At 45.6% G+C, this 995,924-nt stretch overlaps 4 protein-coding genes, 1 long non-coding RNA gene and 4 pseudogenes across 9 annotated transcripts; 2 read left to right on the top strand and 7 right to left on the bottom strand.

Annotated features, from left to right (window-relative positions):
• Nucleotides 1-7,833: 7,833 nt before the first annotated feature.
• Nucleotides 7,834-66,085, bottom strand: TESC (tescalcin). The gene is made up of 8 exons (XM_012468995.3): nucleotides 65,883-66,085; nucleotides 42,637-42,706; nucleotides 25,637-25,717; nucleotides 17,761-17,900; nucleotides 15,526-15,587; nucleotides 15,315-15,422; nucleotides 10,821-10,868; nucleotides 7,834-8,124 (listed from the first exon to the last, which is right to left on the bottom strand). The coding sequence occupies exons 1-8, from the start codon at nucleotides 65,938-65,940 to the stop codon at nucleotides 8,047-8,049; spliced, it is 645 nt and encodes a 214-aa protein (XP_012324418.1). The 5' UTR covers nucleotides 65,941-66,085; the 3' UTR covers nucleotides 7,834-8,046.
• A 52-nt stretch (nucleotides 66,086-66,137) lies between these two features.
• Nucleotides 66,138-104,256, top strand: LOC105728570 (uncharacterized). Its single transcript, XR_001110062.3, has 3 exons — nucleotides 66,138-66,310; nucleotides 67,113-67,301; nucleotides 104,161-104,256. It is a non-coding gene; the product is annotated as an uncharacterized LOC105728570 (long non-coding RNA).
• A 2,307-nt stretch (nucleotides 104,257-106,563) lies between these two features.
• On the bottom strand, nucleotides 106,564-151,860 carry FBXO21 (F-box protein 21). 2 transcript variants are annotated; one of them, XM_012468993.3, is made up of 12 exons: nucleotides 151,608-151,860; nucleotides 150,580-150,715; nucleotides 147,994-148,088; nucleotides 138,921-139,042; nucleotides 135,767-135,913; nucleotides 135,324-135,460; nucleotides 133,602-133,738; nucleotides 129,164-129,343; nucleotides 128,066-128,198; nucleotides 121,505-121,716; nucleotides 119,325-119,482; nucleotides 106,564-109,034 (listed from the first exon to the last, which is right to left on the bottom strand). In XM_012468993.3, the coding sequence occupies exons 1-12, from the start codon at nucleotides 151,844-151,846 to the stop codon at nucleotides 108,844-108,846; spliced, it is 1,887 nt and encodes a 628-aa protein (XP_012324416.1). In that variant the 5' UTR covers nucleotides 151,847-151,860; the 3' UTR covers nucleotides 106,564-108,843. The 2 variants fall into 2 exon arrangements, with proteins under 2 accessions (XP_012324416.1, XP_012324417.1); XM_012468994.3 differs by having other exon boundaries at nucleotides 121,505-121,695.
• A 20,400-nt stretch (nucleotides 151,861-172,260) lies between these two features.
• Nucleotides 172,261-404,132, bottom strand: NOS1 (nitric oxide synthase 1). Of its 3 annotated transcripts, none has more exons than XM_064379759.1 (30): nucleotides 404,048-404,132; nucleotides 293,198-294,347; nucleotides 274,290-274,416; nucleotides 248,351-248,479; nucleotides 246,139-246,284; nucleotides 244,142-244,304; nucleotides 243,285-243,376; nucleotides 238,463-238,604; nucleotides 236,005-236,144; nucleotides 230,362-230,536; nucleotides 227,000-227,101; nucleotides 223,292-223,486; nucleotides 222,041-222,126; nucleotides 218,243-218,387; nucleotides 217,133-217,237; nucleotides 216,509-216,567; nucleotides 214,403-214,504; nucleotides 212,538-212,654; nucleotides 206,733-206,907; nucleotides 201,814-201,952; nucleotides 201,153-201,231; nucleotides 192,714-192,907; nucleotides 190,109-190,278; nucleotides 183,814-184,024; nucleotides 183,052-183,139; nucleotides 181,343-181,464; nucleotides 179,486-179,634; nucleotides 176,818-177,012; nucleotides 175,104-175,222; nucleotides 172,261-172,358 (listed from the first exon to the last, which is right to left on the bottom strand). In XM_064379759.1, exons 2-30 carry the CDS (start codon nucleotides 293,920-293,922, stop codon nucleotides 172,343-172,345), a joined length of 4,407 nt encoding a protein of 1,468 aa, XP_064235829.1. In that variant the 5' UTR covers nucleotides 293,923-294,347; nucleotides 404,048-404,132; the 3' UTR covers nucleotides 172,261-172,342. The 3 variants fall into 3 exon arrangements, with proteins under 3 accessions (XP_064235829.1, XP_064235830.1, XP_064235831.1); XM_064379760.1 differs by lacking the exon at nucleotides 404,048-404,132 and adding an exon at nucleotides 401,829-401,914; XM_064379761.1 differs by lacking the exon at nucleotides 176,818-177,012.
• Nucleotides 205,223-205,564, bottom strand: LOC105728568 (elongin-C-like; annotated as a pseudogene).
• On the top strand, nucleotides 242,276-242,711 carry LOC110569267 (protein mago nashi homolog; annotated as a pseudogene).
• Nucleotides 404,133-431,609: 27,477 nt separating the features above from the next.
• On the bottom strand, nucleotides 431,610-949,462 carry KSR2 (kinase suppressor of ras 2). Of its 2 annotated transcripts, XM_064379757.1 has the most exons (20): nucleotides 948,652-949,462; nucleotides 839,277-839,417; nucleotides 833,549-833,699; nucleotides 735,199-735,712; nucleotides 638,943-639,127; nucleotides 551,303-551,372; nucleotides 548,202-548,285; nucleotides 526,172-526,238; nucleotides 523,198-523,323; nucleotides 511,531-511,699; nucleotides 502,880-502,921; nucleotides 502,141-502,213; nucleotides 498,357-498,405; nucleotides 496,111-496,478; nucleotides 455,850-455,946; nucleotides 454,660-454,793; nucleotides 445,886-446,017; nucleotides 440,593-440,722; nucleotides 439,488-439,621; nucleotides 431,610-436,624 (listed from the first exon to the last, which is right to left on the bottom strand). In XM_064379757.1, exons 1-20 carry the CDS (start codon nucleotides 948,829-948,831, stop codon nucleotides 436,618-436,620), a joined length of 2,853 nt encoding a protein of 950 aa, XP_064235827.1. In that variant the 5' UTR covers nucleotides 948,832-949,462; the 3' UTR covers nucleotides 431,610-436,617. The 2 variants fall into 2 exon arrangements, with proteins under 2 accessions (XP_064235827.1, XP_064235828.1); XM_064379758.1 differs by lacking the exon at nucleotides 431,610-436,624 and having other exon boundaries at nucleotides 439,484-439,621.
• Nucleotides 603,232-604,053, bottom strand: LOC105728567 (small nuclear ribonucleoprotein-associated proteins B and B'-like; annotated as a pseudogene).
• Nucleotides 696,414-697,629, bottom strand: LOC105728566 (aldo-keto reductase family 1 member A1-like; annotated as a pseudogene).
• Nucleotides 949,463-995,924: the final 46,462 nt, after the last annotated feature.

The following is a 995,924-nucleotide window of genomic DNA, read 5'->3' as shown; positions in this document are numbered from 1 at the left end:
CCTGAGGTCAGGAATTCAAGACCAGCCTGGCCAACATGGCGAAATCCTCTCACTACTAAAAATACAAAAATTAGCCAGGTCTGGTAGCATGCACCTGTAATCACAGCTACTTGGGAGGCTGAGGCAGGAGAATCACTTGCACTGGAGAGGCGGAGGTTGCAGTGAGCCGAGATCGCACCACTGCACTCCAGCCTGGGCGACAGAGCGAGACTTTGCCTCAAAAAAAGAAACGGCAACTTTAAGCATAATGATGTATAATGACACTAATTTTACTGAAGGCTAATTAATGTAAAAGAGTTAAGTTCCCATGGCCTATTTATGGCCATAAAAACATCACCAAACTAGAACTTTAAACCAAACACTTGTAATATTAAACATTCAATAAATGTGAGATATACATACGTTTAAGAAAAATTACTAACAACAAGGTAATTATTTACCATTTTTGGTGACTCGGTGCTGGCAGCTGCAGCGCTGGTAGGTTAAATCACGAAATGTTTGCAAAGCAGAAATTGTCAGGAGCACCTCCTTCCACCACACAGGTCACACACCACAATGAACCGGTTCACTGGGCACTTCTGGACGGCGTCTTACTATAGTGCATGTGTATGATTATGTGAGACTGAATTTTTATTTTACGATCATTTTTATTCAGTCCTCTCATTTTCCAACTCAGTTATTCCAGTTCAAGGTGGTGGGTGACCAGAGCCTCTCCCAGAGGCCCAGTGTGCAAGGCAGGGACCCATCCTGGACAGGACACCCTCCCACCACTGGACACACACACTCAGACCGCAACCATTCAGACACCAACAGACTTCATGTGCACATCTTTGGGGTGTGGGAGGAAACCAAAGTGCCCAGAAAACTCGCACAGACGGGCAGGACGTCCAGACTCCACACAGACAGTGGACCCAGCCAGGAATCAATTTAGTTCTCAATGTTATAACAGAATGACATTGAATGAAACTATGTTATTCAAGGACCTGCTGTGTATGAAACGGTGCATGAGGGCATTTTCTGGGAAAAAGCATGGTTACCTCTCATCAGATTCTAAAAGGGCCCGCAGCCCCCCTGAGAATGTCATCTCTGCCACTAGAGTGCGTTCTGTAACCCAAGCCCTGTGCTGCCCTGGTCCTGCTGTTGCCCAGGCAATAATTCACGTTTCAGAGACACTCCAGGGACGGCGCCACCTTCTCCTACCAAGCAGAACTCCCTGCCCCAGCTGAACGCTAGGGTTTCAGCTGACCAGACGGAAAGTGAATTTCCTCAGGAGAAGGGCTTGGTCCTTTCTGAAAGGGACGGCTGACACCCACAAGATGAAGTCCTTCACTCCCATCCCACCTCTTGAGAGCTGGAGGTCCTGCGTTTCAGGAGCTAGCACTTCTCACCCCATGTTAGAGGCAAATGCTTGTCGCAGCAAACCCACTTTGCTTACAGTTGCAGAGAAACGGCTTCCCCCAGTGAGGGGTCAGCCTTCTCATGACAATGGCCCAGTGGCTGCTATTCCAGGCAGGCCACCACAGGGGCTCCCACAGGGCGGTCTCCTGCTGCCTGACGGAGCCTCCGCTCTGAGCAGCAGCTGCGGTAGCAGTGAGCTTTCAGCGCTGGCTGGCCGGCCGGCCGGCCGAGGTGCTGCAAGCCACACAGGCCTGTCCGCGTCACCGACGAGGCCAGGCCAGATGGTTACCTGGCTACCGCTGCAGGGGCCTGCGGCGACTTGGACTAGGGCTGCCTCTAATGTGCGATGGCACAGTCCCTCTCACTGGGCTCTGGCGGGTGCCTTGTTGTCCCCAGCCCACTTTCGGCTTCTGATGCCGAGCGTGGGCTTCCAGAAGCAGCCGTTTGACTGCTCTGCACCGGGGGGCTCTTTCTTTCTCCGCAGCTGAGCTGTTGCCGTGTCTCTTCTTCCCTTGCCCCCCAATGCCAGGGCAAATGCTGCCTTTTCATTTCTCTAAGACAGACATGGCAGCTAGCTCCTCAGCGGGCCCCTCCACCACTGCCACCCCATCACAGCCACTCTTGGGGCGCTGGCCCTTCCTCTGTGAGACCGGAGCCCAGTCCCTCGCTGATTTGGTCAACAAACAGATTAGAGAGCCGAGCAGCCACCACGTCCTCAGAGTCATGAGTCCTCCTCGGACCAGGCTCGTCCACCACCAAGCCCCTGCTGACTGCCACGTGCAAATTCTGCAGGACAGAGACGACACTAGTGCGCGGGGAGTGCAGTTCCGCCCTGGCTCCCCCTACTCAGCTCTTCCTGGCTTTCCCAAGGTCGCTGTGTGGGAGGACAGCCTGCAAGGCAGGTGTTTGCAAATGGCTTGCCAAGGCAACTTGTATTTTTAACTCTCCATCAGCCTACTTAAGTCACACGGTGCCGTTTCCAGCAGAGTTCAGCCTCAGCCTCGTTAACTGCAGGCAGGTGAGGACAGGTTCCACTGCCCTGTGACAAGGATCAGATCCACAGATGACCTGTCTCCCATTAGCAAAGTGTAAAAAGAACCTTCCAGTCCCTTGGCCCAGAAAACATTAGCATTGTTTTGTTAAAGTCTAGCAATAATTCATTCCCTAGGAGGGTATCTGGCCGGCGCTGGAAGCTGCCTCATCTTACTCCGCTCCCTTATCCATAATTCATGCTTAACGTGGCTGCAAAGTGTCCCCTGAGCTGCTCAGATTACATTTCCATCACACAGCCCTTTTGTAAACCTCCCAAATTACAGCGTTTGTGTCAAATTGCCATATTCTTTCAACATCCAAAAGCCAACCTTTCCCCTTGGTAATACGGCAATATTAGTACAGCTCGCTTTAGACTATTCCTGGCAGATGGCTGAAGAGTATGGACAGAGGTGACCTCCCCTGGTGTCCAGCAGGCAGAAGATGCCGCCCCTGCTCAGCCTTCTCCACCTACGACCTGTGGCCTTCAAAGGACAAACATCAGCTTTCTTCAAATATTTGACCTAGTGTTGATTTCTGCCTAGTTCCTTTTAGTCACGGGTGTCATTTCTGACGGAAGGAAGGCTGTTAACCCGTGTATGTGGTTATCACTCACCTGCTGACCAGGTTTCAGGGCAAACACATCACCTCCTTCGGGCTGGCAGAGTGGAGGTGCCCCAGTCATTCAGTTCCTGTCCCCATCCAGGGAAGAGAGGGGCTTGCTGCACTTGGGGGAGGGTCTGTGAGGCCAGAAATCCCCTCGTGGGCACGCCCCATTGTCCAGCAGGTAACGAGAGCCATTTCCAAACCACCTGCCTCCAGCCCGAGGCACAGACCAGTGCCCAGATGGTGGGGCTGACCAAGATCGGTGCCCGGAGGAGCAACCCTTGGTCTCTGTTGATCAGAGGCCAGCAGCCCCACAAGACGCATCAGCCTGCCCCTTCTGGGAGCAGGTTTGCACCAACTCGTCGCCAACCCTGATGGCTCCCGGGATGCCACAGACAATGCCAGGAGCCAGGCAGGAGAGCGCCAGGTGATTTCTGCATCCACGCTCTGGTGGAAATGAGCCCTAACCCTGCCAATTAGAGGACACCCTCAGTGATTATGCACAAATGAACTTGCTTCTGAGTGGTGTGGATTGGGCTCATGGTGACTCAACCTCATTTTAATTAGCTGTTTAGATAAGCGGTGGCCCAAAGCTTCAAAGACATCAGGCAGCCCTCAGTGGCCTGAACAGGGGAGCACGTTTGATGCATGCCCATCATAGCCACATCTCCCAAACTAAAACTCGGGGCACGGGGGCTGACGGAAAGTGATTTATTATTTATAAAAACACTTCACATTAATGAAGTGTCTTTGTTGAAAAGAACCAAATCCAAGCAAACTGGGAGAGTCCCAGAAAGCCTGGGGCCTCTGGTGGTGGTGCCAGTGTCCCTCCTGCTCAGTGGTACCAGGGATTGTCCCGCTCACATGGGCAAGGCAGGGCAAGGCAGGGCAAGGCAGGGCAGGGCAAGGTGTGTGGGGGCTGGGAGAGGGCGGTACTTACGGTAAGGCCGATCCCCACCAGGCTGTCCTAGTGACTTTCTAGGTGCCTTCTGGTGGCAGCCAGGGGATTAAGAGGCTCCCAAGCAGCAAGAGAAGGCAGGGAGCAAGGGTGAGGGGGATCGCGTCCCACTTCCCTCCAGAGGAAACCACCTAGGATCCACCTGGAAGTCCCAGGGCTTTGTCTCTCCCACGACGTAGCCAGCACTTGAGGGCAGGAAACAGAGACCTCTGTGTTTGCCCTGCAGCTTTCTTTTTTTTTTTGAGACAGAGTCTTGCTCTGTTGCCCAGGCTCAAGTGCGGTGGCGCAGTCTCGGCTCACTGCAGCCTTCACCTCCCAGGTTCAAGTGATTCTCCTGCCTCAGCCTCCCGAGTAGCTGGGACTACAGGCGCTCACCACCATGCCCAGCCTAAATTTTGTATTTTCAATAGAGACGGGGTTTCACCATGTTGGCCAGCCTGGTCTCAAACTCCTGACCAAGTGACTCATCTGCCTCGGCCTCCCAAAGGCACAGGCATGGGCCACTGCACCTGGTCTGCCCTGCAGCTTTGAGTGCTGAATGGAGTGCTAGACTGAGAAGCTGAGTTCTGGAGGTGATTTCAGACCATGCAATTTCACTGTCCTGAAAAGACTGAACCTGCCTCCAGCCACCAACCTGCAGAGAGCAGAGGCCTCAGGAAAGCCTGGGGTGGCACACGCTGCTGTCTGGTGTCCACCAGGCTCTACCAGGTGCTTACAATGACAATGACAGCACAGAGTCAACAGCCTCTCAGCGGCAGCTTGGTACCTGCCCAGGGGGTTGTGCGCATTAACCGAAGGCTGAGCCTCCCCAAGCCACGCTCACTTTCCCGGGGCCCTTTGCCTGCTCCCTGGGTGGCCGGTCGGTCGCCTGGCCCTTTAGCTCCCTGTGCTGCTTGCCTGTGTTTTTAAATTTAAATCCTGATTTCAACTCATCCTAAGCAGCATCCCATGGACTCCCTGGCATGGGGTAAAGTTCCTTTCTTTCTTACACATATTAAAAGAGGAATACACCTGTTGAAGTCAGTATTCATCCATGGAACACCCAGAAGAACACTCTCAGGCACCTCTTGAGGGGGCAGGGGCATGGGAGCCCTCGGGGAACAGGTTTTATGCAGCTTAGCTCCATGGGAACGCATCCAACAATTATTGTTTCTGCCTGCTGTGCCCACCATTGCCTGAGATGTGACAACTGTCCGCAAGCATGTGGTCAGGGGTCCCTGGTCTGAGGCTGAGAGAGGAGGCTCCCCTGCAGGCGCTCCACTGCATGGGGTTCCCGCTGAACCACACCAGGCTCGACGCTGGAGTGGAGAAGGGTGCCTCGGTACCATCTGGGCTCCGGGCATTTGCAGCCTTAAGCACAAGCACAGGCCACTAGAAGAGTGTCCAGGGGCTGCGCTTATGATGTGCTGGACCGAATGGACTCCCTGAGCCTTTAAAGTGGCAGGGTGTGGCCCAGCGCTGTGGCTCACGCCTGTAATCCCAGCACTTTGGGAGACAGAGGTGGGTGGACTGCATGAGCTCAGGAGTTCAAGACTAGGCTGGGAAACATGGGGAGACCCTGTCTCTACTAAAAATACAAAAGTTAGACGTGTGGCAGAGGGCGCCTGTAGTCCCAACTACTAGGGAGGCTGAGGGAGGAGGATTGCTTGAGCCTGGGAGGCAAAGTTGAAGTGAGCTGAGACTGCACCACTGCACTGCAACCCTGTGATCAAAAAATAAAATATAAAATAAATATAAAAATAAATAAAAGAAGGAGCCTGCTGAGCGAGGGCCAGAAAAGCAGAGTTGCCCTGGGCTCATCACTTCCTCTGTTCACAAGTCTCCACCTGGAACCTCGCAAAACAGACACTGAAGGCTTGTAAATATCACCATTTACAAAAAGTGGAGTTGTCAATAGCAAAGACTTGGAACCAACCCAAATGCCCATCAATAATAGACTGGATAAAAAACGTGGCACATATGCACCATGGAACACTATGCAGCCATAAAAAAGGATGAGTTCATGTCCTCTGCAGGACCATGGATGAAGCTCGAAACTGACACAAGAACAGAAAACCAAACACTGCATATTCTCACTCATAAGTGGGTGTCAAACAGTGAGAACGCATGGACACAGGGAAGGGAGCATCACACACCAGGGCCTAGGGGGTGGGGGGCTAGGGGAGGAATAGCAGGGGGTGGGGGGATTGGGGAGGGATAGCATTAGGAGAAATACCTAATGTAGATGACAGGGCAATGGATGCAGCAAACCACCATGGCACGTGTATACCTATGTAACAACCCTGTGCACGATCTGCACATGTACCCCAGAACTTAAAGTATAATAAATACATTTTTTTTTAAAGTGGAGTGAACTAAGAATGCTGACGCACACATTTGCTTACACATGCGATGGCTCGGGAAGGACGCCTAAGGCAGCAGCTAACACACCCGCCTCTGAGAAGGGAGTCTGGGGCTGGGGTCAGGCAGACTCCACGGCCTGCCTTTTCACACCTTTTAAATTCTGAACTGCAAGGCGTGAGCTTGTAGTAAAGAAGATAAAGCACACTTAATATCAAAACTATGAAAATGTCAAGAATGCAAATAACAGCCACTGCCAGTTATCAAGAGACCTCTCTTGGGAGGCTGGTACACCACCACCCAGGGAGGGTCAATAAAGGAACGGGGCGTTTCGTGAACTTAAGCTCCAGAAAGAGACCTGGAAAGCCAACGCTTGCCAGCCTTGCACAGCGATGGGAACATGTTATCCAGGGTCCTTAATGCCACATTCATGAGCTGGCGGCCTACACAGGGAGTTGGGGAAGTCACACTCAGCAGGCTGTCCCAGTGCCTCCAGGACACAGCTCTCCAAGCCCCATAGGTGCCAGCCTGCTGCTGACTCCAGGCCACCACGACCAAGACCTTTGTTTTCCTGCCCCCAGCTCTAGCCAGTCCCCAAATCGAATGGTGATAACTGAAGTTGTCAGAGACACTTACCTGGGCCAGACACCTACCCAGCTTCCATTGCTGCTGCTTCCTGGAGGATTGCAAGGCCCTGGGTCCTGGAACTGGCCCAGGACTGCCAGAAAGAGCCAGGGGCACAGCCATGGCAGACCCCTTGGGGAGGAGCTGGGAGTCCCCGGTCAGCCAGCCAGGTCCTGACTCTCCCCGCCGTGCCCATGGACCAACAGAGTGGGCTAGGGGCATCCCCGCAGCAGGCACAGGCTCGGGGCTCCAGATGTTTTCTCCATCAGTCTACGGATGTGGCTGTGACAGTGCGGAGGCCCCCCTGCCTGAGTCCTGGCCACCTCAGAAGCCCACGCACAGCCGGAGCTGCTTCTCCTTAACTGACTCCCTAGGATGGAGAAGGCGGATGGGTTCCCGGGACTTACACAGGGAGAACGGCAGATACTTTATGAAAAATAAACAAAAGAAAGAGAACACTCCTTCTGCCAAACCAATCTTTTCATATTATTTAGGCTGGGTGTGTGTGGTGGCTCGCACCTGTAACTCCAGCACTGTGGGAGGCTGAGGCAGGAGGATCGCCTGAGCCCAGTTGTAAGAGACCAGCCTGGGCAACATATTAAGATTCTGTCTTTGCAAAAAATGTGAAAGCTAGCCGGATGCGGTGGTGCATGCCTGTAGCCCTAGCACCTTGGAAGCCTGAGGCAGGAAGACTGCCTGAGCCCAGGAGGTCAAAGCTGCAGTGAGCCGCGATCCCGCCTCCGCACTCCAGCCTGGGCGACAGAGGGAGGCCCTGTCTCCAAAACAAATAATTTAGTCATTGCTTATTCCTCACAGTCAGTCTCAGGCTGACTGAAATGAACTGGCCACTTTAATGGACGTGAGGAACTGACAGAGGCCATGTTCATTAACAAACCTTTTTTTTTTTTTATTAGAGATAAAAACAGCAAAGTCCCACATACCATACCCTACAAGACACAAGGTGAGCGGACGAGCCTTGTCTATGCGCCGGGGCTGTACGGAGAGGCCGTCGGCCCGGCCTGGGCTGCTCCAGCATCATGGGGAGGCGGCCCCAGTGCAAAGTGCAGTTTCTCCGTGGAGGCAGCGGTGGCTCAGTGGCAGAGGGCCATGGTCTCCATGTTAAGGAAGCGGACGTGCATCTTGGTCTCAATGTCGATCCCCTGCCAGATCTGGAAGGGATGGAGCAGCGTTAAGGGCACATTCCCACCACCACCTCGCACCTGACCAGGCCCCGGTCATCGGCCCTTCCCCACCTACGTTCTCCTAACGCCAACAGGGATGCTCTCTCTGGGCAGGTGAAAACCAGAGCGCTGCGTTTCAAGACTATGAGCTAAGCAAGGACAAAAACTTCCATCTGTCTTTTTTGCTGGTTAATTTGGCTCTGACATTTGGATTCTGAGATTGTCACAGCAAGTTATTATTAAGTACTGCATCCAAGCTCTTAGCTCCAAGTCATTTGAATCTCACCCACCACTTTAGGCACTGTGATTTTCATGCAAATTACATAACCCCATTAAGTCCCCTTTCCATAGATACAATGTGGGACCCCCAACCTGTGCCACCCACTTTGCAGAACACTGTGGGCTGTAATGGACCCATCCTCATCATGGAAGCATTCTGTGAACTCTTAGGGGCTGTGCAGTTACAAGGCTTTGTTAGGCCATCACCATCAATTTCACCATCTCCACAGCAGTCTTTGCAACCTCCCTGGGATAAGGGATCATGTGCATTCTCGAAAGACAAACTCATGCCCTAAAAGGTCATTTCCACCCAAAGATTACATCGTGGCCCCAGACCTGGTACTGACTGCCATCAGAGTCCCCCCTGGCCCTGGCCCTGGAGGGGCCTTTATGCTACAAAGCTGTGCACTCCAGCACTCTCGAGGTCTTGCCTGCCGGCTCCTGAGCAACTCAGGGCCCATGGGGGCCACAGATGGTAGGATGGTAGGGTGCGAACAGGAACGGAGGGGGTGGGCGGGTGACTTCTCACTGCCTCCCTGCTTATGTAAGAACTTCAAACTCTCAAGCTGTCACTCTCAGCATCTCCGGGAACAACCACAAGGCTGGTAATGGGGGGAAAGTCAGAGCCCTGTGGGCACCCAGGTGACAAGGAGTCCTTGGGACATTTCTGGCCACTGCCCCACGGCCCACAACCCCCAAGGTACTTCGTGCTTTCCTGAGCCTGTTCTGAGTGTCACAGGGTGTGCAAAGACAGCTCTGGTTCCAGTCAAGCGGCCCCCATCCTTGCTGGGTGCACAAGGTGTTCTCAGGGTAAGACATGTAGACACTCATGGTGGCTTCTGCTAAGTGCCAGGTGGGCACTGGAAGGAACCAGGGAATGGGAGGGGCCGGCTGGTCCCCAAAGACCCCTCAGGGTACAGGGATAGGCTTGGGGAGCACTAGGGGCCTAGCAGAGGCCAGCCTTTAGGGGAAGGAAGTTGGTTTCGGAGGCAAAGAAATTCATTCTCCTTAGCCTGAAGCAGTGATCCTTCCTCCCCAACCCTCCCTCCCTCCCCACTCATCTAGCTCTTCATTCTGTTGTCTTGCTCTGGCAGACATCGCCTTCTCAGGTGACAAAGCCCCCCAGCATGAGCCAGAGTGACCCTGAAGCACAAGTGCAAATTCTGCCTTCTCCCTGGCTGTCCACCCCGCCGGCCCTGTGGTGGGCCATCTGCACGGCAGTGCCGGGTGTGGGGCCGCGGACCTCCGCAGTCTCGTTTCAGCCTTTCAATCACAGCCGGGCCTTGCTGCCTGCCTGTCCTCTCTCCTGCCAGGTCTAACCGTTGGCTGCCAGGCTCGGCCTCAGCTCCATGGGGCTGTGACCCTGAGGACCCACCTCCATCCCACTCTGGGCTACCTGGCCAGAAGCAGTGATCCTTCCTCCCTAATCCTCTCTCCTGTTGGGCTTGTGCTCCCCTGATCTCCTTTGTCTTCCCCAAGCCCCCAAAAGCACTTGGGAACACTATTGTGATGGCCAGGGCTGACACGCGGGGAGGGGGTTGGGGGGATCCTCTCCCTGCCACAGGGCATCTTATTATCAAAATGGCCAGGAGCAGGTTTTGATTTCCAAAGCCAGCACTGGTCTAACTGCCATCCACTCGCAGAGGCTGGAGAAACCATCGGGGAGGAGGGCTGAGTGGGTGGTCATTATATGAAAGTAACATCTTAGGACACAGCGAGGAAGGCCTAGGCACACTGTGTGCAGTCGGCTCTGATCTGAGTTCCCAGAATCCCTCTTCCAATTACAACAGGGGTTACTTTTTTTTTTCGAGGCAGGGTCTTACTCTATCACCCAGGCTGGAATTCAGTAGCGCGATCTCGGTTCACTGCAACCTCCACCTCCTGAGTTCAATTCTCCTGCCTCAGCCTCCTGAGTAGCTGGGATTACAGGCGTGTGCCACCACGCTCAGCTAATTTTTGTATTTTTAGTAGAGATGCGGTTTCACCATGTTGGCCAGGCTGGTCTTGAACTCCTGACCTCAGGTGATCTGCCCGCCTCAGCCTCCCAAAGTGCCGAGATCACAGGCGTGAGCCACTGCACCTGGCCTGCAACAGAGACTACTTCTAAGAAGAGGCGCTGGGACGCCTCCTGCACCCCCCACCCACAGGTGGGAGAGAAGCTGGTTTTCACTGTATACCGATTTGTATTAACTAAGTGTGAATATTACCTTTTCCATCAAAATAAGAAAAACCAGCTTAAATTGCTTTAAAGGCCATGCCTAGGTTGACCCCTTCCTACTGAGATGCCCATCACCCAGGAAGCCTGTCCCTTGCCACTGCAGGTAATGAACCCTCTCCCGTCCTGACCAGTGGGTCACATGAGGTCTTCAGGGGTCCCCTGAGGCCCCCACACCCAGGCCACTCACCTTCAGGAAGTCCTCGAAGGTGATCCCCTCATACACCTGATCAGGCTCCTGGGGACAGAAATACAGGGCGGACAGTGAGTGTGCGGGGCCCCACACAGCTTCTGCAGGGGCACAACGGCCCGCCGACTCCCCTCCCCACCGACACCAGACACCCAGATGTAAGTGGTTGGGCTGTTTGGGAGGAATCATGAGAAGCAGGGACCATTCCGGATCATGTGCCTCCAGCATGCGGCGGCCGGTCACCCTGAACCTCCAATATCCTCATTCATGGGCTTGAGCGTGGGACGGGAGCTAAGTGTGGCTCACCAGGGTCCTGGCAATGTGTGACTCAGACAGCATCCCTCCCACTCCCAGCCCCCAGGGAGAATCCCAGGTGTTGGGGACACAAGGGCACAGGGCTCTGCTTCCTCACTCAGCCCACCTCACCACCAGTCCCCCAGCAGCTGGACCACCAAGACACCTCCTGCAACCCCCACCGCCAGGTCTGGCCTCCTCATGCCTGTGCTGCACTGATAAGACAATTCTAGGCTAATCTAAGCTCACAGACCTCGGGGGAGAGGTCAGGGAAACACAGGGCCAGCCTGTGAGGCCCATGCCTCATGCCCTGTGAGTCATTGTGATAACCCAGGGCCGCCGGGGAGGCAGGGCTGGAGGGTGGCTGCAAGGAGCCTCTCCCCACTAAGCAGGATTGGCAGTGCCAGTCTCCATCGCCTCTGCATCCTCCCTGCACTGGGGACAATGCCAGGAGCTCCTGCCCCGCTTTCACCGACAAGCCTCCAAAAACCTCACCTTTGCAGCATGCTTTGGGACAGTGAAAAGTTGCTGACGTCCCAAGTGCCTGTCAATAGAAGGCCAGGGACATAAATCTCAGTCATCGACGCCATTGATTCCCATGGACCCCTTATGCCTAGTGTTCCATTACTGGAACGTTAAGCACATGGGAGTTATTTATATCCTCCTGCTCAAGGCCGTCGTCAAGGTCTGCTTATAAAAATTCAAAACCTACAACCTCAGGCAAAAATGGGTTAAGAAGGGGTTGATTTATACATCTTACTATGGAAAAGCTCCAAGAGATGTATACAACAGATAAACAAACACCAACACCAGCAAGCAGAAGGGAGTCTGCAGGTCTTTCCCAGACCTATAACCAGACCCCACCACCTGCCCTCTGGGCCATGGGCTCGTGCAGAGAGAAGGGGAAGCCAGGTCAGTTCAATTCTGTTTTGCATATATCAGAAAAAAAAGGCATGCATGTATGCACTAGTATATATAGGAAAAAAAACCAGCCAGAGGGATTCCTTTTAGGGAAGAGGACCTGGGCTGGTAGGGGCAGGAGAGACTCAAAGCTCTCTCTGTGACTCTGAAATTCTGTACAACGTACGTTTAAGAACACAGAGGCACACTCGAAGCTTGTTATGTACGTCCCAAGTGCCTTCCAAATACTATTGTTTTGTTTTTGAGATGCAGTATCACTCTGTTGTCCAGGCTGGAGTGCAGCGGTGAGAGCTTGGCTCACTGCGACTTCTGCCTCCCAGGTACAAGCGAGTCGCCCGCCTCAGACTCCCAAGTAGCTGGGATCATTACAGGCGTGCACCACCATGCGTGGCTAATTTTTAAATGTTTTAGTAGAGACGGGGGATTCACCACGTTAGCCAGGCCGGCCTCGAACTCCTGACCTCAAGCAATCCACCCACCTTGGCCTCCCAAAGTGCTGGGGTTACAGGTGTGAACAAATGCTACTGTTAGCATTTAATGACAGATGCCAATCTCACAACAGGCCCTGAGCTGGGTTCTGGTCTCCCTCCTGTATTACAGATGAGGGGCACAGAGGAGAGTTGCCTGTCCAGCTAGGAGCATTTAGCTGGCTCCAAGCAAGTCCTTGAGGGCTGTTTCTACCAGCAGGATTTTGCAAGCTTTTTAGTTCCCTCTTTATACTTAAAAAATTTTTGGCCAGGCACAGTGGTTCACATCTGTCATCCCAGGACTTTGGGAGGCCAAGGCAGGAGGACTGTTTGAGGCCAGGAGTTCAAGACCAGATTGGTCAGCATAGCAAGACCCAATCTCTTTTACAAAAAAAATTTTTTTTAAATTAGCTCGGTGTGGTGGTGTACACCTCTGCTCCAGAGTCTGAGGGAGGAGGATGGCTTGAGCCCAGGAGATGGAAGCTGCAGTGAGCTATGATCACACCACTGCATTCCAGTTTGGGCTACAGAGCAAGACTCTGTCTCTTAAAAAACAAATAATAAATAATAATTTTAAAAAATGAAGCCCAGCAGTTCTGGGCTAGCCTGGGCCAGCCCTATTCCTAAGGGCTCCTTCCCGTCTCTCTTCCCACTCACGGGCAGAGGGAAGTAACTGCCTTCTCTGCCAGCCACCCTAGGTTCCCAGGTCAACCAAGGGGAGCTAATTGTAGAAAAGGCCCCCTGTGGTCAGAGTCCGGGGCTGGAAAGGGAGTGATTGGTGCAAGGAAGGAGGGCGGTGGGGGACGCCCCCCCGGCTGAATGCCCAGTGAAGCAGTACCCCCTCAAGCATCCCTGGGTGTGACCTCCTGAGGAAGCACCTTCAAAAGAGATCCCGAGGGCTGAGTGCAGTGGCTCAGGCCTGCAATCCCAGCACTATGAGAGGCCAAGGTGGGAGGATCACCTGAGGTCAGGAGTTCAAGACCAGCCTGGCCAACATGGTGAAACCCGTCTCTGCGAAAAATACAAAAATTAGCCGGGCATAGTGGCACATGCCTATAATCCCAGCTACTTGGGAGGCTGAGGCAGGAGAATCACCTTGAGCCCGGGAAGTGGAAGTTGCAGTGAGTTGAGATCATGCCATTGCACTCCAGCAGCCTGGGCAGCAGAGCGAGACTTTGTCTAAAAAAAAAAAAAAAAAAAAAACAAAAACAAAAAAGAAACAAGAGCTCCTGCCCCAGTCAATAACTGACTTCGGAAGTCCATTGAAGTGGGGAGCATGGATCGTTTGTCTTCGACAGGTGACACGGTCAGAACGGGAAGTGTCCTCAGAGCCCGGGTGAGGTTGAACCTCGCCCCCAGCTCAGGCCATACACACAGCTTGGTCTGGTTTTATCTGGTCAAGCTTTATACCAGAAGGAATTAAAGAGCGCCCAGAGGACCCATGAGTGAAGAAAGGTGCAGATAAGCCCTCTGCCTCACAGCTGCCTTCCTGGCTCCGGTGCTGCCTCCACCTGTGGGAGTCTGTGGGCAGTGGGATGGACCCCGGAGCCCAGCCTCCACCCCGAGATGCCTCTGCTTCCCAGGCTGCCGGGATTTTATGCAGATCAGCAGCTGGCAGCTGCCAGCAATTTCACTACAGCAAATTAAGAAAACTGTCGCCAATTGAAACTAGAGTGGGACAGGGAGCAATTTGAAGAAGGAGAGTGTAATTAAATCAAATGGGAATTTGGCCTGACAACCTGTCGGGGGATCCCTGCTTTCCCCACCGAGGTCACAAGCCCTCTCCTGTGGTGGTTCATCTGCTGAGCACAAAGGTTTCACCCAAGCCAGAAGCTTCCTGCTGGGCTCCAGAGGCAGGCAGACAGATAAAACACACGCCAGGAAGCCGGCTGACCACAGCCCCCTTCCCTGGGGGCAGGTCCAGGCCTGTGGTCTCCTGTCTCATCAAGAATGAGCTTGGGGTGGGCACAGATGGCAGGCTCCAGCATGAACACCCCTCTGCTCCAGGCTGGGTGGACACAAAACCGTCAGGGTGTCTAGAGACACAGCCACTTTAAACATACAGGGCAGAGGGCTGACTGCATCAGTGGGGCCCTCCAAACCCCTCAGGGAACACATGACATACAGGTGGTCACCTGCCTGCCTGAGTGGTCCCCAGAGGCCTAGAGCCTCAGGCCTGGGGGCTGGTGGAGCTGCGCCTGGCCTTACAAGAGGAAATCCACCCAGCACAGCAAAGACTGTACGGTCTAGAGGATTCTCTATGTGCTTTAAGCCTCAGTTTCCCCACCCGTCAAAATGATGCAAAATTTATGAAATGAAGAACATGTGAAGGCCTCTCTTCTGTGTCATTTACATGCCAGCCCCCACTTCAGCTGTTTCACCTGACCATCGGCTCTTCTCAACCCCAAATAGGGCTCCCTGTTGACCCCTGCTCCAAAGCCAGAAGTCGCTTCCGAGTCATTTGTTAAGAAATAAGCTAATTAAGGCAAGCCTGTGCCATCTGCTTTCCAGGCCTGGCCCTGGGGCTGAGTGCTGCTGTGAGCACTGACTGAGGCCAGGGTGGGGGGCTCCTGGAACCCCCGAAGCCCAGGGTCTCAAGCTCTGCTTCCCTGTCTTGTGCAGCTCTCTGGGGGCTGGGACCTGCAGTCTTCCTGGGGGACAGGAAGAGCTGCGAAAGGTTTCTGAGCCCCGTAGGCCACAGGTAGAGCAGGTGGCAGAACACACCTGGCTCCTGCCCCATGAGGCCTTCCAGAAACGCAGACCATGAGCGGGAAGGCGCCATGCGTCTCGGGAGGGCTGCAGGAGTACTCACCATCTGCCCCACGCACACGCTGGCCGCCTCCATCATGGCCCCGTCAGCGATGGAGCGAGCAGACTCCTTCTCAATGTGGGGGTTTCCCGACAGCAGCTCCTCGACCACCTGCCGGGTGGGGCGAAACAAAGGGTGACCTGGGGCCTCCATCAGGGATGCAGGACGGGGGAGGCACCAGGAGCCCAGGGCGGGGCGGAGGAGCATACTTTACATTTCGATACTCTTCCAGGGTGATGCGACCGTCGCTGTCCGAGTCGTACATGTGGAACAGAACTGGGGTGGCAGGGGAGAGAGGGGACTCTGTCAGGCGGGGCCTGGCCCCTGCCACCCCCTGAAAGCTACACCAACTAAGCAAAAGACACCAATAACCAAACCTCAATGCCAAAGCCACAGGGATCAGGATCAGCTGTGGGACCAGACTGACCGCTTCCTACTGGGTGACCTTGGGCCACTGACCTAACTTTTCTGAGCCTCAGTCTCCTCATCTGTGAAATGGGAATAACAATAGTGTCTACCTCATGGCCTTGGGAGGGCTGGGAGCTAGCACTGTGGCTTTAGGGATGGATGACTGCCCGGTGAGCATGGATATGTTGACAGGAAGCGCATCACCCGTTAACACAAGTCAAACGGTGTTGAGTTCAAAATATTGTTGCCACAGCTCAGGAGGGTACCATCGTCTCAGCCGTGGCAGGCCAGGGTCCACAGTGCTTCGATCTGGGCCCCTGCCTGCTCTGACATAGGCAGCCCGAGGGCTGGCATCAGGGAGGTGCTGGACGGGAGGGGACCTCTCCCTGTTGTTCCCAGTATGGCCTTGGGAGCTGGAGCTCTCCCAAGTCTTCTGTGTTGGCATTAAAAAAAAAAATTACGTATTTATATTTTTGAAATGAAGTCTCGCTCTGTCGCCCAGGCTGGAGTGCAGTGGTGCGATCTCGGCTCACTGCAACCTCTGCCTCCCTGGTTCAAGAGATTCTCCTGCCTCAGCCTCCCAAGTAGCTAGGGTTACAGGTGCCCACCACCACGCCCAGCTCATTTTTGTATTTTTAATAGAGACAGGGTTTTGCCAGTTTGTCCAGGCTTGTCTCAAACTCCCAACCTCAAATGATCCGCCTGCCTCAGCCTCCCAAAATGCTGAGATTACAAGTGCGAGCCACAGGCCCCACTGGCATTTATTTATTTGTTATTGTTGTTATTTTTTTCAGAGATGGGGTCTCAGTGTGTTGCCCAGGCTGGAGTGCAGTGGTGCGATCGCAGCTCATTGCAGCCTCCATCTCCTGGGCTCAAGCGATCCTCCCACCTTAGTCTCCTGAGTACCAGTGACCACAGGCACATACACTGTGCTGTGCTGGTTTTTTAATTTTCTAGAGGCAGGTGTCTTTCTCTCCGTTGCCCAGGCTGGGCCTTGAACTCCTGGCTTCAAGCAATCCTCCCCTCCTCAGGCTCCTAAAGTGCTGGGATTCCAGTCATGAGCCACTGAGCCCAGCTGCCGTTTATGGAGCCCCGACCAGATGCCCAGGTGTGCAAAGTGCTTCACAAACCTCTCTCCCTCTCACCCAAACCCATGAGTCCAAGGATGCCTAAGTCTGCTTCCCAGACAGGCAGTCAAAGCTCACGGAAGTTAAGGCATTTGCCCACGGCTATACCACTAAGGGACAGGAAACCAGGGATTTGGACCTGAGTCCGTCCTGTTCCACGCCCCTTGGAGCAGACAGGAAGCCAGGCTCACACCAGGGTCCCCCGCCAGGGCTGTTCCCACCAGCCCCACGTACACATTCCAGTGCTAAATATAGCCAAGCCTCGTGTTTACAATTTCTTGATGAGGAGGCTGACCTGGGGTGGGGCACAGAGGGACGTCAGGAGTCATGGGAAAGGCCCCGGGAAAAGGAGATGTGACTCGGGCCACTGCCTGGGACCTGTGCGGCTGGCCAGCTGGGACCACAACAGAACAGCTCGGGAGCCAGACATCATGGGGCTCGTCCCGGGAACCCAGCAATAGACAGCTCATGGAGGAGGAAGAGGAGGAAACTGACTTTAGGGGGCACTTCCTATATGCCAAAGGCTGACTGTGATCTCAACCAGACCCCAGAACCATGTATCGTCGGCATGCCCACGTTCTGGGTCAAGGTTCAAGGTCACATGGCCGGTAGGTGAGAGGGGCAACACTGGAACCCAGGTTTCTGCCCCAAGGGCCTTGTTGTTTCACATCCACCACAACCCCCTTCTAGTCCCAGGAAGCCACAAGCTGCTGAGCAATGATTAGGATGAGGCCACCGGGAACAGGAGGCAGCAATGCCAGCCTCATGGGGATGGGGGCTGGTGTCCCCAAGCCCTCCCAGCACCCCAGCCAATGCACACCCAGCCTCCTGCTGCAGGGACGCTCTGCGTTCTGAGGACTTAAGGGAGGCTGCACCCCGTCCAGGTGTGAGTAAGGGGACTTGGAGGCACGCACATCTCAGCTTCTCCTTCCGGGACAGCTCCACCTGCTCCTCGCCCATGGTGGTGTCGATGGGCCGGAAGTAGGACATGATGGTCAGAAAGTCCTCGAAATTGATCTCATCAGCCAGGCCGCTGGGTCCCTTGCGCAGGTTCCTATGGGAGCAACAAGGAGGGTGCTGGAAATACATTAAGAACCAGGCCTTGTCCTCTTGCTGCCATTACCTCCTGAAGACTCAGCTCTCGGGGCACACACTGTACCCATGACAGCTGCTCTCACCTTGAGTCTGTGCCCCAAGAACCTGCCTCATGGGGGCTGGGGGCTCCAGAAGCTGAAAGGCAGCCCCTGCCCTGCCCTCACAGAGCTCACCATCAGGGAGGTGGAGGAGAGGCAGGCAGCTGCATGACTGCTGATCCAGCGGGGACAGAGGGACTCGATGGTGTGTGAAGGTGCACACGGAGGAACTTATGAGGAAACCAGGCAATCCAGTAACTCACCAAGCACATCTCCCAACCCTTTCCTTTAGCTCGAGGGTTAGCAAACAGCGCACGGACCCAAGCTAGCCTGTCATCTATTTTTATAGAGCCCATGAACTAAGAAGACTTTTCGGGCTGGACATGGTGGCCCACACCTGTAATCCCAGCACTCAGGATCACCTGAGGTCAGGAGTTCGAGACCAGCCTGGCCAACATGGTGAAACCCTGCCTCTACTAAAAATACAAAAATTAGCCTGGTGTGGTGGTGCACACCTGTAGTCCCACCTACTTGGGAGGCTGAGGCAGGAAAATCTCGAACTCAGGAGGCGGAGGTTGCAGTGAGCCAAGATCACACCACTCCACTCCAGCCTGGGTAACAGAGGGAGACTCTGTCTCAAAAAAAAAAAAAGATTTTTCACATTTCTATCTAAATTTTTCAGAGTCAAGGTCTCACTCTGTTGCCCAGGCTGGAGTTCAGTGGTGCGATCATAGCTCATGTCAGCCTTGAACTCCTGGGCTCAAGTGATCCTCCCGCCTTGGCCTCCCAACGTGCTGGGACTGCATGTGTAAGCCATGCGCCTGGCCAGTTTTCACATTTTTAAATAGTTGAAAAAATGCTTGTCAAAAAAAAAAAAAAACAGTCAAAAGAATAGTATTTCATGACAAGTAAAAATTACATGAAATTCAAATGTCAGTGTCCATAAATAAAATTTTATTGGCACACAGCCATGCCATTTCATTGACGCTTGTCTGCAGAGCTGAGTAGCTGCCACTGAGGCTTCATGGCCCACAAAGCCGAAAATATTTACTCCTTGTCTTTTTACAGAAAAAGTTGGCCAACTTTTGCTTGCTCTCGCTAGTTCAAAATTTTAGGACGGTGACTAGCTGCAAGCATCTCTAGGTAATCTGTTCATACCCAAGTACAAAGTTCGCCAGTGACTGAAAGTTTGTGGTAAGTTAGGAGAGGTTTGAGGCTGGCCGTATCCATGTGCTTTTCGGAGGCGGCACAAAAGGGCTGGCGTTTGGGGGACGATGACATAGGGTATCCATGCCCCATGCCTGGCAGTGCCTGACACCCAGAGGAGGGGCTCAGAAACGTGTGGTCCAGCTCAGATCTTGGCAGTTGTTCAGAAAATAGCTTGGAGGCCAGGCGCAGTGGCTCACGCCTGTAACCCCAGCACTTTGGGAGGCTGACGCAAGTCGATCACTTGAGCCCTGGGAAACCCCGTCTCTACAAAAAAAAAAAAAAAAAAAAAAAATTATCTAGGTACAATGGTGTGTACCTGTGGTCCCAGCTACTTGAAAGACTGACGTGGGAGGATCACTTGAACCAGGAGGCCGAGGCTACAGTGAGTCGAGATTGCACCCCTGCCCTCCAGCCTGGGTGACAAAGTGAGACCCTGTCTCAAACAAAACAAAACAAAACAAAACAAAACAGCTTGGAGATGATTCCAAACTCAAGCTCCTGACCTACTCTCATCAAACCCTTATCACTGACCAACTGTGACCGTAAGAGTCCGAGGCTGGTGGACAGGCTGTCCGATGGCTGGCCAGCTGAAGGTTCTGCCACAGCCCCTCACTGGGGCCCTCTGGAAAGGGGCAGTGCCTCGCCAGCCTGGGATGACTAACAGTTCATGGCTAGTGCTTGGATATAGTACTTGGGTCCCACCAAACACGTTTGCAATTCTCTCTTTAGAGGTTCAGCTACTACTCCTTTTCAGCACCCAGGAAATATGCTGACACCCCTACAACAGCCTCTAAGTGTCCCCTGGACTCCTAGTTTTATAATTTTTCTCTTCCAGGAGATTTTCCAGGGAGAGGTGGGGTCCCCAGCCTGGATTAGGGAAGGCGGCTCACGAAACTGCCCATCTGCGGGATGAGATCCGTCCTTCCCTGGGCTCAGGAAGCCCCATCTTGATGTGTTTTCGCAAGTCTCCCTTCTCCCTTTTATCGTAGGAAGCTCCACACCGCTCCTGCTGCAGGCTTTAAGAACCTCCAAGTTCTCACTGTGGGCGGCACAGGCCAAATTTACAGAGCGTAAAAATAGCCCCCAGACTGACTGGGCTGCTCTGGAAGCACTTCCCACAACGGTTGGCTCACATGTCCTTCCCAAGTGGTTCACTCTACAACAAGAGGGATTAAGGTTAGACCTGGAGGTCTGTCACATCTTCACCCACATGACAGACCCCCAGGGAAGGCAGGGCGTGTGTCCCTCTCTGGGAGCATTGAGACCTGCACTGTTTCAGCCTCAGGACTCAATTTAAGGAACGAGGGTCCTTTCCCCTCCCAGCGCTCCCATAGGTCTGCAGAGACCAATACCATGGTCTCCAAAGGCAATGAGAGCCAGTGCTAAGGAAACCCAGACAGCACCTGGAACCAGCCCTACCTGCTCTCCAGTCCCAGTTTTTAAACAGAAGTTTTTTTGTTTAGAGATGAGGTCTCGCTATATAGCGCAGACTGGTCTTGAACTCCTGGGCCACGTGCAGTCCTACTGCCGCAGCCTCCTGAGTGGCTGGGCTTACAGGCACATGCCACCACACCCAGCCCTCTACTCCCATTTCTAAAATGAGCACCAGGATGAGGAACCGTGGACAGAAAACAGGGGCCACATCTAAATCTGCAACCCATGAGGGCAGGCCATGTTCATTCTTTTGGCAAAGATGCCCCCTTAACTTTCCCATTACCCTGTAAGGAGTGGAGCGCACCTGGAAGTGGAGATGGTCTCTGCTGAAAACACCCCTTCCCCAAGACCTGTTCCCAGAATCTCAGGAACAAAGGCCGAGGCTGCTATTTCTTGAAAGGAAAACCCTATTTCCAGCACCTCCTCTGACATCCTCCTCCAGCTCCTCTCAGCATTTACAGGATGTGACGTGAAGCCCTTTTCCAATAGTTACAGGCTCCAGCTGTGGCCCACGAAGTCATTCTGGGTACAGGCCAGAGGAAAGCCTTTTTATAATCATCCCCTCCCTTGGTGACTTTTGGGCCAGCCTCAGTCATTGGCACCTCCCTTTCTCCACACCCAGTTTCTCCAAGGAGCAGCTGGAGGCTGAGGTCTGGGGACCTACAGGGGAGGCTCTCACTACCCCATACCTGGCCACTGCCCTCTGCCTCTGGCTCGGCCCAGGAGATCCCTGGCCATCTTTCAATGGCAGCTCCATCAGGCAGGCACCATGAGAGCTGCCCTCAGCTCCAGACCCAGAGTCTCCAGGATGTCCCCAACACCCCCACATCCAACCACCACCAGCTTCACACCTCTAGCCAATTCCCTGAGATCCTTCCTTTTCTCTCCTGGCCTCTGCAGTTGCCTGGCCCCGCCTGCACCTTCCTGTGCATTCCATATGCAGCCGGAGTGAGCTCTGCAAAATGCAAATCAGAACCTGTTGCTCCCTGCTTAGCACCCTCCTGGGGCCTCCCTGGTTCTCCTGGTAACCCCCAATCCCACCTGCCCTCCCAGGGTTGCAGGGTGGTCTCAGCCACCCACGCCAGCCCAGAACTCACCGCCCCTTCCCGCCTGTCCCTGCCTGGAGTCCTCCTGAGATATGGCCACTTGTTTCAATGCCTACCTTCTGAACACTCAATATTCCCCAAATGACTGAGGTCCCTGCCCCCATCCTTCAGGGAGCCCCACGCCTGTGCCAGTCCCCCCATGGCTCTGTCCTAAATTGGACCCTCCAAAGGAGGAGGCTACTGCCTCCGTCAGCCCGTCCCCAAGTCTGGCAGCTGCATGCCCAGTGTGCTCTCTTGTCTTCTGAAAACAGGGAGGCATCCGCCCTGGCCCTTTCCCCACACCCCGTCTCCTGGAGAGCCACTGTTCATGGAAAACAGCCTGGCAGGTGCGTGAATTCCACCCCAAGAGCCGAAAATACAACTGAGTCTGTCCAGGATCGTGAGGCAGACAGACCCGAGGTGGAATCCCAGTTCCTACAGGTGACAGCTGACAGCCAAGTCACCTTGGGTCAAGTTTTTTGTTTTTTTTTTAAAGAAATAAGAACATACACTAACATGCACAGATCTTGTGTTTGGACAAGCATACGCCCTTGTGAAATCCACCTCTCATCCACCCCGGGAAGTTCCCACTTCCAGCTTTACGACTGGCCAGAGTGGCACCCGAGCCTTTGAGAAACAAGCCTCATGCTCACACATACCCCTTACACGTGCCTGTGTGTGCTCGCTCACGCGCTCTCTCTCTCACACACACACACACGCACACACACAGGCGCCCACTGGGCTCTGGCCCCTGTGCCGTCTTCCTGTCAGTGCCTCTAACTCTAGGTCCCCTGTCAGGGCCTGAGCCTCCTCCCCAACGCCTGCTCTGGCTCATTTGGGGACTGGCCTAAGATGCACTGCCCACCTCCGAGTCCTTCCTCTGAGAACCAGGATTTAAAAGAAGGGCACTGGATTCCACTCTGACTTTGCCACCGACTGTGAAACTTCACACGCTTCACAGTCACTCAAGCTCCACAGGCTCCTCCTCTCTGGCAGACGTGACATCTGGCTGTGAAGATGCCTATGGGACCCGGTCTCTCACTCTGACTCCCAGCTCCAGCTCTTCTTCCTTATCTAGAACCTCCCAGGTGGCTCAAAGCTGCCCCTGCTCCCCAGCTCCACTGGGCAGCCTGGACCCAAGCCTGAGACCACAACTCGCCCCTCCCTGGCCTGCACCTCCCGTTCCCACCTCTACCACCGACCAGCAGCCATGGTGACCTCTGCAAAGTGCAAACCTGGCTTACCCACCCCTGACACCCTCACATTAAAGTCCATCAGCACCCCCCAAATCCGCTCTGAGGCTGAAGGGAAGATCCCTGTTGCTGGTCCACAGATGCTGCCCGATGCAGCCTGCCCTCCCCACGCCGTGCTGGCCCCTCTGTGATCCAGCCAGGTCTCTCTGCCTCTGGGCTCCCCTGGTCCACAGATGCTGCTGATGAGGCCTGCCCTCCCCACACCACACTGGCCTCTGTGATCCAGCCAGTGCTCTCTCCTCTGGGCTCCCCAAGCTCCCTGTGCCACAGGGCCTTTGCATACACAGTTCCCAATCACCTGGAACCTTCTCTGCCTGCATCTCCGGCTTAACTCTTGGTCACTGTGTCATCAGGCCTTGCCCCACAGGCTGCAGAGGAAGGCCCTGCATATCCAGGGGCAGCTGAAGGACCCCTTCCCCATGAGCAGCACCCCCGGCTTCCAGTGGGACTCAGGGAGGCTCAGTGCCTGGCCCAGGGTCCCACATCCCTGCAGAACCAGGGTGAGTGGCTCCTCCCTGCACAGCTCAAAATCTAGCAGGGAAGCCCCATGGTCTCATCACCATGCCACACCTGTTCCCGTCCTTCCTCTTTCTGCCCGTCCTGTTTCCCAGCCATCCTTGCAGACATAGAGACACTGGGGCCAACAGGCTGACTGGCCTTGGTGTGCATGTCACAGGCCCCAGCAGCATGGGGAGGGTGTGCCCACCCCTACATCCCCTCCCAGAGCCCCAGACACCTCCGGTCTCCATCCTAGTCACCCAAGTCTTTCACCTTAAATAATACTGGACATCTGGGGCATGAGCTCTGGTCTGAGCCTCAGCTCTGGGATGCAGGCCAAAGTGAGCACCTCTTTGTAAGCCACGGTGATGAATGTATGAATAGCTAACCTCGTGCTTCCCCACACACACCCCCAGCACCCCTCACAGCAACCCTGCTAGGCAGGTGCTATGATTTTCTCCATTTTATTTTGAGACAGAATCTCACTCTTGCCCAGGCTGGAGTGCTGTGGTGCAATCTCAGCTCACTGCAACCTCCACCTCTCAAGCTCAAGTCATTCTCCTGCCTCAGCCTCCTGAGTAGCTGGGATTACAGGTATGCGCCACCATGCCTGGCTAATTTTTATAATTTTAGTCAAGACAAGGTTTCACCATGTTGGCCAGGCTGGTCTCAAACTCCTGACCTCAAGTGATCTGCCGGCCTCGGCCTCCCAAAGTGCTGGGATTATAGGCGTGAGCCACCGTGCCTGGCCGATTATCTCCATTTTAGAGATGGTGAAACTGAGGCATCCTCCCAGATGGTCCCCAAAATCCCTGCCTCCTGGTAGTCACGTCCCTGTGCTCAAGAGTGGGGTGACCCAGTGACTTACTTCTATCAAAGAGAGCAGAAGGGATGGGGTGTCACTTCCGAGATTCAGTTACAAAAAGAGAGTGGCCTCCATGTGGGATGTGCCCTGCGTTTCATTCAAAGAGCTGGCTCTGGAGGAAGGAAGCTGCCATGCTGTGAGCAGCTCCGTGGAGGGGCCCAGAAGAGGCCTCCAGCCAGCAGCCACAGGCTGAAGCTGGAAACAGCCTCCCTGGGTGAGCCACACGGTGAGACCTCAGCCCCAGTTGATGTCTTGGCTGAAGCTCACAAGACTCTGAGATCCCCAGCTAATCTGCACCCAGATTCCTTTCCTGGCCCACATAAATGGTGAGATAATAAACGCTTACCAATTTTTCTTTTCTCTTTTTTTTTTTTTTTGAGGAGTCTTACTGACTCTCACCCAGGCTGGACAATGCAGCAGCACAATCTCAGCTCACTGCAACCTCCTCCTCCTGTGTTCAAGAGATTCTCCTGCCTTAGCCTCCTGAGTAACTGGGATTACAGGCGTGCACTACCACACCCAGCTAATTTTTGTATATTTAAGAGAGACAGGGCTTCACCATGTTGGCCAGGCTGGTCTTGAATTCCTGACCTCAAGCGATCTGCCTGCTTCGGCCTCCCAAAGTGCTGGGATTATGGGTGTGACCCATTCTGCCCTGCTAATTTTTATAATTTTATTAGAAACAGGGTTTTGCCATGTTGGTCAGGCTGGTCTTGAATTCCTGACCTCAGGCGATCCATCCACCTTGGCCTCCCAAAGTGCTGGGATTACAGGCATGAACCATCATGCCCAGCCTTGAATTTTCTTGTTTAAAAAGTCTTCCTCAATAGTTTTCTTAGAATTTTTCTAAGAGAATTTATTGTTTTGTAATTGTTATTTTTCATTTTTTTATTCTTATTTTTTTGGAAACAGGGTCTCACTGTGTCGCCCAGGCTGGAGTGCAGTGGTCTGATCATAGCTCACTGCAGCCTTGAGCTTCTGGCCTCAGGTATCCTCTCACCTCAGCCTCCCCACTAGCTGAGACTACAGGTGCGCACCATCATGCCTGGCTATTGTCTTAAGTTACTAAGTTTTGGGGTAATTTGTTACACAGCCAGAGATAACAAATACAAAGGCCTAGAGAGCGTGAGTGAGCTGCCCAGTCACCCAGCTATAAATCCAGAACGGTCCAACCCCAAACCTGTGCTCATAACCCCTACCCAGCTTAGCCCCTTCTTCTGGGCATCAGCTCAAAGAGCCGTTCCGAGCAATGAGATGATGTCACACAAGACAAAGGTACCTGCCACCAGGCTGGTTCACGGGAAGATGCTCACCTGTTGTCGAAGAAGGCACGAACAATTTTGGATCGGATGGGGTTGAGCTCCAGGTCCGGGACATTGTTGAAGTTCTCCTTGCTGGTTTCCAAGAAGGAGAGATACCAGGAAGAAAGTAAGAAAAGCAGCAGATGTCAGCTGGCATTTTCATCCTGTATCAAGCTGTATTCTGGATCCCCAGCAGGCCCCACAAGAATAGTTCAGAGTTAGGAGACAGAACTGGAATACACTTCACTTTGCCCCTTCCCCTAACCGTCAGACTGGGCAAAAGCAGGGAAAATTTGGAGGCTCAAGATACTTTTCTTTTTTGAGACAGGGTCTCACAGTCACCCCGGCTGGAGTGTTGTGGTGTGATCATAGCTCGCTGCAGCCTCGACCTACTGGGTTCAAGCAATCCTCTAGCCTCAGTCTCCCAAGTAGCTGGGACCACAGGTGCATGCTGCCACGCCCAGCTAATTTTTAAAATTTTTTGTAGAGACAATGTGTTGACACATTGCCCAGGCTAATCTTGAACTCCTGGGCTCAAGTAATCCTCCTGCCTCAGCCTACCAAAGTGCTGGGGTTACAGGTGTGAGCCACTGCACCTGGCCTTGAGATACTTTTGAGAATCCAAGAGGTGGAATGGATGGTCATCTCCAAAAAAAAAAAAAATGCAGAGACGTGGGGTTTGTGGGATTCTGGGTTTTTGGAAACTGCCTGAAGCCCATCCTTAAAGCCCCAGGTCAGTATTTAGAGCAGTGGGGTGCTGGCTTGGAGCTCTGGAAAACAGTCTGGCAGGTCCTCAAAGGTTAAACGTGGAGTTAAAAGATGACCCAGCAATTCCACTGGGGATATGCCCAAGAGAAATAAAAACCTGTGCATGAATTTCATAGCAACATTGCTCACCCATAGAGCAGAAACAACCCAAATGTCTGTCAACTCATAATTAGAGAAAAAAAATGTGGTCCATACAATGAGTTTTTTTTGTTTGTTTGTTTTTTGAGATGGAATCTCACTGTCACCCAGGCTGGAGTGCAATGGTGTGATCTCTGCTCACTACAACCAACCACAAGGGAGTATTTTTTAGACATAACAAGGAATCACGTACCAATACATGCTATAACATAGATGAATCTAACTAACATGATGCTAAGTGAGACCAGGCACGGTGGCTCATGCCTGTAATCTCAGCACTGTGGGAAGCCAAGGGGGGTAGATCACTTGAGGTCAGGAGTTCGAGACCAGCCTGGCTAACATGGTGAAACCCCATCTCTACTAAAAATACAAAAATTAGCCAGGTATGGTGGTGCACATCTGTAATCCCAGCAACCGGGAGGCGGAGGCATGAAAGTTGCTTGAATCGGGAGGTGGAGGTTGCAGTGAGCCGAGATCGCATCATTGCCCTCCAGCCTGGATGACAAAGCAAGACTCCATCTCAAGAAAACAAACAAACAAAACATTATGCTAAGTGAAAGAAGCCAGATACAAATGGCCACATATTACACAATTCCATTTACATGAACTATCCAGAATAGGTAAGTACGTAGAGGCAGAAAGAAGACTGGTGGTTGCCAGGGGGTTGGGGAGAGGGGCATGTCGTGTGCCAGCTGAGGGTACAGCTTTCTTTTGGGAGTGATGAAAACATTCTAATATTGACTGTACTGCTGGATGCACAACTCTGTACATACAACGAATGTCACTGAATTGCACATTTTAATGTGAGTTGTATGTGAATTATGTGTATTATGTGAATTACATTTCACTAAAGCTGTAAAAAAAAAATAAAATAAGGCCAGCTAGGGGTGGTGGCGTAGGCCTGCAGTCCCAGCTAGCAATGCAGGAGGCTGAGGCAAGAGGATCGTCTGAGCCCAGGAGTTCAAGGTTACAGTGAGCTATGATGGTGCCTCTGCACTGCAGCCTGGGTGACACAGTGAAACCTTATCTGTTAAAAAATTAAGCTTGGCTTGGGACAGCTATGTTACAGGACACCTGATAGCTGGCACAGGCGTTGCTGGGTCCTAGAGGCTGCAGGTTTGCAGGCACAGAGGCAAGGATGTCAGCCACTCCCTCACCTGCCTGCCCTCCTCCCTGCCCTTTCACAGAAGGCTGTCCTGGGTTCTCTGAATCCACTTCCTGCTCACCTTTTCCTTCTGCTACATGGGCCTCCACAGGCAGTGGAGGTCTTCGGAAGGACCCAGCGCACAGGCTGGTGATCCTAGGAATAAGGGGTCAGGCCCAGGTGGGGAAGGCAGGGGTTATCAGCCCACTGAAAAGGAGGACGTCCAGGTGGGAAGTGATGGCGGGACAGTCATTGGAAGTGGGATTCAACGCTAGGACAGACAGATGCTGGCGAGGAGGAGGCAAAACAGACACAGATTCCAAGCTGTTTGAGTTGGAAGATTCCACGAACGCCTCACTGGCTCCTGTGCTGCCCTGTTTTATGCATTGGACGGGTGGGGATGGAGGCATGGAGAGGTATAGCAGGACCTGGCCCTGGTTCCCAGATTCCTCTGTGTCCCCGGCATGGCCTCCTGTCCCTCCCACCCAGGCCTTTTGGCTGAGTTCACTTGTGGCATCTGGCCAAAGCCAGGAGTCGCATCAGGGAAGACTCATGTTTTAGATTCCCAGGAACCCAGTTCCAAAAAAAGAGGCAGCTGGCTGGGAGAGAGGGGATGTTATTTTGCCATGAAAAAAAATAAGGCCATAACAAGGTTTGTTTGTTTCGTTTTGTTTTTTTTTGAGACAGAGTCTTACTTTGGTGCCCAGGCTGGAGTGCAGTGGCATGATCTCAGCTCACTGCAACCTCTGCCTCCCGGGTTCAAATGATTCTTCTGCCTCAGCCTCCCAAGTACCTGGGATTACAGGTGCCCACCACCATGCCCAAGTAACTTTTGTATTTTTAGTAGAGACAGGGTTTCACTAGTTGGCCAGGCTGGTCTCGAACTCTTGACCTCAGGTGATCCACCCACCTCGGCCTCCCACAGTGTTGGCATTGCAGGTGTGAGCCACTGCAACTGGCAAGGAACGAGGTTCTATTCCACACCACAGCATGGCTGTACCTGGAAGACATGCTGCTCAGTGGAAGAAGCCAGACACAAAAGGCCCCTTGGTGTATGACACCATTTATAGGAAACATCCAGGAAAGAGAAACACGGTGGAGAGGTGTGGTTTCCAGGGGCTGAGGACGGAGGCTGATGGGTACGGAGCTTCTTTCTGAGGTGCTCTAAAATGGACCGCACACTTTCAATGGGTGAATTTTATAATGTTAATTACATCATGAAGGTGTTAAAATTTTCTAAGTCTTTAAAAAAAAGAACCTCTGTGCTACTGCACTATGACTCCATTTACCTAGAGAACAAAAAGTGATTAACACGAACCTCTGCAGCTAGAAGTCAGGGTGATGGGGAACCACCCCGGAGTTGGGGGTGATCGGGAGGGAACGTGAAGGGCTTTTGGGGGCTGGGAACGTTCTGTCGAATGTTCTATCTGTGAAAGTCCCTCGGTGTGTGACACATGCTTTTTTCTTTGCAGGTCCCACCCTCACTGCTCGCAGACAGCTAGATGTCCTGCCCTTTTTCCTCATTAGTGGGAGGGGACCACAGGAAGGGGCAGAATAGAGAGACCAGATTCCTGAATGAGTCAAGGTTACCAGAGGAGATAATCACATTCTACGAAATCATGATCCGATGACAGTAACAGTGACAGCAGCTCACAAGTGTGCAAATGACTTGACCGGAGCCATCTCATTTACCGGCGTAACCCCACGAGGGCGCCTACTATCCCCGACACTTCAGGCTCAGCACAAAGAGGTTTGGGATCTGCCCCAGCTCACCCGGTGAGGGTGTGGAAGAGCCAGCTTGGAAGCCCGGTAGAGTCCAGCCAGGCTCTCACCCCCGACACCCTGCTTCCCTACTCTCCCCGGCTGGCCAATCGGAACCCATTTTCCAAAGCCCAGATCCCTGACTGAGAAAGGGACCACGTGGAGCTCCAGAGGGACTCCTGGAGCCTCAGTTTCCTCATTTGTGAGACGGGTGCAGACCTAATTCTTCCCATATCAAAGGGGATGGTTCACGGTCAAACGTGAGGTGGGGAGAGCGGTGCTGGCCCAGGTCTGCCCCTCGCCAGGCACATGGTCTTGAGTAAGTCACAGTACATCTCCAAGCCGTGGATTTCTCATCTATTTCTCATCTGTAAAATGGGGATCATAGGAATATCCAGTAGCATGATGGGGCTGACATGATCAAATGAGAGAAATCCACATAAGGTGCTGAGCAGACTGCCTGACACAGGGTGAGCTCTTAATTTTAAAATAATAACAGTAATAATGGCGGCGGCAGCAACAGTAATTGCTGCAGCAGTATTAATAGCAGTAATAATAATGTAATAGCAGCTAACCTATGTACACTCAAAATGTAAGGTACTGTTCTAAGAGCTTTACATTATTACACAGGGCTCACAACAATTCTATAAAGTAGGTAGTTATGCCCATTTTATTTTTTTTTATTTTTTGAGACAGAGTCTTGCTCTGTTGCCCAGGCTGGAGTGCAGTGGTGCCATCTCGGCTCACTGCAACCTCCACCTCCCGGGCTCAAGTGATTCCCATGCCTCAGCCTCCTGAGTAGCGGGGATTGCAGATGTGTGCCATCACACCAGGCTAATTTTTGTATTTTTAGTAAAAACGGGGTTTCGCCATGTTGGCCAGGCTGGTCTCAAACTCCTGACCTCAAGTGATCCACCTACCTCAGCCTCCCAAAGTGCAGAGATTACAGGTGTGAGCCACTGCACCATGCCTGTGCCCATTTTAAAGATGAGGAAACTGGGGCAGAGAGATGAAGCCACTTCTCATTGTTAAGAATGATGCCGGCTGGCTCAGGCAGTGGCATGGAGCCTGGCCCTCAGGGACTTTCCCTAAAAATGGCCAACGTCCCTTTTCAACAAGGAGAGCACAGGCCTTGAGTCCAGCCCTTAGGATGGGCTAACCTTTCCGTTTCATCAGTTTCATGCTCCGTCAATACTCGTGTCAGTTTTGTTTTCCTTCCTCCCCAGGTCCTCACTGGGCTGGATGAACCAGCTCCGCTGAAGGTATCCCAGTCCAGGCTGCAGCCATGGGAACAGGCTCTGCCACACCGTAGAGCCCAGGGCTAAGGCAGGTCACTGCCCTCGGCGGGAGCCGATTCTCAGTGGCCAGTGGTCCTGCCCCAGCGACCATCAGGGTAGGGGGCTGACCATGAGGGCTCCAGAGCCACACACTTTCCAGGTCTCCTAGGGTGGGGAGCTTGAGCCGTGGCAAAGATAGGGTTTCACTTTATTGCCCAGGCTGGTCCTGAACTCCTGGGCTCAAGTGATCCTTCCATCTTGGCCTCCCAAAGTGCTGAGATTACAGAACCTGCATTTTAACGCAATCCCCAGGGCATTCATGACAATGTCCCCCTGAAGTCCCAAAGGGCTCTTGTGACCTCAAGCTGTGCTAAGCACTGTACACTTATTCACCCTACATAATCACGAGTGGCAACAATGATGATCCCATTTTACAGACCAGAACACAAGGCCCAGAGAGGCAAAGAGACTAAGCCGCAGTCACACAGCTAGAGTTGGCACGGAACTCCAGCTCTGTCCCACCGCTGGCTTGAACCATCTCATGCGCTTCCTCACTCTCACCACTTCCTTCCGGTTGTGCATTTTTAACTTAAAGAGAAAGAGCGAGAGAGCTTGTCCTTCACCATCTGATCCTACCCAGCCCCCAGCCCGAGAGGCCCCATCTGGGACCCAGGAAGAGGGCAGGACAAGCGTCAGGCCGACAAGAAGGGAAGGACCCGACTCAAAACACCACCGAGGACTCTGCTGGGCTCTTCCTCAAGCCTCGTGGTCTGGGTTGGTTTCCGGCGGCTTTTGGGGCCCAGCTGAGTTGCAAAGTTCTCTCTAGGGGTATTGAGCTCAGAGCTGCCCAGCCCCTTCAACCACTGCAAGGCTAACGGACCTCCAAGGGGCGGGTGCAGCCAGGCCCAGGTTCTCAGGCTGGAGCTCCTGCCTCCTGCTGTCTACCCACCTGGGCTCCCCGCGCTGAGGGAGGCCACTCCGGTCTTTCCTCCGCAGGGCTGCCTGCCCAACGCCTCGCTGAGTTCCCCTTCCTGCGCTCACCGTTCAGCTTTGCTGTTTCCCACAGTGGGGAAACTGAGGCCCCACAGGAACTCTTGAAGGCAGAGACTGCGTGTCATTCAGCACATGCCTTCCCAGTATTGACGCTACTCAAAGTGTGGCTCCTGGGCCGGCAGCATCAGCATCACCTGGGAGCTTATTAGAGATGCGTCATCTCTCCCTACCCCAGACCTACTGAATCAGAGCCTGCATTAATATGGTGGTGTGATCATGGTGCACTGCAGCCTTCAACTCCCACGCTCAAGTGATCCTCCCTCCTCAGCCTCCTGAGCAGCTGGGACTACAGGTGTGCACCACCAGGCCCAGTTAATTTTTTTTTTTTTTGTAAAGACAGTCTCGCTATATTGCCCAGGTTGGTCCTGAACTCCTAGACTCAAGTGATCCTCCCACCTTGGCCTCCCAAAGTGCTGGGATTACAGAACCTGCATTTTAACGCAATTCACATGCACATGCTGGCCTCTTAATCCCTCAATGTTTCAAAGTACCTGGAATTGTCCAAATGCACCAGGCAATTCTCCTAACCACATTTTTGCACAGAAGATTCTGGCAAGAAAGGCCTGGTCCTTTTGCTCCTGGAAAATGCCTCCTCCAAAAGCTGGGTAACGTCACCAAGACCATTCCCCCAGGGAAAAGACCTTCTCATCCCTGTCCCTTCCCCTTGTCAGCCCCCAACTTCCCCTGACACCTGGCATTTCCTTCTTACAGGGAGCAACTCAGAGACAAGCATTTGAGCCCCTTCTAGGAGCCAGGCACTGTTCTGAGTGCCAGCTACAGAGGTAAATCAGACAGACACAATCCCTTATGGAGAATCCAGGAGAGCACAAAAAAGGTGGGAAATAGAGTATCTCATCTCAGGCAGTGACGAGTACTCTGCAGAGACATTCAGCAGAGAAAGGGGGATGGGGACCACAGAAGGCTGGTATGAGTTTAAATGAGGTGGTCAGGAAAGGCCACAGGGACAAAGGTGATATTTGAGCAGAGACCTGAAGGAGGGGAGGTTCTCAACACCCAGGGCACATGTCACAATGAGGGGAACAGAAAGAATGTTCATGTAACTCGGGCAAAAAGAATTGGGGGGATGAGTGTAGCAGGGGCCTGCAGGACACTGAGAGGCCTCAGTGGTGGCTCTGTCTCCCAATGGGTGAGACAGAACATCTTCAACAGAGAAGAGACATTCTCACAGGACCTTCCCACACAGGACTGTAAGCCTGGATGGTGGGTGGGCAGTGAAGACAGACACAGGGGGATCAGGGAGGGCGGTGTTGTGGTGGCCCAGGCCAGAGACCATGGTGGCTGGATGGGGGTGGGGTTGGAGGAGCAGAGGAAGAAGGGGAGAGAAGCAGCAGGTCCTGGGCTTGTTGGGAGGTAGAAATGGCAGTTTGCTGATGAACTGGAGGCAGGGCTAAGGAAGGGAGGAATCAAAGGTGACACCGTAGGGAACTGTAAGGCTGCCATTGACCGCAGAGGAATGGGGGACCTCTGGGAGGGATGAGGAGTTGCTTACTTTGGGTTTTTTTTTTTTGTTTTTTTTTTGAGATGGAGTCTTGCTCTGTCTCCAGGCTGAAGTGCCTGGCACGATCTTGGCAATCTCCGCCTCCTGGGTTCAAGCGATTCTCCTGCCTCAGCCTCCCGAGTAGCTGGGATTACAGGCATGCACCACCACGCCCAGCTAATTTTTGTATCTTTAGTAGAGACAAGGTTTCACCACGTTGGCCAGGCTGGTCTCGATCTCTTGACCTCGTAATCCACCTGCCTCAGCCTCCCAAAGTGCTGGGATTACAGGCATGCACCACCGCATCTGGCCTGCTTTGGGGCATGTTAAGCAGCATGCCATTTGGATATCAAGTAGATGGGCACTTGCTCTGTGAGTCAGGAGCTCAGGGGAGAGGTCCTGAGAGGACCTGGCCGGGCACAGTGGCTCACACCTCTAATCTCAGCACTTTGGGAGGCTGAGGTGAGTGGATTGCCTGAGCCCAGGAGTTCGAGATCACACTGGGCAACAGGGTAAGACCCTATCTCTACAAAAAATCCAAAAATTAGCCGGTCATGGTGGTACATGCCTGTAAGTTCCAGCTACTCAGGAGGCTGAGGGAGGACTGCTTGAGCCTGGGAGGTTAAGGCTGCAGTGAGCTGAGATCACACCACCGCACGTGAGCTTGGGCGACAGAGCAAGATCAAAAACTCATAAGTAGGAGCTAACATACAGGTGGTGTTTCAGGCCACATCTGTGCATTTTATTTCAAGGACAAAGAAAGCCCAAGTCATTGCTACAGCCAAGGCAACCCTCCGTGATCTGCCCCGACTCTCCGGTTCTCCTCTTGTGCTGGGCCCTCTGCCTACAGCTCCCTCCTTCTTCTCTTCACACACCGGCTCCTTCTCTCCTGGTCTTAGCCCAGATGTGGTATCCTCGGGGCGCCTTCTGTGACAACCTACCCCAAGGACCCTCCCCCTCCCTAGGGTTCCGGGGTGTCTGTCTACCCCATTTTCTTCCCTTAGTGTATTTCTTTTTTCTTTCTATCACCCAAGCTAGAGTGCAGTGGCGCAAAACTGGCTCACTGCAACCCCCACCTCCTGGGTTCAAGAGATTCCCTTACCTCAGCCTCCCGAGTAGCTGAGACTACAGGCACCTGCCACCACGCCTGGCTAATTTTTGTATTTTTAGTAGAGACGGGATTTCACCATATTGGCCAGGTTGGGTTGGAACTCGTGACCTCAAGTGATCTGCCCACCCTGGCCTCCCAAAGTGCTGGGATTACAGGCATGAGTCACTGTGCCCAGATAACCTTTAGTATTTCTCATGCTATAGCATGAACTGGCTGATGTGCTAGTGTTCTGTATGACTACCCCTCATGCACACAAGCATCACAACAGAAGCACCCCAGGAGGGGAAGGGAAACCTCTCCTTCTCAGCCCCACAGGATCCTCAGCTCTAAAACCCACCACACAAGGCCCTGGACACCCGCAGGCTTGTAAGCAAGGACCATGACAGTACCAACCATTGTGGGAAAAGAATCTCTATAAAAGTTTTATATGCGAGTACCCGCTAATAAAATAAGACTGTTTAGAAAGCTGCTTTTGGCCTTGGGAACGCCTCTGTACCTTTTCACACCAAACTATCTCCTTGGCGGCTCTCCTCCTCACGTCTGCCTTAACATTCTCACCTAAGCAGATGTGCGAGCCCAGCTGCCTCACTCTCGCTGTCTCTTCTGGGCAGCTTTACAGCTACCATAGCAGGTTTTCTTCTTTAAGTGAACGTGCATCATCCTAGCTAAGTCTTTTAAAGGGAAGACTCTCTGCCTTTTGGAATATATTAAATTCTGATGGTGAAACAGACAGCTAAGCTAGGCAGGGCCTCAGCAGCTTCTTTGTGAGTATAGTATTTCTAAAAAAAAAAATGATAATAAACTGTTGAGGTCAGGCACAGTGTCACATGCCTATAATCCTAGCAATTTGGGAGGTTGAGGTAGGAGGAATGCTTGAGCCAGGAGTTCGAGACCAGCCTGGGCAACATAGCAAGACTCACATCTCTACAAAAAAAATTTTGTTTTTTAAATTAGCTGGATGTGGCGGTGCACACCTGTGGTCCCAGCTACAGCTAAGGAGGCTGAGGCAGGAGGATGGCTTGAGCCCAGGAGTTGGAGGCTGCAGTAAACCATGATTGCACCACTGCACCCCAGTCTGAACAGAGCGAGACCTTGCCCCACCCTCTCAAAAAGCAGTCATACCATAGGCAAGTTAAAAGCAAAGCAAAGTGACTAGGTGAAAAGGGGATGTGTGAAGAGCAAATCATTGCAGCGGTTTGGTGCTAGAGCTCCAGAATCAGCCAGCTTTGCTTTCGAACTGAGGCCCTACTGTGTAATTTTAACTTCTTCAGCCTCCGTTGCTTAATCTGTAAAATGGGGATAATAACGTCAAACTCAGAGGGTTCCTGAGACTATGTGAGTGCCGAGCCCAGCACCTGGCACATGTGAGCACTCAGCTCATGGCAGCTGGGCTCCCATTTCTGCACACAGCCCTGTGCTTTTTTTTCTTTTTGAGATGGTCTTGCTTCATCACCTAGGCTGGAGTGCAGTGGCGAGACCACAGGTTACTGCAGCCTCAACCTCCCAGGCTTGAGCGATCCTCCCACCTCAGCCTCTCGAGTAGCTAGGACCACAGGTGCATGCCACCATGCCTGGCTAATTTTTAAGGTTTTTTTTTTGGAGAGACGGAGTCTCATTATGTTGCCCAGGCTGGTCCCAGACTCCTGGACTCAAGCAATTCTTCCACCTTGGCCTCACAAAGTGCTGAGATTACAGGTGTGAGCTACACACTGGGCCAACCCTGTGCTAACTTCAAAAATGGCAAAGCAGTGGTAAGAACACTGCTGAGGGGATGGGCGCAGTGGCTCAGGCCTGCAATCCCAGAAATTTGAGAGGCCAAAGTGGGCAAATCACCTGAAGTCAGGAATTCAACACCACCCTGGCCAACATGGTGAAACCCTGTCTCTAACTAAAAATACAAAAATTGGGCCAGGCGCGGTGGCTCATGCCTGTAATCCCAGCACTTTGGGAGGCCAAGGTGGGCGAATCACGAGGTCAGGAGATCGAGACTATCCTGGCTAACACGATGAAACCCTGTTTCTACTAAAAATTCAAAAAACCATCCAGGCGTGATGGCATGCACCTGTAATCCCAGCTACTTGGGAGGCTGAGGCAGGAGAATCGCTTGAACCTGGGAGCGGGGAGTTGCAGTGAGCCAAGATCGCACCACTATACTCCAGCCTGGGCGACAGAGCAAGACTGTCACAGAGAAAACAAAAAAGAACACTGTTGAGGGAAGAAAAACAGGACCTGGAGTTAGGAAGCTTTGCTGATGCCCCGCTGTCTGAGCTATCAGAACATAGGGCTGCATGCTGGCAGCCTTCGACACGGAGCACGGAGTCCTTTTCTCTTCCCTGTGTATGTCTGTGGCTGCATTTACCTCCGGAATAACTCCACATTCAACGGCTTGATGAATCTAAAAATATTTTTGTAACGTGGCTTTATCTAATCAAGCCTCCTAATGGCCTGACCACTATGTCCGAAGTATTCCATAGCGTCTATATCTGGCATTTATAAGCCTGCCAGCGTGCTATCAGGAAGTTAAAAATTGCTATTCAGAACATTCACCAGTTAAGGGGCCCAACAAGAGAAAGAAACAGTGCAGAAGCCATTTCTGCATTTCCTTCATTACCTAAAGTTTTGACCTTTTAACAGGTTTACCTGGAGGTCTCTTCCACTTGCAGGAAAATTTCTGAGGACTGGTAAAGGGCCACCTACACAGTAGGAAGCTAATGAGCATGTTAGAATTCCATAGATAATTCCTTTTTTTCCTATTCAGGCATTTTGCCAAGAGGCCACAGAACTCAGTGCTTCGTGGTCTGGATGAATTCAGGTCTTGAGGATCCTGAAGCATATTCAATTTTGGGGTAACCTCTTTTAAAAAGGGAATATAACAAAATAATTTTTTTTTTTTTTTTTTTTTTCTGAGACAGAATCTCGCTCTGTCGCCCAGGCTGGAGTGCAGTGGCACAATCTCGGCTCACTGCAACCTCCCCCTCCCAGGTTCAAGCAATTCTCCTGCTCAGCCTCCCGAGTAGCTGGGATTACAGGCACGTACCACCACACCCAACTAATTTTTGTATTTTTAGTAGAGACGGGGTTTCATAATGTTGGCCAGGCTGGTCTGGAATGCCTGACCTCAAGTGATCTTCCCACCTCAGGCTTCCAAAGCGCTGGGATTACAGGAGTGAGCCACCATGCCCAGCCAACAATATGAATGTTCTAAAAATCAGGAACTGGGCTCTGTAAAGAACCCATGCAAAAGTAAAGCCTTGAAGTGGGGCTTTCAAGGCCGTATGATGAACCCTCCCCTAGATGTCCTGAGATGACCTCTGGAAAGAGATGGGACCAGACCCAACACAGATAAGCAACGGTGACTTAAAAACAATATCAATTTTGGTCCATCAGTTGCCTCATGGGAGTTTGTAAAGCTATATTGAATTTGCCAAGCTGCACGTTTAGAAACTCAATTCTTTCAGCTTTTAAGTGCAACTGGCAACTTACAAATCTTATTCATCTGCATCTAAAGCCTGTGGGTTTTGAATGATTGTTTTTCAAAGTCCTTTTGCATACAAGGTCTTCACAAGCCTCCTGTGGGATCCTCATAAGCACGTGGGCCCTTTGCTTTCTAAGGAGGAGAGGGCAAAGGGAGTGGCACCCTCTCCCCCATCGCAGATTGCAGTGGGGTGCCAGGGGTCTTCACCAGGAACCCCAGTCAATGCCATGCTCATGTGGTGGAATGTCCCCAGAAAAAAAATGAATTTTGTCCATGTTCTGAAACCCCAGCACAGCCCCTGGGCTGTGGCCTGTCGGACAGCTTCCAAGACGTGCCAGGGATCTGAGGGGGCTGAAGACCAGGCCTGGGGTCACTTAGAAAACCCCTGGCAGAGTGGAGACAGCACTGGGGACCAGTTCCCAAGCCAGGGCTGCTCAGGCAAAGACAGGCAAGGAAAGCTCAGGGGAACCTTGAAGAGCTGCCCTATCTCCCTTCTGGAGGCCCTGGAGGGTGGATTAGGATAAGGCAAAGCAGTTCTGGGAGGCTGGGAGGAGGCCCTTCCTGTAGGCCTGTTTGCATAAGAAGCTGTGGTCTGTCACCTCCTTCCTGCAGGCTGGGCCAGGGTTGTCACTATGTGCAGCTGACACGAACCTTGAAACTGACTCTGAAGCTCTGAGACCAGGGCGGCGGTGATGGGAATTATAAACACACCCCTGCACTGAGGCAGGGAGACTGAGGTCCTCAGAGACCACTCACAAATCAAGGCAATGCCCCTGGCTTCCTACGGGAGGATCTTGGCACTGGGTTCAAATCCCAGCTCCTCCACTTATAAGCTGTGTGACCCAGGGCCAGATACATGGCCTCTCTCTCTAGCTTTACTTTCCCATCAGTAAAACGGGGAAAGTGAGTGTCCCTGCCTCTACCTCCTGTGGGGTTCTATAGGACTGAAGTCAGCCTGGGTGACATGGTAAGACCCCATCTCTACAAAAATACGAAAAATTAGCAAGGTGGTGCAACCTGTAGTCCCAGCTACTGAGGAGGCTGAGGCAGGGGGAGCACTTGAGCCTGGAAGGTCAAGGCTGCAGTGAGCCGAGATTGCACCACTGCACACCAGCCTGAGCAACAACGTGAGACCCTATCAAAAATTTTAAAAAAGACTGAAGAATACACTCCTGTTGTGTAGCACATAAAACAGCTTCAAATAATAAGAGCTTACATTTGTGAGCTATTTCTACATGCCAGGACTGCTGCTAAATTCTTTCACCTGGATTATGTAAACCTAACGAGGGAAGTACTATTAAAGGCAACAGGCCTCACTGTGCCATGCTTCCTGTGTGGTCAAGAACTTTGTTAGTCGTTATATTCACTCCTCATTTCTTTCATTCATTCATTTATTCATTCATCCCTTCAGTCATTCATTTAATTACTCCACAGCACCTACTGTGTTAGAGACCCTGGACTCAGCACTTGGGCCAAGGAAAAAGATGATCTGTTCCTACCCACCTAAGAAGCCAGTCTGCTGGGGTAAGGGGGGGGTCAGTTATAATTCTGTGCTGTGAATGTGGGGATGGGGCACCCCCAGGGGGAGGCTGTGGGGCTTCAGGGGGCAGGAGAGGTATCTTGGAGGATGTGGTCCACACTGAGACCTCAGTAAAGCAGAAGCAAGCATCTATACACCTTTGTGAGCCCCACATAAAGAGCAAGAAGATGACCTTGATGGCACTAGGGAGCCACTGAGGGCTGTTGAGCAGGGGCTGCTCACTGGGTCCTTTGAATGATCCTGCCACGCAGACACATTGAGGGCTTGTGCAAGGGCAGTCCTGGGGATGAGTGTACAGGCGAGGGGCAAATAGTTTGGGGTGGCAGGGCAGGACCAACAGCTCCCATTTCTAAGCTGAGCCTGGGCAGGTGAGGCCTGGAAGGTAGGAGTCTGGTGCCATCGGCACAAAGAGTCTGCAGGAGGAGGACGCTCTACCCACTCAACCCTGGAGGACCTACTGTGCGCTGTCCACAGTGCTGGGCAACTGCTGCACTTGTTAGAAACGCAGAGTCTCAGGCCCCACCCCTGAGACTGCAGAAGCAAAACCTGCATGGCAGCAAGATCCCCAGGTGATTCGAGCATACTCAAGTTGGAAAAAAATTGTTGTAAGGAACGCCATTTTAGTAGGTCCCCCCATAAGCCTATGATGGGGTGCCAGGCAATGCATCAGGGGCTCAGTGCCTAGAACCTAAAAGTGGGCGGGGCCTCCAATGGCAGCACATCCTTCTCCTCACACAGCATCTGGGCCCCCACCACACTCAGATTAGACCCTCAGGACGGGGTGGAATAATAGCAGCCCCATTTGCCAAATGCCTGTGAACCCAGCTTAGAGCTAAATTGCCCTGCTTATGTTTTTTTCTAGAGATAGGGGTCTCGCTCTGTTGCCCAGGTTGGTCTTGAACTCCTGGGCTCAAGCGATCTTCCAGCCTTGGCTTCCCAAAGTGCTGAGTTTATAGGCGTGAGTCACAGAGCCCGACCCACAGCTCATTTTTAATGCTCAAATCAAATCCCTGGTGACCACACTCACTTTCCAGATGAGGAGACTAGCTCAGAGAAACAAAGTGACCAGCCCGAAGTCACACAGCCAATGGCATGAAGGATTCTAACACAGTTGGACTCCGAAGGCTGGGATTTTGCCTCTGCATCTCTATGCATGTAGAGTATGAGCCTAAAGTTCACCACCCAAGGTTGGATGGATCTAACGCCAGATGCATAACAGTAAGTCCAAGGCAGTTTGTTACAGGGCTGGGGGTTCCACTTGCTGGGAAACTGTCTCGAGGACAAAGGGGCTCTGCCTTCCCACATCCTCCACTGCGAGCTCCACGGCAGCTGCATCTACCGGCATAGACGCCCGGTGCACAGCAGATGCACATGAACTTTTTAAGAGATAGAGTGTCTCTCTGTTGCCAAGGCTGGAGTGCAGTGGTGTACTCGTAGCTCACTGCAGCCTTGAACCCCCAGGTTCAAGTGATCCTCCTGCCTCAGCTTCCCAAGTAGCCAGGATTCCATGTGTGCACCACCACCCTGGCTAATTTTTAAATATTCTGTAGAGGAGGGGTCTTGCTACATTGCCCAGGCTGCTCATGAACCTCTAAAGAAATAAGCAAAGCATCCCCTTGACACTGTTTTCCAACATCCAGTATCCACATGTGCCACCTCCTCTTTACACCTCAGTGCCTGGCCGACTTATGTCACCCTACAAACTCCTCAGCCTTACGGCCCCAGGAGGATTCACCCTGCCCTGGTGAAACCACCCACCCTCCATCCCTGCCCTTGGAGGAAACTGAGACCAGGCCCCCGGCCCTTACAACTCTGGGGTAAACATTTGTATGTCTGGCCTTTGGCCATGACGATTGGCTCAGACTCAGGCACGTGACCCCATCAGAGCCAATGAGAAGACAGGTGATTCTTCCGCTGGGCTCAGGGTCTCTCTCCTCCACTGGGCTAGGTGGGCAAGATATGTAAAATTACAGGTATAAATTCTAATTGTCTTTAAGTCAGCCCTGGATGCAATCAAACTGAGACCAGAGGCCACAAGAACCATGAGATCGTCAGAATCTGAGCTCTGGAAATTGATTTAAGAATGCAACATAAGCCGGGCGCTGTGGCTCACGCCTGTAATCCCAGCGCTTTGAGAGGTCAAGGTGGGCGAATCACGAGGTCAAGAGATCAAGACCATCCTGGCCAACATGGTGAAACCCCTTCTCTACTAAAAATACAAAAAGAAATTAGCTGGGCGTGGTGGTGTGCACCATAGTCCCAGCTACTCGGGAGGCTGAGGCAGGAGAATCACTTGAACCCGAGAGACAGAAGTTGCAGTAAGCCAAGATTGTGCCACTGCACTCCAGCCTGGCGACAGAGCAAGACTCCATCTCAAAAAAAAAAAAAAAAAAAAACTGGATTAACAATACGCCTGTGTTTAGACACACAAGCGAAAATGGATATTTACATGTCAGTTTCCATAAAACCTAGGGGAAATTTAAGTCTGTTTACTAGGAGGGAAGTCTTCCTGGAGTATTAAAAGGTTTGTTTCAAAGTTCCAACAAACTGTAACCTTGAGACCCTGAATGCTTATTTAGGAAACTATACCTGTTAGAAGTTTACAGTAGAAATTTGTTCAACTTGAAGCTTCCTCATGAGCTCTGTGTGATGACCAACTCACTGACAATGATCTCTCACTGACTTAGTTGCAAGTAATTCCATCATCACTCACTTGTAATCCCAGCTACTCAGCCTTGATTTTCCTTAACAGAAATTTGAAGCAGCCACCCCCATCTTACCTGAGGCTGGAACTAACCCTGAAGAAGGGGAGTTGGGGGTCCTGATGACGGCCCGAGCCCCTATTTGGGGCTGCACCACAACTGATTCATCTTTGTGTTCCCGGCAGTTGGCAGGATCTTGGAATCTAACACAAGTCCTCCATGTGTGTCTGAGATTCCAAGCACATTCCATCTGAGGAAGTCAGAGTAGGGCAGGTGGTGGCTGAAGAGCCCTTCCTCACTTCCAAGCTAGCTGTAATTTATAATTGTGTGATCCTCTTAGAAACATGAGTGCTTCTTTCATCACCATTTGGGAACTTCTTGTCTTAGAAGAGACCAGAAGCATTAAAACAACTACAGTTTTGCTGCAGGAAACGGGGCAACCCAGGCGCTCTTTGAGAGCTACTCAGCATTCAAGGAAAGAAACAAAACGAGAAATCCGAGAGGGCAGGGACCCACCCAGCACCCAAACCCGCTGCCGATCTTACCGAATGGTAGGCTGATCTCCGCTCAGCTGCTTGAATCTCCGATGGAGCTGCTCGATCTGATCCGATGAGACTGAGAAGTGGGGGAAAGAGAGAAAAATGAGACAGAAAAACACATCGCTGACTGTGGGGAGAGGCTGCAGATACTCTTCTGCCCATCCCCACCAGCTGCTGCACCTCTTCTCCAAGCATCTCCCACCATGGCAAAAGCGAGCGCCGGGTGAAGCAGCAGAGGAAGGATTTCCCATTCTTCCCAGAAACACAGCTCTGCAGTGATCAGTTCCAACTGCCTTAGTAATGATAATACAACTATTACTAAAAGCTCCCGAGACAGGGCAGTCATGAACCAGGCCATTCTCCCAACCTCTGACCTTCCCTAGTCCACTAAAGAGAAACTTTTTTTTTTTTTTCTGAGGCAGGGTTTCACTTCTATCACCCAGGCTGGAGTAAACTGGCACAACCTTGGCATCTCAGCTCACTGAAGCCGCAGCCTCCACCTTCTGGGCTCCAGTGATCTTCCCACCTCGGCCTCCTGGGTGGCTGCAACTACAGGCATGCGTCACCATGCCTGGCTAATTTTTGTTTTTTTGTTTTTTGTTTTTTAAAGAGAGACAGGGTTTCACCATGTTGCCCACGCTGGTCTCAAACTCCTGGACTCAAGCGATCTGCCCGCCTCGGCCTCCCAAGGTGCTGATATTACAGGCATGAGCCGCCATGCCAGGCCTAGAGAAACTTGCATCTGCTTGTCTGACCCTTCCTCTTCCGCTCCAGAATATGGGTTTTTTCCTAGTTGAGAAAGGGGCTTTGTATAGCACAGACTCAGAGACACATGAGTAGGGAGAGGAAATAAGGGTTCAGGCTGGTGTTGGACGTGATCTGGGAGACATATAGTGAGAAATGTATGGAGAATCTGGTGGAGCAAAGAAATGGAAGGACTCTAATCTGGGTGACAGAGCAAGACCCTGTCTCTAAAAAATGCACAATATTAAACAATGATCTGCGTTTCTCACTTCATTATCAAAACAACTCAGTAAGTGAGTGAATGTTATCTCAGGTTTTTGTTGTTGTTGTTATTTTTTGAGACAGAGTCATACTCTGTCACCCAGGCTGGAATGCAGTGGAGCAATCTCAGCTCACTGCAACATCCGCTTCTACTAAGAATCACTAGGTTCCAGTGATTCTTGCACCTCAGCCTCCTGAGTAGCTGGGATTACAGGCACGTGCCACCATGCCCAGCTCATTTTTGTATGTTTAGTAGAGACGGGGTTTCGCCATGTTGGCCAGACTGGTCTCAAACTCCCGACCCTCGAGTAATCCACCCGCCTTGGCCTCCCAAAGTGCTGGGATTACAGGCCTGAGCCACTGTACCCAGCTATTATCTCAGTTTTGTAATTTGAAAACTGCAGCTCAGGGAGCATTTAAGATCCATAACACACAGAGGCAGAGCTGGGACTGAACTCTAAGTCCGTCCGACCCCAAAGCCAGACTTCATTACGAAGTATGTCTGCCCACCCAGAGTACCTTGGCGCTCAAGGCCTTTAGGTTTGGTTCCTAGGGACTATATACAGTTCACGAAAACCTTTCCAAAACACTGGCTGGACTGGGGAGCTGTGACCTCGATCCTCCCAGCATTCCCTACCCCTAAGCACTGTTTTCCTCCTGTTACAGAGGCAACTAATTTCTGGGGCCAACTGGTCACCTCACTTTCTGCTCATTGTTTTTTGCCCTCAGACTTCTCAAAAATCTACAGCTCAGAATTCTCAAGCATCTCCAGCAGCTCATTAAGGCTGCCAACCTAGACTCAGGGCTCCCCACTTACTGTGGGCATGGCTCCAATGATGAGCTCATCTCTTCCTCCCAGCACTCGGGGAGGGGCTGTATCCCCTTGTTACAGATGTAGCCACCAACAGTCAGAACGGTTAGGTGGATCATCAAAGTGCAATTTCTACCTTTCTACAGGAAAATATGGCCATTTATATCATAGATATGTCAGTAAGGACACTGGCATACTTCATCGCCTAGCAATTCCACTCCCGGGTATATACATAAAAAATGCATACTTCTGTTCACCCAAGCATGCATACAAAGATGTCATGGTGGTGCCGCTGAAATCGCCCTAAACTGGAAACTACCCACATGCCCAACAATGGCAGAGTAGAATGCTAATGTGTAGTATCAAGCAACGTAAGAGCACACAGCAACGAAAATGAACAATATACTCACAGACAAAAGCAGCCAGACAGAGGCTGGGTGCGGTGGCTTATGCCTGTAATTCCAGCACTTTGGGAGGCCAAGGCAAGGCGGGTGGATCACGAAGTCAAGAAATGTAGACCAGCCTGGCTGACATAGTGAAACCCCGTCTCTACTAAAAATACAAAAATTAGCCGAGCATGGTAGCGGACACTGATAGTCCTAGCTACTCGGGAGGCCGAGGCAGGAGAATCACTTGGAACCCGGGAGGTGGAGGTTGCAGTGAGCTGAGATTGCACCACTGCACTCCAGCCTGGAGACAGAGTGAGACTCCATCTCAAAACAAAAAAAAACAAAACAAAAGCAGCCAGACAGGAACGCATACATACTTTATGATTCTATTTGCATAAAGTTCAAAAACAGGCAAAACTCAACTACGATGTTAGAGGTCAAGATAGTGGCCGTCTTAAGGGAGGTGCTGTGGATGACGTGAACACTGTAAATGACGTTTGGAGGATGAGATGAGGAGGAGTAACTTGAATGGAGAGCAAACGGGAGGTCTGGGTACTAGGAATGTTCCATTTCTAGATCTGAGCACAGTTTACACAGTTGTGTTCTTGGAAACCCCAAACTGCATGCTCATGAGTCACGCACTGTTCTGGATGTGCACTATGTCACGATTAAAAGTTTACTATAAACAAAAAATGTGTTATTCCTCCCTGACTAAAGGAAGTCTGGGAAGAACAAAGAAAAATAAAAATGTTTAAATAATTGTAATTTCACTTGGCAGGAATGTATCCTAAAAATAATAGACGCAACAGGTACAAAAATGTGAATATATAAATGTGTTCAACTTAGCATTCTTTAAATAGCTTAAAATTTGACTGACCCTAAGTGACCATCAAAAGCAGACTGGGGCTAGGCACAGTGGCTCATGCCTATAATCCCAGCACTTTGGGAGGCTGAGGCGGGCAGATCACTTGAGGTCAGGAGTTCGAGACCTGGCCAACATGGTGAAACCCCATCTCTACTAAAAATACAAAGATGAGCCATGGGTGGTGGTAGGCGACTGTAGTCCCAGCTACTCAGGAGGCTGAAGCAGGAGAATCACTTGAGCCTGGGAGGTGGAGGTTGCAGTGAGCTGAGATCACACCACTGCACTCCAGTCTAGGAAACAGAGCAAGATTTTGTCTCCAAAAAAAAAAACAGATTAGTCAAACACTTTTTGATATATCTAGCCAATTTTTTTTAAGTATACTGCCTTTAGTGCGCAAAAGAGAAAAAGAATTTATTTTTATTTATTTTTTTTTTTATTTTATTTTTTTTTTCTGAGATGGAGTTTTGCTCTTGTTACCCAGGCTGGAGTGCAATGGTGCGATCTCGGCTCACCGCAACCTCTGCCTCCTGGGTTCAGGCAATTCTTCTGCCTCAGCCTCCTGAGTAGCTGGGATTACAGGCATGTACCACCATGCCCAGCTAATTTTTTTTGTATTTTTAGTAGAGATGGGGTTTCACCATGTTGACCAGGACAGTCTCGATCTCTTGACCTCGTGATCCACCTGCCTCGGCCTCCCAAAGTGCTGGGATTACAGGCATGAGCCACCGTTCCTGGCCCGAAAAAGAATTTTTATGTATATTGCCTTTAATAGTGACAGTTGTATATTTGCATAGAAATAAATTCCACATATAATGTCTAAAAACAGCTTGCTACCAAGAGAGCACAACGCTATCTTGTGGAAAAGACATAAAAATATACAAATGTATTTAAGTAATTTAAATATCCTAGAGTTCTTTACCCTGAAATAATAATAATTATTTCTCATCTCGATACTGGGATTAAAGATTGTCTTCCTTTTGATTCATTTACATTTTCCAATTTTTCTCTAATATACAATGTATATGTATTAGTCATGTAAGAAAGCTTTTCAGCCTACAACATGATCCCATCTGGATGGCGGAGAGATCTCATAAATATCGTTATTGAGTCATTCTCTGGCTGAGTACTGTGTCCCAGGCACACGTCATCTTCTTTAGTACCTTCCATGACCCTGTGAGGGACATACAATTCCTGTTTTAAAGAAGAACAAACTGAGGCTCAGAAGGAATGTAAGTTACTCAAGGTCACTGACCTTCAGGAGTTTGAGACCAGCCTGGCCAACATGGTCACTGACCTTGAGAGGGGCAGGCTCACAATTTGAACTGTATGCCCAGAAAACGTATGGTTCAGGCTGTGCACAGTGGCTCCCGCCTGTAACCCCAGCACTTTGGGAGGCTGAGGTAGGTGGATCACCTGAGGTCAGGAGTTCAAGACCAGCCTGGCCAACATGGTGAAACCCCATCTCTACTAAAAATACAAAAATTAGCCGGGCATGGTGGTGCATGCCTGTAATCCCAGCTACTTGGGAGGCTGAGGAAGGAGAATCACTTAAACCTAGGAGGTGGAAGCTGCAGTGAGCTGAGATCGCACCACTGCACTCCAGCCTGGACAACAGAGGGAGACTCCATCTCAAAAAAAAGAAAAAAGAAAATGTGTAGAAAAAAATCATTCGGTTTTGTGTTTTGTTTTCTTGTTTTATTTGTCTGTCTCCCTTTGTTTGATCACTTAACCCCCAAAATAAACTGATCTGATGATAAATAATAATTAGAAATTACAGCTAAACATGTGCACCTAAACCACTATTAAAGATGAGTTATGGCTGGACATGGTGGCTCACATCTGTAATCCCAGCACTTTGGGAGGCCAAGGTGGGCAGATCACTTGTGGTCAGGAGTTTGAGACCAGCCTGGCCAACACAGTGAAACCCCATCTCTACTAAAAATACGAAAAAAATTTAGCCAGGTGTAGTGGCACACACCTGTAATCCCAGCTACTCAGGAGGCTGAGGCAGGAGAATCCTTGAACCTGGGAGGTGGAGGTTGCAGTGAGCCAAGATCATGCTACTGCACTCCAGCCTGGGTAACAGAGCAAGACTCCATCTCAAAAAAAAAAAAAAAAAAAAAGACGAGTTACCTTGAAACATCCTGGTGACTGAAAGAGGCCACTGCAGAGGCCACACACTGGATGATTCCACTTGCATGAAATACTCAGGTGGACAAATCCACAGGAACAGAAAGTACACCAGTGGATGCCTGAGGCCAGGGAGGGGAGGGGCTGGAGAGGGAGAACAGGGAGGCGCTGCTAATGGGCACTGGAGTTTCTTTTGAAGAGAGATAAAAATGTTCTAAGATCAGATTGTTTTGATGGTTGCATAACCCTGTGATTATACTAAAACTATGGGGTTCAATTTAAATGGGGTGAATCTCATGGTGTATGAATTATATCTCAATAAAGCCATTTAAAAAATAAATTACATGCATAAATCGTAACAACAAAGGCAGACATTAACTGAGCATTTACCATGTCCTGGCCTCTGTGTTCAACTCTTGTATAAGCCTGGGCTGATGCCACCCTCTCACCAGTTCTGTTACGTAGGTATGATTCTACACTCATTCTAGAGATGAGAACTCTGAGATGTGCCCAAGGTCCCACAGATAGGAAGAGGTACATAAATCATCCTAGTCCAAGTTTATCTTATGAAGAGTTTCCAGCTAACTGCATCCAAAGTGCATGCAAGGCTGTGTACAGTGGCTCACGCCTGTAATCCAGCACTTTGGGAGGCTGAGGTAGGCAGATCTCTTGAGACCAGGAGTTTGAGACCAGCCTGGTCAACATGGTAAAGCCCTGTCTCAACTAAAAATGCAAAAATTAGCCAGGCCTGGTGGTGTGCACCTGCAATCCCAGCTACTCGGGAGGCTGAGTCAGGAGAATCACTTGAGCCCGGGAGGCGGAGGTTGCAGTGGGCCAAGATCAAGCCACTGCACTCCAGCTTGGGCGATGGAGTAACACTCTGTCTCAAAAAAAAAAAAAAAAAAAGTGCACACAGACACATGCTAACACACACACACATACCCTCTGTCCTGCTTGATTAAAAGCAAAGGATTAGGAAGACAAGCTCCCATCTCTGGAACACTCATTTTGACACCCAAATCCCTGGAGCCAAGGGCTCAGCTCATAGCTCAGGCAAGACTCCTCTTCCTCTGGCACAGTAACTGGAAGAAAGGATGATTTCTGAAGCCTCAGGAACTGACTTTCAGAACACTCCAAGCCCTGGCAGGTGGAGCTGGTGTAAGCTGTCATGCCTGGTGAGCTGCTTCCTCCTAACCACCCCGACTGTGGGCCCCCAAAAGAACCCCTCGCATAAGCACCTGATGCACGTCTGCCTGCATCACACCACCAAAGTCCACGGAAGGACCTGTCTTTCCCTCGAGAGCTCCTGGGCTGGAAGCTTTTCCAGTTTCCTGGCTCCTCATCTCTAAGCCCTTCTCCAGGGCCCCGAGGTCACAGTTGCCATGGGGATGATGGGCAGAGATGGGCTTTGGTTCCTGGCAGCTGGACCTTATTATTTCTGGTTTTAGATTTCAACCTGAGGGAAATTCACACCAGTTCATGGGGCTGGTGGGAGTTTCACTGGCCCAATCTTCTGGGGGTGGAGGTGAACTGTCACTTTGTATCAAAAAAACTTCAACATGAAAGAGCACACCTGCCTGTCCGAGTGGCCCTAAGCCCTTGAAAGGTGGTGAGCCCAGATGGAGAGGTGCTGAAGTGGAAACCACTCACCAGCTGGCCAAGCCTAAGTACAAAAAAGAATGTAAACGACTGCAGTAACTTTTGATATTGATTATATGGTACAATGATAATATTTTAAATATAATGGGCTAAATAAAATATACTATTAAAATTCATCTCACCATTAATTTCTTTACTTCTCTTAATATGTCCATGAGAAAATTTAGAATTACATTACATAATATAATGTAATTACATCATAGCTACTAGAAAATGTATCATGATTACAACTCGCATTATTGTTTGTGTTAGCGCTGGTATATACCCTTTAACCAGAACTTGATTCCCAGGAACAAATCCTGAGAAATTAAGACAGGCGTATAAAGATGAACAGATGAGAGCAATCATGGTTGCCTGTTTAGAACAATAAGAAATTGGGGGGCTGGGCACAGCGGCTCACACCTGTAATCTCAGCAATTTGGGAGGCCAAGGCAGGTGATCACATGAGGTCAGGAGTTCTAGACCAGCCTGGCCAACATGGTGAAACCTCATCTCTACTAAAAATACAAAAATTAGCTGGGTGTGGTGGTGCACGCCTGTAATCCCAGCTACTCGGGAGGCTGAGGCAGGAAAATCACTTGAACCAGGGAGACAGAGATTGTAGTGAGCCAAGATCACGCCACTGTACTCCAGCCTAAGCAACAAGAGCAAAAACTCCATCTCAAAAAAAGAAAAGGAAGAAACTGGGAGAAATGGGCCAGGTTTGGTGGCTCATGGCTGTAAATCCAGCACTCTGGGAAGCTGAGGTGCGAGGATCGCTTGAGCCCAAGAATTCAAGACCAGCCTGAGCAACACAGGGAGATCCCATCTATACAAAAAAAAAAAAAAAAAAAAAATTCAAAAAATTAGCTGGGCCTGGTGGTGTACACCTGTGGTCCCAGCTACCAGTGAGGCTGAGGTAGGAGGATCACTTAAACCTGGGAAGTTGAGGTTGCCGTGGGCTAAGATTGCACTCTACTCTGAGCAGCACAGCGAGAGGCTCTCAAAACAAAAAGAAATTGGGGAACATGCTGAGCCGCAGAACACGAGACAGATCCTGAAGTCGGAATACTACACAGCCTTTACAAATGTTTTTAAGATACTGTGGGACATCGGAAAATGTCATTGTTGCATGGAAAATCCAACAGACTAAGATCTCATTTACACGCGCAAGTTCATAACGATGTACACATATGCACAAGAAAAAACAGGAGAGTATACAACAAAATAATAGTCATCAACTGTTTTCAGAAGGTAGAGTTAGAGAACATTTCTCTCCTCTCCTCCCTTTGACCCTAAGTTTGGTTATCTGTCCTTTAACTTCTCTGCAATTAACGGAGATTACTTGTATAATTGTATTTGGGTTAAACATTTTTTAACCATGATGACTATAGTGATAAACAAAAGAAATCATAGATGCTGATGCGGCTGTAGAGAAACTGAAACTCTTATACATTACTAGCAGGGATGTAAAATGGTACAACCACCATGGAAAACAGGTTGGTAGTTCCTCAATTAATTAAACCTAGAATTATCATGTGATCCAGCAATTCAGCAATTCCACTCCACGCCAAAACAATTTTTTTTTTTTTGAGATAGAGTCTCACTCTGTTGCCCAGGCTGCAGTGCAGTGGCACGATCTCAGCTCACTGCAATCTCCGCCTCCCAGGTTCAAGTGATTGTCTTGCCTCTGGCTCCTGAATAGCTGTGATTACAGGCACATGCCACCACTTTTGGCTAATTTTTGTATTTTTAGTAGAGATGAGCTTTCACCATGTTGGCCATTCTGGCCTCGAATTCCTGCCCTCAGCTGATCCACCTGCCTTGGCCTCCCAGAGTGCTGGGATTACAGGCGTGAGCCACCATGCCTGGCCAACAATTCCATTTACACCCAAGATAAAAGAAAATGTACGTACACACCAGAAACCTGTAACCAATGTTCAAAGCAGCACTCTTCATAAGTGCCAAGAGGTGGAAACAATCCAAACGTCCATCAACAAATGAATGAGTGAACAAAATGTGGCGCATCCAGATGATGGAATATTACTCAACAAAAAAAGAAATGAAGCATTGGTAAATGCTATGGCATGAATAAACCTTGAAATAATTACAGGAAGAAGCCAGACATACAGGGCCACATGTGTGTATGTGTATGATCCCATTTATATGAAGTGCCCAGGACAGGTAAATCCAGTGAGACAAAGTAGACTGATGGTTGCAGGGGCTTGTGGGTGCTGGGGGAATGAGAAGTGACTGGCCATGGGTATTTTTGGGGGGTGATAAATTGTTCTAGAATTAGGTAGTGGTGGCCAAGCACAGTGGCTCACACCTGTAATCCCAGCACTTTGGGAGGCTGTGGCGGGTGGATCATCTGAAGTCAGGAGTTTGAGACTAGCTAGGCCAACAGGAGACTCCGTCTTTACTGAAAATACAGAAATTAAGCAAATGTGTTGGCACGCACCTGTAGTCCCAGCTACTGGGGAGGCTGAGGCAGGAGAATTGTTTGGACCCGGGAGGCAGAGGTTGCAGTGAGCTGAGATAGCACCACTGAACTCCAGCCTGGGTGACAGGGCAAGACTCCATCTCAAAACAAAACAATAAAAAAGGAATTAGACAGTGGTGATGGTGATGTTTGTATAACTCTATGAATATACTAAAAGCCACTGAATTGTACACTTTTAAATGGTGAATGTTATGAGCTGTGAATTAGGTGTCAACATAAAAACTATTTAACCTTGGGCATGATGGGGCAATTGAAGCCAATTCCTTCCTCAGATGCTGTCAAGGTGGGGTTGAGGATCTCAGTGTCTCCAGGGCCAGAAAGACATTAAATAAGAGAAGGGGCCCGTGCAGGCAGGAACTGGAACCCCCACCCTGTCCAAGGGGCTGCCACCATTCCCTCTAGCCAGTTGCTGCCACGGGCGGCCAGATCTTCCCCTTTCATTAAGAGGAGGCAGAAATCCGCTGGGTTAAAAAATATTGGCAGCCAGGCACAGTGGCTCACGCCTGTAATCCCAGCACTTTGGGAGGCCAAGGCAGGCAGATCATGAGGTCAGGAGTTTGAGACCAGCCTGGCCAACATGGGGAAACCCCGTCTCTACTAAAAATACAAAAATTAGCTGGGTGTGGTGGCGGACGCCTCTAATCCCAAGCTACTAGGAGGAAATCCCGGAATACAAAGGTGAGCTAGGCCAGACGGAAGGGTGAGCTCCTGACTGCACTGCCGGGGGAGGCTGCTGTGGGTCTCTGCTCAGCATCCCACTCAGCTGTTGCCCTGAGTTCCCGAGGCTGCTTCCTCCTCCGCAATACCGAGATGACAACAGCACCACCTCCCTTGTGAGGTTGTTCACGCCATGAAAAACCACCACAAGCTATTCACAATCGCCCAAAGGCGGCAACCACCCAACATCTACCAACTGGTGAGTACATAAACAAAACGGGTGTATCCAGATGATGAGACGTTACAAAACAGTACAAAGGGAGGCAGCCCTGTCACACTCCACGAAGGGGAAATGTAGATGTACAAGGCCCACCTACTGCAAGATAACATTTACATGAAATGCCCCAGACAGGCAGATCCACACAGGCAAAACAAAGATTAGGGTCACCAGGGCTGGGGGAGGAGAAAATGGGGCGTGATGGCTAATGGGTATGAGGTTTTTTAGGGGGCAATGAAAATGCCCTAGAAATAGATGTGATGTTTTAATATCATTGTGAATGTACTTAATGCCACAGAATTGTACACTTTATTTTAATTTTTTAAAATAGAGATGGGGTTTCACCATGTTGGTCAGGCTGGTCTCAAACTCCTGACCGCAAGTGATCTGCTCACCTTGACCTCCCAAAGTGCTGGGAATACAGGCTTGAGTCACCACACCTGGCCTGAACTGCACACTTTAAAATGGTTACAATGGAACTTTTTTTGAGACAGGGTCTTGCTCTGTCACCCAGGCTGAATGGAGTACAGTGGCACAATCACAGCTCACAGCAGCCTCAAACTCCTGGACTCAAGTGATCCTCCTGCCTCAGCCTCCTGAGTAGCTGGGACTACAGGTGCACACCACAGCACCCAGCTAATTTATTTTTTATTTTCTTTTGTAGAGACAAGGTCTTGCTATGTTGCCCAGGCTGATCTCGAACTCCTGGCCTCAAGTGGTCCTTCCACTTCAGCCTCCCAAAGTGCTGAGATTACAGGTGTGAGCCATAGCGCCCAACCTAAAATGGTAAATTTTATGTTACATGAATATTGCCTCAATTTTTAAAAATATCATGCACACCCTTAGCACAGGATCTGGTGGGAGACACAGGAGTCGCTGGAGTGGCCAGGACCGTTATCGTCCCCTAAGTAATCCTGTGATACTATTGTGGCTGTTCAGCTGGATCCAGGCTCAGCAGGGATGCATCGACTTGCCTGCTTCCTGTGGCTACCACCAAAACAATAACTAACCCTGGGCCTTGGGAGGGAGACAGGGAGGGACAGCCTCCTTAGCTTTGCAGGGACCACTCCACGCAGGACTGCCCTCTCATGCCTGGCACACGCAGGGTGCTTCACATTGCTGGATGCCAGCTCCTCCCCTTCACCTGCCTTTTCCTTGGATGCCACGTGCTGAACGCGTACACGTCATAGACCACTCCTAGCTGCTGGGATGTTAAAATTAACCAAAGATGCATTTGGGTGCACTTGGCCTTGAGAAGGAAGCTCTCAAACCCAATTCTATCCTTCAGAGGAGTAGCAGCAGCTCGAAGATTAATTGCTGGCATTTATGACGCACCTTAATACCCTTTTCACGCCAACTTCCACCCACTTTGTAAGTGCCGAAGCCAAGGAATTCCTGGTAAGAACTATCGCAGGCCAATGTCAGCAGCGCTCATTTCAACCTCGGAAATCAAGGGTCTTGTTAGGATCTCTGTGGGGTTTTCCTCCCCTGAATGAATCCTCGGATTCTCAGGATTAAAGGGGAAGTTGGGACAGAGTGAATTGACTTTAGGATCTACGTTCTCTCATGAGCAATAAGGCAACTGAGAAAGCTGTCAGAGTGGGTGCTCATGACTTTAAAAATCACAGTCTGTTTTGCTCATCTATGTTCTCTTCCTACAGCTATGCTCTGTTCTTTACCATGTGCCTTATAGCGGTAATAATAACCACCATGTGTTTTAGCTGGGCGTGGCAGTGCACGTCTGTCATGCCAGCTACTTGGGAGGCTGAGGCAGGAGAATCACTTGAACCTGGGAGGTGGAGGTTGCAGTGAGCCGAGATCATGCCACTGCACTCCAGCCTGAGTGACAGAGAGAGACTCTGTCTCAATAAATAATAATAACCACCACCACCACATGTTAACATTTACCTAGAGGCTAGGATTCAGTCCTCTCTCAGAGGTACCTGAATTATCTTATTCAGGTACTTCCCTCTTGGGGTAGTAATCACACCCATTTTACAGATAAAGAAACTGAGTCTCAGAGGGGCTAAGTCACTCCCTGAAGGTCACACAGCTAGGAGCAGCAGAACAGGGATTTAGACCAAGGTCCATGACTTTAGATTCTGTTTGCATAGCCATTTGCTAGGCTGTATGCCCAACCGAGAAGTGAGGGAACCATAAATACATATCATTTATGTAATTAGAGGGAGAAAAATGTCTCCATTTTAATAAAAAGATGAAAAAGGGGGAAAAAAGCAACAGTGAATCAGGAGAGATTTTGAGAGTGGGCAAGTGGGCGTCTTTCAGAGCATCTAAGAAACAGGTTTTCACAGCCTTCCAGAACTATCTTCAGTTCCAGATTTATCCTGAGGCCAAATCAAGCAGAGACAGGCTTAACTAAAGTACAAGGCTGGCCAGGCGTGGTGGCTCATGCCTGTAATCCCGGCACTTCGGGAGACTGAGGCGGTTGGATCACTGGAGGCCAGGAGTTCAAGACCAGCCTGGCCAACATGGCAAAAACCTGTCCGTACTAAAAATACAAAAATTAGCTGGGCGTGGTGGTGCATGCCTGTAATCCCAGCTACCTGGGAGGCCAAGGCAGGAGAATCACTTGAACCTGGGAGGCGGAGGTCGCAGTGAGCCAAGACTGCACCACTGCATTCCAGCCTGGGTGACAGAGAAAGACTGTCTCAAAAAGAAAAAAAAAGTACACAGCTTACTTCAGTAGGATACTTAGATTAAGAATTCCAGGTGCTGCTACTCAGAGCTAATACAGACTCTGCCTTCCATTACAAACACTGGATAAAGCAAGAAACAAATGTAATCCCCAGCTAAATGGAAGAAAAGGGCAATACCCAAGTGCCAGGGACGAGGAGGAGACCTGGAACCAGTAGGGTTAGTGACAGATGCTGCTGAGATGGCCTAGGTGTGTTAGAGTGGTTTCGAGCTCCAACAGCTAAGGGTAGTGACTTCAACTCCACAGAAAAGGCCTTGGGTCTGCATGAACTGGAACTGAGCCGCCTCTAAAAAGCTGAAACACAAAAGGCCGCTCCTGCACATCAGGTGGGCCAGAAAAAAACGTTCCCCACTGGTCCAGAGAATAATGAGAAAGCCATATCTGCTGGGAGATGGCAGGGGAAAGGAGAAAGAGCAGGCTTCTGCAAACTCCAAGCCTGAGCCACACACTGGTGAAAAATCCAAGCCTCTGTGGGGCAGGAAACCCGAACTGAGGAGTTAATGGGAAAAATGTTTCCAGAGTGGTAAAAACCCTGAGATATCTAGCACAAGAAATGCAAATGCACTGTGTAAGGTTCTTCATAAAACTCAGGGCACACAGGAGTCCTGTGGGGCAGTGGGAGGAAGGGCCGAGGGGAGTCGGGAAAAAGCCCAAAGATGAGCTCATAATCAAAAACCAAACCATACAAGCAAATGAACCACCATATGGGAGAATCTGAAGACAAAACTAACAAAAAGAATAGCACCCCAAGAGGGTAAAACAGAAGAGATTATATAGTAAGCTTTAAATTGTTACAAACAATGGAAGAACAGTACCCTATGCAAAAGAGGTGAATTTGAAAACTAGCACTTATAAACATTTTTTTTTACAAGTCATTGGAATTTTTTTGAAATTTAATAGGTTAAGGCAGCAAAGTTGTAATAGCCGAAGAGAGAATTAGTGAACCAGAAGACAGATCTAAGGAAATGACCCAGCATATGGCACAGAGAAATATAAAGAAAATATGAAAGAAAGATTAAGAGGCATTCAGGACAGAATGAGATGATCCAACATTTTTCTAATAGGAACTACTAATGAAGAAGATAAAGAGAAAGGGGATATAGATAATATTTTCATAATGGAAGATATGAACCTTCCTTAGAATCAAATAACATAAACCATTCCCAGGATAAATAAAAATATATCCACATCTAGACATAGCTTGTATAGAACACCAATGACACAAGTTTTAAGACAGGGAAAAGGGAAAATAGGTTTCTACAAACAAATGTCAATTAGACTAACAGCTGACTTCTCAACAGCAACAAGACCAAAAACGAAGTGCTGAAAAAAAATCCAGCAACCTTAAATTTTACATCTAGCCAAATGATCATTCACGCATGCCTGCAAAAATAACTATTTTCAGACAAAGTTTACAACTCACAGAGCCTCACTGAAAAATCTACAGAAAGGTGTATTAAATAATAAAACTATATTCATCAGGAAGAGAGGCTGCAAGAAGTAACAGTGGCTGCATAAAACAGTAATAATGAACAATATGTAGGTTCTTAAATACTATGGAGTGATACAAACAAAGTACATTAAGGTCCCCAATTATGAGCATATGGCAGAGAAGGTGATTAAGTTTAGGCATGTCTAAGATGGCGAGCATACAAAAAATTAAAATGAATTACTAAAAAAGTCATTGAATGCCCTTTAAAAGGAGATATGCAGCCAACTTCTGAACTGTTCACCATTGAAATGATTAGTAACTGCCAATAAGTCTTAAGCACTGAGGATGGGTCAAGAGCTTTGCCCAAATTCTAACTTAATCCTTGCAACGATTCAGCGACACAGGTTCTATTTTTGCTCTCATTTTACAGATGGGGAAACTGAGGCTCAGGGAGGCAAAATGCCTTGCCTAGACAAATAAAAGGCACTACCATGATTTGAACCCATGCCGACAGGTGGTGAGAAGCCACCTGTGTGCCACTGTAGGACTCTGGCCAAGGTCCTGGGGGAATGCAGGCAAGTGCAAGACAGGGAACCCCCTTAGAACTACCAGGTGAGTGAGGCCTGCACAGTGCTGGGTATTTACTCAGGGTTCCCAAATCACTGGGATCCTGGCATAGGTGCTCAAAAGGAACTCAGAGAACTCTCTTCCAATCTCAGCACCTAGGGCAAGCTGGCCTCTATAGTCTACCTTTGGCCTCTACAAACCCCCTTCAGGGACTGCTGTCTCCGGCCTGGCCACCTGCCCTCCCTCCTGGAGGCACCTGGGCCCTGAGATCTCCTCTGACCTGCCAGGAAGCAGTGCCCAGAACGGAAAGCTTGCTTCTGACAGCGTGTCTGTCTGCAAAGGTCACACCACTGGGACGACAAAGGGCCTTTTTGTCCCAGTGCTCAGTGGCCACCACCACCAGCGGAAATCACCCACTCGACCTTCTGGTTTTATAAATTAATAATTAAGCTGGAGCAGGCAACAGGAAGGCTGGCAGAACCAGGGGTGCCCAGGCCCTCACCCTGTACAGTCACTCTAGCATGGACAAAAGAACGAAGAGGCCCTGACTTTTCCTCCTGGAACCGTGGGCCCTTCTGAGCTAAACACACCTCATTCCCTGAGCTTGAGATAACACATCCTAAAGTGCTTTGCAATGGGAAGAGCATCTTATCGACACCCAGGGTATTCTGTTTGTCTTACTGGGCCGTATGGCGTGTCTGAGCGTTGATTAAATTTCCACGATGCATTCTGGAGACCATTAACTGACAAAAAAAAATCCTGCCAGGGTGGTGGGGAGGGGAAGGCAAGAAAGAAAGATGCAGCAGCGATCTAATTACCACTAATCCATGGAGCGAGGACGTCTTGGAGAGGACTACCAGTTGCTGGCACAGAGAAAACACAAATTCTTTCGAAACAGACCTGAGCCACCCAGTAAGACCTTAGGAAACAGAGGGGGAGCATCCTCCTGCTTCTTCCTCCCAGCCGGAGTCCCCACTCCCCTCCCACTGCCCACTACTGAGCTTGTTATCCCCAGGGGCAGCCCACCTAGATTCTAGAACTTTCCACATCACCCAGAACCAATCCTGCCTGCCTCGAGGTCCAGTTCTCCCCTTGCTGTCTCAGTAAACAACGTGTGGAACACTACTGATGAGGCTGTGGGGTCACAGCATGGCCTCCCCCGATCATACAGATGCATGGACTCTCAGAGTCTCAGTCTAGAGTGTGTGGGGTTTCTGGCACGTGGAAGAGGTGGTTTCTCCCAGCACTTGCAAATCCCACTAGAAGGCCTGGTTTTGAGTCTAGGTCCCCTACCTGGCAGCTAAGTGCCCTTGGGCAGTCATATCCTGTGTCTGAACCTCAGTTTGCCCATCTGTAAATTGGCAGCAATAGTTCCACCTCCAAAGGGCTCTTCAGAAGGTCAGATGATTGACAAGTGCTCAAGAAAGAGCAGCTGTCGCCTCATTCACAGTTGGCTGCGTGTTTTAAGGAGCGAGACTGGTGGCTCAGAGAGGGACACAGCCCGGATGAGGCATCTGAGCAAAGCAGCGCAGGACAGCTCCAGTGCTGAGCTCAGTGCACATGGAACGCCAGCCTCCAGGGTCCCGCTCTGTGGCTGCTGCAGATGGTGAGGTGACGGGGCCCAGGTGAACAGAATGAGAAACACCAGCAGGGGCCAGAGCAGGCAGGTGCCTTTGGCTGATCCCCAGCCCTTTGGGAAGCTTCCATAGAGGGCCTTCTCCTGCCAGTTTCCCCTGTGAGCCCCCAGAGGGGAGGGCAGGGGAGGCCTGGAAGCCCCCACCTGATCAAGACAGAAAGGGTTCCAGAGGCTGGGAGTCCCATGATCAGGACCACTGTGTGGATGACTCCAAGCCAGGGCCCTGGACTCTGCCCCAGAGCTCAGTACCCCCTTCCCCGCCATTCACATTCATGAATGTGAATGAAAAGAACACATTCATTCTCCTCTGCTGAGGAGCCCCTGTCTGAGGAGGGAGCCCGAGGCAGGAGGATCACTTGAGCCTGGGAGTTAGAGGCTGCAGTGAGCTGTGATTGCACCACTATGCTCCAGCCTGGGCAACAGAGCAGGACCATCTCAAAAACAAATTAAATAAACAAAAGTAAGTGAATCATTTTCTTACTGAGTTGTGATCTACATACAGTGGAAGGCCTTCACAGTTTGGACTCTGATAAGGGCGGAGAGCCCCTCCCCAGAGGCACTCAGACAATTCCCTATCCTATTTCATGGGGTTCATGGACACCCTGAAGATCCCAGGGGAAAACCCACAGTCTAGCCCAGAGGAAGAGAGAAGGGGCGAGTGAGTTTGGCTGGCTGGCTGTTCAGGTTACCAGGCTTTGGCGGACGACAGAGAAGTGTGGAGCTGGCCAGTGTGCCCAGGCCCCATCAGAGTCTTCCTCCCGCTACGCTACAATTGTCGGGGTGGTCCCTTACCCCGCTCGAGCCCCTGAGCTTCTGGAGGGCAGGGACCGCATCTGGTCCACCCTGATAGCAGAATATGGCAAATGGTGAATGAGCCAAGACCACGGTCTGGGACCACTTAAAGACTTTAGAACCTAAGAAGTATTGCCCAGGGGTGAGAAGGCAGTGGGAAAACCAGCGCCACCCCCACCAGCTACCCTTGGCATTGCCTGTCCTCCCCGCCATCTCTGGTTCCCTCTCCAAATGAGATCAGACCGGGAATGGAACCTGACTCTCTACTTCTTTTCTGTTTTTTTTGGAGACAGTCTCGCCGTGTCACCCAGGCTGGAATGCAGTGGCACCAACTCGTGGTCTCAACTGAACCTCCTGCCTCTGCCTCCCAAAATGCTAGGATTACAAGGCTGGAGCCACTGCAGCAGCCTTCGACTCTACTTCTCATTATGATGCCTGTGGCCCTGGGCAGTCGCGTCCTCTCCTGAGCCTTGATGCCTGCATCTGTAAGACAGGAAACCAACGGTGTTCCTGGGAGGCTTCCATCAGCTATTGCCGACCCACTGCCTGGCTCAGCTGAGCGTCTGGCAGATGCCACGTGCCCGAGAAACATTCACTGCTGCCATCATCAGGTCTGAACTCTAGGTCTGGATATTTTGTTTTTTCCCTTTTCCTTCTGGCAGCTTCTTGGCGTCAACATAGACATGCCTGCGAAGCTGTTTTGGAGCCTGAAGGAAAAAACAGACCCTCCACCTTTCCCAGAATCCTCCTCTTATTATTTCCTTTCCAACTCCAGGAGCAGACACGGATCGGGGGAAGTCAGGAAGTGGGGCCACCTCCAGGTCAGCTCAAGGTGGCGAAGGGGAACTGACTCAGGTGAATGATTCCCAAGGAGCCTTTCTCTTGGTCAGGGCCCATTGTGCACCTCGGTCCACACACCAGGCACCACTCGGCTCCTGCCACTGAGGGTGCGTGGGGAAGGTGGTGAGCTCAAACACACCCCCGAAACGCCTTCCATCAGGCTTTTCATATGAATCTTAATAATCTAGGTGTGAGCCTTCTTGGCTCAGATAAGATGCCTGGGAATACTCAGTTCTGGTTGAAATCAATCAATGAGACTCTAACAGGCAGCGAGAAGGAAGGTGGGCATGCAGACCTGACGATGCCCTGTGTGGGCGAGCTGCTGCTCAGGCATATTTTTGGTGAAGCTGGCTCGGTGTTGATGCCAAGAGGGTTCATCGTGTAGGGAGGGAACTGGAGATGCTGGGAGGGCTGGCAGCCGAGGACAGCTGGTGAGGGTAGCACCTGGTTTTCCACCAGCTGCCTGTTCTGAACAATACACCTTGGGTTTTAAAGTCCCCGGGGACTGTGCCCCTTTAACGTGAACCACCAACTGCATGCAAAGGCGAACAAGGCACGTTCTTTCTGCTCTAGGGAGCTCCAAGTTTCGAGGGGGTAGCAAGTGACAGAGCTGACAAGTATAACACAGTGTGATGCCCGTTACTGAGGGAGGGAAGGAAGGAGCTCCAAGAGCCCTGAGGATGGGTGTTTAACTGTTAAAGGCTGGATGGAGAGATGGCTTTCCGGATGGGAGCAGCAGCTAAGCCAACCCCTGAACAATAATGAGCATTTGCTTCATAGAGAGAGAGGGTTAGGGCTGTGCACAGTGGCTCATGCCTGTAATCCCAGCACTTTGGGAGGCAGAGGCAGGCGGATCACTTTAAGGTCAGGAGTTCGAGACCAGCCTAGCCAACATGATGAAACGCCGTATCTACTAAAAATACAAAAATTAGCCAGGCATGGTGGCGGGTGCCTGTAATCCCAGTTGCTCGGGAGGATAAGGCAGGAGACTCACTTGAACTAGGAGGCAGAGGTTTCAATGAGCTGAGATCGTGCCATTGCACTCCAGCCTGCGTGACAGGGTAAGACCACATCTCAAAAAAAAAAAAAAAAAAAGACAGGGTTAAGAGGAAAGGCTTGAGATCCTACCCTGGGTGGAGAAAGGTTCCCATATGTAACCACTTAATTGTGCACATCAAATGAAAACAGTGCTCCAGACAGAGGAACAGCTTGTGCAAAGGCCTGAAGGTGAGAAAATATATGGGAAGTCTTTTTCTACTCCTTGTTGGTTCCTAGAAATTCAAGTGGCAGCGACACACAGTGAAAGCATGCTGGCAGTAAGAAGGCGGCTTTGGGGCCGGGCATGGTGGCTCATTCCTGTAATTCCAGCACTTTCAGGAGGCTGAAGTGGGAGGACTGCTTGAGGCCAGGAATTTGAGGCTAGCCTGGTCAATGTGGCAAGACCCCTGTCTCTGCAAAAAAATTGAAGATGAGCTGGTGTGGAGGCACACACCTGTAGTTGCAGCTACTGGGAAGGCTGAAGTGGGGAGGATCGCTGGAGCTCAGGAGTTCGAGGTTGTGGTGAGCTTGATCATGCCCCCCTGCACTCCAGCCCGGGTGACAGAGCAAGACCCTGTCTCAAAAAATAAAAATTTAAAAATTTAGTAGAAAAACGAAAGTAGACTTGGGAATCCTATGATCTCCAATTCCTCCATTTAGCAGCTGTGGAGCAGCAGACAAGCTGGTTTACCTCTTTGAGCCTGTTTCCTCATCTGTAAAATGGCCCTAACACTGCCTTCCTGGGGGATCATTACTCTAGAGTGTCACGTGAAGAGCGCCAGCATGGAGCCTGGTGCTCGGCAGGTGCTTAGGGAATTGTGTTCATTCTCACTATCCTCAGCCTGATCTTCTGGTCCTTTCTGGATGGTGTTCTCAGAAAGGGACCAAGCTGATTCCTCCCCAGGAAGTCAGGGGTCATCTTGGTCCTCAGGGAGGCCAGGAGAGTCAGTAGCCCTGCAAGCTCATCCTGTCCTCTGGCCACCTTACACTGAGGCTCTTCTCCCTTTTTCTCAGGGAAGATTCCCAAGGGAACAGCTTTGGAGGAAGGACCCTGCCTGACCCACTGGGTCTCTGGGAGCTGACGTTCCCATGCCAAGCCAAATAGCCTAGCATACATACATACACAACCTTACTGAGTCCACACAACAACTTCAGGATCCAGGTGAGGGTACTGAGGCTCAAAGAGGTAAAATGACTTGCCCAGGGTCATGTAACTGGGAGGGGTGGGACCAAGACTTAACTCTAAGTATGGCTCGGAGTGACCATGACATACAAAACTGTTTAAAGCATGGTCAATAACACACACGTACATGTGTTTAGTCTAACTACTTCCCGTGTATTAACTCACTTAATCCTTCCCAACAACTTCAGGGAAGGTACTATGACTATGCCCATTTTATAGTAGATGAAACTGAGCCTCAGAGAGCGTAAGTGACATGCCCAAGGTACCTGACAAGGCCCCTGAAATCAGGCTCCTGCCACAGCCTAAGCCCTGGCGACAGCTGTGTCCTCATGTCCTGTATTCTCATTTACTGTTGCCAGCTCGTCCCTGCCACAGGGCCTCCGCATTTGCTGTCCCCTCAGCCTGAGATGTCCTTTCCACTGATTTGCAGACCCCTGGCTCCTCCTTACTTGGATTTCTCTTCCATTATCACCTCCTCAGGGAGGTCCTCCAGATCCACCCTAAAGCTCCATTCTCATGCCACCCCGCTGTGCCTCATTCACAGTTTAACACCTATGGGGTGTTTTCTTTTTTTTAACTGTGTGTCCCCCTCCAGGAACAGCAGCCTCTCTGGGCCATCTCTAAATCCCCAGCCCCTGGTCTATAAATATTTGCTAAGTGGGTAAAAGTGACCAGATTATGCAGTCCCTTTCAGAGGACTGAGGGCAACTTTCCACCTACCTAAAGTTCCACCTACCTAGTCTGGTCTAACCTCAGAACCTCCTCTCCCACCCTCTCCATCTCCCTTTGGGTTATGAAATCTGAGCTCTGGGCAGCAAGAAGGGAAGCCGCTGCAGCTACATCTAGGAAGGTTACAGAGCAGGAACACAGCATCTGTCATCCCAGTGGGAGGCTGGACCCAGGAAACTGACAAGACTCCCAGCATGCTCTGCAGCCCCTCCTCCCCATCAAACGCACAACCAGGCGGAATTCCCGAGTGCCCTGTGGGCTGCCGGAGAGTCCACCCTTCCAGGGAGGATCCCCACCACAGAGAACACCCATCAACATCAATCCAGATTCAAAGCAGTGGGAGGCTGGAAGAGGGCACGTAAGAAATAATAAAACCAGGAGAGACCTAGGCAAGTAAGAGCTAGAGGAATCCCTCCTTTCTCTCTCATAAATCTTCAGATTGAAGCGCATAAAACTCTTTATAAGTAAAATATTCAACATAGTTCAAAATGAACTTATAAAGAAGTTTACAGAGAAAAAGCTCACTGTCTCTTCATCCCTTCCACTCCCCATGCCCGACCTGCAACCCCCACCAAGTATCCATTTGTACTTTCTGGTGGATTCTTCCAGTCTGCAAATATAGCAATTACCAATGTATACTCTAATTTCCCCCCGTTTACATTTTCTATTTCTTTTTACTTTGCAGCTCCAGCTCAAAGGATCCTTTTTAAAAAAAAAAAAAAGAAAAAGAAAAAAAGGGTATCACATTAGATATGCTACCCGCCACACCTTTTACTTCCCTAGTTGGATATAATTCTACATTTCTACACAGGAGAGAGATACAGATATAGATGTATAAGCGTGAGCATATACACACAAGCTATTAATGGTTTTCTGCAATTTTCCTCCAGTTCTCCTGGAAAGGGGTATTTAGATTGGAGGTCGAGAGGGGTTGCTTTTCAGCTGACGCACAAACGGCAGGGCCACCCTCTCTGGTGGTCAAGACTAGACGCTGGTTCTCTGCACTTTAAGCAGATGCCAGGAGCTACCTCTTTCCGAAAATATCTGCAGCTCCCATTTCCAAAGCCTCCACCAGGTACTAGGAGAACTCTTTAACACAGAGAAGGAAAGCTAAGAATCAGAGAGGTAAAGTGACTAGCCCAAGGTCACACAGCCAGGAAGTGGAGCTGGCAGGATTCACAGCCAGTGTGTCCCTCGCTAAAGCCGGTTTACCCACACACCTGACCCCCCGCGGTCTCCAGTCCACACCCTGGTCCACAGCCGGTGGCAGAACCGGCCACGCCGAAGTCAGGGCCCAAGTCCCCAGCCCGGCTGAACTCGGGCGGACGCGCTTTCTCCGCCATTTCCCTGCGGGGAACTCGGCCCGGCCTCCCAGGGCGCCGCGCCCCGGGCCGATGCGGGGCGCGCAACCTTTGCAGGTCCGGGGAGACCCAGCGAACCCAGGGGAGGACGCCGGGCTCCGGGCAAAGTGCTCTGCGGCCGCTGCCTCGCTTAAGCCCTCCAGCCACCCGTGGGGGTGAGGCCGTCTCAACCCATTTTATAGATGCCAGGACGAAGGCAGGCGCGGAGAACCAACTCTCCCGCCTAAGGTCACCCGGCTGGGGAGCGCTAAAGCCCAGCTTCCACCCGGGTCCGCCGGCTTCAAAACTTTCCGCCCCTACGCTCGCTAATGCAAACGATTCTCAGGTGCGGCGCGCGCGCCCCAGCTGGGCTGCCCGAGGCGCTCGCCCGCCCGGCCCGAGGCACCTGCCCCGCGTTTGGGAAGCCCGGGCCCCGCTCCCTCCCCGGTCCGCAGTCCCCCGGCCACGGAGTTCCCGGGCCAGTCGGAGGCTGAGCGGCTGCGACACTGAGCTTCGCAGCGGAGCTCCTCGTCGCAGCCGGCGAAGTGGCCGGCGGGGACCCATTTGAAAGAGGAGGAGACTGAGGCGCAGAGAGGGCCCGCCACTGGCCCAAGGTCACACAGCGCGGCGGCGGGCCGGGGCCCCCAGCAGTGGCCGTTCGGAGGTCCCGTCCCGGTCTCCGCGCCGCCCCCGCGGGTACTCACAGCCGGTCTTGCCCTCGAGCTCCCGCACCTCCTCGGACGCGGAGTGGGCAGCGCCCATGGTGCCCGCGGCGGGGGCCCCCGGGCGAGCGTCCCTCGCAGGCCCCGCGCTGGCCTCGGCTTCGCAGCGGCCGGACTGGCCTCAGGGCTGGCCTCGGGTCCGGCCTCGAGTCGGGACGCCGGGGAAGCTCGGAGCCGCGGGTTCCGCGTGGGGACGAAGCGCGGCCTTATATATAACGGCTAAGGGCGGCGCGCCGCGGTCCTAGCGCACGCCGGTTTCGCGCACTGCGCGGCTAGGGGAGCGCCCCGCCCCGGACCGGAAACCGCCGGGAGGGGGTCCCCGGAGCCCACCGCCTTGGGTTCTCAGTCAGTGCAGCAGCGGCCACGTGCCTCGCCCATTCCGCATCCCTGCTGGATCTGTGAGGAAGCAGGTGTGAGCAAAGTTGGGGGCGTGGGTAGGAGGGGTGGGACTCCTGGGGGTGCCATGCCCACCCCCAACCCATCCCACTTCATATCCTCCAGATCTTAGGAGGAAAACTCCACTGAGAATCTAGGAGGTCAGAGAGCAGGAATTAGCTCTATGGAGAACAGCAGTAATAATAATCCTATTTGAAGGCGCACCATGCCCTTTGGTTTATTCCAGGAAAGCCCCAGCACCCTTCCGAGGTGAACACATCCACGTGGCGGCCCGTGTGGGCCCTGCACAGCCCGGTGGCTGAAGGGCACCTCAAACTGCAGGAGAGGGCTGGGCGCGGTGGCTCACGCCTGTAATCCCAGCATTTTGGGAGGCCAAGCCAGTAGGATCACTTGAGCTCAGGAGTTCGAGACCAGCTTGGCTAACATGGTGAAACCCAGTCTCTACTAAAGACTCAAAAATTAGTCCGGTGCAGTGCCACATGCCTGTAATCCCAGCTACTCGGGAGGCTGAGGCAGGAGAATCGCTTGCACCTGGGAGGTGGAGGTTGCTGTGAGCTGTGATCTTGCCACTGCACTCCAGCCTGGGCAACAGAGCAAGACTCTGTCTCTCCCTACCACCAAAAAAACAACAACTGCAGAAGCAGGCCCAGGAGGCTGCATTTGGGGCAAACTGCTGGAGAGAAGGTGATGCCAGTGGTCCCCATGCCCACTAGGGAAGTCCTGGGTTAAGAAGGCTTAAGGAGTTGGCTCTTCATCCAGGTCAGATGACCGGGGCCAATACTGTTGCCTAACATGATTCCTCCTCCTTAAAATAAGAATAAGTTAATAAGATGTCCACCAAAAGGCCTGGCATGGACACAGCACAAGGTCACAGAGGCTGGTGGGCGCTATGGAATCTTGTCCCCTGAAGAGGCACACAGGGCAGAACGTCAAGGTCAAGGCTCTGCTGTTCTGAAGGCTCTACAGTGCTTAGTGACACCACTGTCAATGACTGTCAGGTATCAGGTCTGTTCTGAACACTAGGCTCAATGATAAATGTTGGGGGGAAGGGAGACAGGGTAGCGGCAGGAGTTTTTCAGTGCCCACAGAGGGGATTTGGGTGGACCCACCTTTATCAGTTTCATAGGCTGCTGAGAACTGCTGTTCATTCCTGCAGACTGCAGGCTCAAGTCAAGGGTCCCAGCCCTTTCCAGTGGTAGGGGGTGACTTTCAGAGCCACGAGGTAGAGGGTGGGGGTTGGTCCCAAAACTTCCTAGAGCAGCAGAATCAGTCCCTTCCTGGCTGCAAATCCAGCTCTGGCCAGGGGCAGTGGCTCATGTCTGTAATCTCACCACTTTGGGAGGCTGAGGCAGGAGGATTGAGCCCAGGAGTTTGAGACCAGTCTGAGCAACATAGCAAGACCCCATCTTTACCAAAACTTAAAACTTTTTAAAAATGAGCTGGTCACAATAGTGTGCGCCTGAAGTCCCAGCTACTTGGGAGGCTGAGGCAGGAGGATAGCTTGAGCCCAGGAGTTAGAGGCTGCAGTGAGCTATGATTGCACCATTGCACTCCAGCCCAGGCAACAGAGCAAGACCCTGTTTCTAAAACAAAAAGAAAATCCAGCTTCCCCTTACACTGCCTGTCTGCATTCATAGAGCTAAGGCAGCACCTGCAATCTGCACTTTAAAGCACTCTCCAGAGGGCGGTGCAAGACCCGATCAAGGTGGACTGGTCTGAGCCGGCTGGACAGCTGACCTAGGGACTCCATTTTGGGTTAGAAGGATTCTGGAAACACAGGAAGGCCTCTGCGATCAGGAAAAGGATCTTCAATACTCCTGGGAGTTCTGAGCCTCTGAGACAACCAATTACATATAGCTGCTAGGAGCAATTTTATTCCAACTTAAAATGTCTGTTCCTGGAATTTTGTTATATTAAACTAGTCAAGGATTGAATGATGGAGCTGTCTGCTGGGGGGATAGGAAGTGGCATTCTCTGGACATCAGCCCCTCCTGCTTGGCACAGTTGCTCCCAGAGCTGGAGATAGTAGGGGTGGGGACAAAAGCCCAGGGGCAAGGAGTGGGGCACATGGCTTCACTCTGCCTCTTGGGTAATCTCAAGGAAGCTGGTGGTATCTGTCCTACTGGGTCACCTGTCTACCCTGACCCAGTGGCCACTCTTAGCTCCTAGACAAGCACTTACACCTGTTCCTTTTGCCTGAAACTCCCTTCCACTCCCTCTTCCGACCTCAGTGGAAACTCACATCCTCAGGGAGGCCTTCTCAGAGTCCTCATCCCCTCTCCTGTGTCCATAGCCAAACAAGCCACCGTTGCCAGCCAGCAGGGAGCTGGGAGGGAGGAAGTCTTGCGTAGGATGACAGAGAAGGATTTATTCCTAATCACAGGGCTTGGAGAAGTAATCAGGAGATCCTTGGAGCAGCAGGAAGGAGGAAAAAACCAAGGCACAATTTATGCATTTGTTCAATCATTTATTCATTGCACATTTATTAAGCACCTACTATGTTCGGGGCTTTGGCTGGGTCCTGGAGCCACAGCCAGGAATAAGATGCCACCTTCGCTCCTGAGGAACTCCTGGTGGGGGGAGGAGACAGACACATGGGCAGTGACAAGGCATATGGGTAAACAAGGGCTGACGTGATGGAGCCCACAGAAATACGGAATGTTCAAACCAGAATGAGGCCCTGAGAGACTGTGTCGTCTCTAAAGCTAAGCTTCAGGAAGTCCAGGACTGTCCCCAATTGTGGTCCTGAAGGGATACAGCAAAGCCAAATTCTGGGTGGACAGATGTCTCCATGTGGGCACCTACCATCTGCCTGGGCTTTGCCCTCGCCTGGCAATGCTGCACACACCCGCAGAGCGCCCTCCACACAAAGCCAGTCGCTGCCTGTTCTAGGATGTCGTGGCTTTCATTCAAACCTACCAATGGCTCTGCAGGTGTCAACGGAGCAAGAAGCAAGAATGAGGTCTGCAGCTTTGTATGGATTTGTTGTCTAGAGCCCTGGACGAGGGGCACCCTGTTGGGGGTGAGCTTTATCCCCCCATAACACAGCATGACTTTTGGAGGACTGAGAAACACTTTAGTCACCAGGCAACTGCATCTTTTCTCCCAGAGGACCTCCTCCGGGAGAAGGTGATTAAAAGTAGTGGCCACAATTCATATACCTGGTCCCTGTGAAGCCACAAAGGGCAGCTGAGCCCAGAGATGGCCAGGATGGTCTTCAGTTGGCCTTCTCACCTTCCTGTCACAGAGGACTATGGAACCATACTTGGGCAAGTTAACCTCTCTCATCCTTAGTTTCCCCAACTGTAAAGTGGCAATAACATTGTGAGGGTTAAATGCAGATTCATATATGTAACGTTGTGAGGGTTAAATGCAGATTCACATACGGAAGGTGCTTAAAACTGCCTGACATAGTAAGTGCTAGCCAGTGGTGAGCTGGTCAACAAGTTCTCTGAAAAGGACAGGAGGGGAGGAAGTCCTAATCTGTAGCAGTTGCCAATTTCTGTGTGTAAATATTCCTACCATAGTCAATTTCAAGTCACTGACAATTTAATAATAGGCTTGCAGAATCCCTGAATTTTGTTTTTATAGATACGGGGTCTCACTATGTTGCTCAGGCTAGTATCAAAACTCCTGGGCTCAGAGGATCCTCCTGCCTCAGCTTTCCAAGTAGCTACAAATACAGGCGTGCACCACCATGCCCAGCTTCAAAATCCCTGAATGTTGAACTATTTGCTCTCACAAGCCAGTCAAGTCCAGGAAACGACTACCCAGTTGACTGTGATATGTGCGTTTGTGTATTCGTTCATGCATTCACCGTTGCGTGCCAGGAGTTTGGACACTACAGTGAAAGAGATAGTCCCTGACCTCAGGAATCCCAAAGTATGCAAGGAAAGAGATGTGAACAGACCATCATGGTATGATAGCTGGTACCAGTCACTGCAGGGGCCTGGAGGAGAGGCACCCAGCACATCCCCATTTTATTGGTAGGAAAACCAAGGTGTTCCCAAAGGATTGTAAACCAGAATCAGAGAATACACTTGAAGATGTCTGAAGAGCAGTTTCTGTAATTCACCTGCCCCTTCTAATGATTTAGCTTGGGGCAACTCCCAAGGCATGGTAATGTTCCAGGAGTAACAAGACATTTTTCTTAACATTTGGGCCACTGACCAAGAGATTTATGGGGACTCCAAGTACCATTGAAACCACCTTTGCAAAAAATTATAACAGAAAGTTATGACTCTGAGAGAGATCTGATCTAACCAACCGTCATCCTGCCTCTAGCCTCCAAAATGCCCTAGGTCATTCCTGGACTTGAGCCAAGCTAACTTTGGGAGAAATTTAATTTATAGTTTATTTTATTTATTTATTATTTATTATTTTTTGAGATGGAGTTTCGCTCTTGTTGCCCAGGCTGGAGTGCAATGGCATGATCTCTGCTCACCGAAAAACCTCCACCTCCCAGGTTTAAGTAATTCTCCTGCCTCAGCCTCCCAAGTAGCTGGGATTACAGGCATGAGCCATCACACCCGGCTAATTTTGCGTTTTTAGTAGAGACTGGGTTTCTCCATGTTGGTCAGGCTGGTCTCGGACTCCCAACCTCAGGTTATCCGCCCGCCTCGGCCTCCCAAAGTGCTGTGATTACAGGTGTGAGCCACCATGCCCAGCTAATTTATAGTTTAAATAGTAATAGCCCTTCCCCAAAACAAAACTGCCTTCACAAAACTAATGAAAGGCTACCAGGTGGTCAGGCACACAGGCTTACACTTGTAATTCCAGCACTTTGGGAGGCTGAGGTGGAAAATTGCTTGAGCCCAGGAGTTCAAGACTAGTCTGGACAACATAGTGAGACCCTTCCTCTACCAAAAAAAAAAGAAAAAAAAAAAAAAACCAAATTAGCAGTGCATATCTGATAGCATGTGTCTTTGGTCCCAGCTACTCTGGAAGCTGAAGTGAGAGGATCACTTGAGCCCAGGAGTTTTAAGCTGCAGTGAGCCATGATCACACCACTGCATTCCTGTCTTGGGGACAGAACCTGTCTCTTAAAAAAATGAAAGAAAAGAAAGTCCAATAGGTTAGGAGGATGAGGGGGTCCTAAATTCCGCTAAGATGCAGGCATAGTTAAATGACAACCAGTCATTATTCCAGAGGTCATAAGATTTGCAACTGCCCCCAATTCACTATTGTGGAACCTAAGATTGGCCTTTTGAGATGTCTTTTCCTGCATTTCTGATGACCAGATGGTCCCACCCAGACTCTCAACTCTTGGCTCAGCCGACCCTGTGGCCCCACCCAGAAGTGGACATAGAGCACAAGGACCATTTTCCATACCCCTATGATTGCATTCCCAACCAACCAGCAGCCCCCATTCCCCTAGCCCCCTGCCCGCCAAACTATCCCTTAAAAACCCTAGCCTTCAACTTTTCAGAAAGATTGGATTTGCACAGGGGTGGCCAGCCTTGTGTTAACCAAACTCTTTATTGCAATGCTGTGGGCTCAGTGAATGGGTTTTGTCTGCGCAGTGGGCAGGAAGAACCCATCAGGTGGTTACATCATCTGGCTTGGCCTCTTAGTGAAGACCACACCTAAACCACATCAAACAAGCAATGCGTAGTGATGCTCTCATGAAACAGGTACAGGGAGGGAGACCGCGCCGGTGGCCTGCATCAGTGATTTGGCACAGAAGGTTTTTCTCATAAGATCATTCAGGCTCCCTAGGCTGGTTTCATATGTCACGATCTCTTGGTTTTCGTGTCAATGGGAGCAGAGATTCATCATCTCCAATTTGAACTTTGAAATTAAAGTTATCCTTTTATTTTCTTTGGAACAATCTTTTTTCCCCAAGGCACCCTGATTTTCCCCCATTGCCGTGGGCATGCTGTGGGAGAGAGATTCAGATCTGGCTGGGTACCGTTGGGTTGGTTCCACTGCAACTCCAAACCTCAATGTCCTCATCTGTATAATGAGCCCACAATCCCATTGAAATGGCTGTTGTAGAGCACACCTTTCCCACTGTCTGCTCCTTTTTTGGTGGGTAGTTGGATATCAAGGACTTTAGAGCCAGCCTGACTCTCCTGTCTTTTCTATCCTCCCATCCCTCCCAGCCCTGTGACTCCCGGGTGCTACAAATTAGTGAAACTCAGACTCGAACCTCTGTCTAGCTCCCAGTTCTTACTGAATCAGGTTTGGTCTTGGGAGAATGATCGCAGCAGCGGGTGTTTAGAATAGTTCCTTCTCTTCACTCTCTGAGAACTTTGAACTCAACTTTGAGTTGGCAAATCACCCCTTGCCCCTTCCTGGGTGGCACAATCACCGCTGTCACCAGCATCGTTGCCTTAGCCCAGGGCTGGAGCCGAGTGCCCAGACCTCAGAGGGATGCAGCCCCATAGGAGGGCGGGCTGGCTGCCTAGAAACAGGAGAAGGAGACTGGGGCTCTTGGGAAGGGCAGCTTGAGCTTGTTTTTCTATTATTTATATAATTATAAATAGTGACCAATTACTGGAACTTGCAGGGGGCAGATGGAATGTTGTCCCTGGATGGGCTTCAAACTCTGCATTGTTGTCCAAGAAACAAAGTTACCAACCAGAAAGAAGTGGCAAGGGCCCCAAATCTATTTTCACTTCACCATCACTTTACATCGAGCGGTGGGGGAGGCTGGGCAGCGGGATGGGAGCTGTCAAAAGAGACAGAATAGTCAGCATTTGGAAGGCTCTGCGAGGACCCCCTCAGGTAGAAATGCAACAGCCCCAGGTAGAGCTACTTTTATGTATTCATCGTTTGTGATTTGGGGAGAGGCATCCTACACCATTAGACAGGACTATGTGGTAGGCAGAACAGTGGCCTCCAAAGATGTCCACATCCTAATCCCTAGAACTTGTGAATATGTTTGGTTTCATGGCAAGAGGGCATTAAAGGAGCAGATGGAATAAAGTTTGCTAATCAGGTGACCCTGAGATGGGATGGAGGAGATTACTCTGGATTATCTGAGTGGGTTCAATATAATCACAAGAGTCCTTATATATGAAAGAGGAAGGCAGGCCGGGCTTGGTGACTCATGCCTGTAATCCCAACATTTTGGGAGGCTGAGGCAGGCAGATAGCTTTAGTCCAGGAGTTCAAAACCAGTCTGGGCAACATGGTGAAACCCCATATGTACAAACAATTCAAAACAATAAGCCAGGCATTGGTAGTGTGTGCCTGTGGTCCCGGCTATTCAGGAGGCTGAGGTGGGAGGATCACCTACATCCAGGAGGCGGAGGCTGCAGTGAGGCATAATGATACCAGTACACTCCAACCTGGGTGACAGAGTGAGACCCTGTCTTAAAAACATCAAAACCAAACTAACCAAATCAAAGAGGAAGGCAGGAGGGTCAGAGTCAAGAGCAACGTGATATGAGAAAGACTCAATCGGCCCTTGCTGTTTGAAGATGGAGGAAGGGCACCAAGGAAAACAGGCAGCCTCTAAACGCTGAAAATGCAAGAAAATGCATTGTCCTCTAGAGCCTCTGGAAGGAACACAGCCTCACTGACACCTTGATCTTAGCCCAGCATGACCCATTTTAGACTTCTGACCTCCAGAACCACCATCAACTTTTTCTGACCTCCAGATTATCAACTTTTGCTGTTATAAGCCACTGAGTTGGTATAATAATTTGTTGCAGCAGCAACGAGAAATGAATAAACACACTCCGGGTTTGCACTTAGAAACAGTGCCAAGGAAACAGTGTTGACCAGACTGTCGTCCTACATGGATTTTTTTTTTTCTTGAGACAAGGTCTCGCTCTGTTGCCCTGGCTGGAGTGCAGTGGCATGATCTTGACTCCGTGCAGTCTCAAACTCCTGGGCTCGAGCAATCCTCCTGCCTCAGCCTCCTGAGTAGCTGGGACTACAGGCGCATACCACCAAGCCTGGCTAATTTTTAAATCTTTTGTAGAGACAGGGTCTCGCTATGTTGCCTAAGCTGGTTTTGAACTCTTGGCCTCAAGCAGTCTGCCTCAGCCTCCCAAAGTGCTGGGATTATAGGCATGAGCCCAGTCCTAGAGGGATGATTTTTTTTTTTTAAGTTCTGTGTGCATATAATCATTTTGGTTCTTATTTAAATTCAGATTCTGGAGTCCAGGGATTCTATCTCAGGAGACGCAGGAATGCATTTTACTTTTACTGTTTGTATTGATATATCATAGTTTTATTCTGGGGGCGTGTGACATTTTGATACATGTATACAATGTGTCGTGATCAATCAAGCTCATTGGGATATGCGTCACCTCAAACATTTATTTTTTCTTTGTACTGGGAACACTACAATTTTTCTCTTCTAGCTATTTTGAAATATAAATTACTGTTAAGTATAATTCCCTACTTACTATCAAATTCCCTACTTACTATCAAATACTAGAACTTATTGCTTCTAACTATAATTCTGGGCCCATTACATGAACCCATTACATGAAGCCTGTTTTTTTAAGACAGAGTCTCACGGAGCCTGTTGCCCAGGCTAGAGTGCAGTAGCACGGTGTTGGCTCACTGCAACCTCCACCTCCTGGGTTCAAATGATTCTCTTGCCTCAGCCTCCCGAGTAGCTGGGATTACAGGTGTGTGCCACCACACCTGGCTAATTTTTGTATTTTTAGTAGAGACAGGTTTTGCCATGTTTGCCAGGCTGGTCTTAAACCCCTGACCTCAGGTGATCCATCTGCCTTGGCTTCTCAAAGTGCTAGGATTACAGGCAGGAGCCACCGTGCCTGGCCTTTTTTTTTTTTTTTTAGATATCTTGATCTGTTGCCCAGGCTGGAGTGCAGTGGTATAAACGTGGCTCACTGCAATCTCAACCTCCTGAACAACTAGGACTACAAACACATGCCATCACACCCGGCTAATTTTTAATTATGTATGCTGCCCAGGCTGGTCTTGAACTCCTGGGCTCAAGCAATCCTCCTGCCTTGGCCTCCCAAAGTGTTAGGATTATAGGCGTGCGCCATCATGTCCAGCCCGGAAGGCATTTTAAATGAGAACTCCAGGTAATTTTGATAGAGATGGTCTTGTGTGTGTTGTAATGGCTTGAGATATTCTTCACATATGACGCTTCCATTTAAAGTGTGCAAGTCAATACCTTTTTTGTATCTTCGCAGAGTTGCACAGCCATCACTAGAATCAATTTTAGAACATTTTTGTCAGCCCCAAAAGAAACCCCATGCCCACTATCTGTCACCCCTCAATTCCCCTATCCTCTCGTCTCTGGCAACCACTAATCTCTTCTCTGTCTCTGTGGATTTGTCTATTCTGGACATTACAGATAAACGGAATCATGTGACCTTCTGTGTCAGGCTTCTTTTGCTCAGCGTAAGATCTTCAAGGTTCATCTGCGTTTGTAGCACCTGTCGGTGCTTCATTCCTTTTCATGACTAAGTAACATTCCACAGAGAGACCACATTTTGTTTATCCATGCACGTGCTGATGAACACTTGGGCTGATTCTACCGTTTGGCTCTCGTGAATAGTGCTGCTGTGAACCCTGGTGTACAAGGGTCTGTTTGAGTCCCTGTGACAACCCCATTTTGACACCCATGGACACAGTGACTAGGAAGTCATTTTCCTTTCTGTATGTATCACTTCCAGAGCAGGGACGAGGGGCAGTGCGTACAGGGAATCACTGGACGTGGAGGGTCTATACATGCCAGTAACTGTCCAGCTTTCCTTAAAGTACCTCATGTAACTGTCATGGCCAATGACAGAGGCTTGGGCAATTAATCACCACCATGTTGCCAATGTGGAAACAGACTCGTAGAAGCTCAAATCACTTGCTTGAGTTCACATGGTCTGCAGATGATACAGCCCCGGTGAGTCCAAGCCTCTGACCCACGAAGCAGTGATACTTCTCACAGGCGCCTGTCTCCACTGGGGGTAACCCAGCTTGCAAAACAGGACAAAAGTGTAAAATCCAGTTCTTCCATCTGCTGAATCAGATGGCCAAAATGTAGCTCTGAGTAATGACCGAGGAGTTCCCCTGTGTAGAGTACTAAGCACTTTCTAGATTCTATTAACCTCGCTGCGTCCTAAGACAACACTACAGAATGTGCATTCTTCACCTCTCTGTTATGAGCGCAAGGAACTGAGGCTTGGCAAAGCGACCCCCGGCTGCCACATCAGTTCTCAAACGGTTTTGTGCTGTAGGATTCCTTGTGTAAAAGGGGGGCCCAGGAATCTGCATTTTAACAAGGACTGCACCAGGAGGGGGGCGGTTAAGAAGCCCCTTAGACCAAGACGCTAGCTTCTCACGACTTCACTGTCCCTCAACACCTGCAGAAACAGACCTCACACTCAGGTGCAGGGAGGGAGATCCCTCCCCGAAGGGCCACTTCTGTGACCACACAAGGGCACAGACTGGGAGGAAAAGCTATGACTCAGCTGTCCCCTCGGCTGTCTGGCCTCCAGGCAGGCCCACACCTCCAGTGTGCTACTAAGTGGCAGGGCTGGGACTGAATGATGAGCTGCCCCACCGGGCAATGCCGTGGGCTGTGGAGCTGTGAGCCAATCTCAGCACCTCATTCACGCCAGCACCCCCCAGCCAGGGAGGCCCAGCCCCAGCCATCTCCTCCCTCCCCTGCTTCCCTCCTGGGATGACTGCAATTACCAGTGAGACCCGGCTGAGTGCCTGGGAGGCAGGGATGATAAATATATGTTGGGGTTCACAGTTGGCGCAGCTGATAATTTGGGGCTTACTTAGGAAAGTAGGTAGCAGGTACCTACCATTTTGACCAGCTGGGGCAGGCAGCCGGGTGGGAGGCGGTGGAGGTAAGAGGTGGGGCCCGGAGCCCTGAGGCCCCCCAGCCCTGCCTGGCCCACGCTGACTCAGCAGAGCTCAGAACCCACTCTCTGCTGACAAGGCAAGCGTGCTTCTCCCAGCTGGCCACTCTCAGCTGTCTCTCCAAACCCTCCCCGAGGGCTGCAGAGAGCAGACACGGGAATCGCACCCGGCTTCCTACCTTCATGCAGGAAAAAAGGAGTGGGATGGGAAGAAAGGCGGGAGGCTTCCCAGCTGCCCTTTAAGTAGAAGCTTCGCCTCTGCCAAGGAGACCACGTGCTTAGTGGGTGGGGGAGAAAGATACTTTGAGGGTTTCTGGGTCCCAGCTGCCTGCACAGGCAGGTGAAAGTCCTGTACCAGGATTGTATTGACCTGATACAGGACCCTTCTTGGGGAGGAAACCCGGAGAGAAGTCTTCCCTCCCTCTCTCCCTCCCTCCCTCTCTCCCTTCTTTGAGTTGCAGCTGAACAGTTGAACTTCTACTGAAGTTGGGGAGCTCAAGGCAGGGCTGACAAGTCTCTCAGAATTAGCTAGTTCTGCCCTTTTGTTTTCTTTTCTTTTTTCTTTTTTTTTGTGACGGAGTCTCGCTCTGTTGCCCAGGCTGGAGTGCAGTGGTGGGATCTCAGCTCACTGCAGCCTCTGCCTCCCAGGTTCAAGCAATTCTCCTGCTTCAGCCTCCCAAGTAGCTGGGATTGCAGATGTGTGCCACCACGCCTGGCTAATTTTTGTATTTTTAGTAGAGATGGGGTTTCACCATGTCGGCCAGGCTGGTCTCGAATTCCTGACCTCGGGTGATCCACCTGCCTTGGCAAAGTGGTGAGATTACAGGCATGAGCATCTCATTTTCACCGAGGAAGAAACAGAAGTTCAGAGTGGTCACCTGGCAAGGATATGACCGGCTTGATCTAGCTTAGGTCTTGAGACGCAGACAGGGGCACAGGGGACTCTGAGGGGGTGGATTCGGTCAGGTTCTCCAGCATTCTGGTATGAAAATGCAGGTTCCTGGCCAGGCGCAGTGGCTCACACCTTTAATCCCAGCACTGTAGGAGGCCAAATCAGGCAGATTACCTGAGGTCAGGGGTTCAAGACCAGCTTGGCGAACATGGTTAAACCCCGTCTCTACTAAAAATGCAAAAATTAGCTGGGCATGGTGGTGGGCACCTGTAATCCCAGCTACTTGGGAGGCTGAGGCAGGAGAATCACTTAAACCTGAAAGGCAGAGGTTGCAGTGAGCTGAGATCACGCCACTGCACTCCAGCCTGGGTGACAGCAAAACTCTGTCATAAAAAAAAAAAGAAAAAAAATGCAGGTTCCTAGAACCTATTTAGAGAGAACCACTGAGATGACTTCTCTGTACATTCAAATCCAAGAGCCTCTGCTCTAGATACCTAGACAGATCTGGGTTCAAGTCCTGCCTTTGGCCTTAGGCAAGTGACTTCACCCCTCCAATCCTTGGTTCTTATCTGGGGCCCGTAAAATGGGCACACAAATTTTACATGGAGTGGAAGGTGTTCCGTATCACACAGGTGTGACCCTGGTCATCGGCTGGCTCAGGGCCTGCTGCTCCGGGTGCAGTTGCTGGGCCTGGCTGGGACTCTGTGGGAACGATGGCCTCTCAGGAGGCTCCCTGTACAAGCCGACGTGCGTGGCGCAGGGAGTCCACGGAGAGAAGTTGTTCTCAGGTTGTGTGTTGCAGAAGATGGGGAGGACAATTTGGTGCCTGTCCCCTGGGGGCAGGTCCCAGCCCCTCAGAAGGAGGAAGCATAGACAGGTCTGAAGATTTGTGAAGCCTGGGGCTTAAGCCCACCCACAGATATCACAGGGTGAAGAGAAGGCCTGTCCATTTCTGGGTGGAGGAGGGTGGGTATGGAGAGGCCTGAACTCAGCACTGAGGCTCCCCTCTGGGTAGGTCAGCAGGAAGTGGGGAGGGTCCCAGGAGCAGGGGCGTCTGCAGGAGGCATCCTTCCCAGGACCTCAGTCGGAGGTGCAGGGGCGGAACTGAGGACAGATGGGATGACTGCAAAGTTCCCCTTCCCTCTGTCTCTGTCCACAGAGCATGGTGGAACGGGGGATGCCTTCATGCTGCTCACATTGAAGCTTCATTTTCTCCAGGAGGACAAAGACAGAAGGCCCATGGCCTTGAATCAGGCTTGACATTCAGAAGTCAAGGAGAATAGAGGCTGGGTGGGGTGGTTCATGCCTATAACCCCAGCACTAGGATAAGGCAGGTGGATCATGTGAGGTCAGGAGTTCGAGACCAGCCTAGCCAACATGGTGAAACCCCATCTCTGCTAAACATACAAAAATTAGCTGGGTGCAGTGGCGGGCGCCTGTAATCCCAGCTACTCAGGAGGCTGTGGCAGGAGAATCGCTTGAACCCGGGAGGTGGATGTTGCAGTGAACCGAGATTGCGCCACTACACTCCAGCCTGGGCAACAGAGCGAGATTGTATCTCAAAAAAAAAAAAAAAAAAAGGCCCATGGCTTTGGATCAGTTTGACATTCAGAAGTCAAAGAGAACAGAATTTTCTAGAGATGCATATATATTTAGAAGCAGCAACATGAGACTAAGTCTCTTTCTAGAGGACTCAGGAAATGAGAGCCCTCTGTCTGCTGCGGTACAGAGAGCCCAGGTGCAGAATGAACCAGAGCGGCAGTTCTTGAACTTGGCAGTGCATTAGAACCACCTGGGGAGTGCGTACAACACCTGATGCTCAGGCCACACCCAGACCCTACGTGAATGAAGGCTGAGGGATGGGAAGGGCAGCATCAGTGCTGTATTTATTTATTTATTTGTCTCACTCTGTCACCCAGGCTGCAGTGTAGTGGCACGATCTTGGCTCACTGCCACCTCCGTCTCCCAGGTTCAAGCAATTCTCCTGCCTCAATCTCCCGAGTAGCTGGGACTACAGGTGTTTACCACCATGCCCAGCTAACTTTTGTATTTTTTTTTTTGAGATGGAGTCTCACTCTGCCACCCAGACTAGAGTGCAATGGCACAGTCTCGGCTCACTACAACCTCTGCCTCCTGGGTTGAAGTAATTCCCCTGCCTCAGCCTCCCGATTAGCTGGGACTACAGGCACCTGTCACCATGCTGGGTAATTTTTGTATTTTTAGTAGAGACAGGGTTTCACCATGTTAGCCAGACTTGTCTTGAACTGCTGACCTTGTGATCCCCCCGCCTCGGCCTCCCAAAGTGCTGGGATTACAGGTGTGAGCCATTACCTGGCCTAACTTTTGTATTTTTAGCAGAGACAGGGTTTCTCCACGTTGGCCAGGCTGGTTCAAACTCCTGACCTCAGGTGATCCACCTGCCTTGGCCTCCCAAAGTGCTGGGATTATGGGCATGACCACTGCACCCAGCCAAGGATCTCCCTCTTTTTAAAGGCTGAATAATATTCCTATATATGTGTTTTACATTTTCTCCATCAATTCATCTGTTGATGGACACTTATGTTGTTTATCTTGGCTACTGTGAATGATACTGCAATCAACATGGAAGTGTAGATATCCATTCAAGATACTGATTTCATTTCCTTTGGGTAGAAACCCAGAAGTGGAAACGCTGGATCCTATGATAGTTCTATTTTAATTTTTTGGGGAGCCTCCACACTGGTTTCCACAATGGCTATACAAATTTGAAACAGCATTTTAAGTTATCCCATTTAAACTGTTACCTTTCTTTCCTCCCTGACCCCCCACCCCACATCCCTCTAATATCTCCAATGCAAGCTCACAGCTCCTGGTAGGGAGCACAATTTAACCTTGGTTTGACTGAATCTTTGTACTCTATCCCCAGAATTTATTTCCATTCCAGAAAAAAGCCAATGGTCACCTGTTGGGGTTTGGGGCAAGTTCTGGGTTGAAGTCCTCCTTCTTGTAGATTACAAGAGTTCCAGGCCGGGCGTGGTGGCTCATGCCTGTAATCCCAGCACTTTGGGAGGCAGAGGCGTGTAGATCACCTGAGATCAGGAGTTCAAGACTAGCCTGGTCAACATGGCGAAACCCCATCTCTGCTAAAAATACAACTAGTGGGTGTGGTGACACACATCTGTAATCCCAACTACTCGAGAGGCTGAGGCAGGAGAATCACTTGAATCCAGGAGGCGGAGGTTGCAGTGAGCCAAGATTGCACCACTGCACTCTAGTAAACTCCGTCTCAAAAAAAAAAAAAAAGAGTTCCTGAGTTCTACAACTGTGATGTGCATAAGATTCTCCTGGAGCCTCTGGTGCTACAGGCAGGGCTGGGGGCTCTGGGGTCAGGACCTGTTAGAAGCCCCCAGGTGATGGTGAGGTTGGGTGAGCAGGATGGCAAAATACTCTGCCCCCTACTGCTGAGAAAGGGATCTAAATCCAAGGGCTGCCCAGGGACTTCCCAGCCCCCCACTGCTGAAAAAGGGATCTAAATCCAAGGGCCACCCAGGGACTTCCCAGCCCCTCTCCTGCAGGCCTCTGCTCTTTGTCCCCATCCTACTGGTCAGGCCAGATGGCCGCTCTTCAGGAAAACAGTGGGAGGGGGAAGTGGCAGATTACAGACCTCTAGACTCCAGCTAAAGCCTGCTCGTTGGGGGTCACCCATCCCTGTCTTACACCGGCCTCAGCGCCCAGGCTGAATGCCACCCTCTTGGGAGGAACCACGGTGAGCCACCCCGGTGAACCGGGGTGAACCAGCAGCTGTGGCTGAGCTGAGAGAAAACCCACACTCCCTCCAAGCTGCTGCTGCTGCTGGAAGCAAGGCTGGGATGCTCCGATGTCACCAGAAAGCGCCTCCTGTCAGACCTCAGCCACTATTCTTAGTCTCAAGAACATACCTCCGCCTGTTAGAAGTCTCTCAACTTCAGCAGCCTCTTTATAAATAACATAGAAACTTGTAGTGTGCAGAGCTGCTGGCTAAGAACTTCTTTCTTTTATGCAAGATGTTCCAAGGGCCTCAGCAGTGGGCACACCTCCCTCCCGGGGAGCCCTGTAAATGCTGTTATGATCTCAGGAACGGACGCTTCCATCCATGGGTGCTGCCGGTCCAGTTGCATGCTAAGCGTGCCAGAGCAGCTGGATGACCTGGGTTCAAATCCCCACCCTGCCACTTCCTAGCTGTGTGCGCTCAGGAAAGTTGCTTTGCTTCTCTTTGCCTCCGTGACTACATCTACAAGACCAGGGCAATGAGAGTTGCAACAGCCCTGGGGTGTGGCAAAGGAGAAAAGAACTGAAACACAAAAAGTGCTTAGAACAGCACAAGTCAGCAGCTGTCTGGGTGTCTGCCACTATCTTACTGTTGCTACTGATGTCCTGTGGGAAGTAGAAAAGTTCCCTTTTAAAGTTTCCTTGATTGTAAAAGAATAAGTGTGTTAATAACTCTGTTAAGCCCCATCCTATGTAGCTGTTAGACACGCTCTCCTTACAGGCACATAGTACATTGTATGTCCTTGTACTTTAACCAAGGTATCTGTGCTGGACGTGCTCACAGGCATGTCCCAGCTCTCCATTGCTTTTACCTGTTTAGAAAAGTTTTAAGTTGTTAGCCAGTCGGGTTTTAGTTTAGATTGTGAGGTCTGGCTCCAGCCAACGGAGATCAGACACAGCAGTAAGGACGACCCCAAATGCGTAAGAGATAAATTTGTGTGTTTTCCTGCTGAGAGTTCATTGTACTCTCATGGCAACATGGCTAGTGAGAGTACCCTTCCTGCAGTCTGGGAAGCAAAATGGCATTGCTGAAAAATCCTTTGTCTCAGTGCTAATTTTTCTTTTCAGCACTGAGCATCTATTTCCAACATGTTCTTAGGAGAAAACTTTATCTCCATTTCATCCACAGGAAATAGAGACTCCTGCCCCCAGGTTAAATGACTGGCCTCATTCACCTACCCTGTTAGTAGCCAAAGCAGGACTTGAACCCTAGTCTATTCCACTGGGAATCTCACGGTCAATTATAAAACTCTGCTGCCCCCTAGAGCATGGGGAGGGATCAGGCACAATCAAGACTAGTGGGGCTTCCTACCTGTGGGAACCTGTGACCAGCAGGAAAATCACCCCCTGGACCCTGCTGGGGGCGCCACCCTTCTCCACCATCCTCCTCCACCATCTTGAGACCATGGACAGCTCAGTGCCCCCTCACTGAGCCTCAGCTTCATCAATAAAATGGGTTTATAGTAACATGACCCTGTAGAATAGTATGACGATTAAAGGACATGAGCTTTTAGGCAGGCCGCAGTGGCTCACACCTGTAATCCCAGCACTTTGGGAGGCAGAGGCGAGTGGATCGCTTAAGGCCAGGAGTTCAAGATCAGACTGGGCAACATAGAGACCCTGTCTCTACTAAAAATACAAAACTTAGCCAGGTGTGGTAGCGTGTGCTTGTAATCCCAGCTATTCGGAAGGCTAGGGCATGAGAATAGCTTGAACCTGGGAGGCAGAGGTTGCAGTGAGCTGAGATCGCACCACTGCACTCCAGCCTGGGTGACAGAGCAAGACTCTGTCTCAAAAAAAAGGACATGAGCTTTTATAAAGGCATCCTCTCCCACATTTTCTCTGGCCCCATGGGGGTGGGTCCCATCAGCCTCCTGGATAAGACAGGCCCCCTCCAAGAACAGTTGAGCTCTAAGATGTGCCAAGGCTGGGAGTGCTCACATCTCCCTCCAGGTCACCTAGGGGACTTCTCAAAACTTCATCTTTGGCACAACCCTCCGGTGACTTGAGTTGGTTGTTTTTGTGCACAAACGTCCCCGTAATCCCACTGATGGATGTTAGGGTTCTTCCGATATCCTCCCCTGAGCAGGTGTTCCAGGAGGGTAACTGCTGAATCTGACGTTTCTCCGCCTCCCCCTCACCACCCGCCCACCCCTAGTCATTGTGGAGCCACTCACTTGGCGTAGAGAAGCACCATCTGGCGGCGTTCTCCATATTTGTTATGGGACACCACGCTTGGTTGAATTCACAGGAAGGCCAGTGCCTCTGGGGGCCTAGAGGTGACTTGCTGGTTCCAGGAGGGAGTCAGGAATAGGAGAGTTCCATTTCTGGTGTTCACACTTCCTTGCCAGGCCCCTACCAGACAAGGTGAGAGGAGGCACTCCAATGAGATGTGATCAACAGAAGGGTGCAGCCTGCTTAGAAGGCAAGGGAGGCTGGGCGTGGTGGCTCACACCTGTAATCCCAGCACTTTGGGAGACCAAGGCAGGTGGGTCACCTGAGGTCAGGAGTTTGAGACTAGCCTGGCCAATATGGTGAAACCCCATCTCTACTAAAAATATAAAAAATAGCCGGGCCTGGTGGTGGGCGCCTGTAACCCCAGCTATCGGGAGGCTGAGGCAGGGGAGTTACTTGAACCCAGGAGGCAGAGGTTGCAGTGAGCCGAGATCCTGCCACTGCACTCCAGCCTGGGCAACAGAGCAAGACTCTGTCTCAAAAAAAAAAAAAAAGAAAAAAGAAAATTAGCCAGGCATGGTGGCAGGCATCCCAGCTGCTTGGGAGGCTGAGGCAGGAGAATCGCTTGAACCCGGGAGGCAGAGTTTGCAGTGAGCTAATACCGCGCCACTGCACTCCAGCCTGGCGGACAGACCCAGACTCCATCTCAAAAAGAAAAAAGGAGGCAGGGGACAGCAAACAGTGCACCTGGGCTAGTCATTTATTTATAAGACTAGAATGAATTCTCTTCACCTCACAACCTTCCCCATCTCTTGTTGGCACATCCTACAAAGGCCAGTTTTTAAATTCTCCTTTTTGGAAATCTGCTACCGTCCTCAACTCACAGCAGCCTTTTCCTTCTCTGAAATGATAAAGGCCAGGCACGGTGGCTCACGCCTGTAATCCCAGCACTTTGGGAGGCTGAGGCAGCGGATCCTGAGGTCAGGAGTTTGAGACCAGCCTGACCAACATGGTGAAATCCCGTCTCTAACAAAAATACAAAAATTAGTAGGGCATGGTGGCATGTGACTGTAATCCCAGCTACTCAGGAGGCTGGGGCAGGATAATCACTTGAACCGGGGAGGCGGAGGTTGCAGGGAGCCGAGATCGCGCCAGAGCGCGACAGAGCAAGACGTCTGTCTCAAAATAAAAAAGAGAATAACAAGAAGGTGGGGCTGCAGCATCAGTGGCTGCTGTGGAAAGATATCTATACGGGTCATGTCCTTAGCGGAGGTGGCGGGGGAAGAATTCAGGAGAGAAGGAAGCGGTAAAGGGAGATGGCACACTCACTGGTGAGGCTAAGAGGAAAAGGGAGGCCTGAGATTCACACTGGGGAAGAATTAGGATTTCTGTCATCAGAGCCAGGGAAGCTGGGCTTTGGGAGTACTATCCCACATGGAGGAGAAGGGGCCCTGGTATCTGCCATCAGCACAGTGACTATAATTAGGGTTCAGCTGAGGCCCTTGAAAAAAAATCAATTCTTCCTTCCTGGCTAAATAGCAATTTGCTGCATTCTGTACTTGGTGGGCACTGCCAAGTTTCTCAGGAGTGCACGGTGTTTTCCTTAGTCAGAATCTTTAAATCCAGAAGGTTTAGCCTTAAGTACAGAAAGGATGAAGTAATGCAAAGTCATAGTTGCCTTTTTTTTTTTTGTCCTGTATTATACTGAAAAGTAATCTACGTATATTGGTATACTTTATATTTTAAGGGTCTGAGATGTTTAAGAGAATTTGGCATCATCTAACAGAAAGGCCTTGTGATTCCAATTCCAAATGAATTGAGTAATCGATTATGATCAGATATTTTTGTAAATTGTGGTAAAATATGCATAACATAAAACTGACCATCTTAACCATTTTCAAGTATGCAGTTCAGTAGTGTTAAGTCTATTCACATTGTTGTGTCAGCCAGATTTTAACCTGGAAGTTATGTGAGAACTTAATATTAAGTCTATAAATAGAACGTCACTCTTTAAGATAACTTAACATTTGCATATTTAACAGTTCAATTTATTAGATGTATAAAAATTCATAACAAAGTACTTAGAAGGTTCTGAAAAGTGCTTAAGAAGAAATCAAATATATTAAATGCATAAGTGCACTTAAAGTATTTAAGGGAATTAATTTAAGTGGCTTAAAAAAAAGCCTTAAAGGCCGGGCATGGTGGGCTCATGCCTGTAATCGCAGTACTTTGGGAGGACGAGGCAGGCAGATTATCTGAGATCGGGAGTTTGAGACCAGCCTGACCAACATGGAGAAACCCCATCTCTACTAAAAATACAAAATTAGCCAGGCATGGTGGTGCATGCCTATAATCCCAGCTACTTGGGAGACTGAGGCAGGAGAATCGCTTGAACCCTGGAGGCGGAGGTTGCTGTGAGCTGAGACTGTGCCATTGCACTCCAGCCTGGGCAACAAGAGCGAAACTCCGTCTCAAAAAAAAAAAAGATTGTAAACTACAGTCTATTTATAAACAAAATAGGGATATTCATAAGTTCAACACAAAGTGTTAGGGAAGAATTGGTGTTTCAAATTTGTATTTGTAACAAATAGAATTTTTTTTTTTGGGATGGAGTCTCACTCTGTCGCCCAGGCTGGAGTGCAATGGTGTGGTCTTGCCTCACTGTAACCTCCATCTCCTGGGTTGAAGCAATTCTGCCTCAGCCTCCTGAGTAGCTGGGACTACAGGCGACGACCATCATACCGGGCTAATTTTTGTATTTTTAGTAGAGACGGAGTTTCATCATATTGGCCAGGCTGGTGTTGAATTCCTGACCTCGTGATCCACCCACCTCCGCCTCCTAGGAGTGGGATTACAGGCAAGAGCCACCGTGCCTGGCCTTTTTTTTTTTTTCAATTAATTTTCTATTTGTTGCCAGGCATGGGGGCTCACACTTGTAATCCCAGCACTTTTGAAGGCTGAGGTGGGCAGATCACCTGAGGTCAGGAGTTCAAAACCAGCCTGTTCAATATGATGAAACTCCATCTCTACTAAAAACACAAAAATTAGCAGGGCATGGTGGCATGTGCCTGTAGTCCCAGCTACTTGGGAGGTTGAGGCAGGAGAATTGCTTGAACCCAGGAGGTGGAGGCTGCAGTGAGCGGAGATAGCGCCACTGTACTCCAGCCTGGGCAACAGAGTCAGATGACTCCGTTTCAAAAATAAAATAAAAATAAAAATAACTGGCTGGGCGCGGTGGCTCACGCCTGTAATCCCAGCACTTTGGGAGGCGGAGGCAGGTGGATCACCAGGTCAGGGGTTCGAGACCAACCTGGCCAATATGATGAAACTCTGTCTCTACTAAAAATACAAAAATTAGCTGGGCATGGTGGTGAGTCCCTGTAGTCCCAGCTGCTAGGGAGACTGAGGCAGGAAAATCGCTTGAACCAGGGAGGTGGAGGTTGCAGAGAGCTGAGATCATGCCAATGCACTCCAGTCTAGGCAAAAGAGCGAGACGCCATCTCAAAATAAATAATAAATAAATAAACAAATTAATTAATTAATTAATTAAAATAAAAAATAACCTATAAAATATCCCCTGAATAACCTTTCACAAAAGCCGTTGAGAGCCGAGTGTGGTGGTGCTCACCTGTAGTCCTTGCTACTATGGAGACCGAGGCAAGAGGATCACCTGAGCCCAGGAGGCCACCCAGGGCAACACAGTGTCCCTGTCATCAGACTCGGGGAATCTGGGCTTTAGAGTACCACCCTACGTGGAGGGGAAAGGGCCCTGAAATCTCATAAATAATTAGGGTTCACAATCTCACTATCATCTCATTAGCACTCTAATTGGTTTTAAAACATTTTTAAAAATAGAAAACCTTTAAGGACACCAGTACCCCATGCTGACAAATCGATCTTTAAACCACTTGTATATAAAATCCCTCATGACTTACTGGTTCCCAAACTTGAGTGTGTATCTCAGAAGCCCTTGGGGGGCTTATTAAAATACATGTCACTGAGCTCCAGCACCAGCTTCTGATTCGGTGGGTCTGGGTTCAGAATCTGCATTTCTGACAAGTTCTCAGGTGATCCTGTTGCAGTTGGTCTAGGAAGAGACTTTGAGAAGCACTGCACTAGCTCTGCGCAGTGGCAGTGTAAGTAGCCAGTGAGGTTTGTCCGAGGCGTGAATTGAAAAATAAAAACAACAACAAGAACACTGCACTAAACCCAGAGAGGTCGTGTGTTTCCACCATCGTTCCCTGTTATCTGAGCTGCCTTTCTTTGGCCCTTAATTCCCCTGTCTCTAACATGAGAATAACATAGTAACACTTCCCCTGCCGGGCTGCTGGGAGAATGAGAGGTATGTATGTGCAGCGCCTGGCACGTGCTGGGCTCACAGCGTGTGGTGGATGTAGATGTGTGATATGGTCTGGCTGTGTCCCTGCCAAAATCTCACCCTGAATTACAATAATCTCCATGTCAAGGGCAGGGCCAGGTGCAGACAACTGAATCATGAAGGCAGTCCCCCCATACTGCTGTCATGGTAGTGAGTAAGTCTCACAAGATCTGAAGGTTTTATAAACGGGAGTTCCCTGCACAAGCTCTCTCACCTGCCACCATGTAAGACATCCCTTTGCTCTTCCTTTGTCTTCTGCCATGATTGTGGGGCCTCCCCAGCCATGTGGAACCGTGAGTCTGTTAAACCTCTTTCCTTTGTTAGTTACCCAGTCTTGGTATGTCTTTATTAGCAGCATGAGAACAGACTAATACAGTATGACTATTACTATTACATGCCCCACATGGCTACGTAGCCTGGGTGTCTTTTTTATGTTCCATGCACCCAGCGTACTGCTATGCACATGGTAGAAGCTCAACAAATACAAATGTAGGTAGAGTGAGAACCAGCCTATGCGATGGCCCAGAGGAAACAGCCTATGCGATGGCCCAGAGGCGGGGGGGTGAAGGGAAGTCAGGCAGGTGAACCTGCCAAGGTAAGAGACAGTGGTGGCTTGAACCAGGGTGGTGGCAGTGGGGAGGCACAGAGGTCCAGGGTGGTCCCTAGAGAAGGACAAGGCGATGAGTGAACCTTGAAGGGTGAGAGAAGGGGTGAGCCCCAGGGCTCATTTTGATGGGGAACGAGGAGTTTTATCTACATTCAGGAACTCAACAGATTCCCTTAGGGCACTTGCCAGAGTGTGAGGCCAAATAACTGATTTTCTTCCTAAGACCCTGCCTAGACTACTCAGTGAGTCAACCTCCTCCGGTGTTGGAAACAGACACCAATGTGGAAATGGCAAGTTGCTCGCAACCTGGATGGTTCTAGGCCTACGTGGGCATAGCTGGTCCTGATCCGTGGGCAGCAGGAGAGTCCAGGTTTGGTCTACAAACAATAGCCCCAAGGCAGTATTTCTGAAGCTGTGGCCCCTCTCCTGGCCTGCTGTGTTCTTGTGGGTTGGTGGCACATTCCACCAAGGCAGTGAGGGCAAGGCCAGACACCTCACATCCCATTCTGAACCCCAGACCTCACTGGGCCACCAAGAGGCAGGAGCATTTGAATTCAAAATGAAAGGACAACAGACCATCTCTGGGCAAACCAGCGGGCTCCAGGCAGACATGAGGCTTCTGAAGTAGGGAGAGGGAAGATCATCTTGAAAAGAATGGATGAAGGGGTTGGGAGGGGAGACACATCTCCCCCAGCCTTCGATCTGTGCGGCCCAGCCATGACAGAAGTAGTAACACAAGCTGGGAACACATTTTGCTTTCTTATGACTCACTCGAGAAAGGAAAATGGAAAATTACCACTCTCCTCTCTTTCCCAGATAGGAACACGTGCTCTTCCTTGGTGGGGAAGAGCCTGGGTGCGACCAGCTGGCAGGACACCTGGGCCATCTCATGCAGCCGCTGGCTCCTTCCTCCCACCCTTAGTGCTCCCTGTTCAACAGAGGCTTTTCCAGGCAGGGCACAGAGAGGCAAGCTTAATGAGCTTTTAAGATTAGAGATGCTATTCGCCTGGGGTGGCTGTGTAGCCTAGACCGAGGGTGACTCATGCCAAATGTATCTTGCCTAGACAGTGACAATTTGCAACATTGCAACATCTCTAAACTAAACTACAAAACATTGTCCCCTCGCTCTCCCTCACCCTGGCCATCTGTTTGTCTCTATTACTGGGTACACAGTACTGTCAGGGGCCTTCTGCCCCCTCCTACATGGCTCACTTCAGGGCTGCCACTCCACACATTACAAACCTACACATTGAAGACCCGGAACCAGCCCTTCTGTTCAGCAGCAATACGTCCACCCCCAGCTCCAAGCTGGGGAGTGGGGGACCGAACTAAAGTGATTAACAAATGGTAAATAGTGCTCAACGATTTCAATGAGTAATTAAAAGAAAGACTATGGAAGACTTAGCTGCAGAAGAAATGTTAGGTATCAATATATGGCATTATGCATAAACTGTCACATCAACATCACGTCACCTGTCACTGTTGCATGTCACCTGTCATTGTCATGTCACGTCATTGTCACCTGTTGCCTGTCACTGTCACCTGCTGCATGTCACCTATCACCTGAATCATCTGTTGCTTGTCACATGTCACTATCACCTGTTGCCTGTCATGTCACATCACTCACATGCCCTAACACCTGTCACTGTCATATCACTAACACACCACAGGTCATTGACATGTCCTTAGCATGTCATTGGCATGTAAGAAGGATGTAATGTAATTGGTATGTCATGTCATTGGTATGTCACGTCATTGGCAAGGCCATATAAGCAGATATTTAATGTGTAAAAAGCAATCCATTAGCATGTAATCGCCATGGCTTCAACCTGTAATAAGCATGCCACATGTTCCTTGCACGTAAGAGACATGTCCTTATAATGTAAGTGGCATGTCATTAGCATGTGACATACATAACATTAGCATGTAACACATGTTTTGCAACATTCTGTCAATGACATGTTAACGTGTTAGCATGTCACCTGTCAAATGGCACTGTCACTTGTGTCACCTGTCAAATGGCACTGTCACTTGTCTTGCCAGCCAAATGCCACGTCACTATCACCAGTCATGTCACATGTAGTTACTGTATCTGTCACTATCATGAGTCACCTGTCAAATGTCACATGTGACTTGTCACTGTCAAACAGCACTGTCCTCAGTCACTGTCACGTCATTGTCTCCTGCACTGTCACAAGTCACCTGTTAAATGTCACATGTGATCTATCATATGGTCATCAGTCACTGTCACATGTAATGTCACTGTCATCTGTCTCGTGTCATTGTCACCTGTGATTGTCACGTCACTGCCACCTATCACCTGCCATGTCCTTAGCATTTCCTTAGCATATTTTCAGCATGCAATAAGCATGTCGTCAGCTTGTAATAGGCATGTCCTTTGCATGTAACATGTCACAGGCATATCTAAATAGGCACATTCTTCATGTCACAGATACTTAGTGCATTACATGTCCTTGGCATACACATGTGAGAAATCCTTAGCATGTCACACACATGCTTGGTGTATAATAGGCATATAACAGGCATGACCATAACGTGATAAGTACACAATAAAAATGTAGCACATCAGTGACATGTTATAGTCATGACCATAGGCATATACCTGGCATGTCCTATCATGTTAGCAGCACATAACAAGCGTCCCTTAGCATATAATAGGTATTATCATAGCATAAACAAGCATGACCATGCTGTTTAAACAAATACAGCATACATGTATGAGAATGCAGGTAGCATGTGATATACATGATAGTGACATGTAATTGCCATGTAGTGAGCACGTCTTAACATGAGTGGCATGTAATGTGCATGGCAATGAATATAAAAAGTTTGACCATAACATAAAATAAGCATGCCCAAACATGTCCTTGGTGTGTAACGAGTATGTAAAAGGCACGCATGTTGTATCTGAGGCATGTCTTAGCATGTTGGTGCCATGTCCCTGGCATGTAATAGGCATGACCATAGCACACAATGCGCAAGTCCTCAAATGTCCCTAGCATGCAATAGCCACGTTTTCAAATATAGCTAGCATGCCATAGCCATGTCAGTGGCATGTAATATGCATGACCATAGGATGCAATGGGTATGGAATAAGCATGTTCTAGCATGCCAGTAGCATGTAGCAAGCATGTCCTTAGCATGTAGTGGACGTAATTATAGCATAAAACAAGCATGGGCATAGTGTGTAATAAGCATGTAAAATGTATGTTTGAAATGTCAGTAGTGGTAACATAGATAATAGCCTGTCATTGGTATGTGATATGCATATCTTAACATGTCAGTGGCATAGAAACAGACACAATGTCATAGGCATGTCATCACATATCCCTGGTATGTAAAAGGCATGATCATGGCACTAATAGGCATGCATTTGCATGATGGCATGTAAGAGGCATATAGGCACATAATAGCTGTGTCTTCATGTCACTAGTATGCAATAGGCATGTTAGTGGCATATAACAGACATGACCATAGCACATAATGGGCATACAATGTCTTTGCAGGTTGGTGGCATGTAACAGGCATGACCATAGCATGTGATGGGCATATAAGTAATTTCTTTTCATGTCAGTGGCATTTAATAGGCATGACTATGGCATACAGCACATTTTAGTATGTCAGCAGCATGTAATGGGCATGTAGTTGGCAAGTAACAGGCACGTCACCTGTCATGTCACCCACTCACCTGTCACTCTCACCACTCACATCTTACCTGTCACCAGTCATGTTATGATCATGTCACCTATGTGTCCAATCACGTCACTGCCACTATGTCATGTCATGTCACATCACTTGTCACTCATTACCTGTTATATATCACCCATTATATCACCTGTCACTGCCATGTCACTTGTCACCTCTCAGTGTCACTGTCACGTCACTGCATGCCACTGTCATGTCATTTGTCACATGTCGCCTGTCACATCACCTGCCATGTCACGGTCACCTATATCATGTCACTCATGTCACATCACCTGTCACTGTCACATGTCATTGTCACCTGTTACATGTCACATCACTCATCTGTCACTATCCACCTTGTCACCTGTGACTCATGTCACCTGTCACTGTTATGGTTACATGTCAATGTCACCTGACCATGTCACCTTCACTCTCAACCTGTTACCTGTGACTCATCACCTGTCACTGCCACCCATCACTCTCACATGTCACCTGTCACAGTCACATCACCTGTCACCATGTCACTTATTTCCATCCTGTCACATTTTGCAAGAATGCCATATGTCGTTAGCATGTTAGCTTGGCACAATTCAGAAGAATGCCTCCTGTACTAAGTACATCATTGGCATGTGACATGTCATTAGCATGTCATAAGCATTACATGCCACACAGATGTCACTAGCATGTTGCAAGTTTTCATAGTGTGTGCATCTTGTACACACATGTTGCAAGCATGTTTATGCCATGTATGTCATGACATGTTGGAAGTCACATGCATGTCATAAAGCACAACATGCATGTCATGAAGTAATATGTCACAAACATGCCATGTCATGTCATAAAAATGATACGAAACCTGTCAAGATGACATGCCACAAGTCATATGCATGCTATGCCTTTCGGAAGCATGACATGCATTTCATATGCACAATATAGGCTATATGCTACATGTACAACATATGTAATATATGTGATGTTACCTGCAGAACATTTGTAATATACACATTACATACATTCATTATATACACATTACACAGAACACGGTGCAATGTGTATGCCGAACATATATGTAATATATGTTGTACATTTGTTATGACATATGCAATATGTGTAATGTATGTTGTGTGTAGAACATATGTGACATACAACATGTAATATAAATGCTATATGCACATTTACATTTGTGATATGCACATGTGACATGCTATACACATGGCAAATGTAACATCCACATGCATGTTATACACATGTAATGCTATTTACACATTACATGTACAACACATCATGTGCATAGCATGTAGTGCGTGATGTGTTACAAAACATGTACTATGTTACACATGTATATGTATATACATGTATATAATATATACATTGTTACACATAAATGTTATATATGTCACATATCTATGTTAGCTGTTGATAAATAGACACACACATATATATATGACTGAATCACCACCGTGAGAAACCAAGAATTTAACAGGTGGCCCTCTGAAGATTTTTGCCTCTCAGCTTCTAATTCCTGGAAAGGCAAAATGAAAGTATTCACATGAATATATCATGCTCTGACACAACGGGACAAAGTTCGCCCTGAGTTTATCCCTCTGAGTTTCACAACTCAGCCAAACTGTACCTCCTGCAGCTCTGTCATAAGCAAGATCACTGAAAACCACAGACATCTATAGGGGAGGACTACCTTATTCTAGCTGTTTCCAGGGAGATGAGGATTAAAGCAAACTCAATCAGGAGAGTTGCAAAAAGCAGCTTGGGTTTTGGAGTCAGGCCGAGCTGGGTTGGGATTTGGGCCTTGTTAGTAGCTGTGCTGTCTTGGGTAAGTTACTCAACTTCTCTGGGCCTTGGTTTCCTCAGCTGTAAAGTGGAGAATTCCAGGTACACGTGGCTGGCATAGAATAAGGGGTCAGAGCAGCATAAGCTTTACACAGAGTAGAATGTTTATGCTTTTTGGCAAAGGGTGTCCTGTCACAGGAAGGTAAAGGTGACTTCATCTGACATTCCAGAAGCGTTTGCCTGCCGATTACATCCCTGCTGATTATGTCAGCCGCTCCAGCCGAGGCAGGAGCAGGGTATGAATGCTGACCTTAGGAGGTGGTAACTGACATGCCTCTGAAGTTTGTGAGAAACAAAAGCAAGACCTTCCCTAAAGCAGCAGCCTCACTGGAATGACAGACCCACACATATGGGGGTGGATGAGCTCCTTGTTCCCCCGACCTGCTGTGGTCTAAATGGCTACTCCGTGACCCCTGCCACCTCGATTGCAAGTCACCCACCACCTGAATGGGATTATTTCACACTTGAGAGTTACATTTGGTTCTACAGCTGCTGATGGTGTTTCCCACATTTTGGGGTATGGGTCCTGAAGACAGAACAGACCCACCACTGTAGAGACCTGCGGCCCCACGCTGAGCCAGCATACAGGCTGAGAAACCTCTGGCCCAACTGGAGTCAAATGCGAAGAAGCTAAGCTGAAGGTTTCAGGAATGGCCTCAACTAAGCCCTGGCATGCAGTATCTCCTGCCCTTATAAGACTCTGGTCTCAGGCCGGGTTTGGTGGCTAACATCTGTAATCCCAGCACTTCCGGAGGCCGAGACGGGTGGATTGCCTGAGGTCAGGAGTTCAAGACCAGCCTGGCCAATATGGTGAAACCGCATCTCTCCTAAAAATAGAAAAATTAGCCAGGCACATGCCTGTAGTCCTAGCTACTCAGGAGACTGAGGCAGAAGAGATTGCTTGAACCTGGGAGGCAGAAGTTGCAGTGAGCCGAGACCGAGCCACTGCACTCCAGCCTGGGCAACAGAGCAAGGCTCCATCTCGAAAAAAAACAAAAGACTCTGATCTCTCAAGATGAATCGAATGCCTTGGAGGAGCAAGACATCTGTGTTTCTGACATCTAGTGCTCAGAAAAAAACAAAAACCCTTGAGTCTCGAAGCAGGAGAATGGTGTTCAATAGCATTCATCAGGGCATATGAGAGACATAGCTGGCTGGCTTGCTTGTTTTTTGAGACAGAGCCTCACTCTGTCACTCAGGCTGAAGTGCAATGGTGCAATCCCGGCTCATGGCAACGTTCACTTTCTGGGTTCAAGTGATTCTCCAGCCTCAGCCACCTGAGTAGCTGGGACCACAGGCACATGCCACCACACCCAGCTAATTTTTGTATTTTTTTGTAGAGATGGGGATTTGCCATGTTGCCTAGCCTGGTCTCGAACTCTTGAGCTCAAAAAGATCCACTCAAAGTGGGTAGATAACAGGCATGAACCACCGCACCCAGCCTTGGCTTGCTCCTTCGAAGAAACAGCTGTTGGCATCCATACCAATAGCTACACAATCTGAGTGGGCTGAGAAGGGCCGAAGCTTAAAGGACAGGTAGGCTTAGGGGTGAGAGCATGAAAATTTCAACACGTTAGTGCATCACTGGCTCATTCACACCATGAGGCAGGCGCAGAAGACAGACCATTATGTTCTTTGCAGATGAAGTTGCTGAGTACAATCCTGTCCCATACAGAAATAAATCACAGCCCCAGAGCAAACTTAGATGGGCTATTCTTATACCTCAGTCCAAATCATTTCTCTTAGCCAATACAGTATGTTAAGTCAAGGTCTTAGATGTCACTAATTAAAAAAATAAGGCCCAGGATGGTGGCTCATGCCTATAATCCCAGCATTTGGGGAGGCCAAGGTGGGAGGATTGCTTGAACCCAGGAGTTTGAGATCAGCCTGGGCAACATAGCAAGATCTTGTCTCTACAAAAATAAATAGATAACCAGGCATGATGGCTCATGCCTGTAATCCTAGCACTTTGGGAGGCTGAGGCGGGTGGATCATCTGAGGTCACGAGTTTGAGACCAGCCTGATCAACATAGTGAAACCCCATCTCTACTAAATATACAAAATTAGCTGGGCATGGTGGCGCATGCCTGTAATCTCAGCTACTCAGGAAGCTGAGGCAGGAAAATCACTTGAACCCAGGAGGTGAAGGTTGCAGTGAGATGAGATCATGCCACTGCACTCCAGCCTGGGCAATAAAAACGAAACTCCATCTCAAAAAAAATTTTTTAAAATAATAATAAATAAATAAAAATTAGCTGAGTGAGGTGGCAGAGACCTGTAGTCCCAGGTACTTGGGAGGTTGAGGCGGGAGGATCACCTGAGCCCAGGAGTTCAAGGTTGTAATGAGATATGATCATGCCACTGCACTCCAGCCTGGGCAACAGAGTGAGACCCTGTCTCTTAAAAATAAAATAAGGAAACCACAAGATTGTGTATGGGCCTTTATAAGTGAACTCTGCCATCCCCCTAGTCTGCCCAACTCTGTGAGGCTTGAGGATAAAGGAGCGAGTACTGACCTAAGGAAGACTGGGACACTGATTCTGCGGGCTCCCGCTGAACTTTGATTAAAAAGCGTGAGCGATCTATTCCTTCAAGGATGATCTGCCTCCCTGTTAAAGCAAAGGCTTTAAAGACATTGTTTCTAGCTGGGCACAGGGGCTCATGCCTGTAATCCCAGCACTTTGGGAGGCCAAAGCAGGAGGACTGCTTGAGCCCAGGAGTTTGAGACTAGCCGGGGCAACATGGTGAAACCTCATCTCTACAAAAAATACAAAAAATTAGCCAGGCATGGTGGTACGTCTCAGTGTCCCAGCTACTTGGAGGCTGAGGTGGAAAATCACCTGAGTCAGGGAGGTCAAGGCTGCAGTAAGCTGAGATTATACCACCCACTCCAGCCTGGGCAATAGAACGAGACCCTATCTCAAATTAAAAGAAAAAAAATGTTTCTACTGAATGTTTTACCTGTAGCAAGAGAACATTTTGGAACCCCAGTTTACCTGAAACAGCAGGTATTTTGTCAAGCAGTTACAGCGTTCGCCTCAGGCAAATGTGTTGAGTGTTTTTTTTGTTGTTGTTTGTTTGTTTTTAAGATGGGGTTTCACCCTGATGGCCAGGCTGGTCGTGAACTCCTGACCTCAGGTGATTCACCCACCTCGGCCTCCCAAAGTGCTAGGATTATAGGCGTGAGCCACTGTGCCTGGCCGAGTGTTTTTTTTTTTTTAACTGTTTTTTCTTTCCTCTTTTCCTTCCTTTCCTTCCTTCCTCTTTCTTTCTCTCCCTCCCTCCCTCCCTTCCTTCCTTCTTTCCTTCCTTCCTTTCTCTCTCTGTCTCTCTCTCTCTCTTTGCCTCAGCCTCCCAAATACCTGGGATTACAGGCATGCGCCACCATGCCCAGCTATTTTTGTATTTTTAGTAGAGGCAGGGTTTTACCATGTTGGCAAGGCTGGTCTCAAACTCCTGACCTCAGGTGATCCACCCACCTGGGCCTCCCGAAGTGCTGGGATTACAGGCATGAGCCACTGCGCCCGGCCTTAACTGCCTTTTTCTTTGACAACTTCTACCCTATTAATTCCAGCTATGAGCAGGGTGGTATTTAGAAAATTGAAGTGCTGTAAGGTTCTATGATAAAACTGGTTGATCGTCAACATCCAATTTCGTCGTATTTAGGATGTACTTTTAGCATTACTATTAATTTTCTTAGGCATGATTGATACTGTGTTCATGCAGAGAAGTGTCCCTGTTCTTAGGGTATATGCTGAAATACTTAGGAAGAAGTTTCAAGCTGCTTGGACATTTTCGAATGGTTCCAGGGAAAAGCGCACATACACTGAGAGGGAGATTAAACAGAACAACTGGTGAGTCTTGGGGGGTATCTTGGTTTCCATTACCCTATTTTGTTTTCAATGTTTTGATGTTGCTTAGACATCTGTTAAAAGAGCACCGTGTAAATGAACTTCACAGTAGCAGTGAGGACACTACAGCCTGTAGGCCTAACCCAGTCCACGGCCTGGCTCTGGACATAAAGGTTTAAGAAACACAGCCAAGCTTGCTCGTACTGCCTATGGCTGCTTTCCCGCCACAGTGACAGAGCTGAGTCATTGCAACAGAAACCATATGGCCCGCAAAGCCCAAAATACGCACTGTCTGGCCCTTTACAGAAAAAGTGTGCCAACACCGGCTTCAGAGGAAATCGTATTTTCAGAAGCAACTTCCTATAGAAATCTTTGTAGGCTTAGAATAGGTTTTTCCCAAACACTAAGAGCACACGTTGCTGAGATGGTGAAGGATAACACTTCCTCGCTTTCCTTCTACAAAGCAAATGTGAGTGACGAGAGCGTGCTGAAGCTGGCCAGGAGGCTGCATGTACAGTTAGTGAGGAAGAAATGGCAAGGCTTGGCAGGGCATGGTGGCTCACTTCTGTAATCCTAGCACTTTGGGAGGCTGAGGCTGGTGGATCATTTGAGTCCAGGAGTTTGAGACCAGCCTGAGAAACATGGCGAAACCCCATGTTTACAAAAAATTTAAAAAGTAGCTTCGCAGGGTGGCACATGCCTGTGGTCCCATGCTCCTCCGGAGGATGTCGCAGAAGGATTGCTTCAACCCAGGAATTGGAGGCTGCAGTGAGCCATGATCGTGCCACTGCACTCCTGCCTGGGTGACAAAGCAAGATCTATCTTAAAAAAAAAAAAAGAAAAGAACAGGCTTGGAATCATTAAAGGATGATATTTAGGGAGACATTTTCTGTAGGACAAGAAAACCCTACAGAGGAAGCAATCTGGGGCAACAGAAACACCCCTGTTCATAGCCAAAGACTCAGGCTGGGGCCCAGGTCTCCGACATTGGCCAAAGCAAGTCTCTTAACCTCTCTGGGCCTTCTTACTTGTACATATAACATATCAGGAGTGAATGCTCTAGCAGTTGATAGTTAAAGGGCTTTCAAATTCTCTAATCTTTTTGTTTTTTGTCTCGCTCTGCTGCCTAGGCTGGAATGCAGTGGTGTGATCATGGCTCGCTGTGCCTCAAACTCCTGGGCTGAGGCAATCCTCCCTCCCGCCTCAGCTCCTGAATAGCTGGGATTACAGGTGGCTGCCACCACACCTGGCCAGTTTTTAAATTTTTTGTAGAGAAGGGGGTCTCACTATATTGCTCAGGCTGGTCTTAAACTCCCGACTTCAAGTGAACACGGCTTGCCTCGGCCTCCCAAAGCACTGGAGTTACAGGTGTGAGCCACCGTGCCTGGCTCAATTCTCGCATCTTGTGGCGACTATTGAGTAAACAGTTCCATACAAAAGTAGTCATTACCTAGGATGTCTTACAACTGCACTTTCTTTCTTTCTTTTCTTTTCTTTTTTTTTTTTGAGACAGAGTCTTGCTCTGTTGCCCAGGCTGGAGTGCAATGGTATGATCTTGGCTCACTGCAACCTCCGCCTCCCGTGTTCAAGCGATTCTCCCTGCCTCAGCCTCCCCAGTAGATGGGATTACACGTGCCCACCACCACGCCTAACTAATTTTTTGTATTTTTAGTAGAGGCGGGGGTTTCACCATGTTGGCCAGGCTGGTCTTGAACTTCTGACCTCAGGCAATCCGGCTGCCTCAGCCTCCCAAAGTGCTGGAATTACAGGCATGAGCCACTGTAACGGGCCTTTTTTTTTTAGGAACAGATTTTAGGAGATCTGGGGTGGGTCAAGTCAATACAATAAGCAACAATTACATATCAAAAAAGTCTTTAGAACATACATTTTAGCCCTTGTAAGTGACAGAAATGTATGTCTGCATTTACTACAGCTCCTGGCACAAAGAAAAGTGGGTACATTAAAAGGGACTCAAAGATTAGACACAAATCAACCAGTGAGCAAGAACAGAGCACTTGTTCGCAATACTACCGCCCAGGTGGTGCTTGCATTTTCACTGGGGCAATATCGCCCCCAAGGGACAAAAATTTGTTCTTGGGGGAGTGAAAAAAAGTATGTGTATTTATGCTTTTAATGTATAAAACATACACACACACACACACACACACACACATACACACACACATATAGTACATAAGCAGTTGTACAGTTTATCTGTGGTATTAACATTTCATGGAGCCAGGCACAGTGGCACACACCTGTAATCCCAGCTCTGGGAGGCCGAGGCGAGTGGATCACTTGAGTTCAGGAGTTTGAGACCAGCCTGGCCAAGATGCGAAACCCCGTCTTTACTAAAAATAGAAAAATTAGGCCACGGGCACAGTGGCTCATGCCTGTACCCTAGCACTTTGGGATGCTGATGCGGGCAGATCACCTGACGTCAGGAGTTCAAGACCAACCTGGTCAACATGGCAAAATCCTATCTCTACTAAAAACACAAAAATTAGCTGGGCATGATGATGTGCGCCCATAATCCCAGCTACTCCGGAAGCTGAGACAGGAGAATCGCTTGAACCCAGGAGGCAGAGGTTACAGTGAGCTAACATCATGCCACTGCACACCTGCCTGGGCAACACAGCAAGACTCCATCTCAAAAAAAAAAGAAAAAGAAAAAGAAAAATTAGCCAGGCGTGGTGGTGCACACCTGTAATCCCAGCTACTCAGGAGGCTGAGGCAAGAGAATCGAATGAACCCAGGAAACAGAGGATGCAGTAAGCCAAGATCCTGCCATGGCACTCAAGCCTGGGCGACAGAGTGAGACTCCATCTCAAAACAAATTAAAAAATAAAAATAAAAATAAATAAAATCCTTTCGTGGCATGCTCACAGCAGCACTATTCACAATAACTAAAAATACAAAATTAGTTGGGTGTGGTGGCGTGCGCTAGTAGTCCCGGCTACTTGGGTGGCTGAGACACAAGAGCCCAGGAGGCAGAGGCTGCAGTGAGCCAAGATCGTGCCACTGCATTCCAGCCTGGGTGACAGAGTGAGACTGTCTCACCCTGCCCAAAAAAAGTAGGTGGAAATTCTTTTTTTCTCTTTTCCTTTTTTCTCTTTTGAGATAGTCTTGCTCTGTCACCCAGGCTGGAGTGCAGTGGCACCATCACGGCTCACTGTAGCCTCAACCTCAAGCAATCCTCTCGCCTCAGCCTCCTGGGAAGAGCTAGGACTACAGGCGCAAGCTATCACACCTGGGTAATTTTTAACTTTTTTGTAGAGATGGGAGCCTTGCTATATTGCCCAGGCTGATCTCCAACTCCTAACCTCAAGCAATCCTCCCACCTTGGCCTTCCAAAATGTTGGGATTAAAAAAGCCACTGTGCCCAGCTGGAAATTCTAACCATGCAAGGATTCTACAATGAGACTGCCCAGCTCATTCTCCCAAAACTTCTCCTTTCTGTATTCTGTGCAACTTCCTTCCCTGCGTTTACTAAACAACGTGCAGCTCTTCCCACTCCCAGAGACTTGAATCACTGTTCTCAGGTTTTTTTTTTTCTCAATTGCACAGCCAAATAGGAAGTAGAGCTTCCTATGGAAATATTAGCCCACTTTAAGCTTAATAATGATAATAAAAACAAAACCATCGAGAGGGGCACCACTGTATCAAAACCCTAAACTCTATGGAGTTAGCCTGGCAGTCAAGCGGCAAGGAAACGCCTCCCAGAGGCCAGAAGGCTGGAGAACTCTGTTTGGGGGTCAAACTTGGTAAAATTGTTGCTTTCAATTTGCAGGGCGGAATCACTAGCCCTGCAGCCAGTCTAGAGAAAGCAACCAAAAGAGACAAGGAATACAAGGAACGTAGATTGCTCTTTGCTATTTATCACCAGGGAAACTGCTCAAACTCCTGGCATCACGTGATCCTCCCACCTCAGCCTCCCAAAGTTCTGGGACTACAGGTGTGAGACACTGCACCCAGCCAGATATTGTAATTATTACTATTCTACTACTTAACAAAAACATTTAAATTAAGTAAAATGACATAATTATACTTACTTTGTAGGAAAGAAAAACGGGAGTGAAGCAAAAATGTGCTGGTTTGAGAACTAAAATGGAAAAGAGACTGAAATCCCAGGTGTCCCATGTGCAAAAGGCCACTGCTTCTGCACAACAACGAGATGAGAATAAATACTGGCCACGCCGGTGGCTCACGCCTGTAATCTCAGCACCTTGGGAGGCCGAAGCAGGTGGATCGCTTGAGGCCAGGAGTTTGAGACAAGCCTGGTCAACACAGCAAAACTCTGTCTCTACTAAAAGTACAAAAATTAGCTGGGAGTGGTGGTGCACACCTGTAATCCCAGCTACTCAGGAGGCTGAGACACAAGAATTGCTTGAACCCAGGAAGCGGAGGTTGCAGTGAGCCAAAATCACACCACTGCACTCCAGCCTGGGTGACAGAGCAAGACTCTGTCTCAAAAAAAGAAAAAGAAAAAAAAGGCCGGGTATGGTGGTTCACGCCTGTAATCCCAGGACTTCGGAAGGCTGAGGCAGGCGAAACACAAGGTCATGAGATCAAGACCATCCTGGCAAACATGGTGAAACCCCGTCTCTACTAAAAATACAAAAATTAGCTGGGTGTGGTGGCATGCAACTGTAATCCCAGCTACTCGGGAGGGTGAGGCAGGAGAATCGCTTGAATCTGGGAGCTGAAGGTTGCAATGAGCTGAAATTGTGCCACTGCTCTCTAGCCTGGCGACAGAGTGAGGCTCCGACTTAAAAAAAGAAAAGAAAAAAAAGAAAATCACTGAACAACAAAGGCCCATTAAACACCTGTAATCAGCACTTTGGCAGGTGGATCGCCTGAGGTCAGGAGATTGTGACCTGCCTGATCAAATGGGGAAACCCAGTCTCTACTAAAAATACAAAATTAGCCATATGTGGTGGTGTGTGCCTGTAATCCCAGCCCCTTGGGTGGCTGAGCCAGGAGAGTCACTTAAGCTGGGAGACGCAGGTTGCAGTGAGCCAAGATTGCACCATTGCACTCCAGCCTGGGCAATAAGAGAGAAACTTGGTCTCAAAAAAAAAACCAACAAAAACATTTTTCACTTAAGCAGCAAGCCTCACCTTTGGTTAATATCAGATGAAGACAGCCACATTAAGTCAGGGGGAAGGGAGAGCCAAGAGGCGATAAAGCAGGCTGGAAAGTTCTGGAAAAGAATGCTGGCTATGATTACAGGCACCAACAGGTTAGTAGCCTGCTAAACTTTAGAGGGACTCATTGTCAGAGGAATCACAAGCTTGTTGTACAAGTAAGTAAATTAAAGTCTTGGACAGGCCCCTAAACCTTCACCCAGCAGGAAGTGGAATGTAAAAGTCGGCCAGCACCCAGGCAGGATGCACCCGACACTCACTGCTGAAGGGACCAGGGAGGAGAGACTTGAGGAAGAACTTCCCAGAGGTCAGGGATTTCCTCCTGGAGAGCAGTGAGGGCTTATGCAAGAAACGTCCCCCCTCCGCCATGATAAAGGCAGGGGTCTTCACAAGGTCCCCCCCAAGTGGGATTTCATCCCTGCAGAGACCAGCAACTTCTGTTTCTGTCTTTCTTTTTCCCAAATGGGAGTTCTTATTGCAGCTGCCTGTTCCTGCTTCACCTCTGAATGGGAACTGGGGATAGGGGATCCTGAAGGCGCCATACTGGGCTGATGCAGAGAACTTGCCAGGCCAGGGAAACTAGGCTGAGTGGGACACAGGGACCAAGGAGGGCTCTGGGTGTGGGGCACACACAAAATCAGTGCCCACCAAACCTTTTCTCTTCCTTCCGGAAGGAAGCCATTTGGCACCTCCTCTGGAACATGGGCGTGGCCGGGCACTTGAGATCTGGCTGTTGAGACAGAGGCAGTGCACGTGACCCACGTGGTGAGGTCTCCTCCCTGCTTCTGCAGCCATCTGCGGTGGAGACAGTGAGTGTACACAGACAGTGCCATCTGAAGGGCACCCCACTGCCAGCCACGTGCTACTGAGGCACGAGCGACTAAGCAGGAGACTGGAGAAATCTGTCTCCACGGACAGCCTGGTTTAAGCGTCCGTGGCTGTCTCCTGCTGTGGAGGAGCACACTGGAGTGGCCCGTGCAGTGGACCAGAGCTTCCACCCACACTGTTCCGTCTCCTTTCCCAGAACACAACTAGATGACGTCTCCTGCCTCCGTACAAAATGGGAGTGAATATAGGGAATGGCGCTTCCACACCGGCTCATGGAAGCTCCTAGATGGCCGCATCCCTCTGTGCTCACCCCATTTTGGGTTGGGTGGAGACGGACAGCCCCAGGGTACTCTGCCTCTAATGCCTGAACGAGGGCTGCCCTGACAGTCCATTCCCCTGCCCAGTATCATGGAAGCAAAAAAGTTCTATTGTGTTTGAGCCATTGTCACTTTTCGGGTCTATTTATTACAGAACTAGCATAGCGTTAATACAGTCGTTGCTATGTGGCCATAACACATATATTCTATAACTGCATATAATTTTATTCACCGAAGGAATGTGCTTTACCTTCAAGATTCTAAATTTTCAGAAATGCAACATTCAAGGTTAAAGTTTCTGCCAGACCAAGGCTAAACCATGGTGAGGTAGCTGCTTGCGCCAGAGAGTGTGGGTGTGACCAGCTTATCTCAGTGGTTCCTGGCGACTCAGGGACCACCTGGATTCCACATCTGGCTTCCCACCCACGCACAAACAGTACGACATGGGTTTCCTCTTTATCCAGTGGAATGCTAAGTGCCTACACCTAGCCGGGGTCAGCCAACTATGACCTGTGGGCATCATCTCACCTGCAGCCTGTTTTTGTGAAGCCCTTGAGCTAAGAATGTTGTTGACACTTTGAAAAACAGAGAACATGCTACAGTCTGTACGTGGCCTGCAAAGCCTAACATCTTTACTATCTGGCTCTGCCTTATAGGATTGTTGGGAGGATTACAAAGACTTTATTAGGCCAGGGCCTGGTTCGAAGTTAGCATGCCACACAAAATAATACGTACAGTACAGCTATTTATGTCTACTAAAAGAAACTGTCCCACATCCAGATTCTGCATTTTGTCCAGCTGATGTCTCTTCTTCCTTCCAAAAAATTAAAAAAAGACAAAATAAACAAAAACATGAAGAGCTGCATCTCGATCATCATGGTCAGATACTTTTCATTTAAAAAGCTGTTGGTAGTCTGAGTTCACTTACTTGGGAGTATGGACTAAGGAAGGAAATATTTCCCCTTTATAGCAAAGAGATCTGACATCAGCAACAGAAAGCCTGCAACACAGCAGTTCTCCTGTCTTCTCCACGGAGAAAGATCAAAACATTTAAAAATGAGAATGAGACTTTAAGTAGATAGTATGCCACGGAAAACTGAGCCGGCAAAAGGACTTAATGTGGTTTTCTCAATAGAATCATTTTGCCGTGTAAATGCAATTATAATGGGGATCTGTTAGGAATCTCAGGCAGGTGACATGAAAGCTGGCCTTTCAAAATCTGATTAGGTGGATTGTTTGCAAACACGACACCTGGCAAAACCGGTCTCATTCTAAGGTAGACTCATTTTGGACATAACTGATATCTCACTGAGACAGCTTCTCAAAGCATATCTGCAAACATGGGACCCCAGGGATGGGGCCTGTGTGTCAGGGGAGGGAAATTCTAGGGTTTAATACATCAAGATGTCACAACACGCTACATTCTTCTCTTAGAAAGTCATGATAGTACTGTGTGTTAAAGGCATGGAGAAACACCACCACAGTCAACTGACTTTGTTCAGCCTATAACATTTTTCCTCCCACATCTCACATAGTAGGTAGTGACATCACACAGAATTAGTGCTCTGGGGACACTTTGGACACACTGTATGCTGCGCAGCCATTCAAAACCACCGCAACAGAACGCACCAAGAACCTGGTTTTCTTTCAAAGCATGAGCAGTTCTCATTTTACAACAGGGGTCTTAACATAATTCAAGAAGTGCAATCTTTGCATGACAACCAGATATTCTCAAAGGTTACTAGCGAGCAGATAAAATTAATGGTGGGCAAGGAGGTCCTGGTTTAAAGGTAGGCTGTCTGCTCACCAATGCTAAGAAAATTTCAGCAGAGCATACTTCTCATATTTAGAGCCGAAGGGAGGTGAGAGACATTCTACTCTCATAGTGGCTGGGCTTTCCGTCCTGAAACGAAATTGGGCAGTCCATTTGCGTGGTTTCTCTGGATAAGTTCCATTTATTAATCATTGTACAAAAAAACCTTGGCATTCATTTGAGGAGAAAAGAAGTTGCTATATCCAAATAGTTAACATTTTAACATTGTGAAAGTTCTACTTTTGTAACAGGGCTTTTTAAAATGGAGAAAAGTTTTGGAAAATTTTTAAAAAGAAACTTATGATTTATTAGAGTACAGGATCCAAAACACATTTTTAGAAAAATATAAAGTGCCCAAATACCAACTTACACAGGTGATACAGGCTTCCTGGAGCCCCATGAAGCAGTCATGAAGAAACACATTTAAAAACAGTCTAGATACATATTTACAGTTGGGTCAGTAAAGGTAAAACCATCTTTCTTGGCTTTGATGTTTCTAAGAAAAAAGGAAATCAATCAAACCAGAAAACCAACAATTGTAACTCTCAGCATGCTCACAGTTTCTTATTAATGCATCTCATTAATATTAATTCCATATTATCTAATTTTCCCCTTTAAATGAGAGTAGTGTACAATCCTCCCAACCTCGGCGGGCCAGGTGCTGTGAGTGGTCACATTTCCAAACGCAGTTTCAAATCCTTTGACTCTGGATTTGAACTCATAAGGAACGTGAACAGTGGATAACAGCTAACTCAGGCTGGAGGAGCCGGGGCCAAATCCCCATCTCTTTCTAGTAACTGCTTAAAGCCTTCCCTTGCTATGAAGTGGTCTCAGGTGGCTTTCCTCGGTCACCCCAGGGTTTCCAAAGGGTAAACAGGCAGCAGTCATTCAACATGGGTGAGAATACTGCATGCAGATGGACAGACAGGCACACAGACAGGCCCCTAACACCCCGTTCACTACAGCAACTGCATTATTTTAAAAGTCGAGAGCAAAGTAACTAGGTCCTAACTCCAGAAGTTAGCGTCTATCAATTAATGACAAGATTAGCTCGCGTGAGAACTGGCAGGCCAGGAGGAGGAGGAACTCCAGAGCTGCATGAAGGCATGCAGGTACTCTGGGCTAAGTTACTGAGAACTTTGGGAAGGAGCCAGGGCCGTCTGAACACAGTCAGGCTTTCCCAGAAGACATCACAACAGGCTTCGTCCTGCTGCCATCAGGACCCTGGCAGCCTGGAAAAGCAGATTACAACACGCACATCTCCTTTCCCACGAGTCCAACACTCTTCAAATGAAAGACATTCTCTTTCTAACCTGCCGCATTTGAACAGGCCTTGAAATGACTCTAAGGAATAACAAGGGGTGTGAAACCACTTTTTTTCCCTTCAAAAACTTTTTTTTAAGGTTCACAAATTTTTCTTTTTTTCCTGATCACAAAAGCGAAGCCTCATTTTTGGGTCTTTGGAGACCAGGGAGGATGACTTCTAAGGGCAAACATTTAACATCAGATTTCTATGTCTTACTACAAAAAGAACCCATAGCTGATTTAAGACCTACTCCTGACACTGAAGTAGATTTTTTAAGTTAAAAAAGAAAAGTAGTCATTTAAAAGGGAGGAATTGTAGATGAATAAGGAAGAATCCACTCACAAAATTCACTATTATGCATTTTCTCAAAGAATTTTATGTAATAAAAAACTAATGATTTATAGAGATGTGCATAAACTCAAGAGAGAAATATGTAAGGGAAAAGTGTTATATTCCCATTTAAATAAAAAAAAAAAGATAAACACTTCAAATCTGTGTTTCACGTATTAGAAAAAAATAAATTCAAATGATTCTAATTACCATTAGCTTGTTAATGTCTCTGTCTCTATGATGCTGCCAAGATAGCACACAACTTTACCTCTGAATATGCAACTAAATTCAGGGTAAAAAGACACACAGTCCTCACTCGGGACTGCACATGTTCCACAGAGAAATCAGAAGGAAATTATTGCAAATGCATAACCCCATCTGTCCAGCCAAGGAAATGTTCTAAGACAAATGCAGACAGACGGGGGAATGGAGTGAATACAAAGAATGATTATAGGCGCGTCGACTGTGAGACCTCATGAAGACAGAATGTCACGAACTGTCACCACAGGACAAGCATACAAGCCATGCCACTGACACAGTGCCTTTCAGATTAATTCACTAGTGTAGGCGGAGAGCAACATTGTCTTTGCAGCTGGGGGAGAGCACACAGTACTTAAACTTAGTAGGAGGCAACCAGCACTACTGGTGGAGTGGCTTTCCTGGTGCAGCGGGTCCCGAGGGCTCCGTGGAGACATCTTCTTCCGGAGTCCCGTTCTCTTGGAAGATAGCAGCAGCAGCAAAGGTGCAATGTCCTCTCTAGACTTTACTCATCTATGTTCTCTTTCTTTGCACTGTAAATATTCTGCACCGTTTCATAGACAAACTCCAGATCTTCTGGATACCGGATCTCCAGCTCTGCGTTTGGGATGTAGTGAGTGCCAGTAAACTCTGAGAAATAGCGTCCCACGTCAGGGTGTGAGATTTCTTGAGGCTCCACATTATATTCCAAATTTTCTGTTGGTAAAGAGGCACATGGGCATTCTCATTACAGTGTCAATTTCTGCAGCACCTTTTATCCAGAGAACCTCCCATCACCCCTTCCAGGTGGCATTTTTGAGCTGTAGAAGGGAAGGCTGAAGATGTTTATGGAGCCAGGAGTGGGTAATGGGAAAAGGGCAGCGAGTGGCAATCACAAGAAGGTGGGCAGTGGTATGGGTCCCCCAAAAGCTCCCCATGGAACAGCCGATTTTCCAAATCTCTGAGCAGGATGTCTGGCTCCAGCAAAACTCCAACAGTCTCTTAGGAACCGGCAAACAACAGACTCACTAGGTCTCTGACTGGACAATGGGACAAGATTATCCCTGCCTGCTCCTTTTTTGGCAGTGGCTAAGTTTCTGAAACTGCCACATCACGTGGTGACATCTCATACCGGCTACCACTCTCCTCTATTCACAGGAGTCCCTCACGCAGACCACACTTTCCACCCAAGCTCCTTCCAGCACTGGCCCTGGGCTTCCAACAGAGAGCAGCCTCTTTCCAGGGCTGCTGTGAGACCAGGGATGAATGGAAGGTGGTTGCACCTCCAGATCCCACGTGGATATCAGCTGTTATTATCTGTACATCTCTTGGGAAAATCATGCTACCTCCTCTCCCTGTTCTCTATTTTGCCACTAGAGAAACAGAAAATAAGGTTGGGTGTAGTGGCTCATGCCTGTAATCCCAGCACTCTGGAAGGCCTAGGTGGGTGAATCACCTGAGGTCAGGAGTTTGAGACCAGCTTAACTAACATGGTGAAATCCCATCTTTACTAAAAATACAAAAAACTAGCCAGACATGGTGGTGCATGCCTATAGTTCCAGCTACACAGGAGGCTGAGGCAGGAGAACTGCTTGAACCTGGGAGACGGGGATTGCAGCGAGCCACTGCACTACGGCCTGGACAACAAGGGCGAAACTCCCTCTCAAAAAAAAAAAAAAAAAAAAAAAAAGACTGTAAAAATGAAATAATAAAAAAAAAAGCCAGGTGCAATGGCTCACACCTATAATCCCAGCACTTTGGGAGGCCGAGGTGGGTAGATCATGAGGTCAGGAGTTCAAGACCAGCCTGGTCAACATGGTGAAACCCCATCTACTAAAAATACAAAAATTAGTCTCGCATGGTGGCAGGTGCCTGTAATCCCAGCTACTTGGGAAGCTGAGGCAGAGAACTGCTTGAACCAGGAAGGCAGTAGTACGCCAAGATTGCGCCACAGCACTCCAGCCTGGGTGACAGAGCCAGACTCCAGCCAGACTCCATCTCAAAAGGGAAAAAAAAGGATAATGCAGGCAAGGTATTTAAAAAGCTGAAATCCTTTAACATGGTTCCCGACCTCCCCAGAATAACTGAGATCCTGCCAGCTAAAGGATGGTGCTTTGTGAGCCCTTCTTGGCTGGCCATGGAGGCCTGGCCCAAGAGTGGGTGTGGCCCCTGATCCAGAAGGCCAGCCATGCTCTCCATGACCTGGCACCGGAAGGGAGCTGGACGGGGCAGATCCTCCCATTGCGACTGTGTCTCCAGGGCACCCCAGTTCCGATCACTCCAAAGCCATCCTTTGCACTGCCCATCACTCAAATGAACGCAAGTGGGTCTATAAATTAATACAAGTAAGGCCAATCCATGGGCTCACCGAAACAGTGTGGCACATTATTTCTTAAACAGCTTGGTTAAACATCCTGAAACACAAAGTCAGGGAATCCGAGGCCATGCATCCTCGAAGTACACAGGATGAACTCAGGCATCTTTCTGAAGCACTGACTTTAACTGGTATTTGTCTTTGGGGAGAGGGGGAAAGAGTTGTATGACTCAAATCTGTAATTTTTTTTTTAACCACAAAATAGGAGGAGCTGAAGATTGCGCTAATATGTTGTTTTAGGCTGTTTCTGCAGACTGTGACCAGCAACAGAACTGTTTAAATAAATCGGTACTGCTGAGGAAGTCACAGGCACGTCATGTGCAAAGATGAATGTATGGAGGTTGTCTATCCTAACAGTACTTATGCTGGAATAAACGTAAGAGCAGGGTAAACGTCCAAGTATAGGTCACTGTGTGAATAAATGACGGCACATTAATTCAGCAAAGCTGGAGGCGCCATGAAAATGCGTAACAGGTTTGTAAGAGCCTCCAAGAAAGGTGGGTTAAAAAAAGCCTGTACCACCGGGAAAGGGCCTGGAAGACGGATCAGGGGTTGCTCCATGATGTGGCACAGTAACAGAGTTTAAACTGGGCACTTACAATGTGCCAGACCCCACAGTGGAGTCACAGGCACCCTCCCACATAACCCCGGAAAGAGCCCTCTTCTGCCGTTGAGTGGGCTGCCCAAGGATTTAACCCCAGACTCAAACCACAGTCCCATTCCAGAGCTGAAGGGAACCAGATGTAAGAAAAACCCAACAGTCAGGAGACAGCCGGGAGGGTAGAGGAGGGGATGGCTAGACTCAGAGCACACCGCTGCCCCGAAAGAGACGCTCCAGTCCACATTACACACAGGAGCCTGTGGTTCTAGGACCTCCCACTTTTTCCAGAAGGAAATCGAGTTATCCGCCAACTCTAATCTCTCTACTGTCACTAGTAGGTCTCTAGAGATGATTTTCTCTGTATTTTTCAAATGTTAGACTTGGGAAAAATCAATAAATGTTAAAAACCAACAAACAAAAACTGCTGCAAATGTTTCAGAATGACACTGGCTAAGATGCCTTTTCTGTCCACCCACAGCTGCCACCTCCCTCTGCACATCCCATAACAGGAGAAACCAATTAGCAAGGCATCTTTTCCTTGAGGAGGCTTATGGTAACATGACCACAACCTGGTACTTTAACCAGGCCAGCTGCCAGGGCCCTTGTGTTTGAATTTTCTTTTTTCTTTTTTGTAGAGGCAGGGTCTGGCTACATTGCCCCAGCTGGTTCCAAACTCCTGGGCTCAAATGATCCTTCTGTGTCGGTTTCCCAAAGTGCTGGGATTTTAAGTGTGAGCACCACACCCAGCTATGTTTGGATGTTCTTGCAGAGCTGCACAGAAATAATAGAGGGAGGGTACAGAATCTGGGATACCATCGAGACAAAATCCCCTTTGCTCTAAGGGAACCAGTGTTACCTGTCATTGGTAGGCAGGACATAGACTGTGAAGTACAGATAATTCAAGCAGGTAATTTAGAATAACTGCTTTGTTGCCAGTTCATCTGGAGCAGTAGTTCTCATCTGGAAGCTCTTTCACTACCAAAGGGACATCTGTGAGGTCTGAAGACAATTTTGGTTATCGTAATGACAGCTGCTACCAGCTCATAGTGGATAGAGGCCAGGGATGCTGCTAAGTACCCTACAATGCACAGGACGGCCCCCCACAAATGGTTATTTTGACCAAAATGTGCCTAGTGCCGGGCTGAGAAGAGCCCAGCCCTGTGCTTCAGCAATGCTCCTTCTCCTCCACATTTTCCTTTCTATGTATTATCAAGGCACAGCCTGTTGTTGGTAACATTCAGCTTCTGTTGGGAGGAGGAAAGAAGGGGCAACTCAGGTTATCATCCACAGATCTGCCAGGGCAACCTGACCCAACAGCTACTGCACAGAATTCTGAACATGGGCCCAGAACAAGACACAAGCAAAGTCCAGGCAGGAACGCTGGGAAACCAGGTAAGAGTTAAATGACAGCCCGCGAGGTTCCTCCCAGCTCCATTCCTGGCTGTTCAAGAGGAACAAAGATTGGATTCGGTGCATTTACAGGCCTGGGCTCCTACCTTGCTTAGAAGCAGAACAGAAAATAATTAACAACAGAATGAAGTTGGCGACTATGCATTATGAAAGAAAAATGAATGCCAATCCACAGGTTTTCACAAAATTTACTTTTTAAAAAAATGATAAATCTAAGTAACACAAAACTTAATTAAAACATGAACCAGGTACTACTTAAAAGCACTGAAAAATCCTGAGAAATCTTCCAGGATTCCCTTGAAGTTTTCAGAGAAATCTGTCTGCTTATTTTAAATCTTCAGCTACCCCAAAATATATGAATAGATGCTATGGAAACACTACCCATGAGTCCTCTGTGGGCACCTGTCCTGTCCTGATCCCGTCCTCCTCTCCAAGAGAAAAGCACCATCAGTGTAAGTGTCTTTCCAGTCCTTCTCCTATGAGCACACACATATGCATCGAAATACCCTAGATATACTTAAAATTTGGTATTGCTTTATGTGTGTTTACTTATACAGAACGTATTCTAAGCACTCGCCTACAACTGGCTTACTCAGTTGCAGGTTAGTAATCATTCCAGTCTGCACAGACCCCAGGCTACTAGATGAGTCCTTATGAATGACAACTGTCTTGCTCTTTTAACAAGGGGGCCACAGGCCTCCTTGCACACGTTTGGAGGGATGGAGGTGGAACTGCTAGGCTGGAAGAGAACGTGTGCTTGAGATGTTTGCAATTTGAAAGCGAGGGCCAAAGCATCCTCTGACATGTTTGTGCCAACCCCCACCCCCATGCAGGGGATCCACACCTACCTCACCATACTTGCCCGTAGGTGCAGATGGCCACGGAGTGTGTGTGTGTGTGTGTGTGTCTGAGGTGGGGAGGACTGTATGGGTGGAACGTTGAGTTTGGAAATGTCAAATAAGTTATGGAAAAGGGAATCAATGTTTGTCGAGGACACGTCATCTATCAAGCAGTGTACGAGGTGCCTCACCATTACAGATGAAACCTAAGAATGAGATTTTCACATGGTAGTTGAATTCCTGGCCTTCCAACATGGCGGCTGACCTAGACAAGGAGCATCTGTGACACTCTGCACAGCATCTGAGAAGTCCAGAAGGAGGTGGGGACAGGAGGGACAGCTCTCCCACCCAGTGTCATTAAAGTATCAAAGCGCGCCCCCTAGTGGGAACAAAACATTACACACATGCAAGATGCTGGACATCCCATTAGGGTTTAGCTCGTAAGATTGAACACACTGGGGGAAGAATCCTCTTCATTGTACAAACTAAAACTGTTTGAAGATGTCATATATGTATGTGATTTCTAATTCACTCTTCAACTCTTTGTGCAGAGTTAGTAATTAGAAAAGCAGGATCACTGGAGCCAAAGGCTGAAAATTTAGATCAAGAAAAGTTTTTAAAAAATACATTTCAGGCCAGGCGCCGTGGCTCACACCTGTAATCCCAGCACTTAGGGAGGCTGAGGCAGGCAGATCATGAGGTCAGAAATTCAAGACTAGCCTGGCCAACATAGTGAAACCCTGTCTCTACTAAAAATACAAAAATTAGCCAGGTGTGGTGGCTGTAATCACAGCTACTCGGGAGGCTGAGGCAGCAGAATAGCTTGAACCTAGAAGGCGGACATTGTAGTGAGCTGAGATCGCATCACTGCACTCCAGCCTGGGCAACAAGAGTGAAATTCCATCTCAAAAAAAAAAAAACCACTTCATAAAAACACATTAACCCAGAAATGTTTGAAAACATATTTAATATGTGTTTTTGAAATTTAGCCTCTCACTGGCTAAAAACAGGCTAATGAGCATAAAATTGTCCCATGTGATTATAACACACTGAGTAAATAAAAACCCAGGAGTCTATGGCAGGGACAGGGGCAGGGGAGGATAGATAGGGAGGGGGAAGGGAGAGGCAGGGAGGAAGGTCTCTCTCTTGTTCACTGAAGTAGAGAGAGTAACAGTGGTGGAAAAACCACCACTCGGCAGTTCTCATATAATGATCTAGGCAAGGATATTCAAAAAGTGCTGGAACTAACCATGAATTTGAAGGTCACTAGGGAACAGGATTTTCACAGGCTGCCACAGAATGACCACACGGATTTCTCGTAAATTGAAATAGTGAGTCATTATCTTAGTCAAGTGACCAAACTCAGCATCACTCACAGGCGGCCCTGATGAGACCCAATGGGAAGCACGTGGCAAAATATCCTCCCCAAGAATTCTTATTCCGATCTAATCAGGCCTCAGACTTTACTCCCAGATTACAGACAACATACAGTTAAGGAACTAATGACACAAATACAAAACGTTATACAATTTACAAGACAATGGCCAGGCCTGGTGGCTCACGCCTGTAATCTCAACACTTTGAGAGGCCAAGGTGGGCAGAATGCTCCAGTCCAGGAGTTTGAGACCAGCCTGGGCCACATGGTGGAACCCCGTCTCTACAAAAGATACAAAAAATAGCCAGGTGTGGTGGTGCATTCCTGTAGTCCCAGCTACTTGGGAGGCTGAGCTGGAAGGATCGCTTGAGCCCAGGAAGTCAAGGCTGCAGTGACTCATGTTCGCACCACTATGCTCCAGCCTGGGCAACAGAGCAAGACCCTGTCTCAAAAAACAAACAAAAAACATTTACAAGACAACCAGTCTGGATTCTTCAAATATGAAAAAGGGGAAAAAATAATGACGAATGAGGAACTGTCTTTAATAAGAGAGATTAAAGAGAAAAAACAACCAAATGCAGTGAATGAATTCTGGTTGGATTCCGATTTTTTAAAAATACTAGCAAAAAATGGGTATAAGGTTATTTTGTGACAATTGAGAAATCTGAAAACTGTTAAATATTATAAAATAATTGTTACTTGTTAGGTGTGATAATGTAATTGTGGTTATGCAGAGAAATGTCCTTATACTTAGACATAATTCAGTATTTAGATTATGTCTGCAATATTCTTTCAAATGGTGCAGCAAAAAACTAAAATCTCTATACATAAAGCAAATATCTGAATCATTCACTGTTCAATCGACTGGAGGGTAACTGGGGTATTTGATGTATTCTTTTAACTGTTCCATGTGTTTGAAAATGTTCTTCATTCCAAACTTGTTAAAAAAAAAAAAAAAAAAGTCCGGGCATGGTGGACTGTCATCCCAGCACTTTGGGAGACCAAGGTGGGCGGATCACCTGAGGTCAGAAATTTGAGACCAGCCTGACCAATATGATGAAACCCCATCTGTACTAAAAATACAAAAATCAGCTGGGTGTGGTGGCATGTGCCTTTAATCCTAGCTACTTGGGAGGCTGAGACAGAATTCTCGAACCTGGGAGGTGGAGGTTGCAGTGAGCCGAGACTGTGCCATTGTACTCCATCCTGGGCAACAAGAGTGAAACTGTGTCTTGGGGGAAAAAAAACGGGGGGTCTCATTCACTACACTTCCCCCTCATCTCACTGCTGTGTGTCTATGTACTGCTGTCTCTCCAGGACAGATTCCCTCCCCCATCTGAACACGAGCATCTCCCAGGGGAGTAGCATGGCACTGGGAGCTGGGACACACCCCGGGTGAGCAGGAGCTTGGCAGTCAAGGAACTTCGCAAGCTCTCACTGGGCGAGGGGCAGAGTATTCAAGAGGAAATAGTGGATGTGAAAGACAGGGAAGGACACGGTTTCACGAAGTACAGAGTGGGACAAATGACCTGATCTTCAGAGGTGGGGAAGGGGCAGGGGTGAGAAGAGCTTCTAGAAGGAAATGATGGGAAACCAGCAGGTAAGTCAGGGAAGCCTATCAGTTAGGGGTAGCTAACCGTGTGAAGACCTGAAGGTGAGCAAGAATGATGACTTCAAGGAAGACAATCTGAAGTGGGCTGGAGCATGCTGGTGGTGGGAACAGCCTTGGGGTGGTAAGGGGAGGGCCAGGTCCCTAGGGGCTGGTAAAGCATTCTGCACTGCTGATAAGAAACTCCCGATGGTCAGTCAGTTCAAGCAGCAAGTGGCCGGGTCCAGGGACATGCTGGGAAGATCTTCTTGCTGTTGCTAAGGGAAATGCCCGGTTGGGGGCAGGCCCAGAGGCAGGAGCCAGTGAGGAAGTGGGCAAGCAGAGACCGCCGGAATGGAAATGTGAGACACACGAGGAGACAGCAGTGGGGTTTCTGGCTGGACGGATGTATGGGGAGGGCGAGGAGAGAGAAGCAAAGCACAGCACCCACGTGGTATCACTCAGTAAGATGGGGCAGGCAGGCGCAAGGGGTGATGGGGCAGCACAATGAGTTCATGCTTTTTCTGTCTTTACAGAAATGATCAAGCTAAAACAATGGGTTTAGTGAGTCGGGGCTGAGCACACTGGAGAGACCCCAGAGAGCCCTCCAAGTGTAGATGCCTGGGGGCTGGGACAGAGGTGGGTACAGAGCCCAGGGAAGAGCCTGGAATGGAAACATGGCTTTGGGAGCAACTACCACATCCACAGATGCCCCAAAGGGGAAGGAGATGAGGGCCCAGAGCAGAGTCTCCTGGATAGGGAGGACCCTGAAGACAGCCACAGATCAGGCATGTCAAGGGGGACCTACCCCTCAGCCTAGGACACAGAGAAACACTTGCTGACCGAGTGCTGACGGAACCACTGGCAGAGGACGGGAACTATCATAGTATGGGAACAGCTTTGAAGTTCTAAGAATTTTCTAAGTCTCAAAATTTTAAATTCAAGAAGGCAGTTTGCTAACATTACCCATAATCATTTAGTTTTATCTCAATTTAAGAGATGGTAAAACTGATAATCAGATATTGATTTTTTCAGTAATGACAATTTTATGACTAAATCTTACATTGCATGTTTACCTAGATATGATTAGAGATCAACTTCTGAATCTTCAAATTGAAGTGAACAAATTCACAACCCCTAAAACCAAAATACTTAAAGCCTACCCTAAACAGTGGATAATGATGCCATGTGGTAAAGCCACAGACACTGGCCCACAGTGTTGATGAGAAGAAAATGCTCCTTTATCCTTGTGAACACCATAGGCCGTAGGGTATCAAGCACGTACCAGGTGATTCGTGCTGGTACCAATGGCCCAGTGAATCAGTCAATAATTTCCAAATCATGTGTTGAGTTTTAGAGATTGTTATTATAGTATAATTTTTATATGTGACACAGCTTCAGAAGTTAAATAATATCACTGCCGGTGCCTCCATCTGGCACAGGAAGTACATAAACCCCTTACACCATCCCCATCACTCTAAGCGAGGGCGAGCGGCCTACAGTCTCAAGAAACAGATTTCTCTTGACGCTGCTGTTCCAGGCAACCCTTTCAGTTTCCGAGGAATTGAAAATATTAATTATTTTCCAGCCTTTTACTTTGAAACGAGGTCTCACTCTGTCACCCAGCCTGGAGTGCAGCAACACAATCATAGCTCACTGTAGCCTTCACTTCCCAGGCTCAAGTGATCCTCCCAACCCAGCCTCCTGAAGAGCTGGGACCACATGTGCACACTACTCTGCTTGGCTAATTTTTAATTTTTTTGTAGAGATGGGGTCTTGCTGTGTTGCCCAGGCTGGTCTCAAACTCCTGAGCTCAAGCAATCTCCTGCCTCACCCTCCTAAAGTGCTGGCATTACAGGTGTGAACCAACTCACCTGGCAATTTCCAGCCTTTTAGAAACTTCTGAGATTTTTATACATTCTGTATTTTGATTATTGGATTTACTGAGTTAGGTCAAACCTCATGTTTTGAGCCAGACATGAACAGGCACAGCATTATGGATAAGGAGGAGACTCTTTGTCAAGCTGCCTAGCTTTTCAAATCATGTTCTGTAAGTTAAAAATTAAATGGCTTCCCTGTGCCTCAGTTTTTTCATCTAGAAAAAGATGACGATGATGTTTCTCAAATGGAGTTAATATACACTACAACAATGAATTTGTCCTATTAAGTGGAGGTGAAATTCAACAGGAACAAAGAAAAGGGAGACTTAGACTCAAGGCATTCTTGTCTCTCACCTGCTTCCACAGGCTCCATCAGTCTCTACCTCAGCCTTGCCCTGGGCTGGCACCAGCCGGGGTGGCAGTGGTCTGCTCGCCTACCTAACCTTACTGCACATCTGTGGGCTCTCAGGTGCTCCCAGGGCCGGCACTGTGGACTGCAGTCCCCAAAGGTGGCCACACGAGGGCATCTCCAGGGACACGCAACCGGCAGCCACAGCCTTGAAAGGCCAGGGGGCGCTGGGGGGCCCCCAAGTGTTCACCCGGTGCCTTCCTTGTCTGGGAGGAGCCGAGGGACTTACAGGAATTTACTGGCATAGTCAGTGGCCAATCAGATGAGGGTTGGCAACAGTGTTGGAATAGGGTCCAGGCTGGGGAAGAGGAGGCTCTTGGGGGAGGGAGGGTGTGACTGGACCCTCGCCAGGGCTGCACTTGCGCAGACCAAGCCACGTTTAGCCACTGTGGGCCCAAAGGAGGCTGGCTATGGGGCGTTGGCCACCTCTGAAGGCACCCATGGCCCACGCCCACAGTACCTACCCGAGGGCTCAAACGTGCGCTGAACACACGCCAGAGGGCCGCTGACACAAGCAGAATTGCCACTTACCTTGGGCTGCGTATCGACAGGAGCCATCCTCCACCAGCACATTATAGAAAGGCTGGTGGTGGCCGTGAGGCAGGCTGTGGACGTTCATGTTCCGGATCCACTCATGTCCCATCATGCAGGTAGGGTCCCAGCCGTAGATCACACAGTTATAGCCATACCTAGTTAACACAGGAGGCACAGTCAGTCCCTGCGGACCACCCAGCAACCTACAGACGATGGCGGGCTTCTCTCAGTTGCATCCTCAGCTACCTGCTTTACTCCCTGGGAATAATTTTTCAGGACAGCCCTGATCCCTTTTGTAAACACCTCTCATTATCAACATGGCACCTTATCTGGAAAAGAATACACTTTCCAACAAAGAGTGATGGGATGACAACTGGTTATCCAAAAGAAAAAGAAACGGGGACCTGGCCTGACAACAGCAACCAAATTCAGATCTTAGTACAACCAAGACTCAGTTGTTAAATGCAGAACTTTTAAAATACAAAATACCTTCTTGACTCAAGATAGGGAAGGTTTGTTAAAACAAGGCACTAAAAATGCAACCCGTAAAGGAAAAGACTAACCAATTTAACATCATTAAAACCAACAGACTAACATTACTTCATCCAGTAATCTCGTGAGAGTTCCTATTTTCCCCATGTCCCATATTTTAAAGTATTTGAATCCTGATCCAAACACTTAAAAATATGGGACACTGGGAAAATAGGAACTCTCACGAGATTACGGGATGAAGTAAAGTAACTGGGGTTTTCTTAGATGTGATAACAAGATGTTAAATATTAAAAGACAGAGAGAGAGGGAGAGAGCGCCCCTGCCTTTTAAAGGTACATACTGAGATCTCTACAGGTGAAATGACATCTGGCACTTGCGTCAATTAACCCAGGGAGGAAGGTGTGGAAGGTGCAGAGGAGAGTAAGATCTACCCTGCATGGCAGCTGTTGAGGCTGGATGACAGGAACACCACCTGGCTCCTTATACTCCTTTCTGTCTTATATAAAAATTTGCAATTTTCCGTTTAAAACTTTAAAAAAATACAATAAAGAATGAAAACCACCAGCCAAAAACTGGGAAAAGACATTTGCAACTTTTCCTCATGTAGAGACTAATATACAGAAGAACAAACTACCTATCAATAGAGAAGACTAATAATAACTCAATAGAAAATACACGAAACGGGCCAATGTGGTGGCTCACGCCTGTAAGCCCAGCATTTTGGGAGGCTGAGACAGCAGATCACTTTAGGTCAGGAGTTCATCACCAACATGGTGAAACGCTGTCTCTACTAAAAACACAAAAAATTAGCCTGGCATGGTGGTGTGTACCTGTAGTGGCCAACATGGTGAAACGCTGTCTCTACTAAAAACACAAAAAATTAGCCTGGCATGGTGGTGTGTACCTGTAGTCCCAGCTACCTGGGAGGCTGAGGCATGAGAATCCCTTGAACTGGGAGACAGAGGTTGCAGGTGAGCTGAGACGCCACCATTATACTCCAGCCTAGGCAGCAGGCCCAGACTCTGTCTCCAAAGGAAAAAAAAAAAAGCAAAAATAAATGTTTGAGGAGGCTTTTAATAAAACTTGGACAGCCAGTAGTAACCCAGGAAACAGAAATTAAAACCACAGTGAAACACTACTTGGCATTTCCCACGTAAGTACACTTTGAAAGGTCTGGCAATAGCACTAGGGAAGAATAGGACCTCCCGGCTCCCAGCCTGCTGGTGGGATGTAAACTGCTCTAATCACTTTGGATACAGTTTAATTCTGCCTGGTAAACAGACCAAATGCCTATCAGATCTGAAGAGACTTGAGATGAAATAACAAGAGATAAGAACAGTGAGGAAATGAGAGAAAAAACCTGTGGCTTACAAAGTTACTTCCATCTTCTCACACTGAGAAGGGTCAAACATCTAAAGGCCGCTAAAAACACTAGAAGATCTCTCAGAAAAGTGAGCTGCTGCTTAAGAAACACAAAGGTCAAAGACATGGTTCAAAAAGAAAAAAAAAATTCAGCTTTCTGTCTTCCCTTCAGTGTGCACTCAGGGGATAAGTGATCGAAGGTCCACAGTCACTGTTTCCAGTCAGCTCCTCCTCCACCGTGTCCTGGGGGCTCACCAGATGTGTGTGTGTCTCCGCAGCCTCTGGGACAGACACCGCAGTACAGGATGATCCCGGGCACTCACCTCTTATGCTTCATAATGAGCCCGATGGAGTAGCAGACATCCCTGTGCTTCTCATCAGAGCGCAGCTTGACCTCCACGCCCACCTCCTCCTTTTTGCGCTCAATGTGCTCTAGAGTGTGCTGCACCAGGTAGCCCACCGCCCCGTGCTGCCCCGGGTCTAGGGTCTGGATGTGCTGGAGGATGTCAAGCACCTTCAAGACAAGACAAAAAGACTAGGAGATAATATTTTCAGCTAGGCCTTTTCTTTTTTGCAGCGAGGGATTTAGGCCTACCTACGTAACCTAACAAAGGACCTGAAGTGGTGGCTGTGCCCTGATGACCAAGGTCCAGGTCTCTGGGTCATTCTCTGACAGACCGCCACCAAGTTGGCACTGCGTATGTCCAGGGCTGGGCTCGCCTATAACACTGGCAGCTGGCCCACGACACCCCAATTTAACTAGTGTGAACCTGGGGAGTTCTTTAGAAACCAGTGTGCTGGGATAGGTGCTAGGGACACAGGCGAGGGCCCCCCACCTAGGGCACATCTGGATTAGGTGGACTCTAACAGTGTCTAACATGCTTGGTTGGCATGGGAAGTGTGAGAATCCACGTTTTTCAATACACAGAAACGATTTTTAACTTGCCGCTCATGAGTTCAGAGGGGAAAAAACGCTAAACTGCTTTAATCAAGACCAAAAGGATGTTTGCTACAACTGCCTCAGTGCTGAAAAAGATGGAAAAGGTCACAGAGCGAGGATCAGAGGAATGCATTCATTAAGTTTAAGAAGCTATACTAGAAGGAGGAAGCCACGTGTGTCGGAGTTCTAAAATCTTGCTTGTCACTTTGGTGATCTGGACTCATCATGGTATTTGGTATTCAGCATGCAGCAGGAGAAACCACATCTATGCAAAAGTTAAACTAGTAGCACAGAGTACCAGGACTGTCTGACTCCACTACTACCGCCTCGACTGCACACAGTGCCTCTCTGGGAAAAAACTGCAAGTTTGAAAAGACACAGACATACAATTACTTCGAACTCATTATGCTGACAGCCCCTAGCACAGAGTTTCTGACAAAGTCCTCCTTCCAATTTACTGAGTCCTGGATTACAGCCTGCTTAGCACATAAAGCCACCTGGACTCTAGGCCCAGGACTGTCAGACTAGCTGTTGTTTTTAACTCTGAATTCCTTTCTTAGCTTATCAAATCATGAGTAATCACTGTCCTGCCTATTTCCTGATGCATCGTGAGCCTGTAAAAGTATTGTGAAAACTCCAGTTTTATGCACCACGCTATTATCTTGCCTTTCAGACTGAGACTTGCTGGACCTCAACGTTTACTGAACACTTACTCTCTGCTGGTCACTGTGTCGAGTCCATCAAGTTTTTTCTTTCACTTAATCCTTCCCATTTGAAGGTTATTTCTTGACCTTCAAATTGGGAGGATTAGGTTAAAAAAAAAAAAGGAGGGGTGGAAGGGTTTAGTCACTGCCACTTCCAGAAGAGGACTCGGGCTTAGAGCAGTGACTTGCCTGGGGTCACAGGGCCGTGGTAAGGTGGAGTGAGGCTGTGGCACTGGGCATGAAGTTCAACTCTTGGTCTCAACCAGTGTCATACCCGAGCAAGAGTAGGAGTGTTTTTAATTCACTACTACACAAAGTACCAAACACATAAAAATGGACAAGACAGTATAATCCTAAGTACCCCAAACCCAGTTTCAACAAGAATCACCAGACAGCCAATCACCCTCTGCCTCCACCTCCAGCTGGGCACTTTTAATTTACCCTTTACTTAAACAAGAAGTGCCTACTGACAGTGCCTGCATAATGGCCATCCTTGTGAGCCGACAGAGTTCCAACAAGCCACTTTTTCTGTCCCTCGGCTGCGCTCCACATACACAGCTCCCTTTCTCTCCTAGCAGCCACCTCCCTACCAGATAAGTAAAACGGTCAGAACTTGGCATCATCAACTGGATAAGGTCAAGGATAATTACCCCCACCTTCGCTGGATGTGTGGCTGAGCATGAAGGGAAAGGGCAGAAACGAAGACACTGTGCCTCGGGGCCTGGCATATTTGCAGACTGTGCTGACTCGGGCACCACGCTGTCCCCACCAATGCTCTAGGCCTAGAATGCCACATGATCACAACTTTTGGGGCAGAGATCCTGGATTGGGGTCTATTACCCATGCTTTCCTATACTGCTTTCTTCCTCTAGCCTAGGGGCTGGTAGAATTTTTCTGTAAAGGGCCAGAGAAGAAATACTTTAGGCATTGGGGGCCACAGAGTCCCTGACTTAACTACTCAGCTCTGCCACTGCAGCTTGAAAAAAGCTGTAGATAAGTAAACAAATACAACTTATTCACAAAAGCAGGCTTTGTGAATCTGGCCCACAGGCCGTAGTTTGCTGAGCCCTGCTCTGTCCCTGAATTCCAGGTTCCCTCTAAGGTTCTCTGAAGTTCTTGGCTCCACCTTCTTGATATCCATTGTCTGTGGGATCTGCTACTTTTGGGGCTTCAGTACCAGATGCTGATGCTAGGAGCTCCCGCTAAAGGCTACTGGGCATCTGCACTCGATGCCTTCAGGTCAGGATGAATGCAACATACCCCACACAAAACACTTTCTTCTACTACCAAAACAGGCCTGCTCTCCAAATACCTACTTTCAGAGTGACACAAACTGCCCTGTGTTGAAAACTCTAAACATCCCCTTTGAGTCTTCTCCTTTATTCCTATCTAATGAAGTTCCGCCACCTTTTTTTTTTTTTTTGAGATGCAGTCTCACTCTGTCATCCAGGTTGGAGTGTAGTGGCGTGATCATGGCTCATTGCAGCCTTGGCCTTGACCTCCCAGGCTCAGGCGATCCTCCCACCTCATCCTCCTGAGTAGTTGAGGTGATGTGCCACCACAGGCGTGTGCCACCACACCCGGCTACTTTTTGTATTTTATTTTGGTAGAGACTGGGTTTTGTCACGTTGCTTGGGCTGGTCTCAAACTCCTGGCCTCAAGTGGCCCACCTGCCTCAGTCTCCCAAAGTGCTAGGATCACAGGTGTGAGCCACAGCACCTGGAAGTCATTTCTCAATTATTCACTTAGAAAAAATTTTTGAGCCCCTATGATGGGCCAGGAATTGTGCTGAGAGCATGGAGAAGGCTGCAATTAGGAACAAGACCTGGTCCCTGTCCTTAAAGAACATGTTCTAATGGAGACAGATGACGGAGAAGCAGCTACCACAGACTGGATGAAGCTCTGGGAAGGGCAAGCACAGAACAACTGGAAAACTTGACCAGGCAGCGCAGAGGAACCAGGGAAGGGGTTTCGGAGGAGGCAGAAGTCTAAGCTGACAGCTGGGCAGAGGTGAGCCAGCAAATGGAGTTGAGGATGAGCAGAGACCCTGGGCAGAGACAAAGCACACACAAAAGACTGAAGCAAGACAGCGCAGACACGCAAACGAAGTGGTGGGTACAGAAGAGGACCAAGGGGCTGCGGCTGGCGTGGGGGAGTGTCAGGCAGGCAGGGCCAGAGCACCCAGAAACTAAAAGCCGCATAGAGAAAGAGTCTGGTCTTCAAAGGCATCAGGACAGCCACCCTGAGGGGTTTAAGCAGTGAAGGGACATAACTGATATTTTGTTAAGATTTCTCTGGCCTGCATACAGAGCAGGCTCACAGGGGCTCAGAGTTGAGGGAAGGAGGACAAGCAGGAAGCCGGGGCGCTGCTTCAGGCTGCAGAAGTGCTGCTCTCAGCAGGCTGACTTTCACCCATCTGGGAGACTGAGTCACGTGCACGGGTGTAGCAGGCGTGTGGATATGCTGGTCTGGAGCCTAGGGTCCAGGCAGGGCTCCAGTGCTCCGGTAGCCACAGCAGACAGGCAGTAACTGACGCAAGAGGAAGGGCACTGTCCTAGGGCACAGGTGCAGGGTAGAAGATGTCTAGAAATTATCCTTCAGCCTTGAAGGGAAGATAAGAACTAGCAAAAGCATGAGAACCAGAGACCACAGAGCGAAAGGAACTGAGTGTTCCCAGAAGGGAGTAGCCAGCAATGATAGGGAAAGATACAGAAAGAAAAAGTATGTACTTCATTTATCAATGAGGAGAATGGTTCAGTCAAAGAGGGTCACTGGCTTCCTTGGCAAGAACAGTGCCTGTGGAGGAGGCATGGGAACGGGTCCTGGCATTCCTGGTGAGTAGGAGGCAGCCTAAGAACTTCAGCTCTGTGGGAGGAGGAAAGGTAGTGACCTAGAGAAATGCCTGCAGGGCGGACAGGGAGTACTTTTTGTTTTTCTTCCAATAGAAGAGATGGGGGTTTGCCTTGGAAAATTGGAGGGATACCTTTTCCACTGAAAGGCAGAAAAAGAGGGAAAGAAAAACTCTGGGTCATGATGAGGATGTAGGTCTGGGAGCAGGAAGGAGAACGTGCCTGCCTGTTGGCTTCTTCAGAAATGCTCTGGCCTTGGCCCACTAGACCACGGGATGCCGTGTGGGGTGGGCCCTGGTACCACCTTGCCCACACTGAACTCCTGGTGCTGTCATGGCATACGCAGGAGACTCGGGTAAGTTATTTAACTTCTCACTGCCTCGGTTTCATTATTTGCATCAAGGCAAAAATAAAAATAATATCTACCCTATAAGGCTGCTGACAAGATTCAGTCAGTACTCCTGACTTCTAAAATCTCACCATCCTACCCTCTCTATTTCCACCACAGCCATAAAAACCCTGGATTACTGCTATAGTGACCAAGGGGGCTTGTGTTTCTTAGCTCTTCCTGGCTATCAAAAATAAATAGGCAGTATAGCCTGGTATCAAAAATAAATAGGCAGGGGTCAGGTATGTTTCACACCTGTAATCCCAGCACTTTGGGAGGCCAAGGAATGCAGATTGCTTGAGGTCAGGGGTTTGAGAACAGCCTGGCCAATATGGTGAAACCCCATCTCTACTAAACAAAAAAAAATACAAAAATTAGTCAGGCGTGGTGGCATACCTGTAGTCCCAGCTACTCGGGAGGCTGAGGCAGGGGAATCGCTTGCACCTGGGAGGCAGAGGTTGCAGTGAGCTGAGATTGTGCCACTGCACTCCAGCCTAGGCAACAAAGTGATACTCTACCTCAAAAAGAAACAAACAAAACACCCCCAAATAAAACAAATACATAAATAGGCAGGGTGTGGTGTCACTCTTTGGTAATCCCAGCACTTTGGTAGGCCAAGATGGAGTTCAAGGCCAGCCTGGGCAACATGGTGAAACCTAGTCTCTATTAAAAAAATGTTTTTTAATTTAAAACATGTAAATAAAACGAAAATAAACGATTACACCTTGGACAAGTAACTGATAATTTTGGTGGAGAGTTTTCTTTCCCAATAAATTCCTCTACCACATTACACAGATGTTCTGGGAGGATACTTGCTATGTGGGCTACAGATGACATCTTTTCTTTCTTTTCTTTTCTGCAATCTCCTTCTCCTGGGTTCAAGCAATTCTCTTGCCTCGGTTTCCTGAGTAGCTGGGATTACAGGTGCCTGCCACTATGCCCAGCTAATTTTTATATTTTTAGTAGAGACAGGGTTTCACCATGTTGGTGAGGCTGGTCTTGAACTCTTGACTTCAGGAGATCCACCTGCCTCGGCCTCCCAAAGTGCTGGGACTACAGGTGTGAGCCACCGTGCCCGGCCTACATCTTTTCTTAAAACAGGTGGCTTGGGATTTTCCTATTGATGCATCCATTCTTAGAACTATTTTAGATCTTCGAAGTTGTGAATCAGTAAGACTTTCAATATAAGCAATGTAGAGTCATTCAGAATATTTACTTTTTCGGGAAAGATTGTACCCCTCTCTAACGACACAGGGAGATGAGTTTATGCTGATGGCCTGTGAGAGCTCACAATTAAATTCTGCTCTAAACAAAAAGGACTATTCACGTATTTCCAGAGAAGAGCCAAGGCATTGGTGGGAAGGTGCGGCTGGCTCCTGCACACTGTTATACACAACGGGCCTGTATATGCTGTATCCACATAGCCCGCGGAGGTCAACACTGCAGCTTGCTGAAAGTGCGTGCTACAGCCCAGAGGCGGTCATTAAAAAACTGAGGAAATTCCGGTGAAACAGTGTCAAAATTCAATGGTTTTCAAAGACAAAATGAGTCCTTTGCTAGTCCAGTGGCTGGACTTAAACATATCTAAGATCCAATTTTCCTGCATCTGACAGGAGCACTTATTTATTCATGGGCAATGTTAGCTGCTAACAGCACGGCTGGAGGTTGACCATTTACAGCTTTGCTTTCCCTTGCTGAGTGAGGGTGACTCGGAGAAAAAGATCTTAGGGCCCCAGTGGGTGAGTACCAGAGACAGAGGCTTTGTGGTTCTAGGGTTGAAGGAGCTGACCACAAAGAGAACAAGCAATTCCTGGCAGTAGAATCAATTTCCCTTAGAATAAGAAATGAAAAAAAAAATCTACTGATGGGTTATGATTAGGAGACTGAATAAATTTGTGTTTATTCCCCATGTTAACACCAAGATTAAGCTTGTCACAGGGAACCCTTCAATCTAGGACTCCTCTTTCTAAGGCAAGGGCAAAGCATCAAAGTTAAATAATTACCTTCTCTGGCCAGATTCCCAGGTGGAAGTAAAGCCTGGCTTGGAGGAGGAGAAGCTGCACCTGGTCCGGGTACATTGCCAGATAGAGATCCAGTGAGTCTCGCAGGAGCTGGTACGACTGGTCGATGCCTTCCCTAGCAGAGGAAAAATAATCTTTGTCTTATCCTGTTTGTTTCTTCAGCAAAGACTTTTTTTCTGAGGCCCAGGATTTACATATAATTGACACAAATCCCAAATGTTTTCTGATTCTGATATTTCTTCTCTGTTCAACAAAGAGATACAATGCTCTTAAGAAAAAAAATACACAATAAATATAAATCTTGCTCCCTACTTTGGTGATGGGTACCAAATTAAAATCATAAGCGCTTTTATTAAGCAGTCACTGCAGTAACACTGTACCTAATTAAAAATGAATTCTGAGTAGGCAGAGCATACAGGATATTTTTGGCCAGTGAAACTACTCTGTGTGATATTATAAAGGGGAACACATGTCATTATGTGTTTGTCCAAACACACAGAATATATGAGACCAAGAGTGAACCCTCATGGAAACCGTGGACTCTGGGTGATAATGATGTGTCAGTGTAGTTGTATGCACCACTTCAGTGCAGATGTTGACAGTGAGGGAAGCTGTGCGTGTGCAGGGCAGGGAGGATATGGGAACTCTGCACTTTCTACTCAGTTTTGTAGTTAGCCTGAAACTGCTCTAAAAAATAGTCATTTGAAAGAAGAATTCTGTCATTAGACAAAAAACTATTACTATAACATACAGCCTACAACTTTCTACTTTCCCTGTAGGACAAATTTCCTTGGACTTAGAAACAAGGTAGTTTCCTATTTTGTTTTCTTATCTAATGATAGGAAGATATCAATTAAAAGATGGCAAAGCATTTGGATATGAGAAGATCTTGCCCTTGAAAAATAATCTTCCCAGTCTAAGATATTGTTACTGAAGAATGCTTTCAGTACCTGCAAAGAGAACTTGTCAGTGTCTACTGCAAAGATCTCAAACAAAAGTCACTTGGCACATCACGAACACAATTCAAACCTCTAAAGACATGTGCTCAGCAGAAGTACTAGAAAACCAAGAAAACCTTACCGCTTCCCCAGGCTTAACAGGTTTCCCACCATTCTCTGTAACACCTTCTTGACATTGACCACCCCATACAGTGCTGCAGTCACGTGCTGGCCGATCAAGTACTCGCATTCTTTCACAGTCAGCTGCTTGCCTTTCCCAAAAGCATCTATGTAGATGTAGTCAAAGATGTCCAGGGTCGCCCTATTCAAAGAGCCAAATATCAGATGAGAGCCGAACAACTCATTATTTTAAGTCTCCACAGTAAGTAGCTCAAATCATGGGCTGAAGGTTGAGACCGTAACATTTCTACTTACAATATCAAGGTCTTGTCCAAGTTTAAAATCTGACCCCTTTGTGCAAACTCTGCTCTGTCAAGACCACAGCACACTGACATTTAAAAAACAGCACTGATGTATGTCATCTAATAACGCTCTTCAGGAAGACTAAAACTCACTGCCAGGAGTATGTACAAGTTCAGCTAAGATAAAGATTTATGAAATGCCCAAGGCAATCTTAATTCCATAGATTAGTAGCAGGTAACCATCTGTGGATCATGGGCCCTGGATAATCTAATGAAAATTACAGCACCTCACACAGGAAGGATTTAGCCATCGGTTCTGCTGACATGCTGAGGTGGTCAGAGACCTGCTGAGACCACCATAGCCTTGGGCTGGGAACCCTGTGCTAGAGCACAGAGAGCTGTGCCCCTGGCCTCGATCACACAGCTCCTCTTGCAGGTCTGCCTTCTGAGACCTGCACTTGAACTGCACTAGGACGCTGGGGCTGGCCCTCGCTGAGCACAAGGCTAAGCAGTGGTCACACGATATAAGCTCTCACTGCACTGCCAGGCTTGCTCTCTACAAGGACTCATGGAGGGATTTGGGGGGCTCTGTTTCAGGGATACTTGTGTTTCTTATGAGCTATTGTTTCATCTTGATCTCATGCCCACTATAAATTGTGTAGTATATTCCTTTTTTTGGTTGCTAAAAAAGTCCAATCGAATTCGTTCCTTGAGTCACATATAATCTACCCTTAGCAAGGATATAAGAATTATATGTCCAGGTATGGTGGCTCATGTCTGTAATCCCAGCACTTTGGGAGGCCGAGATAGGCTGATCACCTGAGGTCAGGGGTTTGAGACCAGCCTGGCCAACATGGCAAAACCCCATCTCTACTAAAAATACAAAAATTAGCCAGGCATGGTGGTGAATGACTTTAATCCCAGCTACTTGGGAGGCTGAAGCGAGAGAATCACTTGAGCCCAGGAGGCAGAGGTTGCAGTGAGCTGAGATCACACCACTGTACTCCAGCCTCAGCAACAGAGTGAGCTTCCATCTCAAAAAAATAAAAATGAAATAAACCTATGAGGAAAGTACAAAAAAAAAATTATATAAATGTTCTAGAAACAAGGAACTCTTCAATTCTTTTAATGAGGCCAGAACTTCTTAAAGACAAATATACAAATTTCTAGGCCAAGATCATTTAAGAACTATCATAAATGCAAAAGTCCTGGGTAAAACATGAGTAAATCAAATGCAGCAATGTATTTTACAAATATGTGACTAAGTTAGATGTGCCACAACAATGGAAGCTGAACATGAAAAACTCTATTTTGTTAACAGATGCTAGGGAGGTTGTGGAGAAAAAGGAATGCTTATACGCTGTTGGTGAGAGTGTAAATTAGTTCAACCATTGTGGAAGAGAGTGTGGTGATTCCTCAAAGGCCTGAATATGGCTAAACCATTTGACCCAGCAATCCCATTACCAGGTATTATGGCCAAAGGAATATAAGTCATTCTGTTATAAAGACACACACACACACACGTTCCCTGCAGCACTATTCACAAAAGGAAAGACATGGAATCAACCTAAATGCCCATCAGTGATAAACTGGATAAAGAAAATATGGTACATACACACTATGGAATACTATGCAGCCACAAAAAAGAACAAGATCATATCCTTTGCTGGGACATGGATGGAGCTGGAGCCGTCATCCTTAGCAAACTAACACAGGAACAGAAAACCAAATACTGCATGCTCTCACTTGTAAGTGGGAACTAAGTGATGGGAACACACGGACCCAGCGGGGAACAACACACACTGGGGCCTGTTGGAGGGTGGGGTGAGGGAGAGGATCAGGAAAAATAACTAATGGGAACTAGGTTTAATACCTGAATGATGAAATAATCTGTACAACAAATTCCCATAACACAAGTTTACCTATGTAGCAAACCTGCTTATGTACACCTGAACTTAAAAGTTAAAAAAGAGAAATTCTATTATAACAAAAAAATCTACTTCTAAACATACAGACTAAAATTGAAAAACCGTATCATATGAGTAGACACAGAAAAAGAATTTTGAAAAAAAAAAAATCTAATGCCTAGCTATTAATAAAACTTAGCAAAGTAGGAATTTAGATGGTAGGTTTCATAATCCCTAACTGCCCCCAACATCATGCTTGATGGTGAATTTTTGTTTTCTTTTTCTGAGACCCTGTCCCAAGCTGGGCAAACAAGCTGGCCTTGAACTACTGGGCTCAGTCAATCCTCCTACCTCACCCTTCCAAGCAGCTGGGACTACAGGCGTGCGTCACAGTGCCTGGCTCTGAAATTTTAAAAGCATTCCATTTAAAGTCATATCCAAGGCAAGGGTGCCTGCTATCTTTGTTTTTATTCAACTCTGTACAAAAAGATCTAGCTAGCTGAGTAATGCAAGTAAAAGGAACAAATATATAGGAGTTATCAAAAAAAGAAGAAACAAAACTGTCACTATTCACAGATACTACGATTATGCACAGAGAAAAGCCAGAAACGTCAAATTATTGGCACTAATGATATATTCAGTCAAGGAACTGAAGATCAAAACTGTATCTAGATATCAACCACATGTTTGTATACCATTAATACTTAGAAAATGTAATCTTAAAAATTACCATTTACAACTGCAAAAAAAAAGGAAGGTATCTAAGAACAAATCTAACAGATGTTAGCTTGATGAAGAAAAAGATAAAATCTTCTTAAGGCCAGTAATGACAACCTAAATAAACAGAGTGGTCCATATAAACATTTGCATGGAAATAAACACAGCCAGGCGGGGGTGGCTCACGCCTGTAATCCCAACACTTTGGGAGGCTGAGGCAGGCGGATCACTTGAGTTCCGGGGTTTGAGACTAGCCTGGGCAACATGGCAAGACCCCATCTCTACTAAAAAAAAATACAAAACAATTAGCCAGGTTGTTGTGGTGCACGCCTGTGGTCCCAGCTACTAGGGAGGCTGAGGTGGGAAGATGGCTTGAGCCCAGGAGATGGAGGGTGTAGTAGACCGAGATTGCGCCAATGCACACCAGCCTGGGTGGCAGAGCCAGACCCTGTCTCAGAAAAAAAAAAAAAAGAAAGAAATGATAAACATTTTCAAACTGGTGGTTAGCTCTCAGGAGAAGGAGGGAGAAAGGGATGAGGAAGAGTACCTGGGAGGCTTCAACTAAATATGTAATGTTTTATTTTTTAAACTAAGAGATAGGAACAGAGACCAATTGTACTTTTTTGATATGTCACATCAGAAATTCACCTGGGTGTATAATATACTGGGTGATTTAATTTAATCTTCCAAGCTGCTTTATTAAAAACATTAATCCATTTTACCAAGGAGAAACTGAAGCTTCCTCAGAGGAAAGCAAAGTTGGAACCTAGTTTGACTTCACAGCTCTGGTACTTACTATCACACAATTGATCATTAAAGAGTATCAGAGTTAATCATTAAGACATAGTTTCAAAGATCAGGACATAAGGACATAGGTAAATAACGTTTTTCCTTTTCCCCTAAATTGTAGATTTAATGAAAATATATTCCTACCTGTTGAACTATTTCTTTCAGAAAAGCTAGACTATAAGGGAAAAGAAGCTTTCTGCCCTACAGAGCCCTAGGTTTAAAAAAGAACAGAACAGAACTCAGTATACTACCAGGTCTCTAAAATTCCCATGTTATTGACCTTGCCTGAAGGGGAACGTGGCCACCCTGTTCAATCTCCCCCGCTTTCTTTCCCTCCCTTCTTTTCCCACTCATGTGGGACAAAGGGGGAGATTTTATAGAAGAATGAAAAGAAATAATTTCTTTAAGAACTCTTTGATCTGATCTGATTTGGAACAAAGGGACTCTGAGAACCACAAGAGACCTTGAAGTCAGTCTTATTTTTTAAAATGAAACTTTTTGAGATAACTGTAGCTTCACATATGCAGTTTCAAGAAATACAGAAAGATCCACAGTACCCTCTCCCAGTCTCCCCTGATGGTACCATCTTCACTGTTATAGTTTAATAACACAACCAGAATACTGACACTGATACAGCCAGGAAACAAAACATCACCCTAGTCCCATTTTTAACCTGTTTGGTAACACCTTCAGCACAGAGGGACTGAAACTTCTGGACCACAGATCATGTATTACAGATGCTCACCCTTCTGCGCCTTGGCACCACCTTAGTAAGAAGTGACTTGGGAAGTTGACAGGCTCCAGTGGGACTCCCAACTGCCGAGCAATTGTCAAATAGAGCAGAGACATGCTGATTGGGATTCCTGTTCTTCGGATCAAAACCTAAAGCAGAAAAAAATGCTTTTATTTCACTGGGATGAGCTAAACGTTCTCATTCATTCAATAAACATTCTCATGAGGCACCTATTGTGCATCGGGCACGATGCTCATTTTTGAGGTTTAAGTGAGTATTTCACTTATTTAGGTCAGGGTTGGTAAACTAAGGTCCATGGTAATTCCAGCCCACCAGCTATCTTTGTACAGCCTGTGTAAGAAAATTTTTACGTTTTTAAATGTTTAAAAAAATAGTTAATACTATTCCACGACATATGAAAACAACATAAAATTCCAATTTCAATGTCAGTATATCCAATTTTGTTGGACACAGCCACACAGTTGTTTTTATATTATCTGTGCCTCCTTTTATACCGCAGAGGCAGAACTTGAGTTAACAACAGAGACCACATGGCATTCAAAGCTGAATTTTTTTTTTTTTTTTGAGATGGAGTCCCACTCTGTCTCGCCCAGACTGGAGTACAATGACACAATCTCGGCTCACTGCACCCTCTGACTCCTGGGTTCAAGTGATTCTCTTGCCTCAGTCTCCCGAGTAGCTTACAGGCAACCACCACCACGCCTGGCTAATTTTTTTTGCATTTTTAGTAGAGATGGTGTTTTGCCACATTGGCCAGGCTGGTCTTGACCTCCTGACCTCAGGTGATCTGCCCACCTCAGCCTCCCAAAGTGCTGGGATTATAGCCGTGAGCCACTGCACCTGGCCAAAGCTTAAATAATGTACTGCCTGGCCCTTTACAGAAAAAGTTGGTCAAGCGCTGATTTAGGTCCTCCTTCTTCCAGAAAGAATTTAAGACTGTTTCTAGGGAAAGTGCGTATGATATAACAAAATAAAATGAAAGTAGCAGATAGGGCAACAAAATAAATATGAAAATGGAGCTAGGCAGAAAGCAAGTAAAAAATATAACACATGGAAACTTGACACAGCTGGGTCACAGGTTCCCCCAACTGGCTAGAGGCCAGTGCAAAAAGAGGAGACTGATTGGTTTCACAGTTTAGTGTTCAAGAGATACAAACTGACCAGAGTCAGAGAAATATCTATTTTTAGTCAAAAATTTATCTCAGGGGTTTGCATACGGAGGCTACTCATGAGGAAACAGATAAACTCTACAACAACATCCTTACAGCAGAAGGAAAAGTAAGTTTCAATGAGCACTCAGTGATGGAAAATATAGTACTGGCCCTCAAGAATGTATGGTCTATCAGAGAAAAGCTTAAGAAACACATATAGGATGAGCACAACGGCTCACACCTATAATCCCAGTGTTTTGGGAGGCCACGGTGGGAGGATCACTTGAGGCCAGGAGTTTGAGACCAGGCTAGGCAACAGAGCAAGACCTTGTCGCTACAAAAAAAAAAAGTAGGTGGGCATGGTGTCATGTAGTCCTAGCTACTCGGGAGGCTGAGGCTGCAGAATCGCTTGAGCCCAGGAGTTTGAGGCTGGAGTAAGCTATGATCACGCCACTGCATTCCAGCCTGAGCAACAGAGCAAGACCCTGTCTCTAAAAACAGAAAAAATATACATTACTATACCCATATGACTATACCCGTATGTTACTATACCTATATTTACCTGATGCATATATAAGTTTAGGGCATTATAGTAATCCATTCGATTCCCCTTGAACTTCAGTTGGTCGTAAAGGACATAGTTCATGGCATCCAGCACCTGGCTCTGGAGTTCTATTTCCATTATCATGGATGATTCACCTGAAACAGAGAGATCTACTCGGGACTCATGCACAAATAAGGCTGTGACAGGTGCCACAAACAACTCACAACATGAAGATACTGGCAATGGCCTAGCAATATTAATCAAGTATTGCCAATCTAGGAAGCAGAAGGCAGTATGTATTTGAAGTGCTTTAGGTTCAACACTTCAACCAGGTAAACATGGTCATGCCATTTTATCACTTTTTCATGACATAATGGGAGCACACTAACAAATCTCTTAAATTAACCAATTTCCCTAGGTTTTCTTTAGTAAATACAGCTGGATCCAAAGCAATGCCACACCTGCCTTGAAGCCCAAGCTGGGGTGGCGGCAGTTTATGCCCCGGAGGGTTTTGCAAACAAGCTCCACGATGCTGTCAATTTGGGCCTGGATGTCTTTGAGGCTGATGTCGGAGAGAGGATTGCAGTACTGGTCAATATATACAGCACCTGTAAATAAACAAGAATTACCAAATAAATTCTTGTTACTCTTATTAATTTGGCATTTTACCTTGGACATCCTGGGACATGGCTCTTTATACCACCCCATTGGATAAGCTTTGTGTTTTGGCCACAGACCTTGCAGCAAATACACTGAGAAGGAGCAACACATTTTCATAACAAATGAGCTTACACTTTAAAAAATAAATACATAAATGAAACTTCTCTCAGAGGTCATGGACTAAAAAACTGCATGATATGTGATGCAGTCTCATATTCTATCACAAAGAGAAGTAAATGACATCAAGGAGATCTTTTCAAGCTATTTCTCTCTCCCTGGCTCTTACAGGTTCAAAATCCAACAACTCTGAAAACTCAATGGTATAAGGCAGTTCCTTTAAAATAAAACAACAACAACAAAAAACCAAGTTGAAAGCCCTCCATAACAGATGTGCCATTTCAACAAATTATACTTCTTAAGGGTGAACAATAAATGGACTCAGGAGATAACCCTACTTTCCAATGAGATAACCCGTTATGCTCAGGGAACCTACAGCTGAAAAGCTGTACAGAGCAAACTGCAGACAGTCTCTTAAAAATCACTCCTCTTCACAGCCTTAGGTAATTTTGGAACTGGAGACTGAAGAGCTAACAGCATCATTTGAGTAAGGACACAGTGACTTGGGAAACTCTTGAGTCATCTTAAATTCAAGAGATCTCAGACCAGCTCAGAACCTGGACCCCCTTACTAATGGTCCATGGAGCTGAAAGCAGTTGAACGGGTGTCAAGAGACCTCAACCCTCAGTCCCAGTGTTGCCACCAGCCAGGGACTGGCTCTTGGGCCTCTGTAGGTCCCAGCTTCCCTACCTGGAGGCTGAAGGAATTTATGCTGCACATTTCTGAAGTCCTTTCCTTCCTAATGCTACGAATCCCAGACTTCTTCAATGGTACGAGCATTATTCTAGTCAGTCACCAAGGATCAGAACCCTGGAGAGCAATCTGTCATTCACTCAACTAGTAAACAATTTCCAATGGCTTCCCAATGCTTATGATACTGATGCGGAAGTGTTATTTGAAAATTACAACTTTGTATTTAGAAAATGAAAAAGCAGTATTTGTTTTCATATATAAGCTACAAAAAAATACACTATTCTTAACTGTGAAATAAACAGAAGACAGGATGCTTCTCAACTCCAGTATACAAATGAGGGGATTCTAGGGTGGTGAGAATTTATTTTAATCAACTGAAACAGATGTTTCATTTCCTTTTGGATGATACTAGGTTTTCATATACTTGGTAAGCATTTACACTAAGCATTGTGGGGTATACAGTGATCCTAACACAAGGACGCAACATAGGAAGCTTAGGAACTAGTTACAGAAACAAAATGTATGCATAGCAAACAGAAACAATGCAAGACAGTTAACCATTAAAGGCTACTGTAGCTCTGAGGTGAGTAAAATCGCCAAATAGTCAGTGGAAATTTAATGAAAGTGAGGCTTGAGTGAATTATGGAGAGGGAGCAGGATTTTCAAGAGGGATTATGAGGAGGAGGGACATCAGGAATGAGGAAGTGAAGCCAGGTGTATCTGTGATTTACCAGTCTAGACAATGGCCTGGCTGGAGCAAATGGGACATCCTGGAGAGTACAGAGCAAAAGGTCTGAACCAGATTATGCAGGACGTTGAAAAGCAGGTAGAGGTTTAATACGAAAGGGAAATCGGCCGGGTGCAGTGGCTTATGCCTGTAATCCCAGCACTTTGGGAGGCCGAGGTGGGTGGATCACGAGGTCAAGAGATCGAGACCATCCTGGTCAACATGGTGAAACCCCGTCTCTACTAAAAATACAAAAAAATTAGCTGGGCATGGTGGTGAGTGCCTGTAATCCCAGCTACTTGGGAGGCCGAGGCAGGAGAATTGCTTGAACCCAGGAGATGGAGGTTGCGGTGAGCCGAGATCGTGCCATTGCACTCCAGCCTGGGTAACAAGAGTGAAACTCCGTCTCAAAAAAAAAAAAAGGGAAATCAGCCGCCCGCACTGCAGGTTTCACATGCAGTGGTGAAAACATAGGTTTCTAATTAGGCTGGCACTGATATTTTGGCTGACTTGGAGGGAAGGGGGGTAATGTTCACGAAAGCAAGTATTACTCAGAAAGTTGTTGCTGGGAGAGGTGGCCACAGACTGCATGAGACTAGTTATGGAAGCCAGCCAGGTGTGGTGGCACTTGAGCACAGGAGTTTGAACCTAGCATAGGTGACATAGCAAGACCCTGTCTCTAAAAATAAATAAATAAATAATTTTAGAAAAAGGAATAGTAATAGAATGGGAATATGACTATCAGATACACTAGAATGGAAAAAAAATCAACAATCAGGTAAATCACCAGAAGTAGGGAATAAAAGTAAACAACCAGTCATATTTATATTTTATAACCACAATTTATGGGAATGTCTGTATAATACTGTAAGAATTCAAAATCGTTTTTTAAAAAAATGGAAGTCGTACTTTGTTCCTTGCAACTTAATAAGGACAAAAAGATACTCCTTTCATCCTGCCTGTCCACCCAACTTCTTCCTTCTCACTTCTCATTATGGACAAGGAGACTCACTGATGCCCAAGAACATTCTGTCCTCAATAAACTCCAACCAGAGAGGTTAAGGGATTTACTCAAGGTCACAGGGAGACAAAATTGGATACATTTATTTCTGATTTGGAAATGATGCCTTAAAGTTCAGAAAAACAGGAATTTACTTCATTAGTAAAGTGTCAATCTCACACTTTAAGCCACTGATGCATCTTTAAAAAACACGAAAAAAATCTTAGCTCTAACTTTAATAGTTTTAACTACCTCATCGGTCAGACCTCATAATCCAACCTGCAGAAGCCCACACAACATGATTAATTTTTCCACTGCTTTACCAGAAGGAACATGACAATTCCCTCTGCTGGTCTTAAAAAAACTAATCAGTTACCTATGGAAATACTACTGTCCACATATATGGAAAAAGACCCACCTTCAAGATATGACTCATAGTCATCTGGCTGCTGAAGAAAGGCCTTAAGATTATTTAAAATTTTCTGTTGCCGCAGGTAGTAAAGAATTTTCTTCGCATAGTACTTCCAGGTCAAAGCTTTTCTGGAAACAAACAAGTCAGTAAGAATTAAGATTTGAAAAACTTTCAGTTATCTATTTTTTACTTTACAATAACATACCATGTAGTTTGCTTAACAAGAAAAATATAATTGGTTCATTACCTTATAATACTTATTATAATGGAAGTAAATAGCACAGTCTTTGAATTGTAATATAATACTAAATTAGTTGTACTGAAATCTGAGAAACAGTTATCTGTCTGGCTTCAGATTTACTTGCCTGTAAAGGAAATGGAAGAGCAGCCTGAAAAAGGAATCGAGCTGGGGGAGGTTCAGAAGATGGGGAGGCATCTAGAAACCTTTGCGGGTCCCCCTGCTTGGGCCGGGGCTGCTGCCTTCTCTGGACTCACTACCATGGTGAGTCCACCTAGTCTCATGGTTTCACGTATTATGAAAACTCCTAATTTATTTTTCAGACCAGAGTTCTCTCTTGAACTCCAGACCTGTGTATCAACTACTATCTATCTACTCCACATCCCACTCCGATAGCTGAGCCCCTTAATCTTTTTTCCCCTCCCAGAGTCACCCTCAACTCAGATCAAGGCCTCTCTATCATTTTAGTGAGGCCAAAAACCTGTGAGTCATACTGGATGCCTTGCTTTCTCTCATAAGCCACACTCAAGACCTGTCAGCCAATGCTACCAGTACTACCTTCAAAATACATCCAAAATGTGCACTCTTCCCCATCAGCGTTTCTCTGTGTTGCAGCAACATCCTCCTACCTCAGCTTCCCACTTCAGACCTGGCCCCTCCCAGTCTATCCTCCATATGGCAGCCAGAGCACTTCAGTAACACGTACAATCATGTCACCCAATCGTCAACTCCAAGTCTCCAGAGGTTTCCCACCTTGCTCCATGAACCTAATGAGGACCTAAAAGGTCTCTTGAACTCTCACCCCATTACCTCTCTGACCCCAATTCCTACCACTCCCGCTCAGTCCAGCCACCGACGCATTCCAACCGTTCCTTTACTCTGTCTGGCAGGTGCTCACCTTAGTGACCTGTTCCTTCTGCCTGGAATATTCTCCTGGAGATCTACAGTCTGTTCTCACCTCCTCCTAGGCTTCAACTCACATGTCCCCTGGAGTAAGGACCCCTACCTTATTTTAAATGGCACCCCCTCACCACTCCTCTGCCTTCTTCCCTGATATTTCTCTGTAGCATTTTCATTTTCTAATGTAATCAATTTCTTATTTTTCTTAGCGCCTAGCTCCCCCACTTAATAGTAGAAGCCCATGAAGGCAGGGACTGTTTTGTGTGTTGTTCACTGCTGTATCCCTAGTGCCTAGAATGGTGTCTGGCACATGGTAGACGTTCCCTAAAACTTGTTGAGTGAATAAAATTCCTCATCACATATCCCAAATATATATGGGGATTATAACAAGAGAGAGACAGTGATGAAACTTATCTGGCTGACTTCATGAAGAAACAAACAACCTGCCAATCTTCAGGGAGGTCAATGAAAACCTGCAAAGTGATCTATGTGTTATCTACTTTTTAACCTTTGAGTTGTAAAATATATCTATGTAGAAAATTGTTGTGAAACAAACAAGCAGCTTAATGAATCATTACAAGGCATACTCTTGGATCTGCCATTCTTGCCAAGAAAGAAAACTTTGCAAACAGCCAAAAGGCCCTCCGGGGCCTCTCCACAATAATCACAAATCACACCTCTATAGTCATCACTTTCTTGCTTTTCTCTTTAGTATTACCATGAAATATGCATCCCTCAACAGGCGAGTCTGCTTTGATGCCTTTTAAATCTCTTAATCTACAGGATCCCCCTCCATCTTTCTTCCCCCTTGTATTTTGTTGAAGAACCTCGGTTGTTTGACCTGCAGTTTCCCATCATCTGGAATCTGCTGACTGTACCCACCCACATGATGTAGATTAACATGTTCTATATTTTGGTCTCCTGTAAATCGGATGTAGAGGCTTGATCAGGTACAGATTCCATTAATTTAGCAAGACAACTTTACAGAAGGTAGTGCATTCTCCCATCAGGAGGCAATAATGCCTGCATGTCTCTTTTGTGATGTCAGCAGCACTGCTACTCAATGCCTCGATCTGTCAGTTCATTCAATCTGTTAATTCATTCAAGGTTACAAAGTGGCCATATTAGAATTCAACCGTCCCTTCTTAATTTATTAGCTGGGATAATTCTGTAAGGAGAAGCCTCCCCCTGTCTATTATTTGATCCCCCATGTATAGTACATGGTAAAGTCAAGATAAATACTCATATCTTCTATTTACAATTTTTCAAAATAATTATGCAAATTTCTATTTATCCTTCAAAGGTAACCAATTAACTGTTTTTAGTATTATTATGAACTCATAGAGCCAAGCATATTCAACATATTTCAATCCATTCCGGTTATTATCCACACTGATGCTCAAATTGTCACATCTTTGGCCACTGGAGGCCTCATGCAGGTTCCTCAATACTTCTGACATAAAGTGGTGTCAGTTTTCTTACTATCTGGTTAGGTTTCCAGGATGCTCCAGGCTCATCTTTTAAAATCCTTGCATTGGACATAGAATCAGTCTTTCTCCTGGCTCCTTATGTAGAAAATGTTGTATCAAGATGACAATCTGGATACCAAGAAAGATCAATTCCACTAGGTTGGTTATTGTTTCCAGATCTTTTCAGGAACAGACCTAGGAAGCCTAGTGTGTACATGTACATATGTACATGCGCTTCCATACACCTACATGTATTTAAATATAAAATACTTTTTAAGTTCATACTGACACTTCCAATCCAAAAATATATGGATCTGACCTTCTTCTATCTTATATCTATGTCTTCTTTATTCCAGACTTTTACTTCTCCAGGATATCACAGGTGATAAAATTAGAATATCATGCTGTTATTCATTTACATCCCTCCATATCTCTCTCTCATACACACACACCCGCCTCAGAATAACAAGACAAGTGTTCTCATCACTTTTTTTTTTAAACAGAGTCTCACTGTGCAGTGGTGCGACCTTGGCTCACTGCAATCTCTGCCTCCTGGGTTCAAGTGATTCTCCTGCTTCAGCCTCCCAAGTAGCTGGGATTACAGGCACACGCCACCAAACCTAATTTTTTTTTTTTTTTTTGGTATTTTTTGTATTTTTAGTAGAGATGGGATTTCATGTTGACTAGGATGGTCTTGATCTCCCCACCTCGGCCTCCCAAAGTGCTGGGATTACTCATTACTTTTATGATTACTGAAAACAGCTAAATATTCTGCATATGTTCTCCCCCACTGTCCATTCATTTTTTTTAAAACAGATGCACTGTATCTACACTGACATATCTTAAAGCCATTACACATGCAATACTTTCTCCTCTAGAACCCTCGTTTGAATTTAAATCTACAAATAAATACATATTTAGTGTTCACTATCAGTCCTTATATCAGTGTTTCTCTGGTTTTTTTGGCGGGGAATGTAGGGGGTTTGGTCATTTGAAGTTCATTTTCCAGGAGGTCTGTCAGGAAGGACTGAAAAGTCACTGATTCTTGTAAGTTGTTAAGTTTGTGTGCAGTCTTCATATCTGGAAGTCAGTTTGGCTGGATATAAAAATCCTTGGCTGACATTTTCCTTAAATCCTTGAGTATCTTAAATATTTTTTTCCTTTGGCATAAAAAATTCTGTTGAAAAGTCTGATGATATTCTCATTTTCTTTTCCTTATAAATGACTTTATCATTTTTGCTTGGATGCTCAAAGGACTTTCCTGTCTTTAAAATCCAGCAATTTTACAAAAATATGTCTCAGTATTGGTCATTCTGGGACACTTTTCTTGGGTACAATGTATGCCCTTATTTATTTATTAATGAATGACAAAGTCTCACTCTGTTGCCCAGGCTGGAGTGCAGTGGCACGATCTCAGTTCACTGCAACCTCCACCTCCAGGGTTCAAACGATTATCTTGCCTCAGACTCTATAGTAGCTGGGATTACGGGCACCTGCTGCCATGCCCGGCTAATTTTTTGTATTTTTCATAGACATGGGGTTTCTCCATGTTGGCTGCTCTTGAACTCCTGACATCGTGAGTCGCCTGCCTCAGCCTCCCAGAGTGCTGGGATTACAGGAGTGAGCCAACGTGCCCGGCCTGGGCATACTCTTTTTTAAGACCATGTAGCACATCATAAACACAAACTGATTTCATGCTGATGCTTTAGCATTTATGGAAACTACACTTCCTTCCCATGCTTTCCATATCCAAACCATAAGCATTTGCCAGGAATGAATACAAACAGGATCTTCCATGAAAACTGGCAGCCCAAAATATTTTAAAATGTAAGGTATTCTATCATTTTAAAAAAATCTTATTTGTTTGTTGGCTTGCACTTATAGTCCCAGTACTTTGGAAGGCCAAGGTGGGAAAATCACTTGAAACCAAGAGTTTAAGACTAGCTTGAGCAACATAGTGAGACACTGTCTCTATCAAATAAAAATTAGCAGCCAGGTGCGGTGGCTCACGCCTGTAATCCCAGCACTTTGGGAGGCCAAGGCAGGTGGATCCCCTGAGGTCAGGAATTCGAGACCAGCCTGGCCAACATGGTGAAACTCCGTCTCCATTAAAAATTCAAAAAATTAGCCGGGTCTGGTGGTGGTTGCCTGTAACCCCAGCTACTCAGGAGGCTGAGGCAGAAGAATTGCTTGAATCCGGGAGGGAGAGGTTGCAGTGAGCTGAGATCATGCCATTGCACTCCAGCCTGGGCAACAAGAGTGAAACACCATCTCAAAAAAAAAATAAAATTAGCCAGGCATGGTGGCACATGCCCGTAGTCCCAGCTACTCAGGAGTCTGAGGCCGGAGGATCCCCTGAACCCAGGAGTTCAAGGTTACAGTGAGCCATGATTGTATCACTGTACTCTAGCCTGGGCAACAGGGTAAAACCCTGTCTCAAGAAACAAACAGGGCTGGACGTGGGGGCTCACACTTGTAATCCCAGCACACTGGGAGGCCAAGGCAAGAGGATCTTTTTTTCTTCTTTTTTGAGACACAGTCTCACTGTCATCGAGGCTGGAGTGCAGTGGTGGAATCTCACCATACTACAACCTCGGCCTCCCAGATTCAAGCAATTCTCCGGTCTCATCCTCCTGAGTAGCTGGGATTACAGGCGTGCACCACCATGCCCTGCTAATTTTTGTATTTTTTTTTTTTTTTTTTTTTTTTTGAGACGGAGTTTCGCTCTTGATACCCAGGCTGGAGTGCAATGGCGCGATCTCGGCTCACTGCAACCTCCGCCTCCTGGGTTCAGGCAATTCTCCTGCCTCAGCCTCCTGAGTAGCTGGGATTACAGGCACGCGCCACCGTGCCCAGCTAATTTTTTGTATTAGTAGAGACGGGGTTTCACCATGTTGACCAGGATGGTCTCGATCTCTTGACCTCGTGATCCACCCGCCTCGGCCTCCCAAAGTGCTGGGATTACAGGCTTGAGCCACCGCGCCCGGCCTAATTTTTGTATTTTTAGTAGAAACAGGGTTTCACCACATTGGACAGGCTGGTCTTGAACTCCTAACCTCAAATGATCAACCCGCCTCAGTCTCCCAAAATGCTGTGATTACAGGCATGAGCCACTGTGCCTGGCAGGGAAGATCTCAGGCCTGGAGTTTAATACCTGCCTAGGAAACAAAGCAAGACTCTATCTATATAAAAAAAATAGAAAAATTTAGCCAGGTACAGGGGCACGTGCCTGTAGTCCTAGCTACTCCGGAGGCTGAGGCAGGAGGATCACTTCACTTGAGCCCAGGGGTCTGAGTCTGCAGTAAGCTATGATTGCATCACGGCATTCCAGCCTGGGTGATAGTGAGACTCTATTTCTAAAACAAACAAACAATCCTATTTTAAGCTCAAAAGATATGCGTTGGGCTAAAGGGTAATCTATTAGTATTTATTTCTAAAGACTGCAACAATATACGTCTTTACTGGCTATGCATTTTCATCTTTTTGTGAATCTGATACATAAAACAGCAGTATTTCATTGCTGTTTTACTTAACGCTTTTTGAATAGTAAATTAAAAGGTTTTTCCATGATCGTTAGCTGTTTGGACTTGTTCTTCTGTGAATGCTATCCTCCTAACCTTTGAACATTTTCAAGTTCTCTTGAGTCCTACTGCCTTGGGTCATGGTCTCTTTGCCCGTACAGAAGTGTCTGCTCTGTCATTGCCTCTGCACTGTCACTCTTGGTTAAGGCGGTCTCCCCAGACTACACAAAGTCTCCTGTTTTCTGGAGGAATGTTCACTGTGTTTAAGTTGTTTCATCCTTTGGGAAAATTTTGCACAGGATGCACGTTTTCCTTTCTTCCAGATGAACATTCAGTTATGTCCAGTACCATTTCTTTAAAAATCCACTTTTTTCCCTCAGAGTTTAAATATATTAAATTATCTTTTATTCTGGCATGCGTTTGTCGGTTATCCTCTGCTACTGATGCAGCTCTTTTTATTTAATCACTGTATTGTTTGGATTATAAGTAGCTTTACAAGATGTCCTAATATCTTAGTGGTGCAAGTTTCCTATTACGATTACTAAAATAATTTTTTCTGGCTCTTCTTGTGAATCTTGCAAATTTAGTCTTCTGTATATATTTTACGACATCCAAATTAAAAAAAAAAAAAACAACTCCCCCTGCTCACCACCCGCCAAAAAAACACTTTGTTTGAATCGTAATTGGATGACACTAGTTTTATATGTTAATTTGGGGAGAACTGACATTTTTTGTGATAATAAGTCTTCACGTTCCAGAACATGCTATCTATTTTACGTCTTTCAATAACACCCTGTAGCCTGACCTGAGAAACCCATTCCCAAGACTCTACTGCCTGGAAATATCACTCCTCACAGTGACAAAATAGAAAAGAAAGTGGTTGTCCATCTGTAGGAAAATGGTTAAATAAATTATGTAGGCCGGCCTCAGTGGGTCACACCTGTAATCTCAGCACTTTGGGAGGCTGAAGAGGGCAGATCACCTGAGGTCAGGAGTTTGAGACCAGTCTGACCAACATGGTGAAACCCCGTCTCTACTAAAAATGTAAAATTAGCCGGGTGTGGTGGCAGGCACCTGTAATCCCAGCTACTCGGGAGGCTGAAGCAAGCGAATTGCTTGGACCTGGGAGGCGGAGGTTGCAGTCAGCCAAGATCGCCCCACTGCACTCCAACCTGGGCAACAAGAGCAAAACTCCAACTCAAAATAATAAAAATAAAAATAAATAATAAATTATGTAACATGCCACAAAAGAATAAGCAGACATTAACAAAAGTGATTCTGATGCTTTACCAGTTGATGAGAATGGATTTCCATAGGGTACCATTGAATGAGAAAAAACAATACGGAAAAGTACCTATTACATGATCCCAATTTTGGGCAATAATGATCCCTCCCCAAACTCAACACTGCCTGTCAGCATGAAGAATGCAACCTGGCTGTTATCAAGAATTACAGAAGTGGGGGCAGGAAAGGCCAATGTAAACAGAGGGAATGGGGAGGAAAAAGGAAACAGCATAAATAAGGAAAAACCAAGTCTGTACTAAACATCAAATCACAATAACCAACAAAGTATATATGAGATCCCATTTACGTATTTAAAAGTATATACGCACATGGGAAAACACACAAGTCAGCCTTTAAGACGGCACTATACTGACTACTACTAGATCACACTTTAATTCATTTATAGATAAACCAAAATAGAAACGGAAAAATGACCTCTGCATCTGAACTCATCCAAGGCCTAGAATAGTGACACATCTTACCTCTACCCACAGTTGTTCCACTAATAGATATTTCTCTCCTAAATCCCCTTTAAAAAACAACAGAAGCTGGGCACAGTGGGTCATGCCTGTAATCCTAGCACTTTGGGAGGCCAAGGCAGGTGGATCATGAGGTCAGGAGTTTGAGACCAGCCAGGCCAACATAGTGAAATCCTGTCTACTAAAAATATAAAAATTAGCCAGGCATGGTGGTGGGCACCTGTAGTCCCAGCTACTAGGGAGGCTGAGGCAGAAGAATCACCTGAACCCGGGAGGTGGAGGTTGCAGTGAGCCGAGATTGTGCCACTGCACTCCAGCCTGGGCTACAGAGTGAGACTCCGTCTCAAAAAAAAAAAAAAAAAAACCAAAAACCAAAAACCAAAACCCAGAAATATTTTATGCCTTGTTTGTGAGATATTTCACAAAGATTCCTTTTAAGGAAGATGTTAAACTAGCATTCTTATCTGCCATCACTAGAAAGGTTTCAGAACTTTTACAGCAGAAAGTCTTTTCCACAGGCAAGTTAGGCTGGATGCCCAGTCATCTTCCAGGTAAAAACTGGAAATTAACCTTCACAGCAGAAAATAAAAGGTGTAAGAAATTTTAAGCAATAACTAAGAGATAAGGGGTTCTTCTTGATGGACTCACCAGAGTCCCTAATAACACAGTTTTTTGACTGGAAGATAAAAGAAGGACTCACCCAAAGATCTACAGCATTCAAAGACCAAAGCAAGATTATTTTGTACCACAATTCAGAAATTGTAAAATAATCATCCATTAAATTAAGACATGTCTAAGAAATTATTATTATTTTTAAATTAAAAGACTGAATTCATGATAGGCCAATGTGGTAGTACTAAGTGGAGAGGTTATAATGAAGGAAGGATGATTTCTATTACCAGAAGGTTTCTAAACACCACAAAAGATACAAGGGTCCGGAGCACAGTATGTGACCTGTAGTAGTGCTAAACATTAATTCCATTTTCTTTCCAAAATGATTTTTGTAAGGTTTCTCTATATGTAAATTGTCTTGGTGTATCTACCTAATATGCACAGAAGTAAACTGTAACTATGGCAAGGCATGAAATATTTGGAATCACATATTCCAGGGTTTAGCCACACAGAAATTACAGGTATTTATTCTGGAGTTATTAAAACAAACAAGTCCCCACTAAAGCTATGGCTTACCTTCCTTCCATATTTAGGATACACACCAGTTCATCCTCAAAAAAAATCTCTGGTCCCTCAAGGTTCTCAATGTCACTGAAGCCATTACAAGGAACCTATGAAGAAGACACATACAAACAGGTCTCAATTCTTAGTATTGATACAACTGTCACTCTCACAAATTTGAGCTCAAATAAAGATGTCCACTACTAAAGAGGTTAACAGTTACTTTACACTATCTTGCACTACCAGTCATGGGTAGAAAGTAACAATAATTTTATTCAGATATTATTGTTATTTGTAATCAACTATGTTTTCATAGACTCGAATCTCTGAAACTGACAACTCAGAGTTCTAATGTAAAGAAAACTAGCTCTGGCCAGGCACAGTGGCTCATGACTGTAATCCTGGAACTCTGGGAGGCTGAGGCAGGTGGATGACCTGAGGTAAGGAGTTTGAGACCAGCCTGACCAACATGGTGAAACCCCACGTCTACTAAAAATACAAAATTAGCTAGGCATGCCTGTAATCCCAGCTACTTGGGAGGCTGAGGCAGGAGAGTCACTTGAACCCAGGAGATAGAGGTTGCAGTGAGCTGAGATCATGCCATTGCACTCCAGTCTGGGCAACAAGAATGAAACTCCATCTCAAAAAAAAAGAAAGAAAAAGAAAAGAAAACTAGATCTGAACAAGGACTAGAACTACAAAATCTCTTAATGACTATTTCATGTAGTCTATGCTGTACTCAACTGAGAGAGAGAGGTTAAGCCTAGTACATTAGTAAATTAGGCAGCTCCTGTAATCCACTGGGCCTGTTTTCTCCTCTGTAAATTCAGGTGGTGGTAAAGATGACGGTGGTGGTAAGATCTTCTCAGTTTAGAATTCTATGGCTTCTCCCAGTTTTCTTTTTGCAAGTAGCCAGAACATTTCAGGTTAACCTGTGTGCATTCTGAGAACACAGGAACACCAAGATCCTGGGCCAAAGCAATCACCCACCCACAGATTAATGTTAAGTATACTCCCGCTGTGTTCAAAGTCCTTGACATACTTCTAATTAAGCAGTGGTACAGGGAAAGGGGGAGCTGAGGAAAAAAACACAACAATCCATCATTATTACACAGAGGCACGGACTGTTCAAAACATACACAAAACCAGCTGGACTAGAAGTGGAGGTTGCAAGCTCATAGTCCGTGACCAACTGCACCAAACAGCTAGTGCCAAAATCTATGTAAGTGCAAACACATTCAGATCAGCGTTTACAATTTGATTATGAATGTTTTCAGCCAGGACATGACTTCTCCAAAGGAGAATACAAATTTTGTTTATCCTAACACTAATAAATATTTATAGAAACAAATTACATTAAACAATGTCTATTTGTATTCTCTATAGGGGAAAACATTCAAATTTGTCCAAAGTTCACATTTTCCCTTTCAAAACTTGAAAAGCCTTGAAATCATTTCGAATTATGAACTCCATTAACTAACAATAATTAAAATTAAAGGATCCAAAGGAGTCTTTAATAAAATAAAAAAGTGAAACAAATCAGATTGGCTCTATTTCTATAACCCCAACCAGAAATAAGTATCTAATAGTTTGCTGAACTCAAAACATTAGAGTGGATTATTTTCCAGAGTTACAAAAAGGGATAAGGAGCAGCTACAGAAACTTCCATGAGGCCAGCGCACTGTGGCTCATGCCTGTAATCCTGATACTTTGGGAGGCCAAGGCCGGTGGATCACTTGAGGCCAGGAGTTCAAGACCAGCCTGGCCAACATGGTGAAACCCCATGTAACTAAAAATACAAAAATTAACCTGGTGTGGTGGCACATGCCTGTAGTCTAGGCTACCCGGGAGGCTGACACGTGGGAATTGCTTGAACCCAGGAAGAGGAGGTCCAGTGAGCTGAGATCATGCCACTGCACTCCAGCCTGGGAAACAGAGCAAGACTCTCTCAAAAAAAAGACAAAAAGAAAGAAACTTCCGTGAGACATTTTGAGGAAAGAAAAACAACAAAAACCCACCACGTATTTCAGCAATATTAAAAAAAAAAAAACTTTTCAGGGATAATGAATGCAAGACAATTTTATTTTAGGGAGTAATAACTCTGATTTATAGGTAGCTTTTAATCCTGTTACCTTAACAAATAATGCAGTTCACTACTGGGTAGACAGAACCTGCAAAGCCAGAGAGAATAACCACATTAATTTCGTCAACCCTTCTGGGAAAATAACTGGGAGAAATTTATGTTGTTCAATCACTGATGATTCCCCAAATAATGTGGGGGTTGCAAAAAAAAAAATCCATTGAACCCACTTGAGAAATAATGCTGATCTCTCCCTCTATGTTGTGCTGCGTGGGTCCCTCCCTGCTCCCTCCACCCCCATTCTCTCTCTGGCTTTAGAAAAGTAAAGCTGGCGCGGACAAATGGCTTCGTGTTGTTGGATAGGAGGAAAAGGACACAATGACTCTTGCAGCCATCTAAGCAAGGGATTGTGAGAGCATTGAAAAGGGAGATGCGAAAAAGAGCTGGATGAGCTCATGCCTGCAGACCCAGACACAGACACCAGCAGGCCAAAGCGTAGAGCCACATCAACAGATCCTTACGTGCTCTGAAAAGAACCTCTTTGAGAACGAGGCTACAATCTTCCGAGCTTCTAATCCAGCTTTTTGCCGAACTTTATACTCTTCCAACCAATTGACGTAGTCGGTGGGGCTGTAGTGTTTCATAAGGGAAGGCCACCTACGAGGAGAGAAACACCCCCTCAGCTTAACAGAGACTCAAAAGCAGGCGGACAAGAATCCAAGGCAGCCTTGGAAACAGGGACAGCAGTGGGGTCCAGGGGTAAGAGGGATGCCGGCGAGGGACCTAGTTCAAAACCCCAGCCGCATTCACTCACTCACTCACTCTCTCTCTCTCTCTCTCCCTCCCTCCCTCCTTCCCTCCCGGTGTGACCTTGGCGTTTCGGCGTGAATGCAGTCTCCATTCCCAATCTCTAAAATGGGGACAGTTGTAGTAACAAAAATAATAATAATAATGACAATGACAGTGAGCCTTGACTGCGTGCCTCCTAGGAGCCGGGGCCCTGCGTGCAAGCCTCCCGAACATCATCTAATTTAATAACCACGGTGAAAGGTAGGTCTAACAATCACCACTACTCAAAGTCTATGAACGAGGCTCAAAAAAAGGTTAGTCGCTCCCCCAAGGTCACAGAGGGAGCGTGCAGGGCCAGATTTTATCCAGGGGCCACGCTGAAATCTGTGCCGTCACAACCAGCCCCGGGATGCGGCGCCCGCCGATCGCTGCATCACTGGGTCCATGTAAACATTTCAGCCCGGAGTCGGGCACAAAAGAAGCGCGTAAAAGCGACAAGCCGCGCCGCCGCCAGCGTCACCCTAGGCAGAGGGCTCGGCTGCGGGGCGCTCCCTGATGCGCCATTTGGGGACTCGGGGGTCCGCCTGGCGTGGCCCCGCGGGGCCCGGGGCCTGGAGGCCTTTGTCTGTCTGTCCGCGGGAAGGGGTCCGGGGTGGGGTCCGCGCACGGGGCGGCCGCGGAGGCCGAGCGGGGCGGCTGCCCGGCCCCGGGGGGCGCGGGGCTAGGGGCGCGCAGCCGGGGTGCGGGGCCGCTGGCTCACCTCACCCGGAACTGCTCCTTCCACACCTTCCCGCTGCTCTGGCACAGCTCGCGCAGTCGCCGGCAGGTGCTGGAGACACGGCCAATGTCGGCGGCCGTCAGCGAGCCGCTGCACAGGATGTACTCCAGCACCTCACCCGGCAGGTTGACGAGGCAGCTGAGGCCCGCTGCCTCGGGCGCGGCCTCCTCCGCCAGCGCCGGCACCACCTCCATCGCGCTGTCGACCGCTGCCGCCGCCATCTTGTCCGCGTACCTGGGACCGCCGCGCGCGCGCGCGCGAGAGTTTTGCCGGGGCGCCCCGCTTGGCCCCGCCCACTGGTCTTGGGGGAGAGTCCTGAGATCGCTCCGCCCACCCGCTGGCCACACCTCCCCTGCCTCGGCCAGCGGCCGAGCGGGTGGCAGCGCCGCCAAAGGGAGGACATAATTGCAGTCTGTGCTCGGAGCCCGCAGCGCAGGCCGCCTCTAATCCAGAACAACAATAGTAGCACTGATTCTTTTAAACGTAATTAATGTTTAAAATTAACAAATAAAAATGACATCAATTCTCACGTGTGCTGAGCGCTTTCTGTGCATTAGCTTATTGGACCTTCCCCAATTACCCTAGGAGCTATCTTTCTCCCCACATTACAGACGGGGAAACTGAGGTTCGGAGAGTGAGAGGACTTGCTCAGGATCCCTTGTCTTGGATTTGAGAGAGACAGAGAGAGAGTGTGTGTGTGTGTGTGTGCGTGCGTGTGTGTGTTGCGACGGAGTCTCGCTCTTGCCCAGGATGGAGGGCAGTGGCGCTGTGACCGCTCACTGCGGGTTCAAGCGATTCTCCTGCCTCAGCCTCCCGAGTAGATGGGATTACAGGCGCGCGCCACCATACCCAGCTAATTTTTTTATTTTCACTTTTTTTTTTTTGAGACAGAGTCTTACTCTCAGGCTGGAGAGCAGTGGCGCGATCTTGGCTCACTGCATTCTCCACCTCCCTGATTCAAGGGATTCTCCTGCCTCAGCTTCCCGAGTAGTTGGGATTATAGGCGTGCATCACCATGCCCAGCTACTTTTTGTATTTTTAGTAGAGACAGGTTTTCACCATGTTGGCCAGGCTGGTTTCGAACTCCTGACCTCGGATGATCCACCCACCTCAGCCTCCCAAAGTGCTGGGATTACAGGCATGAGCCACAGCGCCCAGCCCCTTGTCTTGGATTCTACTTCAGATCCCCTTGACTTTTGACTTTTGCTTGTCAGTGGTCTTAACCATACGATTTAATAGTAACGGTATTTTTGAGTGGGTGCTAGAAGCCCTGTATGATAATGTAAGGGAGTAATAATAATCCTCAAATCTGTGCCCTGCTTTTTAGGCCAATAGAGGGCGGGCAGAAAGCTCTCCTGTATTGGTTTCTTAATTGTTCTCAGCTCAACAATCTGTCATATTTCGGGGAGCATACTCTGACCTCCTACAATAGGTACCACATTTATACCTATTCTACAGAAAAGGCAAAGTTCCTCCAGGTGGCAGTCACTGGTTCAAAGTCACAGAGACAAAATGTGCTAGAGCCTGGATTTGAGTCTTCAAAGCGGGAGTTACCACTCAGGTTTGGGTGGGTATTTTCAGGGTCTGCACATTAAAAAAAAAAAATAAAAATTAGTTCAGTTCAGTGCTGAAGCCCTATGCTGTGTGCCCTAGGGATACAGAGGTGAGAAAAATGGAGTCTTTACTCCAAAACTGCGAAGTTCAATTACAGTTAGAAGGATCTGTTGTCAGCACACGGAGGCTCTAATGACGTACTCCCGGCAATTTGGAAATTAAGATGCCCTAAGAGAGCTGAACTAGTAAAGTGACTCTCAGTGGATGACATTGAGCCATCAGTGGCTCCCTATTGCCTGTAGCAATTAATGTGAAATTCCTAACATTGTTGCAAAGGAACAAATTCCACCTCTTCTTACCTACCTGAAGTCTTTTTCTCTTCGTCAAGGCTGGTGGCATCTTTCCTTCCATTTCTGGCCCTACATATACTATTCCTGCTGCCTGCAATGCACTCCATTCCAGTCCTCCCCCTTCCAGTAGCTCCTCCTCTTCCTCCAGGGCTCACTTAATCTTTCCAAATCCTCTCCCTTCCCTCACCACAGCACCAGCACCAGATGTGGCTCCTGCTCAGCATTTTGCAGTCTTGTAATTACTTAACTTACAACTATTCAACATGCATCTTTCCCAGTAAACCTGAAGGGAGTTCAGCGCTAGGACTGTGTCTGAGTCACCTCTAGAAGCCTAGTTACTTGACCCATGCCCTGCACATAGCGGATTCTCGGTTATTATCTATTGATTGTGATAATCTAACCAGCTGTTTGACTAGAGAAGCTACGTAGCCTTTCTGAGGCCCAGTTTTTCATCTATAAAATGGGAATAATAATTATTAATAATAATAATGCCTGTCTCCTGGGGCTGTTCTGAGAATTGAATGAGGAAATTCACGTGAGGTGCATAGAACAGTGGCTGGCACCAAAAAATCCTCAAGCCGGGCACAGTGGCTCACTCCTGTAATCTCAGCACTTTGGGAGGCTGAAGCAGGCGAATCACCTGAGGTCAGGAGTTCAAGACCAACCTGGCCAACATTGTGAAACCCTATCTCTATAAACATACAAAAATTAACTGGACATGATGGTGGGTGCCTGTAATCCTAGCTACTTTGAAGGCTGAGGTCGGAGAATCACTTGAACCCAGGAGGCGGAGGTTACAGTGAGCCAAGATAGTGCTATTGCACTCCAGCCTGGGTAACGAGAGTGAAACTCTGTCTCAAAAAAAAGAAAGAAAGAAAGAAAGAAAGAGAGAGAGAAGAAAAGAAGAAAAGGAAAGAAAAAAGAAAAATGCTTGATAAAACTGTGTGGGAAGCAGGGAGAAACTGCTCATTGGATACGGGTTTTACTTTGGGGTGATGGACACGTTTTGGAACTAGACAGAGGTGGTGGTTGCACAGCATTGGGATATCCTAAATGCCACTGAATTGTTCTCTTCCAAATGATTAAATGTTACCAGCATGGTGACTTAACCCTGTAGTTCCAGTTACTCGGGAGGCTGAGGTGGGAGGATCACTTGAGCCCAGGGAGTTCAAGGTTGCAGTGAACTATGACTACCCCATTGCACTCCAGCCTGGGTGACACAGCAAGACAAGACAAGCCCTCTGTGACCCCGCTCTCTCCCGGTTCTCCTCTCACCTCTAGGGCTGCACCTTCACTGTCTCCTTTGCAGCCATTTGGATGCTACATTTTGAGGTATCTTGGGTCTCAGCCAGCCTTCTTCTTTTACTATCTCACCCCTGTCCATAACTCGAATGACGATCCAAATCCAATTGAAATATCCACATTTCTCTCTTCTGCCCCACTGGCTCCTCTGGGATCTAGTCTGGCTTAGCCTGCTCACCTGCCATTCCCTTTGGGCCCTTCAAACTCAACTTATCCAGGAGGGAATGCATGATCTTTCTTCTCCACTTTACCTTGTCCTCTCTGAGTAGCTCCTGCCTTAGGAAGGGCTGCTCATTCACTCACTCCTGTAAAACATGAACTCATCACCGTCCTTGCTACCTCTCTCTCCCTCACCATCCATAACCAAATGCCTATTAGAGGTTAACTTCTCTAAGCCTCAGTTTCCTAATCTATAAAATGGGGATAACAATCAGTCTTCCTATTAAATGAAACAAGACATATACAGCAATTGCTATTGCTGTGTAACAAGTAAACCCCAAATTTAGTGACTGCTCTGTTTTTGGCAATGTGGGTACAAAGGTAAACAGGGTAAAGTCAAAAATGCCCTGGTCACAGAGCTGAGGTGTTAGCGTAGGTGACAGCCAATATTATCAGGATTCATCAGTGCTATCCTTAAGCAGTGATAAGCACTGGGAAGAAAGAGATAAAACAGGAAGAATATGGAGAATGTGGACCATGGCGGTCTCCCTTTTCTTTTCTTTCTTCTTTCTTTCTCTTTCTCTTTCTTCTTTCTTGTGTTTTCTTTCTTCTTTCTTCCCTCTCTCTCTTTTTTCTTTTTCTTTTTTTTGAGATGGAGCTTCACTCCTGTTACCCAGTATGTAGTGCAGTGGCATGATCTTGGCTCACTGCCATGTCCACCTCTCAGGTCCAAGCAATCCTCCCGCCTCAGCCTCCCAAGTAGCTAACATTACAGACATGTGCCACCACACCTAGCTAATTTTGTATTTTTAGTAGAGATGGAGTTTCACCATGTTGGCCAGGCTTGAACACCTGACCTCAGGTGATCCGCCTACCTCGGCCTCCCAAAGTGCTGGGATTACAGGCATGAGCCACCATGCCTGGTCTAGTCTTGTCTTCTCTTCTTTCTTTCCTTCCTTCCTTCCTTCCTTTTCTTTCTTTTTCTTTTTCTCTTTTTCTTTTTTTTTTTTTTTTTGAGAGAGGGTTTCATGCTATCATTCAGATTAGAATGCAGTGACATCATCTCGGCTCACTGCATCCTCTGCCTCCTGGGCTCAAGCCAGCCTCCCACCCTAGCCTCCTGAGTAGGTGGGGCTGCAGGTGCACCCCAACATGCTCAGCTAATTTTTTGCATTTTTTTTGTAGAGACAGGGTTTTGCCATGTTGTCCAGGCTGGTCTCCTGAACTCCCATGTCGGCCTCCCAAAGTGCTGGAATTACAGGTGTGAGCCACTGCACCTGGCCTTCTTTTTATTTCTCTTTAACTTAAATTGTTTTCATTGATTTATATTTGCAAGATGAAACAGAAGCTTGGCACAAACACACACTCATGCCAGCCTGGGGAGAGAGGGCTGGGGACAAGATCACTTGGCAACAGGGCTGGTACCCCAGACACTTAGGATGGCAGGAGGGGGAACCCTCCCCCAGCCCCTCCCACCCTGGGGTCCATGAAATGCACAGAAGTGGAGAGAGAAGTATGTGATGTGGGAGAGAGTGTCCAGGGCCCAATGAAAATGTATAAAAGAACAGCGCACGCACAAAAGATTTACACACCTATCAAAGGGGCGGAAGATATTATTACAAACACAACATTGCTCAAGGAAATTCTCTAAGAAAGGAAGAAGGGAATGAGTCTCTTTCCTTTTTGGCAATAGGGAAAACTCTGTTTTCGAATTTCCCCTCGGATACCCCTTTGCTGAACTGGCCTCAAGCCCTGACTACACCCAGTTGGTCCCCACAACCACAGTTGGACCTAACTAGGGTCCACTTTCCCTGCACAGCAAAGCCAAGCCCTGACACTGGGATTGCAGCGAGGAAAAGTGAGGCATTTATTGCAGGCACCAATCAAGGAGAATACGCCAGCTAATGGTTTAAGATCCAAACTCCCTGATGGCTTACAGGTGAGAGTTTTTTTGTATGTTTGTTTTCTTGAGACGGACTCGCTCTGTTGCCCAGGCTGGAGTGCAATGGCATGATCTCAGCTCACTGCAACCTCCTACTGTATTTTTATTAGAGATGGGGTTTCACCATGTTGGTCAGGCTTGTCTTGAACTCCTGACCTCAGGTGATCCACCTGCCTCAGCCTCCCAAAGTGCTGGGATTACTGTGAGCCACTATGCCTGGCCACAGGTAAGCGTTTTTAAAGGCAAGGAGGCAGAGGTTACAGGCAACACCATAAATCAATTAAATAGAGGCTATCCATTGGTTTGACCTAAAAAGGCAGGACATCTTGAAGCAGAGGCCCACAGGTCATAGGTGGTTTCAAAGATTTTCTGACTTGTGATTGGTTAAGGAAGTGAAGCTTTGCCTAAAAATTTGAGATTAGCAGTGAAGAATGTTAGCTCTGGCTGGTAGCTGTGATCTCCTCCAGACCCCACAGGAAGAATACAAAAATTAGCTGAGTGTGCTGGCGCACGTCTGTAATCCCATCTACTTGGGAGGTGGTGGCAGGAGGATTTGTATTTTTCATAGAGACAGGGTTTCACCATGTTGGCCTGGCTGAGGCAGGAGGATCGCTTGGGCCCCAGGGGTTGATGTTGCAGTGAGCTATGATCACACCACTATACTCCAGCCTGTGTAATAGAGCGAGACCTTGTCTCAAAAAATAAAAATAAAATAAAAAATAAAAGGCAACTTCTATGAAAACGTGGCTTCTGTCTTTTGTTTTGCTGAAATATTTATTGAATGTGCAGCAAAGGCATCTCATGTTGTCCTACAGAGACAATTTCTGACCAGCTAATCAACCCCTTTATGAGCAGGGTTTGTTCCCTTACCCTCCTCATTGTCCCCTCAGAGCCACCTTATTGCCGAAGACTTCTCTTACCACTCTATTTAAAACAGTCACTTTTCCGTTTTTTTCTCGCCTCCTCCTCCTCCTGTCCTCCTCCCTCCCTCTCTTCCTTCCTTCCTCCCTTCCCTTCCCTTCCCCCTCTTTCCCCCTTCCTTCCCTCCTTCCTCTTTCTTTCTTTCCTTTCTTTCTCTCTCTCTTTCTTCATTCTTTCTCCTCCTCCTCCTTTTCCTCCTCCTCCTCCTCCTTCTCCTCTTTTTCCTCCTCCTCCTCTTCCTCCTTCTCCTCCTCGTCCTCCTTCTCCTCCTTTTCCTCCTACTCGTCCTCCTCCTCCTCCTCTTCCTCCTCCTCCTTCTCTCCTCTTCTTCCATTAGCTTCCTTATGAACCAGGCTCAGTGGCTCACGCCTGTAATCCCAGCACTTTGGGAGGCCAAGATGGGCAGATCACTTGAGATCAGGAGTTTGAGACCATCTGGACAACATGGTGAAACCCCGTCTCTACTAAATATATAAAAATTAGCTGGGTGTGGTGGCAGGCACTTGTAATCACAGCTACTCAGGAGACTGAGGCATAATAAGCGTTTGAACCTGGGAGGCAAAGGCTGCAGTGAGCAGAGATCTCGCCATTGCACTCCAGCCTGGGCAACAGAGCGAGACTCTATTTCTGAATAGATAAGTAAATAAAACTTACTTATTGCCCCGTCCTTATTCTGTAATGTGAGTGCTGCTGGTGGATCTATCAGCGTCTGCCACACAATAGGTCCTCATTCTATTTCTATGGAATGGACGAATGAATCCTATAAGTGCATCAGTTGAGCTGACTGTATTTTGTGTGTGGGCTGGATGTGACTCACTGGGAGACAGAGGATGGGCTGCAGTAAGCTGGAAATGGTGCCCAAATACGTCCAGGTTCTAATGCCTGAGAACTGTGAATATGTTACCTTATGTGGTAAAAGGGGGCTTTTCAGATGTGATTAAGTTAAGGAATCTTGAGACGAGGAGATAAACCTGGATTATCTGGGTGGATACAATGTCATCCCAAGGGTTCCCATGAGAGGGAAGCAGGAGGGTCAGAGGCAAAGGACAAGATGGGATAATGGAAGCAGAGGTCAGAGTGATGTTGGGCTATGAGCCAAGGAATATGAGAGGCTTCCAGAACCTGGAAAATGCGAGGAAACAGATTCTCCTCTAGAACAGTAGCAATGATCAACGAATACAGATTTTTTATTTTTTTAGACGGAGTCTCGCTCTGTCACCAGGCTGGAATGCCGTGGCATGATCTCAGCTCACTGCATTCTTTGCCTCCCAGGTGCAAGCAATTCTCCTGCCTCAGCCTCCCGAGTAGCTGGGACTACAGGCACATGCCACCGTGCCCAGCTAATTTTTGTATTTTTAGTAGAGACGGGGTTTCACCATGTTGGCCAGGATGGTCTTGGTCTCTTGACCTCGTGATCCACCTACCTTAGCCTCCCAAAGTGATGGGATTACAGGCGTGAGTCACCGCACCCCCCTAATGAATACAGATTTAATTCACATTTTGTATTAGCTTTCCTTTTCCTTTTTTTTTAATGGAGTTTTGCTCTTGTTGCCCAGGCTGGAGTGCAGTGAAGTGGATCTTGGCTCACTGCAACCTCTGCCTCCCTGGTTCAAGCGATTCTTCTGCCTCAGCCTCCTGAGTAGCTGGGATTGCAGGAATGCCACACCACACCTGGCTAATTGTTTTGTATTTTTCATAGAGATGGGTCTCACCATGTTGGCCAAGCTGGCCTCGAACTCCTAACCTCAGGTGATCCACCTGCCTCAGTCTCCCAATGTGATAGGATCTCAAGCATGAGCCACCATGCTCGGCCTTAGCTTTCCTTTTTCTTTGTCTTTTCCTTCTTTCTTTCTTTCTTTTCTTTCTTCTTTCTTTCTTTTTTTTGAGATAGGATCTCACTCTTTTGTCCAGGCTGGAGTGCAGTGGTGTAATCAGGGCTCACTGTAGCCTCAAACTCCTGGGCCCAAGGGATCCTCCTGCCTCAGTCTCCCAAGTAGCTGGGACTACAGGCATGAGCCACCATGCCTAGCTAATACACTAGCTTTCTTCAGCTACTCTAACAAACTACTATAACCTAGTGGCTTCAAACCACGCAATGTTATTATTTTACAGCTCTGCATGTCAGAAGTCCCCAGTGGCTCTTTCAGGGCTAACACTGGAGTGTTTGGCAGAGCTGTGTTCCCTCTGGAAGCTCTAGATGGACATCTGGTCTCTGTCTGTGCAGCTCGTAGAGGCCACTGGAATTCCCTCTGCAGCAATAATGTAGTATGCCAGGGAGATTTTTGTAGCTGTTTGTTACTCAGCATTAGTGTGGCAAGAGCTGACTGGTACACAGAGGCAGACAGGACATACGTACAGACACGTACACAGATGACTATCGCTAAGCAACACTTCCTGGGTGTAAAGTGATTGATACAGACAAGCAGCATAGTCAGATGCTAGAGGCAGGCACCCACAAAGGGGCTGTTTGAATCAAACCCTCAGCCATAGAAATGGCATCAACAGAAATAAGAGCGGAAGGTAGGTTTCCAGGTAGGAGGGAGTGGCAGAGGCAAAGGCCCCTTGGGAAGGAAAAGAAAAGCTGTGTTTAGAGCCACTGGGGTGAATCCGCCCAGAAAGGTAGTCTTGGGTGGAACCGAGGAAGAAAGGGAAGCTGAAAAGGGCCACTTGTGATCACAGCAGGCACTGACTGTTGGCCAGAGGGGCTGGCCCTTCCTCCTCTGATTCCTAGTGGCCCCGAATGACTGAGCAACAGCATGACAGGATGAGAGAGCTGTTTTAGGAAGGGCAATCTGGGGGCAGCATGTGCTTTCCAAGGAAGGCAATGCCACCAGCCTGGAGGAAAGAGGAATAGGTGTCTCTTTCCCATAGATTTTGCCGGCAGCTTTCTGCTAATAACAGCGTTTCCATTAGAGACTCTTTCGGAAACGTTCAAGACTAAACAGATTCGGTGACTCACTGCATCATGTTTAATTAATGCCACAGATACTACACTTTGAGTTTATTGCATGTCTGGGAGGCTTTCTCAAACTTGTTTTTTTATTTTAAGATGGAGTGTCGTTCTGTCGCTGGAGTGCAGTGGTATGATCTTGGCTCACAGCAACCTCTACCTCCTGGGCAAAAGGGATTCTCCTGCCTCAGCCTCTGGAATAGCTGGGACTGCAGATACACACCACCACGCCCAGCTTATTTTTGTATTTTTAGTAGAGACGAGTTTCCACCATGTTGGCCAGGCTGGTCTCAAACTCCTGACCTCAAGTGATCCGCCTGTCCCAGCTTCCCAAAGTGCTGAGATTATAGGTGTGAGCCACCGCGCCCAACCAGCTTTCTCAAACTTAATTGTTGCTTTACCCGATAGTTCCTTTCTTTATGAGAAAAGGAATTGAAGGAGAGAAGAGGAAAGTGGAGAAGATCCACCCTGAATATCTAAAAATTCTTGGTCACAGTAAATTAGCAAGAGGCCAAGAGAGTGAGGTGTCCCATGCCAGCTCTGGGTTCCAGCAGGGAAAACTTAGAGGCAGAAAGGTCAGGAGATCACTCACCTCTGTACCCCCATCCCTGAGTCTAGTCGTACAGAGAAATTTGAGGGTTTTTAAAAAAAATCACTTTACCTGGCTGGGTAAGGTGGCTCATGCCTGTAATCCCAAAACTTTGGCAGGCTGAGGCGGGCGGATCACCTGAGGTCAGGAGTTTGAGATCAGCCTGGCCAACATGGCAAAAACCCATCTTTACTAAAAATACAAAAATTAGGCGGGCATGGTGGTGGGCATCTGTGATCCCAGCTACTCAGGAGGCTGAGGCAGGAGAATTGCTTGAACCTGGGATGTGGAGGTTGCAGTGAGCCGAGATCTCGCCACTGCACTCCAGCCTGGGTGACAGAGTGAGAGTCCACCTAAAAATAAATAAATAAATAAATAATAAATCACTTTACTAATTACTCAGGTCTCAACTCTTCTGCTGTTTGATTAGCTTAACCTTATTTTCCTCTAGAGACCATCACCAAAGTGATTTCCTTGTAGGGATGTACATCAAACTCTATATTGATTCACCTGATTGTAAATACTTTGCTGCTTTTGATTTCCTGGCAATCCTGTGGAGGGTACGATAAACAAATCAACACATGTTGACTCTGTAGTGGACTGTGAAGCCCATGTTCTACGTTCATTTGTAGTGACTCAAAAGTATTTTTATCCCCCCACCCCCACCACTTGTTTCACGCTTGCTTCTCTTTCTGATTCGTACTTGGGAAGGTTCTGTTTTGGTGTAGACTTGGGTTTTTCAAGTGGTTGCCAGGAAACAGAAGCCATTTGGTGGGGAAGCATACAATGTTAAATTGTCCTTGGCTGCCTCTGGGGCGGAGCCTGTTGAAACTCTAGTGTGTCTAAGTCATGCCGAGATCTGGTTAGACATGAAGATATCTGAGCCTTTTCCTGGAAAGGTCAGGGAGATTCCCAGGCACTGGCTTTTAAAAGGAGAGATCCCGGCCCGGCTTGGTGGCTCACACCTGTAATCCCAGCACTTTGGGAGGCTGAGGCGGGTGCATCACCTGAGGTCAGGAGTTCAAGGCCAGCCTGTCCAACGTGGTGAAACCCCCATCTCTACTAAAACTACAAAAATTGGCTGGGTATGATAGTGTGGGCTTGTAATCCCAGCTACTCGGGAGGCTGAGGCAGGAAAATTGCTTGAACCTTGGAGGCGGAGGTTGCAGTGAGCTGAGATCACAACACTGCACTCCAACCTGGGTGACAGAGAAAGACTTCATCTCAAGAAAAAAAAGAGGAGAGATCCCTATAACTGCAGGTGGTCTGAGGAGGCCTGAGAAAGCGCTTAAGTATCAAATACTTTCAAGATGGACTGTCGGAACTTCTAGAAGAAGTTTTGTGTCTTCTAGAAGACACCAAAGCTGAGAAAGTTGGAAGACACCAGAGTTGGGGCCATATTTTATCTACCTATTCTACTCTATTCCATTCCATCGTGTCTTGCCATAAGCACGTTGCAGGTATTAACCCATTTAACCCTATCACAAACCAATGGTGCAGAAACACTCATAGCCTATTTTACAACTTATCCAAAGTTGCACGGTTACAAAGCGAAGGAGCTTTGAAGTAAGACCAGTCTGGGTGTCTTAGCAACAGCATGGGGTGGTGGATAGGAAGGCAGATTCTTGGGCTGACAAAGCCTCATTCCCCGCAACAAACCCAACCACTAGTTTATTCCTTTATGGTCACAAATGTGTCAGGCATTTGACATCAGTGAGTCTTCATCTACTTTTTTTCTTCCCAAGAAGGAGTTAAGCTCTTGTCACCCAGGCTGGAGTGTAATGGCGCCGTCTTGGCTCACTGCAACCTCTGCCTCCCGGGTTCAAGAGATTCTCCTGCCTCAGCCTCCTGAGTAGCTGGGATTACAGGCACCACCACCACGCCCAGCTAATTTTTGTATTTTTAGTAAAGATGGGGTTTCACCATGTTGGCCAGGCTGGTCTCAAACTCCTGACTTCATGCGATCTGCCCGCCTCAGCCTCCCAAAGTTTTGGGATTACAGGCATGAGCAACCAGGTCCAGCCTCTTCATCTATTCTTTTACTGCTTTTGAGGTCTGTTTCTTTTGGAACTGGGGCTGAAACCAGTCAGGAATTAGGTTTTAGGGTTCTCAGGGAGGAGAACCCTGAATGGAAGAGGGCTGAGGGTGAGGGTCCCACTGTTTCTCTGGGGCCCTGGCTATGGATGCAGCTGTGCTGGAGGCAAGGGGGTGTTGAGGAGGAGGGCAGAGAGGATGCTCAGCTGCAACACCCAGATCTGCATCAGGAATCAGGACCAAGTCCCCTGGCTGCTGGGAGCACCCTCAGCCTTCAGCCCCTTGGGGGTGGCTTCTGCTGGTGAGAGTTGTCTGACTCAAGACGGTCTGATGTAGGGGTCTAAAATCCCACCTTCTAGTCCCAAATGAGGACACCTCTGAAAGATCACCTTTAGAATGCCCTGCAAGGCTGGCTGAAGGTTCTGTTGAGACTTGCGGCAGCTCAAGCTTTGCCTCTGACCAGAGAGGCCACCTTCCCTTCCCCCCCTCCTTCTGCCCTTCCCTTCTGCCTCCTCCTTCCCCTCCTTTTCTCTCTTCTTCCCTTACCTTTCTCTTCTCCCTCTTTTCCTCTCTTCTTTCTTTCCCTCCTCTCTGCTCCCTCTCCTCCTCCTCTTTTCTCTCCCTCTCCTCCCCTCCTCTACTCTCTCACCTCTTCCCTTCTTTTCCCTCCCTCCCCTCCCCCTCCTGCTCCTTCCCTGGTCGTTCTTCTCCCTCTCCCTGTCACTTTCTCTCTCATCTCCCCTTTTCTTCCTTCCCCTCTTCTTCTCTCCTTCCCTCTTCTTCCCCTCCCCTCTCCTCTCCTTTTCTCCCCCCTCCTTTCTCATCCCCTCCCCTCCTTTTTCCTTTCCTCCCCTCCTTTCCCCTCCCCTTCCTTCCCCTCCTTTCTCCTCCCCTCCCCTCCCTTCCCTTACCCCTCTCTTTCCCTCCCCTCTCCTCCCCTCCTTTCCCCTCCCCTCTCCTCCCTTTTCCTCTTTCCTTCCCTTCCCCTTCCCTCTCCTCCCTTCCCCTCCTCTCCCCTCTCCCTCCCTCCCCTCTCCTCCCCTCCCCCTCCTCCCCAAGAGCAGTCCCTTGACAGCTTCCTGCCAACTCCATCTAAGAACAGGCTTCTGGGCACCCAACCCGGGACAGCAGGCCAAGGTGTGAGAAACTCCAAGCCAATCCAACAGAAGACAGCAGCCAGCCAAGTTGAATCCACTTTTTAATATTGTAACCATAATGCAAACAAGCATAATAGGCTTTTGTTGAATCCCATAAAATTGGAAGATGAGAACTATACAGAAGAAGAGCATGCGGCGAACACAGCCTGGACAACCTCGCAAAGAGCGTGGGGCGGGCGTCAGTCCTTCGAGGAAGGTGCTGGAGCACAGGGACACTTGGCAGAGATTAGCAGCATCGAGAGCTCGAGGTAGGGGGGATGGCCGAGTTTCTGACAGCGTGCGTGTGTGCGTGTGTGTGTGTGTGTGTGTGTGTGTGTGTGTGTGTGTGTGGTGAGATGCGACCAAGTCTGCCCACCTCCCCAGCTTCCCAAACCCGGAACGGACATTGCAACGTGGAATGCCCGGCACCACTCTTTGGGCCTTCTGGAAAACCACTGCTGAGCCAGGAGTATGAGTCTTAACAATCACAACGACAACACAACAACAAAAACAGTGGCAGCAGAGCGCAGGACACGGGAGGGGACCGAGACCCAGCTTGAGAGCACTGGACCTCATTGGGTCTTAATCAGAACCAACACCAAGGACATAGTATCTTATCAAAATGGACTGCCATCCTCTGTTCTGGCATGTGTTTTTTTTTTTTTGGCATGGGGTCTCATTCTGTCACCAGGCTGGAGTGCAGTGACGCAATCTCGGCTCACTGCAACTTCTGTCTCCTGGGTTTAAGTGATTATCCTGCCTCAGCCTCCCAAGTAGTTGGGATTACAGGCGCTTGCCACCATGCCCAGCTAATTTTTGTATTTTTAGTAGAGACGTGGTTTTGCCATGTTGGCCAGGCTGGTCTCGAACTCCCGGCCTCAAGTGATCCACCTGCTCAGCATGTCAAAGTGCTGGGATTACAGGCGTGAGCCACCATACCCGGCCTGGGAGGGGTTTTTGAAAGCATACTGCCCTCCCTATGCCCTGGCCCCCCGATATCCTCAAATCTCAGTTTGGCAGCAGATAAAGGAAACAACCACTGGGCTAAGCAAAGTTTCTGCTGCTCGCTCCAGGAACTCTGTAATGAGGAGTCCTGGGGCAGCCAGCAGAGATTCTCTGGCCCCTGAAGTCCAAGAGAGGGAGTGTTGCCCCCGGGGGACGTTCGGCAATGTCTGATGACATATTTGATTGTCACCATTGGGAGGGCATTGCTACGGGCATCTAGTGGGTGGAGGCCAGGAATGCTGCTCAGCTTCCCACAGCGCCCACGACGGCCCCCACAAAAACAATTATCCAACCCCAAAGGCCAGTGGTGCTGAGGTTGACAGAGTCTGCACTAGAGTCTCCTAGAACTTTGGCGTCAAATCTGGGCACTTTGATGTCCTGGAGTCATTTTCTAAATGACTACAGGAAGCAGTGCATTGAGGCAGATCTGTTCCTGCCTGCAGGGCCATCTCATCGGTAATGGACTGTGTTTTGGAACAGACAGGCATAGTCCCGCTTGACCAGAACTGTTTCGATATTCCAGAACAAAACGAACTCATATAAACATACTAAGGCATACTGACATTTGACCACCTCCCTTGCACGTGGCTTTGATAAGTATTAATAGGAAACAGACCCTCAACAGACACTGCTTGTCATGGGTGAAAGTGTACCTGGGTCCTTACATTTGGGGAGAGGCAGCTTTTCTTCTGGGGTCCTTTTGCCACAAGGCAGAGATTGGCAGTGGGCCAAGGATGGGTGTATGAGATAAAGGGCAGAAGATGGGCCAGGTTGGCCCCAAAAGGTCAAATCCCTGTTCGTGGGGAATATCTGTGTTGAGTCCCTAGGAGGTAGGCTCCTTCCCTCCGTCCTTTGGACCTGTGTTTCCTCAATCTCAGCTCCTGGTCTTTTTAATTTTTCTTGGAGACAGGGTCTCACTCTGTCACCCAGGCTGGAGTGCAGTGGTGCGATCCTAGCTCACTGTGGCCTCGAATTCCTGGGATCAAGTGATCTTCCTGCCTCAGCCTCTCAAGTAGCTGGGACTACAGGAGCAGCCACCATGCCCAGCTCATTTTTATTTAAAAAAAGTTTTTTCATAGCAATGGGATTTTGCTCTGTTGCCCAGGCTGGTCTCAAACTCCTGGCCTCAACCGATCCTCCCATTTCAGCCTCCCATAAAGTGCTGAGATTATAGGCATGAGCCACCATGCTTGGCCTAATTTTTGAGCCAAAGAGGACATTTGGATGCAGGAGACTTTAGGAAGTTTGGGAACAGCCAGAGGGTATGAATAGGTTATAAAGGAAGCCTAGTGAGAGTTCCTCACTCCTTGTTACTTCCTGGCAGTCTCAGACTACCTTCCTGAAACAGACAGAAGGCTTGGAGGACATGGCGGCCGCAGTGGCATGCTGGGTATCTGGGGCAGCGGAGAGGGAAATATACAAGGAAACATGGCTGACTTAAAACACAGGCTGTAAGTCCATGGATTTCCTAACGGCATGAATGAAAAGGCTGCATTAGGCACTAGTGCTGTAGGAGTGAAGGGATCAGGCATCTGGGTTGCTTATCCCGTTAGGACCATTTGCCCCATGAGCCAGGTCAGAAGACCTCTCACTTGTTTTGAGCTTAGGTCAAAATCTGACCTCTTTCAAAGTTCAAAGCAGGCAGCTGCTGAAAGTGTGTTTGTCCAGAAGATTCCGTGTTCTTAGTCAATGTCTACTGGCTGGGGGTCAGTTTTCCTTCTGGGCATCTAGGCATGGCTGGACTTGGGAAGGATTCACCCTTTTCACTCCAGAGAAGCTGGCTAACACATCAGCACTGAAAAGTCATCTTTTCCCTGAGCCTGTTTTTCAGAGACCTCTCTCTCAGCTAGGGTCAAAGTGTTTTGTTTTATTTTATTTTTAAGATGGAGTTTTGCTCTGTTGCCCAGGCTGGAGTGCAGTGGTACAATCTTGGCTCACTGTAGCTTCCACCTCCTGGGCTCAAGCGATCCTCCTGCCTCAGTCTCCCAAGTAGCTGGGACTACAGGCACATGCCAATATGCCTGGTTAATTTTTGTATTTTCTTAGTAGAGTCGGGGTTTCACCATGTTGGCCAGGCTGGTCTCGAACTCCTGACTTCAACTGATACACCCACCTCGGCCTCCCAAAGCGCTGGGATTACAGACATGAGCTACCATGCCCAGCCTGCAAGATGTTTTAATTTCTCCTTTGTTCTCACCCTCCACAATGGATGGGGGGCTGGGTACGTTGATTTAGTTCCTGGAGTCTCTTTATCACTACATCTGCCTCTTCCCTCACTCAAGCCTTGGTTGCAGCAATAAGCCCCAATAGCTCAATGGACCATGCTCTATACTGTGGCCAGAACTTTCTTTTTCAAGCATAACTCCAATCGCCTTAATGTCCTCTTTTGAAAAACACTCTTAGGGACTCCCTGTTGCCTAGTGAATAAAGTCTACATTTCTTGTAAGGCCACTCACCTCTCCACGCTGTCTGGTCCCAGCCTACCTTTCCTCACCCTCCTCAGTCTTCCAAAGCCAGCTCCAATTTATCTTACATGCTCCCTGCCCATGCCTTTCCTCTCACTCTTCCCAATTCCTGGCCGATTCTTATCTTCCAGAAGCTACCAGTGAAATCCTACCCATTTCTCAAACCCCGGAAATTTATGTCAATTCTGTTGTCTCTCTTCATCAGATCATAACCTTTGGCGGAGCGCAGTGGCTCATGCCTGCAATCCCAGAACTGTGGGAGGCTGAGGTACGTGGATCATCTGAGGTCAGGAGTCTGAGACCAGCCTGGCCAACGTGGTGAAATCCCGCCTCTACTAATAATACAAAAATTAGCCAGGCATGGTGGTGGACACCTGTAATCCCAGCTACTCAGGAGGCTGAGGCAGGAGAATTGCTTGAACCGGGAGATGGAGATTGCAGTGAGCTGAGATCGCGCCACCTGTACTCCAGCCTGGGTAACAGAGCAAGACTCTGTCTCAAAAAAAAAAAAAAAAAGGATTCTAACCTTCTACAAGAGAGGAACTGTGTTTTACTTATCTCTACACACTCCCTGATGCTTTCCACACATTGGAGAAGCAAGACGTATTATAAGTCAAGTGAAAAATTAAAATGCAGTAACTTCTGAACCAGATACTATACTGGACATTTCGTGGGCATTGTCTCACTCAATCCACCTTGTTATACAGATGGGTATGTAGACTCTAAAAGGTCAAGGGAGCAGCCCACAGCCATCTACACCAACAGGGGCGGAATTAGGATTTACACTCAGGTCAGCTCCCAAAATTCCATTTTGATGGGTCTGAAGCATCCCCCTGCAAAAGAAAGACACCTGGCTATCTCACTCCAGGGAAACCAAAGGAAGCCCTCTCTCCTCCCAAGGAGTTTAACTATCGTCCCTCTGCTCGATCATGACACAAGGTGTGGGAACTGGATTCACAGTGATGGCAGGTGGGCGTGATGTGCCGACGCTCCTATTTCAGGAGATGTCTCATTCCTCCCGGCCAAACTCACTTTTGCGAAATGGGGTTGGAGTTGCTATAGGCCAGTTCAAGGGGAAGAGGGAAATAAATGGGACACAATTTGAATAACCCCCAAATACCCAGTCAACCCTATTTTGCTCATCCATTGCTTAATACTATTTTGCAGTTATTGTTGGCTACAAGGCCTGGATGCAAAGCCACCACGAGAGGGCAGTATTTCTCCACCCTGGATCTGAGCTAAACTCTAAATCTGGACTCACTCTGGTCCTTGATAGGTTACTCAACAGAAAGGGGCTTTTGGTAGGAATTCTGGCAAATGAAAGAAACACATCCGATCACTTTCCTGCCTTCTAGCCTGGAGTTGTGAAGCAGCTTGTATTGGGGATTGAAAGGTGTTTACTTAAAAAAAAATCTTTCTGGAGAAGAAAGATGAATCATGGTTATATAATAATTTCTTTGGATTCCTTGACTAAACAAGACAATGTTTCCATCTGTCTGCTACTAGAAGGGCAGGGATATGCAGAAAGGAGGTGCCTGGCACATGGTAACCTCTTCTAAGTATTTATTCCCTGATGGAGAAGCATTCCTGCATAAAACTTGACTCGGAGTGGGAAGCACTGATCAGTTTCTGTTTGATGGGGATTGGACACAGCAGTTTCCTTCCCCGGGAAATTGGGGAGGCATCTCCAAAGGTATAAAGGATTGGAAACAAAGCCTTTGGGAGAAGAGCTAGTAGGAGCTGGAATTGGGTTTGCAGGAAAGGAGTTTATTTGATTAACTTTTTTTGAGATGGAGTCTCGCTCTATTGCCCAGGCCGGAGTGCAATGGCACGATCTCATCTCACTGTAACCTCTGCCTCCTGGGTTTAAGCGATTCTCCTGCCTCAGCCTCCCTAGAAGCTAGGATTACAGGCACATACCTCTACACCCAGCAACTTTTGTATTTTTAGTAGAGACGGGGTTTCACCATGTCGGCCAGGCTGGTCTCAAACTCCTGACCTCAGGTGATCTGCCTACCTCAGCCTCCCAAAGTGCTGGGATTACAGGCGTGAGCCACTGCGCCCTGCAGGAAAGAAGTTTAGAATGGGCTTCCCTTCAGGATAGAAAGGGTGAGTGTGGGATGACAAGTGTTTTTTCTTTATGTCTGTGGAAGACTGAGCAGGGGAAATTGGGATTAAAGGAAGGCAGGGGAGATTACAGCTGGCACGAAGTCAAACTCCATGTGCCAGGAACGGGACAGGAGTGGGGGCTGCCAGGGATGGTAGAGAAAGGTGAGACACAGATTGCCTTTTCACTTTAGCAGTCTCCTAGGTCAGGCCCTTTGGGGTCTTGGTGCCCCACTGTAAAGTCCTTTCAAAGAAGCCAGTGCACTTCCTCTTTAGCAGGGACCCACACTAACACCAAGATATGCCCACACATAGTACATAAAAGAGATGTGGTTTTCTGTACGGAACACAACAAACAGGTAGAACTGACACAACATTCCCTTTGCATCCTTGGGGACCCTGTAGTCTGGGGGCCACTAACATTTCTTGGCTCTTTCTGGGCACCGCCTGACATTAACTTGTAGCATTTAAGTATAGAAAGGGATCCCTTCCCAGCATTCACCCTGAGAGAGTATATTCAGCACGTTGTCTCCTAGGGAGAAATTGCACCGGCCCCAATTCCTACCGAAGACTTGGCTGCCCATTTTTTGATCTGAGTTGAGGGTAATTTATTTGTCAAAATTACTTTAACAGGTTTAAAGCTTTGGAGATCAAGTGCAAAGGGCAACAAGCCCGAGGGCCACGTTCTTCCCACCCCGAGTTGTGGTTCCTATGGAAGAAGCCACATGGGACCTCACTACGGTGTCTCTCTTCAACCTCACGCACTTTAACCAGCTTGTTATTTCATCCCCAGGGGTAAAGCAGCAAGCCCCCTTTGGGGGAATAAAAAAATAACAATCATATAGTTACTTGATATTGTTTCCAGGCACCAAAGCTTTAACATTTAACCCATTTATATTCTTTTTGGAGATGGAGTTTCACTCTTGTTGCCTAGGCTGGAGTGCAATGGTGCTGTCTTGGCTCACTGCAACCTCCACCTCTCAAGTTCAAGCAATTCTCTTGCCTCAGCCTCCCAAGTAGCTGGGATTACAGGCATGCGTCACCACACCCAGCTAATTTTTGTATTTTTAGTAGAGACGGGGTTTTACCATGTTGGTCAGGCTGGTCTCGAACTCCTGACCTCAGGTGATCCACCCGTCTCGGCCTCCCAAAGTGCTAGGATTATAGGCGTGAACCACCGCACCCGGCCTATTCATTCATATTCTTTAGATTCATATAACATTATGACTAGGAAAAACTGAGGACAAGTGACTCATCCGAAGTCACCCAGTGGCAAAGCAGGAAGATCCAGGCTTCTTTGAACAACATAACTTCCGGGTCCCTTGGATGGTATTGCTGGAGGATGGCGGAGTCAATGGATGTGGCCAAGTCAAGTGATTCTGGTGGGATGGGTGGATTTGGGGAGGGGACTCGCCCAATCCATTAGATGGGTTCACGACACATGAGGGCTCCACTCACTGGTCTCAGAATCTAAATGCATCAAATTCTGGGAATGTTCCTTTCATTGGGAGATAGCCCCTTAATCAATTTCCTACTCCTCCCTCCATGCCCTGAACCCTTTCTAACCAGAACAATTACAGGGCTTCCACATGTTTCAGGTACATGGGCGTGGACTCTTAATTATGGACACTCGAGGGATTAATATGGGCCAGGGACATGTTTCTTGGCATCGAGGGTCTTCAGTGAAAGAGGTGGAGATCTAAGGTTGACATACTTGCGCAGGGAAGAGAACGGACAGACCTGGCCCATCACACACACGCATACACACGCACGACCAAAAACGTCATCATAAAAAAGGAGAAGGGGGGCTTTTGTGGCTGAGGGACTGGCTCAGAGAGCTTGTGCCTAGTTCCTGCAGCCTTTCCAGGGGAACCCCAGAGAAAAAAACCCCCACAGCGACGGCCATGTTCCAGTGGTTTCATGCACCCGTTAGTTGCCCTTGTCAGCAAGAGAGGGGGCAGGAACAGAGTTTTGTAAGAGCCACTGCAGATTAGAAAAGCATTGCAAGGCAGCAGGAAAACTCAAGAAGTCAACCCAGGAGGGCCGAGGAAACCACTGAGGGGTGAGAACCCCGATGAAGGAAACCAGGGCACAGCGACAAGGACGGGAGGCAGAGCGAGGGCCACGCGGGGTCCCAGAGGAAAGGTTCAGCAGTGTCAGTCTGCGCTTACAAAACCTGCAGCCAGCTGGGCAAGAGGGTCCAGTTAGGTGCTGAAAACCCTGTGGGAGGAGAGGTTGGAGGGGAGTTAGTGCCGCAGGGGCAAGGCTGCTGTTTTCTCTGAGTGCCCCAGGGAAAATCACCCATGTTCTGGGCTCAGGGTCTTCGTCTCTCTCTATCTCTTTTTTTTTTTTTTTTGAGATGGAGTTTTGCTCTGTCGCCCAGGTTGGAGTGCAGTGGCGCCATCCTGGCTCACTGCAACCTCCACCTCTCACAGAACCTCAGCAGGGTTGAAGCGATTCTCCTGCCTTAGCCTCCCAAGTAGCTGGGATTACAGGTGTCCACCACCATGCCTGGCTACTTTTTGTATTTTTAGTAGAGATGGGGGTTTCACCATGTTGGCCAGGCTGGTCACGAACTCCTGACCTCAGGTGATCTGTCTGCCTCAGTCTGCCAAAGTGCTGGGATTACAGGCTTGAGCCGCTGCGCCCGGACTGTCTCTTTCATTTATTCTATAGCCCTAGTGTCTTGGATAGGACCTGGCACCTAGCAGGGGCTTGTTTTGAAAGAAAGAAAGAAAGAATGAATGAATGAATGCTCACAAAGACAACTGGCCAGGAAGAGAAACATTTAAAAGGTTATTTTTTTTTTTTGAGACTGAGTCTCAGTCTGTTCCCCAGGCTGAAGTGTAGTGGTGTGATCAAGTGATTCTTGTGCCTCAGTCTCCTGAATAGCTGGGATTACAGGCACGTGCTACCATGCCTGGTTAATTTTTGTGTTTTTAGTAGAGACAGGGTTTTACCATGTTGCCCAGGCTGGTCTTGAACTCCTAGGCCAAGTGATCCACCCACCTTGGCCTCCCAAAGTGCTGATTACAGGTGTGAGTCACTGTACCTGGCCAAAAAGGCTTTTTTTTTTTTTTTTTTTTTTGAGACAGGGTCTTGCTCTGTTGCCTAGGCTGGGGTGCAGTGGTACAATCATGGCTCATGTAGCCTTGACTTCTCTGGGCTGAGGCCATCCTCCTGCTTCAGCCTCCCAAGTAGTGGAGACCACGGGCACATGCCACCATGCCCTGCTAATGTTTTAATTATTTGTAGAGACAGGGTCTCCCTACGTTGCCCAGGCTGATCTTGAACTCCTGGGCTCAAGCGATTCACCCACCTCAGCTTCCCAAAGTGCTGGGAGTATAGGCGTGAGCCATCACATCTGGCCTTAAAGGCTTTTGACAACTCAGGGAGTTGTGACCTTAAAGGCAATGATGTGAGTCTTCTGGCCACAACAGTATGTTTTTGAGACTGCTGTGTCATTGTAAGGAGAAAACAAACAAGATGCCAAATTTAAGAAATGAGTGTATGCCTCGTGCTACTGAAAAAAGAGACAGCTGAATTTCCACCTAATCTAAAGTAAAGGGCATACAGGGGTGGTTTCCAGCTGTCCTGTGGCAGGGACTGGGGCAGGGCGCATTGGGAAGTAAGATTACAATCAAGGTTGCTGTGCCTTGGAATTCAAGTTTATGAGATGCAGTCCCAGTCTCCTGGTGCCTCAGCCTGTTTTCAGCAATTTCTAGAGGTTCAGTGAAATTGTTAAAATCATATGAATTGTAATTTGTGTTGACAAGAAAGCCCCAGCCATTTAGGGGGTGAGGAAGTCAGTGGAAAGGACACGAAAACTGAGTGCCAGACCTCCATACAGCTCCAGGGGTGAGCCCATTCTTCTCCCCACTTTCCTAAATGAGTGGCGTTCAAACACTTTTGTAGAAGAAACCCTGGCCCTAAATCTGATGCTAAACCCCAATAGCTAAAAAACAAACAAACAAGAAAGATTTTTCTGATAGAAATGTCACAGATCCGGCTGGGCATGGTGGCTCACACCTATAATTCCAGCACATTGGGAGGCCGAGGCAAGCAGATCACTTGAGGTTAGGAGTTCGAGACCAGCCTGGCCAACATGGCGAAACCCCGTCTCTACTAAAAATACAAAAATTGGCCAGGTGTGGTGGTGCCTGTAGTCCCAGCTATTCAGGAGGCTGAGGCATGAGAATCGTTTGAGCCCGGGAGGTGGAGGATGCAGTGAGCTGAGACTGTGTTACTGCACTCCAGCCTGGATGACAGAGCAAGACTATGTCTCAAAAAAAAAAAAAAAAAAAAAGATGCAACTTCCCAGATGCAAGAGCCGTCATTCCACTAGGGGGTGCCCCAGACAGAAGGCGGCACCCAAAGCAGAGGTTCCCTCCCACATTGGATGGGGCCTCAGGATTCCCCTGGAGAATTCATTGAAATGCAAACTGCTGGCTGTGCATGGTGGTTCATGCCTGTAATCCCAGTACTTTGGGAGGCCAAGGTGGGCTGATCATGAGGTCAGGAGATGGAGACTATCCTGGCTAACACAGTGAAATCCTGTCTCTACTAAAAATATAAAAAGTTGGCCAGGCGTGGTGGCTTGCACCTGTAGTCCCAGCTACTCAGAAGCCTGAGGCAGGAGAATCACTTGAACCCGGAAGGCGGAGGTTGCAGTGAGCCGAGATCACGCCACTGCACTCTAGCTTGGGTGACAGAGCAAGACTCCGTCTCAAAAACACAAGAAAAAAAGAAAAGAAAGAAAAATGCAAACTGCTGCATCCTAACTCCTGAGTTTCAGATCCAGCAGGTCTGGGATGGCCTGGTAATTTGCATTTTGAACACATCCTCAGATGGTGCTGATGCTTCTGTTTTGAGGACCCCATCATGGGAAAGCCAGACATCCCTGCCCATTAGGACCTAGAAGAGAGGGCTCTTCCCTCCCCTCGCCCAGGGATGAAGCCAGCTTACTCGTCGGTATCTTTTTTGCTCTCTTCAATGAAGGCAATGGACTCAGATCTAAGGCGGTTGGTCACTTCGTACGTGCGCAGGGTGACTCCAAAAATATCCTCATGGTACCGGTTGTCATCCTGGAAGACAGAAACATCCAGAAAACAGCTCTCAAATGGCAGACAAGGGCTTGGAGAGGGGGCAGACTCGCCTGACGCCTGGAATGGAAGATACCTAAGGAAGATGATTCCTAGAGAGATGAGGCTGAAGCCAGTGTCCTCGAGGTACCTTTGATCTCTAAGACTCTGCTCAGCAAAACTGTCCTCTGGAACACGGGGCAACTGTTTTCTGGGAAGTAGCCCAGTTGGCAAAGAGCATTTAGGTTGCCATCTGGAAACACTGCTGCTACTCGCTGGATTCTCAGGTGAAAAGGAACGACGAGGTCAAATGGAAACCTCACCATTCCCTGCTTTCCTCCCTCCAACCTGCTTCTGCAAGTTCAGGTCTGGGCAAGGCTGGGTTTAGTATGAAATGCCACAGCCTAGGAGACCAGAAGAAAGGGGAGGAAAGAACCAGTGGCCGCTTAGCACTCAGGGAACTCCCCACAGCTGCCCACCGTGGAGACGCCTGGGACATGCATGAGTTTCTCTGGAGATGAGCATCTCTGCTCAATGTTGCCCAGAAAGAAGCACAGAAACAGAATAACCTCCCCTGGAGTCTCAAGAAACGACCCAAGGGCCGACTGACTTGTGACATCTGAGAATTTACCAAGCTATGGGAGCTCCTTTGGCGGGCGGTCAATATTCTCAAAGGCCAGTGTCTCTGAGGATCAAACAAGGGGAAAATGCATCTCGATGCTGAGGAAGGGCAGGGGTTGGGAGTGTGTGTCCGGCAAGCCAGGCACAATCATGCACTAGGTTCCAGCCTCCCTTAGTCCAGAAGATTTTGAAGAAAGTCACCCATCTGTAGAGTGGGTTCGTTTTCAGTTGGGCTACGTTTTTTTTTTTTTTTTCAAGATGGAGTTTCATTCTCATCACCCAGGCTGGAGGGCAATGGCGCCATCTTGACTCACTACAAGCTCTGCCTCCCGGGTTCAAGCGATTCTCCTGCCTGAGCCTCCCAAGTAGCTGGGACTACAGGTGCCTGCCACCATGCTCGGCTAATTTTTGCATTTTTAGAAGAGATGGGGTTTCACCATGTTAGTCAGGCTGGTCTTGAACTCCTGACCTCAGGTGATCTGCCTGTCTTGGCTTCCCACAGTGCTGGGATTACAGGCATGAGCCACCGCACCTGGTTGGGGTGAGTTTTTAACTCTTCTGTAAAATCCTGGGGAATCTATAAAAGTGTCTCTTGAGGGTCACACTAAAGAGACTGAGTGGATAGAGGGCTCCACAGCTCTCCTCGGACCTCTTTGTGCAGTGCTCAACCTGCACAACTGCACAGGGCAGAGCTGCAGCTTCTGGGGCAAGAGAAGTTGAGTTAGAATGGTTTCTGTGTAGCTACCCAGAAGTCCACTCACTCATTATTTTCAAGTACCACAGCCTCCAACCACATGCCTCCTGCATGCCCAGCCATCCTTCTACTTTCCCTGTCATTGTTTGGGACCACCTATATCCTCTACCCTCAGTGGCAAGTGCAATGAATGGCAGCAGGGATATCATCATGGCTCCCCTCAGCATCAAGACAGGAGAGTGGATTTGGGAAAAGGGACCTGGGACACCAGCCTGTCACGCACCCTCATCCGGCTGATGAACACGCCGGCATCCTCCGCCGAGAGCTTCCCCTGCTGGGTCATGATGCGCTGGATGGCTTTGAGGACATCAGCGGCCATGGTGACGTCCCCACAGACGTAAATGTGGCCCCCTTGCTCCTTCAGGGCTCGGTACACCGACTCTGCCAGCTGCTCTTGCAGGATGTCCTGCACGTACTTCTGCAGGGAGCAGAGGGCAGTGAGAAGGGGCAGGGCTGTGCAATGTGCCTGCCATCGCCCATGTCCCCCTGGGAAGCAGAGCCTTATGCAGGGGCTTGTGGGCAGGTGGGATCTTTTGTGAGCTGATCCCAGGGAACAAGAATGAGGGACTGGGAAGAGTGAGATAGGGAAGGCGGGAAAGCCAGTTGGAAGGTGCAGGAATGCATTGCTCCACTCTTTGGACAACTGAAGCTCAGCTCTGCTCAGGACCCTCCAGGGAGCTGTATAGACTGCTTCCCAGAGTCATCCCCTGCAGAGGGGAAAGGCGGGGAGCATCCACTACCCACTCCTCTCTCCTGGTGGCCAGTGGTCACCAGGTGTCAACACCTGCACACTTCCAGGTGTGCTGCTGGTTACTGCAGGCATCCTATGCTAGGGTGCCTGGGAAGCCCTGGGCAGATAGCAAGAGATGCAGGTGAGGGGAGGAGCCACCAGCTTCCACTTCTGCAAAGCCGGCTGCTGTAACGGCAGCAAGAAAAAAAAGTGGGTAAGAGGGTATGAGGTGGGCACAGAGGGTGTCTAGTGCAGCTCTAGGGAACTGGTTTGCTCAGGACGTCTTTAACTTCTCCAGGAAATTCCCCCTGTGAAGCTGATATTCAGCTAGAACATGCTGGCGTGGCTGTAGTGACTCTTAAGACTGATGTACTCCCACCCCAATTGTCAAATAGACACTGCCTGGACTCTCTGAGTGCCCCCTCTCCACCTCAGATGTCCTGGCTCCTTCCCTGGGGCCCCCAGAGCTCCCCAAGATCCAACGGGGGCTTTAGTCCTGTGGCCGTGTCCATTCTGATTGGTATTGCCTCTTATGGGCTATGATGTTTATTTGTTTATCTTTATTATTTTATTTTATTTTTGAGACAGAGCCTCTCTTGTTGCCCAGCTGGAGTGCAGTGGCATGATCTTAGCTCACTGCAACCTCTGCCTCCCGGGTTCAAGCCATCCTCCTGTCTCAGCCTCCTAAGTAGCTGGGACTACAGGCATGCACCACCATACCTGGCTAATTTTTTTGTATTTTTAGTAGAGATGGGATTTCACATGTTGGCCAGGCTGTTCTCAAACTCCTGGCCTCAAGTGATCCACCCACGTTGGCTTCCCAAAGTGCTGGGACTACAAACATGCGCCACCGTGCCCAGTTAATTTTTATATTTTTATTAAAGATTGGCTTTCACCATATTGGCCAGGCTGGTCTCAAACTCCTGACCTCAAATGATCTGCCCGCCTTGGCCTCCCACAGTGCTGAGATTACAGGTTTGAGTCACTACACCTGGCTTAAATTTATTTTTAAAAAATTTTTTTGAAATATTTTTAATTTCTTTTTTCTAATTATTTTTTAGAGATAGAGTCTTGGTCTGTTGCCCAGGCTGGAGTGCAGTGGCATGATCACAGCTCACTGCAGCCTTGACCTCCCAGGCTCGAGCTGCTCTCCCCTCTTGCTTCCCAGATGGCTGGGACCACAGTCCCAACTGCCAATGGGTATGGGGTTTCCACACCACCACGCCCAGCTAACTTAAAAATCTGTTTTGTAGAGATGGGGTCTCAGTATGTTGCCCAGGCTGGTCTTAAACTCCCAGACTCAAGTGATCCTCCCGCGTCAGCCTACCAAAGTGCTGGGATTCCAGATGTGAGTTATGGCGCCCGGCCAAACATTTTCATTATGGTAAAATACACGTCATGTAACATTTACCATTGTAACCACTTTAAAGTGTACAATTCAGTGGCATTAAGTACCCTTCTCAGTGTTAAGGGATCATCACTCTCTGGTTCCAGAAGGTTTTCCTTTACCCCAGATGGAAACCCCACACTCATCGGTAGTCACCCCCATTCTCCCTGCCCTCAGCCCCGGCAACCATGAATCTACTCTGTCTCTATGGATTTGCCTATTCTGGATATTACATATAAGTTGAATCTTATAATACAGGCTGTTAAATATTTTATTTTATTATATTTACATTTTTGAGATGGAGTCTTGCTGTGTCACCTAGGCTGGAGTGCAGTGATACAATCTTAACTCACTGGAACCTCCTCTTCCCAGGTTTGAGCGATTCTCCTGCCTCAGGCTACCAAGTTGCTCAAACGACAGGTATGCACCACCACGCCTGGCTGATTTTTGCATTTTTAGTAGAGATGGGGTTTCACCATGTTGGCCAGGCTGGTCTTGAACTCCTGACCTCAAGTGATCCACCCACCTTGGCCTCCCAAAGTGTTGGGATTACAGGTGTGAGCCGCTGCGCTCGGCCTGTTAAGTTTTTTACATAGATATTTTCCCTACTCATGCTTTCTGAAGCACAGAGCAATTCATGGAGGGGAGATCAGGAAGCTTGAGTGAGGGTGAGGGGTTTCTGAGTGGGATGTGGAAGTGTGTACACACATGAGTGTGTACCAGTGTACATGCGTGTTGGGCTGGGCAGGGGGCTGTGAACGGGCTGGGGGTTACCTTTGGTTTGTCTGGCTCCCTGGAGTAGGCGGTGTACAGCTCTCTGAAGACTCCTTTGTTCTTGGCCTGCAGGGTCTCTTCCTTGTAGATATGATCTATCTTGGATTGCCGGCACCCGAAGACCAGGACCATGGGGCAGGGGTTCATTCCTGGGGACCAGGAAGACCTCATGTCACCAGTGGCTCTCTGCCTGAAGTGTGGGGTGGCTGAGATGCCAGGGATGGGGTGCTGGGAACTTAGTGTGCGCCATGCAGATAGAGGCTCATGAACACTGGGGCAGGCAGATGTATGTGTGAACACACGTGTAACGTACACAGCTGCTCACATGCACGCATATGCACACGCTGAGGAAGCAGGTGAAGTGTGTTCAGACTTTGGTGGACCTCCCTCCCAGCTCTCAATCCTTCCTTCTGCTCCTTGACTACTTAGGAGCTTCCTCCATCAGGTAGTAGAGCCCAGACTCTGGAGCTAGACAGCCTGGGTTGAAATCTCAGCTCTGTAGTGAACAACTTACTCAACTTTCTTTTTCTTTTTTTTTCTCTTCCTTTCTTTTTTAAGACAGAGTCTCACTCTGTTGCCCAGGCTGGAGTTCAGTGGTGTGATTTTGGCTCACTGCAACCTCCACCTCCCGGGTTCAAGTGATTCTTCTGCCTCAGCCTCCCAAGTAATTGGGATTATAGACGTGCGCCACCACATCTGGCTAATTTTGTATTTTTAGTAGAGACAGGGTTTCACCAAATTGGCCAGGCTGGTCTTGAACTCCTGACCTCAACTAATCCACCTGCCTCAGCCTTCCAAAGTGCTGGGATTACAGGCGTGAGCCACTGTGCCCAGCCACAACGTACTCAACATTGTATTTTTTTTGAGACAGAGTCTCTCTCTGCCACCCAGGCTGGAGTGCAATGGTGCAATCTCGACTCACTGCAACCTCTGCCTCCCAGGTTCAAGCGATTCTCCTGCCTCAGCCTCCCAAATAGCTGGGGTTACAGGCATCTGCCACTATGCCTGGCTAAGTTTTTGTATTTTTAGTAGAGATGGGGTTTCGCTGTGTTGGCAAGGCTGGTCTGAAACTCCTGACCTCTGCCCGCCTCAGCCTCCCAAAGTGCTGGGATTACAGGCGTGAGCCACCAACGTACTCAACTTTCTAAGCCTCTGCCTCCCTATTTGCAAAATGGAAATAACAGGGCTGTTGGGAGAAACGAATGTGAAACATTACAACCCTGCCTGGTACCTGGCAAGTACTTTATAAACGTTAGCTATTCCACTGGAATGACAGTTCCATGGGGCAAGTCTTTACTGACTGATTGATATTTCATAATCATTCCTCAAATCAATGGAAAGGTTTTCCTTTATTTTAGTTATTTTTCTGTCTTATTCACTGCTATGCCCCCAGGGCCTCTTACAGTGTTTGGCACTTATTAGGTGCTCAGTAAACCCTTGTTCGACGCATGCCACGATTTGGGTTTCTTTCCCTCTCTCTCCTCCCAAAGCTGATTTGCTACGTCTTTCACATAGCACTTGCTCTTGAATAACAGTCTTTGCAATAGTTTTATACGCACAGCCATTTGATAAAGACTAATGACTATCTTTCCCAGGATATTGAATTTTTTTTGAAGGGATCATATCTTAACAATCAAAGAAATGTCCTCTGGGGATGGAATTTCAGGCCCTGGGACAGGCTGTTTGGATGTCACCACGAACTTCAGCTGTGGGTCAGGTTGGTGCTACACGCCTGCCTTTTCTGAGGCAGTGAGGCCAAGGAGAGACACCTTGACTGTTCTCCAGGGCTGCTGAGACACAGCTGGGCCTCCCCAGGTCTGGGGGTGGGAACCCAGTGGCCGCCGGACCGTAACCCACCTTTGTGTTGGATATCGAATTGCCGCTGTTGCCAGAAGCTTCGGAAAGGGGCAATGCCGGTGCCCGGTCCAACAAGGATGCAGGGGACTTGGGGGTTCCGGGGCAGGTGGAAGCTGGGTGCTCTGGGCAAGGAAGAGGGGGTCAGAAGTCTTGCAGAGCTCAAATCCGATCAAGAACAATTGAATCTTAGGTAGACCAGGTGGCCATCTTTGGCAGACATACAGTGAGACTTATGGCTCTTCAGCCGGGGCCAGGTACCCCTTTTCAAGGTGGGAGTCTCACCGATTAGGGGAATTCCAAAAATAGGGGGTCCCCAGGGTCTGGCTCTTCCTCCATGCCCCAAGTCTTCTCACTGCTGAGCTCAGCAAATTCCAGCCAGAGTTTATCTACATTAGCACTATTGTCACTTGGGGGCGGACACTCCTTTGTCGTAGCACTGTCCTTGCATTGTAGGGTATTGAGCAACATCCCCGGCTTCCACCCACTAGATGCCAGGAGCACACGAGTTGTGACACCCAGAATGTCTTCATACATTGTCAAATGTCCCTGGGTGGCAGGTGTGGGGTGGTGCAAAAATCACTCTGATTTGAGAGTCACTTTCCTTCCCTCTTCTTCCCTTCCCTCCTCTCCCCTTCTCTCCCTCTTTTTTTTTTTGCTGGACCCTCCCCCCATTCCACCTCTTTTTTTGACGGAGGCTTGCTCTCTCATCCAGGCTACAGTGCAGTGGCGTGATCTTGGCTCACCACAACCTCCGCTTCTCAGGTTCAAGCGATTCTCCTGCCTCAGCCTCCCAAGTAGCCAGAATTACAGGCATGTGCCACCACGCCCGGCTACTTTTTTTGTATTTTAGTAGAGATGGAGTTTCATCATGTTGGCCAGGCTGGTCTTGAACTCTTGACCTCAACTGATTTACCTGCCTTGGCCTCCAAAAGTGCTGGGATTACAGACCTAAGCCACTGCGCCCAGCCCAGAGCCACTGATTTAATCAATCATGAGATCTTTAAATCAAGCAGTCACAGACTTCAGTGCATAAAAGAATCACCTGGAGATGTTCAAGGTGCAGATTCCTGGACCATGCAGTACATCTGCGCTCAGGACTCTATGCTTGAAACACCTTAGAGGACTCTGATGCCAATGGTATTTAGATCATTATCAACGGTATTGTGAACATTCTAACCTCAACGGTTGAGAAAAATGATTGGCCAAGGCCCTCTTCAGGCAGAGAAGTTAATGATCAACAAAACAGGTTAACTATAACAGGTCTAGGCTCAGCTATAGCATTTAAAACTGAGTTTCGGGGGAAAAGCTCCAATTAATGGGGGTGATTAGATTTTTCCCATCTCTAGGAAACTGGGACTGATTGGGACTGACCAGTAGAATTTGGCTAGAATTTCCACTAGCCCATAAAGTCCATGATGGTGGAGACTGTATTTGAGGGTTTTCCACGATAGCTCCAGCATCTGGCCCAGTACACGCCCAAGATAAATGTGTGTTGCATTGACTTGACATTGACCAGAGGACTTGCCTAGCTCGCTGTGCTAGTCTCATCTCGTTTCCGTAACAACTAAGAGAGATGCCAGACATTGTTCTTCCTCCTGTCTCACCCAGCCATCTCTCTAGAACCCTTCAGACTGGCCCACCTACCCCAACTTTCAACATCAATGTGCAGATTTGAGATGATCGCTCATTTCTCTCTACTTCTTACTCACCCCCTCACAAAACAGGGGACCACTTCATCAGCCTGTATCCGGTTGAGCCAGGAAGAGCACACGCCGTGGTGAATTGGTCCTTCTCCATCTAGCAGAATAACCAAGGCAGTCAGGGTCACCCACTGCTCCCAAGCACAGCCTCCCCTCTCCCTCCCTCCAATGCAGAATGCTCCCAGGCCAGTGCCAAGTTTATCCTTTGGAATTCCTCTCCAGGATCCCTCCTTCTGAAGGGGAAGAGGAAATGGCATAGCTGGGGTGACTTCGTGCCTGTGCAACTGGCCAGGGTTCTATTGGGTAGGGGTGGGTCGGATTCACATCTTTCCCTATTGAAGGTGCTTTTGGTGGCTTGCTGGCATCCTGGGACTCAGAGCTGTTTTGGGCACTGTGCATTTTAATTGCTTTATCTAGGAGGAAAAATACAGGGCAGAGCTTGGGTTATCTGACTTACAACCAGCAGGGCATGATACAGCAGAGCGCTCTCCCAGGAAATGAGTAATGGTGGCTTGTTCTAGTTACTGCTCTGGGGATACGAGGGGGCGCCATTGCAAATACCCATGTTGCCTCTTTCCTAATTCTGCTCAGGCTTGGCTCTGCCCCAGGGTACAGTTCACATGCTGTTTCGTCCCCTAGTTTTCTGGTCTTGTGGGTGAGTCTCTTCCCAGGGATTTGGGATTTAGCCTGCTGGCAGTGGTTTAGGGAGCCCTCCGGAGGCCCTTTGGGGGAAAGTGCAGAGGAGGCAGCTCTCCCAGTAACTCTGCCCACCTCGGGTGCGGTAGGAAACGATGGCCACAGTGAGGTGCACTTCATCCGGGTACATGTCTGGGGAGGAGCTGATGGAATAGTAGCGGGGCTGCAGCAGGGACAGCTGGGTCAGGAGCAGGGTGGCCGGCATCTGGATGGACGGGAACTCCTCCAGCACCTCCACGATGGTGGGGTTCTTGCCCCATTTCCATTCCTCGTACTCCTGCAAACCCTGTGCCGAGGAGAGGGAAAGACAAGCTTGAACCCAGCTGCTATATATTTCCCATGAGGACCTGAGGGGATCCAGGAAGAAGGCAAAATAAAAGTTGACAGGTGCGGTGGCTCATGCTTGTAATCCCAGTGCTTTGGGAGGCAGAGGAGAGAGGATCACTTGAGGCTAGGAGTTCAAGGCCAGCCTGGGAAACATAGTGAGACCCTGTCTCTATAAAAAGTTAAGAAAAATTAGTTGGATGTGGTGGCGGATGTCTGCAGTACCCCAGTTACTTGGGAGGCTGAGGTGGGAGGACTGCTTGAGTTCAGGTGCTTGAGGCTGCAGTGAGCTATGATTGTGCCACTGCACTCCAGCCTGGGTGACAGAGTGAGACCCTGTCAGAAGAAAGAAACAAGAAAGAAAGAGAGAAAGAGAGAGAGAGGGAGGGAGGGAGGGAAGAAAGTGAAAGAGAAAGAGGAAGGAAGGAAGAAGGGAAAGAGACAGAAAGAAAAAGAGAGAAACAAGAAAAGCAAGCAAGCAGGCAATAATAGTTAACACTTGAACAGAAATTATTCTATGCCACATTTTAATTCTCATGAGGACCTTATGAAATAGGTATTACTATTTTCCAGTTTTATAGATGAGTCCCAAACTAGCTGGTGATGCTGAGTGAAACTGACCCTTGCTCTAGACAGTGTGTCCTCAGAATATGTGTTCCGAGTCACTACACACTCCTGAAGTCAAGAGAGATGCACTATGGAAGGGAGTCATGACTCATGGGGGGAGTGGCACGCATCCAGTGCAGACCTGTGATTTGCTGGTTGCAGAGTCTAGAGATGTGTCTTTGGAGAGCTTGGGTCATGTTCATGACGGTGAGAGGCAGCCCCGGAAAATCATGTTGGGGTGTGTGGAGGACCATGTTTGGGGACATGTTGACAGCAAAGCCCAGCTGTAACCAGGCAACAGAGGAACACTCTGGAGCTCTGGAGTTATTTTTTCTTAATCTCAGAAGATGCCCTAGGCAGTCTCTGATTGCTGGCACAGAAGGCTCAGTTTCTGAGACCACAGTGCGAGTACATGGTATAACAAAGCTTTTCCTCATGTTCCTAAAGACTGTCCTGGCCGTATTAATAGGCAATGGCATCCTTGACATTGTGTCTGCAGCTGCAGGGGCAAAATGGACCAAGAACCCTGGCCTCGAAACTCTGAAACTGACATCACCTGAAACTGACATCCGTCACCCTGTTGGTGCCACGCTGGCTTCCCACAGGCTGCTTCCTGCCAATGACCAAGCACAAGAGGCCCCAGGACTCCTCCAAGACCTTGCTGGGCCTTCCTGAAGCTGCATTGCAGTCTAGAACATTCCTGTCCAACCTTCGTTCCTTTTTCTTTGCATGGGGTTAGATTTGTTTTGAGGTCTGACGGTTCTTCCAGCCTTATCTGATCCCGTTTTCATTTTCTGTCACAGGTGTTTCCCCTAATAAAAATCCTTGCTCATTTAATCTTATCTTGAAGTCTGTATTTTTTTGGAAGAAATGAACTAATATATATGGGTTATATAAAATTCTACTATTGATTGATTGATTGACATGGGGTCTTGCTCTTTCACCCAGGTACAGTTGCAAGATCATGATTTATTGCAGCTTTGAACTCCTGGGCTCAAGTGATCCTCCCACTTCAGCCTCCTGAGTAGGTGGGACTACAGGCATGTGCCGTGACACCCAGCTAATTTAATTTTTTTTGTAGAGATGGGGTCTCTCTATATTGCCAAGGTTGGTTCCAAACTCCTGGCCTCCAGCAATCTTCCCATCTCCGCCTCCCAGAGTGCTGGGATTACAGGCGCGAGCCACTGCGCACAAAATCTACTTTAAATAAGGTAAAAATGGTGCAATCTAATAAGGTACCAACAGTGCAATCTATGGTCTTTCTTCCTATTAGCCACCCTCCTCCATTAATTAAAAGTTGTAAGTCAAAATTATATTTGTAGATAGTCTGAAAAGTTAAATAACTTCGCAAAGCTTATGATTAAAAATAATGGTCTCCTGTTCTACCTCTGCCATCTGCTTCCAGCTCCCCAGAGGTAACTACTTACAGCTCTTTAAGTGTACCTTCTGGTATTTATTTTCATATTTCTAAATATTATGCACTCACTAATGAGCCTCTTCCTTGCTGCCCATCATTCAATTCCCTCTCCTGGACGGCAGAAGAAAGCTAAGCCACCCTGTGCTGGGGGCTTGCTTATTGGGAAGGACCCTCCACACTGGGAGGAGTGTAGGTGGTTCTCCTGGATAGAATTCTTACTGAGCAAGGCTTTACAGTGGGCTGGGGCAGGTGAGCCCAGGGTTTCTTTTTTTTTTCCCCGAGACAGAGTTTTGCTCTTGTTGCCCAGGCTGGTGTGCAATGGCGTGATCTCGGCTCACTGCAACCTCCGCCTCCTGGGTTCAAGTGATTCTCCTGCCTTAGGCTCCCGAGTAGCTGGGATTACAGGCATGCGCCATCATTCCCTGGCTAATTTTGTATTTTTAGTAGAGATGGGATTTCACCATGTTGGCCAGGCTGGTCTCCAACTCCTGACCACAGGTGATCCACCTGCCTTGGCCTCCCAAAGTGCTGAGATTATAGGCATGAACCACTGCGCCTGGTCTTGAGCCCAGGGTGTCTAAGCAAGGGTGGTAGATGCTACGCTTCGTTCATTTTACAATCAGAGACCTCTGATCTGTAGTAGTCCCACCTGCAGCTCCTCTGAATTGGCAAAAGCCACATGGATTTGCAGCCACATGGATGGAACCGGAGGACATCGTGTTAAGTGAAAGAAGCGAGGCACAATAAGACAACTTTTTCTTGTTCTCATTCACTTGTGGGAGCTAAAAACTAAAAGCAAATGAAGTTATGGAGATAGAGAGTAGAAGGAGGGCTACCAGGGTAGTGGGTGGGGTGGGGAAGTGGAGATGGTTCATGGGCACAGGAATAGAAGGAATAGAATCTAGGCTGGGTGCAGTGGCTTACGCCTGTAATTCCAGGACTTTGGGAGGCCAAGGCAAGTGGATCACCTGAGGTCAGGGGTTTAACAGTGAAACTCCATCTCTACTAAGAAAAAGCTACAAAAATTAGCTGGGCATGGTGGCAGACATCTGTAATTCCATATATTCAGAGGGCTGAGGCACAAGAACCCATCCTTTGAGCCTGAGAAATGGAGGTTGCAGTGAACTGAGATCGTGTCACTGCACTCCAGCCTGGGCTAGAGAGTGAAACTCTGTCTCAAAAAAAAAAAAAAAAAAAAAAAAAAAAAAAAAGGGAGAGAGATCCAAGATGGCTGATGATTAGCAGCTCGGGCACGTACCTCCCAGTGAAAGCGCAGAGAACGAGAGGACGCCACACTTTCAGACGAATATTAGTTGCTCACGGACCACGAGATTCCCAGTGGAGGAGCTCCACAGGTCGCCAGGGCGACTCTTGTGGCCGGCGTGGCGGTTTTGCTGGTGCCTTAGCACGCCAGTTCTTGGTGCAGAGTCCGGAGATTCCCGGGCAGAAAAGCACCATCAATCTTAACACCGCTGTTGTGGCCGGCTCAGTGGATTGCTCAGATTTCGGTGCAGGGAATCAACAAGTTGGACGTCAGAGACCCAGTTAGAAAGTCGGTAATTATAAAGACGACAGACGGACAAATATATAATGAAGGGAAGAAACCAGCGTAAAAAGGTAGAGAATACTCAAAATCAGAATGTCTCTCCCTCTACAGGGGATTGCAATTCCTCATCAGTAACGGAACAAGAACAAGGCTTAATAGATTACACGTGTGTTCCAATAACAGAAGCAGGTTTTAAAACGTGGGTGATAAGAAACTTCTGTGAATTAAAAGAACTTGTTCTAACCCAATGTAAAGAAACTAAGAACCTTGAAAAAAGGTTTGACGAACTGTTAACGAGAATGGACAATTTAGAGAAGAATATAAGTGAATTGATGGAGCTGAAAAATACAACACGAGAACTTCGCGAAGCATGCACAAGTTTAAACAGTCGAATTGATCAAGCAGAAGGAAGGATATCAGAAGTCGAGGACCAGCTCAGTGAAATGAAACGAGAAGACAAGAATGCAGAAAAAAGGATGAAAAGGAATGAGCAAAGTCTCCAGGAAATATGGGACTATGTGAAAAGACCTAATTTACGTTTGATAGGTGTACCTGAATGTGATGAAGAGAATGAATCCAAGTTGGAAAATACTCTTCAGGATATCATTCAGGAAAATTTTCCCAACCTGGCAAGGCAGGGTAATATTCAACTCCAGGTAATACAGAGAACACCACAAAGATATTCTTCAAGAAGACCAACCCCAAGGCACATAATCGCCAGATTTATTAGGGTTGAAATGAAGGAGAAAATACTAAGGGCAGCTAGAGAGAAAGGTCAGGTTACCCATAAAGGGAAACCTATCAGACTTACAGCAGATCTCTCAGCAGAAACCCTACAAGCCAGAAAAGAGTGGGGACCAATATTTAACATCCTTAAAGAAAAGAACTTTCAACCCAGAATTTCCTATCCAGCCAAACTAAGCTTTATGTGCGAAGGAAAAATTAAATCTTTTGCGAACAAACAAGTACTTAGAGAGTTCACCACCACCAGGCCTGCTTTACAAGAGCTTCTGAAAGAAGCACTATACATATAAAGGAACAACCAATATCAGCCTTTCCAAAAATATATCAAAAAGCAAAGAACTTTAACACAATAAAAAATTCACATCAACTAATGGGCAAAACAGCCAGCTAGCATCAAACGCCGGTATTAAACTAATATATATTTTAATTGGATAAAAAGCCAAAACCCATCGGTATGCTGCATCCGGGCCCATCTTACATCCAACAATACACAAAGACTCAGAGAGAAGGAGGAAGATTTACCAATTGAACAGAGAGTAAAAATAAACTAATAAACAAAAAGCAGGAGATGCAATTCTCGCCTCTGATAAAGTAGACTTTAAAGCAACAAAGATCAAAAGAGGCGAGGAATGATATTACATAATGGCAAAAGGATCAATGCAACAAGAAGAGCTAACGATTCTATAGATCAACGAGATAGAAAATTAACAAGGATATTCAGGACTTGAACTCAGACCCGGAACAAGTAAACTTAATAAATATTTATAGAACTCTCCACTTCAAATACACAAAACATACATTACCACCTCACACCTATTCCAAAGGTGACTATATAATTGGAAGTAAATCACTCCTCAGTAATCGCATAGCATTTCATAGGTTTAAATTAAATATTGGTTGGCTGTTTGTTATCTTCTTCCCTTATTCCTTCCTGACTACATCATTAAGTATAATTATCAGTATAAAAGAGGTTTTCAATACCCATTACTAAATTGCATTCTAGCCTGGGCAAGAAAGCAATACTCCCATTCTCTCTCCCTCTTTCTTTTCTTTTTCCCTCCTCCCCATTCTCTCTCTCTCTTTCTCTTCCTTTTTTCTCCTTCCTATTCTCTCTCTTTCTCTTTAAAAAAAAAAAAAGAAAAAAAAAAAAAAAAAAAAAAAGAATAAGATCTAGTATTTCCTAAAAGAGTGGAATTGGAATGTTCCCAGCAGAAGAAATGATGAATGCTTGAGGGCATGAACACCCCATTCAGCATGATGTGATTATTACACATTGTATGCCTGTATCAAAACATCACATGTACCCCACAAATATATATACTTACCAAGTATGCATAAAAATAAAAAATTAAAAAAAAATAAAAAAAACAAGAAAAAACCCTAATCTTTAAACCAAGGCATGGTGAGATTCTGTTTCTTTTTCTCCTAAGCACGGGCTAAGATGGTACTCATGGAAGCTCAAGGTTCCAGAGGGAAGGCAGAGTTAGAATAGCAATTTCTGTTGTAGCCAGGGACCTGTTTGATTCAAGGGATTCACTCTTTCTGCCAGGCCTTAGAACTGGGGGAAGACCAGCCACATTGGACCAGCCAATATGGTGACCTACTGCAAATAATGGCCCCCTTGGCTCAAGACTGCCATCTGCCGGAAGCCTAGTGTAATAACAGTTTTCAACCCTTTAATGACGAGGAGGTGAAAGGTGCCCTCTAGCGTTGTGCAAAGCCTGGGGACCTACCTTGCTGAGGACCAGCAGACGCTGCTTCTCCTTCTCACTGGTGGCTAGGGAGGCAAACTGCTGCAGCTGCAGGGGTGTTGGCGGCGTGGTGATGTCCAGGTAGTACTTGAAGGCCTGGAAGATGGTGCAGGGCGGGAGGCGGCACTCGTCTGTCCAGTTACTGATGACGCCTGCGGAGGTACAAGGCGGGTGAGGGGTGGGTGTGGGAGGGCTTGAGTCCAAGTTGGGGGTCCGGGTCTGCTCCTAGAGCAGACAATGGGGCCAGGGGAGCAGGGTGGCTCCACAGCCAAGCAACCCCCTAGCTCTCCACCTTCCACGCCCAGAATCCAGGGGACCTCACGTGTGCAAGAAGCAAATCCTAAAGTAATTCGGCAAAGGAATACAAAAATTAAGAAAAAAATGAAGAGAGGAGAAGAATATTACAATAGCATGACACAGTCCACTGGCATTCTACACGACGAGCCCCCAGCTGCGTGTGACAGAGACAAGCCTATTTTGGCCCCATGTGTCTTCACACGTTGGCAGCCTCTCACCCTCGAATGGGATGTTAGGGTTTGTCATTATAAACACTAACATTTATGTAGCACATTCTATATGCTGATTACTATTATCAATGTTTTATATTATTATTATTATTTTTTGAGACAGAGTTTTGCTCTTGCTGCCCAAACGGGAGTGCGATGGCTCAGTCTCAGCTCACTGCAACCTCCGCCTCCTGGGTTCAAGCAATTCTCCTGCCTCAGCCTCCTGAATAGCTGGGATTATAGGCATGTGCCACTATGCCTGGCTAATTTTGTATTTTTAGTAGAGAGGGGTTTCTTCCTGTTCGTCAGGCTGGTCTCGAACTCCTGACTTCAGGTGGTCCCCCTGCCTCAGCCTAAAAAACTGCTGGGATTACAAGCTTAAGCCACCGTGTCCAGCCTGAGTATTTCATATTATCAACTCATTTAGTCATCACAACAATCCGAGACGGTTAGTGTTATTTTTCTCCCTACTGAGAAAAATAGAAGCACAGAGAGGTTAAGGAATTTGCCCGAGGTCACACAGCTCATAAGCGTGAAGTTAGGCAGTGTGGCTTCAGACCTTGTTCGAACAACTATATTGTACTTCTTCTATACACTTTTCATCAAATATGGTCCCTATATATAAGTCTCTCCTTCATCAGGGATGCAACACCAAATAAAAAGCTCTATTTCAACACAGAGGAAGAACTGGCTGGGTTGGATTTATTTTTATTTTAGTTATTAAGTTTTTTGAGACAGGGTCTCACTCTGTCCCCTAGGCTAGAGTGCAGTGGTGCAATCACAGCTCACCATAGCCTTGAACTCCCATGCTCAAGTGATCCTCCCACCTCAGACTCCTGAGTAGCTGGGACTACAGGCGTGTGCCACCATGCCTGGCTAATTTTATTTTATTTTTTATTTTTTTGAGATGGACTTTCACTCTTGTTGCCCAGGCTGGAGTGCAATGGCATGACCTGGGCTCACTGCAACCTCTGCCTCTTGGGTTCAAGCGATTCTCCTGCCTCAGCCTCCCAAGTAGCTAGGAATACAGGTGCCCACCACCACGCCTGGCTAATTTTTGATATTTTAAGTAGAGATGGGGTTTCGCCATGTTGGCCAGGCTGATCTCGAACTCCTGACCTCAGGTGATCCACCCACCTTGGCCTCCCAAAGTGCTGGGATTACAGGAGTGAGCAAGCATGCCCGGCCTGATGCCTGGCTAATTTTTGTGTGTGTGTATATATATATATATATTTTGTTTTTTTTGTAGAGATGCAGTTTTGCCATGTTGCCCAGGCTGGTCTTGAACTCCTGGGCTCAAGTGACCTGCCTGCCTTGGCCTCCTGAAGTGTTGGGATTACAGGCGTAAGCTATCTCGTTCAGCTAGGATTTCCTAAGAGAGGGTAAGTCTCTCTAAAGCAGTGCCTTCCTAAGAGGTTTTCAACACGCTTTGACTATTTGCTACTTTCACATTCTGTCCTGACTTTACATCCTCGCTCTTTTGTAAAAGTGACGGTCATGTATCATGGTCTGCTAGGTAAGGTCACTGAGATTCCTTGTCCCTGACCCCTGAGCCCACCTGTGTTCCTGAGATGAGACCCATTTGCCTTTGAAAGTTCCTCAATATGAATTTCAAGGATGGACACTTAAGCAGCTGAAAAAATGTGGGTTCATTTCCTAGTTGGCCATCGAGCTTCCTACAGTACCTTTTGATTCTAAAAGGAGGCAGGATCAGACTTCAGCTGTTATTCGCTTGGTGGGCAATGGGCTACTAGAGATTTCCTGAGGGGTAGTGGTGAGGATGGAAAGTGCAAGAGGGTCTAGTGCTAAAGTCTGTGTCTAGTCAATGAAGGAGGGTAGCGGCCCCCTTCTCCCAAAGGTGAGCCATCGATGGCCTGGCACTGTGGGCATTTATTTGCTTGGCTGGTTGGGCCAAGGTGGGTCAGCCGTGAGAAAGGGGAAATCTTCAGTCTCACAGGCTGTCAGCGACAGAGACCCACTCTCCTGCCTGGATTGGTGATTGGGAAGAACGGATCTCTTCTTCCCAGACGGCCACTGCCTCTGCAGCTCCCTAGAGCCGGGAAGGGCCCCGGGAATGTTACCTAAAGCCGTGTTCCGCTCCTCCAGCAGCTCCACTTTCACCATCTGGTTGACCGGGGGCGCGTCCTCCAGCCGCTCGATCAGGGCACTCACGAGGTCCTCGTGGTTGCCAGGAAAGACACCCAGGTGGTCCCCAGGCTGGTATTGCAGCTCCTGATTCCCGTTGGTGTGGAGACGCACGAAGATGGTTGAGCGGCTGCAGGAAATTGCAGAGGAACCATAGGACAAAGGCCACCAGCTACGTCCCCCTTTTCTTTGCTCTTTTGTCTGTCCTTGTTGGCTGCAATTCTCCTCCTCCCATTCTTGCAGAGACCTGTGCTGATCAAGCCTGTGCCCCTATCATTCTATTACTATTATTATTATTTCGGTAAGATAGGGTCTTGCTCTGTCGCCCTGGCTGGAGTGCAGTGGCGCGATCACAGCTCACTGAAGCCTCAATCTCCCAAGCTCAAGTAATTAGCTGGGTGTTGTGGCACGTGTCTGTAATCCCAGCTACTCGGGAGCCTCAGCCTCCCGAGTAGCTGGGACTACAGGCACCCGCTGTCATGCCTGGCTAATTTTGGAATTTTTTGTACAGATGGGATTTCCCTATGTGGCCCAGGCTGGTCTCAAACTTGTGAGCTGAAGCAATCTTCCCACCTCGGCCTTCCAAAGTGCTAGGATTACAGGTAAGGGCCAGTGCCCAGCCATCATTCTTCACTGAGGCTTTTATCAAGGTCACCAGTGAACTCCTCACTGCAAATCCAATGGCTGCTTCCTGGGGCCCAGCTGGATCTGGAAGCAGTGTTGGGCATGGCTCTTCACTCTCTCCTTCTTAATTCCCTTCTTTTGGATTCTAGCACCCCATTCTCAGTACCAACAGGGGTCCTCTCAGGGTCTAGCACCTCACTGGGACCACAGGCTGCGGTGTCTCCAATCTGTGAAATTCTGTCTCTCCTAGGAATTCCCCGCCCCCCACCCACTGTGGCAACCAGGGTTCCTCCTATCGTCCGTCTCGGTAAAGGAAAAAAGACTTGGCTTTAAGCTCGGGTTTCTCCTATGCATAAATTCACCAATATTACAAAATTGAGAGATCAAAAAAGAAAACACAGAAGGAAGTCATTGATGCCTGCAAAATTATACCTTTCTGCATCGATTTTTGTGTTTCAAGTTCAGGAGGCCTGTGCTAATCAAACAGCTTTCAAGAATAAACTCTCAGAATGTGATTATTCTGGTCTTTTAAAAAGTTTTAGTACAGGCTGGGTGCGGTGGCTCATGCCTATAATCCCAGCACTTTGGGAGACCAAGGTGAGCAGATCACCTGAGGTCAGGAGTTCGAGACAGCCTGGCCAACATGGTGAAACCCCGTCTCTACTAAAAATACAAAAATTAGCTGAGTGTTGTGGCATGTGCCTGTAATCTCAGCTAGTTGGGAGGCTGAGGCAGGAGAATCACTTGAATCCAGGAGGTGGAGGTTGCAGTGAGCCGAGACTGCACCACTGCATTCCAGCCTGGGCAACAGAGTGAGATTCTGTCTCAAAAAAAAAAAAAAAAAAAAAGTTTCAGTACAGATACTGCATTTCACACAATACCTGCAAACTCTAGGATCAATCAGACTTTGAGAAATCAAATCCTTTGCACCCTTTGAGCTACGACTGCTTTTTTGGATCTGCTTTTTCTTCATTGCCAATTAGTTTTCAGTGGATAGAGATGCTTGATCCTCAACATGAAGTTTCTATATTCTCTATGGTACAGAAATCAACACTTGAATAGCCCAATGGGACTCGCTATTTAAAGGAGCTTTGGCTCAACCAAGAACCCTTTTGTGCTACAAATAGCCACCATTGTTAAAAACAGTTGAGCGGGCACATTATTTTGGGGGAGGAAGGAGTGTCAAGTATTTTCTTGAAGCAAGGCATCCCGCCTTTAGCATAGTGGAGAACTTAGTGACCATAACAGTGAATGGCAGTACTAGGGTCTGGGGTCCCACTGTCTCTCACTGGGCAGATCTTGCCCTGTCTGGGAACTGGCATGACTGCGCCTTCTCTGAGCTCACTCCGGTCTTTGGTTCCTGGGGAGCAAAGACATCACCTCCAAAGAGCTGCAGGAAGGAAATAGCAGAGGCCGTGGCCAGCAGGGGGCACTGTGGGGCTTCTAATTCGGGATCCTCCTAAGACTACCCAGAGGAAGCCTTTGAAAGGCCCGCAAATCAATTCCCGCTTTCTTCCCAGATCATCAGGATTTGCACAAAATAGAAATGCAGAGGACCCAAACTTGCTGAGCTAGCTCACGAGCACATCCACCTCCCCCCAAGTCCTCTTGAACGAGGCAGAGGGTGGCCGTGCAGACAAGGAACAGGATGGGAACGTGGCTGACAGGTGGGCTAGAAGGCGGGTCCAGGCTCTGGCCCTGCTGGGAGTTTAGCCAAGGGGACTCTGCAAACCACTTGCTGAGAACCCTGGCGTTGAATGGCCATGGGGCCCCAGGGCACCTTGCTGGGTTCGTCTCTGATGCTTTGCTGGGAAGCCGAATCTCTGGGGGATAGCATTGGCTCAGAAACCAATTATCCGAAATCTCAGTTCTGCTGAGCTTTTTTCTTTTTCTCTCTCTTTTTTTTTTGAGGTGGAGTTTTATTCTTCTTGCCCAGGCTGGAGTGCAATGGCATGCAATCTCAGCTCACCACAACCTCTGCCTCTCGGGTTCAAGAGATTCTCTTACCTCAGCCTCCCAAGTAGCTGGGATTACAGGATTTGTGCCACCATGCCTGGTTATTATTATTATTATTGTTTTGTATTTTTAGTAGAGATGGGGTTTGTCTATGTTGGTCAGGCTGGTCTTGAACTCCCGACCTCAGGTGAGCCACCCACCTCAGCCTCCCAAAGTGCTGGGATTACAGGCATGAGCCACTGTGCCCAGCCTGCAGAGCTTTCTAAGCAGATAATTTATTTTTATTATTATTATTGAGAGGAGTCTTGCTCTGTTGCCCAGGCTGGAATGCAGTGGTGTGGTCTTAGCTCACTGCAACTTCTGCCTCCTGGATTCAAACAATTGTACTGCCTCAGACTCCTGAGTAGCTGGGATTACAGGCACCTGCCACCATGCCCGGCTAGTTTTTGTATTTTTAGCAGAGACAATGTTTAACCATCACAGCCAGGGTGGTCTTGAACTCTGGATCTCAGGTGATCTACCCACTTCAGCCTCCCAAAGTGCTGGGATTACAGGTGTAAGCCACTGCACCTGGCCTATTTTTAAACGTTTTCTTAAAGCTTGGGACACTGAGAAGTACAGGGAGAGGGGAAGAGGCAATGGAACAGCAGCAGCCATGTGGGCCCTATTCCCTTCTCCCATGAGTGTCTCCTCTGTGTGATTTATTTCCAGCCACATCCAGAAGCGAGACACACACACACACACACACACACATACACACACACACGTTCATTTGGCAGTGGCTCAATGATAGGTTTGCAGATAAAATAATAATTTGCTAATGTCCAGCATTAAATGGAAAAAGACAGAAAATGCATTCTTCAATGAAAAGAGTAAATATTGTCAGCTGTGAACTACTCAAGTTAATGAAGTTCATTCATTCTACACATGTATATTGCGTATCAGGCACTGTTCTAGGCACTGGTGATGGAGTGATAGGGAAGGATGGCAAAATGCTCTATTCTCATTGAGAAGTCATTTAAAAGAGCTCAGGTGGGGTTGGTGATGTGGATGAGTGGGTGGTGATGGGCTGAGGGGAGTGGGCTATGTCAGATAGGACAGTCAGGGAGACTGGCGGAGGAGACAGTTTGGTGATCTGACACTTAAGCAGAGACCTGCAGAGACTTGCAGGCACGGCACTCCCAGGATAGGGAAGAGCACACACAAAGGCCCAGAGGCAGAGAAAAGGCGGCATGTTTAAGGAAGGGAAAGAAGGCTGAGTGTTTGTTTGGAGGGTGGGAGGGGTGGATCACAAGAGCCTCATGATGACCTGTCATGGCAAGGAGTTTGGAAGTTTCCTGAAGTCCAGCAGGAGACCACCAGACGCTGTGAAGCAGGGAGTGATAGCCTTCAATTTACGGTTTTAAAAGATTCCTGTCTGAGGACCTGCTTACATAGTAAAAGATTAGGATGGGGGCAGCCAGAAATTCATATCCTATACAAGTGGGACACCTAGTCGTAACCAATTTTTCTCGCCCTATGCAAATGACACACCTGGTTCAACCAATCTTTTGCACCCTATGTAAATCAAATACTGCTTCCTCCCCCAGGCACCTATAAAACCCTCTGTATTTCACTGCAGATCTGGCAACCCATTTCTTCAGGACCCCTCTCTGTAGCAGAGAGCTCTTTCTTTCACCTATTAAACTTCCACTCTTAACCTCAAAAAAAAAAAAATAAAATAAAATAAAAAGAAAGGAAAGATTCCTCTGTCTGCTTTTTGGAAAATGATCTTTTTAGAGAAAAGTTCAGAAACCAAGATACAAGTTGGATGGCTATTCTAGTCACTCAGATCAGAGATGCCCGTGGCTCCACTCCAGGTATTGGGTCAGAGATGTAGTTGAAAGACAAGGCCAGGGGCATCTGCTGAGGCACTGCATGACCCGTGCGAGGGAGAGAGAGGAGTGAGGATGACACTGGAGGTTTTGGCCGAAGCCACATGTTGATGTCCTCGGTTGAGATGGGGAAGGCTGGAGAGAAGCAGTTTTACTTGAGGAGAGGTGAGACTGAAGCATTTTTCCGATCAAGAACTCACCATTGTAATGTCTGCCACTCTCCCAAACATCCCAGTGCTGACCTTGACTTCTGCTGTTCTTTCTTCCTGGACCCCCGTCCTCTCTTCTGCCTTTCTAAAGCCCACCCTCCCTGAAGAGGTTCATCTCAAGTCCTGTGTTCCCTTCTTCCTCCTGACTTCGAGGACATAGCGTCTACACCCCACACATTAGCGATCCATTATGCTCTCTCTTCTGTGTCATTTGCTAATTGTTGTATGTGCATTAGAAAATTTATTTCTAGGCTGTGATGGTGACTGCGGTCACTTTTCTCTTTAGATTTTCAAGGATCATCCTCAAAAGGCTGCCTATTTCCTCATAAGCACTTTGCCTGCAATTAATGGTTTCTCTCAGGAGGATTAGTGATATTTTGGTTATGGCCTTTTGGGCCAAATAGCCCAACTTCAGCCTTGGGCAGGAGAAAATGGGAGAGTCATGCTTTTCCACTCAATTATCCTTCCTCCTCTTCTTCTTCTTTTTTTTTTAATAAACCTTATGAAGCTGGAAATGGTATTAAGGTTACAAATAGGTAGTGCTTTTAAAGCACTTTAAGCACTGGGAAGTAGGTACTCTGAAAATACAGAACATGCTTTCAGAGAGACAAACACGGAGGCACGATTGGGTCCTCGTTGTGCTAATTCATAACTGATTTTAATTCTACACTCCAGTTCTAACCTTGTTTGGAATATTCTCTGGCTAGTCACTTTTAGGCCCGTAGCTTAGAGTCAGGTACCCTTCTGGATTGGCGGGGGTGGGGGCTGATTTGGGGACTTTTGGGTCCACTTAGCATCAAAACATTTGCAAGTTTCCTGCTACTTATGTACTATGGCTTTGGGAGTAAATTCTGTAAGCTGGTCTTTCATAGTTTGTTGCTGAAACAAACTTCCAGTAGATTATTAGACCTTCTCATGCAATGCTACTTAAATCATCCTTTCCCATAGGACAGAAATAAGTAGTAAGAGACATATTTCAACTAGAGTCCCTCTCTATATCGGAGGCCATTATGCTCTGAATTGCACTTAACTAATTATTCAGAGATTAATTTCCCACTCCATTTCTTTCATGTTTGGGAGTCTAAGAATGTGGGAGCCCTGGGGCTCATCTCTGTGGATCACTTTTATCAAAGGTTTGGAAGATTACATTGAAAGCATGCACACTAAATTTGCAGGTGACATGAAGCAGGGATGGATAAAGAATACTGACTGGACCCTATGACATGCTAGTTGCTTTACGTAGCTTATTTTTAATACTCAGCAGCCTTGCAATGCTGGTGAGGCCATCTGTGTAGCCATTTGGCACACTGACTTTGGCGTCAGATAACCGGGTCGGTGTGACCTTGAGAAAGTCACTTGTATTTTTTAGCTGTCGTTGCTCCTATTTTAAATGTGTATGGTAATCGTACCTACTTCCCAGGCTGGTTAGAATTATAAAAGATTCTGCACAGAGGGCTCAGCACAGTGCTTGGAACACAGAAAGCTCTAGAAAAACATTAGCAATCTTCATAGCTACCATTCCCATTCTAGAGGTAAGGAGACAGGGGCTCAGACCACCTAAATGACTTGCCCAAGGCTGGACAGCTAGTGCATGGCAGAGCTGGGCTTAGAACCCAGGACTGCTCAACTCAAGAGCCTAATGTTTTTTCTATTTTTTTTTTTTTAAGACAGAGTTTCACTCTTGTTGCCCAGGCTGGAGTGCAGTGGTGCAATCTCGGCTCACCACAACCTCCGCCTCCTGTGTTCAAGCGATTCTCCTGCCTCAGCCTCCTGAGTAGCTGGGATTACAGGCATGTGCCACCATGCCCGCCTAATTTTGTATTTTCTTTTCTTTACTTTTTTTTGAGATGAGTCTAGCTCCATTGCCCAAGCTGGAGTGCAGTGGCACGATCTCAGCTCACTGCAACCTCTGCCTCCCAGGTTCAAGTGATTCTCCTGCCTCAGCCTCCCGAGTGGTTGGGATTACAGGCATGCACCACCACACCTGGCAAATTTTTAAAATATTTTTAGTAAAGATGGGGTTTCACCATGTTGGCCAGGCTGGTCTTGAACTCCTGACCTTGTAATCCGCCCACCTCGACCTCTCAAAGCCCTGGGATTACAAGCATGAGCCACCGCGCCTGACCTAATTTTGTATTTTTAGTAGAGACAGGGTTTCTCCATGTTGGTCAGGCTGGTCGCGAACTCCCGACCTCAGGTGATCTACCTGCCTCAGCCTCCGAATGTCCTGGGATTGCAGGCGTGAGCCACCATGCCCAGCCAAGAGCCTCCTCTTAGACATCACATCTCAAATTGATCAAACCAGGTCTGTTCATCTCTCTATTGTATAAGTAATTTTTCTAGCTCTAATGCAAGTCTTTGCATTGGTTCCCATTGAATGGAATGTTTGTCACTTTGCAGTTACAGCAGAAGACCTTTTCAAGTCTTGATTCTTTGCACAGCATAGTTCAGTGCACTGTTCTTGTGTTCAATGGGTTACCCACCTCTGTTCCCAGAGCAGCAAGGGGGTCTCTATGGCACTTTGCAATGATTGGAAAACAGCCAGTCCTTGGAATCAACAAGAGCTTGTCCTTTATTGTGGGTGGCACCTGGGAGCAGAGGTGGGTAACCCAGTGAAACAGTGCAGTGAAGTATGCTGTGCAAAAAATCAAGACTTGAAAAGGTCTTCTGCTGTACCTACAAAGTGAAAAAGATTCCATTCAATAGGAATCTCTGCAAAGACTTTCATTAGTGCGAGAAAAATTATTCATACAAGTAGAGAGATGGACAGACCTGGTTTGATTATTTTGAGACGACGTGAGGTCTAAGAACAGCAGCGACCGCTTTTAACGGAAGAGCAGAACAGCCATTAGAACCACGCCTGCGATCTCAGGCAACATTAGCGCATCCTGCTCAGATTGGTGACGGTGATAATAACCTCAGCACATTTGGCAGTGATCACATGCCCTCTACTGCACTGTGACCAGGTCTGAGAGTGACATTTCCAGCGGGACAGAGTGTGTCCTTTTACTGGAAAAAGGAAACCACATCTTAGGAAGAATGACTTGAAGCAATTAGGACCCATGGGAGATTGGTCAGTGTCGCTGGCTGTTTGTAGGTCTCTCATTTGGAAAGAAATAAACTTGTCTTAGGTGTCACCAGAGAGTAAAACTGGGTTTAAAATAAACTGCTAGGAAGACATGTTTTGGTTATATTAGATAATAAGATAATTGATTATATTGGATATTAAGCTAATTTCTAACAATTAGGACTTCAAAACACAGAGTGGGCTGTTTTGTGAGATAATGAGCCTCTCATCAACCCAAAGAAATTTAAGCAGAGTGTGGGCAGCCATTTTTTAGCACTCCATTAAAAAAATTATCCACAACAGGAAATACTTGGACTAAGTGACTTCCAGCTAAGATGCTGTGGTACAATGAGCATGTAGCAATTCTATGGGGGTGTAGTCCACTATTAAAAATTACTCAGAAAACATTTTTCTTTCGTTTTTTTTCACGAGATCAACACCACCTCTTTTTCCCACCCCTTCAGATTAGAGCTTGGGAAAAGGAAGGCAGGAAACCCAGATGCTACAAAGTAGCAAGGGGGTCTTGATGGCACTTTGCAATGTTTGGAAAATAGCCAGTCCTTGGTGACCACAAGGGCTTTTCCTCCATCGTGGGTGGCATTTAGGAGAAGAGGTGGGTAACCCAATGAACCACGGGGTTCCTACCTGGATTTAGGGCTTTGGAGGTTTTGACGGCTAAGGAGTCGGGCGGCTGAGACTCGCTTTTTGTGGACATTGGATAGACCTGTGGGGAGGAAAAACAACAGTCTTCCTGAGATGGGGTGGAATGTTCCACAAAAACTCCCCAGGTGGGGCAAGGTGGCTCACGCCTGTAATCCCAACTGCTTAGTAAGCTGAGGTGGGAGGATCACTTGAGGCCAGGAGTTCAAGACCAGCCTGGGAAACAAAACGAGATCTTGTCTCAGAATATTAATACAGACAAACCCTCTGTGGCATTTTATTCAACCTCTACTGACACTTCCACTGATCTCTGGAGTGCAGTGAGAGACAGACGAGAAGAGATGAGGCAGGCATTGGTTGGGATGGGTGGGGTGGTTGTGGGTAGTGCAGAACAAAAAGAAAATCTGGTTGAGTTGAGAAGAGGACGGTTTAGAAGAACACAGTATGTTACTAGCGCAAGACAGACATTTCCCAGCACTTGTTTCACGGACTGTGGGAGAGCAGCAAAGTATTCATTTTGGTAGGACTGCACTAAAGGGAGAGCAAAGCAATGAAGCCCGTCTTCTCTAAGCACCTTCTGGAGGTGAGATCGCCTGCCTTTCCCCCATTGTCATGAATGCCTCCCTGGAAGGGTGGTGGGAGGTACCTTGTGTGAGTTCTGGAGCTTCAGCCACATAGGTGAGGCGGAACTTGTTTCTCTTCCAGCTGCGGTCATTGCTGATGAGGGAATTGTTCGCCTTTTCAATGTTGACATCATCTCCCACACAGAAGACATCACAGGCTGCCTGTGGTGTACACAAGGCTTTCAGTGACCTCTTTCAGCCAAGTGGATCTCCTCTCCAAGAGCTCCAAGTCATGGCATATATCTCTCCATCTACCCATACATCCATCTCTCCATCCATCCACCCATCCATCTATCCATCTCTCTATCCACCCACCATCCATCTCTCTAACCATCCATCTATCCATCCATCCATCCATCCTTCTATCCATCCATCCATCCACTCACCCACCCATCCACCCATCCATCCACCCATCCATCCATCTCTTCATCCATCCATCCATCCATCCACCCATCCATCCACCCATCCATCCATCTATCTAACCATCCATCTATCCAGTAGCCCTTCCCTCCTTCCCTTCTTCCTTCCCTCTACCCTTTCATTGTCTTCCTTTCATCCATTCATCTACCCTTCCATTCATCTATCCTTCTACCCTCCCATCCATCTATCCATCCTTCCACTCACCCACCCATCCACCACCGACCCACCCATCCATCCACCCATCCATCCTTCCATGCATCCATCCTTCCCTCCATCTACCCACCCATCCATCCATCTATCTTTCCATCCATCCATCCTTCCATCTGTCCATTCACCCTTCCATCCATCCATCCACCCACCCACCTACCCACTCATCCATTTATCTTTCCATGCATGCATCTGTCCATCCATCCATCCTATATATTTTGCATGCATCTGTCCATCCATCCATCCTATATATTTTGAGTGTCTTCAATGTACTGGACACATCAGATTTGCCATTGACTTTAGGGCCTAACTTGTACTTAAGATATAATTCTATTATGTCATTTATTCCTAAAACTAATGTGTGTAGAGACTTAACATTAAAGAAGGAAGTAAACATCTTAGAATTTCCCAATCCATCTTCCTTTAAATATGTAAGAATTATATGAAGACAGAGCATATTGAATGTCTGGATGACTGCACATAGATTTTTCTTTTTTTTTTGGTCAAGCTCACTTGTTCTTCAATTTTAACAATTCTAAGAATTAATATCCTTATTTATTTATTTAAGACAGAATCTCACTCTGTCACCTAGGCTGGAGTGCAGTGGTGTGATCTTGGCTCACTGCAGCCTCAATCTCCTCCCCAAGTTGAAGTGATTCTCATGCCTCAGCCTTCCTGGTAGCTAGGATTATAGGCATGTGCCACCATGCCCAGCTGATTTTTGTATTTTCAGTAGAGACAGCGTTTTGCCATGTTGGCCAGGCTGGTTTCGAGCTCCTGGCCTCAAGTGATTCACCTGCCTCAGCCTCCCAAAGTGCTGGGATTATGGGCATGAGTCACCATGCCCAGCCAATGTCCTAATTTATTTTAAGATAAAACCACAGATAATTCAAAATAATGATTTTTGTTTGTTTGTTTGTTTTTGAGACAGAGTTTCGCTCCTGTTGCCCAGGCTGAAGTGCAATGGCATAATCTTGGCTTACTGCAACCTCTGCTGCCTGGGTTCAAGCAATTCTCCTGCCTCAGCCTCCCAAGTAGCTGGGATTACAGGCACGCACCACCATGCCCGGCTAATTTTGTATATTTAGTAGAGACGGGGGTTTCTTCATGTTGGTCAGGCTGGTCTCGAACTCGCAACCTCAAGTGATCCACCTGCCTTGGCCTCCTGAAGTGCTGGGATTACAGGCATGAGCCACTGCGCCTGGCCCAATAATGATAATTTTTAAGAGTAGCTTTTACCATTGTTTGACCTCATGTTGACTTTAAAACAATCCAGATGTTCATCAGTGGATGAATGGATTAACAAGATTTGGCACATCCATACAACGGAATATTATTTGGCTATGAAAGAGGATGAAGTTCTGATATATGCTACAATATGGAAGAACCTTGAAAACACTATGCTAAGTTAAAGAAGTCAGTCACAAAAGACCACGTATTATATGATTCCATTCACAGGAAATGTCCGGCACAGGGAAATCTACGGAGACGGAAAGTGGATTTGTGGTTGCCAGAGCTGGGGGTGGGATGGGAGGACGGGAGCTGACGGCTAAAGGGTGCAGTGGCTTTTAACAAGCCTTGCTTCTGGTGTCTAAGTCAAGGTTGGCTGGTGGAAATCAAGAAACAGAATTATCCCAACAGGTATAAAAAGCCAAGTTATCTCAACTCTCCTCGTCTGGGAGGAAATACAGGAACAGGCTAATGAACACTGCCACCCCACATGGAAATCCTTATAGCCCAGGGTCCTCAGCTTCCCCATTTGCCCCCACCTGCATTTGCTTTCAGGATGAAAAGTACCAACTGAATGACAGAAGGTTGCATGGTACCCTTTCTCCTGGGGTTGCTGATGAGAACGCATTCCAAGGCTAGGATGGAGTGGGTAAAAGTGGCAGGGTCCACATTCATTACCACCTCCCACCCCAGGATGGCCAGTTTAGTAATCCCCATATGCAGGTAAAAGGCCATGCATGGCTTATTTATACTCCTGTAGCCTTCAATTTAGAACAGCTCTGGCCAATAGGATGTTTTATCATGATGGAAATGTTCTGCACTGTACAATATGGAAACTCCTACCCCTGTGGTGACTGAGAATACAAAAAGTGGTTACTGCAACTGAGCAATGGAATTTTTGCTTCTTTTCTCTTTTTTCTTGGAGACAGAGTCTCACTATGTTGCCCAGGCTGGAGTACAGTGGCATGATCTCAGCTCACTGCAACCTCCACCTCCCAGGTTCAAGCAATTCTCCTGCCTCAGTCTCCCAAGTAGCTGGGACTACAGGCACCTGCCACCATGCTCAGCTAATTTTTCTTTCATGTATTTTTAGTAGAGATGGGGTTTTACTATGTTGGCCAGGCTGGTCTTGAACTCCTGACCTCGTGATCTGCCCACCTTGGCCTCCCAAAGTGCTGGGATTACAGGAGTGAGCCACCGTGCCTGGAAGGATAGTTTTTAAATACTGAAAAAAGATAGCAGTTTATTATTTTTATTTATTTATTTATGAGACAGAGTCTCGCTCTGTCCCCTAGGCTGGAGTGCAGTGGCATGATCTCAGCTCACCACAACCTCCACCTGCTGGGTTCAAGCAATTCTCCTGCCTCAGCCTCCTGAGTAGCTGGGACTATAGGCACACACTGCCACATCAAGCTAATTTTTTGTATTTTGGTAGAGATGGGGTTTCACCATGTTGCCTAGGCTGGTCTCAAACTCCTGAGCTCAGGCGATCTGCCCTTCTTGGCCTCCCAAATTGCTAGGATTGCAGGTGTGAGCCACTGTGCCTGGCCAACAGTTTATTATAATTTATTTTATTTAACAATCTGGGAAGTTCGCAGCCATCAGCAGTTCTAGTGCAAATTTCAGGTACAATTGGGGATTCTAGAATCTCAGTGGAGCTGTTAATGTAGTGAACCTTGCATGTAAAATACATGTATACTTTTGGTAACACAGGGATAGGAATCTCTCTCTCAAATTAACCTTATTGGTTGTGTTCTCAGCAAACTGACCTGGGTCACTCAACATGGGTTTTATTGTTCCTGATATTAGCACATGTTCCATTTTTACAATAAATTCATGATCATCAGAAGGTATCAATTAGACACACATGGCACCAGGGGCTTCACAGCCACTACAGGTTTTCTCCTCTCCATCCATTATGTTCTAAAGAAATTCTGCTTTGCTTCCCCAGGAACTTTAGTAGTTTCCTGCTGAGGCGGGGATGCAGGGTCTATCGCCCTTTTCTGTCTGGAGGAAGTCAGGAATTGGATTTTAAACCTAATTAATTAATTAATTAATTATTATTTTTTAAGAGGTGGGGTCTCACTACATTGCCCAGGCTGGTCTTGAGCTCCTGGGCTCAAGCAATCCTCTTGCCCCAGCCTCCCAAAGTGCTGAGATTATAAGCATGAACCACCATGCCCAGCCTTATTTAATTTTGTACTGTATAAATAGGTGTAGGTGTAATTCATATAACATCATTCACTGCTTAAACATGCACAATTCTGTGGCACATAGAACATTCACAAGGTTATGCAACCCTTCCCACTATCTGCTTCCAGAACATTCTCATTACCCCTAACCCCTACACTAAATTTTTTTTTTATCTATTAGCAGTCGCTTCCATTTCCCATCCCCATAACCCCTAGCAACCACTAACCTGCCTTCTGTCTCTATGGATTTTCTCATTGTGGACATTTCATATAAATGGAATCCTGCAATACATATTCTTTTGTGACTGGCTTCTTCCACTTAGCATAAAGTTTTCAAGGTCCATCCATGTTGTAGCAGGTATCATCACTTCATTCCTTTTCACGGATGAAGAACATTCCGTTGCGTTGATGTACCACATTTTATTTACTCATTCATCATATGCAATTTTAATAAGTTTAAATTTAAATGGCTATGTGTGGTTAGTGGCTACCATACTGCTTACTGACGATCTAGCACAAGAGAGTAGGCTTGTCAAAGTTGACAGACTGCCAAGATCTTCAGTTTGGTTTGGTCGAGCAACTCTATGTGTTTTTTTATGTACCTGTATACCAAATTTGAGTGAGGGATGGCTTCCTCCCAGCCTGACATTCCAAGACTGCATAACATTTTTATGGACCAACTCCTTGCCCATAATGTAGGACGTTGGATTCTAGGTAGAAAATATGTGTTCTCAGGCCACCCAAATTTGTCTGAGCTGTTTAAAGCTGCATCTAGGCTGGATACATGGGAGAGGTACTGAGGGTTTGCTCAAGTTTCTTCTCTTCTTGATGGTTTAGGTGCTGTCTTTGGGGAGCGTGGGGAGCATTACTTCTCCCTGTACGTCCATGATTACCTTGAAGACCTTCTTGGCCCAGGTCCTGAAAGCCTCTTCCTGCCCACAGAGCTCATCCCCCTCCCTCATCTTCAGGATCCTCTCCCCTCCCAGTTCTTCCAGGAGGGTGTCCACAGCATGTCCAAAGGCGCAAAAGTGAGGATACGCTCGTGAGCCGAGGCCGAACACTGAGAACCTGTCAAGGAGACAACAGAATGTTCATGCTAAGGGACTGTGGGGAATGTGGGGAGTGTCTGGTGTAATGGGCTGAACTGTGTCCCCCAAATTTCATAGAGTAAAACCCTAATCTCCTTACAACTGTATTTCCAGATAGGGCCTTTAAGGAGGTAATTAAAATTAAATGAGGTTATAAGCATAGAGCCCTGATCTGATGGGATTCGTGTCCTTATAGAAGAGGAAGAGACATCAGAGCACTCTCTCTCTTCTTCTCTCTTTCTCTCTCTCTACCTCTCTCTCTCTCTCTCTCTCTCTGTGGACATAGCAAGAAGGTGGTCATCTGCAAGCCAGAAAGAGAGACCTCACCAGAAGGCAACCCTGCTAGCACCTTGATCTTGGAGTTCTGGCTTCCGGTACCATGAGAAATTAAGTTTCTGTTTCAGCTGTCTGTGAGTTCTAGAACTACAGCCAATACCACTCTGTCTGTGCTATTTTGTTGTGGCATCCTGAATTAATATATCTGGTATCTCGAGAAGAACAGTGTTTAGCTGATGGCAGTCAGGCAACCCCAAGCTCATCTGTGGAAGGGCACTTTAAACCTAAGGGCTCTCAAGCGTTTCTCTCCCTTTCTTTTGGTCTCTTGTAAGTATCGCCATCATCCGGAGAATATTCTAATTGGTTCTAAGGAGGACAAGTTAGGGATAGCGGCGACCTGGAACCACTGGCTGTTTCTTGCATGTCCATTTCTAAGCTGGACCAATTGGAGAAATTAGCCTACGTTAGTGGAGGGCTTGAATTCTACAGGTGGCATAACTAGATTAGTTTTAAGTATGAAGATAATGAAACTATAACATAATAGTTCTCAGGGACTTGTATTAATGAAGAGACCAGAAGAAACTGTCATCAACACATCAAACAGGTTCTTCTAAAAGGAGATGAAAGAGTTATAAATGGCTGGGTATAGTGGCCCATGCTTGTAATCCCAGCACTTTGGGAGGCTAAGGCAGGTGGATCATGAGGTCAAGAGATTGAGACCATCCTAACTAACACAATGAAACCTTGTCTGCACTAAAAATACAAAAAATTAGCCAGGCATGGTGGCACACACCTGTAGTCCCAGCTACTTGGGAGGCTGAGGCAGGAGAATCTCCTGAATCAGGGAGGTGGAGGCTGCAGTGAGCCAACATCGCCACTGCACTCCAGCCTGGGCGACAGAGAGAGACTCTGTCTTAAAAAAAAAATTATTCTGGCTCGATTCCTTGTAAGGTGTATGAAATGAATTTTCTTCATAGACCCTCTGTGCATAGAGACCACCAAGAAAATGTTGGTGCTTGAACCAGTGGGGTCAAGTTCACGAGATAGTTCTCCATGTTGAGGTGAGGACACTTTGACTGACATATGGGAAATGGAGGGCTTCTGTAGGGCTGGTCTACAGCCCTTCAGACACTTTCTGCCACATTTCCAAAACTTGGTCTTGACTGTAGGTCTTAGACCTCACAGGGACAGAACAACAGGTTCATGAATGGGACAAAAACACCCCCCTTGCCCCACTTTTTAAGGTCAGAGTGTTCTTCTATAGACTGTCATCTCAGATTAACCATGGAGAGGGGCTACTTAACCTATTCCATACGGGGTCAGGCCATGCCCCTGAATCTCTTTTTCAGGGTGATGGGAACAAAATGGTAACAGATTGAGATGAGGAGGAAGGAAGAAGGTAGGAGAAGTTGGGAAGGTATTCTCCATCATTGGAGCATGAACTTGGGGTAGGTCCAGGTGCGTCACAGGTGAAGGTTAATACAGGTTAATATCCACTCCTCTCAAATCCACTCATATCATTTCATCTTCCTCTTCTTCCTTGCCCTCCTTTCCCTAGAATTCCAGAGCCTTTCCAAATAAAGTATGTGGGATTAGACAGCATTTTGCCATTTACTTCTTTTTTTTTTTTTTTTTTTTTTTTTTTTTTGAGACAGTCTTGCTCTTGTTGCCCAGGCCGGAGTGCAGTGGTGTGGCGATCTTGACTCACTGCCACCTCTGCCTCCCAGGTTCAAGCAATTCTCCTGTCTCACCCTCCTGAGTAGCTGGGATTACAGGCCCCCACAACCATGCCCAGCTAATTTTTGTATTTTTAGTAGAGATGGGGTTTCACCATGTTGGTCACGATGGTGTTGAACTCTTGACCTCAGGTGATCCACACACCTCGGCCTCCCAAAGTGCTGGGGTTACAGGCATGAGCCGCCGTGCCCAGACTGCCAATTACTCTTAACCAATGATCGTCCTGGATCTAAAAACATTACTCTTTTCTTGCAGGGTGGCGGCCTGACACGTAGACAGAGATGGGGACTGGGTGTGGGCTGATTGGAAGGGTGACGGGAAAGGGCACCCCTGCCCTAAGCCACCTGCCTCAGCCTTAGCCCACTGCAGACCTGGGAACTCCCAGCATTAGTCCTGCCTTCTGGTTAAGGTGTTTCCCGAATCTCTGTGATTTATGTTTGTGATGCCTGCCATATTTAATTACCACTGATACTGTTAATTACTCATTTGTGCTTGTGAACTTGCTTTTCGTCTTTCCTCACTAGCTCATCACTGCTATGATCTGAATGTTTGTGTCACCCCCAAATTCATAGGTTGAAACCTAACTCCCAGTGTCATGGTATTAGTGGCCTTTTTGGATTTGACTGGGTCATGAAGGTGAAGCCTCATGAATGAGATTAGTGCCCTCATAAGGGGCTGAAGAGACCAGAGTTCTTCCCCTTCTGCCATGTGAGGATGCAGTTGGAAGGTATGATCTATGAGCCAGAGAGTGGGCTCTCACCAGACACTGAATCTGCCAGCACCTTGATCTTGGACTTCCCAGCCTCTAGAACTGTGAGAAATAAATTTCTGTTGTTTACAAGCTGCCAGTTTAAGACATTTGGTATCGTAGCCCGAACGGACTAAGACTCCTGACTCTTGTTTTCACCAAGATGATGATTCAGGCAGTTGATTCATTAATGTTCTTCTTGGTGGACCTGAGGACCTAGACCACAGTCACTACTTGTCACATTTCCATCACAATCTTCAGCTTATGATTTCAAAATTCCTATTTTAAGCCTCCAAACCAGGAGTTGGCAAACTTTTTTTTGAGACAGGGTCTCGCTCTGTCATCTGGGTTGGAGTGCAGTAGTAGTGTGATCATGGCTTACTGTAGCCTCGATCTCCTAGGCTCAGGCAGTCTCCCCACCACAGCCTCCTAGTAGCTGGGACTAAAGACATGTGCCACTGTGCCCAGCTAATCAATTCATTTTTTTCATTTTTTTTTTTTTCTGTAGAGACAGGGTCCCAATGTGTTGCCTAGGCTGGTCTTAAACTAAGTGATCCTCCCACCTCAGCCTCCCAAAGTGTTGAGATGGTAGGCGTTAGCCACTGTCCCTGGCCTTGGCAAACTTTATTTTTTTTTGAGACAGAGTTTTGCTCTATTGTTCAGGCTGAAGTGCAGTGGCATGATCTTGGCTCACTGCAACCTCTGCCTCCCAGGCTCAAGCCTCACTGGAGTAGCTGGGACCACAGGTGTCTGCCACCATGAGCAGCTAAGTTTTTATATTTTTGGTAGAAATGGGGTTTTGCCATGTTGTCCAGGCTGGTCTTGGACTCCTGAGCTAGAGTGATCTGCCTGCCTTGGCCTCCCAAAGTGCTAGGATTACAGGCATGAGACACTGTGCCTGGTGTTGGCAAATTTTTTATATGTGGGGGTCAGACAGCAAATATTTTTAGGCTTACAGTTCAAGAAGTAAAATTGAAGATATTATGTAGGTACTTACAAAACAAGAAAGAAAACATTCCTGAACATTTTCAACTGATAAAATTAAAAACATAATAATAATAATTAAGCATACTTTAACACAGGTTGACTATGAGAACACTGGAATTCATTTTTTAGGGGAGAAGAGTAACATTTTCTTTATTGGGGTTCAAAGGTAACGTTTGCTACCATCAAACTAATTACAAATGTTCATTGGTAAGAAAACCCTTTATTAGCTCATGGGTTGTAAAAAATATGCAGTGACCAGGCTGGATTTGGCCCCAGGCACTAGTCTGCCAAACCCTGCCATGATAGATTTAATAAGGGAAAAATGGGTCTGAGTGTCAAACTCCAGAACTGATGTTTCAGTGTTGGGCTGAAAAAAGTACTGATGTCAAAACCTATAGAATGTGCAACACCAAGAGTGAACCCTAGAGTAAACGATGGACTGCAGCTGATAATGACGTGTCATTGTAGGTGCATCATTCTAACAAACGCACCACTCTGGTGCAGGATGCTGATAGGAGGAGAGACTGCCTGTGTAGGGAAAGGAAGATATGGGAACCCTCCGTACTTTCTGCTCACTTTGCTGTCAACTAACATTGCTTTAAAGCATAAAGCCTAGCCTGGGCACAGTGGCCTCACACCTGTAATCCTAGCACTTTGGGAGGTCGAGGCAATCAGATTGCCTGAACTCAGGAGTTCAAGACCAGCCTGGGCAACATAATGAAATCTGGTCTCTACTTAAAAAAAAAAAATTGCAGGGCATGGCAGCGTGCACCTGCAGTCCCAGCTACTCAGGAGGCTGAGGCAGGAGAATCTCTTGAACCCGGGAGGTGGAGGTTGCAGTGAGCTGAGATCGTGCCACTGCACCCCAGCCTGGGTGACAGCGAGACTCCATCTCTTAAACAATAGCAACAACAACAGCATCAAACAAACAAAAAACCATAAATCCTATTTTAAAATGTCCTGAGGGCATAATAGATGTTTTGATATCTAACAAACCGTGATCTATACTATGTACTAAGCATTGCTCTAGGTAATGATGGAGAAGGTTCCATTAGTGAAGGTCTGAGAGATCTGTGGCCAGGCCTGAATGTCCTTCCTATGGGGCAACTCACATCGGTCTTGTCTTGATCAATATCTATGAAACCAAGGGTTTGACATCCCAGTTTTCTTTCCTTCCAAGAACCCATTAAACTGAATACACAACTATTGTAATATAAAATAATTGTTCACATACTTCCTAAAATTATCTCGTAGTATGTGACTATGCCATGAGATAACGTGGGGTTAGGGCAGTATTTGTCAAATCTGACTGCATGTTAGAGTCAGTTGGAGAGACTTAAAGAAAAAGAAAAAAAGCAACACATGAGCCCAATTCTAGATCAATTCCATCAGAATCTCTGGAGATGGGGCTTGGTTATTATATTAGTACGCTGCAAACCTCTCTAGGTGATTTTGATGAACCTCCAGGGTTGAGAACCATTGGGCCATAGGGGGTTGTCTACAGAAGCTTCTATTAAGTATACACCATTGCTATTGGGAAGGGCAGCTCATTGAGCAATATCCAGGGATTGATATCTTTCAGCACAAATAATGGGGTGAACCTTGGGTAATGGGGCTCTGAGGGAGTATGTATAGGAAAAGAAGTCACATAAAGGATCAAAAATGGTGCAAGGGGAAACCAGGCAAAGTGACTTAATGGGTGGGAGAGGTTCTAGACAGCCATGCAGTTGGTTTTATGAGAAACGAATGGGCATAGAAGGGAGACTCCCTCCCCACAACAAAGAGCTCACTTTGTAACTAGGTCCAGCTCCCCGGGAACCTTGATCTTCTCTGACCCCCGACCCCGTTATCCCCTTGCTCACCTCACATTGGCCAGGGGTCCAGCACTCTCAAAGTTGTCTCTGAGGTCGGGTCCATCGCCTGATGATTTTTGGGAGTCAGAGTAGGAGGAGACGCTATTGAATCGGACCTTGTAGCTCCTGCCAAAATCAAAGAGAATCTGTGAGCTCTGGCCTGGAGCTCCCTCCTGAGGTCAACACCCTTGATGAAACTTCAAGTTACCAGTCCTGTTTCTAGGGCCTTCTCTTGTATGTTGAGTCAAACCGTAACACTCCCATGGCCTGTTTTATAATCTGCCAGCTTACTCTTGCCCACCACAGTGGTAGCTATTCATCTGCACTTGACCTTATTGGCACTTAAAAGGCTTCTAGCCATGCTTAACTCAGGAAACTTGAGACCCAAAAAGTTCAAATGATTAAATCAGTAAGAAGTCATGAACAGAACTAACTACCCTCCTAAACCATTAGACCTTGTTTTCTTGTTTCTCAAATTTTAATGTGCACAGGAATCATCCTGGGATTTCATTAAAATGCAGATTCTGATTAAGTAGGTCTGGGACCTAGCTTGGGGTTCTGCATTTCTAAGAAGCTCACAGGAGATTCCAGTGTCTCCAGACTTTAAGTAGCTAGAAACTAGACTATGCTGTCCAAGATGGCAGCCACTGGCTAAGTGTGGCTATCTAAAGTTAAATTAATTTGAATTAAATACAAGTCAATGTGGTTGGTACACTGCAAACCTCCCTAGGTGATTCTGGTGTGCATCCAGGTTTGAGAACCACAGGGTCATAGCAGGGTCCAGGTCACTTGCACTAGCCACATTTCAGGTGCTCCAGAGCCACATGTGGCTAGTGGCTGCTATCGTGGACAGCACAGATGTAGAACATTTACATCTCTGTAGAAAGTTCTTCTGGACAGTGCTGGAGCATCCCACTCAATATTGTCCTTCCATAAAGTTATGGTCCTTAGACACTTCAGGGCTGTGTCACATTTCACATTTCAAGTAAACATGAAAAATGCTCAGCACTGACACCTGGCACGGAAAGAGACTGCATTTTTTTAATTAAACTATTTTGAAAGTGAAGGAAGATGTCATCGGGACTCAAACCTTAGCATGAAAGGCTCAGGAACCTTGAGACTAAAAAAAATTCCGATTTCTCAGTTTTCCTCTAAAAGTGGTAAGTGGTGCTCTCAGGCAAGGCAAAATGAAACAAAGCAAATGCGAACAAAAAATCCGAGACCAAAGGAACGCACGACCAAAACTCCAAAACAAAACCCAAGATTCAAGAAGCAAACTCAACACACAAATCTAGTTACAAAAGATTAAAAAAAAAAAACAAGAAAAAAAAGAGAAAAAGAAGAAAAGAAAAGAAATGATGCATTCTGACAGCAGGGTTTCTAAGCTGGATGTTCTTTTAAGTTTTCGCTCCAGCATCAGGAAAGTTCTAAATATATGTAAGTGTATTTTCTGCCCTAAAATAGTCTCACATTGAGTCATGGAATATATCGGGGGTGGCTGTGTTGTTAGTGTGGGAGGCATGGTTGATGGTTGTGGGTAAAAATAACAGCACGTGCATTTGTATGAGGCTGGAGGTTTTTCCAAATGCTTTCCTCTTTGTTATTACCCTTTGACCCTGCCAGCAGGCCACAGAAGTGGGTAGGGCAGAGATAATTTCTCCCCATTTGGCAGATGAGAAAGACCAAGGCCCACAGAAGTGACTTGCTCAAGGTTACTCAGTGAGTTAGTGACACAGCTCGGGTTAGAACTCGGGTCTCCTTGAGACCTAGATGTGTGTGTGGCCTTGGATGCTCAGGCATTGGGCATGCATGCACATATTTGCACACGCATGCATGTACACACATGTGCACATACACACACATACACACTCTACCTGTGCTGGCTGTCACGGGCTGCAGCCAGACCATGGACTTCTGTGTCACCATGGGGGAGGGGAGGCCCTTTACGGGGAAAGAAACGCAAGGGTTCCGGGTACCTAGAGGGGAGAATCGATGGTGCCCTATCTCTCCCTGAAGGAGGGGTGAGAGGGAACCTGCTAGGAGGCCACCCAGGATGGGGTGAGAAGGAGAGCGGTGGGGAGAGTGAGGACTAAGACGCTGGAGGTGGGCGTAGAACGAGAGCTGATCACAGGAACTCAGCAACAGTCTGAGTATCAAAAGTATGTAAGTCTGGCAGCACGTTCGCTGAACAAAGAAAATCAAAAGCGATTTTCTTTCTTTCTTTTGTTCTTTTGAGATGGAGTCTCGCTCTGTCACCAGGCTGGAGTGCAGTAGCGTGATCTCAGCTCACTACAACCTCCACCTCTTGGCTTCAAGTGATTCTCCTGCCTCAGCCTCCCAAGCAGCTGTGATTACAGGTGCACACTACCATGCCCAGCTAATTTTTATGTTTTTAGTATAGATGGGTTTCACCATGTTGGCCAGGCTGGTCTTGAACTCCCGACTAAGGTGATCCTCCTGCCTTGGCCTCCCAAAGTGCTGGGATTACAGGTATAAACCACTGTGCCTGGCCTCAGAAGGGATTTTCTGCTTAGCACAGTCAATAAACACCACAGCACTTGATGTTCACCTTCAGACACAGGGATCTGCTCCCCGCTGGAGCAAATACTGAGTTGGCCTCATTGAAAGGCAGCTTGGTGTGCACACACTGTATGTTCTATACCTTACAGGGGATGCAAGGGCTTTTCAAAGGTAATTAAAAAATTTTTTTTTGGCCAGGTGTGGTGACAGCACTTTGGGAGGCTGAGGCAGGCGGATCACTTGAGGTCAGGAGTTCAAGACCAGCCTGGCCAACATGGTGAAACCCTGTCTCTACTAAAAATACAAAAATTAGCCAGGTGTGGTGATGCATGCCTATAGTCCCAGCTACTTGGGAGGCTGAGGCTGCAGAATTGCTTGAACTCCAGAGGCAAAGGTTGCAGTGAGCCGAGATCAAGCCATTGTACTCCAGCTTTGGTGATAAGAGTGAAACTCCATCTCAAAAAAAATCATTTTTTTTAGAGACAGGGTCTTGCTCTGTTATCCAGGCTGGGATCCCATGGTATAATTATGGCTCACTGTAGCCTCAACCCCCTGAGCTCAAGTGATCCTGCCTCAGCCTCTGGAGTAGCTGAGACTACAAGTGCACACCATCATGTCCAGCTAATTAAAAAAATTTTTTTTGTAGAGATGGGATCTTGCTATATTGCCCTGGCTGGTTTGAACTCCTGGTTTCAAGCAATCCTCCTACCTCAGCCTCCCGCAGGACTAGGATTATAGGCGTGAGCCACCATGCCCAGCCATCAATGGTAAGTTTGATTAGATGCTTTTTTACTTTACCAAATACCTTTAGAACTCAATCCCACATTAGATGCAGTTCCATTGCAAACATATTTTTGACTACAGGTATGTTTTGTCTTATGAGGTATCTTATCTTTTGAACTCAATTTCTACATTAGCTTCGACTTCACCCTGAGCATCAGACAGTAAGCTTCTAAGGAAAGAAGTTCCATTCTTTGATTTTAGCAACTTTTTTTTTGGACAGGTCTGGCTGTTCACGCTGGCCTCAAATTCCTGGGGTCGGGTAATCCTTCCAGCTCAGCCTCCAGAGTAGCTGAGACTACAGGCGTGTGCTACCATGCCCGACTGCCTTGCACTGATTTTGAATGTAGGTTCCCAAAGAGGGAAAAAGAATAAGAATATATTTACAAGTGCTCTTACATGTAGTTTCTGATTTGATTCTTACTAATTAGAAAGTCAAGGCAGGTGCCATAATCTCTATTTAATAGAAAAGGAAACTGAGGCACACGGCTGTGAAGTGACTCAGAAACCAAAATATTGGCCCCAGTAGACTGCAGACACCTCACAACTAAGACCCATCACAAATGGACATCAGATTACAGCCACCGTCCAGAACTCAAATGTGAACACCAGGTGCCAAATGTCAATGTCCAGTTACCCTCAGGGGATGGTGGGTGACGTCGGAGGGGTCATTCACTTACTTCCTTTCTTCCTGCACAGAGTTGGGGTGCCTCATTTCCATCAATGCACAGCCGAATTTCTGGAGGCCAAAATAGATGGGTGAAATTAGCACATCTTAGTAAGTGGGAAATCAGGTCGGGCACTGAGGATCTGGGGTCCTGGCTGTCAAAGAGGAGACTGATGCCCGGAGGCCAGGATGTCAAGAGAGGTCAGGGGCTCAGGCTGGACAGTAATGCTGGGGTTGCAGACGCAGAGGATACACTTGCTGTTTAAACGACTACAGGTGTGGACTCCCTACCCCCAGCACACAACTTCCCTTTGGAGGCTTCTCTCTATAAAAATATTGTCCCCACATCCCTCATCTACAGCAGAGGACATCAAGCTCATGATTGGAGCAGCCACTGCAAACAAACAGCTGACTTAGGTGACAATATTTTCACCAGGGACTTGCTAACTAGTCACCAGTAGACTGAGGACTAGGAACTGTCCCATCTTTGGATAACTTGGATTCAAATGGAAATTACTGGCTTTGAGGCTCTGGGAGGGTTTGCTACTGAACAGCAGGTATGGGAAGAGTCTCCATTGTGGCCCCCTCCCTCCCAACGATGGAACCACACTCTTGAACAGGTAAAAGCTCATCTCACCTCCCCATTCTCAGGGGGATCTCCGTTGCCAAAGGTGCTGGTAACCACAAGGACCAGAGTTTCATGTTCCAGGTGCACGATGTCATATTCTTCCATGGACATCACCTAGGTGGGTGGGGGCACAGGTATGGGGTGGGAGAGGGAGAAGGGGATGAGGAGAGAAAAGAGGTGGGAGAGACAAAAAGTGATGGGGGAAGGAGAAAAGGAGAGAAAGGAAAAATGTGAGTCATTTGGAGTCATCTCCTTTGGAAGGAGAACCAAAAGATCTGGGGTGTTAACAATTCAATGGGCTCAAGTGTGTAGAACTAAATGCTTTTTGGTAGTGTGGGAACTTACTATGATCGCTGTGGCCTGAAGGATTGTGGAGAGTCTGGGGGCAATGGTTCAAGAGGTTGGCAGACACTAGAGACAGATCTGGATGGAATCCCATGGGATGGTCCCGGATTCTTCCTGACCCCAGTCAGGCTGGGAACGACCCGGCTAGAGCTGACCAAATCTTCTCAACGTCATCTCTAATCCTTCCCCCAGCAGTGGGAGCACCTGGCTAAACCAGTCTGAGATACCTGTCTTCTGGAAAGATGATTGCCCTGTGTCTCATCATTGTCTGAGCAACATATCTCAAAATAGGTTCTAGAAAATCCCAGTCTCCTGAGATGCTCCATGAAAACAAGAGATCCACAGTCAAATATATTTGGGACACATTTATATCCTATCCTCGCCTCTTTTGGAGATTATAACACATGGTTACAGATTACAGGCTCTGAGAAGTCCTGTAACAGCAATGAAAACCATTGAGCTGTACTTCATGCAAAGCTTCCCAAACTGACCTCGGAATGGTTTCTTATAAACCCTCTAACATTTTGCACTTAAGAGGGAAATTTCATTTTGTGACTCCTGGACTCCTGAAGGGTTCATGGGGAGAGGGATATCACAGTCCCCTGACATGTATGCCGATGTCACACACAAATGACATGTGTGTGAGCTGATAGGCATCATCAGGTGTGTTTTCATCCTTTGCTGAAGCCTTCTTCTCTGTTGACTTCTCTTTCTCCCCATTCCTGCCTTTATTTACCATGAGAAGCTGGGGGAGCTACTGCTGCCCCCACTTACCTTGGCATCAAAGGCATGTTTGAAGATCTCACACAAGGTCTTGGCATAAGCTTGCGATTTGCCTGTCTCTGTGGCATAGAGGATGGTCGCTTTGACTCTCTTGGCCATAGCTTGCCCCATCAGTTTGGCCGAGAACTTGACAGCTCTGGAGGGAAGAGGATGGAAAGGAAAAATGGAAAACAGAACAGGGGAGAGAAGATGCTGGATTAGGACTTGCGTGCAAGAACCAAGATCCATGAAATATAACAGAAGAGAACTCTTTTGATCTTTGATGGCTTAAGGGGTTTCCTCAAAGACACTTGAAGCCCTTGAGTTCAAGCACCGTATTATTAAAGTATTAGTAAATCCTTTATTTTATTTTTTAACTTCTCTAGAGATAATGCTGGATATTAAATCCTCTATTAAATCCCACCAGAGCAATTAGTCATGAGTGAAAAGGAGTAGTTTTATTAGCTTGGCACTTGATTGATCCCAGGCTTAAGAACCTTGGTTTGCCAAGGATTGCCTCAAAAGATGATTATTCATCCATTTCCTCTCTCTTTCATTCATTAGATATTTGCTAAGTGCCTAACTATGTGTCAGTATTGCTGCAGGAACTGGAGACCATAGAGAACATAGCTATGGAATGCAGTGACATGGGGCTCATATTCTTTTCTTTTTCTTTCTTTTTTTTTTTTTTTGAGATGGAGTTTTGCTCTTGTCACCCAGGCTGGAGTGCAATGGTGCAATCTAGGCTCACTGCAACCTCCACCTCCTGGGTTCAAGTGACTCTCCTGCCTCAGCCTCCCGAGTAGCTGGGACTACAGGTGCATGCCACCATGCCTGGCTAATTTTTTGTATTTTTAGCAGAGACTGGGATTTCACCATGTTGGGCAGGCTGGTCTCGGACTTCTGACCTTAGGTGATCCACCTGCCTCGGCCTCCCAAAGTGCTGGGATTACAGGCAGGAGCCAGCATGCCCGGCCATGGGGCTTATATTCTAATGTGTATGTGTATGTGTATGCACATGTGTGAATGAGAGAGAGAGAGAAATGAATCACTAATAAGCCACCAGGCATTGAGTTTGATGGGGTTTTAGAGGTTTATAGATCCACAAGGGAAGGACCAGGTCTGGCTTATTCAGCAAAGCATGTCTAGGGTCTTGCACAGAGCCTGATATCCAATAGGCACTAAATAAATATTTATCAAAAGAAGTTATGGGATGGGCATAGTGGTTCATGCCTGTGAGCCTGGCACTTTGGGTGGCTGGGGCGGGAGGATCACTTGAGGGCAAGGGTTTGAAACCAGCTTGATCAACATAGTGAGACCTTGTCTCTACAAAAAAGAAAATAAAAGTTATGAATTTTAAAAGATGCTGCCACGGATACCCTGGGGAGTCTGAACATCAGATGCAGCCTCTTTCTAGCTAAACAGAGAAGCCCAAACCAGTGTCTCTTCCTTCCCCTCTACTGGGCAGGGCGAGTTCCGGGGGCATGTAGCAGACAGGACTGAGGCTCAGGAATACCCGGGCTTGACTCCTGAACGAGCCTCCCTGTTGTAAGTAGGAATCTCCGTGCAGACAAATTGCTAATTTCCCCCCACCTGGGATTAGCGGCGTTAAGTTCATTATTTTTTAGAATCAGGGAAACGGCCCACGCTGCAGGAAGACTTAGCTAACGGGAAGAAACAGACAGAAATAAAAGGTACCTGGAGGGTTCCCTTTGAATAATTTGAGCATAAAGATGCATCTATAATTAATTCCCATTGTTACTACCCAAAACTTAATAGTGCAATTAATGTCTTAGATTTCTCCCTCCCCTTCCTCCCCAGAGACAGTAGCTGAACTGAAGCCAATGATTGCCCTCCCTGAGAATATCTGAGATAGTCTCGTTAGGGAAATGGTGGCTGATGATGTGTTCTTGTTGGCTGGGGGATGGGATTAGGGTGGAAGGGGAGAGAGAGGGAGAGAGACAGAGAGAGATTCCATGGGCTCTATTAATGGAGGCAGGACATGGGGTTGAGTCCCTTGAAGACCCACCAGTGTCTTGCCTCTGGGGCCCAAGGCTTAGATGGCACCTATTGTACAACTAGTTATCATACACAGAGAATTCTGGACCTCAGGGAGTTGGGGAAAGAGAGTAGTGTCTTCTGAAAAAAAGCTCCAAACAGTGGTCTATGCTAAGTGGATCAGTGGGGTTCTCTTTTTTGGGGCAGAAGGCTGGAATCCCCATTAAATCAACTTAGTTAACCCACCCTACTTGTCTGCTGGTCTCCTGCAGTCAGGAATTTTTCAGAAAAATCACTCCTCAGTAGTCTCAGGCCATAACTCCCTTCCTTCCCCTCTTTGCTGAAACTTTGTTCATTTCATTCTTTTTTCAATTGTCACCTCGTGTAAGAAGCCCTCCCCGACCTCCCAAACTCCGTGAACCATTATTATTTCCAGGAACCATTTCTCGATGGTACCTTTTGCAGTGGCCATGTTTCCTGTATTTATTGATTCTTTGACAAAGGAATGGCTGTGAGCTTCCTGACAGCAGGGACAGTGTTCGTCTAGCTTGCCATGATGCCCCTGGAGTCCTGCACAGTGCCTGACAGAATCTGAGCAGTTAGGACTACAGGTGTGTGTCACAACACCTAGCTAATGAATGAATGAATGAATGAGTAAAATTAGAGGTCAGCCCTGAACGAGGGTGCTCTCTAGGCAATAGTATGCTGGAGCCGACTAACTCTAGCTCCTTTCTACTCTGGGTTCTGTGACTTCCTAGGCCAGGTGCAGTAGCTCACACCTGTAATCCTAACACTTTGGGAGGCTGAGGAAGGAGGATCGCTTGAGGCCAAGTGTTTGAGACTAGCCTGGACAACAAAGTGAGACCCCTCCAGCCTGGGCAACAGAGTAAGACCCAAGAAGAAAGAAAAGAAAAAAAAGAAAAGAAAGAAAGAAAGAAGGAAGGAAGGAAGGAAGGAAAGAAAGAGAGAAAAGAAAAGAAAAAAGAGAAAGAGAGAGAAAAAAAAGAAAAGAAAAAGAAAGAAAGAAAGAAAAAGAAGGAATTGGTCATAGGGAGAATATTTACATTATGGAAACTGGCAAATATTAAAATCAAGGTGGCCGGGCATGGTGGCTCACACCTGTAATCCCATAACTTTGGGAGGCCAAGGTGGGTAGATCACCAGGTAAGGAGATTGAGACCAGCCTGGCCAACATGGTGAAACCCCATCTCTACTAAAAATATAAAAATTAGCCAGGCATAGTGGTGGGCACCTGTAATCCCAGCTACTCTGGAGGCTGAGGCAGGAGAGTCACTTCAACCTGGGAGATGGAGGTTGCAGTGAGCTGAGATTGCACCATTGTACTCCAGCCTGGGCAAGAGAGAGACTCCATCTCAAAAAAAAAAATCAAGGTATTACTATTACTATTATTATTATTAGGAGGGCTGGTTTGCCAACACACCACTGCCTCCAGGACAAGAATTTAGGAAACCGGGGTGAGGAAAGTGAGGCTGAGAAGAAGAGTTGAAACCACATTCACAGCTCAGACTCAGATATAAAGAAGGCACAGGGGCTGGAGAAGATGGCTCACACCTGTGATCCCGGTACTTTGGGAGGCCAAGGCAGAGTGAATCACCTGAGTCAGGAGTTCGAGACCAGCCTGGCCAACATGGCAAAGCCCCATCTCTACTAAAAATATAAAAGATTAGCCTGGCGTGTGCCCTCGCTTACAGAGAGGTCAGAGGGCACAGGCATCTGCCCAGCCCTCTCCTCTCCTCCAAGCTCTGAGTTTGTGGGCACATCCACCTGACTCGCCCACTGCAGGAAACTTACTCTGCCAGCTTCTTGAAGCCGATGGCTCGCCGCTTTGTGGGGGTCCCGTTGGTGCCTTTCCAGACGTGGGTGTTCCAGGGATCAGGCTGGGAAGAGAGGAGAGGGCTATGGTCACTCACTGCAGTGAGGGCAGCTGGCTCCTGCTGGGGATGCTCAGGACCCCTTGGGGCTGTGGCTGCCTGACCTTCAGCCCCTGAAGGGAAGAATTCTGCCCAGTGGTGACCGCCTTGGGAGTAGGGATGCGGGTGGGGTCCTTTCCCAGTGGGTGGTCCGGCCTTGGCAGTGTCCTACTGGCTCTTCCCCCTCGGCCCCCAGTCCCTCTCAAACTCTCTTCTTGTGACCCCTGACTACTCATTCTCATTTCCTCTCTCTCTCTCTCTCTCTCTCTCTCTCTCTCTCTCTCTCTTTCTCTCTCTCTCAAGAGATGGGGATCTCACTCTGTTGCCCAGGCTGGAGTGCAGTGGTGTGATCATAGCTCACTGCAGCCCTGACCTCCCTAGCTCAAGGGATCCTCCTATCTCGGTCTCCCAAATAGCTGGGACTACAGGTGTGCACCACCACACTCAGCTAGCTTTCTTTCTTTCTCTCTCCTTCCTTCCTTCCTCTCTCCCTCCCTCCTTCCTTCCTTCCTTTTCTTCCTTCTCTCTCTTTCTCTCTTTCTTTATTTCTCATCTCACTCTGTTGCCCGGGCTAGAGTGCACTGGCTTGATCTTGGCTCACTGCAACCTCTACCTTCTGGATTCAAGTGAGTCTCCTGCCTTGGCCCCTTGAGTAGCTGGGACTACAGGCACACACCAGGCTAATTTTTTATATTTTTAGTAGAGATGGGGTTTCGCCATGTTGGCCAGGCTGATCTCGAACTCTTGACTCAGGTGATCCACCCGCCTTGGCCTCCCCAAGTGCTGGGATCACAGGTGTGAGCCACCGTGCCCAACCTGCTAATTAAAAAAAAATTTTTTTTAGAGATGGGGTCTCACTATGTTGCCCAGGCTGGTCTGAAACTCCTGGCCTCAAGTCACCCTCCTGTCTCAACCTCCCAAATTACTGGGATTACAGGCGTGAGCCATCATGTCAGCCTCATACGGTCTCTCCTGTTCTTTCAGCTAGACCTGTATGGTAGCCAGCAGCCACATGTGGCTATTGAGTGTCCAGACCACTAGTCTGGGTTGAAATGACCCTAAATGTGATACACACACCAGACCACCAGACACAGAACACTTAATATGAAAAGAGGCAGGGACAGGGCAGGACCTGGTATTCGAAGGAGGGGGTGAGCCGGTAGTTGAGCATCTCCTGGTGGAACACAGGGGTGATGCTTCCGGACATGGGGGGCACGATCCACACCCAGTCGGCAGGGCAGCCTCCCCGGGAGCGATACTCATTCTCCATGTGCTTAATGAAGGACTCGGTGGCAGAGTGATGGTCAACAATGGTCACTTTGTCGCTCTGTGGGAGGAGAGGGGACGGGGTCAGGAGGCATGAGAAGCTGGGGTATTGTGAGGACTCCCTTCCCCACAGAGCAGCATTTCCCAAAGGGAGGTCCCTGAGTTGGTTTAGAGCAGTGTGAACGGAAACGGTGATTCTCCTCGCGTTTCTCATCCAGTCCTTCTACTTAGACTCAGGAGAAAGTCTTCGTCTGGTGGTATGGCGTCTTTAACACCTTTCCTGTGGATCTTGCCAATCTTCCTCTCTCCCATCCCACCCCCCACACTTTTCTTTCTTTTTAAATTTTTCTAGGTTTTGGGGGAACAGGTGGTATTTATTTGGTTACATGCGTGGTGATTTGTGAGGTTTTGGTGCACCCATCACCTGAGCAGTACACACTGAACCCGATTTGTAGCCTTTTATTCCTCACCCTTTCCACACTTTCCTCCTGAGTCCCCAAAGTCCACTGTGTCATTCTTATGCCTTTGCATCCTCATTGCTTAGCTCCCACTTATGAGTGAGAATATACGATGTTTAGTTTTTCATTCCTGAGTTGCTTCACCTAGAATAATAGTCTCCAGTCTCATGCAGCTTGCTGTGAATGCCATGAATTCATTCCTTTTTATGGCTGAGTAGTATTGCATTTTATATATATATATGTAGTTTGCTTGTTTATGTGTTTACCCATACATATATATATATGGCTGAGAAGAAGAGTTGAAACCACATTCACAGCTCAGACTGTGAATATATATATGAATTTATATATATAAATTCCATCATATATATATATATATCTCACCTTTCTTGTCAATCATATATATACACACACATACCACAGTTTATTTACTTGTTGACTGATGAGCATTTAGGTTGGTTCCACATTTTTAGCAATTGCGAACTGTGCTGCTATAAATGTGTGTGCAAGTATCTTTTTTGTATAATGACTTCTTTGCCTCTGGGTAAATACCCAGTAGTGGGATTGCTGGATCAAAGGTAGTTCTACTTTCAGTTTTTTGCTTTTTTTTTAGACAGGGTCTCATTCTGTCTCCCAGACTGGAGTGTAGTGGCACAATCTCAGCTCACCGCAACCTCTGCCTTCCAGGCTGAAGCGATTCTCCTGCCTCAGTCTCCCAAGTAGCTGGGATTACAGGCACATGGACTACTGCCTGGCTAAGTTTTGTATTTTTAGTAGAGACAGGCTTCACCATGTTGGCCAGGCTGGTCTTGAACTCCTGACCTCAAACGATCCATCTGCCTCAGCCTCCCAAAGTGCTGGGATTACAGGTATGAGCCATTACGCCTGGCCTACTTTTAGTTCTTTAAGGAATCCCCACATTGTTTTCTGTAGTCATTGTGCAAGTTTCCATTCCCACCAGCAGTGTAGAAGTGTTCCCTTTTCGCCGCATCCACATCCACATCTATTATTTTTTGTTTATGGCCATTCTTACAGGAGTACGGTGGTATCACGTTGTGGTTTTGATTTGCATTTTCCTGATAATTAGTGATGCTGAGCATTTTTTCATGTTTGTTGATCATTTGTATATCTTCTTTTTTTATTTGTTATTTATTATAGAGGCAGGGTCTCACTGTGTTGCCCAGGTTGGTCTCAAACTCCTGGCGTCAAGCGATCCACCTGCCTTGGCCTCTCAAAGTGCTGGGATTACAGGCGTGAGCCACTGCATCCACTGCCCCCCCACTTTTTGTAAATAAGAGGAAGTATCTAGCTACGATTGCTCCATTTTGTTCTCCTGGTGTTTGCTTGTTTATATATTTAGTATTACAATTACCTTATATTTATGGCAAACAGTGCTGGCTCTCCATTCAGAGTGGTGATATGAAATCTTAAAATACACATTTTTAAGTAATAAAGATGAGTCGATTAAGAAATAAAACAAGTCCATCACAGCTGAGATGGGTGGGGGTGGACTGGCTGTCAGGGAAAGCTGGCCCTGGGGCCTGCTGTGGTTGATGGGTTTGAATTCACATCTTGTCCAAGCGATGTTTTCTCTCTCTGCCCACCTTGTCCCCTTCCTGCACTTTTCTGTTTTCATTATTCATCTTTGTTTTTGTTTTTGAGATGGACTCTTGCTCTTGTCACCCAGGCTGGAGTATAGTGGCCTGATCTCAGCTCACTGCAACCTCCATCTCCCAAGTTCAAGTGATTCTCCTGCCTCATCCTCTGAGTAGCTGGGATTACAGGCATGCACCACCATGCCTGGCTAATTTTTTATTTTTAGTAGAGACAGGGTTTCACCCTGTTGGCCAGGCTAGTCTCGAACTCCTGACCTCAGGTGATCCGCCCACCTCAGCCTCCCAAAGTCGTGGGATTACAGGCATAAGCCACTGCGCCCAGCTAGTTTTCATTATTCATCTCACTCACATCCCTATTGTCTCTGGCTTGACAGACTTCATACCAGTTCATCAGGCCATATGCCATGCTCCTGAAACCTCATTCTCTCTGGTTAAGAGAGAAGGGAGGTGGCCACTTTCCCTCTTGCTCTGTCTCAACTTTTCCCTTCCCTTTGACATTCCTCAGTGCACCCACTCCATCCACATCTGACATGGGGACCTATGGCTTCTATTCCTATCCACCCACGGCTTGATTTAATACCTTAATTCTGCTGGCCGTGTGTGCCTCTCACGTGCATGTACGGGGGTCTAGCTGCCCAGACTGGAAGACCCCAGAAGATAGTGATGGTCCCTATTATAGACAGCAACTTCTATTCTCCAGGTCTCCTGGTTGGGCCAGAAGAATCCTATTTGATGCCCATTGTCCTGGCATAGTTACTACTAGCATCCCCCTCTGGCTCTCAAAAGTGTTGTGGTGGCCGGGCGTGGCACTTTGGGATTCTGAGGTGGGTGGATCACCCGAACTCAGGAGTTCAAGACCAGCCTGGCCAACATGTTGAAACCCTGTCTCTACTAAAAATACAAAAATTAGCTGGGCATAGTGGCGGGCACCTGTAATCCCAGCTACTCAGGAGGCTGAGGCAGGAGAATTGCTTGAACCCGGGAGGCAGAGGTTGCAGTGAGCCAAGATCATGCCACTGCTCTCCAGTCTGGGTGACAAGAGTGAAAGTCTGTCTCAAAAAAAAAGTGTTGTGACTTAGCTGATACATTTTCCAGCCATCCTGCTACAATGCCATTTAGCACAGCCTCATGCATTTAGGACTCTATATGTTTCTGATGATGTTGAAGAGTATTTGTCTCTGTTATGTGATAATCTGAGGCCCTAAGAGATGACAAGACAGAGAATGCCTCTTGTTTGAATTCTAAGGAACTCTAAGCAACAAGACAGAACACTCCCCCTCCCCCTGCCAACATCTGTTCATCTCTTCATCAAATGGTCTCCACCCAAGGTCCACACTGGAGAGGAGGGCATGCAGGATGGAATATAGACCATGCTCCTGGACACAATCCCCCCAAGGGTGGTGGCTGGTAGTGAGGTCTCTTGACCCTCTGCACCAAGGCTCTGAAAGGTTTGAGCTCCCATTTGAGGCTTGCCCCTGGTGGTGCAGGCCCTGGTGTTACCTGGAAGCTGTAGAGAACTGCGATATTGATCTCCACCAGTGCCTGGTCCTTCCACAGGGAGGATGTCTTCCTCATGTCTAAGTTCATCTTTTTGGCCACTTCCTGAAAGAGGAAGGAAACACAGATTTACAGGCTGGGGTATCTCTGGATTTCAGATAGAAGATGGGCAGGGCTAGTGGCATGAAAGAATTTCTTTTCTTTTCTTTTTTTTAAATGGAGTCTCACTCTGTTGTCCAGGCTGTAGTGCAGTGGTGTAGTCTTGGCTCACTGCAACCTCCCCTTCCTGGGTTCAAGCGATTCTCCTGCCTCAGCCTCCTGAGTAGCTGGGACTACAGGTGCCTGCCATCATGGCTGGCTATTTTTTTGTATTTTTAGTAGAGACAGGGTTTCAACATGTTGGCCAGGATGGTCTCGAACTCCTGACCTCAGGTGATCCGCCCGCCTCAGCCTCCCAAAGTGCTGGGATTACAGGTGTGCACCACCACGCCTAGCCTCTGGAGCATTTTAACAGAGATCTAGATCTGTGAGTGCATCACCTGCTTTGTAGTGGGAAAAGCTCTTCATCCATCCTACTCTACCCGCAGAGAGGTCACAACTTAGAATTTAGGCCATTTGTGTTTTGAGCTCATGAGGCCCCTGCCAGACTCCATCTGACAGATAAGAAAACCGAGGCTTAGAGAGGTGCCTCGACTTGTCCAACATCCACAGAAGCAGCTAGTCTCAGAGCTGGAGCCCAGGGAGATGGCTAATGTACAAAACCTCAGAGCTGCTCTCCAAGCAGCTGAAGCCTTTGGCAAAATTACTTGCAAAAAAAAGGAACCCATGACATGCATGTTATAGCTAAGGCAGAAGCAGGAGCTGGTGTCAGGAGCAGGGAAGACCCAACAGCAAGTGCATTAATTAAAGCCTGCTTTGCACTTCTGCTGTCAATACTAGTCACTGGTGGGAACCCAGGTCTCATTATGGGGCTAGAATGAAGCAATTTCTTGGGCTTGGGTAAACTGCTCCCAGACCCAGCTGTCAATGTTTATACATAATGGCAGGTGGAATTGGAGGGTCGGGTGGGAGAGAGGCTCATTTCAGTTACCCGGAGACTATTTTTTGCAACTGAAATGTAAGCAGAGATCAGAGAGCAGACTTATTAACTCACTCTTTGAGGCTGAGGCATTAGGTTCTGCTTGGGTTCGCTATCAGTGACACATTTGTGGGAAGTAAGAAATATGATGCTGATTTCCATGAATACCTACACAACTGGAGTCAGTGCATGAGAGAGGAACGTGTGTATAGCCAGTCATGCTGCTACTGTTAATTCTACAACACGGGTGTTGAACAAGGAGAACACATGGACACAGGAAGGGGAGCACTATACACGGGGTCTGTTGTTGGGGGGGGGGACAGCGGGGGGGTGGGGAGTTGGGGAGGGATAGCATGGGGAGAAATGCCAGATATGGGTGAAGGGGAGGAAGGCAGCAAATCACACTGCCACGTATGCACCTATGCAACAACCTTGCATGTTTTTCACATGTACCCCAAAACCTAAAATGCAATAAAAAATAAAAAATAAAAAAAAGAATAGAAATTAATTGCAGGAAAAAAAACTGTTTAAAAAATAATCCCCAAATGCAACTTGAGCTACCTCTACGAAAACTGCCTGCAACGTTTTTTCCTTCCTGACAGAAGTTTGCATGTATTAGTCGTTGTTTAGGCTGGGCGTGGTGGCTCGCCCCTGTAATCCCAGCATTTTGGGAGGCCAATGTGGGTGGATCAGCTGAGCTCAGGAATTCGAGATCAGCCTGGCCACCATGGTGAAACCCTGTCTCTACTAAAAACAATAATAAAAAAATAGACAGGTGTGGTGCGTGTACCTGTAGTCCCAGCTACTTGGGAGGCTGAGGCAGGAGAATTGCTTAAACCCAGGAGGTGGAGGTTGCAGTGAGCCAAGATCGCACCACTGCATTCAAACCTGGGTGACAGAGTGAGACTCCATCCCCCCAACCAAAAAAAGAAAAAAAGAAAGAATAAAGAAATTTGCATGCATCAGTGGTTGTTCAGAAGAATCTCCTGAGGAACTTTGCAAAATGCAAATACCCAGAGCCCACCCCAGACCTACGACATCAGAACCCTGATGAATGGGACCCGGGCATCACGAAGCCCCCAGGTACACGCCATTGTGTGGTGAAGCTGAGGATCACTGGCATCTATTTTCCACAGTGACACCAGTGGCTTTTTAACAACACAAACCTAATGCTCGGTTCTGGGTTCTAATCTTGGTTCCATGCCTTACCTCCTGTGTGACACAGGCCCAGCACTTAACTTCTCTGTTTCTCAGTGCCCTCTTTTGAAACAAATCCAACAGCAGCAGAGTGTTGTTAGAGACATTTGCTGACAAAAACACAGCAATCATGATGCTTTCACCAAAGCTGGGCTTCAGGAAGCACCGCTCCAGCACTTTTTAGTAGATACGGATGACTCAGCCCGGGAGAGAATCAGACCCTCGCAGAGAAATGCTTAGAGTGGGGAACCACTGCCAACCCTCCTCCCTTGTTTTTTAGAAAAGACACTAAATATGTCCCGAGTTTGTCGGTCATCCTCAAGCTCTTCTAACAAGATTTAAGACCAAGAGGCAGTGGAGTGGAGTGGTAATGAACTTGGACCATAAAGTCAAACCAGACACGTCCCAGCCCTGCTGCCTGCTAGCTGTATGACCTTGAGCTTGTCATCTGTTGAAGGGGAATTCTCATACCTCAAGGTTCAGGTGAGGATTAAATGAGGATGGAACACAGAAACAGTGCTTTGAATGGTGTTAGCACGTGCTATGTGCTATGTGCTATGTGCTATGTGCTATGTGCTATGTGTGTTTGCTGTTATTTTCTTTCTTTCTCCTTTCCTTTCCTTTTTTCTCTCTCTCTTTCCCTCCCTCCCCCTCTCTCTCTTTCTTTCCTTCTCTCTCTTCCTCTCTCCCTCCCTCCCTCCCCTCTCTCTCTCCCTCCCTCCCTCCTCTCCTTCTCTCTCTCTCTCTCTCTCTCTTTTTCTCTCTCTCTGTCTCTGAGTCTTGCTCTGCCACCCAGGCTGGAGTGCAGTGATGCGATCTCAGCTCACCGCAACCTCCGCCTCCCAGGCTCAGGCGATTCTCCTGCCTCAGCCTCTGAGTAGCCTGCCATCACGCCTGGCTAAGCTGTTATTTTCATTGTTCTTAAAGACACAGATGTCCCCAGTGTTTCCAGGGGCTTCTCTGGGATTACGATTCTATTTAACCCCTTCAGGTTTCCAAGCTACCAAGCCCAGCCATGGGGAAGGGGACTACTGAGATGGCAGCCTCTGTGGTGTGCTTTTCCCTTGTGGTGACCAGAGAGGGTCCTTACCTCCAGGATATTGTAGCGGGAGTTGTCACAGTAGTCACGGACACCAATCTCCGTGCCCATGTACCAGCCACTGAAGGGACAGGCGCTGAACTCCAGGCCGCCAATCTCCAGGAGCATGTTGGACACGGCGGGGAGGCCGTACCACTTCAGCCCCAGGTCCTTGAACCACTCAAACCTGCAGGGAGCAACAGGGCCCAGCTCACCTGGAGCAGGTGTCTCATGGGCGGGACAGTTTGAATCTAGAGATGCTGAAATGCCAGGGACTGATTCGGACTGACAAGGTCAGAATATGACTCCTGGGCCCTGCTTCAGATTGCTGGAATCACAGGTTCTGCAGCTAGGGCCTGAGAATGTACATTTTAAACATATTTCTCAGGTGCTTTGGATGGATATCCAGGCCTGGAAACTACTGCCTTGGGCTGCCGTTTCTCGCCCAAACCCACCCTGAAAGTGAGTCCAAGACAAAGTGTGGGGACCTCTCTCCCCATTCTCCAACTGAGCACCTTCCTACCTCAGGGCCTTTGCACAGACAGCACCTTCCTCTCGGAATCTTCTCCCTTCCTTCTGTGCTTCCAGCTCTTACTTATACTTTAATTTTCAGCTAAAATGAGGCTTATTCTGAAAAGCCTTCCCTGAGGCCCAGCTGGGTCAGATGACTTCATCCTAGGCACTATACCTTTCATTTGCAGCACTTTATTAAAATTAAGTGGTATTTGAGTAACTATGCATGTAAGCGCTTCTCTTCCTTGAGATCATAAGCACCGTGAAGGCAGGGGTTGAGTCAGCCCCCAAAGCTAGCACAATGTCCAGCCTGCATGAGGAACAGTGAATTGTGTTGGATGGGCCAATACATGAATGAATAAATGTAGGCTACAAGGAACTGGGTGAGTTCCCAGATATCAGGCAGTGTCAGGAGCCTTGGGACACCTGCTTCCTCTCCAAGGCTGGGACTAGGGTGAGGCAGGTGTGGCACTATCCTTGGGTGTAAAATTTAATTGGAGGAAGCTAACAGGTCTGTGCAAAAGTAGTTGCGGTTTTTGCAATTACTTTTGCATCCACCTAATGGTTTCCCCCTCTTAAGTTTACTTTTGCCATTAAAAGTAACGGCAAAAACCATAATTACTTTTGCATTAACCTAATAAAAACCCAAGAATTAAGATTCATACTATTATTTATTTATGCAGTATTTGAAAGTAATGCAACATTAAAAAAATCAAAATTTATATATATATATATATATATATATATATGAACAATAATGTAGAATTCCACCCTACACTTGTATGAGACCTCGTTCATCTAACTCTAATCTCAGTCCTGAGCAGGATTCTATCTTTATTGAAAATGTTGATATACTGTTCATCATGTGTTGTTTTTTAGAAATATTAACTTTGAGACCAGAAACTATAAAACTCCTAGAAGAAAACATCAGGGAAATGCTTCAGGATATTGGTCTGGGAAAAGATTTTATGAATAAGACCTCAAAAACACAGGCAACACAAGCAAAAATAAACACACAGGATTATGTTAAATGAAAAAATTTCTGCACAGCAAAGAAATGAGCAACAGAGTGAAAAGACAACCTAAAGAATGGGAGAAAATACTTGAAAACTGTTCATCCACCAAGGGATTAATATCTAGAATATACAAGGAACTCAAACATTTCAGAAGCAAAAAAACCCAAACAACTGGATTAAAAAATGGGCACTTGCTCTGAACAGACATTTCTCCAAAGAAGGCAGATAACCAATAAATACAGAAAAAAAGCCTCCACATCACTCATCATCAGGGATATGCAAATGAAACCCACAATGAGATAACGTCACATCCCAGTTAGGATGCCAATTATAAAAAGGCAAAACATAACAAATGCTGGCGTGGTTGCGGAGAAAAGGGAACCCTTATTCCCACTGTTGGAGGGAATATTGGCTAGTACAGGAGTATGCAGAACTGTATGGCAGTTCCTCAGAAAACTACAAATAGAACCATCACGAGATCCAGCAATCCCACCAGTGGGCACTTATCCAAAGGAAAGGAAATCAGGCCGGGCGCAATGGCTCATGCCTGTAATCCCAGCACTTTGGGAGGCCGAGGCAGGCAGGTCATTTGCAGTCAGGGATTTGAGACCAGCCTGACCAACATGGTGAAACCCTGTCTCTACTAAAAATACAAAAAAATCAGCCGGGCATGGTGGTGTGCATCTGTAGTCCCAGCTACTTGGGAGGCTGACACAGGAGAATGGCTTGAACCCAGGAGGCAGAGGTTGCAGTGAGTCAAGATGGTGCTACTGCACTCCAGCCTGGGCAACACAGTGAGACTGTCTCAAAAAAAAAAAAAAAAAAGGAAAGGAAATCAGTATGTTAAAGTGATATCTACACCCCTGTGTTTATTGCAGCACTATTCACAGTAGCCAAGATATGGAACCAACCTAGGTGTCTAACAGATGAATGGATAAAGAAAATGTGTGATTTATATATATATATATATACACACACACACACATCTATATATATAAATACTATATATATTGACTATACTTTATAATGTAATTGTATGTTTTAAAGTAACTTAAAGAGTGTAATTTGATTGTCTATAACTCAAAGGATAAATGCTTGAGGGATGGATACCCCATTGTCCATGATGTGCTTATTTCACATTGCATGCTTATATCAAAACATCTCATGTACCCCATAAATATATACACCTACAATGTACCCACAAAAATTAAAAGTAATAATTAAAAAAAAAAACTCTACCAGGTCTGGTGTGGATCAAGTTCAAAAGAAATTTGGAGTCATGAACTCCAAATTAATTATATCTATATCTACACTGGAATACCACTCAGCTATAAAAAAGAATGAAACCATGGTACTCACAGCAACTTGGATGGAACTGGAGGACATTATGTTAAGTGTAATGAACCAGAAACATTGAATATTCAGTGTTTAGTATTTCAGTTAAACACTGAATATTCTCACTCATAGGTGGAAGCTAAAAAAATGTTGATCTCATAGAAGTAAAAAGCAGAACAGAGCATGCTGGAGGCTGGGTAGGGTGGGGAGAAGGGGGAATTGGAAGCAATTTGTTAAAGGATACAAAATTACAGCTAGATAGGAATAAGTTCTAGAGTTCTACACCACTGTAGGACAACTATAGTTAACATTAATATACATTTTCAAACAGCTAGAAGAAAGGACATTGAATGTTTCCAATAGAAAAGATAAGTGTGTGAGACAATGAGCGTGTTAATTACACTGACCTGATCACTATACATGTATTAAGACATCATTATGTATCTCAAGAATATATACAATTATTATATATCAATTAGACAAATAAAACATTAATTTTGATTTTAAAAATATTGCATTCTTATATTTATCTTGTTTATTATTGAGTGTGTTAGCAACCCCCCTTGATTTTATTCAATCCTAGGTTTGAGTCTACTGACTCACAGTAGATGTCCTTCACCCTCAAAGGGCAAATGCTGTTTGTGTTGCTGGCCTGAGGTCTTGCAGCAACTTCATGACTCCAAATCCCTTTTGAACTTGATCCTCACCAGGTCCTGTAGAGTTTTTTAGTCATTATTTTTAATTTTTATGAATACATAGCAGGCTTGTTTATGGGGAAGATGAGATGTTTTGATACAGGCATGTAATGTGAAATAAGAACATCTTGGAAAATAAGCACATCGTGGAGAATGGGGTATCCATCCCCTCAAGCAGTTATCCTTTGAGTTACAAATAATCCAATTACACTCTTTTTTAAAAAATGCACAATTACGTTATTATTAACTATAGTCACCCTGTTGTGCTTTCAAATAATAGGTTGTATTCATTCTTCCTACTTTTTTTTTTTTTTTTTTGAGACGGAGTCTGTAGCCCAGGCTGGAGGGCAGTGGCACAATCTGGACTCACAGCAACATCTGCCTCCCAGGTTCAAGCAATTCTCCTGTCTCAGCCTCCCAAGTAGCTGGGATTATAGGCACATGCCACCATGCCCAAGGAATTTTTGTATTTTCAGTAGAGATGGGGTTTTTGACATGTTGATCTCACACTCCTGACCTCAGGTGATCCTCCTGCCTCGGCCTCCCAAAGTGCTGGAATTACAGGTGTGAGCCACCATGCCCAGTCTCTATATTTTTGTACATCTTAACGGTCCCCATCTTCCCCTCACTCCCTCCACTACCCCTTCCCAGCCTCTGGTAACCATCCTTCTACCTTTTACATCCATGAGTTCTATTGTCTTGATTTTTAGATCCCACAAATAAGTAAGAACACGTGATGTTTGTCTTCCTCTGCCTGCCTTATTTCACTTAACGTAATGATCTCCTGTTCCATCCACGTTGTTGCAAATGACTGGATCTCATCCTTTTTTATGGCTGAATAGTACTTCGTTGTGTATCTGTACCACATTTTCTTTATCTAGACATCTGTTGATGGACACTTCAGTTGCTTCCTTAGTGTTGCAGCTATTGTAAACAGTGTTACAACAAACACAGGAGTGCAGATATCTCTTAGACATACTGGTTTCCTTTCTCTTGGGTATATACCCAGCAGTGGGATTGCTGGATCATATGGTAGCTCCCTTTTTAGCTTTTTGAGGACCTCCAAACTGTTGTCCATAGTGGGTATACTAATTTACATTCCCACCAACAGTGTGCAAGGGTTCCTTTTTCTCCATATCTTCTTCAGAATTTGTTATTGCCTGTCTTATATATATTTATATATATACACTGGTATACTGGTGTATATATATATATATATACATATAAAGTTGAATGTGTAACTATTCAACTGTGGCTATTCCAGGAACCCGTCTCTCAAGCAGCTCTTCTCCTACGCCATTCTGGGCTTTGCCTTGTCTGAGGCCATGGGGCTCTTCTGTTTGATGTTCGCCTTCCTCATCCTCTTTGCCATGTGAGGCTCTGTGGGGTCACCTGCCTGTCCCTGCTGCGGTGACTCCATACTGTGAATCAACTGTTTTAAACAGTTCTCTCAATTGAAAATGTGGGCCAGTGAAGTGGCTCATGCCTGTAAAGCCAGCACTTTGGGAGGCTGAAGCGGGAGGATTACTTGAGCCCAGGAGTTCAAGACCAGCCTGGATAACATGGCAAAACCCTATCTCTACAAAAATTACAAAAATTAGCCAAGCATGGTGATGTGTGGCTGTAATCACAGCGACGTGGAGGGGCTGAGGTGGGAGGATCACTTGAGCTCAGCAAATTGAGGCTGCAATGAGTCACGTTTGTGCCACTGCATTCCAGCCTGGGCAAAAGCAGCAGACTCTGTCTCAAAAAAAAAAAAGAAAAAGAAAAAGAAAGAAAAAGTGTGCTCACAACAGACAGCATGGTGCTTCTGCTCTTTCAACACTTAGGGCTGGAAAAGAGGCATGTTCTTGTTGATGGCTCAGGAGTGAGATGATTCAGAAAAGGTAGTGGTCCCCAGGCTGGTCAAAGAGGACTTTTTGCGTCTTGAGGGAACCCATTCTGCCCAAGCCCACAGTGAGGACCAAAACCAAGCCCCCCTTTCCCCTTTCAGCTTCCGTCTCGGCTAGAAAGAAACCCGGGGGGATGGGGCTGGGCAGAGAGGGGCACTGGGCAAACCCACTCACCCTCTCTCACCCCTTGCCCATCCCTCTTACTTGGGGTGCCTGATGGGAACTTCCAACACCAGCTCTGGAGGAATCTGGAAGAGCTCGGGGTCATTGCCGTTGGCCTGAAGCAGGAGTGGAAGGACATCGAAGCGGCCTCTCGGGGGTTTCCAGCCCTGCTGTATGCAAATCTGCAAGCAGACCCGGCCAAGTAATGCCACTGTACCCCAGACCGTACAAACACAACCCTTATGTGGGAAGCGGGAGTGGGGTGGATAGAGGTCCAAATGCAAGCCCCCAGGAGACATTTTCTCTGGAGGCTCTTGGCCACATCACCTCCTTTATAAAGTTCTCCCTGATAGCACCATGTATTAGCTTGGTGCAAAAGTAATTACGGTTTTTGCCATTACTTTCAATAGCAAAAACCACAATTACTTTTGCACTGACCTAGTAACTAGCATGACTTCTCATGGGCCCACAGGACAGAGGGCAAACCCTTCCTCTAGCACTGAGCTTTGTTTTCAGGGTCTTCCCTGCCCACTGGAATTCCCAGAGGGCAAGGGCTGAATCTGACTAACAAGTGCATCTGCAGGCTGCCAGCTCCGTGTTTGCATTAATAATAGGATAAGATACAAAGAAAACCTGCTGAATCTGATGAAGGCAGATGTATTAGAGTTATCATATATGATGCATTTGTTAGAGTGACTGTCCAATAAAAATATAATGCAAGCCACGTAAGTAACTAAAATTTTCTAGAAGCCACATTAGAAAAAAACAACAGGTGAAAATCATTTTGATTTTAGCTCTTTTTTTGCTAGTCTTCTTCAAATCATGGGAGAAAATGGTTTTAATAATATATCATCTTAAATAAAGTTCAACAGTGTCCTTGATATTAATATTAATTTATTAATAGTATCTTAAAATATTACTATCAATATATTCAAATTATATATTTGACATTAAAATTAAATATATAACACACTTATTAATCCAATAATATGTCAAATAATACATTAATATCAACTTTAATTTATTAATAATTAATATGAGTGTATTGAAACAATATATTTAATATTGAAATTTAAAATATGCTTATTAATCCAGTGAATCAATTAATTTGTTAATAAATATATTACCCTAATGTATCCACATTATTACTGTTTCAACACTAAAAATGATCAATGAGTTCTTTTCCTCTCTTTTTTGGATCCAGTCTTCGAGATCCAGTGTATATTTTCTTTTAAGGCACATCTCAACTGGGACCAGTCACATTTCGAGTGATCAACAGCCACATTTTGTCCCTATTAGACAGGGTAGGGTTAGAGAGTTTCAAAAGGTAAAATTACATGGTTAGGTTTGGAACGATTCTTTGTGCTTAGTAAAAAGAGGAAGCACTAAATCATGGCACAGGAGAACACGTCCCGCTCAGCAAGGTTTCTAGAGATAGAGCCAAAGGAAGAGGTTGGGGCGTTTATGTTCTTGTGACCACGAGGACAAGGTCAGCCAAGTACACAGTTAGAGCTCAGCCAAGTGGAGCAGGGAGTCTGAGTCTGGCTGCCTCTAAAACGGCACAGGTGCAGTTCCTGGTTGCCCTGGTTACAGCCCCCTCCTCATGAGAATAACATTTTCATAAGAAAAGCCACATGCAAATGAAGCCAGCAGCCAGGAGGGAGTGGAGCAGCCCTTAGCCTTGCCAACTGTGTCTTCGAGGAGGTACCACCGGGGATGGGCTTGAGCAAAGGACAACCGTGAAATGCAGCGGGGCATGAGTTAGGTGATTTTAAAAAAGGTGGCAGCAGGCCTGTGTGCCTTAGATCATTCTAAACACGAGATGTGCCTGTGCTGTCATGTGGGTGTGGTCCATATAAGCTACCATGCTTTACCTGCACTACCTGCCCGCACTACCACCTGGAAGGAACTCAGGGCATGGAGATGGTGGTAGTCACTTTCCTGGTGGCTTTTGTGAATTGACTTGGGCTACCAGTAACTGTGGTAATGCTGGTGACAGGCAAAGTCAAGCATACTCAAAGGGTTGGGTGGCTCACGTTGTTGTATCAACAAATGAATGAATGAATGATATGAAACTGACATATCTCCTAACTCAGAAAAAGTGGATACCAGATATGTCTTCCATTTCTTGGCTCTTACCTTCCTGGTGAGAGGCAAGAGATTTAGACTGTAGTTCTAGCTTTTCTTCTTTACTCATTTAGCAGTCTTGAATGACTCACTTGGCCTTGGTGAGACTCAGTCTACCCATCTGTGACATGGGACAACAGTTCCCATCAGGAGGGCCGAGTGAGTTAAAGGCATGAAAGTGACCAAATGACCAGCTGTAAAAGAACTAGAATGGGGAACAGCCTGATGGAGAAGTAGGTTTGGAGAAGAGTAAACTACTCCATTGGCAGCTCTCCTTGTGATGATAGTATTAAACCCAAAAAAGTCTGTGGGTAAAAGTCTGGGGACATAAGAGCCCAAGATGGGGCAGGGTAGGGGGCAGAAATGCTCGCACCTCTGTGAACTGCACGTTGGCTGGGTCCCCCAGGGTGGAGCCATCGGGCTGCTTGTAGCCAGCATAGCGGATGAGCTGGGAGTTCCAGACTCGGAAGTCATGCTTGCCATCTGTCCTCTGGGGGAATATGGTGATGGCCGACCTGTGGTGGAGAGAGGGGAACACCTGGCATCAGGGTGGGATTTGTGCTGTGGGAACATACTAAACACGGTGCCACCCAGGCCAACAGCTGCTTGAAGCCCAGGGTGGATCACCTCCATGCCAAGGTCCCCAGGACCAATGAAGCAGTGGTTGGAAGGGAGAGGCCATGCTCTGTTCCTCCATTGGAATTGTGGTCTGAGGAAAAGGGTGGAGAGTGACAAGCCCCATGCCACCTTGTTGAAGGAAAGACTCCCTCTCTAGCTGGAGACTTAAATAATATTGACCTAAGCCAGTCTTCCAAAGAGTTATTTTGCAGCCAGTAATTTCCAGGGAAACATCAGACCTTGCTTCCCTGTAAGAATGTACTATGGGCTGGGTGAAGTGGCTCACGCCTGTAATCCCAGCACTTTGGGAGGCTGAGGTGGGTGGATCACAAGGTCAAGAGATCGAGACCATCCTGGCCAACATGGTGAAACCCCATCTCTACTAAAAATACAAAAATTAGCTGGGCATGGTGGTACACGCCTGTAGTCCCAGCTACTCAGGAGGCTGAGGCAGGGGAATCGCTTGAACCTGGGAGGCAGAGCTTGCAATGAGCCAAGATTGTGGCACTGCACTCCAGCCTGGCGATAGAGTGAGACTCCATTTCAAAAAAAAGAAAGAATGTACTACAGAGTCCCAATTCCAGTCTTCTCCCGGCCATCATTAATTCTCATCCACTTTGCCCACCCCCGTTACCAAACCAAAGTTTATAGACTTAAGATTAAAAAGCAATCAGCTTGCATTTGCATTCACATTTATTTAAAAGAAAACTGCAGGTTATCAGCCATTGGCCTCGCCTGCCCAAATGAAAAGAGTGAAGGCTGTATTCTTTTATTAATTGTGGAAAGATGTTGTCTGCTGAAGGTCCTATCTGGAGCCCGGATCTCTCTGTTAAAAGGGAGATCAGCAAGTGTTAGGTGTTAACAATGTCTTAGCACCCAACTGAGCCTTTCTCCTCAGCATCATCATCAGGATTGGAAAAAAAATAAAAGGAAAGGGCCGGGCGTGGTGGCTCATGTCTGTAATCCCAGCACTCTGGGAGGCCGAGGCAGGTGGATCACCTGATGTCAGGAGTTCAAGACCAGCCTGACCAACATGGAGAAACCTGTCCCTACTAAAAATACAAAATTAGCTGGGTGTGACGGGCACCTATAATCCCAGCTACTCGGGAGTCTGAGGCAGGAAAACCACTTGAACCCGGGAGGGAGAGGTTTCAGTGAGCCGAGATCGTGCCATTGTACTCCAGCCTGGGCAACAAGAGTAAAACTCTGTCTCAAAAAAAAAAAAAAAAAAAAAAAGGAAAGGAAAATAACTTTTTCACCATGTAGTTCAGTGTTATCTCACGGCAGGAGCTCTTGCCAGCTGGACTGGCTGGTCCCCCATCCCAGGCTATGGAAACACAGTCCTGGCTTCTTGTATCAACACAAACATCACATCTCAGGTCCAACTCATTGCTTACAGATCTTCTTGCATATACATTTCTGTCCAGAACCCTGTCCCTGCTGATCCCCTTGGATGGAATTCCTCTCTTCCATTTTATGTCCAAGTTCAAGACCTGACTCAAATCCGCCCCCTCCACACAGCAACCCCTGTCTCATCTAGCTTCATAGGGCCTTCTTTCTGAGCATCGTTTTTAGGTCTTACTCTCTTACACAAGACAATGTAGCATGTAATTCTGCGGGGGTGATGCATCACAGCTGAGGGTGAGTCTAGAATCCAGGCTGAAGGCCAAAATCACAGAGAGTCAAAGATGCTCTTCAAGATCTCTTAACAGAGGCACCATCTTGGAGATGAACGCAGAGTGAGTCAAACAGTTTTCCCTCCAGCACTAAAACACATCGCTGTTTCTCTGGTTGAACATCAAATAAAGGGCGTTTGTGTAATGTGTATATTTAAAAAGTATGTTTCGAAACACCAGAATCACACACAGAGAGCCGGGTGTGATGCCTACGCTATGTGTAGAAACTGAGACCAACAGAGGAACTAGAACACACATCTATGCCTCTACTCTCCTGCTTCCCCAAGCACAGTGTGAACCTGTATCTCTCCATCTCTTCTCTCTTGCTGTCTTTCCCCTCTTACTTTTTTTTTTTTTGAGACAGTCTCACTCTGTCACTCAGGCTGGAGTGCAGTGGTGCAAGCTCGGCTCTCACTGCAACCTCCACCTCCTGGATTCAAGCAATACTCCCAACCCAGCCTCCCAAATAGCTGGGACTACAGACAGGCACACTCTGGCACAGTCCACTCATTTTTTTTTTTTTTTTGAGATGGAGTCTTGCTCTGTTGCCCAGGCTCTGTTGCTCCAAGATCGAGCCACTGTATTCCAGCCTGGGTGGCAGAGCAAGACCCTGTCTCAAAAAAAAAAAAAGAGAGAGAGAGAGAGAGAGAAATCCACCAGAAGAGCCCATAAACTCCTTGAAGGCCTAACCTTGACCAGGTCCAGACCCACAGGAGGGTTCTCTGATATTCTTTAAGGGATGAGGTCTCTTGAAAAAGACTTGTCTTGGGAAAAAGATCTACACATCAATTCCTCACGCAGGCGCAGTTTTAGACTACAGGCCCTTTTCTTACTAGGGAACTCAGAAAACTAGCAAACACCATTTCCTTCTTACAGTAAAGACACATCTGAGAAAATTAATCTTTCATGCAGAGAAGCCACTTTTGGATGAACTCAGTGAAGCCCGGGGGCTTATGGGAATATCCCTGCAGTGATCCTGTGTGGCCCCAAGATGGGACTGGTGCTCAGTGGCTGGGAACAGATGCCACAGCAGCAGTGAGTGAGCAGCGCCAGCAAGTGTAGCTGGCTGTCTGTGGGGCCCCAGCTGTTCCATTCCAGCTGTTCCTCTCCCAGCTGAGACTTGCCAGCGTGGCCGCCACCAGCCACATGGATACCTGTCTGCCTCAGCCAGCCTGCTCCCTGGGGCTTTGTTCTTTGTATTGGTTCAAGAGGAATCCAAGGTGTGGCTTGGCTGGTTAGAACCTGAAGGAGCAGTACCCACAGCATTGGCAAGAGAAATTGCCTTTTAAACCAAAGGAGAATTGGAGGCAGCTCCAGGTGACAGAGCAAGACACAGTAAAAGCAGGTCACCACCAGCAATAGGACTTTCCTATTCCGAGAATCTCAACTGTTCCTTCCTGTCCTCTCCACGAAGGATACTGAACTGTGGGTTGAATGTGTTGTTTGCTGCTGTAGTTTTGCAAACTACACAGGAGTCCACTTGCCCCAGAAGAGAAGAAACTTGGGATGGAGTATGGAATAAAGATACCGAGGCTGGGCGTGATGGCTCACACCTGTAATCCCAGAATTCTGGGAGGCCGAGGCAGGCGGATCACTTGAGGTCAGGAGTTTGAGACCAGCATGTTCAACATCATGAAAGCCTGTCCCTACTAAAAATACAAAAATTAGCCAGGTGTGGTGGCGGGCACCTGTAGTCCCAGCTACTGAGTAGGCTGAGGCAGGAGATTCTCTTGAACCCAGGAGGCAGATACTGCAGTGAGCTGAGATCATGCCACTGTACTCTAGCCAGGGCGACAAAGCAAGACTCTTCCTCAAAAAGAAGAGAGGAAAAAAAAAAAAGGCTGGGCATCACGTTGGCTGGGTTTTCTGCCTTCCTGGGGACAAAACTGGCTATGGCTAGTGATTTCTCCCTGCCCTACTACGTAGGGCACAAGGGCAAGCTTGGGCATGAGTTTCTGGAGTTCGAATTTCAGCCAGACAGAAAGCTTAGATATGCCAACAACAACGATTGCAAAAATGACATCATGATCAAAAAAGAGGCTTATGTACACGAGAGTGTAATGGAAGAACTGAAGAGAATTCCTGATGACAGTGAAACTACAAAAGGTGATGCTTTGTGGCCTCCCCCAGACAGGGTTGGCCGACAGGAGCTTGAATTGTCATTGGAGATGAACACATATGTTTTACCACATCAAAAATAGGTTCTCTTATTGATGTAAATCAGTCAAAGGATCTAAAGGCCTTCAAGTATTTTGCTATTTGGTTCAAGACTTGAAATGTTCAGTTTTCAGTCTCATTGGATGACACCTCAAGTTGAAACCGATTTAAAGTGTATGTTTTTCAAGCTGTTTGTATATTTAATTAAGGGATGGGAGGGTTTATTTGTCATTTGCAGTATTGGGATCTTTATGAATGTGAAGCAAACACAAAAATTTTGTATGTAAACTGAAAATAAGAAAATACATTAGCAAGCTTCATGGTTATCTTTACTTGAGTCCACGTGGATTGGCCAGTCCTCACACATACTAAATTCTGTAAATAAAAGCCACCTTTTGTTAAAACTTTGCTCTTATAAAACACACCAAATCCTGGAGGAAAAAAAAAAAAAAAAAGATGCCGGGACACCTCTCCCAGCTTGGCCCTTCTCCCTGAGATGAGGAACATTTCCCTGGCAGGTGAATTGACTCCAGAGTCAAAGCCTGCCGTGAGATAACATTGAACTACATCATGAAAAAGTTATTTTCCTTCCCTTTCCTTAATTTTTTGAGAGAGAGTTTCACTCTTGTTGCCCAGGCTAGAGTGCAATGGTGTGATCTTAGCTCACTGCAGCCTCTGCCTCCCGGGTTCAACGCTGTGGGGACTTTTGATCCCCCGCTCCCAATGCCCAGCTAGTCAGCTCACCTGAGGTTCCCTTTGTTGGTGGCATACTTGACATGGTTGCAGATGTAGTTGAACATCCCATGGGCCGTGGTGCAGTCACGGGCATCAAATACCTGGGAAAGGTGCAGGGTGGAAGTGACTGCCTCTTCCTTCCCTCTCCAACCCCCTCAAGAGCAATCTTCACACTTTAGGAGAACCCAGATCCCACCCCAGCTGCTGCTCCACTGGCAAAGTGGGCACCTCATTACTGAGTCGCAGGCTGCGTTTTATATTTTCTCTTTTCTATCCTAATAACCAAGGCCAATCTGACCAGGAAAAAAAATCCCCTAAAAGTAGGCATGGCATGTAAGTGAATGTGGGAAAGGAATGGAAATGAAGGGGGAGTTTAAATGGGCTGGTTACATTTCCTCTTATGTTACTAGGGATTAGGGATTAAAACACAGAACAACCCCCCCCCCCCGCCCCTTTCTTGATAACAAATCTACTTCCAACTTTAAACTATTTCCTAAAATAAAATCATAACCAAGGGACAAACGAATGCCTTCAGGGAGTAGACAGGGAACATAAATAAGCCGAGTAGGTGCAAGACAAAAGGGACTGGTGAGGTCTGCAGTCAACTGAAAAGGATAAGCCTCCCTCCCAAGAGATATGAAAGTTCATTTTTACAAAAGCACTGTGTTGGCTAAATGACACATGATTATCATCTAGAGCTGGCTGTGATCTTAGAATGTGAGACCCCATGACCGCCATCTGATAGGTCACCCTGGCCGCCAGGTACCCTTGGTAGAAGCTTATCCTTTTTAAGGGAGTGCCATCCACTCCCCTTCTCCTCTTCCCTCATTTAAGGGCTCTTCAAGGTATCTGACTTCACCACCCACCTGCAGCTTGGACCACTGGATCCTGCCCACACAGCGTGAGGCATTCCGCCAGGCGTGCTTGGCCCCGTAGATGAGCTCTGTGTCCTTGAGCTGGTAGGTGCTGGTGGTTTCGATCTCTTTGTTCACCTCTTCCAGCCTTTCCATGTGGGCTTTGGAGCCAAATCTGAGTGGAGAGGAAAGGACATGAGAATATCACCCCATCTTCTGAATTAGAAGTTGGTGGAATGGGAGAGCTATTCCAAGAGGCTGGAAGCTACAAAAAGTTCCAGGTTGATTTCTGGATGCAACAGTTTGATGTCTGGATGCAAGATAAAGCAGACATAGCAAACTCCAATGCCCACAAAGGCCGAACATTGTACATATAACTACACCAGCTGGGTGGGGACTATGGCAAACAGGTGGCCCAGGCCTTGTCCAGAGGGGGCAGTCACACCTCCACTCCTACCAGCTGTTGCCTGACAGGAATGGGGGTCCAGGACTGCCAAATCTTTCCAGAGAAACTGGAAATCTGACTTTTAAAGGGAACTCTTCCAATTTTTAAGTGTTGGCAATGAATTCAATTTTAGAAAGTTAAAACAATTACTATGAAAATTTTTTGGTTTTCAAAATGTTATACAGAATAATATAATGACCCCCCATGTCCCAAGTCTAAAAAATAATATAATAGTTTCTTGGGGAAGACTTCCCCTTCGTTGCCCATTCTGTCCCCAGAAGTGACTGCTATCTTGAAACTGGTGTTTATCATTCTCATACATTTGTTTATGCCTTTGCCACATGTGTATCTATCCTTCAACCATGTACAATGTCATTTTGCATGTTTAAAACATTCATGTCGGCTGGGTGTGGTGGCTCATGTAATCCCAGCACTTTGGGAGGCCGAGGTGGGTAGATCACTTGAGGCTAGGAGTTCGAGAACAGCCTGGCCAACATGGCAAAGTTCTGTCTCTACGAAACATACAAAAATTAGCTGGGTGTGGTGATGCATGCCTGTAATCCCAGCTACTTGGGAGGCTGAGGCAGAGAATCGCTTGTGTCTAGGAGGCAGAGGTTGCAGTGAGCCAAGATCATGCCACTGTACTCCAGCCTGGGTGACAGAGCAAGAATCTGTTTCAAATAAATAAATAAATAAAATATTCATATAAATGGTGCTATAATGGATATATCCTTCTACAATTTATCCTTTCTTTTGCTCAAAGTTAGCTATGAACTTCAATTTTATTAACATGCAGAGTGCTAGTATCTTTGAATTTTTACGGTTTTATAGTATTCCATCACTGAAATATATCACAACTTACCCGTTCTCCTGTTAATGGCATTTATGTGGTTTCTTGTTGGTTTTTCTTTTTTTCCTTTTCTTCCTTTCTTTCTTGAGATGGAGTCTTGCTCTATTCATCCAGGCTGGAGTGCAGTGGCATGATCTCGGGTGGCTGCAACCTCTACCTCCTGGGTTCAAGTGATTCTCATGCCTCAGCCTCCCAAGTAGCTAGGATTATAGGAGTGCACCACCATGCCCCCACTAATTTTTGTATGTTTAGTAGAGGCAAGGTTTCACTATGTTGGCCAGGCTGGTCTTGAACTCTTGGCCTCAAGTGATCTGCCTGCCACAGTCTCCCAAAGTGTTGGGAATTATAGGCATGAGCCACTGAGCCTGGTCTCTTGTTGTTCTTTAATTTTAATTTTTTCCTACTATAAACAACGTTCCAGTGAATATTCTTACCAATGGCTTCTTATGAACAGGTGTGAGAGTTTCTCTAGGGTATGTATCTAGGCATGGAATTGCTTGAAATCTTTCAAATTATAAGCAACCCTTTGCAGGAGAAACAAAAGCACTTCTGGGGAACAGATGTGACCTGTGGGTAGCCAGCTTCCAGCCTCTGTGTATGGCAGAGGCCTTATGCTTTGGCCTTGGTTTACCTGTCTGCAAAGTTGGGGCTGACATCTTTGTCTCCGGCACTCAACAACTTATCCCAGACTCCCCAGAGTTGACACACACTTGCCTTTTAATTGATGAATAGTACTGATCAATAAACTCTTTGGCGAGAGGGAAGAGCTGTTCTTTTGTGCGCACGTCTTCAGGCCTCCGTGTATGCTGAGAAGGAAGCATGATGGAGCCCATGCAGATATACTCAGTGCATCCTGTTTCCTGGAAGATAAAGAGATTTGGGCTATTGCTCGGTTTTACCCAAGAGTGGCAGGTGTCAGGCTGTGGGCTTGGATCTGATATTCATGGTTGAGTTTATCTGGCTCTTAATTCCCAGAGGCAATTTCTCAAGTACGAGCTTTAAATCCTTGCTGGATATGGTCATAGCCATGGTAAGGAACAATAAGCAGCATTTTAAGGTTCCTAAAGAATTTGCTGTACTCATCTTGGGGAACAGAAGCTTTTGACTAGGAATCAGAATTATTGGCACTAAATTCTGAAATATTTTTAGATTCCATGATGATCAAGAAAGAACTAATAGAGTGGCTACAGTAACTCATTTGAATGCATCTATGACAGATGGATTACAAACTGTGGCCCTAATTTTTCCCCTCACTGTATTCATACCCTTTACAACGTGGCTTTACAGCAATTCTCCATGAAGAAGTGGAGCCTACCCCTTAACCCCTTGACTCTGGGCTTGCTTTGATCCATAGAATGTGGCAGAAATGACCCTGTGACAATTCTGAGTCTAGGCCTCAAGAGTTCTTGCATGTTTTTGCTTATTCTCTTAGAACCCTGCAACTATGTGTGAATAAGCCCAAGCTAGCTTGCTGGAAGAGGAGAGACCACATGGAACAGGGGTGAGTTATCTCAGCCAGGACCATCCTAGACCACTCTGCTCTTAGTTGACCCCTCAGATAACTACAGATGCATGAGAAAGCCCCATTAAAATCAACAGAGTTTGGGCCAGATCACTAAACCTCCCAGCCAATCTGTAGACTTTTGGAACAGTTTTAATAGTTGTTTTCAGCCACTAAATTTCAGGGCAATTTATTACACTGTAATAACTTAGAGATACCATTCCTCCAAGAGGCCCATGTTCAACAAAAATTTAAAGCAATATGGTGGTTTGGTGACTGCTAAAAATATGAGTGTTGAGAACACACTGTGAAACCAAGGAAGGGTTTGTTCAATACTCCAACAGTGGTCAGACTATGAGAGACAGAGACCGTATTCAGAAGCAGCAACTCTCCTTAGATTCTTTTACGCCCTGGGTACACAAATATAAAGAATTTACATAAGACAGTGAGAATCTACCAGTGGTTCTCAAAAAGGGGTGAATTTCTTGCCCAGGGGATGTTAGAAAATGCCTTGGAGACTGTAAGAATTGAAGAAGGAAGAAAGAAACATGAAAAGTGGCTTAGCGGTCAGAGATAGGTTTATTTTAAAGAATAAACCTAAGAGGGGCTTCTGGATGAGTTAGGTTAGGAGCACTTTTCTTTTTCTTTAATTTCTGGGATACATGTGCAGAACATACAGGTTTGTTACATAGGTATACATGTGCCATGGTGGTTTGCTGCACCTATCAACCCATCATCTAGGTTTTAAGCCCCACATGCATTAGTTATCTGTCCTAATGAGGAGCACTCTTTTTTACAGACTAAGAGTATTTAAGGATTTAGGGTGGTAGAGCTTATCACAGGCTTGGAATGTTTCTGTGTCTCTTTGTCTTGCTTATCTGGGAGGGAGTATTTTTGTGTCTGTTCCCATACATTTTCCTGCAGCTGCAGGCATACCCCCCAAGTCTGCTTTTAGCTTCCCTATTTTAGTGCACCCAAAGGGAAAGGAATGTGCTTATTAAGGCCCACTGTTTTACTGGGGTCCATTGTATGAGTGTGAAATTTGGTGGTTACCCAATAGACTTTCCCCCCACTGTCCTCTGTGCCCCAGCTGTCTCATCTGTGTTTTACTATCTGCTTTCTCTGGCTGCTTGTTGTTAGAAGATAAGTGATTTCCTTGAAATGCATGTGATTAGACAGGGAGCTGGAACTTAAAATGGCAGTGTTTGTCCAAGATGATGGTGCTCCTGGTCTGTCCGAGACATTTTTGGTTGTCACAACCTGGAAGTGGGTGTACTAATATCTAGGGGATATGGGTCAGGGGTGATGCTCAACATCCTACAACAGAGGACAGCCCCCACAACAAAGACTTATCCGACTCCAAATGTGGATAGTGATGAAGGTGAAGCTGCCACCCCGCTGTCTACACCCTGCTGGGATACTTACCAATGTGCTCTTAAGGTGGAGGGTGTCAGTGAGAACCACGTCGGTCTCCCAGTTCTTGACCTTGAGGAAGCGTGGACACTTGGAGGGGCTGCCATTCTTTGTGGGGGACTGTTTTCCCGAGGCAGGAGGCTGGAGGAGAGAATGAAGGTGAAGATGAGGCAGGGTCTTGAGTGGACTAACATTGTCTCCATGGGGGCTGGGAGAGCCATTGTTCTTTCTGGGATCTGTCTTGAGTCACCAACTGTCTGGATCCAGAGTAAGATCCAGCCCTCCCTGGTTGACATGCACAAGGTTCCCGGGAACCTGATTTCCCCTATATGGAAAGAAACACCATGGAAGAGCCTCTTGTTTTCTGCTCTAGGGAGAGGGGTGAGGAACTCAAAGGTGGTCCCTGGTTTCCAGCATAGGGTCTGACACAGTGAGGAAGGACTCGGTGAATGTTTGTTGAACGAATACATGACCGAAAGGACACCATCAGCCTCTTTGAATGATAATAGCCCCCAGCACTAAGGAGTCAAAACTAAAGCTGAGTTGATTTACTTGGATTTCTAGGCCTTTCTGTGACAGCCCAAACTCACCATTTCTGGTAAGTACTGAGAAAACAGAAAGATTTAAATGGAAAGATTTTGGGCCAGGCACGGTAGCTCACACCTGTAATCCCAGCACTTTGGGAGGCTGAGGTGGGAGGATCACTTGAGGTCAGAAGTTTGAGATCAGCCTGGCCAACATGGTGAAACCTCGGCTCTATTAAAAAATACAAAATTTAGCCAGGCATGGTAGCACACGCCTGTAATCTCAGCTACTTGAGAGGCTGAGGCAGAAGAATCGCTTGAACCTGGAAGGCAGAGGCTGCCTTTGAAGCAAAGAATATTGTCCCCACATTTTGGGTTTCTGCCTTTTATTATTTTATTTTTTTTTAGACAGAGTCTTGCTCTGTCCGCTCGGGCTGGAGTGCAGTGGCGCAATCTTGGCTCACTGCGACCTCTGCTTCCTGGGCTCAAGGAATTCTCCTGCCTCAGCCTCCTGAGTAGCTGGGATTACAGACACTTGCCACTACATCTGGCTAATTTTTGTATTTTTAGTAGAGACAGTGTTTCACCATGTTAGCCAGGCTGGTCTCGAACTCCTGACCTCATGATCTGTCCACCTTGGCCTCCGAAAGTGCTGAGATTACAGGTGTGAGGCACTGTGTCCAGCCAGGTTTCTACCTTTTAAAACTGCCAGGCTTGTTCCTGCCTCAGGATCTTTGCACTTACTATCCCCTCTGTCTTGAACACCTTAGTCCCCCATTCGTCTTCACCCTGCAAGCAATTTGACCAGTAAGTATAGGGGATAAGTCTCAGGCTGATCAGTGTTGGCTCATTCAATGTAGACCTCATTGTTAAGGATTATGTCTGTCTTTTTTTTTTTTTTTTTTGGAGACAGGGTCTTGCTCTTTCACACAGGCTGGAGTACAGTGCAATGATAGCTAATTGAAGCCTCAACCTCCTAGGCTCCCATCTCATCCTCCCAAGTAGCTGGGACTACAGGTGTGTGCCACTATGCCCAGCTAATTTTTTATATTTTTTGTAGAGACAGGGGTTTCACTATGTTGCCCAGGCTGGTCTTGAACTCCTAGACTAAGTAATCCTCCTGCCTCAACTTCCCAAAATGCTGGGATTGTAGGTGTGAGCTACCACATCTGGCCTAGGATCACATCTCTCTTGGATGCTCCTGGGTTATTGTTTACCCGCCTAGGCACAGGCACACACATGCATCAGGCAAGCATTGATCACTTAGTAACTCTAACGGCGAGTCAGCAGGCACACTCTGATGTGAAAGCCGAGCAAGGGCAGGGAGAAGATGAGCCAATGTTAAGTGACACTCATGCAGAGTACATCAGTGCACAGTAACCTTGAGGCAGGGCATTTGTACATTCAACTTCACTGCTGAATCCCCTATTTATTGTGGGATTTTAAGTGCCTATTTATTGAGCATGTATTATGATAGGTGCTCAGTATGTATTATTATTTATGTTAAGTTCAAACCATGCCCTTAACAGCTTGACTGTTCTGCCTCCTGGCCATTAGGAATCATTCATTTATTCAACACATGTTTATTGAGTAGTTCCTATGTACCAGGCAAGGCAGCAGAGACCAAGCCTATAGTGACAAATTAGATGGATGTGATCTCTGCTCCCCTGAAGTCACAGTCCTGTGGGGGGTACTAAGTATTTATTGAGCACCTATTATAATACATGCTCAATAAATAGGCACTGGGGATTCAGAAGTGCAGAAGACAGACAAGGACCTTGCCCTCTGGAGTGTTATGTGGTAGAAGTGGAGATAAACAGTAAGTAAACTAACATAGGATTGGTATAATTCCACATCATGATAAAAAGAGAAAATGGGGAGGTGATTGTAACTAAGTTAAGGGGAGAAGGGCAAGTGCAAAGGCACCGATGTGGGAATGAGCTTGTTAAGCTCAAAGGACCAGCAAGGAGTTTGAGTGTGGCTGGGGTGTATGCATGAGGGCGGGTGTAAGGAGATAAAATCAGAAAGAAGCAGGGCACCCTTCTCTTGGCTTGGAGGAGCTCAGGCTGGTGAGGGTAGCTGTGAATTATGATCAAATGGGCTAAGTCCAAGAAAGGAGTCACAGAGAATTATGAAGGACTAATATTGAAAACTAACATTAAATGAGCACTTACTATGTGCCCAGCAACAACCTTATTATCCCCATTTTACAGATTAGGAAACTGAGGCACAGAAATGTTAACTAAGTTGTCCAAGATCGTAGAGCTAGTAAGCTGGAGAAAGGAGTCCAATCTAGGCAGTCTGGCTCCCAAAGCATGCCCTAAACAGCTTGACTATTCTGCCTCCTGACCATTAAGAATCATTCATTCATTCAACACATGTTTATTGAGTAGTTCCTATGTGCCAGGCAAGGCAGCAGAGACCAAGACTATAGTGACAAACTAGATGGATGTGATCTCTGCTCCCTGAAGTCACAGTCCTGTGGGGGGTGATGATGACTGAATGAGCCATTGCAATCAATTTAGCACAATGAATCCCATTACATGGGACTTTGGCAGCACAGGGGAGTGGGAGCACATAGAAGAGACATCTAACCTCTAAGTCAAGACCAGAAGATGAGCACGTGCTAGCCAGGCAAAGAAGAGGAAGCAAGGGCTTACAGGCAGAGAGAACAGATCATGCAAAGGTCCTGAGGTAAGAGACCTATCATGGTCACCTTTGCAGCCAGTGGAATAAGAGTTTTGTGTTAAAGCATTCATGCTGCCATGTTGGAGCCCGGGGAACAGGAGGTAGGGGAAGAGCATGCCACTGTTAAAGATCATTCCAATGGTGGCTCACGCCTGTAATCCCAGCACTTTGGGAGGCCGAGGTGGGCGGATCATGAGGTCAGGAGATCGAGACCATCCTGGCTGACACTGTGAAACCCCATCTCTACTAAAAATACAAAAAATTAGGTGGGCGTGGTGGTGCGCACATGTAGTCCCAGCTACTCGGGAGGCTGAGGCAGAAGAATCCCTTGAACCCAGGAGACAGAGGTTGCAGTGAGCCAAGATCGCACCACTGAACTGCAGCAAGATTCCATTTCAAAAAAAAAAATCGCTCCAGAAGAGTGCAGGCTGTAGCAGCACAGAGAGCAAGTGGAAGGTGCTAGGATTCATAATCTTCCACATGTCCCCACCCTGGCCAGATCTGGTCCTCCCCATGGTTCCATCTCAGTGCTGGGTGCTACCAACTATCTGTGCTGGACAAGCCACAGATGGGAGCTCTCTTAGTCACCAGCCTCTTCTCTATCTTCTACACCCAACCCATCACTGACTCCCACCCATTTTAGCTTTCCAACTAGCTCTAGAATCCATCCTCTGCCCCTCCACCGGCCAGCACCCTGACCAAGTCATCTCTTACTCAGATGATCATCGTCACCTCCTAAATGTTAGCCATTACTTACTGTTATAAATGTTATTATTATGTGACTACTAGCCCAACTTATAGTATTAGAAGTATTAGTACTACTTGTAGTATTGGTACTTCTGCAAGTGTCATTACTATACTACCACACTGGGCGCATGATAAAGGTTTGGATGAATTCTTCCCTTTGTTCCTCATTTATACTTTCTAGCCTGTCTAAGTTATCGTGCCCATGTTTCCCTAGGAAGTTACATACAAATAACCCACTTCATCGTTAACAATAAATATTTCTTTAGGATCCTGTCTCCCCTCCTGTCTCTTCCAAGAGGAGTCTTGGAGGTGATGGAAGTCACAGCTGGGCAGAGCTTTGTATTAAACACATCCCTCTGATCGTGCCAACAACCTGTATCATTGAGAAAAAAAAAATCCCACCTTGCCCACATGAAGACACCCCAGCCATTCTCCCTACATACCGGGTTTCACTCAGCCAGTTCAGAAACCCTCTCGACCACCCACGTGAATACTGTAGAGGCTGAGGCACAGCTGGAATCCTGGGGGGGATGACAGATGTGGTGATGACATCACATCTGGGCCCAGGACTCAGAGGTTGGGGGGCCAGGCATGAGGAGGAGGAGCGGGGTGTGACCTGTGGGCAGCAGCTGAGTCTTCATCGCCAGGGAGTGGGAGGAGCAAGAGAACAGGACTAATAAAAGAGGCCATCTGTGGAGGTCCCAGATGTGCGAGGGATGGTCATTAAGAGTCGAGGAATTGGCTGTCCGAGTGCAAGTCGTACCACCCTCCACCCTGGGTTTCGTGGGATTGCACACTTGAAACCAGGCATTAGGAGGCTGCTGGCAGGGCTGTGTACTTGGGGCCTTGATGTTTTAATTAGCCAGCCGCAATATTAGATGACTCAGGAGGAGAGAACCTGGGAGATGACATAGTAATCAGGGTCCCTCGTGCAGCGTGCGGATGACTTTTCTGAGTGGGACCCAAGGTTCTCCTGGCCAAAATGCAGATCAGCAGCACTTGTGAGTTATTATGTTGGGCACAGGGCACAAGTGGGCTTTGGGCTGGGGCTACATATATCCTTTTCTGGTTTTATTTCTGCGGTGGGAACAAATGGAAGCTTTTAGGTGGGAAGAGACAGTGGCTCACTCTCCGTGGGCCTCTGGGCCCCCTCCCCTAAGTTTCCAAAGGAGGCCGTGAGCTCGTGGGCATTTTCATAGCCTTGTCAGCACCTCTTTGCCTAGGAAGCTGGCAGAGGCCCTGAAGAAATGAAAGGAAATGGCCCTGCGGCCAGGCTCAAAAGGAGGCAGGGAGGTGAGGTCATGTCAGGCTGGGCTCTGGAGCTGAGAACGCCACTTCCAAGGACTGCTGAAGCTCTGACTCCTTCCCCCTCTCTCCTTTTCTTTCCCTACTTCAACAAGTGCGTATTGAGCACCTACTGTATTCTGGGGACTAGTAGCCTAGGACTCAGCAGCCGTTGACTGACTCTCATCCCACAACTGGGAAAAGCATCTTACAGCTGCTTCTTCTAAAGCAGAGACCCGCAGACTGCGTGGCTCACTGCCTGTTTTTGTATAGTCCCTGAGCTAAGAAGGATTTTTTCCATTTTTGGATATTGAATACAAAAAATCGAAGGAGTATATTTTACAACACATGAAAGTTATATGATGTTCAAATTTTGTGTCCATAAATAAAGTTTCATTGGGGCTCATTTGCGTCCACATAGCATGTGGCAGCTTTGACGCGACAATGTCAGAGCTGGTTAGTGGTTGTGACGGGGTCCAAGGTCATGTGGCCCACAAGGCTAACAATATTTATCTTGTCCTTTAGAGAAAAGGTTTGTAGACTCCTAAAGGGTTGCATTCCAGTGGCTGACCCCGACCACTGAGTGCTCAAATGCTGTCACGTTAGAGATCTTTCCTGATCATTTTTTTTCTTTTTTTGAGACGGAGTCTTACTCTGTCGCCCAGGCTGGAGTGCAGTGGTGCAATCTCGGCTCACTGCAACCTCCACCTCCTGGGTTCAAGCGATTCTCCTGCCTCAGCCTCCAGCGTAGCTGGGATTACAGGCATGCGCCACCATGCCTGGCTTATTGTTCTATTATTATTATTTTTTTTAGTAGAGATGAAGTTTCACCATCTTGGCCAGGCTGGTCTTGAACTCCTGACTTCAGGTGATCTGCCCACCTCAGCCTCCCAAAGTGCTGGGATTACAGATGTGAGCCACCACATCAGCTGTGATCATTCTTTAAAGCAGCATCACCTCCTTGTCATTCTCTGCCCCCAACAACCCTTATCATGCTTTGCTTTCCCCGTAGCACTTACTACTACCTGCAGTCATCATGAGCATGTGTACATGGACATGTTTGTGCATATCTACATTTCTATATCTTATAGATATAGACTTACATACACCTATCTAGGCATTTAGATAATATTTGTTTTCTGCCTACCCACTGTTCAGTTTGTTCTATCCCTGGAACAGTGCTCAGCACACAGTACATGTTCAATGAACATTTGAGATCTGAGTGAGACTGCATTCTGTCCTTCCTCCAAATTTATGTTGAAGACTGTGATGGTTAATATTGAATGTCAACTTGATTAAATTAAAGGTTGCAAAGTATCATCCCTGGTTGTGTGTATGAGGCTGCTGCTAAAGGACATTAACATTTGAGTCGGTGGACTGGGAAAGGCAGACCCACCCTCAACCTAGGTGGGTACCATCTAATTAGCTGCCAGCGCAGCCAGAATAAAAGCACCAGAAGAATGTAAAAAGACCAGACTGGCTTAGCCTCTGAGCCTACGTCATTATCCTGTGCTGGATGCCTCCTGCCCTCGAACATTGGACTCCAAGTTCTTTAGCTTTGGGACTCAGGCTTGCTCCTCAGCTTGCAGATGGCCTATTGTGGGATCTCACCTTGTGATCATGCGAGTTAATACTCCTTAATAAACTCCCCTTTATATATACATCTATCCATTAATTCTGTCCCTCTAGAGAACCCTAATACAAAAGCTCTAACCCCCACTCCCCAACCCCATGTAATTTTGTCAGAAGATAGAACTTTTAGGAGATAATGAAGGTTAAACAAGGTCATAAGGGTGGGGCCCTAATCTTATAGGATTGGTGACCTTATATGAAAAGGAAGAGAAAGGCTTTTCTCTCTGTCTGCCATGTGAGGACACAGAGAGAAGGCAGCGGTCTGCAAGCCGAAAAGAGAGCCCTCACCAGAACCTGACCATGCCGATGCCGTGATCTCGGGCTTCCGGCCCCCAGAACTGTGAGCAGTAGATTTCTGCTCTCTAAGCCACCCAGGCGATGGTCCTTAGTGATAATAACCTGAGAAGACTGACACAAGGTCTAAAAAATTTTAACACTGTAGAGTCCCTTAAATGCTAAAGACTTTGGCCTTGATTTAGTAGAGAATAAAGAGCCCTGAAGCTGCCTGCCTGAGTGAGTGATCTTATCGCAGATGGGTTTTAGCAAATACATGATTGCAAGGATTGCAGGAGGGGGAGGGAGAGAGACCCAAGGCAGAGAGACCCATGAGGAGGAAGGTGCAACAAGGCCAATCCAGGAGCAGCCATGGAGTGGGAAAGGCAGCTGCAGGGGCAGCAGGACCTGAAGCAGAGAGCTAGAGGTTGGGGGCTCCGGAAGTGGAACTGAGAGCCTCTGGGCAGGAGAGCGTGAGGGGAAAAGGATAAAGTCAACATGGATTGGGGGCTTTTAGTCTGGGTAAGTAGAAGGATGGTGGTCTTTTTTGTTTTTTTTTTGAGATGGAGTTTCACTCTTGTTGCCCAGGTTGGAGTGCAATGGTGTGATCTCGGCTCACTGCAACCTCCATCTCCTGGGTTCAAGCAATTCTCCTGCCTCAGCCTCCTGAGTAGCTGGGATTACAGGCATCTGCCACCATGCCCGGCGAATTTTGTATTTTTGGTAGAGATGGGGTTTCTGCATGTTGGTCAGGCTGGTCTCAGACTCCCAACTTCAGGTGATCTGCCTGCTTCAGCCTCCCAAAGTGCTGGGATTACAAGCATGAGCCACCACGCCCGGATGGTGGGCTTTTTAGCAGATGCTAGGACGTAGGAAGCAGGTGTGCTGGGTGGTGGACGGACAGAGATGTTTTAGGCAGGAAGACAGAATCTGGCACCAGAACTCAGAACACCTAGAAACAGGGTCCAAGCACCTGCCCTTCCCCAGTAGTGACTGTCACTGTCACGAGCCTCATGGTGAAACCAGGACTGAGAGCTACACCAAGGGAGGCAGGCACCACCAAGACATACAGCATCTTAGGAACTATGATGGCAGCTGTCCCCAACCTTTTTGGCACCAGTGACTGGTTTTGTGGAAGACAATTTTTCCATGGACTGGGGTGGGTGGGGGACGGTTTCAGGATGATTCAAGGGCATCACATTGATTGTGTACACTATTTCCATTATTATCATATATAATGAAATCATTATACAGCTCACCAGAATGTAGAATCAGTGGGAGCCCTGAGCTTGTTTTCTGCAACGAGATGATCCCATCTAGGGGTGATGGGAGACAGTGACAGATCATCAGACATTAGATTCTCATAAGGCGCATGCAACCTAGAACCCTCGCATGTGCAGTTCACAATAGGGTTCGAGCTCCTGGGAGAATCTAATGCTGCCACTGATGTGACAGGTGGCAGAGCTCAGGCGGTAATGTGTGCAATGAGGAGCGGCTGTAAATACAGATGAAGCTTCACTTGCTCTCGCCCACCACTCACCTTCTGCTGTGTGGCCCAGCTCCTAACAGGCCAATACTGGTCTGTGGCCTGGGGTTTGGGGACCCCTGTATTTTGAGCTGAACCGTGTTTCCCCCACCCCCCAAATTCATATGTTGATGTCCTAAACCACGCTGCCTCAGAATGTGACCTTCTTTGGAGTTAGGGCCTTTACAGAGACAATCAAGTTGAAAACAAGGTCGTCAGGGTGGGTCCTGATCCAATAGGGCTGGTGTCCTTAGAGAAAAGAGAAATTTGAAGACATGCTCACAGGGAGAGTGCCATGTGAACATGAAGACAGCCACCTACAAGCCAAGGAGCGGGGACCGGGTCAGCTTCTCCCTCCCAGCCCTTGGAAGGAAGCGGCACTGCCAACACCTTGATTTTCTATTTCTGGCCTCCAGAACTGGAAGACAATACCTTCTGCTGTTTAAGCCACCCAGTTGGTGCTGTTTCATCATGGCAGCTTTAGTAAAGTAATCTAGGAGTTAAGGCCTAAACTTGCACAAAAGAAGTTGCTTCTTATTCTTATGCTATTGGCACCAGTGACAGCTCCTCTATTAGAGGCCTGCAGCAAACTGCCCTGTTTGGCTTATCTTGAAATGAGGGCAGCACGCTGGGGCTGAGCTGGGCAGAGGGCCATTCACACCCGGGGCCAGACGCCACACACTGTGCCCTTTGCTGCAGCCCTGAGTGGCACTGCACCCACCTGTGGGTACCACCTCTCCTGGGCAGCAAGTGTAACCCGATTATGAGCTAGGGCAGCTCAGGGTCCAGGCCCACAGACTCACAAAACCAGAAGGTATTCATTTATCTGTGCAATTAAAAAATTGCTATGTACAGAACTTAACCAAGTGTATTTAGTACTTTGGAATATAATTTCCTTTAGTGTCTAAAGTGATTCGTTCCTTATAACTCCATAGAAACTTGACATTGCTTACTCTGCCTCTCTCTCTCTCTCTCTTCCGTAATTTAACAGTCTGTAAAGGGTGATTAAGAAAGGGGGTACTTGGGAGTCAGACTCATCCCATTTAAGGATTCAGGGTGACGGTGGGGAACTCTGGAGTACAAAGGGGCATCAAAGCTGAATTTTTTATGCTTTCTCCAAATTGCAGTGATATCATAGATGTGACTGGACAACATTCAACTTGGTCCCATTACCATAACGGAATGTATATATACACTAGGAATTAATCTTAACATCAATCCTATAATTATCTCGTGGCTTGCCCTATGATATTGCATTGTACTATGTGTGTGTTTTGAAAGCCTTAACTTGCTAAATGCAAATATTGAAAATGCACAACAAGTTTTGTTTATGTTTTGGCCCTTTTAGCTAAGAAAATTCTGGGAACCCCAGGAAACGGAAGTAGGTCAGGGCTTTTGATCTCTAAGAGCCTCTGTTTGGTGGGGGTTGGCTTTGGCAACTGATATCAATTTGCAGAGAGGAAGAAAAATAACTTTGACCCAATTTGCCCTTTTTGGGAAAAGCATTTCAATATGGGGCGATGCAATGAAGGAGCATGCAGAGTGGTGTCACTGATTCTGAACCATAATGTCATTGTCAGACCCAGACAACAGTTGGGACAGCCTGCATTGAGTATACTCTTAAAATAAATAGTTAGCAAAATATGTGGAAATTCCAGCAGGGCTGAACCCAAACACCAGTCAATTCACGCACCACTTCCTGGCTCCACTCTGGCTCTGACCACCCAGGGCAGCAAGCTTGGTTGCTGGCCTCTTGGCTCAGTAACCTCTAAAGACCTGGGAATCACTTACCAGGCGATGGCTTGGGTGGAAGGAAAGAAGACACCTCTGGGTTGGAGAGAGACTCTGTTCATTTTGTTCCTAGAAAGCATCTTGGTGAGGGGTCTGCTTGTTGGAGGGCACCCTGGGAACGTTGGATAACCCTAGGAAGTGGAGCACTGAAGATGCTTTTGGGAGAATCCAACTTGGGTGTCTAGACCAAGGCAAGGCATATGTGACCTGATTGAAGTAGGGGCAGAAATGAGTTGGACCACAGCTTAGAACTAGGGATTTGGGGCATCCTCCTACAGAGGGAAATTAATCTCAAACTGCAAGAGGTTTCTCAAATGCTTCAAGAGAGACTTAGGGAAGGGAGTCACCAACAGGTACCCTGAGATGTCAGCCTCAAGGGAGCCCCTGGACTCTGTTGAAGCCAGCCAAGGGGTCTCTGTGGATAACATCTGTGCACGAGTCTATGAAACCCCAAATATCACAACATGATGACTGCTCTGTGTATCCCCATCTGTAGTTTGTCTTAAAGTGGAAGTTTTCAGAAGTTGAGGTACATAGTAAATGAAAAGAGGGGATGGCTCAGCTGTGAACTGCTCCAGGGCAGTGATCATATTCAATTTCATTTCTTTCATTTTTTTTTTTTTTTTTTTTTTTGAGATGGAGTCTTACTCTGTCACCAAGGCTGGAGCATAGTGGTGCAATCTCGGCTCACTGCAACCTCTGCCTCCTGTGTTCAAGTGATCCTCATGCCTCAGTCTCCCAAATAGCTGAGATTTAAAGCATGCATCACCACGCTTGGCTAATTTTTTTTGTAGTTTTAGTAGAAACAGGGTTTCACCATGTTGGCCAGGCTGGTCTCAAACTTCCGACCTCAAACGATCCACCTGCCTCAGCCTCCCAAAATGCTGGGATTATAGGCATGAGCCACCGCACCTGGCCTTCATTTCAAGTAACATTCAGTAAATGCCTATTTTGTGCCTTACCTGGGCTAGGCCACTGCACATCCACAGGGTTAATTGAATCCTCATGGTAACCCATTCTTCAGACGAGAAAATAGAGGCTGTGAGAGGTGACGTGGCTATCCCCAAATTAATGAAGAACAAGCAATAGAGCTGGGCTTGGAATCCAGGCTCTCGAAGTTCCCCTTGTTCCACTCAAGGCCTTCCTGTTCTCCTCTATGTGGGTTTCCAAAGCCAGCCCCCAGGAGGCATACATCATATCTGTCCCATTGATTTCACTGACTGAAAAGGATGTTGACGTGATCATAAAGGGAAAGAGACGCAGCCTTGTCATGACTCAATGTCACTTTGGGCTCTGGGTCACCTGTGGGCCACAAGGGTCTCATCCGTAAAATGGGCACAGTGCTTCTCATCCTATCTGCCTCACATTAGCAATGTATTATTTAGCCAAATAAGAACAATATAAATGACTCCAACATTTGTTGAGCATTTATTCTGTGTCAGGCCCTGTAGAGCGGGCTCAGGGCTCCATGGCCTGGGTTCTAATCCATCTCCATCACTACTGGTTATGTAACCCTTGTTGAGCCACAGAACCCTCTGTGATTCTCAGTTTCCTCATCTATAACATGGAGACAATCACGATATTTCATTGGGTTGAGCTGGGGGGATGGTTCAATGAGACCACAGACGTGCTTAGCATAGTACGTGATATTACTCAATAAATATATTAGGACCCATTATGGCTGACATCATTATTTCACATGTTATCTCATTTCATCCTCCCCACAACTTGATGAGCCTATTAGCCCCTATTAGGGAAGGGGGGCTCAGCACAGCTGCTATTAATAATTAGTCATCTGACCAAGGTCACTAGCTAGGTGCTGGACTCCTGACCTCAGTGCTCTGGGCTCTTGAGTCTAAGGGTTATCACTGTTACTATTTTTTTTTTTTTTTTTTTTTTACATTTTTTTGAGATAGAGTCTCACTTAGATGCCCAGGCTGGAGTGCAGTGGTGTGATCTCAGCTCAATGCAACCTCCGCTTCCCAGGTTCAAGCAATTCTCCCGCCTCAGCCTCCTGAGTAGCCGGGACTACAGGCATATGCCACCGCACCCGGCTAATTTTTGTATTTTTAGTAGAGACGGGGTTTCACCATGTTGGCCAGGCTGATCTAGAACTCCTGATCTCAAGTGATCCACCCCCATTGGCCTCCCGAAGTGTCGGGATTACAGGCATGAGCCACCACGCTGGGCCACGGTTACTGTTATTTTTATCCTGACATCATTACCATGCAATGGGTCTGGGCTGACTTAGAAGACTTCCTGGTGAGCATGCTGGGTTGTCACTGAGAGGCGGAGCATTTTACTCGTTTGCCTTCATTCAGACCCAGGCCGGCTGGGGCTGGCTACTCCCTTTTGATTTTCAGCAAGGCCAGCCGTAGCTGGCCAGTTAGTGTCATCCTGGCGACCTTGGATCCCCTAAAGCCTGGGAAAGAAATGGCCCACAAGCCTGTCTCCCACCTTTCTCATAATTTAGAGCTTTCTAGAGAAGTTGAGGGGAATGCTACCACTTACCTGGAAATAGGGAAAATTTTCTCAACAGATTTGACATTTTGAAAGCAGCTAGCAAGCTCTGTATCCCCAGGAGTGAGAAAATGACATGATCCTGAGGCGACTGAGCTTGGGGAGTAGGATTTCCATATAACGGTCATCTACCTATCTGATTGCCTGTACCAGCCAGAGGCTGAAGGGAGGGGTAAGAGCCGTGGGAAGGATGGAAAAGAGGAGAGAACCCCAAATGGAAACCCCACTTCCCCAGGTCCCACTCTGTCCCCACTTGTACCCACTAAGGGTTTGACTGATGCTTAATTGGTATCTGAAAATAGATGTTCCATCCCTAAACAGGGCATGGTTCTATCCCTTGTGTCTTAGGAAAGCAAACTAGACAGGCAAGGGAAACAGATGCTTAATAAGAAGGGAAGCCGAGAAGGGCTTCATTCGAATCTTAAGTTTGTGCACAGAGAATGATCCAACAGCAGGTCCTCACATTATTTATCTAGGGTAGCTTTTCACTAAGATGATTATTATGATAAAAGCCTTTAGGATGATGTCATAACTCAACATGTGTCTCAGGTGGTGTTAGCACCAAAGACAACCTCAGAGAACTAATAATGATCCTTAGAAAGAAAAATAAAAAGCAACATATCAGCCACAACCATTCCCTTATAATACCTTTACCCATTTCCTTCCTTCCTTTCTTCTTTTTCTTTCTTTCTTTTCTCTTTCTTCTTTCCTCTCTCTCTCTGTCTCTCTCTCTCTCTCTCTCTCTCTTTCCAGAGTTATGCTCTTGTTGCCCAGGCTGGAGTGCAATGGCGAAATCGTGGCTCACCACTACCTCCACCTCCTGGGTTGAAGCGATTCTCCTGCCTCAGCCCCTGGAGTAGCTGGGATTATAGGAATGCACCACCACACCCGGCTAATTATATATTTTTAGTAGAGATGGGGTTTCTCTATGTTGGTCAGGCTGGTCTCGAACTTCTGACCTCAGGTGATCTACCCGCCTCAGCCTCCCAAAGTGCTGGAATTACAAGTGTGAGCCACTGCACCTGGCCTCCATTTTCTTTTAGGTAAACTCCTACCTAATCTTCAAAACCCAGACCAGATGTGACCTCCTGGGGTAACCTTCCCTGGTATCTACCTGCTGAGGTAATTATGTTCCCAAAGCATTTTGCGTGCCTCTCTATTTCAGCACTAACTGAACCTTATATGAGTCTCTCACAACACACATCTGTGAAGGTCTCAAGGGCAGGGAGGTCTGTGTTTGCTCAGCTTTGCTTCTACCCCAGAACTATGCATACGGCAGGTTAGCGAGTGAATGGTGACAGATGAACTGATTTGTTCTATCTACAATCCCAGGCCAGATGCAATTTGCAGGGGGATGGTAAAGGTGAGGGTCACAAAGTTATATACATAACGTGCTCTGCAACCGGGGACTCGAGTCTCACTGGCCTCACCCACAGTGACCCAGACTGTCGGCCAGAGAAATGACTGCTAGATAAAGATTAATGCCTCAGCCTTCTGAGACAAACTTAAAAGAAGATGCCTCTAGGGCTGATTTTCTTTGAATCTAGACAAATAAGAGCATCGAAGAGGGTGGGAATCCCCTTTCTGGGATTCCCAGTGGGTCAGACCTCACTATTTCCTCTGGGAACTAATAGTCTCCTGTGTCAGGAAGTTCTTCCTCATGTCTAACTTGCATCTGTCCTGCTTCAACTGCAGTCTATTGCGTTTTGCCCAGTCCTTGGGAGTTGCTTTGCTGCCTTGCCAAAGCAAAGCTGCTTCTCAACCCCACCTATCCCTTCTTGACTCAGGATTGCAGGTAGTGACTGGGTTCCTCTTTGTGTCATTAACAATACTAGGTCCCCGTGGATGCTTAAACAAGCCGTAAATGTGGGTTACAACTGGAAGGAGAGAAGCTGATTCCAGGAGCTCCGTGTACAGTGGCTTTAAGGAGGTAGAGGCGAGGTTAGGAGATTGGCTTTCAGGATGGAAAAAAGAACATTGTGTTTTCTGTTAATTTGCTCAGCCTGGGAAGCATTTCTGAAGGCTGTGCCTATGGAGACGTCTAACAGGTGGTAACAGGGCTGCTTCCTTTGTGCTGGAGCTGGGATTCAAATACATCCGAGCGCTAGGGTCTCTGTCTCCCCCCAGCTCTATTTCTGAGAGGCATTTGGAAAATTGAATCTCAGTCAACAGAGCCAGGATGATTTTGCAGGCCCGTGTGTGTGTGTGTGTGTGTGTGTGTGTGTGTGTGTGTGTGTGTGAGCGCGCGCGCGCGCGCATGTGTGTGTGTCTATTTTTGAGACAGAGTCTCACTCTGTTGCCTAGGCTGGAATGCAGTGGTGCAATCTCGGGTCACTGAAACCTCTGCCTCCCAGGCTCAAGCAATTCTTGTGCCTCAGCTTCCTGAGTAGCTAGGACTACAGGTGTGCACCCTCATGCCTGGCTAATTTTTGTATTTTTAGTAGAGATGGGGGTTTCACCACATTGGCCACGCTGGTCTTGAACTCCTGACCTCAGGTGATCTGCCTGCCTCAGCCTCCCAAAGTGCTGGGATTACAGGCATGAACCACCATGCCCAGACTGGCCCATGGTTTTAAATCTTTTTGGGTGAAATCCTACATTCAGGATTTGATGGTGGGCAAAGAGGAACATAAATCCCAAGTCCTGCTGGTCTATCAGTCATGCTCCCGGGAACTCTCTAGGTTAAAACTGCTTGGCAGACCTACTTAACCTTGGAAGATTCAGTCTTACCCTCTTTCACTAGCACCCTCAAAGTCCTTCCTTTCTTGAAGCAAATGGAATTTCTATATTAGCAGAGGCCTTAATGAGAGTTCTGCATACATCTTCCTGTCCTTTCATTGTCACGTCCTGCAAAGGCTGGTGGTCCTCCTTCCAGTCCTGAGTTTGTGCAGGGAGAATGGTCCAACAGCAGGTCCTCACATTATTTATCTAGGGTAGCAGCTTTTCACTTAAGATGATTATTATGATAAGAGCCTATAGGATGATGTGAAAACTCAGCATGTGTCTCAGGTGGTGGTAGCACCAAAGACAACCTCAGAGAATAATGATCCTTAGCAAGAAAAAAAAGTGCAATGTTATCAGCCACAACCATTTCTTTTCTTTTTTTTTTTTTTTGAGATGGAGTCTCGCTCTGTCACCCAGGCTGGACTGCAGTGGCATGATCTCAGCTCATTGCAACCTCAGCCTCTGAGGTTCAAGTGATTCTCCCACCTCAGCCTCCTGAGTAGCTGGGATCACAGGCGCCCACCACCATCCCTGGCTAATTTTTGTATTTTTAGTAGAGACAGAGTTTTGCCATGTTGGCCAGACTGGTCTCGAACTCCTGACCTCAGGAGATCTTCCCTCCTCGGCCTCCCAAAGTGCTGGGATTACGAGAGTGAGCCTCTGCGCCCAGCCCTGCATTCCTTTTACTATAATGCCTTTTTCCATTTTGTTTTAGGCAAACGCCTATCTGATCTTCCAATCCCAGAGGCCCTGTTCTCAATGTTGAGCTCCATTCCTCAGGGTTGAAGTCCAAGGTTATGTTTTGCCAGTTGGCATTGTCTAACTGAGATGGGCAGTGTGAAAGGAAATGACCAGAGTCTGCCATTGCTCAGATTTCTGCATTGACTTTTAGTATCTTTCTGATGGGGTCAAGGCCTCCCCTCTTTCTTCCTTCTAACCAAAATCTCAAGAGTTACTGCAGGCCAGGAATTATAAACTGATACCTAGAGGTGGTAGTTGGGTAAGGTCAATCAGTAAAGAAGGCTAAGTAACTTCAAAACAGGACTCTTAGTTGCATATTAAAAAAGAAAGACTTGGCCAGGCGCGGTGGCTCAAGCCTGTAATCCCAGCACTTTGGGAGGCCGAGGCGGGTGGATCACGAGGTCAAGAGATCGAGACCATCCTGGTCAACATGGTGAAACCCCGTCTCTACTAATACAAAAAAAAATTAGCTGGGCATGGTGGCGCGTGCCTGTAATCCCAGCTACTCAGGAGGCTGAGGCAGGAGAATTGCCTGAACCCAGGAGGCGGAGGTTGCGGTGAGCCGAGATCGCGCCATTGCACTCCAGCCTGGGTAACGAGCGAAACTCCGTCTCAAAAAAAAAAAAAAAAGAAAGACTTTTTTTTGTGTGTGTGGAAATGAAGAATGTTCTTAGGTTATTATTATTACTTTTTTTTTGAGACAGATTCTTGCTCTGCCGCCCAGGCTGGAGTCAGTGGCACTATCACGGCTCACTGCAGCTTCAACTTCCCTGGCTCAAGTGATACTCCCACCTCAACCTCCCAAGAAGCTGGGACTACAGGTGTGCACCACCACACCCAGTTAATATTTTATACTCTTTTTGAAGAGACAGGGTTTTGTCATGTTGCCCAGGCTGGTCTTAAACTCCTAGGCTCAAATGATCCACATGCCTCGGCCTCCCAGAGTGCTGGGATTACAGATGTGATCCACTGTGCCTGGCCAAAACAATCTTTCTTAAAACATGAACCTCTTGGTCCATCTCTACCTGCCACTTAGAAAAAAGACATGGGGCCACGCACAGTGGCTTACACCTGCAATCCCAGCACTTTGGGAGTCCGAGGCAGGTGGATCACCTGAGGTCAGGAGTTTGAGACCAGCCTGGCCAACATGGTGAAACCCCATCTCTAAAAAATATAAAAATTACCCAGGTGTGGTGGCACATGCCTGTAATTCCAGTTACTTGGGAGGCTGAGTGGGGAGGAATGCTTGAATCCAGGAGGTAGAGGTTGCAGTGAGCGGAGATAGCACCAGAGACTCTGTCTCACAATAAATAATAAAAAAGAGATGGATACAAAAAGATTTAACTTTCCTCCTATTATAAGAAATCAAAAGCACTAATGCTATTATAAATGACAATAGACACTGGCCTTAATAAGAGGGAGACAATAGGGAGTGGTGAGGTTTGTGGCCAACTAGAAAGCCACACCCTGTCTAGAGTGGGTAGCTGCTATTCAGTCTATGCAGATTGTTGCCCCATAAGAATATGGTTGGGTACAGTGTCTCACACCTATGATCCCAGCACTTTGGGAGGCCGGCAAGGGAGGATTGCTTGAACTAGGAGTTCGAGACCACACTGGGCAACATAGCAAGATCCTGTCTCTACAAAATATATAAAAAATTAGCCAGGTCTGGTGGCATCAGCCTGTAGTACTAGTTACTCAGGAGGCTGAGGTAGGAGGATCTCTTAAGTCGAGGAGATTGAGGTTGCAGTAAGTAAGCTATGATGGTGCCCCTGCACCCCAGTCTCGGGGACAGAGCAAGACTCTGTCTCTAAACAAACAAAAAAAAGAATATAGGCTCAATGTGGTCAGATTATGTACATTTATATAAAGAGAAGCTGTAGATATATTTATGTAAAAATTTGAAACATTGGTAATACATTTACAATATAACTATAAATTATCTCTTAGGACAATACGGTATAGACCTAACAAATCAGGTCTGCAGGTTAGATCTGGGCTGAGACTGCCTCTTTCTGTCCTTTTTTGTCCTGTGAGGGCTCATATGATGGCCATACCTCTTTGTTTTTAATTAAGAAAGAAAATATAAAAGCATTTTAAACCATATTTGTTTACTTAATCATGAATGGAGAATAGTTTCCTAATGCTTATGGTGTGGTCTTGACTTTTGAGGACAACATAATAAAAGTCTACAGTTGGGCTTTTCCAGCAAACATTTCCAGATATCATTGCTAGAGGGACAGTCAGCTAGTGGGACCATGGATCTGACCTACTACAGAATCCCTAATGTCCTTATCTTCCTGGCCAGCCATCAGCAGCTAAGGAAAGCAATTGCCGCCAAGGCTCTAGAATGCCTCATTCTCCCCGCTGAAGCTACGTAGAGAGGCTTTGAGGCCTTGTTTAGATGAGCTGGCAGTGAAAGCTGCCATCTGTAGGCCAAGCATCAGGAAAATGAAGCAGATCATCACTTGCTGAGTTACCTAAGCCACCCCCACCTACTGACTCCCCACTAGTCACTTCACCCTGACTTCACTGCAATGCAGAGGATGGGTGTGAAATTCACATGCTTCCCTAATGTTGCCCTGGCCTGACCTGTCAGCTTCCTGGACAGGTGAGACAAAGGTGCTGCTGATCTCCAGCCAAATCCAGCCACTCTTTGGAAGTGATATCGACTTAGCTGTCAAAACACATCTGAACAGATTGGCAAAGACTAAAAAGTTGGATAACAGATGGAATTGGCAAGGCTGTGAGGAAACAGTCACTCTCCTAGTTAGCTGCTAAGATTGATACAACCACTGTGGCAAGTATCACCAAAATCACAAATGTCATGACTTTTGATCCAACAATCCCACTTTTAGGAATTTATTCTTTTTTGTTTTTTTGAGACATGGTCTCACTCTGTTGCCCAGGCTAGAGTGCAGATTTGCAATGATACAATTGCAGCTGACTGTAGCCTTGATCTTCTGGGCTCAGATGATTCTCCCCACTCAGTCTCCAGGGTAGCTGGGACTACAAGCATGTGCCCCCATGCCCAGTTATTATTATTATTTTTTTGTATTTTTTGTAGGAATGGGGTTTCACCATGTTGCCCAGGCTGGTCTCAAACTCCTGGGCTCAAGGGCCCTCCTGCCTCAGCCTTCCAAAGTGTTGGGATTACAGGTGTGAGTAGCCATGACTGGCTTTTAGGAACTTATTCTATTGATAAGCCTGACCCTGTGCCAAATAGCACAATATTGACAATGGCTCATTATGAAGGACTGATACAATAAATTACAGGATGACCACACAGTGCAATATTATGTGGCTATAAAAAAAGGAACTAAGATCCTCTTTACCTATAATGGGGATTAATCTCTAAGATATGTTAATAAGTGAAAAGCGGCAGGCCCCTACCCCATGACCGGAGAGAGAAGAAGCTGAAAGGGGGAGAGGGTCGGGTGTGCCTGGGCAGGTCCCTACCCTCCCCCACAAACTCCAGAGGGCTGAAGCTCTGACTCTAGTTGGTTGTGCAGCCAGTGCCACAGTCTGAGCTGAACCCTGAATGATCCAGCCCAGTGGAGGAAGGGCACAACCCACTATTAGAGGGGTGGGACTGGGCTACATGTTTTAACAAAAAACACAGGAAGCCTATATAGCAACAGGACTGCATTCTTGACCACCCAGCAGCGCCGCCAAGTCAGTGGAAGAGGCAGGCCTAAACACCCAGTGCAAACAAAAAAGACACAGGAAGCTTCCCTAGTAACCTGAAGGAGTCCCTAGAAACCCAGTAGCCCCTCGACAGGCAGACAAGCGACTTCATCAAGCAGCTCCCTGAGACCACAGCCAGGTAAATCCACAAAGATGGGAAAAAAACAGTGCAAAAAAGATGAAACCATCAAAGACCAGAACACCTCTTCTCCTTCAAGGGATCACAACTCCTCAACAACACAGGAACACAACATGACTGAGGAGTGTGACAAATTGGCAGAAATAGGCTTCAGAAGGTGGATAATAACAAACTTTTCTGAGCTAAAGGAATACGTTCTAACTCAATGCAAAGAAACCAAAAACCTTGAAAAAAGGTTAGACGAAATGCTAACTAGAATAACCAGCTTAGAGAAGAACATAAACAACTTGATGGAGTTGAAAAACACAGCACGAGAACTACTAGAAGGAAACACAAGTTTTAATAGCTGTATCAACTAAGCAGAAGAAAGGATATCAGAGATTGAAGATCAACTCGAAATAAAAAGAGAAGTCAAGACAAGAGAAAAAAGAGTAAAAAGAAATGAACAAAGCCTCCAAGAAATATGAGATTATGTGAAAAGACCTAATCTACACTTGATCGGTGTACCTGAAAATGATGGGAAGAATGAATCCAAGCTGGAAAACACACTCCAGGATATTATCCAGGAGAACTTCCCAAGCTTAGCAAGTCCAACATTCACATTCAAAAAATACAGAGAACTCCACAAAGATATTCCTCAAGAAGAGCAACCCCAAGACATATAATTGTCAGATTCACCTGAAATGAAAGAAAAAATGCTAAGGGCAGCCAGAGAGATAGGTCAGGTCACCCACAGAGGGAAGCCAATCAGACTCACAGAGGACCTCTCGGCAGAAACCCTACAAGCCAGAAGAGAGTAGAGGCCAATATTCAACATCCTTAAAGAAAAGAACTTTCAACCCAGAATTTCATATCCAGCCAAACTAAGCTTTGTAAGTGAAGGAGAAATAAAATCCCTTATGGAAAAGCAATTACTAAGAGATTTCGTCACCACCAGACCTGCCCTACAAGATCTCCTGAAAGAAACACTAAGCACGGAAAGGAACAAGTACCAGTTACTGCAAAAGCAAACCCATTGGCAAAGACCAAAAATGAAATGAAGAAAATGAGTCAACCAAAGGGAAAGAGAACCAGCCAGTAATAAAATGGCAGGATCAAATTCACATGTAACAATATTAACATTGAATGTAAACGGCCTAAACACCCCAATCAAAAGACACAGACTAGCAACTGGATAAAAAGTCAAGACCCATCAGTGTGCTGTATTCAGAAACCCATCTCACATACAAAGACACACATAGACTCGAACAAAATAAAGGGATGGAAGAAGATTTACCAAGCAAATGGAGAACAAAAAAAAGCAGGGGTTGCAATCCTAATCTCTGATAAAATGGACTTCAAACCAACAAAGATCAAAAGAGAGAAAGAAGGACACTACATAATGGTCAAAGGATCAATCCAACAAGAAGAGCAAACTATCCTAAATATATACACACCCAACACAGGAGCACCCAGACACATAAAGCAAGTTCTTAACAACCTAAAATGAGATTTAGACTCCTACACAATAATAGCGGGAGACTTCAACACTCCACTGTCAATATTAGACAGATCAAAGAGACAGAAAATTAACAAGGACATCCAGGACTTGAATACAGAGCTGTACCAAGTGGAGCTAATAGACATATACAGAACACTCCACCCCAAATCCACAGAATATACATTTTTCTCAGCACCACATTGCACTTACTCTAAAACTGACCACATCATTGGAAGCAAATCACTCCTCAGCAAATGCAAAAGAACAGAAATCATAACAAACAGTCTATCAGACCACAGCGCAATCAGACTAGAACTCAGGATTAAGAAACACACTCAAACCTGTACAACCACTTGGAAACTGAACAACTTGCTTCTGAGTGTCGACTGGATAAACAATGAAATGAAGGCAGAAATAAAGATGTACTTTGAAACCAATCAGAATGAAGACACAACTTACCAGAATCTTCTGGGACACCTTTAAAGCAGTGTTGAGAGGGAAATTTATAGCAATAAATGCCCACATGAGAAACAAGGAAAGATCTAAAATTGACACCCTATCATCAAAATTGAAAGAGCTAGAGGAGGAAGATAAAAAAAAAAAAACTCAAAAGCTAGCAGAAGACAAGAAATAACTAAGATCAGAGCAGAACTGAAGAAGATAGAGACACAAAAAAACCCTTCAAAAAATCAATAAATCCAGGAGCTGGTTTTTTGAAAAGATCAACAAAATAGACAGGCCACTAGCCAGATTAATAAAAAAGAAAAGGGAGAAGAATCAAATAGATGCAATAAAAAACAAAAAAGGGGCTATCATCACTGATCCCACAGAAACACAAACTACCATCAGAGATTACTATGAACAGCTCTATGCACATAAACCAGTAAACCAAGAAGAAATGGATAAATTCCTAGACACTTGTACTCTACCAAGACTAAACCAGGAGGAAGTTAAAACCCTAAATAGACCAATAACAAGGGCTGAAGTAAAGGCAGCAATCAATAGCCTACCAACCAAAAAAAGTTCAGGTCCAGATAGGTTCACAGCCGAATTCTACCAGACGTACAAAAAGGAGCTGGTTACATTCCTTCTGAAACTGTATCTAACAATATAAAAGGAGGGAATCCTCCCTAACTAATTTTATGAGACCAATATCATTCTGATAGCAAAAACAGGCAGAGACTCAACAAAAAAAGAAAACTTCAGGCCAATATCCATAATGAACATTGACACAAAAATCTTCAATAAAATACTGGCAAACAGATTGCAACAGCACATCAAGAAGCTTATCCATCACAATTAAGTAGGCTTCATCCTGGGGATGCAAGGCTGGTTCAACATACACAAATCCATAAATGTAATCCATCACATAAATGGAACCAAAGACAAAAACCACATGATTATCTCAATAGATGCAGAGAAGTCCTTCGACAAAATTCAACAGCCCTTCATGCTAAAAACTCTCAATAAACTAGGTATCGACAGAATGCATCATAAAATGATAAAAGCTGTATATGACAAACCTACAGCCAATATCATACTGAATGGGCAAAAGCTGGAAGAATTCCCTTTGAAATCAGGCATTAGATAAGGATGCCTTCTCTCATGACTCCTATTCAATATAGTATTGGAAGTTCTAGCCAGAGCAATCAGGCAAGAAAAAGAAATAAAGGGTATTCAATTAGGAAAGGAGGAAGTCAAACTGTCTCTATTTGCAGATGGCATGGTTGTATATCTAGAAGACCCCATCGTTTCAGCCCAAAATCTTCTCAAACTGATAAGCAACTTCAGCAAAGTCTCAGGATACAAAATCAATGTGCAGAAATCACAAGCATTCCTATATACCAATAACAGACAAACAGAGAGTCAAATCAAGAGCAAACTCCCATTCACAATTGCTACAAAGAGAATAAAATACCTAGGAATACAACTAAAAAAGGATGTAAAGTACTTCTTCAAGGAGAACTACAAACCACTGCTCAATGAAATAAGAGAGGACACAAACAGATGGAAAAACATTCCATGCTCATGGCTAAGAAGAATTAATATAGTGAAAATGGCCATACTGCCCAAAGTAATCTATAGATTCAATGCTATCCCCATCAAGCTACCAAAGACCTTCTTGACAGAACTGGAAAAAATCACTTTAAACTTCATATAGAATCACAAGAGAGGGTGCATAGCCAAGACAATCCTAAGCAAAAAAAACAAAGCTGGAGGCATCACACTGCCAGACTTCAAACTATACTACAAGGCTACAGTAATCAAAACAGCAAAGGAAACCATCATTAGAGTGAATCAACAACCAACAGAATGGGAAAAATTTTTGCAATCTACCCATCTGACAAAGGGCTAATACGCAGACTCTACAAAGAACTAAAACAGATATACAAGAAAAAAACAAACAACCCCATTCAAAAGTGGGTGAAGGATATGAACAGACACTTTACAAAAGAAGACATACATGAGGCCAACAAACATATGAAAAAATGCTCATCATCACTGGTCATTAGAGAAATGCAAATCAAAACCAATTGAGATACCATCTCACGCCAGTTAGAATGGCGATCATTTTGAGACAACAGATGCTGGAGAGAATGTGGAGAAATAGGAACACTCTTACACAGTTGGTGGGTGTATAAATTAGTTCAAGCATTGTGGAAGACAGTGTGGCGATTTCTCAAGGATCTAGAAATAGAATTCCATTTGACCCAGCAATCCCATTACTGGGTATATACCCAAAGAACCATAAATCATTCTACTGTAAAGACATATGCACACGTATGTTCATTGCAGCCCTGTGTACAATAGCAAAGACCTGGAACCAACCCAAATGCCCATCAATGATAGACTGGACAAAGAAAACGTGGTACATATACACCATAGAATACTATGCAGCCATAAAAAACGATGAGTTCATGTCCTTTGTAGGGACTTGGATGAATCTGGGAACCATCATTCTCAGCAAACTGACACAAGAACAGAAAGCCAAACACCGCATGTTCTCACTTATAGGTGGGTGTTGAACAATGAGAACACGTGGACTCAGGGAGAGGAGCATCACACACTGGGGGCAGTTGGGGGGGTCGGGGAGAGAGAGCGGGGGGTGGGGAGGGATAACATGGGGAGAAATGCCAGATATAGTATGCACCTAAAGTAAAAAACAAAAAAGTGAAAAGCAAGTATAAAACAACATGTGTAATGTGCTCTTATTTGTATAAAAATATGTCAAGAATGATATGTGTTTGTCAATGCATAAAACATGGCTAAAAGAATACACAAAAACCTTTAATATTGCTTGACTCTGGGGAAGAAAACTATGTGGCTGGGATTAGAAACAGAGCTTTTCATCATGTATCTTTTTGTTTATTTATTTCAATTTTTTTTTAGAGACAGGGTCTCACTCTGTCACCCAGGCTAGAGTACAGAGGTGCTATATCACAGCTCACTGCAGGCTTGAATTCCTGTCCTCAAGTGATTCTCCTGACTCAGTTGCCTGAGTAGCTAGGAACTACAGATATATGCCATTATGCTCCACTAATTAATTTTTTTTATAGAGATAAGGTCTTGCTATGTAGCCCAGGCTGCTGGTGGTGGTGGTGGTTTTTTTTTTTTTTTTTGAGAGGGAGTCTTGCTCTGTCATCCAGGCCGGAGAGCAATGGTGTGATCTTGGCTCACTGCAACCTCTGCCTCCCAAGTTCAAGAGATTCTCCTGCCTCAGCCTCCTGAGTAGCTGGGATTACAGGTGTGTGCCACCACACCAGGCTAATTTTTGTATTTTTAGTAGAGATAGGGTTTCGCCATGTTGGCCAGGATGGTTTTGAACTCTGGACCTCAAGCTATCCTCCTGCCTTGGCTTCCCAAAATGCTAGGATTACAGGCATGAGCCACTGTGCCCAGCTACCATGTATCTTTTACATATTTTAAATTTGGAACTATAAGAATGCCTTTCCTGGTAGAAACATAATTAAAATGTATAAAATGGCAAGCTCACCAACAATACCAAACCACCCAAAAACAAAGTCGAGGTCCACATCTGAGGATAAGCACTCCTGGCCTCGGCCTCCCAAGTTCTCCAGCCACAGCGGCTGCTTTCCATCATGATATAGTTTAGGATTTAGCTTCCCTCCCCTCATCTTCTCACCTGGGAGGGGTTGAGAAGGCAGGGTGGTACCAGGTTGGCATCAAATACTTACCTGCTCCTTCTCTGAATATGGGTTGTTGAGGACGACAGGCACATTGCCCTTCCCCCATAGGTCATTGAAGACTCGGTCGTTCTCCACGCCAAGGGGCAGAGGTTTGTGTGACTTGCCATCCAAATCTCTGAAAGGCAAGGTGGGGCAGGTGAGGAAGGGGACATCAGGAGAGACCACTGGTTGCTTTGATCTGGAAGTCCTGAGTCTGTACAGAACCTCAGTGGCTCACTCACATAACTCGATGTGAGCCAGTGAGCTTCGGGTACCCAGACGGCTGCTTCATAAAGATCCACAGTGACATGTGGGAAGGCAGCTCCGGGTGTCAATCACAAAGGGAGCTCATCCAAGGTGACCCTGACAGCTGGTGCATCCCCATCTCTGTGGACATTATTTCAGGATGGCAAGGAGAAGGATTTTGCTTGTCCCTCTCCCTTCTTCATTCCAAGGATCTGGGAACACAGGAGGCCTGTTTCCTAGTAATACTCCATGCCGCAAACCCCTGGACAACTTAACGCTCATGACACCTACCAATGGAAAAGGTAGGAGGCAGGAAGGATAGAGAGGTCCTGTGGGCTTGGGGTGATAAGTTACTCTGATCCTGACCAAGACTTTTGGCTTTGAACAATAGCAGCTCAGGACAAACAGAATGATTCAGAAAATTAAAGGGAACGCAGCAACAACAACAACAAAATACTATTAATAAGGAGAGAGAGCATTTATTAAGCACTTACTATGTGCCAAGCACTGTACATGTAGGTTTTAAAAAATTATTTTACTTATATTAGATATGGGTTCTCCTTGTGTTGGCTAGGCTGATCTCTAACTGGGCTCACTCAAGTGATGCCCCTGTCTCAGCCTCCCAAAGTGCTGGGATTACAGGAGTAAGCCATCATGCCTGGCCATGAGTTTTAGTGAATTTAACTCTTGTGACAACCCTTTGAGGCAGGAATGACTTTTTTTTTTTCCTCAGACTTGTCCCATCATCCTAGCTGGAATACAGTGGCATAATCACAACTCACTGCAGCCTTGATCTCCTGGGCTGAAGTGAGCCTCCTTCCTCAGCCTCCTGAGGAGCTGGGACTACAAGGGTGTAACACTATGTCTGGCTAACTTTTTTATTTTTTGTAGAGACAGGGTCTCACTATGTTGCCCAGCCTGGTCTGGAACTCCTTGGCTTAAGTGATCCTCCCACCCCAGCCTCCCAAAGTGCTGGGATCATAGTCATGAGCCACTGAACCTGTCCAGGAATGACTGTTAATCACCACTTTATGGTTGCGGTAAGGGAGACAGAGAGAATCTAAGTTGCTCAAGGTCACATAGTGGCAAAGCCTAGTATTCCGGCCCATTCATCACACCCATTCTAAAGGAGGGGCTGTCACTATCATCATCATCACCACCATCACTGTCATTTTTTTTTTTTTTTTTGAGACAGAGTCTCGCTCTGTCGCCAGGTGCTAGGCTGGAGTGCAATGGTGCAATCTTGGCTCACTGCAACCTCTGCCTCTTAGGTTCAAGCTAATCTCCTGCCTCAGCCTCCCGAGTAGCTGGGACTACAGGGGCGTGCCACCATGCCCAGCTAATTTTTTTGTATTTTAGTAGGGATGGGTTTCACTATGTTGGCCAGGATGGTCTCGATCTCTTGACCTTGTGATCCGCCTGCCTCGGCCTCCCAAAGTGCTGGGATTACAGGCGTGAGCACCGCGCCTGGCCTCACCATCATTTTTATCACCACCACTACCACAGTCATCACCACAGCCACCATGATTCTCACTGTTACCATCATCATTATTGTAATTATCATCATCTAACTTTCCTCATCAGCCTCTACCATAATCACCATCGCCGTCACCATAATCACCCTTATCATAATCATCATCAACTTCATCATATCCTAATCTTCATGATCAGCGCCATCATCATCACCATCAGTCAGCATCACCATCATCACCATCATCTTCCTCCTCCTCTGCATCATGACCACACCAGCATCTTCATGACCACCAGTGTCATCCTCACAATCATCATCACATGAGGAAACTATAGTTCAGAGCAGGTAAGTTACTAGCCTAAGTCACACAGCCAGTGATGATAGATTCAAACCTAGGCTTGTTCTGGATGCTAGAGCCGGACTTTTTTTGGAGACGGTCTAAACTCTGTCACCCAGACTGGAGTGCAGTGGCGCGATCATAGCTCATTGCAGCCTTGACCTCCTAGGCTCGAGCGATCCTCTCACCTCTGCCTCTCCAGTAGCTGGGACTACCAGAGCATACCACCATGCCTAGCAATGTGTTAAATTTTTTGTAGAGACAGAGTCTCACTGTGTTGCTCAGGTTGGTCTCAAACTCCCAGACTCAAGTGATCCTCTTGCCTCGGCCTCCCAAAGTGCTGGGATTACAGGTATGAGCCACCATACCCGGCCAGAATCTGACTTCTTACCCAGTAAGTTTTCCTGGCTCCCTGTTCCTGAACTCTAACAGGTTCAGGATGAGGTGATCTCAGCTAGGCCCACAGGCTGGCCACCGTCTGAGATGGAGATAGGAGTTGGCACTAGAATCCAGATGGCCTCATCAGACCTGTCTAACTCTCTGAGTTCTTCTACTCTCTGAGTCCTGCCCTCCTGCTTCCCAACAGTCTTTCTCCATTTGGCTCTCCTATCCGATTTGACTCTGACAATGGCCTCTGTCTATTCCCTAATTGGGCAGTGCAGCTTGCCCTGTGGCCCATCTTGGTTTGAGTCCTGGGCATTAAGACTGGCCTTTGTCTTGCCTTCTGTTCTATGTTCCCAGCTTTGGGGACTCCTCCATCCCCAATCTGGCCCCCAATGACAGTCATCTGGAATGAACCAGAAGCCACAGTCCAAGCTCTGAGAGCATAAGCCCCAGTGGCCCCTCCAGCAGCTTCCTCTGGGCCACCCAGATCCCCTGCCTGCTGTGTTTCACGCAGTCCCTGTGGCCCACGTCAAAGCCACTTCCGCTCTTCTGCCTGGAGAGGTTTGCATTCGTAAGAGGGAACATTCTGTTTTACCTTCGCTAAAATGTCACCAAAACATACCCAGAGTGGCTCTTGATTACAGGCATTTCCTAAGTCAGTGGTTACCTACATGATCATAAACAGAAGTATCGTCTGTTGAGAGTGCTGCTCTAAGTGTCACTCAGTTCCCTTTCAGCTCTGAAACTCCTGATCCTACATCACATGACCATACACAAGGATTCAGCAGAGAAGGGAGGTTAATGTATCTGGAGCCTCTATAACATTCCAGGTACTTGGGCAGAAGTTATTTCACTTAATTTCAGCAGACATTAAAAGCCCCCATTTTACTGATGAAAAAGCTGAACCCAGGGAGGTTATGTAAGTTTCCCAAGGTCCCACCATAAACACATAGTACAACTGGAATTTGAAACTAGGTGTGACTTATGGGCTGCCAAGAGCCTTTCTTTTTTTATCTATTTTATTTTTTGAGATGGAGTCTTGCTCTGTCACCCAGGCTGGAGTGATCTTGGCTCACTGCAACTTCTACCTCCCAGGTTCAAGCTATTCTCCCGCCTCAGCCTCCCGCATAGCTGGGACTACAGGTGTGCACCACTATGCCCAGCTAATTTTTGTACTTTTATTAGAGATGGGGTTTTACCATGTTGGCCAGGCTGGTTTCAAACTCCTGACCCCAGGTGATCTGCCTGCCTTGGCCTCCCAAAGTTCTGGGATTACAGGAGATTCTTCCTTTTATAAAACAGAGGTAGGAGAAACTGGTTAAGACACTCAATCTAAGCCACAGGCTACAGAGCAAGTAACCCAACATCTCGGGCTGAATGAAGTCAATTTACAAAAATTACAGGTACAATTACCTAGGCAACTTGGACACGATCACATGGTTTGTCTTGTGTGAATTTGCAGGGCAAGTTTCTTTTACCATCATTCTGTTCTCTTAATCTATTAACACCTTTGTTTAAATAATGCAGTTGAAGTGTTTTGCCAACAGAAACTTAATTTTGGAGTCCTGTGTGATGAACACATACAATTTTTATTATTTATTTATTTAGAAATGGAGTCTTGCTCTGTCACCCAGGTTGGAGTGCAGTGGCATGATCTTGGCTCACTGCAACCTCTACCTCCCAGGTTCAAGTGATTCTTCTGCCTCAGCCTCCCTAGTAGCTGGGATTATAGGTGCCTACCACCACGCCCAGCTATTTTTTAAAAATTTTTTATTTTTAGTAGAGACAGTGTTTCACCATGTTGGCCAGGCTGGTCTCAAACTCCTGGCCTTGAGTGACCAACCCAGAAAGGATATTTTTAATATGGGACCATGAGAAACATCCAGGTTGAACTACTTTGCTTCCCATCACCCAGGAGCAAAATCAGAAGTAGATTTAGTTTGATTCTCAACCCACAATCCATCAGTGATAACCAGGTCTGAGGGAAATACTTGGTTTGTTGCCACAAATCTGTTCAACCTGGATCCACCTGTGTGCTGGGGTTGCATGAGCAGTGTAGCATGCTGGTTAAGGATGTGGCTGTGGACCGGCAGGAACTGGGTTCAAGTTCTGGCCTTGCTGGTTATAAGCTGTGTCACTTTGAACACTTCATCTGTCTCAGACTCAGTTTACTCATCTGTTAAATAGGGCCAATAATATCTGCAATGATTAAAGGAGGTAAAGCTTATAGTACTTAGCAGCATGGCACCTGCTATCACTCCTACTGCTTACAGAGGATCAGAAAGAAACAGAGAAAGACACTTTCAGTTCTGTGTAGAACAGTGGCTATTCCTCTAAGTCATCACTGTCTAGAACTTCCTGTGATGATGGAAATGTTTCATATCTGCACTATCCCGTATTATAGCCACTAGACACACGTGGCAATTGAGCACCTGAAATGTGGTTATTGTCATGGAGGAACTAAATTTTAAATTTTATTTAACTTTGATTGATTTAAATGTAAAGAGCCATATGTGGCTCAAAGCTTATCAGACAGTGCAGCTGCTGGAAACCTTAATGTCTCCTTAAGACTATGAATGGAAAACATACATGGCTGCAACCAGGGGGCATCTTTGCTGGGGGCTGGAGCACAGGTGGGGAGGTCTACACTTAGACACTTTCTAAGCTGCTAGATCTTGTTCACGGAGCCCAGGAATTCAATAATTCTCAACTTCCCTTCCAGACTCCTACCTCCTATCATTCTTGGCCCTGATCTCTTGATTCTTCCCAAGGAGCACACCCTGTCCACCCTTATACTTAAGCTCCCAAGGTTGCTCTTTCATGTTCCCTCTGCTGAGGGCCAATTCCTACTTAGCCTTGAAGACCCACTTCACATCCCACCTGTTCTGGTAATTTAATGAGATCATGCATGTAAAATGCCTAGCACATAATCGACACTAACTAAACATGAGTGATGTATATTTCCATTTACAGCTAAGAAAACTGAAGCCCAGAGAGATTAGGTGATTTGTCAAAGGTCACACAGCAGGTAATAAGAGCTTGAAAACGAGATGCCTCTTCACTGTTGTCCTAGCTGAGGGTCACGGTGTATAGGGCTTATGTGGGGGGGCCTCTGGGAGGGTAGCATTTGGTTGGACCTCATATCTGAGAAGAACCTCAAATTTAGATGTTAGATGTTCCCTCCAAATGGGGTAGACGTGTTGAATATATTCATCTGTGAAATATAAATTTAGTAACTCTGTTTTATTATTATTATTTTGAGACAGAGTCTCACTCTCTCTCCCAGGCTGGAGTAGAGTGGCACAATCTTGGCTTACCACAATCTCCATTTCCCAGGTTCAAGCAATTCTCCTGCCTCAGCCTCCTGAGTAGCTGAGATTACAGATGTGCACCACCATGCCTGGCTAACTTTTGTATTTTTAGTAGAGACGGGATTTTGTCATGTTGGCCAGGCTGGTCTCCAACTCCTGACCTCAAGTGATCCATTTGCCTCAGCCTCCCAGAGTGTTGGGATTATAGGTGTAAGCCACTGTGCCTGGCCTGTTTTATTATTTATTCACTAAAAATATATTGAGAGCCCACAGAAGGAGATGGACAGGGCCTCTTTTGACTTCTGAGATGTCTGGATGGTAGCTCCCCTTTAACAGTGCCCGTGAGTCTTGGTCTTGCCCAGCTGCCTGGAATAATCTCAGTTGAGATCAGAGTTTCTCCACTTCCACACTACTGGCATTTTGGACCTGATAATTTCTTGTTGCCAGGCTGTCCTGTGCACTGGAGGATGATAGAGCAGCATTCCTGTCCTCTGCACACTAGATGCCAGTAGCACCCCTATCTCGAAAGTTGTGACAACCAAAAAATTCTTCCAGATATTGCAAAGTGCCCCCTGGGAGGCAAAATTGTATTCCTACCCATTGAGAGGTGCTCTCCATGGTTAAGATGTGGCTGAGCATTTCAGTGTGACGCTGCTTCTAAGTTCCTCCCCATCCTTGCTCTCTGCTCACCCAAGGGTCTGCAAGAACTTATTTACCAGCTGTCCCTTGTTCCCAGATGGAATTGAGGCGCCGCCTTCACTAAATGGCCCTCACCTACCACTCTCAGGTGTCCTTCTCCCTCTGGAAAAGCCATCCCCCAGTGAGCCTGGCATTCTGGTGAATAGTGTCCCCAGGGCTATCACATGGTCACATTTGGTGGTTCTCAAACTCCAGGGTGCATCCAGATCAACTGAAGGGCTTGTTAAAATTCAGATTCCTGGCCAGGCATTGTGACTCATGCCTGTAATTCCAGCACTTTGGAAGGCCGAGGTGGGAGGACTGCTGGAGCCCAGGAGTTCCAGACCAGCCTGGGCAACAAAGTGAGACCCTGCCTATAAACAAAATAAAAAAAAATTAGCTGGGTGTGGTGGCACCTGTCTATCATCCCAACTACTGGGAAGACTGAGGCAGGAGAATCAGTTGAGCCCAGGAGGTTGAGGCTGCAGCGAGCCAAGGTTGTGCCACTGCACTTCAGCCTGGGCAACAGAGACAGACCTTGTCTCTCTCACACACAAACAAACCCCTCATATTTCTGAGCTCTCCTCCTAGAGAGTTTGAGCAGTGGGTCTAGGAGGGAACCCTAGAATCTATATCATCAGAAGCACCCTAGGTGGTCCATGGACAAACTGGGAGACCCATTTCTTTGGGAGCCCTCTGGCCCAGGCTCTAGCAGTAGGCAGCAAGGTCCCTTCTGGGTTAGAAATGTTAGCCTCCTTATCTCCTTTCCTTTCTTCACCCCCATCCTTCTATAACTGCCTCCCTCCTGGCAAACGTTTTCTATGCTTTCTGGCAAGAAGAAAACTAAATCCTTATTTCTTCCACTTTACTAGTTGGATGATCATATCCAAGCCAAGAGTCAGTCTCACATCTCTAAACCTTCTGAGAATCTTTGCCAGATCCTTCCAACTGAAGCTTCCCAAGAACCAGGTCCCCCGATCTCTTGCACAGAAGAAAAAGAGGTCCTGGGATGGACTCCCCAGAAAGTTTGAATGTGGGTCGATTGGCCAGATACTGACCACTTAGGACCCTGAGGATCTGGGAGGGGAGCAGGTGGGCCATGCCTGTGTGCTGGGCACAGGGAAGCAGGGGCTGCTCCTGCTCCGGCCAACCAGACAAGGAGGCTGCCGAGGAGCAGCTGGTGCTGGCAGGAGGCCCTGACCACGTTTTACAGCAGACACCACACTCTCTCTGACTCCCGCTTCTCCTGGCCCTGCAGGCTCCAGCAGCCTTGAATTTTGCTTCCACCTGGTCTAGAATGCTGGGGGTCAAGTTAAAGTGGAAGGCTTGGAGGCTGTGGAGACCGGGTCTGGGGTCTCTGCAAAGCTTTTCTTCTAGATTTCATCATACTTGGAGTGGGAGGAGTGGGAAGTTCTGGTTAAACAGAAAAGTATGCTTTATTATTATTTTTAGAGTCAAGGTCTTGCTCTGTCACCCAGGCTGGAGTACAGTAGCATGATCATGGCTCACTGCAGCCTTGAACTCCTGGACTCAAATGATCCTCCTGCCTCAGCTTTCCGAGCAGCAGGGATTATAGGCATGCACCACCACACCTGACTAATTTTTAAATTTTTTTTTGTAGGGGTGGGGACTTGCTATGTTGCCCAGGCTGGTTTTAAACTCCTGGGCTTAAGTGATCCTCCTGCCTTGGCCTCCCAGTGTTGGGATTACAGGTGTGAGCCATACACCTGGCCAAAAGTTTGCTTTCAAACAGATTTCAGGAGGAATTCTACCATGAATGGTGCAGCTGGGAAGTGAGGAGAGGGCCTTTGGGGCTCTGTCACAGTTGTGACTTAATTGCTAATATCACCAAAGCTGGGCAGGATTCTCAAACTCATAGGTGTGCAGGGGCCAGGCTGGTGAGGTCGATGTGTGGATTGGGCTGTCTGGATCCTGGAGGACGAGAGACCCCACAGTGGCCCCTTCCCAGCTCCTGCCACTGGTTGCCTTGCGAGGGTGTAGATTCCATGTTAAGAATTCTCTGGATTTTTTGTTTGTTTTTCTAGGAGGCTGAAAACCTGATTTCACCGCAAATTTACTTTTCCTGAAAACTGCAGGCCAAATAAGACCCATGGGAGAACTGTGTGTGGTCCTCAACCTCATTTGCAACCTTTGCCCTAAAAGGATGCGTTGAGTTCCTTTCTTTGGAGGGATGTTCCAGAGAAGTGGACTGGGGGGAGTTCCTACAATTCAGGTGTGGCCTGGCCTGTGATGAGCGTGCCCGCCACTGGCCCTCACGAGGAACCTGAATGCTAGCTCGGGAAGAAACCTCAAGGCTCACCTGGGCCACATCTCACTTTTACAGATGGGGAAACTGACGCTCAAGGAGGTCAAAGGGCTTTCCTAAAGTCTGTAGCTGGTGAGTGCTAACGTGGAAGGAGGGGCTAGAAGCAAGGTCCGTGGACTCAGTCCAGTGAGACCTCACAGGGATGGCGACAGGGACAGCCATTGGTTAGCCCGGGGCCTGGCCACAGCATTGCTCAACGGCATTGGTTAGATGAGTGTCGGAGACTGAATAACAGCCCCAAAGATCTCAGGTTCGAATTCCTTGAACCTGTATATGTTTTCTTGGATGGAGAAAGGATGTCTGCAGATCTGATGGGATGTTAAATATCTTGAGATAGGCAGATTCCCTGAGGTTATCTCCATGGGCCCTTGGTGTAATCATGTGTCTTGGTAAGAGGGTTACAGAGGGATCCCTGACGACAGAGGGGATGTCACCACTGAAGCAAGATGCTCTGCTCCTGGCTTTGAAAGTGGAGGAAGGAGCCACAAGCCAAAGGATGCAAGAAACACTGCTTTAGACCCTGGAAGAGGCAAAGAAATGAGTGTTCTTCAAGAGCTGCCAGGGAGGAACACAGTCCTGCTGATACCTTGATTTGTGTCAGCCCAGTGAGACCACTTCAGACTTAAGACTGTCAGAATGATAAGGGAATAAAGGTGTATTGCTTTCAGCCATCAGGTGTGGGGTGATTTGTTATGCAGCCATAGGAAGCTGATACAATGAGTGAATGGGGACGGGGACAGGGATGACGGGAGGATGACTGATGGCCTCACATGCATATCCAACCTCTCCGCCCACCACTCTCCCTCCACTCACTATGCTGAAGCCCCTCGAGCTTTCTTTCTGTCCTTTGCACGCCCCAGCCCTGTTCCTGTCTCAGGGCCTTTGCTCCTGCAGCACCCTCTTCCCAGCCTCCCAGAGTGCTGGGATTATAGGCGTGAGCCTATTTATTTTTGATTCCTTGTTTCTGATAGGATTCTCCGAGGGCAGAGGTTCACCGTGGGATCCCCAGGGCTGAGTACAGTACCGGGGCAGAATGGATGCTCAGTAAACATTCATTCCATGAAAGACGGTGAGAAGCCCCCCGGTTCCCCATCATTTTTGGTGGGCAGGCAGGCTTATCCCATAGCTCTTCCTCAGAATAAAGGGCTGGGTACCCTCCGACGAGACGGCAGAGACAGATGAAGAGAGGGTACAAAGTGACAGTAATTCCCCGGGGAAGGGTGGATGGGGGGCTGCTTACGTTCAAGTGGGCAAGATGAGAATGAAAGTGGGCTTAGTTCCTTAGCTGAAATATGTCCCAGCAGAGAGATTCCAAGATCTGAGATACATCAAGCACAGCCTGGGAGGAGTGCTTCTGACTCAGACAATCCTGGAATCAATACTGTCGTTGGTCATGCTGAGGTCAGTTCTAATGGAGAGTTCTAACTAGCGTGAGTCCTCTGAGCAAAAACACAGCCAGGCAGTCATCTTCCCTGCTGTAGAGAAAGCTGTGGGGAAACAGACTTCCTTCCTTCCCTCCCTCCCTCCCTCCTTCTTTCCCTTCCTCCCTCCTTCCTTTCCTCCCTCCTTTCTTCCTTCCCTCTCTTTTTCTCCTTCTTTCCTTCCTTTCTCCTTCCTTCTCTCTCCTTCCTCCCTCCCTCTCTCCTTCCTTCTCTCACTTTCTTCTCTCCCTCTCTCCTTCCTCCCTCCCTCTCTCCTTCCTTCTCTCACTTCCTTCCCTCCCTCTTTCCTTCCTTCCCTCCTTTCTTCCTTCTCTCTATCCCTCCTCCCCCCTCCCTCCCTCCCTTCTTCTTTCCCTCCCTCCCTCCTCCCCCTTCTTCTTTCCCTCCCTCCCTCCTTCCTTTCCTTCCTTTCTTCCCTCTCTCCTTCCTTCCCTCTTCTTCCTTTCCTCCCTCTTTCCTTACCTCCCTCCTTCCTTCCTTTCCTCTCTCCTCCTTCCCTCCCTTCCCACCTTCCTTCCTTTTCTTCATTTATTCTCTCCCTTCCTCCTTCTGTCCCTTCCTTGCTTCCCTCTCCCTCCCTCCCTCCTTCCTTCCTGCCTTCTTCCCTCCCTCCCTCCTCCCTCTAAGGCCTACCCTGGGGTTAAGCTTGGAACTAAATGATGGGGATTCAGAGAGGAATAAAATTTGGTGCTTAAATGGTGAGATGGTGGGTGGGAACCAGCCTCGGATAAAGGATGGAGTTTTTCACCATGACCATTTCCTTCCAATTCCTCTCCTCAAATAAATTCCATCAAGCACTAAGCCAGAAGAACTAGAGATGACCCAGGAGAATGGGTTGGGTTTCAAGATGACGGAAGAAAGGGCATGAGGACCACAGAGCAAATGAAGGGGCCCTTCCATAAATGGGGAAGTCCCTCGTCTTGACTGAATGAAGCTGTGTCTTGGGCATCTCAATGCCAGGCATCCCTCAGGGTAACCTGCATTTGCTACAACAGGCCAGGGGCACTTTCTTTAGTAGATGGCAGCCAAGGCCTCAGTTTCCCTTTCAGACTCTGAGAAAATATTCCAGTGTCTTCAGAAATCTGATGGCTAGAAGCCAAGTGCACTGTGGCCAACAGTGCAATCTAGAAAGTCAGTAGACATCAAGAGTATGAGTGGGGTCAAGTTCTGGCTTTGCACTTGCTAGCTGTGTGATCTGGGACAAGTGACCATACCTCTCTGAGCCTTGGTTTCTCCATCAGGAAAACAAAGTACTGTGCAGAGAGAACAGAGAGACTGTAGCATGGAGCGAGACGCACTTGGAGTGCTCCATAGAGACTGACCAGCCTAATAATTATGGACCTAGGCTTGCCACAGAAGGAGTTTTCTTCTCTGCCCCCAACAACTGAGCTGATTCTTTGGAGTTGAAACTGACTATTGTTCCTCCAGCCACATTCTCTTGCCTAGTGTCTGCCTGCCTGCCTGCCTATCTATCTATCTATCTATCTATCTATCTATCTATCTATCTATCTATCTATCTATCTATCTATCTATCTATGTATTTGAGACAGAGTCTGGCTCTGTCACCCAGGCTGGAGGGCAGTGGCATGACCTTGGCTCACTGCAACCTCTGCCTCCCAGGTTCAAGCGATTCTCCTGCCTCAGCCTCCCAAGTAGCTGGGACTACAGGCGCATGCCACCATGCCTGGCTATTTTTTTTTTCTTGCATTTTTAGTAGAGGCAGGATTTCGCCATGTTGGCCAGGCTGGTCTTAAACTCCTGACCTCAAGCAATCCACCCGCCTCAGCCTTCCAAAGTGCTGGGATTACAGGTGTGAGCCACTGCATCCGGCCTGTCCCTTTAATTCTAGACACTCAGTATGAGGCTTCCAAGTAGAACCAGGAGAGCATCCTGCTGGTGCTGTGTGACTCTGGGGAAATTATTTGCCTCTCTGAGCCTCTTCCTCATCTATGAAAATAGGCTGAAACCACAGATCCTACTTATGGAACAGAATTCACACACTCTCGGAAGAGGTTAACAACTGTTGTGAAGGGACTTTGTAAGTAACCGAGTGTCCCACAAGTGGGAGCGGTTATCAGACCGCAGGGTGAGGCTGACCTGTTGGTCCAGATGGACGCTGGACTGGGGACCTTGGCCTCTTTGGAACCCTCCTTCAGGGCAGCAAGCTGAGTAACCTGGATACTCTCTGACATGCAGCATTTTAAAGTGACCGCTCCAGTCAGTCGCAGTGGCTCACGTCCGTAATCCCAGCACTTTGGGAGGCTGAGGTGGGTGGATGGTTTGAGGCCAGGAGTTTGAGACCAGCCTGGGCAACATGATAAAACCCTATTTCTAAAAAAAATATTTAGAAACTGGCTAGGCATGGTCTCAGTCACTTGGGAGGGTGAGGTGGGAGGATTGCTTCAGCCCAGGAGGTAGAGGTTGCAGTGAGCCATAATGGCACCACTGCACTCCAGCCTGGCTGCAGAGCAAGACTCTGTCAATCAATCAATCAATCAATCAATCAATCAGTAAGTGACTGCATCCAAGTACAGAAAGTGCTGAAGCTTTGGGATTCACTGCCTTCCATCCTCAAACCCCGTTGTATTGCTGCTAGCACCTGCTGGGGCCACCTTCCCCCTGGGATGAAGGGATAAGACTGTCTTTAGAGTAAACATCACTTCTCCCCTCAAATAAATGCCACCATCCCAAAACTACAGGGATGCCCCAAGAGGGAACGGAAGAGATGCAGCAGGCGATTAAGTCTGTTTCCAAGCCGGGTGTGGTGGCTCACACATGTAATCCCAGCACTGTGGGAGGCCGAGGTGGGTGAATCACCTGAGGTCAGGAGTTCAAGACCAGCCTGGCCAATATGGAGAAATCTTGTCTCTACTAAAAATACAAAAAGTAGCTGGGCATGATGGCAGGTGCCTGTAATCCCAGGTATTTGGGAGGCTGGGGCGGAGAACTGCTTAAACCCTGGAGGCGGAGGTTGCAGTGAGCTGAGATTGTGCCACTGCACTCCAGCCTGGGTGACAGAGCGAGACTATTTCTAAAATCTAAAAAAAAAAGGATGCTTCCAAGGGGAAAGAAAGAAAGAAAATAGGGACAATAGAGCAAGAGAGACAGGTACTGATGAGAAGCAGTGATGGCTCCTGCCTCAGCTTGGCTCCCCGACTGGCAGGTGTGCCCTGGACCTGGGGCTCTGACACCCAAGCCAGTGGGTTTTCATGGGCTGGTGATGTCACTCAGCATCCAGATGCCAGTGCTAATGCCCACCCCGGTGTGCAACCTGGATGGAGAGGTCACTGGGAGGATGAGCATTTTCCAGGCTGCCCTGTGCTCTAAGGGGCTTGAATCAAGACAGGTCTTCCAGTCTCAAGAGTGACCCCAAAGAACGTTCTCTCTTCGGGCTTCCAATTCCTGACTTGGGACACTGATTCCTAAAGAGGGCCTTATTTCAGCCCCTAGGAGGCCATTTGGCAATTTGTGGAGGTAGTTTGGTTGTTACAAGGATGGAGGTGTGGGTACCCCTGGCATTGTAGTGGGTGGCAGGTGGCATTGGGGTGGTAGCCATCCTGCAACACCAGGGACACGAGGGAAGAGGGTTCTGCATGCCACATGATCTCCGGGACTTCACACATATAAAAGGCAACCTTATATTCCTGGGGCGAGATCCCAACTCTCTCTCGTATAAATATGGCTTTCAAGCAGACTGAATTGTCCATGCATGTAGCTATTGGGTAAATGAAGGAAAGATTGATTTACCCATTGTTTTATCAGGAGTCATTAACCATTTAGGAAAATTGCATCACCAAGGCGACGCTGCTCATGGCATTTCAGTTGCCAAAACAACACACCTGTGTCAGTCTGCTTTTGACGCTGTTGTGTTTGCAGGCATTCTATGTTTAGGAGCAAACATCTGACCATTCCAGTGCGATCGTGCCTGAGCGCTGTTATGTTGAATTACAGGTTTTTGAAATTATAAGTTACTTTTATGAGGTCCTCTTTATTTTATAGGTAATAGCATTATATTAGATTTGAAACATATGAAATGTGGTAGGTTATATGATCCATGAATTAGCATCCAGTTAGTAAAGACATTTAAAAATATGTGTTAAGAAATGGGGGTGCTGGTCTGGTGTGGTGGTTCACTCCTGTAATCCCAGCACTTTTGGAGGCCAAGATGGACAGATCACCTGAGGTCAGGAGTTTGAGATCAGCCTGGCCAACATGGTGAAACCCTGTCTCTACTAAAAATACAAAATCATCCAGGTAATACAAAATACAAAAATTATCCCAGATACTCAGGAGGATGAGGCAGGAGAATCGCTGGAACCCAGGAGGCAGAGGTTGTCATGAGCCCAGATCGTGCGACCGTACCCCAGCATGAGTGACAGAGCAAGAATCTGTCTCAAAAAAAAAAAAAAAGAAAGAAAAGAAAGAAAGAAATAAAGAAATGGGAGTGCTTTGAGTCGAGTCCAAGCCATTGAGCAAGGGGAACATGCACTATTTTTAAGTATCACTCATCCTTAGAACTGCTCACCTAAGTGGCTTTCACAGAGCCCTGTACTTGCTCTAAGTCACCTTCTCCAGACCTTGTCTCTCCTCTGAAGCAGGTTTTTTTGGCTGCTTTTAGGCAAACCACCTCATCATGGTCACAGTTGAGATGGGTGACTAGTGTGAGGACTGCAAGGGGTGAGGGAAGTTGAGAGCTTGGATGCAGCCTCTTTGAGTTGAAAAAATAGGTCTTCAGGGGCAGGACTCCATGTCAGGCTGGCTTATCCCTCCCTCATCCTTGGGGAAACAAAGGCAGGAGACTGCTTCCCTGAGATGGCATTTGGAGAGGAGCCCCTTGGTGCCTGGCGACCTCAAGGTCTCCCATAAAGTCCTCCCCATCACACCCAAGCCTAGAGTTCTGCACCAAGCCTCATGTCCCAGACTGTTGGCTGGGGGAGAGGATCAAATGAGATCCCTGGAGGGAAAGGACCCAGCTTTCAGTTCTGGAAGGGAGGGTGCACTGAGATCCTCTAGGGGACTTTACTACCACGTCACATACAGAGATTCAGACTCCTGGGGTTCTGGCGGTGTGGCTGAAATAGAATCTCTGGGAATTCTGATACTCACCCCATTCATGCCTACCCCATGCCCAGCTGAGAACTGCGATCAAGTGCATGGGACATTAGATATGGCTGGGATTCAGCTGACCATGGGGAGGCGATTCTGCGTATATAAGGTAAGACAGAGCTCCCATATAAGGTAAGAGAGAGCTCTCATTCCACATTGGTCCACACTGGTGCTGCTCTTCTCAGGAGAGGGAGCACTGAGGGACAGCGAGGGTGCTGGAGGATTGGGAGGCAGAGGTGGTGCCTGGGGCAGCCTTTCAGGAGGGACACTTCCCAAAGCCTCCTGGCAAACAAGGCCAATGCCTTCCATTCTGGATCCTACAGCTGCCTTAGGATTTAACTCCACGGCAGGGGCTGGATTGCTGGGAGACACAGCAAGGCCTCAAGATGCCACCTCCACTCAATGTGCTGCTAGGAGGACCCCGGGCAGTAGCATCTCCCTGAGGCCCAGGTTCCAGCCTGGGAAGACTCCTGAGCTAGTTGTAAGTGAACCAGGCTTCAAACCTCCCCCAGCCAGCAGAATCCCGAAGACTGATCCTGGCTACCCACTCTGGAAATGGACATCGAGTGCCACAGAGTTCCCCACATATGCATCTACCCCACTGAGACACCACACCATGTCCTTTGTATTGGGACTAAGACTCCTGGTCTTCCTTCTCCTGGGGATAAGGACGAAAGCTGCAGGGAGGACTCCAGGCTGTCCCCAGGGAATGTGCAGAGGAAAAAAGGGGTAGGTTGGAGGGAAAGGGCTGAAAGGGAGACCAGTGACCCTTGTTTCCCCTCTGCCCAGGGACTTGTGATGGAGCCCCTGTCTTACTCCTTGTGGGGCTCTGGGGTCTCACTGGAATTGGCCCCATTTTTGTCCAGGTGGGAAAAGTTAAGAAAACTCTGAAATACACTGGGAGGCTGAGGTGGGCTGCTACAGACTAAGGGGCTGCCAGAGGGGATTTTGGGAGGAAGACTGCATCCCACGCAGCTCCTCAAACACGCCAAGCACACTCCTACCTCAGGACCTTTGCACAGGCTATTCTCTCTACCTGGAATGCTCATCCCTTCTCCCACCCCCTAGAAAGCTGCCAGACTCCCTCTCTCCCTTCCTTCAGGTAATTAATTAATTAATTATGAGACAGAATCATGCTCTGTGGCTCAGGCTGGAGTGCAGTGGTGCGATCTCGGCTCACTGCAACCTCCTCCTCCCAGGTTCAAGAGATTCTCCTGCCTCAGCCTCCCTAGTAGCTGGGATTACAGGCACCCACCACCATGTCTGGCTAATTTTTGTATTTTTAGTAGAGATGGGGTTTCACCATGTTGGCCAGGTTGGTCTCGAATTCCTGACCTCAGGTGATCTGCTCACCTCAGGTGATCTGCTCGCCTCAGCCTCCCAAAGTGCTGGGATTATAGGCATGAGCCACCTCGTCCAGCTGTCCTCCAGGTATTTAAATGTTGCCTTCCTAGTGAGACCTGCCCTAGCCTCCCTATTTAAAAGTCCCCATTCTCAATACTTCTGATCCCTTCCCTGCTTTCTTTCTTTTTCTTCTCTTTTCTTGTTTTTGTTTTTGTTTTGAGACGGAGTTTCACTTTGCTGCCCAGTCTGGAGCGTAGTGGCACAATCTCGGCTCACTGCAACCTCCACTCCTGAGTCCAAGTGCTTCTCCTGCCTCAGCCTCCTGAGTAGCTGGGACTACAGGCATGTGCCATCCTGCCTGGCTAATCCCTTCCCTGCTTGCTTTATCTTCTTTACATATATCCCTAACAGACGGTCGTGCATCGCTTAACGATGGGGACACGTTCTGAGAAATGCATCATTGGGCAATTTAGTCATTGTGGGAACATCTTAGAGAGCACTTACACAAACCTGGATGGGAGTGCCTACTCCACACCTAGGCCATTCGGTGTAGCCCACTGCTCCCAGGCTACAACCTGTACCGCATGTTACTGAATGAAATGCTGCAGGCAACTGTAACACAATTGTAAGCATTTGTGTATCTAAACATATCGAAACATGGAAAAGGTACAGTAATAATATAGTTTTATAATCTAATGGCGCATATGTGGCCCTTTGATGACCAAGACGTTGTTATGCATCTGTAGCGCATGACCTCACTACGTATTTTATATATTTATCTTGTTTATTGCCAGTCCTCCTCACGGTACTGTAAGCTCCCTGATGGCAGGGATTTGTTGATTTCGTTCACTGCTGTACCCTAGAGCGTAGGACAGTGCCTTGACACACAAGAGGTCCTCAGTGAACATTGGTTAAATGAGTGTATGCAGGGACCTGGGGAGCTACCTTAATCCAGGCCCCTAGGTTGTGGGGGGTGGAAGGTTCCTGAAGGTCTCTAACTGCTCTGAGGACACTTTGGGGTTCTTGGGGAGAGGGCTGGGAAATCTTGGCCTGGATTTTTTGGTGGTCCCAGACTGAGCCTCCCTCTGGGTATGCCTGGACCCACCCTGGCAGCAGTGGGGGCTGTAGCATCAGTGCCAGACCTAAGATGCGAATGGAAGGGGGACGAATAAACTCCTCTCTATGTTTAATCTCCTCACCCATTATTCTGTGACCACCTGGCCCAGCTGCCGATTCCACCCCAGAGAAGGAGCTGGCATCACCACTCCGATGCCAGCTCTTTTCCTGCAGAAAATCAAAAACATTAATCTGGCAAACATAGAGGGCTGGTCTCCAGTTCTTTCAGTTCTAGTCCCAGCTCCCACATAATCCCAGCAAGGCCGCAGTTTTTAGGAACTGTGGCCACTTCTAGACCTTGATTTCCTTCTCCTCCTCTGGAATTTTCTGCATCCTGGACTGGCTGCAATGAGGAGAAAGCCGGCTTAAGCTAAGGGCTGCCCCGGGCTCAGCTCTTCCCTCCTGCCTTCCAAGGGCTTTCACAGAGCCACGCATGCCAGTGTGCCATGCACACATGCCTCCCACTTGCTAGGTAACCTCAGGAAGGCAACCTCCACTCTGAGCCCTGGTCTTCTCACTTGTGAAACATAGATTGCAAAAATGCAACTAGGGTTCCCGGAGGATTAGAGGAGATAAAGATGAGAAGACCACACTGTTGGCTACCATGATGATTAATTCCTTCTGGGTTTTGTGACAAGAGAAGCATTCTAGAAGCTATGTCCACTGGCCTCTTGCAAATGTAATTTAATTAATTACTTAATTTTTTTGAGATGGAGTCTCACTCTATCGCCAGGCTGGAGTGCAGTGGCACAATCTTGGCTCACTGCAACATCTACCTCCCTGGTTCAAGCAATTCTCCTGCCTCAGCCTCCCGAATAGCTGGGATTACAGGCGCCTGCCACCATGCCCAGCTAATTTTTGTATTTTTAGTACAGACAGGTTTCACCATGTTGGCCAGGATGGTCTCGATCTCCTGACCTTATGATCTGCCACCTCAGCCTCCCAAAGTACTGGGATTATAGGCGTGAGCCACTGCTCCCAGCCGCAAATGTAATTTTAAGCAAAGATCAAGGCGGGGTCAAGTGGGTATGCAAATACAGGTGTCTGAGACAGCCCCAGTAGGCTTCTGGGCTATGAGGCTGAGTCTCAGTGGACGCACATGCACACACATGCACCTATGTGCGCGCACACACACACCCCCCACTGTGGAGCTTACCTGTCCACCTGGATTCCCATATCTTTCATCTCTGCCTTGGCAGGTGCCCCTCCCTTGACCCCTCTGCTTCCACTGGTGAGAAGGCTCAGCACAGGCTCTATCTCCTTGAGCAGTTCATTGTTCTCCCCTCTGCCTTGGAGACCAACCCTGGCTGCTTTCTTCGCAGGGTCCTGGCCTGGGGGCCTGGGGGCCAGGCCATTGGCATGAGGGAGTGAGCTGGCCTCCTGCCCATCATCTTGGGCATGCTGAGGCCCATTCCCGGGACCTGAGGCTCCGTCCACTGCTAGGGGCCGTTCTTTGCCGGCTGCTGGCTGGTGGGACAGATCCACAGCTTTGGTGGGGGGACCCAGGGGCTGGGTCACCCGGATGGTCTTGGGGGTCCCGTCACCCATAAAGGTGGTTTCCAGGTGTGTGGTGAAGCCTTCAGGGCCCCTCAGAATGAGGACCACGTGGGTCTCGGAAGCAATGCCTCTGAGTACCTCCAGGGCGCTGTCATAGCTCAGGTCCACCAAGGGCCGGCCGTTGACTGCGAGAATGATGTCTCCGGCCTGGATAAGGCCGCTCTGCTCTGCGGCACCCCCTCGAATCAGGTCAGAGATGATCACGGGCGGCTTACTGACCCGCTCCTTCACCAGGAATCCCAGGCCCCCAACTTTGCGTTTGAAGAGACGAACAGAAATGACATTGGGCTGGATTTGCTGAACACCGAACATGTGATCCTCCATGGTCACCGGCTTCCAAGGGCCCTGTCTGAAGACCTCACGATGCTATCAGACCAAGACAATTTCACCAGGAGGAGCCAGGCTTCAGGCTACACTGAGAGCAGAAGCTGGGGTGACAGGTGCTGACAAGGCTTCAGCCCTCTCTGTCTTTGACGTCAACTCAGCGTCACCCACTCATTGCTGGTGGCCCGTCGGTGGCATGATTTCCTGCGTCTGCCTCTCTCCTTATTCTCCAAGGAAGCGATGGTTGACCAGGCAGACGTCAGGAGAAGCTGTGGGACGTGTCCCTAAACCACAGGTCAGGCAGAGTGGGGAGGAGATGCGTCTGGTGGCTGTGTCTAGAAGTGATGCATGATAGATGTGAACTATACTCTGGATGTCTTCATTGCCAGCCTGTTAGATGTGGATCAGATCTGAGGCATCATGAGCTGGAGAGGAGGAACAGGAAGGGGATGAAAAGAAGAAGGAAAAAAAAAGAGATTGAAGTAGAGTGCCCAACACTACCTTCAAAACTAAGATAGAAAATACAGTTAATTGACAAAGTCTAGCCACAAGACACTCCAGAATTTCAAGCTAACCTAGAAACAAAATCCTTCTTCCTGGAGGGGACACCTTTCCAGTTAGCTGCAAATTACCTAGTTGTATTTCCATGATCAAAGCCCTTTGGGACCAAAGGGTCTCCCTGGGCAAACCATGGAGAGTCAGCCCCAAAAATCAAATGACAAGAATAAGAAGATGTCTCTTATCTCTTTCCCACCACGAGAAGTCATCAGACCGACTTGCCAAGCAGCCTAGTTGCTCTCCGTGCCTGGTATTCATTTTCCATCCCTAGCTCAGGAGCTCAGCTGGCACAGATCTTCAGGTTTTCTGTTCCAGCCACCCCTCAAAGCCCAGTGGAATGGGAATGACACTGCCTTCCATGGACCCAATGATGAGGAATGTTCATTGGCCTTCATAACCATTTTTGTCATTATTAGCTTGTTCCATGTTCAGAAGGACAGGCTTAGTCACACTATAAACATAAATACCAAGAAGATGAGTCCACTCAAAATTGTGGAAGACACTTGGGCTCCACAGACAGCTGAAAACCTGATGGAGAACCCTTAGGAAGAGTAGACTTTATCCCCCTAAATGTAGCACAGGAACATTGGAGGTGCTCAATGAATATTTGTTGACTGAAGAAGAAAAAAACCCCAAAGACAAAACATGGCAGATACTTTTTGAGCACGTTCCCTCTTAACCCATGTTTTTTATTTCTCCTTTGATCCTCACAATAACCCCTCAATAGAAGAAGAAAGAGAAGCTTGGGAAGGCTCTGTAAGTTGTCCAAGGTCACATAGAGAATAATGGCAGGGGAGGATTTGACCTTGAGCCTGAGCTTTTAAACTTATACTCTAGCTCTTTCAAATTTATATTCTGGGACAGGTGTGGTGGCTCATGCCTGTAATCCCACCACTTTGGGAGGCTGAGGTGGGAGAATTGCTTGAGCCCAGGAGTTTGAGACCAGCCTGGGCAACATAGCAAGACCCTGTCTCTATTTATTTAAAAAAGAAAAATCAGGCCGGGTGCGGTGGCTCATGCCTGTAATCCTAGCACTTTGGGAGGCCAAGGCAGGCGGATGGATCACTTGAAGTCAGGAGTTCAAGACCAGCCTGGTCAACATGGCAAAACCCCATCTCTACTAAAAATACAAAAATTAGCCAGGTGTGGTGGCAGTTGCCTGTAATCCCAGGCACTCGATAGGCTGAGGCACGAGAATCACTTGAATCCAGGAGGCAGAGGTTGCAGAGTGAGCTGAGATCATAACATTGCACTCCAACCTGGGCAACAGAGTGAGAATCTGTCTCCAAACAAACAAACAAACAAAATGAATCGAATTTCTATTCTAGTGATTTTCAAAATGCTGGCATCTTCTAAGTCACTGACTCCCTCAGGCTCAAATAAATGGGGTATGGTTGAGGTACCAAAGGCCAACAGGGGCCCCAGCTGGGGATGCTGTGGCCCAGGTGAGGGGCGAGGATCTGTGGCATGTGCCCATGGGGCCACGTACATGCACAGTGTGGCACGTCTGGGGTGGGGCAGGTGATCTGTGGGTGTGGGTAGGGTGGAAAGTAGCCCCCCATCCCTACCCGTAATTATTAGTTTGTTCCAAGTTCAAAAAGATAGGTTTGGTCACACTACAAACATCAATACCAGCAAGATGGATAAGGGGACATCAGAGAACCCTTCTCTCTCTTTCCCTACCCCCATTCAAGTGCAACTTCCATCTCTGTCCCAAAGCCCCTTCCTGCCAGCATCCTCACTACACTTCAGCACCAGGAGGGAGCTCCCATCTGCCATGACTAACAAAGTGACACTCACTTCCTCGTTTCCCTTTTAGCGACTTCCCAGGGTCACCCCAGGGCTGAGGCAGCTGACAAGCTCCTGCTGCTTCTGAGAGCAGGAGGTGGGTGCAGAGACCCCTCCCAGAAGGAGGCGCCACCTCCTGTATCCCCTCAACGGCAGGGGGGTAATTAGCAAGTTCAGCCTCCCCTTCGCAGCCTACCTTATGTAACTCCGCCAGCCCCTCTGTGTGGGTGAGGGAATTACGAATCCCCGGGCCCAGCCCGGGATGCGTTCGCCATCTGGCATGGCTCTGCGTATGTGTTTCTCTCTGTGTATTCATGCATCGCCTGCATGCTGTGTCACTTCTCTGCTGTGTGTGGCCCAGGTGTGACCGGCTGAGTGTCTTTTGGCATCTTGCTGCTGGGGTTCTGGTTTGCAGGGAAACCCATCCAGGACTGCTGTGCCCTTCCTCACTGGGAAGAGTCGCTCTCCTCTGTCCTTGCTTCCTTAACCCTCCCGAGCCCCACATCCTCCAGGTACCCAACCCTGGATGCTCATTGTTCAGTTGGCAGCAGAGAAAACCGGGACCTCCAGAGCTTTCTTGAGCATCCCGTTTGGCATTAGAGCTCCGTTCTTCAATGAAAGGAGCAACCAGAAGGCCACCTTTTGGGGAGGCAAGGTCCCTAAGCTCACTCCTCCAGACTCCGGCTTGGGCCAGACCTCACTAAAGGACAGAGACGGAAATTAGTCTTTGGTGTACTTTGCTTAAGGAGAAAAGAACAGAAACGAAGCAATTCGCAAAGGCCCTTGGCCATTCTCAGCACGTTCCCCTCTCTTTCTCTGCTGCTTCGCAGAATCAGGGAGGGCTCTGGGCTGGTGCTTGGGAATTGGTGTGCTATTTCTCTCTCACACCTTGGTGGTAGAAAGGAAACTTGATCTTTGGAAGGAGGTGGAAAGAAGCTGGGCTGGGGAGAGGCAGGTGTATTTTTTGTCTGCTGAGAGACAAAGACAGACAGAGAGGAAGGGAGACAGCAAGCTCTGGGTCTGAGCTCTGGGTTCTGAGGATTTTTCATTGTCAATCATTGTCTTCTTTTTTTATTTGAGACAGAGTCTCACTGTCACCCAGGCTGGAGTGCAATGGTGCAATCTCAGCCCACTGCAATCTCTGCCTCCCAGATTCAAGCGATTCTCCAGCCTCAGCCTCCCAGGTAGCTGGGATTACAGGTGCCCACCACCATACCCGTCTAATCTTGTATTTTTAGTAGAGATGGGGTTTGCCATGTTGGCCAGGCTGGTCTCGAACTCCTGACCTCAAGTGATCCACGTGCTTCAGCCTCCCAAAGTGCTGGGATTACAGGCATGAACCATCACATCTGGCCATCAATCATCTTAATAACAATTCCACAATGCTTTCTCTGTCTCCTTTTCCTCCCGCAAAACATCCTCATCTACTAACACATTTTTGATCCTTGTCCTGACCAACTTCAGGTTTGGTTGTCCCCTGATTTTATAGATGAAGAAATTAAGTTGCTATAAGGACACCCGCTTGTCCTGGTTTTTGAATGTTTAGTTTCCATGAGGCTCCGTAGGGTCAGCCGGCCACCTGCTGCCCCAGGGAAGAGTTTTAAGGTCCTTCCTGGCTCTATCCCAGTACTTCCGGGTGAGTTCTTTATTTTCTCTGAACCTCAGTTCCCTGATCTGTAAAATGGGGTCATTTGTAATCACCACGTCTCTGAGTAACGGACAGGGTTAAATGAACAGTAAATGCAGGGAACTTGGCAACGTCACAGAGTAGTGAGTGCTCAGAAAAATGGCTTCCTATTATTGTTATGTAATATATAATGATTCGGACTTCCTGGCTTTTAATTCAGTGCACTTCTACTCTATCACCATCTAGAAGGGGGCCCTTCCCTTGAAATCACACCAAGGCATCTCACGCCGGTCTGGGTGGGGACACCATCTACGGAGAGACGGCTTCTGGACAGAATCGTCTGACAACCCTGCCTCCACCCTCGGGAGCTGGGATTTGAAACAAATCACATATGCGTGTTTGCCGGGGTCTATACAGTGGAAACAATACTTGGATCCAAGCCTCATTCGAGTAGCTCCGTGGCTTCGGGTGTATTTATTTCATTTACCTTGCTGCGAGGAAATTAGTACCTGACTATTGGGGATGCCTGCCAGTGAGAGGGAGGAAGCCCAAATAGGCCAGCGTCTGCTACTCCCTCCTCTCTGTGAGACCTTGGGCAAGCCCCTCTCCACCCTGAACCTCATTTCTGCAACTGAAGGAAAAGTAACAAGAGCAACCTCCAGTGGTTGAGAGCTTACTGCGTGCTAAGCATTGGGGGTTTTATTTAACTGTTACAGACACCATAGGAAGTATTTTTGTTGTTGTTTTTGAGAGACAGGGTCTTACTATGTTGCCCAGGCTGGTCTCAAACTCTGTGCCTCAAGTGATCCTCCTTAGTCTCCCGAGTAGCTAAGACTACAGGTGCATGCCACCACGCCCAGCTAGTTGTTTTTATATTTGTAGAGACAGGGTCTCACTATGTTCTTGAACTCCTGGGCTCAAGTCATCCTCCTGCCTGGGCCTCCTGAGTTGCTGTGTCTACAGGCATGAGCCTTTGTGCTGGGCCTTGTAAGTGCCATTTTTATTTGCGCCTTATGGACGGATGAGGCAGATGAGTTTCAGGGATGTAAATCAAGGAGGTAGTTCTGGGTCTAAGCGAGTGGGTTCTGCGTGCTCTCTGTGGTCAGTCACAGTCCTGAAAACAATCTCACAACACCATGCCTCCCTCCTTTTCCTCCACAAAGCACATCCTCATCTGTGGATCTGGGTCATAGTCGACTGCCCCCATTTTATAGATGAAAAAACAAAGCTCCTAAGGGACGCCTGCTGGCCCTGGTTTGCCCGTGCTCTCCATTTTTAGCATTGAAGGATGAAGGATATTCGAATGAAGAGGAGCCACCAAGCCTATCTAGTCTAGCTTCTTCATTCAGAAATGAGAAAACGCGGCCAGGCGCGGTGGCTCATACCTGTAATCCTAGCACTTTGGGAGGCCCAGACGAATGGATCACCTAAGTTTGGGAGTTCAGCCTGACCAACATGGAGAAACCCCATCTCTACTAAAAATACAGAATTAGCCAGGTGTTGTCGTGGGCTCCTGTAATCTCAGCTACTCGGGAGGCTGAGGCAGGAAAATCAATTGAACCTGGGAGGCGGAGGTTGCGGTGAGCTGAGATAGCGTCATTGCACCTCCAGCCTGGGCAACAAGAGCAAAACTCTGTCGCCAAAAAAAAAGAAGAAGAAAGAAAGAAAACGGAGGAGGCCTGGAGAAGCAAAGGGTTCATTCAACTTGGACCAGCCACAGCTGAAGCGTCCAGACCTGTGCTGTCCAATATGGCAGCCGCTTGCCACACATGGCCATTGAGCACATGGACTGTGGCTGGTTCAGGTGCAATGTGCTATAAGAGCTGGCTTTCAAAGACTAGTATGAGAGGTGACGGGTGCACCAAAGTCTCAGAAGTCACCATTAAAGAACTTAGTCATGTAATCAAACACTACCTGTTCCCCCCCAAAACTTATTGAAATAAAAAAAATTTAAAAAGTAAAAAACAAAAAAAAAGACTAGTATAAAAAAAGAACATAAACATCTCCATGATATTTAAATATTGACTACATTTGAAATGACGCTGTTATGGATATATTGCATTAAATAAAATTACTATGAAAGTTAATTTTCCCTGTTGCTTTTCACTCTTCTTTTTCTGTGAGATAGGGTCTCACTTTGTCACCCAAGCTGGAGGGCATAATCTTGGCTCACTGCAGCCTCCACCTCCCAGGCCCAAGTGATCCCCCCACCCCAGCCTCCTGAGTAGCTGGGACTACAGACACACGCCACCATGCCTGGCTAATTTTTGTATTTTTGTAGAGAAGAGGTTTTGCCATGTTGTCCAGGCTGGTCTTGAACTCCCGGGCTTGAGTAATCCTGCCCCAGCCTCCCACAGTACAGAAATTATAGGTATGAGCCACTGTACCCAGCTGCTTTTTACTCTTTTTAATGTGATTTATAAAGCCAAACGTTACGCACGTGGCTTGCATTAGATTGCCATTGGGGAGTGTGGGTCTGGAGTGTGACCGTTCTTCTTTCTGCAACCTACCATCCCTGGATCTCCTCAAGATCTTACTGATAACAGCCAGGCAGAAGACACTTCTTAAAGTTTTCCCTTCTAAAAAAACCAGAAAAATGACAAAGAGGGTTTGCAAATATCTCGCCACCTTTTGAAACTGACCTCTGGGAATAGGCATGGTGGGGGTAACATGGGGAGACAGAAAATCCACCCAGAACCATATGAAGAGAGAGGTCACAGTAGCATGTGGCCTGAGCTAATAGTCCAGTATCCAAAATCTTGCTTCCAAGTGTCAATTGAAATCTAACACAGGCCTGTCATCCAAGCGCTTTGGGAGGCTTAGGCAGGCAGATTGCTTGAGGACAGGAGTTTGAAGTCAGCCTGGATAACATAGTCATATCCCATTTCTATAAAAAATACAAAAATTTGGCCAGGCGCAGTGGCTCACACCTGTAATCCCAGCACTTTGGGAGGCCAAGGCAGGATGATCACATGAGGTCAGGAGTTTGAGACCAGCCTGGCCAACATGGTGAAACCCTGTCTCTACTAAAAATACAAACAAAATAGCTGGGCATGGTGGCAGGCAACTGTAATCCCAGTTGCTCAGGAGGCTGAGGCAGGAGAATGACTTGAACCCAGGAAGCGGAGGTTGCAGTGCGCTGAGATTGCACCACCACACTCCAGCCTGGGTGACAGAGTAAGACTCTGTCTCAAACAAAACAAAACAAAAATTAGCCAGGCATGGTGACACATGCCTGTGGTCCTAGCTATTCTGGAGACTGAGGCGGGAGGATCAATTGAGCCTGGGAGGTTGAGGCTGCAGTGAGCCAAGACAGCACCACTGCACTCCAGCCTGGGTGACAGAATGAGACCCTGTTTCAAAAAAAAAAGGAAAAAAAATCTAACTCATCCGTGCAATAAATATGTCATTAAAAGCAATGAGGCAGATCTCTATTTGCAAATAAGAAATGAACTCCAAGGTGTATACCGTTAGGTGAAAAAGAAAGGTGCAAACAGGTCAGTTCTGTATATGTAAATGCAAAGATTATTCTGGAAGAAACAGATATCAATGGTTGCATCTTAAGAGGAATGTTAGAAGTCAGTAGGAGGGAGACATATTTTGTATTGAATACCTTTTTTTCTATTTGAGTATCATGTAAATTTTTGAAATCACATGTGTATTACCTTTTACATGAACAATATCAAAGAAAACAAAACCCTGCCTGCCCGTGAACTCTTGACTGTTTTCAGTTTGTACACCCACAAAATCTCTGATGGAGCTTCAGCCCTGTTTCCCATCTCCCTCCAATCTCATTTAAAAACAAACTCCAAGTTCTCCAGGTCTTCAAAAACAAAACAAAATTCTGCCACCCCCAACACAAACAAAAGGCTGAAAGCGTAAACCCAACTGTGCTTTTTAAAAATACAAAACCACCAACTTCTTTACATTTCCTGAACTGCTAATTTGCAGTCTTTCCCCAGAGAGATCACCACCCGGTAATCAAGCTGAAGTGCTTTCTCCCACACTGGTAAGTCATGGCTGCAAACTTACAAGTCCCTATAAATCCGGGGGGTAAGTTGGCATTCTGTGCCTTGGGGATCCCAAAGACACAATCATCCTGAGTCTCCCAGCCATGGAATTCCCCCAGTTTCAAGGCTACAGTTTGCCTATGATGACATCAGTCTTTCCAAATCTCAGGGGTAGGAACAGGCCCAGCTTAGAGTTACAGGCACAAGCATTAATGATTGTTTAAAATTTGACACACCCTGTTGCCAAGGCTTTGGGAACCACCGCCCTCCCCCTCAACATTGCTGCTAAATACCACCTCTTTGAATGGCAGTTTGATAATATCTACCTCCAAATTTTAAATACACACAGCTTGGCCTAACAATTCAAATTTGAGGACTTTCTCCTGCAGATAACCTGAAAGGAACATCCTCACATACAACTCTTCTTTGCTGTTGTTCTGAATATCAAGAGATTGAGAAAATCTTAAGTATCCATAAGTAGAAAACTATTAAATCAGCTATGGCACATCTATACAATGGAATTCTGGGCAGGCATTAAATAAGCAGGGGGTTAGAGCCAAAAAGACCGATGAGGAATGGTCTTAAAGATCCAGTGTTAAATTTAAAAGCAAGGTGGAGCACACCCATTTAGAAATATATTTATATATCCATCTTACAGCTTTATCATACATTCATCCATGTTTCCATAAAAGCCTGGAGATGCACTGAATGGCTCTGGAGAATTATTCAAGACATCAGTAACAATCGTTACTTCTAGGAAAGGGGACAGGAAGGCTAGAAGTTGGGTGGGAAGGGGGCTTACTTTTTATTCTATATTCCTTCCTATTAGATTGCTATTATTGATAGATTGATTTATTTTTGAAACACGGTCTCGTTCTGTTGCCCAGGCTAGAGTACAGTGGTGTGATCATAGCTAACTGCAACCTCCAAGGCCTGGCCTCAAGCTATCCTCTTGCCTCAGCCTCCTGAGTAGCCGGACTACAAGTGCACACCACCATGCCTGGTTAATTTTTAAAAATGTTTGTAGAAACAGTGTCTTGCTATGTTGCCCAGCCTGGTCTCAAACTCCTGACCTCAAGCAATCATCCCACCTTGACCTCCCAAAGTGCTGAGTTTATAAGCATGAACCACTGTGCCTGAACTAAATTATTATTATTTTTTACAATGTTTTTTGCATCAATTTTAAGAAAAGAGTAAGTTCTCTGAAGTGAGACTGTCTTTTATTCTCTACTTGGCTTTGTGACTGTGGACAAGTTACTCACCCTCTCTGAGTCATAGTTTCTGCATCTATTAAATATGGATGATAATAGTGCCTATATAGGGTGTCAGAGGATAGAAAGAGATAATAGTTAATGTTTTCTTTTCTTTTCTTTTCTTTTTTGAGATGGAATCTCCCTCTGTCACCCAGACTGGAGTGTGGTAGTGCCATCTTGGCTCACTGCAATCTCCGCCTCCTGGGTTCAAGTGATTCTCCTGCCTCAGCCTCCCGAGTAGCTGGGACTACAGGTGCCTGCCACCACAGCTAATTTTTGTATTTGTATTTTTAAAATTTTTATTATTTTTATCCGTTTTTGATACAGAATCTTGCTTCGTTGCCTAGGCTGAGTGCAGTGGTGCAATCTCGGCTCACTGCAACCTCTGCCTCCCAGGTTCAAATGATCCTCCTGCCTCAGCCTCCTGAGTAGCTGAAATCATACCTGGCTATTTTGTGTATGTGTGTGTATGGTTTTTTTTTAGTAGAGACAAGGTTTCACCATGTTGGCCAGGCTGGTCTTGAACTCCTAACCTCAGGTGATCTGCCTGCTTTGGCCTCCCAAAGTGCTGGGATTACAGGCGTGAACCACTGTGCCTGGCCAACAGTTAATGTTTTTTAAGTTATTACAATGCACCATAGACTAGGTAAGTGCCCAGTAAATGGATCCTTTTACCACCACTATTACTAATTATCATCATGTAAGCAGTCATTTTTCTATTGAGTGTCTGTAATGTCCGATGGATGCATTGCTTAAAGCACTTTGTGTTGAAGGACCAGGTAAAAGGTATGGACATGTGGACTGGTCCTGTTTCCCATGGGAATGGATGACTGTCACTGGCTCCTTTTTGGAATGCTGTAAAAGCAGGATTCAGTTTGTCAGAACACGGCGCATGAGAGACGCAGCTAGAAGCTGCGAAGCTCTCTCATGCCACCAAGGCCCCAGAACTCGGTGGTGAGTCAACACCACTAGGGTGGGATGGGGAGGATGGTCTGGTTTCTCATAAAGAGAGAGCTGCAGAGCTGTCATCCCGATGTTAGAACAGATCTGGGGAATCACAGAGTCTTCATTTTGGCTTCGTTTTGCAGAGCTCATTTAATGAGCTAGTTCAGCCGACAGTAGACCAATATATCCATCCTATGACACAAAATTTCAGGGTTTGGGGCTAAGATTCTTAAGTTCCTTCCATCCATAGACCCCTCAGTGGCACAAAAATCCCCACATATGCACTTCTGCCTCCCACCCTTGCCCCTACAGACATGCCCCATTGCTGTAAATTCGGTGTGGGGGTCAAAGGCATGAATTTGGAACCAGAAAGAACAGGGTTTGTGACCCACCTCTGCTACCTATTAGCCTCAGATTCCTCATCTGTAAAGTGGGAACAATTATGGTTTCTGCCTTAAAGATGGAAATCAATAAATCACATGGGATAATTTAAATGGAAGTGCATTAGCAGAGATAATTCATGTAAAGCATGTGGTACTGTTGACTATTATTTTTAGAGTCATTTGAGATTACACATCAAGAAAATTGAACCATTTCAGGCTAGATATGCAAACATAATCATGGCCAAGAGGACAGCCTCATTACTATAAAAAGGAAACATATTATCAGTGGTCTCAGAAACTTTTCTTAACAATCATTAAAATAAGATGACACATATTTTCTACCCCCTATCAACCTTATATTCTTCTAATTTCTTTTTCTCCCTCCGTCTTTCTCTCCTTTGCCTCCTCTTGTCCTTCCTTTTCTTTCATTCATGCCATCCATTCATTAGCTAACACATACATAGCTCTCCCCAGTGCAGGGCAGTCAGTGTGGAGCTTGCACTGGGACTATAGGGGTAGACAAGATAGACAGCATCCCTATCCTCAAGCTTACAACCTGGGGTGGAGGTAGTTGGAGAGAAATATTAGTGATAAATACGACGAGTAGAACAAAAGGAAAAATACAGGAGGCTAATGAGAGCATGTGTAGGGGACCTAACATGGTCTGGGTGGTGGTGATCAGGAAAGGCTTCCTGGAGGAAGAGTCAGGATCCAGAGTTGGCCAGATAAGAAGATGGATGGTGGAAGTGAGAAGTAGAGGAGAGACCAGCATGTGAGAAGGCACTGTGGTAGGATGGAGCTGGTATTTTGAGGCACTGGACAAAGTCCCTCATGGTGAGAGAAGAAAGACATGTCACAAGATAAAGCTGGAGAGGTCATCAGAGGCTGGATCATCAGGTCTTTTGAACACAAGTTAATGATTTTGGACCTTATTCTTAGAGCGATGGCAAGCATTGGAGGGTTTTGAGATGAGAAGTACAGTGGTCAGATTTAGATTTTATGAAGAACACTCTGGCTGCTGCCTGATGGAAAATGGGTGGGAAAAGCAAGGCTGGGTATGGGGAGTCCGGTTAGGAGGTTGCTGCAGCCAGAGATGAGCGATGACGGTGGTTAAAGATCAGGTGGTGAAAGGGAAGAAGGAAGGAGGTGGGTCGATTTAAGAGATGTTTCCAAGATTGAGTCAACAAGATTTGGTGACTAATTGGATACAGAAGCTAAGGGAGAAGGAAGTGTCTGCAGTGATCTCCTGGCTCCTGGCTTTCACTAGTAGAAGTATGAAGGATATCCTGAGAGAAGGAAACCTGAACAATAGGGTAAAAATAGGGTGAAAGGGCTAGATGCCTGTAATCCCAGCGCTTTGGGAGGCTGAGGCAAGAGGATTGTTTGGGGCCAGGAGTTCGAGACTGGCCTGAGCAATACAGTGAGACCCCCCCACCATCTCTACACACAAAAAAATTAACTATGCTCATGCCACTGCACACCAGCCTAGGTGACAGAGCAAGACTCTGTCAAAAAGAAAGAAGGAAGGAAGGAAGGAAAGGAGGAAGGAAGGAAAGGAGGTGGGAAGGAAGGGAGGGAGGGAGGGAGGGAGAGAGGGAGGAAAATGAGGGTGAAAGAGAATAATGAATGAATGAAACTAATTTCATAGACTTGTCTTGGCCGGGTACAGTAGCTCATACCTGTAATCCCAGCACTTTGGGAGGCCGATGTGGGTGGATCATGAGGTCAGGAGATTGAGACCATCCTGGCCAAATGGTGAAACCCTGTCTCTGCTAAAAATACAAAAATTAGCTGGGTATGGTGGTGCTTGCCTGTAATCCCAGCTACTTGGGAGGCTGAGGCAGTAGAATTGTTTGAACCTGGGAGGCTGGGGTTGCAGTGAGCTGAGATTGCACCGCTGGACTCCAACCTGGCAACAGAATGAGTCTCCATCTCAAAAAAAAAGAATTGTCTTCCATGAGTAGTAATTTAGTTGTGGTCTAGTATATTGCAAGAGTCAACATTTCCTAATAAGGTCATTTCCATAATTGTGAGAATTCAGCTACAAAAAATTTGCTCAATTTGGCTCAATTCCAAGCTTTGCCATTTAACAGGCTATTTGATCTTGGGTAAGTCATTTAACATTTTGACTCTTAATTTCTTTTTGTAAAATTGAAAAGGTAATAACAACTAGTTGCCAAGGCTTTTGTAACAATTAAGCAAGATGGACACTGTGAAGGGCACTTTGTAAACTGTAAACGTCAACTATAATAACCATGCTGAGTGTTTATTTTTCAGGGAACATTGATAACTGTTTTCTCCAAATTGTACATCACTGTTAAACTTGAGGCTCAACCAAAGTCTCTTCTCTCATGCCTGGCATCCTTGGGTGCTTTCTGGTATAGGGGAGCTGAGTCAAAAGGCTGACACAAAGTGCTCAGGGAAGGGAAAAGAATACTATTTTAAGAGAGCAGTAATAATATCTGTTCCCTTCACTCAAAAGTTCCCTTTAAATAGATCCATAGCATCCACATAGGCCTGAATCAGTTACAAATGAATTTCATAAAGGAAAAACATGTTAAATAGAAAACACAAACTACAATGGCAGAAGTAATTCCACATGTCACATATATCATTAATAACAATAAAAGTAAATGGGTCAAACTTGAGTAAAACATCAAGACTTTTCAATTATATAAAATGTATTTGCAGCTGCCCTGCCTTAGCATGAATGTGTAGACTAGTACCAAGGACAAGGGGGAAAATATTCATTAAGGCAGGCCTGAGCCTAGTATACATTTGCTGGCCACTTGGAGTGAAAGCACCATAGGTCTGCTTTCATTTGCACAATGTTATTAACTTTCTTCTTAGAATATGTTAGCACCTAGTAAGCATGCAATAAATATTTGGTGAATAAGTGCCCACCTATCCACACTGAATACTTAGTTAGGTTGAAATATATGTAATTAACAGTTTTGCAAATGATCAAATTTTTCAATATCGTATGGTTACACTTAAATTTTGAACATTTTTATATGTAAGCACTTTACTGGATTATCTCATTTTCATTCTTGCAACACAATATGAATGTGACATGACATTATAATTACCATTTTATAGATGTTAAAATCAAGGCTCAAAGACATTAAGACATAGGTTATGCAGCTAGTGTCAGTGGTGGGAACTTAAGGTAAGTTTGTCTGAACTCAATGTCTTTGCTTTTTTCACGTTCTAAGTACTGCTATATATTTTTAGCTCAATTCTATAATTTTAGTAACTGAAAGTTGAAAGAGATGCTAGGGATTTTCTATTCCAATTCACAATGTGGATTTTATGAACCTCCTACGGTGCTCAGGGAACCTTAAAAATCCTGGAATTGTGTGCACAACTTTTGTGGACATGTGCATTTATATGGGGAAAACAGGCCATGGCATTAATAAGATTTTCCAAGCACTCCATTAATCAATAAATAATAAGGGTTGAAGTCATTGGTTTTACATTACATTTTGCAGATGAGCTAGAGGCTCAGAGTTAGGAAAAGACTTGCCTAAGATTCTTAGAAACAGAATCAGAATTAGGATCAAACTCAGGCTATATAATCATTTCTTTCTTTTGTTTCTGGGTCTCACTCTGTCACCCAGGCTGGAGTGCAGTGGCACAAGCGTGGCTCACTGCAACCTCTGCCCCCCGGGTTCAAGCAATTCTCCTGCCTCAGCCTAGTCAGTAGCTGGGACTACAGGTGCCCACCAGCTAATTTTTGTATTTTTAGTAAAGATGAGATTTTGCCATGTTGACCAGGCTGGTCTCAAACCCCTGACCTCATGTGATCCACCTGCCTCGGCCTTCCAAAGTGCTGGGATTATAGGCGTGAGCCACTGCACCCAGCTGCAAGATGTTCTTTTTGTCTTGTTATACTGGATCTTAACAACTTAAATTATTGCCCAAGCAGTCAAAAATTGACTCACCTCTCTTCCTGGTGAAATACCTCCAAAAATTATCTGCCTCCCCAGGATCGATAACGGTATCTGAAGATACCACTAGAAGTGAGATGAGGGGGCAAGGCTAACAGATTCTAGTCACTTATCAAAGTAAATGTCTAAACAATCAATTTTGTAATTAGGATGAGAAGCTTAAAATATATATTTAGTGCTGTAAGAAAATCATAAATGATAATGTAGTTTTTCAAACAAAAAATCAAATAAAAATAATGATCATGGTATCAGAGACATCTGTTACAATTCCTTCATTTACTCAGCTTTTATCAAGTAACTACTTAGGGCTGGGCCCAGTGTCTCATGCCTGTAATTCCAACACTTTGGGAGGCTGAGTCAGGAGGATTATTGAGCCCAGGAGATTGAGGCTGCAGTGAGCCGTGATTGTGCCACTGGACTCCAGCCTGGGTGACAGAGCAAGACCCTGTCTCCAAAAAAAGCAAAGCAAAACAAAACAAAACCTGTGCATAGCACAGGACTTGGCACATAATAGGTACTCAGTGAATCAGGGTCTCAATCTCTAAGTCTACAGCTATTGAATGAAGCAGCCCCTGTGAGAGGTGAGAGGGAGCAGCGGGGACTGTAGAGAACTGGAGGGCACATGCCATATTTAGAGGGCAGTTCCAGCCAGTGGTTGCCATGCAGAAAGCCAAGGCTGGTCTCACCTCACTTCCTGTCAAGCAGCTTCAGGGAGGTGATGGCATGGCCCATTACAAATGAGTGAATGAATGCATGAATGAATGAATGAATTAATGAGACTTTAGACACTTGGTTAATAAAACTTGGATTTGGGCTGAGAGTGGTGGCTTATGCCTGTAATCCCAGCACTTTGGGAGGCTGAGGCAGGTAGATCACCTGGGGCTAGGAGTTTGAGACCAGCCTGGCCAACATGGTGAAACCCCGTCTCTACTAGAAATATAAAAACTAGCAGGGCATGGTGGCGTGCACCTGTAATCCCAATTACTCGGGAGGCTGAGGCAGGAGAATGGCTTGAACCCAGGAGGTGGAGGTTACAGTGAGCCAAGATCACACCATTGCACTCCAGCTGGGGTCACAGAGCGAGACTCTGTCTCAAATAACTAAAACAAAAATAAAACTTGGATTTAGAAAAAGAAAAGCTAATGGTGGGGTGGGTCTTAATGGAGTTTGCAAAATCACCAGCGATGAACATGGTCTAGTTTCTTGTTACCCAAACTGTGGTCCATGTACCAGCAGCATCAGCATCACCTGGGAGCATGTGAACAACACAGAATCCCAAGCTCCAGCCCAGACCTGTGAATTAGACTCTGCATTTTAGGAGGCTCCCCAGGGATCCACGTGCACACTGGAGTTTGAGCAACACTGGTACAGTTTGCCTCTAAAGGCCCCTGTGACTTTTTGTGACCTACACAAATGGCCATTTCAAAGGAAATTTCAATTTCAACTCAAACTATCACCTGTTATGCACCAAAAAAAAAAATGCTTCAGATCCAGGATATTACATGCTTCAATCAGGCTCTGGTCACATTCTATCAATGACAGCCCATAGGTATACAAGTGAATTGCATTTGGTTAATACAGTTAAAACTAATTTTTTTTCCCCCAAGTTTGTTACTACCATTTAAAAGCTAGAGGTTTTAGGCTGGGCACGGTGGCTCACACCTGTAATCCCAGCAGTTTGGGAGGCTAAGGTAGGAAGATCTCTTGAGGTCAGGAGTTCAAGACCAGCCTGACCAAGATGGCAAAACCCTGTCTCTACTAAAAATACAAAAATTAGCTGGGCGTGGTGGCGCGCACCTGTAGTCCCAGTTGCTTGGGAGTCTGAGGCAGGAGAATCACTTGAACCCTGGAGGTGGAGGTTGCAGTGAGCTGAGGTCACGCCACTGCACTCTAGCCTGGGTGACAGAGAGTGTGACCCAGTCTCAAAAATAAAATAAAACAAAACCCCAAAATTTAAAAAAAAAAAACCCAAAAAACAAAAACACTGGAGGTTTCATCAAAGATAAAAATTTCTATCTTTTTTGGAACCATGGAAGATGTGTTTATACTGGGCCTATGTTCCTGAATATACTATAAACAGCTGGAGTAGGTGGTGGCAGCCCCTTTAGGTGGGGCATAAGTTCTCTGGTTCCCCTGCATCATCCTGTGGCCCCCATCATTCGTTTGTTTCTTGCAAATAGGTATTTGACTATGTAGGTCTTTGAATGTGGGACCCCTGCTAGAAAGTGAGTTTTAAAGGGGAAAAAAGGAAGGTCACCTTCAGAAGCTACTCAATGAAGAGACAAAGTGTGCTCAGTGATTTGGGTCTTGTCGTAGGTGGCCTCACAGGGTCCAGGTGTTCGATGGGGTCCCCACCTCCACGTGAGATCACAGCATCCATCCCAGCTTGTGCCCTGTGGCCGATGCTCAACCCTGACCTCGTTCTCCCTGGGTTAAATCTACTGAGAATGGTGCAGTGCTTTGCACGACCATCATCCTTAAGTCTGTATCTGATTCTTCTTTCACCTTGGGTGTGCATGCACCAAAGCCTTTCCTGGAATGACACCTTTCTATCTAAACTGGGCTTTTTCTTTTGATGTCAAACTAGTCAGGAGCTGAGTGGAGTGTAACTTTCTCCCTCCATTCCAAGGGAAGATTCAGTCCTAGATCCCCTATAGGTTTTTTTAGGGACTCCACCTGGGTGTTACCTAAACTGGCTTATCTCATGTGGCACGAGCACACCTGGGAAGCTCCTGAAGGGCACCCCTCCCTCTGCACTGCAGGACACATTCCCACCTGAGTCAGCTTTACTCAACAGAGCTCTGCAAATATCCCCTGAAATAAAATCACAGAAGAGAACGGCATCACCTTAAACAGTCTACCAGCTGATGTCGCGGAGGTTGGAAGGAAGAATTATGGGGGAATGTCATAGTTTAAGATCACAGGCACAGGATTCAAATCCTGATTATGTCATTTACTGACACGTGACTTGGTCAAGGGCTTTAGCATCTCTGTGCCTCTGCTTCTTCATTTATAAAATAGAGAAAAACAATAGTCCTGAATCTACCTTATGAGGATTACATGAGATAATGTCACGTTTCCCAAGCTGCTCTTACCAACGTCATATCTTTGCACCATACCGGTGTCCTGCCTATGCAATTATTTGTTCAATATTTTCCCTTACAATGAGCTCACTTTCTATGTTAGATACTTACTATAGCTTCATTCTAAAGGCTAATATCCACAAAATCATAGTATAAATTTGCTAGCTGCTTTTTTCTATGATCAAAACAAATATTTAATGAGCAATTTTTTTAAATGGCACCTTGGTCTAATGATGAAAAAAACGTGGAACAAATTCACATTGAGTGGCACTGCAATTGACCAGTCATCTTCAAAAGTGTCAAGCCCATGGGAGACAAGGAAAGACTGATACACTGTCACAGATCAGAGGGGGCAGAGGGAAATCAGCGCCGAAAGCAACGTGGGATCCTGAACAGAAACAGCACAGTAGTGGAGAAAGTGGTGCAATTCGAATACGGTCTGTCATTTAGTTAATATCTTGCCATTGTCAATCTTCTGTTCCTGATAATTAGACTATGGTTATGTATGATATTAACATGGGGGAAACTAGGTCAGGGTATAAAGAAACTCATTGTACCATATTGCAACTTTTCTGTGACTCTAAAATTACTTCAAAATAAAAGTTTTTTTTTTAAAAAAATGGGTATCAGTAAAGCAGTGGTTCCCCTTTTCCCCTCTCATTGCCCCCTGGCAACCACTAGTCCACTTGCTGCCTCTGTGGATTCTTCTATTTTGGATACTGCACATAAATGAAATCCTACAAGATGAGGCTTTTTGTGTCTGGCTTCTTTCACTCAGCATCATGTTTTTGAGGTTCATCCATGTTACAGCATGGGTCAGCACTTCATTCCTTTTAATGGCTGAGTCATACTCCATTGCAGAGATGGATATGCCACTTTTAGCTTATCCACTCGTCCACTGACAGACATGTGGATTGTTTCCACCCTTTGGCTATTGCGAATAGTGCTGTGAACATACACACAAAAGTTTTTGTTTCAATACTTGTTTTCAATTCTTAAGAAGTACCAGGTTGGCCGGGCGTGGTGGCTCAAGCCTGTAATCCCAGCACTTTGGGAGGCCGAGGCAGACGGATCACAAGGTCAAGAGATTGAGACCATCCTGGCCAACATGGTGAAACCCCGTCTCTCCTAAAAATACAAAAATTAGCTGGACGTGGTGGCACATGCCTGTAGTCCCAGCTACTTGGGAGGCTGAGGCAGAAGAATTGCTTGAACCTGGGAGGCGGAGGTTGCAGTGAGCCGAGATTGTGCCACTGCACTCCAGCCTGGAGCCTGGTGACAGATTGAGACTCTGTCTCAAAAAAAAAAAAAAAGTACCAGGTTTCCTTGTGGGGTCATGGAGATGTTTTGGAACTAGTTAGAGGCAATAATCACACAACGCTGGGAATTTATTAAATGCTACTTTAAAATGGTTAATTTTATGCTATGTGAATTTTACCTCAATGAAATAAAACAATAAATAAATGGGTCTCACCAGTGGAGTAACCACCATATTTTGGAAACCTGTGCTTATGCAGGTCCAGGGCTTGGCATGGTAGCTGGTCTGTAACAAGTACACAAAGAACGTTGGCTGGTGTTACTATTTATTTATTATTTAGAGACTGGATCTTGTTGTGTTGCCCAGGCTGGAGTGCAGTGGTGCAATCATAGCTAACTGCAGTCTTGAATTCCTGGGCTCAAGGATCCCACTGCCTCAGCCTTCTGAGTAGCTGGACCTATAGGCACGATCCATCACACTTGGTTATTTTTTTATTTTTTTGTAGAGATGGGGCTTGCTATGTTGCCTAGGCTGGTCTCGAACTCCTGAACTCAAGCGATGCTCCCTCCTTGGCCTCCCAAAGTGCTGGAATTACAGGTGTGAGCCACTGTGCCTGGCCGGCTGTTGTTATTATTATTGCCAGAGACACACAGACTCCCAGCTCCCACTTCAGAGTTTTTTCTACAGCATCAGTGCCATTTCCACCAAGAAAGTTTCTCCAAGTTTAATCTACAACTCTCCTTGAAAGTCAGCAATGAAATCTCAGGATTCCTGAGATGCTATCATTAGAAAACGTTGCTTTGAAATCTAAGAACCTTTTGCGCTTTGATAAGACTTGCATGCCTGGCTGGCAGGGCACAGCACAGCACACCACTGTCCTGGGACGATGTGTGATGTGCTCAGGGACAGTGCAGAGTGAGCATTCAACAGGCACTTACTTGTTATCTGTTGAGTGCACACCAAAGTTATTTCACCAGATTATTCAATGAGCCACACCTCCTCAATTAATTGGGTCCTTTAGGACTCCACCCTACACTTTGCAAGCTAAGTTGCAATGCCCTAGCACTGTTCACTTGATTTTATAATACACACTCCCATTTTCTCAAAGTACCTTGGGTGTTTGAAATGCCTGAATTATTTTGAGGATTTCATAAAGATCCTACAGACAACTGGAGACATGGCAGCATGTCCTGGATCCAGGAAGCAAAATGGGGACAATCCAGAATGTCCCAACTCAGGGAAACACCTTTTTGCTCAGAGCTGATGAACTGGGATGGGTCTTACCGTTATTGGTGAGTTCTTCCCCTTTTCCCCCATCTGCGCTAATTGTGCTCCATCCTTTGCCCCTTTTGGATTCATTCTCCGAACTTATCTGGGCTCCAGGAAGAGGCTGACCTCTATGGACAGCAAAAGACCTCTTGCCCTCTGGCATCTGATTGGGTTTGGCCAATGGGACATGGAGACAGGAGATGAGAGACAATCAGAGAGAGGCCAGGGTATTTCTCTGCTCTCTCCCTCTCTTAGTACTATAGTCTGGCAGAGTCTGTGTTCCCTTCTGAGCATAGCTTCTCCTTCTTTTTTCTTTTTTTTGAGACATAGTCTCACTCTGTCGCCCAGGCTGGAGTTCAGTGGTGCGATCTCGGCCCACTGCAACCTCCACCTCCTGGGTTCAAGCAATTCTTCTGCCTCAGCCCCACCGAGTAGCTGGGACTACAGGCACATGCCATCATGCCTAGCTAATTTTTGAATTTTTAGTAGAGACGGGGTTTCACCATGTTGGCCAGAATGATCTCGGTCTCTTGACCTTGTGATCCATCCACCTCGACCTCCCAAAATGCTGGGATTACAGTTATGAGTCACTGCGCCCAGCCTCCTTCTGAGCATAGCTTCTACAGGGACCCTTCCCTTCGCCAGCACCCCCACTCTATTCCCCGACCAAAAGGGCTTTGGTAATGCTGTTACTTCCTGCGTTCCTTCAGGCCTGGAGTGCCAACTGCTGCCCTGGTTGCTAGTCCCTGAGTACTTCAGCACCTGCTTGTCCATGCCTTAACCTGTGTCAGTAAGGAGCTCCTTAATTAAATTACCTTGGCAATCCCAGCTGCAGGTGGCTTCTATTTCCAATTTAGACCCTGACTGACAAATCTTCACCTCCATTGCCCCTTGGGTCGAGGGATGAGGAATATCAGAAGGAACTTCAGTAGTCAAGGGCATGACATGTCTAAGCCAAGTCATCTTAATTACCAAGCTCATCCTTGCCGAGAAACTGATGGAGTAGCCTGCATGTGCCAAGCATTTAATGGTCTCAATAACGCAGTGAAGTGGAATTATTCCTGTGTTTACAGAAGAGGAAAATGAGATTTACGGAGAGATTAAAGAACTTGCCAAGGTTACAGAGTGAATAAACGGCAGTGGTTGGATTTGAACCCAGCTTTAAGGGGCTTCAGAATCCTGCCCCTTCTTCATCATCTGACATCCAGGGGGGTCTAAAGCGTTTAAGAACCTGCTTGGTAGGGTGACTCACACCTGTAACCCCAGCACTTCTGGGGGCTGAGGCGGGTAGACTGCTTGAGCCCAGGAATTTGAAACCAGCCTGGGCAACATGGTGAGACCCTGTCTCCGCAAAAAACATACAAAAAATTAGCCAGGTGTGGTGGTGCACACTTGTAGTCCCAGCTACTTAGGAGGCTGAGGTAAGAGGATCACCTAAGCCAGGGAAGTTGAGGTTGCAGTGAGCCGTCATCACACCACTGCACTCCAGCCTGGGCGACAGCAAGACCCTGTCATGGCACTGCACACTCTGGAGGTGAGAGCCCTGGGTCTGGGACAAAGCTTGCTATCACTGAGAAGGAGGTCAGAGCTTCAGTTTTGAACAACCTTTCGGGCTCAAACGCATTCAGGTGTGCCCGGGCTATACTGCCAGCCATGGAAAAGGCAACTTTGGAAGCTATTCCAGGAACAAACCTCAAGCTCATTTCCCAGTCCCTCAAGAGGCCCTGAGCCTGTTCTGTTGCTGACAGAGGGAACTGTCGCCTGCTCACTGCTCAATGCCCCTGATGTAATAAGCACCGCCAAAGAGGGCTCGATTGGGATGCTAAACAGCCGTAAATGACATTGTCACCAGCCTTCATAAAGCATGGTGACTCACAGCCCTAATTAAAATGCTGAGGGAAAAATGTAAAGAGAAGCTGCCATGAAGAACAGTGACATTCTGCTAAACTGCAGGATCATTTCTTCCAGGAAAAAAGAGGGAGAGGGGGAGAGAGAGATGTGTGTGCTCATGAGTGTGTATATGTGTGCACATGTATTCGTGTGTAGGGATAGAAATGAGAAGGCTAAGTATTATTCTCCTAAGAAACTTGGAAAAATTTAACATGGAAGAAAGTCGAAAGCCATTCTTCCCTCCCAACTTTTTAATGCCAAAGTATTTAAACAGAAAATGTAAGAGAATGGTGTAAAAACACCCATAAACTGTCAATTCAACAACTACTAGCATTTTCATATTTATCTACTTGTATTTCTCTATCAATCATCTATCCATCCATCCATCCATCCATCCATCCATCTACCCATCTACCTACTTACCTACCTACCTACCTACTCATCCATCCATCCATCCATCCATCCATCCGTCCATGTACGTACCTATCTATCTACCTACCTACGTACCTATCATCTGTCTGTCCATCCATCTACCTACCTATCATCTGTTATCTATCTATTTATCTATCTATCATCTACCTACTTACCTACCTATCTATAAATCATCTATCTACCTATTATCTATCATCTAGCTAGCTAGCTATCATCCATCAATCAATCTATCTACATACCTACCTACCTCTCCATCTATTATCTATCTACCAACTTACTTACCTATCTTTACAATGAACCGTTTTAAAATAAGTTGCAGAATCATGAGGTCTCAGCTGTAAATTCTTAAGCACGCATATCTTCAGCGTAGAGACAGCCTCCCACAAAACCCACGGTACCATTATTGCACCTAAGAAAATTAACTGTATAATGTACTTGCAGTTTCGCCAAATACTCAGTTACGGTTGTTTTTTAAACAATGACAACTCAAGTCATGAATCTCATCCCTGCTGGATAGGAGAGAGAAGCAGACAACCTGCTTCCCAGAAACAGGTGTCAAGGGGTTCTTGGGAAGGAAGAGTTTTAGTATCATGGAGGCTGCCTCCCATCATCAGAGTCACAAGATGAAGTACACGGGGCATAATACTTGACATAGATGTCAGTTTTTAACCAAATAGGCAATCCTGATCACACCATGTGGTTTTTAAAAATAGCCCTCCTCAAAACTAAATCTCCACATTTTGGGCTGCACTCACACCTGTAATCCCAGGACTTTGGGACACTGAGGCAGGAGGACCACTTGAGCCCAGGAGTTCAAGACCAGCCTGAGCAACATGGTGAGAATCCATCTCTATAAAAGCAAAACAAAACAACGATGAAAAAACCAACTAAACAAACAAAACACAAATCTCCACATTTCATCCAATGTCATCACCTGTTTTTGCCAAAAAAATGTGGCCCTCAGTGGCTTCTTGCTGTTTCTGAAATTCAGCTGCATCCTCAAAAGCCCAGTAAGATATCACTAGTAAGGAGATTCAAAAAGAAATATGCTCTCTGAAGGCAAGTCTTGAAGAAGGTACCCCCAAGAAATCCCAGACCTTGACGGCAGCTAGAAAGGAAATAATATTTATCTACATATAGGAATGTGGCATGTTTGTTAAAAAAATCATTAAAATCAATAAAAATATCAAGCCAAGAAACCCATTCAGTCCCATTATTTTACACCATGTTTGTGAGAAAGAAAGGGATTTCATTTCAGTGACTACCATGATATTAGAGGCAAAATGATAACTGAAGGTATTGCCAGCTAAGAGTTATAATAAACAAGCACATAGATGCTATCGACTGTGTTCATTACCTGAATTCTGGCAGATGAACATAACTGGTTTTCATTTTTCTTACTGAATATTTCAAAGCTGAGATACTGCTTCAAAAAAATTAAAGAGAAAAATATGCCCAAAATATGTCAGTTGCAATCGAGTACTATTCTGATTTCTCCCCGGAGGTTACGTTTTTTTAATGCTGAAAATTCCTGGAATGACATACAGCCCAATGTGATCCATGTGGCTATTTTAATGCCGAAATAGGACGGACTGCCCACATCGTCTGCCCCACTGCATCTAGTTATTGGTGAGTGGATACCTGTTTTGGACACCATGAACTACTTGAGGATAGGGACTCTGTCTTCCCTTTCCTTATGCAGAAGCCTCTCTTACGGGGTCTGGCACAGAGCTGGGAGCTCAGGGTGTGTTTGTTGAAGAAGTGACTGACTTTGACTGGGTGCCGTGGCTCACACCTGTAATCCCAGCACTTTGGGAGGCCAAGGCGGGTGGATCACGAGGTCAGGAGTTCAAGATCAGCCTGGCCAACATGGTGAAACCCCGTCTCTACTAAAAATACAAAAATTAGCCAGGCACGGTAGGCAGGTAAGCATAGGATGTCCCAGCTACTTGGGAGGCTGAGGCAGGAGAATTGCTTGAACCCGAGAGGCGGAGCCTGCAGTGAGCCGAGATTGTGCCACTGCACTCCACGCCTGGGCAACAGAGCATGACTTCACTGTTGTTTATGACAAGAAATACTTTAGCTGGGAAACATTGGCTGGACATAGATACTATCTGAAGTTGCATAAGCTTTTTGAATTCCTAAGATTCCTTCTTCATTTCTAACTGGAAATGAATTTCGGAAAGGTCCACCTTTTAATCCTCATGGTAGCAAAATTTAGCTGTCAGGTTTTGAATAAAGAAGAGATTCTCGAGTATTATTTAATGCCAGTGGGCAAATGTTCCCAGCAGAAGCTGAGACGCTTTTCAGGGCACCTCTGAAAACCTGTAGGCTCCTGAAGCATCATGGATGGTCAAAAAGAGAAGGCTCATCATTCCCAAAAAATCCGTGTTAGTAGGTAACAGAACATGCAAATCAGAGGTGGGAAATGCCTCAGCTGGAAGTGGAAACTCTGCCCCTTGCAAAGGGCTTCTGTGTTTTCCACCTGAATAGGGCCACCTTTCTCTTAGGAAATGTCAGCAGAAATCATAAATGCAACTGATGGATGACAATCGAGCCAACGTTGTTCTCAGGTAAGGCAGAGGATGTTAAAGCTGAAAAGGTCTTTGAGGGAAGTTAGTTCTGGGGTTGTAGACTCAAATGCCTTGAAGGGCCAGACAAGTGAATCAAACAATATTTAAAGGTGAGGCTGGTGACCTAAAGGGGAAAAAAAAACTCTCCAAACAAAACTCGACAAAACAATGCCCCTCAATCCAAACAAACAGAAAACAAAAAACCCTCTGCCAGTCTAACAGAACATATCTGCAGGTCCCTGAAGGGAGATTCTCTTAAGTTCCAACTCTATTTCACAGATAAGAAAGCTGAGGCTGAGCAAGGGAAAGGGACTCAGACTACACCAACTGGCTAACTCTTTCTTCCTTTAAATTAATTAATGAATTAATTTATTTATTTTCAAGACAGATTCTGGCCATGTCACCCAGGCTGGAGTGCAGCGCCACAATCTCAGCTCACTGCAACCTCCGCCTCTCGGGTTCACGCAATTCTCCTGCCTCAAACTATCCTCCAATCTCAGCCTCCTAAGTAGCTGGGACCACAGGTACACACCACCACACCTGGCTAATTTTTTTTGTATTTTTTTGCAGAGATAGAGTCTCACTGTTTCCCAGCCTGGGCTCAAATGCTGAACTCAAGCAATCCTCCTGCCTCAGTCTCCCAAAGTGCTGGGGTTACAGGCGTGAGCCACTGCACCTGGCTGGCTAACTGTTTTTAAAATTTCATTTCTTTGTTATGAACACTGAGATTGGCCTGATACTCTTTCCTTTCCAGAGTTACACACACACACTATCCCATTAAATCCTCCTAGCAACACCATGTAGTACTTATAATCTCTGCTGTACAAATGACATGGCGGAGGGTCAGAGCTGTTAAACTCACCCTTAGTCACAGAATGCACAAGTGCCCATGCCGGCCTCTGACATTTCCTAAGATGATTCTCAGTGTGAGGCCCTGCCTTTCAACCTGGCTGCTGCTGGGACCCCATCCCTGAGAGGGTGCCACAAATCAGGCTACCGACTTTGATGCTGCCTCCTCTGAGAAGTCCTCCCTGATTCCCTCAACCACTTGCTTGAGTGCTGCCACAGCACTTCACCTCCACCTCTCTTGCAGAAACTTCATGCCAGGTACAGGGCTTGTCTGGTGCTCACCGCTTAGCCAGACTGCAGGCTTCATTAGAATGGGGCTCACACCACCTTTATCTGGGCACCTGCTCTTGGGGTCCAGCACTGGCCTTGCCATTTCACACCCATCATGACACATATGACAAATGTGCTGACGTCTGCTGCCGAGCGGCCCACAATCACTGCTGTTCATCCTTAGCATCGTATGACTGCCAAGACCCAGGTCTGCTATACCGTTTCCCACACTTGAATTAGGGACTTAGAGGCACTTTCTGTTGCTACATCATTTTCATTGACAAGATTCAAATGGGCTCAATTTTCCAGCATTGCCGGGTGCTGCTCGTAATTCTTCTACCTTAAGAACCGGCATGTAAGCAATAAACATGCTCTCAAAGCTTGGGTGGAAAGCCCATGGGCTGTTGAAATGAGCTCAAACCAATGGCTTTGGTGAAATCAATGGTAGTTAAACTGGGTTTATTAGCTCTGTGATTACTTCTTTCCAGAAGTTACACCTGATAGGTCACTTATAAAAGGAATTTTCTAGGCCTGGTGCGGTGCCTCATACCTGTAATTCTAGCACTTAGGGAGGCCGAGGAGGGCAGATGGCTTGAGCCCAGGAGTTCAAGACTAGCCTGGACAACATGACAAAACCCCATCTCTACAAAAAATACAAAACTTGGCCAGGTGTGGTGGCACATGCCTGTAGTCCCAGCTACTCGGGAGGCTGAGAAGAGATGATCATTTGAGCCCAAGAGGTCGAACCTGCAGTGAGCTGTGATCACACCACTACACTACAGTCTGGGCAATAGAGATGGACTTTGTCTCAAAAAAAAAAAAAAAAAAGAAAAGAAAAGAAAGAAAAAAGAAAGAAAGCAAAGAAAAAGAAAAGAAAAAAATGGAATTTCCCGTTTGAAAGGGACAGATCAAATAGTGGGGCTAAAGGCCAAGATTAGACAGGAACTCAGGCTGACACCCAGCAAGGTCAAGGTGGGAGGAATTATTTTCAGTCCCCTCTGAGCAGCTGGTCTAAATTAGAATGATGACCAGAGGAGATGAAATTAAATTTCTTTAAAGTTTGGCATTTACGGGGCTTCTCTATACTGAAGGGTGAAACACGGAGTTATGATCATCAATGAGGATTGGACAAAGAGTCAAGACACTGATGTTCTATCCCAGCTTTGGCAGTAATGTGCTGTGTGACTTCCATTGAGTCACATGCCTTTTCTAGGCCTCAGTTTCCCCATTTGTACAATGAGGGTGACAGACAAGAACTGAGGGCATTAGAATCTCCTGGAGCAGCCTTGTTAAAAAAATATCCATATTTCCACTCTCCCCCAAGGATGGTGACGTGGTAGATTTAGGGTGTGACCTGGCATCTTTGCTTTTAAAGAGTGACTTGTATTCTGACACTAATGGTCCACTGGGCTGATGTTTGGTATTCGCTGGATTAGATGATGTTTAAATGCTATCATATATTAGAACAAGGAAAATGGTCATGTCTATAACCTATATATGGTGTTAACCATACAAATCCACACTGATTCGTGGCAAGAAACATGCCCCTTCGTTCAAACAATCTGGATGAAAATGGGTCCTGAAATGCCAGATTCAACTTCTGCAAATTCCAGTTTCTAATGAGAAAAAGCCTCAGTTCTCATGAGTACGGATTGTTGCCTGTGGCTCTTCACCACATTCCAAGCCCTGCATAGACCCACAGAACCTGAGTGACAGGCAACACAGGAAAAAACATCTGCAGATTGTGAGCGCAACAGGCACAGTCAAACCTGTTTGTACTCACAATATGAGGGCGAACTGACCTCCAAAGCTTTCTGCCTTCTGGGAAATCAGCACCCCTGCCAGTGGGGAAGTTTCTGGACAACTGTCTGAGTGGTACCTTGGACAGCTCTTTGCATCTCACTCACAGAGACCCCTTGGGAGCAGCCTAACCCATCACAATACCCCCAGCTTCTCATTCTTCTCCTTGTGGTCCTTCCCCATGGAACACAGAGGCTCCTGGGGGCTGGCTTTGGCCATTTGGCAAAAATAAAGAGGGGAGAGAAAGTGCAAAACGCAGGCTGGTCTGAAAGCCACGATGACATTATTGGCCCCAAATGGCTCCATGGAATACTCTTCCCTCTGCTTAGGGTTCCCTTCCTTCCTTCAAATCACCAATCTTGGCATAACATCGTTGTTTTCAGAACACCTTTCACATACATAATCACAAACTTCCCCGTATGGGAGTTACTATTCTCATTTTACAAATAACAGAACTGAAGCTCAGGAAGGTTAAGTGATCAACCTGTGGTTACACAGCCATGGAGTGAGCTAAGCTTGGCCTCAAGCCAAGGTCTTCACCAGGTCTCTCTACCACACTCTTTCTCTACAGGATCTGGAACTTTGGGAAAACACACACACACACACAATTTGTAGAGACACAGCCATGCCCCTGACCATAAGGGTGGTCTCTGGCTGAACAGATATATCAGGAAATGCAGCTGTGTGTGCTAAGGCTCGGGTACATGTCAGACTGCGCAGGTGCCCAGATGCATGCAAACAGCCCCTAATTAAGAAGCCAAAAATTGGGGTTGAGGTCTTGGGTAGCGCCACTTACCAGCTAGGTGACTATGAGCAGGTAGCTTGGTTTGCCCCACCTCAGTTTCTGCACCTGCCAGATGGGATTCAGATGGCTGCACTGGCAAGTTGGGAGTTGTTAGGAGGCTCCAGGTGAATAATATTGACAGTGCCTTGGAGCTGTCAGTGTCAGTGACAGAGCTGTGCGCCCCTCAGGGCGCTTCTGAAACCCAGGCTAGTGGAAAGCGGCCTGGGCAGCTGTAGCTTTGTTGGTGAGGCAGAGACCCCTCCTTCAGAGACCTACGGAGGCTTCTCAAACCAACCGCTGAGATGCCTTGAGGGCGGAGAACGGACGCGACCCCTGAGCGCTTGGGGAGCTGCCACTAGAGAGCCCCTTTCCTATTTTATCTTCAGTTCCTAAAAAAATAACGGGGGAAAATCCACGCTCCAGAGAGCTGCGTCAATGTTCCCTGGTGTGTTTGCGAATTTCTTGCGTTTGCCCCGACCCCAGTTAGAGAAGCACTGAAGAAAGGGAACTGTTTTCCCTCATTTCTCTCGGGAGGAGCGGTCTGGGGGGTCCCTTCTCTGTCTCTCACGGTCCTGGGCCGCCAGAGGTCAGATTAGGCACCTAGGGGCGCGCTCGCCCGCACTGCACCCTAGCCTAGCAGCGTCCATGGGGACCCCCCAACCCCGCCCCGTGGTGGCTGCGTGCGTGCTTTTCTTAGGCCTGAGCACAGGGTTTGAGCTGGGCTATTTCCGAGGAGAGGGAAAAACCCCATGCGTTTTCCCCAGGATTACCGGGGTAGAGATGTAGGCCAGGGCAACCTTCTGCAGCCCGTAGTGCCCTGCGGGGTGGACCCCCCAGTTCCTACTGGCGGGAAACCCTAGACCTGCGTGCGAGTCTCCCAGATCCGGTCTCAGAGCATTACAATAATAATCAAGTATCAGCAACACTTTCTGCGTTATGAACACTTCCCCTGACTTCACATTCACATTTATGGTTTTCTAACGTCCTCACGACAGCCCCATGAAAAAGGTACTGTTTCTCCATTTCACAGATGAGAAACTGAGGCTGGGAAAGATGAAGAGACTTACCAAAGGTCACGCAACAAGTAATGGGTAGATCTAGGACCACAAACCCGGGGAGTCACTGGAAAGGTTCCTGCCCTCCTCGGCTGCCTTCTCCGTGAAAGCCTCTCCTCTCCGGATGTCTACCCCAGAGAGCCTGATGCAGAGCTTGGAAAGCCACGAGCTCTCTCTGGTCACAGTGACCTGGGGGTGGAGGCGAGCGTCTGGCGTCCTCTGGGGCGCAGTCCTGAGAGAGCCTCTTCCGGGACCTCGGACTCAAGCGCCCCTGAGTGGCCCTGGAAGTTGGATGCCCCGGGGACCCTGCTCCGACCCTTGGCCACCTGGAAGCAACCTCATCGCGCGCTCGTTCCACTGCCCAGCCCCAAACCGCGGTGGAGTGCGCCCCTCGGCCTCCTGGCGGACACACGGTGAGCCCTAGAGCCTCCTTCGCAGGAGAGGCACAACTTTCCCAGGTTTTGGAGACGGCGCTCCTACACCCCAATCCCGCCCAGATGGAAAAAGTGAGAGATACTGGCGGCCCCGCCGTGACCGCTGGAGGAGAGCGCGACGAGGCTCTTCGCAAAGTTGGAGGCCAGGCCGGAGCGAGGTTCCGGGGAGCGGAGCCCTCCCAGCCTCGGGCCCCCAGTCGCGGACGGCTGCGAGTGCCAAAGACTCCGCCATTATCCGCGGCTCGCAGCTGCGATTTGACCGCAGAGTCGGGCACCGAGGAAGGCGTAAAGTTGAGCTTGGGCAGGTGCAATGGTCCCCAGGGACTGGCATCCCCCGGCCCGGGCTGCCCGCGGGAGGGTAGCGAGCGGTGCCAAGGGCTCCGCCATTACCGCCGGCGCGCAGCTCGGAGCCTAGCGTGGCTGGGGAGGGACTGGGGTCCCTGCAAAGTTGGAGCGGGGCGGGCGCGCAGACCCTCAGGACCTGAGCCCTGGGCCTGGGGCCGCCCGCTAGGTGGAAAACGAGGCCGCTCGAACCAAGTTGGGACGCGCAGCAAAGCCCGAGTCTTCCGCGAACACCTGGGTCTCCGGCGGGAGTGGGGAGCCCTGGGGACGGAGAAGGGGCGCGGGACGCCTGGATCAGGAACTCACCTGCCGCCGAGCCGGGCAGCGCCGAGGCTGCCTCTTCACGCTGCGCACCCGCCCGCCCGCCTCCTCCTCCTCCTCCTCCTCCCGGGCGCCCGCGGCCGCCACGCTCCGGGTTCTGAATCCTCCGAGTCCGCCGCCCCGCGCGGCTGGAAGGCGCCGGTTGCACCCACTGGCCTCCGGGTAGGAGCCGCGCGCGTCACTCCCCTTCCCCTCGGCTTTGTGCCTCTAAGATCCCTCCCCACCCCCTCTCCCCTCTCCCCTACTCCTCCCTTCTCTTCTCCCCTCTCCTCGCGTCCCCTCCCTCAGCCCCAGCGAATCCAAGTTCGGGACAGAGGCTGCGGGCTTCCCCGGCGCAGTGCTGGGCGACCCGCGCGCGCCCCTGGCTCACCCCGTCCGCTCGGCCGCTGCTCGCTGCCCGGCCGCCCCTCGGAGGAGCCGCGGCGCTAAGTAGCTCCTCACCCAGCTGCTGGAAACGCGGCATAAATATGTAGGGACTGAGCCGTGAGCTCAGCGAGGGTCGTGAGGGGGAATTTATTTCTTAATGTCCCTCCTTTATCCTATCATCGCTGAAACGAATTAGTGGTGACGTCCAACCCGACTGGTTTATGGGTGTGGGGAGGGAGACGTCGCAACCCTCATTAAAAGAGCCGCTCTGGGCTCCAAAGCATACATCTTTTATATAACCTAATTTCCATTTTTTTTTTCTATCAGGAAACACACACACACATATACACACAATGACAATTTCTGGGAGCCTGGAGAGGGCTGAATGTGGTAGCCACGCAGGGGAGGGCATCTCTGTTTGGTCAGAGAAGGCCCCATGGGAAGCAGGGATGGTTATTTGTGCCTCTGCGTCAGTGCTGGGAGAGCATTCCTTAGTGGGACAGTGGAACACACAGCCCCCAGGCTGGGCAGTGCTGGGAGCCCCTCCAGGGAGCCCGCAGAGGTTGCAGCCTGGGTTCTGGCCTTGGCTCTCGGGTGGACAGACGGAGAAAGGCAGACTGTTCAGGAAATGTTGCCTGGTTCTGGTCTTTTCTGGAGCCACACTCAGGCCTGGCATCTGGAGAGGGGGAAGAATAGAGGGGATGTGTTTCTTGGGCCTGGGAGCCCCACAGGTGTGGAGAAGCCAAGGTCTGGGCTGGAGGAGGGGAAGACACAAGAGAAGGCAGCTTCCCTTCCTTTCTTAGGGGCCCTAACATATGGGTAACCATATAAACCCGACTCAAAAGCTGTCTTTTCCTGGGCAGATTGCAAAGGATTTTGCATCTTCCCGTTGCTGTTGCTGCTGCTCACACAGTCTTGGGAAAACGGGGGGAAATCAAGGAAAGAGAGGACACACACATGCACACACGCACACACACGCACACGCGCACACATACACACACTTGGCACCTGGCTCTAGTTGATTTGATCTTTTCCTCCTCCCCAGCCTTGCCAAGAGGAGCAAACCCACTCAGGCTTCGAGTTGCGCAGAGAAGAGGCAAAGAGGAAAACCACCCCCCTTTGTCACTAATAAATGCTTTTCAGATCGTCTTGCACATCCAGCAGGGGAAGGGGGGGTGTGACTTTGGGGGCAGGAGGAGGGGTGTGGGGGATGAGGAGGGGAGGAAGGAATAAAGAATAAGCTGATGAGGGTGTGTGGAGGTCTCTGTTTTACACACTCAGGAAGGAGGACTGGAGAAATGCCACCAGGCCCAGGGCTCTGCCACTTCCTGACTGTCACAAGGGCAAGTTTCGGAGCCTGTTTCCTGAGCTAGGAGATGGGTCTGGGACACTGTGAGGAAATACACAATGAGATGATGCTGGTGAAGCCCTTGACATAGAGCCGGCCATATAGTAAACGCCCAGGAAACAGTTACCGACAGTAATGATGAGTTTGATGATGCTAAGAACAGTGGCGTAAAGGCTGGATGCGGGGACGGTCTCAGAAAATTGAGGCTGGAGCTGAGTCCTTGCAGTCTGGTCCCCTCCTGTCTTGGGTCCAGCGTCCCCTGCCTGAACCATTTCAAAGTTGAGTGCTGGGTTTCAGTGGTGTCAGTCTCAGAACGCTGCTCCCTCAATTACCATGGCAACTGGGGAAAATCAGGGAGCCAGGGGAAGGGAAGCTGTTCTTCCACTGGGCTGGCAGTTTACCTGCTCAAAACAGAGTCCACGACTGCCTCTGTGTGGGTCAGGGCCAAAAGAAGCTCCAAGTAGGGGCACTTCCTCTCTGGGAGCACAAACTATTTTGAAATTGGGGAGAAGGGTGGTTGGAGGGGGATGCATGGCCACGAGATGCTAGGGTCAGGGCCAAAGCTGGGTTGTGCCTGCAGAAGGCAGAGTTGGCTTGGGTTTGGGGAGGGGGCACAGAAACCTGCTCCCCTCAGTTCTCTCCTCACTTCCAGGTGCCCTGGTGCAATGAAAAGCAAAAGCCTTAGAATGTAGCTCCGGGAAGACGGAGCCTCAGAGCCCGGGGTGGAGCCAGGCACCGGGAGGGGCCCTCTGTGTGTGTGTGCAGATGAGAGAGGAAGACAGACAGACACACACACACACACACAGAAAGAAAGAAACACACAGAGTCAGAGAAGAGACGGGGCAGAGAAAGATATAGACAAAGAAAGAGACAGAGACAGACAGAGACTGGCAGAGACAGTGAAAGAGAGAAAAACACACAGAAAGACTGATGCAGGGAGAGAGACTGGCAGAGACAGAGATAGAAAAAACACACAGAAAAAGAGAGACAGAGATTGGCAGGAAGTCAGAGACATATTGGCAGAGACAGAGAGAAAGACAGAAAAAACACAGAGAGAGGCCGAGATTGGCAGAAAGAAAGAGAGTAAAAGAAGAGAAAGAGGCAGAGAGGTTTGCAGAGAGAGACAGAGACAGATTGGCAGAGACAGAAAGATAGAAAAAAACACACAGAGACATAGATTGGCAGAGAGAAAGAGAGAGAGACAAAGAGGGTAAGAGAAGAGAGAAAGAGGCAGAGAGAGATTGGCAGATTGATGGAAAGAGTTTGGCAGAGAGAGAAACTGGCAGAGACAGGGAAGAGAGACGGAGATACAGAGGAAGATGGACAGTGACAGACAGAGCCAGACTTCCCTTCCCTCCCTCTGGTGGTTTCCCTAGGATTAAGGGGAGTGAGGGACAATGCTGGCTGTGGTAGTAAAGAGAACAATGGCCATCTTCTATTGAAAACTTCTCATTTTGCTGGTTTTGAGCCAAGCGTTTAATAGTTATATCTCACTGAACCATCATAAAAATGGTAAGAGATGGCTCCCTTTCTTATTCTCATTTTACAGAGGGAGAAAATAGAGGCTCTGGAGGCAAAGCGACTCACTCCAGGTCACCCAGGAAATCGGTGGTAAAGCAGATATTAGAACTCAGGACCCCAAAGGAGGGCTCTTCCTGCCTCCTTGCCGCTGTCTTGTGGAGAAAGAGGGAGAGTGAGGCTGTCAGAGCCATACGGGGAGTGTCTAGGGTTGGGGGAGAGTGGTTCCTGGTGTTTGGGGGCCTGTACCACACGAGTGCTGGGCAGGGTCTCCAGAGATCCTGAGCAAGTGGAGACAAAGAGTTTTACCATCAACCAGGTGGCCTTGGGATGATGCACAGTGACAGTCCCAAAAGTGCCCCTAGGGTGTAGTTCCTTGGAAGCTGCTCTGGTCTGTCACAATAACCTGATTCCACCAGGACCCTTTGGGGTTCAGGGGGAGATGAGGGTTGTGCCACCCTTCTCCTGAGCTATTGGAGGATCAAACCAGCTGAGACGCGTCCAGGCATCAGCATACAGCAGGCATTTCATAAATGGTCACCACGATAACAATTATTCTTGGCCTTTCTCTCAGGACCACACCCCTCAACCCCTGCATGGATGGTGAACGGGTGTAAAGGGTGACCATTCCCCCTCCCAGCCACTCTGACCCTCACTGGTGCCCACCCCTCAGTGCAGAGGTGGACCCCAGGGGAGCGGAGTGCTCTAGCAGAGCCCCGGGCGGGAGGAGGAAAGGAGGAGGTTGGCCTCACTGATGTGGCTGTCACCGAGGGGGCAATACATTATCCAGGGCTAATGAAAACATAATTATCTTCTTTTGGCTGCAGAGAGGGGCTAATTTAATAGGCTGCGATCGAAAGGCATCTGCTGAATTCACCCAGCAGTGAAAACACTTGAAGCGCTCCAGTGGGGGAAATGGACAGAGTGTGGCTGGCCGGGCCCTGCAGCTGTGTCCAGGTGGCAGCTCCCCTGGAAAGAAGGGGGTTCCTGGGGGTGCAGCAGAGGGGCTGTGGCTGCTGGTGTGTATCCAGTGCACGAACACACCTGGACTTCTTTCTTGCCATGAGTTCTCAGGCTAGTTATTTCTCTCTCCCAGCCTCACCTTTCTCATCTGTAAAATGGGGGTTAATCCTACCTTCCTGACATTGGCTGGGAGGAGTGGATGAATGATGTGAGAGAGAGCCTGCCTATTCTAAGTGAGTATTTCACAACATTTTCACCCCTCTTCCACTTACTGGGCTGGCTCTGCTAGGCCCTTAGGTCTTAGCGCGAACTCCCCCGCTTGGGAGCAGCCCCAAGCACTCTGCACGTCCCTCTTCAGAACAGACACATTCTGTGATATTTACTCGCTCAATGCCCTCACGAGGGCAGGGTGGTCTGTTTCCTCTGTCACTCCAAGTCAGCAGTTCTCAAAGCATGTTCCCTCAATGATGAGGTCAGCATCACCTGAGAACTTGCTAGTGATGCCGATTCCAGAGCCCCACCTCAGACCATCTGAATCAGACACTCGGAGTGGGGCTGTGCAATCTGCATCTTAAAGAGGCCAGCCAGGCAATTCTGATGCATGCTCAAGTTTGAGAATCTCTGTTCCAACCAAAACATGAGCAAATGTTTGTTTAAATAAGTGAAAGAAGAGTTTAGTGTTAAGCTATGTGATGACAATGTCTCCCGATTAGATGCCAACTGTATACCCAGCCCTGTGCATTATGCCCTTGAACCCACAAAGCCACCCCTTTATCCATCACTCAGCATTTCCTGTATGACTTTATCCCCAAGAAATGCCCCTTGGTCTGCCTCCTTGTCCTGCCTTGCTGGCCCGTTGGAGGTGTTGGAAGACTCACGGGGTGCCTCCTCTGTGTTCCTTCTGTTCCCATGGCATGCAGGTCCCCTCCCTCCCTTAAGCAGCCCCACCTACCCAGGGCTTCTGATTCTGAAAAGGAATTTAGCTTTTGATCCTGTCTCTGGGTGTTTGGCTGGGGAAGTCACTTGGACTGGCTTGTTGTGAAGGACGGCACCCATCGGTCAGTTTTGTAGTTAGAGTAAGGAAGGGCCCGTGGAGATGGCTGCCTCCAACCTAGCATTTTACACTGAGGCCAAGATCCAGGAAGGTCTGACAATCATCCAAGGGCAGCAGCCTATCAGTGACAGATCAGTTTCTTGTCCTAACTCCCAGTTCAAGATGCAGGGTCTGAGCTTCTTAAGAGCAGAGTGGATGTCACTAAAGTGGCCCCGGGACATGCTTCTGCAGGACCCAGGAACAATGAATGGAGAGTAGGGTTGTTGGAGAGCCCAGAACCTCCAGGAGAGGTAGGAGCCTTACAGTTTCTGGGCATGTCAAAGACTCCCACAGATATTTACAGCACTCTGGCAGAGAAGAAAGAGGGAAGAGCCCTTAAGTCTTGAAGAGGCAGTCTGAGAATTAAAAACACTAGATAGGTGGCTGGAACACCTGCTTTCAGACTTCGCACTGGCACTAATGTGCTGTGTGAGCTCAAGCAAACTCCTTGGCCTCTCTGGGTCTCAGAAGATCTTAACCTGAAGTTGGCCAAATCCCTGGAAGTCTATACAAATCAACTGCAAGTGCATTTTTCTGGGGTAGAAGGCTCACAAGTGCGCAGTGACTTTTTAAAGACTGTGAGATCTTGGAAAAGTGAAAAGCAATTTCTTGTCTGAGAGCACGCTGGCAAATTTGGAGATTCCTGTAGCTCTAGGCAGCCCGTTTTGCAGAGATGCAGTTTCCCAAATGACCAACAGATGGCGCGCTAAACCTTCGCTGTAGCCTTCCAGTTTGCCCAGAGACCAGCCAGCTAGGTCCATCGCTTCCTATACTCAGCTTTCAGAACCAGAGCCTAGGTCCCTGCTAAGCTGGGCTGACCTGGGTGGGTTGAAAACCCTTAATGGGCCCAGAGACTGTCTGCATCTCCTGGTTCCCAGCATCTGTCCACATAGAGAAGGCATTAAAAAGAATGTGAGGGCATAGGCAGGAAATGGAATGGGGGTTGTAAGCACACCAGAGGACCAAGTAAAACATTAAGAGGAGTCCTAGGCTTGCTCTTTGTACCCTCAATTTAGTCCTTCGGTTCTTCCCTTCACCCTCATTACAGAATTCCCTGCCCATCTCGCCCCAATTCAAGACAACATATTGCAAAAATTCTCTAAGCCTGGAGTTCTGATGGTTTAAACTGCACTGGGCTATCAAGGGCTAGTCAAAGTATTTACATTTTGAAATCACTGTAAGGGAGAGGTCATTGATTGCAAATGTATATACTTCCAGGGAACATGAAGTGGGCTGGGTGTGAGACATCAGGGAGTAGTGGAGCTTGTGGCTAAGGAGTACATGCCCCACCTAAAGGCATTCATATTCAAATGTTTCCAAAGTAGCGTTCCCACCCAATTAAATCACTGGGCCACTAGTATAAGAGCTCTGACCAAGGAAATGGGTTTCAGCCTGGTTAGTGGAGCTGTTTGGTGGCAAAGGAGGTCTTAATCAGGATGTAAAATAGTGGCTCCCAAACTCTCAGATGTATAAGAATTCCCTAAGAAGGGGAACACCAGTTCTTTGATCCTGGCTCCAGAGATTTGGAGTTTGTAGATTTGGGGTGGTACCCAAGAGGCTGTATTTTTAATAAGCTCTCCAGAGGAAACCGAGGCAGGTTGTCTTCTGGTTCTAAATTGGCTACCCTGTGCTGCAAAGGCCACCCCAGTGTGCTGAGCTGGGTCCTTACCCTTGACCAGCAGATAACTGGAGTTCAGTGACAGAGCTTCTCAGCACCAATGACTCTGCTTCCCCCAAAATGAAAGCAGAGATCTCTTACACTTCTGCCCTCCCTACTGTACCACAGACATGTGCAAAAAAGATGACATGGGTTGACTTATTTCTAAGAATTAGGCAAATTCTGAGACCAGTCCCTAGGGGAGGATAAGGGGGAGGTGGTTGAAAGAAGAACAGATGAAATTCTAGCCCAGTGTTCTGGAAAGTTCCCCAAACCAGGGTCAGGGTACCTGACTTTTTAATCTAACTCTAGCCTCCATCTGCTGTGTGACCTTGGGAAAGGACCCTTCCCTCTTTTGGCTTTAACTTCATCATGCATAAAATTAGGGAGTGGCAGAGTGGAGCATAGCTTCCTCCTCTATTCTAGGACCATCGTGGGCTCTCCAGCAGTGTCTTGGGGTCTGCCTGTCATACAAGCCAAGGGGGAAGGTTGGGGAGCAGTGCTATGGGCCCCCTGGTCTCCTCCTCCACTTAGAGCTCTTCTGTTTTTAATCTGTCTGTGTATCTGTCTCCTTCATTCAGCTTTCATTGAGGGCTATGGTCTGGCATCTTCTAGCATACAGGTAGTCAATCATTCACTTCTTCCTCTTTCTGGTGGTCCCTGTGCCTGGCACTGTGCCAGGGTGCTGGGGCAACCAAGATCCCCAGGCAGGCTTCTGGCTTATGCAGTGCTCCGTGCCAGTGGGGTATCAAATGAGCTCATAGTCCACAGGCTATAACAACCAAGCCTGCTATTGTGCTGACGCCTTGCAGCCTACACTGCCCAGAACCATGGAAAGGGATCCTGCTGGCCTCACCCTGACTTTTAAAGCCTTAATGAGAGAACCCACTTTCCTCTCCACAGCCTGACAGCCTAGAGCTCTGTTAGCTTCATATGCTTTGACATTTGATTTATTCAAACAGACATGTGAGCAAACTGTCTTAGACTCTTCTCTAATTGTTTGGAAGAGGGGAGGGCACAATGATATGGTGTGATGTAAAAGCTTTGGAGTCAGTCCCGGGCTTCACTACTTCCTGGCTGTGCAATCTTAGGCAAGTTAATTACCCCTTCTGAGGCTCAGCTTTCTCATCTGGCAAAACTGGGGAAAATCATAATCCCTACTTCATAGGATTGTGCTGATTAAATGAGAGTGGATTTGAAGCCCTCAGCACAGTCTTTGGCGCATGGTACATGCACAACAAATGGTAACGCTTTCTCCTCCTATTATTATTATTGCTAGTGTGAAGTTCCTGCCTCTGTGTTGCGATTAGGAGCTCTTTGAGGGGTAGGAGCCATGTCCGAATCTATTCTGACATTCTCCAGTATGCCTAGCGGTTTGCCAGCACATCCCAGGAATTCAGCTACTGAATTCAATTGCATGGAGGATTTAGGACAATTTCCCTAGACCAGCACTTCTCAAAGTGCTTTCCCCAGACCAGCATCACCTGGGAATTTGCTAGAAATGCAAATTTTATAAATCCACTCTAGACCTAGCGAATCAGCAACCCTGGGGCTGGGGCCTGGCAATCTGGGTTTCGAGAAGACTCCAGTGATTTCTGGTGCACTTTCAAATTTGGGAATCACTTCTCTATATCAGTAATCTTCAAACTTGTTTTAGCTGGGGCATTAAAAAAAATCTTCTAATGGGATTGTATGCAGAAGCCAGTATAAAAAATAGGTGAAAGGGAAGCTATTGAGGAATCGTGAAGTAGGGGGCAAGATTCTTACCTGGCCTCTCTTAGGACTTCCAGGAACACAGCTTAAAAAGCACTGCCTTGCAATTTTCCATCCTCCTGCTCATCTACCCACCTACCCATTCAGCTGCCAGTGACCCTCTATCCATCATCCATCCACTCATCCAAATCCTTCATTGCCCCTTGACATGGTGTGGCTCTGTGTCCCTCCAAATCTCACCTTGAATTGTCATAATCCCCACATGTCATGGGAGGGACCCAGTGGGAGGTAACTGATCACAGGGGTGGGTCTTTCCCATGCTGTTTTCATGATAGTAAGCAAGTCTCATGAAATCTGATGGTTTTATAAAGGGGAGTTCCCCTGCACAAGCTCCCTCTTGCCAGCCGCCATGTAAGACATGACTTTGCTTCTCATTCGCCTTCCACCATGATTGTAAGGCTTCCCCAGCCATCTGGAACCATGAGTCAATTAAACCTTTTTCTTTACAGATTACCCAGTCTCAGGTATGTCTTTATCAGCAGCATGAGAACATACTCATACACCCCTTGAGTGGACTAACTCTGAGATGTGTTTTCTGTATTGGTTCCCATGCCTGATAATACATCCTTCGCTGGCTCCTTTCCTTCTCTGTCTCACTTCCCCATTCTCCTATCTGTGATTCCCGAGGTCACCTCCCAGAGAAATTCCTTGCGTCCCAATCCTCGTCTTGGAACTGGCTTCTGGAGGACTCACAGAAGTGAAGCTAAGATCTGTACTAAACAACTACCATATGTTACACACTGAGCTCCATCTCATGCCTAGATTAACCAGACAAATACAGTCCCTGCTGTCAGGATGATAGACTCAGGCCATCAGAAGACTCAATCACTAAATGAAGAAGCCCATAAAGAATTAACTGCAGGCTGGGCACAGTGACTCATGTCTGTAATCCCAGCGCTTTGGGAGGCTGAGGTGAGAGGATCACTTGAGGTCAGGAGTTCAAGACCAGTCTGGCTAACATGGCAAAACCCTGTCTCTATTTAAAATACAAAAAAATTAGCTGGGCATGGTGGCACATGCCTGTAATCCCAGTTACTCAGGAGGCTGAGGCAAGAGGATCACTTGAATCTGGGAGGCAGAGGTTGCAGTAAGCTGAGATCGCATCACTGTACTTCAGCGTGGGCAACAGGGTAAGACTCTGTCTCAAATGAGAAAAAAAAAAAAGAACTAATTGCAGGATATGAGTCCCCTTCTCCTCCCTTTCTCTGGCTCTCAGAGAATGCTAAGGCCCCTATCTTAGGATGCATCTGATTCTTTCCAGAAATGTAATAATTTTTCAAGACTTTTCTTGAACACTCAATGAATGAGCATTTTGAAGCCAGAATCATGTCTTACTGTTCATATTTTTTCCCCCCTGCAAAATGCCTGGCCCACTGCTTTGTGTTCATTCATATGATAAATATTTATTGAGCACCACTGTGTGTTCTAGGTCCTAGAAAGACCACACTGAGCCAACAGAACCAGCCCCAGCCTTCATAGAGCTGATATTCTAGCCAGGGAAGCAGTCCATACATAAATAAAGACATCAATATAAAAGTCCACCAGTAAACAGATAATATAATGCCAAACGATGATGAGGATTCTGGCAAAAACAGCGGGACAAGGGGGCAGAGAGCAGACTGGGCTGGAGCCAATTTTAGACAACGTGGCAGGCCTCTTGGAGGATGTGCATGCCATTGGTGCTCCATGAAGTGTTGTTAAATACAGGAAGTATCATCTTTATCCAGCCAGTGAATAATACTACAGATGAGGATAGCACCCTAAGTTTAAAAGGGAAAATGGGCCGGGCACAGTGACTCATGCCTGTAATCTCAGCACTTTGAGAAGCTGAGGCAGGCAGGTCACTTAAGGCCAGGAGTTCAAGATCAGCCTGGCCAACGTGGCAAAACACCGTCTCTACTAAAAACACAAAAAATTTAGCTGGGCGTGGTGGAGCACGCCTGTAGTCCCAACTACTCTGGAGGTTGAGGCACAAGAATTGCTTGAACCCAGGAGGCAGACATTGCAGTGAGTTGAGATGGCACCACTACACTCCAGTCTGGGTGACAGAGAGAGACTGTTAATAAATAAATAAATAAATAAATGGGAAAAGGTCATATGGAATTTTCCAGTCATTCAGAAATCTGTTGGATCCCAGTACACACAGTTTTTGTGCCAACTAACACCCCCTACCACCAGCACCGGAGGAAGGTGGCATTGATACTTGATGAGTACAAAGTGACCATCTGAGGTCTCAGGAAACCACAGGCACTGGTAAAAACAGGGCCTGCAACAGATTGGGCAGTAAGTCTCAAGACTGAGAAGTGGCTAAGGCCAGCAACAGCTGATACTTCATGCCTGTGTCCTCTGCTGTAGGCTTCATGCTAAGTACCTTATGAGGGCCACATCATGAAGGCTCTTAAAACCCTGTTAGACAGCTCCTATTATAACCCCATTTTCCAGGGGATGAGGAGATTAGTAACTTGCTCAAGGTCGCACAAGGACCATGCAGTGTGTTCAGGGCCACGAAGGCGGATGGTGGTGAAGGAGGCGCAGAGGAGGCATGCCGACCCAGCCTGGGGCAAGTCAACTCCTACGTCCTGGGCATAACTCCAAGCTGAAGGCTGGAGAAGGATTGGGTTGGCCCAGGGAAGGCAAGCAGGGAGGAGGGAGAGGAACTCATTCTAGAGCTATGTGAAGACCTGGATGTGTTGGCACTTTTGAACGCCCCAGGAGCTTGTATTTTGCTGAAGGTGGAATTAACCCCTTGTCCAAGAGTTTGTGCAGCTCAGGGCTTGGCTGGATGAAAGTCATGTTTCTGGAGCCATGGTACAGTCCTGGGCTTCCTATATCCCAGGGAAATGCTGTGTGGACGATGTGGGTATCTCCCAGGTGATTCTCTGTTCCTTCTTTGGGCAAGGTTAGCATTGTGCCCATCTCCCTGGGCCAACAGAGTGGGAGATCTCTGGGGTCAGTGACTGGTCTTCCATCATCCCGGCAGCTGGAGGGGTCTTTATATCAGCTTATGGGATTGGCTTGGAACCCTGGGATATCAGAGGCCTTGGAGTCAACAGCTGTGATGGGTTAAGGGTGGGTGCAGGGTCTGAAAAATTTGTTAGCACATGCTGATGCTGATGCTGGCATCTAGAGGACCTCAACCTCCACCCAGGGCTGCAGCCTCCTATATAAGCCCACCAACAGGGCTCTGAGCTGTGGTTAGCAGCTTAATTAACTATCATACATATATAGCCCCAAAGGCTCTGTGTATGTACCCCATATTTCCTTCTCTGAAACCACTGTGCAGTGTGAGCCACCATCTTCCTCACCTGGGCCATGCCACCAGCTCCAACAGGCTTCCCCAATCCCTGCAATCTAATCTCCCAGCCCAAGTCAGCAAGATCTTCCCAAGGTGCAAATCTGACCATGCCACCTCCAGATCTGGAAGTACTTCAGAGTCCCCAGTGACCTCTGGACAAAGCCCAGATTCTTTAACATCCCTTGGTTCATTTATTCTTCCAACCCACAAATGCTGATTGAACACCAATAGATGATCCTTATTAGGTTTGATGAGGCATTCGCTTCTCAACTGACTTCGTTTCATGTTCTTTTTGGTAGGAGGGAGCCTAGTGAGAACATTTCATATTTTCGTAGGCTCAGCAGTTGCATCCCTTCTGCAGCTGCACCCTAATTTTCTTTGGGGTGCCCCCACCCTCCTTCACTCACAATCTTGGGATTCTGGTTCCTGTCCCTGAGGCTCAATTGTTTGGCTTTTCCTCAACATCTTGGTGCTACCTCAAATCTCTCCAATACACTCTTTCCTCCCTTTGCTGGAATTTTGCCAGTCAGTTTATGGTGCTTGAATCCAAAGAAACCCTAATGAATGGGGCCACCTCTCATCTTTCAGCCTGAAAGTGGCATGGGCAATTGTTGATTTGCCCCTCCAGGTCAATTCACTGCACTTCCGCACTATGCTAGGTGCCCTTGGAGGCTGATCCAATCGAGAGACCTCTCTTCCAGTTGGATTCAGTCAATAGAAAACATTGGTAGAATAATGGGGGGTGGGAGGAGAGTGAGGTTGGGTTTATTCCCACTTGGGTTTCTGCTTTGGGCTAGAAAGAGCAGTGGCTCTGTTCCTCTGCTCTGTTAAAGGCTCTCCTTGCCACATAGCTCATTCCCAAGTTCTGCTAGCTGCTCTTTCTCCTCTCACTCTCTGAGGCTCCCCATGGTCCTGGAAGTTGCACTATTCCTTGTTAGTTTCCCTTGCCCCGACCGTACCTTTGTAACTAGCCCTTCATTCATCTGTTCTCAAGTACATGGTTTGAATGCATATCCCTTTTCTGCCAGGGCCCTGACTGATATGGGGGAGGTCTCTGCCATGATCCATGCCTGCTTAGGATTCAGAGGAGATGGGAAGCCATGGTGAGTCTCCCAGGCTCCTGGGAGGTAGCAATAGAATAGGAGGTCTGGAGGTAGCAACAGAATAGAAGCAATAGAATCAGCACCAGCATCAGACAAAAAGTCTCCGAAAGTACCTGCAACAGGGAGCACTAAGAAGAGCTCCACTAGAAAGAGCTTGGAGCTGTAGGTCAGAGGACAGGGGCCCACCACTTCCTTGCTGTGAAGCCTGGGAGAAAATCACCTCCCATCTCTGAGTCTTATCTTTTCATCTGTAAACTGGAAATGATAACAGAGCCTGCAGTACCAGGTTGTACTGGGGAGTCAATGACATCATGTCATTCGTTCATTCAATCATTCCTTCATTTAACAAATATGTATTTAATCTTCCTATGTGTCTGGGAATGTGCTGGGCCCTGGAGGCACAGCAGGGAAAAGAACAGTACTACTCTTACCCTCAGGGAAAGAGATAGAAGTAAGCAAAGAGCCACACAAATAAATATTCAATTATTCACTGTGAAAAGCCCTCTTATGAGGGGCTAGGTTTGGCTGGAGAAGTCCTCTCTAAGGAAGTGACAGATGTTTGAGCTGAGTCTTGGAGGAGGAGGTAGGTTAGCCAGGTAGGAAAGGTGAGCTATGTATAGACAACAGGACAGCCCAAGGTGGAGGTAGTTGTAGGAGGAAACTTGAGTGATGGGGAAATAGAAGATGAGGTGGGACAGGTGGCAGGAACCAGGCTAAATGGGGCCTCATATACCTCAGCCAGGGATTTGTATTTTATTCTGAGTGCAAGGTCTGATTTGTGACTTGAAGGACTACTCTGGTAGGTTTATGAAGAACAGAATAGAAAAGGGACAGGAACACAGACTGGGATACCAGCAGGGACTGCCACAGTCACCCAAGTGAGACTTGATGGTGGCTTAGACCTGGGTATTGGCTGTGAAGGTGGAGGAAATAAACTGAAGCAGAGATGGCTGTCAGTCCCCAAGGGTTCACAGTCTCTACTTCCCTAGTTTATAGTTGTGGCTGGGAAGCAGCCACAGACTACATTTCCCAGCATCCTCTGCATCTGGATGAGGTCATGTGACTGGTTGTCACCAATGAAACAAGGGCAGAAGTTATGGCATCACCTCTGGGCTGAAGTGGTTAAAAGCAAGTGTGTCTTCCCTGCCTTCTCTTTTCCTGTCTGTTGGTTGGAAGCAAAGGCCATAGGGGATGGCAGAGCCATAAGATAGGAGCTCCCTACATGTCTGAATCACCACCTGAACCCTTCATTAGATTTCATTTGGTTGCAGAATAAAATCCTATTATATTGAGTTATTGAGATTACAGGGTCTATTTGTTACAGCAGCTAGCCCTACTATAACCAACCTATGGACAGATCAGTTGAATAAATGGAACCAGCAGAACTTGGTTATTGTGAATGAGCAAGAAGGAGGTGAAGAATGAATTTAAGTTTTAGCTTGAGCAACTGGGGAGATGGAGTTGATGTTTACCGAGCTGAAGATGAAATAATAGAGTTCTTTTTTTATGGGAATCAAGATTCAAGTTTAGAACATGGATGTTTGCAATGTCTGGGAGACAGCTGAGTGGATATGTCAAGTAGAAAGTTAGATATAAGGATTCAAAAGAGGTCTGGGCTGGTGATGTAGTTTAGGGATTTGTTGTCTTGTAGGTAGTATTTAAAGTACTTAGTAAACATTCTTTGAATCAGTCGGTGTAAATCATCTCTTCCTCACTTCTACCAAGCCTTTTGAAGTAAGTGGGCAAGAATCATCCAAAACTGATTTAAAAGCCCCCCAAAACTCTGCAGCAAGCTGAAGAACAATCCATTCCTTGCTTTGCTCTTGTATGCCCATTGAAGAACCTCTCTGAGCTCACAGCAACCTGAGAATCAAGCTATTCAAAGGCTGAATGAAGGTAATGCTGATGATGCTTAAAACCGCCTTCCTGGTGCATTGAGTAAAATGCTCATCTTTGATGCAATGACAACCACTTGAATGTCTGCCTTTTATTCCTTCAAACAGCTTCACCTCATAGGCCAGGATTTGAAACAGTGTAAAAAAGGCAAGGCTGGGCTTCACCTGCCTCTGGCAAGGTACCTTGTCTCCTTCCCAGGCTACAGGTATTTTACTCCATGGGGATTTTGGTCAGATTCTGGATAGGCTTAGAGGCGGTGTGGCTAGGAAAAGACCTCCAGGCAAAGCTGATGCTGTCACCCAAATGGCCTATAATCCCAGGGTAGTAAACTCAAATGCTTGCAAGAGTCAGCCAGTCAATGAGTCAGAGAAATGGGTCACCTGGGGACATTAAGAACCAGAGCTCAGGTCATGGGCGAAGTGTTGGTACAACATGGCTCCAGTCCATTTGTTACCATTTGGAACACAAGTCCAGTACTGGTGGGTCTTCTGAATTTTCAAGAGAAGCCCCAAATTCAGATTTAATATGAAAATTTCTGAGTTTTAAATGCTGGGAACAGATTACATTTTAAACAGTTCTCTGGGGGGCAAACAAAGTATTTTTACATGATGCCAATGATCCCTGGGCTTGCAACCAGCTTGAAACACTTGGGGAGTTGTGGAGTAGAAGTGTGCCTCCTTATCAATCAATTGTCCAAGGGGAAATACCATTTGGGAACTGTGATTGAACCAACACACATTCTTTGACTCAGCCACAGAAATTGTGAACTATAATTATGGTTTTTTAATTCCTTCTTTAATTGGGTAAACATTTAAAGTTTTTCAGCAAGTGAAAAAAAGAAAATATAAAGACAGAAAAAAACTAGCATTCAAGAAAGAGCTAGAACTTGAACATGGGGGCTATGTATGTCTTATCCATGGCTGTAAGCCAGGTCTGGGTGCACAAACAATATTGCTAAATAAAGTGTTGAATGAAAGGAAAGGTGAATACAAGTAGAAAAGTCACAGAGCCAAGTTTGTGTGTTTCACGGTGTGAAGGGTGGCCCAGGGGTTTCTCAAGCCCCACATTTTAGTTCTATTACATTTAAATTATTCTCTTAAGAGGACATCGATAGAATACTGGTGCAATGTATGAATGTATGATGGTTCCCACTGAGGAACATGAACTTAGTGTTACCAAGGTCTCTGTGGCTGACCTGGTATTCTCTTTTCCCTTCTCTCCCAGCTAGAATTCCCCTCCAGCCTTTAAAACTGTAGCTCCAGACTTCACCACAAATAAAGCTTTTATTGACTGCCCCAGACAATAATAGCAGCAGTAACAGTCCCATTTAATGAATTACAACCTGCCAGAAATTGTCCTAGATGTTTGAAATGAAAACATTTTAGACACCTGGCCATAGTGGTTGAGTACACATGAGTAAGGCCTGGCCAATAATAATACCTCATATCCTTCCCCTAAAGTGATTGGCCTGCAGGTGAGCATGTGGCTCAAGCAGGACCAATCAGGTCTCTTCCCTGGAACTAATATACTACTACTGGTGAAGGAAGCTGTCTTCCTGCTGAGGCTGCTAAGCTGAAGCTATTAGTGGTATTGTTACTGCTGCTTGGGAAAGGCTCATCTGCGGGAGAAGAGACCAAGGTTTATACAAATCAAGAGAAGAGACAAGCCAAGCAGAGAACAGAGGAAACTGGATGCAATGCATTCCTTTATCTGTCTCCTTGGAGTGGGGTTTCTGTCACTTACAACCAAAATAATCCTGACGGATACAGCCCATTATATACTGTGTCACACTGAACTGTCTTAAGAACCCTGTGACACCGATATTAATAACCCTCATTTTATAGATCAGGAAATTAAGGCTCAGAGAGGTGAAGTGACTTGCCCAAGACCACACAGCCAGTAAGAGGATGGTTTGATGACTCTGGATGCTCTATTTCCATGGTGTTGCTCTGCCTGTCTTGATAAACCAGTTGTCTGGGTTGGAGCTTACATAACATTTTGTGTTGTTAGTGCAAGCTAGCAACACAAGACATCATTATTATTCCTGTAGAGCAGGAATATCTGTCTCCCCAACAAAGAAATCTACCATTTCAGGGTTAGAAGAAACTTCAGAATTCAGCTGAGGTTCTTTGGAAGGAGCAGGGAACTTGGAATAAGGAGGCTTGTAGGGCAAGTTCTGTTTGTTCCCAGCTGGGAAAGTCAGTCACTCAGTGTCTCTGTATTTGAATTTTCTTATCTGTGAGAAGAGGATAATACTCAAGATACAAGATAGTTAGGAAAATTAAAGGAGACAAAGAACATGAAACTGTCTTAGACATGTAAAGTCCTATATAAAAGTAAGGCGCTAATACTATTATTTACCCCTATGATGCTAATGTCTTATCTCAGTCTGTGCTTCCATACTTCCACATATATGGAACTCACCATCTCTCAAGGCAGTTCTTGCCATCTTTGGACTATTTTGATTATTATGAAAGTTTTTCGTATTCCAAGTGAGATACTTTCTCCTTGGACTTGTGTTCATTGATTCTATTTTATCCCCATGGGCTTCTTTTTCTTTTTTTAATTGAGATGGAGTTTCCCTCTGTCATTCGGGCTGGAGTTCAGTGGCGTGATCTTGGCTCATTGCAGCCTCTACCTCCTGGGTTCAAGCAGTTCTCCTGCCTCAGCCTCCCAAGTAGCTGGGACTATGGGTGCATGCTACCACATCTGGCTAATTGTTTTGTATTTTTAGTAGAGACAAGGTTTCACCATGTTGGCCAGGCTGGTCTCAAACTCCTGACCTAAAGTGATCTGCCTGTCTTGGCCTCCCAAAGTATTGGCATTACAGGCATGAGCCACTGAACCTGGCTTCCCATGGGTTCCATCCATCCATCTATCCCTCCATCCACCCACCCATCCATCCATCCATCCATCCATCTTCCTTCCTCCATCCCTCCCTTTTTTATTTCTTCCTTTTCTGCCCCCATCCATCCACTGAGGTAAATGCTGAAGGAAACTGGAGAATCAAGAAGACAGGGTGCATGTCCACACTAGCTTCACCTCACCTATCCAATCCATTCTCCATCCAACAGTTGCAATAATTTTCTAACACAAATAGAATCCTGTCACCTCCTTATTTCAAGCCCACTGGTGGTCATCCATTGCCCTCAAGATAGAATGAGCTGCAGACTTCTGTCTGATGTGGCCCCTGCCCACCTCTCCAGCCTTGCCTCTCCCCTCTCCCATCTCATGACTATACTCAAACCAAATAGAGTGACCCAGCTGAACAGAGTGACTGACAGTTGCTGGGATGGGCCACTGTCTTCCACCCCTGGGCCTCTGCACAAGCTCTTCTCTATGCCTGGAATACTCCCCAACTTCCCCAGCTCTTTACCTAGCTCAATCCTACTTATCCTTCAGATGTCATTTGAGACATCACCTCCTCCAGGAAGCCTCTCCTACCTCCTAAGACTGGGTGAAATGGCCTCTCTGGTGTTTGCAGAGTTCCCTGGGCTCAGCTCCAGCCCAGCATGGATCAGACTGCAGTTGGCTCCCTGCTTGCCTGCCTGTTTTCTGTTTCTGTGTTATATTGAAGTCTGATTCTCCAACACCTAACAGTCTCGATAAAGAATTTTAAATGGATACCACCTCTTCTTTCACTCCTGCCTTTTGTCACTTGCCTCCCTCCCTCAGGGCCCTGTGAATTATGAGAGCTAATGACTTCACTACAGTAGGGATGAAGGGCTCTGGGAGGGGCCCCTGCTGCAATAGCTCTAGCTTACCACAGTAGCTGAACCATCACCACTACCCAGTCATTGTCTAGGGTAAGCACTGCCCTCTTCTGAGGGATCCTCAGAGACCCACAATAAGTGAACGGTGTGTGTGTGTGTGGATGCGCACTCCTCACTGCAGCACTTCGCAAGTGTCCCAAAATCCTACTTTCCAACATCAATACTGCCAAGGGCCAAGGTGAGACACTGCTCATAGGAGGCTGTGTGGCACAGTGGTTGCCTCCTCTAACTGTGGTGTGACTTCCTGGGTTTGAATCCTGACTCCACAACTTCCCAGCTGGGCACCCTAGGGTAAGTTATTGAACACATCAGTGCCTCAGTTTCCTCCTCTGTAAAATGGTCTTGATAATAAAAATATTAACTTTTGGGGTCGGGATGAGAGTATTCAGCAACACGATGCCAGTAAAGTGCTCAGTACGGAGCTCGGGCGTAGTAACAACTTAGTAAACCTCAGTTGTTATCATTGTTATCTTTTAAATTTAAATGATTCTGCTTTTCCAGATGTCCTGGCATCTGGTTCCAGCTCCGCTGCTAACCCTACGGATGGCCCTGGATAAGTCCTGCTCCCTCTCTGCACTTCCCACTCTGTTCTTGAATTCCGCTGCCTCAGAGCTTCAGACGAGTGGGCTTTGCTGAGCAGCTGTGAAGCAGTGGGTGGATCGCCTGGCCCTGAGCCTGCTCTTTTGTGGGGATGAGAAGGTGGGCAGTGGGCCTGTATCCTCCCAGGATGATTTTCCTGCAGAAGCACAGGAGGGCGTGAGTAAAGGGCCTGTAAGCTGAGAGGTCATAGGTGGTGTGACCAACCCTGCTGGTGGACCCAGGACTTTCCTGGTTTGAGCATTGAAACTTCCATGTCTCAGGTACCCTCTCTGTTTTGGGATCCGTAGATGTCCACTGAGCAGGATCATCATGTTTCTGGGAAATTGATCTGGGGATGATGGGGTTGGGAAGGGAACTGGAGGCTGGGGAGGGGCTGCCCAATACATCTGGCACTGCTGGTTGGGGGTACCTGGAGGCAGGATGTGGTCTCAGCAGAGCAAAGGAGAAAGTAGAGGTGGGAGTGCTGCTGCTACTCTTTCTATTTATTTATTTATTTATTTTTTTGAGATAGGGTCTTGCTCTGTTGCCCAGGCTGGAGTGCAGCAGTCACAAACGGGGCTCATTGCAGCCTTGACCTCATGGGCTCAGGCGATCCTTCCAACTCAGGCTGCCAGGTAACTGGGACCACAGGCGTGCACCACAACACCCAGCTAATTTTATTTAAACTTTAGTAGAGATGGGGTCTCAATATGTTTCCCAGGCTGGTCCTGAACTCCTGAGCAAGTGATCCTTCCTCCACGACCTCCCATAGCACTGGGATTACAGGTGTGAGCCACTGCGCTTGAGCTGTTTCTATTTCTACATATCTCCTCCAAAGTATCAGCTGCCCTGTGAGATGAAAGCGGGGACTTTTCCAGCCTCCCATGTTTGCTCTTCCTGTACCCCTTCCTGTTACCTACTTACAAACTGGCCCGTATCTATATTCTTCCCAGGTTGCCTATAGCTCTCCATACATGTCTGATGAATGAATGTTGAACCGCACTACAGATTTCAAAGCCTCATTTGACTCTCCAGTCTAGGGGCGACTAGAAAGGTCTTTTGGCAACAATAATGACTAACGTTTTTTGAGTGTGTCTGTGTGCCCGGCAATGCTCTAAGCACCCTACAGCAGTGCAGTCTCTTTTAACTCAAAAAATGGTTGCCAGCCCTAGCTAGTCTCCATCCGTCAGTGCTGACCACATGACAGGCACAGCAGGAAACAGTGTACCCCAGTAATTCTCAGCAGGATGACTTTGTGCCTCAGGAGACATTTGGCAATGCCTGGAGACATTTTTGGTTGTCACAACCGGGGAAGAGGTCCTGCTGGCATCTGATGGGTGGAGACCAGGGATGCTACTCAATACCCCACAGGACACAGGGCTGTCCCCACCACAGGGAATCATCTGGACCATTATGTCAGCAGTGCAGAGGTGGGGAGACCCAACACGATGTGTGTTATCTCCTATTTTATCCTCTCAATGGCCCCGTGATGCAGGATCACAGAAGAGAAAACTAAGGGTCAGAGAGGTTAGACAATGCCCAATGGAGCCAGGATGTGATCGCTGGTTGATCGGGTGTCAAATCCTGTGCTCTTAGCCCCTGCTCTGGGGGAGCCGATGGGGAGATGAGACAGAGAGGCTGCCTTGGGCAGGGGCAGGGGGCCCACTCTCCTGGAGGGAGTGGATCTTCTGGATTGCTGAACACAGTCCTGTCTGAGGGTCAGTGGAGGGTCAGGGCATGGCAGAGTATCTTGTCCAGAGCCCAGAAACAGCCCATGGGGAATTCTCCTGGCTGGCCAGAGCAGCCACCAGATGGGAGACCAAGCAGAATTTAATATCTGGCCATCTGCAGCCAGCAGCCCCCAAATGCAGCAGGCAGCCCCTCCCGGTGGATAAGGAGGTTCTTCCTGCAACCCTGTGTGCTGGATTCACTGTTGGTCTAGGAAGACTGGACTTTGGAGAATAGAGTGTCTCATATGCAATTGATACATGCTTGTGCTTGTGTGCACACAGGCACATGCCTGCATGCAACCTCCACCTTTCAGGTGCCAGGGGCTCTGATGGCACTGAGACCATTGGTGACCACAGCTGTCAGAGCATCCGTCTCTCTGTCATATGCCTGCTCTGTCTCTGTGCCTCTCCTTAGGAAACTGGTGGGGATTGAGCTACAATGGAGGGTTTCTTTGCCCACCATGCCAAGCAGAAGGGAAAACATCAAGATTGCTGAGAGTGGAGGCGTGATGCATTCAGGAGGACATGTGGGGTGGCAAGGGGCAGGTCACCCTCACCTGTCCTCAGTCTACCCTGCAAATTCAGAATACCTGTTCTCCTCCCTGTCCTGTGAGGCCCCAGCGAGTGCTCCTCTCCCCTCTGATCCGCTTCCACAGAAATACAACCAGCTTCACTTTTGGGGACCCGAGAGAATCTTTATGAGTTCCAGAATCATCCTAGAACAATGAGAACTACCATTCACGGAGGATTTAAATCAGGCACCAGGTGCTGTGATGCACGTCTCCTCCAAGTCCTGTGGTAGCTCTGAGAGATGTTGACATAAACCCCATTTTCTGAAGCTCAGAGAGGTGAAGTCTTTCTCCCAAGGTCACAGAGCATATTATTTCAGGGTTTTCTAGAAAGTTGAGACTCACCATAGATGAGGCTGAATAGTACAGGGTAGGGCATATGGCAGGCACCCCAGATTCATCTATGTCCTTGTAGGGGATTAGGGAACCCTCTTGTCAGTGACAGACAAGAGCTGATCATAACCAGTCCCAATACTAGGCTACCTCTCAGGTATTGGGGGCGCGTGGCTTTTTGCAGTGGTTAAAATAGATGCTTATTTTCAGGTAAAGAGGAAGTAAACATCGTTGACTCATTGGTCAAAGCTTTCTTTAAAAATAGGACCATGACCCATTTCACATGGACTCAACATCTAAGAATGGCTCAAATTCTTGAATTTGCATCCTCCAAGCCTTCACTCAGTTCAGAAGTTGCATTCTTCCTTGATTATCTCCTGATTAACTGAACGTGACTGTGGGCCGAGTCAGCCCAGCATGAGGAGCATAAGCAAGAAGGCGGGGGCTGGAGGTCTCCACCTGGCACGTCCATACACGGAGAAGAGTGACTGTTTACAAAGTACCTACTACGTGTTGCGTGCTTTGCAACCTAGACATTTCCTCATCCTCACAGTGGTCCTGTGAGTCTTGACAATCATCGCTTTTATTTTACAAGTCAGGAGACTGGGGCTTGGGAGGGTTTTGTGGCTTGATCAGTGTCCTATAATCGGATAGCCACAGGGGTAGGATGGGGACCCAGGCCCGGCTGGGGTATAAGTCCCCATCCCTTCTGGGTGCGATCTCTACCCACATTTGGAAGACTGCCCTGGTCTGAGCTTGTTGAGGTCAGGATGGGGAGGGTCCCTTTTTTTGCCTCCTGGGTTACACTACTACCTTTAGGGGTTCAAGGCTCCCAGTGGGATTAGTTCTATTCTGATTTTTAACCCAAATGGAAAGTTCTGGTTGCAATTATTAAGGGCCTTCAAGTCTCCAATGAGACCAAGCCAGACAGGCCAAGGAGTTTGCTCTCCTAGCCCAGAACGCTCAGTCTGCCCCAGGCAAGGAAATCACATTACTGAATTAAGGTTCATTTGCAAGGTTCCCCTGTTCAGCCAGGATGCAGGCTTCCTGACCCTATTAATCACAGATTCAACTTCCCAAGTTCAGGGTGGCCTACACAGTCCGTAGCAGTTGTCCCAAGGACCACGGCCTGACTTTGCGGAGTGAGATGCTAACGCTGAAATCAGGTTTGAATTCCAGCAGCTCCTCCCAATTTCTAGGCAATTACCTAACTTCTCTGAGCCTCAACTTTCTCACCTACAAAATAGGGATAGTCATGGTAATTGACAGACTTTTCCTTTTCTTTTTGTCTCTTAGTATCCATTTTGTTTTTTGGCCAGCTTCCCCGCTCCCCATAATTTTAAGGAGAGAATTCATCTTTTTCTCTGTTGGATAATCATGGGCTCTGCTCTTCCCAATCCAGGGGCAGGTACTATTCACCCCATGGGTCATAGAAAGAATTAAACAGGGTGAGGCATGCAATGGGAATATTTGAAAATCTTTCTTCCAACTTTTTTTTTTTTTTTTGAGAGGAGTCTTGCTCTGTTGCCCTCACCTAGGTTGGAGTGCACTGGTGCGATCTCAGCTCACTGCAACCTCCACCTCCTGGGTTCAAGTGATCCTCTTGCCTCAGCCTCCTGAGTAGCTGGGACTGCAGGCTCCCGCCAACGTGCCCAGATAATTTTTGTGTTTTGGGTAGAGACGGGGTTTCACCATATTGGCCAGGCTGGTCTCAAACTCCAGACCTCACGTGATCTGCCCGCCTTTACCTCCCAAAGTGCTGGGATTACAGGTGTGAGCCACTGTTCCCAGTCCTTCCAGTGATTTTGAAAAGCATTTACCCAGGGCCTGGCACTTGGTATGGACATTAACTGTCCCTCAGGGGTAGGCGGCCTTCAAGATGCCCCAGCTTATTCTTGCCTCCAGGTATTCACAGCCAGACCCCTTGTGACTCCTGTCCCTTCGGGTGTGGGTGGGACCTTGTGACTTGCTTCTAATGAAGAGATACAGCAAAAGCGAGGGGCTGGCACTTCTGAGATTGGGTGATAAAAAGGCAGTGGCTGCCATCCCTTCCTCTTGCCATTGCTCTCCTTAGAGCCCTGGAAAAGCAAGAGGCCAGGTTGTGAGGTGCCCTAGGGAGAGGCCACATGGCACGGAGCTGATGTCTCAGGCCTGCAGCCAGTGAGCATGAACCTGGGGCTTGCCAAGAGCCACGTGGGCGAGCTTGGAAATGAAGCGAGAGATCTGCTTCCTTTTTTCCACCTTTGAGAGTGTAGATAGTATTCTGTAAGCTCTGAAACTCTATGATTTTTTCTATTTTTCTGTTAACTATTGCTCTAATGCCTGTAATCCCAGCACTTTGGGAAGCCGAGGCGGGCGGATCACGAGGTCAAGAGATCGAGATCATCCTGGCCAACATGGTGAAACCCTGTCTCTACTAAAAATACAAAAATTAGCCAGGCATGGTGGCACGTGCCTGTGGTCCCAGCTACTCGGGAGGCTGAGGTGGAAGAATCACTTGAACCCAGGAGGCGGAGGTTGCAGTGAGCCAGTATCGTGCCACTGCACTCCAGCCTGGCGATACAGCAAGACTCCATCTCAAAAAAAAAAAAAAAAAAACTATTGCTCTAGCAACTGCCAGCAGCAAACCCCACTGACCACGTGCTGTCTCTGTACTAGGCACTGAGTTAAGCCCATTTGTCTATTTGTTTTTTTTGTTGTTATTGTTGTTTTTCTGAGACAGAGTCTCACTCTGCTGCCCAGGCTGGAGTGCAGTGGCATGATCTCAGCTCGCTGCAACCTCTGCCTCCCAGGCTCACGTGATTCTCCTGCCTCAGCCTCGCAAGTAGCTGGGATTACAGGTGCCCACCACTGTGCCCAGCTAATTTTTGTGTTTTTAGTAGAGATGGGGTTTCATCTTGTTGGCTAGGCTGGTCTTGAACTCCTAACCTCAGGTGATCCTCCTGCCTCGACCTTCCAAAGTACTGGGATTACAGGCATGAGCCACTGCACCCAGTCCATTTGTCTACTTTTTTTTTTTCTTAAATCCCATTTTACAGAGGTGACACTGAAGCTTGAAGGTGTTAAGAGTCTTGCATATGGTCACACGGCCAGCACATGGCAGAGCAGGGGGCCCAAAGCAAAGTCAGCCTGACTTCTTGGTATCTGCCTCTGGACTGGTGAAGGCTGAGGCTTCTGAGAAATGAGCCCCAAGAAGTCCTTTATGCTCTCCAGGGAGCACTCTCTGCCTGTGGCAGGGCTGTTGGGGTGCCAGCGTTGTTTTGGACCAAAGCTCGTGCAGAGCTGAGACTGTTCTGGAGAGACTCAGAGATTGGGGGTTTAGCAGCATCTTCCTCTTAGTTGGAGGAGAGCATGGGGGCAGGCCTGCCTGGAGGCAGTGGGATGGCTGAGTTGGCCAGCCTGAGCTTTGGACACACCAGGTTTCTTGGGGCCACATACTTTTGTTCCTGAGCTCAGAGGCCCTGGCCACAGGCTTCTGGCTATGGGTCTCTGGCGACTCTGGGAGAAAGTGGCCCCACCTGTGTGACTGAAGGGAACAGGGACCCCCCCCACCCCGCCGTGATAATTCCCCTTCCCAGGGAACCTCCTCTGAGTCAAAGGTTTGTGGCTGCTGTGACCTCATCCTCTTGTGCCAGTTCCTGCTTCCCTGTAATTTATGGCCACAACCGCATTAATAGATGCTGTAGAGGCCATGAACTGGGCTAATTGTTTCCAAATATCAAATTGCAAGGTTTCTTGGCTGATTACAGGGGCATTAGAGTGGAAAGTGGCAAGGTTCCGCTGTTGTGATAATGAATGACGGACCCTGGGGATGCCATCTGCCCGGATGAGACTGAGAAACCTCCGTGTGGCACAGGCTCGGATACCCTCCAACCCCTGGCCACGAGAGAGGCACATTTCCTGGAAGGAGCCGGGGAGTTCTTCTCTATGGTGATGTCTTCAACGTCCCCCATTATCCTGTGGTGATAACGGGACAGACAGAAAAGGGCCTTATGGTGCACTTCCAGGCCACAGAGGAAGCAGATGCTCACTAGATCATCAACATCATCGTCATTACCTTATGATAGCACCTACCATGTGCTAGGAGCTATGCCGGGCCTGTCCATAGAGCTCATTTATTTAATGCATCAACGCTATGGGGAAGGTACTCTTTCCACTGCAATTTTACAATGAGGAAACTGAGGCATGAAAAGGTGACATCATACAGCCAGTAGGTGGTGGAGCTGGGCTCAAACCGTTTGTAGTCTGACTCTAATACACACCCTCTTAACTACCACACCAAGAGTCTCTCCAGGGGGCTCTGTGCCAGCCAGACAAGCTTGTATCTCCAGTTCTAGAAGCTTTGGGGTTGGCTTTTTAAACTCTCCATTGCTTTCTTTTCACTCTGTGCCTAGGCTGGAGTGCACTGGTGTGATCTCCGCTCACTGCAACTTCTGCCTCCCAGGTTCAAGCAATTCTCCTGCCTTAGCCTCCCAAGTAGTTGGGACTACAGGCACCTGCCACCAGTTCCAGCTAATTTTTGTACTTTTAGTAGAGACAGGGTTTCATCATGTTGGCCAGGCTGGTCTCAAACTCTTGACCTCAGGTGATCCGCTTGCCTCGGCCTCCCAAAGTGCTGGGATTACAGGCGTGAGCCACTGTGCCCGGCCCCTGTTGCTTTCTAATTGTTCCAATTTCCATTCATTTCCAGGTCAGCCCCTCTGCACTTCCCTTATTCCAGTTACTCCAGGGACTTCCCCCTTTCCTTCCTGACTTCTCACCACCTCAGGTTGGGTGGATTTAGGAGAGGGTGGGAAGGAGGGAAGCGAGGCTTACTGAGTTCCTATTACAATTATGATCTAATTTAATCCTTTAAAAAACCCCACATGAGTTTTTTGATATAATGAGAAAACTGAGGCTGAGAGGTATTTGACTTGCCCAAGACTGCCCAGTTATACAAGTGGTAGAGCCAGGAATGGACTGACCTCAGACTATTTTCATCGTGACATGTGGCCTCAGGATGATCACTCTGTCACTGCTTTCCATCTATTTCTAGCTGGGCATTTTTCACAGTGTTAACCATTTGATTAGGTGTGGCAAGTATCTGGCATGTGTGTATAACCTGCCCTTCTCATGTTCCTGGCAGACATTACTAGTAGATCACAGTACACTCTCCTGCTGAGCCTGGATCTGCTCTCAACACTGTGGTTTAGACCATCATTACCAAACCCTTTGAGTCGGCATTTGAGGTAAAAACCAGGCTGGGTGCAGTAGCTGATGTCAGTAATCCCAGTTCTTTGGGAGGATAGGGCAGGAGGATCTCTTGAGTCCAGGAGTTGGAGACAAGCCTGGGCAACAAAGCAAAGTCCTATGTCTACAACATTAAAAAATAAAAATCAGCTAGGCATGGTGGTGCATGCCTGAAATCCCATCTACTCAGGAGGCATATGTGGAAGGGTAGCTTGAGCTCAGAAGTTCAAGGCTGCAGTGAGCTATGATCGTGCCATTGTACTCTGGACTGGGTATGAGAGAGAGACCTTGTCTCTAAAAAAAACCCCAAACAACAACAAAAAAAACCAGACGTCACTCTTGTGATGGTCACCTTGAGAAAAAGTCAACAACTTCTGATTCCTTGCTCTCCAATCTCAGCCTCAAATGGCCTACCAGTAACAAGGGGGAATCAGGAAACCCCTCAGTCCTGCTGAAAACAAGCCCAACCCAAAGGTTAGCCTCCTCCCCAAACACAACTAGTTTTGGAAGTTGCTCTTTCTGGAGTAAATCTTGCCTCAGTGCTATTAAATTGCAATTCCCAACTTTTATTCTTCGGAGACCTGCAAAGACAGACGAGGCTAAGCATTCTCAAGGGTGTCCCTAGATTTCAAGGTTAGAAAAACATTTTGCAGAGAAGTAAAGCAGTTCAGTAGCATGTAGCCACCAGGGCTGCCAACTCCCACCAGTGATAGCTGCATGGCGGCAGGCACATTGTGGCTGAAATGGGACAGAAGGTAGGTGCAGACCGCCGTGTATCTACCTACGGTGAGTTCATATCCTTTATTCCTGCTCAGAAAAGTCTGTCAGTGACTGAGAGTGACATTCCTTTCAAGGACCTCCTAGAATCTGCTCTGACTTCTCTAGAATCAAGTATTTGTGTATCAAGCAAGTATCAAGACTTGTGACTTGTGTGCTCTGGCACCCTTTCTTTTTTTTTTTTTTTTTTTTTGAGACAGAGTCCAGAGTCTCGCTCTGTCATCCAGGCTGGAATGCAGTGATGCAATCTCAGCTCAATGCAATCTCCGCCTTCCGGGTTCAAGTAATTATCTGCTTCAGCCTCCCAAGTAGCCAGGATTGCAGGTGCCTGCCACCGTGCACAGCTAATTTTTTGTAGTTTTAGTAGAGATAGGGTTTCACCATCTTGGCCAGGCTCGTCTTGACCTCCTGACCTTGTGATGCACCTGTCTCAGCCTTCCAAAGTGCTGGGACTACAGGTATAAGCTACCGTGCCCGGCCTAGACTTGTGTGCTCTGGCATCTCTTTTTTTTTTTTTTTTTTTTTTTTGAGATGGAGTTTCGCTCTTGTTACCCAGGCTGGAGTGCAATGGCGCGATCTTGGCTCACCACAACCTCCGCCTCCTGGGTTCAGGCAATTCTCCTGCCTCAGCCTCCTGAGTAGCTGGGATTACAGGCACGCGCCACCATGCCCAGCTAATTTTTTGTATTTTTAGTAGAGACGGGGTTTCACCATGTTGACCAGGATGGTCTCGATCTCTTGACCTTGTGATCCACCCGCCTCGGCCTCCCAAAGTGCTGGGATTACAGGCGTGAGCCACCACGCCCGGCCCTCTGGCATCTCTTGAATGATCCTGACACACCAGTGTCCCACCCCAGCAGTGAGAACCATTGCCCTAAGCCAGGAGGCCAGAAATGACCACTCCCCTCTCTAGTGCCCAGAGCCTCTTCCATCATGCCTGGCACTGATTCCTGCACACCGCGGATACTTGCTCTAGGAGTGAAATCTTGTGTCCTGAGTCTCTGAGCCTGTTCCCTCCACAGTCTGCTAGAGACAGCTCCTGGGTTTTCCTGACCAGCTCTATCCTCCGTTTCTGATTCAGCACCCTATTTTCCTTGGGGGAACAATTCAGCTTTTACTCTCATGGCCATGGGATTGGTTGAGGAGAAACAAGTGCCTCCAGGCAGGGCAATCACAGGGAACACACACTGAGTTCTACCCCACCCCTTCCAATACTCCTCAATTCCATTCCAATTGTAATTGTTTCAGAGCACTTATTGGGGTCTGACTATTGTCTGCTCACTAGAATGTAAGCTTTAAGATGGCAAGAACTCTTTTTGTTTACTCATGATGCCTCAGTTCTTACGATGGTGCCTGAAACATAGTAAGTGCTCAATAAAGACTTGTCAAACAAATAAATGGTGACTTGACGTCGGCGAAACAAAGTCTGAAGAAGAGCCTTTCTTTCTGCTGGTGTTGATAAAGGGATAGAACAAAAATCTGCCCTGAGAAGAGCCTGCCTGAGAATGAAGACTGCACAGAAGAAAGCAGACCTGAGAGGTGGACAGATAAAGATTCCTGATAACGCTGGCCACCCGGATCCGGCTCCAGAACGAGAAACACTGCTCACATGGCTGCTTTCTCATTTATTCTACTATGAGTAATTCACGTGTTAGGTGCTGGGTAACACTTTGGCAAATAAACATCCATGATCCCTGCCTTCATATTCCAGAAGAGGAACTAGACAGCATAAAAGCAGGCAAATGAAGAAAAGCTATAACCATTAGCCATAATAAAGGCTGTAAAGAAATGCCATATGATGGCCAGGTGCAATGGCTCAGGCCTGTAATCCCAACACTTTGGGGGACTGAAGTGGGAGGATCACTTGAGCTCAAGACCAGCCTGGCAAGATAGCAAGATCCCTGTCTCTACTTAAAAACAAAATAGCTTGGGAGGCCGAGGCGAGTGGACTACGAGGTTGAGAGATCGAAACCATCCTGGCCAACATGGTGAAACACCGTCTCTACTAAAAATACAAAAAATTAGCTGAGTGTGGTGGTGTGCACCTGTAGTCCCAGCTACTCGGGAGGCTGAGGCAGGAGAATTGCTTGAACCCGGGATGTGGAGGTTGCAGTGAGCCGAGGTTGCGCCACTGCACTCCAGCCTGGTGCCTGGTGACAGAGTGAGACTCTGTCTCAAAAAAAAAAAAAATAGCTGGGCATGGTGGTGTGCACCCAGAATCCCAGCTACTCAGGAGGCTAAGGTGGGAGGATTGCTTAAGCCCAGGAGGTCAAGGTTGCAGTGAGCTGTGATCATGCCACTGCATTCCAGCCTGGGCGACAGAGTGAGACCTTGTCTCAGGAAAAAAACCAACAACAAAAACCCAAAAAACTTGAAGATTGAGAAGAAGTACCCTTGCCTCTCCAATGAAGACGAGGTGTTCCAAGCAGAAGAAACAGCATATGCAAAGACCCTGAGGTTGGAAGAAGCTTGGTATGTGTGAAGATGCCAAAATCCTGGTATGTACAGAGGGCGGGAACACTAGGCTTGAGATAGAGCTGGACATTAGTGCATATCTTAGCCTGGAACTTGGAGATCAAGGTGAGGCATTTAAATTTTATCTGATATGCCCTGGAAAGCTAGAGAAAGATCTGGAACAAGGAATGACAGATTCCTATGTGTCATTTCCTGTGTCTAGACAGATTCCTAACACATTTCCTGTGTCTAGACAGATTCCTCTGCCTACTTAAGGCAAATGCATTGGGACACAGGGTGAAAGAGGAAGTAAGGGCTCCAGGTGAGAGAAGACAGTGGACTGGGTGAGTGTGGTGATGCTGGACAAGGCAAGAAGTGGGCAGAGGTGAGGCCGGGTGTGGTGGCTCACCCCTGTAATCCCAGCACCTTGGGAGGCCGAGGCAGGAGGATCACTTGAGGTCAGGAGTTCAAGACCAGCCTAACCAATATGGAGAAACCCCATCTCTACTAAAAATACAAAATTAGCCAGGCATGGTGGTGCATGCCTGTAATCCCAGCTACTTGGGAGGCTGAGGCAGGAGAATTGCTTGAACCCGGGAGGCAGAGGTTGTGGTGAGCCAAGATTGTGCCACCGCACTCCAGCCTGGGCAAAAAGAGCGAAACTCCATCTCAAAAAAAAAAAAAAAAAAAAAAGTGGATGAAGGTGAGGACTGTGGTGCAGCTGAATTTTCAGAGGCCCTCTCATATACACCCATTCTTTGGAATCATTCTCATAGATACCATAGATACCCTATGGGACGTCTAACCCCCCGCCTGGCCCCACACCACACTGAGTCATTTCCAGTCATAGCCTTCCAGGGTGATTTCCTTACCTGCTTTTCTCTGTGTTTTTAAGCTCTTCATTACTTCCTAATTGTCCTGATTTTAGTTCTTTCTTGTTCTTGTCAAACACCCATTTAAAAAATGAGTCATCATTAACTGCACGCCACTCTTCATTTAAAATTAGGCCCATTTCACCCTTTCTTTTTTCCTCTTCAAAAGAACTGGGGGATTAAGAAAATTACACTTTTCTGACATCCTTTTTTTATCTCTTTTGCTAGCGCAAATGCTACTGGCTGCTCAACTGCCTTAAGGGTTTCTTCCACAGCCCAAATGAGCAGCCTTGTGCTTCCAGCCTTTGATAGCTCCTGGGGGCATTGATTACTGAGCCAAACCTTCGGGTCTCAGCCTCCCATAGTGGCCTGCCCAGGCATGAATCAAATTAAGACTAGACCATCAGGGGACATGAAGCTACTCTCACCTCACAAGTGAAGCTGGCCTGGCCTTGAGCCGCTCCCTGCGAAGTAATCCTAGGCACTTCTAATGTTGCAACTCCAAAACCCAGCAAAACAGCTGCTTTCATTGAGTCAATCAACAAACATGTCTACTAGGTCATGAGGCCTCTGGTGGGAGATAGGACAGAGCTAAAGGCAAGCTCTGGATTCAAAGTGCCTGAGGCTGCTTTTTTACAGCTGGTAGAATTTGGAACAAATTGGAGGAATTCAAACACCCTACTTACAGGGTTGGTTTGTGAATTGAAATGAATTATATTGAAGCCATTGTCTCGCTGTAGGTGATGAGATCTCGAGGGAAATGTACTTTACACAGAGGAAGAGGGACAGAGATCAGTGTCAATGGACATGATCACCCAAGCTGAGTTTTCAGATGGAATGAGAAATAAAAGATAAATTGGTCAACTCTCAAGAAGGGGCCTATGGCACAAAGAAAACATATTGTATGATTCCACCTTATGAAGTTCAGGAGGAAGAAGACTACTGGTGGTGGAAGATGTCAGTATAATGGTGTGCCATAAGGGCAAATTATTTTTTATTATTTTTTTGAGACAGAGTCTCACTCTGTTGCCTATGCTGGAGTGCAGTGGCACAGTCATAGCTTACTGTCACCTCAATCTCTTGGGCTCAAGCAATCCTCCTGCCTCAGCTTCCCAAGTAGCTGGGACCACAGGCATGTGCCACCATTCCCTGCTAACTGTTTTGATTTTTTAGTAGAGATGAGGTCTCATTATGTTGCCTAGGCTAGTCTCAAACTCCTGAGCTCAAGTGATCCTTCTGCTTTGGCCTCCCAAAGTGCTGAGATGATGGGTGTGAGCCATTGCACCTGGTCAAGGGGTGGGTTATTGATTGGGAGGGGTGCGGGGATATTGTAGGATGTGTTGGAAATGCCCTGCATCTTGATCCAGGTGGCAGATACACAGGAGCCTTGTTAAAACCCAGCAAGGGTGTATCTTTAATATTAGCACTCTTTACTGAGTGTAAGTTATGCCTATAACTTACATAACTCTTGGTATCTAACTCCTTATCTGACCACTCTACCCAGTTATTTTTCTTCTATCTATCCATCTATTCATCCATATTCATCCATCTATCCTTCTCTTTACCATTCATTCATCTGCCCATTCATCCATCTTTCCTTCTATCCATCCATCTTTCCATTATCCAACCATCCATTCATCAATCTATCCATCATGTAATCATTCACCCTCCATCTACGTATCCTTCCTTCCTTCCTCCCACCCACCCACCCATTTGTCTTTTGGCTTATCCATCCATCCATCCTTCTATTCATCATTTATTCATTCATTCATCAGTTCATCCATTTATCCTTCCTTTCTTCTTTTATCCATCCTTTTGCTCATTCAGAAACTAGTAATGGTCCCTACAATAAGCCAGGCATTGAGCCAACTCAACTAGGAGGATGCGATGATGAAGAAGTCACCATCCTCGCCCTCTCTCAGCTAATTCAGGAAACAGAACCCAAATCCACCTCTATGATGCACCATGGAAAGTGCCACAGGGATAAAATGAAGCCCTGTGCTTACAGCTAGGGTGTCTGGGGAAAGGGATGTATATTTCAGAGGAGTTGATGTCTTAGATGAAATGCGAAGGCTTATGTGGTGTTTACTAGGGCAAGGAAGGGCAGTGGCATTCCAGATTGGGGGAATAGTATGTGCAAAGGCACACACTGTTGAAGGAGCAACTCAAGTTCTAGGACTTGCATATTTAGCTTGACGAGAGTATAGGGAGTGTGGGCAGAAGACTTACAGGTCTTAAGGCTGGTGGGGAGGACCACATAGTGGATGATTCTGTGTAGGAGCCAATGGGTCCTGGCAGCATTAAGTGCATGGTACTTAGGAAAGGAAGAAACTATTTCTAAGGCAGGGGCCAGCCCCAGACCCTTCTGACATATGTAAACAAAAGCCCTTCCAAGGCTATACAGGGAAATCTATCTCTTTTCTCAAAACCTGAAATGTCTAAGGTCTGGAAGAAAAACAGGCCCTAGGCCATGATTAAATCTCTATGATATGCTTAGTTATGTGTGCAATTTAGATTTAATAAGAGGGCCCCTGGATTGTATAATAAAATACAAGGAGCATGTCACCAGGTGAGACCTGATCTTTATTTAATTAGATGCTAGCTTCACGTGGCTTCGGGGAATGAGAAAAAGACTTATGGGTTAGTGGATGACTTTTGCAGCAAGATTTATTTATGTCCCTCTCCAGGGTATCTGTTGCAATTACCAAAGGAATACACAAATGAGGGAAAGCCTTTATCAGTGCTGGAAACTAGGGAAGATTGGCATCCATATTAATTCATATAATTTATGCAAAATAGAGTGTGGATGAGATTTGACTGAAAGAAGGTCTGAACAGATTTGTAGAAGGTCATGAAGGAGTAAGTCTTCCAGTAAGTGGAAGAGACCCCAGAGCATATAACTGTCAGGAATGGGAAGTAACAAATAGGTTCATTTAAATCCAGCTGGTGCCTCTGGGAAGGATGCAGTATGGACCACCATGTTGTGGAGAAGCCCAAGTGGGAGTTAATCCTTGGCTGGTGGCCACTGAGGGAAGCCAGGCCCGGCACGCAGTAAGGACATTACCTTCATTATTTCTCTGACTCCACAATCACCAGAGTCAGAAAAATAATGAAGTCTGGGCCCCCTGCTGAGGTTGCCCACGATAACCGTCCCCCACCCTGCTCTCCTGGGTGGCTGGAATCCCCAACTAGAAATGTTCAACTGTGATAACTCCAATTTTCCCCTCCTTGTTTCTGTTGGGCTTGATAGGATTAATAGGGCTCATGTAACCTTAGAAACATGGAGGATCAATTCAGATATTACAGAAGAGGGAGTAGAACAAAAAGATAAAAATAATTTAAAGAAATAGAAAACTGTCTTGAGGTTTCAGTCTATAACTGGCTGAACCAAGTGAGTATCTCAGCCAAATCTAACAAAAATCAGTTCTGGGAATTTCAGAGTAAGAAAACATTTCTGGAAGTATTTAAGAAAAAAAAAAACGAAGCAAAACAAACCCCTAAACCCCAAACAACCACCACTACCACACAGGTGATCTTTATAAAGGAACAGAATCAGGCTTGCCACAGATTTCTAAAATTTGATACCACAAGCAAAAGAAGCAAATAGGCAAAAAAGTTGCACAGGCACTTCATGAAAGAATATATCCAAATGACTGGTACGTAAACAGGTGAAAAGATGATCAATGTCATAAGACATTAGAGAAATACAAATTAAAACCACAGCACGCTCTCTCTACATACCTGAATGGCCCAGACCAAACAAAATAAGAATTTAAAACCCTGGCAAATTCCAAGTGTGGACAAGGACATGGAGCAAGTGGAACTGTCATGCACGGATGGTGGGAAATGGTGCAAGGCATGTTGGGAAAATGTTTGACAGATTCTTACAGTGTTCACCTCCCATATAATTGAGCAATTCCACATCTCCATACATACCTGGGAAAATGAATTCAGTGTCTACCAAAAAGACCTGTATGACAACAGTAATCCCAAACTGGAAACCACCCAAATGTCCATCATCAGGAAAACGGATAACAAACTGTGGTATAGTCATTCAATGAACTAATACTCAGACAGAAAAAAATAATTAAAAGGGATGAATTAGTGATATACACAACTGGCTGAATCTAAAAGAAATAAGACCTAGTGTTCGATAGATCAGTAGGGTGATTATAGTTATCAAAAATTCTATTGTACATTTCAAAATGGCTAGAAGGGAATAAAACAAATGTTCCTAGCATAAAGAAAAGCTACAACCTGGGCAACATAGTGGGACCCTATCTCAACAAAAAATAAAATTAAGAATTAGCCAGTTGTGATGGTGGCAGGCGCCTGTAGTCCCAGCTACTCAGGAGGTTGAGGCAGGAGGACCCCTGGAGCCTGGGAAACTGAGGATGCAGTGAGCTATTATTGTGCCACTGCATGCTGGCCTGGGCCAGAGTGCCCTGTCTCAAAAATAAAGAGTCAAGGTGATGAACAACCCCATAACTCTGATTTGATCTTCACGCATGGTATGAAATGTAATAAATGGATCACACATATGTGAAAATATGTACATCTATTATGTATCAATTAAGAAAAACATAATGTGGAGAAGAATAAGACAGACATAGGGTCCGGACTGTGTGATTCCATTTATATGAAGTTCAAGAACAGATAAAACTAAACTGCTGTCATACTAAGGGTGGTTGTGATATACTAAGAATGCCGGCAAAGGAGGATAAGGGGACATTCCAGGGTGATGTGAATTTATTAGTCCATTTTCATGCTGCTGATAAAGACATAGCTGAGACTGGGTGATTTATATAGAAAATGAGGTTTAATGAACTCACAGTTCCACATGGCTGGAGAAGCCTCACAATCATGGTGGAAGGCAGAGGAGGAGCAAAGGCACGTCTTACAGGGTGGCAAGCAAGAGAGAATAAGAGTCAAGTGCAAGGGGAAATGCCTTAAAAAACCATCAGATCTCATGAGACTTATTCACTACCACAAGAACAGTATGGGGGAAAACACCCCCATGATTCAATTACCTCTGACCGGGTCCCTCCCATAACCTGTGGGAATTATGGGAGCTACACTTCAAGATGAGATTTGGGTGGGGACACAGTGAAAGCATATCAGGAATATTCAGATTGTGGTCCAAGTATTCTCCACACTTCTGCTCACCTTTCAGGTATCACGAATGTATTCTCAGACAAAAACTTGGAAAGTTTGCCACTTGTGTGCCCTCAAACAAAACAAAATGAAAAACCCCAATGCAAGCCCTTGCTGACCAAACAATAAATCAAAACAAATAATCCAAGAATGGGGAGATCATTGATTTTAAGAACTGATATTGAGCAACGAAACCAGAAAAACAAAAAGATAAATCCTTGTTAATAAATATTTATATCTGACAATGCAAATATAAAATTAATTCTCTAAAGTAGAATTTATTAAATAAAACTATTTTATTAATACTAATAATTTGAATCTAAGCCCCTAGAATCCAATGAAAGAAATTCTGAAACTAGGGAAAGGAGACAAGAAATACATCTTAAGGAAATAAGCAGACATAGGAAAAAAAGATGAATGTACAAGGAGGGTTATGGAATTATTGACCAGACAGTACAAATGATCTAAATTTTCATAATGGAGGACTATATGACAGAATATTACACAGTCCACAATATTATGTCCTTTTTTCTCATCTAAACTCTTCCAGTTATAGGGTAGGTGACCTTAAGTGAGCCTCAGATTCCTCATTTGTAAAATAGGGTCATTCATTCATTCAAAAAATACTTATTGAGCACCTACTAAGTGCCAGGCATTGTGGAAGGCCCCCAGATGAACACAGAACAAACACACCGGGGTCCTGCATTCATGCAGCTCACATTCTAGTGTGTAAGGAGGTAACCGTGCTGCAGAGAACACTACAACAGGGTAGAGAGACAGAGGGGGACAGGATATGCTGGGGTGGTCAGCAAACACCTCTTTGAAGAAGAATCATTTCATCAGAGACCTGACAGAGATGAGAAAATAAGGAGCCTTTGGAAGGCTTTGAGTAGAGGAATTATGTCATCCAACTCCTATTTTAATAGAATCCCTCTATGTGGGATCATAAATGTAGGGTCACTCAAGGATTCATAGACAACCGGGGTCAAGGGATTGACAGAATCTGGTACACAACCATCATGAAATAAGGTTTTTGTTTTTAGAACTGGGTCTTGCTCTGTCACCCAGGCTGGAGTGCAGTGGCAGGATCCTAGCTCACTGTAGCCTCGAACTCCTGAGCTCAAGCGATTTTCTCACCTCAGCCCCCCAAGCAGCTGGGACTACAGGTGTTTACCACCATGCCTGGCTAATTAAAAAAAAGAAAAAACTTTCTGTAGAGACAGGGTCCTGCTATGTTGCTCAGGCTGATCTTAAACTCCATGCCTCAAATGATCTTTACTCCTTGGCCTCCAAAAGTACTAGGCTTACAAGTGCAAGCTGCTACGCCCAAATGAAAAAATGTATTTGAAACTCTACTTGCACCTAGGAGAAAATCGAGTTTTTTCTGTTGTAGGTGATGGAAAGGGAGGCAGCTAAAATCTTGGCTTGGGCCATTGTTTTCTAGTTTTGCTCTGGAGACAGGGCTCTGGCTACGCTGACTGTTTGGAAGGACCAATGGACATGTTTGATCTGTGTGGCTTCTGTCAAGCTCTCTGCAACTTCATTGGTAGAAACTGACGGAAGGGTCACTACCAAGTTGTCATCCACATGGCCTCTGATGACCTTTTTGCAGGCAGAGGGTGACAACACTTCCCTGAAGTCCCGTGCTCTTCCCTCCCTCGCCAAGAAAGGTGTCCATGCCTCAGGAGTACTGGCCACCTGGGACGCCTCCCCGGGGGCTTGGTAAGAAGAGAAGCTATGTCATAAAACATTCCCTCAGGGATTCTCCAGGAGTCTAACCCCTTTCTCCAGCCTTCAAAGCCCAGCTGCTCTAGAGCTGAGACTTCTTTCACTGAGACCCCCCCCCATCCCACTTCATCTCTTGCTGTCCCGAGGGATGGAAGTCAGGGCGGTGCCTGTAAGTACTCCCTTCCTTCATTCACTCATTCATTAATTTATTTACTCAATGCCATCTAATGCACAAACTCAACAGGTTAAACTCCCACAGGGGAAGCAGTGGGGCACGATGGGGAGACCATGACTCTAGACTCAGCCAGCCCTGGGTTTAAATCTTGGTCCTGCCATTTACTCCCTGGGTGATCTTGGGGTGTCACTTTACTTCTCTGTGACTTGGTTTCCTCCTCTGTAAAATGGAGATCCTAATGGTACCTACCTCATAGAGCTGATAGATTGGTGCACATAAAATATGAGCCTTGTGCTTGGCATATGATGATAAGACAAAATGATAACTGCTATTGTTGTTGTTATTATTATTATTGCTAAATCTGCCTGAATTTGAATCCTAGTGATGCCACTTACTTTTGGGTGACTGGAGGGTTATAAAACCTTCTTCTTTAGGGGTGTTGGGGGCTTCAGTGAAATAATTCAGGGGAAATATTTGGAAAAGGACCTAATGTAAGTAAGAAAGTAGTGAGTGTGAAATCAGTACAAAAAGGCCTGCTGGGCATGGTGGCTCATGCCTGTAATCCCAGCACTTTGGGAGGCCAAGGCAGGAGGATAATTTGAAGTCAAGAGTTTGAGACCAGCCTGGCCAACATGGGAAACCCGTTTCCACTAAACGTACAAAAATTAGCTGGACGTGGTGGTGCACGCCTGTAATCCCGGCTACTTGGAATGCTGAGGCAGAAGAATTGGTTGAATCTGGGAGGTGGAGGTTGCAGTGAGCTGAGATCGCACCATTGCACTCCAGCCTGGCAACAGAGCAAGACTCTGTCTCAGAAAAAATAATAAAAAAGATTTTTTTTTAAGGGCAAATTTTCCCTCAGTGCTTTATGCCACACTGACACCAGGAGAGGAAGGGCAGAGTCCATTTGACCTGAAGGAGGGTGGAGAGAATGGTGGTTTGGGGCCCCCAACTATGGAAAGAACCCCTTGGAGTGACCTGTCTGCTTTGCACATTTCTGTTTGTAACCTTCCCATGCCCTGCCCACAGGCCTAGACTGTTATGCAGTCAGCAGAGTTGAAGGGGGCACAGTGTAGCTGCAGAGAGTGTGGACTTCAGAGCCAGACTGACCCAGTTTGAGTCTTGACTCTGATGTCTCCTAGCTGTGTGACTTGGACAAATCCTCTCACTCCTCTGGTCCTCAGTTTTCTCATCTGTAAAATGGGGATGATAATAATGGTAACTGCCTGGGTGGGTTGCTGAAAGATTACATGAGGTCATTCCACTCTGCCTGCACCTCCTATGGGCTAGGCCTAATGCAAGGCACCAGGGAACATCAGTGAATAGGACAGGTATGGTCCCTGGCCTTGTACTGAGGACCCTGTCACAGTCAGCTTTCAATAACCCACATCAATCATCATAATAACTAAATGATGGTGTTTGTTCTCTTGCATCTGCCCCAAACAACACAAATAGCCGAGGGCTGGGTCTTCTATTAACACCTCCGACCTCAGTTTCCCCAGGCTTGTGAGATGCTTGCTGGCTGATTGCCGGGACTCTTATAAGAAGGTCACCTGGCCCCAATCTGGCCCCATCCACGGAGGATGCTCTTTCCCGTATCTTAGAGCCCGTGGCTATGAGACATCTCAGAGCACACAGGCTGTGTTGATTGAATGAAAGCAAACCTTTGCATGGGAAAGGGGTTCACTGAGAGTGGTTCAGGCCAAGAAATTTCCAAATTTGCTTTTAGACCAGTTGACAGAATTATCAAAGGGGTACTTGGCTGATGCTTAGTATTTAAGCTCAAGTGAAAAGGGACGTGAGAGTTTCTGGCAAAATCACTTGAGTTTTTCCTGGGAAAATAGACAAGAGGATTGATGGAGGATCCACCAGGGAACTGCCAGACCTTGGCTACTGATTAATTACAGAGAACTTGGCTTAGAGGGGAGAGATACCCGTGCCCAGCAGGAGCAGTCAGGCCTCGTTCCGTCTCAAGGACTGATAATAAAATAATAGCCTCTTCTACCTCTATTTATCTGAGCTTTCTGACAACCTGTGAGGCAGGCAGGTTGGGTATAATTTGCCTGAATTATAAATGAGGAAACCAAAGCCCAGAGAAGTTAAGGAACTGCTCAAGGCCACATAGCTAAGTAATTGACTGTTTCTTAGAGCCAAATTGCATGCTGGTGCCACTAACAGTGAGGACTCTAAATAACTGCATGACTTCAGCCTAGAAGGAAAAATGTCACTGTGGTACATTGCAAAAATGATGACAGTCTGTGACTCCTCCCACTAAGAGGGAAAGTCAATTTCCCCATCCCTTGAATCTGGGCTGCTCACGGAACTTACTTTGACCAGGAGAATGCAGCAGAAGTGATATTTCTCATTTCCCACTGTAGGCTTCAAGAGTTTGTGTAGCTGCTCTCGTGCTCCTAAAATGCTGCCACTACCACATGTATAAGCTTGGACCAGCTGGCTGGAGGATGAGAGATGATGTGGAGCAGTAATGACCCATCTCAGAGAGGAACTGTTTGGATCAGTCAGTCTCCAGCCGACCTGGTAGCTGACCACAAGCACCTGAGTGAGCCTATTTGAGACCAGACGTACCACTCATCTGACCCAGCCCAAACTGCCAACTTGCAGAATTGTGTACTTAAATTACTTCAAATAACAAGCATTGGCATTTTGGGGTGGATCGTTACACAGCAAATGCTGACTGATACATCACGAGGAGAGACAGTTTCAAAGGGCCATCACTGACCCAACATCTGTCAGATTAGGAGTATCCATAGAGCTAGGACCTTCCTCTCTTGGGAGGTCAGAGCCTCGATACATGCCATCTTGTGGTCAGCCTTCTTAGAGAACCGCCTGCCCCTTGCTTCCAAAGTTAGGACCACAAATGCCTCCTGTACGATGAACAGATGTTTTGCAGCATGCCTGGTCTCTACCTGCTAAATGCCAGTGGCACCATCCACCCAAGTTGTGACAACTGAAAATATGTCCAGACGTTGCTAAATATTCCTTGGGGGATGCAATTGTCTCTGGTTGAAAATCACTGGCATAGTCACTCTCTGATGCCCAAGAAACAGGGCAGAACTTCCTCCATGGCTGAGGACAGCAGAAGGTAGAGAGATGCAGCTAAAAACAATGCCACCCAATCAAGAATTATAAATCAGCGCAAAGGGCATGCTCTCACCCAGATGATGCCATCTGTTTCCAAGTTGGTGGTGGAGGTGCCCAAGTAAGCAGGCCTGCAGGAAGAGGCAGAATGGGGAAGAGATGGGGAAAGTGGGGAATAAGTGGAACCAAGGTGGGAGGGAGGCATTCCTAAGGCTGAGATGAAAGGCCATAGCGTCTTGAGTTGGTTTCCCCAGAGGCACATTCTGAGATGAAGATTCCTGCTGCTGCGATTTACTGGGAAATGTCCTCAGGAAAAATGGTAGAGAAAAGGGGGAAATAGAATCACGAAGGGAAGAAAGCGCGCAAGCCTGTGATATCAGCAAAGTCCCCTGGAGGCTCAGTCCTGGAGGGCGGTATTGCAGACAGCGTAGGTGATACCCTAGAGATGTTCTTGTTGGCAGCAAGGGAGCTGCACCCCTCAGTCACTGAGGGTCACCCGTTAGGGGTCACCCATAGAAGAATGCACATTACTAGGCACGCAGGGTCTCTCCCAGGCAAAGCCTGAGGACAGCCCGCTGCAAAGATGCAGCTGCTGGCTCTTAGGAGTAAAAACACACCAAGAGCTGGTAAGTTATGCAAACGTGGAGAAGAAATCTTAATGACTGTGCGCAGGATAGTAACAGCGTCTGCTGCGGACACCCAGAGAAAGAAGCAGACTGAAGAGCAAGAATACATATGCAGGTGGCTTTTATCACACTAAGTGCCAGGTACTGTGCCTGTCATCTCATGTATGACCCCAGCTCATGTCCATGAGAAGCCGATGAGTTGGTTGTCATTGTTCCTGTTTATAAATGAGCCTCAAGGTAAATGACTGCTCAAGTCACTCCTCTGTAAAATGCCAGAGTAGGATTTGAACTCAGCTCTTCCTGGAACTAATTTTTTTTTTTTTTTTTTTGAGACAGAGTCTCATTCTGTCACCCAGGCTGGATCTTGGCTCACTGCTGCAACCTCTGCCTCCTGGGCTCAAGTGATCCTCCTGCCTCAGCCTCCCGAGTAAGTGGGATCACAGGTGCCTGCCACCATGCCTAGCTAATTTTTTTGTATTTTTTTAGAGGTCAGGTTGATCCCGAATGCCTGACCTCAGGGGATCCTCCCACCTCAGCCTCCCAAAGTGGTGGGATTACTGGCTTGAGCCACTACGCCTGGCCTCTGGCACCAAATTCTGACTACTGGGCTACGGGGAAGAGAAAGATACAGATGAAGAAGTGAAGTGGAACCTCGAGGTATGTCTTAGATGAGGCAAAAAGAGAGGCTGGGACTGCTGGGATCCCAGCCTTTCCTTCCATGTCCCCATTCTCCTACCTTTACTTCCTTCTGTCTAGAGAAATGAAAGCTGCCTTGGACCAGTGTGAGCCAGCCTGGCCCATGCAGAGCAGCTTCAGACCAGCTCCTTTAGGTGAAGAGGCCATAAGGAATGACTGACCTCCAACCCCACAGTCCTCAGGATTAGGACCTAGGAGAGGCTGGATGAGCTTTTGAGGTGGCAGGAAATAGGGTGACTTGTGGGGTCATGGAGGCTCCCAAGGCAGGGACCCCAGACCCCGATACCTCTGGGAGCCAGGCTGGGTGGCCCCCGGAGGCCTTAGGGTCTGAGGTCATTTACACTGTGGTGTAAATAAGGAAGTGGGTGAAATTAGGGGCTGTATTGAACTGGAGACCCTATGAGCTCGTCTATGGGGGGCATCTATTTTTGTCCTTCCACTTTGACTGACTGTCTCCAGGTGGGACCATGGAGCCTTCAGTGTCATCAGACTCTCGGATTTTTCACAAGAAGCTGGACTTTTAGATGATTTTGTTAAAAGTGTGAAATCCCAAATTATAAATCTTGACAGCTAACTTCAAAAAGCAATCCCAATCAGGCAAAACATTACAGTTTACATGAAACACGCCCACCTGAGAGCTACTTATATGTGACAACTGGCTTATTGGGGTGAAGAAATGGGGACAGTGAGATGGCAGTGGGAATGGTGAGACCATAGGGTAAATGTTACTTTATAGGGCCCTAACTGAAGAAAACCAGTGCCTCTTTCTCTCTTCCATTCCTTTCTCCTCTCGCCACCCAGTCCCACCCCACCCCTGCCACCTCCTTTTGCCAAAATTTTGCAACTGACGAACTTTTTACCTTGCCTCAAATACACCATTGTCATTTCACACCTCCGTACCTTTGCACATGCTGTTCCCCTGCCTGGAAAGTCCTCTGTCACCCCCTTCTTCTCTGGCTTAGCTTCTGTTCATTCTAAAGAGGAACTCAGGTGTTGAGCTCTTGGGCCCAGCCCTCGTCACCTCTAATACAGAACATAATTCCTGTTATTGTAACCTGCTGTTCAGTGGATTTATGCCCCTCTCTTTTCCCCATCCTTAGCTTTAGGAGAGCGGTAACAATGTAGTTCCTGCCACAGAGAAGGTGTGCACCAAAGATGTGAATGAACAAACCACATCCCCTCTCGGTGGCTTCTGTGGCTGGCTGGCACAGTGGCTGATTGTATTGTTAACAAGGCCAAGGTGAGGATTTCATTTCTTCCTTACATGCTTGGGAAGCTATATCAGGGTAGCTACAGCCTTGAGTCAGCCCTGAAGTTATCTCAGACTCCTGATAACAAACACCTCTGTTCATTCTGCTTTTCTGTATTACCTAGTTCACTTAAAGAATACACATGTATGCAATTTTAAAAAAGTCTTGATAGATCTATAAGTACAGAAAGTCTGGCTGAATTGACTTCAGAAATTAAGGTTTCAATCCCCAAATACAATTAAGAGTCTTTCCTTCTTTGCATCTGCCTACCTACCTCTCCATCCTCAGCCCTCATATCAAGGCACCAGACTTATCTGTCCATTACCTGTCCTCCTTCACTTGGCTCATTCTCATTTACCCTTCACATTCCAGATTAGATCCACCTCCTCCAAGAAGTCCCCCTGGATTTCCCAGGCAGAGGAGAGGCTTCCTCCATGCTCCCGCAGTGCACTGCCTCATCAAATCACACCTCCCAGGTCCCTCCACCAGAAGGAGTCCCTCATGTCTTTCTATGACCTGACCATAGGTCTTGCCAACTGCAGGGAATGGGGGTCTCAAACCGAGACACCTAAAATTATCTCCCAATGTGGTTATTCATACAGTCACCAAAATGCAGCAGTAGAGTCCCAAGCAGATGACATTTACCAAACAAGTTTTAACTTCTGCCCTGTCCCAGAAGTTTTGCCACCTGTAATGCACTATGAATTCATATTTGAAGTGAATCCTGTCACTTTCTTATGAACAGCATCCTCAGGTTGCATTGCTGTGGAAAGGTGTACAGTGCAGTCTCATGAGTGCATTTCAAGGATTAAAAATATAGCAATGAGTTTTAAAACGCTGTTCTGAAACCACTCCCATTGAAACTCCTCATTTTTTCGTATACCAGGAGCTTCAGGAAATGGGAGTGGTCTGGATCTCTTTCAAACTCTGAGAGGCCCTGTTGTTGGCTCCTGCTTCCAATTCCTCTCTGATCATTCAAACCCCACCCCCATCTTCCTGCAGGCGGCCTTCCTCCAGGAGCTTCTCTTGATCTTTCCAGTGCCCACAGTGGGCATTTGCCTAACCAAATACAGACTCTGCCCAGGATCCTAAGAGTGGGTGGTACCAGGGCAGGTCTCCCTGAGGGCTCAGGGCTGTGCAGAGTCTTGGCAGAGAGCCTCTCCTTACCAGGCAGAATGACTGGCTTTTCCCTGCCCAGGCCTCCTACCTGGCTGTGGCTGCTGAGTCCCTCCAAGTCTCCTCCTCCTCCTCCTCCTCCTCAGGATCTGGGCAGATCTTGAGGGCACCTCTGTCTGCTCGCCCAGAGGCCTGGCCTCCTCGGGCTCCTGGCAGCCTGGCACTGAGCAGGTCTGAACCCCTGGGCTCAGCAAGCCCTCCCCTACTAGGGCTCTGGGCTGTGAGAAACAGCCCAGGTGCACCCCGGGGCCCCGTCACCTGGGCCCAGCTGTCCCCATGCTCCTGAGCTGCACATGAGACTTGCAGAGAAAGTGGAGCTGAGACATGGCTCACTCCCCTAAAGCCTCATCTGCCCATCACAGATTCCCAGTCTGAATGGGTATCTCCAGATGGCTTCCAGTAATCTGTGTTTTCAACAGGTGTACCAACATTTCTCACAATTTGACAAGTTAGGCAATAGTGAAGGAAAATTCTGGATGAAGCCTGAAACCCTGGAACCCTGGGGGCTGGCCCAGACTGAGAAGTGTCAGGAGAGGTAGTTAGGGGCACTAGCTGGTGGACAGTCAGCCAGTCAGGCTACAGCCTGATTGGTTTCCCTGAGTCTTAGACCTACTTGCAATTATACACTTACTTGTTTCCTTTATTTCTGTGCCCACTACTAGAATGTCAGCCCCAGGAGGCTGGAACTATGTCTGACTTGTTCATTGCCATATCTCAGGCTACTACAGTGCCTGGCTCATAACAGGTGTTCAATAAATACTTGTGGAATAAGTGAACGAATGAAATAATGAATGTGTGAGAGGATGGACAGACAGGCAGGTGGATAGAGGGATGGATGGGTGAATAGAGGAATGGAAGGTGGGTGGAGGGATGGATGGATAGAGGAATGGATGGATGGGCAGATGGATAGATGGGTAGAGGGAGGGATGAGTGGTTAGAGGGATGGATGGGTGGATCAATAGATGAATAGAATGGATGAATGGAAGGAGGGATAAATGGGTAGATAGAGGGGTGGAGGGGTGGATAGAGGTAGATGGATGGGTGGATGAGTGGATAGAGGGATGAATGGGTAGATGAAGGGATGGATGGGTGGATGGAGGGATAGATGGGTGAATGCAGGGGTGGAGGGATAGATGGGTGGGTGGATGGATGGATGATGAGTAGATAGAGGGATGGATGAGATGGAGGGATGGATGGGTAGATGGAAGGATGGATGAGTGGATGGAGGGATGGATGGGTGGATAGAGGAATGGATGGGTGGATGAAGGGATAGATGGGTGGATGGAAGGATGGATGGGTGGATGGAGGGATGGATGGATGGAGGGAGGGATGGATGGATGGGTTGATGGAAGGATGGATGAGTGGAGGGAGGGATGGATGGGTGGATGGACGGGTAAATGGAACGAGGAGTTGATAGAGGGATGGATGGGTAGGTGGAGGGGTGGAGGGGTGGATGGAGGGATGGATGGATGGGTTGAGGGATGGATGAGTAGATAGAGGATGAGTGGATCAAGGTCCTGAGGGGCCTTTGGAGCCTTGAGGCTGCTTCCACTCCCTCTGCCAACTTGGCTCAAGTCCCCCCAACTTCCCCAACAGCCTGCCACTCCCCTTGTCCATTTCCAGACAAAGAAAATCTACTCAGAGAGAAAAGCTGCCTCCTGGGGTCATGCCAGAGAGTTCCGGAGGCCAGGACAGAGCTGTCTTGAGTAGGCCTGGAAGCATCAGACCCAAAGCTGAAGGGTGGCTGGGGAACAGGGCTCATTTCAGTCACCGAGACCCCAGGGGACCACCCGGCTCCTGCTTTCTAGCCTCAAAGGTGGGCAGGGTCTGGAATTTTTTAAAAGTACAAAATGTACAAAGAATAAAATAACTCTCCCACATGGTCCCACCCCCAGCACTAACCCAGGTGAATATTTTGCATGTTTGCATCCAACTTTTTTCCTAGGCATATGCTTTGTAAAATTATATCATTACTGTATGAACACATTATCCTCTAAAACATGGCTAACACTAATTGAATACATACCCTATGCCAGGAGGTGTTTTATGCATTTTATATAAATTATCTCTTGTCATCCTCACAAGCACTCTATGAGATAGGCATTATTAGTTCCATTCTACAGATGAGGAGACTGAGGTTGGGAGAAATGAAATAACTTGCCTTGGGGCCAGGATCCGAACTTAGGCAATCTGACTTCAGAACCCATGCTCTTAACCACTATGCTGGAAAAAAATTAGGATATTATAGGTAAAGCTAACATCCCTTTTAACTCCCAGCTCTGACTCTGGTCCCCTGTATTCCCTCCCCAGCAACAGGGCATCAAGGGTGTGGCTGAGGGAATAACCTGGTTGTAGGTAATAAGGGGCTGGGCTGTCTGTAGAAAAATTTACAACGATCATAAAACTGACAAAAGTCAGTCTTCTTTTTCTTATCGCCATGCACTGGCTGTTTTAACCAGTCAGAGATCAAATATTTCACCCTGAGAAAGTATTTTGTTTGTCTAAATTCTAAACCATTACTGCATTACAATTAAGTTTTACTAATAAGCTTCAAATTAGTACATTTAAAAAATTGATACATAATATTTGTGCATCTATATAGGGTACATATGATATTGTGTTATGTGCATAGAATATGTAATTATCAAGTCAGGGTATTTAGGGAGTATTTATCATTTCTATTATTGAGAGCAGTTCAAGTCCTGTCTTCCAGCTATTTTGAAATACACAATACACTGCTGTTAACTATTGTTGCCCCACTCTGCTATCGAACATTAGAACTTATTCCTTCTTTTGGACCATATGTTAGTATCCATTCACCTACCTCTCTTTACCTCTCCGACTCACACATCCTCCCCAGCCTCTGATAACCATCATTCCACTCTCTACCTCCATGAGATCAACTGTTTTAGCTCCCACATGTGAGTGAGAACATGTGACATTTGTCTTTCTGTGCCTGGTTTATTTCACTTAACATAATGACCTCTAGTTCCATCCATATTACTTAATTAGCACGTTTTTATCAGTTATTCTTCAATAAACACAGTACATTATTCTATGTGGAAGTGAATTCAGAGAACCCCCCCCTCCCCGCCCCCGCCAGTTATACACAGGCAGACTCAACATGCGATTATTTCAAAAGTTGGAAAGTTCAGAACTGTTTGGACTCGTTCAAAGTCACTGAGGACTCAGTCTGTGTCTTCTACCTCTGGAATAACATATCTTCCTTTGTTTAAACAATAGATTCAAAGTAAACAGTGATTATAGACACCAAGAAGTAGCATTTGAGTTAATTCTGTCATTTTTTGCCACCACTGGGAATGCTGTTTAAGATTTATTTGTGATTAAAATTTAAAATGGTGAAATGGGGTACAAGCTGTGAGGTACTATTTTTCTTTTTCTTTTTTTTCACTTTCAACCAATTCCAAAGAAATATTTTTGTTTTTTTTTTTGTTAGGCACAAATTTATAGTTTATGCACTATCTATTTTACTGAATTTGAATATAATTTTAACATAGAAATGTATTCTTTAACTATTTTTATTTATTTAGTTAGTTTTTTGAGACAGAGTTCCACTCCTGTTGCCCAGGTGCGATCTCAGCTTAGTGCAGCTTCTGCCTCCTGGTTCAAGTGATTCTCCTGCCTCAGCCTCCTGAGTAGCTGGGATTACAAGCGCCTGCCATTGTGCCCAGCTAATTTTTGTATTTTTAGTAGAGATGGGGTTTCACCATGTTGGTCAGGCTGGCTCAAACTCCTGACCTCAGATGATCCACCCACCCTTGGCCTCCCAAAGTGCTGGAATTGCAGGTGTAAAACACGTAGGCTGGCCTGAAATGTATTGTTTTTAAATAATTGGGTTTAAAACCAAAGAATAACAAACTGTGAAAAGAATGCTTATTATTATAGGATTATTACTGAAAATAATTCTGTCATAGAGAGGAGGGGAGTGTTAAAAAACGATCCTCTGCAGGTGTCCTCCAATGTCACTGTTTCCCAGAGGTAATCTATGCTGTAAGTTTCCTGTGTATCTTTCCAGCCTTGCTTTCTACTGCTGCATATGAATATAAGCATCAGTACAGTATAGACAGCATCATTTTGTATACGGACAAATGTTCAGTGTATCTACATGTTATCACCTTTTGACCTTATTCTATAACCTCCTTTTCTCACTCCACAGGATATGCTTGAGATCGGGTCATGTGGATGCTTACAGATCAAGCTCTTTCTTTTAACTTGCAATATGCATGATAGAGACCACATTTTACTTATTTGCTCGCAGATGGGAATTTAGGCTATTTCCGGTTCTTCACTGTTACAATGTGACCCTGGGCTAGGGTTTCTCTACACATGGAAAGGTCAGAGGCAGACGCAGTTCTCAGCTTAATAGATCCCGTCAGGCGCCCTCCTGAAGGCCATCTCAGCCTTCAGCTTCTCTCACTCCGGGGTTCTTTTCACCCCTATCCTTTTCCACAATGGCCCAGGGCCAGGCCAGGCCCAGGATGCCTTTCTCAACTCGGGTGGCACCTCCGGAAGATCCCGTGACCCTCACATGTGGCTGTCACTAACCCTGTGCCATGAGCCCTGGGATCTGTGCTATTTAGGTAATTATCCCTTACCCCAACATTCATGCATACACACACACACAAACTGCATAGACACACACACGCACGCACACGTGCGTGCTCACACACACACACGCACACACACACTGCAGCCCTTGTTCTCTCCATGCCAATGAGAGAATTCCAGGCCCGATCATATTACCCTGCTCCGTATTCCCTGGGCTGGCAACTGGAGCTGGGGATACCAGGGGCTGTTCCCACTGTCTGTCTACACCCGTAGTTTTTCCTCTTCCCGAAAGCATTCTCTTGGCCATTGCCCCAGCCTGGGAGGTACGCCAGGCATGGCTGATTCTCCTCTTCCTTTCAGACAAGCGTCTATCTCCCCAGCTAGCCTGCGATATCCCTGAGGGTAGGGACAGCATCTTGCTCACCAGGTCCCCAGAACTTGGCACAAAGGGGGTTCTGGGTCATTGGAGAATTAACAATTGAAGAATTACAGCTGTTCTGTGTGGGGCCCTTATTCTGTCGGGCACCTTACTTTATGTGTATTTTCTCATTTAATCCTTACCTGGCCTATGAGTAGAAGGCTTTATACGCTGTTATAATTCTTGTGAGGTAATAAAATAGTCTTTATTTTGTGGTTGGGAAAACCAAGGCTCAGAAAGCTTATGAATTTTGCTCAAGGTCACATAGCAAGTACCTCCGTAGACAGGATTTGAACCAGCGTGTGCCTAACTTCCGCTGGTGACAAGATCTAGTCCCGCATCTGAGTAGGCGAAGTTTGGGAGCTCAGAGGTGAGATGGGCATCATTTTAAACCCCAATTCCTCAGTCCTAATTGAAAGCCTTAGACCACCACCAACTCTGGCCAGGATGATGGTGAATGCCTCTTAGCTGGTCTATTGCCTGCTTTTGCATCCCCACTAAACACGCTTACTGCGGCCAACATGGTCTTTCTGTAGCATCAATCTGAATCTGTCTCCCCTTGCTCAAATTCCATCCATGGATCCCTATTGCCCACCCGCCTAAAGATGGCTGATGGCCCTCTTTGACCCAGACCTGCTCACCAGCCCCCTCCAGCCTCCCTAGTCCAGCCACACCCAGCTGCTTTCAATTCTTTGGTTATATTTCCCACTCTCTCACTTCAGGAACTTTGCTCATTCTGTTCCCTCTGTACTCTTTCCTCCTTCCCTTTGCTGGCTCAACCTTCAGATCTCAGCATCAAGACCATGCCCTCTAAGAAGCCCTTCCCTGTCTCCCCTAGACTGATGTGGTGCCCTCTGTACCTCAAGCACAGCACTGATCACATTCTACAGTAATACCCCACTGTAGATAGGGGCTGCTAAAAGCCATACAGAGATATTCATCATCATGGGCCATGGCACATAGTAGGTGTTCAACTAATATTCAGTGAATGACTAAGTAAAAAATTAAACTCTTGGGCATGGAAACTGGGTGAGCTTGGGTAGCTTAGTTCAATCCTTTCCATCTCACCTATCCCTGCCCCCTAACTCCTAGAAATGCCACTGCAAGCCCATTCTCTTAGGCCCCGGGACCCAAGTGGTCCCTCCTTCCTCCTCCTCTTCCTGGCTCATGGCCGCCAGCATTTTACTGCCTCTCCTTGCCCCCGACTGCTGCGTGGTTTCTCACCAAAAGAAAGGTCTGGGTCTTGTTATCAAGGTGTAGCCTTAATCTGGTGTTCAGCATCACCCTACTGTCCACCATGGGGATAGCTCTTGTCTCAGCTGAAGGGGACAATAGCTCTGGACCTAGATCACAGTTGGAGAAACCAGGGCTCAGAGAGCTTAAGCATTTTGCCCAAGGCCACACAGCAGATTCCTCCATGGCCACGATGTGAACTGGGGTGATCTCCAACACTGATACACACATCGGCCACATGGGGCCTTGCTAACAGGCAGGGTCTGACTCAGTGAGTCTGGGGCAGGGCCTGAGCTCTGATTTTGATGTAATTCCCAGGGGATGCCGATGCTGTGAGTCTGTGGCAAGGCACGAGCTAAGTGCTTTTCAAATGTACCAACAAAGCCCCCTTTTTCAAATGCAGTCTTATGCCCTGTGTCTGAAGAACGCCAAGCATTCTGATCTTAAGATCCCTGGTAGGTTGCCGCAAGCCCATACGCCAGCCTGGGCAACACAGCGAGGCTCTGTTTCAGAAATAACAACAACAAAAAAGATCCTTTGTAATATTCTTTAAAAGTCTGCGTAATGAAAAGTAACTCCCTAAAATCAACACATGTTTATTGAGAACTTACTATGTCCCAGACCAGCCAGGCAGGCTTATGTCCATGGCACCTGACTTATTTCCCAGGACTGTCCTAACACATTGCCACAAACTCTGTGACTTAAAACAACAGACACTTATTCTCTAAGAGTTTGGAGGCCAGAAGTCCTCAATCAAGGTGTTGGCGGGGCCAGACTCCCCCAGAAGGCTCACAGGAGAGTCCATCCCACGTCTCTCCTAACTTCCAGTGCCTGCCAGCAAGCCTTGGAGTCCCTTGGCTTGTAAATGCATCAGTCCAATTTTTGATTTCATTTTCACATTCTGTTCTTCTCCCTATCCCAAATTTCCTTCCCTTTTTCATAAGGATACCAGTCCTAGGATTTAGGGGCTACCCGTAGTCCAGATAATCTCATCCCAAATCCCTGACTTAATCCCATCTCCAGAGACCCTATCTCCAAACAAGGTCACACTCACAGGCACCAGGAATCGGGACTTATATGCTCTTTTTTGAGGACACTGTTCAATCCATTTATGGCCTCTCTCAGCAGGAGGTGGGACTAGGAAATAGAATTAAAAACTTCTAACTCGGCCACATGTGGTGGCTCATGCCTGTAATCTCAGCACTTTGGGAGGCTGAGGGCAGGCGGATCACCTGAGGTTAGGAGGTTGAGATCAGCCTGACCAACATGAAGAAACCCCGTCTCTACTAAAAATACAAAATTAGCTGGGTGTGGTGGCGCATGCCTGTAATCCCGCTACTTGGGAGGCTGAGGCAGGAGAATTACTTGAACCCAGGAGTTGGAGGCTGCGATGAACTGAGACCGTGCCATTGCACTCCAGCCTGGGCAATAAGAACAAAACTCCATCTCAGAATAACAACAACAAAACAAACTTCCGACTCAATTCTGAAGCCTATTGACTTGGTGACAGCCTCGGGGTAACAAAAACTGACCCCCAGCTTTACCAGGAGACCCCAACAGGAGTGGGTCCAGCTCTCACCAGCCTTCCCTCCTTACTCCCCGCCCCCCAGTACTGATTACATTGTCTTATTACCTGGCAGTTTCCTACAGAATCAACTATCACTGACGGGGCTGCAGGCTCCTGGGTACTAGAGGCTGGGGACCTTGGAATGACTTGCTTTCTAACTTTAAACTTCTCCGCAGTCCAAGACCAGTCCAAGAAGAGCTGAACTGTCCCCCTTAGGGTCCAGCTGCATGCTGAGCAGGTAGTTCTAGAGTCAGGGCTTGGGGCTGGGGTGATGGGTAGGAGACACAGCCTTCCTTGCTACCTGCAGGAGGTGTCAAAAGTTTGCACACCTCCAGCATCAGCATAAGCAGTCAGGATGCAGAGACTGGTCACTGCTCAACCTCCCTCGCCGTGCCCCTGCAACAAACCTGAGAAAATCCCTTCTTCATTTTCTGGCATTGGGCTGGACCACTGCTGGCTACTTTGAGCACTGGGAAGTACAGACCCTAAGGAAGCACCCCTTGTCCATCTGTCTTTCCCTTTGCTTGATTCTTTCATGGTTCATGTTAATTACCCGTGTGCCAGGCACCAGGAGAGATCCAATAGCAACCATAGGCTTCAGAAAGTGGACTGGCGATTTTCAGACCCAATCTTAGGCAAGGATCCTCTTGAAATTCCAGGGGGCTCTTTTCTCCTTGGAGTGTTCTGGTGCAGGGTCCCTCTAAAAATGGTGCCTGCAATGCCACCTGCCACCTGTGATGCCTGCTTGACTTGATTTCATAGAAGACACCGGCTGTTGTCCATCTTCTCACGTGGGAAAATTACACAGAAAAGTCAAGCTGACCTTCCTGGTATCCCTCTGTGGTAGACCTAGGCCAAATCCACTCACAAATTGGCTTAGGACTTGTGGTTGCTCAAGGGCTGAGAGTCCAGGGAACAGACATTTGTCCTTTGGACACTGCCACCTCCCTCTCCAGAGGTGGGAGAGGCAGGGGCTGGACTTCATTTATCACCTGTCCCCCAGCTGCCTCCAGGACATGAAGAAGAAGGGACCCTCTTTCACAGCATGGCCATGCCCAACTCTGAAAGTTGCTCTTTTATCTTTCTGGCCAAAGTTTTCAGAACTACTTTTAAGAGATTAGTGGGGAGGGAGGGTGGTCAGGAAGCTACAGCCCAAACCCAAGTACCCAGAAATCTTCTGACAACCTCCCCGCTCACCTTCTGCGCCAGACCGTCTGTCAATGACGATCTGCAGCCACCTGCACCACAATCACCCAAGGACCTGGTGAAATGCAGATTCCAAGGCCCCACTCAGATCTTCTGAATCAGAATCATGAGCCTGTGACCTGTGAAGTCGCTGTTGCTGTCCTGAAATTCTTATCAGTTTTTGAAGAACGGGCCTCACATTTTCATTTTGCATGGGGCCCTGCAAATTCTGTAGTGCGTCTGGATTAGAATCTCTGGAAGTGGGGCTCAGAAAGCACCTTCTTCTTCTTATTATTTTAACTAGGCCTCTGGGTGAATCTGATCCATGCTAAAATTTAAGAGCTACTCCTCTGGGAGTAGGGAAAAAAGAAGGTTTTCTATCCTCCTATTGTAAAAGGTAAAATAAGTTGAACACTGTTTTTCATTTCTTTTTTTTCTTTCCAAAACTTCCAACAACTTCTTTTTGCCCACCTGTCCCTGGTTACTCAACTCCCTGGTCTGTGGCAGGGGCAGTGTGTTCTTCCATATAAAGGAAGCAACCTCAAAATGCCCACGTGCTTCACGCTTCACTTATTTGAAGAAAGGGAAGGTAGAGGGGGAGGAGAAAGGGGAGGAGAGAGAGGAGGAAGAGAGAGAAGGGGAAAAGGGGGAGGAGGGAAAAGGAGGAGGGGGAGAAGAACCACAGCAGAGTTCTAGTGACAAGCCTGTGTCTTTTACTTAAGTTCTGTAGGTTCGCTTATTTTTTTAACTTTAATTTTTAAAGTTTACTTATTATTATTTTTTGAGATGAGGTCTCACTCTGTTGCCCAGGCTGGAGTACAGTGATGACCTCAGCTCACTGCAGCCTCCACCTCCTGGGCTCAAGCAATCCTTTTACCTCAGCCTCTCAAGTAGCTGGGACCACAGGCACATGTTACCATGCCCAGCTAATTTTTATATATTTTTTGTAGAGATAGGGTTTTGCCATTTTTAGAGGCTGATCTTGAACTCCTGAAATTAAGCAATCTACTTGTCTTGTGATATGGTTTGGCTGTGTCCCCACCCAAATCTTAGGTGGGAGGAAATTGAATCACAGGGTGGTTACCCCCCATGCTGCTGTTCTCATGATAGTGAGTGAGTTCTTGGGCCGTTGCCTAAGGCCATAGTACCCTGAATGCACCCGATCTCAAAAGCTAAGCAGGGTCAGGCCTGGCTGGTACTTGGTGAGTGAATTCTCATGTGATCTGATGTTTTTATAAGGGACTTTCCCCCCATTTTCTCGGCACTTCTTCCTCCTGCTTCCCTGAGAAGAAGGATGTGTTTGCTTCCCCTTCTGCTATGATTGTAAGTTTCCTGAGGCTTCCCCAGCCATGCAGGACTGTGAGTCAATTAAACTTTTTTAAATTTGAAATAAATTAGCCAGTCTCCGAAAAACCCTTCAAAAAATCAATAAATCCAGGAGCTGGTTTTTTGAAAAGATCAACAAAATAGACAGACCACTAGCCAGACTAATAAAAAAGAAAAGAGAGAATAATCAAATAGATGCAATAAAAAATGACAAAGGGGATATCACCACAGATTCCACAGAAATTCAAACCATCATCAGAGATTATTACAAACAACTCTATGCACATAAATTAGAAAACCTGGAGGAAATGGATAAATTCCTGGACAGCTGCCTCCTGCCAAGCCTAAACCAGGAAGAAGTCGAAACCCTGAATAGACCAATAACAAGGTCTGAAGTCGAGGCAGCAATTAAGAGCCTACCACCCAAAAAAAGCCCAGGTCCAGATGGGTTCACAGCCGAATTCTACCAGACATACAAAGAGGAACTGATACCATTCCTACTGAAACTATTCCAAATAATCCAAAAAGAGGGAATCCTTCCCAAATCATTTTATGAGACCAACATCATCCTAATACCAAAACCTGGCAGAGACTCAACAAGAAAAGAAAACTACAGGCCAATATCCATGATGAACATAGATGCAAAAATCTTCAATAAAATAATGGCAAGCCGATTACAACAGCACATCAAAAAGCTTATCCACCATGATCAAGTAGGAGTCAGTTCTTTATAGCAGCGTGAGAATGGACTAACAAACCTTGGCTTCCCAAGTGCTGGGATTACAAGTGTGAGCCACCATGCCCAGCCTGTACATTCATTTATAATTGCATTCTCTTCCCTCTCCAATCCTTCTTTCTCCTTATCTAGCTCTTGACCACTTAAGGAAGGGATGGCAGATTCTAAGGCTATTCTTACACGTTCCTGAATTGCTGTGAAATCCCCTTTTGTTATGGGTTTAATTCTGTCCCTCCGCCCCCAGTTTATATGCTAAAGTTCTCACGCCAGTACTTCAGAATGCAGAGTGTGACTTTGTTGGGAACAGGGTCACTGCAGATGTCACTAGTTAAGATGATGTCACACTTGGGCCCCAATTCCATATGATGATATAAGGTATATGTCCTTATAACAAGGACACTGTGTGAAGAGACAGACATGCATAGAGTGGGGAGGATGTGGAGACACAGGGAGAAGGTCCCCTACAAGTTAAGGAACACCTGAGGCTGTGGAGGCAAAGAGGAATGCTTGGAAAAGATTCTTCCTCATGGCCCTCCGAAGGAATCTGCCCCGCTAACACCTTGGATTTGAACTTCTGGCCTCCAGAACCGTGAAAGAAGAAATTTCTGTTGTCAGAGCCACTTAGTTTGTGGTAGTTTGTTAGGGAACTCTAGGAAATTTATATACTTCCTATCCAAGACGGTCAATATCTCACATCCCAACTGCAAAGTGGACTGTGACTGCCCATCACATTTCAGAGGTGGGACCATGGGCACCCAGAGATGCCAATCACATGTCTGGTGTCCCATAGCACTTTCGGGCTTAAGGAAGCGTTGGGCTTGGAGCATATCTGGGCAGGAGCAGCCTGGAATGGGTGGGGGCTGCCTCTTCTCTGTCTTTCTGCTTTGAAGCATCCCCTATATCCCCATGGTGTCGACAACAGTGGGAACAAAGCATCCAGTAGCAAGACTCTAATTGGCAGTAGCTAATTGTTCAGATGAACACCCCTGTGGCTGGCAGCCAAGCTCCCAGGAGGGGCCCTGGACCCAAATCACCCACTACAGGGGTCTTGTGGCCTTGTGCATGGGAGGACATCGCCATCAGACTATCAACCTGGTACTTCTTTGCCCATCAAAGTCACAGTGGAGAAAACCCACTGAAGCATCGTTTCCAGAAGACAAAGCCTTTGGGCAACAGTTACCAATGACTCTACGGCCCACTGGTTCTCCTATTATTAGACAGCCTTGGAATTCTAGGAATGAGACTGGCCATCTAATTATGGGATGCCTATGTGCCGTCATTAATGAGTTTGTCTCACCTTTCTCTGCCACTGTGAGAAAAGCAGTGTGACACTTATCACAGACATGGAGTATCTTACCCTGGAAACCTTGAAGGACATTGAGAGTGATGGCCTCAAAGAGGTGAAGCTCAGCAGCCACCCCTATGATGTGTACAAAGGCTGGGCACGGAGCATCAGCCAGCATCATCACAGCCACCTCTATCATCTCACTGGGGAGTCTCACTGTATCCAGTGACTTCTGATCTAGCCCCATGAGCCAGCTTACCACATTTATCTCTGGGTGTGAGTGACAACTGGCCCTAAGTAAAATCCCCTCACTTTAAGACCATGACTTCTGGTATTAAATGGATCCAGTTTCAAATCCTGGCTGTGCCACTTAGTGATTGACCCTGAGAGAGTAACTTCACCTCTTTGAACCTCAGGGTCTTCGTTTGTAAAATGGGGATAATAGGGGGGATTGCCTTGTCTGTTCAAAGATACTAATGCAGTTGAACCTAGAGGATGTTATGGTAAGTGAAATGAGCCAGATACAGAAAGACAGATACCCCATGATCTCATTTATATGTGGAATCTAAAAGAAAGTAGAAAACATCCAGGCGCGGCGGCTCATGCCTGTAATCCCGGCATGTTGGGAGGCCGAGGCGGGTGGATCACCAGGTCAGGAGTTCGAGACCAGCCTGACCAATACGGAGAAACCCCGTCTCTACTAAAAATACAAAATTAGCTGGCTCATGCCTGTAATCCCAGCATGTTGGGAGGCCGAGGCAGGGGGATCACCTGAGGTCAGGAGTTCGAGACCAGCCTGACCAACACGGAGAAACCCCGTCTCTACTAAAAATACAAAATTAGCTGGCTCATGCCTGTAATCCTGGCATGTTGGGAGGCCGAGGCAGGGGGATCACCTGAGGTCAGGAGTTTGAGACCAGCCTGACCAACATGGAGAAACCCCGTCTCTACTGAAAATACAAAATTAGCTGGGCGCAGCGGCTCATGCCTGTAATCCCAGCACGTTGGGAGGCCGAGGCGGGTGGATCACCTGAGGTCAGGAGTTTGAGACCAGCCTGACCAACACGGAGAAACCCCGTCTCTACTAAAAATACAAAATTAGCTGGGCGTGGTGGCACACGCCTGTAATCCCAGCTACTCGGGAGGCTGAGGCAGAAGAATCGCTTGAACCCGGGAGGTGGAGGTTGCGGTGAGCCGAGATCATGCCATTGCACTCCAGCCTGGGCAATGAGTGAAACTCTGTCTAAAAAAGAAAGTAGAATACACAGAGATAGAGAAAAAAAAAGTGATTAGCAGGGGTGAAAGGGGTAGGAAGTAGGGAGACGTAGGTCATAGGATACAAAGTGATAGATATGTGGGATGAAGTCTAGAGATCTAATGCATGACATGCTGATTATAGTTAATAATATTGTATTGTATTGTATTGTGTTGTATTGTACTGTATTTGGGATTTTTGCTAGAAGAATAAATTTTAGGTGCTCTTGCCACAGGAAAAAGAAAGGGTAACTGTGTGAGATGATGGGTGTGTTTATCTGCTTGACTATCACAACTATTTCAGTATCTCTCCATATATCAAAATATCATGCTGTACACTTTATTTTTAAATGATAATAACTATTATTTTTGAGACAGGGTCTCACTGTGTCACCCCAGGCTGGAGTGCAATGGTGCGATCACAGCTCACTGCAGCCTTGACCTCTTGAGCTCAAAAGATCCTCCCACCTCAGCCTCCCAAGTAGCTGGGAATACAGATGCACGCCACACCCGGCTAAGTTTTCACCTTTGTAGAGATGGGATCTCACTATGTTGTCCAGGTTGGTCTTGAACTCTTGGGCTTTAGCTATACTCTTGCCTCAGCCTCCCATGGTGTTGGGATTACAGGTTTGCACTACTGAATGTGGCTGTACGTTTCAAACATATACAATAAACGTTTTGAAAAAGAAGAAGTGGGAAAAATGCTAATACATATAGATGGCTTAGCACAGTACCAGAAACATAGGAAATGGTGGTGGAGTTTTTTTTTTAATCAATTCACAGATAATTTGGAGCATTTTCTTGCTTGTCCATAGAGAGGCTTTCAAACCAGGTTATCCTGTTGCCCTTGGGTGTCCAAAATCCAAGATCATTCGAATGTTAATGTGAACAACTGCATGACTTCAATTTTAGCCCTAAGGCCAGGAGGTCTGACCCTGGGCCCACAGAGGTCCGCAAATCTCCACTGCAAGATACGAGAAACAATTCAGGGTATATGTGTGTTTTTCTGCAGAGAGAGGCTTCCACTGTTATCAGATTCTCAAAGGGATTCTCCATCCACAAAGGGATCAGCTTGTGAGGATGATCTGAGCAGGCTGCTTATGTCCAGGAGCCAGGAGAAGGGACCCACTCTTTTTAACTCCTTTTTTTTTTTTTTTTTTTTTTTCCTGAGATGGAGTCTTTCTCTGTTGCCCAGGCTAGAGTATGGTGGTGCAATCTCAGCTCACTGCTAACTCCTCCTCCCAGGTTTAAGCAATTCTCTGCCTCAGCCTCCCCAGTAGCTGGGATTACAGGTGCTGCCACCACACCCAGCTAATTTTTTTGTATTTTTCATAGAGACAGCGTTTCACCATCTTGGTCAGGCTGGTCTCAAACTCCTGACCTCGTGATTCACCTGCCTCGGCCTTCCAAAGTGCTGAAATTCCAAAGTGTGTAAGCCACTGCCCCTGGCCAGGACCCATGCTTTACCGACCCTTCTAAGTGCCAGGCTGATGTACACTATCCCCATACTAACAACAATCAGACAATGTAGGAATCATGACTCCCATTTTCCAGGTGAGGAAACTGAGGCTCGGAGATCTCAAATTAGAACACAGACACTGAGCTCTATCACTGAACCCCCAGCTGGGATTTCAGCTTGTCTATGTGATCCCAAGCTGGGTCCTGTGCTTGGTGCAATGCAGCCTCTGGGAAATGGAGTGAGGTGATCTAGCAAGGAAATGCATGCCCTGACTTCTGTCAGAGCTCTCAGGAGACCAGGCTTTGAAGTTTCAGAGACCATGAGACAACCCCTCTCTAAATTTATAAGTAACTACTCTTGAGTACACATAACGTCCCACCTAAACTCTGCTATCCCCTCCTGGGTAAAGTCTCTGCCTTTCCTCCAAGAAGAGTCCATTTCTCTCTCCTCCATGTTCCTCTGGTACATGGCTTTATACCCCTCTTGATTCCTCTCTCATGGTCTGGCTGTCTGCTATGTCAGAGGCCATGGAGTGGTTAAAACCTGCGTCTTGGAGACAGGTGGAGTTCTGGCTCTGCCACTTATCAGCTATGTGACCTTGAATTATTCACTCAATGCCTCTGAGCTTCACTTTCTACACTTAGGAAATGAAGCTAATAGGACCTACCTCACATGATAGAATATGCTATTTTTCTCTTGTACTCTCTCCTAGCAGGGGCATTCGCTCTTCATTCTCCATCTAAGTCCTATTCTCCTATTAGTAAGAACTTAATAAATGGCAGCAATGATCTCAGCTATTGTCATTGTGTTGTTATTAGCTGAGTGCACGTTTACATCCTCCACTTCCCCCAGACTCTAAGCTCCCGGAAGGCAGTGATTTTTCATCTCCATATCTCTAGCACCTGCTGTAGTTGCTGGAGCATAATATAGCCTTAGGAAATGTTTGTGATGAATAAGAAATTTAAAAAAAGGCCCACTTACACAATTGATAATACACATGTAACATTCAGAGCTCCAAATCTGCTCCATGAAAGTACAAGTTCCAGGAAGGTTCAGAGACTTTTTTTTTTTTTTGAGACAAGGTCTTGCTCTGTCACCCAGGTTGGAGTGCAGTGGCATGAACATAGCTCACTACAGCCTCAGCCTCTGGGCTCAAGCAATCCTCCAGCCTCAGCCCCCTGAGTAGCTGGGATTACAGGTGCATGCCACCACACCTGGCTAATTTTTGTATATTTTGTAGAGACTAGATTTCGAGAGCATGTTACCCATGTGATCTGAAACTCCTGAGCTCAATTGATCTACCCTCAGGGTCTCCCAAAATGCTAGGATTACAGACATAAGCCACTATGCCCAGCCCAGAGACATTTTTGAGTGAAAGATCCTCCATGGGTTACTTGGATTGCTGGGGAGAGTTAGGGCGTGAACTTAACCTCAGGACTATGTGCAATAGGGCCAATTGTTCTCCATAACATGTGTTTCGATGGCACTTGCCCACTTTATCAGGGACCAAAGGACATGTACCTTCCATCTTTCCAACAGTAACCTTTTCACCCATTTGTGTATCCATTGGAGCCTTCCAGTTCTTTATCCAACCATCCCCTCATCCACTCATCCATCTATCCATGCATTCAAACAACCATCCCCATCCACCATCTGCTCATACATTTATCCACTCCTACACTCATCACAAACATCTTTATTGAACACTTTCTAGTTTCCAGGCACTGTGTTAGGCATTGTTGTGACCTAATGTTGAATATCATATGAATTTCACCTTCGAGGAATTTATACTCTAGAGGCGGAGACCATCAAGTAAATAGATCATCTCAATTCAGTATGATGTGGATTGTGATAGGGATGAGTTCAAGAGGCTGTGTGAAGACAAAGGACCTAGGAGGCTCAGGGAAGACTGGCAGAGTGCTATCTATGCTACGTTAGGAAAGACAAGTAGGGATGCTGCTGGGGAGGAAAGCTTTCCACGTAGAGGAGCAGCAAGGGTAAGAGGATGTCTACTGATCTGGCGGAATTGCAAGTGGTTATATTTGGCTGGATTATGGGAGGTGAAGCTGGAAGGCATAGGGTTGGCTAGAGACCAGGGTCTGGTCACAATGGGCCTTGGGAAGGCATAGGGTTGGCTAGAGACCAGGGCCTGGTCACAATGGGCCTTGGGTTGAGTTTGAATTTTGACTTTAACCCAAGGGACTGGGAGCCTGGGATTGATATCAAAGAGGCTTGAGTGAAGAGAGCAGGCTTTAGAAAGATCTCTCACACAGGAGATTTCAACCATAGGAAATAGATTCTCTTTATGAACCAGAAAGAGCACGCGGGAAACAAGTCATGAAACTCGGGAGTGATAGTAAAAGCCCTTCTCCTTCTGACATCTGGTCTTGCTGTCTCCTTTTCTAGGACCATTTTATGCCTGGCTGAAAATCTAGTGATGCTGGTGAGAGGGAAGCTAATGATTCAGACAGTCATTAATATTTTCCCTGAAGGAGCTTCCTTGAAGCTGTAATGGGAAATGCAGACCCCCAAGACCAGGCGAATTTCTATAGTGCATAACTGTGGGCAATAATGGCCCCCATGACTATGCGTTTGCCTGTCAGTGGGGATGGGTTTGCATGCATTGTATCAGCTCCACTCCTTCCTCTGGCCATAGTGGTGGCTGGGGACTCATTTTCCAGATAGGCAGCCAGGTTAGGGGGCATATAGTACAGCTAAGGGGCACAGCACAGGACACAGATTTACTGCACACCTACTATGTGCCACTAGATCCAGTTGAGATGTAAGAGAAATCAAACCAGGTCCCTGCTTTCTAGGATCTTATAATTATATTGTACAGAATCTATGCATCAAAAGAAAGTTGTCAACATTTTTTTTTTTGAGATAGGGTCTGGCTCTGTCATCCAGGCTGGAGTTCAGTGGCACTAGTGGCACTATCTCACCTCACTGCAACCTTCACCTCCCAGGCTCAAGTGATCCTCCCGCCTCCTGAATAGCTGGGACTATGGGCATGTACCACCACGCCTGGCTAAATTTTTTTTGTATTTTTTGTAGACATGGGATTTCGCCATGTTGCCCAGGCTGGTCTCAAATGCCTGACCTCAAGCAATCCTCCTGCCTCGGCCTCCCAAAGTGCTGGGATTTCAAGTGTGAGCCATCGCACCCAGCCAGTTGTCAATATCTTGAAATGCAGAGAAAAGGGGAGGAAAAAGGAAGTTGGAGCACCAACATCTCATCTGAAATAGTGTGGAGTCAAAATATAATAACTCTGGTGGATGAAATAAGAAATGAAATCATAAAGACATTTGTTAGAGTTGCCAAGGTAACCAAGGTAGAACTAAAAACAGTGATAAACCTATTTTGGGAGGACAGGGCAAGAAATGTCAACAGATAAGGTCTAAGTTCTGTAAATTAATAAATACCATGTTTTAGCACGGTGCTTAGAGATTTGGAGATAACCACAGAGGAAACAACTAGAAAACTGAAGAATGGTAGCCCCGGGAAACAGAATAAAAGTAGCAAGAAGTGGGGGGAAAACTGCTTTCTGTTGTATGGGTTTTTCTCTCATTTGATTCTTTTTTTCACCATGTGCATGTTGGTAGATAAAAAGAATTTTGAGGCCGGGTGCAATAGCTCACGTGTATAATCCCAGCACTTTGGGAGGCTGAGGCAGGAGGATCACAAGGTCAGGAGTTCGAGACCAGCCTAGCCAATATGGTGAAACCCTGTCTCCATTAAAAATACAAAAATTAGCCAAGTGTGGTGGCGGGTGCTGGTAGCCCCAGCTACTTGGGAGGCTGAGGTGAGAGAATCACTTGAACCCGGGAGGCGGAGGTTGCAATAAGCTGAGATCTCGTGCCACTGCACTCCAGCCTGGGCAACAGAAAGAGACTCTGTCTCAAAAAAATAAATAAATAAATAAGAATTTTGAGCATTTAAATAGAAATAAGTCTAACTAAATGGAATCAGTAGCATGAGGCAGACAACACCATTCGATTTGTGGCAAGGGGTCTAGGGATACAATTCAGAAGAGCTGTGAACCTGGATGGGAAATAATTACATCTTTATTTTACATTAACACCTAATTGGAATGTAGCATTTGCTTTCATTATGAATACAGACCAATAGCCACAGTAGTATTATCTACCTGTGACTTTATCAACAAAAGAAATTGTAAATATTTTCATATCACCTTACAGTTGTTCCAAATATCTTGAAATGTTTATGCTCATTACTACTTCAAAATTATAGAATCTGTTAGGCTCACAGCTAGCTCATTTGTTAATGTGTTAATAAAGAAACACACATGTTGGCTGGGCGCAGTGGCTGACACCTGTAATCCAAACACTTTGGGAGGCCGAGGCGGGTAGATCATCTGAGGTCAGGAGTTCGAGAGCAGCCTGGTCAACATGGCGAAACCCAACGTCTACTAAAAACACAAAAATTAGCCAAGTGTGGTGGTGGGCGCCTGTAGTCCCAGCTACTTGGGAGGCTGAGGCAGGAGAATCGCTTGAACCCAGGAGGTGGAGGCTGCAGTGAGCTGAGGTCGCACCACTGCACTCCAGCCTGGGTAACAGAGTGAGACTTTGTTTCAAGAAAAAAAAAAAGAAAAAGAAACACACATGTTACCATATTACATTGGTTTCTTTAAAATAAATACTTGGTAACTATATTTCAGTATAATTATTTCCTTCGCAATCCTACATGTTATGTTTTATGCATTTAAAAACATTATTTGTTTTCAAAATAGCGAAGACATGGAATCAACATAGATGCCCAGCAGTAGACTGGATAAAGAAAATGTGGTTTGGGCCAGGAGCAGTGGCTCATGCCTGTAACCCAGCACTTTGGGAAGCCAAGGCAGGAGGATCGCTTGAACTCATTTCAAGACCAGACTGGGCAACATGGTGAAACTCCATCTCTACAAAAATTAGCTGGGCATGGTGGCTCAAGGACCTGTGATCCCAGCTACTCAGGAGACTGAGGCAGGAGGATTGCTTGAGTCCAGGAGGCAGAGGTTGCAGTGAGCTGAGATTGCCACACTGTACTCCAACCTGGGCAACAGAGTGAAACCCTATCTCGAAAAAAAAAAGAAAAAAGAAAAGGAAAGAAAAAATGTGGTACATAGACACCATGGAATACTACACAGGCATAAAAAAGAATGAAATCACCTCCTTTGCAGGAACATGGGTGCAGCTGGAGGCCATTAACTAAATACCACATGCTCTCACTTGTAAGTGGGTGCTAAATATTGAGTACACATGGGCACAAAGAGGGGAACAATAGACACCAAGCCTTACTTGAGGGTGAAGCGTGGGAGGAGGGCGAGGTTCAAAAAAAATCTACCTGTCCAGTACTTATGCTCACTACTTGGGTGACAAAATCATGTGTACACCAAACCCCAGTGACATATGATTTACCTATGTAACAAACTTGCACACGTACCCCCGAACCTAAAAAAGAAGTTGGAAGAGAAAATGAAATAAATAAAAATATTATTCTGAAAAAGAGTCTATAGGCTTCACCAGACTACCAAGGAGTCTATGGCATAAAACAGATTGAGAACCTGCGTTAGAGAAAGAAGAGCTGTGACGTTAAGGCACTGGACAAAGTCTTCATAGGCAGAGAAGCAGGATTCACATGTTGAGGGAAGCCAGGACCCAGAATGATGGAGGGATAGAGAAAGCTGATGAAGGAATGACGATGATGGTAACACATCATCACTGATGGTATGAATGAGGTTGATGGTAACAGTAACACAGCAGTTATTATTTACTGAGTGATCACAAAGTTTCAGACACTGACTAAGCCCCCTGAAAACTATCACATTCCCTTTTGACAATAACCATAGAAAGGTGTGAATGCTATTTCTCTTTTACAGCCTAGGAAACACAGTCCCAGATATGTCCAGTGTCTACTCCCAGGTCTCCTAGCTAGCAAGTCATACAGCAAGAATTCAGATCATGGGCTGCCTGATTCCTCAGCGTGTGCCCTTACTCACTTGTCCATTCTGCCAAGTGCAGGAAAGGTCTTATTCTCATTTAACCAGTGAAAGAACCAAGGCTCAGACCAAGTAAAGGGAAGCAAGCCCAGGATCTCAGTATGCTTAGGGAAACCAGCTGAGGTTTCTCCCTTGCTTAGCTGCTACTGATTTCCTTCCTCATCTCTGAAGTCACCCCCAGGACCTGGGAAGCTCAAGGAACTTGGTGTCAGTTCTCTGGGCAACACCATCAAAACTCAAATACTGCCTAGTCTAGTCTTTCTTTAATACAATACATGGCTCACATTTTTCCTTCCATTTTTTTTTGAGACGGGTTCTCACTGTCACCCAGGCTAGAGTGCAGTGGCGTGATCATGGCTCACTGCAACCTTGACCTCCTGGGGCCCAAGCAATCCTCCCACCTTAGCCTCCTGAATAGTTGGGAGTGCTGGTGCATGCCACCACACCTGGCTAATTTTCCTAAATTTTGTTTTTTTGTAAAGACAGGGTTTCACCATGTTGCCCAGCCTGGTCTCAAACTCCTGGATTCAAGTGATCCTCCTGCCTCGGCCTCCCAAAGTCCTGGGATTACAGGCATAAGCCACCACACCTGGCCCTTCCTTCCCATTTTAGCCATTGAAGCCCTCCTGGTATCAAGCCTAAATACCATCATAACCTCTTAATTCAGCTCCCCAATTCTAGCCCATGTTCCCCATGAATGCGAGATGTGTCTGAACATGGGGTCCCCTGGGGGTCCACAATACACTATGATCATGCTGTAATTGCTTTCAGTTGTAGGATATTACCAACATCCTTTCCTGAATTAACCGATCACTATCTTATCATCATACATTGCCACATGATTCTGGTGTCTCTTCTGCATTTGTGTTTACAATGACAACTGTGCTGAGCTGTCGTCTCACTTTAATTACTGCACAATGACAAGAAAATGCCACAGACATGATACAGAAATGATCCTCTTCATGCCTGGTGAAGGCTCAAGGATGGAATGCCGTGCTGTATGATCAGGAGTTTCACAGAAGTCTGAGAAGGGGAAGGTGGAAAATCAGGTCCTCCCAGAGGCAGGGGAAAATCAAAAGAACCCTCTGGGATAAATACATTTTTAAAATGAGACGTGCTGATGGAGCTCTTGAAAAAAGAACCGTCTGGGCAGTGTGTCCAACACTCACATTGCGAGTGGCAGTTTTGTCTCAGCAAAACATCACTGTGCCCACCGCAGACATGTTTTGAATTTGAACTTTATTGGTTTTGTAATTGTGATCATATTTAATTTGCAGATTTGTTTTGGTCTTATAGCAGTAGATGAGATAAAAGTGAAGAACTTGTATCTGCTTTTATGCCAGCATACATTTAAAAAATATAATAGAAATATTTTATGGCAACATTGGTAAAGGTGAGGTGTCTGTGAGAATAGTTATCCTTTAAAAGCACCCCATGTCAGCTGGGCATGGTGATGTGTGCCTGTAGTCCCAACTACTTGGGAGGCTGAGGTGTTAGGATGGCTTGAGGCCAGGAGATTGAGGTTGCAGTGAGCTGTGATCATGCCACTGCACTCTAGCCTGGGTGACCAAGCAAAACCCTGTCTCAATTAAAAAACAAACAAAACAAAACAAAACAAAACAAAAAATGGCCAGAGGCCATATGGTAGCTCATACCTATAATCCCAGCCCTTTGGGAAGCTGAGGCAGGTAGATTGTTTGAGCCCAGTAGTTTAGGACCAGCCTGGGCAACATGGGGAATCTCTGTCTGTAAAAAAAATTTAAAAATTTGCCAGGTGTGGTGGAGCATGCCTATAGTCTCAGCTACTAGGGAGGCTGAGGTGGGAGGATCACCTGTGCCCAGGGAGGCTGAGGCTGCAGTGAGCCATGATCATGCCACTGCACTCCAGCCTGGGTGACAGAGCAAGACCCTGTCTCAAAAAAAATTTATAAAATTTAAAGACATTTTAAAAAGCATCCCATGTTTGAAAGATGCTGACCCACCTGCCACTTTGCAGATTACATTCACTGCTCAAATTCTTGCCCATTTGCAGTTAATGCTTCATGTGCTTCACCTGGCCCCTGTATTCTGGCAGGTTGCAGGACAGTGAGTAGATACAACATCCTTTGAGTCGTCTGTGCAGTACTTTCACCACAGGTAAGGATAGGGTGTGCTGAGTACTCAAACTAGCACCTACAACCTTGATCGGTGCCTGCTAAATGATAGCCATTATTAATATGAGCGTGGTTCCCTCTTCAAGAGACTGTGGAAAGAGATGCCACATCTGCTGGCATAAAACCCTCTCTCCTGATGTTCCTGTCTCCGCATCTTACATCGTGATCATGAGAATAGAAGAAAAATTAAGGTAAATGTGTTATCCAAAGTAGAGAAGTGCCTGGGATTTTTGGGAGGCTTCATCATGTTGCAAGAAAGAACATTCTGGATTAGGGAATACAGAGACTTAAGGGTAGGGCCTAGCTCTGTGTGTCCTTGGACAAGCCACCTAGCCTCTCTGAGCCTCTAGCTCTGATATGTTGAATAGAATAAAGGATCATTCTAGCCCTGCTCACTTCATGGAGCAGGCTGCAGGATCAATGAGGTCAGGGATATGGAAGGTGGAAGTGACAGTGACCTGAGGGGCTGTCATTATTATTGCTAGAGTGACAGTGATGAGGCAGAACTGGAGAGATGCTCAGAGAGCTGGCAAAGGAGGGAAAGACAGAGAGAGAAAAGAGTGACTCTATTGCCTTCCCTGTCTGTTCTTTCTTCAGAGCTAACTCAGACACACACAGTTCCTACACATTTTCCTCCCAGCCTCTGCTCTCAACTGGGTTCAGCTCATACAGACTCCCTGAGGCTGCCTTGGTGGCAGCTGAGGTCCCAGCAGAGATGCTGGAATGGTCGTCTTGCAGCCCCACAGGAAAAAGAGGGAGGACACGGGTGAGGGGCATGGCTGCTCAGAGTGAAGGCTGCCCATGGCTGGGTTGTACTCAGCTCAGACCATACTGGGCTCGCTGAGGGCCTGCAGCTCAGCATTGACCCTTGGTTCATCCCAGAGACATGTGCCCCAGGGGGGCCCTTCTCTGCTACATATCTTACTCCCTCTATGGAGGAGGAGATGGAATGAGATGCTCTTTTAAAAGGCACTCAGAATGTGAGAAACTTGGTGGGAGTGGGTGGTGAATATCTAATCCATTTCTGCAGTCTCAGAGCCCAGTAAGGCAGGATGAGAGTAAATGTTCAATGCATGTTGGGTGAAATAAATGAGTAGATGGATAGGTGGACAGATGGATGGACAGAACAATGGATGGATGGATACATGAATGGGTGATGGATAAATGCACGAGAGGGTGGGAAGACGGATTAAGGATGGAGCGAAGGAAAGCTTTAATACAGCAGGCTTGAGACAACTCTCCTGAGAACGCTCCTTGCAAGGCTGACTCTTGGCTCACAACCGGGAAGTCAGATTTTGGGAGGGTTTCCAAAGTTCCTAGAATTGATAAGAGTAGCTCACTGTGGTTTAAATTAATCATCCATTTTTCTACTGGGAGTCTGGAGTTTGGGTACATTTTAGGTAGAGTATGCCTACATGGCCCGCCCCCATAAAAACCCTTAGGCGCAGAATCTGTAATGAGCTTCCCTGGCAGAAAACATTTCACACGTGTTGTCACAGCTTCTGTCTTCAGGAATTAAGTGTGTTCAGTGTGACTCCACTTGGAGAGGATTCTTGGAAGCTGGCTCTTGGATTCTCTGGACTTTACCCCATGCATCTTTTCCCTTTGCAGATTTTGCTTTGTATCTTGCACTGGAATAAATTCATGAGTATAGCTGTATGCTGAGTCCTGAGTCCTCTTAGAGAATCATCAAGCTTGGGAGTGCTCTTGGGGACCCCAATCACAGACAGATGAATGGATAGACAGATAAACTAATAAATGGATAAATTAATGGTGAATGGATGAGTGATGACTGATAAACTATTGCAAGTGGATGGATGAGTAGATGAACAGGTGGGTGGATAGACAGATGAATGACTAGGTAGGTGGATGACAGACAAATGACTAATAGGATAGGTAGATACATGGATAGATGGATGGATGGCATGCATGGAAGATTAGCCAGATGGATGGATAGATGAATGTATGTATGGATAGATGGTTGGCATGCAAGCATGGATGGATGGATGGATGCATGGATGAATGCATGGATGCATAGATGGATAGATAGATGGATACATGGGTGGATAGATGGTTGGATGGCTGGATGGGTGGATGGATGGATGCATGGGTGGATAGATGATTGGATGGCTGGATGTATAGATGGATGCATGCATGGATGGATGGTTGGCATGTATCTATGGGTAGATGGATGGATGCATGGATGGATGCATAGATGGATGGACAGATGCATAGATGGATGGATGGTTTCATGCATAAATGGATGGATGGATGCATGAGTAGGTGAACGGTTGGCATGTGTGCAAGAATGGATGCATGTGTGGATGCATGGGTGGTTGATGATGTGTGTATGTGTGTGTGTGTGTGTGTGTGTGTGTGTGTGTGTGTGAAGGGTTAGAAGGAGTGACCTAAATCTTTCAGATGCTCTAAAGGCCACAGATTTTAATGGCCACTAGAGTTCCTCAAAGGCTCAAGTCTATCCATACCTAACTTCTTCGTCAGGAATGAGTCAGCGCCCGGGGGATTTTTGCTTGGTGGGATCAGAATTTAATATAGTCACCACTTATATACTCATATGGGCACCTGGAGGACTAGGTATATGTATAATAGTGCCCGTGATGAATAGGAAAGTTGGTTTGGGGCATGAGCTCAGAATACAGGAGCAAAGTGGGTAGAAGAATACATCTGGTTTCCCAAATCTGTGGCTTTTACTGGCCAACAGCACTACCAGCTTCCTGAAGATTCAATTTGTTTTCTCTGGTTTGGGGTTTGATTCTATGAAAATATTTGGTCTTTATTTAAGATCTTTTGTTTTTCCTTGCAAGTATTCAATGGCTCTTTATGATTCATTGTTCTGGAGGAGTCATGGTGGGCACTGTGAACCCATTTTTTTCCTGTTTGTTTTTTAATGATGAACTTTACTTTGATTTAAACCTTCTTGTAAGAATTTTCCTCTGAATTGAAAAGTGATTCTTTAAAATGCTTTTGGCAGAGGGAGGCAAGGGATGTGTTAAAGTTACAGTCTCATTTATTCCTAATGAAGTGCAAGGGAAGTGGAACCCAGGGGAGGTACAGGATAAAAAAAGAATACTGGAAAGTAATAGACGCAAAGGAGGAAAGAAAGAACACGATGACTGTTAGTGGGCTTTGAATAGGTATCTTGTTTTGTACATAAGCACTCAAGTTAGAAGAAATATAGTAACGAACAGTCAAAGCTGTTATCTGGCCAAAGACCAATTCTCTGTGACTCAGACACTGACACCATCTCCTTCTGAGCTCATGGGCCTCAGTTTCTACATCTGTCAATGGGATAGAGCCATCTTCATAGGGCTGCTGAGGGTCTCAGGAAATAATGAATGGGAAAATGCAGCTGTAATAATGAATGGGAAAATGTGTGCTACATGTGGGGTGGGTGGGTGGCGTGGGTGGGGTGAAGAAGGTGCGGTGAGCTCCTGGACTCTCCTAGCTCTAAGAATCCATAAGCGGTGAAAATACATAGATGTGTATCACACTCACAGATTTACACTCTCTCACATACAGTCACATAAGCACACACCTCTCACATGCATTCTCACACATCTCACACTGCCATACCCTCTCACATGCATGTAGACTCATTATACACACCCTTCCACACCCATAGACACACCATAAAATACACACACCCTAACACAGACACCAACTTCTCACACAAACATCTTCACACATGCTCCATACACATACACCCTCACATGCACACTTTCACACATACCCTAAATACATCTTTGCATGCACACAACCCTCACACACACCCCCCTCATACATACTCCCTAAACATACACCCTCTCACATGCACACTCTCAACATAGCTTCTCACACACCCTTAAACACATCTTTGCATACACAGCCCTCACACACACCTCACACACTACACACACATCCTCATATGTACACACTCAACATAGCCTCTCACACACACCCTTAAACACATTGTTGCATGCACATGCCTCACACAGGCACACCTGTACACACACACACACACACACACAACCTCACACACATTCCCCAGCAATCCTTCGCGTGCACACAAACTCTCATACACAGACGTCCCACACACCCTCCCATGTGTTCGCTCTCACACATACCCTCACACATATGCAATCTGTCACACACACACCTCTCACACATATGCACACACACTCACACTCCTGACATCCACACATTCATCCCCCACAGAGCCTCACACACATCGTGTCCTTCAAATTAGACAGCCACTTTGAGGGGTTCAGCATCCCTGCTTTCCCAGCCAAGCTGTGGTGGAGAACAGAGTGTATGCTCACTCTGCTACCAGGTCTCTGCCCCACGGATGCCCAGAAACTGCTCCTTCTGGGCTGCCAATAACCACACAGAGCCAAATTTCAATGGACACCTACATGCTCTCATTCTCCTGACCCCTGGGTGATGTCTCTCTTTCTTCCCTGTCTTTGGTATCCCCCAATCATGAACTTTGAGATCCCCAAGCAAAGGGGCCCTGTCTGTCTTATTCACATGTGCATCCTCAGAGCCCAACGATCAAGAACTATTTGCTGAATGAGATGGAATGAGGGCGTGAGGCATGGAGAAGGAGGTGGTCTACTTAGGCCAGGGCTCAGGGCTCTGGGCGTGAGGTGCAGGGAGAGGATGTGGGGGTGCCCTGCTCAGTCAATTACAAGGCTTCCCTCCCTCCCCAGCTCTCGGCTCAGCCCTGGGCCCCTCCTAAGCCAGGTCCTCCTCCCCACATACATCCCATCCTTTCCTCCTCCCAAATGACCCCAAGTTCTGGTAATATTCGGGACCTTCCTCCAGCAGCCATTTCTGACTCACCTCTCAGGGCCTCCCAGGTCCCTCTGGAGTCTGGTGGGAAGGGACCTAGCTTCGTTGGGAACCCAGCCTCAATACCCCCACACCAACACCACCATCTTCATCGCCCCCATAATTACTACGTGCAGGAACTGGGCTATGCAAGTTACACACAAGTCCTCGCAACCATCTGGAAGGAAGGCCCTGGTGGCTGACACATCCTAGACTTAGGGAAACAGAGCCTCTAAGAGCAAAGTCACTGGCTCAGGGTCAACAACGGGCAAGTGGTAGTGCTGGGATTTGAACTCAGGGCCCAAGCTCTTCCTGGCCAAGTTTTCTCAATTTCCCACACTGGGTCTAGCACCCCCTTCTGGGCTTCCCCATCCAAGCAATGCACCTTCCTTGCTGTCCTCATCTGTCCCCTCACCTGTCTCCCCCACTGAAGGAACTACTCAGGGGCAGTGGAGCAGACGATCATGCTGTCTTTGCCAGGCGAGGGCAATGACCCAGCTGGGAATTGCCTTAGGTAGGGAAGCTGGCTTGCTGGGAGATGACGACGCCCCCCCATCCACACCTCCCCAACTGGGAACAGCCTAAGTCAGTGACTGATTGACACAGACATGCAAAAAACCAGCCCCCCTTTTTTTTTCTATGCCTACCACTTCATCAGGAGATCCTAGACCAGTGCCTGGCACATAGCAGGAGCATAGCGAATGTTTGTTGAATGAATAAATAAATGTCTCATCTTCCCCTAACTTAGACATCTGTGTTTCTCAATTCATACCCAGATCTTCTCTAAACCTTCAAGGCCATTCTCTCCTTACCTGCCAGTTATCCTCACCTGCCATCTTCACCCCGGCTGGCCTTGACTCCATAGCAAAATGCTTTGTCAGCTGCCCGTACACCTCAGGAATTCAGCCACATACAGGGGGTGAGAGGGAGCCTGAGCTGAGGGAGTTGGTGAGACCCCCATCATAGCTCAACCTGCAATACTCTGCTTTGATCAATTTCCACAAGATTTTGTTTAGATGAAAGCGCTCTGCGCCTGCAAAGACTGAGAAGCCCTTCGGTGTGTTGTGCTTTCCTTCTGCCTCACCCACTCCCTTGATGGGGAACACACCCTCCCTCACACTGCCTCATCCAAATTTTGTAGAAAATTGCTTCTGTCCCATCTAGACTGGAACTCCTCAAGGAGGGCCGTGGCCTAGAGGTTGAAAGTGTGCGCTTTGGAGTCACAAAGACCTTGGGCAAGTTATTCCGCCCCTCCTAGCCTCAGTTTCTGTAGCTGTAAAATGGGAAAATAATAGAACTAGTATCTGAGCACTGGTCAAGAGTTCAATAAGATTAATCATCTCAGGCCAGTGCAGTGGCTCACAGATGTAATCCCCGCACTTTGGGAGGGCAAGGCAGGACAATCACTTGCGCCTAGGAGTTAGAGACCAGCCTGGGCAACACGGCGAAACCCCATCTCTACAAAAAATACAAAAATTAGCTGGGCATGGTGCCATGCACCTGTAATCCCAGCTACTCGGGAGGCTGAGGTGGGAGGATCACTTGAGGCTGGCATGTTGAGGCTACAGTGAGCCGTGATTGCATCACTGCACTCCAGTCTGGCAACAGCGCTAAGAACCTGTCTCAAAACAACAACAAAACAAGAAAAAAACACAAAACAAAAATGATGAATCATCTCACATGCTAAACACAGCACCTGGCTCATGGCATAATAAATGGTACCTTCTAGTATTTGTTAAATTACCCAAGCAAGTGCCTTGGGCATGCCTAGTAATTAATTATCAAAATTATCATACTTTCCTTTGGCAAAGGAAGTTAAGCCATGGGCGTATGAAGCTCATTTTGCTCTGGTGTGGTTATCTCCCGAGGCCTAAGAGGGTATCTGATAGTCATAATCCCTGGCCTCTTGTAAAAGCCACTAATTCTGGGTGGACATTGGAGACATTCTACATGGTATTGCTAAGTGGGACCTCATCCTTTGCTACAAAAAAAGTCCCACATCCTGCTGTTTCTTAGGTATCTAGATTTCCACTAGATCCAGGCATAGTGTGCAAAGACAGCTGAGAAAATTGGAAGAGGTCATGGTTTCCATATCCCAGATCTGTCAGAGCTAATATAGGGCTCACTCATAGTGGATCTTCAATAAATGCCGTGGAGTGAAGGAAGGAATATAGGAATAAATGGATCTGAGATCTACCATGTAATTTCAGCATCTAGCATTAGATGTTTCTTGATAAACATTTTTGGAATGAATGAATGCATTCTAGGTTTGCTATCAGATCCTCACCATTGGGCCTAGGCCCTAGCACAGAGGCCTCCGATGAATATTCATAGCAGAAACGAACTAGATCCAATATTTCCCAGAAAACACCTGAGCTTCAGTTCAGTTGCCCCCATCCCTTTCCTCTTGTCTTATACTCAACAGTCCTCGGGTCCGGCCACCAGCCTGGCTTGGCCTTAGCCAGCTGGGAAAGGAATCTGGGAGACAAAGCAAGTGAAGCTCCCCAAGATGCACAATTGGAGAGTGTCTAGCCGGCTCTCCAGGAAGCTCTCGGGTGCTGCTGCTCTAGAGAAACGCTCACGCCCTAGATAGACTGAACTGGAAGGAGCCATCTGCAGTGATTTTGTGACACTGTCATGGAGCCCTCCTCTGCATGGCTTTGGCATCAAATGCAACCACACACCACACACACACACACACACACACACACACACACACACACAGAGCAGCCACTATGCCCTGCTGGACAGAATGGGCTACAGGGACATGCATGGGTAAACACACCCCAGACAGCACGTGCATGTGGACGACGTACACTCAGCTATGTCCCATCTCCCCAGACCAGGCCCTGCCATCCTGTCTCAAACACACTTTGCCTCCACCCCAAGCAGGCCGTGGCCACAGACCACCGGGTGGTACCACCAAGCAATAACACTATCTGTCACCACGGGGGACCCTCTCATGGATAACGGAACCTCTCCCAGCCGGGAGCTGAGGCTCAGCATTTACAGCAAGTGCAGGCTCAAGGACGAGTTATGTGTCCCCTCACTTCCTGGAGGCACCAGCGAGTTTTCCCTCTCTGTCCCTCCCGCCCACATCTGTCCCATGGGCAGGCAGCCACCTCCTCCTCTGTCCCTGCTGGGATCGACTCCCCACTGGGAGCCAGGAGATGGCTCAGTGTGCAGGGTGGCCTGGTGTGCAGGCTGGACTGGTGTCCCTAAAAGCATCTGTGGATTGTGGCCAGGGCCCTCCTTGGCCCTCAGCAGTGCCCCAGGACATGTGGCACTCTGAAGAGCATGGCCTCCCCCTGAGCCTTCAGTACAGCAGCTTCTCCACGCCTGCTTCCCACAGGGGTCTCATGCCAGCCGAGCAATGGTACCACCCACAGCATGAACTCTGGGGCTGGCAGGTTGGAGGGACCAGGCCTTAGAGTCCCAGACAGGCCAGCAGGGAGAACTGGCTCTGTTGGGGGTGGTGAGGGCAGAGTCGAAACCCGAAAGCTTCATCTGTGCTGACTGCTCCCTCATTCACCCATCAGGTCTCCTGACATTGTCTGCGGGTGCCCCAGCGGCTGTATGACCTGAGGGGAAGGACACGGGGCTGGCCTGTGGTCCCCTTGGGTACCCTTCATGTAACGCTGAGGTGGCAGGGGTCAGGGATGCTGCGAGGCCCTGAAACGCTGCAGGAAAATGAGCCCCACAGTGAGCCCCCACCCCACGACGCCCAGCCCGGGCACACCAGGTCCTCCTGCCTGGGGAGCTGAGCCCCCGCCTGGGTACTCACCAGCTCCGGCAAGGCCTCACCCTGGCATAGTGGTGGTCGCCCCCTCTCAGACAGTGCTCCCCATCTGGAGAGGCCAGCGGCACTAATCAGCCGCCTGGAGTGGTGCAGGCCGAGCGCGACTGGGGTTTAATTGACACCAGGTGGCCCCTCCCCAGGGGCAGGCTGGGAGGCGGCTCTGCCGGGTTGGGAGGCCAAGCCTTGGGCAGGGGGGTTGCACCCAGACCAGGCCAGTTCAGGCCTCCCCGGGAGAGACGAGGGCAGTCAGGCAGTCGCCGGCCACCCCTCCCTTCCTCTCCTGCCGGCTGCCTCCATGGCACGGCCCTGGCTTCCCCAGGCTCTGACCTTTCTTACATTTAGAGGTGGCAGCGGCAGTGGTAGCGTCTGCCCAGGAGGAAGGTGGCTCAGGTTTCCCCCCAGCTGGCTGGGGGCAGCCAGGAGTGAGAGTGCTGGGTCTGCAGGGACCAGGCTGTGCCTGCCGGATCCTGAGTGAGGCCACCCACGGTGGTCACAAAGGATCCCGTGAACTATCTTTTACTGGACACTTACTATGTGCCAGGTTGGGCATGGTGCCCACACTATCCCCTCTTAAATCTCATGTGCCCCCCAAAAGGTAGGTATTTATTAACCCACTTTGCAAGAAGAAGAAACAGAGACACAGAGAAGCTAAGCTTCTTCCCCAGGGTCACACAGCAGAAGAGCCAGAATGCACATCCAGCTCTATCCGACATGGAGTCAGGGATTCTCATCACCACCTGCAAAGTAGATAGTATCATCCCCAGTTTTGAGATGAGGAAATTGAGGCTCAGAGAGGGGAAGCCAGTTCTCAAAGTCACACAGCAAAGTATGGAACGTGGATTTGCCACTAGGTGGGTTGGGCCAGGTTGCCAGGGAAAATAAAGCCCACTGCTGAAATACAAACCTTCTTCCCTGACCCACATGTGTTCCTGCTTATATTAGGGCTCCAGGTTTGAGCCACAGTTTGGGGTTTAGGAGAAAGAGCACTGGACATAGAGTCAGAAGACCTGTGCCCAACTTGCTGTGTGACCTTGAGCAAGTTACTCCACCTCTCTGGGCTTTGCTGTGGCTGCTATGAACCCCAAATGGGACACCACATGGAAAAAGCTTTGTGACTTGGGTTCACAGGGCAGGATGAGGAAGTACCGAAGTAGTCCCACTCTGCCCTGGGATCCCTTCCCAAAGGCCCCCAACTCTGTTCTTTCTCTTTACTGCTGGAGAGTGGGACCCAGCAGCAAGGAGCTCACAGCTTCCACAAGCGCACAGGGTTCAGATTCTGGCTCCAATCTGAGTCTCACAAAGTGCATGACCTTCAGAAACCATTTCACTCTCTAGTCTCAATCTCTCCTTTCTAAAAACATGCTCCCAGGTGCTTCCACCCTGCCTGGGCTGCGTGAAAATAAATGAGATGATACTCAGCACCTGCCTCTTAATTCAACAACACTTATCAAGCACCTACTAGACATGGGTCACTGTGCTGGGGATATAATTTTTACAGGAACAATATTCTTGTAAAAACAAAGCCAGTTGGCCAGGTGCAGTGGCTCACACCTGTAATCCCAGCACTTTAGGGGTCAAGGCAGGCAGATCACCTGAGGTCAGGGGTTTGAGACCAGCCTGGCCAACATGGTGAAACCCCATTTCTACTAAAAATACAAAAAAATTAGCTGGGTGCAGTGGCGGATGCCTGTAATCCCAGCTACTTGGGAGGCTGAGATAGGAGAATCACTTGAACCCCAGAGGTGGAGGTTGCTGTGAGCCGAGAACATGCCATTGCACTCCAGCCTGGGCGACAAGAGTGAAACTCCATCTCAAAAAATGAAACAAAAAACAAAGTCGGTCATTCGTGCCTCTGTGGTGGAGACAGACAAATGTAAAAATCCCACAAAAATAAATACGTAATTCCTTGTGTTATGTGCTCGACAAACAGAAGTAGCTATTATTGTTGTTGTTTATGCATTTATTCCACAGAAGAACTCACTGAGCACCTACTATGTACCAGGTCCTGTTCTAGTCATTGGGGATATAGCAGTGACCAAAACAGACAAAGCTGTCCGCTGTAAGAATTAACCATGATAATAAATAGCAATAATTAACCATGACAACATACAGCAATGATAATTATTATATTACTATTCTTAGGCAAAACAGGTTACCCCCAACACAGTGGATGCCCTGGTTTTCTCACTGGTAGAATTACATACCCGTCTGCTGCCATCTGGCCTTCTGGGAGCTCCAAGCTGGAGCATGGGATTCCAGAATGTTCTTAGGTCTGATCCTCAGTGAAGCTCATGGGCTCTTTTTGGTCTGTCTTGTGGGCACTCTGGCAGGCGGCTCATCCCCGTGGCATAGACCCAGACCCCACGTGGGTTGGGAGAAGCTGAGCCTGTGACTCAGCCAGCCTGGCTTGTCAAGCAGAGATGAGAAGGGAGCAGGCAGCTGGTTGGGCTGTTAGCCATGGGGGCCTCCCGAGCTAGGCATGGGGCAGGTGCCTGGGCACAGAGTGAGGCTTTGGGATGACAAGGGCTCTAAGCTCAGGTGACTGCACCCTGGCCCTGGTGGCTGTGGGTGTCTCTGGTAAAGATAATTTTTTTTTTTTTTTTTGAGACGGAATCTCACTCTGTCACCCAGGCTGGAGTGCAGTGGTGTGATCTCAGCTCACTGCAACCTCTGCCTCCTGGTTCAAGCAATTCTCTCACCTCAGCCTCCTGAGTAGCTGGGACTGCAGGCACGTGCCACCATGCCTGGCTAATTTTTTGTATTTTTAGTAGAGACGAGGTTTTGCCATTTTGGCCAGGCTGGTCTCAAACTCCTGACCTCAGGGGATCCACCTGCCTCAGCTTCCTAAAGTGCTTGGAATACAGGTGTGAGCCACCACACCTGACCAAGAATATTCTTATAAGAATCGCAGAGTATGCTGCCTTGTGAGGGAATGAGCTCCCCATCAATCAAAGAACTCCAGCAGGAAGCTATAGAGGAGACTCCAGAATTGCCCGTTCATTTGTCAGATTTACCCATAAGACTGAGCTCTACCTTTAGGTCTTGTTTACACCATCATACCTCCAGTGTGTGGCACAGAGCACATCACATAGTAGTCGGCAAATATTTCTTATATTCATGTGTGTACAGATCAGAATGTTCTTTCTGACTGTGACCACATGAGACTTTGACAACAAGTGGCCCTGCCATTTTATTCATTTGTCTCTTCATTCAACAAAAATATCCTGAGCGCCTACTATGCACCAGACGCTCTTTTAGGCACTGGAGATATAGCAGTGATCAAGACTGACAAAACTTTCTGCCTTTGTGAAGTCTACCATCTCATGATTGGACTTTCATTTTTATTTTTTAGAGGCGGGGTATTAGTCTGTTCTCACACTGCTAACGAAGACATACCCAAGACTGGGTAATTTATGAAGGAAAGAGGTTTAATGGACTCACAGTTCCACGTGGCTGGGGAGGCCTCACACTCATGGCGGAGGGCAAAGGAGGAGCAAAGTCACGTCTGACATGGCGGCAGGCAAGAGAGAGCGTGTGCAGGGGAACTCCCCTTTATAAAACCATCAGATCTCATGAGATTTATTCACTATCATGAGAACAGCATGGGAAAGACCCACCCCTGTGATTCAGTTACCTCCCATCGGGTTCCTCCCACAGCATATGGGAGTTATGGGAGCTAAAATTCAAGATGAGATTTGGGTGGGGACGCAGCCAAACCATATCAGACGGTCTTGCTCTGTCTCCTATAGGCTGGAGTGCAGTAGTGTGGTCATGGCTCACTGCAGCCTCTAACTCCTGAGCTCAGGCAATCCTCCCACCTCAGCCTCCTGAGTAGCTGGGACTACAGGCATATGCCACCATGCCTGGCTAATTTTTTCATCTTTTTTCAGAGATGGGGTCCCATTCACGATTGGACTTTATGCTAGGTCATTTCCACAGGTGTTAATCATGTTAATCACAATGCTAGCCATTGCCTTAGGTTTCTGAACTTTGGCCCTATTAACATTTGGCGGATAACTCTTTGTGGTGAGGGCTGTCCTGTGCATTGTAGGATTTTAGCAGCATCCCTGGCCTCTACCCACTAGATGCCAGTAACAACCTCCTTTCCACCTCCCTCCTCATCCCAAAATGTCTTTAGACACTACCAGAGACACTGAAGGAGTGATAACATTGTCCCTGGTTGAAAATCATAGTCCTCTGTTAAGCACCAACTATGGGACAGGTACTTTACATTCATCAATTTGCTTAATCTCTACAATAACTCCAGGAGGCAGGGATAATTGCTATCTCTATTTTACAGAGGGGGAAACAGAAAAGACCAGTCACTTGCTTATGGCTCCCAATCTGTGCACCTAGCCCTCTGATGCACAGCTTCCAGCACCTGCTGTGCAGAAGGCAGAGGGTGAACAGCCTGAGCCCATGCACAGCTGCAAAGACCAAGCCTAGAGCAGTGTGTCTCTCACCTGGACTCTTGTAGACTTCTCTTCTGGTTCCACTCTGTGGCCTCTTGCAGAGCACAGGGATTGGGACCTTCAGAGAAGCCGCAACCACTAGAAATGTACTGCAAGTTGCAGATATAATTGTAAGTTTTCTAGCAGCTGCATTCAAAAGGTAAAAAGAAGCAGGGAACATTAATTATAGTAATTAATACACTTTAACCCAGTATCGTGGAGAACGATCATGTCAGCATGTAATTAATTAAAAAATTATTAGTGAGATAGCTGAGTCTTTTTGGCACCTCATTGAAATCTGGTGTGTGTTTTGCACTTGCAACATGATTCAGACCAGACATATCTCAAGGGTTCAGTAACCACATGTGGTCAGAGGCTCCCGTTTGGTGAATGCAGATCTGGAGAGTTTTGTTGTCCGAGGGAATGAAGAGAGGAGGGAAGATGTTCTCAGCAAAGTGGGCAACGTGTCCCTGAGCCCACAGATCCTGAGGGCTGTCACACTCTACTATTGTTTTCTGTGACCTGTCTCTCTCTGATGCTCGGCTGGGCTCCTCTGTGTTTATCTGTCTTTCTGTCCCTGGAACTGAACTCTATGGTGGGCCTTTGTAGAAGAGGCAGTTTGGAATCAGAGTGGCTGGAATCAGAGGCCAGGGCGCCATCCTGGCTTTGTCATACAGGTGCCGGAGCCAGAGCCTCAGTTTCTTCACCTGTGAATTGGGGATGAATTGCTATTCCCTAGAACTTTCTGCCGTAATGGGCACATGGACACCAGGGTGGTAGCCACTAGCCACACATGGTGATTGAGCACTTGCAATATGGCTGGTGTGACAGAGGAACTGATTTTCAAATTTTATTCAATTTTAATTAATTTAGGTGGAAGCAGCTGCCTGTGGTTCATGGCTGTTGTGCTGGACAGCACAGCTTCAGAGAGTTATTGGAGGATTAAGTATAAAGCCCCTGGCACAGAGAAAGCGGTCAGCACCTGCTGCCTTATCCCCTTGGTGGGTGGGTCCTCAGTGATGGTTTGTAGAGGTCCCCTTGAGGGTTCAGCTGACTGCTGATGGGGACTGGGAGGAAATCGCCCAAGGCTGGGGACACCATCTGAGGAGATTAGAGGAAACGGCCTCTCACATAGTCCTGGGAAGAGTGCCTGTTGCTACGAGCCAGACTGAAAAGCCTCATCATTTACAGAGCACTGGGCAGATTCTTCAGAAGGGTCTTGCTTGAGGAGTGGGGAATAGTTAGCCCTAAACGAAATGCAGCTCTGAGTCTGCCTAACACATCTTAAAAGCAATGATTTAGGAGTCTGGTGTTCAGCTCTGAGTTCAAATCTCAGCTCTGCCCGCTGTATTACCTGCTGGGTGACTTAGAGCAAGTCGTTTCTCTCTAAGCCTCAGTTACTTCACCTCTCAAATGGGCATGCATAACAACAGTGCTTACCTCATGGGGCCTTGGAGAGGACTCAGTGACCCCTTGGCAGTGTTCAATAAATGGTAGCAATTATTGCCATTTGATTGCAATGGAATGCAATGGAATTTATGTTTAAAAAGTGCTTGGTGGCCGGGCTTGAGGCTCACGCCTGTAATCCCAACACTGTCAGAAGCCAAGTTGGGTAGATCGCTTGATATCAGTAGCTCAAGACCAGCCTGGCCAATATGGTGAAATCCCGTCTCTACTAAAAATACAAAAATTAGCTGGGTGTGGTGGCACGTGCTTGTAATCCCAGCTACTCAGGAAACTGAAGCAGGAGAATCGCTTGAACCCAGGATGTGGAGGTTGGAGTAAGCGGAGATCACGCCACTGCATTCCAGCCTGGGCGACAGAGTGAGACTGTCTCAAAAAATTAAAATTTAAAAAATAAAATAAAATAAAAGCACTTGGTTCATAGTGGGTATTCATAAATGTTAGTTCCCTTTTTCACGCTGTTATTTTAGGAGGAAAGGATTTAGGGTGCTCTCTAGCTGTCATTCTAGTGATTCCCCACCCCATCGGCCCTCATTAGCCTCATCTGTAAAACGGGAATAGCAGTACCTAGGTGGGCACCATGTATATGAAGGGTTCAGCCCCAGTGCCTTCTGCATAGTCAGTGCTCAATATGTGTTGGTGATTATTAACCTCCTCTGACACAGGGAGATGGACACGACGACCCGAGATGCCTTGACACAGAGGCGAGTCCAACACAATAGGAGGTGATGGAAAAACACAGTCTGGTATTTGGAGCTGACACCTCCTAGTCCCCTTGTTTATTCTGCATTCCCTCCACAAATTGTAGACTGGATTTTTTTTGCCCGCTCATCCCCTTGCTGGCATGGATAATAAAATCTGGCTCTCTTATCACATCTTACTTTTATTATTATGGCTTCTTTCTCTCCCTCCCTCCCTCCCTCCCTCCCTCCCTCCCTCCCTTCATTCCTCCTTCCCTCGCTCCCTCCCTCCCTCCCCTCCCCTCCCCTCCCCTCCTTCTTTTTCTTTGGATATGGGTTCTCACTATGTTGATCGTGCTGGTCTTGAACCCTGGCCTCAAGCAATCCTCCCAACTTGGCCTTTCAAAATGCTGGGATTATAGGCGTGAACCACCGCACCTGGCCATGGCTTCTTTCTACAAGCAACCAGTGACTGGACCCTTTTGCTAGTTATGTCCAGAGTCCTGGAGGGCAGGTGAGAAGGGCGTGCTGTCCTGGGCAACCACTGAGGGTCCATGGCCTTGCAAAACTGGTTTTGTTACTTCTCTCAGTCTAAACTCTTAGGATGGGCTCAAATCAAGGCAGAACTTGTCTTGATGAGTTTAAGTAAGGAGTGAGTTTGTGAATATCTGAATGGTGGGTACCAGAGGTCTCCCACTGCCAAGGATGAGTTGAAGGTGGCAGAGTTGGGTAGTGCAGTTTGGGAAATGCTGAGTCTCTTTCCTGTGGGACTTTTAAGAGATTTGAATATGCTAAGAGACAGTGCAATCCAGGCACACATAATCTGCTAATTTTGCCAAACCTGTTTAAATGTGGGATTTTATTTCTCAAGGAATACTTGCTAATGCCTGAGAGACGTGGCTTTTAAAAAAACACAGGTATAGGGTGGGAATCCTAATCCTAGTCCTGAGAGCTGGGTAATTGTAAGGGGAAGATAATGATAGACCAGAGAATTGTTATAAAAATAACGACTCCAGCCTGGGCAACATGGCAAAATCCCATCTCTATAAAAAATACAAAATTAACCAGGCATAGTGGTGTGTGCCCGTAGTCCTAGCTACTTGGGAAGCTGAGGAACCAGGATTGCTTGAGCCCAGGAGGTAGAGGCTGCAGTGAGCCCCTACACTTCAGCCTGGGTGACAAAGTGAGACCCTGCCTCAAAAACAAAACAAAACAAACAAACAAACCTCAAGGGCAGGGGGACATTTGAAATACGAATGTGCTGGTCAAATTTACTGGGATGGTGGAGGGAGCTAAAATCCGAACTCTCAGAAAAGCCTGCTCTTACAGATGTGCTGGGCTGGGAAAGTTCATTCCAGCAAAAGCCTCGAATTTGGAAACTCAATCTTTGATGGGAAGATAAAAAAGAAAGGGAAGGATGGATAGAACGAGGTAGGGCACAGAGAGGGGATAGGATGGAGGGATGTCTCTCACTCTGAAATAGCATTGACCTTTCCCTGGGTGACCCAGCATAAAATTGCTAACAGTAGTGGTCTCTGAAGGTTCACTGAAAAATCACTGACATGAGGCAGATTAATAAGAAAATATTCATACACTTTTTTTTTGTGACAAAGTTTCACTCTTGTCCCCCAGGCTGGAGTGCAATGGCTCGATCTCAGCTCACTGCAACCTCCACTTCCTGGGTTCAAGCGATTCTCCTGGCTTAGCTTCTTAAGTAGCTGGGATTATAGGTGCCTGCTACCACACCCAGTTATTATTATTATTATTATTTTTTGAGATGGAGTCTCGCTCTTTGGCCCAGGCTGGAGTGCAGTGGCTCAATCTTGGCTCACTGCAACCTCTGCCTCCTGGGTCCCAGTTCAAGCAATTCTCCTGCCTCAGCCTCCCAAGTAGCTGGGATTACAGGCATGAGCCACCATGCCCAGCTAATTTTTGCATTTTTTAGTAGAGACAGGGTTTCACCATGTTGGCCAGTCTGGTATTGAATTCCTGACCTCGTGATCTGCCTGCCTAGGTCTCCCAAAGTGCTGGGATTACAGGTGTGAGCCACCGAGCCCAGCCTAATTTTTGTACTTTCAGTAGAGATGGGGTTTCGCCACATTGGGAAGGCTGGTCTCGAACCCCTGAGCTCAGGTGATCCACCTGCCTTGGCCTCCCAAAGTGCTGGGCATGAGCCACCTCTCCTGGGCTCATACATTTATTAGTGTACATACACAGACGCCATCAGACCGAATCTCCCAGGGAGGTGCAAAAGCTTATATCCAGTCTTGAGGTTACAGAAAGCATGGGGCTTGGATCCCTAAAACAGGTATGAGAGGAGGGGAGAAGAGGAATTCTGTTGAGGGGATTACTAGGAGAAAGAACAAATCTGAAATGGAGATTAATCTGTAAGTTTTTTTCCTTGAAATGTAAATGCTCCTTGGAGACATTTTTATATAAGGGTTTGATCAGGTGTGGTTACATACTTGTTTTTACAAAGAGGAGAACAAAAAGCAAGGGTTCTCTTTGGTGGGTCTGAATCTTAGGCAGATAAAGGAATTTCAACATTTATGGGAGAAACGGTGTGGGTGGTGGGGAGATAAGAGAGATCTTGAGGTCTTGGAGGGGTTAAGCAACCTGCCCAAGGTCTAAAATTTCTCACCTTTTGTTTTGTTTTGTTTTAGAGACCGAGTCTCGCTCTGTTGCCCAGGCTGCAGTGCAGTGGTGTGATCTGAACTCACTGCAACCTCCGCCTCCCGCATTCTAGCAATTCTCCTGCCTCAGCCTCCCGAATAGCTGTGACTACAGGTGCACGCTGCCACGCCAGGCTAATTTTTTGTATTTTAGTAGAGATGAGGTTCCACTGTTGCCCGGGCTGGTCTCAAACTTCTGAGCTCAGGCAATCCACCCGCCTCAGCCTCCCAAAGTGCTAGGATTACAGGTGTGAGCCACCATGCCCGGCCACCAGTACTTTTTTAAAAACCATGTTTCTCAGGCATTATTAGCAAGGATTCCTTGAAAAATAAAATCCCACATTTAACCAGGTTTGGTAAAATCTGCAGATTAAGTAAGCCTGCATTGCACCATCTTTTAGGGCTTTAGATAGCAGGGAAGTCTAATTACTTCTAATTTCCCCAGATAAGGAGTTTTGCTTCTGGACGGCTGGTTTGATAGTCAACAGGTGGTCTTTGCTCCCTTCCAAATGCCTCAGATAAGGAGTTTTTGTCTCTGGGGCCTGTTTGGTGGTCACCAGGTGATTTTGCTCTCCTCAGAGACATCGTGGTCAGCTAGTTTAGTAGGAAAGCAAAAGAGGAACCCTCACATTTGGAAAAACTGGCTTCCCAAACCCAGTCCAATGTCCAGTTAGTGAACAACAGATCTAGGAGTCAGCTGCAAGTCCGGCTGATGGAAGTCCTTGCTTTTCTCTCCATACTGCTTCCTTGTGCAACCCTCTTTAAGTTTCTCTCTCTCTCTTTTTTTTTTTTTTGAGATGGTGTTTCACTCTGCTGCCCAGGCTAAAGTGCAGTAGTGTGATCTCAGCCCACTGCAGCCTCTACCTCTTGGGTTCAAGTGATTCTCCAGCCTCAGCCTCCCAAGTAGCTGGGACTATAGGTGCCTGCCACCATGCCTGGGTAACTTTTTGTATTTTAAATAGAGACTGGGTTTCACCATATTGACCAGGCTGGTCTCGAACTCCTGACCTCAGGTGATCCACCACCCACCCTTGGCCTCCCGAAGGGGTGGGATTACAGGCATGAGCCACTGCACCCGCTCCTCCCACCCTCCATCTTTTTTTTTTTTTTTTGAGACAGAGTCTTGCTCTGTTGCCCAAGGTGGAGTGCAATGGCGTGATCTCGGCTCATTGCAAGCTCCGCCTCCCGAGTTCAAGGGATTCTCCTACCTCAGCTTCCCAAGTAGCTGGGATTACAGTCACCTACCACCACACCTGGCTAAGTTTTGTATTTTTAGTGGAGACTGGGTTTCACCATGCTGGTCAGGCTTGTCTCAAACTCCTGACCTCAAGTGATGTGCCCACCTTGGTTTCTCGAAGTGCTGGGATTACAGGCATGACTCACTGTGCCTGGCACACTTTAAGTTTCTATGGTTTCTTAATATTGCATCAATCTTGACATTAGTCCCCTAAGGTCATGTAATATTCCCATCTGATGAAGTTGAAAAAACTGGGCCACAAGTAGGTGCAAAAACTTTTCTTGGGGCAGGCACAGTGGCTCAAGCCTGTAATCCAGCACTTTGGGAGGCTGAGGCATGTGGATTGATTGAGCTCAGGAGTTTCAGACCAACCTGGGCCACATAACAAGATCTCGTGTCTAGAAACTTTTCTAATAAAACTGGGATTTAAGGACAACTTTAATGAAATTGACTCTGAAATTGATTTATACTTGAAAATCAAACCTCAGTCACATTTTTTCTGCTGGGATCTTTCTAATTTACTCAGAGGGTCATTGTCTTCATCTTCTTGGCTCTGGATGTTTTGTGATGTTCCTTTGTGACAAAAAAAGACATTAAGGCCTGACCTCAATAATGGTCTGTCATCAGCAGAGATCAGGGCTATAGAGACCTGGTGGTTCAGGTTTGTTTGGTTTGCAAATGACAAAAGCAATTCTGAGCTTTGGGGGAAAAGAAGCCAAAAGAAAGAGGCAGGCAGGAAAGGAGCAAATTTATTAGAATAATGAGCAGCTAAAAAAATCTAGGAAATCTGAGGAATATTTACGTTTTGGGAGATGTGAAAATTCTTGGGAAATGACTCTGCCCTGGGAATGTCATCAGCAGAAATGTCTGGAGCCTCAGCCTCCTGAGTACCTGGGATTACAGGCACTCACCACCATGGCTGGTTAATTTTTGTATTTTTAGTAGACAGGGTTTTACCATGTTGGTCAGGCTGGTCTCAAACTCCTGAACTTGTGATCTGCCCGTTTTGGCCTCCCAAAGTGCTAGGATTACAGGCTTAAGCCACCACGCCTGGCCTATGTCTGGATCTTCTTTGAGTCACAAAACTTAGCTCCTGAGGGAATCCTATCCTTCCCTGCAAGTCCCAGTTCAGAATTCTAAATTCCCGGGAGAGAAAATCTGACTGGTTCTGCTGCCTGCCTCAGGTATCTACCTCTAAACTAGTCAGCTGTGGTGAGCAGCAAGTCATGCAGTTTCAGAGTAGAAAGGGCTGCCAGGATACACCTGCGTGGAGGAGACTGCCAGGCAGGATGTCAGGGCCCTAGCAACGGGAAATGGTCAACTCATGGGCTAGTAAAAAGAATTTACCAACAATCGTATAGGTTTGAAAAAGGAAAGTTTTTTAGAAAGGAAGAACGCTGCAGAGGATGCAGTGGGGCATCTCAGTGAGAGAGGACTGAGCGTGCTGTGGTAGATTTTTCTCTAGGAGCATTTGTGGACCTTAAGGCAGGAGCTTAAGGGTAATTTAGACATCAGCCACGCAGGTCTTGATGAATGATTACATTTGTAGACTTTCTGGTGCCTTAAAGTATAGCAATTCTAGTTACTTATAAAATATTTTTGGGGAAAAGAAATCTGGAACCAGATGCCCGCTTTAGATAATAAAGACGTCTAGTTGCCTTTTTTTTTTTTGAGACGGAGTCTTGGTTGCTCAGGCTGGAGTGCAGTGGTGGGGTGGACTACAGTGGTGTGATCTAGGCTCACTGCAACCTCAATCTCCCAGGTTCAAGTGATTCTCCTGTTTCAGGCTCCTGATTAGCTGGGATTACAGGTGCACACCACTATGCCCAGCTAATGTTTGTATTTTTGGTAGAGAAAGGGGTTTCATCATGTTGGCCAGGCTGGTCTTGAACCCCTGACCTCAAGTGATCTGCCTGCCTCCCAAAGTGCTGGGATTACAGGTGTGAGTCACTGTGCCTCACTGGGCCAATAAGTTTTAATAAAATGTTACCTATGGACACTGAAATTTGAATTTTATGTAAATTTCATAAGTCATAGAATCCTCTTCTGATTTATCTCAATCATTTAGAAATGTAAGAATCAATCTTACCTTGCATGTTATAGGAACATCGGTGGCAGGTCAGATGGGCCTTACAGGCTGAGTTTGCCCATCCCTGATGTAATGAAAAGTAACTTTAAGTTCTTCGAATGTTTCTGAATTTTCATTCTAAGATAGAGAAATCAGCAATTGAACAAAACATCTTTTCAAATCGGTTGCAAGTGGAAACTTCATTCAGCTGTTAGAGGAGTTAATTTAATATCTTCGATAGCAACGGCAAATCTGGGCATCAGTGAGTGATGTGGCCAATCTGCCTTTTCTTCTAGTCCTGGTCCAGAGGACATTGTTCAGTTGTGTTTTACATCTGCCTCCCTCTCAATGTGGTGTTAGCAATGTCTGGCTTCTTGGAGAACTTTTAGTTGTTTTTCTTTAAGTGGAATCTAATTTTCCTTAGACATTATTGTTACAACACTAATATATTACAACAGCATATATTAGCCTTTCTTGAATGATGAGCTAGATTCCCTGCTAAAGGCTCACAAACATGTATCTCTGAAGTTTTCACTTCTAGCTAAGAAGGTGGGTGCAAATACAATCCCTGTGTGATGCATGAGGAAATCAAGGCTTAGAGAATTGCACAGGTGATTGTCTTAGTTTGGGCTCTCTCAGAAATACAGCCTGAGATGAGGAGTCACCTGCAAGCAATTAATTAAGGAAGTGTCCCCAGGAAACACAGGTAAGGGGGAGGAAGCCAAGCAAGGAGCGATTTCAGGTGAAGTCCCAGCCTCAGCCTACTTTGCAGTGAGCCCTGGAGTGTAACTTACACCTCAGAGGTTGTCTCACCTCCAGGCAAGGTATGTGGGCTTGAGTATCTCCGCACCTGTCAGTCATTGGCTAAGGGACTGCCCCGGGAGGATGTAAAACTGTCCTACAAGAAGGTCAGGCCGAGGTGGCTCACGCCTCTAATCCCAGCACTTTGGGAGACTGAGGCAGGCGGATCACGGGATCAGGAGTTCGAGACCAGCCAAACTAACATGGTGAAACCCCATCTCTACTAAAAATCCAAAAAAATTAGCCAAGCGTGGTACTGGGCGCCTGTAATCCCAGCTACTGAGGAGGCTGAGGCAGGAGAATCGCTTGAACCCGGGAGGTGGAGGTTGTGGTGAACCCAGATCCCACCACAGCACTCCAGCCTGGGCGACAGAAAATGAGACTAAGAGCTGCAGTTCAACCCCCTAGTATCTAAGTCCAGAGTCTAGGGACTCTAAAAAAATTTGCACGTATTTATGGTATAGGTACGATATTTTGTTACATGCATAGAACGTGTAATGGTCAAAGTGGCCCCCAAACACTTGTCTGTGAACTGGTGTTTCCACCTCACTAGCTTTTGGATGAATGAGAAAATATGAGAGCATTTAAATTTTTGTTCTTCAAATTAAGGCCCTCCTAATCTTGGGGTAATAACCTTTCTTTTATAAAACAATATTGATACTAAGTTGGAAAGATCTTGTTTTGTTTTGCTTTGTTTTTTTTTTTTTAAATGTCATTACTTGGCAAAATAAAAAGCTGAGATAATATATCAGTTTATCTGAAGTTTTTTGTTTTTTTTTTTTCCTTTCGTCTAATGGTCCAGAAAACATGGACTATTAGGCTGCCTGGTTTGTAAAAGTTCTCAGAATATACTCGGAATTTTTCCCAAGTCTGAGAGCCATGGTTCTCAAGCATTCCAAGGAACATGAGTCCACCAAGACAGAGTGAAAAAAGGGTTCTGAAGCCAAATAAGTTGAGAACCTACCCACTGTAGCCTCTCCTAGGAGGAGTTATAATGTACATGGGTATATTAAAGGCTGATAGGCTGGGCACGGTGGCTCAAGCCTGTAATCCCAGCATTTTAGGAGGCTGAGGTAGGTGGATTATTTGAGGCCAGGAGTTGGAGACTAGCCTGACCAACATGGTGAAACCCCATCTCTATTAAAAATACAAAAATAAGCCAGTTATGGTGGTACATGTCTGTAATCCCAGCTTCTTGGGAGGCTGAGGCAGGAGAATCTCTTGAACCCGGGAGGCAAATGTTGGTGAGCCAAGATCACGCCACTGCACTCCAGCCTGGTCAACAGAGCAGGACTGATACGGTTTGGCTGTGTCTCCACCCAAATCTCAACTTGAATTGTATCTCCCAGAATTCCCATGTGTTGTGGGAGGGACCAGAGGGAGGTAATTGAATCATGGGGGCTGGTCTTTACTCTGCTGTTCTCCTGATAGTGAGTAAGTCTCACAAGATCTGATGGGTTTATCAGGGCTTTCCGCTTTTGCTTCTCTCTTATTTTTCTCTTGCCACTGCCATGTGAGAAGTGCCTTTCACTTCCCGCCATGATCCTGAGGCCTCCCCAGCCAGGTGGAACTGTAAGTCCAATTAAACCTCTTTTTGTTTCCAGTTTCAGGTATGTCTGTATCAGCAGCATGAAAATGAACTAATACAAAGACTCTGTCTCAAAAAAAGAAAGAGTCTGACAAGTCCTGCTGCAAAGACCGACTTAACTTAGTTTCAGCCAGTACCCTTTTGCTTTTTGACCATATTCACTAACCTTTTTGAACACATTTCAGGAAAACTCCAAGTCCTGGCTGAAGCCACTAATCTTGGAGCTTAAGGATGTGTTTTTCCTTGTTTGGCTTGTTAGCTGCTGAGATGACATTTTCCATGTTCCTAAACCCCCAGGGGAGCTCCAGGAGTTATAAATGGTGCAGGAAAAACAATGACCCAATTGTCAAACACTACTGTAATTTGGCGCCCTGGGAAGGGCAGGGACTCACATTTAGAGCTGGATCCAGGGCACTCCCAGCTGCCTGCCTGCAGTCCTGGAACCTGCAACTCACCCCCAGGAGCAACCATGGCAGAATGCTTAGACAAACAGTTATTGTTGGGCATGTTTTGGAAACTAATGTTAATGTCAGGTGAGGCCTGCAGGGGCCCAGCCCCAACAAGAGGGCAGTGATGGCCAGAGGCAGGGGAGAGGGATTGGAGTGTGAGTGTGGGGTAAGCAGTAGGAATTTACATGTCCTAAAAGTGGGAAAGTGTGGATGAGGTGTGCATGTGGACGATGGAGGGTGTATCTCTCTGTGCACATGCGTGTGTGCATGTGTGAGCATATGGAGGTCAGCTCCCGGAAGGTAAGGTGGGGACTTGAGGGTGGGGCCACCTCTGGAACCAGTAGGCCTATGAGAAAAGGGTCTCAGCCAGGAGTGAGAGTTCCTGCTTTGGTCAACCCCACCCTTACCTGGAGCTCCAGCCACCTTCACAGGCCATAGCTGCCTCACCCTGGACATGACCCTACCTGAACTCCCCGGAGCCTTTTGGAAGATGTATGAAATGCTCAAGGGGGACATGGACATTCCCCAAGAGCTCATTTCAGGAGCAAGGGAAGAACTCCTTGCACCATGCATGTGGGATTTGCATAGCTGACCACTTCACATCAACTGACTGGCCACTTCTGGACCACCACTGCCTATGAGCCCAAGGCCCCAAATTTTAGCCTGGCATTTGAGGCCCTCACCAAACATCCCCCATCCAAGTCCCAATCCTGGTTTCCAGAACGCCCTGAACTAAAACAGAAACTGAAGTGTTACTCTGGGCTAAACATTGGAAGTCTTTTACATCAAGTCAATGAGGATTCACAATCTTTTGAAATGGGCACTTTCATGATTTCCATTTTACAGATGAGCAAGTCAAGGCTCCAGGAGGTGAAACAACTTACCCAAGATGACACAGTGGCCAAGTGGTGTTTTGGCCACAACACAAACTCAAATCAGGGGTTTCCTGCCTATTCATACAAGATGCTCCCACTCAGAGGTGGTGGCAGACTCCCTGAGGTTAGTGTCTTTGATTTCCTGTTATGAAAGTGTGACTGTGCAAGTGACAGGAGACCCAGGTTGAAATCCCAGCTCTGCCCTTTCTCGCTGTGTGGCTTTGAGCTCATAGCACCTGTCTCTGAGCCTTGGTTTCTGCAATTACAAAATGGGGATGACTGTTTTCCACTCCAAGGGTCTTGACTGAGCTGGGCAATGTCTGAATGAATAATCATTAAATGTGCAAGCTGGTAGCATCCCTGGCCCTACGCCCACTGCATAGAAGGTGTTTAGGACTGCTGGCTTGGATTTTAGTCTATCCCTTAGCAATTTACATCACTTCTCTTGCTGCATCTGTAAAGTGAAAGCTGAGACTTGCTCTCCAACCAAGGTCTTTCTTCTTCCGTGAACACTGTCCAATTGCCCCCCTCTGTAACCCAGGCCAGTGCACCCCGCCATGCCCTGTACTTGGCACCACTTATAGCAGGGTTTCTCAACCCCAGCACCATGGGCATTTGGGGCTGGATAATTCTTGTTGCAGGGGGCTTTCCTATGCATTGGAGGATTTGAACAGCATTCTGGGCCTCTAGGCACTGGATGCCATTAGCATCCCTCAGTTGGACATTGCCAAGTTCCCCAGGGGGCAACATCATCCCTGGTTGAGAAGCATTGATTTATTGCAATCACTTTTCATTGCCACTTGTCTTCCCTGGAAATCATCAAGAATTGCAATTCCGGCCAGGAGAGGTGGCTCACACCTTAATTGCAGCACTTTGGGAGGCTGAGGCAGGAGGATCACTTGAGCCCAGGAGGTTGAGACCAGCCTGGGCAATACAGACCTCATCTCTACAGAAAATAAAAAAAAATTAGCTTGGCAAGGTGGCACACACCTCTAGTCCCAGTTCCTTGGGAGGCTAAAGTGGGAGGATTGTCTGAGCTCGGGAGGTTGAGGCTGCAGTGTGCTGAAATGGTACACGGCACTCCATCCTGGGCAACAGGGTGAGGCCCTGTCTCAAACAAAACAAAACAAAACAATAAAATTGAATTGCAGTTCAGGGCACCGGCCCCAGATTCAAATAGTCTGGGTATGAATCCTGGCTCCACACTTCCTACTGTGTGATGTACAGCAAGTCACTTAACCTCTCCAAGCCTCAGGAGCTTCATCTGTATAAGAACAACACAGCATTTGCTTCATGGGACCATGGTGAGGGTTAAATGAGATGACAAATGTCATGTGCTTAGCACGGTTCCTGGAAACTGAATGATGGGAGCTAGGACACCTGGGTGGGCTCTGGAAAGTCTCATTCTGGGCAAAGGTGAAGAGGACAGGACTAGAGGGACTTGAGAGGCCTTGTTCCTGCCACCCAGTCAGCTGGGCAGGTACCTCATCTGTGCCTGTGTTTCTGGTTACCAAGCACTTGCCCTGAAGCCTGTGCACAGAAGTTAATGAGCTGTTTAGTTCCGATTACTTGCAAGGTTTCTCTCACTCAGCTCAGCACCTGCTGTGCCTGATTGATGGTGACCCCGCAGCCACAGAAGACCACAAGCCAGAACCAGGACAATCAATTAGTTCCAGGCCCCAGGAAAGACTCTTCCTCTTCACATATGCCTGCAAAAGGAGAGAGGAGGATGGAAGGTTCTGGTATTGTCTCACACCGCCTCCCCACGTCAACACTCTCCCAGAACTAAATGTCAAATCTGGGCTTGAAATAGCTAATGCATATTGGTTGTTTATGCCAGGAATTGTGCTAAATGTTTTACCTGCTTTTAATCTGGACCACACCTCTCTGAAATGAATGTAATTATGATCCCAATTCTACAGTTAAAAAAACTGAGGTTCTGAGAGTTGATGTCATTGCCCAGTTGGGTCACCCAGCTGGTCTGAGTCATACAGCCCAGGACAGACATGCAGATGCTGTAGAAGACTTTCACTTTTTGCAACCTCACTTTCCCCTTGTGTAAAATGGGCCAACTCATACACCCACCCCATTTGAATGTGGTGAGTGGGAAGAAATCATACTTGTGAAGGTGGGTTGAAAAGTTTACAGTGCTGGATACCAACTGCTATTCTCTGAGAGAGAGATTGAGGGTGAGATAGGTCTGGATTAACTCAGCAGAAGCTGGCATTCTAGGGTGCAGTCGGTCACTCATGGTGGGGTTTGCTCTTAGTCACTAATGTTAGAAATGAACCATAGTTACACTTTATTTTCTTTTTTTTTGAGACAGAGTCTCACTCTGTTGCCAAGGCTGGAGTGCAGTGATGCGATCTTGGCTCACTGCAACCTCCACCTCCCAGGCTCAAGAGATCCTCCCACCTCAGCCTACCAAGTAGCTGGGACCACAGGCGCCCACCACCATGCCCAGCTAATTTTTTTGTATTTTTAATGGAAATGAGGCTTCACCATGTTGCCCAGGCTGGTCCTGAACTCCCCCTGAGCTCAAGCAATTTGCCTGCCTTGGTCCCCCAAAGTGCTGGGATTACAGATGTGAGCCACCATGCGCAGTCCAGTAATAAATATTCAAACTAGCAACTCATATTTTTAAGAATACTTACTAGGTACTGGTCACTGCTCCAAGTACTGGTGTTAATTCATGTAAGCCTCACAACGTTGGGAGGTAGGTCCTACAGGTACAATAATTATGCCCATTTTACAGATGAGACAATGGAGGCTCAGAGCAGCTAAGCGACCTGACCTGGGCAATATAGCTTGCACATGGCAGAGCTATTTAATAGAATTAGACTCCAGACCTGTCAATCTGCTCCCTTCCAGTGTGTGCTGAGAAGGACTTACAGCAGCAGCTCCTCTAGGGAGGTGCCTGGGAGTTCCCGTCAGATTTGCCAGATCGTCTGTTTCTCCATCTTCAGTTATTTTGCTGTTGAATGAGTTGACTAGTCCCAGCTTCACTGGTTTTCCAGGTCAGGTGAGATCTTGTTTCATAAAAGCACTTCATAAAGTGGCTTTTAAAAATCCAAGGTACTTAGAAGTCTGTCATGCTGTGTGTGGCCCCAGGAGGGCTACGAGCTTTCGGTCCTGACTTTGGGGTCAGCCAGTTACTTCATCCCTTTGCACGCAGCCTCCCCATCTATAAAATGGAATTGCATGGCTGTGGGAATTCATATGGGCAAAGATCACATGCTCAACGTGAAGAGCCATGGTCTTGTGCACATCTGTGTATATTTACACATTCACACCATATTCATCCCTAGGGAGAGAATGCATTTTTGCCCAACTGGCTGGAAGAATACTTGGCCAGACTGTGGTCATCTGGATTATAGTGCAACAAACATTCACTTCATCTCTCCTCCCACTCTGCGTGGAGTTTACAGCCCTGTCCTATTGAAAGGCTCAGTCATTTGACTTGCTTGGACCAATGAAATGTTGGTGGATGTGGTTTGAGGTGATGTTGTGTCTGTATTTGTACAGCTTAATTGGCTTGGCTCTTTTTTTTTTTTTTTTTTTTTTTTTTTTGAGGCAGGGTTTTGCTCTGACACCTAGGCTGAAGTGCAGTGGCACATTCATGGCTCACTGCAGCCTCAACTTCCCAGGCTCAAGTGATCCTCCCAGTTCTGCCTCTTGAGTAGCTGGGACTACAGGTGAGTGCTGCCATGCCTGGCTAATTAATTTTTTTTTTTTTTTTGGTAGGGATGAGGTCTCATCACGTTGTGCAGGCTGATCTCAAACTCCTGAGCTCAAGCAGTCCACCTGCCTCAGCCTCCCAAAGTGCTGAGATTACAGGCTTAACCCATCATGCCCAGCCTGGTAGGTAGACCCAACCTGGAATTGCAGACCCATGGGCACAAAGATAAATGTTAGCTGTTGTAAGCCATGAAGTTTGGAGGAGGTTTGTTACACAGCATTACCGTGTCGATAGCTGGCTGATACACTGGCCAATGTCATAATTCAAGCTTCTTTCTATACAGCAGACAATAGAATTCAGACCTGTCTTGGCGGCAGTGCAATGCAGTAATTCTCAAATTCTTTATTGGCATAAATAATTCAGACATTGGTTTCTCACTAAACATTGCACTAAACACAAGAAACAAGAGGCTTGCCGGCTCAGAGGCACACAAACCGTCCAACAGCCCAAGTTAGAAATACTTTTTTTAGAAGTGTAGAAAACTTTATAAATGATTCTGTACAAATATACACAGTGGACCCTCCATCCATCTGGACTTTCTTTCCTGGATGGCATCTGAATAGAATGTTCCTTCTCAGCAACAAGACATTGGCAAGAAGTACGAAAGAGAGAGACAGAGACAGAGACAGAGACAGAGATAGAAACGGAAAGGAAAAAAAAGAAGTGGCCCCAAAAAAGAAAACATGAAACCGCCTTCTTACATCAACTCATTCTGCAACAGTCGACACAAACAAACGTGGAGAAAAGAATATGGACCATCGGTCCGCGTTGGTCTGTACAAGAATTAGTCTTTATATATATAATATATATGTATAATATTTATAGGTCTATATACTTTGTGTATAGAAAAAGATAACAGCATAATTTACATATAGAGAAAGCCTTTTTACAATTGAGGAGTTTTCCTAAGATCAGTAACTTCAAGAGTAGTCAATCAAATTAATCATGCGTTAAGTCTGTGGAGTGGATCCCGGTTACAAGATCAAGTCTTAGAGAGAGAGAAATGAGAGGCTGGGGTAGAAATGTCGACCACCTAAGTTTGGGATCTTTTCAGCCTGGTCCAGGTATGCATCAAGGCCGCAGACCTGATGTGATCGGCCTTATCTGCCCCAGTGAACTTCTGCTTTGGGATCTGCAGGAAGAATGTTCTGTTTCTAGGAGGACGTTGGTGGGGTGGGGGCTTGTCTTGCCAGAGACTCTCTCTCACCCTAAGAGTCTGATCCTCTGCCTTATAGATGTGGGGAGGGGGTGTCCTTATGAGACTTGGGCATCCCTCTCCATGTTCACCAGGACACCAGCATTTAAGTAAATGGGTAACACCCACCACCCCACTATTCTAGTCTCTATTTTTTCAGAAATGTCCCCCTAGAGGTGGGATTCCGGGGGAAGTTCATTTGGGTGATTGAAAAGAAAAGCCACATTTATAAAGCACCTACTGTGTGCCAGATATTGCATAACATTATTGACATTCATTATTTCATTCACTCCCTCCAACAAATTCAAGGGTTAGTGACATAGTAAGCACTCGTGAGCTGCACGAAGCTAAGAAAATTCAAGGAATACTCTGAAGGGACTGCTGATGCTGAGACAGTGTTGGTGAAATCATTATCCATGATAGAGGGTGGCTCAAGAAATGCAAATTGAGTCAAGTTGAAGCAGATAAATAAGCTTCACTAATCTGTAGTAGCCACATACACCCTGGTAGTCCAGCGGTGAGCAAAGATGCTTTGTTTTCTGTCCTTCAAACCCTGACATATATTTATAGGGACACCAAACACACCATTCCACCAACAGGCCTGATACATTATTTCCCACACTTCAGGCTGTATTGAAGACTTGGCCTGTGGCCCCCTATGACCGCTAGGTCTTCTTAAGTCATTTCTATAACCGGCATTTTTCCCATCACACCTGTAATATTTTGCTGGAGACCCTCAGTGTAGGGCCTTTCCATAAATACACTTCCACATTCATGCATGACCTCAACACTCCAGGGGCCTATTCATAGAGTGATATGAACTGTCCGAGAAACAGGACATGGTAAGACTTCTGAAGGGTTTTTGGTGTGGCAAGACAGATCTGGGGGCCTCAGAGAAATCAGAGACACGGGTTGTAAGACTTGATAGAGGGAGAGTGAAGCAAAAGAGGAACAGGAATGAAAACGCTTTAGAGAGAAGGGTTGGTGGCCAACCCATCTATAGCCAAGATGCCCACGGACTTCAGGACCCAATGCAGGGCACTAAGAAATAGAGACACATCCTCCACTGTGTGAAGACAGGCAGAGACAGAGAAATCTGTAGAGCCAGAGAGGGACGCAGAGCAGGCCTGAGATGGCCTAAGTACTGGTCTGACTTCAGCAAGCACAAAACCCTCCTCAGACATCTTCCCCCACAGGACACCAAGGCTAACAGTAGGGACCAGAGCATGCTGGAGAGAGAAGTCAAGATCTCCACATCTGAGCCAGGGTACCCTCTGTTTGGAGATGGAGCCTCCAGCCGCCCCAAATCAGGCTTTGGAGAAAGCATGGAAAGGCAAGCAAGTGCCAGGGGGCAGGCTTTTAGCCACTTGCAGTTACCCTCAATAAATCATGATCTTGCCTCTGAGTCCACACATAGACTGTTCCTTCTGTCTGGCACACTGTTCCCTACCATTCTACTCAAATTCCAAGACATGGTTCAGAAGTCTCCTCCCCTGAGAACCCTTTCTGGAGGGTCCTTTTCCAGGTTGGGAGCTCCTCGGGGGCCTTGGGACCCTACTGGAACTCCTCCCGGAACTCCTCCCTCTCTTCCACTGGACTCCTAGTACCATGAAGGCAGCAGCCACTTTTCTCCATTTTTTCCAGAATCACAGGAGGCACTTAATAAATATTTACTAAATGACTATATAAAATGAAGATTTGGGGAATGAAGGGATAAAGGTTACTCAATGCTGGGCTCTGCTGAGAGTTTAGTGAATGTGGCTGGGGATATGAGCCTTTGAAATACAGGGAAGATTTTCTTAGAATCCTTTGGCTGTTCAACTGGAGGCATTTGAAATCTACCAGTGTACCCCAAAATAGGGCTATGGTGGAACTAGAGAACGTGGCACAGAAGCAATGCCTGGTGGAATATGGGACAGCTATGGGAGCTCATGGAGAACAGAGACTCCAAATTGGATGCCATCTTGGAAGTGGACGTCAGAGAAGCTCAGGTGACACTATGCCTGAAATGCTACCATATGGGCTTCCAGCCTCTGTGCTCCAAGGCTTGGGGCTTTATGAGGATTGATTCCCACAGCAAAGTCGGGGTGTGTTTTGGTGGGGTGGGAAGTACACTATATGATATTCTTTGATCAGTAGGGACCACAGGGGTCCTCAGGAGGAGAAAGACTTCTGAAAAGAAGGAAGAAGGGGCCAAGCAAAGATTTATGCATCTCACAGTTGTGCAGAAGCCTGACCCCTGAAACAGGGAGACATGTGGAGCTGACTTGAACCTGGCCTAAAGCCCAAAGAGAAGCCTCTTAGGTAGACCCAACCTGAAATTGCAGACCCATGGGCACAAGGATAAATGTTAGCTGTTGTAAGCCATGAGGTTTGGGGAAGGTTTGTTACACAGCATTACTGTGTCGATAGCTGGCTGATACACTGACCAATGTCATAATTCAAGCTTCTTTCTGTACAGCAGACAAAACAGAATTCAGACCTGTCTTGGCAGCAGTGCCAGCAGTAAGGGCAGCCCCTCCCTTAATGCGCCAGTCCAGCCAGGACTGTCAAGACAGCTTTGAAGGGGTAAGGTGTGCAGTGCTCCCTAGAAGCCTGGCTAGGAGGGAAAGGGGGCCGGGGCACAGGGCCTTGGTGTGGCAGGTTAAGTACCTTAGAGTACCTTGATGCCTATGCTGTAGCTACCCAGCAGTTACTTGAACTTTCATAAGTTCATATGTACCCATTTACAAATTATTACTTATAACACATGTAGAAAAATAAGCAGAGGAAAATGGCTAGAATCTGATAGGACCAATACATTACATTAATTGTCCAGGACGCACTTAAGCTGCCAATGTTCCAACCTGGGCAGGGCTGTGTTGGGGAGAGGTTGACCCCATCAGGGGCAGAACCCCAGCCAACTTAATTGTCTCTTGGAAGGTGTCCCAATTCCCAAAGCAATTTTCCGAGATCTGGTCTTTTGCAATGCCCGACTCTTCCTCTCTGTTCCCCTTCCCAATCCTGGGACTGCTGGAAGCCCCAAGGATTTAATTCTAGGGGTAAAACGGCCAGACCTACAGAGGCCATCCTCACACACTGCCTGTCTCCATGCCCGAATCAGTCACATGGGACTGCACTGAGCTGCCACATCTTGTCCAGACTGTGTTGTTGCTTCATTGCTACCAGAGACAGCCATTCTAACCTGGCCTGACTTCTTCACAGTGAACTGGGAATTGGAAAGAAGGTGGAAAAGGCCCTTCACTATCTGGGAACTTTCCTTCCTGGGGAATACAGAGGGGCTTTCCCTGAGTAGTCTCAGAAAGCAACACCAGGATTGCCGGATGCAAGTCTCAAGATTTCAGTTCAGCAAGAGGATCTGCTTCCTAGGAGGGCTGTGGAAGGATGGAGAAAATGATTGGAGGTTTCAGCTCCTGTCCATGCAGATGGTGAAAGGCAGGTCCACATTTTCCTTACCTAGACAGCATTCAAACCACTGGCGATGCTAAACAGTGCTTTAAAAACCTATTTCCCTGCTGTGTTTACTCAAGGAGTCTCCCCCTTGTGTTTTTCTGTTCCCCTTTGATTTCCTTTCCCCCATGAAAGGTTGCAGATGGCAGGATGCTGGATTTGAATCCTAGTGGTGTGGCCTGGAGACAACTCAGGGGACATCTGGCAATGTCTGGAGATGGTTTTGGATGTCACACTTTGGATGTCAACTGGAGGCATTTGAAATCTACCAGCGTACCCAAAAAAGGGCTGTGGTGGAACTAGAGGATGTGGCACAGAAGCAATGCCTTGTGGAATATGGGACAGCTATGGAAGCTCATGGAGAACAGAGACTCCAAGTTGGATGCCATCTCGGAAGTGGGGGGTCAGAGAAGCTCAGGTGACACCATGCCTGAAATGCCACCATATGGGCTTCCAGCCTCTGTGCTCCAAGGTTTGGGGCTTTATGAGGATTGATTCCTAACAGCAAAGTCGGGGTGTGTCTGGGGATGTTTTTGGATGTCACCAGTACCGGGTGCTACTAGTATCTTGTGGGGAGAGTTGAGGAAGCTGCTTAACATCCTACAATGACAGTTGCCACCTCAAAGAATTATCTGGCCCCAAATAGCTCAACAGTGCTGAGGTTGAGAAACCCTGGCTTTGAATGATCATCTCTTCCTCCTTCTCTTCTTTAGATCTTGACTTAAATGTCACCTCTTCAGAAAAACCTTTGCCAACAGCTCTCCACAGTAGCATCCTCTCCCATGTTTCTGGTCCCCCGTGGTTTGCTTTCCATAGATTTACATGAACTGCAAATGTATATATTTGTTGTTGGCTTGGTTCTTGTCTTGCTTCCCCATCGGGCTCTAGGCTTCAGAATAAGGGAGACTTTGTATCACTCATCACTGAATGCCCAGGGTCTAACACATAGTAGATGCTCAATAAATCACCCATTGAATGAACGGTTGGTGAAGAAATAAGCCTACAGAATTCCAGACAAACCCAGAATGCTAGTATCCATGTGAAGACACAAAGACCTTTCTTCTACCTTGATCATCCCGGCGCCCATCACTCAGAAGAGGCCTCTCTGGTTATTGTCAGCCTGAATTTATTTCCTCCTGATATCCTGGTACCAGCCTTTCCAAAATTCTCACTGTAGTGCTGGAGGTCAGGGTATTTTTAAACTAGAAGAACTAGCCAAGCTGGTATTTTCTTTTAAGTGGTGGAAAAGAAAAACTAAGATTTGTTTTTAATCATTAGACTTTCAAATCTAAGAAGGCGCGATACAAATAGCACGTTGGCATAAACAATTGCTGCCCGCTCACTGGAGGGAGGGAGCCGTTCTTCTGAGCTAATTTAAGCCGAATACATGGCAGCTATTTTTCATCTCTACAATTGTGAAACTATTTCCTCAGTTTGCAGTACAGGGGAGATATTATCTGGCAGAAGGTAGATGGGGGGGTAAATGAAGAGGAGAAGGAAAAGAAGAGGCAGTGGACAGAAGATACTCCCAGCCACTGAGCTGGTGATTAGAGGCATTTCAAGAACTCAGGAGTAGAGCTGGTGGTCCACCAGGACCCCAAGATCTTATCTGGGTGGAAACTTGATTTTGAGCCTTCCATTCACGGAAGAAACCAAAGAGCAACTGGAGTCAGGCTCCTTTTCCTGCCCTTCATATGCGACATCCCCTGACTTCCCAGAAGCCCAGATTGAACTGCAGAACTTTAAAAAACCTCCTCAAGAAAGAAAAGCCCTTGCAGCTCTCTGGCACACCACCATGCACACTGTTATTCCTTAAGGCCCCCATATGCCACCACTTCCAGCCCAGCTGTTACTAGACTGGGGGTAGCATTCAGGCCTTGTGGTGAAGCCATCCCAGAAGATAAATGATTTTTCTCCAAGCAGGCAGATTACTGAGTAGGATCATACACACAGTCTTAAGGACAGAATCTTTCTTTCTGCAGTTTCCAAGTTCCCTAACTGAGAAGAGACATCTGTAGGGCTCTGCTAGGCTGTCCACCAACTACAGCCCAAATGGCTAGGCTTCTGGAAGTTTCTGAGTCCTGAGTTCTAAACCTACCTCTGCCTCTTAGAAGGGACCTGACTTAGGGGAGTTTATTATAGCCTTCCTCTCTGGGCCTCAGATCCTGCTTCTTCAAAAGGTGGAGAAATGTGAGATATGGGAGGGGCATTCATGTCCATTTTAAGTGGTAACTCAAATGCCCGGAGGCTACATCTGTGATCAGTGGGAAGGCATGCTGTGATAGACTAGCGATGTCTGCCAAGAGTACAGGACGGGATGCTCGTGGTAGATCTGTTACATATTTGTACTGCTTAGACCAGATCTTCATCCTTCTAGATTTTTTAGATAGAGATCCTTCTAGATCATCATTCCAATGACTTGGTTGAAGATGAACTCAGGGGAAAACTTTGCTAAGCCATCTGAGGGTGTGACATCTTATATAATTTTCACATTGGCTTCCAAGCCATGGTATGTTGGAGAAGCCACCAACACACAGCAAATTTGACCCCTCCATTGGAAGACATCCATCAGCCAGAAGTGGTGTTCTTGTTCATGGAACCACTGCTCACATGCATAGAATCAGGGTCTAAGCTACCTTTCTCATCTCCTAGCAGGGTCTATGAACGCTAGTGGTCAGCTTTTTTCAGTGGGCCCGTACATTGACATTGCCTCCTTCAGTACCAGGTAAGGTATCAAGTTTCATTCACAGAGGTTGACCTTGTTGGAGATTCAGAAACAAGCCTGGGAAAGCTTGGGAAGAACAGCCTCCTATCAGCCATTTAGAAATTCAACCACACAACAGTGTCTTAAAAGTTCTGATAAGTCCTGCAATCAAGAAATTAGTTTCATCTTATTTTACATAAGCATTTCCAATGCATACGTGTCCCAGGACCCTTTCAGTAATGCAATATGCAGCTAGTTTTCCATGAAATGAAAGGTCTATGGAACACATTTGGGAAGCAAGGTCTTACTCAGATCAGGCACCTTCTAGGCAGAGTCCATCTCCTCCAGCTTAGTCCTCAGTGGAAGGAGGGCAGCCATTCTCGACCCCATGAGATGAATCCTTCATATTCTTGGTGTTAGAAAATGAGAGCTGCATGATCCCAGTGAGTGGGAAGGAAGGGCCCTTTCCCACCCTGGAGAGGGAAGACCACTTACTAATGGATGCCTCTCGGGAACACAGGACCACAGTTCAACGTCCAGCGTGAGAGGGACGGGATGGGAAGCCTGGAGCAGGGGTGATGGAGGGAGCCAGGAGGGGTTCTGCCAACCCAGATGCACATTTCCTGGAAATCCGGGCTGCTGCTGGCAGCCTGTCAGTTTGAGAACATAAGTGCAAGCTTCCGCTCAAACTCCCAGGAGGGTCCCTGCTGGCCCCTGCACCCTCCCTTCCACAACTTCCTGCTTTTCCTCTCTCTCTCCTGGTTCCAAGTTGCCAATAAGTCTCAGAGGCTGGGACTGTAACATCCCCATGGGCAGCTGGTCATAAACTCCTCAACCTGGGAGTGGGCTCCTGGAAATGGATGAGCCCAGTGACTTGTTGTTAACACATTGGCTCTGTAATTTGGAGGCTGTTTTTTGCCTCTGTACCACAGTTGCCCTGTTGAAATGAGAATAAGACTACCTATCTCCCAAAACCATCATAGGAATTCCAGCCTGGCATGTAGTTAAGTGCTCTGTGAGCAGAGGCTGTTCACGGTGGATCATTACTCTGCCTCCTAGGGTCTAGACATCCTGGGTCACCTGACCCAATGGGTCGCTTTATAAGTCACAGATATTAAGCCTGGCAAACTGGCTGGGCACATTGGCTTATTCCTGTAATCCCAGTACTTTGGGAGGATGAAGCAGGGGGATTGCTTGAGACCAGGAGTTAAAGACCAGTGTGGGCAACATAGCAAGACTCTGTTTCTACAAAAAGTAAAAAATTGCCCGGGCATGATGGTGTGCACCTATAGTACCAGCTACTTGAGAGGCTAAGGTGGGAGGATTGCTTGTGGCCAGGAGTTCGAGGCTGCAGTGAGCTATGATCATGCTGTACTCCAACCTGGGTGACAGCAAGACTCTAACTCTAAACAATAACAACAAACCTAGCAAACTCATTGGGGTTGATGTGGCACCCACAACACAGTCTGGCAAAGGGGAATACTGATACCACCCTGCCAATGGTGCCCTTCTAGCTCCCTGTGCCAGGGCCTCATTCTTATCCAGCAACCCTTTCTGTCTGCATTCTGTAAACATTTTTTGAGCACCTACTATGTGCCAGGCACTATTAAGACAAGTCCAGGAAGCCACTAGGACTGCAGATTTTCCACCAGCTTCCTGCCCCACTACCGGTTTCAAAATTAAACTGGTAACAGAATGGCCATGGATTGCAGAGCCTTGAGAAGGGAGTCTGGGATTTGGGTTAATATCATAGGCACTGACCAGAGAGGACAGAGGTTCACTGTGGCTCCACATTCCAGATCCCAGACTGACATTTGCTGCCTGTCACTCCCCTTGGAGTTCAAGGCGATTCCCTTTCAGGTGTGTGCAGGTGAGGGCGAGGTAGGGTGGGAGGAGGCGCGGCTGGGAGCCAGGGAAAGTGGCTGTGTGAGTCTGCCTGGGAACTTCCCCACATCACAGGAAAAGCCAAAAAAGGAAACAGCAAAACATAGCTCATCAAAGTCCACTCCTTTGTCAGTGAATGAGAGTATAGAAAAAATCAGATGCTGTGTCACCAACCACTTTGGATGGGGCTATGAAGCACACTCGGGGGTCAAGTGACAGTTTGCTACAGACAAGCGAAATACACACAGGCTGTTCCCCTACAGCTACAGAACTGAGATCCCAGCTTCTGGAATTCAGTGATGGGAGATGTTGATTGTAGTAAGCTTGGTAAGCATGACAGCAACAGCCTGACCTCAGGGACCAGGAATTCTGGGGAATCTGTCTTCCAGGGGACCTGGGTGCTACAGTGGAGGGACGAGTCAAGGCACAAGAGAAAATGTCTTAGAGGGTGTTATAAGTTGAACTGTGGTCTCCCCAAATCCTTCCCCCACCAAAAAAAAAAAAAAAAAAAAAAAAAAGACACATTGAAGTCCTCATTCCTAGTACCTCAGAATGTGACTTGATTTGGAGAAAGGGTCATCGCAGATATAATTAGTTAAGATGAGGTCATACTTAAGTAGGGTGGGCCCCTGATCCAATATGACTTGTGTCCTTATAAGAAGATGGCCATATGAAGATACGGACGCACAGAGAGATGATGAAGGCAGGGATTGTACTGACACGGCTGCAAGCCAAGGAATGTCAATGATGACCAGGAAAGCACCAGGAGTTAAGAAGCCACCAAGAGGGATTCCCTTACAGATTTCAGGGGGAGCATGGCCCTGCTAACACTTTGATCTTGGACTTCCAGCATTCTGATGGGTGAGAGATGATATATCTGCTGTTTTCAGCCCCCAGTGGGTGGTGGTTTGTTGCAGCAGTTCTAGGAGCCTCACAGAGGTTAGGGGGGCTTGGGGATACTGGTGGGCACAGTGGAACAAGACCAGCCTGTGGGGGATGGATGGGTGAAGTGAAGGTGGGCACAGGATGAGGACAGGGAGGGCACATCTGGGGACTCAAGATTGAGAACCAGTGTGGGGAAAGAAAGCCAGGGATGGGAGTAAAATCACAGAGCCTTGGAAATATCAAGCGTCTTTGTTATGGACAGAATTGTGTCCTGCTCAAATTCTCACGTTGAAGGCCAAAGCCTCAATGTGACTGGACAAGGAGATAGGGCCTTTAAAGAGGTAATGGGCTAAAATAGGTCAAAAGTAGGACCCTGATCTAAGAAGACAGTTGTCCTTATCAGAAGAGGAAGAGATACTGGGGATGTGCAGTCACAGAGGAAAGGCCACATGAGGTCACAATCAGAAGGCAGCCATCTGCAAGCCAAAGTGAGAGGCCTCACCGGAAACCAACCCTGCTGACACCTTGATCTTGGACTTCCAGCCTCAAGAATTGTGAGGAATAGATTCATGTTGTTTAAGCCACTCAGTGTGTGAAATTATGTTATCATAACCACTTTAGCAAATTATGAGTCTTAAAGTCCAGGGAGTCGATCTAGCTTTCAGGGCCTGAATTGCCTCCATATCACACATGCCAAATAGTCAACATCTGCTCCACCCTCTCCAAAGAGAGGGAGTTCTCTACTTCCTGAGGCAGCTGCTGCATCCTGGGGCAAGCTGGCCTTCTTCCGCTGAAACAAGATTTTTCTCTCACCCCTCCAACTTCCCCCATGGCTCCTGTTCCTCCCCTGACAGCCATATCCAATCCTCTCTATCAAAGGTTAGTGAAGTTAGGAAAGGGCCAGATTGTAAATGTTTTTGACTGCGTGGGCCACAATGTCTCTGTTGCAAATAGCCAGCTCCATCACTGTAGCACAGGAACAGCCGTGGTTGCATAAATGGAGAAGTGACTGTGCTCCAATAACATTTTGTTTATTGACATAAAATTTGAATAGTATAAAATTTTCATGTCATGAAATAGTCTTTTGATTTTTCCTCAACTAAAACATGTAAAAACCATTTGGCAGGCTGGATATGGCCTATGGGGGATAGCCTGCAACCCTGGGTTGATAATGATTGGCCTGAGTTCTGTGTCCACAACTTCCTCCCCATACCTTTGATGAACAGGCGTAGGTGGGGATAGGAATTGTGGAAGGTGAGAGAAGGCTGGTTTCGTGTGTATGTGTAGAGGGACATGATGTGTGTATATGGCATAGGAGGTGAGAAAAAGGGAAGAACTAGGTTTCCTGGGCACAAAAGTCTAGTGATCAATATCAGTCAAGGGTTCTATTGACTGACAATCCAAGGTAGTTGTGGAGACAAGTGGATGGGGTGAGGATGGGGGTGGGGGGTCCCTGGCAAGATGAAAATTTTCTCTTTGATCAGTAAAAGGAATACCAGGACAAAACGGATCTAAGCGATGATTTTGGGTTTCCAGCTTGGCTCTGGGGATGGGGACACAGGGGCATGTTCCCACACAGGAGACCAAGAAGAAAGATCCTTGGTTTTATGAACAACCTGTGTCCTGGAAGAATTAGGTGAAATTTATGTGCAAATCCACATGCCCTTTAAAGAAAGCTGAGATGTTTTTCTCTGCAAAGCCAAGGCTTCCTGGTGAATCTTCACCCTGTGGACTGGTCCCCTTGGGAAGCCCGTATATATAAGGGTTTGCTAAAAGCAAGACAGACTGGAAAAACTTGATGTTGAGTCAGTGACTTATGTGTACTGGGCACCTGTGTGCAGCTGTGATGGGATAAGGGCAAACACACAAATCTCGGCCATGTGGATTGTATAGAATGAGTTGAAAGCAAGGCTGGAAATTACAATGTAAAAATATACAGCCTCTTTCCTCTTTTCTCCCCCCTCCCTGCATAAGATGAATATAACCTCCTCCCAATACTTCCTCAGTGAATAAAGATGGAGGCCAGCAGGGAAAGTAGTGGTTTGGGTTTTCCTAGATTTAAATGTGTGCAAATTAGAGCTGGACTTTCAACAAGTCAGGGCAGTGTATAGGGAACAGGGGAGGGTAGGGGTGTCAGAAAGGGACTGAAGGCCAGGAGCCTGGCCTGGCTGTAGCAGAGACCAATGCAGGTAGGGACGGAGTAAAGAAGTGGGGAAAGATCGAGAAGTCAAGAGCAAATGACACAGATTCGGGGATGGACCCAAGGAACCTTGTTCCACAAAGGGCTGGGGTTTCTCCCTGGATCACTCAGGCCCTATCAGTCCTTAATCCCAAACCAGTGCTCATGAATGAATGGAAAAATCAACCGTTAGAGACCATGCTAGGCCTTGCCAAAGGCTGTGGTTGGACATTTTACTTAATTCTGGAAACAGGAGAGGCAAGGATGAGAAGGTGCGTTCTTGTGGACATTTCAGCTGCAGGGTAATGGACCCTGGCTGCCTCTTCCCTTCCTCGTATCCTCTCTCTTGGCACAAAGGAACATGACAAAGACCGGAGCCCGTGGACTCAAGAAGTCCTGGTGTGATGGAAGAGAAGGGCATGATTGGGTTTCAGGCACTCAGTAGGCTGCTGGGCAGAGCCAAGGCAGGTGCAAGTCCAGGCCCAGGACTGGGACACAGAGTGTTGTGTTGGGATGGGGAGGTGTCCATTGACAAGTGCCAATCCCAGCAACCCCAGAGTGGCTGGGGCTCAGGCAAACATATACAAAATGCCTCCAAGACACACACACATGTCAAGCCAAGAGCCACAGATGTCCCCAGAAGAGCAATGTCCACTTAGGAGCAGCCCAAGCCAGGGTCTTTAGTCCTCTGATCCCAGACAGCTAGGAGTGTTGGAAAGGCAATCCAGGAGGGACCTCTGGAAAACATAGGGGTCTCCCCTGGCCAGGCTCCTGGGAAGCATGACTGGTCTCATCATTCTTCCCAGTTTGGAAGCAGTTTTGGCCCCCAGAGCATGAACCAGTCTGGGAGCCACCCAAGGTGGGGAAGAGATCCCCATAGGTCTGTTTGGATTTTGAGAGGAAGGTCAGGTAGCGTTTCTGAAGTTCCAGTTCCTCTCTTTGGCTCTCTAGGAGGGAGATGCCTGGATAGGTAGCAGCTACAAGAAAACTAAGGCCCAGGGAGTGCCCAGGAAATACAGAGGGGCTGTGGACTACCCTGGGCTTCCTGTTCACTGCCCAGATGCCCCTGCTATTGCTGTGCTTGGGGACAGATTTCCCTTTTGTACCAGGTCACATCCAGGGGGTCAGGGCTTTAAAAACATGAGCAAATGACCCAGAGGCTCTCCTCTCCCATCACTCTGCACGCCCAGCCTGCTCCTGGCATCCTTCCTGCAGAACGCCGGTGGTTTCCCCAACACGGTCAGGAAGAGTCGCTGGCCCAGGCTGGGAGCAAGAGGAGGGAGGGAAGGTGGGCACTGAGGGAACACACACAGGTGAGAACAAAGGCTCCCAATGGGGAAGCCACTTGAGGACCCTGCACCAGGCTAGAGTGGAGAAGGTACAACCTTAACAAACACCCTCCCTTTGTGCTCCCCCAACAGGACTCCATAAGGGTGAAAAGCAGGGAAATCTTTTGCAAACGTGTAATCATATATACAGTCACATAACCCAACGTGGATGTAGTCCAAGGACCCGCATCCACCAAGGTGGGGGGATAAGCTTCACTGGTGTGAGTAGTAGAGAAGAAGGAAGAAAAGGAATGTCCTAGAACTCCCTACCCAGAGTCTGATTCTCAGGGCCCAGACTTCAGGGGGTGCCCTGAATGACGGTGAGCTCTAAGGAGCCCCCAGAAGTCATCTTGGTTTTCCAAATGGCAAGGAGGTGGGGGCAGTGAGGCAAAACTGGGGGAATAGGTCCCCCAGAGAGACCCAGAACTCAAAAGACGTTCTAACTTTCCTACTGTACTTCGGAGCCCTATGCAAAGGTGCCACACACCACGACAGGTTTGGGTTGGGGTGTCTGAAAGCATATATTTCCAAAGGAACAAGCATAGCTACACCCCCAGCCTTCCCTACTCGATCTTGGCTCAGTAGCCTTGACTAAGCTGGCACTTGGCTCTGTACCCCCCCTTACCTTCCCAGATCACACAGCTGGAACCCACCACACAGACACAGAACAACTGAGGGGTGCCCCATCACTGGGACTGTCTGGCTCTTGCTTGTCAAGGTGAAACGAGAGTGAACAGTGTTGTACACACAGACACACACACACATAGCCCGGTCTGCGAGCCCGCCCACATGGGGCCTCCTGTCCTAGTCCCATAGCCCAAAGGCACCACATGCAGCCAGCAGTGCTCCCATTTGTGCTGTTTCCCAGGCTGTGCTGATCAATACCACATCACCCTGGCTGGTCCGGTTCAGTCCTAGCTCGGGGGTTCCCAACCCTGCCCGAGGAAAAGAGCTCAAGTCTGAGGTGCAGGGAGGCTGCTGAGCAGTCGTCCAGTGCTCCCAGGTCGGTCAGGGTCAGTGCCCTCTGATGCTGAGTCTCTGGCCTCCGGAGCTGGCAGAGGACAGAGCAGGGAGGGACAGGTGATGGGAGCCCAGGCAGCTGAGTGCCGTCCCGGAGTCCAAAGGTCACAGCCTGGAGCAGGAAGAGAAGGGAGAGAGTGGTGAGACGTCACAAGGATATGATGATGTCATCTGTTGTGAATGAGCACTCTCTCAGAGGGCCAGGTGGCTTGAGATGAACTGCTCCTGTCTTCTGCAAGATGAAGTGGAAGAGATTTCTGCTGAGGTCTTACTATGTGCTGGGTTCTGTGCCAAATACCACACACACCTGATCTCATTGAAGCCTGAGACGAGCCTGCAATATAGGCTACGAATATTTTCACATATGAAAGTAATCAAAGATGAACTTCTATGATGAAATCGTACAATTTCACAGATGAAAACACTGAGGCTTAGAGAGGTTAGGTGTTTTGCCCAAGCGCACACTGCCAGGAAGCAGTGGGGTCAGGATTTGAACCCAGAACTTTTCCCACTTGGGCAAGGACTAGGAATGGTCAGTCATCCAGTGTGTGGAGCTGGGATGAAGCTCTGTAACAGCTAGAGATGCAGGAAGAGGGCGTGGGACTGGGACCCGCACCACAGCCTCCTGCTATGAGCAGACTTTGATGTCCACTGCAGCCAGAGGAACTCATTTATTTTGGTCAGCACTGTATTCTCACCCTTTGAACAGTGTCTAGCACATAAAAGATGCTCAGCACACATGGGCTGAATAAAAAAAAATGAATGAATGGAAAATTCCATTGAACCTAACATCCCATTGTGCTAGACCACAAGTTTCTGGTCCTCTGTTTTTTTTTTTGTTTGTTTTTGTTTTCAGCCCAACTCCACAGTAAAATATATAAAATGAAGCCTCCTGCCTTCCCCTTCAACCAGTACACTTTAAGTCCCTCTCTTCAGTTGAACTGCTACCCTCTCTTCTCTGGCCCCTAGGAGAGCAGAGGTCACTGGGTTGTGACCCTAGAGTTTTGTAACACCAGGCACTGCTGGGTCCTGCCTGGAGCTCCAACACTAACTTTCTAACTTCCCAGCACTCCTTTAGCTGGGCAGAGTTTTTGCTTGTTAAAGCTTCCTTCTGTCTGTTTTCATATCGAATGCATTGTAAATCCTGCCAGGCTGCCAGAATAGGGCTCATTCTCCCTCCTGGCAGACGACGGCAGCTGAGTACCTGCTATGTAGGAGGCACCTGCTAACCAGGTGCTCTATCTGTGGCCACATGGGACAGCACTTCTGCTAGAGCTGTTTCACTGCTGTCACCTTTCAGAGCATGAAACTGAAGCTCAGAGAGGCCAAGTGACGTGCCCAAGGCCACACAGCTATCACGCAGTGGAGTGGGAATTCCAATCTACATCGGTCTGTAAAATTTATGCTCCTTCCACTGGTCTGGGGAAAGGATAAGCCCCTGGGGGAAGAAGAGATTCCACCCTCCAGGTTCAGCAAGTTCAAATGGCAGGGGATTGGAAACCATCATTCTCAGCAAACTGACACAAGAACAGAAAATCAAACACCGCACGTTCTCATTCATAAGCGAGTGTTGAATGATGAGAACACATGGACACAGGGAGGGGAGTATCACACACTGGGGTCTGTTGGAGGCAACAGGGGAGGGACAGCAGGGGGTAGGGAGGTTGGGGAGGGATAACATGGGGATAAATGCCAGATATAGGTGACGGGGGGATGGAGGCAGCAAACCGCATTGCCATGTATGTACCTATGCAACAATCCTGCATGTTCTGCACATGTATCCCAGAAACTAAAGTGCAATAAAAAAAAAAGAACAAACAATTATAAACCACCAAAAAAAAAAAAAGGCAGAGGAAGGGAGTAAAAAAGAGCCTCCTAATGTCCACAGCACCCAGGGACATCTGCTCTTCAAGACGCTGCCTTGGGGATCTTCATGGGAAGACTGACAATGGCTATGGTACACCACGCACACAGGTGGGAGTATCTGTATCTGTGGGTACTGCCTTGCAAGTGTGTATATACACATCTTCGTGTTCCATGCAATGGGATTGTGTACCTGTGTATGTGCCTGAGTCCGCCTACATACACAGCCTTCGGTGAAGGGGTGTACGTTCATGGAACGTTCTTGGGTATGTATGTGTGTGTATGTATAGATCTGAGTGCAGCTGTGTGTGGATGAATTTGTATAGAGGTACGTTTTTAGGTACTGCTCCTGTGTCTGCATGTGTGTGAGTAATTGAGAGTGTCTGTATGAGTGTGTACAACCACGCATACCTGGGAGCAACTGGCAGAGCCATGGGGAGCCCTCAGTAGCCTCATCTGGGCCTATCTCCCTCTTACCTTCTAGAGAGCTCAGTCATGGAAGCTGGGGCTGGCGAGGAAGGTCCCAGAAAGAGATGCCACACTCATTATCTCAGATAGAACTACCCATCTCCAGCCAGAAACAAGGGGGAAAAACATGGTCTGGGACCTCTTATGAGGAAGCCAGAGAGATACTTCTGCTAAGAACCTGAGAGCCTTTCCTGCTCTAGTGTTCGTGCAATAGAAAATGCTAGAAGCTATGATCTGCCATGACAGGGGCAAGGTGCTGGCTCAGAAGAAAGAGTTCCTAAAAGCAGGGCCTCGTGGAAGGGCACTCTGAATACCTGCCATAAAGGGGGCTTGGCAGGTTCAGACATCGCCTCAGTGCATGATGCTCAGACTCATCAGGGCATCAATCTTCATCAGGAAGATATAAGCAATGAGAAACCCAGGGTAGCTACTGAAACCAAGACCCCATATGACAGACTCCAGGACCCAAACCCCAAAACAGACTCCATTGAACAGAAACCTTGTAGAGAATGTGGTTGCTGAAGGTTGGGCACGTGGATAGGACCTTGTTGGGAGAGGAGTAAAAAAGGTGCAGAGAGGATCAAAAAGATAACAAAGGCCAGAGGACAAGGCAGTGGGGAGAGATGCTAAGGGAGAAAACCTACTCTGCAGACTTCCAGAAATGTCCAGGGTGAGACAGGCGGCGGTTTCGCTTTGGCAGTTTCTCCAGCATGTCCATGAGCTTGGTGAAGGTAGGTCTCTCTTCTTGTTCAAAGGCCCAGCAGAAGAGAAGAATGTCCTAAAAGAAACCAATGTGTGGTGATTACACATAAAAAGGTAACTTCTTGATTACTCTTTGGCATCTCGTTGGGTCTGCCCATTTGTCCACTCATCTGCCCCATTTTCATATTTCTCCATCATCCATCCATCCATCCATCCATCCATCCATCCATCTATCCATCCACTGTCCGTCTGTCCGTCCATCCGTCCATCCATCCATCTATCTGTCCATCCATCCATCCTTCTTCCCATCTACTTTCTCAGCCCAAATAACAACTAGGTAAGCTCTATTGTAGAAGGTCTAGGATCAGCAATACTCCCCAAAGAGTTTCTTGACATTTTCTTAAGAGGAAGGATAAAAGGGAATCCTGGGGCATCCATCCATATCTCAATACTATAAGAGAACTTCAAAGTCAGAGGAGAAAAGATACTTTTAGTAATCTCTTCATCACCTAGGTGCAGGTAATTCTTAAAAACATACAAGGTAATTACTCCTTCTCTGGCTTATCTGTCTTCTGATCAAAAGAGGATTCTTCCTGCTGTTTTAGAGGAAGATTGTTAATATTAATATATACCCAGGCTTCTCTGTTTCCATATGTCTTGCTCTGAGTTAGATAATGCCTTAAAATTATCATGTGGATGCAAATAAAATTAGAACCATTAATATTTGTTATGTTTTAATTAATATCTTTAAAAAAAATACCAGAAAAAGAGGGATATATTGGTTCTACCTAACTCAGCAATCCATAGTTAGGAAAAACCTGACCATGTGTTACTGTGCCCCTGGTGGCAGGTACCTGAAATTGCAGGCACAGTGCAGCAACCTTGCCTTCAAAGCTTCAAACTTCTATCTGACAAGGTTGAAATGCATATTTTTTTGGTCACCCTATGGGAAAGCATTTGTAACCTTAACACATAGTAAAAAGAAGGCCCATGAGTATGTTTGTGTCTCCCCTCATCTCCCAGGTCTGGCCCTATCTTGGGACTTACCGAGATTTCTTTTCCCATGCCGATCTGGCTGAGGTTGGGTTTCATGCCTGTGCCCATTTGCCAGATTATTGCCTCTGCTGGTTGGGTCTTGAAAGGCCACTCCCTGGCGTGGAGTTCATACCAGATTGTGCTGTTGGCAGAGGTTGTTAAAGTGGTGTTAGTGTGGTATGTCACTCGCATCCCTGTACCCACACCCACCCAGCCAGCCTCCTGGCACCCATTCTTCTCCCCAGTTTCTTCCTCATGGGGTTGGTATTTTGCCACGTGGGACACATCTAAGCTTTCTTAATGTCTTATAAGTCATATTTATCTCAGGATACCTTCTAATGAATAGTTAAATATAATGTGGTTAGGATATCTGTCCCTAATTCTACTTGCAATGAATCTAGGATATCATTGCAGATAAATAATTAGGGATACAAAAATTTATTTATAATGATATTCTCTAGAGCATTATATATAATATTGAAAAAAGAGGAATAACACAATTGTCCAATAACAGGAATTAGTTAGATGTATTATGGTAAATCCATAAAATAAAATGAAATGCTGTATTATTATTAAAACATTTCAAAGAAATCTTGCTGACATAAAAATGCTCAATATATAATCTTAAAAAGCAGGATATGAGACTGTATGTAAGGTTTGAGATTGTTCTTTTTAAAACCACTATAGAGGTATGAACAAGAGAATACAGTAAAGCATAGCAAAATGTTAACAATAACTCTTGGTGACAGATTAGGATTGTTTTTTATACTTGTTTTTTTTTTTTTTTTTTTTTTTTTTTTCCCCTAAATATAAACCATCCTGCGGAATGGTGGAAAGAAAAAAAGAGATTTGAGAGTGACTTGGGTTCACACGGACTTGGGTTCAAGTCCTGATTCTAATTTATACTAGCAGTAAAATAGGGTAGGTTTCCCGGGTAGGTCACTTCACTTTTCTGAGTGCAAGTTTTCTTACCTGATAAATGAGAATAATGATAACACTGCAGTGCAAGGATGTTTACCTGGGACTCTGAATGCCAGATCAACTCCAGGCTAGGATTATTCTAGATATTTACTACATTATCTTCTGTTTCATAAATCATGACATTGCAATTAATGGAGAAAGGATTGCTCCAATGAGTAGCATATGCCATGGATGGGGTGATGAGTCAGGTAGTGCATAAGTGATGTTGTGAAGTGTGAACAGCAGTGAGGACTCCAGTGGATGAAACAGGATGCTGGGGTGTCACTGAGCTGTACCATGGGGACAGGTGTCAGTGCTTTCAGCACAAGATTCCCCAACTTAAGAAATATCTGAAACAATCCTAGAAAGTGATATTTCCTCCACTCTAAGATAATTCATGTAAGTTTGCTTTAAAGAACACAAAGCACTCTGCTGTCCTTTTCACTGATGAGAGCACTGTGTCAAATCAGCTATTACTAGGGTTTCACTTCTTAGTTACATCTTCCTTCTACCTGACAACCTCATACCGCTGAGATGGAGAACAGGTGGTGATGCTCAAGTGTTGGGATGTCAAATTAGATGGTCAGAAAGCTCTCAAGAGAAGGTGCTAGAATATTATAGTTATCACAATAAATAATAATGCTTATTGAGTTTTTACTCTGCACTAGACACTATTCTAAGTTTTTTGCTGAGGGAGATCTATTAAGCATGTCTTTTTATTCTGATGCTTTGACTACTCAGGGCTTTGTTGAACCTGGAGGGTCTTCCCCTTCCAGGAATAGCCAATTCCTGGAGATATTAAAGGGCTCACCTGTGAGCGCACCTTTCACAGGCAAACTAAATAATCCAGAGCTCATACTTACATTACCAACTACCTCTTTAATTGGGCTTTCAAGCTCTGGGCCAATATTCCCCAGTCCTACAGGCCAGAGCCCGCTGAAATTATTCAAACAAGCGAATCCTAAACCTTCTTACCCTGCCTCCCCCGCTCCTTCCCAAGGAAACCACAATAAAGGCTCTTCCCAATGTTTTCCAACCATTTCCTCTGCCTCCAGACCCACCCTGGTGCTGCCCCCTGTGGACATTGCATGGTGTGGCACGTCCCCCTCTAGAACTGTGAGTAACAAACCATCTTTTCAATGGCAACTGTCTCCTGATCTGTTGGCCTCATGCTACCTCAATAATAACAAACCCTACACTTTAAAACAGGAGGCATTATTATTAACATTATCCCCCTTTCATGGATGAGGAAACCGAAGTCCAAAAAGGTTATGTGTCTTTCCCAAGATAATACAACAAAGAAGAAGGGCAGCCAGAAGTTGAACTTAGTCCATCTGACTCCAGGATTGTGCCACTGGCCAATGTGCTATTCTAGGAAGCTTAGACTCCATCCTATTTAAGAGTCCTTTGTCATCAGGAAAGTGCATAATTTGGGAGATGCAAGCTTGTAGCTGGTGATTGGAGTCTGGTGAAGGAGGCATAAACAGACTCATCCACCACTCATGTGAAAGGGGGAAGGGTGTTTTGAGTTCTTCCCTGTGCTGGGTACCTTACAAATGTTTTCTCACTCAATTCTTAGAACACCTCAGTGGGTTTATTATCCTTGATTTGCAGTTGAGAGAAATAGGGCTTTGAGTGGTGAAATAAATACCAAACCCATCAGGGCTCCATGGTTAAAAGCTTCAACTCTAGAGTACAAGATATTCCAGGTGAATATCAGCACCATCATTAGTCACTGTAAGGCATGTCACTGAGCCATTTGAAGCCTCAGTTTTCTCATCTGTCAATTGGGAGCAACATGGTATCTGCTTCAAAGGGTGCTTATAAAAATTCTGTGAGACAGTGCACATAAAAGGCTTAACATAGTGCTCAATGCTCTTTAAAAAGTTCATTTTTGTTCTAAGTCATTTCTGAGCACGAGGTTCCCAAGCAACAGGATGCAGCTAATTGGCAGGAAACCCAGAGCGCCGGGTCCTTCGGAATTCAGCAGTGTCAGAAATAAAAGCCTCATTAAAACTTTCTTTTAAATCCAACTTTCAAGAGAAACTCACTTTAAGAAAAAATAATTGCTGAAGATGAAAACTTTAGCAGAAAACCAATTACACTGGTACATTTTGTTAATCACATTTTTTTTCTTTTGCTAAATTTGCACTAAACTATACCAACTTAATTATTGCAATTTGGTTTCAGATAACAATATCTAACTAGATAAAGATTTGGGCATAAACTAATCAGGCCGACTGACATCCTCTAAAGGGGCCCAAGCAACAGATGTTGAGAATTCTGATCTTCCTGAAAACGTCTCCTCGGGGTTTTTCAGTGAACACGCAGTGGGGTCCCTTATCCAAGGATAAGTGTCGCTGTAACATCTCTCAGTGGTGCTAAGTCTAATTGCACTCATCTGCAGGCCTCCAACTTTCCCAAACAGCACCCCCAGTGTTTTCTCCCCAGCCCTTGCAACCACTCTGTGGATAAGGTTAGGCAAGGATTTGCATGGCCATGGGAGCCTACAAGCTTTTCTGGCTGTACCTTCTCAGGGCACTTTGCCCTGCATCCTGGGGCTGTGTCCTGGGTCCTTCTTCTTCTTCTGTACTTCCAAAGACTCCTCATTCTGTCTGTGACTGCAGTTACCTATTTGCTGACAAATCCTAAACTCTTCTTCTGTATACTAGACGTGTTGAGGCAGCTGCGTTTTGGTGGCTCCATTTGTCATCTCCAAGACAGCTCAAACTCACTGTGTCCAAACCTGACCTCTTTGCCTTTCCGGCATACCCCAACCCTGCTGCACCTCCATGGTCTCCACCTTAGTGGATGACGCCACTCTCCACCTGGTTACTTAAGGCAGCTATGTAGGCACCACCCACATTCAATCCATGATCAAGCTCTGTTGCTTCCACCTCCTATGTGTGCTTCTGATGTCCATTCTCAGCTTTCATACCCACAGGCTCTGATTCAGCGAAGGCTGCCAGCATTTCCTTGTGTATTGGACACCCAGCCTTCATCCTCTCTTTCTTCATTTCATTCTCTACACAGCAGCCAGAGTGATTTGATTGATCTAAAACTCAAATTAGGATTATGTCACTCCCCCCACATCCAAAGCTTAATAACCATCAATGGCTCCTTAGTACACTGAACATGAAATGAAAACGCCTAACTCAACCTCTAAGTCCTTGCAGGAATGACCATGCTTCCCTTTCTAGTCTCTTATCTCACCACACCCAGCCTAATTTTTTTTCTGACTCTTCATTCATCAGCTCCCTTTCCTCTCCTAACCCTTCTACATATTCTTTCATGTGGGAAAAGTGTTCTCTTTTATTTTTGCACCTTTTTGCACATTCTTTTGATCTGGAATGCCTCACCCTGCCCTTGTGCTCAACCTTTAACTTAGGCTCAGGATTATCATCTCCTGGGAGCCCTCCCTGCCCTCTCAGATTGGATTTGATTCCTTTTTAATTCCCACAGTCCTGTGTTTATTCTCAGAATAGTATTTATCATACTTTGCTAAAGCTGGATGTCTCTTTATCTGCCTTCCACTAGAAAGAGAGAGTAGGGGCGTCTCATGGTTTTAAATATGTTCATAAATTCTTTGATACTCCATTATGTACAAGATAGAGCTTAATTCTCTTCCCCTTAGGTGTGGACTGGATTTAGCAATTTGCTTTTAACAAACAGAATATGATAGAAGTGATGATAAGTAAATTTCTGAGACTAGATCATTAATGACAATGAAGCTTGTGGTCGCCATGTTGTGAAGTCATTTAAGCAGCCTATACATAGGCCTAACGCTTGAGGAAGTGAGGCCTCAACCAACTGCCACATGAGTGGGCCACCATGGAAATGTATCTCCAGCCCACTGAGCCTACAGATGAAACCACAGCCCTAGCCAACATCTTGACTCCAACTTCATAAAAGCCCATTCAGAACCACTCAGTTAAGCCACTCCCAAATTCCTGACCACAGAAAGTTGAGATAAAAATGTTTTAAGTGGCTAAGTTTTGGGGTAATTTGTTATGTATTAATAACTGATACAAGACTGAATCTTGTATCCGCTGCATCTGCTACAATCCTAGCACATAGCAGGCAGCCAACAAAGAACTATTGAATAAGTAAATGAGTTGGGTAACTTGTTACGTACACATAATCCATTAGAAACCAGGCACACAGGTTTGTTAGGGTCATTCTTTCTACTATATCCTACTCAGATTCCTCCATTCTCACCCAAAAATCCAGCCACCTTGACCCTGTAGACAGGTACACCCTGGCCCTTCCAAAAGCATTGAAAGACTCGATAAGTGCCCCTCTGCCCAGGCTGTGGCTCTCAATGGCTAGGGCAGGGCCCACTTACCCAAGGGCAAAGACGTCAGAGTGTTTGGAGAAGGGGAGCTTATCCTCCTCTGTGTCGGGGGACAGCTGGCGGATGATCTCCGGTGCCAGGTGACATAGCCAACCATTCTGGATGCGCAGTTTGTCCTCCCGCCTGGAGAAGCAAAGCACAGGATGAGCTCTGTTTCATAGCCCAGGGAGGACCGGTCTCCGTGGCACTGACCACACGTCCCTGGAGCCATCTCTGCTGGCCTTCTTGCTTCCCCCATTGACTACTGCCTGACCATCTACTGGAGTCTGAGACCTGGTAGGAGGTGCAGGGAAGGCTGCTCTAAAGAAACATTCAGGACCCAAACCATCATCAAATCCCATTGCCTCTGAGGCACCCACCTTCTTGCCCATCTTCATTCAATAACATTGTGGATTCTTGTTATTCATGGCAATTATGTTCTATAAAGTCACTGGAACATGGAATTAGCAGAACACTGAATCATTCATTGCTCCTGGGGAAAGAGTACACATGCACACATTCCTCATATAGTTTATAATTTTAACTCCTAAAAACAACTTATCCTAATAGATTCTGTTTTATTTTACATAATAGACTATGGGGCTCAAAAGTGTTAAGTGACTTGTCTGAGGCAGCCCTACTAACAGGTGCCAGAGTTGGGATTCAAATCTCAACCAACTGGCCCTGGAGCTACGGCTTCTTATGCTACCTGGTGCTGCCCACTCTGTCTCAACCTCCATCCTCCAGAGTTATCTGTATGAGGCTGAAACAATGAGGCTGAGCATCCTCTTGTTTGACCTAAGCTGGGAACATGTGCATCAGGCAACTCAAAGTTTTCCCCACTCTGTATGTCCCTGAATAACTGTGAAAGTGCTGTGAGTGCTGATTTGGGGGATTACAAATACATTTCAGTGAATCCACAAATAATGATAATCCACTGTGTTTTGCCATCACTTATAATGCCTAGATTTTGTGCTTGGCATGGAACAAGACCAACAAGGTCCCTTCCCTCCTGGAGCTTGCACTTTGGTAGGGAAAGGAGACAACAAATGAATTCAATAAGTAGGAAAAACTAAAGATCATGATAAGCATTGTGCAAATAATTAAAAGACGATGTATCCAAGATATGACAGATCTTACTGCAGGTAAACTGTGAGCTAAGATTTGCATGACATAAAGCATCCAGCTACATGGACAAGGAGAATATTCTAGGCAGAAGGGGAAGCTAGGACAAAGGTCCAACATTGGCCCCATTCAGGGTATTCCAGAACCCTAAAGAACACCAGTGTAATTGGAACACATCATCCCATCCTATGTATCAGTATACATAACCAACTCCTTGCTGATGGGCCTTGGGTGGGCAGTTCCCTTTCACCATTATGAACAATGCTGCCAGGAACATCTTTGGGTAGATACTGGCAATATCTCCCTTCACCCACATTAACTTATTCCTTAGGATAAATTCTTAGATGTAGAAGGAGGCTGGCTCCCTTCTTGCACTGGAAGTCCTTAGCAAGGCAGAGCTTTCCATGTGGGACTGAAATCTAAGCAGACCCCCTGTGAGATCTTCACTGACTCAAGACTCCCAGGAACTGGCTCATTAACACAGGGGAAGTGAGCAGTCACGGGGAGAAGGAGGTACATATCTTGAATCATCAAAACTGAAGTCATGCAGGATGACAGCCTCCAGCATGAAGGTCTTTGTGGGGACCTGAGGCTGACTAGATTCTTCCAGGAAGGGTTTCTGAGATGTATAAGATGTGACATGTTGCTTCTTCAAATGTGCTCATTCATATCCCATAATCATGATTGTTGCCATATCTAAACACCTTCAAGAGCAGCACTGTGCAACAGAACTTCCCATTATGACAGAAATTTCCTTTATATGGTCCATGTGTCAGCCACTAACCACTGTGACTATTGCGCACTTGAAATGGGACTTACAATTGAAGAACTGAATGTTTATTATTATTTTTTTATTTTAGAGACAGGGTCTGCTGAGACAGCCTGTTACCCAAGCTGAAGTGCAGAGGCGAGATCATAGCTCATGGCAGCCTTGAGCTCCTAGGCTCAAGTGATCATCCCATCTTCAGCCTACGAAGTGGCTAGGATTACAGGCATGAGCAACTGTACCCTGCTAATTTTATTTTATTTTTTGTAGAGATGTGGTCTTGCTATATAATCTTGCTGTGTTGCCCAGGCTGGTTTCGAACTCCTAGCCTCAAGGGATCCTCCAGTCTCAGCCTCCCAAAGCACAGAGATTACAGGTACAAGCCACTGCTCCCAGCCCTTAACTTTTCATTTTAATTAAAGTTAAATTTATGTAGCCACATCTGGCTAGTGGCCACCAAATTGAATAACACTGTTCTAGATTATTATAGTCTAAGAAATGCATTTTTAACTTAAATTTATTTGAATAGGTCACTCTTTAGTGTGGCCATAAATGGAGACTAGTGATTTTCTAATACACTTTAAAATTAAGATAGAAAATGTTTGTTCAAGACACTTTGCAAAAGAAGACATCGATGAGGCCAAGAAACATATGAAAAAATGCTCATCATCACTGGTCATTAGAGAAATGTAAATCAAAACCACATTGAGATAACATCTCACGTCAGTTAGAATGACGATCATTAAAAAATCTGGAGACAACAGATGCTGGAGAGGATGTGGAGAAATAGGAACACTTTTACACTGTTGGTGGGAGTGTATATTAGTTCAACCATTGAGGAAGACAGTGTGGCGATTCCTCAAGGACCTAGAAAGAGAAATACCATTTGACCCAGCAATTCCATTACTGGGTATATTCCCAGAGAATTATATATTGTTCTATTATAAAGACACATGCACATGTATGTTCATTACGGCACTCTTTACAATAGCAAAGATCTGGAACCAACCCAAGTGTCCATTATCGATAGACTGAATAAAGAAAAGTGGCACATGTACACCATGGAATACTACACAGTCATAAAAACTGATGAGTTCATGTCCTTCATAGGGACATGGATGAATCTGGAAACCATCATTCTTAGCAAACTGATACAAGAACAGAAAAGCAAACACCGTATGTTATCATTCATAGGCAGGTGTTGAACAATTAGAACATGTGGACACAGGGAAGGGAGCATCACACACTGCAGTCAGTAGTGGGGGCTAGGGGAGGGACAGCGGGGGGTAGGGAGGGTGGGGAGGGATAATGAGGGGAGAAATACCAGATATAAGAGATAGGGGGATGAATGCAGCAAACTACCTTGCTATGTATGTACCTATGCAACAATCTTGCATGATCTGCACATGTACCCGAGAACCTAAATTACAATTTAAATAAAAAGCCATAAAAAAAAAGAAAACATTTGTTCATGTCCTCCTCCAAATCAACTTGCAGATCATACCTTTAGAAACATTGGGTGGAGGAAAGATCCCTGAATGAGGCTCCAAGAATTTGTGGCTCAGGGTTCCAGTGCTGCAGTGACATTCACTAGCTGGGTAGGGGTTGGATGTGTCCCATACATGCAGTTCTTTAAGATCTCTTTCATTCTCCCTCCACCCTACACATGAAGGTAGCATCCATTTGAATATATTCAACTTTTTGTAGAACCCAAAATAGGGACTGTAGGAAAGGAAGCAAAGCTGGGTCACTGCTGCAATCACAGCTCTTAATTGTATTTGGATGGTGGCTTACCACAGGTATCCCACTTGGGACACTAGCCACCCATCCACCTCCTGCATTCCCAGGCTAGAGGCAGATGGCCGTGCATGCAACAGAAAGCAATGTGGCCAGGCAGACATCATTAAATTTGTTCTAATTTAGGATTTCTCAACCTTGGCACTGTTGACATTTGGGTCCAGGCATTCTTTGTTGTTTTGGGTGGGGGTGTCCTGGGCATTTAGCAGCATCCTTGGTCTCTACTCACTAGATGCCATTAGCACCCACTCTTCCCCCCATCATGACAACTAAAAACGTCTTCAGACATCATCAAATGTCCCCTGGAGGGGAAAAATCGCCCTGGTTGAGAATCGTTGTTCTAATTTATACAAAATAAGGAAATGGTCCAAATTTCAGTGTTTCAGCATTAATAACACATGACTTGCTCCTACATTCTACACAAAAGACATGATACAACACGTCCTGTGCTGGAAACTACTATCAAACTCACTAGCAAACTCTTGAGTCTGCAGAGTTGAATGAGCTCTTGTTTCTAGAATCAGGGATACCCACAGAGGTTGAAGGCTCTATCTGTTGCTTACTAGCTATGGAACCTTGAGCAGACCCAAATTTCTATTTTCCCATCTATAAAATGGGCACATTAATTTGTACTTCACAGAGCTGTTGCAAGGATTAAAATGAGACGCTGCATGGCACAGGACTGTGTCAGCTGCCAGAGCCACACAATCACTGGACGTAATTATTACGTGTGTGTGTGTGTGTGTGTGTGTGTGTGTATGTGTATGTATCTTGAGGACTCAGAAGTGCAATTGAGACTAGAGCCCACAGTAGAAATGTCCTCCATGAAGGTTTTTGGCATAGGCCAGCCAACATTCTCCTGCAATGGCTGGGCCATTGAGGGTTGGTTGGGTTGGGGTGCTTCCGCCAAAGGAAAGCTTCTCTGCTCCCATCTCTTTGCAAACACCCCTGCCACCTCTTCCTGACTCACGGGGTCAGCAGATGACTGCCATTTTGGGGCCAGGGCAGGAGGTGGAATGGTGGCCATGCAAGAGCCATCAGCCTGGGGTGGGTGTGGTGGGGGCCGGGAGCCAGGCCTGGCACTGACACCCTGGGGTGCCCCGTTCCCATGGCAGTGGGCCCACTGGTGACAAACCCAAATCATCTTCATTGTGGTTATTATGATTAATAACAGGCTTTGGGAGGCTGGCATGACAGCACTGGTATCTAAAACGATACTTCTCTTGACGACGGCGGAACAGCTGTATGCTGGGGTCTGTCTGTATGTGCAAAACACATGTCACTGGGCTGCCCATCCCTGCCTCAGGCTGGGGTGGGGGGTCTCCCTCTGCTGGGCACCAAGGGCTATCTATACCCCAAGCTCTAACTGAGGGGAGGAGAGGAAGGCAGGTAGCTCCTGCTGAGTGCCTACTTGTTGCCAGATTGTCCATCCCGCTTAGTCCTCATAAGCCCACAATCTGACGGCTCTCATCCTGTTCTGTGGATAAGGAAACAGAGGCTCAAAACATTTAGGTAACCTGTCTAAAGGGACAGAGCTGAGATCTGTTTGAGAACAAGTCTTTAAAACCCCAGAGACTAGGCACCTCACCCTAATTCTACAAGAATTTCTGGAGAGAACTATTAAAAAGTAAAGCCCAGCTGGGCATGGTGGCACCTCTGTGAGCCCAGCACCTTGGGAGGCTGAGGTGGGAGGATCGCTTGAGCCTGGGAGGTTGAGGCTGCAGTGAGCCATGATTGCACTGCTGCATTCCAGCCTGGGTGACAGAGCAAGAGATCCTGTCTCAAAGGAAAAAAAAGGGCAAAACCCTAAACTAAGCTTGTCATTTCTATCCCATTTAATCATTAAAACAGCCTTATGAGGTAGGTGCTATTAGTGCCTGCCCCAACTCCCATTTTACAGATGAGGAAACTGAGGCTCAGGGAGCCAGGTGTGTGTTAAATACAAACAAGTTTCTGGAATCTAACTCAAGGTTTTATAGACTGAATTGTGTATCCCCCAAATTTATTATGTTGAACCCCCTAACTTGATTGTATTTAGAGGTAAAGCCTACAGGGAGGTGATTAAGGTTAAGTAAGGTCATAAGTCTGGGGCCCTAATCCAATAAGGTTGGTGTCCTTATAAGAAGATGAAAGACATCAGAGGCCTCTCTCTTTCAGGGTGCAGAGAAGAGGTCATATGAAGACACAGCAAGAAGGTGGCTGTCTACAAGCCAGGAAAAGAGCCCTCACTAGAAGCTAAATTTGCCAGCACCTTGATCTTGGACTTTCAGCCTCCAGAACTGTGAGAAAATAAATGTCTGTTGTTTAAGCCCCTGTGTCTGGTATTGTGTTACAGCAGCCCAGGCTGACGAATACATGCACTCCCTAAATATTTATTGACTGGCTGAGTGAGTAATGAAAGAGGGAACTTCCAGACCTATCTCCTGAGAGTTGACCTCCCCTGCTTCCTGCAATGCCCAAAACCTGGCCAGCTCCCTTCTGTCTCCACTTCTATAATTCAGCCCCCAGGCTGTGTATCAGGGCCATAGATGCCCCTTGTTCAAGGGGTGTCTTCTGGTTTCTGGTTGCTGCACTGGGGGCTCTAGGCTGCAATGGGCAGTTACTGGAGATACCTTTTCATAAACATGAGGGAGTAAACTGACCTGGACCACTGCAGGGGACCTTGTGGATCCCCAGAACTACACTGGAGGTATTCATAAATACTGAGGCAAATCTATTACCTGGGAATGGTTCCGGGATTCACGGGGCACCCCAGAGTTCCACCTCCCTGTCATGGTTTGCAACATGCTTGCTTTGGTGGAACTCAGTTGCTACATAAGAAGTTTGGTTATCCTGAGACCACCATGGTGTGAGGAAGCCCAATAGTCATGCAGAGAGGCTGCATGAAGAGGAAAAAGCAGGGGGATGAGAGAACCCCATCAGCCCCCCAGATGTTTCAGCCAGCCCAGTCCAGCTGTGTGAATGAGGAAGCCTTCAGTTGTCTCCAACTTCAGCCCCCATCTGATTGCACCTCAGGACAGACAAACTGAGCACAAGAGCTCAGCTGAGCCCAGTCAACCCACAGAACCATGAGGGATAACAATAACATTTTAAGCCACTAAGTTTTGAGGTGACTCATTGCACAATAATATGTAACTGGAACAACGATAAAAGCACAAGAAGTCATTGATGGCTACTTGTGGGTAGCTGGGAAATGTGAACTTCTTGCTGGGAGATGTTGCTGAGGGCATTCCCTGGGTTTGTGTTGAAATCCTGGCTGGAGCAGGGGTAGGAGGGGCTGCCGTCTGGACAAGGAGGCCAGAAGTCACCTTGTCCTTGACTTGGTTAAACTAACTTCCTGGTTGACACTGGGTCTCCACGAATGAGCTAAAGGAAGGGATGCTCAAGGCACTCCATTCCATTTCTTTTTCTTCCTCTTCTCCTTGTGGCTTCAGAAAACTGAGTCTACAGGAAGAAAATCAGAGGTCCTGTATCCCTTTCCTCTGCCTTGGGGAGAAGCCACTCGTGAGGAGACAGGGAGAGGTCTAGACATGCCACCAGGAGGGAAGAATGTCTGCTTTTTATAAAAGAGCCCAGAAACAAGTTAGAGAAAACTCTTTTTGTGCCTCCCTTTGTCTTGATGCAAATACTTGGGTTCACAGTGAAGTCACCCATCATTGCTTCCTTGCAGTTCCCCCGGGACACTGGGAAACTGGGAAGGGCATGAGTTCCCTGCCAGTGAACCAGGAACTTAACTGCTGCTGGGGAGTCAGAGGGAAGAAGGGATTGTACACAACCTTGCCCTCCTGGGCTTCTTGGGTTCCAACTTGAGGAACTCTCTCCAAGCATCTATTGATATATTTATACATTTACTCCCTACTTACTGCCTTATCTTAGGGACTATAGAGAGTTTTACAGACTATGGTTAATCTTTCTTGGGTGGCGTAAAATTGGAAAAAGAAACTTAAGCTTCGGTTTGGTGCTCATCACACAGAAACAGCTATGTGAAATTTTGTCAAATTTCAAATGGTACAACTTATAATAGATTCAAGATATTGTACAGCACAAATAAGATTCACTTTGTAGGGGTCCCTGGGGCATTCTTGAAAAAAAAAAAAAGCAGTGGTTCTCAAAAGCAGCTGAAACTGAAGTAAAATTAGAGAAATCGCCGGCTTTCTGGAAAGATACACCATTCATTATAAAATGCAGGATTAGAAAAAAACATGCAGTGGTTTAAAATGAGAGTGAGCGAGAAGAGAGAGTGAGAAGAGAGAGAGAGAGAGCACACAGTCCATATTAAAAGTCACAAGGGTAGACTTTCTGAATTATGGGTTGTTTATTTGAGATCAAGCTATTTTTCCCATGGCCATCTCAATGCAGCTTGCTCTAGGGTGAGCAGTGGCTGAGAGTTAATTACTTAACCACGGTTAATGATTCTCCTGGGTGATACTGGGAGGTATATGCAAATTAATACTAATTACAACAACTCGGCAGCAGCTACCCTTTGTGGAGCTTTTGAGGTGCATCGGGCACCGTGTGGCTGCTTGACGCGTGTTGTCATTTTATCCTCACAAGAACTGACTGAGGAAGGCATCATCACATCTACCACTTTTCTTGCAGACAAGGAAACTAAAGTTCAGAGAAGTTGTTCGGCTTGATGAACGTTGCACTTAATAAGTGGCAGAACTGTGTCAGGCCATGGGTGCCTCTGACGTTAACCCCCTTGCTGTTAACTGCACTCTTACTGTACTAAAATTAATGAATTCCTAAGAAAACTTTGAGCAAGGGCTCTCGGGTGATCTCATCTTCCAGGTGAATACTCAGGGTTAGAGGAGAGCCCTCCAGTTAAATTCAAGGGTAGCGACTTTGAAAGATCTGGGGATGCTCTGTGTCCAATCACACACACTCAAAGACAAGACAGGTGAGCAAGGTCCTGGCCTCACCAGAGGGAAATGGAGCATGGCCTTGGCATCCTGCATCAGTAGAGCAGCCGACCCACTCAGCTCAGCAACCTCAGGCCCAACCCTGAGTCTAGGTCACTGAAGCCATTTGTACTAACTTCCTACCTCCTGATCATCATCTCTCAGGAAGCTCTCTGTGCTCTCCCACCACCTCTCACCTGCCAGCCTGCAGCACTCCAGAAATGCTGAAGAGTCCAAAGTCTGTGATGACTACTTTGCCATTGTCGTAGAAGACGTTCTTTGACTTCAGGTCCTTGTGCAGGATTCCCTTGGCGTGGAGGTAACCCATGCCCTGTAAGAAACAAGGAAATAGGGAGTTGCCAGAGAAAAACCTAAGCGCTCACCGCCACCCTGGCTTGAGTTCACATTCCTTGTCCTGAAGATTTGGCTCCCTAATGACACCACACTCAACAGTGGCAGGGCCTGGGGTCTGACTGTGGGTCCCGGAGGTGATGTCGGGGAAGTCATGGCAAGTGGGAACAGGCAGGGCCCCCAAGACACAAATCCATCGCCACTTGCAGACCACAGAAAGGCCATCCCCAATTGCTCATCTGATTCCTGAAGAAGAAACAAAAGAAGTCCCCAAGGAAAGGAATTCAACCAACCATTTCCATCTACTTCCCCTTTAAAGACTAACTCTTCTGCAAGACTAGATAGTCAGACCACCTTAACCTACACCACTGCAGAAGGCACTGATTCCTAAAGAGATGTTTCATAACTGCTCATCAAGAACACAAAGAAGAGTCTATTGGAGGTCTAGTTCAAGGGCGAACATCTAGAATCATGGTGGTTTCTTTTTTTTTTTTTTTTTTTTTTTGCCTTTGTGAGCAGTCACATCTTTTATTTCTTCTTACAGCTCAGTCCTAACACTTCCAAATGAGAAATAAAAGCTTGAGTACAACTGACTAATAAGGCACCTGCCAGAAAACACAGGATGTTCTTGTTTGTTTTAATCCAAAATGACACCCAACAATTTGCTGTTTCCCTAGTAGCAGTGGAGAGAGATGGTTTGCACTTATGGGAATTCAAGGACTCAAAGGATGGTGGAGCCAACCAAAAGGACTGAACAACTTATATGCGACCCCCAGTCCTTGCGTAGGTCCAAGTATCATGGTGATGAGACACCAGATGGAAACCAAACATTGGTGGACACTTCCTAAAGATCGTATCTAGGCTGAATTCTTACACATGGCCTGGCATTTTTCAGGTCAAGTCTAATTTCTTTTTAGTCCAGACTGGCAGTCTGAAACCCAACCGTGAATCTTATGAGCCCGGGGTTGGGGGAGGCTTCTCTGGGGAAACTGGGTCCTTCTGAGATTTAGGTAAGAGGCCTTAGAGCTGACAGTACCTTCACAATTTCTTGAGCAATCTGCCTGGTTTTGTTGACATCTAAGACGATTTTGGCGTCCCTCACAACAGAATAGAGCGTCCGTCCCTTACAGAGGCTGAAAAGCAAAAGGACAAGATAAATTAATGGCAGTTGTTCAGAAGAGGGTGACCCACAACAGTTACTACAAGTGACAAATGACTGAGTAGACACGTGGACACACCACTATTGTGCTTATGAGATAATAAGTCTGGGACTGGACTTTAGATCTGGTTCTGGGATGCAGATCTGGGAGGAAGTTCCTGCAGATTCTTTAGAAACTTGGCCAACATGGCTGACAGATAAGGACATCCGCAGAACCTAGCCTAGTTCAGAAACAGGTTTGCCACATCCAGTCCATCCCAGAGGCTCACAGGTGGAAAGCGGCACATAAATCAACAACTTCTGGGTCCTCAGACACCACTCAGACAGCATTCTGTTGGCCATTCATGCCAGCTGCATGCACTTGCCAGGAGTCGGTGTGTGAGGACAGTGATGAAAGACCAGCAAAGTGGGGGCTGATGCGTATTAAGTATCATCAGCAAACGATGCAGTCAATTGTTTGGATGGGGATGTGTAAACACCAATAATACCACCCCCAAACAAGACGCCTGTCTAGGTAAAGAGCTTTTCAGACTATTTTCAGCCTCATTGAGTTCATTTCGAGGACCAGTAGTTTAAGATGAATGACAGGATGAAAAACGACATTATGCAGTGAAAGTAACACCTTCTCATTTAGTCGCCTGTACGCTCATCCGTCCTGTTCCTCCGCATTGAGCCCAATTCCCAGCACGCACAGCGCAGGCATCCACAAGCGCTGTCACTGAATGAATGAATTTTAAACTCATCACAGCACTCACAGCCCCTAGCACTGTGACTGCCTCAGAGTATCCAACGTGGGCCAAAAGAAGAATGTCAGTATGAAAATTTTCCATCTACATCAAAATCACAGTTTGAATTTTTATCTTTTAACCTACGATGCTATTGCTAAAATACTCCTAGCATTATGCTCATTCATTTGGTATTTACTGAGCCTTTGTTGTGTACTGAGCTTTACTGAGATTGTATTTCCTGTGGTTAAAGCAAGAACGCTGCTATCAGAGGGATGTCAGTTAGAATCCCAGTCCTGCTCCTTACTTACTATATGTCTTGAGGTGGGTTACCTTACCTTTTTAGGCCTCAGTTTCCTCATCAATCAAAGGAAATTAATACTTCTTAATCTTGTAGCTGAAAATGAGGACTGAATGAGATAAAGAGTTGGATACAGGCCTTGGCACCCAGTGGGAAATATAGCACAGTGGTTAGGAGCATGGGGGTCTAGAGTAGGACTAAGGGGTTAAGATCCTGATCTGTCATTTAGTGGTTGTGTGATCTTGGGAAAGTGCATTAACCTCTCTGAACCTCAGTTTTATTATCTGCAAAATGGGGCCAACAGCTCCTGCTTTTCTGAGTTGTCAGGAGAATCACATGAAACCAGGCACGTAAAGGCGTAGGCACCTCTCTATGCCTAGTACATTTCTTCATGGTAAATTTCCATGAGATCACTGGCTACTATGAGTTTGTAAGTGATCAATAAAATGGTGAACAGATACACATACACTTGTGCAAGTATATAAGTGATATATCTATACACATATCACAACTGTCTGTCCACCCATCCATATGCTCATCTAAAACGCCACTGATAACCACCCATGATCTTCGACTAACATTTTTTTCTTCATCTGCTTAAGGTGAGAGTCCCTGAGTAGCTGACTCACAGGGCGGCTGATTCGCCTGTCCGAGGAGGTCACCCAGCCAGCTGGCAGGAGGCAGCTGAGTCAGGGCTGACCCCGCATCCCCCAGGTTGCTGTCCCAGGCAGGGCGTTTGCTGTGGCTGCTGGAGCAGAGGTGGAGGAAAGGTGGGCAGAGCAGCCAATTACTCCATGTTGACATTTCAATATTTGAGACTGTGGGCGGATTCCCTCCCCTGGATACTTTGTTCCTGAACAGCCACCTACACTTATCACAGGCCAGAGCCCAGTAGATACCCTCCCCACTGCAGACCGCAGAGCACATCACTGCCAACAGGCTCCAAGACTCTCTGGAGTCTCCCGCTCAGGGTAACCACAGGAAAGTCTCAAGCTTCAGATTTCCACCCCTTGTCTTCGTTCCCCCCTTACATCCTCTTTCCCTTCAGCAGCTGCTGAAGTCTTTGCTTCTCTCACTCCCGTATGACCTCAGGAGCTTCTGGAGAAACTACTGCCCAAGTTTGGCACAGCTACTAAAGTGAAATATACATACAAATAACCCTGATATGGTCTGGCTGTGTCCCCACCCAAATCTCACCTTGAATTGTAATAATCCCCACATATCAAGAGCGGGGCCAGGTGGAGACAACTGAATCATGGGGGCAGTTTCCCCCATACTGTTCTCCTGGTAGTGAATAGGTCTCATGACCGATGAGACTGAGATCTGATGGTTTTATAAAAGAGAGTTCTGGCCAGGTGCAGTGGCTCACACCTGTAATCTGAGCACTTTGGGAGGCCGAGGCAGGCAGATCACCTGAGATCAGGAGTTTGAGACCAGCCTGACCAACATGGTGAAACCCCGTCTTTACTAAAAATACAAAATTAGCCAGGTGTGGTGGTGCATGCCTGTAATCCCAGCTACCTGGGAGGCTGAGACAGGAGAATCACTTGAACCTGGGAGGTGGAGGTTGTGGTGAGCTGAGATCATGCCACTGCACTCCAGCCTGGGCAATAAGCATGAAACTGTCTTAAAAAATAAAAATAAAATAAAAATAAATAAAAAATAAAGGAGGGTTCCCCTTTACAAGTTCTCTTGCCTGCTGCCATGCAAGATGTGCCTTTCTTTCTCCTTTGCTTTCCATAATAATTGTGATGCCTCCCCAGCCATGTGGAACTGTGAGTCCATAAAACCTCTTTTTTTAATAAATTACCCAGACTCTGGCAGGTATTTATTAGCAGCGTGAAAACGGACTAATACAAACTCATAACCAGTGATTCTTCCTCTAAGTTAGTACCCAATAGACATGAATTCTTATATTCACCCCTACATACGCACTAGAATGTTAACAGCAACCTATCCATTGAAATCCCAACCTAGAATCAACCTGCAATGGATTGAATGTTTGTGTCCCAAAATCCATATGTTGAAATCCTAATCCCAATGTGATGGTATTAGGAGGTGGGGCTTTGGAAGATAATTAAGTCATTTTGGCGGAGCCTCATGAATAGGATTAGTGCTCTTTTAAAACAGACTCCAGCCAGTTCTCTCACTCTTCCTCTGCCTTATAAGGATACAAGGAGAAGTCAACAGTCTGGAAGACGGCCCTCCCCAGAAGCTGCCCATGCTAGCACTGGATTTGGACTTTTCAGCCTTTGGAACTGGGAGAAATAAATTTCTGTTGTTTCTTTTTTCTTTGATTTTTTGTTTGAGACAGAATCTCACTGTGTCACCCAGGCTGGAGTGGAATGGCGCAGTCTTGGCTCACTGTAACCTCTGCCTCCTGGGTTCAAGTGATGCTCCTGCCTCAGCCTCCCCAGTAGCTGGGATTACAGGCACAATTTTTGTTGTTTCTAAGTCACCCAGTCTGCAGTACTTTGTCACGGTAGTCCAAACCAAGACGCAACCCAAATGTTCGTCAACAGAAAAGTGGATATAATATGATATATACATGTAACAAAATATGTTCATGCTGTGCTATATAAAAATAACCAAACTACTGCTAAGTGCAAAAAACATGGATAAAGCTCATCAACATAATGTCGAGTGAAGGAAACCTGACACCCAAGACTACTCCATTTATATAAAGTGCATAAGCAGACGAAACTGACCTACGTGCTGGAAGTCAGCACTGTGATGGCCTTGAGTGTGTGTGTGTGGTGGGCGGGGCTGCTGGAAGGAGATTAGGGTGCTGGGGGAAAGCAGTATTCTGTGTTTTGATTTGGGCACTGGTTACATACCTAGTGGAAACTCACTGGGCTGTCCTTTTATGATCTGGATACTTCTGCAGGTATGTTATTCTTCCAAAAAATGTTTTTAAAAAGTCACAGCCTGGGCAACATGGCAAGACCCCAATTCTACAAAGGATACACAAAAAAACTAGTTGTGTGTAGTAGCCTGTAGTCCCAGCTATTTAGGGGACTGAGGAGGGAGGATCTCTTGAGTTCAGGAGTGAACTCCTGAACAGTGAGTGAAGATTGCACCACCACACTCTAGCCTGGGTGACAGAGTGAGACCCTGTCTCAAAAAAAAAAAAAAGTCATCAGGAAAAGATTTAACAATTAATATATGGTGTTGAAATATGTAAAAAACATAAAGCAGCATTGATACCTGAAATATCCTTTCCTAAAGTCTTTACACAGTGAAGAGTATTTGCAGATGGGCAATGTCTACAGAGGAATCTCGGTCTCCAGGCCTGGCTGTGCCCATCCGGGTATTTATCAGGAGCTAAGCTGGAGACAAGTTCAAGATGAAAGCTGAGCTCTAAAGATAAGCAGGTATCAGGCAGGTGTCCAGGATGACAGCTAGGATGGTCCCGGCAAGGCAGTCCAAGTGTCCACAGCAACTGCTCCCAGCTCAGAATTCCTCATGACTAATAATGGTGGCCTAAAAGTCACTAGCAGTGTGAGATGTGGGAAAAGGAATGGAGAAGAGGATGAAGGTTTACTGAGCATGTGCTTGAAACCTATATCACTTCCATGACTCCTTTGAGCAATGCCGCAACCCCTATATATAATAGCAACCCCTATTGTATCTATTTTATGGGTGAGGATACGGACACCCAGAGGACCAGCTCATGGATGCACAGCCTTGATGGGAACCCATTCTCGAACTTCTTCCTATCTTCTCCTCCACTGTATGGGTACCCAGTTATCAGACATGACTCTTTAGCCATTAAGTAGGTATCACAGCCGAGGGAAGAGAAGAGCACAAACTGAGCCCAAATTCTGACATCAGCATTTACTACTTGCTGGGTGAACTTCAGAAGTGACTTCAACCTCAGTTTCCATGTCTGTGAAATGGGGACAGCAGCAACAATGCAGGCTGACATGTCCTGGGCACATTCTATGTGCCAGGCACTAGCCTAAGCATAAGAGCCTTACAAAGTGGGTATTCTTGCTGTCTCTCATTGATTCCCAAGATGCACATCTCTTGTCCTGCAACCACTGACAGATCATAGTTTCATTGGCACTCTATTTCTTTCTTTGTAGCACATAAATGGTGAATATTCTTTCCTTTGAGATGGGGTCTCACTATGTTGTCCAGGTTGGTCTCAAACCCTAGGGCTGAAGTGATCTTCCCGCCTCGGTCTCCCAAAGTGCTGAGATTACAGGCATGAGCCACTGCACCCAGCCTAAATGGAGAATGATCTAATTGAAGGTATCTTCAATGATTTAATGAAGCATGATATCAATCTCATTTTATAGATGACAAAATAGAGGCTCAGAGATTAAGTAGAGCTGGGATGATTTTAATTTAACACGTAAAAATGGTACATATTTATTGTGTACCACGTTTTGATATACGTATATATGTGGAATGGCTAAACCAAGCTATTTAACATATGCATTATCTCACTTTTTTGTGGTAAGAACACTTAAAATCTACTCTCTCAGCAATTTTCAAGTATATAACATATTGTTATTGACTACAATCACCAAAATGATCAATAGACCTCTTGAACTTATTCCTCCTGTCTAAATGAAATTCTGTGTCCTTTGATCAATGTCTCCCCACTCTCCACACTCCCCAGCCTCTGGTAACCACCATCCTACTTTATTTCTATGACTGTGACTTTTTAGATTCCACATATAAGTAAGATCATGTGGTATTTGTCTTTTTATGCCTGACTTATTTCACTTAGCATGATGTCCTCCAGGTTCATTCATGTTGTCACACATGATAGGATTTCCTTCTTTTTAAAGGCAGAATAATATTCTGTTGCATTTCTATGTCACATTTTCTTGACCCATTCATCTGCTGGTGGACTCGGGTTGATTCCATATCTTGGCTATTGTGAAGAGTGCTACAATGAACCAGGGAGCACAGATCTCTCTTTTTGACATGCTGACTTCAATTCCTTTGGATAAATACCCAATCGTGGAATTACAGGAACTGGGTTTTGAATGCAGGCCACCTGGGTCTGGAGGTTAACCCATCTTTTGCTTCTTAACAACTTCCTCTGAGTCTCTGGCATGTCATAAGTCCTCAGAAAGTGGTAGCTGTAATGTCACTACCCCCATCGCCTATGGCAACGAAGATTAACGAGGCCTGCTGGTAGTACAGTCCATCTGGAGGTCAGCAGAAAATGTTTCAGTGGCTCAATAGTGTATTTCACACCTCTCTAGCTTCTAGGGCAGTAGGTGCACGTGCGTGCACACTCTCACACGTACCTCTCAGTATCTCTCTTTACCAAAAATCATCTTTTTCCAAGAAGAGAGGCAAGGCCTGAGAATTCCCCATCTTATCTGCAGGCTACCCCACCTCTCCCAGCCTGGCCTCAGGTGGTTCCTGCAAAGCTGCCCTTTGAGCCCCTATCTCAGGTGAAACAGAGAGCCTTTGGCTAAGATGGCACTGTGGGTACAAGATGAAACCAGCCTAAAAGGGGCTTGTCAGAAACAATGAGATAAAACCATCTAGAAGGTTTTTCTCTGAGGGCAGCTGTCCAGACTGCCTCGTTCTGCCAAACACCTGTGACAGCTATGTCCTTTTCCTTCTCCACACTCCTCACCACCAAGCCCAGGTACCTGGGCCAGGAGTGAATAGTGGGGAGCAGGGGCTTTTTCTGGGAACAGCCACCTCTGAGGACTGATATCCTGGCTCCTAGCCCAGCTCTGTCATCCCAAACCCCCATGGCCTTGGGACACACTGCATCTCATGGGGGCACAGTCTCTGCCTCTGTAACCAGGAGTGTGGTGAACTGAATAATGACCTCCAAAGATGTCCACATTCTAATCCCTGAAACTGGTGAATATTTACCCTACATGGCAAAAGGGACTTTGCAGATGTGATTGAGTCATACTCTTGAGAGAGAGAGATTATCCTGGATTAGCAGGGCGGGCCTGATGAATATAATCACAAGGGTCTTCAAAAGCAAAGACTGAGACAAAAGCAAGAGGCAGAGGGAGATTTGGCAGAAGAGGAAGCTGGACAGATGTGATGGGAGAAGGACTCAACCCATCATCACTGACTCTGAAGATAGAGGAAGGGGCTACAAACCAAGGAATGCAGGCAGCCTCAAAAAAGCTGGAAAAGGCAAGAAAATGGATTATCCCCTAGAACCTCTAGAAGGAGCACAGCTCTGTTAACATCCTGATTTTAGCTCCATGAGACCCACTTTGAACTTCTGACCTTCAGAACCATGTTCTTGTTGTTTGTTGTTTCAAGCCACTAAGACAGAAGGGCACTGAGTGCTGCCTTGTGAGCAGGTGTGAGGTTGAGATGAAATCACACAAGTGCTTTGTCCAGTGTCCAGCTACAGCGTCTATTCCTTCAACAGCTGCTATTATCACTAATAATATTACCATGAATATTATTGCTGATAATATTCTTCTTCCTGAATGATGACAACTGTTCCTCACTGTCTCTCTGGCTTTCCAAATTCATTCTCCATATGGTACTATGAGCAATTGCTTCAAAATGCAAAGTTGACCGGGCCACTCCACTGCTACAAGGACTCCCCAGCGCCCTCTAGAAAGAGACCTGAGTCTCCCAGTGCCTGGAGGTGTCATGTAGTCTGGCTCCTACAGATCGTTTTCCCTTTTCTCGTATGACTCTTCCTGTCATTCACGGAGTTCCAATCACAGCAGCCTGCCTCCAGGCCTTTGCCTCTGTCGTTCCCTCAGCCTGCAATGCTTTTCCCACTTGCCTCAAAAGCCTCCCCTGGCCTCTCTGAGTAGGTCATTTCCCCCAGTAGATTCCTGAAGCACTGTGGACTCCCCATTTGCAACAGCTGTGGTGGTTGTAATTGGACGGGTGTTGCCTGGAGTCTGTGATAATGAACTGCCTCCCCCTCCAGACTAAGCCCTAAGAGGGCAGTGATAGGTTTGGCTGTGTCCCCACCCAAATCTCAACCTGAATTGTATCTCCCAGAATTCCCATGTGTTGTGGGAGGGACCTAGGGAGAGGTAATTGAATCATGGGGGTGAGTCTTTCCCGTGCTATTCTCGTCATAGTGAATAGGTCTTACGGAATCTGATGGGTTTAGCAGGGGTTTCTGCTTTTGCTTCTTCCTCATTTTCTCTTGCTGCTGTCATGTAAGAAGTGCCTTTCACTTCCCACCATGATTCTAAGGCCTCCCCAGCCATGGGGAACTGTAAGTCCAATTAAACCTCTTTTTCTTCCCAGTCTCAGGTATGTCTTTGTCAGCAGCGTGAAAATACAGGCAGGACTGGGTTTATCTGGTTAATGTTACAAGTGCTGAATGAATGAATGAATGAATGCAGTGCTACAGGCTGCTTCCCACAGCCAGACTTCCCCTTCCAGTATTCCAGGGAGTGAGAGCCCCACCATGGTGTGACAACCGACAAAACAAAATAGCTTCTTTAGGGGTCTGAGCCTTCACTTTTCTTTGCTTATCTGTTCATGAACTTGGGTTTGGAGCTCTGAGGGGAGTCTAGTTGAGAGTAACAAATGGTCCATTTAGGATGGGGGTTATTGGGCTTGCAGGCATCCTTGGGCTTCAAAAGGAATGTCTGTATGCAGAGCACCTGGGGTCTCCTCTGCCACAATCCTCACTACTCTGTAATGTACCACACCTGGTCTACTTCCTGCACTTACAGCACCTGACTAGACCCCGTGGGTGTTTAAGCACTAGGCCAATGGTTAACAAACTTGAGCAGGCACTAGAATCTCCTGGGGAGCTTTGTTAAAACAAAGGTGGTCGGAGTTTCTGATTTGCATTTCCAACAAGTTTCCAGATGATGCTGATGCCGGGGGTCAAGGGAACCACTGCTCAAGCCCACTCTCATCATCCATTAAGTTCAAAATCCACTTTGTGGGTGCCAGAATGGGCATGGCACAGTGCTCTAGATGCAGGAGATACTGTATGCATGACAGACCTAGTCCTTAACCCCACAAGCTGAAGGTCCAGTGAAGAAGGAAGACAATAAACAAGCAAATAGATGTGACTTCAGAGAGGTAGGAGTGCTATAAAGTGAATACAGAGACTTACTGGATAGAGAATAGATGGAGCTGGGAGCATCTTTAGCCAGAGTGCCCAGGGAAAGCCACTCTGGGGAGGTAATCTTTATTCTGAGAGCTGAATGAAGGAAAAAGCCAGCCATGTGGAAATCTGGGGAGAGAATTCCAAGCTGGCGGGAACAGCCAGTGCAAAGGCCCTGAGTAGGACAACGTGTGGCATGCTTGAGTAACACAGCAAAGGCCATCTGGCTGGGATCCAAAGAGTGTCTCCCAGTGGCTGCTCTCTACAAGTATTTACCTTCCAAATAACAGACATAGATAGCTGGGTGCAAATAGTCCCTGGCTCTGTCTGTCTTGAGCTTCCAAGGCAGTTGGTTTCAAAGTCAGCTGTTATTTTAAAAAACACTCAAGCTGTCAGAGGGATTTACAACACCTCTGCTGCTCACTCCCTTTTAAGCATTCTCCCCTTCTCAAAACTCAAATCCCACTTAATTGTCCCATGCTCTTTCCCCCTCCCTTGAGCAAATAAATCACATTCCAAGTGACAGGTCGCACACTCCATCAAATTCTAGCCTCCGGCAATCTCTACTTTCCAAGTTGCTCATGAATCTAACACTCAAGATATTAAACCTTGGGACTCTGGGGCTTTATAATAAAAAATGCCAGGTTAGCGTCCTGTAAAAATGGGACATGCCAGAAAGCAAGTGAGAAATGCCAGCTGTCTGCCACCTGCTTAACTCAACGTGTGTCCAGGAAATGAAGAGTTATAGAGTTCCATTAAGTAAGGGGCTGGCTGGGGAAGGCTCACATCCTAGTGAGACAAGAAAGATGACAGTGGCCCTCCAGGCCTCAGGATATGCAAAGACAGAGCCTAGCTGCCCATGAGGGCACTGAGCTTTTGCTAATGCACGCCTCCCTGCCCTCCTCCATCCTCTGATATTGCTGCAAAGCTCAGAGAAGTGGGGAGGGGAAAAGGAAGCGTAGACTCTGCTTCTGTCTTGCTGAATTCTTCTCCCCAGAGCTGAATCTGATTTTGTGAAGTCAAGAGGTCAGAGGCTGACAGCTCTGGGCTCTTCAAAGACTGATATGTGGGGTTCTGCACATCAGGGGCTGTCCCTTCTGCACCAGACTATATGACTGCACGCTGCTGGGTCTCTGGGTGACATTCTGCCCTCCCTGGTCTAGGCTTCATAGGGAGGGAGTATTCCCAGGCCACAGGCAGCCAACTGAGACATGTGAGCCTCCAACTCACTCCACGAAGAACTGCAGGGAAATGGTAGCTTGGCATTCCTCTACCTCTTGTCACACTGTGTGGTCCGGCCACTGCCTGGGACCTGCTGTTCTTGACACTGTCTAACGATATCCTGAGACATGCTCTTCCCCAGTCCTGCATCATATTTTCTCAGCATCTCCTAAGGGTAAGACTGCACATCTCATTCAGTATCCTTCACATTGCTATCACTCGAGGTCCACCCACTTGTATTTATATGGATTTGCCAGATCAACCAACTCCTATTTATCACTTGACAATAGTTTTTGTTAAATGCACTGCCCTTGGGGGAAAAATCAGTGTACTTTAAAGAGGGACTTTCTGTCATTACCTTATATCATTGCCAGACGGGAAGCTGGAGTCCCTACCCCCAGAGAAGTGTAACAAATACAATGAAAACAAACACGTATTAAAAAACAAAGCGAAATCCTAGTTTGGCTCTGTGGTCTGCCAAAGGCCCTAAGGTTGAAGGCTCCTCTTTTTGTAAAACAAACAAAAAGTTTAGCAAGTTAGAGTTAGAAAGGTGTCAAACATTAGCACTAAATAGAGATGTTTTCCACTTTTTTTTTTTTTAGAAGACAGCGTCTCACTCTGCGGCCCAGACTGGAGTGCAGTGGCACAATCTTGGCTCACTGAAAACTCTGCTTCCCAGGTTCAAGTGATTCTCCTGCCTCAGCCTCCCAACTAGCTGGGATTACAGGTGTGCACCACCATGCCTGGCTAATTTTTGTATTTTTAGCAGGGATAGTGTTTCACCAAGTTGACCAGGCTGGTCTTGAACTCCTGACCTCAGGTGATCCACCTACTTTGGCCTCCCAAAGTGCTAGGATTACAGGCATGAGCCACTGCACCCAGAGACGTTTTCCTTAATGTCACGATGATGGTGTGTGCAGGACAGAAGGGCTGATTCTTTGCTTGAGAGAGCTGACATTCTCATGGGGAGACAATATGCAAATAAAATAATTGCAAATTATATTTAGGGCAATAGAGAAACAAACTAGGTGCTAGGTGCTTCCATTAATAGGATCACCAGGGCAGGCATCTCAGGAGGGGCAGCAGGGGCACCTTCCCACCACATCATGTTGTTTCAAGGCAAAGACTTGTGACGACTTCTAATACTCCTTATCAAATCCCTCCACGCCGGGCAGCAGCATCCTGTTTAGGATGACAACCGTCTTTAGAGGGCCAACCAGGGTGCCAGGCACAGAGGCAAAAGGTGTCCGGGCAGCACTTCATTACATGCTTCTCATAACTCTCTAAAATGGGTACAAACCAGGAGACTGAGGCAATAAGTCAGCCTAGTTAGGAGCATACCCTTTAGAATCAGAACCACCTGAGATAACCTGCTACTTCCTGGCTACGCGATTTTGGGCAAGTTACCTAAAACCTTTGTAATTTACAGTGCTTTGTAAACTGTGAGGTGGGGGCATACAGTCTGAACCGAATTCATATTCCAAAGGGATCAGCCTTGCTTTGGAGACTCCCTAACTGTTATTTTTGAGGGCAGGAAATAAGCATCTTGCCACTTCCATCTTTTGCACAGGTGCCTGTGATCTTTATGTCCAATTTTAATGCCACCATTCAGCAGTACTTGCAGGTTAAATGAGATAAGATGATGATCTCCATCGATGGAGTTTTCTCCTGCAAGGCACTGCCCCGAGAACTTCTCACACCATCTCCCCTAGGAGGAGAGACACGATTTACAAATGAAGAAATTCATGTGCAGGAAGGTAAAAATAACCTGCACTGGGGTCCCACAGTGACTAGGCAACAGGGTCATGATTTGAGTCCAGGACCCAAATCTTCATCTCTTTTCAGGATTTCATAAGAACCTTGGGAAAAGGTGACTTAGCAGAGCAGGGCACTCTGGAGATTCAGACAGCCTGACCTCTGAACCCTCATTTGCCCATTGAGCTCAGCTGAGACTACCCCAATCCAACTCTAGGCCTTTCCTTCCATCCTCCAAATTCTGGGCAGGGCCATGTTAGTCCTTACGTATTTGCTGCTTCTATTTGGGAATTCCCAGCTGCTACCCAGAGACAAGCAAAGCAGGCTGCAGATGGCTAGAGCTAGAAGGTCTCAGAGCTGCTGGATTTATCCTTGTCCACACTGGCCCAGGGGAGGGGCCCAGGAAATGCTCTTGGAATGAGTGCATGGATAAACAGAGGAATGAATGACTCCTATCATCTGTCTTCTTGGGGATAAGTGTCCTGCATCCCCTGTAGCTGGGGAGGGCTGTGCTTCATGCCAAGTGATATGATTTGGTTGTGTCCCCACCCAAACCTCATCTTGAATTGTAGCTCTCATAATCCCCATGTGTTGTGGGAGGAACCCAGTGGGAGACAATTGAATCATGGGGCAGGTCTTTCCCGTGCCATTCTTGTCATAGCAAATAGGTCTCACGAGATCTTATGGTTTTATAAAGGGGAGTTTCCCTGCACAAGTTCTCTTCTCTTGTCTGCTGCCATGTGAGACGTGTCTTTCACCTTCTGCCATGATCATGAGGCCTCCCCAGCCATTTGGAACTGTGACTTTAAAGTTCTTTCTTTTGTAAATTGCCCAGTCTCAGGTATGCCTTCATCAGCAGTGTTAAAACGGACCAACATGCCAAGATGCACCTTTACCTGCTGTCTTAGCACATGAAATAGACCATGAGCCAAGCCCAGATCAAATTAGTGATGAACTTTGAGCCTCTTCCATTACCACAGGGGCAAAAAGACCAAACACGCCACTGCTCCAGGCCTCTAGGGCTAGGCATCAAGGGTATCAAACCACTGAGTTCTTTTTGTTGACTGACCAGAACCACACTTATTTTTCAACTTAACAGTAGACTGAATTACTGTTTTAAAAACTGTACACATATATCACCTAATTCATATGCATTAAAAATCCAGGGAGAGGATAGCCCCCAGGGTGTTAGCAGAGCTATCTCTGGCTACTAGGATTAGGAGGTTTTATAAGTTGTTTTTTTCCCCTTGCTGCTTATCTTTCTTTCCTAATTTTTCCTCCAATAAATGCATGTTCCTTTTGTAAACTGAGAAAAAAAGGAAGAAATGGAAAAAGTACCTCTGACTTCTGACTAGAGTAAAACCAGACACATATGCTTATTCTGTAGACAGTTTGGAAAATATTGAACTGGTGGGGAACTGAAATGAGAAAGTGGAATCTGAACCAAATTCATACTCCAAGTAGGTCAGCCTTGCTTTAGAGACTTCCTGGCTGTTACTCTGAGAGGAGAGGAAGCATTTTTGCTCCTTCTATCTTTTGCACAGGGTTTAGCTCACTCTGGTCCTCTTTGGAAGTGGGCACACAACAAATGCTTGGTGATTACTGAAAAACCTAATAACACTCTTGGCCCAGGAAAGTTCAATCCCTAACGAGAAAGACAGAATTTACCATTTGTTATTTATTTAGAAGGAGTTTTGCTCTTGTTGCCCAGGCTGGAGTGAAATGGTATGATCTCGGCTCACCACAACCTCTGCTTCCTGTGTTCAAGTGATTCTCCTGCCTCAGCCTCCTGAGTAGCTGAGATTACAGGCAGGTGCCACCACACCTGGCTAATTTTGTATTTTAGTAGAGAGGGGGTTTCTGCATGTTGGTCTTGAACTCCCAACCTCGGGTGATCTGCCCACCTCAGCCTCCCAAAGTGCTGGGATTATAGGCATGAGCCACCATACCCAGCCTTTTTTTTTTTTTTTTTTTTTTTTTAAAATAACTGTGTAGCTGGTAAGAGATGAAGGGGCAGGCAAATGCATGGTAGACATAACCTCCACCTCAAATGGCTGTGTTCTTTCCACCCATGGGCCCCATAGCCCAAGAGAACATAGGAAGGGAGGCTGAGGACACTGGGAGGATGGCCTGTGTAACGCAGTCAGCCAGGGTGGGCATTGCTCCCTTCTGCCATAGGGGCTGAGTCAACCCTGGACCTGTTGGTCAGGTCTGATCCTTGGTGAAAGGAAATGGAAAGATAAGGAAATGGGGAGGGAGGTAAGAGGAAGGAGAGGCTAGGAAGGTATCTGAACACAGAACCTACCTGGCCATGGTGTAAGACATCACGTGTAGAAGACAGAACAGGTATAGAAATGTCTTGAACTCAGGTTGTAGACTAATGTTAGAAATCACTGGATCTGCTCCTTTCATGGTGGAGATGAAGAAATCAGAATGCAGAAGGGGACGGAATTTCCCAAGGTTGTGTTTTGAGTGACACAGCCTGGCTGCAACCTGGCTTTGTCTGAAGTTAAACCCAAAGCTTGTAGCCATAGAGCTATGCTGCCTTCTCAGAATAATAAATGGTATTTGTGAACCCTCCCACGAGGACTCTGCTGAAGGTTTTACATAAATTATCTCCATAGGTTGCAATCCTAACCTAATGCCATAAGGCAGGTGTTATTCCCATCTAACAGATAAGGAAACTGAGCCTCAAAGAGTTCAGGTCATTTGCCAAGGTCATGTCGCTAAGATATATGAGGCAGAACTGGTATTCTACCCTCTGTCTATTTGATACTAAGGTCTTATTCTTAACCACTAAGCTACATGGCCTCTTTGGAAGTGGAAGGAAAGAGGCTAAGGAACAAGGATATTAAAGTGTTTCAAGCTCCTCAGATAAGGCTTGTATTCATTCTACCCACACAAGAGACCGAGGGGGAAGTTTTCATCCTCCCATTCCTCCAGTGAGGAAGTAGTAGCCCAAGAGGATGCATGACTTGCCCAGTATCCTTCTCTGCCAGGATATGCTGCAGGAGCTGGGTCCGGTTTGCCAAAAGCCCCTTTTCTGAGAAGGCCTCCAATGCTGGGCCAACCCAGCACATGCCCAACTAGCCCACTACTCAGACTGCTCTAGGTCAAGAATTTGCAAGAGTGCAGATACTGGGGCTTACTAGAACCAGGCTTCCGAGATGGGAATTGCAAACTATGGTCCACTGGCCAAATGTAGCCCGATGCCTGTTTTTTGAATGACCCATTAGCTAAGAATGATTTGACATTCCTTTAAATGGTTAAAATTTTTCAGAAGAAGAATAATATCTTGTGCCATGTGAAAATTATATGAAATTCAAATTCAGTGTTTATAATAAAGTTTGATTGGAAGACAGCCATACCTTTTGTTTGCAAATTGTCTATAGCTGCTTTCATGTTAAAACAGCGGAGTTAAGGAGTTGCAACAAAGACCATATGGCAAAGCTGAAAATATTTACTATCAGCCCTTTATAGAAAAGGTTTGCTGACCCCTGCTCTAAGAAATCAGGGTGGAGCCAACAGAAATTGGGCTACTTAAACTAGAAGGGCTTTGTTCAATTTCAGCCGTTCTCCTCTGCATTGGGGTGTGGTTAAGATCAAGTGGATTTTCCATTCATTTACTTGCTCACTCATTCAACCATTCATGCTCTATACACGGGTTGAGCTAACACTTCCAGAGCCCTGCCGGCCACTGTGCCCGGTGTGGAGATACTGAGTCTGGTGGGGAGGCACATACTACATGAGAAAGTGCCAGCAAGTGTCATAGGTTCAGGGACAAGGTTCTGCTTAGGACTGAGTTGGGTTAATGAGGAAGAAGGAACTTGAACTCGGGCCAGTGCAGATGCAGTTAAATAAGGGAACTTATCTGCAAGCCTGTGTTATCAAGGTAGAAACAGACTGAACTACCCACTGCCGCCCATCAGGGAGGGGCGTGCCCCAGCCAGACACACCATCACTCAAACATGGACGTATACGTCAAGTCCATGGTTTCTGCCTCTTCCTTTTCCTTATTCCCTGCCCAAACTCCTACATCACACACTCATAGAGTCTTCCCAGGCAGCTCCTGGACATTAAATTAGCTGGACAAATGTTCACCCAAGTGAGACAAATCCAAAATTGTTTTAGAATGCCTTTCTTACAGACCACTGGCTTTAAAATGGTCATCGGGAGGAAATGACCTGACCCTCTGTCACCACACAAGGAATCACTGTAACTGGATCAAAAGCCACAAGTGTGACTATGTCTGTGCCTACAGGTATATACATGTGCATTCTTGTTTCTGAGTGCAAATGTATGTCTGCCTGTGTGTAAATATATTTATGCACACATGAACACATGTAAAGACATGTGAATGCATGTGCATGACTGTAGGCACATGTGTGCATACATATGTATGTGCATTCAAGTGTGTAGGGGGCTTTGAATTTATGTGTATATCTATGACTGTCTATGTATCTATATGTTTTTTGTGACCTGACTTGGGGACAGCAATATAGGTACCATCAAGTCAACTGCAGAACTGGCCCTTCTCATCCCTTAGGACTCTGAGTCTGCATTTTCCCTGGAATTTGAAATGCTCCAATAAGAAAATCAATTCTTTGTCTAAAATTGGAACTTCAGATTGCCTAGGGGCGGAGGAAGTTGGGAGAGGGGTAGTAGGGAATGAATTGTAGTGGGAACAGAACTGATTCTGTTTTTCGAGGAGAGAAAATGTTCTAAAATTAGATTTTAGTGATAGTGGCACAATGTCATAAATATACTAAAAACCGCTGACTGTGTGTACACTTTAAGCGAGTAAACTTTAGGGTATATACATTATATATCAATAAAGTTGTTTTTAAAAAGAAAAAAACAAATGAAAGTTTACAGAAATTCCAACTCTCTTCTTTCTGTTGCTTTTGCTGAGGAGTCCTGGGCTGGGCAATGAGTAAAAATGAAATCCTCTGATTTCACAGCTTTGTCAACCAGGGAAGGAATTTCTTCCAGTTTCAATAACCCATGCCTCTGCAGGCCTGACAGCAAAGAACATTTTTGTTCTCTGCTCTCGAAGCTTTGTAGATAGAACTTGTAGACAGATTCAAGTTCTTTGTAGATAGAACCTGAAGGAGATTTAAGGAGGCCTGGAGTGGACATTGAGAGGAAAACAAACTACCATTTCATTACCCCAAGAGGAATGGAGAAAAATCGACGCCAGGGGAGTGTGCTGGCTGCAATCATTTATTTTAGAAGGAGGAACAGAAATGAGAGTGGAGGGGAGAGAGAACTTATTAGGGGAGACAGTAGCACCTAGAGGTTAGGAGCTTAGAATTTGAAGTCAGACAGAGACAGGTTTCAGACCCAGTCTTGACATTCTTTACCTATGAGCTTTTGGGAAAGTTGCTTAAAATAAATGCTAGTAGACAGACCAGAAACTATGTCATAGCTCTGGAAGGGTTAAATTAGAACATTCATGTGGAAGAGACGACACCAGTGTTCATCAGATCTTGTTCCACATTGCTCTTAGGCACATGGGACACTGCACTTTCCAATCTCTTTGCGGTTATGTTGCATATGTGACTGACCCTGGCCAATGAAAAGCAGGGTGTGTTTTTATTGGCCTGGTTGGGGTATTTCAAAGTGCATTGCTCAATCCCCACTTTCTTTTCTTGTGCCACCCATGACCAAGGAGGCTCCAGGATGATATGTAGAGCCTTTAGATCAGAACAGCCTGAATCTCTGAGTGACTGCATGGAAGAGAGCTGCCCTGGAGGATTGCCCAACCTATAGCCAACTTTACATGAGTGAGAAATAAACGTTCACAGAGATTTTAGGGTTGTTTGTCATTGCAGCATAAGCCTATCCCATCCTAACTAAAAGGACAGGCAAACAGCTTGGAACATTAAAAGCACTCAATAAATATTGACAACTATGGTTAACAGGTGGACCCCAAAATACAAAGTGAGTGAGGCTGTGAGAAGAGAATAGAGACAGAAAGGGACAATAGCAAAATCAACAAAAATAGGATACTGTAGCTAGGCCCAAACTTCCACAATAAACATCACTAGGGAAACCAAATTCTGGGATGGGGTAGTTGCATTTTCCTTTGTGTTAAAGAAACATAGTTCTTTTCCAAATCCCCACAAAAATGTCCCTCTATTTGTACATAACTGGGCAGCACAATGATTTTAAAGACCAACAGGCAAATGGGAATCTGTCCTTGGTGAGATTCAATTTCATGTTTTTGTTAATAGCTTTCTCCTACTTCTCACAGATAGAAAGTAAGCCACTCTAGGGATATGACCTCACCTCTCAATCATTTAAAAACAGAAAATAAATGTCCAGAGATTAAAAACATGGGTTCTGTGCCCCAAAGGTTGTCATGTGACAATGTTGCATCTTCGTGGGAAAGATGAAAACTCCATGTAATCCTATTACGAATATTTCCATTAGCCACCAAGCCTCACTTTGGTAATCTGTTTCAATTGAAAGTCCTGTCATTCCCCAAAACCCAATTTAGAAGGTGCAGGGACAAAATATAAGTTTGTGCCAGTTTCTCAAAGATGGGCAAAAATCATCACTTGAGTTCATTTGGGATTCTTTTTTCCCTTAATCTCTTAACTCCAGGGCACCAAAAGAATTCTTCCCCAATGTTCACCTAGGTAGCCTTGCCCTCTCAGGCCTTCTTAAATTCCACAGGCACTCTAGCTTCTATCTATGAAGTTTTGAGGGTGAAGATATGGGGATCTTAACAAGCAAATGCTCAGCTACCTGGATATCCAAGATTCCTGTGCTTTTGGATGCTCTGGGAAGGTTAGTAGGAAGGGGTGCCCAGGACTGGTGCCATGGCATATACAAAAAGAGCGAGGATCAGCCAGACTGTTCAAATAGCCCAGCACCAGAATCTTTTAAAAATCTTTTAAAAAATTTCAATAGCTTTTGGGGTACAAGTGGTTTGGGGTTGCATGGATGAATTATACAGTGACCAATTCTGAGATTTTAGTGTACCTGTTATCTGAATAGTTTATGTTGTACCCAAGATGTAGTTTTTTATCCCTCACTCCCTCTCTCCCTTCTGAGTCTCCAAAGTCCATTATATCACTCTGTATAACTTTGTGTATTCATATCTTAGCTCCCACTTGAAAGTGAGAGCATATGGTGTTTGGCTTTTCATTCCTGAGTTACTTCACTTAGAATAATGGCCTCCAGCGCCATCTAAGTTGTTACAAAATACATTATTTAGTTCATTTTTGTGAATGAGTAGTAGTCCTTGGTGTATACATACCACGTTTTCTTTATTCACTCATTGGTCAATGGACACTTAGGTTGGTTCCATGTCTTTGCAATTGTGAACTGGCCAGCACCCAGAATCCTGACCTTGCGTCAGTCCTTATATGGTCCCCTCACCAATGTGGAAGCTATCACATTATACTGACCACACTGAAGGAGGGTGGGAATAGCTGGTGCCATTGTCCATCAAGGAAATGGGTTTAACACAAACTCTGGAGCCAGCACGTTGTGGATGTTGCCCTCCCTCCAAGACCAAAACTCAAACGTTTTGCTTTTGTGCCCTCGTATTTTTCATCAGATCCATCCCAGCCTCCTACTCAAACAGAATTGTGTTTCTGTTGCATATACCCATAGAACCCTGGGCAAATAACAACATTTCCTGGAGTCTGATCTTTAAAACAGTGACAATCATATTCTCCTCTCAGGTTGCAAGCATCCAACAGTGTAAAGTATGTATAATGTGTGCAGCGTACTGCATGTCACCTGACAAGGCTCAGCTGTCCACTCTTCTTATTATGATTACTCATCCAGGAGGGTCAAGATACATTAGGCTTTGGTGTCACTCACTGCACACCCCCTAGGTGGCACCATTTGCTCCAACTCAACTGAGCTATTTGAAATTTTCCAAATGTGACCTCTTTCTGCCACCTTCTTGCTTCTGTTTATGCTGTGCCTTACACCAAGAACACACTTCCCTATTTCTTCCAAAATGTCTTATTCTACAAGAAACAGCCCATTTCACCACTCATCAGTCCCTTTCTCTGAGTTCTCTCCATGCTCTTTGCACGGCTCTGTTTCAACACTTTCTTCCTTGCATAATGATTCTTGAATTTTTGGTCTATCTTCCCCATGGCTGAGAGGCTACTGAGGACAGGCATGTCTTATAAAGCACCGCAGCTCCAGTACCTACTACTTCCTGGCTATGTTGGATGAATGGCTGCACAAGTGAACAAATGGATACACAAATTATTAACATAGTCATTTCTGAACATTTTGATCAGGGGACACATATCTTGCTCCTCTATGACTAAGAAAGAATCTTCAAAGTCAATACACATGTCACCAGTATTGGGTCCAACAAAACATCTTCTCTATCAAAATTAGGAGCTAAATGTCAAGGCTCTCAGATGCAATTTCATAAATTATTTCAACCAGGTAGCTTAGAACAATTAGACTATGGATTTTATTGGTTCTCTATATTATATGCTAACATTCTTTTTGGCAGCCTGAAAATAACATTTCTCTCCCTGGCCAATATCACCTCTTTCTCTACTTAGCAAACATTGATATATTGTTTTTCCTGAGTTGTTAATTTCAGGTTGGAATTTCCATCCCTGTTTGGTGCATGCATATGATGATCTGCTTGCTTCAGAGACTGAGAAATACAATCCTCTGGTGTCAGAGGAGTTTGGGGCCATCCACAACCCTGACTGTTGCCTCCCAGCATAGCTGCCAAGACCACACACCTTTTCAGAGAATAAGTGTAGTAGACAGGAAGTGACAGAAATGGGGCTGCACCAAAGTCTATAGGATTCCAGAGTGCTGTGCAGTTCTGACTTTGAGATGCAAGGAAAGAGAAATTTGGTTTGGCATGGCTCATTCTGGGAATAGTTCAGTGGTTCCCAGTCCTGCTTCCATAATAGAATAGCCTGGAGAGATATATTTTTAAAAGTCCACCCCAGATGAACTGAATCAAGATCCTTTGGGGTGTAAGGTGGCGCTCAGAGGCATCACTTAGAATTTGAAAGCTCCCAGGTAATTCTAATATTCAGCCAAGGTTGAGAACCACTGGAAAAGCTGAAAACACTCATTTTGACTCAATAAAGGAAAAAAAAATCTCTCTCATTTTCATTAAAATACATCCGAAAAACTATTTGCCCCTCACATCTGCTTTGTATTTTTCTGTTTACAAGACACTTTCATCTACTGCCTGAACTCTGTGGAATGGGCATCAGGAAGCTGAGGATCACAGAACCCAAGTGACTTGCCCAGGGTCATTCAGCATCAGGATGCCAAACCAGGTCTTCTAACCTCAAATCCAAGAGGCTTTCCTGAAATGAAAGGACCAGAGATCTTTAAGTCACTTAAGGAAGGCCATTCACCTCCCATAAGGGAATGAGTTTAAGGGTCCTGGTTTTGAGATTTGACCCCAAAGGACATTCATTCTTTCTTGGGTTGACCAAAGGCTTTTACTAGGCTACTAAAACAGCAGCATAGAGCCACATGTCAAATTCAGACTGGATGGGGCAGAGAGAGACCAAGATGTACTCCTTAGAGACCATTTTGAGATAAAGCGAAGGCTTCTGGAGTTGCAAAACAGGGGCCGTGAAGGCTGGCTGGTGTCCCTCTGTCACCAGCAGCCCCATCTGCCTTTAGACAACGAATGTGCTGAGGCTCTTATTCTGGTTGGTTTTCTTGAGTGGGTTAAACCTACCCCCCTGAGATCTTGTTTGAACTACTGATTTGCTTAGCAAACACTTTCTCTATAAATAATGACTAAGTAAACTCCAGCCTGCTGCTGATTGCTGATAAATTATTATGAGTTTGGAGTTAATGGGGTATAAAATTAATGGGGTATAAACAGTGAACAGCCCCCACCCTCACTCCTATTGGAAATCATCCTGAACTACCTCAGGGCCTGCTAAATTGGTACCTTCTCTCCCTGCCCCCACAGCCCAAGCCTATCCTCTTCCCCTCCATTTATTATCACCTCCCAGGCTGAGATAAAAAGCCACCCTTCCCAGGGTCTTGACCTCCACACTCATCAGCCTTGAGTCCCACAGAAGTTATATCCGAAGGGAAGGAAACCTGCAGGAAAACACAATTCTGATTATTTTAGTCCTGCTGCCCGGTGTTTCCTTTGAGAGGAGTCTGTTTTATGTTTATATCTGAGAATGTGAACCATAGATGTGCAGCTCACTAAATTTCCCATTTATCGATGCTCCCCTAGACTTATTTGTTGTTGGCTCTAAATAGATGATACCAGAATGATGTTGACCACAGACTTCATGCCTTGCCTCATGTGAGTTGGCTTTAATTGTGACATGTTGCCTGCTTCATGTCTGGCCATCATGCCTTGCCTCAGTGAGTTGGCTTTAATTGTGACATGTTGCCTGCTTCCATCACATCCCAGAAGAAAAGCCCCACTCACAAACTTCTAGCACGTTAGAGAGTAAGATTTCAAAAACTATTTGCTGAATGGCTAAGTGGCTAAAGTAATAACAGGTGAGTGGATGGGTGTGTGAATGGATAGGTAGAAGGGTAGGAGAGTGGAAAGATGGATGGATGGATGGATGGATAGATGGATGGATAGATGGATGGATGGGTAGATGGATGGGTAGATGGATGGATGGACGGATGGATGGATGGATGGGTAGATGGATGGATGGATGGATAGATGGGTAGATGGATGGGTAGAAGGATGGATGGATGGATAGATGGATGGGTAGATGGATGGATGGACAGATGGATGGATGGATGGGTAGATGGATGGATGGACAGATGGATGGATGGATGGGTAGATGGATGGATGGATGGATGGATGGATAGATGGGTAGATGGATGGGTAGATGGATGGATGGATGGATGGATGGATGGATGGATGGATGGGTGGATGGATGGATGGATGGATAGATGGGTAGATGGATGGGTAGATGGATGGATGGATGGATGGATGGATGGATGGATGGATAGATGGATGGATGGATGGATGGATGGATGGGTAGATGGATGGGTAGATGGATGGATGGACAGATGGATGGATGGATGGATGGATGGATGGGTAGATGGATGGGTAGATGGATGGATGGACAGATGGATGGATGGATGGGTGGGTAGATGGATGGATGGATGGATGGATGGATGGATGGATGGATAGATGGATGGATGGATGGATAGATGGATGGATGGATGGATAGATGGGTAGATGGATGAGTAGATGGATGGATGGATGGATAGATGGATGGATGGATGGATGGGTGGATGGATGGATGGATGGATAGGTAGATGGATGGATGGATGGATGGATGGATGGGTGGATGGATGGATGGATGGATGGTTAGATGGATGGATGGATAGATGGTGATTAGACAGATGGGTGGGTGAGTAGGTAGACTGACAGGATAGATGGATGGATGGATGGATGGATGGATGGATCGGTAGATGGTGATTAGACAGATGCGTGGGTGGGTAGGTAGATTGACAGGATGGATGGATAGGTAGCTGTTGAATGGCTAGATTTAATGGTGGGTAGATGGATGGGTTGGTAGTGGGTAGTGGGTAGACAGGATGAATGGCTAAATGGATAGGTGGATGTTGAACAGATGGATGGACAAGAGAGTGGGAGCATGGGTGGATAAATGAGTGGATGGGTAGATTAACGGTGGGTAGATGGACGGGTGGCTCGATGGGTGGGCAGTAGGTAGGTGAACTGACAGGATGAATGGGTAGATGGATAGATGAATGTTAAACAGATGGGTGGATGTGAAGGTGGGTAGATGGACAGATGGGTGGATGGATGTCGAATGAATACATGGATGGTGGGTGGGTGGGTGGGTGGATGGGATTGATGAGTGGATGGATGGTAGGTGGGATTATATTGAATAAACGGATAGTTCGGAGGATTACTGGATGGCAGGAGGATGGGTAAGGGATCTGGGGGAGATAAGATGGTTCAACTGATAAGAGGATTGATGGAGGAGTGGTCATTCACTCCTGAGGGTTCAGGTTAGGTCTAACAGGTCCAGACAAGGAGGTACATGGCCCAGTGAAAGATGAAGCAGATAATATCATAATCATTTCACAAACAAGAAAAAAAAGCTAGAAAGTTGAAAGTCTTGCCTAGAGTCATACACTGGGGAAGAAGAACCTGAACTTTTGGCTCCCTCCTCCTTCCATGCCCTTCCCTGTTTGTATTCAGCACCTGATGCAAGGCCCAACCCTCCAAATGCCGTGCAAACAGCACCATTCAGGAGCCAGATGGTGAGATAAGGCCTAGGGATGGGCCAGTACCAAGGCTGGAAGAGGGACAGAAAGAAAGAGAGCAGGGAGGTGGGAGAGCACACACACCTGCAGAAGGAAGGGCTGCAAGGCCAGCTGAGCCTAGAAACCTCAGCTTATTGACAAGATAGAATAATAATCCACTGAGCTTCAGTGCTGTGTCTCCAGCTCTGAGAGCTTGTCAGAGGCAGCCCTTATTGCTCAGAGAGAGATCAGACCCAGGGGACCCAGACTCACTGACAGTCCTCAATGGTCTACAAACACTTCCAAACAAGTCCGCCGAGAATCCTTGATCTGCGCCTCCAAGTCCCGAAGTGCTGTGCTAATAACAGCCATGGAGGGACTGGCCTCAGCTGGGGAAATTCTGAGGATGCTTGTGACCCCCTTCCTTGCCTTTGAAGATACCTGATCTGTTCCCTTCTCAAGGTTTCTCTCAGTCTTTTAAACATCTAGAAGAAATGGAATTTTCTTTTGAAGAGGACTTGGAGACAAATCTTTTGATTTAAAGCAAGAGTGACTTCTCAGCCACATACTTTCTATTGCCATCAAAGGGAGAAGATGACAAGAGGGCTCGGGAGAGCGTCTGCTTCTCATCACTCAGTCGGCTCAGGAGAGGGGCGTCTGCTTCTCATCACTCAGTCTCAGAGCAAGGATGGACACTTCCCTGGAGACCACTGAAGGGCTTGAGCGCCAAGAAATGGGGACTGACTGTGGGTCCCCTCAGTTGTAGTTCTACCTTTAAATTTGGGTCACTGACACCTGCCAGCTCAAGAAGAAAGTTCTCTTCAGCAATACAGTACTTACGTGTACTTGCTTTGACAGCAGGCATGAGCCCAAATCCTAGCTCCATCGTTACCAAAAGCACCAAGCCCACCTGACACGTGGGAAAAGTCAAAGTTTTTGGACACAACGTTCTGGACACAAAGTCAATGCTTCATATAATATTATTATGAGTATATGATTTAAAAGATTATTCCACATTTCTGTAGTCTTGGTCACTTTACGAAGAATTTTCAGTTTTGCCTAAATACCTAGAGAAATGCACACTGTTATCTCTATATTATAGATGAGAACACTAAGGCTCAGAGAAGTGAAGTGATTTTGCCCAAGGTCACAACATTGGGCCAGCAAGTGACAAGGCTAGAACATTCCTCCAGGACATCTAACTCCATACCGGATATTCTTTCTACTGCAGCAAGGGACAAGAGTGTTTATTTATGTCACCTCCATTGAGTACCTGTGGTGCAGGGCTAGCGGTAACAATATCTACAACAGGCCCGGAGCAGTGGTTTCCGCCTGTAATCCCAGCACTTTGGGAGGCCAAGGCGGACAGTTCGCTTTGAGCTCAGGTATTTGAGAACAGCTTGGGCAACATGGAGAAACCCTGTCTCTACCAAAAAATATAAAAATTAGCCTGGCGTGATGGCACGTGCCTGTGGTCCCAACTACTTAGGACGCTGAGACTGGAGAATTGTTTGAACCCGGGAGGCGGAGGTTGCAGTGAACTGAGATCACACCACTGCATTCCAGCCTGGGCAACAGAGTGAGACCCCATCTAAAAAAAAAAATAAAAAAATCTGTAACTACAGCAGCAGATCTCAACACTAACCTAGCACTTGATGTGTGTCTGGCACTATTTTCAGAGTCTATATCTATTAATTCATTTAATCTTCACATTTATCCCACCAGGTAGGGACTATTAGGCTATTATTACCTTCATTGAATAGATGCAGAAACTGAGGCTCAGACAGGCTAAGTGATTACCAACACAAAAGAAAAACTTGAGTTAGCAAATCTGCACTAAAGATCAATTACTCAAGACCCAGGACAACTAGCAAACCAATCATACCCCTACAGGCTCTTTCAGTGACCATTCATTCGGCTTCTGTTTCCTGATACCACAAGGCCAGGCACTGGTGGACACACAGATGCTCAACTCTGATGTGTAAGAACATTTCTTTCCAGTTCAAAATTTCTATATGGGAGAAAATTCTTACAAATTTTACTTTGTACCCATGAGTAAGAGAAGTGGCCAGACTATGGCAGTGACCTATGAAATTCATCTTTGGAAGGCATGGAGAATAGCCAAAAAGAATAACCAAACAAAGGCTTTATGATTCTTCAAGATGACACAGTACAGCCTGGCAGGATTAGGACTCAAGCTCTGAAATCAGAGGTCAAGGTTATGCCCTGGCTTACCTTGACACCAGCTATATGTCTTTGGACAAGCCACCTTACCTCTCTAATCCCCAGCTTTCTCATCTGTAAAATAGGGATAATGATTTTAAAAAGCACTATCTACAAAGTCCTTAGCACAGTACCTAGTATGCAGTAGTTGCTCAACGAATCTGTTCCCCTTAATAAATATCCATAGTGCCATTTCACAAGGAAGCCCTCTTTCACATTAAAAAAGATTCGCCTGGCTGGGCACTGTGGCTCATGCCTGTGATCCCATCACTTTGGGAGACCGAGTGGGTGGATCACAAGGTCAGGAGTTCGAGAGCAGCCTGGCCAATATGGTGAAACCCCATCTCTACTAAAAACACAAAATTTAGCCCAGTGTGGTGGTACATGCCCGTAGTCCCAGCTACTTGGGAGGCTGAGGCAGAAGAATCACTTGAACCCAGGAGGCAGAGGTTGCAGTGAGCCAAGATCATGCCACTGCACGCCAGCCTGGGCGACAGAGTGAGACTTTGTCTCAGAAAAAAACAATAATTTGCCCAAGTGACCAACTTCCTTTCCTTATTTTTAAAGGATAGTGGTGGCAAATATCAATAATCAGTTTGGAAAACAATACTGCTTAGTCCCCAGAGAGGATATGTCTCCTGGCAGTCAATGCATTTCCTGTCTCAGCGACCCCACACTGCCATTCCGGTGAATTTTAGCTCTTTGCTGCTGGGAACCGTTGCTGGGAAAGGATTTTCCAGTTCTGTCTCTGATCCCTCTGATGACTGACATAGTCCTACTAACCTGGTTCAGAGGGTGAAGAGCTCCACTCCCAACTGAACACTAGCCCTACCCTGGAAATGTACATGGTATGCACTTTGTATTACAGGTTGAGTTGTCAAATGTCACTGGGCAGTGAATAAAGGAAGTCTGCATGCAGTGGTAAAACCACAGCCTAACAGAATATTAAGGCTGCAAGGATTCTGAGGGATACTTTTCTAGTTGCATCCCATCTGTCCTTTCAACACCAGCCTCTAAGCTGCTGACCACTCCCCTTGCTGGACACTGAGTGTCCCAAGCTTCCATGACAATACCTTCTCCCAGTTTTCCTCAATTCTCTGGTTCTTATCAGTCTTCCTTGCAGGAATACTCTGTCCTCTTTTCTTCTCAGCTTTTTCTCATGCCCCGCACCCCTCTCCAGGCTACTAGTTCTCAAAGTGGAATTCCCAGACCTGCAGCATCCATATCACCTGGGATGACTATTAAACATTGTTAAAAATGCACATTCCCAGGCTCTTCCAAGATCTACTGAATGAGAAACTCTGGGGGTAGGACCCAGCAATCTGTGTTTTCAAAAGCTCTCCAGGAGCTTCTGATGCACATTTCAGTGTGAAATCCATGCCTTCTAATGCCTTCTAATACCCACGCTTTCTCATACCACCCAGCATGGATGGCCCCCAGGTTAACATCTCCAGTCTAGAACTCATCTCTGAACAGCGAGATATCTAAATGTCTATTTAACATCACCTCTTAATAGACTTAGACTCAGAGGCACCTCATATTCAGCATCCCCAACAAAGTCTCTTGATTTTGCTCCCTGAGCCTGACATAAGTAGCCTGGTCCCAATCTGCCATCACGTCCCACCTTTCCCTCCTTTCTTCCAGTGACACCAGAAGGTCAAACATCAACAGAGCCTTGCTGCTAGGCAGAAGGGATTTCTGGGCACTGGACATCTAGACAACAAAAAAAGAAAACACTAATTACAGATTCTCTTGGAGGAAAACCTCTCCTAAAATTTCTATAGTTCACCGTGCCCTCCCCTCCCCAAAAAAAAAAAACAATGAGCAGGTGCTGTGTTTGTGCAGGTGCTGCTTTTGAGTCTGGGGATACTGAGTCATTCTATCTGTCTCTGTCCTCCCTCCGTCTCGTTTCCCTTTTCTGCCAAAACAAATTCTTATTTCACAAAGATATATGTTCTCAATGCATATATTAATACATCTATTGATTTTCCTCTTGCCAGTCATTATCAAGATTTATTCATCCTTACAGCTCCCCATTGATTGAGGAAAGCAATAGTCCCAGTGGTCAATCAATCCTGATATACTCCATGACAAAGAGTCAATATCTATTTATTATTTGATTTATGGACTTAATTATCTTAAACATGATCAGGCAGGGGACAAGGCCAAAGTTGAGCAGTGACCAAGCAACTGGAGCCAGGTTGGGAATGCATCAAACCAAAGCCTGGGGCCCAGCAAGTTTCTGAACAGTGCAAACACACTGATTTTGCCCTTCCCACTTTTGGCCCACCCTCACCACCCCAGCACCTGCTGCAAGGAAAGGGAGGGAAAGGGACAAGTGGCAGGGTTTCAATTTGTGCTTGCTGCCAACTCAACAAGTCACAAGCTGGGCAGGTTTGGTGGTTTGGACAGTGAGCCTGATTTGGAGGTAGGTCAGCTGTCGTCCCCAGGGAAAGGGACCCAGCAGTGGGGAGTCCCTAAGGTGTCTGTGGGGCATAAGAAAGTAGGATGGACTCGGGCAGGGCTAGAAGGGAAAGAGGACCAGAGGATGGATGGATACGAGTTTTGCCATGAATCAGTCTCTTCCTAGCTTTTGACCTTGGGCAAAATCGTCATTAAAAGCTGATTCCCTGCAATCTGACCTACCTGCTTGCAATACTGGTTTTTCTGTCTTTTGAATCCCGTTCATGATCCCTTGAAGCAGATAACATTTAATTTCCCCATTTACTGACAAGGAAATGGGTTGCACAGTACCTACTTCAGAGAATTATTAATTACAATGTTGTCTTCCTGTGTAAAGCTGTCCCCATGCTCCCAAATCTTTGTTTAACCACTGTGTGCCGGCAATACAGAGGAAACCATCCCTCTGCTTTCTGGAACACATGTTAAGGGCCTGATATTGCCCACACTTGCCTTCAAAACATGCGAATGCAGCTGGCTATTTTTAACATTGGTAAATAGTGAAAGCTGTTGAAAATGCCTTAGTTTCCAAAGGCCTGCCAACTCCCTGTTGCTTTCCCCTAAGGGAGGTATGCCAAGAATCTCTTAGAACCTAGAGCATTAAAACCTGCATTTGTTCCTGCTAATGTCTGATTAGAAGCAACGCTAACTGTCCACCCTATTTTTGGAGGAGGGGAATACATCAACAACCCTACTGCAAGTTCTCTTAAGAAGAAGAAATGCCCCAAGTAGTCTTTCTAAAATGCAAACCAGACTGTGTCCCTCCTCTGGGTTAATCCCTGGGTGCCTCCCCCATGGCCTTTAGGAGAAAGGTTCAAGTTCCTTAGCCTGACTTGAAAGGTCCTTTAAGATCTCTCTGGTTTCTCTCTCTTTTTTTTTGTTTTGTTTTTTGAGACAGGGTCTCACTCTGTTGCCCAAGCTGGAGTGCAATGGTACAATCATGGCTCACTCACTGCAGCCTCAGCCTCCCGGGCTCAAGCAATCCTTCTGTCTCAGCCTCCCAAGTAGCTGAGACTACAGGAACACACCATCGTGTCCAGCTGGTTTCCATATGTTTTGTAGAGATGGGGTCTTCCTGTGTTGCCCAGGCTGGTCTTGAACTCCTGGGCTCAAGAGATCTTCCCACCTTGGCCTCCCAAAGTGCTGTGATTACAGGTGTGAGCCACCGTGCATGGCCAGATCTCTCTAGTTTAATATCTCTTGCTACTCCCCATATATATACTCTACTCCAGCTCTTGCCCCTCCCCCGGTCTTGCTACCTCCCACCTCTAAGCCTTTGCATATGCTGTTCCTTCCATTAGGAATGTCACTCCCTTCTTGTCTACCTGCCTAATTACTTGGTTGGATAAGGGACAGGTTCTGGGTCCCTATGTACCCCTGAGATCTTATTGCAGAGATCATGACACCTTTGGAGAATCATCTAGCTAATTTCCTTTTCTGTGAGCTCCATGAGGGGCACACATCATGCCTTCCTCTCTCTATTCTCAGCATCAGGCACAGGACCCTACACACAGTAAGTAAGTGGGGCAAATACTCCTTTATTGCACTGTTATAACTTACATCACATACTTAGCATCTCTTTCCTTTCATCACTGTTACTTCTCCCACATCCTATAGTCATCTCTCTAGTGTGTACTATATTTTCCTTACGTCTCACTCATTTCTCAGTGATTCTAAGTAAATAGCACCATTCATTGTCTGCTGCTGTATTGCCTAGAGGATCAGGCTGTGCTAATGCATGTGAATGTATTTTTGTAAACTTATTCACCCACTCAACAAGTCTGTATGGAGGACCTAGTATTTTGGGGGCTGAAGATACAGAGGTGAGTCAAAGAGCTGAAATTCTTCCTCTCCTGGGGCTTATGTTCTAAGGTGGGGGAGGCGATGTAGGGGAAAAAGTAAGTGAGCAAACATAGAAGAACAAAAGAATAATTATCTTATGATGAGAAGTACCTTAATGAGAATAAAATGTGGGCCAGGTGCAGTGGCTCATACCGGTAATCCCAGCACTTTGGGAGGCTGAGGTAGGCAGATCACTTGAGGTCAGAAGTTCAAGACCAGCCTGGCCAACATGGCGAAACCTCATCTCTACTAAAATTACAAAAATTAGATGGGCGAGGTGGCACGTGCCTGTAATCCCAGCTACTCAGGAGGCTGAGGCAAGAGAATCACTTGAACCCAGGAGGTACAGATTGCAGTGAACTGAGATTGTGCCATGCACTCCAGCCTGACAGAGACCCTGTCTCAAAAATAAAACAAAATGCAGCAATGTAATAAGAGGAGACAGAGATTGGGGTAGCTGCACAGCGGGAACAATTTTGGGTTGGCTTCTGGACTTCATGCTCCTCTGGTTGCCTCTACCATCCAGCCGCTTATTCTCAGGTCCCCTTGCAGAATTTCCCATCTCAACCGGGCCACAATCCAGCAGGCACTCCAGGCTTCAGGTGCTCCAGGCTTCAGGTGCTCTGGGCTTTGTCCTCAGGCAACCCTCCTCTCTTCCTCAGATGACCTCAGCTTCAGCAGAAGTCCATGACTTCCATCACCACGTCTATGCAGATGTCTCATACATGGTTATTTCTAGACCCAACCTTTCATCCAAGCTTGAGACCAGGATATCTAGCTCCCTACTCAAGATGTCTCTCTGGATGGCTTAAAGCTTAGAGAGGTTCAGCAACTTGGCCAGGGTACCAGGAGCAGAGCTGTAGTAATCAAGCTACAGTCACTGACTCCTATCATTTGGTATTATAATAAACACAAAACAGCTGCTGTTTGTACTGTCAAAGATGTTTTGGCACCTGAGAGAAAATATATGATTTCTACCATTTGCTGCTACCATTATTATTGCTGTTGTTATTATATCATTATTATTGTAGCATCATTTTGTAGGAGTTAAATGTTATTGAGCACTTGAGTTACAGGAGGCACTATGCTATAGTCTTTTCATATACATCTCTAATTCTTATCACCATCTTGCAAAAGAGATAAATGTTATCCCCATCCTATATGGAGAAACTAAGACAACCAGGAGTGGAGAAATCTGCAATAGATCCAAATGCCAAAGGGGAGTGTTCCATACACGTATTGTTTAGTGAAAATAGCGTCATAAAACAGGGTTGCTGGATGAGTCTACTGTTCATGGCAGAAGATCTATCCGTAACGATGAGCGTGTGTCCCAGAGCTCCTGGCTGTTCATAAATCCCACCATTTTCTCTTGGGAATACAGTTAGCGGTTTTGCAGGCTTCTTTGCAGTTAGGTATGGACAACAGACTCAGCACCCACCAATGGCACATGAGTGGAGTGAGCTGAACCATTTGTAGGCAGCTCACAGACCACTCCCTCCCTCATAGGATGTTCCATGCCCCTTCGTTTTTCCTCAGCTAGAGGCAGAGGACCGTGCAGCTTAAAAGAAGGCAAATCAAAAAGACGGACAGGGCTTGGATCCCCCCATACATGGAGAAAAGCCACCTACCATCCAAAAACTTGCATTTTGGACTATTACATGAACAAGAAATAAACTTACATTGTGTTAAATTACTTCATGTTTTAAGGCTTATTTGTTACGGCCGCTACCATTACCCTGGCCGATACAAAGCGTGAATTTACACATATTCTGGGACATATGCCTGGATGGATATACACTAAGATGTTAATGTCATTCTCTCTGGCTGGAGGCGTTATGGGTGAGTTTCATTTTCTTCTTTCTGCTGATCTGCATTTGCAATTGCAAACAAGTCATTCACTTGTGTAATAAGATACACAATTTTTTAAAGTGATGACAGATGTCACACGTGCTAATTCAGGATCTTTGAGATTCGAGGAAAGGGGTGACCAGTGGTGAGGTCTTCACCCATGCAAATCCTCCGCTGCGCATAGGATGGATGACACAGGCGTATGCAATGTACATGAGACGATGCTGATAATAATGATAATGACACTGTACATTTATAGCGCTTCCTTCACAAAAGTCCCAGGGTGCTTTACATTTCAGCACAATTAAAGGCAGCCACAGACAAAAAACCTTTTCAGCTGTGCTTTATAAAGGGAAAGCGATTCAGCTTTTTGAACATAAAAGGAAGCCGATTCCACTCGATGATGGGGACGGAATCTTCATGCGCTCAGGCCCCCCAACTCCTGGATGTTATATTTAGGACAATCAAACTGGCCCGAGAGGAGACAAAAATCAGAAAGACCACAAGTACGGGAGTTACAGAAAAAGCAAGTTGAAATCTCACCCAGGCACTGAGTTACCACCTTAACAGAAGGCAGGGTTCTCCATGCGTCTGTCTGTCAAATATAGCAGCTTGCTGCTATTATATTTGAAAGCACGGAAAACAGGAACTGATTTGGAGTTGGAAATAAATAATCTATTAAGTAGTTCCTGATATTTACTGGATTGAAAATGCTGTGCAAATGAGGCCCCATGGGATTTTTCATGACTACCTTGTCCCTAGGAGATGGGTAAGTGCTGGATATTTCATGCATGCGGGCAACAGTTAACCTCACATGACTGAGAAGATGCCTCTCAGACTCTGGGAACCCAGCAAGGGGATTGGTGACATGCGCCAAATGAGAAATTTTAAAAATCACCCTGGGGGGAGGGTGGGTCTGGGGAATTCTAGTTCTTCCTACCTCTTTTTTCCTGGGGCACACAGTGTGAGCCCCTCAACTGTGAGATGTTTTGGTGATGCCCCTAATAGCTCGCCCTATCCTACCCCAGTCCCTGGGAAAGGATCCTGATGAAATTCACTGGTATTGTTCCTGCGAGCCCCACACAGGTGGAAATGCCAAGCTGACAGTCAGGATACTCCAGAGCCCTTTCTCTTGGCTTGTGCCCTTTGGTGCTGGGTTTCCTTGAAGCCATCACTATTCTAACCCATTTTGACACATTGAATCAACCAGCTGAGTGCAAGAGGAGGTAGAATCTTGGCCATCAGGAAACCCCCAGAGTAGCGTGGGCAACTCCCGTTTAAAACCTTACATGGGCTTCCCATTGCCTTAGGATAAATGCTACATTCCTTTCTATGGCATTCAAAGCCCTGTAATCACCTGGCCTCTGCAGCCCCTTTCTATGGCTCCTCAGACATGCCAATCTCATGCCTACCCCAGGGCCTTTGCACTGGCAGTACCTCTACCTGAACTGCTCTTTCTCTGCCACTTGGCATGGCCATCTCCTATTCGTCATTAAATCCTAGCTCAAATGTCACTTCCCCTATGAAGCCTCCTCTGAGGCTCTCTTCAAAGTAGCCCTCTCGTCACTCTGACCCACCAATCGCCCTGTCTGTGGCCTTCATGACACTTATTATAATGCTTTAACAATCTTATGCATTTGTTTAACTTGTTATTATCTGTCTCTTCTGGAATGCAAAAAGTCCACAGTACAAACTGTAGACTGTGTTCTGAGTGCCTATCATGTGGTCTGGCACTGTGCCAAGGTCCGAATGTCCGTGGAAGGCACGTTAGTGGAATGTGCTAGCGCCAAAGCTAACAGATGGCTCTCAGGCCCTGCAGGTGCTGATATTGGATCATTCTAGGCCCTCACCCATTTTGGACTCAGCTGCTTACCTCTCAGTAGCGCCTCAGAGAAGAGGTTTCCAAGGTGTGCCGGAAGCTCTTGGCAGTCATAAAGGCAGTTTGCTCCAGGTGGGAAGAAGGACCTACTTTCTTTAAAGCAGCAGGTCTCACAGTTGAGCATAAATGAACCACACTCCCCTTTAGGGCTTCTTAAAACCCAGCTTGCTGGACACACCCGCAGAAGTTCGGATTCAGCAGGGGAGGGTGGGAGAGAGAATTTGCATTTCTAACAAGTTCCCAGGTAAGGCAGGTTAGGGAACCACAGGATAAGAAGCACAGACTTAATTTTGGAGTTCTCGAAAATTATTTGGGGAGTGGGGAAGGGGGTGAGGTGGGGCTTCTGTGAGGGACTGTATGTTCTGTTAGTTCTGCACAGTAGTTTTGTGAGTTGCTAATATTTATGGAATGAGTGTTTTTCCGGGAAAGAGAGAGTGTGTGCATTTCTTTGTGGGGATGTGGGAAAGAGAACAGGAGATAAAGAAGAGAAGAACTGGTGCGTAATTTAGGAATATATGGAAGAGGAGTGTGTGTGGGTGTGTGTACGCGTGCACATGGGTGTGCTGGTGCCACAGGAATTTACAGAGTACCGGAGAAGCACATAAACACCAGAAAATCAAAGCTACAAAAATGAAACTCAGTTCTAATAAGCCAGTGGTTCTTAAACTGAGGCATGAACAAAATCTCCTGGCACTTACTAAAAAATACAGAGGTCCAAACTAATTGAAGTAGGATGGGGCGTCAGCCCTGAATGGTCATCAATTTCTCCAGCTGATTCTGATATGACCAAAAATGCAGAATCTCTGTGCTATGGAACTGCTCACAGGTGAAGTCCATTCCCCTTGATCTCTCTAAGGCAGCCACTGGCAAAGGAGGAACCTACTAGACTAGTATTGTATTCAGATGTACATTTGCTTATTCCCAGTTCTGCCAGTTATTTTTTCTATGACTTGGGCAAGGGCTCCCTCTGACTTTCTGACCTCAGTTTTCTCACCTGTAAAATGGGCACTGGGATAAACCAGAGAACCTCACCACACTTGGCCTGAAGCAAAGCACTTGCTGAAGGCTGGTGGAAACTGCGGCTTTTTTGGTTTATTTTTGAGGGCTCTGCCTTGGTTCTACCCCACAACCGGGGAAATGATTTCAGCAAAGAGGCTCAGCCATCCCACCTAGCGTGCATGGCTTGCCTTCTGCTGGTTCAGAGCCTCACCCACTGTCAAAACAGCAACCCTAATAGGGTGATCTCCATAACACAGTTTGCCAGTCTGACTGAGGGCAGCAAAACAGAGTGAAAGGAAGGATGCTGGGTGTCCACCAAGATCATCAGCTCTTTGATTACGACGGGAAGTTAGGGCAGATAAGCAGATCACCTCCTAGAACTGCTGCTGCCTTTGCACCGGGCAAAATATCTCCCTTTGTGCGCCCAGTCTTCATTTTTGAGGCTTCCTCATTCTCGTCCTCCAACACCACCATGCCGCACCCCTGCCCACAACCCTCCAATGGCTGCTCACTGCCCTTGGCATAAAATCAGGACTCCTCACCAGGGATTCTACAACAGAGGGTTTCAAACCTGGCTGTGTGATGGAGTCCCCTGCACGCTGGGCAATGTCTCAGAGGCATTTCTGGTTGTCATAACTTGGTGCCTGGTGCTACTGGATTCTAGTGGGTAGAGGCCAGGGATGCTGCCGAACATCCTACAGTGCATGGGACAGCTCCCACCACAAAGGCTTTTCTGACCTCAAAGATCAATAGTGCCGAAGACGAGAGACTCTGCTCTGGGGCAGGGCCAGGCACTGTTAACTGTATTAAAAGCTCCCCTTCCTCTACCAGGCTTGAGAAACCCTGCCTTCTCCAAGTCTTGCTCCTGACAGCTTCTCTACCTTCACCTTCTCCCCTTTGCCCTCGCCTGTCACCATCACAGTCTTTTTTCCAGAATCTCCATTTTTACAACTTTCCTCTCCTATGACTGGTGCAGGAAGGTCCAGGTACACCATCTTTGAGATGCACTGCTCAAGACCTGTTCCCAGCTGCTTCTCAAACACAGCTCATTATCAGACAAGCAAAGAATACTGTCAGAGTTGGAAGGACGCTGCAACAAATATCAGCTTCCACCTGCTCATTTTACAGAAGGAGAAACTGAGGCTTATGCAACCCCAGGTAGCAAGGTAGAAGGGTGAGAGACACTTTCACGCCACTCTATTGACTTTCAAATTTCACTTGGAGTTTTTAACATGAGTGATCGTGCAGACGGTCAATAGCTTTGCAATATTCCCATAATGACTCAATCGTGAAACAATCTAGCAATCCTGCTGCTAATAGCATTTGTGGCTACAGAAATTGGGTAACTAGTTGGTTATTACTCATTCCCTAAGAGCCACACATATTGCATTGCAAGGAAGCTAATCTTAGAAATACTTGTTAACTTCAATGATAATTACTAAGTAATTGGCTAGAATGCGCCATTGTGAATTGATCCAGAATATGCCAGGTAATTATCTGGTCTTATGTTCCCTGTAAAATAAATCTAGGGTCCAAAAACGGTTCCAGTTGGTTGGCTATCATCCAACCATCAACCTCTGCCAGCCAATCGTGCAAATGCAAGTGATTAATCAAATTACTCAAATATTTGGTTTCAAACTGAACGTGCAGATAAGAAACCTGGAGAGCCAACAAGTGGACAGTGCTGAATGGGAGAGAGGGATGCACAGAGTCCCTCCCGAAGATAAATATATAGCAACACAATAATACGGAATCAATGCCACTTCTTTGGGGCTCATCTGGCATCCTCACACAAAATACCAAAACACTTCAGAGACCAATTACACATCCCAAAGCTGCAGAGTCTTTATCATGGTGCCAGGAAAAGGCTGGGCTATTTGTGAAATCTGTAGGCAGTTATGGTGCTTGGGGAGGGGGGCTCAGAATTTTGTACACAATAGAAGAGGGCCGCAAATGCAGCTGGCTTGCAGGATGAGCAACACATTTTCACAATGACCACTCGTTTTTCAAGGATGGCTGCTGAGTTTGTCTGTTTCCAACTTGCTAGCCTTTGAGAAGGGGGTGAGGGAGTCATGGGTGTTAGGCTCCATAGATAATGCTGAAGAGGGAGGCAGGCGGGTGGTGAGGAGCTGACCAGAGAAAAAGATGGGGTAAGAGCTTAAGATGAGAATGGGGAGGAGGCCGGCGGTGGGGAGAAGACCACCTTCCAACCAGACTTGTGTATCCCAAGTAATAGGCTATTGACTGCTGCCAAAAGATGATGATATATACTGGGTAAGAAAGGGAAGGAAAGGGAGCGAAGGGTCTCTCTGTAGCAGATTGCAAAAAGAGCCACAGATCGTCCCTACACTGCATCCATATCCTTGCAGCGGGACATTGCAGATCTTCCCATTCAGAGGTAGAGGCTCTGTCTCCATGCCTTGAATCTAGTGGAGCATAGGAGTTGCTTTGGCCAACAGATATAGGTCTTGACCTCTCATTGCACTTGGAAACCTGAGACTGCCAGGAGAATGAGCCTGAGCTAGGCTGTTGGGGATATCCCCTCACAGTCTGCCAACCGGCAGACACATGAATGAGGGCATCTAACACTGATTATCCCCTTGTTCGCCCAGAGCTGACCACAGTCATCTACAAGAGCCCAGCTACCAAACTGTCCATAGGATAGAGAGAAACCACTAAGTTTTGGAGTAGTTTGTTACTCAGCGAAAGCTTATACTCAGAACAGCTCAGCCCCTGAAGATTACCTGGGCTGATTTCTTCAAAGCCACTTCCGTCTGGTGCAGAGTTGAGAACCACCATCTTTCCCCTGATTTAAGAAGAGTTGGAGGCCCATTCCTAGATCTCCAGTCTTTCACCAGCACTTATCATTCAAAGTGCGAGTCACTCCAGTCAACCCATCGTCTGCATAATCTATGGATACAGAATATAATGCACCTTCTACCAATCACCAAGTTCTTATAAGTGGACTCAAGGAGGTTTTGTCTCACACGGGAAGAGATCAAAGACACACCAGCTCTTCTCTGAGCCCACAGCATCTGCTTTGGGCCTGCCAAGATGCAAGACTTGTGCATTTGGGGTGTCACTGCTTAAGCTAAGTAGAGGAAGGAGAGAGCTCCTAACTGGCCCTTGGCATCACAGGTCATATTAAGAATGCCACTGCAGAGTCCAGTCCTAATGTTACAAGAGAGCCAGTGCCAGAGTTTAAAAACACACCAAAGGATGGTTTCACAACTGTTCCATCGAAACCAAAGCTATTTTTCCCCAAGCCTCAAGGCACTGGGAGAAGCCAGAGAGCGAATCCAAGAAAGTCCAAGAAACATTCTCACAATGTTAGTTCTCTATTAACGATCCCTTCTGTGTATCCATAGACCACAGATCCTGGATATTCCAAACCATAATGGTAAAGACTGCAAATGTGCTCTGCAACTTTCATGAAAACCAGAATAATACTTATCAGAATCTTGGCTCACGCTTGTAATCCCAGCAATCTGGGAGGCCAAGGCAGGTGGATCACCTGAGGTCAGGAGTGTGAGACCAGCCTGACCAACATGGTGAAACCCTGTCTCTACCAAAAATACAAAAACTAGCCAGGTATGGTGCGCATCCCTGTAATCTCAGCTACTCAGAAGGCTGAGGCAGGACAATCACCTGAACCTGGGAGGCGGAGGTTGCAGTGAGCCGAGTTCGTGCCATCGCACATCAGCCTGGGCAACAAGAGTGAAACTTCATCTCAAAAAGAAAAAAAATCTTAATCAGGGGTCTGCAGACTATGGCCCATTGGCCAAATACAGCCCACTCCCTGGGTTTATAAATAAAGTTGTATTGGGCCACAGCCCTGCAATTTCATTTGCAGATTGTCCATGGCCGCTTTCAGACTCCAGTGGCCAAGTGCAGTAGCTGCTACAGAAACTGTATGACCCACAAAGCTGAAAATATTTACTATTGGGCCCTTTACAGAAAAAGTTGGCTGACTCCTGATTTAGTGAAATCTACTCATTTCACACATGAAGACAGTGACTCTTTGAGAAGTTGTTATGCAAATACTTGGACTAGAGGGGGAACTAGACCCGATGTTTCTGATTCCTCATTTAGTACTTTTTGGTTTTGCTAAAGAGTTTTAGCATTAAAAGTATTTCTGAGGTTAGGCGTGGTGGCTTACGGGCCTGTAATCCCATCACTTTGGGAGGCCAAGGCAGGAGGATTGCTTGAGGCTAGGAGTTTGAGACCAGCCTGGGCAACATAGCGAGACCCCGTCTCTACCAAAAAATTAAAAAGTTAGCCAGGTGTGATGGCACACACCTGTAGTGCCAGCTACTTGGGAGGCTGAAGGGAAAGAATCTCTTGAGCCCAGGAGTTCAAGGCTGCAGTGAGCTATGATCACGCCACTGCAGGCAAGCCTGGGCAACAGAGTGAGACCCTGTCTCTAAAAAAACAAATAAATTAACAGTATTTTCTGGAATCTGAAATCTTAAACCATGTAAGTGAACTGTGCATGCTGGAACTGGAGATGGTCTATTAACCAGAGTGGTCAAGTATGCAGAAAACCATTTCTCAACCAGGCCAGAAGCAGAGTTTGGCAATCCCTGGGTGGGAGCCCAGGTGGAACTGACCTGGTGATGATGGCCAGGTGAGGTGGGCTCATGCAGGCACCCATGAAAAGCACCACGTTCTCGTGCCGCGTCTGCCTGTAGGCCATCACCTCCCGCTTGAAGGCCTTGAGCTGGTCCTCGTTGTCCCTCTCAATGTCAATCAGCCGGATGGCCACTTCACCATGCCAGCGGCCATGGTACACTTGCCCAAAGCGGCCTTTTCCAATGAGCTCGCCGATCTCCAGCTGCTCAAAGGGGATGTCCCACTCCTGAAGGAAGATGCTGGTCTGGCTGGCCTTGCGTGGGAAGCTCCTGGCTGAGAGGAGGGACAGGTTCATCTCCTCAAAGTCATCTTCTGACTCCTCGGCCTCATCGTGGGCCTCTTCATTCTGTGGCCGAAGTGGGAGAGAGGTCAGAATTGTGCTTGCCACTGCCTCAGCCTCCCTCGTGGTCCTGTGGGGTCCCATGTGCATGCGTAGATCTTGACACATCTCTACATGGATTTGGAGCTGGTGCAGACATACGTCCCTCTGTTTCCCCAGGTAGCTCTGGTCTAGAATCATACTACAGTGAAGGTGCTAAAAGGGAGATCATGATCGTCTAACTCTCTTGTGCTAAGTGGGGAAATACTGAGGCACAGAGAGAAGTGTTAGGGGAGAATCACCCATTCTAGTTTGCTGGGATCTTCCTGGTTTTAGCATCGAAAGTCCCTTACGTTGCCCTGGGAAGGATTCACTCCAGGTCATATAGACAGACAGAGGAGGAACTAAGATCCAGGTCTCTGGACTTGAATCTCATGCCCTTCCTATTCTTCCAAGGTCTTTTGGTTAGGTTGTTTATGTGCATGTGATAAAGTTGACAGGCTAGACTGGCTAAATCATTGGGTACGTCGTGCATCTGCATGTTACACGTGACAACTGTCAGCATGGAGTATCTTTTGCTTCCCCAGGGAATTTGGAATTGATGATTCAAAAATTGGGAGAGGTCAGAGCTACAGGCTAGATGTCTGAGGCTCCTACAGCAGCTGGGAGCGGGTAGGAGACTTGAGAGTGAGAGGTTAACAGAATGGGCTTAACAATCAGACCAAGTGAGCTGAAATCTGGCTTCTGTGTGACCTTGAGCAAGTTGCTTGACTTTTCTGAGGCTGCCTTTCCTGATTGTAAAGTGGGGGTAATAAAATCTGCCCCAGGGGCAGTGTGAGGTTTTAAATGAGATAAAGACCTGTTAAGTTCTTTGTACAGACCTGACCACCTGTACTAAACACCCACTGGGAGGCCCGAGAAAATGCAGATTCCTGGGCCGCACCCAGCTCTATTGGATGAAAATATCAGCAGGCTGGGACCAGGAATCTGCGTTTTAACCATGCCCACCCACATGACTCAGGCATACTTAGGTGTGGCTACCACTAGAGTTCAGTGCTCAAGGTGCAGGGACCCTACCATATCAGCATATCTGGGGGTGCTTGGGGGTGAATTGCCTCTTGGATTCTCCTGCAGAATTGTGGGAGCAGCAGGTGCCTGGGCCAGTGGGGATTCCCAGAGACCCTGGGACCTGATGAAACAGCTTGAGAAGGTGGCCTCTTGACTGGGTACAGGTCTTCCTGACCCAAAATATGGCGGGCATCATAGAAAAGCCAGTTGTGCAAGCTGCCCTCGATGGCACACTCAGGAGAAATAATATAGGAGACATTGGTTTCTCCCAGGATCATTTTCCAATAACCAAATAGTCCAGAAAAGAACACGATTTTCCTTGGAAGCCCTGACTCTATTCCTTTCAGTGCAAGATACAGTGCAGTGACAGAGCTGAGTGATCAGAACGCCATGGTTTCCAGACAGGGCATTTTATGTAGTCCTGCAGCTGCAACCGCTTAGGCAGGTGGGAAGAAGCCCCAGAGCATTCTCAACACTTCCAAGCCCAGCATCCCTGAGGCCCCCATCTCCTCTCACTATTGTTTTGAAGGCAGAGGTGCACATCCCCCTTGGTATTCACCTGGCCCTGAGCTGATCTTTCAACTAAGAATGCAAATCTCTTGCCAATTTCCTCACAACTGGCTTTTCTATGATGCCTGCCATATAACGGCCCATTAGGCTCAATACCGGGAGGGGCCACCACTTGCTAATTGTCCTGGAGTTAGAACATCCGTCAGTCAGAGCCACCGCAGCCCCTACCTGACCCCAAGCCCTCTGCGTCATCGAAAACATCAATCGGCTTTGCCAAGTTCTGGGCAGCCCCTGGAAAATGTTGCTTCACTGCTTTCTGATTCTCACCTCTGACGTTGGCTCCACTTCAATTTGAAGTAATGGATTTCCTTCCAAGCTGTAAAGAAAGAAAAATAAATGTGATCCCTAGGTGAAAAGGTAGCTCTGTATATTGAGTTTAGCTATGTATGAAGAATCCCCAGATGGGAAGTCGTCACCACCAAGCCTTTCTCTCACATTTCACTTCAACACTTGTGTCTGAAATAATCCATAACCTCGCCACAGAAACATACACACACACAAAAAAAAAAACAGTACACAAGGACATTGTTTTAAGTTGATTTTCTGGGCTGCTCAGGGCTCATTTTTCTTTACTGCTTTGATTTCAGCTAATGTAGCAGCTTTCTTATAAATCGGCCTAAATGCCTTAAGTAGACAAGTCCTCAGAGCTCTATGTGTTTGCCAGGAAAGTACTAATCAGATCTCCGAAGTTCACTCAAATTTGGAATTTCTTGGAAGGATCTTAGTGTTCTTGTTTGTCTGGTCATTCATGTGACTATTTAATAGATGTGAATTCAGGAACAGTGTTAGGCCCTCGGAGGGATATAGAATTGAAACTGGCATGGCTTCTGACCTTAAGAAATATTATATTCCTACTGAAGGAAGGAAAGCCACTATTCAGATACTATGCAGACAGGCTAAAAGTAACAAGGCCAAAAGTTACGTATGAGTTGGATAAATGCAGTGTGGTGGGAATTCCAAGACGAGAGAATTATTGGATGTATTTGAAAGTTTCTAGTGTTTGAGGTAGATCTTGTCAATCATATGGAATTAGGATATGTGGAATGAAAATTAAAAGACTGTATTGAACTGGAAGACTGTGCGTGTGTGTGTGTGAGTGTTGCGTTCACAAGCTCATGAGCTGCAGTTCTGTTCTTAGTAAGCAAACACATTGGGTACAGATGCTGGCGGGGGTCACAATGTGTTTGTGTGAGTACCACATAGGTATTATGGGATGTGATTTGTGCAGGGTTGTCTTGTGTGTGTGTGAGTTGGGGGTACACACAGGATGTTGCGGGGGATGCTGTATGCTGATGGTATAATTGGGTGTGCATTTGAGGTGCGAGAGAAATGTCAAATGCATATGACATTTGACATGTGATGGGTGTGGGGCACAGTGTGCATTAGAGGTATGTTGCGGGGGTTAGACTTAAGGATGTGTACGTGTTTTTGAAGTGCAGCTGGGAGACAGAACTGGGCTGCTGAAGGCATGGAATAGCTGAAACAGGTGAGAAAAAAGAAGCACAATGAATACCCCATCCCTTTCCTATTTCCCCAGTGAAAACCTAGTAGATTCCCTCTCTCCCCTCCTCTGACCCTCAGATGGTAGGAAGTGGGTGACTCTGCAGACGGAGTCAGTCCACGTGGCTGGAGGGGGTCCTGGTGAGAGAGAGTCTGAAAGATCACAAGAACTAAAAGAAGGAGAAAGAAAGGTCAATCCCAAAGTGGCATTTGCCATGGTATTAACCAATTATTTATAGCACAGCCTGGGAAGGTGGAATGAAACTGCACAGTGACAGCTGACATGCTGGGAACTTGATGCCCTGGGGGAGACTTGGGTGGGACAATGCAACTGGAGTCCCTCCTCATGCCCAAAACCAAAACAGGCCACCATGCCTTCTTGCATCAAGGCATGTTTCCAGCATCCAGGGCTATTCAATTATTTCCTTCTGCAAAGAGTTGCCATCACTCCATGCACATTTAAGCAGATTGCAAGCAGCTATTCACTCTGTTCTTCGCTGGTACCTCTGGACTGTCAGTTAATAACCTGGAGTTCATCTTGCACAAATTGTAGAATTGGTTTATGTGAAGCAGAGAAATGATCCAGAGCTAGATGTCAGCACAATATCCCCCGGCAAGTTGCTGTTCCTTTGATTTCAGAGATGTATCATTTAAGTCTTTAACAAAGTCCATATGACCAGTCAGAAAAGATGAAGCAGTTAGGGGACCCAGAAGAAAAACCAAGTAGGCACAAAGGTGAGTTGGGGAACTGGTCAAATCCTAGCAAGCCCCAGACTTCCATCACAACCAAAGAAGTTAATGAGGTGATTCAGTGACTTCACTTTTTTTTTTTCTTTAGACAGAGTTTCCCTTTGTCACCCAGGCTAGAGTATAGTGGCATGATCCCAGCTCACTGCAACCTCCACCTCATAGGTTCAAGCAATTCTCCTGCCTCAGCCTCCAGAGTAGCTGGGATTACAGGTGTGTACCACCATGCCTGGCTAATGTTTGTATTTTTAGTAGAGATGAGGTTTTACCATGTTGGCTAGGCTGGTCTCAAACTCCTGACCTCTGTGACTGTGATTCTCCCATCTCAGCCTCCCAAAGCGCTGGGATTACAGGTGTGAGCCACTGCACCACCTGGCCAAGGTGACTTCACTTCTGCTGCACAAGTAACAAACCACCTGGAAAGAGTGCCTGTATCCTAACGATGCTATGCACAAAGATGTTCATTGTAGCATTATTTACAACAGTGAAATATTGGGAGCAATGTAAAAAATCCAGCAATAGGAAATGATTAAGAAAATTATTCTATATCAATATGTCATTTTATAGCCATTAAAAACAATGTCAAACAGGTGCAGTGGCTCATGCCTGTAATCCCAGCACTTTGGGAGGCTAAGGAGGAAGGATCACTTGAGTCTAGGAGTTCAAGACCAGCCTAGGCAAAATGACAAAACCCTGTCTCTACAAAAAAAAAAAAAAAAAAATACAAAAATTAGTTGGGTGTGGTGGCACACACCTGTAATCCTAACTACTTAGGAGGCTGAGCTGAAAGGATCACTTGAGCCCAGGAGGCAGAGGCTGCAGTGAGCCATGATCATGCCACTGCATTCCAGCCTGGGTGACAGAATGAGACTCTGTCTCAAAAAACAAACAGACAAGAAACAAAAACCAACAATGTCTATGGAGAAGCTAAAATAATAAGTTTAAAGTGTGATGTTCAGCATAAAGATAACAAAACAGGATGGTAACTGTTTACATGTATTGTGGGTCATAACTATGTAAAATATAAATGGAAAAACACACATAAAAGTTCTAACAGTGGTGAGATCATGAGTGATTATTTTGCCTTCGCCTTTTTAAAGAATAGTCCAAAATTTTCAAAATTAGCTTATATTATGTTTATAATAATATGAACCGGAGGTTAGCAAATTTCTTTCTGCAAAGGACCATAGAGTAAATATTTTTGGCTTTGCAAGCCCTACAGTTTCTATTATAACTACTTGACTCCGCTGCTGTACTGAGAAAGCAACCATGCACAACACATTGTAAACAAACAGGTATGACTGTGCTCCAGTAAAACTTTATACAAAAACAAGCAGAAGGCTGGATCCATCCCATAGGCTATAGTTTGCTGATTCCTGGTATAAACCTAAATAAAACTTTGGAAAGTTATTCCATGTTCAGTGACATGGAATAATTACCCCTTCATTAAGCTCTAGCTATCGCCTGGGGAAAGTGGTCTTTCTAAACATAGAGGGGTTATGGGTCCTTAGGAAATGGCCCAGCCCCTGGAAATTGCATTTGACAGGCAGAGTCAGAGACACAAGGCATAGCTGGCTTGTGAAGAACAGCATTGCCTCTCTCTCCATCTCTCTGCCTGGGCTGTCAGGCTCTTTCTTTTTGCTGAAGTTATTCCCTATGTCGCTCTGCCCGCCTTGAACTTCTCCCTCTGCCCCCAGCTACATCAAATCCGGGAATAGGAGGAAAGAAGACAGGGAAACTGAGTGGATTGTAGAGCCGGGCTGGGAAGCTCAGGGAAGGGGAAAGAGTTCTCTGTCCCACTTACATTGGATTCGAGGTCACCGGATGCAGGATGACCTGGGGCGCCCGGGTCGGTGTCTCTGGCACCGGCACCACATCTGAAAACCAGAGATTAGACATTCAGAAAACAAAAGTGAAGTCCACAACCCCTGCAAAGGCCTAATTCCTGGGAGATGTGGCAGCTAATATTTCACCAGATCTTGGATCTCTGTCCTTGGCCAATCTCCTTTCTCCTTTCCTGGACCACCGGGACTTTACCTGCTCAGCTGGACCAGGTTTCTGGATGATGTCCTCAACAAAATTCCCCATTGTTGAGGAGGGGGCTGCTAGAACCCCCAGGCATCTAGCCTGAAGCATTCATTAGTCATCTCTGAACTTCCTTTCTCCTGAGTTCCCTTTGGGATGATAAGGCCCCCTGGTTTCAAATCTTCTCCGTACTCAGCTCAGGACCCTCTGACCATCTCTTCCCTGCTATGTGGCTCTAGACCCCTCCTCACCCTTGCCCGTTTTTCCACGGCACTACACCCTCTCAGGCCTTTCCATTGTGCCTTGGGACCTCCTTGGGTCCCACAATGCCCTTAGGTCTTCCCACTCTTTCTTTTCCACTTCCATGTTCAGCCATTATCCTGGAGTGTGGTGACTCTACTACGACCCTCTTTGATTTCAGGCACCCCCACAACATCTGCCTCCATTCATCCCAGCAACTCCTGTAACCCAGCAGGGCTTGTTCAGAAGGGGCTGCTTCCAGCTCACATGAAACTCACCTGGGAAGATGAACTGCTGCTTGTATTTGTAGTAGTGGGATGCTTGCAAAAGAAAGAAAACATCAAAGTGAGTGTCCCCAAGGAAACATCCCTTCAGGGACCAAAGTGAGCTCTTAAAGCTACCATGTGGTCATTCTCTGCCCATCTTCAAGAGTTTCCATACTTCTGCAGACATCCCTGCAGACAAGGGACTGCAAACATGTGTAAAGAAACCAGAACTCTAAACATCCATGCCAACCCTCCCAACTGACATCTCACACTCTCTAAAATCAGACTGCTCTGACTCAAACAGACATTCTGACTACAATATCACTTTTGTGAAATGCATAATTATACACACACACACACACACACAGAGAAAAAGTCTGTAAAGCCATAATCTAAAATATTAATTTTTTCCCCTTTTGGCAGAATGATTACAGTGGCTTAAAAAATCCTTTATGCTTTTTCTGTACTTTCCAAATTTTCTGTACCAAGCATGGTATTAGTTTTCTTCTTTGTGGCTGTAACAAATTACTACAAACTGAGTGGCTTAAAACAACACAAATGAATCCTCCTAGAGTTCTGGAGGACAAAAATCCGAAACAAGTCTTACAGGGCTAAAATCAAATTTATTTCCTCCTAGGGGCTCTAAGAAAATCTGTTCCTTTTCTTTTCCAGTTGTTTGAGGCTGCCTGCATTTGTTGGCTCATGGCCCCACCACTCCAACCTCTGCTTCTGCTGTGCCATCTCCAACTTCTGCCTTGACCTTCTTGCTTCCCTCTAATAAGGACCTTTGTGATTACATTAGGGACTTCCCAGATAATCTAAGATAATCACTCCAGCTCAAGTCCATAACTTAATCATATATGCAAAGTTCCTACTGTCCTATAAAGCAGCATCTTCCCAGATTCTGAGATCAAGACATGGACATATTTTGGGAATGAGCATTATTCTACCTACCACAAGCATGAATTAACTTCTGAATTTAGGAAAAATTATATAAAAGAAATTTTCTGGACTTCACTGCTGGTTCCCTGACAATTCCTTTTACTTCTAATCTACTCACCAGAGGCCAGGGGTCTCAGACACTTAAAGGTTTCTAACATTAGCACTTACCCCATTGGGGAACAGTGCCTGGAATAAGGGGCTAAGGGGTGTTGGGGGAAGAGAACAGAAGGCTTTGTGTCCTCGAGTAAATGAAGAGGGCAGGGATATAGTCAGATAAGTCTGTATTGGCGAATCCACTTCCAGAAACAATTTGATGACATTCAGGGACAAGCCACCACTGGAGTTGGTTTATCAAATATTAGCACAATAGCTCAGAACCTAGAGTCTAGAAGCTGATCCTATAAGGTCAAATCTTTGCTCTGCCTTTGGTTATTTGTGGAGACTCTGAGTCTCACTGTCCACATGTGTAAAATGAGGATAATAACAGTCCCTTCCTCAAAGGGTAAGGACCATCATTACGAGATAGAAGTGTATTGAAGGTAGTATTATGTGGGAAGTAAAAAAGTTCCTCTTTAAAGTTTCCTTTCTTGTTAAAGAATAAATCATAAGTGTGCTAATAACTCTTTGTTAAGCCCTATCCTATGTAGCTGTTAGACATGCCATGCTTACTGGCATGTAGTACATTCTATGTCCTTGTACTTTAACCAAGATATCTGTGCTGGACGTGCTCACAGGCATGACCCAGCTCTCTATTGCTTTTAGGGTTTAGAAAAGTTTTAAGTTATTAGCCAATTGGGTTTTAGTTTAGATTGTGAGGTCTGGTTCCAGCCAATGGAGATCAGACACAGCAGTAAGAACAACCCCAAATGCGTAAGGAATGAATATGTCTGTTTTCCTTTGTTCATGGTACTCTCATAGGAAAATGGCTAATGAGAGTACCCTTCCTGCAGGCTGGGATAAAAAAATTGCGTTGCTGAAAAATCCTTTGTCTCAGTGCTAATTTTCTTTGTGGCACCGAGCATCTATTACCTAGAGTCTAGAAGCTGATCCTATAGGGTCAAATCTTTGCTCTGCCTTTGGTTATTTGCAGAGACTCTAAGTCTCACTGTCCACATGTGTATAATGAGAATAATAACAGTCCCTTCCTCAAAGGGCAAGGACCATCATTAAGAGATAAAGGTGTATTGAAGGTAGTATTAGCTGTGAGATAAATAAATTTCTAAGCTCTCTTAACTCATAGACAAGAATGACTTATAATTAAGAGACAATCAGATAGTTCCAAGTGCTAAGTAAATCTTTTGCTTTGGGGAAGCAGACGGAACACCCTCTCTGAGGTTAAAATTTATTGATAGATTTCTTTAGGATAGGGAGTAAGTCCTACTATCCCAGGATCCCAAACTCCTGGTTCTATGCCTTGCACCAGTCAGTGTGCAACACACATTTGTTGAATTAATCAACTCTTCTTATTATAGGTGAAACAGCAGAAACGTTGGGCTTAGTCCAATTCCAGCTTATATTAAATACTTGGAGTCCAGATGGATACATTTTTGATTCTGGAAAATGGGATATCCAGGGCAAGAAGCAACATATTCAAGGTCACAGAGTAAAGCTTTAAAAGGAAAGCACCCTTCATGACTTCAGGGACCGTTTTACTGTCAGATAACACAAGTGTTTATTGCATGATACTATTTTATTAGTCAATAATGGGCTAAAATTAAAACAGGAAAAACGACACAAGGTTCTCAAGAGGTTTGGCTGATCTTTTCCCTCCCTAGCTCTGACGGTGATAGGGGATTCAGTGTCTGCAGAAAAGGTTAGCTGACAGTTATGTTCTTTTTGGAAGGGAGGGGTTGGGCAACGTAGAGCAAGGGCTGCTTCAGAGAGTCTGAGAAGGGACAGGCGTCAGGCAACGGGACACCAGCAAATGCCTCCACACCCGGAGCCAACGCCCTCCTTGACTCCTCCCTATACGCCATGGAACAGCTTGTTCCTGGTGACCAAAAGGGAAACGCATGGCCAGAAGAGGAGGAAAGACATTGCTGGGAGACCTGTTCTTCCCGCTGATGACAGACACCAGCAAGAAGTGGCTCTAAAGAACAGCTGGTGACCCTGAGTGGGCGGCTCAGGAGAGCCAAGTGGCTCCTGGCTTGCTGGCATCCAAGATGACTCAGGACCTGGGAGGCTGCAGATGAAGTCAAAGAGACAAGCAGGCCACTCTGAAGGAGCTTCCCCTCTGGAGGTAAGCCCCATGCCTACCCTGAGCCCTCCCAAGAGAGCAGGTAGGGGGTCTTCTAGAAGGAAGAAAAAAGTGTCAAGTCGTCCTCTGCCTAAACCTTTCAACTCAATCCTATGGAGTCTTACATACAATCTACATTTCTACCAGGCCCAGACCCTGCAGCTATGAGTCTCTCTGGAGGCCACTTTCTCTTGTTTATGGCACTTGGGCCCCTTCTTGTGACTGGGCCTTTGCCTTACCTCCCCGACCTGCAGAAGTCAGCCAGCCAGTGACCCTCCAACCTAAATCTCTTCTCTTGCATTTGCTCAAGGACTCTTGCAAAGGCTCTTAGCCTTCACAGCCTTCATCACAATTTATTATCCTATTTTCATGCATATGTTTATTTGGTTAACACCTTTCTTTCTCACTAAGCTATACTTTTCATGAGAACTGGGGCTGTTGCAGGGAGAATAATGCCTGCCCCCCCCACCATAACATGTTCAGGTCCTAATCCCTGGAAACTATAAATCCATTTCATTACATGGCACCAGGGACTTTTAGGATGAGATTACTTAAGGATCTCGAGATGGGGAGATTATCCTAGATCATCTGGGTAGGCTTGAGGTCATCACAAGGGTCCTTAGAAGAGGGAGGCAGGGTCAGAGAAGGAGATGTGATCATGGAATCACACAGGCCGGAATGAGGAGGGGTCGTAAGCAAAGTAATGTGGGCAACCCCTAGACGCCAGGAAAAGGCAAGGAGATGGATTCTCCCTGAGACCTTCCAGAACAAACCAGCCCTGTTGACATCTTGGTTTTTAGCCCAGTGAAGCTCGTTTTGTTTTGGACATCTGGCCTCTAGAACCATAAGATAATAAATCTGTGTGCTTTTAAGCCACTAAGTATGTGGGCATTTGTTACAGTAACAATAGGAAGTAAATACAGGGGACACATCTGGTTTGTTCGCTGCTCCAAATCTAGTGCCTAGTACAGTAGCTGGTACACAGTAGATGCCTAATAAATACTGTTAATGAAATGAATGGATGAATGCAGTCTGAAGGCCAAGAAGAAAAGTTAAAGAGAAAAAACTGCAGCCCTGGGAAATGCACGAAATTCAGGACATTCATTTGACAAACACTTAATGAGTGCTTTCAGTTGTAGGCAATGCGTTGGGTTTTGAGCATGGATTGGTGAATGAAGGCACACTGCCTGGTCTCATGGAGCTTGCATTCTGATGGAGGAAACACTTAACAAGTGAGTATGTAAACCAGATCATGGCACAGAGTGATGAGCATAAAAGAGGGACTCGGGACAGACCGGTGGAAAGGGGAAGGGAGGAAACACTCTCATGAGCCCAAGTGGCCCAAGTGAGGTCTCAGAAATCCTGCAAACACCACTAAAGGCAGATTTCACCTCCTTTCTTCATTTGAGCCATTAGAATATGCCATTTCCTGAAGTTGGGGTGTGTGTGTGTGTGTGTGTGTGTGTGTGTGTGTGTGTGTTTCAAGATGGCTCTAGGTGGCTCCAAAGAAAGAAGGTATTTGAACACTCCATCCTCAGAAACCCATAAGACAACCATTTCCAAAGCCTCTTCATCTATCTTTCCATGGTGGATATAACCACAACTCTGAATTGTTAGCCCCATGTTACCGATGAGAAACAGACCTAAGCAGGGGCAACGCCATGTTCAAAGCTGCACATTTAGGAAGGAGCAAAGCTGGGATCCAACTCCAGGTCTGTCTGTCCATGCAGAACTCTTGATGCCACCTTATACTGGGTCATGTCCCACACTACCCCAGGACTCAGGGAAAGGTAGAGAACAGGAGTTCCACCCAACTGGCAGTGCACAGTCACAAATACCATGCTGCACACACCACGCTTGGGGTTCTAATAGCCTTTTTACCACATGTCCTGAGGCTAACAGATGAGTCAAATGGCTGGTCACCCCCCAGCCCCTTTTGGACAAGAATGTTCTAGATGAATCAGTGCTGGAGACATCATTATGCTTAGGTTTTAGCTTAAATAACCTTCAGAAAACTCAACATTTGGCGGGGACCCACAACCAAAGCTCCATTTTTCATCAACAGAAGCTCTCAGTCAAGACTGGGACAGCTGACCAGACCTTCATACAAACAGGACAAGTACTCATGTCCCTGGGGGTGTTTTGCTAAAACTGCCTAAGATACAGGGTAGATCCAACTGTGCTTCCAAAAGGCTCTATTTAGTTTTCCATTTCAGTCCTGAATTTTATTATTATTCGAAATGGATGCGCGCTCATAGACACCGTAGAAATCCCTAAGGTAAAGTCCCTCTCCTCAGCAACTGCCATGAAGTTCTTACAGACTTTACTGCGCACATGTGAACACATATACACACACTGGTACACATACACACAAATATGTAAATATTTTACAATAAATAGAATGTTATACTGACCACTTTGCAAATCACTTATTTTCTACTTAAGAAACACTATGGATATCTTTCCATGTCAGGAAATCTATATAGAGTACTACATTCTTTTGAAAGTTTGCAGAATATTTGGTTATACAGATATAAGTGTGTATTCAACCATTCACCTCTTGATGGGCATTTGGGTTATTTTCCGTTTTCACTGTTACAATGAAGTCCTTATACACACATCTCTGCACCCTAGTGCAAGTGTTCCTGCATATAAACTCCTAGAAGTGTTATACTGGTCAAAGGAATGCACATTTAAAACTTTAACAGGGCTGGGCGTGGTGGCTTATGCCTGTAATCCAGCATTTTGGGAGGCCAAGGTGGATGGATCACCTGAGGTCAGGAGTTCAAGACCAGCCTGACCAATATGGTGAAACCCTGTCTCTACTAAAAATACAAATATTAGTCGGGCATGTTGGCACACACCTGTAGTCACAGCTACTCAGGAGGCTGAGACAGCAGAATTGCTTGAACCTGGGAGGTGGAGGTTGCGGTGAGCCAAGATCGCGCCACTGCACTCCAGCCTTGGCAACAGAGCGAGACTCCGTCTCAAAAAAACAAACAAACAACAACAATAAAAACTTTAACAGAAAATGCCAAATTACCATCCCCAAATGTTTGGTTATGTTCATACTCCTATGTGAAGGCATATGGGGATTTCATCTTTCATTCTGCAATTCTGTCTAGGCCCCCATATTAATTAGCAGTGATGATAAGAAGTGCAAATAAAGGTAGCCAGTGTGGTTTATTATGATTGTGTTTCATAATAATGCAAGGAGCTCAGGCTTGTTGAGACCTTCAACGAGACTGTCACTCTGCTAAGCTTCGTCCATGTATTATGACATTAGTTTCTAAAACAATTATCTAAGGTGCATACTATTATGATCTCCATTTTGTAGATGAGAACACTGAGGCCCAGAGAGGCAAGTTATTTGCCCAACATCAGACAGACATTAAGTGGTAAAACTCAGATATGAACCTAAACAGCTTGGCTGCAGAGCCCACACTCTAACTGCCATGCTAAAGTGCTTTTCCCCAAAGGACCCCTTAGCCCAGTCCCCAAAGAGAGCCAAGACCTTGTCATGACCTGTCATGGAGCAGGAGGGGATAAGGTGGCACGCCAGCACAGCAAATTGTCAAGCACCCCTCCTTGAAGACTCTGGCTGAGGGAAGGAAGGCGCTAAGGGCTACCCCGATTACGCCTGGCTAGGCAGATCTCTCATCTGAAGTTGCCAGTGGATTCTTTAAGGGGTGAAAAGAGCTGTGGTGCTTTTGTGCATAGTTCTCCCATAAAACGGCTCTTCCCCATCCCTTGGTCCATAAACAAGCGCCAAACAATTTTAGAGAAAACACTCCTGAAATCAGTGTTTCCAGAGAGTGAAGTAGCTATTGGAAAGCATGGGCCAACCTCCCCCAAGCGTGGTTGGTCACGGGAAGTCTAAGGGTCTTTTATTTCCCTTCATCCCCTTCTGAAGAAGTAAAAAAGAACAACCCTGGAGATGGCGGTGGGGGCCTTCTGTCCGTGAAAATGCCAGGCAATGAATCGGTAGCACTTACTAAGACGATGCAGCCGGTGACTCACGTTGCAGTCCTTGGTGGCTGCCAGGTGAGTGGCCCTCCCACTAGGTGGATATGAGGCTGTTAAATTCAGACTTGAACTTAACAAAAAACCCAAAGTTCCAAGAATTCAAAATATCCCCCATCTCTGTGGACATGGCCCAAATCAAAACAGTATGGGCAGGTGCTGTTATTGGCTTGTCCTCAGATGGGTGGTGGCATGTGAGTGCTGCCCAGGTGTGGGGCGGGACCTCCATTTGCCTCCTGGCCATTCACTCATGTCTAGTTAAGCTTTAACCCAGGAGGTGTGAGCTGTGGCCAAGGACCTGGGATTCTTTTCATAGCGTGAAGCTCATTGACTCAGGAGGAAATCAGACCCTAGGCCAGGGCATCCAGTGGAACGTTTGGTGATGATGGAAATGTTCTATACCTGAGCCATTCAGTATGGTGGCCACCAGCCACATGTGGCTACTGAACCCTTGAAATGTGGCTAGTGCAACTGACAAACTAATTTTTAAATTACAATTAATTTTAGTTCATTTAAATGTAAATAGCCACACATGGCTAGTGGATACCATATTGAACAACACCTGGTTCCAACTGGCCACACCAGTCCCACTGCCTTCTTCTTGAAGTCTGCTGCGGTGACACAAATATGCCTGAGTTGGAAACAGTCTTAGGGCCCTAGCACAGGAATTGGGCTAGGCTGGACCCTGGAAGTGATGGGGAGATTCTTAGGTCTGGTCTACCTGAAGGAAGAACAATTTCCCATTGTTAGGTCTAATGACAAAGGAGGCCAAGAAGCCACAGTGTCTCATGAATGGCTTCTCTACTATCATCTCATAGCTCAGTGCATATTCCCAGCCCAGGTGCCCTGGAATTCCTGAGCTAGAGGAACCTTCCAGATCATCTTGTTCAACCACCTACATCTTTTCGGAGGTGAGACACAGCAAGAATGCAATAGACCTGGATCTTGACTCCAGGAGTCCAAACTACTCAGTCACAGCCCCATCCTGACATCTGAGTCAAGACTGAGTCTGCAGCCCTGCTCAGACGTGTGCCCCTAAGACCTCCAGCACAGACTCTCGATGCCAATTTTAACCAATTTAGTTCATAAGACAACTGTCAGCTCCAGAGCCAATGGCTCCCTTCTGTGACTTAGACTTAGGTGAAGACCCTGGGTTGTGCCTTGCCAAAAGACAGAGTCTCTAAGAGTTCCTGCATCTCTTTGAGCCTCTGTTTCTTCATCTGTGAAATGAGCTGATAATGCTTACCTTGTGGCTGTTCCAAAGATTAAATAAGTGATACAGGATAATTGCTTAGGATACGATCAAGGTCGGTCCATGTCCTTCCTTGCCCCTCTCTGGTCATGGACCCATTGCCTTCCAGCATAGACTTGCTGTATCAGGGCTCTGGAGTGAACCCACCCCCTCCCTCAGCTCTGTCCCTCCAACACTGCAGACCCCATGTCTCCCGAAGCATGGAGGTACCTGGCAGGTTGAAGTTCTTCTGCTGCCGTGTGCACTGTGGGGAAGGGTGTAGGGGAGAAGGCGGCGTGGCACTAGGAGGGAGGGGGGGTGCTGGCGAGGAGGGTGTGGAGGACGTCGTGGAGGAGGGGTTGCTGCTGGAGTCTGGCTGGTAAGGGACGGGGATGTGGTCCTGCAGAGAGAAAATAGGGCAGGAGTCAGGGACAGGCAGGGAAGCAGAGACACAGAAGAAAGTGGTTGAGCAGGAGAGATCCCCACCCCAGCCCGCACAACAACCCTTGCCCTTTCCTCAACCACCAGATCCTTCCACAGTCCCTCCTGCTTCATCAGCCCCACTGGACTGCATCCAGCTGTGGAAGTAACAGCCTCTGGAGTCTATTTCCTGTCCACTGCTTGGACCCCAGATTGAAAGGTGACCACGTAATGAAAACCACACAGGTGACAGCTACGCACCCTGTGCCTCTTTGATTCTGAAAAACCCCGTGCAGAGGTGTCCAGAGTACCCCTCCCATATCAACACCTCTCCTCCCAAGTGTTTATTAAAGAATCAACAGCCTGACAGCTTCAGAGAGAATGTGAGAGTGAGCCTTCAGCGTCTTAGCTCAGGTCACAGCTGGAATCAGCTCGGCTTCTTCTCACCCCAGACCAGCTGAAAAACAAGGATAGAGATAGAATCCATCTATGCATATTTGGAATAGCCTACTGAGGTGGACTTCTGAGCAGAGTAGTGAGTTGAACAGCAAACCCCAAAAGATGTCCACCTGGGACCTCTGAATCTGATCTTATTTGGAATATAGGTTCTTTGCAGACATAATTTGAAGTAAGGGTCCTGAGTGAGATAATCCTGGATTTGGGCAAGTCCTAAATCCAGTGACAAATATCCTTATAAGAAATGGGGGGAAAGACACATGGAGAGGAAAGTCACATGAAGATGGGGGAGAGACTGGAGTGATGCATCCACAAGCCAAGGATTGCTGGGGCCACCAGAGGCTGGGAGAGAAGCATAGAACAAATTGTCCTTCAGAGCCTCTAGAAGGCAATCCTGATGACATCTTGACATTGAATTTCTGGCCTCTAGAACTATGTGACAATAAATTTCTGTTGTTTCAGCCACCCAGCTCATTTGTTACAGCAGCACCAGGAAATTAATAGCAGGATCCAGAGTCAGGAAAACCTGGACTCAAATCCCACAGCCACCTCTTCTCTGTGCATCCTGGGCAAAATGCCCAACCTTTCCATTCCTCGGCTCTGTCCTCTGTAAAATGGGAATAATGATAACATCAAGTGCACAGGGCTACATGATGACGTGGAGGCGCAGGAGGGAGGGAGGCAGGCAGGGAGGAACAGTAGCTGTACGCATTTGCAGGCATGTTCTCCTGAAAAGGGATAGATTGGTGCTGCCTGAAGCTTGGAAAGCATTTCACCACTTTGGGACATTTTGCTTTCAACAGATGGCAAGAGATGAACAAAAGCAGCAAATGTCCACATCACTTAAAAGGGATTCCTGCCTCTCAAAGCCAGTAGAGCTAAGTGTTCCCAGGGGAGCCTTCATCTGTTCACCCACAGAACAGTGGTCACTTGATCCCTCCATTACTCAGAGGTCCACTCCTCAAGTGGTCCAGGTACCCAAAAATGGTTTAGTGTGGTCAGCAGGTATGCTTATCTAACAACTCCAAGAGTAGGTGTGGCGAACACCCACTAGCAAAGGAGGTCAAGGGCAGAAGGGGAAATGAACATTCTCTGTCCAGACGCTTACTGAGTGGCCAGGTAGGTTGTACGTTTCATCCTACCAAAGCCCACTCCACTGCCACTAGGTTCATACTGCTTCTGGGTCAGTGAGTCTCTCCTTATTTATTTATTTGTTTGTTTATTTATTTATTTAATTTAGGTGTGTTCTCACTCTGAGGCCTGGGCTGGAGGGTAATGGCATGATCACAGCTCACTGCACCCTTGGCCTCTTGGACTCAAATGATCCTCTCACCTCAGCATCCTGAGTAGCTGGGACACAAGCATGCACCACCATGCCCAGCTTTAAAGAACTTTTTTGTAGAAACAGCGTCCCACTATGTTACTCAGGCTGGTTTCAAACTCTTGGGCTCATGGGATCCTCCTACCTTGGCCTCCCAAAGTGCTGGGATTACAGGCGTGAGCCAATGTGCTCAGCCTCCTTATCCTTAACATGGGCTAAGAACATCCAGCTTGAAGTTCTGTGGTGATGTTGAAATGAGTTATATATCTACCTACCTCCTTTATACTGGGTAGAGGCGGTTTGTCATCAATAAATGGTAGTGATTATGTTAATGACAGTAATTAAACTTTTTATTTTGAGAACACTGTGGATTCACATGTAGTTGTAAGAAGAGAGAGATCTTACGTTTCCTTTACTCAGTTTTCTCTACTGATAACATCTTATGAAACCACAGTACAATATCACAACCCAGATACTGAACCGATACAGTCAAGATACAGAATAGATCCATCAAAACGAAGATCCCTCATGTTGCCCATTTATAGCCATGCCCATTTTCCTGCTCTCTCCTCACAATTCTCCCCTAATCTTTAACCCCTGGCACCTCTAATCTATTCTGCCTATCTGTCCAGTATAATAAACACTAGCTATGTGTGGTTTTTCTTTTTGTTTTTTGGAGATAGAATCTTGCTACATTGCCCAGGCTGGTCTCAAACTCCTGGGCTCAAGCAATCCCATTGCCTCAGCCTCAATCCCAAGTAGCTGGGATTAGAGTTGTGCACCACTGGCCTAGCTCTATTCTCCATTTCTATAATTTTAGCATTTCATTGTTTTATCAGTGGAATCATACAGTACGTAACCTTTTCAGATTGACTTTTTTCACTCGGAATAATTCTCCATAGATTCATCCAAATTGCTGCATGTATCGCTGGTTTCTTCCTTTTGATTGCTGAGTAGTACTCCATGATATGGTTGTACCAGAGTTTGCTTAACCATTTACCCACTGAAGGACATCTAAGTTGTTCTATATTTTTCACTATTGTGGATAAAGCTGCTATAAACATTTATTTACAGGATTTATAGGAACATGTTTTTATTTCTCTGGAATAAATGCTCAGAAGTACAGTTTCTGGATAATATAGTAATAATATGTTTAGTTTTAAAAGAAAACACAAAAACTGTTCACTAGAGTGGCTGCACCATTTTACATCAGCAGTGTAGGAATGATTGATTTTTCTCTGCATCTTAGCCAGTGTTTGGTGTTGTCACTATTTATTATTTTAGCTATTTTAATTGGAGTGTAGTGATATCTCATTGCAGCTTTAATTTGCATTTCCTAATAGCTAAGATATTGAACATATTTTCATGTGTTTACTTGCCATCTGTATATCCTTTTTGGTCTTGATTACTGTAGCTATATAATAAGTCTTGAGATCAGGTAGACTGACTGCTCTCACTTTATTTTTTTTCAAAAGAATAAAGCTATTGTAGATATTCTAGTTCCTTTGCCTTTTCACATAACTATTAGAATAATCATGTCTTTATTTATAAAAATAATCTTGCTGGGTTCTTGATACAAATTGTGTTAAACCTATATATGGATTTTTGGGAGAACTGACTTCTTAACTATGTTGAATCTTCCAATCCATGAACATGGTATGTATATCAGTTTCCTAGGTCTGTTGTAACAAAGTACAATAAACTGAGTGGCTTAAAACAACGGAAATTTATTCTCTCACAGGTCTGGAGGCCAAAAGTTCCCAGTCAAAGTACTGGCAAGGCTGTGTCTCAGGATCTCTCTGAGACTTTAGGTAGAATCCTTCTTTGCCTCTTCCTACCTTCTGGTGGTGACCAGCAATCCTTGTCATTACTTAGTTTGCAGTTGCATCACTCTAACTTCTGCCTTTGTTGTCACATGGTGCTCTCCCTGTGTGTCCCCATTTCTCTTCTCCTCTTAAGGATGAAAGTCACATCGGATTAAGGGACCACCCTTCCAGTATACCCTCATCTAAACTTGATTATATACACAAAGTTCCTATTTCCAAAGATCACATTCACAAAGATCACCTGTGAATGTGGGTTAGGACTTTAGCATATCTTTGTGGAGAAAACAGTTCAACGCACAGTGGTATCTGTTTCCATTTATTTTGATCTTTGTTTCCTTTTACCAGCATTTTGTAGTTTTCAGCATACAAGCCCTATACATGTTTTGTCAGATATACACCAAAGTATTTCCATTTGTTTGGCAATTGTAAATGGCTCGTTTCTAATTTAGGTTTCCGTATGTTAATTGCTACTATATTGAAATATACCTGATTTGTATTGATCTTGTATTCTGTGACCTTGCTGAATTCACTAATTCTAAGAACTTTTTAAAATATATATATTCTTTGGGATTTTTGTATTTTCTTTGGGATTGTCTATATAGATAACAATGTCATTTGCAAATAAGGACATTTTTATTTCTCCCTTTCCAATCTGCATGTCTTGTTTCCTTTTCTTGCCTTACTGCACTGGCCAGAACTTCTGGCACTATGTTGAATAAGAATGGTGAGCGTGGACGTCCTAGCTTGTTCCCAGTCTTATAGGAAAACATTCAGTTTTTCATCACCAAGTATAATGTTAGCTGCAGTATTATTTTTGGTGCTTTTTACAAAGTTGATGAATTTCCTCATTTTTTTTTCTGATTTCTTTTATCATGAATGGTTGTTGAATTTTGTCAAACAATTTTTTGTATCCCCATTGATATAACCATGTTATTTTTTATTCTTAGCTTGTTAATATGGTGAATTATGTTAATTCATTTTTCAGATATTGAGCCAATCTTTTATCTCTGGAATGAACTCAACTTTTATATATTGCTGAACTCTATTTTCTAAATATTTTGTTAAGTATTTTACATCTATATTAATAAATAATATTAGTCTATAGTTTTCCTTTTTTGTACTCTGGCTTTAGTATCAGGGTAATATGGGTATATATTATGAATTGGAAAATACACTCTTCTGTTTCTGGAAGAGATTGTGTACAGTTGGTGTTAATTCCTCTTTAGGTATTTGGTAGTATTCTCCAGTGACACCATCTGGAGATTTCTTTTTTTGGAGTATGATAATTTTAAAATTACAAATTCAGTTTCTTTAATGTTTACAGGGCTATGCAAATTATACATTTCATACTGGGTGAGTTGTGGCAGTTTGTGATTTTCAAGAAACTGGTTTATTTCATCTAAGCTATAAAATGTATATGTGTAGTATTGTTTGTATGTTTTCTTTTTATCCATTTGATGACTGCAGGGTCTGTAGTGATGTCCCATCTCATTCCTGATCATTGTAATTAGAGTTTTCTCTTTGTTGGTCTTGCTACAGGTTTGCCAATTTCATTTTTAATATCTGTTTTATTTTTCCTGCCTCCCTGTGAGTTACTTAAACATTTTTCAGAGTTTCATCTTGACATAGGGTATTTTTGAGTGTATCTCTTTGCATAGCTTTTAAAATGGCTGCTCTATGTATTACATTTTATATATACATAACTTATTCCAGTCTACTGGTGTTGACATTTTACCAGTTTGCGTGAAGTGTTCCTTTACGTCCTTTACCCTCCCCCTTTAATAACTGTCTTAAATATTTCCTATACATATATGTAGAACCACATCAGAAAGTGTTATAATTTTGGCTTCAACTCTCAAACAAAATTTAGAAAATTTAAGAGAAGAAGGTATATGTATTATTGTATCTATTTGTATTTTTACTCTTTTTATTGTTTCCTGATTTTCCAAGATTCTTTGTTACTTCTTTTCTGTTTAAAAAACACTTTTTAATTATTCTTTCAGGATATATATACTTATGACAAATAGTCTTAGTTTTCCTTCATCTGACAATGCCCTGATTTCTCTTTCATTTTTAAGAATATTTTCACTGTGCATGGAATTCTGAATTAAAAACTTTTCTTTCAGCACTGAAAAAATGCTGTGCCACTTTTTTCTGGCCTCCATGGTTTCTGATGAGAAATTTGTTGTCATTTGAATGGTTTCTTCCATAGGTAAACTATCGTTTCTCTGTTTTTGCTTTCAAGATGCTTTTGTCTGTCTTCTTCAGTTTTCAGAAGTTTGAAATGATGTACCTTAGCATGGATTTCTTTGAGTTGGTCTTCTTTGGTGTTTTCTGAGATTCTTTAATCTGTAGGTTTATGTCTTTTGCTCAATTTGGGAAGTTTTCAACCACTATTTCTTTAAGAACATTTTCAGCTTTGACCTCTTTCTTCTCTTCTCTCCTTCCAGGACACCAATGACACCAATGTTAGATTTTTTATTATAATCCCCAAGTGTCCTTGATACTCTGCTCACGCCATTTTCTTTCTGTTATCCAGACTGTAATTTCTATCACTCTATCTTCAAGTTCACAAATTCTTTCCTCTGCCCCATCCATCTTGTTGAGTCCATCCATTTAAAAAAAAAATTCTTTGTTTTTTAAGATGGAATCTCGCTCTGTCACCAGGATGGAGTGCAGTGGCATGATCTCAGCTCACTGCAACCTCTCCCTCCTGGGTTCAAGCGATTCTCCTACCTCAGCCTCCTGAGAAGCTGAGACTACAGGCATGCGCCACCATGCCCAGCGAATTTTTTTTTTTTTTTTGGATTTTTAGTAGAGATGGTGTTTCACCATGTTGGTCAGGATGGTCTCAATATCTTGACCTCATGATCTGCCTGCCTTGGCCTCCCAAAGTGCTGGGATTACAGGCATGAGACACTGCGCCCAGCCCCATCCATTGAATTTTTTATTTGGTTACTGTATTTTCTAATTGTACGTTCTAAATTTTCTAAATGCTTTTTCTTTTTATCTTCTGATTCTTTGCTGACACTTTGTTTCTTTTCAGGGATTTCTTATGTTTCATTAGTCTCAAGAATGTTCATAATTGCTTATTGAAGTATTTTTATAATGAATGCTTTAAAAGTGTCATCAGATAATTCTAAAATCCCAGTCATCTCAGCATTGGCTTCTATTGATTGTCTTTCTTTTTCCATTCAGCTTGAGATCTTTCTGCTTCTTGGTATGACAAGTAATTTTCAATTGAAGCCTGAACACTTGAGTATTATGTTGTGAGACTCTGGATCTTATTTAAACCTTTTGTTTTTGCACGATTCTTGTGACACTGCTCTAGCAGAGAAAGGGGAGGTACTGCCTTGTTATTGCCAGGGATGGGTAGAGGTCCAAGTTCTCCATTCAGCTTCTGTTAGCCCCTGAAGAGGGGAAGAGTTCCTCATTATTGCTGGGAAGAGATTGAAATCCAGCTCCCCCATAGGCCTCCACTGATACCACTCTTGCTGGGAGGGGTAAGTGCCAAAAAGCAGGGAGCAGACTTGTTAATGATGGTGGTGGTAAAAGCCCTAAAAGTAGGTCTCCTTGAATCCTACCTCAGCAGGTGTGGGAAGGAGTGCTGCATTATTGCTGGGTGAGGGGAGCATTCATTACCACCAGGAGTGACAGTCCCTACTCAACCTTCTCTAACACCAGCCTGGCAGGAGGATTTGGATGGCAGGTTTCATTCAGTTTGACAAAAGATGGAAGTCTAGACTCCCTACTTGGTCTTTGCTGGTGTGGGTGGGCAGGAAAACAGATTTTTCTGTGGTGTTTGGCTGGGATAGGATGGTTATTGGGTAAAAGTTTTCTTGCTAAGCTGTCCCTTTTCTGGGCCTTTGACTAGATGGGGCAGGCTTTTGTTGGGGCTCTTTTTTTAAAAAAAAATCTATTGACACATACAGGTTGCCAGCTTTTTCAGTTCTCAGTCTGGGATACATGAAGCTAAAAGAAGTCTCAGGGAACTCACCACTGTGTCATTGCTTGGGTCCCTAGCTGGTCTTCCTCCTTCTTACCCTCTTTCAGAGTGGTCTTATGTTTATTTTACATACAATGTCCATTGTTTTTAGCTGTATAGTTGACCCCTTGAACAACCCAGATTTGCACTGCACTGGTCCACTCATGTGAATTTTCTTCCACCTCTGCCACTTCTCAGACAGCAAGACCAACCCCTCCTCTTCCTCCTTTTCCTCAGCTTACTCAACATGAAGACGACAAGGGTGAAGACCTTGATGATCTGTTTCCACTTAATGAATAGTAAATATGTATTTTCTTCCTTAGAATTTTCTTAATAACATTTTCTTTTCTTTAGCTTACTTTTGTAAGAATGTAGCATATAAGACATAGAACATAAAAAATACATGTTAATAAACTCTTTGTGTTATTGGTAAGGCTTCTGATCAACAGTGGACTATTAGTAGTTAAGTTTTTGGGGCATCAACAGTTATATGTGGATTTTCAACTGTGGGTCAGGCCCCTCAATAAATGTGTGCTGGATGAAGGAAAAAGAAAGGAAGAAATGAAAAGAGGAAGGGTTGTATGGATGAAGAGAAGGAGAGAGAAATGGAGGAGGAAAGTCTATTTCCTCCCACTAGACTGTTACTTATTCATCTTAGAATCTGCAAAACTAAGCACAGAAACAAAAACATAGGACGTAGCTAATGAATGTTATACAAATGAATGAATCAACTAAGCAACTGAAAGGAAGAAAGGATAGAGGGAAAGAGGGAGAGAAGGAGGGTAAATTGTCTTTATGGTAAAAGGACTTATCTCCACCTCTTTGAGGACAGGCTCATTAATACATATGGTACTCACTTTTCCTGGCAGAATTGTCACAATAGGAGAGAAAATCCCTTCTGCAGGTTAAACCCAGATCTGTGTCTGAATGGGACCAGCAGCTGGTGGTTGTGTTCCATTAGAAGGAAACTTATTAAACTCTACCAGATCATGCGAGGAAAGGCTAATGGCATAATTCCTCTTTCCGAACATAGAGGAGAGCTGGAAACATCCATCAGAGACCATCCAGTCCAACTACTTCATTCTACACGCTGAGACTCTGAGGTGGGGGGAATGGCCTCCTGGAGTCACACAGGGCATTAGTGGCCCAGTCCCAAGGGCTCAGAAGCAGAAACACAAGGTTGTGCCAAGTAATAAGAAATTCACATCTGACTCTGGAAATCAAATAGAAGCATGTTCATCACCCAAGATCCCACTTCACCCAGCTGAGCACTGATTTGGACATGGCGGTGATGGTCACTGTTCTCCCATGGACCCATGGACACTTCCTAAAGAAACTGTCTTCACCCTCCAACCCAACATCCTTTGTTCAATGGACTGTCCTAAACAGACTCATGTGTATTGTGACCTCCATAACCCACTCCCAACACCGGACCATAGGCCAGAGCATAATGGCAGCTGACCAGTGACCTATAATATGGGATGGAATGATGAGATAGGTCATTAGGAAGAAGAGCAGAGAGTATTAGGAGCAAAGGCTGAGATTAGATGAGGTTCAAAGAGAATAGGGGAGCCACAACAGGCCAGAACACAAAGAAACCAAAGGTCATAAGGAGTAGGAACTATATGGAGGCGGAAGCAGTGATAGAGAAAAGAAAGACAAAAGTAGAAGATGAAGAAGCCAGCCAATAGTAACAATACATCAGAGCAGACCCACAAAGAGTAGCTGAGTCAGGGTCATGATGGAAGACCAGAACAATGGTCACGGGCTTGCTTTGGGTCCAAGGAGCTGGATTGAGCTCAAGACCATCCTCTATGTCTAGTTCTATGAGGCCCAGCTCCTAAACGATGATTTCCCTTTCTCTGAATTGCTCCATGTCTGTCCTTTACAAAAGACAACTCATTTTGCTGAGCCAGCCTAGGCGGGTCTCTGTACCTTGCAGTCAACCAACAAAAGCAAGCCAGCATGCAGCCACTTCAAACAGCTTGACTACAGCAGGCAGAGATTCAGCCTGTGCCACTACTGCAGATGGTATTTTTGATGCCTTGATGTGTAAGTACAAGGGTTGTAGATTGGTCCCATAGGAATTGTCAGATGCTATTGCTTCTGCTTCTCCTCCTTCCCCCTCCCCCATTCTGCTCATCCACCCCACTCTGTCTTCCTCTTGTTCCTCCTTCTTTCTCCTTCTCTTCCTCCTTCCTTCTCCTATTCCTTCTGCCTCTTCCTTCTCCTTCTCTGTCTTCTTCATTATCAAGCTACTTCCATGCCCTGAGTATTCAGTGTTGGACTAAATCTTTTATATGTATCATACATCTAATCCTCTCTGCAACCCCAATAATACCCCCTAAGTCTATTCTACAGAAAGGAAAACTAAGGTAGACAGATCTTGAGATAACTGGCCCACAGTCACAGAGCAAGTTAAAGAGCTGAGTTGCAAGCCCAGACTTCCTGACTCCAAAATCTACACTCTAACCACTGTGCTAGGTGAAAAGGCAAGGCCTTTGTGAACCTGGATTGACTGAACTAGACAGGAGACAAGACAAAGAGCATTAAAAAAAATCTTCGGACCAAATTGGCTCAGAAATATATTGCACTAACCACATCATTGCCTGACAAGAAGAATCTGTGTGAAGCCAGTGAGAAGAGAAATGGGGAAAAAATAACCCAGCCCTATGATAGATCCTGTCCACCTTCATGTCAAAGCTGCTTTCTTAATATAGGTTAATTTATTTCCCTTATCAAATTCTCCTGCTGGCTGACAAGCAGAACAATGTCACAGTCACTGATCTATCTGACCTATGTTTCAGTCTCATCTGACACCAGGAGGCTCATTGTGTCTGTAAAGCCAGAGAAAAAGGTCTCAAGGTGGTTCTGAGCTCCTCGCCCCTCAAAATGTCACAAAGGAAAGAATGGGTTATAAGGGATGCACAGTTGTTATACTTCCCATGAGCCTTACCATTTGAACTTGCTCAGCCCTCCCAGCAGTGGGGATCCCCTCTCCTAGAGACCTACATCTTTTGGAAGTAACAAAGGAAAAGTGGACCCAGCCCAACGTTTTGATCAGAGGCCCCAAAATCTAAGCTGATAATAATAGCTAGAATTTCCTGGATCTTAAATATGGGCCAGGAACTACACTGAATGTTCACTGTTGAATTCCAATCTCACAACAACTGTCTGAGGTTGGTGTTCTTATTGCCCACCATGGGCACTTTAAAACATGACTACAAATCTGTGGACTCTTCCCACTAAGAGTTGAGGTCTGTATTTCTTCCCTTTGAATCTGAACAGGCTTGTGACTGCTTCCATCAGTAACGTGCACAGAAGTGACACGGTCAAAGTTCCACCTTGTTTGCTAATTCAGTTGCTTTTTGAGCCATGAGCTGCCCTGAGGCAGCCATATTGTGAGGACACCCAAGCATTACAGCAAGTCCACATACAGGTGCTCTAGTTGACATCTCTGCTGAACCCTGGCTTCGACTCAACCTCTTTTTCTTTATAAATTACCCAGTCTCAGGTATATGTTTATCAGCAGCATGAAACAAACTAATACAGATGGCAAAACCTCTCACAGAGCAAAGCAAGTGAGGTCTGGACCACTAAGGAAACTCCTTTTAAGTCTGTCTTCCCATCCCCATTGTGCGTTCCTGGACACCCTCATCCATTCTCATTCCAACGTGCCCTCTCTCTAAATTAGATTTCTGGCACACAAATCTCTCCACTGATCTCTGGATGTCCCTCAAGCTTTACTCAACACAAACATCACAGAATTAGGAGAGCTGAGACGGGCTGGGAGGGAGCACCATACTCCCAGATCAATGCTTCTTCCCTCCTGCCCCTCACCCAGCAGTGCCAGCCCCACATGTCCAGACCCAGCAGAAACCAAGCCTTACCTTGTTTATTTTGTTGGTTTTGGGGAGCGTCTGACTGATGTGCAGGTCTGAATACCGAGGTGGCTTCCGTAGAGGGTTGTTGATGTCACATGGAACAGACTCTGTCCGGACTAACCTTGCTGGATCCGTAGGGGTAAAAACAATGATTTGGGAGTTTAAGTATCACTTTGGCTTTGGTTATGCCAGGAGAGCATAGCTGAGATCCCACCTCTTAGGCCCACGCCCAAGACTAGAGGACAATTCACCAAAAGTGATCATCGTTTTGTCACGGTGGTGGGATCAGGGTATTTTCTGTGGTTTGTAAAATATTTCTATTGTCTATATATGACTTTTGAAAATTAAGATGATAATAATAAAACTAAAGCTGTCAGGTTTTTAAAAATATCATAATTGTTTCATATCATCAGAATCAAAACTCATTTTAAATACACATGGTTTCTGATTTCTCAGGGCCTGTGATGAGTGGATAAGCTCATCATAGTGCCCTGTCCCTAACCTTCTAACCTCTGTGTTAGGATTGCATTTCCTGCCTTTTGGGATTCCTGAGGCCTAAGCAGCCTGCTGCACATTGAAACACTTTGCCCTAAACAACCTTGGATCCTTGAAAGAAAGACAGCTGTTCCAGGAAGCTGGGCACATAGTGGATGCTAAATAAATGCTTCCTGATCCAAATCACATCACCCAAGCCCCCCTCTCTCCTGTTATTTCTATTACTCACAGGGAACACGGCAAGGGACAAAAGTGAGAAGCTCAAAAATCAAATTTGATGCTTGCTATTGCTACTTGTTAGCTGTTTTTTTCTTCTTCTTCTTTTTTTTTTTTTTTTTTTTTTTTGCAGTGGTGAGAGAAGGGTGTTGGTTGAGAAGTTTAAGCTCCAGACTGACCCAGGGATTTTATTTCTCTGCTTAGCCTGAGCTGCCATCACCATGGAAACTGACTGTATTTTCAACTTCCAACCAACGGAGAGAAAAAGCAAGAAGCTGGTGGATTTCTGCAAAGTTCAGTTTGCTCTGCATGTGCAGACACCTGCCACCTTTGAACAAAAGGTGGCATGGCCTTGAGGGTGGGTGGGAGGGAGCCCTTCTTCAAATGTCAGCCTCTGAGTGCCAGCACCTTCCAGCAGGCTGGTTCTGTCCATATGGGAACCGGGCTCTGGCAGAAACCTCTGCATAGGAGAATTTGGTGGGAGGCAATTTTTCCAATGAGGCTGACCCCAGGCAGGGTCTCAAGAGAGGTGAGAATTCAGGTTTTAAAATAGCCTCATTGAATGAATACAGTTATTCAAGGAACAGATGGTTCTCAATTAAGGATGTGGAGTGGGAAGGGCAAGAGAAAGGAGCTGAAGACTTTGCCTTCACTTGCAATTTTGCTGTTTTTGGAGATAAACAATGCAAAGATCATCGAAAACCAACTGCCCGTTGGCTTTGGGACGCATCACGGTGCTTTCAGCAGCAATTTGCCTCCTTTAGGTTTCCCTTGGGTTCATTCTAAATCAGGGCAGATTCCCAGGAATACGCACTGATCAAGGCCAGGGGAGATGGGAGTGGGAAAGTGAGAGGACAGGGAAAGAGGACTCAGTGTTGGATTAGGAGTTGCTGTACCCTAAAGTTGCTCCCTGATGATTCAAAGGCTCTAGCCATCCTATAGATGAGGGGTTTGTAGGGATGTGGCCGGCAAGAGTTTGAAATATTTTAATAAACTGCTTATATTTAAAAATAAGCATATGGCAAAATTTCTGTATTTGGGCTTTTGTTGGAAATGTCAGAAATGCTGGCAATGTAGGTCCACAGAGCTGGAGTGGCTGGCTACCCTCTCCAGATGGCACTTGGGTTTTCCAGTGTGCCACAGCCCCATCTGGCCAACTTCTCTCATTTAGGACAGCTACTTGGCCCTCGTAGACATCTTAGTTTGTATCTGACTCCTGCTCTAGAGCAGTGCTTCTCAGCTTTAAGGGGCATAGAAGTTCCCTGCAGATCCTGTTTAAAATGCAGATTCTGATTCATAGGTCTGGGGTGGAGCCATAAACTATGCATTTCTCACAAGCTCACAGGCAGTCCTGATGCTGCTGGTTCACTGCTTTGAATAGCAAGGATCTGGCCCATGGCGTGCAGTAGAACTTTCTGCAATCCATAAAATGCTCTATATTTGTGTTTTTATTTGATTTTAATTAATCTAAATTTAAATAGCCAAATGTAGCTAATAGCTACTGTATTGAGCAGCACAGGTCCAGAAAGTCCCTCAGGGATACATTTCAATATGGATAACGGGGTTTGGGGGTGATCACCCCATAGGACAAGGATCAGGGAAACCATTTTGAAAGTTGGACTACAAGACTTCCCAAGGCAGTGTCCCTTATGAGTCCTTGGCAGTCAGGGAAAAGCCTTTCTTCTGTCTTTCCTTCCAGCCAGATTCATCTTGCTTTTGCATAGTGGAATCCTGGTAGCGGCTCTCCTAGGGCTGCTAACTCTCTGCCTGGACAGGTTGGCCCAGACACTCCTAGGGCCTCAGGAGATGGGACACAGATGGCCCAAACCAATAGGCCCAAGACATACCCCTCCCCATGCCCACTTTTGCAAGGCCAATTGATTAAATCTAGAGAACACACAATGGAAAAACACCCAGCCAGTGCTCTTTTTTGGTGGGAAGAAAAGCAATGGGATTGGGGTAAACAGAAGAGGCTAGAAATTAGGAAGGGAGATAGGATGAGAGAGCAGGGGTTGAGCGGGAAGAAAGAGCGGGCTAAAGTGTCAGAACAACCAGTACGGGAGCAAGAAATAGGGAGAACACGCATAGGGGAGTATAGAGGAGACAGATGTCAGGAAGAACGGTGTCAGAGAGAAAGAAACAATTCGGCAAGTATGTGGGGATCAGGAGGTATTCAGAACCAACCTGAGTGGGTGGGACAGCTATTTGGGGGCCTGCAGGAGACTCACCTCACCCCTACCCCTAGGACAGTAAGTGTTAAATACTTACCTCCTCGATGGATGATCAGGAGATGGCAGGGTGGGGCTTCTTTGGTGCATTTGTTGTGGCACTTTAACCTGAGAGAGATAAAGAGAGAAAGATGGATAAGTGAATGACTGAGTGAGTGGATAGGTGGGTGGGTGGATGGATGGATGGATGACTGGATGGATGGATGAATGGATAGGTAGATGGATGGGGAATGGATACGTGTGTAGATGGATGGTAGAGTGGATTGATGGATGGATGGATGGGTAAGTGAATGCATAAATTGGTGGATGGATGAATGCATGGGTGGGGGGGTAGATGAATGGGTGGATGGGTGGAGAGATGGATGGGTGGCTGAACAGATTGATGGATGGATGGATGGATGGATGGTAGATGGATGGGTGGGTAGATGAATAGATGGATAAATGGGTAAGTGGATGGACAGGTAAGTGGATAAGTGGGTGGATAAATGGGTTGGTAGATGAATAGATGAACAGGTGGGAGATTAATGAACAGATGTATCAATGGGTGATGTGTGGACAGATGGGTAAGGGAATGGATAAATAAATGGATGGATGGATATGATGGATGGATGGATGGATGGATGGTTGGATGGTGAATGGGTAGGTAGATGGATAAATGGATAGATGGGATACCCCCATGGTCTGGAAAGCTCTGGGTGCTGTGGATACTAAGATGTGAGATGAGATGGGACAGCCACTGCAGAGGCATAACCTCAGCAACCCAGGAAATGAACTCTGGAGAGAGGCTCCCAGTATCCCACTTTCTCAGGTCAGTCTTAGGTGGTCCAAGAGTGTGTGGCAGCTGTTTAATTAGCACTGCCCACATGGACTTCATGCTTCAAAAAATATCAAATATCATGCTTTTCCCATCAGTCTGTATTTATAATCATCATCATCATCATCACAATTCTCATCATCTTCCATTTACTTGAAGACTCATTTTGTACAATGCCATTTAGTCTTTATAAAAACCTTACAAAATGGGCATTATTATCATTACCATTTTGCAGGTGGAAAAACTGGGATTAACTGACTTGCCCTGACAGAAAACCTGGGTCAGTGGTCTCAAAGGTGGCCGCTCGTTTTTCTTAAAGGCTCACGCTGTAGGACACATTCAACCAGGACTTCCAATTGTAATGAAATCGGTGCCAGTTATTAAGTTTTAGAGGCACAAAGTTGAAGAGTTTAGAGTGAAAATGTCTTCATTTGAGAGAAACCTAAGAAGACACCTTCCTCCTTCCCCTGGAGTTGCCTGACTTCACAAGGATAATAAGAATCACAAATTACTGCAGCCTGGCTTTGTCCTTTTCTTTTAGAGTTTTATGTCAATAGGATAGATACACACTGTGGAAGATGCCATAAGTGGCCCATTCATATCCCCTTGGATTCTCTTACCATTTTGTGCATACCAGCCTAACTTCCAGCAGCCAACATCTTTGCCAGATGGTGGCCCTCAGGCTGCTTGGAGATTTAGTATTAAAGTAGACACATCAGTAAACTGTGAAGTAGGAACTTTACAGTTGCCCCCTACTCTCTTCCTGATTTGAGATTTCTCTTTAAAATAATGGTTCAAATATGCAGGCACAGACTCGACATTGATTTCTCCCATTTGTCTAATTCATTGTTTCTGAAAGTAGCATCTTCAGACCAGCAGCATAGGCACCACCTGGGAACTTTTCTGGGGCCCCACAGCAGACCTGTGGAATCAGTACTCGGAGGCTAGGCTGCAGCAGGCAGCACTCTGAGTCTTAACAAGCCCTCTAGGTGAATCAGATGCATGCTTAGGTGTGAGAACCACCAGCCTAGCTGATTGTTTTGGAATATCTGTGTACATTTCCCTCAATTTTCTCTTGTTCGGTATTTCACGGATCTGATGGGGCTCTGAATTCCTCTCTGAAAAAGTTAGACTTGGGACCAGCAAGAGTGAAGAAGGGGAGTAAGGAGGGACATAGGCAGTAGGAGACAATGCTGAATCACATGGTGAGATGTAAGCCCCTCTCCAATTCTCTTTCAACCTGATGGCACCAGAGAGAAGGTCTCTCTAACACATGCTATCTCCAGTCCCAGATTTCAACAGGTAGCAGTATCCACAGGGAGTTTTATCAATGGGTTTTTCCATTTGAAAATTTATTTTTTCCAGGTTGCCTTACGAGATGGTTTGAATATTTGTCGCTTCCAAATCTCATGTTGAAACATGACCTCCAATGTTGGAAGTGGACCTAGTGGAAGGTGTTTGAGTTATGTGGGCGGATCTTTCACAAATGGCTTGGTGCCTTCCCTATGGTAACGAGTAAGTTCTCACTCTGTTAGAGACCCTGAGATCTGATTGTGTAAAGGAGCCCGACACCTTCTTCTATCTCTCTTGCTCCCTCTCTCGCCACGTGACACCCCTGCTCCTCCTCCTCCTCTGCTACAGGGCCTTACCGGAAGCCAAGAAGATGCTGGTGCCATACTCACACAGCCTGCAGAACTGTGAGCCAAAGAAACTTATTTTCTTTATAAATTACCAAGCCTAGGTATTCCTTTATAGCAATGCATAACAGACTAACACACCTTATAGTAATGGCAAATGATGTTGAGATTTCATTTATGATAATGAGATATATTTTCATCTTTCAATAAATTTAAGTTTTAAAAGGCCATAAATAGAAAATAAGTATAAATAGTAGAGCTGATATGTAATTATGGATAAAATCATGACAGAGTGTTAGACAAATGTCTGAGTTAGACTGGGAAAGTTGACATAGACATTTTGGAATCTACAAAAAGAGGACAAAGCACCAGAAAGTCTAAGACAGTTGAAAAACATTTGGAAGTACCATTAGTCGTGAGTGTCATAAAGGCTGCAGAATGCTGCAAATAACAAGAGCTAACATGTATGATGTGTCAGGTAACATCCTGAGTGCTTTACATAGTTCATTTAATCCTCGTAAGAGCCCTAAGAGGTAGCAATTATTGTTAGTTCCATTTTACGGAGTGAGAAACTCAGGCTCATCAAATTTGGATAACTTACCTAAGGTCAAATGGCCAGTAAGAGACAGAGGTTCCCAGCCCAACTTTTAACCATGATGCTCGATGCCTTCACGACTCACACTCTTTTTGCTTTAGCACCTTGGGGTAGGTGTGGGTAAAGCAGAAGGTTCCCGGGAGCTATGACTACCTGAGTCAAAATGTCCTTCTTTGAGACAAGCCTAAGATATCACCTAACTCTTCCCACTACAGCTGCTTGACTTCACAAGGATAATCAAAATCCCGAGTTACTGTGACCTGGCTTTCTTTGTCTTTTCCTTTTCTAAGACTCTCAGACTCTCAGATTTACAGGAAAAATTCCAGTCCCCAAGGGAAAGCTCATGATGATTCAAAACCCTTATGCAGAGCTCTGCTAAATGTGAAATGAGCCTTTCATTCATTCAACATTTAGCTTGGCCTGGAGTGCCCCAGGTACTGGAGATACACAATGAACAAGGCTAATGCAGCCTCTCTGTTTATGGGGAGGAATGATAAATGCATAAGTAGATAAATCAAATAATTGCAGGGATCATAAGATCATGAAAAAATATTTCAGGGAAATGGGATGGGGAATGATGGGGTATGAGGGAGGTCCTTGGGTAGGTGTCAAGCATAGGTGAAGTTGAGTTCTGGCACAAAGGTTTGGAGGACAGAACAAGTGTGGTGAGTTCAAGGGTCAAAAGTTAAAGGTTGATGAGGCTTTTAAAGTGATAAGTACAACACAAATGATGGGGACATGAGGAAGGAGGAGTGGCGGAGGGCCCCGAAAGCCATGGTAAGGGTCTGCATTTGATTCTGCAGGTGTTGTGAAGCCAATGGAGGTTTCCGAGGACCATGACATAGTCAGACTGATGTTTGGGAAGCCCTGAGCTGGGGGAAATCTGCTGATGTCAAAGGGGAGTCGGACCAAGAAGTTTCTGCACTTGGAATAGCCGGACTCCACCCCAGAAACTTCAAGAAAGAAATTTTTTCCTTTCTAACACTCCCACCTATGAGTCTTCTCTAATAAACTCAGCTGCAAGAGAGCCTTGCACATGTAAAGAAGCCCTGTTGCTATCTCGCAGGCAGGACTTTGAATCAGGGGCATGCAATTTAATTTAACATGTAGACCACTGCCAACCCAAGACAGGATGGGTGAGGCTGCCCACGACCTTGGCCTGTTTCCTGCTCTCCTCCTTGGTATTTTTTCTCTCCAGAGTCCCTTGTTGCTTGTCTCTTGCAATAATAGAAAAGCCCTCCTTGACCTCTGTCCCAAGAGTGGGAGACAGAACATTGTTCCTTCTAGCCAGGGGCTTCAGAGGGCAGCATTAGCAGTGGAAACACAGCCTTGCTCATGCAGAAAACCCCAAGAGAAATATCTCCAATGCCCAGGCACTTAAACCTTGCATGGAGGTTCAGATGTCAAGAACAAGAACCAGCACATCCAGGATCTGCTAAAAGAGTCGGCAAGATTAGGCGAGCCCTGAAATTACATAGACTCTGGAGAGAGAGGGAAGAGGCACCACAGCAAGGCTTTGCAAGCACACTATGTCACACTTAACAGAAACTGTTTTTCCAGCTGGAAATGTGCACCCTTTTCCCAAAATGTGGCTTTTCCTTTTCCCTACCCATGGAAGAAAGAGCTACTAGCATGTAATTTACCAGGAGACCACCTGCTTCAAAATTGGATTCCCAGGCCTCACCCTCCGAGGTCCTGATTCAGTATGTGTCTGTTGCGAATGCAAATTTTAAGCAAGCACACATGAAACGTGAGAACTACCATATGGGAGGAACACATTCTACTTCCCAGATGAGAGATGTATGGGAAATATTCCAGAATACAAGGTTCTCCTCCAAAAGGAAAATGGGAAAGTGTATAGAACAAACCTAGATTCAAATCCTAGCATCACCACTCCCTGGCTGTGATAACTTGGGCAAATTGCTGATCCACTGAGAGCCTCACTTTCCCCATCTGTAAAGTGGGGACCATTGTAGTACCTTGCCTCTCTGGGTTGCAGTGAGAACTAATGATATAATGCAAGTAAGGTGCCCAGGACAAATATTTGGCACGCAGAAGGGACTCAAGAAGCAGCTGGCTCGGTAGCTCACAGTTATAATCCCAGCACTTTAGGAGGCTGAGGCAGGTGGATCATGAGGTCAGAAGATTGAGACCATCCTGAATAACATGATAAAATCCTGTCTCTACTAAAAATATCAAAAAATTAGCTGGACATGGTGGTAGGCACCTGTAGTCCCAGCTACTCGGGAGGCTGAGGCAGGAAAATTGCTTGAACCTGGGAGGCAGAGGTTATAGTGAGCCAAGATCACGCCACTGCACTCCAGCCTAGGCAACAGAGCAAGACCCCATCTCAAAAAAAAGAAAAAGTGGCAGGTGCTGTCCTTTTTATTACAGTAGTTACTGTAATTATTGCTAGTTTGTACAGCAGCTTTCTACAGCAAGCCCCTAAGATCCTCTGCTGGAGGGCTCTCTCTGGCTGGAAATAAGGGCTGGCTGGAACACTTGGAGGCCTCAACCAACTATGGGTGGGCATTGGTTGATGGATATTCCAGCCCCCTCTTTCATGGGTGGCATGACCCAGAGGCATGCTTATTTTAGGATTGCACCCCAATCCCCCCAAGTTGTAACCTGCTCTTTGATGCACCCATTACCGCTGCCTTAACCCTCTGTCTCATTTCCCTACTCCTCTGTTGGTGTGGCCTGGGATCACCTCTCAATAAACCACTTGCCCTCACATCCTCATCTCTGGGTCTGTAGAAACAGGGAAGCCCAATTAAAACACCAGGGTTATTAAAAGAAATTCAGAACACCCATGTGGCCTTCCCCACGGCTCTCACACCAAAACCAAGCCTTCTGCCCCTTGGCTCCTCGTGCGTCTCTAGCTGTCAATCCTTAATGCATTTGGCTCTCCAGATGCTCCATTCCCCAAGGAGGAAGGGAAGAGGTGGGGTAGACACAGCAGACTGCCCCCAACAATGTGAAAGATGGCAAACCTCCACACCAGATGTGGGCCTGGAGGAGCCCCATGTTTCAAGATGGTGGCTCTGAAGAATTCCCAGGCACCAAGGAAGGTCCTATATGGTTCCAGAAGCAGTCAAAAGTTTGCTCTTTGGAATCAAGCTGACCTGAGCCTGAATCACAGGTCTGCCCTTCCTGGCAAGGCAAGAGAGCATCTAAATGAGAGAATGTCTAAGAAGTGCCACATAGGCACCAAGTAAGTCGACGCATGAGCAGGCAGGGATAAACCGACTCTGAGCGCACACAGGGAATGCCTGCCACCCTCATAGAGCCTGCAAACTTGAAAAGGATTTATTTAAAACTTTCATTGCAAATAGTTAACTTTTTTTTTCTTTTAACTTCCAAGGATCAATAGGATAAGCTTCAGTTATTGGGAAAAGTTGCTTACAAGAAACATCTCATTCCCCTAAGGGAGCTGCTGGCTAAATGAGACATCATCTCTGCCTGAAAATGAAATATGTGAATTTATCTTGAGGGCAGAATCTAGGTCTTCCTCATGTTCTACCTTCCTTTCCCCCTTCACTGAAAGGCGCCTGGTGCTTATTACCTGGTGGGTAAGTATCAGAGAGATGGAGGGAAAAAGGAAGAAAGAAAAAGAAGAATGGGCAGAAGGGGGAATGTGTCAAACACTGTGAATTTAGAAACATTCTATCCCCATCAAAATGTTTTCGAAAGGTGGTTTCTATTCCTTATAAAGCACATCCCTCTTAGTTTGTGAAATGCAATGTTGCCCGCTCTGCATTTCCTTCTTTCTTCCCTCCCTTCTTCCTAGTGTGGGGCTGGGAGGTGAGGATTTGACCAGAAGCAAACTGGATCTCCATGGATCTTACTCCAGGAACTGCAGGGGACAAATGGTCTCTTCCACAAGCAGCTCTGCTGTTTTCTTCATAGATCTGTCATGGCTCCCTGTGAAGCAGACACAAGCCTAGAGCCTGACACGGAGCTGGAATCAGAACGCTGGCATTCACAGGAGGCACAGGCAAGACCCCTACTAGGGAAGACTGTCGCGTCAATTTCTCACTGCTCATTGGGCGATTCCAACCAACGGATGAAAATTTGCTCTGATCACTTCTGATCTCTCATTTCTCCTACTTTTTCTTGTTCCATACCAGCTAACTTTACAATAATCCATCTGAGTAGGGCCCAGTCTTTCCTTCCAGAATGCAAATGGAACATTTTTAAAACCTGGCTCCTGATATCCAATTGAGGCAACATTAAACAACCACAAACTTTGAGCAGGGCGCTAAATTACACAACCCATTTCCCTGGACAACAATCTCTTAAGAGCTGGATAATGTTACACCCATGTAATACGTTAAAAGTACTGGACACCTAGCTTTCGCTGGCTTACTTCTGTTAATCGTGGATATCAATTTACATATGGCTATGGAATCACAATATTGACAACGAGAATAGGAATAACAATTATTTCCCTTTACCATGTGAGATAAACTGTGTGAAATGTCTTACACATATTTTAACCCTTATTAGCTTCTGTTTGAGAGAACTTATCTGTTTGTTAATCCTCACTGCAGATCTAATACATTTATTTTGGTCACTCATTCTTCAGAAAACGGAAGTGAAAAATCCTCATAGATGTGCCCCACTGGGAATCATGTGTGATCATGTGATATAAATTCTAAGCCTTCTATGTGCATGTTTTTAAAACCTCAATTCAAGTTTAAAACCTGCAATCAAGTTTAAGACTTGAAGTTTAAGACCCTTTAAACTGTTCTCTCTTTCCCTAATATTTTCTTTTGCTTTTTAACTTTTATTTTAGGTTCAGGGGACATGTGCAGGTTTGTTATACAGGTAAACTCATGTCGCATCATGGGGGTTTGTTGTACACATTATTTCATCACCCAAGTACTAAGCCTAGTACCCAGTCATTATTATTATTTTTTTGCAACCTCTCCCTCCTCCCACCCTCCCCACTCAAGTGTCTGTTGTCCCCAGGCTGAAGTGGGGTGGTACGATCTCGGCTCACTGCAACCTCCACCTCCCAGTTCAAGTGACTCTCCTGCCTCAGTCCCTCGAGTAGCTGGGATTATAGGCATGCACCATCACGCCTGGCTAATTTTGGTATTTTTTGTAGAGACAGGGTTTCACCATGTTGGCCAGGCTGGTCTCAAACTCCTAACCTCAAGTGATCCACCTGCCTTGGCCTCCCAAAGTGCTGGGATTACAGGTGGTGAGGCACCACACCTATACTATCCCCCTCTTTCTGTCCATGTGTTCTCATCCTTTAGTTCCCACTTCTAAGTGAGGACATGTGGTATTTGGCTTTCTGTTCCCATGTTAGTTTGCTAAGGATGATGACCTCCAGCTTCATCCATGTTCCTGCAAAGGACATATCTCGTTCCTTTTTATGGCTGCATAGTATTCCCGCTACACCCATTTTCAAGTCAAGAAGACTAGGGTCTGGTAACAAGCTCGGTCATCCAGATAGTTATGGGCAGAGTTGAGACAATTCGTCCATGCATGCCCACAAGAAAACACCGTGTTCCTCCTCTGTGCCAAGGGCTGTGCTAGGCACTGGGGGTATAATAATTAAATAAGACAAGAATTCTTTCTTTAAAGATCTTATAGTCTAGCAAGAAATTTACTGTACAAGAATGTAAACCCATCTCTTGTGGCTTCAAGCATGAACATCTTTCTATTCATCCTACTGCCCCAAATTGCCTCTTAGAAATGAGCCCACCTGGATTTGAACCAGATTTAGGGGGCCTTGTGTTGGCAAGAACCAGTCTCTTTCCAGAGATCCCTACTGAGATCCATTTAAGCAACAAATATTTACTGAGCATTTACCATGTTCCAAGCACTGTGCTGGCCCTAGAGGTTTAAACAGTGAACAGTTGAGAGACGAGTCGGACCTGCCTTCAAAGAATTTAAAGTCTGGTCAGGAAGACAGGCAGGTAAATAGACAAAACATGGTAGTATGTAATATGGTGTGACAGAAAAGGGTAGACAATGGCACTTCTGTGACATGACAGAAGAGGGTAGACATGTAGCATTTGTTGCCAGTCTACTGGGTAGCCAGTCCTTTGCCCATGTAAAGTGGTTAGAAGTCTGGGATCTTGAATCAGAGAGATCAGTGGGTTTGAGTAACAGATTCACCCACAGAGAAACTTCGAGTCAGCCATTTACTTCTGAAGGCCTCTGATTTGAGGGGAGTCAGGAAGGGCTTCCTGGAGGAAAGTGGTGACTGAGCTGAGCTTGAAAGATAAATGAGAGCCAGCAGAGGTGTGCAAGAAAGATCCAGGCAGTAGCAATGGGGTGCAAAGACATGTCAATGGGTGGGCACATGGCCTGCCACAAGGATTGGTGGCTCAGGGAAGCCAGAGCTCTGGGCATGAAGAGGAGAGAGATGAGAGGGGGCAGAGGAGTAAGCAAACATGGTGCAGGGTCTCATCATGAAGTTGGTTTTCACCAAGAGCAAGGGGGGACTAATGAAGAAATTTAAACAGGGAAGGGAATGCTGGCTGAGCATTTTGGAAAGACCACCCTCTGGCAGCAGAAACTTGCAATTAAAGGGCAGCAAAGTTTCCATCTCATTATCTTACCTACTCTCTGTACCTGCTTTTCTTTTTCCAGGTCACTGAATTAAGTGTTCCTGAAGGCTTCTCACACACACAAAAAGTCAGGAAACCAAATCCTTGCCCTCTTTGCAGCAGGGCTTGGTTCATCGCATACCCCAACTGGGCATTTTGGTCTTGTTGAGTTCCCCTGTGGTCTCTCGTTTGAGCCAATGCTTCCAGAAATGCCTCTGTATGCTCCAAGTGCAGGATATCAAAACACCCTTTTCCTCACTGCTAACAACTCGGCGGGGTCTAGCTCTTTAGCCTATAGCCAACCACAATACAAATGAGCAAAGGGCAGTAGAGAGTACTGACGTATAAATCAGACCTCGGGCTCCAAGGACATCGTGAAAAATCACCAGGAACTCCCCAGCACTGTTCTCTCTATAAGAGGACACTGTAAGGGAAGCTGTCAATTTATCACTTGCTCAAGGTCCCCTCCCTCCTCTCCTTTCCCCCACCTTCCCTGAAAAAGGAGAAAGTGACTATAGAGTCTTCTTGGCTCTCTGAACCCAGATGTGTTTCATGAGAACACAAAGATCCATTTGTCATCTTTCAATTCAAGAAAGGATGATGGCAGTGTGTGGGAGGCTGGGGAAGCGATGAGGAAAAGCTTTGGTCCAGGTTGGGATTGAGACCAGATTCTTATATTCTGTTCTGCTCGTTTACTTCCAGGACAAGCAGAGTGACATGTAGCATTTGTTGCCGGTCTACTGGGTAACCAGCCCTTTGCCCATGTATAGTGGTTAAATGTCTGGGATCTTGAATCAGAGAGATCAGTGGGTTTGAGTAACAGATTCATTCACCGTGACACTTCGAGTCAGTCATTTACTTCTGAAAGCTTCTGATTCCTCGTCTATAAAATAGGGGTAATAACAGAATAACAGACATTACCTACTTTCCATAGTTGTGGCAAGGATGAAATGAGATCATACATGTAAAGTGTTTAGCAAAATGTCTGGCACCTGGGTGAGCCCCCAATACATGATCGCATCATCATCATCATCATCATCATTATCATCATCATTATCATATCTAATCCCACCTCAGCCCCCAGCAGAATTATAAGCATCCCTCACATACAACTATAATTAGACCTAAATTTTTGCTTATCGTAGGTAAAAACGCATATATGGGATGATTAACTCCCATTATAATTATTGCAAAAACTGAAGTGTTTCTATTAATAGAAAAGTAAGTTCAAGATTCAAGCTGGTGATCTCTGAAATACATGCTCATAATTATATCCTGCCAATATCCTGCCTGTTGTACAAACTCCTAAAGCTTCCAGGAACTTTGCAGCAGCTGCAACATCAGCACTCATCATTTCCCCATTTTTTAAAGGTCTGAGCAAATTAGTGCAACTGATGGCTGAAACCACCATGGCTTACTTCACACTTTTATCTTCTCATCACCTGTGGCTGCAGCCATTTTGCAAAAAATAGGACGTTTTTAGGTAAAACATATTTTCATGTAAGAACACAGGAGAGAAAAATGTACAGAGCAAGAGGGAAACCTAAGATGTGTTTGGTTTTGCTGTGCTATTGGATATTTTCACTTGGATTTTGATGGGTACAAATCCAAGTGAAAAGATCCAATAACACAGCAAAACTCAACTGGGGAGTGCAAGGCTGATTTCAGTAAAAATTAGTAAAGTGACTTCTTACATAAAAAGAAGTAAGTACAAGCATGTCTGGCCAGCTACTGCAGGCAAAACAAAAGGAGACTCATATAAAGGGCATGGAAACACCACTGAAATATACTGGAAATCTTGCACTGGTAAACTCAGGCTTCCAAACACCATGTGCTACCTTACTAGGGGAACGATCATAGGTCTCACTCCTACAGAAGTGGGCAGTGACTCCAACTGGAACACAGAAAATGTTTTTAGCTAGTAAAGACCTACCTCTATTGTAAGGTGACCAACCTAGGCCTGACCAAAGGGTTTCCAGGAGCTTGGGACTTTTAGTGCTAAACTTCAGAAAGTCCCAGACAAACTGGGATGGTTGATCATCAGCCCCTAATATAATGGGGATTATAACGCTCCTATCACCCTATAATTATAGAGTGGATGACCCTGTCGTTCACCCTATAACCTGAAATATATACAAGGATTCACCCTATAAGTCAAATATTTCAGTAATGTGTCCAAGCACAGGTCAAGCAACTGAAAGCTGACATTCTAAAACTGAATAATGAACCTCATAGTCTCATGGCTTGGAAATGAGTGATTTATTATATAAACCAGTAGCTCTCTACTGGGGGCAGTTTTGACCCCCAGGGGACATTTGGCAATGTCTGTAGACGTTTTTGATGGTCACAACTGGGAGTAGGGAAGGGGTGCTACTGGCATCTCGTGGGTAGAAACTGTAGATGGTGTTAAACATCCTCCAATGACAGGACAGCCCCCACGACCAAGAATTATCTGGCCCCAAATGCCAATACTGCCTAGGTTGAGAAAAACAGAAATAAACCCTATAATGTGTCTTCTAAGAAGCTGGCTGATTCAGAAAATTCTGAAAGAAAAGCGGAGAACAAGAACTACAGAAAAGGCGAAAATGTGCTAAAATTTTCCAGAACTTCGATGTTGCTTCAACCCATGGAAGTGATTTACTGGGTCTGTTTCTTTTTATACTTTGCATTCATAGAAAGTCGGATTTTGCAACTAAATAAATGCTGAACAAACTACTTAAAGATTCTAATTTGAAAGAATCCTCAAGTCATTATTATTGGGGCATGAACATATCTCATCACATGGAATGAATGTGTTAGCCTTACTGTACATCAGAGAGGTTTAGAAACACTCCCAGAGTCACACAGTGAGGGAGTGGCAGGGTCAGGACTGAACTCAGCTCTCTCTGCTGCAGTCTGTATCCTTGCTGTTGTTTCACTGTCATAAGTTGAGTTCTGTAGAAGCAGATCCTGAAATGAATATTCTTGCAAGTGATTTATTGAGGGAGTGCACTCAGAAAAATCCTCCTCCAGCTGGGCGCAGTGGCTCACAGCTGTAATCCCAGCACTTAGGGCAGCCAAAGCAGGTGGATCACTTGAGGCCAGGTGTTTGAAACCATCCTGACCAACATGGCGAAACCCCATCTCTACTAAAAATACAAAAATTAGCCAGGCTTGGTGGCGTGTGCCTGTAATCCCAGCTACTCAGGAGGCTGAGGCAGGAGAATTGCCTGAACCCAGGAGGCGGAAGTTGCGGTGAGCCGAGATCGCGCCATTGCACTCCAGCCTGGGTAATGAGCGAAACTCCGTCTCAAAAAAAAAAAAATTAGCCAGGCTTGGTGGCGGGTACCTGTAATCCCAGCTACTCAGGAGGCTGAGGCAGGAGAATTGCTTGGACCCAGGTGATCGAGACTGCAGTGAGCTGAGATCGTGCAACTGCACTCCATCCTGGGCAACAGAGAGAGACTCTTTCAAAGAAAATGAAAGAAAAGAGAAAAGAAAAGAGGAGAGGGGAAGAGAGGAGAGGGAAAAGAAAAAAGGAAAGGAAAGGAAAGAGAGGAGAGGAGAAGAAAAGAAAGGAAAAGGAAAAGGAAGGAAGGAAGGAAGCAAGCAAGCAACCTATTCTATCGCGGCGGAAACAAGGTCGGGAGTAGGGTGAAGCCAGGCATGGATGTGGTTTCAGTCGCATCCAGTCTCAGCCTGATCCCATGGGAAGCTCTGCAGGAAAAACTGTACCATACAATCTATTTGTCTCAAGGTAAGGAGGCTGAGATTTTGCACCCCTGAAAAAGGTAGTCACTGGCTCTAAACCACCTGGGGAAGGGAAAGGGGCTGAGTCCCAGGTACCTTGGTGAGGCAGCTGCAAGGTACAAGCTATTTGCTGCAGCATCTGTATCAGCGGCTGGTCAAAGAGGTCAACAGAAATCTGATCAGAACACAAGACAGAAGTGGGTGAGGTAAGACTGTGATCATTGGCCACTGAGTTTATAATACCATCCTGTCTTCCAAGCAGAGGAATAAGTGCTTCTTGGTCCTAGAGAAGAATGAGCCTTAAGCATCTGTGAAGTACTCTAAAATCCCTTAATTGATCAGACCCTTCGAATCTAAGGCCCTGAGAGCAGGTGACTCAGAGAATATCACAACTCCTAGCGTGTGTTCCTCACTCTGCCACCCACAGGAAGGGTGATCTGGACACCATCATGCTCCTCCCCATGGCCCTAACCTTGGCAAACAACCCACTCTTAGGATGACGAGCACTTGAGTCCAAGATTGCTTTTCCAGGAGTGAGTCTGGATGGGCACTGAGCAATGCCTCCCACCCCGATCCTAGCCCTGCCTGGAGCCTCAGGGAGCGGCAGCATGATTCATGGCAATAACTGGCCCGCCCAAGCTGGGCTCAGTCCTGCGGCTGCAAAGCAGAATCTATCTCCACTCTCCCCGAGTCCCTGCCTGGTACAAACAATTGCAAAATATGCTCAAGGCCTTTAACGTCCCAGCCCAAGCCTTTGCTCAGGCTGTTTCCTTGGCCCAGAGCACCCTGACCTCTGCTTCACCTGGCTAACTCCTCTTCCTTCAAGACTTAGCCTCAAGGTCCTTTAGCAGAGTATCCTGATACGCATTAATGTAGCCACCTGACCTTGATGTGGCACCACATCACTTCCACACTTAAGTACAAGTATGAATTATCTGGGAGGTTTAATTAAATGCACATTTCTAGGCCTTATACTCAGAGTCTGGCTCAGGAAACTGCAATGTTAAGCTTGCACCTTGATCCCGAGATCCCAGGGCACGCCTTCTTTGAGAACTGACAGTGACTATGAGCATCTCGAGGACAAGTGTGTCTTTTTCACCCTCATACTCTGAGCAGCAGCAAAGAATCACCACATGCTCAGAGAAGGCTGAACTAACCAGAACCAAAACATAATCTGAGAAGAGAAAACAGGTAGCTAAAACAAGCATAGGAGACAGTTAAAATGCTACTTCTCCACTGGTGGTTTTGGAAGCTGTTCCTCTCTCTTTCACACCCCAGCCCATGCAGGAAAAAATAAAATAAAATAAAATAAAAGCACCTTCGTTCAAACTCTCATTTTCTAGAGCAGATGTCACCCAAATCACTGTTGTGCATTTATTTTCCTGCAAGAAACACAGATAGGGGTAGAGAGGTTTCCAAGGAACCAGATCTTACTCTGCAGAAACTTGCGGAAGGACCCTGAAAAGGGGGAAGAATGCAGATAACACATGATTGAAGGCTGGGAAATCCATCGGCATCTTACTGCAAAAGCAAACTTCTGCCAGCTGAATCCAGTTATCAGACAATATGTGAATTGTGCTGACATTCTACACTCAGAGCTAAACTCCATTCCGCTCTCATGAACCTATTAGATGAAAACGCCTCAATTTAGATAACTGCAAATTGCTTTCTGAGTCTTAATTTCCTATTAGTTCATTAATCTCTCTATTCAGAATGCCAACAAGACAGCTAATGATAATTCCGGAGGAAGTGGGCATTGAATCGGAGCAGGAGGGAAGGGGATAGACGTGAAGGAGATGTTTCTGGCTTCCTGGGTGGAGGGGTGCCCCATAGTTAATTCATAAAGTTAGTAATAGCATTAGTAACAGCATTAGCTTACATTAATTAAACACTTCTAATGGACTGCATACTAGAATGAATATGTCACTGAACAATTACCTTACTTTTTGTTGTTGTTGTTGTTAAGCAATCTAGTAAAGCAGACGTTATTATCCTCATTCTACAAGAAACTAAGACTCCAAGGGGCCACACAACCAGTTGGCAGCAGAGTCAGGGTTCAAATATAGGCACGTCTGACCTACAGCCTGTGTTCCTGATCACACGTTACCTTTTTCCTTTCCTTTCTTTTTTTTTTTTTGAGATAAGAGTCTCACTCTGTCACCCAGACTGGAGTGCAGTGGTACGATCTCGACTCACTGCAACCTCCACATACTGGGTTCAAGCGATTCTCCTGCCTCAGCCTTCCAAGTAGCTGGGATTATAGGCACACACCACCAAACTCAGCTAATTTTTGTATTTTTAGTGGAGACAGGGTTTCACCATGTTGGCCAGGCTGGTCTCGAACTCCTGACCTCAAATGATCTGCCTGCCTCAGCCTCCCAAAGTGCTGGGATTACAGGTGTGAGCCAACGCGGCTGGCTCCTAATCACATGTTATCTTTTAGGCTCATCACGCCAATATTTACTGGTTGAATTTGCTGGTGAGATGATGATGAAAAAGATTCCTATCTATAGAATGCAGCTAAGGCGTGTAAGAACAGAAGAGCCTAAAAAATCATCAGCAAAGACTGTCTATACTTACACAAACATCTTGCATTATGAAATGTCCAGCTGGAGAATAAAGTTCAATTTTGTTTTTTAAACTTCTACTTCTAATGTAGAGCAGTGGTTCACAAACCGGGGTCCGAGGACCAGCAGCCTCAGTGTGGCCTGGGAACTTGTTAGAAGTGCACATTCTAGAAGTCTTCCCCTGAGGTATTGAACCTGAGATTCTAGGAGTGAAGCCCAGAAAGCTGTTTTTTAAATAAACCCTCCAGCGGATTCTTGTGCACACTCAAGTTTAAGAATCATCATCTGGAAAATGAAAAGTAGCTCAGGAAAGAAATTTGGATATCACCCAGAGAAGTGTTTCTCAAATGTTAATGTGCAAAAGAACCAGCAGGACTGTATTATCCTGTTTCCACGCTGCCGATAAAGACATACCAAGACTGGGTAACTTATAAAGAAAAACAGGTTGAATGGACTCACAGTTCCACGTGGCTGGGGAGGCCTCACAATCATGATGGAAGGCAAAAGGTGGCGGCAAGAGAGAATGAGAATCAAGCAAAAGGGGTTCCCCCTTATAAAACCGTGAGACCTCTTCAGACTTATTCACTACCATGGGAACAGTATGAGGGAAACGGCCCCCATGATTCAATTACCTCCTGCCAGGTCCCTCCCACAACACGTGGGAATTATGGGAGCTACAATTCAAGATGAGATTTGGGTGTCAACACAGCCAAATCATGTCAAGGACCATCTTAAAATGCAAATTCTGATTTAGCAGGTCTGGAGTGGGCCCTGAAAATGTGACTTTCTAGCCAGGTGTCAGGTGACACTGATGGTGCTGGTCCCCAGGGACCATGTGTAGAATAGCATGAGGCCAATCCAATCCCTGTCACCCAGGGAGCTTCCAGCAGTAACAGAACTGGATTTGCCCTGGATTAAAAATAATAATAATAATCCCTCAGGGAAGGTTCAAATCCAGGTTTCAGAGAACAAGAAATGACCCGGATCACACACTCCTATTTTTGCAAAGTTCTCGTTCAGGTATGAGACTATCCATGACCATTTTAATTGACAATTGCAGCCCCCATCCTGGCCCTTCTCTGCTTTGTCTGTCTCTTAGTATTTTGGATCATCTTAACATATGACCTAATTTACTAATTCACTTTGTTTACTGTCTGCCCAACTCCTGCCCATGCCCCTGCATAGAAACTAGGGAAGAGATTTTGCCTTTTATTCACTGTTGCTTCCCCAGTGCCTAGAATGGTGCACGGTCCACAGCAGGTGCTCAATACATACTAGTTGAGTAAGTGAACAAATGGTTCTGCTCATTTCCTATGAGAAGCTGTCTCCCCATCCTTGGTGTCACCTCTCTGAAATGTCACCTGTCACTGCTCTTTATGTGTACACTTCCATTTTATTGACATTCAATTTCCATAGGTGTGTCTCCTCTAAACTCCTTGACAGTTGGGTCTGTACATTTCCCATTTCTATCCCTTATCCAACCCTTCTATCAGCTCATAAGTGCACCCAAAATTCTGCCAATCTTTGAAAACACACATAAATAACCCTCTATCCTCGATATAACTAATGTAAAAACTGCAGAAATTTATTTGTAGAATACGTCTCAACTTCAACTAGTGATATTAGCAATGCATGCTCATAATTATGCACTGGAGACAGCTTTCAATTCTGTTGTAGATTCTGCAAGCACCGTGTCAAAACTCCTGAAGCATGTCAGATCTTCATGTTTTGAATTTTTGGTTTCAAATTTTGCCTCTTGTATGCCAGGAGTCATTTTTGCACAAGATGGAATAGGAAGGAATGTTCTCTGATAAAACATTGCAATCTGGAGCATGGACATTTCACTGACTCCTTCCAATAGCCCTGTGGTGGGTGCTGATGTCACACTTGCATTGTAGAGAAACAGAGAGACACTGAGCCCATGATGGCATACCTCTGCTTAAGCTCATGTAAGAGTTTAGTAATGGAGCTGGGACCCAAACTCAGTTCTGACTGCTTCCAAAGCCTGCCCACCACCCCATCCCTATCCCTCCCCAAGCCTCCTCTCCCAACCCTTGGCAAGGCCTAAGGCTTTGCTCATGACTTTTAGAACAGAGAGCACTAGCAAAGGCTACCTTTGGGTTCTGCCTCTAGGGCTGAAAATTAAAATGGCTTGGGAAGTGTTCAGCCTTGCTACCCCAGCTGCATCCCTGTCACCTAATTACCTGATTTCAAAGCCTCCACATGGCAGGTGTGAGGATGTAAAAGTTGCCATTACCCCCATGGAACATGGTGGGACTAGATACAGATGAGACAGGCCATCAGAGCTGCTGGTGTATGGAGAAAATCAGGCAGTCTGGGGGCCAGACTTAAAGGCCTGGCCTTGTGACTTTGGTCGTCAGAAAGAACACCTGAGAGCCTGGATTCACAGAGGACCAAGGCAAGGAAGGTGGCCTGGAGGTACTAATGCTTGGTAATTACTGCCCCTGCTTCCCCTTAAAAAAAAATTGTTTTTTTTGAGACAGGGTCTTGCTCTGTTGCCTAGGCTGGAGTACAGTGGTGCAATAGTAGCTCATTGCAGTCTCAAGCTCCTGGGCTCAAGTGATCCTCCTGCCCCAACCTCCCAAGTAGCTAGGGCCACAAATATGTGCCATCATTCCTGGCTAATTTTTTATCTTAATTTATTTTGTAGACACAGGGTCTAGTTCTGCTGTCCAGGCTGGTCTTGAACTCCTGGCCTCAAGCAATCTTCCTGGCCCAGCCTCCAGAGTGGCTAGGACAACAGGCATGTACCATCATGCCTGGCTAATTTTTTAATTTAATTTTAATTTTTATTTTGTAGACATGGGGCTCTAACTATGTTGCCAGAGCTGGTCTCAAACTCTTGGGCTCAAGTGATCCTTCTGCCTCAGCCTCCCAAAGTGCTGAGATTATAGGCATGAGACTCTGCATCTGGCCTGCGCTTCCCCTTATACCATGGGGCTTACGGCTCCCCACAACTCCAGTAGGGAAGTAAGCTCAACCTTACTACCTTCATTACTCAGGTGAGACTGCCAGGTGGAGGGTAGGGACAGGGGTGGGCAGAGTGGGGAGAGTGAGAACTTGCCCCTGCCACTATCTCACTTCTATCTTGGGGCAGGGATGTGAGGAGGCCTGAAAGGGCCCAAATGAGAGGTCTCTGCCTGGACTAGATAAGAAAGAACAAGCCTAGAGCAGAAAGAGGAATTCTCAGAATCTTTTAAACCAAATGACTTCTATAAAGCAAACAGATGCACATTCATTTGTAACTATTACATAAAGTTGAATGTTACTATTTCATAGTATTGGACCTGAAGGGGTATGTAATACATGTTTACAGAAGGGGGGAGAGAGAGAGAGAGAGAGAGAGAGAGAGAGAGAGAGAGAGAGAGAGAGAGAGAGAGAGAGAGAGAGATTGAGGCCAGACAGCAAGGCATTACAATTTCTTACAAAGGACTGGACTGGGCCAGGCACTGTGCTGTATCCTCAGTGTGCTGATTTATCAAATGCTCACTGCCACCCAAGGCAGGCAAGATTATTGTATCAGTTTTTTTTATGCTGCTGATAAAGACATACCCATGACTGGGTAATTTATAAAGAAAAAGATGTTTAATGGATTCAGTTCCACGTGGCTGAGGAGGCCTCACAATCATGGTGGAAGGCAAAAGGTACTTCTTACCTGGTGGTGGGAAGAGAGAATGAGAGAACCAAGCAGAAGGGGTCTCCCCTCATAAAACCATCAGGTCCTGTGACATTTATTCACTACCACAAGGACAGTATGGAGGAAACCGCCCTTGTGATTCAATTATCTCCCTCCCATAACATGTTGGAATTGTGAGAGCTACAATTCAAGATGAGATTTGAGTGGGGACACAGCCAAATATATCAATTATTATTCCTTTCACACAGACGAAAATACTAGGGACAGAAATGTGAAGTGACTTGCCCAAGGTCATGCAGCTACCGAGGGGCAGAGCCAGGATTTGAACCAGCTAGTCTGATTCCAGAGCCCACATCTGGTGTCTCAGTTTTTTCTTACTCCCTACCTGTTGCCAGCCATGACTTGGAATGGGGGTGTGGAAGAGAAAGGAAGCTGGGAGAGGTGGAGCTTGGGTGATCCGGACTTCTCATCAAAACTCAAGACCAACATGATACCACAGAAAGTGAGGGAAAAGGAGTTAGGGATCTGGGTTCAGGTACTGACTGTCACTTCTTCACAGTGACTTTTCCTTGCTAGATTCAGCCTTCACCTCTGTAAAATGGGGAGAATTTCAACACTGGTTCAAAAAGGCAACACGAGGAGAAAGAATAAGGAGAAAAGGACTTGGGAGCCTGGCACAGTGGCTCACACCTGCAATCCCAGCACTTTGGGAACCTGAGTGGGGAGGATCACTTGGAGTTAGGAGTTCGAGACCAGCCTGGCCAACATAGTAAAACCCTGTCTCTATTAAAATTACAAAAAAAAAAAAAAAAAATTAGCTGGCCTGGTGGTGCACATCTGTAGTCCCAGCTACTCAGGAGGCTGAGGCAGGAGAATCACTTGAACCTGGGAGGTGGAGGTTGCAGTGAGCTGACATCACATCACTGGACTCCACCCTGGGTTACAGAGTGAGACTCCATCTCAAAGAAAAAAAAAAGAAGAGAGAGGGAGAAGCACTATGCAAATTCAAACTCAGGGATCAGCAAATTACAGCTGAGGGCCACAGCCAGCCGGCAGTCTCGTTTTTGCAAATAAAGTTTTATTGAAATAAATGAAGTTGTCAACACTATTTCTGTTGGAAATACTCTGGACCCCTCTGTGGTGACTGAGCAACCCCAAGCTTCTGGAAGAATCGGCAAAACCCAAGTCATCTGAATTAACAAGAAAAAATTGTTCTTGATTTTTTACCTATAAATTCTCTTAGAATTTTGTTTCCCCGAAATGAGTTACTTGCTTTGTGATGCTGTTACTTACTGTATCGATTATATTTGAGAAAAATGAAGGACAATGTGAAATACTGAGATGAAACTTTAACTTTGGCTCTGCTAAACTGTTCTGGTAAAAACAGGAACTCTGTGAAAGGGACTAACCACGTAGGTTGACTGCCAGAAAGAGATGACAGCACGTAATGTGCTTCTCATTGCAGAGAGCCTATAAACTGACGTGTAATGGAGAGGCTTACTACCCAGATTCCCTTCCCAGGAAAGGCATATTGATTAGGGCCCTGGAAAGGCAATGTGACCCTTATGGAGAGCTTATAAACGGACACACGAGCAGCGTCTGTCTCTGCGGTGGAGATAAGTATGCAAAAGTCTTTCTTCTCCCACTGCTCCTCCAGGCCTTCGTGGAGGCCCCCTCCTCTTGCAGCTTTGTGGTCAGGCTGGTTGTCCTGTGTCAGATCCTGTTCCCTCTGTAGCTGTGAGCCCAATATGTTCTTGCTGATAATCATAAGTTTATGTTTAACCTACAATCTTGCTAAGGTGTATGATTTCTATGCTGACACACAGAAAGTTATCTTTACATTGTTCTGCTTTTATAATACCACGTTGTGATTTTTGTGCACCAGTTTTTGCAAATGTATTCTTTTTGTATAATTATTACTGAAACTTTGCATAACCTTGCTCCCCTTCCCTATTGAAAGAACACAATAAAAAAACTAAGATTTTCAGAGGAATGTCAGACATCCACAGAGCGGCTTTATGTGGTGTCTCCCCCAGGCCCAGCTTTAAAGGAAACTTTTTCCTTGTCTCTTTTTCTTTTTCACCGACCACTTGATCACTTTGAGAGATCTTAAACCCATGTTGATATATTGGGAGCTGGTCTCGCCAGTATGTTTCTTTATTGTTTATGGCTGCTTCTGGTCTGCGAAGACTAAAATATTTACTATCTGGTCAACTAGAGAATGAGTTTGCCAACCCCTGGCCTTAGATGCTATGAAAATGAGAAGTACCAGCATTAGGCATTCCCAGCATCTTCCATCAGCTCTGGTTCTTACTCAGAATTGCTCTCCCTTGACCCCCTACCCAAACGTAGAGGTGCATTTCCAATCTATTTCTGAAAAACAAAGCAAACAACTCTCCCAAGAGTGAAGAAATCCAACTCCCAAAAGCTATTTCAGTGCCCTGCATGGTTCTAGCTGACACTGGGTGCTGCAAAAAGTCACTCCAAGGCACCATCACTTACTTGCAGTTTTTACACTTGAGGCCAAAAAGCATCCCTTTCCCACAGACTGTGCATGTCTGAGACATCCAGTACTTGGTGGAAAACCTGTAGAAAAGAGACAGAAAATGTTCAAGGTTAAGGAAACGGTAACTGACCTACCTCTAGAGGGATGGAGCACTTTAAGAGCAGGCACAAGAACCCTGGATTACAGTCCTGTTTCTTCTGAGCTAGGTGACTTAATCAAGTGACTTAAACCACTGGAACCTCAGTTTCCCTATCTGCAAAGTGCAGATAATAAAAGTATTGACCTCATAGGTTGCTGGGGAGATTAAACGAGGTCAGGCATGTCATGGGCTTTGTACAGTGCCCTTAGTAGTAAGCACTCACTAAATTGAGTTGTGACTATACTATTACTTTGAACATTTGTAAGGGTCATTCATCTGTTCAACAAATATTGCCTGGCAGCCTATTGTATGCCAATAATGGACAGGGTTGGAACTGCCTGCAGAAAGCTACAAAGCAAGCTGGAGCCTCCCGGGGGACCGGCTGGTCACATCACCTGGGGACCATCAAAGGGAGCCCACCCCTCCTGAAAGAGCTGAGACCCCAAATTTTAGTGGCAGAGAAGAGTCCTTAAAAGTGAAAGCCATTTCAGACCATCAGCTCACCCTGCTCTCCAACTCCACCCACTTGCTGCAAACATAGGCAGTTTTGAGGCCTCCTGTGCACAGCTTTAAACCAGCTGGAGCAGAGGTGCATTTGATTAACTCCCTGGGTACATCTCCCCTCGATATTGCTGGGGTACTTTCTTCCCCAAGAGATATGTGGCAGCGGCAGGGCTAGGCCCAAGAAAAGTACTGAAGGTTGCCAGGTCACAGTTAATTTTAATTTTCAATTTGTGTCACCAGCAGCAGGAGTTGCATCTAATCTTCACTGCCTCAGAGTGTCAAAAGGGAAATCGGAAGTGATTATATAACTTGGAGTCTGAGAATTTCGAGGGAAAGGCTGCATCCCTTTGCTGGACCATTTTGCCTGATTTGGGTCAGTCACTCTCCAAACAGAAGAAGTCGCAGCCCAAAGCCTACAAATCTAAGCAAACAGCAATATTCTGAGCAAAGACACTTACTGCCAAGAAAACTCTCCCTCTCTGGTTTTGGACGTGGGATTTGGTCAAGCCCCTTTCTTTCCCTTCAGCATCAGTGAGTTTAGCATTGTCTGTTTTGCAGAATTTGGCAGCTCTGGGGAATGGCGGCAAAGAAGCATGTATTTCACTCATCAGCCAGGCGTCATAAGCAGTGAGTGACAGTTTTTTTCTCCTTTCCAGCCCTCTCTTGCGCTCAGGATCAGCTCTGCCTCTTCCCCAGCTCTGGCTGAAGTGACTCTGATGGCAGCAGATGGGATTTAATTTCATTTCTTCACCAAGGCTGGAGTGAGTCCAGTTCTCTACCTCTTGGCATTAACCCCAAGGAGAAACATAGGGAGTGACTGAAGAATAACAGGTCATCCTAAGTCTCAGCTCCTCTAGGAAGACATTCCTAAAATTAATAGGTTGTCTCCCTCCTCTGGGCATCAGCGTTTGAATCTTAGGAACTACCAGAGCCTGAGGGCTGGGCGATCTAGGGAGTAGGGCTGAACCAGGGGCATGGCCAATCCAGGAGCAGAGGTGAGCCAGAGGCGTGGCTCACCCAGGGGTGTGGCCAAGCCAAGGGCGTGGCCGAGCCAGGGGCGTAGCCAATCCAAGAATGGTGATGAGCCAGGGGCAGGGCCAGTCCAGGGGGCATGACCAATCGAGGGGCGTGGCCAATCCAGGGGTGGAGCAGAGCCAGAGAGCAGCAAGGAGGAAAATACAAAAAAAGGTCCTTGTCTCCGATGCCCTTCTCTCTGCTGCTCAAGGCCTGACCATTGACGTGTCTATCGCACACTTCTCACTGCTTCCTCCAACGTTTTCTCATTTAAGTCTTCACAACTATGCTGTCAACATACTTCTTTCAAAAACTGCTGACGAGATGTCATTCTGTGAGTCCCTATCCGTGAGAATGGTCATCCCCGCCATGCCCCCAGCTATGGTGATACATCTGCCCCCGATATCACCCCACCTTGTCACCCTGATCTCTCCATACTGTCGTGGTCTGTTAACTGCTTGACCCTCCCCTGGACAGCGAGCTCCCCAAGGGAACAGGCCTTATGTCTTGGTCAGTGCTGCAACTATAGCACAGAAACTCTATAAATACAAGTGGAAAGAATCCATAAGTGAGTGAATAAGTCCCCCAGTGAGTTCACAGAGGACCCGGTCCATGGAACACTCAGCAGGGTGTCAAAGGAACACAGGGTACTGAGGCTAATTAGCTTTTCGACCTATCGCTTAATTTTTCAGGGCCTCAGTTTGCCTATCTGTCCAATGACCATGAGCACACTTGCCCTCTCACCCCATTAAGTTTGTAAGGAGACTGTGGAACTACCAAGACAAAATGGGGAAAGCTAAATTCGGGGAGTTGAAGAACTTCTTATAAGCGATGCCTGGTGTATGTAACCCCCTCCCCTCAAAATGGCAGGTATAGCGCTGGAGAGGCTGTCCCACGCACACAGCAGGGCTAGAGCTCTGGAGTGACCTCCACCACACCAGATAGTGAGCACCTGCAATCTTGTGTATTCTGGGTTAGGAGACTGAAAATTAGAACATAAACCATTCATCTTAAGAATGATACCGTTTATTGAGTGTTATGTGCCAGGCCCTGTGCTAAGCACTCTACACGTATTATCTCATTTAATCTGCACAGCAGAATTATCTAATGAAAAAATTGAGCCTCAGAAAGGTTAAGCAACTTCCTCAAGGTTGCAAAGCTTTATAACTGGGATTGGAACACAGGTCAGTCTGACTCCAAAGCCCTGGCTTTTAAAACTGCTACGTGCTAATTTCATAAGAGCCAGGTCAGTAAGAAGCAGATGTCTCAGTCCCCTTGTTGCCACTTTAAAGTTTAGCCTAGCAGAGGAGAAAGGGACATGGTGATGTAGGTGCCGGAGCTCAATAGCCCAGCCTTCTCTCACCCTAGGGCAGGGGCCAGAGCCCCCACCCCTCACAGGGCTGGGGAGAAGGCACCAGTGCACATGGGAATCCAGCCTACCTGTGCTTGATGGAGTTGCCGAGGTCTCTGCGAGGGATCTGCGGGGACCAGCGTGGCACTGACAGTGTGTCTACAGAGAGAAGAGAACAGCCTGTTATACAGAGGCTCAGAGACTCGGGTGGGCTCTGGCAAGCCCTGGAAGGAAAAGGGAGGCTTGTCAACCTCAGGAAGGACACCAGCTGCCATCACTTGCTAAACCAAAGCCAAGTGGAACACTGGTTTAGCTTGTCACCTCAACTCACGCAAGTTCTCCTGGGCAGGGCAGCCAGGGGATGCCTTAAAAGAAGCCAGCTGTGGAACAACTAAAAGTGAGCATCACTTCCATTTATGGAGTGCTTGGTGTGTGCCAAGCATGTGTGTGCCAAAGCTTGCTACATTTGCAAAACAACCCCAAGAATAGGGGTTGCTAGCATCTTCATGTTACAGAAGAAAAAACTGAGGCTTGGAGAGGGATGCCACTTGCTCTAGGTCATACATCTTAGAAGCTGCACAGCAGCTGTGATTTCAGGTTCAAGGAACCTGAAATGAACATGTGCCCTTGCATGCAAAGTTATAGTGCAGCGGGTTCCAAGTGCCAGTCATGCAAGTGTCCCTTTCCTAATTTCTGCCATGCCTCTGTACAACCGTGAAGTTATTTATTTTGTATTTTAGGCTGACTCCAATTTTTTTGTCTAAATACACTTATTTTTAAAAGCCAACACTATGTGGAAAGCCATATCACTTTCTGTATTATTATAGATAATTATTTGAATAATGTCCAACCACGTACCACCTAAAGTTATGTTAGAGTAAGTAGATGGATGGATGAGTAGATAGATTGGGGAGGGGGTAAATGGATAGGTGGGTGGGTGAGTAGATAGATGAATGGATGGACGGATGGAGAGATGGACAGATGCGTGGGTAGATGGATAGGTGGGTGGGTGGGTAAGTGGATGGATGGATAGATGGGTGAGTGGATGGATAGATGAATGGATAGATGAATAGGTGGGTGAGTGAGTGGATGGATGGATGGATGGACATATGGGTGAATGTAAAGATGGGTAGGTGAGTAGATAGATAGGTGGGTGGGCAGATGAATGATGAATGGGAATGAGGAAGAAACAAAAAAATCAGACTGCAGATGAGGTGCCTATCCCCATCTGGTCTTCTTTCAAGCCTTAGGCTAAATCTCAGCGAATTGCACTATCACTCCATCACAGACTGAGTTCTGGGTCTCCCGCAGACCCTGTGCACCAGGTTCTACCTCTGCCCTACTGCCCACTGCCCACACCACCCTCCTGGCAGAGCTTGCAGGCCCGGAGAGGTGTGAAACAATGTCAACGATGAACTAGTGCTGCCTGTGGAATCTCTACCGGGCAGGGAGGGAAGAAGCAAGTGCCTGACCCTACACGCCAGTTCTCATTTCTCAGGCCAGATGGATGGAGCCAGCTCCCTGTTTTTGGAGCTGCAAGTGCACGCCTCATTTTTCACAGCAATTGTTATGGAGTGGTGCTGTCTTCGGGGAGTTGGGCATGTCAGAACCTATCAGGGAGCATTTAACCCCCAACCTACTCGCTCCTCTCTTCTGTCTAATGACGCTGTCTGCAGCCATCCAGTATTATTTCCAGAAATCCCAATTCTGCCCTTGTAAAGCTGAGATCCTTTATGAGAGAGCTAATGATTTTCCAGGCCCCAAAGGGCAGAGAAAACCTAAGAGGGAGACAGCATGATATATCAATCAGAATTAGAGCCTGTGGGATTCCTTTAGTTTAACTAAAAACTAAATGTCATCAACCTCAAGCCCATTTCACTACACGTTACCATTTCTGAGGGAAACAGAGAAGACAAGAGAAAAAAAAAATTTAAGAGAGCATTCTTTCCATTCCTAACTCTTTTGGGGACTGAAGTCAGATGTGGGAGGAGGGATTCTACCTATTAACTCCTTGAGGTGCTTTCTCCAGTGCCAGGGGTGGTGGGAATGGGAAGACTGCGCCGGAGAGGAAGAGTTAGCATCCTCACGAGGAAATCTACAAAGCTAGGAGTGCTAAATGGGTTTCATTTCAGGGGCTACTAGTAGTGGCTGCCCAGAGAAGTGTGTTAAAATGGATTCTGAGGCTCAGTGGGAAAGGGCACTGAAACTGATTAGCAATCTCTGCCACGGGTAAAGAATGAGACAGTACCAACAGGTCCTCATACACTTGCCATCTGCAAGAGTGGGAACCACATCTCCTCTTTGCATCACCACCTCATAGCATCATGCTTGCAGCAAAGTAGTTAATACACGTTTGCTGAATCCAAGATTATTATAATAGAAACACTGAGTTTATTGATTACTCAATAGGTACTAGGCATTAGGCTATGCATTTTATACCTGGAAGCTCTTCCTCTGTGCAGTCAGGCTGTCATTATTCCTATTGTGCAAAGGAAGACAAAGGAGCTCAGAGAAGTGCAGTGACTTGCGAAAGGCCACACAGCCACGCACCTGCAGATTCTCAATGAGTAACTCTGCAATTATTTAAAGTCTTCCAGAAGCCCCTGCACCCCCTGTTCTCAACCAGAGGAGCATTTTCCCCCTAGGGGATATCTGGCAGTGTCTGGGGACATTTTTGGTTGTCACACTGTGTGTGGGTGTGTGTGTGTTTGTGTGTGTGTGTGTGTGTGTGTGTGTGTGTGTGTGTGTTACTAGCATCGGGTGGGGAGACAGCAGGGATGCTCTTTAACATCTTATAATACACAGGGCAGACTCCCATAATAAAGAATTCAACAGCCCAAAATGTCAATAGCACCAAGGTTGAGAATTCCTGATCTAGATGTTTCTCTGCTTCTCCGGCCTCTCTCCCTTACTACTCCACCCCTCCACCAAAAAACCCCCAGATGGTGCTTCTGAGACTCAAGTCAGCAGAGCACAAATCCTCTTTTATTATAAGCACATCTCACTATTACGTTCATAGCCTAGTTATTCAGTTATTCTCAATTATAGCTCCTTTTCAAAAAATAGATGTAATTAACTTTAGTAGTTTGGTCTCATTTCCCAATATCTGGTTGAAGGGGTGAATTCTGTCAATTACATTAAGCGGCTGCAGCATCATTAGTCTCAAGCAATAATAACCTCCACACGGCTTCCTACGTGGGCGTGAGGATTTGAACTTTGAGATCCTCTCTTTGCTTTCTTCGTTTGGATTTTATTAAACTTGCCAATGCAAGCCTTAAAGCAACGGCAAACTGTTGAAAGGGAAGGGGGAAAAAAATCTATGAAAATCCAGGCCTTATCATAACAGGGAAGGCAAACAACATTTACAGCAATTAAACCCATACAGAAACTTCTGTTTAACAATCAAAGCACCTATTAAGATGTCTCCATAGCTGACAGAATCTTCTTTTCTACTCTAATTTTCTGATAACAAGTCATGCAGACACAGAGGCAGAATTTTGTGCATGCCTGGTGCCTACGGTCTCAGGAGTAGAATAATAGACATTTCTCCTTAGATATTTTCATTTCTAGTACACAGAAAGAGAAAGAGGTGGAAGGAGGGAGGTTTCTTCTCCCCTTGCACAGATCTAGCTGTTGATATTTTCTGAGAAATGCATCTGCCCAGAAGGGGCTTCACACAGAAGAGGGAAAAGCCAGGAGCCCAGGTCTTTGGAATCACCTTAGTAGTCAGAGGGACAAACAGAAGGCCCAACAGAAGGAACCAGCATTAACAATGCATCCACAGCACACAGAGTTTCTTGATGAAAAATCAGGCTCTGACCTGGTGAATTTGAAGGCTGCCTGACAGATGAGCTAGGCATGGGAAAAATACCTGAGGATATACACAGAGACACAGGTAAAAATGGGTGACGATGAAGGAAAGGAAGAGGAGGAGAAGAAAGAAGAAAATGAGAAATAAGAAAATATGGCTGGTGCAGTGACTCACACCTGTAATCCCAGCACTTTGAGAGGCTGAGGCGGGTGGATCACCTGAGGTCAGGAGTTCAAGACCAGCCTGGCCAACATGGAGAAAACCCCATCTCTACTAAAAATACAAAAAAATTTTTTTGTCTATGGTGGGCTAGACACCATAGACAATTCCAGCTACTCAGGAGGCTGAGGCAAGAGAATTGCTTGAACCTGGGAGGCAGAGGTTGCAGTGATGCAAGGTCATACCATTGCACTCCAGCCTGGGCCACAAGAGTGAAAGTCTGTCTGAAAGAAAGAAAAGAGAAAAGAAAAGAAAAGAGAGAAAGAAAGAGAGAGAGAGGAAGGAAGGAAGGAAAATAGTAGATCTGCTTTCCATATGCCAAGCACTATTGTCAAACAGACCCTTGACATATATTATCCTGTTAGTACAAACACTACAGAGTATACACACACGTAGTGTATCAGCCATGATAATTTGTGTCATTTCAACAAGGAAATAAAAAAGTTATCCTGACTGCCCAAGGTAAATGCAAATAAATGCCAGAATGGGGATTTTTTAATTGAGCTGTGGTTCAATTAATGGAAGTGAATTTCATCTCCCTTTCACAGATGGGAATATTGAGGCTTAGAAGCAATAAACAATTGTCTAGAGCTGATAAATGACTGAGTCGGGATTTAAACTGCAGACAGAGACAAACTGGATGCTTTTAGTCCAGACTTCCCTTCAACACCCTGCTCAACCCATCCTCTCTTGCCAAGGCCTCCTACATACCCCTGTCTGGGAAGGACCAAGGAGGCCTGGGAGGTGATGTAATAGCATAATGCTCCTGTCCCACCCCAAAGATGCCCACGTCCTAATCCCTGGAACCTGGAAGTATGTTATCTTATCCGGCAAAGAGAGATGCTGGAGCTGTGGTCAAGCTAAGGACCTGCAGATGGACAGGTAACCCTGGATTACCGCAGGTGGACCCATGTCACCATAGGGAAACTGACACGGCATCTATCTTGTTCCAGGCATGGTTTCCAGGGGATATGGTGAACAGGATAACCATGTTTTCTGAGCTTAGAGTCTAGAGGGGGAAATCAGAAAGCAAATGAGCCAAGAAATAAGAGTCCATGAGGAAAATGAAACAGTACAGACTTTGGGATTGTTTTAAGGCAACGGGAGCCCGACCTGCCTCAGAACGGAAGAAGGACATTGTGCTGGGCAGTATGGATTTCAGCGCTCCCTCTAGCGGTCGAGGGGAGAATAGCCTGCCAGGCTGTAACGGGAGAAAATGGTGAGGGCCTCCCAACCTCCCTGTCCCCACATCAATGCTCCATTCCCCCAACCCTAACCCAGGTCCAACACTTCAGCCCTAACTCTGACAAGGTCATTCCTTCCCAAGGTCATTCTCCCAACCCAGGCCTTTCCCACCTGAGCTGTCATGATGCCACCCGTAGCCCCTTATTAAAAAATCCACAGCCCGTTACCCCTCAATGTCCCCGGGAAAAGCAAAGAGGGTGTACTCATTGGCCCCAAGCCTGTATTATTTTTCAGAAGCTAACAGAGTATTTTTACTTCCTTGGACGTAAAGAAGAGTTGATGTTTTGTCCCAAACCTACCAACCTGTAGCACTGGAATATCTGTGGCACAGACTGATCTTAGAGAACAGTTCCTGAAGAAATTTTCATGGGATTTGCATTCCCAAACCCAAGTAGAAGAGGAGAAAGAGGTAGCCATGGGAAGAAGACAAAGCTGATTTTTAAAAAAGTTATTCTTTGCAATTTATCTGCTATGGGGACAAACAATAGTAGGCTGGGTCTCATCTGTCAGTGTATCCCTAAGTATTTAGTTCAGGATCTGCTCAAAGAATATTAAATGTGTGTTTAATGGACAAATGAATGAATAAACAAATAAATGGACCAATAATCAAGTCGTGGCTGAAACTGCTGTTTTTCTGGTTAATGAGAAACTTACATGGCCCTGGGAGATCTTAGAGAGAACTTGATCAGACTCAGAGCAAATCAGAACTGATTTATCCTCAAAATATCTGTGTGGTAGGAAAGGAAGTACACATTATAACTATTTAACAGATGGCAAATTGAGGTAGATATGGGATGTGATCTGCTGTGTGTCCTTGGGCAAGTGACAACCCTGTGAGCTTCAGTGTCATCACGCAAAACCTGTGAGCAAATAACAGTACCCACTGTACCTCATTGTACTGTTTGAAGACCAGGTGAGATAATGCACAGAGTATTCTGAGCATGAGAGCAAGGCTCAGACTTATTTATTGTATGTATCTTGCAGCTATTTCTTCATTTGATCCACACGATCTTATGAGTTTGTATTCCCAGTTTACAGATAAGTAAGAATAATTAAATTGTTCAGCCATATAGCTAAAGTTCACCAAATATAGTGAACGCTAGAGTTGAACCCAGTTTTAATTTCTATCCAGCTCCATACCACGTTCCCTTCTGAGACAAATGTAAAAATTATCTTAAAAGCCATGTCAGTCTAGAGTTGAAAAGGACCACAAGAAATCATTTATTGCAGTCTTTGAATCTCTAAACCCTGTTGGATAAATAAGGAGCTAGCCTACCATGGAGATAAAGACCTCTGAGGACATAATGTTATTAATAATAATAGCTGACATTTATTAAGCACCTACTGCACAGCGGGACCTAGATTATGTGATTTAGATGTATTATTTCACTTAGTCTCCGCAATTCCCTTTTAGGTGCTAAAGCTCAGGTTTGAACCCAAGGGCTCATCCTCAGAAATACCACAAAGGAACTGAAAATTCCAAACTGCCCTTAAGCTTCCAGCCCAGGGATATGACAGACTGAGTGAGAACTCAGCAGAGGTGCTGCATGCAAATCAACAAGCAATTCGCTGAGCCTAAAGATAAGTGAAACTCAGAAATCTTAGACCATTAAACTTTTCTTTGGAGTCACAGGCCAGTCACCAGCTAAAATCCCACTGATTTATCCAAGGTACCAACCAATCCTAGACTAAAGCTGCTCATGATATCATTCACATAGCAGAGGATAACTCTATTTGCTTTAATATCCAACTCAAATATATCAGATCTGAAAGCATTTTAATTATGTGCAGTTTCTAAAGGTTACAGCTCCATGATGCTTCAGGGCCAAATTGCATTTCTTCATGGAGTTGGACATAATTTTCTCCCTGAAACAATGACAACTTACCTCCCAAGATCCAAGCATCATCATCTGGGGCCCATGGTGGCTGGGGAGGCTTCCAGGGAACCCCTTGGCACTAGTGAGTGCATAGACCAGGGTGGGCTTTGGTTTCATGTCATCAGGGGAGAAATAAGGCAGAGTGAACTGATAGTGATAAGAGATGCTAAGGGTGAGCAAAGGATTCTTGATGGAAGGGATCATATACAGGGATTTCAGAAGACTTTCCTAGGGCTTCCCATGACATCGAGACAAAACAATGGGCAATGGCTAAGCTATTGAGACTATGGCCTCAGTTCCTGTCCATTGCACAATACAAGTATCAGGGTCAAACCAATCCATGCATGTGCAGAGTTTAAGCTAGAGATAGGACCTTAAGTGTGGACCTCCTCTGGAGACAGAGTAGCATATTTTATTTCTCAACAGGAAGGTCCTCAAGGGCAATCAACTTGCCCAGTGGAGTGTGGGAGAGACAGTATGGGACTTTGACATGAGCATATCTGGGACAAACACCAGCTCTGCCACTTACAAGCTATGGAATCTTAGGTACTCTTACTTTTCTGAGTCTCAGTTTCTCCTATAAAAAAGGCATCATTGTATCACCCTCATAGAATTGGTAGAAGGATTAAGCTGGGTGATATAATTGGAACAGTGCTCCAATGAGTGCCTGATGTAGTATTGTTATTATTGTTTTTGTCATTGTCATCATCACTCTGCCTCTTGAATTTTACACATCGGTTAGAATATAACAAAGCTCTGTATGGCTATGACTTGGAGCCAGAGTTGGCAAACTTGACCCTCAGGCCAAATGCAACTCATTGTCTAATTTTATGAAGTTTGATTGGCACCATAGCCACATAAACATTGACATATTGTTTATGACAGCAGAAGTGAGTAGTGGTAACAGAGACAGACTTGTCCACCAAGCAAAAAATAAGTATTACCTGGTCCTTTAAAGAAAAAGTATGCCAACACTTTTTAGAGCTGTGAAACTCATTTTATTGGCTAATCAGCAGAAATATTTTTTTCTTAGAGCCAGAAGACCAGGGTTCAAGATCCCCTTCTGCCACTTACATGATAGAAATCTTAAGACAAATGGTCTGCAGTCTCCAAGCCAAAATACATATAACCACTTGGTGTCACCCCTCTGCTCACTTAGTCCTAGTACCTGTGAGGTGTGTTGTTTTGATCCCCATTTTGCAGAAGAAAGCCAGACAAGGACTTGCAAGAAGCCCTGCCAAGATAATAGCTGAAGACTGTTCTTTCAACCCCTCACTGTCTCTTGGTAGAATAAACCATGAGGGGCAATGTCTCTACATGCAACTGCTGAAATCTGTGCCAACTCGTGGGGGCAGAGCAAAAGGAAAATTAACTCTTTCCTCTCACTGCTTCTGTCTGGATTAAAGAATTTGATTTTCCAGTTTCACTCTATCAAAGCAGAAAGAAGGCCTAGAGGAGTCTTCCTCCAAGGGAAGGAATATGTTGATCCTAGGCAGAAGAGGAAGAAACGCCCCATGCATCTGAGAAAGCAGTATGACATAGCTAAGACCTGGGGTAGTCTTCTCTCTAAGTTACAATTGGAGGCAGTGGTGGTGGTCATGGATGAGACAGACATAGGAAATGCCCTGCTAGGAGTGTCTACAGGTAGCAGCTGATATTGGTAGGACTGGTGAGTGGTGAGGGCACTGTACCAATGGCAGCAAAGCAGATGAAGGGCCGGTATGTGGGGGCTAGAGGCAGGACAAGGAGAGGATGTGAGGAGACGCATCACAGTAAAGTTGTCATCATCACTCTCCTCCACCACCCATTCCACCTGGTACCGCCCCAGTTAAAATAAAATAAAATAAAAATGGTGCAGTGGCTGACATCCATAATCCCAGCACATTGAGAGGCAGAGGCAGATGGCTCGCTTGAGGCTAGGAGTTTAAGACCAGCCTTGCCAACATGGCAAAACTCCATCTCTACTAAAAAAATACAAAAATTAGCTGGGCATGGTGGCTTACACCTATAATCCAAGCTACTTGGGAGGCTGAGGCATGAGAATTGCTTGAACTCAGGAGGTGGAGGTTGCAGTGAGCTGAAATCACACCACTGGACTCCAGCCTGGCAACAGAGTGAGACTGTCTCAAAAAAAAAAATAATAATGGTTACACTAAACTAGAAACAACTTCAGGATCTAGTGAGGATATATGAATGTATTTATTCTAATATCCACCCTCAGAATCGCTCTCCCCCCACGTTTTTTTTTTTGAGATGGAGTCTTACTCTTTCACCCAGGTTGAAGTGCAGTGGTATGATCTCCACTCACTGCAACCTCCGCCGTCCGGGTTCAAGTGATTCTCCTGCCTCAGCCTCCTCAGAAGCTGGGATCACAGGTGCCCACCACCATGTCTGGCTAGTTTTTATATTTTTAGTAGAGATGGAGTTTGGCCAGGCTGGTTGCTAACTCCTGACCTCAGGTGATCCATCTGCCACAGGCTCTCAACGTGCTGGGATTACGAGTGTGAGCCACTGCACCCAGCCTACTTTCCCCTTTTTAAAAAGACCATCACCACCTCATGTCTGATTCCTGGCAGGTAACCATCAAGCTGGGATCCCCTTAATTTGCCCTAAATAAAATGTGTAGACAGTGGTAACATGCTTCCCTCTTCCAGTGAGAAATGTGAATCCTAGAGTCATCACCTGTGATTTATTTCAGCCTTCTCAGATGGCCTCAATTAAATTTCATTGCCAGTAAAGAAAGAAAAGATGGCTGAGGCATTTAATTACAGTTTCATAATGTGCTCACTGCAGAATTTATTAAAGTGTATCAGGGATTTTTAACCTTGTAACCAAACAATGGGAGACCTGGTGCCACAGGAGTAATTATCTTCCTTGTGGGGATGATGGATGGAGAATCCAAGATGGTAACGGTAAGTCGGGTAGGCACGCAATGGGCGTGGGGACAGTGGTGGCCAATCGGGGGTGGGGCACAAGACACCACACCATGGATCAGAGAGGGGAGTGTCATTAATTATCAATCTTCATTTGAGTCTAAAGATGAGACATATTTGAAAACTTATCTTTCTCCCCTCTCCTAGCCCCACCCCCAAACCTTCCCTTCGAATTTCCCCTTGATACAATTTTACTGCTACGATCTGGAAAGAGGAGGGGAACATCTTGAAATGTCAAAATCACTTTATGTAATAAGAGTACAAACTTAAAATACAAAAACGGAAGTAAAATGTTAACATCTAGGAATCCAGAAAAATCATTAGGATAATGGACCCACGTTGTGTTTTTTTTGGTTGGGGGAAGTGCTTGTGAAATAAATTATCAATAAGGAGATAATGTGTGATGCTTGGTGGAGGAGGTCACTTAAATGGTGTGGGTGGCATTCTGGCAGGGGTCTTTCTGTTCCAGAAGACTGGTCTAAATGTGTGATATTCAAAACCATTGTCTCAGATCTCCATGATAGTGTCATATCTACTTGAGTGACCCAGAAAAGGTCAGATGGGGAGGAAGAATAGAAAGATCCCAGGCCAAAGAGGAAGAAAAGCCCTATGAATCTGAGAAAGCAGCGAGACAGAGCTAAGGGCCACTACAAGGCTTAATTAGTGACTGCCCCCCCCCGAGTTATACTCACATCATTACATGGATCTGCTATTTCATGCCTCTCACCTTTGAAGATGTTGTCCTCTGTCTAGAACATGCTTCTGTTCTGCCTCCCCAGTCCCCACTTCTCGTAGCCTGACTCACACCAACTCTTCTTCCAGGATCCAGCTCAGGCACGGCTCCTCTAGGAAGCCCTCCCTGAATGCACAGGAGCAGATGCCTGAGCCACGCCCCCTTACAACATCTTGCACTCACCTCTCTGGGCTACTTGCCCCATCACATGTAGATCCTGACTTACGAATCTGCTCTCTCTACCACCAACCACCCTTGGAGAGCAGAAGCTGCCAATTATTCATCTTCTTGTGTCCAGTGCCTCAGGCAGAGTTTAGCTTAGAGCTGAGAGGTGAAATGTTTTCTTGCTAACTCAAGCAAAAATAAGCTGGCAGCCCAGCTCTCCAAATGGAGGGTTCACTCCTCCATGCCCTGCAAGGCCTGGGCTGGTCAGGGATCCTATGAAGCAAGAATCCCCACCCCTCCAGCACCAGGTCCCAGGCTCTGGCTGTGGCCACCTGTTCCAAATGGAGCCCACCACTTCTCCCAATCCTCTCTCCACTTCTCGTCTATCCACTCAGGACTCCAGAGTTTCCCCAGCCATGGAGTCCTGAGTAAACAGAGAAGTGGGGGGACAGGACAGTGGGAGCATCTTCAACTCCTCTTGGTTCTCAGCTGTAATGGTCATCACTGACCTCTCAAGTGCAGACTTGCAATTTATGTCAGTTTATACATTGTCTTCTTTTTTTAAAACCTTTTTATTTTATTTGACTATAGAAATAAGGTCTCACTATGCTGTCCAGGCTGGTCTCAAACTCCTGGGCTCAAGAGATCCTCCTGTCTCAGCCTCCCAAAGTGCTGGGATTACAGATATGAGCCACCCTATCTTCCCGGCCACCCTATCAGGGAGATCTAGTGTTGATTTCATTTTGCAAGTGAAGAAACTGAGGCTCCCAGAGCTTAACAGAGAAAGAGTGCTCAAAAGAAAGGAGTTAGGAAGACTAATTGCCCTGGTTCTACCACTAACTGGGAAAGCTACTTAGCCTCTCCTAATGATAATAACTAACACAGGCCAAGCATTGCGCAAGTCAGGGATTCCCCACATGGTCAGCCTATTGAAATCACCTATGCCTGTGCCTCCCATGCCCCCATTGTAATTTAATTCAGAGGTCAGCAATCTGGGGTCCAAGGTTCAAATGTGGCTCACAGCTTGTTTTTATAAGCAAAGGTTTATTGGGACACAGCCATGCCCATTGACCAATGGCCCTTTTGTCCAAAAAGGGCAAAGTTGAATCGTCACAACAGAGATCATATGGCCCACAAAGACTACAATATCTACTATCTGGCCCTTTAATAAAAAGCTTGCTGATCCCCAATTGAATTGTGCTGGGATGTGGCCTGACTATTGAAATTATAAAAGGTCTCCAGGTGCTGGAGAATTATAAAAGGTCTCTAATGTGCTGACAAGTTTGGAGACCACAGGCTTAAATTTTTCCGTTAATTAGCCCGTTGACTCTACAGCCACCAAGTCTGTTTCATTCCCTCCTATATCCTTAGCAACTAGCACAACGATGGGCCCAGAGTGGCATCTTCACAACTATGTATTGCATGAATGAATACACGCATAAACAAACAATCCACCCTGAGAAGCAGGTTGGAAGGACCCCACTTTACAAATGGAGAAACTAAGGCTCAGGGATCACCTAAGGAAAATATCCTCTGTGGTTTGATCCTAGATTTTCTTGAAGGCAAAGCTCCCATTTCTGAGCATTATGTTCTATGAGCTCTCTTTAGATACTAGATATTCAGGAAGGAGGCCAGACCACTAGCAGAGCCGGGACGGGGGTCTTTTTGTGCACCTTCCTGGAAGAGCAGCCCTGAGCATGTGCAGAGGCAGCCTGGAGACCTGGAGAAGCCTGGGGCCTGGCTAGTGGTTCAGAGCCATCTCCTCCCACATAGATACAGGACTGTCCTCCTTGACCCAAAGGAAAATGCTAATTGAAAGAAGCTAGCTTCCCTTGCCTGGCTCAGGCTTAAATGAGGACAAAATAAGAGTTGACAGAGGCTCCACACTGCCATCACTGCAAACGTCCCCGTGAAGGGAGAAAAACAGCCAGCCCTGTGCTCCATCAATTTCCGTTGTAAATGGCCTCACATTGAAATAAACCAACAGAAACAGCAGTAGCTTGACAGGTCCGGGGCTGGGGGAGATGGGAGACATGCAGACCACAGCCTGGAATCTGCAAGTTGGGCTTGACACTTGGACCCAGAAACTGGTGAAGACTTGTTTGTGGATTGCATGTTCCCAAATCCAGGCAACCGGGGGGATGCAAATCCCCCTCTTTTGCCTGAGTTGGAATGGGCAAAATGGAATTAATTTACAGCTGCAGACCTGAGTCAGAATTCTTAGCTCTGCGCTTGTTATGTGTCCTGTCATCTGACTCTTTCCCTCTGTGCATCTCCTCCTCTGTAAAAAGGGGGCAATGAAATCCATCTTGTAGGGTTTACCTGAGGATCAGACACTGGGAAATGAACCAGGTACCTGGCACATAGTAGGTGTGCATTAAGAGGTAGGTGCCCCCTAAAGCAATTCAGCTGCTTGTCTTTAGCTTTTCTTAGCTGTCTGTCTTCCTGGCTGGGGAAGACAAAATAGGCGAAGAGGCTCTTTTGGGAAGGAAGCCATGACTCTAGAGAGAAGCTGCAATGAGTTATGCAGAGGACAGAACTGTCTAGGTCTCTGACCATTTATTCCCCTTCTATCATCCTGTTCTCAGAGCGTGTCCACAGCCCTCGCCTGCCCAGTTGTGATAGATGGGTCTTAAGTTCCTCGCACGCTACATCATCAATTACTTACATATTTATCGCCCTGAACTGAGTTTATGGATCTTAAATCAGAGCCATTCGGAGTTGTCTGAGCTGAAATTCTCCCCTGATGGAAATATGATGTTTTTAATTATGTAGCCACCCTCTAGTTAATGTTCAGTGGAAGTTAATTGTCCATAGAACAAAGGGCTGCTGAGAAGTTCCCCCTACAGAACCATTCCATGGAATTTACTGCCTGGATGGACTGCTCGGGGACAGACCAGATAAGCTTGCTGCCAAAGACCCCAGCCAGCCTTTCAGAAACCTAAGACACCAGGCATCCCAGGCATCGTGGGGCTCTGAACTTCAGGCAATAGATTGCCTCTCTCTCTTGGTTTCCTGAGACTTAAAGTGTCATCCAAAGAGGTGCCACACTGTCTGTAGTTTGCAGACGTGGTGGGAACAGCCCCGTGATGGATAATATACAAGTTCAAGACTGGGTGTCCATATTCCAAAGCCAGTCTTTCTGAAGCATCCCCAAGTGAGGCCAGGAAGCCTGCTGAGGTGACAGGGTTCTGACAGGTGCTGACTGCATCCCTGAAAGTGAGACCTCTGGGGCAGGAGACCTCTGCTGCAACGGGGCTATGTTTACCAGTGAGAGGTGTTATCAGTAGAGGGAGGATACAGAGAGTCCCCCAAGAACTTGGAGATAAGGAAGGAAGTCCCCCCACAAGAGTTAAACCAGCCCAAGCCCTCACACATAAACAAAGTTAACCTAGAGCCACAGTTCTCAATTGTGAGCCCTATTGACCCCCCCGGGGACATTTGGCAACGTGTGCAGACATTTTTGGTTGTCACAACTTGAGGGGGAGGAGTGGTACTGGTATCTACTGGTTAGAGACCAGGGATGCTGCAAACGAACAGAACAGCTTCCTCCAACACAACATTGTCCAGCTCCAAATGTCAACAGTGCATAACTGGAAACCCCTGCCCAGAAAGACAGGAAGGGACCCAGATCTACATAACCTGATGCAATCCATTAAATGCATGGACAGATCTAAAAAGGGACTCAGTCACCATGAAAGGAGAGGCTGAGCCTGACCCTCCCAGCCCATCCAGAGGACAGAGCTCTTTGGCTCAGGGCATATGCACAAGCTCAGCGCCCACTCCTCTTTCTTCAAAACACCTGCCCAGACATCACCTCGTAGCCCAACACGGTGATGGGGCCTTCTCGCTACTGGGTATCCAATGAAGGAGTTTATTTATTTATTTACTTATTTCACATATTCCCCTGGGAATAAACAAATTTACACTGATTGATTCACACCAGTACAACAGAGCCCTAAACACTGGTAGATCAAATTCTAACGTGACAATTTAAAAGTAGACAGTGCTCCACTGGGTTTATAAATCATAATTAACTAAGAGACAATACTTCGAAGCCCACATCATTAAAATCTCTTAGTAGGCCTGTCCCTCTATCAGTTACTTTTGAAGAAAGTGGCAGCAGCATGGTTTTCCACTGGGAAACTACTTTTCCAATATCCCACAGCAGGCTGAGCCGCTTCCCGTCTCAGAATAGGGCATCTGACCAAGGTTTGGTAAGGCCACAACGTTCTGACCACGGTGATTGGTTCAGGCAAAGACAGGGGAACAAAGAGCTGACATATCATTTGAGCCCCTGGAGCTTCTCTAGTTTGCTTCCTTCCTTCCTTCCTTCCTGCCTTCCTTCCTTCCCTCCCTCCCTTCCCTCCTTCCCTTCTTCCTTCCTTTCTCCTTTCTTCCTTCCTTCCACTTTCTCTTTTTTCTCTTTTCTTTCTTTCTCTCCCTCCCTCACTTCCTCCCTCCCTTTCTACCTTCTCCTTCCCCTTCCCTTCCCCTTCCCTTCTCCTTTCCTTCTCCTTCCCTCCTTCCTTCCTCCATCCCTTTCCCTTTCTTTCTTCCTTCCTTCCCTCCTTCCTTTTCTTTCTTCCTTTCCTTCCTTTTCCTTTCCTCTCCTCTCCTTTCCTTCCCTCCCTCCCTCCCTCTCGCCTTCCTTCCTTTTCTTTCCCCTTTCTCTTCCTTTCCTTCCTTCCCTGCCTTCCTCTGCTTCCTTCCTCCCCTTCTTTCCTCCCCAGCTTCCCCTCCCTCCCCTGCCCTCGCCCCTGTTCTCTCCTCCCTTCCACTTTCCTTCCCTTTTTTGTAGATATGATCTCACTCTGTCACCCAGAATGTATTCCTTGGACTCAAGCAATCCTCCTGGCTCAGCCTCTGGAGTAGTTGGAACTACAGCCACATGCCACCACGTCCAGCTTATTTTCGGATTTTTTTTTTTTTTTTTTTTTTCCGTAGGACATGAGCTCTCACTATGTGGCCCAGACTGGTCTTGAACTCCTGGCCCCAAGCAATCCTCTGACCTCAGCCTCCCAAAGTGCAGAGATTACAAGCATGAACCACTATGCCTGGCCTCCAGTTGCTATTCAATTCTCATTGTAAAACATTTAAAACAGTTTGAGTTGTTTCACTTATAAGCAGAAGAATGTTGACAATACATAAGATTATGTAGACAGATTTAGCCACTGAATTCTACTATCTCCAGTCCCCGTGGCAGTCCCAGTGGCAGTCCCACTCCAACTATGACTTGGTTAATTATCATAAAAGTGGTGATACCCCCATGTATGTGCCATATACTAGGCACAGGTACTAATACACTGTTCATGTATTATCTCAAATAATCTTACCAACAATCCTGAGACGACTCCCTTATATTCATTATTATCCCAAAATCACAGAAAAGGAAAAAGTGTAGCTCAGAGAGGTTGAATAATTTCCTTTAAGTCACACAGCTAGCAGGTGGTAAAGCGGGATCTGTACCTCGGCAGTCTTCTCTTTGAGATTATCCTCTCAAATACCACATGACTCTGCCCAGAGAAGACAGGCTGTCCCATCAAATATTCCACGTAGCAAAGTCCCCTTTGTCTCTACTCCATTTTACCAGAAAACCTCCTGATGAAGGTTTTCTGGAAGGGTAGCCTGCAGAGGGGAAATGGGCTAATGACTTGGGCTGGGGGAAATCTCAGTACCTGCGACTGTGAGTTCCCATTGGATATTTAAAAAACTGGCATTCTGACTTAATAAATCAGCCTCAAAAGTCTAGTTAATGTGTCTGACTCAAAGAGAATCTGGTTTCTGAACTGACAAAGCAAGACCCAGATTTCTGGATTCAGATGAATTCTCCAATGCAGAGGTTCTCAAACTTGAGTACTCATAGTAGCATTATTTATAATAGGTGAAATGTGAAAACAATCCATATATCCAATAATTGATAAATGGATCAACAAAATGTGGTATAAACAAATCATGGATTATTATTCGGCCATGAAAAGGAACGAAGTGTGATACATGCTACGATGTGGATGAACCTTGAAATCATCACGCTAAGAGAAAGAAGCCAGACACAAAAGGCTGCATGTTTTATGATTCCATTTACATGAAATGTCCAGAATAGGCAAATCTATGGATAGAGAAAGCAGATTAGAGGTTGCCAGGGCCTTGCAGGGAGGGAGCAGGGAAATAAAGAGTGACAACTCAGGTACAAAGAGTTTCCTTTGGGGTGATGAAAATGTTCTAGAATTAGAGAATAGTGATGACTGCACAACTCTGTACACTAAAAACCACTGAATTATTTTTAAAAGGTGAACTTTATAATTGTATCTCAGAAAAACTATTAAACTTCAGCGTGCATCAGGATCACCTGGACAGCTTGTTAAAACATAGTTAACTGGGCCCTGCTGCCAGGTCTTGAATTCAGTTAAATCTGGAGCAAGGCCTGAAAATTTGCATTTCTAATAAATTCCCAGGTGATGTTGATGCTACTCATCCAGGGGTATTAGTCTGTTCTCATGCTGGTAATAAAGACATACATGGCCAGTCATGGTGGCTCACGCCTGTAATCTCAGCATTTTGGGAGGCCAAGGCAGGCGGATTATGAGGTCAAGAGATCCAGACCATCCTGCCCAACATGGTGAAACCCCATCTCTACTACAAATACAAAAATTAGCTGGGTGTGGTGGTGCGTGCCTATAATCCCAGCTACTCGGGAGGCTGAGCAGGAGAATCACTTGAACCCAGGAGGCAGAGGTTGCAGTGAGCTGAGATTGCACCATTGCACTCTAGCCTGGCAACAGAGGAAGACTCTGTCTCAAAAAAAAAAAAAAAAAAAAAAGATATACCTGAGACTGGGTAATTTATACAGAAAAAGAGGTTTGATGGACTCACAGTTCCACGTGGCTGGGGAGGACTCACAATCATGGTGGAAGGTGAAAGGCATGTCTTACGTGGCAGCAGGCAAGATGAAATGTGTATCAGGGAATTCCTTTTCAGAAAACCATTGCATCTCATGATTCTTATTCACTATCACAAGAACAGCATGGGAATAACTTGCCCCCATGATTCAATAACTTCTCACGGGGTCCCTCCCATGACATGTGGGAATTATGGGAACTATAATTCAAGATGAGATGTGAGTTGGGACACAGCCAAACCCTATCATCAGGCATCTCTGACAACCAATGAGTAATGTATGCTACTTCCCACCTGCCATAATGTGCCAATGAACACCCACCCAGACATCACCACGTAGTGAAACACAGTGACAGGGCCTTTTCACTATTGGGTCTCCTTCAAAGGAATTATTTGTTTATTTATTTAACATATTCTCCTGGGTATAAACAATTTTGCATTAATTAATTAACATCAGGAGGGATTCCACCAAGATGGCCAAATAAAAACAGCTCCGGAGCGCAGTTCCTTGCCAGAGAGATGCAGAAGGCAAGTGGTCTCTGCATTTCCAACAGAGGTACCAGGTTCATTTCAAAGGGACTCATTGGACAGTGGGTGTAGCCCAAGGAGGGCAAACCAAGGTAGGGCAGGGCACTGCCTCACCCAGGAGGGGCAACTGACTGCAGGATCAGGGACTTTCCTCCACCATGGCACTCTGGTTCAGAAGCCACGCTTCTCCCAAGGTCTCTGCAACCCACAGACCAGTAGATCCCCGCTGGGCTGAAAAGTGCCGTGAGTTAACAGCAGAGATCTGAGCGGCAGCTCCAGCCAGCAACTTAGGTTGTCAGCACCAGATCTGGGGGGACGTTTTGACCAGCACCGAGAGCGCCTGTGGGATGGAGCTACCTGCTCCCCAGAAAGAGGGGGAGTTGAAAGCAAGGAGACAGGTGATACAGATGGGCAGGTCCTACCCCTACAAAGACCAACAAACTGAAGTCCTTTGCTTGAGATTTTCACAGCCAGCAAATCAGTTTCAGCTCAACCCAGAATGATGGAACTTGGTGTGGGGAGGGGCATCTGCCATTGCTGAGACAGGTCTAAACATACTTGTGTAAACAAAAGCCAGAGGAAGCTTACACAGCAGCTGGACTGAGTTCGTGACAGCCCAGCAGCACCTCTGCAGGCAGAAAAGGGACAGACTGCCTCCTCAGGCAGCTCCCTGACCCCTGTATAACCAAAAAGACACCTCATACAGGAGAGCTCTGACAGACACCTGGTGGGTACCCTTCTGGGATGAAGCTACCAAGGAAAGATCAGGCAGCAATATTTGCTGTTCTGTAAACCCCACGGGTGATTCCCAGGCAAGCAAGGTCTGGAGTGGACCTCCAGCAGTCCTACAGCAGAGGGACCTGACTGTTAGAAGGAAAACTAAAACACAAAAAGAAATAGCTTCAACATCAACAGAAAGGATGTCCACTCAGAGACCCTATACGAAATCACCAAATTCAAAGATCAAAGGCAGATAAATCCATGAAAATGGAAGGAAATGGCAGCACAAAAAGGATGAAACCATCAAAGACCAGAATATGCCTCTCCTCCTTCAAGGGATCACCACTCCTCATCAGCAAGGGAACAATACAGGATGGAGAATGAGTTTGATGAATTGACAGAAAGCAGGCTTCAGAAGGTGGGTAATAACAAACTTCTCTGAGTTAAAGGAACATGTTCTAACCCAATGCAAAGAAACTAAAAACCTTGAATAAAGATTAGACGAAATGCTAACTTTTTAGAGAAGAACCAGCTTAGAGAAGAACATAACCAGCTTAGAGAAGAACATAAACAACTTGATGGAGCTGACAAACATAGCACAAGAACTTCACAAAGCATACGCAAGTTTCAATAGCTGAATAAATCAAGCAGAAGAAAGGATATCAGAGATTGAAGATCAACTCAATGAAAGAAGATGGGAAGGCAAGATTAGAGAAAAGAGAGTGAAAAGAAATGAACAAAGCCTCCAAGAAATATGGGATTATGTGAAAAGACCTAATCTACACTTGATCAGTGTACCTGAATATGATGGGGAGAATGAATCCAAGCTGGAAAAGACTCTTCAGGATACTATGCAGGAGAACTTCTCCAACCTAGCAAGGCAGGACAACATTCAAACACAGGAAATACAGAGAACACCGCGAAGATGCTCCTCAAGAAGAGCAACCCCAAGGCACGTAATTGTCAGATTCACCAGGATTGAAATGAAGGAAAAATTGCTAAGGGCAGCCAGAGAGAAAGGTGAGGTTACTCACAAAGGGAAGCCCATCAGACTCACAGTGGATCTCTCAGCAGAAACCCTACAAGCCAGAAGAGAGTGGGGGCCAATATTCAACATTCTTAAAGAAAAGAACTTTCAATCCAGAACTTCATATCCAGCCAAACTAAGCTTCATAAGTAAAGGAGAAATAAAATCCTTTATGAACAAGCAATTGCTGAGAGATTTCGTCACCAACAGACCTGCCTTACAAGAGCTTCTGAAGGAAACACTAAACATGGAAAGGAACAACCAGTACTAACCACTGCAAAAATGTACCAAATGGTTAAGACCAATGATGCAATAAAGAACTACATCAACTAATGGGCAACACAACCAGCCAGTAACAAAATGGCAGGACCAAACTCACAAATAACAATAATAACGTTAAATGTAAATGGCCTAAATGCCCCAATCAAAAGATACAAACTGGCAAGCTAGATAAAAGTCAAGACCCATCAGTGTGCTGTATTCAGGAGACCCATCTCACGTGCAAAGACACACATAGACTGAAAACAAAGGGATGGAAGAATATTTACCAAGCAAATGGAGAGAAAGAGAAAAAAAAGCAGGGGTTGCAATTCTAGTCTCTGACAAAACAAACTTTAAACCAACAAAGATCAAAAGAGACAAAGAAGGGTATTACATAATGGTGAAAGGATCAATGCAACAAGAAGAGCTAACGATCCTAAATATATACACACCCAATACAGGAGCACCCAGACACATAAAGCAAGTTCTTAATGACTTACAAAGAGACTTAGACTCCCACACAATAATAGTGGGAGACTTTAACACTCCACTGTCAATATTAGACAGATCAATGAGACAGAAAATCAACAAGGACATACAGGATTTGAACGCAGATGTAGGCCAAGCAGACCTAATAGACATCTGCAGAACTTTCCACCCCAAATCCACAGAATACACATTCTTCTCAGCACCATATCACACTTACTCTAAAATTGACAACATAATTGGAAGTAAATCACTCCTCAGCAAATGCAAAAGAACGGAAATCATAACAAGGAGTCTCTCAGATCACAGTGAAATCAAATTAGAACTCAGGATTAAGAAACTCACTCACAACTGCACAACTACATGGAAACTGAACAACTTGCTTCTGAATGACGACTAGATAAACAATGAAATGAAGGCAGAAATAAAGATGTTCTCTGAAACCAATGAGAATGAAGACACAATGTACCAGAATCTCTGGGACACATTTAAAGCAGTGCCTAGAGGGAAATTTATAGCAATAAATGCCCATATGAGAAGTGAGGAAAGATCTAAAATTGACACCCTATCATCAAAATTGAAAGAGCTAGAGGAGCAAGATCAAAAAAATTCAAATGCTAGCATAAGACAAGAAATAACTAAGATCAGAGCAGAACTGAAGAGATAGAAACACAAACAATCATTCAAAAAATCAATAAATCCAGGAGCTGGTGTTTTGAAAAGATCAACAAAATAGACCACTAGCCAGACTAATAAAAAAGAAAAGAGACAAGAATTGAATAGATGCAATTAAAAAATGATAAAGGGGATATCACCACCGATTCCACAGAAATACAAACTATGATCAGAGATTACTACAAACAACTCTATGCACATAAATGAGTAAACCTGAAAGAAATGGAAAAATTCCTGGACATTTACACCCTCCCAAGACTAAACCAGGAAGAAGCTGAATCCCTGAATAGACCAATAACAAGGTCTGAAGTTGAGGCAGCAATTAGTAGCCTACTAACCAAAAAAAGTCCAGGTCCAGACAGGTTTAGAGCTGAATTCTACCAGATGTATAAAGAGGAGCTGGTACCATTCCTTCTGAAACTACTCCAAACAATACAAAAAGAGGGAATCCTCCCTAACTCATTTTATGAGACCAACATCATCCTGATACCAAAACATGGCAGAGACACAACTAAAAAGGAAAACTTCAGGCCAATATCCATGATGAACATCAATGCAAAAATCTTCAATAAAATACTGGCAAACCAAATGCAACAGTACATCAAAAAGTTTATTTATCACGATCAAGTAGGCTTCATCCCAGGGATGCAAGGCTGGTTCAACATACACAAATCTATAAATGTAACCCATCACATAAACAGAACCAAAGACAAAAACCATATGATCATCTCAATAGATGCAGAGAAGGTCTTTGACAAAATTAAGCAGCCCTTTATGCAAAAACTCTCAATAAACCAGGTATTGATGGAATGTATCTCAAAATAATAAAAGCTATTCACAATGAACCCACAGCCAATATCATACTGAATGGGCAAAAACTGGAAGCATTCCCTTTAAAAGCTGGCACTAGACAAGGATGCCCTCTCTCACCATTCCTATTCAAAATAGTATTAGAAGTTCTGGCCAGGGCAATCAGGCAAGAAAAAGAGATAAGGGGCATTCAATTAGGAAAACAGGAAGTCAAATTGTCTCTATTTGCAGACAACATGATTGTATATTTAGAAGACCCCATCGTCTCAGCCCAAAATCTCCTTAAGCTAATAAGCAACTCCAGCAAAGTCTCAGGATACAATATCAACGTGCAGAAATCACAAGCATTCCCATATATCAATAACAGAGAAACGGAGAGCCAAATCATAAGTGAACTCCCATTCACAATAGCTACAAAGGGAATAAAATACCTAGGAATACAACTAACAAAAGATGTAAAGGACCTCTTCAAGGAGAACTACAAACCACTGCTCAAGGAAATAAAAGAGGACACAAACAGATGGAAAAACATTCCATGCTCATGGTTAGGAAGAATCAATATCGTGAAAATGGCCATATTGCCCAAAGTAATTTATAGATTCAATGCTATCCCCATCAAGCTACCATTGACCTTCTTCAAAGAACTGAAAAATACTCTTTAAAATTCATATGGAACCAAAAGAGAGCTTGCATAGCCAAGACAATCCTAAGCAAAAAGAACAAAGCTGGAGGCATCACACTACCTGATTTCAAACTACACTACAAGGCTACAGTAATCAAAACAGCATGGTACTAGTACCAAAACAGAGATGTAGACCAATGGAACAGAACAGAGGCCTCAGAGGCAACACCACACATCTACAACCATCTGATCTTTGACAAACCTGACAAAAACAAGCAATGGGGAAATCATTTCCTGTTTAATAAATGGTGTTGGGAAAACTGGCTAGCCATGTGCAGAAAGCTGAAACTGGACGCTTTCCTTACACCTTACACTAAAATTAACTCCAGAGGGATTAAAGATTTAAACATAAGACCTAACACCATAAAAACTCTAGAAGAAAACCTAGGCAGTATCATTCAGGACATAGGCATAAGCAAGGATTTCATGACTAAAACACCAAAAGCAATGGCAACGAAAGCCAAAATAGGCAAATGGGATCTAATTAAACTTAACAGTTTCTGCACAGGAAAAGAAACAATCATCAAAGTGAACCAGCAACCAACAGAATGGGAAAAAATTTTTGCAATCTACCCATCTGACAAAGGGCTAATATCCAGAATCTACAAAGAACTAAAACAGATCTATAAGAAACAAACAAACAAACCCATTCAAAAGTGGGTGACAGACCCTTTTCAAAAGAAGGCATTTATGAGGCCAAGAAACATATGAAAAAATGCTCATCATCACTGGTCATTAGAGAAATGCAAATCAAAACCACATTGAGATACCATCTCATATCAGTTAGAATGGCGATCATTAAAAAATCTGGAGACAACAGATGCTGGAGAGGATGTGGAGAAACAGGAACACTTTTACACTGTTGGTAGGAATCTAAATTAGTTCAACTATTGTGGAAGACAGTGTGGTGATTCCTCAAGGATCTAGATATAGAAATTCCATTTGACCCAGCAGTCCCATTACTGGATATATACCCAAAGGATTATAAATCATTCTATTATAAAGACACATGCACACATATGTTCATTGCAGCACTGTTTGCAATAACAAAGACCTGTAACCAACCCAAATGCCCATCAATGATAGACTGGATAAAGAAAATGTGGCACGGCCGGGCGCGGTGGCTCAAGCCTGTAATCCCAGCACTTTGGGAGGCCGAGGCGGGTGGATCACGAGGTCAAGAGATCGAGACCATCCTGGTCAACATTGTGAAACCCCGTCTCTACTAATACAAAAAAATTAGCTGGGCATGGTGGCGCGTGCCTGTAATCCCAGCTACTCAGGAGGCTGAGGCAGGAGAATTGCCTGAACCCAGGAGGCGGAGGTTGCGGTGAGCCGAGATCGCGCCATTGCACTCCAGCCTGGGTAACGAGAGCGAAACTCCGTCTCAAAAAAAAAAAAAAAAAAAGAAAATGTGGCACATATACACATGGAATACTATGCAGCCATAAAAAAGGATGAGTTCATGTCCTCTGTAGGGACATGGATGAATCTGGAAACCATCATTCTCAGCAAACTGACACAACAGAAAACCAAACACCATATGTTTTCACTCATAGGTGGGTGTTGAGCAATGAGAACACATGGGCACAGGGAGGGAACATCACACACTGGGGTCTGTTGTGGGGTGGGGGGCTAGGGGAGGGACAGCTGGGGGTGGGGAGGTTGGGGAGGGATAATATTGGGAGAAATGCCTGATGTAGGTGATGGGGGGATGGAGACAGCAAACCACTATGGCATGTGTGTACCTATGCAACAATCCTGCAAGATCTGCACATGTACCCCAGAAATTAAAGTACAATTAAAAAAAATAACATCAGTACCACAGAACCCAAAACATTGGTAGATCAAATTCTAATGTGGCAATTTAAAAATAGAGAATACTCCACTGGGTTGATGAATCATAATTAACTAAGAAACAATACTTTAAAGACCACATCACTAAAATCTCCTAGTAGGCATGTCCCTCTGATAAGCAACTGTTAAAATAAGGACCATAACAGGAGGAAGAGCAAGCACCACACTCACACTATTGCTTTGATAAAGCCCTGCGTTACTGGTTCACAGATAAACACTTCACATCTTCCCTTCAAGTGACTAATCTTTCTTTTTCTGGAATGGAGATTTTAGCCTCTTCCATACACTGTTTTTGGGCTTAGATTTTTTTTTTTTTTCCTCCATGGCCAGTCCTATCTCCTTTTTCTTTCCTATGTATCTCCTGTACAACAGCATGGAAAATATCCTCAATGTAGTAGTGGTATACAGCAGATGTCTCAAACAAGAGACAGCGAATTCTTGGGCCTGTCAATCCTTCTTCCTTGGTGACCAGAGGGGTTTATTTATAGAGTGACTAATGACTTTAGTCACTGTGGTAGACTGAATAATGCCTCCCCCCACCCTGCCAAAGGTTTCAGGTGCTAATCGCTGGAATCAGTGACTGTTATTAGGTTCGTGCGAAAGTAATTGCAATTTTTGCTATTACTTTTAATGGCGATTACTTTCACACCAACATAATACTTTATATGGCAAAAGGGACTCTGCAGAGGTGATTAAATAAAGGATCTTGTGATCGGGGAATCCTCCTGGATTATCCAGGTGAGCCCAAGATATAATTATAAGGATCCTTAATGAAAGAGAGGCAAGAGAATCAAAGGAAGAAGAAAGTGATGGGACCACAACAGGAAGGAAGAGAGAAGAGGTGATGCAAAGCCACGAGCCAAGGAAGGAGGGCTGTGTCTTGAAGATGGGAAAGGTGTAGAGAGGCTCATTCTTCCGGAGAGCCTCTACAAGGAAGCAGCCCTGCCAATGCCCTGATTTCAGCCCCACAAGACTTGTTTTGGAACTATGACCTCCAGAATTATTTAAAAATATGTTTGTGTTGTTTTCAGCCACTGATTTTATGATCATTTGTTGCAGCAGCAACTGGAAACCAATATAGCCACGTATTTAATATTGACCAATTACTTTTGCATCAACCCAATATTACTTTTGCAGCAACCTAATACTTCCCAGCTCTTTCAAATAACATGCATAAATGGACATTTATTCATCAAGCTCCTACCCCATGCCTGGTGTTCTATGTCTGGGATCCTCACAGCAACCTGAGAGTTCAAGACTATCTCTCATTTCACGGAAGAGAAAGCTGCGGATCAGAGAAGTTTAGTAGCTTGTTCAACACAAGAAGGAGTGGGGAATTTTTCTTTTTTAAATTTTATTTCAATAGATTTTGGTGGACAGGTGGTTTCTGGTTACATGGATAAGTTCTTTAATGGTGATTTCTAGATTTTGGTGCACCCATCACCCAAGCAGTGAACACTGTACCCAGTGTGTACCCTTTTAGCCCTCAGCCTCCTCCCACCCTTCCCACTGGGTCCCCAAAGTCCGTTACATCATTCTTATGCCTTTGCATTCCCATAGCTTAGTTCCCACTTATAAGTGAGAAGATATTATTTGGTTTTCCATTCTGGAGTTATTTCACTTAGAATAATGGTCTCCCACTCCATCCAGGTAGCTGTAAATGCCACTGTTTCATTTCTTTTTATGGCTGAGTAGTGTTCCATGGTGTATATCTATATACCACATTTTCTTTATCCACTCATTGATTGATGGGCATTTGGACTGGTTCCATATTTTTGCAACTGCAAATTGTGCCACTATAAACATCCACGTGCAAGTGTCTTTTTCATATAACGACTTCGTTAGTGGGATTACTGGATTGAATGGTAGTTCTTTAAGAAATCTCCATACTGTTTTCCATAGTGGTTGTGCTAGTTTACATTCCCACCAGCAGTATAAATGTGCTCCCTTTTCACCACATCTACACGAACATCTATTACTTTTTGATTATTTTTTATTATAGCCATTCTTGCAGGAAGTATTGCATCGTGGTTTTGATTTGCATTCCCTGATAATTAGTGATTTTGAGCATTTTTTCATATGTCTGTTGGCCATCTGTATATTTTCTTTTGAGAACTGTATGTTCATGTCCTTTGCAGAGGAGTGGGGACTTTCTTGCTACTTTCTTTATCAGGAATTTCCTACAGGAAAAAAAAAGTCTGTTTATCCTGTATGTGACCTAAAAGCCTGAAGTGACGGGTCTGGCCTGGTAATATCTGTGAATAAGATTCAATATTCCATGAAAATCAAAACAAATGAAGTCCTCCCTCTACCTCTTCTGGAAATGAACAATTTAATCTATTAATTCCACGAGGGAAGGTGCCATGAGGAAAAACCAAATGCATGCTCTCACCTGTAACAGTCATTTACTGGTGTTCTGATTTACCTAGAAAATGATTTGGCCTCTCAGACTGACAGGAGGCACTGATGTTGAGTGTTAGCTATTTGTATAATGGCAAAAACTGTAATAACTTATGGACCAACCTCATAATTTGATACAACTTCAAATGGGATAGAATCACGATGGGGACTGAGAAGCTGGACTCCAAAGTCAGTTGCGTCTTAGCCATTTTATGAGACCGTTACCTGCAACTGCCTTTCTTGGCCTGTTGTTGTTGTTGTTGTTATTGTTATTGTTTTCTGAGATGGAGTCTCACTCTGTTGCCCAGGCTGGAGTAGAGTGGCGTGATCTCAGCTCACTGCAATCTCTGCCTCCCAGGTTCAAGCAATTCTCTGCCTCAGCCTCCTGAGTAGCTGGGATTACAGGTGCCTGCCCCCACGCCCAGTTAATTTTTGTATTTTTAGTAGAGACGGGGATTTACCATCTTGACCAGGCTGGTCTTGAACTCCTGACCTTGTGATCCACCAGTCTCGGCCTCACAAAGTGCTGGGATTACAGGCATGAGCCACCGCACCCAGCTCTCTTGGCCTTTTATAGCACTAATGACTCCAGGACTGGATCCCAAACTTCATGCATCAGAGTCCCAGAGGAAGGGTGGTTGTTAAAACACCAATTCCTAGATCCCTCCCCCAGAGTTGCTGATTCACAGAAACAAAGAATCTGCATTTCTAACAAGTTCTAGAATATAAATGATACCAATGCTGCTCCTCTTGGAACTGAACTTGGAAAACCACTAATCTAAATCAAGAGTTTCCCAACCTCAGCACTGCTGACATTTGGAGCTATACCATTCTCTCTGGTGGGGGCTGTCCTGTGCATTGTAAGACAGTCAGCTGCACCCCTGGCCTCTTACCTACTAGATGCCAGAAGCACTGTCTTCCCCAAGCTGTGACCAAAACATATGTCTCTAAACATTTCCAAATGTCCCTGGGGGTGGAGAGGCAACATTTCCCCAGACTGAAAATATCAAGAATGCAAAAGAAGAGGGGAGACCATTGAAGAAGACACCAACATCTTAAAGCTCTTGACCATACTGCCAACTATTTATTAAGCAAGTGGGTTGAACAGTGACCATGGGGGTGGGAGACAATGGAAAGAGATGGGGAACAAGGAAATATCACAAAAGATCCCACCTAATATTGTTCAGACCTGGAACGAGCCTGGGTACTACAATGCCTAAGCCTGTCACTCCTGTAGCCCTCCCAGGTCAGTCAAGCTGCCACAGGTTCTACTAGACAAATGGTTCATTGTCTTCTCAGAGTGACCAGCAAGTTCTCGGAGCAGCCACCACTCCCAGCTGTAGTGACTCAGCCCTGTACCTAAGGACGAAATAACCAATCCTGGCTAATCATTGAGAAATGGGTCTGAGTCCAAAAAGGAACTCAGGGCCAACACTCAAAGACAATTTGATTGCAACTATGCAAGAGGAAAACATAAATTCACAAAGCAGTCCCAGGTTCCCAATTCTCAAAGTCAGCAAACCAAATCCTAACTTGCAATCTTCCCAGGTTTTTCAAAAGCCACGGGACTATAGTCAGTGGGGAAAGGAAGAGGTGTCGAATCTGGGCCCAATGGATGGGTGCAGACGCAATCAGACGTGTTTTCAAAGCCAACGTGCTCTGACACCTGCCCCCATTCTCCATGGAGTTTGGCTCTGAATGCGTCCCTGGACCACGCCCTCCATCTCCTTCACCTGGCATTTCTATTCTTGTAGAAAGGAACACAACCTAATGATGGATTTGTTCAATGTGATCATTCTTGCTTATGTACAAAACAAAGGCAGGATTGATGAACTCCTAAAGAAGCACATTCACAGGCCTGATCTATGCCTCTTACCTTGGAGCAGGCAGCAAGTACAGCCTCCAAGGGAATGTCAACATCTTTGCACTTTGTCAATAGGACCTTGATTCTCTAAAGGCTGAAAGGGGTTTTCATGGGTGAATGCTTAGAGCCAGCTCAGGGTTTTCCAAACCCCACTCAAAGCCTCCAGATGACTCTTTTTACATCTAGTTTCTTTCATCCCTAGATATCACCCTGGGGAGAGGGCAGGCAAAAGATGTTCTCTTTACTTGCAAAGAAGAAATGTTAAAGGCATAGGGGTTGATAGGGGATGGGGTTGCTGGGGACTCCTATGTTCTAGAAAGAGCAAGATTACTGTCCTGAGGTCACATCTCAGCTTTGCCCCTGGATGAGTCTTTTGCCCTCTCTGTTTACTTACTTACCTGAAATATGAGAATTTAAGCAGCAACCATGCCTGGTGGCTGTAGGATTACATGAGCCTCTGGAGTCCAGTTGCTGGGGTTGACATCCTAGTTCTGCTACTTGTCAGCTATAAAACTTTGGGCAAGTTCCTAAGTTCCTCATAGGATCATCCAAGTGCTTAGAACAGTGCCTAGCATTTAGTAGGTGCTTAGCTAATGTTTGTCCCTCTCTGTTCACTTCTACTCAGCCTCCGAGTACATCCAACAAGACATAAATTATCTGTGCTTACTTGTTTAGAAGCAAAGATCTTGGGGGGGATACCTAATTACTAGATTAAATAGTGTCCTCCCCCGAAATTTACATTCACCTGCAACCTCCAAATATGACTTTCTTTGGAAAAAAGGTCTTTGCAGATGTAATCAAGTTCAGATGAGGCCATCCTGGGTTTGTGTGGGCCCTAATCCAATGACTCCTAAGCAGAGGGGAAAATGGACACAGAGACCCACACAGAGGGAAGAGGATGCAGGAACACAGACAGGGAGAACACTACGAAACCACGGAGGCAGAGACTGGAGCGATGCATCTACAAGCCAGCGAATGCCAAGGATGCTGGCCACCACCAGAAGCTGGAAGAGGCAAGGAAGGACCCTACCCTAGAACCTTTGGAGAGAGCATGGCCCTGCCCTCATCTTGATCTTCACAGTACCTCCAGGACTGTGAAAGAATAAATGCTGTTCTAAGCCACCCAGTTTGTAGTACTTTTGGCATCAGCCCCAGGAGACCAATACACCTAATATCAAAGGCAGCCTCAGCTGGGCGTGGTGGCTCATGCCTGTAATCCCAGCACTTTGGGACGCTGAGGTGGGTGGATCATGAGGTTAGGAGTTCAAGATCAGCCTGGCCAAAATGGTGAAACCCCATCTCTACTAAAAATACAAAAATTAGCCAGGCGTGGTGTCGGGTGCCTGTAATCCCAGGTACTCAGGAGGCTGAAGCAGAGAATTGCTTGAACCCGGGAGGTGGAGGTTGTAGTGAACCACGATCACCCCACTGCACTCCAGCCTAGGTGACAGAGCAAGACTCCATCTCAAAAAAATTAAAAAAAAAAAAAAAAAATTAAAAGGCTGCCTGTTTGTTGATCTCTCCACCTCCAGGCAAGAGCCTGCCAACCGTTCCAATCTCTCAAGAATTCCCACCTGACTTCCATCATCTGGCTGAGAAGGATCTAGAGCTAGGCCCAGCAAACATTTTCGGTAAAATGCCAGATAGTAAATATTTTCGACTTTGTGGCCTATACAGTCTCTGTCCCAACTAGTCAGCTCCACTGTGATAAAATGAAAGCAGCCATAGGCGATATGTAAATGAATGAGTGTGGCTGTTTTCCAATAAAACTGCATTTATGACCACTAAAATTTAATTTCATATAATGTTCGAATGTCATTACATATTCTTCTTTGGATTTTTTTCCCACTTAAAAATGTAAAAACATACTCTTAGCTTGTGGTCTGTACAAAACAGGCAGTGAGCCAGGATTTTCCTTTTTCAACTGAAGCAAAATTCACATAAAATAAAATTAACCATTTAAAAGTGTACGATTCAGTGGCCTCTAGTATATTCAGAGTGGTGCACGAACATCACCTCTATATAGTTCCAAACTATTTCATTACCCCTTAAGGAGACCCTGTACCCACTAATCAATCACTCCTCATTCCTCTCACCCCAATTTCTCCTAGTGCCTGGAATTACCAATCTGCTTTCTGTCGACGTGGATTTTACTATTCAGGATATTTCATTTAAGTGGAATCGTGTAACGTGGCATTTTGCATCTGACTTCTTTTACTAACTATAGCATTTTGGGGGTTTACCCAAGTTGTAACATGCATCGTACTTGATTCTTTTCTATGGCTGAATAATAAGTCATTGTGTGATACACACACACATACACACAGACAGCATAATTTCTTTATCCATTCATCTGCTGATGAACATTTGGGTTGTTTCTACCTTTTTGCTATTAAGAATATGATATGCTCCTATGAACATTTGCATATAGGTATTTGTTTGAAAACCTATTTCCCCAGAATTACGGTATTCTGAAGACTAGAGATGATTTGATGAAGCTTGCAAACCTCCCTTATTTGGAATCCCACTGGGCCCAAGCTCTTTTTCATTGCCAAAGCCCTGTTGCTAAAACTATAGAAGCACTCTCCCTCTAGGACCAGGAACTATCTTGGAAAAGGTGGGAGTTGAGATTGTAAGGGCCAGTTTCAAGGGATAGAATTAGTTCAGTCTGCAAATCAAGGATGGGCAAACAGATGCCTGAGCAGCTGGCAAATTGAGGAACTCTGCTTCCTTGGCCATTATGTGGCCTCTTTTCCATCCATCTCAGTCATGGAAAAATTCCTACTTTCCATAGAATTAAAAGAGAATTACCAAGAGGATATCAAGATACCTGGTGACAGAGCCTTCTGGGTATGGTTGTTCCTAGTTATGGGATTTATGCAAATAGAAATATGATAAGAAATTTTTCAGCCACTTTAGCCCAAATTACTAAAGCGACTTCAAAAAGCATTGCAGTACAACAAAAGCCTCTAACTTCCTTACACAACAAGAGTCTCCCACTTCCTTAGCTTAAGTGATTTTAGCTAAATGCTTATTTTATATAGTGAATTGCTACAAGTCTAACTAAAACCAAGATTGCAGTAGCTCTATGCATAGAATTTATGGATCAGTCAAATTTGTAACCTCGTTTTTGGCTTCGATTTTTGGCTCTCATATTGTTGAAAAGGTTTTCAGAGTTGATGAGTGCCTGCCCACCTCCCTTCCTGTCACCCGGAATGTTTAAATTGGCTGTCAGTCTTTTGGCTCTAACTCCGTTGGTAATAGGGGACCCACCAAGAGCCTGGGAGGACCCTGGGCAGGCAGCCACACCACCGCAGCAATGACACCGGATGAAACAGAAGTTTAGCTATCAGTGCTGCCTCTGGCAAAACTTGGCCAAAAGAGGCAAAATGAGAAATGAAAACAAAATTCTAACCCTCCCCACAACCAACTGAACAGACTCCCTCTTGACTAAGGGGACCCCAAAGAAACTTTGAAAACTGAGTTCTCAGCCAGGACAGGATGGGAGGTCAGACACGCCTCATTAAAATTCCTGCCTTGCTAACTGTCTTACGCTTCCTTCCCTAAGGGCTAAACAGAAACCAGCCCTCTCAACAGACTCTACTGCTGATATCAACCAACTGTGTGGCTGCTACCCCCTCCTTTTGCAATTTTAACAAAGCAACCAACCAGTATTTCTTTCTGGTAAGAGATCACCAACTATAGAGTGGTTCTGACTAGCCTATGGAGAATGCACATTGGGGTTTTCATGTCTTCTGCTTCACTTATTGACATCAGAGGGCCAAAAACTCTACCTTCATATCAAACACTGCCATTTTTTTTTGACATGGGACCCTTGAAGGGGCATGCAGCTCAACTGCACATGTGTGCAGTTCTCCTTTCATAAATATTCATGACTCCTCCTAAGCTTATTGCATATGTATATTCAGCCACCTCACTCCGCATAAATCCCTGTTCCCTTTGCCTCTCCCTTGAAGCGTCTGTTTCCAGCTTCTGACTGGAGGCTACGCTTCCCAGCATGTCTGCATGGCCACCCTGCAGGCTGCAAAGCTTTATGAGAAATGAAGCTCTCCTTTCCAAATCAAAAAGAAAAAGAAAAGACAACCTGTTTTCAATTATTTTGAGTACATAACAATTAAATTAGGAGAGAAATTGCTGTGTTGTATGGTAATTCAAAGTTTAACTTTTTGAAGAATCACTGAACTGTTTTCCACACAGTTTACTCCTCCTTGCCTGAGAGCAATGGTAAGAAATCTCAGTGCCTATGAGTTAGAAAAATGAAACAGACAAGCTAGTCAATAAAAAGGCAAGTTTTTTCATAAAAAAGGGGGATCCTCTCTACCCAGTTTTCCTAATTTTTATAGAAGCAGAGATGCAGGTAATTAATAATAAATATGCTAATTCAATGATACATAATATTTTATAGAATATATATTTTAAAATTGCAGGGTGCATGTCATGCTAGGTTGGTATCTGGCATTCTGCCTCATTACTGGAGATACTACAGGAATAGAGAGATGGCAGCAAGTTGGAGACCATGCATGCATCTAAAGGGGTGGCCTACTTGCTGCTCAGCTCTAGTTCACTGTAGCCAAGCAGGCATGGGGGTCCAGTACCACCACATTTTCTCATCCTTTTTCTGAGAGAAGCCATAAATTCAGATTTTTATATAAAATTTCTCAATTTTATAATATTAGCAACTAATTCAGGGGAAAAATGAATCACCTGAGCCAAGAAAAATATATTTACAGTCTGTATTTAAGGATTCTAATCTCTTGTGCTTTCTTTAATTGTGTTTGTGGCTTTTTCTAAAGAAGAGGTCAAATGGATTCACTGGGCTCGCAGGGGATCTTGGCCTCTGTGAGGAATGGGTGTTCTAAGGTTCTCCCAAGTGTCCGTGGATGAACAGATATGGGCACCCTGAGTTTGGGTGAGTGTGGCTGTGACCACCTCATTGGCATCGGTTTTAAGGACACACTCTCCAACCCAGGAAGGCTCTTATGTCCATTAAGGCTTCTCCAATGTTGCTGCAAGGATCACGAATCTCTGAACTCATCAACTAGAGGGAGCATACATTGAGCTAAATTAATTTTTTTCATTACATGATTTTTATTTTATTTTATTTTTTAAGTTCCAGGATACATGTGCAGGATGTGCAGGCTTGTTACATAGGTAAATGAGTGTCATGGTGGTTTGCAGCACCTATCAACCCATCACCTAGGTATTAAGCGCAGCATGCATTAACTCTTTTTCCTAATGTTCTCCCCACTCTCCCCGACTCCTCCAACAGGCCCCAGCTGTGTCCATGACTCAGCAATCCTATTACTGGGTATACGCCCAAAGGAATAGAAATCATTCTATTAGAAAGACACACACACACACATATGTTCATTGCAGCACTATTCACAATAGCAAAGACATGGAATCAACCCAAATGCCCCTCAGTGATAGACTGGATAAAGAAAATGTGGTACATATGCACCATAGAATACTATGCAGCCATAAAAAGGAATGAGATCATGTCCTTTGCAGGGACATGGATGAAACTGGAAACCATCATCCTTAGCAAACTAACACAGGAACAGAAAACCAAACACTGCATGTCCTCACTTATAAGTGGGAGCTGAACAAAGGGCTTATTTTATGCCTCAGTTAGATTCCACGAATGAGAAAAAGAAACCAAAGAAAGAAACAATGGGCCCAAAAAGAGGAAGATTCACCCATAAAAGGAAGAAGGGCTTTTCTTAAGTGTTACATCCCAGGGTGGTGACCATGGCTGATGGGAGATGCTGTGATTAGATAATGCATGCAGAGTGCTTAGGACAGGGCCTACCTGGCATGCAAGAATGGATAGGTGAAAGTTAAACAGTTAAAAAGTTTAAATAGCATTAAGGCCCTGGTATTCAAGCAGACATAGACAGTTTCCTTGGTGATTGACTCCTAATGACTTTCAAATTGCTTACCTTTCCTCCCCCTCCTTCCCTGCCCCCTCCTCCTTCCCTTCCATTTCGTCTTCCTTCCTTCCCTACTTCCTTCCTTCCTCCCTCCATCCCTTCCTTCCTCTCTCCCTCCCCTCCTTCCTTCCACCATCCCTTCCTTCCTTCCCCCCTCCCCTTCTTCCTTTCTTCCCTCCTTCCTTCCTCCCCTCTTCCTTCCCTTCTTCCCTACTTCTTTCCTTTCTTCCTTCCCTCATCCCTCCCTTCCTTCCTCCTTCCCTGCCTCCCTTCCCTCGTTCCTCCTTGCCTCCCTCCATTCCTTCTTCCCTTCCCTTCTTCCTTTCTTTCCTTACTCTCTCCTTCCCTTCCTTCTTTCCTCCCTTCTTCCCTTCCTTCCTCCCTTTCTGTTTGTCCCTCTCTACCTGTTTTCCTCAGTGAAGAAAATGATGGCGGCTGTGAAGATACACTCACAGATAAACACAGGACTGGGAAGAGGGGGAGAAAGAGTCCCTGGCTTGGGAGAAAGAGACCACTGAAAGCTTCTCTCTGCCAGCGCAGACTCCTGCTTGCCATCCCAGACTTCTGACCTCCCTGGAGTCCATGGGCAGTAGTGATGGGACCATGTGCAGCCAATCCTGTCCCTGTGGGGCACCTGCAGTGTAATTTGTCCACTGGCTCATTGAGCTCAATGATGATGAGCTCTTCAAGGGCAAGGGATGTGTCTGGTTCAGCCTCCCCTGAGCCTGGCCCAGGGCCTGTCTGGCTCAGAGCAGTCACCAAAGAAGACCTAGTTGCATTAAACTAAGGTAAGGCAAGGCTAGTTTGCATATAGAGGAAATTCCCCTAATAGGAATTAAGGATAAGAATTCAGTTGCATTCACTGTGCTAAGGGCTGTGAGACCTCCTTTAGTCTCCTCAGTGACTATGAGGATATATACCTATTACCCATTTTGCAAATAAAGAAATTAGCCCGGAGGAGGCAAAGCCAGAACTGAATCCAAACTGTGCAGCCTCCGAACTGCCGAGTCTGCACTGCCCTCCATCCCATCGGCCAGCGCTGGAGCTGGAACCTGGACTCTGCATCCCCTTTCTCCCCCAGTGGGAGAATCTCCAAGAGGAAATCAGGAAATGCTCAGCGGTGTCTGAGCTCAAGCTCCACCGCCCTGCCTGCATCCACACACCTCCCAGAGAGGAGAGGAGAGGGAAGCACAGAGGAGCAGGGAGCAGTCTTGATGAGCAGGGGTGACAGTGCCAGGCATTTCACTGACAGGAGATTATCCTGGGGGTTCTGTGAATCCGAGGCCGACAGACAGGTGTGACAGGAGGGCACAGGGTTTCTGACACCATGGGTGCCCCTTTGGAGAGAGCAGAGCAGAGTCGGGGTACAGAAGAGCCTAGGTTGTCCCTGATGCCACTGAAGTGTGAGCAGCAGCTCCTCACTGCTCAGGCACCTGCCGGTCCTCAGCAGTGAGCCCAGCCAACAGGAAAAGGGCCCCACATGGGGTCAGCTCAACTCAGTATGAGGACCACTCCTTGAGGCTAGGAAACTGGATACTTTTAACAAACTGTGAAGGGAAGACAGCAAAGCATTGAAGCAAATGATTAGGGCTCAAATCACAGCTCTACTGCTTACAAACAGGGAACAGTGTTTAACCTCTCTGACCCTCAGTGTCTTTATCTGTACAGTGGAGCCAAAAATAGTATTGCAAGTGTCTAATGGTGACTAATGTTTGCTAGGTAACAGCCGTATAGTAGCTGTTCAATTAAGAAAAAATATCCACTGAACAAATGTACAAACAAATGTACAAAGCCACAGCTGATTTTATTGTCACCTCCAGACTTTGGGTTAATAAGGCATCACTGTTACAATTTTAAAAACAAGGAGATATCAGCTCAGAGAATAAAGAAACTTGCTCCAGAATGCAGAGTTTTGCAGTTGTTACATGCTTCCAAAACTGTGGGTAAATAAAATCAGAATGGCCTCTCATCAGCACCGGAGGCACAGTGCCTGGGGCCCACCCTATATATAGGTGCCCATGAAAATCCTTTCATTTTCATTTCTTTTACAAACAGAAGAAAAAGTAAATAAAATAATAATGAGTACGGCAAAATGAATCCAGGATGGATTATATGATCTTTATACCAACATAGTTGTAAAATATCATTTTTAATTTTTTCCTTTTTCCATTTTTAATAGAAAAGGGACCAATGAAAGCCGAAGTACCTTGGGCCGATGCTGAACAGTACGAGGCCTCTGTGGGGAAACATCCATGGGAAACGGCATGGAGCTCTGAGTGGGCTAATGAATAGGGTTAAGGACTGTGGGAGCTGACATGTGCACAGGTGGGGAGTAATAACTCAGATGTCGGGGGCACAGGGAATTCTGGGAGGTCGTTCACAGCCAGGGAGTCTCCCCACTATATTCTGTCTACAGGTAGCAGCCCCTTCCCTTACTCATATTCCCCTTGGTTTATTCCTCTCCCCATCTCCACTTCTCACCTTGGCCCCAACCTGAGACAGACACATCCAGGATTGGGGAACAGTCATGCAATTTTGGAACCAGGTGGCCTATAGATTTTATACACTGGCTCCAGAACGGGCCATACCTAGCTTAAATCCCAGCTCAGCCACTAAGCAGCTGAAAGATCTTGGGTGAATAATTTCACCTCTCTGGGCCTTAAGTTTCCCATCTTTAAAATGGGGATAACAACGTTCCACAGGGTTGATGTGAGATGAAACCAGATCAGAATCCGTGTACACTGCCTGGCCTATAATAAATGCTCCATGAAGAATATCCGTTGCCCCAGCTAACAGAACCTCCAAGCATTAGAATCTAACTAACCCAGAGGTCAGCTAACTTACAGCAAAACCAGATCCAGACTATCACCTGTTTTTTTGGTTGTTGTTTGTTTGCTTGTTTTTTGTTTTTTTTTTTAGTATGGCTGCAATCTTAAAATGGCTTTATATTTTTAATGGTTTGCATAAAATTTTTTTGAAGAATCATATTTTGTGACATGGAAAAGTCCTATGGAATTCTAATCTCAGTGTCCATCAACAAAGTTTAACTGGAACACAGTTGCGCCTGTTCGCTTTTGTGTTGTCTGTGGCTGCTTTTGTACAACAATGGCAGAGTTGAGTAGTCAAGACAGAGGCCTGTAACAAGGCTCTTAAGGGTTCTTCGAGGTGGCACCAGCAACGTTTGGACCTGGATGATTCCTCATGTTGGAGGACGGTGCTGGGCACTGAAAGATATTGACCTGTGTCCCTGCTCCCACCCTACTGGCATTCCACTGCATTCTCTCCCCACTTGTGATAGCCAAATATGTTTCCAGACATTAGGAGTGGAAAATCACCCCCAGTTGAAAACTACTGCCATATGGCCCACAAAACCTACAATATTTACTATCAATACCTTTATGGAAAAAAGCTTGCCAACTCCTGAGCTGACCCAACTTCCTTTCTGCACAAACAGAAAAACTGAGGATGGGGAGGCGTGTGTGACTCGCCCAGATCTACCCAGCTGAATAGTGGCAGCTTGGGGTCTGCTTATATCATTTTCTTATTTTTGTATTTTGTTCTGAGTGTTCTTTCTAGATATTACTCAGCCTCCTGGGTGAGAAGATTTTTGGCTTTTAGGGAATATAAATCTACAAAGTTTTTATAGGATAATTTGGCAATATAATTCAATAGCCTGGTAAATATGCACACTCCATGACACAGAAATTACTCTTCTAAAAATGCCACCTAAGGAAATAATCATGGATGCTCGCCAAGCACTGTAGCTGCACAGATTGTTTTAGAATTACAGAATTGTTTAAAATGCCCCCAAATCAGAACACAACCCAAATTTCAAACAATAAGGGAATGAGTAATAACATACAGGGTGCATTATGAGGTACTACGCACCCATTAAAAACGATCCCAATTATGACCAGGCACAGTGGCTCATGTCTGTACTCCCAGCACTTTTGGAGGCCGAGGCAGGCAGATCTCTTTAGGTAAAGGGTTCAAGACCAGCCTGGGCAACATGGCAAAATCTTGTCTCTATAAAAAAAAATACAAAAATTATCCTGGTATGGTGGCATGTTCCTGTTTCCCAGCTACGTGGAAGGCTGAGGTGGGAGGATCAATTGAGCCCAAGAGGTCAAGGCTGCAGTGAGCCATGATTGCACCATTGCACTCTAGCCTGGGTGACAGAAAAAAAAAAGAAAAGAAAGAAAGAAAAGAAAAAGATTCCAGCTAGAAAATAAAAGAAACACACACAGTGTTCTGAATACATGTATAGATAGGTAGAGAGAAGGAGGAGGGGGGACAGGCATATTGATAGATAAAGAGAGAGGAAAACACTGGAGACATGTATTTCAATATGTTATTAAGAACTATAGTGAGACTACTTCTGCACTAAATCATTAGTATTGGGTAAAATACGTTAACGTTGCTGATTCTAATTTTTAAAATATATCTGGTTTTAATAACAATGATTTGTGCAGGCTGCATAGTTTAGGCTACTTTCTAAGATAATATCACCTAAGTCCTTATAAAAGTTATAATATTCCCCTGCTAAAAAAAATTCATTGTCTATAAACCTAAAATAGTAATGACAATGACTTAAAAATGTTCTTATTTTTAAAAAAATATGACAATCATCCCTCTTTCCTCTCTTCCTCCTAACCTCAGCTCCCCTGTGGGCTTGGAAGTTGTGAGATGAACTCTGGGAGAAATAGGAGCTCCTGGATGAAGCTTGATTGGTTCTAATTTACTCAAGAAAGCTTAGAAAGTCACACTGGGTGTGGCAAGACCAGGGATGGATATGGGTTCTAAGACACTTTCCAAAGCAGTCAAATGAAGGTATGCATCTGAGCTTCATGGAATTTTGTCAATACTTGAAAAGGCACATGCATGCACAGACACACAGACCACACAGACACACAGACACACACACACACGTGTATCCATTGCAGATTACCTGCTATCAGTAAGCAGGGTGACGAGTGGATAGGATGTAACATGATTATGCTTACATTACAGAAAGCTCATGTTCGTGGGGAATCTGATGGGGAAGGTGAGTGGACATCTTGGGTACCCAAGAGCCAAGATTCATGATTGGCCAAGAATAGGTCTCAAGTAGAAATGACAGCTGAGTCCAGCACTCAAGTGGCAGCCGGGAAGCTCTTGTAACAATCACTTCTGGAATCCATATTCTACTGGTGAACTACAGGTAATGCTAACCAGGGATCATTTAAAATCACCTTTGTGATTTCAGTACTAAAAAGAAAGGAAATTCTGATACATGCTTCAGCATGGATGAACCTACAGTTCATTATGCTAAGTGAAATAAGCCAGCCACGAAAGGACAAATACTGTATGATTCTCCTCAAATGAGGTACCTAGTCTAGTCAAATTCATAAAGACAGATAGTCAAATGGTGGTTGCCAGAGACTATGGGGAGGAGGGAATGAGGAGTTAGTGTTTAATGGGTACAGAGTTTCAGTTGGGAAAGATGAAAAAGTTCTAGGGATGGATGGTAGTGATGGCTGCACAAAGTGAATGTCCTTGATGCCATAGAACTATATCCTAAAAAACGGTTAAAATAGTCAATCTCATGTATGTTTTATCATAATTTAAAAATTAATCACATATTTGTGTTTGCCTTTGGAAGGCATGATGCAATTCTTCTTGCCAGAAAGTTTCTTTTTTCAAAGGTCAGCCAGAACAATACCTAAATGCCTTTGCATTTGCTGCAAAAAAAAAAAAAAAAAAAAAAAAAAAGCATCCCAGAAGGTTGCTAGGAAATATAAAATTTATTTAACTTGTTCTGAGATATATGAATAAGCAATATGCAGAAAAAAAACCAATGGCCATACATCTATGAAAAAAAATTCTGAATCATACTATAATAATGACAGTGCTACAGTTGACTCTGTGTCCCCACCTAAATCTCATCTCGAATTATAATCCAGGTTTTGAGGGAGAAAGCTGGTGGGAGGTGATTCAATCATGGGGGCAGTTTCCCCCATGCTGTTCTCGTGATAGTGAGTTCTCACCAGATCTAATGGTTTCATATGTGGCAGTTTCCCCTGCTCTTTCTCTCTCTCTTTTGCTTCCTTGGAAAGATGTGTCTTGCTTCCCCTTTGCCGTCCTCCATGATTATAAGTTTCCTGAGGCTTCCCCAGCTATGCAGAACTGTGAGTCAATTAAACCTCTTCCCTTTATAAATTACCCAGTCTCTGGTAGTATCTTTATATCAGTGTGAGAACAGACTAATACAGACAGATTAAAGCAAAACCATTTTTCAGCTCTTCAGCTAGCAAACCCTGACAAAGACTGATAGTATCCAGAGTTGCTAAGAGTATAGGAAATGACTCTCTCATACTTCCTTAATGGGGCTGTAAATCCATGTAACCTCACTGGAAAGCAATCTGTTGGAATCTATCAAAGCTCTATATGCACATACATTTTGACTTAACACTTCTGCTTCTGTTACATCATATAGAAATAGTAGTGTATCAGACACATCTTCCCCATTGGCCCCCCGCAGATTTCCCCAGCCATACTGAGTTCTGGACTTTCAGCTATTGGCCCTGTCTAAGTTGTCACCCTGCAGCCCAACTCCACGTGGCCCATGTGGTTTTGTCAACCAAGGCTGATCAGTAGCACCTCTAGAGTCTCTGGACCCTCCCGTACCGGACTCAGATGAAATATGAAGCTACGGGGCATGGGGTTTGGTCTCTGTAAGCTACTGCCACATGGACTAGCTGACACAACCTGTAAGTGAGGGAGACTTAATGCTTTGTGGGGTGAACCTTAGTCACTGGAAGACGGGATGTAAAAAGCAGTTGGGCAGATCCATTTTCTCTCTCTTCTTCTCTTCAATGGACTATTCTTTGCACAGCCTGTCCTAAGACACATCACATTTGGATGAGCAGATGTGCCTGCTAATTGACTGGCTGTGTCTCTCTGTGGCTCACAGTGAAGTAGTGGCCAGTGTAAGGTAATGCATCATCTTCCATGATTTTCCCTTCTTCTCCCTCCTTCACTCTCCATGCCCTTGAATTACGCCTCCCAAGTAACACATTAGCACTTAATCCTTGCCTCAGGCTCTGAGTTCTGAGGCAAGCTCAAGCAATTAGCATGACGTTCAGAGATGTAGATGCAAACCATTGTGGTGCTGAGACAGTGAAAAGTTCAGCAAAATAGGGTGGCAAATAAATAAATGATGGTACACCCACAGTATGAAATAGTATATGTTGTTAATGCCATATACATATATGTACTGATATAAAAAAAAAACTTTAATATAGTAGCAGGTGATAATAAGCAAGGTGAAGAATAAGATGTATTTTAATATAATTTAAATTAATAGAGTGCTACTATATGCACAGAAAAAAACTTAAAAAGGATGTACCCAGACTAGTTTCTAAGTGGACATATTCTGGTGGCAGAATGTGACCTTTTTACTTTACATAATAGTGTATTATTTCAATTTGTTGCAATAAGCATAAATTACTTTTTATAATTTAAAAAAAGGAGTAAGTCTTAAAATCTAGAGAAAGCTTATTCTAAGGGTAAGATACATTGAAGGATACAAATGAATAATCAAGAATTGATTGGATTTGTTTGGTCTAAATGGAAAGTGCTCTGAAACTCTCTGGACCACATCTCCCTGGGTGGGCTGTTCAGAACTCCAGTTCATTAGCTGATTAAATGTGAATTTAATATCACTGTTAGGAGTAAATGATGAATCTGGTTGAAAAAGGAACCTAACAGAAGATAAAAGAGGAGGCCACTGACATCTCCATGTGGAGAAAGGTCTCTTAATAGCTTTCTGTCATACTTTTGTGCATTCAACTGTGGAAACTTGGGGAGAGGAAAATGAATCAACATTACAGGACTGCCTTTTAATTTACACCTGTGAAATAATTTTGACAATTGTTCATAAGTGTTTAACTAATGTTTATTCTGGAAATGTCACCATTGCCTCTGGAATTTACTTTGATATCCTCTAAATGTTATCTCTCTATTAATATGTGAGTCTGGAAAGAGTTGCTCCCTGTTTTTCAAAAAAAAAAAAAAAAAAAAGCAGATTTTAAAGACAAGAACTTTTAGTGTCCAGTAGAGTAAATTGAAAATACTTTTATAAATATTTAAATAATGATGACCCAATCAATCAATTTGGAAAAAAGACAAGAAAAAGATCAGCAAAAGTCACTATAGGTAAGTAGCCGTCCAGCCCCGCAAGACCTATGAGGAAATGCATTTCTCCATTCACATATTATGAGAGCTTAAGTTATTTTGCATGGCTATTCAATAACTAGATAACTTCAGAAGGCTATGGAACTTGGGATGCTGGGTTCCTATGCCTGCTCTTTCCTCTGGGGATGTGAGACACTACCCAGATATCCCTTCCCAGTACCTGCCCTTGACTACAGAAAATAGCCTTGCCCAAAATCACTCTCTACTTTGGGTCAGCCCACTACTAAATACTGGTCAGTGAGGTCATATAAAGACCTGTGCCTTTTGTCCCAATTCAGAACAACTCTGCATTGCCAGCCCCACTCCTGAGCACCCTGTGAGGTTGAATGAGGTCTTTACTGAGACTGTATCACAGCCCAACTTCTCCTTCTGCCCAGCTTTGCTTCCTTTACTCCCCTTGCTGTTGATTCCAACAGTGCTCCCTAACAACCTTCTGAAAATGCTCATCTCTTTCTCAGATTCTGCTTCCAAGGAAACAACTTGAAATATGTGGCAATTCTGGGATAGACAGCGAGGCTCCATGATTCATCTTCTTATTCTTCTATCTCTCCCTTCCTTCCTTCCTTCCTCCTTCCTTTCTTTCATTTTTTTGTTCATTAATTCATTCATTCACATGTGCATTAATGTAATGAGCAAAAGCCCGGAGCCCTGCATTAACCAGGAATTGATTTCAGGGCACTGGGTTTAGCAGTTTTACAAAGATGTTTATGGATGTGGTTTCCCTTGCATTCATCTTGTTTGGGGTTCAAGGGACTCCTTGAAACTGAAGCTTGATGTCTTTTGTCTTTTTTGGAAAAGTCTTGATCACCATCTCTTTAAGTTTTTTTCTCTCCCTTTCTTCTTCTCCTCTCCCTTTGGAATCTCAATCAAAAAGACCTTTTCAATGGGTCCTATATGAGTTGCACATATTCTTTTCAGTATTTTCCATCTTTCCCTCCACTTTTTGTTTCAGTCTGGATATTTTCTTCTAATCCATCCTCTAGTTCACTAATTCTCTCTTCAAGTGTGTCTAATCTGCTATTAAACCCATGTATTGAATTTTTCAGTTCTAAAATACTCATTTGACTTCTTCATAATTTCTAGATCTCTGCTGTAATTATCTTGTCATCTAATGTCTTATATATCTTAATCATATTAATTAAAGCTCATGTATTATAATAAAATACAGCAATTAAAAATAAACTTGATAAATACTACAACATGGATATGTTTCAACAGCATAATGCTGAATGAAAGAAGCTAGACACAAAGATGTCTGTATACTGTATGAACCAATTTATGTGAAATTCCAGAAAATATAAGTAGTCTATAGTGACAGAAGACAGATAAGTAGTTAATGGGTCTAGGAGGATGAAGTGATTGAACAGGGAATGAGAGAACATTTTAAGGTGACTAAAGGGTTCTGTTTCTTCATTGTGGTAGCATTTATAAAGGTGTGTGCACTTGCCAAAACTCATCCAACTATATATTTAAGTGGGTACAATTTACTATACCTCTATGGTGTTGCTTTAAAAAAAACAACAATTAAACCTAGATGAATTGAGGAGATAGCTCCCAACTCTGGAAAATCCCAGAACACAAAAATTATGAATAAATAAAATCATGATAAAATAAAGTCCATGTTTGATAACTCAAATATCTGGATCTCTTCAGAGTTTGATTTTTGCTCCTGGTTTTCAGTCATGTCATTTTATGTCCTAATATTTCTGGTAACTTTTTATTGAATTCTTAAAATTGTGCATAAAAATTTGAGGAGGTAATTTGACTTTCTGGATAATGTTATCTTTCTACAGAGATGATTTAAATTTTGCTTCTGGCAGGCAGTTAGAAAAGAGGAAAATAACATTAATTCAATCAAGGATTGAGCAAATTTGATACTGGACTTCATTTTTTATAAGCACTGGTCTATTTCTAGTTTACCCTTACTCCTAGAGTGCAGCCCCTCAGAGTCCCTATTGGATACACTGATATTTAGCAGGGTCCCCTTCTGCTTGAAGGAACTTGAGTGCCAACATTAATGTGCCTCAGCAACATGAGGTGCAGGAAGCTCTGTTCATCTTCTTAGTCTCTCAGCCACCATTTTGGAATTAGCAATTATCTTAAGGGGAAATGCAGTATTGAACTTTGGGCTCTTTCCTTTCTCTGTGCCTCCTTTCTTTCTGGAGCATGGCCTGATATGTTTTAGCTGTGTTCCCTCCCACCCCTGCAAATCTCATCTTGAATTGTAGCACCCATAATTCCCTCATGTTGTATGAGGAATCCAGTGAGAAATAATTGAATCATAGGGTTGGTTCCCCCATACTGTTCTCATGGCAGTGAATAAGTCTCATAAGATCTGATGGTTTTATAAGGGGAAACCCCTTTCACTTGATTCTCTCATTCTCTTGTCTGCCGCCATGTAAGATGTGCCTTTCACCCTCCACCATGATTGTGAGGCCTCCCTAGCCACATGGAATTGTGAGTCCATTAAACCTCTTTTTCTTTAGAAATTACTCAGTCTTGGATATGTCTTTATCAGCAGTGCGAAAATGAACTAATACATGGCTACACTCAAGTCCTCCCTTCCTTGGTAGCTTGATAATACCTTCAAACGTTTTTTAAAAAATGTTTTGCCCAGCTTTTCCAGGTATTCTTGGCAGGAGAATTAGTCTAAAGCAAAACAACTCACCATTTCTGGAAGCAGAAATGTCTGCAGGACCCTAAGGGGACACAGATCCAAAGATAACTCCTACCTTCAAGAAACCTACTAGAAGACCTTGAGAATTACTACAATTCTGCCTGCTAGATGGGCAGGCTACCAACCTGGTGCAATTGCTCTTCCCTGGCAACATTTCTTGGGTGCAGTCAGTGACAGGAAACAGTCAATTTTGAATGTTAAACATACTAATAACAACGCACACATATAAAGCGTGTCAGAATGTCTTATGTGAGGCCAATTAATCATCTCATGTAAGCCTCAAAACTGATACTTTTTATAAAGACAGCTTTATTAAAGTATGATGTACATATAAAATTCACTCATTTTAAGTGTACAATCCAATCATTTGTAGTAAATTTGCAGAATTGTGACCATCATCAAAATCCAATTCTAGAAAATGTCTATCTCTCCAAAAAGACACCTTGTGCAAAAGTCATTCACTATTCCCAACCCTAGCCCCAGGCAACCACTAATCTACTGTCTATCTCCATATATTTGCCTTTGCTAGACATTTCAAACAAATGAAACCATACAGCATGTGGTCTTTTACATCTGCCTTCTTTAATTTGTCACAGTTGATCTTTAATGTAAGTATTATTAGCCTCACTTTAGAGATGAGAAAATGGAGGATTGGAGAGATTAAAATACTTGCCTGAGGTTAATCAGCTGGTTAATGATAAGGACACCAAGATATGAACCCAAGTCTGAAAGCTTTTTCTCCCTACAAAACCACCTTCATCATATTTGAGCTTCCTGGGAGTCAGAGTCATAGCTTATGGGTTCCTAGATCCTGAGTAATGAGCACAGTGTCTGACTCATCATGGATACACAGGAGTTATTTGCTAAACTGAAACAAATTTATCCTATATTAGTTCCTGCTTCTATCCCAATTCACCAACCCCAGACACCACTTTGAGCAACCTCCTGTTGCCTGCCATTAGTTGATGTTTGCCTAGGGACCACACATTTGTGTTATGACTGACAGAAGGAAAACACAAAGGAAGATATAAATAAATAAATTAATTATGGAAGTACACACAGTGCAAATAGTGTGTGGGTTTACCACTATTGAAGCTTATGCACTCTAGAGCTCCTGGTGAGCAGATATCTGTGCCCTGATAGAGATGAATTAGGTTTCTCCCTAGCTCCAATATCAGCAGCAAAGGCTGGAAAAGTGAACTCATTCTCTGCTTACATGGCTCAGAAAGTAAGTCAAGACACTTCTCTGTGAGCTGTGACCAATAACCAATATGTGGATATTTCTCATTCTTCTTTATTTCTGATTATGCCATTCCTAGTTCTCATTACTTAGACTGAACAGTAAGTTGTGGGAAAGCCAAGAAGAGACCACTTCAGTCATATTCCATTGATCCTACTTAGATATTCAGTACATATATAGAAAAGAAAACCTAAATATCTAATAAGCCCCTTTCATCTGTAAATTACTGTGGGAGGATTAGAGGATATATAATCTGAGTCTCTACTTCTGAGGAATTTTATTACTGAATTTGGAGGCAGTGACATGGTTTGGCTCTGCGTCCTCACCCAAATCTCATCTCGAATTGTAATCCCCACATGTCCAGAGAGGAAACTGATTGGATTATGGGGGTGGTTTCCTCCATACTGTTCACGATAGCCAGTGAATTCTCATGAGATCTGATGGTTTTAGAAATGGTAGTTTTTTCTGTGCTCTCACATGTTATCTCTCGCCTGCCACCATGTAAGACGTGCCTGTTTCCCTTTCCACCACAATTGTAAGTTTCCTGAGGCCCCCTAGGCATGCAGAAGTGTGAGTCAATTAAACCTCTTTTCTTTATAAATTACCCAGTCTTGGGCAGTTCTTTATAGCAGTATGAAAATGGAATAATACAGCAGTAAAGAAGAAAGATTAAAAGCACAGGATCTGGAATCAGATTTTGGCCGACTCCACTACTTACTAGCTGCATTCACACAGGCAGGTTATTTAACCTCTCTGTACCTCAATCTACTCATCTGTAGCATGAGGATAATGATAGTATGTACTTCATAGGGTTGTTACAAGGATTTAAATGATATAGGCATGAAAAGAGGCTGGTACAGAGTAAGAATTTAGTTACTGCATCCACATATAAGTGCATGTCAGCAACATAGACCTTCTCTTGTAATTTAGTTAATGGTATTATGCCAATGCCATTTTCCTGTTCAGGTAATATACTGTAATGATGTAAGACAATATCATTGGAAGAAACTGGGTGAAAAGTACATGGGAACTCTATACTACTTTTGCAACTTCTTCTGAGCCCAAAATTATTTTAAAATAAAACATTTTTTAAAAAATTTCAAAGCCAAATATAAAAATAATAATCACAATGCAGACCTTCTCCCCACCAGCCAACCTCTACCACTGTCACCTATAGCTCCATGCTTTAGCTGCACAACACAAATCTGCAAATGATGAAACATAAAGGGACCATCCACATTCCATGCACCTTATGGATGCATCTGCACATCCTATACATTAATTTAGGAAGCTAAGGAATAACCTCACTAAGCACATGAAAGTTATGTAACTGCTTTGACCTCACACGCAAGATAGCACCAGTTGGCAAACTCTCGATGAGGCAGTTGATGGGAGAATTCAAGACCATTTCCATCAGTGACTCCCAATGTGACCTTAGGCATATCTTCACATCTCTCTGCTCTTCTGTTTTTTAAGTATGGGGTGAAAAAAAGTGCCCAATCCTCTTGGGAATCCAGGATTTGGGATGTGATTCACTCAGATTAAATCATTTCCTGCATCTGATTTTACATAATTCAAGAACTCAGAGAGTCAACACTGTTGAAATTTACAATCAGTCTTCACAGACTCTGTACCCAAAACATCTGCAAAGCAAAAGAAAGAGTCTGTCTCAGAGAACCTCTTTGATAAGACAATAAAAGTTACTTTATTCAACTGGCATCTCATTCTCAATGAGCTTATTTGTGCAATTTGAGTGTTGTGCAATTTAGTTATCAAGGTTCTTTTTTTTCCTGTCCCTGGCAGACAAGGTCAAGCAGGATGTGCATGTTAACACCTTCCACTGCCTTAAACAAAGGTAACACCATGTCTAACCCACACTGGTTGGAGAGATTCTCCACACAAAATGAGAGATCTTTCTGCACAAAATTTCCAGGTCCACTCTATACCATAAAACCTCAATTCAATAGGATTTCCAGAATCTTGAATTGTTTAGAAATGTCATTTACTCCACTTTTAGGAATAAGAGGATATAATTTCCCAAACTCATCCAAGTTGTTATATACTCAATAGATATTTCTTGAACCTCTTCTATATTTCATATATGGTGCTGAATGCCAGAAATATAAGAAGCAAAGCATGAACATTGTCCTCCTGGAATGCATCGTCAGCTCTGGGAGAAAGACAAGTAGCCCTACAATTGTAGCATATTGAGGTAGGTGTGCACTCTAATGGAGGAAGTTTAAGGTAGTGATTCAAAGCACAGGTATTAAGAGTCAGAGCTGACATGAAAACCAGACTCTGCCAGCTGCTGGTATGAGGCTCAGGGGAAGCCCCCCACCTCTCTGAGCCTCATTTTCCTCTGCTTTAAATTTCATAATGCAAATTTGATAATGTTCTTGGCACAGGGTAGACACCAATGGACATCCAGAGGTGAGTAGTAGTTAAATTCCATAACAATACTCACATTTACACTCTTACTTATTTTTGTCTTTTCTTTATGTCAGAATAGACTTAAAACTGCTTACATTCACACATTACAGAGGGAAAAGGGTTTTTTTTTCATGATCTAATGAGAAAACTGGACAAGAAGGGAACAAGAAAAAAAAGTGAAACCAAAAGGACAAAAAGAACACAAAATCTACGCTGACAATTGCAAGAAGTTGGCCACAGATTTGATTTTGAGCTTCCTTGTGGTCACAGCAAAAAAAGGAAAACACTTCAGTTATCTGACTCAGTCACTAGTTCTATAATCTGAAAAACAGGAGTACAGGAGAATCAGAACTCTTCCTGTTCCTGACATCAGAAATAAATTACTCCTATATGTCCTCAAGAGGACACTGGTTACTATAGCAATCAACATCCTCAACAACTCTTGGAATTGTCTTAAAATATCCTTTAATTAATAGTGAGGAATATAAGAACCAAGTTGTAAGTCTGTGAAAGTAATTCAATGAGAAGTTAAAATGCAGCTCTGACATCACCCAAAGACTAAGTTTGCATAACAAGAAGAGTTGTACATAGCCTCCATAAACTCTACTCCCTTCAGTCAATCTTTAGCAAAATAAACATCAGCAAGTCCCCTACCAAGTGGACTGCCTCCAGCTTCGCCAAGGATACTACCATCTGCTTTATTGTTCAGCCTGCTGGACTCATGCAAAAGTGGGTCATGGAAGTGCTCGTGGACAGGCCAACAAGACCATTCTCAAGTGGCTTTGGATTCCTCCTCACACAGAGGAAGAAGCAAAAAAAATCCCCAAGGTCTAAGGAACAGGTGCTGCACATGCCTAATGTACTCCCACTAGTGACATCTCTCAGGAGCCTAGTGATTCTCATTTATGGAAACACTTATCTATCAAACTGCAGGCCAACAGATGACATATACTGTAGGTGCTCGATGCTCAATTGGGTTCTAGGCAGAGAGAACAGCAGGTGCAAAAGCCCTGGGGTTGAAGACAATATGTTGGTAAGAGGAATGGCAGTAGGGGAGGAGAAGAAGAACATGTGTATCTCTCTGTGTGTGCATGTGTGTGTGTACACACGTGTGCATGTGTAAAGGAAGAGGAGTTGGAAGATTGGGAGAGATACAGTGCAAAATAAAGCTGGAAAGGTAGGCACTAGTGCACACAGAGCCTAGTGTGCCAATGGCTGAGTTTTGTCCTTGGTCTAAGAGCAATGGAGATCCATGGAAGGATTATACACAGGGGCTACCTGATCAGATTTGCCTTTTCAAATATCTTGTTGTCTGCAGAGTGAAGAATGAATTGGAAGAAGGCAAAGAGAAAGGAAGAGTTAGGAGACTGTGGGTGGTGGTGATGGCTCTGACCCAGCAGTGGAAATGTGGATGGAGAGAAGTTATTTGAGAGCTAATTAGGAAGTGCAAATTGGCAGAGGATAGGGACACAAGGTTCTCTGGGAGTTGCAGTCATTGAATGAGTGAAAGAAATTGGGACCAACAAGTGGTACCAATGGATGGTATTGATGGGTAGAGAAACTGGGGATTAGGATTACATCTGTAAAAAGCAGGAACCCTGCTGATAAAGGGCAATGGTACTGTTTCCTGTGGGTATAGATTCTCCAAAGACCCAAGGATTCACAATCCAAGCCAATGAACTCTGGGAGAAGTTAAAAGCCTCCCCAAACTGACAAGAGATTGGCTGTAGAATATTATTCTCAGAAAACATTTGTTGAGTAAGCCAGGCATGGTGGCTCACACCTGTAGTCCCAACATTTTGGGAGGCTGAGGCCAGGAATTCAAGACCAGCCTAGGAAACATAGTGAAACTCTGTCTCTACAAGAAATTTGTTTTTAATTAGCCAGGTATAGTGGCTTATACCTGTAGTCCCAGCTACTTGAGAGGTTGAAATGGGAGGATCACTTGAGCCCAGGAGTTTGAGGCTATAATGAGCTATGACCACTCCACTGTACTCCAGCCTGGGCAACAGAGCAAGACTCTGCCTCTAAATAAATAAATAAATAAATAAATATTTGTTTGAGTGAATGAGCCAGGAGCTGCCAGAGAGATGCAATTTTAAAACAGCAAGCCTATATGATGGCCTGACCACCTATAACTATTTCTGTGCTTGAAAAATATTTTAGACTTTTTTTTTTTAATGTTCTCTTCAGAGTTTATTATAAACCAGTTTCAGAGGCCACAAGGAAATAAAAGGACTATGTACAGCCTTACGGGAAACAGGCAGGGAGCTGAGGAGGGCCAAGATGAGTCTAGGGCCTTGGTGGGCGCATTCCCGGGGGAGGGGCCCTCGCATCCCAGGGGGAGGAGGCCGCATTCCTGGAGGGGGCATGCCCATTGGAGTCCCTCTTCCAGGAGGGATCCCCACTGGGGGACCCATAGGAGGCCTCATACCAGGAGGTGGGCCCATCATGCCTGGAGGCGGTGCTCCTCGGCCCATAGGAGGGGGAGGACCCCCATGGCCAGGTGGGTACTGGGTCGGGGCCCCGGAAATACTGGCTGTGGCAGCAGCTGCAACAGTGCCCCTTCCTTGTGGAGTTATCACCTGTTGAGATGGCCCGTCAACCTCACGGACTGGCCCAGCAAGTCTTGCAGGAGCCTGGGGCATGGGAACCCCAGCTGGGATTCCTTTGCCAGCAGCCCTGCCAATCCCTGGACCCCCGGCAGCTCCAGCAAGTGGTACTCGAGCAATACTAGTATCTTTGGGAGGAGGTCCCTCTACTGTCATTGAGACCAGGTTCTCCCCTCGCAGCAGAACCAGACCAAGGACTCGCTTCTCTTCCCTTTCAGCTTGTTTGGAATTCTTTGGCTTGATCTTCCTGAACTCATCACAGTCACAGAGGATCAAATTCCTGTGCTTCTCAAAAGCCTTGAAGGTGCCAATGAAGATCCGGCCGTCCTGCAGGATGCACCTCATCCTGTAGTCAACATGCTGCAGCATTTTGCTGCTCTTGCCCACCGTCATGGTGGCGGTTCTGATGGCTCCGATCCCCACTGGATTCGCCTCCACAGAGGCCTAGCTTCTCGCCTGCAGCCCGATTTCCCGCCGCTGCTAGCGGAAATGCCATATTTTAGACTTTTATGATCAAACAACAATTTCATGATTCTTCGTGATTATCATCAATCTAGGTCTTTTATTTCTCCATCAGAGAAACAATCTTGACTTTTATCTACATTTTTCATGCCTAATTATTTTTCTTCATCCATATTCCAATATGCTAAATATTATGATAATATAGCTAGATAATCTTTAGTCAGTTCCTTTTCAAGCATACCAAGAGTTAATTAACAACCAGAATCCAAATGAAACCCCAGTGTTTGTCATGTACTGATCAATAGGAAGAATTAAGTGACTTGAGGGTAAAGCAGGGATGATTATCATTATTTATCAAATGAGATAATACACAAAAAGTACTTCTAAGCCCAAAGCAGAATGCAATATATGAGCTGTTATTATTATTCATTAAACAAAATTGCCAAGTATAAAGTCCCCGTAAAACATTTACTTTGAGCAGCAACAGGTTCCTGGTATACCCACAAAAATAAACTAGTTGCAAATATATGCCAGGATAATAGGATGGAGTAATGCAGTGTAAAAGGTCATTAACTAAAAGTCAGAGATATAGGAAGTCATCTGCCAAAATTGTGACTGCTTTTTTCACAGCTGTCCAGGAATCCTTAATTTTGGCTAGAATTATTAATAGGAGAGGCTAGTTGTCTATTAAGATCATTCTCAATTCACAGCAAGAAACTACACTACATTACTCAACAACTTCATTAAACCAATATTGAGTCATGTTATAGGCCAGGCTGTAAGAGAATGCTTATGGCTCTAGTCCTACTCCTTTTTTAAACTTTTATTTCAGGTTCAAGGTTACATGTGAGGTTTGTACATACAGGTAAACTGCATGCCATAGGGGTTTGGTGTACAGATTATTTCAACACCCAGATAATAAGCATAGTACCTGATAAGTTGTTTTTTGATCCTCTCCCTCCTCCTATCCTCCACCCTCAAGTAGGTCCTGGTATCTGCTGTTCCCTTCTTTGTGTCTATGTGTACTCAACGTTTAGCTCCCATGTTTATGTGAAAACACGTAGTATTTGGTTTTCTGTTCCTTTATTAGTTCATTTAGAATAATGGCCTCCAGCTTCAGCCATCTTGCTGCAAAGGACATTATCTCACTCATTTTTATGGCTGTGTAGTATTCCATGGTGTACATGTACTACATTTTCTTTATCTAGTCCACCGTTTGATGGGCATTTAGATAGATTCCATGTCTTTGCTATTGTGAATAGTGCTGTAATCAACTGCTCTATTCTTAGTTGTAGGAGAGCTTTCCTGCAATTATTCCAAGAGGGAATAAAGCCATTCAGGTACAACTGTTGAAAGGCTGGAACATACTCCTTCTTCATGGCTACTGGAAATAGTGATTCAATTTATCAAAAGACGTTTTTCATCAACTCCTGCCTTTATAATGTTACTTAAGTTATGATGTCCACTATCCTCCAGTGATGTGCGTTTCTTTTCACTTCTCTAAATATTGCCAACCTCTCTCCTGCTTCAAGTCCCTGGAAGTTCTGCTTCTCTCTGCTGAGAACACTCTTCTCCTGGTTCTTCTCACATTTGGCTCCTCCTTAATCTTTATGTCTCTGCTCAAATGACTCTTTCTCAGCAGAGCCACCAGGAACAGGTGCGCAGGTTGTGCCTTACCCAAGGGCTCCTGGGTCAGGGGAATATCAGTGTCCCAGAAGTACTATAACATAGCACCACAGACGTTTGTCTTAAACCAATAGACATTTATTCTCTCATGGTTCTAGAGAAGTCTGAAGTCAAGGTGTTGACTGGATTGGTTCTTTGTAGAGGCCCTAGGGAGGATAAATCCTGTGCCTCTCTTTTATCCCCTGATAGTTGCTGGCAATCCTTGGCTTGTGGCAGCATAATTCCAATCTCTGCCTGTGTCCTCACATGGTCTCCTTCCTGTGTGTTTCTCTGTGTCTTTTCGTGTGGATGTCAATCATTGGGTTTAGGGCTCACTTCATCCATCGTGACCTCACCCTAACTCATCAGATCTGCAAAGATCTTATTTCTGTTAATAAAGTCACACTCTGGGGTTCTGCATGAATGTAAGTTTTGGGAGGATGCTACTCAACCCAGTACAGGGGGACAAGTTGAGGGTGGAATCCCACCTGCACTGTGCTCCCCCAGACATGCCTCAGCGTGGGGTGATGCTGTCCGGAGAATTATCTTTTTCTAACTGATGCTATATGAACCAGGCAGTTCTGTCTGACCCTGCTTCACACAATTTGGAGCTATCTGGATTATCTGTTTTCCTATTTCCTGTCTGGCAATCACTCCCTAAAGGTAGACACTGTGTCTGTCTTACATACCCAGAGCCTAGCCCAGCCCCTGGCATGCGGTAGGTGAGCCGTAACTATACATCAAATGAATGACAGTTTAGGTTCTATCCAAGAGTCAGCAACCAAAGTCCGGCCTTGACCTCTTATAGCTTATCCCATAACAAATCCCTGTCCACAAAAGCCAAGAAGAAAAGTAGCTCTATTCACATAGGAAGAGAGAGGGAGCTTCATTTAGAAAAAAATGACATGCAGTGAACTGGTTTGAAGTTATCATTCATCTAATGGAAGGAGAAAGGCAAAATGTGCAAGACAGAGCTTCAGAAAGCCCTTGCATGCATCAGATTCTCTGTAGAATCTGAAAGCCCTTGAGTCTATCTGGCACTCCTCAAGTATCAAACTTTACAAGCCAACAACAAACGAGAAGAAAATTTACTCCGAGCAAAAAGGAGCTAGAGTGAGGTGCCCCCAGGATAAAGCCTTATGGGAGTCATCCTTTTCCCAGGTTCAAACACACAAGTGAGGAGGAATTGCCCTCCTGAGTGACACCCCCACAGCTAAGAGAACTGGCCACAGGGAAGAAGCAATGTCATGAGGCAGGAATCAGGGCTGGATCCCATCAGACAAGCCCAGCTCACCACCCAGAACTCCAGAGACAACTGGCCTGCCTGGAGAAATCTGAAATCAACCAGGGTTACATCTAAGTAGATGATATTTTTCTTGGCAGGGAGAATTTAAATGTTGAGACAAATCATATTCATTTTCCTGGGAAACAGTCAGGTCCAGAAGGCAGACCCTCTGGTCATCCCAAAGGTGGAGATGTGAAAGAAGTTATCCAGCCTAAGCCCACCTAGCAGAGGTTAGGGAGACCCAAATGCAATGGCTCCAGATACCTGAGCGCTAGATCGTCAAGGAGGCAATGCCACATACAAGACCTGCCCAAGGTATTGTGGAGGCTGCTGTTCCTGCCAATCAAGCACATGTACAAAGCAAATTGCAGGTTAACCCACGGCCAGTCTTCCAGTATGGCGGTTCTCTGGAAAAGTCAGTTTGCTGCTAAAATTCAGGGGCAGAAGGAGGCAAGCCTCCTGTCCCCTCTTTCACGATAAGGACTTGCTCTTTTCTGTCTTCCCCACGGCCAGAATTTTTCTGCTATTATAAACACCACTATAAATAAGGGACTACATTCATAAAGAGGCAGAGGAAAGAAACACCATATATTTTAAATAACAAAGGGAGGGTAGACGATTACGAAGTGATTAAAACTAGGAGAAAACTGAAAAACATGAATAACCTAGAAGTTAAAAATGAGTTAGAATTCCAATAAATAGAAGACATTAACTGTTTTTCCTCTAACTAGTGAAATAAAAGAAAAGGAATTTAAAATAACAAAGATTGCCAGTCAATGAAGCCAAAATGTAAAAGATGAAAGGCAGAAGAGATAAAAGGTTAAGATTAACGGTTTAAACCCAAGAGATGATCAATTTAAAATGCCGAAGTAAGTGATGAGTTTAAGGATTAAGAAATAAAAAACAGAAAATGTAATTTTTTTAATGAGAAAACATTCTTAATCAAGGTTTACATTCTGGAATACTTTCAGATTTACAAGATAGTACGAGAGAGTTCTCATATACCCTCCACCCAGCTTTCTGTAATGTAACCTCTTACATAACCACGATACATCTGTCAAAACAAAGAAACCAACATTGGTATGATTTTTTTTTTTTTTTTTTGAGATGGAGTCTCACTCTGTCACCCAGCCTGAAGTGCAGTGGTGTGATCTCAGCTCACTGTAATCACCACCTCCCAGGTTCAAGCGATTCTCCCACCAGTAGCTGAGATTACAGGAGTGCGCCACCACGCCTGGCTAATTTTTGTATTTTTAGTAGAGACGGGGTTTCTCTGTGTTGGCCAGACTGGTCTCAAACTCCTGACCTCAGGTGATCTGCCCGCCTCAGCCTCCCAAAGTGCTGGGATTACAGGCATGAGCCACCGCACCTGGCTGGTATGTTACTATTTTTAAATAATAGACTTTATTTGGATTTCACTTGTTTTCCACTAATGTGTTTGTATATTGTAAGATCCAGTCTAGGATACCACGCTGCACTGAAGAGACAAATATACCACTGCTGGGTATATAACGAAAACAAAAAAAGAGGAAACATCAGTATATCAACAAAATATCTGCACTCGCATGTTTACTGGAAACATAGTTAAAAAATTAAAAAGACTTACATACTCCAAATATATATATATGTATATATAATATATATAGTATCAATTTTTAAAAGAAAACATTTAAGACTATCCAGGGAGATATGAAAGAGGAAAACTGAAGTAGAGAAACTAGTCACACCCAAGAGAACAGAATAAAGGGTACAGGAACCGTCCTGAGCGAAGGTAGACACCTGATCAATGACAGGCTGACATGACAGATGAGTAGAGGAAGGATTATTCAATAAATACCACTAAGCAACTGGTTATTCACCTGGAAAAAAATAGGGCCCTAACTTATACCATATTCTGAAATCAATTCCAGGTTGATTAAGAACTTAAATGTGAAAGGCAAAACTTCACAACTTTTAGAAGAATATAAAGAAAAATATGTTTATGACCTCAGGGAAGAAAGAATTTGTTAAATAACATTTTTTAAAAGTAGCTCTAAAGAAAAGAAATGATACATTTGACTGCATTAATGTTAAGTACCTCTATACATCAAAAGAGAAAATAAAGAAAATAAGATGGCACACTACAAACCAGCAGACATTTGCCACATATATACCAAAGCATTAGAATTCAGAATACTTTTTTAGTTTTTAAAAGGCAATAAGAAAAAGAGAGACAATTTAATAGGAAAAAAATGGCAAATGACAGACATATATCAGAGAGAATGAAACCTAAGAAGCCAATAAACTTGAGAAAAGAACTTCAACCTCATCAGCAATTAGGGAAATGCAAACTGAAATTAAACTGAGGCACCATCTCATTCTCACCTCCTCGGCACAAAAGTTAAACAGCCTGGTTTAACTTTTAGCAAGGATGTGAAGAACCTAAACAAGGTTGATGAACATATACATTGATGCAGCCATTTTGTCAGCCAATTATACATCATTTGTTCCAGTAGTTCTCAACTGGGGGTGATTTTCACACCCACCCCCCACTTCCCAGGGCACATTGGACAATGTCTGGAGACACTCTGGTTTCATAAGTGTATGTGTAGGGGGTAGGGGAAGAGCGCTACCAGCCTTTAATGGTAGGTGCCAAGAATGCTACTACATACCCCGCAAGGCTCGGGGCAGCCCCGTCACTTGTCAATAGTGCTGAGGCTGAGATGAGAAAGAATTCTCCATCTCACTTGTCAATAGTGCTGAGGCTGAGAAGCTGATCACATCCGGTTGGAGAGGTGCAGACTCTCATACTGAGCAGATCTATTTCCAGGAGTATTTTCTAGATTGAAGTTTCCAATCTGATAAAAATTTTTACTGATAAAAATTTTTTACTGATAAAAAACTTTTCCTGATAAAAATTAAGAAGGGCACTGGTATCAGTGACTAAATCCCAGTCCTGTCCTTGGGAAGGCTGATTCAAGAGGCTCAGAGTGGGATGCAGCCATCAGTATTTTTTTTTTTTTTTTTTTTTTTGAGACAGAGACTCACTCTGTCCCCAGGCTGGAGAGCAATGGTGCAATCTTGGCTTACTGCAACCTCCACTTTCTGGGTTTAAGAGAGTCTCCTGTCTCAGCCTTCGTATTTTTACATAGATGCCTAGGTAACTGGTAACACCAGAGAAGTTTGCAAAATTGTCCTAAATGCTCAAGTGTGCCATAATAATGTCCAAGAATGCCTCAAGGTAAAAAATACATACATACATGCATATATAAAAAGAAAAAAAAAAAACAGGAAAGAATCCAAATGTCTTTCAACAGAGGAATGCATACATTAATGGTGGCCTACTCATAAAATGGAGTGTTCCTATATTTCCTCCACTCTAAAACATCATTGACTGAAGTACTTCACTAATTTATAAACCACTAAGATAGAAGGAGGCTGCCAATTAATCTAGGACACACTGCTTTCTCATACTTAACATTTTTACCTAAGTGTTATTTTGAAACCTTTTTGATTTATGTAGACATATTTTATCATATATTATGCTGCTCTGTTCCCATGCCTGCCTTCCTGCATAGACAATTTTTTTGTTTTAATGCCAAGTTACAGTGTAATCATTTTGAAGCCCTTTTAAACTCCAGTTAAACTCATGTAAGATCAACAATGAACAACACCACAGAAGTGATAACATTACGAAGAGCCATGATCACGGGCCCTGGATGGGCAGGCAATGACAGCTACAGCCCCACCGTGCTCGGCAGACAGCCTCTGTGGGGTGTCATAGAGTGCAATTCACAGCCCTATTTCAGAGATGCTGAACTGTTCACACAGCCCTGAATGAATCTCAAAAACAATACTCAGGAAAAAAAGCTACAGAATATATGAAATATTATCTCATTTCTATGAAGTTCAAAACATGCAAAATTAAAAGATGCACTATTTAGGGACATGGACATGTGAGGCTTCCCACAGAGAAAAGTGAGACCTGGTCAAACAAATTCAGGATGATGCCATCTCAGTGGTGAAAGGAAGGGGAAGGCAATCAGGAAGTACACATCGGGGCTTGCAGGAGCTTGTGATATTCTATTTCTCAAGTTCAAATTCAGGACTGGGCACTCAGGTGTTCATTTCATCAGGGCTGGGACTACAGTGAGGCAAGTGAGGAAAAACCTCCAGCACACAATTTAAGGAGGTATCCAAAAATCTCAGTATCAGGGTAAAAATATTTCAATGCAATAATTTTTAAAAATCAAAATGAATGCCCCCAGAAACTCCATGATCAACAAAGTGTGATCGACAAAGACTTACATAAAGACAGGATTCAACCCTGCACCTCCCTGACACTGCTTCACAGGCCCTCGTTCAAATAAAACTTTATTTTATAAAAACAGGCAGCGGGTTCACGTAGATTGCCCACTTAGTTTTTGAAAATATTGTATTAGAATATTTTCATCTTGATAGCTGAGCTTTAGGGCACCTCTTAAATTTTGCATCCAAGACAAGTCTTTATTCCAAGCCCCATCCTAGTCCCGGCCCTGCATTTTATCTTTAAAGTATGCATATTAATAGATCATAAACATATACATATAAGCACATACACATGTATGTGTGTATGTAGACACACTAGTTTTTTATTTGCATTATTATTATCATTTGAGACAGAGTCTTGCTCTGTTGCCCAGGCTGGAGTGCAGTGGCATGATCTCAGCTCACTACAACATCTGTCTCCCAGGTTCAAGCAATTCTCATGCCTCAGCCTCCTGAGTAGCTGGGATTACAGGTGCGCACCACTGCACTCAGCTAATTTTTGTATTTTTAGTATAGACAAGGTTTCACCATGTTTGCCAGGTTGGTCTCGAACTCCTGACTTCAAGGACTTGACCTGCCTCGGCCTCCCAAAGTGCCGGGATTACAGGCGTGAGCCATCACGCCCAGTAATATTATTTTTTAAAAAATATTTTACAGAGAGGGCAAGCCAGTGAGAAAACTCAAAACAATATTGGAGGTGGGAGATCTCTCCTGTGGCACTCTCCCTCATGGTGGGAGAAATGTCCTCCTCAGATGTATCCATCAATACCAGTAGGATCAAGGGGTGTTTCCACCGCAAACTCCAAACAGATGGGTTGGGGGCTTCACTGCAGCTTCTGCCAGCCTGGCTAGGAACTTCACCACCACTTCCCCCACAGTGGAATAGCACTCTTCAATTTAGAAGCCACTATGTCATGCATTCCAGAGCTTAAGCTTTGTCATAATGCTGCAGGGGAAGTGGAAAAATCCTCATTTTCCAGATGGGGAAACTGAGTCTCAGAGAGGTTGACCAACCCAGCCAACATTGCGCAGCAAGGGATGGCAGAGCCTGGCTCACATTTGATGGTATTGAATCCATTCAACACTCATTCCATCATGGCCAACTGATGGTGTCCTTTCTGAATCAAGAAACACTTCACCTAGTTTACTATTACATCAGAAACTGGGGTGACAAGAGGAAGCAAACGGGAGTTCCAATGAAGCTTTTTTGTTGTTGTTGTTGTTTTTTTTTTGAGATCGAGTCTTGCTCTGTCACCCAGGCTGGATTGTAGTGACAGGATCTTAGCTCACTGCAACCTTCACCTCCCAGGTTTAAGCGATTCTCCCATCTCAGCCTCCTCAGTAGCTGGGATTACAGGCGTGTGCCACCACACCCGGCTAAATTTTGTACTTTTAATAGAGATGGGGTTTCACCATGTTAGCCAGGCTGGTCTCAAACTCCTGACCTCAAGTGATCCACTCACCTCGGCCTCCCAAAGTGCTGGGATTACAGGCGTGAGCCACCGTGCTCAGCTTTGATGAAGCTCTTTTAACTGAGAAAATGGTTGCATCTAAAGAGCGTGTTCCCACAGTGTGGCAAGCAGTATAGACTCATGCACCTGAGGTTGGGCACCAGCAGCAGCAGCTGTGTCTAATTGGCTCCCGCCCCTTCCTCCTCCCTGGACCCGTGTGGACAGCACGTCCAGATTGCCCTCCATGGCAAACAGCCGCCCAGAGCAATGGGCCATTTGAGGAAGCAGCATTTAACTCTTTATGGTCACTGGGGGGCCATCTGCGAGGTGATCACTCGAACACATTGACTGATGAGCAATTTCACAGCTGAGAAGAGCTCATGTCACATGACACTTCCCCCCAAAAGCACCCAGTTTACTCCCAGACTGATTATACAGTCACTGGGAAATGGACTTATTAGCACACCACTTGCATAAGTCAGGGTTAAAGACATGCCCCTTATAGACACTGTGTTAGTCTCCCAGGCTGCTGTAACAAACAAACTGGATGGCTTAAAACAATGGAAACACATTCTCTCACAGTTTTGAAGGCTATAAGATTTTTTTTTTTACTGTTTTTTGTTTTATTTTGTTTTGTTTCGAGATGGAATCTCAATCTGTCACCAAGGCTGGAGGGCTGTGGCTCATTCTTGGCTCACTGCAACCTCTGCCTTCCAGGTTCAAGTGATTCTCCTGCCTCAGCCTCCCAAGTAGCTGAGATTACAGGCGTGCACCACCATGCCCAGCTAATTTTTGTATTTTAGTAGAGACGGGGTTTCACCATGTTAGCCAGGCTGGTCTCGAACTCTTGACCTCAAGTGACCCACCCACCTCAGCCTCCCAAGGCTAGAAATTTTTATTCTTCAAGGTGTCAGCAGGGCCACACTCCCTCTAAGAGCACTAGTAGAATCTTTCCTTGCCTCTTCCCAGTTTCCGGTAGCTGTTCTTGGCATTTCTTGACTGGCAGCTGTGTCATCTCAATCTCTGCCTTTGTTGTCACATGACCTTCTCCCTGTGCATCTCCGCGTCTGAATTTCTTCTTACAAGGACACCAGTCATATTGAATTAAGGGCCCACCCTACTCCAGGATGACCTCATCTTAACTTGCCTAATTACACCTGCAAGGACCCTATTTCCAAATAAGGTCACATTCCAAGGTATCGGGGGTTAGGACTTCCCCATTATCTCTTTTAATGGGCAGCACAATTTAACCTATAGCAGACACACCTGTCTGGTCATAAAAGTTGCCCTTGAAGAGAAAAATAGAAACAGTACAGTTTAGTTAGCACCTGAGGCTAAGGCTTGCGAGCTACCCTCAGCTCTGAGATGAACGCCTGGATACTAAACTAAAATGTGGCACCTCTCCAGTCCCACCTCTAACACTCTCTCTCCCCTGCTCCATCCACAGATCCCCGTGTTCCTGAAACCTGCCAAGTGCTTTCAGCAGAGGCTGTTCCTTCTGGCTTAAATGCACTTCCATCCCATTCCCATTCATCATCTGGCTGGCCCTACTCAGCCTTGAAGCCTTACAATTTAACAGCACTCACTCTTGGAAGCCTCCCCTGATCCCCGGCTAGATTAGGCATCCCTGTCCCCCCACCATCACTGCTCCCCTGTTGTAGATTTCTGTGGCACCCTGAACTTCCACTTTGCAGCTCTTAACACTGTTATAATCGGCCCTTTTGAATCTGTGTCCCCAGCAGACTGGATGTTACGTGCGAATGGAGTCTTGGACATCGATTCATCTATTTCCTTGGTGCTCATCACATGGGGTGAGCACTCAAAAAATATTTGTGATTGGACAAACAGACAGAGGAATGACTCTTGAAGAGACTGACTTGGAATTTGTCTGGGGAAAAGCCATAGTTCATGTATACTTTCAAGGCTTCCTTCAAGGCTCCAGAGCAAACTTTGTACCATCAGGAAAAGCAGAAAAGAGCTCTAGACCTCAAGGTAAACGCACCTGCCCCTGAATCTTTCCTCTCTCTTGGTTGACCCGAAAAAGCCACTTAACTTAGCTGGACCATGTAGATCCAGGCTCTAAGCCATACTTGGAGTATGGGTGGACCTTCTTCATTTATTAATGAAATGCTCATCTTGCGATGACTGAACTCAAATAGGAATTAGTTTAGAGAAAATACTTTCCTTCCTAGGGCCTTGAGTTTCCCATTTATAACATCCAAAGAAATTTCTAGGACAGCAGTTTCCAAGTTGAGTTTTAAGGAGGTATCTCAGGGGCCACTGTTGTTAGGGAACAGAAGGAAGGGGAGGCCCAGGGGTTGGGACACCAGGCCCCCATGCTCCATGGAACCCAGAATGATTCCACTCTTATCTGCTCATTCATATACTGAGGTTTTGGACAAGATTCTTTTAGAAGGGAGGTTTTATTGCTAAGAGGAAAGTTTTTAAAACGTCAGTCTAGAGAAATGGGCTCTGACTTGGATTTTATGCCCCCATGAAATTAATAAATAGGGTACTGCCTAGAGTTAGCAACTTTTCTTTCCTAGTAAGGACACTAAATAGAAACAATCAGCTGGGTGCGGTGACTCATGCCTGTGGTCCCAGCACTTTGGGAATTGCCCTCTGGACAACTGTTGAAGTCTCTTTTTTAGCCCTGTCCCCACAGGCTGATCTGTCTGTCATCCACCTTAGGAAGCAAAGTGTCTATTGTTCATGCCGGCCTGACCACTCTCTGTCTCTGCCTCTGCCTCTGCAAATGTGGATTCAAGGGGCTGAGCAGCTGCCTTAGTGCCAGTTCGGCTGAAGATACAGCAAGCGGACCAAATAATCTAACAATAATCAGTGTGTTAGTAAGCAGGAACAGCACTGATGAATTATGGCCCCAGCGAGGCATCTGCACCTGTAAATCATGTGGATCACATCACAGTCCAAAACCTGTCTTCTATTTATTTCTAGGGCTTGGATATGGTTTGAGGTGAGAAGAAAAAGTTCGCAGCATCTACGCTGAAATCATAGGTATTCAGAAAATCCTACTAGAGTTTAGCTCCACCTGTCTAGGACAGCTTCTGAACGTGCAGACTACTCCAGCAGGATCAGTGGTTCTTGACCTTGGCTGCATGCTGCAATCACCCAGAGAGCTTTATAAAGTGCTGATCCCCAGACCCTATCCTCCAGGGGCTCTGATGTCACTGGACCGGAGTGCAGCCTAGGAATCGGAATTTTAAAATGCATCCCAGGTGACTCGAATCTGAAAGCAAGGTTGGAAACTACTAGGCAAGAAGCACTTTCTTCTTGTTTCATGGATATTTCGCTGAAAGCCCATGGTGAAAAGGGGGAAAAGAGGGATTCCTGACATTCTCTGAAAGTACATTCTTGAAAAACCAGAAAGAGAAATACTCATCAAACAGGTTCACGCTCCTCTTTCGAATTAATAATCATTCTTATTCCTCCCTGGCCACTCCATGGGGGGAGAAACAAGTGCAAGCATGAATCACAGGTGCCCAACCCACGGACCAGTTGGTATTTATAGGCAGATGTTGCTCTCGCATGCTCAGCATCCCTATTCTGGTAGTTACATCACCCTGGTCTTTGAAAATCCACTCCCCTTGATAGCAACCCAGTTGGTTCAGTGGAATCGATTCACTCCATGGCTTCAAGAGTAGACCAATAACTTGGACCACAACTGGTTAGAGTGACCAGTTCAGGATAAAGACATCTGTGTTCCCATCCACCTAATCAGAGCTAATACTGGACTCTTTTTCTGATATACTTAGAACTGTAAAGATGGAAGTTTGGAGTAGTCAAGAGCTACTATGAAGAGGAAGCCTAACTGGGACTAAAACTCACAAGGAGGAAAGCAAGGCTGTGAGATGAAGAAAGAGAAAGAACATGTGCTCATGACACTGAGCTCCTGGATCCAGCCATTCCTGAAGCCCTTATTCTATGTTCACTTGTATTTGCTGAAACCACCATGTGGTGGGTCTCTGCTTCTTACCTCAGAAAACATTCTGACAAATACAATCTTGGAGGCCTCCATGCCAGGTGCCCCTCTTTTTATAACAATCCTGACTCCTCTGCCCAGTATTTATGGGATTTCCCAAGGGGAAAGAAGTTGGCTAAGAAATCATCTCCTCTCTAAAGACCCCTGAATCCTACCCTCAACCACATACCTGCTCTCAGGATTAAGTTTACACCCATGTAGAGGTCATATTTTTCCTTGCACAAACCTCAGTTTCACAATCTGCCTCGCCACCCAGTGTTCCTGGAAGCAAAATCTCCAACTGTTTGGAAGGGGTTGTGATGAAAGAGTGTGGCCAACCTTAGATCAATGCCTTGGCTTCTCATGAGGGCTAAGCATGAAATGACTTCATCAAATACAGTAAGTGGAGAAGCCTCATCAAAAACCACAGTGCTTGGACTCTTCTTACATTTCCAAATATAGCACTGAAAACAATTATGGTCTTCTGGAATGTGAGTGTGTGTGTGTATGTGTGTGTGTGTTTATGTATGTACAGCTGTCCTTCAGTATCCATAGGGGGTTGGTTCCAGGAGATCCTACATATATCAAAATCCAATATGTTCACATCCCTAATACAAAATGGCATAGTCTGCATATATTAATAAGTTACACAAAGCCTCCTGTATACTCTACGTCATTTGTAGATCACTTATGATACCTGATACAAAGTAAATGTTATGTACATAGTTGTTATTCTTTATTGTTTAGAAAATAATGACAAAAAAATCAGTACATGTTCAGTACAGACACAATCATCCATGCCTTTTCAAATATTTTGGATCTGCAGTTGGTGAAATCCATGGATGTAAAACCCATGGATACAGAGGGCCAGGGGTATTGTCCTGCAAAGTTGAAAATACTTGTTCTTTGGCCCTCTGCAGAAGCAGCAGCTGACCCCATCCAGCTGTTTCTAGCCTATAACACGTAGCATTGGTTCACTGGGTCCTTGTGGCAGCTCTGTGGGGCCGGGAGCATTTACATCATTAGTCCCATTTTATAGATGGACAAACAGACAGGTGAGGTGGCAGTCTAAGGTGACCCTAATGCTCGGGGCTGGGCTGAGGCAGAGCCCCTGCGCTTCCCACCACATCCTGCTGACTCCTAAACCCAGAGAGTCCTGATATGCCCCAGTTTGGGTGCCTGCCGGGGCTGGCACCCTCCTAGAAAGGGCTGCTGCATGACAAGGCGCTGGTTCCTGGGGTTTCCAGAGAACGCTGCAGCCAAAGTCTAGAGGGTTTGGGGTACAGAAGTAATTACTCCAGCTGTAAGCAGGCCAAGGTGTGCCAATTCCCCCCAGGGATCCAGGACCCCAGGCTTGTCACTATGGGGTCAGGATCGAGTTTCTCCTGAAGGGGCATGCCAGTGCCTGCCCTGCAGAGCTCCTTCTCTGGCATCTGCCCCCTCCTTCTCACTCCTCAGTATTTAGCATTGAAGCCCCAGCGTTGCTCCCAAAGAGACAGATGCTCTGACTTCTGAGAGGGGTTAGAGCTCCCTCCCTCCCACAATCCCCCAGCCACCACCTCCAAGTCTTCTCTATCAGCGACAAGGGTTTTTAAGGAATGCAGCGCAGAAGGGCTGCCAGTGTTCATGTGGTTGTGAAGGGTGGGTGATTACAGTCAGGAAGGAGATGGGAGGGAGAAAGAGCCGGGAGAGGCAGAGACGAGATGAGAGACGTGGTGACCAGGAGAAAGAAAGACTGAGAGGGTGGAAGCCATACAGAGAGAGGAGAGAGGAAGACAGGGCCCAAGGAAGAAAATAACAGAAAAACAGACTCAGTTACCCAAACAGACAGAACTTAAAGACAGATGTGAGGGAGAAAGAGAGCAGAGAGAGTAAACACAGGAGGGCAGGTAGGAGGGAGAGAGGAGTGCGGGGGCTGAGTGCCCGCCCACGCCTGCCTGGTCATGCCCTGACTTTTAGCGGAGGGAAGAACTGCTTTAACAGAGGCCTTGAATAGAGCAGCATGGGGCACGATACAACACTTGCCACTTTTATCCCCGGCCAAGAAGAATTTGGCCTGAGATGAAAAGCAGGGTCTCAGATCCTGCCCAGAGGCTGATGGTGCCAAGCCTCAGAGTGCGGGTGTGTGCTAGGGGCCAACAAGGGCCCCGGGTGCCGTGGGTGAGGGGCTGTGGTACGACCACCCGAGGAAGCAGCCTGTTATTTGGAGAAGGAAGACTCTCTCCATTCCAAATGAGTAACAAAGAGGTAAGGTCCCCAGGGTGAAAATCTGAGTTATCAAAGCTTCATCCTAGGAGCATATACACAGCAGGGAGGACAGGCTTCTGTGGCATGTTAGTGATACTGAAGATCAGGAGAGGGGTGAGGAGCACAGTCCTAAGGATGGGAGGAAAGGCTGACCCATCCCTTTTTGTTTTAATTTTTAGTGACAGAGTCATTCTGTCGCCCAGGCTGGAGTGCAGTGGTGTGATCATAGCTCACTGAAGCCTCAATCCTGCTGCCTCAACCTTCTTTTTACTTTTATTCTTTTGTAGAGATGGGGTCTCAAACTCCTGGGCTCAAGCAATCCTGCTTTGGCCTCCCAAAGTACTGAGATTATAGATGTAAACCACCACACTCAACCTAAACCTGTCTTTTTAAAGATAAAAGTTCCAGTTACAAGAATCAGCAAGGGACATTCCATTTATGGCAGGTCCAATGGTCACAAACTGGTGGTTGCCATATATATGTTACATAACCTGTGATGGTTTTTATTAGAAAAAACATTTTAATCCATTGCCAATATTTCTAAAATTGTGAGATTATCTACCAAAATCTAGATGTCTGGCTTCCCTCAGAAAATTTGGATAACGTGATGACACTTTTTCCCCTTCCCATAGAGCAATGACTGACTTGGACTGAGTATTGACTGCCTTCTTTAGAAGTGGGGGAGGAGGTGATCTCCAGTTTGCCACAGTCTTCACCCTTCCCTATCGTCTGACACCAACTGCATCCTTCATCCCTGATGATCCCTAACATCCTCAATCTGGATTCACTAAGTAACCATTGTGCCCCTAGCATGAGGCATTGGGGCTTCATTTATGCCTTCAAAACATACTTGTTCAGGGTCTATGATGTAGCAGGCCCCGAGGATATGGCAGTGAACAGAAAAGATAAGATATTGCCTTTACAGAGCACAGACCTTAATCCTTAGCATTTCATTTCCTACAATCTTCACCATCACCTTGCCAGGAAACTGAGGCCTGAATATTTTCTTATGCTTAGTTAGGTAGGTGCTTATGTTTAGGAGTGTTACTGAAAATATTTCACCACTCTTATGGGGTGGCACAGGCCTAATAGAAACATATCCAACCAATCAAGCCAAGCCAACGAGGAAATATGCTCAGCCAATCAGAATACACATCCAGCCAATCAGAAAATATGCCCAGCCAATCAAAACATACACTCAGTCAATCAGAACACACATCCAAATACATGTTCAACCAATCAGATTGAACAGTGCTACAGGATACACAACAGCTGAATGCCTGCAGTGCCTGTCGGTTTGCTGTCTTACTACGCAGGGATAAAGATACTTGGTCCATCTGAACAATTTCTAGTTTCCAAAGGTGATCATACACCTCCCAACAATCAACAGTATTGTGAGGTAGGCAGATGACATCAATATGCACATTTGCCAGATGAAGAAACCAAGGCTCTGAAATGCTGAGTGATTTAACAAGAGCCATACAGCCAGGGGTAACAGCTGGGAGGAAAATCAAGATTTCCCATCTCCTGGCCCAGAGTTTTGCCTGCATCCTAAAGGGCTTCTAACTAACTCGACTGCAAGATCACTGAGGTCAGGGACTGTATGGTACATTTATTTGACTCCTCCCTGATACTCAGTATTTTATTTTACATTTCAGAAATTCAATCAATACTGATCACTGCATTCAGCTATGGTGTAGGGTGGGGTGATGTCCAGCAGAAACCAATGAAGATTAGACCTGATCTAAATCCAAACACCATACAACAGTATCAACAACCACAACACTTAGGTACTGCTTCCTATGCAGCAGGTATAGTGCTTAGGATCCTTTCATTTCACCCTAATAATCCATGAGAAAGGGATAGGGCGCCCATTTTAAAGATGGAGAACCTGAGGCTGGGAGTTGTTAAGTAATACACGGCAGAGACAAGATCTGAACCCAGGCTTGTCCAACTCTCAACTGCCTGCCTGGCCAAAGCCAGGATGCCATGGCTTTGCCTTGGGAGTGGGGCTGAGTCTCTACTTGGTAGCATGATTAACTCTCCCTAGAAGGCTGTGTGCTTCCTAGACAAGTGTCAGGGGATAGGATAAAAAAGAAACTCCTTTCCAAGAACCACTGGGGAACACAGCCCGACAGAAACAGGGAACTAAAATGGTTTCTGTACAATGGTGGAGACACAGCCTGCTAATTCAGATCATGAACCGATCTGGCCTGGGGTTGGAGGAGTGCTCTTCAAAGCCTTTAAAGACAGGGACCCCACATTAGTCATGCTTGCTCTAGTGAACACTGGTTGTCAGACTCCCCAGCATTCATTCTCTCTTTCAGGCAAATGCCAGGGCTAACACTGAGTGTCAACTTGATTGGATTGAGGGATACAAAATATTAATCCTGGGTGTGTCTGTGTAGGTGCTGCCAAAAGAGATTAACATTTGAGTCAGTGGGATGGGAGAAGGCAGATCCACCCTTAATCTGGTAGGCACAATCTAATCAGCTTCTAGGTAACATAAAGCAGGCAGAAAAATGTGAAAAGGAGAGATGGGCCTAGCCTCGCAGGCTACATCTTTCTTCTATGCTGGATGCTTTTGGCCCTCAAACATACATTCCAAGTTCTTCAGTTTTGAGACTCAGACTGGCTCTCCTTGCTCCTCAGCTTGCAGACAGCCTATTGTGGGACCTTGTGATTGTGTAAGTTAATACTTAACAAACTCCCCTTTATATCTATATATGTATATGTGTGTGTATATATATATGTATATGTATGTGTGTGTATGTGTGTGTGTGTATGTATATCCTATTAGTTCTGTCCTCCTAAGAGAACCCTGACTAATACAGATTTTGGTACTAGAAGTGGTTCTAGAGAAACAGAATATTAAGGATGGAGTTCTTTTGTTGGTTCTGGAGTTTCTGGAGTTGGCTACTTAATATGAACAGGCCCAAAAATGCTAAGGACTCTACTTCTAACAATATGGAGAACACTGATCATCCTTGGCGTGAATGGTTTAGAGAGTTATGCAAAATAAATGCATTTGACACTCCTGATTCACTGCTTATGAGAGGCAAGGAGTTTAGTGACTCTACACATAATAACTTTGAACATATGTGGAGAACCAGGAACATACTGAAGCTGGCTGATTGCTCCTCAATTCAGTAGACAAAGTGATCAAAGAAAATTATAAACTCATAGATTCTGTCTCCCAGCTTTAGAAACTGAGCCTCCAATCTGCTAAGATTTCCCTGAGTGAGAGTCTTATCTCCTGTGGAGAAAGAGCTGAAATTGTGGGAAAACAGACATAAGCTCTTATCATGTGAGTGGCTGACCTGCAACGAAAGAAGCATGCACAGCCTTGCCAGGTGTCTACTGTTAAAGGGAGGACATTGATTGGAAAAGAATGAGACCCTGCAACTTGAAATGGGGATTTGTGGGAGGACGTTGATGAACCTGGGGACACTGAGTTCGTAAACTTTGATGAACCCTTTTTGCCAGGAGGAACAACTTCCCCATCCCTAGTAGTGGCAATATCCCCTCCCTGACCCATGCTTCCATCAGCCTTTCCACCTTTGTCTGAGGAGATAAACCCTGCACTGCCTGAGAGAACAGTCATGACCTCCCCTGAGGCAGTTGGCAGGCAAAATAATGTTGATTCTCCTCAGGAGACACCCCCAACAGCCTGTTTGCTTCTAGACCTATAGCTAGACTCAAGTTATAGCAGGCCCCTGGAGGTGAGGTTGAGAGTGTGACCTATGAGGAGGTACACTACACTCAAAAAGAACGGTTTGAGTTCTCTGATTTATCTAAGTTTGAGTTTATATAAGTTTGAGTTCTCCACAATCGAGAACAGGCATGGGAATGGATATTAAGTGTATGGGATACTGGCAGAAGGAACACAGAGTTGGATCAGGCTGAATGTATTGATTTGACCCACTAAGCAGAAACTCTGCATTTAATGTTACAGCTTAAGGAGTTAAAAAAAAAAAAAAAAGGTTCCAATAGTTTATTTGCTTGGTTAGCTGAAATATGGATTAAAAGATGGCCCACTGTGAGTAAGCTGGAAATGCCTGATCTTCCTTAAGTTTAATGCAGAGGAAGAGATCCAAAGGCTTAGGGAGACGGGGATGGTGGAGTGGATTAGTCACTTTAAACCTACTCATCCCAGCTCGGAGTGTCCAGAAGATATACCCTTGACCAATGCCTTGTGAAACAGATTTGTGAGGGCAGCACCTGCATCTTTGAAGAGCTCTGTAATTGCTTTTCTCTGTATGTCAGATCTAACTGTGGGAACTGCAGTCACTCAACTACAAAATTTAAATACAATGGGAATAATTGGATCACAAAGTGGCAGGGGTCAAGTGGTGGCACTCAACTGTCAAAGGCAAGGTGAACGTAACTACTGTAATAGACTGCAGAGGCAAAGTGGCAATCAGCGTACTCTGACTCTAAGTGAAGTAACTCAGGAATAAAAAACCAAACATTGTATATTCTCACTGATATAGGGGAGCTAAACTATGAGGACGCAAAGCCATAAGAATGATATAGTAGGCATTGGGAACTCAGGGGGCAGTGTGGGGGGTGGTGGTGATGGATTAAAAGACTACAAATATGGTGCAGTGTATACTGCTTGGGTGAAGTGTGCACCAAAATCTCACAAATCCCCACTAAAGAACTTACTCATGTAACCAAATACCACCTGTACCCCAATAGCTTATGGAAAAAATAAAAAGTAACAATAAATTTTTTTAAAAGAATAGTTTGACTCATGTAGAGCTCTGGCTTTGGCTAACTAATTACAGTGTTCCTAGAAGTGAAATTGATAGGAAGCCCTCTGCATTCCTACTTAAATTATACAAACAGAAAACTTCTAGGTTGAATGGACAAAATACTAATTTGGATTATAAAAACAGAATCACAGCCCCTCAATCAATTTCCAGACTTGAGCCAGTTTAGACACAGAACCCCTTGCATGAAGGGGAGGCCATGTCCCTTGAGGAAGGACCCCACTACATTACCAACAATTTATGCAGTGAATCTTTCTCCCATCCTTCCCCAAGGAGACCTCCAGCCTTTTAACAGGGTAACTGTGCACTGGGGAAAGGGAAATGATCAGACATTTCAGGGACTACTGGACACTGGCTCTGAGCTGACGTTCATTCCAGGGGACTAAAACATCACTGTGGTCCTCCAGTTAAAGTAGGAGCTTATGGAGGTCAGGTAATTAATGGAGTTTTAGCTCAGGTCTGACTTACAGTGGGTCCAGTGGGTCTCTGGACTCATCCTGTGGTCATTTCCTTAGTGCCAGAATGCATAATTGGCAAAGACATACTTAGCAGCTGGCAGAACCCTCACATTGGCTCCTGACTGGTAGGACAAGGGCAATTATGGTGGCAAAGGCCAAATGGAGGCTATTATAGCTGCCTCTACCTAGAAAAATAGTAAATCAAAAACAATATCACATCTCTGGAGGGATTGTGAGGATTAGTGCCACCATCAAGGACTTGAAAGACGCAGGGGAGGGGATTCCTACCACATCCCTGTTCAACTCTCCCATTTGGCCTGCACAAAAGACAGATGGATGTTGGAGAATGAGAGTGGATTATCATAAGCTTAACCAAGTGATGACTCCAAGTGCAGCTGCTGTACCAGATGTGGTTTCATTGCTTGAGCAAATTAACACATCTCCTGGTACCTGGTATGCAGCCATTAACTTGGCAAATGCCTTTGTCTCCATTCCTGTCCACAAGGTCCACTAGAAGCAATCTACCTTCAGCTGGCAAGGCCAACAGTATACCTTTACTGTACTACCTCAGGGGTATATCAATTCTCTGGCTTTGTGTCATAATCTTATTTGGAGACACCTTGATTGCTTTTCGCTTCTGCAAGATATCACAGTGGTCCATCACATTGAGGACATTACATTGATTGGATCCAGTGAGCAAAATGTAGCAAACACACTGGACTTATTGGTGAGATATTTGCATGCCAGAGGATGGGAAATAAATTCAACTAAACTTCAGGGACCTTCTATCTCAGTAAAATTTCTAGGGGTCTGGTGGTGTGGGACCTGTCAAGATATTCCTTCTAAGGTAAAGGCTAAGTTGCTGCATTGGTTCCTCCTACAACCAAGAAAGCAGCACAACACCTAGTGGGCCTGTTTGGGTGTTGGAGGCAACACATTCCTCATTTGGGTGTGTTACTCTAGCACATTTATTGAGTGACCGAAAAGGCTGCTAGTTTTGAGTGGGGTCCAGAACACTATAAGGCTCTGCAACAGGTCCAGGCTGCTCTGCCACTTGGGCCGTATGACCCAGCAGATCCATTGGTGCTTGAGCTGTCAGTGGCAGGTAGGGATGCTGTTTGGAGCCTTTGGCAGCCCCCATAGGTGAATCACAGCAGAGGCTTCTAGGATTTTGGAGCAAGGCCCTCATATCTTCTGTAGATAACTACTCTCCTTTTCAGAGACAGCTCTTGGTCTGTTACTGGGCTTTGGTGGAGACTGAACATTTGACAATGGGTCATCAAGTCACCATGCAACCTGAACTGCGGGCCATGAACTGGATGCTTTCTGACCCACTTAGCCATAAAGTGGGTTATGCACAGCAGCATTCCATAATCAAATGGAAGTGGTATATACGTGATCAGGCTCAAGCAGGTCCTGAAGGCACAAGTAAGTTACATGAGGAAGTGGCTCAAATGCCCATGGTCGCCACTCCTGCCACTCTGTCTTCTCTCCCCCTGCCTGCACTGATGGCCTCACAGGGAGTTCCCTATAATCAGTTGACAGAGGAAGAGAAGACTAGGGGCTAGTTCACAGATGATTCTGCATGATACGCAGGCACTACCCGAAAGTGGACAGCTGCAGCACTACAGCCCCTTTCTAGGACATCTCTGAAGGACAGCGGTGAAGGGAAATCTTCCCAGTGGGCAGAACTTCCAGCAGTGCACATGGTTGCGTACTTTGCCTGGAAGGAGAAATGGCCACATGTGTGATTATATACTGATTTGTGGGTTGTAGCCAGTGGTTTGGCTGGATGGCCAGGGACTTGGAAGAAGCATAATTGGAAAATTGGTGACAAAGAAATTTGGGGAAGAGTTATGTGGATGGAACTCTCTGAGTGGTCAAAAACTGTGAAGATATTTATATCCCATGTGAGTGCTCACCAACAGGTGACTTCAGTGGAGGAAGAGTTTAATAATCAAGCGGATAGAATGACCCGTTATGTGGACACCACTCAGCCTCTTTCCCTGACCACCACTGTCATCACCCAATGGGCCTATGAACAAAGTGGCCATGGTGGCAGGGATGGAAGTTACACATGGGCTCAGCAACACAGACTTCCACTCACCAAGGATGACCTGGCCAAAACCACTGCTGAGTGCCCAATTTGCCAGGAGCGGAGACCAACACTGAGCCCTCGATATGGCATCATTCCTTGGGGTGGTCAGCTAGCTACCTGGTGACCAGTTGATTATACTGGACTTTTTCCATCATAGAAAGGGCAGAGGTTTGTCCTCACTGAAATAGACACTTACTCCACACAATGCTTCTGCCAAAACTACCATCCATGAACTCACGGAATGCCTTATCTACCATCATGGTATTCCACACGGCATTGCCTGTGACCAAGGCACTCACTTTACAGCTAAAGTATGGCAGTGGGCTCATGCTCTTGGAATTCACTGGTCTTACCATGCTCCCCATCATCCCAAAGCAGCTGGATTGATAGAACAATGGAATGGCCTTTCGAAGTCACAATTACAATGCCAACGAGGTGACAATACTTTGCAGGGGTCGGGTAAAGTTCTCCAGAAGGCCGTGTATGCTCTGAATCAGTGTCCAATATATGTTACTGTTTCCCCCATAGCCAGGACTCATGGGTCCAGGAACCAAGGGGTGGAGTGGAAGTGGCATCACTCACCATCACCCCTAGTGACCCACTAGCAAAATTTTTGCTTCCTGTTCCTGCAACATTATGTTCTGCTGCCCTAGAGGTGTTAGTTCCAGAGGGAGGAACACTGCCACTGGGAGACACAATGATTCCACTAAACTGGAAGTTAAGATTGCCACCTGGACACTTTCAGCTCCTCCTACCTTTAAGTCAACAGGCTAAGAAGGGAGTTAGTTACGGTATTGGCTGGGGTGATTCACTCAGACTGTCAGATGAAACCAGTCTACTACTCCACAATGGAGGTAAGGAAGAGTATGCATGGAATACAGGAGATCCACGAGGGCATCTCTTAGCATTACCACGCCCTGTGATTAAGGTCGATGGGAAACTACAACTGCCCAATCCAGGCAGGACTACAAATGACACAGACCCTTCAGGAATGAAGGTTTGGTTCACTCCACCAGAAAAAAAAAAACAGAATGTGACTTGCTGAGGCGCCTGCTGAAGGCAAAAGAAATACAGAATGGGTAGTAGAAGCAGGTAATCATCAATACCAGCTACGACCACATGACCAGCTGCAGAAACGAGAACTGTAACTGTCATGCGTATTTCCTCCTTCTTTTGTTAAAAACATGTTTGCACATGTATACACTTGTACTAAGAAAACATATTCATTTTATTTCCTTTTCCATTATCATATGACATAAGATGTATTGACTGCCTATCAGAATTAAGCATTGTTGACTTTGTGTAATAGTATTTGGGTTGGAGATTGGTGTGTTTCTGGTTACGTGAAGGACAGTTGTGTTATGAGGTAATTACGGTCTCACTATTGTCTTTATTTGGAGATTATGTATGATATCAGGAGATGTGTATGGATTCAAGTTGACTTGGGTGTCCTTGTGATGGCTAATACTGAGTGTCAACATGATCGGATTGAGGAATGCAAGGTATTAATCCTGGGTGCATCTGTGTGGGTGTTGCCAAAAGAGATTAACATTTGAGCTAGTGGGCTGGGGAAGGCAGATCCACCCTTAATCTGGTGGGCACAATCTATCAGCTTCCAGTGAATATAAAGCAGGTAGAAAAAATGTGGAAAAGGAGAGACTGGCCTAGCCTCTCAGCCTACATCTTTCCCCCACGCTAGACGCTTCCTGCCCTTGAACATCGGACTCCAAGTTCTTCCGTTCTGGGACTCAGACTGGCTCTCCTTGCTCCTAAGCTTGCAGACGGCCTATTGTAGGACCTTGTGATCATGTAAAGTTAATACTTAATAAACTCCCTTTTTATATAATATATATCCTATTAGTTCTGTCCCTCTAAGAGAACCTTGACTAATACAGCAAAACTCATTTCTAAGCTCATAGGTAAAGATTATAGCCCAGATATTACAGCTATTATATAATATAAAGATATATATAATATATGTAAAATATATAATATATATAAAAAATATATAAAGATTATAGCCCAGATATTATGATATTATAGCTATATCATAGGCCCAGATTAAGTCAAAAAGGGTCCATCCCATTTCTCTGGCTCTGCTAATTGGTTCAGAGATGAGTATACAGCCAAGCCAGTGGATTCAGAGTGAATCTTAGATCTAAGCAATCTTACTCTGCCACTATGGACTGGAATAGGGGAGACTGCTGGGGCCATCTTGCCACCATAGAGAGCATAAAAGTGAAGCCATCTAAAGAAGAGCAGGGCTGAGAGATAGAGACTAAGTCGCAACATGAACAGAGCCCCTAGATATAGCCATATCCGAAGCCTACACAGCCTATGGACCTTTTAATTATAGGTATCAATAAGTTACCTTTATACTTTTTAAAAAAACCACTTAGGTTTGGTTGCCTATCACTTGTAAACATGAATCCCAATCACCATCACCACCATGCAGTGATAAAGAGCTGCTTAATTTTCAACCAACAAAATGGTCTGGGGGCAGTTTTTCTTGGTCACTTGCTTCCCTGGTCAGTTAAGCAGGAAAACCGTCCAAAAACCCAAAGACTGCATCAAAATTCAGAGACTTCAGTTCCTGACTGGGTGAAGCCAAGCCCAGCCAGCCCTGCAGCTCTGGAGGGTAATAAGTAGAATTCTTTGTTCACTGCCATCTAGATCCTGAGCAGCTGAAGGTTCATAGTGCTGGACACAAAGTGAATGCTCAAAAATGTTTACTGTTATCTATTCAAAACTATTTGTGTGTGCTAGCTCCATGCCAGACCCAGTGATGAACAAGACTGACACAGTCACTGCCTTCATGGGACTGATATTAGGGGAATGAGGCATGAAACGAACACTCATGTAAGTACATATATGCCTGCACGTTGTGCTGAATAAGTGCTTCTGAAGAAAAGTACAGAGATGAGAAAAGGTGTAACTGATGTAATAGAATGGCAGGCAATGCTTTCCCAAAGAAATAATAATTCACATGGAAGTGATAATAATGAGTGGGTGTCCCCTACTAGCCTGAGAGTTCACGGCAAGAGAGAGCATAGTTCATTGAAGGAATTCATGTGACGGAGCAGAGAGAGAAAAATGAAGCTAGAGAGAGCACCGGAGCCAGCCAGGGTCTGGCGTGACGTGTTAAGGATCTGGGCTGTAGCTTATGAACAGTGGGAGATCATGGTAGAATCTTAACTTGATCTGGTGTTGAGAGCCAGATTCTCACTTTGGGAGGATTACATCAATGGATTGGAATTGGGTCAAAGTGAATACAAGACGATCCATTTGGAAACTATTAGATCATTTGGACTAGGGTGTTGGTGATGGAGGAGGAGAAGGAAAAAGGTGGAAGGTCAGAAGTCACAGTCTACATCCCACGAACTAAATCTGGCCCTCCGCCTGTTATTGTAAGTAAAGCTCTATTGAAACACAGCCACATCCATTTGTTTTGGCATTGTCTCTGGATGCTTTGTGTTACAATGGCAGAGTTAAGTCATTGTCACAGAGATCATATGGCTTGCAAAATTGGAAATACTTACTATCTGACCTTTTACAGAAAAAGGTTGCTGACCCCTGATTTAGAAGCCTCACTCAACAAGACGTGGAAGATAGGGCACCCTGGAAAAGAAGGGTCAGAGTTCATACCTAAATATAGGCTTATCCAACTGGATAGATGGGCAAGACAGGGCTGCCGGAAGACCAAGCTTACTGGGGAAGAGGGTAAATTTGATTGAAACAGTTCAACCCCCCCACAACCCTACCATTTCACAAAAATGAGGTCCGGCCAAGTTATGTACAGAAAGAGCATGCAACTTGGTGTCTGAAGGCATTATGGTTTTTAGTCTTGCCTTTGATGCACTATGTAACTTCCAGCCAGGAATTTTCCCCTCTTGGAATGTCAGTTTCCTCATCCACAGAATGGGGATGCAGGGGCGTACATAAGGAATACAAATGCCTAGTGTACACTGCACAGTTCTATAGAAAGGTTACTTCTTGCTTTGAAATCAGCTGATGCTCAAAAGCGGAGTTACTGGGACAAAGGCAGTAACAGTCAGACATAGGTCCCGATGAGGGGGAACGGCATTGCCCACTCTGACAGCGTGTACCTGACCGAGGATCAGGACTTAACTCCAACAGACACAAATGGCACCCCTGGTTTCTAACGCCAACCACTTACCTACCAATTTTGGTTGCCACAATTCCTGGTGAGAGCAATCATAACAAAAGGTCTGAGGTGGTCTATTGCATGCTGAGCCCAAACTGTTTTTTGCTAAGGCAAGAAGTACACAATGTGTAGGCAGGAACAAGAGAAGACTGATGATGAGAACCCGGAAGTTGCCTCTTATGGAACATACACACCCACACATGCTACACACACATATGCATAGCTCATGCCCACAGGCTTCAGCAGCCCTCCGTACACACAGAAAGTGTCACCATTTAAACAAAGACACGGCTAACTTCCTTTGAACTTCCACCAGCTTGTTGATGAGCACTTTGAGTAGCAGCAGAGAATGCTGTTCTGCAACCCTCTTGACATAATGGCGAGAGCCACTGGTTGGGCATCAGGAGACTCAGGTTCAAGCCTCAGCTCTATAGCCCTGGGCAAGTCCTTTCCACTCTCTGGCCTCAGTTTCCCCATCTGTAAAGTGAGGGACTGGACTCAGTGATTTCTGAGGTCTTTTCCAGTTCTGTCATCTATCCTAGAACAGAGATTAAAAATTGAAAGCCCCCAAACAAAATATAACCCGCAAACCTGTGGAGTTATCCAGCATGGGCTTATATTGTGTCAAAGGGCGTCTAATTGGTTGCTAACATTTTTTAAATGGGAGAGTTCTTGTAAAAGTCAGGATCTCCAACTTATGGAAAAAATCAAACAATCTGGCAGCACTGGGCCCACATCTCCACAGGGCCACAGCTGCTGGAGCCGGAGAGCAGCTGTCCATGCCTCACCTCTTTCTTCTCTCTCCCACATCAGACTGCTTCACTTTTCAGGTACTTCTCAGAACCCGGCAGGTATCTCAGAGAACAAGCCCTGTTCCAGCTGGCATTTAAGGTGACACTAAGACTCTGAATAGGTACTGACTTGCCATGATTATACAGATTGGCCCTGGTACCACCTTTTCTTATTTTTGTTTGGAAAATGAGGAGGAGGTCTGCACTGGTTTCCTAGGGCTGCTATAATGAAATACCAAAAACTGGTGGCTTCAAACAAGACAGGTTTATTCTCTCACTGTGCTAGAGGCCAGAAGTCCAAGATCAAGTGGGTTCTTAGTTCTCAAAGCAGGGTTGGCTCTTCCTGGAGGCTCTGAAGGAGAGCATGTCCTCATGCCTCTCTCTCAGCTTCCGGTGGCTCCATCAATCCTCAGCATTCCTTGGCTTGTAGACACATCGCTCCAATCTCTGCCCCCATCTTCACCTGGTGCCATCCTGGTATCCCTGTCCGTATTTCCCTCTTCTTAAAAGGACACCAGTCATACCAGACTAAGGCCCATCCTAATGACTTCATTTTAACTCGATCACACCTGCCAATACCCTATTTCCAAATAAGGAGACATTCACAGGTGTCTGGGGTAGGATTTGGGCACGTCTTTTTGGGGCCACAATTCAACCCATAACAAGGCTGAATTTAATGTATATAGGATATATACATTAAACAGGAGTGGAAATGAACACACAAAACAAGAGGTTGAAAACTTCCTTGAAACATAAAGATATTTAATAGATACATCTGCAAATGAATCCTGACAATTTGACACATGTGCAGTAAGGCAAATTGCTTACATCCAGGCTTTATCTTCTGTGTTAATTTCTTGCACATTGAGAGAAACTTACATCTGGAATAACTCCCCTCCCATCAAAGAGAAGCACCAGGAAGGCTGAGGACTGGGCTCCCAGCTTCCTGGAAATTCACAGGACAGGTGTGCAGGGCACAGAAGGACCCTCAGTCTCCTGATGCCACACAGTGGACTTTTCTATAAAGACGTGATATACTAAGAAAGATACAACACCACTTATGTAGGCATCCTGCCAAGGACGTCTAGCCTGAGTCCAGCCAGGAGGAAACATCGGCAGACCCAAATTGAGAGACATTCTATAACTGACCCCTCCTCTTCAAAGATGCCAAAGTCATACACAACAAAGAAAAAGGCCAAGAAACTGTTCTAGCTTGCACAACACCTAAACACAATATGTGACCTTAGATTCAATCCTGTACCCGAAAATAAAAATTGCTCTAAAGGATACTATTGGGGTGATCGTTGAAATTGCAGTCTGGCAAGATGAAAATACTGATTCAATGTCAAGTTTACTGAAATTGGTAACTCTATGTGGTTATGTAAGAGAGTATGCAGCCTGGTCCCAAATGGTTCAGAAAAACTAGAGAGAGAAAGAGAAAGAGAGAGAGAAAAAAGCAAATGTAAGAAAATGTTAAAAACCGCTGAATCTAAGTAAAGAAGGGCACAGAAGTCCCCTGTGTTGTTCTTGCAACTTTTCTATAAATTTGAAATTACTTCAAAATGAAAGCTTTAAAAAAATGGTCACGTAACCCAGGGATTCTGAAATGCCAGCCTGGAGAGCTTGTGAAAACTCAGATTTCTGGACCTCTCCCCAGAACTTCTGATTCAACAGGGCTGGAGGGGAAGAGCAAGAATCTGCATTTCTAATGAGCTGTGGGATGCTGCTGCTGCTGCTGACGGTGGTCTGGAACACACTTTGAGAACCCCTGATACAACCTCGTTTAAATTGTGACTGTGACCATCAAAATAACTAGGCAGAAAGAGTTAAGCTGGCTGCTTCTGGGAAGCAGGATTGAGGGGGTGGGGGACAGTGCAAGAGATCAGTGCTTTTCTTTAGGAATGTTCTGTAGCATTTTGTTTATTTCCAGGTTTATATATTATAATGCCTGCAAAGCATCCATATCCTGCCTGGTGTGTAGCAGGTGGTCGGCACCCATTAAAAAGCTGCTGGAGCCTGAGTTTCTAAGAGATGGCAGGCAACGTGGTGCCTCCTGTGCTTGCTGAGTCCCTGAGGGAAGAGGAGATACCAGCACCAACCCCAGCACTTCCATTTGCTCATTCTTGGGGAGCAAAGTCCTTTGGGTAACTCCAATAGGATATATACTTTCCCCTTGGAATTGGCACCACTAAGTCAGGTCAGACCCAAACTGTTCAACATATCTTCCAATTCTGAGACAAGATTGCGGTTCAGCCAGCAAACTTCTGTCAAGACACGAGCCTCTCCTCTGTCTCTTCTGGGAGGTAATGAACCTTGGCCTTAAGCCTCATTAAACCCCATTATATAATCACCCCCATCCTGAGTCTCTTTATAACCCTTCCAGTGGCTGCTTTCTTGGGAGCAGGCAGCTCAGCTCCATCAGTCTTCATTGCTACCTGCTGCCTTCCTCGACAAACTACGCTTCTGATTCAGCGTCAAGGTACACACAAGGCCAGGGTATCAAAGGAGGGTCAACTCTCTCTTAGCTTGTCCCCAGGACAAAGAGCAGGAGTTGCTTAGAGAGAGATGAGCAGAGGGCCTGCCGTCTTTCAAGACACCTCATGAAGGACAATATTTCATAAGACCCAGTCTTTGTGGTCCAGCTGGTGCCACTATGACCAAGATGGGGAAGTTCTGGAACCATCAATCACTTGCTCCCCTTCGTAGCTGCTGCCCTGAAGTGTTTGGCCCCTATGGGCAGCTAATAAAGAAACACCCAGAAAACTGCAGGTGGCAAAATTACTATGTCATTCCTCATCTTCCACGAGAGATGTCCAGGATAAATGAGTGGCGGGAGCTGCCTGCAGCTTGTCATTCTGGCTACTTTCTGCAACTGCCTGGCCCCTACGGGGATGGCTGCAACCTGAGACAACAGATCCCTAGGATAAAACAACAGAGGATAGGAGGAGCAGCAAACGGTTGGTCAATATGGGTGATGCTTTCTTTTTCTTTTTCTTTTTTCTTTTCTCTTCTTTTTTTTTTTTTTTTTGAAACAGAGTCTTGCTCTTGTTGCCCATGCTGGAGTGCAATGGCGCGATCTTGGCTCACTGCAACCTCTACCTCCCAGGTTCAGATTCTCCTGCCTCAGCCTCCCGAGTAGCTGGGATTACAGGCGTCCGCGGCCACATCCGGCTAATTTTAGTATTTTTCATTTTTGTATTTTAATTTTATATTTTTAGTAGAGACAGAATTTCACCATGTTGGCCAGGCTGGTCTCGAACTCCTGACCTCACATGATCTGCCCGCCTTAGCCTCCCAAAGTTCTGGGATTACAGGGGTGAGCCACTGTGCCCAGCATGGGTGCTGCTTTCTAAGTGAGCCCAGCACACTAACAAAAAGGCATCCTTTGAGCAAGGCTGTCACCCACAACACGCTCCACCAGCAATGCAAGGGCTTCGGAGAGAAAACCTAAGCATGTTCAGTTCCTTACACGATGAACAAGGAAGTTTTAATAATGATGACATTGCAATTTCATACCCTAGCATTTTGAGTGGAGGGTTCAAAAGGACTGTAAACTTCACCTCTCTCCTGGCCTTGTGACCTTGGGCCAACTGCTTAAACTCTCTCAGCCCCAGTTTCTTCATCTGTAAAATGGGGATAATAGTAGTACCTACCTTATAGAGGATGATGGAGCTTAAATGACATAATAAAAGCAAATTGCTTTGTCCCATGCCTGGGACATTGTCAACACGATACGCGCCAATTGCTATTATGACCATCGTTTTCATCATTGTTACAAACCACTTCATCATGTAACATACAGCAATAGCTCCCAAAGTCACCCTTTATTGAGACTCAGCGCTCTAAGTACCAGTCCGCATGCTAGGGAATGTACATGCACTTCACGTTTTACCCTCACTGCATCATTGCTGGGTGGAAAACAGACTGAAGAAGTGAAATGATTTTCCCAGTGACTTAACAGCATCTAGTTGCTTTAAACCCGAAGTCACTTCCACCAGCTGGTAACGAATGATGGCAATCATTCCTTCCATCTAGGTGGCACTCTTTAATTCTAAAGTAGCCTTTCTTTAGGAGATTTAAGACAGCCTGACCTCCATCCACTGGGATCAGAAATAGACTACAAGGAGACCACAAGCTTGTAGATTGGTGGACTAAAGATGGTCCATGGTGAAGGACACCTAACCAAACCACCAGAGCATGGTGGCTCACCCAAATACAATGCAGAGTAAATACAGCAAGGATGGAGAGGTAAGTCCACTGCTCTCTATTTCTCTGGGAAGCAGGTTCATTTGAGTCAGGATCTCCCATGGTGAACAGAAGCATCTGATGTCTTTCATTCTAGCCCTGCTTGATGAGGCTCTGAACCCCAAGGGCTGGTGAACCTCGGAGACAGATTCCTCCATCAGCAAAAGCTCCTGCCACTCCCCTCCCTCCCTGTCCCCACTTGCCACTCCCAGACCAGAGGAGTAGGGTAAGTCCCAAGAAGGTGACATCCTTCTCACAGCTCACTCAAGGTGGCTGGGCACCCTGAGGTTGTGAGGTTCGGCCATGCTACAACCAGATCTGCCTAACGCCATCCCCAAGTGTTACCATCATGAGGTAACAAGATGGCGTGTCACCACCCTTCAAAGCACAGACCAGAGCTAGAGCCGACAGTGACAAACAGGCAGACAAACTGAGCCTGGCAGGGGTGTAGCCCCAGGGGCTCCCTTGGCTGGATCAACAGGAGGAATGCGGCCACCAGGGCCCAAAGGCAGGGAGTTCTCCTGAAATTCATGGTGGCAGGGGAATGGGAACCATTACAAATAAGGAGGAGCTGGCACCTGGTAGCTGTGTTCTCCCAACCCCAAGCCCCACCCAGAGTCCCCAAAACCAGCATTCTGAAAGAGTCAAAGGTTTGCCTAGAAACACTCAGTGGGTAGACCTCAGAGTCACTGAAATGGACCCTCAGGAGTACATCCCCCTGGGGAAACTGAGACCCAGATAGAGAAAGGAACTTGCTGCATTGAACTTCAACTCTGTAGGCTAGATTGGATCTGGATTCACAAGGGACCCCATGGACAAGATCATGCACCATTTTGAGCCTCAGTTTCTTGATCTGTAACATGGGAATTTTAGCACCTGCCTCACAGACTGGGGTGAGTCTTACCTGAAACAGTGCAGCTGATACACCAGGCAGAGACAGAGGCCACACAGGTAACTGGCAGCAGCACTGAGATTCCAACAGAGAGCATCTTAGTTCCCAAACTGCAACCTGCCCACCACACCGGGCTGCCTCTGTTTCTGTTACTTATTAGAATCAACAGACAGGGAAGTGGTCCCTAGGATTTCAGCCAGCATTTGGGTTACACACTCATTCTTCCACTGAGACTCAAATGCTATCTTTCTTCTTTCTGGGAGATCAGAGAGCAACTTCTTTGCATGCAAGCACCAAGACTGTCCCAGGGGTAGTTGTGCTCCTGGTGCCTCTCAGTGCTGGGAGCTGCCTTTTAATTATGGACTTTGTTCCTGTCCACAGGCAAGCAGCAGAAAAGGTTTTCCTCTTTGGTGGAGACCAGGGCAGAAACGAAAAGTTAGAAGCCACAGTGAATCCTCAAAAACTCTTTGGTACAGACAGGGGCTCAAATGTTTGAGTCTGTTTTTTCAAGCAGGAGGGAGATGTTTTTACTTTGGCCAAAACTAAAGTGCAGAGCAGTGGTCAAACCCCTGGAGGGGGCCATGCTGACATTCGCTCATAGGATGGCGATGACCAAGGACAGATGGCTGCTAGAGGCAGCCACCCAGAGTCATGCCAAGGTAAATGCCAAGCACTCTTAGGGCCATGGGGAAGTTGGCAGGGGGGGTAAACTGCAAGGCATTTAGCCATAGAAGCCCCAGATTAACCATCAGACCACAGGCTGTAAATGCTTCAAGAATAAATCATCATCATAAAAGCCACCATTTATTAGGCACCTGCTGTGTGCTGGGAACTATGCAGAAGGCTTGGCATGCAGGAACTTATCTAATCCTCGCCACCATGTACAAGATGAACCTCTTATTATCCCCATTTTACAGCTGAGGAAACCGGTTCAGAGGCTTTGAACTCACTTTAGGTCATGCACAATTGCTTAAAAGTAGAATAACTGGGGTTCAAACCCAGGTATCTCTTCCTGGCTGTGACATCTACCTCATCTGGCTATCGCTACACACTGGACATGTCACTATCTCTCCTGTTCCTCATTGACGCTCATGCAGCCACTCTCTTTGACTACCATGCAGGCCCACCCTCATGAAGGGTGCTCTTTCTGGCAGTGATTTCTCTGGACAAATTTAATAAATTGGCCTTCCGGTGTGGACCTGTGAGTAGTGGGTGCTATTTTAGTTTGCTAGATTTGGAGCCTGCCTAGCCTGGGCAGTGAGACAAGGCAGTCTCTGGACCATCTCCTGACTGATATCCACATGGATCATCAGTCCATACCTTCAGCTGATTCCTACCATGGATGCGCCATATATACCTGTGGGCTATAAACCAAGCTCACCATTTGGCCCCAGCCTAACCATCTAGGTGGATGTTGGATATTACATGTGCCTTTTTTTCCAGGCATGGAATTAATAGATCTTGTCGAATTCTTAAAGTGTAAGAACCCTTAGGTAAAAGTAATGAACAGAACCCCACATTTAGAGAAAGCATTCTGCTGGGTATTTAAGGGGTCATGGTTGTCAAATGATGTGTGATGTGTCAGAAAGAAACGAATTCAAATCCCAGCTCAAATCCTCAACAGCTGTGTGACTTTGAGCAAGTTCTTTGATGTCCCTGGGCCTCAGTTTCCCCTTCTGTACAGTGGGAACAACCCATCTGCACGAGGGATTGCTGCAACAACTAGATGAGACCCTCCCTGTGAGTGATGAGCACGTATCAATGCTCAGTGAACATGTCTTATCATTTCTCAGAGCAACAACACAACGTGCACAGCCTGTGGCTGAATTAAGGGCCAGGGGTTATTCTTCCACATTCTCAGAGCCCTTCCTTCTCTTGAGCAACCAATCAATAAAAGCTGCTGTCTTGGCTGGAGGACTGGCTGGGTTTTATTCAGGGGGTCTGACCACATCTGTGCCTGTTCAGCAAATCGGGCCTCTGGGTAGAGAAGATTAAACACCTTCTGAAACCTCAGATCTCCATCCTCAGAAAGTTCCATTTCCGCTCCAAGTAATAACCACTCTGTCTCCAGCAGAAATTCGTAAGAACAGAAAGTAAACCACTCCAGGCCATGCTCAACCCCATTTGAACCCAAATACATCTTTGAGATGTAAAGGTTACATGTGTTGACCCGAGTGGGGGAAAAAAAGGCAAAACTTAATCATAGATGCCTTAGCCATAGCGGCCAAGAAAAATCCTGTAATCAGGCAGCTGAGAGACGGCAGGGAGGAGGGAGAGAGAGGGCAGGTGCTTCCCTGAATGCCTGCTTGCTTTCCTCTATCGTTCCTTCACACCTGAGACCAATGACAACAGCCAGTCAACCTCCCCAGCGTCAATTATGTGCCCCCTCCAAAACCATCCAAATGGGCGTGAGTGGCATAGGCAGATGGGGGGACCATGGGCAGAGGATGGATGAAGCTCTATCAGTGAGCATTTCACAAGCCCCTGAGATAAAGAAAAGAGAGTTTGCACCTGGCGCAGAGGATAGGAGGTGCTGGGGAGAAGGAGGTGGCACAGCCAGCGTCCCCAGTGCAGCCCAGTGGGTGACTTACTTGCAGAGAAGTTGGCCTCAGTGTGAACAGGAGGGGTGGAAGGCAGGAAAGGTGCGTGTCCCACAAAGAAGGAGCGGAGGGAGCGCTCGGACAGCAGCGGGGAGCGCTGCTGGGAGGGGATGTTTTCGCAGCTGCCTACGCTGCTGTGGATCTTGAGGTTCAAGGGTTTGCTCTTCTTCTTGGCTCTGAAAGGGAGACAGAAAAAGAGGAAAAGGAAGTATATCCATAGGTGCACAAAGTTACAGCCGTGAAGCCCAGCCTTGTGTTTCCCATGAGGGGTCCAGAACCCACAGGGAGAAATCAGAAGAGCCCATAGGCTTTCAGGCAGAGACGCAAGGGCTGGGCAAAAAGGGTTTGCCTCTCACCTCTAGGTCCCTCTAAGAAGCTCATTCTACACTGGGGCACAAGCAAACATTTCAGCCATTCTTTTTTGCCCAGCTCCCTAGAGACGCTCTAGAGAGCCAGGGTTCAAGTTCAGCTTCCAGCTCCAATCCCAACCCGTGACCAAGCTGCCCATCAGCTATTTGACAGAAACAGCAAATCTCAGGCTGTCCTCAAGTGAGTCTAGATCTGTGCCAAGGTGGCATTCACCATCTATATGTTTAATCCCCAAATCCACTGCCTTTCCTCCAGGTAACAATAATTAGTGCACTTCTGTAGATGTTAAGCCTGATGACTTTCAGGAGATCTAAGTAGATTAAGCCTTTGGTAGGACCCCAGCGCCTCTTCTGGAAATGCTTCCTCTTGGTCAGGACTTCTGATGCTGGCCTCCTTCTTCCCAGCCCACCCACAGCTCTCTCTGGTTCTTGGTCTATTGCCTACCAGGAGCCTCAGACAGTGCCCACCTTAGGAGTTCAGGAGGGAGGGTGCTCCCCCAAATCACAGGCTGGATCCTATGCTGTGCCTCACAGGCAGCTGCAAGGGATCAGAAGTGTGTTATAGAGAAGGGACCCTGGGTGCCCCCGCCCTTCATCGCTGTGCCTACCATAGCAGCGTTGCTGGAGGAGAGCAGGTGCAACTTGTAGGAATTACTCTATCTTGGGGCTGGACCCCCCAGATTCAAATACTGGTCTTGCCACCCCTGGGTGAGTCCATTAAACCTCTCAAGCCTCAGTTGTCTTGCCTACAAGGGTCCTTCTTTGGAGAATTGTGGAGAGGATTAAACAATGCAGGTAAGTGAATTAATACGAAGTATAAACATGAATTGTTACTATTATTATATTATGAAGATCTGTCTGATAGTTCCTTCAGAAGAACGAATCTGCAGCTAAAACCAAGTGAAAGCTTCTGGGAAGTTTGGTTTCACTCTTGGGGACTCTTCAAGACTCAGGAGATTGAATGATATTCTTGTAGACTCTATGCCCAGCAAAGTGAGTCACGTAGAGCAGCAACTTAAATATTTGTTGAAGGATCTCTAAATGGTAAAAGGAAGGAAGGTAAAGAGGAGCTCTCCCAGGGACTCTTCAGCTCATGGCCTTTGATCCATGGCCGGTTATGGATTCATTCAAGAGAAGAGAGAGGGATGATGTCTGATCTCAATCCTACACACAGGCACTGGCCTCACCCCACCAGCAGGTAAGCATCTGCCTTCTGCCTACAACATGGTGCATTCATGGCGTTCCCTTACACAGAATCGTAAAGGTAAGGAAATGTATAGGTAGCTCACCAAAATGGGTAATGGTATGATATTTAAACAATTAATTAATAGAAAAGCGTTATGAGTGCTAGTAGCCATCAGAGTTAAGCTTATGACACAACTTGAAACTATCAAAAAGAAATACAATGTATACAGAAGGCTGAGACTAACTGTGCCCTCAAGAATGGAGGTCACAGCCTGGGCATTTCTTAGTATAGAGGTACCCTGTCCAATAACACAGCTACTTGTCCACGTGAGCACTTGAATTGTGGCAAGGCTTGACTGAAACAGGCTTAGAATGAAAAAAAAAGGACAATACCTTACTAACAATATTTTTTGTATGCATCAAATGTTTGGGTTAAATAAAATACATTGCTAAAATTTTAAAAAAAAATTAAAAGAGGGCTGAGTACAGTGTCTCACCTCTGTAATCCCAGCACTTCGGGAGGCCAACGTGCGAGAATAGCTTGAGGCTAGGAGTTTGAGACCAGTCTAGGCAACATAGCAAGACCCTGTCTGTATAAAAAACTTAAAAATTAGCCAGGCGTCAAGGTATATGCCTGTAGTCCCAGCTACTCAGCAGGCTGAGGTGGGAGGATCACTAAAGACCAGGAGTTTGAGGCTGTAGCGAGCTACGATTGTACCACTACACTCCAGCCTGGGTGACGTAGTGAGACCCTGTCTCTAAAATAATAATAATGATAATAATAAAATTTAAAAATTATAACAAAAGTGAGGGCCTTGGCAATTATTCACAGTCAGATGCTGAAATAAATAAATAAATAAATCCCAGGGTATTTAAGATTCTTTTTGAATTGTTTCTTTTTTACTTGCCAACAGTTTCTTAGGAGGTGAAATTATTCCATTTCCAACAGGACCTCTCACACTGAGAAAAAGATGGAAAGGAGACAGTAAAAACAAGGACTCCAGCCAGGTGCTGATTAAGCTTTGATCTGAAACTGAGAGATACATCTCTGAAATTATAAGCATAAAACATAGACATTAAAGATTTTTCAGCTTTATCAAACAGGAGGCTTAATCATCACAGTAATAGCAACAGCAGCTACTGTTACTGCTGCCTTCATGTGAGTGCCAACCGTCTCCTAGGGACTGTATCAAGTGCTTTTCATATATGACCCACTTGCCATAGTAACCTTAGGTGGGAGACGGTGTTATTACCCTCTCTCCACTGATGAGGACACCAAAGCCATGAGGAGAGAAGACATATGGGGAAGGTGATGCCAGCCCTGAAACCAGGTAGTGTGGCACCAGGGTGCATCTCTCAACTGCACTCACACCAGACCCTGCCTGTCAGTCCCAACCCCTGAGAAGTTTGATTTGGGACATGCTTAGGTCAGAGGCACTGGAGTGGCCAAGAAACTGAGCCCCAAATCTTCAACTTTTGCTTCACCCACCTCTTTTCTTGGAACCCTTTCACCAGAACCACCCAGAAACCCCATGTGGATATTTCCCTTTGCCCGCCTCTCTCCAGCACTGAGCCCTTTTGCTCTGGTGTAACTAAAGAGAAGAATGCTGTAAAGAGGAAGGAGACGGGGCAGGGACCCTGGAGAGTCCCTGTTGAGTGGCCCCCACGGAATGGCAAAGCTGCCCCTTACAGAGTGTTTCTACTGTTTCTCTCCCTCCTCCACCTGCTGAACCCTACACATACTCCATGGTACAGTTCAAATGTTACCATGCGTAAAGTGTCCTCACTAAGGACACTTTATTGAGATTGAGACTAAGGACACATCACTTATTGAGATAAGCGTATCTCAATAAGGGTTAGTTGGACAGAAGGGTGGATAAAAAGATGGATGGATAGAAGAATGGAAAGAAGAAAGGAAGGGTGAAAAAGTGGAAGGATGGAATTGATGAAGGACAGAGAGGATGGGAGGATGGGAACACAGATAAAAGGAAGGGAGGAAGGGGAAGGAAGATGAAAGAATGAAAGGACAAATGGATGGAATAAAAGTGAAAATAGGAAGATGGAAGAATAGATGAAGAAGGAAGGATGGAAAAGGGAAGAATGGTAGGATGAAAAAATGGATAGAAAAAAGGGCAGAAGAGAGAATAGGAGTAAAAGAAAATGAGAGAATACATGGCTATTGGACCAGAGTAGGGTGAAGAGAAATCCTTTTTTGCTTCCTACCCATCAAGGAAGTCTTCGTGGACAGGATGTGAGGTTCATGTTTTCTATCTACCCTCATTACCAAGGGATGGTCAGAGGGGGAAAAAACAGACAGAAATGACTATTTCTGATGACTGTGACCATGTACTTAAGATTTAGTGAATATTTTGCAGTATATCCCACAGATGCAATTAAAAACAACATTGTCTCCCATGATCTTTGTAGGACATTAGATATCTGTCACACAGATGTCTCATCTGGAAAAGAGGTGGCATAAAACCATGGAAAAGGAAGCCCCATCTTTCTAGGGCTGTATCAGACCTGGGTGGACCATGGTGCTTTCTGGATGGGCCAGCAAGTCAGGGCTCCCTGACAAGGTAAGCTGTGCCGAGGGCTGGGCTGAGCCAAGGCTGCACGTCTATATTAGGGAAAGACACCCAGCTCCAGGTCATCACTCATGCTTAGGAAAAGGCATTTGTTTCCCAAGTACAGGAAAAGACTCTTCCACTGTTGGAATCTGAGGAAATTCTTCCCATTTTTCAGATGCCCAATTTACATAGAGTGTCAGAACTAAAAGGATCCTGAGAAATCCTACACTGTTGTTGAATGAGTTCATCACTCTCCCTCTCTAGCCCCATCGTTCTGGTCCAAGCCACCACATTCCTCTCTCACCTGGGCTGCCGCTGCCTCCTCGCTGGAATCCCAGACTCACTTTTATTTGGTTTTGTTTTTGCTTTTTTGTTACATTAAGGTGAAATTCACATAACGTAAAATTCACCATTTTAAATTGAATTGTTCAGTAGCATTAAGCTCATTCATAATATTGGAAGACTTCAATTTCTATCTAGTTCTAAATGCTCACCACTTCAAAAGGAAAGCCTTTACCATTAGTCCCTCCCATTTCCCCTTTCCTCCAGCCCCTGGCAACCATCAGTCAGCTTTTTCTTTCTATGGATTTGCCTATTCTGGATATTGCATATAAATGGAATCCTACAAGTCTTTTGTGCCTGGCTTTTTCACTCAACACAATGTTTTTGAGGTTCATCCATGTTACAGCACGGATTAGCACTACATGCCTTTTCATGGTTGAGTAATTGGATCCCACTCTGGATTCTTGACAATGTATTCTCCATCCAGCAAAGTGAGGCTTTAAAAAGTATATGTTATATCATGTCACTCCTCTGCTTAAAGCCCCACAAAGCTTTCCCATTGTTTCCTCCTCCTGTGGTCTATAAAAGCTTCTTAGGACCTTCCATGCCCACCCTCCAACTTCTTGTGCCATCTTGGACTCTAGCTGCTCTGGTCATCCTTCTGGTCCTTGATCACACCAAATTCTCTACCTCAGGGCCTTTGCACATGCTGTTCCTGCTGCCTGGGACATTATTCCCCATTCTGTTTGTTAGTGGTATGTTACTCATCCTTAAGGTACAATTTCCTTAGAGATGGCATCCTTAACTCCCAAACCAGCCAGATCTCCTGGTTACACCTGCTCCCGGCACTGCCTGCTTTCTCTTCTTAGAATGCATCCCAGCTAGAATTCTGTATTTATTTATGTGGTTACCAGAGGAATGTCTGTCTCCCCTAGGGCCTGTGCCCATCACACAGAAAGGGCCTCTATCCTCAACATTTAGTGTAAGGCAGGGACCCAAAAGCTGAGTGTACAGATGCTCACCCTAGCCCACGTATCCCATCTCAAGCAAGGACGATGCGGCATCTTCTATTTGGGGGAAATTCTAAAAGAATGTGACCCAGTCTCCATCTGCAAGTCAGAAGGGCTGGTTTAGCAGCATCTTCCCAGTTAATTCCCAAGTATGGGCTCTTCAAGGACAGAAACACAATTTCTTTTTCTTCCTGACAATCTTTTGTGAGCCCCTGGCCACCTTTGTTATAGGTCTGGCTGGTGGTTGCACATTCAGAAAACTGAATCGATACCCGTTTACCAGCCCACCTCTCCCTGGCTTCATCACAGAGATCATCAAGGGAAGCCCCAAACTGATGTTTAGTCTTTGCACCATTTCCTCTTCCCAAAGTGTGCTGGGGTCTGAGTTAAACAGAGCGGCTGGCTCACATGGCCTCAGCTTCCTTGAGCGTATGGTTGTGTCCCCTTGAACTCAAAAGCCTTCACCCAGCCAAATCCCTCAGCATCTCATTAACTGTGTCTGGAGCATCTGGCCCAGCCAATTGGGAGGAAATGGCAGGGCTGGGAACCAGACACGTTCCTCATAAGCCTGCTTTGAGGACGGGCAAGAACACACAATCTTGCAGACCACTCTGTACAGCAAAATGCTAATCCAGTAACCATTTCCCCAAACAGGAAAAATGCCCTCTGGTCTTACACAGGGCTATGCTATATGAGCTGCCCCATCAAACTGGCCCTTTTAAATCCTTTGCCGTTGGGCTGATCCAGTGATCCAAGAGGAGGCCTCCAGGAAAGACCCTTTTCAAAATCAAAGAATGCACAATGTTCTGGGGTGGCAGAGCTTACCAGCCCTTGGCTCAGCTGCTCAGAGCCCAGGAAAGGAAGCTGTTTGGAAAAGCAAAGCCCCATGAAGTCTAACACCAAGGGGATATTCACTGAGAATCTGCTCTGTTCTTGGCCACAGGCGACAGCTCTCATTTCTGGCTGGAGCGCTCCCCAAGCATCGTATTAATCAGCCAGGGCCCTGGCAAAAAGGGGGCATGGACAAGCCAGTAAAATAGCACAAGCTGCATTTCCCTACGTGTGGAGGAATACGCAGTCCGTTTAGAGGAGACATGGATGCATCTTTTTGCATTTTAATAGTTAAAATTCAAGAAATAGAATTTGCATGTCAAATACATAATTTCATAGCAATTATTTTCTATATGCAAAAGATACTAAGAAGGAGAAAAGAAGGGGAGGAGGAGGAGAAAAGAAGGGGAGGAGGAGGAGAAAGAAGAAAGAGAAAAAGGAAGACAAAGTAGAAAAAGAAAAAGTGAAAAGAAGACAAAGGAGGAGGAGAAGATGTTGGCTAAAAAAAGTTAAGTAAACTATAGTATAGATCCCACCCAAATGACTAAAAATAGACTGACAGTTACAAATGTTGACAAAGATATAAGGCAACCAGAATTCCCCTAAAATCCTGGTGGGAGTGTAAATTGGTACAACCGTTTTTGAAAAATGACTTGGCAGTATCTACCAAAGCTGAAAGTAAGCTCTAATCCAACAATTTTACTCCCAGGCACGTACCTAACCAAAATGAATGCCCATGTCCGCAAAAAAGACCTTCATACAAATGTTCATGGCAGCATTATTCATATGGTCAAACAAACACTGGGAACATTTCAATAGCCATCAATAGTAGAAGGGATAAATAAGTCATAGTGTACAAACACTGTGACTTGAATTCTCAAACACACAACATCTGAGAATGACACTGACAAGTGAAGGAGGGTGCCCATCATCAGGATAGGATGATGATGCCAGGCCTGGGAGGCATGAATCCTTCCTCGAAGAAGGGAGCATACAACAACATCTTCAAAGGCATCCAGAGAAAAGGTGTGCAAGGAATACCTGGCAGAAGTGCCCCTTCTCTCCACACTGCGTTTTTGGTCTTAAGACATTCTCTTGGTTCTCACCATCAATGCATGTTATGGGCTGAATTTTGTCCCCCTCAAGTTCCTATGTTGAAGTCCTAACCTCTAGGACTTCAGAATGCGGCTGTATTTGGAGACGGGGCCTTTAAAGAGATGATTAAGCTTAAATGACATCATCAGAGAGAGCCCTAAGACAAAGAGAGAGGCCTGAGGAGAAACCAACCCTGCCGACACCTCAATCTTGGACTTCCAGCCTCTAGAACTGTGAGAAAATACATTTCCATTGGTTAAGCCCCCCAGTCGGCGGTATTTTGTTATAGCAGCCCTAGCAGACTAATACAGTACACTCGTCTCAAGGGATTCTTTGGCAACATAACTAGGACAAGAAAAATACCTACCACTTTTTATGGGATAGTTACCAGGAGCCACACACAGGACTGGCCACTTCATGTTATTCTTTTTCTAGCGGTGTCTGAATTTCTTCATTTGCTCTCTATCTCTGCCAACTAGAATACGAGCTCCATCTCAATCTTGCTTAGTAATGTTGTCTCCAAGGCCTAGGAAAATGCCTGGCACACAGCATGTACTCCAAACCTATACTTTGGATGAATGTACAAGTGAATATTAACATCAAGCCGTGCAGGCAGTTCCATCTTACAGTTCATCTTACAGATGAAGAAACTGAGTCCCGAAAGTATTGAGCTTCATGTTTTTGTTTTCTTTTATGAGACAGAGTCTTGCTCTGTTGCCCAGGCTGGAGTGCAGTGGCATATCTTTGCTCACTGCAATCTCCACCTCCTGGGTTTGAGCCATTCTTCTGCCTCAGCCTCCCAAACAGCTAAGGTTACAGGTGTGCACCACCAAGCCCAGCTAATGTTTATTTTTCTGTATTTTTAGTAGAGATGGGGTTTCACCATATTGGCCAGGCTGGTCTTGAACTCCTGACCTCAAGTGATCCACCCACCTCAGCCTCCCAAAGTGCTAGGATTACAGGCATGGGCCATCGCCTGTAATCCTAGTACTGAGCTTCTAACCCAATTTGTGCAGATCCAGAGCCCAGGCTCCCACAACTACATAAGTCTCCATCCCACTCTGGTGCCAGGAAGAGGATATCCCCCCACACCCCCTACCAAACATCCTCATGTACTAGAAGTTAGGATTCAGGGGCTCTCTGGGTGATACCTACATGGCTTCCTCCTCACTATGACCCACGACCTTGACCACAAGGAGATTTGGGCTGAAGAACAGACTGAAGAAGCAAAGGAGTTTTTCTCCAGGTACAAAACAGAACTGCTGAGGTACCCAAAAGGTGTTACCTACATCTGTCCTCGCAAACCAAGCTCCCATGACACAGGATCTGGCCTGGGAGGAACATGGTTCCCTTAGGGTCATGGGATCTGTTTGGGGGTAATGCAGCTCTCAGAGAGTGATCCAAGTAACACCCAAGGGACCTCTGTAGTGCAAAGGCAGGTTTTCTGTGGGTGAGGACAATGGACAACGTGATGATGTGGGCAGCAGGGACTGAACGCCGAATGGCCCTGGATGATGGTCCTGCTCCCTTGTACCAGCTGTGTGGTCTTAGGCAAGTCACTTCTCCTTTCTGGGCCTGTCTCCTTATTTCTCAGAGAGGGATATCGCCCAAGTGTGGTGATGGTCACATGAGACAAAATCTGCTGAGGGGTCTGCAAGGGGTGGGGCATTGCATCGATGGGAGATGCTGGCATCATCCTCTGGGCATGAATCTGTATTGTTTCTGGTAAATTTCCTACTTCATGAAGGCACATGGCCTAAACTCTGTTTCCCCTGTCTCCTTTCACCTTGAACCTGCTCTGGCTCAGCTTCTCTGTGCCTTCACTCTCCTCAGACCCAGTACCGTCTTCTCTCCACGTATCCTTAAAGGATGAACTCAAGTCTGAGCTTCTTTGAATCTTCCAGAACCATCCAACTTTAGGTTGCTATCACCAGCACTCCATGTGCATCAGCACCATGCATTGAGCATTTCCTATGGTCCAGGTATCAGCTCTCCATGTGCATTAAGGTACTAGAGTTATACCCATTTCATAGATGGGGCAACTGAAGTTCCAAGAAGTTATGCAGCACTTGGTTAAAAATTCAGCACACACCAACCAAGCACACTCTAAGTGTGATGCACTGTGTTCTTATACTTCAGGGGTCAAAAGGGAAATAGAAAGCAACCCTGACAACCCATTGTCAGCAACCCTGATTTGTACATCACATCTGCACCAGCAGAGACTTGGTCATGAAGGAGGAGTCTGTTTGACACCTGCTATAAGGCTATGGGTGTCTCAAGACACAACAGAAATCTCAAATCAAAAGTGATTAACCAGTACCTGATTCACCGAGAGTAGGTCACTCATGCTGTCTTTTAGCCCATCTGTGTGTGTAGAACTCAAGAATTCCTGGGTTGTGGCTAGGACATGGTTCTCCCTTGGTTCTCAGGAAGATTGCCTGGTGGTTTGAACTGGGCAGCTCTAAGCCAGGTTCTTCTAGAACAGGGGTTGGTAAACCATGGGCCAGCCAATGGCCAGATCCAGCCCTCACCTTGTTTTGGTAAATAAAGTTTTCTTGGAATACAGAAATGCCCATTCATTTATATACTGTCTATGGTTTATTTTGCCTGACAATAGCAGGTTTAGTTGTGACAGAGTTGGCATAACCCCAAGCTGAAATATTGATTATCTGACTCTTTATGGAACAAATTTGCTGATCTCTCTTCTAGACTATCTGTCCACAGATGTTAGCCAAGAGCAAACTTTTAAGAGAGCCTGCTTTAAGGGTCTGCTTGGGATTTATTTTCCCTCAAGGTACAGCTTCTCTCTTGACCTTCTGTGTCTACATAATGAACATTCTCTATTCCTGTTCACTTTTCTCCCCATATCCCTGAATTGTATGCCACCGTGACTGCATTATGGGGAGGGAAGTGAATAGGAACGTTCTTTAGTGATCAGTATAAATCCCTTTGTCTAAATCTCTGCTGTTCTACACAGATATTAACATTTTAATTAAAGCAAGACAAAATTAAAAATTCTCCTCTTCAGCCATTACATTCACAATTCAAATGCTCAAAAGCTACATATAGCTAGTGGTTCCTGCACTGGACAAAGCAGATAGAAAACATCATTTCCAACATTTCTTTTGGACACGGCTGCTCTAAACAATCCCTGCCCCCAGTATTGAAGGGTGAGATGATCCATTGTTCTGCAATTAGATCATTTGCTCCGTCTCCTCTCTCTCTCCCTTCCTGACTCCTCTGCAAGTCTGGTTTTCACACCCCTCCCAACAATAGTGAAATTAACTGTGCTTAGCAAAACACTGGAAGCAGCCAAAATAGGCATTATAGTGGACTGGCGGATTAAATTATGGTAATTCCATTTGATAGAAACTATGTAGGTGTTAAAAAAGAATCTGGAGAGACAGCACACCAACATTTATTATAAAGTGAAAGTGGGAGGAGAAATAAAACAATAAATATGGTAATTGGATTCCAGCAATGAAGGAGGCAGACAAGAGCTATACTTTCCTTGGGCTTACAATCTGATGGGGGAATACAGATAAACAGATAGCAACAAGGAAATGCTACCTAAGAATAAGAGCTACCACCAGGCGTGGTGGCTCCAGCCTGTAATCCCAGCACTTTGGGAGACCGAGGTGAGCAGATCCCTTGAGCTGAGGAGTTTGAGACCAGCCTGGGTAAGATGACAAAACCCCGACTCTACCAAAAGTACAAAACTTAGCCAGACATGGTGGTGTGCACCTGTAGTCCCAGCTACTAGGGAGGCTGAAGTGGGAGGATCGTCGGAGCCCAGGAGGTGGAGGTCGCAGTGAGACAAGATCATGCCATTGCACTCCAGCCTAGGCGACAAGGCCAGACCCAGTCTCAAAAATAAATAAATAAATAAATAACAATGATAAGAGCTTCTAAATCGAGAATTAAAATCCAGTGATGTGGTAGTGAGTAACTGGGTGGGAAGGCAGAGCTGGCATTTTAGCTGAGACCTGAATGTTAAGGAGAAGCTGATTTGAAGAAAGAAAGATCAGTCAGTGAGGCAGGGGGAATGTTGCAGAGTTTACAGAGGCGACTCAAGGCCAGGACAGGGAACCTCAGAGTGAGTGATGATGAGAGGGGCAAGAGTGAGGTCAGGAGGCAGCAGGGCCAGATCACTGCGGGTCCTTGTCAGGAGGTGGGGTTTTCTTCTGAGAGCCTTGGGAGGCTGTTGGGGGACTTTAAGAAGGGAGATAATGGAATTGGATTCTGCTTTTAAAATATCACTTTTAAGTCTTTAATCCATCTTGAGTTAATTTTTGTATAAGATGTAAGGAAGGGGTCCAGTTTCATTTTTCTGCATAGGGCTAGCCACTTCTCCCAGAACCATTTACTAAATAGGGAGAAACAGAAACCCTTTTACACTGTTGGCAGGAATGCAAACTAATTCAACCATTGTGGAAGATGGTGTGGCAATTCCTCAAAGATCTAGAACCAGAAGTATCATTTAATCCAGCAATCCCATTACTGGGTGTTCTATTATAAAGACACATGCACACATACATTCACTGCAGAACACTATTCACAATAGCAAAGATATAGGATCAACCCAAATGTCCATCAGTGATAGGCTGGATAAAGAAAATGTGGTACACAAACAACATGGAATACTATGCAGCCATAAAAAGGAATCAGATCATGTCCTTTGCAGGGACATGGACTGAGCTGGAAGCCATCATTCTCAGCAAATTAATGGAGGAACAGAAAACTAAACACCACACGTTGTCACTTATAAGTAGGAGCTGAACAATGAGAACATGTAGATGCAGGGAGGGGACAACACACACTGGGGCCTGTTGGGAGGGCAGGGGGAAAGAGAACATTAGGATAAACAGCTAATGCATGCAGGGCTTAATACCTAGGTGATGAGTTGACAGGTGCAGCAAACCACCATGGCACACATTTACCTATGTAACAAACCTGCACATCCTGCACATGCACCGCAGAACTTTTAAAATAAGATCACTTTGTCAGATATGTAGAGAGTTGACCATGGTGGCAACAAGAATGGAATCAGGGGATCTGGAAAGGAGGGTGTCGGAATCACGCACGCAAGAGAGAACGGTGGCTTGGAGCACGGTGGAGGTCATGAGGGTGGAGGGAGCGGACTCAACTGGGACACGGCTCTCCCAGGACTTGCCAGCAGTTTCAACGTGTTGGGGGTGAGAGGCAGAGGAGTCAGATGCCTCCTAAGTTGAAGCTTCACATAGATGCACTGTCTTAGATACACATACTTATGTATCAACATTTTCTGGAAAGACAGGCAAGAGGCAGTTGGCAGGTGAGGGCTGTGGATTTGGGGAGTAGATACTTTGTTACTTTTAGGTTTGTCTCTGCCATTTGAATTTAGTAACAAGCATTCTTTTATAAGAATAAAACACAATTTTTTGTTATAGTAGTCATATATTAAAAGTATATGACATGTACTAATTTTTTTAGCCTGGAATGTTTTCTTTTTTTGTCAAAGGAAAAAAATTCTAGAAAACAGAAAAACAGACATTAAATAACAAGATCAACTGCTATTTAATATTTCAATGATGTTTCCTTATTTTTTCAAGAAGTTACACATTGAAGATCAAATTTGAGATGGATTTTTGTTTCCTAAATGGCTGCTGTAAGTCAGCTGGTAACTGGTATCTTGGATTTAGATGGCAAATATGAAAATGTAGTTGTGTATAAATTCCTAGAAATAAAACACATATATACTATACCTACATAAATGTATATATTATACATATATGTGAACATTTACACCTGAGAAATACGCAAGACGTTCTAAAAACAAGATAGTGCTTAATTTAGAGATAAAACTTCACTCAGTGACAAATCATCTCTTGATACCTAACAGACCTTCTACCAAAGCTTGATTTGAAGAACCAATGAAATGTTCCTTAAACGCATCTTCCCCTCTTGCCACTGCTTCAGATACAGGGCAAGAGAGGAATAAAGAAAGAGAGAGGAAAGGAAAGATGACCTGATGCAGAGGTTGCCAAATCTTTTCTACAAAGGGCCAGAGAGGAAATATCTTTGGCTTTGCAAGTCACATGCTCTACTGCAACTCTCCAACTCTGACTTTGTAGCAGAAACTCAGTTACAGACAATGTGTAAGTGAACAGGTATGACCATGTTCCAATAAAGCTATTTGCAAAAACAGGCAATGGGCTGAACTTGGCCCTTGGGCTAGATAGTGGGCTGGGTAGTTTGCCAACCACTGTTCTAATAGGATCTAGACTTACACGAAAGTAGGGAAGTGAAAACAAAACACTGAGAGTAGTCTCTGAACCCCACTTTCCATCACCGGCTCCCCTGGAGCCCTCATCTCTGCCACTGGGACTTTATCTGGTGTCTCTCCTTTCCTCATCCTTACCCACCCCTCCTGGGATGAGTTGGGTCTCCTCCATAGCTCTGATCACAGTTTTGAGGTACACATTGATTTTTCTGATGATTTGATGAGTATGGGTCTCTCCCTCTGGTTTGGGAGTGCTGGAAAGGCAGGGGTTGTGTTCAACTTCTTTCTGGCTCCCAGCACCCAGTGCAAAGCCTGGCATATAGTAACAGCTCCATAAAAACAGTTTAAACAAATGCGTGCAAGTCCAAGCATTTCACTGCACTATTACATGAACGCCATGGGCTTTCCATGGAAATAAGCGGGGAGGGGGCAGCACTCCAGTGGAGCCAATTTTCTTCGATGCCATGAGAAAGGCAAGGCCGGCACCCACCCTATACATATTTTTCCAATAGGAAGCATTTACTGCATAAAGTGGCTATGTGGGGTTTAGCTGGCAGGAAAGGTAAGTGCCTGTACTAGCCCACCTGGGGGAGGGAATTCCAATTCTCATACAAATGCCTATGTCAGCACCAAGGTCCCTCTGCCTGAGATGCCAGGGGCCAGGCACTGTGCTCAGGACACATTATCTTATTTGGGTTTGGAGCAGTTATGACTTCCATTTTGCAGTTAAGGTTACTGGCATTCCCAATAATTAATGTATGCAGATCACAATTCAGTACAGGCTGGAATGTGATGGCAGTTCTGGCTGTTTTCAAAGACAGTTCCTAATCGCTCTATTAATTCTACCATAAGAGTTGATCACATATATTCCCATTTTACACGAGGTATCTGTGCAAACAGGAACTTCACCAGGTTGTCAACTTAAGGGTTAGCCAGGGAGAATCAATCTTGGACTTGCAATCTGCGAGGGGAGGGGTAGAGGCTGGTCTCAGCCAGTTCTTTAACTGGACACAGACAATGTTGCCTCTGCCCCATGGAATAATCCAGAAGCCCATGGCTCCCTATTCCGGTGAAGACCCACTGCTCAGCACAGCCCAGCCTCCTCCACCATCCCCTGAGCTCATTCAAACAGCGACCCGGACTCTGCCTCTTAGCCCTGATCTGTGTTGGCATCCAGGCCCGTTGATTTTCCTGCATCCCTGTGATTAGTGACTAATCTTATTTTTTTGTTCCTCAACCCATAAATCAGTTACAGACCAAATATTTACACAGGCCATCATTTCCGACTGAACCAGAGCTCATGACAGCCCTCATTATTAAAAAGGATGACTGATTTTGGGCAAAGATTTCAAGGCCATGTGGCTGGATGTTTTCTTTTAGGCTTCCTTCCTCCTCCCCTTGCCTGAAGAAAAGACAATTTCCAAGATAAATTGATGCAGAGGTCTGCTCTCGCTGTCTCCCCGGGGCTGATGGGATGTGGGCAGGCTTCCGTCAACCCAATAAGTGATGCTCCCTGGAGAAATGGCCAGTGCTAGCTTCTTCCCACATCTCCTGGCCTCCCTCTGGGGCCAAAGAGCAGAACAGGGAGTCATTTGACTCACAAACATTCTACGAAATCAGAGGCTTTAAAGAAGACAGCAGAGGGGAGGGGCCCAGAAGAGGAAATAGCTGCACCACATGACTCATGGGGCAGGGAGTGGTTTGGCCTGTCCAGGCACCCCACCCCTGGGCCCCCCACAAGAGGCCACATGTTGAGTGGATAAGATCACTGAATGGAGAAGCAGGAGGTTGAATTCCTGACCTAGCTCTGTTGTTACCTAAGTTACCTTGGACTTTGATGCTGATTCCCCTCCTGTAAAAAGCAAAGGTTTGCTGAAGGTCCCTTTCTATGCCTTTTTTCTTGGTCCTAATTATGACAGCTGCCATTAATTTAACCCTTACTACATGCCTGGCTTTGTGCTAAGCATTTTAGAGGCATCAGCTCATTTTATTCTTTTTTCTCTTTTTTTGAGACAGAGTCTTGTTCTGTCACCCAGGCTGGAGTGCAGTAGTGCAATCACGGCTCACTGCAGCCTCAATCTCCTGGGTTCAAACCATCCTCCTGTCTCGGTCTCCTAAGTAGCTGGGGCCACAGGCACACACCACCACACTTGGCTAATTTTTTTTTTTTTTTTTTTTTTTAGCAGAGATGAGGTCTCACTACGTTGCCTAGGCTGGTCTTGAACTCCTGGGTTCAAGTGATCCTCCCGCCTTGGTCTTCCAAAGTGCTGAGATTACAGGCATGAGCCACCATGCCTGGCCTCATTTTATCCTTTATGATGGGATCTGTCATCTATAGATGAAGAAACAGAGGATCAGAGAGGCTAGGTGACTTACCTAAGGTCACATGGCATATAAGGGGCAGAGCCAGGATTTGAACCTGGTTCTATCTGACTCCGAAGGTCTTAATCCCATAATATATCACAGACTCCTTAGGACCTGGATTTGCTTGGAACACCTTCGAAAAAAGCTTACTGTCATCTGGATTCTCAACATTCTAGCATCTCCATAGGAAAGCACCCAGAGTCAGTGTCAGCAAACAGAGCATTGATCATTGTCTACTCAGGTGGTAAGCCAGTAAAGACCCTTCTCTATGTAAGCAGGAGGTCAGCTGGAAATATTTTACTCAAGGAAACTGATTGTTTTGCCACCTATGGAATATTTCACAGATGCTTCCTTTATCCTGGGAAAAAATAAACGGAGAGTGAATCCTTACAAACATGCCTAAATTGGAACATACTTCAATCTATGATGCTATGGGATCCACAGTGAAATCCATCCATCAGAGCCCAAGAGACAGATAACAAACAGCATCTACCAGTTCCTGAGGGCTTGGAGAAGACTCAGAAGATGCTGGGGCTGCCTGGCTGGGTGCCCGGGGCCAGTTGCTTAACCTCAGTGAGCTCTCAGCTTCCTCGCTTGTAAAGTGAGGGGCTTAGAGCAATTCATCCTTAAAAGCTTATCCACCCTCAAAGTTGTGATTCTGTGATGCTGCTCCCTCTTCTCTAGGCTTTCAGCATGCCCTTGAGAAGGTCAGAATCTGTGTGGCTTCAGGTCTTCTTATTTATACAACGGGATAACCTCTCCTGCCTCTTTGTCTGCCCTTGCTTCTGTGGGGGCAAATGAGTCAGTGTGAGCTCAGCAGAAAGCCCAATTAAACACCAGCAAGTATGATCCCACCAGTGTGGAATTTCCAATAACTCAGTCGTGGCTCTCCTACAGTGACTCCAAGAAACAAAGTCTGAAACCCTTTCTCCACAAGAGTTTGAAGAACTGTTGCCTGAAATTAGTGGGTTTCTTCACAGCCAGGCTTTTGATGTGCTTTCAACTTTTGCATCCAGCATGAACTTGTTAGGGCAGAAAATTTGCTTATTTGGGATCAAACAGTATAGAGGGTGGGCTTGCTGCAAATTGTCACTTAACATGTTCATCTATGTAATTATTCCTGCTCAGCTGGACTCAGAGATTTCAACATCTGAGCCAATAGCCTGTACTGCTGGCTTGCAGAGGACACTGGTATTGTGACCATCCAGCATTCACTCCACTCCACCTTGGGGAATTCTCTCTCCCACTCCATGAACAACTTTATTGGGGATGTCATGTAGGGGACACTGCCTTCCCCTAACTCACCAGGTGCCAATCAGACCAATCAGACCAATCTGACTCTCTCTGGGGAATATGAATCTTGAACGGTATGACACAAGGTGGAAAAGAATATTTGAAGTTCAGTTTAATCTAGTGTTGGCTCCTCCCAAAATCAAGTCATTCCTGCTACTTAAAACCCAAAGACACCTGGATCCTGCGCCTTTCTGAGCCTGGGTCTCCAGCTTTCCTGTCAATCCTGAGAGTTATCCCATAATATCCCAAACAAGTCATTTTCAGCCTAAGCTTGCTAGAGTTGGCTCCTGTTGTTTGCAACCAAAGGCCTCATCTTTAATGTATTCTGAGACATCTAAAGCTGAATATCCCTTTAACAAAAGGTCTATTGGCTAGGCGTGGTGGCTCATGCCTGTAATCCCAACACTTTGGGAGGCTGAGGTGGGTGAATCATTTGAGATAAGAAGTTTGAGACCAGCCTGACCAACATGGCGAAACCCTGTCTCTACTAAAAAATACAAAAATTAGCCAGGTGTGGTGGCGGACACCTGTAATTCCAGCTACTCGGGAGGCTGAGGCAGGAGACTCGCTTGAACCTGGAAGGCGGAGGTTACAGTGAACCATCACACCACTGCACTCCAGCCTGGGTGACAGAGCGAGACCTTGTCTCAGAAAAAAAACAAAACTATTGATTTTTTTTCACTAAGTCAAACTAAGTACCCTCAACTCCGACATTTCTCAAGTCCTTTAGGGGGGAGTCCAGAAATCTGCATTTTATCACTTTCCAAAGATCACTTCAAGCTCCCCAGAACCACTCCTCTGCATCATAATTCTACATCGATGACATCAGCCAGCGTCCAGTTGGCAGGTTTGACACCGGCTGATGCTCTGGAGCAAAATACTTTCCACATGCTAGTGTCTGCTCAGGCCCTCCCGGAACCAGACTCCAAGGCCTGCAAGTTTAGTCCATAGAAGCTCGATTAGGGTTCCAGTGTGCCAAAAGCAAGGAGAAAATGTACTGCCAAAGGGCACTCCCCAGGATGGCGTAGGGATACAGCCGCATAAGCCATGGAGTCATTGCTGCTGTAAGTTTTGAGGACGACTCAGATTCCTCCATCTTCCCCACTGGAAAAGTCCACAGTGTTTATGTCAAACTCTAGACAGACACCCCAGTGACAGCCCAACTGATCCCCTTCTTTCCTTCTCTCCTCCCTTCCTTTTTCCTTCCTTGCAAATGACACATGCATTACACACATAGTAGGTATTTTTATTGTAAAAGATTCACACACACAGTCAAATTTGGAAGTTGCTCCAACCCCCTTCCTCTCACTGTCTGTCTCAGTGTAAACTCTTCTAGCTCTTTGGTGACCATAACTACCTTATATGAACATACAATGAATATGTCCAAACATTAAATAAATGTACGTATACATATTTATGTTTATATTTATTTCTCTTTGTAGAAATAAGATCATACTATATGTGCTGTTTGGTAGTTTGTTGTCTTCAGAAATCAATGTATCTTGGAGTTTTAAATATCTGTTTGTGTAGACAGGGGTCATCCACCAAAGGCCGTGCCAGGTGCAGCAAAGCAGAAGATGTCTTAATAACAGAGTGATTGAATAAAAATATGATACATCCATATTATAGATCACTATTTAGTCATTAAAAGGAATGCGGTAGTTCTACAGCAGGGGTCAAAAAACTTTCTCTGTAAAGGGCCAGATAGTAAATATTACAGGCTTTGCAGGCCATGCAGTCTCCATTGCAACTACTCAATTCTGCCTTTACAAAAGCAGTCCTGGGAATTATATAAACAAATGGCTGTGGCTGTATATTAATAATACTTTATTTACAAAAACAGTCAGCAAGCCAGATTTGGCCCAGGGAGGCATGGGTGGACGACCCCTGGTCTACACAAACAGATGTTTAAAACTCCAAGACACATTGATTTGTGAAGAAAATCAACTGCGTAACAACACATATAGTATAATCAGATTTATGCAAATAGAAATAAATATAAATATGTATACATGCATTTATATAATCTTTGGACGTGTTTATATTGATACGAGGTAGTTATGGTCACAGAAAAAGAGCTAGAAGGGTTTATACTGAGAAAGACAGTGAGAGGAAGGGGGTTGGGGGAACTTAATTTGACTATGTGTGTGAATCTTTTACAGTGAAAATGCCTACCATGTGCATAATGCACGTGTAATTTGGAAGGAAGGAAAAAGGAAGGCAGGAAAGAATGAAGAAAGATGGAAAAGAGAAAGAGAAGGAAGGAAAGAATGAATGGAGGGAGGGAGGGAAGGAGGGAAGAAGACAGAAAGCTGTGTTCCAATAAAACTTTATTTACGGTTGTTGATCCAAGATGGCCGCTTAGGAGGAACTCGGGAATGCAGCTCCGAGAGAAAGCACAGAGGGTGAGTGGACGCCGTATTTCCAGACTGATTTTTACTGCCCACAGACCAGGAGATTCACACGCAGAGAAGCCACACGGGTCGCCAGCGCCGCTGGCGCCGCTGGCTTGAACGGCGCAGCCGCTGGGCCGGCACCCTGAGGCAACGGCTCACTGTACAAAGTGAGAGAGTCTGAGTCCCCTATAAGCCAGCAAGGGGAGCTGAAACGGGGAGCCAGGCCAGCGCCACGAATCTCAGAGCCGCGGCTTTAGCCAACGCAGCGGCTCCGGAGGCAGATCAGAAGAGACGGTGTCCCCTCTTACCCAGCAAGAAGACCTGAAACACAACTGAAACCGGGACGGTCCAGCTCTGTGGAGGAGGGGCGTTCTCCATAGGCACCCTGCTGTTCCCAGGGCAATATACCAAGGCAATCCGCCACTACAGAGACTCCGTCACTACAGAGGCGGGCCAACATAGCGGAAGCAGTTCTAACTACACCCAGAAGTTCACACGGAAGCTGGGTGGAGCCCACAGCAGCTTAGCGAAGCCTCTGCAACCTGAGTGTGACTAGGCTGCCACCTTGTGGGCAGGGAAAACAGCAACCGCACAGGGGAACATCATAAAACCGTAAATCCCTGGGACAGAACACCTGGGGGGAAGAGCAGGGGGTTTATGAGTTCTACCACAGCAGACTTAAAATTACCAAAATCAGAAAGACAACAACTACAAAGTCAACAGGTGGATAAATCCACAAAGATGGGAAGAAACCAGCGCAAAAAGGATGAAAACACCCAAAACCAGAACACTTCTCCTCCTACGAGGGATCACAACTCCTCACCAGCAAGGGAACAAGACTGGATGGAGAATGAGTGTGATGAAATGACAGAATCAGCTTTCAGAAAGTGGATAATAAGAAACTTCCGTGAGCTAAAAGAACATGTTCTAACCCAATGCAAATAAACTAAGAACCTTGACAAAAGACTTGACGAAATGCTAACAAGAATGGACAACTTAGAGAGGAATATGAGCGAATTGATGGAGCTGAAAAACACAACACGAGAACTTCGTGAAGCATGCACAAGTTTCAATAGCCGAATTGACCAAGCAGAAGAAAGGATATCAGAGGTCGAAGATCAACTCAATGAAATAAAACGAGAAGGCAAGATTAGAGAAAACAGGGTAAAAAGGAATGAACAAAGTCAACAAGAAATATGGGACTATGTGAAAAGACCTAATCTACGTTTGATAGGTGTACCTGAATGTGACGAAGAGAATGCATCCAAGCTGGAAAATACTCTTCAGGATATTATCCAGGAAAACTTCCCCAACCTAACAAGACAGGCCAAGATTCAAGTCCAGGAAATACAGAGAACACCACAAAGATACTCCTCTAGAAGAGCAACCCCAAGACACATAATCATCAGATTCACCAGGGTTGAAATGAAGGAGAAAATACTAAGGGCAGCCAGAGAGAAAGGTCGGGTTACCCACAAAGGAAGCCCATCAGACTCACAGCAGATCTCTCAGCAGAAACCCTACAGGCCAGAAGAGAGTGGGGGCCGATATTCAACATACTTAAGGAAAAGAACTTTCAACCCAGAATTTCGTATCCAGCCAAACTAAGCTTCATAAGTGAAGGAAAAATAAAATCCTTTGTGAACAAGCAAGAACTCAGAGAGTTCATCACCACCAGACCAGCTCTACAAGAGCTCTTGAAGGAGGCACTACACATAGAAAAGAACAACCAGTACCAGCCACTCCAAAAACACACGAAAAGGTAAAGAGCATCAACACAATGAAGAATCTGCATCAACCAAAGGGCAAAACAGCCACCTAGCACCAAAATGACAGGATCCAATTCACACATAACAATATTAACCCTAAATGTAAACGGACTAAATGCCCCAATCAAAAGACACAGACTGGCAAATTGGATAAAAAGCCAAAACCCATCAGTGTGCTGTATCCAGGAAACCCATCTCGCATGCAAGGATACACAAAGGCTCAAAATAAAGGGATGGAGGAAGATTTACCAAGCAAATGGAGAGCAAAAAAAAGCAGGAGTTGCAATTCTCATCTCTGATAAAATAGACTTTAAAGCAACAAAGATCAAAAGAGACAAAGAAGGACATTACATAATGGTAAAAGGATCAATGCAGCAAGAAGAGCTAACGATCCTAAATATATATGCACCTAATACAGGAGCACCCAGATACATAAGGCAAGTTCTTAAAGACTTACAAAGAGACTTAGACTCCCACACAATAATAGTGGGAGACTTCAACACACCATTGTCAATATTAGACAGATCAACGAGACAGAAAATTAACAAGGATATCCAGGACTTGAACTCAGACCTGGAACAAGCAAACCTAATAGACATTTACAGAACTCTCCACCCCAAATCCACAGAATATACATTCTTCTCAGCACCACATCACACCTACTCTAAAATTGACCACATAATTGGAAGTAAATCACTCCTCAGCAAATGCAAAAGAACGGAAACCATAACAAACAGTCTCTCAGACCACAGTGCAATCAAGTTAGAACTCAGAATTCAGAAACTAACCCAGAACCGCACAGCCTCATGGAAAATGAACAACTTTCTCCTGAATGTTGACTGGATAAACAATGAAATGAAGGCAGAAATAAAGACGTTCTTCGAAACCAACGAGAATGAAGACACCACATACCAGAATCTCTGGGACACATTTAAAGCAGTCTCTAGAGGAAAATATATAGCAATAAGTGCCCACATGAGAAGAAAGGAGAGATCTAAAATTGACACCCTATCATCAAAATTGAAAGAGCTAGAGGAGCAAGATCAAAAAAACTCAAAACCTAGCAGAAGACAAGAAATAACTAAGATCAAAGCAGAATTGAAGGAGATAGAGACACGAAAAACCCTTCAAAAAATCAATAAATCCAGGAGCTGGTTTTTTGAAAAGATCAACAAAATAGACAGACCACTAGCCAGACTAATAAAAAAGAAAAGAGAGAATAATCAAATAGATGCAATAAAAAATGACAAAGGGGATATCACCACAGATTCCACAGAAATTCAAACCATCATCAGAGATTATTACAAACAACTCTATGCACATAAATTAGAAAACCTGGAGGAAATGGATAAATTCCTGGACAGCTGCCTCCTCCCAAGCCTAAACCAGGAAGAAGCTGAAACCCTGAATAGACCAATAACAAGGTCTGAAGTCGAGGCAGCAATTAAGAGCCTACCACCCAAAAAAAGCCCAGGTCCAGATGGGTTCACAGCCGAATTCTACCAGACATACAAAGAGGAACTGATACCATTCCTACTGAAACTATTCCAAATAATCCAAAAAGAGGGAATCCTTCCCAAATCATTTTATGAGACCAACATCATCCTAATACCAAAACCTGGCAGAGACTCAACAAGAAAAGAAAACTACAGGCCAATATCCATGATGAACATAGATGCAAAAATCTTCAATAAAATAATGGCAAGCCGATTACAACAGCACATCAAAAAGCTTATCCACCATGATCAAGTAGGATTCATCCCGGGGATGCAAGGCTGGTTCAATATACGCAAGTCTATAAATGTAATTCACCACATAAACAGAACCAAAGACAAAAACCACATGATTATCTCAATCGATGCAGAGAAGGCCTTCGACAAAATTCAACAGCCCTTTATGCTAAAAACCCTCAATAAACTAGGTATCGATGGAACGTATCTCAAAATAATAAAAGCTATTTACGACAAACCGGCAGCCAATATCATACTGAACGGGCAAAAACTGGAAGCATTCCCTTTGAAATCTGGCACTAGACAAGGATGCCCTCTCTCACCACTCCTATTCAATATAGTACTGGAAGTTCTAGCCAGAGCAATCAGGCAAGAAAAAGAAATAAAGGGTATTCAATTAGGAAAGGAGGAAGTCAAATTGTCTCTATTTGCAGACGACATGATTGTATATCTAGAAGACCCCCTCATCTCAGCCCAAAAGCTCCTGAAACTGATAAGCAACTTCAGCAAAGTCTCAGGATACAAAATCAATGTGCAAAAATCACAAGCATTCCTATACACCAATAATAGACTTAAAGAGAGCCAAATCAAGAACGAACTGCCATTCACAATTGCTACAAAGAGAATAAAATACCTAGGAATACAACTAACAAGGAATGTAAAGGACCTCTTCAAGGAGAACTACAAATCACTGCTCAACGAAATAAGAGAGGACACAAACAGATGGAGAAACATTCCATGTTCATGGTTAGGAAGAATTAATATCGTGAAAATGGCCATACTGCCCAAAGTAATATACAGATTCAATGCTATCCCCATCAAGCTACCAATGACCTTCTTCACAGAACTGGAAAAAACCACCTTAAACTTCATATGGAACCAAAAGAGAGCCCGCATAGCCAAGTCAATTCTAAGCAAAAAGAACAAAGTGGGAGGCATCACACTACCAGACATCAAACTCTACTACAAGGCTACAGTAATCAAAACAGCATGGTACTGGTACCAAAACAGAGATATAGACCAATGGAACAGAACAGAGGCGTCAGAGGCAACACAACATATCTACAACCACCCGATCTTTGACAAACCTGATAAAAACAAGCAATGGGGAAAGGATTCCCTGTTCAATAAGTGGTGTTGGGAAAACTGGCTAGCCATATGCAGAAAGCAGAAACTGGACCCCTTCCTGACACCTTACACTAAAATTGACTCCAGATGGATTAAAGACTTAAACATAAGACCTAACACCATAAAATCAGTAGAAGGAAACCTAGGCAAAACCATTCAGGACATAGGCGTAGGCAAGGACTTCATGACCAAAACGCCAAAAGCATTGGCAACAAAAGCCAAAATAGACAAATGGGACCTAATCAAACTCCACAGCTTCTGCACAGCAAAAGAAACAGTCAATAGAGTGAATCGGCAACCAACAGAATGGGAAAAAATTTTTGCAGCCTACCCATCTGACAAAGGGCTGATATCCAGAATTTACAATGAGCTAAAAAAGATTTACAAGAAAAAAACAAACAAGCCCATTCAAAAGTGGGCGAAGGAAATGAACAGATACTTTACAAAAGAAGACATACATGAGGCCAACAAACATATGAAAAAATGCTCATCATCACTGACCATTAGAGAAATGCAAATCAAAACTACATTGAGATACCATCTCACACCAGTTAGAATGGCAATCATTAAAAAATCTGGAGACAACAGATGCTGGAGAGGATGTGGAGAAATAGGAACACTTTTACACTGTTGGTGGGAGTGTAAATTAGTTCAACCATTGTGGAAAACAGTGTGGCGATTCCTCAAGGACCTAGAAATAGAAATTCCATTTGACCCAGCAATCCCATTACTGGGCATATATCCAAAGGATTATAAATCGTTCTACTATAAGGACACATGCACACGAATGTTCATAGCAGCACAGTTTACAATAGCAAAGACCTGGAACCAACCCAAATGCCCATCGATGATAGACTGGACAGGAAAAATGTGGCACATATACACCATGGAATATTATGCAGCCATTAAAAACGAGGAGTTCGCGTCCTTTGTAGGGACATGGATGAACCTGGAAACCATCATTCTCAGCAAACTGACACAAGAACACAAAATCAAACACCACATGTTCTCACTCATAGGCGGGTGTTGAACAAGGAGAACACATGGACACAGGGAGGGGAGCACTATACATGGGGGTCTGTTGTGGGGGAGTGGGGGGGACAGCGGGGGGGTGGGGAGTTGGGGAGGGATAGCATGGGGAGAAATGCCAGATATGGGTGAAGGGGAGGAAGGCAGCAAATCACTCTGCCACGTATGCACCTATGCAACAACCTTGCATGTTTTTCACATGTACCCCAAAACCTAAAATGCAATAAAAAAAAATAAATAAATAAATAAATAAAAATAAATAAATTAAAAAAAAAAAAAAAAAAAAAAACTTTATTTACAAAAACAGGCTGAGACCAAATTTGGTCCATTTCCACAGTCTTCTGACCTCTGGTCTAGAATATCAAGGCCATGAGGGCAAAGTCCTGGAAATCTTATTCACCAGTATATCCCCAGTCTCTAGAACAGACCCCGACACACAGCAGGGGCTCAAGAAATAGTTGGTTGAAAAAATGGAGAAAAAGAACAGGTCCGGTGGCTCATACCTATAATCCCAGCACTTTGGGAGGCCAAGACGGGTGGATCACCTGAGATCAGGAGTTTGAGACCAGCCTGGCCAACATGGCAAAACCCCGACTCTACTAAAAGTATAAAAAATTAGCCAGGCATGGTGGTGGGCGCCTGTAATCCCAGCTACTCAGGAGGCTGGAGCAGGAGAATTGCTTGAATCCAGGAGGCGAAGGTTGTCATAAGCTGAGATCAAGCCATTGCACTCCAGCCTGGGCAACAGAGCCAGACTCTGTCTCAAAAATAAATAAATAAATAAAAGAAAAAGAATGGCGAAAACACACGTGCATGCGCGCGCACACACAGCCTTTCGCTATCAACCTGGAAAACTAACAACTCAACTCTTATCCTAAGCCCTTGTCATGAGCATGTATAAAGGAATATGCTGTATGTTACTCATTTAAATGTCTTGAACTAATTGCTGCCAGCACACAGGTTAATTAAATAGCAGTGATCTTAAAAAAAAAAAAAAAAACTAGTTGTCATCCTCACATTATCACATCAAAGGGGGCTCACTCTGTGGTACCTCAGTGGCTGAGAAAACCTTTTGCTCTGTATCCAGAGACCTATTTCCCAGTTCTTACCATGCACAAAACTGGTCTCTGTTCCTGTAGTTCTCAGATCTGAAGGCAAATATTCCCATCTCCAAGGAAACCACATCTCTAAATGCAATGCAGTGTTTACCGATCACAGGCAAACAGATTCTGATGCAGAAGAGCATCGGCAAACCTGCTTTCAAACACAGGGACAGGACTTGAAGTGGGACCCAGCCTGGGTTGACAATGTTGCAAAAGTGACTTTCAAAAGAATCTGGCTGCATTTTTGAGGGGATAAGAGGAGAAATGGGAAGCCGTGCAAGCAGATTTTAGAGGAGAAATAAAATTGCTACATTTTTGGATGCTTAGTTCCACAGTGCCCCAGAATCCAGGGCAACCAGCATCTCAACTGATGGACTCAGGGAGCAGTGTCAAATACAACCTTTAGGTCTTTGGGAAATGACAGCACCTAGAGTTTTACTGCTGCAAGACGGTGCCAGGAGACCGTCTTGAGCCATGGGCACCTGGGAAGCTGGATAAGAGCCTCCCTTCTCCCTCCCACTTAAGCAAACTCTCCTGCCTTCTGCTTCTGCTGCCTCCAGTGTGACTTCCAAGCCATGTTCAGCACCAAGATTAATGAATTATGCATCAGTGAGGTTTGGCAGGTTGACATAGACAGACGGCTGCCCACCGAAGGCCATGCCGGGTGCAGGCCAGAGCCATCACATCAAGATGTCCAAAAGACGCCTTCCTGCCTCCCGTTCTCCATGGTGCAGAATCTCTACGCTGTGTGGCTGGCTCCATCACTACAGATAGATGCTGTAGATGCTGGCTCCATCTACAGCATCTATGCCAGATCTCCTGTGTATGCTGAGACATCTGGCAAGGCAGTATATCTCATGGGCCATGCTGTGGCTGCAGATGAAGCCCTGAGAAGGAAATAAAATCAAGCTAGGAAGAAGTGTTCATGTCTCCTGGGGGCCCTCTCCACACTGGGTACTGGGATAAACATTTCCCCTACATTACCTTTTATCTTCAGAGACCATATAGGTGACAGAAGATCATATCCCCATTTTACAGATGAGAAAACCGAGGCAGAAATAATGGAAGCTGCTTACACAAGGGCACACAGAGGTAGCATTCTATCCAGACCTGGCTGGCAACAAGTCTGTGTTCCTTTGCCTCTGCAGGGTGTCACTGCTGTACTATCAGGCTGGTAGGGGCTTTAGGGAAGGAGAGGTTACAAATATGGATCAAAAAGAGGAAAGGGAACAGAAAGACAATCCAGTTAACATATGGACAAATGACACGAAGAGACATTTCTCCAAAGGAGATATACAAATGGTGGCCAAAAGCACATGAAAAGATGCTCGACATTATTAGTCATCAAGGAAATGAAAATTAAAGCTACAAGGAGATCCCACCTCACAACCACTAGGATGGCTCTAATTTTTAAGATAGAAAATAATAAGCATTGGCAAAGATGTGGAGAAACAGGAGCTCTCACATACCACAGGTGAGGATATAAAATGGTGCAATTGGTATGAAGTAGTTTGGTGGTACCTCAAAAAATTAAAGATAGAATTACCATATGACCTGGCAACCTCACTCATATGTGTCTGTGTGTGTGTGTGTGTGTGTGTATACACACACATATATATGTATATATATCCACACAATAGAATATTAGTCACCTATAAAAAGGAACAAGATTTGAGACATGATGCATCTTGAAAAGACTATGCCAAGTGAAGGAGGTAGCAGTCACAAAAGGTCACATATTGTTTGATTTCCACTGATATGAAATGTCCAGAACAGGCAAAACCACAGAGACAGAATGCAGACTGGCAGTTGCCAGGGGCTAAGGGGAAGCTGGGGAATTGGGAGTAACTGTTTAATGGGCATAGAGTTTCCTTTCAGGGTGATGAAAATATTCTGGAACTATTTAGAAGTGTTCGTCATGCAGCATTGTGAATGTACCTAATGCCACCGAATAGTTCAAAGTCCATCTCAAGTTATTTGAATTTCCCTTCAACCATTTTTAAAAAGAATGTGGAATCCAAAGAAATGAGGCAGCAGGGTGGTCACCTAAGAGGAAGCCTGGGAGGCCCTGGTTCTTGAGGTCTTTACCACCAACCTGCTACCCCATCCTTAAGCAGCCAAGACTGACTCTCGAAGTGAAACAGAACAATAAATAAAAACAAACAAAAACACAGTGTGAGATAAATACCAAATGCTTGTTGGCCTTGTTTAATTGAAGAAGAATAGGATATTAATAGAAGATGCTTTAGAGTAAGAACCAACCTACAATGAACCACCTATGGGCCACAAATGACTTCCCATTCACCCTCCATGAAAGCCCAGAGGCTGGTGCTGACATTGTAGAACATTCCTAAACTAGAAGGGGAGTTCATTTTCCAAAAACTAGACATCCTCCTCCCCCACATCTCTGCCCAGGTCACTGAGAATGGGTGGCTGCTTCAAAAGACCCTGCATCTCAAGGTCTGGGTCTCAAGAAGCAACAACCATAATAGACAATAGTCTTGACTGTGAATGCCCAAGCCTAGCATGTTAACATTGTCCTCAGCACACAGTAAGTTGTGCTTGGTAAGTTCTGGGTGGATAAATACCTCCTTTCCATCATAGTGATGTTCTCGGAGGGCTCATCTCCTGCCAGGCCAGGCCCTATGCTAGATGCTTTATATGCACAATCTCATGCAGCTCTCCCAACCCCAGGAAGCAGGTCCTACCATCATCCCCACTGACAGATGGTACACCTGCGGCTCACAGGGGAGACTTTTTTGTCATGTTATCCAACCACTGAGCAGTAAAATCAGGCTTCTAGAAAACATGCTCTGATGCCTGTGCCCTTAAGCTAAACCACTCTGCTCTTGCCTCTTGCATAACTTACTTTCTTCCAATTCCATATTCTTTGGTCTACAACATTGACGGAAGGGTCATCGCTCAGCCACTGAACTTTGTTTTAGGTGATCAGTGAAAGGGTTAACCAAAGGATCCTGAAAAAAGGTGTGGAGGAGATGGAGAAACAGGAGCCCCACTGCATGGCTGGTGGGAAGGTGAAGTGACACAGCTGCTGTGGAAAACACCATGGCAGTTCCGCAAGAAATTGAAAACAGAATTACCATATGATACGGTTTGGCTGTGTCCACACCCAAATCTCACCTTGAATTGTAATAATCCCCACATGTCAAGGGCAGGGCCAGGTGGAGATAATTGAATCATGGGGACTGTTTCCTCCATACTGTTCTCATGGTACTGAATAAGTCTCATGAGATCTGATGGTTTTATATATGAAAGTTCCCCTGCACAAGCTCTCTTTTGCCTGCCGCCATGTAAAACATGTCCTTGCTTCTCCTTTGCCTTCCACCATGATCGTGAGGCCTCTCCAGCCATGTGGAACTGTGAGTCCATTAAACCTCTATTTCTTTATAAATTACCCAGTGTCAGGTATGTCTTTACTAGCAGCATGAGAGCAGACTAATACCCCATATGATCCAGCAAGCCCACATCTGGGTAAATATCCCAAAGAACTGAAAGCAAAAACTCGAACAGATATTGGTACAGACATGTTCACAGCAGCATTATTCACAATAGCCAAAAGATGGAAGCAACTCAAGTGTTCAAGATGAATGGATGAACAAAATGTGGTCTATCCACACAATGAAATATTATTCAGTCTTAGAAAAAAAAAAGGAAATTCTTACACATGCTCCAACATGAATAAACCTTGAAGACATTATGCTAAGTGAAATAAGCCAGTCACAAAAGGGCAAATGCTGTATGATTCTACTTCTATGAGGTACCTAGAGCAGTCAAAAATCATCGAGATAGAAAGTAGACTGATGGTTGCCCAAGGCTGGGGATGGAGAATGAGAAATTTAATGGGTACAGAGCTTTAGTTTGGAAAGACGAAGAGAGCTCTGGGGATGGATAATTGTGATGGCTGCACCACAATGTGAATGTACTTAATGTCACTGAACTGTACACTTAAAAGTGGTTTAAATAGCAAATTTTATGTTACTTATGTTTTACTGCAATAAAAGAAATGCACTGGGGCTGGGTGCCATGGCTCACACCTGTAATCCCAGCACTTTGGGAGGCCAGGGTGGTTGGATCCCTTGAGCTCAGGAGTTCAAGACCAGCCTGGGAAACATAATGAAACCCTATCTCTACAAAATAAAATACAAAAATTAGCTGTAGTCCCAGCTACTTGGGGAGCTAAGGTGGGAGGATCACTGGAGCCCAGGAAGTTGAGGCTGCAGTGAACTGTGATCATGGCACCGCACTCCAGCACTCCAGCCTGGGTGACAAAGTGAGATCCTGTCTCAAAAAAAAGAAGGGAAAAAAGTTTTTAAAAAAGAGATCTGTTGGCAAGGGGATAACCCACCCTCTGATAATGAAGAATTGAAATAAGGAAAGGGGGTCCTGTGGGGAAGAGAGAGAAAGAGAGACACCAGAGAGGTCACCACTCTTCTTCAAGAAGGCCAACGAGAGGGTCACCAAGACCCACAGCAGGGACGGGATTGCCATCCATTGGGAAATGGAAGCTGAACTTGTGCAAGTGAAAGCCGACAGCCAGCACAGTGACAGAAGCCATCAGTGGGCTGAGCTGAGGCTGGTTCCCTTCTACCTTCTCTGCAGCTGTTAAATATCTTTTCTAGCTGTGTGCTCTCCAACTGCTCAGAGACAATTTAATTAGAGGTTCAGGGCTCCCCAAGTACCAAAAGTAAATGCCATGTTTATGACCATTAGCAAAGGAGCCATAAAATTCAGGCCCACTGAAGTACAGCTCAAAGCCACCTGCCACCTGCCACTCCAGGGAGGCGGCTGGGCCCCGGCTTGGGTTTCTCTGAGGTCCCACTCCACCCATGATCCACACATTACCTGGGTCATAAGAAAAGCAGTGGACGGTGAACCCCAAAAGGGAATGAAGTCCACGTCTCAGAAGCACACATTTCCAAAAGTAATCATGGCAGTAAGTGTCCTAAGATACCCTGAGTTGTCCTTACGGATAAATTTTATGGTGGATGCCCAGAAAAAAACAGATTTAGAGACCAACTTGGAATTTGCTTCTCTGCACCTTAGATTTCCCTTCTGCAAGAAGAGATGACCTACATCGTAGCACTGGTGGAGGGAGTCATGGTCTTCTGCAGAGGAGGGGCTTGGGAGTTGGAAGGGGATTCAGACCCAGCTCTGTGGCTGACCAGCTGCAATAGTTTAGTGAAGTTCATCTTTCTTGTAAAGGCACTGCATTAGATTAGATAATGCCATTCTCCCAAAGGGCCCTTTCAGCCCAAATCTACCCTAAGACTACTTATTATGTTCATTAATGAGTGATTACCAGGCATCCAAGGACTTCCATGATTTCCCCTTACCGGGACCAGAGGACATCCACAAAACACCTAAGAAACTGTTCCTAGGAAGTCACCTTGGAGAGCCTCAGCCTCTGCACCTATAAAATGGGACTAGAAGCACCTGCCTCCCTGGGTCGCTGGGAGGATTTCCTGATCTGATAGGGAACACATGTTAAGCTGGGCTCTTCAATCTTTTTCACATCATGACACACACAGAAAGTGACATAATTTGTAAACTGGGGTGAACAGACGGGGGACACCAGCTGCCCCAGGCATCCAGAGTTCTGAGCTGATTGATATTTCAGTGCACCTTTAACCATTTTGCAGGACACTGGTTTGGGAAGCTTCCTTGAAAAGCACCCAGGACAGAGAACAAACGAAGCTGCTTTCCTCCTCCTCGAGATGGAGGGTTCCCTAAAGGCTCAGGAAGGACAGCAGATCTTTTTCCTTGAATGTCCCTAAACTTAATAATAGGAGCTCTTTATTTGCAAGTTTAATTTGCAAGTTTTATTGTAAAAGTAATTCCACACCATTTTAAAAATGTTAAAACAGCATAGGAAGGTACATATTGAAAAACAGAAGTCTTCTCCCCCCACTCTGAGGGCTTCTGGAGAGCAGAAAACATTGATTGTTGATCAGGGAGCTGGTTACAGAGGTATGTTTATTTAATGCAAGTTCAAGAAGCTATCTGCTTAGGAGTATGCATTTTTCTGCATATATGTTAGACTTCAATAAAAAGGATTCAGTGGCCTCTGTTATTCGGGATGAATTGTGCTTTCTCAAAATCTAGTGATGTCCTAACTCCCCATATCAAAGAATATGGTATGATATGCAAATAGAGTCACTGCAGCTGTAATTAGTTAAATTTAAATGGGGTCATAACTGGAGTAGGATGGACCCCTCCAGTACGACTGACGTCCCTATAAAAAGGAGAAACCAGGCCGGGCGCGGTGGCTCAAGCCTGTAATCCCAGCACTTTGGGAGGCCGAGGCGGGTGGATCACGAGGTCAAGAGATCGAGACCATCCTGGTCAACATGGTGAAACCCCGTCTCTACTAATACAAAAAATTAGCTGGGCATGGTGGCGCGTGCCTGTAATCCCAGCTACTCAGGAGGCTGAGGCAGGAGAATTGCCTGAACCCAGGAGGCGGAGGTTGCAGTGAGCCGAGATCGTGCCATTGCACTCCAGCCTGGGTAACGAGCGAAACTCCGTCTCAAAAAAAAAAAAAGGAGAAACCTGGACACAGAGACACACACAGAGAGAACACCATGTGAAGATGAAGGCAGAGATCAGACTGATGCTTCGATCGGCCAAAGAACACCACACCAAAGATGGCCAGCAAATCACCAGAAGCTAGGCAAGAAGTGTAGGACAGATTCTTCTTCCAGCCCTGGGAAGGAATTAACCCCGCTCACACCTTGATTTTGGACTTCTGGTCCCCAGAACTGTGAGACAATAAATTCCTGTTATTTAAGACATCCAGTTTATGGTACTTTGTTGCGACAACTCTAGAAAATTAATATATCCCCTTGGTCTCTTCCTGTCTTAGTTGAAATTCTGAGAGGTCCCACTGTTAATGGTTTCTTGGGTGTCTTTCAGATTTTTTTTTCTTGAGATAGGATCTTACTATAGGCATGCCAGCTGCCTACAGGAGTGACCACTGTGTGCCAGCCTATAGTGAGATGCTATCTCAGCTCACTCCAGCCTCTATCTCCCAGGCTCAAGTGATCCTCCCACCTCATCCTCCCAAGTAGCTGGGACTACAGTGTGCACCACCACTCCCAGCTAATTTATTTTTCCTTTGGTATTTTTTGTAGACATGGGGTTTTGCTATGTCTAACTTTTTTTTCCTTTGGTATATTTTGTAGACATGGGGTTTTGCCCAGGCTGGTCTCAAACTCCTGGGCCCAAGCCATCTGCTCAACTCAGCTTCCCAAAGTACTGGGATTACAGGCGTGAACCAATGCACCTGGCTAGATTTTTTTCTCTTAATCATTACGTCTGTCATGCCTTCCTAGCTTCATCCACAGCACATACATCTGGACCCAGAGCTCTGAACCCACTTCCAAACCCCCAAAAGCTTCCAGCAGTCCCCTCGGTCATGTTCCATCCACCCATCAACCTTATTTTCTCATTTTCTCCTAGCACCACTTGACATTATATTCCTTCTTCTTTATTCATCTTCTGCTTGTCTCCTGACTGGGCCCAGCAGAGTCTTACTGGCTGCCCCAGGGCCTTTGCACATACAGTTCCCTTGGACTGAAATCTTCTTCCTGTAGAAATCCCCATGGCTTGCTCCATCACTTCATTCTCTGCTTAAATGAGCCCTCATCAGAGAGCACATCCATCCCCTTCATCTAAAAGAGCAGCTCTCTCCTTAACAGTTTCTACCTCTTTACCTTGCTCTCATTTAGTGTTCAGCAATAATCACCACCTGACATTGTGTCTGTTCATTGGTTTATGTGTCTTTTGTCTATCTCCCCTTGCCAAGCTATACGAAGATAAGGCCTTTGGGTGGTCCGTTCTTCTTTAAGCCTAGCTCCTAAGATAATGCATAGCATGTCCTAGGCATTCAATAAACATCTGTCAATGAATCAATGGTATGGCGTTTATGTAAAATGGCAGAGACAATTACGGTTACCCTTTTACTGAGTATTATCCGTGCATCATCTTATTTAATTCTACCGGCAGCCCAATAAGTAAGTATAGTCATGTATCACTTAATGAGAGTGATATATCCTGAGAAATGCATTAGGCGATTTTTGTCATTGTGCAAACATTACAGAATGTACTTGTACAAATCTAGGTGGGAGAGTCTACTACACACCCCGGCTATGTAGCCTACTGCCGCTAGGCTACAAATCTGACCAGCATGTTACTGTATTGAATGCTCTGGACAATTGTAATACAATATTAATTATTTGTGCATCCAAACATCTAAACATACAAAAGGTACAGGAAAAATACGCTATAAAAGATAAAAACGGTACACCTGTATTCACCGTGAACGGAGCTTGTAGGACTGGAAGTTGCTCTGGGTGAGTCAGTGAGTAAGTGGCGAGTGAATGTGAAGGCCTAGGACATGAGTGTACACTTCTGTAGGATTCATAATCACTGCACATTAGGCAACACTAAATTTATTAAAAAACAAAGCAACTGTGCTACAAGGTTACAATGGCTATGACGTCACTAGGTGATAGGAATTTTTTGGCTCCATTATAATCTTTTTGGTTTTTTTCTTGAGACAAAGTCTTACCCTGTCACCCAGGCTGGAGTGCAGTAGTGTGACCTCAGCTTACTGCAACCTCTGTCTCCCTAGGTTCAAGCAATTCTCCCGCCTCAGCCTCCCGAAGAGCTAGGACAATAGGTGCATGCTACCACACTCCACTAATTTTTGTATTTTTTTTTAGTAGAGACCAGGTTTCACCATGTTGACGGGGCTGGTCTCGAACTCCTGATCTTAAGCGCCTGCCTCAGCCTCCCAAAGCACTCCATTGTAATCTTACAGGACCACCGTCATATATGCAGTCTGTCATTGAACACAACGTCGTCATGCGGCCCATGACTGTATTGTTATCCTCATTTTATAGATGGGATACAGAATGGTTGGGACTTACCCAAGGCTGTACAGCTCCAGGGTGGTGGAGGCAGAATCTGACAACAAGACCTCGGATCCTGGAGCCCACAGACTCGACCACTGGCCTAGCTCCCTCGGTCAGCCTCACCTAACCATTCCATGTGACAGCGTGGTCATTGTTCACCTTCCACTTTGCCTATCCAGCCGTGATCTGACTTCAGCATCGTAGTAGAATGAGGTCCTTAATGAAATGCACATGAAATGCAATCAACAGTGAGCGCTGAATTGCTTTTCTCATGTATTTTGCCTGCACAGGACAAGTTTGGTTATTATAAAAAAAAAAAAAAAAGTCACTGAAAAATAATGAGGCTTCACGGATGCTATGGAGATATATCTAAAGTCTGCCTATGCTATAATTGCCTTCCTGCTCCTCTATGTACTTAACTTGGTGAGAACGCTATTAACTGCACTGAAGAAAACATTATTCACAAAAAAGCCATGTAATGAGGAGAATCCTCAATGTGGGAGCAAATGTCGGCATCTCTCAGATAAGAGAGAAAGGCTCATTCAGGCGACTGAAACATCCTCTTTGCAGGTTTTTGCACAACTCCCAGAGTCGACGCTACCATGCAGGGAAATACCAAATAAATGATTCTAGATAGCAAAAAGGAACTCCCATTGTATTTCCTAAGTATTTCTTGATTCTACCCATTTCTCAGCATTACCCCTCTCTATCACCCCAGGACAAGCTACCATTATCTCTTGCTAGATGATTGGGGAAAAATACAAACCAACTAACCTTTTACCTCCACCTGACTGCTCATCCATCCTCCATCTGCATCACAGAAGAAAAAACTTTGTTTATTTATTTGTTTTTTGAGACAGAGTCTTGCTTTGTAACCCAGGCTGTAGTGCAGTGTTGCAATCTAGGCTCACTACAACCTCCAAATCCCAGGCTTAAGGGGGTGGATTCTCCTGCCTCAGCCTCTCATGTAGCTGGGACTACAGACACACACCACCACACCCAGCTATTTTTTTTATTTTTAGTAGAGACGGGGTTTCACCATGTTGATCAGGCTGGTCCTGAACTCCTGACCTTGGGTGATCTACCCACCTCAGGCTCGCAAAATGCTGGGATTACAGGTGTGAGCCACTGCACCTGACTGGAAAACCTTATGAAAGCATAAATCTGGTCATGCCAATACCTTTGCTGAAAATCCTTTAGCAGCTTCCTAAAGCATATAAAATAAAGATCAAATTCTTTAGCATCATCTTTGTAGTGGGCTGAATGGTGCTTCCCCAAAAAAGACAAAAATGCTACTGGGACTTGTGAATGCTGCCTTATTTTGGGAAAAGAAGGGGTCCTTGTGGATGTAATTAAGTTAAGGATCTTGAGATAAAATTAACCTGCATTGTCCAGCTGGGTCCTACATCCCATAACAAGTGTCTTTATAAGAGAAAGGCAGGGAAGACTTGATATAGACACAAGAGGAGAAGACACAGAACACAGAAGGTCATGTGAAGACAGAAGCAGAGATTGGAGGGATTCAGCCACAAGCCAAGGAACATCAAGGATTTCTGAAGCCACAGAAGCTGCATGAGGCAAGGGAAGATCCTCCCCTAGAGCCTTCGGAGGGAGCATGGACCTGCTAACACCTTGCTCAGACTTCCGGTCTCCAGAACTAAGAGAGGAAACATTTCTATTGCTTTCAGCCATCAGATTTGGGGTAATTTGTTGCAGCAGCCACAACGAACTAATACTACCTCAAAGGCTGCCATGTGATCTGGCCCTTCCCACTTGCTCTTTCTCCTCAGACCACCATCCTTCTTTGTCACTCAAGTGCAACTGAAACATGCTCCCTTGCCTACCCCAGGGCCTTTGCACTTTCTGTTGCCTTTGTCTGCTCCCCAGTAGTTTCTTAGTTTCTTCCACACTTCAGACAACAGTTCTATCCTCCTTCCCCTCAGTAAGCCTTCCCCAGTGTCACTGGCCCAACATGATTCTCCATTACACATCCTCCCAACACCAAGCACCTCACCTTAACAGCCTTTGTCAGTTACCATTGCAAAGGTGTGCAATTCAATCATCTTCTTATCAGATCTGTTCCACGAGGGTGGGGACCATGTCTGTCTTCTTCACCCCTATCACCGGAGCTACCCACACAGTGCCTGATGTGTAACAGACACCTAAATATTGGAATGACTATTGGAATGAAAGGAAGTGCAATTTAGTGAACCTCAAAAATTGAGTCTCTAACCAGATCTATCAAACCAAAAAAGAAGGAAACAGAAAAGTCCCTGGGGTGAATAGGCAATTAAGCCTGATTCATTTTCCCGAAAACCATATCAAAGTTTTCAGAAACAACTTCAGTGCCTATGGATGGTGTCAAACTGGGACATTGACTTACACACTCCCAGTGTTGACAGAACCATCTTCCCTATTAAGGATCACTTTTGTCCATGGCCCTTCTCTTCCCCCGAGGAGCTGGAATATTCCCAGACACCGAGCCAAAGTCTTCCGTCACTTTCAAAAGGACAGAAATTCAGTGAAACGGCTAGAGTTGGTGGCCAGTGCACCATGACCCTTTCAAAATCTCCTCTCTGGCTAATGGGACACTTAGCTCATAATGAGATCCTCCAAACGTTACATGTTTGGGCCATTTTTCTCTTTTCACAGCTGGGCAACTGACTGGAATGGAAGTCAGCCAGCTTCCCAGGGAGCCCAAGGGGGAAAATACTGAGATTCCAGCAATAAACCTGTTTCCTTCTCATTCTCTCCAAACTCAGACTTATCAACTCTTTAGGAAAAGCCCATCCAAGACATGAGGGGGAACAGAAGAAAGCCAGGAGCAAACCAAGGTCAGAGAGAAAGAAATAGGGAGACAGAGACAGAGACAGAGACAAAGGCAGATGGCTCTGGAGTCAGGCCTGGGTTCAAATCACAGACTCAGAAGTTGTCATTTGCCAGATCTTAGGCAAATTATTTCACCTCTTTTAGCCTCACTTCCTTACATAGAAGAGGAATTAATTTGTCCACGCAGCAAATACTAAAGGAGCAACAGCAGTGCTAGGCAGGACTGAGAGTACGGTAAGGTACGTGAGGTGCCTAGGATACTAAATTTAAGTTGACACTCTCAGAGATATACCCAACCTCGAGAGTGGGCACCTCCATAAATGCCACCCCTGACGTCCCTCACTTCCTCCCTCAGCCCTGGTGCTAGATGTTGGGATCCATTAATAAAAACACCAAGGACATTTCCCTGCTATGAAGTCTACAGGCTAAAAGGGGTAAAAACTTTTCTAAACTTCATGATACTGATGCCCTGGTCACAACAAAAAGAGCAAAGAAATTGCACCTTGAAGTTCTTTTTTTTTTTTTTATTTTTTTTATTTTTTTGCGACGGAGTTTCGCTCGTTACCCAGGCTGGAGTGCAATGGCGCGATCTCGGCTCACTGCAACCTCCGCCTCCTGGGTTCAGGCAATTCTCCTGCCTCAGCCTCCTGAGTAGCTGGGATTACAGGCACGCGCCACCGTGCCCAGCTAATTTTTTGTGTTAGTAGAGACGGGGTTTCACCATGTTGACCAGGATGGTCTCGATCTCTTGACCTTGTGATCCACCCGCCTCGGCCTCCCAAAGTGCTGGGATTACAGGCTTGAGCCACCGCGCCCGGCCACCTTGAAGTTCTTAAAAGGCCAATTCCACCTCCCACTGAAAAACCACTTGTGTGTCTTAAGTGAGGCTGAATTTATCAAATACACACAGCTACCCAGCAATCCTCCCAGAAAGCAGGATTACAGGCCAAAAGAAATTAAGGCAAACAGACTCCATAAATATCAATCTCTTCCAGAGCTGCTCTGCCAGGGCATACATCCTCCCAATCAGGACGCTGAGAACTCCAACTGCATGAGGGTATGGACTGTGAGCCCTGAAATTATCCCCTCTCCATGCAGTGTAAATAAAACAGGATGAAATCAGCAAGTCTCTTTGCTTTCCAAAGAAACTGGGAAGAAAAAGGGCAAAAGCACATACCTACAACAGGGATGCATTAACATAAACAGAAAGCATTTGGGCAAGTTTTGGGTAAGAGCTTAGCCTCATTTTCAGGGTGTTATTTGATCTGTGCACTGCTTCCTACAGGGTTGGAATAGAAGACCTATAATCTTTGAGATTATCTGAATTTGGGGAGGACATTTCATATTCATATTCGTGGATGGAAGACATGCATATTCATGCCTTGGTGAATGGTTCCTGAGCTGCAGGTGCCCCTGAAAAGTCTTTCACATCAACTGTCTTTAGTTATGGAAACTCAACTTTCCAAATAGCTGCAGCCACTAGGCTTGTATCCCACCCATCGCTACCTCTGGCCAAGCAGGCAAATGGAAAAGCAGACTTTCAGTGTGGAAGGAGAAGCTGGTAATGGGTAAAGCCAAGAAAATCCAATTGCTATTCATCTCAGAGCTTACTTCTGCAGTCTCTTTAATAATTGATCAACACAGCCTCACCTGCAACCCAGACCACTGGGGAGAGAAGGGATCCCTAAAACCCTGGTGCAACAGAGCCTATGTGACCCATAAAGCCTAAAATATTCACTATGTGGTCCTTTACAGACAAGTGTGCTGACCTCTTCTCTATACCAAGCTCAAGGCATAATGAAGGGCCAGGTGCAGTGGCTCATGCCTATAATCCCAGCACTTTGGGAGGCCAAAGCAGGTGGATCACTTGAGGTCAAGAGTTTGAGGCCAGCCTGGCCAACATGGTGAAACCCCATCTCTATTAATGTACAAAAAAATTAGCCAGGTATGGAGGCACACACTTATAATCCCAGCCACTTGGGAGGCTGAGGCAGGAGGATCCCTTGAACCCAGGAGGTGGCGGTTGTAGCGACCCAAGATTGTACCACTGCACTCCAGCCTGGGCGAGAAAGTGAGACCTGATCTCTAAAACAAAATAAAACAAAACAAACAACAAAATATATAATGAAGAAGTATCTGGAGATGAGATGATTTTAATTAGGAGCTCCTAACTCTAAGCTTAAAGAGTGGGACAAGGTTGGAAGGATTCATTTGTCTGGCCTTTTATTCAGTCGCTTGCCCCACAAATATTCATTAAGGGACTCCTTTGTACCAGGCCCTGGGTTAGGATATGCTGGGATATGGCTATGAGCTAGGCAGGCCAGGGGCTGCCTCCGAGGGACTTAGAGTCCATCCTATAAAGGATCAGTTCATTACAGCGAAAGCAAATGCTACAGAAAGGCAGTCCTGGGTACTCTGAGAGCTGATAAGATACCCAGAGCCTAGCAAAGGGATCCTGGGAAGTTCCCCCAGGAAGCTAAGACCATACTAGAGAGCAGGAACTGGTCAGGCAGCAGACACTCCCAGAGGAGATCCATTTCTCAACCTGCACTGAAAAATGCCAGCTCCATCCATTTGCCCCAACACTCTTCTACTAAAAATACAAAAATGATCCGGGTGTAGTGGCATGCACCTGTAGTGCCGCAGGCCCATTTACTTACTGAGGGCCTATTAGGTGCCTGGAATCAGAGACACAAGACACGGAATCAAGGACATCCTTTCCTCACCCCCCAGGCACAGTGGCAGGTGCACTGATGGGGCCCCCAGAGGACACCAAGCAGAGGTCTCTAACCCAGTCCTGATGCCAATAACTGCAGGTCCTACAGCCCCAGCCTCAACTTGGCCTTGGCTTGACATCGAACAGCTGAACATGTCTTGTGCTGCCTGGTGATGGGTTCCATCTGCTTCATTACTGCCAGTTCCCAGAAATCATGCTTGTAGCTAAGTGCTGCCAGCCCTAATTGGTTCCTGATAGATTGAGCCGTAATGAAGCACTTAGAACCTGCCAGGCAAGTTGAGGATGAAGACAGGGTGCTCCTGCATGGAATGGGAATGCTACCCTCTTTGGGAATTCTTGCTGGGAAATCTGGGCAGCTGGAGAAGTGGAGAGGACTCAGGCTGCCGAATCCACTGATATGGAATGCATTCCCAGCGCCTTCACTCACTTCTGTGAGCCTCCGTGTATTCTGTAAAATGGGGCTGGTGACACCCTGCCTCACAAGCTGTTCAAAGTGAGGTGCTGACCAAGGTGTCTATGGTTAACTGAGTGCCTGCCCTGTGCAAAGTGGTAGGCTGAGTGTTATTGGGTCTTTGTGTGTGTTTGTGTGTGTGTGAGAGAGAGAGAGAGAGACTGAGTCCTGCCCTATCACCCAGGCTGGAGCGCAGTGGTGCGATCTTGGCTCAGTGCAACCTCTGCCCCCTGGATTCAAACAATTCTCCTGCCTCAGCCTCCCGAGTGGCTGGGATTACAGGTGCATGCCACTACACTGGGATAATTTTTGTATTTTTAGTAGAGATAGGGTTTCATCATGTTGGCTAGACTGGTCTTGAACTTCTAACCTCAGGTGATCCACCTGCCTTGGCCTCCCAAAGTGCTAGGCTGAGTGTTTTGAATGCATCCACTCTTTATAATTTTCGATCCTGTTCATCACTTACAATTATCAACCCCACTTCACAGATGGAGAAATGGAGCCTCAAAGAGGTGAAGTCACTTGCCCAAGCACCTAGCTTCTGTCCACATTCCCAGAGTGGACAGACATTCAGAAACGGTAACCTCTTCTGTCTCTGCATTAGCCATTCCGCTTGGGTAACAGATATAAAAGTAGCTCAGTCACAGATGTAGACAGACAGAAAGCCGATCAGTGGTTGCCTGGAGTGCTGATGGAAGTGGGGATTAACTGCAAACAATCATGAGAGATCTTTTCAGGGTGACAGACATGTTCTAAAACTGGATAAGGACAAAGCCTGCACAACTCTGTAAATTCACTAAAATGCATTGAATTACACTTCTTAAAATGGTGGTTTTTATGCCATATAAATTATGCCCTCATAAAGCTGTTAAGCAAATAAATATGATTATACTTCAAAAAAGTGGCCTAGTCAACATATTGTCTATAACAATATACATTGTAATAACAGGACAGTCACAAGAGATATAAAAATATATGTCCACACAAAATCTTGTACATGAATGTTCATTGCAGCACTATTCATAATTGCTAAAAAATTGAAACACCCCAAATGCCCATCAATTGAGGACTAGATTTACAAAATGTGCTATGCATGTGTGTATACATGTATGTGCATACTTATGTATGTGTGAGAAATGGAATATTATTCAGCCATAAAAAGGAATGCATGCTACATGAATAAACCTAGAAAACATTATGCTGAATGAAACAAGTCAAACACAAAATACCACATATTGTATGATTCCATTCATATGTGATATCCAGAATGGGCAAATCCATAGAGACAGATAGTAGATTAGAGATTGCCTGGGGTTACTGGGGGCAGGGGGCTGTAGCGATGAAGGCAAAACAGGAAGTGACAGTTAAGATATTTGAGGTTTCTTTTGGGGGCGATAAAATGCTTTAAAATGGATTGTGGTGATGGTCATCCAACTGTTAATAAACTGAAACACCACTGACTTCTATACTTTAAATGGATGAATTGTATGGCATGCAAATTATAGCTTTATAAACTTGGTTTTGAAAGAACAGAATAAAATGGAAGAGTTAGTTAGTTGTAGTCTTGGACACCCAGGGTTCAAATGAGCTGCATCACTTTCCAGCTGTGTGACCCTGAGCCACTGCCTTGGCCTCTCTGAGCCTTGGTTCCCTAATGTATAGAAAGGGGTAGGGAATGAGTAATAAGAGTATTTTTGCATGTGGGTTGTGCAGAAAACAAATGACGTTACCTAACAGAGAGTACTAAACCTGTGAGCCAGGCACACACTCTTGCCTTGAGAAATAGAGGAACGTCTTGAAGACAAACAATAGAAAATGAGGACACAGAGAGCTACCTAGACTAGCCTCACAGTAACCCATCTATTCCAACTGGTATTCCAACTCCAAAACCAGCACCACGGCGTGGCTGTCTGGGAGGGGATAAGGGCTCCAAACATTCCTAAGCTTGCTCTCTAAGGCTTCCTGTATCAAAGATCTCTGGTAGTACCTCCCCTAGGGTGCTCCTCACCATACCGGCTCCAACAGATGTTACATGAAAAAAACGTCCCCAAGGCAAATTATCTTGGGAAATTCAAAGTGTAAATGAAGCGAAATGGACATCTTTGCTGCCATCCTTGTCAGGGCCTTTAATTCACCTATTTGTACACTGGATACCTATACAAGGACAGAGTACCCAGAATTTTCAAAATTAACTTAGCCACAAATCATTCTCAAGAGCTTCATGTGGTATGACCATTTGGCGAAATTAACATTAGGAGACAGCGGATCCATGGCTTTAATTAAACCACTGTGATTCTACTTTAGGGTGTTAAGTCAGATGGTGATAACTGAAACAGTTAAGTCAGATCTGGAACATGAGGACTCCAAGTTCCAGTGGAGTCCAGTGGTTCTAGTGTCAGGCTCGTTGTACCTTATATCATGGGAACCTTTTGAGAACCAGGAGGTAGTGGCTGAGATTGCCCCCACTAGAGATGAAGGGACCTGCCTCCATTAGTGAGTAGTAGTACAAGAATCTGAATCTAGCCCAGACTAGACGCAAAGCCAATGATTCTAATCACCATGCCTCATTACTTGCTAATCACATAGTAGCTAATACCTAGTGTAGTGGATACTGTAATGTGCCACCCAGGTCCCCTTGAAGAATGAAGGATTCACACCCTCAGCTGATGAGAGTATTACCAAGGAATATCTCTCTGCTGTCAGCCTCTCCAACAGTTGGCTGAGACTGAAAACAACTGCCTTGCCCAAGGTCGATTTCCTTCCAGGGGCTGCCCACACATCTAAGGACTGATTGCTTCAATGTGCAACAACACTAAAGGGTCGTCCCAGCAGGAGACCTGGCTATAAGTCTGGCTAAGTCCTCTGTTTTGACTGCACCACAGCTCGCCTTTTCCCTCTCCCCAGTCGTATTCCTCTCCTGTTCCTGCTGTAACAAATTGCCACAATGGTAAACGGCTTAAAGCCACACACATTTATGACCTTACAGTTCTGGAAGTCAAAAGCCTAAGATAGGTTTTATGGGGCTAAAGTTAAGGTGTCAGCAAAGCTGCATTCCTTCTGAGGACTTTAGGGAAAATGTATTTGCTTGCCTTTTCCAGACTCCACAGGCTGCTCGCATTCCCTGAATCATAGCCCCTTCCTCCACCTTCAAAGCCCATCATTGCACCGTCAGCTTCTATCATCGCATCTCCTTTTTCCTATTTCTGATTCTCCTATCTTCCCCTTATAAGGACTCCTGTCCTTATAATCTCCCCATCACAAGATCCTTAACTTAAACACATCTGCCAAGTCCTTTTTACCACGTAAAATAACACAATAAATTCACAGGTTGCAGGGGTGCAGATATCTTTTGTGTTCCTCTCACACCCATCTTGCTTCCATATTTCTCCTCCACTGGTGTTAATTCCCAAAGCACCCCCTAATTCACTTCCTGCATCCTATTCTCCATCTCAGAAGCTTCTCAGGAAAGCTCACCTGCACCCAACAATCATTGGGCTATATGCTATATTTTTGTTTTCTGAGACAGGGTTTCACTCCATAACCTAAGCTGCAGTGCTGTGGTGCAATCATAGCTCACTACTCCTGGGCTCAAGTGATCCTCCCACCTCAGCCTCCAGAGTAGCTGGGTCTTTGGGCATGCACTACCATGCCTGGCTTATTTCTTTACTTTTTGTAGAGACAGAGTCTTACTATGTTGTTCAGGCTGCTCAGAAGGCCTCAAGGGATCCTTCTGCTTCTGCCTCCTTAAGTGCTAGGATAACAGATGTAAGCCACTGTGCCTGGAAGCTCTCTGTTTCATCTACTTCAGTGCACCAGCCTGGGGACATAGGGGTTAGCAAAACAGTTTCTCACAGGTATCACAGTCTAAATTCAGGTTTTCTCGGTCTCAGCACTGTTGGCATTTGGGGCCAGATAATTCCTGGTTGTGAGGGGCTGTCCCATGCATTGTAGATGCTGCCAGCATCCCTGGCCTCCGCCCACACAATGCCAGTAGCACCCCCACCCCAAGTGACAACGAAAATGGACTCCAGATATTGCCCACTGTCCCCTGGGAGGGGGCAAAATCACCAAGATTAAGAAACCCTGGACTATGGGAGAGAAGATACTAAGTGCACTTGATTGTAAAGAGTCTTGACCTACACTGGTTCTCATCCAAAGAAAGAAGGTCACAGAGTGGATCTACTCCCAGCTCTCGAGGGGGTGGATCTGGACAGGACCTTTGGCCTTCCACTGGTATTTGAAAAATCAGCTGCAGGGATGTTGGAATATTGAATCCGAGCTCTGAATCTAAGGAAAGAAATGAGTGAAAAAAACAGCTAGCCCTGACTGGTAATGATGCCATTTGAATATGGCCTCTTGCTCTGAACCATCAAACCATCACTACTGTTTTGTTTAAGGGAAAAGAAAAAATGACCAACAGGAAAATTGGCAGGTGACATCGAAGGCCTTGAGGGCATCTGGATTTCATTATCCGCCTCTCATCTTTTATTTAACAAGGAAATGGGAAAGTTTCAGAGCATTTGGGGGCATGGAAATAATGGAACATTCAAGTGCATCACAAAGCGAAGTGTGTATTAGGGCTGGGCAGAAAGCTTTGTCTTGAGGTGGATTATCACAGAGTCTGGGGTACTCGAACCTCCCTATACCCCAGGAGGCCTTGGACGCTTTCACAAGGGAACATGATGTCGGAGCAGAGTGTAGACAGGGGCAAGTGTTTTGTGGTATCTAAAAGCTTTGGAGTCATGGGTTCAAATCTGAGCTTCAACTCTGCCAGCTATATGAGTAGAGCTTTGGGCATGCAAGTCAGCCTCTGGGGACTCAGTTTCCTCATCGGTGCCTTGAGATTAATCATATCCGTGGTTGTAAGAATTAAAGAAGCTATATTAAGCTTTTAGCTCAGGGTCTAATACATAGTAGGGCTAAATAAATGGTCAATACTATCATGGTAGTGATTTTTTTTAAAATGCATGCTCTATCCCCTGCCTAATTCCCTGGTGCAATGTCTCATATCCTCCCGCATCATGCTTCATCCCTGCCAACCTTCTTCCAAGGAACATTCTAAAATTATTCCTGCCTTGCCTCAAGACCTTTGTACATGCTGTTCCTTCTACCTGGTACGGTCTTCACTCCATTCTCCACTTGGCTAATATCTACAATCTTTTAGAGCTTGTCTCAAATGTCACCCAATCAGAGACACCTTCTCCAACCATCTAGTCTAAGTCAGATCCTCTTCCTGTCTTCATTTCTCATTGCACTCTTCATTTTCTTTCCTATCCCTTATCACAACTTTATAACTTGTATATCTCTTTGTGTGACTATCTATTTAAAGACTATTGCAGCCTCCGGACGCCACAATCCAAGAGGACAAGGACATAAACAAAACAATTTTAAAATCTCATGTGCCATTAAAGAAACACACCGGGAGTGGAGATTGAGGATGATAGGGTGGTCAGGAAGGGCTCCCTGAGGAGCTGAAACTGAGATCAGAAGGATTCATCCATGCAAAGAGTGGGGATGGAGAGCGAAGACATGTGCAAAGGCCCTGAGGCAAGAAGCACTTGCAGGCTGCAGGAACTCATGGAAGACCAGTGGGCTGAAGCTCTCTGGAATATGGCCTGGAGGAAGGCAATCACGGTTGGAGGGAAGCACATGGAGACGTACAAATGCCGGTGACCTGGACAGAGCAATGGGAGTGGACACACCAAAGGTAGCTGGAGCTGAAATAGATGTTGGAGGTGTATCTATACAGGCCTTGCTAATTACCATTATGTGTATCCTTCCTGGGAAGACAGAAGTCTGGGATGCAGAAAGATCTGTGGATTATACAGGCCAGAAACTCTGAAGACTTTGGCTACACCTCTTGCCTTGATTTCTCACGGAAGGAGCTTCTCAAAATTCTTCATGGTTCTCTGTATTCATCATCACCTTAAGTTCTCACAGAGATGCCCTTAGCTCTCTACTGTAACACACAAAGCAGAGAGCAATCCTGTGGTTAGAAAGAAGCCCCAGGGACCCTTTGTGGTTGGGTTGTGCCATGGGGAGTTGGCCCAGAGGTATGGGGATCAGGAAGACATCACTGAGCCACATCCTTTTCTCAGGTTGTCCCACAGCTGTCCTGCATGGAGGCAGGGCCGACCTCAGGGCAAGGCTCCATCCCACAGGGACTGTCTGCATGTGAGGCACCCAAGATCCAGGTTTGAATCACCCAAGCCAACCCTCCCAGGTCCAGAAAAGGGGCTTCAAGTGAGCTCAGGCATGTCTCACTACCATGTCCGCAGTGACCAGGCCTCTTGGTCCTTGTCTCCTTAGCAAGAGGTGGCAGGTGAGGTAGAAACCCAGGTGTGCCTTCATTCCTTATTTTCCATCAGCAGTAACCTCATTTCTACTAATAACAAGATGCCTGCACACTCCTCTCAAGGAGGTGACTTCTCTGAAGACTTGGCTTTGGGAAGTATGGCAAATCTTCCCAAGAAGGGATGAAGTCAGGGGACAGGGTCTCAGGGCAAGGAAGCAGATATGGGAATGGGGGAGAAGCCACGAAGACCACACCTAGGAACAAGACAGAGGGTCAGTCGCTGAGACCCTCAGCCATGACAGAAACATCGCTAGCTGGAGTCAGAAGGGGCTGCTTCTCCCTGCCCAGATGCCCTGCCCAGAAATATGACATTCTCACCTGCTCCTTCTTAGGCCTCACTCCCTCCACCTGTAAAATGGGACAATGAGCTTGGTCCCTATCTCCTAGAGTGCTTGTGAGGAGTAAATGACAAAATGCATTTTAAAAGCTTCACACAGTGTCTGGCACATGATAAGGAACTCTACTTCCAGAATGCCTTCACTCTCAAGACTTCAACATCAACTCCTGCCAGAACACTGGCAGACCACCAGGCCTTACAGGTTTGGGTCAGTCACATGAGCGAATTCTTGAAAATCAATCTCTCTCATTCATTCATAGATAGAGACATCTAGATCTAGATCTAGATCTAGATAGATAGCTACCTAGATAAATATAGATGCATCTAGATAGGCAGATGATAGATACCTATAGACATATCTATATAGAGCTATATCTTTAGGTAGAAGTGAGATACAGATGTATCTCACCCTTTTCTCTTTCACCTACATTATCTAAGTAGATATAGATAGATAATATAGATATAGATGTATCTATATAGAAAGAAATATATCTATATATAGATATCTAGACAAATACATAGATATATCTATATATACTTATATACATAGATGATATAGATAGATATTTGGATAGATACATATAGACATATGTATATACACACATAGATATCTAGATAGATAGATAAAAGATATAAGATAGAGATATCTGGATGGATAGATATAGATAGGTCTATATAGATTTATAGCTAGATAGATAATAGATACAGATATATCTAAGTAGACACACGATTGATAGATACATGATAGATATAGCTATATTGATAGATAATAGATGTAGATGTATTATCTATAGATAGTAGATATAGATATATAGATATATCTAGATAGATATTGATAGATAGACAGATACAGAGATGTCTCCTATTACTTCTGTCTCTTTGAAGAACTCTGACTGATACAGACATAGATTTTGGCACCTTAGTTATTATTCTCCAAAAGAATGCACAACAAATATTAAGAGCAATTACTCTGGGACTAAAATTGGGGCAGGAGGGAATGGGGGTCTTTCACTGTTTACCTACTTTTATGTAGTCTGTATTTGTTACACCAGCACAGATTACTTTTATAATTTAAAATAGGAAAAGGGAGAGACAAGAAGGGACAGTACAAGGGAGGACATAACAGGACAGAAAAGAAAAGGAAAGAAAAAGTCCATCGAGCCTCCAAAATTCTGTCCTCTCACCTTCTCCTCTTTCCTATTTTCTGTCAGCCCTAATGAGAGCTGGAGACGGGATTCTGGAGTGAGAGGTGAGATGGACCTGCTCCCCAGGGGATGAGGCAAAAACACAAATTACTCCCTGAGGCTGAGTCAATTTCAATGGCTCTGGCTGCAGCTCCCTGATGCCAGCAACCCACTGCTTCTAAGTCAGAGTTAAATGAGTTCAGCACAGCATCACCTGTGATATTTGGGGGCTGAAGAGTGGAAATTATTCCCCCAAATTATATTTCATCCTTTTCTCATTCATCTAAGAGGTCAGAGTGAAGAAGAGGAATTTTCTTTCCTGATTTGGGGGTGAGGTAGAGTGTGGGGGGGAGCAGCAGCTCTTCATTATCAAAGTCTGGCTCGTTAAATATTCATTCAAATGCCTGTCACTGTTCCAGGAGGATGAGCCGATTTAAGGTTCGAATCTTACTGATCTATTATTCTTTTTGGAGCGGCAGGTGGGACTCTTTCATCAGGCTGCAAATGATAAAACTGCACCATTCTCTGAAGGGAACTTTAAGTAATCAAATGCAACTTTTTCTTCACCCCAACATGTACACCTCTTATGCTGATTCTCCTGAAGAAAAGCAAGAAAAAGAGCAGAGGTAAAAACCTGAGGAAAGATTGTGCCTGTTTGCCACCTAGGGACCAGCAAAGAAGGGAAAACATTCTCAGAGCCTGGGAATAAGAGAGAAAAGGAAGAGGAGAGGAGATGGGCCATGGGGAGAGAAAGAAATGGCACTGGCAGAGAACCTATTTTGTGCCTGCCACTCTGACAGCATTTCATCTTTACAACAACCTTTGAAGCAAGAATTACCTCTGAAAGGTGAAGTGACTTGCCCAAGGTCACACAGCTAGCAACACGCACCCTGGGGATTTCAATCCAGTCTGTGTGACCTCTCAGCCCAGTCCTCTGTAACAGCTGCCTCACGACTCACACAAAGTCCCTGTCTACCAGTGTTTCTCAATGGGGACAAATTTGTCCTCTAGGGGACATTAGACAATGTCAGAAGACATTTTTGGGTGTCACAACGTAGGGGGCACACGTGCTACTGGCATCTAGTGGGTAGAGGCTGGAGAAGATGCTAAACATCTACAATGCACACAGGACAGTCCCCACCATGAAAAATGATGTAGCCCCAAATGGCAGCAGTGCTGAGGCTGAGAAATTCTATGCTATGTGGAGGGCATTTGCAGTCACCCCATCATGTATCCTGGCTTCTGGCTGTCACTATAGGAATACAGAAATTCCACCCAATGCTCTGATATTTTTTCCAGAGCCCCAGACAAAACTCACCTGGTAGTGAGCAGGTATTTGGGGAATCATTGCCTCTCTGTGTTGCCCCTGGATACATAAATTCTCATCTAAATTCATGCTCACATTCACAATTCCACAGTGGCAAGAGAGACACAATTTTCTCATTAAAGGGCACAGTCTCAGTTTCTCTCCACTGAGGCAGTAAGAATCTGAGCTCCCTCAAAATGATGCACAGCTGTAATTAACATTATGAAACCCCCTAAGTCGACCCACCCGGGGATCACTGCAGCAAGGTCTATGTGCTATGGATAACTCCATTCTACCTCTCAGCTCCCATGCAAATAGAATGCACATTCAGGAACAACCGAGAGACCCACAGAGGAAACTCAGTCACCATTTCAGCTGCCTGAGAACAAGAAACGTGCCCAAGCTCTGGAGCCGGAGCCCAGAGAAAGATTTGGAGCAGAGCACAAGGGAGAAAATCCACCTTTGTTGAGTGTTGTACCAAGGGCCAGCCACTGGGACAGGTAAGAAATATCCCCCTCTCATTTAATCCCCATACAGTTGTTTAAAGAAGTTATTACTGTCCCCATTTTATAGATCTTAGGTCAGCAAATGTTTTCTGTAAAGGACCAGATAGTAAATATTTTAGGCTTTACGGGGTGCAGGATCACTGTTGCAATTATTCATTTCTGCAATTGTAACACAAAAATAGCCACAGGCAATACAAAACGAATGCACCCTTCTGTCTGTCCATAACTCTATCTATCCACCCACCCATCCATCTATGCAGCAAATATTCATCAACAACCTGCCATATATCTTGGATATCAAGGCAACCGAGTCTCTTTCAAGGCACCCTCCAAATGAAGTCATATAGGTCTTCATTAAGTTCCTAGAACATGTAAATGCTTTCCTGACTCAGGGCCTTTGCACATGTCTTCTCTCTCCCCGGAACATGCTCCTCTGTCCCCACAACGTCCCCACTCTTTGCACGGCCTCTTCTCTGACCTCAGTTCAGTGGAACAGAGAGGTCTTCATGATCACTCTATCAGTCTCAATCTCAGCACCCTGTCTGCTTCTTTCATAGTACTTGGAACACTTTGAAATTATTGTATTTACTTCATTGTAAATTTATTTTGTGACAGCCTCTTCCATTAGCACATGCCTTCCATGAAGGCAAAAATCTTTCTCATTTGCATATGAGAAAGGATATGCAAAAATATTTCTCATTTGCATATCCTCAGCATATGGCACATAGTATATGCTTAATAAATAGTTATTGAACTAAATGAATGAATTGAGACCCAGAAAAATTTACTCCAAAGTATAGTTTCTACCCATTCCACCAAGCACAGCCTAGACTATGCCACCCAATATGGTGTCCACTGGCCACATGTGGCTAGAAGGCACCTAAAATGTGGCTAGTCTGAATTGAGATGTGGTCTGAGTATATAATACACACCAGATTTTGAAGACTCCATATGGAAAAAATAATGTAAAACATCTCAAGTTTTTAAGTCGATTATCTGTTGAAATAATATTTTAGATCTATTGGTTAGAATAAAATAAATTATTAAAACCAATTTCATCTGTTTCTTTTTACTTTTCTACTATGGCTATGAGAAAAATTTTAATTACATACAGCATTTGTATTACATGTCTGTTTGGTAGCACTGGTCTAGAACTGCCTATATTCTATTCCCAGACTTCTTACTAATTAGATCTCTGACCTTGGTCCAGTCAATTAACCTCAATAAGTCTCAGTTTCTTTATGCAACAAATGAATATAAGAATTTCTGACCTGCCGACCACACAGGGATGTGATGCAGCTCGAATGAGATAATGGATATGAAAGTGTCTGGGAAAAAACCTACACAAATGCAAGCTCTTCTGTAATGAGATTTTCTGGCTTGTTTCTAAATCTCCAAGTGTTTTATTTCCTCCCACACTGGCTCCTGGATATGACCCAACTTCCTCCATCTTTCCCAACTTCTGATGCTCATGGTTTGACTTTTGAACTCAATATCGATTCTTCCTTCCAAGTAAATTTCAGAATTGCAGAAGCCGGAGAGTTTGGCAAGACAAGTCCATTGTCAGACTCCTCAAGTTCACCAAAGTTGGTGTGTGATCCACTCTCCCAGCCCACCTTGGGGATAATCTTTCCGATACCAATGATGCCAAGGAAACTTGATTTAGACAAACTCCTCTTGTCTTACAACTGCACATTGCCGACTGCACTTTTTAGGGGGCTCAAGGCCAGGTACAGTGGTTCTTACCAGTAAGCTCAACACTGGAAGGCTGAGACAGGAGGACTGCTTGAGTCCAGGAGTTTGAGACAAGCAAGCCTGGGCAACACAGTGAGGTCTCATCTCCACAAAAAACAAAATTAGCTAAGCATGGTGGCACATGCCTATGGTCCCAGCTACTTAGGAGGCTGAGGTGGGAAGAAACTTGGGCCTAGGGGATCAAGGCTGCAGTGAGCCAGGATGGCACCACTGCACTCCAACCTGAGTGACAAAGCAACACCCTGCCCCAAAAATTTAAAAAAAAAAAAAAAAAGAGGGCCCTATATGATTTAGGCTGACTGAGGGTTGAACTTTTCATTATTTTAAAATGTAGATGATATGTGTTACTTTAATCTGTCTACCACCCATTTCGTATGTGTGAGGCAAACAGGGTGTGTGTGTGTGTGTGTGTGTGTGCGCGCGCGCGCGCGTGCGTGCACCTGTCCCAATCTGCTTACTCCATCCCCTGAATACAGAGATGGTTTCAGGTTAGGCAAGAGCCCCAAGCTGACTTACAAGGGGCCAATCTCAGGATTTGTGTATAAACCTTAGAGAAAGAAGTTTCTCTTTCCAGTGAGGCAATCGAGTCTTTTTCTGGAACTACTTGAGACACAGAGTGAGAGGGAAGGCAGCTGGCCATAATGAGAAAGCAAAGCTACCAAGGAGCAAGGGGCTGAGACAGATAGAGTTTCTTCAACATCTATTTAAGCACCTAGATCCAACTGTACCTAAAGCCCACCATTCCTAAGCACTTTGCAGTTACAAAAGCCAAAAAATCATTTTGTAGGAGAAGCCAGTTTAAGCTTAGAAAGAGATACAAAAATAATGCATTTGAAAATTACTTTTATGACTTTCAATTCATCTGGATTAACTGAATATTGTCTAGAGGTGCTGATGAAAATCTTTTATAACTAGATTGTGAATTAAATACAAACAAACTCTTCTAAAGTCTGAGAATGCATAGAGGATCGTAGAAAAGACATTTCCTCGGGAAGCATTTTACTGAAACCCTGTTGTTCACTGTCCATGGAAGGAAAGAGATTGCTCAGCAAAACTAAATCTTGGACAAGTCACTCCAGTTGGAATGATTCAGAACTGGATTAATGGTCTTTAAATGATTGTGGCTTTCAGGGTTTTATTCTTGCTGCTTGGCAGAAACCTCCTGTGGGAATGCCACCCAGGAAACCTCCACCTGCACCCTGAAGTTCTGGTCCTCGTCACCTTCTCAGGCAGACCATGAGGTTGGTGAGTGAGTGGCTCTGGGGCAGATGGGGAAAGTGAGGCTCGCATGTGCCCAGCTGGAATTAAGTCCTATGCTTTGGAAGCCCAGTTTTGTCCTCTAAGCCAGGCACCCTGCCATGAAGATTAATGAGGTGACAGTTCTCTAGGGCCTGGAGGTAGCTAAGACAAAACAGCCACCCAAACACTTGGGACTATTTTCAGCCTCTTCGGCACTGGGCTTGAAGACACATACCAACACCAGCTCTGGCGAAGCATGGCCTTTCGGCTGCGTGCTGGTCCCCACTATGTCCCTCGGCCACACAATCATGAAGGTGGAGACTCTGACAAGGTCTCAGGTGATGATTTAGAGTCACCATCTCCCTAAAAGGGGAGGACTTCCAACCTCCCAAGCAACTGCTAACCAATGATCCAGAGGGCTTTCTGTTTATGTGGACTTCAAGGAAAACACGATTAAATGAATTTGTAGGGTTTAAAATTTGCTGTGCAAAGTGATGGCCTGTAGAGAAACATCTGGAAAGCAGACAAGCTTTATTTGGCTCATACAAAGCTTAAACGTGGATTCGTTGGCAACATGTATAAAGGCAGGAAAATTTCACATTAAAAAATTCACACTTCCCCCTTTCCTTGATAAATTGAAACAACTCAGATCCGTTTTTTTCTTTTCCTTCCCAGCCCAGGCTGGAGTGCAGCGATGCAATCTTGGCTCACTACAACCTCCACTTCCCAGGTTCAAGCAATTCTCCTATCTCAGCCTCCAAAGTAGCTCGGATGACAAGCATGCGCCACCACACCCAGCTAATCTTTTGAATTTTTAGTAGAGATGGGGTTTCACCATGTTGGCCAGGATAGTCTCAAACTCCTAACCTCAGGTGATCTGCCCACCTTAGCCTCCCAAGGTGCTGGGATTATAGGTGTAAGCCACTGCACCCAGCTAACAATTAAGGTCTTGCATTCAATGTGGCAACAGTCAGCTAGAGACAAGGAGTGGCTTCCCCCTTTAGACAGATGAGGCGTGGGTGCTCCAGTTTGCCCCACTCCCCACCATTCCCTATTGTAAGTAATTGACCCTGAAGCCAAATGTCGCTGTCATTTGTCGTCTTACACTAGGCCCTCTTCAACCATTTGAGTTTCCTGCCAGGCCCTATTAGGTATTAGAGTGCGCAGGTTCTGCAAAATGAACACGCATTAATTGCTTAATGAATTGTTTAGGCAAAATTCCAACAAGCAATTACAAAGAAGATGGCCCTTCTAAGGCTCCTTCAAACATTGGTCTTGTATGACTATATGAACAGAGTCTGAGAATATTAGAACTATTAGAGTCTTCTTAGGTTAGTGTGTTGGGGGCAGAGGCGAATGCTTCTCCTTACCCTCAATGTCTCTTCCCATGTGAAAGAAATTCTGCCAGCATCCCACTCCTGGACCTTCTCCACTCCTTTATCACTCCTCCATGAGGAGAGAGAGGGACTCAATAACTTAAAGTCTGAAGCTTGGGAGAGGAGCTGGGTGTAGGAAGCATATCTCCTTCCTTATTCTTCTTCAGACAGGGGGCAAAGTGCTTGGAGGACGTGCAGAGTGAAAGTTCTATAGATGGTTCATCCCTACTGAACCAGGCATGCCCCAACTGGGCACAGCCAGGAACTGGGTGAGTAACTCTCTTCAATTACAGAGAAGCAGGGTTGTTTCTTAGGTGTTGTAAAGACCACACCAATGACCTGGGCTGATGGCTGTTATCATTTAAAAGGTTTGCTACACTCTTTAAAAACCTCATGGTGGAAACTGTGGACCCTCTACCACCTTCCTCCCCAGGTGCACCTGTCTGCACAACACTCGTGTATACGATGTTGGGGTGTTCATAGACCCTTGAAGCCCATTGATAGGCTCCAGATAGTTTTAACCCCTAATTTGGCCCCATGCCTAAAGAGGAATTGTTTAAAGTAACACGAGGCAGAGGCAAGATTGAAAAAGACTGGCATTCTGACTGGCATCCCCATCACTTTGCATCAGCTGTGTTTATTCATTCAACAAAGGCTAAGTGCTTCTGTGCCAGGCAGTGATGAGCCCCACCCTTTGGTCTTAACCAAGGGCTCAAACATCAGACTGCTTATTACACAGATGAATGTCTAATCATACATCATGATAAATGCTATGAAAGAAAGAACAGGTCCCTCTTCTCGACAAGGGGGTCTGGCTTATTCAAAGGTGATAGAGTGAGAAAACATTTCTCAGTGGAAGTGACCTTGAGCCCAGAGCTGATCTCTCAGGAAAAAAAATAGGAATTAATTACAAGGAGGAAAGGAACACAAAGAGGCACCCAGACGGGCAGGAGGGAATGAGAGGAAGCTGGAAAGAGGAACGTTGTGTATATAGCACAGGTGGCAGTGACAGGTGTGGATTACAGATATCTTAGGTCCCATTCAGCCCTCAGACCTGTAATTTGTAAGGAGAGGGGAGTTCAAACTTTGAGAAAGAGTTAAGAAGTTCATAGGCTCAATACCTTTCCTACTTCTAGGAAAATTTCTCCAAAGGAAAGAAGTTGTCAAAAGCAAGAAGTTTTATGCACCAAGTTGCCCTCAGTGGTGCTACTGGTAACACCAAACCTCTACGAATAACAGAAATCTTTATCTGAAAGAGAAATAGAGAACCACAGATAACAAAGCAATGTAATGTTATGTGCCCATCTAAAAATGGAAACTCTAGTTGGAATAGAAATGTGGGTAAATGCTTACAATGTAACGAACAGCTATCTATGAATGTAGATGAGAAATGGAAGGTCATATACTTTTATACTTGCAGAAAAGTATAGAAGGCTATACGGTCAGAATAAAACTATTAATGGTAACGGTGCAATCGGCTATCAAGTGGGATTTCTACTGTAGTCCCAGAATTATAGTTTATATCCAACGCTAAAAATAAGACATAAAATAATTCTACTTTCTAAAAAGAGCTACCTGTGAGACAGAGTTGGAATCAAACTCCTTCGCACAAAGAGGAGGAAGATTGAGCCCCACATCCCAAGGTCCACTGCTGCCTCCTCCCCAGAAGAAGTGGAGGCAGATGGGTTGAGTTTTGGTCTTTGACCTTCTGAGGGCACAGGATTCACAAAGAGAGAGCATTTCTACTCCCCATGGGTGTCTACAAGAAAAGAAACTGGCATCTCAATTTCCTAAAGAGATGTCTGCTGAAATTACGGATCCCATGGCCACCCACTGGTACCACTTTCTAAGCAGGGAGAGGTGGGACAGTTCTTAGAAAAGCCGAACATGGGTAGCCATAACATGAGGGATGTATTATTTAGACCAGAAATGCCCAAAAGAACTCTTTATGATAATGGAAATGTTTCATATCTGTACTGTCCAATATGGCAGCCAGCAGCCATATATGGTTATCGAGCACATGAAATGCAGCTAGTGCAACTGAGGAATTAAATGTTTAATTACATTTTATTTTAATTATTTATTATTTATTTATTTATTGGATGTTCTCATGGCTTTATTAACTCTCTCTTTCCATTGTGGCAGGACCTCATTAGCTGGAGAACTGGAAGGAAGGCCAAGAAGCTGTGGTTTCAGTATGGGTCATTAAAGGGGTACAGAGGATGCCCTGCATCCCTTAGGACTCTCTTCCCATCCACCGTAAGCATAGGCACAACGTATTGCCAGTTTTTGTTCAGGGCATTTAGCTGCTTCATCTCTTCCGAGCCAAAGGTGAAGTCAAACACCTTGATGTTCTGAAGGATTCAGGAAGGAGTGATGCTTTTGGGGATGCAGATCACTGTCCGCTGGACCTGCCACCTGAGCAAGATCTGAGCTGGAGATCAGCCATACTTTTCAGCCAATGCCAGGACTACTGGTTCCTCCAGGACAGGGTCATTAGGATCGCTCCATGCATGATCAGAGGAGCCCAAAGGGCTATAAGCAGTTACCTCCGTGCTTGGCAGTGGGCAATTAGCTCATTCTAAGCCAAGTATGGGTGGCATTCCACCTGCAAGACAGCTGGACGCATGGAGGCCACACTGAGTATGTCATCAACCTGCTGACTGTTGAAGTTGGACAGGCCCAGCACCCACACCAGCACCTTAGCTACCAGTGCCTCCAGAGCCTTCCAAGTCTCCTTGTAGTGGGTGGAGTCATAGCGTATAGTCCCATCAGCATTCTGGGAAGGGATTGTCTCCCCGCTCGAAGGCATAAGGCCAGTGCATCGGGTACAGGTCCAGATACTCCAGCTGGAGGTCAGCCAGAGTCTTCTGGAGGGCAGGCTCGACATCCTCGCGGTGGTGCTCGGTGTTCCACAGCTTGGATGTCACAAACAGCTCCTCCCGAGGCACTGCCTTGCCTGGTCCCACGTCCTCCTTCAGGGCCTCCCCAGTCTCAGGCTCACTGCCGTAGATAGCAGCACAGTCAATGTGGCGGTAGCCTACACTAAGGGCATACTTAACCGCTGCTTTTACCTGACCAGGCTCACTCTCCCAGGTACCCAGACCAATCAGGGGCATCTTCTGCCCAGTGTGCAGGAGAACACAGGAAACTGTCATTGCCCTCTTGGCACAAGCACAGAGCATGAACAGGATAGTGTGGCCTGGGCTCAGTTCTACACCCTGCCAGAGAGCCAACGGGCCTCAGCTTAAGTCTGGCAGTGATGAGGCAGCTCCACCTATTTTAATTATTTTTTAAGAGACAGGGGTCTCACTATGTTGTCCAAGTTGGTCTTGAACTGAGTTCAAGTGATCCTCCTGCCTCAGCCTCCTAAGTAGCTGGGACTACAGTTGCAAGCAAGTACTCTATAATTATAATTCTTTTAAATTTAAATAATTGCCACCTGTGGCTAGTGGCTACCATATTAGACAGTGCAGCACTAGACATTTCTGCAGGTAGGGGATCACCAGATGACCTACGTCCAAACAGCTTGAGGGTATCAGAGGTGTGTGAATCAGAGTAACTCCATCTTGAATAGAAGCTGGGTAAAATGAGGCTGAAACCTACAGGGCTGCATTCCCAGACGGCTAAGGCATTCTAAGTCACAGGATGAGACAGAAGGTCACACAAGATAAGGTCATCAAGACCTTGCTGATAAAACAAGATGCAGTAAAGAAGCCTGCCAAAGCCCACCAAAACCAAGATGGTCACAAGAGTGACCTCTGGTGGTCCCCACTGCTACTCTCCCACCAGCTCAGTGACAGTTTATAAATGCCATGGCAACGTCAGGAAATTATCCTATATAATCTAAAAAGAACAGGCATGAATAATCCACCCCTTGTTTAGCATATCATCAAGAAATAATCATAAAAATGGGCAACCAGTAGCCTTTGGGGCTGCTCTGTCTATGGAGCAGCCATTCTTTTATTCCTTTACTTTTCGAATAAACTTGCTTTCACTTTACTGTATGGATTCGCCCTGAATTCCTTCTTGCACAAGATCTAAGACCCCTCTCTTGGGGTCTGGATCAGGACCCCTTTCCTGTAACAAGAGGTCACTGAAGTAGTGAGTCTGAGAAGGCAATGGGGATACTTCCCACTCCACCCCAGATCTCCACCCACCCGGAGAATACGAGAAGTGTCCCCTATGCCCATGGCTGCAAGGGAAAGCCTGAGGACTAGTGAATGGCAGGAGTCCTCTGTGTCTAGGTGACCACCAGAAAAGGGACCAGAAGGGTGCCACCCAAGGAGTCAATTAGACCAGGCTGCCCCTCAGTGGAAGGGGAGGTTATCAGGATGATCCTGAAGACAAGCCAGAGGACTCTATTCTCACCATTCTCAGAGAGATCACTCACAACAGAAGAATCAAACAAGCCACACCAACACCAGGGAGACCTTCTCTGCTTTAGCTCTACCAGCCAAAAGTGAATAAATCTGCCCAAGTTGCCACTAAAAAAGGAAAAGAAGACACTCCACATATCTCAATTAAACTAAAAGTAAGCTGCTTCCTTCACGTTTATACTTCCATGAGTTTAGATTTTTCAGCCAACCCATCACAACAGTTCTCAAGCATGATATATCTGTATAAGTTATTTAATTTGTAAGAGGCAAATATTATCAACTCCGTTTTACAGAGGAAGAAACTGAGGCTCAGAAAAGTTGAATGAATCACGCATGATCCCACAGATAAGTGACAAGGCTGAAATGGGAACTCATATCTTTCTCATTCCAAAATTTTCTTGGATACTGCCAGGTCATCTGTTGAACAATAAAATCATCATTAAAAAAAAAAGCTTAAAAAATTCAAGTAAAAATTAGTAAAATCTAAATAAGATCTATATTAAGTCAACAGTATTGTACCAATGTCAATTTCATACCGTGGTTGTGTAAGATGCTGTCACTGGGGGAAGGTGGGGTAGGATACAAGGAACTTCTGTACCACAATTTCTTGTGAGTCTTCAACCATTTCAGAATATCATTAAAAAAAAAAAATCTAGGCCAGGTGCGGTGGCTCAAGCCTGTAATCCCAGCACTTTGGGAGGCAGAGGCGGGCGGATCATGAGGTCAAGAGATCGAGACCATGGTGAAACCCCGTCTCTACTAAAAAAATACAAAAATTAGCTGGGAGTGGTGGCACGCACCTGTGGTCCCAGCTACTTGGGAGGCTGAGGCAGGAGAATTGCTTGAACCTGGGAAGTGGAGGTTGCAGTGAGCCAAGATTGTGCCACTGCACTGCAGCCTGGTGCCTGGCAACAGAGCAAGACTCTGTCTCAAAATAAAAAAAAAAATCTAATATTGGATTTTTGAAGTTATGTAAATAACATTTATTGTGTATTTCTCACATCAAAGTACTAGTGTAGATACCAACAAAATCTCATATTTTGATAGTATTTTAAACTCAAGTTGTCTTTAAATCCTGTTCTTACTATTTATTTCAATTTACTCTTTAAAACATAATATGTTTTAAAGTTAGGCTTTAATATATAGCTTTCAGCATGGGCACAGAGGCTCATGCCTATAATCTCAGCACTTTGGGAGGCTGAAGCGGGTAAATCACTTGAAGTCAGGAGTTCAAGATCAGCCTGGCCGACATGGCAAAACCCAGTCTCTAACAAACAATATAAAAATTAGCCAGGCGTAGTGGTGTGTGCCTGTAGTCCCAGCTACTTGGGAGGCTGAGGTGGGAGAACTGCTTGAACTTGGGAGGTGAAAGTTGCAGTGAGCTGAGATCACACCATTGCACCCCAGCCTGGGCAATATGACATAGTGAGACGTTGTCTCAAAAAAAAAAAAAAGAAAAACAATATGTATCTTTCAAACTATACCTAAAAATAAGTAGCAACATTCCTCAGATACTGAGGTGTTAGCACAGGTTCTGATCCATCATTTACAAATATTAAAAATACACTTTTTCTAAATAACGATGCAATGGGCATATAATCTCTCCATTTTGTTCTGAAGAGTCATGAGACTTTATGTGGCTTTGCTGCTGGTAGTTACACAACAAGCTTCATCTCTCTGGATCATCAGCAAAAAATAACCTGCCCCCGCCCCTTATCCCTCACCCCACGCAGTTCTGGACTGTTGGATGCTCCATGGTCCACATCAAACAGGCAGGGGGTCTGCAATGCCAGGACATAACCAGCAGCATCAGCCCAGATGCACAACAACATGCCAAGAATAAATGGGAGGAATCAACAGAGACCAGGAACATTTTTGATCCCTTGTAGGGAGGGTTGTTTGTGAGTGTTCAGCCCTGGCTTGATGAGTCACTCATTAGGAAAGAAGAAGCATGATTTTTTTTCTATTGATTCCAGGAAGATTTCAGGTGGGAGGGAGGGATTTCAAGAAGTCGAGAAAGTCAAAGACAAGGGGAGGAATAAGACTTGGCCAATCTGTTTAAATGGGATGCTCTTGAGGCAAGTGAGAACGTAGGTGCTGAGTGGAAAACAGGGAAGAAAACTGGTCAACAAGAACAGGGATGCTTGGGGCAGGCATGTGGTACTTTTTATCCCTGGCTTAATTCTCTCCTCTTTCCCTCTCTCTCTCTCTCTCTCTCTCTCTCTCTCTCACACACATACACACACACACACACACACACACACACACATAAACACACCCCACAAACAGAAGATGGCAAGGGAGGTAGACTGCAAAAAGGTATGAGAAATAATAAGAAGCAAAATATAGCTTAGTTTTTCTCTCCCAACTGCACTCATCCCCAGCCCAGTGAAACGGGGAGGTTGAAAGAAGAAAAAACAGAGGAGACAGATGAAAAGACAGGAGGCCATAGAGGTAAGACAATGTCTTCAAGGCAGTGTGATATTGCCTTAAGAGCAGGCAAGTTGATCAATGGAATGGAACGGAGAGTCTTGAAGTACACCGACACACACATGGCCAACTGACATTTGATGAAGATATCAAGAAATTCAATCGGGAATGGGTGGTCTTTTCAACAGATGGTGCTGAAACAACTGGATATTCACATGGAAAATAAAGAGTTTCCGTCCTTACTTCACATCATATGCAAAAATTAATGTGAGATAGATAATAAACCTAACAGAAAAGCTAAAAACTATAAAGCTTATAAAAGAAAATAGGAGAATATTGACAACTTTGGGATTGGCAAAGATTTCTTAGGATACAAAAAGCACTAAACATTAAAAAATTCTTAGGCCAGGGGTGGTGGCTCATGCCTGTAATTCCAGCACTTGGGGAAGCCTGGGCAGATCACGTGAAGTTAGGAGATCGAGACCAGCCTGGCCAATTTGGTGAAACTTTGTCTTCACTAAAAATACAAAAATTAGCCTGGCATGGTGGCGCACATCTGTAAACCCCCCTACTTGGGAGGCTGAGGCACAAGAATCACTTGAACCGGGGAGACAGATGTTGCAGGGGGTGGTGGCTCACACCTATAATCACAGCACTTTGGGAGGCCAAGGCAGGCAGATCACTTGAGGTCAGGAGTTTGAAACTAGCCTGGCCAACATGGTGAAATCCCGCCTCTACTAAATATACAAAAAATTAGCTGGGCATGGTGGCACATGCCTGTAATCCCAGCTACTAGGAAGGCTGAGGCAGGAGAATTGCTTGAACCTGGGAGGTGGAGGTTGTAGTGAGCCCAGTAGCACCATTGCACTCCAGCCTAGGTGACAGAGCAAGACTCCACCTCGAAAAATAAAAATAGAATAAAATAAAAATTTTTTTAAAAGATAGCCCAATTTTAAAATAAGCAAGCGATTTGAATAGATGATTTACATAAAATGGAGAGAAATAGCCAATAAGTCCAAAAAAAGTTTGCCATATTTAGTCATTAAAGATGCACAAAACAAAACACGATGAGATAACATTTCATAACTATTAGGATGAATAAAGTTAGATGCCTGACAATATTAAGTGGTAGCAAGGAGATAGGGCGGGATTTCTCAGCCTCAGCACTGTTGACCTTTCCAGCTGGATAACCCATTCCTGGGGACTGTGAATGGGGGTTGCCCTGGGCATTGTGAAATGCTTAGCAGCATCCTTGATCCCTCCCCAGGTGCTAGATGTTAGCAGCACTGTCCCCTCCACTGCAAATTATGGCCGGCAAAACTGTCTTCAGATATTGCCAAATGTACTCGGGGGACAAAATTCAAAATTGCCCCATATTGAGAACTATTGATGATACAGAGCTTGAGAACTACTGATGATACAGAGCAACTGACTTGTCACACCTGCTGGTGGGATTGTAAAACAGGCAACCACTTTGGAAAACGGTTTGGCAGTTTCCTCTGAAGCTACATAAAAACACATACACTAGGACCTAGGGATTCTACTCGCAGCTATTTACTCAAGAGAAATGAGAATATATGTCCACAACAGTAACAAAAAGGGTGTACAAGAATGTTCTAAATAGATTTAGATTTACTCTCAATAACCTCAATCTGGAAGCACTCCAGATGTACAATGGGTTGAACTGTACCTCCAAAAAAGGTATGTTGAAGTCTTAACCCCCAATAACTGCAAATGTGACCTTATTCGGAAGTAGGGTTTTTACAGATGTAATCAAGTTAAGGTCATACTTGATTAGGATAAGCTCTAAATCCAATGACTGGTGTCCTCATAAGAAAAGAGGACCCGTATGCTGGCTCACACCTGTAATCTCAGCACTTTGGGAGACAAAGGTAGAAGGACTGTTTGAGCCTAGGAGTTTGAGATCAGCCTGGGCAAGATGGTAATACTCCGTCTCTGCAAAAAAAAATACAAGAAGAAAACTTAGCCAGGCATGGTGGTAGGCACCTGTAGCCCCAGATACTGGAGGGTCTGAGGTGGGATGATCACTTGAGCCTGGGAAGTGGAAGTTGCAGTGAGATGTGATTGTACCACTGCACTCCAGCCTGGGTGACAGAGCCAGACCCTGTGAAGAAAAAGAGGAAGAAGGAGCAGAAAAAGAAGAAAGAAGGAGAAGAAAAGGAGCAGAGAAAGAGGAAAGAAGGAGGAGGAAGAAGAGGAGGAGAAGAAGGAGGAGAAGGAGAAGGAGGAGGAGGAGGAATACACTGAGGAAAGAAGCCATGTGAAGCAGAGTTTAGAATAATGCAGGCTCAGAACAAGAAAGGAACACCAAGTATTGGTGGGAGCCATCAGAAGCTGGGAGAGGCAAAGAAGGATCCTCCCCTAGAGCTTTCAGAGGGAGTGCGTCCCTGCCCACACCTTGACTCAGGACTTCCGGCCCGTGGAGCTGTGGGACGATAGAACTCTGTTGTTTTAAGTCAACACGTTTGTGATACTTTGTGACAGCAACTCGATGAAACAAATAAAATGAGAATGGACCAATAAATGGTTGTATATTCACACAACAAAATATCGTTAATATGTAGCTATAAAATAGTAAGAAACAATGCACTGATACAACACATGGGTGTATCTCAAAAACATCATGTTGAGTGAAGAAACCGGATACAAAAGGATACACACTGTATGATAGCATTTACATGAAGTTCTGCAAGAGATCTAAGCTATGCGCTAAAAAGCAGAACAAGGGTTGCCTTCAGGGTGGGGCAAGATGATCAGAGAGGGACATGAGAGAACTTTCTGGGGTGGAGGAGAAACACTCTGTCTTGACTGGTGCAGTAGGTATCTAGGGGTATACCTCCATTATAACTCATTGAACTTACAATCTGTGGTTTGTATTATATATTTGTATATAATTTATACTCAATTTTTTAAATGGTATTTTAATTTTTTAAATGGTAAAGAAGCTAAAGAGAAGAGAAAGGTAAATCAGGAAGCATGTCCTCTTCCATAAAGATAAGCGGCAGCTAAGGGTCATAGGAGCAAAAGCCCAGCGGCGAACACACTGGCAACTTCGGCCATTTTGTTACACCTGTGCTTGCTATGCTTAAGTAAGCTCACAAATTCTTCACTGGAGGCCAAGTTTGCAGAGATGCTCAAAGCAAATTGGCCCAGGCGGACATCCCAGCTGCTGTCCATTATAACCTGGAATGGAACATTAACTTCTAAGAGGCCCCTCTGGCTCCCAGAGAGCCCCCAGCCACCCCACATTTCAGGAATAATCTTGAAAACCTAAATGGACAACTGAGAAAAACTCAGAACGCTGTGTCTGGTAAGCAACCTGTGCGTTCCCCCAGCACTGCAAAGCACGCCAAGCGTGGATAATGGCCATGCAGCCCTGACCACTCATCTGCAGTAAGCTCTCATCTCTGGTGATGCAGGGACTTGGGCTGAGCTTCAGACACACAAGGTCTCAGTAGGTAAGAAGTAGCCTTAGACAAAAGTCCTCTATGCCGTCCCTACCCAGGGCCAAGCCAGGCCAGGGCATCACTGCAAATGTGAGGAAGGGTTGAATATCATCAACTTTGGCATCTGATAGTCCAGAGTTCAAGTGCTGAGACTTGCATCTTCCCTGGGCTCTTGATGCCATCTCTTCATCTGACAAATGGGGGAAATGCAAATTTGTTGTAATAGATACACGCATGTAAGGAACTGGTACTCCATAAATGCAAGTTTCCTTTTGCAAAATGCGGTTAGCAGTGCCCACTTCAAAATGCTGCTGGGAGGACAAAATCAGCGCTGTGCATGGAGATGTTTTTCAAAGCCATGGCTACAGAAAATGAAGTCACCAGCAGGGAATTTTTTTATCAGTAAGAAATAGAATCAGTGCCCCCTGGGAAGTTTACAACCTGACATTGAGGGTGATGCTGCTGGTGCTTCTGCCTGGAATTCCCAGCTGACTTAGGGAAGGGCACCCCTCTCATGCATTGACTGCCTCGGCTCTAGGGAAGGGACCTCATGAATTTACATTCAGGACTCTGCTTGCCATGGGAGTGACAAATATTAGTTGCGTATGACAACAATGTATTAGTAATGTTCAGAGTCTGAATTATAGGCAAGAACATCTCTAAAAGATCTGTCGAAAGGAATGATAAAGAAAGCTTCCTCTGGCTTCCAAGGGCCTCCATATGACTCTGCCTGGCAGAATCAGGGCTGGAAACGATGGGGCTGGTATCTTCAGTCAGCACAGTGTCATTCACCTCCATCCCTACCTAAGGTCCTTCATCATGAAGCTTCTCCCGCATTCACTTCATAATGAGGAGAGCACTAGACTGTGAGTCAGCTTCCAGTGCTGGGAAGGCTGCAAAAACCATTCAACCATCCATCCCTCCATCCATCCATCCATCCACCCATCCATTCATTCATTTGACAAACATTCATTGAGGCTTTAACAATGTGCCTAGTGCTGTGTTAAACAGAGAAATGAAAGAGATGAATAAGACAGCGTCCCTACTCTCAAAGAACTCATGGTCCAGGATTCGGAAAACAACAGGAACCTAAAACCCACCGTATGAACAAATGGCAAGCACAGAAACGGTAACATAGGGGTAGCACAGCACTGACGATCACGACTTCAGCCTCTGGGTCCGAGGAACCTACATTTGTATCACATTTGCCACTTAGTGCTTGGATAGGAGTATTCAACCATTTCTGAAAGCACCAAAGAGTAAATTTTGTAGGCTCTGTGGGGCATATGGTGTCTGCTGCAACTACTCCCGTCTGCCATAGTAGCATGAATACAGTCAAAGAAAATATGTAAATGAATAGGTGTGGCTGTGTTCTAATAAAACTTTATTTACAAAGCAGGTGGCAGGCAAGATTTGGACCTCAGGTGGTAGAGTGGTAGCTTGCCAATCCCTGTACCCTTGAGTAAGGAGATGAGATCTTGAGCAAGTTACATAATCCTCTATACCTCAGTTTCCTTCACTACAACAGATGATGATAAAACCTACCTTGTGGGATAGCATAAGCTGATACTATATATGAGGTGCTTAGCACAATGCCCATAACATGGTAAGGATGGAATATATCCTGTCTCTATTACTACTATTATTATTATAAAAGTGAAATCGAAGCTGGTGTCAAGCTCAGATCCCATGAGGCGCTACAGTTCTGTGTCTACCCCCAGATGCATTCCACCCTGAGTTAGTAGGTAAAACCCAGGTCATGAAGTGGTAACTGCTGAAATTGTGCCTAATTCAGCTGATGGACACGGAAAAAGGCCACCTCTTCAATGTACAAGTGATGATCCCAAAACACGACTAAGATGGAAGGAATGACTTGGTGTCTGCTTCCTGAATTTTTTTTTCTTTTGAGCAGCATCTCCCTCTGTCACCCAAGCTGGAGTGCCATGGTGCGATGTCAGCTCACTGCAACCTCTGCCTCCTGGGTTCAAGCAATTCTCCTGCCTCAGCCTCCTGAGTAGCTGGTACTACAGACATCTGCTACCACGCCTGGCCTATTTTTTGTATTTTTAGTAGAGATGAGGTTTCATCATGTTGGCCAGGCTGGTCTCGAACTCCTGACCTCAAGTGATCTGTCCACCTTGGCCTTCCAAACAGCTGGTATTACAGTTGTGAGCCACCATGTCCAGCCCTGAAAATTACTGAGCAGCACTCAGAAAATGACCCTCGCCTGCTCTCCTTGTAGCTTCTGGGAGGTTGATCATGCTGGAAGGGGGCCTAGAGAGTTGTTAATATTTTTCTTCTTCCTCTATTAATTTGAGTTAATAAATGCCTCTAGCCTAAAGGGAACAGGAGGAGGAGGTGAAGGCCTCATTACCAGTGACCAGACAGCCCCTGGCCACATGCATTTTAAATTACTGAGTCCTAACAGGGTCCATCAGAGGGGATGTAGGCCAGGAGGCCATCAGAGGTGATGCATGCAGAGCAGTGCCCAGCCCTGCGAGAGGGTCCAGGGCTCCCTCCTCTGCCATCAGCCACCAGGAGCAGATGGCAGTGCCTCCTACTGACTTGTGCTCAGCTGTGTCATCAGAGCCATGCTCTGCTCTGTCCTGGGAAGCATACTGTATACCTGCAAGAATTAATTAATGGAAAATAGGAAGAAAAGGGCTCAGAGCAACTAGACTGAGGCCTTGAGGCCAGAACATACCGTGGCTTAAATGATGCATGACAGGTCCTGTCCCTTCCTACTGACTGTCCTCAGGATAAACTCAGAACTCCAAAAGAGCCCCTCCTAATCCTCCTGTCACCTCACACCGTAGCCCACACATGCATGCTACAGCCAGTCACACAACCATTCTCAGTTAGTATTTTTCTTCCACAACAGCTCCAGCTCCTGGGTCATGACACCTGCTGCTCTCCACTCTACCTGGCCATTCATTTCCCAGTCACTCTTTAGATCTTATCTTAGATCAGGAGTCAGCACATTTCAGCCCACAGGCCAAATCCAGCCCACCATCTGTCTTTGGAAATAAAGTTTTATTAGAACACAGCCATGCCCATTCATTTGCATACTGTCTATGGCTGCTTTTGGTCATAATAACAGAGTTGAGTAGATACAACAGGGACCATATGGCTGCCAAGAGCCTGCTGTGTTTACTCCCTGGCCCCTTCCAGGAAAAATTTGACAGCCCCTGTCAGAGATGCTAATTCCTCCAGGACATTGTTCCTGGCTCACTTTTTAGTTTTAGGTGCACGAGTGTTACTTCCCCTGCCCCAGCCCTTTCCCCTCTGAGTTATGATTGATATTTTCAGTCTGTCTCTTCTATACTCTGAGTTCCTTATCAGGAAGGCTGGTTTCTTGAACCTCTGTGCCCCAGACCTCTTACACAGATCCTGAACCCCTCATAGGCACCAAAAACATAAGTTTGCTGAATGGAAGAATGAACAAATGAATGAGTCTTTGAATGCAATGCTGGAGAGCCCAATTATGTCACTAAATACAGTTCAACTAACTCAGGCTATTGATGAATGTTAAGAGACTACACAGGTTGGGCATGGTGGCTCACGCCTATGCCCAGCACTTTAGGAGGCCGAAGCAGGCAGATCACTTAAGGTTAAGAGCTCAAGGACAGCCAGGCCAACATGGTAAAACCCCATCTCTACCAAAAGTGCAAAAATTAGCTGGGCATGGTGGCATGTGCCTGTAGTCCCAGATACTCAGAAGGCTGAGGCAGGAGAATCACTTGAACCTGCAAGGTGGAGGCTGCAGTGAGCTGGGATTGTACCACTGCACTCCAGCCTGGGCAAAGAGTGAGACTCCATCTCAAAAGAGAGAGAGAGAGAGAGAGAGAGAGAGAGAGAGAGAGAGAGAGAGAGAGAGAGAGAGAGAGAGAGAGACTACACAGAGGCATTATTTCTCTGGAATGTACAGAGAGAAAAGGAAATGCTCAAACATTAGCCCATCCAGTGATCAAAGAGGCCCCAAAAATATCTCCTGGGGAGCTTTTCCTAGACCAAACACGAGGGAGAAGAGAGGAATAGTCTCACTAACAGCTGGGATCGGGGTCCTTCAAGACTATTCCAAGTTAAAATCCATCCTCCAGATTCTCTGGATGCTTCCAAGTCAGCCCATACCCTCATCTTAATCCTGCTCATCATATATTACTATTTCAGTCTGCTGACTTAGCATTCTTTTCTGCTCAACTGTAAACTCCTGGAAGGCAGAATCATTTGCTCTTCAGAGAATCCCTGCTGAGATCAGGCTTCATGTAGGCCCTCCTAAAATGTGTGGATGGGGGGTAGGGGTGGGGGGGTGGGGGGGGTGGATGAATGGATGGATGGATGGATGAATGGATGGATGGATGGATGGATGGATTTTAACCATCAAGTCCTTCCATCTGGCATACAGTAGCACAGAGTCCCAGGTGGGGCCTGATTTCACTCTGCGGTGAACGCAGGATTGGCCCCCGACCCAGTAGAGGACATAGAGGAGCTTCATTTAAGGACGGTCTTGACTGTTTAGTGGCTGCTTTGCATCTAGCAGGCCGAAGCCACTCACTTTGTATTGAATAGCTTTGCCTCATAGCCTCCAGCTTCTGGGTGTGTTTCTGGGGCCTCAGCTGTCCCCAGACTTGATTCTGCCTGCCTCAGTGTGACGGCTCCACTCCAGTCTGGCCCCCATTATCCTAAATCAAAGTGCTGGGCACTTGCCCTCTCTGATTCCAGTTGCCATTCAGGGCCCAAGCACAGTGGAGATGTTGGCCGTGCAAGGAGTTTTTACGTCTCCCCATTTATCACACTAAAGATTCTTTTCAAATTATATTAAACAGGTCAAATATCAAGAGAGAGAGCACAGCCTTCTCTTTCTCTTTTCCAGAAATGACACCACCCTCCAGAGTGAATAGATCTGGGGCATTTAATTTGGCAACCAAGTGACATTCCCTCCCAGAAGCCTGGCGCCTGCCAGTGGTCAAGCGGAGAGAGGAGGGAGGAGAAGCAAGAACTCAACACAATGATCACAAAGAAAGATAAAACAAAACCATAAATTCTACAGGATGAATGATGTCCCTCAGGAAACCCTGCATTTTCCTGTACACAAGACTGGCTTTTTTATTCCTAGGCACCTCATCCCTGAGACTAATTCTAACACTCCTTATTTTATCATGTTAATAATAATAACTGTAATTATGCATTCAAGACACCAGCGTCATGCAAAATGTATCATTACGGTGAAGCAGTCCTTGTTTGCAGAAACAACAGGCCTGTAGGATGACACTTCTGGGTGACTTGGAGAAAGTGCATCTATAAGATAGTCACAGCACCATAAAACCACAGGGTACCCTGTAAGAGTAGTTAAGAAATATGCTTAACAGCTTAGAAATGACACTCTTCCCCAAGCATTTTCTTACCTACCTGTATTTAATCTTCTAAGACACATCCCCATTCAGAGAAAAACTATTTGCTCAAAATGACAGAATTTAGGGCTTTGGGAAGGGATAGAAATAAGATTAATTGAACATGCCCCTTTGGGTTGACTTAGAGTAATTTTCCCAGAGTGTTGTGTTGAGAAGGATTCTGAAGTCACAGCGGGATCCATGAAGAATGTCTGCCTCCAGAAATGGTAGGGGAAATGATCAGCCTTATACGCACCAGATATGCCAACTTGACTTTTGGTCATTGGACCATAGCTGAATCAAGTCAAAATAAATAGTGAAATTTTTACCCATTTCTCTAGGCCCAGCCAACTCAAATACATCCCATGGGGCCCTGTTAAAATGTCCCCCAAGGTCATTTATTCACTTTGGTTTTCCTTGGTACTGTTCCCTTCAGCTATGGGAAAAGAAACACTGCCTTGCCTGTTCGAAAATGTAAAGTGATCAAGTCTGTAAATTCCACATCTTTCTCTCCTTTAGCACTTCGTAAACTGACTGGAGGAATTTGCCTGTCTGTCTGTCTCCTCCTCTGGCAGGAGGCTGCCCCATCCATCTCTAAATTCCCAGTGCTTATCCCAGTGTCTGGCCCATAATAAGGACCCAATAACTATTTGTTGAATTTATGTTTCATCTGAATAAGTCCCATCCCACCCTCATCTCATCCAAAAACTTTTAAAACTAAGACAGAGTAAGAACCAGCTGGGCACAGTGGCTCACACCTGTAATCCTAGCACTTTGGGAGACCAAGGCAGGCAGATGGTTTGAGTCCAGGAGTTCGGGTCCAGACTGGGCGTGATGGCAAAACCCCATCTCTACCAAAAAAATTACAAAAATTAGTTGGGTGTGGTGGTGCATGCCTGTAGGCTGAGGTGGGAGGATCGCTTGAGTCCAGGAGATGGAGGTTGCAGTGAGCCAAGATTGTGCCACTGCACTCCAGCCTATTCAACAGAGCAAGACCCTGTCTCAAAACAAAACAAAACAAAAAAGAGTAAAGATCAGTTTCCAGAGGAGAAATGGCAAATTGCAATTGCAATGAGCTCATTCTAAAGAATGAGAGTTTTCTTCTCCCTACCAAGAACCTAGCTCCATGGCTCAAAAGGGAGAATGGGAATTAACCCTTGAAGAAGCACAGGGAAAATTGCATGGCTCCCAGCCTGTCAGCCAATGACACTTAAATCTTCTCTAATATACATAACTTCAAACACAGTTTTCTACCTCTGTGGCCTCATGAGTATTTCATCTACACTGGAAAATTCATTCCAATTCTTCGGATTGTGGTGAGAATATGACTTCAAACTATTTCCCATTTGCCATGAGAATACTCTTGTCTCTAATCCTAATATAACATCATATACATTTCCATCACATTAGGATTAGAGACAAGTTCTGTTTAGCAATAACTCCAAGAACAGTTTTTATATTTTATTTTCATGCTAAAAATCAGTCAGATTTGCTTCAGCCTCAAAGAGTGTGTTTACATAAGATTAAATGAGTGTTGGCAGCGCTCTGCATTTTTGTATTTCTAAACAGGAAATGGGTTAAGGTGGTACCTTCCAAATTTCAGTCATTCCATAAACCACCTTGCCATGCTCTGTCATATCTAAGAATCATCTTATTTACTGGCCATTTCTTGAAATTGACTTTTTGATGCCAGGCACGGTGACTCATACCTGTAATCCCAGCACTTTGGGAGGCTGAGGCAGCCAGATCACTTAAGGTCAGGAGTTTGAGACCAGCTTGGGCAACATGGTGCAACCCTGTCTCTACTAAAAATACAAAAGTTAGCCGGGCATGGTGGCGCATGCTTGCAGTCCCAGCTACTCGGGATGATGAGGCAGGACAATGGCTTGAAGCTGGGAGCAGAAGTTGCAGTGAGCTGAGATCATGCCACTGCACTCCAGCCTGGGAGATAGAGCGACATGCTGTCTCAAAAAACAATGAGAAAAAAAAAAGGCTCTTTGCTAAAACTTCATCTTAAGCAACACACACATCTGATGAATACTGAATCCAACATGTCAGCCACACTTTTTTTCTAGTAACACTAAAATGTTAACATAATTTTAAATGTTTAAAGTTGGTCGGTATACCTCTTAAAGTCACCTCAGCTGCAGTAGTTTGAGTCCCAAAGTGTGCAAGTCACTGCCCTCAAGAATTGCTCCACAGGCACACCCTGTCCCCTCCACAGGGCTCCAATCGCAGCAGTTAAAACCCATGCTGTTACTGGGCAGAAAGCAACACTCTCCCAGAAGGAAGACACAGCAGTTGAGAGTAAGGGATTTGGAGTCAGAGCTACATTTAAACTCTGACTCCTACACACTAGCTGCAACCAGAAGCAATGTTTCTACCAACTCTAAGCCTCAGTTTCCTTATCTGTAAAATGGGGACACACTAACAGCATATGGGATAATGCAAGGATTTAAATAAGAAAATGCATTCTATGTATCGTGATACATCACTTAACGACGGGGATGCATTCCAAGAAATGCATCGTTAGAGGATTTCACTGCTGTGCAAAACATCATAGAGTGTACTGACACAAACCTAAATGATGTAGCCTACTATACCTCTAGGCTGTGTGGTATAGCCTACTGCTCCTAGGCTACAAAGCTGTTTAGCACATTACTCTACTGAATACTGTAGGCAATAAAAACACAATGGGAAGTATTAGTGGACTGAAACATATCTAAACATTAAAAAGATACAGTAAAAAAAATGATATAAAAGATAAAAAAATGTGGCTGGGTGCGGTGGCTCACGCCTGTAATCCCAGCACTTTGGGAGGCCGAGGTAGGTGGATTACTTGAGGTCAGGAGTTCAAGACCAGCCTGGCCAACACAGTGAAACCCTGTTTCTACTAAAAGTACAAAAATTATCTGGGCGTGGTGGCACACACTTGTAGTCCCAGCTACTCAGGAGGCCGAGGCAGGAGAATCACTTGAACCTGGGAGGTAGAGTTTGCAGTGAGCCAAGATCACACCACTGCACTCCAGCCTGGATGACAGAGTGAGACTCTGTCTCATAAAACAAAAACCAAAAGATAAAAAAGGTTACACCTGCACAGGGCACTTACCATGACTGGAGTTTGCAGGACTGGCAGCTGCTCTGGTTGAGTGAGTGACTGAGTAGTGAATGAATATGAAGGCCCACAATGTTACCATACACTACTGTAGACTTTATAAATACTGTACACTTAGGCTACACTAAATTTATTTCAAAAATAATGTAATTGCACTATGATGTTATGACAGCTACAACATCACCAGATGATAGGCATTTTCCAGCTCGATTATAATCGTAGAGACCTCCATTGAGATAAGCAGTTCATCCCTGCCCGAAATGTCATTATGCAGTGCATGACTATAATTAGTGCCTGGCACATCACTGGCACTCAATAATGATGTTATTAACAGCATCATAAATGCATTATCACTAGCAACATCCATTCATTCAACAAACGTATATGCAGCGTCTGCTGTGTTTTCACTGAGAACTCGGTAGTGAGCAAGACAGGCAGGGTCCTTGCAGAGCCTGGGTCTGGTGCCAAAGACAGTTTAGGGAAGAAGAGATACTAGAAACAACTGCACATGCTGCTAGAGACAGGATGAGGTAAGACAGGGATGCTGGAAGTTGAAACAGACCTCCCAGTCTCAGCCAAGGCACAAGTCAGAGAAGAGCAGCAGGAGCCAGCTCAGGCATGTGGTTGGACTGACATATTTTGGGTGTTGTTATTTTTTTTTTTTTCACTCTTAGAAAAACTTTTATTTTTATGTATTTTTTTAATTTTTTTATTTCCATAGGCCTTGGGAGAACAGGTGGTATTTGGTTACGTGAGTAAGTTCTTTAGTGGTCATTTGTGAGATTTTGGTGCACCCATCAATCAAGCAGTATACACTGAACCCGATTTGTAGTCTTTTACTTCTCAGCCCCCTCCCACCCTTCCTCCCGAGTCCCCAGAGGTCATTGTACCATTGTTATGCCTTTGCATCCTCATACCTTAGTTCCCACTTATGAATGAGAATATACAATGTTTGGTTTTCTATTCTTGAGTTACTTCATTTAAAATAATAGTCTCCAGTTCCATCCAGGTTGCTGGGAATGCCATTAATTACTTCCTTTTTATGACTGAGTAGTATTCCATCATATATATATATATATATATATATATATATATATATATATATACACACGCACCACCATTTCTCCATCCACTCATTGATTGATAAGCATTTGGGCTGGTTCCATATTTTTGCAATTGTGAATCTTGCTGCTATAAACATACATGTGCAAGTATTTTTATTTTTAATTGATAGAACTTGGCACACTCTGCCAGCTGATGATAATGACAATGGCAATCACACCAGCTCAGTGCAAACACTCCCAACAAGACGGATGAATAGGCCACCATGTCTGAGGGCTCTCTTGGCAGATTTTCTGGGAGAATCCCCCATCTCATCATCCATCTGAGACGAAGAGGAAGTAGTGAGGAGGGAAAGATATGGCTGCCATACCACTTATTCACACTTCTATCTGAAAACTTACTTGATTGTCAGGGCTAAAGTGTACATCCTAAGAAAGATGAGAACATGTTTAAAGGATGCAGGGTCCTGCTAGAACGGGCTTTGGTTGGCCAAATCTGGGACAATTTGAGCATCAAAATAAATAATGATAGTAAAGGAGTATAACCCATTGAATGAAATAAGAATCCATGAGTCTACACTGATACAAATAAAGAGAGAACTAGGTGTGGTGGCTTACACCTATAATCCCAGGTACTTGGGAGACTGAGGTGGGAAGATTGCTTGACTCTAGGAGCTCAAGACCAGCCTGGGCAACATAGCAAGACTCCGTCTATACAAAAAAAATTTTTTTAAATTAGCTGGGCACAGTGGTACACAGCTGTCAAGTCCCAGCTACTCAGGAGGCTGAGGCAGGGAGATCACCTGAGCCCAGGACATCAAGTCTGCAGTGAGCTGGGATTGCACCACTGCACTCCAGCCTAGGCGACAGAGCGAGACCCTATCTTTGAAAAACAAACATACAAATAAACAATGCAAACCACATCACTACAAAAAACCTCAAACAATCTCTCGAGTCCAGAAGTGGAGGTTACAGTGAGCCATGATTGCACCACTGCACTCTATCCTATGTTGCCCAGGCTGGTCTTAAACTCCTGGTCTTGAGAGATAAAGACCCCAGTCTCTTAGAAAAAGAGTATTATTGTTGTTAAAAATAAAGAGGGAGAAGGGAAAGGTCATCCTTTCAGGAGAACTAACTAGTCAATGTGGAAGAAATGATAGAATTAGAAAATCACCATTTGGAAACCATCATAATTATAATTGATTCAAGAAAGAAGCATCAGTAGATGCTAAAACTCATCGTGACATTTTGAGGATTAACAGAATATTTACATAGCTTAAAAATACCTCCCTACAAAATACTTATTAATTTCAACTGGTAAAAGAGTAAACTGGACAGTGAAGAAACTTGGCAGACAAGACCTTCACCAAATGATCACAGTTAGTATCACCAGCCATGGGTCAGACCAACAGGTGTTTCCCGCTGTGATGCACTGAGAATACCACACCACTTCTATGGCATCCCTGTTAAAACTGCATAACCTGAATCATCATAAGGAAATCTAATCTAATCATAAGGAAAAGACCAGATTGAGAGATAGTCTACAAAAGAAAGCAAGTCTCAGGAATTCTTCCTGATTAAAGGAAACTGAGGGGTCAGGATAACTGAATGCATTGCATGATGTGGATTTTTCTTTCACTATCAAGGGTGTTATTGGGACAACTGAAATCTAAAAAAGTTTGGAGATTAGATCACAGTCTTTTTTTTTATCAATGTGAATGTTCTGATTTTGAGAATTGTACTATGATTATTTAAGAGAATGCTCCTGATTTTAGAAAATACTTACTGAAGAAGCCAGAACTAAGGGGGCATTATGTCCGCAACTTAATGTCAAACAATTCAGAAAGCATATGGATGGATAGATAAAATGGATGGATGAATAGGCAGAGAGATGAACAGACAGATAAAAGTATTAACATTTGGGAATCTGGGTGAGGGTGATTAGAAAGGAATTCTTTGTAGTGTTCTTGCAACTTTTTTGCAAGTCTGAAATAATGTCAAAAACAATTTTTAAAGAGGTGGAGGTTCCAGACTTTTCCCTGCTAAGTATATTGAAGGCTCAATCTTGAATTTGAATCTTTAAAAATTAGACAGGAGGCCGGGCTTGGTGGCTCATGCCCGTTATCCCAGCACTTTGGGAGGCAGAAGCGGGGGGATCATGAGGTCAGGAGTTCAAGACCAGCCTGGCCAACATAGTGAAACCCCATCTCAACTAAACAATACAAAGAAAATTAGCCAGGCATGATGGTGCATGCCTATGTTCCCAGCTACTAGGGAGGCTGAGGCAGGAGAATCACTTGAACCTGGGAGGTGGAGGTTGCAGTGAGTCAAGATGGTGCCACTGCACTCCAGTTTAGGCAGCAAAGTGAGACTTTGTCTCAAAAAAAAAAATTAGACAGGAGTAGAGCAGAAAAAGAAGACTTGTCATTCAGAGGCCCTCTCTGTACTCCTAACAAAAGCCACCATCCTCTCTGCAAGAATAGTTATGTCATGAAGAAATCCATATATTGAGTCACTGGACCTAAAGCTGTGATCAGGATGTGAGTGATAAACATCTCCACTTCACTTCTACACCGTGTGGTTAGTCTGGTGAGTGCTTCTTGGGGCCATCACACGTATCCATTGCCTATATAAAAAGGGACCCATCACAGATGACCACCAGCTAGACCACGTCCTGCCAAGGGCATCTGACCTCCAGTTTCACCAGGCCAAGGGCCTGCCTCTCCCATACAATGCAATTAGTCAATCACCATGCATCTTAAACAACTAAACACAAAAATAAGGCTACCAACAAGAACTGACCGTTCAGGCCTTCAGCCCAACTTCCCATTACTAATTCTTCCTGGAGAAGCAAGTGCACTTTGTCCTCGTTAACCAGGGTTTTGATCACCCTCCATTTCTGTAAATGGCAACGGCATGATCTGTCTTGGGATTCCCATTCTACTGCCACTGCAGCCTTGCTTAATGTGCTCCCGGAGGGGAATGGGAAGACCACAAATGCGAACAACCAAATGACAAATGGAGAGAAGTGGAGAGAAAGCAGCAAAGGACTCCTTCTTTGGCTCGAGGTTTTCCAGAACATGAACTACGCTGTGGCACAGTATACACAATGATTTCTGTGCATATATTCCACATGCACATGCACACACACATACACACACGTGTACACTCACTGCAGTAAATCTTCAACAACTCTGCACTAAAACTGCTATAACGATCTCTATCTTGCAGAGAAGGAGACTATTGCTCAGACAATTTACGTCATTTTTTCAGGGAAATTTGGCCAATGAGTGGTGTGGCTGGGATCTCTTCAGCTTTACTGCCTATGTCCTGAACCTTACACTACCCTGCTTTTCTGTCATTGATGGACAAATGCATTTTAAGTGGCAAGGACCTCAGATGCAATCAGCCAATCACCAGGCATCTTTTTTTTTTTTTTTTTTTTTTTTTTTTTCTGAAACAGAGTCTTGCTCTTTGCCAGGCTGGAGTGCAGCGGCATGATCTTGGCTCACTTCAACCTCTGTCTCCCGGATTCAAGCAATTCCCCTGCCTCAGCCTCCTGAGTAGCTGGGACTACAGGTGCATGCCACCACGCCTGGCTGATTTTTTGTATTTTAGTAGAGATGGGGTTTCCCTACGGCCAGGATGGTCTCGATCTCCTGACCTCATGATCCACCCACCTCGGCCTCCCATAGTGCTGGAATTACAGGCATGAGCCAATGCTCCTGCTCACCAGCCATCTTAATCAATGCAAGATGAAGTCCTTTCTGTTTTAGAGGAGAAAGAGAAAAGTAGAAGATTCTTCAATGCCTGGCTGCTTTCGATCCCTGGCTTCCAGATTCCAAGCCAAGATGAAGACCGGGGAGGTGCCAAGAGCACCCCATGAATTCTCAGCTCCCTTCACTTCATTCTCACCACTCCTGCTGGTTCTGTCACTGGTCCCAAACCAGAATACAAGCCCTGCACGCCCTCTCTTCCATCTGATTCCTATAGCATTTGATTTCTGTGCTGTCTAGTTGGCATAAGACCACCCATCGTGGCATAGTGGAAAGACCTCTGGTGTTAGGCTGGGTTCCCATCCTGCCTCTGCCGCTTACAAAGTTACATGACACTGGTCAATCTTGCTGAGTCTCAGTTTCCTCATCCATAAAATGGGGATAATAATAACTACCTCTCCTGTTTACTGTGAGAAATTACCCTAAAATATGTGGAGTAATGGGCCCACCATATGTATTCAAAAATTGTTAGTTCCCTGCCTCCTTGAACATAGAGTGATAATTTTCCATGTGTCCATGTATTCTGGGTACCAGGACCCATCACAACTCTAACTGGGTTAAAAGCTGTTGGCTCAGCCTTTTCTTCCCCAAGGAAGGAAATGAAAGGAATACCTGAATTAAAGCCTGATAAGAAATTCTGCATGGTTCCAGCCTAGAACTTTATTTAGAGAGGGTCCCAGATCTAGCAGAGAGGTTTTCCAAGTTGGCTAGTAGGAAAGGAAGGAACAAAGGAGAGCAATCCATCACTATATGGCCACTGACAGCTGCCGGCATGGAAGCACTTAGAGCCTGAAGGTGGAGGCAATAAATCTGTAAGTTTTTTCTCTACTTCCAAATCTGTTTTCATACTTAATCCATTATTAACTTCACATATTAACAATAAATATGTCTTGTTTTCTCAAACTACACCTGAAGCTCCTTAAAAGCATTGGGGGTTCTATCAGAACCCTTCTCCTGTCCTCCACTGTGTTACTGATTAACTGGTCATTCCCCTGCAGGAAACCTACTAATAATCAACGTTATATTCACAGATTCTGAATAACAATTAGGAATAATATTTTTTAAATAATGATGATTGGCAGCACTAATTTAACATTTACTCTGTGTCACGTAACTCCCCCAACAAAACTATGGACTGAGTGCCATTATGAGCCTCATTATACAGATGAGGAAACCAAGGCTCAGAGAAGGTAAGTGACAGGCCCAGAGAAGGTAAGTGACATGCCCAGGGTCACACATTCAGGAAGGGTGAAGAGAGGAGGCAAACACAGGCCACCTGGTTCCAGAGCCCCCTGCCCTCACCCCCACCCCAACACTCCCACAGACTTTGGGTAAAATGGAATACCCTCTGATATTTAGCGTAAATGAACTTGGACAAGGTATACTCTCTTAAAGCCTATTTTCTCACCTATAAAATGGGACTTTGAAAACTAAATAAAATAAACCACGGTATGATTCTAAAAGTACAGGGAATAAAGGAAGAAATAGACAAATGGGATTACATCAAGATAAAACGCTTCTGCACAGCAAAGGAAACAATCAACAGAGTGAAGAAACAACTTATGGAGTGGGAGAAAATGTTTGCAAATCATACATCTGATAAGATATTTAGATATTTAATATCTAAAATATATAAGGAACTCAAACAACTCAATAGCAAGAAACCAATAGCCCATTTTAAAAATGGGCAAAGACCTCTCTCACCACTCCTATTCAACACAGTATTGGAAGTTCTGGCCAGGGCAATCAGGCAAGAGAAAGAAATAAAGGGTATTCAAATATGAAGAGAGGACGTCGAATTATCTCTGTTTGCAGATGACATGATTTTATATTTGGAAAACCCCATCGTCTCAGCCCCAAAACTCCTTAAGCTGATAAGCAACTTCAGCAATGTCTCAGGATACAAAATCAACATGCAAAAATCACAAGCATTCCTATACACCAATAATAGACAAGCAGAGAGCCAAATCATGAATGAATTCCCACTCCCAACTGCCACAAAGAGAATAAAATATATATGAATACAACTTTACAAGAGACGTGAAGGAACTCTTCATGTAGAACTACAAATCATTGCTCAAAGAAATAAGAGAGGACATAAACAAATGGAAAACCATTTCATGTTCATGGATAGGAAGAGTCAATGTCACAAAAATGACTGTACTGCCCAAAGTAATTTATAGATTCAACACTATTCCCATCAAGCTACCATTGACTTTCTTCACAGAATTAGAAAAAACTACTGTAAATTTCATATGGAGCCCAAAAAGAGCCCATATAGCCAAGACAATCCTAAACAAAAAGAACAAAGCTGAAGGCATCAGGCTACCTGACTTCAAACTATACTATAAGGCTACAGTAACCAAAACAGCATGGTACTGGTATCAAAACAGATATATAGACCAATGGAACAGAACAGAGGCCTCAGAAATAATACCACACATCTACAGCCATCTAATCTTTGACAAACCTGACAAAAACAAGCAATGGGGAATGATTCCCTATTTAATAAATGATGCTAGGAAAACCGGCTAGCCATATGCAGAAAACAGAAACTAGACCCCTTCCTTACACCTTATACAAAAATTAACTCAAGATGGATTAAGGACTTAAATGTAAAACCTAAAACCATAAAAACCCTAGAAGAAAACCTAGGCAATACCATTCAGGACATAGGCATGGGCAAAGACTTCATGATTAAAACACCAAAAGCAACTGCAACAAAAACCAAAATTGACAAATGGGACATAATTAAACTAAAGAGCTTCTGCACAGCAAAATAAACTGGCATCACAGTGAACAACCTATAGAATTGGAGAAAATTTTTGCAATCTAGGCATCTGACAAAGGTCTAATATCCAGAATCTAAAAGGAACTTAAATTTACAAGAAAAAAAAAAAACCCATCAAAAAGTGGGCAAAGAATATGAACAGACATTTCTCAAAAGAAGATATTTATGCAATCAAAAAACATAAAAAAAAAGCTCATCATCACTGGTCATCAGTGAAATGTAAATCAAAACCACAATGAGATATCATCTCACATCAATCAGAATAGTTATTATTAAAAAGTAAGGAAACAATAGATGCTGGTAAGGCTGTGGAGAAATAGGAATGCTTTTACACTGTTGGTGGGAGTGTAATTTAGTTCAATGATTGTGGAAGACAGTATGGCAATCCCTCAAGGATTTAGAATCAGAAATACCATTTGACCCAGCAATCTCATTACTGGGTATATACCCAAAGGATTTTAAATCATTCTACCATAAAGACACCTGTACACGTATGTTTAATGCAGCACTATTTACAATAACAAAGACTTGGAACCAATCCAAATGCCCATCAATGATAGACTGGATAAAGAAAATGTGGCACATATACACCATGGAATACTATGCAGCAATAAAAAGAATGAGATCATGTCCTTTGCAGGGACATGGATGAAGCTTGAAGCCGTCATTCTCAGCAAAATAACATAAGAACAGAAAACCAAACACCACATGTTCTCACTCACAAGTGGGAGTTGAACAATGAGAACACATGGACACAGGGAGGGGAACAACATACACCGGGGCCTGTTGGTGGGTGGAAGACAAGGGGAGGGAGAGCACTAGGACAAATGTGTAATGCATGCGGGGCTTAAATCCTAGATGACGAGTTGATAGGTTCAGCAAACCACCATGGCACATGTCTATCTGTGTGACAAACCGCACATTCTGCACATGTATCCCAGAACTTACAGTAAAATAAATAAATAAAAAAAATAAATGAATAAAATGAAAAAGAACCTGAATAGACATTTCTCAAATGAAAACATGCAAATGACCAATAGATTTATGAAAAAATATTCAACATCACTAATCATCAAGGAATTGCAAACTAAAACCACAATGAGATCTCACTTCATACTTGTCAGAATGGCTTTTACCAAAAAGACAAAATTAGCGAGTCATAGAGAAGATGTGGGGAAAAGAAACCCTTGTACACTGTTGGTGGGCATGTAAATTAGTACAGCCATTAGGGAAAACTGTGTGGAGGGTCCTCAAAAAACTAAAAATAGAACTACCATTAGATCCAGAAATCCCACTACTGCGTATGTAGCCAAATCAATTGAAATCAATATGTCAAAGAGATAACTGCACTCCCATATTTACTACAGCATTAGTCACAATAGCTGAGACATTGAATCAACCCTAAGAGTTCATCAATGGATGAATGGATAAAGAAAATGTGGTATGTATATATATGCACAATGGAGTACTATTTAGCCTTAAAGAAAGAGGAAACCCCGTTTTCTGTGACACCACGGATGAATCTGGAGGATACTAGGCTAAGTGAAATAAACCAGGCTCAGAAAGACAAATACTGCATAATCTTCCTTTGAAAAATCAAACTCATAAAAGTAGAAAGTAGAATGGTGGTTACCAGGAGAAGGAGGCAGTACAATGGGGAGATATCGGTTAAAGGGTAGACAGGAGGAGTAAGTTTTTCCGATCTATCGCATAGCATGGTGACTTTAGTTAATAATAATCTGCCATATATTTCAAAACTACTTAGAGTAAATTTGAAATACTCTCATCACAAAGAAAGATAAGTATGTAAGATGGTAGATATGTTGATTAGCATGATTTAAATCATTCCACAATGTTTACATATATCAAAACATTATACTTTGCTCCATAAATATGTTCAATTATTATTTGTCAATAAAATAAATAAAAACAGTAAAAATACAAAACAAATAAACCATGCAAAGTGTCAGCATACAATAAGCCTTCCATAAGTGACAGCTATCATTTATATTCTAATAACCAATCAGTCAAGAAAACTTCTGTGCTAGTGAAAATGTGTCCACATAGCTGCATAAGAGTTTAATGCAATTATATTTATGATGAGCTTTATCCCTGTCTTAATTTGGGTTCTCCCAAAAGCAGATCCTAAAGCAAGGTTTGGGGTCCATGTGGCATATTTGAGAGGTGATCCTAGCAGCAGGATGAGGAGATGGAGAGCTGAGGCAGGGAAGAAAACATAGCCCATAGAGGGTGTTACGGGGAATACCTCTGGGGACAACTGGGGCTGTCCTTCTCGGAAGCCTTCAGGAGGGATACAGAATGCACAGCAGAATGCGCCCTCTGAGAGAATATTTTTGCACTAGCTCTTGTCCTTCACCAACTGAAGGTTGTTCTCAAGGACACCATGAAGCCCCTGACATTTCCAGCCTTCCCTGCACTCAGATTGAACATGCTCCACTGGCCAAAAAAAAAAACAAAACTCCTAGGCCAAGACCAGATGCTTGGCATGGGAAGCCTTTGGTGTGTACGGAAACTACCCACCACAGCGGCAGGTACATCCTGAGTAGGGCTAGGGAGTATACAGGGACCTCACCAGCTCTGAGAAGTGGGCAGACACAGTCTCCACATTACCGAAGCATCAATTCCTAAGTTACTTATTTGCAGTCATAAGGCTAATTAGCAGCCAAGGTGGGATTCGCCTTGGACTCCTTGTAAAACACCTCCTAAGAAACTCTCAACTCCTTGAAAAGAAATAATAAGAGAGGAAGGCAGGCACTGGGTAAGTAAAAGGACTCTACATATCATAGGAAATAAATCTCACCAGCATAATATGGCCAGTTTATTCCTTGTAAATAATAAGGGTCTGCAAACTAAATAGTCTGTTACCCAACCCATGGAATACTTCACCACAATAATTCATAAATAAGCACATTCTTGAGCTAATTTTTCATTGTGTAACTTCAGAGCTGCTGTTTCAATAGGAACGTGACAGTAGATGATTCATTAGTGGTGTCTGTATAAACCTCTGAGGCAAATACCAAAAGATGGTCCATTTGGTATTTAGAAAGCCAAACATATTTTAAATGAGCCTTACTGGACTGAATCTCTCCTCACAGAACTGAAAGATTCAGCAGCTAGGGGGTTGTGGCATGGTCTTAATGGAGGTTAGGGCAGAGTCTTTAAGAGGATAAGGACCTATTCTTGCTCCAGTGCTAAGAAAGAGGGCCTGGAATCCAGGATGGGGGTATGAGGTCATTGCTGAATGGGAATCTGGGGACTCAAATAGAACTTTCTGGCCTGGCGTGGTGGCTGACACCTGTAATCCTAGCACACTGGGAGGCCGAGGCGGGTGGATAACCTGAGATCAGAAGTTCAAGACCAGCCTGACCAACATAGACCCCGTCTCTACTAAAAATACAAAAAAATTAGCTGACATGGTGGCGAGTGCCTGTAATCCCAGCTATCCAGGAGACTGAGGCAGGAGGATCGCTTTATCCTGGGAGGTGGAGGTTGCAGTAAGCCAAGATCGTGCCACTGCACTGCAGCCTAGGTGACAGAGTGAGACTCCGTCTAAAAAAAAGAACTTTCTTATGCAGAGTAATAATAATACTTAGCAAAAACTTCTCATATTATAGAGTATCTATATATATATAATACTATTATATAAATTATAGAACACTTTGTGAAAGATCTTATCAATTCAAAATAAGAAGACATTCAATATAAATTGGTAACAAGTCTACATTACAGAATTTTTCTTTTAAAATTTTGATTTCAATTTTTTATAACTTCAACTTACATTTTAGGTTGAGGAGGTACAAGCGCAGGTTTGTTACACGAGTCTATCGAGTGACGCTAAGGTTCAGGGTACAATTGACCCATCATTCAGTTAATGAGCATAGCACACGATAGTTTTGTTTTCAGCCTGTGCGCCTCTCCCTTCTCTCCCCTGTCTAGTATCCTCGGTGTCCGCTGTTGCTATGTCCATGTGTACACAATGTGTAGCTCCCACTTATGAGTGATAACATGTGGTATATGGCTTTATGTTCCCGTGTTAATTTGCTTAGGATAATGGCTGCCAGCTGCATCCATGTTGCTGCAAAGGACATAACTCTTTTTTTTATGGCTGCATAGTATTCCATGGCATATATGAACCACATTTTCTTTATTCAATCTACCACGGATGGGGACCTAGATTGAGTTCATGTCTTTGGTTTGTGAATAGTGCTGCAATGAACATAGGAGTACATGTGAAGCTATGTGATACGATTTAGCTGTGTCCCACCCAAATCTCATATTGAATTATAGTTCTCATAATCCTCACATGTCGTGGGAGGGACCAGGTGGAGATAACTGAATCATGGGGGCGGTCTTCCCCATCTTGTTTTCATGACAGTGAGTGAGTTCTCATGAGAGCAGATGGTTTTATAACGGCCTTTTCCCCACCTTCGCTCTGCATTCTCCTTGCTGCTGCCATGTGAAGAAGGATGAGTTTCCTTCCCCTTCTGCCATGATTGTAAGTTTCCTGAGGCTTCTTCAGCCATGCTAAACCGTGAGTCCATCAAACCTTTTTCCTTTACAAATGACCCAGTCTCGGGTATGTCTTCGTTAGCAGTGTGAGAACAGACTAATACCCTGTGTGTAAAGGATTAACACAATCTTTTCCTCTTCTGCATGAGAATTTAAGCCTGGGTTAACTTTCCAGCTCTGATCAGCTGAACACCTGATAAAGAAGAAACACCACTGTGTGAGTGAGCCACAGTGCTCATCAGATTGCCTCTTGTTGGTAGACTGCATCTGGACTGGGAGCTCATAGAATGAATCTGAAATATCTGATGAGGAATATATAGCTTTGGGAGTCCTTAAGTAGCATGACTGTTATAACAGGGCATGTCCCCTGCAGACACGCTGGCAGCTATGCAGATAGAGTTGTTACAACAGCTATTTCCCATAAGACAGGATAGTTCCCACACCCGCTTAATATGGGTCTCATCACTTTGTACCTGAACTGCCACTTGGAGGTAGGGGGCAAAAAAAGAACAGCTAGTCCCTGAGGACCCACAGAAGAGATGCCCAGTGCTGCCTGCATCCTCTTAGGTCAATCTGCTGCTGAGCATGTCTGAATGCTTAGTTCGCCTAAAAGGAATTACAGAATGAGTACAGCCTAAGTCTTCCTATTTTAATTAATATACTATTACCCACAGACTAGTCATTCCTCTCTTGCCCTTAAAAATAAGTTAGAGATTCTTGTAATAATTAGCTCAATGACTTGTAGGTGTGGGCTAGTAAGTTTAAGTGCTTATTCCTAATTAGTTTTCTAAAACAGACAAAAATATATCTCCCGAAACCTTATTTACATAATGAATCTGTTAGGAAAGCCTGTTCCCATGCAAACAACAAATGATATAGCCTAGGCAATGCACAAAATCTGAATTCGTTGGAACAAAGAGAATGAGGTTTGAGTGAAGGTATAGTAAACACATGTTCTGTGGCTCTTAACCCAGCCTGGTTCTCTCTGCTCACAGGCAAGCCGAAGTTTTTGACAAACTGCTCTACATAAGGGTGGAGGTAAAATGTGTTTACTCATAAACTACACAGGTCTGAAAGCAGAGACATGTACCAAGGAATGTTCTAGATGTGCTTTGGGGAAAACAGAAGAATTTCCGAAGGAAGAAAATTGTGAAAAGGTCATAAATGGAATATTTGTATTTATGCAGGACTAATAAAGGCAAGTCACGTAGCAAAAGTATGTAGTGTGGTTCCAGTAATGAAGAAAAGGAACTAGATGTGCTTCATATACACCTACAAACATGAATAAATGCACGCGAGGATTTATATCAAGGTATTAATAGCAGTTATAGTAGTTCTCCATGACGAGGGAAAGGGAGAATTTTACTGTTTATTGCTGATATTTATTTTGCTTGCATTTTCAAAATAAAGATATATCTGGCAATTACTTCTGTAATTAAAATTATAATTGAAAAATCTCCTTTAACAAGAATTTGAAAAAATATATAAGCAATAGAATTCCTTTTTAATACTGAGCTTCTCCTGCACATTAAAAATGTGATTCCATTTACAGAAATGCCATTTACCCTTTCAGATCTTCTGAAAAGAAAGAACAAACCATTTGTATCCTGGGCAGATAAATGAGAAACTCTAAAGACATACAAATCATTGCGCACATAAGAGCTGTTAGGATGTTTCCTCCCCCAACAACGTGGCCACTGCTATGGCATCCTGAGGATGAAGATCAAGATAACCAGAATCCCTGAGATCATTCCCTCTTAATTTTCTGAACAGCTCACTGTAAGGAATCAGTGCCTTTACCCCTCTAAGTATAGCCACAAAGCCAGAGGGAAAACAAAGGCTGATAAGAATGTTGGAGAGATTCTTGATAACTCTCCATGTCTATGGCAAACTGCATTTATGGGATTAAATCCATAATCTATGTCAGTGTTTCTGAACGTGTTTTCTATGATGGCTCCTTTGGGAACCTTTTTAGATTTTGTGGTTCCTAACCTCCATCCCCAACCTCCAGTGAAATTTTCATAAACACAGATACGGTACATATCTGTTTAGACATGGTGGCTCCTTGTGAGGGAGGGAGCACAAACCTTTGTAAAAATCTGAGATGTTTTCTGCCTCTCCCAATAACCAATGTTTGTCCCCTCAAAGGTGATTTCGGCCCCATTGAGAATGCATGCTCTTTGTGTATCTACGTACTTAAGTATATGTGGTACATATACACTATGGAATGCTACACAGCCATAAAATAGAACAAGATCATGTCCTTTGCAGGAATATGGATGGAGCTGGCAGCCATTATCCCTAGCAAACTAACACAGGAACAGAAAAGCAAATACCGCATGTTCTCACTTTTAAGTGGGACCTAAATGATGAGAACACATGGACACATAGAGGAGAACAACACACACTAGGGCCTTTCAGAGGGTGGAGGGTGGGAGGAGGGAGAGGATCAGGAAAAATAACTAATGGGTACTAGGTACCCGGGTGATGAAATAATCTGTACAACAAACCCCCATGACACACGTTTACCTATGTAACAAACCTGCACTTGTACCCGTGAACTTAAAATGAAAGTTTAAAAAAAAGAAAACAAGAGCAGCAGCATATACTTTCCACTCTCCATCAAATTTCCAAAGTTGTTTCAACTTCCACAACTTCCAATCAATCATTACTTTTACTGGGGAAAGAACAGAATGCATGCGTGTGTGTATGTGTGTGTGTGTGTGTGTGTGTGTGTGTTAGGAATGCCAGAGGAATAAAACCACATACTAAATGCAAAAGTAAAAAGAAAGGAAAAGAAGAAAATAAGCAGTTCTTTGAGAATGAACATAAAACAGGGGAAATGGCTTCGATTAGACTAATCATAGCAGTTCTAACATATTCCAACATACCTAAATGGCAAATTTCCCAATGGAGATGACAGACATGCTATGGCTATTATTTTCTTGTTTTCTTGTCATGCTCATTCTGAAAAGGTGCAGGAGATACTACTGGGGACAGGCAGAAAAACCGAACACATCATCTGATAAACACCAGCAAGGGTGTGCCTGAGAGCACCAAGGACAAAGTGCCTAAAAATAGCCTTCCTTGGCCAGGTGCAGTGGCTCATGCTTGTAATCCCAGCACTTTGGGAGGCCGAGATGAGTGGATCACCTGAGGTCAGGAGTTCGAGACCAGCCTAACCAACATCGTGAAACCCTGTCTCTACTAAGCATATAAAAATTAGCTTGGCATAGTGGCGGGTGCCTGTAATCCCAGCTACTCAGTTGGTTGAGGCAGGAGAATCCCTTGTACCCGGGAGGTGGAAGTTGCAGTGAGCCGAGATCACACCATTGCACTCCAGCCTAGGCAACAGAGCAAGACTCCATCTCAAAAAAAAAAAAATTGCCTTCCTCCAACCCAAGACCTCCTTTGGTATTGTGTGCTTGAAAAATCACAGGAACCAACAGTTTTGAAAGCTTTGTATCCTGTTCACAAAGATCTGTGACTGCCGAAACTCAGATTCATTTCATTAAGAGGAAATAAAAGCAGACTGAATACTGTCAAGTTAACCACAGAGATGGTTCCCAGCAGGACAAAGGACTGAAGGAGAGAAGAACCCAGACAGGAAAGAAAGATAACTGGAACCAGGATACACTGAATAGCTCTGGAAGTATCTCTGGCTACATTTCACAGAATAGAGGGTAAAGACTTCTCAAACCTTCTCACCTACTCCCTGATGGGGTTTATTCCAGCATCAAAGCTGTTCAGAGTAGGAAGAGCCTCCAGCGGGGGAAAAAGAAAAGGACATACAGGCATATATTGTTGTATTGCACTTCACTCTACTGCACTTTGCAGACATCACATGTTTTTACAAATTGAAGGTTTGTGGCAACCCTGCATTGGGCAAGTCTATCGGTGTCACGTTTCCAACAGCACGAGCTCACTTCATGTCCCTGTGCCACATTTCAGTAATTCTAGCAATATTTCCAACTTTTTCTTTATTATTATATCTGTTATGGTTATCTGTGATCAGTGATCTTTCATGTTACCATGGTAATTGTTTTGGGGTGCCCCAAACAGTGCCCATATGACAGTGAAGTAAATCAATCAATGTTATATGGGTTCTGACTGCTCCACTAACAGGCTATTTCCCATCTCACTTCTTTCCCTAGGCCTCCCTATTTTCTGAGACACAACAGTATTGAAATTAGCCCGATTAATAACCTAACAATAGCCTCTAATTGTTCCAGTGAAAGGAAGAGTTGTACATCTCTCACTCTAAATCATAAGCTAAAAATGATTAAACTTGGTGAGGAAGATATGTCAAAAGTCGAAATGAGAGGAAAGCTAGGCAAGTTGTGAAGGCAAAGGTAACGTTATTTTCCTTAAGGAAACTACAAGTGCTATTTCCGTGAGCACACAAATGACAGGAAAATAAAACAGTCCTATTGTTGATATGGAGAAAGTTTTAGTGGTCTGGATAGAAGATCAAGCCAGACACAACATTCTCTTAAGCCAAAGCCTAATCCAGAGCAGGGCCCTAACTCTCTTCAATTCTATGTAGGCCGAGAGAGGTGAGGAAGCTGCAGAAGAAAATCTGGACACCAGCAGAGATTGGCTCATGAGATTTACGGAAAGAAGTTGACTCCATAACATAAAAGTACAAAGTAAAGCAGCAAGTGCCGATGGAGAAGCTGCAGCAAGTTATCCGGAAGATCTAGCTAAAATCATTGATGAAAGTGGTTACACTAAAGAACAGATTTTCAATGTAGACAAAACAGTCTTATAGTCAAAGAAAATGCCATCTGAGACTTTCAGAGCTAGAGAGGTGAAGTCAAGGCCTGACTTCAAAGCTTCAAAGAACAGGCTGACTCTCTTGTTAGGGACTACTGCAGCTGGGGACTTTAAACTGAAGCCAATGCTCATTTATCATGCCAAAAATTCTAGGGCTCTTAAGAATTACGCTAAATCTACTCTGCCTGTATTTTATAAATGGAAGAACAATGCCTGGATGATGGCACATTTGTTCACAGCATGGTTTACTGAACATTTTAAGTCCACTGTTGAGACCCACTGTTCAGAAAAAAAAACAAGACTCCTTTTAAAATATTATTGCTCATCAATAGTGCACCTGCTCACCCAAAACTTCTGATGAAGATGCACAAGCAGATTATGTGGCTTTCATTCTTGCTAATACATCCATTCTACAGCCCATGGATTAGGAGTAATTTTATCTTTCAAGTCTTATTATTTAAGAAATACATTTTATAAGGCTATAGCTGCCATAGATAGTGAGTCCTCTGACGGATCTGGGAAAAGTAAAATAAAAACCTTCTAGATGCTGGGTACAGTGGCTCACACCTGTAATCTCAGTATTTTAGGAGGCCAAAGTGGGTGGATCACCTGAGGTCAGGAGTTTATGACTAGCCTGGCCACCATGGTGAAACCCCATCTCTACTAAAAATACAAAAATTAGCCAGGTATGGTAGTGGGCGCCTATAATCCCAGCTACTCGGGAGGCTGAGGCAGGAGAATCACTAGAACCCAGGAGACGGAGGTTGCAATGAGCTAAGATTGCTGTATTGCACTCCAGCCTGGGTGACAGAGCAGGACTCCATCTCAAAAAAAAAAAAAAAAAAAAGAAACTCCTGGAAAGGATTCACCATTTTGGATGCCATTAAGAACATTCATTATTCATGGAAGGAGGTCAAGATATCAACATTAACAGTAATTTGGAAGAAGCTGATTCCAACCCTCATGGATGACTTTGAGGGGTTCAAGATTTCAATGGAGGAAGTCACTGCAGATGTGGTGGAAATAGCAAGAGAACTAGAATTAAAAGTGGAGCCTGAAGTGGAAACTGAATTGCTGCAATTTCATGATAAAACTTGAATAGACAAGGAGTTGCTTCTTATGGATGAGCAAGGAAAGTGGTTTCTTGAGATGGAATTACTCCAGGTAAAGATGCCTTGAACATTGTTGAATTGAGAGCAAACAATTTAGAGTATTGCATAAACTTAGTTGACAAAACAGTGGCAGGGTTTGAAAGTATTTACCCTAATTTTGAAAGAAGTTCTACTAGGCTATCAAACAGCATCACATGCTACAGAGAAATCTTTTATGAAAGAAAGAGTCTATGTAAAAAATTGCACTGTCTTATTTTAAGAAATTGTCACAGTCAGTCCACCTCAGCAACCACCACCCTGATCAGTCAGCAGCCATCAACATCGAAGCAAGACCCTCCACCAGCAAAGAGCATGGCTCACTGCAGGCTCACACGATCATTAGCACTTTTTAGCATTAAAATATTTCTAAATGAATGTATGTACATTGTCTTTTAAGACATAATGCCATCACACACTTAATAGACTATAGTATGGTATAAAACATAACTTTTCTATGTACTGAGAAACCCAAAAATTTGTGTGCTTCACTTTAGGTTCTTTATCATGGTGGTCTGGAACCAAACTCAAAATATCTCTGAAGGATGCCTGTACTTATCTGAAACAAGTTTTACAAAACAACGCTAAAACGCTTACCATACGCAATGTGTTCCAATGTATCCTAGTCTAGGCTAGTCTATTTCATTTTTTTAATGCAGATCACAACCCATTAAAATGATGCTACCAACCACAAATGGGTCATGACCACGAATTTAAAAATACAAATGTGTTCTAACCTCTTGGTTCCACAACTGAGAAAGCTAAGACTCAGAGAGGTTAAATCCAAGGTCAAAAGGCTACTTCCTGGCAGAATCGGAACTAGTTTAGACCCAGGTAAATGATGACTGTTGTTATAAGTCTAATAATTGAGACTCTCCTCAACGAACGCCTCCTCTATAAATCCTGGTCAGAATTCACTTCTATCCATGACCCCTGCTGCTGACATTGTTCAGGCTGCTGTTGTTTCTTAGTTTTTTGTTTTTTTTAACACCCCCAGGCCTGCTTCCCTAATATCCCTGTGAACCTGGAGGCATGGTCCCAGGCTAAATGGTCCCGTGGCATTTTCCACATCACCAAACTGACCACTCTGTTCCTCTTCTCTACTGCTTCCTTGCCATGAACCACAGCATCCCCCAAGGTGGCCAAGGAACTACCAGCCTTGAGGAAGTGAGGAGCTTGATAACTAAGCCAGAAGAAACCTGAAGGGCAAAGCTTAACTCCACCTGAGTCCTGATATACAAATTCCAAGAAGAACTAAAGATGGCCAAGTCAATTTGGAAGACCCTGAAGAAGTGGGCCATTCAGCCCTATCCAGGCAGAATAAATCCTTCAGGGGTCTAGGAAAAAGATCACATTTAAAAACCAAAAGGCTTCCTCTCTCACTTGGCCACCATCTTGCAGATTAAAAGATGATGTGAGGCCAGGCACAGTGGCTCACACCTGTAATCCTAGCACTGTGGGAGGCTGAGGTGGGTGGATCACCTGATGTCAGGAGTTCAAGACCAGCCTGGCCCACATGATGAAACCCCGTCTCTACTAAAAAAAAAATACAAAAAATTAGCCGGGCATGGTGGCACATGCCTGTAATCCCAGTTACTCAGGAGGCTGAGACAGGAGGATTGCTTGAACCAGGGAGGTGGAGGTTACAGCAAGCCAAGATTGCACCATTGTACTCCAGCCTGGGGCAGCAAGAGTGAAACTCTGTCTTGAAAAACAACAAATAAACGAAAAAAGATGATGTGTCTGGAGAGTTGGCTTTCTGATCAAGTTTTGCCTTACTAGGTGGTGCATACTGGGAAGCGTGCAGGGAGAAGCACAGAGTGTGAACACACCGTAGCAAGCAGACCCCAAATGCCTCTTCCACCTTCCACCTTAGCAACCTGCACTCCCAGCCTTCCTGTAACTCTACCCCATGTCTTCACCTTGAGGTTTCAGCAGGCCCCAATCTCTGTGGCTCTCACAAAACCATGCAAATCAAACCCAACTCCAATCAGAAAAGCATCTATCCTCTGCTTCACCCTCAAAGGTCTCAAACATGCATTCTGTCTCTCCAAGCTAGGTTTCATACAGCAACTTGAATATGAGTGTTGTAAAATCACATGTTCTAAGTCAATCACTTTATGGCACTCCCGATGCTTCAGAAAAGAGAATCACACTCTATACCACAGCTTCAGACAGGGCTTGGTAAACACAGTTCACGGGCCAAATTGGGCCAGATGCCTGTTTTTATAAATAAAGTTTTATTGGAACACTGTCATGCCCATTTGTTTACCTATGATCTGTGCTGTTTTTAATGCTACCTGATAGAGTTGAGTTCAACTGCAACAGCGACTGAATAGTCTGCAAAGCCTGAAAGTATTTACTATCTGCCCCTGTACAGAAAAAGTGTGCCAACCCCTAGCTTACAGAATCCTGCCTTTTTTTTTTTAATGATGATAAAATACACATAACATAAAATTTACCATCTTAACCATTTGTAAGTGTACGGTATTAAGTTCAGCGGTAGTAAGTACACTGGCATTGTTGTACAATCAACACCACTATCCATCTCCAGAACGTCTCATCACCCAAACTAAAAGTCTATGCCCGATAAATAATAACTCCCCATTCTCCCTCCCCTCAGCCCTGGCATCCACTGTTCTACTTTCTGCCTCTATGAATCTGTCTACTCTAGGTATCTCATATCAGTGGAATTATACAGAATTTATTTTCATGTGTCTGGCATATTTTACTTAGCATGCTGTCTTCAGGGTTCACTCATGTTGTAGCATAGATCAGAAGTTCCTCCCAGGTTAGGCGTGGTGGCTCATGCCTGTAATCCCAGCACTTTGGGAGGCCAAGGTGGGCAGATCACTTGAGGTCAGGAGTTCGAGACCAGCCTGGCCAACATGGTGAAACCCCATCTCTATTAAAAGCACAAAAAAATTAGCCAGGCATGGTGGCACAGGCCTGTAGTCCCAGCTACTCAGGAGGTGAGGAAGGATAATGGCTTGAATCTGGGAGGCAGAGGTTGCAGTGAGCTGAGATCACACCACTGCACTCCAGCCTGGACGACAGAGCAAGACTCCACCTCAACAAAAAGAGAAGTTCCTTCCTTTTTAAGGCTGAATAATATTGGATTGTATGGATAGACCACATTGTGTTTATTCATCTATATACTGATAGACCAGGTTGTTTCTACTTTTTGGTTACTGTGAATAGCACAGCAACCTGCCTAACCCTACATTACACACCTGCTCCCTCCCCAACAGGGGTCCTCTGTCGATTTCCCAAGTGTGTCCTGCTTCCTTCCACCTTCGACTGAGATGAGCCGTGGATATAAAATACACATTCAGTTTCAAAGACTTCGTATTTTTTTCAAATGCAAAATATCTCATTAATGACATTTTACATTGATTCTATGTTAAAACATCATTTTCATATATTGGGTTAAATGACGTATTATGACAATATCACTTGTTCCTTTTCATTCTTTTTAATGTGACTACTAGAAAGTTGAAGGTTAATATATGCCTCGTATCCTATTTCTAGGAGCAGCACTAGGGTAGACTCTGCAGGGGTTGGCAAAAGTTTTCAGTAAAAAGCCAGATGGTAAATATTTTCAGCTCTGTGGGCCATTCTCATTCTGCCATCGTCACACAAAAGAAGCCATAGGCAACACATAAAGGAATGATCATGGGTGTGCTCCAATACATCTTATTTACAAAATCAGGCCAGGTGTCAGACTTAGCCCCTAGGCCATAGAGTATTAATCATATTTTTTAAATGACCAGTTCTGGGAAATTCTGTTCTATTCATTTTCTCAGAACCCTCTGTAAAAAGCCATCTTTCATTCAACCAGAGACTGGAACACGAGTCTGTACCCAGCTTCCCTGACCTGGGCAGCTCCTGGGGCCACGGCGAAGCCCCTCGCAGGCCAGGGCTGGACCGCCCCAGGGCACCCACCGAGTGCACTCACTTGGGCGTATGGGCCTCGTCCACGCGGTGCGCCAGCTGGAACTCGTGGGATTTGCTCCGATGCAGTGCGGTGAACCCCGGGATCAAGTGTATCAGCTTTCGGGAGGAGGGCGGTGGGGTCCCTGGGGGCTTCAGCTTGTTCTTCTTCCTCATGGGCGGCGTGCCTGGCGGGGTCACGGTGGTGACGATGTTGGGGGTGCGTGGCGGGGTGCGGACCGCGTGCCGCTGCCGGGGCGATGGGGGCAGGGAACGGTGGCCCGACTCAAGTGGCGGGGGCGGGCACAAGCCTGGGTAAGTGTCCACAGTGAGCCTCTCCACGTGGGTGTACACAGGGGCCCCAGGAGTGGGGCTGGTGTGACAATAGTGCTGGATGCACTTGGACTGGACCCTGGGGCTCTGGGAGAGATGGGTGCGGATCCATGGGGTGGACTCTGGGGGGCACACGGGATTGTTCTCCTTCCCCGTCTCTGTAGTGGGCCATTGGATGGTCCAGTCTTGTTTGGAAAGGTTGCCTCCTGAGTTGGAACAAAAGAGCAGAGACAATGGGTAAGCCGTGAGAAAGCCAGCCGAGTTACACCATATACACCATTACATCATATGCACATTACGCCACATGCCCATCACATCGTATGCATGTTACACTATATGCCTGTTACATCATATATATGTTATCTCATATGAAAATTATATCATATGCACATTATGCCATGTGCCCATCACATCATAGGCCTGTTGCATTATATACCTGTTACATCGTATGCATGTTACATCATATGCACATTATATCATATGCATATTACATCATGTGCATATTACATCATATGCATGTCACATTATATGCACATTACATCATATGCATGCTATTTCATATGCCCATTACATCATATAGACATCCTATCATATGCATGTTACATCACACCCACGTTACATCATAAGCATATTTGCATAAATCCAACCACCCCCACTTGGCCCCTCCAGAAAAAGAATTCAATTCCTTTATTGACCCTGTTACCCTATTCCCCATTCAACAGCCTTGCCTTCCTCTGCCCCATCGCTGGGAAGACCCCGCAGCCCAAATGCTCAGAAAAGCAAAGAAGTTAATTCTTGCCTTTTGAGTTTCCCAAGGTCCCAGTTCCGGAAGTTTCAATGTGATTTAAAGGACTTTAAAGGATAGCTTTTCCCTTACATGGAAATTTTAATACCTAACCCTCATGTGAGATACACAAATTCCAAGGAAGTCAAGTTCATCCTTAGTCCCTCCCTGACCACTTCCTTGGTCACCGCATACTTCTTCCAGATCTATGTCACCATGTTCTCATTCATGCATTTGTCCAGTAAACATTCTGTGAGTGCCAACTATGCCCCTTTGCTTGAGAAAGACACAAAAGCAACACAGACGAGACCCTGGTCCCCTGGACTTACATTCTGCCAAAGCAGAGTCATGATAGACAAGAAAGCATGCTCACCAAAGGATTTCACATGGTTATTGGTGCTGGGAAGGAAATAAACAGAATGACGTGATTGATATAAATATGGGTGGCCAGGCACAGAGGCTCATGCCTGTAGTTCCACCAATTTGGGAGGCTGAGGTGGGCAGATCACTTGAGGTCAGGAGTTTGAGATCAGCCTGGCTAACATGGTGAAACCCTGTCTCTACTAAAAATACAAAAAATTAGCCAGGCATGGTGGCATGCACCTGTAATCCCAGCTACTGGGGAGGCTGAGGTAGGAGAATTGCTTGAACCCAGAAGGCAGGATTGCAGTGAGCCAAGATTGCGGCCCTGCACTCCAGCCTGGGCTACAGGCTCTCCCTCTACACGCAAACCATGTGCTACACAGCTCAGCCAGAAGGCACCAAGTGCCAATGCATACAAAAAACTGGGCGAATCTCCGGATAATTAGGCTGAGCAAAAAATGCCAACCCCAAAAGGTTACATACTGCATGACTCTATTTATATATATATTTTTAAATGACAACATTTTTGAAACAGAGGATAGATTGACAGTTGCCAGGGGTTAGGGATGGCAGAAAAGGGAGTAGGAGAAAAGGGGATGTGGTGAGAGAAGAGCAATACAAGGGAACCCTGGCGTGCTGGAACTCTCCAGCATCCTGACGGTGGTAAATACATGAACCTACACAGGTGATCAGATCACAGAGAAGTAGACCCATTGTGGTGGCTCGTGACTGTAATCCCAGCACTTTGGGATCAAATAATACCAAATGTACAAGGCAGTAACATCACTTGAGCCCAGGAGTTCAAGACCAGCCTGGGTGACACAGTAAGACCTTCTCTGCACAGGAAGTAAAAAAATCAGCCAGGCACGGTGGTGCACTCTGTAGTCTCAGCTACTTGGGAGGCTGAGGTGGGAGGATCACTTAAACCTCAGGAGGTCAAGGCCGCAGTTAGTCGTGTTCATGCCACTGCACTCCAGCCTGGATGACAGAGTGAGACCCTGCCTCAAAAAGAAAAATACATAGAACTAAATGCACCCACAGACACAGACACACACATACACACACACGAGTGAAAATAAAGCTGGGGAAATCTGAACAAGATTGGTGGATTGTATCAACATCAATATTCTGTGATACTGTATTTGGTGATACTGTACTATGGTTTTCAAAATATTACCATTGGGAAGAACTGGGCAAAGTGTAGAAGGGATATCTGTATTATTTCTTACACCTGCATGTGAATCTACAATTATTTCAATCAAAAATTTCCATTTTAGAAATTAAAAATAAAATACAAGAATACGGGGGGCCTACTTTAGTAGAGTGATCAGGGAAAGCCTCCTAAGGAAGTGACGTTCATGCTGGCCTGTGAAGGACAGGAAGGGCATCGTCACACCAAGGACAGAGCACACCAGGCCGGGAAATGATACAGGCTAAGGCCTAGAAGTAGGAAGGGCTTTTTTTTTTTTTAAGTCTTCTAATAGCTTATTAGAAAGAATAGACACTTTTTAAAATCCCCACTGTTATGAATTCAAATTGAGGTTTTCAGCCCTGGTATAAACTGAATCAAAAAAAAAACAGAGAGAGAGAGAAAGAAATTTAAAAATCCAATGGTAGACCAGGCACGGTGGCTCTCACACCTGTAATCCCAGTACTTTGGGAGGCCGAGGCAGGTGGATCACCTGAGGTCAGGAATTCAAGACCAGCCCGACCAGCATGGTGAAACCCCATTGCTACTAAAAATACAAAAAACATCAGCCAGGTGTGGTGGCATGTGCCTGTACTCCCAGCTACTTTGGAGGCTGAGGCATGAGAATCGCTTGAACCCGGGAGGCAGAGGTTGCAGTGAGCTGAGATCACACCATTGCACTCCAGCCTGGGTGACAAGAACAAAACTCTGTCACAAAAAAAAAAAAAAATTCAATGGTGTATTAACATTTTTCATTCATTTGCCATATTAACAGTGCAAATACAAATTTGGTCTAAAGATAGACTCTCATGCAACTATGTAAAGCCTTTCTGCATCCTCCATGCTAAGAGCTCTAAATGTATAAAAACCAAACAATACCAAATGTACAGGCTTCAAAACCATCTAAGTTAGGGAAGTCACTTTCCTAGGTCTCTTTCCGGGATGCCTGCATGAAAGCAGTGTTCCCAAGTTGTGGTGACAATGGGGTGACACTCAAGGAGAGGCTGAAGAGACAGGTGAGAACAGACTGCCAGATCTATGGGCTAAGGTGCAGACTGGCTTTCATATCAAATTCAACAGGAAGCCATTGAGAGTTTTGAGGCAGGGAGGCATTGATTGAAAGTTCATTTCTCAGAGATCACTCAGGCTGCTGTAGGGAAAAGTAGAAGCCTATTAAGGGATATCTCAGGGAGTTGTAAGAGATGTTGCGGGCTCTGGCTTGGGTGGTGGCAGCAAAGATGGAGAAAACTCAGCCAGGTGTCAATGAAGAAAGACCAGCCAGAACCCAGAGGAAGGCAGCCACGTGGGCACTTCCATCATGGGCCAAGGAAGAAGATTTGGGGCAGAAAGAAATTCCTGGCTGACTAGCAATAACAATAACAATTACTAAAACGACCGTAACAAGAGCTAATTTATAGCGCATTTCACTGTTTCCAAAGTGCTTTCATGAACACTGACTCACTGTCCCGTTTTTAATTAAAACAACTCATTTCGTTATTATACATTCATTACAGAAAAATTAGAAAATTGAGATAAGAAAAAAAGGCAATGCTGTCCTACAGCCTAGCCATTGTCCCTGTCAACATCTGATTCTAGAACCTTCCAGATGGTTTGAGGTGGATTTTTTTTTTTTTTTTTTTAGGAAAAAAAATGTTGTTAAGACAATATTTAATGGTTCGTCTGTCTTCTTCACTTGTTATATTGGGACTGTTTCACATCTAACTTAATTTTTTTAACTCTGTGTGCAAAGGGCCATATTAATTTCCATTTTATAGGTAAGGAGACTGATGCAAAGAGATGAAGACGTGCCTAAGGTCACAAGAGAGATCCTAATCGGCAGCCAGATTCAAACCTGAAACTTCAGCCACCTCAACAAGCAGGGGATGAGGATGTCTGTAGAAGAGAACTGGGGCCTCCAACTGCCATCATAGATCATTCAAATGGGAATAGATGCTGAAATAAGGGCTCGTTTTTCAAAAGGATCTCCTTTTCCCTCGTCCCAGGCTTGCCAGAACACTCTGCCAAAGTCACCATCCTTACAGTATCTACTCTTAAATATTGACACATACACGTTAGCCCAGTGAGTAAGAGTCAACGCTGGAGTCAGATGACTTGCCCTCCAAATCTGACTCCCTCCCACTTATGGCTGTGTGACCTTGGGCACTCATCTAACTTCTCTGAGTCTTAGCCTTGTCACCTGTGCAATGGGACAATAAAACCTACCTCGGGAACTACTATGGATCAAATGCACAAATACAAGTCACATGTTTAGCACAACTCTCAGCACACAATAGGTGCATCATAAATGCTAGCTATTGGCATTGTAATTCTCAACACTGTGGTAATACATCATTATCTGCTCTTTAAAGAGTGTGTAGCGGTTCTGACAGCTTTACCATTCTCACCCTTTGTACAGTGAGGAAGCTGACGTTTAGCTGAAGCTAAATAGCTCTAAGAACTAGGAATAGAACAGAGAATCCAGTTAAGATAAGTTTTTCCATCACCCAATAATACATCAGTAAGCTCTGGATTGATGTATTTGCTCAGGGAATACAAACTCATTGTCAAGTTAGCCTAAGTAAAGCCTGTTTAAGAAAGTAAATCTATTTCCTAAGCTGTCTTAATCAAATACTGCACCACAAAGCCACAAAGTAGTGCTTTGGGCATTAACATTACAAGCTGTTGCCCATCCTGAATGAAATGAAAAGAATATGGGATTGGGAACCAGAAGAATCCAATAGAATTCTGGTTACACCACTGACCAGCTCCATGACTTGGCCAAATTACTTAACCTCCCTGAGCTTCAGTTTGGGGGCTCGTAGAATGGGAATAATTACGGCTTTGTTGGAGGGTACAGTGAAGATTAAGTATTTATTTCACAAATACTTGAACACACTTTATGTACCAGGCACCATTCTGGACACCAGAATAGAACAACAAATAAAATACACCCAAATAACCCTGTTTTTGCAGAGCTCACATTCTTAGTACAGAAACAGATGAAAAAAGTAGATGAACAAATTTATCATATATGTCATGATAGTAAGTTCTCTAGAAAGAAAGAAAGCAGGGCACAGAGACAAAAAAACGTGCTGGGGGCTCTTTTAATCAGAAAAGGACGAGGAGGTGACAGTGGACATGCGAGCAGATATCAGAGTGAAGCGAGGACTGAATTAATAAGATAAAGTGATCAAACCATCAGACAGAGCCTGGGCCATCATGTCAATGCTGACAAATGGCAGATGATTGAAGATGGATGAAAACATCTATTCTGGGTGCCTTGCGACTCATCCCCTTTGTCCCCAGGCATCACTATGCCAGCCCCTGCCCTCAAGATGCTTCCAGTCTAGTGAAAAGGATCAATAATCAATAAACTCTCACTGCAGTTCCATCCTAGGTACAGATCTCAAATAATTGAAAGCAGGGACTCAAATACTTGTAGACAAATGCTCGCAGCAGCACTATTTACAATGGCCAAAAGGTGGAAGCAACCCAAGTGTCCATCAACTAAGGAATGAATAAACAAAATGTGGTATGTCCATTTAATGGAATATTATTCACCCACAAAAAAGAAAGAAGTACTGATTCATGTGACAGTGTGGATCAACCTCAAAAAACACTATGCTAAGTAAAAGAAGCCAGACACAAAGGGTCATATATCCTTTTCCTGATTCCATTTATATGAAATACCCCAAAGAGGCAAATCTATAAAGAAAGAGAGCAGATTCGTGCTTGCCAGGAGCTGGGGCTGGTGGGGAATGGGGAACGACTGTTAACAGGCATGGGTTTTTTTAGGGGGTGATGAAATAGGTTTGGAACTAAATAGAGGTTATGGTTGCACAATCTTGTGAATGAACTAAATGTCACAGCCTGGTTCACTTTGAAATGATTAATTTTACATTACATGAATTTCCCCTACATAAAATGAATCAATAAGTACTCACAATACCAAACACAGACCCCTAAGTCAGAAAAAGTGCAGGAGCATACAAGGCACAGAGGAGAGGAAAGCCGCTGGCCGGGAAGTGGGGGTGGGTAGGAGAAGGCAGCCTGGAGGAGGTGGCACCTAAGCCCAGAACTTGAGGGTGAAGAAGAGTTCCTAGGAAAGGTGGCAGCAAGGTGGGTGACAGCAGAAGGATGGTGACAGAGAGAACAGCAGGGTCAAGGGCCAGATGAGGGACATGGGAGTTTGGAGAATTGCCAGCTGTTCAGTATAGCTGGGGTTATTTTGTTGGGGGGAAGTGGGGGAGACAGAGTCTCGCTCTGTTGCCCAAGTTGGAATATGGTGGCACGATCTCAGCTCACTGCAACCTCCACCTCCTGGGGTTCAAGCAATTCTCATGCCTCAGCCTCCCAAGTAGCTGGGACTACACTCCTGGCCTCAAGTGATCCACCCACCTCAGCCCCTCAAAGTGCTGGAATTACAGGTGTGAACCACATGCCCAGCCAAGCTGGAGTTATTTTGAGGGAGGAAAAAATTTGAGCCAGGCTGGAGAGGAAGGGAAGGGAGGACCAGGGATTTGCTCTTCTAAATAGAAGGGGATGCCGAGAGCTAAGGGTCAATGTGACTGATCTCCCTGCTACTGGCCTCCCAGAGAGGGAGATGGTCTCCTCCAGAGCTCCTGGAGACCTGCTGCAGCTGAGGGCTTGTGGCAATCAAACCTGGTAATGGGTGTGGTGGAAGCTCTGGCCTACCCCCCCACATCACACAGCTGCTTCAAGGCTTAGAGCCTTAGTCCCATGGTCATGCCAGGGGAGGGGCTGAAACTCCCCTAATCATCAATGATAATGGGATGGAAGCTAACTTTCTGCAGGGGCATAGGGCATATTGCTATATCCTTGAGGCTTGGGCCCCAAACTCCTGCTCATGCCAAGGAAGGGCTGGCTCTCCCAGTGGGCAAATGCAAGTAAGTGGATTGGAGCTGGAGGCCAAGCTTCTGCCCACAACATTGCTGCTGAATGGCAGCTCCTGATCATACCAGGGGAGGGGCTGGTGCTTCTTTGATTATATGGCTTAGAAGTCATGCAGCCCAATGGATGGGATCCATGGGATCCTCCCAGAGCCCAGTGTGCTGGCCAAGGATGCGAAAGGACAATGGTGAGTGGGGACTATACCTGCCACTCCTCCCGTCCATGTGTGGTTAAAGCTGTCCCAGAAACCCTGGTGCCCAGGCTGTATGGGCCTCCATCCTTGCTGCTCAACAGGGCCCCTGTGTGTAGGGAAGCTGAGCATCATGGAAACATGTCTCTGACCATGGTGTAGAGAAAGGATTGGACAGGGCCCGGGCGGCAGCCAGAGCCCAGCCTGAGGCTCCTGGAGGCATCTGGACGGGAGATAATGAGGACCTGGGATAGTTGTGGCCGTGGAGATAGAGAGAGGTGGATTGACTTTATATTAGAGGAGAAAAAAGAAAAAATAGCTAACATTTATTGAATTTACACATAAAAAGTTACAGGCCCACAGAACCATCCAGCAAAGTGGGTAGAATTTACTCTGTCTGAATAAAATACCTAGGAATACAACTAACAAGGAACGTAAAGGACCTCTTCAAGGAGAACTACAAATCACTGCTCAACGAAATAAGAGAGGACACAAACAGATGGAGAAACATTCCATGTTCATGGTTAGGAAGAATTAATATCGTGAAAATGGCCATACTGCCCAAAGTAATTTACAGATTCAACGCTATCCCCATCAAGCTACCAATGACCTTCCTCACAGAACTGGAAAAAATCACCTTAAACTTCATATGGAACCAAAAGAGAGCCCGCATAGCCAAGTCAATTCTAAGCAAAAAGAACAAAGCAGGAGGCATCACACTACCGGACTTCAAACTCTACTACAAGGCTACAGTAATCAAAACAGCATGGTACTGGTACCAAAACAGAGATATAGACCAATGGAACAGAACAGAGACGTCGGAGGCGACACAACATATCTACAACCACCTGATCTTTGACAAACCTGAAAAAAACAATCAATGGGGAAAGGATTCCATGTTCAATAAGTGGTGTTGGGAAAACTGTCTAGCCATATGCAGAAAGCAGAAACTGGACCCCTTCCTGACACCTTACACTAAAATTGACTCCAGATGGATTAAAGACTTAAACATAAGACGTAACACCATAAAAACACTAGAAGGAAACCTAGGCAAAACCATTCAGGACATAGGCGTAGGCAAGGACTTTATGACCAAAACACCAAAAGCATTGGCAACAAAAGCCAAAATAGACAAATGGGACCTAATCAAACTCCACAGCTTCTGCACGGCAAAAGAAACAGTCAATAGAGTGAATCGGCAACCAACAAAATGGGAAAAAATTTTTGCAGCCTACCCGTCAGACAAAGGGCTGATTTCCAGAATTTACAATGAACTAAAAAAGATTTACAAGAAAAAAACAAACAAGCCCATTCAAAAATGGGCGAAGGATATGAACAGATACTTTACAAAAGAAGACATACATGAGGCCAACAAACATATGAAAAAATGCTCATCATCACTGGTCATTAGAGAAATGCAAATCAAAACTACATTGAGATACCATCTCACGCCAGTTAGAATGGCGATCATTAAAAAATCTGGAGACAACAGATGCTGGAGAGGATGTGGAGAAATAGGAACACTTTTACACTGTTGGTGGGAGTGTAAATTAGTTCAACCACTGTGGAAAACAGTGTGGCGATTCCTCAAGGACCTAGAAATAGAAATTCCATTTGACCCAGCAATCCCATTACTGGGCATATATCCAAAGGATTATAAATCGTTCTACTATAAGGACACATGCACACGAATGTTCATTGCAGCACAGTTTACAATAGCAAAGACCTGGAACCAGCCCAAATGCCCATCGATGATAGACTGGACAGGAAAAATGTGGCACATATACACCATGGAATATTATGCAGCCATTAAAAAAAGGAGGAGTTCACATCCTTCGTAGGGACATGGATGAACCTGGAAAACATCATTCTCAGCAAACTGACACAAGAACACAAAATCAAACACCACATGTTCTCACTCATAGGCGGGTGTTGAACAAGGAGAACACATGGACACAGGGAGGGGAGCACTATACACGGGGGTCTGTTGGGGGAGGGGGGATAGTCGGGGGGTGGGGAGTTGGGGAGGGATAGCATGGGGAGAAATGCCAGATATAGGTGAAGGGGAGGGAGGCAGCAAATCATACTGCCAGGTGTGCACCTGTGCAACAACCTTGCATGTTCTTCACATGTACCCCAAAACCTAAAATGCAATAAAAAAAAAAAAAAAAGAATTTACTCTGTCTTACAGATGAGGAAACTGAGGCACAGAGAGGTCAAGTGACTTGATCGAGGCCACACAGCCTTGTCTAAGAAGGACATGTGGGGTTTGGGACTTCACCTGACTCGTAACCAGGACACTAAGTCCAGGCTGATGTCCCAGTTGCTAGCCTGGGTCACACAGTGGTCGGTGGCATTGATCACAGTGATAGGAAATACAGGAGAAGGAAACTGGGCACAGAGGAGGTGCCAAGCTCAGGATCAGACAGGCTGTGTCTGAGGTTCCTGCAGGACACCCAAGAAGAAATTCTGGGATGTAGCTGAACCTCAACTTCTCCTTCTCCCAGGAACCCCAGGATCACTCCCCAGAAAGAAGTTATTTTTCTAGCCTGAAAAGATTGATCATGAAATTCTCAAATCTCATCTTAGTGGGGTGTTTTTCCTACAAAGACATGATGATTTGATCATGTTCACCTACTGTTCCTCTCCCATTTGATCTCCAAATCTCCAGGGCAAACATCTCATGACCCTGAATTACATGCCGGTAATGCAGGTCTGGAAGAGGGCAGGTCATGAGCCTGTCACTCACTGACTAATTCCCCTAGAAGGGAAGATACCTCTGCATATGGAGGACTTGCTTTCTGAACTGAAAGAACAAGAGTTAATTCTCCTAAGTCAACATCAACACTTAGACATGAATTTGTCCCTACTGTGCCTCACTGTGACTCAGTTTCTTCACCTGTACAATGGGGATAGCAACAGAGTTTCCCCCCAGGATTGCTCTGAAGAGTAAATAAAAGCATGCAAGCAGAGCATTTAGCTTCACTCTCTAGCACACAGTCAATGTCATATAAATATTCATGTACAAAGAGTCTAAAACCATCTGTTTCACAGGACGCCACCAAAGATTAAATAAATGCATACAATGCTTTCCATTGAGCCCAACACAGAGCTCGCAAAGAACCATCCAGTCCTGCCAGGTGTGGTGGCTCATGCCTGTAATCCCAGCACTTTGGGAGGCTGAGGCTGGTGGATCACCTGAAGTCAGGAATTCAAGACCAGCCTGGCCAACGTGGCACAAAACCCTATCTCTACTAAAAATACAAAAATTAGCCGGATGTGGTGGTACACGCCTGTAATCCCAGTTACTCAGGAGGCTGAGGCAGGAGAATCACTTGAACCCGGGACAAGGAGGTTCCAGTTAGCTGAGATCACGTCATTGCAGTCCAGCCTGAGCAACAAGAGCAAAACTCCATTTTAAAATAAAAAAATAAAAGAATCATCCAGTCCTCATCCCTGGTCTTAGCAAGTACTAACTCTGACAGAAAAAGAAGCCCACGATATCAGAAGCCACTGAGGCTTTACTTTAGGTTGAACTGCGGCCTCCAGTGCCTTATTTGTGTATAGGATCTTTGCAGAGACAATCAAGTTATGACGAGTTAATACCAGATCAGGATGCATCCTAAGTCCAGTGGTTTGTGTCCTTATGAGATGAGAAGAAGACACAGAGGAAAACATCATGTGAAGACAGAGGCAGGGGAGGGAATAATACAGCTACAAACCAAGGTACACCAAGGATTGCAGGCCACCCCCTGAAGCTGCAGAACAGGCGTGGAACCAATTCTTCCCCAGAGCTTTTGAAGGCATCATGGCCCTGTCAACACCCGATTTCAGACGCCAAGCCCCTAGAACTGTGGGAAAGTATATTTCTGCTGTTTTAAGCCATCTAGTTTATGGTGGCTTTTTTTTTTTTTTTTTTTTTTTACAAAAGCCCTAGATAACTCACATTTGCTGGACACTGACTGGGGGATCCTGATATAAAAGCCCACGTGTGGAGTGGAGCTGCCAGACTCTGCATTAGGGAATCTGTTGCTTACCTCTCCTGCATGTAAAGTAGATGTTATTGACTGTTATCAACAAGTAATGTTATAAAACAGTTTATGCATGTATTCAATCCTCAGTGGCATCCTGTGAAATCAATGGTTTTACCTACTTTTTACATAAACATTTATACAACATTGTGAAAGGAAAGTAAATCTTGGAGGCCCCAGAGTCACTAAGCTAAAGGGAAAGGTCAAGCTGAGAACTGCGTGAGACAAACTTGCTTCCCTTTCTATTCAAAGTCATCTCTCTGCTCTCTGAGATAAATGTGGATCTGAGTGCCTCCCTTGGAAAGGCTAATCAGAAACTCAAAAGAATGTAACCATCTGTCTCTCACCTACCTGTGACCTGGAAGCCTCCTCCCTGCTTGAGTTATCCCGCCTTTCTGGATGGAACCAATGTACATCTTACATATATTGATCGATGTCTCCCTAAAATGTATGAAACCAAACTGTGTTCTGACCACCTTGGGCACATGCCATCAGGACCTCCTGAGACTATGTCATGGGTGCGTCTTCAGTGTCAGAAAAATAAAATTGCTAAATTAACTGAGACCTGTATCAGATTTTCAGGGTTCACAATATTGACTGTGTGCTTGGGATGGGGCTAAATGCTCTAATTGCATCATTTTATTTAATCTTCAGAATAATTCTGGGGTAAAGCTCTGCTATTATCCCCATTCTACAGATGAAGAAACTGTAATGTTATCAACAAGTAATGGATAAGTGACAGGTCATGGCTAAAGTCCCATAGTTGGTAGTAACCTACACCCTCACTTTCCCCTTAATCACACGGCATCCTGCAGCTGAGCTGGGACCCACCTCTCCCCACAGTCTACAGTTCCTCCAAAGACACACAAACACACACTCACACATACACACCATTCCCCCAAAGACATACAAACACACACACATACCATTCCCCAAAAAACACACATACACATACACACCATTCCCTCAAAGAGACACAAACATACACTCACACATACACACCATTCCCCCAAAGAGACACAAACATACACTCAAACATACACACCATTCCCCCAAAGACATACAAACACACACTCACACATACACACCATTTCCTGAAAGACAAACACACACTCACACATACACACCATTCCTCCAAAGACATACAAACACACACACATACCATTCCCCCAAACACACACACACACATACACATCATTCCCCCCAAGACACACAAGTCCACACTCACACATACACACCATTTCCCTGAAGACACACACACACATACACACCATTCCCCCAAAGAGACACAAACATACACTCAAACATACACACCATTCCCCCAAAGATATACAAACACACACTCACACATACACACCATTTCCCGAAAGACACATAAACACACACTCACACATACACACCATTACCCCAAAGACACACAAACACACATATATACACACCATTCCCCCAAAGACACACAAACACACACATACACACCATTCCCCCAAAGACACAAACACACACTCACACATACACACCATTCCCCCAAAGACACACACACACACTCACACATACACACCATTTCCCCGAAAACACATAAACACACGCTCACACATACACACCATTCCCCCAAGGCCACAGGAGCATCGACTCACCCTCAAGTTTACTTTCCTCCTTAAAGTTTGTTCTAAGACAGAAGCAGAGAGGAAAAAAAGCCTTACCTTCTGCCAAATTATCTTTTCCAAGAAATTATCTTCCTCTCCACCCCCCTACACTTCAAAACGAGAAGTTTGGGGCTAAAAAAGCAAAAAGTCTCATTTCATTATCCAAATTACCAGCTTAAAATTGACAGGGATTCAAATTCTCTCTGCTGAAGCTTCAGCAGCGTTTCACTGATGAGCTGTATTATATCAACTCTTCCCTCTCTCTTTTGATCATCTTTTTAATAAAGTCTGAGGGAAATAGGTAATTTATCATTTTAAATAGGAAAGGTGTGGTAGCAAGGGGTTCTAGGGGTTATTAATTGTCACCCTTGCCATCTTGTCATCCATTTCTGGAAAGTCATTTTATTTCAAGTCTTGAAATGGGTGGGGAGAAGGGAATAGGTTTTTAAGAATTGAAAGGTCTGAAGATTGATTAAAGACATTTCAAGGTGTAGGGGTTTTTGCTTGACATTCTCTGATAAGGGACTAAGAGAAATAAAAGCCATTCTCTAGAGAAAAAGTGATTTCAGAAAGTCTAAGCAAGTGTCTAACTTCTTTGTCCCTTCCCATTAAAATTTCATAAACAGGCAATCGTGTGGCTTAAATTCATCTGAATTGTGGAGCCAGTATTGGAATCGACGCAGTAGATTCTTTAGCTCTTCAGAGGTAGAAGTGACAGAGAGTCTACCATTCCAGGATCAACACTGCTTGTAACTTTTGTGAATACTTCAACGCACTTGTTAGCTTAATCCTCAAAACTTTCTAGCGAGAAACAGAACTTTTAGATGCTGGCTGAAAATACTAGACTGAAGTCATTGGTAGAAGAAAAAAATGGTTTTTAGTTTAAATCCTCATAGCTTTCTGACAAGAGACAGAGTTTTTAGACACTGGTTGAAAATATTTGACTGGAATCATGGGAAAAACAAAGTGTAATAATAATTAGTAGTAGTACAAATAATAATTACTGTTTACTAAGCACTTACTTTGTGCCAGATACTATTTTAAGTATTCACGTGCATTACCTCATAGTATCCTCACAAGACCCCCTGAAGAAAATTCTGCTACTGTCTTCATTTTACAGTGCTAGGAACAGAGAATTATTTGAAAGGTTGAGTTGCCATGGGTCACACAGCTAGTAAATGGTAGATCACGGTTTCTGATCCAGATCTGTACCATCGAAGGGTTCTCTGGAGCCCCCTAACCCCTCAGGAAACTACAGTCCCGTCCAGAAAGCCCTTGGAAAGCTGGGCCATCATACACAGGCTTGTGAGTCAGCACCTGGGTCAGCTCCTTCTGACCTCCCGAAAGTCAGATAGGATATTCATTTTAGCCACAATCCTAGAAAAGCCTGAATACTAAAATCCAGGAAAATTTTTCAAGTTTCAAGTTTGTCATCCTTGCAAAAAGAAGCGAATGAGGACAAATGAAAAACACACAGTTGCCAAAGTAATTCAACATTGGCAAGAATCTTAATCTAAGGCCTCATTAATGAACTTGGCATTCAGCAGAATCCTGGGTCCCATTGGGCACTAGCCCCGCCCCAGGACGTCCCCAGGTAGATTGAAACAAATGCACTGACCCTAATCTGGGGAGCGCATCTGGGAGATGGGACAGGGCAGGGAGCATGGGCTCTGACCCAGTAACGCCTCCTAGGTCCTGCTCTGTGAGATCCATGATTTTATTACCCACCAAGAGACTGGGAAGATTAACCTTCGGTCACTAACTTTAGGGTAGCTCTTCTGTTTCAACAAAGCTCATTTTCTGAAAAATGTATTGAGATGAAATTCACATTAACCATTTCAAAGTATGGAATGCAGCACCACTTAGTACATTCACAACGCAGTGTAACCTCCACCTCTATCTAGTCCCAAAACACTTTCATCACACCCAAAACAAATCCCTATCCCCATTCATAATCCTTCCCAATTTCCTTCTTCCCCCAGCCCCTGGCAACCCCTAAGCTATTTCCTGTCTCTATGGATTTACCTATTCTGGATATTTCATATGAATGGAATCCTACACTACGTGGTCTTTCATGTCTGGTTTCTTTCCCTTTGCATAATGTTGTGGAGGTTCATCCAAGTGGGGCATGTATTGGTCTTTCATTTCTTTCTATGACTCAATAATATGTATATACCACATTTTGTTTAACTATTCCTCAGCTGATGGACATTTAAGTTGTTTCTACCTTTTGGCAATTATGCACAGTGCTGCTGTGAACATCTGTGTATGAGTATTTGTTTGAACATCTGTTTCCAGTTTTGGGGGGCATCTATCTAGGGGTGGAGTTGCTGGGTCATATGATGACTCTGTGGTTAACCTTCTGAGAAACCACCCTGCTGTTTTCCACGGTGGCGGCATCATTTTACATTCCCACCAGCAGCGTATAAGGGTTCTGATTCCCCCACATCCTCACCAACACTTGCTATTTTTGTTGTTTATCAGTATCATCATCACCACAGCCATCCTAGTAGGTGTTTAATAAAACATTCTTAGTAATGGCCATAGCTAACATTTATTGAGCACTTACTGTGGGCTGGGCTTTTGCAGCATCTCCTCTCATTCTCACGCCTTATTTCATTTAATTTTCATAACAGTCTTGTGAGATTGAGAGGAAATTAGAGCTCTGGCAAAGTGGAGACACTTGCTCAAGGCCAAGATTCAAAGTGAAATTCAAAGCCTGGCAGTCTGACCGCAGAGTGAGTTCTCTTGGCTGCTATAAACATACTGCACATCTGAATGACAGATAAGAACCCAGGGGATAGGAATCATCAGCCCCGTGTTTCTGATGGAGAAAATGAGCCACAGAGAGGAGTAGAAACTTTTCCAAGATCCACCCATCTAGAATATTACTCAGCCATAAAAAGGAATGAATTAACAGCATTCGCAGTGACCTGGATGGGACTGGAGACTATTATACTAGATGAAGTAACTCCAAACATCATATGTTCTCACTCATAAGTGGGAGCTAAGCTATGAGGATGCAAAGGCATAAAAATAATACAGTGGACTTTGGGGACTCAGGGGGAAATGTGGGAAGTGGGGGAGGGATAAAAGACTACAAATTAGGTTCATTGTATACTGCTCTGGTGATGAGTGCACTAAAATCTCACAAATCAACACTAAAGAACTTACTCATGTCACCAAGTACCACCTGTTCTCCAAAAACTTATGGAAATTTAAAAAATTAGGCCAGGCATGATGGTTCATGCCTGTTAATCCCAGCACTTTGGGAGGCCAAGGTCGGCGGATCACCTGAGGTCAGGAGTTCAAGACCAGCCTGACCAACATGGAGAAACGCCCTCTCTACTAAAAATACAAAATTTAGGTGGGTGTGGCGATGCATGCCTGTAATCCCAGCTACTCAAGAGGCTGAGGCAGGAGAATCACTTGAACCTGGGAGGTGGAGGTAGTGGTGTGCTGAGATCACGCCATTGCACTCCAGCCTGGGCAAAAAGAGCAAAACTCCATCCCCCTCCAAAATTAATAAATTAATAAAATTAAATTTTAAAAAAGATCCACCCATCTAGAAAGTTCCAGGTCCATCCATCCATCCAACCCCATATACCTTCCCCTCTACTATGTACAACTGTTTTAAAATATTTAGTATTTTAATTGACAAGTGTAATTAAAACCAGGACTGGGCTGCTTCCAATCTCTGGAATGAAGAGAACAATTATCATCATTCATTGGACATTTCAAACTAAAACACAAAGCCCTTGCTAGTTAAAATCACAGTTAAAATCTACAGCAGGAATACTGCAATAAAACACTGCCCAGTATTGCAATATTGCAATAAAACAAACCCTATCTTAGAATTGGGATATTTACTATAAGTCATAACATTATAAACTGTGGCCCAGACTCACATGGATCCAGACAGCGGGGATCAAGGATAAAAGAAATACTCAGGACGCCATCCTCAATAACCCTTTTCAAGCATATCCACATTGCTGGGGGTAACTGGATGTGACACTGGAGACCACAGGCCTCTGGAAGTCATGGATATAAACGTTGATGGCTGCTGTCATCTCACTACAGCCCTAAACACCCAATATGGATGTTAGGGCAGCGTACAAGGCACAATACCCTGGACATCAGGATTCCCGGGTTCCACCGTGGCTTGGGCACACACAGCTTGGAGGGCCTCATCTCAACTCTTCACCTTGAGAAGGCTTCCCCACCCACCTCCACCCCAGCTACTCTCCCATTTCTTCTCCTGTTTCATTTCTTCATGGCCCTTATCACTCAGTGGAATTGTTTTGTTATACAATCAGTTCTCATTATTTGTGGCAATGGTGTTCTATTCCATAAAGTCACCGCAAACACTAAATTAGCAAATCCTGAACCATTGTGATTAGGAGAGATATGTGGTTAGGTTCCTGCGAGTTTCTGGTCACATTATCATCCACCCATCCAACATAACCTTGTTTTAGGTGTGCTTCTGTCTCAAGACACTTTACTTAACATACATATATTGTTGATTCACTAACATTGATCTCACAACCCACAGCATTATCACTCAAACCTAGACCAAGAATATCTAACACAGATATTTTCTCCATAAGGCACAGCACACAGAGCCTTCTTGTTCTTAGGAACGCTGGAGAGCACTTCAACACTATGCTTCAGGGCCATTTTAAACTGCAAAATCACCAACACAAAATACAAACAAAATGTGAAAAACACAACACTAAGTTTAAGACCACAGAAAGGACACTGCTTACATCATGAGAGCTGAAACGAGAGGGCAGAATGCTGCCCTGTTCAACCTCAAGAGTTGTGCACATCAGGCGACTCAAAGTTTCTTACCACTCTGCAATTCAAGTATTGATTTAAGGGTTACAAATACATTTTAGCCCACAGGCAAATTCACAAGCACAGAATCTACAAATAATGAGGATCAACTGTTGTTATCTGTTATTTGTTTATTGTCTGTCTTTCCTGCTGGAATATAAGCTCTAAGAAGGCAGAGCCCTGGACTCACCTTCTCACCACTGTATCATCCATGGCCTTGCAACAAATATTAATTTTTAGCCAGATGCAGTGGCTCACACCTGTAATCCCAGCATTCTGAGAGGCTGAGGCAGGTGGATCCCTTGAGCAAAGGAGTTTGAGAACAGCCTGGGCAACACAGCAAAACCCTGTCTCTACTAAAAATACAAAAAAATTAGCTGAGTATGGTGGCATGCACCTGTAGTCCCAGCTACTTGGGAGGCTGAGGTGGGAGGATTGCTTGAGCCTCGGAGACTGAGGCTACAGTGAACCATGATTGCACCACTGCACTTCAGCCTAGGTGACAGAGTGTGACTGTATCTCAAAAAAATTAAATAAAATAAATATAAATTTATCTCAATGCAAAAATTATATATTGCTTCAATAAACATTTGTAGAATGAAACAATTCTTTTTTACTTTTTATTTTTTGACGTCTCTCTGTCATCCAGGCACCATCTTAGCTCACTGCAACCTCCACCTCCCGGCTTCAAGTGATTTTCAAGCCTTAGCCTCCCAAGTAGCTGGGATTACAGACATGCCCAGCTAATTTTTGTACTTTTAGTAGAGATGGGGTTTCACCACATTGGCCAGGCTGGTCTCCAACTCCTGACCTCAGGTGATCTGCCCACCTTGGCCTCTCAAGTGCTAGGATAACAGGCGTGAGCTACTGCACCCAGCCAAAACAATTCTTGAACAGTAATAAATTAAAGCTGCCACAATGGATAGCAGTATTTGTATCACATACCTCGAAGTTAGACAAGAAATTAAGTGGAATGCACCTCGCTCTGGTGAAAATTCTATTTATGCATAGGGCTACCTTGGATGGATACAGTCTTGAGAAATGAAGGCCTGGTGACCAGAGGAAGGGGTAGAAAGTCATCCTTATCTTGATCCTGCCTCTTCTGGCACTGCATCATCTAAGAAACAGTTGTGTCTCTACCCCCTGGGAAGAATGGGCTGCCCTATGGGCCTTTGAGGGAGGGAAAGGGAGGTGAGAAGCTGAGGAGGCCCATCTGGCTCAGGCTGGCTCCCACGCATGCTTGCACAAGAGAGTCCACACCAGGAAAGCCACATGAGAGAGGGATGACCTATGAGATGCTCCTAATTCCAGAACCCTTTGTTGCTCTATTGCTCTGCCACCCTTGAGTGACAGGCATTATATTAGTTTTATAACCTCTTGTGTTGGCAAATTCAAGAAAGCTAAAAGTAGCATTCGATGACCTTATGTGCTGCAAGGCGCCCTATTTTTATCTCCCAACAACTGACTTGGGGCACAGGTTTTCCAAATCCCTTTGGCTTTCCCCTCCCTGTGCAGATTCAGTGGGGTCAGCACCTGCCCTGGTTTCTCTCCCAATTTCCCTCTGCAAAGACAGTGCTTGTGAAGCTTTCAGAGCCAGGTGTGCCAGAGGTCAATTTGCTCAGGTTATCCACATAGGCTTGACCTAGAGACAGAGAAATGTGAACACTTCTAAGAGGAAGGTACTGGGTATATGTCTATTAACCTTTTTAACTCCTCTTAACTAAGACAGACAACTACACAGGCACCAGGGGGCTTTTCAAGACATCTGGATTGAGTACCTGCCAACATAACTTCTTGCAACAGAATGCAAAACTCAGCAGGGCCAGTAAGCTGGGTTTGAATCCCAGCTCCATTACTTACTAGCTGTGTGACCTGGCGTAAATGTCTTAACCTCTCTGAACTTCAGTTTGTGCATCTAAAAAGGGAATAATAAAAGTACCTACTTCTTAAGGTTGCTTAGAGGGTTAGTGATCATGAAACACTGAGCAAGCAGTGGGCCTGATATCTTTGTTACTATTTGATATGACTTGGCTCTGTGTTCCCACCTAAATCTCATCTCAAATTGTAATCCCCATGTGTCAAGGGAAGGACCTGGCAGGAGGTAATTCGATCATGGAGCCGGTTTCCCCCATACCATTCTCATGATAGTGAGTTCTCATGAGATCTGATGCTTTAAAAGTGTTTAGCAGTTTCTCCTGTCCTCTCTCTTTCCTGCCGCCTTGTGAAGAAGGCACTTGCTTCTCCTTTGCCTTCTGCCATGATTGTAAGTTTCCTGAGGTCTCCCCAGCCATGTGGAACTATAAGTCAATTAAACCTCTTTCCTTTATAAATTACCTACTCTCGAGTATTTCTTTATAGTGGTAATGAAAACAGATGAAGACACTACTGTTGCTACCATTAGTAGTAATTCTGTTCTCTTTCCCATGCAGAATGCGTGCATACATCTTTTGATCAGACACCTACTTATATATCAGGTACTTTGATCTGAAGATGGACAGTTTCTCCATCCACACAGAATTCATACTCTACCCACTAGGTTACGAAAACATAGCATGAAAAAAGTAATACAGCTCATTAATAATTTTTACATGGATTACATGATGAAATGATCACATTTTGGAAATACTGTGTTAAATAAAATATATTGTAAAAATTAATGTCATTCCTCAAAAAGTTAAACACAGAATGACCAATTAGCAATTCTACTCCTAGATCTTTTCTTAAAAGAATTGAAAGCAGGGACTTAAACAGATATTTATACACCAATGTTCAGAGTAGCATTATTCATGATAGCCAAAAGCTGGAAACAGCTCAGTGTCCACTGATGGATGAATAAATAAACAAAATGTGATACATCCATACAGCAGATTATTATTCAACCTTAAAAAGGAAGTTCTGTACATGTCACAATATGGATTAACCTTGAAAACCATATGCTAAATGAAATATGCCAGACACAAAAGGACAAATAGTGTATATTTCCACTTACATAAAGTATCTAGATGATGCAAATTTATAAAGACAGAAGGAAGAATAGAGGTTAACAAGGGCTGAGATTACTTAATGGTTATAGAGTTTCTGTTTGGGATGATGAAAAAGCTCTGAAGATGGATGGTGGTGATGATTCCACAACCTTGTGAACATGTTTAATGTCACTAAATTGTACACTTAAAAAATTGTTAAAATGGTAAATTTTGTTGTGTGTGTTTTACTACCATAAAAAGTTAACGTTGGCTGATTTTTAAATGTTTTTAAATGTAACCATTAGAAAATTTAAAATTACATACATGGTTCCCATGATCTTTCTCTTGGACACACAATGTCTAGCACAGATCTGGAAGAAGAGATGGGCTCTAAACAAGGAATCACACTTCGCAATGTCATAGAGGGTTGTTGCAATGTAACCCAGAGCTGAAGGTTAGAGAGAGCTGAAGGTTAAATGTTCCTTAAGGAACATTTGCATTGGGTCCTTGATATGCTTTGGCTGTGACCCTACCCTAATCTCATTGAATTGTAGCTCCCATAATCCCCACGTATCATGGGAGAGACCCAGTAGGAGGTAACTGAATCATGGGGCAAGTCTTTCCCATGTTGTTCTTATGGTAGTGGATAAGTCTTACAAGATCCGATGGTTTTATAAATGGGAGTTTCCCTGCACAAGCTCTCTCTTGCTGCTGCCATGTAAAAAGTCCCTTTGCTCTTCCTTTGTCTTCTGCCATGATAGTGAGGCCTCCCCAGTCATGTGAAACTGTGAGTCAACTAAACCTCATTTCCTTATAAATTACCCTGTTTCAGGTATATCTTCATTAGCAGTGTGAGAACAGACTAATACAGGTCTGGAGGATGAGTGGCAGTTAATTAGGCAAAGAAAGAGAGATAAGTGTCCCAGCCAGAACCAGTCTGTCCAAAGATGTGGTCCACTGGAGGAGGCTCAGAGGGGCAGAGGAGACAGAGTGCAGATGATGCGGAGAGGGAAGGGGGAAATTGAGGCAGAGAAGAGGTGGACAGATCAAAGTGGAGAGCTGAGGATTCATCCAGAGGACAGTGCCACCTGCAATGTCACAGCACCAATGATCACCCCATATGAACCAAACCCACTGTATGTGAGTTGTAAACTTCTGTATGTCTTCAACTGGACAATGAACTGCAGCTCAAGGACCACGTCTTGGTATCTACCATGTTCTTATACCATCTCAGTCCCTGGCACAAAATTTGCACCAATAAATATTTTACTAGCTTGACCTGAAGGAAGCCAACACAAGTGGGTCCCCCTAGCAGCTAACCCTCCCTGGCACCCAGCCTGCCTCTGGAGCCCAAACATCAGGTCGTCAGTGCTTCCAAAGAATACCTCTAAAAGGAGATGCTGCCAAACCCAGAGAGGAAGAACAAATGCAAAACTAAAAATATCCCTGCAGGTCTAAACAATAATTAAATCTTTGAAACTGATAAAAATCAGCAGGTAAGGTGGAACTAAGCATGTTTAGGTATTAGCAACAGAGATGTTCATGCTTAACATCATTCCATCCCTAGTTACCAGCCCTGTAGGGCAGTCTGAGGCTGAGAAATAGGGCATCAATTCAAAGTGTTTCAATGATTATTCTTTCCACATATCTTTATTGAGTGCATTCTATGGAGCAGGTACTTTTGAGATGCTAGGAGCCTTGGTCAGCTTCTGGCCAGTTGTATCTGTACCATAACTCCCCTCCTGTATCTAGAGTAACTCCTCTCATATGTAGCTGAATATCTTATTATCAAATGTTAATGAGGAAACAGGTTTTTTCAAGACAGGGTCTCACTCTGTTGCTCAGGCTGGAGTTCAGTGGCACAATCATGGCTCACTGCAGCCTCAACCTTGTAGGCTCAACCAATCCTCCTGAGTCGCTGAGACTACAGGCATGCACCACTACACTTAGCTAATCTTTTGTATTTTTTATAGACACACAGTTTTGCCATGTTGTCCAGGCTGGTCTTGAACTCCTGGAATCAGGCAATCCAACCGCCTTAGCCTCCCAAACTATTGGAATTACAAGCATGAGCCACTGTACCCAGTCAGAAACAAATATTTTTAAAGTACCTACTATGTGCCAAGAACTGTGCTAGACATTTTGCCTGTACCACCTCATTTTAATTCTCACAGCAACACTGTGAGGTAGACTATTCTTCACGAAGAACATATGAGATTGTGTTTTTTGTTTTTTGGGGGTTTTTTTATGAGACAGAGTTTCACTCTTCTTGCCCAGGCTGGAGTGCAATGGTGCAATCTCGACTCACTGCAACCTCCACTTCTAAGGTTCAAGTGATTCTCCTGCCTCAGCCTCCCGAGTAGCTAGGATTACAGGCATGAGCCACCATGCCCGGCTAATTTTATATTTTTAGCAGAGATGGGGTTTCTCCACGTTGGTCAGGCAAGTTTCAAACTCCCGACCTCAGGTGACCCACCCACCTTGGCCTCCCAAAGTGCTGGGATTACAGGTGTGAGCCACCACACCCATTGTGTTTTACCTGTTCTAAGCTACACACTTCCTAAGTGAAAAAGCCAAAATTTGAACCCAGAGCTCCTCTTATTTCTCGATAAGGCAGAAGTGAGAAAAGTTCAACTTGAGCAAGAAAAAGAAGAAAATGGGGAAAGGCTGTAGGGTAAGAATGGGATCAGGACATCTAGACACACCCCCCACCCCACCCCATAGCAACATCCTGAGGGTAGAATGGGGAACTATACATAATAATAGCAAAAAATGCTCATGCATTTCTAAAAGAAACATCAAAATACGATCCATGGTGTTTAAGGATAAAAATGGTTTCACCAAGGACTGAACTTAATAGATATTTACTGAGCCCTACCCTATGCCAATCACTGTGCTGTCAGCATTCACTACCCAAGGAAAAAATAAAAATGACAGTGATCGTGGTTACCCTTTCTTGGAAAGTGTATCGTGTGCCCAACACTATTCTAAATACTATATGTATATTACCTAATTCAATCATTACAATGGCACTATAAAGTAGTTATTAATATTTTCTTGATTTCATGGATGAAGGCCAAGTTGGATGTAGCCCCTGACCCCAAGGGTCCCATGGTGGAGTAGGGGAGATAAGGCACACAAGGAAACAGCCTCAGCATCACCTCAACGCATTGATCAATGTGCCAAGCAGCATGACAACAGCAACTGGGTGAGGGCTTAGATCCTGATTCACTTCTCCCAGCCTCTGTTTCCTCATCTGTAAAATGGGGATAGTGTCACCTACCTCATAGGATTGTTTTGAGGGTCTAGTGAGTTTACACTTAAAAAATACCCATCCCAGTTTTGGTTCTGGCCCTGATAGGGCAAGCCCACCAAAGCCTATCTTTCCCAAAAATTCTGGGGAAAAAAATGCAAAAGGCAACAACCTGAGGATTCCTACAAGTCAATGACAGTAAGGACAGTAAGTGGGTAGAGCAGGGGAGTTCACATCTGAACCATGGCCAATATGGCAGTGGTGAGTTTCCTTCATCTTCCAGTTATGGCCAAAAAGTTGGCAGGATCTAGGAACTGTGCTTTGGAAATGAGGAGTAAACACTTCAGAGTATCCCATATTTCTGGCCAGAGGACCAGGAAAGGAAGCTCTGTGAGTAGGAGAGTATGGGCAGAATTCTTGTGTGTGTGTGTGTGTGTGTGTGTGTGTGTGTGTGTGTCTTTTCTCTCCCAGTGATGCCCCAAGGTCAGCCAAGACACAAAACTACATTCATATGACACAGAAATGGCACAGGCACCAAAGACCCCAAAAGATATCCCATTTCTTTGTACCAAGCAGCTCAGAACGGAAGCCAATGTTATGTGAATAAGGTAAGGAAGAAGACATGAGATTTTTTTTTTAATTTTTTAAATAATTTCAACTTTTATTTTGGATTCATGGGTACATGTGCAGGTTTGTTACAGGGGTATATTGTGTGATGCTGAGGTTTGGCGTATGAATGATCCCATCACCCAGTGATACGGTTTGACAGTGTCCTCATCCAAATCTCACTTTTTATTGTAATAATCCACACGTATCAAGGATGGGACCAGGTGGAGATAATTGAATCATGGGGGCAGTTTCCTCCATACTGTGTCTCATGGTAGTGAGTAAGTCTCATGAGATCTGATGGTTTTATGAAGGGCAGTTCTCCTGCACAAGCTCTCTTGCCTGCCGCCATGTAAGGCACCCCTTTGCTCTTCCTTCATCTTCTGTCATGATTGTAAGGCCTCCCCAGCCAAGTGGAACAGTGAGTCCATTAAGCCTCTTTCCTTTATAAACTACCCAGTCTCATGTATGTCTCTATTAGCAGCACGAGAACAGTCTAATACACTCAGGTAACTAGCCCAGTACCAAATAGAAAGTTGCTCAGCACTTGCTCCTTCCCGCTCCCTCCCGTCTAGCGGTCCCCAGTGTCTGCTGTTTGCATCTTTAAGTCCATGTGCACCCAGGGATTTTTTTTTCCTTTCTCTCATCATTTTACCCCCAATGAGAGGGCCAGTCATTCAGGTCTGTGCAACAGGGCAAGAGGCTGAAACTCTGATAGAACCCCATCTTTATGGCCAAAAGAACCGGAAAAAGAGGCCCCTGAAAGCCAGAGAATGTGAAAGTTATCTCCAAAAGAAAAGAGCTAGAGAAGGAGAACCCTAATCTGTGTGTGAAATGCTGCCCACACTCAGAATAAACCCAAAAGAAACATAGCAAAGGCTTTAGGAACTCAACTGGCATCTGACCACCACCTACAGAAGGCGAGACAGAACTGACAGTCTGAATCTAACCAGACTGACTCGCTGCTTAAGAAAAACAAAATGAGCAAACCAAAATCAATATTCTCCAGAAGGAAACCCAGAATCTCACAAAAATATTCGAAATGTCCAGGAGATACTCGAAAATTGTGTGATGTGCCAAAGACTGGGGAAATCCTGACCAATTTTCAAAGGCAAAAGCAACCAACAGGTGGCAACACTGAGATGAGCCAGATGTGAGAATTACCAGGCAAAAACTTTGAAGCAGGCATTATGACCATGCTCCATAAGATAAGGGTAACCACTCTTGAAACGAAAAGATAGCAATTCTCACAGAGAAACAGAAGCTATTACAAAAGAACCAAACGAAAATTCTGGAATGGAAAAATACACTATGCAAAATTCAGTGAAAAATGTTCTCATTTATTGGATGAGCTCAATATCAAAATAAAGATGACAAAGGAAAGAGTAAGTGAATGTGAAGTTAGGTCAACAGAAATTATCAAATCCAAAGAAAAGAGAGGAAAAAAGATAAATTTTTTTCAAAGCCTCAAAGAGCAATGAGACAGTATCAAAAGATGTAACATTCATGTCATTGGAGAATTGAAAAAGACTGGTGCAGAATAAAAACAACAAAAACAAAACAACCCTTAGAGGCATCATGGCGGAAATGTCCCAAATTTTGTGAAAAACATGAATTCACAAATTCTAAAAGCTCAGTAAACCCCACACAGGATAAACTCAAAGAAAACCATGCCTAGACACATCCTAACCAAACTGTTGAAAGCCAAAGATAATCCTGAAAGTAGCCATTAAAAAAATAATGATGATGCATTAGAAATAAAGAGACAACAATTTGCATGACAGGAGATTTCTTACCAAAACTGTGAAAGCCAAAAGTTAGTAGAACATCTTTTTTTTTTTTTTTGCAGATAAATTGTGACGTTTATTCCATTTTAACAACATTCAAAAAAGAAGCATATTTTTTCAATCATATTTTCCACTTTTTACCAAGCAGACATTCAAGCTGTCCCACTCATATATTACCCATGATACTAACATATTTCTTATTTTTTTTAATTTTTAAAACTTTTATTTTAGGTTCAGTGGTACATGTGCAGATCTGATGTATAGGTAAACTTGTGTCATGGGGGTTTGTTGCACAGATTATTTCATCACTCAAGCACTAAGCCTAGTACTCAACAGTTCTTTTTTTCTCATCCTCTCCCTTCTCCCACCCTCCACCCTCAAGCAGACCCCAGTATCTACTTAGAACATCATCTTTTCACCAGGCATGACGGCTCACACCTGTAACCCCAGCAATTTGGGAGACTGAGGCGAGTGGATCACCTGAGGTCAGAAGTTTGAGACCAGCCTGACCAACATGGTGAAACACTCTCTCTACTAAAAGTATGAAAATTAGCTGGGCATGGTGGTGGGCACCTATAATCCCAGCTACTCAGGAAGCTGAGGCAGGAGAATTGTTTGAGCCAGGAAGCGGAGGTTGCAGTGAGCCGAGATTGCACCATTGCACTCCAGCCTGGGTGACAAGAGTGAATCTCCGTCTCAAACAACAACAAAAAAATATTTAAAGACATTCTCAAATAAGAAAAACTAAGAATTCAGCACCAGCAAACCTACTTAAAAAAAAAAAAAAAGCTAAAGGATATTGTTCAAGTTAAAGAAAAATAATATAAGAGGGAAACTCAGAACTTCAGTAATGAAGGAAGAGGAACAGAAACAATACCTAAAAAACTGTAAGACTTTTTCTTCTCTTGCATTCTTTAAAACATGCAAGACTGGTGAACACAAAAATCCTTTTTTTTTTTTTTTTGAGACAGAGTTTTGCTCTTGTCACCCAGGCTGGAGTATAATGGCGCTATCTCCGCTCACCGCAACCTCTACCTCCCGAGTTCAAGCGATTCTCCTGCCTCAGCCTCCAGAGTAGTTGGGATTACAGGCACCTGCCACCACACCCAGCTAATTTTGTATTTTTAGTAGAGATGGGGTTTCTCCAAGTTGGTCAGGCTGGTCTGGAACTCCCAACCTCAGGAGATCCGCCCACCTCAGCCTTCCAAAGTGCTGGGATTTCAGGTGTGAGCCACCGCACCCAGCCCACAAAAATCTTAATATTAGAAATGGACCATTCCAATGCTGTCGATGTAATACATACGACAACTTCAACATAAAAGGAGAGTAAAAACTCAGACTAAAATAGACTTAATAAACCGTAACATTACATTTTTTCTCATGTACCTGATATCTAAGGTAGTGAATGGCTTATGGCCTGCTCTTCCACAGGGAGGGAATATTTCCAGCCATACATGAGACCTCAGAATATCCTCAACATCAACCACTATGTCTGTGACTTTATGCTAAGCACAATATGAAGACCTAGTCCCTGCCCCAAGTGCTTATAATCTGAGGCTGATTATAGGAAGATAATCAACGGAATTTTAAAAAAATTAATGGGTTTTAATTATGTATATCAGTTCTCAGCTCAAATAACAAGAATGCTTCCCGGATCATCTCATCTGAGTTCGTGCCTACCCCACTACTCTCTACCCCTGCCTCTCCACTTACCACAAGTTTAAAATGTGTATTTATGTGTTAATTTGATATTGCTCTTCTCGCTTAGAGATTGTAAGGTCTGTGCAGATCAATTTGGTTTTGCTCAGTCTTGGCTCTGTAGCATCCTGCAGATACTAGGCACAGAACGTGTACTCAAAGGTGCATGGAATGAATGAATAAATGGGTAAATGAGAGATAAGAAGGCCAGTAGGCCAGGCGTGGTGCCTCACGTCTTAATCCCAGCATTCTGGGAGGCCAAGGCCAGCAGATCACCTAAGGTCATGAGTTTGAGATGGGCCTGGCCAACATGGTGAAACTCTGTCTCTACTAAAAATACAAAAATTAGCCAGGCATGGTGGGGCATGTCTGTAATCCCAGCTACTTAGGAAGCTGAGGCAAGAGAATTGCTTGAACCAAGACCCGGGAGGCAGAGGTTGCAGTGAACCAAGTATGCGCCACTGCACTCCATCCTTGGCAACAGAGTGAGACTCTGTCTCAAAGAAAAAAAGAAAGCCAGTCAACTGGTTGGCCAAAGCAAAGTGCAAATATAGTTTAGGAGTGGAAGGGTAAGTAAACCATGTGGCTAGGCACAAGAAGGAGCTTTCAGATGAGCAAAACCACTGGACTCACCAAAACAGACTAACCAGAAAGACTGTGTGATCTCCCCCAGATTTTTAATACGATGAACTACCATCTGTCTCAGATAGATGAAATGGAGAAAAACTACACCACACTAGAAGATTCTTGAGACACCTTCGCCTCAATAACAAATACTTTCTCTGTGTAAATCACTCTTTGAAACTGCACATGGGAAAGAAACCATTTTAAAGAAGCAATTTCTAAATACTTCACTAGCTACAAAAGTCAGACTATGTCTATGGGATGGGAACCAGCAAAGAGAAGTCTTGGGAAGAGATGGAGAATGAACAGCTGTCTTCCTGCTGCTGTCAGGCAGAAGATGATTTGACTCGTTCTAGGAGGTTCCAGGACTCAGAGCTAAAACCAAGAGGAAATTAAAGGGAAACAGATTTAGCTTACTGTAAGGCAAAAGCTAATAGTTACCAAGATTGCCTCTGAAACAAAAGAAATGGATGACCTCCTAAGGTCAGCAACTCCCTATATCTAGAAGGCTTGGAGGAAAGACTGAGTAACCAGAAATTTACAGAAGATAACATCAAATTATCCACTTGACAGGAGATTGGGCTAGATCTGTGTTTTCCAAACTGCACCATAGGATATGAGTCCTGAAAGGAAATCTGAAAAAGATTCTTGCTATAGCCCTCCACTGGAGATTAACAAAGCACATTAGCATATTAAAGGCTCTGACAAGTCCTGCAGAGTAGGACTTGAGCTCCAATGTTGTACAGAACACTTTTTTTTTGAGACGGAGTCTCACTCCATCACCCAGGCTGGAGTGCAGTGGCACGATCTTGGGTCACTGCAACCTCCACCTCCCAGGTTCAAGCAATTCTCCTGCCTCAGCCTACCAAGTAGCTGGGATTACAGGTGCCAAACCACCAGGGCTGGCTAATTTTATTTTACTTTATTTTTGTATCTTTAGTCGAGACGGTGTTTCACCATGTTGACCAGGCTGGTCTCAAAATCCTGACCTTAAATGATCCACTGCCTTGGCCTCCCAAAGTGCTGGGATTATAGGCGTGAGCCACCTCGCCTGGCCTCCAAAACACATTTCAAATGACCTGGACTAGAAGATAACACTGACCTTCTCAACTTGAACGTTCTATGATTCTCTCTCCATTAACAAGAAAGTTCTAGGCCCGTGGATCTCAAACTTGAGCATGTATTTACATTCCCTGGAGAGCTTATTAAAACAATTTTAGGCTCCACCCCTACGTTTCCCATACCTTGGATCTGGGGTAAGGTGTGAAATTTTGCATTTGCAACAAGTTCTCAGGTGGTGCTGTTGCTGCTGGTCCAGTGATCTCATTTTGCAATCTGTCTAGACTTTGAGATGAAGAACTTTCAGGGTTTTAAAAACTTGAAGTTGCTAAACTTCATACATCTCACTGCGAATTAGTCTCCAAGCACCTATAATTCTGACCTTTCCTTCTCACTCCATAAAGTGGTAGGTGGATGCCTTTTGTAAGGCAAAAGAGAAATCTGATCTTTAATGAAGTAGATACAGTCCGCAAAGCCCTCTCTCTGTCAGTGATTGTGATCAGAGAAGACCCAAGTGGCATGATTAGGGGAGGCTGCATGGGGCCAGCTTTGCTCAGACCTTTCAGATTCTAATTCAGGCACATACGTACTCTTCCCCCAGGCATCCTCTGAGACCTTGCACCTCTGTTGTCTCATTTATCCACCAGGGCAAACTTGCAAGGCAGCTACCACGATTCCCTTTTAATTGGTGGCAAAACTGAGGCTCAGAGAGGCAAAGTAGGTGGCCAAGGTCACACAGCAGAAAGAAACAGAGCTAGGGTTCGAGCCCAGATCATTTAAGCCCATGTTTGGATCTTTTTCTACGTCATGACTCTTCCTGCCAACTTGCATGACGGCCTCTTTTCTATCTTTCAGTCCCTCCCTACCCCTCACAGTGTTCAAAACATACTGCTTGAGGGAAACCCCTCCCCTCCACCGATTCCTTCTATAAGAATCCCATTGAGTTGCACAAAGCACTACTGAGTGTCAGGTACTTGGAGACACAGCAGGAAACAAAACAGACAAGTTCCCCATTCCTGCCGAGCTCACAGGAAAATCAGGTAAACTAGCCAGCGCAGTGGCTCACGCCTGTAATCCCAGCACTTTGGGAGGCAGAGGCGGGTGGATCATAAGGTCAGGAGTTCGAGACCAGCCTGGCCAGCATGGTGAAACCCCGTCTCTACTAAAAATACAAAAATATTAGCCAGGCATGGTGACGTGTACCTGTAGTCCCAGCTACTAGGGAGGCTGAGGCAGGAGAATTGCTTAAACCCAGCAGGTGGAGGGTGCAGCGAGCTGAGATGGCATCACTGCACCCCACCCTGAGTAACAGAGTGAGACTCCGTCTCAAAAAAAAAAAAAAATAGGTAACAGACAACTCATAAAGCCTGCAAAGTATTGTCCACACACAGACACACAGCATGTCTGGCTGGTCAGAAGGGTTTCTGGGAGATGACATTTTTGCTAAATCTTAGAAGTATCTGGAGGAAGACACACTGCACCCTGGACCAAAGCCCTGGGCTGACCCTTCTACCATCACACCTGGACCCCTGCCAAGCTCCCAAGATTTCCCAACTCCATACACAGCACCGCATTCCACTCCACTGCACAGAACCAAAGCATAAGAGCTGTGAGCCCCAATATCCGAGACAGGTCTTAACCAATTTAGAAAGTGTATTTTGTCAAGGTTAAGGATGTGCCTGTGACATGGCCTCAGGAGGTCCTGATAACATGTGCCCAAGGTAGTCAGGATACAGGTTGCTTTTATGCATTTTAAGGAGACATGAGACATCAATCAGCATGTGTAAGATTTCCACTGGTTCCGTTCAGAAAGGGGGACAACTCCAGGCAAGGGGCAGGTAGATGACAGACAAAAGGTTGCATTCTTTTGAATTCAGTCTGGCGCTGTGAATCTGCATTTTTACAAAAATAGGGCAGAGGAAGCAATCAGATATGCATTTGTTTCAAGTGAGCGGAGGGATGACTTCCCCTCCCGCACCTGTGAAGATGAGCTATCCGTTTACGTTGCTGGGGTGAAATCCAACAGAACTGTTTTAGGGTAAAGATCTTGACGCCCACAGGGAATTTCCTTGTGGGCAAACTGTGAGACAGGTATGTCGCTTTTTGATCTTTGTAGCTATCTTATTTTGGAATAAAATGGGAGGCAGGTTTGCCAGTGTGACCTTTCCCTTTGCTTAGTGATTCTGGTAGCCCACGGTTTATTTTTCTTAAACAGAGTCATCCTTGATAAATCTCCTTCCCTCCCACCCCACAGTAAGACCCATCCACGCTACCTCTGTGCACATTCCTGGAATCTATCAATTGTGTCCATCAGCACTGCTGTGACCCAGTCCCAGATACCCTCATCTCACACCTGGACAACTGCAGCAGCCTCCCAACTGGTCTCTCTGACTCCCCGCTAGCTCCTCTATAACCCATTTGACTAGAAGAATGGATCTTTTATAACCACGTATCAGACCTTCACTCCTCTCCGGTAAACCTCAATGGCTCCCTGTTACTCTTAGAATCCAAATTCTCTCTAATTGCCTGCAACTCTCTCCCTCATCACAGCACAGCCCACCTCACCCACCTCTACCATGCCCCATCTCTCATCTCCTGATGCACAGACCTTCCTTTATTTGAGATAGAGTCTTGCTCTGTCATCCAGGCTGAAGTGCAGTGGTGTGGTCTCAGCTCACTGCAACCTCTGCTTCCCGGGTTCAAGCGATTCTCCTGCCTCAGTCTGCCGAGTAGCTGGGACTAAGGTACGTGCCACCACACCTGGCTAATTTTTGTATTTTTAGTAGATATGGGGTTTCACTATGTTGGCCAGACTGGTATCGAACTCCTGACCTTGTGATCTGCCTGCCTCGGCCTCCCAAAGTGCTGGGATTACAGGCATTAGCCACCACGCCTGGCTGACCTTCCTTCTTTCCTTTAAGCCCACCAACTCACCCCAGGGCCTTGTCACTTGCTGCTCCCTATCTGCAAAGCTTTTCCTCCTCCAGACCCTCCAGGAGATTGCTTCCTGTCACACAAATCCTTAACCTACATGTCACCTTCTCAAGGAAGCCTCCCCTGACCTCCCAGTCACTCCTGATCATATCAAAGATGTATTTTTTTTCACAGCCCTGAGTCATCCTCTGATATCTTCCAGTTTATTCACTGACTATCTGTCTCCCCCAACTGGAATATAAGCTCCTTAAAAGCAGAAAGTTTGTCTTATCTTGTTTACTGCCTAGAATGGAGCTTGTTACATTATAATAGATCCTCAAATATTTACTGAGTGAATGAATGATTGGCAAAAAAAACCAAACAGCTCAGTGGGATTGGAACATCCAGTCTGCGGAAATGACACTGAGGGGTTTTCAGCCAAGGAGTGACATGATCAGAGGTACTTTCTAGAAAGGTCACTCTGGCTCCTGGAGGAGGTGGGAGGGAGCAGAGGCATATACCAACTTGAAGGACATCTGAATGGGACATGGTGGTGAGTAAGACACGGAGGAGGCTGAGGAACGGAGGCACTGGCAATCAAAAACTCCACTGCAGTTCATCCTACACTGCCCAGATCCATGGATTGTGTTGCAACAAACATCAACATTTTAATTCACTAACTAAATGTACTCTGTGTATTTCAGAACCAGAAACTTCTTTTCTACTTCTCTTTCTCTCCGTATTTCTCTCTACTCCCAAAAGATGGATTGCACAGCACTATGTCCACAATGGGTGACCTCTGTACAAATACATGGAGCTTCCAGAAGGTGAAAGATCTGGCATTCCCTCTGTAAGATGCAAAGAGAGCAATGATTAAGCATTGCGGTTGTGGACAGGCGCAGTGGCTCATGACTGTAATCCCAGCACTTCAAGAGGCCAAGGCAGGTGGATCACTTGAGCTCAAGAGTTTTGAGACCAGCCTGGGCAACATGGTGAGACACAGTCTCTACAAAAAAAAAAAAAAAAAAAAAAAATTATCTGGGCACAGTGATGTGTGCCTGTCCTGTAGTCCCAGCTATTCGAGGAGGCTGAGGCAGGAGGCTGGCTTGAGCCCAGGAGGTCGAGGCTGCAGTGAGCCGAGATCATACCATTGCACTCCAGCCTGGGTGACAGAGTGAGACCCTATCTCAAAAATTAAAAAAAAAGAATTGCAGTTCTGGAGTCAAACAGAGCTGGTTACACTACATACAATACCTGGGCACATTGCTTAGCTTTCGGGCCTCAGCATCTTCATCTGTAAAATAGGGATATTGGGAGCCTCTATCTCAGAGGATTCTTGCAAAACTACAAGGCATCCTACATGCAAAGTGTTTAGCGCTGTGCCAGGCACAGAGTAAGTCACGAGAGCTATTATTAGGAATCTGTCACCTAAATCAACTCAGCAGCCTCTCCTGGCCCCTCGGCCCCTGCCCCTCTGGCTCTGTCCCTCTGTCTGAATCATCCTACTCCCTTTCCATGTCTTGACTGCTGGTTGGCTGCTATTTCTCCAGATCTGGGATATGTCATAATGTGATTGATGCACCCAATCATAAAAATAACCAGTTATTTTGATGTGGGGTGCGTCATCCCTAAAAATAACTGAGCGCTGTGGAAGTGAAGGCACCAAGGCAAATGTTGGTTTGCATTGTGACTGCACACACACCAACATGCACACACACACAATATGCACACATACACACCAACATGCACACTCACACCAAGACACACACCAACATGCACACTCACACCAACATGCACACTCACACCAACATGCACACCAACATACACATACACAAACATGCACACACATATAATCACATCAATATGCACACATACATGCCAACATGCACACACCCTCACACCAAAAGACCAACATGCACACACACCAACATGCACACAAACATACACATACACAAACGCATACACATACACTCACATCTACATGCACACACACGCAAACATGCACACATAAACATACACACAACATGCATACACACACATCCATAGTCACACCAACATGCATACCAACATACACACACCCTCACACCAACATACACACACACCAACACACGTACAACATGCACACACACCATGAACACACATATACCAACATGCACACACAAACTCACAAACCAACATATACACACTCACACCAACATGCACACACGCACCAACATGCACACACACCAACATGCACACACACACAGAATAGTCACTTTAAATAGGATGCGGAAACACACTGACTTTAATCAAGGGGGAGCAAAGCCTCCCTACTGCCCCCACATCACTCTCACAGCCAGCTGATGATGGTGACAGCTTATTAGAGGGCTCTTGTCCAGAGGCGGCCCAGCAAGGGGCAGAATGAAACAGCCTAACTATAGTATCAGAGAACACTGCTTACGGTTTTCCCCAAGCTGCAGCAAAGTGATTGACTTCCAGCCCCAGTAACTTCCAGGACTTCATTTGCCACAAGAACACCCCTAATTCTAACTTGGTGTCATGCTTCTTTCCTTTAGCAGAGAAATGCCCCCAAGACATATCATCCTGACTTGCATGGCAAAGGACACCGAATCATCATTCTTCCAGCCTCTGGAAACGGGTCCCTTGCTGTTGACAGTGCCTCGGAAGAAATTCATTCTTTATTGCTGGAACTACTTTCTTCTTTTCCTGTACACTTCAGAGATGATGGGCACAAGGTTTGAAAAACCTAGAATTTTTAGAAATAGATAAAGCTCAACTTGCCAACAGTGTCACCTTCCTGGCGACATCACCTTTGCCTCCTCCTGGCAGATACCACCTCAGCCTTCTGGAATATGATGCCACCTTTTCTCATGGAGCTCAGCATGCCAAGTGGAACAGGCTGGAATGCCAGAAGAGCACAAGATTTGGAGAAGTGGCTCAGGATTGTTGGGACAACAAGACCCTCTGGAAGGGACCCAGAATCTTCACAGATGACCCTGGTTCCCAGAGAATGACATTTGCCTCCAAGATGCAGCAAAGAGGCTGCAACAGCTTGCTTCCAGGAGTTCACAGTGAGTGAAGGTTGGAGACAGAAGCCTGTGGTTGTATGTACGTATGTATGTATGTATTTTAGAAATAGTGTCTTGCTCTGTTGCCCCAACTGGAATGCAGTGGTACAATCATAGTTTACTGCAGCCTTGAACTCCTGGGCTCAAGCGATCCTTCTGCCTCAGCCTCACAAGTAGGTGAGGCTACAGGCATGTGCCACCAATCTTTTGTAGAGACAGGGTCTTATTATGTTACCCAGACTGGTCTCAAACTCCTGGGCTCAAGTGATCCTCCTGCCTCAGCCTCCCAGTGTGCTGGGTCTACAGACATGAGCTGCCACATCTGGCCAAAGCCTGCATTTTTTTTGAGACAGGGTCTAACTCTGTCACCCAGGCTGAAGTACAGTGGCATGAACACAGCTCATTGCAGCCTTAACCTTCTGAGTACAAGTGATCCTCCTGCCTCAGACTCCTGTGTAGCTGGGACCACAGGCATGTGTCACCACACCTAGCTAATTTTTAAATTTTTTTGTAGAGATTGGGGGTCTCACTGTCTTTCCCATGCTGGTCTTGAGCTCTTGGACTCAAGCAATCCTCCTGCCACGGCTTCCAAGATGCTGGGATTACAGGCATAAGCCACCATGCCGGGCTGGCCTGCATTCAAATACAAGCATTGCCTCTTACTAGTTAGGCCTTTGTGAGCAAGTGCACGTGTGAGCCTTAGTTTCCTAGTGTGTAAATTGGGGAGAATAATACCTACCTAGTGAGGAGATGATGAGGACTGAGCGAAATGATCTAAGGAAATTACATGCTAGGCATAAGCTAAAAAACAAGTTGTCATTATTATCAGCATCACGTTAGACAAAGGTGGAAGGGATATAAGCTACCCTGTAAATTTCCAAACCCATGCTACATTCCTGGGAGCGCCTAGTGATATTTTACATCCACAGGAATCTCATCACATTGGGCAAAGACTGTGGCCTTCACAGTCAAACAGGTCTCGGTTCAAATCCCAGCCCTGCCCATTAGCAGGCATGTACCCTTTATTTCCCCAAGCCTCGGTTTCCTCAGCTGTAAAATAGCGTCCATGATGCCTAATTCCCAGTGTAGAGGGGATGACAGACATGCCAGGAAGGGCTCACAAGATGGGTCTGCCCTCTGCTTCCCCTTAACAAGGTGGCTTAAGCAAAACAAGAAATGCTATGGCTCAATTAACACTGTAGATCTCCAGCTCAACCCACATGTTCATAAAACCCCCATGGCATTCAGTCCCAGACCTGCTGCCCAGCCTCGAAAATGCCCAGCAACTCCACAGCCAGGGAGGTCACCCAAAGTCTCTTAATTCCCCTGCTCCCTCATTAAACAAGCACTCACTAAGTGCCTACTGAGGGTCGAGCTTTGAATTGGAGCCTGGAAACATAATGAAGAACCAATGAGCCAATCCGGCCCCTGCTTCCCAGAGCTCACCAGAGCTCACCATGCGATGGTGAAGAGATTACCACGCAAAGACTGGGTTAGGGCTCCTCAAGAAAGTGAAACCTAGAATGACCACGGGACTCAGCAATTTCACTTCTAGGCATATACTCCCAAATTAAAAACAGGCGCTCAAACAATCCTGGTATGCAGATGTTCACAGCAGTCCCCTCTTCACAACAGCCAAAAGATGGAAACAACTACAATGTCCATCAACAAGGAATGGATAACAAAATGTGATCTATCCATACAATGGAATATTATTCAGCCATAAAAAAGAACGAAGTACTGATACATGCCATAGTTGGGTGAATCTTGAAAACATTTTGCTAAGTGAAAGAAGCCAGATGCAAAGTGTCACATATTACAGGATTCCACTTACATGAACTGTCCAGAATAGGTAAATCCATGGAGACAGAAAGCAGATGGATGGTTGCCAGGGACTGGGGGAAGGAGGGAATGAGGAGCGACTGTTTAATGAGTACAGGGTTTCTATTTGGTGTAATGACAATACTTTGGACTTTTTGCCTACCTCCTCACTGTTACTCCAGCCTGGGCAACAGAGCAAGACTCTGTCTCAAAAAAAAAAAAAAATTCCAGGGTTTCTATTTGGTGTGATGACAATACTTTAGACAGGGGCATAATTGCACAACACTCTGAATATACTAAATGCTACTAAATTGTTCACTTTAAAATGATTAATTTTATATTATATAAATTTCACCTCCAATTTTTTTTTTTTTTTTTGACACAGGGTCCTACTCTGTTACCCAGGCTAGAGTACAGTGGTGCAATTATGGCTCACTGCAGCCTCGAACTCCTGGGCTCAAACTATCCTCCCACCTCATCCTCCCGAGTAGCTGGGACCACAGGTGTGCACCATCACGCCTGGCTAATTGTTTTTTTAATAGACATAGTCTCACTATGTTTCACAGTCTGGTATTGAACTCCGGGGCTCAAGCAATCCTCCTGCCTCAGCCTCCCAAAGTGCTAGGATTATAGACATGAACCACCGACACCCAGGCTATAACCTCAATTTTTTAAAAAGACTGAATGATGTAGAACAGGGGTAAATGCTTTGACGGGAAAGCGTGAGGTGCTATGGGCAGCACGGGGGCCTTAATCCCATGTCACTAACCAGATCAACTAGCTCTCTCGAAAGCTGATTTTTTTCTTCTCCCCTTTGAAGCATCAAATGGTATCTTCCTACAGCCCACATCTGAAGACTGCATTCCTAAGAAAACAAAGGCACCAGGGGTGGGGCTGCCTGTCCTGAGAAGGGAAAAGTGGAGAGGAAGCTGCCCTGCCTGGTGCCAGCCACTCAATCTCTCATATCCACACTTCGGCCTGGACTGGTTCCCATTCCAGCTGCAGGCTATTTACGTCTTGAGAGGAGGCTCTAAGAAAGAAGTTCCTAAAGAAACAGAGGAAGTTGGGCACTGTGGCTCACGCCTGTAATCTCAACACTTTGGGAGGCCAAAGCAGGCAGATCACTTGAGGCCAGGAGTTCAAGACCAGTCTGGGCAATATGATGAAACCCCATCTCTACCAAAAAATACAAAAATTAGCTAGGTATGGTGAGGCACACCTGTAGTCCCACCTACTCGGGAGGCTGAGGCGGGTGAATCACTTGAACCTGGGAGGTGGCACTCCAGCCTGGGCAACAGAGCAAGACTGTCTCAAAAAAAAAAAGTTACTGAAGAAACAGAGGAGGAGGAAAAGGGGGAGATAGGCAAAAAGTCCAAAAAAAAAGATAAATCAGTGGTATCAACCTAAAATAATTGAAAACAGAGACTCAAACAGATCTCTGTACACTCATGTTCGTAGAAGAATTATTCACAACAGCCCAAAGGAAGAAAGAACACAAGTGTCCATCAACGGGTACATGGATAAACAAAAGGCAATCAATGCATATGATGGAATATTATTCAGCCTTGAAAAGGGATGAAGTTCTGACACATGCTGTGACACAGATCAACCTTAAAAGCATGATGCTGCCTGAAAGAAGCCAGGCACAAAAGGCCACACAGTGTAGGAGTTCCCTTGTCTGAAATATCTAGAATAGGCAAATCCATAACGGACTGCCAGGGGCTGGAAAGAAGAGAATAGATATTAAGTGACTCCTTAATGGGTACAGAGCTCTATTTGGTGTGAGGAATACGTGTTGGAAATAGACAGTGGTGATGATTGCACAACATTGTAAATATACTTAATGCCACTGAATTTTAGACTTAAAAAATGGTCAGAATGGTACAATTTCATATTGCATCTATTTTACCATAATAAAAAATGTTTTTTAAAAAAATCACAGGTGACACACGGACATTGTCCTTATTCTTTCTAACAGTAAAATTAAGAGGGTTGGGATCAGGGACCAAGCAGATTGGTGTTGAACCTCAGCACTGTTGCCTCAAGCTGTGTGACCTTGGACAAATCCCTTAACATCTCTGAGCCTGTTTTCTAATCTGTAACAGTACCTACAACTAAGGGTGGTTGTGAACATAATGAATGCAAACCACAGTGCCTGGCTCTTAGTGTTGAATAAATAGTGGTGATTGTTAAGGCACCTAAAAGGCACAAAATTCTTCACCTCCAAGAGCTGTACTAGGCTGAGTGTAAAAAAGGCAGAAGGGGAGGCCACAATCATCTGCCTCCAAGGCTCAGGCTCTGAGCCCTATGAGACGAGGCTGAGTGCCTGCAAGATGACAGTAGAGGCAATAATTCAATGACAGGGGCTCTACACAGAGACTTCAAAGAAACATCCAAAGGATATCTTCCAAGGCTGGGTACATAAGAACATCAGTTGTAGGTGTTCAGTGAGAGCAGTAGGAGAAATTATAAGGGAAAAATTACGGGAAAAACATAAACCTTGTAAGGCCAGAGAGTCTTGCAAAAGCCTCAGAATAGGATTTGGCTGAAGAAAGCCAGATTCTTTTATCCAGTGCCTGAAAACTTAGATTAGATAACAAGGGGATGTAAAGAAACTGATCTAGATAAGTTAGTTTACTTACAGTATGTAGGCCTCGGAACCTGGCCTTTAATCATCTGTAGGACTGCTCTCTCCAGGGGAGGGCGACCATGTTAATTATCCACAAATGTGCTGACTCAAAGCATTTGTCATTAAATCTATACTGAATAAATGCCCACAGCACCAGCTGGTAAGGGCTGTGGCTGCTGACTCTTTACAGCACCCTCCTCAGGGTCTGTAAGCTGCCTGGACCCCTAGCCCCCTCTTTCACTGGATATCTGTGTCTGAGTGCATTTGTTCATCCAACACCGGGTCAGGGTCTGTGGGTTAGACCCACAATCAGCCTTTCTGAAGGCCCTTGGTATGTGCATTTCCCAAACACCACCTGTGACTAGGCTGCTTTGGGGGCCCACAGCTCACCTCTGTGCAGGGCCAGGAGGAAGAAGGGCAGAAGCCAGAGGGCCCTGCTGGACACCATCTCAGATGGCCACAGGAGCGAGGGACCAAGATTGCTGTTATGAGCAGGTTTATTGAGCCCCCCCATACATGTTGCGCAGGTCCTGGGGGGGTCTCTGTGGCCCTTCCCCACAGGGTCAGGTTCCTGTTGGTGGTTTCTTGTGTGCCATTTTTAACTATTCTTCCCCACAAAGCCTAAAACCTCCAAGAGTCACAGAGGCCTGGGTGCTTATTCCCTGGGGAAAAGAAGCCTTAGGGAGCTGGAGAAGCCAAGCTCAGTGGCTACTCAGTTGGAGAAAAGTAGATTCCAGTAGGGCAGTGTATTAATCCATTCTCACATGGCTATTAAGCAATACCTGAGACTGGGTGATTTATTTATTTTTTTTTAATGTTATTTTACTTTAGGTGTTGGGATACACGTACTGAACGTGCAGGTTTGTTACATAGGTATACATGTGCCATGGTGGTTTTCTGTACCTATCAACCCATCATCCAGGTTTTAAGTCCCACATGCATTAGGTATTTGTCCTAATGCTCTCCCTCCCCTTTCTCCCCACTCCCAACAGCCCCGGTGTGTGATGTTCCCCTCCCTGTGTCCATGTGCTCTCATTGTTTGACTCCCACTTATGAGAACATGCAGTGTTTGGTTTTCTGTTCCTGTGTTAGTTTGCTGCTGATGATGATTTCCTGCTTTATCTATGTCCCTGCAAAAGACATGAACTCTTTCTTTTTTATGGCTGAATAGTATTCCATGATGTATATGTGCCACATTTTCCTTATCCAGTCTATCATTGATAGGCATTTGGGTTGGTTCCAAGTCTTTGCTATTGAAATAGTGCTGCAATAAACATGCATGTGCATGTGTCTTTATGCTAGAATGATTTATAATCCTTTGGGTATATATTTTATTTTTTATTTTTTATTTTTGTTTTGAGACTGAGTCTTACTCTGTCACCCAGGCTGGAGTGCAGTGGCATGATATTGGCTCACTGCAACCTCCGCCTCCTGGATTCAAGTGAATCTTGTGCTTCAGCCTCCTGAGTAGCTGGGATTACAGGCATCTACCACCATAGCTGGCCAATTTTTTTTTTTTTTTTTTTTTTTTTTTAGTAGAGATGAGGTTTCATTATATTGGCCAGGCTGATCTCAAACTGTTGGCGTCAAGTGATCCACCCACCTCAGCCTCCCAAAGTACTGGGATTACTGATATGAGCCACCACACCTGCCCAAGACTCGGTAATTTATGAAGAAAAGAGGTTTCACTGGTTCACAGTTCCTCAGGCTGTCTAGGAAGGATAATGGGCATCTGATCAGCTTCTGGAGAGGCCTCAGGAAACTTACAATCCTAGCAGAAGGCAAAGGGAGAGCCAGCACTTCACATGGCCAGAGTGGGGTTGGGTGGGGAAGTGGTACCACGAACTTTCAAATGACCTGATCTCACGAGCACCCACTCACTATCCCAACAACAGCACCAAGAGGGAAATCTGTCCCCGGAATCCAATCACCTTTCGCCAGGCCCCACCTCCAACACTGGGGACTATAATTTGACATGAGATTTGGGCAGGGACACAGATCCAAATCATATCAGACAGAGAAGGGCCCAGGGAGGTACAGGGAAGCAGGAAGCACCGTGGGCTGGGGGAAGGAGACCTGCAGGTGGCCTGGGATTCCCAAGAGGCCCTAGGGCTGAAGAATTTTATATGATCAGGTTTGCTCACCATGAAAACTCATCCCTGAGAAGAGCGTAACTGAAAAGGCAATGGAAGGGGCGTGGTACACATTTGCAAAAAGGCATGGTGATCAGTGCCACTCACTAGCCATGTAATCTCAAGCAAGTGTGTAAGTTTCCTCTAACAACATCTTAGGGGCTTAATACAACACACATTGATTGTCTTAAAGTTCTGGAGATCAGAAGTCTAAAATGGTTCTTACTAGGCAGAAATCAAAGTGTCAAGAAAACCATATTCCTTTTAGGAGCTCTAGGGGAGAGTCTGTTTCCTTGTCTTTTCCAGCTTCTAAAGACCACCAACCAGTATACCTTGCTCCTGGCCCCTTCCTCCCTCTCCCGAGTCATTGGTGTAGCATCTTCAGACCTCTCTCTCTGACTCTGACCTCTGACCCTCCTGCCTTCCTCTTTCCCTTATAAGGACGCTTGAGATGACTTTGAGCACGCCCAGATAATCCATGATAATCTCCCCATCTCAAGATCCTTAATTTAATGACATTTTCAAAGTCCCTTTACTATGTAAGGTCACATATTCACAGGTTATATATTCACAGATCACATATTCAGAGATGTCCATGGGGAGTAGCGTATGGGCATCTTTGGGGAAAGGGGGTCATTATTCTGACTACTACAGCAAGGAATTCCCTCCTCCTCTCTGAGCCTCAACTTTCCCATCTGTAAAATGGGGCTAATAGCACTGACATCCGGGATCTGTCTGAGGATGACAGCAGGAATAGAATGATCTATTAGTACAGCCCCTGGGAAAAATCAAGTTGGGGGTTCAGTCAGGGTCCCTTTCTTTCCCCACCCACCCCCTCTTTCCCACAGATACCCCAGGAGGCCTGCTGCATCTCTGGAATCAGAGTTTGCAAATTCCTTGCCCAAGTGTGAGGCTCAGGAGAGAGCTACACATTGACTCCCAGCCCCAGCTCCGACAAGAGGGTATCATTCTTGATATAAAAGTGAAAAATGAATCTTCACACCCCCCGATCTGGGAGTAATGGGATTTTACAGGGCAGGCTTCATTACTGTGCCTCAGTGCCATTTGACTGATAATTGCATTCTGAAGCTAGAATTGATAAATTGCCTATGCATTGTCATTACTGGATGTTTACCTGATCTATTTGATGAATATTAATTCACAAAAAAAAATTTCCATTCCTGAAGTGATTCCGGGCAAAACGATGCCTTTCTTTCTCCTAGCAGGGACTGCTGAAACAATGTACAGAGTTAAGTAATAACAAGGGCTTGTCAGAGTGATTTATTGGGCATGAAAACAAACAGAGAGGAGGACTTCAGCCTCTCCTTTATTAAGCAACACCTGCGGGAAGGAACACAGCGTTCCATTCCAGAGCTGGGAGCGGACGGCAGAGAGGCGGCATTTGAAGGCCATAGAGAAAAGAGTTTATACAACACACACTCACGTTTTGCCAAGGTATCATCCAAGGAGCGCCAAGATGTTTCCTATGTACCCCCGCCACCCCATGCTGTGGCACTTATAGAAAAGAGTTGACATTTATGGAGCACTAGCTATGATTCTGTCTCTCTGGCCGTGCATTTAATCCTCACTACAGACTTGAGAAGCGGGGCCCATCATTGACCCCATTTTACAGATGAGTACACTGGGGCCATACTTATCCAAGGTCACACTGCTTGAAACTGGCAGAGCTGTGTCTGAAACCTAACCCTGACTCCCAAAGACAGTTCTCTTTCCACTGTATAAGGGGTCCGCAAACTATAGTCCATGGGCTATTTTTGTAAATTGAGTTTTATTGAAACATAGCCATATCCATTCATTTATTTTGTTTTTTTTTGGGTTTTGTTTTTGTTTTTGTTTTTGTTTTTTTGAGGCAAAGTCTCACTCTGTCTCCCAGGCTGGGGTGGAGTGATGCAATCTCAGCTCACCGCAACCTCCGCCTCCCAGGTTCTGAGCGATTCTCCTGCCTCAGCTTCCAGAGTAGCTGGGATTATAGGCATGCGTCACCACACCTGGCTAATTTTGTATTTTTAGTGGAGACAGGGTTTCACCATGTTGGCCAGGCTAGTCTCGAATTTCTGGCCTCAGGTGATTCACCCACCTTGGCCTCCCAAATGCTAGGATTACAGGCATGACCCACCACAGCCGGCCATTTACCGCTTATAGCTGATTTCACACTACAATGGCAGAACTGAGTAGTTTCAACAAAGACCATATGGCCTTCAAAGCCTAAAATTTACTTCTGGACCCATTAAGAAAAAGTTAGCTGACCCCTGCTCCTAAGCCATTTGCCAGCAAGTTTAGAGTCCACCTGGAGACCTTAGACGGAATGCCCATAGATGGCAGCCAAACAATAACTACTATTGTTGCTATTGTTGTTTAGTATTATGCTATTACTATACTGCTTTTATCATCTTTATCTCCTTGAGAAAGACAAAGAAATCTTTCCAGCCACCCCATTAAGGAACTGGCCTTCAAGATAATAAGTGTTGTGTTTCCTGCAATAAATCATAAGATCCTTAAACATATTTAATAATATTTTAGGTCTTTCACTGTTTCCAGCTTCTTAATGAGAATTTAAATTGCAACCACATCCTTCAACAAGCTCTTCTGAAAATGTATGCTGATCTCCCTATCATTACGGAACAATCCTAGAGATGTACAAAGGCACACAGTTGGAAAAGGTCCAAGTTATTTACGAAGATACGGGTGGGACTATCAGACATCTTGGGGTATCTTAGCCCATCTTTCCCTTTTGCCCAGAGCCAACTCAGCATCCCTCGAAGCCATGAAATAACTCCTGGGCTCTAAGTAGGGTGACCAACCATTCTGGATGACCTGAGGAATTTCCAGGGATGTGGGACTTCCAGTGCTAAGACCAGAAACATCCTGGGTAAACTGGGATGAGTTGGTCATTTTCTCTCTAAGATATTTGGCATTCACCCCACCAGAAACAGATGGGAAGCTCAGCAGATGGCAACCACAGATGTTTTAATTTGGGAAAACTTCTTGCCGAATTCTAATCTCCTACACACACCTTTTTAGGGACTACCTTGGCTATGCTGAATTTAGACTCTGAATATTACTCAACCCATCTTTGAACCACCTTGGGTCAAGACACACAGGTGTGGCCTTTCCTGGTAACTTCTCTAGAGACCAAGAAGGGTAGAAATTGAGAGCACAGATTCCTTACTCGCTAGTCACATAAATGTCGGCAAGTTACTTCCTGCCTCTGAGCCTCAGTTTCTTCACCTGTAAGATGGGGACAATCGAAATACTTGCTTCAAAGGGTTCAGATCATGATGAAATAAGTTAAAACAACCAGAGCCCACTCAACAGAGCCTGGTACCCAATAACTCCTTTGTGCTGGCTATGCTGCAAAATCTCTGAACCTGAAGTTGCACTGTGCAGATAAGTGTGGTCCCCTAACCAGCAGCAGCAGCAGTATCCCCCAGAACCTGGTTAGAAACGAGGTTTCCAGGCTAAGCACAGTGGCTCACGCCTATAATCTCAGCACTTTAGGAGGCCAAGGCGAGCAGATCACTTGAGGTCAGGAGTTCGAGACCAGCCTGGCTAACATGGCGAAACCTCGTCTCTACTAAAAATACATAAATTAGCCGGGTGTCGTGATGGGTGCCTGTAATCCCAGCTACTTGGGAGGCTGAGGCACGAGAATTGCTGGAACGCATGAGGCGGAGGTTGTAGTGAGCCAAAACTGTGCCACTGCACTCCAGCCTGGGCGACAAAGGGAGACTCAGACTCCGCCTCAAAAAAAGAAAAAAAAAAAGAAAGAAATACAGGTTTCCAAACCCAATCCCAGACCTGCCGCAGCCAAATTAATGTAATATGATCTCCAGGTGAGGTTGGTGAACATTAAGTGTACGGAGCGCTGTTTTAAACAACGTCCGGCATTTCCTAAAAGTTAAGACTCAGGAGGGAGATGAGTATACAGAGAGATCACAGGATGAGAATATGTGACTCAGGAACCGCTTGCTCTGGCCCGGGGCTTTCCTGCTCATATGCAGTATATTCCAGTTCCCTGCTTCCACCCCAGTTGCAAGTTACAATCATCCAGGAATGCTTTTCAAAATCCTGATACCCAGACGCCACCCCAGCCCAATTAAATCAGCTCTAGGAGCGAAGCTCAGGCAGCCAGAGTTGAAAAGCTCCCCAGGTGACTAACTGCAACCAAGAGCAAGACTCACAGCTCCAGCCTAGACCAGATCCTGAAACTCGTCTAGGGTTCCATTGCCCTCTCTCTCTAAGTTGGCAGAAGCAGACTAAGGACTTCAATACAGAATTATCTTAAGGAAATTTACATAACATAAAATTGACCATTTTCACGTATACACTTCAACGGCATTGACATTCACAATGTGGTGCAACCACCACCTCTGTCTACTTAGAAAACATTTATATCACACCCAAAGGAGACCCAGATCACTCCCCATGCCCCTCCTCTCAATCCCTGGCAACACCAGTTTGCTGTGTTTCTATGGGTTTACCTATCCTGGACATTTCCTAGAAATAGAATCCTGCAGTACAAGCCCTTTTGTGTCCGGCTTTTTTCACTTTGTCTAATCTTCTTGAGGCTCATCCACATTGCAGCATGCATGCATATCTCATTTCTTTAAGTTACATTGAGATGCTAGTGTTTGGTGAATCGAATTGAAACTCCAGTTCATCTGCTGCACAGACTGGGGCCTCAAGAACAAGCCTCTCACTTCCCAGAGTGCCTGTCCCCACACCCGTCCCCTGTCAGGATCCATTACAGAGGGACAAGAATGGAGACACAGACGCCTGTTCTGCTCAGTCCCACGCAGCATCAGCTGGAGCAGCCCTGACACTTCCTTTTCATGGTGGGGAATCTGCAGTGCCACCCGGAAGCTGCGAGCCCCTGATCAAACCTGACAGGAGGGAAGCTGAGCAGCAAGACAGCCGCACTCTCACCCAGCGACCTGCTCAGGAAACAAAGCAGGAGAAAATGAAGCAGGCGATTCCCCAGCCTCTTGGAAACTGAGTGTATTTTAGAAACCCGCCTCCAAATTCCACCAACCACCAGGGTATCTCTCCTCCATCTAAAACACCGAAGTGAGGGCTTGGATGCAGCATATAAAAAAGAGAGAGAAGGAGAGAAGATACATAAGAAACCTGCTGTCACTTTCGAACATTTCTGTAAACTGTGTTCCACTGAATAATACTATTCCACAATGTGTTAACAAGTTCTACAGGAAAGAGAGACCCAATGCTCTAATAAGTCTGGATCAACTCCCAAATATCAGTTCTCATTTTTGGAGATTCTCCAAGCAAGTTTGCAAATTAAAGGCTCTGAGAAGTCCTGCAGGAAAGAAAACTATTCTCACTTATTTGATACATCTGACCAAGGAAATGTTTCTAGGGAGGAAACTCACTGACCTATAAATGCATCATAAACATCCCTACACATATTGAACTCTTTGTTCAACAAATATCTATTGAGAACCTACTATGTGCCAGGCATGGCTTCGGGGTCCGAGGATGTGGTGGTGGAAAAGATAGTTGTGATTCCAGAACCCAGAAACAAATCTACATTTTAGTAAGTAGAAATAGGTAATGAACAAGCTAATAAGTAAACAAGAATAACAACATCTGAAATCCACTCTTCCAGTGTCTGCCTCAAAGTTCCCTTCATTCAAATCTTTCCAGCCCCCTCCAATCACGAGTGACCTCTCCTTCCTTGAGCTCCTACAACATTTATGGTCTGCACCATTCAGAAGGTAATAAATTGCGCTCTGCCTGTGACAGCTCCCAAATAATTATGTTGAACTTTCATAAGCTTTTGGATTGATAAAGTTCCAGGCTTTATGCCTTGTTTTCTCAGCCACATTACATGTTCCTTGGAGGAAGGAAAGGAGTCTCTCTGTTTCTCTCCCCTCCTGACTCCAATTGTGTAAAGCCCAAAGTATGGCATTTCCTTAAGCCACTCTGGGTGGATTATAATGAGTCTAGATGTCATATATGGCCCTGTCCAGGGCCCCTTGGACCTACCAAAGCAGAACCACAGACGTGGAGCCCAGAAATCAGTGTTTCTGCAAGCATTCCGGGTGACTCTGATGCACAGCCAAGCTTGAGAACCTGTTAGCCTACAGTATCCATCCTTGCCTCCAGATCCTGGGATTAAATCTCAGCTCCAACCTTGATAAGTGGGAAATCAAGGTTGGGAAATCAAATGAGGAAGTTATTTAACCCCTCTTAACCTCAATTTCCTCATGTCTAAAATGGGAGTAATAATAGTGACTACCTCAAAGAGTTGGTATGAGGATTAAATGAGATTTTCCTTTGGAAAAGGTTTAGCCCAGGGCCTGGTTCGCATGTGGGACCCGATCCCTGTTAGATCTCACTAGTATGATTACTTCCATGATCACTAAGAAAACGCAGCATGTCACTTCCATGATCACTAAGAAAACACTCATAGGTGGGTGTTGAACAATGAGAACACATGAGCACAGGAAGGGGAACATCACACACTGGGGTCTGTTGGGTGGGGACTAAGGGAGGGACAGCGGGGGGTGGGGAGGTTGGGGAGAGATAACACGGGGAGAAATGCCAGATATAGGTAACGGGGGGATGGAGGCAGCAAACCACCTTGCCGTGTATGTACCTATGCAACAATCCTGCATGACCTGCACATGCACCCCAGAACCTAAAGTACAATAAAGAAAAACCTCAGAAAAAAAAGATCGATAAGAACTAAAAAAAAAAAAAAAAACCAGTTGAAAATACTTTCTATTAATAAAATAAATATTCCCTTTATCGTTGACAAAAAAAAAAGAAAAGAAAACACAGCATGTCTAATTACGTCTCCATCTGAAGCCTCTGCCCATCTCTCCATCCTCAACTCCTACACTACTCTCCTCTCCGATCCATTCCAGCCAGGATGAACTCCTTGCCATCTTTCTAATGAAACCTGCTCATTCCCACTCTGGCTAGCTGACTGCAGAAAGCTCCTTCCTCCTAGGCCACATCTAGTTGACATTTCCAGCTTCCTTTGCAGTTAGAGTTCTGGCCAATGGAATCTGGATGCAGCAAATTAAAGCACTTCTAGACACGGTCAGTAAAAACTTCCTGTGCAATCTTACACACCCTCTCCCTTTCCCCTCCCCTCCTCCCCAGTCCCTTCTGGTTGTCAATATCCACGGCAACCCTGGTAACTACACATTAAAGATGGCGGAGCATGGGTCCTGGCTTCCCAAATGACCATATGGAGCAGAGTCCCCATCCACCATCTCTAATCCAGAGCATCCATTTTTAGACTTTACCTAAGTTAGAATTAAACTTCTATCATATTCAGCTGCTGAGACTTTAAGATTTATCTTTTAAAATAATCAGCATTACCTTACTAATACATCAGCAGAGGGGTTTAGATGTGCTGTTCCCTCTCCCAGGAAATTTCTTCCCTATTCATACCTCTACGCCAAGGTTTCTCAACTTTGACACTGTTAATTTTTGGGTCTGGCTAATGCTTTGTTGATGGGGGTGGGGCTGTCCTATGTATTAAAGGACATTGAGCAGTATCCCTGGCTCCTACCCAGTAGAAATGGGAAGTAGCACCCCCTTCCCCATTGGTGACAACCAAACATACCTCCAGATTGCCAAATGTCCACGGGAGCATAAAAGGGGGGTGCAAAATCACCCACAGTTGAGATTCACCTCTACATAAATGTCAGCTTCTTAGAAAGTACCTTCCTGGCCACCAAAACTAAAATAACCCCTTTGCCTCATCAACATCACTCTCTATTGCTTTGCCCCACTTGCTTGTGGTTGTCCGTAGAATGTGCCACTCACTGAAACTATATTAGGAATCCATTTACTGGTTTGCTGGCTCTCTCCCAAGCTGGAACATAAGTTCCACATAAGCAGGGGCCCTGTCCATTTTGTTGTCTGCTGTATCCCTCATGCTCAGCCCAGCACCCAGCTCCAAGTAGGAGCTAATAAATATTTAATGAATGAGAGGCAAATCAGATGCCAACAGTGAGAAATGGATGGGGATGGGAGGATTAGAACTCAGGGGAAGGACAGTGTAATTTGACCCCAACCTATTCAGTGATTCAAAAAGCAGAAAGTGATGCAAGTGACTGGATAGAGGGTAAAGATGAATTTTGGAGGCTGTCGGCAATTGTGAGTTTCAGTCTCTGTAGCTCTGTCAACAGCAGCTCTCAGCTGGGAGGAAGTGGAGCCCGAGTGAGCCTTCGCTGAGGCCCCCACCCTTCAAGGACTGGCCACCAGTGAGCTTCTAACCAATGGAACCTAACAAAATGATCTGGGTTGGGTTTTTGTTGTTGTTGTTGTTGTTGTTTTTGCCTCACTGCAATCATAAAAAATCCACATAATTCAGGATCTATCACTCTATTAATCTGCACTCTACGGTAGCTCCATCAACTGCCAGTTTAATAAGAAAATAAATCCTCTCTCAATTTTATTTTATTTATTTATTTATTGAGACAGGATCTCGCTCTGTCACCCGGGCTAGAGTGCAGTGGTACCAACATAGTTCACAGTAGCCTTGACTTCCCAAGGTCAAGCGATCTTCCCACCTCAGCCTCCAGACTGACTGGGACTTACAGGCATGTATCACCATGCCCCATGCCCAGCTAATTATTTCAATTTCTTGTAGAGATGGGGTCTCACTATGTTGCCCAGACTGGTCTCAAGCTCCTGGGGTCAAGGGATCCTCCCACCTTGGCCTCCCAAAGAGCTGGGATTACAGGCATGAGCTACCACGTCCAGCCCTTTCTCAATTTTAAAGGTGATATCTGACTGGCAATTAAATTATCACTTCTTATCCCTCATCCTAACATTCTGAGCTGCTATGCAGAAGAAATGAAAGACAGCTGCTACAATATGGAGATGGTTAAACTGTTCAACCAGCCCAGACCTCCAGCTTGTCTTTGTTTTGTTTTGTTTTTTCTTGGGGGGGTGGTGTTATTTTTGGTTGCTTTTAGAAAAAGGAAAATAGAAATGAAAAGTGATGAATAAAGTTAATGAGCTTACAAAAACAAAGCTAAAAATAAATAAAGACATGAGAATGATTGTGGAATGAAATAAAATTAAGTTAAATTAAAATTAAAATATGCTGTGATATCTTTCAAAGAGTATCAAACTTGATAAATTGACAAGTCTTCATCAAATCCACCAATGAAGAGGAGATTTTTTTTTTCTCCTGCTTCCCAACCAATGCCTGGGTCTCAGATGAAACCCTTTTGGTGACACGTACTTCAGAAGTCCCGTACATGTAGGGCAGGCCTGGCAAATAGAAAGTTCTTCCTAGAAACCATCATTCTCAGCAACCTGACACAAGAACAGAAAATCAAACACCACATGCTCTCACTCATAGGCGGGTGTTGAACAATAAGAACACATGGACACAGGGAGGGGAGTATCACACACTGGGGCCTGTGCAGGGGGAATAGGGGAAGGACAGCAGGGGGCGGGGAGTTGGGGAGGGATAACATGGGGAGAAATGCCAGATATAGGTGATGGGGAGGAAGGCAGCAAATCACACTGCCATGTGTGTACCTACGCAACCATCTTACATGTTCTTCACATGTACCCCAAAACCTAAAATGCAATTAAAAAAATAAATAATAAAAAAAATCAAGTTGTATGCATTAAATATATACCATGTTTATTTGTCAATTATACTCCAATAAAGCTGGAAGAAAAAAAAAAGGAAAAAAAAAAGAAAAAGAAAGTTTTCCTTTAATGAAGCCCAAACTATGGCCAGGGTGACTTTTGCCCTCCTGGCCCTGCTCTGCCTTCTATACCCACACAACACAGCCTCCTCTGCCCCACAACAGCCCTTCTCACAAGTGACAATGGGAAGTGACTATACCCACCCCTCCCCACTTCTGCTTCAGGATAACTATCACTATTCCCTTCAACCATACTAGAAGAGATACAATTTTGGGGAAGGAATAACTTTAGCACAGTGTTTCTCAAAGTGTGGCCCCCTGTCCAGCAGCATCAGCAACATCTGGGGACTTGTTATGAATGCAGATTCCCAGGCCCCGCCTCATACCTACAGAGTCAGAAATTCTGGGCATGAAGCCCAGCCATTGGTGTTTTCACCAGCCCTCTAGGAGACTCTGATGCATGCTCAAGTTTGAGAAGAACTGCTTCCCATTAAGACAGAACTTAGCAGATTAACCTCTCTCTGCCTCCACTTCGCCTCCATAAAATGGGGCAATTAGAAGTACCCACATCACAGAGTAATCATAAAGAATTAGTGAGATAAGGTATGTGACGGAGTTTACCAGGACTCTGGAAAGCCTGGAGCTTACTGAGGAGGTCAGTAAAAGATAATACTAGTCACTGATGTTGTCATTACAATTTGCTAAAGTTTGATAGCTATAGAGAGGACAGGTTCTAAATTTGGCCAAGCTCTACTTAGATTCACCTGCTTAGAAAAGGACATGTTTCGGAGGTTCTGCAGGGACCCAAGGCAACTCCTAGGCAGCACTTAGAAGTTCACAACCTGCCTCCTGCCTGAACTTAGAAAAAAGTATGGTTATTCTTGCCTCCTTCAGCAGGCCAGCTGAGACTGCCAAGTGACAATCCCTGCTGGGGGTTAGACCACTGAGCTTGGGCTCAAGGAGCAGACAGGATTTTTCTTGGAAAAAAATAAGGTCCCAATGTGAAAAGATTCTTGTTGGCATTCATTTTCACCAACTATCTGCCTTTGAGAGCTCTACAGCTGCCCTGTCCAACAGGGTAGTCACTAGACACATATGGCTATTGGGCACTGAAATGTGGCTAACCAAACTGAGATGGGCTGTAAGCATAAAACACACATAGATGTCTAAGACTTAACACAAGATAAAAGAACATAAAATGACTCTGTAAAAATATTTCATAGTGATGACATGTTGCAATGATTCTATTTTGGATATACTGGGCTAAAAAAACTATATTGTTCAAATGAATGTCACTGGTTTCTTTTTTACTTTTTTAATGTAGCTACTAGAAAAATGTTAAACTATTTGTGGCTTGCTTTATATTTCTGTTAGAGAGTTGATCTAGACAGTTGAGCACACGGAGAGCCAAGTCCAATTCATTCCAAGAGAAGCCTGCAGCTCCTCTTGAATTTATTACAATAAATTTCAGATAGTAAATGGTCCTGTATTCTCTGTCTCCCAGCATCATCATTTACTAGCTAAGAAGAGTTGTCCCTACAAGGAAAACACTGATGAAAGAAACTAAAGAAGACATGAGAAAAATGGAAAGATATCCCATGTTCATAGAATGAAAAAATTAATACTGTTAAAATGTCCACTGGGCGCGGTGGCTCACGCCTGTAATCCCAGCACTTTGGGAGGCCGAGGCGGGTGGATCACGAGGTCAAGAGATCGAGACCATCCTGGTCAACATGGTGAAACCCCGTCTCTACTAAAAATACAAAAAATTAGCTGGGCATGGTGGCGCATGCCTGTAATCCCAGCTACTCAAGAGGCTGAGGCAGGAGAATTGCCTGAACCCAGGATGCAGAGGTTGCGGTGAGCCGAGATCGCGCCATTGCACTCCAGCCTGGGTAACAAGAGCGAAACTCCATCTCAAAAAAAAAAAAAAAAGTCCACAGTACCCAAAGTGATCTACAGATTCAATGCAATCCCTATCAAAATACCAATAATATTCTTCACAGAAATAGAAAAAAAAATCCTAAAATCTATATGGAACCACAAAAGATCCCAAATAGCCAAAAAAAAAAAAAAAAAAAAAAAAACCTGAGCAAAAAGAACAAAGTTGGAGGCATCACATCACCAGACTTCAAAATATACTCCAAAGCTACAATAACCAAAACAGCATGGTACTGGCATAAAAACAGACATCAGACACATAGACCAATGGAACAGAATAGAGAACCCAGAAATTAATCCACATATCTATGGACAACAGATTTTGACAAAGGTGTCAAAAACATTAATTGGGGAAAGACAATCTCTTCAATAAATGGTACCGGGAAACTGGATAGCCACATGCAAAAGAATGAAATCAGACCCCATCTCTCATTCAATACAAAAATCAACTCAAAATGGATTAAAAATCTAAATATAGGACTTCAAACTTAAAACTACTAGAAGAAAACATGGGCAAAATGCTTCAGAACATTGGTCAGGGAAGGAATTTTATGAATATGACCTCAAAAGTACAGGCAACAAAATCAAAAAAATAGACAAATGGGATTATATCAAACTAAAAAGCTTCTATGCAGCAAAAGAATCAATCAACAATGTAAAGAGACAACCTTTGGAATGGCAGAAAATATTTGCCAATTATATATCCAACAAGGGACTAATAACCAGAATATTTAAGAAACTCAAACAACTCATTAGCAAAAAAATAATAATAATCTGATTTAAAATGGGCAAAAGCCCTAAATAGACATTGCTTAAAAGAGGACATACAAATGGTCAACAGGTATATGAAGAAATACTCAGCACCACTAATCATCAGGGAAATACAAATTAAAACCACAATAAGATATCATCTCACACCAGTTAGAATGGCTACCATCAAAAAGATAAAAAATAACAATTGCAGAGAAAAAGGAATTCATACATTGTTGGTGAGAACATAAACTAGTACAGCCACTATGGAGAACAGTATGGAGCTTCCTTATAAACCTACACACAGAACTGCCACATGATCTAGCAATCCCACTACTGGGCATTTATCCAAAGGAAGAGAAATCAGCTTATCAAAGAGATATCTGCACTCTCAAGTTCATTCCAGCACTATTCACAATAGCCAAGATATGGATTGACCCAAGTGTCCAACAAGAGATGAATGGATAAAAAAATGTGGTATATATACACAACAGAATACTATTTACCCATAAAAACAATGAAATCCTGCCATCTTGGCAACATGATTGAACTGGAGGACATTACATTAAGTGAAATAAGCCAAGAACAAACACATGTTCTCATCTATAGGTGGAAGCAAAAAAGTTGATCTCATAGAACTAAGAAGTAGAAGAGAGGATACCAGCCTGGGAAGGGTAGGGGGAAGAGTGCTATAGGGAGAGATTTATTAAAAGATACAAAAGTATAGCCAGATGGGAGGAATAAGTTCTAGTGTTCTATATCACTGTGGGATGATTACGGTTAACAATAATATATAGTTAATGATAAATAGCCAGAAGAGATATTGAATGTTCCCAATACAAAGAAATGAGAACTGTTTGAGATAATAAATAGGCTGATTACCCTAACCTGATCACCATACATTGTATGTTTAAAAAATCCCATAAATATATACAATTATTATATGTCAATTAAAAATAAATAAATAAATAAGAGCCTAGAGCATGGGAATATGGGGGTGGGAGACGGGGTGGACAACATTTCTTGCCATCAGGATAAAAGGGGTAGGGGTCTCTGCCACTTTCACAGTAACAACACCTCCCAAACACCAAGACTCCTGACAAAGGGCAGAGATTGAATAAACTGCACAATGGGTACCTCAAAATATTCCCAACCAGGTAAAAAGAAGTTCCCTTTGCAACTCTCATCTCCCCAAAATGTTCTAGCAGAATTGTATTTCTCCACTGTATTTCTCCATTCAGAGAGCACTCAGGAGGCATCTAGGGGTCATGAAGAGTGAACTCCACCTCAGTGCCTTGCACTAACCACAGCAGGATCCCTAGTTTGAGCAGGATCCCTCAAGGTGTGAGTCCTGAACCATCTGTACTTGAGTCACTCAGGTACATGTTCAAGATACAGATTTCCCGGCTGGGCACGGTGGCTCATGCCTGTAATCCCAGCACTCTGGGAGGCTGAGGCAGGCAGATCATGAGGTCAAGAGATCAAGACCATGGTGAAACCCCATCTCTACTAAAAAATACAAAAAAAAAAATAGCCAGGCATGGTGGCACACACCTGTGTTCCCAGCTACACGGGAGGCTGAGGCAGGAGAATTGCTTGAACCCGGGAGGCAGAGGTTGCAGTGAGCCGAGATCGCACCACTGCACTCCAGCCTGGCACCTGGCAACAAAGCAAGACTCTGTCTCAAAAAAAAAAAAAAAAAAAAAAAAAGATACAGATTTCCAGACTCCAGCTCAGGTCAGCTGAATAAGTACCCATAAGAGGAAAAATATTTGCTACTCATGTCACAACAAAAAGCCAATATCCTAATAAGCAAAGAGTTCTTACAAATCAATAAAAAGACAAACAATCCAGTGCTAAAATGATCAAAGAATATGGCCAAAGGGCTCACAGAAAGGAAAATACAGATGACCCTTAAATATATGAACACACTTAACCTCACTTATAATGACAGAAAGGCTCACTGAAAGCTTGGGAAAGTGCGCCCTTAGACCTGGCCATGAGGTCAGTCCGGCAAGACCATCCAAATGCAAAACCCACAAACCCTTTGACCCAGCAATTACAATTCTATATTTCACACATGTGAAATCATATGCATAAAAAGATATTGCTGAAGCTGTGTTTGTAACAGCAAAAGACTGCAATCAACTTCAATGCCCATTAATGGGAGACCAGTAAAACTATGGATTAATACACAATTAAATGCTAGGAAGCCATGAAAAAGATCGAGACCACTCCACATGTCTGGATATGAAATAGTCTTTGTGATACAGGGAAAGGAGAAAAAAAAGCAACATGCAGAATAGTGTGTGTAGCACTCTATTGTATATATAAAACTGGATAAAACATTTTAAAATATTCACTTATTATTAATGTACAGAGTACTACTCTGTACTAGGCATTTTGCTAGATGCTCAGGATACAATAAATCAAATAGACAAAATTATTATCTTCACAGAGCTTCTACACCAAGAATGTGAGTATTAAGTAAATAGTATATATGCTAAAGAGTGTATGAAAAAAAGTAAGTACTATAAAAAAAGCAATATAGGAAGGGGTATAGAAAGTGTATGCGGGGGGTGTCTTGGGGAGGTGAGAAGAGGGCAAGGTTGCAATTATAAACCAAGAAGTCAGGGAAGGCCATGCCTTCATCTTGGGCAGGAGTTTGTGACTCCTTCAACCAATAAAGAATGGTGGGAATGACATTATATGACTTAACAGGCTAAATTATAAAAATGCCATGTACTTCCTTCAGGTTCTGTTGGATCACACACTGTTGAAACCCAACCACCATGCTATGAGGAAGCCCAAGCAGCCACCTGGAGTTCTATGGACGGCCCCAGCTGAGGTTTTAGCCAGCAGCCAGCATCAACCTCCAGCCATGTGAATGTGTGAGCTTTTAGATAATTGCTGCACCCAGCTATCATGGAGCACAGACAAACAATCCTCTCTATGTCCTGTCCCAATTGCTGATCCACAGATTCCACAGTATAAGAAAATGGTTGCTGTTTAACACCACTAAGTTTGGAGTGGTTTGTTGCAATAAGATTTTACAAGTGTCTATGACCTGGCTTTGTCTTTTCTTAGTCATTATGGAACCCTGGGAAGGCCATGATGGCTGAGGGCACAGACCCTAATCCGTAGCAGGTATAACTCTTCATCATACTAATTAATTTCCACATCACTTTCCTCTAGAAACCTGTGTCATCCTTAAAGGCATGGACATCCTTGGATCCTCAGTGCCCAACCCAGAAACTGACCCAGTGTAACAGCTGCCTCCACTGAGTGTTTACCAGAAGGCAGCGCATCATTTTGGTTAATTCACACAATCACCCTGTGGCAAAGAACGATCATCACCCTCATTTTGCAGATAAGGCAACAAGGCTTTCAGAAGTCAAATGGGTCTCATAGTTCATTAGCTCATAAGTGGCAAAAAGCTAAAATTACAACCCAGGGCTGTTTGGATGGATTCCCACGTGATTCCATTACACAAGGCAGCACATCTGTGTGGCTATTCGTCTTTCCATTGGCTTCTTCTTTCCAAAGAATCCAAATGGAAAGCCATTTGGCTTTCCAAAGAAGCCAAGAGAAACATGAACAGCCAGATGGATGCCTTTCTGTTTGCAATGACCAGGCCAGGGGAGGGGAATGTCCTTTTGCCAAATCTTTCCAAAAATCCCAGAACTCAGTTTTCAACCAACTTGAACTCTTATTCATGAAAAAGTTTCAATAAGCTATTTAAGGACTGTCACAGCCTTTCCATGAAAGTCTCTCTTCCTCTGGAAAAGAAAGTTTGCTGACAAAGAGCAGTCCCTTAAGACCTACTGTCTATTTGCATCTGAATTTCGAAACCATTCTAGCAAAACTTCATTAGACTCTGAGTGTGTCACAGATATAATGATTTGGTCTCTCTCTCTCTCCATCACCCCCCACACCAATGTTCCCAAGTAGAAACAGCACGGGAAATTAGATGGCTCTAATTAATGACTCAATAAATAGAGAGAATCGGAAAAGGTTGGCAGGACACTTACTCCAGATCACACATTTTGGCTGGTAACGAGTTACCTCCCCACAGCCAGCTCACCTCCCCTTAAAGAAAGGGCCCCACTCCAGAATCTGACCTTATAATAATATTACCTTATAATATTATTAATATATATACTAACAATATAATATTATTAACTCTTGCTATTTATGGTCCCTAACCCCTGGCCCCATATTTGTGTACCAACATTGATTTAAAACATGCTATACACAAGACCTGAATTAGACCCCAGGAGGCTATGACAATGGATAAAGAGAGATCCCTTTTCCCCACAGGGCTGGGATCTCCCCTATCCAAATTGCTTCCCTCAAGATGTTCCAAGCCGGGTGCAGTGGCTCACACCTGTAATCCCAGCACTTTGGGAGACCGAGGCGGATAGATCACTTCAGGTCAGGAGTTCGAGACCAGCCTGGCCAACACAGCGAAATCTGGTCTCCACTAAAAATACAAAAATTAGCCGAGCATGGTGGTGTGTGCCTGCAATCTCAGTTACTTGGGAGGCTGAGGCAAGAATTGGCTTTGAAAAGAAGAAACCAATGGAAATATGAACAGCAGATGGATATGCTGCCTGGTGTAATGGAATCACTTGAACCCAGGAGACAGAGGTTGCAGTGAGCCAAGATCACACCACTGTACTCCAGCCTGAGTAACAGAGTGAGACTCTGTCTCAAAAAAAAAAAAAAAAAAAAGGGATATTCCAATGGTTTGTCCAATGTGCTCACCAAATCAGAGGTAGAGTAGAATAGGGATCAAAGGGCAATCTCTGGGGACGCACTGCCAGGGCCAAATTCCAATGTCACCATTTGGCCCTGGGAAGATTTCCTACCCCACTGATCACTCATCCTTAATTTCTTCACCTGGAAAATGGGAACCATAGCAGAGACAGTGTGTGCTTGGAAGCTGCAACCAAGGACTCTGAGGGTTTGATCCTGTGTGGCCTAGGGTACATTGCTTAACCTTTCTCTGCCTCAACTTCCTCATCTGTAAAGTGAGAAGAATAAAACGGCTACCTGGTAAGGTTGCTATGAGAAAGAAAGAGAAGGAAGGAAAGGAAGGAAGAAAGTAAGAAAGGAAAGAAGGAAAGAAAGAAAAAGAGAAAGAAAGAAAGAAAGTGAGAGAGAGAAGGAAAGAGGGAAAGAAAGAAAGACTCATAACACAGCCTACGGGTAAAGGGCTGGCTCCGAGATTTGAGCTCATCTTGTGGCCGGGAGAATGCAGGGAATGAGGGGCCAGGGCAAGTGCTGAGAGCAGGGCATGCCACCTGAGAAGCACCTGATAAATGTTCATGGCTGATGAGGTTTTCAATGCGGTTACTGTCATTTCTAAGCCAGCCTTTGATCCTGCTGAAAACGTTCTGTGGCTGGAGGAGGAGGAACGCATGCTGTCACTGGCTGCATGACTAGGCAAATGTCCTTGGAGACGGGGATCTTAGTGTTCCCCAGTTGCAGGTACAAGGATGACAAAAGAGCAGGCAGGAGATGGAGAATCTGAAAATCCTGCCCAATGGAGAAATGGCCAAAGCAACTGAAAATGTTTAGGCCAGGGAAGAGAAAATGATGACGACGCTTATATAAAATGCTATCTTGGAGCATGCTAGGGAGGCCTTTGCTGACCAGGGAAGCCCCCAAAACACCAGCTCCCCATCATAAGTTCTTACAGCTCTTACGCCCCTTTCTTCCAGAGCACTGCTCACCCTGGGGTCCAGCCATGATTTACATCATGATTTACATTCATTGACCATTAATGTCCATCCCCATCAAAAAACCATGAGCTCTATGAGATCAGGGGCTAGGTCTGTACTGCTCCCTCACTGTGGCCAAAATATGTAGCATCGGGCTCAGGGGAATAAGGCCAGTTTGAGCTCAGTCAAGGACTGACCACCCAGAACAAGCTAGCTGTGGAAGGGAACTGAGTTATTTGGGAGTAAGTTCCTCACCACTGCAGGTGTCCACACCGGGTAGGTCTCTACACACCCAGCAGAGTTTAAGTTGCATTCTTTCATCCAGCAAACATCTACTATGGAATCTTCTAAGTGAGAGGCATGCTCTAGGGTGTGTCTTGGTGCCTCACAAGGATCCAGGGTTGCCGAGAGCCTCCTAGACCTGGTAAGCTTATCTCAACACACAGAACAAGGATGCAGGAGGGCATGGCGTAGGTAAAAGTCATGTTCACTTTTTTGATGTATGGTGATGGTTTCCCGGATATCAACATATGTCAAAGCTCATCAAACTGAATACTATAAATCTGGGCAGTTTATTAAATGTTGATTATATCTCCAATAAGCTGCCAAAAAATATATCATGTTCAAAAGAAAGGGAGTGAGAATAGGTAATACAAAAATATTCAGAGCAGTAGTGTCAATAATGGCAAAAAAATCACTCGCTCAAAAAACAATGGCAAAAAGAAAAACCAAAAAGCATAATAGAATCAAAACTCGATACTTATGCAAATTCCCCCCTTCACCGGAAGAAAACAGGGTGTAGCTATTAAGCATGATATTTCCAAAAACTAATTAAAGGCATGGCCCTCCAAAAAAAAAAAAGGGAAGGAAAAAGGGCATAAGATAATCGATACAATTTTATGCCATTTCTGTTTTGTTAAAAATGCATAGGGAAAAAAAGCCCGAAAAGTATTGTAATTAAAATGTAATCCCGTTATTTGGGTAGTTTTGAACGCATTTTTAAATACTGAAAAGACTCACCAGAAAATGTGAATAAGAGCAAGACTGTGGGTGATTTGGTTTTCTTTTTTATGTACTTCTTCATTTTTCAAAATTTTTACAAACGAAAATCATTTTAATATCAAAAAGAGAAAGAAATGTTACTTTAAAACAACAATTAGAGGACAGCTAAGGTTTCCCCCTGCCTAGTTCTATGGGAGGGAGAAACCAGAGGAGCATTAAAGCTGAGGTAACCTTGGCCCCCTGAAGACTGCCCCCTGTGATCCCTTCTAAATTCTAGATAGAGGTTTGGGGGCACTGAGGTTATTGACAGGAGGTGGGGGATGTTCTGCCGAACGCAGATGCTGATTGGATTAGGGTCTGGTTCTGTTTTCCTTTAAGTAGATTATGCTTTTCTTGAACTTGCTCCAGTGGGTCCCGGAAATTCAGCCCAGGACAGACCTGCGGTTCGTTTTCAGAGCTCACTGGAATATGTTTAAGCATGTAATAAATACATTTAAGCCTAATCGGATAAATCACTAAATCAGATCGTTATCTTGCAATTTGAAAACCAGGCTCTGGCTCCAGACCCTGGGGAAAGAGGAATAGGAAGAAATAGGAAGACTTCGGGCAGATGCCAAGGTCACGTTCTGACCCAACACCACCACCATCACCCAATACCAAAGACAAAGAATCTCTCTCCTTCCCCAACAACCCAGAGGTTCATCAACCTCACAATGACCTCAAATTTGCAACAAAATGTGGCAGCAGTCAGAGTCCATGTGAAAAAAAAAGTCAAGGTGCTACCAGCAATTCAGGACCTTTCAAAAGATACCAGTATTAGATGCCTCCAGGTGGTTCATCTGCTCTGCCTTCCTGTCTCAAAGCAAGAGAACTTTCAAGTTCTCAGGCAAGACCTCTGGAAGAGCCATGTTACTGAGCTTCCTGTTCCTGAGGTTTTGTTACATCAAAGCTCTGAAGAGTCGAGGTGAAGGGGCCCAGAAAAAATCTTGAGAACCAGGTAGGTCTAGGTTCAGATCCTCTGCTACTCACTCTCTGTGAGACCCTGGACAAATGGCAGCCTCTCTATGCCTTGGTTCCTGCATCTGTAAAATAGACATAGTGATAGCCCCTACTTCAAAATGCTGTTGGAAGGATTAAATGAGATAATGTCTATAAGACACTTAGCACAATGCCTGGCATAGAATGACTAATCCATGTTAGATACTATTTTTGCCTGAATTATTTTTAAGGAATCTCCCACCTAGTATACAATTGATCCTCAAGCAACGCAGGTTTTAACTCCATGAGTCTACTTATATATGGATTTTCTTCTGACTCTGCCACCTCTGAGGTGGCTAGACCAACCCTTCCTCTTCCTCCTGCTCTTCAGCCTACTGAGGATGAGGATGAAAACCTTTGTGATGATTCACTTCCACTTAATGAACAGTAAATATATTTTCTCTTCCTTATGATTTTCTTAATAACATTTCCTTTTCTCTACCTTACTTTATTGTAGGAATACATATATTCATAACATATAGAATGTGTTAATGGACTTATTATCAGTAAGGCTTCCAGTCAACAGTACACTATTGGTAGTTAAGTTGTGGGGGAAATCAAAAGTCATATGTGGATTTTCAACTGTGTGAGGAGTTGGTGTCCCTAACTCCTGTGTTGTTTGAAGGTCAACTGGACTTTTTATGTGGACATACAATATCTTTATAAGATCTAAGCTCCCTGATAACATTTCATTTTATTTTAACAAATATGAATTGGAAGCCAGGCTCTGGAAGAGACAATAGGGACACAGTGGTGAACAAAAGAACATGATCTTTGGTCTCAAGGAGTCTGAAAGATTATTGTCAGAGGCGTTTGAACTAGAGCAGCTCCATCTTAAATAGGAGCTGGGTAAAATAAGGCTGAAACCTACTGGGCTGCATTCCCAGACAGTTAGGCATCCTAAGTTACAAAATGAGGTGAGATGTCGGCATGAAATACAGGTCATAAAGACCTATCTGATAAAACAGGTTGCAATAAAGGAGCCGGCTAAAACCCACCAAAACCAAGATGGCGACAAAAGCGACCGCTGGTCGTCCTCGCGACTACACTCCCATTAGCGCTAGGACAGTTTACAAAGTCAAATGTCAGAAAGTTACCCTACATGATCTAAAAAGGGGAGGCATAAATAATCCACTACTTGTTCAGCATATCATCAAGAAATAACCATAAAAATGGGCAACCAGCAGCCCTCGGGGTTGCTCTGTCAATGGAGTAGCCATTCTTTTATTTCTCTACTTTCTCAATAAACTTGCTTTCACTTTACTCTAGGGACTTGCCCTGAATTCTTTCTTGCCTGAGATCCATGAACCCTCTTTTGGGGTCTGGATCAAGACCCCTTTCCTGTAATGTTATGACACAGATGTTAAATAAATACACAAATAAATACAGACACTCCTCAACTTACAAAGGGGTTTGTCCCGATAAACAAATCATAAGTTGAAAATACCATGAGTTAAATATGCATTTAATACAGCCAACCTGCCAAACATCACAGCTCAGCCTAGCCTACCTTAGATGAGCTCAGAACACTTTCAGTACAAGAATCCCTAAATTACATGACATATTCAACACTTGGCTATAAAATGGGGTTTGTGTTCAATGATTTAGCTCAGGATCATGAGAGAGTACTGTATTGCATATTGCTAGCCTGGGAAAAGATCAAAATTCACAATTTCAAGGACGTTTTCTCCTGAATGTATATTGCCTTCCCACCATCATAAAGTAGAAAAATCCTAAGTTGACAGTCAGGGACCGTCTGTGTGTAATTAAAAACTGGGGCATGTACCACCAAGAAAAAGAAAAGGGTTATCCCAAGAGAAAACAGACAAGTGCTACTCTGAGCCAGGGGACAGGAAGGCTTTCCAATGAAAAATACATTTAAGCCAGAATATGAAAGTCCAATCGGAATCAGCTGGGGAAAAAGAAAAGAATGTTCCAGACAGAGGCCACAGTATATGCAAAGGTCCTGACGTGAGATTGGCATTCAAGAAACAAACAAAAAAAATATGTGTGGCTGGAGGGTGTGGAGTAAGAGAGAAAATAGAAGGAAACGTGGCTGCTGAGGTAGGAAGGATGGACCGGGTCTTGCAGATGGAGGGTCTCCAGCAAGAGTCACAAGATTTGCTTTGAATTTTAAGAGAAGAATCTGGCTCCAAGTCGAGAAGTCATTGAAGGGGAGCAAGAATGGATGCAAGGAAGCCAGACAGGAGGCCGCTGCAGTCATCCAGGCAAAAGCTAGGGGTTGTAGTCATCAGAAGTGGGCAGATTTGAGACACAAATTAAAGACAAAATGAATGTGAGTTAGTACATACAGCATTTGACGAGGTGGGGCTGGAATCAGGAGACTCCCAGGTTTCCAACCTAAACATCTAGAGAGATGGTGCTACCATTTACTAAGAAGAAAAAACGTCAGGGGGAAGGAAAACTACGGGGGAAAGAGGAGCAGTTCCGTTTTCAGCATGATGTTAAGTTTAAGGTGCAGGTGATGCCTCTAATGAGTGGACAGAGAGGGAGGAGGAAGACCAGGAGAGTGTGCTTTCTTGGAAACTAAGAGAAGATATCATTTCCAAAAGCAGGAAGTGGTCAGTGGTCTCTCCGCATATACTGCTAGGAGATCAAGTAAGAGAAGATAGATGTTGCTCTGATTCACCTTGATATCCAAAGTGCCTGACATAATTATGACAGCCACTAAAGACAAGAGTATGGAGATTCTCCAGGAAACTAAAAATAAAACTATCATCCAATCTAACAATTCCACTGCTGGGCATACATCCAAAAGAAAGGAAGTCAGTATATCAAAGGAATGCCTGCACCCCCAGATTTATTGCAACATGATTCACAGTAGCCAAAATATGGACACAACCTAAGTACCTATCAATGGATGAATAGGTAGAGAAAATGTGGCATATATACACAATGGAATATTATTCAGCCATAAAAAAGAATGAAATCCTGTCATCTGCAGCAACATGGATGGAACTGGAGGTCATTATATTCAGTGAAATAAGCCAAGAACAGAAAGACAAACATCACATATCCTCACTCTTATGTAGCAGCTTAAAAAGTGGGTCTCATGAAGATAGAGAATAGACTGGTGGTTGCCAGAGGCTAGGAAGGGGCAGGGGGAGGGGACATGAAGACAGGTTGATTAATGGATGCAAATATCCAGTTTGATAGTAAAAATAAAACCTAGTATTCAATAGATTGGTAGGGTGACTATAGGTTACAAGAATCTACTATACATTTTAAACTAGCTAGAAGAGAATAATTCAAATGTTTCTAGCATTTAAAAAAGACGAATATTTAAGGTGATGGATATTCCTACACTGATTTGATCTTTACAAATTATATGAAGGTACTAAATTATCACATGTACCCTGAAATTATATACACATATTATGCATCAATAAAAAATTATTTTAAAAAATTTAAACAAAGTGCCTGAGAAGGGCAGGTGCATTGGCTCATGCCTGTAACCCCTGCACTTTGGGAGGCCAAGGTGGGTGGATCACTTGAGGCCAGGAGTTCGAGACCAGCCTGGCCAACTTGGTGAAACCCTGTCTCTACTAAAAATACCAAAAAATCAGCAAGGCATGGCGGCACACACCTGTAGTCCCAGCTACTCAGGAGGCTGAGGCAGGAGAATCGCTTGAACCCAGGAGGCAGAGGCTGCAGTGAGCTGAGATTGCACCAATGCACTCCAGCCTGGGTGACAAAGTAAGACTCCTGATACATTAGGTTGTCAGTGGATTATTGATGGGTACCTAGATGGACATAAGATGGGTACACGTATCGTATGTATAAGTGCATGGATGTGTGTATGCATGGAAGATCGGTAGGTACATGGATGGATGGTTGGGTGTATGGTTGGGGGCATGGGTGAGTAAATGTGTTCAGGGAGGGATAGGTGCATGGGTGGGGGCATAAATGCAGTCACTCCAGCCACGGAGAACTCTGGTCAGTTTTCCAAGCAAAAAATACTTCCCTTCTTCATATAACCATTCCTTCTGTCTTGAGCACTCTTTCTGCTATCCCTTTTTTTCTTCGCATTCTTCAGGTCTCAGTTCAATGTTACTTTGTCAGAAAGACCTTATCTAACTACCCTAGCTAGCTAACATGGCTCCCTCACTATGTTCTTCACAGTGTTTGTCAGATTCTCAAATCATCTCATTGCTTTGCTGAATGGCTTATTGTCTGTCTCCCTTGTTAGATGGTTCAGTCCACAAAGGCAGGAGCTTTGCTCAACATTTCTAAATCTCCAGCACTCAGCAGAGTGCCTGGGATATACAAGGGGATCAGTGCCTGTATATTAGATGAACAAATGAATGGACAGATGGAAGAACGGATAGATGGATGGATGGGTAGGTGGATAAATGGATGGGTAGGTGGGTGGGTGGATGGATGGATGGGTGGATGGATGGGTGGATGGATGGATGGATGCATAACGCATGGATGGGTGGATAGATGGGTAGGTAGACAGGTGGACAGATGGATGGATGGATGGATAAATGCATGAATGGGTAGGTGGGTGTATGGATGAAAAGAAGGAAAGAGCAAAGGTGAGAAGGATAGAAAGAAAAGAGAATAAGAGGGAGAATGAATGAATGAATTCACCCCACTTCCTTCTGATCCATGCTCAGGACAATTACCATCTTGACCTCTCTAGATCCACCTCTGCTCAGCCACCATCTGTCAAAGCCCACAGGGGCTTGCAAAGAAGATGTACACCCTCCCAGGTGCTAAAGGACTTAAATTCTTTCTTTGCAAAGCCCACAGCAATTCTGTTCTGCAGCCTCAGCCAGAGCTGTGGCAATGTGCTGTCCCTAGGGGTTGACGTTAGCTGTTCCTGTTATACTGTCTTCGATAAGCAAGGCAGGGTCAGGCTACTGGGCACTGGGAAGGAGAAAAAAAAGAGCTTTTTGAAGACTAAGGGGGAAATAAACACTCTAATAGGAGAACAAACAACAAAAAAAATATTTAAAATACACTGCTTCTTAGAGAGGGGGTCAAGCCTTCCACTCTCAAAATATTCAGAGAATGACAAGCAAGAGACACATGAAGTCTGAAGGGTGACCTCTGTGAAGCACTGCCTGACATTAGCAGAAGCAGGTATTAGCATTTGGCAAGATCTTTTTAAAAATATACACACATGCACACACATACACTGAGAGACAGAGAAAAAGAGAACTGACTCAAGAATGAGGGCTCCAGTTTTCGTGCACTTTTTGTTTAAACATCATGGACAGCTGGGCGTGGTGGCTTATGCCTATAATCCCAGCACTTTGGGAGGCCAAGGTGGGCAGATCGCTTTGAGCTCAGGAGTTCGAGACCAGTTGGGCAACATGGTGAAACCCCATCTCTACAAAAAATACAAAAAAATTAGCCAGTCATGGTGGCACGTGCCTGTAGTCTCAGCTAGTGAGTTGAGATCGGGCCACCGCACCCCAGCCTGGCTGACACAGTGAGACCCTGTCTCAAAAAAAAAAAGCATAATCATCATGGATAGTAGCTCTCTCTTTTACAGATGTGTTCTTGGAATTTCTGAGCTCTGCTTCTGACTTCAGAAAGCCATTGTAAAAACTGAAGAGGAGGAGGAGGAAAAGCGAATGACGTTTGCCTTTTTGAAAGAAAAAAAGATGTACCTGTTACTGGAAGTCTAAGGAAGAAACACTGGACTTGGGTGATCTTTGGAGGCATTAAACCAAATGCAGCCAGATCCCCTTTGCAGCCACTGGACTTTCCTCACCCTTCTCATCTATAAGCTGAGCCTCCACCTGGTAAATAGGTCCTGCCTCTAAAATCACCTTATCTACACAGGGCTGGAATGGGAGTTAAGATCTTACGCAGTGGCGTCAAACAACCTGGCTCCAATACTTACATGTTGTGTGCCTTTGGCTGTGACTTGACTCTAAGCCTCAGTTTTCTCACCAGTTCAGTCAGGATAATAATAAAAATTACCACATAAAGTCATTGTGAGGAATAAATTGGACAACCCATGCAAAGTGCCTGGCACAGATCAAATAGTTGATCAATGTCAACTTGGTATCAAATAGTTGATCACAGATCAAATAGTTGATCAATGATGGTGGCCACTACTATTGATATTGTGGATAATTTCTTTATTTAACACTTATAATATTTAACACAACATGTAAGTGTTAAATATTGGGCGCTTGGATATGTCAGTGTCCTATAACTCATTAAATTCTCTGAGGTCCAAACTCACTAAACCCTATAAGGTAGTAATAGTATCCTCATGTCATAGAAGGTGATGAAAGCAGAGAGGCTAAGTAACTTGCATTAGGTCACACAGCTAGTAGGCAGCAAGCTCGTTCTCAAACCACAGCCAACTAATTCTTGTGCTCAGTCACTCTGGCATTATGCTTAGGTATGACCCTTCCACAATTCAGATTTTTAAATCCTCACCCAAACCATTATCTCATGTTATCTTCCCAATCTCCTGGGGAGAATGAATGTAGCAGGCACTCACATCATTTCTGTTTCACTGACTCGAACACCAAGAGGCAGAGCAGCTCAGGGCTCTGGCTACTTCTTGTATTGACTCCGGGGCCATCACCAAATTCCATGAGGACAGGACAATGTGCTACTTGTTCACTGCTGTGTCCCCAGGGCCTACCCAGTGTCTGGCATGCAGTAACACTCGGGAAGCATCACCTCAACACCAACTCTTCCCTGAAACAATACATCCCAAAGCCTGCTTCATAATCACTTGTCTCAACGTATGCTCAGCAAAGACAGAAAGCCACAGCCAAGTTCAGGTAGAATCCTGGTGTTATGTAATATCCAGAACACAGCAGCAAGTAAAACCCCTCAACATCCTTTGGAACGTGCCATCCTGAATAGTAAACCATTAGTAGCCATACACATGGCTACTAAACCATTTTTATTGAGTGCTTACTGTATATCAAGTATTTGCTTTATATATTATAACTCATTACATACTTAACATATTCCTAAGAAGTGTGAGTTACAATGATCCCCTTTCCCAGATAAGGAAGCACAGATCACTAAGCCCTTTTAGTAAAGCAACTGTACAAACCCTGGATCTGCCCCCGCGACCAGGCTGTCCTAAGTTACAAGGGCAGACAGTGTCCAAGGCTGACTGGTCTCAATCTTGTTAACTCAGGGGCCTCTCAGCCCTGGTCTTCGGCCCCTGAAAGGCATCCAGTATGAATACCACCTGGATGTCCCTCTGAAACTTTCCAGGACCCTCTGTGAGATGCACCAGATGCCAGGTCCCCATCCCTTAGCTAGCCTCCCAACTGCCATCTGTATCCCACTGTGAAAACAAGAACAGTGCCTTGGACAAGTCTAGTGCTAACATTCCCACTGGCCCCAGAAGGTAGGGAGTCAATTCCAAAAGGATGAAGTGTTTCTGAAGAGTCTGGGACAGCCAACTGGGTCCAGGTCAGCCAGCTTCAAAGCTACCTACAGATGGGGTGACCTTGGGATAACTGCAGTATGATGAACTCAGTCAACCACATACCACTCCTTAAGTTGCTCCTTGAAGCTAATCACCATGGAAGATGAAGATGTAAGAGTCACCATTCTGGTCCTTAGAATCCTTCCCATATAACTTCTCACCTCTCTCACCAACCTCATCTCCTCTTCTCATCTCCCTGATCCTCTTCCAGGTTGACATCCAACTCACACTTTATCACAACTATATGCCTCACAGCAGGCTTTTCCTTATGCCTGGGCAGACATGTTTCCCCAGCCAACTGGTAACTTTCTGGTTTTATACCCATCTCAAATATCTCCTTCACTATAAAGGCTTCCCTAACCTTTTCCTATGCTCAGCCTCCAAAACAGTGCTTGTTTTGTCCTCTGTGCCACCAGTGCAGCTGACACAGTTCTCTGTATCTCATTGCATCATAATTCCTTAAAGACAAGAAGTATGTCTGCTCACCTCTAAACCTCTTGCACCTAATGTGGGGCTTGGCACAAAGAAAGGGTTCCCAAAATGCTTGATGAATGAATAACTAAATGGGCCTGCTTGTTTACAAGCACTCACATCAGAAACTGATGAAAAACAACAGAGGATCACAGTCAAGGCATAGAACAGAGGTCCACAGACGCTTTCTGTAAAGGCCTAGACAGTAAATATTTTGACTTTATGGACCATACGGTCTCTATTGCAACTAGTTAGTTCAACCATTGTGGTGCAAAGGTGGCCACAGACAATCCAGACATGAATAGGTGTGACTGTGTCCCAGTAAAACTTTAGCTAGAAAAGCAGGCAGCCTACTCGAGTTCACTGGCTCTTGGATTACTCTATTCAACACATTTCAAAGTGGCATAAAGCAGACAGGCTCATGCTTAGCGAGTTATCTATTTTTCTCTAAAGATAGCTGGCCAGCATTATCCTAAGCGAATTAACACAGGAACAGAAAATCAAATATCGTACGTTCTTACTTATAAGTAGGAGCTGGGCCGGGTGCAGTGGCTCATGCCTGTAATCCCAGCACTCTGGGAGGCTGAGGTGGGCGGATCATTTGAGGTCAGGAGCTTGAGACCAGCTTGGCCAACTGGTCAATGTGGTGAAACCCCACCCCTACTATAAATACAAAAATCAACAAGGCATAGTGGTACATGCTTGTAATCCCAGCTACTCGGGAGGCTGAGGCAGGAGAATTGCTTGAACCTGGGAGGTGAAGGTTGTAGTGAGCCAAAATCAAGCCATTGCACTCCAGCCTAGGCAACAAGAGTGAAACTCTGTCTCAAAAAAAAAAAAAAAAGGCCAGGCACAGTGGCTCACGCTTGTAATCTCAGCACTGAGAGGCCGAGGCTGGTGGATCATCTGAGATTGGGAGTTCAAGACCAGCCTGACCAACATGGAGAAACCCCATCTCTACTAAAAATACAAAATTAGCCGAGTGTGGTGGTGCATGCCTGTATTCCCAGCTACTCAGGAGGCGGAGGCAGGAGAATCACTTGAACCCGGTAGGCAGAGGTTGCAGTGAGCAGAGAACGCGCCATTGCACTCCAACCTGGGCAACAAGAGCGAAACTCTGTCGCAAAAAAAAAAAAGAGTAGGAGCTACACTTTGGGTATACATGGTCATAAAGATGGGAACAAAAGACACTCCTAGAAGGGAGAGTGAAGGGGACAAGGTCTGAAAAACAAACTATTGCGTATTATGCTCACTGCCTGAGTGATGGGGCGACACAGTTCTCTGTATCATACAATATACCTCAGTGTCATACAATAGACCCATGTAACAAACCTCTACGTGTACCCCCAAATCAAAAAATCAAAGTTGAAATTATTTAAAAATTAAATTAGATTAAAAGATAGCCAGCCAGGCTAGAATAGAACAGGAACTGCTGAAAAGGAGAGAGAGCAAGAATATACCAACTCCTAAGAAAGCCTGCATCATTTCCAGATGATTAAAAAGATTTTTTCAGAATTCTGTCAGACCTCAAGCCTCAAGTCCTTGAGGCAGACGTGGGGAGAAGCAAATTTTAAGCTATGAGTTAGCAACCGATTCCTCTAAAAAGATAGCTGCAACTTCAGCCACAAACCGGAGATCACAGAAGGCATGGCACTGTTTCGGTTTTACGATGGTTTTTACTATTATCATTACTAATACTGTCATTTCTATCGAACAAGTCTGCCTACTGATAAAATTCTGCCTAAGTTTGCTTGAGAAAGAAGGAAAACAGATGAGAAAATCAGCTCAAAGGAAAAAAACAAAGTCTAAGGAAATTTAATTAAATAAATAGATTTCTTGGCTATGAAAGAAAAGAGATGTGACATGTCCCCAAATCCAACCTCCTCCATGTTCCTGTCTCCTGGGGAACTGGCAGAGCATGAAAAATCCAAATACCTCCCCCAAAGCAAGAAATGCTCTGATATTATTATCAATATGCCCTTGCTGCATTAAATCATGTCTGTTCAGGCAGAACTTGCTTCATTTCACTCTTTCTTTCTCTTTCCCAATAAATGCACTTGAAAAGGAAGTTTGGATTATTTGTTAGCTCTTTCTTTTTCCATCCTGGTTCTTAGCTGATGCTATCTCTCCAACAGCTTTGGGCAATTTCTTTTCCTAGAGTAGAAGTTTCCCACATGGTCCACGTGGGCAGAAATCTCCAACCTGGCCCACCTTGCTAGAAGCAGGGGCAGGACAGCCTGGGGCATCTCTTCTTTGCCTCTTTGAGACCTGAACCAGGTAGCTTGGCAGCTGGGGTTCTTTCTTCATCTATAAATTGGGGACAAGAACACCAGGTATTTAATTCACATGGGAAACAGTTCAGGAAAATGAAATGAAGTTGAAAGCAAGGGAGAAAAAACCCTTGCAGGACTGCTGGAAGGATTAAATGCCATCATACAGATGAAGACACCTACTAGTAACAATAATTATTGCCCAATCATAATAACAGCAAGGTATTGGTTATCAGGCACCCACAGCAACTCCATGCAAGATAGTGGACTTTGTATATTTGATTTCACTTAATCCTCAAAACAACCCAAGACGTAGGGACCATTTTTATCTGAATTTCCACACATGGAAGTGATGGCTCAGAGAAGTGAATTCACTTGCCAAAGGCCACACAGCAAGTACCCCACACAATACAGGAACATAGTAGGTACTTAATAAATTCTGGTTAAAGCTGAATGCATAGGTCAACTTCACACTGAGATGTCATCATCTCTTGACTGCCATAACCTCTAGAGACAGCTAACCTGGTCCTATTTTCAAGGAAGTACCATTTAAGATACCTGAGGGTGGTCCCCCCCGCTATAAAACTTGTACCATGGCCAGGTATGGTGGTTCACGCCTGTAATCCCAGCATATTAGGAGGTTGAGGCAGGCGGATCACCTGAGGTCAGGAGTTCGAGACCAGCCTGACCAACATGGAGAAACCCTGTCTCTACTAAAAATACAAAAATTAGCCAGGCATGGTGACGTGTGCTGTAATCTTAGCTAATGGGAAGGCTGAGGCAGAAGAATCACTTGAACCCAGGAGGCGGAGGTTGCAGTGAGCTGAGATCGTGCCATTGCATGCCAGCCTGGGAGACAAGAGCGAAACTCCATCTCAAAAAAAAAAAAAAAAACTTGTACTGTGTTCGCATCCACATGTTTTAGAGGAGGAAACCAGAGCTACAAGGTAATTTATTTCAACAAAGAAATTTCCCCCTCTTCTTTGCTAACGGCTGCAGATAAAGCTACAGACCCAGCGACATCAACAAAAGTAGCAATTGACATTTGTCGAGCACACAGAATACAGCAGGGCTGAGCTGCAAGCTTTTTTTTTTTTTTTTTTGAGACGGAGTTTCGCTCTTGTTACCCAGGCTGGAGTGCAATGGCGTGATCTCGGCTCACCGCAACCTCCGCCTCCTGGGTTCAGGCAATTCTCCTGCCTCAGCCTCCTGAGTAGCTGGGATTACAGGCACGCGCCACCATGCCCAGCTAATATTTTGTATTTTTAGTAGAGACGGGGTTTCACTATGTTGACCAGGATGGTCTCAATCTCTTGACCTCGTGATCCACCCACCTCGGCCTCCCAAAGTGCTGGGATTACAGGCTTGAGCTACCGCACCCGGCCAGCAGCAAGCTTTTATCTGCATCACCTCACTGCACCCTCAACACCACCATCTAAGGAAGATACAGGTATTGTTGCAGTGTTCCTGTTACGGAGACACACGGAGGTTAGGCCAGCAGCTGCCTGATGTCACAGAGCAAGCTGGAAGCAGGATGACGTCGGCATTCCAATCTGCCCTTTCCAGAGCCCAAGAGAGTGGGGTGTTCCTTCAGGCCCAACGCCTTGTCCCTAGCCCTTCTTATGTCACCTTCCTACTCCTCACTTGGACTTTGATTATTTGATTTCACTTAATCCTCAAAACAACCCAAGAGGCAGGGACCGTTTTTATCTGAATTTCCACACATGGAAGTGATGGCTCAGAGAGGTGAATTCACTTGCCAAAGGCCACACAGCAAGTACCCCAAACAATCCAGGAACACAATCCAGGACCCAAGGTTGGCCTTCAGTCCAACTGACTCCTAGGCTATCAAGCCATCCACCAGCCTTACCTAGATACGGGCCAACATGCTGCTGCCTGGGACAACAGTCACTGCATGTGATGGGTTCACAACCCTTGAAAATCAGTCTGAACTCTTGAAGTTCATGGGCTTTCAGACAGACCCGACAGTGACCACTGGGATGACCTCGGCCAAGCGACTTCTGCACAGCACCTGGGCTCTCAACGAACACCCTGCCCTCCTTTGGCTCTTTCAGAGCCTTTGGGGAGTAGTATGCAGTGGCGATTTCATGCCAAGTTCCTGAGCGCAATGCAGGCCTTGTGACTTACCCAAGCTGTGCAGCCTTTGCTGGAACCAGGCATCTCTCTGAACTCTATCTCCGCCCTTTTCACAAGGGACAAGGCAACTCACAGCTTAGGGAGTTGTAATAAAAATAAAAGGAAGTCATCCACGGGAATTCCTTGCACATGGTATGTCTAGTACATTGTAAACCTGGAGCAATGGCTTATGCTTAATAGAGGACTGTTAAAACATCTGTGCAGAAACCCTTGGGACAGGAGTGCATTTGGGGGTGGGGGTTGGAGTCTTCTTAGAGACAGGGTCAGGCTGGAGTACAGTGGCAAGATCACAGCTCACTGCAGCCTCGAACATCTGGGCTCAAGAGATCCTCCAACCTTGGCCTCCTGAATAGCTGGGACTACAGGCAAACACCACCAAGCCCAGCTGATCTTTTTATTTTTTGTAGAGAAGAGGTCTTGCTACATTGCCCAGGCTAGTCTTGAACTTCAGCCTCAAGAAGTCCTCCTGCCTCAGCCTCCCAAGTCACTGGGATTACAAGTATGAGCCACTGTACCTGGCCATGGGTGCATTTTAAATCTTCTTTTTCCACATTCATTGGAATCATGAATATTCAGAAAAGACCACTGGACACCACACCCTTCCTTCATGAAGAAATCTATCAGTTCCTTCATTTCAACCTCTTTTTGATCCCACCCTGATGTCATAATTCCCCTACTGTGATTTCCAAATAAATCACAGTATCTTGTCTTAGAACTGGCATCACCTGGCCAGGCATGGTGGCTCACACCTGTAATCCCAATACTCTGGGAGGCTGAAGCAGGTGGATCGCTTGGGCCCAGGAGTTCAAGACCAGCCTGGGTAACACGGTGAAACCCTGTCTCTACAAAAAAAAAATTAGCCATGTATGGTGTCATGCACCTCTAGTCCCAGCTACTCTAGGGTCTGAGTCAGGAGGATCGCTTGAGCCTGGGAGGCAAAAGTTGCAGTGAGCCAAGATCACGCTACTGGACTCCAGCCTGCCTGGGTGAGAGAGTGAGACCCTGTCTCAAAAAAAAAAAAAAAACCTGTAATCCCAGCACTGCTTGAGAGGCTGAGATGGGCGGATCATCTGAGGTCAGGAGTTTGAGACCAGCTTGGCCAGCATGGAAAAACCTTATCTCTACTAAAAATACAAAAATTAGCTGGGTACAGTGGCAGGTCCCTGTAATCCCAGCTACTCAGGGGGCTGAGGCAGGAGGATCACTTGAACCTAGGAGGTGGAGGTTGCAGTGAGTTGAGATCGTGCCGCTGCACTCCAGCCTGGGTGACAGAGCCAGACTCCGTCTCAAAAAAATAACAAAACAAAAAACAGAACTGGCATCACCCAAGAACCTGAAGGACCGTGCTAAATAAAGACCGTGATCCAAAGTTAAAAGGAGTTTCACGTAAATTCTGCTTCTACCCTCTGGTCATTGGTACAGGGATGAAATAAAGTGGATGTACTTGAGTATGACTCTGTCCTTCTTCCCAAAATCCAGACAAAACAAGAACACCTTTCCCAGAGCAGGTACATTACTGACTTCAATACTGAAAGTTTGCAGGCACCTTTTACATCACAAAATAGTCCAAAAAGATACTGGCGGGGGAGGGTGGTAATTTTTTTTGAGCTATGATGATTTGAGTGAAAAAAGAAACCACCCTGAGTAGATTTGAGATTTGGCATTTGATGGGCAATCAAATAAAATGATCAACCCACGAGGCAACAGAAGAAGCCCAAACAGAGCCTCTGAACTTAATGGAGGTGTTTATTCTCCTAGAAAACTTCCCCTGAACTTGCTCAGGCTGCATTAGGGCTCTTCCTCTGGGCTTCCCAAACCTTGTGGTTCCCCAGCCTGAGAAGACCCATGATAATCACACTGATAGTAACATACGATAATCGTACCAATAAATAACATTGAGGACTTCCTACAGCATTTGAGCTGAGAGCCAAATAATGAAAAGAAGGTGGCTCACAGAAAGAATATTGCAGGCAGAAGAAACAAATGCAAAAGTGGGAATTCATTTTTTTATGTTCAAAGAATCCATAAAAGGTGTCACTGAGTTGATATAGGAATCAATGTAGTAATCGTAATAACAGTTAGGAGCTGTGGGGGTAAACTGGGGAGCTGTCTTCGAGGGCAGGGATGTAGTTACTGCTGGCAGCTCCCTGGCTGGGTATGAAAGTCAAATTTGAGACACAGAGTCCAGGGTAAAAGGGCTTACGGGCCATCCATCCTGTCCTCGGGCATTCTGCAGACCAGGACACCAGGCTCAGTGAGGCCATATGGCTGATCCAGGTTCACATAACCAGAGAAGTTGGGCAAAGCCACAACCCAGGCATCCTGCCTCCAGCCCTGAGCTCCGTCCGCTGCTGCCTCCTTTCATGGGTGGTCAGGAGCTGTTTATCTGCAAGACTGATGGAAGTTTAACAAGGTCCCTGGGGAGACAGGGAGCAATGGTGCACATATGTGTGTGCACGACGAGTTGGAGGGAGGGTGGCACATCACGGCTCCTCACTTTCATCTGGTTCCTGTTAATTGGACTAAAGACCCCTGGGAAAACCATGCTCTGGGCATGATAAGCCAAACTCCAACTCAATTATGGTTTTCTGTGCTTTACAGAACCTCAGCGTTCACAAAATCTCCTGGCTTTCATCTGGTCTCAGAATACTGAAGTTGTCATCATCACCGTCATGATCATCCTTCTCCTCCTTAGAACCATGGCAGCTATGTTCCTGGAGTGCTTAGGATAAGTCCAGCCAGTGGCTCTCAGCCCGGAGTGATTTTGCCGCAGGAGACATTTGACAGTGTCTGTAGGCATTTTTGACTGTCACAACCAGGGGTTGGGGGGTTGGATACCACTGGCATCTAGTGGGTAGAGGCCAGGGATGCTGCTAAACATCTTCCAAGGCACAGGACAGTCCCCCACCACAATTTCCCAGCCCCAAACATCAATAGTGCCAAGGATAGGAAACCCAAGAGCTAGCCCTTTTCATGCTGTAATTGAAGACCACCAAGAAAACCTCCTACCTGGGACCTGAAATTAAATGACTGACATTAGAAAGGATTAACAACAATCATTGTTCTTAAGCAAGGCCTGCAGTTAGGAAGTACCCTATGTAAACCAACAGTACCCTATGGAAAAGCCCTTTAGCCCAGAAACATCCCCACTTTTAGGGAATAGTCATATATTTCTATAAAAGACTATTGGGAAACTTTTCCCAACCTCTCAAATACGTCAAAAGAAGATTGTGATTGGGTGCTACCTTTTTTCTGCTCCAAAATACTAAAAGCAGTCAAAACACTATGCTCTCTCCATACGGCAGTCACACCATCAAGTTTAGGGCTTGATAGAAGTCACAGGCAATACCCTCAGCTGTCCATACCCATCATGGAGTGGATTTCAACAGCTCTGGGGACCCGTGACCATTCAGCTCCTGTGGAATCTACCTTTCAGAAAGAGGCTGGAAGTAGAACAGGCAACACCAACACCATACTTATTAGGAAGCAGGGAGAGAAATCTTTCACTTCACCATTCTCTTTGGGTTGTATGATTTCCAATTCACCCCAGCCAAAAGGAGCACAGCACAGTCTCACTCAGACGGAGAGGTGGCCCCAGACAGAGGCAAAAGCACACATCGCCTCCCTTAATACTCACAACAACCCTAAAAGGCTCAGTATCATTAATGCCTGTTTCAAAGACGGAGGTTCAGATAGGGCAGAGGCTGGACCCGTGGGCCAGGCAGGACTCACATCCCAGGCTCAGGAACTCACATGCCTTCCTGACTGTGCCACAAACTGACCAGGGAAGCTGAATGAAGCAGCCAGGAGGCCCAGCCCGTGCCAACTGTGGCCCATGTCTTTTTTATCAATGCACCCCAGTGCAGGGAATGTGGCAAGCCCCAAAACATTGATTTCAACTGAAGCAAGTCCAGCCACTTCCCACTTCTTATCATGGCCCTTCTTTAGACAGCCTCTCTGAGGGTTCCTATGCACCTGGGGGTGCCCCAAACAGGGCCCCAAGCTCTTTCCGTGTCTCCCAAGGGAATGAAGCCACTGCCTAGAGTTCTCCCTGTCTCTTCGGAGCTCTCTTTGCATCTCCCTAGTTATCATTTGGAGGCTGCATTTCAATGTTCCTTCTTTACAGTTCATTTTCTTCTCTTCATTGGTTTGCAGTGTGTAAGATAGACCAACGCGAGAGCATCCATGACATGAACGCGGAAGGAAGGTTAGTGGCAGCAAGGCCCCGTCGGAGCAGGCTGCTCCCACAGATGCCTCTGCCGTTCGCTCCCGGCCAGCCGGGAAAGAAACCCGAGGTCTCCCCTGGCTTCTGGCCTGCCGGCTGAGAATGCTCGGTCTGTGAAACAGAATTAAGACCGCATTAGTCCCTGCTGTAACTGGGTCAAGCCCTTCTCCTCTCTGAGACTCAGTTTATCCTTACTTGAAAGTTGAGATGATTAGACCGAGGTTCCTTCCAGTTTGTACATTACTGTGCATCTTTTGCAAATTTCAAGTCTATTTTGACGTCTCCGCTAAAGGAAGCTTATAGGGCAGCGTCCCCTGGTGGCCAAACATGACACTGCACCATCGAGAAGCTGCCCTGGTCTCTGATGGTGTCCAAGAAAATAAACTAGGAGGAAAAGGCTTTCAAGTATCTACACCCAAGCAGCTATGTGCCCCTAATTTCTTCAAGCAAGGAGCCTAAGGTTGAAAGCAACAATACAGCCCTGCCGCTCAGTTCCTCCACCCTCTGTGATCATGAAGGCACAAGGTCTTTAGAAGGTGGAGCTTGAAAAATAATCTGTCACCCCCAGTCACTGAGAGCATTACACTGACAGCCCCAGTCACTGTAATCGTATCCGATTACAAAGCTTGTCCGCCTCATTTCTCCTCCACAAAGTATCAGATAGAGAAGGAAAAAAACAAAAGCGCTAAAGAAAGAAAATGGTCAGATGATGAAGCTAAACTGGGTTCTGTTCCCAAGGACAGGGCTGACATGGGGGGTAGGGAAGTACCATCTCCCACCCTCCCAGCTCAAAGCAACAGGTTCTCTGTGTCAGGGAAGGAGGAGCATTTAGGATTTCCTGTTTAACGAGTGAAGTCAGTGGGGGAAATGTGGAGTGTAGAGCAACGCCACATTTCAGCATCCCATCAGGATGGCGGTCACACTCACCCGAAGAGAGCCACAGATTTCTACACAGGAGTGACCTTCAGAGAGTACCATCCAGATAGCATCTGTGTACTGCACTCCAGAGACAAGATGTGGTCCCCACTCCCCAAAGGACTCAGTCTGATGCACAACAGACCTAAAACGTCAGCACGAAGGACAATGCATAATGAAAGCATGTGTTTTGGGTGAAACCGACGTTTGAGCACAAGCTCTACCAGGTACTAGCTGTGTGACCCTAGGCAACTTACTTACCCTCTCTGGGCATGTGCCTCCTTCCTGCCCTTTCTGCCTTCCCCTGAGCACTTACTATGGGAAGTTCTTGATAAATTACAGCCCTATACATGTTGTACCACTTGTGCAAATATTCATTCTCCCCCACTACAGAGTTTTCCACAGTCAATGCCTCCCCAGCCTCCAAAAGGAAGTTCTTTTTTACATCACACCGAAATCTCCCATGATTTAGACATGTATGTATTTGATTTAGACATGTATGTATTTGACACTCAATATTTCTAGCTTGGTCTTTTACAAAAAGGGTTAGCAAATGTTTTCTCTAAAAAGCTAGACAGGCTTTGTGGGTCATGTGGTCTCTGTCACACTACCCAGTTCTGATGTTGCAGTGTGAAAACAGCCATAGACAGAGTGGAAATAGATATGGCAGTGTTCCAATAAAACTTTATTTATAAAAGCAGGTGGAGAGCTGACTTTGGCCCATAGGCTATACTTGGTCAACTCCTGCCTTAAGAGAGAAAATCTCTCATTATCTGCTCATTATCCCTCCCACACAATCTCATCCCTGATACACAGACAGAAACTGCTTTGCCCTCACTTCTCTCCCCTGGGGCAAATCTATAAATGCTTCAACCTTCCCCTTCAAGGGCATAATTTCTGTGATTAGATTATGACAGTTCTTTTGTTCGTTAATTCACTCAATGATACTTTTGCAACTGCACTAAGTAGCTTGTAGGAAACTAACAAAGTGCTGCATTTAGAGTATATGGTCTGGAATCAGCCCGAGCTCAAGTGCTGGTGCCCTGCAATTTACCAGCCATGTGACCTTGGCTGAGTACCGTGGTTCACCCCTCTGTGCCTTCATTCTCTTATCTGAAAACTGGGGAATATGAACGTCCCTATCTCATGGGGATATCTGATGATTAAGTGAAATAACCCTCAAAATCAGCTCAGAACAGCACCTGACAGTATGCTTTTAATTTTATCATTATTATTTTGGTTATTAAAGATGGCTCTTGCTAGCTAGGAATTTCCAATCTAATATGGGAGATTTAGATATCAAAGCAATTACAAGATAACTGCCTAATGACTATGGCACAAGATCAGGCAGGTGCAGTCCAGGAAGTCTTCCCGGCAGTGTCAGGAGGTGCCTAGGCCATGGGAAGATTTACTTTAGGAGGATGCGGACCAGAAAGTTTTTCCTTTTGAACAGTTGCAAAGGGGCAGTGAATCAGTGAGAAAACCACTGAAATCTGGGAGGTCAGAGCATCCTGCCCGACCAGGCACCAGCTGCAGAAAAGAAAGCATCACAGTACAGATGAAAGTAAGCAAACAGCATTCCGGAAGGATTCTTTTCCTTCAAACTTTCTCATGTAAGTTACACACTACTTATTTGTTGCCCAGAAAGACAGAAAATGCAAAAGGGCAAAAGAAAAAAAAACATCGCCCTTAAACAAAGAACAACTACGCTGAATATCCAAGTGGAGTTCCTTTCAGACTTTTTTCCCCATTTTATTTTTATTTAATTTTTTATTTTTTTGAGATAGAGTCTCCCTCTGTCACCCAGGCTGGAGTACAATGGCGTGATCTCAGCTGTCTGCAGACTCTGCCTCTCGGGTTCAAGCCATTCTCCTGCCTCAGCCCTCCAAGTAGTAACGGAGGCTATAGGCACACCACCATGCCTAGCTAATTTTTGTATTTTTAGTAGAGATGGGGTTTCACCATATTGTCCAGGCTGGTCTTGAACTCCTGACCCCAGGTGATCCACCCGCGTCAGCCTCCCAAAGTGCTGGGACTACAGGCATAAGCTACTACCTCTGGCCTATTTCTAAATTTTTTGAGATGGAGTCTTGCTTTGTTGCCCAGGCTGGAATGCAGTGGCGTGATCTCGGCTCAATGCAGCCTCCACTTCCTGGGTTTAAGCAATTCTTCTGCCTCAGCCTCCCAAGTAACTGGCACTATTGGCATGTACCACCATTCTCAGCTAATTTTTATATGTTTAGCAGAGACAGGGTTTCACTATGTTGGCCAGGCTGGACTCAAACTCCTGACCTCAAGTGATCCACCCACCTCAGCCTCCCAAAGTGCTGGGATTACAGGCAGGAGCCACCACACTGGGCCCCATGCAACCATTTAAGAAAATCCTAAGTAACATGCCAATGTAGATGCAAATTATGGTCAATACGGTGCTTGCTTTTTCTTCCCCAAACAATAGCTTGGGTATTTCTCATACAAGTGTATAAGTTGGTAATCAGGGAAATAATTAGAGAAAGCAACAGACCATCTGAGTGAAAATCATGACTATAATGAATGGGAACCATCTCCTCTCAGAACATTTTAGGGGAAGGCAAGAATAATTTTGCTCCAAATAATAACAAATGTTTCCATCCTCTTTGCCCTTCCTGCCTTCCCTCTGCATGCTCCCTGCAAGTTTCAAAGATATTCACGCACCCAAGGAAGCCTTCCATCCTGTCTCAGGACCGTGGCTGGGAAGGACAGAGACACTGATAGAGAGTCAAATCTGCTGGGAACGTTCCCATCTGTGAAACTGGCCATGTAGCCTAATCTGCCCACCACTCATGTGGTTGTGAGGCTAAAACAAGATCACCTGCATGCAGGTGCTTCCTGAAACGGAAGGTGCTCTGCAAACATGCAGTATTGTTATTTGATATTTACATGCAGCCTTTAAATAATTTTTTTTATTTTTTTTGAGGTGGCATTTCACTCTTGTTGCCCAGACTGGAGTGCAAGGGCATGATCTCGGCTCACCACAACCTCTGCCTCTCCAGTTCAAGTGATTCTCCTGCCTCAGCCTCCCAAGTAGCTGGAATTACAGGCATGCATCACCATACCTGGCCGATTTTGTATTTTTAGTAGAGATGGGGTTTCTCCATGTTGGTCGGGTTGGTCTCAAAATCCTGACCTCTGGTGATTTGCCCTCCTCAGCCTCCCAAAGTGCTGGGATTACAGGTGTGAGTCACCGTGCCCAGCCTTAAATAATTTTTTATCTCAGTTCCAGTTTAAGCTGCTGTATCCCTGCAAAGTCCCAAAGGGTTGCTCCCTCAAGCTGAGCAAATGGAAACACAGGGTGCACCCAGAGTTAAGGAGAAAGCCATCTCCACCAGTCTTTTAAGTGGGGAGTCTCCGCTGCACGGGAGTCAGACAGAAATGAGTTCAAACCTTGCCTCTGACACTTCGCTGCTGTGTGACCCCAGGCAAGGGCTCTACCTCTCTGAGCCTCAGTTTTCTTACGAGAAAACAGAAGTAATCATCCTGTGGCCCTAATGAGGTTGCTGAAGAATTAAATGAGCCAGTGCTGTGTGACTTGACCCGGTAAGAACTCAATCGATATTTGTTGCTACTGTTGTCATCAATCACTAGGATTCACTCAGTCACTCTGTGGCTATTTCTCGCATTCCAACTCTGAGCCAGACACTGGGAGAATTCCAGCACAGGGCTTCTCAAAGCATGTTCCCCAAATCAGCAGCACCAGCATCGCCGGGGCACTTGTTAGAAATGCAGATTTCTGGGCACTGCCCCGGACCGGCTGAAGCAGGAAATTCTGGGGGTGACAGCTCCTGGGGGATTCTGATGCATGTTGAGGTTTTGAGCATCACCATTGTGAAAACAAATTAAATAATCTTAGATGTCCTAGAGACTATGATAGGACAGAGAGTGGCCAGGATGGAAGTGGGACTCTCTGAGAAGCTGGTAGTTGGGCTGAGTCCAAAATGACAAGGAATCCACCAGAGGAAGATTGAGGCAGGGTATTCCAGCAGAAAGAAGGACCGTGCAAAGGCCCTGGGGCAGGCGTTGTGAGGAAAAGAGGGTAGCTGGGTGTAATGGGCCTGTGAAAACAGCAGATAGGGACTAGATTGCGAGCCACAGGGACAGGACTGGGGGTCTCATTCTAAGATGTAACAGTCTGTTTGGGTCTGTCTCGGCTCATGTAGTTTCATAGAACCCACAATCCTCAAAGAGTTCAGTCCCTGCCAAGCACAAATTCAATGTCAATTCTGCGCCCAATTCTTCTGCTCAGCACCTTGCGGGTGCCAGGAATAAAAAGAGCAAGTGACTACGGCGCTGATCAGAGATAACAGCCAGAGAGTCGGATTTTCTTTGTTCTCACTGGGGGGGTTCCAAAAAAGCCAGATGCTGGCCACAGGAAGCAGCAGGTGGGCAAGACAGAGGGGCCAGAAGTGGTCTGCAAGAAAGGGGAAGTGGGCTGGAGGGGGACAGGACAGGTGGACGAAGCCTTGGTCCAGGTCGCTCAACAGGGGTTCTGCTGCAAGACAAAGGCTCGGGAGGAAGACATCCTGCCCTCCCTCCACCGCTGCCTTAGCAGGGAGCAGCCAGTGCTCTGTAGAAGACTGCCTTGGTTCAGATTCAGCTTGGGAAGGAGGGAGGACGGAGGGAAGCTGACAGTAAAAACGATCACAGCCCAGTACATACTGAGTGCCAAATTTGCCAGGCAAGTGTTTATATTAACACAGTGTTTATATGACTTCATTTCTCTCCTTGCAACAACCCCATGAGGAAGATACAGCTAGCATCCCCATTTTATCGATGAGGAAAGCAAGGTAGTTACACAGGGAGGAAACATTGAGGGATGAAGGGGGAAGGGAGGGAGGAAGGGAAATTGACTGATGGATTTAGTTTAGCCTAGAATATAAGTGAAATCCAATCAAGTCCCTTCCCTTCTTTAATCCCCTCCAATGGTTTCCCATTCTAGTAAGAAGTTTCCAGCAATGGCTACAAGGGGCCTCAGGAACTGAGCCCTGCCCATGTCTCTGACCCCTTCTCCTATCTTCTGCCTACTCTCCCTGCCATGGATTAGCCCACTGCCAACTCAGTTACACTGGCACCCATGTTTCCACGGCACCCATATTTCCAGAATCGCCCTTCTCTGCGTGGTTCCAGATAAGAGCTGGCCAAAAGTGATGTTGTACAAGACTTGGGTGTCAAAAGAGAAGCAGCCATCACGCCCTGAAGAGTAACATGGGTTGAAGGCAATGGGGGACAGATGCTGGGGTGCTTGGTCCTGTTTATCCTCCAACTTCCTCCCCACCTTGCAGCCAACTCTTCTTCCTGACAGTGGACCCTCGATGACCAGCAGCAACCTCAAGTTCACCACCAGATGCTTCATGACAAACTCACAGAGGCAAAAGCCACAGAGGGCTAGTAACTTTCCCTGGGAATCTAACCCAGCCCATCTGCAAAGTCCCTTCCAACAGCCAGATGTCCCTGAAATTGCAGGCTGCCTTACCCATGTCAGGGTAGGTTCGAGACTTTTCTCTGAATCTTAACCTTCCCTTTTTGAGCTTATACTCCCCCAGCTCTTCCTATCATCGCATAACAGCTAAAAAATTACATTTTTTTGGCAGGGCACAGTGGCTCATGCGTATAATCTTGGCACTTTGGGAGGCTGAGGTGGGTGGATCACCTGAGGTCAGGAATTTGAGGCCAGCCTGGCCAACATGGTGAAATCCCACCTCTACTAAAAATACAAAAATTAGTTGGGCATGGTGGCACACACCTGTAGTCCCAGCTGCTCGGGAGGCTGAGACAGGAGAATCGCTTGAACCTGGGAGGTGGAGGTCGCAGTAAGAGGAGATCACACCACTGTACTCCAGCCTGGGTGACAGAGCAAGACTCTGTCTCAGAGAAAAAAAAAAATCAGTTTTTTTCATTATACTCACAGTAGTTTGGCTTCCCTGATTGACCCATCACTGAGACTGTCAGCAGCAGAAGGGTTATCATTCCAGAACTAGCAACCTCCATTTCCTCCTCCTTGGGATGTATGTTGTGAGAAGCCCGGGTCACATGAAAGGCAACATGTGGGCACCCCAGCAGATAACACCCAATTGGACACCCACTCAACAACTAGCACCAACTGCCATCCCTGAGCATGTACCATCTTGGATGTTCCAGCCCAGTCAAGCCCCAGATGACGTAGCTCCAGCCAACAACACATGGAACGGAAGAACCACCCAGCTGAGCCCAGCCAATCCCTGAGCCCAGGGAATCATGATGAAACTATGCCCTAAAGAGTTAAAGAAACCAATGACAGAAATTATTGAGTTTGCAGGATAGCAGATTTAAAAAAACAAACACAAAAAAAACCTTGCTGAGATGCTGAAACTCCCTCCTCTTGTGAATTGCTTTCTTAACTAAAATCAATTGTAACCAAGATGACCAACTGGAGTTTGTGCACAACAAGTTTGCTGACATCACAGCCCAAATTTCCACCACATATTTCATACTAACTCCCCCCAAATTTGCACATGAACCTATGAGGTAGCATGAAGAAATAACTACACACACCCAAGGACTTTCCAGACTTCTCCTTTCCTTCTACCAACCACCTGCTAACCCCAGTATCTACCCCTTAAACTTTTCCTAATAAAAATACTGCCTTGAAGCCAGCCTAGGGTGACAGATTTGAGCTTGATTCCTCTCTCCTTGGGGGTCAACTTTCAATATGAAGCTTTTCTCAAATCCCAGTGTCATAGTATTGGCTTCTAGTGCATCGGACAGCAAGCCCCTTTTGTTCAATAACAATGGGAGATAACAAGACAGTTGTGTTGAGCCACTAGGTTTTGAAGTGCAGGTCTGGGACACAGACCCACACAGCAATGGGTCCCCAGAACCACTGGCCATGTAGGCCTGAATTCTGCTTCTTAAAAATGCTTCCGAGACTTGCATTTAAGACCTGTTTGCTCTCAAAATGCTCTTCCCCCAGATCTTCTGTCTGATGCTTTCTTGTCATTCAAGTCTCAGCTTAAATGTCATCTCCCCAGAGAGGCTAGCTGTCAGTTTCACATATGAACTTGGTTAAGCTATAATCCCCAGTTAGTCAATCAAACAACAATCTAGGCATCAGGTGAAGGTATTCTACTGCTGTGATTAAAGTCTATAATCAGCTGACTTTAAATAAAGTCAATTATCCTCTATAATTCAGGTGAGCTGATACACTGATACAACCCATTGAAATTGAAATATCTTAAGAGCGGAACGGAGATTTTTTTTTTTCTTGAAACAGGGTCTCACTCTGTCACTCAGGCTGAGTCAAGCAGTGAGATCTCAGCTCACTGAAGCCTTGACCTCCCAAACTCAAGTGATTCCCCCACCTCAGCCTCCCCAGTAGCTGGGATTACAGGCACACACCACACCTGTAAAACTAAAAAAACTAAATTTTGTAGTTTTTTTAGTAGAGATGGGGGTTTTGCTATGTGGCCCACGCTGGTCTCAAACTCCTGCACTCAAGCAATCCACCCTCCTCGGCTTCTCAGAGTGCTAGAATTACAGGCATGAGCCACTGCACCCAGCCAGAACTGAGACCTCTCCAAAGAAAAATTCCACCCATGGACAGCAACTTCAGTTCAGGCCTGCCCTTCCTAACAGCCTGCACTACAGATTTCAGACTTTCCCAGCCAGCCCCAACCATTGCATAAGCCAAATCCTTGCAACAAATCTCTTAGTATCATTTATCTTATTGTTTCTACTTCTCTGGCTGAACCCTGACTGACCTGCTCTGATCACCCCATCAAAGCCAGCCACAAAGCCACCATCATTTCACTTCAGTTTGATTTTCTGCGTAAAACCTATTACCATTTGATTGATTCATTGATTGGACAGAATCTCACTCTGTCGCCCAGGCTGGAATGCAGTGGCATGATCTTGGCTCACTGCAGCCTTGACCTCCCAAACTCAGGCAATTCTCCCGCCTCAACTTCTCAAGTAGCTGGGATTATAGGTGTGTGCCACCACCCCCAGCTAGATTATTTTGTTTATTTTTTGTAGAGATGGGGTCTTGCCACGTTGCCCAGGCTGATCTTGGACTCCTGGGCTCAAGCAATACTCCTGCCTCAAAGTGTATCCCAAAGTGCCAGGATCACAGGCATAAGCCACTGCGCCCAACTTGATATTTTTCTTATTTATTGTTTCTTGCAACATATTTTAGAGCAGCACTGTCCACTAGAATATTCTATGATGATGGGGATATTCTAGAACTGCTGTTGCAATAGGGCAGCCGCTAGCCACCTGTGGCAATTGGCTTCTGAGAATGGAGAAGGGAATTTAATTTTATTTAATGAATATAAGTTCACCTGGCCACACAAGTCTCGTGACTATTGTACTGAATAGTGCAGGTCTGGGACCCTTGAGAGCCCACAGCCGGCCGGCCTTCTCCACCGCTGTATCTCCAGCCCCTCCCAACAACTCACACAGGGGAAGTTCCTTCCATGTTTACAGAGTGAATGAATGAGCCATTTGTGCCTAAGTGCATTTGCATCAGGATTCTGCTGCTTGTAAGCGAGAGTCCTCATTTGATGCTGTCTATGTGTAAGGGATTCCTGAGGCCCACAGAACAGGAGGGCTGGAGCAGTTGCAGGAGAAAGGAAAGGCATCAGTGTCAACGCTAGAACATCCGAGACCCTGTGGGCTTCAGGAGGAGCAGCTCTTCCTCTGCCAGCCCAGCCTTCCCCAAGTTAGAAGTAGGACAATAGAGCAATCAAGACCCACTCTTACTCTTTGTTCTAGTCAAAGGAAGACTGTATGGTGGCAGACAGCATTCTGGGGGGCTTCATTCAAAGCCCAAAACTGGGAGGAAGCCAGAGGACATCTGAGGCTGTCCTTTTTCGGGGGCCACTTTGCATCCTGTTTTTCTCCTGACTGCCAGTTCTCCCCCTTGATACTCAAGAGAAGCCAGAGAAGGCCCAGGCAGGCAAGCTCCCGGGAGACTGCAGGGGTGCAGGGGCACCTGCCTGCCTGCCTGCAGCGCCCTGGCCTCCACTCTCTCCCCTCTGTTGCTCCCTGAGCCCCCAGAGGATTCCCAGCATCTGTCACCTGCTCTAAGCCATCCATCGACTCTGCAGCCACAGTGTTATTAGAAAACTGGACAAGAGATCCAGGTACCTTCTGTTCAGCTTACCCTGCAGTGTAAGCTCCTTGCTGTGGCCCACTGTGGGGGCTGGCACTGCCCACCTGCCTGGCCCCAGCTCCCACTGCTCTCCCCAGCATCCCCACTGGGCAGCCGTGCTGTTCTCTCTGCGCTTAGGATGCTCCCCTTCCTCTGGTCCCAAGGCACTTCTGAGTGTTTCCATCACTCCCAGTCATTAGGAGAATTCTTCCCCTCCCCTTCAGGTTTCAGTTCAATCCTAAAGTCCTGAGAAAGTCCCTGAGCCCTGGAACCCAACACTGTGTGTGCCAGATGCAGAGAAAGTGCTTGATAAACAAGGGTGGGAGAGGGAAAAGGAGGGAAGGGTAGAAAAGAAGGAAGGGGAGGAGGAAGGAAAGAGATTTCCAATTATCCTCACATAAGCATATTCATTGCAGAAAGGAAAACAGTAACCACAACAAAGATCATCCATTATCTTGACCCGAGGTTTTTCCTTGGGAAAGACGCAGATGACCACAAATTAGGAGGCTGAAAACCATCAAGATGCCAAAAAGAAGAGGAGAGAGAGAGAAAGAACAGCAGAAAAGAGGAAGAAGGCCAAGAAACAGCACTCTGATAGCTAGACCACGTCTCCACCAGGCTCTCTTCTGATCAAACAGCTGTGGCCCAGGAGAGGAAGATTCAGGAAGGGACCCCACTGTCCTCAGACTCTGAAGTCCCCAGTCTTGGAATGGAGCAGGAGGTGGAGGCAAACGGTGAGAACATGATCTTCCTGCAGCCAAATCAATTTCACCCTAGGACCTCAGCTCTGTAGGAACCACAGGGTAAAACTGGGGCTGTGTCCAGGGAAAAATGGTTTGAGGTTTTGCCTTTATTTTTGTGGCCAGGGAATGGTGGGCTACCTCTAGAGAACAATCAACCCAGACAGAAGTAGAGTAGGCGGAAAAGAACAGCAGTGCTGAGGGAGACCATGGTTCAGAGGGAAGGGAAACAGAGTGAGAGGGCTGAATTAGAAAGGCTGACGCCCCTTGGAAGGGCCTCTTAGAGGAAACAAGAGAGGAGGATGAGGAGAAGTGGAGAAAAGTGAGCTGCGGGCAGAAAAAGGCTGCAGGAGTCTGGTGATGGTGATGATGGTGGTAACAATGGTGATGGAGGTGGTGGTGATGGTGGTGGTGGTGGTGATGGTGCTAATAATAGTGATGGTGCTGGTGGTGATAGTGGTAAGGATGGTGATGGTGGTGGCAGTAGTGATGGTGGTAACAATGGTGATGGTGGTGATGGTGGTGGTGATGGTGATGATGGTGGTGATGGTGCTGATAATAGTGGTGGTGGTGGTGACGGTGGTGATGATGATGGTGATGATGGTGGTGATGGTGCTGATAATAGTGATGGTGGTAGTGGTGGTGGTGACGGTGGTGGTGGTGGTGATGATAACAGTGATGGTGCTGGTGGTGATGGTGGTGGTGGTGGTGATGGTGCTGGTGGTGCTGATAACAGTGATGGTGCTGGTGGTGATGGTGGTGGTGGTGGTGATGGTGCTGGTGGTGATGGTGATGGTAGTGGATGATGGTGCTAATAATAGTGATGGTGATAGTGGTAAGGATGGTGATGATGGTGGCAGTAGTGATGGTGGTAACAATGGTGATGGTGGTGATGGTGGTGGTGATGGTGATGATGGTGGTGATGGTGCTGATAATAGTGGTGGTGGTGGTGGTGGTGACGGTGGTGATGGTGGTGGTGATGATGGTGGTGATGGTGCTGATGATAATGATGGTGGTGGTAATAGTGATGGTGGTGGTAGTGATGATGGTGATGATGGCAGCAATGGTGCTGATGATGGTCACAATAGTGATGGTACTGGTGACTGCAGTGGTGATGATAGTGATGATAGTGATGGTGGTGATCATGGTCACAATGGTGATGGTGATGGTGACTGCAGTGGTGATGATAGTGATGGTGGTGATGATGGTGATCATGGTCACAATGGTGATGGTGATGGTGACTGCAGTGGTGATGATAGTGATGGTGGTGGTAGTGGTGATGATGGTGATGATGGTGCTGATGATAATGATGGTGGCGGCAGTAGTGATGGTGCTGGTAGTGGTGATGGCGGGGATGACAATAATAACACGAAGAGTTATCACATACCTAATTCAGGCCAGGCTCTGTGATTTGCCTGTATCATTTCATGTAATGCTCCCAACAACCAATGGGGCTCAAATGACCATCATCCCCATCATACTGCTTAGGAAAGCAAGCACAGAATCATAGTATGTCCTATACACCATCACACAGCTAATAGGTGGGAGAGCTAGAACTTACACCCAAGTTTGCTGGACTCCAGATTCCACACTCTTAGAAAATGACTGAGGACTAAGAAGGAGAAAAGAGAATGGAGCCTGCCCCAGCTGCCTTATTTTATATGATAACCTGTCCCTCCATTCCAGAGGGCACTGCCCACCCCCTTAGCCTGCTCCATGTTTTATTTAATCCACAGCACCTCTTCTCATACACTGCATAAGGTTCATGCTCATTAGGACAATAATCCATTGTCTGCACCCCGGCTCCCCACACTAGAAAGTAAACTTTATGGGGACACACACCTCAGCACGCATTTCTCGAGATCAGAAGAGCACCTGGCATAGAGTAACCAGGCAATCAATTTCGCTGAATGAGTGAATGGTGTTTTTTTTTTGGTTTCAGGTGTTTTTTTTGCCATGATAAGGAAAGGTTAAGCTATCCTGGCTCTGGGATCCTTTGATCTTGCTAAATGAATGAATGAGTATTCTTTGATTTCAGGCTAAGGCTGATCTAACAAGCTATGAGAAGAGAAAAATGAGTTAAGATTTCCTACTTTTGGGGCCCTTTGGACAATGGAAAATAAAGATATCCCTAAAACCCAAGGAGAAAACTAAGATTAGCATTAACATCTCTAAAATAAAGCTGTCTCCATCGTCTGAGAGAGGGGCAGAGAGAGAGAGAGGGAAAGAGAGAGAGAAAGAGAGAGAGAAAGAGAGAGAGAGAGAGAGAGAGACATTCTTGGCCAGGCACAAAGCAGTCTGCTGCCATATCCTTGGTCTCCATATGAGTTCCTCAGAACAACCTGTCTTCTGTCATTTAACAAACACGCATCCAGTCCCCACATCAGGCCAGAATTTTAAAGACCTGATTTCATTACTGCAGGAAACTCCAGCTCTGGGTTGAGCTGGGGCTATCAAGATGAACACTACCACCCTCAAGAAGTAAGAGTATGGTGGGAAAGATACTAGTTTATTCCTCAGTCTGGGATAACATTTTTAGTCAGAGTAAAGGGAAACCATCCAACTCCCAAGATGGTTAGAAGTTTTAAGGAACCAATCATTATTTTTGAGGGAAGAAGGTAATTTTAAACATGGAGGATACTTTGAGGATGGCTCACTGGTTCCCCCTGGTGGAGATTAATAGCAAGCGCATCACACAGCTTTTCAGCGGTAAGGAGGGGCTCAGCAGGTGTTCCAGTAGCCAAGGGCAAGTGGTCAGCTCAGTTTCCAGAGCCCAGGAAAGGCCTCATAGAGAACCAGGCTTTGCATTGGGCCTGGGGAAGAGCAGGGATTCGCCAGAAGGACAAAAGGAAAGAAAAGTCTAAGTAGAGGGATGCGAGTACCAAAATGTGAAATCCAAGCCTCATCTAGAAAACTCTAAGTAATTCATGGATTTACCAGATATTTAGGGCTTGAAGAGAAAATGTGAATGGTAAGACTTCAAGTAGGAGCCAAAACCCTGAGATGTTCTGCAATCCATGAGGAGGACTGTGTTCTTTAAGCCACTGGTAAGTTTTCATAGACTGCTTGAGCTCAGGAGTTCGAGACCAGCAGGAGCAACATGACCAACACTCCATCTCTACAAAAAATATGAAAAAAATTGCCAGGCATGGTGGCACATGCCTGCAGTCCTAGCTACCCAGGAGGCTGAGTAGGGGATCACTTGAGCCCAGGAGGTAGAAGTTGCAGTGAGCCAAGATTATGCCACTACACTCCAGCCTGGGCAACAGATCAAGACCCCATCTCAAAAAAATACATCTGTATTGAACTACTATTATGTGCTAGATAATGACCTTCACCCTGGGAATCAAATAGTGCACAGAAACAAGTATGATCCCTGCCCTCATCCAGCTTACAGTCTACTGGAAGAGAGAGGCATTCATTCAAAAAACAAATCGTGGCCATGCCTGTAATCCCGTCACTTTGGGAGGCTGAGGCAGGCGGATCACCTGAGGTTAGGAGTTCAAGATCAGCCTGGCCAACATGGTGAAACCCCATCTCTACTAAAAACACAAAAATTAGCCAGGTGTGGTGGCACGTGTCCCAGCTACTTGGGACGCTGAGGCAGGAGAATCGCTTGAACCTGGGAGGTGGAGGTTGCAGTGAGCTAAGATTGCACTACTGTACTCCAGCCTGGGCAACAGAGTTAGACTCTGTCTCAAAAAATAAACAAAAAAAAAAATCGCTCCCCAAGAAAGGTAAGTATTAAAATGTTTTAAGTGGCACCATTGCCTGCAGGAACAGCATGGGTGAAGTTCAGTGTTGAGGATCAGAGCTGGGTACTCAATCCTTTACTAAGAAGTCTGAATTGAGCTGACCTCAGCACTAAGTGTTGTAGGAATTGGGTAAAAATGGAGCACTTGGTCATTGCTTTCAAGGTCCTGGTGGCCCTAAGGCTGGCATCTGAGACAGGACATGGAAGACTGAGTCCTGGCAGCCTGGGAAGAGTCCAGAGGGAGGCTTACGTGGAGGCAGGGGGATCAGTGAGATCAGCGTAGGTTCAAACCATAGAGAGGCGTGGAATGAAAGTGCTGGCTGACCAAGCATGGGTCGCATGCCTGTAATCCTAGCACTTTAGGGGGCCGAAGCAGGATGACTGCTTGAACCCAGGATTTTGAGACCAGCTTGGGCAACGACATGACGAAACCCTGTCTCTACAAAAATTAGCCAGGTGCGGTGGCGTGCATCTGTAGTCCCAGCTACTGGGGAGGCTTACGTGGGATAATTGCTTGAGGTCAGAAGGTCAAGGCTGCAGTGAGCTATGATCACACCACTGAACTCCAACCCAGGTGGCAAAGCAAGACCCTGTCTCAAAAAAACTTAAAAACTGGCAGGCCAGGCACAGTGGCTCATACCTGTAATCCCAGCAATTTGAGAGGTCAAGGTAGGTGGGTCACCTGAGGTCAGGAGTTTGAGTCCAGCCTGGTCAACATAGTAAAACCCCACCTCTACTAAAAATACAAAAGTATTAGCTGGCTATGGTGGCACATGCCTGTAGGCCCAGCCACTCAGGAGGCTGAGGCAAGAGAATCACTTGAACCCAGGAAGCGGAGGTTGCAGTGAGCCAAGATCACGCCACTGCACTCCAGCCTGGGAGACAGAGAGACACTCCATCTCAAAAAAACAAAAAAAAAAGAAAGAAAAAAGAAAGTGGCCATTACCAGCATCTGCAAGATGATATGGAATAGAACAGGAATGAATTTACAACATCTTCTTTCATCATGCATAGAAAGGAGGAGTATTTTTCATGAAACATGCTACAATTGTGTATATGTGGCCACGTGTGTGTGCGTGTGTGTGTACCTATGTGTGTGGGGGGTGTCACAATATAAATTATAGTTGTACCGTGCATCTGGATCAAAAAAAATTTGAAAAAGATCAGCGTACCAGACCTCTCATGGTCTCACACAGCCCAGGATGTCATGAAAACATAACTATTCTACCCCCGCCAAGGCTGACATAAATGCCTCTCTCACGCAAACTAGAATCTCACTTTACTTTTAAGGATGCTGCCAAACTCAGTAGTAACTCTGTGATGAGACTGTGAATTCTGAAATTCACATTCACCTGCCTCGGCCTCCCAAAGTGCTGGGATTACAGGAATAAGCCACTGCGTCCAGCACATCTAAATGATTTTTAAGTGTACAATTCAGTGGCATTAAGTACATTCGCATTGTGGTGCAGTCATCACCACCATATGTCTGCAGAACTCTTCATTTTGCAAAACAGAAACTCTGTATCCATTAAACACATTAACTCCCCATTCCCCTAGCCTCAAATGCTCACTGTCAGGCATGGTGGGGGCTTACATGGGTACTAACTTTCTGGAAAGCAATATGACAATGCTCGCTATAATTCTTAAAATATGTAATTTTTTTTTTTTTTTGAGACAGAGTCTCGCTCTGTTGCCCAGGCTGGAATGCAGTGGTGTGATCTCAGCTCACTGCAACCTCCACCTCCCAAGTTCAAGTGGTTCTCCTGCCTCAGCCTCCCAAGTAGCTGAGATTACAGGCATGGGCCACCACATCTGGCTAATTTTTTTGTATTTTCAGTAGAGACGGGTTTTCACTATGTTGGCCAGGCTGGTCTCGAATTCCTGACCTCAGGTGATCTGCCCACCTTGGCCTCCCAAAGTGCTGGGATTACAGGCATGAGACACTGCATCCGGCCAAAATATGTAAATGTTTTGCTGCAACACCATCTCTATGAATTTACTCTAAAGGAACAGACACAGGGGTCCCCAAAGATAATACTCAGGGGTATTCACAGCATCGTTGCTTATGATAGGAAAACTACGGCTCTAACCCAAATTTCCAAAACTGGGAGACTGGTTGAATAAATGGTGTCAGTATTCAGGCATTAAAAATAAGAAGTGAATGCATTTATTGACAAAGGAAGATGTTTAGGATATAACACTGTAATTTGGTGCAATTTTTTTTTGAGACAATATCTCTCTGTGTCCCAGGCTAGAGTTCAGTGGTACCATCTCAGCTCACTGTAGCCTCGACATCCAGGGCTCAAGCAATCCTCTCACCACAGCCTCCCAAATAGCTAGAACTACAGGTGCATGCCACCACATCCGGCTAATTTTTTTTTTTTTTTCGGTAGAGGTAGAGTCTCGTTATGTTGCCTGAGCTGGTCTCAAACTCCTGGGTTCAAGCGATCCTCCCACCTTGGCCTCCCAAGGTGCTGGGATTACAGGTGTGAGCCACCATGCCTGGCCTCCAATTTTTTTTTAAGAGAGAAAACTGCCACCTGCTTCTCACTGTGGGTAAAGAGAGAAAGTCACCTTTGGAGCAGATTTTTATGTACTGAGTGACTGAGAGGCCCTCCCTGTCAACCACACTCATGTTAGGTGACTCAGTACCATTGTGCTAGAGGTAAAGAATAACATGACCTTTACAGCTCTTCAGTTCAGGAGCAATTTTGCTACCTTGGGAACATTTTGAAATATCTGGGGATATTTGACTTGGAGTCGGGGGATGTTACTGGTATCTCTTGGGCAAAGATCAGGGATGCTTCCAACCAAACATCCTTCAATGTATCAGACAGCCCCCAGTGCATGATCCATCCCCTACTTTTTGAGACAGGACCTTGCTCTGTCACCCAGGCAGGAGTGCAGCAGTGCGATCATGGTTCACTGCAGCCTCCGTGTCCCAGGCTCAAGCGATCCTCCAGCCTCAGCCTCCTGGGTAGCTGGGACTACAGGCATGTGCCACTACACATGGCAAATTTTTTTGGTATTTTTTTGTAGAGAGAGGGTTTCACCATGTTTCCCAGGCTGGTCTGGAATTCCTAAGCTCAAGAGAGCCACCTGCCTTGGCCTCCCAAAGTGCTGGGCTTACAGGCGTGAATCAGTGTGCCAGGTCACATGATCCCTTCTGATGATGACTGTGCCCCAAATCAGGCTCTGCCAGCAAGAAAAAATGCAAAAGGGCACACATGGAAGACTGGGCCAATGACCTGTTTCAAATATGTTCCGTGTTGTTCACCGCTGCCTCCTCAGCCCTGCTGGCACCCCATAGCCACTCAGATTAGAAGACTTCTCCGGGTCTAGCGCAATACTCAACAAATGTTTGTTGAATATTTCAGGTTGAATCAAGCAAAGGCATTCGTGAGCCTCCACCTGACTCTGCCAGATTGATGCTCAACAGTGACACCTTGTGGTGGGAACTGAAACCACCGTGCTGACGGCCACTGACACCGTGGCTGGTGTTTGCAGAGCCGCTCCCTTGGGATGGACCCGCCCCAGAATTTGCAGGAAAATCATGAGGCTAGAGAGAAGCAGGAAGCCTCAGGAAGAGGATATTTGCTGTTCTGCTAATAAAGACAAACAGGTATCTGAGCAATTAATGGAAAAGATACAGGAGGGATGACAATATAGTTGGCCCCCAAACTGATACAAGTTACAGAGGTTATTTTATTAGGCAAAAAAATAAAAAATAAAAATAAAAAAATTTTAAGGAATAAGTGTGGACAATTCTAATTCTATTTTTTTAAAGTACACATATACCCATTTGTCAGGAAAAATTATACCAAAATGACAACAGCAGTTACCTAGAGGGTGGGGCTTAGGGTAATTTTTTTAATCAGCTTTCTGGTTTATGTCACAATGAATGCATATTAATTAAGTTAAAAAAATAGAAGCTAGACATTGACCCAAAACGCAAAGGCAATTCAGCATATCTAAAGTAAAAAGACCCTGGTCTCCTATGCCTACTCACTATTTTCATATCTGGACTCTTAATTTTCCAGAACCAGCTACTCTAAACCTCAGTAGATCTTCCTTGGGCAAGAGTTCAAATCCAAGAGCTGCCCGTGTCTTCTGGCCTCCAAATCCCAGGCCCATGCTGCCTTCCTGTGAGCTGGATCTGCTCCTCAGGGTTGACGCTACCTCGTCCCAGCCTGCAGTGGCAGGCATGGAATGCCGAGGGACCGTGGCAACTGTGCTGGGGACAAGTCTCCATCCACACCCCCGACCCCAGGGCCTGCTCACCTGACATGTGGACATTCCTGAGGCAGGAGAGGGAGGCGTTGAGGCGGGCACATTCCTCCCGGTTGGCTCCGTATTTCTCGACGGTCGCGCACACCTGCTCATCCGACATCTCCAAGAGGTCCTCCAGGCTTAGCTGGCCAGGGGAGATTTCCTAGGTGAAGGGAGAAAGGATTGTCAACCGTGGGGCAGGAGTAGCGACTCCGCCTCCACGCTGCCCTCTAGTGGTGCCTAGAGAAGAACACGCCACTGTGTAAATGCTTTGTACGACAGTGGGGTCTCTGAATCTTGGGTTTGCCACTCATTAGCTAGATGACCTCTGACCGGTCGCTCAACCTCTCTGGGCCTCAGTTTACCTATCTATAAAGTGGGAATCCTAAGCGCCCATACTTGGCAAGGTAGCGCAGGTGCCTGGTGCTATTATAATTGCTACCCTGTATGGCATCAGCACTTTGCCTGTCTTTCCATCCAGCTTCCGCATGTTTAGAAGGCAGGACCCCATGCATGGGTTTTAGTGCCTCCTGCTCTGCAGGGACTCATCTAAAATCCCAGCACAGACTCAGAGCAAGCACAGTACAATGCAGATGGCCTGGTGGCTGGGCCCCACTCTCTCCTACCTCTCTTCTCTGGCTGCAGGGTCTAGGGCTCACACTGGTCTTCAGAAACCCTAATGGGAAAGGGGCTGAAAGTGCTCCATGCTGCAAATGAAACTAGGCCATTTTTGAGCGCCACAGGGCATGGCTTTGCATCCTAAGGCAAAGTGGAAGCGCTGGAGTATAGCGTGGAGTGGGGAAAAGGAATCGAGAAAAGGTAGGCTTCCCAAATTAATGTGTGGGCATTAATTAATTAATGTCCTAATACGGACACACCTCAAAATTTGTCAAGCGTCTATATTTATGCATCTATATATGTATGTATATATGTCTTCTTTCCTCATGTAGAACTTAATATTCAACATTTTAACATATACTATCATTACTTAAATAAGGATTTATTTTTTATTTTTTATTTTTTATTTTTTAGAGTCTTGCTCTCGTCACCTAGGCTAGAGTACAATGGTGTGATCTTGGCTCCCTGCAACCTCTATCTCCCAGGTTCAAGTGATTCTCCTGCCTCCATGTAGCTGGGATTACAGGCACGCACCACCACACCTGGCTAATTTTTGTATTTTTAGTAGAGACAGGGGTTTCACCGTGTTGGCCAGGCTGCTCTTGAACTCCTGACCTCAGGCAATCCACCCACCTCAGCTTCCCAAAGTAAATAAGGGTTTTAAATATCTATGGATGGCCGGGTGCAGTGGCTCACGCTTGTAATTCCAACACTTTGGGAGACCAAGACGGGCAGATCACCTGAGGTCACGAGTTCAAGACCAGCCTGGCTAACATGATGAAACCCTGTCTCTACTAAAAATATAAAAATTAGCAGGGCATGGTGGCATGCCTGTAATCCCAGCTACTCGAGAGGCTGAGGAAGGAGAATTGCTTGAACCCACCTCCAACCTTGGGAGGTGGAGGTTGCAGTGAGCCAAAATTGCACCACTGCACTCCAGCCTGGGCGACAGTACGAAACTCTGTCTCAAAAAAAAAAAAAAGGATTATTTATATATCTCTATCTACATATGGTGATTCTAGGGCAGTATTGTGGAATACATCCGCCCTCTTACGGTCAGGTTTGTGTATTACAACAATATAAATCTCCCACATTAAACTGATAGCCAGAAAGAAGAAAACTCTCAGCACAAAAATTCTCTTCAAAAAAGTGAGCTATGAGCCAAAAGCCAAAACCCAATCAGTGCCTTGTCAACTCACCAGGGCAGGCAGTGGAGTCACTTAGAGGCTTTCTCAAATAGGGACACATTGCAGGTGAGTCCCTTTAAGAAGGGTGACGAACAAGGATCTGTTTCTGGTTATTATTTTTTTTAATAGAGACAGGGTCTCACTCTGTCACCCAGGCTGGGGTGCAGTGGCACCATCATATCTCACTGTAGCCTCAAACTCCTGGGTTCAAGCAACCCTCCCACCTCAGACTCCTGAATAGCTGGAACTACAGGCATGTGCCACCATGCCTAGCTAATTTTTAAATTTTTTAGAGAGATGGGATCTCACTGTGTTGTCCAGGTTGGTCTCGAATCCCTGGCCTCAAGTGATCCTCCCACCTCAGTTTCCCAAAGTGTTGAGATTACGGACATGAGCCACTGCACCCAGCCCAGGATCTGAAGGACAGAATGACTCATGTTTGGAGGGGATGATTTGCGACATAAAAGAATTCTCCTCTTTGCTTCAGGATTCACTTGTGCATTTTAATCTTATGATTTACATATGTATATATTTCAATTTACTCTAAAGTTTAAGATCACAAAAAAATCATAAAAGTAACATTTTTATAACATCAAAAATGGAGAAAGCCTTAACAAACCTGGGCCAAAAGAGCAGATGCACCTGTTTGATAATAATTGAAATAATAATAATAATAATAGCTGAAATGGATGGAACACTGTTTTAAGGTTTGCGATAGATTTCCTTTTAATATCACAAAAATAGGCACTTTTATCATCACCATTTACAGACTAGGACAGTAAAATTCAGAGAGGTTAGACCACTTGTCTAAGGTCACACAGCAGGTAATTGGTGGAGCCAGGATTCTAACCCAGATGTTTCACTTTGGAGCTTTCTCCATACTTTGGACCCTTCACAGAATGGGGACCTCTGGTGGACACATACCTGAACTGCAGACAGAGCAGAAACCCCCGCTCTTCTCCCGCCCACTCCCTGGGTGGTGATGCTCACTAAGGCAAGAACTGAAACTCAGGTACCTGCAGGCCAGGTAAATGTAAATAAGCAAATGGCTGCCAGACAGGAGCTCAGTTCAGCGTCGTCAACATATCTGATTTTGTAAGTGAAGCCAGAGATCTAGGCTTTTTAGGCAGACTCTTTTGGTTTTTAAGTATTGGCTCAAAATAAATGTCCCGACATCATATTAGCCAAACAACAAAAAAAAATGTCTGTATATCAGATCCACCAGTTTTCAACCCCTGGTCTGGACTCATTTCTGCCTTATTTGCCCCCACAAATGGCACTTGATAAATAAATGATCCCAAAGCCTCTGAAAAAAAAAATGCCCTGGGCCATACAAATAAAACACTGTCTATCCTTATACAGGACCATTCATTCTCAAGATATTTGCAAGAAACTGATCTGGGCTCTCTGGCCATCCTGGGAATGAAATAAGGAAATATGGAATTGTGCATGGTCTGATGTACATTTGCAAGATGGGGTGGGGTGAAGGCCTGGAGGAATGGTGGGGGTGATGTTGCAGCTAACTCGGGATTCTTAGATCTGGTAGGGCTGGGTGAGATTCTTGTCCCTGCAGCCAAGGTCTAAAAAAGACAGGAAGCAGGCCGGGCGCGGTGGCTCATGCCTGTAATCCCAGCACTTTGGGAGGCCGAGGTGGGCAGATCACAAGGTCAGGAGTTCGAGACCAGCCTGACCAACATGGTGAAACCCCATCTCTACTAAACATACAAAAATTAGCCTGCTGTGGTGGCAGGCGCCTGTAATCCCAGTTACTCAGGAGGCTGAGGCAGGAGAATCACTTGAACCTGGGAAGGGGAGATTGCAGTGAGCCAAGATCATGCCATTGCACTCCAGCCTGGGTGACAGAGAGAGACTCTGTCTCAAAGAAAAAAAAAAAAAAAGGAAGCCTCTTCAAGGCAGGAAGCAGGGAGTGCCTTGAGAGAGGACTCTCGGTTTCACTGACAGGGGGGTAACTCCTCTTCTGCCCACATCAGGGAGGCCCAAGCAACAGGAAAACAAGGCTAAGGCTAAGGCACAGTGCTTCCAACCTAAGGCCTTGCTGTCCATCCGGGCTGGACATGCTGCTAGCCTCATCCACTCACCATCTACACAAGTCACATAGCTCTGAGCCTGTTTTCCACTCTGTACAATGGGGATAACAGTCACACCTACTCAAAAGGTCATTGTGAGGAGGCTGAACGGTCTCAGCAGTTGAGATCCTAAGTGCAAAGCCCTTAGCGCAATGCCTGGCTTGACAGATGCAGTGGTGTCCGCTGGTTTTATATATTAGGTTTGGTTTTATTTATTAGGTTTGGCTTGGCCCCGTCACTGCATATGGGTCAGTCTCTGGGTCTCGCTATCCTTAAGATGTTAAGGACGTGGTCCAATCTTTAAGAGTGGACACGAGACGTCAGATGCTCACAACAGTAATAGGCTAGCATCTGCCGAGGGCTACTTGGTGCCAGACTACGAGCTGAACTTTTTTTTTTTTTTTTTTTGAGACAGAGTCTTGCTCTGTCACCCAGGCTGGAGTGCAGTGGCGTGATCCCAGCTCACTGCAGTGTCTCCTCCCGGGTTCAAGCAATTCCTCTGCCTCAGCCTCCCGAGTAGCTGGGACTACAGGTGTGCACCATCACACCCAGCTAACTTTTTTATTTTTAGTAGAGATGAGGTTTCGCCATGTTGGCTGGGCTGGTGTCAAACTCCTGACCCTCGAGTGATTCAACCACTTCAGCCTCCCAAAGTGCCAGGATTACAGGCATTAGCTACTGCGCCTAGTCTTTTTTCTTTCTTTCTTTTGAGACAGGGTCTCACTCTGTCACCCAGGCTGGAGTGCAGTGGCATGATCACGGCTCACTGTAGCTGCAACCTCCTGGGCTCAGCTGATCCTCCTGCCTCAGCCTCCCAAGTAGCTGGGACCACAGGCATGCACCACCACACCTGGCTAATTTTTGTATTTTTTGTAGAGATGGAGTTTCACCATGTTGCCCAGGCTGGTCCTGAACCCCTGTGCTCCAGCAATCGGCTGCTTTGGCATCCCAAAGTGCTGGGATTACAGGCATGAACCACTGTGCCCAGCTGAGTTGACATTTTATAAAAATCATCTCATTCTATAATGTCGGCTATATAAGAAGAGAGGACAATCATCATGCCCATTTCACAGATGAGAATATTAATGCTGAAAGACAGTATTGTCCAACATGGCAGCCATGGGCCCCATTAATTAATGTTAAATACAATTCAAAATTCAGTTCCTGACTCACATGTCCTCACCACAAGTGGCTATCACATCCAACAGCACAGATAGAAAATATTTCCATCATTTGACCAGGCGCGGTGGCTCATGCCTATAATCCCAGCACTTTGGGAGGCCGAGTTGGGCAGATCGCCTGAGGTCAGGAGTTCGAGACCAGACCAGCCTGGCCAACATGGCAAAACCCGTCTCTACTAAAAATACAAAAATGAACTGGGCGTGGTGGCACATGCCTGTAATCACAACTACTCAGGAAGCTGAGGCAGCAGAATCTCTTGAACCCAGGAGGTGGAGGTTGCAGTGAGCTGAGATTGGCACCACTGCACTCCAGCCTGCATGACGGGAGCGAGACTCCATTTCAAAAAAGAAAAAGAAAGTATTTCCATCATAGCAGAAAGTTCCACTGGACAGCACTGGACTAAGAAGTGAAGTGATTTGGCCAAGATGACTCTATTAATATGTGGCAGAGCTGAAGGGTTCTGGCTGACTCTGGAAGCACACTCTCGATGGCCCCATTCAGACAGCACCAGCGACCCTGAATGCTTTCATCCAGCACATGTTGATTGAGAGCCTGCTCTGTGCCAGAGACTGTGCTGGGCACAGCCAGAAACCTGTGTCCCAAGAGCAATCCAGGGGGCAGCTGCTGGCCAGTAAGGGGCAAGGGAACACAGGAACCCCAGGTCACCTCCAGGACTTCCTTGCGCACGTCAACGATCCGGAACCAGTGCCGCAGCTGGGGGAAGCCGTCCAGCTCGGCGTTGCGCTCCTGCAAGGCCACCTTCTTTTTGCAGGACAGCTGCCGGCTGAAGTACTTCACCAGCTTGCTCTGTGGAGACACAGACCAGGACAGAGGACACATCTCAGAGGTGCTGACACAAGGAAGAGAGGCCAGAATCCCCTACGAACCCCCAGCCTAAGCCCAGCCGACTCTGCATTTTAAAAACTGGTTCTGCCACAGTGAGACCCAGTTTGGCACCCATCTGTCCACCTCGTCAGTGAAGAGGTCAAGCAGGAGGCTCTAGCATCTTGCTTGGGGTTGGGGGAGGTGGCACACTTTGGCACCAATTCAGTAGAGGGCGTTTTGATTGCATCCATGGACGCCTGAATTGCATACACCCTTTGGGTTTTTTTTTTGTTTTCTTTTGTTTTGAATGCAGTTTCACTCTTTCACCCAGCCCGGAGTGCAGTGGCGTAATCTTGGCTCACTGCAAACTCCACCTCCCAAGTTCAAGCAATTCTCCCACCTTAGCCTCATGAGTAGCTGGAATTACAGGCACGTACCACCACGCACAGCTAATTTTTGTATTTGTAGTAGAGATGGAGTTTCACCACATTGGCCAGACTGGTCTTGAACTCATGACCTCAGATGATCCACCCACCTCAGCCTCTCAAAGTGCTGGGATTACAGGCGTGAGCCACCACACCCAGCCCACACACGTCCTTTGATCCAATAATTCCACTTGCAGGAATTCCTCCTCTGATAGACACCCATCCTGCGCAGAATGACTATTCAAGCCTACCTCCTTAGAGTTCTGTTTGCAATAGCAAAGGACTGCAAGCATTCTGAGAGCCCGTCAGTAGGAGACTCATTACATAAACAACGCTACAGCCGCACAAAGAAACTTACGCAGCTCTAAAACCAAACCACGAAGCATGCGCTGTACTGACACAGAACGGTCTCCAGGGTACGCTGATAAATAAAAATAAATACTCTCCCATTCACAGGGAAAACGTTTCCCTGTATATATCTTTGTAAATGTAGAAATTCTGTCCACGGGGACCTCCAATTCTTTAGGGGAGGGAAGAGGAAGGGTTGGAAAAAAGGGTGTGGGAAAACTTTTTATTTAAACTCGTTTGTGCTATTTGAATTTTAAGTCCTACAAGAGCATTCAAAAATTAACTCTTTTAAAATGAGATAGACCTGAACCCAGGCTTCTGGAGGGAAGCCTCCAGAGACATGAGAAAAAGTTTTTTATGGCTGGTTTTGTAAAAACTCACATTATTAGCCAATGGAAGGCAATACTTGCGTGTCCAAGCAGGGAAAACGATTTGGAAGAATAAGCTCCAGGCTTCTGACTTGAGTTAAGTACTTCTTTATACACATTTTTTGCATGCATTCAGTAGTTACCTGAGGTATAATATATTATCATCTTTTTTTTTTTTTTTAACAGACAAGGTCTCACTCTGTTGCCCAGGCTGGAGTGCAGTGGTGTAATCAGAGCTCACTGTAGCCTCGAACTCCCTGGCTCAAGAGATCCTCCTGCCTCAGCCGCCCGAGTAGCTAGGATGACAGGTGAGTGCCACCAAACCCGGCCTATATTATCATCTTTGTAATTTAAAATGTATTTAATAAAGATAATTAAATAAAACAAAATTAGAATTCGGTATGGAGATGTCTGTGGCATTTCAAAACACAATCGACCACTTACCAAGAACAAAGTCTGAATTCTAGGATCAGAAATTCAGAGGGACAGGTGCCATGGTTCACACTTGTAACCCCAGCCGTTGTGGAGGCCCAGGCGGGAGGATTGCTTGAGCCCAGGAGTTTGAGACCAGCCTAGGCAATACGGTTAAATCCTGTCTTTACCAAAAAAAAAAAAAAAAAAAAAGTCCTCATTGAGGAGGTTGAGGTGGGAGAATCGCCCAAGCCCAGGAGGTGGAGGCTACAGTGAGCCATGATCACGCCATGCACTCAAGGCTAGCTGCAGAGTGAGACCCTCACTCAGAACAAAACTAAACTAAACTTGGAGCCTGGGATGGTCGTCATGGGCTTTTGTTGCTTTTGCTACCTGGTCTCCATTTCCCTTTTTACTGAAAGGAACATGTCAACTTTCTTTCAAGGAGCCTCCTTCTTTGACCCGCAGTCCATGTGGCAGAGGTGAAGCTGTTCCCATCGCATCACCCTACCCCAGCTGCAGGGTGGGCACGTGACCCAGGCCCTGCCAAACGTCCGTATTTGGGTCAAGAACAACAAAGGATCCAGCTGGGCCACTGAGAACCCACCAGGACCTCTTCTGAGCTCAGGACATAGACTTTCCTCCCCGCCAGGGTTGCCAGGTGGTGTCATGGAAGACAGGAGCTGCCTAGGCCATTGTCCCTGCTGCCATCTGGGAGCCTCCTGACACTGAAGCCCATTTGGAAGACAGCAGGGCCAAGAGATGGAGTCACGTTCCCAGCCACACCCATCATGTCAGCCCCAGCAGTGAGCATAGAAACCAGATATCCTTGGACTCTGAAGTGATGTGCACCAATAAATTCTCTTCTTTTGCTTAAGCTTCTTTTGCTTAAGGTTTCTGTCGCTAAAGCCTCCTGACTCATAGGGAAATCAAAGAACATGGAGCCCACCTCCTTGAGGGAGTCTTGGCATCCCTGGTATATGGGTTTCCTGTGGCTGCTGTATTGAATAACCACATATTAAGTGGCTAAAAACAACACAAACACACTGATCTTGCAGTTCTGGAGATCAAAAGTCCTAGATCAGGCTCACGGGGCTGAAGTCAAGGCGTCTACAGGGCTGGTTCCCCCCAGAGGCTCCAGGCAAGAATCAGTTTCCTGTCCTTTTCAGTGATCAGAGGCTGCCCACATGCGTTGGCTTCTGGCCCCCTCCCCACATCACTCCAACCTCTTCCTCCATCACCACATGTCCTGCTACTGCCTCTTACCGTCCTGCTTTCCTCTTATACAGACCCTTGCAATGAAATGGGGGCCCACCCAGACAACCCAGGACAATCTCCCCATCTCAAGATCCTTAGCTTATATCTGCAAAGTCCTTTTTGCCGTGTATGGCCATATAGTCACAACTTCTGGGGATCAGGAGGTGGAAATGACTGGGGGACTGTTATTCAGCCCACCATAACTGTGCAATTACCTAGGCAGGTGGTTCAACTCTACCTGGCTTGCAAAATATTTACTGAACCCCTGCCATGGGGCAAGAATGTACCAGGGTGGTGAGATTCAGATAAGGAATCAGAGATGACTCTGAGGCCCTCAGGGCTGGGGTGCAGTAGCAGAGAAAGATGAGCAAGCCGATCAGTGCTGGTGAGGGTTAAAGGTCATGACTAAAGGTCACAAAAGTACACAATAGGCCTGGGAGATAAAACCAGCTCCTGGGTAGACTCTCACCATGAACATATATTTTAGGCCTACTCAGTACTTGCTGTTTATTAGAATTAGCTGATAACTTTAAAAAAAATAAGAATATTTCACATATAGCAGGCACAGTGGCTCACACCTATAATCCCGGCACTTTGGGAGGTCAAGAAGGGAGGATCACTGGAGCCCAAGAGTATAAGACCAGCCTGGGCAACATGGCAAAACCCCATCTCTACGAAAAAATTTTAAAAATTAGCCAGGCATGGTGGCACATGCCTGTAGTCCTAGCTACTCAGGGGGCTCAGGTGAGAGGACCAGTTGAGCCCAGAAGGAAGAGGCTGTGGTGAGCCATGATCGAGCCGCTGCACTCCAGCCTGGGGTGACACAGCAAGACCCTGTCTCCAAAAAAAAAAAAAATTCACATAAAATCCTAATTTCTAGCTTCTCTTGAAGAATCTGCTAATCTGGTCACATGAGCCTAAGTCCCAGGCTGGAAAGCCTGCAATGATCAAGAACAGCCAGTGCTCCCTTAGATGGGGAGTGTACCATTAGCTAACCACAGTCCTTACCACTCCCTATTGTAGCCCTGCCTCTGAGGCCAGGTGTGACCTGCCACTTATCAAAAACTTGTACTGGCCAGGGGCTTATGCACTGGCCAGTGGCTTATGCCTGCAATCCCAGCACTTTGGGAGGCTGAGGCAGGCAGATCACTTGAGGCCAGGAGTTCGAGACCAGCCAGGCCAACAAAGCGAAAGCCCATCTCTACTAAAAATACAAAAATCACTTGGGCGTGGTGGCACACACCTGTAATTCTAGCTACTCAGAAGGTTGAGACAGGAGAATTGCTTGAACCCAGGAGGCAGAGGTTGCAGTGAGCCAAGATGGCGTCACTGCACTCCAGCCTGGGTGAAAGAACAAGACTCTGCCTTAAAGAGAAGAGAAGAGAGGAAAGGAGGGGAGGGGAGGGGAGGGGAGAGAAGAGGGAGATGGAAGGAAGGAAGGAAGGAAGGAAGGAAGGAAGGAGAAAAGAAAGAAAGGCAGACAGAGGGGGGAGGAAGGAAGGAGAGAGCGAGCGAGAGAATGAGAAAGAAGGAAGGAAGGAAAGAAAGAAAAGAAAAGGAAAAGAAAAGAAAAGAAAGAAAGAGGCAGACAGAGAGAGGAAGGAAGGAAGGAGCCAAATTCCCCTCTGTTAAGTGTGGGCTAGACTTCAGGACAAATACAAAATGGCAGAAGTAGCAAAGTACAGCTTTAGAGACTGGGTCATAAAAGGCACTGCAGCTTCTTTGTTCATCCTCTCTTGGATCACTCCCTCTGGGAAAAGTCAGCGGCCATGTCATAAGGACACTCAATCAGCTTATGGAAAGACCCATGTAGTGAGGAACCCTGTGAAAGGATCTTCCAACCCCGGACGAGCCTTCAGATGACTACAGCCCAGTCGACATCTTGACTGCAATCTCGCTAAATATCCGGAGCCACAACCTCCCAGCTAAGCTGCTCCTACAATTTTCACCCACATAAACTGAGATAATAAATGACTTTATTTTGAGCTACTGAGTTTTAGGGTGATTTGTTAAAATGGCAATGGATAACTACAGTTGACTCTTGAACAACATTGGCTGGAACTGTGCAAGTCCACTTATACATGGATTTTCTTCTGCCTCTGAGACACCAAGACCAACCTCTCTTCTTGCTCCTTCTTCTCAGCCTACTCAATGTGAAGATGGTAACAATGAAAACCTTTATGATGATCCACTTCCACTTAATGAATAGTAAATATATTTTTTCTTATGATTTTCTTAATAACATTTTCTTTTCTCTACTTTATGGTGAGAATACAGTATAATACACATAACATACAAAATATGTATTAATTGACCATTTATGCTATTGGTAAGGCTTCTGGTCAACAGTAGGTTATGAGTAGTTGAGTTTTGGGGGAACCAAAGGTTAACTACTAGCAAATTTTCAAGCGCAGATGGGGTTGGCACTCCTAACCCCTACATTGCTCGAGAGTTATCTCTAATGCAAAGGGTCCGATCTCATCCAAACTTACAATAAGCAAAAAGAGAATAAAGAACAAAATAACATGTCTTCAGACAATGAAAGCACACCGAGAAAATATGCTCACAAGGCAGAAAACCATAACCTGTATTTCAAAACTCTGTAAAAGGCATTAAGAAAATGACATGAGAGCTAAAACAAATAACTTAAATCAGAATTTAAAAATCTCAAAAATGAGGTATCAGAATTCAGGAAAGGATTCAGGAAAGCATAAACAAGTGAAAAGAAGGAAAACTGTTTATAAATCAGAAATAAACCAGGGCTGGGTGTCGTGTCCACACCTGTAATACCTGTGTTTTGGGAGGCCAAGGCAGGAGGATCTCTTGAGCCTGGACTTTCAGACCAGCCTGGACAACATGGTGAAATCCTATCTCTACAAAAGATTAAAAAATTAGCTGGGAATGGTGGTGTATAACTATAGTCCTAGCTCAGGAGGCTGAGGCAGGAGGATTGCCTTTTTTTTTTTTTTTTTTTTTTTTTTTGAGACAGAGTCTCATTCTATCACCTAGGCTGGAGTCCAGTGGCATGATCTCACTGTAAGTTCACTGTAGCCTCTTCCGCCCTAGTTCAAGTGATTCTTGTGCCTCAGCCTCCCCAGTAGTTGGGATTACAGGTGTGAGCCACCATGCCCAGCTAATTTTTGTATTTTTAGTAGAGACAGGGTTTCACCATGTTGGCCAGGCTGGTTAGAACTCCTGGCCTTAAGTGATCCACCAGCCTGGGCCTCCCAAAGTGCTGGGATTATAGGCATGAGCCACTGTGCCTGGCTACAAATACCTGAGCCCGGGAGGTCAGGGCTGCAGTGAACTATGATCATGCCACTGCACCGGGTCTCAAGAAAAGGAGAGAAGAGAAAGGAGAAGAAAGAGAGGAGAGGAGAAAGAGAAGAGAGGGGAGCGGGGAGAGGAGGGGAGAGGAGAGAGGATGGGAGGGGGCTGGGGAGGGGAAGGGAAAGGAAGAGGAGGGGAAGGGCGAGGGGAAGTGGGGGAGGAGGAGGGGAAAAGGAGGGAAAGGGGGAGGGGAAAAGGAAGGGGAAAGGGAAGCAGAGGGGAGGGAACAGGAGGGGAAGGGAGGGGAGGAGAAGGGAGAGGAGATGAGGGGAGGGAAAGGGAGAGGAGAGGAGGGGAGGAGAGGAGAGGGGAAGGGAGGGGGAGGAAGGGGAGGAGAGGAGAGAGGGGAGGGCAGGGGAGGCGAGATGGTGCATGCCTGTAGTTCCAGCTACTCAGGAGGCTGAGGCAGGAGAATCTTTGGAACCCAGGAGGTAGAGGCTGCAGTGAGCCAAGATCACACCACTGCACTCCGGCCTGGGCAACAGAGCAAGACTTCATCTCAAAAAAAAGAAAACAATAAAAATAAAAGTACCATTACTGAGCACTTCCCCCATGTGCCAGGCCCATGCTGAAGGTTACACATGCATTATTTCAATATATCCTTACGTTCCCAGGAACTAGGCACTATTCACATCTACATTTTGCCAAAGAAGAAACTAGGCACAGAGAAATTAAGTCGTTCTTTCACAATCACACAGCTAGTAGGTGCAAAGCCAAGATTTAAACCCAGCCTAATTCAAACACTCCAAAGTTACAGAAAGGATAACCTGATTTTACTTTAATTATTTAATAAATACGTGCATACACTTTTTTTTGAGACAAAGTCTCACTCTGTCGCCCAGACTAGAGTGCAGTGGCATGACCTTAGCTCACTGCAACCTCTGCCTTTCAGGTTCAAGGGATTCTCCTGCCTCAGCCTCTGGAGTAGATGGGACTGTAAGTGCGTGTCACCACACTCAGCTAATTTTTGTATTTTCAGTAGAGACGGTGTTTTGCCACGTTGGCCAGGCTGGTCTCAAATTCTTGACCTCAAGTGATTCTCCCACTTTGGCCTCCCAAAGTGCTGGGATTACTTCCTTGAATCCCCATATATTTTGCTTGTAAGAAAATTAGAAAATTTCAGGCCATGCGCAGTGGCTCACACCTATAATCCCAGCACTTTCGGAGGCCAAGGCAGGGGATCACCTGAGGTCAGGAGTTCAAGATCAGCCTGGCCAACATAGTGAAACCTCGTCTCTACTACAAATACAAAAATTAGCTGGGCGAGGTGGCAAGCATCTATAATCCCAGCTACTCAGGAGGCTGAAGTAGGAGAATTGCTTGAACCCAGGAGACAGAGGTTGCAGTGAGCCAAGATCGCACCATTGCACTCCAGCCTGGGTAACGAGAGTGAAACTCTGTCTTGGAAAGGGGAAAAAAAAGAAAGAAAGAAACTTTGACCACTCCCAGGAATACAGAGCCTTATCCCTGGAGGTAAAGGAGGTAATCACTGAGACTAGTTAGGTGCTTGTCATTCTAGAAGACCTTGATCTGTGAATTTTCACAAATACATACATATCTGTTGAAACTCTGCAACGTGGCTCTATGCGTAAGATTTCCCTGTTCCTCTCATATAGATGGTATCATGCAGCATGCACTTTTGTGCACTTGCTTTTTTCACTCAGTAGTAAGCCCTGAGGGTCTTTCCACGTTAGGTCGTACAGATCTGCCTTGTTCTTTATAATCTTCTGCATGAAGGATTCCTTTGATACCTGGGTGAAAAGCCCATGATGTGAGCAGTTCTGTGATGTCTGCTGGGGATGTCTTTGTCAACGACAATAAAGCGTTCTCAGGAATAACAGCCACCATCACAGCTGCCATGCACTAAACACTGACCGAGTGTGCCTGGCATCGTGAGCCAGGGGCTTTGAATGTGTTTCTTCCTTTTTAATCCATGCGACCATGCTAGCTGTGAGGCTGGTACTTTGAGCCCATTCTATGAACGGGTAGACTGAGACTTCAACAGGCTAAATCATTTTCCCAGATCCACAGAGCTATTGAAGTGGGAGTGCCAGGGTGTGATCCCAAAGCTCCGTCTCTTTACCAGGACACTACACTAGGAACAACAGTGCCCTCCCACAGACCCGGAAGCGGAACCCCTCAGGGGCAGAGAAAGGGGCTTACTCATCCTAGGAAGCCTTCTAAGTAAATTCCCGAATTCTAGCTCTGAGGTTTGGGCAAGTCACTTCAGCTTTCCGAGCCTCCACTTTCTCATCTGTAAAATAGGTGTATTTCGTGTTTCCTCGCAGGCCTGCCGAGGTATTACATAAGATATTCTCAGCTGGATGTGGTAGCCCATGCCTGTATTCCCAGCACTTTGGGAGGCTGAGACGAGTAGATCACCTGAGGTCAGGAGTTCAAGACCAGCCTGGCCAACATGGTGAAACCCCGTCTCTACTAAAAATACAAAATTAGCCGGGTGTGGAAGCACACACCTGTAGTCCCAGCTACTCAGGAGGCTGAGACAGGAGACTGACTTGGACTCAGGAGGCGGAGGCTGCAGTGAGCCGAGATCGCGCCACTGCATTCCAGCCTGGACAAGACAGAGCAAGACACTGTCTCAAAAAAAATTTTTTTTTTGAAAGGAAGAAAAGATATTCTCTGTGCAGAAGGTGCCCCATACACCCAGGTCCTACTTGTTGAAAGGGGACGTGGATTCTGGGAGGTGTTTCTCAGATCACCCAGAGACTGAGATCCTGCACTTTCCAAGGAGTTAGAACCAAGGGTTCTCCAACTATAACACATTAGGAATGGGAGGAGTGAGCTTAGGAAGCAGATGGAGTGAAGGAGACAGATGGGGACAGTGGCCGCGAGTTTCAGCCTTGTCCTTGAGGCAAAGGGGAGCGAGAATCATCTTAGGGGATGAGAGTGTACTGGGCTGAACAGGGAAAACCCCAGAAAATTGCCCAGAGTGTGAAGCTGCGCTGAGCAGAGATCAAGCAGTGCTTCCCAAACAGGGACCTGGGAAAGGGCAGCTCTTACTCCTGGTTTCCCAGGACGGACGCCACAGAATAACCCTGGCTGTCAGTTAACAGGGATTTGCTTCGAGCCAAACGCTGGAATGAGCACATTTTAGGAATTACCTTTCCTTTTCCACAACGATGGAGGATTGTGATACGGTTCCAATCATCACCCCACTGTACAAAGAAAGAAATGGAGACCCAGAAATGTCAAATAACTTGCCCAAGGTCATCAAGCTGCTAAGTGGATAAACTGGGCTGTGAACGCAAGTCTAACAAACTCTTATTAATTGACACACAAAGAATGTCATGCCAGGCCAGGCGTGGTGGCTCACGTCTGTAGGCCCAGCACTTTGGGAGGCTGAGGCAGGTGGATTACTTGAGGTCAGGAGTTTAAGAACAGCCTGAACTACATGGTGAAACGTTGTCTCTACTAAAAATACAAAAAATAGTCGGACGTGGTGGTGTATGCCGGTAATCCCATTTACTCAGGAGGCTGAGGCACAAGAATTGTTTGACCCAGGAGGCAGAGGTTGCAGTAAACCAGGAAATGGAGATCGCACCACTGCACTCCAGCCTGGGCAACAGAGTGAGACCCTGTCTCAAAATAAAAATAAAAATAAAAAAAGAATGTCATGTCAGATGAATCCACATAGCAGTCAAAACAAAAGGTATAATATAACCCTAGTTTCTGAATGAAAAATGCATTCAGAATGCAAATACACACACACACACACACACACACACATGCACACACACACGCATACACAGAGAAGAGAAAAAAGTTAGCAACTGCCCCTTTCATTATGATAGGTGAAATTTATTTTCTCATTTTTTTTTAAGAGAGGGCATCTTGCTATGTTGCCTAGCTGGTCTCAAACTCCTGGCTTCAAGCAATCCTCCTGCCTCAACCTCCTGAATAGCTGGGATTACAGGCACAAGCCCATTTATTTTTCTATAAACCTGAATTACCTATATGATAGTAAGCTACAAATCACATGAAAATCAGACATTTGCCAATCGTAAAGACACGTAGGCCATCCTTAATGTCAGCCACCTCATTAAGTAAGTATGCCAGGCATTAAATAAATATGCCAGGCATTCTGCTAAGTACTTGATACATTATTTCACTGAATCATCAAAATAGCCTCAATAGTAACTCCATCCTATTTACAAATGCGAAAACAGAGAACAATAGGATTTAAGCAGCTCTCCCAAGGTACTAGATAATTTCACATTATTCCCCCTTTCCTCAATTTCCAATGATAACCTTCATCTGAAGATGTCTGTTAAAAATCAAACATTGCTAATCGGGAGGCGGAGGCTGGAGGACCGCTCAAGGTCAGGAGTTCAAGACCAGCCTAGGCAACATAGCAGGACCCCCATCTCTACCAAAAATAAAAAAATTAGTCAAGCATGACGCTGTGCACATGTAGTCCCAGCTACTTGGGAGGTTGAGGCAAGAGGATTTCTTGAGCCCAGGAGTTCAAGGCTGCAGTGAGCCATGATCGTGCCACTGCAGTCCACAGGAAAACCAAAGCAAGACCCTCTCTCTAAAAAAAAAAAAAATATCAAATCAAATCAAATTTCTAGGCCCATCTCTTAGAAATTCTGATTCAATTAATCTGGACACAGCCCAGGAATCTGTGAAAACACCGAGGACTGCAATGATTCCAAGGAGGATGAGGCAAGCAGGAGAAACATTCCTCTACTGTCTGAAAGACTGGGTAATGAAAGTAGTTTCTGAGACAAGCTGAAGGATCCAGGTCCTTAGGCAATAAACACAGGGCAGAAACCCCATTCTAGAAGCCAGGGCACAGCACCCTCAACAATCAGTCCCTTCTCCAAGGGCCGCGGGTTCATTTGTGCAACAGGCTTGTTTTCCAAGCAGCTTCCAGAGCAGTCAGCACCTGTCCAGCCCTGAAGGGGCTCCCAGTGGGCAGGGAAGACAGATGTGCAAATGCAAATCACAAGGCCACATGGCAGGAGCCAGAACAGAAGGGCAGCCAGGGTTCAGTGCAGGCATCAAGGATGCCAAGTCAAAAGAGACGCCTTTTAAAAAGCCATGTTTCTGCCGGGTGCGGTGGCTCATGCCTGTAATCTCAGCACTTTGGGAGGCCGAGGCAAGCAGATCACCTAAGGTCAGGAGTTCAAGACCAGCCTGGCCAACATGGTGACACCCCATCTCTACTAAAAATACAAAAATTAGCTGGACATAGTGGCATGCCTGTAATCCTAGCTACTCTAGAGGCTGAGATGGGAGAATCGCTTGAACCTGGGAGACAGAGGTTGCAGTGAGCCAAGATTGCACCACTGCACTCCAGCCTGGGTGACAGAGCAAAACAAAACAAAACAACAACAACAACAACAACAAAAATCTGTCTCACGAAAACAAACAAAAAAAAGCCACGTTCCATATCATAGGATAATAATGGGAGCTCCACGTTCATTCTAAGAGAAGCAAGGCCTCGTTCATTCATTTAAAGATGTTTGAGTTGCTTTTTTTTTTTTTTTTTGATGGAGTCTCACTCTATTGCCTATGATGGAGTGCAGTGGCATGGCCTCGGCTCACTGCAACCTCCACCTGCTGGGTTCAAGCGATTCTCCCGCCTCAGCCTCCCTGGTAGCTAGGATTACAGGTGCGCGCCACTACACCTGGCTAATTTTTGTATTTTTAGTAGAGATGGAGTTTCACTATGTGGACCGGACTGGTCTTGAACTCCTGACCTCAAGTGATCCCCCCGTCTCAGCCTCCCAAAGTGCTGGGATTACAGGTGTGAGCCACGGTGCCTGGTGAGGTGCTTTCTAAATACAGACAGCAAGGGATACAAAAATCAACTATACACCACACCTGCCTTTAAGGCAGGCTATTTCAGGTAGGACCTGAAGACACCTGCCTTTTCTGTACCTTTGGATAAGTACAGAAATCAAGAGAGAACATTTAGACACTTTTGTGGCTATTTGATAGAGTATTCTTATGTCTGTTCAATCTAATTTTTTCAAAGTGAGCACTGGATGTTTTTTTTTTCCATTTCATTTCCCTCGTAAATCATCTTTATTCTATTTCACAGAAGTATTGGCTGCAAAATGTCGAAAAGATAAAGCTGGTTCTTCACCACAGAAGGCGTGAGAGGTACTGACCCTTCTACTCAGTGAATCAGGTATTCATCTTAATCTACCAACATCTCTAAATAAATTATTTTCCAGAATGGTTCCTCGAGTATCATGACAATGCTGAAGTGACTGTTATATATATTTTTTTAAGACAGAATCTCCCTTTGTCGCCCAGGCTGGAGTACAGTAGCACAATCTTGGCTCACTGCAACCTCCACCTCCCAGGTTTAAGCAATTCTCCACCTCAGCCTCCCAAGTAGCTGAGATTACAGGCATGAACCACTGCGCCCAGCCTAGATTTTTTTTTTAACTTGTTTTGAGACAGGGTCTCTCTCTGTTGCCCAGGCTAGAGTGCACAGTCATAGCTCACTGCAGCCTCAACCTCCTGAACTCAAGCAATCCTCCCACCTCAGCTTCCCAAGTAGCTAGGACTACAAGCGTGTAGTTCTAGCTAATTTTTTCTTTTTTTTTGTAGAGGTGGGGTCTCGCTATGTTGCCCAGGCTGGCCTCAAACTTCTGACCTCAAGCAATCCTCCTGCCTTGGTCTCCTTAAGTGCTGGATTTACAAGCAAGAGCCACAGTACCTGGCCCGATCGTGAATATCATTCTCTAGATGGGGAAACCAGGCCTTGGAATTGCTGGAACCGTGCCTGTGATCATACAGATAAAGCAGCACCGGGATGGTGATTTGAACTCAGGGCCTCTAGTTCCCAGTCCCGTGCACCATTAGAAAGGGGCCTTTGTATGGCTTCACCCTGCCAGGCAGCCTATTGATTTTTAGGTCGCCCTCAATTCAAGTCCATGCAGAGCTGAACTGAAAAAAAAAAAAAAGTTTCCATCTTCAAATAAAGAAACACAGGACTCCTGGAAATAGCATATCCAAGCCGAGCCCACCGTCTGACTCTGCACTGCCCAGGGGTAGAATACTGTCCCCTGAGCCTGGGGTTAGAGGGATCACAGGTTGCAGAAATCCGACAGAGCCAGAGCCCAGCAGTGTAATTTTCCATCTGCACACCAGGGGGCAGCCTGGCACCTTCCACGGCAGATGGAAAATTTTTCAGACTTTGGCCCATCGGCGCATCCGCAGCGCCTTATTACTGTACTCTGTATTAGCATGGCAGTAAATTTAGCAGCATAAACAAAAAAAAAAAAATTAAAAAGTCAAGACATGTGACAGAGCTAAAAATAATCGTGTCTGAAATCCCTAATGTGAAACAGGGAACTTTTCACTCCAAATCTAAACCCAAATCGAACCCAGAGACCTCTGGGCATGTCCCGGCCGTTGGGTTTGCTAGAGTCCCAAATCCTCACCCCTTAGATGCTTTTTTTTTTTTTTTTTTTTAAGAAGGAAAGCAGAGCCCGTGAAAGCTGAGTGGGAATCCAGGACATCCTGGAGGCCTTCTAGAGACCAGATCCTTGCAAGAACCATCCCTGGTGTAAACATCACAGCAGCACCAAGAGAAGGAGCTCCGCTCTCAGCCCATTTTACACACAAGGAAACTGAGGCTCAGGAATGTGACAGGGCTGGCCTTACAGTCACACAGACAAAGAGGCAGGCTCCAGAGTCCTCTGTGCCCCTCAGGACTGCCCATCAGCACCCCATAATGCTGCCTTCTCCCGAGAGGTTCAGATGAGCAGCAGAGAGCTCAGCATCCCAAACCTGGGGCTGCAGCCTTTGAATTCGCTTGTTCCCCCAGCCAGAGCTCTCTGTCAGTGGTAGGCATAAACGGCCTTTTCCATTTCTTCAGGTGTCACCTCTTCCCGACCTCCCTCAATGCCACCATCATGCTGCCCTGCTTTCCTTCTTTGGTGGCACTTTGCTACTTCACAAATCATCCTGTTTATTGGTTTCCATGGTCACGCCTCCCCCCACCCCCAACCACCACACACATCCATCGCGTCAGCTCAAGAGAGCACGGGCTTTGCCTGTCTTTTCCCCAGCATTCGGCTCTGTGCCTGGCATACAGTCGGCACTCAATACATTTTTCTTGGTCTTTCAATAAACCAACATCCTTGGAGGTTAAACACCAGGCCACTGAAAATAAATCCCAAGTCCTTTTCCAAGCGGGTGCAATGCACCTGCAGGACCAGGTCCCTGGCTGTGTTATTAAGGCTCTCAGGTGATCAGACCCCGTGTGGGTAATGAAATCGCTGCAGCCACAGCCAGCAGCCCTGATGCCTTCCCGCCGTTGCCAGGGTGACCATTGTCATAACATCCCTGGCGTTTGGTGGGCCCAGCTGACTGGGGAGAGAATTATTTGACTAGGAGCGTCTCAAGTAACCAGCCAATTTGCATCCACAGGAAAATCCCCTGCTGAGGGAGGGCTGGAGGTCTGGGAGAGGTGCCCTTCCTTCTCTCCCCCGCCCTGGATCCCAGTGAGAACCAGATCCCTGAGGCCAGGCAGAGGGTCCCAACAGTCTGGGGCAGTCCCCCAACAATGCTGGAACACAGGCAGCTGCCTCTGCAGGAAGGAAGAGCCCCCCTGTCCGCTGCCTCACTATTGCTGATGGATTTTCCTTTTCTCCACATTATTACTGCTAATGAGTATTACAAACAATAGAAAAAAGAGTTTATATATGTAATGAGCACTTACTAGACAGCAGGTCCAGTAGTAATGACTTCCTTACACGATCCTTATGATAATTTTAACATTTACACAACAACACATTATGTCATATTTATACTATGCATGTATACTGTATAATGTCATCATAGGTGTAGTCACAGATATCTCACAGGTGATAATTCACATATAACACATAAGATAATTTGAAATATGACAATATTTATATTATACAACATATACAGGTTGAGTATCCCTTATCCAAAATGCTTGGGATGAGACGTGTTTCAGATTTCAGATTTTTTTCAGGTTTTGAAATCTTTGCATTAAACATCATGAGAGATCTTGGGGATGGGATCCAAGTTTAAACACAAAATCCATTTGTGTTTCATACACACCTTATACATGTAGCCTGCAGGTAATGTTGTACAATATTTTCAATGCGTTTCATGAAATAAGTTTGTGTTAAGTTTTTAATGTGTGGAATTTTCCACTTGTGATGTCATGCCAGTGCTCGAGTTTCCAATGATTGGGAGGCCGAGGCAGGTAGATCACTCGAGGTCAGGAGTTCGAGACCAACCTGGCCAACATGGTGAAACCCCATCTCTACTAAAAATACAAAAAGCAGCCGGGCACAGTGGTAGGTGCCTGTAATCCCAGCTACTTGGGAGGTTGAGGTAGAAGAATTGCTTGAACTCGGGAAGCGGAGGTTGCAGTGAGCAGAGATCCCACCACTGCACTCCAGCCTGGGTGACAGAGTGACACTCCATCTCAAAAAAAAAAAAAAAAAACTTCCCAGTTATGGAATATTTTTGGATTTTAAATTTTGGATTAGGGATGCTCAACCTGTATTATATATTTATAATAAAACTGATATTTGTTGATAGTTTTTATATCCTAGCCCTGTGCCTACTGCTTTGTATAATAATGCTGTTACTGATAAATTATTATATAATACATTCACAATCACAATCATAGCTAAGTCTTATTGAGTACTTACTACGTGCTAAGTGCTTTAGGAATATTATCTAATTGTCATATGCACTCTAACAGCTAAGAATCATATTATTCCCATTTCAGAGATGAGAAAAAGAGGCACAGAATAACAATGGAACTTTCTTAAGGTCACATGGATAAAACACAAGGAGGGCGGCTGCCCCCCAGCCCGTCCCCTTCCTTATTCCCATAGCATACTTAAAAGTTGTCAAACTTGAGCTTGCAGCAAGATCACCTAGGGAGCTCGTTAAAAATACACATCCTGAGCCCCGGCTTCGGCCCCAACCCAAGCCTATGGAATCAGGCACTCCTGGGGATGGGGGCGTCTCTTTTCTTTTCAACAAGGTCCCCAGATAGTTCAGACAGAGGCAGAGTTCAGAATCACTGCATGGGACCGTGCCGCCCAGCCCTATGAGAGATGGGTTCTTTATTTGTTGTAAATATCACAGTTCCCATTGGGTGATCTGATTAAATGAATGAGTCTTGAGGGGCTGAGATGTGGAGAGGGCAGCTCTGAGACGGGTATGCAAGACCAAGAATCCCAAAAAGAAGAAAGAGAAGCAAGGGGAAAATAAGAATTCAGGCAAACTTAACTTGCACTAATCAGTCCCAGCCTTTTTGGGAACCACAGAGCCCTTCGTGAAAAGCAAATCAATAATAACACACACTTTCATCCGGCGCCGGCTTTTACAGGACAAAGCCAGTCCGCCTAAATTCCCTCCTACTGGTCCCCACCCCACATAACACACACACTACCTCCCTCCTCTTAATCATTCACCTGGGGCCAAGCCAGACAGAGAAATATCAGCTTGCAGGGTGGAGACCACCACCCTCGGCACCCACAGTTTGAACCACGGGACCTCCTGGCAAGTGACGAAGATAAATGATGTTGGGTTTTTGTTTTTGTTTTTTTGAGACGGAGTCTCGCTCTGTCGCCCAGGCTGGAGTGCAGTGGTGCGATCTCAGCTCACTGCAACCTCCGCCTCCCAAATTCAAGCAATTCTCCTGCCTCAGCCTCCAGAGTAGCTGGGACTACAGGTGCATGCCACCACACCCAGCTAATTTTTCTTTTTGGTATTTTTAGTAGAGACAGGGCTTTCACCATGTTAGCCAAGATGGTCTCCATCTCCTGACCTCATTATTCACCTGCCTCAGCTTCCCAAAGTGCTGGGATTACAGGTGTGAGCCACTGCGCCTGGCCGATGATGTTGGTGGCAGGTGCTGTATGAGAGGAGGCAAGGCTAGGAGAAGGTAGACAGAAGTTCTGAGGCCCCACATCTGTGGCCCCTGTACCACTGGGGGGACTGAGAGCTGGACCCCAAGTAGCAGCCAGAGACATACCACTGGATCTGCTGTAAACAATATGTTGCCTTATTAGCTATGGCTGAACTAAGAAGCAAGCAGAGTTAAGATCCCAGATTCGAAGTAAGAGCAGATGAATCTGGGATAAAACACACAGGCGCTAAAAGCAGGTCTCACTGCAGCAACTGCTAAGCAGCTTCCCACTTTGGCCACAGAGGCTGTTCCATTTAGAGCTGCAGAGAACTCCTCCCAAAAGAAAGGCAACTTACCACATGTGGCTATTTACGGTCACACTGGAATTAACTAAAGTTACATAAATAACCAACATCGTGAATAAACAAGAGTCGTAGATGCGTAGTGAATCCACATGCACCCTTTCAGGGTCGTTCATACAAAATCCAGACAACACACCCACTGAAATCACTGGTCGTTATGCGACCTCAGGCAATCAGAGAATTCAATGCCTCTCCCTCTGCCTGGAAAAAAAATTGATTAGAATTTAACCCTAGAATTGTGTATGTGATAACTCAGTATTCTTAATGGGGTAGCATCTTTAAGTTCTGGGAAGATCCAAAATGAATTATAGGCATATTTAAGATAAATAACCCCATGATATTAATATTTGAATTAAAGAAAGCATGCATTATGGGTATTTTATTTTATTTTTTTTTAATGGATCAAATGTTTATTAACTTAGGGGGAAATTACACTAATATCTTTTTTTTATTTTTTATTTTTTACATTATACTTTAAGTTCTGAGATACACGTGCAGAACGTGCAAGTTTGTTACATTGGTATACACGTGCCATGGTGGTTGCTGCACCCATCAACCCGTCATCCACATTAGGTGTTTCTCCTAAGGCTATCCCTCCCCTAGCTCCCACCCCACAACAGGCCCCAGTGTGTGATGTTCCCTTCCCTGTGTCCATGTGTTCTCACTGTTCAACTCCCACTTGTAAGTGAGAACGTGCGGTGTTTGGTTTTCTGTTCTTATGTTAGTTTGCTGAGAATGATGGTATCCAGCAAAGGACATGAACTCATCCTTTCTTATGGCTGCATAGTATTCCATGGTGTATATGTACCATATTTTCTTTATCCAGTCTATCACTGATGAGCATTTGGGTTGGTTCCAAGTCTTTGCTATTGTGAACAGTGCTGCAATAAATATACGTGTACATGTGTCTTTATAACAGAATGATTTATAACCCTTTGGGTATATACCCAGTAATGGGATTGCTGGGTCAAATAGTATTTCTGGTTCTAGATCCTTGAGGAATTGCCACACTGTCTTCCACGATGGTTGAACTAATTTACACTCCCACCAACAGTGTAAAAGTGTTCCTATTTCTCCACATTATATTCTTTTAATGTTATATAATTTAGCCAGTTAGAGTAAGATTTCACCGTTCTAAGTCTAATTTGAAATGTGTAACTGAATAACTAATTTAGGCATGTATTTTAAGTTGAAATTCTATTCAATTTATGTACCATATTATTAATAGAAAGCAACTTAAGGCTCAGCATATTTATAAGTTTAATTTTTCAGGCTTATGGGTTGTATAAGTAGTTGAGAAGGCTTGTCTGTCAACAACTAAAGAGTAGTTTTTAAAAATCCTGCATATTGGCCTGGAAACATGGCAAAATCTCACCTCTATAAAAAATTAAAAATTAAAAAAAAAATTAGCCAGGTGTGGTGGTATACACCTGTAGTCCCAGCTAGTCAAGAGGCTGAGGTGTGAGGACTGCTTGAGCCCAGGAAGTCGAGGCTGCAGCGAGCCGTGATTGTGCCACTGCACTCCAGCCTGGGCGTCAGAGCAAGACCTGGTCTCAAAAAAAGAGGAAAAAAAACACTCTATATCAAATTTATAAATGCAGTTTAAATTTTTTGAAGATGTTTAATTAACCAACATTGTAACTGGAAGTACACATTATACAAAATCTCCTTATAACTGATTGCTGGATTTTGTTAGATTTGTATGAATAGGGTGGCTCACGCCTGTAATCCTAGCACTTTGGGAGACCAAGGCAGGCGGATCACCTGAGGTCAGGAGTTCTAGACTGGCCTGACCAACACAGCAAAACTCTGTCTCCATTAAAAATCCAAAAATAGCCAGACATGGTGCTGTGGGCCTGTAATCCCAGCTACTTGGGAGGCTGAGGCAGGAGAATCTCTTGAACCCGGGAGGCAGAGGTTGTGGTGGGCAGAGATCGTGCCACTGCACTCCAGCCTGGGCAATAAGAGAGAAACTCTGGCTCAAAAAACAAGACTTATATAAATAGAACAATACTGTGTGAAACCATAGGAAGATGTAGAATGAATTTTTTGCTTTTTTGCTTTAATAAATTAATTTCTAAAATCAAAATATAATTACATAAAAGTAACAGTTCGGGTTCCTTGATCACACCAACTATCTTTCACATGCTCAATAGCTGCTTATAGCCAGTGGCTCTTGTACTAAATGGTGCAGGCACAGAATATAGCCACCATCTCATGGGGAGTTTCTTCCACATCTGCAGACAGTTTTTTAGCAGCTCTCTTAAGAAAAAAACACCCCAAGACCCTTTTCCTCAAATAGACAATCTAACTATTTCTATGATGTTTAGAATTGTCCTCACGGAAAATACAGGCTCCCGAAGAAAATGAGACAAGTTATGAGGCAGACCTGGGCTGGGAGGGATGGAAAACAAGGCAGGGAATGCTGACCATGAAATTCACCCCAGAGCAAGGACGACCCAGGAAAACCTGCAGGAGGAAGCCATAAACATCCACTAACCCCTCCTCATATTATTTTATGACGGAATTTTGCCAGAGTGTTTTTTTGTTGTTTGTTTGTTTTTAGACAGAGTCTTGCTCTGTCGCCCAGAGCAGATTTTGGAGCATTCTAATTAGGATGCTCAACCTATACCAGATTTCAAGTACCTCAAGGGCAGGGGCCTTGTTTTTGCCATCTTTACATCCTCCTAGCAATGAACATGGTGAGCTTCCTCAGGACATAATGAAAACTATGGAATGGATCCATGAATAAATGAATGAATGCATGATGTGCAAGAATGAACAAAGGAAAGGGCTTTTCCATAGTTAGATATAGTGAACTCTAAGTTTCTCTTAAAAGAATCAGTATGTCAGTCTGTTCCACTCTCTTATTCTTTAATTCTCCATTTTAAACTTCCTGGTTCTCTGCACCCCCTTTGCCTCTAGTTTCGGTAAACAACTATCCCACCAGTTCTAATCAGTAGTTCACATCTGTTCCCCTGATCACCTACTTTGTAACCATCCTTCCCGCCAAACTACCCACCCCACCACTCCGGCTCATACCCCTGCTCTCTTTACAATAGTCAATCGGAATTAGTTTAGACTGTGTGGTCCAACCCTAGCCAATAGGGAAACAACACAGTAGTAGAGGCTACCTGGATCAGGAATAAGAACCCCTTCCCCTCCCTTGTCCAAGTGTGGGCTCGCCATTGCTCCATCTCTGAGACACACCCTATTATAGAAGTAAATTGCCTTACTGAGAAAATTAATATCCGAATGCTACTTCTTTTATGGCACTGAAAATTCACATAGAACACCATAAACAAAAACCACAAATGCCTAATTGGTCCAGGGTTCAGATTTGTGGTCTCCACTCTACGTTGCTTTTTGTTGGTCCTTGTTTTGGTTTGTTTGGGGGTGCACAGGGGGCTTGGTGAGGAAGAGCTATAAACACTACAGACTGGCCACTCCAGCCAGCTGCTCCTACCTAGAGATGAGATGTTCACAGCAGGCAGAAGTGAAAAGCAATTCTTTCCAAACAGAGAGAAAGATCCTTTTCACCATATAACCCTCGTTGATATGGTAACTGTCCCACCATCTCTGTGCTGTAAACCCCACGGTGTCATTTCTCCCAAGAATCTCAACAGCTAGTAAGTGACAACAACATTCCGTTTATGTATAACATCTTGAAGTCTTCTTATGAAATTCTTATGAACCTATAATGTTGGCCGCATTATTCTCATTTTACAAATGAGGAAATGAGAGGTCCGCTGACTTGCCTGGCACAATGCTGTCTGGGCAGCAGCAGAGCTGACCCCAGGCTGTCTGACTCCAAAGCTGCTGTCTCTCCAAAAGCCATGGTAACCATCTGAGTTGGGAAGAGACGGAGCCATAGGCCAAGGTTGAGAATTGAAGTCCAGCAGGGTCTGTTAGTGACTCGATGCATCTTTGCCTAATTAATATTAATATTTCTTGAGGTTGTGAGAAGAGGGAGCAGAAGACTGAATGGCTTAGGGCCACACACCCAGTACCAAAGTCCTCCTACGCAGGACTCCTCTAAAGGGGATGTTAGAGTGTCCTAGGCATATTTACAGAAGGATATACATTTCCCTGAAATCTGAAAAGCAACTCTAAGTCTCAGGATAGAAATGTCATGGCAGCTACAAAAGGACAGACCACTCTAAGAGGAAAGCACCTTGCACTTTCCAATAAGGCTCTCAGGGAGCTCAGAGTCCAGTGGAGCAGACAGGAACATGCACAGCTCCCTCAACAGACTGCAGGGGGCAACAGGCACCATAGTAGTAGTACAAGCCAAGTGTTCAAAGGACAGGGAGATGACTTCTGGGAGAGACAATCTAAGAAAGTTTTCTGGAGGTGGTGACATATAAACCAGGCCTTAACAAGCACTTAAAACTTCCCGTTTCCAAATTGCTATTCAACTACCATCTACACACACAAACACACCCACATTGGCTTCCACCTGAGCAGAGAGGAGTCACCTTTGGATAAGAATGCTGAACTGCATGAACCTTGAGGTTTCTTTTAACCCTGGAATCTTATGATTACAGGGATCTGAAAACTAACCATTCTTCCATCCATCCAACCACTCATCCACACAACCATACATCCACGCATCTAGCCATCTATCCATTCATCCAAACACTCATTCATCTATCCATCTATCCAACAATCAATCCACCCATCCATCCATCTATCCATTTATTCATCCATCCATCCAATCATCCATGCAGGCATCTATTCATCCATCCATCCATCCATCCAACCACCTATCCAACCATCCATCCATCCATCTATCTATCCATCCAAAAATCCATCCATCCATCCATCCATCTATTTATTCATCTATCCATCCAACAATCCAACTATCCAATCATCCATGCAGGCATCCATCCATCCAACAATCCATGTATCCAATCATCCATGTAGGCATCCAACCATCCATCCAACCACCTATCCAACCATCCATCCATCCAACAATCCATCTATCCAATTATCCATGCAGGCATCCATCCATCCATCCATCCATCCATCCATCCATCCATCCATCTATTCATCCACTTATCCACCCATCCATCCATCCAACAATCCATCCATCCAATTATTCATGCAACCATCCATTCAATCCAACCATATATCCATACATCCAACCATCCATCCATTCATCCAACCACCCACCCATCCATCCCTCCCTCTATCCCTCCCTCCCTCCCTCCATTCATCTATCCATTCGTTCATCCCTTTGACTGTCCATCCATTCAACTATCTATCCATCCATCAAATAAAAGTATTTCACTCCTGGTATCCGCCTAGCACCATATATTAAAAACATAAGGAAACTGGGATTGATTTTCATCTTAAAAGCCAATTACATCGCATCGGGCATATCAGGCCATTCAGAACTGTTACATCCAAGTGATACAAATTATAATTACTGCTATTAATAAAAAATAGTTTGTAACCAAACACATAGTAGAATCAGAAGAGCTAATGTTCCTAAAGTTCCTCTCACAGTGCCTGGCACGTAGTAGATGATGAAGAGTTGATTTCCTGTAAGTGTCAACCATTGTGCTAAGTCCTGAGATAAAATGATGAACAAGGCAGGCTTGGTCCCTGCCCTCACGGAACTTCTATTTGATGAGTACTATGGTTGCAGCAAAGAGCTCAGAGCATATAACAGGGAAGGACAGTTTATTACCTGGACCAGCCAAAGAAAGTCTCCCTACAGAGGGGATCAGGCAGCCAGGCACATAAAGCTGTGCAAAGCCCCTGAGGTGGGAAAGCACTTTGCATGTTTCAGGAATTGAGAGCTGGAATATTATGAGCAAAAAGGAGATAAAAAGGAAATGAGGAAAACCCCATTTCTACTAAAAATACAAAATTAGCTGGGCATGGTGGCAGGCATCTCTAATCCCAGATACTCAGGAAGCTGAGACAAGAGAATTGCTTGAACCCAAGAGGCAACGGTTGCAGTGACATGAGATCATGCCACTGCAGTCCAGTCTGGGCGACAGAGCAAGACTCCGTCTCAAAAAAAAAAAAAAAAAAGGAAATGAGGTCAAAGAAGCAGACAGGCAGACAGGGGCTGGATCAGGTAGAACCTGCTACAGTCACGGAAAGCAGGTGAATTCCATTCCTATACCATGGGGAGCTTCAGAAGTTTGTTAAACAGAGTGGCATTATCTGATAAAACAGATAAATAATTTCATTCGTCCTGTAAAGCAACCTAGTGAGAGACAGGCCTGGCCAATGTCACTGTGCCTATCTTACAAATAGAAAAAGAGAGGCCCCAGACAATAAGGGACTTCCTTCATGTCATCAGGACCTGTAACTCTGACCTCACCCAGGCTGGAGGTCTGCTCCCCACTCTTGCCTCTAAATAGTAGCACCCCTCCTGCAGATTATACTTCTGCACAATTCCCAATCCCAGCGCAAAACAACAGAAGCAAAAGGAAGAAAGAGAAAAGCAACATGAGACTGAGGATGAGAAGAAATCGCACCTCCTGGCCAGGTCTCAGCACAATGTTCTCTGTGACATACACTCAAGTTGGCATGAATCTTTTCAGCTCTGCATCAGAGAGGCAAAATCTCCACAATGCCAGCTCTTACTAGAACTTAACACAGTCTTCTGAAAGTGTAATTTCTAAAGTTCCCTTATTTGTAGCAGCAAGAGGGAGAAGCATCTTGGAATCCTGATGACCAGCCACCTCCATATATTAAGTTTCCACCAAAAGTTGACACTCAAGATATGCCAAAAACACTGCCTTGAGACCAAAGAAACTCACAATCTTCTAATTCTGGCAGATGTGCAAGTTGTTATACCCTTATGAAAAGCCATCTAGCAAGAGCGTTACAAACTCAAATGAGATGTCCCTTGGCTTCGTGGCTGTGGTATAGCAAGTGGAAAGGAGTGATGTAGAGTCTAAGTGCTGCACTGCCGAGACCTGTGTAAAACCTGCTTTGGGGTACAAGGCACTAGAATTCACCAACCGTCTCTGTTTCCTTCTTCTCTACCATCTGCTCCACTCCTCTTTACTTTAAACTTCACCAGCGACAAATGGATTAGAAACAACCATAGCACCTGCCGTGTAGGGAAACTATACAGAACTGACACCTTTCTGTTTTCCCCACTGACACGCAGCAGGTAATGCCAAAGGATGGTCCTGCCCAGAGGAGGGAGCATAGATCCACGCCGAATGTCCTTGCATATGTGACTCCCCGACCTGGGCCTCAGTTTCCACTGCCCTGAGGACACTCACAACAGCCCTGCTGCATGTGGATGATGAAGCCCAGGCTCTGAGAGGCTAAATGACCCCTCTGGGGTTCCCCAGCTGACACGGCTGGACCTGGAATCCAGGTCTTTCCAACAGAGATCCTAGGAGTCACTATTGCCCCTATTTATTGAGTGCTTTCTACATAGAGGGCATGAGGCCAAGCAGTTTCCATGCAGATCTCATTTAATGCACACATTAACCCTGTAAAGGAGGGTTCTTGATCACTTATCACATTTTGCAGAGAAGGAAACCGACACAGAGAGGCTAGGCAGTTTACCCAAGGTCACACAGCCAGGAAAGGTGGAGCCAGAAAATGAATCAGGACTAGCTGAGAACCCAGGCTCCTAGTCACCGTACTACCCTGCTGGGTTATCTCTGGGGAAAAGTGTGTGTCTGTTTGTAATATGTATATTTTATAATATGCATGTAATTATATACTTATAGGTGTGTATAAACACATATGTAATATATATGTATGTATATGCTCATATACCTATAAATATAATTATAGGCATGTGTATTATATGTAATTATGTATATATAATATATACATATGTATTGGACACAGGGAGGGGAAAACACAGGGGGTGAGGGGCAAGGGGACGGAGAACATGAGGACAAATACCTAGATGATGGGTTGACAGGTGCAGCAAACCACCATGACACACACAAACTTATGTAACAAACCTGCACATTCTGCATATGCATCCGGAACTTAAATAAAAATTTACATGTGTATCTATTATATGTATGTATCAGAGCCTATATATGTATGCATATATTATATGCATGTATATAATTTTTATAGGTATACATAAATATAAATATATTTATGTATAGGTATATATATGTATGTTAATATACCTAAAAATATATGTAAGTATATAGGCATATACCTATAAATATATGTAGTATATATTTACTATATATAATTTACAGATATATACAGTCATGTATCCCATAACGATGCTTCTTTCAGTAACAAATCACATATATGATAGTGGTCCCAAAAAATTATAAGACTGTACTTTTACTGTGCCTTTGCTCTGTCTAGATCCACAGATACCTCTGTGTCACAATTGCCTAGAGTATCCAGTACAGTAACACGCTGTGCAGGTTTGTGGGCCGGGACCAATAGGCTCTATGATATAGCCTACGTGTGGAGCAGGCTGTGCCATCTACACTGTGTGAAGTGCACTCCCTGATGTTTACACGATGAAATCACCTAACAACACATTTCTCAGAAAGTATACCCGTCATTTAGAAACATGAGAATATTATATAAATATATAATTATATAGCATATGATCACATACATATATGGACATAATATACACATATCTATTACATGACATCTATACATAAAAATATACTTCACATATATAGATGTTTATATGTAATTGCTACATCCTTCTTTTACTGTTTCTTTTTGCTATGTATATTTCATCTCATGTGCATGTATGACCTGGTGTATTAAAAAAATATAGTCATCTCCAGCCAGCGCGATGGCTCATGCCTCTAATCCCAGCACTTTGGGAGGCCAAGGCAGGTGGATCACAATGTCAGGAGTTCGAGACCAGCCTGGCCTAGATGGTGAAACTCCGTCTCTATTAAAAATACAAAAATTAGCCGGGCGCAGTGGTAGGTGCCTATAATCCCAACTACTTGGGAGGCTGAGGCAGGAGAATCACTGGAATCCAGGAGGCAGAGGTTGCAGTGAGCCGAGATCTCACCACTGCATTCTAGCCTGGGCAAAAGAGCAAGACTGCATCTCAAAAAAAAAAAAAAAAAAAAAAAAAAAAAAGTCATCCCCTATGAAAGAGAGATAATATCTTTTCTTCTTTTTTTATTCTTACATTTTTTTGAGACAGTCTCACTCTGTCACCCAGGCTGGAATGCAGTGGTGTGATCATGGCTCACTGCAGCCTTGAACTCCTGGGTTCAAGCAATCCTCCCACTTCAGCCTCCTCAGTAGTCGGGTCTACAGGCGCTCATCAGCACATCCAGCTAATTTTTTATTTTTTGTAGAGATGGAGTCTTGCTACGTTGCCTAGGCTGGTATCAAACTCCTGGGCTCAAGCGATCCCTCCACCTCAGCTTCCCAAAGTACTGAGATTAGAGGCCTGAGCCATCATGCCTGATCTAACTTTTCTTTTCTTCTTTTCTTTTCTGTAGAGACGAGGTCTTGCTATGTTGCCCAGGCTGATCTTGAACTCCTGGGCTCAAGCAATCCTACTCCCAAAGTGCTGGGATTACAGGCATGAGTTAATGCACCTGGCCCTTTGATGTCTTTTTCATCAAGAGACTAAGAACCAGGCCAGGAGGGAGAGGTTCAGGTGAAGTTGACATGCAGACCCAACTAGGTCCAATCCAGCACACCCAGGCCTGGTGGAACCACATGGAGCAGAACGGGCCCTTGACCAGTCCTGAGAATCCAGTGTTTCAACAGGATGCTCTGTTTTAGGGAACTAAAAACCCTACTAAAAATGGCTTCAACAAAGGAATTGTTTAGTTAACAGAGCAAGAATCCAGCAGCATGGGCTCCCAGGGTGTGAGAGTGGCCACTCAGTGGCTCAGTGGCAGCACCAAGGGCCCCTGGTGGGGTTGAGATGGCTGCGGCATTTCCACATGGGCATCACCAAAGGAGATGACCATTTTCACCAGTGTTTCCTTCCACACACTTAAAAAGAAAAAAAAAACCCTCCTCCACTGCCCCATCCCTCAATCCCACTGGCCAGGAGGGGGACAATCACATGGCCATAATCCACCAGCGATTGCAAAGGGAAGGTCAGCAGCTTAGACCAGTCATGAGTGACCTTGTCTCAAGAGCAGGCTGCTCAAACGAGCAAGAACAAAATTGGATTCAGGAAGCAAGAATGACTTTGGATAGGCAAACTGTCTTCCATACCCAGTGCTTGCCTGAAGAAGGGCTTAATGCTTGGGAACAATATTTCCAAGTGTAGCCTCTTCTCCAGCCCCAAAACCCTATTGAGAATAACCATCAAATTGCCAGCATTTTTCAGTTTTCATTTAGATGTTTGATCTTCAGTTTTTACCCAGGGCTCTTTCAAACATTCTATCAGAGGCCAAATTCCACCCTGGACAACGCTTCTGGGAATATCCAAAGACACAAATACAAATTTGTATATTTGTATTCAAATATACAAATAAATGTTCTACCATATCAGAAGTATGCTCTCCAAAAGGACAAATACTCTATGACTTCACCTACATGAGGTGCCCAGAATTGCCAAATTCACAAGGACAGAAAATAGACAAGAGATCGGGAGTGGGAGTGATGGGGAGTGTTATGAATGTGTCTCCCCAAAAGCCATATACTGAAACCCTAACTCCCAGTCAGACGGTATGCGGGGATGGGGGCCTAGGGGGTGATTAGCTTTAGATGAAGACCTGAGGGTGAAGCATCCATGATGGGATCAGTGTCCTTCTAGGAAGAGGAAGAAACCAGAACTCTCTCTCCACCACGTGAGGACGCAGAAAGAAGGTGGCCGTCTGCAAGCCAAGCATACAGCCCTCACTAGAACCTGGAAGCTCCATGTTGACAACCTGGTCTTAGACTTCCCAGCCTCCAGAACAGTAAGAAGTACATTTCTATTTTTTCTATTCATGGCAAAATAAATTTCTATTTTATTTCTATTGCTTAAGGCACCCAGTCTATGGTATTTTGTTACGGCAGTCCAAGCTGACTAAGTCGGGAGTTTGGGAATGGAATTTCACTTTTGGGTGATGAAAAAGTTTTAGAGACAGATAGTGGTGTTGGTTGAACAACAAAGTGAATGTACTTAATGGCACTGAACTCTACACTTGAAAATGGTTAAAATTGTAAATATTAGGTTATATATAATTTACCACAACATTTAAAAATGAATGTTCCCACAGGTCTTAGAGTGTCTGTCTTACAGGTATGGAAAACAAAGTGCAATCAGGCACTTGAATGACACGCCCAGCATCTTCCATGCAAGTAATGGGTGGAGATAGAATTGGAACTCTAACTCCAAGGTCCTCTAACTCCAAGGATGGTGTGCCCCTTCCACAGCTCAGATGCCTCTCCCAACTCAGGCAACATGTAGAAGGAAAATCCAAGCATGAGAGACAGTTCACCAGGAACAGAAAACAGATCTCTTGTGGTTATTATTAGCAGAGCGAGCAGCTGGGTGTGGAGGGGACCAGCTGTGAAACTCTCATGGGAGGGAAAGCCAAGGTAAGGTGGAGGGAACTCATGCCCCCACATCACAGCAGCAGTTACAGAGACCTCAAACTTTCCACCAGCAATCCCCACTTGCAGTCTCTTGGCTCTTGGGGAAAAATTAACACAGGTCCCAGGGCTAAAATTTTCCATGTTTAGTTTCAACCCAAAGGAAAATTTTGTTAGAAAGTTGAAAGGGTGTGACTATTTTTAAATAATGAGACATGGGGCCTTTGGCTTTTTTCCACCCTCCCCTTCAATTCAGATGGATAGACTGCAGAAGAAAATAAGGGAAGTTGGCCCGGAGTGGTGGCTCATGCCTGTAATCCCAGCACTTTGAGAGGCCGAGGTGGGCGGATCACCTGAGGTTGGGAGTTCGAGACCAGCCTGACTAACGTGGAGAAACCCTGTCTCTACTAAAAATACAAAATTAGCCAGGCATGGTGGCGCATGCCTGTAATGCCAGCTACTTGGGAGGCTGAGGCAGGAGAATTGCTTGAACCTGGGAGGCAGAGGTTGCAGTGAGCTGAGATCACGCCACTATATTCCAGCCTGGGCAACAAGAGTGAAACTCGGGATGGGAAGGGGAGGGGAGGGGAGCCATATATCAGGAACTTGCTTTATCCTAGACCAACGGTTCTCAACTAGAAATGATTTTGTCCTCCACAGGACTTTGGCAATGTCTAGAAACATTTTTGACTGTCACAACTTGGGAGATGGGGAGCTGTTACCAAAATCTAGCAGGTACAGACCACAGTTCTCTTCAACATCTTTCAATACACAGGACAGAACCCACAACAAAGACGTATTCAGCCCCGAATATCAATTGTGCTGAGGTTGAAACACCTCTCCTAAGCTAAGAGTTCTCAAACTTGAGCATGCGTTAGAAAATCCCAGAGAGCTTGTGAAAACACAGATTGCTAGATTCCCCCCAACCCCTACTCCCTGCCAGAGTTGCTGACTCAGTAGGTCTGGGGAACCATCCAACTTTGCATTTCTAACAAGTTCCCAGGTGACGCTGATGCTGCTGGTCCAGGAACCATACTTTGAACAGCACTGTGTTGGATCATCCTAGAAAAGGTCTTGAGACAATGGTACTGTTCTTCCTATCTTATGTCTTTGAGATCTAAGGCTCTGAAGGAGAAGAAGTGTTACCTAAAGTCACCCAGTCACACTGAGTCCCATAAGCTAGTAAGTAGTTTGATCTTTATCCCAAGATCAGTATAATCTCCAGCCTCTAGGCGTGTCCATAGGCTTTAGTGCTCAGCCACATGTCCAAAGAGCGCCAGATAGTACCTTTGGTATGAATCTTCTCTTACCAACCTCAACAAATGGAGCTTGTAAGCTCCAGACTAAAGGGAACAACCTTAGAATTCTACAATAGTGCCCTCCCAGAAACACTGCTTACAAGTCTAGTCTTTTTAAATGGCCAGGCGCAGTGGTTCATGTCTATAATCCCAGCATTTTGGGAGGCCGAGGCGGGCGGATCACCTGAGGTTGAGAGTTCGAAACCAGCCTGACAAACATGAAGAAATCCCGTCTCTACTAAAAACAAAAAAAAAGTAGCCAGGCATGGCGGTGCATGCCTGTAATCCCAGCTACTAGGGAGGCTGAGGCAGGAGAATTGCTTGAACCAGGGAGGTGGAGGTTGCAATGAGCTGAGATCGCACCACTGCACTCCAGCCTGGGCAGCAAGAATAAAACTCCGTCTCAAAAAATAATAATAATAATAAGCTCACTATTTAAAGGTCCTCTCTGTGTTAAAGCCTTTTGCAGGATCTAAGAACATTTCATAGAAGAACCATATTTATCCAGGTTTCCATGCCCAATTTACTTAATGGGAGGACCTATGTGTTTGGCAGATCCATTTGATCACATTTGATCCATTTATTGCATTGTTTGTACCCGTAAGCTAGAAATTTTTTCTTTCCACTTAGATGCACTGTGGGACATCCCTCTGCCATATCTTGCGTCACACTTGAACCAGTGTAATGGAAATAACATTAGACTGGGAGTCGGGAGACTTGGGCTCCAGCAGAAGGGAAAAAGAAGTCTCAGAGTGGAATATTGCAACATCTTGTCTTCTCCCGAGAAGGGCTGCTGGATTCCCTTGCTGATGAGGAATTACCACGGGGTCACCTTGCTACATGGTTCATCACTGTCATCCCTCACTTCAGAAAAATTAAATTATTCAAAGGTCACATAAGAGGTCAATGGCAGAATGAAGGCAGCAGGGAGCAAAAAAAACAAAACAAAAAAATGTTAAGTAAAATTCCCAAATTTTTAGTCCTTTAGTTCAAATCACTAGACAATAACCCCTTTATTAGAAATGACTTATTATGGCTGGGCACAGTGGCTCATGCCTGTAATCCCAGAACTTTGGGAGGCCGAGGTGGGTGGATCACATGAGGTCAGGAGTTCGAGACCAGCCTGGCCAACATGGCAAAACCCCATCACTACTACAAAAAATTAGCTGGGCGTGGTGGCACACGCCTGTAGTCTCAGCTACTTGGGAGGCTGAGGCAAGAGAATTGTTTGAATCCAGGAGGCAGAGGTTACAGTGAGCCGAGATTGTGTCACTGCACTCCAGCCTGGGCGACAAGAGCGAGACTCCATCTCAAAAAAAAAACAAGAAAGAAAGAAATGTCTCATTAGACAGGTGTGGTGGCTCACGCCTATAATCTTAGCACTTTGGAAGGCAAAGGTGGGAGGATTGCTTGAGCCCAGGAATTCAAGACCAGCCTGGGCAACATAGTGAGACCATCTCTATAATAAATATTAAATTTCTTTAAAAAAAATGAAATGTTTGGCTGGGCGTGGTGGCTCACATCTGTAATCCCAGCACTTTGGGAGGCTGAGGCAGGCAGATCACAAGGTCAGGCGATCGAGGCCATCCCAGCTAACAGGGTGAAACCCCATCTCTACTAAAAATACAAAAAAAAATTAGCCAGGCCTGGTGGCACACACCTGTAGTCCCAGCTTCTAGGGAGGCTGAGGCAGGAGAATTGCTTGAACTTGGGAGACGGAGGCTGCAGTGAGCCGAGATTGCACTACTGAACTCCAGCCTGGGCTACAAAGTGAGACTTTGCCTCAAAAAAAAAAAAGAAAAGAAAAGAAAGAAAGAAAGGTTTTATTATACCAAATGAATTTTTTAAAAAATCAATTGCTCAGAAAGAAGCATGGGATGAAAACCAAACAAACAAACAAAAAACAATTAGGCTGGGTGTGGTGACTCATGCCTGCAATCCTAGCACTTTGGGAGGCCAAGGAGAGAGGATCACTTGAGCCCAGGAGTTCGAGACCAGTCTGGACAACATATGGAGACCCTGTCTTTACAAAAACAAAACAAAATATTAGCTAGGTGTGGTGGTGCACACCTGTGGTCCCAGCTACTTGGGAGGCTGTGGTGGGAGGATCACTTGAGCCCAGGAAGTTGAGGCTACAGTGAGCCATGATCGTGCCTCTGCACTCCAGCCTAAGTAATGGAGTGAGACACTGTCTCAGAAAAACCACACGCGGCCAGGAGCAGTGGCTCATGCCTGTAATCTTAGCACTTTGGGAAGCTGAAGCGAGTGGATCGCCTGAGGTCAGGAGTTGGAGACCAGCCTAGCTAACATGATGAAACCCCATCCCTACTAAAAATACAAAAAGAAATTAGCCGGGCCTGGTGGCAGGTGCCTGTAATCCCAGCTACTCGGGAGGCTGAGGTAGGAGAATAGCTTGAACCCAGGAGGCAAAGGTTGCAGTGAGCTGAGATCATGCCACTGCACTCTGGCCTGGGCAATAAGAGAGAGAGACTTTGGTGTCAAAAAAAAAAAAAAAAAAAACCAATTGGAATATTTTTGTCTTTCTCTTTTGTCCTTATGCCTCTCAAACAAAGGGCTCTTACAACACATGATCTCCACTTCTTCCATTTCTTCCTTTTAGAACTCTTCTCTTTTTGTCTCCAGCCTTTCAAAATTCCATCTTCATAGGCCAATTTCCGACTTTTCAAAGCATTTTTTCCCATACTGGCTTCTGGGAAAGGGTAGAAATTCCTACATACCAAGGGTCAGCAAACTACTGCCCAGAGGTCAAATCTGGCCCTCAGCTTGTTTTTGTAAATAAAGTTTTATTGGAACACAGCCACAACCATTAATGTATATTGTCATCTGTGGCTGCTTCTGTACTCTAACTGCAGAGCTAAGTAATTGCCACAGAGACTGTATGACCCCAAAAGCTTAAAATATTTACTATATGGCTCTTCAAAGAAAAGTTTGCTGACGCCTGTGCTATGTGAAAAAAAAAATCAATTTCATGAGAAGTTGCTTTTAAAGTGAATTTTTATAAATAGCATTGCATCTCTACTCCAAATGCAGGACTGTGGCTGCCTTGTCTCCTGTCGCATAATCAGCACAAGACACAGCACCCAGCTGTACTCAATAATTATTTGCTGAGCCAAATGAATGAATTACTAATGAAACACAGGGGAAACTGGGATGACACCCTATGTAATTTTTTTTTTTTTGAGATGGGGTCTTGCTCTGTCACCCAGGCTGGGTGCAGTGGTGTGATAATGGCTCACTGTAGCTTTAACCTCCCAGGCTCAAGCAATCTTCCCACCTCAGCCTCCCAAGTAGCTGGGACTACAGGTGCACACCACCACACCCTGCTGAGTTTTGTATTTTTGGTAGAGACAGGGTTTTGCCATGTTGCCCAGGCTGGTCTCAAGCTCCTAGGCTCAAGCAATCCTCCCACCCTGGCCTCCCTGGTGCTGAGATTACAGGCATGAGCCACTGCACCCAGCGAAACCATATATAGACTAAAAATGTCTTTTCAAAAAGAGTGACCAAGTCTCTAAAGAATCAGTGAGGCTCAGTTCTCTCCTCTTAGGTGAGAACCCACATTTTCCACCCCTTGTACTTTGCAGCGTAGGCTGTGGCCTGTGAACCTGAAAGTGTCATACACCCTAGCAGGTGCAAAGCATGTAGGCTCTCTGCGTGAAGATCTGGGTCCAAATCCAACTTAACACCCACTGCCTGTGTGAATTGGGTCAAGTCCCACATCTCTCTGAACCTTCTATCCTCAACTGTAAATTGAGAATTCCATCACCCACTGCAAATGGGCTGTTGTGAGATTCTGGTAGAATAAAACAAGATCAAAGAGAGCACCCAGCAGTACCCAGAACATAGTAGGTGCTCACTTTTCACAATATCTGGAAGAGAGGTAAAATCAAGGCCAAGAACAGGGTAAGGAGAGCGAGGCATTCACTTTGGGTACAAAATTTAAGAAGGCTCCAAAAACTCAGTAACCAAGATAAATAATATGTTAATGCAGCATTTTAAAAAGTCAAAACTTATACTCAGGAAATCCACAAAAAACAAAATGCAAAATTCTTAAAGACAGGATCTAATAGTGCCAGCATTAGGATGAGGAGAGTGAGGTGAATTGTACACGTGCCGGGTCACAGGCTGTCTCTTTGTAAAATGTTGATATTTTGTTTATCATAAACTTTTGTATTAATTTTTATCTTTAAACAGTGTATTAAAATATTACATGGATGGGCACAGTGGCTCATCCCTGTCATCCCGACACTTTGGGAGGCCGTGGCAGGAGGATTACTTGAGGCCTGGAGTTCCAGGCCAGCCTGGGCAACATAGAGAGACCTCATCACTGAAAAAAAAATTAATAAAAAATTAGCGGGGTGACATGGTTTGGCTCTGAGTCCTCACACAAATCTCAAGTCGAGCTTTAATCCCCCTATGTTGGAGGAGGGACCTGGCGGGAGGTGACTGAATGATGGGCGTGGACTTCCTTCTTGCTGTTCTCATAAGACCTGGTTGTTTGAAAGTGAGTAGCCTTTCCCCTCTCCCCTCCCTCTCCCCCTCCCCTCCCTCTCTCCCTTTCCCACTCTGACCGTACCTACTTCCCCTTCACCTTCCACCATGATTGTAAGTTTCCTAAGGCCTCCCCACCCCATGCTTCCTATACAGCCTATGGATCTGTGAGTCCATTACACCTCTTTTCTTCATAAGTAACCCAGTCTCAGGGATGTTGCTATAGCAGTGTGAGAATGGACTAATATACCAGGAATGGTGGCACTATGCCTCAAGTCCCAGCTACTCAGGATGCTGAGGCAGGAGGATCGCTTGAGGTCAAGAGTTCAAGACCAGCGTGGGCAACACAGTCAGAAGCTGGCTCTACAAAATATTTTAAAATTAGCCAGGTGTCATGGCATACACCTGTGCCTGTAGTTCCAGCTACTCAGGAGGCTGAGCTGGGAGGATCACCTGAGCCCAGGACTTTGAGGCTTCAGTGGGCCATGCATGATCATGCCACTATACTCCAGCCTGGGTGACAGTGAGGTCCTGTCTCTAAATATATATATAAAATATATATTACTGACATTTTGATGCCTCCACACGAACATCGTGCCCAGGGGAGTACCTCACTGGTCTTACCCTACTCCAGGCTCTGGGTAGAGGTCTACCAAATATCTCATTTGCACAAGAAAGTTCCCCAAGCCCAGTGGTTCTCAAACTTGGCCTCACATAGAATTCAACCAGGGGAATTAAAACTATAATAATAGGCCAAGTGCAGTGGCTCACGCCTGTAATCCCGGCACTTTGGGAGGCCAAGGCAGGTAGATCACAAGGTCAGGAGTTCGAGACCAGCCTGACCAACACGGTGAAACCCCCATCTCTACCAAAAATACAAAAATTAGCTGAGGTTGGTGGCACACATCTGTAATCCCAGTTATTCAGGAGGCTGAGGCAGGAGAATCGCTTGAACCAGGGAGATGGAGGCTGTAGTGAGCCAAGATTGTGCCACTGCACTCCAGCCTAGGCAACAGAACGAGACTCTGTCTCAAAGTAAATAAATAAATAAATAAAACACACACACACACACACACACACACACACACAGAGCAATGACTCAAAATGAGGAGAGATGTAGGGGCAGTGTTGGAATTTGGCAATTTTTTTAAAAGACCTCTAGACTTCATACCTATTAGGACTTCACAGCTACTAGGATGGGTATAATAAAAAACACAGACCATAGCAAGTATTCATGAGGATGTGGTGAATGCGGAGCCCTGCTGCATTGCTGGGGCAATGTAACATCATGGAGCTGCTACGGAAAAGCTCGGCAGTTCCCCAAAATACTAAACACAGAGTCATCATATGACCTAGAAATTCTACTCCTAAGTATATACCCAAGAAAACTAAAAACATCATATAAAAACTTGTACATGAGACCGGGCACAGTGGCTCATGCCTGTAATCTCAACACTTTGGGAGGTCAAGATGGGTGGATCACCTAAGATCAGGAGTTCGAGACCAGCCTGGCCAACATAGTGAAACCCTGTCTCTACTAAAAATACAAAACTTAGCCAGGTATCGTGGCGGGTGCCTGTAATCCCAGCTACTCAGGAGGCTGAGGCAGGAGGATCACTTGAACCCAGATGCAGAGAGGTTGCAATGAGGCAAGAATGTGCCACTGCACTCCAGCCTGGGCAATGAGTGAAACTTCATCTCAAAAAAAAAAAAAACTTGTACATGAATGTTCATAGTAGCACTATTTATAACAGTCAAAAAGTAGAACAACCCAAATGTTCTTCAACAAATGAATGGTTAAATAAAATGTGCAGAGCCACACAATGAATATTACTCAGCCATGAAAAAGGAATGAAGTACTGATACATGCTACAACATAGATGAACCCCAAAAACACGACGCCGAATGGAAGAAGCCAGACACAAAAGGCCACATATGGTATGATTCCACTGAAATAAAATGTCTAGAAAAGATAACTCTGTGGAGACAAGAAGTAGATTAGTGGTTTGCCAGGGGCTGGTGGGAGGTGGACTAGGGAATGACTGCTAATGTGAGCTTCCTCTTGGGATGATGAAAATGTTCTGGAATTAGTGGTGGTTTTGCACAACTTATTATTATTATTTTTTTCTTTTTGAGATGTTTCAGTCTTGTTGCCCAGGCTGGAATGCAATGGCTGGATCTTGGCTCAATGCAACCTCCGCCTCCTAGGTTCAAGCGAGTCTCTTGCCTCAGTTTCCCAAGTAGCTGAGATTACAGGTGTGCACCACTACGCCCAGCTAATTTTTGTATTTTTAGTAGAGATGGGATTTCACCATGTTGTTCAAGCTGGTCTCTAACTCCTGACCTTAGGTGATCCCTCAGTCTCAGCCTCCCAAAATGCTGGGATTACGGTCATAAGCCACCGCGCCCAGCCTGCACAACCTTACAAGTATACTCAAAAACCACTGAACACTTTAAGAGGATAAGTTTTATGGTAGATGAATTATATCTCAGTTTTTTTTTTTAATTCTCCCCAGGTGATTCTAATATGGAGCCAAGGAACGCAGTCTCCATCTTTATAAAATGGGTATGCAGTCATCACCCTCCTATTAGGTAAGGGCTTCTCTAAGGTTAAGGATCCGGTGTTCACACTGGAAGAACCTGACAAGACAGGCGCTGTGCCAAGCGGGGCGGTGATGCTTCATCGGCCTAACCAGGAGGTGTCAGAGTGGAGAGGTTTCTTCCTCTCTGCCCTGTTCCTCTTCGCCCAAGTCCACAGGGACTGATGCTCAGCTTGAGGGAGGAGGGGAGCGGCCACACATTCGTCATCAGGAATTACTGTTTCATGAACATCCAACTCCCAAGCTGTGACAGATGCCAGTTCCAGGCCACATTATGCACAGCAGAAATGATCTGGAGGGGGGAAACACACCAGGGCAGGGGTGCCAAGGAAATACTCATGAACTAAGAATACCTTTGACAGTCAGCACACTGTGCTGAAAGGTGAGAAGGTTGCTTTCCCTGACCCAGCAAGTCTGAGATCTCGGCTTCTTTTAAGAGAAAAAGAAAGCACTCCGGTCTACCCAGCACCCTCCATTGTCAGGAGGCATGAAAGGTTGACTAGGAAACCACATCAGCTTTGCAGTATCCAAAAATATAATCAAAGCTTACTGGTGCCTCCTGTGATTCCCAGGCGAGGGGCCGAATTCTGTCTTCACACTGTCCCCATTACCTGGCTGAACAGACACGTCTTTGAGGTAACAATGGCCTTCTGGAGTGGGGAAGGAAAATTCTGCCCCTGTGGAAATCCCCTTTGGTACAAAAATAAGCACGAGGCTGGTAATTTTTCTATTTTTTTAAATGTGAGCTAGGTGACTTGGGTGCTAGTTCTTTGCAATGCTAAGAAGCCTGCTGATGTGAGATCCTGAATACAGCAGAAACCACCAAGCAGATGCCAGACAAATATAATGGGCTTCGTTCCCCAAATTGTTGGGAATATTGTTTTATTTTCCTATGAAAACACCCCCACAGAAGTTTTAGTTGGCTTGAGAATATAGCCACCCACGCGAAAGGGTTGGCAGTCTATTGTACACACCGTCTGTGTGTGTCTGTGTGTGTGCACGCATACACGCACATACATACACAGTCATATGGTATAATCTATCAGCAACTAACACCACTCCCAGGTGACTTCCTGGCCAATTTCAACAGTAAGAAACACACCAAACAGCTTCCTGTGAAAGCTCCCAGCCTCCTGCCCATCAACTGCCTGCCAACCAGTTACCCATCTTGAGGGTTAGGTGACTCAAAGGCACTTCAAAAGAGTAATGGGATCATGAACACTTACAGCGAATGGTCAATCTTCCCCTTGAAGTAACTGTCTTGGTACAGGGTTCAATGCAATCACATTTCAAAAGCCCTCTGGTTTAAGAAGAGTTCAGTGAAGCATTTTTGTCTTCCACTTTCTTTAGGAAAACAGTAGGAGGTTTTTGTGTGGCTGTTTTGTCTCCTTTTTGTTGTTGTTGGTTGTTTTTGAGACAGGTTCTCACTCCGTCACCCAGGCTGGAGTGCAATGGTGCCATCTTGGCTCATGGCAACCTCTGCCTCCCAGGTTCAAGCGATTTTCCTGCCTCAGCCTCCCAAGTAGTTGTGATTACAAGCACCCACCACCACGCCCAGCTAATTTTTGTATTTTTAGTAGAGATGGTGTTTCACTATGTTGGCCAGGTTGCTCTCGAACTCCTAAACTCAACTGATCCACCTGCCTCGGCCTCCCAACGTGCTGGGATTACAGGCATGAGCCACCATGCCTGATGTTTAAAAAAAAATTGTGGGTACATAGATGTATATATTTATGGGGTACAGTGTCCGTCAACAGATGGATGGATAAAGAAAATATGGTACGGATACACAAGGGATACTGTTCAGCCAAATAAGAAAATGAGATTCAGTCATTTGCAACAACATGGATGAACTGCAGATCACTGCGTTAAGTGGATTAAGCCAGACACAGAAAGACAAACATCACATGTTCTCAGTTACGTGTGGGATCTAAAAATCAAAATAATTGAACTCTTTGTTCTTGTTTGGGTGGGGTAAGGTCTAGCTAACATAAATTCCCACTTGGAGGCAGGGAGCAGGGCCCAACAACTTAGAAGGTTCTTCTTTCTCTTTAGACTGTTTATATTTAAAGTCCCTCCCTTCATAGAACCTTGGTACAAATGATCTCATTTCATCTTTGGTATGTACATCTTAGACATATCACTGATACTTAGCATGTGAAAAATACCCAAAAATCTCTGCTTATTCCAAAGTCAAACTTCCAGCAACTCCCCCTCTGCCAGTTTGGGATAGAACCCTGAAATAAACTGTAGATAGAAGCCTATGAGAAGTTAAACAGGTTTGGGCATGGCGGCTCATGCCTGTAATCCTACTCTTTGGAAGTCTAAGACTGGAAGATCATTTGACGCCTGAATTTAAGACCAGCCTGGGCAATATAACAAGATCTTGTCTCTACAAAGATAAAAAAAATTAGCTAGGCATGGTGGTGTACACCTGTAGTCCCAGCTATTCAGGATGCTGAGGTGGGAGGATTGCTTGAGCTCAGGAGTTCAAGGCCACAATGAGCTATGATCATGCCACTGCACTCCAACCTGGGCAAAAGAAATTGGCCAGGCATGATGGCTCACGCTTGTAATCCCAGCACTTTGGGAGGCTGAGGCAGGCGGATCATATAGTCAGGCATTCGAGACCAGCCTGGCCAACTTGTCAAAACCCCATCTCTACCAAAAATACAAAAATTAGCCAGGCATGGTGGTGCACACCTGTAATCCCAGCTACTTAAGAGTCTGAGGCAGGAGAATCGATTGAATCCAGGAGGCAGAGGTTGCAGTTAGCCAAGATTGTGCCACTGCATACCAGCCTGGGTGACAGAGTGAGACTCCATCTCAAAAAAAAAAAAAATTAGAAAACTAAAAAGTGAATAAAGCACTTTTTAAAAGAAGGAGTTAAATAGTTTTCCCAAAGCCCATGCACTAACACCTAAGTGTTTTCTTCAAGGAGGCTGTGGTAGGCAGAAGCCTAAGATGGCCCCATGACTTCGAACGCTGCCCCCGGTACTCTGTCCTTTTACAGCCCCTCCCCCTGTGTGTGACAGAACACGTGACTTGCTTTTAGCCAACAGAATATGGCAAAGGAGATGGGATATCACTCCCATAATTATAACTTATTATCTAAAACTCTGTTTTAACACATTGGAGAGAAAGATTTTCTTGCTGGCCTTGAAGAAGCAAACAGCCATGTTGTGAACATGAAGAGGGCCGCGCAGCAACGGGCAACTCGAGAAGACGTCTAGGGCATGAAGTCGGTCTCCACCCAGCAGTCGTAAGAAGCTGGGGCCCTCAGAAAGCTGCGAGGACGTGAAATCTGCCAACAACTCAATTGACCTTAGAAGCACAGCCTTCAGATGAGAATGTAGCCCAGCCAACACTTTGTCTCCTTGTGAGACACTGAGCAAAGGACCCAACTCAGCCATGCCTGGATGTCTGATCCGTGCAAACTGAGATAATAAGCGTGTGTTGTTTTCAGCCACCATGTTTGTGATCATTTGTATCCAGCAATAGAAAACGAATACAGAGGCCCTTGACTACTCATTCAGAGACTCATTGACTATTACTCAATACATAAATTCAGGTGTATATTTTTCTAGAAGTCAGCTAAAAAGAATCAAAATACTAGCAAGACATATCCATCAGGAACAGACCCTGTAAGAAAGAAGTCTTGACGGCAGCTAAAGAAAAGGTGCTATGGTCAGTCTTTAGCACACAGTGGGTCCTCAAAGAACATTAGATGGATGGCTCCAGGGAAGGGAGGATAAAACAGGAAAACAGACATAAAATTAACAATAGTGTTGACTATTATGTATTGAAAATGTACTGTGTGCCACATACAATGCTAGAGACTGCATATACGTGTTTCATCCTTACAGGAGGCATAACAAGTTAATTATTTATTGGGTTTCCAAGATATTCAAGACAGGCAAGCCCAACTTACAGCTTGTAACCCACTGCTTTTTACTATCTTTCTTAAACACATCTGCATCATGACCAAATCCCATATTTAAGAATGCACCCAACATGACAATGTGTTGAGTCACACACTCACTATAGAAGCTAGTGCCTCTATACTATTAGCTGCGAAAAGCAAGCACGATGTGTAAGGCAGATAAGTTCTGGATTGCGTGGACCTTTGATTGAACACAGTCAATTCACATGCCTCCAAACCAAGCAGCGGTTTTGGCAAAGACGCCTTTTCTCTTCAAAATCCTTAGAACAGCATGGCAAGACATCAAATCATTAAGACCAAAACATGGTTTCATCTTTCCCAGCAGAGAACCTGGTGGCATAATAATTTCAGCATCAAGGGCTCTTCCAAAAAAAGTCAGCTTGACACTGGGGAAGAGGAGATTAGCGTTGTGACAAACGCTCATGAATGAAACAGTGCACAATGCGTCATGGAAGGAGAGGAGCCAGGGCCGGGTGACGCGAGTGAGGCACCCGCCTTGGGTGCAAAATGGGAGGGGTGCCAAAAAACTTCAGGAATATGACAAATAAATAATAAAGTAGACAATAAACATATGGAACAATAATAAATAAACACCAACATACAAATAAACTATGCAGTATTTTAATGCAATGCTTTCTTTTCTTTTTGAAACTGAGTCTCGCTCTGTCACTCAGGCTGGAGTGCAGTGGTGCAATCTCAGCTCACTGCAACCTTTGCCTCCCAGGTTCAAGCAATTCTTGTGCCTCAGCCTCCGGAGTAGCTGGGACTACTGACACCCACCACCACGCCCAGTTAATTTTTTGTATTGTAGTAAAGATGAGGTTTCACCATATTGCCCAGGCTGGTCTCAAACTCTTGACTTCAGGCAATCAGCTAGCCTAGGCCTCCCAAAGTGCTGTAATTACAGACATAAGCCACCGCACCCAGCCTTAACGGAAATACTTTTAAAAGTTAAAATGAAAAAAAACATATGACAAAATATTCTTTTTAAAGGTGGGGGCTGTGGTTAGTTGGTTGTTTTAAGACCTTGCATTTACTGTGCAATAAGAACTGTCATTTCCAATCCGCCAATTATTCACAGACCTGTGAGGCCATCACCTATGCCGCTGGTGGGTTTACGAGGGTTCACTGTGGCATGCAAACAGGTTAGACAAAACAGGACTTTATATATAGTCTTTTTTTTAATTGTAGAGTTTTATTACCTTTTCCACTCTGCTCAAAATATGGGAGGATATTTTAATAAGTGTACAGAGGGGCACACATTTTTTCTTTGGCTTCATGATCCAATATGACTTCTTAGCTCCAGGAGAAACTGTCAAAACTACCTTTCTCTTAGCTAGCATGTATTCACCAGTCAAGGACTTCCATCTTCATGAATCCTGAATGGCCAAACAATTTCTAAGTAAATGAATGTGATTTCAAACTCAGTTTGAAAATTTGAAAATTCTCGATGCAATGAAATACGTTTATGCTTGCTAAATGAGAATTACCAGTTGGCCGGGCGTGGTGGCTCATGCCTGTAATCCCAGGATTTTGGAAGGGTGAGGCAGTGGATCACTTAAATTTGATTTTTGAATAAACAAATACTTTTTAGTGTAAGTATATCCCAAATATTGCATGAGGTATACTTATGTTTTATTTAAGTCTTCATTGTTTATTGGAAATTCAAATTTTGGTCGGGCGCAGTGGCCCACGCCTGTAATCCCAGCACTTTGGGAGATTGAGGCAGGCAGACCACAAGGTCAGGAGATCGAGACCATCCTGGCTAATACGGTGAAACTCTCATCTCTACTAAAAGTACAAAAAATTAGCCAGGCGTGGCGACATGTACCTGTAGTCCCAGCTACTCAGGAGGCCAAGGCAGGAAAATTGCTTGAACCCGGGAGGCGGAGATTGTAGTGAGCCAAGATCATGCCACTGCACTCCAGCCTGGGCAACAGAGCTCCATCTCTGTTGAGACTCCATCTCAAAAAAATAATTAAAAAGAAAGAAATGCAAATTTTACTGGGCTTGCTATATTTTATCTGGCAATCCTGCCTAGGGGCAAACAGCTCAAATATCCCAGTCAAACCCCTACCATATCGCTGCAGGAGAATGTATGCAATCCATATCACTGATGATGACCAGAACAACATTTTACATAACCTTACCTATTTAAAGAAGCAACATATTTTTTGAAATATGTACATTTAAAAAATAAGACTTTGAGGCCGGGCACTATGGCTCACGCCTGTAATCCCAGCACTTTGGGAGACCAAAGCAAGAAGATTGCTTGAGGCTAGGAGTTTGAGGACAGCCTGGGAAACAGACGGAAACTCCATTTCTACAAAAAAATTAGTTGCGTGTAATGGAGCATGCGTGTAGTCCCAGTTACTTGGGAGGCTGGGGTGGGAAGACTGCTTAAGGCCAGGAGATCAAGGCTGCAGTGAGCTATGATCATGCCACTGTGCTCCAGCCTGGGTGACAGAGCCAGACCCCATTTCAAAAATCAATTGATCAATCAATCAATCTTTGAATGGCTTGGTCAAAAAATATTCCATGATATCCTGTCCCTTAAAAAAAAAAAAAAGAAAGAAATCAAAATTTTCAAAAATGGTTCACACAGTAGTCCCAGAAAGAGAAAACATCACACTTCAGCCTGGGTGACAAGAGCAAAACTCTGTCTCAAAAACAAACAAACAAACAAAAAACTGCTTGCCTTGATCACCTGAGATCAGGAGTTCGAGACCAGCCTGGCCAACATGGTGAAACCTTGTCTCTAAAAATACAAAAATTAGCTGGGCATTGTGACGCATGCCTGCAGTTCCAGCTACTTGGGAGGCTGAGACAGGAGAATCGCCTGAACCTAGGAGGCAGAGATTGCAGTTAGCCAAGATCGTGCCATTGCACTCCAGCCTAGGCTCCAAGAGCAAAATTCCTTCTCAAAAAATATTTAAAAAGAAAGCTTGCCTTCACAGAGTTTCTACTCTAGGGAGGTACAAGCTTTTGATGTGCTCAGGATTCTCTTGTTGATTCCTTACAGCAGCAGTTCTCATGTTCAGTCAGCATCAAATCCCCTGGAGATCTTGTTAAAATACACATCACTGGCCAGGCATGGTGGCTCATGCCTGTAATCTTAGCACTTTGGGAGGTGAAGGCAGGAGGATCACTTGAGGCCAGGGCAACATAGGGACGCCCTCGTCTCTACAAAAAATAAACAAAATTAGCCAGTCATGGTGGCATACACCTGTAGTCCTAGCTACTCAGGAGGCTGAGGCAGGAGGATCACTTGAACCCAGGGAGGTGGAGGCTGCAGTGAGCCGTGATCTCACCACTGCACTCCAGCCTGAGTGACAAAGCAAGACCCTGTCCAAAAAGATCCGAAAATCTATATCTCTAACAAGTGCCTGGGTGATGCTTCTGCTGCTGCTGGTCAGGAACCCCTCCTTGGGAACCACTGCCCTTCAACAATTCTATGAGGGAGGTGCTTTGATTATCCCCTTTGGATAGATGGGGAAACTGAAGCTCATAGAGATTAAATTACTCACTTACAGAGCACCATAAGTGACAGCACCAAGATTCACACCTGGTTCTTTCTGACCCAATGTCTAGATGAGCCATTACACCAAACTGCCTTCGTTCTGGATGGGGGCGTCCTGACATGCTGACGCTGCAGAGATAAAACAGGTGCACTTTCTTTCAGCCAGATTTATAAAGCTCAAGGAAATGAGTCTGCCAGCCTGTAAATCCAGGTGTGCTGGGTCTGCGTGCTCAAGACAACACTCAGCAGGTATCTCAGGTGAGATCTGGTCTCTAGGTGAAGGGACAACAGCTGCACCCCTGTCCCAACACCATCCGCTAACTAATCTACGGGGCTGGATTGACGTCAGCCACAGTGGAAACTGCTCTCCCGCCCTGACCTGTTTAGAGATTAAGAGAGCACAGAACACACACACAGAGAATATCAGAAAATGTGAATGGAAAAATCTGTAAGGAAATCAACCACCTGTAAGAGTACAAGGCTGAAGTGAGTTAACCTTACATTATTCAGTCATGAAATGCAAATGAAGAGACATTAATGTGCTAGCTCTCCAGAAATATCTGAAGAGGGAATTGTAACCACATCAAATTTTTTTAGGTTTTTTTTTCTTGTTTTTCTTCCTATAAAGCTATATAACATGAAATTCATAATCATCTTTTCACTGCCCCTCTTTGAGAGCTGTTAATTTACCAAAAAGGTATTCAAAACAGTCACACTGCTTGTCTTCTAGAGAGAAAAAAACCAACTAGAAGTTTCTACTGAGAGCTGGAAGGTACTGGAAGATTCAGGTTGGAAAAACAAAGGGATGATTAGTTTCCAAGAAGGAAGAATGTAAATAAGAAAAGGAAACATTTGGGGTGGATATTTGCAAGAAGGTGATTGACAGCAATCAATATACAATATGGCATCAATATCTTTAATTCATATCTCATGTTGAAGTGAAAATGGTTTATAAATGGAAAAGCTAAACAGAGAACATATTTAAATGAACTTATCACATATCTCATATATCCATTTACATATATTGCTGAAAAACTCAGGAAAAAATAATTTTAAAACTCATTAACTTTGGCTTTGGGCCTTTTCATTGAGGCTGATTATTGACCGAGTTTGGCTTTCTTCTGGATTCCACTGTTGAATCCACTGGGATGTGTACTGAGCAAGGCTCTGCTTTGAGAGAAATCTGAACAAATGCCTAAGCGCAGCCCCCACCTTCACCTTTAAAGAACCTCATCAAAATAAAATATTCCTAAACAACCAGCCATTGGAGTAGATCTCAACCAAAGCACAATTCACAAAAGCTGCCCTTTCTACCATCTGGAGAACGTCCACAGCTTAGATCTTTACATATCTCTGCGACACAAATACGGAAAGTTAATCTTTGGGATCCGAACAGAGAATCCACAGGATTTTAAGGCCAAAGGCAGTTCAATGTGCCGTCACTCTTACAAGAATGGGAGTGCATTGCATGTGGAGTCATACAACGGCAAGAAACACGCAAACATTCTAACGGAACACAAAAGTATTCAGTTGGTGCAAAAGCAATTGTGGTTTTTGCCTTGGATGCCTTTGATGCATTTTGCCTTTGATGGCAAAAACTGCAATTACCTCTGCACCAACCTAATACTTCAAATATGCCACACTTAAGTTTCCACAGTAAGTCACAGGATATTCTCTTGAGTTATTAAGGCAATGAGGTAGTCGGGCAATGAAATGTCCTATTCAATTTCAGTATTTAATTTATTCTGTATCACTATATTGAGTATTGAAACTGAAAGTGAGCCTTTAAAGACCTCTAGTCCAACTCAATTTTGCAGGTGAATAAATTAAGATATAGAGGGGTGGAGTGAATAGGCACAGCTAAGAAGCAAGTTAGTTCCCGCACCAAGACTAAAACTTAGTTCTGATTCCCAAGACCAATATGCATGTCCTTATACCAGTGGTTTTCAAACTTCAGGGTCCTGTGCTGGAATCCAGCAGGCAGCATTCCAACACCTTCAACTGCTTCAACCCAATTACTTTACTTCTACCTACTTTACATATAAGGGTCTTCAGTAAGATTTCACTTGGAAAGGGGGCTCTTCCGCCTGAATAAAATTTGAACCAGGAGACGGAGGCTGCAGTGAGTCAAGATCATGCCACTGCACTGCAGCCTAAGTGACAAAGCAAGAGTTTGTCTCAAAAAAAAAAAAAAGAAAAAAAAAAAATCGCAATTGTAATCCCAGCACTTTGGGAGGCCGAGGCGAGAGGATCACTTGAGGTTAGGAGTTCGAGACCAGTCTGGCCAACATGGTGAAACCCCATCTCTAGTAAAAATACAAGTTAGCTGGGCATGGTGGTGCATGCCTGTAGTCCCAGTTACTCAGGTGCCTAAGGCAGGAGGATTGCTCAAACCCAGGAGGCAGAGGCTTCAATGAGTCAAGATCATTCCACTGCACTGCAGCCTAGGTGACAGAGCAAGACTTCGTCTCAAAAAAAAAAAAAAAAAAAGATTATCCCAAGACACAGAAACATGGTGGCTCACGCCTGTAATCCCAGCACTTTGGGAAGTTGGAGAAGGAGGATCATTTGAGGCCAGGAGTTCGAAACCAACCTAGGCAACATAGGGCATAGGGAGACCTTGTCTCTGCAAAAAAATAAAAATAAATTAGCCAGGCATGGTGGTGCATGCCTCCAGTCCCAGCTATTCTGGAGGTTGAGGCAGGAGGATCACTTTAGCCTGGGAGTTTGAGCTATGATCACACCACTGCACTCCAGTCTGGGTGACAGAGTGAGACCCTGTCTCAAAGAAGAAAAAGAAAGTATACCAAGAAAGTCTGAGTTTCGTGCCATTAGATCCTTAATAATTTCCCAATGCTTGCTAACCTTCTCTCTATTAACCCAGAAAGAGTGCCCATTTCCTCACCGTAATAAAAGCACCTGCCTCATAAACTGGTTGTGAGGTTCCAATTAGGTATGAAAAGTGTTCAGCACATTACCTGGCATAGAAAATAGTCAACGTTGGCAATCGAGAGTCTTGTTTTTCACCTGCTACTGTATAAGGATCAGGAAATCAGAGTTGAATTAAAGTGTCCCTGCCCTCAAAGAGCCCCAAGTCTTGGCACTATTTTTTATGTTACCACAATTAAACTTACTTTGCTTTAGAAAAGCTTCAAGATTTCACAAGATCCTCTGGAGACAACTAGAGGAATGCTTGGAGCAGCACAGCAGGGCCAGGCACTCTCCTGGACCCTCTTGTTATGGTGCGGTCTTATACAGTGTCGGTGGGATCCTCAGAGAGTGCTGGCGTGTGCTGCTTTGGAAACTCTTTGTTTGAATGTCCGTTTAGAAGGCAGGCATGAATCTAGCATGTGGCATACTATAGTGCAGTAGTAAGAAGAGGGCATGTGTGCTCACCTCTGTTCTTTTGCCACAAGTGAAGAGAAAGCTATCACTCACAAAGACTCCAGTTCGGAGCCTCCCACCTTGGTCCATGAGAAAGTCACTACTAGACCAACTAGAGCAAGACCGGAGGTCATAGTACTCACTACTTACCTTTAAGATATCATATGTTTCTAAACTTCCATACATAAGTCCTGCCTGAGGAACTTCTATGCATCCTTTAAAACCCAATTCAAAGATCATCTCTTCTGTTAAACCTTACCTATGCTAGATTGTTTTACTGTTCTGCAAATATTCTCTCTCCTTCTCTCACTTGCACATGTCTGTCTGTCTCTCTCTCTCACATGCACATGTGCACGTGTGCACGCACACACACACACACACACACACAAAAGGAGAATAATCCTGCCTACTCCACTGATGGTGGGCTTGGTCATGTGACTTGCTTTGGCCAATGGAATATCAGATGACATGAGGTTTGCCACATCTGAGCCAAATACTTAGTTTTCTTTGGCTTCTTGCATTCCTGTCATCTGTCATGAGAAGAGGATGTTCAGGAAGCTGCTGTTCCTTCATCCTGGGTCCAGAATGATCATCCTACAGAGCAGACTTGAACTCAACCTGCAATCTACCACAGAGCTGCTTCAGTGACCCACAGACTAATGAGCAAGAAATAAAGAATTTGTTGCCATAAATCACTGAAGTTGGGGATTATTTGTTACTGCAGCAATAGCTAACTAATACATTCTGCAAACAAAACCTCCCTCCTCTGCTCTGACAGCACTTGGACATATCTCTATCAAGAACTTCTTGCCCTACTTTTTTTTTTTTTCCTCTGGAAGCCCATGTCCTCACCAGACAGTTAACTCCTTGAGGGCAAGAACCAGATCTCTTCCCATCTTTTTTATGGCAGACATTCAATATACTTGCTGAATAAATGACAGTATTGACCAAACATCACAATTCATGAGGATCGCAAACTCTCAGTCACTACAAACTCTTAATCGCTACCCTCAACCATTAAGTAACACGTATAAAGAGCATTTTAAACACTCCAACATATTGCTTGAAAAGAAGCCAAGGCTTATGTTTCTTTGGGCCAGGAGAACTACTTGTCCTGGGCCTCAAATCCAGAAAGGACCTCAAGCTTAGACATCTGATGCTATCCCAAAGGACGTGAATCATCAGTCACTAACGTGAGTGTTAAACATGCTGATCTCCTAAGTGAAAACATATCACCAACTTGCATAATTCTGGTTTGGCATTTAAAAAAAAAAAAATTTATTTCCAACATACCAGGAAACTCAAAGAATGAAAGTGGCGTAAGGCTCTCTTAGCCTCTAAGAGGTGTTGTGATAAACAAAAGACTTGGATTTTTCAAGCCATTATGTACTAAATATGAAAATTAAGATCTCCCAGGACCAAATTAAGTAGTGATTGGTAACAGCCAAGGTCAGTGGGAAAAGCTGCTTCACTGGTATTCAGCTACTTGGATCTCTGACCCTGCTGAATGCTCTATCTTGGCTTCCTTGCTAAAATAGAATTATATGATTCAAATGATGGTATGTTATATTCCTCTGGGAGACACAAAGAATGTACCTGTGACCTTAAGACCATTTGAAATTATAGAAACATACAGCAAATCTTTGCCAGTAAAGAACCACGTTATAATTCATATGCCCTTATGGAAAACCGTAATTCTGTTTGTCCATGGGAATTCTAAAGTTGTCTGAGAGTTTTGAAAACAAAGAAAAATTACATCTACAAATAATCTTGTGAGGTTTAGCATAAAAAGTAAGATGCAAAGCGTTCCACGCAGATGTCTTCAACACATAAGGAGGAAACATACCAAAAATGAACGCCTTGGGGTGGGGGGACGATGGGACTCTGTTTTGTGCTTTGTGACACTTTTACCTCCTGTCCAAATGTTCAACAAGGAGCTGGATTTAAAAATATAAAAAAGGAAAACATAAATTAAAAAGAAGAGTGATTTGATCTTAACACTTCAGAGAAGACAGTGTTCTCTGATCACGGCTTCTCCGATGTTGTATTTTAGGAAGACGCCAAGTAGGGACCCGTAAAGACAGTGAAATGCCAACTCAGGAAGCTTACCTAGTTAAAAAAGAAAAAAATCATTGGCAGCCAGTCCCCTCAGGGCAGACACTGTTTCCAGCCAGTTCTGAAAACAGTTTGTTCCAAATTAACCTTTTGATATTAGTCTCCAGCAGGCCCAGAGGTGAGAGGCCCTACCCGGGGCAGGGAGCAGGAAGGTGGGGACAGGGAAACGGTGACATCTTTGACTAGAAAATCAATGGCATGGCTTATCCCGTCTGTTCCTGAGTTGGCTTCAGAAGAAGGGTGCTCCACCCCCAGGTGACTGACCCAAGAGGAGAAATGTCCTGGGATTTGCAGAGTGAGTTTCTAGACCAGGACTCAGGGACCTAGTTTCTTTAGGCTGTTGCAAGCTGTTCACGTGCACGTGTCAGTGTGTTAAGGGAAACGTAAGAGGTCCCCACTCCAAGGAAGCTGTCATCACTGCCAAGCGCCATGGAACCGTAATGACCCCTGGACTTATCTGTCCCGTTTTCCACATATCTCACCTCTCCCCATGTCCATCCTACCGTAGTGGCTTAAATACCATCTCCCCCAAATTTAGGTTTACCCAGAAACTCAGAATGTGACTTTGAAAAACAGGATCTTTCGTAGATGTCATAAGGTAAGAATGACGAGATCATACTCAAAAGGATGGGCCCTAAACCCAATGAAGGCATCCTTGTAAGAGACAGAAATAGGAGACACAGAGGGAAGAAAGTTGCGTGAGGACGGAGGCAGAGATTGAAGTGAAACAGCCACAAGCCAAGGAACATGGGGAGCCTCCAGAAGCTGGAAGGGGCAAGGAAGGGTCTCCCCTACAGCTTTTGGAGGAAGCATGGCCCTGCTGGCATCTTGATTTGGGACTTGTGGCCTCTGGAACTAAAAGAGAATCAATTTCAGTTGTATTAAGCTACCCAGTTTAGTACAGCGGCCCTAAGAAATTAACACACATACCTCTTCCCCAAGTTCTCCACCCTGCAACTCGGGACCTGCCAGATGACTCTGCAGCACGTTTCATCATCTGCCCACATTGAATCCAGCATCCTACACACCAGCCTCTTCCATGACTCTTCTCTGTCCCTCCCTTTGCTCTCAATGGGGCAACTGGCTCCAGAAGGGTTCCCAGGGATCCCACCACTTACTGGCCATGTATTATGGAAACAGTACACCTACCCCTCTGTGTATCCAATTTCCCATCTGAAAACTGGGAAGAATAATATTCTGGGTGTACATTGTTATTAGGAAGACCAAAGAAGTCATCTATGGCCGGGCACGGTGGCTCACACCTGTAATCCCAGCACTTTGGGGGCCAAAGTGGGCAGACTGCTTGAGACCAGGAGTTCAAGACCAGTCTGGCCAACATAGTAAAACCCCATCTCTTCTAAAACTACAAAAATTAGCTGGGCGTGGTGGTGCACGCCTGTAATCCCAGCTACTCGGGAGGCTGAGGCATGAGAATCACTTGAACCCAGAAGGCAGAGGTTGCAGTGAGCCAAGATCATGCCACTGCACTCCAGCTTGGGCGACAGAGTGAAACTCTATCTCAAAAAAAAAAAAAAAAAAAAAAGTCAAACAACAACAACAAAAAATCATCTATGCAAAGCACTTGAGGATGGCATTTAGCATTTGGGAAATATTCAACTGGTTTTATCTGTCATAATCAGTAATTTTTTTTTTTTTTTTTTTTTTTAAGACGGAGTTTCGCTCTTGTTACCCGGGCTGGAGTGCAATGGCGCGATCTCGGCTCACCGCAACCTCCACCTCCTGGGTTCAGGCAATTCTCCTGCCTCAGCCTCCTGAGTAGCTGGGATTACAGGCACGCGCCACCATGCCCAGCTAATTTTTTGTATTTTTAGTAGAGACGGGGTTTCACCATGTTGACCAGGACGGTCTCGATCTCTTGACCTCGTGATCCACCCGCCTCAGCCTCCCAAAATGCTGGGATTACAGGCCAGTAATTTTTTTTTAAGAGACAGGATTTCACTCTGTCACCTAGGCTAGAGTATAGTGCTATAATCACAACTCACTGCAGCCTCAAACCCCCGGGCTCAAGCCATCCTCCCACCTCAGCCTCCCAAGTAGCTGGGACTACAGGCATGTGCCACCACATCTGGCTAATTTTTAATTTTTTTGTAGAGACAGGGGTCTTAGTATGTTGCCCAGGCTGGGCTTGAACTCCTGGCCTCAAGCAATCTGCCCACGTTGGCCTCCCAAAGTGTTGAGATTACAGGTGTGAGCCACTGCACCTGGCTAACTTTTTGTGTGCATAAGCTAAATACAGTGTGAACTGAGGCTGAATACGGTGTGAGCCAAGGGATCTGAAACTATGAAAGGCTGTAAGCAGCAGAGCATCTCAAAGAAAAGAAGCCAAGAAAGGACACACTCAGGTACTTAGGATCTCAGCTATGTAATGAAGGTCAGCAACGCCAAATGTCAGCAGGGGTACAAGGTCACCTAAAGCTATATGAGCAACAGTCTGTGTCTGCATTAAGTTTTCTTCTTACCCCAAAATGAAGATTCAAGATCTGGTAAGCCCCAATATACTTACTATCTTAGTTTAGGCTTTTATAACAAACTACCATAGGCTGGATAGTTTATAAACAACAGAAATTTATTTCTCACCGTTCTGCAGGCCAGAAGTCTGAGATCAGGGGCCAGCAGGGTCAGGTTCTAGTGAGGACCCTCTTTTGGGGTGCAGTCATCTTCTTGGACCCTGACATGGCTGAAGAGGGTAAGCGAGCTCTTTGGGGGCCCTTTGATGAAAGGGCACAAATACCTCTCATGAGGGCTCCACCTTCATAACCTAATCACCTTCCAAAGGTCCACCTCCTACTGCCATCACATTAAGGGTTAGAATTTCCATATGTAAATTTTGGGAAGACACAGACATTCAGTCTATTGCAATTAAGAAGACATTGGGGCAGACAGCTTGCAGCTGGGATGACAGTCTATTCTTTCCTTTACCTGATATTTAATTGAATACTCATTCGAGCCATGCAGTGGGGAAGTAGTGACAACACAGATGGGGCCCCAGCCATCAGACTGATCACAGACCGAAATCCCAGGAAAACAGTCATATCTCCATATCCTCCGTGGATGCTGACAAGTTTAAAAACTTTGGCTTGAGATATATTCTTAAAATATCACCGCTTTCAAAACCTGATTCAAGTATCACCTCCTCCTTGAAGCCTTCTCCAAGACCTGAAGAACATTTAAAGACCTCTCACTAACATTTTCAAAGATGTTAAAAGTTAGTTGGACATGGTGGTGCATGCCTGTAGTCGCAGCTACACCCAAGGCACCCTACCACCAGCTCCCCACACCCAGAATTAACAAAACCTTCTCTACCCTCAAGCAGGAAATTTTTCATTTTTCCAACTAAAAAACTAGCAAATCATTCTACTTCCCATTTCTTGCTTTTTTCCTAATCCAATGCATTCTGATGTCCTCATTCATGCTCCTCAAACTAGGACACATGAAACTCTGAGGGGCTGCAGATGAATTACTGGGGGTCTAAACATTTTCTACGAGACTTTTTAAATGTTGAGTTTTTCGTGGTTTTTTTTTTTTTTTTTTTTTTTTTTTTGAGACAGTCTCTTTCTCTCACCCAGGCTGGAGTGCAGTGGAGCAATCTCAGCTCACTGCAACCTCCATCTCCCAGGTTCAAGTGATTCTCCTGCCTCAGCCTCCCAAGTAGCTAGGACCAAAGGCAGGCACCACCACACCGAGCTAGTTTTTTTGTATTTTTAGTAGAGATGGGGTTTCACTATGTTGGTCAGGCTGGTCTCAAACTCCCATCCTCAAGTGATCCGCCAACCTCAGCCTCCCAAAGTGCTGGGATTATAGGCATGAGCCGCCTCGCCTGGCCAAATTTTGAGTTTTTATTTCACAGGTAATTTTTTTAATGGAACACGGTATATGCACCTGCTGGATCATCTAGATGCCCACTTTATAAAGCAATACTGCTTGGTAATTTCGGTGGTTATAGTTTATGATTCTTTCGGTGCCAAGCTGCACTGATTTAATAATCACTGCCTAATCAGAGTAGAACCAAGGTGCATTTAATACTTGGTTTTATAATGGGTCCCTCATAGTGAAGGTCAGTGGGGTCACTCCCACCACTCTTTCTTCCTCATACTACAGGATAATTAAGCCACCAAAGACATATACCTGAGACTCACTGAAGACAAAATAACATGCACAAGAGTAGATGCAGCCTCATTCACGTTTCAATGCTCCATTTATTTTCACCAAAATATCATTTGCATCACTGATGTCATCCAAGAGAATGTACTGGTTTTGCAAAATAGATCGTATTTAATGTCTGCAAATTTGTTTTGTCTGCATAATTGTTTGATATTTATAAACATAAGACATTTACAGCTAGGTTTGTACATGGGTTTTCAGCCATGGGCCCTAATGATGTTTAGGGCTGGATAATCCTTTGCTATAGTGGGCCGTTCAGTGCATTGTAGGATACTGATCAGCATCCCTGGCCTTTACCCACAAGATGCTAGGAGCACACCATCCTCCCCAAAGTCGCAGCAATGAAAAGTGTCTTCAGACATTGACAAATGTCCCCCGGGAGGGGGAAAAATTGCCCCCGGTTAAGAAACAGTCTTGTGCTGGTAGATATTTAAGTAACATTATAATAAAATTAACACTATACAATATATCTAAAAGTCTTTTCCAGGCTGAGCGCAGTGGCTCATACCTGTAATCCTAGTACTTTGGAATGCTGAGGCAGGAGGATCCCTTGAGGCCGAGAATTTAAGACCAGCCTGGGCAACATAGTGAAACCCTATCTCTAAACAAATTTTTTAAATTAGTTGGGTGTGGTGGTGCATGCCTGTAGTCCTAGCTACTCAGGAAGATAAAGTGGGAAGATCACTTGAATCCTAGTGTTTAAGGCTACAGTGATCACGTCACTGCACTCCAGCCTGGATGACAGCAAGACCTGTCTCTAAAAATACATGAATAAAATAAAAGTCTTTTTCCTTTATAAAAGAAACACGTCTCAAGTTGAAGAAACCCCAGTCAACATAATGCATGCACCCACAAATGGATATTTTACCTGTGGATATATTACAATGCAGTCAACACTCTGAAGCCTGACTCTACATGACGCTGCCATACTCCATTCCCTCCCCAGCACCCAAGGATGAAAATGGGCAACTCACAGCCCAGATCCAGCCCCTAAAAGAGTCCTTCAGATTTTGCTTTAGTTACTAGACTTTGAAAATTAGGAGAAATAACAAAACCTTAATGGCCAGCTTCTCTTGAAAAACAAGAAGATCCAGCCATGCTGAGCCCGCATTTCTGCATGGAAACTTCAGCTGGAACTCAGTAGTGGCTGTCTCCACTTCCCAGTTCAGCCCATCTCTACCGCCCCACATCTCACTCCTTATTCTCTCAGACTGAGATCATGACAACTGCAATAGAAATGTATTTCTTATTGAAAGAGGAGATTTAGAACTGACCTGACCTCCTTGACCTAGCAAACAGGCAGTTGGGACTATGTTTATTTGAGGGGACACAGCTTCATTCATTATGGTGGCTTCCCTGGCACCTCTGTACATTTCAGTTTGCAAACCTAAACCCAACATGGTGTTTGTGCAAAATCCTAAAATATGTCTGTAATCTGCCACTCTCCTGCTCAAGAACACTAGCTCCCACTGCCCATCAAAGCATTCAAAGCTTCTGATAATATGGCCCCAGTCTTGATAGCCAACTTCCCTAAACTACAGCAATAAGCTCTGAACTTCCTTGCCCCGTCACCTGCTTGCCTGCCCTATACCTTCTCCTCTACTATCTCCTATCTTTCAATACCCGTTTCAAATATTGTCTTTTTTAAACCTTTTCTGCAGGCATGGTAGCTTATGCCCATAATCCCAGCACTTTGGGAGACTAAGGTGGGAGGACTGTTTGAGACCAGGACTTTAAGACCAGCCTGGACAACATGGCAACACATACTCCCCCACCCCCTGCCCCAATACCCTGGTGGCTCTACAAAGAATAAAAATTTTAAAAATTAGCTGGGTGTGGTGGTGCACGCTGTGGTAGTCCCAGCTACTCAGGAGGCTGAGGCGAGAGGATCGCTTGAACCCAGGAGTTTAAGACTGCAGTGAGCCATGATCATGCCACTGCACTCCAGCCTCAGCCACAGAGAAAAACCTCATTTCAAAATAAATAAATAAATAAATAAACCTTTTCTAGTCCTTCAGTGCAGGCATATTCTTGCCCCTCCTTGGAACAACTCCTGCGCTTCAACTGTAGCTTGTTAGTCAACGAGTCCCAGAGTCCCTAGACTGTGCAGACCCTTAACAATGAAGAGATAGTCCAGATTTCTACTCTGGCCGTAAGCATAAGGTTGCTTTGTGGGACTTCTGCATCTTTTTGCAGCGGTCAACTGCTTTGAATATAGGATCATAGATAAGAGGAGCATTCTAAGGACTAAGTGGAAGGGCCGTCAGCTTTGAACACAACCTGGCAGAATGCCAATCTTCAAGGAAGCATATGCTAGACTGTTTGTTATAACAAAATAATTAGAAGTATCTCAAATGACCTTTAATAGGAAAATGGCTAAATAAATTATGGAACATCCATAGTCACTAATGCTACTCAATAATTCCTGTTTTGTTTCTCATGAGAAATAACACTTCCCATATCCTTTAGTGTAAGCCATGGTCATGTGACTTATTCTGGGTAACGAATTATGAACAGAAATGACACGTGCCACATCCAAGTGGAAGCCTTTAAGAACCAGCATGGGAGTCTCTCCATCACTTTTATCTGCCTTGGCAATTGTGGAGTGGAAGCCTCTATTCATTTAACCCCATGGGTAACTCTACTTAGCACAGACCTGGAATGAACACGTAGCATAAGAAGAAAATAAACTTCTATTATGTTAAGCCACTGAAATATGAGGGTTATTGATTTCTGCAGCATATCCTAGCCTATGCCAATCAGTATACATTCTATAGATTACAATGTAGCACTCTAAAAGACAGGGCTAACAATTATAAACATATATGTACCTAACAACAGAGCCCCAAAATATATGAAATTAAAATCCACAGGATTAAAGGAATAGGCTGGGCATGGTGGCTCGTGCCTGTAATAATCATTTTTAAAAATTTATTTCACTTTGAGACAAGGTCTCACTCTGTCACCCAGGCTAGAGTGCAGTAGCACAATCACGGCTCACTGCAATCTTGATCTCCCAAGCTCAAATAATCCTCTGATCTCAACTTCCCAACTAGCTGGGACTAAAGGTGCCAGCCACCATGCCCCGTTAATTTTTGCTATTTTTTGTAGAGATGAGTATCTCACTATATTGCCCAGGCTGGTCTCGAACTCCTGGGCTCAAACAATCTCCCTGCTTCAACCTCCCAAAGTGCTGAGATTACAGGCCTGAACCACTGTGCCTGGTCTTTTTTTTTTTTTAAACAATTTTAATGAAAGAAAAAGAATATTGGTCTTATGATGGTGGCTTTAACCTGGAACAACAAAAAAACAAGACCATCTCCTAAGTTAAAACAGATAAATAATGCTAATACATTAATGTCATTTGTTGAGCATTTACTATATGTCAGGCATTAAGCAGCTATTTTACATGAATTAGCCTGAAACCTCATAATACGCCCAGGGGGGAGATACAATTATAATTTCTGGGTGGGGGGGTTGGTTTTTTTTGGTTTGTTTTTTGAGGTTTTGTTGAGGTGGAGTCTCACTCTGTTGCCCAGGCTAGAGTGCAGTGGCACAATCTTGCTCACTGCAACCTCCGCCTCCCAGGTTCAAGTGATTCTCCTGCCTCAGCCTCCTGAGTAGCTGGGATTACAGGCACCTGCCACTACACCCAGCTAATTTTTTGTATTTTTAGTAGAGACAGTCTTTCACCGTTGGCCAGGCTGGTCTCAAACTCCTGACATCATGATTCGCCCGCCTCGGCCTCCCAAAGTGCTGGGACTACAGGTGTGAGCCACCACGTCCGGCCCAATCTCTGTTTTTTAGATACAGAAATTGTGGCTCAGAGAGGTGTAATCTTTTTCCCAAGAGTATATTCTATAACCCGGTCTCTTAACATCTCTAAGAAAACTCAGTGCCTAGGGTAGAGCCAGTAGCTTCCCAGTGTGGCTGCCCACGCTGCAGACCGGGTGGTGGGGAGGAAGGATTCAAGCATACAGATGCAAGAGTTTCTGAATCTGGCACCCACCTGGCTTCAAAGTGGGTTTGTGGCCAACAGATGGCTAACTCCTGAGTGGCAAACTTGAGCAACTGTGGACTCACTGCAGATAGAACCACAACAACCCTCCTCACTCTAAATTACAGCTATTTGCATACCTTCCTCAGTCTTGATACCAGTATTTTATCTTTGAGAGGCAATAACAATATAAGGGTCTGGTTCACAGACCCCGGCACCTGCATATTTATTTGAACCCAGGCTTTGCAATTTCCTCACTTATGTGATTTTAACTTATTTAATCATCTGTAAAATGAGGAAACTGAAGTCCAGAGAGATTAAATGAGATAATCAGACTTGTCTCAAAGGTTATTATAATAACTGCATGAGCCAATATACATAAAGTCCTCAGAACTTAACATGTGCCTCCATGTCAGGGACGTTGAATATTATATGACTGTCAGATGCTATATTCCTAATTCTGCAAATGTCAACCATGGTAGCATACAGACTTATACGATAATGTTTAGTAAATATTAAGCAAATTGAATAAAGCTGTCTTTGAAGGCACATACAGTGAGATCTTATTGTAAAGAGGCTTTACAAGAGACTTCTCTTTTTTTCACCCAGATATGGGGTCTCACTATGTTGTCCAGGCTGGTCTCAAACTCCTGGCCTCAAGGGATCCTCCTGCCTCAGCTTCCCGGGACACTTCTAACCAAGGCAGTTAACACACAGGCTTTGGAGTCAAACAGACCTAGACTCTGCCACTGATGGACTGTGTGATTCCAGGAAGGTTACTTCACCTTCTCTGAATGTCAGCTCCCTGAGTTGTAAAAGAGAGATGTTGATACTACCCTCTCAGAGCTGCTGTTAAGAACTAAATGCAATCCATGTAAAGCTCTTAGTGCCATGCTCAGCACATAATACATGCTCATTAAATGACAGCAATAATTATCAGTAACTCAGTCTCCTTGCAATAGGCTTGCTTACCCCTTTTCCATCCCAGATAATGTTATAATGCACCCACAAGAAGATTCATAGCTAGTAAAGTGGTTTGACAAAAATAAAAAAAAAGTAATTGGTAAATAGTAGATGCTCTTCTTACATATATAAATGCAAATCCCTGAAGAGTTTAGCAAATGTATGTTTGTGTGACAGCTATTTATGGAGGCTGTATACTTTTATTTGCCTAGAATTTGATGCACTAAATGTAAACAAAGTATGATGAAGACTCTAATAGAAGCAGTCCCCAGACAGAAGCTAGGGCTCCTTCCCAAGCTCTCTGGAAGGTTGGCTTCTCTGCAGGCGTGTTGATGCGGTATATTTAGGCTGTTAATCATACCCAGAAGCGTTCCCACCTATCTGAAGAGAGGGCAAACCCAGCAAGTCTCAAATTAGCAACATCCTACAAAATTTTCATCAGCCAATCTAATGCAAATGCTTTAACTTCTTCCCAGAGAAATTCTGTGAGAAATTATCCCTAACAGGCTAAAGTTCATGGCTCAAGATCAGCTATCAGGACAACATAATGAGCCCCTTGGTCAAAGCCTGTGTGGCCGGAAAAGTGCATGTCAATCAACTTTGGGGTAAAATAAAGCACCATTCACCTATATTAGCAGAGTTCCCTATTTAAAGAAAATCAGCTGGGCGCAGTGGCTCACGCCCACAATCCCAGCACTTTGGGAGACTGAGGCAGGCGGATCACCTGAGGTCAGGAATTCAAGACCAGCCTGACCAACATGGAGAAACTCTATCTCTACTAAAAAGACAAAATTAGCCAGGCATGGTGGTGCATGCCTGTAATCCCAGCTACTTGAGAGGCAGAGACAGAAGAGGAGGCAGAGGTTGCAGTGAGCCAAGATTGCACCACTGCACTCCAGCCTGGGCAACAAGAGCAAAACTCCATCTCAAAAGAAAAAAGAAAAGAAAATCTGGATCGATCACATGGTAGGGTGAATAACAGTCATAAATAAAGCACTTGGAACATTTTATATCAGGTCGATTTCATGTTAAGTATTTCTAAAGACCCAGAGCCAGTAGATTTGATAGCTCTGATGACTCAATAGATTTGATACATCTGTGCCTGACCAATGCTCTGCTGAGAAAGAACTACATTTCAAAAAAAGGGAAATACACCTAAACCAAACACAAACATTTAGAGCTTTAAGATCCAAAGCAAAAAATAGTCACTCTTTTTTGGGGATTCCCTCATCCATCTACCGCATACGAGGTGCACAAAAGCATGGTCTTGCCCCTCATGGAGCTGACAATTTAGTGGAGAATGGAGAAAAAAGAAAATAAAGAGTCAGTCCTCATTAGTTGTGGAATATTCCATTTGCAGATTTGTCTACTCACTGAAATTTATTTGTAACCCCAATATCAATACGCATGGTCTTTTCACAGTCGTTTGGGGACATGAGAACATACAGTGAAAAACATGAGCTGCCCGATGTACACGATGCCAGCTGATATCCAGAAAAGTGACGCTCTGCCTTATTTCATATTTTTTTACTTCTCCGGTGATTTCACTGTTTAGAATGCCCCCCATAATCCCAGTTAGTGGTAAAGTGCTATCTGGTGTTCCTAAGCACAAAAAGGCTGGAATGTCCCTTACAGAGAAAATGTGTGTTAGGTAAGCTTCATTCAGGCATAAGTTATAGTGCTGTTGGCTGTGAGTTCAATGTGAATGGATCAACTATCATCTATCTTTCTATATCTATCTATAAAATAAGGTGTCTTTAAACAGAAACACATATAAAACGATGTTATGTATTAATCATTTGGTAATCGGTTGGTAAATACATGACCAAAGGCTTGCAGAAACCTACCCTGCTACCTCCCCTACAGATTCAATATTCATTAACTCGGGGTTCATGGAAACTTTATAGAATATAACTGCCATAATGCCAGGTATAGTGACTCATGCCTATAATCGCAGCACTTTGGGAGGATCACCTGAGGCCAGGAGTTAAAGACCCCGCATCTACTAAAAATTTAAAAAATTAGCCAGGCATGGTGGCACATGCCTGTAGTCCCAGCTACACAGGAGGCTGAGGTAGGAGGATCACTTGAGCCCAGGAGGTCAAGGATACAGTGAGCTATGATCACACTACTACAATCCACAGACTTTTGAGATGCTGTTTAAAAATATATATATATATATATATATATATATATATGCCATGAATAATGAGAATTGACTGTAATCCAAATCTATAAACACAATGAAACAAACAACTAAGTAAAAAGTCAACAGGGATGTGCTACTTTAGGTTATTATTCAGTATATATAGTATTCTATGTTTTGTGTAACAAAGGGGTTGACATTAATGTGTCTATATGTCATACATACACATGTGTATATATGTACACATATCTATTTGCTTTGTTAATAGAGATTAAAACTTAAAATTGAAAAACTAAAATAAATCAATCTGCATATCAAGCTGGTAACATAACCATACAGAAAAAAATATATAGACCAGGTGCAGTGGCTCACACCTGTAATCCCAGCACTTTAGGAGGCCGAGGCAGGCAGATGACCTGAGGTCAGGAGTTTGAAACCAGCCTGGACAACTTGGCAAAACCCTGTCTCTACTAAAAATACAAAACTTAGCTGGGCGTGGTGGCAGGCACCTGTAATCTCAGCTACTCGGGAGGCTGAGGCAGGAGAATTGCTTGAACCTGGGAAATGGAGGCGGCAGTGAGCCGAGAATGTGCCACTGCACTGCAACCTGGGCGACAAAGTGAGACTCCATCTCAGAAAAAAAAAAAAAAAAAAAAGAACCTATGAGGCAACAACTTCAAGTGGCTTCCACTGGTCAAAGACGGGATGCTATGAGCATCAGAAAGAGTAATACAGTATAGGCTGTAATGAGTTGGAACACATCAAATCATTGTTTTTAATGAGTTCATAATAATATTCTTAAAAAGCCTGGTCATCTCTGGAGGTTACTAGGGTATTAACTCATTATTTTAAAAAGTGGTAAAGCCAGGCACATGGGCTCATATCTGTAATCCCAGCACTTTGGGAAGCTGAGGTGGGAGGATTGCTTGAGCCCAGGAGCTCAAGACCAGCCTGGGCAACATCGTGAAACCCTGTCTCTACAAAACAATACAAAAAACTTAGCCAGGCATGGTGGCATGCACCTGTAGTCCCAGCTACTCAGGAGGCTGAGGTGGGAGGATCACCTGAGTCTGGGAGGTTGAAGGTGCAGTGAGCTATGACTGCACCATTGCACAGCCTAAATAATAGTGCCAGACTTTATCTCAAAAAAAAAAAAAAAAAAAAAAAAAGAGGCAAGGAGAGTCGCTTGAACCTGGGAGGCAGAGGTTGCAGTGAGCCAAGATCGCACCATTGCACTCCAGCCCAGGCGACAGTGCAAGATTCCGTCCCCCCCAAAAAAAAGAAGAGAGAGACAGAGAACCAGCATTTGTCCTGCCTATTAACTGTATTTCAGGATAACCATAAAGGTGATAAGAAAAAGTTATTTATGAAATAATTCCAGCTTATAATGCAGAAGGAATGATAGGATAGGAAAGTATCATACTGCAATCCCTAATGCAATAAGGGGTCCAAATGCAGCCACCAGCAGGTGCTAGTCATTAGGTAAAAGACTGTCATCATGCCGCATAAAGGATAAATCAGGCTGACAGCACATGATCCTGTAGTCAATCTTAGCATCCCTAAAAGTGTGACGTCCAGGTGTTGAGTGCTTTCTGATATGACTATTACAAAATACACAGCATCACCTATGAAGTCTTCTTGTAAAAGAAAACACAAAAACCTGAACCTAAAAAGACATCTCTAGATCCAGCCATCACTTCAACATTCCACAAGAAATAGGAGCATGCAGGAAGAAATTAAACCATGCCCCTAAGGAGGCATAAAAACTCTACAGGACAAATGACTCAGTTTCTTCAACAAATAAGTAATGTGGGGAAGAGGGAGGTGGAACTACGGACATTAAAAACTTAAGAGAGACTGGGCACAGTGGCTCATGCCTGTAATTCCAGCATTTTGGGAGGCCAAGGCAGGCGGACCACTGTTCAAGACCAGCCTGGCCAACATGGCGAAACCCCATCTCTACTAAAAATACAAAAATTAGCTGGGCATGATGGTGCAGGCCTGTAATCCCAGCTATTCAGGAGGCTGAGGCAGGGGAATCGCTTGAACCCAGGAGGTAAGGGTTGCAGTGAGCCAAGATCATGCCACTGTACTCCAGCCTGGGCAACAGAGCAAGACTCCGTCTAAATTAAAAAGAAAGAAAAACTTAAGAGACATATGAACCAAATGCAATGTGACATCCTTGTGTGGATCCCAATTCAAACAAGTCAACTGCAACCAGGCATTTTAAAGACATTTGGAGATATTTGAATATGGCCTGGATATTAAATGATATTGACAAATTAATGTTTTGTTTTACAAGCTGTGTGTAACATTATTTTAAAAGGCCTTACCTGTTTGAGATGCATACTGAAGTTTTACAGATAAAAATCTATGACCTTTGGGATTTGCTTCAAAACACTCCGACATACACACAAGTAGGACAGAAACAAATAACACAAGATTGGCAAGATGTTGATCATTGTTGAATCTGGGTGGTAAGTACAAGGAAGTTAGTTATATTATATTTTCTTTTTTCTTTTCTTTTCTTTTTTTTTTTTTTGAGACAGGGTCTCACTCTGTTGCCCAGGCTGGAGTGCAGTGGTGTGATCTCAGCTCACTGCATCCTCCACCTCCCAGGCTCAAGCAATCCTCCCACCTCAGCCTCCCAAGTAGCTGGGCCTACAGGCTCACGCCACCATGCCCAGCTGATTCTTGTATTTTTAGTGAAAATGGGGTTTCACCATGTTTCCCAGGCTGGTCTCAAACTCCTGGCCTCAAGCGGTCCGCCCACTTCAGCCTCCCAAAGTGCTGAGATTACGGCATGAGCCACCATGTCCAACTTATATTTTCTTTTATGTTTAAATTTTCCATTTAAGAAAACTTTTTAAATAGTCTCTTACTGACCTTACTCTTTAAAGGAGAAGATCATTAATGCTGACAGTTTTTAATCAGTTACACAGTTGTTCACTATAATATATGGTGGCATTTTACATAAAAATAATTATATTAATGACAACAGCAATGGCTACTAATATTATTACTTACTGCATGTTTGATACAAGGCTAAGCATTTTATATGTATTATCTTATTAAATTCTAACCCTGATAGGTGAGTCTAGTATGATCTATATTTTATAGATGGAAAAAACTGAGGTACATAATTGCTCAAAGACACATGGCTAGTAAGCAGCAAATCTGAGATTTGAACCCAGGAATGATTCCAAAGAGTGTGCTGGGGCAGAGGTTTAGCTAGTAGGGACACAGCCCAATGTAGCCATTTCAGAAACAAAGCAATGGCTGCCTACGGATCTTCTTCATGTAGCTCTGGAATCAAACAACAGGGAAAAGCCTCTAATCCCAGCACTTTGGGAGGCTGAGGCAGGCAGAATACTTGAGGTCAGGAGTTCAAGACCAGCCTGGTCAACATGGTGAAACTCTGTCTCTACTAAAAATATAAAAATTAGCCTGGCGTGGGGGCACACGTCTGTAATCCCAGCTACTCAGAAAGCTGAGGCCGGAGAATCGCTTGAACCCAGGAGGCGGAGGTTGCAGTGAGCCGAGACCATGCCACTGCACTTCCAGCCTATGTGACAGAATGAGACTCCATCTCAGAAAAAAAAAAAAAAAAAAACAGAGAAAAGAGGAGAAAACCCAGCTCTCTCCCCACCCCAGCCTTGGTTTTCTACTTAGTGAGCCATGTGAACCTCCACTAGCCCATCCTGTTCTCTGCCACAGAAACAGAAGTCCTGATAACGTGTTCACAGCGATGCTGTGAGCACCAAACATTACATGCAAAGCACCCCCAAGGATGATGGACACTCCATAATTCCTAATTAGCATCTCTCAATTAGGAAGCTGGAAGCTGCTGCTCTGGAGGTGAACTGCAACTCTGACTTGCAGATGAGAAAAACGACTGGCCTCTCTCTGAAGGGACTCTGCGGGGGGCCCTTCTAAGAGCTCTTTTCGGCACTCTGGAAGTTTCTCTAAAGATCCACTCTCCTTGTCATATGTTTGCATGCATCCAGAGGAGAAAAATCACCCAGCAGCCGCCAGTGGTGACAGCCCCAGATGGCCATGCTCCTGGCAGAGACGGCCAATGACCTTCACCACCCACCTCTGTCCCTGCAACATGGAGGCATAATTAAAACTGTAAGGGTGCCCTTGCTAGCCGCTTGTTAGCAGGTATCCTGGGAGATGGCACAGCATGGCCTACAGGACAGCAGATACTGAGGTTCTGAAATCTTGCTTCCAGCAATTCCTAGCTGTGTGTCCTTAGGGGAACTACCTGATCTCTCTGTACCTCAGTTTTGTCATAGATCAAACGTGATGTTCCTATCTCTCAGGATTCCCAGGTTGTAGGTATGAAACAGAATATGGAAAGTGCTTAGCTCAGCCTCTGGCACACTGTTGGCACCCAATCACAACACTGATCATTTTAGGGTAATGATTTTATTGTCATTATATAATTTAAAACAAAAAAAAAAAGGACCATGGCCAGGCGCAGTGGCTCACACCTGCAATCCTAGCACTTTGGGAGGCCGAGGTGGGCAGATCACTTGAGGTAGGGAGTTCATGACTGGTCTGGCCAACATGGTGAAACCCCATCTCTACTAAAAATACAAAAATTAGCTGGGTGTGGTGGTGCATGCCTGTAGTCCCAGCTACTCGAGAGGCTGAGGCAGGAGAATCACTTGAACCCAAGAGATGAAGGTTGCAGTGACCTGAGGTCGCACCCCTGCACTCCAGCCTGGGTGACAGAGCAAGACTCTGTCAGAATAAAAAAAAAAAAAAAAAAGGATGAGACCAGGTCTTGGCTAGCTGGGCACAGTGGTCTGTAATCCCAGCACTTTGGGAGGCCGAGACAGGTGGATCATTTGAGGTCAGGAGTTAGAGACCAGCCTGGCTAACATGGTGAAACCCTGTCACTACTAAAAAAAAAAACAACACAAAAATTAGCCGAGTGTGGTGGCATGAGCCTATAATCCCAGGAGAGTAAGCCAGGACAATCACTTCAACTCAGGAGACAGAGGTTGCAGTGAGCTGAGAGCGTGCCACTGCACTCCAACCTGGGCAACACAGCAAGACTCCACTTAAAAAAAAAAAAAGAAAAAAAGGGACCAGGCCTTTCCTAGGCACCCACTAAATGCTGATATGTGAAAGCAAAGTCATGAATGCATACTAGTATAAAATTTGCATCTAGAAAGTCATTCTGTCCTCCTTGGCCCCTTATTTTTTATTCTGGTAAAGTATATACGACATAAAATACACCATTTTTAAGTGTACAGCTGAATGGCATTAAGCAAATACACAGTGTTGTGTAACCATCACTACCATCCATCCACAGAACCTTTCATCATCCCAAACTGAAATTCTGCACCCATTAAGCCATAACGCACCACTGGTCTCTCCTCTCAGCCCCTGGCAACCACCATTCTACTTTCTGATCTTGACTACTAGATGATTTGCTTAAGTGAAATCGTAAAGTATTTGTCCTTTTGTGTCTGGCTTCTTTCACTTAGTATCATGTCTTCAAGATTCATCCATGTTGTAGCATGTGGCTCAGCCTCCTGAGTAGCTGGAACTACAGGCGTGCACAACCGTACCTGGCCAAATTTTTGTAATTTTAGTAGAGATGGGGTTTCACCGTGTTGCCCAGGCTGGTCTTGAATTCCTGAGCTCAAGCAATCTGCCCACGTCGGCCTCCCAAAGTGCCGGGATTACAGGCATGAGCCACCATGCCTGGCCTTCCTTCCTTTGTAAGGTTACATAATATGGGTCTATCTACGGTATGGTATGGGTATAGCATATTTTGTTTATCCATGCAGCTGTTCATGGGCACTTGGGCTGGTTCTACCTGTAGCTACTGCGAATAATGCTGTCAGGAACATGTGTGAACTAATACCTGTTCAAGTTCTTGCTTTCAATTCTTTGGGGTACATACCCAGAAATGGAATTGCTAGATCAAATGGGAATTCTACATTTAATTTTTTTTTGAAGAACCTCCTTATATTTAATGGAAACCAATATTTGTTGAATATTTACAAGCCAGGCATTTGATTATTTTTTTTACATTTAATCATCTCAACAATCCCCATGAGATAGATATCGCAAATGGAGTCAGAGACTGGGTGGGTAATTTTGCCTATGACATCACATTTAGCAAAGGCAAGTGCCTAGACTTGAACTCAGATCTGGAAAACTTCAATGCCAAGCTTTCCCACCAGCTGACACTGTCATCTCTAAAAAGGAAAGAAAACACTGGTCCTTCACCTTAAGGCAGTGTCACATGTGTCCTTTGGATCAATGGAAGGGAACAATTAAACCCAGAAACCTGGCACCATCACCAAATAGCTGTATTACTTCAGACACATCCCTTCACATCTCTGCATCTCAATTACTTCAGGTTAGAAACAGAGTCAATATTTGTAGAAATATACTATAGAAATTGAAAGCAGATACTTGTACACCAGTGTTCATAGCATCCTTGATATGGTTTGGCTGTGTCCCCACTCAAATTTCATCCTGAATTCCCTCATGTTGTGGGAAGGTCCCAACTGGGAGATAATTGAATCAAGGGAGTGGTTTTTCCCATACTGTTCTCATGGTAGTAAGTCTCATGAGATCTGATGGTTTTGTAAGGGGAAACCCTTTTCATTTGGCTTTCATTCTTCTCTTGTCTGCAGCCATGTGAGACGTGCCTTTCACCTTCCGCCATGACTGTGGTGCCTCCCCAGCCATGTGGAACTGTGAGTCCACTAAACCTCTTTCTTTTGTAAATTGCCCATTTTCAGGTATGTCTTTATGAGCAGCATGAAAACAGACTAGTACAAGCATTATTCACAATAGCCAAAAGGTGGAATCAACACGTGTGCATCAATAGATAAATGGATAAATGAAACGCAGTGTATACAGTGGAATATTATTCAGCCATAGAAAGGAATGAAGTACTAATATGTGCTGCAATGTGGATGAATCTCAAAAACATTAGGCTAAGTGAAAGAAGCCAGACACAAAAGGATAAATACTGTATAATTCCATTCATATGAGGTACCTACAACAGGCAAATCCATGAAGATAGAAAGTAGAATAGATGCTACCAGGAGCAGGAGGTAGGGGAAATGGACAGTTCTTGTTTAATGAGGATAGAATTTCTACTAGGAATGATGAAAAACTTTTGGTGATGATGTGGCGAGTATTACACAGCATTGTGAATGTATTTAATGTCACCGAATTGGACACTTACAATTAAATAATGATAAAGTGAGAAATATTATGTATACATAACTAAATTTTTATTTTTATTTTTTTGAGAGAGTCTCATTCTGTCACCCAGGCTGGAGTGCAATAATGCAATGTCAGCTCACTGCAACCTCCACCTATGAGCTTAAGCAATTCTTGTCCCTCAGCCTCCCAAGTACCTGGGACTACAGGCATGTGCCACCACTTCCAGATACTATTTAGTATTTTTAGTAGAGAAGGGGTTTCACCATGTTGCCCAGGCTGGTCTCGAACTCCAGAGCTCCAATGATCCACCTGCCTTAGCCACCCAAAGTGCTGGATTTACAGGCATGAGCCACTGTGCCCAGCCAAAAAAATTATTTTTAAAGAAGTTGTTCTTCATTATATTGGAGTTGTTCTGAACTGGTGTTCTCAAACTTTAATATGCACAGAAATCATGCAATTGTATTAAAATGTAATTCCATGAGGCAGGGCCAGGTCCTGAGATATGGCACTTCCAATTAGCTCCTAGGTGGCACAGATGCTGCCTGCCCATGGGCCACATTTTGGGTAGCCACATACATAAAGCTCCACTGAGTGCCCAGCATATAGTAAACACTATATAAATGCTCGCTATAGTTACGAGATTAATACTAAAGTTTATGTAGGCCGGGTGCAGTGGCTCATGCCTATATTCTCAGCACTCTGGGAGGCCAAGGCAGGCAGATCACGAGGTCAGGAGTTTGAGAACAGCCTGGCCAACAGTGAAACCCTGTCTCCACTAAAAAGACAAAAATTAGTCGGACGTGGTGGCGTGCACCTGCAGTCCCAGCTACTCGGGAGGCTGAGGCAGAAGAATCCTTTGAACCAAGGAGGCGGGGGTCACAGTGAGCCGAGATGGAGCCACTGCGCTTCAGCCTGGGCAACAGAGGAAGACCTTGTTTCAAGAAAATAAATAAATAAATAAACAAAGCCAATGTGGATCTTTCAAACACCTTTGTCTTTCGCTGGTAATTGCTCATTTCAGGAAGAAAGTAGCACATTTTGATCTGCTCTGAAATCTCAAAACCCCCAAGCACACTCTTTTTACAGAAACTACAAGGGAGTCGTGCAGAGCAGAGACTTCGGCGGCTGTGAGTATCTCCCACAGACATCTAAAAACATTTCTCTCTAAGTGTCATATGGATAAAAACACCAAGCTTGAGAAATATTTTCATTTTAAAGGATCTCAAGCAAAAAGGAAGCACGCATAAGACACAGACAGCACCGTGGTCTAGCCCCGTCCACGCCCTGTTCCCAAGCAACCCTCAAACACTCCTGATGACCTGGGAATTCGTTTCTAACTATCTCAGCCATTTGTTCAGGGCCTACAGGTGAAGAATAGATAAGAATAGTTAGGGACCAGGGCTGCAGAGAATGACTCTAAAAGAAGGACATCACCATGGCTCGGATTCAGGTCACACTCCTGTATCCAATCTCCCTTGCTAAAGAGGCCATGCCCACCTGATGTGGGGCACGATCTTGAGTCAAGATTGCCACAGTCAGGCCCACCGATTCTAGGAAGAACCCAGTCCAAATCACTGCTAGACGTTCTCTCTTCCCATCCTCACCCTTCCCAAGAATTTAGAGCTGAAAGCTGCTTATAATGTCAAGATTCAAGACTGCGCCTTATTATTCTGCTTTAAGAATTCAATCTGCTGGTACGGAGCCCAAAATATAGGAACAATACAACCAGAAAATTTCCAAATAGAGCTGAGAAGTTCATTTGGAAAACCAAACCCCGGTTATTCTAGACCAGTCAGATTAATTTCTATAGATTTACTATAACTGCAATGGCTAACACCAATTGAGTGCCTGTCACATGCAGGACACGGAGCTGAGCACTTTGCACCTATTGTTTAATCCTCATGCCAGCATTAGGAGGTAAACATCCTATTTGTACAGATGGGGATTCAAAGACATGGAGGACCCTAAGCCCAAGATTATGGCCCATAACTTGCTATCTAAAACATAAATCTGGCCAGGCATGGTGGCTCACACCTGTAATCTCAGTACTATGGGAGGCCGAGGTGGGTGGATCACCTGAGGTCAGGAGTTCGAGACCATCGTGGCCAACATGGCAAAACCCCGTCTCTACTAAAAATACAAAAACTAGCTGGGCATGGTGGTGGACACCTGTAATCCCAGCTACTCGGGAGGCTGAGGCAGGAGAACCACTTGAACCCAAGAGGTGGAGGTTGCAGTGAGCTGAGATTGTACCACTCTACTTCAGCCTGGGCAACAAGAGTGAAACTCCAACTCAAAAAAAAAAAAAAAAAAACTTAAACCTATCTTAAAATGATAATTAATCATGATGTTATAAAGTTGACATATGCATTATACAAGAAGCACAGGCCAGACAAATTCTAGAATTCACGCTTGATCATAACACCACAGTCAAAAATAAGAACAGGCCAAGCACAGAAGCTCATGCCTGTAATCCTAGCATGTCGGGAGGCAAAGGTGGGAGGATCACTTGAGCCCAGGAGTTCAAGACCAGCCTGGGCAACATGGCAAAACCCTATCTCTACAAAAAATTTAGCAAGGTGTGGTGGTGCACACCTGCAGTCCCAGCTACTCAGGAGGTTGATATGGGGGGATCACCTGAGCCCACGAGGTCAAGGCTGCAGTGAGCCGTGATCACGTCACTGCACTCCAGCCTAGGTGACAGAGTGAGATTCTGTCTCAAAAATAAATAAATAGGCCAGGCGCAGTGGCTCATGCCTGTAATCCCAGCACTTTGGAAGGCTGAGATGCGCAGATCACCTGAGGTCAGGAATTTGAGACCAGTCTGACCAACATGGCAAAACCCCATCTCTACTAAAAATACAAAAATTAGCTGAGCTTATTTGTGGAGGTGGTTGCCTGTAATCCCAACTACCCGGGAGGCTGAGGCAGGAGAATCACTTGAACCTGGGAGGTGGAGGTTGCAGTAAGAGAGATCATGCCATTGCACTCCAGCCTGGGCGATAGACAGAGACTCCATCTCTAAATAAATAAATAAATATCATGCACACCAAATCTGAAAATACTAGTGATGTCTACAATTTAGGGATTCTTCCCAATGTCAGCATGAAGTGACTGTCCGAGGTTAGTAGCCAGTGGTCAATGATAACAACACATTTCACTTGTTATGATCACCTAGATTTGCCAAGTTTAGCAAATAAAATGACATTTGGTTAAATCAGAATTTCAGATAAACAACAAATAATTTTTAGTATAAGTATGCCCTGTGCAGTATTCAAGCATACTTATACTAAAAGAAAAAAAAAAAGTATGCATTGTTTGTTTATCTGAAATTCAAGTTTAACAGGGCATCCTATGTTTTATCAGGCAACCTGATAAACAGCAAAGGTCATAAAGTACTCCTGGTTATGGCACGCTACAGCCAAGCCCTAACTTGCAGGACCACACTTTCCCAAGTACTTTAAAAATCTTCTTACCCTTGATCCTCCAGCATCCTCTGTGGCTCAGTGAAGTTATGTAACTTGCCCAAGTGACACACAGCAAGAGGGTGGCAGAGCTGGGACCCAGCACCGTGCTCCAGTTCTCCATCCACTCACTGTTCCAAAAAAGACACATGGCACCTCTCGAAGGAGAGGGCAGATGTATAACCACACTTGGCTTCGGAGTGGATGAGTGGAGGGAGAACTGTTACTTAGATTCAGCTGACATTGCAAACTCTGAAACATCCCACTCTGAATATACAGACGTTCCTAGTAATAAGTTCTTTACCCTTTTGATCCTTATGTCCTACTTAGAATTTTCTGCATTTGCTGGAATTCTGGATTAAGAATCCTAGCTACATTGGAACAACAGAATCTACCGTACCCTCCAGCCAAGCTTATTATCTTTGAGTAACAGTATCCCAGCTTTCATTTGGAGAACATCCCTGCTTGGTCCACGGGGCTTGGAAGGGACTGATCTCACTCCCTGGCCCCATAACTGACCAGGAAGAACACTGCTCCCTTTTGACTCCAGGAGTAGAGAAATGAACAGCTCCTGACTGGTGAATAGGATACCCCAGAAATTTGTCGGAGCCACTGAGAAATAATCGCGCTCTTCATACGAGCAAGGTGATAAAATGTAAGTGTGGCACTGTGTGGCCATTCTGCCACCGTAAGGAAAGACTGTTTGGATGAAAGCAATCCAGAAAGAAAGCCAAGCTGAGAGGTGGAGACAGGGCTTTGCTTGCGTTTGTTAAGTACCTGGATCTAGCCATGTTGAAGCCAGTACTACCCATAAACATCTCAGTCCCACCAGCCAAAGAACTCCCCATTGTTGTTTAACCAGTTTGAGATAAGTTTCTCACACTCAACCAAAGGGGCTCTGGTTAATACAACCAGTGAACACCATCACATTTCCTATTAGTCAACAGGCAAGGTCAAAAACATCTGGAAATCCTGTTCACTGTAAGTTCTAAATATACAGCTCACCAGACTGGTACAAGCCATAGTCATCGTCTTTTTTTTTTTATTTTGAGACAGAGTCTTGCTCTGTCACCAAGGCTGGAGTGCAGTGGTGTGATCTCGGCTCACTGAAACCTCCACCTTCTGGGTTCAAGTGATTCTCCTGCCTCAGCCTCCCAAGTAGCTGGGATTACAGGCACCCACCACCACGCCCGGCTAATTTTTATATTTTTTAGTAGAGACAGGGTTTCAACATCTTGACCAGGCTGGTCTTGAACTCCTGACCTTGTGATCCACCTCCCAAAGTGCTGGGATTACAGGCATGAGCCACTGCGGCCAGCCTCTTTTTCTTATTTATTTTTTTTCTTTTTGAGACAGGGTCTCAGTCTGTCGCCCAGGCAAGAGTGCAGTGGCGTGACATGGCTCACTGCAGCCTCGAACTCTTGAGTTCAAGGGATCCTTCCACCTCAGCTTCCTGAGTAGCTGGAACCACAGGCATGTACCACCACACCCAACTAATTTTTTTAATTTTTTGTAAAGACAGACTCTTGCTATATTACCCAGGCTGGTCTCAAACTCCTAGTTTCAAGTGATCTTCCTGCTTGAAACTCCCAAAGTGCTGGGATTATAGGTCTGAGCCACCTTGTCCAGCCTTTTGCTGCTTCTTTTTACATATGGGGCCTCATCTTGCTCTGTTGCCCCAGCTGGAGTACAATGGCCCGATCACAGCTCACTGTAGCCTTGACCTCCTGGTTCAAGCAATCCTCCCTCCTCAGCCTCCCAAGTAGCTAGAACCACAGGCATGCACCACCACACCCTTATTGCAGTCTTCTAGCTCAACTACCTGCTTTTACCCAGGCCCCCACCATCTGTTCTCAACCAGCGGCTAGAAAGATGCTGCTAAAACTCAAATCATTCCTCCTCTGCTCAAAACCCTCCGGTGTGCTCATTTCACAGGGTAAAATGTTTACACTCGTCTAAAAGGCTCTCATGGGCTGGGTGTGGTGGCTCGCAGCTGTAATCCCAGCACTTTGGGAGGTAGAGGTGGGCAGATCATTTGAAGTCAGGAGTTCGAGACCAGCCTGGCCAACATAGTAAAACCCTGTCTCTACTAAAAATACAAAAATTAGCCTGTTGTGGTGGTGGGTGCCTGTGATCCTAGCTACTCGGTAGGCTGAGGCAGGAGAATCGCTTGAACCAGGAGGCAGAGATTGCAGTGAGCTGAGATTGCTCTACTGCACTCCAGCCTGAGCGACAGAGCGAGACTCTGTCTCAAATAAATGAATGAATGAATGAATGAATAAATGAATGGCTTTCATGATCTGGTCCCACTCTGCTTCTCTGAGCTGATTTTCAGCACTCCAGTCTGGTCACACATGCTTCCTGACTGTTCTTCAGAGACCTCAGGGGCTTGGCAGGTGCGGTGGCCTCTCTCTGAGGCTTTTCTCCCCTAGAGGTCCCAGGGATCACCCCCCTACCCAGTTCCTTTAAGTCTTTGCTCAAATGTCACTTTTTCATGAAGCCTGCTATATTTTTTGTTTTTTCCATAGTACTTGTCACCTTCTATCATCCTCGATAGCTTCCTTATTCCATTTATTAAACTTTTTTTTGAAACAGGGTCTTGCTCTGTCACCCAGGTTGGAGTGCAGTGGTCTGATCTCAGCTCACTGCAACCTCTGCCTCTCAGGCTTCAGTGATCCTCCCACCTTGGCCTCCTGAGTAGTTGGGACCACAGACAAGAGCCACCATGCCCAGCTAATTTTTGTATTTTTTCATAGAGATGGTGTCTTGCCATGTTGCCCAGGCTAATCTTGAATTCCTGAGCTCAAGCGATCTGCCTGCCTCAGCCTCCCAAAGTGCTAGGATTACAGGCATGAGCCACTGCACCTGGCCTAAATTATTTCATTTTTGAAACATGGTCTCAATCTTTTGCCCAGGCTGGAATGCAGTGGCGCAGCATGGTTCACTGCAGCCATGAATTCCTGTGCTCACGTGATCCTCCCACCTCAGCCTCCAGAGTAGCTGGGGCTGCAGGTGCACACCACCATGCCTGGCTAGTTTGTTGTTGTTGTTATGGTTGTGGTTATTTGTAGAGACAGGGTCTCGCTTTGTTGCTCATGCTGGTCTTGAACTCCTGAGTGATCCTCCCATCTTGGCCTCCCAAAGTGCTGCGATTAGAGGCGTGAGCCACCGTGCCTGGCCAGCTTCCCTATTCAGTGACTGTGAAAACAGCTTTTATTTGTTTATCCTCTGTCTCTCCCACCCAGAATGTGAGCCACAAGAGAACAGGGCTCCTGGCCTGTTTTGCTCTCTGATGTATATCCCCAGCACCTAGAACATTGCATGGCACATGGCAGATGTCCCATACTGGAAAACAATGAGCTAGGATGAAGCAGACTCAGGAAAAAGGACACACGTCTGAAAAACAGAAGGGCGGTGTCTGGGAGGCTAGACAAACATGAGCCAGAGCCCAGAGGATACCCAGGGATGCCTCAAGGTGGCATCTGGGCTCAGCCCACCCTCTCCCCTCTTGATTCCACCTTAGTGAAGACCTGAGCTACCATCTTAGCAGACAAGTAAGGGTAACTGGCTGCGAGGAAATGTGATTATACACGTATGACTAAATAGTAGCAGGGGAAAGCTCTCCTCTTAATCTGAGTTAATTTAAGACTGCTCTTATTATCGTTAATCTGATCAAACAATGACCAGCCTCTCAGACCTGTATAGCATGCTACTAATGAATTTTTCATAACTCTGCAAAGACATTTTCTGCACTGCTGTTAATCATAAACCACAGAGCAGGAGATTTCAAATGTGTTTCCAATTCACCACCTCTTTTCTCCTAGCTTTATTTCCCCTCCCTCCACCCTACCCTTCTCAAGATCTTGCCCATTTATTATTATTATTATTACGAAGTAGCTTGTGTTTGTTCTAGTGTTAAAGAACCCACCTCTACCTTAGGGGACCAATAAATTAATGTTATACTTTCAAATCATATTTGAGAAGTGGAGATCATATATTAGAGAGTTTGATTCAATTTGGCAAATGAGACTGCCTTATTTTCCTATAATAAGGAGGAGATGAGGCAGGAAGGAGATGCAAAGGAACCCAGTTTAAAGAAAGGAAAATGTGCGGTCCCATCCCTTTGCCTCCAAATGAGCCTGAGCCAGGCACAGTGGCTCATGCCTGTAATTCTAGCAATTTGGGAGGCTGAGGCGGGTGGATCACTTGAGGTCAGGAGTTCGAGAGCAGCCTGGGCAACATAGTGAAATCCTGTCTCTACTAAAAATACAAAAAAAAAAAAAAATTAGCCAGGCGTGGTGGTGCATGCCTGTAATCCCAGCTATTCGGGAGGCTGAGGCAGGAGAATCTCTTGAACCCGGCGGGCAGAGGTTGCAGTGAGCCAAGATCGTGCCATTGCACTCCAGCCTGAGCAACAAAGAGTGACTCTGTCTCAAAAAAAAAGCCTGAAACACTTAGACTTCTCCCATGTTGGCCTGCATTTGGTTCCTCAAATGCCCCGTGCTATTACCTAACTCTAGGCTTTTGTGCATACTGTTCCTGCTGCCTGGAACATCCCTTCCTCATCTCCAGCTAACTCCATCATTCTTCAGGTCTCAGCTTTAGCATCTCATCACTAGATCCATGACACAAGGGCATATATTCTATGTCCCAGTACCCAGCACAGTGCCTGACATGCAATACATATTTGCACATCATAATCTCCATACATGCAAGACAATCCCATTTGTATAATTAATGCATTTAACATTAAGTGGAATGAATGAAGGAAGGAAGGAATGCTGAGCTCATCAACCAGGTTCCCTTTCAAAGCAGACATCATAAGCCAGGTGCGGTGGCTCATGCCTGTAATCCCAGCACTTTGAGAGACAGAGGTAGGAGGATCACTTGAGCCCAGGGGTTTGAGATCAGCCTAGGCAACACAGAGAGACTTCATTTCTACAAAAAATTTAAAAAGTAGCTGGGCATGGTGGTGCACACTGGTAGTCCTAACTGCTCAGGAGGCTGAGACAGGAAGATTGCTTGAGTCCAGGAGTTCAAGGCTGCAGTGAGCCCATAATCATGCCACTGCACCCCAGCCTAGGCAACAGAGCAAAACTGCCTCTAAACAAACAAACAAAAATAACCACCAACTAGACATTATAAATAGCTGAAGACTTATCCCAACACCAAAGCTATGACCTTGCTTCTTGAGTTCCCGTTCAGATACCGTGTACAGAACACTGTCGTGATCAAAGTCAATGGCAACACATCTTGTTGTTTAAGAGTGAACTAGACTATTTAGGTATTTTAAATGAACAAAAATCACTAGGAATCAGTTAGGCAGACACAGTGAAGGCTACCATCTGGGGTCAAAAAATAAAAAAGAAAGTAAAGAGAATTTGGTTTTCTGTAAAGTGACTCTGAAGACAGCTTGTAAGAATATTTTAAGTGATGCCAGCAGAGCTAGGGCAAGGCAGATATAATCACCATGACTGCTTTGATACATACAGTCCTCTTTTGTGTATAAATATTTCATTTTGTTGTTGAAGGAAACACCTGATTGAGGAATTGTTGGTGTGATAATAGCACTGGTTGTGCTTAAAACACAGTACTTACTGTTTATGAGAAATCAGTATTGAAATGTATTGAGGATGAAATGCAATAATGGTTTAAGAACTGCTTCACAATAAGCCAGGGAGATTTTTGACACGGAGAGGCACTGATTGACCATGATTTGATCATTGGTGAATTTGTGTGATTGAACCATAAGAGTCCATTTTGCTATTCTTTCTACTTCTGTATAGATTTGAAATGTAGCCAGACACAGTGTCTCACGCCTGTAACCCAACACTTTGGGACCCTGAGGTGGGTAGATCACTTGAGGTCAGGAGTTCAAGACCATCCTGGCTAACATGGTGAAACCCAGTCTTTAATACTAAAATTAAAAAAAAAAAAAAAAAAATTAGCCTAGCGTGGTGGCACACGCCTGTAAGCCTAGCTACTCAGGAGGCTGAGGCACGAGAATCACTTGAAGCCAGGAGGTGGAGGTTGCAGTGAGCCGAGATCACACCACTTTGCTCCAGCCTCGGCAATAGAGTGAAACTATGTCTCAAAAGAAAGAAAAGAAATATGTGTGTGGTGTTGTCTGGTCCCAGTAACATCTCTTCTTGTGCCCTCACTGGAGACTAAGAATAGCTACCCAAGAAGCAAACATCACGAAGCCAACAGTTAATTGGTTGTTCCATCTTCTCTAGGCTAAACAACATAAACTTAATTTTTTTCAGCCCACAGATGGGTAGAATTGGGGAAAAAAAAAAAAGAGAAACAGCAATCATTAAATCACTGGTCTTCACAAATTATTCTAGTACTGTTGATTACCTGTACCTTCTTTGCCCTCACTCAACAGTGTTTAAACAAAAGCATACACATTTTAACTAACAGGCATGACGGTGAGGTTCTTGATCAGATGGTAATGAGGTATTGTCACTTTTTATGAAATACCACGAATATAATTACAAGTTCATGCCAGAAACAAAGGCTCAGTCATATTCCCTTACAAACATGGATACTGGATGTCCTTCAGGAACCACTGATCGTAAACTGTTGCTCAGGTCTCAAGGTACCTCACAGAGGATATCACAGATATCATTACTTGGAAAATCTACCTAATGGGAAGTGTCTCTAATGCCGTATCTTCAGTGACAAGACAAGGTTGAATTTCTAGGTAACTTTTATTCACACCCCAGCAAACTCCTTGTTTTGTAGGTATCTCAGAGCAATTGCAAGTCACTTATTTATTCAACTTATATCTGTTCTCTGCTGCCCATGTGTTTAACATATATTATAGAAACCCATGTATTTTGATTGTGAGGTTTTCTTGCAATTTGGACATGAACTTAGGACTCAATCAGCCTTATTTTCATCTCTATATGAAAGAATGAGAACAATTCTTATTTTTCCCAGGGACCGAATTCAGTTGTGTCCTACATTGTTCGCAAACATAATATATAAACCTTTTGCCACTTTTCATCAACCACATTCAAAACCAATTTAAAACAGTCAAGTCAGTCAAGACTGAAATTAAAATAAATTTTTGTTTGTTGGTTTTTAAGGAATGTGGCAAAGAATTGGGCTCGCCCTACTCTTTTAACCTCTGAGAAGGTTATAAAGTGCTCATGGGCTGAATCCAGCTACAGGTATGTTTGTTTAACTTTGATAGCAGTTTTTGTTTTGAATGAAAATTTTCACATTTAAGATTTTGATTTCTGGGCCAAGCTCAGTGGCTCACACCTGTAATCCCAGCACTTTGAGAGGTCTTGGTGGACGGATAACTTCAGGCTAAGAGTTTGAGACCAGCCTGGCCAACATGACGAAACCCTATCTTTACTAAAAATACACAAATTAGCTGGGCATGGTGGCAGTCGCCTGTAATCCCAGCAACTTGGGAGGCTGAGGCAGGAGAATCGCTTGAACCCGGGAGGCGGAAGTTGCAATGAGCCAACATTGTGCCACTGCTCCAGCCTGGATGACAGAGCAAGATTCTGTCTCCAAAGGAAAAAAAACATTTTGATCTCTGGGGTTATGTTGAAAAATGGAAATACGCGACAATACTAGGCCCAAATCCTGTTCATGACCAACACCTGACCTCTCTAAATGGATGCTGTCCATCATGACCCCCGCCCCATGTCGCCCCCAAACATTCTACTCCTGCCCCATTTTCCTCCTGTGGGTTTCCTGCCTGGCCCCCAGAACCACTGTGTGACCCCCTAGAAATCAAGTAGCCTCATCCATAAAACTCACACCTCTTTCGGATGCCATTTGGGAAAAAAAAAATCATCTTAAATTAGGCTTGTCATTGACATGATTCAAAATCTATTTATTTCAACTGAAAGTGTACATTTTTTTTAAAGCCAAGCCTGCTTCCAGCCTCTTAGCTCATCATGATCAGTTGATGCACAGATGTAGTAAAATGATTTTACATATTTTTATTAAGTTACAGATTTATTTGAAACATTTGCCTCTACAGTTGTCATTCCTGAAGATGTAAAAATCACAGGCTTTAATCTTTTTTTGTTTTTGAGACGGAGTCTTGCTCTGTCACCCACGCTGGAGTGTAGTGGTGCGATATTGGCTCACTGCAGCCTCCACCTCCCTGATTCAAGTGATTCTCCTGTCTCAGCCTCTCAAGTAGCTGGAAACTACAGGCATGCGCCACCACACCTGACTAATTTTGTTTTTTTTTCATTTTTAGTAGAGAAAGGGTTTCACCATGCTGCCCAGGCTGGTCTCAAACTCCTAACCTCAAGCGATCCACCTGACTCAGCCTCCCAGAGTGCTGGGATTACAGGCGTGAGCCACTGTGCTCACCCTACTCTTTTAAACTCTGAGAAGGTTATAAAGTGGTACACTCTTTCTAAGGGATCACTAGACTATAGATGAATAAAAGTCTTACATGCATGCAGTCATTCCACTTCTAGGTATATTTCTTTTTTTTGCTTATTTTTAATTTTTATGGATATATAATAGTTGTATGCATGTAGGGGTTCGTGTGCTATTTTAATACAAGCATACAATGTGTAATGATCTAATCTGGGTAACTAGAATATTCATCATCTCAAACATTTATCATTTATTTATCATCTCTTTGTGTTGGGAACATTCCAAATCTTCTCTTCTAGCTATTTTGAAATATACAATAAATTATTGCTAACTGTATTCAGCCTACTGTGCTATCAAACATTCGGTCTTACTCCTTCTATCTAGCTATATTTTTGACCCACTAACCAACCTACTTCATCTCTCCTTCCCCACAACCCTTCCCAGCCTCTGGTAACCACCACGCTATTCACTATCTCCAAGAGATCAATTTTTTAAGTTCCTAGGCTGGAGTGCAATAGTGGGATCATGGCTCACTGCAGCCTCAACCTCCCAGGCTCCAGTGATCCTCCCACTTCAGCCTCCCAATTAACTGGGATTACAGGTGCATGCCACCACACTTGGCTAAATTTTTTTTGTATTTTTTTTTTAGAGACAAGAGTTTTGCCATGTTGTCCAGGTTGGTCTCAAACTCTTGGGCTCAAGCAGTCCTTCCACCTTGGCCTTCCAAGGTCCTGGGATTACAGGCATGAGCCACCCTGCCCAGCCTATATTTCTTTTTTTTTTTTTTTTTTTTTTTTTGAGACGGAGTTTCACTCTTGATACCCAGGCTGGAGCGCAATGGCGCGATCTCGGCTCACCGCAATCTCCGCCTCCTGGGTTCAGGCAATTCTCCTGCCTCAGCCTCCTGAGTAGCTGGGATTACAGGCACGCGCCACCGTGCCCAGCTAATTTTTTGTATTAGTAGAAACGGGGTTTCACCATGTTGACCAGGATGGTCTCGATCTCTCGACCTCGTGATCCACCCGCCTCGGCCTCCCAAAGTGCTGGGATTACAGGCTTGAGCCACCGCGCCCAGCCCCAGCCTATATTTCTTAAAGAAATAAATAGGAATGTTTTACAAAGATTCCATTTCAAAAATATTCATTAAGGCTGTGTTTATGAGAGTGAAAAACTAGAAATAATCTAAGTCACTAACATGTGTCATTAACTCTATTATGCTGTATTGTACGCTGGAATGTTATATAGCCATTAGAAGTGCTATAAAATATAGTTTTGACATTGAAAGACGTTCATGTCATAAGTCAACTTTTAAGGGGAAATGAGAAGACTATAAAATACTTACCATACCATTACTCTTAAAAGTCACATAAAAATACATGTTTGTGTGAGGAAAATCCTGTAAGACTCTGTAACAAGGTGTCAACAATGTCGACATGTGGGTGGTAGGATCATAACAGCATTCGTTTTTCCTTTTGACTAAGTGCATATTCTGTTTTTCTTACAGTAAAGTGCTTTGCCTTAATGACTATTAATTTCTTAAAATGACTATTTCCTCCATTTCTGAAGTCAGTATGAATGATTCATAACCTGGCATATATAACCTGAATAGCCACTCAAATACCTTTAAGAGCTCCCAGGAATTGTCACATTGAACCATCATGTACAACTACAATAGCTATGGAAGAAACTTCTGACTCTAGAGATCCTAACTGTGCAACAGCCTGAACCTGGGGACATTAGTTTGCTGTAGAGGACATTCCTTCTAATGTGCCCTTATCCTAGCCAAAAAAAAAAAAAAACACTCGTAGTAGAACTATTCTCAAGAGCCACAAGGTGGAAACAATCCAAATGTCCATCAACTGATGAACAGATCAACAAAATGCATATATACATACAATGAATGGAATATTATTCAGTCATTAAAAAATGAAGTACTGATACATGGGTGAAACTTGAAGACATTATGTTAAATGAAAGAAGCTGTAAACAAAAGGCCATTGATATGGTTTGGCTGTGTCCCCACCCAAATCTCACCTTGAATTGTAGCTCCCATATCCTATATGTTATGGGAGGGACCGAGTGAGAGGTAATGGAATCATTGAGGCAGTTTCCCCCATACTGTTCTTGTGGGAGTAAATAAATCTCACAGGATCTGATGATTTTATAAGGGATTTCCCCTTTCATGTGGCTCTCATTCACTATTGCCTGCTGCCATGTAAGATGTGCCTTTACCTTCCCCCATGATTGTAAGGTTTCCTCAGCCACGTGGAACTGTGTGTCCATTAAACCTCTTTTTCTTTATAAATTACCCAGTCTTGGCTGGTTACAGTGATTCACGCCTGTAATCCCAGCACTCTGGGAGGCCAAGGCAGGCGGATCACCTGAGGTCGGGAGTTCCAAACCAGCCTAACCAACATGGTGAAATCCCCTCTCTACTAAACATACAAAATTAGCCAGGCATGGTAGCACATGCCTGTAATCTCAGCTACTCAGGAGGCTGAGGAAGGAGATAGAGGTTGTGGTGAGCCAAGATTGCACCACTGCACTCCAGCCTCAGCAACAAGAGCAAAACTCCATCTCAAAAATAAATAAATAACCCAGTCTCAGGCATGTCTTTATCAGCAACATGAGAACAGACTAATACAGCCACATACTGCATGATTTCATTTATATGCGACGTCCAGAATAGGCAAAACAATAATGTCAGAAAACAGATTAGTAGTTGCCAAGGAATAGAGGGCAAAGGAATTGAGATTGACTGCTAATAGGTACAAAATATTTTTTGTGGTGATAGAAATATTCTGTAATTAGATAGTAGTGATTGCAAAACACTGAGCATATACTAAAAATCTTCAATTGTACAGTTTAAAATGGTTAAGGCCGGGCGCGGTGGCTCAAGCCTGTAATCCCAGCACTTTGGGAGGCCGAGGCGGGTGGATCACGAGGTCAAGAGATCGAGACCATCCTGGTCAACATGGTGAAACCCCGTCTCTACTAATACAAAAAATTAGCTGGGCACGGTGGCGCGTGTCTGTAATCCCAGCTACTCAGGAGGCTGAGGCAGGAGAATTGCCTGAACCCAGGAGGCGGAGGTTGCGGTGAGCCGAGATCGCGCCATTGCACTCCAGCCTGGGTATCAAGAGCGAAACTCCGTCTCAAAAAAAAAAAAAAAAAAAAAAAAAAATGGTTAAAAGGTTGAATTTTACATGAAATGTTATCTCAGATTGTAAAAACCTAAAAAAAAAAAATGGTCAGGTGCAGTGGCTCATGCCTGCAATCCCAGCACTTGGTAGGCCGAGACAGGCAGATCTTTTGAACCCAGGAGATCGAGCCTGGGCAACACAGCAAGACCCCCATCTCTACAAAAAAATTTAAAAATTAGCTGAGCATGGTAGCACACACATCTGTAGTCCCAGTTACTTAGGAGGCTGAGGTGAGAGGATTGCTTGAGCCTGGGAGGCCAAGGCTGCAGTGAGGTGTGATCTCGCCATTGCACTCCAGCCTGGACAACAGAGTGAGATCCTGTTTCAAAAAATAACTAAATAAAAATAATAAAAAAATTAAAACCTAAAAAAATAACATCTGGAGTGGCTATATTAGTATCAGAGAAAATCGTTTTCAGAGCAGGGAAAATTACCAGGGATAAAAAAGAACTTTAAGTAATGACAAAGGATCAACTGACCAAGAAGACATAACCATCCTAAATGTGTACACACTTTAAAAAAATCTCAGAATTGGCTGGGCACAGTGGCTCACACCTGTAATCCCAGCACTTTGGGAGGCTGAGGCAGGTGGATTGCCAGAGGTCAGAGTTCGAGACCAGTCTGGCCAACATGATAAAACCCCATCACTAAAAAAAAAAAAATCTCAGAATACATGAAGCAAAACAGATGGAACTGAAAAGAGAAATGGACAAATCCACAATTACAGTAGGAGACATCAACACTTCTCTCTCTGTAATCAATCAGACAACTAGAGAGAAAATCATCAAGGCTATCAAAGATCTAAACACCATCAGCCAAGTGGATATAACTGACATTTATAGAACACTCTACCCAACAGCAGCACATGCATTCTTTTCACGAACACATGGAACATTCACCAAGAAGGAACATATCCTGAGTTTAAAAAGAAATCTTAAACAGTTTAAGAGAATTTAAACTATATGAAATGTGTTCATTGATCATAACTGAATTAAACTGGCTGAACACAGTAACTCACGACTGTAATCCCAGAACTTTGGGAGGCCGAGGTGGGTGGATCACCTGAGGTCAGGAGTTCAAAACCAGCCTGGCCAACATGGTGAAACCCGATCTCTACCAAAAATATAAAAATTAGCCAGGCATGGTGGTGGGTGCCTATAGTCTCACCCACCCTCCTATGCAAGAGGCTGTGGTAGAACTGCTTGAACCCAGAAGGTGGAGGTTGCACTGAGCCAGGATCACGCCATTGCACTCCAGCCTGGATGACAGAGCAAGACTCCATCTCTAAAAAAAAAAAAAAAAAAAGATAATAATGACAATAATAATAATTGAATTAAACTACAGAAGTGATATCTGCAAGATGGCTGACTAAAGACACTTGGCACTCATCCTCCCACAAGAAAGGACCAAGGCAATGAATTAATAGCTAAGATTTGATTGGCATATCAAAGGGAGAGTGCTGATGTGCAAAAAAGGAAAGAGATGTACTTCAGGTAATGGGAAGTCCAGCAGGGCAGCGTGGAGGTCACTGGCCTCTGCAGCCCTACCTCCCTCACTCAGATCAGCCCAGAGACCAGAGAGGTTTCCTATTGTGGGGAAAGGTAAGCAGAAGAACCCAACCAGCCCCTCTTGCCACTGAAAACACCTACAGTCCTTATTACAGAAGAATCCCGCAGTCCTTGCAAGCCCTGAGCCCATTTTGGAGAGGTGCTGGGAATTCAAGCAGCTTCCTTGTCCTGGATTAAGAGCACAGGGTGAACACTCCCCTCCCTCTACCAACCCCATGAGCCAGGCTGCTACAGCACGGTGCCATCTTGAGACCAGAGCCAGCTCTGGAAAGCCCCATGCTCTGGGGGCCACTAGCCCCTGCACCTCTCCAGCACTGGTGCTCCATCCTCATTCCACCAAGCCCACATGAGTGGCTGAACACAACAACCACAGCCGTGTATAGCCTGGGCCCAGGATCAGCTGTGAGTCTGGCCCTGTCCAGCAGAGAAACCAATAAACTAGAAATCGACACACTTATAAATTAAAAAACAGACTTCAAAAGAAAACATGCATCAAAGAAGAAGCCTCAGAAGAAATTAGAAAATATTATGAACTGGAAAACAACGAAAATATATCAAAATTTGTGGGATACAGCTAAAGTAGTTCTTAGAGGAAAATTCATGGCAATAAAAACATCAGAAAAGAAAGTTCTCAAGTCGACTAGTTTTCAAGTCTTATCTATTAATAAGTATCTGCCTCAACAAAACAGGAAGAGCAAAACAAACCTATAGTAAGCAGAAGAAAGAAAAATGAACAAGAATGAAAATCAATGAAGTTCTCGTGTTGTGTTTTTCAGCTCCATCAATTCGCTCATATTTCTCTCTAAGTTGTCCATTATAGACCAATGGAACAGAACAGAGGCGTCAGAGGCGACACAACATATCTACAACCACCCGATCTTTGACAAACCTGATAAAAACAAGCAATGGGGAAAGGATTCCCTGTTCAATAAGTGGTGTTGGGAAAACTGGCTAACCATATGCAGAAAGCAGAAACTCGACCCCTTCCTGACACCTTATACTAAAATTGACTCCAGATGGATTAAAGACTTAAACATAAGGCCTAACACCATAAAAACACTAGAAGGAAACCTAGGCAAAACCATTCAGGACATAGGCGTAGGCAAGGACTTTATGACCAAAACACCAAAAGCATTGGCAACAAAAGCCAAAATAGACAAATGGGACCTAATCAAACTCCACAGCTTCTGCACGGCAAAAGAAACAGTCAATAGAGTGAATCGGCAACCAACAGAATGGGAAAAAATTTTTGCAGCCTACCCATCTGACAAAGGGCTGATATCCAGAATTTACAACGAGCTAAAAAAGATTTACAAGAAAAAAACAAACAAGCCCATTCAAAAATGGGCGAAGGATATGAACAGATACTTTACAAAAGAAGACATGCAACAGGCCAACAAACATATGAAAAAATGCTCATCATCACTGGTCATTAGAGAAATGCAAATCAAAACTACATTGAGATACCATCTCACGCCAGTTAGAATGGCGATCATTAAAAAATCTGGAGAAAACAGATGCTGGAGAGGATGTGGAGAAATAGGAACACTTTTACACTGTTGGTGGGAGTGTAAATTAGTTCAACCACTGTGGAAAACAGTGTGGCGATTCCTCAAGGACCTAGAAATAGAAATTCCATTTGACCCAGCAATCCCATTACTGGGTATATATCCAAAGGATTATAAATCGTTCTACTATAAGGACACATGCACACGAATGTTCATTGCAGCACAGTTTACAATAGCAAAGACCTGGAACCAACCCAAATGCCCATTGATGATAGACTGGACAGGAAAAATGTGGCACATATACACCATGGAATATTATGCAGCCATTAAAAATGAGGAGTTCGCGTCCTTTGTAGGGACATGGATGAACCTGGAAACCATCATTCTCAGCAAACTGACACAAGAACACAAAACCAAACACCACATGTTCTCACTCATAGGAGGGTGTTGAACAAGGAGAACACATGGACACAGGGAGGGGAGCACTATACATGGGGGTCTGTTGCGGGGGAGTGGGAGGGGACAGCGGGGGGGGGAGTTGGGGAGGGATAGCATGGGGAGAAATGCCAGATATGGGTGAGGGGGAGGGAGGCAGCAAATCACACTGCCATGAATGCACCTATGCAACAACTTTGCATGTTTTTCACATGTACCCCAAAACCTAAAATGCAATAAAAAAAAAAAAAAGAAAGAGAATCAATGAAATTGAAGACAGAAAAACAGTAGAGAAAATAAATGAAGCCAAAACCTGGTCCTTTGAAAAGATGAATTAAAATGATAAACTTCTAGCCAGACTAACAGAGGAAAAAGAAAGAGAAAAAAAACACACATTATGAATATCAAGAATGAAAAGGGAAGCATCACTACAGAGCCCATTATGTTAAAAGGATAATAAGAGAATACTGGGAACAACTCTATGCATGTAAATTCAACGATTTCAATAAGATGTACCAATTCCTTAAAAGCCACAAACTACCAAAATTCACCAAGAACAAATATACTACATGAATAATCCTAAACACATTTTTAAAAATTGAATTTGTAGTTAAAAGCTTTCTACAAACACACACAAAAATTACTTAGGCACAGTATTATCCTGATTGTTAAACTAAACGAAGGCAGTACAAAAAAGGAAAACCACAGATCAATATCCCTCATGAACACAGACAAAAAAAAATTCTCAGAAAAATACTAACAGATGAAATCTAACAGCATGTTAAAATAATACACCATAACCAAGTGGAGTTTATCCCAGGAATGCCAGGCAGGTTCAAAAATTTTAAATCAAACATATTGAAAGTCTAAAGAAGATAAATCATGTGAATAAAGAAGATAAATGGGCCAGGTGCAGTGGCTCACACCTATAATCTCAGCAATTTGGGAGGCCAAGGCAGATGGATTACTTGAGGCTAGGAGTTCAAGACCAGCCTGGCCAACATAATGAAACCCTGTCTATGTCTACTAGAAATACAAAAAATTAGCTGGATGTAGTGATGCATGCCTGTAATCCCAGCTACTCAAGAGGCCAAGGCAAGAGCATCACTTGAACCCAGGAGGTGGAAGTTGCAGTAAGCCCAGATCATGCCACTGTACTCCAGCCTGGATGACAGAGCTAGAATCTTGTCTTTCAAAAGAAAGACAAGACCACATGACAATACCAATTGATACAGAAAAAGCACTTGATGAAATTCAGTATCCATTCATTATGAAAAACTCTCAAGGATCCAGGAACAGAAAGACACTTCTTAACCTTATAGAGAAAAGAGCGTCTACCAAAATAAACAAACAAAAGACAAAACAAAAAAACTAAACCTAACATCACTCTTAATGGTGGAAAATTGGAGCACTTTTTCCTTAAGACTGAGAACAAGGCAAGAATATCTACTTCCACTATTCCCATCCAACATTGTAATGGAAACCCTGGCTAGTAAAATAAAAATAAAATTTTTTAAAAATCAATTGTTCCTATTCTCAGATAACATGATTATCTATGTAGAAAAATCCATGGAATCCGGGGGAGAAAAGTTCCTAGTTACTTATAAGTGTGTTTATCAAGGTCACAGGATACAATGTTAACACAAAAATCAATTACATTTTTAATACTAAAAATAATTGGAAATCAAAATTTTAAAGTAAATACATTTATGTAGATCCAAAAATATCAAATACTTGAGTATAAGTCTAACAAAACATGTTAAAGATTTATATGCTGAAAACTAGAAAATGCTAATAAAAGAAAGAAAAGAAGACTTAACTAAACGGAAAGACATACCATGTTCATAGATTGGAAGACTTTATATAGTTAAGATGTCATTCCTCCCCAAATCGAGGCACAGATTTAATGCAACTGCAATAAAAATCAGATTTTTATTGTAGATATAGACAAGCTGCCTAAAATTTATATAAAAAGACAAAAGAGCTACATAGCTAAAATAATTTTTGAAAAAGAATAATGAAGGTGGAACTCACACTATTCAATTTTTTTCGTGCCTTACATAGATTTGACTGATCAATTTTAAGAATTACAATAGGCCAGATGCAGTGGCTCATGCCTCTAATCCCAGCACTTTGCGGGGGTGATGAGAGTGGATAAGCTGAGGTCAGGAGTTCAAGACCAGCCTGGCCAATATGGTGAATACCCCATTCTATTAAAAATACAAAAAAAAAAAAAAAATAGCTAGGCATTGTGGCAGGCATCTGTAATGCCAGCTACTCAAGAGGCTGAGGCAGCCTTGAACCCAGGAGGCAGAGGTTGCAGTGAACCAAGATCTCACCACTGCACTCCAGCCTGGGCAACAAAGCAAGACTCCAAAAAAAAAATTACAATAAACCTACAGTTATCACAAAAATGTGATATTGGCAAAAGAACAGATACAGAGATCATTGTGACAGGATAGAGTCCAGAAATACATACAAACATAGAATATTAATTTCTTACAAAGGTATAAAGGCAATTTAGTGGAGAAAGAAATCAACTTTTCAATGAATGGTGCTGAAAAAAATTGTATATTCAAATGAACACACAAAAAAATGAACTTCAATTTAAACCTCACACTACATACCAAAACGTATTAGGTTGGTGCAAAAGTAATTGGAGTTTTTGCCATTTTAACAGTAATGGCAAAGGTCAGGTGCAGTGGCTCACATCTGTAATCCCAGAACTTTGGGAGGCTGAGGCAGGTGGATCACCTGAGGTCAGGAGTTCGAGACCAGCCTGGCCAACTTGGTGAAACCCCATTGCTATTAAAAATATAAAAATTAGCCAGGAGCCTGTAATCCCAGCTACTTGGGAGGCTGAGATAGGAGAATCGCTTCAACCCAGAAGGTGCAAGTTGCAGTGAGCTGAGATTGTGCCACTGTATTCCAGCCTAGGAGACAAGAGTGAGACTCCATCTCAAATAATAAAAATAAAAAATATATAAAAGTAATGGCAAAAACTGCAATTACTTTTGCACCAACCTAATACATAAAATGAATCATAGGTTGAATGTAAATTGTTAAAAAATAAAAATTGTATAAGAAAATAAATTTAAAAGTGATAAATTTGACTTTATCATAGTTTAAGTTTTGCTCTGCAAATAGCACTGTTAAGAGGGGGAAAAAAAAGACAACCTTCAGAATGGGAGAAAATATTTGCAACTAATATATCTCACAAAGGATTGTATCCAGGATACATAAATAAGTCTCGACATTCAACAGTAAGAAAATAATACAATTTTGTTTCATAAGCAAAAGACTTCTCAAAAAGACAAAGCCATGGTAATGGAGAACAGATCAGTGATGGCCAGGGGTTAAGCAGAGAAATATACTGGGGAAGCATGAAATAAATTTTGTGGGTAAAAGAACTACTCTGTACCCCAAATGGTAGCAGTAGTTACACAAATGTATATAGTAATTAAAGCTCACAGGACTGTACACCCAAAAGTCGTCAAAAATTAAAAAGTACATGATGTATGATTTCGTTTATATACAGTTCTTTGTCTTAGAACAGACTAAATTAATCTACGGTAGAAAAAGATTCAGAAAATTGATTGATTTAAAGGTGGAGGGAGAATTAGCTATAACATGGTAAATGTTCTATATCTGATGGAGGTTTAGGTTACAGTGGTGTATAGGTTTGCCAAAAGTCAGTGAGTGTATACTTAAGATCTGTGTATTTCATTGCTTGTCCATTTTACATCAAAAGAATAAATACTGAACTGTTATTAATGATAAATATACAGGCATATACAGACAGAAATGCACTGATGTCTACAATTTACTTTTTTTTTTTTTTGAGATGGAATCTTGCTCTGTTGCCCAGGCTGGAGTGCAGTGGTGCTATCTCAGCTCACTGCAACCTCCACCTCCCAGGCTCAAGCGATTCTCCTGCCTCAGCCTCATGAGTAGCTAGGATTACAGGTGCCCACCACCATGCCCAACTAATTTTTTGTATTTTAGTAGAAGCAGGGTTTCACCATGTTGCCAGGGCGGTCTTGAACTCCTGAGCTCAGGCAATCCACCCACCTTGGCCTTCCAGAATGCTGGGATTACAGGCACGAGCCACTGTGCCTGGCCTGCAATTTACTTTTGATATATCAAACAATAGATAAGACTCATGGATGAAGAGAGGGATGGATAGATGAATAGATACTTAATAAAGCAAATATAGCAAAATGTTAATGGGACCAGGTGGCAGATGCACTCTGTAAAGTACCTTCTACTGGTATATGGTTGAAATCTTACATAAATGTTGAGACCAAGCGCAGTGGCTCATGCCTGTAATCCCAGCACTTGGGAGGCTGAGGCCGGTGGATCACTTAAACCCAGGAGTTGGAGACCAGCCTCGGCAACATGGCAGAACTCATCCCAACAAAACATACGAACAAAAAAAATTAGCCGGGCGTGGTGGTGTGACCTGTAGTCCTAGCTGCTTGGAGGCTGAGGTAGGAGGATCACTTGAGCCCAGGAGGTGGAGGTTGCAGTGAGCCAAGATCACACCACTGCACCAGAGCCTAGGTGACAGAGTGAGACTCTGTAAAAATAATAATAATAAAGAAAAAATTAAAAATATATTGGGGAAAACAAAATTATTTAGCATTCACTTCTATTCTCCTGGTATAAGCTATTAGGTAAGTGTGAGAGTATTTAAATACTTAAGGAAGGTCCTGCCAACATGTGGTTCTTCTAAGAGGGCTTTCATTGGAGCTAGTGGTAAGAAATTCATTCTTGCAGCTTAGGTTTTAAGCATATTGCTTTTGGAGTTTATCACAAAACACTGCTTCTCCAAGTCAGATAAAGATAAAATAAATACGGTGGCATCTAACCTAGCTCTGCTTCCTGATAAAAACAATGTCCCTAAATGCCCACTTAACAAGTTCTTCTTTTTACCTAATGGCTTCAGTGCTCAAGTCCAAGCCACCAATCCTGACCAAGGATCACCCCGGTGTCTTCATGGATGGGCACACAGAGAAACACTCATGACTATTTCTGATTGGTGTGATACTCTGGGTAGGAGAGGTAGACAGACAAAGGGAAATTCACCATTCCAACAACTCCAGACCTCCCCAAATGGATAAGAATGGAACTCACACAGAGCAGGGAGGATCAGGCAGATATTGGCTGCAAAGTTTGGATCAGAGACTCATCAGAAGTCCTTGGGAGTGACCATCTCTTGTCTCTACTTGGTAGGTTCCAGATCTAGATGCAAACTCTTCTTGAGACTATTTCCTTGACTGAAAAAGAGACAGGCCTCATTCCCTCTCCCCCTAGAGTAGAATCAAAGGAGGGAGGTTCCCAGGGAGCGAATCCAATTCAACAGAAGGAGGACAATTCTAACTATCACAGATTATCCAGATCAAAAGGCTGCCCTGTCATTCTGCTACGTGAAATAAGGCAGACAGAGAAAAGACAAATACAGTATGATTTTGTATGTGGAATCTAAAAAAGTCAAACTCAGAGAAACAGAGTAGAATGGTGGTTGCCAGGGGCTGGAGGAGAAAATGGGGAGCTGTTGGTCAAAGGCTACAACCTTTCCGTTATGAGATGAATAAATTCTGGGGATCTAATGTACAACATGGTGACTAAAGGTAATAATGCTATATTGCGTACGTAAAATTTGCTGAGAGTAGATCTTAAATGTTCTCATCTCACACACACACACACATACACACACACACACAAAGCAACTATGAGGTAATGAATGTGTTAACTAACTTGATTGTGCAATCATTCCACAATACATATCAAATCCTCATATCGTACACCTTAAATATATGCAATCTTATTTGTTAATTATGCTTCAGTAAGGCTGAAAAATTTAATTTAAAAAACTTTTGGGCCAGGAGTGGTGGCTCATGCCTGTCATCCTGGCACTTTGGGAAGCCAAGGTGGGTGGATCACCTGAGGCCAAGAGTTCAAGACCAGCCTGGCCAACATGGTGAAACCCCGTCTCTACTAAAAATACAAAAATTAGCCAGGCGTGGTGGCGCACGCCTGTAATCTCAGCTACTCGGGAGGTTGAGGCAAGAGGATTGCTTGAACCCCAGAGGCAGAGGCTGCAGTGAGGTGAGATGGCACCACTGTACTCCAGCCTGGGTGACAGCAAGACTCTGTCTCAAAAAACAAACAAACAAAAAAACACTTTTGGCCATGCACAGGGGCTCACACCTGTAATGCCAGCACTTTGGGTGGCGAAGGCAAGAGGATCACCTGAGGTCAAGAGTTTGAGACCAGCCTGGCCAACATGGCGAAACCCCGTCTCTACTAAAAATACAAAAATTAGCCAGGCGTAGTGGCGCATGCCTGTGATTCCAGCTACTCAGGAGGCTGAGGCAGGAGAATCACTTTAACCTGAAAGTCAGAGATTGCCATGAGCCGAGATTGTACCACTTCACTCCAGCCTGGGCAACGCTGTGAGACTCCATCTCAAAAAAAAAAAAAAAAAAGAAAGAAAAACTTTTAAAGGCTGCCTTGTGAAAGGACTTGAATAGACATTTCTCCGAAGAAGGTATACAAATGGCCAATAAGCACATGAAAATATATTCAACATCATTAGTCATTAGGGAAATGCAAATCAACCCCCCGATAAGATACTACTTCACACCCACCAGGATGGCTATAATTTTAAAAATGAAAAATAACAAAAGTCATTAAGGATGTAGAGGAATTGCTGGATCGCTGGTGGGAACAGAAAATAAATGGTGCAGCCACTGTGGAAAACATTGTGGTGGTTCCTCAAAATATTAAAAATAGCATTACCATAGAACCCAGTGATTCTGCCCCAGGTACGTACCAAAGAACTGAAAACAAGAACTCCAACAGATACTTGTATACCAACGATCATAGCAGCATTACTTACAATAACCAAAAGGTGGATATAAACTAAAAAATGTTCAACTTGGTAGATGAATAGATACACAAAATGCCGACTATCCATATAATGGACTATTTAGCCATAAAAATGAATGAAGTGCTGATACATGATGAACCTTGAAACTGTATGCTAAGTGAGACACAAAATAACAAATATCGTATGATTCTACTTCTATGAGGTACCTAGAGTATCAAGTTCATAGAGAAAGTAGGATGACAGGGGATGTGCTGAGCCAGGGGACAGGGGTACAGGGGAGTTATTGCTTAACGGATATAGACTCTCTGTTTGAAACAATAAAAAACGCTTTTGGAAGTTGACAGTGCTGATGGTCAGACAACATTATAAGTGCACTTAAGGCCACTGAATTGTCCACTTAAAAATAGTTGAAATGGGCTGGGCACAGTGGCTCAAGCCTATAACTCCCAATGCCACTCTGGGGACGAGGTGGGAAACTCACTTGAGCCTAGGAGTTTAAGCCTGGCCTGGGCAACATGGCAAGACCCAGCCTCTAAAAATTAGCTAGGTATGGTGGCGTGCACCTGTAGTCCCAGCTACTCAGGAGGCTGAGGTGGGACAATCACCTGAACCCAGGATTTTTTTTTGTTTTGTTTTCTTTTAGTTTTTTGTTTTGTTTTGTTTTGCTTTTTGAGACAGAGTCTCGCTTTGTCGCCCAGGCTGGAGTGCAATGGCATGATTTTGGCTCACTGCAACCTCTACCTCCTAGGTTCAAGCCATTCTCCTGCCTCAGCCTCCCGAGTAGCTGAGATTACAAGCACTCGCCACCATGCCGAGCTAATTTTTGTATTTTTAGTAGAGACAGGATTTCACCATATTGGTCAGGCTGGTCTTGAACTCCTGACCTCGTGATCTGCCTGCCTAAGCCTCCCAAAGTGCTGGAATTACAGGTGTGAGCCACCGCACCCAGCCAAACCCAGAAGTTTAGGGCTGCAACAAGTTGTGATCACGCCACTGCACTCCAGCCTGAGCAACAGAGCAAGACCATGTCCCATTAAAAAAAAAGTTAAAATGGTAAATTTTATGTATATTCTACATAAAAAAAAATTGATTTTAAAAAAATCATTTAGGGCGAGCCTGATGAGGTAGCACTCACCTTAAATCTGGACACTGGGCAACGATGGGACTGAACAACCTCTTAAAGGTCCTCCTACCATTACAGAATAGGCTTTTCAGACACTCAGACATCAGAGTTTTTAACTCTTCACCATGCAAGCTTAAGACAAGTCCAGAAGCCGCAAGGCCCAACCCCATAACTGGTACTTTGTTATCCAACTTAGACCTGAGATGTGGTTTAAAGACTAAGGCCTGCCAGCCACTGATGGGAGATGAGTCGTCTTTGGGCAAATTCAAACATTCAGACTGAGTGTCAGGAATCTTGCTCCCTTCTGTCACCTGCAGCCTAGTGGGTGTGCCACTATCCTATAGAAGCCTTCTATGGGTTTTTTTCTTCTCACGCTTTGCTACGTTGGTCCCCTGCCTGTCATACACCGGGGGTTCCGCTAACATATACTGAATAAAGGAATGATACATGCAAGGCCTGTACCTCCGCAGATGGTAGTGCAGAGCCCAGCAGCACACAGGGCTGAAGCACCCGTACCTCCCTCCTGCCAGTCTGCAGTGGGAATGACCATCAAAAATTCTAATCAATAATTACTAAGAATTTGCGGCTGGGCACAGTGGCTCATGCCTGTAATCCCAACACTTTGGGAGGCCAAGGCGGGCGGGTCACTTGAGGTCAGGAGTTCGAGATCAGCTGGCTAACATGGTGAAACCTCATCTCTAGTAAAAATACAAAAAAAACTAGCTGGGCATGATGGCATGTACCTGCAATCCCAGCTACTGGGGAGGCTGATGCAGGTGAATTGCTTGAACCCTGAACCTGGTACACGGAGGCTGCAGTGAGCTGAGATCGCACCACTGCACTCCTGCCTGGGTGAGAAAGCAAGACCATGTCTCAAAAAAAAAAAAAAAAAAAAAAGGAAGAATTTGCCACGTGACAGGCACTCGGCTCTACTCAGCTCCTGAATGCGTGATTCCATTTAATCACATTACAATCTCATGTAAAATGATCGTTTTATTTATTTTTGAAACAGGTTCTCACTCTGTTGCCCTGGCTGGCATGCAGTGGCACGATCATGGCTCACTGCAGCCTCTACCTCCCCAGGCTCAACTGATCCTCCCACCTCAGCCTCCCAGGTAGCTGGGACCACAGGCATGCACCACTACACCTGGCTGATTTTTTTATTTTTTGTAGAGATGTTATCTCCCTATGTTGCTCAGGCTGGTCTCGAACTCCTGAGTTCAAGCAATCCTTCTGCTTTGGCCTCCCAAAGTGCTGGGATTACAGATGTGAACCACAATCCTGATTTTATAAACAAGGAAACTGAGGCTTGGAAAGGAGAGATCACTTAGCACAGGGTTACCCGAACCAACCGGAACCCAAACAATATCACCTCAGAGTCAAGCCCTCCTAACTACTTGTCTATTTTGCTTCAAGCACCCACTTGAATTTGCGGGGCATCCGGTTATTATTTCTGAGTCTTGAGCTCACTTTTCTGGTTCAGGGAAATCGAACACATCCATCTTTGGAATGCATCCACTGCTTTAATCAATGGCTGCCTGGTAACTCTCGGGGGATCAGATTTTCAGCCCTCATCAAGACCAAGATTTCTATTATGGCAAAACAGAGAAATCACTTCAGTGCTTAAAAACAGCTCTGCTCCATAGCAATATACATTTTATTTAATTCAGTGTATCTAAAATATTATCATTTTAATATGTCAATATAAAATTAAGGCTAGGCATGGTGGCTGATGCCTGTAATCCCAGAATTTTGGGAGGCTAACACAGAAGGGCTGCTTGAGCCCAGGAGTTCGAGACCAGCCTGGGCAACATGGCAAGACCCTTATCTCTACATAAAATTAAAAATTAGCCAGGTGTGGTAGCATGTACCTATAGTCCCAGTTACTTGAGAGGCTAAGGTGGGAGGATTGCTTGAGCTCAGGAGGTCGAGGGTGCAGTGAGCCATGATTGCACCCCTACACTCCAGAAGAGAAAATAGAAATAGAATAGAAAATAGAAATTATCAATGCAATATTTTACTTTTTTTTTCCTTCACACTAAGAGTTTGGGCTGAAGGTGGTGGCTCACGCCTGTAATTTTAGCACTTTGGGAGGCCAAGGATGAAGGATTGCTTGAGCTTAGGAGTTCGAGGTCAACCTGGGCAACATAGTGAGACCCTATTTCTTTTTTAAAAAAAAAATTAATTTTTAAGAAAAGAGTTTGGAATCTGGTACGTATTTGACACTAACAGCACATTTCACGTAGGACTTGCCGCATTTCCATTGGTAAACGGCCATATGTGGCAAGTGGCCTCCGTACTGGACAGCTCAGGTCTAAAACATCTCCCTCTCTTTCTCTCATCCTCCCTTGTCTGTATGAATGCCCTACTTTGTTTCTATCAGTCCTCCACTTCTCTTGAATAATTGTCATCCATAATAGTCACCAAAGAAAGCATTTTAGCGACAGAGTAAGTATTCCATCATCATGACTGTCATTAATCCTATGGCTGTCACCTCTAATCACATCATTACCGCTAACGCCTACACTTCCCCTTCGCCCTCCGTTTCTCCTCATCTTTTCTTTCTTCTCTTCCAGGCCACTTCACCTTTGGGGAGTCCACAGGACAGCAGTAAACCTCCGTCCATTCCTGTGTCTGTGGCTGCCTTACTTGGGCAGTTTGGGTCAAATCGGTGACTCTGAACCTCAATAAACCCGCTTATAGAGGAGCAGCAACCACGCTTGTGGTCACGACCCACTGGAGAGACATTCCAAGCATCACAGAAACCCTGCTGAAGAAAATCGTTCTATTTTTTACCTTCTTCTCCTATTTTTGTCCCTTTTCGCTTCCCATCTCTCAGCTTCTCCATCCTCCTTCCTGGCCGCCATGTGTCTCCTGCCTTCCATGTGTCTCCTGCCCTCCTCAGCCTCTCAACACCTCCCCTGTTCCCACACCCAGAGCAGCACACGGTGGGCAAGAAGGAAGGCCGGGCCCTATCCCCTCTTCCCAACAGTTAGGACCACAGAGGTGGGAGCCCAGGAAATGACCCATGCGCTGGCAGGGGGTCGGGGGAAAGACTTCCTAGTTTTCTACTCATTGAAAGGAGATGAATTACAAATTCCCTGATAGAATCCATTCCTCAACCCAGAGGGAGTGAACCCTTTAGATGTAACATTTATCATGACTTAGAATTGTGAGTTACACACACACACACCCCTCTTTATGAAGACAAGGCAAAAGGAAAAAGCCAGATCCTCACAGGCTGACCACAATTTTTTTTTTTTTTTTTTTTTTTTTTTTGCGATGGAGTCTCACTCTGTTGCCCAGGCTGGAGGCCAGTGGTTCAATCTCGGCCCACTGCAACCTCCATTTCCTGGCTTCAAGCAATTCTCCTGCCTCAGCCTCCCCTATAGCTGATATTACAGGCACATGCCACCATATCAGCTAATTGTTTTGTATTTTTAGTAGAGACGGGGTTTCAACATGTTGGTCAGGCTGGTCTTAAACTCCAGACCTCAAGTGGTCCACCTGCCTTGGCCTCCCAAAGTACTGGGATTACAGGTGTGAGCCACCGCACCCGGCCGAGGTTGACCACTTTCTGCAGAAAACCAAGTGTTCCCCATCACCCCAGGTATCCAAGTCCTTCCCAATTAAAAACAGTAAAGATTACATTCTGATCTGAGACAACAGCCAACAGCCTCCTTAACCCTGAGCTCTTAGACATCAAAACACTCACACCCAAAAAAAATAAGATAAAATATACGCCTGTGCTGAGGCGATGGGGAAATGAACCCTTCCCACACTGCTGGTGAAGGGCAACTTGGCAAAACCTATGGAAAGTCCTAAACTTTGGCATATCCTTTGATCCAGCAGTTCCATTTCTAGGAGCTGAAAATAAGAATCAGCCACAAGGACATCCACTACGGCATTGTTACCAATGATGGAAAAGTATGAACATATGCACCTGACAATAGAATTTTGGTTAAAGAAATGATGGGGGCTGGGCACAGTGGCTCAAGCCTGTAATCCCAGCACTTTGGGAGGCCAAGGAAGGCAGATCACTTGAGGTCAGGAGTTTGAGACCATCCTGGCCAACACGATAAAACCCCGTGTCTACTAAAAATATCAAAAAAAAATTATAAAAATTAGCTGGGCGCAGTGGCATGCACTTATAATTCCAGCACTTTGGGAGACCGAGGCAGGTGGATCACGAGGTCAGGAGTTGGATCACGAGGTCAGGAGTTCGAGACCAGCCTGGCCAACACAGTGACACTCCATCTCTACTAAAAATACAAAAGTTATCTGGGCACAGTGGCACACACCTGTAATCCCAGCTACTCAGGAGGCTGAGGCAGGAGAATTGCTTGAACCTGGCAGACAGGGGTTGCTGCCGTGAGAGGAGATCACACCACTGCACTCCAGCCTGGATGTAGAGCCTTATTTTGAGACTCGATCTCAAAATAAAATAAAATAAATAATGGTGGGGCATCCGTGTCATACTACGCAGCCGTTACAAATAATACTTCATATAGATATACAGAAAAAATAAGACCTAGTATTGAATATACAGTACAGTATCATAAATAATAATCTATTGTATACTTCAAAATAGCTAGAAGAGAATAATCTGAATGTTCTCAGCATAAAGAAAAGATAAGCGTTTAAGGTGATGAATAGCCCAGTTACCCAGATTTTATTAATATACATTATATGAAAGCATGTAAATATCACATGCACCCTGAAAATATGTACATCTATTATGTATTAAACACTAATAATACTTTAATAATTTGAAAAATTGTTCATGGTCTATTAAGTGAACTTCATATCTCCAGGCTTTCTCAGAGCTCCAAGCTCACACATCCAACTGTCTACTTGACAAATGTAACCTGTCAAACAGGACTTGACTGTCAAAGCCAATCTATTCCACCTCCAGTCTTCACATTTAAACAAGGGGACCCCCATTCTCCCAGCGTTTAAGCCAAACACCTAGGAATAATCTTCGATTCTTGATTCTCCTTCACCTCCACATCAGATTCATCAGCACATTCCATATACTTGACCTTCTGAATCCGGCCACCTGCCCCATCCACCCCACAGCAATCACACCAGTCAAAAGCACAGTCATTGAAGGCTTAGACTTCCACAATCACTCCCAACTTGTCTCCCTGCTCTCGTTCCTACCTCCTACAGTCTGTTTACCCTGCAGCAATCAGATCATTTAAAAACATAACCCCTGGTTCAAAGGGCTTCTATCACAGAACAAAATCCAAGGCTGGGGACGACAGCTCACATCTGTCATCCCAGCACTTTGGGAGGCCAAGGCACGAGGATCACTTGAGCCCAGGAGTTGGAGACCAGCCTGAGCAACATACGAAGACCCCATCTCTACAAAAAAATTTTAAAAAGTAGCCAGGCATGGTGACGCACAGTTGCAGTCCCAGCCACTCGGGAGGCTGAAGTGGGAGTAAGGATTGAGCCTGGGAGGTTGAGGTTTCAGTGAGCCATGATGGTGCCACTGCACTGCAGCCTGGGTGACTAAGTGAGACCCTGTCTCAAAAGAAAAAAAAAATCTGAGTACCTTAGTGTCTTGGCAAAGCCCCGTATGACCAGCTTCTGTCTCCCACTGTGTCCCTCCTCATCCTCTCCCTGCCCACTCCCTGCACCCCAACCACAGTGGACTCCTTGGGGTTCCAGTAACATGCCAAGCATGTTCCCACCCAAGAAGTTTGCATCTGCTGTTCCCTCTGCCTGGCACACTCTTTCCCCAAACATTTCATGGCTTGCTTCCTCAAGTTAGTAAAACCTCCTTGAAGGAGCCTTTGTTGATCATCCCATATCTTTTTCTTCCTCTCCCATGCTCTTTTCGTTTTGGTTGATTTTCATAGCTGTGGTATATTGTGACATTAAAGTGTTCATTAGCCCCCCCGTAAACCACACCTCCTGGAATCCATGACTCTGGGCTTATCCAGGTAACATGCTCTGCCCAAGAGGACATCAGCAAAAGTTGCAGAAGCAGAGGCTTGGGAAGAGCTTGTGCACTGGGGCCTGTCCTCTGGGAATACCATTGCTGCCACTGTGTAAGAGACCCAGGCTATCCTGCCAGACAGTCACGCAGCAGAGAAGTGAGGCACTGCAGCCAACTACCAGCCATGTGAGCAGGGCCATCTTGGACCCTCCAGCCACAGTGGAGTCATCAGATGAACATAACCACAAGTGAGCCAGGCAAGATCTGCAGAACTGGCCAGCTTAGTCCATACCTAACTGTAGGCACCTGAGCAAATAAATGATAGCAAAACAAAGCTACTAAGTTTTGATGTGGCTTGCTCTATAATAATACATCACTGACATGACAGCTTATCATTAGCTGTGGCAGAGACTACCAGCTATTCAGCAAACACTATTTTTTTTTTTTCTTTTTGAGACAGGGTTTGGCTCTGTCACCCAGGCTAGAGTGCAGTGGTGCAATCTTGGCTCACTGCAGCCTCCGCCTTCTAGGCTCCAACCATCCTCCCACCTCAGCCTACCGAGTAGCTGGGACTATGGGCATGTGCCACCACACCTGACTAATTTTTGTATTTTGGTAGAGATGCGGATTCACCACGTTGTCCAGGCTGGTCTCAAACTCCTGGGTTCAAGCAATCCTCCCACCTTGGCCTCCCAAAGTGCTAGGATTATAGGCGTGACCCACCACATCCTGCCTATTCTCTTTTCTTCCTGAACCCACAGCTAAACTTCATTCTCCATCTTCTTTGCAGTGTTGACTAAATGCTAGCTAAGGAAATGCAAGCAGAACTGATGAGGGCAGCTTTGGGAAATAAGGCTTTGTCTTCTGTGCACTTTCTCCCCCTTCTAGATGCACCAGTGATGACGCTGCAGAGGGGAAGGGGTCTGCAGCCTGAGACAACAGCCCGCCACCTGCCAACCAAGAACACCCTCTTTGGACCACCTAGCGAACAAGAAAAAGACTTCTACTATACCAAAGCCATTACACATTTAGGGGTCTATTTCTTACAGTCTGTCCTAATTAACACACTAAACTTGCAGCTTCTCCAACCAAGATGGGAGTCTATTTCCCCATCCACTAGACCCAGCCTGGCCACGGGACTTAAATTATCTCACAACTGCAATGGAGGTAACATTATGTGATTTCCAAACACCAAGACTCCTTGCCACTTTCCCTCTTGCTGTCTAGGAATCCTGGAGACCTGTAAGAAACCCAGGCTATCACACTAAGAGGCCGCACAGAGAGAAAGTCTCAGCTTTCCTATCCTCCTCCCTTTCCACCAGCTGAAAGTGGCCACGTGAGTGGAGCTTAGGCAAGATCAGCGAACCCTCCAGCCAAGCCCAACCTACATAATCAGGAAAATAATTAATTGTCGTCTTAAGCCCAAAGTTTTTTAAACAAAATTAAGTTTAAAGACAGTTCATGACATAGCAAGAGAAAATTGAGATGGAATATATGAAGAGCAAAGAAGTGATGGGGCGGGGCATGATGGCTCACACCTGCAATCCCAGCACTTTGGGAGGCCAAGGCAAGAGGGTGGCTTGAAGCCAGGAGTTGAAGACTAGCCTGGGCAACAAAGCAAGACACTGTCTCTATAAAAAAATTTTAAGGCCGGGTGTGGTGCCTCATGCCTGTAGTCCCAGCACTTTGGGAGGCCAATGCGGGCAGATCACTTGCAGTCAAGGGTTCAAGACCAACCTGGCCAACATGGAGAAACCCATCTCTACTAAAAATACAAAAAATTAGCCGGGTGTAGTGGTGCATGCCTGTAATTCCAGCTACTTGAGAGGCTGAGATAGGAGAATCCTTGAACCCAGGAGGCAGTGGTTGCAGTGAGCCGATATCATGCCATTGCACTCCAGCCTGGGCAACAAGAGCAAAATTCCATCTCGAAAAAGAAAATTAAATTAGCTTGGCACAGTGACATGTGCCTGTAGTCTCAGCTACCCAGGAGGCTGAGACAGGAGGATCTCTTGGGCCCAGAAGTTCAAGCCTGCAGTGAGCTATGATTGCACCACTGTATTCCAACCTGGGTGACAGAGCAAGACTCTGTCTCTAAAAAAAAAAAAAAAATTATAGTTACATAGCCACAATACTCTTGCTATACAAGGAGATTCCATACTTGTCCAACTCCAACTCCTAATATTTTTTCCCCTTGCAATTTAACTAAAACAGAGTCCAGCTCAGAACCACCTCCACTTGCCCAGTGCTTTCCTGTCCTTGTGTCACTTGCTCACCTTAGGATGGTCTCTGACTTTCAGAGTTTTTCCCACCCCATCCATCCTAGAGACTAGGGATTAGCAAGCTACAGCCCATGGGCCCAATTTGACCCATCACCTGGGTGTTTTGGTTTTTGAGACGGAGTTTCCCTCTATTGCCCAGGCTGGAGTACAGTGGCACGATCTTGGCTCACTGCAACCTCTGCCTCCCGGGTTCAAGTGATTCTCCTGCCTCAGCCTCCTGAGTAGTTGGGATTACAGCCACCCGCCGCCACGCCCCCACAAATTTGTATATTTTTAGTAGAGACGGGGTTTCACCATGTTGGCCAGGCTGGTCTCAAACTCCTGACCTCAAGTAATCCATCCACCTCAGCCTTCCAAAGTGCTAGGATTACAGGCGTGGGCCATCATGCCTGGCCATCACCACCTGTTTTGTAAGGCCCAGAAACTACAGTTTGTACAATTGTAAACATCAAAAAAAATCAACAGAAAAATATTCATGGCATGCAAAAAGTATATCAGATTCAAGTTTCAGGGTCCATAAATAAAGTTGTATTAGTAAACTGCCCTGCCAGGCCGGGCGTGATGGCTCACACCTATAATCCCAGCACTTTGGGAGGTTGAGGTAGGCGAATCACTGGAGGTCAGGAGTTTGAGACCAGCCTGGCCAACATGGCTGGTCTGAAACCCTGTCTCTACTAAAACTATAAAAATTAACGAGGCGTGATGTCACAGGCCTGTAATTCTAGCTATTCAGGAGGCTGAGGCAGGAGAATCACTTGAACCTGGGAGGCAGAGGTTACAATGAGCCAAGATCATACCACTGCACTCCAGCCTGGACAACAGAGAGAGACCTTGTCACAAAAGAAAAAGAAAACCTCCCCACCCATTCATGTATGTACTACCCATGGCTGCTGCATGCTACAGCAGAGTCGAGGAGCTGTGATGGAAATTGCAGGGCCCACAAAGCCTAAACTCTTTACTATCTGGCCCTTTCTAGAAAAAGTTTGCCAGCCCCTGCCAAAGGCTGCCATCCAAGGCAGGTGAATCACTTGAGCCCAGGAGTTCAAGACCAGCTGGGACAACATAGCAAAACACTGTCTCTATTTTAAAAATACAAAAAATCAGCCAAGTGTGGTGGTCCACACCTGTAGTCCCAGCTACTCAAGAGGCTGAGGCAGGAGGTTCACTTGAGCCCTGGAAGTCAAGGCTGCAGTGAGCCATGATTGTGCCACTGCACTTCAGCCTGAGTTACAGAGAGAGACCCTGCCTCAAAAAACAAAACAAAAAAACATATAAATACTTTTTTACTGTATTCATGCCAAAACCTTTGAAGATTTCTATCTCCTTCCTCAAAGGGATGAAACTTGGTTGATCTGACTCTCTAATCTTTAGTTGGATCCCAGAAGTTAGTGGCCTAAATTCACTTCCTGTGACAGGCTACCAGGTACTCTCCATTCTGGACAAAATGGTCTCTAAGCTGCCCTAAGAAGGCATTCTAATATGTTCATCTGGTTTGCTGTTCTTGTCTAGCAAGCTCTCCTGCTTTGCTGCAATCTAAACCCTCCTCATCCTTCACTCCGCTCCAAATCCCCATTTCCCCAATGAAGGTTTCCCTGCGTTGCCAAATGTTTTCCCAGGTGTATTCTATGGAAAAATCCCAAGAGAAATCCTTGGCCCAGGTGTGGTGGCTCACGCCTGTAATTCTAACACTTTGGGAGCCCAAGGCGGGCAGGTCAGGAGTCCTAGACCAAACATGGCAAAAGCCTGGCTCTACTAAAAATACAAAAATTAGCTGAGTGTGGTGGCTGAAGCCTACAATCCCAGCTATTTGGGAGGCTGAGGCAAGAGATCACTGGAACCCCGGAGGCGGAGGCTGCAGTGAAACAAGATTGCACCACTGCACTCCAGCCTGGGCGACAGAGCAAGACTCCGTTCTATCCTCTCTTGAAGGCCTAATACACATAGTAGCATATTAAAGGCTCTGAGAAGTCCTGCAGTAAAGATGCCTGTTTCCCTTTGCTTAACACAACCCTTCCCAAACTTATTAACCACAGAATTTGTTTTGTCCACAGAACACTTATTGACTACCAGCATTAAGTACAGTGCCTGGATATCAGCATTTGTTGAAAGACTGAAAAACGCTAACATCCCATAGAATTAGGGTTCTACAGAACATACTTTGGAGATGCTACTCAAGCTCTTTCTTCTCTCTGATCCGAACTGCTCCCTTCCACGTCATCTAGTCAACACCATGTAATGCCAATCGTGATCATCAGCACAGCTGTCATTCATTCAGCACCTGCAGCCACTCTGTTCGAGATAGTGCTAGACCCTTGAAATCATCAGTTCTTTCAATCCTTATAACATCCTCTGAAGTAGGTAATGTTATTTAATTATTGCTGTTTTGCCAAAAACTTAAAACTATAAATCAGAAAACTTAAACCACTAGCCCAAGATAAAGCAAAGAGAAAAGCTGGAATTCACAACTATATTGGTCTGACTCCAAGTTCATGAACTTTGTTTTCCACCAAAATATCTTCTGATAATGTCCCATGGCTGCCACTGCTGGCTACTCACTTACTTAATATCGACTTGTGCCTTCTTCCACACTGGCAGAGCCCTGATTTTGCATGGAGTGGCAACATGTCATTCCAGGCAATGGATCCTGATCCATCTAAGCCGACCGTGGTGCTGTTCTCACTTCCCCACCTCCCAAGCTCCCTTGCAGCTAGGACTCAGTTCGGGCCAAGAAGATATAAGCAAATATTATCTGCAAGGTGGGGAGGAAGAGATGTCCTGGGGAACGCTTTATTCCTTCACAATCACCAGGTCCTCCTCTTTTCTACCTTGAACCCAGATGTAATCACTGAAGCTGCAGGAACCATCTTGCAAGCACAAGATAAAAGCCATGAGAATTCCCAAAGACATCCGTCCTGGTATTATTGACCTTCTGAGCCAACCGAAGCAGCTGTATACCTCCAGAATTCTTGTTACATGAAGAGAAACCATTATTTGCTTTACCATTATGATTGGGTTTTCCATTTCATGCAGCTGAACGCACTCCTAGTGGGCCCACACACTGTCCCCCCGTATTATTTACCACTTGGACTTTACCATTATTTCACATACACATTATTATATCATGAAATATGTTTCTTGAAGGCCAAGTCCACCTTGCATATTTTTGTTTCTACAGAACATGCTGTTTATTATCCCTGTTTTCAGGGAGAGTCTATTCAATTTATTAATTGCATTAGTGTTAGCAAGCAGTAAGCTATTTCACCGTTAAATAGCTGAAATATCACATCTTTCTCCTAATGGGTTAGCATCTCAAAGTGTCCATTTGAAAACATGTAACAGAAATACCTGGACTGTTTATTAAATGCAGATTCCTTGGCCCTCTCGCTAATCCCAGCTAAATTAGAATCTCTGGAGTTAGAAGCTGTGAATCTGCATTTCGACAAGCACCCTCATATGGTTTTGATATACAAAATTAGAAAACTCCATGGACCCAAATGTTAGGGTTGGCTTGAGTTGGTGGGACCCTGAGTTACCAGCCCCTCTGCAACCTTCCCTGGCCCTACAAATCTTGGAAATAGAAATTGGAACAATTGCTCAAATTATTCCCTGGGCAAGATGGATGAAAGTGGTTGGCATGCTCTGTAGCATACTGGGACGAGGGAACTGAAAACAGATGCATTTCCTACAACTGCAACTCCCCCACAGCCATGCTACCAACGCCTCCATCCCCCCAGTTTAAAAGGAAAACCACTATGCAGAAAGAAGGCAATGCCCACTGCGGCACATCCCCATCCAGGAAGCTATCAGAGGATGGAGTATGTTTGAAACAAGAAAAAGAAAACTTCAGAGAAACTTACACAGGAATGCACAAACTAGCATTTGGGACTCCTGACTCAGAGGAACAGAAGAGAGTTCAGGTGGCTTTTGTGGGATTATTTATTGACTGTATGCAGGTCTGAAGAGTCTGCTCTTGGCCCTGTTCAGGCAGAGACAGAAGGCTGGATCAGAACATGCCACACTTTTTCTTCCAGCAGCAGAGCTCCAGCCTTACCTGCTTTCCCAAGCTCCAGGAAAGGCAATACCTGTGCCTCCCAATGCAATTCCCACTCTCCCGATACAACTTGACATTGATCTTATTTCGTCCCTGAGGATCATATTTCCAGATGACAGGTGCACACAGACATGTATCCTAGGGTAGCAAACAGCATTTTCTTTCTCTCTCTCTCTCTCTCTCTCTCTCTCTCTCTCTCACACACACACACACACACACACACACACACACTCTCTCTCTCTCTCTCTCTCTCTCTCTCTCTCTCCCCCCCACCCCCGCTTTCAAAGGGATGACCTCCTGCATGTTGACATCCAGGCAAATTTAAAATCACAGAAGAAAAAGAAAGACCAAAAAGTGAATCAAAGAAAAGCATCCATCCAGGCTAGAACAGGGGCAGGAGGGCTGCAAGATTCACTAGAGATTCACGAGTTCAGGCCTTGGAAACTCACGTGCCAGAAGCAAGACGAACGTCTCAGCACTACTCACACCCACTCCACCACAGGGTGAACCCCGTTTCTCCCAGCCCCACTGCCCCCACCCTCGGCACGTGCCAGCTAATGGGAGATCCCAAATTTAATCTACCCATGTGTACAGCTGGGTAGGTTTGAGACAGGGAAGTCAGTTGAACCCTTCAAACATTTTGAACAATGAGGATGTCCAATGATACGGTGAGCACCAGGTATCTGGCATTTCCTAAGGCTCTTTAAACCTTTCTCCTTTGACCAAATGGCCTTGAGAAAAAAATAATTTCTGCCATCTTCTTTCTGAGTAACTTTGCATCCATCCCTCATTCCATCCCACTCCCCCAAAAAACTGTTTCAAACTCCCCCTCAAGTTCTGCCGGAGAGAATGTTACAAGAAGCCGAAGATAACTCCTCCTCCCCGACCCCTGTCCTCTTTCCTCGCAGTCCCACTGAGACTCAGGAGTATTCTCCCACACGACCTATGTATGCTGACTGAGGCATATTTTTTTTCCTTTTATACGTTTTAGGCCTGCAAGAGCTCACTGCATCAAAACGATTTGATTGGAAATGGGTAGTTCCATGGGGATTTTTTTTTCATGCATCTTGCCTCCTGACATGTATATCACTGATTTAGGAAAAAAAAAAAAAGAAAGAAAGAAATCTAAGGAGCAAAAGGAGGGCGGGGAAGAAGGCCGAGAGAAGAAGAGGTCTATACTGACAGCGGCTCCATTCTGCGAGCAAAAACCACCTTCTGACCACCTGCAGAATGCGCAAGGTCACGTGGGTTCTCTGCAGCTCCTTAATGTATTACCCCGCACACAAGCCCCCGTGGCATACAAACAAATCCACAAGCGGAAAAAAGAGAGAACTCCCTCCTCAGCGAGGAAGCGAATGATAACAGTCACAGCCGCAACAATAATAATAAATAAAGAATAACAATTACTACTACTACTACCACCACCCAGCCAAGCGCAGACGACAGCAGCACAGGAAAAGAATGTCCAATGCAGGCTTTGCAAGGAGAGAAATCACAGAAAAGCAAACCGTGCTCACCTTGCTTGCCCACACCACCATCTCCAGCCCCCAATAAACAGAATCCGAGGGAAAGGGGACCGTGGGGAGAAAGGAGGGGGACAGAAGGATTGCTTCTCCCTCCCCCCCGTAGGCAACACCTACCTCCAGGGTCCGGATTTCTTTTTGTGTGAGGTCGTTGGAGGTAGCACATTTGGTCCTAAGCCCTTCCAGGTTGGAGATGCTCAAGTCTATCATGTTTTGGACCAGTTCGCACTGCTGTAAGGCTTTTTGCAAACTCAGAGGCTGCTGCTCCTCGCTTTTCGTCATGTTTTCCTCATCCATCGCTTGCTCTGCAACCCCCTTCCCCTCCTCCTCCTCCCAGAGAGAAAAAAGGCGGGGGGGAAGAGTAAAGGTAGCCTACCCCTCCGCCTCTCCAACCACTGCGACTCCTCAACAATGTCTCATGAAGAAATCCAACATCTCACACAGGGTTGAGGGGGTGGGAGTGGGAGTGGGAGGAGGGGACAACAGCCAAAATTTATTATTTTATTTTGGGGTATCAAGCGGACTCCATTAGAATGTCTCCTCTCTCTCTGAGTCTCTGGTCCCTGAAAAGGACAGATGCTGTTTCTCAGAAGCAAACCAGGTGATGTGATGCTGTCTGTACACTTAGGGAGGAGGAGAAGGAGGAGGAAGAGGAGGAGGAAAAAGAGGAGAAGGAGAGGAGGAGGAAGAGGAGGAGGAGGGAAGAGGAGGAGGAGGAGAAGGAAAATAGCGCTCACTCTTTACACACCGGCTCCTTGAAGGACAAAATTATATATTTTTGGCTGGCTGGCTTTTATGTCAAAAAAAATCTGGTTTGCCCCCCTCCCAGTTGCAGGGACACGGCATGGTCCACGGTTGGGAGTGCTTTAGCGCGTTCTCAAGGTGCTGTCTGCATTGCTCCCTGGCTGCGGCGGCTACTGCGGCTGGCTGCTGTCTCCTCCCCGCGCTGCTGCTGCTGCTGCTGCTGCCGCCGCCGGGCTCCGGGGGTGACGGTTGCTGCAATCGCTCCTGCCTCGCTCCACACCGACATCTTGCCTGTCAATCAAAGGGCGGGGGGGAGCGAGGGAGCGCCGGAGAGGGATGGAGAGCGAGCGAGGGACCTGCAGGGGAGCGGGTTGGTGGAGAGGCGCCGTGCGCGCAGCCGCCCCAGCCGGGCCCCGGCCCCGGCGCGCCAGGGACCCGCCGGAGGAGGCGGAGGAGGAGCGCGCAAGCTCGCGCACCTGGCCGAGGACAGGGCCGGGGGGCGGGATTTCTAGGGGCTGCGGAGCTCGCGTGGCAAAGTGAAATTACTACCGAGAGTGCGTGCGAGCGAGCGAGCGATCGGCGGGCGGGGGCGTGGGGACAGCGCGCGCCTCGGGCCCAGCCTGCTCCTGGGGGCGGCGGAGGAGGCAGGGAGTGTGCCCGAGCGTGGAGGCTGGGCGAGGGGGCGGGGAGAGGGATTTGGGGCGGGGAGCGGGTGGGGGCCACTACTCCAGCACCGCTCTCGCGAGACCGGGCCGGCGAGCAGCTCAGCAGGTGCGCTCCGGTGGGAGCAGGTGTGCGCCCAACTTTAAAAGCCTCGGTGCGCGCTGGAGAGGCGTCGGCGTGAACCTGGGCACGTCCTCTCTGTCTTTGGCTCGGGTGTGTGCGTGCCTTTTTTTTGTTTGTCCTTTCTTGTTACTGGGGAAAAAATAAAACGAACCTGATGATCTTCCGTGAATTGCAGGAAGCTGCCTCCTAGGCTTGGTACTCTGCCCCGCCCCGATGGCTTTCCGTTTGGAGGGGGAAAGGGCCTTTGCCTTATTCTGGGTATTTCCATGTCCTACAAGGGTGTGCGTGGCCTGACCCCAGCATATCTAACTGACGTTATATCAGCAAACGATAGCTCCATAGTTAAGATTGGTTTTTACCTTTTGAAATGGTTGGAAGCCTGGCGCGGTGGCTCACACCTGTAATTCCAGCACTTTGGGAGGCGGAGTCAGGAGGATCACTTGAGGCCAGGAGTTTGGGATCAGCCTGGGCAACATAGCAAGACCCTGTCTCTGCTAAAAATTCAAAAATTAAAAATGTAAATAAAATGGTTGGAAAAATCAAAAGAAGATATTTTGTGACACGTGAAAATTACATGAAATTCACATCACTATGTCCACAAGTAAAGTTTTGTTGGAATACCACCACCCATCTGTTTATTGTGTGTGGTTACTTTTGCCTTGTAAAGCGGAGTTGAGTAGCTGCAGCTGAGACCAGTGGCTCACACAACACCTGAAAGACTTACTGTCTGGCACTTTACAGAAAAGTTTGCTGACTCTTGATTAAATCTTTGTACTCTGTGTCCACTGTACCCAGAACACGCTTCACCCTAATCCTTTCCTGGTAGGTTTCTTCTTGTCACTGTTAACTCAAATATCATCTCAGAGAGGCCTCATCTCCCTAACCATTTTATCTAATAGTATTCCCAACACACATTGCCCAACAGATGTATTTAGAATAATTAGCAAAAGGCACCTTTCTCCAGGTGAACAGAGTCCTGTGCTGAGGACTGAGTGAGAAGTGATACTCCGAACACATGGTATAATATGTCACCTTTAAATGAAGCCACTTGAGAAGCAGCGAGAACAGGAGTCAGTGGTGGCCAAGTTGAATAGCAAACTGTTTTTTAAGTTCTAGGGTACATATGCGAGATGTGCGGGTTTGTTACATAGGTAAACGTGTGCCGTGGTGGTTTGCTGCACCTATCAACCCATCACTTAGGTATTAAGCCCAGCATGCTTTAGCTATTCTTCCTGATGCTCTCCCTTTACACACTTTTTTTAAAAAGACCGTAAGCTGGCCTGGCGTGGTGGTTCGCACCTGTAATCCCAGCACTTTGGGAGGCTGAAGTGGGTGAATCACCTGAGCTCAGGAGTTCAAGACTGCCTGGCCAACATAGTGAAATCCCATCTCTATTAAAAATACAAAAAATTAGCCAGGTTTGGTGGCAGGCACCTGTAATCCCGGCTACTCCCAGGCAGAAGAATCACTTGAACCCAGAAGGTGGAGGCTGCAGTGAACTGAGATTGTGCCATTGCACTCCAGCCTGGGCAACAAGAGTGAAACTCTATCTCAAAAAAAAAAAAGAGAGAGAGAGAGAAGAATAAGAAAAAAAAAGACTGTAAGCCACGGGATTTTATAGCTATACAGAACTGAGTCAGTATTCTCAACATCTGTCAATGAGCAGGTGAAGCAAGTTCTCTGTGTTCTCAATCTTTTGGACCCTGAATTTTATGGATTCCAATTCTCTGGAAAATTATCTCTTTTCATCTATTTTCTCCATCTTTTTATTTTTCTTCAACATGTTAATAATGGTTATTTTAAAGCGTTTGTCTAACTCCAATAACTTGATCACCTGTAGGTCTCTATTGACTATTTTTCCCTTTATTTTCAGTGATATGGTCCTGTCTCTTGGCAGGCCTTGTATTTTTTATTGAATGTCACACATCGTGTATGAAAAAATGTACAGTCTCCAGGTGATATTTTCTAACTTTGGAGAGGGCACACTCTTTCTCTGCAGGACAAATGGCCTACAGATCAATCATCTTAATCCAATCAGGGGCCGAGCTGGGTGGAGACTGGGTTATACTTCTGGCAAGACACCACTTCACTCTGGCCCCTACCTCTAATGCTTTGCCTTTCCAGGGTTCCAACTAGCAACCTTGAGTGTTCACTGAGGCCCCTCTCCCTGGTCCTGAGCTCTAACCCTTATCTTCACAGCTTGGCAAGACTGTGGAAACTGCTGTTTTTCAGGGACCTTCTGCTTGGCTCCTTGCCCTGCACTATTTCAAACTTTGCCAAATATGTTGAGGGGAAAACCACCGTCTATCAGGCTCACTTTTCCGCCCCTCTCTTCTCCCTGAAATAATAGCCTCTCAAGTCTCCAGTTTTGTCTTTCTAGCCCTATGAGGTCACTAAAAGTTTTGTCAGTTTCTCTGTTCTCCCAAAGCAGCCCTCATGCCTGGGGAAAGTCTAGAACCTCAGCCTCTTTCCCTGTGCCCAAATGTGCAAATATCCCCAGGGAAGAATCAGCTGCAAAACATCAGCCCACCTCACCACAGTGACCCTGTCTCCAGAATCTTGGCCCCTTTAGTCCTGGTTAGTTCAACAGTTCTCTGAATGTCTTTTAACAGATGGTGATGATGGTGGTGATTTAATCTGGCTTTTCTAGTTGTTGTCAGAAGAAGTGGAAGTTTAAACAATGAAAGTAGTCCACGGGTCAGATGTCATCAATTGGCAGGGCTTTGAGCAGCACACAAACGCATACTCTTGCTATGTCTGGGAAATGCCTCACATTATGAGTTCCACCTTTCCCTCAGAGAAAACAAAGCACTTTTCCAGGAAGGTTCTGGAAATCAGGTCATATGTGATCTAGGCTGTGCTATTAGAAGATCACATGAGATTTATGCCAGGAAGTGAGCAACAAAAGGGAGAAATCTATCTGATAGTAAGCCTGGCAGCCAAGGCATCTGCTTCCCACCCTTCTGTAAGCTTGCTGTCCATGGTGAAAGGCATGGCACATGTTCACAGAGGCAGCCCCACAGTTGGTTTGGGAGTCATTTCTGGCTGCACAGCTAGCACCTGGCTCTCTTGTCCTCCTGGAGATTATACAGAGTTTTCAACCACCTGTCTTAGTGGCTGCCATAACAAAATACTGGGTGGCTTAAACAACAGAAATTTATTTTCTCACTATTCTGGAGACTGGAATTCTGAAATCAGGATGCCAGCATGGTCAGGTTCTGGGTTCTGGTGAGGGCTCTCTTCCTAGCTTGCAGACGGCCACCTTCTTGCTGTCTCCTCACGTGGTAGAGAGAGAGAGAAAGATCTATCTCTCTCTATTTCTCTCTCTCATCCTCTTCTTCTAAGGCCAATAATCCTATTGGATCAGGGCCCTACGCTTATGACTTCATCTAATCTTAATTACCTCCTAAAGATTCTATCTTCAGATACCGTTACATTGAGGGTTAGGGCTACAGCATATGATTTGGGGCAGGGGAGAGGGACCACAATTCACCACTTTTGCTTAAACTACCTAGAGTAGATTGTGTCCGTGGCAACAAAGAACGCTGACTAATTCTCTTGCCAGTAGTTCCAAAATGAAGAGGTATTACCCAAAAAATGCAGATCTCTGGACTTTCTGGAAAAATGGAAAGATCTGGCTACACTGGGCAACAATTGTTGGAAGAGAGGCATCTGTCCTTTCAGGTGGGACACAGACTCTCTAGTCCCACCTAGTCCTCCACCTACATTATTTATATCACCTCCCTGGCCCCTGTAGGCCTTTGAGTTTGATGCTTCTGGTGGAGGGCTTTGCACCTCAAACTAATAAGAATGTCACCAATTTCAAAGGATGACAGCTGACGGATGAGAATTTTGTCTTTGACGATGCTGTTATTATCGTTGATGTATTTCACTCCAGAAACTGCATACTAACGCTGAAGACCACATGTCTTGGACTGGCTTTACTAACAATGGGAATAAATTATTGTTATTGGGCTACCGAATGAGCTAGATTTGGCTGGAGGAGAAATGGTGAAAATCAAGAACTGGCTTTCTTTTCCTTCTTCCACTGCTTGTCAGCCCTCGGATCCACCGTCAGAACGTCCCCCTCTGCCCTGGGCAATATCTCAGTAGATCTTTTAGCTTTTCAGTTACTGTCAACTAAGACTCGCATCAGACATTAGAAGTCCAGTCCAGGCAGGGCATGGTGGCTCACACCTGTAATCCCAGCACTTTGGGAGGCCAAGTTTGGTGGATCACCTGAACCCGAGGTTAGGAGTTCAAGACCAGCCTGGACAACATGGTGAAACCCCCTCACTACTAAAAATTTTTAAATTATCCAGGCGTGTTGGCAGGCACCTGTAGTCCCAGCTACTCAGGAGGCTATGGCAGGAAAATCGCTGAAATTAGAAAGCAGAGGTTGCAGTGAGCCGAGATAATGCCACTGCACTCTGGCCTGGGAGACAGAACGAGACTCAGCCTCAAAAAAAAAAAGAAGAAGAAGAAGAAGTCCAGTCCAATCCAATCCAAACTTCATTCTCAAATCCAGTTTAATACCTTGTTCCCTGCCCCTTGCAGCCTGACCCATGACTGGCTCAGAAATCTGCACTGGAGACTAGAGTGTATGTATCTTTCTCCTCTTGATCTCCATCTCGCCTTTGCAAGTGCGGGAGTTGAGGCCTAAGTGGAAAAAGCACCCTCAACTGAGAGCAGGTGAAGGGAGTCAGATGTCCTACCGTGTCCTGCCAGGCACTTGCATGCTGGCTTTTGAACATGGGGCACACTGGGGGATCTTTGGAGACATCATGGGGACCTTATCGGGACTCAATGCACACACTGGGTGGCCTTTTGCTGACCTGTTTTCCATTCATACCCCAGTAAGTACCCCATGTCTTCTTTCTGAGGTCCCTTTGCTAAAGGATGCCCTCTTGGGTAAGTCTTTTCAGGATGGCTAAAGCCCAAGTGCGCTCAGAGGTAGTCACCTGGCTCATGGAAAACAGGACACATATTTGCCCTGCAGAATGGTAATCACAGGCTATTCCTCCTCCTGCCCTCTCTCCATACCCTGCCATCTGTGGCAGCCCCGGGCAGCCTTCAGCCGGCAGTGAGGTGCCAGCCTCTTCGGTTGGTGCACCCAAGTCTCAAGAGTGACCTTTTGTTGACCCCTTTCTCTTGGCTTGTAGTCGGGAGAGGAGAAACCAATCCCCTACAAAGACCTGTCAAGGAAACCTCTTCTGGATAAAATCTTGATCTTGTCTTACCTAGGCTGGAGGCTGATGGTTATTGATGGTCAAAGGACCAGTCTGGCTACCTCTTATTAGAAGGAGGAAGTGTCATCACCCACTGCCCTCACCTTTAAAGCTTTAGCCGAAGTTCTTGGTCAACAAGAAAAGTCTCATTCCACATCCCGTTATATTAGCTATGAGCTGGCCCCAAGATTCTCAAAGTTGTATTATGAGGACACAAATGGGGAAATGGCAGATCAGGAGGCAAGGGGGCTACTGATGATCCTGGAACTGAACAAAACTAATATTGACTTGTCCTTGAAGAGTTTGCCATATTTCTTTTCTTTTTTTAAAAAATAAGTTTTGTAGAGACAGGGTCTCGCCATGTTGCCCAGACTGATCTCAAACTCCTGGGCTCAGGTGATCCACCCACCTTGGCCTCCCAAATTGCTGGATGACAGGTGTTAGCTACCTCACCCAGCCTCCTTTTCTACCGATTTTTGTGAGGAGAAAAAAATCTCAGAATGCTATCCCCTAAGATACAACCAAATCTTCCATAGCTGTCAGAGGATTATTATTGTTTCATTCTAACTCACTGATCCCCAAAACATTATTATTATTTTTAAATATCTTCTACTTGCTGGCCAGGCATGGTGATTTACACCTGTAATTCCAGCACTTTGGGAGGCTGAGGTGGGCAGATCACCTGAGACCAGCCCGGCCAACATGGTGAAACTGCGTCTCTGCTAAAAATATAAAAATTCACCAGGCGTGGTGGCAAGTGCCTGTAATCCCAGCTACTCAGGAGACTGAGGCAGAAAATTGCTTGAAACCCAGAGGTGGAGGTTGTGGTGAGCCGAGATCGTGCCACTGCACTCCATCCTGGGAGACAGAGCAAGACTCTATCTCAGAAAAAAACAGAAACAAAACTTTTCTGCTTGAGAGGCTGAGGTGGGAGGATCACTTGAGTCCCGAGATTCGAGGCTGTAATGTATTATGATTGTGCCTATGAATAGCCACTGCCCTCCAGCCTGGGCACATAGTGAAACCCTAGATCTAGAAAAAAAAAAAATTGTCTTTGATGAGGCCAGGCAGAAAGGTCCTATCTTTAACCTTGTAAGATTTTTCTAATATCAGAAAACTGATTTTTCACTCCAGCCTGGGTAACATACTGAGACCCCATCTCCAGAAAAGAAATTACCATTGATGAGGATAAGCAAACTCTTCCTATCTTGAACTTTGTAAGGTTTTTCTTTACAATATCAGAAAATCAGGGCGGGCACAGTAGCTCACGCCTATAATGCCAGCATTTTGGGAGACGGAGATGGGCCAATCACCTGAGGTCGGGAGTTTGAGACCAGCCTGACCAACATGGAGAAACCCCATCTCTACTAAAAATACAAAATTAGCCGGGTGTGGTAGTACATGCCTGCAATCCCAGCTACTTGAGAGGCTGAGGCAGGAGAATTCCTGGAACCCAGGAGGCAGAGGTTGCAGTGAGCTGAGATCACGCCATTGCACTCCAGCCTGGGCAACAAGAGCGAAACTCCATCTAGAGTTCTTCTCTTTTTGGCTTTTTGCCTCTTTGTCACTTAATTTCCATTGTGAACAAAGCAACCAGATCACTCTCTTGATGGTGAGATAATTTGAGCTCACAGTAATGGACAATTTAGTCCAGTGATTTATGCTAGCTTTACAAATTAAGCACTCAGCGATGCACTGTGAATTTTCAGATATAGCACCCTCAGGATGGGAGAGGATGTGTACTGTGGTACTCTCCAAGTACTTAAAGATGTACAGCAAAGAAATATCATTGAAAATTGCAGTCAAGTAATGCCATCAACACAACTCACTTACTTCTTACGCCATTTTGTCTATGAAGTTGAAGATCTGCATTAGCCTGAACGGTATCACTGTATGAATCAGAAAAAGGCATCCACTTTGCAAAAGCACCAGAGGTCTCGACCCCCAGGGGCAGAGCATAATCTAGATTTCAGTCTGGGTGCCCTGTGCAGGCAACAAGCAGTGCGGCATTCATCCTAGACAGCCCTGATGAAATTCCTGATTTTTTTTTTTTTTTTTTTGAGACAGAGTTTCACCTCTTGTTGCCCAGGCTGGAGTACAATAGCGCGATCTTAGTTCACCATAACCTCCGCCTCCTGGGTTCAAGCCATTCTCCTGCCTCTGCCTCCAGAGTAGCTGGGATTACAGGTGCGCACCACCATGCCTGGCTAATTTTGTATTTTTAGTAGAGACAGTGTTTCTCCATGTTGATCAGGCTGGTCTTGAACTCCCAACCTCAGGAGATCTGCCCGCCTCGGCCTCCTGAAGTGCTGGGATTACAGGTGTGAGCCACCACGCCCAGCCCAGATTCTTTTGTTTTGTTTTTATTGTGGAAAAACACATATAAGGCTAGTGACTTTTAGTACATTCACAATGCTGTGCAATGACTATCACAATTCAGTTCCAAAATGTTTTTATTACCCTGAAAGAAAATCCTACACCCTTAAGCAGTCACAGTACTTATCAGCCTGTAGCAATCACTAATCTGTTTCTGACTGACTGTGCATTTCTCTTTTTTTTTTTTTTTTTTTTTTTTTTTTGAGACAGAGTCTTGCTCTGTCACCAGGCGCCAGGCTGGAGTGCAGTGGCGCAATCTCGGCTCACCACAACCTCCGCCTCCCGGGTTCAAGCAATTCTCCTGCCTCAGCCTCCCGAGTAGCTGGGACTACAGGAGCGCACCACCACGCCCGGCTAATTTTTGTAATTTTTTAGTAGAGACGGGGTTTCACCATGTTGGCCAGGATGGTCTGGTTCTTTTGACCTCGTGATCCGCCCATCTCGGCCTCCCAAAGTGCTGGGATTACAGGCGTGAGCCACCGCGCCCGGCCCAACTGTGCATTTTTCTATTCCGGACATTTTGTATAAATGGAATCATACAATATTTGTCCTTTTGTGACTGGCTTATTTCACTCAGCATAATGTTTTCAAGGTTTATCCATGTCACACCGTGTATCGGGACTTCATTCCTCTTCATGGCAGAATAATATTCTATCGTATAGATAGACCACATTTTGTTTATACAGTCTTCTGATGATAGGCATTGGCGTGTTTTCACCGTTTGCCTATTTGAATCGTGCCGCTATGAACATTTGTGTGTAAGTTTTTGTCTGAACACTTGTTTTCAATGCTTTTGGGTATATATGCCCAGGAGCAGAACTGAAGGGTTATGTGGTAATTCTGTGTAACATTTTGAGGAATTGATGAGCTGTCTTCCACGGCAGCTGCATTATTTTACATTCCCACCAGCAATGCATGAGGGTTCTATCTTCTCCATATTCCCACTTCCTGACCCTTTATGCATCAACATTATTTCGTTACTAAAAAAAAAAAAAAATTTAACCATAGCAATGGCATACTTCTCAAAAAGCATGCATGCAGCCAGGCACAGTGGCTCATGCCTGTAACCCCAGCACTTTGGGAGGCTGAGGCAGGCAGAGGTCAGAAGTTTGAGACCAGCCTGGCTAACATGAAAAACCTCGTCTCTACTAAAAATACAAAAATTAGCCAGGCATGGTGGTCAGTGCCTGTAATCCCAGCTACTTGGAGAATTACTTGAACCCAGGAGGCAGAGGTTGCAGTGAGCCGAGATTGTGCCACTGCACTCCAGTCTAGGCAACAGAGTGAGATTCTGTCTCAAAAAAAAAAAAAAAGCATGCATGCATTGACTTATACATTTCTCGAGTGACTACGATGTGCCAGATATGATGCTGTATATGTGAGATCAAAATATTAATAAAGTGTACACATTAGTATTCTTTTAGTTGCAAGGAACAAAACCCCAACACACCCAGTTTAGGAAAAAGCAAATAACTCACATAATCGAGAAGCTTAAAGATGACTCTTACACTGGTCTGGTACATTTCTTTTCTGTATGTATCTCTCAGCACTGGTTTGTTTGCTGTTGGCCTCATTTTTAGGTGGCTTTTTCCTAGGTGTGACAAGGATGACCTCAGAATGCTGAGCAACCCTGTCAGGGATAGAGCCTCTCTCCCATTAGGTCTAGCATAAATTGCAGGACTAACTGTTCGCTAACCTGGTTCAGAACAGGTATATACACTGAGCCAGTCACGTTGACCAAGGGGATAGAACGTGTGTGTGGATGGGCCTGGCCTGGGTTATAGGGCTACCCTGGAACCTAGAGAGTGGCACTGACACTATATCCAAACCACGTGGTATGAGATCAGGAAAGGGCTGATCTCTCCCCGAAAAAAGGCGGGGATGCTGTTTTCAGAAGAAGCACGGATGGCTGGGCGCAGTGGCTCATGCATGTAATCCTAGTACTTTGGGAAGACGAGGGAGGCGGATTGTCTGAGCTCAGGAGTTCAAGACCAGCCTGGCCAACATGGTGAAACCCCGTCTCCACTATAAATAGAAAAAATTAGTCGGGCGTGGTGGTGCACGCCTGTAATCCCAGCTACTCAGGAAGCTGAGGCAGGAGAATCGCTTGAACCCAGGAGGCGGAGGTTGCAGTGAACCGAAATCACACCACTGCACTCTAGCCTGGGTGACAGAGAGAGACTCTGTCTCAAAAAAAAAAAAGAAGCTTGGATGGATATTGAAAAGACAAAAACATCAGCAATATTCCACCATCCTTGGGGAAGTCATAGTCTAATAGGGGGACCCGTGTAAACAGAGCCTGTAATTATAACAAATTCCGAGAATAAAGGAGAGGAGTCCTTTAACCCCGGTTAAAAAAAAAAAAAAAGTGGTAGGGGGAAGATTCTGAGAAGGCTCTGGTGTGATAATCCAGAAGCTAAGATTTTAAAAGGAATGGGAATCGTCCAGGTACACATAGAGGACCTGGCTTGTGAGTTCTAAAATCGTTGGTGATCACAGACAATCACAAGAAACATACACTTGTCGCTTTTTTTTTTTTTTTTTTTGAGACAGAGTCTCGCTCTGTCACCAGGCTGGAGTGGTGTAGTGGTGTGATATCGGCTCACTGCAACCTCTGCCTCCTGGATTCAAGCGATTCTCCTGCCTCAGCCTCCCAAGTAGCTAGGATTACAGGTGTACCCCATCACACTCGGCTAATTTTTGTATTTTTAGTAAAGACAGAGTGTCTGGTTACCATGTTGGCCAGGCTGGTCTGAAACTCGAACTCTGACCTCAAGTGATCCACCCTCCTCAGCCTCCCAAAGCGCTGAAATTACAGGTAGGAGCCACTGCGCCCAGCCTTGTCACAATTATTTTTAAAGTCTCAACTGAAATACTAATCTATCAAGTTCTGTCTTGAGAAGGATTATGTTGGTGAATAATACATGGCAGTCTCATACCTGGACTCTGAACTGGGAAGTTTCTCTAATTAGCTTAAGCCAAGACACTGCAAGGTGACCAGCCATGCTGTTTTACCTGGGACTGGGGGGTTTCTGAGATGTGGGACCTCCCATGCTAAAGCTGGGACAGATGAAGGCAAACTGGGACAACTTCATCATCCTAGAGTCAAATCTCCAGTTCATGAGCACCTAGAGGGTGCACGGAGTTGGGATCGGTGCTACAGGAGCATACGCTGTTATGTATGAATGATCCCAGCATGGAAATAAAATTTATACATGAATGTTCATGGCAATACTATTCACAATAGCCAAAAGGTGGAAACAAACCAAATGTCCATCGATGGGCTGGGCGCAGTGGCTCACGTCTGTAATCCCAGCACTTTGGGAGGCCGAGGTGGGTGATCACCTGAGGTCAGGAATTCGAGACCAGCCTGGCCAACATGGCGAAACCCCATCTCTACTAAAAATACAAAAATTAGCTGGGTATGGTGGTGGGTGCCTGTAATCCCAGCTACTCAGGAGGCTGAGGCAGGAGAATCACTTGAACTTGGAGGCAGAGGTTGCAGTGAGCCAAGATCATTCCACTATACTCCAGCCTGGGTGACAGAGCAACACTCTGTTTCAAAAAAAGAAAAGAAAAGAAAAGAAGTGTCTACTGATGAATGAATGGATAAACAAAAAGTAACTCATATACACAATGGAATACTATTCAGCCATAAAAAGGAAGGAAGTTCTGATACATGGTACCATATGGATGAACCCTGAAAACACTATGCTAAGTGAAAGAAGCCAGTCACAGAAGACCTCATTGTATAGTTTTTTTTTGTTTTTTTTTTTTTTGTATTTTTAGTAGAGATGGGGTTTCAACATGTTGACCAGGATGGTCTCGATCTCTTGACCTCGTGATCCGCCCGCCTCAGCCTCCCAAAGTGCTGGGATTACAGGCGTGAGCCACCGCGCCCGGCCCGTATAGTTTTTTTATATGAAGTATTCAGAATAGGCAAATCCATCCAGATGGAAAGCAGATTAGTGGTTGCCAGAGGGTAGGGGAGGGAGGAGTGGGGAGTGACTGCTACATGGGTATTGGGTAATGAAAAAGTTCTAGAACTATATAGTGGTGATGATTGCACAATATCGTGAATGTGCTTAATGCCACTGGATTGTATGCTTCTGTCAAATGATAAATTTCCTAAGTGTATTTTACCACAATAAAAATGTAAGAATAATTTTTAAAAGACTGATCCCTGCCTCCCAAAGGGTTTATTAACTAGATACACTAACAGGCAGCACTCAGGCTCAAATTTAGCCCGCATATGAGTTTTATTTGGCTACACGGAGTTTTAAAAGAATCTGAATTTGCTGCTAACATTTATAAAATGTGATGTTTCACATAAAAATTCTGACCACCAGTTTATTTTGAAAAAAATCCCAAATCCTGGCCCCATTTGAGCTGCATCTCCCGCTGGTAACATCAGGAGCGGGTGGAGTGGCTTCTCTCTTGGGGGCAGACACTGTCCAGCCCCTTTAATCCCCTCCCTCTACCCTCACTTTGGCTCCCTCCCTCCTTTGTAGCTGTCTGATCTCCATAGGCACCAAAGTGCAGGACGTCCAGTACTTGCACAACACAATTAGAAGACAGATAGATAATCAAATATGGAAATGAAACAAAACACATGGTGACTTCCATTTTCACTCCTTTCTAAATGAGAGGTCAGTGGGCTACCATTTCCCCCAAAATGTTATATGACTATTGAAGTCCTTACCCTGCAAGGGGTAGGAAAATTTCCCCTTAAAGCAGTGGCTCATCACCTCAGCTGCACAGGGGAATCACCTGGGAAACTTGGTTTTTTATTGATTGATTGATTGATTGATTGAGACAGGGTCTTGCTCTGTCGCCCAGGCTGGAGTGCAGTGGAGTGATCATGGCTCTCAGCAACCTTGACCTCCTGGGCTCAAGTGATCCTCCCACTTCAGCTTCCCAAGTAAATGGGAATACAGGTGTGTGACACCACACCTAACTATTTATTTATTTTTTATTTTATTTTTTGCAGAGCCAAGGTCTCCCCTGTTTTACTTAGACTGATCTCGAATTCCAAGGCTCAAAGGATCCTTCTCTCCTGGCCTTCCAAAGCGCTGGGGTTATAGGCATAAGCCACCATGCCCAGCCAGGGAAACTTTAAAATGGATCAATGCCTGGATCCTATCCGCTAGAGATCCTGGTTTATTTGGTCTAGGGTACAACCCAGGCACCAACATTTTTCAAAAGCCCCTGGGTGATTCTAATGTGCAGCCAAACTTGCAAACTACCACTTTACAGCTTCCATTTATTTATAATTTAATTTTTTTTTTTTTTTTTTTTTTTTTGAGACGAAGTCTTGCTCTGTCACCCAGGCTATAATATAGTGGCATGATCTCGGCTCACTGCAACCTTTGCCTCCCAGATTCAAGCAATTCTCCTGACCCAGCCTCCCAGGTAGCTGGCACTACAAGTGCCTGCCACCACGCCCAGCTAATATTTTGTATTTTTAGCAGAGACAGGGTTCCACCATGTTTGCCAGGCTGGTCTTGAACTCCTGATCTCAAGTGATCTGCCCGCCTCGGCCTCCCAAAGTGCTAAGATTACAGGCGTGAGCCACCGTCCCCAGCCCCAACTTCCTTTTAAAAAATTGTCTTCTGTTGGCCTCAGGTGTCAAAGACCCAACTACACACAATAATCTTTGTAGTTTTGCTGGACGAGATGGCTCACGCCTATAATCTCAATACACTGGGAGGCCGAGGGGGACGGATCACCTGAAGTCAGGAGTTCAAGACCAACCTGGCCAACACAGTGAAACCCCGTCTCTACTAAAAATACAAATTTAGCCAGGTGTGGTGGCACAGGCCTGTAATCCTAGCTACTTGGGAGGCTGAGGCAGGAGAATTGCTTGAACCTGGACAGCGGAGGTTGCCATGAGCCGAGATTGTGCCACTGCACTTCAGCCTGGACAACAAAATCAAAACTCTGTCTCAAAAAAAAAAAAAAAGAAACTTTCTAGTTTCAACTAAAGTGTGTGTTGTTATTCTTGGTATATACCTTTACAGATACAGTCTACCTCCAGCTCCCCACTTGGCAGATACGAGAAACATATGAATAATCTATTTTCAGATTTTTTTTTGGAGGGGAATCTGTTGATTCATTATCAAATACAGCATTTGGCTGTGGCTCATGCCTATAATCCCAATTCTTGAGCTCAAGAGTTTGAGACAAGCCTGAGCAACATAGTGAGACCTCCCCACCCCGTCTCTACAAAAACTTTAAAAATTAAAAATTAACTAGGCATGGTGGTGCATACCGGTAGTCCCACTACTCAGGAGGCTGAGACAGGAGTATTGCTTGAGCCTGGGATCTCCAGGCTAGAATAAGCTATGATCACATCACCACACTCCAGCTGAGTGAAAGAGCAAGACCCCGTCTCTAAAAAATATGTATTATTTATTTATTCAATTATTTAAGAAAAACAGCATCTAAAGCATCTCATAAAATCTGAAAGTTACTTCACGATGGTTTAACTGGTGTGAACGACTCTAGTCCATAGTGTGCTATATATATATTTTCTTTTTGAGACAGTCTCACTCTGTCACCCAGGCTGAAGTGCAGTGACACGATCTTGGCTCACTGCAGCCTTCACCTCCTGGGTTCAAGAGATTCTCCTGCCAAAGCCTCCCAAGGAGCTGGTATTAATTTTTGTATTTTTAATAGAGATGGGGCTTCACCATGTTGGTCAGGCTGATCTCGAACTCCTGACCTCAAATGATCCACCTGGCTCAGCCTCCCAAAGTGTTGGGATTAAAGGCATGAGCCATGTAGTTTACATGGTTTGTCCTGTGAATATCCATGCACTCTTCCAAGTGGTCACCCCTTCTTAAAGTACAACCGTAACACAATGGCTGATATCCTGGATATGCGTCTTCCACATGCTTCTGCCTGTGAGCTCTCCCCTAGCACACCGGAGCTATTCCAGGGTACATGATAGCAATGGCTGGAGGAAAACGCAAAACCTGACCAGGCGCAGTGGCTCACGCCTGTAATCCCAGCACTTTGGGAGGCCAAGGTGGGCAGATTACCTGAGGTCAGGAGTTCGAGACCAGCCTGGCCAACATGGTGAAACCTTGTCTCTACTAAAAGTACAAAAATTAGCTAGGTCTGGTGGCAGGCACCTGTAATCCCAGCTACTCAGGAGGCTGAGGCAGGAGAATCACTTGAACGTGGGAAGCAGAGGTTGCAGTGAGTCAAGATCACACCACTGCACCCTAACCTGGGCAACAAGAGCAAGACTCCATCTCCAAATAAAAGAAGGAAGGGAGGGAGGGAGGGAATAACCTGTGCCATCGTCTGGACATACTCAAGATATGCTTTCTACCCTGATGCAGACCTTTCCTGCAGCCACCTATGCCCTGGTCAGAGAGGAAGCCTGCATCTGCCCTCCACCTCCCATGTGGGCTGCCTATCTGGTCAGTGAAAGCAGAAAGTGCCTCCTCTTTGCTCCCCATCACAGCTGTCTGCATCTCACCTTGCGGCACAGTGTTGACTCGGCTTCCAGCACACATCTGTGACTTGGCAAAAAGAAAAAAGAAATGCATGTAGTATGAGGACAAAAGAGCCCATGGAGTCCCGGATGAGCTCAAATCATCCCAAATGTGATTGCCTTCTGAAAGGTACAGACCCGGGGATTATTACAAACTCTCCGGTACTCCAGTCTGACAAAATGAACTGAAGGTCCTTTACAAGGAAATTCTGTAAGTTTTCAACTTTCCTTTTCTTTGGAAAAGAAAAAAGGTGGGTGGGGGCAGTGCCGGGGAATGAGAAATGCTGAGCTGAGCAGGTCATAGGTTTTCCTGTTTTGTGCTTTTCTGCACAGAATCAGAGAAATCAGTTACCAGGTTAGTTTTCTTGGTAAATGGAGAACAATTTTTATTTTCAACATGGGAAATACACATGTTGCCTTTTCTTTTTTCAAGACAGACCTAGTCCATGATTTCCATTGAGCTAGAAAGTTTGTAGTCCGCAATCCTGGGATGTCATTGATTCATTAATTCATCCAATTCAAATATTGATAAATTTCTGATGGCAAAGAGTCTGATTGTCAATGATAGGATTGAAAGCAGACTGATAGGCTAGAATGACAAGACGATGTAGAATTGGAGGGGGTGATGAACCTTCATCATCACGAATAGAGGTGGGGATCCAGGAGAGGAAGCTGAGCATGGCAGGTAGGAATATTGGTCCTAAGCCACAGGGTTTGAGTTCACATCCCAGCTCTGCCACTTCCTGACTTTGTGACTTCAGGCTAGTGATCTTATCTTCTGCATCTGAGTCTCCTCACCTATAAAATGGGGGTAATAATAGTACCTCCTTCAAAGGATTGTACCAAGGATTAAACATGTGTAAAGTGTGGCTGGGTGTGGTGGCTCATACCTGTAATCCCAGCACTTTGGGAGGCCAAGGCGGGCAGATCACCTGAGGTTGGGAGTTCAAGACTAGCCTGGCCAACAAGAATAAACACCATCTCTACTAAAAATACAAAGTTAGCTGGGCATGGTGGTGTGTGCCTGTAATCCCAGCTACTCAAGAGGCTGAGGCAGGAGAATCATTTGAACCCGGGAGGCAGAGGTTGCAGTGACAGAGATTGTGCCACTGCACTCCAGCCTAGGCGACAGAGCGAGACTCCATCTCAAAAAATTAAAAACAGTTAAAAAAATTTTTTTAAAAACCACATGTATGTAGTGCTTAGAACACTGCCTGAAAATTGCAGGTAACTGCTGCCTCCCTGGCAACAAATCCACTATAAAGGCAGAAGCGTATCTGCGGCATGACAGATTTATATCCAGCTAGCATTCTTGCCAATCTATTAAAAAATACGTCCGGGTGCTGTGGCTTGTACATGTAATCCCAGCATTTTAGGAGGCCAAGGCAGGCAGATTGCTTGAACCCAGGAGTTCAAAACCAGCCTAGGCACCATGGTGAAACCCCTTCTCTACAAAAAACATAAAAATTAGCTGGAGTGGTGGTACACATTTGTGGGCCCAGCTGCTCCAGGGACTGAGGTGAGTGGATCACTTGAGCCTTCAGAGGTGGAGGTTGCAGTGAGTTGAGATTGTGCCACTGCACTCTAGCCTGGGTGACAGAACAAGACCTTGTCTCAAAAAAGAAAAAAATCTAAATTGGGTTAAAATCAAAAGGTCTAGTTTCAGAATTTCTTTCTTTCTTTCTTTTTTTTTTTTTGAGACGGAGTTTCACTCTTGTTGCCCAGGCTGGAGTGCAATGGCACGACCTCAGTTCACTGCAACCTCTGCCTCCTGGGTTCAAGCGATTCTCCTGCCCCAGCCTCCAGAGTAGCTGGGATTACAGGCGCCTGCCACCACGCCTGGCTAATTTTTTGTATTTTTAATAGAGACAAGTTTTCATCATGTTGACCAGGCTGGTCTTGAACTCCTGACCTTAGGTGATCCACCCACCCTGGCCTCCCAGAGTGCTGGGATTGCAGGCGTGAGCCATGGCGCCCAGCCTCAGAATTTCTTAAAATGTCATACCAGTTGTACCAGAAGCACCTGGGTTGCATAAGAAAATTGCAGAATCACAGGTGACACACTCCAGACCTACTGAATCCAGTAGCTATGTTCTGAATCTTCATGTTCCCACAAAATTCATGTACTAAAGTCTTACCCTGCTAGGTGATAGTATTAGGGGTGGGAAGATTGGGAAGTGTTAGGTCATGAGGGTGGAGCTTGGAGATTGGTGCCCTTATAAAAGAGGCCCCAGAGAGATCCCTTGCCTTTCCACCGTTCCTGTAGTCCACAATTCTTTTGCCATGAAAATTTAGAACTTCTCTCAGATGTCATTCTCAAAGGGTGAGAGCGTCAACAGGATTTGGGTTAGGATCTGACCCCCCACTTACTCACTGTGAACTCAAGCAAGTCTCCAGAAACCTTAGTTTTTTCACAGCTGTAAAATGAGCTGATGCTTGTTCAAGCCAAGATTAAATGAAATAATGTATGAGAAGACCTACCACGCAGGAGAGCACATAGTTAATATTCAACAAACGGCAGCTTTTAAAAATTACCAAGACTTTATATTTTTAACCACTTTTACTAGTACTCTTTGTAAAGCACTGTTCTACTTCCTAAATGCAGTTTAACTACTGGATGACTCACGGTTACAATTTTCAATGCTTCCACAGTCACTTTATTGTCATTTGGACATATTTCAAACAGCTTCCCATATTTGTCCTCCTTCTTAGCCATCTTGAGTATTCAGTGGGCTGAGAACTAAGCTAAGAGTTTACTGATAGAGAACGGATTAAGTTAAGTATGGCAACATTACGTAGGTAGCAAATAAAAATGCAAAATAAACTTCAATAGTCATGGAAAAATGTTAATTAAAGCAACAAAATATTTTTGTCCATCAGCATAGCAAATACTAAAAAGTGTAATATTACCTAAGGTTGGTGAGGATACGGCAAATAAGCACCTCATACACTAATGGCCAATTAGTACAAACTTCTTAGAGGGCAATTTGTTAGCTGCATCAAAATCTAAAATGTAAGTAACATGCGACCCATCAATTCCACTTCTAAAAATTTACGCAACAGAGTCTGTTCTGCGTGGACTCAGGAATGTACGTGCAAAAACACAAGTGTTAGTTGATGATGTGGAGAAATTAGAACCCTTGTACACCGCCAGTGGGAATATAAAATGGTACAACCGCTGTGAAAACAGTATGGCGGTTCCTCAAAATATGCAACATAGAATTATCATAAGATCTAGCCATTCCACTTTTGGGTACATACCTGAAAGAGTTGAAATCAAAGACTTGGACTATTTGTATACCAATCACCAAGGTTCATGACAGCATTATTTGCAAGAATCAAAAGTTGGAAACGGCCAGGCACGGTGGCTCATGCCTGCATTCCCAGCACTTTGGGAGGCCAAGGTGGGTGGATCACCTGAGGCTGAGAGTTCGAGACCAGCCTGGCCAACATGATGAAACCCTGTCTCTACTAAAAATACAAAAACATTAGCCAGGCATGGTGGTGCGTGCCTGTAGTCCTGGCTATCACTTGAACCTGGGAGGTGGATACTGCAGTGAGCCAAGATTGTGCCACTACACACCAATCTGGGTGACATAGCAAGACTCTTTTTTAAAAAAAACTAACAAACAAACAAAAAAAAGTTGGAAACAACTCAAATGTTCATCAATGGATAAATATATAAAATACACACAATTGAATATTATTCAGCCTTAAAAACAGGTAGGAAATTCTACAGCATGCTATAACATGGATAAGCCTTGAGAACTGATACAGTTTAGATATTTACCTCACTCACATCTCATATTGAAATGTAATCCTCCCACCAAAAAAAGAAATGAGATCCCTAATGTTGGAGTTGGGGCCTGGTGGGAGATGATTAGATTATGAGAACAGTTTATCATGAATGATTTAGCAACACCCCCTTGGTGCTATCTGTGTGATAGAGAGTGAATTCTCCTGAGATCCAGTTGTTTAAAAGTATGTGGCACGCTGACCTCCAGAACTGTAAGATAATACAATTTAGGTTGTCTTAAAAAACAACAAAACTGTATGGAGGAGATCATGCCATTGCACTCCAGCCTGGGTGACAGAGAGAGATTGTCTCAAAAAAGAAGAAAAAAAGTCCAAAAGTAGTGTGCGGTACCTCCCCTCCCTCTCTCACTTGCTCTCTTTCAGTCCTGCTTTCTCCCTGTGATGTGACTGCTCCTCCTTTGCCTTCCGGATGACTGGAAGCTTCCTGAGGCCTCCCCAGAAGCAGATGGTGCCATGCTTCCTGTATAGCCTGCAGAACCATGAGCCCTTTTCTCACAAGTTACCCAGTCTCAGGTAATTCTTTATAGCTATGCAAGAATGGCCTAATATAAGGACATTATGCTAGGTGGATTAAGCCAGTCACCAAAAAAAAAAAATATATATATATATATACTGTATGATTCTTTTTATATGAAGTACTAGAGTAGTCAAAATCATAGAGACAGAAAGTAGAAGGGTGGTTGCCAGGAACTGGCAGGAGGATGAAGGAAAGTTAGTGTGTAAGAGAGTTCGATTTGGGAAGATGAAAATGTTCTGGAGATGGATGGTAGCGATGCTTGCACATCATGAATGTATTTTATTTTTATTTATTTATTTATTTAGAGATGGAGTCTCTGGTTCTGTCCCCCAGGCAATCTCTGTCAATGGCGCAATCTCATCTCACTGTAACCTACGCCTCCCAGGTTCAAGCAATTCTCCTGTCTCAGCCTCCTGAATAGCTGAGACTATAGGCGCACACCACCACACCCGGCTAATTTTTGCATTTTTAGTAGAGACACGGGTTTCGCCATATTGATCAGGCTGGTCTTGAACTCCTGACCTCAGGTTTTCTGCCTGCCTCAGCCTCCCAAAGTGCCATGATTACAGGGGTGAGCCACGCCACCCAACCCTTTTTTTTTTGAGACAGTTTCACTCTTGTTGCCCAGGTTGGAGTGCAGTGGCCCGATCTCAGCTCACTGCAGCCTCTGCCCCCCAGGTACAAGCAATTCTCCTGCCTCAGCCTCTCAAGTAGCTAGGATCACAGGCACGTACCACCACACCTGACTAATTTTTGTATCTTTAGTGGAGACAGGGTTTCACCATGTTGGCCAGGCTGGTCTCGAACTCCTGACCTCAGGTGCAAACTAATTTTTGTATCTTTAGTAGAGAAAGGGTTTCACCATGTTGGCCAGGCTGGTCTCGAACTCCTGACCTCAGGTGCAAACTAATTTTTGTATCTTTAGTAGAGACGGGGTTTCACCATGTTGGCCAGGCTGGTCTCGAACTCCTGACCTCCTTCGCTCGTCTTGGCCTCCTAAAGTGCTTGAATTACAGGTGTGAGCCAACATGCCTGGCCATTAAAATGGTACTTTAAAATGGTTAAAATGCATCCAACAGAAGTTTACTATCCAGAATCTGTAAAGAACCGAAACAATTCAACAAGCAAAACAACCACCACATTAAAAAGTGGGCAAAGGACATAAACATACACTTCTCAAACAAAGACATGCAAGCAGCCAACAAACATAGGAGAAGATGCTTGACATCGCTAATTGTCAGAGAAATGCAAATCAAAGCCAGAAGGAGAGGTACCATCTCACTCCAGTCAGAACGGCTATTATTAAAAAGTCCAGGACCGGGAGTAGTGCCTCACAACTGGAATCCCAGCACTTTGGGAGGCCAAGGCAGGCAGACCACCTGAGGTCAGGAGTTCGAGACCAGCCTGGCCAACATGACGAGATCCCATCTTTACTAAAAATACAAAAATTAGTCAGGTGTGGTGACGTGCACCTGTAGTCCCATCTCCTCGAGAGGCTGAGGCAGGAGAATCACTTGAACCTGGGAGGCGGAGGCTGCAGTGAGCTGAGATCATGCCATTGCACTCCAGCCTGGGTGAGAGAGAGAGATTGTCTCAAAAAAAAAGAAAAAAAGTCCAACAGTAACAAATGCTAGTGAGTCTGCAGAGAAAAGGGAATGCTTATACACTGTTTGTAGCAAAATAAGTTAGTTCAGCCACATTGGAAAGCAGTTCAGAGATTTCTCAAATAACTTAAAACAACTACCATCTGATCAAACTACTCCATTACTGGGTATATAGCCAAAGGCAAACAAATTGTTCTACCAAAAAAGACACGTGTATTTATATGTTCATCACAGCACTATTCACAATAGCAAAGGCATGGAAACAATTTAGGTGCCCATCCATGGTGGACTGGATAAAGAAAATGTGGTACATATACACCAGGGAATACTACACAGTCATAAAAAAGAACAAAATCATGTTCTTGGCCGGGCACGATGGCTCACGCCTATAATCCCAGCACTTTGGGAGGCTGAGGCAGGTGGATCACGAGGTCAAGAGATTGAGACCATCCTGGCCAACATGGTGAAATCCCATCTCTACTAAAAATACAAAAATCAGTTGGGCGTGGTGGCGCACACCTGTAGTCCCAGCTACTCAGGAGGCTGAGGCAGGAGAATTGCTTAAACCCAGGAGGCGGAGGTTGCAGTGAGCCGAGATCACGCCATTGCACTCCAGCCTGGGTAACAAGAGCGAAACTCCGTCTCAAAAAAAAAAAAAAAAAAAAATTCATGTTCTTTGCAGCAATATGGAAGCAGCTAGAGGTTGTTATCCTAAGTGAATTCATGTAGGAACAGAAAACTGCAGGTTCTCACATATAAGCAGGAGCTAAATGAGCACACATAGACATGAAGATAGGAAAAATAAACGCTGGGGACTACTAGAGGAGGGAGGGGGAGAGAGGAGGGCGAGGGCTGAAAAACTACCTATTGGCTATTAGGCTCATTCTGTGGGGGATGGGATTGTTTATGCCCCACACCTCAGCATCACACAATACATTCACGTAACCGATTTGCACGTGTACCTCTAAATCTAAAATAAAAGTTGAAATTATAAATAAATAAACAATAACATGGCTAAAATGGTAAATTTCTTTTTTGTTGTTGTTTAGACAGAGTCTCACTCTGTTGCCCAGGCTGGAGTGCATGGCACAATCTCAGATCACTGCAATCTCTGCCTCCAGGATTCAAGTGATTCTCCTGCCTCAGCCTCCCAAGTAGCTGGGATCATAGGTGCCCACCACCATGCCTGGCTAATTTTTATATTTTTAGCAGAGATGGGCTTCACCATGGTGGCCAGGCTGGTCATGAACTCCTGACCTCAGGCGATTCGCCCATCTTGGTCGCCCTAAGTGCTGGAACTACAGACTTGGGCCGCCACACCCAGCCGAAAATGATACATTTCATGTCAAGTATACTTTAATTTTTTTAAAATTGATACTACACCAAAGAGTGTTACTTTTGAACAGAAAGTTGATGATCTGGGAATATCTTTCTTCTAATTGCAGGTCAACACTATGTGCAATAAGAGAATGGATGATTTGGCTGGGCGCGGTGGCTCACACCTGTAATCCCAGCACTTTGGGAGGCCAAGGCCAGTGGATCACCTGAAGTCGTGAGTTCAAGACCAACCTGACCAACATGGAGAAACCTCGTCTCTACTAAAAATACAAAATTAGCCGGGCATGGTGGCACATGCCTGTAATCCCACCCACTCGGGAGGCTGAGGCAGAAGAATCACTTTAACTCAGGAGGCGGAGGTTATGGTGAGCCGAGATCGTGCCATTGCACTCCAGCCTGGGCAACAAGAGTGAAACTCCATCTCAAAAAAACAAAAAAAAGGAAAAAAAGAGAATGCATGATATTGGAAATGGGGTCTCGAAATAAGCAGAATGTTACTGGGTTTGTCTGTCTTCTTTTACTATTTCTTCTATTCATTTTCATTTCCTAAAAATACAAATAGAATACTGCTAATGTTTATTAAACAGTTAATAATTAAACAACTAGACGCTGTGATAACTATGCTTTTCACAAAGCTGACAGATTATGAGGATTCAATAAGATAATATGTATAAGGCTGGGCGGGGTGGCTCACGCCTATAATCCAGCACTTTGGGAGGCTGAGGTGGGCAGATCACTTGAGGCCAGGAGTTCAAGGCCAGCCTGCCCAACATAGCAAAACCCCGTCTCTACTAAGAATACAAAAATTAGCCGGGTATGGTGGTGGGTGCCTGTAATCCTAGCTATTCAGGAGGCTAAGACAGGAAAATCAGTTGAACCCGGGGGTCAGAGGTTGCAGTGAGCTGAGATCACGCCACTGCTCTCCAGCCTGAGTGACAAAATGAGACTCTGTCTCAGAAAAAATAAAATAAAATAACATGTATAAAGTGCTTTGTACAATTAATTAGGTATTTTTATTTATTTATTTATTTATTTATTTTAGAGACAGGGTTTCACCATCTTGGCCAGGATAGTCTTGATCTCTTAACCTTGTGATCCACCCACCTCAGCCTCCCAAAGTGTTGGATTACAACGTGAGCCACCGTGCCCGGCCCAGTATTGTTATTTTTATCTAATTTAATTCTCAAAACATTCCTATGACATTGTTATAACAATATGACTATTGTTATCTGCATTCTACAGGCAAAAGGAAAAAAGAAGGCTCAGAGAAGTTAAGTGATTTGTCCATGGTCACACAGCTTATGGCAGAGTTGAGGCTAAAAGCAAGCTGTCAAGAGTCCAGTGTCTACATGCTTGACCACTGTGCTGAGAACATTTTGTCAAATCTTTGATTTCCTGAGAATATTCTAACAACTGGTAAACACATGCCAAAGCAAGTTTTAATTAATTTTTTAAACTTGAAAATATTATTGGCCAGGTGCAGTGACTCATGCCTGTAATCCCAACACTTTGGGAGGCCAAGGTGGGTGAATTTTCTGAGCTCAGGAGTTTGCGACCAGTCTGAACAACATGGCAAAACTCCGTCTCTACAAAAAATACATATTTAAAAAAAATAGCCAGGAGTGGTGGCACCTGCCTATAGTCCCTGCTACTTAGGAGGCTGAAATGGGAAAATTACTTTTCACTTAAGCCCAGGAGGTGGAGGCTGCTGTGAGTTGGGTTCATGCTACTGCACTCCAGCCCGGGTGATAGAGTGACCTGGTCTCTAAATATATATACATATATATGTTATTTACTAACTCATTACTGTAGTCAAATATAGTATATATCACTATCTTTGAAGTATTAAATGATTGATTCAAAATAACACAGTTGCTGGCTGAGTGTAGTGGCTCACACCTATAATCCCAACACTTTGGGAGGCCGAGGAGGCAAATCACCTGAGGTCAGTTAAAAATACAAAATACGCATGCCTGTAATCCCAGCTACTCAGGAGGCTGAGGCAGGAGAATTGCCTGAACCCAGGAGGCGGAGGTTGCGGTGAGCCAAGATCGCGCCATTGCACTCCAGCCTGAGTAACAAGAGCGAAACTCCGTCTCAAAAAAAAAAAATACGAAATACAGGCCAGGCGTGGTGGCTCACGCCTTGAATCCCAGCACTTTGGGAGGTCAAGGCAGGCGGATCATGAAGTCAAGAGATCAAGACCATCCTGGCCAACATGGTGATACCGTCTCTACTGAAAATGCAAAAATTAGCTGGCGAACGCCTATAGTCCCAGCTACTGGGGAGGCTGAGGCAGGAGAATCACTTGAACTCAGGAGGTGGAGGTCGCAGTAAGCCAAGATCGCACCATTGCACTCCAGCCTGGGCAACAAGAGAGAAACTCCATCTCAAATAATAATAATATTAATAGTAACATGGTTGCAAAGTGCATTATTTAAAAGATTCTTCAATCCTACCCTTCCCCAGCCTATCTTCCATGTCCCACCCTCCAGAGGCAGCCACCCTCAAACCTTATACCTTTTCACCTGCTACTTATTGCCATGCTTCTAAATAAGAAGGCTATACTGCAATTTCTTGACATCAATTTTTTTTTTTTTGACAGAGCTTCGCTCTGTCACCCAGGCTGGAGTGCAGTGGCACAATCTCGGCTTACTACAACCTCTGCCTCCTGGGCTCAAGCAATTCTCCAGCCTCCACCTCCCAGGTAGCCAGGATTACAGTTGTGTACTGTGTCTGGTCTGTTTCCACTGTTTAGAAATGGGAGTGTGCTCTTGTTTTTCCATTTAGGAATGCACAGTGGATCTAGTTCCAAGCTTCCTTCCTTTTAACTGTTTCATTCCCCTATTGATTCTCATCAAAAATTGTTTCAAGTGTTTTCCCCCAAAATTTGCAGAGTAGAAACTTGCTTTTGCAGTTTAAGTCCTGGTTACAACAACCTTGAAGAGCGGCAGGTCTGCCTCTTATTACATCATCTGGACCAGGTGCTGTGGCTCACTCCCATAATCCCAGCATTTTGGGAAGCCAAGGTGGGAGGCTCACTCAAGGCCAGGAGTTTCAGACCAGCCTGGGCAACACAGGGAGACCCTGTCTCTACAAAACCTTTTTTAAAAACAGCTGGGCGTGGTGGTGCGTGCCTGTAGTCCCAGCTACTCAAGAGGCTGAGGTGAGAGGATCACTTGAGCCCAAGAGTTTGAGGCTGCAGTGAGCTATGATTGCCCCGCTGCACTCCAGTATGGACGACAGAGCAGGACCCTGTCTCTAAAAAATAACAACAACAACAAACCATAAGTGCGACAGTCTTTCCTATCCCAGATTTTCCCCTTGTCTATTGCCTACAGGATAGATTCAAATCTAAACCGCTCAGCCTAGCATACAAGGACGTTCAGAATCTGGCACACAAAGCCTTGCATTGTGACAATCTACACATCCATCCTACACCCCCACAGGCTCTCTTCACTCAACCTTATTGGTCTTTAGACTCTCAAGTGCACCAGCCTGTGTTGAATCTGGATCTTCCAACACACTCTCTTCTTTGCCTGGACAACTTTCCCCACTCCCTCATCACCGGGCTAACTTCTACTCATTCTTCAAGTCTCCATTGAAATATCACTTCCCCAGGGTCTTCCTTGACTTTTCTTCACCCTGGTCCATGCATCTTCAATGTCTGTTTTGTCCGCAGTTCTCCATGCAGACAAAAGGAGCTTTACCTGCTATATCCACAGGGCAATGTGGTGTCACAGTGGGTGGCACATTGCAGATGTCGATAATTTTTTTTGCTGAACCAGTGATGCTGAGTGACTCATCGGGAAATTTTACCACCTCTAGATAATACACAAGCACGTGGGTGCAGTCTCATGTTGAATATTTGGTTCCAATGACGATAAGGAAGACACAATTCACTTACCAAAATAAAAGTGTTCTAGTTTCTTTCTCAAAAGTGCCTTATAGATTTTAAGAGTTGCGATTTTTTTTCTCATGTTTATTTACGACTCTATCAGTGTCAACCCATTTGTTGTAAATGAGTCTTTTATAAACCAGTCATCTGAAGTAATTGAGATCTGGTGTTGTTTATTTCTACTGCCTCTTGCTCATGGTGGAGTGTTTCCTTGTGTGCTTTGTAATTTCAAACGTGTAAATCTCTATCTGTGGGAATCCCACACATCTAGGCGGAAGCTTTGTCATCCCTCAGTTTGTGTTTAGTTTAATTTCTTGGCTTGGGGATTCCATAGTGTAAATTTTAACTCCAAACCTATGTAAATATAGTCTTGTTTTCTCATTCTAAAATATTTGATAAACAAATAAAGATAGTCTGTGTTTGGTAGCTCACGCTTATAATCCCAGTACTCTGGGAGGCTGAGGCAGAAGGATCGCTTGAGCCCAGGAGTTTCAGACAGCCTGGGCAATATAGTGAGACCTTGCTTTGTCACCCAGGCTGAAGTGCAGTGGCGTGATCTCAGCTCACTGCAACCTTTGCCTCTTGGGTTCAAGCAATTCTTACGCCTCAGCCTTCCGAGTAGCTGGGATTACAGGCATGTGCCACCATGCCTGGCTAATTTTTCTATTTTTAATAGAGACAGGGTTTTGCCATGTTGGCCAGGCTGGTATTGAACTCCTGGCCTCAAGTGATCCACTCTCCTCGGCCTCCCGAAGTGCTGGGATTATAGGCATGAGCCACTGGGCCCAGACCAAAAAAAAAAAAAATTAAATTAGCTAGGCATAGTGGTGGGCACTTGTATGTAGTCCCAGCTACTTGGGAGACTGAGGTGGGAGGATCGCCTGAACCCAGGAGGCAGAGGTTGCATTGAGCTGAGATCTCACCACGGCACTACAATCTGGGTGACAGAGAGAGACCCTGTCTGGAAAAAAAAAAAACACAAAACACAAACAACAACAACAAATAAAGATTGTGCATGCATATTCAAGGCATATAACATGATGATTTTTGATGTATGTATACGATATAAAATGATTATCACACTCAAATTAGTTAACACATCCCTCAGCAGCCATGGTGCACATTAGATGCCCCGAACTGCTTAATTTGTAACTGAGAGTATAATCATATTGTAACAAATGTAGAGGGGGACTTTTTCCACATAGGACCCAGAATAAGACATATAAGCTTCCTTGTCATCTGCCTACCCTGGGTGGACAGATTTTTCTGATCATTTTCCCTAAGGTATAACTCCTTGAGGGTCCTTATTTGGGTGGAGGTTGTAGTTTTACTTCTACCAAAGCCTTGTCCGCTGCCATTAGGAACCTTTAAAACTCAAACCTGACCAGGTGCAGTGGCTCACACCTATAATCCCAGCACTTTGGGAGGCCGAGGTGGGTGGATCGTTTGAGGTCGGGAATTCAAGACCAGCCTAGCCAACATGATGAAACCCCATCTCTACTAAAAATACAAAAATTAGCCTGATGTGGTGGTGTGGACCTGTAATCCCAGCTATGCAGGAGGGTGAGGCAAGAGAATTGCTTGAACCCGGGAGGTGGAGGCCACAGTGGGCCGAGATCGCACCACTGCACTCCAGCCTAGGTGACAGAGCAAGACTTCGTCCCCCACCAAAAAAAAATTCTGTTTGGTATATTTTATCCAGCATTTCTAGATGATTATTGGTAGGAAAGTTTTTAGATTATCTGGTTCAAAATATTGCCAAAAATAGAAACCCCACTAGACTAATTTTTAGGCCTTTTCCTCATTCTGTGTTCATGAGTCTATTTTTATAAAAAGTTACTTTGCTCTCCTATTTTCTATCGATGTATCACTTTTCTCCTCTTACATTTACAAGTTACATTATAAGAACTAAATGCCCTATGCTAATCATATTTCTTGTATAAACTATTGTTTTTTCCCCCTTAGTATTTAGTTATCATTACTGGTTTTATTTTATTTCTTTTACTAACAATGCTTTTATGTAATTTCTAGTAAACACGCACCTAATATAGCTAGTATTTGATCTTATGTCACCTGCTTAAATTGTCTTTTTTCAAAGAAAACACTATCCCAATCTTGCACATTAAAAAATTACATATATCAGCCAGGCGCGGTGGTTCACGCCTGTAATCCTAGCACTTTGGGAGGCGGAGATAGGTGGATCACCTGAGGTCAGGAGTTCAAGACCAGTCTGACCAATATGGTGAAATCCTATCTCTATTAAACACAAAAAATTAGCCAGGCATGGTGGTGCCTGACTGTAGTCCCAGGTATTTGGGAGGCTGAGGCAGGAGAATCACTTGAACCCAGGAGGTGGAGGTTGCAGTGAGCCAAGATTGCACCATTGCACTCCAGCCTGGGCAACAAAAGTGAAACTCTGTTTCCAAAAATAATAATAATACATACATACATTGATTTCAACACAACTGCTAGCAGTGTTTCCGTAATGCCACTGTCAAAATGTTGGCAAACTTGGTAGCACTAGGTAGCTAACTTTTTAAAAATTCAATACCAGTATTGCAAGTCATATTTATAATTTTTATTTTTTGAGACAGAGTTTCATTCTGTCACCCAGGCTACAGTGCAGTGGCACAATCTCAGTTCACTGTAGCCTCCCCGTCTAGGGTTCAAGAGATTCCCCTGTCTCAGCCTCCTGAGCAGCTGGGATTACAGGTGCGCCCAACATACCTGGCTAATTTTTGTATTTTTAGTAGAGATTGGGTTTTGCCATATTTCCCAGGCTGGTCTGGAACTCCTGGCCTCAAGAGATACACCCACCTCGGCCTCCCAAAGTGCTGGGACTACAGGCGTGAGCCACCACGCTGGACTGCAAGTCATATTTATAACTCTAATGAAAATTTTGACTTGCTTAAAGCTCTCTTCTGGGCCTAGATAAGTTTGTTTTGCTCTTAGATCTAAGAATGTATGCATAGAAATACTTCTATTGTTATACAAATATATCAGATGTACTTCATACAGATTGTATCTACAGTCTAGGAGTGCCATAGCAAAGTGCCCGGTTTTTAATACTGCACATTCTTACTCATAGCTTACTTGAAATTTCTCATTTACATGACACCAAGTGAAATTAGACAAGTACTGCAGTGACTGCTTTTGTTGCTGCTGTTGTCAAAGTTACACATTAACTAACTTATAAAGAAATCACTCTCATGACAGCAACACCTGCAGCTGAAACAGTTTGTAACTGCATCTATAAAGCTTTTTCAAAAAGACCTTAAAAAAAAAGTCCTTATGTTATGTCAGTATTGGTCAGTTAACATTCTACATTCTACCTGTTTTGTTTCGCTTTTTATATAAAGTCTCGCTTTGCCACCCGGGCTGGAGTGCAGTGGCACCATCTCAGCTCACTGCAACCTCCACCTCCTGGGTTCAAGCAATTCTCATGCCTCAGCCCTCTGAGTAGCTGGGATTATAGGCATGTGCCATTATGCCTGGCTAATTTTTATATTTTTAATAGAGACGGGGTTTCACCATATTGCCCAGGCTGGTCTCGAACTCCTGACCTCAAGTGATCCACCCACCTCAGCCTCCCAAAGTACGGGGACTATGGGAGTGAGCCACCTCACCTGAGCCACCTACCTGCCTTTTTTTCCTCAACCTCCAGAAAGTTTTAAGAGTTTGTAAATCTCAATTTTAAGGATTTAGAAAATTGTCATTTTAATCAGTTATCTATTGCTGCATAACAGACCACATCCAATGATAATCATTTAAAAATAACAATTTATTATTTATTTATTCAGGGACAGAGTCTTGCTCTGTTACCCAGGGTAGAGTGCAGTGGTTCAGTCACGGCTCACTCCAGACTCTAACTCCTAACCTCAAGTGATCATCCCACCTCAGCCTTCCAAGTAGCTGGGACTACTATGCCTGGCTAATTTTTGTTACTTTTTGCAGAGACAGGGTCTTGCCATGTTGCCCAAGCTGGAACAACTATTTTATTTGCTCATGAGTCTGTGGGTCTGGGACTCTGGCTGAGCTCAGAGGCGCAGTTCTGTGTTGATATGGTGTGGCTGTGTCCCCACCTAAATCTCATCTTGAATTGTAGCTCTCATAATTCCCACAGGTTGTGGGAGGGACCCAGTGGGAGATAATTGAATCATGGGGAAGGTTTCCCCCTATACTGTTCCTGTTGTAGTGAATAAGTCTCGCAAGATCTGATGGTTACATAAGAGGAAACCCCTTTTGCTTGGTTCTCATTCTCTCTCTTGCCTGCAGCCATGTAAGACGTGCCTTTGCTCCTCCTTGCCTTCCGCCATGATTGTGAGGCCTCCCCAGCCATGTGAGTCCCTTAAACCTGTTTCCTTTATGAGTTACCCAGTCTCTGGTATGTCTTTATTAGCAGTATGAGAATACATGTGTTCCACGTGGTGTCAACTCTAGTGGTTTCCTGTGGGACTAGTAGATCCAAGACGGCCTTGCGTGGCTGTCACTTCAGCTGAATCAGTTCCAACGACTGGGCACTGGTGAGGACAGCTGGACTTCTTTTCTTGTGGAGTTGGCTGGACTTCCTCATGAGTTTTGGGCCTGGGTTCTGGGCTGTTATCTGGGTTCCTTGGGTCACCTTTACTTCGCCTCTTTCCCCAGTAGGATGGCATGGATGTTCTCACAGGGCAGACGGCATACCCTCAAGTTAAAATAGAAACTTCCAGACCTCAGCCTGGAAGCCCCAGAACAGCAACAGCATTTTCACTGCAATCCATTGGCCAAAGCAAGTCAAAGGCCAACCCGGATTCAAGGAGTGAGGAAATAGAGTCCACCTCTTGAGAGAAAGAGCTGCACGCACCCACTAGAATAAAGGAATTGTTGGCAGCCATCTTTCCAAACCAATCTACCACACTCACTTTCCCCCAATAAAACAGTAGCCATTTGGTTGCTAGCAATCAAAGGGATGTTTATTAACTATAGTTTAATACTAGTATTAGGGTAGTTTGTAGTACTTTTTTTTTTTGAGACGGAGTTTTGCTCTTTCATCCAGGCTGTAGTACAGTGGCACCATCTCGGCTCACTGCAACCTCTGCCCACCTCCAGGTTCAAGCAATTCTCCTGCCTCAGCCTCCCAAGTAGCTGGGATCATAGGTGCCCACCACCATGCTGAGCTAATTTTTTTTTTTTTTTTGTATTGTATTTTTAGTAGAGACTGGGTTTACCATGTTGGCCAGGCTGGTCTCAAACTCCTGACCTCAGGTGATCCACCCACCTCAGCCTCCCAAAGTGCTAGGATTACAGGCTTGAGCCACTGCACACAGCCGATTTGTAATACTTCAACTAAAGATGTCAAGATACTTTCCCAATGAAAGTACATTTAGGGCAGTGTTTGTATGTCACTGCTATTTTCTAACACTTACAATTTTAAGTGAGAAGGAGCAATCTCAATTAATGTTAAAGCTTAAGCTAAATTCTCCTGGTCTTTAGGATCTGAGGGATTAGCTACAGTTAATTACCTCTGTGTGTGTCTTCTGCCTGGTGGTCACTTAAGAGTATGGAAGACATGAATAAATTATCTTGTTTTCTTGTGTTTGTTTGTTATGAGACAGGGTGTCGCTCTGTTTCCCAGGCTGGAGTTCAATCACAGCTTACTGCAGCACTGACCTCCTGAGCTCAAGCGTTCCTCCTGCCTCTGCCTCCTGAGTAGCTAGGACCACAGTCACGCGCCACCACCCCTGGCTAATTCTTAATTTTTTGTAGAGATGGAGGTCTCACCTTGTTGCTCAGGCTGACCTGGAACTCCTGGGCTCAAGCCATCCTCCTGCCTCAGCCTCCCAAAGTGCTAGGATTACAGGCGTGAGCCACCATGCCCAGCCACGTTTTCTCATTCTCATAGTACCATATTGCAGACTTGGGATAACTTTCTAATCCCACTAATTGTTTTTAAAGAAATAACACGATTTTGATTTTGCAAATTTTATCACACCAAGTTCCCCACATTTGGGTACACCAAGATCTTACCATTGAAACCCTTCCTGGTGTTAAGCAGATGGATAATTTTGAAATATGTACGTATGGAATTAAGTTCTGTGACTATCCAAATATGCCAACTTCTTCCATGGCATTTGGAATTATGCAATAGAAAATGTTTTTGGCGATGCCCTTTTATGTGTTAATTTTGCAAGATTTATTCTCAATTATAATTTCAAATCACCTGAGCAAAGAAGAAAATTAGAAGTTGTATCAAAACCAAGAACTTATTCGAATTTAGCATTAAGAAAAGATGTTTAATTAATTAATTGGCTCAAACTGACGATAACCCGTATTCAACAAGCCAGTTCTGCTTGACATTTCCCAAAATATGACATATTGAGTATGTTATTTTTGTCTAATATATCTTAAATTAAGAAAAAACTAAAGCAGAGGGTAGAAAATGATTTACTCTCATATGACTCAGGAAACTTTAGTTACTCTTTTAAGAAAGAAATTTGTTTTTGTTAAAATCTGTACTTTAAATGATCTTTAAATTTCAAGACCCAATAAACAGAACTTAGCTAAGTTTGGTGATATGTGCCTATAGTCCTAGCTACTCGGGAGGCTGAGGTGGGAGGATCAAGCAAGCCTGGGAAGTGGTGTCACCACTCCACTCCAGCCTGGGTGACAGAGCAAGACGCTCTCGCAAAAAAAAAAAAAAAAAAAAAAAAAAAAAAAAAAAAATTCAAGATTTTCAGTTCAGAGAAAGACTTACTTGAAGGTCCTTCTCATTTAAAAAATTCTCTTAAAGCATTTTTAAAAATTCTCCTCCATATTGACCTGGGGCCAACTTTGGTGCCTCAATTTTGTTTTATTTTCTTTATTATTATTATTATTTATATATTTTTCATAGAGATGAAGTTTTGCCATGTGACCCAAGCTGGTCTCGAGCTCCTGGGCTCAAGCAATTCACCCACTTTGGCCTCCCAAAATCTGGGATTCGAGGTGTCCAGCACCACGCCTGGCCCAATTTTCAATTCTTACTCTCTTGCTGTAATTTTCAGCATTGCATTTATTTAAAATGTACATTTTAGAGGTCAGATGTGGTGCCTCATGCCTGTAATCCAAGCACTTTGGGAGTCTGAAGGGGGTGGATCATTGAGATCAGGAGTTCGACACCAGCCTGGCCAACATGTTGAAACCCTATCTCTATTTAAAAATATAAAAATTAGCTGGGCGTGGTGGTACACATTTGTAATCCCAGCGACTTGGGAGGCTGAGGCAGGAGGATCACTTGAACCTGGGAGGTGGAGGTTGCAGTGAGCTGAGATTGCACCATTGGACTCCAGCCTGAGCGACAAAGAGAGACTCTGTCTCAAAAAAATAAAAATTAAAAATTAAATTTAAAATTAAAATGTATATTTTAAAAATCACATTGCGTGGCCGGATGCAGTGGCTCACACCTGTAATGCCAGCAGTTTAGGAGGCTGAGGCAGGTGGATCTCTTGAGCCCAAGAGTTCAAGACCAGCCTGGGCAAATATGGTGAAATCCTGTCTCCACAAAAAATGCCAAAATAGGCCGGGCGTAGTGGCTCATGCCTGTAATTCCAGCACTTTGGGAGGCCAAGGCGGGTGGATCACGAGGTCAGGAGATTGAGACCAGCCTCACCAAGATGGTGAAACCCCATCTCTACTAAAAATACAAAAATTAGCCGGTGGCAGGTGCCTGTAATTTCAGCTACTTGGGAGGCTGAGACAGGAGAATCGCTTGAACCCGGGAGGCAGAGATTGAAGTGAGCCGATTGCACCACTGCACTCTAGCCTGGGCTACAGAGCAAGACTCCATCTCAAAAAAAAAAAAAAAATTACATATATATATATATACACACACACACACACACACACACACACACACATATATATATTAGCTAGGCATGGTGGCATGTGCCTGTGGTCCCAGCTACTCCAGAGGCTGAGGTGAAAGGATCGCTTGAGGTAAGGAGGCAGAGGTTGCAATGAGCTGAAATAGAGCCACTGCACTCTAGCCTGGACAAAAGCGAGACCCTGTCTCAAAAAAAAAAAAACCACACATTGCCATTAAACTTGGGCCAAATGCTTTGAAAGAGTGTGTTTAGGGGAACTGGAGGAATGGGATAAAATGTCTACAAACAGCCATTCTTTGCATAGCATCTATGATATAACAAAGTGGGGTGTAACGCTGACACGCAACATAAATAATGCTAGCGATTTGCATTTTCTTATTGCTTTGCATCCTCGAATGAATTCTATAAATTCTATAGTCTTTTGCTAATATTAAGGTCTATTTCTCACTTCCCCCAGGGTCCCTAGTATGGTGGCAGAGGGGCAATAAACTGTCCCCTTGTTGTGCACACATAGCTTACTTTAGGTATGTACCCAACTGCTTTTTCATCTCTGCATTTTAAAAAATATTTATTTACTTTTTTTGAGACAAAGTCTTGTTCTGTCACCCAGGCTGGAGTGCAGTGGTGCCATCTTGACTCACTGCAACCTTTGTCTCCTGGGTTCAAGTGATTCTTCTACCTCAGCCTCCCGAGTAGCTGGGATTACAGGTGCCTGCCACCATGCCCAGCTAATGTTTTGTATTTTCAGTAGAGACAGGGTTTCACCATGTTGGCCGGGCCGGTCTCAAACTCCTGACCTCAGGTGATCCACCCGCCTCAGCCTCCCAAAGTGCTGGGATTACAGGTGTGAGCCACCGGACCCAGCCCATCTCTGCATTTTTAGTGTCACAAACCCAAAAGCTGTGCGGTCCCAGGCTGGACTAACGCCAAACACAGCCAGGATAATGTAACTACACTTTCGCCATATCCTTATTAGCACCTTTTTGTCTTTCTTAGTCTCCATGACTTTGGAGTTTCTAGCCTAGGGCAATTACACGGGATTCCATGTAGAAAAAATAAGGAAAGATTTCAAAATAAATATTTTTTAAATTTTACCAGCTTGGAGGGCCTATTAATAGTGTGACAGAATAACGTGTTTGAGAAATTAACTAGACTTATTAATATTTACTGCTGTAGACTCAATACAAAAGACTAAGGAGGATTTTTCTCTCCCCAATAATTAAGGCTTACAGTTCTGGAACATTGAGCTTGCCTAGTCCAGGGGAACTTGAACGCCTAGACACTTTGTTAAAGATGAATTATCGGCTGGGCGCGGTGGCTCAGGCCTGTAATCCCAGCACTTTGGGAGGCTGAGGTGGGTGGATCACGAGGTCAGGAGTTCGAGACCAGCCTGACCAACATGGTGAAACTTCGTCTCTACTAAAAATACAAAAATTAGCTGGGCATGGTGGCGCACGCCTGTAATCCCAGCTATTCAGGAGGCTGAGGCAGAAGAATTGTGCCTGAACCTGGGAGGCAGAGGTTGCAGTGAGCCAAGATCATGCCACTGCACTCCAGCCTGGGTGACAGAGTGAGACTTTGTCTCAAAAAAAAATTGGATTGTCAAAAGGCCAGGCTCTTAGGAAGGAGGAGGTGGGAGTGCTGTGTGAGAACAGCATAGCCCAAGTCCCTGAAGAATTCACAGTGAGAGCGACAGGTTCTCGAGGCAAGACAGTGAGATAGAGATATCAGTTTGCTTCAAAAGTAATTGCAGTTTTTGCCATTGAAAGCAATGGCAAACCCACAATTACTTTTGCACCAACCCAATACAATGTAGTGGTATCCAGGGCTTCGCAACTGAAGTGTGTGTGCTTACCAATTGCCAGAGACCTTGTCAAAATGCAGATTTGGATTCAGGAGGTCTGGGGTGGGGCCAGAGACTGCACTTCTTTTCTTTTTTTTTTTTTTTAAGACAGAGTCTCACTCCCTTGCCCAGGCTGGACTGCAGTGGCGCGATCCTGGCTCACCACAACCTCTGCCTCCCGGGTTCAAGTGGTTCTCCTGCCTCAGCCTCCCAAGCAGCTGGGACTACATGTGCACACCACCATGCCCGGCTAATTTTTGTATTTTTAGTAGAGACAGGGTTTCACTATGTTGGCCAGGCTGGTCTCGAACTCCTGACCTCATGATCTGCCCACCTTAGCCTCCCAAAGTGATGGGATTACAAGCGTGAGCCACCGTGCCCGGCCTTGAGACTGCACTTCTAAGAACTTTTCAGGTTGTGCAAATGCTGCTGGTCCCCGGACCTTGCTTTGAGTAACGAGCACAGATCACATCCTGTCTTCATATATTAATACTTCTCTTGGAGGCAAGGGAGGGGATATGTGATAAGAAGGACTTTGAAGGACAAGCACAGGGAAGTCTAAACACCAAACTCTACGGCGTTGGGCGCAATGACAAACGTTCTAGGTGGTTAAGTTGTACACTACCAACAGAGCTGCTGATCTAGAGGGATCATTCTAACCCGCACAAAGAGCACCTATTATAACAGAAGATATAAAAAATTGAAGACCGGCCAGGCCCAGCAGCTCATGCCTGTGATCCCAGCACTTTGAGAGGCCAAGGCGGGAGGATTGCTTGAGCCCAGAGTTTAAGACCAGCCTGGGCAACATGGTGAGACCCCATCTCTACAAAAAATTTAAAATTTAGCCAGGTGTGGTGGCACATGCCTATAGTCTCAGCTACACCAGAGGCTGAGGTAGGAGGATCACTTGAGCCCAGGAGGTTGAAGCTGCAGTGAGCCATGATTGCACCATTGCATTCTATCCTGGGTAACAAAGTGAGATGCTATCGCTAAAATTTAAAAATAATAATGATAATAAAAGAATTGAAGACCAAAATCCTTTCTCCAAATTTTCTAGCCTATTTCCACAACCTCCTAGGCATCTTGAATGGCCCCAGAGAAGGGGAGAAACTCAACCCTCAATTCCCAACAGAATGAATTTCCAAACTACTTCAGCTTGAGAGAGCAACAGTGAAGGACGTTAAGCTGGATATATTTAACTTAGAAAAATAATGACAGTATATGGAGCAAATTCATATGAGTTTACCCTTCCAAGCTGAAAATCAGAATCAGATTCAGGATATAATAAATAACCATCTATTAGTTATTTGATCAACACACATTAAAGGATGATGAATGAAGTCCCTAAACTCTAACATGGGGGATTTGGGGGTTTCTGACAAGAGAAAGTAGTTGGGGGAAGGAGGACCTTAGGACTTTGAGTCCTCACCAGTCAATCTAGGATTTTCCCTTTATACGCACTCTTCAAATTGCCCTATGAGATGTTTTTCTCCATCAAGTCCTCCCTCTTTATTAAAACGTGATTTCACCAGTATAAACACGTTCAGGAGAAAGACCCAGTTTGATTTTCTTCTGGTAGCATCTTCCAAAGATAGCCTTGAATCCCATTCTCTCATAAGACGTCTTAAAAATAAACAAAAGCAGTAAGTGCTATGTCCAAACCCAAGTTTGTTCCAAAGCTGAGAGTAGTATAATCCAGGGCTCCCTTTCTCTAATCCAATTTTAAGAGCAAACGCCTTGTGTTGGTAATTTTGCTTGTAATGTATGATCCTGTCATCTCCAGGACTTGATGTTTTATTAAACTGTTTCCAAATATGATGGTGATTATATAATAGCTTGAACCTGTGCTCATCAACATTACAATCCACACAGAGATATCACCTTTGCTTGCCAGTAATCCCCCAGAAGGGCTAAACCACAGGCAGAAGGGGAACGTAAGAAGAAATGACTACATCTTTGCCTGATCACCTGTTCCTGACACACTGGAAGTCACAGAATGATCTGTATAGTGTTTTTGCCTGACCAGCAGTTTAATTAATTACCAACATTTAATATACAAAGATTTCATATAAAATCCAAATTTCACCCAGGTACCATGGCTGACACCTGTAATCACAATGCTTTGAGAGGCTAAAGCCAGAGGATTACTTGGGCTCAGGAGTTCAAGACCAGCCTGGGCAACATAGCAAGACCCCTACCTCTACCAAAAAAATGTTTTTAATTAGCAGGGTGTGATGGTGCCTGCCTATAGTCCCAGCCACTCAGAAGACTGATGGGGGAGGATTGCTTGAACCCAGGATTTCAAGGATTCAGTGAGCTAGGATTCCATCACTCCACTCAAGCCTGGACCACAGAGTGAGACCCTGTCTCCAAAATAATAAATACGCTGAGTGAGGTGGCTCATGCCTGTAATCCTAGCACTTTGGGAGTCCAAGGCAGGCGGACTGCTTGAGCCCAGGAGTTCAAGACCAGCCTGGGCAGTTGGGCACAAGCCTGTCTCAAAAAAGAAAATAAGATAAAATCCAAATTTTTGGTTTTGCTTGAAAAATCAGAAGAACTGGCAACATTTGACTATTGTCCCTCATGGCAGAATACTGGTGTGATAAACATTTGTGAGACCTTCTGCCACCCGCTTTTGAACCCCTCTCCTTTATTCATGGATGTCCCCAGTTCATAAGTCTTGGTGGGAGGCAGATGTCATTTCCCACTGTTTGAGCAATCTACCCGATACTTACCAGCATGCACCAGGCTTGGCCAATTAAGCATGTCTCCCAGGCTTATAAATGGGGTGCTAATTTTAGGAAGAATCCAGGACAGGAACAAATTGGTGAATTATTTCTAGCTGTGGATGGTGAAAGCAAAATCCAGTTTCTAGGAACAGTGAGGGCATTAGGGGCAGCAGCATCCCATGGCTGGCAGCAGCAACAGTTTCTTCACTGGCTTGATTTGGCGTAGTAATTTTGAACATGGTTTCAGTTGCATAGCCTGTCTGCCCCATTTTCCAAGCTCAGTTCTCCAGCTTCATATAGTAGTGATTCTATGGCCGGGTGCGGTGGCTCACGCCTGTAATTCCAAGCACTTTGGGAGGCTGAGCTGGGCGGATCGTCTGAGGTCAGGAGTTCAAGACGAGCGTGGCCAACATGGAAAAACCCTGTCTCTACTAAAAATACAAAAAAAAATTAGCTGGGCTTGGTGGCAGGTGTCTGTAATCCCAGCTACTCAGGAGGCTGAGGCAGGAGAATCGCTTGAACCTGGGAGGCAGAGGTTGTAGTGAGCCAAGATTGTGCCACTGTACTTCAGCCTGGGTGACAGAGCAAGACTCCATCTCAAAAAAAGAAACAGTGATTATATGACTATCCAATATTTCATTATTACATTCACCTTCTGCTTAAATCTTATATGTAAAACTTTAGCCCCCTTGAGGTAGAGCATAGTTTCCACCCAACCCCCTTCCTTTATAGATTAACTTCCAAGCTACTTAGAGACATGTGAGTTTGCAACTCCAGTCTTTCTCTCTCTTTCTCTTTACTGTGAAGGCATTTTGGTACTTAGAGAGAAAGTAAAGGCCACCTAGTGCAAGAATCAGCAAAGTAATGAGAAAAAGCTTCCCAGAAGCCCCTCCCATCATTTCCTCTTACATCAAAATTGGGCAGAACTGGGTCACATGCACATCTCTTAAGCCAGTCACGAGCAAGAGGTCCAGGATAGCTGTGATTGGCTTTATTTAGCACAGTAGTTCAACTTTGGCTGAATATTATAATAACCTAAGAAGCCTCTTTAAAATGCCAATGGAGGCTGGGCAGGATGGTTCACACCTGTAGTCCCAGCACTTTGGGAGGCCGAGGTGGGCGGCTCACCTGAGGTCAGGAGTTCAAGACCAGCCTGGCCAACATGGTGAAGCACCGTCTCTACTAAAAAGACAAAAAAATTAGCCAGGCATGGTTGCAAACACCTGTAATCCCAGCTACTTGGGAGGCTGAGGCAAGAGAATTGCTGGAACCCGGGAGGTGGAGGTTGCAGTGAGCCAAGATCACACCATTGTACTCCAGCCTGAGCAACAGAGCGAGACTCCATTTCTAAAATAAATAAATAAATAAATAAATAAATAAATAAATAAATGAATAAAATGCCAATGGAGAGGGTCCCACTCCCAGAGGCCGGATTTAATTGGTCTTGCTGGACTTCTGATAATGGAATTTTTTAAAAGTTCTCCAGGTGCTTTTAGTGTCAGCCAGGGCTAAAAGTCACTGATCTAGTCCAGTCCCCACCCCTGCCCATTTTACAGATGTGAATACTGAGGTCCAAAGATAAGTAACTTGTCCAAAGGGCTATACCTTTAATTAATAGCAGAAACAGGAATAAGCAAAACCACATACACAAATGACATTTAGTAGGAAAATCTGGCTAGGTGCTGTGGCTCATGCCTTTAATCCCAGCACTTTGGGAGGCCAAAGCCAGAGGACCCTTTTAGGACCCGTGTTCAAGAGCAGCCCTGGCAATGCAGTGAGACTCCATCTCTACAAAAAAAAAATTTAAATCATAATAATACTAGAACAACTTTGATGTTCCAGAATATACATGTGAGTACTGTTAAACAAAATTTATGGTATGAACCTGACAAGTTTTCAGAAAATAAAAATTAAAAATTAAGTAAAACTTATGAGAGGCATTGTTTGGACTAAGTTCCTGCACTAGCCCTTGGTAGACCAGACCAAACCAGAATGGAGATATCTATGCTAACTGTCATGCAATCAAATGGAACTTTAAAATGGGCCAGTTTTCGACCAGGAGTGGTAGCTTATGCGTATAATCCCAACACTTTGGGAGGCCGAGGCAGGTGGAACACTTGAGGTCAGGAGTTCGAGACCTGTCTGGCCAACATGGTGAAACACTGTCTCTACTAAAAATACAAAAATTAGCTGGGCGAGGTGGCAGGCTCCTGTAATCCCAGCTACTAGGGAGGCTGAGGCAGGAGAATTGCTTGAACCCAGGAGGTAGAGGCTGCAGTGAGCTGAGATCATACCATTGCACTCCAGCCTGGATGACAAAGTGAGACTCCATCTCAGAAAAAAAAAAGGCCAGTTTTTTTCAAAAACCAGATTTACAGCAACCAGTCCAAAAGGGCCCAGTCAAGCCGAATAAGTAAAATAAGAATATCTCCTCTACTTTAATCTTATAAGGAAAGTAGCTTTGAAATGATCAGTGCACTTTTTGGTCTGTGTTTCTGCCTTTTTTAGTTCTTCTGCATACAAAACCCATCCCTCTGCTCAGCTCGTTGGAGTACCTTTCTATTTTACAGATGGGATGCTGCCCAATTCAGGAATTGAAAATAAAAGACAATGAGATCATTAAATTCAATTTGATAAAATTTTGTTTTTAGACAGCATCCATTGTTTTTCTTAGAAAGTGAAGTCCTGGGGCCGGGCACAGTGGTTCATGCTTGTAATCCCATCATGAGCCACTTTGGGAGGTCAAGGTGGGTAGATTGCTTGAGCCCAGGTGTTCAAGACGAGCCTGGGCAACATAGCAAAACCCTGTCTCTACAAAAATTCAAAAACTAGCCAGGCATTGTGGCATGTGCCTGCACTCCCAGCTACTAGGGAGGCTGAGGTGAGAGGACCACTTGAGCCCTGGAGGGGAAGGTTGGCAGTGAGCCAAAATGGTGTTACTGCACTCCAGCCTGGGTGAGCCTGGATGACAGAGTGAGACCCCTGTCTCAAATAGGTAAATAAATAGGAAATCAAAGTCCTGGAATGCTTGAGGACGGAGAAGCAGGATAGTGTAGTGATACGGCTCTCAAACCCGAGCGCTTCAGAATCCCCTCAAGGGCTTGTTACAACACAGATGGCTGGGCCCCACCTGTAAGGTTTAAGATTTCCTGGGTTTGAGGTGGAGGGAAGAATAATTAGGATTTCTAACAAGTTCCCAAGGGCTGCTGTTGATGCTGTTGCTCCAGCCTGGGCTATATAGAACCAGACTGTATTAGCAAGATCCAATTCTGCCCCTTACAAGTGAGAACCTAAGCAAGTGACCTAATGTATCTACAGAATGGGGCCAATGATAGTAACAGGCTTCTTCCTTTTTTTTTTTTTTGAGACGGAGTTTCGCACTTGTTACCCAGGCTGGAGTGCAATGGCGCGATCTCGGCTCACTGCAACCTCCACCTCCTGGGTTCAGGCAATTCTCCTGCCTCAGCCTCCTGAGTAGCTGGGATTACAGGCACGCGCCACCATGCCCAGCTAATTTTTTGTATTTTTAGTAGAGACAGGGTTTCACCATGTTGACCAAGATGCTCTCGATCTCTTGACCTCGTGATCCACCCACCTCGGCCTCCCAAAGTGCTGGGATTACAGGCGTGAGCCACCACGCCCGGCGTAACAGGCTTCTTTCAACTGAGTGGGCATAATAAATGTAAAGTGCTTAGAACAATGTCTCGGCCATAGTAACTGCCTAATGGATATGAGCCATTTTCATTCAGCCATTCATCAAACAGTTACGAATTGAGTGCTTCCTTTAAGCCAGGTAGTGTTTCAGGCACCAGAAGTACAGTGCTGAGTAAGTCATAGCTTCTCCTCTCAACAAGCTTACACTCCACTGGGGAGGCACACAATAGAGGACTTTGCAATGTAGTATCTAATGTCAACACAGGAGAATTCCACATTCCAAGTTAACAGAACAGCAGATGAACACAGAGTTTTATGAGAAGTTGTTCTGGTTTTGTTTGAACCTTTCAGCTCAAGGAGGTGGCAGCATCATGCTTCTAATGCAAAGGTCCTTAGAAGGATGGCTCTTACCATAAATGGCTCTTACCATGATGGCAAGGATGGCTCTTACTATCAATAAAGCCAGGTTATGGCACAGTTCCGCTAGCCGATCCTTTGGGTTTTGTTTGAGAGGACAAATCTGAAACCAGAACAGTTTGGGTGGAGACGGTTAGAAGGGAGGGGGAGAGTAGGGTGGCAATGTGTTGGATGCTGCACGTTTGTTCTTTCATTTAATCCTTACAACCATCTTTGAGTAGATGTCATTGGATAAGGAGAGAAGCAACCTGCCCAAGACTAAGTGAAAAAAGTGGCACGCCACCCCAGGGGTACCTAATGCTTGGCCGGAAGCAGAAACACTAAAGAGAGAACAAATCATGCACAAAAAGAGAAGGATCCAGAGTCCACGTGGCCATCTTCAAAATGCTGCCCTTGCCTTGCGACTTACATTGCCTTTCTCATGAGAAGCAAAAACATTCCAACGCACCATTTTCCTGGCACGTAGGAATGCTTTGGTCAACGTGTTGACTGCACTGATTCTAACAATTCTTTAGCCTTTTGTAATTCTTTTCATTTTCCTGGAACACTTGAGGATTCAGGGACTTGCTTAGTTTTCTCTCCATAGGCTGCGTAAAGATTTTTAGAGTTGAACTGATTTGAGGCAGGTCTTCTGACTCCCAAAGCAATGCTTTCTTGATGACTTTTCCTTTAGTTTCGAAGACCACTGTATTAGTCCATTTTCACACTGCTATAAAGAAATACCCGAGACTGGATAATTTATAAAAAAAAGAGATTCGATTGACCTACAGTTCCACATGACTGGCAGGCCTCAGAAAACTTACAATCATGGTGGAAAGCGAAGGGGAAGCAGGCACCTTCTTCACACGGTGGCAGGAGAGAGACGAAAGAGCAAAGCAGGAAGAGCCCCTTTTCAAACCATCAGATCTTGTGAGAACTCACTGACTATCACAAGAATAGCATGGGGGAAATCGCCCCCATGATCCACTCACCTTCCTCCCTTGACACCTGGGGATAACAATTTGAGATGAGACACACAGCCAAACCGTACCAGCCACCTGTTAGGATTTTACCCCAGTGTAAAGCCTGCCTCTAAACAATTAGATGGTTGGAGAGGAGGGCATAGCACCGTTTATTTCTTTAGTAATCTTTCATAATTTTGCTTAGTTATCGCATCAGTTGTTTTTCTAAAATTGCAACACTTGTTTTTCTTTATACACCCATCACTTGTATTTTATGCCTTTTAAAAAACAGGAGAGGGCTGGGTGTGGTGGCTCATGCCAATAATCCCAGCACTTTAGGAGGCCCAAGGCAGGCAGATCACTTGATCCCAGGAGTCTGAGACTGTAGTGAGCCGTGATCGCACCACTGCACTCCAGCCTGGGTGACAGAGTAAGACCTTCTCTCAAAAACAAAACCTAGGAGTGTTCAAAGACCCCAGAATTTGGCAATACATGAGAAATATTTAATGTGTTTCTATGACTTTAATTCAGGGCATCAATGTCTCACTTCAGCACGTGTCAGCAAATTAATTGTAAACATGCTGTTTTTAGCCTTAGTATTTAAGAAAAACTTGTTAATCACTTATGATTCAAGGAGATAAAAATGAATAAAACCAGCAGGGCTTGGTGGCTCACATCTGTAATCCCAGCACTTTGGGAGGCCGAGGCAGGCAGATCATGAGGTCAGGAGTTCAAGACCAACCTAATCAACATTGTGAAACCCCTGTCTCTACTAAAAATACAAAAATTAGCTGGGCATGGTGGTGCACACCTGTAATCCTAGCTACTCAGGAGGCTGAGGCAGGAGAATTGCTTGAACCTGGAAGGTGGAGGTTGCAGTGAGCCGATATCGTGCCATTGCACTCCAGGCTGGGTGAAAGAGTGAAATTCTGTCTCAAAAAAAATAAAGAATTAATAAAACCAGTTTTATCTTAAAAGAAAGAAAGAAAATTTAAAGATGGCATGCTAATGATTTAAGCCCCCAGTGTTAAAGTTGACCTGGGAGAAAGCAGAGAGTAGGGGCACGGTCATATCACAAGCCCTAGGTGAACCCCCTCTTTGGGGTCCCCAGGCAGGGAATAGGGGGAAGCCGTAACTGCCACCATATACTTGCCACTGTCCCTCTGCTGTGTTCCTGAAGCAGGTGACATTAATGTAATCTGATGCAAGGAGTACTGCTACCTCCTAATCAGAACACTACTGACCCCAGGCCAGCCTCAAAAATCCTCCAAAGATTTTTCTCTTCCTCATCATGTTAAAAAAAAAAAAAAGACTTCAGTATCGATGCTTTGCATGCTCATTGTTGGAAAATACAGACCAGGCCAGGCACGGGGGCTCACGCCTGTAACCCCAGCACTTTGGGAGGCTGAGGCAGGTGGATCACTTGACATCTGGATAAGACCAACCTGTCCAACATGGCGAATCCCATCTCTACTACAAATACCAAAATTAGCCGGGCATGGTGGCACATGCATGTAGTCCCAGCTACTTGGGAGGCTGAGGCAGAGAATCACTTGAACCTTGAGGCAGAGGTTGCAGTGTTCCAAAATTATGCCAGTGCACTCCAGCCTGGGTGACAGAGTGAGATTCAAAAAAAGAGAAAATATGGACCTACAAAAAAGAAGAAAATGAAAGTGATCCAGAATCTCCTAGACTCAGAAAAAAAAACTAAAATGTTGATTCCGATTCTCCTCAGTATCTCAGATCACAGAAACCCTGTCCTCTGTGTTGATGAACCAGATCCTTCCAGCGATACAGATGAACCCAACTGGAAGTTTCTGTTTGTTTTTCTCTGGAGTCGTTTTCCGGAGGTTGGTTCTCTAAATTTTGTTGGGTGAGGGGCACGGATTCCGGAGATAGGTAGGTTGCAGTTATGTGTGTTTGGGGTTGTTTTCATTTCCAAATATTCACCCCCACCCCCAGCTTTGGGGCCGAGAGGTATCGCGAGCCTTTTCACAAGGGCATGTATATTCAAGATCCTGCTGTGTTACTCGGGTACTGTTTTTTACTTAGAAAAATATTTTTTTTGAGCCCTGGAAGCTTTTGTTCATTTGAACGTTGTGTTTGAAGCTTGGCTATGGCAGGAATTGGCTTTGGCCGCGAGATCGTAATAGG

Source organism: Aotus nancymaae, unplaced genomic scaffold (genome assembly GCF_030222135.1).
Source record: "Aotus nancymaae isolate 86718 unplaced genomic scaffold, 86718_ANA_hifiasm-v0.15.2.pri h1tg000021l, whole genome shotgun sequence".
In the NCBI taxonomy this organism is placed as follows: domain Eukaryota; kingdom Metazoa; phylum Chordata; class Mammalia; order Primates; family Aotidae; genus Aotus; species Aotus nancymaae.
This window is presented reverse-complemented; position numbering and strand designations above follow the sequence as displayed.

Excerpts from the sequence above, each read along its gene's own strand:
- KSR2 (XM_064379757.1), bottom strand. The coding sequence starts at position 948,831 with ATGGATGAGGAAAACATGACGAAAAGCGAGGAGCAGCAGCCTCTGAGT. Across the intron at positions 639,128-735,198 it reads GACGAGGCCCATACGCCCAA|AGCCAAGAAGAAGAGCAAAC; the intron begins GTGAGTGCACTC and ends TCTCCCTTTCAG. Across the intron at positions 502,214-502,879 it reads GCAGCAGTTCATCTTCCCAG|ATGTGGTGCCGGTGCCAGAG; the intron begins GTGAGTTTCATG and ends TCTGGTTTTCAG.
- FBXO21 (XM_012468993.3), bottom strand. The coding sequence starts at position 151,846 with ATGGCGGCGGCAGCGGTCGACAGCGCGATGGAGGTGGTGCCGGCGCTG. Across the intron at positions 139,043-147,993 it reads ATCCTAAATATGGAAGGAAG|AAAAGCTTTGACCTGGAAGT; the intron begins GTAAGCCATAGC and ends GTTTGTTTCCAG. Across the intron at positions 128,199-129,163 it reads CTGTTAAGCCTGGGGAAGCG|GGAAGGCATCGACCAGTCGT; the intron begins GTAAGGTTTTCT and ends TTCCTCTGCTAG.
- NOS1 (XM_064379759.1), bottom strand. The coding sequence starts at position 293,922 with ATGGAGGATCACATGTTCGGTGTTCAGCAAATCCAGCCCAATGTCATT. Across the intron at positions 274,417-293,197 it reads ATGGGAATCCAGGTGGACAG|AGATTTGGATGGCAAGTCAC; the intron begins GTAAGCTCCACA and ends CTTGCCTTTCAG. Across the intron at positions 192,908-201,152 it reads CTCCAAAGCCCTAAATCCAG|CCGCTCAACCATCTTCGTGC; the intron begins GTAGGAACCCCG and ends AATTTCCTGCAG.
- TESC (XM_012468995.3), bottom strand. The coding sequence starts at position 65,940 with ATGGGCGCTGCCCACTCCGCGTCCGAGGAGGTGCGGGAGCTCGAGGGC. Across the intron at positions 42,707-65,882 it reads GCTCGAGGGCAAGACCGGCT|TCTCATCGGATCAGATCGAG; the intron begins GTGAGTACCCGC and ends CCCACTTCTCAG. Across the intron at positions 15,423-15,525 it reads CCCTGGAAGAGTATCGAAAT|GTGGTCGAGGAGCTGCTGTC; the intron begins GTAAAGTATGCT and ends CCCACCCGGCAG.